At 41.4% G+C, this 1,153,433-nt stretch overlaps 1 protein-coding gene and 1 pseudogene across 5 annotated transcripts; one reads left to right on the forward strand and one right to left on the reverse strand.

Annotated features, from left to right (window-relative positions):
• Positions 1-286,319: 286,319 nt before the first annotated feature.
• LOC119646703 (zwei Ig domain protein zig-8) lies at positions 286,320-917,495 on the forward strand. 5 transcript variants are annotated; one of them, XM_038047280.1, is made up of 16 exons: positions 286,320-287,290; positions 317,860-317,914; positions 399,731-399,766; positions 477,033-477,064; positions 550,095-550,128; positions 608,717-608,748; positions 669,529-669,573; positions 742,247-743,015; positions 743,378-743,446; positions 820,194-820,327; positions 829,922-829,996; positions 843,902-844,069; positions 865,607-865,741; positions 884,720-884,933; positions 908,478-908,589; positions 916,888-917,495. In XM_038047280.1, exons 8-16 carry the CDS (start codon positions 742,940-742,942, stop codon positions 916,904-916,906), a joined length of 1,002 nt encoding a protein of 333 aa, XP_037903208.1. In that variant the 5' UTR covers positions 286,320-287,290; positions 317,860-317,914; positions 399,731-399,766; positions 477,033-477,064; positions 550,095-550,128; positions 608,717-608,748; positions 669,529-669,573; positions 742,247-742,939; the 3' UTR covers positions 916,907-917,495. The 5 variants fall into 5 exon arrangements, with proteins under 5 accessions (XP_037903208.1, XP_037903205.1, XP_037903206.1 ...); XM_038047277.1 differs by having other exon boundaries at positions 286,322-287,290; positions 829,922-830,011; XM_038047278.1 differs by lacking the exon at positions 477,033-477,064 and having other exon boundaries at positions 286,322-287,290; positions 829,922-830,011.
• Positions 917,496-1,030,732: 113,237 nt separating this feature from the next.
• Positions 1,030,733-1,048,000, reverse strand: LOC119653982 (annotated as a pseudogene).
• Between the last annotated feature and the right edge of the window lie 105,433 nt (positions 1,048,001-1,153,433).

Genomic DNA, 1,153,433 nt, shown 5'->3' on the forward strand with positions numbered 1-1,153,433 from the left:
CCCGACCTAATAGATCTGAGCGGAAATGTGAATCGAATCCGAAAAACCCAGAGAGGGGATCTCATGTTCGAGCTGAAAAGATCCAGCGTGGGCAAGGCTGATGACTTTCGCACTCAGGTGAAGGACTTACTTGGGGAGAATGCCGCAGTGCGTGCCCAAAAACATGAGATCTACATACAATGTAAGGATCTCGATGAAATAACATCAAAAGCAGAAATTTGTGCTGCTCTGAAGGAGCAATTCAAGTTGCCAGACCTTGCCGAGGTGTCTGTTGTGAGTTTACGAAAAGCCTATGGCAGTACTCAAACGGCCACAGTACGAGTACCAGCGGAGACAGCGCAGAAGCTGTTGGCAGCCGGAAAAGTTCGGATTGGATGGGTTGTCTGCCGGTTAAGGGAGCAGACTTCACTAAAGAGGTGCTTTAAATGCCTCATGTTTGGGCACTTCGCCAAGGTATGCACCAGCAACATTGATCGGTCCGATCGATGCAGAAGGTGTGGGGAGAAGGACCATATTGCCAGAGAGTGCAATAGGGACCCCAAGTGCCTATTGTGCGAGGTGAAAGAGGGACAGGATACCCGGCATATTGCCGGAAGTAGTAAATGTCCGGAATTTAGGAAGGCGCTCACTGCAATAAGAAAATGAGATTTATTCAAATAAACCTCAATTATTGCAGGGTCGCTCAGGATTTACTTGAGCAGACCACGTTCGAATCTAAGATGGAAGTTGCCATCATAAGTGAGCCGTACAGAAACCGTCACGGTGGTGTATGGGTCACAGATTCGACTGGTGGAGCGGCGATATGGGCTTGTGGCCGACAGGCCATACAATGTACTCCAAGTCAAGCAGCCAGTGGCTTTGTGTGGGCGAAAATAAGTGGTGTATATGTATACAGCTGCTACGCCCCGCCAAGTTTGACACTGCCTGCATTCGAGCAAATGCTTGATAATCTTGTTCTCGACGCAAGGGGACGAAGTCCAAAGGTGATTGCTGGTGATTTCAATGCTTGGGCTCTAGAGTGGGGTAGCAGAGAATCGAATGCTAGGGGGCGCAGTTTAATAGAAGCTTTCGCGCAGATGGATATGGTGTTGGCTAATGTAGGTGCTGTGAACACCTTCCAGAAAGGAGGGTCAGGCTCGGTTGTAGACCTGACCTTTGTCAGCCCTTCGCTGGCGCGTGGTATGTCCTGGTGCGTCAGCGAACGCTACACCCACAGCGGTCACCAGGCAATCTTCTTTGAGACATGTGTCGAGCCACAGGGCAAAGAGCTATCATGGCCGAAGCCGAAAAAGATTTCAGGCTGGTCTGCAAAATTTTTGGATGAGCAGACCTTCATAGAGGTGTGGTTAGATCAACCTGATAAAGCAGGCACCTCGACGGAAAGAGCCGTCCATCTGGCCCAATGCATCGTCAAAGCATGTGACGCGTCCATGCCTAGGAGGTGCGCATTCCCCCGTAGAAGACCAAACTACTGGTGGAACGATGAACTGACCGGTCTTCGATCAGCCTGCCACCGAGCCAGAAGAGCGGCTCAGAGGGTGGTAGGTAGAGTCGAACAAGGGCAGAAAGAGTGCGCCTATAAGGCAGCCCGCAAAACCCTCAAGCTCGCCATCCAGCGAAACAAGAGAAAATGCTTTAAGGAGCTCTGCTCAGAAGCGGACATAAACTCGTGGGGGAGAGCTTATGGAATCGTGATGGGACGCTTCAGAGGCCGCTCCTCTCCGCAGATCACGTGTCCCACCCTCTTGCTGAAAATCATCCAGGGGTTATTCCCCCAGCAAAAGGAGAGCACCGACACATTCCAACCACCTCTGAATGTGACGGCAATTCCGCCAGTCACCAGAGATGAGCTGTTGGATATCTGCGGTAGAATAGGAGACAATAAAGCGCCGGGCCTGGACGGAGTACCGAATAAGGCCCTTAAGCTTGCCGTGAAATCCAGACCGGACATGTTCGCTGAGTTGTTCGATGCGTGCATGTCCGAGGGGATATTTCCAGTGGCATGGAAGCGACAGAAGTTGGTACTTCTGCCTAAACCAGGTAAACCTCCAGGTGAACCATCCTCATATCGACCCATATGTCTCCTGGACACGGTGGGGAAAATGCTAGAGCGGGTAATCTATAATAGATTACTCCCGGTTATTGAGAGCCAAGACGGCCTTTCAGATAGGCAGTGTGGGTTCCGTAAAGCCAGATCAACCATTGATGCCATCAAATTGGTTACTGGCTTGGCCGAACATGCAATTCACGGAAAGAGTAGTAGCAGCGAATATTGCGTGGTAGTAACCCTGGATGTGAAAAATGCATTCCATTCGGCCAACTGGAATCTAATACGGAAATCTTTAGCGAAGGTTGGCATTCCTGCCTATCTCGCTGCTATCGTCGATAGTTATTTAACTGAAAAGAGGCTCTGGTATGACACTGATGACGGACCCCAGGAATATGTTGTTTCCGCGGGTGTTCCACAGGGCTCCGTATTGGGCCCACTACTGTGGAACATCATGTACAACGATGTACTTAATCTTCCCCTTCCGGGGGAAGCCACAGTGGTGGGTTATGCTGACGACATAGCGCTGGTTGTTGTCGCAAAGCATCTTGAAGATGCTGAGTTATACTCAAGCAAGGCAATCGGTGCTGTTAGAAGTTGGCTAAAGAGCTCTGGCCTGACACTTGTGGAGGAAAAAACGGAAGCGGTCCTCATCACTAAGCGCCGGAAGAGAAATTATGCCTGTATTAGAATCGGGAATCATATCATCACTTCCAAGCCGACCATCAAATACTTGGGGGTGGTGATAGGCAGGAAGCTCAGCTATAAGCAACACGTACAGTATGTTTGTGATAAATCATCCACTGCTAGTATGGCCCTGGCGAGGATGATGCCGAACGTAGGAGGGCCACGGCATATCTCTAGGTTGCTTATAGCCAGAGTGGTGACCTCAATCATACTCTATGCGACCCCAGTTTGGAAAGAGGCGTTGCGGATGCCAGTTAACACTAGCAAACTGAATGCAGTCTACAGGAGGACAGCTCTGAGGGTATGCTCTGCCTTCAGGACTGTGTCAGATGACGCAGCATTCGTCATCTCTGGAATGATGCCGATTGACATCTTGGCAGATGAGATGGCGAATATATACAATGCGAAGCCCATTTCTCCCTTATCGCAGACGAAGAACGCCGAGAGGGAGAGATTCATAAATAGATGGCAAGAGCGGTGGAAACGCTCGGGAAAGGGTCGGTGGACTCATAGGCTCATTCCTGCCATCAAGGAGTGGTTGGAGAGACGACACGGTGAGATTAATTATAATCTCACCCAGTTTCTCACGGGACATGGAGGATATCTCTAATACCTTCACAGGTTTAAATTGGAGACCTCACCCGATTGTCCAAATTGCAATGGAGTCCCAGAGTTCAGTAATCCCAAAGTTACGTGAATACTATGGCTAAGTGACGATCTCTTATACGTTCGGCTCTGAATCTGTACCTGAAAGGCGCTCGGTTCCACATCCATAAAATATAAATGCGAATTTTGCTTGGGAAATTTTCCAGAGTATTGGGGGAAAGTTAAGTTAACGATCTACAGAGTGAAAGGAAAAACTTAACTTTTTAAACTTCTTATGTGATTTCCTTCCTTAAGGAACACCCATACTCGGGGCCGTCTGATTCATTAGCCATCATGGTTTCTTTAATAATAATAAACTGTACCAACTGGTCCTCCAGGTTGGGGCTTGGGTAGGGCTGACAACCCTACACGGAAAATCGATGTTACGGAGCCACGAAAGGAGCCTCGGACAGGATGAACTTTGAAACGACGGACCCGGCAACGACAAGGGATTAACGATTTGCGCATTTTCTCATGGAACGTGCACTTCCTCTACAGAGATGAGCAGCTAGCCTATACCTTGTCCCAATATAAGGCTGATATAACAGCGTTATAAGAGATACGCTGGACAGGGACGGGTATCCTGGAGAAGAACCGCTACACCATATATTATAGAGGTCATCCAGTAAACCACGTGCTCGGAGTAGGTTTCTTAGTCAGCCCAAAAATTAAACCTGCTGTTATTGGCTTTGAAAACATAAGCGAACGGCTATGCACTCTGCGCTTGCGAGGCAAGTTTAGAAATATAAGCCCCATTAACGTTCAAGCCCCTACAGAGTCGGAGAAGGATACTTTCTACGAGGCAGCAGAACGAACCCTCGAAGCCTGTCCCAGATATGATACCAAAATAATACTTGGGGATTTTAACAGCCAAGTAGGGAAGGAGCCCGTATTTAGGCGATACGTTGGCTTATATGCTAGCATAGCTTACATGAAAAAACAAATGATAATGGACAGCGGATTATTCAATTAGCAGGGTCACACGAAATGGTTGTTGGAAGTACCTGGTTTGCGCGGAAAGTGGTCCACAAGCATACGTGGGCCTCTCCAGACGGGACCACTTTCAACCAAATTGACCACGTGTTGATCGAACGCCGCCACCTCTCAGCCTTGATGAATGTCAGAACATATAGGGGGGCCAATATAGACTCGGATCACTATCTCGTTGACATGGTGCTCCGAGCTCGAATAACAATACCACCTAGAATCCCCTCTGACAATCAGGTGAGAGTGAACACTGAAGCCATCCACAACACAACCCTCCGCGACACCTATAAGAGGGAAATGGATGCCGCAATAACTGTAGAGGACCTGGAGATGAAGCATCAATAAATGATCTTCACAATGACCTGAAGAACGTTATCATAGATACGGCCACAAACGTATTTGGCCCCAGCCGCAAAAGGAGTCGGAACGGCTGGCTTCACGATGAATGTAAGCTAGCAACGGAACGGAAGAATGCTGCATACCGAGTAATGTTGCATTCTCAAAGAACGCGGGCACTCACAGAGACTTATCACGAACTCCGTCGAGCGGAGAAGCGACTTCACAGACGGAAAAAGAAAGCCTGGGAGAACGAACTTGTCTGTGAACTCGAAAAGCACAGGGAGGAACCGTACCAGGCGCGGAAGTTTTACCAACAAGTCAGCAGGATGAAGCCTTATACACCTCGATGCTCATCCTGCCGAGACAAAGAGGGAAATCTGATTTCCGACAGAATGGGCATATTAGAGCGATGGATTGAGTACTTTGATGAGCTACTTAACAACCAGAACATCGGCGAGTTGGAGGTCCCGCCAACTGAAGACGACGGACAAATACTGCCACCACCAAGTTTAGGAGAAACAGTCCGTGCAATTCATCGGCTAAAAAATCATAAGTCGCTAGGAGCCGATGGAATTACAGCCGAATTGGTTAAATATGGAGGCGACCAGTTACACCAAGTGGTTCATCAACTTGTGCTCAAGGCATGGGACAGCGAATCAATGCCTAACGATTGGCAACGAGGCATTATCTGTTTCATACATAAAAAGGGAGATATCACACAGTGCAGCAATTATAGAGATATCACGTTGCTGAGTACCATCTATAAAATATTCCCCGCTATCTCGCTAGGCCGGATAGCCCCATCCGCCCAGAACATCATTGGCCCATACCAAAGAGGCTTCACGTCAGGCAAATCAGCAACAGATCAGATTTTCTCTCTGGGGCAAGCGATGGAAAAACTGTTGGAATATGGACAACAGTTGCACCATCTGTTCATCGACTTTAAAGCCACCTATGATAGCATAGCCAGGGTAAAACTGTACACGGCCATGAGAGCATTCGGTATCCCGACGAAATTAATTAACTGCCTTCATCAGATCGAGCAGGCTATGATAGGTGCGGGATCTTGTGCTGCACATCAATGAAGGCAAGACAAAATATATGGTGGCAACGTCAGCACCGAGGACGAATCAACCAACAACATCAAACCGCACTGGTCAAACACGAGAAAGAATAAGGGTAGGAGAATACAACTTTGAGACCGTTGACAATTTCTCCTATATAGAGTCGAAAATCACAACCGATAACAACTACGATGATGAAATCCGCGCACGGTTGTTGTCAGCCAACAGAGCCTATTTCAGCTTACAAAGACTGTTCCGCTCGAAACGTCTCACCATAGGGTCAAAGCTCTTACTGTACAAGACTATGATCTTGTATACCTCGGCAACTTGGGTTCTTAGCAAGAAAAATTGCGAATTCTTGGCCGCATTCGAGAGAAGAATCCTCCGAAGAATTTTTGACCCCCTACATGAGGATGGACGATTCCGTAGCATACACAATGACGAAATCTATGAGCTATACCATGACCGTCCGGTTGTGGATAAAATCCGGCTCAATAGGTTACGGTGGGCGGGTCACTTAATCCGTATGGATGAGGATGATCCCACCCGGAAAGTCTATGAGGGCAATATCTATGGTAGAAAAGAAGACGAAGCAGACCCTGCCTAAGATGGAGCGATGGCGTAGGTCAGGACGCCAGATAGCTTTTAGGGATATCGAATTGGTGGACCTCGGCGCAAAACCGGGATGTGTGGAGTTCCTTATTACCGGTTGTTGCGCCGTTGATGATGATGAATAATCGTTGGCGCAACAATCCATATTGGATCAGGGCCTCGAAGTGTGTTAGAGCACTTCATTCAAGACCGTAATGGTACACTACAGGATTACAGTACCCTGTAGGAGGAAATGTGGTCAGCATTGCGCTCGCCAGAGATTAATTACTTTGATTTGACTCAGGTACTCATACACAGCTGAGTCAACTGCTATCCGACGTTAAATCACGATACCCAGTGAGATTTGAACCGCGACCTTCCGTACGGCAGCCTTGTGCTCTAACCACTCAGCTATCCGGACATTGGTTTTCTTGGTGTGAATTAATGAACCAGTTTCTCGTTGTCTTCCTCATTTTATATCATTGTCAATCGTCATCATTTTTAAGGTTTTGTGTGAAACAAAACCTTATTAGAATCGATTCGATGTCTGTCTGTCCGTCTGTCTGTCTGTCTGTCTGTCTGTCTGTCTGTCCGTCTGTCTGTCTGTCTGTCTGTCTGTCTGTCTGTCTGTCACAGCCGATTTATTCGGAAACGGCTGGACCGATTGTCACAAAAATTGGTGGAAGTATGTGATCTGCCGTTCCCTTTACATGCAGCAACTGCCGCCATTTTGTGTTAAGTTTAAGGGGGGCTCTCCATACATGTGAAAGGAGGTTGCAAAATTTTTTTTCATAGAATGTGGCCATGTGGGGTATCAAATGAAAGGTCTCAATTAGTACTTTTCGAAACTGGTTCAATATTTGATATTGGGTGAAACATAGGGGAGTGAGGGCTCAAAATATGACCCACAAAAAGTGTAACAGGTCTCGTTCTCAGAACCTATCCAACCGAAAAATCTGAAAAAAATCTCAATAGTGCATCTCTACGAAATTTAGGCCTCAAAATATATCCGGTTCCGATATCTGCACAAATAAAGTTAATAATAGTATATTTCCACATTTTAGAAATTTACCCGGCACCCCCCTTATGTTCGTTCCAGAAGTATAAAATTTGGCATGGGTATAACGAAGAATATAGTGCACAATTTGGTCAAGTTTGAGGAAAATCCAACTATTATTAACAAAGTTATAGGAGGTAAAACTTTACAATTTTTTGTGAATTTCGTGCACTCTACAACCTGATGGCGTCATCATCACATATCAATTCGTCAATACCACACGAAGTAAGTTCGTATGAATTGGGTGGAAAAGAATTATTTTGTTTTAGTTGTTTCTTTCTTTTGTAGTTTTGTAGCTGTATACGGGTAGAAAAATGTGCGTTGAAATTTCTTAGATAAGATGAACACAAAACCTTTATACCCGAAGCACGAGTTTCCGGTATTCCGACTTGTTTTATCTATCTTTATCGCCGATTTCTCGATCCCAGCAGAAGAGGGTATCCTTCGTCATTACTGAAATTGATTTGGCTTGGAGGTGAAAGTTGGAAGATTTTCATCATCGGTATTAGAATCTAAAAGGCATTTCCCGAATAGCTAAAAAGCTTTAGAAATTCCATCAATCAATGAAACCGTGTTAATATTCAGTACGGAGAGATGGATTATGTACTCTTTGGCCCTTGCCCCATGAGGTGACGGAGTCGGCGCTATAGTTGTTTTGATTGTTTGCTAAAATCATTGAGTAGGGTGCGTAAATCGTTCATTTTTCGAATGATGGCTTTCACTCACAATGATAGTGCCTATTTGATTGAAGTTGGTAACCAGAAACTCTATCTTATTCAATTTCAGTTTTGCACGAGCTTCCCGAAATCGTGTTATTTTAGAAAGGGGCGGTGTGTAGATCGCTAGGCGTTGGATATTTCATGTGGTTGTGTCCGTGACAAGAACGAGAAGTTATAAGAGGGGTTTCCTTAATAAACACTGATAAGGACACGGTATCGCTGCTGGATCGTATGAATACTGTTATAGTAAATGTATGGAACAATCGAGAGGTCCAGATCCAAAAGTCACATGTTCCAAGAACACTAAAATTTGTTTCCCGACACATACGACTAGTCAGTTTGAAGGTCTATTCCACCTTGAAGGCGAAGCGTACTTGACTCATTTTCTATAATTTTGGAACGCATGACATTAGGGGCTAGACATCTCAATGCTTCTGTGTCTGATACATTAGGTACATTAGGACACGCTAGCTGCTAGATCGTATCAACACTCCCGTAGTAAATGTATGAAACAATTCCTTTGTGTCGCATTAGCTGCTGGATCGGATGAATAGAGGTTTATAATTTGAATTTCCAACGCAAAACCCCACTTGTTCGTACTGTTGGAAGGGAATTAGAGGAGATGGTGAGAGGGGCGAGATAAATGTTTTCCAGGAAATTACGTAATTCCTACAGAGCCAAGTGAGATGATTCTATCTCCTTTCTCCAATTCAGTGTCATGTTTCGTTACCGTTCTGACACTTTACGGAGCCTCCAAAAAATGTTAACCTCAGCAAATTGACGCATCCCACCGTTTGCGCTCCCGATAATTCGTAGTCCCAAACCCTTGACCGTGCGAATTATCGATATTTTGCCGTAATCGTATATTATCGTCCGTTTTTAAATTGATCAAGAAACTCTTCTCAAATTCATCCAAAGAGAACCAAATTGCGCAGGAGCCTTAAACAATAAAATAGCACGGAATACTAGGAAGTGTTGTAAAAATCATACTCTATCAAAATTATCAATTTCGTCCGGGTTTCCTATATCCTAAGCCAAAGAAATAACTGATGGCAATAAATGACATATATAGTACTAAAGGCTAGGAAATATTTTCGCCCATTCCATTCCATTTTACAAACAAAACATTATTAAAATCGGTTCAATGTCTATCTGTCCGTCCGTCGGTGAGTAGGTACATGCAGGAAGCTGCTTCTATACGGTGTCCAGACCTCAAAATATCTGCTCAAATTAAGTTAACAGTAGCACATCACCATGTTTTTGAGAAATTGATTGAGTTTATCCTTGAGTTATAAAAATCAGTAATATAGACTATAGTATTAAGCATGTTATCTCCAAGTTTGATCAAAATCATGCTTTTACTGATAAAGTTACAGTAGCTAAATAATGCTCAACTCTGACTGGACTGTTATTGATGTAGTACTTTCCAGACCGAATTAATTATGTGAAGGGGTCTTGAAAAGTAGGGAACAATCCTTTTAGAAAAAGTACGAATACTTTCGACCTCCTCTTCCACTGTCCTATAACTGGACATCAAATTCAAATTCGAGACGTGACCGACCGCCTGGATAGCATCCAAGAAAAGAGCATTTTAATATCAGCTAAAGCCAATCGATATTTGCAGACGGGTTTTCCAGAGTATCTGCGGTCTGATCAGCAAAATAGCACTCCCACTGTCGAGCGATAACTGGATCGTATAAACAGTTGATTTTAAACTTGGAGGGTCATAGCTCTTTAACCCTGCGAGAAGTGTAGCATGCATGCATGGTAAATGATCCGTTTCGAGGTCGATATCAGCGTCTTTCTTATTACGTACATCACGAAGACAACTTTCAAATCTACTGCTAATCACAAAGTGGTCAATCTGATTGCTCGCACGGTTTGAGTCAGTTGAAACCGAGCTGACTTCTGTGCTCGGACAATGAGTTAGCAATAACAAGGCGGTGGAAGCTGCAAAAATCCACAAATCTGACACCATTATTGTTATAGTTGGCAAGTCCATGTTTCCCCATCACATGTCGGAGAAAAGCGTTATCTTTGGAAAACCCCGCCTGAACTGCATGTAATTACTCATGGAAAGCATCCTTCTCCACTATATTGGAAATTTCCATTGGTACATTGCATTGTACGATTCTGATGCTCCTTAACTTAAAGCCTTCACGCCCAGAATGTTTAGGTTATGTCATGGGAGTCCTTGGTCCAGTTGCAGAAAGTGAGTATTCTGGGGACGTTCGATACCATTTTCGAGGAGTGGGCGCACATTCCAAAAACTAACCATAGTCCTTCTTGATATCAATCTCTATCTGAGGCGTTGTTGACGTTTCGATAATAGTAAAATTTTGAAATTTACGGGTTACTTGTTCACAAATTACGACAAGTAGGAAAGACTTTGAATATAGTTTTAAGGTTTTGTGTAAAACCAAGCCTTATTAAAATCAGTTTACTGAAAATTTTTGTTTGGGATGAGTTGTCCTGAGCCCACCATCTACTTGATGGCGGGCTGCACGTATTTGAGAAGTAACTTACTTTTGCTATTCAATGCGCGGACTACCCTGTTCGTGGGCAAGCGCCCAGTACTTTTAAAAATTATAATATTGGCTTTGACGGTTTCGATCGCCGGGCAGAGGTGATCTCATCAGACGCTGCCTCAGCGCCTCTACCCTCTTGGAAACGGTTATAGCGATTGGTTATGAACGCTCTCTTACACAATGAGTGTGAGCGTCATTTTACGTTGGATTTAAGGGGGATACCTTATACATGCAAAAGGCGGGTGTAAATGTTTTCTTCAACAAATATAGCCATGTTGTTAGTACACTCCGAAGCCGATCTAAATTTTGACATTTGTTGTTAAGGTGGGGAGTGAATATCGCTGGTACTAACGTACATATATAACATTCGGACTAAACACCGCCCGTAAACTTTATTAATATATGTCTCGAGTGATTGGTACTGATACATAAATGACAAAAATAAGCCACAAAAAAAATTGAATTTTCCTATGCGCTCTGCCATTCGCATGGGTTTATTTGATCTGATGACGACACATACATGTCGTAGAATGCAATCAATTGACAGATATACATAACTTTGACATCCATAATTTGGTTCATAATGGTTGGATTGACTTCTACTGATTATAAAGTCACTTATGCTGGTGCCACTTTGTACTTCTAGGCTGAACTTAGGGGGGCTTTCGGGTAAATTTCTAAAATATGGTAATATACCATTATTAACCTTGTTTGTGTAGATATTGGAATGGGATATATTTTGAGGCTTAGATTTCTTTCCCAAAAAAGCTCACTCCCGACTGAGTGCCGTGATCGTTATGGAAAATCCCTAACGGACTACATCCTCCATCGATGCTTCGCTTGTCTCAAACATTTATTGTGCGTACATAACGCTGGATTCTCATTTTCAATACCGATTTTAATTTATATATTATTAAAGACATATTTTCAGAGGTATTCACTAGCAAAATCAATCATAAACAAGTCGGGAAATCTGAAGCTTGACGCTCCAGGTATAAAAGGTTTTGTGTTTCTTTATGTGAGGAGCATAACGCACTTCTTCGTTGGCTGGTTTCTCGACTCGAGATATTTAAATCGCTCCGTCCTGTCAATGGCAGTAACCTACCCAGAACTGAGCGATTTAAGTATCCCGGGTTAATGGTATCAGCCAATGGAGAAATGCGTAATGAAATTGCTTCACCCATCAACGCAACCTGGATGAAGTGGTATTTCACAACTGGTGTTCTTTGTGATGCACGTATCAACGAACGTCTGAAATCTAAAATTTACTGCAACGTCGTCCGTCTACCGCTCTCTATGGCTCTGAGTGTTGGCCAACTTGCGGTAGTGGAGACAAACGAAGTTTTCGATGGTATGGTCACAAAATTCGCGCCAACGAGAATTCACTTGCCAATATTAGCAAATGCGAAGAATTTAATCTACAACAGATACAAACAAGTCGTGGAACGGGAAGCTCGGCGCTTCAGGTATGAAAGGCTTTGTGTGCTTCTTCTGTGAGTATGTTTGGGTGCAGAACTATCCCGTTTGTACGTAGCCCGTTATGTATATGCAATTAGCATGTAACACTACTCACTTTAGTGTTATATTGGTTCTATACTACTACAAACTTTCGTAATTCTGGCATAAACTTAAGGGGGTTTTTACTCAATTGCTCCAAGAAGATAATAGTATATATCGACCTAATTTGAGCAGATATCGATATGGGGAGTATTTTCAGGCCTGGATATAGAGGCAGCCTCATAATTTTTTTCCGATTTTTTCGGTTGGGTAGTTTCTGAGAATGGGTCCGTTAAAGAAATCATCACTTTCCACCCCTTCCAAAAGTACTAATCCAGACCTTTCATTCGATACCCAACATGACTATTTTCGGTGAAAAAAATTGTGCACCACCCTTTTGCATGTACGGGGACCCCCCTAAATTTCAACGTGGAAGGATATCACTCACTGCATATCTGGGCCTTCACAGTTCCCATCTCCTCACCAAATTTCGTGTCAAGCGGAATAGCCGTTTCTGAGAAAAGTGCGTGTGACGAACAGACAGACAGACAGAGACAAACAGGCAGACACAGGCAGACATTGAACCGGTTTTAATAAGGTTTTGTTTTGTACGAAATGGATAAGTTTAAACTGCTATAACTTTGACACTAATAGTCGGATTTGTCATATGTATGTACGAGACTGTTCTGTATACCGGTGCAAAATTTAGTACTCCTAGGATGCACTTAAGAAGCAGATTCTTCATAAATGCGACTCTAATATTTCACGCGAATGTCAATTATTGTCGTTAATTATGATGTCAGCATCTTATTTGCATGGCTTTAGAAGCAGCAAATTCGTGCGAAATTGCTAACTTTGAACTGCTATAACTTTAGCGTTAATGGCTAGATTTCCATGAAATTTGGCAAGTGTATACGAAATATTATCCTTTATGCTGGTGCTTGGAAGTGCTAGGATGAATTGAATTGGTTGTTTTAGTCAATTTCTAAAAGTTGGTAATATACTATTAGTTAGTTTCTTTGAGCAGATATAGGAATGGGACATATTTTGAGGCCTAGATGTCATCTAAGCGTACCACCCTGATTTTTTTATGATTTATGGGTTGGGTAGTTTTCGAAAATGAGTCCTGTCTCACTTTAAGTGTGTACATTTAGACTCCTTACTCGCGGACTTTACAATTCACGTCAAAACTAATATCAGATTCGAAAAGTACTAATTGAGACCTATCATTCAATACCCCACATGACTATATTCGATGAAAAAACTGTTTACATCCCCCCTTTAGATATATGAGGAACCACCATTTAAACTCCACTTAAATTTATGTCACTCGCTGTATGCGTGGGATTTCATATTTCCCATCTGTCCACCAAATTTAGTCCGGATCGGTATAGCCGTTTCGGAGAAAAGTGCGTGTGACAGACAGACAGACAAACACACAGTGAATCGATTTTAATATGGTTTTGTTTGATACAAAACCGCTCCTCTTAAGAGTGTTTTGGGAGATATATTGGAATAATATTTATTTAAATATCTATAGTAACAAAGAGTGTAAGAAATAACTGGAACATAATTTTGTCCAACTTATCAAAGTTATACTGATATGTGGTAAAGGGGGTGGACATTTCTGTCATTTCGAATATCACCACTGGTTTACCACCAGGTCTTGATTATTCTTTGCAGATGATGAAAACATGAATGTAATTATTTCGCATACTCCCATTCGCCCACACAGGAAAGTTTGCAACTTTTGTTTGCGGTGTCTGGTTACAGCCCCACAATAGTAATTTACTGTCATATATTAAGAGCCATGCGAATTCACAATATTCTCTGGGAATCGTTAGTTAAGGAATATCATTACATAGCGTATTATATCAATGACTTTCACATTTTCTAGCCAAATATTTACCTTTCTTTTAGCATTATAATGGAATAAATTGAAATTTGGAAAACGGAACCAATCCCTAAATTAATTTCAACTCAGAGATATCATGGCACGAAACCGATTTTCGTCAGCTCGGGGTAGTTTGCCATTTGCTTTACCCATAAAAAGCAATTAACCGCATGAAAGTCCATTAAGTGACTTAACAATACTTATTGCTAATTTCCCAGGGAAACTATAATACGTGTAATAACGATGCCAACAACGTGACCTTTGTGCGTTGTAATTCCATAAAGTTTTGCGAACCTGCCTGGCTACTGGGCTAATTTGCCTGTCATATATTTGGCAGTGATCCCTCAAGTATTTCGGAAAATTAGCATGAGTATGCATACATCATAACCGACAAACCTAAACTATGAAGTTTGAAAAGTTTTTCCGGACCGAGCGATTGTGATTTCTGCTTTGGTTTCTCGAAAATTATAATTGACTATGACTTTGCACTTATTTGACGCTTATTCCGTTTTATTTGGAAGTGATTTTATTTAATGTGCTTAAAATAGTAGAAATACGGAATTTTCAAATGTTAATATAAGTTAAGATAGTGTATATATTAGACGATATAAAGGAAGGCAAAACACAATTTTACAGTGACTCTGAACTGCCAACTCTAAAAATGGGGAAAATATTATTTTAAAATCATGTTTATTATAAGTGACTTAAATATTTAGAAAAAACATGTTACATTCCCTTTCACGTGTGTGCGGAGTCCCTCCTCCTCCAGTTAAGGGTTAATTTGTACTCCCTTTATAATTATTCCAACTTTATACAAGTATATCAGGGGGCTTTTTGCCTTACGAGGTCATTATATTCTCGGCTGACATTCTCGGTTCGCATTATCAATATTTTGTTAAGTTTCCTCAATAACTTGTCTGTCATTTACAGCAAACTATACGTACTTATTCAACCCCTTTAAAATAGTTAAAATAATTATTATTAATTTAATAAATAATACCATTCTTTAGGCAGTTAAAGGGTGATATAGGTCCCAGGCCGAAACATGGATTGGAACCCCCCCCCCTATCTCTACCTCCACGCGATGATCGCAGGGAGTTCTTCCTCCATTAAAAACTGCAGGATAAAGGCGAGTCTGTCGCGTCTAAAAACGGGAAAAAGGTACCAACTGGTCCTCCAGGTTGGGAGTTGGGTAGAGTTGACAACCCTACACGGAAAAACAAAGTTACGAAGCCACGGCAGGAGTTTCGGACAGGATGGATTTCAACGAAGGCGGAATGACGATTTGCACATTTTCACAAGGAACGTGCGCTCCCTGTATAGACCGAATGCTACTGAGCAGTTAGCGGATACCCTGTCTCAATATAAGGCTGATGTAGCAGCGTTGCAAGAGATGCGTTGGGCAGGGACAAGTTATCTGGAGAAGAGCCACTACACCATATATTATACCGGCCATCCAGTAAACCATGCGCACTTCTTCATCATCATCATCAACGGCGCAACAAGCGGTATCCGGTCTAGGCCTGCCTTAATAAAGAACTCCAGACATCTCGGTTTTACGCCGAGGTCCCTAAAAGCTCTCTGGCGTCATGGCTTACGCCATCGCTCCATCTTAGGCAGGGTCTGCTTCGTCTTCTTTTTCTACCATAGATATTGCCCTTGTATACTTTCCGGGTGGGATCATACTCACCCATACGGACTAAGTGACCCGCCCCGAGCCGGATATTATCCACAACCGGACGGTCATGGTATCGCTCACAGATTTCTTTATTGTGTAGGCTACAGAATCGTTCATCTTCATGTAGGGGGCCAAAAATTCTTCGGAGGATTCTTGGTCAGCCAAAAAATGAAACTGTGGCGCGGCAGGATCTGCAGCATTCGAAATTTATTTCGAATGTTGCGGATGCGGACGGGTAGATGGCGCGGAACTCTCCACTCAGTCATTTTAGAACTCGCCACGGGAGTGGAGGATTAGCGGTGAGAAAGTGCCGTTGGTTGGGACAGAAAAGGCCGCATGGAAATAAGCCGGTCTCTTCTGTCTCCAACCGTTGTGGGTAATAGTCTTAAGTCGCAACGAGAATCAATTCGTGTACTTTAAACGCGCAAAATACATTTTCTGTGCCTATTGTAAAACAGACAATAAACAAATTAGAATTAACGTACATATACTTTGTATCGGCTTGTTTATTTGATAAACGCGCACATAATTTCACTTGTTACTGTGGTGTTATAATGAGAATTAAATCGATTCAGACCGAAAGAAAAACAGGAACAAAATTGTAAACTGAGGATTGAAGTGTTAACTAAAAAACTTACTGTTATCCGCTTTGAAAATATAGGTGAAAGCCAATGCACGCTGCACTTGCGGGGCAAATTTAGAAATATAAACCTGATAAACATTCAAACCCTTACAGAGGGAACTGCAGAGTCGGAGAAGGATTTCTACGAGGCAGTTGAGCGCACCCTCGAAGTCTGTCCCAGGTATGACATCAAAACCATACTTGGAGGTTTCAATAATCAGGTACGGACAGAGCTCATATTCAGGCGAATTGTCGGCTCCCATAACTCACATAGGGATACCAATCATAACGGACTGCGGATAATTCAGTTAGCAGTATCGCACGAATTGGTTGTTGGAAGTACCTGGTTTGCACGGAAAGCGGTTCACAAACATGTGTGGGCCTCTCCAGACGGGACCATTGTCAACCAAATTGGCCAAGTGTTGATCGAACGCCGCCACCTCTCAGTCTTGACGAATGTAAGAACATATAGGGGGGAATATAGACTCGGACCACTATCTCGTTCGCATAGTGCTCCGAGCTCGAATTACGACACCATCTACAATCCCCTCTGACAATCAGATGAGGGTGAATATACAACACTGCCCTCCGCAACACATATAAGAGGGAAATGTGTGCCGCAATAACCGCTGCTAACAGATGTCCTGGAGATTAAGCATCAACAAATGATCTTCACAATCACCTGAAGAACGCTATCATTGATACGGCCACAAACAAACTTGGCATCAGCCTTAGGAAAAGTCGGAACGGCTAGTATGAGGATGGATTTAAGCTAGCAACTGAACGGAAGAATGCTGTATACCGAGTAATGTTGCATTCTCAAAGAAAGCGGGCACTCGCAGAGACTTATCACGAACTCCATCGAGAAGAGAAGCGACTTCAGAGACGGAAAAAGGAAGCCTGGGAGAACCAACAAGTCTGTGAACTCGAAAAGTATAGGGAGCAACCGCACTAGGTGCGCAAGTTTTACCAACAAGTCAGCAGGATGAAGGCTTATACACCTCGATGCTCATCCTACCGAGCCAAAGAGGCAAATTGATTTCCAACTGAATGAAGAAATCACAGCAAAGGGTTGAGTATTTTGATGAACTGCTCAACAACCAAAATATCGGCGAGTTGGAGGTCCCGCCAACTAAAGGCGGCGAGACATTATTTCTCCCATATGTAAAAAGATTGATATCATGCAATGCAGCAATTATAGAGGTATCACGTTGCTGAATACCATCTATAAGATATTCTCCACTATCTAGGCTCCTCCGAATTATTGGACTTCGGCGCAAAACCAGGGTGTCTGGAGTTCGCTAATTAGTATTTTATTCTTGATATTTTCAAGATCGTTTATATCACATTACAGATCATTAAGTTTGCCTTGAAAAATCTTGAAATGGTAGTTTCGTTTGCTAAGGATTCAATTTCATTTATTAAATCGCCAATTTTATTTGTCAGAATATTAATTTGATACTCTAAAGGGTTAATTTCATTTGTTAGGACGTCGATTTCACCATACTTTTACATGCACGAAACAGGGAATCATGAATTTTATGAAAAAGCATTAATTCACGTAGAAGTTAGCTTTATTTGGCATAATTAAAAGTTTGTCTATCACGCATAAAATCGAAATCATCTTTCCTTATCAAAGCCAGCCGAGAGAATAGAATCACAACCGATAGTCGGCAGCAGCACCCGATAGTCGCCTCGGTCGCTTGTACTGGGAAATACTATGTACAGTCGATACCAGCCCCAAATCAGCATAAAGATAGTCTAAGGACTAGCCAAAATAATTGGCAATCTTAAAAATAGTAGATAGTCCACTCATTGAAGCTGAAAATCGGGAGCGACCTCCGAATTCTTTCAGTCTAGACCGATTAACATGAAATTTGGTGTGCGAATAGAGGGTGGCATAAGAAACAAGTTTTATATTACAGGTGTGGCGTTGTTTTTATTGATTTTTATAAGAAATTCAGGTAATTACGTCATTTCGATCATAGCTCCATTATTATCTATCCCACTGATTTCTATTATACCCCATTTAAAAGGTCTTCTCAAGTATTTCAAAAAAGCTTTACTCCTATTTTTCGAAAATAAAAGAACACCCGCGTTAAGGCTTTGTAGATGATTTACAAGAACATAGACTCCAGGACCTGATTCAGTTGGAAATTGGAAATGTATCACCGTCAGATTGCTTCAAGTTTTATAAGGATATGATGATGATCATCATCATCATTAACGGCGCAAAAATCGGTATCCGGTCTAGGCCTGCCTTAATAAGGAACTCCAGACATCCCCGTTTTGCGCCGAGGTCCACCAATTCCATATCCCTAAAAGCTGTCTGGCGTCCTAAGTCATCGCTCCATCTTAGGCAGGGTCTGCCTCGTCTTCTTTTTCTACCATAGATATTGCCCTTATAGACTTTTCGGGCGGAATCATCCTCATCCATACGAATTAAGTGACCCGCCCACCGTAACCTATTGAGCCAGATTCTATCCACAGCCTGACGGTCATGGTATCGCTCATAGATTTCGTCGTTATGTAAGCTACATATCGTCCATTCTCATGTAGGGGGCCAACAATTCTTCGGAGGATTCTTCTCTCAAACGCGGCCAAGAGTTCGCAATTTTTCTTGCTAAGGAATACATGGGGACTGGCAAGATCATAGTCTTGTACAGTAAGAGCTTTGACAATATGGTGAGACGTTTCGAGCGGAACAGTCCTTGTAAGCTGAAATAGGCTCTGTTGGTTGACAACAACCGTGCGCGGATTTCATCATCGTAGTTGTTATCGGTTGTGATTTTCGACCCTAGATAGGAGAAATTGTCAACGGTCTCAAAGTTGTATTCTCCTATCCTTATTCTTCCTGTTTGACCAGTGCGGTTTGATGTTGTTGGTTGTTTGGTTTTCGGAGCTGACGTTGCCATCATATATTTTGTCTTGCCTTCATTGATGTGCAGCCCAAGATCTCGCGCTAATCGCTGCCTGCTCGACCTGGATGAAGGCAGTTTGTATGTCTCGGGCGGTTCTCCCCATGATGTCGATATCGTCAACATAGGTCAGTAGTTGGGTGGACTTAAAGAGGATCGTACCTCTTGCATTTACCTCAGTATCACGGATCACTTTCTCGAGGGCCAAGTTAAAGACGATGCATGATAGGGCATCCCCTTGTCGTAGACCGTTGTTGATGTCGATTGGTCTTCAGAGTGATCCTGCTGCTTTTATCTGGCCTCGCACATTGGTCAGGGTCAGCCTAGTCAGTCTTATTAGTTTCGTCGGGATACTGAATTCTCTCATGGCCGTGTACAGTTTCACCCTGGCTATGCATTCATTGCAGCATTGTGTGATACATCCCTTTTTATGTATAAGACAGATAATGCCTCGTTGCTACTCGTCAGGAATTGATTCGCTTTCCCATACCATGAGCGTCAGTTGATGAACCACTTTAATTGGTCGCCTCCATATTTAACCAATTCGGCTGTAATTCCATCGGCTCCTGGCGACTTAAGATTTTTTAGTCGATGTATTGCACGGACTGCTTCCCCTATACTTGGTGGTGGCAGTATTTGTCCGTCGTCTTCAGTTTGTGGGACCTGCAACTCGCCGATGTTCTGGTTGTTCAGTAGCTCATCAAAGTACTCAACCCATCGCTCTTAAATGCCCATTCTGTCGGAAATCAGATTTCCCCCATTGTCTCGGCAGGATGAGCATTGTGGTGTATGTGGCTTCATCCTGCTGACTTGTTGGTAAAACTAATGCGCCTTGTGCGTTTCCTCCCTGTACTTTTCGAGTTCACAGACCTGTTCGTTCTCCCAGGGTTTCTTTTTCCAACTGTGAAGACGCTTCTCCGCTCGACGGAGTCGTGATAAGTCTCTGCGCGTGCCCGCGTTCTTTGAGAATGCAACATTACTCGGTATGCGGCATTCGTCTGTTCCGTTGCTAGTTTATATTCACCATCAAACCAGCCGTTCCGACTCCTTTTGCGGCTGGGGCCACGTTTGTTTGTAGCCAAATCAATAATAACGTTCTTCAGGTGATTGTGAAGATCATTTGTTGATGCTTCACCTCCAGGGCCCCTGTTGACTGCGGTTATTACGGCATCCATTTCCCTCTTATAGGTGCTGCGGAGGGCTGTGTTCTCTATGGCTTCAGTGCTAGCTCTCACCTGATTGTCAGAGGGGATTCTGGGTGGTGTTGTTATTCGAGCTGGAAGCATCATGCCAACGAGATAGTGATCTGAGTCTATATTGGCTTCCCTATATGTTCTGACATTCATCAAGGCTGAGAGGTGGCGGCGTTCAATTAGCACGTGGTCAATTTGGTTGAAAGTGGTCCCGTTTGGAGAGGCGCACGTATGTTTGTGGACCGCTTTCCACGCAAACCGAGTACTTCCAACAACCATTTCGTGTGACACTGCTAATTGGATCATCCGCAGTCCGTTATCATTTGTATTTTGGTGTAAGGTATGGGACCCAGCGCAACGGCTGAATATGGGCTGCTTCCGTATTTGGCTGTTAAAATCCCCAAGTATGATTTTGATATCATATCTGGGACAGGCTTCGAGGGTTTGTTCTACTGCCTCTTAAAAGATATCCTTCTCTGACTCTGCAGTCTCCTCTGTAGGGGCGTGAATGTTAAGGAGGCTTATATTTCTAAGTTTGCCTCGCAAGCGCAGAGTGCATAGCCGTTTGCTTATGTTTTCAAAGCCAATAACAACAGGTTTAATTTTTTGGCTGACTAAGAAATCTAGTCTGAGCACATGGTTTACTGGATGGCCACTATAATAAATGGTGTAGTGGCTCTTCTCCAGGAAACCGGTCCCTGTCCAACGCATCTCTTAATTTATTTTTAAGTGTTTATTTTTCATGTTTTGCTGAAAGTTCCTGGTAATTTTATAAGGAGCAATAAATAAATAATTTTGACCGCCTAAATTAGCCAAATCAATTTATGTGCGATGTACTCTAACTAGAAATAACTTCGAACGATGGGCTACTCAATGTTGAGCAAAGACGATTCAGCAAATGGGTCATCTAGAACTCCAGCAACGATCGCAAAGCCGGAAGCAAAGTAATGCTTTGCTGCCAAGATAGTGAAAGTGAATCATCGATTATTAGTTGTCCCACGCCTACCAAATGAATAATTCTAATCTGGACTGCCAGCAACTAGGAGAGAAACTGTGAGTGAAGCAATTAATAAAGTTGCCTAAAATTTACAAAATTTCGAGATGATACCTCTCAGCAAGTGAATACAAGAGTCTGGGAAGTTTTAATCTATTTACTGTACAGTTTTTGGTAAATCTGAAGTATCTGAGGTGTTAGCAGAGCTGAGCCCAAAAGGCACTTATACTAAATTTAAACGCCCGTAAAAAGGAATTAAATTTATGATATCAAGTTTTTGCCGCGAATATATGAGTATTAGCGTTGCAAATAGCAGCTTCATGATTTTTTCTCCAAGTGTGTTGCCCTGAAGTCTGGAACGTACTTCTATTATGCCTTCAGTATGGCTCGAATTTTTGTAAGGCACTGCCTATTCTTTGCTTTTTATATGTTCTCTGTTTAATGATTCAGTCAAAAGATAAAGATATAAGAAACGCAAAGATACAAAATATTCTCTTCTCTTCCGTAGTAATTTTAAAAATGTCTACAATTGCCTCGTCATCTAAACTTTTTCGCTACAAAATTCCGAATTTTTTTTATTTCACGAAAATACACCTCATCCCACCATTTATCCTTCCTACCACCACATCATGATGCCCATTACTGTGTGCAACAATTTAGCACACAATACTAAATCCACAATTGCTAAAATATTCTTAGGAGCGCAATCTGTGTTAGAATAATACTCTCCAGAAACATGCAGTAAACTACCACAAGTCAGTACTAAACATTTTATGTCTTCATATACAAAATGAAGAGTTCTGCAATAACGTTACTGCCCAACGTGAGAAAGAATGAAAAAAAAACACAAAACTGCCAACCATAACCACCGTAGGACCTAATGGAAACTGACATGGAAGCGGAGGACTCAGGAACGGACCAGGAGAAGGGAAAATTGTCAGTCCTGCCCCTGAACTTAGTGTTGAATTTTATTTTCCTTTTACGATCTTGGTTACAAGGGAGAAATAAAGGAACGTAAAAAAATACCGTGAAGTAAAATAAAAGAGATTTTTAATAAAGCTGGAAAGAAGTCTCATCACAAGCTAGAAAACGCTATTACTAAATTTCCCCGGCGCTTTTTTCCTCCTTTGCATGTATTTGATGGAAACCCAACAGGTAACAAGGAGCGTTCAGAATGCATTACCTCGTTTTTCGTTCGCTCTTCCCAACGTAGGGAATATGGTTTTGACGTTCTATCATATATCCAGTTCATGAGAGATGAAAAGCAATGGGGAAGTTAGTTATATGCAAATACTGATATCCACCTTGTGTTCTACGAAATCTTCACAATTCCTATAGCTATGATTCCAATAATTAATGAGCTTGGGAGTTTTAAGTATTTTGTCTGTTGCTTTCCGAGCATTCGTGGGGTTGTGACAGCATAATTCCACTATGATTTGTCTTGTGCAAGGCGCTTCTTGTAGGTGCGTAGTTTCTGCCTTGTCGTTATCATCCTAAGATGATATTACACATTCCCCTAATGGTAAAATGTGGGTATTCTCTTTCTTACTGGGCCTTATGCAATTACACCGGGGCAGATACAAATCAGAATGAAGATCTGCTTTTGCTCCTCCACTTTTTTCCTACATACAAATCACATACATATTTCAGCGTCAAGCACTAATAACAAGAAACGTAAAGGGAAAAAATTTCTATAAAACGTGAATCCAGCTCCTTCTTAATCGCGCTTAAGGTTTCCCTTTTGTTCATTTCTTCGTCCTTCCCTTATTTTTTTATGTAAGAGATGCGCCATTTTCCCATAATGACTGCACTTTATTCGCGTGAAAGTGCTGCATCTGGATCATATTCTCAATTAGTTCCGGTTGCAGTCGTGAATTCATTTGTAGGTTGTTCCCAGAATATTCATTTGACAATCTGGGCTAGATGAACCATAGATTGTACGCATGTTGAAAGAACTAGCCTCGGACGTTTGTGGATCCTCCGTTAAACAGACGGAAACAAATTGGAATCGAAGCAGCAAACTAGTTTATATATAGTCGCCATAAAAAGTAAGTAAGGCGTAGACCGTCAACAATACTCACACACCATTGCTGTTGGTTTCTGGAAATCTGTTTCAGCTGTTCTACGTCACATTGTTCGCGGGAGATTCACTCGTTGGCCATCCTGGGATAGCGGGTTCAATTGCATAGCATGACCCGTAAAGGAATTATCTCGTTGCTTTCATCCGTGACCTACTACTTCACCTAGAGTTTCTCTAGGTTCCTCGTTTCTTCAACCCAATTCAAACCTGTACAGCTATCCGATATCCTTATGGGCGGTGAGAAACTGGGTGAGATTATAATTGATCTTCCCATACTTTCTCGTCAACGACTGCTGGATGGAAGGGATCAACCTTTAAGTCCAACGACCCTTTTCTGACTGATTCCATCGCTGTTACCATCAGCTTCGCTTTCGTTTTTTTTTCACCTTCCAGTAGAGATGGACCTGATGATATATATGTTCATTATCTCGTCTACCAGGAAGTCAACCGGTATCATTCCTTCTGTAGACCATACTTAGTTTATGTACATGTTTATGTAAAACCTACCACCCTGACTATGAGCAGCCCGCAAGTACACCGCGGCCCCGCTTCGTCGGCATCATCCTTGCTAGAGCCATACTCATGGTGGATGCTTTTCCGCAAGTTAGCTCTATGTGCTGCTTAAAATTCAATTTTCCGTCTATTATCACTCCCAAGTATGGGATCCTTCGGAAACGGAAGGTCAAATACATGATACACGATGTTCCACAGTAGGAAGCCCAATGCAGATACATCCGCGGACACAACGTACTCCTTGGGTCCATCATGGGTATTATGTCAGAGCGTCCGCTCTTGTAAGTAGCTATCGACAATAGCAGCGAGGTAGGTGGGAACACCAATCGTTGTCCCAGACTTTCATATAAGGTTCCATATAGCTGAGTTGAACACGTTCTTAAATTACCCGCTTCAACGTTTTCCCCATAGTGTCGAGAAGACATATGGTCTATAGGACGTTCCCCTGGAGGTTTGCCAGCGTTAGGTAGCTGCACAAGCTTCTGCCTCTTCCAAGGTGCAGGAAAGAGGCCCTCAGCATGCACGCTTCGAGCAGCTCCGTGAACAGATCCGGTCTACATTTAACGACAAGCTTGAGGGCCTAATTCGTTATGCAATCCAGACTCGAGGCTTTGCTTTCGCCTATGCGACTGCAGATCTCCAGTAACTCGTTCCTGTCACATTTAAGACCCGCTGTAAGGTGTCAGTACCCCCCTCTTCCAGGGGAAATAACCTCTGCATTATTCACAAGAAGAGCATAGGGCCGATGATCTGTGGTAATGTCCTGTCACGATTTTATAGGCGCTATCCCATGGATTTATGTGCGCTTCCAAACAGAACTCCTTAAAATATAACCTCCTATTCCGCCAGATAGTGAGCTTGAAGTTCTTCCGGGCTTCTCTATACGCATGCTGCTGTTGCCCTTTGAGCCGTTCGTCTAGTTCGGTGGTAAATCGATCGAAGCTTGCCAAGTTCACTGTTTTACTAATAATGGGGTTTTCTTGTGGTGAATGAGTATCTCCTAGGCATCGATGTATCACGTGCTTTAGGGATGCGCTTTTGGAGACCATCCTGGAGTTGTTTTGGTTTTTGACTTCCGGGGTGCGGTTCACCTGCCCTGCGGCTCTGTAGTTAGTTCAAAGTTGGTTGTCTGGTGATCGATATACGTGAAGTTCTAGTTAACTTGTCATGACACATCACGTGCCAATGCAAGACTAACAAAAGTCAGATCTACAATTGAACCAGATCCCCAATAAGTGTTTACATCACCTCCGTTAGCCAGTTGGGCAAATGTTTTTAATAAACATTGCCCCTTGCATTAGTCTCTTTGCTGCGTCACTCGATGGCCCACGCATTAAAGTCACCGGCTATCACCTAAGGACCTCGTCCCCTTACGTCGCGAACAAAATCGTCTTTAAAGTCAGGCAGTGGTGATTATAAGGGTATAGGAATATACCCCTTATTTTTGTCCACACAAAGCCACTAGCCGCTTGACCTATGCTATAACGTGTGCTTGACAACCACACGCCTATATCAGTGCTTCACCAGTCCAATCCGTGACCCATACACCACCGTCAAGGTTTCTGTACGGTGCACTAATGACAGAAATCTCCTTCGCGGATTCGTCAGTGGTCTGCGCCAGCAAATCGCAGTAATTGCGAGCCAACAGTAATTGACGTTTACTTGGGTTAACCTCATTTTTACACTGCAGTTAACGTCTCCCTAAATACTAGGCATTTACCACTTCCCCACTTGGGGTCCCTATTGCACTTCTCGGCAATATGTCCTTTCTGCCCACATATTCGACATCGATCGTTTGAGAACCACTGTATGCTTTTCTGAGGCTCACAATAGGTTCTTACCTGAATTTCCCCAACTTGGATTGTTGCTTCAAGGCAGTGCAGATCTCTTCTCTAGATGTAATCTGATCGAAATCCTTGCACTGTATATAGACCTCATGTTTCAGGAACGCTCCGCGGTATTCTCTCCAAGTAAATTTATAACTTGGTTATTATGGTTCAGGCGAAACATGAAATCCTTCGGATTTTACTGACATTTCCGCCTAGATTTTTTAGGTCGGGGTCAGATTTCCTTTGCTGGAGATTACAATTGACTCTGGGCGAATTCGCACTTTTAGTTTCTTGTCCTTTTTTTGTTTACGATTCATCTACTGCTTTTATCTTCCTTTGGTTTCGCGTCGGGGGCATGCTTTCTCCTTCTGAAACTTTAGTTCCGTTTTGATTGAAGGTCAGAAGAGATAAGTGTCTCTTTAGGTTTTCTCCCTACGACCTATTACAAAGCATCACATTCTTACTGGCTTGGTGCACATTTTGCTGTCTTTGATGAATTTGAACAGCTCAATAATTTTAGCTCTCAGATTATTCCCTTTAAAGGCTCCTTCATCAGCATCATCACCGGCCTGGCCTATTCCATCGTTCAATCTCAGGCAGGCTCCGCCTCGTCTTCTTTGCCTACCGTAGATATTGCCCTTATAAACTTTCAGGGCTGGATCATCCTCATCCATACGGATTAAGTGACCCACCCACCGCAACTTGTTGACCCGGACGTTGTCCATAACCAGACGGTTGTGATATCGCTCATAAATTTCGTCAATATGTAGTCTACGAAATCATCCATCCTCATGTAGGAGGCCAAAAATTCTTCGGGGGATTCTTCTCTCGAACGCGGCCAAGAGGTCGCAGTTTTTTGCTAAGAACCGAAATCTCCGAGGATTGGATCATAGTCTTGTATAGTAAGAGCTTTGACCCTACGGTGAAAGCAAAACAGTTTTTGTAAACTGAAATAGGCTCTGTTGGCAGCCTAGAACCGTGCGGGGATTTTATCGTCATAGATGCTATCGGTTGTGATTTTCGACCCTAGATAGGAGAGATTTTCAACGGTCTCAAAGTTGTAGTCTCATTATTGTTTTCGTTTGACCAGTCCCATTCGATGTTGTTTGTTTTTTCGTTTTCGGCCCTGACGTTGCCACCATGTATTTCGTCTTGCCTTCATTAATGTGCAGCCTGAGGCCTCGCGCCGCCTGCTCGATCTGGATGAAGGTACATCTTAGGTTGTTCTTTCCATAATGTTAATATTGTCAGCGTAAGCCAATAGTTGAACGGACTTGAGGAGGGCGGTGCCTCTCGCATTTACATCGGCTTCGCGAATCACTTTCTCCAGGGCCAGGTTGAAGAGGACGCATTATAGAACATCCCCTTTCTTTGACCGTTGTTGATGTTGAATGGTCGTGAGAGTGATCCTGCCGCTTTTATCTGGCCTCTCGCATTGGTCAGGGTCACCCTAGTCAGTCTTTTCAATTTCGTCAGGATACCGAATTCCCTCATGACCATGTACAGTTTTACCCTGGCTATGCTGTCATAGGCGGCTTGAAAGACTCCTGCACCTTTTCCAATTGCTAAACTCCCATGAGCTGTCTCTTTGGCTGTCTTTGGTGTTAGAGGAGGTCACAAAATTGATGAGCTTCTCCTGAATGGATCTATACCCTGCTATTGGAGTTCCTCTTGATCAGATGCAACGGGCGCTGAAATCGCCTTTTTCCCAGCTATCTTTTTTCAGCCCATCATTCTCTGCCTTTGCAATTGGTGTTCTTGGTATAGCTGTATTTCGTTTGAACACCTCCTTCTCCAAATCTAAATCATTTGTAGCACTAGGTGCCACCATGGCCAAGTTGTCCACCAATGAGGCATTGCGGTCAAGGGATATTGATGGCCTGAAGCCCAAAAGCCGCCGGTACTGGCGTTCCGGGTCTTTGCACTGTAAGTTTCCTCGTTCTAACGATTTCAATAGTGGCTTTATGTTCTAGGTATTTTTCCTATAGCCATTTTGGTCAAGCACGAGAAACGGGCTAGTGTTTGCTGCCCACACACAGTCAGAAAAGTAAAGTGCGTGAGCACATATTTACACATTAATAGATATGCCCCTATCTTTCGCCTGGGGCCGCGCCTGATGGTAGATCTGGCAACTCCTCACAGGTCCGTCCGTTTGTTTCTCTGTTCGTCTATTCGCCTGTACGTTTGTCCGTCTGTCCGTTTGTTCGTCTGTCCGTGCGTCCATCTGCCCGTCTGTCGTTGTTTTTTTTTCACCGAATATAGCCTTGTGAAATATTAAATCAAATGTATTGATTTGTTTTTCGAAGCAGATATTAGGTTTGAAGTTGCCGGCAAAGGAGAGAAGTGCGGGCCCGAAAGGGGTGAATTATTTGAAGGATGCGTTCTCGGAACAACCAAAATACTCCCCGTCACGATGTCTGCTCAAATAAAGTTAGCGAAGGTACATTATTGTAGTTTGAAAAATCACCGTTAAGTTCATCCTATATCCACAAAATTTTGCAGAAAGATCAACCTGACTGACAATACGAGACATCATACTGGAAAATTCGGTGAAAATCCGAGAATTATTAACAAAACAATAGTAGGTTAAAGTTGCTCTTCACTAGCGAAGTTACTGCTGCTCACGAAATAAGTTGTCAGCATATATTCACTACGAGCTATATAAAAACGGAACTATCGTGTAAACAATTTTTATCGTATCGGCGGTAAGATGGTCTCATCGTGGACTCTGTTTTTGATTTAAAATTTCTCTCAGACTCTTAACAATCAAGCTTACAGCGCCATATGACCAACAATTCGTGCGCATGTTTCCACCTCTCCACAGCCAACTATCGTCCTTTTGGGCGTGCCAACAACTTCACTTGCACCAGAGACTACGGAACTTTTGATGGCGACAAAAAAATTTTCTCATTGCTGAACGTTAGCTGGATCAGGGAGACGGCCCATATTGAATTGGCTGTGTCGACGCTCTGTTCCTCCCGGAGTAGATGTGGAAGCGACACCCGGAGGTAAGTGACCATCAGACAATGGTTCTTTTGGAGGCTTTTATCATAAGCTCATTGATTACTCATAACCAGAAGAACGCTACTCTCCTCGTTGCAATATTTCACGCGATTAGATGTTCGCTGCCTCCTTTTCCACGCCATCATCTTCCTTACTGTTTCGATGATTGCCAGTCCTGTTGCGGTAACGAAGCTCAGTGAGGAATGTCCTTCGGGGAACCAGGGGTGACATCTGAGATCGTAATTAAAACCGCAAACCAATATGTGATTATTGTGATGAATGAACTGAATTGCAAGAGGGTTTATGATGTAGCTGTGAACCGTCAACTCTGAGTACTAGGCGACCCCCGATTTCAAGTAGCCCTGACTTAACAAAAAAGTAATCTACCCATATCGATTTACTTTCCCTGGTTAAGCAAAAACCATGGCAGCTAAGTAAAACAAAAGCAAAAATGGAAAATAAATTTCGATCTTAATAATCCAATCCTGGGCGAGGAGCTAACCTAAGGCCTATCGATGACGAGCCTGAGTCTAGAATATTTGGTACCACCCGCTGAAGATGAATTCTCGCCCACCGGTAGGCATCTGTCTTCGAGCATAAAACGTTATCTTGTTGAACCGCCTGTGGCAATACAATGCCTCCGGGTAAATCGCCTTTTCGCAAACCGCATTCGGGCAAACCGTCCTGAGTCAAACCACAAACCTCGAGTTGTGACGAAAAGAGGGGAAAGTATCGTCTGACGCATCTGTGATAAAGGGCAAACCAAATTGGCAGCGGCCCTTGCCGAGCCCAACCCATCAGCCCAAGGGAAGCTTGGCCTGCAACGGGTAAGATTTCATTTGCAGTCAAAACGGTCGAGACTAAAGAATTCAGTTGCAGAAACAACCAGCTCAAAACCCTTCTATGGTCTCCCAAGAATATACCGCAGGCTAGAGAAAAGTAGTCACCGGACAAACCAAAAGGAACGTGGAACAGAAACGTTTTGAAGAACATCTAAAGGAAGCAGAGTGGAGGAAGAGGGAAAAAAGGAGTGCGGCGGTCTTCTTCTTGGTGAAACACGCAAAAAATACAAGGAAGTTAAACGTGGGCCGTCTGAAAATCGAAGAATGAACTTTTCAACAAGCATCAAGGCAACGGTCACTCCCGTCTCGTCAAATTTATAAAGAGAGGCACGAGTACACAATAATTGTATCCGGTCCATAGTCAAGATAAGTAATCGGGAGGAAGGAACGAATCAGGTTTTAATTACTATTTAGTGAAGGAAACGGTTTGAATTTTTTATTTGTAGCTACAGAGCTTTACTAAAGCGCGCTGTTAGTAAAGGAATATGTTTGGAGCTAGGGAGATCCTTTCTGTTTGTTAGACCCAATCTCATTCAGCGTTGAATTTGAGGTATCTTATTTCTCATTAATTACGCAAGAAGCAAATATAGCCCTTAAAGCGGCCTTCAGCGCAAGCATTTCAGATTACTCCCAGTAGCTTTTTTGCCAGATTTTGTTTTATCTTGCTCTGACTGGACTTGCGTTATTTTCTGGCGTGGTGCATTTTCTTTTACTCTATAGAGATTTGACAGGTGGTTGCCTTGTGTCTTTTGAGAGGCTGGTGCTCATTATATATTACGACAAAAATATTGTACCCCATTGTGCTGGTACTGAGTTTTTTCCTGCGTTTCTGTATTCTACTTCATTCCAAAGAATGATTACTGTGAATATATCGACAGGAAAGATTTAAATATGCATCGACGATCATCGCATTCAAGATCATCCAGTTCTTATAATCACAGTAAGTTTTTTTTGCGACTTTCACCACTTGTATGGATTTAGCATCCATTCTATTGCGAGCCCAACATACTATAGCACTTAAGCATGTGACAATACTATTTTTGGCTCGGTAGATGCTGAAGTGTGCAAAGAGCCCCCTCCCTTCCCGCCTATGATGCGTGCAAGCCCGTGAAAAGGGGGTACTTCAATAAGCTATATTTCTCTATGATGGATCTACTGGTTTTTTTCTTGTTATTTCTCTTCTGCTTTGGAAATAGCTTTGTCTTGTGACTGTTGTTAGTCAGCCCATTTTGACCTCCTCTCATAGGATGTCAATCCGTCACGGTGAAGTGGTTGATCAATATCTTAGCAGCATTAACTAGGCATGCTAACACAAAAATAAGCTCGGTCGAGGAAGATAATGTTATTGAAATCAGTGAAGACGGCGTATATTACATTTGCGAAATTTCGGTTAAAAATCTCTTGGCTTCCACAGTCGCCTGCAACATGCATCTAGACTCATATTGAGCCTAGGATAGGGCGTATAAACTCTTTTGCGATCTTGAAGCTGTGTTCCTTGTGCAGGTTCAAGGTTGGAATTCAAATTTTACACGAAACAGGCGTTGAACTGTCACGTCAGGTCGAAATATTCACATAATAAGTGCGAACGCAGAACGCAAGCTCGTCTCCCTTGTAAATACTCAGTCCCCTCCTTTGCAGTGTTCTGGAGTTATCGGTTTCGAAAATTAATTCATTTCTAGACCTGCGTAAGCATTGAGGATAATTGATAGACTTAATAGCTTACCAACTGGGGCCTTACGCGATTTACACACGGAAGTCGATTTCGTTACTACGAGAACCTATCTTACAGTTAAGATATCATTGTAAATAATTATTATAATCTTTAGCGCAACAATTCAGTTGGATCTGGGCCTCGAAGCGTGTTAGAGCACTTCATTTAAGACCATAATACCGAACAGGACTAATGTACCTTGTATGAGGCAATGTGGTCAGCATTGCACGCCCCGACCTTCCAGTGCGACAGCCTAGTGGTTTAACCGCTAAGTCATCGCGAAGAAAATCATTAAACTGAAGTCCTTCAAAAAACGAATCTTTGAAAATATTCAACTTAAATGGAAATGGGTGTATCCAACCTTTTTTAAGATTTTGAGTAAACACAAAACCTTTTTAAAATCGGTTTACTGTCTGTCTGCACGTCACACGCATTTTTCCCGGAAGCGGTTATAACGATTGACACCAAATTTGGTAGAAAGGTGGGAACTGTGAACGTTCGCACACAGTGAGTTACATCATTTTACGTTGAATTTAAGGGGATTCCCCATACATGCAAAAGGGGGGGTGTACAATTTTTTTTCATCAAATATAGTCATGTGGTGCATCAAATCAAATCAGTTTTGACAGTTGTTGGAAAGGAGGCGAGTGCGGGGGGTTGAAAGTGATCATTTCTTTAAGGGGGTCATTCTCAGAAACTACTAAAACGAAAAATCTGAAAAAAATCAGAAGGCTGCCACTATATGGTGCCTGCGCTCCGAAATACCTTCCATACCGATATCTGTTCAAATGAAGTTAATAGTATATTACTATAAATGTTCAAATGAAGTTAATAGTATATTACTATAATTGTATTTGCTCAAAACTTCAATTTTATCGATTTGTGGATTTCCCGTTGTCCATGTAAAGAACGTACAATATTAGCTATAATAAAACAAGTTATTTTATGAAAGTCCTATGGTCACAGTTACGAATTTATAGCACACCCTTCCAAAATCTTGCGCACACTCAAGGCAAGCACTCGGGTCCGGAATATTACGGCTCAATGTGCACGGTCGAGTTCCAGCCAAACCAGAGGTGGCACCTGAAGCTAAGCGGTAATCAAAACCCCAACCCAAGGAGTGACTACCATGCCAAGGGCTAATGCTCACAGGGGTTAAGATGTGGCATGACTATGGGTACAAGGCGACCCGCAGTTTCAACTAGCTTAATCTCGGGGAAAAGGGGCTCGACTTATTTGCCCCGATAAAGCAAAGGCAATGCCAGCCAACCATAAAAAAATTAAAAACCTGAAATTATAAAGGAAACAACAACCAAAATCTAGACTCAGATTCTTCACTTATTCAGGTGGGAAGCAACCATATTGGAACCCAGTTTTTAACGGACGAGCCGAAGTAATCCCCTTTTGTCACTACTTCTGACCCAGCGCGACCCGCTGACGCTTTTTTTTGAGGAGGTGGAAATCTTCAAAAGACACTGGTCTGGACACACCAGCGTGTGGGACTTTTACCCACTAAAACCACCCCCGACTCCCTCCCTGCCCCGCGGAACTACCATAAGGTATTACACCACGAGGCAGAGTTAGCTCACTCTAGCTTAATTCCATTTCTTCTATACCCGGCGCACGTGACCGCGCTTTTCTCCTTTCCTCTGCCTTTCGCAATTTATCTTGAATAGATTCGATCATAGAGTTGACCTCATTCCAATTCTCTTGATGTGCTAGCATTTTCGGCACCAGATTTTCTGGTATCAGCACCTCTCCTAGAGTCTCCTCCTCCTCTAGATTCCTCCTTTCTTTCACAAATCTCGGACAGTGGAAGAATACATGCTCTGGGTCCTCTGGGACTCCCTCACAATTTGGACAGTCGGATGAGTTCTCCAATTTAAACCTGTAAAGGTATTGAAGATATCCTCCATGTCCCGTGAGAAACTGGGTGAGATTATAATTAATCTCACCGTGTCGTCTCTTCAACCACTCCTTGATGGCAGGAATGAGCCTGTGAGCCCACCGACCCTTTCCCGACCGCTCGCACCGCTCTTGCCATCTATTTATGAATCTCTCCTTCTCAGCGTTCTTCGTCTGCAATAAGGGAGAGATTGGCTTCGCATGGTATATATTCGCCATCTCATCAGCCAAGATGTCAATCCACATCATTCCAGAGATGACGAATGCTGCACCATCTGAGACAGTCCTGAAGGCAGAGCATACCCTCAGAGCTCTCCTCCTCTAGACTGCATTCAGTTTGCTAGTGTTACCTCACATCCGCAACGCCTCGCTCCAAACTGGGGTCGCATAGAGCATGATTGAGGTCACCACCCTGACTATAAGCAACCTAGAGGTACGCCGTGGCACTCCCACGTTCGGAATCATCCTCGCCAGGGCCATACTGGCAGTGAATGATTTATCACAAACATACTGTTATAGCTGAGCTTCCTGTCTATCACCACCCCCGAGTATTTGATGGTCGGCTTGGAAGTGATGATATGATTCCCGATTCTAACACAGGCGTAATTTCTCTATCGGCGCTTCGTGATGAGAACCGCTTCTGTTTTTTCCTCCGCAAGTGTCAGACCAGAGTTCTCTAACCAGTATTTGACAGCACCGATTGCCTCTCTTGAGTATAACTCAGCATCTTCAAGATGCTTTGCGACAACAACCAGCGCTATGTCGTCAGCGTTACCCACCACTGTGGCTTCGTCCGGAAGGGGAAGATTAAGTACATCGTTGTACATGATGTTCCACAGTAGTGGGCCCCATACGGAGCCCTGCGGGACGCCCGCGGAAACAACTTACTCCTGGGGTCCGTCATCGGTCTCATACCAGAGCCTTCTTTCAGTTAAATGACTATCGACGATAGCAGCGAGATAGGCGGGAACACCAACCTTCGCTAGGGATTTGCGTATTAGATTCCAATTGGCCGAATTGAATGCATTTTTCACGTCCAGAGTTACTACCACGCAATATTTGCTGGTACTACTCTTTCCGTGAATTGCATCTTTGGCCAAACCAGTAAGCAATTTGATGGCATCAATGGTTGATCTGGCTTTTCGGAACCCATGCTGCCGATTTGAAAGGCCGCTTTGGCTCTCAAAAACCGGGAGTAATCTATTATAGATTACCCGCTCTAACATTTTCCCCACCGTGTCCAAAAGGCATATTGGTCGGTGTGACGATGGTTTACCTGGAGGTTTACCAGGCTTAAGCAGAAGTACCAACTTCTGTCGCTTCCATGCCACTGGAAATATTCCCTCGGACATGCACGCTTCGAACAACTCAGCGAACATGTCCGGACTGGATTTCACGGCAAGCTTAAGGGCCTTATTCGGTACTCCGTCCAGGCCCGGCGCTTTATTGTCTCCTAATCTACCGCAGATCTCTAGCAGCTCGTCTCTGGTGACTGGCGGGATTGCCATCACATTCAGAGGTGGTTGGAATATGTCGGTGCTCTCCTCTTGCTGGGGAATAACCCCTGGATGATTTTCCAGAAGAGGGTGGGACACGTGATCTGTGGAGATAAACGGCTTCTGAATCGTCCCATAACGATTCCATAAACTCTCCCCGACGGGTTTATGTCCGCTTCTGAGCAGAGCTCCTTAAAGCATTTCCTCTTGCTTCGCTGGATGAAGAGCTTGAGGGTTTTGCGGGATGCCTCGTAGGCGCACCATTTCTGCCCTTGATCGACTCTACCTACCGCCGTCTGAGCAACTCCGACCCGCTGAGGCTAAAGTCTTGCCTAAACATCTGCCTTCGGGCAACAAGCAGCCTGCCGGCAAACCGCCACCGGGCGAAACACAACGTAGGTTGTCCTAATGTTAAAGGGAAAAGATCGTCTGTGGTAACTGCGGCTAAGCGCAAACCAACGCGGCAGCGCGGCAGACCACTCGCCCGTCATTATAACACTTATGAGCGTAACTCCTATAACAAGCGATTCAAATAAGAAACTAACAATCAACGAACTGGTTGAATTTTCGAAAGCTCTAAGCACCCATCTGCAAATCAATCCTCACTTGAAAACAAGAGGTGAAATCGGCAAATACCTGTTGAAATTCAACGAAAAAATAACTATGGCTGCACAGCTACCCCACACCCATGTATCGCCAGTCTCCCAAAAAATAGTAATACAGCATACTACAGCTGGTCCAAGTAAGGCAGAAATTGAGATGACAATGACAGGCTCACAAATCTCCAGACCTAAAAAAACAATTCGCCAGAGCAAGTAGATACGTGAAACCCTTCAGGATCAATGGGAACAGGAGTTGGAAAATTACTTACGCAGTCTATTGCCTACTGCATCAGCTGATTTTTCTCTTTAGAAAGGTTGAAGAAAGTTGAAGAGACCTGTTCAAAGCGATTCGCCACTGAGATCAGTGGACGGCAACTGGGCAAGAAGTGATGCCCGAAAAGGCCGGCATTTGCAAAACATCTGGAAAAGGTCTATCTCATCCTTTTGCCGAGATGGAATGAAGGCTTCCAAAAATCTACAGCTACATCGAAGGGAAGCTTTTCATTTAGAGCCAAACAAGTTGCTAAAGTGGATCCAATGAAAGTTCCCGAACATGACCTAATCATGTCAAAAATGTTGAAGGAAATTCCAGTTATCGCTGTCCCTCACTTGACCCTCATATTCAAGGCAATTCTACGGCTCACCTATTTCCCCAAAGCTGAAAAACTTTCAGAATTTACAATGATTCCTAAATATGGGAATGACCTAACGCAGATTGCATTATACAGGCCTATAAGGCTGCTTCCCATTCTCTCACAGGTGTAGAAAACAAAGCATTTCTTAGCAACAGTGTGACTTTAGAGAGAAGCGTAGTACAATCGACCACGTCCACAGGATCGTCTCTGAGACGAGAAGTGCATTGGAGAATAAAAGGCATTGTGCAGCGGTCTTTTTGGAAGTGGCGCAAGCCTTCGGCAAAGTGGAGCACGAAGGCTTGATTTTCAAAACAAAGAAACTGCCTCTTGGAGCGCGAATTTAAGGTGAAGCTGGAGTCCCTTCCTCCACATCATCTATACCTCGGTTCCATCAACTGCTCATCATCTGATAACTTCAACGTTTGCAGATGATACTGCGATTTGAAGTATTCATACTAATCCTCATGTTGCATCAAAAACTTACAAATTCACCAAAGACGAATTGAAAAGTGGTTTACAAATTAGAAAATTCGCGTAAACGAAACTAAGTGCTGTCATGTCACTTTTATCCTGAACCGGCAAAACTGCGCTAAGGTATCAATCTACAGTGTAATGATCTCTCACCAGAATGATGTAAAGTATCTCGGTTTGCACCTGAACAAAGGACTAACACGGAGGAAACATATTGAGACGAAGGCAATACAAACGAAGCTGAGAACCAAAAACTCTATGCTGGGACTTGACTGCAACCGCCTACAAAGTCGCCTATAAAGTCGTCAAAATGCCAATATGGACTTACGAAATTCAGCTGTGGGGTTCCGGGTACACATCTAACGTCCAGTTCAGGATTAGGCGGATGATAACTGGCCCACCTAATCTGCATAGAAGAGGTTGATCAAGCCCGGAAAGTCTATAAGGGTAATATCTATGGTAGAAAAAGACGAGGCTGGTGCTGCTGAGATGGAGTGATGGCATAGGTCAGGATTCATTCAGCTTTTAGGGATATCGAATTAATGGACCTCCGCGCAAAATCGAAATGTCTGCAGTTCCTTATTAGGGCTTGGAGTGAGTAACATCGTTCTACGTTGAGGGTATTATAAAATTCCTTTTCACTGAATAAAGTCATGTGTATCATTATGACTATCTAAAATTCGTTTTTTGACATTGGATACCTGAACGGGGGAGGTAGAGATTTGAAAATGATAATTTTTTCTACCGACCTGTTCACAGAAACTACTTAAGGGGAAAATATCATTCACGAAATTGCTGCTATGTGGATTAAATAAAGTTAACAATATAAGCTATAATGTAGAGCATGATACTATAAAGTTAGGTGGGAATTGTAATTGTTTTGTTGTGGCTGAACCAACCGGAAGCTGGACGCTTTAAGTATGAAGGGTTTTGTTCATTTCTTTTATAAAACCATTTGAGTGCACATTTGCTAGGACCTAGCACGTAATGCATATGCATATATTATGTGAAAATATCCACTTTTCCTGCGATTGACATTCAAAGTCTTGGAATTTATACAGCGAGAACTTTGACCTATTATAACTTTATTAGTAATGATGCGATTTCCATGAAACTTGGTGAGAACATCCTCTATATTATAGCATATATTGCTGCGTGGGGGTTTGCAGTCAATTACGAAAATTATCGTAATATACTATTATTAACTTTATTTGATCAGACATAGGTATAGGAGGTATTTCGGAGCCTAGAAACCATGTGGCAGCTTTCTGATTTTTTCAGATTTTTGGGTTGGGTACCTTCAGAGAATGGATCCGTGATAGAAATGACCCTTTTTCAACCTCTCCCCACCTTGTGAATTAAATGTCAAAACTGTATAGTTTTGAAAAGTACTAATCGAGACCTTTCATTTGATACCCAGTGGTGCAAAAAATTTGAATTTGAATTTGAATTTGAAAACATACTAGATTACTAGTAGAAATTATCTATGATTGGGTTGAATTCTGAATTAAATAGATAAATAGGTTTTAATTTGAAATTAGATCAAAACTCTGTAGAAATTGAATGCCAGTAGAAACAAATTAAATAATCAATTCTGTTAACACTGCTCATCTGCTAATATAAATCATTTATATTGATGATAATTCCCTGCTCAAAACGATAATATCCAACCATAGAGTTCCTCAGAACTCTAAACTTACAGAAATCGGATAGATACATATCATTGAGAAAATGATAATAGTTCACATGCATCGTATATATTAGATTGATATTAATTAGATACTAGGTAGCACAATTATATAGTGCTAAGTTATGGATGAGCTACAGATATTAGGTATACCAAAACTCGAATTCATTGGAGCTTGATTCTGGTAAAAAATAACGCTTATTGACATTTTATTATGATAATACATTATTAATATACATCTCCACAAAAAAACATTGACTTTATTTGAAGTTGAGACGTGTATATACTTGCGGAGATAAACGTTTAAAGCAACCAAAAGATAATTTTTAAATAATGGTCAGAATTGCCGTAAAATTAGCAGATATCTGATCAATCTAGCTTTCATTCAGAGAAGATGAGTGTAGACGAGTATCGTCTTCACAAATCGGAAGCTGGACGCTTCAGGAATGAAAAGTTTTGTGTTTTTTTGTCTAATTAGAACTCTATTGTGCATTATTTTTAGGCCCATTTATTCAGCTAAAGATAGGAGCCTACAACTTTCAGAGGAGTGGCAGCCATCAGAGCCTATTTCAGCTTACAAAAACTGTTCCACTCGAAACGTCCCACCATAGGGTCAAAGCTCTTACTGGACAAGACTATGATCTTACCAGTCCTTATGTATTTCTCGGAGATCTGGGTTCTTAGCAAGAATAATTACGAACTCTTGGCCGCATTCGAGAGAAGAATCTCCGAAGAATTTTTGAAAAAATGGAATAAACATTATTAAATGAAATATTCTAAACTAATTTTGCACTTTATATCTTAAAAAAATAGTTCTGGAATTTAAATTTATTCTTAAGGCTAATACAAAAAAATATACGATTGATGTATCTTAAAGCTAATAAAATGAATAGTATATGGATTTAAAGATATGATTATTCTTACATTTTACAATATTTTTATTCTTTTTTTGATGAGCGAAATGAACACAATACAGTATAGTAAAATATTTAATTCATAACGACCGGAGATGAAAGCAACACCCGTATAATATTTATACTACTCTCATAGTCCCACCATGAGACAAATGGCAGAATTGAGCACGCTCGCCGCTCGTCGGCATCCCGAGGCCACCAGCAGCAAGATTTATGCAGTCAGATCTTCTTGACCGGGGCTAGCCTATATATATGATACATAACCGGATCACCGACAGAATCAAGAACTAAACCATTCCAACCCAGATACACAAAAGCTTCGGCAGCAATGAAGCCTGTCGTTCGAGTTTTCCCGAAATAACCGTCATATGGGTAGAACAGCTGCAAAACCCAAGGGTTCTCACCGTGCGAAGCGGATCGCACTATATGATTCCGAATCAATCTAAGGATAACTGGGTCGATTTTGGACACCACAGTAGCTGCATACATCACCTCATTAGTTACATAATGTTCATAATTCGAAGAGGCGGTCCTATTAAGCTTCGTTCAAGCGCCCAGACATTTCCTTTCAAAGATTCTTATTTTCTCCATCTGGCTAGCTTTCAAGTTAAACCAAGTAGGACACCCGTAGGTGAGCACTGGTCTAACCAGAATAAGGTAATTTTAACCTTACGGCTAAGATGTGGAGTATAAAAGAGTTTTCGGAAAGACATGAATGCCTTACGAGTGCTTCCTAGCGCAATTCTAACATGCTCATTTAATTGCAGACGTTCGTCAACACGCACACCCAGGTATTTAAGGCACTTCTTATGAGGGATGCGCTCAGAACCATTATTGTTCGTGACGATGTGGAAATTTCTCCCATTCCTTTTCAAATTCCTACCGGCGTACGCGAGGGAATTTCGAAACAGAATCGCTTCACAGTTTTCATCCGCCAGTTATTCGTGCCTGCCTGCTGAATCAACATCAACAGCTCTACTACCAAACCCTATCTCCACCTCTACGTAGTGGCTTTTGTGTGACAGACCGTGACCGATTTTAATAAGGTTTTACACAAAGCCCTAAAAATGCATATACGCGTGAACTTCCATCAAGCTTCCTGAAACATCATTTGCTCACTGATTCTATTAGGATTAATTGCCATTAATTCTAAATGATTTTGTAAGGAAGCTCTGCCTTTGATTCCCGCTAGGTTGCGTCAAGCAGCGAACATGTTGAGTCGGCTCAATGCTAGCCGCATACGGGCAAGCAAGTTGTCAAGCAAGTTGCTGATTGTAAGGAGATTGCACGGTTGTCGGCAAATTGCGGTTGCGGCTGCGGCGAAACTGCTATGTGTCTGTGGACAAGTTGTGGTTGGCCGATCAGGTTGCAGCAACCACAACTTGTCTACCCACGTGCACCTCACGCGAACCAACAACTTGCTTGACAAGTTGGTTGCACGTTTGTTACTAGTGTAACGCACCTGCACTCGATGACGATGTTGATGCACAAAACAAAGGTAAATATTTCTGGAAGGGTTGCACAAAAGTAAGCGTCATCCACGCCCCTGCCTCGGATGCCACGAGGCTGGTTTATCCGCTCCATGGCAGAATTTTGGTGATGCACTCGAAATTTGGACATAGTAGTCCGTTTCCATCGGTGGACATTTCCAGATTTCCAGATTCCAGTGAAGGGATAGTAAATACATTCACTAGGTTTGTTTGATTCTCTCCAGAGAGATTCGATTTCAGTACCAACTTCACACGTCGCCGGAACTCGGCCAGCAGAGCATCCTTCAGATCGAACTCCAAACGTCGCCGGAATTGTGCCAGCAGAGCAGCCTCCAACTCGAGCGTGGGTTGCTTACATTTCTAGGTACGATAGATCGTCTCAGTCATATGCCGCCTTTGTATGGCTGTCGTCAAAAACTTTATTAATTCACGGTTAGTGCGTTTCATCCTTTTAAGGTTGTGTGTAACACAAAACCTTATTAAAATCGGTTTACTGTTTGTCTGTCTGCCAGTCGCACGCATTTTTCTCGGAGACGGTTATAGCAACTGACACCAAATTCGGTGAAAAGGTGGGAAATGCTAAAACCCGCGCATACAATGACATCCTTTTACGCCAAATGTAAGGGGAGTCCCCACACTTCCAAAAGGGGGAGTAAATTTTTTTTTCGCCAAATGCAGTCATGTTGGGTATCAAATAAAAGGTCTCGATTAGTACTTTCCGAAGCCAGTATTAGTTTTGATATTTGTTGGAAAGGTGGGGAGTGCGGGGGGTCGAAAGTGATCATCTCTTTAACGGACCCATTCTCAGAAACTATCAACCCCGAATATCTGAAAAAAAAACCAAGGGCTGCCGCTACGTGGTGACTAGGCTCCGAAATACCCTCCGTATCGATATCTTTTCAAACAGAATTAATAATAGTATATTGCTACAATTTTTAGTAATTGGCTGCCAAACCCCCTTTAAGTTCATTATAACACCAGTACCACGAAAGTTGCAGAAATGTAGGCTATAACATAGAGCATGATCCTACCGAATTTGGTGGAAATCGCACCGTTGAAACGTCCAGCTTCCGGTTTCCCGACTTGCTTTAATCTATTATTTTTCACACATTTGAGTGTGCATTTACCCCATTAGTACGTAGTATGTAATATACGCATTAATTATGCGACAATATCCACATTTATGTGATATTGTCATTCAAAGTCTTAAATTTGTAAAGATGCCACAACTTTGACCGATTATAACTTTGTTAGTAATGGTGCGATTTCCACAAAACTTGATAGGATCGTGCTCTATGTTATCGCCTAGAGACTGGATAGGAACCTCAAAGACCGTGGCTCAATGTACATTTAAGGCAGGGGTGTTTGGTTTTAACTTCTAGGTTTTAGCTCACGTGTTGAACTTTCATTAGGTTGGTGCATTGTCCCAGGTTGGTTGATTTTTTTCAGGTGCAGAACCTATCGGTCAAGAACGCTCGAAGTTTTGTTCAATAATACGTTAGGGACTGAATTGTCCAAAGGAGGCCTGACAAGCATAGAGGCAAGAAAACACATGTCTATGAAGTAATTAAGCGAGGCTTCGTTATTTGCGGGCCGATCTTTACGGTAAATAGAACACCATTCAGTTTCAATGAAGCATACGATTACGAAATGCATCCACATGTGCTCATTGATAATGGCTATTGCCTGCTTAGATTGCCGCAATTTGAATTTTCAGCAAGAAATGCCTAGCATGTGTTGCCACCACTGACTGAACCCCCAGAGCCAGTCCTAACTTATATAACTGGAAACGCTCAGGCTTCTTCCAGTATCTGAAAACAATCCGCAGTTACGAATATACGCAGACAGAATAAGGTCTCCCGGGTCAGCTAGTATAAACTAATTAATGTTCCCTCCAGCACTCGAGACCATAACTCCCTTACTACTCGCTTTGAGAGAAATTGCTAAGAAACTGAATCTCTAAGTGATATATAGAAGCAATCAGTTTTTATGCACCACTTTCAGATAATAACGAAGAAAGAATAGCGACAATTTGATGCTGCACGTAGTAACTCCATGTCTAATTCATGGTCTCTGAAATAAAACTTGAATATGTATACTCACTTATCTTGAGATTTCACTGAGTTTTAATTCGCCTAGAAGCATCATGATTCATCATGATCCATACTTTTGCACGAAGGGAATAGAACTGAAGTTTATTGCACAACTAGTAGCTATCAAACAGACAACCGTCCACAGGCATCAAATCCTACAATTTCCACCCTCACACCCATGACATTGAATTCATATATTAGTATCAAGGTCGGCAAAGAATGTCTTGATAGCGAGTATTAATCGCAAACAGAAAGTCAATGCTATTCCTAACATTTAATGGTGACATTATTGTTGACCGAAGCTCTTCCGTGCGCCTATCTCAGTGGATCCAATCTGTTCGACTCCATGCTATCCGTAGTTCGGCCCAACCCAAAAATAGTCGTGAAATCGTGAGTTTACTTCGGATTTACGGCGTAGTCGCAGCGATAATATTGGGCTATTTTAGCGCATTTTATTATTATACGGTCATTTCACGATGATTTAAGGACATTCCGGTCGTTATTTAATAGCGTCCCTTCCAGAGAGTGCGCAGCCTTGCGTTTGTTCTCACAATGGAATTACAAAATACTTTTGTGACAGCCCTAAAATGATAGTAAAATGTGTGAATAGCATTTCAATGTTAATTTTATGTTCAGTGCGACATTTATTTGATTAAAAATATTTAGGGAGTGAAATCAGATATTTAATTTATATCTGCTACGTAGACGTGGGAGTGGGATTGGACGATGGAAGAATTGATTCTTTTATGTTGCAACAAGTATCAAAGATTCACTCGATTTTAGGGGGTTGTAATTTATTACGTCATTCAGTTGATGGGGTCATCCACTCAGGATCAGGTTACGGAACCTGTTGTATTGAGAGCTACACCATTGTCGGTAATTTCCTTACTTAATGGAGGACGACAGAATATCCATTTATTTTGAGGACTTAATTTTCTTCTCAATCATGTATGTGTATGGTTGCTCAATTAATTTAATAAAATGGAAAGTAATGCTAGTGATAATATTGTTAAGTTGCACTGCGTCGTAGAAGAACTCTTATGTCCATTTACCGGTTATAGTATATTTATTAATTATAATACGCCAAACAAGCCTATAACTTAGAGGAATATTAATATGTTCAATACATCCAGGTACCTCAACTTGGTTTGGACAAGTGCCGGACACTGTCCCAAAACATGTGTGACCCCGGCACATGCTCTCTGCTGCTGTGGGGAGTCCGTCTGTGTAGCAGGTATTCAGTTGCTAGTTCAAGCCGTATGTCATTGTCACAATCTCCCAATTGCCTGCCCTGTTACTACAACATATTTCAAATTCTTTGTTCAATGTTATTCTGTCCTTTCAGTAATTCAAAGAATATTAATATTCCTTTGATCTATGTAGCACGCCTCACTGATACTCCCGGCCATTCTGAAGATCGTCCTCCTTGCTTCCGTATGTGATGATGGAGAGAAGGTAATCCCAGAAAGACCCCAGATATGCTGCTGGTATGTTCCCATTGTCCCATTGATGCACTCCCGGACCAGACTTCAGTTCAGTTCTATCCACCTAGATAACCAACCCATAGGTATTCATTGGCCATACTATTGTTGGGTACTAGAATTTTCAGGGTGCATCGCCAATTTTTTGCTACTATGGGTCGGTAAGTCATCAGAACCATTTTTCGACATATATTTCCAATATGTGTCATCCAAAGTAGTTTGCCGTCTAGCCTAATTCCCAATGAATTCACCTCAGTTTGCTGTTTCACCTCCATGTCATGTAATCTAATGGCTCTCAGGGGATCGAGTCTATGCTTTTTCGTGAATTATACTATATTGGCCTTGGCTGGATTGATACGCAGTCCCGCCTTCCTATACTACTCATTAGTAATTGTTAGTCCAGTCTTGATTCTATTTGGGTATTCTCATATTTGTCCCTACATATAAAAGCAATGTCATCAGCCCTGGATCAGCATTCCAGTATATGTTAGCTCTTATAAAAGTCCATTAACTACATTAACTATACAGGCTTGCGTACCAGGGCTTCCCGTATCTGTGTGTACGATATTTTATCGAACGCTACCTCGAAGTCCAAAAATGCATACAGTGAACTCTCTTTTCTTTCTATGGCATCGCTTAATGCATCTGTCGGCTGATACAGCGCAGTTTCGGTTACTATAGGTGATTACGCATGAGAACGTTAGTTCTAATATAGTTGTCTTTGACCTTTCCCACTGTTTTAAGTACGGACGATGTTAGGCAGATTGATCTAACAGATTTATGGTGAAAAGGATCCTTTTTACCCGATTTCGGAATAAAAATCCCTTCTGCTGCCATCGTGCCCTTGGTATATTTCCTTTAGTTACGGTGTCCTTTACTATCCTTAGAAAAAATCCTTGGAAAATTTATAGGCATCTATAGGGTAGTGGTTTGAAAGTCTCACCTAATCAGTGGTTCAAAAGTTCCACTGCCAATCTTACTCTAACCTGGATCCTTCTGTGGTTTGTCCAATCTCTTCATAATATAGATTTCGTATCTCTGTTTTCATTTTGGCTAGGTTCGCTTTCCCAAGCTTGCATCTCTCGATGACGTGACTGTCTTAGCCGAACAACTGGTCTCATATACGTCAGTGATAATTCTGTTCAGATCTTCAACCACTATTTCGCACTATTTCGCCCTTAGGGTCACCGCCTACCTGCAGATGAGCCATGACACTCAGGAGCCGTATACAGGAATCCTAATTTGTTCTCCTGAGATTCCTTACTATTCTTTCTACCCGAGATGCCCGCAATGTTAGAGTTGATTATCCTGTGATCCAACATGGAAGGCGGCCTCTTCATCTTCCAATTCTTAACCAGCCCGTTCATCAAGGCATTCCCTAGATTTACGTCTAGTACCTCTTGGCTAGTGCTGGTCATGAATTTCGGCATGATCCCTATATTATATATTTCTAGCTTGGTCAATTCACGAACATGTCAACCTCTACAATTGGTTTTATTATTTTCCCTGATTTGGTGATAGGTGTTACTTCGCAACCCAGATAGAATCCAGAAGAATCCAGTTGTCGTCTCCGGAAGAGTAGCCAAACGCCACGACTGCCTCCCGAGTTCTCCAGTCAGCAACTCTTAAAGATGTAAATTTTAAATTTCGTTTAAGAATGATGTGAGCTCTTAGTTTTTCGCAAGAGGAATCTCAAATTACCTGCATGCCTGTTAATTGTGAACCACGAATCTGCTCCTGGTACGCTCAGGCCTCTTGAGCCACCACTATAACAATGTTATTCTTGAAAATCCCTTGTAATCATTGTAAATGCAGCTCTTGCATGGTGGGTGTTTACCTGGACTATATTTATTGCTGACATTTAGATCCAGTGTCTGGATAGCTGAGTGGTTAGAGTACAAAGCTGTCGTACGGAAGGTCGCGGTTCAAATCTCACTGGTGGCAGTAGGATCTTTATCGTGATCTAACGTCAGATACTAGTCAACTCAGCTGTGAATAAGTACCTGAGTGAAATCAGGGTAATAATCTCGGGCGAGCGCAATGCTGGCCACATTGCCACCTACAGTATACTATGGTGTACTGTTTCGGTCTTGCTCTTACACACTTCAAGGCCCTGATCCAATATGAATTGTTGCGCCAACGATTATTATTATTATTTAGATCTATTAATGCTTAGAATTCTTCCCCAACGTTGGACTATCGTCAAGCTTCACCTTCTCGGTGGGCAGCAGGTTCCCTTCCTTCCTCGAACATGCCCTCGCGGTGCCTATAATAATCGCGGTTCTTTCGGGATTTCGACAGACTTTCTACCCGATGTACTCGCAGCAGTAATTTTCCACGGTTTTGCTCTGTGAATATGATAGATATGTTGCCAAATGTACGACATTTGATTGCCTTCAGGGATCGGTCATCTACCCGATAGTGTGGAGTTTCTTCTTGCCTTTCACCTTACTTCTAAAGACTCTCCATTTTCATGTCTTTGGAGCAATCAGGTGGCCGTATTTGCAGCGCTGGAGGCTTTGGGAAGGAAGGACCTTTGTTGCTTTTAGCTTGGCTCTAATGCTTGACTTCTCCATATTGCGGGGATGTATCTCTGCCTGATGGAAGGAAACATTCAGTTTGTGCGTGATTACTCACTTACAAAGTTACCATGTAATATTTATAACAAACCGGATGGATTATACATTTACCCGTAGCACGATCCTCTCCTCATGTATGCAGCTCTGCGTTTACTGAAAGTGAATAAATGTTTATATATAAATAAATCCAGCCGCTTAGCTCCTGATTAAAAAATTTTGAAGCATCCGATACTGAAACACAAGTAATCTTAGTTAATCTTTATTTACAGTCTCTGAAGAAGAAAGAAAGAAAGACTCGCACAGATTTATGTAGTTTTTAGTCGTTCCGTAAACTAAGACTTATCAAGTCCCAAGACCATACTTTAGTAATAAACGGAAAGAGAGTTTAAAACCACTTACCACTCAGTTGTGCTTGCCACCAGGATTTCCTGTCTATTCCAGTCTCTCCTATCACTTCATATATCATTTTGTTACCGATATTCTGAAGTGATTCCGAAAACATTGTTGGTGCTCAAAAGATCACACATGGTAAATGTAGCTCCGCAAATGTTTCAAATTATTGTTGGTGGCCACAACCTCCTCCATAGACATAAAAGAATTAGCGTATTTTCGAGAAAACAAGACATCAGTGATGCTAGGCCCCTATGGGTAAGGAAAAAAGCCAGGGTCCACGTGGAGATTATCACAGAAAGTAGCAGGCTCAAGATGAAAGATGCAGTCAGAGGAAAATAGAGTACGCCAAAGTCAGATGAGGAGGGAGTGAGAATAGGACATACTACCGTACTACTCGGTTGTAGAATACGAAAAAGCGATCACTAATGGAGCGACCCTTGGGAACGTGGGCTTCGAAAGGTTGCCAAGTTTTCAAAGGAGCACAGGAAGGCAGGAAAATTGTGGTTGTGGTTGTGATTATCACCCCCTCGAAGAATCCTCATCATGGAGTAACGAATTTAGGTTTCGCCGCTGCCACTAGCGTCAAATATTCCTACGTTTAGCAGCACCTGCAATTTCGTCTACAATGAGTTCGAAATTAAAAGGGCAGGAAGGCTGCTGATCCTTGAGAGTAATCAAAAGGATGACGGAAAATAAATTTTGGAACTTTGGGGAGTGCACGAGGAAATGGATGAGGAACCCTGGGATATCTTTGATCAGCGCCCAGTACTCTCCCGATAGTATGAAACAATCCCGGCATCTTTAGTAAAGCTCGAGGTTCGAGTTACCATAGTGTCCATGGTAACTCGGACCTGGAACGCTAGATTCAACTTTTATACTTTCCCTCTTAAGCAGGAAATCAAATATCCCAACCCATTCGATACCCGTGAGGTTAGGTTACTTGAGTCGGTTTCAGTAGAACTGTTAGATAATAATATCTCATGTTTGGGTAGGATGAGTCAACTTTTGAAGCTCGCCAATTGGAAAAATTTGGAGTCAAGATAAAGAAAACTTCAGCAAGAAGAAGTTTCATCGGACGGTTACCTTAGTTGCAGAGGCAAGAGTGACACTTGATGAAGCATATTTTGTGCTTATTAACAATGGGGGCCACAGAGCTCTTTGATATGCAAAGCGCTGCTTGAGAGCCGAAATAAGTTCATTTTAAAGCTTCATTATCTCTTATTTCGCTCTCACAAACTTTGGTGAGAAACCCCAGGAGGAAGAATCTGAGACGTAGAATTTGCTTTGGACAACACAAAACGTTATTAGCCTCAAGAACAAGGCTTCTAAGGTGGAAAGCAAATTATTTTACGCCAAAAATTCAGCCGCAAGGGCAAGGGAAAAACGTGTTTACTCGTATTTCGTTCGTTGCTAGGCAGACAAGGGAAGCCAAAGTGATAACGTGTATGGAGACATTATCCAGATATTACGTAGCAACAGGCGAGTATAAATTTAAAGGATTTACGAGTAGGATAAATATCTGCAGGAATAATGTCCTCAACTGTTGGCCTGACCATTCAAGTGGAGGATGGGTCGAAAATTGGGACGTGTTACCAAAGTCGGAACTGTCTCATGTGTCATAACGGATCAGTCAATTATTCTCAGCAAGAAACTCATCACGGAGTATGATTCACGTGTGTCCATGCAATTAGGATAGCTGATACCGTAGCTGTTCTTCGAGATGATGTCAGCGAATGCGGGATTACTCGTTCAAAATACACCTTTGACTCCATAGAAGCATGCGCTTCCAAGGTTGTCGTTACGTGTTCACCTTTGGAAGGGTTCGAACAGAAATTCTGAAACTTCTTAGACATGCATGCAAGAAGTAGACGTCAAAATTGAAGAGAAGAATTGTGAGCATTTGTGTCTGACTAGATATTGCTATTTTGTGCGCACTCTGTGGCTTGCATTTGATGCATACCTTCTGCAAGACCTTACACCATCTCCTCGAGCAAGAGGAACGATGGCTAAGAAACACGGAGCACAAACGAAAATCGAGCATATTTATATCGTAATATGGGGACTAGCGCCACATCGAAGAAATTTCCATCGACTGTTTCCTATTGTAAATTAACGCATCTAGTTAGAAACCTGGCAATGCGTATAGGACCGTACAGGATCAATGAATGCACCGAAAGGAGCTATGTCACATTCTGTCATAGATACGGAAAGGCAGGCACTTCTTTTGCTAGTGCCCAGATTCGCCTACAGTCTTTTAATGGACCTTACGTAAACAGTTCTTTGTCAATCTTAAAGATGGGGAAGTTTACATCATTTGAGAACCCAGTCAACTGGCTATAAGATTCAGGCCGCGACGAAATTCCACTTTTTCCTCTATAATGGACATGGTGTTAAGAATGATGAAGTCGGTATGGCGTACCATAGAATTAATTCTCCTCCCCTTCACTCTCACGAAATCCATTTTGAACGCTCTATATTTTCCTCACCTAACCTCCACCTATTTCGCTAGAAGTTCGAAGTCCCAAATCAATGAACCTCAGAATGGACGCAATCCTATAGACTTTTCCTCCCACGGACGATTATTGTCGTCTTTTATTACATCCGGCGGTAATTCTTATCATTAGCTCTTAATTTGAACGTTGCCTTGAAAAAATTCTACTCGAATTTAATCGTAGCAACAGTAATCGCAGTGGTTACGTAGCTGGTTGTTGTCGCCACAGACGCCGTCACAATTGTCGTTTTCAATTTAGGGCCACACAGTACATATCACCCTCCTTCGTTCCAAAATAACGTGTACACCCCAGCAGTGATTGTGAAAGTTGTTCAACCCCAACGGAGTGGTTAAAAAATTGGGGCAAAGTGACGACAATATTCTTCTTTGAATGGTTTGTGCGTTTCTTCGAAAGAGGGTGTTAATTTATTTCATTTGTTGGTAAAGCGCTGCCAGGGTAGAAGCAATGACGCTTCGTAACAATGGAATTATTTGCTTGAAGAAGGGTGAAAGTTTGCCGGGATATCAAATAACCCTTGGCGGTATTAAATAGGAAGAAATCGTTGTTCAAATTTCTTTTAGGCTGGCTTTCTTTAATTTAATTTTGTTACCTTTATGTGGGGAGAAATATAGTATGTCCTGGAGGAAAAAGTACGGCGTATGCGTTTTCTATGGAGACGCTTGAAAAGTGTTTGTAATTTATATTCATATTCTCGAGATTTTTGGATTGTTGACCTTTGGGAAAGAAAGCAATTTTACTAGATGTTTGCAGACTTGTTTTCTAAGCGACCAAATAAGCCATTATGTACCTTGTTAAGGCTTTCTGGGAAACCAAACCTTATTGAGATAGGTTTACTATTTTTATGTCTATTGCACGCATTTCTCAGTGATACCTGCTGATACGAAATTCGGTGGAAACGATCCCATACGCAGGCAGTGACTGACATCGTTCTTCGTTGTGCTTAAGAGATAAGGGAGTCTGGTAAAACGTTCAATATGAGTCGGTCAAGTTGGGTTCTCTTAGAAAAGTTCAGTCTGTATAGTCTCTCTTGGCAGTAAACCACCCCATAGGTGATCGAAGTAGGAGTGAGAGAATTGGCGGTTTCTACAACCCTTTCAATATAAGGGTGTTGCAAGGAGGATTGGGACACTGCGAAGGTGGTTGTTACCAATGAAGAGACGAAAGCTGCTGTACTATATTTTGAACACTCCGAAGCACTTGGAATGGATGGTACCTATCCAGTGCTGCTAAAAAAGAACAACTTCTAGGAAACATTTTTCGTGGTTTCTTGCACTGAGCTACGTGCCTACCTCTTGGCGGAAGGTTAAGCTACTCTTCATACCTAAGCCTGGGAAAAATTACTATTCAAATCCAAAGAACTTCAGGAAAATCAGCTTAGCATTATTTTCACTGAATTGCCTGGAGAGACTGGTTGAGCATCACATTCGTGAGAGGGCGTTAAGGTCGCACCCACTAAGTGAAAATTAGTGTGCTTACCAGCGTGGAAAGTCCAACTGGGAAAGGCGAGTACGCAATGGGGGTGTTCGTAGATATTGAAGGATCGTTTGATTGTGCGCCCTTCCAAAAGCTCTGTGATGTCGGCAGAGAGCATGGTGTTGATGAACTTTAATTAAGTGTATCTATACTATGCTAACGAAGAGAATGCTGTGTGGTGAAGTGGATGTTGATCGCTACCTGACAACGGAGGCAACGAAGGGCTGCCCTCAAGGAGGTGTGCTGTCGCTACTACTGTGGAATATGTTAATCGATTCACTACTATGTGAACTGCCAAATTTGCAAATATAAATACATATGCTGGTCGAGATCTCGTAACGGTATGTAAAAGTACACAACAAGCCAACACACAAGCCATTGATTTGATTGAAAGTTGGCTTCCAAATAAAACCACAATAATATTATTTACAAATCGGAGGAAACTGAATGGTTTTTACTCCTAGAGATGAGGGGTACAACCCTTCAAGACGGATCTTTGGCTCGAAATAGGAACTTAGGCATATGCGGATAGAAGTCGCTATCATGTTCGCTTAATCAACGACCATCCTGAGTCACTGGAAACCACCAAAAGGCGAGAGTTACCCCAAGGACCTGAATTGATCGTGAAGGTCCGTACTACTATTAACTTTATTTGAACAGATATCGAAATGTAGGTTATTTCGGAGCCTAAGCATGATCACTTTCAACCCCCCGTACTCCCCACCTTTCCAACAAATGTCAAAACTAAGACGGGGTCGGAAAGTACTAACCAAAACATTTAATACCCCACATGGCTACATTTGATGAAAAAAAATGCCCACCCGTCTTTTGCATGTATGAGGATCCCCCTCTTAAATTCGACGTAGAATTGTGTAATTCATTGTATGCGTGAGCGTTCACAGTTCCCACCTTTCCACCAAATTTAGGAAAAAATGGGGTCTTGACCAGTCCAACAAACGGAACTAAAAGTTCAGAAAGGCTCAAAGTGCCCAAAGTAGGAATGTCGACTAGCGAAGTGAAACCGAAGGAAAGTAAAAACGGTGGTTGGACTAAGTTCGTGAGGATCTCATGTTTAAGTTGAAAAAATCCAGCGTGGGAAAACTGACGGCTTTCGTATTGGGAGAACTGTTTCTAGTTTTCGCAATGCCTTCCGATTCTCGTATCATCACAGATCTGTTTGGTAGAATATATGAAATTGTGTTCACTTCTGTGCGGCAGGCGCAGTCCTTCTTTAGCCTTTTTTAGAGACAACCATCCTCCAAAATCATTGCCTGAGAATGTCAAGGCAGGGAGGGAAACTCAGAAGCCGCGCGGCTGAGATCCGTCGTAGATCTTCCTTTGCAACCGCGGTACTCGGGTCCAAAGGTTTCCAGCTCCATGCCCGCGGTCGAGCCATTTTTTTTTATTTTTATTTCCAGTTTTAGCTCGGGTATTGTTTATTTTTATTAGGCAAATCCCCATATTTGAATATTTTCAACATGTGCTGCGGTCGCACGCACCGGCAAGGACACGAGAATATTTTCTGAATTGTCACTTGAGGGATCGAGGTGCTCAAAGGCCATTATGAGCCACATGCACAAGTACCTAGGAATTCTGCAAGCAACCCATGCTCGAGTTGTTAATCTGAAGGATGCTCTGCTGTCCGAATTACTGCGACGTGCAAAGCTGGTACTGAAATCGCATCCATCGGGGAAGAATAAAATAGGCGTACGGAATATATTCACTATCCCTTTACTTGCATATGCATTCGGAATATTGCCGTGAACAAAGACCGATTTGAAAAACGTCCAGCGATGGATACGGACTACTAAGTCCAGATTCGGAATGCATCACCCAAGCTTAGCCATAGAGCGGATGAACCTGCCTCGTGACATCGAAGGTAGGGCATGGTTGATATGACGGCACAACATCATCGCGAAGTCCACCCGCTACGCGCTTATTTTTACAGCAAAGAGCAGGCGAGTCCCTTGCTGCAGCTTTTTGTAAGACTGCGGACTGACTCCATTCAACTAGAAGGATCGATCTCTCAATCCCCTGAGTGGAGTAAAGTAAAAGGCGACTTATGGTAAACATGTAAATTGTCTTTGGCAACCATTTGTCGATTTGTATTTATCGAGTACACGGCTGTGAAGAAGGACGAAGAGATTTGTGTGTGCTATTCGGGGCGGCGTGGTCACCACCCAAACTTATAAAAAGGTAAATATGAAAGAGCGGGTGGAGAACGACAAGTGCAGTGATTCGGCATTGGAGATGTTGGAACATCTCATTTCTGGCTGCACTGTAATGGCACCTGTGCAATACTTAAACAGTCATAATGCTGTATGTAAGGTTATCTATCAAAGCATTGCATACAAGTATGGGCTGATTACGGAAACATGTCCGGTGTACCGATATGAGCCACAAACAGTACTCGATATTTCTGTAAGCAGCATGAATTGGGACCGGCAAGGATCAAATTTATTTCATTTTTCATTGGTCGAGGCAAGTCAATAAATAGGAAGCAACCTGATAATATTAAATATTTTATCTGCTGTTGCTGCAGATCCCCAAACAGTCTACATGTCCTTTTTTCACTGATGCAAGTTTGCCTTTCCAAGTAAATTCCTTGTTCAATCAAAACAAGTAATTCCGGCTCAAACTTTTGTTTCAGGGCTAAATGCCTCCCCTTCGTACTTTTACAAATTCATTATCGGCAAGCATTCATTCATTTTTGCTAGTGTAGGGTTCTCTTAAAAAAATAAGCACTTCAACCAGTAACTTAAAAATCATGTAGGATCCAGAAATTCCAGCAATAAATTTCTCAGAGCAGTGGCATTTTACTGCAATTTTTCCCGTATTCCAGTGGATATCGTAGTCCAACGTTCCCTCAGTAGTGATTAAAATGGCACCCTTCCATATATTTTAATGAATTTCAGGATAATGAACGCATCCTACAACACTATTTAGGGGAGAGCCAAAAGTAAAGAAAGAAGGCTACCCAGCACTTTGTGTGATCGTGCTCGCGAATACATAACGTGTCCTTTGTTGAAAAAGTGGACACTGAATCTGTTATTAGTGTAGCGAAAAAATGACTCGTTCTATAAAATTTGTATTCGTAATCAACCAAGTTAATTGTCCCGCAAGCTTTTGCAATTTTTCACTTCTGTGGTTTATCCTTTTTTAATGACTATACCGCGAGCTCTTACACATGACGCTGGTAGCCTCACTTGGGTCCTCTTCGCCTTTTTCGACGCTCCTCGATGTCCGTTCACAAATTTTCATTAAAAAACATACATGTGTATGTGCCAGTCAATGGCGAGAGGGATTACCAATCCAGTGGTGCTGCATTATGTTGTTCCTGTGGCAATTTCTGAAGTTGTAGCTTCACAGGTTACTGTTTAACAAGGCAAACAGCGACACTGGGCTTGGTGGCTACACACGTGATGAGGTGCACAAGCAAATGTATGGGTAGTTCCAGAATAATTAGAGTAGTGCAGTTAATGAGCGCGAGCAGAGTTATTATTGTGCACTAGATGAAGAGGACACGGTAGAGGAAGTTTGACTGGCATTTAAAGTAATTAATGGTAACGTTCTACTTTAGTGTGCACGTAATATTTTCAACAAAGTTTTATGTGTGATTCCACATAATTTTACTGCATGTTTGCCAATTAAAACTTTGTTTTATTACACAACATCAAAAGTAGTAACTTTTGCTCCCGCTGTGGTTGAAGCTGAGGGCAATTACCACGTATTGCAAGTGGAATTATATTTGAAATTTCCTTTTTTGAAAACAGGATTTTTCAAAATTTCTTGTGTCAACATTTTTCTCAATCACTATCAATCAAATAGAGGTCGATAAGGCCTAAAATTTGGAAACCATCAACGGAGACCATTTCGAGTTGTCTCTTTCCAACCGCTTGGAAATTTATGAATATTGATGATTCACGATCTTCCAGATAGTTGGGGATTATTGGACTAGCACTGGGCTTAGCTTTGAAACCCAAATATCAACCAGTATCGCAATAAATAACATTAATTAATTGAATTGGACTCTTTGGTGATTTGTAGCTGGTTGAAGTATCAATTGCAACAATACGATGTTTCCTACAAACATTTAAGATTATCTGTTTACAGATATTAAAGAACACGCTTTACTTTCGGGGCTACAGGAACTGTAGAAAGCTATGATTGGGTGCAGATAAAGTACATTTTCAAGTAATGCTAGCTCAGTAATATGTTGACGTTTAGACGAATTTCGTTAACTTCTTCCTATGAAACTCAAGGTGCGAATTTTATTGAACTTGTCAAATATAAGGCAGTAATCCTTGGGTGGCAGATACTTTAACAATAATATTTAGGAAAATTTTGCTGCGGCCTAAAGAACTATTGTGCCCCGCCAATAATTATAGTGCATTAGTTAATTATAGTATATTGATCAGTCCTATGAGTCTCCCACTTTAAGGTCTTTTGCCCTTGCGGCTGGTATTATGCATTGCTTTAGGTCTATCTACCAACTTTGTACAAGTTCTGAGTATATAAATAGAGGTCGCATTGCATCCCCCGCAGAGTCTTTACATAACATTCGTTATTCAAACACAAAAGTTCATATTTCCCCATAAATACCTTGGAATCTTCCTTCCTGGTAATTTCGTCCAGTATAAGTCCCTGAACCACTCTTCTTCTTTCCCTAGTGTCATGGCAATAAAGCCCTCTACGATTCCACAGAAGAGTTCCTGTCCATGGAGTAGCATTATGCTTTCTTCGTTGCTGGCCGGTCTGCTGCCCCTAGTTTCCAACCCAACCCCTGGCTTGGAAACCAAACCTTATTGTGAAGGTCCATACATGCAGTGAGTAACATCTATCTGCAGTGAGTTTAAGGGAGGTCTTCATACATGAAAAGAGGGGGGAGGGGAATTTGTTGGGTCTCGATTAGTATTTTCCGGGGAAAGTATTAATGCGGGTGTCGAAAATAATGATCTATTTAACGGACCCATTCTCAGAAACTACCCAACCGTCCAGGCTATACAATACTCTCCGTATCGACATCTACCCAAATTAAGTTAATAATAGTATATTACTATGTTTCTGCAATATTTTAGTCTAGAGTTGTAGAAATATTGACTACAGCATGAAACATAACTCCTCAAGTTTGATCAAAACCGTACTATTACTGATAAAGTTATAATAGCTCAAAATTGGCTTTCCCGTGTAAATTTACTGGAACCCAAATTACTACATATCACTATCACACTAAAGTGAGTAGTCTGACATGCCAAATGCATATGCATTACAGACTATGTATAAATGGGATAGTTCTTCACTCAAATATACTTACATAAGAAAGAAACAAAACCTGTAATACTCGTACCTGAAACGTCCAGCTTCCAGTTTCATGACTTAGAAAAAAACAGCCACTGCGAGTTACAGCAGTGTGTGAGATTTAGGTCCACTAAAACCACCGCCACTTTTCTCTCCTTCTATATCCGCGGAACCGCCGCAAAGCATTACTTCGCAAAAAGGACTGTGCTTTAAACGACTAAGCCCTCCGTTCTTTGCTCCTTCCTTGCGCACTTCGCTTTTCTAAGCTCTGCCTCAACTCTTTTAATTGCGGAATTCATCGTGCCAGTTTGGCTCCAACTTCAGCATTTCCTCGACGATGCTTTGCGATCTTATGGTGATTTTCAGAGAGTTTTCCAGGCACCTCTTCTCTGAGGAAATTTGTGTGCAAGCAATCCATTGTACATCACGATCAATAGTAGAGGACCGAGCACTGAGCCTTGTGGTACTCCTGCTGTGACGATGTACTGTTTATAAGGGCTTTATTGTGAAAAGCACCCAAACCGGGGGCTTATTAATTTCTTAATTACCGCATGTATAGGAAATATTTCCAAAGTTCGTTCATATTTTTTACGCTTCCCATTATGCGCGGGAAGAGCAACAGCACTATATCGAGCAGGGAAAACAAAATACCAGGGGTTCTGATCTTCTCTCCCGCAAAGTTCCTTCAAGCATTGTTGCTTACTGGTCCATATAGCCTATTAAATTTCACCTCGAAGTTTCGCATACACTTCACGTTTTGCGGGGAAATCTAGTCATTGTTTAGATCGTCGGCTGATCCTTCTTACTGGAAAGTATGCAGCTCGCAACTCCACCATTTCTTTGTTCGAACTTGTCTCCTCAATATAACGACATCTCACACTTTCATTATGTATCTCATCATTTGCGTTATCTTTCCTGTAACCGCACCACCGAGATTCTGGACTCCCAAAAGCATCTCTATGAATCATCCTCTTGAAACTTTTCCACCGATTAGCTCTGATTCCCAGCTCTGCGGGAACGCACATCCCACATGACCCGTTGGTCGGTTGGTCGCTTTCGATCTGGAGGACTATCGTTGTGATTATAGTACTCACTGACATATCAGACCATTCTCCTTGTCAATGGAGTACTTAGATATGTCAAATCGGCCGGGGTCTGATACTGACCCCCAACGTGTCCCGTGAAAGTTTTGAGCCTAATTCGGCCCTTGGTGTTAGTAGCTGGACTATGGTTTGAAGAAAACCTGCTCTCTGAGTCGTCAAACGACCCACCTATTTTTATTTTATCACCCGCCAACAATTTGAATGCTGTTTCAGCCGGTAAGCTTATAGTTGCCGTTTGCGTTTATCGATATGCATTCCTGAGTTCTCTGATAGCAAATTCGTGCAAACCGAATGGTTTAAACTTTCTCTAGGGCCTCGCAGATATTCTACTTGGTTGTGACTTCACCAATGTCTTTAAATTGTATGACTATCTCCTGCTTTTTGAATCGTACCTTCGCCTTCCCCTAAGGAGTGCTCTACCTTTTTGTCAGCCTTCTTATCCAGAGACTACTACAGCTCTTGCATTAAATCTATTTTTTGGGAATCTTTCTCCAAGGTTCATCAGTTCCGGATCGGATTTGACCTCAACGTATCTCATATCACTTCATTAGAGATGGTAACCAATTCAAGCAGTAATCTTCTTTTACGTGTCGTGCGTTTCTTTCTGCCAACCTTGGCCCGTGCTTTCTAGGTTTTTTGAAACGTGGTACGAGATACCATGTTTCAAAAGAAATAGGGAACTGGTACTATAATATTACTGGCAAAGTTACAGTAACTCAAAATTCTTTCACCGCATAAATTTACTGCAACCCAAAACACTAAATATCAATGTCACACTAAAGTGAGTAGTCTGATATGTATGATATATACATTGCGGACTACATACAAATGGAACAGTGCTGCCATCAAATATGCTTACACCAGAAATGCACTAAGCCTTTCATGCTCGTAGTGTCCAGCTTCCGGTTTCCGACTTGATTTTACTTTTGCTGGAACAATATCCTGCGCCCGGTTTAGGCAGCTCTACGCCTCACTTATTAAGGGTATTTCCCGGAGGAACTTGAATATTTCTCTTTTCTCTCGAATCTACATGGGAAGAGCAGTTAATTCTAGGAATGCTTTTGTACATGTTCTAATAGCTGCTGTGATGCACGTACAGTTGAGATCAAAATAATTGTAGTAAAGATAGATTACCATGTCTTATTTTGTGCTTAACGAACTGCTATATCAGCAAAAGGCAATAAAAAAGTACCTATTTAATTATATTCTTTGGTATTTTTGTGTCCTAATTTTATTTAATTTTAAAAATCTTCTGTTAAGTTGTCCAAATTATTGTAGTGCCGGTAGTGAGTTATAAAAAAAAATGAAATATGCCTACCAAAATTTACAAAACGGTTAGTCAAAATCTGGTTGAAAAGTGTTCAGCATCAATTATTCAAAACTGGCTTATTTGCGTAGCATTATTAAAATCTTAATTTTGATAGGGAAAACAATGGAATTTAAGATATTCTCAACCTGAAACACGTGGACGGCATCCTGGATTACTAAATTTATTAAGGGTGTGATCAGATACTCGAAGACGAATCCTTTCGTCCTTACAACCTGCAAAAGTGAATTGCCGGAACACAATTTGGCAGTTCATAGTCCATAGAAAGAACCATTACTAACAAACAGGCATTTTCGCGAAGACTAAATTTCGAAAATGGATACCTAGAATAGAACAGATGAATTTAAACTCATGCTGCTTTGTCCAAGAGGGTCTCCGCAATACGTCAGACTACCAACTAACTGATGCAAGATAATGATTTGGAAATGTTTCTCATTTTAGGGAGGGTAGTTGGATTAAAAAATCCAGAGAATGCCCTTAATTTAAGCATCGGCGGTGCACTGCAGCAATAGCGGACAAAAAATATGCTACCGAATATTATTACTGTTGCCAAGATATCGATAACTCGACAGCTGCAGGATTATCCCTAATATTGGCCCGAAGGGCCAAGCATTTAGGTTGCAACGATGGCAGGTTATTGGGAGAATCCATAGAGAACCCCCGCAACATCGAGCACATTTGAAGAATGGTGTATTGCTGTTTGGTTTATAACGGACTGGAAAGCAAAAAGTTCCCTTGCATAATAATATAATAATCGTTAGCTCAACAATCCAATTGGATCAGGGCCTTGAAGTTTGTTAGAGTACTTCATTGAAGACCGTAGCTGTACACTGCAGGATTACAGCACCCTGTAGGAGGCAATATGGACAGCATTGCGCTGGCCGAGATTATTACCCTGATTTGACTGAGGTCACAGCTGAGTTGACTGGTATCCGACGTCAAACGATGATACAAATTCCATTGCCACCAGTGAGATTTGAACCGCGACCTTCCGCATGACAACCCCGTGCTGTAACCACTCAGCTATCCGGACACAGTTCCCTATTATACAGGAATCTATTCGACTAATGATTGCCAGAGGCAACTTGCGTGTTTACTGTGGCATCCACTCACTCTTTTTTTATTTTAGAAAATAAATAATAGTATCATTTTTCAAAAGTCTCCATAAGTTTATACAAAATGTAATTTTAACAACATTAAAATAGAATAATTCACTCCGCAGTTTCTTTTTTTTTAATTTTATTAGTCACACTTTGCTAAAATAAAAAACATAAATCCTAAGCAAGAAAATCATACTTTTTCTTAGTTCCTTCACGACAATATACCCAGTAATATTATTTTGATCGCAACTGCAAAAGAGATTTTGAAGCCTTTGTAATTCATTCTGTCTGCCCAGATTACTGTGCCATAAGTAATCATTGGCGTCACTATTTCAGCGAATATCCAATGTGGTACTTTCAGGGTGTACCCCCATTTTTTGTCCGCTATGTACATGCAAATCGTCAAAGCTCTGGATTTTTTCAACATATATTTTCGATATACGTCTTTCAGAGTATCTCCTGCTGAAGCAAAATTCCCAAATATTGAACCTCAAAATCTGCTAAACTTCTTTGTTGCGTAGTAATTGTTGTTAAGTACTCAAGTTTCCTTCACCTTTTCAAGATTTCGGTTAATTGTCCTATTCAATATGCATGTTGACATGTTTGAAAGGGATTCCATGTTTGGAAGTTAGTTCTAGTCTTGTACTTCAACACTTGTCAACCGCTTTCAGAAGACTGAGGGCTACTTCGGTCGATTAAAACAGAGTGATACCGTCCTTCATCTTAGAATGGATTTCGAGAAATAGGTGTACCTTATCAGTGCCATCAGTGGCCATACCTTGGTCAATTCGAAGCTTGTTTCACCTTACTAGAGTTTTTCTTCTCCAATCCCACCCCTCATCCTGCCTGAGTTATCTTAGTGCGAGCCATTGACTATATTATGAAGTTGAAGTTCTTCTCCCATGTCATCTTCCTCCTCCTATGATATGGCATTTGCCTTAATTCACTATTCGCCTTGGGCCTTAAGAAATCTGATAGTCTCCATCTTTCTTACTGAATAGGTAATGGATACTGCACCTGTTGATATTAATTGATCCGGGGGTCAGTCGTAGATCTCATACGTTGCGTCTACATACGTTGTTTCTTTCCTCAGCCGTACTTTAAGGCAAAAATTCTTTCTCCATGGTTGTGTCTTTCGGGTTCTTGCTCCTCTTCAGCCCGCTAATTTTAACACTATGGTTTTGAGCCATACCACCATGTCCTCCATCGTACAGTCTTTCAGTATCAGACCTGGTCGAAGGCGTTAACCGCCAAAGACACTATATACACTATATACCTTACACACCATACCATACACACTATATACCTTAAACATCTACAAACATCTAGGTTCGCTATGATTTGCTGCTCTTCAGGAGTGAGCAAAAGCTCAGACAATGATCTGAGTAAAAAAGCCGATCGGATGCCCTTCACCACGCTAACGCAATTAACGCTCCAATGACTTACTCAATCTGACAATCAGGTATCAACGAGGCTCCGTTCGAATACTGCCAGTTTCACCCGTCTGTAAACTATCTACTGGGCATGATTCGAAAAATACTCCGGATTGTGAGGCTTAGCATCCGGAGAGCTTAGAGAGCTATATTCCACGTCATCCAATCTGCTGCTAAATAATTTGATTGGCTTCAATAAAATGGTTCGTTTCAGACACGTAAGATGTAGGCGCTACCTATATCAGAGAAAGTATCTGTGATTACATTAGAACCTTTATGTCAAAATCCCTCCGTAAAGCCAAATGAATGTTTTGTATACAAGTAGGGTTGTTCTCGCCTACATACCAGACGAGATTCATTTCGGAACAACATACGTACTACAGACAGGTTGACCCGATGGCGAGAAATATGCTTTTTGGCAACTATTCCACGCAAAGATCTGCAACCTGTCTGGACATGTCGGCAAAAATGTAGACGGCGATAAGCGACAGGGATTAAAAGGGTTTGGAATACGTAATGAAGGTGAATGAAGTATGTTTGATTTCGCCCTGTCCCTGTAAATACTTGGTTTACTAAACGTTTGTTTCATCTCTCTACATTTTTAAGTAAAACTGTGAAACGAAAATCGTCTATATCCTTATAAGACGCCATAAATTTGTCGCCATCAGCCACTACAAAGTCGTTCCCTATGAAACTATCGCACGTCAGCATCGATCGTTGGCTACCTTCCTGCGAATCAAGCCACCGCTGAAATAACCTGAGTAACGCACTGGTTCAATGCAAACTAAACGTTGGTGATCTCGGGAGAAAAGAGACGAAATGATTTCACTCTTCCGACCGTCGGCCGATACGAACATCGAAGAATCGTGTAATTAAGCGGTCTATCCAACCCTGGGTTTGAAGAATCCTGGATAAATTTACAAGAATGCCAACCGCGAAACGGAGAAGCCGATCACTGTTACAAACGCGGCCCATTAAAAAGATCTTTGTGACAAACTGAACTCTTAGGACTCCGAGGAGGCGAGACAGATCTGTACCGTCTAGCCAATAGCCGACACAGATGCACACAAGAAACAAGTCGGAATACCGGAAGCTCGCGTTTCGGGTATAAATGTTTTGTGTTCATCTTATGTAAGATACTTCAACGCACGTTTTTCTATTCGTATATAGCTACAAATCCAACATAATCCTTCATATTTTCCAAACTACAAGATATATATATTACAGCCTAAACAAACAAACTCTCCATTTCCGAATACTGTATATATATATATATGTACGTCTATAAATTGATCGTGCCCACATTTCCGATAATTCGTGTACAAAACATACATATGTACATATTAAGTACCCGTATTAAATACGGCTGGTTTAATGTACAAATATAAATCTGAACTAGACACTACCCACAAACTTCATTACTATATACCTACATACGCATATGTCTGCTTGGAGTAATTGACACTCATATACAAATGACTAAGAAACTAGACCAATATAATTCTTTCTGACCCCATTCATATGAACTCACTTCGTTGTAGCATTGACGAATTGATATGGGATGACGACATCACACACGTAGAACGCGCGACATTCACAAAAATGGCAAAGTTTCACCCCCTATAACTTTGTTAATAATAGTTGCATTTTCTTCAAACTTGACCAAATTGTGCACTCTGCCATCCCTTATATCCACGCCACGGGTTGCTGGTCAAAGTTTCAAAATGTGAAAATATACTATAATTAACTTTATTTGTGCAGATATCGTAAGGGGATGTATTTTGAGGCCTAGATGTCGTAGAGATGCACCACTGTGATTTTTTTCAGAATTTTCGGTTGGGTAGGTTCTGAGAACGAGAGCTGTTACACTTTTTGATGGTCTTTTTGAATCCTCATTCCCTTTCGTTTCACCCAATATCAAAAATGGAACCAATTTTGAAAAGCATTAATTAAGCCCTTTCATTTGATGCCCCACATGACCACATTTTATTTAATTATTTTATTTAATTATGTACCCTCCATTCACATGTATGGGGAGTCCCCGCTTAAACTTAATACAAAATGGCGCCACTTGCTGCATATAAAGGGAACATCAGATTACATACTCTCACCTATTTTCGTGACAATCGGTCTAACTGCTTCCGAATAACTCGGGTGCGACAGACAGACAGATCCAGCGGAGTAAGAGGGAATGTTTTAAGGAGCTCTCTTCGGAAGCGGACATAAATCCGTGGGGTAGCGCCTATAAAATCGTGACAGGAGGATTCAGAGGCCGATCGTCTCCGCAGATCACGTACCCTATACTCTTGTTGAAAATAATCCGGGGGTTATTTCCCCAGCAAGAGGGGGTGCTGACAACTTCCAGTGCCCCCTGAATGTGACGTCGATCCCACCAGTCACCAGGGGCGAGCTGATGGAGATCTGCAGTCGAATAGGTGACAGCAAAGCTCCGAGTCTTGACGGCATATCGAATAAGGGCCTCAAACTTGCCGTCAACTGCAGACCGAATATGTTCGCGGAGCTGTTCGAAACATGCATGTCCGAGGGTATCTTTCATGTACCATGTTAGCGGTAGAAGCTGGTGCTGTTGCCTAAAGCTAGCAAGCCTCCAGGGAAACCGTTCCCATGTAGACTCATATGTCTTCTAGACACTATGCTGAAAATGTTGGAACGAGTTATTTATAACAGATTACTCCCAGTCGGCGAGAGCCAAGGGGGCCTTTCAGTAGCGGTAGCGGTCCTCATCACTAAGCACCGCAAAAGAAATTAAGCCTGCATTAGAATCGGGAATCATATCTTCACTTCCAAGCCGGCCATCAAATACTTGGGGGTGATGATAGACGGAAGACAATTTTAAGCAACACATAGAGCATACTTGTAAAAGCGCATCCACCACGAGATGATACCGAACGTAGAGGACCGCGGCATACTTGCAGGCTGGTTATAGCCAGGGTGGTGAGTTCAATCATGCAGTATACAGTCCTAGTTTGGGGAAAAGCACTGCAGGTTTAAGTTTATACAGATAAACTGAGTATGGTTTACGGAAGAACATCCCTGAGGGTGTTTTTTGCTTCAGGACCGTCTCAGATGATGCAGCGTTCGTCATCTCGGGAATGATGCCGATTGACATCCTTGCAACCGAAATGATGAACATTTATAACATCAGATCGATCTCTCAATTATCGCAGGTGAAAAAAGCCGAAAGGGAGAGATCCATAAGCTGATGGCAACAGCGATGGGACCAGTCAGGAAAGGGTCGTTGGACTTGACAGGTTGATTCCTTCCATCGGGGAGTGGCTGGAGAGAAAGCATGGGGAGATCGATTATAATCTTACCCAGTTCTTCATCGGCCATGGAGGATACCGTCGATACACCTCTACAGGTTTAAATTGGACACCTCACCTAATTGTCCAAACTGCGACGGGGTCCCAGAGGATCCAGCGCATGTATTCTTCCAGTGTCCTAGGTTCCTGGAAGAAACACATTTCTATACTCGCCAAATTTATAACTTTTCGTTTGACAAAAGAAGATAAAACGAAATATTGTTGATAGAATTGCGCGAGTTCAACAATAGCACTTTGTCTTTTTGCGGATTGTTCTAATAAAATATTTATTACCACACTGTAGTTACTATATTATCAAATAATTCGAAAACCGAAAGCCCGGCGCTTCAGGTATGAAGGATTTTGTGAATTTCTTCTGAAAGAACATTTTAATATAGAACTGTTTTGTTTGCAGGTATCAGACTACTCACTTTAATGCGATAAAGACAGTAAAGAGACAACTTGGAACTACAATAACTCAGTAATATTAGGATTTTCACGAGACTTATTATGCTTCATATGACAGCCTATATTAATTTGATTATGATTCTAAATTAAACTTACAGGAGGGGGGGGGGGAATTCACACAGTTTATAAAATATTTAGTAACTTTTTTTTACCAGATATCGCTACGGAGGGTATTTTGAACGTTGGACACCGTATAGTGATTTTTTCAGATTTTTCGATTAGATAGTTTATGACGATGGGTCCGCGAAATAAATTCTCTCTTTCCGCCTCACCCCTACTCTAAAATAGTAGTTGAGGCCTTTCATTTGATATGCCATAATACCATATCTGGTGAAAAAAAAGTACATCCCCTTTATGTATGTATGTAAACTGAATGTAAAACGATGTAATGCATGCATGGACGTTCATAGTTCTCACCTTTTTCCTGAGGAAAGTGTATCTCACAGACAGGCGGACATTGAACCGATTTGGGTAAGATTTTTTTACATACTATGAAAACATAAAAAGTTGTAACTTCTAACTAACCGGCAATAACAAGAATCAAAGTGAATATGTTCGTAAGTGAATATGTACGTCATAGATACAAATAGCCCGCCTGCAGAGAATACCTGAACCACAGAGCAGATTACCCAATCACAAATCGTTTCCAATATTCGTCAAGGCAGTAAGCAGTAACACATTAATCAAAGAATTTATTGAGTTAAAATGGGATAACACAACTACCAGATCGATCAACATCAAGGAAGCAAAAATCCAGCTACTAGAAGAGTCAACTTTTGAACATAGCAGCTGAGAAGAACTAAAGGACTCGTAGTGATAACCACAGGCATAGACGCGAAAGTCAATGTGGAAGAAAATTGAGGAAGAATGGGCAAGAAAAGGCTTTGAAACAAAAGCAGTGTACTCTTTACTAAATAACGCTAAGCTACCTCAAGCAACGTTTAAAATAAAACTCATCTGCATCTATCAGGGTACCAAAATTCAAAATACATCCCATATTATACCCATAGTACCTCCTACACAGAAGAGTCACAGTAGAGGAATCTTATTGGAGATACCCCACTTTACAATGTTGGACCAGCCGGAAGTTTAGACACTCCAAAAATTACTGAAGACTAACAGGTATATTCATAGAATGCAGTGGAAGGCGCCCAACCTCAAACTGTACTAATGATAAAGAAGATAAAACGTCCATAGAATGCGACAGTTATAGTGAGAACCACCTAGCACTCTGCAGAGGTATCCAATATAAAATACGCTATGCAAAAAAGACCATGATTATGAATCCCATATTTTAGATACGTTCAAATTCAAGAAATGGCAGATTTAGGGTAACTTAATAATCATAGAACTTAATTTTAAATTCGTAGGTAAAATCTGGTACCTGAATGTATCGAAATATTAATATTCCTCTCAGTTATAGGTTTGTTTGGCATATTATAATTAATAAATATACTACAGGGTGCGGCAGCATAACTTCCTTTTTTAAAATGCGCGCCACTCAGTTAGTTGATGTCATAGCGGAGCGCTAGTGGTCTCGTTCAAGAGGGGATACTGTAAAGTTTTGTCCCGACATGGTTCAGTCGTCATCATGCGTTGGAATAGTGAGGAGCGTGCCTTTGCCGTTGAGGTTTACTTTTCAAGCGGATGTTCGGTTAGCGTGCATTTCGGAATCGCTTTAATTTAGCCCCGTTGGCTCCCGTCCCAGACCGCAAATCAATTGTTACATAGGTCACTACATTCAGACAAACTGCAAGTGCGACAAAAGGAAGAACTGGAGTCCCTCGGCCCGTTAGATCACCTGAGAACATTGAAGCAGTGAGAGCGTCAATGTTGCGATCGCCACGGCGTTCTGCGCGCAAACACGCATCTGCTCTTGGACTATCCGATCGACTTCATTTTCATCCCTATAAGATGGCGATAGTGCAGGAACTTTCAGAACGTGACTTCAATTCTCGGATGAACGCGTGTGAGCTTCTTCTTGATGTCGTTCCAGAGGGTGCTATTGTTTTTTTTAGCGATGAAGCCCATTTTCATTTGGGTGGGTCGCTTACAAGATTTGAAAACCAACATCCAAGAAGAGATTGCCAACATAACACCTGCTATGCTAACAAGAGTCATGACAAATGCCAGAAATCGGTTTACACAATGTATGGTGAATGGGGGACGTCACCTAACAGATTTGATCTTCAAAACAATGTAAATAAAAACTTTAGACTAATGTCTAAACATTATATACATACATTATAAAAAATAAATAAATATTTTCCGATGCATACAATAGTTCTTATTGAGTTTTGAAAAAAGGAAGTTATGCTGCCGCACCCTGTATAAACAGCAAGAAAAAAAGTTAATGATAATAGTTTTGTAGCGCAAATCGTAAGAAAAAAACTAAAAAATGAATAGCTGTTATTTTTAAATTATAATTTTAAAACAAGTGAAAGTCGGGGTGATAAATAAGGAATTGAGATTAAGGTAATGGAGGTTTTGAAGAGAGTTAAGTAGGAGAAAGGAAAGGAAATAGGCTACATACACGCGCTACGCTTGCCTCAGGACAAAGGGAATAAAATGATGTAGACGCTGAGAAGCAACGGGCACTACAAAATGTAATCTTCAATGAAAATATTTAAGATGATTAAAAACATTCTAGGAATATATAATGCGTGTTACATAACACAGTTTATTCCCGCCATTTTACATTCTATTTTTATGATTGATAATTTTGAAATATTTCTGATATTTTCTATTCCTTTTTTAAACGTACTTATATTTGCTCTAATCGGATTCTTCGTGGGTGCTTCTACCTTGGATTATTTTATTCCTGCATTTGTAAGATTCACCGTGGAATTGCTCAAGTTGAGGAATCCTTCGCGGTGATTGCTCTATTTGATTTATTTGAATGATATACTTGGAATTTCTGCTAAAATGAAATGACATTCGCTTAATGTATTTGCTTTTGATAGAAATGGCTGTGTCTGACGCTGGGAATTGACATCATAGATTTTTTTTGGGGATTTTGCGCTTCGAATGAAATTTATTTGATTTGTTAAATGCTTTGAAATATTTACAACCTCGATAGGCATTTTACTTTGCGAACTTCCCAATATCTATGGTATAATGTCATGTTTGAGTTATTCAGTGATAGCCGAATTTAATAAAATGTTTATGTTTGCTATTCTCGGAACGTTTAAGGCAGTGACAATTTAATTACGTTGTATTTGATATATTTGCATACCCCGCAGATACTGAATGAGACCGGATATTGCGTTCAAATTTATTGCCAAACCACAGTTTAATTGAAATATTTGACATTTTTGGAAATCTAGAATCGATTCATCTCCGCCACTTCGGTTATTTGCTCTATTGACGGACACTAATTCGCCATATTTTGCATTTAGATCTATAAGCTATTTGAAAGTTATTGATTTCGAAAGATTCTATTCTTTTCGAGATATTGGAAACTGGAAGTTGGTAACCTCAGATGTAAGGGATTCTACGTTTCTGTTCTGCATTTGAATTTAAGGGGGTCATCCCGTGTGATGGCCGTTTTTTCCCTTTTGTTAGACATTTTTTGTGAAGAACTGGATAAAGATACGAATTTTTCACCATATATTTACTAATATCTTGAGCATACTTAATAATTTTTCCAGCCCAATAGTAGAGTTCGTTATAGAAATACAGAGCAATTTAAACACCCATCACCAAATAAATTTTGACGTGCAGACTTAACTACAGTCCGCAAACTCCGGATTATTCAAAAATAATGAAAGCTAAATTTTTGGTGCGGTGTTAAACTTTTTCTTTGCGAATTTTTGTATTTTTTTAAGGCTCTAATCAATAAAAAGAACTACCCAATGAATAGCAATTATCCTAGTTTGGGACCGTAGAAATATGTTCTGAGTAAGTCGTGAAAATTTCAAAGAATTTCGTTGGATAGATTTTGGGCTATGGCGGCAGCCATAATCCCGTCCAACAAAGAGGTTTTCATTTGATAATCGCTTACTTCTGCTACCATATCAAGGCTCCATCAGATCGTAGAAGACCAAGGTATTGGGTCCTTAAGTTCAGTAAGGTCAATTCTGCGATCTGGCTATCGTATGGAAAAGGGGAAGGTCTTATAAGAAGGAATGGAGTGTAGATATAAGGATGATTCAAAGATCATTCAGTGGCGGGAGACGACCTAGTGGGAGAGCTCTCCCAGAAACCTAAAAAGTTGGCGAAATTGAACGTGGAGGTTCCCCCGCAAATACAGAAACACCATCCAAGCGTTCGATAGACACATGTTTGAACGCCGCTCAAGGGCGGAGTGTTTTGAATGCTTCGATCCCTCACGTGCACACATATTTGACGTGTCTATACCGATGCATGGGTCCGAATGTTGAAAATATCCACGAGCAAGGGGAATTCGCGCACGTCTAAAGAAACAAAACAATGATCAAGCTAAAACCTGAAAATAAAAGTAAGGAAAAAACGACGGCTTAATGGTGCGCGGGGAGCCGGGAATCTCTAGACCTGAGTGCCGCGATAGAGAGGAAAGATCCACCACGGGTCGCAGCCTCAATCCTTGTTTCTTCTGCCTCAAATGATCGGTGAGGCGCGGCCTCCACCTTAACATCCTGTGGCCATTAACTTGGACGATGTCTCTAATTTTGTTAGTTTTGTGTGGTTAAGAACAAAGGGAATAGAAGAAAGTCCACAAATTGGCTAGAGAGTTAATTCATAATAATAGTTCTCTTCATAAGAAACGAAGAAGAGGTACATTCAAATAGAAATAATGTAAAGAAACAAACGCAAACGAAAGTAGAAAAAATTCGGGAAACCGGAAAGTTTGCGCTTCAGGTATGAAAGGTTTTGTTTGTTTCTTCTGTGAGTATACTTGAGTGCAGAACTATCCCTTTTGTACGTACATAGCTCGTTATGTATATTCATTTAGCATGTCAGACTACTCACTTAATATTGATACTGATATTTAGTTGCAGTAAATTTACACGGGGAAATCAATTTTGAGCTACTATAACTTTGTTAGTAATAGTATGATCTTGATGAAACTTGAGGATAACATGCTTCATATTATATTCTATACTACTACCAACTTAAGGGCGGTTTTTAGTCAATTTCCCTAAAAGTATGGTAATATACTATTATTAAGTTAATTTGAGCAGATATCGATATGGAGAATATTTCGAGGCCTGAACCCCCTAAATCTCAACGCAGAAGGATATCACGCACTGCATGTCTGGGCGTTCACAGTTCCTAACTTCTCACCAAATTTCGTGTCAATCGGTATAGTCGTTTCTGAGGAAAGTGCGTGTGACAGACATTGAATCAATTTTAATAAGGTGTTGTTTTGCAAAAAATAGTTACTTTCTTAAAATAAATAAATAATAAAATAAAATTAAAAACATAAAAGGAACCACTCCAAAGAAAAAGAAAGGAAATAGGAAAGTAGTAAAAAATATAATATATGATATAAAAATAAATTTCTCCCCCAGGAACTCTGGTGATTACATACCCTTTTCCCAATAAATATTCCCAAATATTACTACACCTAATCATTTTGAACCAAAATAGGCTAAAAATCGCCAAAACGCTGCTTATTTTCTTTTTTTGTCAGGCAATAATGTTAATAATAACAAATAAGTATACGATCCTTAGAAAAAAGCTAACATTAATTCACTTTCTTTCTATAATTCTTCACGTTTTATATATTTGTTTGTACACCGATCCGGAAATCTGTCACTTTGCTTCCGCAGCTAAATAATAACTATTCGTTTGATATTTCAATTACCTGTCTTTTCAATTGCTTTTCTCATTTCTACTGAAACTCCTTTAAATGTTAGTCTTGCAGCGATTTGAAGTTTGAGTCACAGGTTCCTCACACGGCGCAAACTTGGCAAATGCCAAAAACTTTTGTTGGCAACTGAGCCCGTATGAAAACCTATTTTTTCCTACAAGGGTGGAAAATCAGTTCACTCCCGCAGTTACGCTTGTGTATATATATTATATTGGTATGCCTTCGCTGAGCCACAATTACTGTCAAACCTGAATTATTGGCAGATGTCACTCGACCATCGCCTTTTTCTCTCGGCTGTAGTTCACATTAACTCCTAGTCTGGGCACACAGAAAGCTATCGGGCTAATTGGACGTTTTAAATTTACACAACCTGAGGTATTTGGCGGTTCAGTTCAATATGTACGTACAGTAGGAAGATGCGACTCAGCAGGAAAACTTGCAAGTGAAAACTGAAAAGGGCACAGATAACTTTTAAGTCTTAAATTCGTACATACTTCGCAAGATTTGAAACTTTTAATTCAAGAGTCTCTATTCTTGCGTTTTCGCCGGACCTCGGAAGATTCTTCTCCACTGGCTCACCTCACGCCGTTGCTTGCGGGCAACTTTCCGCTCGTTTATAACTGAAATTATTGTTCTATATCTTTGTAAAAAATACTTTTGTAATCTCACGACTCTTTGTCTAAAGGAATACGAAACACTCCAGCACCAGCACCATATTGCCTAAACTCCTCTCTGAGAAACGAACAATACATTTAAGGGGGTCATCCCGTGTGTCGGGTTGGAGAAATCGATTTTTTTTTTGCATGAATTGTATCTATATATAGTGGAGAATATGTGGGCAAAGGAATTTTCCGATATTCCGAGTCGTTCAGAAATTACAGGGTTAAACAGGTAAGGAGTTTGCAGCCGCGGCTAGAGTACTCGATGAGAAAGAGCATCGAATCTTTTTTTACCTGTTAGTTTTTTACCTGAGCCTTATAAATTCGAGCACAAGTATAAATATAAAAAGATGGAAAACCAATCAATTGTCTAAACTTATTTCCTGTTTGGAATAAAAAGGATAATCCAGTCTAGAGTGAGCACTGAAAGGCTTTCAAGCTGTACTCAATTATATTGTGTTGTTTGTGTGTTCAGTGATTTTTTTAAATGGATCGTACGAAGGGAGATCGCTTTAACGTTCAACGTCATGCTCGCACTAAAAAAACGAGTATTTCATGGAAATGGATACTTATCAGAGAAGAAAAAGGACTTCGCAACAACATCAGCAAAGAAACTTTTAGCAAGCATGAACATGGATGTTCCAATTGCGACAAGTTTTGTATATTGGATTTTGCTGGAGTTTTCTCCGGTATTTCTGCACATTTCTGCAAATAATCAAATATACATAGAAGTAAAAAAAGAATGCGTAGGACATGTCGAGAAAAGAATGGGAACGCGGCTTAGAAATACAAAGAAGAATCACAAAGGTATTGGTGGAAAGGGGCTGGAAAACTTACGGATAAGGTTATTAACGACTTCACTACATTTTTTGGGCTAGCTATTCGTCGACACGCAAATTCGATAGAAGGAATGAAGCAAAAAATTTGGGCAACTTTCTTCCATAAATGTTCTCCAGACGAAAATCTTCAGCATCAAAATTGTCCAGCAGCCGAGGACAGTTAGTACAAATGGTGCAAAGCGGAAACTAAAGGAGAACTGGATAGTTTCCACCACGAGAAGGCACCTTTGACTGAAGAAGTTCAAACAGTCATCAAACCAATCTACGAAGATTTGTCACGAGATGATCTCTTGAACAGATATTTAGGAGCACAGACCCAGAATAACAATGAGTCGTTAAATGCATTGATCTGGACTTTCGCTCCTGGAGCCAAGATCGTAGAAATAGCCACTTTTCTGGCTGTAATTATTTTCAATGAAGGATTCAATGGCATTGTCAAAATCCTAGTGACAAAGGGATGTCAAGTTGGTCACATATGTGAGGTTTATGCCGACCGCCGTAATGAAGTGCGAATTTGGCGGTCCGAACGACGATCGACTGAGCTCGCTAAAAGAGCCAGAATTGAAACCAGAGGGCAACAATTGGCCTTACAAGACTTTTTTAAAGAAACGGAGGGTGCTCTCTATGGACCAGGTATAGCAGATTAATGGTGAGTTAAAATTTTACTGTTGATAATCACTTTTAAATTTTCAAATGCGTTTTTCTCGAAACTGCATCTTGAAAATCGGCTGCCATCATAGCTCAAAATCTATCCAACCAAATTTTTGAAATTTTCACGACTTCTTTAATACATATTTCTATGGTCCTATGGTAAACTAGGGTAATTGCAATCGGACGGGTAGTTTTTTTTTTATTCATAGAAAATGCCGTAAAAAACACCAAAATCCAAAAAATTAAGTTTAAAAGCCCACCAAAAATTTACCTTTTAATATTTTCTAATTATCGTAGTTTGCGGACCGTGAAATATCGTCCTCATTAAAATGCTGTTTAGTTTTTTTTTCCTCAGATGAACACGGCGCCCTCCAGCGTGGGAGCAGAAGAACACCTTTTTTTGGAGATGGGTGCATAAATTGACACGTATTCCCAAAACTAGTTACGATATCAACCTGAAAAATATCACATATACTAGAGATATCAATATACATATGGTGAAAAAATCACGTTTCTATCTTTATCCAGTCCTTCAAAATAATTTTTCGAAAAACGACAAAAAAAACGGCCTTCACACGGGATGACCCCCTTAACACCAGAATTTAGACGTTTCTCAGCTATTCTAAATCGCCAAACAAGAATTTTTTCGAACTTTTTCGCAAACATCCGAAACTTTGAACGATTACAGTCGTAATGTTACCGCTCCGCTCGTGCCGTCGCTGGTCCGCCGCCCGCTAATCAGCTGTCCATCGGTAAACCGGTCCCTGAACTTCGGAGCACAGTAGATCTACTATAGGCAGTACCCACACTAAAATCACCCGACTTATGAATTTGCTGCAGAAGCTTGTCTGTACACATCAGAAACGCTAAACAAGGAAAAGCCAAGAGAGAGATCGGTAAGCTTTTGCTATTCCGGTGCTACTGCCGTGATCACCCATATAGCAAAAAGTTGTTTCACGTATTCACTTATACTTAAGTAAAAACTTGCCGATCTCACCATTACATTGGCAAGTCCAGGCGGTATGTCAAACACAGCTGATCGGATTTTCGTTACAACTCGCTCATGCTCAAAGGCAAACAAATTTGAAATCGTGCGTACTCGCGCTCATTGCCCCCTTGAGGAGCAAGGGGGAGTGTGGTAGCTGTGTATGTAACGGTACTTCGGAGTTCATGCCGACTCTGGATTGACAATAACGTATACAGTTTCATTGGCGGATGCTGCAGATCGTTCCCCTCCGTCAGGATCAATTCGCCCGAATGTATTCAATAATGTGTAATAAGTTGTGAAATTTAAGGCAATTACATCCGTCAGTGGATTGTTTAAAACAAAATAGGGAAGAAATTTAATTAATCGTGTAATTAAAGTGTATTTAAAAGAAATTGTATAAAAAAAAATAAATAAGGGCAATTAAAAGGGTATAGAAAAACTTCAACACCTTATCGAATGCTTTATCTGGTCAAACCGACCCCGAAAAAGGCGAATGAAATCCCGCTCCCGTCACCGAGCCTCAGCCACAACAAAGCCTTTTCTCCTGCGCGAAGATAAACACTTTAAATAGCTCGCCGGAAAAAATTAATGGCCCCACTCAAACTGCTTTTAACTCCGCGAATAGCACCGCCCTTCCAAAATGAAACTGTCCATGATGATGATGATGATTTGCTGTAAGGCATGATTAAAAAGATTATGAAAATGGACTGCCGTTTCTGGATCCTACTATGCTGCCGATATCAACACAATTTGGATTAGTTAGGTTTTCAACAGTGAGAACAAAGAGTGTAGCTAGAAGTGTAGGCTGTCGGAATTGACATTTTTGAGAAGTTAATAGCGTTTACCCGAGTTAAATCATGGAGTTCCTGGGTTGCAATCTATTATTGACACTTTTTTGCTTGTTTTCGTTAAAGTTGTTCATGCTGTCTCACCTGGAAGTTATCCAGGAGTTCAATGAACGATGCAATATGTCTTGGAACACATAGCCTGGTAAGCTACCGCTAGAAAACGTAGCGATACCGTCACAACTTCTACATTATGAGTGCAACGCCAAATCAATTGTGGAGGGGTTATGCCAACGCCCTAATATCTTTTCTCCATAACTCCAAGATAGATTTCATTGCCCCTGGTGGCACCCTCCCTTCCTTCTCCGCAGTCCTGGCAGAATCATAGAGGGCGAAAATGACAACGATATTGCAGTAAGCATCGATCTGCGGTGTTTGTTGATGTTTTTATCAAGCAAATGGTACACAATATTATTTGCCGTTACTACTATTTTCAAAATAATTTTGGAGCTGCTTAAAAGCAGCATTCCTCCAATGTTTTTCTCCAAATAAACCAACGAACTAAGAATCAGGTATGAAGACAAAAGGTATCTAAATATGAAGATGAAAAGATAACCACCCAAAGACTGAGAATAACGTTCCGAAACAACAAATGTTAACGTTTTGAAAATTTGTTTGATGAAGTGAATGGGGTGGTCGTGTCAAATATAAATAACCGGAGGTGTCTTCACACCGCTGAATCAGAGTGGGCAAAATGAGGAGAGCTGGGATCATTCTTTCTGAATGAACGTGGTATAGTACTGATGTGAATTATCAATAACAGACTTCGGTGGACAAGGTGAAATAACAGGAGGCAAATCTCACCTTCAGGATGGTTTCTGCAAAAAGCGTTCAATATATAGCGTGTCAAATAAGCACCCACAACTGACGAACCTTACAATAGAAACCTCCGCACTCCTCGAAAATATTTTGCTTCCATTCCTAGATCGGAAGTGATCTAAAATCTTCCAGTGGAAACTGGATAACAAATATCCTAGTTAAATTTGGGGTGCCTACAATCCGATGGTTCTAATATCGAACGGAAATTAAAGGGGGTCGCAAGCATTTCAATGATTCTGTGAGGGACGTTAGTGGCCGACTCCGAATCCACTATAGCGACCAGGTTAAATGCTGAAGCCAGGCTTCCATTGCATTGCTGTTTTTAACCGTGTCACACCTGGTCAAGTTTTAACTCTTGCGAATCAAATGGCTAGTCGCGGTAACATGTGGATATGGATTACTTCTGCGAACAAAAGTGAAATAATCTCTGCCATCAACGCACTCATTTGGGGCCAGTCCCGCTGGGCTTGACGATTTTCCAGTGGAACTGTTCTTTGCACATCACACATTCTCTGTAGAAGTACGACTTTGACTCATCCATAATAGAGAAATCTTTCCCGGTGAGTGGAGAAAGGGATGATTGTCAATATTGTAAAAAAGAGTACCCATCTTGAGTGCGAGAATTTTAGGGCTATTGACGTGCTCTCTGCCATGCCGATAAACTAGCCAAAATTATTCGAGGTTGATCATCAGAGAACAGATTCTGCATCCCTTTATATTGACTACACTAACACACTTAACATCATTTTGGGGTAATGTGCAGAGTTAAGATCTCAGCTTCTTCTACTCTTTGCCGATTTCAAGATGACGTAGAAGAGGCACTCCAGAGCAACTAATAGGTGTAATCCGAGGCTGCTATATCGAAACAAAGGTTTGGGGAAATTTAAGCTGAAAGCGGTATCCTCTAGGATTTCATTTCTTCTTGTTATCAATGAGGTTCTTCATGCTACCTCGACTGATAGGATGGAGGGCTTCCACGGGCTATGGATCAATAACTTTGTCTATGCTGACTATGCTTAAAGAGTCACGGAACTTGGCCAAATGGCTCTGAATTTGGAGTAGGAGGCAAGTAGAGCATGACTAAAGATGAACACTAGCAAAATCAAAGTTATCCAACTGACTAGTCATTGCACTCTTCCTGTCCACACTAGCGGGCAGGATATCAACAGCATCGATCATTTCGTCTATCTTGGTAACGTTGTTTCTGCAAACGGAACTTGCTGTTACCCGGCATATAAACAGTGTTAGATGCCCCGTCACCGCTTTTTTTCAAAAATCTGGAAATGTCGATAACATAAAGTCGCTATAGTTCCTTGTCAATTTCGATGTTGTTTTGCTAGATAAATACATGTAAGGTGATCACCACTGTTACTTGAAAGATTCAAGCTTTCGCTAATTCCTGTCTCCACCATCGATGGGCTCTCGTCGTAGAAAATCTCGAACAAAGGACTGATCGGGCATATGGGCCAGGTAAGGGTATATGCGTTAATTAGAGGGCAGAAGTTGCAGTGAATAGGTCGCACTTTAAGAAAATTAACAACTACACTGCTAGCTACGCCATGCAATGGAATCCACTGTCCTTAGGGGGTCAACGATGAGTCCACCTGGAGCATATTTCGGCGAACTGAGAACGATGACGCGTGATGGTTGAAGCGCCTATTTTGTTCTTCACCGAGAGTTGGAATTTAAGCCGCAGCATTACACATCGTTGGAATGTGGATATCAGAACGTCTCAGAAAGAACCAGATCGAGCACAGGCTTCACACTGAATTCCTAGGTCCTTGTGAAAGTTTTTCCCGACCATAGTTTGGCTCTGATGGTCACTAAGGCTATGTTCGCTTACAGCTTTTAATGATCGTTGGGGATGGCTTGGATTTGACACTGGCGTATATCAAATTCTTTCCCAACGCCATCGCTGGTGTAAACTATTCACAACAAATTTTAAGATGTTCATTAGTACCAATGTACAACCAAATAACATCTGGGATCATTGAGTGTGCCAGTTTGCACCTAGAACGTAGGTTGCCATGGTGCTGTCAGTTCTACACAAAACCAAAGGAGACTTAACGAATTCCATTTCCAAATGCCTTCTCGTATGTGAATGGATTTGGAGGTGTTGATGCCCTCATAGTTGCACGCAGAAAAACTGAAATCAAATAATTGACTTTGTTTACGTGGGATCCGGTGAAGTGTCCATTTTAAAGAGAAGGTAGGTGCAAAATTCCTCTGGTGGGCTAATGATTTGATTTACACTATATGCCAACCGGCCGTGTATACTCTCAGGGCACCTTTATGGCTCGTCGAACCTAGTAATTCAGGGTACTTGGCGGGTAAACTACAAATTTTACTGTCTGGATGCTCTGTTAGGATCCGTTGGTGGTCAGGGAAAACGCTGTTGGTTCCTCGAGTATGTTGCATCTGAACATGTGTTGACCTGATTTTCGCATTGTCATCATAGCAGATGCATTAACATATACAACCCAATTTGGTCATTGATTGGAGATGGAATTCTCAATGTTGTTGGAAGTTCTTAGAGCTTGGAAAGAGGGTCTATGGGATAGACCTATTTCCAAAAATGTTATACACGCCCTTTGGAGTGTGTTTTGAACTTCTGGGTGATCATGAAGAAAAGTGCTTTGTGTAGTGAACATGTCGCCGGGAGCGCGATGGGATATTACAGATATTACCGCTTCTGGATCGATGAATCCTTTACCACTGGCTTCCACCGTCATATAAAGTTATACACACAGTTTCCCGCTACGAGTGATTAAGGGATATTGACCTGAAATCCGCTTCACATCCAAGTGCAGATATTGTGGGGAACGAAAGCGAGAAAACTGTCTCGCTGTTTTAAATTTGTAGTAGAACGGATGATAAATAGGTTCACTGTAACTCTTGGTGTTCGTGATGTCCATGTCGTTCAATAAAGCAAGCCCACTCAGACGACTCCCGACCTCATTAGTTGCTGGCACGTTAGCCACCTGAATTCCAGGTGTCGTGATAACTTGCTTACTGAGCAATCTGCAAGAAAACAAAGCTCATGGAATTTTCTTACCTACCCTCTGAGACAGGGGGGATTGGCACTGGCTCTAGCTCTGCTGTTATGATTGACAGCAATCTATTCGGTGGAAAAAAATTCCCCTCCCTTAGATCCATGTGAAACTAATGTTCAATTGACGACGCGATGTTGCCTAGTTGGAGCGCTGGCCTCTCGATCTCGTTTCGACTCCCCTTCGTCGTGGATGTTTGCGTTCGTCTTGTGTTTGTCTTAATGTTGCGAGTTTACCACCATCTAGAAAGTATTTTCCAGCTTGTAAATGCATAAACGTCTACATGCTTAACCTCAGTCAGAAAAGTGCACCATTATCCAAAGCGTCGTTTAAAACTAAATGAGGTGAGCACAGAAATTTAAAAAAATGCCCTTGCTAATAAAGCAATAAATTTATTAGAAATATTACATTAATTGTAAATCACAAATCATAACAAATAACTAATGTAGCGTTCAGATTAAAATATTTCCTCGAAAATCGAAAGTGGCCGAAGTTATAATGGTCCCCAAACCAGGGAATGAGCCAAGTAGAGCTGAATCGTGTCGACTAATATCGCTACTCCCAACTACAGCCAAGCTATTTGAAATGTTTCTCATTAAGAGACTGAAGCAACCGTTATGAATCTAAATTTAATACCTTGTCAACAAACTTGCTTTCCGTGAGAAGCATTCCACACACCAATGGTTGCACAGGATCGCGAATCTGATAGAAAATGCAATGAGAAAAAGCAGGTATGATCAGCCATTTTTTCGATGTCGCCCAGGCATTTCGTAAGGTGTGGCATCAAAGTCTACTGTATAATTTGCATAGGGTCTTCCTAGAAGAATTTTTCGATATTTTAAAATCATAAGTATCAGAGCGAAATACAACTACTCTGAACTGAAAAAATTACAGCTGGTATACCGCAGGGCAGTACCTTGGGCCCAACACGGCTTCTTTGGCATATACACGATATGTGAAGAAACCACAACTGCAACACTTGTGGATGATACTGCTATCCTTAATAATAATAATAATAGTTGGCGCAACAATCCAATTGGATTAGGGCGTTGAAGTGTGTTAGAGTATTTCATTTAAGACCATAACGGTACACTACAGGATTAGAGTACCCTACATGAGTCTTGTTGGCAGTCCGCTCGCCCGAAATGACTACCCTGATTCGAGACAAGTACTCATTCACAGCTGAGACGGCTTGTATCCGACGTCTAATCACTTTACAAATCCGACTGCTACCAGCCAGATTTGAACCACGATCTTCCATACGACAGCCTCGTACTCAAACCACTCAGCTATCCGGACACCCACTTCTATCTTTACCACAGGTAAAACTATGAAAGAAGTAAAAATAGTTACAAACAGTTATTGACAACATTGTAGAATGGACCAATGGAAAATCAAATTAAACGAAAGTCAATCAACGTACACTAAAAAAATCCAGCTAAAGTCATCATAACCTGAGAAGAAGTACCCCAGGTGAGCGAGGTCAAATTTTTAGGTATGACCCTCGATACTAAGCTCAGCTGGAAAAGACACATCCTAAGAAAGAAGGACGAGCTAAATTCCGGATACGGACAGTTGTACTGGCTTGAGGGAGAATTCCCCGCTGACCGTCGACAACAAGTTGTTAATTTATAAGCAGATTCTAAGCTCCATATTGATGTATGACATCTAGCTCTGGTGCTGTATCAAAGAATCAAACCTGAGGGTCACACAAAAGTTCGAGGATGAAGTGCTTAGAAACACAGTAGACGCTCCCTGGCTCATTCGTAATCAAGGTCTCCATAGCGGACTGAAAATACAGTTGGTTACTGATGTCATCAAAGACTGCTACGATCACATTAAAATAACGAAATCCGAAAGTCGACTTATATCTCTGATATAATGAGACGACTGGAAAGAGTAAAGCTAAAGAACTTGCTAAAATAAAGGATGCCTAATGATATAAGCTAATAAGGAATTGTCAGTTCTCCGGCCAAACCAACCAAAGTACTGGGATTGGCCATATGCAAAGAATGCCACTGGAAGAGGAAATCTCAGTCGTAGCTTGGTGACAGCTGGTTTTATTGGGTAAAAGCCCCATACTCTCGGGGATCGTGAACAATGGGGTTAGTCTTTTGAAGATTTCCAAGTCTTTCAAAAGAAAAAAAAATTATAATAGAACAACCACCAAAATCAACTTCAAATTAGCTCATACCAACCCCAACCGGAAATGCTGAAGTTCTGAATATACGTAACTATCCCAGGTCCCCATTAAACTTCGCCTGTTGGTTGGTATCGCTTCAATCAGTTAATTTCTCTCTCCCTTGAAAGCAACTTAAGTATGGAATCCACGTTCATAAATCTTCACTCAACTGAGTATAGAGAAGTTAAACATATGTATGTTGCCATACAAAGAGTAATTTCGCTAACAACACTAGAAATAGCAAGAACTTATATAAGAAGGAAAAAGCGAACTAAAATAAAAGTGTAGTATGTTAATGGAGCGTAAAATTCGGAATGTTAATTCCTATCCACTTTGTTTGTAGTAGGCTGCCTTAACCCTTGGGGATGTCGTGCTTATAAGCCACTACCGCGGGGCATACACCTCAATATCGCGCTTCACATCCGCTATACACATATTCGTAGGGAGGCCTAGTGACAGCTGACTCCACCGCTTTCAATTCTCCAAACATTTCTCCGTAACCTTGCCTCGCCTGTCTACTGCTTAATTGTTCATAATTTGCATTAAACGGAGCTACTTCATGACTAAGCGAAAACGTTATCTGGGAACAAGTGCTGAAGATTATTTCAGATAATAAAGTTCGTTGTCCGTGTGCCTGGTTCCATCAACACAGTGGTTGGAGGTCATTGTGAGCAACTCGTCGAAATAACAATCAACATGCGACGCGATCCCAGGACAATGGCTCGACTAACCCGCCCCGTGTCGGACTGAGTAAACTAAACCCCTTAATTAACAACTAGTTATATTAGCAATTAGGCATTATGGCAGATATCGCTGCACACACCCGTGCGTTCCCACAACCGTAGCCATGGTCGAAAACAGAATTTAACTCGCTTTCATCTTTTTAAGGACCTGTTAATATATTCATGGCCTCAAAGTCGAAGTTTGAATGGAGCCTGTGCCTCTCATTTGGCTGCCGTGGTTATGCTCGAAATATCTTGGGGGAGGAGGTATGGACTCCAGGGAATTTTTGCGTACGCATCGCTCATAACCCTTTTTTGATTAACTAAATTTAAAATGAAACGGAATGCAGAAATCAGTGTGACCATTGACTTTCTAGCATCTGTGTTATTTAGGACTCCACCTGTTTAGAAATATTACCAGCATTAAATGTTCAAAGGTAACAGTTGAAAGAATATCTAATAAGGTTCGCTCCATTTTTTTGAATTTGATGAAATTTGTTGATCCTTTGAAGACAAGCTTTCACAGGATGCTCTCTGGTCCCTTATGATTAATAAAACAAGAAGACTTTACGACGATTGTTCCTAGTGTCCAATTCAAACTCATTTGTTGAAAATGACCACACCGGAGCACATGAGGACCCATATTGGGCGCCATTTGAGTAAAATTTTGTGAGAGCTTGTATAAAGGGTCAAATGTGAGTTGTTGGTGCCGCTCACATTAGATACTTGAATCTGCGGTTTCAGATTCATTACTGTCGTCATTCTCATGAAATACACTGAATTTCTGGCGAAAATTTGTACTTATCAGGTGTTAATTAATTTAATGATGCCACCAGGTGTACATCACGTTCCTCATCACTTTATGCCCAGGACAAGCGAACTTTCTGGCAACATGTATTCGTGGCTGAAGGTAAAATTAGAAAATGGTTTAAACTCCAGCTCACAAATGACAAGGGGTGCGGTCGGGAGGAAAATTCCCTTGAAAATTCTGGAAATCTGATAAATTGAATTTACGAATGAGACGAAGTGCGTGTCACTCGTACCGCGTATGGGACGTGACGTGGCGTGCGTCTGATTACGTAAAAGTGAAACATGTTCATAATTCATTGGAATAATAATCGACTAATTTCTGGTGGTGCGTTGTCAGAGAGGAGAAAGTTCAATTACGTGGAAACTGCTTGGAAATAAATGTGCCAAACATGTGCCTTGAAATATCGACGCAAATTTGTCGCAGTTTTATAAATTATGACTGAGGAGGCAGATCTGAACTCTTCTGGCTACTTAAGGGTGAAACTGCCAAGCCAAAAAATCTAAACAGCATGTATAATAAGGCTGAGGGTAAAACTCCGGCAAATAGGATTTTTCTTTACTGTAATTTCGGCAAATATTGAAAGTAAGATATTAGGGAGATGGGTTTGTGGAGAGTGTTAACGAAAACATACGAAATCTGTACAAATCTACAGCATTGGATTTAAATACTCTTGAAATTAACAGAAGGACATTATGACTTTGCTGTATCATAGAGTTGAACCAATGCAGCCAAGGAAATGACACCTGTCAAAACCTTCTGCTAGAGGGTGCGAACGAGCTGAAATTTAACTCATGTATGTCGATAAGGTTTTAGAAAGGAAATTGGGGTGAAGTTTTCATCTGCCCTACATGTCCCGATATTTTCGAGAAATCACATGTCAAAGCTCGTATGGAAATAACAGTAGGCGTGAGAAACCTGAAAATATCTACACCGTGAATCGCTCATAAATTGTCAACCAATATAAAAACGGCAGAGAAGAAAACATTGTATGTGGTTTCAGTAGCCTATATAGTGTGTAAGACAATTCAGCCGGCAAGTAGAAAGCGACAAAATATGCCCCAGTTATTTCTGCGGCACATGAAATTTTCTATTTCAATAGCAGTATTCGGAGTCTGATGATACGCTTGTCCTTGCATTTTTATCATCCCTACGAATTCAAGGAGGGCGATCACACTCAAGTTTGCGAGAGACTCATCTGAAGTGGCTCTTGTCACGAAGCTTCGTCGGAGATTGTCTGGTACTATAGGAACCGGTATGGCCTTCTGAGAGCATATGTTCGAGAAAAATTTCTTAAGGATGTGTTCTCGTCTGGTTATTTGAGGTTAGCTTCCTTGGTAATTCTGGTTGCACCCATATCGAGGGCAGAGCTCCCTGTGCGCTCACGCTTGGAGTTGCTCTGCGCAATTCCGTACTCCTTAGTTGCGTCGGAGGTGTTCAATAGGTCTCGTTTCCGCTGGTATGGATGCTATGGTCATTAAACCAATCCATGCTTAAAGATGATCATGAGAGCGCCACCTTCATATTGTGGGTGTGGAATTATCATATTTTATAATATTCGTTGTTCCAGACGATACCATTTGAAATCATTCATTATATTTTTATTTAATATTTATTTAATAAACTGTAAAAAGTGATTGCATTCCTGAATAGCTGCAGTAATATGAGCTAGAAGTGGCTCTGGTGGCTTAGTTAGGGGCGGCCAATTGACCTTGTATATATACTTACCAGGCATTTCTTACTGAAAGTTCAAAGTACACCAATATACGCCCAATATAGCCGCGAAATCAATGAGGACGTTTCGATAGATTTGTGGGCGTAATATTTATTGTAATTGGGATCGATTTTCAATCTTTATCGAACCTGTCGTCAGCTTCACCACGTTGAGTTTCTTACTTTTCGGGAATCGCAGCAGCTCTGAAAGTAAACACTTTTGCTCGAAGGTTTGTGATTCGTACACCATATTGTTGAGAGGTTTCGACATTTCTTAAAGCGGAAGCCAAAAACTCGCAGGTTATTAAGTCATTCATCTTGCGTTTCTCAGTCGCGAGTCTTGTTCTTTCGATATTTCAGCAACTCTAATGATTGATAGCCGTGCAGGTCCGGTTCATGTTCCAATCTTCGATTTTTTGGGTGGCATTTTCAATAATTTGTAGGGGTAAAAAGCTTATGGTAGGGAAAAAAGGCTTCAAATTCTATGAAAATTCTTTGCGGTTAAAAAAATGCAGCTACCTTAGAAGGTAAAGGCGCGCATATGGGAAATATTATAATATCATGAACCTCCCTTGCACATCGCGACGATGAATGCCTTACCATCAAATTTACTAATATAACGGAAATAGCCCCTTTCCGGGGCGCCATTATCTTTAAGCGGGGAGAATTTTTCGGTCTGATTGTTTGTCAGGCGCACTTTTCTCCGAAACAGCTAAACCTATCCAATCGAAATTCGGTGGACATATGGGAACTGTGAAATCCTACATATATAGAGTGGAGATGTCAAATTTTTTCCACCTAATGTGTCCGCGTCGAATATCAAATGAAAGGCCTCAATTAGTACTTTCCGAAACTGATAATAGTTTTTACGTGAAATGTAAAGTGCACGGTTAAGGAGTTAAAGTGTGCGCACTTAAAGTGAAACACATCTAGGTGTCAAAATATGTCTCCCCCCTCAAATAAACTTGTACATTTCCCTAGCTTAGAGGACAGTATCATGCATACTCATACCAAGTTTCATGGAAATCTGGCTGTGATTGTCAAAGTTAAAGCAACCTTACAATTTCGCGAGAACTTACTCCATTAATTAAATAAATAATTAACGAGAATAATTGACATTCCAGTGAAATACTTAAATTCCTTCATAAAGAATCCTCTTCTACATAGCCCTTTTCAATGTTTTCTTTTTCCACACAAATCGGGTCATCAGTCTTTTTGTCCGTCTGCTATCATATCCGATTTATTCGGGAACGACTAAAGCTGTTGTCACGAAATTTGTTAAGAATATTATGTGGTCTATGAAACCCTTTACATACGACAAGAGGCGCCATTTTATGTCCGGATAGCTGAGTGGCAAGGCTGTCGTACGGAAGGTCGCGGTTCAAATCTCGTTGGTGGCAGTGGGATTTGCATCGTGATTTGACGTCGGATACCAGTCGACTCAGCTGTTAATGAGTACCTGAGTCAAATCAGGGTAATAATCTCGGTCGAGCACAATGCTGATCACATTGCCTCCTACAGTGTACTGTAGTGTACCGTTACGGTCTTGAATGTAGTGCTCTAACACACTTCAAGGCCCTGATCCAACATGGATTGTTGCGCCAACGATTATTATTATTATTTGTTGTTGTTGAGTTCTTTTTATTTTTTTTTCGTGGGGTGAAACTTAAGGGAGTGAGAGCTCAAAATGTATGCTTCGAAAAATGTAACAGATTCAACGGAAAATTCTGATAAAAATCACAATGGTGCGCTTATATAAAATCTATGCCTCAAAATACATCCCATTCCAATATTTTAGAAATGTACACGAAAATCTCCCATAAATTCATCCTAGTAGTAATGTAGCAAATTGGGACCATCATAAGTAATAACGTATGGTAATGAATGTTCCCATGCATATATGATTGATCCTCCAATGTTTGATTATTCCGGTGACATTTTTAACCATTTTCATACTTTCAGCCCTTTCGCGTAGCCTAGTTATTTTCTCGTTCTCTCGGGGTAGCACTGACAAATCAAACTTTACCATGATGAGATTTTACGAAGAGGTGACTGGTGCAATTTTCCAACGGGCTTTGAGAGAGAAGGTCTTCCGCTCGCCATTCAAACCCTCTTTTCCACCTCTCGGGATGGGGTTCAAAGTTGAACTCCACCATTATGATACGAAGGCAATTCCAATTTGAGATGCCATAACTTAGGAATTAGGAACAGTTTCCTTCCCTTTTCTCTCGCATATATTCTCCATCCGTTTTTCTTAAGGGGGTATGTTTGCAAATCAGAGTATTACTATGGCGACATAACAAAAAGCTACTTTAAATGGCTATAATTTTCTCTAAAGGGCGGCTGACCGTCACAAACTGCCATCAGGACTGAAAGGGGATCATCCCTCGCCCTCTGAATAAACTCGCTACCCCTAGGAGGATGGGGTTGAAAATTCAATCTTTACTCCAATTTTCATGGCGATTGGGTGAATGGTAAAAAAGTTAATCCATTGCAGTGTCATCTTGTGGTGATTTACGGCAACTTGTATCGAACAATTGGATTGAGAATTACATGTGTGCAGGAGGATCGGTCTGCACATCAATCTAGCAAATGCCACCACAATATCATTAGTAGGAAGCTCAAACTTGATAATTGGAGATCTATTTGGCACTATGGGATAAAAGTTAGATTACTTACATGGGGAGGCAATCTTAAAAATGTCCAGGGATATAAACATGGCGAAGACCTGCCTAAATTGAAAGTAGATTGACATTCTTTCTAGCGGATCTCCCCAGTTACTCACACCAAGGTATAGCATAACAATAATGTCCCTTTCTGACAAGAAATTTGAAATACTATCAAATAATAGGACCAACTGAGGGTAACCTGTGGCTTAAACCAGCAACTGAATATCTAGTGCATGGATGCCTTCCTATTTGAAGAAGGAGCGGGCGCCTGAGATATGGGTCCAAATAAAATGTACTTTGAACTAATGGGTAAGCACACTGGTATATTTTAGGGGGAAACAGATGTCCGTGTTTTTACATTAAAATAAACTGTAGGAGGCAAGACATAACTCGGTGGTGTAGTCGTTACCGCTGATAATTAATTCCGAATTCATCGTCTGGATCAAGATTACCAACATATTGAGCAGCTGATGGGGAGTGAACCGGCAAATCAGTTGACTGGGGTGAGAGTTAAATTTTTAAGGTAAACTTGAACAGAAGGAGGAGATGTAGAATGTTATCATTACCTAGATTATTTGTACGTGTTATTAGCAGAGTTTTAGCAAACGTGGTTTCTTGAATAAACTCAACAGTCAATTCAGTCTCAAGAGAAGGCATAAGTGTTTGGAGAATTCCTTATTCTTAAATTGGTGACACTCAAAGTTAGCCGCACTGTAAAGAACTGCTTGTCTGAATATTACCTATTAGCTTTTAATGTATTACTCAATTTACAGCCTTTGGATTCTCGGAGCCCCATACAGTTATTACATATGAAGTTATCCTGAAACGTATGGAAAGCCGGGATGAACCAAAAGAATACGTGGCAGGATTTACACGATATAGCGATGGCTCGAAAACTACCTCTCGAATAGGAAGGAAAAGTATACTTCTCATTTGGGACAATGTGCAACGGCCCACATAAAATAGCTGGACAAAATTAATTATTCAGTTTATATTATTTCTAACAACTTCCTGATTGAGTTCATGTCGATGAATTTTTTTTTCGATGAATAAGGTTAAGGAATTAGGTAGGAAAATGCAATAAAACTACACATTTTTAATCTATGATTTAATATTTATTTACTCTGAAATACAGGTTACGTATTTTTTTACACTACGATGATGATGAATGGTTTTCCATCGCCCTGTGCCTCTTCCAAATCGGAATCTGAAGCATTTTTTTCACCGAATATGGAGATATGGGGTATCAAATACAAGGTCTCAAGTCTTAGTTTTGAAGTGATTGTGGAACGGGAGAGTAAGGGGTTCACAGAGGGTCACTTATGTTAACGGCCAGTCTCAGAAACTACCTACAAGAAAAATCTGAAAAAAAAAACATAGTGATGCGTCTATAAGAATTGTAGGCTCCGAAATACTCTCCATATCGATATCTGTTAAAAAAAGTTAATAAAGTTAATAATAATATTACATATTTTTAGATGATTGCGAAGTTCATCCTAGACTCGTAATATTGCAGCCTACTGGAAAGTTTCATGGAAATCTAACTAATATTAGCAAAGTTACTATAGGTCAAAATTGCCTTTTTTGGGTCAAATTTACACTTCCTAAGAGGCAAAATGTCAGTACCACATCGGACTCAATATCGGGTACGTTTAACGCATGTACATTACGAGCTATGTATTTAATGAAACCATCGTGCCCCGGACTATTATTACATGAAAGATCAACAAAACCTTTCATACCTAAAGCGCCGAGCTTGCGGTTTCCCGACTTATTTGTACCTAATGTTAGTCAAAGTGGTAAAAGCTACTTTGTAAAATATTAGAATTTATTTTACAATTTTTCATCGTTTGCTTAAATTATGGCTGCTGTAATCTGTCACAGCCCACTGAATAAGTAGTAAGTAAATCTCATTCATCTCTTCAATTTCCTTCCTGTCCCTTTCACAAGCGGGGACTGCTCGTCGTGATCGGTTTCGCCATTTCGCTCTATCGAATGTCTGATCCGGGTGCAATCTGGAGGTTTTTAAATCCCCATCTAGCGTATTAAACTACCGTTAATTAGGCCTGCATTTTGATCGTTTAAAATCGACTTCGATGTTCAGACCAATCTTGGCAAGTGAATTCTCGTTAGCACGAATTGCGTGACCATACCATCGAAGACGCCTCTCTCGCAACTTTTCCACGATCGGTGGAACCCCATAGCGATAGCGGATATCCTCATTTCGGATGTGATCAAAACGTGTAACGCCACTAGTCCAACGTAACATCTTCATCTCCATTACCGCAAGACGCCAGCATGGTTGAACAAATTTTGAAGATTACTTCAGTGCATATTTCCGTTACTCCATATGATCCTTTGAGAGGATAACAATCATGTTTGCTCTATGTAGAATGCTGTAGCTAGGATGTAAGCCTTTATTGTCACTTCTGATTATTTTATATTGTTTTCGATAAAGATCAGCTTCCACGAACAGAGAAAGAGCCTATGAAGGTGCCTGGAATTTTACTTTACCAGCTTGTGCAGCTTTGTGGGGTCGTAAAATGCATTTACGCACAAAAGTGCATATTCCTATCTCAGGCAGACTAACGGATAAAACACTCGCTCTCGTCCCCCCAGGGATCCTTTCACACATTATGTTAGCCAGGCCTATTCAGTATATGAGCAAAACCCTATGGATTCGGGGAGCTTCAGCTACCCCGGGATATCTCCAATCCATCTTTCTCTTTTTCGCCTTAAAAATGCCTTCACGCAGCAGCATGGGCTCAATTATGTCGTTTGAAGACCCAAAACGCCCTTCGAGAGATCGAACTTTCGATTCTCTCGCCTCTTTCAGGCGCAGAGGCTAGGGGTACTTCTCTCTTCAGAAACGGCAGCTTCCCTATTTCACTCGCCTTTTCTGAGATATATAAGCCTCCGTTCGATGGCATGGACAGCGATTGGAATAACTTCCGCTATCACCATTACTGCTGACTCCGAGACAGTATGATAGACGGACACAACTCGCAGAGCGTTCATCAGCAAGTGATGCCTGCTGGGTCAGGGACCTCCAACATTGGACATTGGACATCAGCTATCAGATGGCTGCGGTGTTGCGAATCCGCTCGAAGAAACTGATCTTCGTGTCTATCATGAAGCCAAGGTTTCATCAACCTGAATATGGAGGATTGTAGGAACCCTCTCATTGTTCAGCACAACGATTTCGAATTTCTTCAAAGCTATAGAGAAGCCATGTTTAGTAATCCATTTCCTTACTTGCCGCATCATAAATTTGCAGTGTGTGCTGGGCTTGCTCAACCGTGCGTGCGGTAACCAGTGAAGCAACATCATCCGCGTATCCTACTGCGATGCGAGTCTTAGAAGTCTATCATATAAGGCGTTCGAAAGGTCCGGAGCAAGAATAGATTCCTGAGTCGCCCCTAATATTACCTTCATTCTGCGCTGTCGTGGATGATTAGATTCACTAGAGGTGTCATCAATAGAGAATTAGGAAGGTAGATTTGTAATCAAAAATGAAGGTATGAATGAACCAAGAATGGAGCTCTGAGGGACTCCAGATGATAGAAAAGGAGTTGAATCGCAACTGTTGAAGGAAACACTACTTATTCTTCCATATGAACAATGCTTCTTGATGAGCAAAGTATAGTCAGGGCAGTAAAATGCTTTGGAGAAGTCGGTGCAAATTATCAGCTCGTCTTTCCTTTCACTCCGAGATTTAACGACAAAGTTTTCTAAACTCCAATAATTTGGTTACGAACCATTCTATTGCTAATTCGCAATGGGATGTTTGGAAGAAGATAAAAAACAGTTTTTAACGTACTACTCCAATAGACGTTTTACTTAAGTAGAGTAGTAAGATTAAGAGGATAATACTTGCCCTGTCTGCAATTTGTTTTCAGATAAACCTTGAATTGAAATGAACAAAAAGGGAGCAGCAATATGCAATATGCATTTTTTTAAAAAGAAAACCATTAGCACAACACAGACACAACATGGTGCTAGCAGAACCTAAATTCCGGTTGCTCAATATTTGGGATGAACGTTCCTAATTAAGGTTTTTCAATCAACTGCATTTCCTATTTGACGGAACTTTAGCCGAGATCGGCGTTTCGCACATAAAGCATCACGAGTTTCTACTGTGTAATCCGACTATCCCGCGGCTTAAAACACGAGGTAAGAACGAAGTAAAAAAGGGGATTTTGCAGGAACGCATAAAATGACATGGCAGCCTAGCTTCATGATAAATTTTGATATAAGAAAGCGGAGGCGAGTCTATGTTCCCTATACCTCAAAATGACCTTACTTGAAGAACTAATCTTAATAGGAATAGCTTGATACAGTGCTGGCCGGAAAATATAATTTATTGATCGAGCACGGCAGGTTAGGTACAGATCCAATATTACGAACCGCATTTTCTTGAGTATCTGCCTCGCAAAAAAACCTTCTAATCTACAGTTCTGAGAGTTGGCGATTATCTTCGTAATTTTTGGAGGGCAAAGTTCCTACAGTTTCCTCATTTTTGACAAATAATAAAATCATAGTTTTATTTCGATTTACTGAAAACCCCTGACTGACTATGTGATATGTGACTATGATCCTTGGAGCAGACTTTCGTTTCAGTTTAGAGAAGGGGCAGCTAAGTACTTCAACATAAGCAATTTTGGATTATCATAGAATTTATCCACTTTGCTGAAGTATCATCTGCGGAATGATCTTTGACAACATCATGAAGTTTCTGGAAAAACCCTTTAATATTCTGGAATACATCCTTTGTGTACTCGTTTTTCAGAATTGTGTACTCAATCTTGGACCAAATCATGAAAGGGAGCCACGGAAGATTAACCAGCGGATGCATTTCCAAGAAAGTAACGCTTCCTCCAGACATTTCCGAGAAAATGATTTTAAGCTAATTTTTCTGAAGTACTTTGAGTTCGTAAAGTCATCCTTTTCAGGCTCCGGCGTAAAGACTATTTTGATCTTTTGCCAAGAAGTAGGCGCATCTCTAAAAGCACACACGGTGGAAATATATTTCTCAGAATTCGTTCGAGATTGCCTATATCCACCGCGAGGCAGTTTTATCCATGTAGGGTTTATTTGAAATCCAAGGAATGTTCCATCTGCTTTTGCAATACCTTAGTCTCGAAAGGTTCGCACAAACCACCAATTCTTCCGCCCAATTCTATTATCTGTTTTCCAAAATGGTATACTTCCAGGAAAGTTTTCATTGACTCAACTCTGAAGGTCATGAAAGTTCTACCGGACATTATAAGAGCTGCCAGATTGGCCGGTTCATCTCTTTTAAGGGCCTCGAACGACAGTTCCTCATCTCATGAACTAGACTTAACTGCTCACAAGTTGACTGAATTTTGCTCAAATTATGTCTGTCCATAATAGCCATAGTGAATTCCAAGTAATGGTGGGTGGATCGATCTCTAATCAATTATAAAGTCTTTTAAGTACAACCTGTAAACTTAATTGCTTCCCTTCTCCTTGCTACAACAATCAAGGAGCACACTTTACGCTTGTAGTCTTGAAATCATCTAAAGCGATAAAATGAAACAGCTTCACATTGAGGTTTTGGTGAACGAAAGTCCACATGTTTATCGTGCAAGATAGGCAATTGCTTCACCGATAATTAACGCGGACTGTCCGGGGGCAATTAACATCACTGGATATTACGGGGATAAGTTAATTTAAAAAAAAATGAAAGCGGATGGAAAAATAATTGAAGACAGTCCTGGAATTTGTGTGAACAGAAAAGCTCCAAGGCAAAGCAAGGAACAATACCACGACTCGCAATTAGCTGGGCTTTCTTCGCAGGATAAGTGAGAAACAAGAAGGTGGTTTTGTTGAGAAACTGTATAACTTCATGGAAGGGGACCTTTCCACCGTTCAACAAAAAAGAAAAAAAAAAGACAAATAAATAAACAGAAAATAAAGCGTTCCCTTCTTAGAACAGTGAAAATCGTTACGTCAAAATCACAATTTCGAATTTTAATTTGAATAGTAAGTTGTGTCACTTAAGATCTTGAATGCTCTTGAGCCGAATGCCGCAATGAAATTTTGGAAGCTAATATGCTTTCCGATTGTTCAAGATAAAAGGATGAAGTGTAGAGAATTTCAAGGGGTGTAAATTTCGGAAACGCTGACGTCTCTTGGATTGATTGTAGAGGCATTAAATTACAAACACGGTCAAAAAATATGTAGAATTGGAAATATATTCGACTCTGATTTGCGAAATTTACTCGCAATATTTTGCCGTAAGGTAAAAGGCAAATTACTTCAAAATTTGTCTGTTGAGACATGCAGTGAGTGACTTGCAATTGCCTCATTCGAAATGTCTGCCATCTTTTTAAGTTTTTGTGTAAAACAAAACCTTATTAAAATCGATTCAATGTCTGTCTGTCTGTCTGTCACACGCATTTTTCTCCAAAACGGCTAAACCGATCCGAACGAAATTTGGTGGACAGATGGGAACTAGGAAATCCCATGCATACAGCGGCATAAATTTAGGTGGAGTTTAAAGGGGGGCTCCCCATACATGCAAAAGGGGGATTCAAAAATTTTTTCACTGGATATAGTTGTGTGGGGTATCAAATGAAAGGTCTCGATTTTTACTTTCCGAAATTGACATTAGTTTTGGCATAAATTGCAAAGTGCGTGAGTAAGGAGTCATAATGTACGCACTTGAAGTGAGACAGGACTCATTTTCGGAAACTACTCAACCTAAAAATCCGAAAAAAATCAGGGTGGTGCGCCTGGCCTCCAAATATGTCCCATTCCCATATCTGCTCAAATAAACTTACTAATAGTATATTACTACTTTTTGGAAATTTACTGGGAAACCCCCCTTAAATTCATCCTAGGACTTCCGAATTTTGTACCAGCATAGGGGACAATATTTCGTATATATGTACTAAATTTCATGGAAATCAGGCAATTAACGCAAGTTATAGCAGTTCAAATTTAGCAATTTCGCGCGTCATAATTACCCGGAATAATTGACATTCGCGTGGAATATTAAAGTCACATTTATGAAGAATCTATTTATTTGCAGCCCTTTTTAAGGTTTTGTGTAAAACACTTATGTGAAATTTAATCTTCGAGAGATGTCCCATTCCGGTATCTGCTCAAAAAATTTACTAATAGTATATTATCAACTTTTAGAAAGAGACTAAAAAACGCCCCTTAAGTTCATCCTAAGTGTACTAAATTTTGCACCGACATAGAGGACAGCCTTGTACATACACATGCCAGGTAGGGTGATGGTAGGTGAAAATCCAACTATTTGTGGGAAAGTTATATATAGCAGTTCAAACTTATCAATTTCGTGCTAATTAGCAGCATTCTAAGCCATACAAATAAGATGCTGACGTCATAATTAACGAGAATAATTGAAATTCGAGTGAAATATTAAAATTCCATTCAAGAAGAATCTAATTCTCCCTAGCCCTTTTTTATATTTGATGGTGGTTAAATGGTTTTCATTCTCTAATAATATTAAACTGAGAGCGTGAAGCGTATGAGGTTGACCATTATCAACACAGGACTTTCCATCAAATGATTTATTTAAATCGCTTTCTAGAAAATAGAGGGCAATGGAATTTTTAGCTATATTACACGGAGCTGTCGTGCACTCGTCGCTCCTCACATCTTTTTCTTTTTCTTCAGCCTTCAGTTCGTAAGCGGGGTCGGCTCGTGATGATCGGTTTCGTCATTTTATTTTATCAAATGCCTGATCAGGATGTAATCGCGAGACCTTTAAATCCCCATCCAGCGTATCAAGCCACCATTGTTTTTGCCGGCTTTTTATTTGCTTACCATTGCTTTCGATGTTCTGATTGTTTGTTGTTGGTTGTTGAATTCTCGTTAGCATGAATTATAGCATGTCCGGATGGCTCAAGTGGTTAGAGCGCTGGGCTGTCGTAGCGGAAGGTCGCGGTTCAAATCTCGCTGGGGGCAGAGGAATTTGTTATCGTGATTGGATGTCGGACACCAGTCGACTCAGCTGTGAATGAGTACCTGAGTCAAATCAGGGTAATAATCTCGGGCGAGCGCAATGCTGACCACATTGCCTCCCACAGTGTACTGTGGTGTACCGTTACGGTCTTGAATGAAGTGCTCTAACACACTTCAAGGCCCTGATCCAATATGGATTGTTGCGCCAACGATTATTATTATTATGAATTATAGCATGAATTACGTGACCACACCATCGAAAACGCCCCTCTTGCAGTTTTTCCACGATCGATGCAAACCCATATCGATCGTGGATATTCTCATTTCAGACGTAATCAAAACATGTCACGCCATCAGTGCAATGCAACATCTTCGTACCCATTACCGCAAGACGCCGTTCATTGTCCTTTATAGTCGGCCAACACTCAGAACTATAGAGAGTGGCAGACGGACGACATTGCAGTAAATTTCAGATTTGGGACGTGCGCTGATACGTCGATCACAAAGAACACCAGTTGGGGAATGCCACTTCATCCAGGTTGCATTAATGCGTGAAACAATTTCATAACGCAGTTCTCTATTGGCTGATAGCGTTGACTCGAGATTTTTAAATCGCTGAGTTCTGGCAATGGCAGTAACCTGCCCTTCGAGATACTTAAATTGCTCAGTTCTGGCAATGGCAGTAACCTGCCCAGAACTGAACAATTTCAATATCTCGAGTCAATGCTATAAGCCAATGGAGAACTACGTTATGCTCCTCACATAGGGAAACACGAAACCTTTTATACCTGAAGCGTCAAGCTTCCGGTTTTTCGACTTGTTTAAGGTTTGTATGAAACAAAACCTTATTAAAATCGATTCGATGCTTGCCTGTGTCTGTCACGAAATTTGGTGGGAACGAGTGGTCATTTTGTTTTTAGTTTCAGTTTAAACATGCGAAAGAAGAGTACAACATTTTTTTTTTCACAGAATATGGTCATTTGGGGTTATCAAATGAAAGGGCTCAACTAGCGCTTTTCTAAACTGGTCTCATATTTAATATCGGGTGAAATTTAGGGCAGGGAGGGCTCAAAATATGATCCCTAAGAAGTATAAAGTGCAAAATTAATTATAATATATTTGCATATTTTAGAAATTTAACCGTCCCCCTTAAGTTCATGATAGAAGTACAAAATTTGAGCATAGCATAAGGCTTAACTTTAGGAAGTTTGAAGGAAAATTCAACTATTCTTAACAAAGTTATAGACGATAAAACATTTCGTGCATTCGAAAGGGTATATGACTTCATAACATCAATTCGTCAATATCACAACAAAGTTATGAGCTTACTTTGTGAACGGCGGGTCGCAGGGAAATATCTCGTTTTAGTTTTCTCAACCATTTCTATATCAATATCAATTACTCGAGACGGACATATGTATATATTTCTATGTATATACTAATAAAGCTGCGGTGGTGCCTAATTCAGACAGATATATTTGTACATTGAACAACTCTCAACTTACGTACTTTATAACCGTTGCCAGGCAGCTCAGGATCTGCTCTCTCAAAGCGCGCTGGAAAATGAAATCTATGTTGCCATTATATGCGAATATTACAAAGACTTGCACAGTGGCGTCTTTGTATCAGACAGAAGCAGCAAAGCGGCAATCTGGACTTGCGGAAACCGAGCGATCGAAAATACGAGCAATAGGCCAGAAGACGGATTCACAACGAGTTAAGGTAGGCGGCATTCGCATATTCAGCTGCTACGCTGCGCTGAGCCTCGCACTAGATTAATTCGTACTGATGGTGGAAAAATTTACTTTCGAAGCAAGCCGCCACAACCCAATAATAATAGCTGGCGATTTTAACGCTGGCCGAAGATTGGGGTAGTCGCGGACTAAATGCTAGAGGCCACATATTACTCGAAGTATTTTCACGTCTGAATGTCGTTCTGGCAAATACTGGCGGCGTCAATTTTGCTGGAGACCTTCTCGCGCTTGAACGTGGTCCTTGCCAACTCAGGGGAAGCCAATACATTCAGTGGTGAAAATTTCAATCGATGGTAGACCTCAATTTTGTCAGTGATACTTTAATCAGAGACTTGCAGTGGCGTATCAGCGAGAAGTACACACACAGCGATCATCAGGCTATCATCTTCCAAACCTCGTAAAGGAATATTATGAAGTCGTTAAAGAGAATAACGATGAGCTTTAACGCAGAATTGTTCAAGGAGGTACTTCTGGAAGATACATTGCTATCGGCAAGCGCACAAGAAAAAGTTTCAAAGGTCTTAGAAAAATTGCAGCGGACATGCCTCAGTGCCTCAAAGCTAGGAGACGCTCCCAGCGTAGGAGAAACCGGCCGGAGTTCGAGGAGCTACACGTGCAATACAAAAATAGGAGAAAAAAATTGCAAGTAGTTATCACGAAGAGCAAATTCGAATATTTCAAGCGGATGTGAACTGAAGCTGACTCTGGCCAATGAGGTGGCGCATACAGATCGGTGATATCATCACTAAAAGGCGCTCCCACAAATTACTTGTTCAGAGTTGTTGCAGAATATAGTGAACATTCTGTTCGCAACAGATGTGAACTGTACAAGTCTTCCTGCAGTACATTTAAATCCCGACGGAGTTCCGGTAGTGGTAAATGAGAAGGTTCTAGACGCAGCGAAAAGATTGACTGAAAAAAAAACTCCAGGTCCGGATGGAATCCCTAATATTGCCTTGAAAATAGCCGCCAGGACAGCACTAGATATGTTTGCCCAAGTTTTCACGACATGCCTTTGGGAAGGAGAATTCTCCGGGTAAGAAGCTACAAAACTTCATATTCGTTCCGAAGGCAGGTAAGGAATTGGGTGGTCCCTCCTCACATAAACCGATATGTCTGGTTAACACCATTGGCAAAATATTTGAGCGAGGAATATACAAAAGACTGCTAGCTGTTGTAGAAAAGAAAAAGGCCTTTCCGACAAACAATTCGAATTTCGTAAGGCGCAATCAACTATCGACATAATCAGCATGGTGACTGGTTTGGCTCAGGCTGCAATACAAGGAGGAAAATGCTGCGCAGTAATAACCCTCGACAGAAAAATGCGTTAAATACTGCAAAAGGGAAAAAATCATCGAGGCACTAGACAAGCTACAGGCCCCAAAATACAATGTACATATTGTTGTTGAATTTCTCCTTCCGAGAAAACTTTACTGCGACTCGGACGATGGGCTAAAAATATTCCCAACAACTTGGGGGGTTCTGCCCTAGGTCCTTGCTGTGGCTAGTTATGTATGTTAGAGTGGTGACGCTACGCCTTTCGGACAACGAGACAACTATTCGCTTCGCTAGTTGCAAAACATCAAGACGAGATCGAGATCTACGCAAATGAAGCGATATGGGAGATCAATATCTGTTTGAGAAATTTCGGCCCTACACTTAATAATAATAATAATAATCGCTGGCGCAACAATCCATATTGAAGTGTGTCAGAGCCCTTCATTCAAGACCGTAACGGTACACTACAGGATTACGGTACCCTGTAGGAGCCAATGTGTTCGCCCGAGATTATTACCCTGATTTGACTCAGGTACTCATTCACAGCTAAGTCGGCTGTGTGCTCTAACCACTTAGCTATCCGGACACTTGCTGAACATAAAACAGAAATAGTTTTCATTAGTAAGAGAAACAAGTCGGAATACCGGAAGCTCGCGCTTCGGGTATAAAGGTTTTGTGTTCATCTTATGTAAGAAATTTCAACGCACATTTTTCTATCCGTATATAGCTACAAACCCAACATATTGCTTCATATTTTTCCAAACTACGAGACATACGTACATATTACAGCCATAGATATTACGCTCACCCTAAACAAATAAACTGCCTATTTCCGAATACTGTACACACATATGCACGTATATAAATTGATCGTACCCATATTTCCGATTTACTTCTTATATCTATCTGAATAGGCACTACCCACAAAGTTCATTAGCACGCATATACTATATACCTACATACACAGTTGTATTCATATACAAATGACTAAAAAACTAAAACAAAATAATTCTTTGGGACCCCATTCATAAGAACTCATTTGGTTGTGGTTTGACGAATTGGTATGTGATGATGACGTCATGCAGTCATGCATGAAGAGTGCCCGAAATTCACAAAAAATGGTAAAGTTTTACCACCTATAACTTTGTCAATAATAGTTTGATTTTCTTCAAACTTAACTAGCTTGTGCACTATGTTCTTTATTATACGCATGCCAAATTTTGTACTTCTGGGATGAATATAAGGGGGGTTCCCGGGTAAATTTCTAAAATGTGGAAAAAATACTATTATTAACTTTATTTGTGCAGATATCGGAACCGGATATATTTTGAGGCCTAGATTTCGTAGATATGCACTATTGAGATTTTTTTCAGATTTTTCGGTTGGATAGGTTCTGAGAACGAGACCTGTTACACTTTTTGGGGGTCATATTTTGAGCCCTCACTCACCTAGGTTTCACCCAATATCAAATATTGAATCAGTTTCGAAAAGTACTAGTTGATACCCCACATGGCTATATTCTGTGAAAAAAAAATGTCCACCCTCCATTCACATGTATGGGGAACCCCCCTTAAACTTAACATAAAATGGCGCAAAATGCTGCATGTAAAGGGAACGGCAGATCACATACTCCTACCAATTTTCGTGACAACCGGTCCAGCCGTTTCCGAATAAATCGGGTGTGACAGACAGACAGACAGACAGACGGACAGACAGACATCGAATCGATTCTAATAAGGTTTTGTTTCACACAAAACCTTAAACAAGTCGGAATACCGGAAGCTCGCGCTTCGGGTATAAAGGTTTTGTGTTCATCTTATGTAAGAGACGCACATTTCTCTGTCCGTATATAGCTACAAATCCAACATAATCCTTCATATTTTTCCAAACTACGAGACATACGTACATATTAGAGCCATAGATATCACGCTCACTCTAAACAAACAAACTGCCTATTACCTGCTGTACACATACATGCACGTATCTAAATTTATCGTACCCATAATTCCGATTTACGTCTTATATCTATCTGAATTAGGCACTACCCGCAAAGTTCATTAGCACGCATATATTATATACCTACATACACACATGTCTGGTTGACAAATAACTAAAAAACTAAAACAAAATAATTGTCTGGGACCCAATTCATAAGAATTCATTTCGTTGTGGTATTGACGAATTGATATGTGATGATGACGTCATGCGGGTTGTAGAGTCCACGAAATTCACAAAAAATTGTAAAGTTTCACCCCCAATAACTTTGTTAATAATGGTTGGATTTTCTTCAAACTTGACCAAACTGTGCATTATATTCTTCATTACACTCATGCCAAATTTTGTATTTCTGGGATGAACATAAGGGGGGGTGCCGGGTAAATTTCTAAAATGTGGAAATATACTATTATTAACTTTATTTGTGTAGATATCGGAACCGGATATATTTTTAGGCCTAGATTTCGTAGAGATGCACCACTGTGATTTTTTCCAGATTTTTCGGTTGGAGAGGTTCTGAGAACGAGACCTGTTACACTTTTTGGGGGTCATATTTTGAGCGCTCACTCCTCCATGTTTCACCCAATATCAAATATTGCACCAGTTTCAAAAAGTACTAATTGAGACCTTTCATTTGATACCCCACATGGCTACATGCTGTGAAAAAAAAATTTGCACCCTCCATTCACATGTATGGGGAGCCCCCTCTTAAGCTTAACACAAGATGGCGCCACTTACTGCATGTAAAGGGATCACCAGATTACATACTCTCACCAATTTTCGTGACAATCGGTCCAGCCGTTTCCGAATAAATCGGGTGTGACAGACAGACAGACAGACAGACAGACAGACAGACAGACAGACAGACAGACAGACGGACAGACAGACACCGTCACCATTCTAATAAGGTTTTGTTTCACACAAAACCTTAAAAAAAGAACACAACCGCGAAAATCAAATTTGGCGAACAAACAATTTACTCCCAACCATCGCTGAAATACTTGGGAGTAATGATTGACAGAAGGTTCAACTTAAAAAAACATATTAAATGCACCTCAAGTAAAGCGTCTTTACCGTTGCAACGATCTCAAGGGTACCACCGAACATTATTGGGCCAAGAAAAAGTAGACGTCTCCTGCTTTCTACGATAGTCAGCTTCGTGTTGTTCTATGCAGCTTCAGTTTGGGCAGCTGTTTTGGATAGCAAAGTAAACTGCAGAAAATTGGAAATGCCGTATCGGCTAAGTGCACTCCGAGTACACAGTGCGTATCGGACAACATAAGAAGAAGCAACATATGTACTCGCAGGAATAATCCCCGTAGATATCTTGACGAATGAAGGTCGGCGTCTCTACGATAAAATGTATGGAATCGAGGAGTCTATTGTACTTCGACAGCACCTAGTATGGTGGGAATCCATCGCTGAAGAGATGGAATGAGACACAAACGATTTATTGAAGGGAGCCACGGAGAACTAAGCTACAAGCTAACGCACTTCTTAAGTGGACATGGAGGTTATCGGGCTTATCTACATAGATATGGGCACGACGGTTCCCCAAGATGCGGTAACGTTGCTGAGAATGCGGAGCATATTGTATTTTAGTGCCCAAGGTTTACAGCACACTTAACTAGGCCGAAGGCGGTCGCAGACAGGTGCTTAACACTCGAAAACATTGTGGAATTTACACCGGAGTCAACAGATGCTTGGAACCAGGTTGTAAAGGAGTTGGAGCTATTCATCAACAGCTTAGGCAGGCAGAACTACGACGAAAGTCAGAAAGGGATTGAACCATAATGAGCGGCAGTTAAAAACTGATACATCCCCGCGACGCAATACTTTGCAGGAATTCCGTGGAGAGAGTGGAATGAGAAAGAGATTTCAATGAGCAAAAGTCTCACATAACTGCGTGGCCAGAGTCAGCAGTAGGCTTTGAACCTTTCCACCTTCCAACGCCGAAAAAAAGACGGACAAACAGATATCCACTCGATTCTAATAGGGTTTTGTTTCACAAAAAACCTTAAAAAGAAGAATGGCCAACAAATGGTTACAAATTTTTTGGGATTGCAGATCTAATAATCTCTGCCGATGGATCAGTGAAGGGTGTGCTCAGAAAATTCTATGGGGCTGACCCATATTCCAAGTGGAGATATGTGCCGTTTGTTGTTTTGTTTAGAACGAACATTGTCGGATCCAACCTTTCAAATCTGCACTAAAGAGCAACAACATATTAAGCCATTTGGTGAGGGGTTGTTACCGGTTGCTATTCAGTCTTTGTCGACTGAACGAAACATTCCTACTGTGGGTGCCAGAGCACTTGAATATCGCCAGCAATGAGTAAGCCCACAGGCTCTTCATTACCAAGTATTTGGGCCCACAATCGTGGGATACCTCGGAATCTAAAAATCTCCGTGTTCTCAGATTCTAAAAAAACGGCGAACGTTGCAGCCGGGAGTCCATTAAATATTCGATATCATATGGCAGAAAAGGCCTCATTGGTTTGAGGTATGGCTCCCCCACCAATTTAAACTAAACTACTATTAGAACGACATTTGATGGTGCAAAGTGCCCGGTGTGGCACCGAGGTTCATACTGCCTTCTCCAAGTGGCCTCGAGAGGTTCAATGGACCATAATATCTTTCCTGGAATACCTTGACTAGGACGATAACATCTCCTTGCTCTGTCAGCGAGTCAATGACCCTTAGCTTAGTGTCTCTGAATTTGAAGTGAGTCGGACTGATGATAATAATAATAATAATCGTTGGCGCAACAATCCATGTTGGATCAGGGCCTTGAAGTGTGTTAGAGCACTTTATTCAAGACCGTAACGGTACACTAGGAGGCAATGTGGTCAGTATTGCGCTCGCCCGAGATTATTACCCCGATTTGACTCATTTACTCATTCACAGCTGAGTCGACTGGTATCCGACGTCAAATCACGATATAATTTCCACTGCCACCAGTGAGATTTGAACCGCAACTTTCCGTACGACAGCCTTGCGCTCTAACCACTCAGCTATCCGGACACATCATAATGTTAACAGTGCTAAATCCGTAGAAAGCAGTTACCACAACAACAATGTTCTCTTGGTACTGCTATCTGAGAGTAACACATGCACAGTGGCTAACACTATTACTCGAAAGCCCCTAGCCTTCGTCAATACGTGTCATCGAGCTATTCTGACATGATACTATGTATTTCGATCGAAGAACTTCGTCGGCGCACAAGACAGTCACCGTAGACGTATTGATTAGAAAGCAGAAATGGCAGTGGATAGATCGCACATTAAGAAAGGACGATAACTCGCTCAGGAATGCAAACGTCTCGAAGAGTCCTGGGGAAGTTGAAACGCATTTCAATAAAACCGTTAGCGATTGCTTATATATCATAACCATTTAAAAATGTCAGATTCGGAAAGCCTTAACTTTGACCCCTGTTATGAAAGTTCTAAATTTGAAGACAAAATAGTTTGGAATTCACATGAAAGAAAGATGTTCCTGAATGACAATTCCCAGGTTTGTTTTGAAATTGTCAGTACCTTGGGAATCACTAACTAAATTTTCATTAATAGAAGTGTTTCTGCCCCGGAATTGCATTCATTACAAACAACTATTGGAAATATTTTATCGAAAGGCTCCATATATATATAGGTAGTAAAAGAATAAATGGAAGCCACTTTTCATGTTCAAATAAACATACTCGGATAAGGCATTTTATAAAACAAGTTCTAATTTGGTAAGTTCCTCTGGGGGCGGGAACTTTACGAAGAATATATTTGAAATCATTACCAGTCACTTGGATGGCACCTAATTTATTTTAAAGCGACTTTATTCCGATTAAAACTATTGCATTTATTTCTTAACCTTCAAAAGTTTTTCACTGTCAGAAACATAAAATTGAGCTAGAAGCTCCGCGTTCGTTTGGTGTTACGTGAGCTGCATATTATTAAATTTTAAGAAAGAGCAAATGAAAATGTTCCTCTCTAGGAAGCGAAGAAAAATGAGAAAGTTTTCTTCGTTAAGTTCTTGACCTGTACAGGTGAATATGCTGCCTATTCAGAAGGTCATGATTTCCAATTAAAAAGTCATTGCGACAAACATGGTATCCTCGCACCCCTTTTCATCGATTCACTAAATGTATGCAGGGTGTACATCCCAGAGTGCGTAAATCTTAAAGGTAAAGCGAAACCACTGACTGTAGCCGCCACACTTAACCTTCCCGACATTAAATCCTTATAAAGGCAGAGGCCTTCAATTATTCACAGTGGTATGAACTCATTAAAACTTCCATGATACAGTAGACACCTCGTACACTGCACGCTTTTTGTAGCCCTATGTCCTGAACCAACTCTTTTCCATGTTAATTAAACATCGCCCTTACGTACGTTCGTGTTTATTAGCTAGTCTGCTAACACGGCTCATACGTACACATTCCGGGAGGTGTGCGTGTTTTGTATACTTTTCACCTCAATTCTTCCTTTCGTTTCATCCTTTCCTCTTGTCAAGAGCTCCACCACTCCGTTCTTTTTGGGTTTCGCTTTCATTTCGCTTTCAATACAAAGATATGTATGTAATCCACAATTCTGTGGCCAAGGAAAGGGATTTCGACCCGTGTTGCGTTCAGTTTGAATTATGCATTAATAAAACATTGGGCAGTGTGTATGGTAATCCCCGGCTTTTCCGCCGATGAAACTGAACCTTTTCCAAAGTGGGGCGCTAATACTTTGTAGATTTATGAAAACTGACCAAAAATGAACCCAGGCCAAAAATTATAGGCATTCGCGAGGGTAAAAGCCGGTACAAAAAGCACGATTGCAAATTTTTTCTGATGTAATATTTAGTAGCTGATTAAAAAGAACTGCATTCGAAATGAAGGATAATGAGGTTTGTGGTACCACACGCCTAACAGCAACCACCCGAAAGATTTCAATTAATTCCTTACAAAACCTCTCAAAGCTGATGGTCAAAATAATTCGACCACTAACCTGAAAGTATAAAAAGTAGCTTCAACCAGTTAATTTGAATCTAAAATCCACCATTGAGAATTGACCACTCTTTGAGCTTGTCGGAGGGCTTGAAGTAGTAGAAATAATGCAGATGCATGTATGCTCGTATATATCCAATAAGGATAACACAAAATGAAGTCTAAGATGGGATTTAGTAGTCGATATAAAGCTCAGCATATAAATAAATATTTGCCATTCCTTCTCGCTATTACGAGTGTATAACGATATACCAAATGTCATTAATTAAAACCGCTTCGGCAAGGACTCGAGACAAACAACAATAATCCAATTTCAAGTTGGCCTTTAACGAAAGGTACTGACCATTGCTCGTATTCGTACTACTCAGGATCGTAGAAAATGCAGAAGTGATAATACCAACATTGACCCGACTGGCTACCATTTTATAAATGAACGAGCGTACCGAAATGATTATTGTTATTATACATGAGGTTCCAACGAGTGGGTTAGTGTCCGGGAGAGTATCAAATGGAGAACTAGGAGATGCACGGAGTATTTGGCTACTTGCGGAGTTCTAGCATTTACTTAGGAATATTTTTTTCTTTGAAATAGTAAGATACTGTAGAACAAATTTTAATTTATTGATTCTACATATCATGGAATCTCTTCATCAGAGACCACCATTTAGGTATTATATCGCAAGCTGGGTTTGCCGTTAGACAGTCGTGCTTCTGCTCTTTTCTCTTTTCCTTCTTGTTTTTTGCTCCAGCAACTCCTTCTGCATTTTTATGACCGCGGAGCAAACCATAAGCCAGTTCGCTTTCAACCTCAGCATCTCCCCAACTATATTCGCCAGGGTCACACTCATGCCCAGCGCTTGGTTTAGATTACTCCTCTCCATTATGGAATTTGGGCCGTGAAAAATCACATCCTTGGATTCTCCGTACCAGGACAAGTCGGCCACCGCATTCAGGACTAGTCGGTGCATTATAAAACCCAAAATTATGCAGAAAATGCTTGTTGCACCTGTTGTATCTCGTGAGGCGCTGAGTAATGTGGTAAGTGACCTTTCGTACAGTTATCTCATTTGCGTTGCCAGAGGTCATACGACTTTGACCTTACCATATTCCCGCGTTCTGTGTACCCTCCATACGTCTTTCATGGTACAGCACATTCACGTCTTTCATCGAGGAGAGTTATTACGAACTCCGCCGAGCGGAGAAGCGACTTTACAGACCGAAAAAGAAAGCCTGGGAAAACCAACAGGTCTGTGAACTCGAAAAATACAGGAGCAACCACACCAGGTGCGGAAGTGTACCACTAAGTTAGCAGGAAGAAGCCTTATATACCTCGATGCAAATCTTGTGGAGACAAAAAGGAAAATCTTATTTCCGACAGAATGGGCATAATGGAGCGACGGGTTGAGTATTTTGATGAACTTCTCAACAACCAAAATATCGGCGAGTTGGAGGTCTCGCCAACTGAAGACGGCGAACAAATTGAGGTGATCAATTACACCAAGCGATTCGTCAACTGTGATGAACGTGTGAGGCAGCGAATCAACGCCTGACCATTGTCAACAAGGCATTATCTGTCCCATACATAAAAAGGGAGATATTACGCAGTATGTCAGATAGCTCCATACGCGCGGCGAGGGATTTAAAAGCTGTTGGAATATGGTCACCAGTTGCACCACTTCTTTATCGACTTCAAAGCCGCCGATGATAGCATAGCCAACGTAAAACCGTACACGGCGATAAGAGAATTCGGTATTCCGACGAAATTGATAAGGCCGACTAGTCTGACCTTGACCAATGTGGGAGGCCAAATAAAAGCAGCAGGATCGCTGTCGCAAGCATTCAACATCAACAATGTTCTAAGACAAGGGGATGCTGTATCATGGGTCCACTTTAACGTGGGCGTAGAGAAAATGATTAGCGATGCTGATGTCAATGCAAGAAGCACCATCCTCTTCAAATCCGCCTACGTTGACAATATTGATATCATCATGGGAAGATCACCCCAAAGTTTAAAAGCTACCTTCATCCATATGGAGCAGGCGGGGAGAGATCTCGGGCTACACACTAATGAAGGCAAGACGAAGTACATGGTGGCAAAGTCAGCGCCGAAGAACAAAGAACCAACAACATCGAAACGCACTAGTCAAACGAGAATAATAAAAATAGGAGGCTACAACTTTGGGACCGTTGAAAATTTGAGTATTCTAATCAGCTGCTCAACAACCAGAAGATCAGCGATTTCGAGGTCCCACCAATTGAAAAAAATGCTGCCACATTAAACACTCCATGCAATTTATCGGCTTAAAAATCGTAAATAGCCGCTTTTTTTATCGAATTACAGCGAAGCTGATTAAATATCGAGATGATCAATTACACCAAGCAGTTCATATGTTTATGGTCAAGATATGGGACAGAGAATCAATGCCTGATAACTGGCAAAGAGACATTCTCCATCTCATACATAACAACTCGGGAAACCGGAAGCTCGCCGCTTCAGGTATAAAAGGTTTCGCTTGCCTCTTCTGTGAGTATATTTGAGTGCAGAACTATCCCATTTGTACGTAGCCTGCTATGTACAGTCGGCAGCAATCGTATTCGTATGAAATATTTCTTTTGAGACACTATAAAATAAAAATTGTTCTTCGCGACAGTTATAACTGAAAATGCACACCTAAATTCATTTATGTCTTAGTTATATACAGAAGATCACTTATGCTGTGAATTTTTTTTTTCCTAAATTCACCACAAACTGTACTTGACGAAAGAACAGCAATTAACAAAAATCATGATCGATACTCGACGACGCATTCGTATTCGTACGAGCAAAAAATGTCCCGTTATATTTCAGCTGTTGAATTTTTGGGTATATTCTTAGAAATGATTTCTGTTCTAGAATTTTTCTAGCACTCAAAAACGTCATTGTAGTTCGAAACAAGTGTTCGGAGTGATAAAAAGTGCAGGATGGGCAGAAAAGGCAAGGAAACTTCAATAGAGACCCGTGAAATCGTTGTATCCCTACATAATCAGGGAAAATCGTTAAGCGAGATAAGTAATATCGTTGGTCGAGCTAAATCAACGATTCAGTATATAATTCAAAAGTACAAGTCGGAGAATATGCTGGGAAATAAGCCGAGAAATTTAGGACGAAAAAAGTTGACACCGCGAGACGAACGTTTTATTTTAAGGCAAATAAAAAAAATGCTAAGGAATGTGCTACAACGATAACCGCAAGACTCCACCAACATTTTAATAAAATAGTTTCTGTTGATACCGTCCGAAGGACACTTAAAAGGTATGGTCTCTTTAATTCTGTACCAAGAAAGAAACCGTATATCAATAAAGTAAATAGAATTAAAGGGTTAGATTTCGCGAAAAGATATATTCACAAGGATTACGACTTCTGGAAACAGGTAATATTTACAGACGAAAGTAAATTTAATATCATCACCTCGAACGGAATTGGAAAAATTTGGCGAGAGAAGAATTCAAGCTTGCATCCGAAGAACCTAATACCCACCGTAAACCATGGCGGAGGATCTGTTATGGTGTGGGGGTGTTTTTCTGCAGCAGGAACGGGCAATTTGCATTTCATTGATGGAATAATGGATGCTGCCAAATATGTGAATATCTTAAAATGTAATTTAAACCCAAGCGCGGAAAAATTACGAATACAAGATAACTTTATTTTTTATCAAGATAACGATCCGAAACACACGGCTCTCAATTCGCGTGTATGGTTACTTTATAATTGCCCTAAAGTATTACAGACACCCCCCAATCACCGGACATTAATCCGATAGAACATTTGTGGTCGGAAATTAAAAGAGGGTTAAAAAAATATAATATAAAAAACGCGGCAGACTTGAAAGATGCAATCGGAAAAGAATGGAGTGCAATATCCCCTCTATTTACAGAAAAATTGGTGAGGTCGATGCCAAATCGATTAAAACATGTTATTAAAAACAAAGGCTACCCGACTAAATACTAAATGCTTAATTTTCTCGTTGTTTTTTCTCGAAATTCATAACGTACGAATACGAATGCGTCGTTTAGTTATACGACAGTTTAACTGAATACTTAATTTTTGGATTTTATTTTATTGTTGAGTAATTGAATTTGAATATTATTTTGTAAATTTAATTGGATTTAGATATTGTATTTAAATAAAATTTACGCAATGCAAAAATAATGTTTAAAATTCTTTATTTTTTCATGATTACTTAATTTTTTCCCTCAATACTCACGGTGTACGAATACGGATGCTGGCCTCTGTATATGTATTTGACATGTTAGACTAGTCACTTTAGTGTGATATTTAGTTGCAGCAAATTTACACGGTAAAGTCAATTTTGAGCTACTGGAACCTTTTTAGTAATACTATGATCTTGATCAAACTTGGGGATAACATGCTTCATATTATATTCTATACTACTACCAACTTTTATAACTCTGGGATAAACTTAAGGGGGGTTTTTACTCAATTTCCCCAAAAATATAATAATATACTATTCTTAACTTAATTTGAGCAGATATCGATATAGAGAGAATTTTGAGGCCTGGACACTATAGAGAGGCAGCTTCATGATTTTCTTTCAGATTTTTTGGTTTAATAGTTTCTGAGAATGGGCCGTTAAAGAAATCACCACTTTCCACCCCTCCCATTCCCCGCCATTCTGACAAATCTCAAAAGCACTAATCGAGACTTTGCATTTGATACCCAACATGACTATATTCGGTGAAAAAAGGTAGAAAGATATTAATCACTGGATGTTTGGGCGTTCACGGTATCCTACCTACCCACCAGATTTTATATCAATCGGTATAACCGTTTCTGAGAAAAGTTCGTGTGACAGACAGGCAGAAGGACAGACGGACAGACGGACAGACGGACAGACGGACAGACGGACAGACGGACAGACGGACAGACGGACAGACGGACAGACGGACAGACGGACATACGGACAGACGAACAGACGGACAGACGGACAGACGGACAGACCGACAGACCGACAGACAGACAAACGGACAGACAGACAGACGAGACGGACAGATGGACAGCCGGACCTGTGAGGAGTGGCCAGATCTCCCATCAGGCGCGACCCCAGCTGGCGGATTGGGGCATACCTATCGATGTGTAAATATGTGTTCATGCACTTTTCTTTTCTGACTGTGCATGAGCTAGTGTTTGCTCATCTCTGGTGCGCGGATCAAAATGGCTATGGGAAGGATACCCAGAACATAAAACCACCATGGAAGACGAGAGAAGGAGGAAACTTACGGTGCAGGGGCTCGGAACCCCAGTACCGACGCCTTTTGGGAGTGAGCAAGCGGACTCCCGGTCGTCGATATCCCTCGACCGCAGTGCCTCGGTGGTGGACAACTTGGTCACCTTGGCATATAATGCTACAAGTGATTTGGATCTGGAGAAGGAGGTATTCAAGCGAAGTACAACTTTACCGAGAACACCAATAACAAGAGCAAACAAAGATGAACTAAAAGCAGCTTTTTGGACAACAAAAACCGTGACAACACCCACCGCACATGTTCAAGATGCTCGACAGCAGGAGGTGCCCCAGGAACAAGGAAGAGATCCATTCAAAAGAAGCTCATCAACTTTGAGATCTCCACCAATGCCAAACACGATGAAGGATAAAGTACTGGCCAAAAGTGAAGGACCATGTAAAAGTAACCCTGCCGGGACTTATAGGGAGCAGAGTCCCGATCCGGAGGAATTACCCTTCACCTAGCTTGGGGCAAAAATAGTTGAGCTGTCCGAGTTTATCAAGGACAAGCACAACGTGCACCAAGCCATAAAGAATATGGTGAGGGCTATTAGAGTCCTCTATAATAGATCACAGCCGCCGAACCCCGCTGTACCAACAGTATCACAAGCGACCCAAGTGATGCCTAACCGTACTACCATCGAATCCCAGCGAAATAAGCGAGTACGTGGAAAAGAGGGGATCCTTTAAATAATCAGCAGGCGTCCCCCCCCCACCAACACCAACAGCTCAGAAGGAGGAAAGCATACAGCGAATCTAGGAAACTCGACCAGCGTTACGAAACCCAAGACGAACGAAAACGATGGATGGACTAAAGTTACCAACAAAAAAGCGAAACGAAAAGCAAAAGTGCGAACTCGTCCAGATGCGATTGTTATCTCCAGTAAGGGCAATCTGTCTTACGCGGAGATACTCAAAAGGGTCAAAGTTGATCCCGATCTAAAAGATCTGAGCGGAAATGTGAACAGAATCCGAAGAACCCAGAAAGGGGATCTCATGTTCAAGCTGAAAAGATCCAACGGTGGCAAAACTGATGACTTTCGCACTCAAGTGAAAAACTCACTTGGCGAAATGCCGCAGTGCGTGCCCAAAAACATGCGATCTATATACAATGTAAGGATCTCGATGAAGTTACATCGAAAGGAGAAATTTGTACTGCTTTGAAGTAGCAATTCAAGTTGAAAGAACTTACAAAGGAGTCTGTTGTCGGTCTACGGAAAGCCTATGGTGGCACTCAAACGGCCACCATACGAGTGTCAGCGGAGGCAGCGCAGATGCTGTTAGCTGCCGGAAGGGTTCGGATTGGATGGGTTGTCTGCCGTTTAAGTCAGCAAACTTCTCTAAAGAGGTGGTTTAAATGCCTCATGTTTGGGCACTTCGCGAAGGCATGCACCAGCAGCATTGATCGGTCTGATCGATGCAGAAGGTGTGGAGAGAAAGGTCATATTTCCAGACAGTGCAATAGGGACCCCAAATGCCTATTGTCCGAAGCAAAAGAGGGATAGGATAACCGGCACATTGCTGGAAGTGGCAAATGTCCGGAATTTAGGTAGGCGCTCACTACAATGAGAAAATGAGGTTTATTCAAATAAACCTCAATCATTGCAAGTTCGCTCAGGATTTACTTGAGCAGACCACGTTCGAATCTAAGATGGAAGTTGCCATCATAAATGAACCGTATAGAAACCGTCACGGTGGCGTATGGGTCACAGATTCGACTGGTGGAGCGGCGATATGGGCTTGTGGTCGACAGGCCTTACAATGTACTGCAAGTCAGACAGCCAGTGGCTCTGTGTGGGCGAAAATAAGTGGTGTATATGTATACAGCTGCTACGCCCCACTAAGTTTGACACTGTCTGAATTCGAGGAAATGCTTGATAATCTTGTTTTCGACGCAAGGGGACGAAGTGAAGTGGTGATTTCAATGCTTGGGCCCTAGAGTGGGGTGGCAGAGAATCACATGCTAGGGGGCGCAGTCTATTAGAAGCTTTTGCGTAGATGGACATGGTTTTGGCTAACGAAGGTGCTGTAAACACCTTTCAGAAAGGGGGGTCAGGCTCGGTTGTAGACCGAACCTTTATCAGCCCTGCGCTGGCGCGTGGTTTGTCCTGGTGCATCGGCCAACGCTACACCCACAGCGATCACCGGTCAATCTTCTTTGAGACATGTGTCGGGCCACAGGGCAAAGAGCTATCATGCCCGAAACGGAAAAAGGTTTCAGGCTGGTCTACAAAATTTTTGGATGAGCAGAGCTTCTTAGAGGTGTGGTTAGATCAACCTGGTAAAGCAGGCGCCTCTACGGGAAGAGCCGTCCATCTGGCTCAATGCATCGCCAAAGCATGTGATGCGTCCATGCCTAGAAGGTGCTCATTCCCCAGTAGAAGACCAATCTACTGGTGGAATGATGAACTGACCGGCCTTTGATCAGCCTGCCACTGAGTAAGAAGAGCGGCTCAGAGGGCGGTAGGTAGAGTCGATCAAGGGCAGAAAGAGTGCGCCTATAAGGCAGCCCGCAAAACCCTCAAGCTCGCCATCCAGCGAAGCAAGACAAAATGCTTTAAGGAGCTCTGCTCAGAAGCGGACATAAACCCGTGGGGGAGTGCTTATAGAATAGTGATGGGACGATTCAGAGGCCGCTCCTCTCCGCAGATCACGTGTCCCACCCTCTTGCTGAAAATCATCCAGGGGTTATTCCCCAGCAAGAGAAGAGCACCGACATATTCCAACCACCTCTGTATGTGACGGCAATTCCTCCAGTCACCAGAGACGAACTGCTGGAGATCTGCGGCAGAATAGGAGACAATAAAGCACCGGGTCTGGACGGAGTACCGAATGAGGCCCTTAAGCTTGCCGTGATATCCAGGCCGGACATGTTCGCTCAGTTGTTCGAAGCGTGCTTGTCCGAAGGAATATTTCCGGCGGCTTGGAAGCGACAGAAGTTGGTACTTCTGCCTAAGCCTGGTAAACCTCCAGGTGAACCATCCTCATACCGACCCATATGTCTTTTGGACACGGTGGGGAAAATGTTAGAGTGGGTAATCTCTAATAGATTACTCCCGGTTATTGAGAGCCAAGGCGGCCTTTCAAATTGGCAGTGTGGGTTCCGAAAAGCCAGATCAACCATTGATGCCATCAAATTGGTTACTGGCTTGGCCGAAGATGCAATTCACGGAAAGGGTAGTACCAGAAAATATTGCGTGGTAGTAACCCTGGACGTGAAAAATGCATTCAATTCGGCTAATTGGAATCTAATACGGAAATCCCTATCGAAGGTTGGTATTCGATTCGATGGCTGAGTAATGTGGTAAGTGACCTTTCGTACAGTTATCTCATTTGCGTTGCCAGAGGTCATACGACTTTGACCTTACCATATTCCCGCGTTCTGTGTACCCTCCATACGTCTTTCATGGTACAGCACATTCACGTCTTTCATCGAGGAGAGTTATTACGAACTCCGCCGAGCGGAGAAGCGACTTTACAGACCGAAAAAGAAAGCCTGGGAAAACCAACAGGTCTGTGAACTCGAAAAATACAGGAGCAACCACACCAGGTGCGGAAGTGTACCACTAAGTTAGCAGGAAGAAGCCTTATATACCTCGATGCAAATCTTGTGGAGACAAAAAGGAAAATCTTATTTCCGACAGAATGGGCATAATGGAGCGACGGGTTGAGTATTTTGATGAACTTCTCAACAACCAAAATATCGGCGAGTTGGAGGTCTCGCCAACTGAAGACGGCGAACAAATTGAGGTGATCAATTACACCAAGCGATTCGTCAACTGTGATGAACGTGTGAGGCAGCGAATCAACGCCTGACCATTGTCAACAAGGCATTATCTGTCCCATACATAAAAAGGGAGATATTACGCAGTATGTCAGATAGCTCCATACGCGCGGCGAGGGATTTAAAAGCTGTTGGAATATGGTCACCAGTTGCACCACTTCTTTATCGACTTCAAAGCCGCCGATGATAGCATAGCCAACGTAAAACCGTACACGGCGATAAGAGAATTCGGTATTCCGACGAAATTGATAAGGCCGACTAGTCTGACCTTGACCAATGTGGGAGGCCAAATAAAAGCAGCAGGATCGCTGTCGCAAGCATTCAACATCAACAATGTTCTAAGACAAGGGGATGCTGTATCATGGGTCCACTTTAACGTGGGCGTAGAGAAAATGATTAGCGATGCTGATGTCAATGCAAGAAGCACCATCCTCTTCAAATCCGCCTACGTTGACAATATTGATATCATCATGGGAAGATCACCCCAAAGTTTAAAAGCTACCTTCATCCATATGGAGCAGGCGGGGAGAGATCTCGGGCTACACACTAATGAAGGCAAGACGAAGTACATGGTGGCAAAGTCAGCGCCGAAGAACAAAGAACCAACAACATCGAAACGCACTAGTCAAACGAGAATAATAAAAATAGGAGGCTACAACTTTGGGACCGTTGAAAATTTGAGTATTCTAATCAGCTGCTCAACAACCAGAAGATCAGCGATTTCGAGGTCCCACCAATTGAAAAAAATGCTGCCACATTAAACACTCCATGCAATTTATCGGCTTAAAAATCGTAAATAGCCGCTTTTTTTATCGAATTACAGCGAAGCTGATTAAATATCGAGATGATCAATTACACCAAGCAGTTCATATGTTTATGGTCAAGATATGGGACAGAGAATCAATGCCTGATAACTGGCAAAGAGACATTCTCCATCTCATACATAACAACTCGGGAAACCGGAAGCTCGCCGCTTCAGGTATAAAAGGTTTCGCTTGCCTCTTCTGTGAGTATATTTGAGTGCAGAACTATCCCATTTGTACGTAGCCTGCTATGTACAGTCGGCAGCAATCGTATTCGTATGAAATATTTCTTTTGAGACACTATAAAATAAAAATTGTTCTTCGCGACAGTTATAACTGAAAATGCACACCTAAATTCATTTATGTCTTAGTTATATACAGAAGATCACTTATGCTGTGAATTTTTTTTTTCCTAAATTCACCACAAACTGTACTTGACGAAAGAACAGCAATTAACAAAAATCATGATCGATACTCGACGACGCATTCGTATTCGTACGAGCAAAAAATGTCCCGTTATATTTCAGCTGTTGAATTTTTGGGTATATTCTTAGAAATGATTTCTGTTCTAGAATTTTTCTAGCACTCAAAAACGTCATTGTAGTTCGAAACAAGTGTTCGGAGTGATAAAAAGTGCAGGATGGGCAGAAAAGGCAAGGAAACTTCAATAGAGACCCGTGAAATCGTTGTATCCCTACATAATCAGGGAAAATCGTTAAGCGAGATAAGTAATATCGTTGGTCGAGCTAAATCAACGATTCAGTATATAATTCAAAAGTACAAGTCGGAGAATATGCTGGGAAATAAGCCGAGAAATTTAGGACGAAAAAAGTTGACACCGCGAGACGAACGTTTTATTTTAAGGCAAATAAAAAAAATGCTAAGGAATGTGCTACAACGATAACCGCAAGACTCCACCAACATTTTAATAAAATAGTTTCTGTTGATACCGTCCGAAGGACACTTAAAAGGTATGGTCTCTTTAATTCTGTACCAAGAAAGAAACCGTATATCAATAAAGTAAATAGAATTAAAGGGTTAGATTTCGCGAAAAGATATATTCACAAGGATTACGACTTCTGGAAACAGGTAATATTTACAGACGAAAGTAAATTTAATATCATCACCTCGAACGGAATTGGAAAAATTTGGCGAGAGAAGAATTCAAGCTTGCATCCGAAGAACCTAATACCCACCGTAAACCATGGCGGAGGATCTGTTATGGTGTGGGGGTGTTTTTCTGCAGCAGGAACGGGCAATTTGCATTTCATTGATGGAATAATGGATGCTGCCAAATATGTGAATATCTTAAAATGTAATTTAAACCCAAGCGCGGAAAAATTACGAATACAAGATAACTTTATTTTTTATCAAGATAACGATCCGAAACACACGGCTCTCAATTCGCGTGTATGGTTACTTTATAATTGCCCTAAAGTATTACAGACACCCCCCAATCACCGGACATTAATCCGATAGAACATTTGTGGTCGGAAATTAAAAGAGGGTTAAAAAAATATAATATAAAAAACGCGGCAGACTTGAAAGATGCAATCGGAAAAGAATGGAGTGCAATATCCCCTCTATTTACAGAAAAATTGGTGAGGTCGATGCCAAATCGATTAAAACATGTTATTAAAAACAAAGGCTACCCGACTAAATACTAAATGCTTAATTTTCTCGTTGTTTTTTCTCGAAATTCATAACGTACGAATACGAATGCGTCGTTTAGTTATACGACAGTTTAACTGAATACTTAATTTTTGGATTTTATTTTATTGTTGAGTAATTGAATTTGAATATTATTTTGTAAATTTAATTGGATTTAGATATTGTATTTAAATAAAATTTACGCAATGCAAAAATAATGTTTAAAATTCTTTATTTTTTCATGATTACTTAATTTTTTCCCTCAATACTCACGGTGTACGAATACGGATGCTGGCCTCTGTATATGTATTTGACATGTTAGACTAGTCACTTTAGTGTGATATTTAGTTGCAGCAAATTTACACGGTAAAGTCAATTTTGAGCTACTGGAACCTTTTTAGTAATACTATGATCTTGATCAAACTTGGGGATAACATGCTTCATATTATATTCTATACTACTACCAACTTTTATAACTCTGGGATAAACTTAAGGGGGGTTTTTACTCAATTTCCCCAAAAATATAATAATATACTATTCTTAACTTAATTTGAGCAGATATCGATATAGAGAGAATTTTGAGGCCTGGACACTATAGAGAGGCAGCTTCATGATTTTCTTTCAGATTTTTTGGTTTAATAGTTTCTGAGAATGGGCCGTTAAAGAAATCACCACTTTCCACCCCTCCCATTCCCCGCCATTCTGACAAATCTCAAAAGCACTAATCGAGACTTTGCATTTGATACCCAACATGACTATATTCGGTGAAAAAAGGTAGAAAGATATTAATCACTGGATGTTTGGGCGTTCACGGTATCCTACCTACCCACCAGATTTTATATCAATCGGTATAACCGTTTCTGAGAAAAGTTCGTGTGACAGACAGGCAGAAGGACAGACGGACAGACGGACAGACGGACAGACGGACAGACGGACAGACGGACAGACGGACAGACGGACAGACGGACAGACGGACAGACGGACAGACGGACAGACGGACATACGGACAGACGAACAGACGGACAGACGGACAGACGGACAGACCGACAGACCGACAGACAGACAAACGGACAGACAGACAGACGAGACGGACAGATGGACAGCCGGACCTGTGAGGAGTGGCCAGATCTCCCATCAGGCGCGACCCCAGCTGGCGGATTGGGGCATACCTATCGATGTGTAAATATGTGTTCATGCACTTTTCTTTTCTGACTGTGCATGAGCTAGTGTTTGCTCATCTCTGGTGCGCGGATCAAAATGGCTATGGGAAGGATACCCAGAACATAAAACCACCATGGAAGACGAGAGAAGGAGGAAACTTACGGTGCAGGGGCTCGGAACCCCAGTACCGACGCCTTTTGGGAGTGAGCAAGCGGACTCCCGGTCGTCGATATCCCTCGACCGCAGTGCCTCGGTGGTGGACAACTTGGTCACCTTGGCATATAATGCTACAAGTGATTTGGATCTGGAGAAGGAGGTATTCAAGCGAAGTACAACTTTACCGAGAACACCAATAACAAGAGCAAACAAAGATGAACTAAAAGCAGCTTTTTGGACAACAAAAACCGTGACAACACCCACCGCACATGTTCAAGATGCTCGACAGCAGGAGGTGCCCCAGGAACAAGGAAGAGATCCATTCAAAAGAAGCTCATCAACTTTGAGATCTCCACCAATGCCAAACACGATGAAGGATAAAGTACTGGCCAAAAGTGAAGGACCATGTAAAAGTAACCCTGCCGGGACTTATAGGGAGCAGAGTCCCGATCCGGAGGAATTACCCTTCACCTAGCTTGGGGCAAAAATAGTTGAGCTGTCCGAGTTTATCAAGGACAAGCACAACGTGCACCAAGCCATAAAGAATATGGTGAGGGCTATTAGAGTCCTCTATAATAGATCACAGCCGCCGAACCCCGCTGTACCAACAGTATCACAAGCGACCCAAGTGATGCCTAACCGTACTACCATCGAATCCCAGCGAAATAAGCGAGTACGTGGAAAAGAGGGGATCCTTTAAATAATCAGCAGGCGTCCCCCCCCCACCAACACCAACAGCTCAGAAGGAGGAAAGCATACAGCGAATCTAGGAAACTCGACCAGCGTTACGAAACCCAAGACGAACGAAAACGATGGATGGACTAAAGTTACCAACAAAAAAGCGAAACGAAAAGCAAAAGTGCGAACTCGTCCAGATGCGATTGTTATCTCCAGTAAGGGCAATCTGTCTTACGCGGAGATACTCAAAAGGGTCAAAGTTGATCCCGATCTAAAAGATCTGAGCGGAAATGTGAACAGAATCCGAAGAACCCAGAAAGGGGATCTCATGTTCAAGCTGAAAAGATCCAACGGTGGCAAAACTGATGACTTTCGCACTCAAGTGAAAAACTCACTTGGCGAAATGCCGCAGTGCGTGCCCAAAAACATGCGATCTATATACAATGTAAGGATCTCGATGAAGTTACATCGAAAGGAGAAATTTGTACTGCTTTGAAGTAGCAATTCAAGTTGAAAGAACTTACAAAGGAGTCTGTTGTCGGTCTACGGAAAGCCTATGGTGGCACTCAAACGGCCACCATACGAGTGTCAGCGGAGGCAGCGCAGATGCTGTTAGCTGCCGGAAGGGTTCGGATTGGATGGGTTGTCTGCCGTTTAAGTCAGCAAACTTCTCTAAAGAGGTGGTTTAAATGCCTCATGTTTGGGCACTTCGCGAAGGCATGCACCAGCAGCATTGATCGGTCTGATCGATGCAGAAGGTGTGGAGAGAAAGGTCATATTTCCAGACAGTGCAATAGGGACCCCAAATGCCTATTGTCCGAAGCAAAAGAGGGATAGGATAACCGGCACATTGCTGGAAGTGGCAAATGTCCGGAATTTAGGTAGGCGCTCACTACAATGAGAAAATGAGGTTTATTCAAATAAACCTCAATCATTGCAAGTTCGCTCAGGATTTACTTGAGCAGACCACGTTCGAATCTAAGATGGAAGTTGCCATCATAAATGAACCGTATAGAAACCGTCACGGTGGCGTATGGGTCACAGATTCGACTGGTGGAGCGGCGATATGGGCTTGTGGTCGACAGGCCTTACAATGTACTGCAAGTCAGACAGCCAGTGGCTCTGTGTGGGCGAAAATAAGTGGTGTATATGTATACAGCTGCTACGCCCCACTAAGTTTGACACTGTCTGAATTCGAGGAAATGCTTGATAATCTTGTTTTCGACGCAAGGGGACGAAGTGAAGTGGTGATTTCAATGCTTGGGCCCTAGAGTGGGGTGGCAGAGAATCACATGCTAGGGGGCGCAGTCTATTAGAAGCTTTTGCGTAGATGGACATGGTTTTGGCTAACGAAGGTGCTGTAAACACCTTTCAGAAAGGGGGGTCAGGCTCGGTTGTAGACCGAACCTTTATCAGCCCTGCGCTGGCGCGTGGTTTGTCCTGGTGCATCGGCCAACGCTACACCCACAGCGATCACCGGTCAATCTTCTTTGAGACATGTGTCGGGCCACAGGGCAAAGAGCTATCATGCCCGAAACGGAAAAAGGTTTCAGGCTGGTCTACAAAATTTTTGGATGAGCAGAGCTTCTTAGAGGTGTGGTTAGATCAACCTGGTAAAGCAGGCGCCTCTACGGGAAGAGCCGTCCATCTGGCTCAATGCATCGCCAAAGCATGTGATGCGTCCATGCCTAGAAGGTGCTCATTCCCCAGTAGAAGACCAATCTACTGGTGGAATGATGAACTGACCGGCCTTTGATCAGCCTGCCACTGAGTAAGAAGAGCGGCTCAGAGGGCGGTAGGTAGAGTCGATCAAGGGCAGAAAGAGTGCGCCTATAAGGCAGCCCGCAAAACCCTCAAGCTCGCCATCCAGCGAAGCAAGACAAAATGCTTTAAGGAGCTCTGCTCAGAAGCGGACATAAACCCGTGGGGGAGTGCTTATAGAATAGTGATGGGACGATTCAGAGGCCGCTCCTCTCCGCAGATCACGTGTCCCACCCTCTTGCTGAAAATCATCCAGGGGTTATTCCCCAGCAAGAGAAGAGCACCGACATATTCCAACCACCTCTGTATGTGACGGCAATTCCTCCAGTCACCAGAGACGAACTGCTGGAGATCTGCGGCAGAATAGGAGACAATAAAGCACCGGGTCTGGACGGAGTACCGAATGAGGCCCTTAAGCTTGCCGTGATATCCAGGCCGGACATGTTCGCTCAGTTGTTCGAAGCGTGCTTGTCCGAAGGAATATTTCCGGCGGCTTGGAAGCGACAGAAGTTGGTACTTCTGCCTAAGCCTGGTAAACCTCCAGGTGAACCATCCTCATACCGACCCATATGTCTTTTGGACACGGTGGGGAAAATGTTAGAGTGGGTAATCTCTAATAGATTACTCCCGGTTATTGAGAGCCAAGGCGGCCTTTCAAATTGGCAGTGTGGGTTCCGAAAAGCCAGATCAACCATTGATGCCATCAAATTGGTTACTGGCTTGGCCGAAGATGCAATTCACGGAAAGGGTAGTACCAGAAAATATTGCGTGGTAGTAACCCTGGACGTGAAAAATGCATTCAATTCGGCTAATTGGAATCTAATACGGAAATCCCTATCGAAGGTTGGTATTCCTCCCTATCTCGCTGCTACCGTCGATAGTTACTTAACTGAAAGGAGGCTCTGGTATGACACTGATGACGGACCGCAGGAGTACGTTGTTTCCGCGCGTGCCCCACAGGGCTCCGTAGTTTTTTTTTTTTTTTTTTTTTTTTTTTTTTTTTTTTTTTTTTTTTTTTTTTTTTTTTTTTTTTTTTTGGGTAGGGTAGGTGAATGCATTTACGCACACAGTGTTGGACTCCCGATTCGGTACATCGTCGGACTACCAACTAAACACCTCCCCATCGTCAGAGAGCTAGCCTGGAACCGTTTGTCACATTACTTCGGGCCAGCCCCCGATCTCTCCCGCCTTGCGGAGCCTTCAAATCAGGGAATTCCTTTCACCAACGGGAGGGGAGAGGAGGAAGGGAACTGTCAGTTCAAGGAACTCCCTGCCATCCGGCTCCTCCACCGGTCGAGTTCTATCTTCTTAGCAACGAGAAGGGCCCGAACGTAATGGGCAACACGGTTCCAGCTGTCAGCAGTCCTCAGCATCTCTTCCACAATGTTGTCTGGAGAGAGATCCCCTGTGTTTAAATAGAGCTGCTGACGAACCCCATCCCACCTTCCACAAGAAAAAAAAGTGTGGTGGGCATCGTCCACAACTCCATTGCAAAACACACAGTCCGGAGAATGCGCCTTTCCAATCTTGTGCAGGTAAGACTGAAAACTTCCATGCCCACTTAAAAATTGGGTAAGGAAATAGTCAGTCTCACCATGCTTCCGATTCAGCCACGCACCTAGGTTGCCGATGAGCCGCGCAGTCCATCTGCCTCTAGTTTCATTTTGCCAAGAGAGCTGCCACTCGTCTAGAGTGTGTTGCCGTTCTTCGCGAGCAACCACCTCCCTTGGCTCATCTCCCTTGCGCTTGTATATGGCCTGACGCTCCCTAGCAAGAAGGGCAACGGGGATAACTCCCGCGATCACCATCACGGCCGGTTCAGAGACTGTGCGGTACGCAGACGCCACTCGTAAAGCTCCCCGTCTCTGTACTTGCGCGAGGCGTCTACGATATACCTCCTTGTTAAGAGCGCCAGCCCATACCTCTGCGCCGTAGAGCAGGGCAGACTGCGTTGAGCTCATCAGGAGACGTCGCCTACTAGACGTAGGACCCCCAATGTTTGCCATTAGCCTACTTAACGCCGAAACTCCAACCGCAGCCTTGTTCGCTGCTGCTTGGATTTGCTCAGAAAAGCTCATCTTTGAGTCAAGAGTCAACCCGAGGTACTTTACCGCTGATTTTGACTCGATTATCGACTCGCCGAACGATATGGGACACAGGGTCGGAATTCTCTTCTTAGTCAGGATGACTACTTCGGTTTTTTCCAGTGCAAGGTTGAAACCATGAGTAGTCATCCATCCGCTTACCCGTCGCATCAATATGCCGAGTCTGCTTTGCGCCTGTTCGACAGTGCGTCCAGCAACAAGCGCTGCGACATCATCTGCGTAGCCGACCAGGCGCGATTCTTCTGGCATGTCGAGTTTAAGCAGACTGTCATAGGTAGCGTTCCAGAGGTCCGGCCCTAGGATGGATCCCTGTGCTACCCCCGACGTGACCTCCATCCACCTTTGACCCTCTAGTGTTTCATAGAGCAGGGAGCGATTCCTCAGATAGTCCCTCAAAATCCGTAAGAGATAGTTCGGCACGTTGAAGGTATTGTCTAGTGTGCCTAGAATGTCTTTCCATCTTACGGAATTGAAGGCGTTTCTGACGTCAAGCGTTACGAGGAGCACCACCCGTCGAGTTCGGCGGCTATGTGCCTCTGCTCGTTGAACGGCGTCCACGACCTGCATGACAGCATCAATTGTCGATCTCCCTGCCCTAAAACCAAACTGCCGGGGAGATAAATCTCCGGCAGCGCGTATCGCTTCAGCGAGTCTACTTCTGATGAGCTTTTCGAGCACTTTCCCAGCAGTATCAAGCATACATAGCGGGCGGTATGAAGACGGCAGTTCGGGATCGCCTTTCCCTTTAGGGATCAGCGCAAGCCTCGCAACTTTCCAACGAGCAGGGAAAATGCCCTCTTTCAGGCAAGCGTTGAATGCACCGAGCAGTAGGCCTGGCCGGTGTTGGAATACCAGTTTGTACACCTCTGCTGGAATACCATCGGGTCCTGGCGCCTTCTTGTTTTTCATAGAGAGGACTGCCTGTTCCAACTCTTTTACAGAGAAAAGTGGACAGTCCTCTGCGCTCTCCGCGCCGACGTCACCATCCCATACGGGGTGTGCAGGGAAGAGTGCCCTCACAATGCGGCCCATCTGCTCGGCCTTAAGTGAACAGGGTTTCCGCAGAGCCCCGATTTTTCGGGTTACAAGTTTGTAACCGAGTCCCCACGGATCCCCGTTCACCTCGTCGATCAGATCTTGCCAGCAGCGAGCTTTGCTCTTGTTTATTGCGCTGCGGAGTCTCCTTTTGGCTGATTTGTACTCCATCATTATGGTACATGCCTCTTCCCGGTCGCCTAGACGTTGTGTTAAGCGGCGGAGCCTGTGACATTCCTTCCGGAGCTCTGCGATTTCCACTGTCCACCAATACATGGAAGGTTTGCCGCGCCTCGATGTCTTCCTGGGCATGGAGGCTCCGCAGACCGTCGTTATCAGGTTCATAACTGAATTTACGACAGTGTCAGCAGCGGCGCCACCGCCCCCAGGAGTACCCTTCAGCGTGGCCCCACCCGTTCCCAGAGTTTCGACAAACTTCCCGGTGTTCACCTTCGCGACGTTCCATACACAGAAAGATCGCTGGGGTGGCGCACACCGAGAGTTTGTGTCCACCACTTCAAAAGCAATGTATTGGTGGTCACTGGCCGAAAACTCTTCCAGAACTCGCCACCCGTCCACCAGCGACACCAGTGATTCCGATGCGAAGGTTACGTCAGGGCTCCGTATTGGGCCCACTACTGTGGAACATCATGTACAACGATGTACTTAATCTTCCCCTTCCGGATCAAGCCACAGTGGTAGGTTACGCTGACGACATAGCACTGGTTGTTGTCGCAAAGCATCTTGAAGATGCTGAGTTATACGCAAGCGAGGCAATCAGTGCTGTCAACTGCTGGTTGGAGAGCTCTGGTTTAACGCTTCAGGAGGAAAAAACAGAAGCGGTCCTCATCACGAAATGCCGGAAGAGAAATTACGCCTGTGTTAGAATCGGGAATCATATCATCACTTCCAAGCCGACCATCAAATACTTCGGGATGATGATAGACAGGAAGCTCAGCTATAAGCAACACGTACAGTATGTTTGTGATAAATCATCCACTGCCAGTATGGCCCTGGCGAGGATGATGCCGAACGTGGGAGGGCCAAGGCATACCTCTAGGTTGCTTATAGCCAGACTGGTGACCTCAATCATGCTCTATGCGACCCCAGTTTGGAGCGAGGCATTGCGGATGCCAGTTAACACTAGCAAACTGAATGCAGTCTACAGGAGGACAGCTCTGAGGGTATGCTCTGCCTTCAGGACTGTCTCAGATGATGCAGCATTCGTCATCTCTGGAATGATGCCGATTGACATCTTGGTAGATGAAATGGCGAATATATACCATGCGAAGCCAATCTCTCTCTTATTGTAGACGAAGAAAACTGAGAGGGGGAGATCCATAAACAGATGGCAAGAGCAATGGGAACGCTCGGGAAAGGGTCGGTGGACTCACAGGCTCATTCCTGCCATCAAGGAGTGGTTGAAGAGACGACACGGTGAGATTAATTATAATCTCACCCTGTTTCTCACGGGACATGGAGGATATCTCCAATACCTTCACAGGTTCATATTGGAGACCTCACCCGACTGTCCAAATTGTGAGGGAGTCCCAGAGGACCCAGAGCATGTATTCTTCCACTGTCCGAAATTTGTGGAGGAAAGGAGAAATCTAGAGGAGACTCTAGGAGAGGTGCTGGTACCAGAAAATCTGGTGCCGAAAATGCTAGCACATCAAGAGAATTGGGATGCGATCAACTGCATGATCGCATCTATTCAAGATAAATTGCGAAAGGCAGAGGAAAGGAGAAAAGCGCGGTCACGTGCGCCGCGTGTAGAAGAAATGGAATTAAGCTAGAGTGAGCTGACTCCGCGCGTGATGCAATACCTTATGGCGGTTCCGCGGGGCAGGGAGAGAGTCGCGTGTGGTTTTAGTGGGTAAAAATCGGACACGCTGGTGTGTCCAGACCAGTGCCTTTTGAAGATTTCCACCTCCTCCAAAAAAAAAAACGGACAGACGGATGGACGGACAGACGGACAGACGGGCAGACATTGAACCGATGTTAATAAGGTTTTGTTTTGAAAAAGGGGGTTATCACGCAATTATGAGGTTTCACGTTGCTGTGTGCCATTTATAAGATATTCTCCGCTATCTTCCTATAGCATACCTACCTTCCCATACCAAGGAGGCTTCACTCCAGACAAAGCAACAGATCATATTTTGTCTGAGCGGCAAGTGATGGAAAATCTGCTGGAATATGTCCATTAGCTTGATCACCACTTTATACAAACTGCATCAACCCAGAACTAGCAATCGGAGTGAGATTTTGGGTTATAGATTAGCAAAATTAAAACGAAATACCTGGTGGCAACGTCAGCAACAAAAACCCAAGAAGCAAGAACATCAAATCGCAATGATCAAATGAGAACAATGACTATTGGAGACGACAATTTTGAGATCGTTGACAATTTCACCTATCTTAGGTCGAAAGTTACAAATGATAACAGCTACGACGATGATATCGGCTTGCGGGTCTTAACAAGTAGAGTTCACCATAAAGTCAAAGCTCTTACTGTACAAGGGAATGATGTTGCCAGTCCTCATGTATTCCTCGAAGATTAAAGAAGCCGCCTTCGAGAGAAGAATTCCTCTAAGAATTTTTGCCATCCAACAAAAGGATGGACGATATATTGATGAAATCCGTGAGCGGTACCATAACTTTTTCTCCACATCATGGATAAAATCCGGCTCAATAGGTTAGGATGGACGGGTTACTTAATTCGTGTGGCTCAGGATGACCCAACCCGGAAAGTCTATATGTGCAATATCTATCGTCGAGAAAGAGGAAATGGTAAACCCTGCCTCAGATGAAGTGATGACTGATTTTAGAAATATCGAATTGATGGACCTTGCCGCAAAACCGGGATGCCTGGAGTACCTTATTAAGACAAGCCTAGACGGAATACCGCCTTTATTGATTATACATTACTTGGTTAGTAATATTAGGATTTCCACCAAACTTATGTTTCATATTAAAACCTACATTGAAAAATTATACGAATCAAGGATGAAGTTAAAGGGGGTTTGCAGTAAATTCTCAAAATTGAATACTATTATTAACTTTATTTGTGCAGATGTCGAGACGAGGAGTACTTTAAGGCCTAGATACCATATGCATTCATCATTTTTATTTAGATTTTTGGGACCCTGAAGCAGTTGGCTTCTACCGCACCACCGCACTCCCTCTGCGGGGGAAAAGAAGGGGAAGGTGGTATTAATAGGTGTGAATGTCCTTTTACACTTCAATCTTCAACACAACGGATAAAAGAATGAACGGAAGTTCATCTAATCTTTGTAAGGTTTCATTTTGCACAAAACTTTGGAAATGATGCCCTGGGGGTGGTTTAACAAATTGTATGAATGTGGGCTGGAAAAATATGCAACAAATTTCTAGGTCAGGATATGTGACCAGTAGACAGGCATTGAATTTGTGAAGATTATTTCTAAGATATTCATATCTTACCTTATACACTCCGAATAGAACCGAATTCAAAGGCGGAGGGATGATTTTTGTAATGACCAGTGTCACATATCACGTCTAAAAAACTTTGGCAAAGATACACTTTTTGTTCCTCGCATCGAACGAGTAATAACAACTCGGGCACTAGCTGTGACAAGCAACATGAATACGCCCGAAATGAATTCCTTATGTTGATGTATTATCATCAAGTTTCCAGCATCTAAGTCCATCCAAATTAACATCATGCTCTGAAACTGTGACAAATACTTATATTTCTCACTGAGCCATGTGCCAGATTTAGAACTTTTACCATTTTAGCAAAATTATTGAAACCACCTGAAGGAGAAATCTTTTGTAGAACTTCAATCATCTCCACAATCGTCACATTTGCCCCCAGGTCTTCAATTATGCATTTCCAAAATTGTGGGTATATAGCTCGTAAACGTTGTTGATATTGATAAAAGTTTTGATGGTAGGATCTCTCCGGGAAACTCCATGAGCAGTGTTTCTTGTCACCAACATAGATGGATCGTTATGAGTTTCTCCAAAATATCAAATGCAGCTGCCGATGATGATACCAAACGCGATCATCATTAGTTCTAACACCACCTTCAAACGAGCACCTTAGAACTTTTGCAATTTTAGGACATATTTTAAAAATCCTCAATGTCCTGTTCAGTATCTAGATAACCAGATTCGACATCCGTTGCAAATGTCTTCATCTCATCGAGAATAGGTCGGTAGCCTGTACAGCTCTACATGCTCTACATTCCTGGCAGTCATCCTACCGTTAGACAACTCCAAGTTGCTAGACATGTTCATAATGAATCCTGGAGAACAGGAACCGTTCCGTTGCGTTAATCGCTTTGAAACGGATGGTAACTAATGCGCCGATCACCGAGTCCTTTAGTTGTTACTATGTCACACACATTGCAGAGGAACAAGCACTGAAATTCGAGACGAAATAATATTGCAAGTTCATAACCGAAACTGTTTGTGTGAGAAGTACTACTACTTTTGGGGATAAGATTGAATATGAACCAAATTGACGCCACAACTGTAGTAATCGTCTGAAACGGGGTGGTGGCTACGCAGGGTAACTGTACAGCAGCCGCATCCTCCTTCCAGGCAATAGAACATTGTCCCAAAAAGCTTAGCATGGATGCGGATGAAAGTGTTCAAAGTGATATCTGCTGGGTGATCTTCCGGGCGAACTGTCAAATATTTTTGCAATTATGGCTTTATACAGACATAACCTAATGTTTGTAAAAGATGTGATAATCTTTGTATAACTTTCCGTTGAAGGTGAATCCAAGATATATCTCTGGAAGAGTATACGGATATACTTCTTCGAACTAGCTTCTCTAAACGTTACCGAAAAACTGCCACCAAATACTGCATGTAGTATGACTTTTCAGGCTTCATTTATTACAACAAGCATTTGTTACTCGCTTTCCCTGACAATGAATATCTCACATAAGGTCAAGAAATGGCAGATAATTACAGCCAAAATTAATTGTTTGGACAACTAACTGCATGTGCTTCTAAATTCCAAGAAAAGAACTTCATTTGGCGTACGTGATGGAGAAGAATCTTTACAATGCCAGCGTCTATCATATTCAACAGGTGAAGTAAGTTTCACAATTTGTATTGCTTCCCTCAACCATACAAATTACGAGAACCTCGATTTCTAGCGCAACAAAAATGTCCAGTTGATTATAAATAAAATATATTTAAAATTTGAATGCTTTATGTAGACTGACTTGATGTAATTAGATTTTTAACAATGATTTGGAAGAAATTGCGAATATGGATAGTATAGGGACTGAAATTTCCAGCCTTTTTTGACCTTTGCAAGCAAAATTATATCAAATATAAACAATGCGGTACCTTAGTACTGTCAGCAAAGAAAATGTTGTATTACTGGCAACTAAATCATTTCAAATAAATTTCAAATATATGTACTTTCGTATATTCGGATACTTAACATATTACAATGTATCTTTATTCATAAACAGTGGAATTTGATATTCATGTGTGTAGCTTAAGATTATCTTAAATAGTAAATGCATTCAATCAAAGGTTAATTTATGTAGTTGGGGAATTATCCAGAAAGTCTGGAGGGCTAGTGTGGCGCTAATTAAATTGTCCATTGAACCTCCAAATTCCAAATAATTTACCTTAATGCTAGTATAATTTCGACTGATGCCTGATCTCCAATCAGGCGCGATCCTTCGTGCGGATAAAGGAACGCTCATGAAAACACATCCACGCATCCATAGAGGTGCATTAAAAAGAATGCATGTGCGCATCCTAGGTAGGTAGGAACAAAACGCCCACTTGCGGATTAAAGTTGGAAATGAGAAGGAAAATAATAATCATTGGCGCGACAATCGAATTGAATCTAGACATTTAAGCTTGTTAGAGTACTTCCTTTAAGATCATACGGCCTGAGGGGTCGTCTATGACCTTCAACGGGTCGTTCACGATACGTGGAGCGACGTTTGGCGGTCCCGGAATAAGTAACTTTAATCCTGTAGTTGACAGGACACCTACGTCCTAGGTAATAGCCTTGAGAAAGCCTCTCGGTGAAGAATGACCGGTAGACGTTGGGACACACTGGGTGTCCTTGGAGCCGTCGACAACTCTCTGCTAATGTCGATGGGGTGTTGTGAGCCTGACTCTACCAAGGTGGTAGTTGTGACGAGTATCACGAGCTGAGCGAGCGTTGATCCGTCCGTGGGTTTCGAGATCAACTAAGCGCAGGTCAGGCCTTAGGAAACTGAGGTAGAGATTTTGCATTTTCAAATGGAGCGCCCCATTAGACCAAAGCAACGCAGAACTTTACACATAGCATGGGCTTCTAAAAAGCACATTTTCGGAGGAATTCCGGCAAAGTATAAATTTGTCAGCGAACGCAATATGGCTGCACAGATTATGGAACGAATGCAGTTGGCTTGTGACGCTTTCATGTCACGGCGAACAGGACCCTTGAAGCGAAGACCAAATTTATAGTGGAATACTGAAATCAATGAATATCACAAGGTATGCTTCAATGCGAAAAGCCGATGTGAATGCAGCAAAAACAGGCCAGAATATGACGAGCAACAGGTTGCCAAAAAAAACTCCAAACCGCTATCGGAAAGAGTAAAACCATGCATTTCAAACAGCTCTGCAGGGAAGCCGAGCGTTCAAATCAACCCCGATGAAATACCAGAGATTAACGACATAAAGGTATTGGAGGGCAACAAGAATATGAAATTCAACACGGCTCCCAACTTAGATGACATACCGAAAATAGCTAACAAATTGGCAGTAGGGATAGTATCAAAAACTTACGAACAAGTATTTACTGCTTGTTTGAAAGATGCAGAGTATAAGAAAAAAATTGATACTCATCAAGAAGCCAAGCAAGCCACTAGGCGAACCTTTGTCATATAGCCTGATATGCATCTTTAACACTGTCAGTAAAATCGTCGAGCAAGTAATCTATAGTAATTATGATACTTTCAATTTCGAAAAAGGAAGGCGGTCTATCAGGGAGGCAGCTTGGATTCCGGAAAGGGAAATCAACAATCGATGCGGTCAATTTGGTGAGAAATCTGACGAAATCGGCTAGCGAACGAAACAAATGTTTTGCGATGATAACCCTCGACCTTAAAAACACCTTTAACTCGGCGAGGTGGGAACAAATCATTGAGGCACTTACTAGGCTGGGTGCTGAGCTTTTGTTAGAAAGGCGGCTTTGTTGCAATTCTAATGAGGGCCCCAAAAAATACCGAACAGCCTCTGGTGTACCACAAGGATCGCCCCTCGGCCCTTTATTGTTGAATATAATGTATAACGGAGTATTAACGCTGCGTTTCCTTGGTGGTGTCACCTCAATTGGGTTTGGAGATGACACCGGCATTGCAATCGTTGTAAGCCACGTTGACTACATCAAAATATACGCCAACGAATCAATGTGGCAAATAAAGTCATTCTTGGAAAATGCTGGACTATCACACGTAGAGCGCAAAACAGAATTGGTACTGATCACTAAGCGCAGGGAAAATACGCATATAAAGATTAAAGTCGGAGACCAAATTACACATTTCCAGTCTGCTTTCAGATATCTCGGGGTGATTTTCCATCATAAGTTGAACTTCTGGCATCTAACATCAACTCGTTGATTGCCAGAATGCTACTGAATACAGGGGGCTCAAGACAAAGCCGTCGACAACTAATTTTAAGAGTGGTTACTTTGGTGTTATCGTCCGTTGCCCACACGGGATAATCACACTAGGCAATATCAACAATAGAAGCAAAATAGCAGCGGCCTATCAATTTAGTGTACTCTAGTCATGCTGCAATTGAAACCCTACGGATTCACGAAACTGCTGAAGCTCGACAACATTTAGCAGGGGATCTATCACTGGCAGAATGGCAGAAATCTGACTAGAGCAAGAAAGGACCCTGGGCTCATAAATTGATACCGAACACCGGAAACCGGATTAAACGGAGGCTTGGTCATGTAGCCGTTGAGTTGACCGGAGACTCTAGGCAGACATGGTGGCTATCGAGGCCATCCTTACCGATTTGGTCATAATGATTCCCCGAACTGCCCTATTTTCGAGAACGTAACGGAGGATGTGTAGCATGTACTCCACGGGCTAAGGTTTACATCAAACAGAAAACAGAATGGTAGCGGAATGCATCGTGCAGAATATGTCGACTTCGATTGGGGTGTCGAAAATGGTGGAACAAACAATAAAGAATATCCATTGACTTCCCGCCAGGTGGAGTTTACAAAGAAGAAAAGAAGCATCCTACCTACCATTAAAACAAGTCGGAATACCGGAAGCTCGCGCTTCGGGTATAAAGGTTTTGTGTTCATCTTATGTAAGAAATTTCAACGCACATTTTTCTATCCGTATATAGCTACAAACCCAACATATTGCTTCATATTTTTCCAAACTACGAGACATACGTACATATTACAGCCATAGATATTACGCTCACCCTAAACAAACAAACTGCCTATTTCCGAATACTGTACACACATATGCACGTATATAAATTGATCGTACCCATATTTCGGATTTACTTCTTATATCTATTTGAATTAGGCACTACCCGCAAAGTTCATTAGCACGCATATATTATATACCTTCATACACACATGTCTGGTTGACAGATAACTAGAAAACTAAAACAAAATAATTCTCTGCGACCGAATTCATAAGAATTCATTTCGTTGTGGTATTGACTAATTGATATGTGATGATGACGTCATGCAGGTTGTAGAGTGCACGAAATTCACAAAAAATTGTAAAGTTTCACCCCCTATAACTTTGTTAATAATAATTGGATTTTCTTCAAACTTGAGCGAATTATGCACCATGTTCTTCATTACACCTGTGCTAAATTTTGTACTTCTGCAATGAACTTAAGGGGGTGCCGGGCAAATTTCTAAAATGTAGAAATATACTATTATTAACTTGATTTCTGCAGATATCGGAACCGGATATATTTTGAGACTTAGATTTCATGGAGATCCACTACTGTGATTTTTTTCGGATTTTTCGGTTGGATAGGTTCTGAGAACGAGACCTGTTACACTTTTTGGGGGTGATATTTCGAGCCCTCATTCCCCTACGTTTCACCTAACATCAAATATTGAGCCAGTTTCGAAAAGTACTAATTGAGACTTTTCATTTGATACCCCACATGGCTACATTCTGTGAAAAAAAATTTTGCAGCCTCCTTTCAGCTGTATGAGGAGCCCCCCTTAAGCTTAATACAAAATGGCGCCAGTTGCTGCATGTAAAGGGAGATTAGATACTCCTACCTACAGATTACATACTCCTACCAATTTTCGTGACAATCGGTCTAGCCGTTTCCGAATAAATCGGGTGTGACAGACAGACAGACGGACAGACAGACAGACAGACATCGAATCGATTCTAATAAAGTTTCGTTTCACACAAAACCTTACAAATTGAAGCAATTACAAGGAAGGAGGTAAAATTAACTGCGTTTGGGCGTAGCACGAAAATGCGTTGTTCAGCGCGAAAGAGGCAGCGAGGTCCGAAACACCCAATGTAATAGTTGGACGCCCAAATAGAGAGAAAGCATTGCGAAGCGACGAGGCCGCGCCGGTGCGGGAACGGCAACTCCAGTACCTATACTATATAATCCAAAAAAAAACCTGACTGGAAGCGCAGTCGACAAGTGCTAGCCAGAGCTGAATAGGAATGGCTCATCAAGGAATGTGCGACAGGAAGTGTATCCGGTTGGTAAAGTTTCTCACGTCAGCATAGGCGTCAAAAACGGGATGATGGAACTTGGGGTGATACTGGACCGCACTTCTTTTATAACATCGACACGAGCCGAAGACACGCGAGAGGTAGAAATAGCCCCATCTTTCGCTAAGAACACTAAAAGCCCCAAAAACCCCAGGTAGGCAAACTACTACAAAGTAAACTGCGTGAAAAGCGGAAGGAGAAAAACGTGCTTGAAGGAGATTTTATCCAAGTAGTTTCCAACGCAAAAAAAAGGCAAGGAAATACAAAAGAGATAATATGTTGCGTCGTCAGAAACCCGCCTATCTAAAGACATATATGCAACGAATAGAAAACCACTTACAGAAAAGACGACGAAAAGGAGGACTAGACCGTCGGCTGCGTTCACTAAATCAACGGATGGCAAGAGATTTGAGTAAAATCCGCTACAAGATGAGGTCCGAAGACAGTGCGGTAGAATTGTCTTCCATGCGGAAGGCGAAGGGTGGCGAGTCTTCGCTGAATTAGACCTGAAAACAACTAGCAAAGGTTCGTTTGCGACGCAGCTCAGGGGCTACTGGGGAAGAAAAGGTCGAAGTCGAGGAAGCAATGGAGTGTGAATATCCAGAGGTAAATGATATCCGTAGATCTTCTGTGAATGCTCGACGCCAAAAAGTCGCGCAGCAAGTCTTTTGCCGAAAAATCAAAATTGGATGGAAATGTTACAAGTGTCTATACTACGGACGGAGTTTACAACTTGTAGGAATCCGACAGAAAGACGGCATGCTGCAGATATGATCAGGTAGGTCACTAAGTAAATACCTGTAGCAAAAGCGAAAATTACGTTCTCTGCGAGGACGTGATAGGGCTGCATACACTGAGAGTTCGGGCCGTGTCTAGTCTTCAGGGTGGAACTGGAAGGCGCTGGGACGCCACTAATATGATCCGCATCGTACAAATTAACAAGGACCGGAGTGCAACCTCACTGTGGATGTGAAAGCTGATTAGTGCTAATCGGCGAGCAATACTGGAAGAAGGATTCGGCTTCATAGCATCTCTACTTATCGGATACCACTGTTATCTGGGTTCGGGACGGTGTTTGACTTTGTATTCTTACCAAAGGCCATTTCCTTGTCTGGACTCTGTGGCTAGGAATAACGTTTTTCAACGTTTACCTTGGTGGAGAACGGTGGAGAGCACCATTTTCGTCACGGAGACGCGAATCCTGGCATTAGGGAGTTTTAATGCTAAGACTCTTGAATGCAGTACGCCTCGCCCAGACTCCAGAGGAAATGGATCCTGGAAGTACGGGTAAGAACCGTGCTCACAAATTTAAACGCTCGCTTCACGCCAAAGTTCTGGCGCCCAGACTGTAAAGCCCTGATATATGATAACTTTTGTGTCGGGATATCTGACACTATCGGTGGACGGGTGGTGGAGTTTAGAAGACTTCTCGGCAAATAACTACCAGCTACCACCGTAATTCAGTGATGAACCTGATGACGACATGCCCCGGAAGGGCGCCAGCCGTGTCAAACTTTTATGTACTGGTGGACTCCATAAATTTCCGACTTACGGAAGAAGGGTCATAAGTCTCGTTGTTTGATACAATGTCTACACGCCAGCGAGGAGACAGGTGCCGCAAAGGTAGTGTACGGATCCACAAAAAGGAGGCTTTACATCGCGGTAAATAAAAACAAAGCTCGCGGGTCGCAGGGCCTATTCAAAGAAGTAAATAGGGGCCCGCGGAGACTTGGCGATAACTATGTAGCAGAGAAAATTTGAGCTTTGCGGAAAACTTGCAGACTTAGTACCGTCCAAATGGACTAAATTGTGCGGGCAGACTTTCGTAAAGGTTGATTTTACCATGAAAGAGCTCGAAGAGGAAATTCTCACTATGAAAAATAAGAAGACACCAAGTTCTGATGGTATCCCGGCGTGTTTAACGCTGTTGGAAGGCAGCGTAGCAAATCAGCAAAGGGAAAGAAGACCCTGAGCGACCGCTGTATATGCTTGACATGGCCGGGAAAGTGCTTGAAAAGATCATCAGGAGTAGATCCGTCGTGCCAGAACTCATCAAGAAAGTTTGGTTCACAATGAGGAGATTCACGATGGACGTTTTTATGGAGGCCGTGGATGCAGTTCATCGAGCCGAGGCACACAGCCGCCGATCTTGACGGATAGCGCTCATCATAATGGATGATTTCAGAAATGCCTTCAATTCCGTAAGAAGGACTAATATGCTAGACACATATGAAAACTCATTCCACGCTCCGAGCTATCTCTTGAGGATATTAAAGTATTATCTGAGATATCGCTTCCTGCTCTATGAGATGCTAGGGGACCAAAGGAGGATGGAGATAACGTCGGGAGTAGCATAGTGATGCATCCTAGGGACCCCTGGAACGCTTCCTTCGATAGTCTGCTAAAACTCGCAGACGACGTTGCGGCACTTGTTACCAAATGCACTGTTGAGCAGGCGCAAAGCAGATTTGGCATATCGATGCGAAAGGCAAGTGGACGGCTGATGGTTTCAGCTTTGTGCTGGAGAAAAAGTAGTCGTCCTGATCAGAAAGAGAAACCCGACTCTGCACCCCATATTGGTCAGCGAGCTGACTATAGAGATAAAATCAGCGGTTAAATACCCTGATTTAATGCCCGACAAAAATATGAGCTTTTTCCAAGCAGATCAAAGCAACATCAGACAGGACTGCAGTTGGAGACTCGGCTTTAGGTCGACTAATGGCAAATATTCCGGGCCCTATATCTATTAGGAGACGTTCTGTTTTGGAGGCAACGCAGTCCGTTCAGCTCTACGACGCGGGGGTGTGGGTTAACGCCACTGGAAAGGCAATGCATCATGAGCGCCTTGCCGAAGGGCAGAGATGGGGAAGCTACCACCCTGTCTGAAAACCGACCGTGATGGTGATCGCGGGATCGCGGGTCATCCCCGTTGCCCTCCTTGCTAAGGAACGTAAAGTAATCTGCAGCCATAAGAGCGAAAATTTGAGGAAGTCGTTGCCCGTGCAGAATGTCAAAGTAAACTTACCGAGTAGCAACTCTCTTGGCAAAATGAATCAAGAGGCGAATGGACGGATCGGTCGCTGAAACGATAGCATAGTGAGATTGACTATTTTCTTACCCAACTTCTCAGCGGGCGTAGAGGTTTTCAGTCGTACCTGCACAAGATTAGGAAGATACGATCTCTTGATTGTGCGTTCAGCAGTAGAGTTGCGGACGTTGTCTAACACACGGTTTTCTCTTGTGAAAGGTGTGATGAGGTCTCGTTGGCAACTTTATGCAGACACAGGGGAGCTCCCTCCAAACGACGTTGTCAGATAAATTCAGAGGAGTACTAGCAGATGGAGTCATGTTGCGCATTATATTTGGACTCTTTTGTTACGAAGGAGATTCAGCTCGACCAGCGCAGGGACCGAATGGTAAGGGTTCCCTGAATTAACAGCTCCCTTCCTCTTCTCCTTTTACGCTAGTGAGAGGAATTCCTTGACGTGAAGGCTCCATAAACAAGGAGAGCAGAAGGGCTAGCGCAAAAGAAATGTGCGAAACGGTTCCGAGGTAGTGCTGATGACCCGGAGGTGATTCGACCGCGTACGGTATTTAAACACTCTGTGCCTAAACAAATTCATCCACCTTTGCTACAATTCAAAGCTTCGGTCGTCGTCCGGATTCGGGGATGAAATACTTTGCCCTTTGAATTCATCACTTCAAACCTCACTTTATAGTCTGCTTTTCCAGTGCCTCCAGCCACTCTCCATTTTAACGGAACAGAAAAGGTTGGCTGCGCGCCTTGGGTTCCATGTAAGTTTGAGATATTAATGTGCTTTAAGGAATACCAAAAAAGACGAAGGTTTGAGCAGGCAACACTAAATATAGTCCCTTTCGATTTCTTACTGAGAAAGGAGAAGACCGGAATTATGCCTTCTTTCGCTGGGCTAGACTTGTTGTGGCGGTGCAAATTATTTCCAGACGCTTCTTTGGAATTAGAAATTTTAATTATCTTTCTTTTCTAACGAAGTGATCTCCCCAAAACTTAGCCAACTACAAGAGAGTTAAGTAGAGCAGTCACTTGGTTCAAGAGATAGTCTACTCCCAGGCCTCACTTCATGAACACCACAATGAGACGCAGGATTGATATTGAATTGAAATAAACAAATCAAATATATAAATACAGCTTTCACTGAATTTCTGCTGTCAACTATCAACCTCACTTGGCAATTCCCAAATTGTAAACAAAACAAGCGAACTGGGGAAGACTTTGTATGGGGCGGCAACCTTAGTTGGGAAAAAGCTTCCGTGCTGGGAAAGTTGGAATGCGGTTATCCATATCATGGTCGAAGTTTTACAGCCCATTTCCGAAGTTTCCGAAGTTTTACAGTCCATCGCGTCCGCTATTTCGAAATCCTGGCAGTGATATTCTGTCTTCGTCAACCGAATCTGCCCAGAGCTTTCGGGGCTATCTCGCCGGGCTTCGTTCTTCTGTTCCCGATTCGAACACTGTTTAGTTATCTGAGTCCCGTCCATACTTTGAACGTGCCCAGGCAATTGTAACCTGCCGGCTATTATTCCGTCCTTTCTTTGCTTCACACAATAGACATTTGGGGTCCCTGTTACACTCCCTGATAACTTGGTCATTCTACTGCTAGTGCATGTCTTTTCGAAGTGCCCAAACTGGAGGCAGATCCCGCATCCAATCCGAAAGTCAACATCTTATGCACTGTCTCCACTGGTAACTGTATTGTGGCCGTTTTAGTATAACCTAAGGCTTTTTCCAAGCTGACTTACATACACTACGGACACTTCGTCGCAACTTCCTCGAATATGAATTGTTCTTTTGGGGTCTTCTTCTTTCGATGTCGTTTCATCAGACCCTTACACCGTGTGTGTACCTTACGTTTTTGAGCACGCATTGCGGTATTCTCGTTAAGAATGTTTTGAACTTGAGTGCTAAGGCCATCAGTTTTGCCCACGGTAGATTTTTGCGTGTCGAGCAAGAGGTCCCCTTTCTGGGTTCTTTGGATTGACATTTCTGTTCAGATCCTCTAAGCCGGGATTAGTTTTAACCTTTTTGAATATCTCCGCATGCGACAGATTTTCTTTGTTGGAGATAATAACCGTCCCATGGCGAATTCGCACTTTCCCTTTTCTTTTGGCTTTTTTGTTGGTTACCTTGATCCATACATGGTCTTCGTTCCCCTCTCCCACCCTGCAGCCAGAAATTTCTCTGAGATCCCCAAAGAATGGTTTACCCATTGTCCACTTGTGTAACACTACTCTTTGGTTATTACTTTCCCTCTTCCGAACTTCTAATTTCGCTTTTCAGAACTGCTTGTATGCCCTTTCTCCTCTGAGGTGACTGTTGATTCGCAAGATGATCCACCTCTTTCTCCCGTACTCCTTTATTTGATTCGATGGCAAGACGGTTAGGTGTCACTTGGGTGGCCTATGATACTGTAGGGGCAGCAGATTTGGTATCTCTTTGGAATTTCTTTCCTACTCTTCTGATTTATTATAGAGGAATCTAATAGCCCGTGCTATATTCTTTATAGTTTTCCCTTCCTGATTAGGCTTTTTTCTTGGTCCTATTGTACCCCCTGCTCAAATGAGGTGAGCATTGTTACCATTTTTGTTGTCCATCGATCTGCTTTCAGCTCATCTTTCTTCGCTTACTGGTGTTCTAGGTCAGATTGGTCTACTTTTAGACACTTTCTCCAAATCAAAATTACTAATGGTACAACATTAGATGCCGATCTCGACAACAGGGAGCCTGCTTGTCAGTCTTTAAAGAAGCCGAGCCAGCGATTCCGAGCACCCGTTTTCCTTCCGGTTTTATCATTTTGCTTCCGTCTTTATGTTCTGAGTACCCTTCCCATAGCTATTTTTGTCCACGCACTAGAGATGAACTTGCCTTTTCCAGAAACAGTTACTCATATTGGTATGCAATGGGAACTGTGAACCTCTGCGCATTCTATGAGTAACATAATTCTACGTAGCGTTTAAGAGGGTCGCCCTGAATGCAAAAGGGGGCTCTGAACATTTTTTCCATAGAATGTAGTCATAAAAATGTCTCGGTTAGTACTTTCTACAGTTCTGATAATTAATGCAAAAGAGACGGGTGCTGATTTAAAAAAAAATCAAGGCGAAGCTGCTCGAATAAAGTTAATAATTGTTAATAATTGCATACTATCAAAAATTTTAGTAATTGTCGGTGCACCCCTTCAAGTTTATTCTAGAAATATGAAGCTTTGCATTAGTATGAGTTATAACATAGGGAATGATCCTACTAAGTTTGGTGGAAATCGCGCTATCTCTAATAAAGTAATAATACGTCAATATTATCACTTCTGTGCAAATTTGCTGCAAACTCAGATTTTGAATGCATATATCACACTAAAGTGAATTGGTACAAATGAGACAAATGATCACTCAAATATATTTATATAAGAAATACACAAAACCTTCAATACTTGAAGCATTCATTTAAGTTTCAATCGTATTACAGTTAGTACCATGCAAGAGTTAATCCCAGAAGGGTGAGACAAACAGAAAAAGCTCGAACATCACGTCGTACCTCTCCTAAATGTAAATAGATTAGGGAAAGTTCATACTTACTATTCTATCATTCTGTAAGCGAATATTCATTTGGTAAAACTAATATCCAACATTCAAACCTTTCGATTGACTTTGTAATCCCGATCTCTCTTGTTTAAATGCGATTTTACCGTATCCAAAGCAATAGGTCATAAAACCTCCCAAGTGCCAATTTAAAAGGATTTAGAGTATAGAAAACTGCAACCCTAAACGCATTTCATTCCTTCCAAGCTTACATGCATTTGGTATTAGCTCTGGCCAACCTGTGTTGCTTATATTCCATGGTTGCGGGAAGTATCTGCCGCTGCTGAGTTCAATGGGATCAAATAAAATCGTCGATATAATCAGGGTAACCAGAACGGCAAAGCAGGTTTATTGCATAGGAAAATAGTAGTGAATCAGCCAGTGCTGCTTCCTTGCCGCTTCCTCTGCCCCAGTGGGGGATTTGCAGTCAAAGTAATGGAATTTCAACGAGGATACTCCGGGCTCTAAAGCACACTCACACAAGCGCAAACACTCCTACCTACCTAGTAAAAAGAGACTAATTGACGTGAATATCCTGCAAATATGGGTTATAGCTGGCCACAGTTCGCAATAGTGGCCACCGACAGCATAATTATCCAGCCTGGTGTATGTGCATTCCAATTTTGAGGAGGAAAAGTTTATCAGAAATTAATGGCTGTTTTGGCGTAATAAGGGAACGTAATAATGGGAAAAGGATGAATGGCTCGAACTGATGGAAATTCCTCGTTTAAAATGTACCATGGGTAGTTAGAATCTTATCATGTTTATGGTTTTGTCTTAAATTATTTATGGGAACTGGATTAACGGTATAGGCCAATAATAACGTCAGGGTTAATACTTGATTAGTGGAAATGGCAAAGAGAATTTATCTCCTTCGCAGGACCAAATAAAATCTCGAACTAAATATTAAATGACTGCATGAGAGTAGAGGATTTGCGGAACCTTGCGTATTCTTCCTTAATTTATTTATGATTTATTCGATTTAGGTACATGACAGTAGATATTTCTAGCTGACTGCTTGACCAGGGTTGGTCGAAGCTTTTAGGTAAAATGAGGGCCAGGAAGTCCTCATATTAACTCTTCGTGGTGAGATAGTTAAAAATACAAAGACAAGGTTTGAGAGTAGGGTTTTCAGTAACAAGTTTTTCCTCCTTCCTGGACAAGTTTTAAAGGCAACCACATTAGGCCGAATGTTTCGGGCAGATATGGGATTCATTGAGTCTGTTCCCTGAGAAAGTTAATTTTATAAATGAAGAAAGAGCGCGGTGCTTATAACTTGATATATTCCGCTTCTGTTAAAGTAAACTTAAACGTAACTTTGAGTTCAACATGTAAAAAGGGGCTTGAAAATTCTAGTTAGTATTTCATGTGAATTTTCAAATTATTATCGATAAACCAGGGTTGAATTGAAACTTTTATTCCGGACCTCCGGGAAAACATTGGCGAGCGAGGGAGTAGTGAATGTTCCGCTTCACCCATTTTTTCTCGGTAGGCCTCCCTAACGCTTGTGTGTATGGTGGGGAGAAACTACAGCTTCTGAGCACCCAGGCCGTGTTGGCCCATTGTATTCGCCAACCCCGTCTAACGGAATATTCCGTATTCGTTAACGTATCGCAGGATTTCTGTTAGTGGATGTGATATTACCCGTCGCAATTGGAGAACATTGCCACCAAAAATCTGATGCCTCATGCGTCCATAGCCGGGCCATTCACATAGGAAATGCTCCGTAGATTCCGCTTGCTCATTACAGGAAGGACACGTATCTTCTTGAGTAATTCCTATTTTCAAGGTATGCCCTGCTATTGAATTATGCCCACAATACACTTTCAAGTCCTCCTGCTTTTCAACAGGATAAACTTTGCGGTACAAGGTTTGGTGTGCCGAGCAGCATTTAGACTCTGCCACCTGACGCTTAATAAATCATAAAAATTAAGTTTGCGTTGCTGGCTATTATTGGTATTTTTTAGGGATGTATAGAAATACGGCAATCACCTGCCAACGACAGATTTAATGTCATTGTTTAAGGTTTCATTATTCCAAACCTCCAAAATTACTCCATTTTATCCTCCCCTGGAAAATCGCCGCAAAGCTTCAGTTTACAAGGAAGCCTGCACTTTAAGTAATGATACTTCCTGAAGAAATCACTACACTTCTTTAAAATCTTTATTTATATTTGGAATTTGTTTTGAAACATAAACACATGTAAATATTATACAAATTGATCTATATGCTTAATCATTAAAAGAATAAAAGGAATATGTTAATTTTCAGAATAATATGAACATATATTCAGTTCAACTTCCTTTTCTGGACTGACACCAAAAAACAATTTTCGCTGGCACAAGTTGTTCGCTCTGCCACAACACTCCACCTCCAGCTGAAACCAAAGAGGGGTTTTAGCGGGGAACCTGAGGCACGGTACCCTCAACTCGGCTGCTGGAAGTCAAAATCGACGCGTTGAACCCATCCTCCTTGTTTGGCTTTCTTCCTGGAAGAAGGGCTTTACTTGAGCTAAGGAGACACTCTTGACCGTTTCCGTGACGTTGTAGTCCCGCTCGAGGACTATCGTAAGGTGGCTTCCGAGAAGGGTCCTTCCTAATTAGAACATGCATGCAGGATTCGGGATCCCTTAGCACGTCATCCACCGTTTTTGGGTAGTTATTGGGTCATGGCGGCTTTAGCTTTGGCATTGTGTCCTTGAGCAAACACAACAGACTGGTGGCATTGAGTCCCGATGTGATGTCGAATACATGGTCGTTTGGGAATCCCAGGTTCTCCCCGTATAGCAGCTCACAGGACTTGCAGCAAATTCTTTGCGATTGCTGCGACCAAGAAGGATCGTCTTGGGCTATTTTAACGCCTTCAGCGTTCTGTGCCAACTTGGGAGTATCCGATTGGACTGGGGGTTGTATGCGGTTGTTCGATGACGTTTAAAGCCGAGGAGTTTGCCCAAGGAGGAGGGCTCAAATTGCATTCCCTGGTCGGCGATTAGAATCGCCGGCACACCAAAGCGAGGCATCCTTTCTCAACAAGGGGCCTTAGCACAAGATGGTGCAGTAATGTCTTTAAGAGGTAGAAGGTAAATTTATCGATAATTGTCAGGGAATACCTGAAACAAGTCTCGTTGTCGCCGTTCTGCTCCTCGGTGATTGCCAGAAAATCAACGCTGTTGAGGAATTGAGCTTTGAAACACTACATTATCTTTTCCAGGCAGGTGTTGAATGTTGGAAGTGCACTGGCTTATAAAACTCAAATGCCGAAGTTGACTTTGTCCGGTTTTTATTTCAAAGCAAAAATAAGTGGTGCATGGTCCGTGAACACTGTGAATGGCCTGCCTTCAAGGAAATACCGAAAGTATTTAATTACGAGGTATGCGGCTAATAACTCACGATTATATCTGCTGTTCGTTTCAGCTGTTTAGAATAGAAATTCAACGGTTACTAGATTGGATTGGCTTTTTGGTGAAGAGAAAGGCAATGCCTGTGACATCAACGAACAACTAGGATTTCATCTTGCTGAGGGAATGCCAGAAGTGTAGCATCCACCAGCTGCCCCTTGCTGGTCTCTTACCTAGAGAGCCTATGAGAACCACACAACCAGGCACAGTCTTTAGTATTCGGCCCAAAGAAGAAGGCACTAAGGATCGACTGATGGTGGGCGCCCTTGGGCAAGAAAAGACGATAGAAGTTTAACCCAACCCAAGATCCTCCTCAGATTCAGTTTCAGAACATTAAATGCTAGACCGTCATCAAGGAGACGTTGAAAAAGGCACTCTAGGTGCTCTAAATATTTGGACTCAGAGGAGAACGCGGCCAGATCATAATCCAAATAAACGAAACACATGTGGAGGTTTCTCAGCACAGAGTGGATGAATTTCTGAAAGGTTTGAGCCACGCTACACAGTTCAAAAGTTAGTTAGTAGTCCGAAACGTGTGCTTATTGCCATTTTCAGAATATCTTAGGGAGTTACAGTGATTTGGTGGTATGCGTTGACTAAGTCCAAGGTCGAGAAAATACGGCAATTTGCGATGGAGTGCCCAGAATCGTGGAAGAGTGGGATGGGGTGTCGGTCTGGAATCATTTGAGTATTTAGACGTCTGTAGTCGCCACAAGGTCTCCCTTTGCCATTAGCTTTAGGGACCAAGTGTGTGTGTGTTGAACATTATGATTAACGAGCTCAGAGAGATTATGCTCAGTAGTGATGTTGCGGTATTTTTAAAGAAGTGCACGAATACGTGCGTCTTCAACGTCTTAAAAAACGATGGAAAGAGTGCTGGTTGAGCGAGATGAGATTTTTCCTGATAACCTAAGTTGTGTGGTCAATGAATGACATGTTAAATAGGTAGCAATCCATAATGGCACAAGAATTTCGCTTAAGATGGGAATGTTGATGTCCGCTATTATGAAGTGCCAAAAAAACGTTCGTTGAAGTCCTAAACTCAAGTCTGTTGAGGCGACGTGGTGCAAGTCATTTCGGGAAGCGGATCTAGGCCTTGATCTAGCCCTACTTCCCGAACGCAAAGCAACGATGGCCTCTGCCACCATCACCATCTGTTGCAGCTGAGCCACTTGGCTTGAGTTGTCGCGAGACACCTCACCAACCATGGGTTGCACGCGACCTCATGCCCCGTGGACAAGACCTCGAAACTGCACATGTCAGGATGGACTGTATACTTTCCGAGAGCCTCTTCAGCAACAAACACTGTAGCACCTCGGTGCCGATTGTACCACCACCCCCACTACTTCATTTCGCGCACCAGCTTCACTTGCGGTTACCACTGAAAAAATCACTATACTTCTTTAAAGTCTTTATTTATATTAGAAACATAAACACATGTAAATATTATGTAAATTGATCTATATGCTTAATAATTTGAAGAATAGCAGGAATAGATTAATTTTAAAATAATAAGAATAGATATCCTATTCGTTCAACTCCCTTTTGTGCACTGATACTGAAAAACAACACTTTTTCAGTAATGGCTGTCTTTGTGCTCTCTCATAGTCTGTATCCTTTAAAGGAGGCAACCTATTTTACATGCAATATTCTTTTTAAAAGTTATTTAATGCGTTTTCAATATTTGTTAGGTAATTAAATTTTCCTATTAAGAAAAATATTAAATGAACAACATATAAGCGGTGTTATAATTTGTATGTTATCCAAAAAGAATTAAATTATTATCTTGTATTGTAATCGCTGAAATATCTATTTTTCAACCCTCTAAACTAGGTTGCCACCTTAAAATATATTCATTTATCAGTTTCTCGCAGTGCATAAATGGGAGGTTCGATTTTCGCAATGCACACCGCTTGCTCGCCAGCTACATCTTTGGACCAGGTCCGCAGTTATGGTTACGATAAGACTCGTTGATTATGATCACTTTGACTACTTTCTCATAGAGAGTGTGTAATAATAGGTCCTGTACTGCCACGCAAAGCTTGAAGATGGTTTGTATCAATCACAGTTCATGACTGGGCCTAAGGTTCCCAAAATTCTGAGCATCTACTGCTGCTTGCAGCATTCGAACAATCAACACCCTGTTTCCCTTGCTATGCAGACATTCAGCTGAAGCCTTGCACTGCTTGTATATGGGTCCTTTTCCTCCACATTTTCTGACCTATCACAGTCACTAAACCACCATTATATAACCAATTCAATAGGTTGACCATTGCTTTAGCCGGCAAACTAACTATCTCGTTTGTGCATCACCTTACGTTTTCTTGACTCTCTTGATTGCTGGCAAACCGAATTATCCAAGTTGTTTTTCTAAGACGGTGTTAGTCGTCAGTACATTTATAGATCTTGCATGGCATTCTTTCGCTTTTTAGACTTTTCTTGAATCTCTTCCCACCCAGCATAAGAAATTTCCGCCTTTACCCAAAGTTCTGGACCTGATTTCACTTTCCTGAAAATATCGGTGCACGCCATGTCAATTTTCCTTTTTTCTTTTGAGGTAATAATCAATTTAAGTCTATACTTCCACGGTTGCCTTCTTCTCCCATAGATTCATAGAGGCTAAATTGAACCTAATTGTCTGGACCATATTTTTAATCGCCTAATAGACATTGTGTTTGTTCCTTATAAAGCATAAGCATGGCAAAAGATGATGTTTTTTATTCGGACACTGCTCCTGTGCTTCGTTTTATATTTGTGCATTTCCGTATTTCAGAGTTTTTCAGGAGATCTGCCGACTCCTGGCTCTCACCGACCGTGATATCGAGGGAAACTACAGAATTGCCAGTCCAGCACTAGCACGTGGGTTATTTCCCCACTGTGAGCTGGCGAATGTCTAGTTAACCTATCATCCTTTTTCCCGTATCCATTCTATGGCACTACAATCAGATATCTCTCTTTAGTCTCCTACGGTCTTCATCCCGAGTCTCATCTCGCCGAACTCCAGTTTCCAAAAAAACTGAAAACGAGCATCGCTTTTCGAGGTTTTTCTAATGATTGTTTATCGTCTTGCTTCTGACGTCCATAGGCCAAACTTAACCCGCCCACTAGACCTTACGAATCTTAAATGGATAGCTAATTCTGGTTCTTCGTATAATAGGTGCAGCTCACTCTTGCATCTCATTCAAAACAGGACAGAAGTAACAGGAATTTTGACGCAAGAGGTGATTCATAGTTGAGGTATTGATTGTGGGGATTAAGGTTTCACTAGAGACGACCGAGCAGCCATGTTAATCTATGTAACTAGGTCATGATATACCAAAATAATAGCACCTAAGACTAAAGGAGGTAACCACCATAGTACCATTCACTAGGAGGCGTAAGCTGGATCACCTGAGAGCCATAACATAACATGATATGGAGGTGAAGCGAGAAACAGAGGTCTAATTCTTGATTCTGCCGGTGATCCGGTTATGTATCATATACTGGAGATACTCCAGAGCAAGAGCAATTGATATTATGCGGGATGAAAAAAAGAAATCCTGGTACTGGTGGCTGCGGGATGCCGATTAGCGGTGGCCGTGCTCAGTTCTGCCATTTGTTTCTTGGTGGGGCTTTGTAAATATGTACATATTGAACGGGTGCTGATTTTGCCTCCAGTTGTCACTTGTACATACATACGTTATTATTCTTTGTTTCTTTGTAAATGTTACAACTGTTATTATTGCTTTTTCTCCCTATGTATGTTATTGTAAAAAACAAGAAAAAATATATAATATAAAATATATAATTATGATAGTTTTAAGAACAATAATTTAAGTTAAAAGTATCTTTTGAAGGGATCAAACATTTATTATTACTTTTATATTTCTTTATTTGCCACTAAGGCCGCCAAGTGAATTCCGTCGGGTTTTTGACCATTTCCCGACAACTTATTGTAAAATTAGATTTTTATTTCTTACTGTTTCTCTTCTCTGTCTGCAAATCGTGATTCAAAAATTTTGAGAGCCCACAGTGGCCATTAGATTTAAGTTATTTTTGTTATTTTAAAAGATTGTTTTTTATTGTTCATTTTTCCAATCTATATATTATTGTTACCTATTTCTTAAAAAGAAAAATGATTCTAAAAATAAAAACAAAAAGCTAGACCAAAAATTACTCTGGAAGACACATGTCGGAAACACTTGTCGGAAAGCCACGAGGGCTCTGATGACTTCCAGATCCATAGCAGGAAAAAATGGGGTTGCAGCCCGAAGATACTACTTTGGATATATACTGCAATAGTAAGGCCAATGATTACCTATGGAGCGGTAATCTGGGCAGAAAGAACCGAACTCAGCACACAAGCCAGGGAATTACATAAACTCCAAAGGCTGGCTTGCGTGTGTATTAGTGGGGCAATGAGGACATGCCCAACGGCATCCCTGGAGATCCTTCTGGTATAAACTCCTTTCTATCTGCACATACAGATGTAGGCAAGGAGATCAATATTCAGGATGGCCGATAGTATGAGTGAGGCGGGGAGCTGCCTAAATCGAAGGAAGATTGATATTCTTTCTAGGCGGTATCCCGAATTACTGATACCAAGGGATAACATGACAACGAGGTTTCACTTCGATAAGAAGTTTGAAACACCTTGGAGTTACAAGGCAAACTGGGAGAGCGTGGCTGTGACATACGGCTTAAACCAGCAACTGTTTACTTGGCACAATGACAGATCCCTCACAGCAGAGGAAGCGAGTGCCGATGTCATTGGTCCAAGCAAAATGTACTTTGGGCCAATGGGCAGCGTATTCCAGGCGGAAATATACGCCATAGATAAAAGTGCCTCCTTTAACCTGCAAAGGAACTATATGGGGCAGAACATAGCTATTCTCACCCACAGCCAAGCAGCGATCAAGGCGCTTAGGTCCAAACAGGTGAACTCTAAACTGGTATGGGAATGCCTTGAAAGACTGAATACACTCGGCTCGTCCAACAAGGTCTGGATACTTTGGGTTCCAGACCATGCTAGGTTGGAAAACAACGAGGTAGCGGACGAACTAGCCAAGAAGGGAGCAGGGACGCCTTTAAACGGGCTAGAACCCTTCTGTGGAATCGGAAACGGTTCCATGGCTATGAATCTAAGAAATGAAGAGGAACGGTTGAGGGAACGATACTGGGCGGGCCTACCAGGGATGGAGCAGTCCAGGGTGGTTTTTGGGGGATACGAACCCATGCGCACAAAGGATTGCTTAAACCTCACCAAAGAGAACCTCCGAATCATAGTGGGAATTCTCACTGGTCATTGTCGGCTGAACTATCACCTAGGGAAGCTAGGGATATCTACGGACACTGCCCGCAGGTTTTGTGAGGAGGGGGATGAAACGTCCTGGGACAGTGTCCGGCACTTGTGCAAAGTAGATCGAGGCATCTGGGAGAACACTTAATACCAGATGCAAAGCTGAAACATCTGGAAATAGGGAACATACTAAAGTTCCTAACGGTTATAGGCCTGCTTGAGATACTATGATCAATAGGTACACTATAACCAGTAAATGGGGCATAATATAATAGTTCTTCAAGGACGCGATGCGACTTTCCCTTAGTAAAGTGGAGCAAATATTTTCGGGGTGCTCTTCGCAAAGTTAAACCACTGTTGACCCATCTCGACTCTGAGACTACTACGGTGTTACGGCGCACAGCAGCCTTGTTCGTTGAATTTGTTTGCCTACAATATTTTCAAACATAGGTTACGTTTTTGAGTCGGCTTTTAAAATATAATTGGATGAATTCTGCAAATACATGTAAATAAATAAATCAATTAATAAAAACTCACTAAATAGTCCGATTATATCCCACTCGTTTTTGATATGATGAGTTTATATCTCGCCATGACAGATCCTAAAATAAAAAATGTAGAAAGAAAATAACCACACGTGAGGGTCGAGCCAAAACTCAAGGCCTTTATGCAACAGTGGATTTCACCTTCACCTGATATTTTTTTTTACTTCAGACATCAGTGAGGCGTTGCCCGTAAGATTTGCACCATATTCCGGTAGGAGAAGAGATATCTTCAAATTAAAAAGGAAATCTTAGTTATTCATTCGAATCGAATCGCATCAAATCGAATTCGGAGTAAATATTTGAATGTACGGCTTTTATATTTGTTCATAACCCCTTCTTTGGCCTTTTCCCCGTTTACGAGCAGGCTCCCATTTCCCGTTACGCCATTGGTCCCGCACATCAGTTTCTTCCCAATAATTGCGAGGCATCGTACAATGTTTTTAGTGGTCGCTCATCACTTCCAGTCTCACAGGACGGATGATACCGCCATAAATTTTGGATTTGAGATGTTTGTTTATGCATCGATCATGTTGGTTGATAGCATTGATCATCTAATAACCAAGTTCTCGGCAGGGCACTGACACGGGCAGCGATAGTGCTTATTTCATTCAATTTAGTCATTCCACTATTGAACAAGTTCCCCAACATCAGCTTTGTTGTCAGATACTATAATAACATCATCTACATACAACAATGTATATGACGCTCGACTTTGAATGCCTCGAGTAATAGTGTCCGTGAAAACAACAAAGAGGACATCTCCTTGATGAACTCCAAGTGGTTTTGATATACTTCGCATACATCAACCTTCAGTCTTTGCATGGTGGTAAAGCAATCTAACTCACCCTACGAATTTCTCTGCTGTGCACCTAGCAGATGAGTTTTTGGGACACACTTCCAAACACCTTCTCCAGATTCGAACGAAGGAGTTTCCCCAAAACCAATAGGACAAGTTATATTGCGTCAATAATTCAACTGTTCTTGACAAACCCGGCTGGGTTGTATATACCATTTCTAAAGATGCGCTTAAAAACAATGGTAATCGAATCTCTTGATAATTTGAACAATTCGCCACACTCTCTTTCTTCTCTACCCCTTGTGAGGTATAGCACGTCACCACACCTACACGCCATCGTTCGCGGTTTCGTCAAGTGATTTCACCATCCGCCATGACTGTCCGAGACGCCCGCACTCCTTCTTTACCCATCTTAGAAAAGTGGATTTTACCGCGTATTGTAGCGCGCAACTCAATTATTGCCCCTCCTTAACATGTTATCAATCCACTGCCATTTCTGCAGTGCACACGAGTGGCAGTCTTGTGCACCGATCAAGTTCTTCGTTTAACATCGTGCCAAACCGACGTACTCCGATGATATGACGCAGACAGCTGATGACGAAAGCTTGGAGTTCTTGAGTAATAGTGGGATTTACTTTCCATGTGCTATCCTCATATAGTAACACAGAAAAAACACTAGCAGAGAACAGTCTCAACTTGATTTTGGTGTTAAGATAATTACATTTTCAGATTTTAGACAGGGCTGCGAAAGCGGATCTAGCACAGTTAATGTGTCCGATGACATTCAGTTTGATGCCACCGTCGACAGAAAACACGCCTTTAGATAAATAAATTGATCAAGGCCTTTGGTGCTCTGCCTATTAATGCAGATAAAGAGAGTGCGATGGCGCGTCAGACTGGGAAGCTTGAATTTGTTGGTGTTTATTTTCAGACCAACTCTTCTTCCTTCTATTTCCAAATCCAGAGCCATTAGGCCAAGTTCCATGACTTGGTGATAGTGCAGAACAGATATCGTCTGCGTAGTCGAGATGTTTGAGGAAAAATGTCATAGTTCATTAAATTCCTCCGCGTTATCCGGGTAAGATATTATGAACAATAATAAAAAAAAAATATTGCGGAGAAAATGCGGATTCCGCTTTAAAAATTACAATCCTCTAACGTTTTACTTGGCACCAGCACCTGATATTTTGCGCTACCATATGTTGCCCTGATGATAGCTATTATCTTCCTCATCCTCCAGATGGACTCCCTGATCGCGCTATCCAACGCTTTATTGAAGTCGCTGAAGCACTGATGAAGCGAAGATCTAAACCCCGCGCACTGTTCTAAAATGATCCATATGGTGTTAATGTGGCAAATGCAGGAGGATCCAGAGTGGAAACCAACCTCCCCTCTGTCGACCAAGCGGTCGATGTGTACCTCGATGCGTATCGAGATTATTGTAGTTATTGTCTTTGCAACGACAGGGAGCATGTAAATATCCCCTGTCACACTCAAGACGGATGATTTTTTTTAAAAATCTTAATGATCATCCCTTTTTTCCGTTTACGGAAGCGAACAAAAACTGTTAGTTCACAGCGCTGGAAACCAAGACAGCCACATGAGGCACAAAAATTTATGGATTTTCGCCTTTCCGTCATCCATATACAAATAGTCATTCAGGGCTCTGAGCTGTTTCATGTTTCACCTAATTGTACTCTAAAACATAGCTTAGTAATTATCAAAGGACAGGATATCACAACCAGTACCTAGTCGTTCTATTCTAGTTTTGTCTATCTACAATTAATAACCTATCGCGGTTGAAATCGCCACTGAAAGGGGTCGACAGCAGAAGTTGTGCTACTCAATCGAATGGACTAACAGAAGTACAAAAACTTTCAGACTTCAAAATGCTAGCCGACATCCTTTTCTAGTTGGTTATTCTGCATTGGCACTAATCCTATTCAGCATTGGCTACATCATATGTTGATCAGTCCTCAGCCACAGTATAGCTCCTGCAACTGTTTCTGCTTTGCACCCATTATTTTTATTTCAGATTCCGGTCCGGTCCCACACAAAGGGTTAAAGTACACGTAAGATTTTTGACAATGACGTGAGAGTTATAATATCTGGCTTTGCGTGCATAACACAGCCTTAGCTAAAGGAATTTCATGACTGATAAACACCGGCGCTACCGTGAGTTATTTAGGTTTGCGTGAAGAGTAACTAACGACAAATGACAGAGATTGCCCACCGACCTTAGCGCAGCCAACTCGAGTTAATGGTCTCATTGATGGTTTTTCGTTTTTCGAGGTATAGCACTTTGGAAGTACAAGTTTTACAACACGCGTCACCAATGTATAGGGCAAGAAAACAATCAAGCAGGGACACCTTTCATTCTCTCCATACATCGAGAACCTGAAATGCTGAGACCGTTCAGATGTTTGTCTCTGTCAACCAGTACTCGCAAAGTGTGTCTTTATCTAGATTCATCTCCACCTGCAGTTTGTATTCTTCCAAGTTCCACTGAATGATTCGTTCAGAACCCCACTACTGGCTTTTTTGCGAGTAAGAGTACCTCGGCCTTCGATTTGGAGAATGAAGTGTTCAAACAAAACACAACTCTAGCAAGAGCACCAATACCAAAGAGAAAGAACGACGGGTTGAACTCATCTGGTCAAGAGATAGTCTAGGACCAGGGTCAGTTTTAAGATTTCCTCCAACGCAAGACCAAGTCTCAGATCTCGAGAAGATGAAGGGGTGTCGAAAATAAATAAACTAGCCAAGATTTACTGCGAACGAATCCTTAGTCTAGAAGAACTTCCTTTCACGTAGCTTGGAGGTAAAATGGTTGAGCTGTCCAAATTTATCAAAGACAAGCACGACGTGCACCAAGCCATTAAAATAAGGTGTTTCGACCGGTCCAACAAACGGAGTCAAAAGTTCGCAAAAGGAAGTAGATTGAGGTCCCAAGTGAAAGGTTAACGAAGCGAAATCCAAGATGCTAAACGGCGGATGGATCAAGGGAGTGAATAAAACGAGAGGTAAGTGTAATCCGCATCCACCCACGTACTCAGAGGTAATTGTAAATCGAAATGGGCTCTGTTGGCAGCCAACAACCGTACGCAGATGTAATCGTCTTAGCTGTTACCGATTTTCATTTTCAATCCTAGGAAGGAAATTTTCCAACGGTCCAAAAGTTGTGGACTCCTACCTTTATTGTTCTCGTTTGACCAGTACGATTCGATGTTGTTGGTTCTTCGGTTTTTGGTGCTGACGTTGCCACAATATACTTCGTCTTGCCTTTCTTAATGTGCGGCAGAATATCTTGCACCGCCTCGTCGATCTGGATGAAGGTAGACTATACATCTCGGGTTGTTCTTTCCATGATGTTAATATCGTCATCGTAGACAGTAGATCCGTGGACTTGAAGAGGATGGTGCCTCTCGCATTTACATCAGCATGGCGGATTACTTTCTCCACGGCCAGGTTAAAGAGGATGCATGGTAAGGTATCCCACTCTGCGACTGGTGCCAAGTGTCTTTTTGGCTGTATCATACGATATATCGTTCTTCAGACGGGTATGAATATCGTTTGTTGATGTCTCATTCGCAGGACCTCTATTAGCTATGGTTATTAAGGAATCCACTTCTTCCTTATTGATGTTACTGAAGGCTGTATTGAGAATGGTTTCAGTATTCAATCTCACCTGATTGTCAGGAGGGAATTCTAAGGGTGTTGAAAACCGAGCCCGGAAAACTATCCCAACGAAATAGTTACCCAGGTCAATATGCTCTGCCATTCATCGACGCTGAGAGGTGGCGGCGTTAAATTAGCAGTAGTCAATTTGGTTGAAAGAGGTGCGTCATGTATGTTTGTAGACTGCTTTTCGCGCAAACTAGGTACCTGCAACAACCATTTCGTTCGATACTGCTAACTGAATCATTCGCAGTCCGTTAATATTAGTGTTTTTATGTAAACTGTACGGGCCGACGTATCGCCTGCATATGGGATCCACTCCTACTTGACTGTTAAAAGCAACATCTATGATTATGATATCATACTTGGGACAGACTTCGAAGTTTTGTTCTACTACCAAAGAACGGAGGATTGTATTTCGAAATCTGCTTCGCAAGCGCAGAGTGAATAGCTTTTCGCTTACGTTTTCAAAGCCGATAACAGCAGGTTTCATTTTTTGGCTGGCTAGGTTACTGGATGGCCACTATAATATATGGTGCAGTGGCTCTTCTCCAACAAACCGGTCCCTGTCTAATGCACCTCTTCTTACGCTGTTATATCAGCTCTATAGGGGGAACGTGTATCGGTTAGCTGCTTGGCAGCGCAAAATGCGCAAATCGTTTGTCAGTTTTCATTGCCGAGTCGATCGTTGTAAAATCTATCCAGTCCGAGGCTTCTTTCGTGGGCAGAGTAACTTCGGTCTTCTGTATAGAGTTGTCAGCCCTACCCAACACCCGAGCCTGGATGACCAACTGGTAATTTTATACCGTTTTTAGGGGCCGGAGTATCACCTTCATCCTTCTCCAGCAATCACCACGTGGAGATGAAGATAGAGTCTGGTAGTAGAGCTGTTGCTGTCGGTTCAGCAGACGTTTCCCAGGTGTTATGTTCCTTTGTCCTGGAACCAATACTACCATTTGACCGGCAGAAGAAAACAGGTCTAGCTAAACGGAACTAACTCCACCCCATAATGTAATACCTAATGGTAGTTCCACGGGGCAGGGATGGAGTCGAGGCTGGTTGTAATAGGTAAAAATCCCCGACTCGGCCGTATGCAACTCATAGTTTTTTAATGATTTCCACCCGTTTCAAGAAAAACGACAGGTAGACGGTGAAACGATTTTAAAGAGGTTTTGTCTTACATAAAACCTTAAAAGCATATAGAAATGGAAAATGCATTTGTGTTAAGTTCACAACAGGAAAGTTACACGAAGTCCAATATAATTCTAAATTTAGCACGTTGTGTTACTAACGTATTAGATGGGATTACATATATGAAGCGAGCCCGGTATCCTTATCTGTAGGAATTTATGCACAGATCAATTGGCGAGCTTGATGCTGTTGCTGGTGCATATTTTTCGAATCCTCCTTTGGCATCTCTGGGTACGAAAACGTCTAATCACTCGCAACGTTGATTTATACAAATTTGGCTAATAAATAATGCTCTTCTGAAACATGAATGAAAAGTTACCTAATGAAAACCCATTTGAATTGTCGTCGTTTATCGACTCCGCGAATACCCAATTCAGCACAGCACAAAGAAGATACTCAAATTCATTGAAATGATTATCAACAAACCCCCGCGGCTTCCTATCGAATTAATCTCAGGACCATCGTTTGAAAGTAGATATCGCAAACGTAAGCGGCAAGAATCTCAGTTGCATCCGTGTTCGCCGCACAACCGCGGGTTTTCAAATCGGAAAATTGCAGTTGAATAACAATACCCGAACAAGAACCGGCAGAAACTAGATATTGGAATATGGCAATGAGAATTTCCGCAGCCAAGGACGTACGAGCGCAAATGTAAATTGACAACTGGGGCGGGAAGGCGGACCGAGCGAAGGACGTGAGAAGGGATTGGAATTTGAAACGAAACTCCAATCATGCAAATTAGATGCTCGAATCAAAAACCAATTCGAAAAGGACTGAAGCGGAATTCAATTATTCGCAGTGTACCTACTCTCAATCTCATCCCCAGTGACCTCAACCTGTTCAGTAAATGTCGGAAATCTTTTGTTAGGTTTTCAATTGGTCCACTTCGCGGCCATCGGAGCTGACACGGGGTCATGGTGTTGTCGATGTTATATCCGCGTTTTGAAATTTCGAACGCGGACATGGGCTCAAGTGTTACTTGTGAGAGATCGCATGTATGTAGGCAAGGCTCTATAGGAATTGATTTTGGAGATTTTGGGGCATGATAGAATCGGTTGAGTTCCTCAATTACCCGTCGCGGTTGCAAACTTAGGTCACCCTATAACCGGAATTTGAGTACATCTTGAAGTCCTTTTCCATTTATTTCGAAAGTTATACTTCCTAAGTGCTTCAACTCTTCATCTGGCATTAAAAGGACTTTCATGACGATCTTGGTAACACATCGCAGCAATCAAGTTGGGATAGATGCAGCTCAATGAAAGGATGTTGCGGATTCTATCGTGATCCCTTCTTCCGATGCTGGCTTCAGTGAAAATCATCTGAAAGTTCCGAGAGCCTCTCTAAAACTTGTCAATGCATTCTTTTCCATTTTCCATTCATTCAAGAACTTACACAAAGCTCGCGCCAACAATTCGTAACTTTCATTTTTCTCCACGACGTCCGTCCTGATATTTATCGTTCGCATTTCGTTTGTTCCCGTCGAATTGAGAAATTTAATTAAAATCGACTAACGATCCAATTACTGCGACGTCTGTCAACAAAAAGATAAATGCGTTTTCGTCCGCTGGCAGCCATTCACTTGCCTTGAGTTCACGTCGCTTATCTGCAGATTACATCCATTTAAAAACGAGACGAGAAAAAATATCGTTGCCAGTAAATAAGGCGGAAAATGGTTGACTGACTGCGGATGGATAAATGAATAGGAAACTGTTGGGATAGTAGTGGGCGGATAATGTTTATAGTGATTACAGGACTCGGATAATATGGTCTTAAGTGGAGGTTTGAGAAGAAAATTAACACACTTGACAATTTTGTAGAGTGGTTTCGTATGCTGGGGAGACTCCCTGTCATTGTTGAATGGACGGTACACCTCCATGTTTTATAGAACTATAATTATGTACTATGTGTACTGAATCTTTTTCAAACCGGAATTATACGGATGGGAAGTAGCAGTGGAATTAAGCTGCTTATGGAGAACATTTGTGTAGAATAAATTTTGTTGAGAGTAGTTTATACCACTAATTTGTTAGGAGAGATTACGTAGAATGTCATCACCGGCGCTCTGTGTTACCGCTCAAATAGAAAAGCGCAATCCCTAAGTCCAAGTACGAGGGCGGGGCGAAAAGCCTCCGGCCAGATGAGGAAAAACATTGTTTGTGGGATTTATATTTTTCGTATTGTGATACCATTTTTAAAGTGTGATCCATCAAATTCCTGAAAATAAATGTCTACAGCACTGATAACTTCCTCGTTGCCCCAAATTTTTTACCTCCCTGCCATTTCTTGAAATTACGAAGCTAATGATAGTCGCTCGGAACTCCTTATAGTGAATATGCTGGATGGGAGAGGAATTTGAATTTCAACTGATTTTCATTTCCGTCAGAAAACACTCACCATAACTTTAGCCCCAGAAAAAATTGTTTTTTCCTTTTTTGAGTTTGGTTCCCCTGGGATTTGGCTTGCAGGGTGCAAAATTCGTGATTATTATTCAATGCAGTTACCTTCGAGGGGAATACAGTGATTATAGCAGTGGTTCAAACTTTCGATACCGTTTTTATCGTACGATTTTCCTTAAGCCTCAAAAAAACGCCACAGTGTCGGCCATTACCTCTTCACCGACGCTAAATTTCTTTCCAGCCACCATTTTCTTGAGGTCTGTGAACAGGGGAAAAGTCGCTGGTAGCACCTGGAGAATCCAGTGGATGCGGAAGCAATTCGAAGCTCATGCAATTTTGTCATCGTTTTCATTGATCTGTGTGTCCAGATAACCGAGTGGTTCGAGCACAAGGCTGCCATATGGAGGGTTGCGGTTCAAATCTCACTGGTGGCAGTGGAATTTGTATCGTAATTTGACGCCGGATACCAATCGACTCAGCTGTAAATGGGTACTTGAGTCAAATCAAGGTAATAATCTCGGGAGAGCCCAATGCTGACCACATTGCCTCCCACAGTGTACTGTAGTATACTGTTACGGCCTTGAATAAAGTGCTCTAACACACTTCAAGGCCCTGATCTAAGAGGTACGATCCCCTTTAAGTCCACCCAACTACTGGCCTGTGCTAACGATATCGACATCATGGGAAGAACCACCCGAGACGTGCAAACTGCCTTCATCCAGATCGAGTTGGCGGTGATTAGCTGGAGATCTTGGACTGCACAGCAATCAAGCCAAGACAAAATATGTGGATGCAATGTCAGCATCAAAAACCAGCCAACCAACAACAACCAACGGGAAGAATAAAGATAGGAGAATACAACTTTAAGACCGTTGATAATTTCTCCTATCTAGAGTCGAAAATCACAACCGACAACAGCTACGATGATGAAATTTGCGCACGGTTGTTGTCAGCCAACAAAGCCTATTTCAGCCTATAAAAACTGTCCGCTCGAAACGTCTCACCAAGAGTCAAAGCTCTTACTGTACAAGACAAAGATCTTGCCAGTCCTCATGTATTCCTCGGAAACTTGGGTTCTTAGCAAGAAGAATTGCAAACTCTTGACCGCGTTCGAGAGAAGAATCCTCTGAAGAATTTTTGGCCCCCTACATGAGGATGGACGATTCCGTAGCCTACATAACGACGAAATTTATGAGCGATACCATGACCGTCCGGTTGTGGATAAAATCCTGGTCAACAGGTTACGGTGGGCGGGTCACTTAATCCGTATGGATGAAGATGATCCAGCCCGGAAAGTCTATAAGGGCAATATCTATGGTAGAAAAAGAAGACGAGGCAGACCCTGCCTAAGATGAAGCGATGGCGTAGGCCAGGACACCAGACAGCTTTTAGGGATATCGAATTGGTGGACCTCGGTGCAAAACCGGGATGTCTGGAGTTCCTTATTAAGGCGGGCATAGACCGGATACCGGTTGTTGCGCCGTTGATGATGATGATGAATTTAGTCATGTATCAAATAAAATTACTTTCCGAAACGGATATTGGTTTTGAGGCATGCTTCAAATTGCGCTAGTAAAGAACCAAATTGTGAGCATTTGAAGTAAGACAGGATTCATTTTCGGAAACTACTCAATCCAATAAATAATAAATGTAGGCCTCAAAATTTCTCCCATTCCGATATTTGCTCAGATAAGCTTATTAATAGTATATTACCAATTTTTAGAGATTGACTGAAAAAGACGCCTTAAGTTCATCCTAGGAGTACTTAATGCACCAGCCAGAGATAGCATGCCAAGTTTCATGAAAATCCAGCTATTAGTGTTAAAGTTATAACAGTTCAAACTTATCAATTTCTACATTTCTCACAAATGTACTGCATCTTAACCAATTTCAATATTCCGTTCATGGAGAATCTACTTCTCCACTACCCTTTTTAAGGTTTCGTGTGAAACAAAACCTTTTTAGAATTGATCCGATGTCTGCCTGTCCGTCTATCTGTCTGCCTGTCTGTCTGCCACAACCAATATACTGGGAAATGGCGAAATTAATTGTCACGAAAATTGGTGAGAATTTATGGTCTGTGAATACCTTTACATGCAACGGATGTCATCATTTTACACATTGTTTAAGGGGGTTCCCTATACATGTGATAAGGAGTGTATTTTGTTGGACAGACTATGGTCATGTTGGATATCAAATGAAAGAACTCAATTAGCATCCTTCGAAATTAATAACATTTTTTTGATTCCGGGTGAAACATAGGGGAGTGAGCGCTCAAAATTTGTGCCCCAAAAAGTGTCACTGGGTAATCTGTAACCATCTGAGCCTGAAAATACATCTCTTTTCGATATCTGCCTAAATAAAGTTAATAATAGCATACTACCCTATTTTCGAAATTTACCCGAAAACTTTTTTCTTGGAGTAGGGTAGGTAAATGCATTTATGCGCAGAGTGTTAGACTCCCGCAACAGTACGGTGTCGCACAACGAAGTAAATACCTCTCTGTCATCAGAGAACTAGCCTGGAACCGTTTGACACATCACTTGGGGCTAGCCCTCCTGCTCTCCTGGCTTTGGGAGCCTTTAAGTCAGGCAATCCCATTTACCAACGAGAGGGGAGAAATTGTTAGTTCAGGTACCCCTTACCATCTAATTCCTCCGCCGGTTCAGTTCAATCTTCTTCGCAATAAGAAGAACCCACTGGGTCTTTTTAAAATTGCTGACAAAAGGCGTCCCACCTCTTGCAAGCGATAAAGGTATGTTCAGCGTCGTCCGTCATTCCATTGCAGAAGACACAATCAGAAAATCCGCCTTCCCAATCCTGTACAAGTAAGACTGAAAACCTCCATTCTCGCTTAGAAGTTGGGTTAGAAAGTAATCAAGTATAAATTGTCGATGAGCCCCGCAGTCCATCTGCCACTTGGCAGAAGAAAGATGCCATTCGGTAAGGGTGCGTTGACGTTCTTCACGTTCTTAAGTTTTCGCCCTTATGGCGGTAGATAGTTTCTCGTTCCTTTGCAAGGAAGGCGACTGGGATCACTCCCGCGATCACCATCACCGTCGATTCAGACCCGGTGCAATCAGCAGAGGCCACTCGCAAAGCTCCCCGGCTCTGCATTTGAGCAAGGCGCTTACGATGCACCTCCTTGTCAAGGGTATCAGCCCATGCCTCCGCACCATAGAGCAGAACCAACTGCGTTGCTCCCATAAGGAAAGATCTTCTAGTAGATATAGCGCCCCGACATTCGCCATTAGCTGACTCAAGGGCGCGACTCCAGTTCCAGCCATGCCCGCTGCTGCTTTGATTTGCTCGAAGAAGCTCATCTTCGAGTCGAGCATTAAACCAAGTTATTTAACCGCTGGTTTTGACTCTATAGTCCACTCGCAGATTGATATGGGGCGCAAGTTCGGAATTTTCCTTCTGGTTAAGATGAATACTTCGGTTTTTCCAGCGCAAGGCTGAAACCTTGAGTAGCCATCCATCCGCTTACGCATCGCATCAATATGCCAAGCCTGCTTTGCGCCTGTTTAACAGGTCGTCGGGCAACAAGTGCCCGAACGTTGTCTGCGTAATCGACCAGGCGCGACTCCTCGGGCAAATCGAGTCTGAGCAGACTATCGTAGGAAGCGTTCCAGCGGTCCGGCCCCAAGATGGATCCCTGTGCTTCTCCTGACGTAATTTCCATCCTCCTTTGGCCTTCTAGCGTCTCATAGAGCAGGGAGCGGCCTTTCAGATAATCCGTCAATATCTGCAAGAGATAGCTTGGCACGTGAAAACAGTTTCCTAGTGTGCCTAGCATATCTGTCCGTCATACGGAATTAAAGCCGTTTCTGACGTCAAGTGTTACGAGGAGCACTACCCATCGGTCCTGGCGACTTATGATTTTTAAACCGATGTATTCCACGGACTGTTTCTTAGATACTTGATGGTGGCAGTATTTGTCCGTTGTCTTCAGTTGGCAGGTCTTCCAACTCGCCGATATTCTGGCTGTTCAGTAGTTCATCAAAGTACTCAACCCATCGCTACAATATGCCCATTCTGTCGGAAATTATATTTCCCTCTTTGTCTCGGAAGAATGAACATCGAGGTGTGCAAGGCTTCATTCTGTTGACCTCTTGGTAAAATTTGCGCGTCTGGTACGGTTGCTCCCTGTACTTTTCGAGTTCACAGACTTGTTGGTCCTCCTAGGCTTCCTTTTTCCGTCTGTGAAGTCGCTTCTCTGCTCGGCGGAGTTTGTGATAAGTCTCCGCGCGTGCCCGCGTCCTTTGAGACTGGAACATTACTCGGTATGCAGCATTCTTTCGTTCCGTTGCTTGCTTACATTCATCGTCAAGCCAGCTGTTCCGACTCTTTTTGCGGGTGTGGCCAAATATGTTTGTGGCCGTATTTATGAGGTGATTGTGATTGTGAAGATCATTGCTTATCTTCAGGATCTCTGTTGACTGCGGTTATTGCGGCATCCATTTCACTCTTATAGGTGTTGCGGATGGCTGTGTTATGGATGGCTTCAATTTCAACTCTCACTTGATTGTCAGAGATGGTGATCTGGCCCCCTATCTGGCGGTGTTCGATCAACACGTGGTCAATTTGGATGAAAGTGGTCCCATCTGGAGAGACCCACGTATGTTTGTGGACCACTTTCTGCGCAAACCAGGTACTTCCAGACACTTTCGTGTGACACTGCGGATTATTCATGCAGTCCGTTATCGTTTGTATTTTGATGTAAGCTACGGGAGCCAACGTATCGTCTGAATACAGGCTTCTTTCCTTCTTGGCTGTTAAAATCCCCAAGTATGATTTTGATATCATATCTGGGACAGGCTTCGAGGGTTCGTTCTACTGCCTCTTAGAAGGTATCCTTTTCCAACTCTGCAGTTTCCTCTGTAAGGGCGTGAACATTAATGAGGTTTATATTTATAAGTTTGCCTCGCAAACGCACAGTGCACAGCCGTTCGCTTATGTTTTCAAAGCCGATAACAGCAGGTTTCATTTTTTGGCTGACTAAGAAATCTACTCCGAGCACATGGTTTACTGGATGACGGCTATAATATATGGGGTAGCGACTCTTCTCCAGCAAACCGGTTTCTGTCCAACCTGTAGCGCTGTTACATAAGCATTATATTAGAACAGCGTATCGGTTAGCTGCTCAGCAGCTTCATCTCTGTACAGGGAGCGCACGTTCCATGGGAAAATGCGTAAATCGTTATTCCTTTGTCGTTGTTGGGTTCGTCGTTGCGTAATGCGTCCAGTCCGAGACTCCTCTTGTGGCTTCGTAGCTTCGGTTTTCCGTGTAGGATTGTCAGCCCTACCCAACCCCCAACCTGAATCATACAATTTGTCCCGTTTTTAGGTGCGGAAGACTCGCCTTCATCCATCTCCGTCTACAGCTTTTCGTTAAGAAAGAGCTCCCAGCGGTCACCACGTGGAGGTAGGAGATAGGATTTGGTAGTAGAGCTTCCAACTTAAAGATAAAGTTAAATTCTGCTCTGAATGTCACTTAAACGAGATCCTTACACTGCATACAGGATGTTCGAAAACTACCGGAGAAATTATATGCCAAGCGGTTTGTCATGTAATTCTAAGCAAGATGTATTGTTTAGTGTAGTGTTTTTTTTCGATTGGCCGCCACAATCATTTTAATTTCGGAAAAAAGTTTCCACCTTTATACTACTAAAATCATAAACCATGACTCAAAAACTGCAATTACTAAAGCAGTGGAATGACTACCAAATCGTAGCCTCACTTCATTTTAAAATACAAATGCTTGCGAAAATAAAGTGAACCATGTAAAAATAATAGCTCTATAAATTCGGAAATTCTGTTTCTCTCCCCCAAAATTTTGCTGTTTAACCCTATTTTTTATCTATGATATAGTTATATTATTATAAAAAATTCATCTCTGTTCAACCATTATTAAATTTTCTTAGCATCATTTTGTCTGAATTATACAATTAGTCCCTGTTACAGACAATCAAGTTGTCCAGTGGATATTAATCGAATGATCTTGCAGAACGTACCGGTTTATAACAGTCCCTCCACCAGTCACGATGCTTTTGATTCAGAAAGAAAGTGCCCCATCCTAGTGTCTCCAATAATTCCTGCTCAAGTTTTTAAATTGCATCGGTTCTGATATATTATCTTATATCACGATTCAATTCAACGATCGGTGACTATTACGGTAATGAACAGTCCCTTCTTAAGTGATAAGACATTTGTCGGTAAATAAAATAATTTTAATTAAGTTACTATTTTCCCTGATTCGCTCTTGCACCCAATCGCAAAAATTTACCTCACTTTGGTTTGAAATGGTGAGAATAAACTACGATGATTTTAGTAAATAACAGTAACACTTAGAATGGCAGTTGAATTTAATTTAATCACACTGAAGTGTTAATGGTGTCTTCTACTGAATCAAAGTTACAAAAACCAGTCATGTGGGTCATTTAACTGCTTTATGCTTTTGGGTTTAGGTATTGGTGATTCAACGAGTGGGTTTCCGTCTAACCTATTATTACTACCACAAATCCAGTACCTAGGATAAAATTAACTCCAACCACTGCTTGATGGCAGCGTAGAGCCTGTGTGCTCACTAATCCCTTCTCGAGCGTCCTAGTAAGCGAACTATTTACAGATCTTCCAATTTCGACGTTCTCCGTCTGCGATAAAGGAGAGATAGGCTTCACATTGTATATGTTCGTCATTTCGACTGCCCAGGTGTCACTCAGCATCATTCACGAGATGACGAACGCAGCATCATCTGAGAAACTACTAAAGGTGGAGCACACCCTTAAGGCTGTTCTCTTGTAGGCTGTACTCAGTTTATGAGCGTTAGCTGAGATCAACATTGTCTTTTCCTAAACTGGAGCTGCGTAGGGCAAGACGGACCTCCCACGTTCGGCATCAGTCATGCCAAGGCTATATTTGCAGCGCATGCTTTATGAACACGGTTCGAACACGGGCATAAATTACTTTATGGTGCTTGGTAATGAGGACCTCATCCATTTTGTTCTTCCGGAAGTGTTAGACCAGAAGACTCTAACCAACCCTTCACAGCACTGATTGCTTCGCATAAGTATAACTCAGCATCTTCAAGGTGGTTTGCGACGGCAACCAGTGCTATGTTGTCGGCATAGCACACCACCGTGGCTTCCTCTGGAAGGGGATGGTGAAGCACATCATTGTACATGATGCTCCACAGCCAATACGGTGTCCTGAGCCACACGTGAAAACAACGCACTTCTGGGGTCCGTCAGATGTGTCATAACAGAGTCTCCATTCTTATAAATAGCTATCGAAAATTGCTGCGAGATAAGCGGGAATACCAATCTTTGGCAGGTATTTTGTCCGTTCAGGGTCAACACCACGCTGATACCACCCTTTCCATCAGTTGTGCCTTCTGTCAAACCAGTAACCAATTTGATGGCATCAACAGTTGATCTGGCTCTGCGGAGCACATATCATCAACCTGCTTTTCTCTTGATAACGGATAGGAATCTACTGTATATAACTCGCTCTAGCATTTTCCCGAAGATGTATGGGTCTGCAGGAGAATGGCTACGCTGGAGGTTTACCAACCTTGGTGAGTTTCAACAAGAGAGTAGGGCACATGATCTGCGGAAATGAAACACCTCTAAACAGTCCCATCACGATTTTAAAACATAGCCGCTACACCACGGCATCTGAGCAAAGCTCTTTAATACATTCCCTCTTGACCCGCTGGATGATCAGCTTGAGAGTTTTGCAAGCTACTTTATATACGTGCTCTTTTCGCCTATGATCGATCTTCCCTACCGCTCCCTGACCAATTCGTCTGGCTTGGAGCTGATCAAAGGCTGGTAAATTCACCATTCCACCAGTTGTTGGGACTTTTACCGGGGATGGTTCTAGGCATGGAAGACGTTGCATGCTTTGGCGATGCACTCTGCCAGATGGAGAGTTCTTCCTGTAGAGGCGCCTGCTTTATTTGGTTGGTCTAACCACACCTCTATGAAGGTCTGCTTATCCAAAGTTTTTGCAGACCAGCCTAACTTCTTCCTCGGTTTGGGAAATGATGGCTTTCTGCCCTGTGGTTTCCCCAATAGTCAAAAGAGGATTGCCTAGTGATCGTTCTGGTTGCGTTCTTCGCTGACGCGTCAGGGCTAACAAAGATCAGGTGTACGATTGAGGCAGACTCTCCCTTCCGAAATGTGTTTAAAGCATCCTTGTTCAGAAGGGCAATATTCAACTTGGTGCAAATCTCTAGTATACTTTGTTTCCTTGCTACCCTCCTCAAGTAAATGGCAATCACCTCTGGACCTCGTCCTCAAGCATTTCCTCGAATTCAGTCATCGTCAGGCTTGGTGGGGCGTTTGAGCTGTGAATATATGCACCACTTATTTTCACACACACAAAGTCACTAGTTGCTCGATTCATAGTACATTGTACGGCGTGTCGGCCGCATGCCCATATTGCTGTCACCTTCTGCGCTGCCTTCACTGGTAATTGCTGCCATAGGCTCTTCTCAAACAATGCAAATTTCTCATTTTGAAATCACTTCATCAAGCTTGCACTGTATATAGTTCGAATGTTTTTGGGCACGTACTGAGGCATTCTCACCAAGCGAATTTTTAACTTGAGTGCGAAAGTTGTATCTTTTCAGCTCGAATATACGGATTCTGTTAACATTTTCGCTTAGATCTTTTAGGTCAGGATCAGCTTTGACCTTTTCAATTTTTAGTTTCCCTTTTTGGAACTGTCTGTATTCCTTTTTTTCTCTCAACAGTTGATTTCCTAGGAGAACTCTCCTTTTCCGCACTCCCTTATTTGGCCGTAATTCGATGGCAGTACGTTTAGATGTCCCTTGAGTGGTCTGTGACACTGTTAGGGCAGCAGGTTTCGACTTCTCCTTGGAATTTCTTCTGTCCTCCTGCGACTGTCTCTCCGTCTGTCTGGCACACGCATTTTTCTCAGAAACAGTCACACGCATTGACATCAAAAGATGGGAACTATAAACACTCATACAGTGACTTCATCGTTGTGCGTGGAATTTAAGGGCGACTCTTCATATATACAAAAGGGGGTGTAAAATTTTTTCACCGAATATAGTCAGGTGGGGTATCAACTGAAAGGTTTTGATTAGTACTTTTCAAAGCTCTCTGTTCTAATAAAGTTAATAATAGTATATTACTATAATTTTTAGTAAATGACTGCAAAACTCTTTTGTCTTTCATCCTAGAGTCATGCAAAGTAATGTAGGATTTTATGTAAGTCATGGTCCTTCAAGTTTGGTGGAAATCGCACTATTATCAAAGTTATAATAGGTCCAAGTTGTCGCTTCGCAAATTCTGAGTTTAAATGTCAGTAGCACCCGAAAGTGAAATTCTGTCATAATATATGCATATAAATAACGGCCAAATGTGCATTCAATGCCTTTGTATAAGAAATACACAAAACCTTTCATACTTGTACCATCCAGATTCTGTTTATCCGATTTTTTCGCTAATAACCTTTGTTTTTGCTCTCCGATTTTCGCACTTGGCCCACACACTTTTCCTCATCTCAATGCTAGTTCTGTTTTCCGGAACTGTTGGCACATTTTCTTAATGTTTTGTGTGCAACAAAACCTTATTAGAATCGATTCGATGTCTGTCTGCCAGTCTGTTACACTCGGTTTATTCGGAAACGGCTAGACCGATTGTCATAAAAATTGGCAAGAGCATGTAATCCGTTGTTCGCTTTACATACAGTAAGTGACGTCACTTTGTGTTAAGTTTAAGGGGGCTCCCCATACATGAGAATGGAAAGTGTAACATTTTTGTTCACAGAATGTGGGCATTTGGGGTATGAAATGAAAGGAATCCATTAGTACTTTTCGAAACTGGTCCCATATTTGATATCGGGTAAAGCGTAGGAGGGTGATAGCTCAAAATATGACCCCTAAAAAGTGTAATAGGTCTCGTTCGCCTCCAACCGAAAAATCTAAAAAAATTACAGCGGTGCATCTCTACGAAATCTAGGCCTCAAAATACATCTCGTTCCGATATCTGTACAAATAAAGTTAATAATATTATAGGTTCCGCTAGAACTATAAAATTTGGTGCTATGTATAACATAAGGTATAACTTTGGGAAGCTTGAAGCAAATCCAACTATTATTAACTAAGTTATAGAACGTGAAACTGTTACATTTTGTGTAAATTTTCTGCATTCTAAAACGTGCATGACTTCATCATAACATTTCAATTCGTCGAAACCACAACAAAGTGAGTTCACCTGAATGGGAGGTTGCAGGGAAACATTTTGTTTTAACTTTTCACTCATTTAAAAATCAACATGAATTACTCCAGCCATATATATGTATGTGTTTATATGGTGTGTATACGTAAATGAAGGTTTGGGGTAGCGCCTAATTCAGATAGATAGCGGTATTCAATCAATATACGTACCTCATATGTACATATGTATGCTTTTGTCTTTTTCTTTTTCTTCAGCCTTTGTCCCGTTCACAAGCGGGGTCGACTCGTCGTGATCGGCATCGCCATTTGGCTCTATCGAATGCCTGATCTGGGTGCAATCTCGAGGCTTTTAAATCCCTATCCAGCGTATCAAGCCACCGTTGCTTAGGTCTGCCTTTTGGTCGTTTACCATCGACTTCGATGTTCAGGCCAATCTTTGCAAGTGAATTCTCGTTGGAACGAATTGCGTGACCATACCATCGAAGACACCTCTCTCGCAACTTTTCCACGATCGGTGCAACTCCATAACGATCGCGAATATCCTCATTTCGGATGTGATTTAAACGTGTGACGCCACTAGTCCAACGTAACATCTTCGTCTCCATTACCGCAAGACGCCGTTCATTATCTTTTATGGTCGGCCAACACTCAGAACCATAGAGAGCGACTGGACGGATGACATTGCGGTAAATTTTAGATTTGAGACGTTCGTTGATACGTCGATCACAAAGGACACGGTTGTGGAACGCCACTTCATCCAGGTTGCATTAATGCGTGAAGCAATTTCATAACGCAGCTTTCCATTGGCTGATAGCGTTGACCCGAGGTATTTAAATCGCTCAGTTCTGGGCAGATCACTGCCGCTGACAGTGATTGTGCCTGTTTCATGGGGATCGGTAGTCAAAAATTCAGTTTTGTTTAAATTCAATCTGAGACCGTGTTGCATGAGGCGGTCATTCCATTTTTGAACAAGTTGCTCGAGATCATTTTTGCTATCAGAAGCTAGGAAAACATCATCTGCATAAAGCAGTGTGTAGGGCGCTGGACGTTGGATATCCCGTGTGACGGTGTCCATAACAGGGACAAAGAGGAGTGGTGAGAGGGCACTTCCTTCATGAACTCCAACAGAGACACGAAGCGGTTTTGATACACCCGCCATACTTCGAACTTTACTTTTCGGATCGTGGTAGAGCAATTGAACCCAGCGCACGAGTTCTTCTGGCACGAAGTGTTGTCGTAAAGCATACCAGATTAGTTCGTGTGGTACACGGTCAAACGCTTTCTCTAGATCCAGAAAGGCAATGTAAAGAGGGCGATGCTTCTCATGATGTTTCTCCATGAGTAACCGCGCAGCGTGTATTGCGTCAGTAGTTCCGCAGTTCTTGACAAATCCAGCTTGATTCACGGTTATTTCAACGATTTCGCGAATACGGTTGTCAAGAATGCGTTCAAAAATCTTCATGGTATGGGAAAGTAACCGGATCGGACGGTAATTTGAACATTCTGCTGGGCTACCTTTCTTTTTCCACATTGGAACAGTGGTACTTTCTTGCCAGTCAGATGGTGTTCTTCCTTCCTGAATAACCCGGTTAAAGAATTCACTGAGCCACAGTGTTGGGTCCCAGCTCTTCGTTTTCCAGAGCTCAGATGCGATGTCGTCAGGTCCTGTTGCTTTCCCCGATTTCATTTGTTTTATTGCCTCCTCGACTTCAGTTGCGCTGACTGGTGGAACTGCTCCAAATGTCGGCAATGATTGTGGAAGTGGAGGATGAGCAAATTCTTCAGTTGAAATCTGCTCGAAGTAATCTCGCCATCTATCCGTTGCGGCTCGACGGTTGGTAAGCAAAGTACCGTTCTTGTCATTAACACAACAGAAGTGTTCGATATCCTGTGTGCGTTCATCACGGCTTTTAGCAAGTCGATACAGATCTCTCTCGCCATCCCGAGTGTCCAGTTTATCGTAAAGATTTTTGAAATGGTTCGCTCGGGCGACAGCGACCGCTTTCTTTGCTTCCCGGTTGGCATTCTTATAAATCTGCCAGTTAGCAGGCGTTTTATCGTCGAGAAATTTGTGGTAGAGGCGTTTCTTTTCACGGACCTTCATTTCAACATCATCATTCCAAAGCCAAGTATCTCGGTTGATGTACCGCTTACCCGGCTTGGTGACCCCGAGGGTTGCAGAGGCCGCTTTGTGGATCGTGTCTTTCATTTGGTTCCATGATTCTTCCACATTCGTAATGGTTGGCAATCGTATGAGTGAGACCGTTTCTTCATTCTTCTCACCAAATCGCCACCATTTAATGCGCGGCGGGCCAGTGCGTTCCTCACGCCGTTTTATCGGTGGCTTAATTCGCAGGACAGCAATCAACGGCCGATGTTGAGGTGCGATGGTCTCATAGGGAACGACTTTGCAATCAGTGACAGTGGTAAAATTTTGGCGTCTTTTGAGAATATAGTCGATTTGCGTTTGATTGTTCCCACTATAAAATGTGGGAAGATGAGACAATCGTTTGATGGATCATGTATTCATAAGTACAAGGTCATGGGTGTCCGCAAAATCGATTAAACGCTCGCCACCTTCTTTGCGCGCTCCGAACCCCTTTCCCCCATGGCACCTGTTACCGTCTGCCTTTTCACCCACATGACAATTAAGGTCGCCGGCAATGATTTTGTAATCGCCAGCAGGCACGTGACAAGTCTTTTCATCGAGAAGTTGCCAGAAGGCATCTTTCTCGGCATCAGGTCGGCCTGTCTGTGGTGCATACGCGGTGAAGAAGTGAATAGTGCGATCAGCTGATATAATGGTGAACTTCATCAGCGGATCATAAAATCGTTCGACTTCTTTAATGGCATCACGGAAACCCTCTGAGATGGCAATGCCAACACCATATTGAGTGTGTGGGTTACCTAAATAGAGAAGTTTGTAGCCATTTTTACCGCGTTCGCGTTCAATGTCGCAGCTTTTGGAACCAGACCATCGGGTTTCTTGCAGAGCGCAGATGTCAATGCACCTTTTCCGAAGGGCTCCAACATTTAGCGTGCAGACAGGTATTTGTTTTGTTCGTTGTGTGCGGACTAACTTGCTTACGTCCTGACGCCGTCCATGCGTCAAGAACCCTTGCCCATTTCTCGACAGGACCGGGGCCCGTCCTGCCGCGTCGACTGAGGTGGACGCCCTAGCATTTCTCCGAGGCCTGTGACTTAATCCGATCATCATGTTTGTATCGACATTCTATGCATTTTCTTGGTGGACCTGTCGCGGGGCCTGTCACCAAGAGAGATCAGGTAGGATTTAGCATAGTAGAATAACTCCAACTATACTCTATTTATCTCTTTCCCTGATCTCAGCATTTTATTTTTATTTTACTGAGGATAGTACAGAGTACGTTGCCTCAAACCCTCCTCCTTTACCTGGGCTTGGGACCAGCATACTATGTTAATAGCATGGCGGAGTTACATATGTATGCTTTTGTGCACGAAGTAAATCGGAAATATATGTACGATCAATTTATATACCTACATATACATATAAGCATAGCATTCGGTAAAAGGCAATTTTTGTTTAGTTAGGGTGAGCATAATATCTATGTCTGTAATATGTACGCATTTTTCGTACTTTGAAAAAATATGAATTCATATTTTGGGGGGAACACAAAACTTTTATATCTGAAGCGTCAGCTTCCGATATTTCGACTTGTTTTCTCTTAGTCACCTTTTGATTTCGAAGCGGATTTCCCCTTTTTTCCGCACTCTTTTATTTGGCAGTAATCCGGTGACGGTTCGTTGTTACTTGCTCTGTGAGTGTAATTTTTCCTCGAGCCTGTCTCTTGTCTTTCTGTTTTGTTAAACGCACTTTTTCCAGCAATAGACACCCCGCGCTAGAAACGTTTTTTTTACGCCGAAGTATAATAGTAATTTCACCTGCCAAATTACCATACCCGTTAAAAAAAATAATTCGGAACGCTCATTCATTAATTATAATGGTTTAAAAATTGAATTTTTATAAGGCGGAAAAGTAAACACGATGACGTCATCCAGCGATAAATTTGAACCGTATCTACGTGAAGGCATCCGGTTTAGTGTTTGTTACTTTTGAAGTAATCAACCAGTTTTTAACAGGAAATTGGGAAACTGATGCGTGAATGGACAATGCTTCAAGTTATTTTACGTTTCGGCAGTAATGGTAACAAGCTATATAGCAAATTCTGACATTTTCACCTAAACGACGATAAAGTGTACGTTTCTGAAAGATTCACAGGCCGCAAAAAAAGTACTGATTCGGAACTTGGGCACATTGAATATTCTGCGGTATCTTTTCTCTTGTGACTTGATTTGAATTCGAAGAATAGTGGCACAAAATTCTAACGCAATCGTATATTATCAATTAAGATTGAAGTTAACGTTTAAAAATGTCAACTCACAGCGAAATGATCCTCACAATTTAAACCAGACTTCAAAGAAACTGGCTTTCGTCGGACGATGGCGATTCACATCTTCCGAAAATCCTTTTGGAACAGCCAAAAAAGCTTTCTGCGGGATTTTTGTGGAGTTGTTTGTGCAGTAAGACACGAAATAATATCTCGCCTCCTCCTTAACATTTCACGCGGGAAATTAATTTTGACAGTTTTATATTTTGACGAGTAACTGCCAGTTGCCAGGCAACTGGAGTTTCTTGGCTCGAGTTGTGACATGGACCGGCCTTTTGAATCTGTTTGAATTTGGTTGGAATTTGAAAAGCTGAATGCTGAAAAACACGGTTTTTTTCAAAAACGGTTTTTGAGAGATTTGTCAGATTGCATCATAATAGTGATTTCCGTCAGCAGCTAAAATGAGGCGGGGATTTACCCGAGTGTGAGCACTAGGAGCACTTTGAAACGGAAATCCATTTTTGATCTCGTTACAGCAGCATAGTTCTTTAAGCACTGGTTAGTGGTGAAAACGCTATGATCTAAGAAGCTAGTGTTATCTTCTAGTTTGTAATAGATACTTTCTGCTGGAGGTGATTCCATAGAAACAAAATGCTTTCAATTAATGCAGCATTTAATCACAAGAATGCGCCACTCAAGAAAACCTTCAGCCAAAGAAGTTCTGTTAATATTGTCTTGATACTTCCAGAGTGCATCCTTATAATTATCGAAATCATTACTACTATTGCTAGGGAATTTCCTCAAGGCAGGCCCCCACAATTATTATGCTCCATGTGTATGCTTTCCACGAAGCGAATTTTCATCGTCCACATAAATTTCAATAATGCCCTTCTTTAATAAATCAAGTAGCTCCTTTGAAGCGAGATTTACTGAATTTCTCTCGGGCATTTGAGCCTGAAAAATGGACAAGACGTTGGCTTAGTACAAAGGCAAAGAACAAATCTGGTAATAAGTTACAGAATAGTCGGCAAAAATGAGCGTTTGTGCTCAAAGGCAATAAAATTTCGACTTTACGAGTTTCGCTACTTATGTTAAGGACAATTTGTAAATATCCAACTTGGGTAGGAATTAGGCACGGAGGAATGTGTTTTTTTGCTCCTTTCTCTCTAGCCAACGAAATTAAACCATAACGTTGTTCGATAAAAGTTTGGATAATTGGCATTTTATTTGATAGCTATTTATTACGATTTGAGCGTATAATGTATTGTAATTGCCAAGAGCTATTCAGTGCGAATTTCTTAGCCATTAATTGTTGTTCTGGGTCAGACTGTACATACATACATACATATCTATATGTGAATAACTTTTTCGAAGCAAGACCAAGTGCTGGGATATGTCGAATAGTCTGTCTGTATTTTAATTAGTTTGTAATATATACTGGGTTAGAATTGTTCAACCCTCTGCAAGTATAAACTACCCTCCATTGTTCGACATGTGAATCAAACCAAATTAAATAAGAATATAAAAGTGATTGTGTAGATACTTTCATCTAAATATATGTTTACCAGTAATAAAGGTGGTTGCCCATTAGAGTCTTTCACTCATTGTTTAACGGAATTGTTCCATTTCATTGATTTCCCTATTACCATTGTTGGGAATGAATTCATTACAATCATTTGAGGTATCCATAAGCTGTTACGTTAACGAGCCTCCGAGCAGGTCATTATGTCGTCAAATTAGCTTCTAATACTTTCATCAATCAGAACCTGAAGTACTGACCCAATAATTACTTTTTCATGCCATAATTGAACGATAATTAAATTAGCTATGAATAAGAATCATATTTTATGGTAATATTAGCACGTATTACTTTTTGCCTAGAATTGATATTTTGGACTCCTTTTATCTCCATTCCTTTTTCTAATTAACACAAATTTTTACAAAGAACTCTTTGTTTATTGTCGATAAAAAGTGAAATATAATATTTTCCGAGTTTTGTCTGACATAATCTCTATTCAGTTGTACACACTTTATCAAATGTTTCCAACTCCTTTAAGCCGACTAAAAAGTGAAATTTTGGAAGCTTCTCTGTTTTGGTGATAACCGCTCGTTCGTCATGAACCGTTGAGACCATTTTTAAGGTTCTGTTCTAAATGAAACCTTATTATACTCGGTTTATTGTCTTTCTGCCTGTCTGTCTGTCCCCTTGCATGCAGTGAGTAACATCGTTCTAGGTTGAGTTTGAGGGGGATACACATGCATATAAAAGGGTGGTGTAAAATGTTCTTTTTTCAACGAATATATTCACTTTTGGAAGCAGATATTAGTTTTGACAATGATTGCAAAGCGCAGGAGTGCAGAGGACCGAAGGAGGTCAATCATTTCAAGGACCCGTTTTAAGAAACACTCCGACCGAAAAATCAGAAAAAAGTCATGGCGTTCCTAGCGCATAATATTTAGGCCTTAAAATATTCCTCGTTGCGCTATCAGCTCAAATAAAGATAATAAAACTATATTATTATATTTTGAAAATTTACTGCGGACCCCACTTAAGGTCATTTTAGACTCGTAAAAGAAAAATAAACTGGAAGCATCATACTGGAAAGTTTGGTGGAAATCCTACCATTATTAGCAAAGTTATGGTAGGTCAAAGTTGCCCCTTCCGCGTCAAATGACTACTTATTACGAAATAAAATGTCAGTACCAAATTGAGTTGAATACAAAGTATGCTCAACATATATACACTAAGTGGAACTATCATTTAGTTAAATGTTCGTACATAAACAATCAACAAAACTTTTCATACCTGAAGTGTCCAGCTTCCGGTTTTCTGAATTATTTTTATGTCGGCAATGGAAAAAAGTCACTGCGAGCTAAATCTGGCAACACGATGGGTGTAACAATTCCAATTTTAATTCCCTGATTTTATAGATTAAAACTGCACAAATGTCCACATGTGGGTTGTCTTGATGAAATAGGACCTTTTGCTTTTTCAGATGACGACGTTTATTCTCGATTTTTTTATTCAACCAGTGTAACTGGTCCACTTACTGCTTCTCCGTCTTCCAAAGAATCGGTATAGATGATTCTCAGAAAACTGTGGCTTTGGCCGTTCCTTTGTTCTTTGCAGTATAACACTGCACTCGCGCTTTATCCACGGCAATGCCTTCCACAAGATTTCATTGAATCCTGTTGACTGTTTTTTTTAAAGCTTGTTTTGCTTGTAAAGCAATGCATCCAGAGATGCAGTGAGTTACATTCTTCTACCTAGAGATTAAGGGAGGGAGGGGTCCCAAGTAAAGCGGGGGAAGGGGGTGTACATTTTTTTTTAGTTTTGACATTTTTTGGAAACGCGAGGAGTGCGGGGTTGAATGGTTTTTTTAACGGATCCATTCTCGGAAACTACCCAACCGGAAAAATCTGGAAAAAAATCATGAAACTGCCTCTCTACGTTGTCCAGGCCTGAGAATACTCTCCGTATGGATATCTACTCAAGTTAAGTTAATAAAGGAATATTACTTTATATTTGAGGAAATTGCCCGGAAATGTTTCCGGATAGCTCAGTGGTTGGAGCACAAGGCTGTCGTACGGAAGGTCGCGGTTCAAATCTCACCGGTAGCACTGGGATTTGTATCGTGATTTGACGTCAGATACCAGTCGACTCAGCTGTGAATTAGTACCTGATTCAAATCGAGGTAATAATCTCGAGCGAGCGCAATTCTAACCACGTTGCCTCCTAGTGTGCCGTTACGGCCTTGAATGAAGTGCTCTAACACACTTCGAGGCCCTGATCCAATATGGATTGTTGGTCCAGTGATTATTATTTCCGAGTTATCACAATCTCGGCAGATGCCGGATTTTACCTAATACTAGCACTAAGTGCCAAGCATTTAGGCTCGGACGATCCTACCTACTTAAAAACTAAAGGGGCACTGGTGGTGGTGGCCGGTGGTAGGTCAGTGGGAGAATCCGTCGAGTACTCCCCGCAACATCGAGCACGTATGCAGAATGGTGTACTTCTGCATGGTTTGAACCAGACTGTGCGAAAGTCCCAGGACATCAAGGGAAGCCGTCAGGGATTTAGGTACAATACCTGTAGCTGACAATATTATGGGAACTACGACCACCCGCTCGAGACGCCAAATTTCTTTGATTTCACGAGCCAATGGCTCATAGTTCACCTTCTTCTCCACGTATTTCCGTTCAATGTTGCTATTATGGGGGATAGCAACATCAATAATATACGCGGAGCGACCCGTCTTGTCAACTAGCAGTACGTCAGGCTTGTTGTGTGCGGTATGGCGATCAGTCAGAACTTGCCGGTCCCAATACATGCTGTAAGCAGAACTATCAAGTACTGCTTGCGGCTCATATCGGTAAACCGGACATGTTCCCGTGATCAGCCCATGCTTATATGCAAGGTTTTGATGGATAACCTTACATACAGCATTATGCCTGGTGATGTATTGCACCGGTGCCATAACAGTACAGCCAGAAATGAGATGGTCCAACGTCTCTAACGCCGAACCACACATTCTGCACTGGTCGTTCTCCACCCGTTCTTTCATGATGAGCTTTTTATAAGCTCGGGTGGCGACCACGCCATCCTGAATGGCACACATGAACCCCTCCGTCTCAGCAAAGAGCTCCCCAGCACACAGCCACCTGTTCGACAGATGCAAATCGACAAATGGCTGCCAAAGACAATTCACGTGTTTACCGTGCATTGCCTTCGACTTCCATTCCTCGATCCGCTCCTGGTCCGACTTCACCCCACTCAGAGGATTGAAAGATCGATCCTTCAAGTTAAGTGGAGTCAGTCCACAGTCTGCCTTACAGACAGCCGCATGCAAGGGACTCGCTTGCTCTTTACTGTAAAAGTAAGCGCGCAGCGCGACTTGGCGATGATGTTGTGCCGCCACGCCAACCACGCCCCTACCTCCGATGTCACGAGGCAGGTTCATCCGCTCCACGGCAGACTTTGGGTGATGCATTCGGAATTTGGACATAGTTGTCCGTATCCGCCGCTGGACGTTTTCCAGGTCGGTCTTCGTCCACGGCAATAGTGAAGGGATAGCGAATACATTCAACGCGCTTATTTTGTTCTTCTCCGAAGGATGCGATTTCAGTACCAGCTTCACACGTCGCAGGAATTCGGACAGCAGAGCTTCCTTCAGATCACCAACTCGAGCATGGGTTCCTTGCAGAATTCCTAGGTACTTGTAGAAGCCTGTCTCGGTCATAGCTTCGATGTGGAGGTCACCAATGCTATGTCCGGCATGCGGCTCGTGATGACCTTTGCGAATGGCTTGGATTCGACATTTGTCTAATCCAAACTCCATCCGAATATCACGGCTGAACATGTCTATTATTCGCAACAGACTTCTAAGATGGTTGTCAGTACCAGCATACAGCTTGATGTCATCTAGGTACATCAAGTGTGTCAGTTCGCACTTAGCACGTAGGCCATATTTTATTGCAAAACCATGCCCTCTAGCATCATTCAGTAGCCATGAAAAGGGGTTCAGTGCCATACAAAACCAAAGAGGACTCAATGAATCCCCCTGGAAGATGCCCCTCCGAATACGGATGGGCTCTGAGGTATTAGCACCCTCAGATGTACGGACTGATAAGGTGGTATGCCACCCTTCCATGACTGTCGCCAAAAACTTTATTAGTTTCGGATCAATGCGATACAGATGCAGGATGTCGATTAGCCAGGTATGCGGAACGCTATCAAAAGCCTTGGCATAATCGATATAGCAACTGAAGAGGTTTCTTTGGCCTCTAGTTGCTTGTCCTACAACTACCGAGTCGATAATGAGTTGCTCTTTGCAACCCCTTGACCCAACTCGGCAGCCCTTCTGCTCCTCGGACAGAATGTTGTTGGTCTCGAGGTGCGCATTGATCCTTCCACTAATAATGGACGTGATGAATTTGTAGAGGGTTGGTAAGCAAGTGATCGGTCTTGTGTCTGCGGGGTCCTGCACCGTGTCCTTCTTAGGGATAAGGTAGGTAATTCCCGCAGTGAGGAAAGGTGGAAATTCCTCCGGCCGACTCATGACCTCATTTATACTGCGTGCCAACCGACTGTGCACGCTGGTAAATTTCTTATACCAGAAATTCTGCACCCGATCCAGACCTGGGCCCCTCCAGTTCTTCGAGATGTTTATAGCTCGTCGAACTTCCTCTTCGGTAACATCCGCGAAATTCATGCCAGGTGTATTGGCATGGCGGGTGCCTTCGGCGGTGATCCACTCAGCATGCTCAGCATGCTGGGCAGGTAACCCCCAAAGTCCACCCCAATACTCTTTCGCTTCCGTCACCGAGAACTGTATTGTCTGGGCGCTCTGTTGGGATTCGTTGAGAGATCTGAAAAAGCTCCGCTGGTTCCTCGCGTATGTTGCATTCTGGACACGTCTGGAATAACTTTCGGCATACCATCGTAACCGACTGCATATGACAGAAAGTTTCTGTTTTAGTGTGTCCAGAATTTCAACTACGGGTGTCTCACAGGGGATGGCATAGTTCCGGTAAACCCTCTGCACTTTATTTCTCACCCGTCGGCTGGCATTGCCAGTGCTGATCTGAATCAGTCTAGCAATGTCCTGCCTTAGTGTGTCCCGCCGACGTTCCAGACGAATTTTCCATGGTGGATCTCTTTTGTCACTCAAACCAATAACGCGAAAGCGAATCTTCTGACCGTGCAATCTGATAACCGCAACTGCACCACAATACACAAGTGATTGCAGTTGCAGCAGCGACATATCAGCACACAGTCGAGATGCAATCTCATCATTGATTTGAGATAGAATTCCCGGAGTTGCTGGAGATGCATAGAGCCTGGGAATACCTGGTCTATGCAAAGGATCCATATCCGAGAATTCTATACACGCTCTTTGGAATTCGTCCCGAACTTCAGCGGAAACCTCAGCTGGACGGTGGAGAAGAGTGCTTCGGCGAGTACTGAACCTGTTGCCTGCAGTGCGGCGTGGTGTTGTTGATGCCGCCGCCTCTGCCCCCATCGACTCTCGGTCACCAGTTTCCCCGATGACTTCAAGTCGAACACGTTCCCTGATGGTGGCCGGGATTGTGTCACTGCGAGTGATGAAGCGGTACTGGTCTGCGACTCGCTGCACAGTCACGTGCGCAAATTGCGGGAAACTCGACGAATCTCTGGTGCAACAAGGGGCGGTAGGATGTTGTACCCGCCCCCGCCGTTATTTCGTAGTAGGAGCGGATGATGAAGAGGTTCATTTCTTCAGTCCATTTCATCCGCTTCCTACGCGAACCTGCTGAAGTGGTCGCCACAGATTGTGGCGAAACAGCTGCAGCAGGCGGAGCTGTGCTCCTGGTCGTCGTGGCGCCTAGACGTCGAACCGCCCCACGACTAGCGGTTTCGACGCCGTGCTGTCCATTACGAGAGCCCGACCCAGTCACCAAGTCAGACGACTCCCGCCGGTTATCCGTACCGGACCTTAAATTTCTCTTTCTTCTCATTTTTTGGTGGTGCATTTTATCCCTAGCTGCCAGGTGTGTAGATAGCTTCCTTAGTGAGTAATCTGCAAGACTGCAAAGTTCCTGCACTTTCCTCACCTACCCCCTGAGACGCTGCGGTGGCGTACAGCCATTCAGACTGAAGCTATCTATCCCTCCTCCTTTCACAACCGGGCTTGGGACCGGCTTCGGCGGAGTTATTATTATTATTATTATTATTTGAGGAAATTGACTAGAAACCCCACTTAAGTTTATCTTACAGTTATAGTATAAAGCATGTTATCCCAAGTTTCATGATAATCACTGTATTACGGTGCAAATTTACTGTAAACCAAAGCACTAAATATCAACATCACACTAAAGTAAGTAGCCTGACATGTTAAATGCATATACATTATGGGCTACGTGCAATTAGGGTAGTTCTGCAAGCTTTCATACCTAAAGTGCCGAGCTTCCGGTTTCTAGAATTGTTTCTCTACTAATGATCCCCACCTTTTGGCTTTTTACCCTTGCTATGAGCAAGAGATGGATGGATCTGACGTTATATATGTTCATCATCTCGTCTCCCAAGACGTCAGTCAGCATTATCCTCAAGATGGTCTTAAAGGCGGAGCGCACCGTTCTTCATGCTGTTCTTCTGTAGATCGCACTTAGTTTATGTCCGTTACTAAAAACAACTGGAACTACACACAGCAAGGTGGAATGGTGCAACTCACCACACTGGCTATGAGCAACGTGCAAGTATGCCGCGGCCCTCCTACATTCGGTGTCGTCTTTGCTAGAACCATTCTCGCGTTGGATGCTTTTTCGAAAGTATGAAGTACATTTTGATTACATATTGCTTAAAATTGAGTTTTGCAGCTATTATCACTACAAAGTATTTCATGGTTAGTTTGGAAGTGATTATATGACTCCTTATCATAATGCGAGCGAAATTTCTCCTCTTTAACATCTTTAATTGCCTCGCTTGAGTACAATACAACTAATGCAATGCGTAATCTACCACCGAAACCTTCTCCCGAACCGGATGATTAATTTCATCATTGTACATGATGTTCCACAGTAGTAGGCCCACTACGCAGCCCTGCGGGACAGCTACGGAGACAATGTACTCCTGGGCACTAGCATCGGTATCCTACCAAAACATCCATTCTGGCTAATTATTATCCACAATGGCAGCCAGAGTGGTGGGAACACAAATCACCAGGGACTTCTGCATACGGCACAAAATGGCCGAATTGATTGCGTTTCTTACGTCTTAGGCAACAGTATCAACTTCTGTTGCTTTCATGCTGTAGGAACAACTCAACGATCATGTTGGATCTGGATTTGACAAATGAGTGTAAAGGTCAGGGGGGGGTTAGGGGTGTAAAGGTTTTTTTTCACCAAATGTCCTCATCGTCATGTGGGATATCAAATGAGGCACCTCGATTAGTGCTTTTGGTTGCAGCTGAAAAGAGTGCAAGTGCAATTAGTTCAAGGACCGGTTACAGAGACTACCCAACCTCACAGTCTGAACAAAATCATGGTTATCTGCGCGCATGATATATGGGTCCCAAAATACTCCCTCTAAGGGAGTGGCGTTCTGCGAAGTGGTCAAGGGGCCATTGGGTGAGAAGGCTCTTGTTTCCAGCCTAGAGCCCATGCGCTCTCTAGAAATAAGGGATCTTGATTGCCTCACAGGAAAGCTCAAATTAGAGGAGGCGCTAAGACGTGAATGTCCAGAGGTCCAATGCTCGGGTAAGTATCACCTCTGTAAATGCTCGAGGCCAAAAACTCGCCGTGGTGGAAGTCCCCGAGCAATATGCGAGGAAACTCCTTAGCAGCGGGAGAATCAAAATCGGATGGGTAGTATGCAGGGTACGAATGCGAATAGTCCCCACCAAGTGTTATAGGTGTCTGGGCTATGGAAACGGCTATGCGGCTATGCGGGTTTGGGACGGTATCCAATTTTCAGGGCGGAATTGGAAAGGACTAGGGCGTGAATGGTATGATCTGCATTTTAAAAATTAACATGCAGCGGAGTTCAACCGCTCACCAGTTGCTGGTCCAGTTCGCTGCGGAAGTAAATGCTGATCTACTGCTGATTAGTGAGCAATACCGAAACAAGGACCCATCCTCATGGCATCACGATTTATCGGGCACCACTGCCATCTAGTTTCGAGACGACGTTCTATATTGTGTTCTTGCCGAAGGCCGGGAGAACGGGTTTGTCTAGATGCAGTGTTTAGGGATAGAATTTTTTAGCGTTTACCTGACGCCGAATAAGACGATGCCGAATTTTCGGCGCAGGCTTGATGCTCTGGAGGACGCCGTTTCGAGCACGGAAGGACGAATCCTAGTTGGCGGTAATTTTAATGCCAGGGCTCTTGAATGGGGCATGCCTCAGCCAGACAGAAATGGCTAACCTACGGAGGGAGTGTCATAAGCTCCGCCGTTTGGCACAACGTTTGCACGCAAACGAGGAGGCATGCGCCATAATGGCACAGTATAGATAGGCAGAAAGGAGACTCCGCAGCACTATAAATAAAAGCAAAGCTCGCGCCTGTCAGAACCTTGCTAACTAGGTGAATGGGAACATGGCTATAAGCTTGTCACCCGGAAAATCGGGGCTCTGCGAAAGCCCTGCATACTGAGCACCGACCAGATGGAACGCATTGTGCGAGCATTGTTTCCCAGACACCTGTACGGGTTGATGTAAATATCACGAAAAGCGTCGAGAGAGCTCGCAAAAGCGGTTCTCACCTGAAAAAAAAGAAAGCGCCAGGTCCTGATGGCATCCCGGCGGAAGTTTACAAACTGGTGTTACGCCAACGGCCGGAATTGCTGCTTCAAGTGTTCAACGCCTGTTTGAAGGAGGGGCATTTTTCGTTGTCGCTGTCAAGTGGCCAGTCTCGTGTTGATCAATAGGGTAAAGGAGACCCGGAGCTCCCGCCTGCATACCGATCGCTGTGTATATTTGACACGGTCGGAAAAATGCTCGAGAAGCTCATCAGGGGTAGACTCGCTGAAGCGATCCGTGCTGCCGGGGACTTATCCGCAAGGCAGTTCGGGTTCAGAACAGGGAAATCTACAGTGGATGCTGTTATGGAAGTCGTAGAGTCGGTTAATCGAGCCGAGGCACATAGTCGCCGATCTCGACGGATAGTGCTCCTCATAACGCTTAATGTCAGAAATACCTTCAACTCCTTTCACGTGCCAAGCTATCATATCTCTTCCGAATATTGCGGGATTATCTGAAAGACCGTTCCCTGCTCTATGAGACGCTAGAGGGCCAAAGGAGGATGAAAATCACGTCGGGCGTAGCACAGAGATCCATCCTAGGGCCAGACCTCTGGAGCGCTTCCTACGATAGTCTCCTGAGGCTCGATATGCCCGAAGAGGCGCGCCTGGTCGGTTATGTAGACGACGTTGCGGCACCTGTTGCCGGACGCACTGTTGAACAGGCGCAAAGCAGACTTGGCACATTGATGCGACGGGTAAGCGGATGGATGACTGCTCACGGTTTCACGTTTCACGCTGGAAAAAAGTAGTCATCCCGAATAAAAGGAGAATCCCGACCCTGCGTCCCATATCCATCGGTGAGTTGACTACAGAGTCAAAACCAGCGGATTAATACCTTGGTTTAATGCTCCACTCGAAGATGAGCTTCTTCGAGGAAATCAAAGCAGCAGCGAGCAGGGCTGCAACTGGAGTCGCGGCCTTCTTACCTGCACAGGATTGGGAAGGCGCGATCTCCTGATTGTGTCTTCTGCAATGGAGTGGCGGACGATGCTGAACCAGTCACCAGCCTTATGCAGACACAGGGGAGCTCTCTCCAGACAACATTGTCAGAGGGACGCCGAAGAGCGCTAGCAGCTGGAATCGTATCGCGCATTATGTTCGGGCTCTTCTTATTGCGAAGAAGATTGATCTCGACCGGCGGAGGGATCTGACGTTAAGAGGTTCCCTGAACTAACCACAACTCCCTTCCTACCCTCCCCTCCCGTTGGTGAAGGCCTCCAAAGCCGGGAGAACGGGAGGGCTAACCCGAAGTAATGTGTCAAACGGTTTCAGGCTAGTTCTCTGATGACAGGGGGGTGTTTAGTTGGTAGTCCGCCAGCGTGCTGTTGCGGGAGTCCAACACTCTGTGCGTAAACATATTCACCTACCCTACTCCCAAAACAAAAAATATATGTCTACTGTCCGTTGCGATATCAGTCCAAATAAAGTTAATAATATAATAATAAACTATTTTGTTTCGAAAATGTACTCAGAACTTCCTTAAAGTTCATAGTAGATTCGCATCAAATTACGTACTCCTCTTCGGGATATAGAATGTAGGTATCACTTCGAATCGAATATTTGGTGATTCAATCTATATTCACCATGGGCTATGTATACGGGAAAGCATCGTGTAGCCAAATATTTTTGCATATCAAATCAACAAACACTTTCATACCCGAAGCGCCGAGCTTTGCGGTTTCTGACTTATTTAACATGTTAACCGACATTACTGTGCTTGAAGAATTCTCCCTAACATTTCAAAATAAAATTCAAGAAACTGTAAAAGTTACAGTCCTGTGAACACTGCGCTTCAACCATTTGATTAAGCGAGTGACCCATTTCAAACTACCATTACGCCCCACTATCTCAATGGAGAAAGATGCAATAGATTAATCTGAATTCACCTACTGCCTGAGAAGACTAGTTGTTACATGTTCATTGAGACTATAGTGACCCATCCCTTCTTTTCCAAAAGTGCTTGAGATAGTCTTTTTCGTAAACAACGCACTAAAATTAGGCTAAAACATCATATACAGATACGATGGCATCTTTTCTTGTACTAGGTTCCATTTAATCACGCATATGTTTTTATGTAAAATGTACACATGGAACCTTTTCCAAAATCAGTTCTTCCGCAGAAGTTATGTAGAGGAACTCAGCCTTCCTCATAAAGCGGACACTTTCCAATTCAGACGTAAATCATGGACCATTGATCCCATTTCCTATTGTGTGAACGTTACGTTAGAGCAAACTTGAATAATTCACCCTCCGTACGTGGCTACTCTGCCGAGGTGAATTTTAATTGTAATAAATAAGCATTAAAGCGTTATTAATCCTTTTCTCATCCGACCAAGAACGAGATTCCTACCGAGATCAAATTGAAATTCTGTGAACCGCAGATACACTTAATGGATCGACAGCGGGCAGTGGGTCCATGTACAATAGTTAGCCATTAATATTTATATAGGTCATCGGAAAAGGATTTCCTTTCTTGATTCCCCAACAACTTGACGAGTGTAGCAGCGATAGCGGCAACGATAATGCCTTTTCCCCATTTTTTCATACAAAGCACGAACCAATGTCGCCTAGATTTGTAATCGAGGCATTATAGGATACGATGCGACGCGACAGGGTGGAGTAGCAATCAGGCAAAAAAGAAAGTTCCTTTGGAAGCAAAGAAAGAATAGAATAGAAATGCGAAAACTAGAACGTTCCCACCCATACTCGCCTTTCTTGACGAGACGACGACAAACGTCCACGCTAACGACGAGCAACCACGGCCAGGCGATAGAGGAAAGGAAAAAAATTAAGTTGAAATGAAAAACATTGTCCTTGCTCGGAAAAGATAAGACAGGATACAAATCCTCCTTAAGTCAAGTAAAGCCGTACAGAAAAGAAAACTTCCTTCCTTGCTTTGTGCTTTGTGTTTGGTAGTCGATATATTCAGGACGATGAATTTTTCTCTAAGTGGATGTAACGCCCCTTGATGTCAGTTGAATGTTTGCTCGTTTTACTCAATTTTATATCGTATGCTGGATGATGCCTTTACATCCCCCAGCGAGACTAGCATTCCTCCTTCCTGTTTTAGATTCGTACAGTGTCTCCGAGGGTTTGTTGTTCATTTCTTCGATATACTATATATTACGTAATGGACATGAAATATGGAGCATTTGATAAAGGATTGAGGCTGTCGATACATCGCCATATTTGGACAGGTACCCAACCTCCTCCGGGCAGCGGTAACTATCCACACCTTGTTGATTTGAGCTCCAGCCGGTCTCCGAAAGCAAACATCCCATATTTGCATGCATGAACTGTTGGACACGTCCGTCGCCGCTGTTAGAACGCTAGTATTCCGCACTGTATATTCTATCATCCACTATGAATTCACTCATCTGCCTACACATCCGTTTGAAAAGTACAAGTGTCGTTGCTGGTGCTATTTGCCAGGGCTTGAACGCCTATAGATTATCCTATTCTGTTTGCTTTAATGCCAAACTCTTTGGAGAGCTTAACTTTGTTGCTATTCAAGTAGGCACGAATTTAAGGGGATAACTATCGAAAAGCAGAATGAAAGGGACAACTCTGAACATTCGTGTAAATCTAAAAGTGCCATTGCTTTCTCCAGATTCCATTACTGGCGCGAGATAGCACAGTCCTTAAAGTCACTCGGGTCTTTGAGGTATTCGATTGCTCACTTTATATTTGTGATGGCGAGGTGGACGACGAGAGTAGGGTCAACGATCCCTCTAAAAAGATTGTTGTGAGAACAGAGGAAGATGTTCGGATTTCGTCGAGTCGGGATATGATTTGAAAATAAGATTAGCCCATAAATAAGGAATGCCATTTGCACTTTATTTTAGGTAGGCGTCTGTCACGATGAGCCAATTTTTAGCGCAAAAAGTGAAGGGAATGCATAAAGAGGAGCTGACATATTTCAGGATAGAAATTTTGATGCCATTCTCGGTAGGTAATATTCTTCCGCGGGTGCATACATAATGAATGTTATATCGTTATTATTCTGTACATCCATAGATAAGATAGATTTGATGAAGTGAGATTCCAAACTAATAGAAAATTTAAGAATTGTATGTTACAATAGATTCCATAGGGCACAAGATTTCCTGAAGTTGACTCTAGCTAATAACGGAGACAGACCTACATGGCGCATTATGGTTCGCCACAAGTTAGAACTCCACTGAAGTGACAACAACAAAAACAACAAAGCTTACTGTATCAACAAAAATTGCTTCCAAGAAGTGTCTTTTCCACTTACTACACAATAGATGACTGAAATGCTGACCCGAACGGGACTTAGCTGATATCTCACAGGTGATTTGGTCTAGTTCTAGGAATCAGGGTATTCTTCGTAATAAATCAGAAGGGTGGAATCGCTCACAATGACTATTCAAAATGTTGCTAACCAATAAAAGAGAGCGTAACAACGAAACCCAAAAAGTGACCAGTTACGACCATTCACACATGCTTTCTTGCAGGTGGTTTGAATTCTTTGGTGCTTCCAATGCTTCCCGGTTGTCAGCAGCCAATTAGAGTGATGTCTGATGAATTTTGAACTTGCACTAGAATGTGCTCCACACGTTTCTTTCATCATCATCGTGGAGGCTGAAAAATCGTTAAGTGTCACAGAAAAGTTGCCTATTCCGGTTTCATTTTCAGTTTGCCAAAAAGAAGCGGCATCATTTTCTCAACTTTGTTGTTTGCAGGGTTGCTCATATATTCGTTTTTTTTAAAGGTTTTGTGTAAAACAAAATCTTATTAAAATCGGTTTACTGACTGCCTGTCTTTTTTCTTGCGGGAGGAAATCCATTATGGATAAGCATCTAGAATCGAGGACGCGCATGCGTCTTCCGGAAACCAAACTTCCTATCCGCTCGTGAACCTTGCCTATTGTATTCAGAAGACAGATAGGTCTGTAGGAAGTTGGCTCGTTAATCAACCTACCTGGCTTCAGGTTCAGAACAAATTTTTTTGTAATTTCCGTACATTCTTTGTTGTAATTCTCATTACCAGTTTTTCCGCTTTATTGGAAATACGATTAATGCGAGGGGCTGCATTATTCCAGACCCGTTTTACTGCATCCAAAATGTCGCCTGCGTTTACTGGGAGGATATCTTTGGCAGTGAGATCGTGGGAAATGTAATTTCGGATGTTGGGGAAACAGTATCAAAACAATCTCCCTCAACAATCTGGGACACATAATAGAAAGATTTTACCGTTTACTGCCGACATTACCGTCTTGTACGTACCTACCCAAGGGTCAGAATCTGTCTCATTACAGAGTCGTTTGAAACAATCATTCTTACTCTTCGTGATGATCCATTGCAACTTTTTACGCGCGTTTTTATACTGGAGGTACTGTTGTTTATATTCCGGCATCTTTCTACGGCGTTGACTATTTCGCTATTTCAGCGTTCCACCAGTAGTTGAGATTCCGCTTTTGAGTGTGTACATTTCTTGGCATGGAAGCATCTCAGGCCTGATATATCCGTTGGGATAACTGCGGCGCCTTATGTGCAGCCGTTCCTCTTAACTCAGTACGCCACCCCAATATCTCTAAACATGTATCCTCATCAAGTGGTCCTGATGATTAACCTGGTTCTCGTCTTCTCAGGTTAACGTTTATTGTTCTAGGTTGCTTATGAATGGTGATATATATCGCCTGGTGGTCACTATGCGTATACTCCTCGCTAACATACCAGTGTATTTGCTTGACCAGCGAGTCACTTACGAAAGTATTATGAATCCACGATGGATCCTAGTTCTCCGCGCCTAAACGTGGTTCCGTTTCCGACATTATGCGTCGTGATGTTTAGGCAGGTGAACACCTCGAGTAAGATTCTTCCCTTCTCATTTTTTCGCGACTCCTCCTCTGCCCAGTCGTTGAAGTCACGGGCAATAATTTTGTGGTTGTGCTCTTTGGTGTTTCTCACTAGTCTGATGTTGTCACACTTAGTGCGGCATAGCAGCTGTAAAAGTAGAGGTCGTCGATCTTAACCCTCAGAAAGTCTTGTTCGCAGCGCTTCATTCCTCGCTGTAAAGCTGGGTTTACACGCAGACAATGCTTTTGTAGCTGACGCAATAGACATAGTAATAGTCACGGTCTGCATTTCGCGGTATGCTCGCCTTAGGGTCTTCATATCCGTTTCCTGCATGTCTTCCAGTTTCAGTTGATCTCGGAGTACTTCGCAGATTCCCTTCTTAGTGGTAATTTTGCCGACTAACGCAAACGGTGACTTGATCGCCGAGTGAATCCTCGAGGTTTTTTCGTAACTCTTCTTTTCGCTTAATTCGCGTCACATTGTCACTGCTCCTTAAGTGCAAGATCTGCTTTTAATGTATGTGGAATGTTAGCGTAGGAAATACCCTCTTTTGCAGTTATCATCAGAGCTTCTTGGCAGAATTATCCTCTCGCTTCGTCTTTTTTAAGTTTTAACTAGCGTCCTTGGGTTAGCTTGGGCTCGGATTACTTTGCCTGTCGGCTCCTTTTGGCCCAACACTGGCCAGTACTTTCGTGAGAGATCCTTCTTTTTAAAGTCTTGTATGAAACAGAACTTTCTTAAAATCGATTTACCCTCTGTCTGTCTGTCCGTCTGTCTGTCTGTTCATCGAAGATGGTTACAGCGATTGACACCACATTTGATGGAAAGGTAGGAACTGTGAACATTTTTGCATACAGTAAGTTACATCCTTTTAAGTCGAATTGAAGGGAGGGTCTCCAAACATGCAAAAGGGTTCGTAATTTTTTTTCACCAAATATACTCATGTGGGGTATCAAATTAAAGGTCTCGGTTTATACTTTCCGAAACCCGGTCTAAGTTTTGACATTTGTTGGAAAGGTGGAAGTGCGGGATCAAACGTGATCATTTCTTTAACGGGCTCATTCTCAGAAACTACACAACCCAAAAATCTAAAAAAAAATGAAGAGGCTGCCACTATATGGTACCTAGGCTCCGAAACACTTTCCATACGGATATATTTTCAAATAAATTTAATAACATTATACTACTATAATTTTGAGTAATTGACTGCAAAGCCCCCTTAAGTTCATCCTAGCACTAGGACATTGCAGTAATATAGGCTATAATATAGAGCATCATCCTACCAAGTTTTTGGGAAATCGCACTATTATTAACAAAGTTATAATAGGTCAAAGTTGTTGTTTCTTTGCAAATTCGGGACTCTGAATGTCAAGATCATCCGAAAGTGAATACTCTCATATAATACACGCATATATTCCATGCTACGTACTAATGGGGCAAATGTACACTCAACTGTCTTTATATAAGAAATATACAAACCGCCCAGCTTCCGGTTTCCCGACTTGTTTTTCTTTTGAGCCTGTTGATGTAAAATTTTATCGTCAAAGGCTTCTCTCACACGATTTTGTGATTCTTTTATTGGTTACGATGTTTCCTTTTGAAGTCGGGCGTGGACTGTTTATGTTGCTTTTTCCATCGTCGTTTCTTTCTGCAGTGTTGAGCAACCCTTGGCAAGTTCTTCACGAGATTTATTATAGTAAATGACGCGATGCATATTATTTCTTGGACCGACGTTAGCCTGCTGGATAATCAGCGTACCCAGCCTGTTAAATTCCTCTAATTTGGTTGAATTTGCGACGGTCTTCGTTACGTCCGTCGTTGCATATGAATAGGGTTGTTTCGTTTTTTCCCGGTTTGATATATTTTTTCGTTTCGTTGGTCACGTTATCTTTGCTGGGGACCCGATTTTGTGTCTCGATGGCTCATGTGGTCAGAGCCCTTGGTTCTCGTGCGAATCATGGTTCAAATGTCACTAGTGGCATAGGAATTTGTTGTCGTGACGGGATGTTGGATACCGGTCGACTCAGTTGTGAATGAGTACTTGAGTCGAATCAGAGTATAAATCTCAGGCGAGCGCAATGCTGACCACATTGCCTCCTACAGTGCACTGTAGTGTACTGCTATGGCCTTGAACGAAACGCTCTTCAAGCCCTAATTCAATCGGATTGTTGCGCCAACGATTATTATTATTGTAAGAACTGGATTCAGTTCTGCAATAACTCTTGCAATGTTCTGCGCTTCTCACGCTCTTTTCTCCCGATCAATCTAAGTAAATTTTATAATGAGCTGCTCTCACTGCAGTACATTGAATTAAATATCCAAGGGTTGCATGTGCCGGATGTTGTGCTCATGGCACTGGCAAATATCAAACAAGCCGTTCTTTACAATGATGCTAGTTTACAGCGAAGATTTTTTGTTACACTTTAACCCATCACACTATGGATGTACATCGGGTTAACTATAACAACGTATATCTACATTACTACCTAAAGCCTAAGTTCCCATGTCGAGACAAAAATTGCACAGTCCATAATCTGTGAGAGCTCGTTTCATCTTTATCTCTACATGTTTGTTCCAAAAAAATTTCTGGGCTAGAATAACTAGAGTCTCTACACACTCAACTCTGAAGTTCGTGAAAGATCCATCCGGTTTTCTAAGAGAGTCGAACTTTGCCGGCACATCCCTTTTATGGACTCAGTATACTCTAAAGGAGTCTCACTTCGACACTTTACGGCCATCTCTTATTCACCCTGCGAGTTTCGGAAGTTCCGGTTTTCATGTTTCCTTATTGCGGTTTAGAAGTCATCGATTTCCTGTGTTTCTGCTTTACCCTTTTGGCTTTGGGTAATAGGATAAGAAAAAAAGACCCATCATCTCGCAAGTTGCACGTTTTTGCCAAGAATTTCATTAAACTTTGTCCAATCCATTTGCCTAGGATTCCATCTAGGTCTAACCAGACTAAATTCCCAGTAACAGTGATCTGACAGTGGGACTTCGTCTAGCAACCGTAAATCTCTAGCGAATTCTAAATACTTCAAAATATAGACCCTTATGTCAATTGCTTCACTTCTCCTTGGTCCCACGAGGCCCAACTTAACCTTAGTTCGTGGTCAACAGACCAGCTGAAATGATAAAATGAAACAGTTTCTCTCCTCTAGGATTGCATTAGCTTCTGCCCCAACAAATATGACGAGCGCTCGCATCGCAACCTATTAAAATTTCAGTCCGACAATTTATTCTGTATACACTACCAGATTCCTCAGTTCTTGCGTCGGTGGAAGACACAAAGAGTCATATGGAAGGTAAGCGGAGGCAACTATGACGTTTCGCCTCCTGCCATTAACCTGGTATTTTGTATATTGACCGCAACTTGGTTTGGGGCAGAATTGTCTCAGCACAGCTTTTAACAATTTAACAACGGGACGCGGGCTTTCGGTCTAGAAGATCGCTCATCGAAGAAGATCCTAGCCCCCTTTATTGATCCAACACCACAAATTCTGTTAAAACGAACTCATGGCTCTTGTGCGACAAATAAACGCATTCCTGCAACTTTATCAGCCTCGCTGCCAATAGATAGAGAGAGCCTTCAACATGCTGCAGATTAATTTGACCAGGTTTTATGTTTGTAGGCACAAGTGTAGGCTAATATGAAAATCGGCGCTAATTGAAGAATTTACTGTGTTCAGTGTGGATAACACCGGGGCTAACAACTTGTCCTCACCTTCCGCTGAAAGTTTTGCTTTCTTGCGTCCGATTTCTCTGAATACTGTCTGTCATCGGCTGGGAGTCTTACTAAGTTCACAATTTCCGGGCTGCATAAATCTGTTTCAATACACGGATATTAGACCAGTTGCGTCCACATCATCCTTTCTTCCGCTTTTCCTGGTAGATATGGGGGAGAAGGCAATATCTAGCCTGTGGTTTTCTCTGATTTTCGGCCGAAGTTTTCTTCTGCGAGCCCTCCTCTCCTGTTTTTTCGAAAAACTAGTTAACAGTGTCACCGACAAGTTAGTCATAGTCAGGTTTCCAGTTCGGCTCATTAAGGCTATTTCCGCTTAAAGTTGTTGTTCATTCCGCGTTTGAAGCTCTGTGGGCCAGTTTTATTGGCACAACTAATGGAAGCAAATTTAGAAGCACAACGCTAGTTTTAGGCCAAAGAATATTATTGGACAGACAACTGCATTACAGTGGATCCAAAATCAACCTGGTAGATGAAAAACCTATGTTGCCAATCAGACTCCAACCTCAAGGAATGGGAACATGTGCCAACGAGCTCAAACTCAGCAAATCACGAGGAAGCCTACCTTCAAATATGCCGAGAAATAAACTTTAATCCAAAAAAATGTTTTCGAGAAGATTCCTCTGAATAGCCACGAAGAAAACACTACGAAAACAAAAAGGTCCAATTAGCACTGAACTACGCTCCCACTAATTCGCTTGCTTTACGACTCCAAAGGCACACGAGACAAAGAACCTAGTTAAAAGATTTTAAAGGTTACAGGGGTAGAATGATTCAGAATAATTCTAGCGATCTAGTAGCAAACATCATTTAACGTTACACGATGGTGCTCAGTTAGTGCTCGCAAGAATTTGAGGTAAATATTGGGGCATCAGTGGCAGTCAATGCAATGACAATAAAATATGAGAACGCTTCAGGATGACAGCCAAACCTGGGCACAAATAGTGGAGTGCTTTGTGCTTTGCATAAAGTGGCATTGATTATGCAGGTCCTTTAATCATAAAGTGAAGCAATGGAAAAGGCAAAAACTACAAAATATATGTAATCATATTTATTTGCCTACCGGCGAAAGCGGTGCCCTAAAATCAGTTGCCGATCTAACGCAAAAACTTGCTTTGCGACTGTAAGATTGCCAAACGTTTGACAAACAATGGAAAAAAATTTACCAGGGCAGGCAGACTGAGGCAAAGGCTGAAGAAAAACAAGAAGTGCAGATAAAATATTAAGATGCGAAGTAGCAACCATGATCCCAGAAGTAAAGGAAACAGCAGCCTACATTTTAGTGGAACTTCGGTTGCGACCGTCAAATTTATGAAGCGTACCCTATGTGGAAGAAATGTATATCCTTCTTGCACAAATCGAGGCGGTGCTTAATGGTTGACTGGAAATCACCGAGCAAACACAGGTGTTTTAGTGTTAATAAAATACAAGAACCAGTCCACATTCAACTGGGCCATGAACACAATAGTAGCAATCTACCTTGAATAAGACAACCTAGCGTACCTTAAGTAAGAAGCCAGAAATATATAATGAAAGGAACTAACAGCATTCGTTGCCAGCACCAGGCAAAAGGTACTAGACATAACTCTTAGAAATACTGTGATGAGTGGCTTGGTTACGAATTGGAGGCTGTCGGATGAGCCTGGATGCAACATCACAGAATAGTCAAATGCGACATTGAGGACAACTCAGCAGTAGATCGAATAATTAAGAATCCCTGGAGAATAGACTGCGACTTCAGTACAAGACATTTGAGTGACTACATGACCATCTACAGGTGAACGACGCCTTCGAGCAAGGCCTCAACAGAGCCGTCATTAATGTGATTGTGAGGCCAGCTGTCCGGGTGAGACAGTGAAATCATCAAGGGACCCTCATGGTACCCGGGTGGAACAGAAACTCAGCTTTAATGAGAAAATATTTAATCGGGTGAAACAAACCGGGGACTTGCAGAGCTACAAAAGAGCACTGACCAAGTATAGCAACGCGTTCAGGAAGCGAACGTTTCAGATAACTCTATGAAGGGATAGAACAAACCACAGAAACATCCACGCTACACAGTACTGTAGCCAAAGACAAGGCAATTCCAACTCCCCATCTAAAGAAGGAAGAGCGAAAATGAGGACGATAGGGTACATATGTTTCCCAGAACTCATTTTCCGGGTTCCAGCACACCGGAGATGACAATAGCATTCTGACTGACATCCCAACAATGAACAGAAGGGGGAAAAGAAGAATTGGAAACTGATATCAGATGTGCCTCCTGCAACCCTGAAAGGAACTGTAGGTGGCAGAAAATTGCTATTCTAACCAACAGCGAAGCGCCTACTAGCACACTTAGGGTCAACCAGGTGAATTCCAAGCTGCTATGGGAATGCCTTAACAAACTAAACATGCTCGGCTCGTACAATAAGATCGGGATACTCTGGGTTCCAGGCGACATTGACCAGGAAAGGAACAGTGACACCGCTGTACCGGCTAGAACCACTCTGTGGAGTGGGTATACAGCTACGACTCGGAAAATGAAGAGGAACGGCTGAGGAAAGTTTACTGGATGAACTTACCAGGAATGGAACAGTCCAGAGTGCTCGTGAAGCAATACGAATCCAAGTGCTCGAAAGATCATGTAAACCTCACCAAAAAGGGACTCCGGATCATAGTGGGGATACTCACTGCGAGTAGTGTAATGAACTTGTGCAAAGTAATGTTGAGTCACCTGGGAGAATAATAAATATAAGATGTCAGGATAAAACACTTGGAAGTAGGGAACATAATAAAAGTCCTTTTCGGTTATAGGCTTAAACGACATACTACAGATATACGGATATCATAACCAGTGAAGGGACACAGCAGTTTTTTTAGGACACAGTACGACGTTGCTCGACAATATTAGGATTATTATTATCACTAGACCAGTTAACGAGATGTCCAATCGGCTTAAATCATCTCGCTATACAATTTATTCCGTTGGTATGCCTCGACTAAAGGGGATTAAAGTTTCCGGACTATTGTCAATAATATAAAAGAAAATCTTCTAGTTGACTCGAGGATCCAGCAATCCTTACCGCGTTTACCGCTATGCGTATACCATCTATTTAGCTAGGAACAAATTATGATAAACTGAGGTACTTCGAAATAGATTATGAAAAACTCGGAGAATATCAAATTATCTGCCCTTATTTGTAGTATCACTCTGCGAATTTACTATACAATACCAAATCTTTGATCGGACGAACAAAACCAACTGCGCTGAACTAACGTTCACCGTACCAGGCCATGTCATGGTATGTCACAGACACGAAAACTAAGAGCCTTTGAGTTACAGTGCTGGTTACTTTCCATATGCTACTCCCTTATAATGATAATAATCGTTGGCACAACAATCCATATTGGATCAGGGCCTTGAAGTGTGTTAGAGAACTTGATTCAAGACCGTAACGGTACACTACAGAACACTGTAGGAGGCAATGTGATCAGCATTACGCTCGCCCGAGATTACTACCTTGATTTGACTCAGGTACTCATTCACAGCTGAGTCGACTGGTATCCGACGTCAAATTTCGATACAAATCCCACTGTCGCGAGCGAAATTTGAACCGCGACCTTCCGTACGACAGCCTTGTGCTCTAACCACTCAGCTATCCCACCCTTATAGTAACACAAAAAGAACAGTAGCACAGAGGGGTCCAACATGATCTTGGTTTCGAGATGACTGCATCCGTAACATCCAGTCCGGTGCCACTGCCGGCATAAGCTACGTTTCCGAAATATACAGATTGACCAATGCCTTCGATGCTCTGCCCATCAATACAAATAGATAGAGTGCGATGACCCGTCAAACTGAGAATCTTGGTTTTATTGACGTTTATTTTCAGTCCGACTCTACTTGCCGGTTTTTCTAAATCCAGAGCCATTTGGTCAAGGTCCATGACCTGGTGATAGAGCAAACTGATGCCATGAGCGTAGTCGAAGAGGAGGTTTGAGGAAAAAGTCACTTCTCCACTTCCTTTAGACAAGGAGCATAAAGAAGAATGAAAAGATGCAACCCTGGCGGACTCTGCTTCAGTGCAGCACCTGAAATTTTATACCATCGTATGTCGGCCTGGTGATAACTATTAGTTTCTCCAGAATGCCCTCCTGCGTAGAGCATGCCCAATACACTTCCTGACAGTTGTTCTGAAATATATGAAGAAAAGGTGAAGCGAAGATCTAAATTTCGCCCACTACTCCTGATATGGTGTTGTGACCAATTCAGGATGATCCGGAATGGAATCCGCCTGCTCTCTGTAGATCATGCTTTCCAGCTGTTCTTCGATACGCTTTAGCAGTATTTTAGCATTTCTGTTTCCAAGATAAAGATACCTTCTGAATCTTGACGACCATGCCTTTTTTCCACTTTCCGGTCTCACTAAATTTTGTGACAATCGGTCTAGCCGTTTCCGAATAAATCGGGTGTGACGAACAGACAGAAAGGCTAAGGTTTTGATTCACACAAAACCTTGAAAAAATTGGGTGTTGCCACTTGCGAATTTAGTTCGGTGGAATAAAGAAGACAGCAAAAATGAAAAACAATCCGAATCGGCGAACCTGAGTGGGGGCATCCCGACGGAAGGTACCTTCACCGTCGTCACGCGTGAAAAAACGCTGTGAAATCGATCGAAACTGTCCTATCGACTCAGACGGCAATACCACGTTCAGGTCCCACATGTCATCAGAGAATGATTCCGATACCACCTGCGGCTCCAATGAGGCGGTTAAGGGCGCAGCAAAATAAACGCCTAACTGAAAAAGTCGACTTAGCACTCGCGAAAGAAAGTGCTGAAGAGAACCTCATCCTTCAAGCAACCATCAATCGATCGTTCGGCGCAACCCAACAATTGCCAATTGCGGCATCCGAAGTAGCTACTGAGGCTATGGAGCTTTCACAGCAACCACTGCTACCATGCTCGTTTTACCAATTATTTCGGAAGCTACAGCCCAACGCTCGTTTAAACAAATGGCTCCACAGAGAAATGCTTCACCGAAACAAAATCAGTTAAGTTGTAAAATAACTCCACTCGCCGTTGTAGCGAGTAACGAAACTTTCAGAACCGTAAAGTTCAAACAAAAAATCGTGGTGGAGAATTAAAACAAATTCCCTTCCTTTCCAAAAAACAAAAGACTCAATACTCCAAAGTGTCGATACAACCTTTTCCCCCAGGAGATCGTTAATGAGCTGTAAACTCAAGAAGTCGCGACCGCCACAAGTTCAAAATCATTCGTCACAACGTCTGCAAAGACTAACAAGGTAAACCTTGATCTGTGGCTGGTCACATTCAACGCCTCGTTTACTGAGGACCGGATCAGCTCGTTAAAATCGATTCAGCATACTGTGGTTCACTTCGAGCAAATTAAGAATAAACAGGTGCTCCATTGCAGAAAGTACCAGCGAGTGAGCCACGCGGCAGCAAACTGTCACGTAAGCTATCGCCGCGTCAAGTGTGACCAGCGTGAAGCGAATGCCCGAAATCGCCAGAGCAGGCACCTGTTTTTTGGACGAAAATGAACCTAACATAGTTTTCCTGTGTGAAACCAGCATGAGCAGGTGTAGCCCCTGTTTTTCCAATTTCAACCTTTTCCGGACGGACCGACCCCCACTAGCGCTAATATTACTTCCTCTCTAACCCCAACACTTTCCCTTTCCTTGAGACTCCCAGCTTCAGTCCCTGACTTCAAAAAAGCCAACTGGAAACGTATGAAGCCCTAAAATCCGCATTTTAGCCTCTCCTACTCCCCTCCAACAGCCGAGTCTCCAAAGATATCATCGATCTAATAGGTCGTCAATATATTGGAGCAATTCAGCAAGCATGCGACGAACTGATCCCAACCCGCACCCTCAATTTGATTTCCCTTCCCGACGAGATTCTGCAAGATATCAAATATAAGAAAACCCTGCGGCGGATATTATTTAGGAACTGTTACGAAGAGAGTAGGCTGTTGCATTACCTTGACACAAACACGGTCACCAAGGCTGCCAACCAGTCACACTCCCCTGCCAGGTTTGCCAGCCATGAACATCGACTGCGCAAGATAATATGTTGAATCGGACGGCACCCGCTGGAGCTAATCCGAATGCTAGTAGTTCGGCAAAATGAGAGCCGGGGTTCTTGATTCTATGATGTTATCTATCTGTCAGGAGAGTTTTGCTGGTTGACAGCCATGGTGACCGTGTTGGGGCCAAGGCGATGCAATAGCTCTCTAACCCCAACCTACTCATTTAATGCAGATCCAGATCGTTGAAGAAAACCTTGTAGAGACCGCGGCTGCGCGACGGGAGCGGAATTTCATTCGGCTCTTTCTTAATTAATTTGCTTAAACAATTTAATAGTGTGCAATTGCCTTAAAGTTCGCCGCAGATTGCACATTATTCAATGTATTCAAGCGAATTGATCTTGACAGGAGGGGAATGATTTGCCGCATCTGCAGGCGCATGCGCATGTTGCCGCAACATTGCCGAGTGAGAAAGGCTATGTAGCGGGAATAAAAGCGGTGCACGAACAAAGGCAGCGAGAATGTTGCTGGAGAGAAGGTTTTTGGCGGGAAGAAAGAGGAGTTTGGTTTTGGAGCTGGAGGACGGTGGTTGGAGCGTCTTGGCGGAGAATTCGGAGGAAAAAAAAGATATCAAGAGTTTGGTTTTGGAGCTGGAGGACGGTGGTTGGAGCGTCTTGGCGGAGAATTCGGAGGAAAAAAAGATATCAAGAGTTTGGTTTTGGATCTGGAGGACGGTGGTTGGAGCGTCTTGGCGGAGAATTCGGAAAAAAAAAAAAATATCAGGAGTTTGGTTTTGGAGTTGGAGGACGGTGGTTGGAGCGTCTTGGCGGAGAATTCGGGGGAGAAAGATCAAGAGAAGGTGATTCATCGGGCTGTGGCTAGAAGTTTTGGTCTTGGCGGAGAATTCTGAGGAGAAAGATCAAGAGAAGGTGATTCATCGGGCTGTGGCTAGAAGTTTTGGTCTTGGCGGAGAATTCTGAGGAGAATTCTGAGGAGGAATATCAAGAGAAGGTTGCTCATCGGGCTGTGTCAAGAAGTTTTGGTAGTGACGGAGAATTTTTGGATGTTTCGGAGGTGGTTTTTCGGAAAGTGACCAGTTTGTGAGAAGAAAAACAAAAGGAACAATAAGGTTGGGAAACGTGCGAGTTCGAACATGTTATTATTAATGATTAATAGTACTTAATTGTTTTTTTTTTTGATATAAATCTTTTTTTTTAGAACCTGTTACACCAGCCGCCAGCCGAGCTCGGAGGGACGAACTGGGTGAGTCCTGGTTATCATTTTTCTATCATTTATTTTTCTTTTTTTTTTGTTGTTTTTTTTTTATTATTATTAGTTGAATTTTACCATATTTTTTTTTCTTTGAATTGAATTTTGAATTTTTCTTTCTTTAAATTTTACCATAATTTTTTTTTCAATTTATTTTTTTTTTATTGTTATCATCTTGAACTCTTATAAATAATGTGTGAATAATATGAAGTAGTTTGAGGACTTCCTCCCCTTAGTTCCTCCTTACTCCCGCGGAATTCATATGAAAGGGACATCCTCTAAACGAATAACTGGCCGGAGGATGTCGAGGAAGGGTGGGAACCTCACCGGCCGCGCCTCGTACAAGATCTGAGGCGGAAGGGACGGCAATCGGGACGGTGATCCGTCGTGGATCTTCCCCTACTTGATCGCGGCACTCGGGTCCGGAGACAAACGGCTCCACGCGCGCGGTCGAGCCGGTTTTTTTTTATTTTCCAATTTAGCTCGCGTTCTGGTTTTCATTCGATAGGCCGTCGCGAATTCCTACCTAAAATCGATTTTAAAATCCGGTGCGGACCCACGCATCGGAAAAGGCACGTTGTTTTTAGTAATGAAGCGTGAGGGATCAAAGCGCTCAAAGGACCCCCCCACATTCCCGAGCCTGGCTAGCACAGAGGCGTGCAAGAACGTGTCGACCGAGAGCTTTGATAGAGCTGCAATCTTTGTGGGCGGACCTTCACGGTCAAATTTTGCCAATTTGTTTATCTTTTTGGGATAGCTCTGCCCTCTAGGTCGTTATCGGCCACTCAAGGGATCGACTTGATCTCCTATCTCCAAACTTACCATTACAAATGGCGCCCAACGTGGGGCCCAACATATCCTGGATTCAAGCCTATTTAATTATTATTTACAGGTTTCCTGAATCATGTGGAAGATAGCCTATTCCGGCTCACAACTTCGTTTGGTGGTGTCGGATAGAGAATCAATAGATTCTCAATATTGTTCCCGGCTAGGCTCCACGTACACTTGTCTTCAGATTTCTAGTTTTAGGTTTCACGCCTTTTTCCCCGGAAACAAGTGTTCCTAAGCCTCAATTTCCTTTCCCACCTTGTAACGTAGAGTTTCCTGCCCTATCCTTGGTAGAATACCATAAGAGCTAGTCGTTTGTTGTGTTTGTCTTGAGACTTAACGTCTCGTAGGTGATTGCCTCCCAGAAGTCTCTGGATCTACGGGCCTTTGCGGCTATAAGCTGAAAGGTATTGCCGTCCGAGCTTCTGAGGAGTGTCCTTCCCTACCTTTATGTGAAACGACTATCTCTTCGTTTCGGAATTTTAAAGAAAATTAAATATTCTTTCTTCTTCGTAGGGAGGAAGTGACGGGTGAGATGGATCCTTGATGGAATACGGAGGTAGTCGGCTATATGCTGTGCCATTCCGTCCTCAATGATTCATCTTCACTTTGTTCTCTGACTCCAGACGAGGAAGATTGAATTCTCGCGTTCCCTTTTTGCTTGTTCTTTTTATTTAATATTCTGCGACGGGGAGCAACTCGATTGTTGTCTCTTCTTGGAAAACACTGTGTGTGGAAGTTCTGCACACAGATGAGAAAATTAATGAGGTTGGGATGGCATTTTTGGTCATCCGAGAGTTTTGCGGGAGTTGAATATGGAGTTGAAAATTTTAAGAGTGAGGAGTCCTCGTAATTATTATTTTTTTTTTCTTTTCTTATCGTTCGATTGAGATTATTATATTAGTTCATTTTTTTTTTATTTATTTTCCTTTGCCTTATTTTTTTTTTTCCTTCGTTTTTTTTTTTTCTTTTCGCTTGAATTGATCATTTTACTTTTTTTTATATATACTTCGTTTTTCTTCTTTTCGGTTTTGCAACTTATAATTTCGCTTCTTTTGTTTTTCTTTATTTTTTCTCTTGGACTTCCTTTTGGTCGTTTCCAATTTTATTTTATTTTTTTTTAATTTTTTTTTTCTCGATATGTCACATAGACGAGATCACGGGTCTCGCGACCTTTATCGTCTCCCTTCCACGCTACCTCCAGGTCAATGGAGCTCAGCTGAGCTTGACCTGCCAGCACGCCGTGACGACTGACGGTGGCATGAGGCGGCGAGGAGAGATCCTGTGGGTTGGGTTGATCCTTCCACGCGGGATGCTAGGGCGACGGACGCTTCACGAGTTGAGGGATCGGTTCGAGAGCAATTTGCTGCGCTTAGCGACTCGAACCAGAACACGCACTCAGTGCATCAGGCAGCTCAACACCAGCCTGCTCCAACTCGTGCAGTACATTTTGAAGACAGACGTGACAATGGACATAATAAAGACAATTTTTACGGACTTGACGACAGGTCCGGATCCGAGAACTTTCAACGATATGACGACAGATCCGGACTCGACTATATGTACTATCTTACTGACTCTGACGAGGACGATTTGCCGTATGGATGCCAGGCACGACCGCTTAGTACCATGTCAGCGGATCGTGTTTATTCAATTTTGGCATCCTGGGAGTTAGTTTTTGATGGCACATCAAAAACTTTGCCCATCAACCAATTCTTGTTCCGCGTGGAGGCTTTGACCAACACAACCTTACAGGGGGATTTCGGCCTGCTGTGTACTTATGTACACACCCTTCTCAGAGACAGAGCAGCAGATTGGTACTGGGACTATCACCAGTCTGTCGGACGAATCGAGTGGACCTCTTTTCGTGAGGCTCTTCGCCATGAGTTTAAGGATTCTCTAGATGACTGGGATATCCTTGAACTGATGAGGGAGCGCATGCAAGGTCCATCCGAAGATTTCGACAGTTATTATAAAGCTGTGCGTTTGCTAGCCAATAGGCTAGAAAACTCCTTAACGGAAGAGAAATTGGTAGAGTTGCTACGTCGTGGGCTGAGACCTGACGTTCAGAGGCAACTTCTCTATTTTCCGGCTAGTACGGTTCGCGAGCTGCGTAAGTTAGTACAGCAAAGCGAAATTTTAGAGGAGCGTCTCTCAAGCAGGCTCTCTCACCAATTACACAGCCATTCTGCTGAATCTGAAGAGGGTGTTGACATAAAGAACATCTCAGGAAATCCTCAGTCTGAGATTCATGATCGGGATTTGGACTTGGTCTGCTGGAATTGTCGGCAGATTGGACATTTATTTGAAGACTGTTGAGAAGATCCCAAAGTCTTTTGTTTCGGTTGCGGGCGCCCGAACACTCGTAAGCCCGTATGTCCGAACTGTCGAGTTCCAGAGTCCAGCCCCAGTCATCAGGGCGTTCCTGCATTGGACGCACGTGACTGCGCAGGCGTTGCGACAACGTCTTCCACAGTAACTCCGAAAGTTACCGTGTTGAAGCGGTCCGATAATGTTAATATGACCTACCCGGATTTGGCCCCACCACCAATTATTTCAAGGAAACCGATGCTTTCGGTTCTGAGGCCGTTGCACGTAAGACTGCAACAATATCAAGCGGCCAGAGAACGGATCTTTGGAGTAGCAGAGATGACGACGAAAAAACCTAAGCGCTCAACTCTTCGCTTACGGCACTATTGGATGCGAATAATGCGCAATCGTCGTCTTTACTACTCTGCCATTCTCACGAGTCGGCCCAATAATGATATTCGCCCGTATGCGGATGGCACAGTCTTGGGTGAGCGTGTTTCAGGACTGATTGATACCGGAGCCACTGTAAGTTGCTTAGCTTCGGATTTCGCCCGGAAAATTATTAACGACGGTCGGTACAAGTGGGAGAGATTACGCATCGATCTCAGGACGGCTGACGGGACTAGCCACTCGACAGTAGGCAGAGTGTCAGCTGACATCACGTTTCGTGATCGGACGGAATCGATGTCGTTCCTCCTTATCCCGTCGTTAACGCAAAATCTTTACCTTGGAGCTGATTTTGTGCGCAAGTTCGATCTCGCACAGGACTTATTTGTACCTTCCGTTTGTTCTATCGAAAATGTTGAGAACGTCAATAAACACCAGTTGACCACACACCAGCGAGCAAGGCTTGAGGCTGTCATTGGCAGTTTTCCATCTTTCGAGTCGGAGGGCTTAGGACGTACAAGTCTCACGACACACGTCATCGATGTCGGCGGTAACAAACCGATTAAACAGAGACACTTCTCAGCCTCTCCCACCATCGAAAAGCTCCTCTACGAAGAGATTGATAGGATGCTGGCTTTGGGAGTCATCGAAGAATCGCAAAGCGCCTGGTCTTCGCCAGTTACCCTTGTGGTGAAACCTGGTAAAGTGCGACTTTGCCTTGATCCACGTAAAGTGAATAGTGTAACAGTAAAGGACGCTTATCCTTTACCTCTCATCGAGGGGATTTTCAGTCGTCTCCCGAAGGCTAGATTCATTACGAGTCTAGATCTGAAGGATGCGTTCTGGCAAATTCCTCTGGATGAGGCGTCCAAGGATAAGACTGCCTTCACCGTCCCAGGTCGGCCACTCTATCAGTTTGTGACCATGCCGTTTGGGCTCTGCAATGCACCTCAAACCATGCAGCGACTGATGGATAAGGTCATCCCTGCTCACTTACGTCATCAAGTCTTTGTATATTTAGATGACTTGCTGCTTATTACAGAGACCTTCGACCAGCACCTGCTGCTCTTAAGCGAAGTGGCTCTCTGTATGAGACGCGCTGGCTTGACGTTGAACATCCGGAAGAGCAAGTTTGTCATGAAGGAAGTTCGATACTTGGGGCACATCATCGGTAACGGGACGATTTGTACCGATCCCGACAAGGTACACGCCATCAAAGATTTTCCGCGGCCGAAAACCGTCAGGCAACTGCGGCGGTTTCTTGGGATGTGTGGGTGGTATCAGCGATTTGTGCCAAATTACGCTTCGCTGACTGCACCGTTGACAGACATGCTTCAGAAGAAGCGGCAGTTTTGCTGGTCTGAGGAAGCTATCTCGGCCTTCGACGCTCTGAAAACGAGTCTCTCCTCGGCTCCAGTTCTGCACAGCCCCGACTTCTCCAAGCCTTTCGCCATACATTGTGACGCAAGTCAACATGGTATAGGAGCGGTGCTGATGCAGAAGACAGAGGAGGGACATGAAGTTCCTATCGCGTATATGTCGAAGAAGCTTACACAGCCTCAGCGAAACTACACTGTCACTGAGCAGGAATGTCTGGCACCGGTGGAGGCAGTGCGCAAATTCCGAGCGTATGTCGAAGGCACAACATTCGAAGTGGTAACTGACCACGCTTCGCTCAAATGGCTGATGAACCAGTCCGACCTTCACGGCAGACTGGCCAGATGGGCATTGAAGCTTCAAGGATTCTCGTTCATCATTAAACACAGAAAGGGATCACAACATCTGGTCCCGGATTCTCTATCTCGAATGTATTCACCAGCGGAGGTGGATGCTTTGGAGAGAAGTGGGAACAACGCAGACGTGGATTTTAATTCACCACATTTTCGGTCTGCGAACTATTTGCAATTAATAGAGCGTATTAGGGAGAATTCCAACAAACTCCCTGATCTGCAGGTATGCGATGGATTGGTATACAAACGAACCAATCATGCTTCAGGAGATGAGATGCAGGAACAACAGGCTTGGAAGCTTTGGATTCCGGAGGAGCTGACGATGGAGGTGATCACCCGTGCCCATGATCATCCTTTGAGTGCACATGGGGGGGTTGGTAAAACCTTGGGTAGACTGCGGTTGTGGTTTTATTGGCCTAAAATGGTTTCACAGGTCAAGGACTATATCCGCAATTGTGAAACGTGCAAGACGTCAAAAGCGTCAAACGCTCCAACCTCTAATGGGAAAAGCGCTCATCTCCGATCGGGTATTTCAACGTTTGTATATCGATTTGATCGGCCCATACCCCAGATCTCGCGCCGGAAATATCGGAGCAATAGTCGTTCTCGATTCTCTCTCAAAGTTTTCATTTGTGGAGCCGATTAAACGGTTTACCGCAAACGTGCTGACCGAATACTTGGAGAAGAGAATCTTTCATGTGTTTGGAATCCCTGAGTCGATCACATCTGATAATGGGGTACAGTTCAAATCCGTGGCTTTCAACGATCTTCTGAACCAGTATGGCATTCAACACATTTACACCGCTTTATACTCCCCGCAGGCCAACGCCTCGGAGCGAGTAAATCGCTCACTGTTGGCTGCTATACGCGCTTATATCGGTCCTGATCAAAGAGATTGGGATAACAAGTTGTCATCCATCAACTGTGCCTTGCGTTCAGCGAAACACGTCTCGATAGGGACATCACCCTATCACGTCGTTTTTGGGCAAAGCATGGTCACCCATGGGAGTACCTACGCCCTTTTACGACGCCTGAACGCCTTACCTGATGCGACCTTGGAGATCTGTTCTCAGGATAAACTTGCTATTCTGAGAGCAGAGGTTCAAGGGCGAATCCTCCAGGCAAGAGAGGCACAGGAAAGGGGTTACAACTTGCGATCCCGAGCTCGTGAATTTCAGGTCGGAGATATCGTGTATAAACGGCTCTTCAACTTAAGCAGTGCAGCAAAACGATATAATGCCAAATTGGATCAGAAGTTCGTGAAGGCGAAGGTCATCGGTCGAGTCGGAACGGTTCAATACGAGCTGGAGGACATGGAGGGTCGTAACCTGGGCATCGCTCACGCGAAGGACCTCAAGGCCTAATGTGGGTTTGGATCTCGGTCTACCTTTCCCCGTAAGCGCCAACACTCAGCCGCTATCAGCAGTGAGGCCCTCACTGGTCTTCAGCTTTCTTTCCTCGAGCGGGTCTCGAAAACCCAGCTGCCCTGTAGTGACCGCGGCTGCGCGACGGGAGCGGAATTTCATTCGGCTCTTTCTTAATTAATTTGCTTAAACAATTTAATAGTGTGCAATTGCCTTAAAGTTCGCCGCAGATTGCACATTATTCAATGTATTCAAGCGAATTGATCTTGACAGGAGGGGAATGATTTGCCGCATCTGCAGGCGCATGCGCATGTTGCCGCAACATTGCCGAGTGAGAAAGGCTATGTAGCGGGAATAAAAGCGGTGCACGAACAAAGGCAGCGAGAATGTTGCTGGAGAGAAGGTTTTTGGCGGGAAGAAAGAGGAGTTTGGTTTTGGAGCTGGAGGACGGTGGTTGGAGCGTCTTGGCGGAGAATTCGGAGGAAAAAAAAGATATCAAGAGTTTGGTTTTGGAGCTGGAGGACGGTGGTTGGAGCGTCTTGGCGGAGAATTCGGAGGAAAAAAAGATATCAAGAGTTTGGTTTTGGATCTGGAGGACGGTGGTTGGAGCGTCTTGGCGGAGAATTCGGAAAAAAAAAAATATCAGGAGTTTGGTTTTGGAGCTGGAGGACGGTGGTTGGAGCGTCTTGGCGGAGAATTCGGGGGAGAAAGATCAAGAGAAGGTGATTCATCGGGCTGTGGCTAGAAGTTTTGGTCTTGGCGGAGAATTCTGAGGAGAAAGATCAAGAGAAGGTGATTCATCGGGCTGTGGCTAGAAGTTTTGGTCTTGGCGGAGAATTCTGAGGAGAATTCTGAGGAGGAATATCAAGAGAAGGTTGCTCATCGGGCTGTGTCAAGAAGTTTTGGTAGTGACGGAGAATTTTTGGATGTTTCGGAGGTGGTTTTTCGGAAAGTGACCAGTTTGTGAGAAGAAAAACAAAAGGAACAATAAGGCTGGGAAACGTGCCAGTTCGAACATGTTATTATTAATGATTAATAGTACTTAATTGTTTTTTTTTTTGATATAAATCTTTTTTTTAAGAACCTGTTACACCAGCCGCCAGCCGAGCTCGGAGGGACGAACTGGGTGAGTCCTGGTTATCATTTTTCTATCATTTATTTTTCTTTTTTTTTTGTTGTTTTTTTTTATTATTATTAGTTGAATTTTACCATATTTTTTTTTCTTTGAATTGAATTTTGAATTTTTCTTTCTTTAAATTTTACCATAATTTTTTTTTCAATTTATTTTTTTTTTATTGTTATCATCTTGAACTCTTATAAATAATGTGTGAATAATATGAAGTAGTTTGAGGACTTCCTCCCCTTAGTTCCTCCTTACTCCCGCGGAATTCATATGAAAGGGACATCCTCTAAACGAATAACTGGCCGGAGGATGTCGAGGAAGGGTGGGAACCTCACCGGCCGCGCCTCGTACAAGATCTGAGGCGGAAGGGACGGCAATCGGGACGGTGATCCGTCGTGGATCTTCCCCTACTTGATCGCGGCACTCGGGTCCGGAGACAAACGGCTCCACGCGCGCGGTCGAGCCGGTTTTTTTTTATTTTCCAATTTAGCTCGCGTTCTGGTTTTCATTCGATAGGCCGTCGCGAATTCCTACCTAAAATCGATTTTAAAATCCGGTGCGGACCCACGCATCGGAAAAGGCACGTTGTTTTTAGTAATGAAGCGTGAGGGATCAAAGCGCTCAAAGGACCCCCCCCCACATTCCCGAGCCTGGCTAGCACAGAGGCGTGCAAGAACGTGTCGACCGAGAGCTTTGATAGAGCTGCAATCTTTGTGGGCGGACCTTCACGGTCAAATTTTGCCAATTTGTTTATCTTTTTGGGATAGCTCTGCCCTCTAGGTCGTTATCGGCCACTCAAGGGATCGACTTGATCTCCTATCTCCAAACTTACCATTACAACCTCTTGCAAACTCACCTGTTCCCTGCCACCCACCCTGCTTCTAGTCACAAAACACCTCCCGCATACCCGCTCAACCTATCCACATCCTTGAATAACCCCCTACCATCACCCTATCGACCGCCCTGTTCTAGAAAAAGTTCGCCGAGTGGAAGGTTTTTCGACTTTTTTTCCAATGGAACTAATCACAAATACATTAAATGAATTTGTGAGATTTAAGTTGTATTAGACCTTAGTTAGTTAGTTTAGTTTACAGGGGGAACCGCAGTTCCGACCACTCAGGCGATTATTAGGCCCATTGTACTATCCCCGTTAATTGCCTATTCAATGGCTTCTCGCCTACGGTGTTCGCAGGTTTTAGCGAATCTGAGAACATTCTTCAGAAGCGGAGAGTGTGCAGATTCTTCATTGAAGAAAACCTTGCCAAGGTGTCTTCGTCTGAGATCTGAGGATGCCCGGCAGCTGCATAAAAAGTGCAGGGCCGCCTCCTCCTCCTCACATTGGCTTCACATAGCCTTGACCACTACCCAAATATTTTCCATATGGTAGTTTAAGGGGCAGTGTCCCATCAAAAGCCCTACTAGGGTTTTCATGTCCCACTTCTTAAGGGACAACAAAAATGCCACTCTAGTGGCCCTAGGCTCCTTCACAAGGATTTTCGCTTCCCGGCAAGAGTCCAAATTTCTCCAGTCGGTTGCGTGAATCCTTGCAATTTCATCCTTCAGAGTAGACTTGACAGTAGATCGGATTCCAAGAGCTGGTTCTGGCCCCACCATTGTTGATCCAGACCCTCGGCGAGCCAGTCTGTCAGCCTCCTCATAACCGGCAATGTTAAAGTGCCCCGGCACCCATATCCTGAAATGTTTCGTTCAATTGGCCAAGTTTCAGCAGCACCTGATGACAACTCCACACCAACTGGCTTGATATGTCGTTGCCATTTAGTGTTGATAATGCCGCCCGACTGTCGGAACAGATTCGAATGCTGCGACCCCTCCATTTTTGTCGCAGACATTCTTCTGCTGCCAATGAAATGGCATATATCTCCGTCTGGAATATGGTCGTCATTTTTCCGAGGGGTCGGGCCAGTTCTATAATCGGATTCTCCGAGAACACCCCTGCGCCCGATCCATCTCCATGACTAACCCGTCGGTGCAGATTTTTATGTCTGTAATCTAAAAGGACTCATGGCCGCTTGTCGGTCATTCTTCTCTTTCGGTTATTATGACAGTGTATGTCTTTTCAGAGACGAATGTGGAAACCATATGATCGCTCGGCATCAGGGCTACTGGATGTTTTTCACGGAATTTCCAGACAGACGCATGACCGTTTGACGGCCGCCTTTCCACGCACCAATGGCATCGAGCCTATATGCGTCATTGGCTACTTTCTGTTTCACCACCAAGTGAATGGGGGTGAATTTAGGATAGCTCCAAGTGCCGCAGTCGGCGTAGTACTTATTGCTCCAGTAATACTTAGGCAACCAAGTCTCTGAATCTGTGTTAGCAGCTTCCTGCTGTTAGCAAAGTTCAGTCTTGGCCACCAGACGATGCATGCATACATCAAAATGGGTTTTATTATGGATGTATACATCCAGTATATACGTTTGGGTGAACGTCCCCAGGTCTTACCTAGAGCATTCCTACAGCACCAGAGCAATCTGCAGGATTTCTGATATTGTTCCTGGATATGATGCTTCCACGTTAACTTGGAGTCGAAATGTACTCCTAGGTACTTGACTGTTTGCGCCAGCTGGATTTCCGCCCCTGCTAAGGTGGGTAGTGTATAGCTGCCCCACCTGACGTTCCTAGTGAACATAACTAGTCCAGTCTTCCTAGCGTTCACCGTGAGTCCCTTGCGGAGGCACCAGCTGTGGATTTCATGTAGAGTTGCATTCAAGCAGTCACATTCTGTGTCCGCAAACTCGCCGGTAATTTTTACCGCTAGGTCGTCCGCAAATGCTTGCGCGAAGGGTTTTTTGTCCTCCAGGAGCCACAGCAGGGTATCCATTACCAAGAGCCATAACAGTGGAGAAGGAACTCCTCCCTGTGGGCAGCCCCTGAAACATCCTGCTTCAATAGATTTCTGGCCGACCGATATGTGGATTTTTCTCCACTCTAGCATGTGAAGGATTCCACAGATTAGCAGCGGTTCGATTCCATGCTGTCTTACCGCATCACAAATTGCCGCGAATGAGGCATAATTGAAGGTACCTTTGATGTTCATGAATGCGCCTAAGGCGTATTCTTTTTCAGACATCGCCTTTTCAATTTATGCCGAAAGTTCATGGAGTGCTGTCTCCGTGGATTTGCCGTTCTGGTAGGCGTGTTGCCTATAGTGAAGTGGCCACTTAGGAATGTGTGTATCTCTTATGAACCGATCTACTAATCTTTTTAGTCCTTTTAGCAGAAATGACGTTAGGGTGATCGGTCGAGAGCTTTTAGCGTCTGTGTAGGTGGGTTTTCCTGGTTTGGGAATGAATAACACCTTCACATCCCGCCATTTAATTGAAATATAAGCGTGTGCTAGGCATGCACGATATATATTCCGAATGTGTAGACCCAGGGCATCCATTCCCTCTATTACTAGCGCAGGGATGAGGCCATCCGGACCTGCAGACTTGTATCTACGGAACCAGCTAAATGTCCATTTCACTCGCTCCAGGGATACTACTTTGTATGCCAGATTCCAGTCTCTCGGTTGAGGGCTGTATGCACCGGTTGGCCCCGAGATTAGATTTTGGATGCTGGCTGGGAAGTGCACTTGAAGTAAATGGTTTGCCGTTTTTTCATCACTTTCTGTGTACTTCCCATTCTGTAAACGTAAATAACCCAGTTTCTGGCTTCGTTATTTCACCAGAATCCGCTTCAGCTTTGAGGTTGACTCAAGAGAGTTAATCTCTTCGTAAAAGCGTCTCCAAGATGATCATTTAGCCGATCTTATGCACTTCCTTAGAGTCTTCTGTGCCTCTTTATAGCGATTCCAGGTAGTGCTTGATTCACCCTTCAGAGCACGATTGAATAGCATCCTTGTCGTTCTCCTCTGTATTGCCAAATTCGAGTTCCACCACGGTGTTTTACCCTTCTCTGGCATCTTCAGTGGACAGCTTTCTTCGAAAGCTTCTCTCATGCTAGTTGTCATCATCTGGGTTGTCTTCTTAATTCCAGCAATGGATTTGATGTGCTTCCCAGGGATCGTGACTCGGGCGTTCAATTCTGTTTGATACATTACCCAATCTGTCTTCCTCGGATTCCGAAATGGAGTGGGTGGAGGTGAATCCATGCCCATAAAGAAATCAATGCATCTGTGATCCGAGAGTGTGATATCGTTTGATACTCTCCACTCTCCGATCAGAGCCGCGATGTTAGGAGATGCTACCCTGATGTCGATGTCCTCTCGCCTGACCACATTGAAGAAACTGGGTTCATTACCCACATTTAGGATCTGCAAATCGGTTCCTACTAGATACTCCAGTAGTCTCGATCCTCTTGCATTAATGTTCGGACTTCCCCAACATATGTGGTGAGCGTTGATATCACATCCTGCTATTACCCCCATACCTTAGATTAAGATAAACTGTTAGGTAGTTCTTAAGTTAGCATTTCGTTTAACATTGTAAGTTTATAGGAGAATAAAAAGATATAAAAAATATATGTTAATATAGTACGTAAGCTTATTTTAAGTGTAAAGATTATTATAACAAATAATGAAGCCTATTCTGTCTCCAAAACCAAAGTCTCAAGACTTTTTACTACGTTTGCTGAGTCTGCTACAGCCCTTTGGTTCCAGTCCTAAATTGGTACTCTCCTAGAATTACGGCTAAGTTAATATAACCACAATCAGCCAATTCACATGAACAGCAAACAGCATATCAAAAGCACCGTCATACACAGAATCATGTAATATATGAAATATATAAGCTGACACATCCAACACTGAAAATATGGTAAGACCTGATGGATTAAGTATTATGAGCTGTGAGCGGGGCAAACATGCTTTAGTTAGTTTTGAGAAAGGGAATTTTAGTTCAAGCGATTTATCCAGAAGACCCGTACCTCTACAACGATTTATTAAAAAGGGACCCCATTCCCGCTAAAGGGAAGATCCCTTGTAAAATGCGTGTACTACGAAGGAATAAAAAAATTGCTTCCTGATTAACAGCTTCAAATTACTATCAGCCACCTCGACTAGCTTAGGAGCAACTAAACCCATCATTCATATTATCGACACCATACTTTGTCAGGTCTACGAAAATAATATCTATATTTTTCACATGAGCCCGGGTCGGGCAAATAAAACATACACCCTAACGAAGAAAAATCACACCAACTTCAAAATGACATATGTCTACATTGAACAGCTTTTACGAGACAATCCTTCTTCGAAATTTTTATGGATTTCCAGTGAATTTCTCTCCCAACAGGCGAGTGAGGCGATACGGCCAAAAGGGCCCAACAACACGGGAAACGTGCCGAAATTTTTCCTTATTTTCCTTGGTTGGTCGTGTGAAATATAGAGCACTTTCATACATCGATTTTTTTTATCTTTGAGTTTGGTTGTTTGATGCTGGAATAAATTTGCCTCACTAAGCCTACAGTGTTTGACGATTTCAGACTCCCCAGTCAAATGCAGAGCGCTAAATTGGCAATTGGCTCTAATGGCTTTGTTTAAGGCAGAGATTGGAGTGCCTAAATTTGGTGGGAAAATCCGTGAATCTTCAACTTATTTCGTAAAATGAAAGGAAAGTTCAACCTACATAAAATATTAAGTGAAATTTCAAACCAGTTTTCACTTGAAGTAAAAATTTGAATGGAATCGTTCCAGTTTATCCAATGTAGTATAATAGCTCACATTCCAGCACTGTGCAACATAGGATTAACATCTCAATGTGGCTTACTAAGGGTTTCAAGTACCAATTCCGGTTAGGGAACAACAATTTATACAACACATTCAACAGAACAAACACGAGAAGCAGGACATAAAACACTTCTCAAGCCTGATATGTCGTAGTAGAACCCACTATTACGTACAACAGCTATGTTTCAGCCAACTGCCAGGACAATCGATCAACTTAATTCGATATCGATTCGATGCAATCAACTTGTTGAGAGATAAATCATCAAAAATTTACGATTACCGTCCGACCCGAATCGTGCTCCTTGCCGTACATGTTCAGCTGATAAATTAGAGATGGCGAGAGGAGATTGTGTGTCCATTATGCCATACACACATAAATATATTAACATGGGTTTGTACGTACCTTAGTAACAACTATGCTCCTTGTTTCCAAGATCCGGGTTGAGTAAAGCGAGTAAAGCGACAAATGCCAGAGGATGCTCCCCAGTTGATATATGAAGTGACTTAATTTGAATACCTTCCATCAGTAAGATGTAGAATCCCGAAGGATGACATGAACTTAAGGAGGAAAAGGCTTCAGGTTCAGATTTGTGTGGAGTCATTTTCCAAACAATAGAACCTTCCAAGTCATAACACCCTTCTGAATTGTGGGTATGACTACGATTCTGATTCAATTTCAGGGATACCTCTTGAAATCATCGCCGTACCCGAAATATTGTGCTTCGCCAGTTGATGGTATTATTATGCTAAAATATACATTTCGGCTGATGAGGAAGCTCCCATGTAAAGTGGAATAAATTAGAAAGATGAGCGAATAATTCTTCTGGAGGAGATGCTGTCGGTTGGCTGTATTGGTATCCAATTCTAAAAATAGATGGCCTAGGGAACACGTGAATTCTCGAAAATTCGAAACAAGCGGCTAAATCTCATTATTTCTTGAGTATGAGTCCTTTGAACGAACGTGAAATATTGCAGCTAAATATGTCAATTTGAGGTCTTTCACCATTACTTCCTGGGGAAAGTACTTAAGTTTGGAACTACACATATATGTATATATACTTAGACAGGAGATTTTTCAGCAAAAGTGGTGTTTTGACACCATATTTTTCGGGGATGATTTCTTTACGTATACGAGTATATGCAAGTTGTTTGACCAAAAACCGATATCTGTACATCCTGGAAGCACTTTAACGAAAGGGGAAAGTTATATCTAAATGAATATTGGCGGAACAGACCCGAAGAAAAAAGTAAACACCAGTTGAAGTCTTAAATATCTCTTGGTGATAAATCCGATTTGAAATAACGAAGGATGAATCCTACCACCGTGTCTACTAGAAGTGAAAAATGCGGCAGCATATTATATACGGTTACCATGGAGCTCTACTTGGAACATAGCTCGTGAACGCCATTGTTCTTGCCAACGTGTTGTACCTTCCTTCTTTGCAGCATAGGCATAGGCAGACTGTAAACATCAACTGAGTTGATTCGTAACTGGGTTTTCCGGAATATATAAAAAATAAAGTCGGAATATCGGAAGCTCGGTGCTTCAGGTGTAAAGGTTTTGTGTTCATCTTATGTGAGCAACTCTCTATGCCCGTTTTCCCATTCATACGTAGCTAAGAATGCCAAATATTCCGCCACATATTGCCAAACAAAATATGCATATCTGGATACATATTAAAGCATAAATATTGTGCAGAAAATTTATCTTCACGCTTTTCCACTTTACTCTGTGCACGAAAGCAAATGTACCCGCACAAACGTCAATCTTATTGAACACAAGCCGTAAATTTCTTTACCATGCACGTATACACACATGCTTGCCTCCAGTAATTGATACTGATATTCCAATACCAAAAACAAACAAGTCAGGAAACCGGAAGCTGGACGCTTCAGGTATGAAAGGTTTTGTATATTTCTTATATAAAGACATTTGAGTGTACATTTGCCCCATTAGTACGTAGCATGGAATATATGCGTGTATTCTGTGAGAGTATTTACTTTCGGATGATCTTGACATTCAGAGTCCTGAATTTGCAAAGCAACACCAACTTTGACCTATTATAACTTTGTTAGTAATAGTGCGACTTCCCAAAAACTTGGTAGGATCATGCTCTATATTATAGCCTATATTACTGCAATTTCCTTGTGCTAGGATGGACTTAAGGGGGTTTTGCAGTCAATTACTCAAAATTATAGTAGTATAATATTATTAACTTTATTTGAAAAGATATCGGTATGGAAGGTATTTCGGAGCCTCTTGATTTTTTTTAGATTTTTGGGTTGTGTAGTTTCTGAGAATGAGCCCGTTAAAGAAATGATCACGTTTGACCCCGCACTTCCACCTTTCCAACAAATGTCAAAACTAAGACCGGGTTTCGGAAAGTACAAACCGAGACCTTTAATACATGAGTATATTTGGTGAAAAAAAATTACACACCCCTTTTGAAGACCCCCTTCAATTCGACTTAAAAGGATGTAACTTACTGTATGCAAAAATGTTCACAGTTCCTACCTTTCCATCAAATAATCGCTATAACCATCTTCGAGAAAAATAGGTGTGATGGACAGACAGACAGACAAACAGATGGACATACAGACAGACGGTAAATCGATTTTAAGAAGGTTCTGTTTTACACAAGACTTTAAAAAGAAGGATCTCTCACGAAAGTACTGGCCAGTGTTGAGCCAAAAGGAGCCGACAGGCAAAGTAATCCGAGCCCAAGCTAATCCAAGGACGCTAGTTAAATCTAAAACAAGTCGGGAAACCGGAAGCTGGGCGCTTCAGGTATGAAAGGTTTTGTTTGCTTCTTGTGTGAGTATATTTGAGTGTAGAACTATCCCATTTGTACGAAGCCCGTTAAGAATATGCATTTAGCGTATCAGATTTAGTACTTCGGGTAATAAATTTACACGGTAAGGCAACTTTGAGCTATTTGTATTAGATTTTGATCAAACTTGGAAATAATATGCTTCATATTATATTCTATACTACTACCAACTTTTATAACTCTGACATAAACTTAAGGGGGGTTTAACTCAATTTTCCCAAAAATACGGTAATATACTATTATTAACTTAATTTGAACAGATATCGATATGGAGAGTATTTTGAGGCCTGGGTATTGTATAGCGGCAGCTTCAAGACTTTTTTCAGATTTTTCGGTTGGGTAGATTCTGAGAACGGCTCCGTTAAAGAAATCATCACTTTGCATCCCTCCCATTCCCCGGCTTTTTAACAAATCACAAAAACTAAGACCGATTTCAAAAAGTACTATCGAGACCTTTCATTTGATACCCCACGTGACTATATTTGGTGAAAAAAATTGTTACACCCTCCTTTTACATGTATGGGGACACCCCCCCCCCCCTAAATCTCAACGTAGGAGGATATCACTGACTGCATGTCTGGGGGTCCACAGTTCCCACCTTCTCACAAAACCTTAAAAACTGAAAAAGAAAAGCGAAAGTGTTTCCATGGGCCACGCCGTTCATATCAGTTCACTTTATATACACATACACATACATATAAAGATGACGCCATACACGTCTTAGAGTGCAATAAATTTATATGAAATACAAACTTTGACTTCCTATAAATTTGCTAATGATGGTTGGATTGTGTTCAAACTTTTCAGAATTATATCCTATATTATCAGCTCCACTGTTGCCATCTTGCACTTCTAGGCTGAGCATAAGGGGGGTCTTCGGGTAAATTTCTAAGGCATGGTAATTTAATATTATGAACTTTATTTGTGCAGACAACGGAACGGGATGTATTTTCAAGTCCAGATTTTGTATGTATGCTTCACTGTGACTTTTTCAGATTTTTCGGTTTTGAGCCCTCACTCCCCTATGTTTTATATAATATAAGAAATTAGTTTCGGAAAGTACTAATCGACCCCTTTCATTTGATACCCCATATGACCATACTCTGTGAAGAAAAATTTTACATCACTCCTTTCGCATGTATGGGAAGCCCTCTTTCAAAGTCAACACAAAAATACGCCACTCACTGCATCCAAAGGAACACATAGACTACATGTTCTCACCAAATTCCGTATCTACGGGTCCACGGGTCTACGGGTTTTGCACAAAACCTTAAAAAGGCCTGGGGACAAGTGGATTCTTCAGGGATGCAATTTTAATGTCAATTATTTTCGCTAATTGTGACGTCAGCATCTTGTTTCGACCGTGTAAACTGCAGTAAATTTGTGTAAAATTAATTAGTATGAATTTCACTAACTTTGATAGTAATAACCAGATCTCCATGAAGCTTGGCAGCATGATGCGCAATTCTGTCTTCTATGCTGTATACTCTGTATACTCTTGTACTCTTGGGATGAGCTTCAGGGGGTTTTCTAGGCAATTCAACAAGTTGGTATTATACCTGTAATAAGTTTATTTGAATAGATATCGGAATGGAACGTATTTTGAGGTTTATTTTAAGGTCGTGTAAGCACAGCAGCAGTTTCAGATTTTTGTATTGTGTGTTTTCGAAAATGTATCTTGTTTCACTTTAAATGTGCCTATTTTCCCCCTTTTCCCATGCGTTTTGAAACCTGCGTCAAAACAAACATAATTTTTGGAAAGTACTAATCGAGACCTTTCACATGATACGTGGCTACATTGGTTCAAAAAAAATTTACATCCCCTCTTTACATGTATGGGAGCCCCCTTTAAACTCAACTTAAATTTATGTCACTCATTGCATGTTTGGAATTTCATAGTTCCCATCTGTCTACTAAGTTTCTTTGTGATCGGTTTAACCGTTTTGGAGAAAAGTGCTTGTGACAGACAGGCGGGCAGATACAAAACCTTAAAAAACGAGACTATTTTTAAGATTTTGTGCAAAATAAAACCTTATTAGAATCAATTCGAGGTTACCCCGTTTGAGTTTATAGGTAGCAAAAATGATTTCGGTTCTACTTGTAACACTTGCCCATATAAGCACGTTAAAGTGACTTGTTATTTTCTATCCTTCAGGTTGTCGCAGAAAAGTAAAATGTGAGAGAGAGAGAAAGATCTGGCATGATGCTGACCAATCAGCATCAACAGTTCCGTGCCTAATAGACACCTAATACGGCCAACATCTATTATAAGTAGATATCTGGCCCGGTTAATATCAACAAAGGCCATCATCTTGAAGACGAAAATAAAAACTCAGCCCGAATTTATTATTGGAGAAAGGTACCCAGCTATTAACAAGCATAAGAAATAAAACTCCCGATACTGAATACCAAATCAGGTTCTCTACTCACATTCAATGGTCGTAGGTCCTCTTCCCTTGCGGTAACCTCACCTAAAACTCTGGTTCAAAAAGAAACAAGCATCACCAGATTCTTCGGAAAATCTCCCAATTTCCAAACTTATGAGAACTATGGATAGCAAAAATTTATATGGTTATCCGAAGTGAGGGAAGCCAAACGGGACCAATGGAAGAAAACAATATGGGATCTCTACGAATATGAATATGTTAAGAGCCTCATAACACCTGTCGTTCGAAAGTAAATTAAAATTACTCAGTTCATGACACATGCTTCATCTCCCATCATCATCTCGTTTTGTTCAACCCTGAAACTAAATTAAGTCGGCTTAATTTAGCTTGAGGGGGAGAGTATCCCAGCCTATAGACCTGGTCCACGGTACAGATAGTGCGAATACAAAAACCTAACTGAAGTCAAACAGCGTCAATTCGCGCAACAATTTGCCACTCAAAATTTCCTACTTTACTTTAGATGCAGCAGGAACTGCAAAGAAAATTGGTTTGTCAGAATGGGCCACGTTGGAAGCCATTACTGCTTTAGACTCGAACACAAAATAATCCGCAAGGTGTTGATGTGATAAATACAGGAAGAACCTGAGCAGAAACCGACCTGTTATCCGTCGATCAAGCGTTCGAGATATTCCCTAATGCGTACCACGATTATTTTGGCTATTATCTTTGCGACAGCAAGGATCACTAGATCGTCATTCCAACTTTCGCATTCGGGAGGGGTGCCGTCCTTTGTAATCTTAACGATCATTCCCTTCTTCCACTCTCTGAGAAAAGTCTTGGATTCACATGATTTCCGTATAGATGGAAACTGCAGGTGCAGCGATGAATACCTCCACTCGACAGTCATCAAGCCCAACGGCTTTACTTCGATTAAGTAGATTGATAACCTAGATGATTTCTCTTCTGTTTGAAAGTGCTGTAGAGTATTTATCTGCATGTAAGGGTGACTAGATATTTCATCCACAAAATGATGTGATGCGGTTAAGAACCGTGGTGAAGTATTCTTTCCACCTTCTCAGTTCCTCAAAATCGTGGGTGGGGCGTCGGCGTTAATGTCTCCCGCTGGATTATCGAAAGATTTGTGGCACATGTGAGTTCTTTCGTTCGCAGCATCCGCGAAATATCATTTTTGATGGCTGTTTAATACTCGTAATTATTCCGGTCGGATTATTCGGTGTATTTACGTCTGATCAGTAAGGCAGCTTTCCCTCTGTCGAGCGATATTTGGTCATATAAGTGGTCGATATTGAGCTTCCAGCATTGTGAGAAGCGCCGGACACGAAACGCATCAAAGACAAACCACCATTTGGAGGCTGATGTCAACGTCTCTACTGCTGGTCAATCTAATTGTTCGTGCGGTACCGTTCAATTTGGAATCCAACTGATCCAATGACAACCTCTGTGCTCAAACAACGTGCCACCAAGGCAGTGGGAACTATTAAAATCACAATTCTTTATTGATATTTCTCTTACTGCGCATATCTAGAAGTCAAGTTTTAAATCTGCTGTTGATTTCGATGTGGATGATCTGATTAGAAATTACGTTGTTATTCAGTCTAAACCCACTTGACCTTATGGCAGATTCTGTACATCTCTGAGAAGGCGTCATGCATCTGAATCTACCTGGGCATTCAGATCTTGAATCACAATCACAGTGCTACCTGTAGAAAATCTCTCCTGAATCGCCTGTAATTGCTCATAAAAAGAATACTACTCTACTATATCGAAAATCTCCGCTGCCGCATAGCACTGGAAAATGTGATGGTCTTTGACCTAGACCGGAATCTTGTTGTCAAGACCCTGTCAGAAACGGGTTTTTAGGTGAAGAAAGTGCGCCTTGCGGTAGCTGTCAGTAATAATCTAACGACGTCTACTTCGACTTGTCTTACTAGAGTACAAAAGCAGATTACCACAAGAGCAAGAGGAGTACTCTCATAGCCCTACCATCTTACTCTGTTTAGGGCCAGGTTGTCTAGTTTATATCGTTGGAGTTCTCGCTTAAGTTGGAGAAAGCGAACAACTTTGGGGACGCTCAATAACGTTGTCTAGGAGCGTGCGCACATTTTATAGACAAACCTTTGGTCGTCTTCGGCAACCAAAGTTCATCGATGTGAGGTCAATCCCTAACTCAGGTGTTCTTAACGTTTCGGTAGCAGTAAAGTTTAGAAATTTGCAGGTTTGAAGTCCATAGATTTCTACTCCTTTTATTATATGGCCAGCCGAATTCACGCTATAATCTTCAATTCTTCTTAGACTTTTAGACTCTAACTCACTTTGAGAGATCTCTCAATGAACAGGCCAATGTGGTAGTGACCGCTGTGATAAACTTGAACACGGTTAGGAAAATTTTGCAATCGGACGCTGAAGCAGTGAACTTATTTGCGGGGATCAGAAAGAAACAATTGGAAGAATAAAGTCGGCCTTCCTTGGCCTTTATATTTGTTCCCCGTTGCATTTTTTCCCACAAAATTTAAAACTAACATTAAACCATTAAAATAAAGAAGGGACTTTCTAGCAGCAACGCTCTGTACGAACCCTTCCAGAATTGGTGCTACACCCTTAAAGACCTGTACACGAGAATGACTATAAGGTATTTCCTTGCCAAAAATATAACAACATTAGGCCCAGATAGAGTTTTTCCGAGAGTTTGTCAGGCAATTTGCTCGAATCATTAAAGAGTAACTGGAAACCACCTGGACATGATCTCATTATAGGAAAAATGTTGAAGGAACTCCTGGGGATCGCATTCCCCCACGTGACCCACATATTCAACGCAATTCTACATCTTGTCTATTAGGCCAGGGCTTGTTCTTCTTTTCACCTTTGTCCCGTTCAGAATGGGGGTCGACCCTCCTTGATTAGTTGCGCCATTATACTCCGCCAAGGATCTGATTTGGATGCAGTCGTAAGGCCTTCAAATCAGCATCCAGCGTATCAGGCCATTGCTGTTTCGGCCTGCCTTTTGGTCGTTTACCATCGACTTCGATGTTCAGATCAATCTTGGCAGGTTAATTCACTTTAGCTCGAATTAATGTTAATTAATGACCATACCATCCAAGATGCCTCTCTCGTAATTTCTCCATGATTAGTGCAACTCCATATCGATCGTAATATCCTCATTTTGGATGTGATCAAGGCGTGTCACGCCACTAGTCCAACGCAATAGCTTCCAGACCCGTAAAAGGCAACAAGACGGACGACATTGCGGTAAATTTTAGATCTGGGACGTTCGTTGATACGTCGATCACAAAGAACGCCAATTGCGAACGGCCACTTCATCCAGGTTGCGCTAATACGTGAAGCAGCTACAAACTCCATTGGCTGATATCATTTGCCCGTGATATTTAAATCTGTGGGTTCTTGGCAGGTTACTTCCATTGACAGTGATAGTGAATGTTTTATGGGGGATCGGTCGTCAAAATTCTGTTTTATTCATATTCAGTCTGAGACTGTCTTGCATGAGGCGATCATTCCATTTTTAAACAAGTTGGTCCAGATTATCTGCATAAAGCAGTGTATAGGGCACTGGACGCTCCCTTGATGAACACCAACAGAGACACGAAGCAGTTTTGGTACACCCGCCACACTTCGAACTTTACTTTTCGGATCGTGGTAGAGCAATTGAATCCAGCGCACGAGTTCTTCTGGCATTAAGTGTTGTCGTAGAGCATACCATATGAGTTCGTGTGGCACACGGTCAAACGCTTTCTCTAGATCCAGAAGTGCAATGTAAAGAGGGCGATGCTTCTCACCGTGTTTCCCCATAAGTAACCGCGCAGCGTGTATTGCGTCAGTAGTTCCGCAGTTTTTGACAAATCCGGCTTGATTCAAGGTTATTCGAATGATGTCGCAAATACGGTTGTCAAAAATGCGTTTAAAAATCTTCATGGCATGGGCAACAACCGGATCGGATGGTAAATTGAACATTCTGCTTGATTACCTTTCTGGTGGTGCTCTCTTGTCAGTCACCAGATTGAAGAACACACTGAGTTACAATGCTTGGTTCCAGCTCTTCGTTTCCTGAACTCAGAATGCGATGTCGTCAGGTTATGTTGCTTTTCATTCGTTTTTTTACTTGCTCCATTTCAGTGACGCTGACAAGTAGAATTGTTTCAGATATCGGAAATGTTTGCTTAAGTGGAGGGGGAGCAGATTCCTACGTTGAAATCTGCTCGAAATGTTCCTGCATCTATCCGTCACAGCTTGTCAATTGGTCAATGAAAAACCATTTCCGTCATTAACGCAACAGAAGGGTTTGACATCCTGTGTGCGTTAGTGTCGGTTTTTGACAAGTTGATACAGATGTGTCTAGTCATTCCAAGCCTCCAGTTGATCGTAAATATCTTTCTAATGGATGGGCAGTGGACACGCATTTTTTCTCACGAAATCGCCACCATTTAATGCTCGGCGAGCCAGTGGGATTCACACGCTGTTTTGTCGGAAGCTTACTACTAAGCTACGGTAATCAACGGCCCCTGTTGAGGTGCAGCGAACTCTGCACTCAGTGACGGTGATTGGATATTTTCGATTTGCATTTTAAGGGGGGAGGAGAGGGGTTAAGAGCCACTGTAGTCCGAATAGCCATGTAGCATCCAGGCATCTGACTGTGTAGTCACCAATCATGGTACTCCCTACTTGACTGAAGGGAAAAGGGAGAAAAATCTGGGGCTAACAAATTGCTGTGGAAACGTTATTCATGCCTCGGGTAAGAACAGATCTATCGGTAACAACGTTTTCTATTGTATCGGGTCACCATTTTTTTTTTGTTTGTAATATGTGCAGCTCCGCCTTGCCATCGGTATTGAGGCTCTCTAAAATTGTTAATTTCTCCAACTTAAGCGAGAGTTCCAGCGTTACAGGCAGAAGATTATGGAGTTTAGTGAAGTTAGATGTGGCACATGTTCGCACTGTGGCATTTTACTTATGGCAACCGCACGGCACACCGTTATTACATGGGAGTCAGCTTCGGACAAGATCAGAATGGGAACCATTTGAATAGTGTAGTGTTTCGCCCAAAGAAAAAAAATTACTTTGGATCCAAAGCAACTTAACCCAGTCCAGGTTTACTATAGGTCACAATATGATCGTCATAGGTTATCTGAGTGTCAAAGTGACAATAGCACAATGGCAATAGATTACCTGAATATTGTGATGGTGAAACATGACCCAAGAGGTCATCTTTTAATGGTCCCTTGTCCTCGCTTGCGTGTTGTGTCTGCCACTTCTGGGTTAAGGATTGTGATCCCCCCAAGTTTAATATTGACCACTTATATGATCCACATATCACCCGGTAGTGGTGGGTCGCCGAAGCGTGAGCAGTACCGTGAGAATTGATAGGGAGTCCAACGTGGCGTGCGCCTTAGTAAAAGGTAATTTCTTGTCGCATCGAATAAGGAAGCAGAAGCTCGCGCAAATAGCAATCCACCCTGCACTGTATCACGAAAGAATATGCATGCGGTCGGAAAACGGTCGAATGTCCTGTAAGGGATTTAATGTTAAGTAAAGTCGCTTGGCTTGATGACTTGATGTTAAGTAAAGCCACTTGGCCTGACGGTCTCCTCAAAGAGCTATTCATCGATGCTTCCGCAGATATTGTAGATCTGCTACTTCCACTCGTACGCAAATCCTCGAGTCACAGAACTTTCATAACTTTGAAAAAGGGCACCCGTCTTGAGTGTGATAATCGGAGGGGTATTTATATGTTTTCCTCCCATTGCAAAAATAATAGCTAAAACTTGTTCCTAATTGTGTGATAATCATGCGTAAGTAAGTTGTAATAAGTGAAAATTGCTTCGGGAGGAATTGCGCGCCGTTCAGTAAATTTTTGTGTCATGGATGGATATAGTGGCGGAATGTATATCTTCCGTTTTACGGGGTTTGATTTAATGAGTTGAATGCAAAGCTTAAGACCTTACCTACTCTTTGAAATGATGTTTCGGGGTGTTCACAAAAAAAAATTGCCTTTTCAACTCCCCATGCAAGCAAATACACTACGGATGTCTCTTTTGAAGATGAATACATGTTATGAAAAAGAAATTTCTTTCACTCTTTTACACGAATTGCATCCACAAGTTGCCAACCCTATATTACTGGATACGACCACAGAAAACATAGTTCAAAGGGCCTCGGTAAACGTCTTTGCATGTGCTTCTGAGTGATAATCACTTCGTCGCAACCTTCCCTAACCGATTTTTACTGTTCACTTCATGACCCGAAACTTTATTTCCCACCGCTTCGAGAATTCCGAGTGGTTTCAGGCGACACGTGGAAATTAAATCTCATAGGAACTTGTTCCTTGCTAGCATGATCAACCCGGGGTGTAGGGTGTAATTTAGACCACGGAGCCGCGGTTCTTAATTCGTTGGAAAATTATTTTACAACGAAATTATTTATTCTCTCGTTATTATATAGAGGGTAATATGATTTCATGAGGAGGAATCGTTGTAATGGTTGAATGGCTTTAATTCAACTGTTGCCCTTTTGCAATTTCTACTTCCTCATATGAAACTCAAGGGTTTAAAGTTGGCCTTCTGCCTCATGGCTACGCACTATCGACGTTAACATCTTGGAGTCTTGATACCATATTTACTTATGAATTCAATATAACTCGTAGTGTGACCTTTTCACCACCAACATCACGTCACACCGGAACGTTCACCATTCGACACCCGCGAAAGTTAAATTTGCTTCCTGGTATTTACATTCAGTAAACATTTCCCGGATAATCCTGCTGCAGGATGTGTGTGAATTTCGGTAGTCCACGTTGTCGGTGAGCATCGGTGCAGCCAACGACTTAGGGCTGAATTCTGGGTTCATTTTAATAAGTTTCAAGCTAAAAGTTGGCCATGCATAAAGCCTTGCACCCGAACCCAACTCCTAGTCCGTTCCGTCAGCCTTTTGCGCGAGCAACCTTCGAACTTCCGCAGCCATACATATTTCCAGCGTGGTACTAATGCTCCCGTTAACCTCTTCTCTACACAGTGCCACCGGCAAAGTTGCTGGCTTAACCAAATGTTGGTCGAGGGTGTTAATGGACTTTTAGAGTTATGAGCCCGACGATGTAGACAAAGTAGAGATGGAAGAAGACTAACTTGCTGAAAATTTTCCAAATTTGTCTAAGAATTATGAGGAATTGTTAGCGAGTTTTTAAAACGAATATTCCACTTTATCCTTTTAAGTTTGATGCTATGCCTTTGAGAAACATTGCATTAGCCTTATTTGGTTAAAATAAAATGTATACTTTGTGCGGATGATGAATTTTTGCCGTGAGAAAAATTATGAACTTTCAGAATGAAAGAGTAGAAGGCATCCCTTTGGGATGTAAAGAAAGCAGGGAAGTTTTTATATGTGTGAGTAAATGTATGAGAGACTTCCTAGAGCAAGCGAATTTTTTTTAATGAAAATAAAGAGGGAAGACTGAGATTGCTTTTAGACAGAGGATGCAATTAACGTTTTTATATTCAGTGCGAAAAAATTAATTCTGATCTTCCTCAACCAACATGAAGCAACAGAGAAAATTTGCTAAACCGAGGATAAAAGAGTCTTCAGTTCACCTCGAATAGGTAAAGTGTCGTGAGTAATTAGACGTGCACTAGACGCTTGAAGTTTATTTTTTCAGGAGCAGCCAACCAGTTTTAAATAAGGATTTTCTAAGATTTTGCAAATCCCCTTCTATCGCAACATAACCACCAAAAGCAATTTTCTTTCTAAAGTTTAAACCATCGTATCCTTATTTTGGCTTTTTTCAAACCGCGAAACTTTAGAGAGAAGCAAACCTTATCAAGATGGGCTCACTATAAATCAGTATTTTTTCTAGGGATGTGAAAATCTTGCGTATGTCAACTTTGCCAAAAATTTATCGCCAATCCGCCCTTGTCCGTGAAACTACCATCAATTATTTCTGGCGGGATGAAATTTACTCGCCCTAGTTATCCCTACCTTTTCCTATATGCAACGTTTGTAACCGCTTTTTTATGATATCCTCCGGTTTCAGCAGTTTGTGTGTGTGTGTGTGTTCGAGGTGGGGGAAAGGGCAAAGCCACTCAGCACTCAGAAGGAATATTCCCGATTCGTTGAATTGCAGGATTTCGGTTTGTGGATGTGATGCTACCCGTTGTAACTGGAGAACATCGGCACCAAACATTTGATACCTTATGCGTCCATAGGCGGAACTGTCATACAAAAAATGTTCCGTGGAATCCGCTTCCTCATTACAGGATGGACACATATCATCTTGGTGAATTTCTATTTTGAACATATGCCCAGTTAGTGAATTATGGCCTGTCAGAATGCTTACAATACTTCTGTAAGTTTTCCTGCTTCTCGACAGGATAAACTTTGTAGTATGTTTGTTTGGTTCTGACAGGCAAAGTTTGGTGTGCCTAACAACATTAAGGCCACCTGTCATTATGGGAAGCTTGTTCCCAACTTTTGATAGCAACATCAGCCCATGCTACGGACACCCCAGTAACTGGTTCCGGTCCGGCATGGGGAAAGTTGAAGCCTCCTTTGCTAAGGTGTCCGAGATTCCATTTCCCTCTATACCACAATGTCTGGGTCGGCCTAATGATAGCAACATATATCCACATTACTACCAGAAGTCTAAGTCCCCATATCGTGCCAAAGGTCCACTTACACAGCCCATAAGCTGTGAGAAGTCGTTTCATCTTTATCTGTACATGTTTGTTCCAAAGATGCTTCTTGTCTAGAATAACTTCCAGATATTTCAGTTCTTCAGAGCGTTGAAAGATTGGACTCCTCATCTCTGGAAGACCAAGACGATTCAGTTTCCTCCTTTCTGTAAATAATACCATTGTCGTTTTATTTGAATTTATTGAAAGTTCATGCCTGAGACAACAACTGTCAATAAAATCCAGGGCACCTTGCCTATTTCTACACACCATTCCGAGATTTCGACCAACCAGCCAGCACAGCAACGTCATCCACATAAGCTAGAACGTGTATTGGCAGATTTTGCAGTTCGCATAGTAGTGAATTGTTCAGCATATTTCACAGAAGTGCACCTCCTTGAGCCTTTCGTCGCTTCCCTTGTTAGGTAGCGATCAACACCCACTTCACAGAGCTTTTGGATGGGCGCACAGTCAAAGGCCCTGTCAATGTCCATGAACACCCGGATCGCGTACTCACCCTTCAGAGTTGCATCCTCCATCTTTGAAACCAAAGATTGAAGAGCAGACTCATAGGACTTTCCACGGTGGTAAGCATGTTGGTTTTCATATAATGGGTGCGACCTAAGCACCTTCTCGCGAATGTGCAGTCAACTAGTCTTTTCAGACATTTCAGCGAAAATGATGTTAAGCTGATTCGCTAGAAGTTCTTCAGATTTGAATAGTCATCCTTCCCAGGCTTTGGTATGAAGACTACCTGCACCTTCTGCCAAGAGGAAGACATGTAGCCCACAGCAAGACATCTTTGAAAAATATTTCTTAGAAGTTACTCTAAGTGTTCTATACACTCCTTTAGCATCGCTAATGGACTAATTGTATTTTTTCTTCTACAATAATCATATTTCGCGTCTGTCTGTCTGCCAGTCACACCCGATTTACTCGGAAACCGCTGAAGTTACTGTCATGAAATTTGGTGAGAACATGTTGTCTGTGAATCCCTTTGTATCCAATGAGTGGGATTATTTTGCACCGGGTTTGAGGGGTGTGTAAATTTAGTTTTTTGACAGAATATGGTCATGTGAATGTCCAACGGAAGGGCTCGATTAGTATTTTTCGCTGGAGTTTAGAAATACATATATGAAGGAATATTTTGAATTTTTGGTTACGTAAGAATTGGAAAACATGTGTAGGGAATTCGCCACAAAACACAAAATCTTTATATCTGAAGCGTTTGTTCAATTTATTCTCACTTGTTTGTCGTTGTATGGTGAAAACGTTCAACTCATTTCTTGCTAGACGTTCATGTGAGGCTATTAGTCACTAAAATCACCTCCTTCGTTCACCCCGCCGGACTGCCATTTTAGAATTACGTTGCGGGGCAAAATCAGTTACGAATTGGGACTCGTGTTCTTATTTACCACTTCCCTTCGAAGCTCCTTCCTCAGTCTATTTTGGAGGCTAGCATGTGGCTCATCATATTCTCCAATGACAACAACATGCTATTTCGATTTGCGCCTCGTGGGCGGCAAATTTCGATCAGTTACAAACATCATGCTGCACATCTTCCGAAATTATCGCACATGGCGGGCAATATGGGCAATCGCCGCGACCGAAGCAATAAAGGCGTGAACCCTCCATACCCGCCTAAAAATTGGATTAAATTTAAATTGGGTTCTCAATTTTAAGAAATCTGGGATAATATGTGCGCCCAGGGTCCTTTAGGTGAATTGGTCAGTCTAGCCCTGTTGTTCCATATGCCCTGTTTGCATATGTTGGGTTATAGAAGCATTCACCCTTTTCACCAAAATGTTAATGGCAATCATGTCTACTATTACACTTGCAGCTTCGTCTAATATTGTATGGTAGGCGCACGGCAATGACAATGTACTTAATTTGTATGGGACTGCATTTTTTCCCCTATTTTCTTTTTGTTTCAATATCGAGGCCCAGAGGGGCGCTTTATAAAGCACTATGGAGTTGGCAACTCTCCAGATGAAGAGCCGACAGCTTTGCCTTGGCCATCTACTTTCGGCAACACTTTTGCCAACAATGCAGCGACTCCAGAGATCTTTGTTGCTAAAGATGAGGCTTGAAGTTAAGTTTTTCTGCCATTTTCAACCATTACTCCTAGGGATTTGAGCGTTAGCTGCGACTGTACGGTGTATGGCAGACGCGATTCCGGTGTCGGGTTATTTCTGGCGGCTACCGCAAGGCGCACTCTGTCGACTTGGGAGCCGGTGACTGACAGACTACTATCAGCAAGTTTCCGGTCCAAGGTAAGAAACATCATAATTGCACAATGCTACCTGCCTACAGAGACTCTCGATATCATGGAGAAGAATATTTTCTATGCATGCCCTCATGATGCATCCGCTATTTCTTATAAGGTTGGGGAGCTGCAACCCCCAACCCCCTAAGGACAACATCGACCGCTTCTATGACCTAGCTGCCGCCCGACAGTGGAAGAACTATCTTGATGATCGAACGCAAATAGACTTAGTAACTCGTCTGAGAATTTCGATGAGCTTTGAGCCGCCATTAAAAGTGTGCTTTTCTTGGGTGCTACACAGATCGTCGGCGTGCTCTGATGGTAGGCGTGACGCACTTGAACTCTTATACCGAGCGAAATCCCGAGAAGTTCAGGGTAGTATGCACCGTGACCAAAGGGAATTTGCTAGTGAATTTGCTAGTGAATTTGCAGTGAATTCAGAAATGTATATCCCACCATGAAAAAGCTTGCTTGTGGTCGCAAACCTTTCGACGGTCATGTGAAGGACATTAGCGGCCGACTTCTTATCCATGATTACAAACAACTGAAAGACTGGAAAACACACTTCACCATGGTCCTTAACCGTATCACATGCGAAGAGGTTCCTCCTTTTGTGAATTAAATGGCTTGTCACTGTAACATCCGATAGGGGTTGATCTTCCAAGCCGAAGAGAAATTATTCCGGCCAGCAATGTATTAAAAAGGAGTAAAGCCGCACTTGACCGTCTGTCGGCAGAGTTATTTATCGTTGCACCTGGAATCACTGCAGATTTGCTACTTCCACTCGTACAGAAATCTTGAAAATCGGAAACCTTCCCAAAGAGAAGAGACTCCAAAGAAGGGGACCGATTTTGAGGGCATCTGCGTGTTGCTTGCGGTTAGTAAAATAATAGCTAAAATAATGCTAAAACGTATCAAAGAATATCTCGAGAGATTGATCAATAGAGAGCAGACTGATTTCCTTTTGGGATCCTCTTACATTGACCACATCAATGCCTCTTCGCTTCACCTACCCTTCATTGATTTCGAGAAAGCTTTCTGTAGCGTGAACAGGGAGTATCTACAGTGCTCTACACAGGAGGCGTATTCCAGGGAAACTAATAACTATTATCAGAGCGATATTTATGGCGCAAAATGTTACGTGTTAGCGAAGTAAAATTTCGAAGGATTTTGAAGTCGAAAACAGAGTCCACAGGGTTGCATCCTGTCACCGATGTTATTTCTTCCTGTTATCGGTGGCGTTCTTTATCTTGCCTTGTTCAGAGGACCTGGAAGAACTCAACTGACGATGACATCTTTCCTCAAACACCTCGACTATGCTGATGGCATCTGTTTGCTCTCTCACTAAGTCATGGACCTCGACCAAATGGTTCTGGATTTGGAAAGGGCAACGATAACTATTTTTTTGGCAAGTAAGATAAAGATAAACATTAACAAAACCAAGGTTCTCAATGTGATGGGTCAACACACTCTTCCTAACTGCATAATGGGCAGAGCATCGAAGGCTTTGATCAATCTATGAATCTTGGAAGCGTGACTTCTACCGACGGTGTCACCGAATTGTATGTTGCCCGACGCATGTACAGTGCTATATGCCTTCGCTATCTTGCTTAAAATCTGGAAATGCGGCTATCTCAATACCAAGATCACGGTTTGTGATAGGTGGATGACTGAGAGGTGAGAGCTACTACTTCCATTTTCGAGGTTTGGCTAAAACAAAAACTTATTAAAATCAGTTTACAGATAGTCTGCCAGTTTTTTGGCGTTTTAAGGAGTAAAGATTCAAAACCTACCGTCGGTTGTTGCCTTATGATTATGTGAGGCTTTTACTCACAAAAATCGCCTCTTTCTCCTTCTCTTACCTCGCGAGGCTGCCATTCCATCGACTCTTGGTCCTTAAATCAGTGCAAAAGCAATCGAGATTTGCAGGATCGCTATAGAAAGATTTCAGAGGCTGGTAGCATTGCAATCACGCGCAGGTCGGAGGCTGCGATTCTCCACTACATGTCAACGGACGTGCGCTTCTTCAGAATAGCATTTGTCCCCTTTGGCGCTATGACAGATGGAATTAGTTACGAAGAGTTTTTAATGGAAAAGGTAAAAAGAACCTTACTTCAAGCAGATGGATAAGATGCAGCATCTTAAACAGTATTCGTTTAAGATTTATCGCAAGGACATCCAATCCTGAAAGTTTCACGATACGAAAACACAGCGAAGTACCACAGTCTGGTGGGCTTAAGATAATATGTGTTTATTTCCAATTGATATTTATTCTTATAAATTTTTCATCATCATCAACGGCGCCACAACCGGTATCCGGTCTAAGCCCGCCTTAATAAGGAACCCCAAACATTCCGGTTTTGCGCCGAGGTCCACCAATTCGATATCCCTAAAAGCTGTCTGGCGTCCTGACCTACGCCATCGCTCCATCTTAGGCAGGGTCTGCCTCGTCCGCTTTTCCTACCATAGATATTGCCCGTATAGACTTTCTGGGTGGGATCATCCTCATCCATACGGATTAAGTGACCCGCCCATCGTAACCTGTTGAGCCGGATTTTATCCACAAACTGACGGTCATGGTATCGCTCATAGATTTCGTCATTGTGTAGGCTACAGAATCGTCCATCCTCATGTAGGGGGCCAAAAATTCTTCGGAGAATTCTTCTCTCGAACGCGGCCAAGAGTTCGCAATTTTTCTTGCTAACAACCCAAGTTTCCGAGGAATACATGAGGACAGGCAAGATCATAGTCTTGTACAGTAAAAGCTTTGACCCTATGGTGGGACGTTTCGAGCGGAACAGTCTTTGTAAGCTGAAATAGGCTCTGTTGACCAACAACAACCGTGCGCGGATTTCATCATCGTAGTTGTAATCGGTTGTGATTTTCGACCCTAGATAGGAGAAATTGTCAACGGTCTCAAAGTTGTATTCTCCTATCCTTATTCTTCTTCGTGTTTATGTTTGACCAGTGCGGTTTGATGTTGTTGGTTGATTCGTCTTCGGTGCTGACGTTGCCACCATATATTTTGTCTTACCTTCATTGATGTGCAGCCCAAGATTTCGCGCTAATCGCCGCCTGCTCGATCTGGATGAAGGCAGTTTGTACGTCTCAGGTGGTTCTTCCCATGATGTCGATATAGTCAGCATAGGCCAGTAGTTGAGTGGACTTGAAGAGGATCGTACCTCTTGCATTTACCTCCGCATCACGGATCACTTTCTCAAAGGCCAGGTTAAAGAGGACGCATGATAGCGCATCCCCTTGTTGTAGTTTCGGCGGGATACCGAATTCGCTCATGGCCGAATGCAGTTTTACCCTGGCTATGCTATCATAGGCGGCTTTACAGTCGATGAAAAGATAGTGCAACTGATGTCCACATACCAACAGTTTTTCCATCGCTTGCCGCAGAGCGAAAATCTGATCTGTTGCTGATTTGCCTGGAGTGAAGCCTCTTTGGTATGGGCCAATGATGTTCTGGGCGAATGGGGCTATCCGGCCTAGCAAGATAGTGGAGAATATCTTATAGATGGTACTCAACAACGTGATACCTCTATAATTGCTGCACTGTGTGATATCTCCCTTTTATGTATGAGACAGATAATGCTTCCTTGCCAATCGTCAGGCATTGATTCGCTGTCCCATACCTTGAGCACAATTTTTCAGTTAGGATTAAAACAATTAATCATAATTAACCGCGCGGTCATCAACAACTTTATGGAGCATCCATCGATAAGTCATAGGTAACTCAATCTTTAAACTCACTCAGCGATAATATAGTTGTTTCGGTCAAACAAATGGATTCGTGTTTTATACTTAGCTGCCTAAGAAAACGTGATTTAGAGAAATAAAATCAGTAGTAATCACCTAAATTTGGAAGGCTTCCCCTTTTTCTCCCCGTATCTAACCCACGAAACTCGAATAGCATCATCCATTTTCATGGCCTGAGGATGTCAACGCAGCATGGGAACTCGAAAGGCGTCGCCTCTTGAACAGTTGAGGTAGGAGAAGTATCGATTGAAGCTGTGACCCACATATGGTCGCCTCCGAACACACAGAATAGCCTCTAACCATCGCCTAACCCATTAAGGGGGTAAATCACGCTAGAAGACCTATTTTTTAGTATGTTTTTTGAATTTTTTTTTAGTAGGAAAAATTTATTGGAATTCTGTCAAGCTTTGACATTATATTTGCAAGAAAATTTTATGAAAAATTTCAGGCAGGAATAAAAAAGCCGGAAAACTGCAAGCTGGGCGCTTCAAGTGTGAAAGGTTTTGTGTATTTCTCAGTGCCTAGCATGTAATGTATGCATACACTATGTGAGAGTATCCACTTTCGGATGAATTTGACATTCACAGTCTTGAATTTGCAAAGAAGCAAAAACCTCGGAGTATTATAACTTTGTTAGTAATAGTGCAATTTTCGGTTAGGTAATTTCTGAGAATGGCCCCTTAAATAAATGATAACATAAACAACCGCACTCCCCACCTTTCAAATAAATGTCAAAAATAAAACCGGCTTCGAAAAGTACTAACCGAGACCTTTGAGTTGATACCCCACATACTATATTTGATGAAAAAAATGTACACCCCCCTTTTGCATGTATGGGGACTCCCCCTTAAATTCGACGTAAAAGGATGTAACTTACTGCATGGGTGAATGTTCACATTTCCCACCTTTCTACCAATCGGAGTCAATCGCTATAACCGTCTCCGAAAAAAATGCGTGTGGCGGACAAACAGACAGAGAGACGGACAGATAGACAGACATTAAACCGATGCTCTGACTCTAGCTTATGGGCCATGTGCCTACATATGCATCGGTTTGGGCAAGCCAAGCCTTTCCAGCGTATATGTATATGATTGTCTTTCACGGCTTGGTAGGGTATGGCGAGTCAACCACACATACACGCCATTGTTCGCGGTTACTGGAACGCCCTGCAGCTCATCCACGACTTCTCGAAACGCTTGCACTCCTGCTCTAGTGTTCTCTGCCACGTGCCTTTGAAGCGACCCATTCGTCGGCCATCTTGGGAGAATGGATTCCACTGCACGGAGTAGCCCGCAATGCAATTGACGCCCCTCTTCAATGCGTGACCTATCCACTGTCACTTCCGTCTTCCGATCACAGCGCGTATGAGTGCCATGCCTGTGCGCCAGCCAAGTTCTTCGTTTGAGATTGTATCAGACCAGTCTACTCTGATGCTATAACTGAGACAAGTATTGGCGAAAGCTTGGAGCTTCTGAGTAATAGTGGAGTTCACTTTCTATGTGCTTCTCCTATATAGCAAAGCAGAAAAAAGAAAAGTATCATTGATGATTTTGATATTGAGATATCTGCATTTTCAGATTTTAGATAGGGCAGCGAAATGTTAATACGTCGTGGAACATCTAATTTAATGTTACCGTCGGTAGATATTACGCTTCCTAGATACACAAATTAATCAATGCCTTCCGATGTGTCCCCCTCTTTGGTATTTTAACGATTATTCCCTTTCTCCATTCTCTGGAAGTGTCTCGGATTTCACCAGTAGGAGGAGCAAGAGAGACCGTCGAGACCAGCGGTTTTACTTCGTGCGATAGCGGATATGATTTTCTTCTGCTTAGAGGAAAAGTCTATAACCGGATGATGGTAACTATACGGATAAAAACCGTGGTGAAGTATTCTGTTCACCTCTTCAGTTGTTCCTCATCGTGGATAAGACGTCGGCCGTTAACGAAATTATAGTGAACTTCCCGGGATTTCGGTCGGTATCCAACTTCGAGCGTCGTATGCCCGCCATCACCCACATCGGTCAATAGAGTTTTCAACCTGTTACATTCATCAATTCGCTTCCACGATTTCGCAGTCAGCCAAATCTTACGACGCCGTTTCGGCACGTGGCCGGCACCCTGCGTAGTACCCGAGGAAAGAGCATTTTGATTGCAACCCAACGCTCATCAATATTCGTATGCGGGTTTTTCAATGAATCCGTGTCTGATTAGCAAGATAACTCCGCCACTGTCGAGCGTCAGCTGGATTTTACAGGCGATCAATGATAAACTTGGGGGCTCGCAGCTCTCCAGTCCTGCGCGATGTGGCGGACGCAACACCCAAGAGAACGTAAGCGACCACGAGATGGTGATCGCTTTTGAGGTCGATGTGAGCGCATTCAGGACACAATTTATAAATCTACTACTGATCACAAAGTGGTCATAAAACCTGCATTAATCTTCGACCGTTAAAGGACAGCTATCTATTGATCATATCGCGTATTTCACTTGAAGGTTTCGCCCACGGCTACTCAGAAAGTTGATGAACTTAACACCTCCAACTTAGGAATCTTGAAAAACTCACCGCATCATGTTGCTCAGAACCGATTTTTATGAGAAATGAATTATCAAAAGCGTTTTCATCTCCGGGGCAAGTCAGTTTTTTCATGATTGCATTGAATTTGATTCTAGTTGATGCATTTACAGCGCTAAATTTTTCTATGCATTTTGTCTGAAATCTGGTAACGTAGTTTGTCAGTAGGTCCCTGTGTTACTTTATAGGAGCAGCACGTGTAGTGTAGACCACCCGTACTACCACTCAAAAACTCGAACTTTGCATAAACTCGGATCTGCAAAGTGTCTTCGACTTGTTCTGACCCAGAACAATATCGCTCAAAAAGCCATGAGCCAGAAACCCATGGACTAGTTGATTAGACGAAGGAAATGACAATGGATCACCCCACTGGCGACTTTTCTATTCAGTGGGATCTATTATCCTTGATTGGATTGCGTACTCTGCGCCCCCTTTCAGCCTTATTATTTAATGTAAATATTCGGTAGGAACCCTTGAATAATACGCCCACCTGAACAGTAACGCTAACTTGCAACTAGTCCAATCTAAGGTTATCTTGGTTCTATATACGGAAGCAATACTGGGAATTTTTTCAACCCCTGTTCATGGAGAGCAAGTTTTACACTATTCTGATTAAACATTGAATGTAGGATTCGCCGACTTTGGCTTATGGGCGAAAAGTATATCTTAGCAGTGAATAGGTCACCTTACCACAAAATGGGATTAAAATGCTGTCTACGGGGTTTATGACTAGAATCCACTTTTCTTGCGAGTGTAACGAATGAGTCGCTGATGAACTCTCCAGCATCAGTGACTCGTTTTGGATTCAATTATATTTCCAGGAACAACCAGAACAGAAAGACTTCAAAAATCATTAATAGTGTTAGCACAAAAAGCTGTAATTGAAAAATGTTGTTAAGTTTGCTTACGAACATATGTATATGTCTCGTATATATCATATGATAGCGTACTCATCAATTCAATAGAAGAGCATTCCTCATGGAAATCACAGCTTGCTAGTATGCCTGGTTAAACTTTCCCAGCAAGGATTTGCTATGTCATGGGAGCCAGAATCGCTGCACTAGTGCACGCTTCATGACTCCAATATGGCACATAGTACGGGCATATACTGCGCACGTAGGGTGATGCCACTATTCACGTCGTTAACGTAGAGAGGCTACATTCCATTCTTCGACACCAATATGCCGGAGATTAAGTGCGTGACTTCTGAATTTAAACTCCACCAGTATCAAACGTCAACTGTGGAGCTTTTTATGGCCATTAAGGGCGATATTTATTACAATGGGATAACTTGTTTATGGGGCAAAGGTCATGGCACGACGTCAATGATGGCTGTCTTCAGCGGAATTGCTGCTGTTCGCATCCAATGGCACACAATCCTATGAAAAAATGATGACATTGTAAATGTGTTTGTTTTCAAAGGGTTAATGGCACTGCTCCACTCTCCCTAGCTTTGAGTCTGCCATTCATATCTGTGTTTCTCACGAACAAATGGGGCAAATGTGATTAATTGAAGATTTGTGTTGTCGGAAGTTGCGTTGTAGTTATTGTCTTTATGAATTCCAGCGTAGGGTTGAACGAAAGGAAAGCACTTCGAACCGGCGGAGGACATTATGCCTCACAATGGACTTTATTCCGTGACAATTGTGAGTTTCAAATTCACCGGGATTTTTGATGAAGGGAGTTTAGTTTGGTTGCTGGTAACAACCTGTCGTTTGCTTGAAGATATTAGGCGGAAAAAGGGCCTTTGAGCTGCGGTATGCCCGAAGGAGTTCAGCATTTTCTACAGTTGTTGCCTATTAACAAAGTATGCTTTCAGAAGCATAAAAACTAAGTTTATGGAAAACATGAAGTAGCAATTACCACAAGAAAAGCATGAAATGATGAAATCCCCCCGTAAATCCCGTCAATCAAGCCCATACTTCCCGAAACAGATATTTGTTTGTACTAAGAGGTTCGTGTTACTCTAAAGGATATACATTTGTGCGGTAGCAGCATAAATATCAAAACATATATCTTATGCGTTTCTTAAGGGATTAGGATCTGATTGTTGAATGAGAACAAGCTCGTCGATAACGGTATTGAGAACATCTAAAATGCTCGCATTCTCTAATTCCAGTGGTTCAGCCTGGACATTCTGGTTCTGGTTCTGGTCGAAAAAGGCAATATTGTGCGTGAGCAAGGCAATATTTGTGTCCGGATAGCTGAGTGGTCCGGCGCAAAAAAAAACAGGATAAATTCTACCAACTGGTTCTTCAGGTTAGGGGTTGGGTAAGATTGACAACTCTACACGGAAAATCAAACTGACGGAGCCACGAAAGGAACCTTGGGCTGAACTGATAACATAACGTAGAACCCGGCAACGAGTAACGGATGAACGATTTACGCGTTTTCATGGAATGTGCCCTTCCTATTCAAAAAACGAACAGCAGCTAGCCGATACCCTGTCCCAATACTGGACTGATGTTCCAATATAAACCTGGTATTGTAGAGGCTACCCGATAAACCAAGTGTGCGGAGTAAGTTTCCTAGTCAGCCAAAAAATGAAACCTGTTGTTATCGGTTTTGAAAACAATAATGAATGCCTATGCACTCTGCATTTACGAGGCAAATCGAAATATAAGCCTCATTAATGTTCAAGACTGCAGAATTGGAGAAAGACACTTTCTACGAGGCAGTTGAACGAAGTCTACCTCAGGTATGATATCAAAATCATACATTTTAACAGCCAAGTACGGTATTGACTCCCATAGGACTGGAAAGATCATTGTCTTGTACAGTAAGAGCTTTGACCCTATGGTGAGACGTTTGGAGCGAAAAAGTGTTTGTAAGCTGAAATAGGCCCTGTTGGCTGCCAACAACCGTGCGCGGGTTTCATCGTCATAGCTGTCATCGGTTGTGATTTATAGTCTCCTATCTTTATTGTTTTAGTTTCACCAGTGCGATTGTGTTGTGGTTCGTTCTTTGGTTTTTGGTGCTGACGTTGCTATCATGTACTTCGTCTTGCCTTCATTAACGTACAGGTAGATTGTGCATCTCAGGTTGTTCTTCCCATAATGTCAATATCGTCAGCATAGGCCAGTAGTTAAGTGGACTTGATGAGGATGGCGCCTCTCGCATATAATTTATTTTCTATTATTTGAGTCAACTTTTTTCCCCTACTTTCTTCATTTTTGTCCGAGTTGTTATAATATCCATATATGCCGTATTTTACTTAATACGTACTAGGACTATTGCCAAGCATTTGGGTTCGGATGATCCCACGTACTTAGAAATATATAGCGCCTCTGGTGCTAGCAGCCGGTGATGAACACGTTTGCAGAATGATGTACTTCTGACAATGTAGTATAGGAACTACAAGCATTCGCCAATTTTTTTTTATTTCCCGAGCTACTCGCTCATAGTTTGCCTTCTTCTCTATGGGTTGCCTTCCTATGTTACTTTTATAAGGGATAGCAAGATCAATAATATAAACGGAGCGACCCATCTTGTTAACACAGCAAGCCAGTATTGATATGCCATATATGCCAATCATTTAGAACTTATCGATCTCAATACTTGCTATAAGTGGTACTAGTGTTTGCGGCTCATACTGGTAAACCACACGTGTTCCCACGATCAGTCTATATATCCCTGCAAGAAGAAGAAGAAATGAAATAGTTCAACGTCTCGAATATCACACCATCGTACTTGTCGTTCTCCATCCTCTCTCTCTCTGCAAGCACGGGTGGAGAACGCGCCCCGAATACCACGCATAAATCCCTGCAACTCAGCAAAGACCTCCCTAGCACACAGCCATTTGCTCAACGTATGCAAATCTACAAACAACTACCAGGGGCAATTCACTGCCGCCTTTGGCTTCCATTCATTGATCCGCTCTTGGTATGACCTCATCCTACTCAGAGGCAAATGCTCGACAGTATCACATACAGTGTGATTTTATCTACGTACGGCAAGTCTGTCAGTTTGCACTTAGCAGGGAGAACATACTAAATTGCGAAACCATGCCCTTTAGCATCATTCACTAGCCATGAAAGCGGGTTCAGTGTCGATAATGAGTTGTTCTTTCAAACCCCTTAATCTAATTTGGCAGCCGTTGTACTCCTCAGACAGAACTTTCCTTTTCTCGAGATGTACATTGACTCTTCCACTAATAATGGGCGTTATGAACTTATAATGGGTTCATAAGCAAGCAATCGGTGTTGTATTTACGGGATCTTCTGGCGTGCTATTTTGATTTATAATCCATGCAGTGATGGAGGATGGAAATTCCTCAGGCCGATTAATTACTTGATTTATGAAATGTGCCAACCGACCTCGTATTCTGACGAACTTTTTGTACTAGAAATTCTGCACCCGATCCAGCCCAGGGCTCACCGTGTTTTTCGAGCTATTTATGGCCTTCGACAACTTTTGCGAAATTCATACCCGCCAGAATGGCATGGCGGGTGCCTTCGACTGCAGTCTACCCAGCACACTCAGTTTGCTTTACGGATAATCCCCAAAGTCCACCCCAATATTATTTTGCTTCCGTTACCGAAAATTGCATTCATTTGTTAGCTGGTTCCTCGGGTAGCTCGCATTCTGGTCAAATCTGGAGCGATTTCCGCCGTGACTTTGTAACCGACTGTAAACGATAGAAAATTTCTGCTTTAGTCTGTCGAAGATCTCAACTACGGGTGTTGCACTTGAGGGACATAGTTCCGGCAGACCCTCTACACTTTTTGTTTTACTAATCTGTGCTGATTTGAGTCAGCCTAGCAATGTCCTGCCTAATGAGTTGATAGCTGATTTGAGATAGAATTCTTATTGGGGATGCATAAAGCTTGGGAATACCTAATGCTTGCAAAGGATCCATTTCCGAAAATTCTATATACGCTCTTTAGATTTCGTCCCAAACCTTAGGCGAGGTTTCAGTCGGACGGTAAAAAAGAGTGCTTCAGCGAGTACTGAAAATTTTGCTCACAGTACGAGGAGGTGTAGTTGGTGTCGCCGCCTCCACACTGTCGGCTTTCGATCACCGGTTCCTGCGATGAACACGCTCCAATATATTGTACTTTCCTGCGGCATTATTATCTCGTTGAAGTATATAAAGAGATCAATATCGTCGGTTCACTTCATCTGCTGCCTTCACAAACCTGTTGAAAGGGTTGGAAACTAAAGCAGCATGACCTAGAAGCCAAACCGCCCCACGATTAGCGGTTTCGATGCCGTTACCACCCAGTTACCAAGTCGGACGACTCCCGCCGATTATCCGTACCGGATCTCCTTCTCGTGATTGAATGAATTTGCATTTTATACCTAAATGTCAGGTGTGCTGGCTGTTATTATTTGAATTATTACAATGAAGCAGAGTTAAGTTTTCGATTTGAAGATTCTCTCTTCCCGTTTTCCTCCCTAAGTTCGACGAAGCATTTTTATGGCTTGCGGGTGTCGAGGACGGGAGTATCAATGAAGGATAGGAAACGCTAATTTGAGGCACGAGAAACGCCGACTGAGGATGCGATCCGTCGTAGGTCTTCCCCTTCGATTCCAGCACTCGCATCTTAAGTTTTATGCACCCAGTTGAACCGATATTTCATTTTGTTTTCAGTTTAGCTTCGTTTTTGTTTCTCGATAGACAGGTCCGATATTCACCTTCTTTGTATTTCAGATTTGGTGCAATTTTGAATCGATATTTACTCAAATGATGTTAATAATTTTATGTTACAAAGCTGTAGATACAGAGATTGCCATGTGCTGAAGTGGGCGCTGATCGCTACCTAACAGCGGAAGCGACGAAAGGCTGCCCTCAAGGAGTTGTGCTATCGCCACTTCTGTGGAGTATGCTGGTCAACTCACTACTATGTGCGCTGCAAAATTTGCCAATGCACGCTCAAGCTCATGTGGATGACGTGGCGGCGCTGGCTTTTGAACGAGATCCCGGAATGGTGCGCAGAAATTCATATCGTTCATTTGATCGACAATTTATGTCTCAGGCGTTTACTTTCAGTAAATTCAAATAAAACCACAATGGTATTATTTACAAAAAGGACGAAACTGAATCGTCTCTGCCTTCCACAGATAAGGGGTACAATCCTTCAACTCTCCGAAGAACTGAAATACCTGGGAGTTATTCTAGACAAGAAGCTTCTTTGGAACAAACATGTACAGATAAAGATGAAACGGGTTCTTATAGCTTATAGGCTGTATATCTTTGCCTCGATATGGGGGCTTAGGCTTCAAGTAGTAATTTGAGTATATGTTGCTATCATTAGGCTTGTGCATCCGTAATGTGGTGGGTTAAGGTGAAACAAAAGAGTTTTCGTTGTAAACTAGCCACACTGCAAAGAACTGTGTGCCTGGGTATCACTGGTCCCATAAGCATGACATCCGTGCAGCTCTGAATGCATTACTCAGTTTGCAGCCCTTGGATTGGTTTATTCAGAGCATTACAGTGAGAGCACCTCATAGACTGATTCGATTAGATCTATGGGAAAATAATGGACGTGGGGGCACAGAGCATTGGAAGAGTCATTGGGAAAATTGAATCCAGTTTTCGCAATACCTTCTGATTCTCGGAACCCCATAGATCTGTATGATAAAAAATATAATTTTAACTTGAAACGAAGAGACAACTTGGAAGAACTAGAAGAATGCGTAGCAGGATATACTGACGTATTCTACACTGATGGCTCAAAAACAGAGCAGGTTCTGGAATAGCAGTCTGCCTCTCAAATAAAACGAGGAGTGCGCTTTTCCTTTCGGCCAATACACAACAGTCTTTCGCTGAAGCGTATGCGATCCTAAAGGCAGCAGCCTGGATGATTACGAAATTGTCTCTTATGCATGAAATTACACGATAAATCAAACATCATATTGAATACTTCTACATACTCAATGCATATACATGATTGGCTATGCATAAATGTGCACTCAAATATTCTTACACATAAAACCGTAAAAGCTTTCATTTCTGAAGTGGCCAGCTTCCTGTTTTCGACGACTTTTTTAGTCTCTTTACTGGTTTTAGTCTCCACAAAGAAGTATCTTGTCAATATTAGGTCAGACTAGCCAGAAATTTTAATTCAACTTAATTATTTCAATTTACTCTTACTAGGTATTTGGCTCTATCTACTTTTAATTTGATTTTTGTTGAGATATAGGTTTACCCTTTCCAGTGGTGACAGACCTGAATTGTCAACTGACACCAATTTCTCTTTAATTTTTGGGTAGCGCTGCCCTCGTTTTTGACTATGATGAATTATAATGGTCGAGTTTTTCAACCAGTCATTACTTTGCTTTCAGAGTAACCTGCACTTTTGGAGATTATAAATTTACACTAAGTTGAATATTCGTTCTTCAACGTTGGGTCATTATTATGCGAGATATTCCGTAGGAAAGGAAGCATAATAACTGATTAGTTTATTAGTTAAAAGGTATGCCCGCTACACTTTCTAAGAAGGTATGAAATATGTACTCTGGAATTCTATAGAAAACCAAAACCATATTCTACATAATCAGATTCACAACATTAAATAATTTGTAAAAGAGTCCGCGCTTTAGATTTAACTTGATGTAGTTAGTTATTTGCACTTCCAAACAACTATGAATCTTTTGTTTTTATTTGTCAAAACTTTTTGCCTCAATAATTCACTGAAAATTCATCTAAATTTCGGCACTAATTAAATCGTTTTATTCAATTTCTGTGCCCCAGATAAAAGTACCATAAATCAGTAAACTCCATCGAGAAGTTGGTACTTGAATCGCATGGCAAGTTTGGGAATGAAAACTGCAAAATCTACAAAACTTTATTCAACAGGTTCAATTTCATTTATTTGGCCTCGTTGTCGTTGCTCCTATTCAGTCGCCCGCTTCTGTGTGTTCAGATAAACAGCAACAACAAAATCATAGCAGCACTCGTCCTGGTCCAGTTTGGCTGAAATAACATTTATTTCGTATACTAACCACACTATCTAATGCCGTAGAAGGCTCCTAATATTCCTTGAATGTATTTGTTTATTTTTTCCGGTTTTTATCGTATTATTGAAGCAATTGTCGGCCAAAAGATGGGATGGAAAGGAACACGACGCAACTCCTTCCAAGAAAGTTTACAAGATTTAAGTTCAGTTGTACACCAGAACAGTGGAGTGTGCCGTTGCATTATCAAATTGGATACAAAACAACGAAAAGTGAACGGAGCAAATGGCACTTGCTAATAAACGTGATATGCACATCCTTGCCTGCAGCCTGCAACGCATTTGTAATGCAATGCATCGGAGAAAGCTGATTCTGGTAAAATAAAGACATCAGTGAAGCTGCCTGTGTCACTCCGCTGAGTGGATACAGAGGTTCTCAGGCTTATACAATAGTACAACGAGCAAAGTTACTTTATAGGGACTCAAGTACGGTAGATCCTTTTAGCAAAGAAACTTTTCTTTCTGAGAACTTTCAACACTAGTTTTCGCCCAGAATGCTTGCTTGTCCTGTGTACCACTTCAACTTCGTTACTATTGAAAGGAAAACCCTGATTTCATTGGAAATTGAAAAAATAGATCAATATTCAATTGCCATATTCAGCTAGGTGATAACCGTCGATTACTTGTTTTCAATATCTATAATGAGTCTTATGGAAGCCGCATTATCATAATTCCAGGAAATAAAGTAGCTAATCCATTGCTACAACAAAAGCAACAGAAATATCTCTAGCTAAGGACCGCATTCAGATACAGATTTGCTCATTGTGGTTCGCATATTTGCCTTAGGGATAGCCTTCGCGTACAATCGTAGAAACAATTCTCTCCTTCATTTCCTCTCTTTGGCATCCTCACTTCACCCTGTACTCGTCGCATTAAACTTTTATCACGTTTTCCGTTAGACAGCTATAAAATTTTTACGTGATTTTCATCCAATAAAAATACTTGGGCTGAGAAATACGATAAGAAGCAATCGAAGAAGGTATCATTATACCAGGGGATGGGAGCAGATAGTGCAATGGATGCACCCTTGAATATGGGTATCAACGACAAGAAAAGTGGAAAATTAGAGACGGGATAGATGTCGTAAATCTCTTAAAGTAGGAAAGTGGAGCTGTGCTCTTCTCGAGATTTTTTTTACCGAATCGGGTGTAATTTGCAGGGCAGTTGAGAATTCCGTACACTAAACCGAGCACAATTTATTGGTTCAACAAGGCGTCATATACATAGACATTCCCAAGTTTATAGTAGATACAGTAAAAGTAAAATTAGGCGCCACAGTTTGGTTAAAGAAGGCTTTAGTCAAAGGCAGAAAACAATATTTTTTTGCTATCTTTTTCATTGCATGGTTTTACTAATTGTCACGAAAGAGGTATCTCTTTCTCCATCTTGGGCAAGATTTCAGCGGTGTCCGCTAAAAAATCTTGGCACAAGGGAGTATCACTGTCTAAAATCTTGGTAAGCTTTCATCCCCGTAATTTGGTAAATTGGTAACGCTATCGACTATCGCTTTCATAATTTCAGGCCTGATTTCAGAGAGGATACTGAATGAGACTTTCCAATCCTGACTAAGGAGCACTATAACAGTTAATGACATGCACCAAGGAATGCTTCCGCTAGTCACGAGAGGGAGGCTTTCTTAGTACACGAAAATGGTTTGGACCACGCAATAAGTTTGGCGGGCTTATAGTCGGCTTTGCGGATATTCACGACGTTATACTTGTCAAACCATAAACCAATTACCGTATACTGATATATATAGAGGCTGTCTAAAAAGTCAACGACAATACTTAAAGGATTTATAGAGCAACTCACAAGGACCCAGAAAAACAAAATGTTGATGGATTTTGAGATTGGGCAATTCAGTGGAATTCGTTAAAATCGCTCTTTTGGGTCAGATTTTCGAGTGTGACTCCCAAAAAATTCACATTCTTAGTTTCAGATTTTCTGTACTAATTAGTCATTTCATTATTCAACATTTGATACCCGACTCAAAATTTTTAATAACAAATCTGAAATATGGCATTCTCTTATTTTTAAACCCCAAAGTTTGAACGCTCATACTGTAAAAAAACTACCATATTATGTGCAAAGTGCTCAAGACCTTTTTGAACAAGGTAAAATAATAATAATAGAACTCTGCCGTAGCCGGTCCCAAGCCCGGTTGTGAAAGTAGGAGGGATGGATAGCCTCAGTCTAAATGGCTGTACGCCACCGCAGCGTCTCAGGGGGTAGGTGAGGAAAGTGCAGGAACTTTGCAGTCTTACAGATTACTCACTGAGGAAGCTATCCCCACACCTGGCAGTTAGGTATAAAATGCAAATCCATCTAATGAGAAGAAGGAGAAATTTGAGGTCCGATACGGAGAACCGGCGGTAGTCGTCTGACATGGTGACTGGGTCAGGCTCCCGTAATGGACAGGAGGGCGTCGAAACCGCTAGTCGTGGGGCGGTTCATCGTCTAGGCGCCACGACGACCAGGAGCATTGCTCCGCCTGCTTCAGCTGTTTCGCCACAGTATGTGGTGACCACAACGGCAGGTTCGCGTAGGCAGCGGATGAGGTGGACTGAAGAAATAAATCTCTTCATCATCCGCGAGGCGGGTGCAACATCTTATCGCCCCTTGTTGCACCAGAGATTCGTTGAGCGTTTCTCGCAATTCGCGCACGTGACTGTGAAGCGAGCCGCAGACCAGCACCGCTTTATAACTCGAAGGGGCACAATTCCGACCATCATCAGGGAGCGTGTTCGACTTGAGGTCACCACGGAAACTGGTGACCGACAGTCGATGAGGGCAGCGGCGGCGACATCAACAATACTATGCCGCACTGTAGTTTCACTCTTCTCCACCGTCCAGCTGAGGGTTCTGCTGGAGTTCGGGACGAATTCCAAAGAATGTATATAGAATTCTCGGAAATGGATCCTTTGTATAGACCAGGTATTTCCAGGCCCTATGCATCTCTAGCAACTCAGGGAATTCTATCTCAAATCAATGATGAGACTGCATCTTGACTGTGTGGTGATATGTCGCTGCTGCAACTACAACCACTTGTGTATTATGGTGCAGTTACGGCTTTCAGACCGCGCACAGAAAATTCGCTTTCGTGTTATTGGTTTGAGTGACCGAAGAGATCTACCATGGAAAATTCTTCTGGAACGTCGGCGGGACTCAGTAACAGGAAATTGTTAGACTGACTCAGATTAGCACTAGCAATGCCAGCAGACAGGTGAGAAATAAAGTGCAGAGGGCTTACAGAAACTATGCCATCGGTGAGACATCCGTAGTTGATATGCAGAAACTTTCTGTTATATGCAGTCGGTTACGGGGAACCAACTGAGCTTTTTCAGATCTCTGAACGGATCTCAATAGAGCGTCTAGACAGTGCAGTTTTCCACCTTTTCTCACTGCGGGGATTACCTACCTTATCCCTAAGAAGGACACGTTGCGAGACCCCGCAGACACAAGACTGATTACTTGCTTACCAACACTACAAATTCATAACGCCCATTATTAGTGGAATGGTCAATGCGCACCTCGAGACCAATAACATTCTGACCGAGGAGCAGAAGGGCTGCCGAGTTAGGTAAGGGGGCTGCAAAAAGCATCATCATTATCGACTCGGTAGTTGTAGGACAAGCAAGCAGAGGCCAAAGTAACCACCACTCTGATTTTTTCCACATTGTAGTTTAAGGAGTAGTGTCCTCATCAAAGCCCTACTAGGGTTTTCATGTTCAACGTCATGTCTAAAAAGACAAGGAAAATGCCTCTCTATCAGCCCCGGGTTCTTTCACAAGCGAGATAATTGACTTTGGAAATACCATATCCAAAGGAAGGTTTGTCAATAGAGAATTAAACACCGGCTGATTGGCAAATTTGCCAGAATGCCAACTCAGAGATAAAGCGGTCGCCACTCAAAGGAACTGGACATAGGGGGAGTTTGTAACTGTCCTGTATTCATCTGAGTTGGGTCATCAAATGTAATTTGCCCATGACTTTATGCAGGTGTCTTTAAGGTTTCAAGCAGCCATCTCTTTCAGGCAATTTTCCATTTTGAGTACTTTTGTTAGCCTTGTATCAATTCTCTCGTGCATGCACCGCTTCTTTCTTGCCACTATCTATGTCTGGCTGTCCATCCGTCTTCGTGAACCTGGGTGGATAGCGTAGAATTTCACGACTTCGCCAAAAGGAATGCAGGCTCGTTACCATGGTCCAATAATCAAACAGAATGGCATCAATATCCTCTTAGTTGTCAATGTTAATGGTATTTCGTTCCCTTCATCCATTGTTTTGAACGGATATTTTCTACAAATTCAGGCTTATGGATTCCCGCTACCCCTGTGCTCCACAGGACATACTATTCATCCAGCGGCATTTTCTCCAAAAGCTCCGTAAGCTTGCAGCAATAGTTCCCCGCGCAAATCTACTGAGTTGGCTGGACTAACCCAGGTGTTTTCCCTTGCTCTAGGAGCGCTAACTTCATTAAACTGCGGTTCACCCGTCTGGAGATTGCGACAAAGTAGCATGTTGGATTCCGAAACTGCAGGAAACATTCACGTCAACCGACCAGTCACAATTCCACCCAGGTTGTTGTATCACCCATGCGGGGTGGAACATGGACGTCATGCTAACACGTGCGGTGAAAAGTCCGGGTTACAAGAGGATACAGATGGTTGCAGACACCAGATTACAGATGTAAAAGTTTCCTCTTCAACTTTCTGTGTGGGCATGTGCCTTGGATGCAGTTACTGCTAACCAATCCTCACGTACCAAAGAATTTTAGTTTTCTGTTCTGGGTATCCTTCCCACGACCATTATTGTTTACGGGTGGGCGTTTTCCTCTCCCCTCACCTAAAAGATAAAATGTCAGTAACACATTGAGTTGAAGATTGGGTAGGTTGTACGTATATAAACCACGAAAAATGTGTAAATAGAACCATTTGGTACCCAAATATTATTACATTAAATAATCAACCACACCGTTCATACCTGAAGCCCAGCATCCGGTTTCCAGCTTGTTATAAAATTAAAGAAGTTACCTCCGTTTGAGAGAAAATCACTCGGTGCATCTCTTTTCACTTCGATGGCCTGATCTGAATGCAGTCGGGAAGCCTTTATATCGCCATCCATCATATCTAGCCATTTGGCCAGGCGTCTGGTCGCTTACTATCGACTTCGGTGTTCAGACCAATCTTGGCACGTGAATTCTCGCCAGCGCGAATTAGATGACCACACCATCGAAGACGCCTCTCTCGAAATTTCTCTACGAACGGTGCAACCCCACATCGACCACAACGATACATCGATCACAAAGAAGACCAGTTGTGTAACGTGACTTCATCCCGTTTGCGCTATTGCCTGAAGAATTTTACAACGCAGTTTTCCATTGACTGATCGCGTTGAAGCGGGATATTTAAATCGCTCAGTTGTGGGCAGGTCATTGCCAGTGATTGTGTCTGTTTGGGATCATGGAAGAACACCTAAACCCAGAGGACGAGTTCGTCTAGTACTAAGCGTTGCCGTAGAGCATACCAGATGAGTTCGGCTAGCTCACGTTCATATCTTTTTCCACATCCAAAAATGCAGTGTAAAGAGGGCGATGTTTCTCATGGTATTCCTCCATGGGTAACCGCACAGCATGTATTGTGTCAGTGGTTCCACATATTGTTTAACCACCTCATTAATCATGTGTATTTGCAGGTTTCTATGCTGATCCTCATTTCGTATGCATTAAGGTACGTCCGCTATGCCAATTGACACTTCTTGTTGAAAAGCTTCAAAACCTATCAAGTTGCCACAGCTCATGAGCTATATGCTATACTCCGATATAGGTTTAAGTGCCTGTTCATTTGCTTTATTTATTATGACGGAAAAAAATAACGAACTAAGCTGTAAGGCGAATCTGTGAATGAAAACAGAGTCTGAACTTCGTAAAAGGGACTTCGGGATCTACGATGATGCGTGCGCTATGCGAAGCCGGGCGATAAATGGTGTTGGCACTGACGCATTAGTCAAGGAAGGTTCTGCGTAGTTTTAAGTGAGCCAGATAATAGTCGGGGAGGATAGTTTACAGGGAGAGAGTTAATTTTAAAGAGGAGGGATCGGACGAAATATAGTTGAACACTTCAGCTCTTGTCCCAGCTAGAAGTGGGGTTGGTTCGTTATGACCAGCTGTACTATTTTGCTCAGTCATGTGATGAATAGTAGAAATAGTAGTAGATTCTGAATTTGAACGGGGTATGTAATCATCACAAGAAATCCGACACTAACAGTGGAACACTAGTGTGTGTGTGTGTGTGTATGGTGGGGAGAAGCTACAGCTTCTGAGCACTCAGGCCGTGTAGGCCCATTGTACTCGCGTCCCCCGTCTAACGGAATATTCCGGATTCGTTAACGTATCGTAGGATTTCCGTTACTCGTCGTAATTGGAGAACATCGGCACCAAAGATTTGATGCCTGATGCGTCCATAGGTGGGGCATTCACATAGGAAATGCTCCGTGGATTCCGCTTCCTCATTACAGGAGGGACACGTATCATCTTCGGTAATTCCTATTCTGAACATATGCCCAGCTAGTGAATTATGGCCTGTCAGAATGCCCACAATACACCTGCAAGTCCTCCTGCTTTTCGACAGGATAAACTTTGCGGGTACGTATGTTGGGTTCTGGCAGGAAAAGTTTGGTGTGTCGAGCAGCATTTAGGCTCTGTCACCTGTCATTATGGGAAACTTGTTCCCAGTTTTTGAAAACAGATTTAGCCAATGCTACTGATACCCCAATTGCTGGCTCCGGTCCCGGCATAGGGGAGATTGACCCCTCTTTCGCTAAAGCGTCCGAGATTTCATTTCCCTCTATGCCACAGTGACCAGGTACCCAGAGTAGTTCCACCGTATTGAATCTAGACATAGAGTTTAAACGGTTTCTGCATTCCTGAACGATTTTCGAGGTGATCAAAGGACTGCTCAATGCCCTCAGTGCAGCTTGACTGTCACTGCAGATTGCGATGGGCCTGCCCTTCAACCGCTCGTCAATCACCCAGTTTGCCACCCTTAGGATCGCATAAACTTCGGCTTGAAAAACCGTTGCATATTGTCCCAAAGGAAAAGCCCACTTCTCGTTTTTATTCGAGAGGTAGACTCCGGCTCCAGAACCCTCTTCTGTTTTTGAGCCATCGGTGTAGAAGACTTCCGTATATCCCTCCACGCATTCCTCTCGGTCTTCCCAGTCCTCTCTACGCTTCAAGGTAACCACATATCTTCTACCAAACAGATGTATGGGGACACGAGAATCGGAAGGCATTGTAAGAACTGAATTCAGTCCTCCCAGTAACTCTTCCAATGCTCTGTGCCCCCCACATCCGTTGTTTTCCCATAGATCTAATCGAATTAGCCTATGAGCTGCTCTCATTGCAGTGCTTTGAATAAATATATCCAGGGGCTGCAAATTGAGTAGTGCATTCAGAGCTGCGCCGGATTTCGTGCTCATGGCACCAGTGATACCCAGACAAACAGTTCTTTGCAGTGCAGCTAGTTTACGGTGAAAACCTTTTTGTCTCACCTTAACCCACCACACTACGGATGCATATACGAACATCGGCCTAATGATGGCAACGTATATCCCCATTACCACATGAGGCCTGAGTCCCCATGTCGAGGCAAAGGTCCGTCTGCATGCGTATGAGAGCTCGTTTCATCTTTACCTCTACATGTATGTTCCAAAGAAGTTTTTTATCTAGAGTGACTTCTAGATATTTCACTTCTTCGGAGAGTTGGAGGGCAGTACCCCTCATCTCAGGGAGGCAAAGTCCATCCACTTTTCTCCTTTTTGTGAATAAAACCATTGTGGTTTTATTTGGATTAACTGACAAACCATGTCTAAGGCACCAGCTGTCTATCAAATCAACGGCACGCTGTATATTCCTACACACCGTTCCAAGATCCCGATCAACAGCAAGTACAGCCACGTCATCAGCATAAGCTTGAGCGTGTATTGGTAAATTTTGCAGTTCGCATAGTAGTGAATCGATCAGCATACTCCACAGAAGCGGCGAAAGCACACCTCCTTGGGGGCAGCCTTTCGTTGCCTCCGTAGTCAGGTAGCGATCGACCCCTACCTCAGCGCACAGCAATCTTTGCGTTAGCATAGCATGGATCCACTTAATTAAAGCATCATCAACACCATGCGCTTTGGCGGCAGTCAAAAGCCCCTTCAATGTCCACGAACACCCCCATCGCGTACTCACCTTTCAAAGTGGCATCCTCTATCTTTGTGACCAAAGAATGAAGAGCAGACTCACAGGACTTTCCACGTTGGTAAGCATGTTGGTTTTCACTAAGTGGGTGTGACCTAAGTGCCTTTCCACAAATGTGACGCTCCACCAGTCTCTCCAAACCTTTCAGCAAGAATGAAGTCAAGCTGATCTGTCTGAAGTTCTTTGGATTAGAATAGTCATCTTTCCCAGGTTTCGGTATGAAAACTACCTTAACCTGTTGCCAAGAAAAAGGCACGTAGCCCAGAGGAAGACATCCTTGAAAAATATTTCTTAGAGGTCGCTCTAAATGCTTCATACCCTCCTTTAGCATTGCCGGATAGATGCCATCCATGCCAGGTGCTTTGAAATGTTCAAAGGACAGTATCGCAGCTCTCACCTTTTCAAGGGTAACAACCGCTTTCGCAGTGTTCCAGTTCCTCTTGCAACACTTGCGTGTTGAAGGGGCTGCAAGAACCGTCAACTCTCCCCCTACCACTTCTCTCACTCGTTCCCCCGGGTGGTGTACTTAAAGGAGGGTCTGTACTGAGTCCAGTCTGGAGTTCGTGAAAGTGCCGTCGGGTTTTCTAAGAGAATCCAACTTGGCCGACTCATCCCTTTTGAGGACTCTGCACAGCCTTGAAGTCTCCCTTTCGCCTTCTAGTTCCTCACAGTACGCTCTAAACGAGTCTCGTTTCGAGCACCTCACGAGCCTCTTATATTCACGTTGTGAGTTCCTGAAATTTAACCAGCCTTCGTTCTTGTTACTTTTGCAAGCACGATTTAGAAGTCGCCTGGTAGATTTCCTGAGTTTTTGCAGTTCTCGGTTCCACCAAGGAACTGTTTTATCGCTTTGGCCTCGGGAAATAGAACAAGCCTCTTCATAACACTCTAAAAGTGTGTAGTTCAGAGTTTTCAATTCATCTTGAAGCACCAAAGGAGTCCTTAGTCGCCTAGGAGACTGTACTTTATTGCCAAGAAGTTCACTGAACTTTGCCCAATCCGTTTTCCTAGGGTTCCGTCTTTGTATTGCAGACTGTTCGCCCGCAATAGTCAGATTGAATTCTAGATATCGGTGATCTGACAGTGAGACCTCGTCTAGCACTCGCCAGTGTGTAATCAACTCTAACAATTTTGGGGTACAGATTGTTAGGTCAATTACTTCGCTTCTTCTCGGTCCCACGAACGTAGGGGCGCACCCCACGTTTGCAGTCATAAGACCAGCTGAAGTGATGAAATCAAATAGCTTCTCTCCTCTTGGATTGCATTTGCTACTGCCCCAACAAATATGTTGAGCATTCCCTAAGTTCTTGCGTCGGTGGAGGATACAAAGAATCATAGGGTAAATAAGCGGAGGCAACTATGATGTGTTTCCTCTCGCCATTTATCTGGTATTGTATGATGACCGTAGCTAAGTCCTGGGAACAATATTGTCTCAGCATAGTTGCCTTTAACCGTCTTGACATCAGGACGCAAGCTCTCGGTCTTATGGATCTTTCGTCGTAGAAGATCCTAGCCCCCTTTACTGATCCAATGCCACAGATTCTGTTAAATCGAACCCACGGTTCTTGCACCAGAAAGATATAGGGGAAATCCTGCAGCTTTGTCATTCTCGCTGCCAACAGGTAGGTGGGAGCTTTGGCATGCTACATGTTGATTTGACCAATCTTTATGTTTTTCGACATAAACTTAGTCTATTGTCTTATGGAAAACAGTTAGAAGCGTATGCGGCAGTCCGCGTATGACGGGGTTTCCCCCATACCGTACCGCCAGAGACTCGATCCCCTCGTGATTGATTTCTCTGAGAAAAGCCGTACTTGGAATTACCGCAATTCCCATGTTCTCATCCACGAAAGATCTCACCTCATCCCGCAGAGCATTCGTCTGTTTTTTACTTAGCACCTTACTTGGTTTGCGGTGTCCGGGTTGCATAGATTCGATCACTCGAACTTCCCTTCCTTCCGCCTGTTCCTTGCAAGGTGTAGGAGAAGTTACTAGCAGGTAGGATTCACTCTGTAGTCCCTTCCCCAGTGCGAGCCCCCATACGGGGGTTCCGCCCCTGCTGCAATTTGCTCTATGTTGTGTGAGTCCAAGACCACCATTGTTCTTCGCTCTCAAAATGGAGATGATGCCCTACAGTTTCCTGATATGACTGAATTTCAGTCTATATAGGAAAAAGTGGAGCAGCATATGATGACTTCCCCTGAGCACATTCAGACTCTGTTGGTCCAGTTCGAATACCAAGTTGAAGCCCTCCACGTTTGTAGATTGGTCCTTCCTGGCATTCATGAACTTTACCCTCCAGTGCCCAAAGTCCATGCCCGGGTTCTGTTCACCCAGAAAGCGGATGATGTCCTCTGCCTTCCTTCGAGGGCCCGGTAGCCAACATCCGACATGTTCTGTCCTGCGTAGCTCAGTGTTCACAATAGTGAACTTGGGCCGACCGCCGGAACTCAAAGTTGGGATTACCTGCTGGCGCCACTTTAAGGCTGCCTCGTCAGCGCACTCCAAATGTAGAAGCCCATCACGAAAACCTTGATCGTTAAATCGTGGCTTCGTTCCAGGCTCCATCATTTTCTTCCACAGGCATTCCTGGAGGATGGTAAATTGTCCCTCTGACATTTTGCCATCCTTGGAGGAAACTCCCACGGCAGCAGTCAGAACAGAGGCCGCAGCTTGCGCATACGTCCTCTTCCTTCCCGCCTTCGTGTTCGTATTCCTGTGGGAGGGACCAGCTTCATTGAGATCTCTCTCGCTGATTTGATCACCTCCCGGCACACCGGTCCTAATCCGCCCGAGACGCGTGGATGTAAGCCCTGGTGCGGAGCACAATAAAGCGTCGGCCACAGCAGATGTGTTGGTCTTACGCTTCTTGCGCGCATTACCGCTGACTGAAGAGTCTGGTGCGTCCAGTGTGCATCTTACCGGGGTTTCCAGTTTATCCCCACCTTCCGCCGGAGATTCCGCCACCTTGCATCCGATTTCTCTGGGCGTTACCGCGCCTAGTGGTACAGCCACGTCCATGTCCTCATTCCCAAGGTGCTTCATCTTCCTTCGCAGTGTTCTCTTCTGCCGTCGGCTTAGGGCCTTTCCAGGTTCACGGTGTTCGGACCGCTTGGATCCATTTCCACATACTGGCGTTGAACCAGTAGCGTCCACGTCACCAGCTTCCCGTTCTTCCGCTCTTCCCAGTAAGGATGGTGGAGAAGGTTCTGACAGGTAGGATTCAGCCTGTAGTCCCCCCTCCTTAGTGGCCGAAGTTCCCTTCTGCCGGGCCTTTCTCTTCCGCTTGCGGGTAGATTTGGGCTGTAGTACCGCGGACGGGCCGGCCGTAGTCGGATTTCCAGTTTCTCCCAATTTGAGAGTTTCCGTACTTTCCTTTCTGGCTAACTTCGCCGTAGGCACTAAATGCAAACTTTCCACTGAGTCGGAAAGCATGCCTTCTACAGATTGCTCTATAGGCAAATATGAACGTGGTGAGGCCTCCAAAATTCGCGCCTCGGCCGCGACATGATTGCTCATGGTGGCGGGTGGATTCGAAGTCTGTGATTTCTTACCACTTGGAGAGTTTATATCCATCGTTTCCATATTCATATTTTTGGACACCCTTAGTGTAGTAGTAAACTACTACAGGCTCCCCCACCACGACAAGGTGGTGTCCGAGGGAGTGGAACACTAAGAATACCATGTAATTAACAAATTGACAAATGCCTTACCCATGTAAATGAGGTGCAATTCTTTTAGGGAATTTAGACATTTGGTCACGCAGTTAGTGACTTCTACTAGGTAAGCAGCAGTTGCCCAAAGCCGTGTTGCTCATTAGCTATATGGTGACCAAACTGCACAGTCAGCCAGTCGTTGACATATAAGTCAGAAATTTGGTAGTTGGGGTCCAAGAATACTGCAAAGTATTCCCTGCTTGTCGTAAAAGGCGACTAAAAATAATGGATAGAAATTTGTGGGTAAGCAATGTGAAAATTTTGATATTTAATTGTTACCGAAACAACGCCTCAGATAGGGACTGACCCAATGGTTCTGACCGGCCGAGACTTATAATGCCTAATAATTAGATGAAAATTGTGAAATGTGTGCGCCCTACCACAATGGCGGCTAGGGCCCACACGATGCTTGATTTTGCCAACTCCTGCGGGAATTCTAGTGAAATAAGTTGTACATTCTGGGTTTCAGCAAAGTAAGATGGGGGTACTTTGGAAAGTAATCTTTTTCTCCTGCGGGGTTATACTCTTGTACTCTGAAATGCCAAGTGGTAGTAGATATGATTCCGGTGCCAGCCCGTTGCTAGCGGCTATTGCAAGATGTTCTCTTTTGCCTTCACTTCACTCATTCGCAACTGCGGAGAGAAGGAAATATTTTCAACGGGCAGAAGAGAGCAACAAGTGAAATTGTATTCTCTTGCTGTTGCCGACTAGGCATTGACTAAAATCACACTGAAACATATTAAGGAACACCCCTAACGATAAATTGACATAGACCTGTTTGGTTTCTGCTATGTATCCTCCTGTACTGACTGTATTAACAACTTCCGGATCATTGACTTGCAGTGTCTGGAGTTTATGTCATCGTTTCGCCTCCTTTCATGGATTTTGAAAAAGCTTTCCATAGCACGAACAAGGAGTATATCTGCAGTGCTCTACACAGAAGGAGTATTAAAGGCAAACTATTGTCAGAGCGGAATATGATGGCGCAAAATGCCATGTGCTGCATTGAAGTCAAAACTCAGACGACTTTCAGGTTGAAGGCTGACTTGACAGGGGTTGCAACTTGTTGCAGATATTTTTTCTTCTTCGCTGCATAGAAAGTGACTGCTACTGTTATCCAAAAGCTGTAAGTTTTCATCAATTCCTGCCTGCGAGGTAAAAACATTCATTCAACTTCTACGAGGCAATGAAACCAACTCTCGAAGCCCGCCCTAGATATGCAAGTGTTCAAGCGATGTGTCGGAAGTCATATATATAATTTCAGGCCAGCGTACTCTAGGAGATACATCGCAGAGAGATGTTGACGAAGGGCTAGAGCCTTTGAGTAGCAGCGCGGTTCACTTTCCATATGCTGCTCGCACAGAACACACACACACACATTTCCTGGATATACAAATTAATAAACGTTTTCGATGCTCTGCCCATTAATGCAGATAGGGAGGGTTTGAAGACCTGTCAAACTGAGAATCTTGGTTTTCCTGGTGTTTATTTTCAGTCTAAATATACTTGCCTCTCTTTCTATATCCAGAACTATTTGGCAAAGGCCTACGACCCGGTGTGAGAGCAAACCCATGTCATCACGTAGTCGGGGTGCTTGAAGAAAAATGTCATTGTCGAAGAAGAAGATCCTAACTCCGTAAATGATCCATAGGATGTTGATGTGGCCAATGCAGGATGATGAGGAACAACATGTTCTCTGACGGCCAAGCTTTCAAGATGTTTTTTGATGCGTTCCAGAATTATTTTAGCTTTTATCTTTCCGACGGGAGCATGCAGGTACTCCCCCAATTGTCACATTCAAAACAGGTGCCTTTTTTGGAACCTTAACGACCATCATCTTCTTCCACTGTCTGGTAAAAGTCTCGGATTTGCAAGATTTCCATACGAGCGGAAGTAGTAGATCCATAAAGTCTGCATGTTCAGCCTTGAATAACAGTGCCGAAAGGGTGCCTCCCTGCATGTAGTACGATTAAGAGCTGTGGTGAAGTGTTTTTTTCATCTCTTCAGTTGCTCATCATTGCGGATGCTTACTGTTAACGTCTTTGACAGGACGAGCGAAGATTTGCGACTACATCCAAGCTTTTAGGTGATACTACACTTCTCAAATCATTTCGTTCTGTGATCTCTTCCGCACAATAGCAGACTTTCGTTTTCGCAGTGAATACTACGTTGGACTTCTCCAAATTTCGCTTGGTATCGCAATTCGGCCACCACCCGCAGCGGTCAATAAGGCCGCCAATTCTTCCCGTTATCGATTCGGTTCGCCTGTTCCGTAGTCAACCAAATCTTATGACGCCCCTTTGGGAAGCGGCCGATGATCTGAGTTGCACCCGAGAAAGGAGAGTTTTTGATGGCGGCCCAATAATCATTGGGATTTTCTTGTGGGTTACTCAGTGTATCTACATTCCTTCCTCCTTTTCTCCCTCAATCGTGGACAGTAGAAAAGTACGTGTTCTGTCACCGGCTTAAATCTGTGCTGCCGATATCTATTATACTCCGTTAGAAACTGTGTAAGATCAAAATTGATCTCACCGTACCGTTTCTCCAATCACTTCTTGATGGCAGGGGTGAGCCTGTGGGCCCACTGACTTTTTTCTGGGCGCTCCTAAAGCTCTTGTCATTTATTTAGAGGTCGTTCCTATTCGACGTTCTTCGTTTGCGATAAAGGAGAGGTTGACCTTGCATTGTATATATTCTTGTTATCTCATCGGCAAGGATGTCGATTGGCATCGGTCCCGAAATAACGAATGTTTCGTCATCTGAGTAGTCCTAAAGGCAGAGCACACCCTTAGGACTGTTCTTCTGTAGACTGCACTTAGTTTCTTTGCATTGAATAAGATCTGCAATTCCTTTTCCCTAACCGGGACGGCATTGAGCAAGATCGACCTCACCATTATATTCTGTTCTGTTATAACTTTGTTAGTAAAGTTGGCGGTATCATGCTCACCATCAACACCAATATCAGCTTCGTAAAGTACTAATCGAAGCTTTTCATTTGATTGATAACACAACAATACAACAACAAATTTGACATTCATTATTACATGCACTACTATCTATATTACTCTCTGTATGCAACGGGATTCATAGGTCCCACCTTTCTACCAAATTTCGTAATAATAGGAGTAACCATTTCCGAGATATAAAATGTGACAGACACACGGACACACATACAAGGTTTTACACAATACCTTAAAAAAGATTGCCTGGTGATGATGTGAGTGTAGCCCGCGCTGTCGCACCGGGACATACCACACGCCAGAGAAGAGCTGACCAAAGTTAGGTTTACGATTGAGGAGGACCCGGACCGGTTTATTTTTCACTCTGCTACCCCATTCGAGAGTCCAAACGTTGAAGTCACTGGCAGTCACCTCTGTATTACGTCCCCTTGCGTTGACACTAAGATAGTCAAGGATTTTCTTATATTGAAACGTTGTTAGGCTTGCCGGGGAGTAACATCTGGTCACAAATACACCACTTATTTTTGCTTTCACAAAGCCACTGACTGCCTAACTCATAATACATTGAATGACTTGTCAACCGCAAACATATGACGCCACTCCGCCAATCGAATCTACCCCGGCGTGAAAGTTTCTTCATGGCTCACTTATGATGGAAATTTCCGTCACAGATGCGTAAGTGATCTACTCAAGTAAATCCTCAGTAACCCGGCAATGATCGAGGTTTATTTAAATAATCCTCTTTTTCTCATTGCAGTCCGGACCTTCCTGAATTTCGAGCATTTCCCACTTCCGGAAACATGCCGATCATCCCGCCCTCCCTTTTCCTTTCATAATAGAGGTCTCCATTGCACTCCCTGGCAATGGAGGTATCTATTGTGCTCCTTTCGATGTCACTTCATCAAGATCCTTACACTGTATGCAGATTCCATAGTTTTCCATTGCCCACTGGGGCATTCTTCCCAAGCAAGTGAACTTACGTAAGCTGTTAGTTTTGCCCAAGATATATCTTCTTAGCTCGAACATGATATGTATTTTTTGGTTTCCTTGGATTCTATTGATATTCTCGGTTATATCCTTCGGGTTGCGATCAGCTCTTTTTGGGTATCTCCGCGTACGACAGACTCCGCTTGTTAGAAATGACAATCGCTTCCGGGCGGATTCGCACCTTTGCTCCTCTTTTCGCTTTTTTGTTGGTTACCTTTATCCATACATTGGGTTTTCGTTCCCCGTGTCTAATCTAGCCGATGTTCGCACTTTGACCATATGCTTTCCCTTTTTGGAAATTTTAGTTTCGCTTTTCAGAATTGCCTGTACGCCCTTACTCCCCAAGAGCATACCTCTGCTTTTCTAGTACTCTTTTATTCGATCGTAATTCAGTGGCAGTGTCACTTCGGAATAGCAAATTTTGACATCTTCTTGGAATTTCTTTCCTCCTCCTTCGTCCTATTATAAAGGACTCCAATGGCCCTCACCATATTCTTTGTGGCTTCGTGCACGTTGTTACCGTTTTTGTCGTCCAGCGACCTAATTGTAAATGATAGAGTTGTCCACAACAGAGGCATTGCAGTCGAAGAATATCGATGAATGAGGGTCCGCTTCCTCACTCCCATAAGCCAGCGGTACTGCCTAGTATGTTCACTCCGTCTCTCGTCTTCCATGGTGATTTTATGTTTCGGGCATCTTTCCCATAGCCATTTTGGTCTACGAACCAGATGAGCAAGGACGTATTTTCACATTAATAGGTATGCCCCTATCCGCCCCACCTGATGAGAGATTTGGTAACTCTTCACTGGTCAGTCTGTCGGTCACAGACACTTTTCGGCGGTACCGATTACTTTACTTCCCGATGCCGGTATTAGTTTTGATATTAGTTCTAAAGGGGGAAGGAAGAGTGCTAGGGCTGAAAAGTGAGCACTTATTTCACGGCGCCATTCTCAAAATTTAAAAAAAAAAGCATGAAGCTGCCTGAAATCTGTTCAAATAGAGTCAATATAACTAAATTTTTGAAAAATGAAGTTAGAACTCCCTTAATTTCACCTCAGAATCATAAAATTCCGCAGTAATATCAGCTATGATATAGAGCATGGTATTGCCAACGTGGTGCAAATTTACGGTAATATAGGACTTTAAATCATAGTAAATGCATAAATATTGAAAACCAGGGGGGTCCAAATGGGAGGTATGTCCACTCAAATATATGAGAGATATACAAAACTCTTCATACCTGAAGCGTCCAGCTTCCGGTTCCCCGACTTGTTATAGATTCATCATCATCATCAACGGGGCAACAACCGGTATCCCGTCTAGGCCTGCCTTAATAAGGAACTCCAGACATCCCGGTTTTGCGCCGAGGTCCACCAATTCGATATCCCTAAAAGCTGTCTGGCGTCCTGGCCCACGCCATCGCTCCATCTTAGGCAGGGTCTGCCTCGTCTTCTTTTCCTACCATAGATATTGCCCTTATAGACTTTCCGGGTGGGATCATCTTCATCCATACGGATTAAGTGACCCGCCCACCGTAACCTATTGAGCCGGATTTTATCCACAACCGGACGGTCATGGTATCGCTCATAGATTTCGTCATTGTGTAGGCTACGGAATCGTCCATCCTCATGTAGGGGGCCAAAAATTCTTCGGAGGATTCTTCTCTCGAACGCGGCCAAGAGTTCGCAATTTTTCTTGCTAAGAACCCAAGTTTCCGAGGAATACATGAGGACTGGCAAGATCATAGTCTTGTACAGTAAGAGCTTTGACCCTATGGTGAGACGTTTCGAGCGGAACAGTCTTTGTAAGCTGAAATAGGCTCTGTTGGCTGACAACAACCGTGCGCGGATTTCATCATCGTAGTTGTTATCGGTTGTGATTTTCGACCCTAGATAGGAGAAATTGTCAACGGTCTCAAAGTTGTATTCCCCTATCCTTATTCTTGTTCGTGCTTGTGTTTGACCAGTGCGGTTTGATGTTGTTGGTTGATTCGTCTTCGGTGCTGACGTTGCCACCATGTATTTTGTCTTGCCTTCATTGATGTGCAGCCCAAGATCTCGCGCTTATCAACGCCTGCTCGATCTGGATGAAGGCAGTTTGAACGTCTCGGGTGGTTCTTCCCATGATGTCGATATCGTCAGCATAGGCCAGTAGTTGGGTGGACTTGAAGAGGATCGTACCTCTTGCATTCACCTCAGCATCACGGATCACTTTCTCGAGGGCCAGGTTAAAGAGGACGCATGATAGCGCATCCCCTTGTCGTAGACCGTTGTTGATGTCGAATGGTCTTGAGAGTGATCCTGCTGCTTTTATCTGGCCTCGCACATTGGTCAGGGTCAGCCTAGTCAGTCTTATTAATTTCGTCGGGATACCGAATTCTCTCATGGCCGTGTACAGTTTTACCCTGGCTATGCTATCATAGGCGGCTTTAAAGTCGATGAACAGATGGTGCAACTGTTGTCCATATTCCAACAGTTTTTCCATCGCCTGCCGCAGAGAGAAAATCTGATCTGTTGCTGATTTGCCTGGAGTGAAGCCTCTTTGGTATGGGCCAATGATGTTCTGGGCGTATGGGGCTATCCGGCCTAGCAAGATAGTGGAGAATATCTTATAGATGGTACTCAGCAACGTGATACCTCTATAATTGCTGCACTGTGTGATATCTCCCTTTTTATGTATGAGACAGATTATGCCTCTCTGCCAATCGTCAGGCATTGATTCGCTGTCCCATACCTTGAGCACAAGTTGATGAACCACTTGGTGTAACTGGTCGCCTCCATATTTAACCAATTCGGCTGTAATTCCATCGGCTCCTGGCGACTTATGATTTTTTAGCCGATGAATTGCACGGACTGTTTCTCCTAAACTTGGTGGTGGCAGTATTTGTCCGTCGTCTTCAGTTGGCGGGACCTCCAACTCGCCGATGTTCTGGTTGTTCAGTAGCTCATCAAAGTACTCAACCCATCGCTCTAATATGCCCATTCTGTCGAAAATCAGATTTCCCTCTTTGTCTCGGCAGGATGAGCATCGAGGTGTATAAGGCTTCATCCTGCTGACTTGTTGGTAAAACTTCCGCGCCTGGTGCGGTTGCTCCCTGTACTTTTCTAGTTCACAGACTTGTTGGTTCTCCCAGGCTTCCTTTTTCCGTCTGTGAAGTCGCTTCTCCGCTCGACGGAGTTCGTGATAAGTCTCTGCGCGTGCCCGCGTTCTTTGAGAATGCAACATTACTCGGTATGCGGCATTCTTCCGTTCCGTTGCTAGCTTACATTCATCGTCAAACCAGCCGTTCCGACTCCTTTTGCGGCTGGGGCCAAGTATATTTGTGGCCGTATCCATGATAACGTTCTTCAGGTGGTTGTGAAGATCATTAGTTGATGCTTCATCTCCAGGTCCTCTATTGACTGCGGTTATTGCGGCATCCATTTCCCTCTTATAGGTGTCGCGGAGGGTTGTGTTGTGGATGGCTTCAGTGTTCACTCTCACCTGATTGTCAGAGGGGATTCTAGGTGGTATTGTTATTCGAGCTCGGAGCACTATGCCAACGAGATAGTGATCCGAGTCTATATTGCCCCCCCTATATGTTCTGACATTCATCAAGGCTGAGAGGTGGCGGCGTTCGATCAACACGTGGTCAATTTGGTTGAAAGTGGTCCCGTCTGGAGAGGCCCACGTATGTTTGTGGACCGCTTTCCGCGCAAACCAGGTACTTCCAACAACCATTTCGTGTGACCCTGCTAATTGAATAGTCCGCAGTCCGTTATCATTTGTTTTTTCGTGTAAGCTATGGGAGCCAACGTATCGCCTGAATACGGGCTCCTTCCCTACTTGGCTGTTAAAATCCCCAAGTATGATTTTGATATCATATCTGGGACAGGCTTCGAGGGTTCTTTCTACTGCCTCGTAGAAGGTATCCTTCTCCGACTCTGCAGTCTCCTCTGTAGGGGCGTGAACGTTTATGAGGCTTATATTTCTAAACTTGCCTCGCAAGCGCAGAGTGCATAGCCGTTCGCTTATACTTTCAAAGCCGATAACAGCAGGTTTCATTTTTTGGCTGACTAAGAAACCTACTCCGAGCACATGGTTTACTGGATGGCCGCTATAATATATGGTGTAGTGGCTCTTCTCCAGGAAACCGGTCCCTGTCCATCGCATCTCTTGCAACGCTGTTACATCAGCCCTATATTGGGACAGGGTATCGGCTAGCTGCTTATCAGCTTCATCTCTGTACAGGGAGCGCACGTTCCATGAGAAAATGCGCAAATCGTTGTTCCTTTGTCGTTGCCGGGTCCGTCGTTTTAACATCCGTCCTATCCGAGGCTCCTGTTGTGGCTTCGTAACAGGTTGTTTTCCGTGTAGGGTTGTCAGCCCTACCCAACCCCCAACCTGGAGGACCAGTTGGTAGAATTTGTCCCGTTTTTAGGCGCGGGAGACTCGCCTTCATCCTTCTCCGTCTGCAGCTTTTCGTCAAGAAAGAGCTCCCAGCGGTCACCACGTGGAGGTGGAGATAGGGTTTGGTAGTAGAGCTGTTGGTGTTGGTTCAGCAGGCATTTCCCAGGTTTTATGCTCCATCGTGGGTACCAATCCACGTTTCGCCCCGGGACCTATACTACCCTTTGACCACCTGTTATAGATTGGTGAAGCTAATGCAGGGTGGGAACTCCAAAGTATCGGAGGCAGAAGAAGCATCGATTGAGGACGTGATCTGTCGCGAATCTTCCTTCTCGATCGCGGCACTGAAATTTGGAGTTTTATGGCTCCGGTGCAGCGTGCGAACTAACTATAATTTTTGTTTGGTTTTAGTTCGACCTTTAACTCGTGCGTTTACTTTCGATGTCTGATTTTCAGGCTCTTTTGCGGACTGACGCATCGATTTAAGGACATGTGAAGTTTTTATTATGCGTGAGGAACTAAAATTTTCAAAGAACATCCCCACATTTTCAAGATTGGCTGTCGCCGGAACCCTTCATTGGAGCTTCACAGTCAGTTTCATCAGTCGACTTCAGTCTACTAGGCTGGTTGGTGATGACCATCGATCAATCCAATTAAGTCATTACATGCTGATAGGCAATTGTTCATCCAAACTAACATTGAAACAAATCCTCCATCATCTCTACAATAATTATAACTAAATATTAAACGAAAGATGATTAAGTAAATAAATACAAAGATTCACCGAAAATTGGTATACAGGAGCTGCCAGAAAACGAGTTAATATTTAATAATTGCAATCCTTGAATATTTATTTGGTGCCAAAGTACTTTCCGTTACAATCAAGCATTTTTCCGTGAAATTTTTCGGAGGTTTGTGCTCATTACAAATCCTTAGTAAGAAATACCATTCGATTTCTTATATGTTTGCTTAAATTTATTCATCTTGAAATGATTTTGGGTATGTACCCGTACTGGAAAGCATGGCGAGACATGCATATGTACATGGATTATGCAAAATATCATACAAATGTCTAGACGAACGAAAAGCTAATGTACACTTGCAGAAAGGAATATGCGCGTAGATATCCGATCATACTGATCCCAGATATTTTATTGAATCGATTTCGTGATGTGGGCATATCAAAACAGGTCATATTTCAAGTATAATTTTCCTTCAAATGCCTGAATGCGCTTCCAATGCCTGCGACTTTATCCTATCAAAAGTTCTGTTATTAAATTGTCAACAAACAGGATTTTTGTTTTCAGTTCCATTAGAAGGACGTGTTTGGAAGCGAAAATGCCGAGAAAATTTAATAATCCCTGAACTATACAGTACCAAGAATCGTCCATATAACAGCTCTAAGTTGTGCTGTATATGTTACCTTGAAAGGAAAGAGGTTTTGCAGAAAAACGTCAAGCAGTAAAAGATAGTAATACTCATGTGCACATCATGCAGAACTGAACGTTGAAATTATGAACGAATGCCCTTTACCATAATTTTCTTCTGCAAGGGTTGAATGACACCTCTAAGTGTATTCGATGCACTCCGAAGAGGGGTGGAGATAGCAACTGAATATGCAGCTCACATGCACTTTGCGATGACACATCATTAGTTAGGGACTTAAGGTCTTAAGGGATTGGGAAATACAATATAACTGAGCATTAAATGTGGCTGGAGATTGTGCTGAGAGACTTTGAATTTAATAGGTTGTTATTCTCAACCATAGAAAGTTGCTGAAAGCCGTACTTTGCTGCACTTTAAATCTTTTAGAAAATTGAATAAGATTTGAAGATAAATCAAACCGGAATATTTTATCGAAAGCAAGGAGCCGGCTCATGCAAATCAAGCCACGGAAATTATCTTTCCTGGAAAGGAGTCTTGCATTTCAGATTACAGCATTTAACCGTTCATTTTTTGAACATAACGTAAACACTCGCTCCCCCTAACAATCCGAAACTGACACAATCGTATTCAATTATCATAAAACCACTAATGTTTAACTTTTGTATCTGAAACAATAATTTATCCCCATATTGCGCGGTCCTTTTCAAACAAAAATTCTTGGATGCAACTTCCGACCGAGAAGGTTAAGCTAAATCTGTACACTAGGAAATTTTCTTCAAAATTGGTGTCATTACCTCATTGTCTCCCAGACTACTATGATATAAAACTTTTCCATTCGCTGCCATTGTTCAGATCGTCCGCGTTCTCACGTTGTTTTATTGTATCCTGCGTTTCCTTTCCTTCACTTCCTCTTCGCTGGGTTTTTATCCTGGCACTTTTCACTTGCCTTTCCTGAAATGTTTTCTTGCATCGCGAGGAGATGTTAAGCTCATCAAGTGATATCATGGCATCAGAAGTAGCAGGAAAAGCGACAGCACCGAGGCCGGCTCCAGGAGGAGAATATATCAACAGTGCCAGAAGCGGCCGCAGTGGGCAAACAGCAACAAAAACAAAAACAACATTGAGAGAAAGTTCGGCGAAAACAAAATCACCAACTCCGTTCTCCAGTTGTACCTTAAAGCTATTGTTGTAAGTGGGAACGTTTTATATACTTCGCTTCGCTCGTCCTTGCCCACTGTGTGTCCTTGTGACCCCAGCGACAATGTAATGTAGAGAAAAATTAGGCGAAGCTTCAAAGCGCCGAGTGGTTAAAGCTACTATTGAAAGCTCTGTGGGGGTAGCATTCCGGTGGCAGAAATGTTGCCGTAGGTTTTCATGACCCTAGGATATTGAGAATCCTTTTCCGTAGGGAGAGCAAGCTCCAACTCAGTCCAAGAAAGCGATGATGTCTTATAGAACATCAAATTCCGGCAAAAGGATGCTTTCCTGTAGTGAATTTCAATCAGGCAATTTCTTCTAGCCGATTGGCTGTAGACCTAACGCAGGACTCACTGTCTATGCAGGACGTACTCTCTGAAATGTTCCCACTCTAAAGATGTCTTCTGAGGAGTGCAAAGCGGTATCTAGTTCGCATGTTTACAGAGTAGCTAAAATTAATATGCATTGCAGCTCACAGGCAGAGTAAGTGTAAAATGAAGGATAATTAATTAATTTTATTGATTTTCTGGAATTCATTTCGCTCCATGTAATATTGGAAGTGTATCCAGTTTTATTTTTCATTAGCTCAAAGATAGAATGCCCTATAATTTGGATTCTTCGTATTGTTTGGGTCAGTCTCAGATATTAATAATTTTCGAAAACTGCTTCGGGCGAGGAGGATCTTCTTTAATATTTTCTGTTTGTTAGGAGGGTAACTCAAGCTACCTTTTCGTATTCGATAGTCTAAACATTTAATATTAATAATCAATTATTGTTACTCAAGAACAATAGGGTTGATAGAAAATGTCGTGGCTCTATTTATCACGAATCGACTGACGTCTTTTAAAGGGTTTGTTTGTAAAAAAAACAAAATCGGTTTACTGTGTCTGTCCGTCTGTCTGTCTTTTTTTTTAATTGGAGGAAATCCATCATCCGTACCCATTTGGAATCTAGGACACGCAAGGAGGACTCTTACCGACTAAAACCTCCCATATTTCCTCCACACTCTCCCCGCGGGATCACTGCTCTGGTATTGTTCCCCGGGGCTGATCAGTTCTCAGCTGTTCACTCTAAATGCAGAGCGCTAGCGTTAATTACAGTAGCTTCCATTGGCATTTAACTCTGTTGAAGCTTTCTCTTTGAACTGACCTACGCCATTGCTCCATCTTAGGTAGGGTCTGCCTCGTCTTCATTCTTTATGCTGCTTAAATTCCACTCAAGACCTGGGAGTCATTTCGACAATAAGCTCGGCTTTGACACCCATTGCCTCGAAGTTACCAATCGAACAGCAAAATTGTCAGGCTTTATACTTCGCTACTCCTCTGATTTTGACTCTATCCAACCCTCCTTAGCTCTCTTCAACTCTCTCGTGAGGAATACCCTCGAGTACTGCTCGTGATCTGGTCACCCTCCTGTCTTGCCTTTGAAAATGTGCAACGAAAATTCACCCGTTCTCTCTTCTTTAAGAAAAGCTTACCCACGTGGACTACCCCTCCCGCATCCGTTTTCTGAAACTTTCCTTCCTACAACAACGTAGATCCTATCTGGATTTATGCACATTTTTAAAACTTTCCGCAAGTCTGATGGACTGCTCCGCCGCTAAGGACATTACCTGCCGTCCTGCGTCTTATAACACACGTAGAGCAGACATTTTCAACGTGCCCTTCGCAGAGCTCGAAGTTAACTTCCATTCCCCGATTCCTAGGCTTTGCCGACTTTAAATAGTTTTAAGCGTAGGATAAGATTATTGCTTTCTTCTCCTCATGAGGACAGTAAGTAATTGGCGTTTACTCTGTTTTTTGTCCGTCCAATAAATAAATAAGTAAATAAATATTAACTGCAATAATGAGAACAAGTCAATACTACAGTCCTGCACTAGCGAAGATTCCCAATGCGTAGGAGGAAGGACCTTTTATGAAGACATATCATGGGAAATACAGTCTGAGAGTTGTCTTTTGGATAATTGAAAAATAAAAACATCTGACATCGGTCACGGGTAAGGTCAGCACTTCGTCAGAATCGACTCGCCCAAAAAGAAGCAGTTTTATGATCCGGATGTTGTTCAGTAGTGGGAAATGTACGTTGCCTAACGGACTGTAGGCATCTAGAATATCTCTCCGAAGAATAGTATTAGATTGCCATCAAAGGCGCTCTTTTCTCTGATGCAACCCTACGCATCGAAATGGTGCCATCAATGTAACATACTCGAGTAGAGGCGCTGGGTTTGACGGTCTGCCTGTGAAATTCTTTTTTATACGCCCTGCTACTCATTCGTATATTCTGGGCATCGGAAACCTTTCATAATGAGTGGAAGAAGGGGATAAACGTCACGATACCGAGGACGGACGTATTGAGCGTGGTAATTACAGGCGAATTCGTTTGGTTTTTTTCACTTGAAATTTTGCTAATTATGCCACGAACTAGGCAAAGTTTAAATGCGGTATGGTTAGGGATATCGAATTGGTGGACCTCGACGCAAAACCGCGATGTCTGGAGTTCCTTATTAAGACGGGCCTAGAGATATCCTACTTTATAACATCATGAATTGAGAGAATTGATATGTAGTACTATAAAATCTTATGATATATGAACAAACCCGGGATATTGTGTTAGATGGAGGCGTCGAGTGCCAAGGATGTACTGAATAGGTGGTGGGTAAAGTCGATTCGCATAGGGCTCATTTGGTACTTGGTAAAAAGTTTATTTTGGTAACATGAGAGCCGGATATACTTCTAAAAATAGATATCCCATTCCGCCCTGGTTATTTATGATTGGCCACCTTTTAGGAAGGAGTCTGCCTTATTATGCTTGATTTAAATAAATCTCTTTTACCTACATATATGGCAAAGTCGATTTCTATTGACTAGATATTTGCATTACATTCAGTGTTGCCGGAAGCTTGAAAATTTTTGTACTAAAGACGTGACAAAAAGAGACTAAATGGTACCTTTATATGAGCGTACTCAGGCTCATGCAAAAAAAAAGATTTGCACCTCTGTCGTTGTTAGATTTTATGTCGTATAATGTGACTATCTACATTGCTGGTACAATCGTTCTAGGAAAGAATGCGTTAAAGAATGTACATCTAAACATGTATCAGACGATACAATGAAAACACAAAAACATTTATTGCTACGTAATACAGATCATACTAATGTATTCAACTATGGCTGTAAAAAAGAGATTCATCAAATTGAAAAGGTATTGAATCATACCGTCCGGATAGCTGAGCACAAGGCTTTCGTACGGAAGGTCGCGTTTCAAATCTCACTGGTGGCAGTGGAATTTGTATCGTGATTTGACGTCGGATACAAGTCCAACAGTATACTGTAATGTGTGGCCCTGATCCAATATGGATTGTTGCGCCAACGATTATTATTATTATTGAATCACATCGGGGCAAATTTCGTTCCCAACAATGCAACAATGCAACAGTCATATTGTAGCGCATACCAATTACTCATTCTCTCATACTCAAATCTCAAATTGACAGATTCCCCTCACTATGCATGATAGTTTCATGTATCTTGCCAGTTTGAAACTGCGTGTTGGTTTACCTATAGACTTCTTTGTAATAAACCCAAATAGGTTGTGTTTACTTTTTCCAGATCACCCAATTAAATATCAATAGTGTAAGGTTTAGGTCTAGCTTATAGCACGCTCTTTCACAAAGGCAGGCTGTTTTTCGGGTTATTTTCAGATACGAACTGCTCTAAAGTGAATCTCTCCGCCCGTGAATGTCGCGAAATCTGCATCCTCTGTCTAATATTTTCAAAGTAACTTTTCTGTCTATTGCGAATGACGTCGCATCTTTTTAGAATTGCCAGCTTCCGCAGTGGGTCTTTCCAATTTGTGTCCAACTTAGTGGGTTACTTTATACCGTTGATGGCATGATGATCTCCATTCACTGAAACCGATACTCGATACTTTACTGTTGCAATTTCACAGAAATTTTCCCCTATTGCACGAAGTGACGACAGCTAGCGTAACGTTTCTAGTTCAACTTTTCAATCATTTTGTAATTTACAAAATACGTTATTGCCAAATATTAACTTCGTTTCGGTTTCTATTGAAAGGTAGTGAAAATCACCTATTTAACTATAAAAAGGACTGAGATATTGATGAACTTCTGGTACTGAATTTAGTACTTTTGGGACTAAAAAGTTATAGCGATTACATCGTTTTTCGGTGGAATTGATACAAGTATCTAAGTTAAGAACTGCAAATCTCTTTTCTTTTATTATCTAATCTGGAAATAAATGCAGCAATTAGAAGCAATTCCCCAGAAATATTAGAATTAGCACTTAATATCTGCGAGCTGCTTCGGTCACGCTGCTTCCAGGGGAAAGGTGAGGTAACGTCTGACGATTTGCCTCTTTCCTGGTAAGAAACCGTAAAGCCGTCATCGCCTAATATTTTGAAATTTTGCGTGCTAAGCCCTAAACGAGGGGTCCGTGGATCAAAAAAAGAGGGAGTAAGTAGGCATCAAGTTAATGCGGAGTTAGGACCCCGCAATTCTAAAAAAAAATATTTTCAGCTCTGGCCAAGCTCTGGTTAATAGTATGGGCGGATTTGCGCTCGATATAATTCATAGTCATGTTAGCACTTAACATCTGCGAGTCGCTCGGTCACGCTTCGGGGCAGAGGTGAGACAGCGTCTGACGATTTGCCTCTGTCCTGGCAAGAAACCGTAAAGCCGTCATCGCCTAATATTTTAAAAAGTTATTTGTAGCTCATCTAATCATATTTGATTACTTCCTGTTACTTTAAAAGGCAGACAGAATGCAATTTGATGTAGGGAGTAATCCTATGATTGGGTATATGAATATCGAAGGAACTACCATAAATGCTAGCGAAGCCATCCATGTTTGGATTCCACTTCGAGAGTTCATCTATATTTTCCCGAAATATATGAATCGTTGAGAGTGCAAATGTCTTCTCCATAACCGCCTCTTGTGCATTTTCTGAAAGTGATAGAAGTAAATATCTCACATTGGTCTGTTATCTATAAAAACCTTGACCTTATTAACATCGGTTTACTGTATGCTTCTCCGCTTGTCTGTCACACTCGTTTTTTACCGGAAACGGTTTTAACGATTGACACCGATTTGCTGGAAAGGTGGGAATTGGGGACGCTAGCGCATACAGTGAGTTGCATCATTCTAGGTCGAATTTAAGGCGGCTGTAATTTGTCGAGCTCCGAAATACCCTACATTCCGATATCTGTTAAAATAAAGTTAATAATAGTATATTACAGGGGCTGTAAAACCCCCCTTAAGTTTATCCTAGAATAACGGAATACGAAACACTCCCGCACCAGGCTGACATATTACCTGAATTCCTCTCTGAGAACTTAACGCCAAAATGCAGGCGTTTCGGTCAGTTTTCCCACGGACAACAATTTTTCCAGACTTTTTCACAAACATGTGAATATTGGAACGATTACGGTCACAATGCCACTGCTCATACCGTCGTGGGTCCACCGTCCGCTAATCACCTGTCCATCGGTATATCGGTCCCGGCCACGCTAAAATCTGCCTTGAACTTTGGAGTTCATGCCGGCTCTGCGTTGACAACAACATACACGATTGCGTTGACTGATGTAACAGATCATTCCCCTCCGTCCCGATCAATTGGCTCGAATGCATTCAATAATATGCAATACGCTGTGAAATTTAAGGTAATTGCACCAGTGAGTGGGTTGATGAAAACAAAGCAGGTAAGAAATTTAATTAATTAAGATGCATATTCAAAGGAAGGACACGAAGGGGGAGGGGACAACTAAAGGTGTAGAGAAAAACGTCAGGCTAAATGGATTATGGCACTTCATCGAACGCATTATTTGGTCAAGCCGACCCCGAAATGTCGTCACTAAGCCACGGCCACCATAAAACATTCCAGGAATTTTTGCTTTATATATATTTTTAAATCAGAATGTGATAGGAGCGAAGAAATTTTGGATCAAAATCAAAATGTTTACCAAGTTACAGCAAATAGAAAAGTACGCGGCATGCTGACGTGTATAGCAAACGAAAATTTTAGAAGCGTTTTTCTCGAAACCATTTTTCAACTAATGGAAACCCCAACTAAAATTCTGCAGTTCTGGACAGTTTTGGACTTTCGCAACGGATCCTTTGTCAAACTGTTGGAATGAGTTATTAGTTTGTACATGAATTTCCTGGCATGTTTCACAAACACACAGGGCGCCCCTATAATTGTGCTCAGAGTTTTGGATTGGGCGGATTTTGTGGACGAGGTCTACATCCTTAAAAAAAGATTTGCAAAAAGACAGTTGCCATTTACATTCCAGTGAAAGATTTTCAGCTCAATTTGTTAGCGATTGAAATTTGTTACGGCTTGTAAAATTTGTGATTGGCTACGAACCATCAATTGTGTGATAGTTTGCGTCAACGTGACAACAAGTGTCTCTAAACTTTGCGAAGCGGGGTTTACTGGTGGTGCTTGGCCTTTGGAAGTGAATTTAAGAACAGTTTTATGGCTAACGGTGGGCTGATTATTAGGTGTTTTGACTAGCATCTGCACAGCTCTAAAAGTTGATTTGGTTATTTCATGTCCATTAATATGTTGCTGACGTGGCTGAGGTCACTCTTTTGCTTAATATCCGTGTACACTGAACAAGTCCTTTAGTTAACAGTATGTGGTCCCAGGTAGTTACTGCAAAATTGGGCACTTGAGTCCATCTTGCTTTTAGTGCAGGCAGTGGAGGAGATATTTCTAGTTGTAGATTTTATGGGTCCGCCTTTTTTTAGATTTTTCTTATCTGGTTTCAGTACGACACGGTACTTGGGCTTTTATCCCGGTTAATTATATTGTATACTGAATTAGCATTGAATCCCTCAAGTTTCAATGCTTTTTGGATGTCACTCGCTTTTACCCTTGATTCAATGCTTTTCTGTGTAACCATAAGACCCTTAGCACTTTTCAGTTAGTAGGCATAAAATTGTTTTCTTACCTTTTCGAATTCAGACACGACCTGCCTAAAGTTGTTTTCCTCGTAAATTTGAATTTTAGCGCATTTTAGCGCATTTTTATCCGTCTCTTGTCCAACTGGTTCACAAGTTTTTTTGGTTTTCCTTTCTCGAAGATACATATATCGGTGGTGGCGTGTATGGTACTTTGATGAAGTATTACTTTCCTTCCTGATTCCACCATCGTTGCCAAGCAAAGCAAACCTTTTCCCACTATTGGCGCCTTCATTTGGTTTGGCTATTTTGGATTTTTTTGTGATTTACTGATTGGGGACTTCATTTTCTCTTCGACACTAAAATGTACCTATCAATCCCAGTTTACGTGTGCTGATTTACAGGTTATTCCTCATTTTCCTTTCCGGATATTTCATGTGGGCTGGGGAAAGTTGCACTTCTCAAACAAACTCAACGAACTCCTCCTGGATAGTCTGTATGTGAAGTTGTTCAAGGATACTGAATAGCCGCGGTTGAATCGGCTTCAAACGCGAACTCCTATCACCCGTTGTTATGTTGGTTCGCCCAAGAAAAAGAGAAAAACCTTCATCAACTAAACTTGAACTCTACGCACCGTGTATGCTATTTAGTATGCTTGCTATAGCACTACACGCATGTTGACCTATGCTTTTCTTTTTATACACACTAGTTAATCTTAAGTGAGAATGTTGACTTTTGTTTTGAATTTTTTTCGTGAATTGTACGATTACAAACCACAAACCGTACCACAGCACTGCAGGCTATTGTAACCAAGCGGTTCCAACTCATGCACACAAACCGATGGTGCATTAGTGGCCATGAGGTAATTAATTTTGCACTGTTGCTGTTCCTGAATCACTTTCTTGGTTGGTATTGCATTTTTGGACCAGCAAATAACAAATTGTACCTACTTGGGATTTCACTAAAAGAGCGAAATAGCATACAAAAAAGCAACAAACAGAGAAGGACCAAGGAAGGGAGCAACTGGTTCCCGAAATATCGAAATCTGCAAATAAAAGGAATAGGGTTGGCCTAATCAAAAAACAATCTTTTCATTTCATTGAAACGCAGGACAATCAAAATGTGCAACGCTACAAACCGAACATACAAGCAGAAGTTTAGTTTGATTCAAAAGAAATCCTGGCCAAATATTTGGAGTATTCCATTGATTTGAAGCATTTTTCAATTGTTATTGTTGTAAATTAGCACAGTTTATGTATGTAATGTAATGTATGAACAGCAAGCTATAAATGCAAAAATTGGATACGTCTAGCGAGCTAGTCTTTTTAATATCCACTTTGACTGCAAAAAAAAAATACAAGTGTGCTGTATGGAAAGGCTACTCGCTTCAAGATTTGACTATATTTCTAGTGGTCGCCAGTAGTAGTCAACCCAATACAAACCAACCGATTTCGCATATCTGGTGAACTAGTTGTCTTATTATCCGGAAAAGCAATTCAATATTATTTCCAATTAAATTCGTACTCACTGTAAAATAGCAAAAGCATCGTTGTCGACAATCGACCGCTATAAGTATCTCACAGAGCTTTGATACTCGTAAAATGATGCCATTATAATACATTTTCACTATTTCCAGGCTCTGTTTTAAATTAAAAGCATCCTGCTTCCCACAGAGGCCCCTTCTTTGGAATGCATAATTTCGTCAATGTCGATTTGTTCAAAGCTACCATATCGGTTTCAAAAAGTTTTCCCTTCTTTTGAAATTATTGAATCTCTGATTGTCCAATGTATCCCGCGCCCACGGCAAAAAATCTAAATGGTACGCGGCCAACCGACCAACATCCATTTGCCTGATGTCCTTGCCTTGACATATATAATTTCCTGTGGAAAAATCAAGCGTAAAGTTTTGCGTGCACCAACCAACTTGCTACTGTGTACTATCTGTAGGTGACCGACTTCTACTGATTTGAACTGCAGAGCATGCACTCATGCCATTTATTATCCTTGCAGACGTGAAATATGAAAAGGGAAGGACGAAATACGAGGATGAAAGGCAGAGAGGAAAAAATGCGCTGACAAAGTTGATCATAAATCTTGGCAAGTAACTGGTAACTATACGCATTTAAACGAGATACTCTACTGTTGGAAGTAACTCATGCATCTTTGAGGAACCTCTCATGATTCATTCTACACCGAATCAACAATGAACGCAAGAGCTTTTTGTTTTGAAGGGGTAAATGAACGAGGAAGCTTCCGCCAGAACCCGCGCAGAGGCAGGCGTGGGAAAAAAGGATATCGGAGTGGTTTACATTTTGCATTTTTCATGAAGTTGTAATTTATACATGAGGAGCGAAATTTCTAAATTCTCTCGCAGAATTGCGGCAAATGTCGAAAGAACAAAAACAGATTTTACGATTCTCAGTTTTATTGTGGGTAATTTATGAATTGATTATCCCCAACTAATAGCTTGGTGAAACTACTTTCAATTCTGAAACAATTCTGTCACTTCTAAAATTTGAACTTCTAAGTTTAAATTATTCAAGAACATAGAGCACGAATCAGAAGCAGCTGAACATATGGTATATCCTGGAGCTTATTCCTATTTTCAAATAATAATAACGTATTGTTTTGACAAGGACGCACTGGATACACAGTCGAAGCAACAGATACCAGTGTATATGTTTCTGAGCTCCAGTTTATAATTTTAATATCTCCGATTATTAAATTGGAAACAACTACGGTTATGAAGGTTGAAAGGTTGAAAGGTAAACGTATATATATATATATATATATATCCATAGATGCCCTTAGTGATAAAGAAATTTCAAACTATTAAGATCAAAGAGATGAATTAAAATCCACGTTTAAAATGGTATCTCGACACGTTATTATTCCCCTTATTTTTAAATGAGGAATAGCCATGGGGTTCATTTTTAAATCCGAAGTGGTTGAAGAAAGGGAATTGTTAATAATTTGAGCAAAGATTAGTTGGAAAATCATTTACGTTCAACTTTTTATTATAGCATATATTCTTTTGCTATAATAAAAATTTAACTTTCATCATCACTAACAACGCAACAAGTGATAGTCGGTCTAGGCCTGTCTTAGTAAGGAATTCAAGCCATTGCTCCACATAAGGCAAGGTCTACCCATACTGACTTTCTGAACTGAATCACTTTCAGCCACATGCATTGAGTTACTTGGCCATCGTAACCTATTCAGTCGGATTCACTTGGTGGATGGCCGAATTTGGATAGTTTCGTGAAACTTGCTAATAACCATACAACCCATCGAGCCATGGCCGGTCGTTTTGGTCGTTTCCCATCGATTTCGATGTTCAGATAAATCTTACTTTTCCCTGAGTTCTTATCAGCGCGAATTACATGCCGATGCCATCGAAAACCCCTCTCTCTTGTAATCTCGATCCGTGTTACCCCATACCGATCGCCGTTGTACTCATTTGGACTTGGGAAGGGAGGCTATACTACTGATGCAAAGTCTCAACTTCGCCTCCATTACCACAAGGCGACATGTATTTATATTTGAGACGCTCGTTGATCACCCAAGTTGCGCTGATGCATGAAGCAATTTCAAAACGCAGTTCACCTTGACTGACAGCTTTGATCGCAGATACTAAAATCGTTCGGTACTCGACATTACTGTCACGGACAGTCATAGACCATATTATATGAGACGATCACTCTATTTGGAGTAAAAAATTGCTGAACCTTTGCTAGGAAAATGTCATCTGCATAGAGCGGTGTATGTGGCGCTGAATCTGAGAAATGATGAGAGGGCACTTTATTGATGAACACCAATGGAGACACGAAGCGATTTCGATATACTTATCACACGTCAAACTTCATTGTTCGGTCCGTGGTAGAACAACCCAGGGCACGAGTTTCTCACGCATTAGGTGTTGCTGCAAAGCATCCACGCTAGATTAGGTTTTGTGGCATACGGTCAAACACCTTCTCTAAATCCAGAAATGCAATGTAGAGAGGGCACAATGTTTCTCCATGAATAACCTCTCAGTGTCTATTGCGTCAAAAGTTCAGTAGTTCTTGAAAAACTCGGCTTAAATGCGTTGTTAAAAATGAGTTCAATCTTCATTTTATGGGACGGGGATTTCCGGATGGTTCAGCGCTTAGAGCGCTAGGCTGTCGTAGCGGAAGCTAGTCGGTCAAATATAACTGATGGCAGAGAAATTTGTATTGTGACTGGTGTTTGGACGCTAGTCAACTCAACTATGAATGAGCACCTGAGGGCAATTATAACTAGATTGCCTGTTATAGCATGCCAGCAGCTCATGGTACTGCACCATCGAGTGTTTTCAAGAATGCAGATATCACCTTTTCAAAGGGTCCTTGCGAGTTGCTTCATCTTTCCAATGAGTGTATGAATATTTGGCGTGCAGGAATGTATTTTTTTTATCTCGGACTAATTTATTTACGCCTTGATTAGGTTCATAACTTAGGAACCCTTTCTCATTCCTCGACGGGACCGGGGCCCGTCCTGCTACGTCGAATGCCGTAGCCTTTGCAATCAATAACGGGACATTTTTTTTTGTTTTTAACCACATCAACTGCATTTTCCTGGTCCGCCTGTGGGGAAACCTATCATAAAGAGAGATAGGATAGGATTTAGCATAGCGGATAGTATAGTATATAGTATAGTTTTAGATTAGTATAAATACAACTAATAAACCTACTTAGGAGCAGGCTTGTTAGCACTAATGGGGGGGGGGGGGGGGGGGGGCGTCTGCATTTTCTCCATTAGCATCTAGTACATAACGTATATTATGGGAAAATAGAAAATATTCACATTCAAAGTTTTGAATTTGCAAAAAAGCGACAATTTTAACTTATTATAACTTTGTTAAGTGCGATTTCCACCAATTTTGGTAGTATCATGCTCTATATTATAGCCTATATTGCTGCAATTTCGTGATACTAGGATGAACTTAAGGGGGGGGGGGGGTTTCCGGCCAACTACTAAAAATTATAGTAATATACTGTTATTAACTTTATTTGAACAGATACCAGAATGTAGGGTATTTCAGAGCCACCGTATAATGGCAGCACCCTGGTTTTTTCCAGATTTTTCGGTTGGGTAGTTTCTGAGAATGGGTTCGTTAATGAAATTGTCACTTTCAACTCCCCCACTTCCCACTTTTCTAACCAGTGTAAAAACAAACTCCGGCTTCGGGAAGTAATAGGAGACATTTCATTTGATACCCCACATGAATTTGACGAAAAAAAATGCATACCACCCTTTTGCATGTAAGGGGGCTCCTCCCTTAAATTTGACGTAGAATTATGTAACTCACCATATATGTGGGCGTTCACAGTTTCCATCTTTTGATCAAATTTGGTGTCAATAGCTACAACCGTCTTCGAGAAAAATATGTGTTACAAACAGACAGAATGACAGTAAACCGATTTTAAAAAGGTAATATTTTACATATAACCTTAGAAAGGAGAAAATTGGATGAAATTTGCCTCCCAGAGATGAAGAGTACAACCTTGCAACTATCCGAAGAAGTGACCCTAGAAAAGAAGCTCCCTGAAACTTAGATAGAGCTGGGAAGTCTTAGAGGAATGCTTGGAGAGATAAATGGAAGTGTTCTAAACCGAAGACTCAAAACAGAAAAGGGTTTTGAGGCCGGAGTCTACCTATGGAATAGAAGCGAGAGTGAGCTCTTGCTTTGGAACAAAATACAACAGCTTTTCAAATTATTATTATTCTGTGAAGGCAAGTTGCACTGCGTCCTTAAAGAACAATTGTGTACCTTTTACTGGTTATAGTGTACATATTAACCTAAATATGTCAAGCAAGCCTATAACCGTCAGCAATTTCAATATATTCACTATTTCTAAGTATCTCGGCTTAGCATCTGGTATTTAGTACTCTCCCAGGTGCCTCGTCATACTTTGCACAAGTACAGAATTTGTATGGAGCTTTCGTTACCCTACACACAGAACCTGGAACCAGTGTCCGTATATATTCCAAGTTTCTCCAGATGATAGGTTAGTCGGCAGTGACCCACTACAATGCAGATGTTCTTTTTGGCGAGGTTTAAACAGTCCATTGTGCGTTTGGGTTCGTATTCCAAGCACCCTGGACTGCTCGATTTTGGTAAGCTCGCCGAGTATAGTTCCCTCAGCCGGTTCTCCTTACTTTTTAATATCACAACACCCATGAAACCGTTTCCAATTCCACAGAAAGGTTCTGTCTCATGTAGTGGCATCCCTGCTCTTTTCTTGGCCAGTTCGCCCAACTTCGAAACCAACATAGTCTGCAAGCCATAGTATCCAGTCCTTATTGAACGAGCCAAGCGTACTCGGTTTCTCAAGGCATTCATATACCAGTTTACAGTTCACTTGGTTGGACTTAAGTGCTTCGATTGCCGCTTGGTGTTAAAAATAGCAATGTTACGCCCCATGTAGTTCCTTTGGAGGTTAAAGGAGGTGCATCTGTCTATGAAGTATATTACCGTCTGGAATATGCTAGTGTGCTAACCCATTGGTTCCAAATACATTTTCCTTGGACCAATGACCACAGCATCCACTCCATCTACTATGATGGTTCCGTCAGTGCAAAAAGTAGTTAGTTGCTGGTTTAAGCCCTATGTAATTACCACGTTCTTCAGTGTTCCCTGTTACTTTAACGTGTTTCAAACTACTTATCAATAATTTGGGATACCGCCGAGAAAGAATATCGATATCTAAAAACGCACACAGTCCTATTCTAGTTGTTTCTATGGTATTCTGTAATACATCCGTCAGGTGATACTGAGCAGTTTCGGTTAATCGCCCTGCCTGGTGAGCATGCTAACACCGATGCATGGAATTACGCATTAGAAAGCTAGTTCTGTAATAGTCGTCTAGCATTTTCTCCACTCTTATGAGAACGGGCGATGCTAGGCAAATTGGTCTAAAAGATTTGTGATGAAAAAATCCCTTTTATCCTAGGCTGCTCTTGCCCGCTTCTATAATAATAATCGTTGGCGTAACAATCCATATTGGATCTAGGCCTTGAAGTGTGTTAGAGCACTTCATTCAAGACCGTAACGGTACACTACAGTATACTGTAGGAGGCAATGTGGTCAGCATTGCGCTCGCCCGAGATTATTACCCTGATTTGACTCAGGTACTGGTATCCGACGTCAAATCACGATACAAATTCCACTGTCACCAGTGAGATTTGAACCGCGACCTTCCGCACGACAGCCTTGTGCTCTAACCACTCAGCTATTCGGACACGGACGGCCCGCTTCTATACCCTTCGTTTTTGTCTCAGGGCTATGTTGCCCCTTATTACACTTAAAAGAGGCCTTATGACGATTTCTAGACCTCTTTCTAGTGCTGGGAAGATGCCATCTAGTCCCGGTAATTTGACCGATTTAAAGGTTCCCCACCTTACCCTAACTTCCGAGTATATCTCTTTGTCTAGGTTCTAGTTTTCCTTTCTTCCTCTTTTTTCCGTTGTCGGGATGTCAGGATCCCGGAAAATGAGTTCTAGCAAGCAGATGTACTCTGTTTTCCTCATTCTCGGTAAATGTCTACTCTTCCTTCTTCAGACACGCAGAAGATATTGCCCTGGTTACTTCTGTGTGTTGGTCGATCCATTCACAGAATTCGCTGAAGCTGTTCCGATTTGCTTCCCTGATCGCACTGATATATGCAGTCAGTGCATTTTGGTACCGCGGCCAATCTCCGCTTTGTTTTGCACGGTTGCACCCCTGTTCTCATGCTGGCTAGGTTCCTGTTTCACCAGAGTGTGTAGTGAATTATGGCCTGTCAGAATGTCCACCTGCAAGTCCTACTGCTTTTCGACAGGATAAACTTTGCTGTACGCATATTCGGTTCTGGCAGGAAAGGTTTGGTGTATCGAGCAGCATTTAGGCTATGCCACCCGTTATTATGGGAAACTTGTTCCCAGTTTTGAAAACAGACTTAGCCAATGCTACTGATACTCCAATTGCTGGCTCCGGTCCCGGCAGAGGGGAGATTGACACTTCTTTCACTAAAGCATCCTAGATTTCATTTCCCTCTACGTCAGAGTGGCCAGGTACCCAAAGTAGTTCCACCGCATTGAATCTAGAGATAGAGTTCAAACGGTTTCTAAAGTCCTGAACGATTTTCGAGGTGATCAAAGGACTACTCAATGCCCTCAATATAGCTTGGCTGCCACTGCAGATTGCGATGCACCTGCCCTTTAACCGCTCGTCAATTACCCAGTTTGCCACCCTTAGGATCGGTGTAGAAGATTTCCGTATATCTCGCCACGCATTTCTCTCTGTCTTCTCAGTCCACTCTACGCTTCAGGGTAACTTCACATCTTCTACCAAACAGATGTATGGGGACACGAGAATCGGAAGGCATTGTAAGAACTGGATTCAGACCTCCCAGTAGCTCTTCTAATGTTTTGTGCCCCCACATCCGTTGCTTCCCTATAGCTCTAATGGAATTAGTCTATGGGGTGCTCTCATTCCAGTTCTTTTAATAAATATATCCAGGGGTTGCAAATTGAGCAGTGCATTTAGAGCTGCGTCGGATTTCGTGCTCATGGCACCAGTGATACCCGGACACACAGTTCTTTGCAGTACGGCTAGTTTATGGTGAAAACCTTTTTGTCTCACCTTAACCCACCACACTACGGACGCATATACGAACATCGGCCAAATGATGGTAACGTATATCCACATTAGCATGTGAGGCCTGAGTCCCCATGCCGAGGCAAAAGTCCGTCTGCACAACCCATAAGCTATGAGAGCTCGTTTCATCTTTACCTCTACATATCTGTTATCTAAAGTGACTCCCAGATATTTCACTTCTTCGGAGAATTGAAGGGTAGTATCCCTCATTTCCGGGAGACAAAGTCCATCCAGTTTTCTCCTTTCTGTGAATAAAACCATTGTGATTTTATTTGGATTATCTGACAGACCATGTCTGGGCCACCAGCTGTCTATCAAATCAACGGCACTTTGTATATTCCTACACATCGTTTCAAGATCCCGATCAACAGCAAGTACAGCCACGTCATCAGCATAAGCTTGAGCATGTATTGGCAAATTTTGCAGTTCGCATAGTAGCGAATCGATCAGCATACTCCACAGAAGTGGCGAAAGCACACTTCCTTGGGGGTAGCCCGTCGTTGCAGTCAGGTAGCGATCGACACCCACCTCAGCGCATAGCAATCTTTGCGTTAGCATAGCATGGATCCACTTAATTAAAGCATCATCAACACCATGCACTCTGGCGGCATCACAAAGTTTTTGAAAAGGCGCACAGTCAAAAGCCCCTTCAATGTCCACAAACACCCCCATCGCGTACTCACCATTCAAAGTTGCATCCTCTATCTTTGTGACGAAAGAAAGAAGATCAGACTCACTGGACTTTCCACGTTGGTAAGCATGTTGGTTTTCACTAAGTGGGTGTGACTTAAGTGCGTTTCCATGAATGTGACGCTCCACCAGTCTCTCCAAATATTTCAGCAAGAATGAAGTCAAGCTGTCAAAATTTCTTTGGATTATAATAGTCATCTTTCCCAGGTTTCGGTATGAAGAGTATCTTAACCTGTTGTCAGGAGTAAAACAGGTAGCTCAGAGCAAGACATCTTCGAAAAATATTCGTTAGAGTTCGCTCTAAATGCTCCAAAGCTAGATGCCATCCATGCCAGCTGCTTTGAAATGTTCAAAGGACAGTATGTTCCAGTTCCTCTTGGAGCACTTGCGTGTTGAAGGGGTTGCAAGAACCGTCAACACTCTCCCTGCCACTTCTCTGATCGTTCTCCCGGGTGGTGTACTTCCAGGAGGGTCTGTACTGAATTCAGTGTGGAGCTCGTGAAAGTACGGTCGGGTTTTCTAAGAGCATCCAACTTGGCCGACTCATTCATTTGAGGACTTTGCACAGCCTTGAAGTCTCTCTTTCGCCTTTCCTTACAGTACGCTTTAAAGGAGTCCCGTTTCGAACACCTAACGAGCCTCTTATATTCACGCTGTGAGTTCCTGAAATTTAACTAGTTTTCGTTCTTGTTACTTTTGCAAGCACGATTTAGAAGTCGCCTGGTCGATTTCCTGAGTTTTTGCACTTCTCTGTTCCACCAAAGACCCGTTTTACCGCTTTGGCCTCGGGACATAGGACAAGCCTCTTCATAGCACTCTAAAAGTGTACAGTTCAGAGTTTTCAATTCATTTTCCAACGCCAAAGGAGTCCTTAGTCGCCTAAGGAACTGTACTTTATTAAAAAAGTGAAGCGATGGCGGCTTTACGGTTTTTTACCAGGGCAGAGGCAAATCGTCAGACGCTGAATCACCTCTGCTCTGGGAGCAGCGTGACCGCAGCGGTTCGCAGATGTTGAGTGCTCCTTTACATAATTCGTAGAACATGACATGACTACGAATTATATTGAGCGCAAAGCTTGGCCAGAGATGAAATATTAGTTTTGAGAATGATGGGGTCCTACGTCCGCATCAACTTATTATTATTATATATACTTTATTGCCAAGAAGTTTACTGAACTTTGTCCAATCCATTTTCCTAGGGTTCCGTCTTTGTACTGCAGACGCCCGCAATCCCTCGTCTAGCACTCGCCAGTGTGTAATCAACTCTAACAACACCCCCTTTACTGATCCAATGCCATAGATTCTGTTAAATCGAACCCACGGCTCGTGTGTCAGAACGATGTAGGGGAAATCCTGTAGCTCTGTTATTCTCGTTGCCAATAGGTAGGAAGGAGCTTTGGCATGCTGCAGGTTGATTTGACCAATCCTTATGTTTTTCGACATAAACTTAGTCTATTGTCTTATGGAAAACAGTTAGAAGCGTATGCGGCTGTCCGCGTGTGATGAATTTTCCCCCACACCCTACTGCCAGGGACTCGATCCCCTCGTGTTTGATTTCTCTGACAAAAGCCGCACTTGGAAGTACCGCAGTTGCCATGTTCCCATCCATGAAAGATCTCTTCTCATCCTGCAGAGCATTCGTCTGTTTTCCACTTAGCACCTTAGTTGATTTGCGGTGTCCGGGTTGCATAGATTCGATCACTCGAACTGGCATCAAGTCACCTCCGTTCACGTCTCTGCCTTCCCTTCCTTCCGCCTGTTCCTTGGAAGGTGTAGGAGAAGTTACTAGCAGGTAGGATTCACTCTGCAGTCCCTTCACCAGTGCGAGCCCCCATACTGGGATTTTGCCCCTGTATGCACTATCCTCCGCGCACAGCTCCATTGTGGGAGAGCGCACCGAAGATGCTGCAATTGGCTCTGTATTATGTGAGTCGAAGACCATCATTGTTCTTCGTTCTCAAAATGAAGATGATACCCTAAAGTTTCCTGATGTGACTGAATTTCAGTGTATATGTTGGAGGACCATATGGTGACTTGCCCTGAGCACATTCACACTGGTTTGATTCAGTTCGAATACCAAGTTGAACCCTCCACGTTTGTAGATTTGTCCTTCCTGGCATTCATAAACTTTATCTTCTAGTGTCCAAAATCCATACCCGGGTTCTGTTCACCCAGCATGCGGATGATGTCCTCTGCCTTCCTTCGAGGGCCCGGTAACCAACATCCGGCATGTACTGTCCTGCGTAGCTCAACGTTCACAATAGTGAACTTGGGCCGATCGCCGCAACTCAAAGTTGGGATTACCTGCTGGAGTTACTTTAAAGCAAACTGGTCAGTGCACTCCAAACGGAGAAGCCCATCACAAAAACCTTGATTGTTAAATCGTTGCTTCGTTCCAGGCTCCAGTATTTTTTCCACAGGCATTCCCGGAGGATGGTAAATTGTCCCTCTGACATTTTGCCATCCTTGGAGGAAACTCCCACGGAAGCGGTCAGAAGAGAGGCTGCAGCTTGCGCATATGTCCTTTTCCTTCCCGCCTTCGTGTTCGTATTCCTGTGGGAGGGACCAGCTTCATTGAGATCTCTCTAGCTGATTTGATCACCTTGCGGCAGACCGGTCCTAATCCGCGCGAGACGCGTGGATGTAAGCTCTGCTGCGGAGCACAATAAAGCGTTGGCCACAGCAGCCGGGGTTTCCAGTTTATCCCCACCTTCCGCCGGAGATTCCGCTTCCTTGCGTCTGGTTTTCTGGACGTTACCGCGCCTAGTGATGCAGTCGCGCCCATGTCGTCATTCTCAAGGTGCTTCATTCACCTTCGCAGTACTCTCTTCTGCCGCCGGCTTGGGGCATTTCCAGGCTGATGGTGTCCGAGCCGCTTGGATCCATTTCCACATACTGACTTTAAACCAGTAGCGTCTATGTCACCATCTTCCCGTTCTTCCGTTCTTCCCGGTAAGAATTGAGGAGAAGGTTGTGACGGCAGGATTCAGCCTGTAGTCCCTCCTCCTTAGTGGCCGAAGTTCCCTTCTGCCGGACCTTCCTCTTCCGTTTGCGGGTAGATTTTGGCTGTAGTACCGCGGACGGGCCGGCCGTAGTCGGATTTTCAGTTTCTCGCAAGTTGAGAGTTTCCGTACTTTCCTTTCTGGCTAACTTCGCCGTAGGCATTAAATGCAAGCTATCCACTGAGTCGGAAAGCATGCCTTCTGCAGATTTATCTATAGGTGAGTATGAATGTGTTGAGGCCTCCAAAATCCGTGCCTCGGCTGCGACATGATTGCTCATGGTCGCGGGTGGATTCGAAGTCTATGACTTGTTACCACTTGGAGAGAGAGTATTCATATTTTGGACACCCTTAGTGTAGTAGTAAACTACTACAGGCTCCCCCACCACGACAAGGGGCTATCCAAGGGGGAGAGTACATCCCTTGTTAACTTAACTGTGTCAATTTGCCTCATACCCGTCAACCATTGCTTCTGGTTCCAGTTCGCTCCTGATAACACCACTCCTTTGTAAGTGAGCCATTTTGCTCCTCTGGGGGGTTGCATAGAAGACCCAATCCGTTCTCTTAGAATCCCGTTTATTTCGGAGTTGCTCTCAATGTCGAAACTGATGATTCTGTGATCCGACATAGGCGGCTCATCCGATAAATTCTAGATCCCCCCCGGCTTATTCAGTGTGAATTTTTTCCCTCTCTTTTGAAATAACATTCTTTAACCATTGCTTTGACCTACACTTCTCAACATATTTTTCGACTTATGTACATATGTAAATAGCCTGCCTAATTTCAGCGATAAACAGACTTGTGGACTGCTATGTTATCGTTGTCATTGAATAATGAATTTCTACCTTCGATGCGCGCAGCGTGGTTACTTTCTTTATCTAGATCTTACTATTGTATATAATTTTTATCTCTAGTCGTTGACAATTTAATTAATGTATAATTTGTTTGTTGGAGAATGGTATAATACTTATAAGTGTACTTTCGCTCTAAGCCGCGCGAACTGAAGAATTTTAATGAGGAAATTCAAGGAGGCTGTACAATATACCATTATTTTGATACCATCGTGGCATTTAGTATCTTGACATTGAAAATGGCTATTCAAAAAGATTACATCGTGTTCTAAAACATGTTTTAAGTAACTTTCCTGATAGTATCGAATAATCCTCCGATTTCGCACTTCTAAACCCCAAAATTGATCGTCCCATTGTCTTCTGCTTGCCCATTGTTCAGTAACTCTCTCCCACGATCGCATCATACATCATTTCCCTGCCTAATCAAAAGCTGTGTGGAAAGCCATCTTAAAGCACATTCACCTTGACTCGTATTTCCCACTTGTTCATTGCTCCTTGCAAGCTCTGCCGGTGAATCCTTTATTCGCGAAACTCATCGTTCTTTTCAACCCCAACCCATATGATGGGTGATTTTCCCAGTCAAGCACATACAGGATGAAAGCTTCGGTGTAGTAAATGCTTTCACTTAGTAGATGCCATCACATACTGCCAGGACTAAGGCTCAGGACGAAATAAGCTTTTTCGCTTGTCACATGCGCTCGCGTCCGTGTGCCCATGTAAACGCATATAGTCGGGCGTATACCAGTCAACAGCGAATTCTCATCTGGAAAACGACAACCTGACGCGTTCGCGAATTTTATACGGTGCGGCTGGCGCTAAGGGATATTACTGATGTCCTTTTGTGGAAAATTTTCACGTTACGGGAACGGTCTGAAAAACCAATCCAAATTCTAGAGAAACTGCGCGTTTAAAGTGGCTCAACAGAAAATACGTAGGAAGAGCTGACAGTGAAATCGGAGTTAAGACGGTACATGCAGTGTGTATCCCGATTATTTGCTGAGTCCTCTTATTTTTAGTTCTATTTATTTTGACCCGTTTCCTGCATTCAGATCTTGTGATAGTGTAATTGAGAGGCAAATACAGATGAATGTGCTTATCCACCGCCGCTGTGAATGTGATGTCACCCGAATTTAATGACATAAGTTTGTGTCCCGTCGATCGCTAAAATGCTACCCTTAGCAGGACATCCCCCGTCCGCCTCATCGGTCATTTAGTATCAATGTAAAATGCTAGTGGCCACCTAAAGGGCATCAAATAGTCCAAAACTTCGTCCTTTTAATATTATTAGTCACGGAGTTTCTCATTTCACTTGTAGCGAATTTTGTGTGGTGACACATATTTTTGGTGTCCGCGACGGCTTCAGTGGGACCTATGTCACGAAATACGATGACATGGAAGTGAATGTGGTCTAGGTTAATACTACAGTTGAAAGGACAATGTTTTAATTAGTGCGTATTTAGTGAATTCAAAGTTAGCACTTCTGTGCGATAAAGTTCGTTCGTGGCTCAAAGCAAGTGCTGGAAATTCGTCAGGTTCAAATTCAGTGTGGCTTCGCCGGTGACGATAGAATTGTTATTGCATCCAGCATTCTCTGCCTAGTTTTTGTGCTTGTGCAAGATCACGGAATCTCATTCACACGACATAGTTCCAGTGCTGACCTAGCTTTAAGGATTTTCAACGGTGTAAATATTTTACTATCTACCTACACACGCTATCTAGATACGAATGTTTTGCATAGAATATTTAGAGCGAACAGGGATGCTTGAAAGAAGTGAAATATGAAAATAGAATGAGAGTACAAATGGATGCTCGTATGTAGGCTTGTGTGAAATGCTTTTAGATTTGCGAGCGGCACCATACCTCAAATGGAATTTGGAATAGGCTCATATGTAAGGGAAGAGCCAGGTCAAGCTAAATTCGGGAAGACTCGCTGGGAAGAATTTTTTATGAGGCGCATTTACATTCAAGGATTTTAAAAATTGGGTGGTTCTGTAGACTTCAAGCAGCATTTTTGAATCGCTTAAACATGGCGTTTAAATACGCTCCGTTGCCCTTTTCCCTTTGAGTTAATGAAGTTTACTTCTTGATGTTAAAAATGAGGTTCATCTCCTTTATTTGTATTAAGCATGGAGACGAATTTTCAGTATTTAACGTAACGAAAATTGACTGAGTATAAATATATTATGACCCATATCCCCTACTTTTCTGAGGTTTAAGGAAGGGAACGTTAAGACGAGATAGAACTGCGAGAAAAAAATCAAACGATATAGAATGACAACAGTCCCTCAATAATATTAATGCAAATTAGGCCTGTAGTGAAAAATATTTACTCTTCCGTTTCCATTCATGTTTTTCAGATGGGGATTTATATCATTCTTTGCAAGGTAACCTAAAAACCTTCGACTAAAATAAACACCATTTATAGTAACGCTGAAGGCGAAGTACATTTTCCTTTCTAAGGCTGTGCTACAAGTTTCATCCCAGAGGCGCTGAAATGATGCACAGAGCCGAACATATTATAGGCCATGCTGTAAATTGTTCTACATAGACTTCAAAGCAGCACAGTGAAGGATCTAGAGTAGGCAGGCCAGGGAAGGCAATGCTCCAAGTCTGTTAATAAATTATATGGATATCCACATAATGTATTTTCTGCTATTTTGGTTAGAGACCGTCCCACAACGAAAATATTGTGCCAGGCTTGGAAGTATGCAAACGTATTTTGTGATAATAAAGCGCTTGTAAAAGGAACTGTATTATTTGAAGTACACGCTTGAAATGTGAACCATTTTTAAGCCTCGAAGTATTGTTATATTGCAATCGTATTGATCCTTCAATAATTAGGACCTTTTGGGCTTTGTATGTAATAAAGACAATCAAATCAGATACAAAGCAATTATTATTTTTAGGGCTGCAAATTTCATAGGTGACTTATCGCTTCCTATTGTTTTGCTACGAATAACAGCCAACTAATAGTTAGACTTGAGTGATAAATATATACAAAAGAGAGGATTTTCACATAATTTTCGTCACTATAATAAAGAAGCCAACATTCAGACCCTTACATTTCCACAGAGAGAAAATGTTTTACCTTTTCATGGCCTTCGAAGCCTTTTTCTGTCTAACACGGCTGGATTCTATCTTGAAACGAAAGCATGTAATCTAGCGTCTGTTTTCGCGAGAAACCAAAACCCCATTTAAATCAATTCAATGTATACGTATATGCTAACCTGCCAATTACAAGCAAATCACTCTCAAAAGGAAGGGTCTTGTGAGGATACAATAAATAAAAAGAACGAAGTTAGAAGTTTTGTTGCCGCAGTCAGGCTTTACTCTCCTTGTTTTCGTGGACATAATGTAGGGAATAAATATTATTTCGAAATAAATCGTGAATATAATTGTTTCTGTGAATCCAAATAGTTCTAATTGGAGATAAAGAAAAGCAACAAAAGATGCACAAAATTAAAATTATCAGTGCACACTCTATCTTATACTTACATTGGTCTATTCAGCAGGAATTGCAACTTATATACAGATCTTTTCAAAGCATTTGAGAAATTTCTCCATTTTACAATAAAAATCTGAAGCACTTAGTTGAAACCGAACGTACATTTGCTTGAAATAATAACAGGGCCATCTGTTACAAGATACCGGCGAGAGTTTTTTTAGATACCTCCAGGCTTTCAAAATGCTATTTAGATGCCATAAACAGGTGCAGGATAAATTAACACTGAAAGCAATCTACGTAGAAAGATTAAGAACTTATTTTCTAAGCCAAAAAGCCAAAACAGTTTTCTTCTAAGATATTCTGGAATGTGTTCGTTTAGTAGGACTTTCTAAATACTTGACAGGGGCCATCTAGCTTATCCGCTCCTGACGTATTATAAGATCCATCTGTGGTGGAAATTTTGGACTTCTGTTTTTGGTAAAAAAATATGGCCTGGGTTTTCATTTTATTCCTCATTTGTAGATATTTGCCCAATTAGGTGACATAACTTCGCAATTTAACCGTCACGACTTCTGCATATTTTGTAAAAAGTAGAGGAAAAAAATTCGTAAAACCTATATCTTGTTAATAAGTCGCAAGAGGCGAATTGAATTGCAGGCAGACAAGTTAAATAAGAAGGCAACCAACTACACCAAACGGTTCATCAACGTATGCTCAAAGTTTTGGAGCAGCGAATCAACAGCTGATGACTGGCACGATGGAAAAATTATTGGCCATCAGTTGCATTCTGTTCTCACCGACTTTAGAGTCGCCTATGATAGCATAGTCAGGAAAAATCTGTACACGGCCGTGGGAAAGTACGTTATCCCGGCCAAATTGATAACACTGACTAGATTGACCCTCATCAATGTGCAAGGCTTAATAAAAGCAGTAAGACCACTCTCGAGATCATTGACCATCAATAACGATCTAAGACCAATCTGTAAAACTCTTAGGCTCATTTCACACCTGTACGGTTTTGTTCAGTTCAGTTCATTTTAGGTTCAGATTAGGTTACTGCCGACGAGGGTGAAACGATGTTTAGGTTTCCATTCACCGTCTACTGGGCACCTAATTGAAACCGTATTGAACCGAATGCTCCTATGACACGGACAGATTTTATCAGGTTCCAATAGAGTTCTATATCGTGGGGAGGGAACAAACAAAAATCAAGGCTTTCACACAGGTTTTAGGATTCGACCAAAAAAACCGAATGGAGCCATATATGTGTGAAACGTCGCCAATGCCTATAGATTTCACAAATTTTACATACCTTTTCTTCTTTTGCCCAACTTCGCCAGTTCGTTTTTAAGATTTAGTGTAAAACAAAACCTTATTAAAATCGTTTTACTGTCTGTCTGTCACACGCATTTATCTCGGAGACGGTTATAGCAGTTAATACCGAATTTGGTGGAAAGATGGGAACTGTGAGCATTCACTTTTTTATTGCCGAGAACTTTTCCACCAATGTGGAAAACTTGGTTGAATATTTTTTTCAACTCGAAACGTGTATGAAGCAATAACATTGAAGCGAATTACGTACGGTAGTACTTTTATGTAGTATGCATTATCAAAATATTTTTTCATACTAAGTAGTATTTTCTTCAAAACGAATATTTCTTGGACCAGGTTTTTCTAAATGATTTTAACCTCAAATGTCATCCAGAAATCCAGATTTCCTGGCAATTTTGTAATGTCCGTCAGCCATGGAACCTACCTTTTTACCTTTTCCATAGCATATCTGGTCTTGTGTAAGACTCCAATGATCATGTGGAATACATGGTATTGGGTTCGTTATTTCAAAAGTGTTCCGAATTGGGTTCGTTGAAGTCTAACCTTATTTTCGACTTCATGTTTTGTCTTCTGCATGGATTCAGCTGAAAGCAATATTTTACGCTTGGCGGTTAAATAAATATTAACTAGAATGCTAATTTCCCGAGATATCATTGCGTTTCTTGTACAAATAACCACACAATTCTTCTGAATATGGTCAGAAGAAGGATGATGTCATAGTCAATTCTATCAACATAATTGTAGTGGTGACTTGGTGAAATTTCTGTCGTTCTTAAGCACATTTGAAGTAAATGCGCTACCTCTATAGGATCCCCGAACACCTTAGATTGTTTCAATTGCAACAGTTGCACTTATGGGATATAAGCCGAAGCACATAATTATCATTCCTTTAGGCAGTTCCAACTTCAAAATTCCACAGGAGAGGACTAAACTCTGCTGAACCTTCCAGGTTGTTCTATACGTCTTAGGTCCATTCTCTGAATCGTAACACAATAGCCTCTCCCGAACGAATTCTGCGCACCAGGTATTTGGGAGCGCCCAATTTGGCTAAACCCACAAAAATCTAATTGCATTTCACATCGAGAGTAACTCTCTGTCTGTCTGTTACACCCGGTTGATTTGGAAACAGTTGAAACAATTTTCAGAAAATTTTGTGCGAACGTGTGGTCTTTGAATCTCTTTATATATAGCAAACCATGCCATTTTACCTCGTGTTTAAGGTGGGGTTTTCCATATATACGGTGGTGTATTTTTTTTCACAGAATATTTACATACATCAAATGAAAGGTTGATTAGTACTTTTTGAAAGTGGTCTTGTTTCTGATATTTGGTGGAAGATAGGAAAATAAAGGCTCACAGTGTATGCCCTGAAAAGTGTAACATGTTTCGTTCTCATAACTTATCCAACCGAAACGTCTGGACAAATTCACAGTGGTGTCTTTATACAAAATTTAGGCCAACTATGTACAAATGGAAAAACGTGAGTAAGAAATTTCTCACAGGAGATGAACACAAAACGTTTGTACCCGAAGCGTCCAGCTTCTGGTTTTGTATATACAGTGGTGCCGGTCACTGTGTGCTCATTTTTTCACGAACGGTACACTATTTCTGTTTTTCGCCATCAAGCTGAGTGAGAATTGCCTTTAGCTACGTAATTGTCTGTCGATCGTTTTATGTTATACAAGCCAACATTTCTAAATCGGCAATATACATATATAATAGACCAGGTGTATAACTACTAACCAAGTAGATCTTTAGAAGTATTAATACGCATGTACTAAAACATGTCTTCCAGATATCATATTAAGACCACCACGATAAATCACGTGATTATGGGAAAATCCGTTCTTCAAGTCTATAATAAAAAAAATTCAACACCTTTGTAACGCGCTCGGTTTGTGACCGACTCTACGAGTGATAATGAAGAAACGGGGTCTTATCAACTAATTTAATGTTAACTACTGTCTCATCCTTTAATAAGGTTTTCTTTTTTATTCCAGCGTCCATCATAGTTTCCGGGCGATATGCCTCATTCATGTTTAAATCCTCATCCTGACACTTTTGATGGATGTGCAAGAACTTAGTTTTCATATATTATTCTGCCCTGTTTCCGATTAGTTCCTGTTTTATTCAGTTCTTTGAAGAATGCTACAACTTACTGAAGACGAAAAACTCCGTTCGAAGAAATGCTATAGCATTTTTTGACCCTATTTTTACGTATTTACCCGTAAATGTAAATTACCTTTTGATCACCCCTTCGAACTGTCTTTCTTTCAGGAACATTTGACTACGAGTTGTATTATTACATAACGTTAGATGCACTTTATGCACCTTCCAATTTCGGAGTACTCCGCACTAGGTGCATCATGGTGGTACCCTTAACTTGACTATTTTTATAGTTGATTCAGGCTTTTGGACTGACTCTGTGTGTTAAAAATGTCTTGTTCCTTACAAAATTGCCTTGTTTAGTATAATAGATCGTCTAGGATTCACTAAATAATTATGCCATGAGTATCGGGAAAGCTCAAGTCGTTACAGTGCTGGGCTGCCGTAGCCGGAGGTCGCGGTTCAAATCCCACTGATGGCAGAGGGATTTGCTATCGTGATTGAATGTCGGACACCAGTCGACCCAGCTATGAATGGGTACCTTAGTCAAATCAGGGTAATAATCTCGGTTAGCAATTTCCTTGAAATCGTCATTCTATCGTCTCACATTCCTGCATGTGTTAATCCGAATGAAACTCTCGAGAAATTTCCTGACGTCTCTGTATATCAACCGTGCTCTGGCGGGGTTTGTCGTAGACCTCCTCACCATATGATAGGTGAGCCACACACATCACAGTCGCATCGTAGTCACCTATGTCGTTAGTTTGCTTTTGACCTGCAACGTCCTCATCATATCGACCACCAGGAAAATTTTCTTATATTAATTCTAAGTTATCCTAGGTCCACGTGAAGGCAGGCTATATATACATTTAAATATGTCTTAGATATATTACTATATATGATCGTTGCTATATTTACTTACTTTCTTACGAAAACGGTCTTTGTTCAATCTATAATTTGTTTCTTGGAGGACCCAAAATCCAAGTGAAGATTGTCTTCACGAAGATAATCTTTATATTTAGCTTGAAGCTGCTTTTCGGTGAAGTATGTGAATAATGGAAATACATCTCTTAGTGGAAAGAAGAAAAGAAATGAATACATCAGAATCTATTGACAAGAAGACCTATTTTGAGAAGTTGGAAAGCTGGGAATTGGACTCATTTTCAACAGTATTACGGTAATCCGACTCTCCCGGTACAATTTTGGCAATTTCCGAACTCAGCAGCCTGATACTCATTCGAACGAACAAATTATTCGTGGAAAATAGAAGATGAATAATAGAATTAGAATGGTGTAATTGAAATGACAGTGATAACGGATGCTTTGTTCTGTTATAAATTTCGGATAGGAATCAGCATCAGAGTACCGCAAAAATTCATTTTAAAAGAATAAGGTGTCCTTAGCAGCAATCCCAGCTCTGCTCAAAGACCACTAACTTTTTAAGAGCATTTAAATTGAAAGCCTTAATTATACCAGCTTTGATTGGTATATTTTCCCATGTTAGTTCCCGAAATTTATTCAGAAAGTTCTTAAATTAAAGATTTTTCATCAAAATCGATATTATCCTCTTCGGAAGAATCCCCATCGACTGCAACGCACTCACGCTAGCACTTCAACCAGTCCTCGAAATATTTTTTATGCTCTGTCTGGTATGCCTATCGGAGCCACTTTAAAGTATTCGCTTACATATTCTTGGCTGCTGAAATGCGTTCTCTATAATGTTTTTGACCCGTTTGAAAAGAAAGTAACAACGGTGAATGAGATCAGGTGAATTTAGTGGCTGTCGGATTATATTCGTTATAGATTACCAAATCACAGATAATGATGGGTTTCTCTGACGGCCCTTTGCAGTGGTCACTGGAATATTTACTCACAAATCCCTTTGTTTTTGGCGAATCGCTTCGGAAAAAAATATAATGCCAAAAAAGCACTTTCGTTCCCTTTGTTACCTTTTTGACAAAATTCATGATGCATAGCACCTATGTAGTCGATGAAAACCGCGAGAATCGCCTTTTATTTCAATTGAAGAGTACGTGCGTAGGTTTTTCATATTGACTCATTCGTAGCACTCTATTCACACGACTGATGCCCGGATTATATGCCGCACTTATAAACCCACGTCTCATCATGAATGTTGGGACGAATTCAACCATGAAGGCATGATGAAATTTAATACAAACTAAATGCTGCAAATCTGCTTCCACTGTAAAAATTTGAAAACAGAAACATTGATAGCTGTACTCAATATGATGTCATTTTTACAGTTGCTGAGTTGTGATGCTGAACTTTAGAAAATGTCAGTAGCAGTTGCGGCAACATAACAAATCAAACGGAACCTCAATCTGGAACGGCACATGCTGGTAATTCTTACAACTTTTGAATTAACAAACGCATTTGGTCATGTGATTTGGGGCTTAAGAATACACTCAAAGTCTACCCTGCCCTGTCGTAAGAGGCAACTAAAGGTACAACCCCATCTACGCTATGCGACGCGACGCATCCCAAACTGCACTGCCTGTCAAAGTATGTTTTTATGGTTTTGTAGCCAGTAATACACACTTGAGCGAGTTGACTGCTACGATTTTTCAGTTTTGATTTATATCAATCTGTTAAAATGTCAAAACATGCAGTTGTTTACCATTGGTTGCCGCGTTAGTGCAATAAAGACATGGGACGTCGCGGTAGTTGTGCTGAATGTAGTGTCGCGTCGCGTAGCGTAAATAGGGTCGTGCCTTAAAAGATAACGGTAGCGAAGGTCCTCCGAATGCTCACTTTCTACAACTTAGAAGAATTCCTTTCACTTTTTTAGCTACTGAAAAGTGCGCTCTCTTTTTCTGAGAGCCCGTTTCTGACAGACTTCTGACTGCAAGATTCCGACCCATGTAAACAAGCATCGCAATTGCTACGCACCCAGAGAGACTTCCGATATATCGGAGAAGGATGCTTTCTACGAGCAATTAAACTCAGTTTAGGGGAGGCCTCCTAACGGTCACATTGTAGTCGTGATGGTCCAAGGTGGGATCTGACAACACCTTACTCGGACATGTGATGGGGAAGCATGGCCCTGCCGGCCTTAATGGTAATGGTGGCAAGTTTATGCAACTTTCACTGTCTTGTTATTGGTGGCAAATTGTTCAAACACTCTTTTTTCGCGTGCTACACAGGGCACGTCTGGAAGAGACAACCCAAGAACTGACTGACCTCGGACTCGTGGAAGCGGTTTGATGAATGGGAGGGGTGGAAGGCTCTATGAATAGTAGCAAGCGGTGGTATGGCAAATCCCAGGAAGTTCAGCGTAGTGTGCGCCGTGACAAGAAGGGAAATTGCTAAATATGCTACGGAGCACAATGATTTCAGAAGTGTATACCGCATCGCGAAAGAACTATTTCGATAGACCTGTGAAGGGCATTAATGGTCGACTTCTCATTCGAAATGATGAGCAACTGAAAAGGTGGAAAGAACGTTCCTCCTCTTTTCGATAAAATAACTAGTCGCCATAGTTCGCGGATATGGACTGTTCCTCCAACTAGAAGAAAAATCTTTTCGGTCATAAATGCCCTCGAACGGAGATCTTTGCCAGAGTATGGAAAAAAGGGATGATCTTTGAAATTCCAAAGAAGGGCAGCCGTTTTTGGTGTGAAAATTTAAATGATATCTGTGTGCTCCCTGCCATCAAAAAGATAATAGCTAAAATAATCCTAGAAGAGGTCTTTGCTTCACTTGCTTCACTTCTTCATCGATTTAGAGAAAGCTTTCGATTCCGTGAATAGGAAGTGTATCTGACGTGCTCTAGACAGGAGGAGCATTCCGGAGTAGCTAATAGTTGTTATCTGAGCGACGTATAACGTAACACGTGCTATGCCGACGTGAAATCTCGGAAGAATTTGAGGTCCGAAGGGAAGTCCACCAGGTGACTTTCTTCATGCTGCTTTGTCCAGAAGGCATGGAGGACGCCTTGACTACACTGATGTCATTATTTTGCTCTCTCGCCGTTCATGGATTTTGGCCAAAAACTCTGGATTTGGAAAGAGAGGCGAATAAAGCCCCACTGAAGATAAACACCAGGACTCGTTTGACGGGTCGTCGAACTCTTCCTATCTGCATTAATAGGCAGAACACCGAAGGCGTCAATCAATTTGTATATCTATGGAGCGTGGTTTCTGCTGACCGTGGCATCGAACTGGATGTTGTTCGCTTTCACTGCCTGGTCTAAAATCTGAAAGTGCAGTTATCTCAAGACCAAAGTCAAGTTGTTATATGCTAGTGTTCTTTTTGTGTTGCTATATGATACAAAGAAAGTGACCAGCACTCTTACCCTCAAGCTCAAAGCGTTCATTAACACCTGCCCACGCCATACCGATCACAGGTTGTCCACTTGTACGCACTATAATGGAAAGGTGAAAAAGACAGTGGATAGATCACACATTAAGGAGGGGCGCGGGATACGCCATGCGATGGAATCCACTCCCCCTAGGCCGACGCCTATAGGATATTTAGCGCAGAACAATAGTGAAGGAAAGCAGGCGTTTCTAGAAACCATGAGGCAACTGAAGGGCATTTCAGGGAACTGCGAACGATGGCATGTAGGTGCGGTTGAGCCGTTATACCCCACGGAAGAGAAAATGGCAACAATATAATAATAATAATCGTTGGTGCAACAATCCATATTGGATCAGAGCCTTGAAGTGTGTTAGAGCACTTCATTCAAGACCGTAATGGTACACTACAGAACACTGTAGGAGGCAATGTGCTCAGCATTACGCTCGCCCGAGATTATTACCCTAATTTGACTCAGGTACTCATTCACAGTTGAGTCAAATCACGATATAAATCCCACTGCCGCCAGCGAGATTTGAACCGCGACCTTCCGTACGGCAGCCTTGTGCTCTAACCACTCAGCTATCCGGACACGGCAAAAATATATTATTCACAAATTGGAATATCTCTGAAGTTTTGTTGGCGAAACGTTTATGCGAAACTCCAAAACGTGTAATGCTCAAGGCTCGGAGCGTACTAATATGTTAGAAGTCCGATCGATAAATTTTGTACAGCTTTCATAGATGATCAAATATAGTAATTTTATTATGTTTTTAACATGTTGATTCTCAGAGTGGCCCTCATCGCTTTTTATACTTCATTGAATATCCTAGAAACGAATGTTTGGCCATTTTACCACTTTAAGAGTCGGCGCACGCAGAATGAGTTCTTCGTTCTAATTTCTGCTTACAGAGTTCTGTGTTCTTTGTAATCTAGACTTTTGCGGCAGTCTGACGCGGGCAGTGTGCGTTGCTACATAAGAAAGCACAAGGAATGCAGAACTCTGCAGCGCTTCCTGGGTTCCCCTACTTGCCTCCAAGTTCCCGAAAGAGGAACAGAATTCCTAGGTCCAGTCACAATTTGTATATCCGGAGTGCTTGGATTCGGCTCTTCTGCAAACAAAAAGTATTTAATATGTTCTCGAAGTACGCATTGAATAAGCCTAATAATGGATGTTTTAAAGGACTTGGAAACAAGTAATTGGTTTTGAGGTACGCATTGAATAAGGTTAGTAATGGACGTTATAGAGGACTTGCAAACGAGTAATTAGTCTTATGTCTGGGGGGTTCTGTTCCGGTTTTTTTAGAGAGAAAATTGGGAATCCCTAATTTGAGGAATTGTGGAAATTCCTTTGGTCGACTTATGATCTGGTTTACACTATATTCCAAGCAATCTGTAGACTAGTGAACTTTTTGCTCCAGAAATTCTGTACCGACGTCCCTCCAGTTCTTAAAGCTGTTTATAGCTCGTCGAACCTCCTCTTCAGTAACATCTGCAACATTCGTGCCCGATATAGAGGCGTAGGGTACGCCGTAGTAAGTGGTAGACCCCCACAACATATTTTTTACCTGCCTGCTGGTATTGGCTGCGGTGATTGGTATCAGCCTAACATTTTTGTACCTCAAACAGTCGCGCGAATATTCCAAATGGATTTTTCATGATTAAAAGGAAAACATGAAAGCGAATCTTCTGGCCTTACAATCTGAGTCACAATACGCAAGTGGCTTTATTTTCAGTAGCGACATATGAGCTCACAATCAAGACGGAGTTGTTGAAGATTCAAAGGGCTTGGGAGAATTCCACCTAACTATTCGCAGTGCGGGGTGGTGTTGTAGCCCGATCGACTCGGCGATGACCTAAAGTCGAAGACACTCCTTGACGACGCCCAAGACTGAATTGGCGGGAGTGACCAATCGTACTGGTCGGAATACCGCTGCACAGTCACGTGTGCATATTATGCCCAAAGTTCGACAAGTCCTTGAGGCAACAGGGGTTGATATTCCTCTGTTCATTCCAAACATTGCATGGACAGTAAAGTCCTCTCCATAGGTTTTGGCGGAGCAGCTACGCAGCAGGCACTTTCTTGTCGTACCTAGACGTAGTTCCGTTCTAGGACAATGAAGCAGCGAATGAAGTAGCTTAGAAAGAAACAGATACGACACTCCATGGATCAGAACTATACTGAACAATCTGACCAGCAAGGGAAGAGTTAAGAGGCCTTATGGGAACATATAAAAGGACGCATTTGGAGCATTATTTTAACCATACCAGGAAGAGCCTTAAATCAAAGTGGCGATACTAACAGGCCATTACGGTCTAAATAAGCACCTAACAAGGCTGGGGCATCTGAGGAGATGGTCCGGTTATGTGCATAGGAGACTAATATTTGAAAACGTCCATACACGTTCTAAGACAAATTCCGATTTTAGGCAATCAGGAAACCTTAGCTGGAGGAATATGTAAAACCAGGTGTAATGCTCACATGGATCAACGTCTACACTTTTATGTAATAGTGCTGATTTATTAAGAAATAAGTATATACCTGTATTTTGTATATTCGCATACCTTTAAAGATGTACCCCGGCCAAGATGCAAGCGAACATTTTAATCCTTGCCTGCGAATCTAGCTTTGCAATTGATATTATTGAGAAATTTTCAAATATTTCAGCCAATTTGCAAAATAACTTCGGACAAATGCGAAAATATGAAGACCAAACAATGTCTCAACTTCTTGTGCAAATAGCAAAATACACATAAGGATTTATTCCATGCCATTACAAAGGTACTAGATTGTTAAAAAATAGCCAGCAAAACCCATTTTCCAACAATGTAGCAATGGGAACGTTAGCGACCAATTGGTATTTATTTTCCGTTTCAGTTTCGTTTGGTCTAGTTTCCCATGCGGCTGGTTGAAAAAAGGGGGTGGGATTACATTTTATGATGTCTTCCATGTAATTTCGTTCAACATGTAGCCTATATTATGCAGTTAAGGTGGTTTGGATGATGTTTGCAATATATGTATGTATATGATTATATTTATTATTTACTTGTGTATTAGCCATTTAGGCGAATGGGAAGATAACGTTACCTTCAATGGAGTTTCCTTAATGAAAAGGTATAAAAACTTTAAAAAACTAGAAATTGTTATCTTGCTACATTTTTCAAATAGAGATATGGTTTGCTTAATGTATGTATGTAAGACATAGCTCGTCAATCACGCATATCCGTCGCCGTTCGTATTTGCTACCATGTCCCTCAGTTCAACCCAGATTTTTCAAGAAGCTTGCATTCCTCTTCTACTGTTCTACGCCAAGCAGTTCTAGGGCGACCTAGTCGCCGACTATCATGGGGTAGTAGGTTCCATTGCATGGAACAACACAGAATTGGAATTCTCAATATCTCGGCACATCTATGTCCACCTCGTCCGTATTCCATGGAAGCTCTTCACCTTCTGGACTTCTTCCACCTTTTTAATCGCTCATTATCATGAATGGGAAGGCTACTGTTAACATTCTTCACAGGGCCATCGAAAGGCCGACGACCACAGTGAAGCTCTTTCCTGATGCGGTATACGGTGGAGAAATTGTAATTATTTACAGCACCTTTCGCTTGTCTCAACTTCTGGCGGAATTCCATATTACCATGGCATATGATATTTTCCAGTTTTCATACCTTTTTAAGATAACAGAGTTCCAGCGCATCGCACTAATTCCCGCTCGTAGCTTTACCTCTATGTTGCCGCAGTCAGTTCTTGTAACGTCCTTTTGAGCCGTGGCTGATGTCTTCATCCGGAAAGAAGGGTAATTTTGATGACGCCATAGTACAAATTCTCGAGCGCATGTACTTTTAGAGGATTATGCGATGTTCCCCTGTGAGCTAACCCAGTGTCACCACGCAAGGGAATGCATATCGTTGTATATCGTTGATATATAGCACTGCCCAGTTGGGGTTCCCCTAAACTTAAACGGAACATTTCAAGGTCAAAATCCTTTCAGAAACTGCCTAGTCATTAAGCCACGCCTTGTACTAGTCGGCAACAATACCCTAACACTAGATTTGCATCGGCTATCACTTGGCTTTTCAGGGTATAAAAATATAGCTTGACAAAACGAGAGTGGTACTACCATCTCACTTGACTCACTGCTATGATTTTCAACGGTCTCAAATTTGTATTCTTTTATATTCATTGTTTTTGATTGTCCAGTTCAATGGATGTTGTTGTTTTTGTTCTTGTTGGTGACATTGCCACCATGTAATTCGCGTTGCCATCATTAATTTGACGCCCAAAGCAATTTATTCATTCTGGTCTTTCCAATATGTTGACATCGGCATAGGCCAACGGTTGAGTGGATTTGAAAAAGACAGTTCCAGTAGCGTGATGAATCATTTTTTTGCATTATGGAGTCTGCTCTTGTCTCAAGCTTGCCATTCATGACCCAGCAACCTTTCATTCATTCCTGAACAGTCCACAGCCCATCCGGCGACCTGTTGGACTGAAAACCCTATTCATACGATCTAGCAGCTAGCGTATCCATCACGGCGCGTGTCCAGCAGAACACAGACGAAAGTATTCACATCATCCAGCAGCTAACGTGTCATAAAAGAATTGTTCCATACATTTACTAAGTAAGAGTACTCATGCGATAAAACAACAGGCGTTCCATGTCCACACACGGCATCGTAGATACCAGGAAACACTCACCCTGCCTTGAATTTCATGGCGGAAGAAAATTATTGCATATACAGGCCATTCCGCAAACCTCAGTGGACTTTATACAAGTATTTCGTTTTTTAATCTTCTTTCATCAATTCAAACTAATGAAAAATGAATGCATGTAACATTAGTATCGACAAATGCAACTATGTTACCATTCTTTTTGCATTCATTCATTAATCCAAGCGAATGATAAATCCACAGCTGAAAAAGGAACGACTTTGGCGCAACACAACTATCTTCGCGAAATTACAGATCTAATAAAAGTTTGCATTGCACTCTACGCATGTACCACTTTATATTTAAGTGTAATCTCGAGGTGTGCCTTTTCTAAGAGGACTTGTTAGCACTGATGAAATGAACAAGTAGTTCCCGAAACATCGGTACTAGTTTTAATTATTTTTACTTTAAACACACAATTATTTGCGGTAATTATGCTTGAATTCTTGGGAGGTACATTTTGATATAGATTAGCCTCCGACGAAACAATTCTTAAACAAGTCGGGAAACCGGAAGCTGGACGCTTCAGGTATGAAAGATTTTGTGTATTTCTTTTATACAGCCATTTGTGAGTGTGTTTACCGCATTAGTGCCTAGCACGTAATATATACATATATAAATATATATATATGATGAGAAAGTATCCATTGAGTGATATTTGTATCCCTAGTATTAAATTTGCAAAGAAGCGACTATTTTGGCCGATTATAACTTTGTTACAAATAGCGCGATTTCCACCAGGGTCTTGCTTTATGTAATAGTCTACGCTACTTCAATTTCATGGTACTAGGATGAATTTAAGGGGGGTTTTGCAGCTAATTACTAAAAATTATGGTAATATACTCTTATTAACTTTATTTGAATAGATATCGGTATGAAGGGTATTTCGGAGCCTAGGCACTATACAGTGGCAGCCTCTTATTTTTTTGCAGATATTTCGGTGGGCAGTTTCTGAGAATGGGCCCGGTAAAGAAATGACGACTTTGAACCCCCCGCACTCTCCACATTTCCAACAAATGTCAAAACTAAGTCACACCCCCCTTTTGCATGTACAGGGAACAGAGTAAAAGAATGTAACTCACTGTGTGTAAGCGTTCATAGTTCCCACCTTTCCACCAAATTTGGTGTCAGTCGCTATAACCGTCTCCGAGAAAAATGCGTGTGACGGACAGACAGACAGACAGACAATAAACCGATTTTAATAAGGTTTTGTGTTTACGCAAAACCTTAACAAGGAAACTCGTGAACACTTTCGAGCATGAGGAAAAACAGAATTCCGATCTGTGCTGTGCTGCGTCTCAGCGGATTCGGACCTTATGTTGCTGGATCGTATGAATACTTTCATATTAAATATATGGAAGAATTTCTTGTGTCTGACACGTTCAGTGCTGGACTTGTGTATGTGTACTTTCGTCTATGCGCCTGCTGCTGCAAATGCTGTGATTGAATCAATTCTTTCGTTGTATCTGCATGTTCAATCCTGGACGCACTAGCTGCCGAATCGTATGAATGGAGGTATATACCTACTGGCGAGGCAGACGGCACCGTCAGTCCAACTCTGATCATGAAATGCGTTGAGATATAAAGTTGAGAAATGTTTGTGTGTGACAATTTTTAATGAAATGTTCATTGCCCAGATGGCCTGTCCGGAAACCGTCAGCCTGGCACTTTAACCCACATAGGTACCGGCTTGCCGAATTTCCTTCCCAGCCAGCCTGGCTGAATCATTATTCAATCGATTACCTGCCGGCTGTACACTTCGACTTGGCAGACTGGCCGGACCCCACGTCAGTTGCCGGTGAAATACGGATTATTTAGGCGTAACTGACAGGCCACCCGGATCGTGGATGGTAGGCTTTAGACGGTTGTTGATCGGTTGTGATACTATTGCTGTTATTTGACTTTGAACGCTTGTCAGTCTTCAACATTTTTTAAATAACTGCCATAAATTCAATGAAAATAGAGAGTTTTTCCAACGTTTGCGCACAGAGAGAATATCTAATTTGGTGCTAATTTGCTGGAGTAAATCCCCTTCAGTTCTCGTCAGTGATATTCTGGACATGTGGCTTTATCCAACCGAGGAAGATAGAGGAGAATATCCTGTAGACAGTACTTAGGGATGTGACATTTTCTTTATAGTTACGCTTCTTCCTTCATCAGGGATTGATCTACTGCCCTTTATTAATTTTGAAAATCGTTCGAATACATTAATCATCAAACCCAAATAGCATAGTGGTCTACTTCCGCCACCGATATGTATCTTGGGGATGTGTATCTTGGGGTCGGTGACATCTTTCATGCCAGTTTGTTTGAGGCATATAGAGTAATATTATTTCTTAACTTCATACATTAGATAAGGTATTGTAATCAAGTTGCTCTCCCACCGAGTTATGAACCAGTTGCCAATGGCTTTGCATCTTGAAAATGGAGTACACTGAGTAGAAATATAGATTAGAATCGAAAAATTCTAAAACTGATGGGTTATCACATTGGTCTGATCTGCATTGTGGATAGGATCGATGAAAACATCGCGCTCGATAGCACGCGATACATTAGTAAGGTTAAATCAGTCTTCGCTATGTACCCCAAATTCTGATAAGGCTTTTACTGAAGATGTTCATTTTTAGTTCTTATTCGAGAATCAAACGTGGAGAGTAACGGAAACTTGTATTTGAAAGCTCCAAACAATAATCAATCCTTTTCTCCGGTATATCATTGAACTTTATGGACTGATACAATCTCAGATGAAAGACAATGTCACTATGCGAGTCCCATGACGTAGTAGGAAATAGCAGCGGAAGGCTACATCTCATGAGGATGAGCTACGGTAGAAACAGTTCGAACAGAACAGTCAAGGAGAATAGCGTTGTTACACATTGGAAAAACTGGCGATGATTACCCGGGGGCTGGCCGCGCTTTACTTTGAACGAAGCGGTTTATTTCAAACATGTGTACATATTTAAACATATATTTACGATAGCTTCTCTTCCAAATATAGGTTGCCGCCAGCAAAATCTCATATTATTAAATAATTGACTCCTATTTCATAAGCCGTATTCCAGTTAACGGATCACCCCTATTAATAGTTACTAATTAACAAAACAGCCCCTATATAGTTGGAAACTACACACTATATATAAATACTATTCACATATAGAAGTTTGCAGTACTGAATTTTGGGAGCCTAAGCCAGGGTCGAATGTATCGAAAATTACATGTGTAGCATTTTGCCACTTTTCTACCAATCAATGTATATTCAAGCTCGTTTATCGATTCTATCGCAGCCATAAGTATTTACTAAATTTTCTCATTTATTGGAAGTATAAATAACGAAGGACCTCTGCACTATAACGGAGTGCTTATTACGAAAACCAATTAGGGTGTTTTCATTATGAGAGCTAATTTATACTTCATATATTGAAATTCGTGTGGAAATTTCCAAGCACATTTGGGATCAGTTTGTACTAGTATTTAGTGAAGTTAATAGATTTTGTGTAAAGGTCATTCACAAACATAGCAACTAGTTGTAATATCAAAAGAACATACGATAATTATCAGATAGTTATATAAGAGTATAGTGCCAAATATTATATATGATTCAGGAAACAAAAGGATGGAATTCTAAGCAAAGTTAATTTTTCATTTATACTACGGTATACAGGCAGGAGCAATGGGCAGGAGCAATGTGAAAAATTGAAACCACCTTTCCTCAATTGGGGGAAAACCCAGCTGAAATTTGTTGAACCGATCGGGGCGAAATTTTTACACATTAGCAGGGGTTATATATTTTTTCGTCCGCAGCAGATTTCAGTTTTAGCATCAATTACAAAGTGGGGACTTAGAAAAATGTTACCTGAACTAAGGAGGAATTTTGAGTAGCTAGCCATGTTGAAAATCTAAGATTATGATATGTTTAGACCTAAATGTTAAATGTCCTATTTCTATTTTTCAAAATATCCTCCACATCGATGTCTGCTGTTGTCTGTCTGTTATTTACCCTTGTATAGTGCGTAAAACACACCCACGCCACATCGTTCTTTGTTAATTTAAAATGGGCTTCAGCTCTCCGACGATTTCCTAAGATGCCTGCTCTCCTTCTCTACTGTTCGGTGCCAAGTGCCAAGTTAATAATAATATATTAATATATTGTGAAAATTTCCTGTTTTTGCTAACATTTTTTCAAATATTTTCATAATGAGCTTCCTAAGCATTCTATATGTATACGTCCCTTTTTCACTTCTTTGTAGATATCTACGCAGTCTTTTCCTTTCTACGACTGTTTCTAGCTCTATTTCGTTTCGTTCAGCGCTCATTTGTAGATGAGCATGTTGTCTCTCAGGTGTCTTGTGTAGAAGTCCCAGTATGTTCCCCCGGGATTTCTTATTATTCTATTTACGTATGCATTTCCCTCAATGTCGAATCTGATTATTCTGCGATGTGGCATGGAAAGTTCATCTAGCACCCTCCAATTGTTGACTAAGCCGATCATCAGAGTGTTCCCTAGAGTTATGTCTAGTACCTCTTGTCTGGTGCTGGCCACGAAACTTAGTACTGAGGATGAATTCTAGACGGTACTCACCTCTTGGATTAATGTCGCTGCTTCTCCAGACCTCATGGTGCCCGTTGACATCGCAGCCGAGAATAAGTGGTAACGCCTTTCTCTTCTGGAACTTCGCCATTCTAATAACAAATTCCGTAGGGATCAAGGTGTTGCCTTCTGGGAAGTATCCTGGTGCCACGACTGCCTGTCGAGTTTTACTCCCGGCTTCTAATGAGACTGGCACGAGGTCTCCAGTTAGAAACTCGGAAAGACATATGTATCATAAGTTTCTTTTGGGAATGATGCAGGCCCTTGGTTTTCACAAGAGGAATCTCAAATTACCTGCATACTTTCTTAATAATAATAATAATCGTTGGCGCAATAATCCATATTGGATCAGGGTCTTGAAGTGTGTTAGAGCACTTCATTCAAGACCGTAACGGTACACTACAGAACACTGTAGGAGGCAATGTGGTCAGCATTACGCTCGCCCGAGATTATTACCCTGATTTGACTCAGGCACTCATTCACAGCTGAGTCGACTGGTATCCGACGTCAAATCACGATACAAATCCCACTGCCGCCAGCGAGATTTGAACCGCGACCTTCCGTACGACAATTTTGTGCTCTAACCACTCAGCTATCCGGACACTACATACTTTCTTGCGGGCCGAAAATCTACCCCCGGTACACTCAAGATTCTGGAGCCAGCACTATTCCAAACTTATCGTTCGAACTTGTCCTTGCAATTGCGGCAGATGTACGTTTTGCATGGTGGAGACTTTGCTAGGCTATTTTGGTGCTGGCCATCGGCTCCGTTAGTGCTTGGGACTCTCCTCCAATGTTGGTGCATTACTCTCCTCTTCCTAGGTGGCATTTTCTTGTCGTCCAGATTCTCCTCTCTGTGGGTTTAGCTCAACTTCCTCACTTGGATCTGCCCTTTCAGCATCTATGGCTTTCACGATTCCGTTGGTGTCCTCGATAGGCTTACCACCTAAAATGTATCCTTTCTTGCTTTCTCCCTGTGCACGTGCACAGGTATGTAACCAAATCTGTAATTGAGGAAGCAGTTACTACGTTTAATTGCCTCCACGGAACGGTGAGGAGTTAGTTTTTGCCTTCTTCCTTGCTTCTGTAGACGCTCCATAACCGCGTATGGATCTCCAATTTTTTTGGGTGATGGGGAGGCGTAGAAGCTTTCAGGACTCAATCGTTGCGGTTTTGGGAAGGCAGACCGTCGCCATGTGCGCCCTGGTATATATGCCCCTTCTCCGCCGTATTCACCGTCACACAGTCTAGCAGTATAATATATAGTATAAACCTAATCGAAAGCGGGTGAACACGAGCTCCTTGTTCCATCCTTCACACATATTCATGACAATGAGGTTATTTCCTGCTCCTCACGAGTGAGTATTTGCTCCGGAAACACTTTTGGCAGTATGGCTCACCTGCTTGACCTCCCAACTTCTGACTATTTCGGTGTGGTCATCTGGCTCTCACTGTTACGGAGATGTGCCTCCGTCTGGTGGGCCAGTTTATGTGCGGCATTGAGTGCCGGTTGTTTGGTACTCGTTTGTGTGCTTATATGATTATCACGAGTAAGGGGTGGGGAGGTCCGCCATGTCATAGCCCCCCTAGCACGGTAAGGTCACTGAGGCTTCTTTCGAATATAGTCAATTACCCCCGACTGCAAAATAGCCAAGGGGCTCGGTCTACATAAAATCCTAAATTGGTGGAGGCGTTTTTCAACTCCTCGGTCTAGATCCATTGCGTTTTGTAAATAGTAAGGTCACATCGTATAGGGCGGCTTGGCTTCTGGAGATCTACACGTCAACTCTGAAAGGATAAGTTAGCTCCCAGAAAGCTGTATTCCTCATCAGTTTATCCAGCAATCTACTGCTCGACCCGCAACCCGCAACATACAAACTGACTTCATCCAGTTCGATCCAGCGCTACACATTAGTGAAGATAAGATGAAGCGCAGTAGCAATGCCAGTATTGAAACCAGAAGCAACAACAATAACGAAAGCACCATTCAACTCAAAACAATTGTTCAAAATTTTTCCTATCTTGGGTCAAAATCCAAATTTGGTAACAGCTGGTACGATTATTGGCAGCATATTTCTACTTTGGAAGGCGATTTTCTTCGAACCGTGTCATCATAGGGTTAAAGCTCCTTTAATTCGCCAATGATCTTGTAAGTCCATATAAGTCCTTGGCGACGAAATCTCAATCATGCTTAAAAGGAGAATTTTCTGAAGTGTACACCCCTATTCACGGAAGAAGAAGGCTATGGGTATAAGTAACTTTTTTTGTCCTTAGCGTTTCATTTTGAGTCCGACTCTAATTCAAAATGAAAAAGATCGGATCCTCGGGTTCCTTTTAACTGGTATTGGTAGAGCAACTCATTGGATGCTTCATTCATAATGGAACTGTAATCGTACACTTCTTGATTCTCGATTCTTGTTCGATCCGCTTCGCTGTTGTATTATAATCCAACCATAAAATTGCATTTCTTTCGGGTACGTATCATACTCGCGGTGTTTTCATACCAAAAGACAGACGCGGACATGAGCCCGCGATGAACTTTCGATTAATCAACCTCACCACTCGTATTGAAAATACTATAAAGAATCCTGGACATGCACTTAACACCGATTATAGGGAGGACGTGCTTCTGCAAGTATTAACACATCTAGCTTAAAAGCACAAAACACTCTCACAAGGTAATTAGCACGGTTATGTGGTCACTACACTACAAGTAATACTCTGTAGATGCCTTCCTGGATATAAAGGGAGCATTTAGAAACGTTAGCACAACCGCTATCGAGAAAGTATTAACCAGAATAGGATTGGAGGGGTATCTTATGCATTCGATAATGTCCATTGTAAGGACTAGGATAATCCAGTTTAATCTGGGATGTAGCCATTTGACCAAAGCTGTGAGCGGAGGTACAACTCAGACCATCTCTCTGGTGCTCTGGTTGATAATACTGGACGAAATTCTACATATATTGATCAGGAGCGGGGAAAGGTGGTAGTGTATGCCGATGATGTCGGTCTCAGGGATCTTTACCCAGATTGTGAGTGAAATCATTGAAAAGAGCGTTGGGGGCCGCAAGATGCCGACTTGGCATAAAGCTAGCCGAAATGAAGCGAAGCCAAAAGTATCCAAATTCTACCTCCCACGGTTCTTTTTTCCAATGTATCTGGGTTTGATCTTGGATTTCAGGTTAAATTATAGATTAAGCATTGAGAACTCAAGGTTAACAAGGCCTGTATAACCTTATTTGCCTGCAAGAGTACCCTTGTAAAAAAATGGGGTCTCTGACTGGTTGCACATGGCCAAGGTTCGTCCAATCCTTACGTATGGTTGTGTTATGTAGTGGCAGGCGCTTGGCAAAGAGTGTAGTAAAGCGAAGCTTAATAGGTTTTGAAGAGTGCAGTGTGCAGGTGCTGCTGGGACACTGCAGTACTGCCCGGCAGATGCTTTCAATATACTCCTCACCTCTTCCTCAATTACTCGTACATCTCTCCCCGTGCAGTGGCATCACGTTACGTGAGTCTGCATTTTGGATAGCAAAGCACTGCGGCCGTAGTAACTTCCTTGATAACATACCAAAGAAACTGGACGATGCAAGCCGAGATTCACGAGAACTTTTACTTTGGACTTTCTGAGAAAGTATTCTTCATTGACGGATGGAAAATGGTTCGTGAAGTGGGTGTTGAAGTTTTCCCGGCTGTGCATAGTGTAGCCAAGTCGTGCATTCTCGCAGCATTCGCCAGTCTATTCCAAGCGGAAGTATTTACGATGCTGAAACATCTAAGCAGCCATCAAGGCTTTGTACTCAGTGATGACACCCTCCAGGCTGGTGGAATCGAATAGTCTAGGCGGCACATACAAAGTTATCCGCTTATGGATTCCCGTCATTGGAACGTAGAGAGGAATGAGCGAGTTTACGGGCTGGCCAGACGAGACTCCGCTTTTGGCAATCCCTTGGTGGGCCTGGTATACTTTCCGCTGGTGACTAACAGGAGCAAAAGCTACTCGCTCCACGTAACAGCCACCTCCTGCACCAAGGAGGATTTGGCCCACCTATAACAAGACCCAATTGCAAGAACTATTGTCTCAGATTGTATAGGTCTCAATGGCGCACTGGCCAATAGGAGGCTGTGCCCCCTACAATGGATAGAAAGGAAAACCATCAGGCACTTCCTGGTTAACACTAGGTAAACCATTCTTTGAGGATGGCGAAGAGATCTCTAGTTGATCTATAAGAGGTGGGAAACCTGCGGCTGGACAAAACGTGCTAAACACAAATCGTATACCCACATATTATAAAAAAACATATTCAACCCGGTAAGCTTCCTGTGTCCGTTTCATTGAATTTCTGCCTACTTACTTGTTTCCAAAGGATAGAATTCTAGTTTTTGGTGCCGTTCCGTTTTAGTTTCCGGGGAAAAAGCGGTTACTCAATTTGAGAATATTGACAGTACTATATGGTTGCCATAAAATATTCTATATCAGCTATGTTGCATCATTTAAGCCTATGCTTCCTGGCTATGCCTTATAGCTCCCCCGAAAATTCTCAATAACATGCCTGCTGACGGCTACCCTCTGGTCAGGCGTTCCAGATGAATACATTTTACAGGATCACATCGCTAGGAACGGAACTGTGTCACAGTGCTCTTCAAATACCATATGTAGCACATCCCTGTTCCTAAGTTAGATCATCGAAGGCCTTAAATCCACCTGCAAGACCTTCCGTAATGCAGTATACCGAACATATGTATATTGTGAGCCATCAAACATCCACTTTGTCAATAATGTACAAATAAAACACTAAAACGGTTCAAGGTTAAATGCGGTCCGTATCAATATGAGAGCAGATGGAGAGTATTACAAAGCTAGTGCTTTCACAAAATCTTAAAGAAATTAGAAAATTATTTGATCTAAAAAGTGAAACTTTACCACAGTTTGTAAATTCTATATAACAATTAGTGTACGTAGCGGATGCAATAGTTGAAGAAACTGTATTGAAGGAAGGATAGCTCATTCAGTCTCGACCATTATCTACTAACCTGAGCTGATATGAGGTCAACCATTCAAATTTGAACCGAGAATATCGGTACGTTTCCACCTGTGACCGCTAACTATTGAAAAACGCTCCAAATAAAATGTCCTGAACGGATGGACACGAAGAATGATCTGTATTCTTTGACGCTTTAAATTGTTGGATGAAGTTACGCGTGTCTTAGGCAAAACTCTTGAAATGCTAAAACTTCTTCAAAAATACTGGTTGGCAATGACTTGCAGTATTCAAACTATTAAATGGATGTGGCAACCCATTGTTCCCTGAAGAAGTCGCTAACCCATTCATAATTTGAGGCCTATCTCAGCAGAACATCAAGCAAACTTTTGATTCATAAAGAGACTCAAAAGCAAGTCATTCCACCCTTGGGAAAAACATCTGCTGTTGAAGTCGCAGGACGTGCTGCCTGATAATGAGAGAAACTGCACTCAAATATTTTTTTAAATAAATATTTATTTTCACTGCGAAAGACCAAACAAATAATCCCAACATGGTCTTTGTAAATACAAAGTTGGGTAGGAAATTCCTACATTTCACCGTGATTGAAAAAAAAATCGATTGGAATAAAAGTACAAATAATTACTTTTATTCAAGCGGAAATTAATTTTTTGCATTTCCCGGATACTTTAAAAATATAAATGTTGGAAAAACTGGAAATTAATCCGTCAGAAAGAAAAACGGATAAAGTAAATAAATGAATTAATTCGATCCGCCACATTGTGTTTTCATTTTGGATTTTTTATTGAAGCGAAGCTTGTAATTATCCTGAATCCAGAAACAAATGAAAGCCTCCAGTTATGTGATTGTGTATTCACGTATTTTTCTTTGTATTTAAAATATCTGTTACCGAAATCTTTTTGAGAATTAAAATTGAATCACTTATCATGTCCGCTTGTGTTTTGAGAGTACTGTATGCATATTTTACCGAAACAATTTCAGAATTAGCGAAATTTCTCAGTAATAATTTTGTATTTCCATATACCCATCCATGAATATGCCAAAACAAATGCTTTTTATAAATTATTTTCATCAATTACCCAGAAACGATAGGTGTTTTCATCAAGCTTTGAAGGGAAAACTTCGACGAAATGATTACTCAAGCATAAAAAATCAAAACTGACTTTTCCAGGACTTTTTCTGCAATAATCATTTTTCCATCAGGCAACATGTAACCCGCAGTTTATTCCTCGCAGGACTGACACGACATGCACGATCTGTTGACTGCACACTAATTCGGAATCCAAATTAAATATGAGTGCAATCACATATCCCTGAATGTGTCCATTGTTCGCATTGGTGACGACTGTTTGAGTTCGTCCTTATTCTAAGTGAACGGCTAGAGCGTCATTTAGTAGCATAACATTTTCGTGCTATAAAATCTGTATTCCGCTGACTTATAGAAAACTTGATTTTATTGCTGCAGATATATCTATGATGAGTGTATATAGATAGTCACTACCAAAGCCAACGGACGAATGTATCTACTACATTTATATATAGAAATAAAAAAGGAGAATTTTATTCTTTGACTGAATTTATGGATACAGAGGAGCTAGCTAGTAGTTAGAGCTGGCTAAAGAGCCATACAGCATGGACGAGCTCAAGCAGAAACTCGAACGAATTAGATAAGCTTTAATAAATCGACTGAAACGATACTTGCACTACTTGTGCAAGGATAATGTAGGTCGGACATAAAGAGATTTCAATTTAGATTTATGATAGTGGTATTTCCCTCTACCCAGAGTTCTAGTTTTGCTGAATGCTTCACAGAAGGATATATATATGTACATATACACGTAGAATATTTGATATTCGGCAAACTACACACCAACCTCCGTAGAAGTAACCTACGAAGGTTTTTGTGAGTTATCTCACACATTGTGACTTCATCTATTGATTACTTTGCTTTAATAAGGGAGCTGCGACAATAAGCCCTTATTTCCTGGCATTACCCGGATGCAGATCAAAGGAACCGTTCGATTGCGTTGTGCGACATATAGAAGGGAATATGAATGAGTTGAGAAGTGAGATGATGACCAAATCGATTGACGTACACGGCAGGTTGGGTGGGGACATATAAATACAGTTTTCACTTCAACATCAATGGAGAGGTGACACTACAAAAATTCAATGGATGCTGTTGAATTTCTAGCAAGTATGGGGTTGACATGCGAGTGAAGTAACATACTTTTGATGTAGCACTGTTCTAAAGGAAACTTTGCCTAATTGATGCGCAGACAGCAAAAACCTCTCTTAGCGCTACCTATTTGCTAACCAATTTATTTACTTTGTTATACGGAGGTTTGGAAAGATTAGCTTCCGGTCATGTGAAGAAACTTATTCCGATGTAGAGAGAAATCGGTTTTTCGGTAATGACGACTTAAAACCATTGTACCATAACTAGCCAATGCTGAGGTAATTGCTGGGATCCTTTATTTGCCAACGTATACTAGGCATTGGGGAATCGACTTTTTCTTTACAAAAAAAATTATTTTTACATTGGCTACCATAACTGCTCTGTATATGAGCACTTTCAATTCGAAAGACAGCTTGGAAAATTTGTTTAGTAGCCAGTGCAGGTTTTTGAATCTTAGGTTGACCTGACTTTTTTGGCCTTCAATTTATTTTTTTAAGTAAGCCTTCTGTCCAGGTGTATTCTGAGATATCTTACCTCCTTAGACTGGGGAATGGATACGCCGTTAAGCTTAACTGGGGGACACGTTCGTTTTTTCAATGTGAAAGTGACAAGACTACACTTTGTTTCAGTTACCATGATTCTCCAGCGAGCCAACCATTGCTCAACCTCTTTCATATGATGATTCTTGAAGTCTCAACATGCAACACTAGGATCTGAATGTGTGCAGAGTATCGCCGTATCGTCAGCGAAGCAAGAAGTAATTAGGTGCTCGTTTGTGGGCAAATCTGCAGAGAGCCGAGGACGCTACCTAGAGATACTCCAGTTGTTTCATTCTCGTGATATAAAAGTTTTTTTTTAATAACAAATCTCCTACCAGTCCGATACGTATCGAGAATTTAATGGGTATTCGTAGCTAGCTTTTCCTGGATTTTGTAGGTGAAATTTTCATGCCTGACCTTGTCAAATCCTTGTGTCCATCAAGGAATAGGGGCGAGCAGTACTTTCTAGCTTTCAAAGCACAGCTTTTTTGGAGGCTAATCGATGAACTTGTTCAACAGTTCAATGTTTTCTTCCAAATTCGAGCGGGGGAGAAATAGTAACCATTCTTTCGTAAAAGTATTGTTGTAGCTTGGATAGTAGAAGTTTCTCGAATAGCTTCGATAGTGAGGGAAGCAGGCTTATCGGTCTATAGGACGTGACGAGCGTAGGATCTTTACCTTCCTTCGTGATCATCGTTATTTGCGACAATTTTCAGCATTTCGGAAAGTATCCAAGTCGTAAAACACCATTAAATATGTGTGTCAGTTGAGCGTATGCAGATCTCGGCAGTTCTTGGATTATTTTGCCCGTAATACTATTCGCATTCCAGCTGCAGATTGTAGCAGAACTCATTTTTTGCGAGAAGGGTTTGGAGAATCAACGTCTGGTTTTGTATTAGTTCTTGTATCATGATTTGCACTGATGCCATAAGTTGATTCACGTTTTGAATGAGTTATTACAATATAGATTCTAGATTAGTTGCTTATTCGGTTCGTTGTGCTAATTCAGGACGATTGAATTTCACAGTATCAGCATAAGACAAGTTCGACTGCGGTTTAGTAGGTACAATTCTGTTTCGAACGTAGGAAGCAGTGTTTGAATTTGGATCCCCTTTGAATGGTCTTTTGGTTGGTGGTCGGGATCTTTGACTCACTTCAACGTACACTGGACAATCCCTGCAATTCGCAGGTGTGGTTAGTTTACTACTTTTTTTTACTATTTTTTCTGGCAGATCTTCCTTGCCTAATGGACAATCAGTTGTGGTGCCGCATATGACGCATACACTTGGAAGTGCATACGATTTGGTGTGTCCGAACTCTTGACAATTAAAGTATTGTATGCGACGAGGCCAGACCCTATCCAAGATGGAGCGATGGCGTAGGTCAGGACGCCAGACAGCTTTTACGGATATGGAAATGGTGGAGCTCGAAGCAAAACCAGGGTGTCTGGAGTTTCTTACTAAGGCAGGCCTAGACCGAATACCGGTTGTTGTGCTGTTAACGATGATGATGATAGGCCTGTTTCATTTCATCGGTTCCTCAACTGTTATCCGCCTAGTTACGATACTTTACCTGTCAAAGAGCTGTATTATCGCGAGGTTTCTCTCTTCTAGTGAAAACTGAACAAAATTGGCATGAATCGAAGACTGGAATACCCGCTGGTATAAGTGTGTAATATCTGGAGGAAATTACTTTGAGGGGGATCAAATCAGTTTCTTTTTTTGGTCGCAGTATTATTTATAGAATGAATGCATCATAATACGCTTTTATTGAGCAGGCAATTTGATGTTGTTGCTTTATTGTTTTGCGGTATTGACGTTATCACCGTACATGGTGCTTTCATTAACTTTCTTTCGAAAGATTTCGCGCCGTCCGCTCGATGTAAATTGCGTAAGCATAAGCTAGTAGTTTGATGGGTTTGTACAGAATAGTACCTCTCGCATTTAGCTCAGTATCACCGATCAATTTTTCTAGGACCACTATAATATATATCTCCTGATAGTTGAGTGGTTAGAGCACAAGGCTGTCGTACGAAAGGTCGCGGTTCAAATCTCGCTGGCGGCAGTGGGATTTGTATCGTGATTTGACGTCGGATACCAGTCGACTCAGCTGTGAATGAGTGCCTGAGTCAAATCAGGGTAATAATCTCGAGCGAGCGTAATGCTGACCACATTGCCTCCAACAGTGTTCTGTAGCGTACCGTTACGGTCTTGAATGAAGTGCTCTAACACATTTCAAGGCCCTGATCCAATATGGATTGTTGTGCCAACGATTATTATTATTATAATATTATTAATATAAAAAGGATGCATAATAGGGCATCCCCTTGCCTTAGACCATTGTTGATGTCGAATGGTCTATCAATTTTGACAGGATACCGAATTTTCCCTTATAGGTGTTACGAAGGGCGTTGTTTTGGATGCTTCAAGTGTTTCGTTGTCCGGAGCGATCCTAAGCTTTTCCATTTTTTCGAACTGGGAGCACCATGATCCGAGCCTATATTGGTCTGCTTATCTATTTTGACACATGAAGACTGAGAGGTGGCTGCATTCGATTAGCACGTAGAAAATTTGGTTGAAAGTGGACCCATCTGGATTGGTCCACGCTTGTTTGTAGATCGTCTTTAGCAGCAATTAGGTACTTTCAATAACTATTTCGTGGGGCACTGTTAATTCAATAATCCTCAGTCCATTATTATTTGTGCTTTTATGTAATGCTGTCCCTACGTGGCTGTTAAAATCCCTAAGTATGATTTTGATCTCATACCTGGAACAGGCTTCAAGGGTTTGTTCTACTGCCTCGTAGAAGGTATTCTTCTCTGACACTGTGGTCACCTATGTAGAGGCATGAACGTTAATAAGATTTATATTTCGAAATTTGCCTCGCAAACGCAGATTGCATAGCCGTTTGCTTATTTATTCAAAGCCAATAACAGCAGGTTTCATTTTTTGGCTGACGAAACCTACTCCAAACAGATGGTTTAGTGGCCACTATAATTTATACTCAGCTGTGAATGAGTACCTGAGTCAAATCAGGGTAATAATCTCGCGCGAATGCAATGCTGACCATATTGCATCCTACACTGTACTGTCGTGTACCATTACGGTCTTGAATGAAGTGCTCTAACAAACTTCAAGGCCCTGATCTATTAGATTGAGTTGTTGTGCGAACGATTATTATTATGTATATAACAACATGTTGGTTTTTACCTTCGTAATGTGACATGCGCATATGGGAGAACAAATGATCCTGATAATTTATGCTTGAATCTTAAATATTATATTATTGGGTATTGCGTAAAGTTGGTGTCTTTACTTTTACCTGCCTTTACCTGCATGAAGGCATCTACTGAAGTTCCACAGAAGTGTGCCGTCGATACGCGCTCGCACGCCTTTGCGCGAGCTAGGTGCGAGAATGTGGGAAGGTCCTTTTGATCACTTCACTCGAGCTTCAATATTTACGGGCGGTCATTCGCAATCAATTTCGCCGACATTTTAGGTTTTTAGGATTGCTTTCCCTTCTAGGCCTACTCAGGCCGACCATAATGATCTTTCAACCACCGTCAATTCACAAAGTCTTTACAAATGGCGCCCAATGTGGACGTGGACACCGTCGATTGAAGGAAATCTGTTCCATCTAAGTGTTAGGGTAGTCAGATTTCATTGGTAACGAGAAGTGTCCCAGTTTAGATTGGTAGGATCTGGCTCCACTATAGTGGAACTAAAACCATCTTTTGACATTAAATCTGTTTTAAAGGGAAAATTACTATCCGCGTAGACCTTAGAATAACAGGTTTGCCGTCTGTTAAGAAGAAAGGATCGAAAAATAACATTAAATCATTTCAACACCTATAAATAGGTGGTGATCGTGGTGTAAGGAATCTGTAAGATATATGGGTAAAGTAGTTTACGTAAAACTATTTGTGTAATTCCTTACCTCTAGACACCTCCTTATTTCTATTTAGATACGTATTCGTATTGGTTTGTTGACCAAAAATTAAACTAATCATTTTTATTTTTTTATTTCAGAGTACTCTTTTGGAGTTTCCTGCACATGTAAATGCGGCTAGAATGTTACTCATCTGTGAGTTGAATAATTTAATTTTATCAATGTCATACATTTATTTCAGAATAATTACGTCACTAGTCCTACTTCCTCTTCTAACAACTTTTTTAAATACTAAACAAAATGTTGAAAAGTACTTAACCATTCAAACAGTTTAATGACAGACGAATTATTTAGGGAATAAAGTGCTTTTGAATACCTTGAAAGGTCAATGTTTAGATCACCATTTTAGTGAAAAGTTGAGTCCAGGTCCAAATAATGATATACTTATTGAAGACTCCAGAAGTCCACCTTTCTCTGGTCTCCTTAGAAAAACATTTATGCTGTTCAAACACCCCGTGGGGCTCTCGAGAGTCTTATTTTACGCTGTATTTTGAAAATATACAACTTAATCTATTCTGAACTTGATACTAAGGTAGTTTCCATTGGTATGCACCCCTTGAATTTTTAGATCTTCAGCTTACTAACTGTACCCATATCTCCTTGACTGTTTAAATAGGGTGGAAAGCACGAATTTGACCAGAGACGTAATCCATATAGATCATGATTTTCGAACAAATACAGTTAACTAAATTCTCAAAACTAAATACCAATAAGAAGTATTCTCAAACATTCAACTTCTTGTGCCCACTACTGCACTAGGCTAGCCCGGTTCAATGTACTGAACGAACGAATGGATTTTCATTCCCAGGCGAAAATGTTATTTAACTAATCTATGAGTATATTTCAGTCAAGAGCCAGAGTCAAGCCTCCAATTAATAGCGGTTTGAAAAGCGGGCCTAATAATCATCCTGCGAAAATTGGCCACTATGGCCAAGCTATGTGCTTGGAATATCCAGATTTGTACCAGGATGAGTCGTCTGACCAAAAGTGCAATTGAAGCCGAGATAGAAACATTAACTGCTAGATCCTAAAAAGAAAAAGGGAAAAAGGTCGATCGATATGCCCAAGCGGCGTCAGTGCTTTTCATTGGATACTTTTGTTTTTATCTGAAAATGGTCATATAATTGGGCAACATTCACAATGAAGCCTTAGAAATATGATTTGTAGGGTTGGACTTTTTAGTTGTCTTATGTTTCAATGAAATGAAAAAAAATGATTAGGGGCAACCCTATTTTTGTACCTTTGCAGGCATTCTTATCCATTATTCCTAAAGTATCATGCAATAAGGACTTGAAACGGATGACGACAAGCCAGACGACTTTATCTGAAACCTTTCCACTGTTTACGTTTAAGTCTTCTAATATTGAATGGAAAGCCATAATGTATCTAACTTTGGTTTGGTCTATTTGTCTAATGTTTGCAAATCTTCAAAAGACGCTGGCTTGGTTTTCCAATGGGTGAGTTTTTTAATCACTAAAGTTACTAAAGTGTGGATGTAGAACGAGTCGGCCACTTGCCAAAAATGCGATGGAAGTGAAATAACTTCTGGTGAAGAGTTAAGCCTTTCCTAGAGCACTATTCAAATTATCATCGCAGAAAATTTGGCAATGACATTTTGAAATGCATTAGAGGTACCCCCATTTCTCTCTGCCGTGGTTCTCCTCGATATTTGAAAAGGGACAACGATTCGACTGGAAGGCGTCCAAACCACCATAGCCAGGAGTCTCAGCAGGATTCCCACAAATGACTTCCAGAAGGCTGAAGAAAAAGAAGAAGAAGCATGTTACACCTACTATAAACTATAAACGGTTTAAAATGAGAAGTACTTTACTTTTATGCAGTCATTCTTTTATTTATTGATCAAAACAATTTTATTACTCTCCTCCATTTGTTTATTTTTTTGACAACAAATAAGTTACACACTTGAATTGCGGGGAAAACCATTGACATTACATCTGATGGAAACTTTATGTCTCAAATTTGACATCGGTTGCGAATAGGTGAAGTGACGGGGTAAAGGTTGCAAATCTGAGGCGAGGCAAGGTTCTTTCACAGTAACCACTCAACCAAAAATCTGAAAAATATCAAGGTCACGCCCCAATATTTTACAAGGTATGCTACTGAATGATTTCAAGAGAACTGTAACAAAGCTATTGTAAATTAAAATGGTCTATTTCGTGTGAACCGACTTTAACAAAAAGCAGAATTAAGTGCCAGCGGTATTCCGGCCGAATAATGACCTGGTTTACGCTATGTGCGAACAGACCCTGTGTATGAGTGAGCTTCTACAACCGATGCTGACAAGTTCTCCGAGGTTTTTATGTCTGGTCGATTTTTTGCTTTGGTAACATCCGTGAAACGCATGTCCGGAAAAATCGCATTGGAAGTGCGTTGGACTCATCATTACGAATGGGGAATCGCCCGCTAATCTCCTTCACTTCGTGATTAAAAGATTTAACTTCATGTACATACATTATATCATCAGGCTTTCTGAAGTGCAACGCCACAATGTTGCAAGAGGGACAGAGTTTTCACTACCTTCTCCCATAACCTCAGAGTACCCCCTTTGTTACCCTGGAATTCTCAGGAGAAAGCGAGCGTTCTGAGGGAGTTCCATACCGTTATCGAGAAGCGTATGCGTATGCGTATGCTGAAAGAACCAGCTCTTGCCCTAATATGATATTTGCGGTGTAGATTTCCAAATTTGAACGTAGCTATTTCGCAAATTGCTGTCGCTTTCTGGGATAAGCAGGGGGTGCTTCGAACACGACGATCCGTGGTATGGGTCGCACCAGATCCTGAAAAATACAAACGCGGGGATTCGCGTATACCTAACGAACTAAACACAAGAAAATAAGCTAAGAACAAAAATAAAGGAATAAAGAAATACAGAAATAAAGAAAATGTGAATAAGAATAACTTAGACTAATGAAAATAAGAAAAAAATAAAAACAGAATAATAAAAATAAAAATGAAAAAGAATAAAAATTAAAAATAGCACAAGGTAAAAAAACTAATTCGTAACTAAACTTCCTATGGAATCGTCCATCCTCATGTGGGGTGCCAAAAATTTTTCGAAGGTTTCTTCTCTCGAACGGGGCGATAAGTTCGATAAGTTCGCAATTTTTCTTGCTAAGAAACCAAGTCTCCGAGGAACACATGAGTACTGGCAAGATCATAGTCTTGTAGAGTAAGAACTTTGACCCTATGGTGAGACATTTCGAGCGGAACAGTTTTTGTAAGGTGAACAACTTTTCGCGGATTTAATCGTCGTAATCGGTTGTGATAGGAGAAGTTTTCAACGGTCTCAAAGTTGTAGTCTCCTGTCTTTATTGTTTTCGTTTGACCAGTGCGATTCGATGTTGTTCGTTTTGGTTTTGGCGCTGACGTTGCCACCATGTACTGCATCTTGCCTTCATTAATGTGCAGCCCAAGATCTTGCGCCGCCTGCTTGATCTGGATGAAGGCAGTTTGTACGTCTCGGGTCGTTCTACCCATTATGTCGATATCGTCAGCATAGGCCAGTAGTTGGGTGAACTGAAAGAGGATCGTACCCCTCGCATTAATCTCAGCATCACTAATCATTTTCTACAGGTCCAGAGTAAAGACCGTCTAGGATAAGGGGATGCCCTCTCATCCGTCCTCTTTAACCTGGACCTGGAGAAAGAAAGGAATCTGTATATTCTTCCTTCAAAAAATGAACACCTGCATTTATCAACCCTTAACCGTTTCCTTTGTTTTACGCTCCTTTGATTTAACTAACATATTCACATTAAATTAATGAATGATGCTATGCTATGTTTCCTTTAGTAAACAGTTCTTTTGTTATTCAATTTATTCCACATCGGTTGAAATTCTTGTTCAAACTCCGCAACATTTTTCTTCCGAGGAGCGAAAACAATCCCTTCTCTCATCAGTTATCTTCCCCGATTAGCCGGTCTCCGGTCCCATTCATTTTTGACCCCACTTGCGCAGCCCTTGAACTTCGAATTCAAGTCGGCTCAGCAAAAAAAACATCAACTTACATTTTTGCATGGCTAAATGCATGCATATTCGTTCCAACTCAGGTAAATCGATGCGTACTCAACAATACGTAGCCGTGGCTAGCTAGAGTAGAGTAACAAAATGTTAGCAAATACAAATATATATTTAAATATATATTTAAAATTAGGGGAAAGCGATCAGTTGTTAGGTTTTCTTTTTGTTGGATCCACAGGAAAGTCAGGATAAGAATTACATAATTGAGAGGGGTAATTGGGAAAGTTAAGGAGTGTTAGAATGAAAAAACAAAAAACAAAAAAGGAAGTTTACATATTGTATGCACCCGCTCCTATCGAATGGAGGCTAGGAAAGGCAAAGCTGCGGTCACTACAGAGTTCGGATGGGATATTTTCAGTTTAACGGCGTAGAGAGGAAAAGCAACTCAAATTTCGTCCGTCTTCTTGAAATGTCGCAAGCGGTATAAAAGGTCACAGTCACCTTTCTTGATTTTGAAATTTCAGTCGACCCTAACTACCCCAAAGTGAAGAGGTGTAGCTTTGCTTGCGCATTAATAAGTTAACTCCAGAAGGCCATCCGACCCTTTAAAGCACCTATTTTTCCAGAGGAACGTACAGTTATTTGCGATAGAGCGCACTTGATGTGACACTTATGATAACAGCAGTCTGTCTCTTCAACTATAAATGCACTATCCCTTTTGTTGAGTTCTGTCAATTTGCCAATTTAAGGATGCAGCGTACAGACATTTATTCACAGCAGTTATTCCAGCTGAGCTAAATCATTCGGTGTTGCAATAGGGAGTCAAATTCCCCTCCTGAAGTGAACCAGTTCATGCAAGTAAACAAAGAAGTTTCTTCAATCAGAATTTCTCTACAGGTATCATTTTTTTATATCCCTCATCCTGCAATGGAGTAGGTGAAAATGTTAGGATTGTAGGATCACTTTATTCAAAAAGAATCAAAATTTCATGAACCCAGTATTTGAAAGGACGATATTACCCGGAAAATTTATTGTGTTTTCCGAAAAAGTCTCTCAGTTTACTGTTTGCCGCTTACTTACAGCTAACCTAGTAGCTTCTGTCTAAAATTCATACACTGCATGCATACTTACAGCGCTATTGCAGAAGAATGCTTCTGATACTTATGGTATATTCAAAGCCGGTGTCAACAGCATTCTGCATTAAGGGAGCTATCCTTGATCTTTCCCATCATATTGAATAGTAGAAATGCACAAACGAGTGTGTTTGTGAGATGCACGCTTGGAGGACCAGATAGAGGTCGTTAAGTGCAGCGAATTACATGTTATATAGTATAACATAAGACGCTATCTACATGCACAGAAGTACATACAGATGATGCATCCGTGAAGTTTCACGACTCCGTAAAGTTTGAAATTTCGCAACTACTCGGGGACATATTGGAATGATAAGATATGCACTTCGAATGCAATAAGGATGCAGCAGGTTTATGACGTTCTTTTCAATAGGAAATTTATACAAATCCTTTTCATGTTTTCCGCTTTGTATTTGGGTTTTTGAAACATCCTTGATTCGCAGCTGCTTTACAGTTGAGTTGAAATTTTATAGTATTTTTATTCATCCTTTGATTCTTTCTCTCGTCAAGTGCAGGAATGGGGGTTTTAAGAGTTTTAAGGCCATTAAGTGCGGCAAAAGTTTATATTTGCAAAGCGAGTTACAATTCTATTAGGATCTTGCGAAAGCACGTGACCTTAGCAGCGGGTAACTCTTTAAAATGATACGACCCATTCCAAGATTTTACTTCGACAATAGAAAAGTAAAGTAATGGTTTCATTATATACAGCGCCTACTTGAAAAACACTTTCCCTTTCAATGAAAAGTTACCTTCTTCATAGTCACGTGTGTATATCATGCTTTCCCCCAATTAATGGTTTAACAAAAATTTTGTCCGTCATAAGAAGAGGGAATAATATTGGCGGTTCCAAATTTCATGCTTTTGTCGGGATATTCCACAGTAAATACAGATTGTCTCTATGGATATCTGCGGGTTCACTGAATGTGTTGGCGTAATGACAGCTTTAGTAATTTTCCAAATCATTTAATTCTTCGTCGTCTTCGTATTTAGAGTTCACGAGTCCGGAAAATACCTGTCAACGAAATAATTAATATAATCGAAATAATAATGATGCTCACACCTTCCTTATTTTGGCTTAAGAAAATTTGGAATTGTCGGAAAAACACAAAGATTTGTAAATGAGTAAGAACATAAATAACAGTGCCTGCATGAAACTTAACTACCAAAGAAATAGCTATGGTGTTCATCGTTGTTGTAGTTATTGGTATCAAAAATAAACGCTCGAACGCCCTCGCGCTTGGAGTATACATTATGGTTCACACCAGTACGCCTCTCAGCAGAGTAATATGAAGAATGTCAATAAAATTTTACAAGCATCACTGGTTACTTAGAATACGACTAGGTATTCAAATGATTCTCGACTATTACCAATGACTTTTTTCTGGCTGATTATCTGGTAAACTCTTTTAAACGAGGGGGTGGCCCAACTTAGCAACTCAAGACATGAAAGAACCTCTGATAACTTTCCTACATAATTACAATGGAAAACAAAAGCGAAAACATGACGTAGCTATTTCTTAACAAGGTTAATGCAAGTATTTTGGCTTAGGGATAATTTAAATACCAATCTACCTCGATGTACTCATACAAAGTATAGTGTAGATTGCCAAGTGCCTGGCAATTAATAATTAACAATCGGAACTTGTTTCAGACGTCTGAAATCATCATAGCAAACCTAAGATGGAAAAATCACATGGGTCCGGCCATCTGTCGCTTGATCCTGAGAGTTTACTCCAAACAAGTTCTGCCCCTGTACAGGAGTCGTACCTATCCTTGAATACTCGGCTTCTCCTACACTCTATTTTCGCAAACCTTCCTCTTTTTCGACAGGATAATCTTTGTAGTATGATTGTATAGCTCCGACAAGAATCTCTAGCAATATTAAGGTTCTGCAAACTGCCATTATGGGAAACTTGTTCTCAGTTTTCGACAGGAACATTAGTCAATGCTTCCAATACCCTGACTGTAACATATTAGCAAAGCCTATTTCCCTTTTTATTCGAAATGTGGAACCCTACCCTGCTTTCGAGCCATCGGTGTAGAAAACCTCAATATATCCCGGCAGGCATTCTTCTGGTGTTCGTTCCAGTTTTCTCTAAATTTCTGGATAAATTCGTATCTTCTGCCAAACAGGTGCATGGGCAACGAAGAATCAGAAGGCTTCGCAATGATTCTTCGGGATTTAGTTTTCCGAATAATCCTTCTAATGCTCTCGGTCTCTTACATTGTAATGATAATTGTGGAGATAAGAGATCAAGTCGATCCCTTGAGTGGCCGATAACGACCTAGAGGGCAGAGCTATCCCAAAAAAACTAAACAATTTGGCAAAATTTGACCGTGAAGGTCCGCCCACGAAGATTGCAGCTCTATCAAAGCTCTCGGTCGACACGTTCTTGCACGCCTCTGTGCTAGCCAGGCTCGGGAATGTGGGGGGGTCCTTTGAGCGCTTTGATCCCTCACGCTTCATTACTAAAAATAACGTGTCTTTACCGGTGCGTGGGTCCGCACCGGATTTTAAAATCGAATTTCACGTAAGAATTCGCGACGGCCTATCGAATAAAACCAGAACGCGAGCTAAATTGGAAAATAAAAAAAAACGGCTCGACCGCGCGCGTGGAGCCGTTTGTCTCCGGACCCGAGTGCCGCGATCAAGTATTGGAAAATCTACGACGGATCACCTTCCCGATTGCCGTCCCTTCCGCCTCAGATCTTGGACGAGGCGCGGCCGGTGAGGTTCCCACCCTTCCTCGACATCCTCCGGCCAGTTATTCTTTTAGAGGATGTCCCTTATGTAAGAATCCCGCGGGAAAAAAGGAGGAACTAAGGAGAGGGAGTCCTCAAACTACTTCCGATTACGAAAAATTCATTATTTAATATAAAATTCTAAGATATTATCTATTAACACGAAGGTGACAATAAAATAACTAATTATACCAATTCAAAAAAAAAAAAGAAATAATATGGCAAATGAAAAATATTGAACATAAATAAAAAAAAAGAAAATAAAATAAAATAAAAGAGAAAAAAAAAATCCAACCACTTACGTACTCTAGTCGTCACGCCGAGCTCGGTTAACGGCTGGTATACAGGTTCTAAAAGAAAAACAATAAATTATGTCACGTATGCAATGATAATATGATAATTACAGTTTTTCTGTTTCACTATTTTTTTTTTTTTTTTTTTTAGTTCCGACTATAGGTACAACTTTTTCAAAGATTTCTTAAATAAATGTATTTATTTTGCTCGTCTGATCACACCATTAGCGAAACACTTCACTGATTTCTTAAATAGAGGCACTTATATTGCTCGTCTGATCAAATCATTAGCGAATCGCTTCACTGATCTTTTCCTTAAGTCAATTATGTGTTATTACCTTTCCAATTTTTGCTTTAGGGTGAAAATTTATCCAGTGCCTATTGCTTCTTTATGGTGAATCTATAGTCATTACATCACCTTCCTTCGCTAAGTTCTCAAGCTCCAAAAACTTCCTCCTTCACCTCCTAAACTCTTTCGCCCAAGAAAACAACCTCGCTGCTGCCTTTTTCTCCTTCTTCCACTCCAATCTTCAAAATCCAATTCCCGAATCTCATCCAATCACTCGCCTCTAGATTTCACACAAAAACTCCAAATCAATTCCCGAATCACATCCAATCACTCGCCTCTAGATCTAGATCTCTCAACCAAAAAACTCCAAAACCCATCTCGAATCTCCTTCAACCGCTCGCCTCTATATCTCAAATCCAACTCCCCCGTTTTTTCCTTCCCGCCAAAAACCTTCTCCCAGCAACATTCTCGCTGCCTTTGTTCGTGCACCGCTTCTATTCCCGCTACATAGCCTTTCTCACTCGACAATGTTGCGGCAACATGCGCATGCGCCTGCAGATGCGGCAAATCATTCCCCTCCTGTCAAAATCAATTCGCTTCAATACATTGAATAATGTGCAATCTGCGGCGAACTTTAAGACAATTGCACACTATTAAATGCATTGTTTAAGCAGTTTGATTAAGAAAGAGCCGAATGAAATTCCGCTCCCGTCGCGCAGCCGCGGTCACTACAGGGCAGCTGGGTTTTCGAGACCCGGTCGAGGAAAGAAAGCTGAAGACCAGTGAGGGCCTCACTGCTGATAGCGGCTGGGTGTTGGCGGTTATAAGGAAAGGTAGACCGAGATCCAAACCCACATTAGGCCTTGAGGTCCTTCGCGTGAGCGATGCCCAGGTTACGACCCTCCATGTCCTCCAGCTCGTATTGAACCGTTCCGACTCGACCGATGACCTTCGCCTTCACGAACTTCCGATCCAATTTGGCATTATATCGCTTTGCTGCACTGCTTAAGTTGAAGAGCCGCTTATACACGATATCTCCGACCTGAAATTCACGAGCTCGGGATCGTAAGTTGTAACCCCTTTCCTGTGTCTCTCTTGCCCGAAGGATTCGCCCTTGAACCTCTGCTCTCAGAATAGCAAGTTTATCCTGAGAACAGATCTCCAAGGTCGCATCAGGTAAGGCGTTCAGGCGTCGTAAGAGGGCGTAGGTACTCCCATGGGTGACCATGCTTTGCCCAAAAACGACGTGATAGGGTGATGTCCCTATCGAGACGTGTTTCGCTGAACGCAAGGCACAGTTGATGGATGACAACTTGTTATCCCAATCTCTTTGATCAGGACCGATATAAGCGCGTATAGCAGCCAACAGTGAGCGATTTACTCGCTCCGAGGCGTTTGCCTGCGGGGAGTATAAAGCGGTGTAAATGTGTTGAATGCCATACTGGTTCAGAAGATCGTTGAAAGCCACGGATTTGAACTGTACCCCATTATCAGAGGTGATCGACTCAGGGATTCCAAACACATGAAAGATTCTCTTCTCCAAGTATTCTGTCAGCACGTTTGCGGTAAACCGTTTAATCGGCTCCACAAATGAAAACTTTGAGAGAGAATCGAGAACGACTATTGCTCCGATATTTCCGGCGCGAGATCTGGGGTATGGGCCGATCAAATCGATATACAAACGTTGAAATACCCGATCGGAGATGAGCGCTTTTCCCATTAGAGGTTGGAGCGTTTGGTTGGGAGCTTTTGACGTCTTGCACGTTTCACAATTGCGGATATAGTCCTTGACCTGTGAAACCATTTTAGGCCAATAAAACCACAACCGCAGTCTACCCAAGGTTTTACCAACCCCCCCATGTGCACTGAAAGGATGATCATGGGCACGGGTGATCACCTCCATCGTCAGCTCCTCCGGAATCCAAAGCTTCCAAGCCTGTTGTTCTTGCATCTCATCTCCTGAAGCATGATTGGTTCGTTTGTATACCAATCCATCGCACACCTGCAGATCAGGGAGTTTGTTGGAATTCTCCCTAATACGCTCTATTAATTGCAAATAGTTCGCAGACCGAAAATGTGGTGAATTAAAATCCACGTCTGCGTTGTTCCCACTTCTCTCCAAAGCATCCACCTCCGCTGGTGAATACATGCGAGATAGAGAATCCGGGACCAGATGTTGTGATCCCTTTCTGTGTTTAATGATGAACGAGAATCCTTGAAGCTTCAATGCCCATCTGGCCAGTCTGCCGTGAAGGTCGGACTGGTTCATCAGCCATTTGAGCGAAGCGTGGTCAGTTACCACTTCGAATGTTGTGCCTTCAACATACGCTCGGAATTTGCGCACTGCCTCCACCGCTGCCAGACATTCTTGCTCAGTGACAGTGTAGTTTCGCTGAGGTTGTGTAAGCTTCTTCGACATATACGCTATAGGAACTTCATGTCCCTCCTCTGTCTTCTGCATCAGCACCGCTCCTATGCCATGTTGACTTGCGTCACAATGTATGGCGAAAGGCTTGGAGAAGTCGGGACTGTGCAGAACTGGAGCCGAGGAGAGACTCGTTTTCAGAGCGTCGAAAGCCGAGATAGCTTCCTCAGACCAGCAAAACTGACGCTTCTTCTGAAGCATGTCTGTCAACGGTGCAGTCAGCGAAGCGTAATTTGGCACAAATCGCTGATACCACCCACACATCCCAAGAAACCGCCGCAGTTGCCTGACGGTTTTCGGCCGCGGAAAATCTTTGATGGCGTGTACCTTGTCGGGATCGGTACAAATCGTCCCGTTACCGATGATGTGCCCCAAGTATCGAACTTCCTTCATGACAAACTTGCTCTTCCGGATGTTCAACGTCAAGCCAGCGCGTCTCATACAGAGAGCCACTTCGCTTAAGAGCAGCAGGTGCTGGTCGAAGGTCTCTGTAATAAGCAGCAAGTCATCTAAATATACAAAGACCTGATGACGTAAGTGAGCAGGGATGACCTTATCCATCAGTCGCTGCATGGTTTGAGGTGCATTGCAGAGCCCAAACGGCATGGTCACAAACTGATAGAGTGGCCGACCGGGGACGGTGAAGGCAGTCTTATCCTTGGACGCCTCATCCAGAGGAATTTGCCAGAACGCATCCTTCAGATCTAGACTCGTAATGAATCTAGCCTTCGGGAGACGACTGAAAATCCCCTCGATGAGAGGTAAAGGATAAGCGTCCTTCACTGTTACACTATTCACTTTACGTGCATCAAGGCAAAGTCGCACTTTACCAGGTTTCACCACAAGGGTAACTGGCGAAGACCAGGCGCTTTGCGATTCTTCGATGACTCCCAAAGCCAGCATCCTATCAATCTCTTCGTAGAGGAGCTTTTCGATGGCGGGAGAGACTGAGAAGTGTCTCTGTTTAATCGGTTTGTTACCGCCGACATCGATGACGTGTGTCGTGAGACTTGTACGTCCTAAGCCCTCCGACTCGAAAGATGGAAAACTGCCAATGACAGCATCGAGCCTTGCTCGCTGGTGTGTCGTCAACTGGTGTTGATTGACGTTCGCAACATTTTCGATAGAACAAACGGAAGGTACAAATAAGTCCGGTGCGAGATCGAACTTGCGCACAAAATCAGCTCCAAGGTAAAGATTTTGCGTTAACGACGGGATAAGGAGGAACGACATCGATTCCGTCCGATCACGAAACGTGATGTCAGCTGACACTCTGCCTACTGTCGAGTGGCTAGTCCCATCAGCTGTCCTGAGATCGATGCGTAATCTCTCCCACTTGTACCGACCGTCGTTAATAATTTTCCGGGCGAAATCCGAAGCTAAGCAACTTACAGTGGCTCCGGTATCAATCAGTCCTGAAACACGCTCACCCAAGACTGTGACATCCGCATACGGGCGAATATCATTATTGGGCCGACTCGTGAGAATGGCAGAGTAGTAAAGACGACGATTGCGCATTATTCGCATCCAATAGTGCCGTAAGCGAAGAGTAGAGCGCTTCGGTTTTTTCGTCGTCATCTCTGCTACTCCGAAGATCCGTTCTCTGGCCGCTTGATATTGTTGCAGTCTTACGTGCAACGGCCTCAGAACCGAAAGCATCGGTTTCCTTGAAACAATTGGTGGTGGGGTCAAATCCGGGTAGGTCATGTTTAATTTATCGGTACGCTTCAACACGGTAACTTTCGGAGTTACTGTGGAAGACGTTGTCGCAACGCCTGCGCAGTCACGTGCGTCCAATGCAGGAACGCCCTGATGACTGGGGCTGGGCTCTGGAACTCGACAGTTCGGACATACGGGCTTACGAGTGTTCGGGCGCCCGCAACCGAAACAAAAGACTTTGGGATCCTCCCAACAGTCTTCAAACAAATGTCCAATCTGCCGACAATTCCAGCAGACCAAGTCCAAATCACGATCTTGAATCTCAGACTGAGGATTTCCTGAGATGCTCCTTATGTCAACACCCTCTTCAGATTCAGCAGAATAGCTGTGTAATTGGTGTGAGAGCCTGCTTGAGAGACGCTCCTCTAAAATTTCGCTCTGCTGCACTAACTTACGCAGCTCGCGAACCGTACTAGCCGGAAAATAGAGAAGTTGCCTCTGAACGTCAGGTCTCAGCCCACGACGTAGCAACTCTACCAATTTGTTTTCCGTTAGGGAATTTTCTAGCCTATTTGCTAGCGAACGCACAGCTTTATAGTAACTGTCGAAATCTTCGGATGGACCTTGCATGCGGTCTCGCATCAGTTCAAGGATATCCCAGTCATCTAGAGAATCCTTAAACTCATGGCGAAGAGCCTCACGAAAAGAGGTCCACTCGATTCGTCCGACAGACTGGTGGTAGTCCCAGTACCAATCTGCTGCTCTGTCTCTGAAAAGAGTGTGTACATAAGTACACAGCAGGCCAAAATCCCCCTGTAGGGTTGTGTTGGTCAAAGCCTCCACGCGGAACAAGAATTGGTTGATGGGCAAAGTTTTGGATGTGCCATCAAAAACCAAGTCCCAGGATGCCAACATTGAATAAACACGATCCGCTGACATGGTACTAAGCGGTCGTGCCCGACATCCATACGGCGAATCGTCCTCATCAGAGTCAGTAAAATAGTACATATAGTCGAGTCCGGATCTGTCGTCATGTCGTTGAAAGTTCTCGGATCCGGACCTGTCGTCAAGTCCGTAAAAATCAACGTTACGTCTATGGTCAGGTGTGTAAAAATTGTCTTTATTATGTCCTCTGTCATTTCTGTCCTCAAAATGTACTGCACGAGTTGAAGCAGGCTGATGTTGAGCTGCCTGATGCACAGAGTGCGTGTTCCGGTTCGAGTCTCGAAGTGCAACAAATTGCTCTCGAACCAATCCCTCAACTTGTGAAGCGTCCGTCGCCCTAGCATCCCGCGTGGAAGGATCAACCCAACCCACAGGATCTCTCCTCGCCGCCTCATGCCACCGTCAGTCGTCACGGCGTGCTGGCAGGTCAAGCTCAGCTGAGCTCCATTGACCTGGAGGTAGCGTGGAAGGAAGACGATAAAGGTCGCGAGACCGGTGATCTCGTTGATGGGACATATCGTTATTAAAATTTAAAGAAAAATAAAATTGGAAACGACCAAAAGGAAGTCCAAGAGGAAAAAATAAAGAAAAACAAAAGAAGCGAAATTATACGTTGCAAAACCGAAAAGAAGAAAAACGAAGTATATATAAAAAGAGTAAAATGATCAAATCAAGTGAAAAGAAAAAGCGAAGGAAAGAAAAAAAAATTAAGGCAAAGGAAAGGAAATAAAAAAAATTAACTAATATAACAATCTAAATCGAACGATAAGAAAAGAAGAAAAAAAAAAAAAAAAATAATAATTACGAGGACTCCTCTCTCTCTAAATTGTCAACTCCATATATTAACTCCCGCAGAACTCTCGGATGACCAAAATGCCATCCCAACCTCATAAATTTTCTCATCTGTGTGCAGAACTTCCACACACAGTGTTTTCCAAGAAGAGACAACAATCGAGTTGCTCCCCGTCGCAGAATATTAAATAAAAGAACAAGCAAAAAGGGAACGCGAGAATTCAATCTTCCTCGTCTGGAGTCAGAGAACAAAGTGAAGATGAATCATTGAGGACGGAATGGCACAGCATATAGCCGACTACCTCCGTATTCCATCAAGGATCCATCTCACCCGTCACTTCATCCCTACAAAGAAGAAAGAATATTTAATCTTCTTCAAATCTGAATCGAAGAGATAGCCGTTTCACAAGAAGGTAAGGAAGGACACTCCTCAGAAGCTCGGACGGCAATACCTTTCAGCTTATAGCCGCAAAGGCCCGTAGATCCAGAGACTTCTGGGAGGCAATCACCTACGAGACGTTAAGTCTCAAGACAAACACAACAAACGACTAGCTCTTTTGGTATTCTACCAAGGATAGGGCAGGAAACTCTACGTTACAAGGGGGGAAAGGAAATTGAGGCTTAGGAACACTTGCTTCCGGGGAAAAAGGCGTGAAACCTAAAACTAGAAATCTGAAGACAAGTGTACGTGGAGCCTAGCCGGGAACAATATTGAGAATCTATTGATTCTCTATCCGACACCACCAAACGAAGTTGTGAGACGGAATAGGCTATCTTCCACATGATTCAGGAAACCTGTAAATAATAAAATTATGCCTGAACCCAGGAAATGTTGGGCCCCACGTTGGGCGCCATTTTGTAATGATAATTATGGAGATAGGAGATCAAGTCGATCCCTTGAGTGGCCGATAACGACCTAGAGGGCAGAGCTATCCCAAAAAAACTAAACAATTTGGCAAAATTTGACCGTGAAGGTCCGCCCACGAAGATTGCAGCTCTATCAAAGCTCTCGGTCGACACGTTCTTGCACGCCTCTGTGCTAGCCAGGCTCGGGAATGTGGGGGGGTCCTTTGAGCGCTTTGATCCCTCACGCTTCATTACTAAAAATAACGTGTCTTTACCGGTGCGTGGGTCCGCACCGGATTTTAAAATCGAATTTCACGTAAGAATTCGCGACGGCCTATCGAATAAAACCAGAACGCGAGCTAAATTGGAAAATAAAAAAAAACGGCTCGACCGCGCGCGTGGAGCCGTTTGTCTCCGGACCCGAGTGCCGCGATCAAGTATTGGAAAATCTACGACGGATCACCTTCCCGATTGCCGTCCCTTCCGCCTCAGATCTTGGACGAGGCGCGGCCGGTGAGGTTCCCACCCTTCCTCGACATCCTCCGGCCAGTTATTCTTTTAGAGGATGTCCCTTATGTAAGAATCCCGCGGGAAAAAAGGAGGAACTAAGGAGAGGGAGTCCTCAAACTACTTCCGATTACGAAAAATTCATTATTTAATATAAAATTCTAAGATATTATCTATTAACACGAAGGTGACAATAAAATAACTAATTATACCAATTCAAAAAAAAAAAAGAAATAATATGGCAAATGAAAAATATTGAACATAAATAAAAAAAAAGAAAATAAAATAAAATAAAAGAGAAAAAAAAAATCCAACCACTTACGTACTCTAGTCGTCACGCCGAGCTCGGTTAACGGCTGGTATACAGGTTCTAAAAGAAAAACAATAAATTATGTCACGTATGCAATGATAATATGATAATTACAGTTTTTCTGTTTCACTATTTTTTTTTTTTTTTTTTTTTAGTTCCGACTATAGGTACAACTTTTTCAAAGATTTCTTAAATAAATGTATTTATTTTGCTCGTCTGATCACACCATTAGCGAAACACTTCACTGATTTCTTAAATAGAGGCACTTATATTGCTCGTCTGATCAAATCATTAGCGAATTGCTTCACTGATCTTTTCCTTAAGTCAATTATGTGTTATTACCTTTCCAATTTTTGCTTTAGGGTGAAAATTTATCCAGTGCCTATTGCTTCTTTATGGTGAATCTATAGTCATTACATCACCTTCCTTCGCTAAGTTCTCAAGCTCCAAAAACTTCCTCCTTCACCTCCTAAACTCTTTCGCCCAAGAAAACAACCTCGCTGCTGCCTTTTTCTCCTTCTTCCACTCCAATCTTCAAAATCCAATTCCCGAATCTCATCCAATCACTCGCCTCTAGATTTCACACAAAAACTCCAAATCAATTCCCGAATCACATCCAACCACTCGCCTCTAGATCTAGATCTCTCAACCAAAAAACTCCAAAACCCATCTCGAATCTCCTTCAACCGCTCGCCTCTATATCTCAAATCCAACTCCCCCGTTTTTTCCTTCCCGCCAAAAACCTTCTCCCAGCAACATTCTCGCTGCCTTTGTTCGTGCACCGCTTCTATTCCCGCTACATAGCCTTTCTCACTCGCTAGGCAATGTTGCGGCAACATACGCATGCGCCTGCGGATGCGGCAAATCATTCCCCTCCTGTCAAGATCAATTCGCTTGAATACATTGAATAATGTGCAATCTGCGGCGAACTTTAAGGCAATTGCACACTATTAAATGCATTGTTTAAGCAAATTGATTAAGAAAGAGCCGAATGAAATTCCGCTCCCGTCGCGCAGCCGCGGTCACTACAACATATATTGTCTTTCCTCAGATCTAATCAAATTACTCTATGAGCTGTTCTCATTGCAACGCGTTGAATAAACAAATCCAAGTGATGCAAATTGAGGAAAGCATTTAGGACTGCGCCGAATATCGTGCTCATTGCACTGGTTATACCCTGACACAGTTTTTTTCAGTGAAATTAGTTACAATGCAAAGTCATCTGTTTCATATTAACTCACTACACTTCAAATGCATAAGCGAATATTGACCCAATGATAGCATGATATGTCCAATGACAGCAGCATACGTGCACATTAGTACCTGTGGAGTAAGTCCCCATGTTGAAGCAAAGGTCCGCTTGCACAGCCCATAAGCTGTAGGAGTTCTTTTCATTTTTACCTAAAGGAGGCTTTTTGTCTAGAATAACTCCCAGCACAAATAAGAATCAATCAAGCACGAATCAGAAGTCGTCGCTAGTTTTGGCTGATCTCGGTTCCAAATGCGAACAATTTTATTACTTTCGCCTCGGGAAATAGGACACGACTCTTAAAAAGCACTATAAAAGTGTGTGATTTAAAGGAAGGAGTTCTTAGTCGCCTTGGGAACCCAACTTTGTTGACAAGAAGTTCACTGAAATTTGTCCAATCCCTTTTCCTCGGATTCGGCTTTTTATGTTACAGTCTTTTCGCCTCCGTTAGTCAAATTAAATTTCAAGTAATGGTGATCAGAGAGTGAGACTTCGTCTAACACTCTCCAGGAACTGTAACAACTTTGAAGTGCAAATTGTTGGGTCAATTACTTCACTTCTTCTTAGCCCCACAAACGTAGGCGCGCACTCTGCTTTCATTTCTTCAGACCAGCTGAAGTACTAAAATCAAACAGCTTCAACCGACTGAGTTTGGGTTTGTTACTCCCCTAGTAAATATATTGAGCATTCGCATCACAATCGCACAGTTCAGGGCCACTTGATTCTGCATACATTACCAAATATCTTAGTTCTTGCGTCGGTAGAGGACAAAAAGAATCATAGGGGAAGTAAGCAGGGGCAACTATAACGTTTTTCCCTTGCCAACTAGGTCCTAGAAACAGCATTGTCTCAGCATATTTGTATCTAACACTTTTGACATAAATATGCAGATTCTCGCTTAAAAGGACCTCTCATCGAAGAAGATCCACCATCTCAGATTTTATTAAATCGAACTCAACTTTGCCAGCCTTGCTGTCAGCAGATAGGAAGGGACTTTTGCATTCTGCAGATTAATTTAACCCGCCCTTATGTTGGTAGATTCAAGTATACTCTGATGGGAAAACCGCCGCTAACTGAAGAGTCTGCTGTATCCATAGCTTGTCATCGCTCTTCGCCGGAAGTTCTGTTTCCTTTAGTCCGATTTCTCTAGATATTGCCATACTACATCGGATGAACGCTCTTTGTCGGAACGTCAAATAGGAAGAGTAGTAAGGGATCCCAGGAAAACAGATTATATCTTCTATATACGATATCTGAGCTATCATATGGCCCTTTTAAAAATGGGCAGTGACATTGGATGTGAAATAGAATCGTCGTTGAGCGATCAACTGTTCGTTCAAAATAATCACTTCATCAGGGATGTACTCTGGTAGAATCTAGCTAGAATGAGAAAGTTGTCCGAAAACTGAAATCACATGGCGTGAATGGCATTGTTCCAGTATTCTTCATTTCAACTGGTTTTTCAAGATCGTTTCAACTACTTCTATAGCTACAGCTACCATCAAGGAATTAACTAGCTCCATTTAAGAGACAAGGCTTAATATCTAATCTTTATTTAACAGTGTAAAGCTTCAACATGTAGGTGGCATATTAATTATACGATTTCATTTGATCACAATCACTAGTTTACATATCGTTTCTATAATGACTGCTGCAGATATCGCGCGCATCAGTCGATTCTGCGGTGCGCCACATTGGGATTCAACCGTTTAGCTCAATTTCTTGGTTTAGTCATCGTGAGGTGGAATATTCACTGGGCAGTTCAGGGCCAACACAAATGATAAACAAACAAAGTTAATAACTGAATAAATTAAATTGACTGGCTTAAGAAAAAAATCTTTCTAAAATAGGACTAAAACTTCTCCATTATGACATTTGATTTCTTGTGGCTCTTCCAACTGTTTCTAAGAATGGCTTATGGGAAACAAAAAATAGGCTTGTGAGGTCTGCTGTACTTCAAGTTATTTTTTCTAATTCCTGATGATAGTATTCATAAAGGAAAATGAAATAGATATAGAAATTTCAGGGTTATAGGGAGAAAATCTGGGCCCAGTATAAAAACTATGCGAAAATCAGAGCCCGCGGCGAAAATTATACTGCTCTGGAGTGGAAATCATGGGTCTACTATTAACAATTTTTCATTTGGATTTCTATTACGCGCCTCCAGGAAAACTCCGTGCCTGGGAGAAATTTTCCTTTCAACCCCGTGTTTCATAAATTCTGAGCCTTCACAATTGTGCTCTCACTTCGCGTTTCATTCTTGAAGTACAGGCACAAACACTTTTTCATCAACTTGAGCTCTGGTCTAAATTGCATCATTTTGATGGCGAGCAAAACGCCAAATATATATAAACAAAATAAAATAAAATTGTAGTTTGTAGTAAGCTAATGGTCTATCAATTTTAGAAGACAATATCTAACCTCTTCAGATTGTATTGTGTTAAAAAATCTAGTTTCCCTGAGCACGTCTTCTAGCAATGACTTGCTGTAGCCGCATATCGTGTCCTCTCATCTTTTTCGTAGTTTTCCTTGTAACCGTATTTCTTGGGGTTAGCCGACCTACTTAACCTCCCCACTACAGATTGGTTTCCGCTTCCTGCAATGACCCTCCGGATCATTGTGGTTATCACCTAGATTTCGATAGAGCTTTCGACAGCGTAAGTAGGGTTGTATCTGCAATGCTCTACCTAGCAGGGTTGCCACAATAACCATGAAGATGCTATGTATATGCACTATATTCCACAAAGAAATAAACAGCAGATATATATGATAAATACAAGCTTTTTCACTGAGTCATTCACTTTGGCCTAGTTACTACAAAAGAAGGGTTAACAAGAAGGGTAAACAGATCGAACGTTTCTGTTCTGCAAGATATCGTATTCTTCTGTACTTGTGTATTGCATTGTTTTTGTAGTGATATTTTTCACAAAGGATGGTGAACAGACCAATGTCACTCAATATATACCATATAGTATATTATTAATATATTGTATAATCCCAGATACTTTGTACTATCCTCAGTAAAACAAAAATGAAATGCTGCGGGTGGTGAGTGTATAGCCGATTTTTTACCGGCACTCATGCGTTTGTACTTGTGAATACATGGTTCATGAAACGATTGCCTTATTTTCCTATACATATAGTGGGACCAGCAAAATGCAAATCGACTATATTCTTATAACACCCCGACATTTTGCCACGGTCACTGATTGCAAAACCGTTCCTTATAAGACCATCGCATATTAACATCGCCCATTGATTGCTGTCGTTCATGACAAGAACAGAACGTTACTTACAAACGGAGCCAGGATTGATAGATAGAGAGAATACTTCGAACGGATTTTAACAGAAAAATTTGTTCATCCTCCACTTTTACAAGCATTGCCGGTATTTGGGGCAATTTCGCCTGTCAACGCCCCTGAAAATAATGAAATCAAGGAAAGCAACAGGGCCTGACGACACCGTGGGCTCTTGAGAGTGAATCGGGTTTTGAGGCATGAAACCACTGTCCGAGCCGGTTGCTGTCCCATACCATAAAGATTAAGTTTTCATTGCATCGTTGAAATAATCATGAATTAAGCGCGTTTTGTTCAGATCTGTGAAACTTCTCACGCAATACACGCTGCGTGGTCACTAATGGAGAAACACCATGAGAAGCATCGCCCACATTACATTGCATTTTTTGGATCCGAAAAAAGCGTTTGACCGTTTGCCACACGACCTCATCTGGTATGCTTTGCGGCAACAGATAGCACTAGAAGAATTCGTGCGCAATGTTAAATTGCTCTACTACGATCCGGAAAGTAAAGTTCGAAGTGTGGAGTGTGTATCAACACAACCTCGCGCTTTCGTCGGTGTTCATCAAGGAAGCGTCCTGACATCACTCCTCTTTGTTCTTGTTATAGGCACTGTTGCACGGTACATCTAACGTCCAGCGCCCTAGACACCCTTTATGTAGATGATATTTTCCTTGCATCTAATAGCAAGGTTATCTCGAGAAACTTGTCCAATAATAGAGAGCGTCTCATGCAGCACGGTTTCAGATTCAATCGGAATAAAACTGAATTTTCGTCGACCGATTCCCATGAAACAGGCACTATCACTGTGAGTGGCAGTGAGAAGAAAAGCAAGAAGAACGATTTAAATATCACAATATATCTCTCAGAAGTGAGTTACAAAATTACTTCACGCATTAGCATAACCGTTCCGCAGCTGGTGTTGCGTTGGACTAGTGGCATAACACCATTTGATTACAACCGCAATGAGCGCGCATTCGATATGGGGTTGGACCGATCGTGGAAAAATTGAGAGAGAGGCATCTTCGACGGCATGGTCACATAATTCGCGATTATAATTCCCTTGCAAAGATCGGTCGGAATATCGGAGTCGATGGGAAACGACCCACGGGCCGGCCGAAACACCGATAGCTTCATATGCTGAATGATGATTTGAAAGCCTCACGACTGCATCCAGAAAATTTCTGACCTTCTGCCTGGTACTCATTACTCCTCTTTTCTCGATTAGTGTAACCCGATATCAATTAAATATGGCTTAGAGCTGCCTCTTTAACCGAAAAATAGCCGTAAATGTACATAAAATGTGTTCTCCACTGATCTCTTATTATAACGGTAATTTTAAGTTAATTGCTTTCCTTTCGTCTTTTTGTAATACCTAGAGATGAAGCACATTATCCAGTTATTAAATCGGCTATCAGTCAACAATATTGTCTACTGTCCTGGTATATATTGATTATTTTGAGGCTTTCAATGTTTCTATAAAAGCAAAGGCCGAATAACTTTCTTGTATTGCCTTTTTTGTTAAGGAAGGCGGAAATGTCTAAGTTCTACAAAAGTTTTTCTAAGAATTGATTACATGCCTTCCTCTTATCCTATTGTGGTAATTATAACCAACTTCGTCAAAAATTTTTTAACATACGAAGTCTACTCACTCCTCCCATTATCCAAACTGTAATTTTGACGTTCTTTAGCCAAAGTCATTGTACACATTTACACAAAACTACCACCTACAATTTACCATCCAACGATTATTTACATTTAATTGATTTTACACGCCGCTTAACCTAATTTCTTACGAGACAAGAACATCTACCGTAAATTACAAGAATATCCACTCAAGTTGATGAACATTAGTCAACTTAATCAATTATATCCGAGGGAGCGATGCCGGATATCCTTCAGCGTTCACTCCATGTTTTGCCCAAAACCGCGCCAAAATACACCCCAAAGTTCAATTTTCAACATCTTTTTTTATTACGTTATTTTTAAACAATTTCGGAATTGCTCACCCCCAAAATTGGGGACCTTCCACACCCTACCTCGTTGCCGTTCATGCAATTCGCAATTTCCGGCTAGATATGTATGTGTATGAATATATGTACAACACCACCTACTCAAGCATATCCACGAGCTACACTGCTATCAGTATCGCTGGCGTAGTCGCTCTTGTCGCCGTTTTTTCAGTCCCAGCGATAAATCTCAGCACAACGAACAACGGCAGGCAGGCTTCCTTTTTCTACATTAGAATTTCATAAGACCATTAAATTGCTTCATCCCTTTTAGGCGAGTATGTCTAGTGTTCCAGCTGTATTCCTTCTCCACTTATTGCACTACACATGTACCTACTTTATATACCTAGCTACATTATCATGTTCCGTCTTAGCGTGTGTCCTTAAGGATATAAGGAATGAGTAACGACTCCATGAAAAAGACGGCGTCAATAAATAAAACTTCATTTCTAGGGTTGTTCTTGTACGTAGACGAGCTATCATGAGTAGGGGTGAATGTATAATAGAGAGCATTTCCTAGTAAGGGATTTCAAGAAAGTTTAAGGTAGACCATGGGTGAACTGTGCGTGTTATGTCACTAACCATTAGATACTTTCGTTTATAATAATTGGCTTAGGCGCTGTCACTTTTTAGATAGTTTCTTCTTTGTGTGCACCTATCAAGTTCTGGCATGTGAAACCTGTACTCGAGACCTATTAGTTTGTTTACTCATTCACACATACATACCTGTTTTCATCGATTCTGATTTCAGTTCCAAAAAGTTTTAGTCAATGTCTGGCATAAAGAAGTAAATTGCTGTAATAGGCGATTGGCTGAATGGGCGTTAATAGTCTAGTAGAAAGGATATTCAATGACAATATAATTAAATAGCAGATGCTATTGGGAGTACAATAAATCGAGTTTCACTTTTATTTGGGAATTCAACACCGTACACAGAAGGACAACAATTATTGAAACCGTTGATATCGAATTGTCTCGGTGATCTTCTAAAAGTACTCCGCCAAACCTGTAAAATCATCATCATCATCATCAACGGCGCAACAACCGGTATCCGGTCTAGGCCTGAATTAATAAGCAATTCCAGACATCCCGGTTTTGCGCCGAGATCCACAGATTCAATATCCCTAAAAGCTGTCTGGCATCCTGGTCTACGCCATCGCTCCATCTTAGGCAGCGTCTGCCTCGTCTTCTTTTTCTACCATAGTTATTGCCCTTATAGACTTTGCGGGTGGGGTCATTCTCATCCATACGGATTAAGTGATCCGCCCACCGTAACCTATTGAGCCGGATTTTATCCACAACTGGACGGTCATGTTATCGCTCATAAATTTCGTCTCTGTGTAGGCTACGGAATCGTCCATCCTCATGTAGGGGGCCAAAAATTCTTCGGAGGATTCTTCTCTCGCACGCGGCCAAGAGTTCGCAATTCTTCTTACTAAGAACCCAAGTCTCCGAGGAATACATGAGGACTGGCAAGATCATTGTCTTGTACAGTAAGAGCTTTGACCCTATGGTGAGACGTTTCGAGCGGAACAGTGTTTGTAAGTTGAAATAGGCTGTGATTGGTTGTGATTTTCGACCCTAGATAGGAGAAGTTGTTAACGGTCTCAAATTTGTATTTTCCTATCCTTATTCCTCCCGTTTGACCAGTGCGGTTTGATGTTGTTGGTTGATTCGTTTTCGGTGCTGACTCTGTGTAAGATACTCTAGTTTGAGTCAAATATTAAACTGAAGAGTTTGGGTTCTCTTTACTCTACAAAAACTAATGAGCCATTGGCGGGGGGGGGGGGTCTAATGCAAATTCCCTCGATTGTCATACCACCGTAGCAGATTTCATATTGGATTCAAACTTATTATCAGCACTGCTACCGACGAACTGATGAGTTCTTCGTGTTTTTCCTTCAACTCCGCTGCTTTGATTTCTCTCCTCTGATTTCTTTCCTCCCGGATTTATTTCTCTGCTTGATGCATGTGGGGTACAATGGGGCTGTGCGGTACGACAAACTTAAGGGGTAACCCCACTGTAAAGGCCTAAAAATTTTTTTGGAGCAGACGAAAAAGTTGTAGAGGAGCTCCAGTTAGGGCGATTATTTCGCATATATGCAAATATATTGCAGTAAACTTTTGTAAAGATATACATAATAATGGCGCCACTGTACCAATTTCCGTGAAGCCTACTGAGTTCCTGATTCTCCGCGGTGGGCAGTATAACTGGTCCCAATTTAAAACTAGTCAAGCGAAAAATTGGTTTAATCTACATCAATATCGTTAGAAAAGGACATACGAAATTTTCGTGCAATGAACTCATCATCGTCCGCACGCCACTCTCTTCGAAATTTAGTTGCGAAAATATAGTTAAATGTTCAAGTGAAGATATTGAAAATCGTTTCAGTAATGCTACGTGCCATTTGATAAAATCACGTTCGAGAAAAATGCGCTTAAAGATGCTATAATCATGGAAAAACCCCTCGGGGCGTTATGGGAGGAACTCGAAAATCAATCAGTTTTATTTTGTTGGCTCTCTTCCCTTTCCTTTGATTTGGACCAAAAAAACGGCACTCGATCGGATCGGCTGGAAGCCCTAGTAAACCTTCACAAACCAACCCAAGCACAGTATCCACAAGTTTGAATTGTATGGATTCGGCATAATCATTTCTTAAGATATTGGGTTGTTCCACATGAAATGGCCGATTTGGTACTAAAATTTGAAATGACTGTAAAGCTTACAAAATTTTATTTAATCAATAGTCATCAAAATAGGTGCCAGTCGATTCAAAACACTTCTCCCGCGAGATACAAGAGCATGTATGTCAGTTTCGTAGAAGTCAAATTTTCGGGGGTTCATAAACTTGTCGAAGGCAATTCTGATAGCCTCTTCATTCCTAAATTGATCCAAATGATCCAGGTGCTTAAAAAAATGGTAGTCGGTTGGCGAAAGATCCAGTGAATATGGTGGATGAGGCAGAGTCTCATATTGCAATTCGTTCAACTTTTGAACCGTTGTTCTGGATACATAAAATCGTACATAGTCGGAAGAGTATCACACCATCTCTGTTGACTGATCTTTGCCGTTGAATACTCATTTTTTGGTGCAATTTCCTCGAGTTGGGCACAGTATTTCTGTGCATTTATCGTTTCTCAAGATACCAAAAACGAATAGTGGATAACTATAGACCACCAAACAGTCACCATTATCTTCTTCGGATGGAGTCTCCGTTTTCCACTTCATCACATGTCACTATTCTGTGCAAAAAGGGATCGCTTCTGTGGCAGGAGAGTAAAGAACTGCAAATTTCCATTCAGCCATGTTTTGCTCCGTAAGGGCATGCGAAGCCCATTTGTCGAGCTTTTTCACCTTTCCAAGTTGTTGCAAGTGCCGGGAAACTGTCCAATAGTGTATGCCCAGCTCCACAATGTCTCACACGTGTATCGAATCCGACTAGCAAAGGCAGGTCGTCGTTGTCAATCGATGATCCTGGATGTCTACGTGGCTCACTTTGAAGGTTTACCTCGCCTGACCGGAATTTTCGAACCACCGCCGTGTGCTCCGGTCACTTACCGTATCAGCTGCAAATGCGCTGTTAATGTTCCTGGCCACCTCTGCTGCTTTATAACCGAGCTCGTACAGAAAAATATACGTTCTTAGCTCTTTTCCATTCTTTTTTCCCTTTTTATTCACTGTTTTCACAACGATGGTCAAAACTGAAATGACTCCTTGATTAAATGTAAGGAGTATTTATACTTCGTTATCCAGCACCAACTGGTGGTGGTTTGATACAGGAAAATCGCAACTAACTTCACTTGATTGTCAAATCGGCCATTTCATGTGCAATAACCTAATAAAACAAGTCAGCAAACCCGAAGCTAGACGCTGTAGGTATAAAGGGTTTTGTGTTTCCCTATGTGAGGACCGATGAGTGCATGACAGTTACGTGTACACATAGTTAAAAATTCGATTGAATTCAACTTTATAAAAAGCCATTTACCCAAATAACTTGATCTGGAGAGCACTCTAATGATAACTGTCAACCTCACACACTTCACAGTAAGAGTTAAATATTATTAGCAAATGTGAAGAAGTTAACTTACAATGGATTCAAACAAGTTGGGATACCGGTAGCCGGGCGCTTCGTGTGTAATTGTTTACTGTTCATCTTATATGAGAAAATCTCTATGCATGACTTTCCATTCGTACATAGCTAAGGATACAAAGTATTCCGTCATATTTTGCCAAACTCCAAGACACTCATATATATATACACATCAAACACATAAATACAGTGTGCATCCTAAGCAAACAAACATTCTTTATTACCACATGGCGATGCATACATATATATCGAACGCATCTTTAGGCATTTCCACTTTACTCCGTGCACAAAACATAAATTAACATTATGCATGCGAATTGAACTGATAACCAGGTACACCTATGTTTATTATAATATATTGGTTACTACCTAGAAGCTTTATTAGCACATTTCCATACACATGTCTACCTCCAGTAATTCACACTGATATGCAAATGACTAAAAAAGCCAAAAAGGCAAAACTAAAACGTCCTCATGGAATCCACCGTTCATATAAGTTCACTTAATGTGATGACGTCATAGACGTCTTAGGGTGCAACAAATTTACCTGAAATGGGAAATGTTGACCTTGATAACTTTGTTAGTTATAGTCAGATTGCCTTCAAATATGTTCTATATTACCGCCTATGCTGATGCCAAATTTTGTACTCCTGGGATGAACTTAAGGGGGGTTTTTCGGTAAATTTCTAAAATGTAATAATATACCGTTCTTAACTTTATTTGTAGAGATATCGGAATGGAATGTATTTTGAGGTGTAGATTGCATAAATATGCATCACTTAGGTTTTTTTTTTCAGATTTTTCAGTTGGATAGATTCCGAATTTTGGGTTGGCTAGTTTTCGAAAATGAGTCCTGTTGTTAAGTGTGCACATTTTCACTCCTTATTCGTGCTACCTTACAATCTCTGTCAAAACTAATACCCTAATTGGGACCGGCATGACTATATTCGTTGAGAAAATGTTCTTCCCCTTAATCTCTTTAACTTTATGTCACTAACTATATGCTTGGGATTTTATAGTTCCTATATGTCCAATAATCTTCGTTCGGGTCGGTTTAACCATTTTGGCGAAAAGTGACAGAAAGCTAGTGCACCGATTTTAATAACCAGCAGCATTTGCATTTACAACATTTTGCCTTAACCAGAACCTAGTGTTAGTAACGCATTTCGTAGTATGCAATATGTTTAAATCTATGTACAAACAACAACAAAAAAGATAATTATCTTTTTCCAAATGTTATATATTTATATTTATTATTATGTAACCTAGAAAACATTTAAATTTATTTAGGGTTTTGCGGCAGATTAAAATTTTTTAAATGAAAGTAACAACAAAATTAAATTAACTGAAAACAATAAGGAGACTAAACGTGAACAAGAATTATGCTGCATATTAGTAGATGAAATTTCTTGTCCACATGTTACCGAACAAATCGAACGCAATAATGCGGATGCTTCGACGTCGCGGACATTACACCTTCCGCTCCTTCACAGGCGCTTTGTCTTTCGAAACTTCACAAGCGGGGTCGGCTCGTCATCATCGGTTTCGCCATTTGGTTCTATCGAATGCCTGATCTGGGTGCAATCTCGAGGCTTTTGCAAAACTCCGCCTAAACACAGCTTTTTGCGCCACTTGCTGAATTCTATACTTCTTGGGATTCACCATGTCCACAATGGTTGTCACTTTCGTAATGTTTTTCTAGAGACTAGTTCAAGTCGTTTCCCGTTCACTATTCAATCTCACCACATGAAGAGCACCTGCTCCAAGTCTTCACATCATCATATCAAAAACGGTGTAAATAGGGGCAGTATCCACTATTCCCCGTCAGAAATTGCCTCAGATAATAGTAGACAGTCATATGGCCGCGCATGATCTAAATCTGCATATTGGAATAAGCATATATATCTATCTTCCCTTTTGAGCATTACCTTCTATCCACACTCTGATTTTACACGTTCTCTCCTCCTACCATGTCCATGACTGATGTCCCACTCGGCCAAACAACATCAACAAGATGCTCGTCTACTACCGCAATCGTGAATCGCCAGCAAAAAACGGGGTTGTGATTGCTTAATCTGTAGGACATAGTACATACGTCATATTTCATAGAGTAATGGACCCAACAACAATCCTTTAGGCACTACTTTCTTTTATAAATATTCAACTGGGCCTATGTCACTGCCGAACAGGAGCTTCTTATCGGTGAAACGCTTTGCAATGATTTGCTGAAGAAGCAAGAACATATTTCAGAATTCCTTGCTGGGTGCCTTTTTCCCCACACCACCATACTATGGGCATTTAAAAAAGATACAGTTTTCATAAGTTCGTTCTTACGCTAACACTCCCGTCCGGAACTTGAAATCACCTAGTTCCCTTATATACCTTTCTTCATAATTTCGTGGAAGTCCCTATATTGTACAGATTTCTCACGACTCAGTATCTCAGCGTTCTTTCGCCCTAGATCTTCTGAAATTAATCGATTGTAGATTGATTTCCATTTTCGTGACATTAATACTTTGGCTGCTCATGGCCGGTTTTTTTTTATTTTTCACAGAATCTCACCATAGCAGCCCTCAATAGCAATCGCATCCGAATGTAACTTTTTTCATTGACCTGATTCTTCAGTTTCTTAACTGTCCAAGCATTTGCTTATATTTGCTTAATTTTTTTTTTGCGATCTGAATTCCAGACATTACGTTCCTCCCGATGTTACATCTTCAAATAATTGCCCCTTTTCTTGTTTTAAACCTTAGTTCTAGTATCCTTTATCATTGTGGTATTTTTTATGCCTTTTTCCATTTTCCATTTTGTGTTATTTGAATAGCCCTCTCCATATTTTAATAGCATTGCAACTGGGTCACTTTGGTAGTTTGCGTTCGCTATATATGACGGCACAACTCAACATGCCTCATTTCGCAGAAGTCCTTAAGGTTTCAAATTAATTTGTTAATGTGGCAGTGGACGTTATGCTTCAGCCCTGCGTGGTCACGACATTATACACCGCTTTCAGGTAGCTTTCCACCCTACCTACTTACTCCAAAATTACATCAGTCCTCTCATCGTTGATCTGTGCCACTTACTGTATCCAATATATTTCCACTACCAACACAGGGTCTTCTATCCATCTACTTTGACCCATGTGAATAGAAAAGCATGTGTGTGTGTGTGGTGGGGAGAAGCTACAGCTTCTGAGCACTCAGGCCGTGTTGGCCCATTATACTCGCGTCCCCGTCTAACGGAATATTCCGGATTCGTTAACGTATCGTAGGATTTCCGTTAGTGGATGTGATGCTACCCGTCGTAATTGGAGAACATCGGCACCAAAGGTTGATGCCTGATACGTCCATAGGCGGGGCATTCACATAGGAAATGCTCCGTGGATTCCGCTTCCTCATTACAGGAGGGACACGTATCATCTTCGGTAATTCCTATTCTGAACATATGCCCAGCTAGTGAATTATGGCCTGTCAGAATGCCCACAATACACCTGCAAGTCCTCCTGCTTTTCGACAGGATAAACTTTGCGGTACGTATGTTGGGTTCTGGCAGGAAAAAGTTTGGTGTGTCGAGCAGCATTAAGGCTCTGCCACCTGTTATTATGGGAAACTTGTTCCCAGTTTTTGAAAACAGATTTAGCCAATGCTACTGATACCCCAAATTGCTGGCTCCGGTCCCGGTATAGGGAGATTGACCCCTCTTTCGCTAAAGCGTCCGAGATTTCATTTCCTTCTATGCCACAGTGACCAGGTACCAGAGTAGTTCCACCGTATTGAATCTAGACATAGAATTCAAACGGTTTCTGCATTCCTGAACGATTTCGAGGTGATCAAAGGACTGCTCAATGCCCTCAGTGCAGCTTGACTGTCACTGCAGATTGCGATGCGCCTGCCCTTCAACCGCTCGTCAATCACCCAGTTTGCCACCCTTAGGATCGCATAAACTTCGGCTTGAAAAACCGTTGCATATTGTCCCAAAGGAAAAGCCCACTTCTCGTTTTTATTCGAGAGGTAGGACTCCGGCTCCAGAACCCTCTTCTGTTTTTGAGCCATCCGTGTAGAAGACTTCCGTATATCCCTCCACGCATTCCTCTGGGTCTTCCCAGTCCTCTCTACGCTTCAGGGTAACTATATATTTTCTACCAACAGATGTATGGGGACACGAGAATCGGAAGGCATTGTAAGAACTGGATCAGTCCTCCCAGTAACTCTTCCAATGCTCTGTGCCCCCCACATCCGTTGTTTTCCCATAGATCTAATCGAATTAGCCTATGGGCTGCTCTCATTGCAGTGCTTTGAATAAATATATCCAGGGGCTGCAAATTGAGTAGTGCATTCAGAGCTGCGCCGGATGTCGTGCTCATGGCACCAGTGATACCCAGACAAACAGTTCTTTGCAGTGCAGCTAGTTTACGGTGAAAAACCTTTTTGTCTCACTTTAACCCACCACACTACGGATGCATATACGAACATCGGCCTAATGATGGCAACGTATATCCACATTACCACATGAGGTCTGAGTCCCCATGTCGAGGCAAAGGTCCGTCTGCACAGTCCATAAGCTGTGAGAGCTCGTTTCATCTTTACCTCTACATGTTTGTTCCAAAGAAGTTTTTTATCTAGAGTAACCCCCAGGTATTTCACTTCTTCGGAGAGTTGAAGGGTAGTACCCCTCATCTCAGGGAGGCAAAGTCCATCCAGTTTTCTCCTTTTTGTGAATAAAACCATTGTGGTTTTATTTGGATTAACGGACAAACCATGTCTAAGGCACCAGCTGTCTATCAAATCAACGGCACGCTGTATATTCCTACACACCGTTCCAAGATCCCGATCAACAGCAAGTACAGCCACGTCATCAGCATAAGCTTGAGCGTGTATTGGCAAATTTTGCAGTTCGCATAGCAGTGAGTCGATCAGCATACTCCACAGAAGCGGCGAAAGCACACCTCCTTGGGGGCAGCCCTTCGTTGCCTCCGTAGTCAGGTAGCGATCGACCCCTACCTCAGCGCACAGCAATCTTTGCGTTAGCATAGCATGAATCCACTTAATTAAAGCATCATCAACAACATGCGCTCTGGCGGCATCACAAAGTTTTTGAAGAGGCGCCACAGTCAAAGCCCCTTCAATGTCCACAAACACCCCCATCGCGTACTCACCATTCAAAGTTGCATCCTCTATCTTTGTGACCAAAGAATGAAGAGCAGACTCACAGGACTTTCCACGTTGGTAAGCATGTTGGTTTTCACTAAGTGGGTGTGACCTAACTGCCTTTCCACGAATGTGACGCTCCACCAGTCTCTCCAAACCTTTCAGCAAGAATGAACTCAAGCTGATCTGTCTGAAGTTCTTTGGATTAGAATAGTCATCATTCCCAGGTTTCGGTATGAAAACTACTTTAACCTGTTGCCAAGAAGAAGGCACGTAGCCCAGAGCAAGACATCCTCGAAAATATTTCTTAGAGGTCGCTCTAAATGCTCCATACCCTCCTTTAGCATTGCCGGATAGATGCCATCCATGCCAGGTGCTTGAAATGTTCAAAGGACAGTATCGCAGCTCTCACCTTTTCAAGGGTAACAACCGCTTTCGCAGTGTTCCAGTTCCTCTTGCAACACTTGCGTGTTGAAGGGGTTGCAAGAACCGTCAACTCTCCCCCTACCACCTCTCTCACCCGTTCCCCCGGGTGGTGTACTTCCAGGAGGGTCTGTACTGAGTCCAGTCTGGAGTTCGTGAAAGTACCGTCGGGTTTTCTAAGAGAATCCAACTTGGCCGACTCATCCCTTTTGAGGACTCTGCACAGCCTTGAAGTCTCCCTTTCGCTTCCAGTTCCTCACAGTACGCTCTAAAGGAGTCTCGTTTCGGAGCACCTCACGAGCATCTTATATTCACGTTGTGAGTTCCTGAAATTTAACCAGTCTTCGTTCTTGTTACTTTTGCAAGCACGATTTAGAAGTCGCCTGGTTGATTTCCTGAGTTTTTGCAGTTCTCGGTTCCACCAAGGAACTGTTTTACCGCTTTGGCCTCGGAAATAGGACAAGCCTCTTCATAACACTCTAAAGTGTGTAGTTCAGAGTTTTCAATTCATCTTCCAGCACCAAAGGAGTCCTTAGTCGCCTAGGGAACTGTACTTTATTGCCAAGAAGTTCATTGAACTTTGCCCAATCCGTTTTCCTAGGGTTCCGTCTTTGTACTGCAGACTGTTCGCCCGCAATAGTCAGATTGAATTCTAGATATCGGTGATCTGACAGTGAGACCTCGTCTAGCACTCGCCAGTGTGTAATCAACTCTAACAATTTTGGGGTACAGATTGTTAGGTCAATTACTTCGCTTCTTCTCGGTCCCACGAACGTAGGGGCGCACCCCACGTTTGCAGTCATAAGACCAGCTGAAGTGATGAAATCAAATAGCTTCTCTCCTCTTGGATTGCATTTGCTACTGCCCCAACAAATATGTTGAGCATTCGCATCGCAACCTATTAAGAGTTCGAGACCACTTGATTCTGCATACGCCACCAGATCCCTAAGTTCTTGCGTCGGTGGAGGATACAAAGAATCATAGGGTAAATAAGCGGAGGCAACTATGATGTTTTTCCTCTCACCATTTATTTGGTATTGTATGATGACCGTAGCTAAGTCCTGGGAACAATATTGTCTCAGCATAGTTGCCTCTAACCGTCTTGACATCAGGACGCCAAGCTCTCGGTCCTTATGGATCTTTCGTCGTAGAAGATCCTAGCCCCCTTTACTGATCCAATACCACAGATTCTGTTAAATCGAACCCACGGTCTTGCACAGAAAGATATAGGGGAAATCCTGTAGCTTTGTCATTCTCGCTGCCAACACGTAGGAGGGAGCTTTGGCATGCTGCAGGTTGATTTGACCAATCTTTATGTTTTTCGACATAAACTTAGTCTATTGTCTTATAGAAAACAGTTAGAAGCGTATGCGGCAGTCCGCGTATGACGGGGTTCCCCCATACCGTACCGCCAGAGACTCGATCCCCTCGTGATTGATTTCTCTGAGAAAAGCCGTACTTGGGAGTACCGCAATTCCCATGTTCTCATCCACGAAAGATCTCACCCTCATCTCGCAAGAGCATTCGTCTGTTTTCTACTTAGCACCTTACTTGGTTGCGGTGTCCGGGTTGCATAGATTCGATCACTCCAACTGGCATCAAGTCAGTTTCGTTCACGTCTCTGGCTACCCTTCCTTCCGCCTGTTCCTTGGAAGGTGTAGGAGAAGTTACTAGCAGGTAGGATTCACTCTGTAGTCCCTTCCCCAGTGCGAGCCCCATACGGGGGTTCCGCCCCCTGTATGCACTATCCTCCGCGCACGTCTCCATTGTGGGAGAGCGCACCGAAGATGCTGCAATTTGCTCTATGTTGTGTAAGTCGAAGACCATCATTGTTCTTCGCTCTCAAAAATGGAGATGATGCCCTACAGTCTCCTGATATGACTGAATTTCAGTCTATATAGGAAAAAGTGGAGGCACCATATGGTGACCTTCCCCTGAGCACATTTAGACTCTGTTGGTCCAGTTCGAATACCAAGTTGAAGCCCTCCACGTTTGTAGATTGGTCCTTCCTGGCATTCATGAACTTTACCCTCCAGTGTCCAAAGTCCATGCCCGGGTTCTGTTCACCCAGCAAGCGGATGATGTCCTCTGCCTTCCTTCGAGGGCCCGGTAGCCAACATCCGACATGTTCTGTCCTGCGTAGCTCAGTGTTCACAATAGTGAACTTGGGCCGACCGCCGGAACTCAAAGTTGGGATTACCTGCTAGAGCCACTTTAAGGCAGCCTCGTCAGCGCATTCCCAAATGTAGAAGCCCATCACGAAAGCCTTGATCGTTAAATCGTGGCTTCGTTCCAGGCTCCATCATTTTCCTTCCACAGCATTCCTGAGAGATGGTAATGTCCCTCTGACATTTTGCCATCCTTCGAGGAAACTCCCACGGCAGCAGTCAGAACAGAGGCCGCAGCTTGCGCATACGTTCCTCTTCCTTCCCGCCTTCGTGTTCGTATTCCCTGTGGGAGGGACCAGCTTCATTGAGATCTCTCTCGCTGATCTGATCACCTCCCGGCACACCGGTCCTAATCCCCGCGAGAGCGCGTGGATGTAAGCCCTGGTGCGGAGCACAATAAAGCGTCGGCCACAGCAGATGTGTTGGTCTTACGCTTCTTGCGGCTCATTACCGCTGACTGAAGAGTCTGGTGCGTCCAGTGTGCATCTTACCGGGGTTTCCAGTTTATCCCCACCTTCCGCCGGAGATTCCGCTACCTTGCGTCCGATTTCTCTGGGCGTTACCGCGCCTAAGTGGTACAGCCACGTCCATGTCCTCATTCCCAAGGTGCTTCATCTTCCTTCGCAGTGCTCTCTTCTGCCGTCGGCTTAGGGCCTTTCCAGGTTCACGGTGTTCGGACCGCTTGGATCCATTTCCACATACTGGCGTTGAACCAGTAGCGTCCAGCGTCACCAGCTTCTCCGTTCTTCCGCTCTTCCCAGTAAGGATGGCGGAGAAGGTTCTGACAGGCAGGATTCAGCCTGTAGTCCCCCCTCCTTAGTGGCCGAAGTTCCCTTCTGCCAGGCCTTTCTCTTCCGCTTGCGGGTAGATTTGGGCTGTAGTACCGCGGACGGCCGGCCGTAGTCGGATTTCCAGTTTCTCCCAATTTGAGAGTTTCCGTACTTTCCTTTCTGGCTAACTTCGCCGTAGGCACTAAATGCAAACTTTCCACTGAGTCGGAAAGCATGCCTTCTACAGATTGCTCTATAGGCAAATATGAACGTGGTGAGGCCTCCAAAATCCGCGCCTCGGCCGCGACATGATTGCTCATGGTCGCGGGTGGATTCGAAGTCTGTGACTTCTTACCACTTGGATGAGTTTATATCCATTGTTTCCATATTCATATTTTGGACACCCTTAGTGTAGCAGTAAACTACTACAGGCTCTCCCACCACGACAAGGTGGTGTCCGAGGGGGAGAGGAAAGCATTCTATTACTTTTATCTGAACGGATTCAGGTTCATTCTCTCTTCCTTTTCACTTGTAGAATTATTTAGAAGCACCATCTCTAGCTTCCAACGGTAATGATAATTTAATTCTTACATCCATGTTTTTGTCTGGTAAGTGCTTTAACGCTGTACTTTTTACTTTTAGTCGCCCAGCCACTTTTTTCTGCCTTTTTGAGATGCTCATACATCAGAAAGCTGCCGAAAGTTACATGGGCTTTCAAAAACTCTACTAAGCCCCCCAGTGGTGTCAGGTTTACAACAAAATGATATGAGACCCGAAGAGACAGTTCATTTCAATCGGCCAGTCGCAGCTCTACCATCATCATCCATGCGATGGTCTTTGTGGTACTCCCGAAGTGATTGGTAGGAGATCGGAATATTAATCTTTCACCCTTGCAAGTGCCTACCTTAGAAGAAGCTCATTATTATTGTCTGCTCTTCGTATGACCGATTGAACATGATCCATTTTTTGACCTCGCGCTTTTCATCATTAGTTTCGATGACTGTTGCATCTAAAAAAAATGAAGCTACCGACTTGCTCTAAATTATAATCGTTCAATTTTACATGCTGGTCTTAGTTTTTTATCTTTGTCTATTTTTAGTCCAGGCAAGGACAGGGTTTCTTGAAAACATATGTCGGAAAGCAACAACGGCTTCGCTTTCTTGCAAGGCCCGTAACAGGGAAAAATGGGAATGCACTCCGAAAATACTGCGTTGGATTGCCTATGTGGCGGCAGATAAAATTCAATTCAGTGCAAAAGCCTGACAATTACACAAACTTCAAGGACTGGCTTGTCTGTATCACTTGGGCAATGCGGGCATATCCAACGGCATCCCTGGAGGTCCTTCTGGGATTGACTCTTCCTTATCTTTACACATAGATGTAGGCGACGAGAGCAATCCTCGAAATTTCCGAGGGATATCAACGAAGCGGAGGGCTGCCTACATCGGAGGAAGACTGCATTCTTTTCAGACGATATCCCGAATTACCGATACCAAGGGATAGCATCACAATGAGGTTTTACCTCAAAAATAAATTGGAAACACGGAGGAGCAATAGAACAAACCGAAAGAGTGTGCCAGTGACCTACAGCTTAAACCCACAACTGGTTCACTGATGGGTTTGGCCCAAAAAAAGCAAACTTTGAACTAATGGGTAACCACACTAGCATATTTCAGCGGCGATATTCTGGGTTAGAAGCCAATGAGGCAGCAGATGAGCTGGCCAGGAAAGGAACACGAATTTTTGTAGAATCAGAAAGGAGTGAATTGTTACGACGCTAAGAAATGAAGAGGAACAAACGGCTGCGGACACTTTATGATGAGAACTTACCAAGAATAGGACAGTCCAGGATGCTCGTGGGGGAATATAAATCCAACCGATCGTAAGATCGTTTAACTTCTTCAGGAAGAGCTCTGGGATCATAGAAGAAATATCCCGTGTTCATTGGATGATAAATTATTACCTAGGGGTGCTTGGTAGGTTAGGAAGGCGACAAAGCCTCTGTGCATGTTTGGGCCAGTGTTCGGCAAGTTAAGGTAGGTTAAGGCAGCTGAGAGAATACTGAATACTGAGTTTCTGCCAATTATAAGCTTGATTGACATAACTACAATTAATAAGTATACACACAAAGGATCTTCTACAATGCAGTGTAGTTTCACTTAATACTATTATTATTAAAAGGGATTCTTCGTTATTTATTTTCAACATTACCGTGATATAAAACCTGATTTGTGCAGTAAGTTTATAGGCATTTTTCAGATAACGTGTTTCGGAGAGAGATAATACATAATTTTGGGGTCAGCCACGGCCCTTTTTCAGTGTGTTGTAAAATATCTTATGTTCTATGATTCAAGAGGGGTATTCCATCCTAACGAGATGGCTTCTGAATAGCTCTTTAGTACATTCTATTTGATTGATTAGGAGAATTCAAATTACGATTATGAATGTTGCGATGGTAGGGGAGGGTATTGAACTTTATAATATATTTTTGCTACCTGTAGACTCAACTACATTGCTTTAAAGGTGCTCATCCCAGACGGTTTGTGGGAGTGGTTTATGGTGAAAAAATTTGCAGTTTAACTCAAATAGGCTTTGGGAGTTGCATTAAGAGCCGAAGTGGTAACCTAATTATTTAAATGTTCTTCCCAATTTCGGAATGTCAGCTCGTCTTGCTGGATACACTCAGTAATTAACGCAATGAATAGTTCCTCTGCAGTTTCAGTACTGTGGATTTTTAGCAGTAACATTGTACCGTCCACAAGACTACAAGTATGTTGCTCAACTAACCTTGCTATCCATAGACGCTTTAGTGGCATTAGTAAATAAGCGTCAAGTCTTGGGGGCACTGGTGCAGTAGTCGATATAGTTCAGCCCTAGCCTCTCGACCTAAGTAATTTGTTTGTATTCGTGCCACCTCATGTAATCTCTGCAAGATATTTCAGTATTTAAGAACCCGAAAGCCTAAACCGGACATGCCAAATTGATAGTTTACGTCCCAATTTAAGAGAATAGTAAATTAGCCAATATGTGTATGAATAAAGTATATGCCATGGGAAGATTACCTATCAAAGTTAATCGACAATGAAATAAAATCATCCATTAATTCACTAGATTTTTCTGATGTCTCAAATAAATTTCACATTAAAGACACAACCTAGAACCAGACCCATACAGTACAGATATTTGTGAGTCGCCTTGTCAGCCGTATGTCAGTGATTTGTTCTACCATTCATCGACCAGCCAAGGTACATACAAATAGTATTTTCTTGAGTGAAAGTTTATTTAAATATTTATTCTTGCCTTATGATCTACTTAGTGACCACCGGCTTTCATAGGTCGGAAAATGTCTTGAGGGCAAAGGTGAGTGGTAATTACTGACTTTCCATTGAAGGCCGATTGAATATCTTCCGTTTTGAAGAATTAATTACAGGAATTAATATCCGTAATGACTATCGTGTTGTAATTACAGGCGCTTTATTGTGGACTTTGTCTTTAAACCTTCTTTGTTGATTTCACTTTACAGGAGAACCTGCTGTTTATATCCCATCCGATAATAGATGCGTGTATCTATGTACATAGGTGTTTGTGTAATATGTGTTCCGTTCGAGAATATATAATTCATTGTAGCTATAAAGGTATGTTTGTAATCATAAGTGGGTTATTTAAGGATTTGATGGTATTATCAGATAACGGCAGGCACTTGCACAGATTACGCCAATGCATTTAATCCCAAGTAGCCTAGGCAATTTCAAGAGCTTGATTATCGACGTAGTTGCTAATGAATATTAGCTATTATTGGCATTAATTACCCTAGCTCTTAACTGTACTTGAGGTAAATCAAAGTGCTGCAGGCTACAAACGTAGAAACATTTTGGAAATAATTCTTAAGTAATTCCTTTCGCTTTAATCAAGAAATATTGTTCTTGGTATCCACATCCTGGCATAGAGTTCACTTTAAACTCTGAAGCATTTATTGAAAGCAGATTATTGGGAAATGGCAAGTTGTTTATTCTCTCTATGTAACGTGGGCAGATTTTAATAATGGAGCCTCTTGCATAATATCCAAAGCAATCTACTTGTGTGTAGATCTACATATGTTTGTACTACATTTTCATAAATAATTTCGGGGTATGTTTGTGTTTGTTGAGAAGAATTAATCTGATAAAAAACGGAATATGTTGAAATACTCACTTCAAAAGAAAATTAACTCCGCGCCCCAAAATTTAAACGAAACCAATCAGGTTTGGAGAGAGACAATATGTTTATTTTGTATTAGGCTTTTATACAAATTAGTTATACAGGAAAATGTATTTATCTTAATTTTTCTGTTTGAGAATTGACATCCTGAGTTCACTATGCACATGATGGGAAGTAACTTATTCCCACTGTATGTGGTCCACGGATCTCTTTGATTTTTCCTAGTACCCAATTTTTTTCAAAGAAACGACCACCAAATGGTTGGCGGGATCAATACACTCTCAACCCTGAAACAAAGAAAAACAAGGGACATGGTTCTGCTGCGGTCGGCTTAGGCTTGAATTTAGTTTTGTTTCAGGCGTTCAATATAATTCGTACCAACGACATATAAAGGAGCGAATAACACCTAATTATCACTTTCTGATGTTTCTTGTTCACTCTTTGGTGGAATATTGGGCATCCATACAGTCAGATTGCAAGTAATAAGCTGACAGCAGCGAGAAAACACAAGGACGAACACAGACTCCCATAAAGAACACAGAGCAGCCAGATTGGGAGACTCGCGCTCTGTCCCCTCAACCATCGCGCATTCAATTGTAACATTTGGATATCGACAGCTCTTACAAGCGAACAGGTAATTATTCTTGCCATTAACCCGCTGAAGTCGACACGAAATCTGCTCGCGAAGATATTAGTTAAAATTATCCTACATGCGTTGACTAGAGAACTTGAAAGGATTGCATGGACTATGTCATCTTTCCCCAAACAACTCCACGAGTTTTGTAACATTTACTTGCTTACTCAATGAGTCAGGAATCTTACTCATTTTTCTTTTCGAATTTCTAAAAGGGGGCGAGCATAAGGGCCCAACACAACATTGAAGTGATTGGGTGCGTGCGGAGTGAGAGAGCTGTCATATGAAGTTCATTACACGGACTTGCGTGAGGCAATATCCAATAAGTGAGATGTGCATTGCATTGAATTGAATGTAATTAAATTGCATGAATTCGTTTTGAGAACTGCGGAAGGCATTATTTGCGTTGCAAGTGCTAATTATTAATGTCACTTGCATTAGTTCTATAACTTCAATTCATAAAAATAAATTTAAGCCGGAGGTATATGCACTCTTAATGGCATTTAATTGTAATTAATTTTCATAACATAAAATATGAGCGCAAGTCAATTTTCCGCGCATAAAATCATGGCTTTATAGATAATCTTCATCATCATCATCAACGGCGCAACAACCGGTATCCGGTCTAGGCCTGCCTTAATAAGGAACTCCAGACATCCCGGTTTTGCGCCGAGGTCCACCAATTCGATATCCCTAAAAGCTGTCTGGCGTCCTGGCCCACGCCATCGCTCCATCTTAGGCAGGGTCTGCCTCGTCTTCTTTTCCTACCATAGATATTGCCCTTATAGACTTTCCGGGTGGGATCATCTTCATCCATACGGATTAAGTGACCCGCCCACCGTAACCTATTGAGCCGGATTTTATCCACAACCGGACGGTCATGGTATCGCTCATAGATTTCGTCATTGTGTAGGCTACGGAATCGTCCATCCTCATGTAGGGGGCCAAAAATTCTTCGGAGGATTCTTCTCTCGAACGCGGCCAAGAGTTCGCAATTTTTCTTGCTAAGAACCCAAGTTTCCGAGGAATACATGAGGACTGGCAAGATCATAGTCTTGTACAGTAAGAGCTTTGACCCTATGGTGAGACGTTTCGAGCGGAACAGTCTTTGTAAGCTGAAGTAGGCTCTGTTGGCTGACAACAACCGTGCGCGGATTTCATCATCGTAGTTGTTATCGGTTGTGATTTTTGACCCTAGATAGGAGAAATTGTCAACGGTCTCAAAGTTGTATTCCCCTATCCTTATTCTTGTTCGTGCTTGTGTTTGACCAGTGCGGTTTGATGTTGTTGGTTGATTCGTCTTCGGTGCTGACGTTGCCACTATGTATTTTGTCTTGCCTTCATTGATGTGCAGCCCAAGATCTCGCGCCGCCTGCTCGATCTGGATGAAGGCAGTTTGAACGTCTCAGGTGGTTCTTCCCATGATGTCGATATCGTCAGCATAGGCCAGTAGTTAGGTGGACTTGAAGAGGATCGTACCTCTTGCATTCACCTCAGCATCACGGATCACCTTCTCGAGGGCCAGGTTAAAGAGGACGCATGATAGCGCATCCCCTTGTCGTAGACCGGTGTTGATGTCGAATGGTCTTGAGAGTGATCCTGCTGCTTTTATCTGGCCTCGCACATTGGTCAGGGTCAGCCTAGTCAGTCTTATTAATTTCGTCGGGATACCGAAATCTCTCATGGCCGTGTACAGTTTTACCCTGGCTATGCTATCATAGGCGGCTTTAAAGTCGATGAACAGATGGTGCAACTGTTGTCCATATTCCAACAGTTTTTCCATCGCCTGCCGCAGAGAGAAAATCTGATCTGTTGCTGATTTGCCTGGAGTGAAGTGTTTGGTATGGGCCAATGATGTTCTGGGCGTATGGGGCTATCCGGCCTAGCAAGATAGTGGAGAATATCTTATAGATGGTACTCAGCAACGTGATACCTCTATAATTGCTGCACTGTGTGATATCTCCCTTTTTATGTATGAGACAGATTATGCCTCGCTGCCAATCGTCAGGCATTGATTCGCTGTCCCATACCTTGAGCACAAGTTGATGAACCACTTGGTGTAACTGGTCGCCTCCATATTTAACCAATTCAGCTGTAATTCCATCGGCTCCTGGCGACTTATGATTTTTTAGCCGATGAATTGCACGGACTGTTTCTCCTAAACTTGGTCGTGGCAGTATTTGTCCGTCGTCTTCAGTTGGCGGGACCTCCAACTCGCCGATGTTCTGGTTGTTCAGTAGCTCATCAAAGTACCCAACCCATCGCTCTAATATGCCCATTCTGTCGGAAATCAGATTTCCCTCTTTGTCTCGGCAGGATGAGCACCGAGGTGTATAAGGCTTCATCCTGCTGACTTGTTGGTAAAACTTCCGCGCCAGACTTGTTGGTTCTCCCAGGCTTCCTTTTTCCGTCTGTGAAGTCCCTTCTCCGCTCGACGTAGTTCGTGATAAGTCTCTGCGCGTGCCCGCGTTCTTTGAGAATGCAACATTACTCGGTATGCGGCATTCTTCCGTTCCGTTGCTAGCTTACATTCATCGTCAAACCAGCCCTTCCGACTCCTTTTGCGGCTGGGGCCAAGTATATTTGTGGCCGTATCCATGATAACGTTCTTCAGGTGGTTGTGAAGATCATTAGTTGATGTTTCATCTCCAGGTCCTCTGTTGACTGCGGTTATTGCGGCATCCATTTCCCTCTTATAGGTGTCGCGGAGGGTTGTGTTGTGGATGGCTTCAGTGTTCACTCTCACCTGATTGTCTGAGGGGATTCTAGGTGGTATTGTTATTCGAGCTCGGAGCACCACGCCAACGAGATAGTGATCCGAGTCTATATTGGCCCCCCTATATGTTCTGACATTCATCAAGGCTGAGAGGTGGCGGCGTTCGATCAACACGTGGTCAATTTGGTTGAAAGTGGTCCCGTCTGGAGAGGCCCACGTATGTTTGTGGACCGCTTTCCGCGCAAACCAGGTACTTCCAACAACCATTTCGTGTGACCCTGCTAATTGAATAGTCCGCAGTCCGTTATCATTTGTTTTTTCGTGTAAGCTATGGGAGCCAACGTATCGCCTGAATACGGGCTCCTTGCCTACTTGGCTGTTAAAATCCCCAAGTATGATTTTGATATCATATCTGGGACAGGCTTCGAGGGTTCGTTCTACTGCCTCGTAGAAGGTATCCTTCTCCGACTCTGCAGTCTCCTCTGTAGGGGCGTGAACGTTTATGAGGCTTATATTTCTAAACTTGCCTCGCAAGCGCAGAGTGCATAGCCGTTCGCTTATACTTTCAAAGCCGATAACAGCAGGTTTCATTTTTGGCTGACTAAGAAACCTACTCCGAGCACATGGTTTACTGGATGGCCGCTGTAATATATGGTGTAGTGGCTCTTCTCCAGGAAACCGGTCCCTGTCCATCGCATCTCTTGCAACGCTGTTACATCAGCCCTATATTGGGACAGGGTATCGGCTAGCTGCTTATCAGCTTCATCTCTGTACAGGGAGCGCACGTTCCATGAGAAAATGCGCAAATCGTTGTTCCTTTGTCGTTGCCGGGTCCGTCGTTTTAACATCCGTCCTATCCGAGGCTCCTGTTGTGGCTTCGTAACAGGTTGTTTTCCGTGTAGGGTTGTCAGCCCTACCCAACCCCCAACCTGGAGGACCAGTTGGTACAATTTGTCCCGTTTTTAGGCGCGGGAGGCTCGCCTTCATCCTTCTCCGTCTGCAGCTTTTCGTCAAGAAAGAGCTCCCAGCGGTCACCACGTGGAGGTGGAGATAGGGTTTGGTAGTAGAGCTGTTGGTGTTGGTTTAGCAGGCATTTCCCAGGTTTTATGCTCCATCGTGGGTACCAATCCACGTTTCGCCCCGGGACCTATACTACCCTTTGACCACCCAGATAATCTTCATGCTTATGTAAATAGTTTATGCGTCTTCCTATATTTTATATCATGAAATTCATTCAATTAAATGCTACTAAAAGTTCACATACCCTTCGACTTAAATTCAATTTTTGTTAATGGAAGCGGCGGGACTTAATGCAAATGACATTAATAATTAGCGCTTACAACGCAAATAGTGCCTTCCGCGGTTCCCAAAAAGAATTCATTAAAATTAATTACATTCAAAAGTGACAGTCAAAAACGAAAAGCGCAGCCATATTGCAAAGGGCGTAATCCGTCATCAGAACGAACCTTGCCGACGTGGAGCGAACTTTGCCGACCTGAAATCTTAATTATATATTGAAGCTGCGTACAAATCGAAGCTTCTCTGGTGTGCACTCCGCACGCATCTTTATTGTGTTTCCCCCTTAATGAAAGCCTCGAACGATTTGTACAGATGGGAAGTCTTGTTTCTGCAGACGTTGGTAGCTGACTTGAAATTGATCGACTCGACTCATCGTTACAACCGCCATTTGTTTGTCAATGCTTTGGGAAAAACCGAAGCTACTCCGCACCACCGTTTTGACTCTGCTGGTATATAAAAGGCTCCCCTGGGAAAGTGACGACCACTGTTACTCTGAGGCTCCATGATGATATGAACTCATGCCAACGTTGTTTGGTTGAGTTTTTCTGGACTAAGACAATAACAGACGAACAAATTTCGGCAGGACCATGAGCATATGCTTATGAGCTTATGTTTTTAAGACAATTTATTGGCTAATTTCTTTCAGGTTTGGAGGCGGTACCATATGTCACTCGTCTCCAATTGGCGGGACTTCGAACTGGACAATGTTCTGGCTACTTAAAATTTTATCAAAATATTCAAACAGCCCATACGGTCAGAAAGCTGATTTTATTTTTCGCCTTGGCTAGATGGCTGCAAGCTCTGTGTCCTAGTTGGTAAAACTCTTGTACCTCTTGCGGTTTCTCCCTATACTTCTCGATTGAACAAACTTGTCGGTTTTCCGTGGCTTCTTTCCTCGGTCTGCGCAGTCGCTTTTCAATTCGACCGGGTTCACAACATATCTGTCTCTGTACATATCTGCATTATTTGAGTGTTTTCCTTTCTAGCGATCTATTGCTAATCTACAATCATCATCAGGCCAGTCGTTCTGACGTTTCTAGTAATAGGGGCGCTTTAGTTCTTACTTTCATCTGATTTGCAAAAGGGATTCGAACTAGTGCTACTATTCGAACTCGGAACAAAATACCAGCGGCATATTGAGTCGAATCAACGTTGCACCTCCCCCCCCCCCCCCCCCACTTTCACTCGTACAGTGAGTACGCGGTTTTAGAGAATATGATATACTCAGTGTTGACTTTTCGTACTAAAAGTTCAAAATTTTTAGTACCATTTGAAATTCATCAGTACCTCAGTACTTTTTTTTCATTTTTAAGGTTTTGCGTAAAATAAAACCTTATTGAAATCGGTTTACCGTTTGTCTGTCTGTTCGTCACACGCATTTTTCTCGAGGACGGTTATAACCATTGACACCAAATTTGGTAGAAAGGTAGGAACTGCGAACGCTCATGCATTCAAAACTTTGAAGGTCAATATCACTTGAAAGTGGATATTTTCACATAATATATGCATTTATTACCTGCTACGTACTGATTTGGCAAACGCTTTTTCAAATTTTTCCATAAAAGAAATATATAAAACTTTCATACCTGAAGGGTTTAGCTTCCGGTTTTCCGACTTGTTCAGTATTATTTTAGTTAAATAGGTGAGGTGAAACCGGAAGAAAGTTAATTTTATATTTTTTTTTTGTTTTACTGAATTTCAAAATCACTTTCTGAAATAAATCAAAGTTCCCGTATAATCGCAACAACAAAGTAGCGTTTTCGGTAGAAAATAATACCCTAAGTGCGACGAACCAACTGCAGAAGCCGGTAATTTGATGCCATTTTCAATTTACAGGAAAGTCTATCCAAAAGCACCACGATAGTGGAAGATGCTTCTGGGACTTGTGCGGGCGGGCAGGTTCACTTTTTGGGCATATGCAGAATATTGTTGGGTAGCGAAGTTTATAGCCCCCCGGTAGAAAGAAAACTTTCACCTCAGAAAATAACCGAGAAGACAGCCCGCGCCTTAAACTTTTGGTATTCAGTTCTGTAGTCTGGTAAAAAAAAATCGAGTTTTGCCGGTAAGCCAATATGGAGCTTAAATCCCACGACATACAATCGTCAAGCTTTATGGCAGCGATCAGTTGAATTGGGACTTAAAAGTGACTAGAGTGAATAGATTGGTATTTATTGACTAGAACAGGAATCAGAAGCATAGTATAATGTGCTGTTGTTACAAGAGTCCAGGCATAGAACAATCCTTTGCTTTCTAGGACAGCTTCTCGCCAAGACATATGCCCCCTCATTCGGTAAACATTAACCTGGTTGAATATTTATAGCATTTGTTCGATATCCATCTCTTAAAAAAATTATTTGCACAAGACGCTGTGAGAAACTATCGACGAGAAATTTCTCCCAGTGAGATTCAATACCCTTCCAATTCGATGCATTCCTGTGTGGTTAATTTTTCTTGCTGTGACAATAATTTTTTTCCGCTTGGTTAAGTTAATTTTTCCTATCGTCCTTGTGTCATCTGTATTACGTGGGAATAAAGATTTTGTTATTTTCATTGTATCGTCTCCTACGTGTCTAGATGTTCGCTCTTCAATCTTCTCTCTCCTAAAAAAATGCTTTTTGCAGTGTACCAACAATATTGGTGGTCACATTAAATTATGTACTTGCACATAGGCATGACATAAAATACGGAAACAGCAGAGTCGAGAATCTTTTTCTTATGCTTGAATTTAAGTGCGCTCATATAAAAGGATCATAATATCTAATTTTTCCCGCTTTCGACAATGCTGGATATGCCGTTAGTTTTATTCAGTTGTCATTGTGTAATTCTGCAATTTTCCATTAATAAAGCAATCTCAGCTATGACTATGCGGAAGTCTAGACAGGGTTTGGTAACGAACTGTTGGTGTAGATTAACCAAATGTTTCCTAAATTTTAAGCTCCTCTGTGGTGCCAACTCACTTTTTCACACTGAGACTTTATAATGACTTATAATAGTTAGAAAACTTGAAAACTTAGTGAATGGTCAGAAAGCCCTCCCCAATAGAGCCATAGTCGACGCAGAGGGGAGAGCTATCAAGAAAATCTAAAACTTTGGTAGAGGTAACCGTGAAGGTCCACCACACGCGCTTGCTTGTTGCGTTCCCCATCTAGCCTTGGTACCCATAGAATAATACCGATAAAACTATAAATTCTAAAGAGTGAATTTATCTCAGGGTTTCCAGTTCGCACGAAATAATTCAACGGATTTAATAATGAACAGGGATGCTTGAGCTAAAGCTAGCGTTTCATCGGCGTTGCTGTCAGAGAGAGATCTACAACATCATCTGCAACACAATCGTACGCGTGATTTATTTAGTCAGCCTTGTTTACTCGCATCAAATGGGTGAAAAGGCTATCAGTAGAGTATCTTGAATGTCATCGAGTCGCGTAGCTTTGGACTGCATCGGAAGGTCTTGTGTTCTCTACTGAAAAGGTGCCACTTGAACCACCGTCTGAAGTCTCAAGACCATGTTCAATTGTTTCTGGTTGTCGCTGAATACTAATGAAAATTCAGACTATGTTGTTCAAAAATGGTTCCTTTTCGGCATTCCCCGAAATGTAGGAAGAAAACTTAAAATACACCACAAATGATCACTATTTGAGCGGAATGTGCTCTTCCTCTAAGAGCGGGTTTAGTTTATCAGTGCGACGTTTAGGATAAATTTTCCGCAGTTCTATACTTTAGTGTTTTTGGTCTTTGGCCATTTCGAACTAAAAGAAAAACGATGTGACTCCAACAGCAAACTCGTCGAATCAGTTGACTCCAGGTTCACGTTTTTATTTGCTCAATGTCCCACTAGTTTATCAGCGCAGACCTTGGGCCCAAAATTATTTGTTAGTTGGAACAAACGATGTATTTCGTAATATGCAGCATGATCTTTAACCAGCAACGGTAATTTTTAAAATGTTGGAAAATTTTCGTAAATAAAATTGAGAATAAATTCGTGTAGAAGAATTATACTACATATTAGCAAATGAATTTTCTCATCCCCTTGTTACTGGACAAAGTGATCGAAGTGGTTTATATACTCAAAACTATTTGTACCGAGCCTTTATGAAACGCACGAATATCCGAAACATTAGAAAATGTATCAGTTTCTTTTCAACAATCAAAGAAGAGGCTCTATATCCCCCTTTTTCGTCTGTTATTCTAATAATTATTATCTTCCTTCTTTTCCGAATGAGGTAAATTAACTCTTATAAGAGAAATTTAATTCATTGCTGACTCATGCAAGATATGTGTAGTTTACCTCTCATTACATGTCTCTAGCTGTAAATATTGTAAACTGTTTATATACATATTTATCTGCTTCAATTCGTCACTTTAATCCACCTGCAATCCATTATTTACCTTAATTGCTTCAACATTACTTCAAGTTGAAAGTATACTAACAGGTCTCATACCTTATTTCATCAATGATTTATTGACTTTCTGGCCAATGTGATGTCCCACTCAACGGCTTCCAAATAAAGAGGCACCCGAAGGCTTGAACATTGTGCCAAAGAGTCCTCACTTTGAACTTAATTAAGCACATGGAGCAAGCCAACCAGACATGGCTCCCATTATGACTTACTTTTTCTGTTCGTGAACGTTTTTCCCAGGCGCGCTCATTATTTGTCTTCTTCCAGGAGCGAGCTTCTGGTATCATCCGAGGCACAATAATGATGGTCTATGACGCCTACCCATAAAGGCTTCCATCATTTCAGGAATGGTGTTGAATATCAGAAACCAGCATTTCATAGGATCCCATCAATTTTAGTCGACTGTCATGCGATATCAATATTTTAGCGAGTGATTACTAGGAAATTACTAGAAATACATTCGAACAGGACCGAAGAAACGCCAATTAGCTGAAATTTGATGAAGGAAGCACTCCAGTAATTAAAAGGGAAAACGCACGAGCTCTATTCTCTCCCTAGTTTAGATTTGGTAGCAACGTTCAGTAGATTCCATTTTGGATGAATCGATCAGATTGAGCAATACAGCCATGCCGTTTATGAAAGATAGAATGAAGCTGGCGGCGGGAAAATGGAGTTTACCCTTGGATGGAATTGCGTTCTATTGAGAGCATTCCGAGTAGAAAGCAAGGTCATTTATGGCAATTGTGTTTATTAATCATATTTTCTTTCTTGCTTGAGTGATTTTTGCCACTATGAAAAAAGTCTTCAGAATGGGGTGCAGAATATTTAGGGAAGCTCACTTACCTTCCTTCCTCAACACCTATGCACATAATGGGAACGCATTACAAATATGGACTAAAGAATGCATTATATCATGCTTCCATTTCCAAAGTTGATATTAGCAAAGGGTATAATTACTGGAAACGTACAATCGAGAATAAAAAGGCATTGAAAACCAGAGACCCGGAAATAAATTTTTAGCTCTTGGTAGAAGTTCGCAACGAGGCTTTCGTACAAAGCGTTGAAACACGTTTCCTATTACCATTCTCAAGAAACTTTTCTCCTAGGCCCACCGTATCCTTAATCGCTACCCAGCTAATTTCCAGGCCATTCAAGATAAAACGGATCATCTAGGTATTCCACTACACGAGCTAGTAATTAATCAGACATTTTTTGAAAGGCACCGTAACGGCTTCTAATGGCAACCTACCGGGAAAAGAGGCCCACGAGTTTTGTTTCAGTTTCAGCTCGCAACAAGGACGAGACGCATGTACAAATAAGTAAGTAAGAAGATACGACCAAGTATTTTCGTATGGAGCATGTTAATCACGTAACAGTTTGAAATACAACAACAGAAAACTTATTTCCCTTCATCCGACGGAAGCATGCTGATGTGTTACAGGTGACGTGCCTTGGAGGGTGGGTTTCGTGTTCCCCAAAGTTGAATGTCACAGTTAATGTTAAAGCTTTGCATTGAGGTATACTTTCAAGGTTCCGCACACATTTATGCCTTGTAAATATTTTGTGTTGTATTTCTTTTATCTCAGCTCGTAAATTTGCAAGTGGAAATTATTTGGGAAATTTCATTTCTCTCTGTTTCTGTGAAATTTGAGGAATTGTGTTGGATAACAAGCACATTGGGTGGACAAGATTGTTGTGTGAATTGGAAAATAAAAACTATACGTCAGAATTTTCCAACGGAACTTCAGGAACGTGCGAACTATGTCCTAAAGGCTATTTGTTGGTATTAACGTTAAATCAAATCTCCCGTCTTTAAACAACTTAATGTCAACATTTACCTAATACTTCAAAAAAAAACTTGCCAATCAAAATAATGCAAAATGTCGAAATTCACTCTTCGCTAGCTATATCAATTTCGATTTTTTTGCTATAGAAACGTTGTTCATTCAAAGACTACCTGGAATGTCCTTTCGCTATTAGATCAGACCACGACTTTGTTTTGGGAATGTACGCACGTTCTTCGCTAATGGTATGGAAGGTTTCCAACATACTCGCTTACTCCACTTTGAGCATGAGCTTAAGGGGGTCATCCAGTGTGTCGGATCCGCGGAATCGAATTTTTTTGGCATTAATTGTATCTAGATATAGTGTAGATTATATGGGCAAAGTGATTTTTTGACTATTCGAAGTAGTTTGGAAATTATGGTGTTAAACACGTGATAAGTCCACTTGCCAGATTTATGTCGATCGCCGTAATAAAGCTCGTATTTATCGGTCCCGAATGAACGTTAAAAGAACAAAAATTGAAGCCAAGGCTATACAAGTGTTTCTTGAAGAATTCAAGATTTATGAGCTAGGTACTAGCAGATTAATGGTCAGTTAAGGTTTTATGACTAAAAATGTCATTCTATCTTTTAAATGCGTTTTTCTCGAAACTGCATGTTAAAAATCGGCTGCGACCATACCCCAAATCTATCCAACGAAATTCTTTGAAATTTTTGGCGACTTCTTCAGAACATATTTTCTACGGTCCCGCAAACTGGATAATTGCGATCCACTCAGTAGCTATTTTTTTTTATTCATTCAAGAAACCGTGAAAAAACACCCAAAATTCACTCAAAAAAAATTTAACACGGGCACCAACAATTTAGTTTTTAATATTTTTTTAATATATCTAGTTTACAGACAGTAGTTAAGACTGTACGTTAAAACGCCGTTTACTTTTCTTTCTTTAAGATGATCGCAGCGCCCCTCATCGAGGCAGCAGAAAAAAACATCTTTTTGGAGATGAGTGTATAAATGCTCTGTACTTCAATAATGAACTATGCCATCGGGGTGGAAAAAACTACTGCTCAAGATATAAATAAATATATGGTGAAAACTCGTATTTGAATCTTCACCAGTTTTTCAGAAATTTCTAAAAAAGCCAAAAAAGGGCTTTCATACGGGATGACCCCCTTAAGCGTTACACGCTAGACTTTCTGGAGTTAGGCCAGACTAGTGTTTGGAGGTTGGTGGGCTTTTTACAAATGCTAGTTCCTCATAATTTGTAGCACATTGTGCGAGCAAGAGCTTCAACATAAAGTCAATTGGGTTCAACTAACCGGGCAGGGAACGAGAAGGCCGGGTTTGATCACCGCTGTCTATCAGCAGTCGATTTTACATTTTTCTCCTTGATTACGTAACAAGAGAGGCGCTGATATAAGCTTCGAAACTTGGCTTGGCTGTTACGTTTTGGATATTTGCGACTCCCTAACCTCAAAATCCGCTATATGATCAAGCTGTTCGCTCGACAATGGGATTATGTTAGCGGTACAAAAGTGAATTTATTATTGCCAAATTTTGACTTTTTGAAATGGTGACAAAATCTGGACTATGATCGCGAATTACTCGATGGTGCTGTAAGAGATAACCATCCACGATGACGAGCAACTGGAGAGTTATTACTATTATTATTTTGTTAAGGGAAAGTCGCACCGCGTCCTTGAAGAACTATTGTGCCCTTTTACTGGTTATAGTGTACCCGTTGATCATAGTATCTCAAGCAGGCCAGTAACCGTTAGGAACTTTAGTATGTTCCCCACTTCCAGAAGTTTCAGCTTTGCATCTGGTATTAAGTGTTCTCCCAGATGTATCGACCTACTTTGCACAAGTGCTGGACACTGTCCCAGGACGTGCATAGAGGTTTCGTCCTCCTCCTCACAGAACCTGCAGGCAGTGTCCGTAGATATCCCTAGCTTCCCTAGGTGGTAGTTCAGCCGACAATGACCAGTGAGAATTCCCACTATGATTCGGAGGTTCTTTTTGGTGAGGTTTAAGCAATCCTTTGTACGCATGGGTTCGTATCCCCCAATAAGCACCCTGGACTGCTCCATCCCTGGTAGGCCCGCCCAATATAGTTCCCTCAACCGTTTTTCTTCGTTTCTTAGATTCATAGCCATGAAACCGTTTCCGATTCCACAGAAGGGTTCTGGCCCGTATAAAGGCATCCCTGCTCCCTTCTTGGCTAGTTCATCCGCTGCCTCATTGCCTTCCAGCCCAGCATGGCCTGGAACCCAAAGTATCCAGACCTTGTTGGACGAGCCGAGTGTATTCAGTCTCTCAAGGCATTCCCATACCAGTTTAGAGTTCACCTGGTTGGACCTAAGTGCCTTGATCGCTGCTTGGCTATCGGTGAGAATAGCTATGTTCTGCCCCCTGTAGTTCCTTTGCAGATTAAAGGAGGCACATTTGTCTATGGCGTAAATTTCCGCCTGGAATATGCTAGTGTACCTGCCCATTGGCTCAAAGTACATTTTCCTTGGACCAATGACACCGGCACCCGCTCCCTCTGCTGTGAGGGATCCGTCAGTGTACCAAGTAATCAGTTGCTGGTTTAAGCCGTATGTCGCAGCCACGCTTTCCCAGTTTGTCTTGTTACTCCAACGTGTTTCAAACTTCTTATCGAAGTGAAACCTCGTTGTCATGTTGTCCCTCGGTATCAGTAATTCGGGATACCGCCTAGAAAGGATATCAATCTTCCTTCGATTTAGGCAGCTCCCCGCCTCACTCATGCTACCGGCCATCCTGAATATTGATCTCCTTGCCTGCATCTGTATGTGCAGATGGAGAGGGGTTAATCCCAGAAGGACCTCCAGGGATGCCGTTGGGCATGTCCTCATTGCCCCACTGATACACACGCAAGCCAGCCTTTGGAGCTTATGTAATTCCCTGGCTTGTGTGCTGAGCTGGGTTCTTTCTGCCCAGATTACCGCTCCATAGGTAATCATTGGCCTTACTATTGCAGTATATATCCAAAGTAGTATCTTCGGGCTGCAACCCCATTTTTTTCCTGCTATGGATCTGCAAGTCATCAGAGCCCTCGTGGCTTTCCGACAAGTGTTTCCGACATGTGTCCTCCAGAGTAATTTTTGGTCTAGCGTGATTCCCAAGTATTTGACCTCTGTTTCTCGTTTCACCTCCATATCATGTAATGTTATGGCTTTCAGGTGATCCAGCTTACGCCCCCTAGTCAATGGTACTATGGTGGTTTTCGTTGGGTTGATCCGCAGTCCCACCTTCCTGCACCAGGCACTAGTAACCCTTAATCCAGTTTGGATTCTATCACATAGGGTATCTTCATATTTGCCCCTACAGATTAGAACAATGTCGTCCGCGTAGCCCTTGACTTGTATTCCAGTATTAGTTAACACGTCCAGGAGTTCATCCACTACCATACTCCACATCAGCGGCGATAGTACTCCGCCCTGTGGGCAGCCTTGAGTGGTGTTCATGATAATAGAATTTGTACCTGTTTGTACCTCTATTTGTCTGCTTTCTAGCATTTTGCCCATCCAGAGTGCCAGGGTGTTTCCCACTCCTTTGCGGCTCAGGGCATCCTGTATCTCTGTGTGCGATGTGTTGTCGAATGCTCTTTCGATATCCAAAAACGCGCACAGTGCAATTTCTTTCGTTTCAATGGCGTCCCGTAGTACCTCTGTCAGCTGATACAGAGCAGTTTCAGTTGACCTTCCTGCCCGGTAAGCGTGTTGACAGTGATGTAAGGGATTACGCTTTAGAACGTTAGTTCTAATATAGTTGTCTATGACCTTCTCCACCGTTTTGAGTACGAACGATGTTAGGCGGATTGGTCTGAAAGATTTAGGGTGAAAAGGATCCTTTTTACCCGCCTTCGGAATAAAGACCACTTTTGCCCGTCTCCATGCCCTTGGTATGTAACCCAGTGCTATGCTCCCCCTTACCACCCTCAGAAGAGACTCTAGGATAATTCCTAGGCCTCTCTGGATAAGTGCAGGGAAAATGCCATCTGCTCCGGGAGATTTCATTGGTTGAAAGGTTCCCACTGCCCATCTTAGCCTAGCTTCTGAGCATACCTCTTTTGCTAGTTTCCAGCTCTCTTTCCTTCCCCTTTTATTCGTTGTTGGGGTGTCAGGCAGATTATTGTCGCCTGCCGCCGAGGGGTAGGAACCCGGGAAATGAGTTCTGAGAAGCAGGTGTACCCTGTCCTCCTCATTCTCGGTGAATGTCCCATCTTCCTTTTTCAAGCAGACAGAGGATATTCTCCCGTCTTTGGCTACAGCCTTGTACAGCCTAGTTGCTTCTGTGATCTTTTCAATCCCCTCACAGAATTCCCTAAAGCTGTTCCGTTTCGCCTCCCTGATGGCGCTGCTATACGCAGTCAGTGCATTTTTATACCTCCGCCAGTCCCCGGTTCGTTTTGCCCGGTTAAAGAGTTTTCGTACCTCCGTTCTCATTCTGGCTAAGTTTCTGTTCCACCATGGTACATCCCTTGATGACTTGACTGTCTTGGCAGGACAGCTGGCCTCATATGCGTCAATGACGATTGTGTTGAGGTCTTCCACCACCGTTTCTAATTCTAATTCGCTCCTGATGTCACCGCTCCCTTGAAGGTGGGCAATGTTGTTGCTCAGGTGCATTGTGTAGGATTCCCAATCCGTTCTCTTGGGATTCCTTATTATTCTTTTTATTTCGGAGTTACCCTCAATGTCGAATCTGATTATCCTGTGATCAGACATTGAGGGTTCATCCGACACCCTCCAATTCCTGACCATCCCGTTCATTAGGGTATTTCCTAGAGTTATATCTAGTACCTCTTGTCTGGTGCTGGTCACAAATGTTGGAGTGTTCCCTACGTTGTATATTTCTAACTTATTACTAAGAATAAATTCGAGAAGGTACTCACCTCTACGATTAGTGTCACTGCTTCCCCACACTACGTGGTGGGCGTTGGCATCGCAGCCGAGAAGAAGTGGTAACGCCCTCTCCTCGCAATCTCCGTCAGCTTTGCGACTTGTTCCGGTGGAGCCCGGCTCTCGTCTCCTGGGAAGTATCCCGATGCTACCACTACCTTTCGAGTGCTCCTCCCGGCTTCCAATGAGACTTGGATAGCCACAAGGTCCCCGGTTAAGAACTCTGAAAGACATATGTATTTTAGATTACGTTTGAGAATTATGCAAGCTCTTGGTTTTTCACAAGACGAGTCCCAAATTACCTGCATGTCTCCTCCTTGCAGACCGCGAATCTGCCCCCGGTACACCCAGGGCTCCTGAGCCAGCACTATTCCAATGTTCTCCTTGGAATTTGCCCTTGCAATCACTGCAGATGCAGCTCTCGCATGGTGGAGGTTTATCTGGGCTATCCTAGTGCTGGCCATTGGCTCCGTCATTGTTTGGAGCTCTTCTCCACTGTCGGAGTGTCACCCTCCTCCTCCGACATGGCGCTTTCCTGCGCGTCGCTGTCCACCCCGAGCCCTAGCAGTCCTAGGTCTAGGTCGTCCAGCTTCTGCTCTTCACTGGGCAGCAGGTCTATTTCCCTGGTTGATCCCGTTCTTTCCGCCTCTATGGCTTCCGCGACTTCTTCTGGGACCTCGGTAAGTTTTCCACCCGATGCCTCCTCCGAGGTCTCTTTCCTTGGCTTTTCCTTGTGCACATGCACGGGTATGTTGCCAAATCGGTAGTTGATATGACAACTCCGACGTTTAATTGCCTCTAGGGATCGGTCGTCTACCCCGATCGTAAGGAGTTTACCCTTTCCCTCCACCTTGCTTCTGAAGACTCTCCATAGTCGAGTATGGAGATCTTCGTTCTGAGCAATTAGGAGTCTCATGAGGTCTTCTGTTACTATCGCCGCGGCCTTTGGGAGAAAAACTGTCACCATGTGGGCTCCTGGTATATCATCTCCAGCACATGTTGACAGTTCCACCCCTTCCCAGCCTGGCAATCTAGGAATTATGGTTCTGACCCATTCTGCGGTACCTTCCGTCGCGCAGTCCACCAGTATAAGGCCTGGTCGAAAGCGTATCCCGGTGAACACCAGTTTCGACGTCCATCCCTTGATCATCTGCTTGACGACAAGTTCTTCAATGGTTTCCTGTTCCTCCCGAGTGAGTATTTGCTCGGGAAACCTTTTTGGCAGTATGGCCAGTCGAATGCCCTTGACCGCACTAGCATAGCTAATGCCGGGCTTCCTGGGTCCTGCCTTCACTCCTGACCTGCCCGGGTTTTCTCCTCCAGTGGGTTCAGGTCTGGGTTTTTTGGGGGCATTCCCTTCATGCGGGCTGATCTCTGCTGCTCCCCGCTTTCTCGGCTCCGGTAGAGATGGCTTAGGTCTGTCCTGAGCCTTCTTAAGGGCCTCTTCTGGTTTCAGGCCTTCCTTCAGATAGCGCAGGTACCATTTAACCCCGGCGCCACTGAGACCTGTCTCCTTCCTGACGTCTGTTATATTTATCTCAGACGTGCTTTTGCTGGTCCCTGCTCTTTGAGCAGTGGTGTTCGTTGGCTGTAGTCCATGCAGTATACCAATGCTCACCTTGGATCCACTGCTTGACGTCCCAACTTCTCCCTTCTTGGGTGTAGTCACCTGGCTTTCAGTAATTCGGAGACGTGCCTCCACCTGATTAACCAGTTTTGGTGCGGTACGGGGCCCCGCTTTTTTGGTTTTTGTTTTTCTTTCCAATTTAGTACTCATTTGATTCCCACGAGTATGGGGGTTAAGAGGTCCGCCGTGCCATAGCCCCCCGTAGCACGGTAAGATCTAACTTACTCACTGAGGCGACCAGGTATCAGTGAGGCTCCGTTCGAATACAGTCAGTTACCCCCGACTGCAAACTATCCAATGGGCACGGTTCGCATGACACCCTGGATTGGGGGAGGTGTTTTTCGACTCCCCAGTCTAGATCCGTAGCGTTTTGTTAATAGTAGGGTCACCTCGTACAGGGTGTGGCTATCACCACTCACTAACGGTCTTGGTAGACGAGAGGCTTGGCCCCTGAAAAGGACACACCGTCCCAGAGGAGAGACAACTCATCCGTAGACAAAGATAGGTTGGCCTCAGGGAGCTATGTTCCGCATCAGTCTATCCTGCAGTACACTGCTTGACCCCAACTGGAGAGTTAGAACTGTATCATATCCGGTGAAATTCTGACTATTGTGGATGACGTGGTTAATATGCGGACTATTTCTCAAGGAACAAGCCAAATCATCTCGGTCATCAATGCACTCTAATGGAGTATGGCGCTGAACGAAGAATAGATTTGGATCCTTTTGCATTGATCACAACGGCACCCTGCGAATCATTTTGCGGCTACGAGCAGTGTTCAAATCCCTGCTTCATCTACACTTCATCGATTTTGAGAAGGCTTTTATTAGCGCCAGTAAGAAATCTATCTGGAGTGCTCCGCGCAGGAGGGGCATTCTAGAGAAACTAATAGCTATGATGGCACGAAACGTCAGAGGACCTCGAAGGAATTGGAGATCCAACGCGATGTCTGCCAACATTCCATCTTGTTATTGATATTATTTCTTTCTATTACCAGCGACGTTCTTCTTGCTGCCTTGCCCTTAAATGCCTTTACTACGCATTTATTTGCTCTCTCACTGAATGATGAAATTCGTTCAATTGCAGAACGAAGCAAATAGAGTTGGACTGAAAATAAAAACCAACAGCCTCTCAGTCTGAAGGGTCATCTGTCCATCTGTAAAACGTGGTTTCTGTCGATGGTTCATACGTTGCAGCACATCGACGATTAAGGCGTCAGCGCTCTTGGACGAAACAAAATCGTCTGTTCCCGATAACAATACATTGATAATGCATATTACGAAAAGCAGTTTCTTTGGTTTGGTTCGAAACCTGCAAATCGTGAAAAAACCGAGTTTCTCCATGCATCAAAGGAAGGAAAAGGCGCTCTTAAAGTCAATGTGCACACCTTCATAATACCAAGCACCACCAATGTCCGCTGTGCTGCGAAAAATCAAGGCCCAACTATACTAGTAAGTCAGACTTATCTTGCCTACAGTACCCCTGAAAATATCGAGGTATTGCTAGGAACCGATGTTTACGCATCATTACTACTATATGATTTTAAAAAATAATCTCAAATGCACACTTTAACAGGAAGCCATTCAATGTGTAACCTCATCACGCAAATCTGCAAGGCAAAAAACTCAACGACAAGGCTTAAAGTGATGTTCAATGGGTCATATGCGGCACCCTTCGGTAGATCACTCTACGATCATTTGCTGATTAGACCCACATTGCCTCTAAATATTAATACTACGAAAGATACTAAATACTTGGTCAGCGAAGGCGTTGGTTTAGGATGCATTCAAATTCAAAGTGAGCTCAGTGGGTTTCAGCTGGCCTCACGATCAGCAGCAGATTTAGCAGATTGGATGCGTAAAAAGAAAGGCACTGACATTGGCCTCCCAAGGGATCACCATCTGATGTTCGCTAATTTCGCTTACGTGGTGCGGTCCGCAACTTCTCGCAAGGTTTGGAAATTTGTAACCCCCAAGTTGAATATCGGTCGCTTATATAATCTAGCTGCTACTCGATAGTGGGAGAGCTATCTTGCTGTTCGTGTGGCATATACCCTCAGTAACCTCGTTACATTAGTGTTTGTAAAGGCGACTCTCCATTAACCATCCTGCCAGTGGGAAGCGCAATCAAAACTGCGGCTTCTTCCGGCGTCGGAGCGCTAAGTTTAAAATATTCGTTACATTCCATACTGCAACATCATTACACTTCTACAGGTAACCACCTAAAATAAGCCTGTGTTCCGACAAACAGTGAGGTAAATAAACAATCTTTGTTGAAAAAAATCACTCTCCAGAAAAAAACTAAATGAAAAATTTGTTCCGTTCTCGCCAATGCCGAATTCTTGTCCTACAGATCACCAAACCCCGGTTATTAGCCCCGAACACACACTCGCTTTTGCAAATTCTTTTTCTACGTTTACTAATCTGACTTGGAACAGTAGTTATTGTCAATCAACGGCAATTGGAATGTTTCACTTGAGAAGGAAGAGTAAGAGGAATGAGGAAATTACCAAAGTTTATTTATAGAAGATTGTTAGTGATTTCTCAGCAGGGACCGCTTGCCACTCGAACTTTTTCCCTTCTCCCAATAATTACTTTCCTTAATTATTTTCGTTTAAAACGTTCAGATCAAACCAGCGAATGAAATAAAATTGGATAGAGGAATAAGACAATGTTAAAAATTGCTAATTGTGATACTTGAATGTAATGATTCATGATTAATGTCCAATCGATTATAAAAGACTATCACTTCCTCTGTCTCTTCCAACGATTTCCTAAGTTTTGCCTATTATTACGACTTCAAATTAAAAAACTCTAATTAATTCGCGCTGAAATCACTGCATCCACTTAACACAGTTAACGATCATTCAATCCCACGCACTTTTCCTCAGAAACGAGTATATTGACACGAAAGAAAATACATAGATAATTCACAGTTTTCTAGGGGAGTTTACATTTTTTTTAACGAATATAGCCATGTTGTGTGTTAAATGAAAGCTTTTGATTAGTAATTTCCGAAGCCAGCTTTAGTTTTGACATTTGTTGGAAAAGAAAAAATTTCTGGGGGTCGAAAAGGACGATTTTTTTAACGGAAAATTCTCAGAATCTACCCAACTGAAATATCTGAAGAAAATTATAAAACTATATCTATAGAGTCTACACGCCTCAAAATAGGCCCCATATAATATCTGCTCAAATTATGTTGATGATATTATATTACTAAGTTTTGGGGGAATCGATTAGATACCCCTCTTAAGTTTATCCGGTAATAGATGCTATAGTCTGGAGCATGTATCCCCAAACTTGATATAAATCGTACTATTATGGATTAAGTTTCAGTAGCTCACAGGTTGTGAATTGCGCGTAAGATTTATTGCAACTCAAAGTACCTAATACCAATATCACACTAAAGTGAGTAGTTTGACATGCGAAAGAAACATATACATTACGGGTGACGTACAAATGTGAATGATAATTTATTTAACGGGCCCATTCTCAGAAGCTGGATAATTTGGATCGTTCGAGTGGCTAGAGCGCTGGGCTGCTGTAGCGGAAGGTGAAAGCTCAAATCTCACTGGTGGCAGAGGATTTTTTATCGTGGCCGGATGTCGGATACCAGTCGACTCAACTGTGAATGAGTACCTGAGTTAAATTTAGGGTAATAATCTTGGCCGAGCGCAATGCTGGCAAATTGCTTCTTATAGGGTACTGTAATCTTGTAGTGTACCGTTGCGGTCTTGGATGAAGTGCTCTAACACACTTCAAGACCATGATCCAATATGGATTGTTACGCCAACGATTATTATTGTTATTATTATTCTCAGAAACTACCCCATGGAAAAATCTGAAAAAATCAAGAGGGTGCCACGATAGTTAAGTTTATAATAGTATATTACTATAATTTTAGCAATCTGCTGCAAAACCCCGTTAAGTCCATCATAGTGCCACGAAATGCAATAATGTAGACTATAATACAAAGCATTATCGTAAAAACGTTTGGTGGAAATCGCACCATAACTAACAAAGTTATAATAAGTGAAATTGTCCATTTTTTTACAAATTCAAGACTATGTATGAATTTCAATATCACCCGAAAGTGGATAGATACTCTTACATGATAAATGCACACTCAGAATGTCTTCATATACCCAGATCAGGCATTCGATAGAGCCAAATGGCGAAGCCGATCACGACGAGGCCGACCCCGCTTGTGAACGGGACAAAGCTGAAGAAAAAGAAGAAATGTCTTCATATAAGAAATACACAAAACCTTTCATACCTGAAGCTGTCCCAGCTTCCGGTTTCCCGACTTGTTTGTGGATGCCGCGTGACACGTTTACCCAGCGTGTGATTCGCGCGACAGAATGCTTTCTATGTAGATTGTGTTAAGGGGGGTGTAAGGTCAAATCGTACAAAAAAAGCCATGTTTTTGTGATTTTTTTTCTAACGACACAGTTAAAATTTATTTACCTCAACCAATGGTACATTAAAGTATGACATTCGAGAATGTTTCATCAAATTTTTACAAGAAATATTAAAAATACGGCAATGGCAGCAATTGTTCGGACGTGTCTCGAAAAAAAGTTGGATTGCGGTGTCCCTCATAACTTGGTGCTGGATCATTTGAAATCAAAAAATCAAAGTTCATTCGTTAGATAATAGTTTTCCCCAGGTAACGCTGTCGAGTTTTTTTTTTTTCTAAATTTTTTTCATTTTTTCGAACACTTTAAAGTGAAAAACACAATTTTGTGGAAAAAACATCGGTTAATTTGTTATTGCAAAATCAAAATTATGAATAAAAAAAAAAAAAACTCGACAGCGTTACCTCGTAAATGATATACAGAATAGTGTTTAAAAATTTCAAAAGGATCGGTGCAGTAGTTTTGGAGTTATCAGGGGCACCGACTTTGAAAACGTGAGTTGTGGGAAAAACGTTTTAAAGTTTTAATCACAAAAAAATCTAGTTAAAACTGTTTATAAGCGAATTTTATCGACATACCTCACACTGAGGTCATCAATGCCAGGTCCATAGCGGATGTTGCTATCATCGAGGATGTCTAATGCATCTTTTTGCTCCTGCCTACGAAGAATCCTGCCTTTTTTGGTTTGTCGTTCAGCTTCAGCTCGGGGCGTTGGGGTTGGTTCGGGTATAGGTACAAAAATCCGGCAGGTATAAAAATACTCATAACTTCGTCAATTTTGCTCCAATTGACTTGAAAATTTAACACAATATTCTTCAGAGATTACGGATTGAATTTCGAAAATAAAAAAAAAATGAAAAAAAAAAAAATTAAATACCCTACCCCCCCTTAAGGATTCAAACCATAGAAAATAACAACAAATAACAAACTTTCAAAATTCACAGCTTCCTATGGTTATCATTTTATACAATGCTTAGTCATTATTTTGTCCTTGTTATGAATTATTAAACGTTGGGTCACAAATAGAAACGTTAGCTCTGAGAGTAAAACAAGTTGGGTTCTCAGTGCCACCTAATTACTGCTACTAAGTGCAGACTCAAACCATTTCCTCAAACATCTGGAAGTTTTTCACTGAAATTGTTGAGTATTTCAAACCAGGTCTTGTATGATTCACTGAAAATACGACTTCTCAGGAGCGTCATCGAAATATTATACCAAATCAGCATTTAGGTCCGATGTTTTTTATAGCAACATCCATTAAGCATAATATAAATCATTTGGAAGCTCCGCATTCTATATTTCCAGGAATCGCCAATTACTTTGTTAGCCAAAGCAAACAAAGCAGCTTTGTTAGGTTTAGTGCTAGTATAATACGAAAAGTATTTCCAAAAATAAATCGTTCAAATTTTACTTGACGGGATCACAGTGAAAGTATGTTGCTGGCACTTCAAAAGAGAGACTCAAAATTCATGTTGAATGATGTTTTCAATGGAAAATTTATTATGCGATCAAACGCCAGAACGCACACGCTCCTCACATTACAGGGAGCACCAAACATTTTGGCCTTTTCATGGTAATTACTTGGGAAGTTAATGTAACTAATGTTAAGAGCCCCATAAAAGCCTCTCCATCATGCGATGAGTTTTACCCGGTTAAAACCGAAATGGGAGTTGCTCATAGGCACTCTAAAATTCATAAACAATTCAAATATTGCACATATTCTCCCAAGTTACTCCTGAAATATGTAATAAAAGCCTTGGGACACAAAGACATGAAGACATTAGTAATGTATTGCTCCCCTGGAAGTGCCTTACAATCATTATCTTGTAGCCATAAACACATCTTGAAAACTGGTTTAATGGAATTCACATAAATTTCAATTTGTGGTGTGCTGAGCCGGAAAATAAAAAAGAAATTCTTGATCTTTTCCATTTACATAACTCACGTGGAAAGTACGCAAACTTGAAGGCTTGCTAGAAATCAGCACACCCCGTGAAATTTACCACTCCGTTCTTTGTGAGGATCCTTTACACTGGGATGAACGTATATCAGACGTTACGTTATATGTACAGCAATAAATATAATCATTGAATAAATTTAGAGAGTATAATTTTTCAGCTTTTACCGGAATGTAGAAAATTCGAATCAGAAATTGTTCACTTTGTGAATTTTTTCCATATTTCTAGGTTTTTATCTAAAAATGGCTTTGAAATTGAAATATCTTGAACAGTTGGTGTTAGAAGCCGCGATATGCGTGGGTCCATATTTCCACATGTCGGCAGCAATTTATTTTTGAACATTTTTTTTTGTATATCACATGTTCAAGGGTGAAGAGCTCACCTTAGAAGTAATTAAAATTCCCAAATGTGATAAATATCTTTTATGAAGGTTCAAATGTGTCTAGATATTTGTAAATATACAAATGTATATGCGAACGTTAGAATCCAGCTTTTCATCATGAAAGATTTCACAAGAGATAATGATACGGTTCCACCCCCCCAAACTTTTGTATTTCAATTTCAATGCCAAATCTCCCACTTGTTCAAATAATTAAAACTGTCCACTGGCAGATTAAAGTTTAAGGCCACAAAAACAGGACGATGTCATTGAAATAAGTCCTTGGTATAATTTATGAATTTGAAATGGAAAATCTCTGCATTCAACCATGGGGAATTATGTGAACTTTGGTGACAAAACTTGTATACATAAACCAACAACCCCGTTATTTATGAATAGTTTCCTTGTAATTGAACCGCAACCATTAGCTCACACCCTGCTGTCACGGCGAGAACACCAAGGACTCTAGGACCTAATACCATCATGACGGCAAACATAAGCTTATCTAATTTCCATTTCATTCGTCTTATTTGTAAACTCCATATTGTATTGTGTTAGGTATTGTGTTTGCGGCAAAGACCTCCAAATCCAACGTATTTTGGAAGTTCCCTTCGTGGCTAACCGCAATCATCATAAATTTCCATATAGGACTCAGCATAAATTTGTAACTTTCAGTGTTGGCAACTTCCTGCGGGCCTTGCTTATATCTACGCAGTCAAGACCATTAGCAAGAACAACAACAAAGAAACGTTCATTTCTTATAGTGGATTTTTCCAAAAAGAGAGTTTGCCGAAATGGAAGTATCACGCACATACGCACATAACCGAGTTTAGGAATTACATAAAACACGGTATCAAAATAAGCTCTCATAATATAAATGACTTTCTTCCTCCGGAGAATTTTCAAAGTAACCAAGGAACAAATTGTAAATTACCTTCGAGTCAATCGAGTTAAGGCTGGACATTGGCAGATTTTTGTTTGGATGGGGAAAGGTCACCAAATGCTGGCTGGTCATGGAAGAACGATGCTCGGTTTGAGAAAAATTGATTTTAAGTATTTTAATACTATGACACTGACAACAAAGGCAACCTACACGAACTTATAAACGCCCTCTTTTTTCCCTCCTGATAGATTAGGGACTCCAATTTCCACACTTACGTTATGTCAGAGTCAACCCCGTAGTTCTTAGAAAAGCTTGAGAATACAATATTCGCATAGGAATTAAACGAAGCATCCTCAATTTACTCTTTTTGTGCCAAATTTCAAAGAAGTCAGATCCCTTCAGTTCGGCATTTCAAGTAGGGTGTCTTTCCTTTGCTTTACGTAACTCCCTCAATGGTGCACTTATCGTATCGTTATCATAGTAAATGAAATATTCTAACACGCTTTGATTGAATTGTTGCGCAGTTTGATTATTATTACACACAAGTTTATAATTGAAATACTTCCAACAAATACAAGATATGATTGGAAAAAGTATTCTCTTTGTTATTCTAAGGACATATGTGTATGTGCATCTTTACCAATTCCCAATTAATTCACTCTGTTTTAGTTACTTCATCGTCATCATAATCAACGCCGCAACAACCGGTGTCCGGTCTAATCGTGTCTTAGAAAGAAACTGCAGATATCCTGGTTTTTGTCCCGAGGGCCACGAATTCCATATTTCCTGCAGCTGTTTGGCGTCTTGGCCTACGTAAACACTCCATTTAAGGCGGGGTCTGCCAAATTTTCTGTCCTATAGATACCGTCCCTATAAACTTTCCGGTTGTATCGCTCACACACATACGGTATAGGTGGCGAGGCCACCATAGCTTATTTATCATGATTTTATCCCCGACTAAACGGAAGTGGTATCTATAATAAATTTGGATGGAACCATCCATTCTCCTCAAGGGAGCCTAAAGTTCTTCGGATGACTTTCCTATCGAATCGAACTGAAGGTTCGCAGCTTTTCCAGATAAGAACCCATGCCTCCAAGGGAATACATGAGATCTGGCAAGACTATTCTCTTGTACAGTAAGAAGAAGGCCGTTTATTGAGACGTTCCGTTTGTCTTCGTTTGTTGTTGTCTCGTTATCGGGGTCGAATGCCGGCCATCTTGGATGTTTGTATTCGTATTCGGGTTGCCTCCCGCTTGGACAGCATTAAGTGTGATGATAGTGAAATTGAAACAAAGGAGCTAACAGAAGAAATGACATACAAGACCTCGCGCCGCCTATTTGATCCTGATAAAGGTAGTTTTACATTTCGGATTTTTTATCCACTATGCCAGTAGTGCGCATAGGCCAAGCAGTTAGGTTGACTTGAAAAGAGTACTAACTCTCGATATATATCAGCATCACGGACCACTTCTCTCAGAGTCAGGATAAAATGAATGCATGATATCACATCCCTGTCTTAGACTCTTCTTGTTCGTGGGAGGTCTCGGAATAATCCGGCAATTGACCCCGCACATTGGTCATTTGTCGGGGTACCGTCGTCTTTCATTGCCGTGTCCAATTTACCTGGCTATGTTACCATAAGCTTCAAGCTTACGAATTTCCACTTTAGCGAAGGCTTCCTTTAAAATTTGTGTGAAACAAAATTTTATTAAAAGTGATTCCCTGTCTGCTTGGCTAAACCGATTGTCACGAAATTCGGTGAGAAGTTGGGGTCTGTGAATTCCTTTCATACAGTAACCATTTTATGTGGAGTTTAAGGAGCTCCCCATACATGCGAAAAGGGATGAGGGGGCTCAATTAGTGCTTGAAACTGAACTGAAACTGATCCTATTTTTAATATTACATGAAACATAGTTCAAGTGAGAGACCCGAAAATTAAAACGTTCTCTCAACTTACTCAACCGAAAAATCTGAGGAAAATCACAATAGTGCATCTTGATGGAATCTAGATCTTAAAATACATCACGTTTCGATCTTCTTATTTTTTCAGTCTTTGTCCCGTTCACAAGTGGGGTCAGCTCGTTGTGATCGATTTCGCCACTTGGCTCTATCAAATGCCTGATCTGGATGTAATTTCAAGGCTTTTAGTCGCTTATCATCGACTTCGATGTTCAGACCAATCTTGGCAAGTGAATTACGTGACCATATCATCAAAGACGCCTCTCTCGTTGTTTTTCTACGAACGGTGCAACCCTATGTCGATCGCTCATTTCGGATGTGATCAAAACGTGTCACGCCACTACTCCACCGCAACATCTTCGTCCTCATTACCGCAAGACGCCTTTTATAATCGGCCAACACTCAGAACCATAAAGAGCGAAAAGACGGACGACATTGCGGTAATTTTAGATTTGAGACGTTCGTTGATACGTCGATCATAGAGAACATCAGTTGTGGAACGCCATTTCATTCAGGTTGCGTTAATGCGTGAAGCAATTTCATAACACAGTTCTCCATTGGCTGATAGCCTTGACCCGAGGTATTTAAATCGCTCAGTTCTGGGCAGGTTTATTAAGATTCAATCCGAGACTGCATTTTTGGACAAGTTGCTCCAGATCATTTTGCTATTAGACGCTAGAAAAGCATTATCTGCATAAAGCAGTATAAACTTTGGATATCCCGTGTGACGGTGTCCATAACAAGAATAAAGAGGAGAGGTGAGAGGGCGCTTTCTTGATGAACACAAACAGAGACACGAAGCGATTTTGATACGCCACACCTTGACGATTTCTTTTCGGATCGTGGTAGAGAAATTGAACCTAGTGCACGAGTTCTTCTGGCATTCATGTTCACTTGTCGTGGAGCATACAAGATGAATTCGTGTGGCACACGGTCAAATGCTTTCTCCAGATCCAGAAATAAAATGCAAAGAGGACGATGCTTCTCACGGTGTTTTTTCCACGAGAAACCGCGCAGCGTGTATTGCGAATAAGAAAAGTTATAACAATATAATACCATATTTTTGGAAATTTACTTCAGATACTCTTACTCCAGGTTAGGTTCATCGTAGAAGTCAGCTGTAACGGGCAATGTTTGTTTAGGATGAGCATTTAATAATATGTACTATATTTATAAATATATGACGGAATAGTTTGAAGTTTTAGCCATATACGAAAAGGAAACGTGCTTAGAAAGTTTCTCACATAAGATAAACATAAACCCGTCCAGCTTATAGTTTTCTTACTTTTTCTTTTATACGCAGCGGTAGTAATCGCATCTTCCGCTATTTACAGCTTAGGCAAACTCGATGAGATCATCAATCTGATCGCATCTGAATCCTCTTGACATATTATTTTAAATTAATAAATTTTCCGGTTTTGGAATCCTCTACCTCTCCTTTTGAAGAAAACGTGCGTTAGGTTAGGACATGACCCACCGGGTCAGCTACGAATATCGCAAGTTAATCTTGTAAATAAGTAACCGCGAACAAGCAGAACGTTTCCCCCTTTGTGTTCGTCCTCCCTTACCGATTCTTCCCGTTCAGGGGGAGTAAACCTCCTTAACAAATCCATAATCCGGGTGAAGGGATCGACGCGCCTATCGGATGAATTGCAGTGACGTTACACTGTATTTCAGCGGCTCCCCCTCCAAATACCTTCCCTACCTTTGGGGTAACCATGGGGCATTGCAACATTGCGGCTCTGTTGCAGGGTTGACTGCTTCCCCAATACTCGTGGGAATAAAATTGGGGAAAACAATTTAAATTCTCTTAATGGGACCCCAGGGACACGAAGACAGTACCCAACACGGTTAAGGGTCGTTCAACAACATCAGAGCGGCTCTTCGCCCTTGGATGTTTTGGCGGTTATACCGTCAACCACCAGGGACGGGAGACCTAGGCGTCGTATGGTGTGGACGAACCAACTCAACGAATTTATCGTCCGCGCCTATTACCGTGTCACGGATTTGGAACGGAATCCATCAGGGTACAGACATCGACTACATGACGCGTTCATAACCCGATTTCCGGAGCTAAGTCATGTTCCGGAACAGAACGTCGTCAACCAGTACCGGGTGATCGTGAATAACAACCGAGTTGCCTTACCAACTAGGCAACAAATCTTCCAAGAGGTTTCACTTGAGCTCGGGCTGGAGTCATCAAATTACCGGACTAGTCAAAGGAGTAACACAAGTACTCCACCTGTAAGGGTCTCCATGAATCCAGTAGCCAGGAGAAGCTTAGTAACTGGGGATGTCGACCCAATTTATAATGAGGCTTTGACCGCATTCCAGGTCGCATTCACAGAGTATGCTGAGATTCTCTCAGATGTTAGGCCAAAGATCCCAAAACTGAAGTTTACTTCGGCAACTACTAACATCATTGCTGCCGTTGATAGAATTTTGGGCTGATCGTTTGGCTAGCGAGATTACTACTACAGAGGTTCACAGCCTGATCTACATTGCAGCTGCCACGGTTATTCGTCTCCACAATCAACATCTTAGAGCGAATAACAGAGGTATGCGCAGAAGGACTTTACCGTTCTGGGTGTTTCGACTCAACGAAAGAGTGGAAAATTTGAGAAAGGAGATTGGTCGTGTGACGCAAGCACTCCTTGGAAATCTATCACCAAGAGTGCACAGATGCGTTGCGAACATCATTGGAAACTACCATCTGTCCAATAATATGCCAATCGAAGAAATCCCCGAGGTGCTGAAGCAGAAACTTGCGGTATGCTCCAATCGCATCCGTAGGTATCAGAAAAGCTTTCAGCGAAGGACAGACAGCACCATTGTTCTTCCAGAACCAACGGGGATTCCACAAAATTCTCACCAACTCAGATAGGGAAAGTAACCTCGATCTGGATCAGGCAGAAGACTTCTTGAGAAGTGTTTGGAGCGAATACAGCCGTTGCAATTTAGAAGCAGCGTGGCTCCCACACCTTATGCGTTCATGCGAGGCCCTCCCCGAAATGACCATGCCTGACGTAACTGTAGTCGACGTTGAAGCAGATCTTGACAAGGCAGGTAACTGGAAGGTGCCAGGAGTTGACAAGATTCACAACTTCTGGCTGAAGCGGTTCAAGAGCACTCACAGGATATTGGAAAATCAACTTAATCAGATGATTGCCGATCCTGATTTAGTTCCACCATTTTTCACCAAGGGGATAACTTTCCTCATCCCCAAGGAACAGGATGTCTCTTGCCCTTCAAAATGTCGACCAATTACTTGTCTTCCTACCATCTACAAGGTCTTCACTTCAGTTCTGTGCGCGAACATCTCAAAACATCTTGATGTTCATAAATTGATAGCTGAGGAGCAAAAAGGATGCGCAAAAGGCTCCCGAGGCTGCAAAGAACAGCTTATGATCGATACGGTAGCTGTAAAGCAGGCTGTCCACCAAAAACGAAACATCTCGACAGCCTACATCGATTATAATCAGCCTTTGACTCCATATCACATTCGTGGTTACTACAAGTGTTACGCTTGTATAAAATCAACCCGAATGTCGTTCTTCTACTGAGAACAGTAACGAAGAATTGGAGCACGAAGCTATCGGTATCTTCGCAAACATCAGGAGAGATACCAATCAGGCGTGGTATTTTCCAAGGCGACTCTCTAAGCCCACTGTGGTTTTGTTTGGCTTTGAATCCGCTCTCCCATCTTTGCATGAAAGCAAATACGGGTTCCAAGTCAAGCATGGCATATTGTCGAAATGTACAGCCATTTAATGTACATTGACGACGTCAAATTGTATGCCAAAGACGAGAACCAACTTCGCTCCTTGCTGGACATCACCATCCAGTTCAGCAGGGATATCGGCATGCAGTTGGGTTTGGAGAAATGTCGCATAAAAACAATTGTTCGGGGAAAACACACCGACAACGAAGGATACAGCCAAAATAACATCCGACTTGAGGGCATTGATTCGGACGACGTCTACAAATACCTCGGCATATTGCAAGCAACAACACCTGCTGTGGCAATAATCAAATCTAAGTTGCTGGGGGAATTTGAACGGCGTTTGGATCTTGTCCTTAAAACTGAGCTGTACGGGAGAAATTAAATCATGGCAATCAACACCTTCGCCATCCCGTCCTTCTATACACTTTCGGTGTGATACAGTGGAGTAATACTGATTTAGAAGCTGTCAATAGACGGGTAAGGGTAGTTCTTGCAAACAACAACATGCACAATAGAGCTGCCGAAAAATTGAGGATCACTATCCCACGTCATCAGGGAGGAAGGGGAGTACTTGATTTAAAAAACGTTGCACTACAATCAAGTGCATTCTCTTCGTGAGTTTTTCTATGAGAAACAATCCTCTAGCCAAATACATCAGGCTACCGTCATGGCAGATAATAAATTATCTCCTCTGAACTTGAGAAGCAGGGAATGGGATCCCATGTCGAATGTTACTTCAGTCCAACAGAAGATCGACATGTGGAAAGAGAAACCCATTCACGGAGGTCATATAAAAAATTTGTTGTTGTCAGGCATTGACGACATCGAAGCCTCCAACAAATGGTTGACAAATGGTGTACTTTTCTATGAGACCGAAGCATTCCTAACTTCAATTCAGGATGCTTCGCTCCCAACAAAAAATTATAAACGGTACATTCTTCACGACTCCTCAATCACCAACTCCAGTTGTAGGTTATGCAACTGTGAAGAGGAGACCATCCAGGACATAACATCTGCGTGCAGGATGTTGAGCGAGTACACCAATCGTCATAACTCCGTCTACAAGATTCTCAATCAAAACCTTGCGTTGAAGTATAACTTAGTGGCAACCTACCATCCTTACTATAAGTATACTCCGCAGAGACCACAGTGTTAATCATAACAGACCCGATCTAGTTCTGCTTCTGAAGGAAGAGCGAGCGTGCTTCATAATCGATGTAGCCATACCGTTGGACCAGAACACTGTTGAAAAACAGCACGAAAAAATCCGGAACTACGGCCCCTTGGCAGACGATATGAAGCAGACCTGGAGACTACAAAAGATCGAAGTAGTCCCAGTAGTAATTTCAGCGACGGGATTAGTCCCGCAGAACTTACATAAAGCGCTGAAAACGCTCGATCTTAGGGCTGGACTATACATGGAGATGCAGAAAGCCCCTCGGTCCGGTTGGGCGGGAAGAGGGTCCGTGGGCTTTTTTATCTATCTAAAAAAGCCCACGGACCCTCGTCCCGCCCAACCGAACCGAGGGGCGACCAACCTAAGGATGGGGTGAACGCAACATCCAAAGGCCCGCATTACAGCGGTGATGCGTTTTAACGCAAAGTGTGTGCGACCATGCGAAAATGTATTACTACATCCCGATTGTCGCAAACACTTCAGCCAAGGACGCGGAGGTTCTACACTACAGAGACATGGATCTTATATCGAAGACAGTGCGGATCAAGAATGAAACCCATCAGGTCAGATTGTTACCGGACAGGACTCTTCGGACTATAGCACATTGCCTTGCTTGAGATGATAGTTGCCTTTGGACGAATTTGCACTTTTGGTTTCCTCCTCGCCTTTTAGTAGATCCTCCCCTTAGGTTCCGTTATCTGAATTTCGCATTTGAAGGCCATGCCTTGTCCTCTTTGAACTTTTAGTTACGCTTGTTGGAATCGCGCGAATGTCTAGAGGTTCCAGCTTTTCGTCGTCCGCTTTTTTGAGGGAGGGCTTAGACACTGCTGAGGCAGCCGGTTTCGGTTTTTCCCTGGGACCTCTTTTTTAACCTGTTAACCCATTATAGAGGATCCGAATAGCTACAATCTAAGACATTTGTAGCATTAGATGGTGTTCACGTTGTTTACAACCTCTGCGGTCGAGGGACATTAACAAGCAGAAGCCCGCTCACTTCAAAAGCTGCAAATGTAGGAGTTCCAAGTCACTACGTCGCAACTTTTCTTTTTCGCTCACTTCCATTCTGTTTTTTGTTCTGAGTATAATTCCCATAGCCATTTGGTTTCAATGGGACAAATTTTGCTCCTTATGTAGACAGGATACAGGAACTGTATAAAGCTGCATCCTACTGATTTGCTAGTGAAACTTCATAGACCTATTGCTCCACGTTTCGCTCTTCTATTTTTGAAGGCACCTGTTCGCTCGAAAAAGTTTATGATATGACTCCATACGAACCTGTGAGATTACTGCGACACTCCGTATATAGCACTCTTTCATTCCGTTGCTAGCTTCCAATCATTATCAAACCAGTCATTCCGACTGTTTTTGCGATTCGGACCAAATATGTTCTTTTCCGATTGTGAAAATTATCTGTCTATATTTCAGGACCATTGGCATTTGCATTTATTGCATCAAATACTCCCCTCTTATAAGTGTTCGTTGTGGATGGCTTCAGTGTCCACTCTTACCTGATTGTTATTTGAAATTCGAGGTGGAGACTTTATTCCACCGCGGAGATGTACTCTAACGAGATAATCATCGCCCCCTTATATGTTCTGACATTCGTCAAATCTAAGAGGCAACGGAGTCCGATCAGCACGAGGGTAATTTAGTTGAAAGTTTACGCGTGTTTGTCGACCACTTTCCGCGGAAACCAAGTACTTGCAGCAACCGTTTCATGTCCCTCCGTTAAATAATCCGTTTTTGAATGCTTGGCTCTCCGACTACTAGTGACGGTGACTTTCCATGTATCCCCCCATTTGGAAAACCCCTGAAAGAATTTTGACGCGGGGCAGCTTCAACATGATGTTAGTTTCAAATAGCTGCATTTTTACACTTTTGACAAAACTGCGTTCGGCGCAGCCGTTGAGAAATAACGCCATCTAGATGTACACATTCTTTGCACACCCAGCCCTCAATGTTTTGTCTTTTGAAATAAACAGGAACCGTACGTATTCCAGTCAGATAGAGTACCTTAGTTTTGTTGGAGTTTATCTTCAATCGGAGTGTCTTTCTCGCGTCTTTCTCTAACTCCAGAGCCATTTGAAGAAGACCAAAAATTCTTTGGAGGTTCCTATTATCGAAGGGTTCGCAAATTTTCTAGTTAGGAAAACGAGTGTCTGAGGTATACATGTGAACTGGCAAGTTCACTGTCTTGTACAATAAGAATGTTATTATGAGAAATTTCGAGCGAAAAAGTTTTTCTGAGTTAGAGTAGGATCCATTGGTTGTCGTGTGGGGATTTCGTCAGGATATCAAGTTTAACCTTACATGGGAGAAATTTGGAATGTATCACAGTTGATTGTTCATTGATCCCTTTTTCCAGGTAACTACTGCTTTTGGATGCTATTGCACTTTCTGTTTTTTGGTTTTGATGTTCCCGTTACGTATTTTGGCTTGCCTTGATTAGTAATCAGCCCGGAATGTGGACCACCTATTAGATCTGGATGAATACAGCTTGTACTTCCCAAGTAATTCTTCTTATTTTCTCGTAGGCAAAGGTCAGCGGTTGGGTGGACTTCGTTAGTGCTGGTACTGCATAATATCTTAAGGCGCATTGAGTTCGCACCAAACACAAGTTTGACCCAGCACAAATTTTTGAATAATAGTGTGGTTTACACCAAATACCTTATCATCGTCCAAATAGATTCCTTATTTACCATCTCTCGGGGAAGTTCCATTCAGTGCTGTGAACAGTTTTCTCCTTGAAATATTCATCCCTTTTCATTGGGATCATGTAGCTTCCTTAAACTTTCATTTTTGTGGGACCTAAAAGTTAGCAAGAAACTACTTACTTTACTACATTTGTTCTTTGTGAGTAACTGTTCACTTCCGTAAAAAAGAAGAAACTTTTTAAGCCTTATAAGTCATCAAAATGCTGTCATTAAACTCTAGGCTTACTTCGAATGCAATATCCCGGGCAAAACATCAGCAGCATAGTATTTATCTTGTTGTGTATTTTACAATAGCTTTAATATACTTACGTAAATATTGTACTTTTCTCCAGAAGAGATAACATGTTTGATTATCGCAGCTGGTAGCTGTTATTGCCTAGTTTTAGCTCACTACGGCAGTTATTGTAATTTCATGTAACCATATTAATATATTACAAAAGGAGGACACTCTATAGTTAATGGGAAGGCTAAAAGCACGCAGACGTTCTTGGCAACGTTTGAGTGATTTCAGAATGATAGAGAATGGTTTTCAATCAAATGTATTGACTCTTTCAAACAATTGTTCAACTGAATTACAATATATTCTATAGAGTGCCCTAATTGAGATTTTAACCGAATTTCCAAAAAATATCCCCGAATCCAATCCATACTCCATTTCTCCTTTTAAATGTTGTCATTGAATATCGATTCCTAGCTGGCCATGTTCATAAAAAAACATTCACCCATTGCGCCTCTGTTAAAGCCCAAATAAAAACAAACCCGCGAAAATTGGATCAATGTGCGAGAACAAAAAGGCCCAAATAATTGAACCTCCATAAATGGGTCAAATCAATCGTTAATGCCTTTGTCTCGAAAAATAAATGGACCACCCGCTGCTTGGATCATGGTTAATAGAGTCCCCATATCTGTCGTAACAAGACCGAAACAAAATGCTGGCATCCGTCCTGCTGATCCCAGAGAAACCCCGTCCCGGTGCGAAGGGACAAGATAATCCTGAGTTTGTATCATAGGATAAGATAATATTCATGAGTTTTAAAATTTGTTAAAATCTCATCCGGAACACAACCAAGCAAAACGAAAGGAAAAAAATGTTGGTCATCCCACTACTATTTTGGCTCCCTTAGCTGCCTAGTTGAGGGTTCAAGGCTGCTGTGAAGCAGGGATGTCATGTTTCCGTATCGGCTTCTTTCTGCCTGTGCTCCTTCGATAGTGACAAGGAGAGGAAAATGCTGGCTGAAAGTGAATTTATTTCAAGGCTTATGTACGAAAATTATTTTTTGACGTATTTGGAGGATCATTTGTATTGGTTAAGGGGGCTTATCTTGAATTTGCTGAACGAGTTGTTGTCTACATAATTATTTTCATTTAGACAATGAAACAGGTTTCGAAATGAGTAGCATTCTTAAGTAAATATCGCTATCAAAGTTTGCTGCTGATATAAAGCTTAACATATTACAGTTAACTTTAATTTACCAGAAAAAAGTCAGCTGTTGCAGAAAAACTCAATATTGGACCCGTATTGAAAGTATGAAAGAGGAACATTATTAGCAACTTTGTTTGTTTAAAATTGTGTGTAAGGCTCACCTTGCATTGACCAGAATATTTGTGGTAACATCAACAGCATCCTTTGCTCATTTATTTTTCTATGATAGGGCGGCATGCGAATCCGAAAGGTCATGTCATCAGTTACAACTTTATAAATAATAAGGGATCAAGGCAGAATAAAAAGCATCACAGGATAAGAAGAGAGTAAAATGGGATGAACATGATTGAAAGATAATTTGTGTACCCTCATTGGACCCAAGTAAAAACGCCTTTTAAATGCGACCAGAATTGCTTTATTTTATGCTTGCAGGGAAGTGATTTATTCATGTAACCTCCACAAATATTATGGTTGGTGTTGTGGGTTTGTGTACCCCGCTTCAGTGTCCATTATGGCGAACCGGGATGGGTAATTGTTTTCAGATTATTTCGGCCGGTAAATTAATTTCAGGATAACGAAACGAAATCGCAGACATTCCCGCGAAAGATTAGATATTCCGTCATTGTGAAGAATCTCAGGAATACATACAGCTTAGGGACTACTCAAGGATAAAATAAAAGAAACATTTTCATAATGCAGATTTACGATCTCTGGATCTACAGAGTTCATGCCACACCTGTGGCCCAAGTGAAAGTTCTTAGTTTAAGTATGACGTATTCCGAAAGATTCATTTGGAAAACGTTGCTACGCAATGGGGGAATGTTTCACGGAAATTTATTCAAAAACAGCCAAATTACTGTGGAGGAAAGTACTATGATGGACACTCGAAGTCATGAGGTTGAAACTCGTTAAAAGAAAAAGTATTCGGAAGGTGGGGCTACGTATTGTTCGAGCTTATACAAAACGATGATGTGCTATTAGGAAAGTCTTCGCACAGAGGAACTACGTATGGGATTTCCAAGATTTGGTTTAAAGCAAACCGATTTTAAGGTTTACTGTCTGCCTATCTTTCAGTCTATCAAGAGCTTGTGGGGATGTGGCAGAACCTGTAACTGTGAGTTTTGACTCATTGGGTTTGAGGGGTATCTTTATACATGTAAAAGGATGGTGTAAACTTTTTTGTCACTAAATATGTTCATTTGGTGTATCAAATGAAAAGTTTCGACACGCTCCTCTGCTTTTTGGGTTTCCATTTCCAATCACCACCATTCAGTAGTAGCCCTGTGTAATTGACCGAGTGGTAAGCATTGTTCCCGCCAAGGGTTACAATCGGGTAATATTTGCTGGTATTACCCTATCTGTGAATTGCATTTTCGGCTGAGCCAGTAACCAATTTGATGTCATTAGTGGTATATTTTGCTTCACGGAATCCATAGCGTCTATCTGAAAAGTCACGAGCACCCTTTTATATATCACCCACCCCAACATTTCCCCGTTGTGTCTAGAAGACATATCGGCCTATACGAGGATCGCTAACCCGGATGTTTGCCACCCTTAGGCAAAAGCAGCAACTTCTGCTACTTTCAAGCTGCAGGATCCCGCCGGACATGCATGCTTCGAACTAACTCCGAAAATGTCCCAAATGGCTTTTACCACGAGCTTAAGAGCTCTATTTGGTGTTCTGTCCAAGCCTTTGAATTTCCCTAATCTGCTTCAGATCTTCAACAATTTGTCGGTGGTTACTACCGAAAGTGATGTCACATTTAGAGATCTCTGGAAGGAGTTAGCGCTTCTCTCTTGCTGGAGGAATAACCCCTTGATGATTGGCCTCTGAATCGCTTCTCCAGGGGTCTACGAGTCTGAGTTCAGAGCATCAAGTAGATGGCTGACTTAAGAATCCCTACATTCTCGAATTAAAATTTATATAGTTGTGTTGACAAGTATTTTTATGCCCTCATTGACCTATATTTTCGAAGATATCGACCTAAATGGTATTAAATTCTAACAAGATAATGCGCCTTATTACAAATCAGCGCCTTGTGGATTGCCGCTTAAGAATACACTAAAAGTCTTCCCTGCTTGGTGTAAGGCGCGATTAAAAGGGATAGAAATTCGTAGGCTAGTAATCTGCAAGTCTTAACACTTTGCTATTACCGAAGCGCCTTAGAAAGAACTAATCCTATGGCTAAGACTTTAGGATATCGAAAACGGACTATCATTGGTTTCTGCAATGTGTGTGTGTTCTTCAACAACGGCGTTGATAGTCCCCATAATGTTCGCTTTGCCTACTGAGTGAGAGTTTCAACTCACCTTCCCCTCAAGTTATTGGCACCATATCCGGTGTTGGGTTGTTTTTGACGGTTGCCCCAAGGCGCGCTTTCTTGTTTTTCGAGGCTTACATACTTTTGATTGCAAGAGCAGTTAAGGAGCAGCACAATTGTACAGTGCTATGCACCAACCTTCCTAACCGGACGGCAGATATATTGATTAGACCCTTCAGAATAACAATTTCTCGGGTACTACACAGGTCGTCGGCCTGACTGCGGAATAATGGACGTGGACCGATGAACCGAAGGGACTGAAGTCTTTATTAAGCACTGCAAGTAATGGCGAGCATGACGCGCTCAAACTCCAATACCGAGTCAAATTCCGAGAAATTCAGCGTAATGTCAGCCGCGACAAAAGGAAATTTACTATTACGTTTGTCAGGGAAGCGGAAGTTGCCGCACAACGCAGTGAATTCGAAAGTGTATACCGATTCGCGAAAAAGCTTGCATGGTCCCGTCAACCTTTCAAGGACGTCAACGGTTGACCTGTTATGCACGATGATGAACAACTGAAGAGGTGGAAGGAATACTTCACCATGGTTCTTAGCAGTATTACAACCGGTGAAGCCTTACATTTTGTGGCTAGTCACTGTAGTTTAGGAGCTTGTATTTTTTTATAATTCGAAATAGGTTTCTGACATGTTTTTCGTATTTAACAAAGTTCTCGTATTTAACAAAGTTCAATACACAATTTCAAAGAAGTACTCCTATTATAACTCCGAGATATTAGAAATTATACTGATTTCCGTCCGTAACTATTTTCTTTCTGCACAAAACTCGTTCTTCTCATAATGACTGCAAACTGTCTTTTTTCTTATTCTATTATTTTTTTATCTGACGTTTCTGCTCTTCATTCTTGAAGCGAAGTCTGAACTGAGTGGAGAACGCCGGTGACGTCATCTGTCCGCTGGTATTCGCGACATTCGAAATAAATTTCGGATCACCTGACGAACGTTATCATTGATACGGCTACAAACGAACTTTGCCCCAGCCGCAAAAGAAGTCGCAACGGCTGGTTTAACGATGAGTGTAAGCTAGCAACGGAACCGATGAATGCCGCATACCGGCTAATGTTGCATTCTCAAAGGATGCGGGTACCCGTGGAGACTTATCACGAACTCCGGCGAGCAGAGAAGCGACTTCGCAGGAAGGAAAAAAGGAAGCCTGGGAGAACCAATATGTCTGTGAACTCGAAAAGCAAAGGGAGCAACCGCACCAGGCACGGAAGTTTTACCAATAAGCCAGGAGAATGGAGCCCTATAAACTTTGATGCTCATCCTACTGAGACAAACTGGGAAATTTGGCTTCCGGTATTGGAACGATGGGTTGAGTATTTTGATGAACTGCTCAACAACCAAAATATTGGCGAGTTGAAGAAGAGGCTTCACTCCAGTCAAATCAGCAACAGATCAGATTTTCTCTGTGCGACACTTGATGGAAAAGCTGTTGGAATATGGCCATCAGTTGCACTATCTTTTCATCGACTTTAAGGCCGCCTATGATAGCATAGTCTGGGTAAAACTATACGCGGCCATGAATGAATTCGGTATGCCAACGAAGTTGATAAGGCTAACTAGGCTGACCGTGACCAATGTGCGAGGCTAGATAAAAGCAGCAGGATCACTCTCGAGACCATTCAATATCAACAACGGTCTAAGACAAAGGTATGCCCTATCATGCGTCCTCCTTTACCTGCCCTGGAGAAAGTTGTTCGGGATGCCGTTGTAAATGCAAGAGGAACCATCTTCTTCAAGTCCACTCAACTACTGTTCTACGCTGACGATATCGACATCATGGGTAGAACAACCTGAGATATACAGTATATCTTCATCCAGATCGAGCAGGCGGCTCGAGATCTTAGGCTGCACATTAATGAAGGCAAAACGAAGTACATGGTTGCAACGTCAGCGCCAAAACTAAAATCGAAGAAACGAACAACACTGAATCGCTCTGGTTAAACGAAAGCAATGACTATAGGAGACTACAACTTTGAGACCGTTGAAAATTTCTCCCATCTAGGGTGGGAAATCACAACCGATAACAGCTAAGACGATGCAGATTACAAAAACTGTTCCGCTCGAAATGTCTCACCATCGGGTAAAAGCTCTTACTGTACAAGACAATGATCTTGCCAATCCTCATGTATTCTTCGGAGACTTGGGTTGTCAGCAAAAACCGAAGAATTTTTGGCCCACTACATGAGGATGGATTCCGTAGCCTGCATAACGACGAAATTTATGAGCGATACCTTAACCGTCAGGTTATGAATAAAATCTGGCTCTATAAGTTACGGTGGGCGGGCCGCTTAATTCGTATGAATGAAGATGATTCCACCCGAAAAGTCTATAAGGGTAATATCTATGGCAGAAAAAGAGGACGACGCAGAACCTGCCTGAGATGGAGCGATGGCGTAGGTCAGTACGCTAGACAGTCTTTATGCACATCGAATTTGGACCTTGGCACAAAACCGGGTTGTCTGGAGTTCCTTATTTATGCAGGTCTAGACCGGATACCGGTTGTTGCGCCGTTGATGGTGGTGATGATGATGAGAAGTGCATTGCTGGCTAAGACTTGGAATAGAATCCACTCTCGCAAGAGAAGGTCGTCCTAACGGAGCAATAGGGAAAGAATGCGGACATCCCGAAAAAGCGTATAGGGAGCTGAGGGGCATTTCAGGTAACGCTGAGCGGTAGATGGGGTTGGTGTGCTACATCCCATACAGGGATAAATGGGAAGCGTATATTGTTAGACTGGCCGGCCAAATCCGGACTCATTAGAACACTTTTGGAGTACTCTAAAGAACAGAGTAAGCAGGCATAAGATTGCCTTTAAAACAGTGCTTAGAACGTTTTATTCGAAAAATGGAACGCCACACGCGCGGAGTAATGAACGACGCTATTATAGAGTATAGTGCAAATTATAACTGCAGTAATGAAAGCCAGTGATGGGCCGACAGAGTGTCATTATGAATTTTATATTGTTATTCATTTTAAACAAGGAAACAAGGAAAAGGCGTAAAGTTTAGAGCGCCTAATACTTTTGGCCAATGCTGTAGGTAAAACACTTCCGAATTTATTTGTTCCGGTTGGTAAACGTTCCCGCTTAGGCTAGTGTCGCATCGTACATGATAACCTTCGGCTAATAGTATACGACCACATCTTTTCCCGGGGAGTCACATTTTTTTTTTGCTAAAGATTAGAGAGAAATTGTTGCCTTCCTTCGTATATATTACTTGTGATATTTGAAATCCCTGTTAAGATGCTCCTATTGTTTATAAGTGCGATGTTCAGTGTCGCAGAACATGTCAATGGCATGCTAGATGCTAACGTCAATAATTATATTAGGTCTATGGTCTTTATTATTCAAAAGGAAGCTGCTCAAGATTTCCTGGTATTGCGTTATTGAAGCAGAGGGAGCGTTGCCTCATATGATCATTGTTGATTTTTGAGGTTTCTTTGAGAACTTGTCAGCCTGTTCATCCATCAGGTTGTCTGTCGGCCCATCTGTCTGTCTCCCTGTAACATTCATTTCCTCAGAAACGGTTCCTCAAATTGATATGAAATTGTGTGCGAAGGTGGAAAATGGGAATCCCTTACATGCAGGGAGTAACGTCGTTCTACGTTGAGTTTAAGGTGGGGTTCCCATACACCTAAGAGAGGGGTGTAATGAAGATGAAATGAATGATCTCGATTAGTACTTCGAAGCAGATATTTGTGCGAGGCGCCGAAAAGGTTCAATTATTTGAAGGACTCGTTCTCAGAAACTACCCAACCAAATAATGTTACATAAAAAATTAAAAAGATCTTTCATACTTGGTTTTCCTACTTGTTACGCTTGTAAAATAGGGTCTTGACTGCGCATTGGTTTCTACGAAGAGCTGTTTTCCCATATGAACATATTACGAAGTCCTTACGCAGGAACCACTTCCATAATTCCGAAGCAGCTAATAAATTACGGCCACGTCTACTCGACTCTCAGAGTAAGCATTTCCCGGACCGCATCACTTTGGTTTACGTTGTTTTATATCAATCTCATCTTTCGGTAGAGTTTAGCTCCCCTACGGGGCATTTTGATCCACCTGCAGAATTACTTTTCTACCCTTTGCATAATGTAGATACGCCCCGTACTTCATTTAGAAGGTATTGACCATTTAGAGGGTATTGGCCACCATATATATGTATCACTTTGAAATTGTGCAAATAAATATGATGGAAATATTAAATGTATAAAGGAGAAATTATAAATAAATAAGCCTAAATGCAAAGAATTAGACATGCATATGTACATATGTGTATATAGTAAAAGCATCTTTTCATAACTTTTTCTTATTTCAGGATGTGCAGATTTGGAAAATTCAAAAACAGTTGAAGGTAAGAAAATTAATGACAGAAAAATATCTTGAAATACTTAGGGTGGGATATCAGCGCAAAATTTCATTCAGAGCTTATGCGATTGAAGAATGAAGCTGATTACAAGTGCTAAACTCGAGATTCTTTCACCGGAGGAAGATATTAATTATTAATTAAAACTGTTTTCCGGAAGGATAATTACATATAATTTCTTTAAATAGTGTTCCAGGAACTCTACAGTTTTCATCAAAGGAAACAAACAGAAGTTTTAATCGAAAGATGTAAATTATTTGAGAAACTGTCATAACACTAAGCATTTCTCCTCTCACATAACTAACTATATAATTCGTGGAAAATGCCTTAAACAATTTGAGCAAGAACAGAACCTGACTTGGGGGAAATTGTTATTTTAGGCGACTTATCATATCAGGCGCAGTATCATTGATATGTTTTTCTTGTACCTACAAAATACTACCCTCTTTTTCCTAGAAGGAATCGCTGATTGAGAAGGAAGTAATCCACTTGCTTTTTCCCGGAAAATTCATGATAAGGTTGATGCCTTCGTTTTAATCACCGAATGTAAGTCCTTAGGTTCTTAGTTTTCCAGAATTTAATTTTATTTGAATTAGGAGAAAATTGTTAGTGGATTGCTCTTAGTAAAGCATTACCTAAGCACCAAACTTCAGGATGAAAAAAAGCGAGATGAATCATTTTTGGAGCTGAGGCAGAAGCAGAAAGGTTTGGAATATTGATAGATTTCGTCGTAATCTGTGTACATGGTATCTAAATCTGAAAACACTTCCCGTTATAATATCTGTTCAAATAACGTTAATAAAGCATATTATTATATTTTGGAAATTTACTGCGAACCCACCTCAAGTTCCGAGAGATCCGTTTGCAGCAATTTAGACTTGAATAGAATTCATTATACTGGAAAATTTGGTAGAACTACTACTATTATTAACAAAGTTATAGTAGGTCAATGGTACTCCTTTCGCGTGAAATTTCCACTACCCACGTGATAAAATGTCAGTAATGTGTGTGTGTGTATATAGCTAAATATTCTTGACAAAAAATTCAACAAAACCTTTCATACCTGAAGCACCGTAAGTTCGGTTTTCGACTTGATTGTGGATAGGATGAATGATGTTTTTACACTAGTTATCCGATAGCCTCTGTTACTTCCATATTTGTTGGATCAGCATGTGGGCGTTGCTTCCCACAGAGATATCTGCACCCTTTAGGTAGTATGTTGTCAAAGCTTTTTTTGGTACTGACATTACTACAGATTAACTGGGAGGGCTCAGGTGTTCCGCTGATTATGCTTCCGCCTTTGATTTATAATAACATGGACTTGAACCCAATTTCTAAGTGTTCTCAATATTTTAAGTGCGCATCTGTGGTTGTTTTTGAAAAGGTTATTGTCAATGCGGTACAGAGTCTCGTCAGAATTTTTTTTTTCTTATATCTAAACAACCTTTTGGTTTTCCACCATAGATCACGTTACTTGCCTTTTTTCGCTCTGCTTCCGTAATTGTCACTTAGTTTCGCTTTTTTTGAGTGCGTTATTTTGTGATCAAAACTATCGACAACTTTAAAAATATTCAATAATGATGATTCTATACGCAGTGTATTGAAATTCTGAATTAATATCAGGGTTAAGTTTATGCTTTCGATATTTTCGAAAGTTGAGCTTAGCAAATTTAAGCACAGCATGAAGCTTAGACGAGCGATTCGAGTATCGGATTCAAATGCATATAAAATTTTGGAAATGCGACTTACAGGGAGGCTGGAAACGAATAAGATGAAGAGTGAAATTTAGTTAATTAATTTCTCATGATGTTGAACATGAACAGCGACAGTTGAAGTGGCAAGAGAAATTTGTATTGGCTTGTTGAAAGCAAGACCGGTGAACACAACATATCGAGTGCCTCTATTGTGTGAATTATAAGAAGGATACTTTGCTTACCGACCTGTTCGGCGTTCTTCGGTCACTCCGGCGTGGAAAATTTCTAGGATTTACCTTGATGCTACGCCATTTATGCAATGCAGTGCGTTGATGTTTGATAAACACACAAAAGAAAAATATTTAGGTACCATTGACGCACTATACACCAACGCATGAAACACAAGAGCCCGGACTAGTTAGCCACCTCGTACCTACTTCGCGAACAGGCAATGACATTTCGTGCCCCTAGAAAATTGTTTTCCTCCTCCTAACTTCTTGCACTTTACTAACCGTCAATGGGACGTTTACGGTGAAGAACTGGAGAGTACCTGACTAGATCACAGTTAGCCAGTTTTCAGTATAAATCTTCGTATAGTGGTCCTCTAACCTTCCAGAGACAGCAGGAGAATCAACTAGAGGAAGTTTAATCAAGTAATCTGGAACAAACTCAGTGCTGCTTGCAGTAGTAACATTGGAACGATAGACAAACTGTAGTGAAAAGACAGGGTTCTGGCAAATGCATTCAAAACTGCCTTTAAATTCTCGTGTCCTGCCAAACAAAGAAAGAGATATTACGACCTTGGAAGAATGAAAATCTGACCAAATTCAGGCAGTTTACCAAAAAGGTCTTCTAGATTACATATAAGCACAAATACTGGTTGCCGGCTGGATGAGGTGCAAGTCGGTCATCAAAACTGTCAGGAAGCGATCCTGGTTGGGCTATTGGCAGAACATTGAATGCTTCAGACGATCTGCAAAACTCAATTAGATTCTGGTCGAGGGACAGACGAGTCCCCATTTTCATAGGAAACCGGAAAGCCCTTAGAATGAAATCTCTGGCGAGCCTGAAACTTCTAGTCCATTTGCGCTTTTCCACGACTGAAGAGGACTGGGAGTTAGAACATTCAGGTATCATGGAAGGTATGCAGCCCCAATATTATGAGGTTACCAAATCGCACAAAATCACCTAGATTATAAACAGTCATGCCAGTCATTTTTCGGAAACAGCAAGAAGGGGTTGTGGCGCGGTTTTTAGAGATTGCATTTCGCGTGCATATGGGCTGTCTGATGAAGAAGCGAACATGGTTTTCATATCGTAAGAGGGCAGCCCTGAAAATGAAAATAAACTTCTGGTCAATCAGCCTCACTCCTTTCATGTTGAAAACAGCAACTTGCTCTCTTTTTTTCGGCCGACGGACTTCTCGTTTTGAGCATATCACCAAGTATTCAAAAAATAGCAAAAATGGCTAACGGTTCCGTCCAGGGCAGAGACAATTCAACAGACGCTGCCTTACCTCTGCCCTGGGAGGTAAGCATTTGGAGACACCTCTGTAACCAGAGGAGCATCCTAGTGTGGCGCCATTTCCTCAGTGCTCTGGTTGATAGTGATGGTTGAGTTCTATGGATATTAGAAAGGAATTGGCGATGTTGATGTCAGGTATGTTTCCTTCCGTATTGAGTGAAATCGTAGAAGACCCTTGGGAAAGGGGTGCGTGCGACCAGAGTACCCGAATGCGAACTAAATGCATAAAAAATTGACACTTTTCTCCAATGTATGATATTTGGTTGTGTTTCTGAATCCTAAATTAAATTATTGACTGCACATAGAATTGAGGTTTAAGAGGGCCTGGATTTCTTTCTACGTCTGTAAGAGAATCATTTGCAGGCGGAGGAAATGTGATCTTTGGAAATGCTACGAGCTCTCTTATGATCTGAACCTATTGAATTTTGCTCTTTTTGTTTTGGCTGTTAGCGGCATCAAAACGGGGCGACCACTGTTGCTTAGCTTCATTGACATCTGATACCATAAATACAACTACAATGTCTTGGAATTCATTATCAAAATACTTAGAAATTGCTCTTTTCAAATGCGCTTCATCACAACAGCAACTATTCCATCCATCTATGTCGAATTTTCCACTGTTAGAGTACACTCTGTATATGCTTTAGTTATACGTAACCTCAAGCCTCCAGGGAAGATCAAGAAATCGTTTTTAATACTGGCGAGGCTAAGAATAACGTTTCACCTGAGTCCAGTTGATTTCCCAATTCTTTCCCGAAGAACAGCTACCTGAGGCCGAACCAACCGGACCTGAGCTAAGATAAAACTGTGTAATTCACTTATAAACAGAAGAAGGAAGCAATACTACTTTCTTTGCTGGAGACGTTGCTTTTCCCCTCGGGACGATTTATAAATTGTCCTTTTTGTACAACTTGCTTGTCAACTTTTTGCGAACATGGTTGTTATATTTACTAAGAGACAAAATAAAAGAGGAGGAAGATGTCAGTTAATAAAAGGGGTGTGTAACTTTCACAAGAACAGCGAAGAAACTGGCAACAGTAAATTCCACATTATTTGACGATAAATCGACATCGGATGATGTCAGTAAACGTCATAATAGTTCCATAAATAAAGATAAAGGATAAGACAATTTTTATTAGCGTAGTGATTTCTTGATTGCATCTTGTGCTATTCGATTATGCAAGTTTTGAGAAAATTGTTAAAGTAGTGAAACAAATTACCGCAGTATTTTTAGTACATATAAGAAATATGAATTACTTACGATGAAACTGGGAGAGTATGTATGTCAGTTTACTTTACGCTAGTTACTTCATAGAAAGTTGAATTCGAAAGACGTAGCTTTCAACGCTCACTGGTTATGTTACAACAATTTATAATTCAACCATTTTTTGCCATTATTTCTGAAGGACATTTCTAGCATACTCCTATGTAAACCTCATTTGTAACCCATTATTCATATTTCTTTTACTTTACCGTCACCTCTTGTATCTATCATTCTCACTTCTGATATGCTGAAAAATGTGTCAAGATTCTAACATCCATTTGCGTTGAGGGGTCGAGAAAAACATTGAAATCTTTTCAAGAGCCCTTTCCAGTTTTGCTCCCAATTTCTTCCTGACGAGCTGTCACATCTATACAAATCTCAAAGGAAACAAAGTAGAACACCTTCATGTTTTCCTACTACTACGGAGGCGTGACATGATGCGAAATTTAGAGCATCAAATCAATGAAAAATATATTACTTGAATAGAAGCCACAGAACATTGACACCAAGAAAACATGCTTGTAGTTTTGTACCCATAACAGCAGCGTGAGCCCCCTATCTAGAGATATGCTATCTTCAGTCAGATTAAGTACGAATTTCTGGAGCATTAAGCCACAAGTTTAGCATAAGTAATGCCAACCTGTTAAAAGTTTGATTGAGTGCTGTCCTTGTGGATCTGAAATATTGCATGGTTTTTGGATTATAAATAACCGACGTCTTAGAATGTCATCAATATCGGTGTTTCGCTTTGAGTGGGTGAAGTGTCAAATCAAACAACTTGATTGCTCCTTCTAGGGGGATTTATGTATGTGGAGAGGGGAGGGACAGAGAATTCTTTAATCAAATATCAAATGGAAGTTCCTTGGCAACTTTTCTTTAAATTATCTCAGAATTCAGCCAAATGCGATTCTACCACTGTGTGCATATCCGTGGGAAATACTTTATGCCATACTTTGCCAAAGGCCTAAGCTTTTCGTGAAAACCAAACTGATGCTGTCAATGTATTCTTTTATCCGTTAAGGGTTTGTGATATGTTTCGACACCACAGACACGTTTCAGCCCAAAGTTTTGGGTAAGATAGTTTCATCCTTTTTTATGCAGATACTTCCGTAGGAGACAGTGACCAGCTCCTGGACCTATTAATGTCCCCATTTCCCGATTTCGGGTGCTTTACCTTGTCGTTCATTCCAATGATTTCAATGCTCCCTAACTATTATTATCTCGACTTTGGTATTTAATGTAGAATTAGGTAAATCTTAGAAGCGAGGAAAATTTTTTGAAAACCTGCCTCTGTTTCACTTTAGGCCATCATGATAGTGTTCCATAAGCAGGGGCTTCAAGATTTGGTATTGACCAGTAGGCAATATACAGTGTGTACTTTTAACACCACTATCTTACTTACGACAGACGTTGGGAAAAAAACTGGTCGTTTCTCTTTGTTTAGGACATGGTCTACATGTTTGCTTAAATTTAACTTTCCGTTTTTTCTTTATTTGGTAATTAAAGGCGTTCACAAAAAAAGATGTGCTTTCTTTTTTCGATGAACGCCGGAGGACTAGCCTTGTTGATATTTCTGATGGGATTCTCTCATTTACATGACCTACTAGACTCTGGTTTACTAGCTTTCAGATGGTTTCCAAGAACTTTGCGATATCCTTATCAGCGTAGTTTATAGGTCCCAGGGTGAAACGTGGATTGGTACCCACGACAAAGAAAATAGAATAATGATTTGTGCATTTTCTCATGAAACGTGCGCTTCCTGTACAAAGACGGAGTTGCCAAGCAGCAAGCAGATAACCTGTCCCACTATAGAGCTGATGTAACTGTGTTGCCGGAGATGCGTTGAACAAGGACCGGCTTCCTGGAGAAGAGTTACTACACCATATGTTATAGTGGCCATCCAGTAAACCATGTGCTGGGAGTAGGTTAGATAGTTAGGTAGTCAGCCAAAATATGAAACCTGCTGTTATCGGCTTTGAAAACATAAGCCAACGGCTATGAACTATGCACTCGCGAGACAAATTTAGAAATATAAGCCTCTTTAACGTTCACGCCCCTGCAGAGGAAACTGCAGAGTCGGAGGAGGATACCTTCTACGAGGTAGAAGAACGAATCCTCGAAGCCTGTCCCAAATCATACTTGGGGATTTTAACAGCCAAGTAGGAACGGAGCCTCGTATCCAGGCGATACGTTGACTCCGATACAATCATTATCGTTGCCGCAACAATCCATAGTGGATCGGGGCCTTCAAGTGTGTTAGAGCACTTCATTCAAGACCATAACGCTACACTACAGTACACTGTAGGAGGCAATGTGGTCAGCATTGCGCTCGCCCGAGATTATTACCCTGATTTGACTCAGGTACTCATTCACAACTGAATCGACTGGTATCCGACGTCAAATCACGATATAAATCCCACTACCGCCAGTGAGATTTGAATTGCAACCTTTCGTACGACAGCCTTGTGTTCCACTCAGCTATCCGTCGCTTACATAAAATTTCAAACGAAAACGGACGACGAAATATTCAGTTACCAGTGACAAACGAAATGGCTGTTGGCAGTACTTGGTTTGCGCGGAAACCGGTCCACAAAAACACCTGGGTCTCTCCATTTTCAACCAAATTGACTATGTGCTCATTGAATGCCTCCACCTGTCAGCCTTGATGAATGTCAGAGCATATAGAAGAGCCAATATAGACCCGGGTCATTACCTCGTTGGCACCACCCAGAATCCCCTCACCCCCTCATCCTCCCACCACACCTCAGATCCCTCCCCTCCTTGAGAATCAGGTGAGAGTTATCACTGGACCCGTCCACAGCGCAGCCCTCAGTAACTCCTATAAGGGCCGAATGGATGCTGCAATAACCGCAGAGATCCTGGAAATGAAGCGTCAACAAATGGTCTTCACAATCACCTGAAGAACGTTATCATCGACACGGCCACAAACATAATTGGTCCCAGCCGCAAAAGGAGTCGGAACGGCAAGTTCGACGATGGATGTAAGCTAGCAACGGAACGGAAGAATGCCGCATACCAAATAATGTTATATTCTCGAAGGACGCAGGCACGCGCGGAAACTTATCACGAATTCCGTCGAGCGGGGAAGCGACTTCACAGACGGAAAAAGGAAGCCTGGGAGAACCAACAGATCTGTGAATTCAAAAAGTATAGGGAGCAACCGCAAAAGGCGCAGAAGTTTTACCAACAGGTCGGCAGGATGAAGCCTTACATACCTCAATGCTTATCCTGCCGAGACAAAGAGGCAAATCAGATTTCCGACAGAATGGGCATATTGGAGGGAAGAGCTGAATACTGCTGAACAACCAGAATATCGACAAGATGAAGGTCCCGCTAACTGAAGACGACGGATAAATACTGCCCCTACCAAACACGCTTCACTTCAAGTAAATACGCAACAGATCAGATTTTCTCTGTGCCCAATTATGCGTCCCATTTAACCTGGCCCTAGAAAAAGTGATTCGCAATACTGAGGTAAATACGAGGAGTGCAATCCCCTTTAAGTCCACCAATCACTGGCTTATGTTGACGATATCGACATTATGGGAACAACGACCCGAGACGTACAAACTGTCTTCATCTAGATTGAGCAGGCGGCGCGAGATCATGGGCTGAACATCAATGAAGGCAAGACAAAATATACGATGGCAGCCAGCACCAAAAACCTACAACATCAAACCGCACTGGTCGAACGAGAAGAATAAAGATAAGAGACTACAACTTTGAGACCTTTGATAATCTCTTCTATCTAAGGTCGAAAATCACAACCGACAACAGCTATGACGATGAAATCCGCGCACGGTTGTTGGCTGCCAAAAGAGCCTATTTCAGCTTACAAAAATTGTTTCGCTCGAAACGTCCATGCGGTCAAAGTTCTTACTGTGCCAGGCTATGATTCTGGCAGTCGTCATATATTCCTCGGAAACTTGGGTTCTTAGGAAGAAAAATTTAATTGAATTGGCGGCGTTCTAGAGAAGAATTCTCTGAAGAATTTTTGACCCCCTACATAAATCTATGAGCGATACCAGCGCGTCAGGTTGTGGATAAAGTCCGGCTCAATAGGTTACGGTGGATGGGTTACTTAACCCGTATGGATGAGGATGATCCAGCCCGGAAAGTTTATAAGGGTAATATCTATGGTAAAAAAAGAAGACGAGGCAGACCTTGGCTGAGACAGAGCTATGTCGTAGGCCAGGACGCCAGACAGCTTTTAGGGATATCGAATTGGTGGACCTCGGCGCAAAACCGGGATATATGGAGTTCCTCATTAAGGCTGGCCTGGACCCGATACCGATTGTTGCGCGTTGATGATGATGATGATAGTCTTGGTCATGATACTCCTCTTCTTTCAATAAAGGTGATAGGGCTCGATCTGTAAGTATCGTATGATTTCAAAAACCGTGCTTAACGTGAATAAATTGAAGGGGATCGGGGCATCAACATCAACTTTTGTCCATTAAATATTTATGTTACCTTTTTATGAGATAATAAGTTGAAGGGCTACTATCTCTTTAGTAAATGATTAATACAAAATTGTTCGCTGTGGGTGTCCGCTAAAAGAGGGAATAAAAACATGCATACATATACAAGGTATGGATTCGGAGTTGCAAAGCCAATTCATCGAACCCATTGGAATTTAATAAGGTTTTGTTGTACAAATATTTAATGAGCCTGGCAATGTCTGTCACACGTCGCGCTTCGGTAAATACAAATAGAAGATAAATCTGGCACGTTAAACATAAACTTGTTTCCCTGAAGATCTGTAAATGCATTTTGAACCGAGAAGTGAAATTTAACTAATGATTCATCGAGGGATCTAGGTGGTAACAGTCAGGTTTTTTTGTCAAAATGCATAAATGCATAGTAAACTCTCTTAGAAGTCAATAACCGGAACCTGTTTTCACACTTAATCTCTAAATTTATAATAAATTGGTATATATATAGCTCAGAAGTAAACCTACTTTTGCATAAACATATTTGTTTTTAGCCTCGTCTTCTAAAGTAATAACTTTTCGATCAAATATCTACCGACAATAAATCTTCCTCCGCTTCTTTCGACTCTAGGATTAAGTAGAATGGTTTTAAATGTCCTTTCTTGGGTATAGGTTTTCTTAGCAGTTGGATATATATATGTAACCGGGAATGAAAGTCGATTTTCATCCCCTTGTGATCTTCCTTCACCTTTTTCTCTTCATCTTCTCAGGTCATCCATTGTTTTCCTTGTTTGGCATCCAGTATAATTTTGCTCAGGATGCACTTAGGCAACTACAGATGTGTCAACAATACCGGTCCTGACTGAGCTCAACTTAAGTCTAGAATTGCATCAATCCTGGTTCTGATTTCGATTTGTTTTTACGCCAAGTTACTATTCACATGTATTGTACATAGAATACTGGAATCATGATTTATAACAAATGCTATAGAGCTCGCAAGCAATTTAAATTCAAACATGCATTACAAGAGCTTAACCAAAAATCTTCAAAGCTAAATAATGCAATATCACGAGGCAATAATTCATTCATAGCACAAATATTAAATTTAGAAACAACCTTCAACTATATAGGGTCCTTTTTTGAAACTTACGTAATACCAATAACAGAATAAATCTAAACAAGAGTCACCTGGCACAACTCTCACCCCCCACCCACAACAGCCCACACATTGACTAATCAGATTACATTTACCAGAGTACAATCTATAGAATTTGTAATAGTAAGCCTCGATATATGAATACACTATGGGAAGACAATTTATATAGAATTACTTAGAAAAAAAGGGGGAATAAAATTTAGATTAAGTAAGCATAAAAATAGAATAGATCACGGTTCAATAACCGAGCAATTCAGAAACATACGCCAATGTGTTTTTATTTATGTAGGTACAGCTCTTGTGCAGCTGTCCTCCCCGAGTCACTCTGCTGCAATTAGCTACAGCGAAGGTACTCGGATTTCCTGTACTAACAGAGGACAACCACTTTTGAGCTATCTACCTTTACATAATTCAATTTACAATCAAACTAGTTGATTTTTCGATCTACTGTTATTCTCTTAAGGGAAGTTGCACTGAATCCTGGAAGAATTATTGGGCTCATTTTACTAGTTATAGTGTACCTATTAACTATAGCATGCCAAGCAAACCTATAACCGTCAGGAATATTAATATGTTGCCTATTTATTTCAACTTGGCGTCTAGTATTAGGTATTCTCCCAGGTGCCTCGACATACTTCGCACAATTGCCAAACACTGTCCCAGAACCTTCATGGAAGTTTCATCACACTTCGCGCAGAACCCGTAAGCAGTGTCCGTAAATATCCCTACCTTCCCCAACTGCTAGTTTAGTCGACAGTAACCAGTGGGTGTTCCTACTATAATCCGGAGGCTCTTCTTGGTGAAATTTAACCAGTCCATTGAACACTTGGGTCGTATCCCTCGTAACTGGACTTGTACAAGGAACGCCCACTATAGTTTCTTCAACCATTCCTCTTCATTTTTCAATGTTGTAGCCCTAAACCCGTTTCCAGATCCACAGAAGGGTTCAGGTTCATGCAGAAGCATCTGTTCCCTTCCTGCCCAGTTGGAGTTCACTTGGTCGGGTTCCTTGATCACCGCCTGGTTGCTGGCCATAATACCAATGTTCTGCTATAGTTCCTTTGGAGGTTGATGGAAACACGTCTGTCTTTGCGCACATTTCCGCCTGTATTATATTAGCCAAAAAGTACGTTTTCCTTGGATAAAAGTTGTCTGGCGTCCTGACCTGCGCCATCGCTCCATATCGTCTTTTATTTCTACCATATATATTGCCCTTATAGACTTTTCGGTCAGGATCATCCTCATCCATACGGATTTTGTTACCCGCCGACTGCAACCTGTTATGCCGGATTTTATCCACAACAAGTGCCATTTGATGTTGTTCGTTCTTTGATTTTTGGCCTTACTAAAACTCCTTACCAGCATCTGAATGTGAAGGTGGAGAAGAGTTAATGTCAGAAAGACCTCCAGGGATGCAGTTGAGCATGTCCCCCTTGCCTCATTAATACCTACGCAGGCCAGGCTTTTCATAGTTCAATCTGGATTCTGTCACATACGATATCCTCATATTTGCTCCTACAGATTAAAACAATGTCGCCAGCGTAACCCTGGACTTGTATTCTCGTTAATAGCTAGCTAGTCAGTTGATTCACTACCACACTCCACAAAGTACCCCACCCTGTGGACTACCCTGAATAGTGTTTATGACAGTATAATTTGTACTTCTATTTGTTGCTCTCTGAAGTTCCGCCCATCCAGATGGCCAAAGTGTTTCTTACTCCTGTTAGGCAAATTGGTCTAAAAGGAAAAGGATCCTTTTTACTCGCCATCAGAATGCCTGCCTCAGTGACTGATTTAAAAGTTCCCATTGTCCACTTTACCCAAGCTTCCGAACATACCCCTTTTGCTACTTTCAACCTTTTCTTTCCCTTTTGTTCGGTATTGTGATCTCAGGCAGAATGTTGTTGCCTTCCGTCGTGACGTAGGAGCCCGGGAAATGAGAAGATGATGTACTTTGTCCTTCTCATTTTCGGTATCCATCTCCCCTCTTCAGACAAACAGAATATCTTGTCCTGTCTTTGCCTGTAGCTTTGTACAACCTGATTGTTTCCATTGATTGTTCTATCCCTTGGCAGAATTTTCTGAAGCTGTTTCGCTTTACTTCACTGACAATTTTTCTGAAATTTTTCACCATTGTTTCCAATTCCAGCTCGCTTTTGATATAAACGCCCCTTTGTAGATGAGCCATGTTATTGCTTAGGCGCATTCTACAGGAGCGTCAATCCTTTCTCTTGATTATTATGTAATCGGGCATACAGGGCTTATCCAACACCCTTCAATTTTTAACCAGCTCGCTCGTAAGGGTATTCCCTAGAGTTATGTTTGACACCTTTTATCTAATGCTTGTCACGAATATTGAAGGGTTCCCTATGTTGTATATTATTTACTAACTTATTAATAAGAATAAATTCCAAAAGGTACTGACCTCTTCGATTATTGTCGCTGCTTGCCCACAGTTTGTGATGGACGTTGGCATTACAGCGGGGTGGTGCTAGCACCTTCTTCTCACAGAATTTCACAGACCTAGCGACCAGCTCCATGGAGACCCGGATATCGTTTCCAGAGAACCCGATGCCACGATTGCCCCCAAGTTCTCCCCTCTGCTTTCAGTGAAATTTTGGCAGCCGCAAGTTCTCCAGTCAGGAACTCTCGAAGACATATATATTTTTAATTACGTTTAAGAATGACGCAAGTTCTTAGTTTTTAACAAGAGGAGTCGCAAATTAACCGATGATATGCAATGTTGTCGTTTCATTTCCTCGAGAGATTGGTCGTATACCTCTTTCGTGAAAAGTTTTGCTTTTCTATCCGCCTTGCTTCTGGTTTCAGGCCTTTCCTCATATCTCATATGTTGATCCCAAACCTGCTTTTGCTTGTCCCTGCTGTTTGAATAGCAGCCTTTGTTGGTTGCGGTCTTGGCAGTAGCCCAATGTTGACGTAGGGTCCACTGCTAGACTCCCAAACTTCTCCCTTTTTGGCTGTCACTATTGTGGAGATGTGCCTCCGCCTTTTCTTTTTCTTTTCAAATTTCTCGTTCATTTGATTCCCACAAGTATGCCTTTTAGGAGGTCCAGAGTGCGCTATCTCCCGTAGTACGCTACGATCAGGTATCAGTGAGACTCCGTTTAAATATAGCCTGTTATTCCCGACTGGAAACTACAAGAAAAGCACGGTTCACATGACACCCTGTAGTTGGGGAGGTGTTTTTCGCCTCTCCATCGCGTCTTATTAATAGGAGAGTCACCTCGTACAGGGTGTGGCTATCACCAACCGCTAATTGACTTGGTAAACAAGAGGCTTGGCACCTCGAAGAGGTATATATCACCCTCAGAGGGAGAAACGTTGGCCTTCAGAGATCTATATTCTGCGTCAGTCTATCCTGCAGTCCGCTGTTTGACCCATCCTTCGAGCTAGCAAAGTCGGGGAACCGGAAGCTGGGCGCTTCAGGTATGAAAGGTTTTGTTTGCTTCTTGTGTGAGTATATTTGATTGTAGAACTATCCCATGTGTACGTAGCCCGTTAAGAATATGCATTTAGCGTGTCAGATTTAGTACTTCGGGTTGTAAATTTACACGGTAAAGACAACTTTGAGCTACTGTAACTTTGTTGCTAATAGTATCATTTTGATCAAACTTTCATAACTCTGAGATAAACTTAAAGGCGGTTTTACTCAATTTTCCAAAAAATATGGTAGTATATTATTATTAACTTAATTTGAACAGATATCGATATGGACAGTATTTTGAACCCTGGGCAAGTTCATGATTTTTTTCAGATTTTTCGGTTTGGTAATTTCTAAGAATGGGTCCGTTAAAGAAATCATCACTTTGCACCCCTCCCACTCCCCGCCTTTTTAATAAATCTCAAAACTAACAGCGGCTTCAAAAAGTACTACTAGACCCTTCATGACTATATTTGGTGAACAAAATTTGTACACCCCCCTTTTACATGTATGGGGACTCCCCCTTAATTCTCAACGTAGTAGGATATCACTAACTACATGTCTGAGGGTCCACAGGTCCCAACTTCTCACCAAATTTCGTGTCAATCGGCATAGCCGTTTCTGAGAAAAGTGCCCGTGACAGACAGACAGACAGACGGACAGATAGACAGACATTGAACCGATTGTAAAAACTAAACTAAAACAGCAGCTCTTATGCTTGACGCTCCTCTTTTTATGCATTATTAAAATGATAAAAGCCAGTCGAAATGCATGAGGGAGAAAATCATCAAGGAAAGAAAAGACTTAGATGGCCCCCAACCAGTGGGATTATTAGATATAAAGAACTTGAAGATATGGTCAGAATAAGGAGGAGTTTGAGAAGCGGCCAATTCCAAAAAATGATGTGAAAATTTCGCGCTATTTATGATACTACAAAATATAAGTCCTTTTTGTAGAAAACACTTCCTCCACATGCAGTCAAGTTTCCGTTTTCCTCCCAGCTATATTTCTCCACACATACGCCCACGTGCAGTTCCAAAAACATTTCACCAGAATAAATCACCTTCGAATGGCGATGTATCACCATAAATTCTTTCTCTCTTGCACCACAACGCTCACAGATCCATCTACACTTTCTTTTTCTGGGAGATGTTCCTATTTCAATCAATCTTGCTAGTCAGGAATTTCTAATCAATTCCATCTGAGAGGTTTTCTTCAATGTTGAAACATGAATCGCATAAAATTTTCAAAATTACAGCTCTCCTATGTGTGCAAGTGTGTGGCACACTATAAAGCTATTATGAAAGCGGGTCCTAACGAACGTCGCAGCCCTGGAATATTTGAACCGTTTCAAACGTTGGAATCGAGATGTGAATTCATTATCGAAAAATAACAATGGCCACCGTACAATTGCATAAACTTATCTTCATTAGGTATAAAAGGACAGGAGAGAGGAAGATGTTGTGGTGGCAGAATGGAACTACAACGTAAATATTGACCTGATTCTTAAATCCTGACGAAATTATTTTTGAAAATATTCCTTCCTTTCAAGAGGACATTGAATAATATTTGCCTAGTATATGCGTCCTCCCCAAAACTTAATTAATGCGTCCCTTCAAAAGTTTACTCTCCCATTTGTCGAGGTGATTTCCCAGGAGGAGCCCGGGTTGAAACAGTAAAGAAGGAAGAGGAAATACAGGATGACGATGGCATTAAAACATCAGTGCTACCTTTTGTACGTACTTGCGACCCGGAAAAGAAATTAAAAAGGTATCTTCTCAGCAGGGAATGTGCCGTTCCTTCCTTGGAAAATATCTGGAAAAAGTGAAATTCTTCAAGTTGTCTTTCAGTTTTTTCTCCCTTCTGCCTTACACGCAATCCATTCCTAACTACCTTCAACCAATGAAACTTTACGATCGTCAAGAGTTTGTTGAAAGGAAACCACAAAGATTACGACTTCGAATAAAGCGATGAAAACTTTTTCGATTTTCTCAAAAGGACAATAAAAAAATTTCAGCGTATGGAAAGTATTTCACTATTGACGTAACAAATTGAAATTCTTTCAAGGGATGACAAAATAATCCAAATTCGAGCCTCTCTTCGGAGGCCTCGTCCCCCGTATTCCTGGGATTCAATTCGATATATTTAAATTGTCTAGCATTTACACCTTGTTTTGAGCCGATGGCACATATGAATAGGGACCGTTCCCTGCATGTTCCCTAAGGTTTCAGCGCCGTAGGCAATATGCTTCGGAATATTTGAATACTAAGACTTTTGTGATAAGGGTCCAGGATGGATCCGACACATACCAACGAAATAGGACACACAATGTATGTTATGTGTTTATGGGTTTTTGTTCAAGAAGGGAAAATATATTGTTGGTGTAAGAAAAGGAAATAAAATAAAATTCTGTCTCGGTGTCCGATTAATCAATGATCTGACGCTTGGACATAGATAAATTATAGTGAAGTTGTGTGACTAAAAATTCTCATATATTAAAAAGGGGCTGCTTCGTTCAAAGCAGAGGCAAGTCATCAGATGCCGCCTCAACTCTGTCTTTGGAACAGCGCGACTTCCCTGTCAAAAATCTCGCAGCGTCTGATGAGTTGCCCTGAGTGCCCTGAGGGTCTCCGAGGACCAATCCATGGATGTTTCTCCTGTTAGACTAGAATGTCACCAAGTGAATGCAAACTCAGGACTCCCTAAACCATTAGACCAACCGCTCATATCTCATACCTCTCTGTCTTACATCTACTGACCAATTATGTCAACTTTAATCGAACTTTTAAAGGAAGGTTTTATTCTAGAAAGTCGATACCATGAATACAATCCGAAAGAATTAAGCTTATGAATTCATAACTACCAAATTGGTAAAGTCATAGCTATCAGTAGATGAAAATCATATCCTTAGCAAAAACGGTACATTGTCGATTTTAATATAATATTTGATTGAGAATTATTCTATTAAAGTAACACTGCAACGTTTAATGCTGAAAAGTACGTTATACTACTTTCACCAAAACTATTGGTGTTGATTAAACTCCGTGATAGACATGTGAGCTCACAGATGCACCAAATTTAACTTCAACTCATCATTAACTTTGTTGGGTCGGTGATTGAGGGGTTAGAGTGTTTGCATATTGATCTAATTGCCCTGGGTTCGAATCTCAGTGTTATAAATGTTTGTGTTATTCTAGCTGCTGTGAGCTTATTACTTGCACAGCATTTAGAGTGATTATAATGAAGATTTCACTTCCGTCTACACCACAATGACTAGATACCTAAAGTAATTTCACCGTAAACAGAGCTCAAACGGTTACTGCATCCCTAAAAGATTTTTCAAGTGATCAAAGGACCGCTCAACGCCCTCAATGCTGCTTGATTATCGCTACAGATCACAACGCACCTGCCCGTTCCGTTCGTTGATCACCCAGGTTGGTATCCATAGGATCGCAGTCTTAAAGGCCATTGCAAAGGAAAAGCTCACTTCCCGATTTTATTCGAGAGCTAGAGTTTTGCTCCAACGTCCATTATCATTCCATAGATTTAATCGAATTAGTAAATAAGCTGCTTTCAATGCTCTACATAAAGAAATCCAAGGATACAAATTTAGTACTGCATTTAGAGCTACGCCTGATGTCGTGCTCATAGCATCGGTAATACCCAGACACAGTTCTTTGCAATGTGGTTAGTTTTTAGCGAAAACTCTTTTGTTTCACATTAACCCATCATACTGCGAATGCATAGGCCAACATCGACCGAAAGATAGCAACATATATTCACATCAACATTTGAGGCCTCATGTCGGGGCAAACTCTACTTCCGCATTCAGCATTCTCTGCGTTAGCATAGTATATATCCTCTTAAGTAAAATTTCATCGACACCATGCTCCCTGCGGCATCACAGAGCTTTTGGAGGGACGCACAGTCAAACGCCTCTTCAATGTCTACTAACAGCCCCATCGCGTACTCGCCTTTCAGAGTTCCGTCATCTGTCTTTGAAACCAAACAACCCAAAACTTTCCACGCTAGTAGTTGAAGTTGAAGTTGGTTTTTATTTAGTGAGCACGGGGTTTGCATCTTCTCACGAATGTGGCGCTCAACCAGTCTTTTTTGAAATTTTAGCAAAAATAATGTTAAGCTGGTTTCTAAGTTCTGTGGATTTGAATAATCATTTCCACAGGTTAGCTATGAGGACTCGCTTAACCTTTTGCCAAGAGGTAGGTACTTAAGATATTCTCGAAAAATATTTCTTAATAGTTTCTCCAAACATCGCTGGATAGATGCCATCCATGCCAGGTGCTTTGAAGTATACGAAAGACAGCTCTCGCTTTTTCATTCCCATTCGGTAACTTGAGTCTGTATAGACTAAACTATGGAGTTCGGAAAAGTTCCATCCCGTTTTCTAAGAAAATCCAATTTGGCCGACGCATCCTTTTGAAGGGCTTTGCACAGCCTGGAAGTCCTCCGGCTCCAAAGGAGTCCATATTCACTCTGGGACATCCAGAAGCTTAACCAGTCTTAGTTCTTATTGCCTTTGCAAACACGAATCAGAAGTCATCTGGATGATTTCCTGAATCCTTGCAATTCTCGGCTCCACCATGGAATCGTTTTACCGCTTTGGCGCTTTGAACACATTTGGCTTCCAGGTGATGATTCAAAAAGCCAATCCGTGTTTTTTCGGCAGCCGAAGGTAGTAAACTGTTCATCCTTATCTAGGGCATGGCTAAACTGCCGATAGCAAGAACATGAATTGAATTTTGCAAGTTGCTAGCCTACAAATCCCTTTTGGTTGCTTTTCGACACGACTTTTCAACAAGCGCCGTTACATAGCTCAAAGAGGAAGCATAAATTGTTAATGGATCTTGGATGTTGTAAAATGGTAGGCAGAGGAAAACTAGATGGTCAGCATGAACAGTGTAGGTGACTATTTTAATTTCGATAGCAAATGAGCTTCCTTTCAACTATTGGGGAAAGGATGAATTTTCTGATAAAAAATTGTGGTCACTTTCTATATACTACTCCCCCCTCCCCCAAAACACAGAAAAAACATATGACAGAACGGTCTCAACTTGATGTTAGTGTTGCCTTCATTTTAAGATTTCGGACACAAAAGCGATGGAGAATCTAGAACACTAAGAGTATCAAGTAAGGTGCGAGACTTGCGAGATATATAAATTGGTTAACACCTTGGATGTTTTGAAATAAATAAGTTAGAGAGAGTGCGGTAGCCCGTCAAACTGCGAACCTTGGTTTTGTTGGTATTTCCCTTCAGTTCGACTCTATTTGCCTCTCCTTGCTAATCGAGATTCATTTTACTACAGGTGTCAAGGTCGCTTAAAGCCGTCCACGCCTTTAAGCAAATGCAGAACGCATATCGTGATAAGTAATAAGAAGAAATAATATCAGTTATCAGTTTCAACCATAAAGGACTCCTATTTAGACCACAAATTCACCACATTTGTATTATTCACCACATTTTGTATTATTATACTTCACTCTGATGATGGCTGTACGCTTCTTTGGAATGCCCTCGTACGTATAGCACTTCGTATACACTTCCTATCTACGCTGCCAATATCGGAAAAATGCAAAACCTTCTTCTTCACAAAATCGACAAAACGCAGGCGAAGCAGAGATGTGAAGTTCGCACACCAAAATGTTACAGTGCAGCATGGAGAGGGAGAGTCAGTCGGCTTTATATTAATCAAGTTTTCGGGACGGTCCTCAATGCGTTCCAAATAATCCTCCAATTTTGGCTCTCAAAATGAGTGCCTTTTCGGAATCTTCGACAATTTTACATTCTGGAAGCTTGCCCTGACCAGCATTCAGTTTCTCATAAGAAACTCGATTTTCCTCCTTTGATGAGTAACACTGCACTGTTGATATGTCCCTTATTCTGAAATGAAATCCTGCAGTCAATATTTTTTCCAAACTCGGTTAACAAGTTGTGAGGACACGCTTTGCGGCTGCCGTAGGCAATAATCCAACACTGTCTCCAAACTTATTTCCGTCAGGCTTTCTGGAATATAATACAATAGCACATCCCCACCGGAGGGAGAAGGCTACTCCAAATACTAACACTCCACTAGGCTACTGCACATAATAACACAGGGAAAGTGTCAAAATAAAGCTAGCACGATTGGTTAGCATGCCTGAGAGAGGAAAATGATAAAGTAAACGAGACTATTTCAGTATATAGTTATAGCTGAGCAAAATTCCTTTAGAGCCACGAAATCTGCCCGGTAAAAATTGAATTCATACACCTTTTGGTGCGGTTATAGTTTAAAATGGTCTTTCTTAAAACCAGCTTAAGACACGCATGATGCTCATTACAACTGTCTCACTTTCCATGTTGTGCAAGTCTGATAAGTTTTGCATTCAAAAGACCATGGCCGATGGTTTGAGTGCAGCCCTGGCCACTATTAATTCTTCAGTCCTCTGACATGTGACTCTTTTGTCAACACTTTTCCTCCCTCAATTCCTTGTGTCTTACTTATTTTTGTCCTGTTCTGAGTTTCGTAGACACTTCATTTGAAACTCGCAACAAGACGTCTTGTTGTCTTCAGACACCACGCTTTCTTCGCTGACTTTAAAGCTCTACGCACTTCAGTAAACTTACTTATCACGATGTACATCCAAAAAGGAATACCTGGTCGGTGGCAAATAGCATCGGCCTGCGAAAACTTCGAGTAGTTTTGCTTTGACATCCACAATACATGCAACTCCACCCAGTCCTCTCTCAGTTTCAACAACTGAGCGGACTTCCCTGCTGATTCGCTTCAATTGCTGGATGGATTTAACAGACGGCAGATGGTAGAAGCCAGCTTTTATTTTTCCAACTAGTATGGAGAAGATCTTTCTGTCTACATTGAGGAATATTACGACGTCAGTCCGGTCTAAGCAGGTACATTGGATTATTTTCATGAAATTATCTTATATTGGCCAATTATTGACCCAAAGATCTACGATAAATCTAACCAGATAATCACAGTTCAGCTTATGAAAAAGCTCAATTTTGTGTCGCTACTATTTATTGTTTATTTTTTTACTGCGAGAAAAGACTCCATCATTTCCAAAAAAGCCACAAAAAATTTTTTTGGTTGGTTGGTTGGTTGGTGCTGACGTTGCCATCATATACTTTGTCTTGCCTTCATTGATATGCAGCCCGAGATCTCGTGCCGCCTGTTCGATCTGGATGAAAGCAGTTTGTACGTCTCGGGTGGTTCTTCCCATGATGTCGATATCGTCAGCATAGGCCAGTAGTTGGGTAAACTTAAAGAGGATCGTACCTCCTATATTTCCCTCGGTATCATGGATCACTTTCTCGAGAGCCAGGTTAAAGAGAACGCATGATGGGGCATCCCCTTTTCGTAGACCGTTGTTGATGTCGATCGGTCTTGAGAGTGATCTTGCTGCTTTTATCTGGCCTCGCACATTGGTCAGGGTCAGCTTTTTCAGCCTTATCAATTTCGTTGGGATACCGAATTCTCTCGTAGCCGTGTACAGTTTTACCCTGGCTATGCCTATCATAGGCGGCTTTAAAGTCGATGAATAGATGGTGCAACTAGTGGCCATATTCCAACAGTTTTTCCATCGCTTGCCACAGAGAGAAAATCTGATCTGTAGGTGATTTGCCTGGAGTGAAGTGTTTGGTATGGGCCAATGATCTTCTGGGCGTATGGGGCTATCCGGCCTAGCAAGATAGAGGAGAATATCTTATAGATGGTACTCAACAACGTGATACCACTATAGCTGTTGCACCATGTGATATCTCCCTTTTTATGTATGAGGCAGATAATGGCTCGTTGTCAATCGTCAGGCATTGATTCGCTGTCCTACACTCTGAGCACAAGTTGATGAATCACTTTGTGTAATTGGTCGCCTCCATATTTAACCAATTCGGCTGTGACTCCATCGGCTCCTGTCGATTTATGATTTTTGAGCCTATGAATTGCATGGACTGTTTGTCCTAAACTTGATGGTGCCAGTATTTGTCCGTCGTCTTCACTTGGCGTGACCTCCAACTCGCCGATATTCTGGTTGTTCAGTAGTTCGTGAAAGTACTTAACCCATCGCTCCAATATGCCCATTCTGTCGGAAATCAAATTTCCCTCTTTGTCTCGGCAGGATGAACATCGAGGTGTATAAGGCTTCATCCTGCTGACTTGTTGGTAAAACTTGCGCGCCTGGTGCAGTTGCTCCCTGTACTTTTCGAGTTCATAGACTGCTGGTTCTCCCGAGCTTGCTTTTTCCGTATGTGAAGTCTCTGCGCGTGCGCGCGTTCTTTGAGAAACCATCATTACTCGGTATGCGGCATTCTTCCGTTCCGTTGCTAGCTTACATTCATCGTCAAACCAGCCGTTCCGACTCTTTTTACGGCTGGGGCCAAGTATGTTTGTGGCCGTATTTATGATGACGTTCTCCAGGTGATTGTGAAGACCATTTATTGATGCTTCATCTCCAGGATCTCTATTGGCTGTGGTTATTGCGGCATCCAGTTCTCTTTTTAAGGTTTTGTGTGAAACAAAACCTTATTAGAATCGATTCGATGTCTGTCTGTCCGTCTGTCTATCTGTCTGTCTGTCTGTCTGTCCGTCTGTCTGTCTGTCTGTCTGTCTGTCCGTCTGTCTGTCTGTCTGTCTGTCTGTCACACCCGATTTATTCGGAAACGGCTGAGCCAATTCTCACGAGAATTGGTAGGAGTATGTAATCTGCCGTTCCCTTTACATGCAGCAACTGACGCCATTTTGTAGCAAGTTTAAGGGGGGCTCCCCATACATGTGAAAGGAGGGTGCAAAATTTTTTTTCATAAAATGTGGCCATGTGGGGTATCAAATGAAAGGTCTCAATTAGTACTTTTCGAAACTGGTTCAATATTTGATATTGGGTGAAACATAGGGGAGTGAGGGCTCAAAATATGACCCCCAAAAAGTGTAACAGGTCTCGTTCTCAGAACCTATCCAACCGAAAAATCTGAAAAAAATCACAGTAGTGCATCTCTATGAAATCTAGGCCTCAAAATATATCCGGTTCCGATATCTGTACAAATAAAGTTAATAATAGTATATTTCTACATTTTAGAAATTTACCCGGCACCGCCCCTTATGTTCATCCCAGAAGTACAAAATTTGGCATGCATATAGTGAAGAACATACTGCACAGTTTGGTCAAGTTTGAAGAAAGTCCAACTATTATTGACAAAGTTATAGGGGGTAAAACTTTACCATTTTTTGTGAATTTCGCGCACTCTTCATGCGTGATTGCATGACGTCATCATCACATATCAATTCGTCAATACCACAACCAAATGAGTTCTTATGAATGGGGTCCCAAAGAATTATTTTGTTTTAGTTTTTTAGTCATTTGTATATGAATATCAACTGTGTATGTAGGTATATAGTATATGCGTGCTAATGAACTTTGTGGGTAGTGGCTATTCAGATAGATATAAGAAGTGAATCGGAAATATGGGTACGATCAATTTATATACGTGCATATATGTGTACGGTATTCGGAAATAGGCAGTTTGTTTGTTTAGGGTGAGCGTAATATCTATGGCTGTAATATGTACGTATGTCTCGTAGTTTGGAAAAATATGAAGGAATATGTTGGGTTTGTACCTATACGGATAGAAAAATGTGCGTTGAAATTTCTTACATAAGATGAACGCAAAACCTTTATACCCGAAGCGCGAGCTTCCGATATTCCGACTTGTTTAGGTGTTGAGGAGGGCTGTGCTATGGACGAGTTCATTGTTAACTCTCACCTGATTGTCAGAGGGGATTCTAGGTGGTATTGTTATTCAAGTTCGGAGAACAATGCCAGCGAGATAGTGATCCGAGTCTATGTTGCCTCCCCTATATGTTTGGACATTCGTCAAGGCTGAGAGATGGCGGCGTTCGATCAACATGTGGTCAATTTGTTTGAAAGTAGTTCCGTCTGGAGAGGCCCATGTATGTTTCTGGCTACTTGCGACAACCATTTCATGTAATACTGCTAATTGAATGATCCGCAGTCGTTATCATTTGTATTTTGGTGTAAGCTATGGGAGCCAACGTATCACCTGAATACGGGCTCCTTCCTACTTGGCTGTTAAGATCAACAAGTTTGATTTTGATATCATATCTGGGACAGGCTTCGAGGGTTCGTACTGCTGCTTCGTAGAAGGTATCCTTCTCCGACTCTGCAGTCTCGTCTTTAGGGGTGTGAACGTTAATGAGGCTTATATTTCTAAACGTGCCTTGCAAGCGCAGAGTGCATAGCTTTTCGCTTATGTTTTTAAAGCCGATAACAGCAGGTTTCATTTTTTGGCTAACTAAGAAACCTACTCCGGGCACACGGTTTACTGGATGACCACTATAATATATGGTGTAGCGACTCTTCTCCAGGAAACCAGTTTCTGTCCAACGCATCTCCTGCAGCGCTGCAGCCCTAAATTGGGACTGGGTGCGGTTTAACTGCTCAGCAGCTTCATCTCTGTACACGTTCCATGAGAAAATGCGCAAATCGTTATTTCTTTATCGTTGCCGGGTTCGTCGTTGTATAATCCGTACAGTCCGAGGGGAGGAGTCGTGGGTACCAATCCACGTTTCGCCCTGGGACCTATACTACCCCAGCTTCCTCCACAAATTTTGGTAAGTAGAGACCGGCCCCTCAAAGACAAAAAGCATAACATAATTCGACAGCACCTGACAGAGTGGGAATCTATCACATAATGACAAACGAAATTAGACGAGCCGCAAACTAGTCTGGGACGCACCACATAATTTCCAATATTCAAAGATGGACAAGGAGACATAATTCTTGATTCTTGTGTGGACATGGATTTTCTCATGCATACCTTCGTCGATCTGCTCACCTCGGTTCACCATATTGCTGCAGACTGAAGCAGACCGGAAAATATTGTGGAGTTCGTACTAAAGTGAACGATTTGCAACCAGGTGGAAAAAATGTGGCGAACTATTCATGAGCAGCTTAGGTACGAGAAATGTACGTATATTTTGAGTGGACATTTGTGCTACTTGTACCTAGTACGTAATATGTTTACCTATATGCATCTATTATGTTAGACTATTCACTTTAGCGTGACTGACATTCAAAGTCTTAGAATTTGCAGTGAAGAGACAACTTTGACTTATTATATTTTCCACCAACCTTGGTAGGACTAGGTTTTATATTGTAACCTATACCACTGCAAAATTTCATTTTAGGATGAACTTTAGTGGGTTTTGTAGTCGATTCCTGAAAATTAAAGTAGTATACTGTCGTTAACTTTATTTAAACAGATATTGCATGGAAGGTGTTTAGCAATCTAGACACCGTATAATCACACCTTCGTGATTTCTTTCAGTTTTTCCGGTTGGGTAGGTTTGGAGAATGGATTGTGAAAGATGAGATCACTCTCCAGCCCCCGCTCCCCTCTTTTGCAGCAAATGTTCGAAATGAGGTCAGCTTTGGGAAATACTAATCAAGACCATTCATTTGTAACCTACTTGACTATATTCGGTGAAAAAAATGTTTACACCCCCTTTGAATGTATAGAGAATAAACTCAACGCGGAATGATGTTACTGACTGCATACGCGTACCTCCATCCTACCAAATCTGATATCAATAGGAGTAACCGTGGGAAAAGTACGTATCACAGACAGAGAGATAGACAATGAACTGATTTTAATAAGGTTTTGTCTTACACAAAATCTTAACAAGAAAGTAAGAACACCACAGCGACCCATAATTAAGAACTGATCCAGACCCGCTGCGCTATACTTTAGAGTAGGCTCGAGCAGAGTCGAGGGAGAAGGAAGTGCTTCAGATAACTGCATGGTAGGAACCGGCGACATGGTTTAAATCGTTTCACTTTCCAACAATAAAGGGAAAAAGCAGATAGAAAAATTACAGACGCCGCCTGTAAACCGATTTAAATGAGGTTTTATTTTCTTAAATTTGTATTTGATTTCTTCAAGACACAGTGCAAGTGGAGGTCGGTTTTATGTCCTTAAAAAACATTTACAGGTACTGCGAACTGAAAAAAATCGACGCGAGAGTAAATTAGTCACCTCTTGGGACACGTGGAAGAGCCTGTTCAAATTTTTTTCATTTTTAAGGTTTTGTGTAAACACAAAACCTTATTAAAATCGATTTTCTGTCTGTCTGTCTGTCCGTCTGTCCGTCTGTCCGTCTGTCCGTCTGTCCGTCTGTCCGTCTGTCTGTCCGTCTTTTTTTTTTGTTGAGGAGGTGGAAATCATCAAAAGGACACTGGTCTGGACACACCAGCGTGTGGGATTTTTACCCACTAAAACCACCCCCGACTCCCTCCCTGCCCCGCGGAACCACCATAAGGCATTACATCACGGGGCGGAGTCAGCTTACTCTAGCTTTGTCACCTTTCTTCTATACGCGGCGCACGTGACCGCATTTTTCTCCTCTCCTCTGCTTTTCGCAGTTTATTTTGGATAGATGCGATCATGGAGTTTACCGCATCCCAATTCTCATGATGTGGTAGCATTTTCGGCACCAGATTTTCTGGTGCCAGCATCTGCCCTAGAGTCTCCTCTAGATTCCTCCTTTCTTCCACAAATCTCGGACAATGGAAGAATACATGCTCTGGGTCCTCTGGGACTCAATTGCAATTTGGACAATCGGGTGAGGTCTACAATTTAAACCTGTGAAGGTATTGGAGATATCCTCCGTGCCCCGTGAGAAACTGGGTGAGATTATGGAAGTGATGATATGATTCCCGATTCTAATACAGGCGTAATTTCTCTTCCGGCGCTTAGTGATGAGGACCGCTTCCGTTTTTTCCTCCGCAAGTGTCAGACCAGAGCTCTTTAGCCAACTTTTAACAGCACCAATTGCCTCACTTGAGTATAACTCATCATCTTCGAGATGCTTTGCGACAACAACCAGCGCTATGTCGTCAGCATAACCCACCACTTTGGCTTCCCCCGGAAGGGGAAGATTAAATACATCGTTGTACATGATGTTCCACAGTAGTGGGCCCAATACGGAGCCCTGCGGGACACCCGCGGAAACAACGTACTCCTGGGGTCCGTCATCGGTGTCATACCAGAGCCTCCTTTCAGTTAAATAACTATCGACGATAGCAGCGAGATAGGCGGGAATACCAACTTTCGCTAAAGATTTCCGTATTCGATTCCAATTGGCCGAATTGAATGCATTTTTCACATCCAGGGTTACTACCACGCAATATTTGCTGGTACTACCCTTTCCGTGAATTGCATCTTCGGCCAAGCCAGTAACCAATTTGATGGCATCAATGGTTGATCTGGCTTTACGGAACCCATACTGCCGATCCGAAAGGCTGCCTTGGCTCTCTACAACCGGGAGTAATCTATTATAGATTACCCGCTCTAGCATTTTCTCCACCGTGTCCAGGAGACATATGGGTCGATATAAGGATGGTTCACCTGGAGGTTTACCTGGTTTAGGCAGAAGTACCAACTTCTGCCGCTCCCATGCCACTGGAAATATCCCCTCGGACATGCACGCTTCGAACAACTCAGCGAACATGTCCGGTCTGGATTTCACGGCAAGCTTAAGGGCCTTATTCGGTACTCCGTCCAGGCCCGGCGCTTTGTTGTCTCCTATTCTACCGCAGATATACAACAGCTCGTCTCTGGTGACTGGCGGAATTGCCGCCACATTCAGGGGTGGTTGGAATGTGTCGGTGCTCTCCTCTCGCTGGGGGAATAACCCCTGGATGATTTTTAGCAAGAGGGTGGGGCACGTAATCTGCGGAGATGAACGGCCTCTGAATCGTCCCATCACGATTCTGTAGGCATTCCCCCACGGGTTTATGTTCGCTTCTGAGCAGAGCTCCTTAAAGCACTCCCTCTTTGAGGGAGTTTGAGTTTGAGTACCACCATAGACTTTTCGCAAGCCCACAACTGACTCCTCGGTGAGTTCTTTCAACTTGAATTGCCCCTTCAGAGCAGTACAAATTTCTTCTTTCGGTGTTACTTCATCGAGATCCTTACATTGTATATAGATCTCATGTTTTTGGGCACGTACTGCGGCATTCTCCCCAAGTGAGTTTTTCACTTGAGTGCGAAAGTCGTCAGTTTTGCCCACGCTGGATTTTTTAAGCTCGAACATGAGATCCCCTTTCTGGGTTCTTCGGATTCGGTTTACATTCCCGTTCAGATCTTTTAGGTCGGGATTCGCTTTGACCTTTTTGAGTATCTCCGCGTAGGACAGATTGACCTTACTGGAGATAACAATTACATCTGGACGAATTTGCACTTTTGCTTTTCGTTCCGCTTTTTTGTTGGTAACTTTAGTCCATCCATCGTTTCCGCTGGTCTTGGGATTCGCAACGCTGGTCGAGTTTCCTAGATTCGTTGTACGGTTTCCTCCTTCTGACCTGTTGGTGTTGGTTTTCAGGAATTCCTGCCCGCCTTTTTTCTCTTGAGCGCTTGCTGATTATTTAAAGGATCCCCTCTCTTTTTCATGTACTCGCTTATTTCGATGGGATTCGATGATAGTACGGTTAGGCGTCACTTGGGTCGCTTGTGATACTGTTGGCACAGCGGGGTTCCGCGTGTCCTTATTATTCTTTTCCTCCATCTGTGATCTATTGTAGAGCACTCTCATAGCCCTCACCATATTCTTTATGGCTTGGTGCACGTTGTGCTTGTCCTTGGTAAACTCGGAAAGCTCAACTATTTTTGCCCCAAGCTAGGTGAAGGGTAATTCCTCCAGATCGGGACTCTGTTCCCTATAAGTCCCGGCAGGGTTACCCCTTTTACACGGTCCTTCACTTTTGGCGTTTATTGACCTTGCCTGTATTATGTCCTTCATCGTCTTTGGCATTGGTGGAGATCTCAAAGTTGATGAGCTTCTTTTGAATGGGTCTCTTCCTTGTTCCTGGAACACCTCCTGCTGTCGAGCATCTTGAACATATGCGGTGGGTGTTGTCACGGTTTTTATCGTCCAAGAATCTGCCTTCAGTTCATCTTTGGTTGGTCTTGTTATTGGTGTTCTCCAGATCCAAATCACTTGTAACATTATATGCCAAGGTGGCCAAGTTGTCCACCAACGAGGCACTGCGGTCGAGGGATATCGACGACCGGGAGCCCGCTTGCCCACTCCCAAAAGCCGCCGGTACTGGGGTTCCGAGCCCCTGCACCGTAAGTTTCCTCCTTTCCTCGTCTTCCATGGCGGTTTTATGTTCTGGGTATCCTTCCCATAGCCATTTTGGTCCGCGCACCAGAGATGAGCAAACACTAGCCCATGCACAGTCAGAAGAGAAAAGTGCATGAACACATATTTACACATCAATAGGTATGCCCCAATCCGCCAGCTGTGGTCGCGCCTGATGGGAGATCTGGCCACTCCTCACAGGGGTTCGTCTGTCTGTCTGTCTGTCCGTCACACGCATTTTTCTCGGAGACAGTTATAGCGATTGACACCAAATTTGGTAGAAAGGTGGGAACTGTGAACGCTCACGCATACAGTGAATTACATCCTTTTACGTCGAATTTAAGGGGAGGTCTCCATACATGCAAAAGGGGGGTGTAAAATTTTTTTTCATCAAATATAGTCATATGGGGTATCAGATTAAAGGTTTCGATTAGTACTTTTCAAAGCCGATCTTAGTTTTGACATTCGTTGGAAGGGTGGGGAGCGTGGGGGGTTGAAATTGATCACTTCTTTAAGGGGGCCATTCTCAGAAACTGCCAAACCGAAAAATCTGAAAAAAATCAGGAGGCTGCCACTATATGGTGCCTGGGCTCCGAAAAACCTTCCATACCGATATCTGTTTAAATAAAGTTAATAATAGTATATTACTACAATTTTTTGTAATTGGTTAGAAGCCCCCCTTAAGTTCATTCTAATACCATGAAATTTTGCAGTGATATAAGCCGAAAGTGGATACTCTCACATAATATATGGATATATTACGTGGTACGTACTAAGAAATACACAAAACCTTTCGTACCTGAAGCGTCCAGCTTCCGGTTTCCCGACTTGTTTCGAATTAAACAGTGATAAAAATTTTAGAGTCAGAGATTCTCCTTACAACCTGAACGGGAAAGTATTTTTTTGTGGTCCAACTTCACTGCAAAGCTGACATGCGCAGTTTTGGTATAGACAAAAATTCCTTCTGGATTGTAAGGCGCTCTTATAAGTCTCATGCGACAGAAGCGGAAAATTATAACGGTGAAAATTAAGTTCAATGTCACCGTCGCTTACAGTTGTCTATTTAAGCTACCATTTGTTTATGAAGCAATATGTCCTCCTAGTCACTCTGGCAATATTAGCAAACCCTTAATGAAAAATAAAGTAAGCAACATTTTCAACATATTTTGATGAGAGGGAGCAGAAAGAATATATATATGTTGGCTTTTGTTCGTTCTATCATTTATAAACGGTCCGACGAGCAAAAATAAATGCTGCCATTTGGGACATATTTCGCATCTGGCTCTGACAAACTGAATGCACAGAAACGACACCCGGCACAGCTTCAGGATGCCAGCACAACATAGAAGCGAGAACATACCCTTATTGTACATAGTAGCGTTGTCCTCGGAAATGTTCTGCAAAGTTTCGATATATAATAGTTTACTACGCTGTACAGAGGGTGTATCCATATAACAGCGTCAAAAAACACTAACTAAATATGCCGCATGCACGGAATAATATTTCGTATAGATTTGCCCTGAAGTGCTAACGTTCCTGGTGGAGACTAGTTACAAACAGTGCCAAAAGCAATATTGTTGGTGTAGTTGTTTTGAAGGGTAGTCACATTAAAACAAAGCATTATGCAGAAGGGGGGGGGGTGAATACCATGCAATGTTTTCAGATCCAATAATATCGAGAATATGACAGGCGAAAAAGTGAAGTGTTTGTAATATGAAGTGTTTCAATCGCCAGGAAAATCGATTATATTGTTTTCTATCTTCTTCATTCGCTTGAGGTTCACCAAGAACAATAACGGGATATATTGTGGTTTTAGATATTTCACTGCAGGGAGATAATGGCACTTCTCCAAATTAATGGAGTACGCATTAAACTTGTTAAATCGATTGCATTTTAATCTCGTGAATTTAATTCTATATTTTTTGCGGATAGTTTAGTATATCTACATAAATCATCTAAATTACTATACTTTTAAGATGAGTACATACATATACATAAAAGAATGCACTTGCATCCTCGTATGGTATTTTTGAGCAGATATTCAAATCTTGTGAATGAGCACAAAGCAGTAATTACATAGTTAAGCATTGTGGGCATTTCCGCCAAGTTGCAAACTTTGAATACAAATGAGTACCATCCAAAGTGGTTCCAAGAACCTAGATACGTCCAAAGCAACTGTTATTCCCTCTAAGCAAATAAAACTTCATTTCAAAGTAACGTTTCTCCCAAGAGGACAGAGTAAATAGACTAAAAAATATTTGCAGAAATTTATCTGTGTCCTAAATTGTGACATCGCATAGAATGGCCACATTCCCATTGTCAGCTACGAGCACGTTCTTAGAGCTGACTTTAAAGTGGAAACTCAAGAAAAAAGTTAGACGTAACACAATCAATTGCTGCCGGGGACACATGTTACGTAAAACAGGAGTATTGAAATAATGGATTGTACGTGGGAACACTGAGTAGCGCTTTAGGGACTTTGTCACAACTTCGGGAATTTCGCTCAAGACGCAGGATGAGAAGGGTACGGTGAATAACTGGTGTTAATATTGTTTCTCGAAAGTTGATATACTTTTCAATCAATTGAGTTGTTTCCGATATTTGAAGTCATTTAGCGTCAGATGTTGGCGTAATATCAGACATAGCAGATACAAGTTTTCGGATTTATTATGTAAAAGCAGATGCTTCATTTGTATTTCTTTCATTGTATTTCACAGAATCTTATTAACATTGATCTTCCGCCCGTCTGTCTACCTTTTCGTTCATCATACTCAAGTTGCTTAAAAGCGATTGAAAATTTTTGCATCAAGAGTATAAAGACCTTATCCAAATGTTAAATTTTTTTACCAAATATTGACACGTTGGGTATCAAATGTATCGATTAGTACTTTAGGACCGAAACTGATATAAGTTTTGACGTGAATTGTAAAGTGTACGGGTAACGAGTCAAAATATGCACACTTGAAATGAGACAGGACTCATTTTCGGAATCCAAAAATGTAAAAAAATTAGGTAGTGGCCCTTCCGATATCTGCTCAAATAAACTTACTAATAATAAATTACCAACTACTACCTGTCTGTCGTACGCATTTTTCTCGAAGGTGGTTATAGCGATTAACACCAAAATTGGTGGAAAGGTGGGAACTGTGAACGTGAATTATATCCTTTTACTTCGTATTTAAGAGGGGTCTCCACATATGCAAAAGGGGGTGTATCAAGTATCAAATGAAAGGTCTCGATTAGTATTTTCCGAAACCGGATTTTTTTTTACATTTGATGAAAAGGTGGGATGCGGTTTGACCCTCCGCACCTCCCACCTTTTCATCAAATGTCAAAATGAAGACCGAAGCGATCATTTCTTTCACGAACCCATTCTCAGAAACTTCCGAACCGACAATCTGAAAAAAATCAGGAGGCTGGCACTAGATGGTCCCTAGGCTCCGAAATACCTTCTGTACCGATATCTGTTCAAATAAAGTTAATAAGAGTATATTATCAAATTTTGTAGTAATTGGCTGCAAAACCGTCCTTAAGTTCATCCTAGCACTACACTAGCAGTAATATAGGCAATAACATAGAGCATGATCCTACCAAGTTTGGTGAAGATCACGCGATTACTAACAAAATTATAATAGGACAGAGGTCAAAGTTGTCGCTTCTTTGCTAATTCAAGACTTTGAATGCCATTATCACCCGAAAGTGGATATTCTCACATAATTTATGGACAAATGCACACAAGAATGTCTTTATAAAAGAATAACAGAAAAGCTTTCTTACCTGAAGCACCCAGCTTCTGCTTTCCGGGAAGAAGGAAACATTCAAAAACCTGGGCACGCCAGGGTGTGAGATTTTTAGCCACTAAAACCACCCCCGGCTCCCCTTCCTTGCTCCATGAAACCACCATAGGTATTACCTCACTGGGCGGAGTTAGCTAGCTCACTTTACCTATTACTCCTTTTCTTCTATGCACGACGTTCGTAACCCCACCTTCCTCACCTTTTCCGCTTTTCGCAGTATTCCCTGGATTGATGCCATCAGTGAGTTGATCGCTTCCCAATCCTCCTACAATATTAGCATTCTCCTCACCACATTTTCCGGTATTAGTGCTTCACCTAAAGTTTTTTTTAGGTTTCTCCTCTCGTCTCTGAATCTCGGACAGTGGAAGAATATGTGCTCTGACTTCTTGGGGACTCCCTCGCAGTTTGGACAATTAGGTGAATTGTCCAAATTGAACCTGTAGAGGTACTGGCGATATTCCCAATGCCCCATCAGAAACTGGGGGAGTTTATGATTAATCTCCCCATTTTGTCTCCCCAGCCACTCCTTGCTGGTAAGGATCAGCCAGTGTATCCACCGGCCCTTTCCCGAGTGAACCAAACGTTTCTGACATCTTTTTACAGATCTCTCCCTTTTGGCGCTCTTCATCTGTGACAAACAAGAAACTAACTTTGTTGATTATTTATACTCGTCATCTCATCTGCAAGATGTCAATTAGCAAGATTCCAGAAATGACAAATACGTCCTCATCTGAGACGGTTCTGAAGGCAGAACACACCCTTAGGGCTGTCCTGCTGTAGGCTGCACTCAGTTTATGGGCATTACATGATATGCGAAGTGCCTTTCCCTAAATAGGGATGCTACAAAACAAGATCGAACTCACTATCCTAGCAATAAATAGCCTTAAAGTATATCGTCGCCCTCCGACGGTATTATTCTTGCCAGCACCTTACTCGTTGTGGATCGCTTACTATAAGCATATTGTATGTGTTGTTTAAAACTTAACTTCTTATGTATGATCACTCCCAAGTATTTGTGGGTCGGCTTGGAAGTGACGATGCGGTTGCCAATTCCAATTCGGGCATAATTTCGCTTTCGGCGGTTTGTGATGAGAACCGTTTCCGTTTTTTCCTTCGCAAGTGCTACTCCAGCGCTCTCTAACTAGGCCTTACCAGCCGTGAATTCTATTTTCGATCAACCCAGTAATCATTTTGATGACGTCAATGCTTGATCTGGCTTTACTGAATCCATACTGCCGATCTGAAAAGCCTCCCCGGATTTCGCCGGTCGGGAGTAATCTATCGTAAATTACCCGCTCCAACATTTTCCCCGTAGTGTCTACAAGACATATGGATCTATAAGAGCCTTAGGCAGCAGCACCAGCTTCTTCCGCTTCCATGTTGCGGGGAATATCTCCTCGGACATGCGCTCTTCGAACAATTGAGCGTCCGGTCTGGATTTTACGGTGAGCTTAAGAGCTCTGTTCGGTATTCCGTCCAGGCCCGGAGCTTTGTTATCACCTATTCTGCTGTCGATCTCCAATAGCTCATCCGTCCGCATTCAAAGATCTCTGAAATCTGTCAGTGCCTCTCTGATCCTCAGGAAATAGAGGAAATAACCCCAGGATGATTTTCAAAAAGAGAGTGGGGCTCGTGATCTGTAGGGATAACCGTCCTCTCAACTTTCCCATTACAATTTTATAGGCGCTCCTCCACTGATTTAGATCCGCTTCCGAGCAGAGCTCCTTAGAGCATTTTCTCTTGCTTCTCTTGTCCCAGATTACTCCTTCCTACCGCTCTCTGAGCCATTCGACTGGCTTAGTGGCAAACTGAACGAAGGCTGGCCAATTCACTATTTCAGCAGTAGTTGGGTGTTTTACTGTGAAATGAGCTCCGCCTAGACATGGACGCATCACATGCCTTGACGATTCATTATGTGACATGGAAAGCTCTCTCCGTGGGACCGCCTGCCTTAGTAGGTTGGCCTAGCAACACTTCCAAGAAACTGTCCTCGTCAATGCTTTTATAGACTAGCCTGATGCCCTTATCGGCTTTAGGTATCCTATTTCCCAGGTTTGCGGCTCCCTCTTGAGTTAAAAAATGATTGCCTGGTAATCACTGTCCTTGCTAATGTACAGGGCTGACAAAGGTCTGGTCTACGATTGAGGAAGCTCCTCCTTTGCGAAAGGTGGTTGCATCACCGGAGATTGGCCAAAACTAAATACAACAAATAAAGCCTCTAATAGACTTCCGCCCCTTGCGTCACTCTCCTTGCTTCCCCACTCGAGGGCCCAAGCGTTGATGTCACCGGCAATCACCTTTGGACACGGTCCCCCTTTTATCGTGAACAAGGTTGTCTACCATGTCTTCAAATTCCGATAATGTGGGACTAGCTGGGGCGTAGCAGTTGTAAACATACACATGGATTATTTTCTCCCGTCTACTCAAGTAAGTCCTGAGCGATCCTGCAATGATTGAGGCTTATTCGAATAAACCTCATTTTTTCATTGCAGTCAACACCTTCCTGAATTCCAGGCATTTACCGCTTCCAGTAGTATGCCAATTATCCTCTCTTTCCTTTCCTTTGCGCTGTCTGTCACACCAGATTTACTCAGAAATGGCCGATTGTCACGAGATTTGGTGAGAATATGTGGTCTGTGTGTCCCTTTACATGCAATGAGTAGCATCATTTTGCCTTGGGATTAAGGGTTCTTCATGTATGTAAAGGGGGGCGCGGCATATAGTTATGCGAATGGGCTCGTTTTGTTCTTTTTCAAAATGATCTTATTTCTGACATTAAGTGAAATGCGGGGAGTGAGGAATCATTACTATATTTTAGAAATTTATCTGAAAACGCCCCTTAGATTCATTCTGGAAGTATAAGTATCAATATTAGTGATAGCATAGAGTTCTGGAAAATTTAAATGCAATCCAACTATTACTAACAAATTTATATATGGTCCAAGTTGAGTGTTCCACGTGAATTCATTGTATTTCGCGATGAGTGACGTCATCACCATCTAAACGTAATTTCGGAGAGTTTCTAGCGAATAAATTATTTGAAATAATGAAGGCTTGCTTTTTCTGTTCGATAGTGACTAGGGGCTGTAGTCTAATATTGACTTTTTATCGTGCTCTAGGGTACAGTAAATTCACATGAAAACGAAACCTTTAACTCTTTAGTCTTAGACTTTCATTAATTGGGGTAAGACGTTTGTCACCTTTTCCAGTAACGTGCCATATACTCTGGTTTTTAAGTACATTACTCAAGAAATCTTTCCTCCTAGAATGAATTTTTGTGACGATTTCTAATATTTTATTTTATTGCACAATTATCGGAATGGGGTGTATTTTGATATACAGATTTCATACAGGGGCATCTACTGACTCTAGCTCCACTGATGTGTGCCGCGCTTGCCCGCCTCAATGTTAGTCAGGCCCGTGAATGCGAAGGGTCCCTTTGGACCTTTCAGTCCCTTACCTTTAAAATGACACCAGACGGTTATGGAAAACAACCAAATACTCAATGTGATCAATCTTGATGCTAAGAGAAGCTTTTACTAACATTAAACTTGGGGGAACTAAGTAAATTCCTCCCAAAGTCACGCAGTTTGCAGCTGGATCCGCAACATTTAAAGGAATATGAGAGGCTAATCGCTAAATTTCTTCGATAGAACGGACATATGCTTTTCAGCATTCGCTCCTAGCCATTAACATATAATAACTTAGATATGTATCTCGTTACTATGTTTATGAGTTCTTAAGGTAGTGTGCAGGAAACAGATGGAAAAAGAATCCTCCCTATCCCTCCATAATGGCTAATTAGTCATTATCTCGAATACATTGGAAGGGTGAATTCAAATTCTAATAATTTACCAAGTCGGGAAACCTGACGCTTCAGGTATAAAAGGTTTCCTATGTGAGGAGCATAACGCAGTTCTTCATTGGGTGATAGCATTGACTAGAGATATTTAATTCGCTCAGTTCTGTTACCGGAAGTGACTTGCCCAGAACTGAGCGATTTAAATATCTTGGGTCAATGCTATCAGCCGATGCAGAACAGCGGTAAGAAATTGGTTCACGAATTAACGCAGCCTGGATGGAGTGGCGTTCCATAACTGGTGTTCTTGGTGATCTACGCATCAACGAACATCTCAAATATAAAATTTACGACAACTGATTTTTGGCCTACTATAAAAGAGAATGAACGGTGTTTTGAGGTAATGGAAACGAAGATGTTGCGTCACATGATCACATCCAGAAATTCGAGACAGGCGTCTTCAATGGTCACGTAATTCGCGCTAACGAGAATTCACTTGCCAAGATTGGTCTGAACATCGAAGTCGAACACAAAACCTTAAAAGAGCTGGGGAGAACTAGATTCTTCACGAATGAAATATTTAATATTTCATTCGAAAGTCAATTATTCTCGTTAATTATGACGTCAGCATCTTATTTGTATGGCTTAGGATGCGGTAAATTCGCACAAAACAAACAATAAGTTTGAACTGCTATAACTTTGACACTGATGTCAAAGTTGGATTTTCATGAAACTTGGCATGCGTATGCACGATACTGGCCGCTATACCGGTACTCTTAGGATGACGTCAAGGAAAGTTTCTCAAACAATTTCTAAAAGTTGGTAATATACTATTAATAAGTTTATTTAAGCAGATATCGTAATGGGATATCTCTCGGAGCTTAGATTTCACATAAGTGTGTGACACAAAACTTTAAAAAGGGCTCGGGAGAAGTAGATTCTGCATAAATGCGACTTTAATATTTGACGCGAATGTCAATTCTCGTTAATGATGTCCTCAGTATCTTATTTGAATGACTTTGGAAGCTGTAAAGTTTGAACTGCCATAACTTTGGCGTTAACGGCCAGATTTCCATGAAATTCGGAATGTGTATGCGAAATATTGTCTCTATATTGACGCAATTTGGCATTCCTCGGATGAGGAAGGGGGTTTTCTTAGTCAATTTCTTAAAGGTGGTAATATACTATTAGTAAGTTTATTTTAGCGGATTTTTTGGGTGGATAGCTTCCGAAAATAAGTCCTATCTCACTTTAAGTGTGTACATTTGGACTCTTTACGCGCGCACTTTACAATCCACGTTAAAACTAATATCAGATTTGGAAAGTTCTAATTGAGACCTTTCATTCGATATCTTACATGACTATATTCAAAAAAAAAAATTACATCACCCCTTTACATATATGGGGAGCCCCCTTTAAACTGCACATAAATTTATATCACTCATGAGTGGGATTTCATAGTTCCCATATGTCCATCAAATTTCGTTCGGATCGGTTTAGCGGTTTTGGAGAAAAGTGCGTATGACAATCAGACAGACAGTGAGTCCTTGAGGGTTTTATGTGAGTACCTGTCGGGAAGACTTAATCCCACAGTCTTCTTAAGACATGGATTGATTTTGTGACCACAATCAGAGCCCCGCTGTGACAAGCAACAACAGTACCAGTCTATTCCAAGTGCATGGCTTAGCATTCATACTGGTGGATGCAAGACCTACCTAAATTCCTACCGAACTAAGGAGTACGGCATCCGTGTTAAAACGCAACACCACGCCGAGGCCCGAGGGTCTCTTCTCGTTTGAGCATAACCACAACCCCCATGAAATTCCCAATAGGAGGCCTGCCGCAAATAACCGAGCTGGACTCACATACAACGGGAGTTCACCCGAAGTATGAGAGTCCAGGGGCTATCCCGGTTCCCATGGTACCAGTATACCCCTGGTAAGATTCCACTTCAGATGGCTCTCCGTGCATACTCGGGTCTGATCGCCCTGATAAAGCCTTTGGAGCATTCGCCTACTGCATCACGCCCGGCAAGCGAAAGTGAATACAGCGTCTCCCGGTGCCACCACTATGGAGGTTCTCCTCGGCCTCTTGGTTTCGGTTTGGCAGACAGAGCTGCCGCCTCGTCTTCCTTACCGCCACCTCTGAGCACCAGTTAGACAGACAGATAGACAGACAGACAGTGAATTGATTATAACAAGGTTTTGTTTTACAGAAAACCTTAATAAAAAGAAACGGTTGGCTGATTGCAACGCTAAAGAGAAATAGGCGAAGGAAGGAACTATGTTATCACTGGAAGGCCATAAAATAAAAAACTTTATTTCATTGAAAACTTTGCGCGTCCTCTTGAAAATGAGGTAAACCACGAAAGAGAAAGTGTAAACATTTGGAGAATCACATAAATAATTCACTCATATTCTGATTTGTTCAATATTCATGTTAGGTTGCTTTCGCACGATGAAATTGTTTTTTTAATGTAAGTTGAAGAGAGTCCAAATTTACTATTATATTTTTGGCCAAATATAGTATGTACCCGTGTGTTCTTGAAAAATTACTGAGCATCTTTCAAGATGAGCACAATGATCACAGCGTTCATCTAGTTAAGTTAATCATCAGATTGAATAAAAAAAAGTTATCCGAATAGTATGGCCGAACCCAGAAATGCGATTCCCATTGTGAATTTTTGGGAAGTGTTAAATCGAAGTGTTCGTACTCAGGTATCTTCTGAAATGGCGGAATTACCGTGATTTGATTTCATTTTAATAACGTTTTGTTTCACACAAAACCTTGGAAAGTGGTTTTGAGAAAAACGTGTTTAAACTTTTTTGTCTGATAATTTCGTGCCGAAACTTAAAGCGATACTAACGTTCAAAATTATTATTATTAAGGTCATGAGCCCAGCAATCTTGTTTTTACACACTGCAGTAACAATTTAGTTGTTTTTATTTATCATTCAACACCTGCTTGCCTATCTAGATGTAAAGCTTATATTTAGAGCCGCGGAGCCTTATATGTAGAGCAGTGCATGACGTGTACACGGGGTTTGCTCGGAAAACTATAATAATAAAGCGCGAATCTTTCTGAAATTTTAACACGCTGTTCTTAAGAATAATTAGTTTTGAAACAGTGAAATATTACGCAAGTTTTTATTTTCATGAAATACTCAAATGTATCAATACAAAGTGCATTGTAAAGCAAAATGTCTATTACTTTGCTACCTGTAACGCTAGGGGCACTTACTACAGTCGCTGTTGTGTACGTGCCACGTAATATGTACAAAGATCACAGCCTTCCTTCATATCTCCCAAAAAAATTTAATTTTGCTAATTTTTATGAAAAAATAACATAAAATGGCATGAAGTAACTATCAGCATCTCCTTAAATTATAAACTCTCTTGCAAATCGTTTTTCGAAGAAGCTTCGTCATGTCATGTTTCACTGCTTTTTCTTTAAGGCTCTTCATACCGGCTTTCACATTAAAACTTCGTCCCTATCCCATTTCTGAATAATTCACACCATTTCCATTGAATCTGATAGGAATGGCTATCTAAATGTTCGACAGAAGGGAAACTGGTAAAACTTTTACCCAAAGTAAATGAACGACTAACTTCCCGCCTTCCTTACCTTAGTTGAAAGCCATCTTAGTGGGCTTGGTTATCCGCACAGCTATCCTTCACTTTTCACTACCACAAATTCTACTCCTAACAAACATGGACCATAATTACCCATCAGTCGAAGAAAGAATAGGGATCCTCCGTGAGCTGTGAGGCTAGCAAACACTTCACCATATTTTGTGAAAAGAAGTCCTTTCTTAAATGCAACACCGAATCAAATGCCACGTTGCATATAAAGGGTTTCAAAGACAACTCTCATCAAATTTTATAATAGCGGTTCAGCCTAGCGGGAGCGACGCAAGCTTATTTTCCTTCTGCAATCCTCAACGAGCCTTCAACCTCGAAGCAAACAGGATAACCTAGAGCCTAATTAACTTTCATGCAAGAATTTGGTAACTCTATCTGCATCTCAAACATCAGTTCAAAATTCACGTTTTCATGCACACTCCAATGAGCGCATATATACCACAGCTCCAAGAAAGAGGAGAAATGAGAACTATAAAGGCTTGGGAACATTCTAGCCGTATTTTTTATGGGGCTAATTCTATTTCAGTATTCCAAGGCTTTCTCACAAACGCTGGTGTAGGTGAAGACCTACGCACGTCTATCAGTTCCAAGTAAACATTTGGGCATGTACAGCACTATGATCTCATATCCGGACACATGTATCCTCTTTTCAAGGCTGCTATCAATTTTCTACTTTTGCACATAGTTATCTGGTTACAAATCCAGTTTACTTTTGTTGTTTCATTTTCCTAAAAAGCCTTCAATCAAACTAACCAAGAGTGGGAACTCCCTGTTCCGTATTAGTTTTCCTTTTTAAAGCGGTATCTGAAGAAATTGGGAAGTGGAAGACGGTTTGTATTCGTCTTTGCAAGTATCTGAAGTAATTTCAGCTAAATCAGTTATGAAAGGATAAATATTTCTTGAGAAAATTAATTGAATTTAGTTTTCGAGAATTTTTCCTGATAATTTAATAACACACATACAAAATGTATGAATATTGCAAGTAAATATGCACATCGCGTGCATTCACAAAGAAAATTGAGCAGTTCGAAAATGGAAAGGTTTCTGCTCTCTTCTATAGGAAAGACTCCCTTAAGAACTCTTCCATATTTTTGCATTAAAAGCATTTTTAAAGTTTGGTGTAAAAAACTTGGTTTACTCTCAGTCTGCCTGTCTGTCTGTTTGTTTGTCTGCCACACTCATTTTTCTCGGGAACGGTTATAGCAATTGACACCAAATTTGTGAGAAAGGTTTGGAACTGTGAACTCTCATGAATATAGTGAGTTATATCACTCTACTTGGAAATTAACGAGGGAGGGTCCCCATACATGCAACGGGGGTGTGTCAATTTGTTCACCAAACATAGTAATGTGGGGTATCAAACTAAAGGGCTCGGTTAGTACATTTTCGAAGTCGGCCGAAAGTGAACATTTCTTTCACGATCCCATTCTTAGAAACTATCGTCATCATCATCAATGGCGCAACAAGCGGTGTCCGGTCTAGGTCTGCCTTAATATGGAACTCCAGAGATCCTGTTTTTGCGCCGAGGTCCACCAATTCGATGTCTCTAAAAGCTGTCGCCATCACTCCATCTCAGGCAGGGTCTGCCTCGTCTTCTTTTTTTACCATAGATATTGCCCTTATAGACTTTCCGGGCTAGATTATCATCATTCAAACAGAACGTGCTATGGGCGAAGGGATTGAGTGTCAGTTCAGGAACAATTCAAATTGGCAGAGAAAAAATAATGAAAAAGAAGATGCCCTATTAGCTACAAATAAGTGACCAAGAGACATAATTCCACGCCAGTGTTTTTGGTTAGATGCATCGTAAAAGATGGTGAATGAGCGGAAAAGGAGACGATCATTTGACCTGTCATTGTAACAGAAATAATTTTTGTTGTAATATTTTATCTAATTTATTAGATTCTATTTCATCTGATAGATTTTAAATATGTAAAAAAGAATTTATAAATTTTAAATTTATTATAAAAAGTAGCGCATAAATTCTAAAAGATTAGATTTTCACACGGTGCCGAATGGAGTTTCAGGTAGTCTACAATTGCATTCGATGCTCTCAAATACTGTGTACACCATCTCCTCCATTAAACACAAATAAACCTTCTCCTTTCATGTGTCTTTCCGGAGAATTCATGATAGCACCGCGAAACTTTGTTACAACAATGCGGAGGTGATTTAACCAAAAACCATGATTTGTTGCAAGCGTACTTATAAATACCAAATTTGATACTTCTAGATGTCAGGGGCAATATCGATAAGAAAACAAACAAGATTACTGGAAAAAGCGCTACCAACAAGCTTCGTTAGGGTGCAGGTAAACATCTCAGATGCTGCTTCACTCCTGCCCTGCAGTTTGCCGTGAAGTAAATGTCGGCACCACTGCACTCTACAAACAGAAAGTTAAAATGTTGTCCACGCTCAAATCAGCCAGGATTTTCGGTCTATATAATTCACTCCCACATCGGGTTCGGGTTCAGCTGTAGGCGTAGACTCCAAAACAAACAACAGAAAAAGCTAACGCTTGCGAACCTCAAAGGCAACAGAAATACATTAGCCCTATCGGCAGACAAGAGAAGTTCTACAGTAGTACAGAAAACTAAACACGAACTGTCTCATTAAAATCTTGTCAATTGGGCCAGATGTCCAAACCAACTCTGCAAGTCAGAAATACCACTAAACTGACGACACACCCAAAAAAAGCTAAGCAGCTTAAAGTCTATTGCAAGTACTAAAGATTCTACTTCATATAGAGTAGTGAAATATTTCATTACCCCCACGGTGGTGAAAAAAATAGAGTCGGTACATTTCTTATTTCGTTAAAACATTTTCTATATATGTACACGATCCCTCCATTTACAAAACTCGAGAAGTTACCAAGCACGCCTTATTGTAGGCTGACCATAAAATTAACTTTGGGGCACCCAAATTGATATTACTTTGGCCCAAGCATATAAGCGGCAGAATTCAAAAACACGCTATAACATAGGAGAGTTATACGCCAATATCTATATCGCCATTGAAAATATCTTGCGCATTTGCAGACCAAAATACCGTTTAACTACACATTGACGACCGGAAAAGCCTCAACTTCACATGTCAGTCCTTCACTCTTGGTTCATTGCTGAGTAAAAAAAATACAGGAAGAATTCTAGGAGTTAGCTTCACTCAACTAATATTAGGCAGTAGGAACGAACATCCTCCGTATCCGTATCCGCATCCTCAAGATGTCTGCTTAGCTCACAGTTTAAGAAGAATCTAGCTTTCCCAAAAGTTATTCTGGAACCATCGAAACATTTATCGTGCTAAGTATATAGGTGTCCTATTGAAAAAGTACCAGAATGGATTGTCTTCTTTGGATACCAACCACAATTTCAGGAATTAAAACTTAATAACAAGGTATTATCCAAAACAGAAATGTGGCAATGTACTTCAAAGTTTTAACCTATTAGCCCATACCAGCATCTTTTTCAACATTTATACCGTTCGAAAGCGGGGTCGGTTTATCTTGATCAGTTTCGCCATTTTTCTAGGTCAAAGGTGTGTTCTGAATGAAATGGTGAAGCTCTCATATCACCATCCAGCATATCAACTCATCGTTGTTTCAAGCGGTCTTTCGGTCGTTTCACATTGACTTTGATGTTCAGACCAATCTAGCCAAGTAAGTTTACCCTATCGTAAATTACATGTTGATACCATTGAAGGCGCTTCTCTCGCAATTTTTCCACGATCAGCTCCATATCGATCGCTAATGTAATCGCTTCGCATCGGTAAGTAAAGTGCCGTTCTTGCCATAGACCCAACAGAAGTGTTCGAAGCGATACAAACTTTTCGGGCGCTTTTGTGTTCCGATGTTGTAGTCAATAACGGTGATAAAAAGTCGGCATCTTATGAGGATATAGTTAATTTGCGTTTTACTGTTCCCACTATAAAATGTAGGCAGATAAGACGATCCTTTGGTGAACAATGTGTTTATAAGTACAAGGTCATGAGTGTCCGCTAAATCAGCATACGTTTGCCGCCCTAATTGCGCGCTTCAAACCATTCTCCCCCATGGCACATATTGTCTTCTAGTTTTTCGCTCACATCACTGTTAAGGGCGCCCGCAATGACGATATAATCATCAACAGGCACGTTACAAGCCTTGTATCAAGAAGTTGTCAAAAGGCATTGACATGTCTGTGGTGCCTATGCGATGAAGACGTGAATCGTAATATAATATAAGGTTATTAAATCTCTCGACTACTTTAATGGCAACACGGAAATCCTCAGAGAGGGCAATGCATATTGAGTGTATGGGCTGTCGAATTAGAGAAGTTTATCGCTATGTTTAGCGCGTTTACGTTCTATATTGCATCTTGGTACCACACTTCTAATAGAGTGCAGATATCGAACCATCTTTTTCAAAGGTCTCTTGCCAGTTCTTCCGGCGTTCCAGTGAGGGTATTTATTTTCCTGGTACTTGCTCCCTGACGCTGTCCATGCGTAAAAAGTCCGCACCTACTTCTCAGTTGAACGGAGGCCACCCTGCTGCCTCCTCTGAGGTGAACGCCATAGCATTTATCCAAGCCTTGGAATTCGACACGGGATCTAACATAAACAAGTCGGGAAACCGGAAGCTAGACGCTTCAGGTATGAAAGGTTTTGTGTATTTCTTTTATATAGAGATTTGAGTGTGCATTTGTCCTATAAGTAGACGTAATATATGCCTATACCTACTTTCAAGTGATATTGACATTCAAAGTCTTGAATTTGCACTGAAGCGACAAATTTGACCTATTATAACTTTGTTAGTAATAGTTCGATTTTCACAAAATTTGGTAGGATCATGGTCTATGATGTAACCAACATTATCACAAAATTTTGCAATTCTACGGTGAACTTAAGGAGGGTTTTCCTGACAATTACTAAAAATTATAGTAATGTACTATTATTAGCTTTATCTGAACAGGTATCGGTATGGGATATTTCGGGGCCTAGGCACCATACAGTGGCAGCCCCCTGATTTTTTTCAGATTTTTTGGTTGGGTAGTTTCTGAGAATGGGTTCGTTAAAGAAATGGTCACTTTGAACCCCCCGCACTCCCCAGCTTTCCAAAAAATGTCAAAATTAAGACCGGCTTCGAAAAGTACTAACCGAGACCTTTAAATTGATACCCAACATGACTATATTTGATGAAAAAAAAATGTACACCCTCCTTTTGCATGTATGGGGACCCCCCTTAAATTCGACGTAAAAGGATGTAACTCACTATATGCGTGAGCGTTCACAGTTCCCATCTTGCTACCAAATTTGGTGTCAATCGCTATAACTGTCTCCGAGAAAAATGCGTGTGACGGACAGACAGACAGACAGACAGACAGACTGACAAACAGACGGACAGACAGACAGACAGTAAATCAATTTTAATAAGGTTTTGTGTAAACACAAACTTTGTGTTTACACAAAACCTTAAAAAGATCAGGTAACATTTAGCATAGTCGAGTAACTCAAACTACACTTTATTTATCTCGTTCTCTGAAATCAGCAATTTATTTTGTATTACTGACGATAGTACAAAGTACGTTACCTCAAACGCATCTCCTTCATCTGGGCTGAGGTCAGCACTTTATGGTGACACTACAAGCATGTACTCTTTGGTGACTAGGCCTCTGACTTGTTATCATGGGAGCTTCCGAGAGAGGTTTTGTATAGTCGATTGAACGCTTCGCCACTATCCAGCAGTTGACGTTACTTTATTCTGGTTGGTAATTCCTAACGTAACGAATTTCGAAGGCATTTAAAGAATGTTTGTCATTTATTATGAATGCACAATTTAATTTGAGTTATTTTGAATTTCCTGTTTCTAATTCTCTTCGCACTCTCAATTTTCAACTAATGTCAAAACTGAAATCTGTTTCGAAATAAACTAGTCGAGATCTTTATATGATTATATTCGACGAAACATCTACAACTCCTTTTAGCATATCCTTCCGTTAAACTGGACGTAATTTCATTCATTCTGTATATGTAAGTTCACCGCTCCAATCATTCCACTGAATTTCATGTCAGCGATATCACCGTTTCTTATAAAATTGCTTGTGAAAAACGGATAGATAAACAGACAGACAGATCCCCATACAATATGAGTAAGTTGGCTTGCGACTTTGAGTGGGTAACAATAGGCGGTGTATACGTGAACAGCTGTTACGCCTCACCAAGTCTCTCTCGTAATATATCCTGGCAAGCAAGAGAGTAATGTACCAACGGAGACCACTAAGTAATCATTTTTGAACGACTGAGGAAGCCATAGGGCAAACAGCCCCCCGTCCAAAGTCAAAAGCGAAAAGAACGTCAGGTTGGTACGCAAAAGCAACGGATGAACAGACATTTTTGGAGGTGTCGTTAGACCAGTTCACATAGGCAAGCACCTACACGGATAGGGCTCTACATATAACGCAGTGCATTACCAAAACATGTAATGCCCCTAAGCTGGAAAGGAGGAGAGCGCGGTTTAACGTTCGCATATAAAATTATCGGAGCTACTCACTTTCATAGATCATGTCCTCGACTCCCTTGCTGAAAATTATCTAGTGATTATTTCCGCAGCAAGAGAAGGGTATTGATGGCTTATCGCGAACTCTGGCGACGATAGAATAGAGAATGAATCTTCGGAGTCGGAATACTGAGTAAGGGCCTTGAGTTCGGTGTAAAGTCTAGACTGGTGGTAACTCTCTTGGCAAAATGAAACTAGAGGCAAATGGACTGCATGGCTCATCGGCAACTTAGGTGCGTGGCTGAATCGAAACCATGGTGAGACTGACTATTTCGTTACCCAGTTCTTAAGTGAGCACAGAAGTTTTCAGTCTTACCTGCGCAAGATTTGAAAGGCACGATCTGCGGATTGTATGATTTGCAATGGAGTTTTGGACAACGCCCATCACACTTTTGCGTAAATGCGTACCTTACTCCAAAAAAATCCTATGAGTTTAGGATTATGATTTCACTCAAAAATACCTCCTACTTGTTGTAAAAGGACACTGAAAAAGATTTGTAATCCAGCAACATAAAAATTTCAAATTTTGGATAACGAGAATTTAACGATTACGATCATCAGTTTTTTTTTCGATAGCGGTGTGAAGGTTCCCCATAAAGCCCACTTTCAAGTTCCGGAGATATAAGCTGGACATTACGAGATTACGGAAACCTGGGGAAACTCCCCCCCTCCCTCCCCCGCTTGTGGCACTGACTGGCCCAAAATGAGAAACAGTTCAATACTGTGCTGTGCAACAACGAAGACTTCCGATACAGAGGAAAAGGAGATTTTCTGCGAGCAACTGAGAGCAATTCAACAGAGGCATCCTAAAAGTGATATTGTGATCACGATGGGCGATCTAAATGTAAAGGCGAGCTCTGGCAAGACTTTATTCGAACATATGATGAAGGAACATAATCTTGGCGAAAAGTAACGGTAAGAGTTTCGTAAACTTCTGCAACTCAAACTGACTCGCCATTAACGATACAATGTTCGAGTGAAGAGCCTGCCATAAGGTAACCGTGTACCCACAATTAGATTGACCACATTGAGATTAGCAGTGAATTTATGAGTTGTCTCAAAGGCGAACATCTGCAGGTAGTCTTTTGTCCTTCCGTACGTGCTGCGTGCTTCTCCCCAGATATTGACGAACATTTGGCCACTATTCAAAATTATCTTTTCCCGAACGGAAGTGGATCGCTGAATGGAATGGATTGAAAACATTGGTAACTGAAAGTGACAACGAGCGCAGCGCGCATGAACAGGCACTGTAACAAATCTTGGGAGGTACAGCTTAGAATGCGCCGTGACAAAAGAAGGCTTATAATCGCATTGGGTACTGAAGCAGAACCCGCAGCACTCTGCTCCTTCCACAAGCAACGCGGCTGATTTCACTCATAACCGAGGGAAACACAGTCACAACTACAGGCTCAAATTATTGGCAGTTTAAACTTGAATGCAATTCGCACCCTTGTCGTGTTTTTCCTATTATATAAAGGAGCGTTCCATCTGTTGCCACTTTCAGTCACGCTGCTCCCAGGGCAATGGTGAGGCAGCGGCTGATGAATTGCCTCTGCCCTAACCGAAAGCGTTAGTTTTTATTTTTGTATACTTGGGTGATACGCCCCAAATGAGGGGTTCGTGGACCTAAAAACGCTCTCCATTTGCCCCGATCAATATCAAGTGGATGCGGACTGAGGATCAATCGTACCCCAAAGAAAATTCCTAGATGGCGTTGTTGCTAATATTAACGTTCTCTATATGCAGGAAGTCAGCAGATTGTTTTGCTTGGAGTATAGCGAGCGCTGTAAGTTGCTAATTTCTCTGCGAAGGGTGATTTTCGTGGATTTGACTTTGAAGTAGCAATGCTGAGATTTGGATAAGGGTGTTCTTTCCTCAGTTGATGGCAGGCCATTCGTCACGGAGGAATGACGCTGAGTGGACCTTCGCGGAGTTATGGCACGCCTGCCCACTTTCGGATTGAAAATCATGCGCTTTCGTGTCCAAGATTGTCGTACGTAGAAATGTAGCTATGGTAAATCTCGTAAAGTCACGGCACAATCCTTTCCTGATATTTCTGAAGCATGACTGGAATTATTCCATCTGCGCCTGGAGATTTATATGCGGAGAAGCTGTTTATAGCCCAACCGATTTTGTATTTCGGTAATTACCGATTTCATAATCTCAAACGACTGGGGTTGCATACCTGCAACCAAGGCTCTGACTCACAGATCATCTCGCTTGCGAAGAAATAACTCTGAACTAGCATCCCCACGGTGGAATTTGAATTCGTTTTCGAAAGTCCCGACTTTTGACTCCATTTCCTCTGTCATGGCTATGTGACCAATTTGCGCACTGAACATTTGGTTTTTGATAACTTAACTAAATTTTCTTGAGTCGCTCCTCCTCTCTTTCGTTGATCGTCATGCTGCCTCAAAACGCATGCCTTGAATTGGCATCACTGCTTGCCAATCGGTTGGCCTTCGTTGCGATGGTGGGACTCTAAATATTGTATATTGTCAGGTGAAGCTGATCGGTCTTGAGCCATGTTAGCCGAGAAGAGTTACATGTTCTCCGCTCTCACCTGCTCTAGTTTGCTTCCCTTGCTTAGGCATATGAAGCTTTGCTTCGCCTTATGCTGACTTCCCAGGGGTAAGATATTGTATTCTTCGACAATAACCTGGTATTTAGGAAAGGTAATTTCATCCCGTTCGTTGACATCATTGGTATTGGCTCTTAAGCAGGACTTCAACACGCCTCCGCTTCTTTGGTGGCTTCCTTGCTCTTGCTTTACGGGAGCCCCTGTCTTCAAAAATTTCAGATTAGGAGTGCTATCACTAGTACTCGCTACGCCCAGTTAAACAGCAATGGTTTCCAAGCTGTAAGCCGGTAGTCCGTTTGTCGCTTTACGCCCTTCAGAAGGTCCTCGTTGATAGTCTCAGCACAGCGGTGCTATGGCTGGCATTGACTGTACTGCCCTTGACGGCGTGGTTTGGGAATTTCTTGTTTAAAAATTGAGTGATGACTCTCCCATTACGAGCGTCCATTTCCGTTCATTTCCGAACACAGCTTTCCGAGAAATTACCCAATCAGGCAATGTACCGATAAATTAGTGGAAATCTAATCAATGTGAAAAAAACAGGTTCCACATATTTACACACAAATTTAATTAGGGACATTGCAGGAATTGAAAACGCCGTTAGAAGTCAACGCTGCTAATCCGCTCCGTACTTATCCAGAAACCAAGCACAGAAATGAATCGTTTTGTGGTGATCCTGCGTCAACTATCATCGTACCAATCTCTAAATACAGTTTGGGAATAAATGTTCAGCTGATGTGCTGCCCTTCTAAAGTTCAAGTGAAGGTTCTGGAACAGGTCAAGCTTCCGGAAGTGGCTCAAAAACTTGGGTGGAACTTCTGCAGAATTTTAAATTTTACTTCGCTCAATTAATTTCCGATATGATGGATTCAATGGCTGAACAGATTTTGATGGATAGAGAAGTATCCGCTCATGCCAGTAATTAAAATAACTTCCTAGAATATTGAAAGGAATGCTGACATCAGCTCAATGTACTTTTAGTAGCTTGTTTTAAGAGCATTCCGGCGAATTAACCTGATAAGCTCGCTGAGATTCTGAAAAATTTATAGCCGATTTTATTTTTGATGTTATATTGCATAATCAGAAAAATAAATCGATTAATGAAGAATCTAGGAAAAACCGTATCAAAAATAAAGCAAAATACTATGAAAATTCCAGGAAATGTGATTAATTACCCAATGTAGAATGAAATAGACCAAAACATATATGTGGGCGCTTTTATTATAGAATCATTCTATAAAGAAAATAATTTATCTCGTTAAAATGTTCTGAAATTAACTAAAACTTCCTCTGCGGATTTCCTAAAATGTGGTTATAATTTAACTATGCAAGTAAAATTCCTGCGTACCGATTTTAATCCGGTATTCCCTCACATTCATTCAAACGTTACACACGTGTGCATTAGAAGGTTCAACCGAAATTATGTGGGATCAACATCTAGGTTAGACCAAATTCAAAACTCACCTACCCCAAGTTTATAGTCTAAAGTCCATAGTCTGGAAATGTAAATTTTACAGAATTTCTCTTTAAATCTAATGAAAAAAGTTTCCACCCACCTTTCTCTTGCAAACATGTATGCATTGCGGGAAAGGGGTAGCGAGGGGAAGGACAGTTTACAACAGCAACGTCTAATCAAGAATTATTCGCTTTAGTTACTTATTCTGCAATGCGTTCAGCGAAAGTTATGCATTTGATCTGCAAGAGAAAGCCCTAATTGGGGAAAGGATTGCGACTCTCGCATATTATGAATCTGATGTGTTCGAGTTGGGTATGTGTATGGCATCGAGTCCCTAATGTTGCCGTGGTGACAAATGCTTTGCTTTCATTTTTGGGAATTAAAATTTCGCTGGAAATTACCCCCGGAATTCCGCAAATGTCAGTTGCAGGATTTCTCTCTAGAATAAGGAAACAAAGGATTTCCCAAATGAAATGTCGCAAATTTATGCACTATTTCAGGGATTTGGGAAAGGTAGAACTGCGTTAATACCAATCAATTCGTTGCCTCTCTGCCGCCTATTCGCCGGTCTCATGTGTTTAGTTTACTTTGGATCAGTCAAATACGTTTCCACGAAATTTTCTGGTAATATGAAAACAAACTTTATCTAATTATCTGGCCATACATACGAAAGTTTAGACTTTTAATGGGTTTCCTTTGGTTTCAGTCAGATTTATGGTATTGGTTAATATTTGTTGAGGCTTATCTAACTTATAACATTAACGCGTTAATAATAAATAGATCGGTCTTCTTTTTCTTTTTAGAAATTATCCAACTGAAAATCTAAAATGGTTTTTATCTATCCACCTGCCTGTAGGGCAAATATACTGGGTGTGAGTGTTTTACTTTCTAAAACTACCCCCGATTTCCCCTCCCTTCCTCATGGAGCCACCAGTAGGTGTTACATAATGTTAGCTTATTTTAGGTAGGTCTGGTTCCTTCTATCCACCCTTCCCGATCACTTCCGACTTTCACAGTTTAACTTCGATCGATCGCGCACTACTTTCCGGTAATTGCATTTCACCTACAGTTTCCTTTTCTTTTCTTCAACGCATCTCGGACATAGGAACCTATATAGGTGCTAACGGTATCCCCCATACCTCGTGATAAACTGGATAAAATTGTAATTGACCTCCCCCTGCTTTCTAGGCCCCGATGATAGGAATTAACCTGTCCAGAAACTTTTTTTTTGAATTGTCCCATCCTGTTGTTATCTACTCATAGATCCCTCTCTTGCGCTTGCTTCGCTTGCAGTAATCTGTCTAGCGATCTGTCAACAACTATCATTATCAAGATCATCTAAGACTATTCCGAAAACAGAGCACACTATTGGGCTGAGTTTCTATAGAACATACTCAGTTTATGCGCGTTACATGAAACATCTGGCGCAGTTCGCCAACCTAGGCGACATGCAGCAAAGTGGTTCGCACAAGCAACAGCCCCTCGGCATCTGCGGGATGCTTTGCGCCGTCGGTGTAACCCAACGCAGTGGGTTCGTTCGCAAGAAAGAGTACTTGTATCACGTTGCATTACATTTCACAGTGATGGACCCATTACAAAGCCCTGTGGTACACACGCGGGAAGAACGTACTCCTTGGATCCATTATCAGTACCGAAATAGGTGGGGCACCAATCGTAACCAGGGTCTTCTGTATAAAGGTTCAATTGGACGAACGGAATGCATTCACCACATCCAGCATCCCCATCCAACAACATTTGCCGTCTGATGTTGTTAATGGTTGATCAAGATTATCCTGTACAACATTTTTCCTAAAATCTCTAGGAGGCATATAGATCTTTAGGACGATTCGAACGGCTCAGTTAATATGACCAGTCTAGACTGAGCCGTTCGAATCGTCCTAAAGATCTATATGCCTCCTAGAGATTTTAGGAAAAATGTTGTACAGGATAATCTTGATCAACCATTAACAACATCAGACGGCAAATGTTGTTGGATGGGGATGCTGGATGTGGTGAATGCATTCCGTTCGTCCAATTGAACCTTTATACAGAAGACCCTGGTTACGATTGGTGCCCCACCTATTTCGGTACTGATAATGGATCCAAGGAGTACGTTCTTCCCGCGTGTGTACCACAGGGCTTTGTAATGGGTCCATCACTGTGAAATGTAATGCAACGTGATACAAGTACTCTTTCTTGCGAACGAACCCACTGCGTTGGGTTACACCGACGGCGCAAAGCATCCCGCAGATGCCGAGGGGCTGTTGCTTGTGCGAACCACTTTGCTGCATGTCGCCTAGGTTGGCGAACTGCGCCAGATGTTTCATGTAACGCGCATAAACTGAGTATGTTCTATAGAAACTCAGCCCAATAGTGTGCTCTGTTTTCGGAATAGTCTTAGATGATCTTGATAATGATAGTTGTTGACAGATCGCTAGACAGATTACTGCAAGCGAAGCAAGCGCAAGAGAGGGATCTATGAGTAGATAACAACAGGATGGGACAATTCAAAAAAAAAGTTTCTGGACAGGTTAATTCCTATCATCGGGGCCTAGAAAGCAGGGGGAGGTCAATTACAATTTTATCCAGTTTATCACGAGGTATGGGGGATACCGTTAGCACCTATATAGGTTCCTATGTCCGAGATGCGTTGAAGAAAAGAAAAGGAAACTGTAGGTGAAATGCAATTACCGGAAAGTAGTGCGCGATCGATCGAAGTTAAACTGTGAAAGTCGGAAGTGATCGGGAAGGGTGGATAGAAGGAACCAGACCTACCTAAAATAAGCTAACATTATGTAACACCTACTGGTGGCTCCATGAGGAAGGGAGGGGAAATCGGGGGTAGTTTTAGAAAGTAAAACACTCACACCCAGTATATTTGCCCTACAGGCAGGTGGATAGATAAAAACCATTTTAGATTTTCAGTTGGATAATTTCTAAAAAGAAAAAGAAGACCGATCTATTTATTATTAACGCGTTAATGTTATAAGTTAGATAAGCCTCAACAAATATTAACCAATACCATAAATCTGACTGAAACCAAAGGAAACCCATTAAAAGTCTAAACTTTCGTATGTATGGCCAGATAATTAGATAAAGTTTGTTTTCATATTACCAGAAAATTTCGTGGAAACGTATTTGACTGATCCAAAGTAAACTAAACACATGAGACCGGCGAATAGGCGGCAGAGAGGCAACGAATTGATTGGTATTAACGCAGTTCTACCTTTCCCAAATCCCTGAAATAGTGCATAAATTTGCGACATTTCATTTGGGAAATCCTTTGTTTCCTTATTCTAGAGAGAAATCCTGCAACTGACATTTGCGGAATTCCGGGGGTAATTTCCAGCGAAATTTTAATTCCCAAAAATGAAAGCAAAGCATTTGTCACCACGGCAACATTAGGGACTCGATGCCATACACATACCCAACTCGAACACATCAGATTCATAATATGCGAGAGTCGCAATCCTTTCCCCAATTAGGGCTTTCTCTTGCAGATCAAATGCATAACTTTCGCTGAACGCATTGCAGAATAAGTAACTAAAGCGAATAATTCTTGATTAGACGTTGCTGTTGTAAACTGTCCTTCCCCTCGCTACCCCTTTCCCGCAATGCATACATGTTTGCAAGAGAAAGGTGGGTGGAAACTTTTTTCATTAGATTTAAAGAGAAATTCTGTAAAATTTACATTTCCAGACTATGGACTTTAGACTATAAACTTGGGGTAGGTGAGTTTTGAATTTGGTCTAACCTAGATGTTGATCCCACATAATTTCGGTTGAACCTTCTAATGCACACGTGTGTAACGTTTGAATGAATGTGAGGGAATACCGGATTAAAATCGGTACGCAGGAATTTTACTTGCATAGTTAAATTATAACCACATTTTAGGAAATCCGCAGAGGAAGTTTTAGTTAATTTCAGAACATTTTAACGAGATAAATTATTTTCTTTATAGAATGATTCTATAATAAAAGCGCCCACATATATGTTTTGGTCTATTTCATTCTACATTGGGTAATTAATCACATTTCCTGGAATTTTCATAGTATTTTGCTTTATTTTTGATACGGTTTTTCCTAGATTCTTCATTAATCGATTTATTTTTCTGATTATGCAATATAACATCAAAAATAAAATCGGCTATAAATTTTTCAGAATCTCAGCGAGCTTATCAGGTTAATTCGCCGGAATGCTCTTAAAACAAGCTACTAAAAGTACATTGAGCTGATGTCAGCATTCCTTTCAATATTCTAGGAAGTTATTTTAATTACTGGCATGAGCGGATACTTCTCTATCCATCAAAATCTGTTCAGCCATTGAATCCATCATATCGGAAATTAATTGAGCGAAGTAAAATTTAAAATTCTGCAGAAGTTCCACCCAAGTTTTTGAGCCACTTCCGGAAGCTTGACCTGTTCCAGAACCTTCACTTGAACTTTAGAAGGGCAGCACATCAGCTGAACATTTATTCCCAAACTGTATTTAGAGATTGGTACGATGATAGTTGACGCAGGATCACCACAAAACGATTCATTTCTGTGCTTGGTTTCTGGATAAGTACGGAGCGGATTAGCAGCGTTGACTTCTAACGGCGTTTTCAATTCCTGCAATGTCCCTAATTAAATTTGTGTGTAAATATGTGGAACCTGTTTTTTTCACATTGATTAGATTTCCACTAATTTATCGGTACATTGCCTGATTGGGTAATTTCTCGGAAAGCTGTGTTCGGAAATGAACGGAAATGGACGCTCGTAATGGGAGAGTCATCACTCAATTTTTAAACAAGAAATTCCCAAACCACGCCGTCAAGGGCAGTACAGTCAATGCCAGCCATAGCACCGCTGTGCTGAGACTATCAACGAGGACCTTCTGAAGGGCGTAAAGCGACAAACGGACTACCGGCTTACAGCTTGGAAACCATTGCTGTTTAACTGGGCGTAGCGAGTACTAGTGATAGCACTCCTAATCTGAAATTTTTGAAGACAGGGGCTCCCGTAAAGCAAGAGCAAGGAAGCCACCAAAGAAGCGGAGGCGTGTTGAAGTCCTGCTTAAGAGCCAATACCAATGATGTCAACGAACGGGATGAAATTACCTTTCCTAAATACCAGGTTATTGTCGAAGAATACAATATCTTACCCCTGGGAAGTCAGCATAAGGCGAAGCAAAGCTTCATATGCCTAAGCAAGGGAAGCAAACTAGAGCAGGTGAGAGCGGAGAACATGTAACTCTTCTCGGCTAACATGGCTCAAGACCGATCAGCTTCACCTGACAATATACAATATTTAGAGTCCCACCATCGCAACGAAGGCCAACCGATTGGCAAGCAGTGATGCCAATTCAAGGCATGCGTTTTGAGGCAGCATGACGATCAACGAAAGAGAGGAGGAGCGACTCAAGAAAATTTAGTTAAGTTATCAAAAACCAAATGTTCAGTGCGCAAATTGGTCACATAGCCATGACAGAGGAAATGGAGTCAAAAGTCGGGACTTTCGAAAACGAATTCAAATTCCACCGTGGGGATGCTAGTTCAGAGTTATTTCTTCGCAAGCGAGATGATCTGTGAGTCAGAGCCTTGGTTGCAGGTATGCAACCCCAGTCGTTTGAGATTATGAAATCGGTAATTACCGAAATACAAAATCGGTTGGGCTATAAACAGCTTCTCCGCATATAAATCTCCAGGCGCAGATGGAATAATTCCAGTCATGCTTCAGAAATATCAGGAAAGGATTGTGCCGTGACTTTACGAGATTTACCATAGCTACATTTCTACGTACGACAATCTTGGACACGAAAGCGCATGATTTTCAATCCGAAAGTGGGCAGGCGTGCCATAACTCCGCGAAGGTCCACTCAGCGTCATTCCTCCGTGACGAATGGCCTGCCATCAACTGAGGAAAGAACACCCTTATCCAAATCTCAGCATTGCTACTTCAAAGTCAAATCCACGAAAATCACCCTTCGCAGAGAAATTAGCAACTTACAGCGCTCGCTATACTCCAAGCAAAACAATCTGCTGACTTCCTGCATATAGAGAACGTTAATATTAGCAACAACGCCATCTAGGAATTTTCTTTGGGGTACGATTGATCCTCAGTCCGCATCCACTTGATATTGATCGGGGCAAATGGAGAGCGTTTTTAGGTCCACGAACCCCTCATTTGGGGCGTATCACCCAAGTATACAAAAATAAAAACTAACGCTTTCGGTTAGGGCAGAGGCAATTCATCAGCCGCTGCCTCACCATTGCCCTGGGAGCAGCGTGACTGAAAGTGGCAACAGATGGAACGCTCCTTTATATAATAGGAAAAACACGACAAGGGTGCGAATTGCATTCAAGTTTAAACTGCCAATAATTTGAGCCTGTAGTTGTGACTGTGTTTCCCTCGGTTATGAGTGAAATCAGCCGCGTTGCTTGTGGAAGGAGCAGAGTGCTGCGGGTTCTGCTTCAGTACCCAATGCGATTATAAGCCTTCTTTTGTCACGGCGCATTCTAAGCTGTACCTCCCAAGATTTGTTACAGTGCCTGTTCATGCGCGCTGCGCTCGTTGTCACTTTCAGTTACCAATGTTTTCAATCCATTCCATTCAGCGATCCACTTCCGTTCGGGAAAAGATAATTTTGAATAGTGGCCAAATGTTCGTCAATATCTGGGGAGAAGCACGCAGCACGTACGGAAGGACAAAAGACTACCTGCAGATGTTCGCCTTTGAGACAACTCATAAATTCACTGCTAATCTCAATGTGGTCAATCTAATTGTGGGTACACGGTTACCTTATGGCAGGCTCTTCACTCGAACATTGTATCGTTAATGGCGAGTCAGTTTGAGTTGCAGAAGTTTACGAAACTCTTACCGTTACTTTTCGCCAAGATTATGTTCCTTCATCATATGTTCGAATAAAGTCTTGCCAGAGCTCGCCTTTACATTTAGATCGCCCATCGTGATCACAATATCACTTTTAGGATGCCTCTGTTGAATTGCTCTCAGTTGCTCGCAGAAAATCTCCTTTTCCTCTGTATCGGAAGTCTTCGTTGTTGCACAGCACAGTATTGAACTGTTTCTCATTTTGGGCCAGTCAGTGCCACAAGCGGGGGAGGGAGGGGGGGAGTTTCCCCAGGTTTCCGTAATCTCGTAATGTCCAGCTTATATCTCCGGAACTTGAAAGTGGGCTTTATGGGGAACCTTCACACCGCTATCGAAAAAAAAACTGATGATCGTAATCGTTAAATTCTCGTTATCCAAAATTTGAAATTTTTATGTTGCTGGATTACAAATCTTTTTCAGTGTCCTTTTACAACAAGTAGGAGGTATTTTTGAGTGAAATCATAATCCTAAACTCATAGGATTTTTTTGGAGTAAGGTACGCATTTACGCAAAAGTGTGATGGGCGTTGTCCAAAACTCCATTGCAAATCATACAATCCGCAGATCGTGCCTTTCAAATCTTGCGCAGGTAAGACTGAAAACTTCTGTGCTCACTTAAGAACTGGGTAACGAAATAGTCAGTCTCACCATGGTTTCGATTCAGCCACGCACCTAAGTTGCCGATGAGCCATGCAGTCCATTTGCCTCTAGTTTCATTTTGCCAAGAGAGTTACCACTCCTCTGGGGTGCGTTGCCGTTCTTCACGAACAACCACCTTCCTTGGCTGTATTCCCTTGCGCTTGTATCCGGCTTGACGCTGCTCAGCAAGAAAGGCAACGGGAATCGCTCTTGCGATCACCATCACCACCGGTTCAACGAAACTCCAGGTGGAACTTTGCTCGTTGTTGCTTGATCTCCTCAAAAAAGCTCATCCGAAGTATAATACTTTACTACCGGTTTTGACTCGATTATCGACTCGCCGAACGATATGGGATACAGGGTCGGAATTCTCTTTTTTTAGTGAGGATGACTACTTCGGTTTTTTTATCAGTGGAAGGTTGAAACCATGAGTAGTCATCCATTCACATAGCCGTCGTATCAATATGCGATCTGCTTTGCGCCTGTTCGACAGTATGTCCAACAATAAGCGCCGCGACATCATCTGCAAAACCAACCAGGTGCGACTCTTCTGGCATGTCGAGTCTAAGTAAACCATCATTGGTAGTGTTCCATGTTTCTGATGTCAAGCGTTACGAGGAGCACCACCCAGTTCGGCAGTTATGTGCCTCCACTGTATGAACGCCATCCACTACGTGCGTGGCAGCACCAACTGTGGGTCTATCTGCTCTAAAACTGAACTGCCGTGTTGATAAATTTCCGGCAGCGCGTATCGCTACAGCGAGTCTATTTCTGATGAGCATTTGGAGCACTTTTCCACTCCGGTGCATATTGATTTGTAGGATGCGAATCATGTTGACCGCGTCCCAGCTCTTTCCAGCTCTGCTCTAAAGACGACACCGCCCCGATCCCGAAGTATGCGCAACGTTCTCATCAGATACGCCAGGGTCCTTGCATAGGACGCAACTGAGGTGGGGTATGAGGTTCGTTTATATTTGTTTCCTTTATTTCAACACAAGAACGTTGCCTTATATTAAAAGACTGCGGATATTTTCCAATTTAAATTTTCTGTAGCTTCTATTTGGACGTGATGAATCCCAAACTTCAGATCTGCTAACAGCACCCAGCGGAAGCGAAGAAGGCTTTTAAGTTATGGATAATATGTCCCTCATACATATATACTACTTAAAAAATCGCTGGGCTGCATCACATATATAGAAACTCAAAGTTGATTAAATGGGGGTTGGTTCTATTCTACGAAAACTTCAACTTACCAACAAAAGCCGACTCTCCATAGAAAATTCCTAATTTCTCTACCCATCAACCTTTTTCATCCATAAATATTTACGGATTGAGCAGACTATGGAATTACTATTCTGAAATCTCATTTCTACGACTTCAGATTACTACAAAAACCTAAGTATGCTATGCTGCTCACAGCGCCAAAGATGGAAAAGTTGAAAGTGGTGATGTGAATTAGAAACCAGAGTAAACTTTGAACAGAAAGAGTAGACAAGCTGTCTGCAAACTTTCTTCGATTCGGATATAAAACCTATAGTCGTACACATGTTTTAATATCATCATAGCAAAAACTCTCATCTGATATCATCTTTCTGAGTACTCATTGAAAATCCTCCTCCACATATTTCTTCAAAACAAAAACTTTTGCGATAATCTGTGTATTGAAGTTTTAAGGAAGCCAGCGTAGAGTAACGCCCTTATATGGGTACACATGTAAGCACATATACGTGGCTCCGTGGTTTTTGATAACTAGGTATGTATGTACATATGTATATATGTTATTGGTACGAAAGGTTGTGTTTTAAAGAACTTTTGCATTCTGAAGTAGGCGAAGCAATTAGAATATTGAATGCTAAAATCTTTTGAAAAAGGAAAGCTATCATTTTGGGGAAAATCTGAGGAAAAAAACATTTAAAAAAACATCATACAAGGAGCATGCCTTGATTTAATCTGGATTCGAAGAAAACTTTTCTCTATCAACCGGATAGAAACTCTCTCATGATACCTGGGTAAATAACGAAACCGAATAAGTTTCATGTTTTTTTTAACTAATATGGCTTAACTCGCAATTTTGCAAATTAAGTTCCCAGAAGAAGATTCTATTCGACCTTGCTCGATGGGCACTTGATCCAAAATCAAGAGTAGCGTCATCAATTTTCAACTCTTGTTTTATTCGACCAGAAAAAAATGTCCTCTCTTCAATAGGCTCGACAAAACCACTTCTCTTTTCAACAGCGACTCATTGTCAAGGCTTCCTTATGACGAAGTCCTCCCGCCACCTAAAAAGTACATTTTCATCTGATGTCAGTTCGCCTCCGCAAGTGACAATTCCCTATGGAGCGACCACATAACTCCTTTTTTCGCTTGGATGCTGCCATCGATCACAAGGAAATTTCATCGTCGTCTTAAGGGTTTGAATTTGATTGTCATCCTGTGATTTATTGATTTTCAATGCTTGTTGGGAAAGTGTTTGCATGTGTCTATTGACGGAATGTTCCAAGCATCCGTTCCCTTAGGAAAAAAAGGATAAACGAAGACAAAACACAAGCTATTGAAAAGAAGAAAAAGGTTTCAGACTAACGAATGAAAGATGGGGGTGCTGTTCCTTGTGCTTTGATTAGAAGTTTGGGTCATGTTTGCAAAATGGTGATGAAATGTTATCAACATTGATTGTTATCAACATTGATTGGTTTAAATTGTATAATCTAGGACAAAACGAGCGGTGTCAATGGTGGAAAAGTAGTTGTTGAAAACTGGTGGAGTATTAGTCGTATCCTTTGCTGTTGCATAAATTGAACTTACATCGTTGGGGTGATTGAAGATATTGTTGATGAAAAAAATATTTTAGACCACTCTTTGTCTTTTAACATATAAATATTGGTAACGAACAAACGTCAGTCTCCAAAAAAAGGAATGCAGAGTTGATAAAGAAAGACTGATATCATATTGGTAAATAAGGAGATTTGCTAATCAGTAATTTTACATTTTCATTCCTACTGATTTCTTTTTGGCTTTATCAATAAAAACAACCGTTAGCGCTACAATTGAAGTGGATCTGGGCATGAAAGTGTCTTAAAACGCCTCATTCAAGACCGCAACGGTACACTGCAAGGGTGCACTGCAACCGGTACCTGTAGCAAACAATGTAGTTACAATAGTGCAGCTGAATCGACTAGTGTCCAACATCCAGTCACAATACAAATCTCTTTGAACAGCGACCTTCCGGTGAGACAGCCTAGCCTCTAACCGCTCAGCTATCCGGACTAGTCGAAAATCAAAGATTAAATATTATTTATCGCCACCGTTGCACATATAACCATAATGAAACCATTCGCTGTTCTAACTAAATGAGTCCATTTTCAGTTTTATATTACTTCCTTTTCAATTAATCAATAAACGCTAATAACAATGAAGGCAAAGTAAAGGTGTTGGTAAACTCAGAGCCATCATCCAAATTTAATATGGTGATGTTGAAGTTGAAAACTAGACAGAGGACATATGTATGACAAAAAGGGAAGCTGTCAGTAAAGAGAAAGGTTCGCGGATGTATGCAATGTGACCGCTAGTTCAAACTTAATTCTAAGTAACTGTCTCTTCGAAGTGCATATTATTAGGTCAATTACTCACTTCACGCCGTGCTAAGGCCCACCTACGTTCGAGATCATAAGACCAGTTGAAGTGGTAAAATCAAATAGACTCTCTCCTCTAGATGACATTTGTTACTGCCCCAACACTTATGCTGAGGCTTCGTATTACAGTTTATTAAGAATCTAAGGCCACTTGATTCTGCGTATACGGTATAAGGTAAATAAGCAGAGGAAACTTAAATGTTTCCCATCATACCATTAAGATGGTAATGTAAGATGTCCACAACTAGGTCCTGGTATTGCCTCTAATTGATTTAATACTAGGAGACAGGCTCTCATTCTCGAGAGATTCCCCATCGAAGAAGATCCTAACTTCTTTACTGATCCAATACGGACAGTTTTATTAAAGCGATTACATGTATAAGCGCAGTGCTGCAACTTTACCACTCTTGCTGCCAGTAGATAGAATGGGTCTTTTGTATGCTGCAGGTTAATCTGACCAACCTTTATGTTTGCCCACATAAGTGTATAATGTGAAAACTGCCGCTAACTAAAGGGTTTGCTTCGTTTAGTCGGGGTCCTATCGGGGTTACCAGCTTGTCCCGAAAGTTTGTCCTCTTGATAATGCCACATTTGATGGTGCAGGAACCCCCAGGTCCTCATTCCCAAGACGTTTAGTCTTGCTTCCATCTTCATGTGTTTTGGACATACTTAGCGTACTAGTTAACTACTACAGGTAACGCCACTATGACAAGGTGGTGTTATTTCGAGATAAGTTGTGGACCGGGGCTGTTTGCATCCTTCGTAGTTCCTACTAAAAAGTTGACTGACGGTTTCATCCAGGGATGAGGCAACTCATCAGACGCTGCCTTACCACTGCCCTGGGAGCAGCGTGCCCGAGAGGTGGTAATTGTTCTATTTATATATAATCGCAAACATGACATGAATGCGAATTATATTCAAGTGAAATCCGTCGTATGGTCAGATCAGTCCAGATCAGTCAGTATATTTGGTGAAAAAAAATGTTGCACCTCTCTTTTGAGTATATCCCCCCTTAACATCCACCTGCAGCAATATAATTCATCGTATGCAGGGCGCTTCACAGTTCCCACCTTCCCACCGAATTTCGTGTTAATCGGTGCAGTCATTTATGAAATACGTCCGTATGACAGATTGCCAGACAGACAGACAGACAGACAGTGAATCGATTTTAATAAGGTTTTGTTTTTAACAAAACTTTAAAAACGCGGCAGCCAATATTACCAAATATTACTTTGTCACTTCCGAGATATTTCCCCTACACGTATTGCATTCATAGCGTAAAATGTATGACTGCGCCAAGTAGATATGAGTGAATACTGAATCTTTCATGCAAGAGAGGCAAAAAGGCAAAATCCCAGATCAACAGTTTAGGTATGTTTTAGATACCTCAGTTTTGCGCCGGGGTACACCAATACGATATCGCTGAAAGCTGTCTGGCAAAGTGGATAATTTATCCACAATCAGACGGTCACGACATCGCTCATAAATTGCACCGTTATATAGGTTACGAAATTGGCCACCATCCTATGGAGGTTCAAACAATCTTTCGAGGAATGCAATTAAAAGTTTACAATGTTGCTTGCTAAGCTGCTGGCAAATACTTGAGGACCGGAAAGATTACTGTGTTGTGTAGTAGGAGCTTTAAACCAATGGTACGACGTTTCGAGCGAAACAACATTGCGAACAACCGTCCGTAGATTTTGTAATCATAACTGTTATCAGCTGTGATGTGTGTATAGTCTTGTCCTTGCCATCAAGTGATGGTGCAACTGATTACCATATTCCAACAGTTTTTCATAGGTTATTGCAGAGAGAAAATCTACTGTGTTGCTGATTTGCCTGAGATAAAGCTTCTTTGGTATGGGTTTTGATGAACTTTTTTATATGTGGCCTTGTTGCTAATTATCAGGCATTGATTCGTTCGTAATTGGTTGCCTCCATATTTACCAGTTCGGCAGTAATTCCATCGGCGTACGGCATCATATGATTCATGATTCGATGAACTGCACGGACTATTTTTCCCATGCTTTGTGGTCGTGATATTTATTCACCGTTTTCATTTGGCGGGGTCTCCAGCTCCACTCCTCCACTCCTCCTCCTTGCGCTATCCCTCTTTTCGCGGTGGGATGATCATTGAGCTGTACATTGCTTCATTCTGCTGACCTCTTGGTAAAACTTGTGCACCTGATGTCGAGTTCACAGCTCTTTTGGTTCTCCCAGTTCTGTTTTCTAACTTACTTTTTTGCGGCTAAGGCTAAAAATATGTTTGGCGCTGTACCACCGCTAAGGTTTTTAGGCGGGCATGAAGACCTTTGTGCAGTGTCCGGATGGCTCAAGTGGTTAGAGCGCTGGGCTGTCGTAGCGGAAGGTCGCGGTTCAAATCTCGTTGGGGGCAGAGGAATTTGTTATCGTGATTGGATGTCGGACACCAGTCGACTCAGCTGTGAATCTCAGGCGAGCGCAATGCTGACCACATTGCCTCCCACAGTGTACTGTGGTGTACCGTTACGGTCTTGAATGAAGTGCTCTAACACACTTCAAGGCCTTGATCCAATATTGATTGTTGCGCCAACGATTATTATTATTATTATTATGAAGACCTTTTGGCGACGCATCTCTAAGACATTGCGGCACCGATTTCGCCCTTCTAGGTATCACGCTGAACTTTGTTATGGATGGATTCAGTGCTCAATTTCACCTGATTACCAGAGGGGATTCGAGGTGGCGTTTTTACTCAAGCCACATGCTAACGAAGAAGTAATTGAAGTCAATATTCGTTAACCTATAAGTTCAGTTAGTACATGGTCGAGACTAGCCCTTCAGCACCCATTTCTTGAAATGCAGTGGCATCAGCATTACATTTGAATGAGATATCAGCTAGCTAGCGCATAACAATTCCTATTCTATAGAGGGAGCACACATTCCATGAGAAAATTCGCCGGGTCCGTAGTTGTAAAATCAATTCAGTCTGATGTTCTTTCGTAACCCCATATCGTGCAGTTTTCCATGTATGTCTGTCAGCCCTTTTCAACTCCGACCAGCAGAACCAGTTTTTATAATTTGTCCTATATTTAGGAGCGAAAGACTCGCCTTCATAGTCTGCGTTTACACATTTTCATTAAGAAGGAACTCCCACCGATCACAGCGGGAAGTTTGAGATATGATTTGGTAGTGGAGGAACTGGTGCTGGTTGAGAAGTTGTTTACAAGGTTTTATATTCCATCTTAGGTATTGGACCTCTTTCACCCTGAGACCTATACTACCCTTTGGCCGCTTGAATTCAAATAGTCACCACTAAAAGATATCAGCTGTTACCGTTTCATAATCGTCTCCTACACCTTGGACAGGAGGTGATATTCTCAAAATTCATTTCAGTTCTACTAATTGTAGCAGTGAATGCAACAGCAGCTCGATTGTTCAAGTGGGGAAGGTTTTGTGAATTTGCTATGTAAGAATACTGGGTGCCCCATGTTTCCACTCAAGCATAGTTCGTGATGAGTGTACATACATTAAGTATATCAGACTATTCACCTTAACTTCTTTATGGAATGCTCCACTTTTTAGTAGATTTAAGAGTTTAATTTACCAACTATAACTTTGTTAATAATTGTAGGATTTCCACCAAACTTTCCAATATTTTTCCTCATAATATAGTGTATACTACGGTATATATGTTTGTACCTCTAAAATCAACCAACCCAGAAGGTTTGTCAATTAACTTTAGAAAATTAAAACAATATATTATTGTTGATCCTATTTGGAAGAATGGTATATTTTGAGGGTTGTTTGGGGGTAGGGGCACTTTAGTGAATTGTTAAAATTTTTTAGCCAGTCAGTTGAGGAACGGGGTTTTGGCTTAGGTGCGCTTTTCTCAACCCATCATTCCCTCCCTTCAAAACTAAAACGTAATCTGCTCAGAGGATACTGCGAAATACCTTGCGTTGATTAGGGGTGTATTTGAAGAAAAAAATATACGCCTTCCTTTCACATGCATACATATATGATTACTCCACTAAATGCAATTCTCCTAAACTTATCGAAGTAATTCACTACAATCGTGGCGGTTCACAATTTTAACTTCTTCATTTCGTAAATATGAGAAAGAACTTAATTAAAAACAACACCAAAGAAAATTGAATCAAGGGGACTTGTTGGTAAAAATGTCCGAATGTTTAAAATAACAATACTCTAGGGCAATATTCAGATTATAGGCGCGTAACTTAAATATTACAGCACCGCTTATTTAGCTATTTACGGATGTTTCGTGACTTCCCTTTGTCCTATCCACTATTCTACGCATAACATAAAATTTAACTCGCAAGACATTTCATTAGATACATGAACCTTTGGAATATACTTTTCATACAAACAGTAGTTTTTCATAGTTTTATTACCCCATGCTACCCTAGATCCACTAGCTCTCAATGATTGACATTTTAATTCACTTACTGCTACTGGCTATTGCTGCTACTATGGGAAATTGAATAGACATCTTTAACAACAGCCGCTGGCAAGGTAAATGATTAGCTCAACTTCGTTAGATAATTCAAACTACATAACATTTTTTACAAGATAACTAAATCACACACAAATAGCCCCAAAAGCTTTTTACTTGCTGGAGCCCAACTTAAATATTTTCATATCTAAAATAAAAAATATTTCAGTAACGTTGGAAAGAACTTCTTCGCACCAAAAAGCTACATTAAAATCTCATCCAGCATTCACCAGGACAAAGAAGGCGACAGTTGAGCCCCAGCAACCAATATATACATATGCAGAAATCCTGAATCGTATCTGGTGAAAAAAGAAAAACGACTAACCATTCTGTGATTTTTTGATGCCAGCAAGGCGATCAGGCCCGTATAAAAGCCTCTCTGGCCGAAACGATATTGAAACAGGGTGAATTCATATTCGTTTCCATTCAAATCGTTAAAAAACGAAATGAAAGAAAAACCGTATTCAAAGCAAAGCTTTGCGCTTACTGATTTCAATCAAACTCAGTCGCTCGTTTCGGGAGCAAGATACGGGCTGGTGATTTTTCCGTGAATAATGAAAAAGAAAATTCCCGGCCGTTCCTCACCCTCGAGGCAACCGTATATCGTTGGAAATAGTCGGCATAACTGTTGTGGTGAACTAAATCCGATATGGCGAAAATGCTATGAAAAAGGACAGTCAAAGTCCTGTTTAACGTGATTCGTTGGAAAAAAGTCTGAGACTAGCGAGAGCAGTTTGTACGAGTATGCACTTCAGATGAACAGATTCCACTGGACATGCATTTTTGTTTCTATTTCACCCCAGTGAACAATTTGCCATAATCCCTGGTACACAGGACGTGGCATTAGGCCTCTTGCAATGTTAGCATGACACTTTAGTTGAAAGTCACGAAGCGAATCCTGAACGTTCTCAAAATGCCGGGAAGAGATTGATGATTTCATACTCACTGTGTCCGTAAGCAGAAATTAGTAGACCTTAACTGCTGGGATTGCATTCATTCTGTTGAGTTTGCATCCATCCAAGCGATTAATACTTTCCAAAAATACAACCCTATTCTTCGGGGAATCGTTATTAGGCTTATTGATTTGCATTCTGAGTGGGCATCCTCTTGCGATTTACCTTCGAGCGTGTGGAGATTTTATTTGAAACCTGTGTTTTGGGGTGTGTGAGAAAGTTAAATTTAGTAAGCAAATAAAGCTGTCAACGAAGGGTTCGGGATGTGAAGAGAAGTTCTAGAAGCAAAACTAGGAACGATATATATATATGTGAAAGTTTTTGTTGAATCTAAATTCAGAAGACAGAGTCACTCAACAAAGAAATCCTCTTTATAGTTTCTCTTTGCCAGCTTCCGAGGAATGTTCTGATGCAAAAAATATTGCCTTTAACCTTTCTATGTCAGATTTAAAGGATTTGAAAGCTTCCTAATGCATCCTATTTAACAAGTAGAGTTATTGGCAATATATAATGGCAATATTGTGTAGGATGCAAATGATTGATGAAAGAAGTAAAATCCTCGTTTGTTTTCTTTAGAAATTAATTGTTTCCCCTTCTTTTTCTTTTTCAGTCAGATAACTTGGGATGAGTTGTTGAAGCTGAATTAGTTTTACTCCCAAAATTCCAGATGAAATTAAAAAAAAAGTCGTGTTCAACTTCAGCTAACTGGATACCGTTGCCAGGAAAACAGCGGTCTCCGAACAGACACAATTTCATTATGGAATAAAGTTAGAGGGAATTTGATAATGCGTGCTTCAATCAAAACTCATTATTTGGCAAACCAGCATTTGCTAAGAACTTTGATTATGCAGTGCTGTTGCTCATTGAACAAACCTTGACGGGGTCATCCTGTGTGTCGGGTCGAGAAATCGACTTGTACTGCAATCAGTTGTATCCATATATAATATAGAACTTTTGGGTAAAATGGTTTTCGATATTCCGAGCCATTCGCCATTACAGTGTCAATAAGTTAAGGTGTTATATATTAGGGTTATGTCGAATGACAACTCGTTGACGGAGTCTAGGTGAACATAAGAGGGCGAGTTGTTACTTGAATTTGAAGCAGTTAAAAAGCCCGAAGACATACCGAAAAAAATTAAGTCACCACTTGGTGAAACGGCGGAGGTGAAGCTGAGGTCACTATTTTCGGCCTATCAGTTTCGTCTGAACACTTCGCAGTTGACCAGAACATGGGTAAAATGCGGCTGGACTCTCAATTTTTGGCCATTCAGCAGCCGGCGGTCGGATGAAAAACGATTCGGCCAACCGGTCAAACGGAAAGAAGGTCGGGGAACCAGGTACTTGTCTATGTTAATGCGCTTTGTTGAGGGTCATAGCACACAGAGTGTCTACGCAGTGGGCGAGAATGTTTGGGCTGTGAGCAAGAATCTGAACTATTCAGGCATGATTGACAGACCCGTCGGACCAAAGCCCTGGTTGTATGTTCTGTAGGAAAATAAGATACATCCACAATGCCCACATAATAGACAGATATTTAGAAATGTAAACCCATGACAAGCGTTCCAGAACTTGCTTTCTCAGACTTTATTCGAAAACAAAGTCGATGAACAATGTACAATAATAATTTGGTACAGGAAGACAACGTAAGAAGACGCAAAACAGACAACGATCTGGATGCGAGCAGCTACATGTTCAATAGATGGAGGTGTGGGAAAAATTGTAAGTGACTACAATCAAAAGTAAAAGTGAACACTTTAAAGGACTGTGTGTGGAAGCTGATTCGGATCCCTCAGAGGGTGACACATAAAGAACAGTATTGTCAAAAACTAGAAACAAACACTCTCAACCGATTACTTGCCCTAATCTACTACAGGAAATATTAACGAATCTTTTCCCGCAAAATGCAACTGTTCAAGCTCAAATGGTAAGTCAGGAGAAGCTAAAAGAAGCTAGAAGAAAATAGTCGGAAAAAGCACTTGGATAAGGCAGCAGTCAAGATAACGGCGAATATGTTACCATATGTCTTGAAAAGAAGCGGAAGAGCGGAATGGAAGAAAAAGAAGCAAATACTAATTCCCAAATCACACAAACCTATCGCTGAAAGTTTATCCTGCATGCGATATGCCTTTCGAAGAACACTGACAGATTATTCGACCATATAATCTACGACAGATTACTTCGATTGACGGAAAGGATGCCAGAATTTCTGAAAATCAGTTCAGATTCGGATGAGAGACAATGGAAGATAAATTCTTTTCAGCCTCATGACATAATACCAATGATGAGGAAAATAAAAGAAGGAGCAGGGTGTAAAAATTAGCATCTAAGTTGATTATTATCAACTAAAGGGCAGGATCTCCGACTGAAATAGTACCTTATTTTAATAATTAAGTTCCAGCAGCCCATAAGTGCAGCGACACACACTTGTTTGTATCTTTGCTAGGCAGTGGTAGTCTAGAATGCTAGATAAGGGAGAAGTCATCCTTCCAACTAAGTAGAGGCGCGGAATACAGGGTTTTCGCTCTTTTTTCCAATTTTTTGACATAATTACCTGAAGGTGCTACTTACAAGTTCATGCATTATTGTTCTGCTGATAATTAGGAGGTGGAAATAACGGTTAATGTCATTAATATTCCCAAAGCGAAAGTAAGATGTCTTGGAATAAGCTATCATCTTGAGTTTCGCTTATAAGGAACTCTATGATTTATGAGCCCTAAATAGGTAATGAGCAAAAACAGAGGTGCTGGTTACATTGATGGAGTTGATGCTGATTTCATATCGCACATCACTTTCACATAAATAGAGGGTTCTGTTAAACTCTTATTGAAAATTCTGTGTAATGAGCGCATGAATAAAGTTAGAGTACTTACATGTACATCATATTTCATGATAAACCTTTTGGAATAAATTGAAATGTCCATTTCAACAACTTTATTGCTCAAAACTTTTAAAAGCAGAACATATTTTTTGAGGATTTTGGGGTCCTGAGTCCACATCCGCATCCACTTGATGTCGGACTGGACCAAATGGGGAGCAACTTACTCCCTGTTTTTTTGGTCCACGAACACCTCGTTTATGGCTTAGGACTTAAACTTCAAAATATTAGGCAAAGAAGGCTTTATGTTTCTTACCAGGGTAGTGGCAAATCATCATACGATGCTTCACCTTACCCCGCAATCCTAAAAAAAATATGTTCAGCTCTGGCCAAGCTTTGGCCCAAAATATGGACGGATTTACGCTCAATATAATTCCTGTCATGGCGTGTTCTTCGAATTATATAAAGGAGCACTTAACATCTGCGAGCCGTTTCGGTCACGCTGCTCCCAGGGCAAAGGTGAGGCAGTCTCTGACGATTTGCCATGGGACAGCGAGATCAAGGAACTGCTGCTTAATTAACTCGCCCATCGTACTATGATTGGATTCATACTATGTATGTTTCAGAGAAGTACGTCACAGTTGGCTAAATGAGCTCTTTACATTAACTGAAAACATTTAGAGATCAATTTGATGAAATAGATTACCGCTTTCTCAAGAAAATACCTTTCTAAATTCGATTTTGTCATTTGGTATTATCACGTTCAATTCTCAACCATGTGAGAAGAATTAAGGTCGTCATGCGCCCCTGAAGAAAGTGCTCATATACCATTTTCAAATTAAGGAAGGTCAAGTTAATTCAGCTAGAGCAATTTAAATTCAATTACCATCACACATTTCGAGAAAGGTTTAAAGGGATTATTCGTGATATCGCTTTGAAAAGTCAGCATTGAAGCTTACATGTGAATCCGGAGATTGAATGATTTAGAATGTCCTCCCATCAGCTCTTAATAGTGTTCATCGTGACGCAAATAAGATAAAGCTCACATCCCGCAAATTTAAATTACCTGAACAATGACAGCAAAAATTGTGGCCTTGTCAAGTAAATAGTTTTTCTTGTAAATGTTCGATTCTCTTGTATACTTTCCCAATCTCAGAACTATTTGACTCAGAGAAATACCACAGCATCTTGCTCGTACTGGAGATGATTAACAAAAGGTCATTACTAACTAAATCAAGCAAAAAACAAAATTTCTCTCGACGCTCTTAAAAGGTCTTAACCGTAATCGTATAAGTCAGGACAACGAAAAATCTTTATGCTACCATTTGTACAAATAAAATAATTATATAGCTTATATATATATATGTATATATTATACATAGAATTATCATAGAATTACCTTTTATAGCTTCTGTGTTAGAAGATCTTAGCCGAATCGAGATACATATTCTGGTCATCTAGGACTTCCGCGGCAGATGCGGGTTCTCTCGCGATGCAGCTTGCCAGATTTATAAATCAGATTTTAATCAATAACATTTCCTAGATTTTTCCTCTGCTGATTATGCAATAAACCGGATGATAAAGACGCAAACGAGGAGGAAACACATTGAAAACCGCAAGCTGAGTATCGCAAGTACGAAAGAGTTAGTTTGAGTTTTTGTTAGGCGAGGAATTTTGGATGAATGAATGTTTCATTTGGGCTTAGCTAAGAAGGCAATTGTTCACGATTTTCAAAGCCCATTTGCGCGACGTGTTCGTTTTGGAGAATATTATGTCCATTTACGTAAGTACATATTTATCTTCATTGATTATTTGAGAAGCATCTGAAAGTCTGTGCCCGGATGGCTATGTGGTTAGAGCGCTAGGCCTCCGTGTGGAAGGTGGCAGTTCAAATCTCGCTCATGGCAATGGGATTTGTATTGTGACTGGAATATGGATGTGGATGGATGTTGGATACCGGTCGACTCATTCGTGAATGAGCACCTGAGTAAAATCAGGATAATAATCATGGACGAACGCAATACCGATCATATTGCCTCCTACAGGGTAGTGTAGTGTACCGTTACGGTCGTGAATAAAGTGCTCAACACACTTCAAGGTTCAGAATCATTCAGAATCTCGCGCCAGTAATTATTATTATTATATTGAAGTCCATAATGATTTATTTAATTTACAGTTAACTATAAAAGGCTAAAAAAGTTAAAGTTAGATGCTTTCTTTTGGTTCGCGACTCCGTTGCCAACATCACTTAACTTCAATGATCCTTTCCTTTTCCTTTCAGTCAATAACACTCACAGTCTACCCTTCACTTTCTTGATGAGCTGCGGTCTTACACGCATATCAAGTTCCTATTGCTCAGTACAAAATAGGGTTGAATTCTTGGAGTGGGAACTTGAGTGATAGCTATGCTCCTCCATATTCTTTATCTATGTTAACAATTAAATCAGTGTTGTAATTAAATTACTTGGTGAAAAAACAAATTAAAAAACTTTTTTGTATGCTCCATTAATAATTCTAAGATGAAGTTGTAGTTTGCTCAAAAATGTCGTTTTTTCATCGAAAAAAAGCATGTTTTCAACGGTTTTTCTCAAATAACTCGGAAGCCATGCATGGATATTTAATTAGGTAGGCGAAACGTAAATTTGTAAACATTGACTAATATTCTCAAGGCCAAATAAAGCAAAATCAGCAACTTTTGGTGAAAATTTATCTAAAAAGGCCTTTAAAATGAGGATCATACCTCAGGCTTTGAGGTAAATAATAACGGAGCTATGATCAAAATAATGTAATTACCTGAATTTTTGAAAATAAGTCGAATCCTTTGAGAATCTAGCGGTCTTGGTCTTGTGTAAAACAAAAATTGCAAAAGGGGCACATTTTTTTTTTCATCAAATATAGTGATGTGGGGTATCAAATGAAAGGTCTCCGTTAGTACGAAGTCGGTCTTAGTTTTGACATTTGTCGGAAAGGTGGGGTGTGCGGGGGGTTGAAAGTGATGATTTCTTTAACGGACTCATTCTGAGAAACTATACAACCGAAAAATCTGAAAAAATAGGTTGCCACTATATGGTGCCTAAGCTCCGAAATACCTTCCATACCAATATCTGTTGAAATAAAGTTAATAATAGTACATTACTCTATCTTTTAGTAACTGGCATACCCCCTCAAGTTCATCCTAGAATTACGAAATTTTCAAAAACGTAGGCTACAGCATGACGCATAATCTTACCAAATTTGGTGATAATCGCGCTATTACTAGAAAAGTTATAATCGGTCAAAGCTGTCGCTTCCGTGCAAATTCAAGACTTTGAATGTCAGTATCGCTTCAAAGTGGATATTCTCACATAACATGCATGCACATATCCTACGTACTAACGGGACAAATGCACACCCAAAACTCTTTATAAAAGAAATACACAAAACTTTTCATACCTGAAGCGTCTAGCTTCCGGTTTCCCGACTTGTTTTATTTTTCCAACAAAAATAATTTTTTTAAAAATATCTGAAAAAATAAAAAGGACAGTGAAAAACTACTTGCTTAATATTTAAGCGAGATAGAGGACACATTTTTGTACTTTAGTATTTTTGCACTTTTTTATTTTGTGAGGTATTTTTGAAAAAATGATTTTTTTTTAAAACAAAAAAAAGAATCTGGAAAGTCACTTTTTTTCAAAGTGCGCACTCTACATGCACCAAATTTTCAGAATTTATTTTTTTTAAATATTACGAATTTACGTTTGACGAGCTATAACTCTACCCATATTGTACTTACGAAAAAATAAAAAGGTTCATTCATTGTTTTTAGTAAATATGTTTATTTCTGCTTATTATCATTTCTACGTGCAATGCATGGTTTTCAAGTTATTTGCGTGAAACCGTTGAAAAACATGCACTTTTTTGATGAAAAAACGACATGTTTGAACATGAGTAACTCGAAAACTACTCCTTACACGAACAATTTTCACTAACCATTTTTTGCTTAGAATCAAGCATTTGATCGATTTCTGTGATTATTTTGAAAAAAAATCCATCCCGGAGGGTGGTGCCACACCCCTCGCGGAGCAAAAGCACTTTCTTCTGTCTTTCTTGAAAGACGGTACGTACGCCGACATTTTTGACGCGCAATAAAAATTTGCTGGAAGAATTTTTTGGGAAACGTCGACGCAGTTTAGACACTCAACACCAACTAAACAAAATGACAAGTATGTGCGACCAACAGCGACACAAAACATAGAACGCCATCTATCGAGAAAACCGGAAATTAATTAGGAGTACACCTGGTATTCAATCCAGTTAAAAAAATATCAACTCACCCCTTTCATATAATACTGCCCATGATCATATTTCTGAGGAAAAACTTCCACCTCCCTTTCAGATGCATATAGAGTCACAGCTGAGTGGTTAGAGCGCAAGGCTGTCGTACGGAAGGTCGCGGTTCAAATCTCACTGGTGGCAGTGGAATTTGTATCGTGATTTGACGTCGGATACCAGTCGACTCAACTGTGAATGAGTACCTGAGTCAAATCGGGGTAATAATCTCGGGCGAGCGCAATGCTGACCTCATTGCCTCCTAGTGTACCGTTACGGTCTTGAATGAAGTGATCTAACACACTTCAAGGCCCTGATCCAATATAGATTGTTGCGCCAACGATTATTATTATTATTATTATAGAGTCACTTCCTCCCTCCCTTTGAACCTAATACAAAGTCTTACCATTCGCTGTATGCAAAGGGAAAAGAGATTCGTGGACTACATACTCCCACCAATTTTCATTGAAGTCGGTTCATCCGAATTATAGAAAATTATGACAGAGAGACAAACGGACAATAAATCGATTTAAGAGTTTTATTTTACAGGAAAACTCATTCGGGGATACTGCTTTTATATAGGCTTCTTCTAAAACTTGTACGTACGTCTCCTGTTCACTGCCTTAAGGAGTATGGGGCATCTACACACTCTCTTTGTTGTTATTGTTTTTTTTTCCTCCTTAGTGGAGTATAAGGCATCCGCATAATCAGATTATACTTCAGTTCCACTATCATCACGATGTACAAGGGATAAGCTCACAGCAGCGAGACAAACACAAGATGAACACAGACACCCATGACGACTGGTCACACGGATAAAATTCACATATTCTGAATTAGAGTATATTTACATACAGAAATTTTATAAGCTAAATTAGATCTAACTAAACTAATCAATCGTATAGAAGCTTAGTGTCAGCTATCATTCGCAACTCGATATAGATGTTCCCAACTCGTTTGAAAGAGGAGGAGCTAAAAGTTACTATTGTCTGAATGGCTTTGTAACACCTAGTTGGTCTGGTAAATTTCACTCGTAGTTGTTTATTGTTAAGACTGGAATTCGATGCTCTCCCTGTAAGCAAGGATGTTTAGAATTCACTGAATTTACTATCTCCTTGTCGTGAAAGGCGACTCTAAAGTAGTTAGCTACCAACGTGCATATATGTAATCTTATTTTGCAACGAACGGCTATCATGCCTCGCAAATGGATTGCCTTTTCAGCTACCACCTTTTGCTTTCGGCTGTGGCTTATAATCGGATTCTGTAATGAACAAAGGCTCCTCGATGACAATATCGAGCCTTCCCAGAATTCTTATTTGCTTCAGCTTCAGTAGTACAGGTTATATATTCTGTGGTTAAGGTATCTGAATAATACTTATTGCATCAACCAGGGGTCGTCGTATCCTAAGTATCGGTATGGGACAGAATGTTGGTATACTTTGGTTTGGAGTAAGCGTCATTTCAATAGGGCAATGCTACGCATTAACAAGGATGTCCGACGTAAGGGAGGATTATGCTTTCTATTATGAATTAAATGCAGTCCAGGAGAGGCATTCCGGACGTTATAAGTGATATGAATATCAAGATAGGCAATATCCTGCTCGGACATATAATACAGAAGCACGATCTTAGGGTCATTTTCATGGCCTTATACAGCTTCCACTACCTCATCACATCGTCTGAGCACAGAGCCTGCCATAACGTTACTTGATTTTCAATTTACGTACATCTTATCGCATCAACCACACACAACTGTCACAATCAGCAGTAGATTTAAGAGTTGTCTTCCAGTTGGGCGAGATCAGCCTTCTCTTTCATATTGTGTCTGCGTCTATTCGTCCGCTGCGATCTTCAGAAATTATCATGATCTATTTTTGATACCGGGGCTATCTTGCGAAACCAACCGGACGGTTGAACAGTTTGCGGTTCTTTTCTCTGATGCAAGCGAAACTGTCAGTCACTGTCTGATTAACTACTGCACGCACTATACCTCACACCGTGTCAAGTTGGAAATCGTTATTGTGCTGGTCACGGAGACAGAAGCTGCCGCAAATAATTACGATTGCAATACCTTATAACGCAGTACGAAAAAACTTGCAAGTGGTTATAAATCTATCGAGGGTCAAGTCAGGCACATTAAAGGTCATATTCTCAGCTGAAAGGTGGGAAGTGAAATGCACGGTTCTCAACTTTATAATTCCACCTATTGTGGATGAAATAGCTAGTCATCGTAATATGCGGATACGGACCTCTCCTTCAAACAGAAATGAAATCATCTCTGCCATCAATGGACTCTAGCGGTGCAGAATCGTTGGCGGAACTGTACACTTCGGTCCTTACTTTCTCTGCAAAGTAACTATCTTTACTTATCCACAAACGTTGGGGATATTCGATCTTTACAACGGAGTGGAAAATTCCGAAATAGGGCACCCGTGTCAGTGCAAAAGTTTGAGGGCTATTGGCGTGCTTCCTGTCATCGATAAGATAATAGTAGAAGTTACCCTAAAAAGCATCAGAAATTATGTCGAAATGTTGATTGACAAAATGCGGGTTGAATTCTGCTTTGTTTCAGCCATGTCGTTGGGGTACTTTATCCCGACTCAATCTCGAATAGTGAACAACGTCACATTCGAACCAAGTGCCGAGGACAGTGTTGATTTAAAAACAGAAGTGACAGTGGATAGTTCACATTTTAATAAAGAGCAGCAACTCCATTGCGGGTTATACCATGCAGCCAACTATTTTAGAGTCACCGAGTAGGGACACCCTGGAAAGAAGTTGCACATAACAATGAAGGAAAAGTGTTGGCTTCTCGGGAAAGCCTGGGAAGAGCGGAAATACATTTCGGCAAACAAGAAAGGAGGTGTGGTTGATTCCCTATACCGTATTGAGTGGATAAATGTATATTTAATTTGGACAGGAAAATCACTTGCATATTAGCCATTACTCTACTAATGCAAACAATTTTCAGCTTTACAAAATTTCATTGTTTACTATATATCATAAAATGAGCTAGAAGATAACACCCTTGTCTTCCTTTTTTCAGTTATCTATTACTTGGAGAAAAATACTGATATGGTGAGTATAAATTGTTCAAATTCTATAAGCTTTCAATCAAGGAAGCCAAGAAAAAATATTGGATTTCCATTCCCAACTTTTCTATTGTAATAAATTTTAGAAAGTTTTTGAGAGAGAGTTTTTCCCAATTCTTATTTTAGTGGACCGGTAAAAACGATCTCAAGGGCGTTTCAGAAAGTAGGAGAAGGAAACTAAATTTCCAAGGAGGACATATTATCTTGTTTTCTCGGGAAGAAGGATAAAGATCACTGCATCCCTTTAATTTGGAAATTAAGAATCTGTTCAAAGTATTTCTTCCCCCGCTGCGACTAGAATGAATATTAATTGGCGGACTATCAACCTCTGAATTATCGAAATTAAGTAAATGCTCCTCGGACTCTTCTTCACCGGCCTTTATATGCCGAAAGTATGTTATATTATGATTCGCAGAATTTTCGCTTTCTGGCTTATTCAGGGCGATGCCGAGTGACCGTTCTGAATCTTAGTAAACTTACAGGTGTCGGTGTTAATTAAATTTAAGGGGAAGGTTCAACATAAATTCACCACCAGTTCCAATAAGGAGTGAAACTTAAACCATAAGTTGTAAGCTTCAGGTATAAAATGTTTCGTGTTTCTTATGTCGAAATACGTAGTTAGAGCGTTGGGCTGTTGTAACAGCACGCCGCGTTTCAAATCTCACTGGTGGCACAGGGATTTGTTATCATGACTGGATGTCAGATACCAGTTCACTCAGCTGTGAATGAGTACCTGGTTCAAATTAAGGTAATAATCTCGGACGAGCGCAATTCTGATCACATTGCTTCCTACAGTGCAGTACTGTAGTGTACCATTACGGTCTTGAATGAAATGCTCTAACACACTTCACCCAATGTGGATTGTTGTGCCAACGATTATTATTATTATTAAACTATGCCAACAATTTGTTATGAAATAGAAATTCCACCGAAATTCCCAATATTCGATTCCATTTTGTACTTCCAGATTGAATTTAAGGAAGTAGTATATATTTATAAGGCTGCAATTTGCCCTTTGGGCAGCGCATCAACCACACCTACGCGCCATCGTTCTTAGTTCACTGAAATGTTCTCCAACTACTCCACGATTTCCCGAAACGAATGAACTCTTCCTCTACTATTTTGCGCGAGACCCTTTTATCCATCATCGGCCATCTTGCACGAGTGGTTCCACTGCATGGCTAGCAATGTAATTGTACGACCTATCTACTGCTAGTTCCGTCTTTCGATCACATCGTGTACGATTGATAGGGCTGCGCCCGCCAAGTTCCTCGTTTGTAACAGTATTAGGCCAGAATATACCAATGATACGGCGTAGACAGGTGTTAACGAAGCTTCTGAGTCCGCTTTCCAGGTCCTTCTGCCATATAGCAACTCAGAAAGAATACCAGAACAGAAAACTACCAACTTGATGTTATTAAGATAATTGCTTTTCTAGATTTGAGACAAAGTATCTAAAAGCGGATCTAGCGCTGTTAATCCGTTGGGCAACATTTAGTTCGGTGCCATATTAGGTAGAAACCACCTTTTCTAGGTATAAATTGACCAGTTCCTCCGATACTGTAGCGTGTATGTATGTCGCTCTATTAATAGATATTATTTTCGCCGGAATGGTTTCCCCCGTAGAGCACTCCAGATACATTCCCTGTTCACGCTGTGGAAAGTTTTCCCGAAATAGAAGAAGAGCAGGTGAAACGTATGCTACTACCTTCACTATTTCAAAATGATCCGCAGCATGTTGATGTGTCCAGTGCTGGAAAATCAGTCCGGAAGCGGATCTTTTCTCTGACCATCAATATTTCGAGATGCTCTTTTATGAATTTATGAAATTCCCTTTAGTCACGGCGTAAGCTACACTGAATTTTCTGGGATTTCGCACAACGTTGCTGATAGCTGGCCAATACTTATGGATATTCTGGGCCAGACAGGTAACTATCATCCAATTATCAAGATTATACTGTACGACAGCTGGATCATATAAGCGACCAATATTGAACTTAGGAGATCGAAGTTTTCCAACCCTACGGGAATTGGCAACACCCGAGCGAAGGTATGAGACTGGTAGCTGAAAGACCTTTCAGAGGCGTCAACCCAGATCTAGAAAATGACTCCTAAATCTATTGCTGATCGCAAAGTGTCCAATTTGATTCCTCGTATGGATTAGGTCGGTCGAAACGCAACTAACTTTCCGGTAAGCCACTAATGACGAAGCGGCTGAAACTATAGAAATCCACAAAGCTCCCACTATCATCGTTTCGTTCACCAAGATCGCATTTCACCCTCGCAGGTCCAAGGACGATACTGCCAGCGTCCATATACAAGAAAACCACTTGGGCGCCATATGTTTCAAATAATTGCTTTGAATTTTTGAATACGAAAAGTTGTTTGCAGCTTTATATTCGCGCAGACAATCAGAAGGTTGTGTGTTCAGATCACATCGGCGTCACCACTTTGGGGAACCGTTTTCCCCAATGATAATAAAAGATCCATTTTCTTTCACTATTATACATTAATATTTACTACAAACTTTATTTTATAATATTGGCAGAATAAATTGTATCTCTAAAATTTTTCGGTTAGGTATTAGTTTACAATAAAAGTGTCATTGAATCCATTCAACGCAAAGAATAGCTCTTCCCTGGCCGGCGGACAAGATTAGAGTGTCCTAAAATGACAAAATGTCATTCTTGACATTTGTCACCGCAGTCCCCTGTAAGGCCCTTAGCTGTTCTCACAGCCATTCAATGCAGCTACAGAGCCAATGTGCCGCCACAACATGTACTTGCGCTCTTCGCTGCTGGTCTTCCTTGGTTTCACTCGTTTTTAAACTTCTTTCGTATTACTGCAAAGTAATCTAATTTGGGGCAACTTTAGCACATCTTCAGTAACAATTGCTTCTACATTTGACTATAACTCCGGTTCATTATCAGACATTTTTAAATAGTTACTTTCAGAGTAGCAAAAGTCAGATAATTAAACGCTGCTTTTACTACAGTATCTACCTTTAATTCTATCTATTTGTCTTTCACACGCATTTTTTTCAGAAAGCGTTACACTTATTGACGTCGAATTTGGTGGAGAGGTGGCAACTGTGAATGCCCGCGCATGCAGTGTGTCGCATCATTCTAGATTAAATTTAAGGAGGGGGGGCGGTTTGCATACCTGCAAAAGGGCGGTTCAATCAGATCTTGGTTTTGAAGCGGGTTACGAAACGGGGGAGTGAAGAGGTCATTTAAATTAAGGAGCCATTCTCAGAAACTACCCACTATAAAAATCTGAAAAAAATCGTGATGACGCTTCTATATGACATCTGTCCCTCCAAATAACTTTCATACCGACATCTGCTCAAATTGAGTTAAAAGTGAATGGTATATTAATATATTTTTGAAATGTATTGTGAACCCCTTTTAAGTTCATCCTAGGCAGCATACTGGAAAGTGTGTTGGAAATCCAACTATTATTAACAATGTTGCAGTGGGTCTCTGTACCACAGTGAATTGAATATCGAGTATATTGAAAGGATGTGTACTATAAGCTATACGTACATGGAACCAAAATGAATATTCATTCATGAAAATTCAAGAAAAACTTTCATACCTGAAACGCCGAGCTCCCGGTTTTTGACCTGTTTTAATTTATATCTATATTTGAACACTCATCGTAATCACCAATAAAAAGCAATTTGATTTCTCTATAATCGCTGTAAAGGATAGTTCCTATCGTGTTTATGTTACTCATGAGCTACTGACGTCAAAAACTCACGCCGAACAGCCTTGCTTACTCAAAAGACCTTCGGGGACGTAGACGTTTTTAACCGGGAATAAGAATATTACGATTCAAGATTGATCAAACTGAAATAGTCTGAATAGACTTCCTCTAGCCATTCTATACTGTTTAGAAATATCCTCTTTAATGGGACAAAAACCGGTAAAGGAGTAAAGTCTTATAAAAGGCTCTGCCGTGAAGTCAATTTAGTATCTAATAAAAACTTCCTCATACTTTCGGTCAAGTCGCTGAGAGTTCTCATCATACCAGTACACCTCATATAGCAATAACAATTGCAAATACCACAAACCTGTTGTTGATATAATCGGAAAACCAGCATCGCATAGCAGGCTCCATTCATATATCTGTCGAGCCATTCATTTGGCGAAACGTATCGCGACTCCACAATCCGTTACAGTTTTCATAGCAATCTAAATAAAAGCCTAGTCATAAGTCCTAACCAAATCGGATCCCAAGTCGATAAATCTTCGCAAATAGGAAAGACTTTTGTTGACTGCTCCCTTTCCAGGATTTACATTTGTTGTTAGCAAAACATTTTCCCTTTTCTGAAAAACATAGTTTTGGTTTTTTTCTTCCTTAACGCGATGTATCGATACCATTCTTCACTCTTTGCGGATAAAACTGAATCCTGGCAACAAACGGATCGAGGAAGCACGGCCGAAGCGTCACTGGGAAAACAGGGGAAGGGGTGAATGAAATACGACGCAAGTAAAATTATGAAAACCATCTGCGGAGTATGCATTCAATTTGATGGTGTCTGCCAAAAAAGCTAGAAAATATGTGTAGCGTCACTGCCGGAACGGCAGCGGATAAAGGATATATGATGGAAAACACTCATCCCCGCAACTTATAGATATTTATGATAAGGAGTCATGTGATAAACTAGGCGACTAAACTATGTCAAGTTATTATGTTAGAAATGATTATCATAAGTCGAGGCGATATTTTGAGAGGAGACGGGATGCGATAACACACCCCACCATAAACGAAGCACTTGGAACCGGAGGCATTTGCAATTCAAGTTGGCCTGGAGCACACTTTATTAGTTTATTATAAATTTATTATGGAACACATACACATCATTTGAAAAACAAAGCAGTCATGCTTGCATTAAGGCAGGGTCTCAGTGTGAATAAAGTACAAGGAACCCAGTGACCCAAATTCCGAATAGTTTTTGGGATGGAAATGAATCGTTTGCATTTCTAACGCTCAGCGAGGATTCATGATTACGGAAAAAGCAATAATTCTTGTTTCCCCCGCATAGTGGATGCAAACTAGTGTAGATTTGCTGTTCGGGATTTGGTGAAGAAGGTCACAAGTTAAAATGAATTCATCTATACCAGAAGGATAATGTTCGGACTTTTTATTTGCACGGAAAAAGGAAGCATCAAGTTGGAAAGAGGTCATAAATGAACATTGAATTTCCTTCATCACGTTCAATATTTCCGGAAGTGATTGGTTTGCACCATTTTCCACTTTGCGAAGCTGGAAAATACAACTGAGAAATGAGGCTAGAAATATTTATCGGCAATATTTCGACCGTCATGTTACCCAAACTATAGCACGGATAAGTGCGATTATGGATGCAGATGTGCATCTGCAGCATATAATATACAAATATGCAGTATTTGAAGACACATACTAGCATTTTATTTTAATCTTCCGACTATTAATTGATTAATGTTTCATGTAGCGCAGGGCAAGTAATAAGATTCCTTTCTGGAATTGATATCATCTGTACATAAGGACGTCTTCGCCGTTTCATAAAAAATATTTATCGTGGAAAATGGTTGAAGTTTCACAGTAACAGTTTCGATTGTTACTAATAAGCTCCAAGCTTTCATTATCATATCATTGTCCTATTATCAGGATAATCGACCCCAAGAAAATATCAAGCAAACAACTTCAATGCCGTAACCAAATACAAGAGGACGCGGCGTATTTGTATCACAAAATCGGACAAAATTATTTTTTAGTTTATTTTTAATTATATTATATATTAAAGTATTTCATCATCATCAACGGCGCAACAACCGATATCCGGTCTCGACCTGCCTTAATAAGGAACTCCAGGCATCCCGGTTTTGCGGCCAGGTCCACCAATTCGATATCCCTAAAAGCTGTCTGGCGTCCTGGCCTCTGCCATCGCTCAATCTTAGGCAGGGTCTGCGTCGTCTTCTTTTTCTACCATAGATATTGCCCTTATAAACTTTCCGGGTGGGATCATCCTCATCCACACGGATTAAGTGACCCGCCCACCGTAACCTATTGAGCCGGGTTTTATTCTCAACAGGACGGTCATGGTATCGCTCATAGATTTCTTTGTTATGTAGGCTACGGAATCGTCCATCCTCATGTAAGGGGCCAAAAATTCTTCGAAGGATTCTTCTCTCGAACGCGGCCAAGAGTTCGCAATTTTTCTTGCTAAGAACCCAACTCTCCGAGGAATACATGAGGACTGGCAAGATCATAGTCTTGTACAGTAAGAGCTTTGACCCTATGGTGAGACGTTTCGAGCGGAACAGTTTTTGTAAGCTGAAATAGGCTCTGCTGGCTTACAATAACCGCGCGCGGATTTCATCACCGTAGCTGTTATCGGTTGTGATTTTCGACCCTAGATAGGAGAAAGTATCAACGGTCTCAAAGTTGTATTCTCCGATCTTTATTCTTCTTGTTTGACCTGTGCGGTTTGATGTACTTGGTTAGTTGGTTTTTGGTGCTAACGTTGCCATCATATATTTTGTCTTGCCTTCATTGATGTGCAGCCCAAGATCTCGCGCCGTCTGCTCGATCTGGATGAAGGCAGTTTGTATGTCTCGGGTGGTTCTTCGCGTGATATCGATATCGTCAGCATAGGCCAGTAGTTGGGTGGACTTAAAGAGGACGTACCCCTTGCATTTACCTCCGCATTACGGATCTCCAGGGGCAGGTTAAAGAGGACGCATGATTGTGCACCCCCTTGTAGTAGACCGTTGTTAATGTCGAATGGTCTTGAGAGTGATCCTGCTGCTTTTATCTGACCTCGCACATTGGTCAGGGTCACCCTAGTTAGTCGTATTAATTTCGTCGTAATACCGAATTCACTCATGGCCGTGTACAGTTTTACCCTGGCTATGCTATCATAGTCGGCTTTGAAGTTGATGAATAGACGTTGCAACTGTTGTCCATATTCCAACAGTTTTTCCATCGCTTGCCACAGAGAGAAAAAAAATCTGAGCTGATTTACCTGGAGTGAAGCCTCTTTGGTATGGACCAATGATCTTCTGGGCGCATGGGGCTATCTGGCCTAGCAAGATAGTGAAGAACATCTTATAGATGGTACTCAGCATCGCGATACCTCTATAATTGCCCTGTGTGATATCTCCCTTTTTATGTATGAGACAGATAATGCCTCGTTGCCAATCGTCAGGCATTGATTCGCTGTCCCATACCTTGAGTATAAGTTGGTGAACCACTTGGTGTAACTGGTCGCCTCCATATTTAACCAATTCGGCTGTAATTCCATCGGCTCCTGGCGATTAATGATTTTTTAACCGATGAATTGCACTGACTGTTTCTCCTAAACTTGATGGTGGCAGTATTTATCCGTCGTCTACAGTTGGCGGGACCTCCAACTCGCCGATGTTCTGGTTGTTCAGTAGCTCATCAAAGTACTCAACCCATCGCTCCAACATGCCCATTCTGTCGGAAATCAGATTTCCCTCTTTGTCTCTACAGGGTGAACATCGAGGTGTATAAGGCTTCATCCTGCTGACTTGTTGGTAGAACTTGCGCGCCTGATTCGGTTGCTCCCAGATCCGTGATCTGTTAGAAGTATCCACATTGCAATTGGTTCTAGTGATTTTTAAAAAAAATGCAATCGGCATTGCTTCAAGTTTTTATTGAGGACTTCATCTGCTTCTTCTGGTAATTGCCATATCGCTGATACCGCATGTCTTATAACTAGCTGACATAACACGCCATTCACATAATTATATTTTCGCAGGTAAAAACTCGCTATAAACAGCTTCTTTGCATATAAATCCCCGGGTCCAGATAGCATGATGCCAGTCATGCTACAGAAGCAACAGGAAATGGGTGTGCCGGGGCTTCTCGAGATTTACCGGAGCTGCTTCAGTACCTACGCTATCATGCTAAGAATCAGGGTAATCCAATCAAATCTTGGGGTCAACCACTTGACTGCAGCTGTGGACAGAGGCACGCACCAGTTTACTCTGGGTAATAGTAATGTAGAAAATTTTGCGAATATTGGACAGCAGCGCGAGCCAATGACTTGATGATATTATGGGATGAGCGTTGCGAAAGTTATGCCTGTGGGTTGCAAGATGATGACTCGGCATAAATTCAACCAAAACGAAACTGATGCTATTCACCACCCAGACAAGAGTAGCTGAATTCCACCTACCGCGGCTGAATGAACAAAAATTGGTTGTTTCCTCTAATGTAAAGTATCTGGCTGTAATCCTGGATCCAAAGAGGGAGCATGGTTCTCTGGATGTTCACAGATCTGATGCTTTCAATGCTAATGTGTGCTCGATTGTATGGTAGAGCTTTGGGCAAAAAGTACAATAGAATGAGGCTTAATAGAATTCAAAGAACTGGGTGTGCAGGTCCTATCGAAACTTTGCAGTCCTGCCCGGCAGATGCTCTCAATGTACTCCTGCATTTCCTCCCCCTGGACCTCTACGTTCTCTACGACTCTAATACGTTCTAGCATGCGGGCTGTCAGACCACGAATGCTTTAGAGCGAAGCCCTTCGGCCATAGTAACAGCCTAGACAAATTACTTCGGGATATTAGGCATTCCCCAGGGATTACGCAATACGCAAACTGAACTCCACGGGAAACTTTGCTATGGAGTTTCCAGCCAGGGCAGAGTGGAACACCGACGGCGTGTTGCAAGGCAATAACTGAGTATTCTTCACCGACGAATCAAAGGTGGTCTATGAAGTCGGCGCGGAGGTTTGCTTGATACACACAGTGTATCCCAGTCGGTATGGTCTCCCAGGTTTTGCCAATTTATTTCAAGTAGAGGTACTGCAAGTCTGTGGACGGCTGGCGCATGATCCGAGGCCCAAGCGTAACATAGCCATACTAACCGACAGCCAAACATCCACTAAGGCCTTCTACTTAGCGACGCCATCCTTTTAAAATTCATCTTATATATATATCCGTTTAAAATTTGTCTTATATATAGTATATAGCCCTGTTGGATATCAAGCCAAGACGAACATAAACTCCACAATAATTGAGCCAATGAATTTGAGATTCTATTGCCGTCTAACACATTACCTACATTACCGGAGAGCGGCAAATTCATTCTATACCATGCATTAAATTCATATCGTAGACAAATAGATAATAGATTTTAGTACCTAAGATGCCGCCATTTTCTTGGGAATGTGTCTATGCAACCTTCTTTATTACTAAGCCTGTAAATGGTTTATCAACGGAGATAAAAGGCTTTGGAAAGACAATGCCGAAAGGAAGGTTTCCGATTAGAAACCCCCCTATTACAGGTCTCCCGTCGATAAAGTGCTACAAGGAAGATTTATAAGAATGTCATCCACTGCGAAAGTCTTCGTTATAAACTATTTCCACAAGCAATATCCGCATTTAGAGCAATTCCGTTTGTCAGCGCTCTTGAAATCAAGTAAGATAGCAAACGAGTAAAATCGGGGAACGCAGAATGACTTGCCGACATGACTGTGCAGCTTTGGAAAATGAAGAGCTAATATCCAACCCTGACTCAGGCTCAAAATTGTTCAATCCATTGCCATTAAGGAGAATAGATCGTCATTTTATCAGCAAGAAAGCACCACTGTTCCAATACGGGAAAAGGAATTCAGTGCCGCAGAATCTTCAGATTACTTTCCGATGTGGTTGTATACGACATCATGCAGATTTTCAGATTTTTTAAAGCATTCTTAGCAGCCGCATTCACGACATTGTTCAACTACTACTACTAGGGTTTATCAAGAAATTTTGAATCGCTGACGCAATGCAGGCACGTGATTCATCTAATCTGGTATACATTGCAACAAGATCCAGTAGAACTCGCGCTCTGTGTCATACAACTTTACTGGGTTCCGAATAGAAAATTTCGAAATATCAAGGTGGCTTCTTGCCTCCATCAGTGTTCATCGTGGAAGCGCCCTATCTTCACTAATTCCTTACCCAAATTCCAGCACCTTACACACTCTATATAGATGTATCCTCAAAGTGTCTGAGCTGATCTCGAGCAACTTGTCCAAAGTGACATGATGACCTCACGGTCTGATAGCCATCAGGATCACTTGAATGGAATAACGTTCTACAACTTGCGTTCTTTGTAATCCACTCATCAGCAACACCGAAGCATCATTCGTCCTTTTACTCTCCATGGTTCTGATTTCTGACTTCTCCTCTCCCTTTTACGGACTTTGGGAAATTAAATGGTAGCAGATGAGAATCCACTGTCGAATTTTTATTGACGGCTACCATAAGGCATGCTTTCTTGACTAGGAAGCCGTTTTCTGAAGGGTTTCTGACTGGAGAATTTCGGGCCAGGTTAAGGAACATTACAATCCACGTTCTAATGGAGATGGATACTTTCTACGAGCAATTAAATGCAGTTCAGGAGAGGTTTCCCAAAGGTGGTATTGTTTTCGTGATGGGTAATCTAAATTGGCTCTGACAAGTGATGGGAAAACTCGTTCTCGCTCACCGTAACGATAATGGCCGGAGGTTTGTGGATTTCAATAGATTACACTGCCTCGCCATTGGTGACAAATACAGAGCTTGCCACAAACTTCCGATCAGCAGTAGATTTAAGGGTTGTTTCCTTGATGTACTTCGTAAGACTGGCGCTGGCCTGCATTTTGCATCCGGCGCTTCTCGTAGGGGTGGAAATCTGCCCCAAGCCCAAATTGGGGGCTTATATGTCCTGTCGCTCGTCTGTTGGAGAGATCTCTTGATGATTGGAAGGCAGATACCCTGGACAAACCCACCATCAAAAATACTCTTTTCTCGGGCGCTAATCCGGTCGTCAGCTATGTCCCGTAGGAACTTCACTGTACATGATTCTGATGAAGAGCGGATCGGAGCATGGAGGTCATTAAAGGCTGGTAATCGTTGAGAGCGATGGTGATACGCTCGACTTCGCAATGATTTTAGAAGTGTATAACGTCACGAAAAAATTTGTAAGTGGTCGGAATTCTGATATGTTTACAGTATACTCCTCATTTAGGATGTCGATCACCTGCAGTGGTGTAGCTAATATAGTTTTTCACCGTTTGAGTTCGCCCTTTTGTGAATATAACTGCCACAGCATAGAGGTACGGATTGCTCATCCAAATATGTAGAGGGGAAATCATATTAGCCACCAAACGGAGTAAAGTCCGCCAATTCTGCAGTTTATGCGGATCGGCTACTTCCTCTCATAGGAAATACTGGAAATACTGTAAGTTTCCCAGAGAGTGGAAAAAGGGGATGATGGTTAAGATTCCGAAAGAGGCCATCCATGGTGATTGAGGCAGTGACAAAGTCATCTGCATGCTACCCGCCATCACAAAGGTAATCGCTAAAATAATTTTGGAACTTTCCGAGGAGTTCTTCGAGGGCAATATCAACAGAGAGCACATCAACATCTTACGGATCATCATCAATCTCTTCATCAACTTTGAGATACCTCTCAAAGCGTAACTAGGGATTGTATCAAGAGCGTTTTACGCAAGAGTGGCCTTGCGAAAATACTCATAGCTATTATCGACATACGATGTCGCAAAATGTCACATGTTGCGTCGAGGTAAAATCTCAGAGGATTTTGGCCTAAAGCGGAGTCTACCAGTGTTACATCTTGTCACCGATATTATTTCTTCTTGTTGTCGGTGATGCTATTCATACTGCCTTGTCCGGAAAACGTTGAGAAGTTCAATAGCTCTGGATTTCGAAAGAGAGGCAAGTACTGAAGACAAACACCAACAAAACCAAGGTTCTCCGTCTGACGGGTCATCGCACTCTTCCTATCTGCATCAATAGCAAGAGCATCAAAGCGTTGATTGTATATCTAGGAAGCGTAATTTTTGCCAATAGTGGTACTGATCTAAATGTCGCACGGCGCATTACCAGCGCTATAGTGAAGGTGACTTCACTGCCTTGTTTAGAATCTAGAAATGCAGTCATCTCAACACGAAGATTCAGTTGCATCCAGTTCTGTGCTGTGCGTTCTGTGTTGCTGTAACGAAGTAGCTCATGCCAGGTGATCACCATTGGTACTCAAAAGCTCGAAGCCTTTAGCAGTGCTAGATACAGGATATCATGCTGGAAAGTTTGATTCAAACCCTAATTATGTTAAAAGATTATTCGAACATACCCAATATGTATATACTATGTGCCGGGTATTAGTTTTCCCGAATTTTCGTTGACAGCCGAGCTTTTACTAACTCAGATGTATACTCATTCATTCTATTTTTTTTATACGTTTAGCAGCTTGAAAAAGAATGTGACCATTTGCGAGCCTTTTATGGATTATTGTAAAATACAATGAATTAAAACCTTTTCCAGCTACTTGCGAGGCTTTTTTGTTGAGGATGCAAAGAGTGCTGAGTCCGCATCCACTTGATGGGGAACGGGACCACTTGGGGAAGCAACACATATGACGGATTCACTGCAATATAATTCGCACTCATATCGTGTCTGCGATTATATAAAAATGGAGCGATTACCGCCTATCGCCACTTTCGGTCACACTGCTCCCAGGGCAAAGGTGAGGCAACGTCTGATGAGTTGCCTCTGCCCTAGACGAAACCGTCAGTCAACTTTTTTATTTTCAGGACGTTTCTAAAGACAAATCTGGAGTTGCTCTTCTTGTTTCCTTTCAGTTTTCGATTGGTTTCCAAATGCAAAGCTGCGATGGATTTCACAAATCTGCGAATGAAATCTGGATATGTAAAATATTTCACCCACTATGAAAGCGACTTGAGTACATTTATGAGTGTTTCATAATTTGTAGCCAAAAATCCTAGCTCCGCTTACACGTATTAGCATCAGCTTTCGACGCTTAATATTCATCCATTCAACCATCTAAGCAAGATAACGAGCTAAATGCCCAGCATCTGAAACTACTTTGGCCACAGGCGTCAACTCCCTTGTCGCTTTCACAAGGAAAAAGGAATGCAAATAACACCATCGGAGAACACGTCTCGATCTAAATGCACAGACATGTTCTCGGGTACCATATCTATTACAAAGTTCTCTATCGTGTTTATTAGTCCCTGTTCCTATTTTTGTTTGACACGAATTCATATTCTGCACTTCGCCCTACTTCACACTTCGAGCATTGTCGCCCGTTCGACAGGATCCATGTTCTCCCCAACTCCTGTCAACGTGTCACGACTCTCTCGACACGTTGGTGAATCCGGACACGAAGCTATTCGATGCTAATTAAAACTCTGCCACAAACAACTCACTAAACATTAATGACATCAAACAAAAAAAACCCTTATACATCCACATAGTCACCCACTTGCTCGCTTCCTGCGCGATTTGCCCCTGTCTCCCCTGCACTCACGTAGCGACATGGCAGATCGGCCAAAAAGCAGGAAATGTTAATTAAGCTTTTGAGGTATTAGTCCGCGCGAGGAAAACGGAAAGGACAAACAAACTGCGGAACGGGTGAGTGTACACACTCGGAACAAGATGAAAGCGTAAGCTGTTATTAACGTGAAAGCAAGCATCGCCGAAAAAAGCGAAACAGGATGAGTGGCGACGCGGGAGGTAGGATAACAGCTTGTTTATTTACCATTGTCGCCTTTCATAAGGTTGTAAATATAGCGTCTATCGAAATGTTTCGACGGGAAGTATCCTTGCCAAGAGATATTGCTGTTTTTTGTTTTGGGCGCTTTTCAGTCTGCTTTCCATTAGACACTCACGTTAAACCTGAGTTCGTTGTGTAGCAACATCTAATGTCTCCTTAGGCGTAATCTGTTAAGAAAGCGAAAGCTCTGAAAAAAGAATGCAGGAGCTCACCGATATTATACAATAACATTTTTTTCTAGAAAATGTCGGAATTTTTAAATGATAGATAAGGAAATTCTGAGGAAAGACTATTACATTTTGAGGCAGATTGCCATGTTTCTGGGCGGTTGGTGACGCGAAAATGCCATTAGGACAAGAAAATATTATGTCTTCTGTTTACAGCCTAGAGAACTTACTAGATTTCCAACAGACATCAGATAGATATGTTGTAGAGCAAAAAATTAATCAAAACACTCATTCATATGTGCAAGCAAGAATATTCGTTATCACTCAACGTGAGCAATTGATTTAGAATCCTCATCCGACACCAAATTGTGCTTTAATTTATCCATTTCCTCGTTGGCAAGATATCACCCAATGACTTGACCTGACCTAAATACGTTTAAACTCACTCTGTCGTTGCTTTTTCCTTTTCGAATGGTGCCGTGATCGCTACAAATACATGAAATTCAATTCGAAAGTTATAAATCCCATCATCAAGAACTAAACCACGAATCCTATTTTAAAATCGAAAGAGCTATTAGAAAAGGAAAAGGGAGAATCGTAAATCGGTTGCTATATAAAATCCAGATTACTTTTGTGCTCTCGGTAGCAAAGGCTCGAGCCAGCATCAGTGAACGTCGTCAGTGATGATTTTCGATAGCAAATCCAATTTATAATCATGGCTGAATGGTATATCTCTGTTCCATTAGTACATCTGCCTCGCGGCATTAAATCATTGAAAGAGGACCCTCTTTGCCGGTGGTGAGAAGTTCAAGAGGGGGCTGTGAATGCGGTTTCATCAGAAACATTGCATACTTGAGAGTTTTATGCTCTATGGATAATAAGGTAGGATTTTATTGCCTTTGTTGACAATTCTGGGAAGCGATAAGCGAGAGTCAGCCTGATTTGAAGATAGGGAGTTTGATAAGCAGTCTGTGTCAATCGAAGCGAGGGTGAGTGCAACTCGAATTCAAATACCCTCATTAGTAATGGAATTAACAAAAGAAAGCTTCCTGAAATATTTCACTAGATCATATAATGTCGAAGTGAAAGCTAATTGGCAAATCCAGGGCAATATAGCCAAATATAATTGAGTCGTGCACTTTAATTAGTACCAATTAGTAAACTTCCAAAGAAAATCCCTTCATGGAAAGATTCTGTGAGTAACAAAAACTTATCGAAATTCATCCATCATTTCATTGCTGATATATCGACATGCCTTTGATTCCGTCTCGATTATGCAATTTCTGGTTATATGCAGCTTGGATTGAAAGTTCTAAAAAGGACAAAAGAAACAGTTTTTTTAAATTATCGTGGCGAATTCGAATAAAATCGAGTTGGTAAAATATAACCCATTCGGGTGTCTTTCAAAACCAAGTTAAGGGGACATGACAGGTTCAATTTTTTTTACTTTTTCAAACGGTTTATTTTTGGAGAAAAAAAAATGAAATGTTCGAGGCTGTTTTTTTTTACTACAGATTTTTTAATAAAACCTCGGAAATTGATGGCGCGGATGATCGGGTCACTGAAAAGTCTGAAAGAAAACGAAAAACAGGGTTTTAATCAGCATAAAATTCTCTATGGAATGACAAAATGGCGGCGCGCTATATGCACTGACTACTCATTTTTAAAATCGAATATGGTTTTCATATTCTTACTACATATTTTCGGATGGATTTTCAAAGAAAATCAATCATTAGCAAAAAATTACAAAAATTGAACCCGTCACGTCCCCTTAAGTAGTATTTCATATATTCTCCATACACCCTCAAGTTAAACCCACCCCAGAAACTTAACTGGGTCTACTCGAAATGCGTTGTAAAAATGTAGGACTGATATGAGTAACGTCCTTATTATTAGAAGGTTTAAACTAATCCAAACTTAAGGGGATCGAGGGTGAACATAAAATCTTTCATCAATAACACTTCTTAACAGTTTCGAATGACTAATTTGGAAAAGTCATCATCATCAACGGCGCAACAACCGGTATCCGGTCTAGGCCTGCCTTAATAAGGAACTCCAGACATCCCGGTTTTGCGCCGAGGTCCACCAATTCGATATCCCTAAAAGCTGTCTGGCGTCCTGGCCCACGCCATCGCTCCATCTTAGGCAGGGTCTGCCTCGTCTTCTTTTCCTACCATAGATATTGCCCTTATAGACTTTCCGGGTGGGATCATCCTCATCCATACGGATTAAGTGACCCGCCCACCGTAACCTATTGAGCCGGATTTTATCCACAACCGGACGGTCATGGTATCGCTCATAGATTTCGTCATTGTGTAGGCTACGGAATCGTCCATCCTCATGTAGGGGGCCAAAAATTCTTCGGAGGATTCTTCTCTCGAACGCGGCCAAGAGTTCGCAATTTTTCTTGCTAAGAACCCAAGTTTCCGAGGAATACATGAGGACTGGCAAGATCATAGTCTTGTACAGTAAGAGCTTTGACCCTATGGTGAGACGTTTCGAGCAGAACAGTCTTTGTAAGCTGAAGTAGGCTCTGTTGGCTGACAACAACCGTGCGCGGATTTCATCATCGTAGTTGTTATCGGTTGTGATTTTCGACCCTAGATAGGAGAAATTGTCAACGGTCTCAAAGTTGTATTCCCCTATCCTTATTCTTGTTCGTGTTTGTGTTTGACCAGTGCGGTTTGATGTTGTTGGTTGATTGGAAAAGTCAGCAGATCCTTTACCAATCAAAACTGATAAGATAGAGCCAAAGCCAATCGCTTACTCTAAACTATAATTTTATTTTATTATGTATATATATATTTCGGGTGTTTGGAGTAGGCTACTACTATAGTAGCTTTGTACTGATGGAGGGAGTAAGTTGCTCCCGAAATATATATATTCATAATAAAATAAAATTGTAGTTTGGAGTAAGCTACTGGTCTATCAATTTTAGACTTAACTACAAATAGAAGACAATATCTAACGTTTTTCAAAATCAATCGTTAAATACCTTGGTTAAACGCTCAACTCGAAGATCGGCGACTGGCAGGGCTAGCCAGAAGTAAGTAAGTACCAGCTGTTTACTCGGTAGTCCGATGGCGTACTTTTGTAGCAGTTCAACACTCTGTGCGCAAACGCATCCATCTACTCTATCAAAAAAAAACTTCGGGTTTCACTTTGACCTATAATTCAGTCTGTAACGTTTCGTTGGGCACCGCCTGCAATATGTGTGAGTGTGCATAGAGGCTGGGTGAGAAGCTCAGTTCCTCTGCACTGAGAGCATCCCACATTCGTTTATGCATCGTGTTAGTGGATGCGATATCACTGCTCTAAACCCTTGTTCAGATTTTCGGTTATTTAGGTAGAAGGCCATAGAGTACCATGCATTTTTTCGATTAGTCCAAGTGTTCTCTGCTTTTGAGCCAAAATGATGCAGGCAGGTTTAATTCTTCCAAAATCCCTTTAAACGTTTTGTGCTCCTATGTCCGTTGTTTCCGAATAGACCTAAACGAATTAGTCAATGCACTGCCGTCATTGCAAGGGTTCTAAATACGTATGTATATACAGCGCCCACACATTAAGTAGTGCACCTCGCACTGCCCCGGATACCCCGTTTATGATAATCGCAACATCCAGAGATATAGTTATTCGGAGTGAAGTAAACTTATAATAAAGACGCCTTTGTTCCACCTTAACCTCGACATTAGCCTGGTGTCAGGTGGCAATCAACACTTATTATATCAACCAGTGATCCCTGGATTAGCATAGCATAAATCCGCTTAACTAAAGTGTTATCGAACCATGCCCTCTGGTATGGCAGCATGAAGTTTCTGGAGAAACGTAAAGCCAAAAGTTGGTTGCATGTAGGTTTCCACTCAATGAGTGCGACCTTCGCGCTTTCTCCCGAATGTGACAGTCAACTTTTCTCCGAAGGTAATTCAGCGAGAACGATCTCTAGTTAAGTAAAGCAAGTAATTTTTTTTTGGTTTGAATAGGCATCCTTCCAAACGCTTTGATATGAAGACTACCCTAACCTTCTGCGGAGAGGCATTTACTTACAAGGCAGCTATGAATTATACTTGGTGCTCTATACCATCGTTTAACATCGCTTGACAGATGCGACTCAAAGTTACGGATTGAGCACCTATCGCCAGAGAAATCTTCATTTACCTGTAGATTTACTATCAAAAAGTTTTTTGAACTTTGCCCAATCCATTTCTCTGGTTTGCGTCCTTACGTTTCAGTCTTTTTATCCGTAATAGCCAGAATTCTAAGTAATGATGGTCTGACAATGAGATTTCTTCTGACATCCTCCTATCTCTAATATCTTTGCAGTAGAGGTTGTTAAGCCAATTGTTTCAGGGTTTTTAGTAATGAAACCAACTGAAGGAGGAGGAAATCTTATAAATTCACTCTTCCAGGATTGCATTTGCTACTTGCTCAACAAATATGTTGAGTGTTTACATCACAACAACGACATTAAGGGTTGCAGCCTATTCCATTCTGCTACTTTACCAGATGCCCTAGTTCTTGCATCCATTAGTACCTTTCTCTTCTTGCCAATAGAATCAAGCTTAAAGTAAAAAACCGCAGATACTGCTGAGGCTCCGTGGCCCTACTCGGAAGGTACTGTCAGAGAAATCCTGCACTTTCTCTCCTGGACCATGAGTCTGAATACTAGACTATGCACCAATAATAACATCCTAGACGAAGTATCGCGGGTAATTTGGGTGTACCTAAAGGATTCTGTCACATGCAAGTTCAAGAACTTCAAAAGGAATTTTAGTACCGACCTTTCAACCAAGGCAGAGTAGAAGATCAGCATTGGAGACCAAGGTTGTGACACAGTACTGTTACCAGACGTTTCCACAATGCACTATGGAGTTGGTACAAGAGTTCCCGTAAGAGCATTCGAATATTCTCAGCTTAGCCGAGTTGTACAGTCTACCGGAACTCCGCAATGTATTGCAAACGAGGATACTAACAAGACTGGCAACCTGTGGATGGAGGGGATATTATGCCAGCCCGAATCGTAACTTAGTCCGAGGACAGCCAAGCAGCCATTAAAGCTTTGTACTCAGTGGCGATATTCTCCAGGCTTGGGAACTGGGGGGTTGTGCACGTATACGCTGATTAATCGGTGAGGCACTTTCTAAGTCTCCCATTCTTTGCAATTTCCCAGCTTATGCTAGAGCCCGGTAGCGAACACTAGTTAGTTAGTTTAGTTAAATGGGGGCAGCCGCAGCTCCGAGCACTCTGGCCATTATTAGGCCCATTGTACTATCCCCGTAAGTTGCCTATTCAATGGCTTCCCGCCTACGGTGTTCGCAGGCTTTAGCGAATCTGAGAACATTCTCAAGAGGCAGAGAGTGTGCAGATTCTTCATTGAAGAAAACCTTGCCAAGGTGTCTTCGTCTGAGATCTGAGGATGCCCGGCAGCTGCATAAAAAGTGCAGGGCTGTCTCCTCCTCCTCCTCACATTGGCTGCACACAGCCGAAACCACTACCCCAATCTTTTCCATATGGTAATTTATGGGGCAGTGTCCCGTCAAAAGCCCTACTAGGGTTTTCATGTCCCACTTCTTAAGGGACAACAAAAATGCCGCTCTAGTGGCCCTAGACTCCTTCACAAGGATTTTCGCTTGCCGGCAAGAGTCCAAAGTTCTCCACTCGGTTGCGTGAATCCTTGCAATTTCACCCTTCAGAGTAGACTTCACAGTAGATGGTCGGATTCTAAGAGCTGGTTCTGGGCCCACCATTGTGGATCCAGACCCTCGGCGAGCTAGTCTATCAGCCCCCTCATTACCGGCGATGTTAGAGTGCCCCGGCACCCACATCAGGAATGTTTCGGTCAGTCGCCCAAGTTTCAGCAGCACCTGATGACAACTCCACACCAACTGGCTTGATATGTTGTTGCCACTTAGTGCTGATAATGCCGCCCGACTGTCGGAACAGATTCGAATGGTCCGACCCCTCCATTTTTGTCGCAGACATTCTTCTGTTGCCAATGAAATGGCATATATCTCCGCCTGGAATATGGTCGTCATTTTTCCGAGGGGTCGGGCCAGTTCTATAATTGCATTCTCCGAGAACACGCCTGCACCCGATCCATCCTCTGTGACTGACCCGTCGGTGAAGATTATTAGGTCTATAATCTGAAAAGACTCATGGCCACTTGTGGGTTGGGTTGGGTTTTATTATGGATGTATACATCCAATATATCCGTTTAGGTGAAAGTCCCCAGGTCTTACCTAGAGCATTCCTACAGCACCAGAGCAATCTGCAGGATTTCTGGTATTTTTCCTGGATATGATGCTTCCACGTTAACTTGGCGTCGAAATGTACTCCTAAGTACTTGACTGTTTGTGCCAGCTGGATTTCCGCCCCTGCTAAGGTGGGTAGCGTATAGCTGCCCCACCTGACGTTCCTAGTGAACATAACTAGTCCAGTCTTCCTAGCGTTCACCGTGAGTCCGTTGCGGAGGCACCAGCTGTGGATTACATGCAGAGTTGCATTCAAGCGGTCACATACTGTGTCCGCAAACTTGCCGGTAATTATTACGGCTAGGTCGTACGCAAATGCTTGCGCGAGGACTTTTTTGTCCTCCAGGAGCCACAGCAGGGTATCCATCACCAAGAGCCATAACAGTGGAGAGAGAACCCCTCCCTGTGGGCAGCCCCTGAGACATCCTGCTTCAACAGACTTCTGGCCGACGGATATGTGGATTTTTCTCCACTTTAGCATGTGAAGGATCCAACTGATTAGCAGCGGTTCGATTCCATGCTGTCTTGCCGCATCACAAATTGCCGCAAATGAGGCATAATTGAAGGCAGCGCGAAGCGAACACTAAGTGAGAAATTCTTTAGGGATCTCTTGGCTGGGGGAGTTGTTATTAAATGTAAATGCTAAATGCTGGCTCTGAAGAACTAAGCCGACTGAACACTGCTCCTCCTGCTTTTCCAACAGCAGTTACGTTACTATGGCCTTGGTGGCACTGAAACGGTGCACCACAGGGCTAATTGGAGTCCTTGAAACGGCAACTAATACCTACCCACATATATCAACATACCTAGTTCGTTGCCATCATTCTAGCATTATAGATCGACCGTAACTGGGCCTTGGTAACAGAATTGTTTTGGCGTGTTCGTTTCGCAAAATTTTGGCGTTCTCCATCGCTCATCGCTAAATATTCTCGCTTTCTTAAAATATCTGTCAGTATAGATCTCACTAATACCACCCAGTTTCATTCACACTCTGCAGTCGAGGAATTGGTCCCTTTACGGTCGATTTCTTTGGAAATTGCCGTACCTAGTGGTGGGAACGTACAAAAAAGGTCTCACCTTTTCGCGCAAAGTATTCTATTGTTTTCGGTTTAGTGGCCCTTGATATCCAGTCAGCACAAATTTGATTCCCCAAACTGGAATCGAGTCAGTTCAGTTTAGCGATCCCCTTTCTTCTGCTTCTTGCATTGAGTATTGAGGGGAAGGTTCCAAAAGCCAATATTTAAGCTGTAGTCATTTCGATAGTACTAGCTTTCATACAGCGTTCCTGTATGGTCAATCCTTCCAGGAAGAAAAGATGAGGTCAGTGGCGTCCATCATCTCATTGCATGGCACCCAGTTAGAGGATCACTGATCTTCACCTGTTAGGTTTGATCACGTCCATGCCAGCTTACAAGTTGGGTAGGAAAGCAATTAATTTAATAATATTTTCAGTCTAACTACGGACTTAAGTTACCGATGAGCCGCGCAATCCATTTGTCTTTCGACTCGTTTTGTCTAGAGAGTTACCACTGTGTATGCTGTCAATTTTGACGAGCAACCACCTCCTGTGAATCTCCTTGCGCTTATAGAAGATCTTGCGTTCAGTAGCGTAAAATGTGTAAACACAAAACCTTATTAAAATCGGTTTACCGTCTGTCTGTCTGTCTGTCTGTCCGTCTGTCTGTCTGTCTGTCTGTCCGTCACACGCATTTTTCTCGGAGACGGTTATAGCGATTGACACTAAATTTGGTAGAAAGGTGGGAACTGTGAACGCTCGCACATACAGTGAGTTATATCCTCTTACGTTGAATTTAAGGGGGGGTCTCCATACATGCAAAAGGGGGGTGTAAAATTTTTTTTCATCAAATATAGTCATGTGGGGTATCAAATTAAAGGTCCCGATTAGTACTTTTCGAAGCCGGTCTTAGTTTTGACATTTCTTGGAAACGTGGGGAGTGCAGGGGGTTGAAAGTGATCATTTCTTTAAGGGAGCCATTCTCAGAAACTGCCAAACCGAAAAATCTGAAAAAAATCAGGAGGCTGCCACTATATGGTGCCTTGGCTCCGAAATACCTTTCATACCGATATCTGTTCAAAGAAAGTTAATAATAGCATATTACTATATTTTTTTGTAATTGGCTAGAAACCCCCCTTAAATTCATCCTAGCGGCACGAAATTCTGCAGTGATGTAGGCTATAATGTAGAGCATTATCATACCAAGTTTGATGGAAATCGCACTATTACTAACAAATTTATAATACGTCGAAATTGTTGCTTCTTTGAAAATTGAAGACTATCAATGTCAATATCACTCGAAAGTGGACATATGCATATATTACGTGCTACGTACTAAGAAATACACAAAACCTTTCGTACTTGAAGCGTCCAGCTTCCGGTTTCCCGACTTGCTTATCATAATGGCAACTTCGTTTTAGCTCAAGTTTGAATTATCAACAGCTATCCATCCCCTTACCCATCGTTTCAATATGCTTAATCTGCTCTGCGCAGTAAGTTCGGCTTCATTATCTGTGTCTCTATGTCGCAGCTTTTGGCAGGCAACTACAAGGTTTCTTGTAGAGCGCAGATATTAATGCGCCTTTCCTGAGCGGCTCTTCCTAGTTTTTTAGTCTTTTTGATGAGGGTGTTAATATTTAACGTGCAGACTAGTATTTATTTAGCTCAAATTAGCTTACTTACGTCCTTGCCGATTTTTCGACAGAACCGCCTGTCTTGCCACGTCGACTGAGGTAAACAACAGCATTTTTCCGAGGTTTATCACTCAACATGATCACGAGCGACCTGTCACCAAGTGAGATCAGGCAGGATTTAGAAACGCAACGCTAACTGTACTTTATTTATCTTTTTCACTAATCTCAGCAATTTTATTTTTGTTTTACTAAGGATAGTAAAAAGTACGTTACTCAAAGCCTCCTCCTTTTCCTGGGCTTCGAATATATTATATGATCCCATGCATGATATACTCAACACTAATCCCTGAGTCTCCTGATGGAGGTTGCGGCCTCCACATTTTATGAGCCCTACTGCACTACCTGATTTTCTAATTTATGGACTATGTGCAGGACACAGTCGTTTTGGTCGCTAATCCGACTGGTGCCGCAGGTGTTCGTTTGTTTACAACCGTATCCATCCGTTCTGGAGGTAGTTTCAGACAAAGCATCGCCATCGCCCTGAAGGACACATTTTCATATTTACAATTGCATACCAAAGTTTCTTTCTAGCAACAGCATATCAGTAAGTAACACAAAATCTGCCTTGGAAAATTACCATCCGTGGTGGTGGCTAAGCTTTATCCCATTTATCACCTAAAAAGCCCTTAACTAAATAAGAAAGTCTTCTTTCAATTCTTAAATTACTGCTTCCTTCACTACTATGGCCAAAGTTATCTCGTGGTTCAGAAGTCCTGTAGATCGTTCCAGTGCTACATAACTGCAATATACCTCACCGAATTTCGCAACAACGGGTGTAATCGCAGAAAGTGGCATCTGTGGCAACAAGTGGAGTTTAAGGTGATGCTAGGAAACGCCATATCAATCAAGCTGGTATAGAACTATCACTATCTGGGGCTTAAACTTGGTCGACTGAACTAGGTGATCCTGATATGGTTGCCAAGGTACTCAGGCAGCCCAAAAAGGGGGATTTCGGTATAATTGCCTCCATCCCGAAATCTATTCTGAATGGTGAGATTGCAGGGATCCACGCAGCGTTACATAAAATACAAACATTCTTAAAGTGATATCTGTAGCGTTTCCTTACTCCACCAGTTATATTGCTATAACCAAGATATTTTATACCTTCTACTTCTACTGTCATAACAGGGCCGCAAGGCTGTTCCTTATACATGCACTGAAATAATGTCATGGGAGACCTAGAAAAAATCAATCATTTTCAATAAAAGTCCAAATAACTCATTACTACAAGTCGTGGCAGCATTTTTTCATCCTTACGAACTGTAAAATACCCGCCAAGGTGGCATACTACAACCATCTATGAATCGCAACACATTGGCCTTTTCAATATCTGCACGCTTCACGTTATTCTTGGCAAGTCCTGAATGAAACTATTATGAAAGCCACCTCCACCTTTTCTGCTTCCGTATTGTGCCCTGCAGCAACCGAGCGAGTATACAGAAGGATCGCTTCTTTCCGCCAAAGTAAATCAAGCTGTCAAACGAACAGAAACCCATTGCTTACCAAAATCCCACTCCTCAGCGACATGAAACGACAGAAGACAAAAATACACTGTACGGGTAAGAAAGGATAGACTACCCCAAGCTAGCACACCATGTTACCAACTTTTGAAACGATTACAAACTTTTCTGATTTATTCTTTACGAAATTTATCGTTTAGATGACTTTTAGAGTTTTGAAGGATACCGAACGATTAAATTGGGGATTGGCATTTGAATTTGAAGTTTTCATCTGTTTTTTGTTGAACAATTTCATTCTTGGGCTTTTGTCAGTTAGTTTATGACATGGATGGGAACATAAAAATGTTTCTGCAGTTGAACTCCGCTTAGAGCCAATGGCGAATCAATGGGTATTTAGGGAGAGTGAAGCAAGGGACTAAGAGGTCTCCCAACTTAATGAAAAGTGAAATGAAGTAATTTTGAAAAGGTTATTTTCCTTCAGGTAATAGATATTTACGGCAAAAGAATGCAGACTCAGTTTTATACACTTAATTAATTCTACAAAATGGGGCTCCTTTTTAACTAGAAATTATGAAACTTTTGCCGGCAAAAACAGATTAATACCAATAATTTTTAACCATACTATTTTTAGAAGCTGGAGATAATATGGAGTGATTAGCTGGTGGTGTTCGGTATATTTTTTTCTAAAAATGAAAATATCTGGTCAGTGGAATTTTTTTTTTGAAAGCTAGAAGCCGGTAGTAAATGAATGGGGAACCGCAAATTGCATCAAAACTAATCTCATAAGGATTTCAAAGGTGTGAGTTGTGGCCATATTTGGAATGCACCCACATTTAAGTTCGTATATCAGTTGAAAAGTTATTTTTGTTTGAAGATCGTGGGAATTATTCTCCCAAGCTAGAAAAGAAAACGTCCGGTTTCCCGCCTGGACTCTTCAAATATGAAAGGTTTTTTGATTTCTTCTCATGTGCCGCACATTGAGTGCACAACCGACCTGTTTGAACATAGTTAAAAAATCAATTCTGCATTATTATTTGCTCTAGAAAGTACTGTGTCAGTAATAATAAACTTCATGGGTTTTGCACTAACAATTCAATATTATTAGTTTTGGGTACACAGTGGTTCCATTCATACATAGCTCGTAGTGTATATACGTTGAATATCCCCAATATTCAATTGGCTGTGGTACTGACATTTTATCTCTTAGACAGCAGTAATTTAGCGTGAACGAGGTATCTTTGCCCTGTTATAACTTTGTTAATAACTAGCAGTAGTGGCATTTCCACCACACTTTCCATTATGATGCTTCACATTAGAACCTTATTGGCCATATCTACCAGTCCTTTCAAATACCTTTGAAAGGTGCTCCTCTCTTGTTGAGGGAGTTTTCCTTGAATGATTTTCAACAAGGGGGTAAAGCACGTAGTCTGCAAAAATTATCGACCTGTGAGTTGTCCCATCACAATTCTATAGACCCCCTACCATGGGTTTATATCCGCTTCCGCGCAGGGCTTCTTAAAATATTCCCTCTTGTTTCACTCGGTAGCAGGCTGATGAAAGGCTGGGGGGTTTACAATTTCAAAAGTAGTTAGGACTTCTGTAGGAACTGGGCATCTTCTAGGCATGGGTGCGTTACATGCTTTAACAAGTCATCATGTTACATGGAGAGCTCTTTCTGTGGGGCTGTCTGCCCTAGTACATTAGTCCCGGTCCTTCCCCATTCGAGGGCACATGCATTAAAGTCACCGGCAATCAAGGTTGTTTAAAATGCTTCGAAAGTCAGACAATATGAAACTCTGTAGGACGTAGCTTTCATCTTTTGAGTGAAATAAACCTCATGAAAATCGTTTTACGATCTGCCTGTTTATTTGAAATACTCATACTCCTATAGGTATACAATTTGGAGAGTGGAACCTGCAAATCCTCCCATCCAGTGATTGATATTATTGTACGTCGGGCTTAAGAGTCTCCATATATGCAAAAGGCGAGTCTAATTTTTTTTTCATTCGGCACGTTCAGAGGATAGTTGCTCGTGCGATTTTTCGGGCTAACAGTTTGTAATCGAGTCCCTATTCGCAGCATTGACCAGGTTCCGCCAGCAGCAAGCTTCGCTCCTATTGTCAGCATTGTGGGGCCTCCTTCTATCTGATCTGTACTATGCTATTGTAGTGCATATCTCTCCAGATCGTTTGAACCTTGTGTCAAGCGGTTCAGTTTATGACACTCTTTGGGGAGCTCGGCAATTTCCGGCGTCAATCAATAGATAGAGGTTCGCGACGATTCGATACGCTCCTGGACATGGAACCCCATAAGCTGTCGTCATTATGTTCATAACTAAATTGACCGCAGTGCCAGCAGTAATGCTCTCAAAGGCAGTCCAGTAACCTTGGCAACGTTCCATGCGCAGAAAAAAGGCCATAGTAGCGCACATCGAGAGTTAACGTCGCATTGACGGTCGCTTGCTGAGAAGTCTTCCAGAACTCGCCATCTCTTATCAGACGCGCCACGATCCTTGCATAGAACGCAACTCTCGTTTTCTTTGCAGATATATGGCTTATCCTCCCGCATTACTTGCCAGCTTCCACCGAAGTAAATTTTGGGCCTCGAGAGTCCACAGAGATGATACTAATTCGGACGTTTCTTACTTTCGCTTTTTCTGTGAAACTGTTGATGTCGGATTTTTAGGTGGCACGTGGTTTCAAGGCAAGAGGCCAACGTTTTCTTTCCTAGCATCCTTGATCGCTTCAAAGAATGTGCCTTTGTTGTCTTCGCACCTAATTCGACGAGTACTTTACCACCCTTCGTTTTCTGGATGGAAGATTCTACTGCTCCAGTGTCTTCGGGCACGATCCTATAACGGATTTCGCTGAGGACTTACGCAAATATCGACATAAGAAGCAGAGCTGGCGGTGCAGTCCTCCTTCTTTTCCCCACCTTTTCTTTCGCTGCTCCATCGTTCATGTCCGTCTTAATTTAAGACGAAGACTTTTCTGACGACGCGGGGTGTTGTTGTTGACCTTGGCGAAGTTTACGCTTGCGGTGCTTTCAGCAGGGCCGCGCTTGTTTCCGCTTTTTGAGCATCTTTTATTACTCTCCATGTCCATCAGTAGTTTTTCACGCCTTTGCTGATGTTTTTCTGAAGAAGCAGGCCGCATGCGCTTCACAACTGCCACGCATTTTTCGATAAATTTTTCTTCTTTGGCGTTTGCAAGAACACTGGACTGCACTCCCAATCGGTTTACATTTGAAGTCCTCTGTTCATTCTCAGCGGTATCCACTGTGCCTCTTTGCCGAAAACCAGCACTCTGAGGTTCTATCTGGATTTCCCGGGTGCCACATCAATTTGCGAAACTTTTTCTTTATTTAACTGTATGCACCTTGATGTCTCGTCGGGTATTGTAGCCCTTACTGTCTCCTCAGTTACGTAATTTTTGTTTTACCCCGAGGGCAAACCCCCAACCCCAACTTGCGAACGGATCATTGCTCGCTTGAGGCAACGCGGTCTACTAACACCGGTTCAATAAGCACTAACCGGTCAGGGCCCCGAACCAGCTGGCTCCTGATGCACACCACAACTAGCACCTTGCAGAGCTAGGTTCACATCAACCCATAAACGTCGGCAAGGAAGTGTCGGGGACGCTCCGGCGACTCAGGACGCGAGTATAACGCCAGTTAGTCGGCCAACGATATCCTTTCAACTCTTGATTTAGGCTTCGAGGTTGGTGTTCTGTATAATTGTAATGTTATGTAGTTTTGGTTTTTTGTTTTAGGCACCCCATAACTATCTTGGTTCATGCACCAGAGATGAGCAAACACCTACCCCTGCGCAGTCTGATAAGAAAGGGCATGACCACATATTTTTTTATATCCATACATGTAAAAGGGGGAGTGGGATCATCACTAAATATAGGCATGCAGAGTATCAAGTGAAAATCGCAGAAGAGTGAGGACACTGCAAAGCGATCCTTTATTTCACAGGGTCGAACTTAGGAGCGACCCAGCTGAGGAATCTGAAAAAATCGTGAAGCTGCTCTTATATGGTAGCTGGTCCTCAATATATTTTCCATGCCATTATTATTTTGCAGATAACGACGTAGGCGGTTAATAATAGTACAACCTTTTCAAGAAAATGAGTTTGACCTCCCCGAAAATCATACTATTACGTACCAAGTTATGGGAGCTTCAGATTGTCAGTCCTCTCTAAATTTCCTGCAATCGAAAGCACTGAATGTGAATATCACACTAGAGCGAATAATTTTACATTACAATACAGGTTACTTCCAAATGGAACAGTTCTGCACTCAAACATTTTTACAAAAGAAATACACAAAACCTTTCATGCCTGAAGCGCCGAGCTTCCAGCACGGGTAGTAGTTTTCATTCCTGAGAGGTTTCAAGTTCATCTGATTGCAGTTAGCAGTTAATTAATTTACCCCCTGGCAGTTCAACCCCATAGATATTAGTTACAAGGACAGGGATAATAACGCCAGAAGTCCCTCCCAAGCAAATGATTCGGGGACAAATACAGAAACATTTTAAATTAAGTTCTGCTGCTTAAAGAAAGACAAATATTTACTCAGGTAGTTCAGACGATGTAGGTGGTGTCGTCAGGGTTTCTTTAAGTATTTTGATTTTTTAAATGTCAAAATACATATTTCTAACTAAATATCAAGGATGATAATACGCTCTGGGGAATCTAGAAAGATACGTTTACACATTAGCTTTCGACATATGGGGGCTATTTCATCCAATTTTAGCAATTATTTACTGAAGGAAAACTAAAACTGACAATTAAGGGACTAGATCATATTCCCTGCATTCATCTTACATTTGTTTCAAAAGTAAACTGTATAAATAGCGCACATCTCCCATAGTATGTGGATAAACTACGCTATTTTAAATAACATTCTTGGGAAAGAAACGGACATATTTGCTCACTCATCCTCATTCGCCTCCCGTCGGGTATTACTGCTTTTATAATATTCCGTGTAGGTTAAAGACAAATAGACATTTCATCCTTTTTAGAGGGAATACATCATAATAAAAGCACGGGTAAATATTGCCAAGCATACAAACTTCGTATATGGATTACGTGAGGTCGAGCTTAAGAAACTCCATACGTCCGTGCTGAACCTCGATTGCTCCCAGTAAAGTGCTCTGAAATTTCCCAAGAACACCCTGCAGTGAGGAGCGACCATCATGACGATTACATGTATTGTTTCATGCTTGCTAGAGTCTTCCTTTTGAGGTAAAATATGCTTTTAAAACAATATTGTGTAGAACTCCTCGCCTCTCCGCCTGGTTGGTATTCCGCTCAGTTCGTCTCGCACTACAATCTTTTATTATTTAGTGGATAAATAAGAAACGAAGGAACAAGGCACTTTGGAAAAACAGAAATTGCGGGTACTGAATTTAGATTTTTCTCCCACGCGGACGGGAAGATGCATTGGCGTTCAGGTAGTAGATTTCAGGACAATAAATTGTAGAGGGACTTGCCGAAGATACGGTCTCGGTGCTAGATATGCATACTAGATGCACATATCTTTATCCTGAGAAGTTATTTCAAAATATTTGATTCTGTCCCTGTTGCGAAATGAATTCCTTATTGCTTAGAGGAGAATAGGATATCCACCCAGCCTCTTCGTTATTTTTATTAAACCCTTCATTTTAGTTTCTACGACACTGTGCTTCAGTTTTATCATTATAGCACTTAATGCTGTGTCGGTGGTAAACCTACAGCAACAGACAAGCACAAAGGCGAAAACAGATATTCATAATCACTGGGACTTGAACCCCCGGCAACGAAATCAAGAGGCTGATACCGAACCAGTCGAATTCATCGTTGGTGGCCGAAAAAAACTTTTCTAATAATAAATATTAGAAAAATATAGCGTCTTACAAAAAAAAAAAAAATAATAATATAAAATTTTGAAGCATACATTTGAAATTAATTCTGCCCGGTTGGGTAGTCAGACACAAAGTAGCCATTAATTGCAAAATAAATCACCAAAGTCTCCAGGGCCACTTATTAAACCATTTCTCACCATGATTTTGCATCACTATCATCCACCATACAAATCATTTTTTCTATCATGTCCTTTCTAATCCCTTTTCACGTTGCTCTTTAGCGTGGACGAAGGAAATAAATAAGCCAGACTAATTGCAGGTTGATTCTGGCAGGCAGATATTTCATCTGCTTTGTGGCTGCAAAACTTGACCTCATACCTGCCCACCTCTAACTTATACCGGCCGACCGCAAATCATTGCCGCTTCTAGGATTTCGGAAGGTTCTGTGGAAACGAAAGGACGAGCCCGATGATAATCTAATGGCAAAAGTGGAAGCATTAAAAAATGGAAAAATAGAAAACAAAAAGGCCGACGACATTTTTTCACCTTTCCTGGTTATGGCTCCTGAAATCAGATTAATGGTCGAAAAGTTTTCACGAGGGGCAAAAATGAGGAAACATTTCATTAAAGTTGGCCACTAAATCAAGGAGAATTGCTTGAAGAGGGACATATACTTATTTCGTTTTTGTGTCTGAAGTTTGAAATTTTTGTTCGGAGCTTTTTCTGCTCGTCTCGTTCGTTTCAAGTATTTTATGTGGGTATAAATACCGAGACAAAAGGGTTTTCTTGCTGTTTGAATGGAAGTTTTATGTTGTTAATAGTCGATTTGGGAACTGGCATTCGGAAAAATACCCGACGACAAGGTCAGGTCTAAATTATTATTATGATGGCGCATTTGCACTTTCGTATAACCTTGTATGTTGTGCGAAATTTGGCAAAACAAAAACTGTTTCGAGTCTCCTGGATGAACCCTTGTGGAGTATATGGCATTCAATATTCTCTTTGTCATATTGTTATTTTTTTCTTACTTTATTTGCAATCAAACGGTGTTTCCATTTTATTGTCATCACTCTTAGTGCTGTACAAGCCATAGCCTTGCAGCAGTAGAGTTTCCCAAACTCGTGAACGTATAATGTGGGAAAAAATAACAATAGTAACGCTTAGGTTGTGTAAATGTCCTATAATCCACAAAAGAATGAACAGAAATAAAACGCTATTTTCAAATTTAGTCACGTCTGATTTTAGTCTTTAATTTGTGGATACGATGTTTGATTTATTTCCAGGAGAAGAACTACTAGACTATATATTATAGAGACCATCAGGTAAATCACATACTCGAAATAGGTTTCCTAATTAGAGAAAAAATGGAAGCTGTTGTGATCGGCATTGAAAACATAAGTGAATGGCTAGGCACTCTGTGGCTGCGAGGCAAATTTCGAAATATAAGCCTCATTCACGTTTATGTCCCTGCAGAGAAGACTGCAGAGTCGGAGAAGAACGAGGCAGTGGAACGAATCCTCCAAATCCTGGTATGATATCAAAATCAAATTTGAAGATTTTAAAAGCGAAGTAGGGATAGAACCCATATAGAGGCGGTACGTTCGTTTCCTACTAAACTACTAATGACACTACTAATGCGGACTATCCCGCTAGAAGTGTCGCACGAAATAATTGTTGGAGGTGCACAAATATTCGTGGGCCTCTTCAGATGGGAACACTTTCAACCAAATTGGCCACGGGCTAATCGAGCACTGCCACTAAAAGTCGGATCACTATCTCACTGGCATGGCTCCGAAGTCAAATAACAATACTACCTCAAATCCCCTATGGCGATCAGGTGGAAGTGAATACTGAAGCCATCCAACAAAGTCGTCCTTAATTGGAAATTGACAGCGCAATAATCCCAGTTAATAGAGAACCTGGAGATGAAGCATCAACAAATGACCTTCACAACTACCTGAAAAATATTATCATTCATACGGCCACAAACATACTTGTCCCCAGTTTCAAAAAAATCAGAGCGATTGGCGAAGAATGTAAGCTAGCAACGGAACGAAAGAATACTGCATATCGTGTAATGTTGCATTCTCAAAGAACGCAGGCAGAGAATTATCACGAACTTCGTTGAGCGGAGAAACGACTTAACAGGAGGGAAAATCGAGCATGGAAGAACCAACACAGGTCTGTGTACTCGAAAAGTACGGGGAATAAACGCACCAGGCGCGAAAGTTTTACCAATAAGTCAGCAGGATAAAGCCTTATACACCTCGATGCTCATCCCTGCTGAGATAAAGAAGGGAATTTGATTTCCAGCCAAATGGGCATATTGTAGCTATTTTTATGAACTGCTCAACAACCAAAATATCGGCGGCCAACCGGACAAGTGCATCATCAAGCATGGAAGAAACGGTCCGTGCAATTCATCGGCTTAAAAATCATGAGTCACCGGAAGCCGATGGAATAACAGTCGAAATGCTTAAATATGAAAGCGACCAAGAGGTACCTTCCTCTTCAAGTCAACCGAAACACCACTGGGCTATGCTGGCGATATTCACATTATGGGAAGAACAACGCCAGATACACAATCTGCCTTCGTGCAGATCGAGCAGACGTCGCGAGATCTTGGGCTACATATTAATGAAAGCAAGACAAAGCAAATGTTGGCAATGTCAACATCAAAGAACAGAAAAGCGAAAACATCAAATCACAACATACCAAAACTTTTACTGTACAAGACTATGATTATGGCGGTGCTTATGTATTACTCGAAGACCTGGTTTCTTAGTAGGAGAAATTGCGAACTCTTGGCCAATTCAATAGCCTGAGGTGGATGCGGTACGGAATCCGTATGGGTGGGGGTGAATCAGGCCGGAATCTCTATAAAGCAATATCTATAGTAGAAAAAGAAGACGTGGCAGACCCTTCGTCAAATGGAGCCATGGCATAGGCCAGGTCGCTGACAAGCAACGAAACACTTAACGGACTGAAGCCACCTACTTGACAGTCTCCTTGTAGAAATGTTCTGCAGAGTGTCACTTTAACTCATTCGTAGGCATTGACGAATCTGAGATCTTACCCAATAAGATGGGAATGATCGTCAAAGCTTTAAAGGAGGGACCCAGTGCTGTAAACGGAGGAATATTTGCATGCCTCGTGCTATCGTGAAGATAGTAGCTAAAAAAAATAGCGGGGCACATCAAGGAAGACCTTGAGCAGACTGAACCACATTAACCTGACTCGGATGATTGTAGAACATGGGGTTCATGGGTCTGGAAAAGATTTTAAACTGTATGGAACAGGAATTTAAAGTCTGAGCGGCGTGCAGCAGGGTTGTATTTTGTCACCGATTTTTCGTTGTGGTTATTGGTGGTTATTACAAACTTAGTTAAAGGACGTGGTGGATTTCAATGGACCACACCATGCTTTCTTAAACATCTGCTTGACCCACCGCATATTCATGAACGTTGGCCAAATGGCTGCACCTTTGGAAAAGGAGACTCGAACTGAAGATATACACCAACAAGCCCAAGGTTGCCCATCTGACTAGTCACACTGTCCCAATTTTTCTTCAGGGGCCTAGATTAAGCAAATTAATTAGTGCTAGCAATCGCCGTTTTTCTCCATATTTGGTAATACAACACCAACATTAAGATGAGGTTGTTCGTCACTAGTATTCTCTCGATACTACTATAAGAAAGAAGGACAAGCTCGAAGCTTTCATCGGTTCATGTCTGCTTCGTGTAATTGAGATATTCTGGCCTAAACAATTACTACAGTTAACTGGCAACGATAGGCGACCATGGGAATCATACAAACATCCACTTATGATTTGCCGGATGAAGTTTTATAAAAGTAGTTTCTTTGTTTTCTATAGTTCATTTTAAGTAAAACTATTAAAGGACAAGTTTCCGGTTTAACTATAGAAGAAGAATTGCAATTCTTAAAAAAAACACAATAGATTTATACTTAAACCGGAAATTTTTCCTTTGATCATTTTACTTATTTCCAGATTTCTGGAGGCATCATGTCGAGTTAGTTCTAAGTTGTCTCGCTGGTGGCAGTGCTGACCGCATTGCCTCCTACAGTGAACTGTAGTGTACCGTTACGGTCTTGAATGAAGTGCTCTAACACACTTCAAGGCGCTGATCCAATATGGATTGTTGCGCCAACGATTATTATTAAACTACTTCTCAACGGTTGATTTTAATAGTGCAAAGTGCGAATAATGTTTATCAAGCTTTGGCTTCAAAGGGTATTTTTTCCCCAAAAAGCAATGCTTTATTAACACCCGAAATTCCTTTTTATCCCTTTTTTTCAAATTAACAAAAGTTGCTTCACTTAAAATGTTCTATCCCACAAACTAACAGTCCGACAGCTACCAAATTTGTACACGTTTCTTTTGAATGGGTTAACTAAAATGCATACGGATTTATAGAAGCTTCACTGGATCAGGTTAAATAGGAAGACTTAGTTTTGAACTGAAAATAAAAAATGAACACCGTTCAATATTCGAAGCTCCGTTACAATTTCAAATACAATAAAGTAACGAATTTGACTGCTGTGTCGAATAAGCGCCCCTGGTGGTGAGAGTTTTTGGCATCTGAATTGAGGTGCCCTTGGGCGCTACATAACTCCCCCTGATGAAATCACGAGAAATTAGGTACGTCACTTTTCACTGCGCTAACGTTCGGGATTTCGGTTGGATCTTTTTAGGGCATCCACCCTAACGAAAACGTGTGTGCAGGATTTTAATTCCTTGTGCAGAAATGGTGTTCGGTTGTTGCGTTGGGCGAACCTGTATGAGGTGCTGATGGATTTTGCCGAGAAATACACTGGGCTCACTCTCGACTTCCGTAATGGGGTGCCGAATAACAGCTCTGTTGATGGCGCCTTCAGGTCTTGTTTAACACTTGCCCGGAACCCGAGGGGAGCCATAGGCAAGATCTCTTCCAAACCTTGAGAAAACGGTGCTACCGTTCGATCGCGCCGTTTGATGCCGAATGGTATGGGGATGTTCTCATCCGCTTGCATCCCAGTGTATTGGCTAGGGCAGTGAAAAGTGACGATTCTAACTGAGTGCCCCAATCCGTAGTTATAGCCCTAGGTGTCCCATTGCGCGACACCCACGTGGCGATGAATGCTTCAGCAATGGAATCGGCAGACTGGTCTGCCAGTAGTGTAGCTTCCAGCCAACCCACGTGAAGGGGAAAGGGGACCCACAATGTCCAAGTGAACCTGCTGGAATCTTTCGCCGGGCATCTCGAATGGCTGGTACGGGTTTTGTGTGTGCCACCGACTTTGGCGCACTGACAACGTAGGCAGTTACGAGTCCATTGCATTACATCCTCTCGCATGCCTGGCCGTCCGTACTTTCTGTTGATCGCATTGAGCGTGGCACGGCTTCCCGCGTGCGCTGTGCCGAAAATGCGCCTTTGAAGCGTGGCTGGAGCGAACGGTCGGATGTACCCGCGCGAAGTGTCGCAAGACAACATCATCCCTTCACCGACGTCCTGGTTCCACTTTGAGTGATGTTGAATTGTCAGCACATATCTGTTGGAGCCGTGGGTCCTTCTCCTGTTCCGCTATCAGCTCGTCAGTATCAAACGTAGTTGGTAGAGAAACAGCGTTCGCTACTCCCCTGACGTGAACGATGTTGGCTGAAAATTCGGCTATATACGTCAGGTAGCGAGGGGCAACGTGGGCAACAACCAAAAAGCAATCAAGCTTTTATTTTCGCTTTCCTGCAGGTCATTTGGAAAGTTGCGGACATCAACGAACTTCTTCTCCACCATGTTGAATTGTGCGCGGGCATGCAGGGCCTGTAGGGCAGACGCGGAGAATCCATGTCCAATTGCGCATGAACTACGCAGATTATGCGTTTAATTCGCCTTATTTTCTTCATCGGGAGGTCACCAAATGTAGAAGCTTCAATGGATCCAGTTAAATAAAAAGACTTAGTTTTGAAATTGACATAAAAAGGAATACCATTCAATGTTCGCAACTCCGTTACAACTCTGAGTACAATAAAGTATACAATAACGACGCCAGCCGGTTGGTTGCTCCAATTCGTTGTTAGCCGAATAAGCGTCCCTGGCGTTTAGTGCTTTTGGTACCTAATTAAGGTGTGAATTGAGTCTACAGATTTAATACTGGTAGCGCCATCTGTATATTACCCACGAACTTTTCAACCCAACTGGCATATAGAATTTAGAAAGAAATGACTTGATTTTATTATTTTTATTCGTTTATCGAACGCATTTCATTGCTGCGTTTTAGTGTCTCATGTGAAAAAGGGAAACTATTTGGAAAAATGTGATCGCGCAGAGCTCTAGGTGAAGGTATTTAAATGCCTTTTTTATTCTTTTCCGCTTGTATTGCTTGATCTTTAAGGAGGGGAACCACATTAGGAGGTTTTCAGAATAACTTTTTTTATTGCATAGATCGTTAGCTTATGCTATGCTTAAAAAAATTTCAAAGCGAAATTCATTGTTTTGTTTTTTATTGTTTTTAAAATCATTTTTATTTTTAAGAAATAGGTAACAATAGAATATAGATTGGAAAAATGAACAATAAAAAACAATCTTTTAAAATAACAAAAATAACTTAAATCTAATGGCCACTGTGGGCTCTCAAAGTTTTCGAATAACAATTTACAGGCAGAGAAGAGAAACAGTAAGAAATAAAAGTCTAATTTTACAATAAGTTGTCGGGAAATGGTCAAAAACCCGACAGAATTCACTTGGTGCGAAATTCATTGTCCTTTAGGTTTTATAGAGGCAGAAGCGAGCGATTGTCGGGTTCAGACTCAGACTTCACCGGCCAGAAAGTAGTCGCTTTAATTCCTTACGAAATCTGATAGTTTTATCTATACAGTGTATTTATAAATACTTGGCATTCATTCCTTGTTCGATTGCGTTTGTACTTGTTGTAACTGCAATTGGTTCGTAATTAAGATTGATACATATCTTCATATCTGAAAGGGGATTTTTCAAATAATTTTTCATGTATGCTCACATAGCTCAAAAAGTAACGAATCGATTATTATGAAATTTGGAGTTATAATTATTTAAAAAATTTCGAACATTTGGGATGTAATCATATCTGCAAGGTTGCCTTTTTGTGAAAATAATGGTGAAAGCCGAAATATCCCTTTTAGAGCACCTGTGAAATTTTCGATTTTGATTATTTTCAGCTGCATTCAGGTTCATATTTTTAAAAAATAAATGAGTGAAGTACCATGAAAAGCTTTTTGGTTTCGGATAAAAATTGGAGTTACTACAGGCCCCGCAGTTGGAGAACTATAGTTACGACCTTCCACGCAATATTGCCGTGTTACTCTTTTATTTTCAGCCAAAACTTTTCGATAGAATTGTCAAAAGTTGTTCGAAATATGATTAGCAAAATTTAATTGAATTCCCACTGAACAAATCTCAAAAAAGTTCGTGAAAAAAGGCATTCTACTATGGTTTCCTCCCTTCATTTTTGAAGGTTTTGTTTTGCAAACAATTAAAATCGGTTCAATATTCGTCTGTCTGTCTGTCACAGGGACTTTGCTCAGAAACCGCTGTACCAATTGACACGAAATTTGGTGAGAAGATAGAACCTGTGGACCCCCAGACATGCAGTGAGTGATATCCTTCCACGTTGAGATTTAGGGGGGTACATGTAAAAGGGAAAAAAAAATTTTTCACCAAATATAGTCGTGTCGGGTATCAAATGAAAGGTCTTAATTAGTACTTTCAAAGCCGGTCTTAGTTTTGAGATTTGTTTAAAAGCCGGGGAGTGGGAAGGGGGAGAGAGAGTTATAAAAGTTGGTAGTAGAATATGAAGCATATTATCTCCAAGTTCCATCAAAATCGTACTATTAGTAACAAACTTATAGTAGCTCAAATTTTTCTTTACCATGTATATTTACAACCCGAAGTACTAAATCTGACATGCTGAATGCCTATACATAACGGGCTACGTACAAACGGGATAGTTCTGCACTCAAATATACTCACAGAAGAAGCAAACAAAACCTTTCATACCTGAAGCGCCCTGCTTCCGGTTTCCCGACCTGTTTTCTTCTTATATTTGAAATAAATAAATTTTCTTTTGTTGTCATTTTCGAATTTATTTGATTTTTTTTCCTCTTGACATTTTCTCTTTCTCCGCATCCAAACTTTTGAGAAGGAAGGTTTGCACCTTCTCTTCCTTCGGAGTGTAGGCGAAGTGAGGAGCCTTCACTCGCTTGAGGATCTCCCGTGCTTTCTTGTAATCTGCTATTTTGTTACATTTGACTTGAACTCTCTCGGGCCCCGTTTTTTTAATAATAAAATTCGAGAGCCCCGCGCTCCAATTAAGTAGAGTGGCTAAATCTCTACCACCTAATTCATAAACATTAATGGAGGCACCCTTTTCCCTTTTTCTTTATTTCGGGTGCTACTTGTGGTCCCGGTCGGACCATTTTTATTATTTTATGTTATTAAAGTCGGTTTACTGTTTGTCTGCCTGACTGTCTGTCTGTCTGTCACACGCATTTTCCTCGAAGACGGTTAAAGCGATTGACACCGAATTTGGTACAAAGGGGGGAACTGCGGATGCTCACACATACAGTGAGTTACATATTTACCAAACCGAAAAATCTGAAAAAAATCAGGAGGCTGCCACTATATGGTACTTGGGCTCCGAAATACCATCCATACCGATATCTGTTCAATTAAAGTTAATAATAGCATATTACTATATTATAATTTTTTGTAATTGGCTGCAAAAGCCTCTTAACTTCATCCTAGCACCACGCAGTTTTGCAGTAATGTAGGCTATAATGTAGAGCGTGATCGTACCAAGCTTGGTGGAAATCGCACTATTATTAACAAAGTTATAATACGTCAAAGTTGTTGCTTCTTTGAAAATTGAAGACTATGAATGTCAATATCACCCGAAAGTGGATACTCTCACACAATATATGGATATATTACGTGCTACGTACTAAAAAATACACAAAACTTTTCGTACCTGAAGCGTCCAGCTTCCGGTTTTCCGACTTGTTTAAATTTTTCAATCGTGCTTGTATTATTTTTTACATTAGTTAACATTTTTTCTTCAATTTTGTTTTTCTGTTGTTTAAACAGTTTTTAAAATAAATAGAAATAAATAAAATTAATCATTCTAAATAGGATGGGAATATTGGAATATTCAAATTGGGAAAGCGAAAGTGTGTCAAAAGAGCAAATATTACATATTTCTTGTCAAATTGACCTTGGAAAGGCGAATGAAATACCGCCCATGTCGCAAAGACGCTCACGCTACAACCCCTTATGTTATTCCATAGAATTTACCCCTAGAATCGACCCTTGAGTCATATTGTACAAATCGAATTTTATGCCAATATGAACAAATGTTGGTAGTAGGGCTCGGTTATATACTAGCAAGGCGCTTCTTTTTCATGGCATTATTTAGTTGGGGTTTTCTGTAGGCCATTTGGTCTGTAATCGTATTCTTGCTCTAGACCGCATTTGCAATAATGTTTTTAAAACTTGAGTTTGAAACATAACGTATACAACTCCAAGAAAATCACTTTAGGCAAGCTAATAAATTCGACTTATAACCGAAATTAAATATAGATAAATGTTATATATACTTCTGTACTATTTTATTCTGTTCCTTCCTTTCAAGATGATTGATGTTCGCCTGTAGCTGCATTCAAATTTCTTCGCATGCCTTGATTTTTAAATTGACTTACTTCTTAGCTATACAAACAATTCTCGCAGGGAAACCACCATTTAATACCACACATTAAACTTCGTGGCTTCTCTTCCAATTTAATTAACTTTTTCAGCGAGACCGTAGCATTTCATTGAATAATCCTGTATGGACGCCATTGTGTGGCCAACCCTGATATTATGAATTATATACAACCAGATACTACTTTTCCATTAATTGTATAATTTTCTTAAACAGCTAGATTAAAGGAAACACTTATCCCATGTGCACACAAAGTTGCTCATATGTGGGTGTATGGTGTACAAACATCGTTCCATCATATTAAAGTACTTAGCCTCCAATGAAAATTTACGACATAAAATTCTAACATGAACATTTTCACCAAAGTTGGTGAAAGTTTAAAATAATTTGTGTCTTTAAGCTCACGGAAATAAAATGAAAATGAAATTCCCTCAACCAGGACGAATGTTTCCTGCGTTAGGTTAGGAAAACAAAGACGTGTGAGCTTCAAACGGATGAATATTTCATAACTTTTCAAAATTAATGCAAATTTGCAAACATAGTAATCTTTCTGGTTTTCCGTTACTATTTACTGGAGACGGTATAGAGTGGAGCGAAAGGGTATCTGAAGTTTGCATGCATATGAGCTCACGAGAATGGGACAAGGAGTCATTGGCGGTGAAAACTTCCTCCATTATGCATGCAGCGACTGGCTTAGCAGATACATAACATGTTTCTTCGGTTTGTGCGCCGACAAACTTACAACATGCAATTTTGCTAAGTTACGTTCATATACGAAATTCAAAACCGAAACGGAATTCAAATATAGATCTGTATGCTATACACGGACCCGGAGCTTAGTCTATTTGTCTGTCTAGATGTCTTCCTTCCATGACCTAGTCCAAGTTCGAATCGGAAAACTTTCTTCTTGTACATTTTGAAACTTTTCAAAAACAAATTTCTCCCATTTCCCATGGCGACAACACAAAACCAAACGAAACTGGCGATGGGAAGCAATGTTGTACCCCTCACCATAGCGTTAGGAAAAATGTAAATTTTCTGGTTTAAGGCACTTTAACGGAACCGGATCAACATGCAATATTCAAATCGCGTTTGTGTGTGAGCAAGAAATAGACACAAACGAATTGCTCCACCTTTCAATATAGCAGGGTATGGGCTTACAAATGATATTTGAGGAAGGAAAATTGGAACTACTGAGAACAGGAAAAATACTCATAATCAACTATTCCAGCACAGACAAAGCTGAATGACCTCAAGTGTAACCCAATCTATACCTTGTGTATCGAATATGAACAAAAGCTGAGGTTCTATGAAAATGGTTGATTTTTTGAATGAATTTGACTAGTTGTAACCGCTATTTTCATCAACTTCACTGAATTCTTAGCAATGATTCCTGAGTCATTATTTTGTACTGAAAACAAACAAAGCCTTCATTTAATTAACTCAACTTTCTAACCTATATTCTAATCTAACTGATCTTCGACTGTTTTCGAGGGAGCAATATTTATTTGAGGTCTCCGCAAAGTGGAGCTGCGGGACACTCATACCTGGTTTGACTATCGCTTCCTATATTCCTATTAGCTTCCTTTCAACCACCGTTTCGTCACATTGAGTGCCTATCGGGCAGGGCACTGTTACGTCAGCATGGCCTATAGTTTATATAGTCGCAATTCGTAAGAGAATATACACAATTCCAGGAAAGGGTGCAAATTATTATCCGCAAGCTTGCTGCTTGCTGCTTCAGATATTAAAGGCTTTGTAAACTTTTCATGTAAGAATATTTAGATGCTCCATGGGTCCATGTGTGTAAGGCAATGGGTCCTTGTGTGTAAGGCAATAAGGCAGGTCTGATATTTATTTTAAATTGATTCTGACAATCTATATCTTCTGCTCCCTCTTCTGCGAATATAACTGTATAAAACAAAACCTCATGAAAATCGGTTTACTGTCTGTCTGTCCATCTGTCTGTCTGTCTTTTTTTTTTGAGGGAGTGGAAATCTTTAAAAGGCGCTGTCCTAGAGACGCCCGCGTGTGGGATTCTTACTCAATAAAACCAAGTCCAATTCCCCCCAAGCCCTGTGGAACCAACATACGATATTACATAACAGGGCGGACTTAGCTCATTTTAGATGTCTGTCACACGCATTTTTCTTGGAGACGCTTGTTACACCAAATTTGGTGGAACTGTGAACGCTCATGCATACCGTGAGTTACATCATTCCACGTCAAATTTAAAAGAGGGTCCCCATACATACAAAAGCGGAGTGTAAATTTTTTTTCATCAAATGTACTCAAGTTGGCTATCAAATGAAAGGCCGACATCAGCACTTTCCGAAGCCGGTTTTAATTTTGACATTTAATGGAAAGGTGGGTAGTGAGGTGAGTTGAAAGTGATCATTTCTTTAACGGGGCCATTCTCGGAAACTACTTCACTGAAAAATCTGAAAAAAAAAATCAGGAGGCTGCCACTATCTGAAGCCTTCGAAATACCTTCCATACCGATATCTGTACAAATAAAGTTAATAATAGTATATTACTGTAATTTTCAGAAATAGGCCCTTAAGTTCATTCTAGCACCATGAGGTTTTGTAGCAAAATAGGCTATAATATATAGCATGATCCTAACGAGTTTGGTGAAAATTGCCAAATTTTTCACTCATTTGCAAATTCAAGACTTTGAATGTCAGTATCACTTGAAAGTGGATATTCTCACATAATGTATGGAAATATTAGTGCTACCTACTAATGGGATAAATGCACACTCAAATGTCTTTATAAAAGAAATACACAAAACCTTTCATACCTTAACCGTCCAGCTTTCGGTTTCCCGACTTGTTTCCACCATCCTCGACGCCCAGGCGGCATAGCTTGTCCCATCTTTAGGCGAGCGCGGCCTACATTCATCCTTCTACCTCTGCAGTTTAGTGTTTAGAAAGAACTCACGGCGATCACGTGAGCAAAACTGTTAAGGTTGGCTGAGCAGGCTCTTTTCAGGTTTTATACTCCATCATGGGCACCAATTCTCGATTTTTTGGTGGAACCAATATTGTCTTTTGATGGCCAACATTATTGGATTGGCAAGAAGACACGAGTGTTCCAATTTGGAAACAGAGAAAGAGTCCAGCACAATATTAAAATTCAATACGATAATACAAACTCATGCGCGTCATCATTTAAATTATCCTGAACCAAGCCAGGTTTATCACGGGGATTATCGGTTACTAATGAAGAGATACGAGCTACTTTCGTGGATCTGAAATGCCCAATACCCACCGTACTACACACTGCTCTTTATAGAAGATGTTTTTCTAGCATCTGACAGCAAAACTGATCTCAAAAAAGTTATACAAAAGCGCAGTGATCACCCCACGGTGCACGGTCCCAGATGAATATGTATAAAACGTTTTCGATGACCGACCCCCATGAAACAAGGACTATCACTGTAAGTAGCAGCAATCTGTTTATAATTTTGATGAAGTAGTGTTCCATAACTGGCGTCCTTTATGATCGATACATCGACGAACTTGTCAAATCCAAAATCTGGTCCAGGGTCGTTCACCCTGTTATCTTTTATGCTTGTGAGTGCAATGAATGTCCCCTTGTAGTATAAGAGACGGAGCTATTGCGTTTTATCAGAGGCGTAAAATAATTTCATCAGATTCGAAATGAGGACATCCGCGATCTTCTTGGAAAAATGACGAGAGGTCACGTAATTCACGCTGACTAGATAAGATTGTACTGAATATCAAAGTAGCTGGGAAAGGACGAAAAGTCAACTACCAACGATGGCTTGATACGGTAGTTGATAATTTGAGAGCCACTCCACTATATGCTGACCAAGTTTTGGATCAAGAAAAATTGGCAATACATCCAGACCGACGACCCCGCTTCTGTTATAGTTTAATTGATAAGTTCGCTGTGAGAGGAATGCAATTTTTTTCACGAATTATCCTCGTATGTGGTATCAAATGAAAGGTCTTGATTAGTACTTTTCGAGGTAGTAGGTATTGATACTACTTTCAAAATGGTGAGCACGGGGTTGAAGAGTGATCACTTATATTAACGGTCCATCAAAAAATGCCCAACCGAAATATCTGAACAAAATCACGGTAGTCCATATCGATATATAATCAGTTCAGCTCAGTTGGAAATCAGATTTCTCTCTTTGCCACTCCAGGATGAACTTCGAAGTGTATAATGCTTCATTCTTATGACTTGTTGGTAAGATTTCCCCGTTTGGTACGGTTGCCGCGAAGTCAATTCTCTACTCAACGGAGTTCGTGATAGGTGACCGTGCTCTTTGATATCACTGCATTTCCTCATATGCCGTATTATTCATCGTCGAACAAGTTATTCCGACTGACTCTTTTACAACTGGGACCAAAAATGGTTATGACCGTACCAATGGCAATGCTCTTCAAGTGGCTGAGGGTATCATTTGTTGATGCCTCATTTCGGGGATCCCCGGGTATTATGGCATACATTTACCTCCTATCGGCATTACGGAAGCCTTTGTTATGGATGACTTCAGTATTGACTTCCACCTAGAAAATCTAGACCAGACTAAAACTCATTGACCAAGTGAACAACTGGTCTTCAAAATGTTAAAATATGATAAATAAAAAATTTCTCGGAATTTATTTTTATAGTTTTTGTTGAAAACAAAACGTTATTGAAATCGATTCACTGTTTTCTGTCTCCTTCTATCACAAGAACCTTTCTTAGAAACGATTGCACCTATTGTCATGATAAAATCCACTTGATTGACAGAGGGCAGGGTACCAGGCCAACGGGAAAGCGACCATAGTCAATATTGGCCCAGTTATAAGTTTAGTTAATACGTGGTCGATTTAGATGAAATCGGTGCCTTCTAATGGGGTCAAGGTTTCTATGTGGATCGCTTTCCTGTGATACGGGTCGCCTGAATACCGACTCCTCTGCATAAATCTCTCGGATTATCAATTTGATATCATACTTGGAGCAAGCTTCCAAAGTTCGCTTCACTACCTCGTTGAAAGTATCTTTCTTCCGCTCATCTGTTCCTTTATGCTTTCAAAGACGATAACAGCAGGTTTGCCTTTTGGACTAATAAACTCATTCCATCCACGCGTTTTACTGGATAACCGCTATAATATATGATGCAGTGGCTTTTCTCCGGAAAACCGGTCCCTGTCCAGTTCATCTGTTGTCACGTTGTAACATCAGACCTATTAGGAAAGTTTATCAGCTTCTATTCTGTACACAGAACGCACGTTCCATAAGAAAATGTGGGGAATTGTTTGTCCGTTTTCCTTGCGGGTCCGTTGTTGTAAAATCAGTCCGCGGCTGCTTTCGAGGCTCAGTAACATGTAATTTTCTCCATAGGGTTGTCAAGCCTACACAACCCTAACCCTGGCGGATGATTTGTTGTACTTTGTTCTGTTTTATGCGCGGTAAACTCGTCTTCAGCCTTCCAGTAGGCATGCTTTCTCTTTAACATCCATAGTACCCGTTGGGCGTTGTTAAACAATGGTCTACTTGCATGTTAATTTGAAATCAAGTAAAATGCAGACTGACTGGAATATAAGGAAATTCGCCAAGAAGGTTGTGGAATATTGAATCTGCGTAAGTCGGAAAGGGTTTTAAGTGGGTAAGGCAGATTGTTGCAACAGTCGTCTTATTGAATATGTGAGCTTTTGCCGTCAACTGTTTACGATACTTCACCTATGAATGAATCTACTAAACTCGTTTTTATTAAGACGGAAGGTCGGACTCTCCTGTGAGTTGGGGGTTATAGAATTTACTCAAAGTATTCCCTGATTATCGGAAATGCCGACTTAATGTAATATAAATTTGTGGGCTAGCAACTTGCTAATCACGAATTTTGTCATCCTTCTGAAACGGCTGGCACGCCTCGGAATCATCTTGAAGCTTCTGTTTTCGCCGACGGTTTATGATTGGATTTTGGAGTATGCGAACTCATCTCGACGACGGCATTAAGGCTCCTCAGTGATACACGCTTGACATGCGAGGTAAGATGGTGGGACACCGGGGAGCACTTCTTTCTCAAATTCGTTACTATTCTGTTATATTCAGGTAACCCGTATTGAGAGTGAGCACGAATCCGGTTTAGTGTTAATGATTGCTGTATTCGATGGGTGTGCTCTCTTTCCCTGGTAACCGATATCAGAAAGGATAGTAATCGCGATATTGCGGTGCTGGCTGTGGAACATCTCGAAATTTCGATGTTACCCACCAAAGGAGGCTTCCGATGGATGGACAAAGCAGATTTCCCATAAGAAGTTAAGTACAGTTCAAGAGAGGCTTCCTAAAAGGATATTGCCATCATGATTGGCAATCTGAATGTCAAGGTCGACTATGATAACAACTTGTTCGAACATGTGATGGGGAACACAGTCTTGGCGTACGTAACAATAATGGTAAGAGGTTTGTAGCTATCTGTAGCTTCCATCGCCCCATCATTTATAGGGAACGGACCCTGCTAAAAGAAGTATTAAGTGTCAACTGACCGGCAACTTACTTTTAATAAGATCGACCACATCCGGTCAGGATTACACTCAGGAGTTGAATTTTGGTACGAAATAAGAGAAGCGCTGACGTCGTCCTTGAGTGAGATTATTTTGAGCTCACTTGGGGATCGACTGCTTTCCTTTGCGTATCGCATCCGCATCGGAGAACCCAACAAGCTCAACACAGTTATTTTATGGGATCCGGGTGAACGGGTAATGATATCCGATATGATTCAGACCTAGCAACGATTTCCAAATTCTCTGCAAATTGTAGATCTACAATTTCAAAACTCACTTAAGATTATTGTGATCCTAGGATCGGATTTGTTCGAGCATATTGTTAAGCCCAAAATAAAGAAAATAAACCGCTTCTTGCACAGAAAATTACTTAGGTCGGTTGTAATACCGCAATATCAACCTTAGGTGTAATAACGCAATATTAAACGCTAAATATCTTTGCAAACATAGTTACAACATATGATAGTTCCGACATACTCGTACTAAGATTTTTTAACATGAATGAGATATCCAATCGACTATCTCATTGAAGATATTTGTTTCCGCTACCCTTCGAGAAACTGGAAAATATCTGCCTTGATGATTCCTGGGAACAAAGCAATGATGATATTTTTATAAGAAGCTTAACGAACACTAACCTAAGTATCTGAATTCAGCTATGTTTCAAGGGTATCTTTATTTAGAGGATATGCTTCGATAGTAAAGACTGATAGGGAAGAAAATCAAAAACCCAGTGGTTTTTTATGCCCCTGCGAGGGTCTGAAAATTACAAGATACTTTGACTGAAATAGTTTTCGTTAGAGAATTTATAAATATGCTTATATTTCAGACGTATGGGGGACACATCTGAACTACAACGATTTTAATCGGCGCAGGTTGGAATAAGCTAATTCAGTGACCTATTCTTGAAGTAATGTTAGGTTTTTTTTGTAATGTCTTATGATAGTCCTTCACCTCTCTCATGGAATATCTTTTCAACAGAAGTGATTTTTTTCCTTTTCTATGGTATACGACATTGAAAATGTTTGCTCTAATAAATAGTCCTAGAAAACGAAATTATGTATTTTGCACTTTCGATCCAGCAAAGAAATATTCTCTTGGAAACCGAAAGCTGTTCTATTTTCCAAACTATCAATTACTTTTTCAGATAGGGTAACTTCTGAAGTATTCATTTTATACTGAAAGGTGAATTCCGCTTTACACGTACATTTCTTGGGAACATCTATCTATATCAGTTCAAAATTCCCACCAATGCTGACTATATAATTCCGCGAAGTACTGAAATTCACATTTTATTAAGTACATTCGTTAATTTGTACAAATATAGATAAATAAGAACATCTTGGAGTAGATAGCATTCCTGAGCAGCGAACAACGAGGCAGCATGAAACCATACGAAAAGGAGATTGGGAAAATCGTAGCAACGAATTGGGTCAACTTAATTAAAATATTTCTAGTAATTAAGAATTTCCATGGTGAAGCGCTAGCAATACGCGCTTGCAGAAAAAGAGAAGACCCTGACAAGTCCAGGCAGGGTTTTCATGAGAATTATGTGAAGTGGAATTTATATTCAGTCTCTTGCTATCCCGAAAAAAAGTGTAGATTTTTTGTAAGTGAAATGAAAAATTCGTGTCCTTTTCTGTATTGTATCATTACTGATGTTGTTGAATGTCATTATGCTGAATGAATACTGTCAGATGAAAGGAGAAGTTGTACCCAAATTAGTTTGAACAGAATAAGAGCGTAGGACATATGTCATTAATTTAAATAAGAAAAAAATGGGAATTTGAAGGGTTGAAATGTACAGGAAACTTTTGATTAATAGGAATTTCTCCGTAGTATACAGATTTCAAACATGCAATCTATTCAAAGCAAATCGTAAATTAATTTGTTGCTTCTCAATTAACTTTAGATGGGCTTCATTTTTACCACTACGATGATGTCCTATTTCACGTATGTAAAACGTTCCAATAATCGTTAAAATTATATTCGTTAACAAGAAACGTTCTTAGCATTTCAAAATAATCAACTTAATTCCCGCGTATATGTCGCCTTGGTCCGATTCTGAACTAACCAGAAATGATGAGATTTTATGAATTCAAAGCTTTCTACACCCGGAAAAATGTAAATTCAAGGCCTAGAATGCCATCACAGTGTTGCGCGAATCTGCGAGTTTTGAATTATTTAGTTGTGCCTAAAATTTCAACGGTCCAGAAGCTCAAAAAATTTGGTCAAAACTCATATGCGATTAGCGACCAAACTCTCCGCGGCCGTCAGTAATATTTATCTATAGAAATTCGTTGTATAGCAATTGACTACGAGAACAAGCACGCGCATACTCTATTATACCAAATATGCAAATACCACTGATCTATTTTATTTTAAAACGTCGAATATATTCCGCCATAATCAGTACCAAGCTTGGCTGCGCGGTGAAATCGATGAAAAATGCATGATGGACGAAATCTAAAGAGTGTGTTGAGGAGTCTGACAAAACAGAACTATTCAGGCATCGGCCGAGGTAGTTTTTACTTTTACTTTACTGTTTGTCCGGTCATTTTTTTGCTAGGCGGAAAGCTTCAAAAGCTACCTGTCAGATGTTTAGATTGACTTTTAGCAACTAAAATCTCCTTCGCTGATGGAGAACCTTCCACTCTCCCCATGGGAATGCCATGTGGAATCGCATCGTGAAGCTGGGTCAGTTTTTAACTGTTATTTGTGATGTTGAGCCTTCCCTCTCTCTTTTCCTTCTGAACTCCCCTGTCGTTGTATTCCGTCGACACTCTGCATTCTTTCTTCCACTGCTTTCCCCACCTTAATCGGACTCAATATATTCTTCGTCGTACTTTCCGCCGATAAGCGGGTACTGGTGGCTGCTTCCATTTCCATTTTGTATAATGCGAATCTTAATAATAGAATGGCTTCCCGTCCTCCATTACGCACTCGCAACCCCGGCAGTTTAATGAATCATCATAGCCAATTTGGTGGAGGTATCTTTAATAGCTACCATGGCCGCCTAAAAATACAGTCAAGTTATAGCTGATGTTACCATTCCTTCTTTTAATTTAGTTCTCAACCTACATATGTGTCCAGTGACCTTTCTCTTTCTCGTACCATCGTTTCTGCCATTTTAACAGTAGTTGATGTCTTGTCAATTGTCAACGAACGGCGTTAGCTTCACCAGTTTCATAACATGGTTCGTTAATCCATAGGGTTTCAATTGCCAAGACATCGATACGTAGCATTTCGGCTGCAATGTACAGTAACACAGAAGTAACCATTGTTGAAATAAGTTGTCGACGGCTTTGTCTTGGCATCCCTATATTCGGCAGTTTTTTAGCAATCAATGAAGTAGTGTTAGACGACTTTGTAGCCGCATATTGCAGTTGTTGCTTGAAGTTCAACTTCTGGTAAAAATTGATCCCCATATTTTTGAGAACAGGCTGGGAATATATAATTTGCTCTAGGACTTTAATCTTCCTTCGGTTGGTGATCTGCATTAATTCTGATTTATGCTCTGCGAATAATAATCCATCATTTTACAAACAAGACTTTATGTACCAGATTACATCGTTGGCGTATATTTTGACATCATCAACGTGACTTGTTTTGATTGTAATTCGAATGTCATCTTCGAATGTAATGGAGGCAACATTAGACTCAGCAACAATACGTACAAGGTACGTCGCGGTATTCAACCCGATAAGCACTTCAATGGTTTTCTTCTACTTCACGGAGTTAAAGGCGTTTTTATGTCGAGGGTTACCATCACACAACATTTTCTCCCTTCAGAAGCCAATTTAGCCAAATTTCGTTGATTTTGCTTTCCGAAAATACCTCCCTGATAAACCACCTTCCTTTTTCGTGGTTGGCAATAATCTATTATGATTTACTCGCTCTAAAATGTTGCCCAAGAATTCCGTGACAAATTTGTACCATGTAGCAATATTTCCGAAAATGTTTCCCCTTCCAGCTTTTTGAAAGTCACTGCTTTTTTCACCGCTTTCGTCTAATGATGCGCCCCATTTGAAAGATAATAGCTGGTTGGTTACTATACTAACATGCTATTGTAGATCCTTAGCTAGAGCATCACTAACAAATGTTATATTTATTATATACCCTATTTCTCTCTTCTCTATATATATATACCCTCTCCCTCTTCAAAATATGTTTAATTCTACGGTGTTTGATAAAACGGTGTTCAGGTACGAGAAAGCCTTAAGAAGTATACTCTCTCTTGTGCCAGTTTCGCGCCTGCCCAAATCTTCAGCCACGTGTGTGTGTTACTTGGGGCGGCCTAGCAACTACAGATATATGTATATTACCGCTATTTTAGCTTGAGTAAATCCATTTTCCACATTCCCGTTCGTTCCCTCTATAGAATGATTTCCACAAGCCCAAATTGCAGCTTTTCTACTCTTGTCACTTTTCCATATGCCGGAATGCAGGTCTTTATATTCTTCACAAAGAGCAGCAACGTCGATTTCTTGTTCAAATGTGTTCTGGCTAAGCAAATCTTGTACTGCTTGACAAAAATCAAAGCTGAGTACATGAATTTCTTATATGCATTGCATATAGCGGCTCCTTAACCACCAAGCACTTGGCGTTCCCTGTGATATGAACAAAGTCATTGTTATTCGAGCCTCTAAAGAGGAGATTGTTGGACTTGTCTTCGAAATCTTTAGCGAAATGTCCTACCTCTCCGCACTTTCGACATAGGTCAGACCTACCTTGTAGGTTGGGGCAGCTGCAGTCCAGACATTTGAAGCGTTTTCTTAGCGATATTTCCTCGCGAAATTGAGAGACAACCCAACATACTCGTACTTTACCTACCGAGATGCCTTTTCGCTGCTTTGGACGATAATTTCAGTATCCCCAAATGATTTTTTCGTCCTTACTAAATTTAATTCGTTCTCAGATTCTAGAGTCAATTGCAACCGTAGAGCTTCATGCAACTCAATCTCGTTAGTGATCTCTAGGTCTTAGTTTTTCGGGATTAGCTTTGTTATTAGACGTTAGGAAAACATCATTTGCGTCAAGCAGTACCGGGTACCGGATGTTGGATGTCACTTGAGACGAAGTCCATAACAAAACCAAATACGAGTCAATCGCTTTTTTCAGATCCAGCAATGCAATTCCAAGAGTGCGATGCTCTCACCGTGTTTCCTCATAAGTAATCACGGAGCGTGTATTGTGTCAGTAGTTCTGCAATCCTTGAAAAAGCCGGCTTGATTCAGCGTTATCTAAACAATTTGGCGAACAAGGTTGCGAAGAATGCGTTCAAAAATGTTCGTGGTATTGGACAATAGCTGGATTGGTAATTTAAACATTCTGCTGGACTACCTTTCTCTTTCCATATTGGAACTGGAACTTGCCAGTCAGAAGGTGCACCTTCATGAACAATCCGATTAAAGAATCAGTGAATTCACAGTGATGAGACCCAATTCTTCACTTTCCTGAGCTCAGATGCAATGTCGTCAGGTTCTCTTGCTTTTCCCAGTTTTATTGCTTCCTCGGCATTGGTGACATTGTTAGGTGAAATCGCTCCAAATGTCGGTAATGCTTGTTGAAGTGGAGGCTTATCGGTCGATAAGCAGAGCTGCAGTTATTAACGCAACAGAAGTGTTCAATATTCTTCGTGGGTTCGTGTTGGCTTTTGACAAATCGACACAGATTCTCTTTCGCCATCTTGATTGTCCAGTTCATCGAAAGATCTTTGAGTGCACCGGTTACAGTCTTCCTGATTGGAATGCTTGTAAATTTGCCGATTGGTGAGCGTTTTATCATCGAGAGACTTGTGGTAGTGGCGTCTTTTTTTCACGAACCTTGATTTAAACATCGTCATTCCAAAGTTTGATAGATGAACCGCTTGCTTGGCTTGCTGACCTTGCGGATTGCATAGGCCGCTTTGTGGATCGTGTCTTTAATTTGGATCCAGGATTTTTCCATATTCGTAATGGTTATTAATCGCGTAAATGAGATTATTTCTTCTTCCTTCTTACGAAATCGCCACCATTCAATGCACGGTGGGCGGTGGAACAATCGTTTGATTAATCATGTATTCTTAATTGCAAGGCCAAGGGTGTCCGCAGAATTGATTATATGGTCACCAATCTCATTGCGTGCTGAAAACTCTTTCCTCCATAGCACTTGCTTTCCCTTTCATCTGCATGATCATTAACGCCGTCTGAAATGATGTTATATTCCTCAGGGGCATGTTACAGGTTTTTGCATTGAGAAGTTGTTAGACGGCATCTTTCTCAGCATCTTGTCGGCCTGCCTGTGTTGCGTGCGCGGTGAAGAAGTGAATAGTGTGATCGACTGATATAATAGTGGCATCACGGAAACCCTCTGAGATGGCAATGGTAACTAACACTGTGTTGAGTATGTGGCTACGAAATAAAGATACCATATTTATAGCCACTTTTACCGCGCAGCTTTTGATACCAGACAATAAAGTTTCTTATTGACCGCAGATATCAATGCGCCTTTCGGTCTTTCCAGTAGGGGTGCCAATATTTAACGTGGACACTCGTATTTGATTTTCTAAAACTAATTGACTTACGTCCTGACGTCGTCCATGTTCCAAGAACCCTTGCCCATCTCTCAACAGGACTGACGCCCGTCCTGCCGCACCTTCTGAGGTGAACCCTCTTACATTTTCCCGAGACTTATTAGATGGATGCATTTCCTTGGTCGGCCTGTCGCAGAACCTGTTTCCAAGAGAGATCAGGTAGGAGTTAGCACAGTGGAATAACTCCAACTATATTTTGTCCACTGTTTTCCTGACCCCAGCATTTTATTTTTGTTTTACTGAGGATTGTACAAAGTACGATGTCTCAAAACCTTCTCCCTTACCTGGTCTTAGAACCAGCATCCTATATAAATAACACAACGAAGTTTGCAATAGCTTCACTTCTATACCCCAATTCTGCTTCTGCTTTTTTAGTCGCCATATCCAATTTCACCATATAACCAGATATTTCAGCGGGCGGGGATCCTCGCTTTTTTTGGAGCTTCCCCTTATGTTTTCAAATCTTCAACAGGTGAACAAATCGTATTCTACATCTTCACACGTAGGACAACCTGGCGATTCATTCAAAGCAAGCTTATATAGGTACGTTTTGTACCCACACAGTGTTCACTTCAGAATTGACTCAAATCGTAATTTGTATCGTTGATGCCGTGGTCCCGTGGTAGCCTGCACATTTAATTTGGGTGTTAGCCTGCGTATCCACTGACCATTCCTCCGCTGGTTACCACGCAGCCAATAACCTTATTCGCGCAGTTTGCTTGCTAAGATTAGCGCTTCTCTTGCAATCGCTGCCTCATGTGGTGCAACGGTAAGCGGAACATGTTGTCTGTGTATCTGCCTTTCTGCCAATTTTCCTGTCACATGCACTTTTCTCAGAAACAGCTACAGTTATTGTACGCCCTAAAATTACAAAATCGTTGCAGGAATATAGGCTAGAACAAAGAGTAGGATACCACAACATTATAATAGGCAAAATTTTTGCTTCGTGCAAATTTGTTCCAATCTAAACCTATTAATGGCATTTCTTCGATGTTGTGTGTCGTTTTTTAGGTTTATTTTGTAATGAAAAAACAGACAAATTTTTATTTTTTAAATACCAAATAGTGACTTTTTATTCCTCATATACCGGCATTTCAAGGACCAGTTGTCCTCTTCCTCAGTGAGCTTTTGTCTCACAACTGGTCCACGAAATAAGATCTATCGTGTACTATTTTCTTGTTAATAACAAATAAATAAAAATAAAAAAAAAACTAAAAATAATAAAAAATAATCACGAAATAACGTTGAAATTTCGAGTATCACACGTAGTGCCTTAAAACGAAGCTCTCTCACCCATGATTAAAAAATCGTGTACAAACATATTACTCCCATTTTAAATTAAAAGAGTAACCGAAAAATGCTCACATATTTCTTTAATGACTTGAAACTCTGCTTCCAAGCACAAAAAAGCGAAGCAAAATGAACATTCAAACCTACGCAAATCCTGATGGATGGAATCTTCCACCCTTTTCTCTACCTCCCAAATGCAATTTACACCACTGAATTCTCAATCCTTTCAACATGAAAACGACTCTATTTTCTGCCTCGGCCCTCCATAAAACTGAAAAATAATTACCACCTACCAAAATATTCACAAGGTATTTGGGTTAGGCCACCGTTTGAAAGAAATCCTACTTTGCTTTCTTCAACCGCAAAACGAGCAGAAAACATACGTCGGAGAATATTGTGCAAATGGGGACACTGCACTTTATAAACTTTGCACCTTGTCCTCCAGTTCTGCTCCTGCCTTTCAAACAGAAGTATTTCGTACGCGTGCAGTGCAAACCACAATAAAACCACCAACCCACATTGCAAGCAAGCATTTACCAAACTCCTTTCCTTTTGCAAATCACCTCAGCCTGAAATTTGATATAGGGGTTGCGCTGGTGGTGTGACCCCGCAGGATATTCTTTCCATTCTCCTGTTCCGCGCACTTTCCTTCCTTCTCTGCCAATCTTGACTATGATATCTATTATTTGACTACTGCAGGGAAGTTCAGTGGCCTACCATCAGACGGGACTTAACAAATAATTGCTTTTCAGGATAATACTGACCTCAGCAGAATGAGCATTTCATGATACGGCGGGAAAGAGTGTTAGTAATGTTATGGGGAGACTTGCAGACGGATGGATTTCTCCTACGACACAGGATGTGGTTTCTGAAATTTATGGGGCTTTTTTTTATGGAAAATATGTCATTCGAATTTAGCTTAGATTTGCATTCTTCAGAATATTTGAGAAGTTTCCCCCTGGAGGACGTACAAATTGTGGTATATGCTGAAAAAATTTCACCATGTATATTTGTAAAAATAGGTACTGATATTTAAATTCTGTTTGTTTTTCTTCTTTGAATTCGGGAAATCTATATTCGAAATCCAGTCAATTAACAAAGTCTAAACCAACTTTTAGTTCGAATAGTTCGAAACCTGGGTATACTCCCAAAGTACTTTACAACAAGGCAACATGCCATTAGACGCTATCCCTTGTGATTCATGGCATAACTGTGAATGCAAAACGATTTCTCAATTGATATCTACTCGTAGTTCGGAAAATTTGAATTGATGCGAAACTAGAACGTAAGACCTTTTAACTAGGGTAACAACTCCAGCCTGCACAAAGCGAAAATTCCCAAAAGCATATTTTGCTTTCACTTGAATCATTTAAATTGCAAACAGACTAAAATACACTTTCTGCGCCTTCAACATGGCACGTTACGATGCCGTTAGTAATGGTGGCAAAGGTATTGGTGATGGCGAAAGCACGAAGGAAAACCTATTCAAATATTTTGGCAAAATTTCCATTTCGTCACATGTTACCCGAATAAATCGTTCCCGATAAATTATGCACACATTCCCTTACATTTTCGTTTGGCAAATAAACGCTCGTTGTTGCGCCATATCCATATCGTACCCGACATGAGTTTCAAATTGAAAAACTCGGCTCCGCCAACCAACGATAACCGTCAAAATAGAAATTTGTTTGTGCAAGGGAAAATGCTTTCCCTCAAAGCTGGAAATCACAAAAAATTACTTTTACTGTAACTATTGTTCCCCGAGAACGTTTTAGGAATAATTTGGCTGTACGCGATGTGTTGTTAGCAGGTTCCGTCCCTTAATTGGAATATGCAGTCGCAGGGGAGATTCCCTGGCGAAAGTTTTATAATCTACTGGAACGCTGTGGCCTGTTTTAAATTATAATGGAATTGTTTGGTGCACTTTGCAACTTTAACCCAATTTAAATTTTTCGCAAACATTATTGGGGATGTCGAAATTTTGTGAAACGTTGAGATTATTGCTTGGTTAAGCTGCAATTTACTTTCACACATATTCCCGGAACTAGTTGGAATGTGTCCCCTTTCGGTCTTTAAAAGTTGACTTTAATAAGAACATTTACGAATCGATTTTTTTTATTTTAAAGACCCGTAAACTTAGCTATCCCAGAATACATTGCAGAAACTTCAAAGCAAAATTCGTGCTCCTTTAGATTTTATAAGACTAGAACCGTGTGATTATCGGGTTCAGGCTCAAGGTCGAACGCTATCTAGTCTATTTATAATTACTCTTTTTAATACGTCTCTGCCCTTCAACCGTTAATGGAAATGAGTAGTAGATATGAGTTTTATTGTGGTGGTCACTTCATATGTGTAATTGCCATGTAACAATACGGAAAGAACACTGGGCCGGAATAAGCTGAACTTACGTTGGCGTTGAGGTATCTGCAATTCCTAATTTCGGACAAAACAACAAAGGCGAATCTGGCGCAGGTAATACGGCGGGTGACATCATCGACGATGTTTTGCTCATTGATTTTGTTGTTTGGTAGGTTCTAATCTTCAGTACGAATCTTGCTGCCTATTTTTCGAAATCCTGAGCCAATCGGTTGAAGTTCGTAATTCGATGAGAGACCAAGCAGATGTCATTATCTCTGGACAAGACAGCATGGGGGACGTCAAAAAACAATAACAACAAAAAATGCTTAAAAATACAAATACTATCGGCGACGGAATGCAACCATACTTAACTCCCCACCAAATGTAAAATTCTTCATACCGTCTCAGATTCCCAGGATTTACGGATAAGTGGAAGAATTAGCTCTACAGAGACAGCTGAAGCTGCGATGGATAGTTCCACGGGGAAAACGTCAAATTCAGCGAGCTGCTTGAGCACATTACCGAGATGTTAAGAAGAGTAGCAAATATGTTATGCTGACTAGCCATTGCATCCAGAAATGACGGAACTTCACTAGATGTTACATTTTTGAAAAGCATAGTGCAGTGTTCACACCACCGCTTAAGTTGGTTGTTGTCTCGGATAAGCAATCGTCTATTAACGTCTCTCACAGAATGATCAGAAGACTTTCGTATCGTAGTCATTTGCATTTTCTTCAACGACCAACACAATAATTTATTTCCTTTTGTCCCAACTCATGCCATACTTAACTCTCCGGTATTTTACACTTTCATGCCCTTTCGGGATGAGGCCTCATTCGAACCGGAGAGAAGAGAACTTTTGATCAATGCTCAGCGGTCTCCAAATTTCTGCGGGCGGGATGCGTAAGATTTGTAAGGATCCTTCTTTCTCTTTAGTTTTTGCTTCTTTTGAAAACAGGGTCCATCTGAACCGGATTTGTTGTTTAGTTAGCAATTCACTCCAGGTAGAGTCGAAAGGCTTTGAAGTCGTTGCTTAACAAAGCAAATCGAAGGTTCTTCCACTTGACCTTTGGATCTTTTCCATTGATTTGGACCAATTTTAGCTTATCGTCCGAAATTATTTAACGGTATTATTAAGGGGTTATTCTAATGTTAATCAAGGTATCATTTTAAAACTGCCATAAAATAAATACTATATTTATTTTTGCTCATAGTTTTTTGACTATACACAAGAGGTGAAACTTGTCAAAACAGGCAGGACAAAAATTGGATCATCCCGTTTGAGGCCGGCTCCAGATCGCAGGGCATTCTGCGCGTCTATTAATGTATTGAGTGGCGTGTTTCTATAGCACTTCTGTCGTTGCGAATCCGTACAACTAAGCAACCAGCTATAAACAACCAATACATACATAAATACCACAGGAAATTAATTAAGTGCCATGGCAATATTATTCGGATCACCGCCTTCAACGATTGGTTTTGGCGCCAAGCTGTAAAATTTCTATGTCAAACGCAGCCAGATGTACACACAAATGGAAACCAATACCAATGATGATGCACAGAACGTAACTGCGATCCTGACTGAAAAGCCCAGCCTACCGGACGTTATATTTTTTGTCCCGCAAAACTTCAAGGCTTACCTAGGCAGTTTCACCTCCTGTGTATAGTCTTTTTGTATAGAAGCTATTGACTATTCTTAACTTGTTAAGATTAAAATTTAATGATTATAAAAAATTAAGTTACAGAATTGCGGTCGGAATATTTAAATATTATGGCAGTTTTTTCAAGTGATCGGTAACCAATTCAAAAATAATATGTCTTTATTCAGGACTGCACGCATTTTAATTTGCTCCAAAAATTTTGGCAATTTAGCATTCTTTTGAACATAGTATCCTCAATTCTTGTCGTTTTCTTATTAGGAAAAAGTGGTCGAAAATTTAAAATATTTGTCTAATTTTTGGTGTGTACAGCCGTTAATTATGTCATCACTTTGCAAAAAAATGGATTAATTCGGTTCATTAGATCTTATTCTCTTGCTACCCCGCGCACGAAAAATAACGCTTTTTGTGTGAAACAAAACCTTATTAGAATCGAGTCGATGTCTATCTGTCCGTCTATCCGGAAACAGCAACAGCAATTGTCATGAAACTTGGTGAGAGTGTGTGGTCTGTTGTTCCGTTTACATACAATACAATGAGTGACGCTATTTTGTGTTAAGTTTAAGAAAGCTCTCCATGCATGTGAATGGAGGGTGCAAAATTTTTTTTCGCAGAATTTGGTTATGTGTGGTATCAAATGAATGGTACTTTTCGAAACTGGTCCCATATCTGATATCGGGTGAAACGTAGGTGAGTGCTCATAATATGACCCTCAAAAAGTGTAACAGGTCCCCTATCCAACCGAAAAATCTAAAAAAATATCCCACACAAATCTTGGCCTCAAAATACATCTTGTTTTGATATCTGCACAAATAAAGTTAATAATAGTGTATAAGCATATTTTAGAAACTTAACCATCAGAAACCTCCCTTAAGTTCATGCTAGAAGTGGCTCTTACATAAGGGATAATACAAGGTATAACTTTGGGAAGTTTGAAGGAAATCCAACTATTATTAACAAAATTATAGAAGGTGAAGCTTTTATATTTTGTGGGAATTTCATGCATTCTAAAATGTATATGAGGTCATCATAGCATATCAATTCGTCAATACCACAACGAAGTGAGCTCACGTGAATGGGAGTTGCAAGGAAAACATTTCGTTTTAGTTTTTTAATCATTTATGTATCAATATCAATTATTCGAAGCAGACATATGTAAGTATTTATATGTATATGTATATGAAGCTTTGGGGTAGTATGATAGCTAATTCAGATAGATATATTTGTACATTGAACAAGCGGTATTCAATGTAATCACTTTATATGTATATATGTATACTTTTATGCACGAAGTAAATCGAAAATAGGTGGGTAGGGTAAATCGGTAATAAGCAATGTTTTTTTTAAGGGTGAGCATAATATCTACGCCTGTATTTCCTGTAGTTTGGACAAAATGTGAAGGAATATTTAGGGGCTTTAGCCATATACGAATGGAAAAATTTGCGTGGAAAGTTTCTCACATAAGATGAATACAAAGCCTTTATACACGAAGCTTCCAGTATTCCCACTTGTTTTAAAAAGGATTTCTTACTTCTACATTATTTCCACCACGATTCGGCGCGCTTTAAAATATGCTTATTGTATTAAAACGAAAGTAGATATCAGCTTATTATTCTTCTCATTCTTGAACGTATTATCTATGAAAATATATAAAAAGGAAAAAATCGTCAAAAAATGTTTAAGGGGTTATTCTAGCCCCTTAAACAAAATGCCCTCTCGATTAACCAATGATGAATGCGACACCCCCATAAACGTGGCAAACGTATTACACCTGATACCCATTGTCCCCTATTCGCTCCATGGTGGAGTACAGAACATCTAAACGGTTTCTTATTTATATTTTTATTGACTGTGCTTTGGTTTCATTCTCAATATATTTAATACTGTGCAAGTGATAAGCCTGCTGGATCAGGGCAACTAAAGGCGAACACAAACATCAATGATAAGCCATTATTTGCTGATTGGTCATTTATGTTTCCGGCTTCATCGCGACACTCAGGTTACGACCTCTTTTGTGCGTCTCCACAACTTTTCGCCATATTCCACCATTTAGTATCTTTGGTTTTGGTGTCGGGTCTCTAACATATTATTATAATAATATATTGTTATTACCTTTATTTGATCAGATATAGGAATATATTTCAGGTCTTTTATTTCTTTTCTATTGAGATCCTGAGATTGAGCCTTTGAGTGCCCTGGATGCCTCACCCCTTTTAGTTTTTGTCCTTAAAGCTGCCGTCAGAATGGTAATGATAATCTTGGTCTGGGTCTGAATGCGATGATGTGAAATTTACTTAAACAATACATTTAATTTGGAAAATAAATCACTCCCTTATTTTAGAAGACTCTCTGCTTTGAATCTCATTTGAGTTTCAATAATCTGTCGTGCCTGAAACTACCCTTAGATAATTCCCATTACAGCGAATTTTATTTGACATCTCGTACAAAAATCGTTGCTATGTACCTGTAGTTGTTAACGGTGCCCATCTTATCGGATATTCCGGTTTCATTTTCGTTCGGCTTCGTTCAATTTGATGAAGGAAAACATCGAAATTTTCTTATTCCAGAACTTTCCTTGCTTCGGAGATGTTTTCTCGAACCACTTTAGTTCCTCCTCGTTTTATATACGCAATCGCATTTCAACATATTCCTATTTCTCCCAATCCTCTATTCATTTAGCTGATTAAAATTGTTCACATAGTCTTACTTACTCTGTTCGGGACTGTTGGTATCCAACCCAATGGAACTGTCGTTTGTCTCTGTTTTAGTTTTGACAGTAGCAGGAGGCCAGCGATTGCTCATTTATGATGTTTTAAAATGATGAGGTACGTCTTTGCTTGTAACATAACAATCAACATTTGTGTGGCCTTACAATCCTCACTTTTAACAGATACAGTAAAATCCCGATAATCTGTATTTCCGGAAATTAAAACGCAACACCATCTCCGTTGCTAGTAGTCGTTTTGAGTTGCGTTATTAGTCTACTGGTTGATGCGAAACAGTTGGAACTTACATATATGCTATTGGATATTCTGATCAACTGCCTTTATATGTGAAATATCTTATAATAGTCTAAATAAGTTACTTGAATTGTAATTTAATCTAATATTTGCAGGTTGTTTAGACATTCAAAGTGACTGACGGTTTCGTCCTGGGCATCAGAGGCTGCTTCACCTCTGCCCTGGTAGCAACGTGACCAAAAGTGACTACAGGTGCTAATCGCTCCTTTATGTATAATCGCGAACATGGCACAAGTGCAAATTATAACCAAATGAAATCCGCCATATATATCCAGATCCAAACTAGGCCGAAGTGAAATTATTTTTGTTTGAGAACTGAGGGAATCCAAAGTTTGCATCCAGTTGATGTCGCACCTCATCAATTAAGAACACACTTTTTTCCACACTTGTGGTCCACCACCTAAAAATTCACAAAAGTGACTGACGGTTTCATCCAGGCCAGAGGCAGCCGTTTTCTCATATCAATCTCATTCTCAAACAAAATTTCTTCATGTGTTTTCCCAGGTTTCTTTGTTTTCTTTACATTTTCCGTTTCTTTCCTTCTCTTACCGTATCACTATTTCTTCCATTTCCTCTTCATCTAACCATAACCAAATTTTGTCCTATTTTTCAAATTACCGAACAGCTGCATGGTGTCCACTGGAATGGTATCTTCTTGCAAATTTGTCATCTGCGGTTGGCTAGCCACTAGCGCTTTGCGATGTCGGTCTTTCGTGATGAATTATCTCTATGCGCAGCTTTGCATTTTCTTCTTCTGTTGCTCTTTTTCACCTCCTGACTATTGGCTTCTTGGCACCTTTGATTTTATCCTGTCATTTCGAATTTTTTCTGTACATTCTGAGTTTTCGGAAGAATTTCCATCATCTATTTCATCCTTCCTCGGCCTATTCGTCATATTTTCATAAATATATAAGCTCCACAGCAGCTTATCCTTATTATTCAATTCTGTTAACGTTCTATGTATTTTTTATCAATCTTGATAGTGACGCCTTAGCTCCATCGTAGAGAGTTTCAGCGGCACTAACTCCCTTTTGACCTGTTCCACTTCCTCTCGAATTCTCAAACTTTACCATTTCGGTTTACATAATCCCGTATTTTCCGTAGCTATTTCTTCCATCACTTGTAGTTGTTACTTGTTGTGTGTGACTAATGTTGTTTTCTCATATTATAGTTAGATTTTAGAAGGAACGGGTATTACATAGTTCTGTTATAGTGCTCGCTCGCGAAATTTTAAAATCCGATTTACTAAAAAAATATACGACGTTTTTGCAAATTATATTGAAAGGAAACCGTCTAGTAGTTCGAGCCTTATTAGCCGAAGCAAAACTGAACTTGGCTTTTGGAAGAGAGAAGTCCCTATCAATTTGTGAGGAACTTTTTCTACTTTTTTGGCCAAGGGACCCCTCCTTCATGGCTAGAACCAAACTTCTGAAAAACAGATGATTCGTAGCTTCATTCACGACAGAGGCAACTTTTTTGGGTAAACCCCCGTTTTTCTAAAGCATACGATTTGCGGTTTTCTTCAAGGCAGAGGAAACTCCTAGACAAAGTCGCAAGTTGCTTGATTTTTAAAAATTGAGTACTGGCCGAGAAAGGTCATTCAAATGGGAGAAAGGTCTCTCTTCTATACTACTGTATCATCTTGAAGAGTGTCTATAAACGAACCGTTTACTACAATGAATATAGTTATATTTGACAAAGCGATTAGGTCATACCTCATCCGCTGAGTTTATCTTCGCCTGAAAGACACTGGCATAACTCATACGCTGTGTTTATTCATGAAAGATCCCGCTTGAATCCCTCAGCTCACTTTTAATTTGTCAATAAAAAGTATGGAACCATAAACTCATATCGTCAGCCTTCCTGTCAATGTGGCAAGGTCTATCCGGGACACCAGTGTGCAGCTCTAATATTAGTACATAAGAACATGGTTAAAATAGGTGACTCAAGCAGATTAGATAATGGACCAACACGAAAAGAAACAGAAACATTTAATAAGGCGCATATATAAAATCCAGGCCTCAAAATATATTCCAGTCTTAAAACTTATTTATAATTAGATTATGGAAATATACTTCACCTTAGGCCAACATTGATTGTTTGTGTCATATTAAACGCCAAACCGTACTTGAGCCATCGAGTTTCCGGCCCCCAAATAGTTTATATAAGCTGAAAGACACAATATTCGTTTTACGAGATTGTTCCAAAAAGTATTATCAATTCTTATATATCCTAAAATTTGTATGTGATGTGGATTCTTACCAGGGCAGAGGCAAATCGGCAGACACTGCCTTACCTCTGCCCTGGGAGCAGCGTGACTACGAATTATATTGAGCGCAAATCCGCCGTATTGACCATAGCTTGGCCAGAGCTGGTAAAAAACCGTAAAGCCATCATCGCTTGACATTTTTTAAAAGTTTAGGTGTTAAGCCCTAAATGAGGGGTTCGTGGACCAAAAAAATAGGGAGGAAATTGCTCTCCATTTGGTCCGGACCGGCATTAAGTTTATGCGGACTTAGGACCCCACAATTCTGAAATTAAATTTGCACAGAAACGGTAACTTTGACCTATTATAACTTAGTAATTATGTGATTTCCTCCAAACTTGGCAGGATCATGGTCCATACTATAGCCTACATTGCTGCAAAATTGTGTGATTCTACAATGAACTTAAGAGTGTTTCGCAGCCAATTACTAAAAATTATAGTAACATAGTATTATTAACTTTATTTGAACAGGTATCGGTACGGAGGATATTTCGGAGCCTAGGCGCCATATAGTGGCACTGTCTTGTTTTTTTTCAGATTTTTCGATTGAGTAGTTTCTGAGAATGGATTCGTTAAAAAATGGCCACTTTCGACCCTCCGTACTCCCCACCTTTTCAACAAATGTTAAAACTGTCATCGGCTTCGGCAAATACTAGCCGAAACCTTCCATTTGATACCCCACATGACTATATTTGGTGAAAAAAAATGTACAATGTTCAAAAATGTTTACACAAAACCTTAAAAAGAGGCGCTTCAAAACTCACTAACCATCGGTACTTCTCATTCAAGTCATCGAACGCCCATTCGGAACAATTCCAGGATGTATACCAACCTTTCACAATTCCACGACAGAAATCGCTATGCAAAAATGCATTTGTTAGCATGTAGCTTAAGCATATACAATGGACGGGCTATGCGATTTGCACCGATGTGCATGCTTTGAAATCACAGACACAGTCGGATTTCTGACACCTGCTTAAGGAAAAACAGCTGAAGCTATTATTATTATGATTTATTGTTAATATCAGCCAATAGACGTTTTTGAGTTCTGTATCAGAACCTGATTAAATTGTGAAAGTTACGGCTAATAAAAGTTCCACTTTAAATAGAAATTTATTCTACTCCAAAAAACAGAATCTTGTAAGCACGGAATCTAAAATATGTCAAAAAGTGAAGATAAGAATGAAAGAGCTTCTGCAAATCGCTTAGTATTGTATCAAAAGCCCAAATATATTACGAAACTGGAAAAGTCACAAAGCAACGAAATAATGCAGACTCATTAAAAATTTCCGGGAAACGTGGGAATGCTTATTTCGTTTTTCTTTTGTTTTTGTTCTGCACGTTCCGAATAAATTAATTCGCTTAGGGGGTCCCCGCGACCAAAATACACATATACAGTACACGAAACAGCGCATATATAAAAAGTTCTTACCACAAGCTTTCATTCTTTTAAGGCTTGAAAAGGAATATTGCCGAAGCCACTAAGCTTTTTCAAAATTCCAAATAATTTCATTCAGACGCTCCACTTGAGCCTCTTTTCGGGGGTACTTTGCAGGAGGCAACCTAATTCCATAAACTTGGCATGTTCTTGCAATCGAGAACAATACGAAAAGTCATTAGCATATTTTCAAGCCAAAATACTTCCTGACCGAGCATGGCAGGACATCAGAAAATAGCGAACTAAACTTCCAGGCAAAATGAAAAGAGCAGTTCAAAATCGGTGGGCTATTAAATACTTTATTGTTATTAATGTCAGTGGCAGTTATCCTCGCAACAGGACGGCAGATTAAACGCTGCAATCGTTTTTTCTAGGACAGCATAATTTACTAGGATGGCGGAGTTCATTTTTGAGTTGGTTTTGAGGTTGGGCGTTTAAAAATTCTAACAGAAATGTGGGGAATTTCTGCGGTTTTAGCTCTACAAACTTATCAGCTCTCATTTCCCGCTAAATGGAAGGAGTTTTTATCATAAATTAATTAACTTTTCATCAGTGAATCCTGTCAATTTTCCCAAGGAAGCAGCTGATGTTTCACATTAACTAAACAATTTCCTGTTTGAATCGTATCAAAATTTTCGTGCTCAAACAGAAAAAAAAATCGGTTTGCAGTTAAGATAATTTTCAATTAAGAATTTTATGAGCTGCGCTTCAATAAAATATGATAAGCATAGACTTTCTGGAAATTGCCTTCTTTGAAGAAATCCTTCTGGGTTTATGGCGGCATAAAGGCACATTAAATATTAGCTTGAGATGACGAACGACGAGGCGGAACTAATGGACGGAGCCTCTTATCTTTAGAACTCGAGTTCTATTAAATGCCAATAAACTCAACTGGAAATGAACAGTGTTTCTGACACGGCATAAATTTTCTAGTTGAAAATCTATTAAGGGAGAGGAAAATGGTATGATGGACATGAAATTATTGGAGGTAGGAAAAATCCATCGCCTTTGTGAGTTTGTAGTATGAAAATAGGGAAATATCTGTGGAAAGGGTAGCCTCTGTGAGGTAGTCTGTTGCTTGCGATCCGCTGCTTGAAACTACTAGACAGAAAATAACCCACTTCTACCATTTATTCTTGCAGTCGTGAGGTATTTCAAAGTATGTGTGGTTTTTCATCCGTTGCGAAGTAATTTGACAGAAGAATTTTTACATTCGTTACATGCGTCCTTTATAGCTTTCTGTTTTCATCACTTTGTGATCAGGTAATCCAAGAAAATTCCAGTCTATTTAATAGCACTTCAGTTTTGATTTCATATTCCAACTTAAAGTACAGGGAAGGATTTTATTCAACTAAAGTATTCGACATGCGGCGGATTTGCTTAAAAAAAATTATTTTATTTCTCTGCATATTAACATCATCTGACCTTTATTTTAATGTAAAAGGGCAGGATTTTTCTAACTAACAAAGTGAATAACGATAGACCAAAAAGAAAATAAACCATCGCTTTTCATATTTATATACATCATTATCGAATGTCTTTGTGGTGTTTATCTGAAAGGCGCTTCTCGTCAAAAGTTATAATGCGACTTGAGGAGAATAATCCACATGTAGTATTTTTTCCTTCATCATAACAATTAAGTATCCACTTTATATATTTTATATATTTGTTGCTCATCTGACACTTGCAACCAAAAGGAAACTTTACCCCACTATACCTTTCCTCATAACGATAGCATTTCCCCAGTATGCAACATTAAAAATCTATTCTATAACTACCTAAACAAGAAAAAAAGTAAAAGTGAAGTTTTGGTCCGGTACCCCACGGAGATACTACCATAACTAACGTTACTTAACCTCTGTGATAAAAACACTGCTTTACTTTGCATGTCAATACTCGGTAATGTAATGTGACATTGCTTGATGTAATGTTGTGTAACATCGCTTAATACGGGAACATCATTTGCGCACGATTCTAGGGTGAGCGTTTAGTAGTTTGTAAATAGCAAGAACCCTCTCGTTTCTCGTATGCCCTAATATTCTATAATGGTTTGGAATTCACCAAAATCGCGCAAAAAAGACAACTTTGGCTCACTAGCCTTTCGTTAGTAATAGAACGGTTTCAGCAAATTTTGCAGTATCGTGCCTTATGTTATTAATAATCAATGTTTTTGTTTTGGTCGATTTTATCCACGGTTTCTCTAAAATAGGATAGTTAAGTTTTTCCTAAAAGCATCATATTTTTTTAAGAATTTTTGTAAAACGACGCTTTATCAAAATTGGTTCAATATCTGTCTGTCGCACATACTTTTCTCAGGGGCGGCAGACCGATAAATTCGCAGTTTGGTGGGAAAATGGATACTGTGAACCTCAAATATGAAGTCAGTAACATACATATACATTGAGTTTAAGAGGGAGGGGTATAAAATGAAAGTTATCACTTAGTGCCTTCCGAATCCGGTCTTAGTTTTGACTTTTGTTGTAGAGAAGAGGGCTAGAATATGATCACTTCTTTCACGGACCCATTTTCAGAAATTACCCAACCGAAAAATCTGAAATAAATTACGAAGCCGTCTCTCTATGGTGCAGACGTCAAAATACCCTCCATACCAATGTCTATTCAAATGAAGTTAATAATAGTGTACTACTTTTTTTTTCATGAAATTGACTAACTGCAGTAATATAGGCTATATATGTACTATATATCCACAAACGCAAAATCGCGCTGTCATTGCAGTGGTTCAAAGTTGTCTCTTCCATATAAATTTATTGCAACCCAAAACACTAAAATCAATATCACAGTAAAGTGAGTAATCTGATATGCTAAATGCATGTACATTAAAGGGTAAGGGCTGGAATAATTCTGCACTCGAATTTACGTCATAAGAAATACACAAAACATTTCATGCCAAAAAGGTCGAGTTTCCGGTTTTCGGGTTTTTTTATTGGTAAATAGCAGCTGTATCCTTGCTCCGTACATACAACTGATATTATGAATCACTTTTCCGAATAAGTGAAAAAGATAACAAAATTAAAATAAAATTTCCCACTGTCCCCAACCTAACGACTAACGACTCTTTAATACGCTTAACATCGTTGGACACTAATCAAGCTTGAGCAGTTGCAGTGCAGAGTTTCTAACTTCGAAATTCCTTCATTAGTATATCGTGGCTAGTTGCATTCCTTCATTAATTGTTAACGCAATATATTACTATAGGCGTAAGTAACTGATAAACAAGAACCACCGTTAGTGCTATACTTTACGTTACGTTAATATACAATTTTTGTTATGTCTTAAAAATTACAAATTTGAGATGTGATAACATTGTTTGGGATTTTCATAAACCTTTTCAATACAATGTTTTACCATATATCATGATTCGACGGCCAGTGTTTCAAGTCTCCAAATTAACTACACTCCCAACTCATTTCGCCATAATTTAATTTGTTAGAACAAATACTGCGTTTTTGTAAAAAAATTTCGAAAAGTTGTAATATACGGCTACTAACTTTATTAGAGCAGGGACGGAGAGTATATCGAGACGACCCACTCGTTGGCCATTTTGCGGGAGTGGATTCCACTACATAGCTTAGCCGGTAACATAACTGTCGCCCTTTCTTCGGTCAACTAAAAACCTTCCCATCGTCAAAGAGCTAGCGTGGAACCGTTTGTCACATTAGCCCCCAAACTTTCCCCCCTTGAAGAGCCTTTAATTCAAGGAATTCCTTTCACCAGCGGGAGGGAAGAGGAGAAAGGGAACTGTAATTTCAAAGGACCCCCTTCCATCCATTCGAAACTCATCTCACCTTGCACAAGAAAAAAATGTGCTGGGCGTGGTCCACAACACAAATGCATAATATGGAGATCGTGACTGAAAACCTCCGTACCCACTTAAGATCTGGGTAAGGAAAGAGGCCGTGGATCGTCATCCTTTTTTAATAGATGACCAATCCACAGCCTCTTTCGTCTTCCTATCCAAGTTGCCTCTGCGCTAATCAAGTTTTTCGTTGGTGATAGTATCAGACCAGTGTATTTGCATAATATGTCGCAAAAAAGTGTTGACGAAGGGTTGTAGTCTGAGTGACTATGAGTGGTCACTTTCGATGCGCTACCCCCATATAGTAATACAGAAAGAATGCTAGTACAGAAAAGTCTCCATTTGATCCTAGCGTTAAGATAACTGCATTTCCAGATTGTAGACAAGGCATCGAAAACATATCTGGCACTAGCAATACGTAGACGCACATTCAGTGCGGCGCCACTGTCAGTAGAAACCAGGCTCCCTAGATGTATAAGTTGATCGATGCATCTGCCCATTGTTGCAGATAGGAACAGTGCAATGACCCGTCAGACTGAGAAACTTGATTTCGTTGGTGTTTGTATTCAGTCCAACTCTACCTGCTTCTTTTTCCAAATGCATAGTCGTTTGACTAAGGTCCATGACCCGGTGAGAAAGCAAACAGATGTAATTAGCGTAGCCGAGATACTCGAGAAAAGATGTCATCGTCCATTGAATTCCTCCACCTCCTCCGGACAAGACAGTGTTAAGAACGTCAGCGATAACAAAAAGAAATAATATCAGTAACAGGATGCAAACCTGGCGGATTCCGTTTCGGATCTCACCAATCTCTGAGCTTTTACCTCGGTTCACCACGTGACGTTTGGCGCCATCGTCCGTCGCTTTCATAATAGCGAGGTTTGCGAAAAAACTGAAATTGCGTACAACACTCCAGATACACTCCCTAATCACGCTGTTAGAAGCTTTCTCAAATCAGTGAAGAGCAGGTGAAACAAAGATCTAAACTCCGCGCACTGTTCCAAAATGATCCGTAGAGTGATGATGCAGCCGATGCAGGAGAATCCGGAGCAGAAACGAGCCTGATTTCTACCAATGAAACTTTCGAGATGTTGGTTGATGTGTTCCTGAATTATTTTAGTTATTGTTTTGCGACGGCAGGGACCACGCCATACCCCTCCAATCGTCACACTCTAAACGGTTGCCCTTCTTTGGAATCTTAACAATCATCCACTTCTTCCACTTTGTGGTGAATGCTGTGGATTCCCAAGACCTCCAGACAAGTGCAGATCTGCAGAAACTGCAATGAATTTGCGCTGTTTGAGTGCATTGATGGCCGAAATGATTTCTTGGAGGAACAGTTCGTATCCGTATTTTAAGGTGGTTAGCCATTTGATAGAGACTGGGAGAAACCTCATCGGATGTAACACGGTTAAGTACTGTGGTGAAGTGTTCTTTACACCTTTTCAGTTGCTGATCATCGTGGAAAAGATGTCGACCGTAAACATCCTTTACAGGACCAACGAAAGATTTGCGATCACATACAAGTTCTTTCATGATGCGGCATACACTTCTGAAATCATTACCTTCTTACTTGTCATCATTAGCAGCGGTCAGTAGAGGCTTAAACCTCTTCAGCTCATAGATCCGCTGCCATGATTCAGCAGTGAGCCAAATTTCGTGACGCTTCTTGGAAACGGGGCTGACGACCTATGTAGCATCCAAGAAAAAAACATTTTCAATGACTATCCTATGTGCATCGCAGTTCTCTGGCGGCTTACTCAGTCTATGGCTTGATAGGCTAAAATTAATTTGAGAGCCTTCAGCCAGAGAGAACCCACATCCGACATATAACTGAGGAAAATGCCGCAATCGACTGAGACGACCCGGTTCTGCTACGAAAGGTCCGGGGACAAAACGTAATACCCTTGCAGGTTTCCCAAAACCACCCAGTAAAAATCGAGCCTTTAATATTCTGCGAGCAGAGAATTTTGATCATTTACTTCAATTTTCCTCGTTCATCCCTAGTGGCTTAAGGTTGCTTTCAAATACCTTTAAGGCTATCAGCAAACCGGTTCTCACATGAACTTTGCTCGAAAAATATATTCGTACCAAAATATCAATAACACCTTGCAACGGGACTTTCCTTGCGGCTACAAACTTTGAATATCGAAAATGGTCGGTGACTGGTGTCAGGATTGTATGCACGCATCTCGACAACGGTATTCAGGACCCCTCGAATGCTAGCTTTCTTGAACTGCTCTCCCTGCCTTTGTTTCTTGAAAAGCCTAACGGTAATAGGCGTGAAACTACTATGGAGGAGCGATACCAGACCCTGATTCACAACTCTACTAAGACGAAGAATGAGCGCATCCGCCGGACACGCTGGCAGCTAAGACAATATGCGGCGTGCTCGTCGCACGAGTTACGGCATCACCTACACCACACGTGCCCTCAATCGGGTCACCATCATAAATTAGAACATTTCATTGAACTTTGCAATATAATGCTAACAGAATTAAAATCCATCGTATTTGCACCTTGCACATTCCATTGCGCAACATAATACTTGCACACGCTAAAAGTTAATTGAACCAATAAACCTTTGTAAGCAATTTATTAACTTATAAATTGTAGACGCACATTGTAATAGCCGAGTTGTAATTTGGAAGGCAGAAACTCTGCCAGAAGAAAGGTCGAATTTAAAATTTTAAATCCAATCTTTTATGTTTTTTGACATAGATCCCCTAGGATCTATAACTCACACCCCAACAACCGGAAAAGGCCCTCGGCTAACCAAGAGGCCGGTTAAGAAACGGAGCTCGCCCAATCGAGCTTTAGCCAGCAAATCGAAATGTATCCTCACGCAAGAGTTCTGGTGAGTCGGAAAAAAAATATAAATAATATTAGGGGAATAATAGTAAGTAAGTTTGAAAGTGACTGAAACTGGAAAACTTAATAAATTAACAATCTGAACTAGTGTCGTACTACCGCATTACCCAGAAGCCGCTTACTGGCCGGGTCTTGGCTGCACCCGGGGAATCAATGGAGATTTTTGATGTAGTAGAGAACGATGGTTTGCATAAGCAACTACTCATAGTTTCTAAGGATGACATTATGATGGTAATGACCGATCGCGCGTATGATAGAAAAGCATGTTTTGCTTATAGGGAGGGTTTTTGCATCTTGGAGGACTTCCTTCTTTCTATCGCGATGATAACAACTAAGATAGTCCAGGAACATATCGAGGAACAGCTCAAAACCGAGAGAATGATTTGAAGTCGAACGTTCAGAGATGCATTCTTCGAGTTCTTGGCTGGAGGATATGGTATGATTCAATGCACATGCCATCTTTCGTCAAATACGTCACCTGCGCTACATGTTCTGTCATCAGTCATGCACCTTAGCCAAATGGCGGAGTGAAGATTGATCAACAGTTTTAGCTTGACGGATAATTGCAATGTTTCTACTTGCATTAGTGCCTAGAATTTTAAGCGCATTAACCATTATGTATGTCTATGTAGTAGCGTTACGTCTACCAGAACCAACTTTGAGCGCTAAATCTATATTTACTGTTTTATTCAAAATCTGAAAGTGCCTATACCCCAGGACTACAATCACACATTCCTAACATGTCTTTTAAGCCAATTTCTCTCTGTACAACCTTATGAGGGTAGCACACTTAGCCACAGATAATGGGAATTGTTACTCGAAAACTGCAAGCTTTCATCAACTGATATCTGTCACTTCATCGGGGTATTCTGGTCTGAAGCAACTTCAAATGAAGACATCCGCAGAACTAGAATAGGGTCGCTAAAGAATCGGTCGCCCTGAAGCTAAATGGCCGAAAACAGTCAGCAAAATGTACATGTTTCTTAAAAAGTCATAAGAGGAGTCCAAGTACTTTGCCAGGAACCAACACCGATGGCTCGTAAGTGTGGTTGGCGCTTTCTACCTCGGAAAGATATTTTGGCGTACGTGTGTATTGTGGAAGTTCATACTACATTCTATATAGAAAGACACAAATTTGACCATAAGTTATCTGGTGTCCTGATAAGAAATAATTGATGATTACCCGAGCTGTTCAAAACCGTATTGTTTACATACTTACATTACTCTAATGCTAAAATTATACTATTTCTCTCAACTCACTCCGCATGACAATGTTTTGCAGCATTTTGAAATATGCCCAGTAATTTTCAAATACAGTTTTCAAAAGTTCCTAACTATCCGGCAATGAAAATAAAATTCAAATTAGGTTACACCTAAACATGGATATAGTAATAACAAGCTGCACCGAGGATAATTGAAATTATTCTAAAACTTTTTGCTTTCCTTTTTATTTCAGACCGCCAACTCGCTGGGAATCAGGACTGTATAAGGTAAGCCGAGAATTTTCCCAAGTTAAATAAGTATTCAAAGTAATATTAAGGAAATGGAGCTTGGTTACTTTGCAACTTTGTCTTGAGGTTCTCCTGCAGGTACTTGATGGTATTCGTGCTCGGTCGAAACGCTTAAGACAACAGCTCACTCGAGCGCCAGGTCCATATCATCCTTTGTTTTGATTTTCGTTGTGCAATTTTCCTCGGTGAATTAATTTACTTGTTCAAAGTTGCTAAGAAAAGTAAAGATTGTCTGAGGACGGACCGGAGTGAAATTGTTTCCGGAACCGCCTTTTATGAAATCGATGTGAAATAGGCCCTAGGAGAGGACTATTCTTCCAACCTGCGTTTCCTCCGAACTACATCGGAACTTGGGTTTGCATGCGAACGCATCCAGACTGTGTGCTTTATGTATGGTCCTCTTTTCGAATAAGCCATCTTCCGTCTTCCTGCCTTCCTTAGGACATTGTTTAATTGCGAAAGTTTTTAATTTTTCCTTCACAACACTTCCCCATGATATAGTCGAGAATTTCTAATTAAAATAGTTTTTAAGGATCCTTTTGTTGCAGGCGTCATGCAAAATTAAAGTTGAAAGGAAATTACGATGGAAGCAAGGGAATTAAGTACAAAGTGAGCTGGGTGAATGTAATTGCTGGCAGCAACTACAAGACAGCTGAAAGTAAATATGTACAGACCACTTGCGGAAGTAGAATTCTACGGAAATCAGATGACGGCAAATCTCTGAAACTCCATTCTAATTCATTAATCGCGCAATTGGGCATAAAAGACAGATTCAATTTGCACATCCTTATAAGGTTACTCCGAAACAACGCTCAGTTGAGTAAATTAGAGACAAGACTCTAAGGTTATTAACGAATTAGATTCAGAATTTTGATTACATTAATTGATGCTGGATTTTTTGCAGTAAGTACGGAGGAAATCGATCAAAACAGGCGGGTGAAGCTCAGTGGGGAAGGGCCTGGCGACAGCCGGTGTGCTGGATTAACTCTTTGCACTTACCTGTTGTCTGACACAAGAGTGAATCTGGTAAGACACATGACGAACCTCATATATGCACCCTCGTGGGTGTATCCTGGAGTTTTGATTCATGTACCATAATGTTTTTAATATTGCGGTTAATGAGCGTCGCAAAGCAGTGACTCCAAGCTAAGCAGTGCTAGTATGGCCAGAGTAGTATACTCCATACCGCTTTATGCATAGAGAGAAGAAGGGACTAAACAGTGCTCATCAGTAAACGGCACCGTCAGTAAGATAATCAAATGTGTGAATGCACTATATATGCAACCACAATTTACTTTCATATTTAAACCTATGGAAAATGTACATTTAGCCATCCATTCGCTAGTTGGATGCACCGATCAAGTCCGTTTCGGTGGGCATCTTGAATCTCATCAAACCGTCATATAGATCTGAACCAAGAATAGATTCCTAGGCTGCCCATGCTACCTCAGCTCTCCGCTCCTTTCCTACCCGATTCTTGTGGTATAAAGCGCAGTCCTTCCAGTGGTTCCTCAGAATCCATGAGAGGTAGGCAGGAACGTGGAAGACGCTTAAGCAACCTGGTCCATCTCAAATCAATCAAAAATATTCTCTACTTACAAGTTTACTAAGGGCACTTTTAGGCAGTGACGGCTGAATACTTCAACTGGCCTAACGGCTTGAACGATTTCCTCAGTAATGTCGTTCAAAGGCCATACTGTTTTAACTACAGCTGCCCATATAACGGATTGGGTTAAATAGTCTTGGCTTAATGGGTTTCTCGAGTACCTTCTCTGCGGTATCCAATATTCTGAAAGCGCGTTAATGGCAGTTCATTATCTTCTCCGTTTTTGCTTAATAGTGCGAACTTCGTAATTTTTGCGAAATATGTGCTGAACGCTTCGAGTAGGAAATCCATGTATACTCTAAAGCTTCCTTCATTCAGGATGTAATCAGACGCTTATTTGCCCTTTATTGATAAGACTGAGCATGGAGAGTGTCGGCTAGGATAAGGTGGAAAGGAGAAGTCACTGCATGTTTCCCCAGGAATATGGTAATTGATGAATTCTGAATTTTCGAGGAACTCGTGGAACTCTGTTAATGTCAATGACTAGCTCTTGCCATTAGTGTATTTTTTTCTACTAGTTATATAGTCCAGTTTTTAAGTTAGTTAGTTAGTTTTGCATTCAGTGGACTTAATGTTACCCCGTTTTGACGCGCTATGGAATATACCTGAAGTCTGAGGTAATCCCTTCATAAACTGGCAAATTCAGTTTCCTAGCAATACATTGACGACCTACCGTGACATGGTCTCCGTTTCCGATGATAAGATATCTAGACTAATATGATCAAATTCATCACAGATGTTAGGGTTAATTCCTTCCCTGTAAGACAGCTTCACGAAATCTAGCTATGTCAATATCCCTGAAGTCATCACTAGCCCTCATTCCAGTATACTCTGCTGTAGAATTATTGGAACTAAGAGCTTCGTAGCGTGAGGAAGTCGTAGAGCGAAGACGTCGAAATGTCAAGATGCTACCGATATTTTCGCCAATGAAGCCCATCGTGGCGGGCATCTCTATGACTCACATCCCACGAGAACCTGGCTAAAGTCTACTCTACTTAAGAGCGTTGGCCTTAAAGTCGCATCCCCTTCCAGATTCCGGATTTTTCTTCCAAGGCGCCGAATTATTCCATAAAAGAAGTCATTGGCTTATCTCCTGTGCTGTGAAAAGCTGCAAACAAAAATTTTAACGAGCCCAAATGAAGCGACTTGGTTATGATTCCGTATTTATAACTTTACTGTATCTAGTACCAGATATGTCCAGATACCACGATAGTATACCTCTGATTCAGCAATTCGGCTTTTTCTCCCGTAACATCTGCTCCAGTCAGAGGGTAGTATAGCTCCGAACTAGACGTAAGGTGGATTGATATCAAGGATGGAGCAGAAAACCTGGGAAACACCTGCCGAATCAACAACAATAGTTCTACTACCAAATCCTATCTCCACCTTCTCGTGGTGATTGCAAGTTCTTTCTTAATGGAAAACTACAGATGGAGAAACATCGAGGCGAGTCTCCCGCGCTTAAAAAGGGATAAACTGCGCCAACTGGTCATCCAGGCAAGGGGTTGGGTAACGTTCACAACCCTACATGGAAAACAAACCATTGCCAAGCCACAAAAGGAGCCACGGACTTGATTGACTATACAACGACGAACCCGCCAACGACGACGGAATAAAATTTGCGCATTTTCTCATGGAACGTGCGCTCTCTGTGCAGAGATAAAGTTGCCAAGCAGCTGACCAATACCCAATCCCAATATAAGGCTAATGTAATAGCGTTGTAAAAGATGCGTTGGTCAGGAACCGATTTCCTGCAGAAGAGCCTCTACACCATATATTATAGTGGCCATCCAGTAAACTATGTGCTCGGAGTAGGTGTCTTAGTCAGCCAAAAAAAGAAATCTGCTGTTATCGGCTTTGAAAACATAAGGGGAAGGCTATTCACTCCGCGTTTGCGAGGCAAATTTAGAAATATGAGTCTCATAAATGTTCACGCCTCTATAGGGGAGACTGCAGAGTCGGAGAAGGATATTTTCTACGAGACAGTTGAGCGGACCCTCGAAGCCTGTCCCAAGCTTATATAGAGATACCAATGATAACGGACTGCGGATTATTCAGGTAGCAGTATCTCAAGAAATTCTTGTTGAAGGTATCTGGTTTGCGCTGAAAGCGGTCCACAAACATACATGGGCTTCTCCAGACGCAGCAATGGAACGGGAGAATGCTGCATACCGAGTTATTTTGCCTCCTCAAAGAACGCAGGCACGCACAGAGATCTACCAAGAACTCCATCGAACTGAGAAGCGACTTCACAGACGGAAAAAGGAAGCTTAGAAGAACCAATCGGTCTGTGAACTAGAAACTGCCGAGACAAAGAGGGAAATCTGATTTCCGAGAGAATGGGCATATTGGAACGATAGGTTGAGTATTTTGATGAACTGCTGAACAACCGAAATATCCACGAATTGGAGTTCTGCCAACTGAAGACGACGGATAAATACTGCCACCACCAAACATAGAAAGAACAGTCCGTACAATTTGCCGGCTTAAAAACCATAAGTCGCCAGGAACCGATGGAATCACAGCCGAATAGGATAAATATGGAGGCAAACAATTACACCAAGTGGTTCATCAAGTTATGCTCGATGTGTAGGACAGCGAATCAATGCCTGACCACTGTCAACCAGGCATTATCTCTCTCATGCAGCATTTATAAAGTTATCACGTTTCTGAGTACCATCTATAAAATATTCTCCGCTACCTTGCTAGGCTGGATAGCCCCATATGCGCAGAACATCGTTGGCCCATACCAAAGAGGCTGAACTCCAGGCAAATCAGCAATAGATCAAATTTTCTTTCTGCGGCAAGTGGTGGGAAAATTGTTGAAATGTGGACATCATTTGAACCATCCCTTCATCGATTTTAAAGCCGCCTATGACGGCAAAGCTAGGGTAAAATTGTACACGGCCATGATACGGTATACTGACGAAATTAATGAGACTGACTAGGCTGACCCTGATCAATGTGCGAGGCCAGACAAAAGCAGCGGAATCATTTACAAGACCATTCAACATTAACAACGGTCTACGACAAGCGGATGCCCTATCATACGTACTCTTTAACCTGGCCTGGCGAAAGTGATTCGCGATGCAGACGTAAATCCGAGAGTCCACCCAAATACTGGCCTACGTTGACGATATTTACATTATGGGAAGAACAACCCGAGATGTACAGTTTACCTTCATCCAGATAAAGCAGGCGGTGCGACATCTCGGGCTGCAGATCAATGAAGGCACGACAAAGTACATAGTGGCAACGTCAGCGCCGAAAAAACGCAAACCAACAACATCAAACCGCACTGGTCAAACAAGAAAAGATAGGAAACTACAACTTTAATACCGTTGAAAATTTCTCTTACCTAGGGTCGAAAATCACGACCGATAACAGCTATGACGATGAAATCCATGGACGGTTGTTGGCAGCCAACAGAGCCGATTTGAGCTTACAAAGACTGTTCCGCTCGAAACGTCTCACCATAGGGTCAAAGCTCTTACTGTTCAAAACTATGATCTTGTCAGTCCTCATGTCTTCCTCCTGAAACCTGGGTTCTTAGCAAAAAAATTGCGAACTCTTGGCCGCGTTCGAGAGAAGAATCCTTCGAGGAATTTTGGCCCCTACATGAGGATGGACGATTCCATAGCCTACATAACGACGAAATCTATGAGCGATATCACTGCCGTTTAGTTGTGGATAAAATGCGGCTCAGCAGGTTGCGGTGAGCGGGTTACTTAATCCTTATGGATGAGGATCCAGCCTATAAGAGCAATATCTATCGTAGAAAAAGAAGACGAAGCAGACCCTGCCTGAGATGGAGTGATGCGGTAGGTCAGGATGCCACACAGCTTTTAGGGATATCGAATTGGTAGGCCTCGGCGCAAAACCGGGATGTCTGGAGTTTCTTATTAAGGCAGGTCTAGACCGGATACCGGTTGTTGCGATGATGATCATCATCTGCTCCATCACTCCGTGAGCAGTTCATTGTGTATACATATTTACTTGGTGAATATGGGTCATATTGCTTCACTTTTCACTCTGTACAGCTACTCTTTGGAGACCTCGCATCACCCGGACTTTCCAAACAGAATTCTTGCAAGGCACACGTTTTTTTTTGTGGAAGCCCGCCACACTTGTAACAAAATGAGCTGTTCTACCATTTACATATTTCGACAATGCAATCATGGATTTAGCACTCGCAACAACAGGTCGGAAGTGTCCTTGCGCGGGCCTTGTAGATGATCTACTCGATGTTTCCTTTATCTTTAGATTTCGACAATGTGGATAATTCGGTTTGTTCGATTTTTCTGACTTTTCTTTGCGTTCATAATATTATGGGCTGTTTCTCAGAACACGTTCTTCTTTCATTCCTCGGTGCTAGTTCATCAGATATATCAACTGGTTTAAGTTCAGCGAATAGATCTCACATCTTCTGAGGAGTTCGGCTTATTTTTTTTCTTATCTTGGTGCTACTGTTGCTGTCATAGTTGGTTTCAACTTTGCTATGGTAGAGTCACTAAAATAGTTTTCTGAAGCCGCCTAGTATGTTTTATCGTTTAGTTGAAGCTCGCTACTTTGTATTGGGAGATTGTCTATTATGTCATTCGTAGTTATCTAACTAACTCTGTCTTATTACATTTTCGTCGGTCTCGACGGTGCTTGATCCATCTCATCACCACTTCGCGAAACTCCTTTTGCTCAATCATTGGCGATGATCTCTCTACTTCCCTTTTTTCGTTTGCTTATTGCAGGCAGCACCATTTACAAACTCTTGTTAAGTGGTCCTTGTAGACTAGCGAAGTCTAGAGTTTCATCATAACACCTTTAACATGGAGATATTCCACTGATCTCGTCTTCCGCATGACATCCATCCTTTTTGTTGATGTAATTTGCGCTGCCAACGATTTTGTCAATATTTTCCTGGCAAGATTATGTCATGCGGTTGAAATATCATCACCTTCTCTCGAAGCCTTGTTCTCGGCCTCCAGCCAGAGCTAGCACTTTGCGCAGTATTATTCTGTTGGTCTCTGCTAGTTCCCCCCATTGCCTTTTTAGAATAGACCCGTTTAGGAGATCACTGTGACTTCACATTTGCTTCAAACGGATTTATGGTAAAATCCATAATTTCACTTCTGAGTAGGCATGGACGTCTGTATTTGACACTTCTTCTAGAAATATTGCCGGTTCCATTTGTTAACATTGTTGTGAGCATTGTTTTATGGGCCCTAGCCGCAAGCTGCGTCAGCCTAATGGTTACTTATGCTAGGATGGAGATTACACATAGGTTGACGCAAGTCGTTGGGAAAGTTTGTCTCCAGGTAGGGATCCGACTCAACCGAGCTTGCAATACCAAATTATTCGTGGCAAAACTGTGAATGTAATTGCAACCTTATTAAGATGGTTTTCTGGTTTTCACAAGATCAGCCTGCGAACAGTGTAAATACGATCTCACTCTAGTTTACTAAAGTACCGGAGTTGATAACAAATATGCAACCTGTTCCTAATTGTTTACCAAATCTGAAGTCAGTGTCATAGTGGATCGTTGCCGCCGCTGTTAACATCAGTTCACCACAAGGCTGGCTAACGTTGTCGTTTTTTCATCGAAAAAATGCATGTTTTTGAACAGTGTCTAGCAAATAACTCGAAAACCGCACATTTCATGTAGAAATGATGTTAAGCAGAAACAAATCTCATTTAATAACAAAATGAGTGAGTTTTCCATTTTATTATAGACGCAATGTCGACTGAGTTATATCGCGTCAAACGTAAACTCGAAATGTCTAAAAAATTAATACCTTCAGGGTCGAATAACGCAAAATCAGTAACATTTGGTGGAAATTGGCCTGAATCTCTTTCAAAGTGCTTGACAAGGTCTTTAAAATGAGATATGATAAAAGTCCATGGGATAGATAATAACGGAACTATGATCAAAATAATGTAAAAGTCAATAAAAGCAAAACCAGGTTTTCACATATAAGTTGAAAATATCATCATTTCTTCATAGAATGCATGGTTTTCGAGTTATTTGCGACGACATGCTTGAACATGAATAACTCGAAAACTACTACTTGCACTTAAAAGAGGGACGAAGACGATTACACTTTCGTACCAGGGCAGAGACAACTCATCAGACACTGCCTCACCTGTGCCATGGGAGCAGGTGTTATGCGCTCCCTTTTATAATTCGCAAAACACGACAAGGATGCCAATTATATCCGACGTAAATCGTCTCACAGTTCAGACCAAAGCTTGGCCGGATCTAGACAATTTTTGCTTAGGGATTCGGAGTCCTAAGTTCGCATCCACTCGACCCCTAAATAAAAATTTGCTACTCTTACGAAAAATTTTCATAAGATTTTTTGTCTTCAGAATGACCATTTCTGCAGTTATTTCGAAAAAAAGTTTCCATCCCGAAGAGTGGTCACCACAACTTCCGGGCGGGGGGGAGATCGGTACTATATAAATTCTGTTTCTTATACCTAGGAAGTCACACCCGAATTTCAGCTTTAATGACTGGACTATTGAAAAGTCATTATTCACGCGGTATTTCGAGGTTATATTTATCGCCTTCATGAGTTTCGGATATAAGAAGGGTGTCAACTTTTTTTGTTCCAGAAAAAAAAATCGCTTCCAATTTCTGCTGGGTTCTGAGGTAAGTTTTTGGGAGGTGCGGGTGTTGATTTTGCACGATTAGTTGCATTGCATTTTATACAGACACTATAAACTTGTTTGTGATTTAAATAAGCTGCAGCATTAATATATATTCAGAGTTTCTCCTCGGAAGAAGGCTTGCGGAGAGCAACTGATTTTCTTTGTTTTCAGGACCTCTGGCCATGGTGCGGGCTGTTTGATATCGAATGGCGTTCGATTGTGAGAAGTTTCAGGTAAAGGGTTTATAATTGGAGTAGTCCAATATTCTCTTCAATACGCATTTATGATTTGTCCATATACCGGAAACCTCTATCCTCTAACCTCTAATCTCTGTATGGTTACTGCTACAACTGCATTTCTTCGCAGAAGAATTGTTCTTATTCATCTCGTACTTGAATGCAGGGAAGAGATCACGGCATAGAATGGATGCTTAACAGTATGTAGCAGTCCTTTATATGTCCGAACTAGTGCGATTCTCAATAATCATGCTTCTACGGAATAGAAGGTTGTGATATGATGGGTTTTATCTTTCCTCAGTTTTTTTTATTCAGGCTTCAACACCACATTGAAAATGTAACGGGATATCCTAGCTTCTTATCGTATAGGCAGATTTCACTTTGAAATTCTTTTTCATCATTTCTGGTTTTAAGTCGTTTGTTAAATTGAAGAATGTCACCCAGACACGTGCACAGTTATCTATTATGACGAATGCGCTCTAAAGCATCCTCGTTCATGACAATGTAGAAATCCTTTTTATTGCTTCTGGAATTCCTGTTCTTGCCTGCTTATGTGTCGTGGAAGGTTTCGTCGTCGGTTAACCTATGATTTTCTTCTGAGATTTATTAAACTCCAACAAGTTAAGCAAGTAGCAAGCATAGTTGTTGCCACTGTTCTTTATTAAATCCATTTCAAATTCTCCGTTTGTGGGGAGATTTCTATCTGTTAGGCTTCTTCCACTGTTCCGGAAAGGTAAAAATGCCCAATTGCTTACTGAGCAGAGTGCAGCAATGGTGAGTGACAATTTCCTGTAGATGCCTCAGAACCTCGTTTAGAATTCGATATCTGTCAAAAAACTTCTTTTGAACCATTTGTTCAAAATTTAACCTATAGACATCGTACCCTTTGTCCATTAAACGCTAGAATGCTGGTCTTCTCGTCACCTGACCCATACAGTCCGCATTTATATTCTATCTAGCGCTTCACCATCTAGCATTTGAGAAATGCCTCTGTGAGTGTTCAGCTGCGAGGTGCGTCCGGCATTTAAATCTCTAGTTATAACGTCATAATTGCGGGACCCATTCAGTTTCAGCATTGTAAATAAGCAGTGAATATACCGCTTGACCTTTTACCAAAATGTCAACAACGCCTCGGATAGAGACTAACTTCACGGTTACGACCTTTGAAAGCGAATTATGATTGATTTTTGCAAAATGCGCAAGCTCCTTGAGAACCGTATCGAGAGGCACCAGAATGCCGGCTTTTTTCTGACTCGAATAAGTATTTCAGCGATATAAGCTGTACATTCCCACCTTCTTACGGCACTGGAAGGATTCCGGTTCAAATTAAGGAACATCACAATTTTACGGTGCTACGCATCAACAGGAATTTTCGATGTAATTAAAGGTCCAGGGTGTTTAACGTGAATACGTGGCATCTGGGGTAATCCCACAGTCCTCTTTGGAAATGGATCGATTCGGTGCCCAGACCACGCACGCATATCTAGCACAGCAGTACTAGTTTATACTGAGTGCAGGTTGAGCATTCTTACTGCGAGATCCGGTTAATACTTTTGCCGCAACTAAGAGCGTTTGAGATGGAAAGCGCAACTCCACACATTAAGGACACAAGGAGCTTTGTTCGCGATATGGGTGAAATCGCAATGACCATGAAATTCTCATCAAATGGCCAGGCGGAAATAACCGGAACGAGCTCACATCTGGTTCCCAAAGTGCCAAACATCCTTCGCAGCAATAGACACTTCAGATGAGTCGCCCTGTTTAAGTACTTGGGGAGTGAAGAATTACACGTACGGGAAGCTTTTGAAAGTTGAAATTGTGATAGTGATTTATTTGTGAAGGTTGGCTTTCGCAACACCTTGCTCGTCCATAGGAAGGGATGGTCTTGTTCTCATAAGAACAACCTTGAAAGTTTTGTAGACTTCCTCAAACTACAATGCCCTGTCATTGGCGGCACTTTGTTCAAGCGCAGGGTATAGTTGGCTTTCGACTGATCAGCAACGAACATCTAATGGGATCAGCAATACATGGTCAGTTGTAGATTTTGTAGTTCCCCTCTGAGTACAAGGGGTACTGATATACGAGATCATCATCAGATGCCCCCCCCCCCCCCCGAATTTGATGGCGACGGTTTTCGCGATCTGGCTGTTGACCAGCAAAACTTAAACAACCTGACCGAGAATATTGTTGAGCTCGAGACCGGCGTCAACAATGCCTTCGACGTTATAAGATCTAGTTGACTGTGGCTGCTATCTTTGTTGTTGGCTGCGAGCGGAGGTGAACGCGACGTACCGGAGCTCCATTAAACCTTTAACAGTGAGTGAAGGAGCGAATGGTCATTAAGGTCCCGAAAAGAGCAAAAACGGGGTTATTTGTGTGCTTCTTGCTGTGAAGAATATATTAGCTAAAACCATCTTGGAGCGCATTCAGGTCGGTTGAAAGGCGGTTTCTACTCTGGATCCTCCTTTAGAACAATAATAATCGCTGATGCGGTAATCCAACTTCATCTGGACTTTGAGAAGTATAAGAACATTTTATTCAAGACCGTGACGGTACACTGTAAGATTACAGTACCTTATAGGAGACAATGTGGCCACCATTGCTTTTGCCCGTGATTATTACCCTGATTTGTCTCTGGTACTCATTCACAGCTGCGTCTATTGGTATCCAAGATCCAGTCACGATACCAATCGTACCACCAGTGAGACTTAAGTCGCGAATTTCCACACAATAGCTTAGTGTTCTAACCACTAAGCCATTCGGACACCGATCCTCCTTTGCCAACCACATAAATACCCCCTTGATCATTATGGAGGAGTATAGGAAGTTTAAATTCCCACTTCATGCGTTCTTTATTGATTTCAAGTAAGCTTTGGAAAACAACAAGGAGTGTTTCAGCAATGCTCTACGCAGGGGGAGGGGGGCGACAGTTGATGGCGTAAAATGTCATGTATTGCATGGACCTGAAGTCTCTAACGAATTTGAAATCTGAAACAACTGGCATTGATGCATCTTGTCACCAATACAATCAATCCTGTCATTATCGATGACCTTCTGCATTCTACCTTCGCTAGAGAACATGATTCAATGGTCAATGTCGTCTCACACACCTCCGCTACACACATACCATCAGCTAGCTCTACCAAATGGCTCTAGATTTGGAAAATGAGGCAAGTAGAGCCGCATTGAAGCCAAATACCAGCGAAACCAAGGTTCTCATTGTGGCTGGTCATCACACTCTCCCTGCTTGCATTACAGGGAAAACTATAGAAGTCATTGGCAAGTTTGTATATGTAGGAAGCGTTATTTTTGTTAACACCGAACTTGCTGTCACCCGACGCAGTAACAGCGCTAAATGTGCTTTGTTGCTCTGTCAAAAATTTGGAAATGCAACTGCCACTCTTGCTCCTTACTTGAGGGGATAGAGCGTCAGCTTCTCAATCTCGATGCTGTGGGTTTGAAACCCAGTTGTCATGGATATTGTGTTCGTCTTGTGTTTGTCTCGCCATAGTCGAACAACTTCGTTGGCGAATTGGCTATATATCCGTAGACGTGTTGATCAGGAAGCAGAAGCTGTAATGACTGGGTCACTCATTAAGGAGGGTCAAAAACTCTACTGCGGATTATGCCATATGCGGCGGCGCGGGTGGTGGTATTGGGTAAACTGAGTGCCCTTTGGTGTTGAACCTGAATATATCTATTTTTAAGGTTTTGTGTAAACACAAAACCTTATTAAAATCGGTTTACCGTCTGTCTGTCTGTCTGTCTGTCTGTCTGTCTGTCCGTCTGTCTGTCTGTCTGTCTGTCTGTCTGTCTGTCTGTCTGTCTGTCCGTCACACGCAGTTTTCTCGGAAACGGTTATAGCGATTGACACCAAATTTGGTAGAAAGATGGGAACTGTGAACGCTCACGCATACAGTGAGTTACATCCTTTTACGTCGAATTTAAGGGGGGGTCCCCATACATGCAAAAGGGGGGTGTAAATTTTTTTTGCATCAAATATAGTCATGTGGGGTATCAAATTAAAGGTCTCGGTTAGTACTTTTCGAAGCTGGTCTTAGTTTTGACATTTGTTGGAAAGATGGGGAGTGCGGGGGGTTGAAAGTGACCATTCCTTTAAGGGGACCATTCTCAGAAACTACTCAACCGAAAAATCTGAAAAAAATCAGGAGGCTGCCACTATATGGTGCCTGGGCTCCGAAATACCTTCCATACTGATATCTGTACAAATAAAGTTAATAATAGTATATTACCATAATTTTTAGTAATTGGCTGCAAAACCCCCCTTAAGTTCACGTTAGCACCATGAAATTTCGCAATAATATAGGCTATACCATAGAGCATGATCTCACCAAGTTTGGTTGAAATAGCACTATTACTAACAAAGTTATAATACGTCAAAGTTGTCGCTTCCTTGCAAATTCAAGACTATGAATGTCAATATCATCCGAAAGTGAATATTCTCACATAATATATGCATTTATTACGTGCTACGTACTAAGAAATACACAAAACCTTTCGTACCTGAAGCGCCCAGCTTCCGGTTTCCCGACTTGTTTACAATTTTCTTTGGTGTGGCTTCAAAAGCCCCCTTTCTCGGGCTATAAGTAGCTGCCTTGTTGTCTGAGGTAGGAGCATAATTAATACCAGATGTGATGAGCGGCCGTGCGTGACGGTGAGCTCCTATGCCTGCAGCTATAGACAACTTCCGCCCTTTTCATAATCGTTCAATAACTTTAGTTCCTGTATCGTGGTATAAGCTTCTGCTCCTTTAGGAGATTGGAGCAGAATCGGCAAAGATATCTTTCATTGGACAGTGGATCGTCGTTTCGACTGAAAGTTTTACTCATTTCATATCCACATGCACATTCTTAAGGGAAAGTCAAGTTACCTTTAGTCCTGTTATTCGCGACTTTTCAGTTCGTTTTTGGAAACATGCTATCAAGGGTGCTATTTCTTACTTCTACGCTAATATTAACAAATTGGAAATACGTTTCCAAATCGAAACCAAATTAATAGATTCCAGTACAAGATCTTACTTCTTATTATATCTACCTTGTATTTAGTAAACGGGGTTGGATGGTTTCATGTTGGAAGTGAATCCCATAAGTCTGTTAATAAGGAAGACCTCCCTATGCGTTGGAATATATTCATTATTATCCTTTCGTCATCTTCCGTATCAGTTACGTTGTTAATTCGGCATTGAAATGGATAGTTGTCGTGTGGTAGAAAGTACTCATTGAAATTCCTTCCACTCCTCCTCGTAGTCTGAAAGGTGCAATGTCGATTCTCGATTCTGAATTTGCATAGCTTTACCGTATTGCAGTGAAACTGAACCCTTTTGCGCGCAAAGTCTCATTTAAACTTATTCCCCGGCAACTTTGAAGCGAAAATAAATTACAATCAATTACCATTAAACAAAATTAGATTTTCTCTCGACGGTACAGGATTTTGTTTACTTACAAAACTTTCACTGTGCAATACGCTCTGATTTGATGACCTGGATGGCTGGCACTAAATATGATATAAAATTCTAATGAAACGTTATGTTCTAAAGTTCCATAATGAAAACTATATCTCGCACTTACAACATCATATCTAAAGCTTCTAACGTTCACATTGTGCACACATATGTAGATAACGACTAGGGAAATACATTTAACCGCCACATGACTAAAGATGCATAAGCATAAGCAATTTCGATTTGACCTATTTTCCAGAATTGGATGTTCACTTCCGCAAGGGATGACATCCCGAGTAGCGCGCGTTAAGCGACAGCAGCTTTTGCTACAGAATCGATTGAGCAATAAGGGGCGAGTGAACATTTTCTGTAGATAAACATCGTGTGCTGGCGTCGCAGCGAGGCAGAAAGCAGGGATAAGACGTGCAGTGAAAACAACATTGAGAGGATCGGTGAGAAGCGTTGCCGGTGTCACCCTAAAATGGAAGTGAGGAAGGTTTGGGTTAGTAGAAAATAATTCGAGCAAAAGTAATGCATCAAAACTACCCTAATTCGTCCCTTCGGAGTAGATCAGATCTGACATACATTGGCTACACTGGACACATCTATTATCCTTAGTTTCATCATGTAAGATATGTAGGTACGCCGCTCATAGATTTACGGCCATCCGTCGACATTTTTCTTCTGAACTGTATCTAAAAGGATTGAACGACAGAAATGGCATGACGTAATTTCCTTTTTTTACATCATTCGTTCATACGTATTTGTGATAAGAAATTTATTAGCCCAACGAGTTTTAGACGTTACTTTCGGTCAAGCGACTTAGTATCCTACGAGTAATTGGAAACGATCCAAATTGTACTCGCCTTTTTTACTTTTGAACTTTTCGTTTACTGTTTCCAAGGAAACTTGCCATTTTTTGTCTCTTCGGTGCATATGTATTTCAAAAGTAGAAAGGAATACTTTTTTCCTGAAGCATTCTAAAGAATACCCTCTTAGGAATATACACCGCAATTCCCGCATTTTTCACTGAAACCAAAAGTATTTCCTCATAATATTACGATTTCGGGATGGCAACATGAGACAAAATAACCAAAGTCAAAAAGGATTCTCCATGAAAATGAAACCCTGCTAAAACCATTGAACACGACAGGATTAAACAAGGACTATCAGGCAAAAAATTTTGCGATTTCATTTCAAAGGCTCGGGCCATTTATTTCCATCTTCGGACCGTGGCTTTTCTTCTGAACTTCTCAAATGGATGCGAATGGAATCCCTTAACCCAAGGCAAGGTCAAATTGTAAGGTGAAGGCGACGAAAATATAAAATTGCGTAATCGAATAATTAAAAAAAACAGAAGGATCATGAATACCTGCAGGACCTGAAGGAGTCAGCATTACGTTGCTAAATTTCATTGAGCAAGGGATGGAAGGTTACGTGGAATAGACCGTTAAATGAAGACTTTGCTCCCTTCTCGACCAGAAATATAATTTCCTTCTCTTAAAAAAGGGCAAAAAGGATTTATTTTTTGATCTTTTCTTTCGGTGGATGGAGTTATGGTTGAAATTTGTTTGCAGGTATAATTGAAATTATTATGGAACTTCCAGTATTTGTTAACGACCCGAGAACCCTCCACCTCAATTTAAGCTTCCGACGCGCAGTTGGGTGGAAGAGATGGGCCGCATGCTATCGTTTTATTAACGTGCACATTCATCCCCTCGTATATCGTCGATTATTATGCTTGGCTTATTCTCAAAATCAGACAACCATAAACTGTTGTTTATGTGTGGATAGTGTATATCGGGATCAGATTTCCCTGAGTGATGTTAAGTGTAGTGTGAGCTCTACCTGACAACCGCACTCCTGACGTCTTTATTCTTATCCTCTGCATAGTATCTACTACGATGTTTGATTGTAAGACTGGGCTCCTAAGTATTAACAAGAGTTTGCGATATCATACCCTCTAGATATTTACATGCATACAGGAGTAGGGACGATAAACTTTCTTGAAGCCAGAAAGGATATGAAAAAGGTTTCAACGCAAAGCGGCGTAGAAAGCAAATGTTTAATATATTTCAAGGCTAAAACTGTTAATGTTACATTAGCTGCAGTGTTTCTTGGCTCTAATTTCTTCCAGTAAGATTTTCGATTTGCGAGATTTCAATGGGATGAGAAATTTACTTGTGATGTTGTTTTAAATGTTTCGTGATGTTTGCGGATTTGCGAATGAAAACTTTTGATGTACACCAACTTGTGGGATTATGAAAAAGGGAGGTTACGATTTAGTATTATATTATATCGATCAATAGTTTGGCTCAGTCAGGCACAGAGATTATTTGGGATTATAAAATAATAAACTTGAATGAATGGCAGTGTACGTACGTCGCCAAAACTAAAACGCAGAATTATTATCGCTTCAGAACTCTATTACAAAAGCTTGGTTTGAGATTTCCGTAAATCTTTTGGCTTCGTTGTATACATCACCTGTCCCTCGAACAGCCTAGTTCTACGCTTTCAGTTTTTCACTTTGAGAGGCTAATTAACAATAATTTCAATAAACTGGGCGTTATAGTTGTGAACTCCTGGATTTTCGCAGCTTCAGTTTTTTTTGTTGAAATATTGAACAGCCAGAGAATAATTTGCTACCTACGTACTTTATAATAAGTAAGCCCGAATACTAGAGAAATGGCTTCAGATTAGGAACAAGTCAGAAATCGGGAGGTTGTTAGTTTAGGTTTAGTGGTGCGTGTACTTCCTTGATTGTTTTATTTATACACGTTGGTAATCTATTTGAAAGTCAAACTATTCAATTCTATGACTATATGAAGCCTTCTTAACAATGATTGGATTTCCACCAAACTTTTTAGTATGATGCTCTATGCTTTGATGCACATTATCGCGAAAGTTCTTTATCGTGGTTGCCGCTCTGATCTGTCGCGCAACATGGGACAATGCGGGAATTCCATCATCCACGTTTGATGTGCAGTGAAGGGGAGATGATCTGGATTCGACGGCAGGTGTATGCGATGTCGGGAAATGTGGAAATGAAATTCAAATGCAGATAGTGGAAAAGTGATTCATCGTTGCTCGTCATTTTCGATAGATTTGCAGGTTGCAGCCCTGACGAGTGATAAAACTGCATATCTTAGACGAGAAATGAATTTTCCGGGCAGTGGGATGGTTGTGTCGCGCTATAGTTGAAAAAGCTGACGCTTGTAAAATTGTCAACGGTTCGAATGAATTCGATCCAGAGTTCACAGCAATTATCGGTCTGAATAGAACTGGCAATTCAAGTGTATTGAACTGCGCTTGGGATCACAAATTTAGTTCAAGGGAGAGCTGTTTCGAATGGTGTAAGAGCAGGTCGGTTTTGTATAGAGTGTATGAATATTGTGTAATTCAACACTGATTGTGAAATATAAGCAAATAGTGCTAGAGATTGGGACATCAAAACGAGTTGTTGGAAGGATTACAAACCCTATCTTCCATTTTAAGTAATACTTCAAAACCTAAATCTATTCCAAAGAAGCTTTTGCAAAAAGACATTTCAATGGAACCAAATTAATCAAAAACAATATCTAAACTTCTGGTACAGAGTAGAAAGCAATTAATGACAAAAACGTTTCTTCCAAAATTAAATTGTAACCTGAACTAAAATAGAGTAAATTTCAGCTTTAAAATACTTCCATTACTACATGTAATGAACGTGCTACAATATAGTGATCAATTTTCTCGTATACTCCCTGAAATCCTTTGAATATAATGTTCTTGTTAAATAACCTGATTAAATATTTAGAATTCCACCATAATAAATGAAAAAAATGCGAATCAAGCTACCGATAAAATAAATTTATAAGAATGCCAACCGGGAAACAAAGGAAACGATCGCTGTCATGTCCATGGTCCATTACAAAGATCTTTCCGGTAAACTGGACAAAAACGAACACAAACTCACACAGGATATCGACAACTTCTGTTGCGTTAATGACAAGAACGGTACTTTGTTTACCGCTTCGTATCTCTGTTGGTGTTCATCAAGGAAGCGCCCACTCAGCATTCCACTTTGTTCTTGTTATGGACGCACAATCACTACCAATGGCAGTAACCTACCCAGAATTGGGCGATTTAAATATCTTGGGCTAATGCTATTCGCCAATGGAGAACTGCGTTATGAAATTGCTTCACCCACTAACGCAACCTGGATGAAGTGGCATTTCACAACTGGTATTCTTTGTTGATCGACGTATCAACGAACCTCTGAAATCTCAAATTTGCCGCAATGTCGTCCGTTCTGTCACTGTATATTGTTCTGAGTGTTGGCCGACTATAAAGGACAATGAACGAGTCTTGCGGGAATGAAGACGAAGATGTTGCGTTGGACTAGTGGTGTGACACGTTTTGATCACATCCGAAATGAGGATATCCGCGATAGCTATGGGGTTGAACCGATCGTGAAAAAATTGTTAGAGAGGCCATTTCGATGTTGTGATCACGTAATCCGCGCTAACGAGAAATCATCTTGCAAAATTGGTCTGAATATCGGAGTCGATGGTAAGCAAAAACAGCTCGGCACACCGGAAGCTGGCGTTTCGGGTATAAAGGTTTTGTGTTCATCTTATTTAAGAAACTTTCCACGCACATTTTTCCATTCGTATATAGCTAAAAACCCAAAGTTATGCCTTATATTATCCCTTGTGCAAGTGCCAAATTTTGTATTTCGTGACAATCGGTCCAGCCGTTTCCGAATAATTCGCGTGTGACAGACAGATATCGGCTCGATTCTAATAAGGTTTTTTTCCACGCAAAACCTTAAAAGGCCGGCCGATGGTGGCTTGATACGCTGGATGGGGATTTGAAAGCCTCGCGATTGCATCAAGATCAGGCATTTGATAGAATGAAATGGCGAAACCGATCACGATAAGTCGACTCCGCTTGTGAACAGGACAAACGCTGAAGAAAAAGAAGAATGATTATCATTTGAAACATGCGTTTAAATGTGGAAGTTAAATTTGTAAAAAAGAAGATAAATTCAAATATGCGTTATACTTAAATTAAAGAAAATTTTGCATTACTAAAAGTTTTGGTCTACGGGATAAATTAGCTTTCTAAGAGAAAAAGACAGAACAAAACATTTTCTTTGAGAAAAATTCGCATAAAGGTAGAAATTGAATTTGAAACGATATGAAAAATTGCAATATCATCTGCACCTTTACTCTTGTTTCAGAGGAATTAATCGAAAATCTGATTGTTACTTTATTAAGTTTTCGACGTGGATTATTGTTAGGTTAGAAAAGTTTACGAAAGGAATTGGAATAATAAATTTAATCCTGCATTGACATGAGTTGTTTGTGCTCTAGCCTTCTCTAGAAAGGCGTCAGTCCTCCCTGTTATTTAGGGTTTCCCCATTATGTTTAAAGCGGCAGGGGCGAACAATTGGGTTGGGGTGGACCGCCGGAAGGTCACCATGTCATCTTGCCTCCCATGAAGAAGAAAGAAATCAGGGGGCCACTCGTTGCGTAGTTGCCATTTTTGTGATTATATCCCCTCTCTTATTAGGCCGTTTGGCAGTTTAGCTCCTTTGGAATTGAAATTTTCGGTGGTATCAAATTGCCACAAGACATCGTTTCTAGTAGTTTACCCCGGGTGGGTTTAGTTTTGTTGATTATTGAGTCAAGGCACGTGATAAATGCTCTGCGTCCTGACAGCGAGGTAATATCTGGAAACCAAGGACGCCGGCTATCATCACGCGAACTGATAGTATTCGGGTTAGCTCCAGCACGTGCGTCCGGTTTCATATATTGTCTCGCGCAGTCGAAGTTCACCACTGCTAGGAGAATTTGATTGGTTGACAGCCTTAGTGACTGTGTTGGCGCCAAGGTGTTGCAACGCTGGACTCTCATCGTAACAAACTTAAACAAGTACATTTTTAAAATATAACAAAATAAACGATTAACCTTATTTGAACAAATAACAGCGTGGCCGTATTTTCAGCCAAATAATAGCATTGTCATCATTGTGAATGTTTTGTGGGAACCAGAATCACAACGTCAATTTTAAGACTTAACTGCAGATTCTACCATCTCTTCTATACCGAAAGTGTCCGATGATGCATAGCACCTATATATTGAGATGTTCCTTACTTTGAACCTGAATCTTAAGGTCAAATTCTGCTTGAAGTGGCTGCTAAGACCTGGTAATGTGTTTTCCGAATGCACTGAACGTTATTTGCCCCCCCCCCCCCCCCCAATCATACTTTCCTGGTTTACCAGGCTACAATAATTCAGTGGCGCAATAACGAAATGAACGTTCCTCAGAGCCTCACACCTCATCTCACTTAGCCCCATATACCGCATAAACTTCCGCTGCAGTTTATGGAAGTGAATATTCTGGGGACCTCCTGTGCAGTCGTTGAAGAGCTGCATGTAGACGGCTGAAAAAATACTAGTAACTCTAAAAGTTGCTTTTATATTTGACATTGATTTTCATCCAACAGCACTAGGAATTTGGTGTCTTTTTGCTTCTTTTCTGGCTGCAAGCTTTATCTTCGTGGATTGTAAGGAAATCATCTTTTCAAAAAGTTGAAACAAAAAGGTTACCTTCCAATAGATAATATTCTTATATAGCTATATCCATGTAATCATTCGGCACGCGACGAGCAACATTGCAATATTAGTTAAATCGCGGATTCCTGTGTGATTACCAAGCTCGAGTGAATAACACCGTCAAGTCTCCCTGGTTCATAATGTTGCTTCGTATGTTTATATGTATTCGTATGTTATATGAAGAAGAGGACTAAATTTCAAAGTGTGGCCAGTATATCGAAACCGCTTCATGTCTCTATCAGTGTTCATCAAGAAAATGCTTCTCACTACTCATGTTTGTTCAGTACCCTATACACTATTCTATGCAGAAGATGTTTTTTATTACGTGTCCCATAACTAAACTGATCTCGAGCAATTCGTCCAAGAGTAGACTGCCCGACTCCTGTAGCACGATCCGAGGCTAGGTTTGAACAAAACAGAATTTTTGACCCCTGACGCCACTGAAATAGGCACTATTACGTGGGATCAAAGATATTGGCCAACGGTGATCAACTATCAACGAAAATGAATGACGCCTCGCGGTGATGAAGACAAAGATGTTACGTTTGATCGATCATGAAGAAATTATGATAGGCGTCTTTGATAGTAGGGGGGGACATGTAATTCGCACTGTCGAGAACTCACTTGCGAAGGACCAGAAAAGTCGTCAGAAACAATGATGGTTTGATACGCTAGATAGTGACTTGGGGGTGTCGCGGCTCCATCCAATAGTGCAATCGATCGAAACAAGCCAACCCTCCCCTAATCAGATATGGTTATAGAAGGAAAATTCCATCGTTTTAATTATATGGAGGATATAAAAACTGACAAAAACACGTTCCATGTGAGTTTATTTTACTTTATTAGATAAAGAAAATTTGAGAGTAATTAAGTGGTACTGAGCGATGCCCAAATCTTTGAATGAGAGAATGGTGGAACTTTTTAAATACACCGAATTAGCGTTTTCACCCGGTTAGACGGGCTAAATGCTGCATCTTTAATCAAATTCATATTTTCCGTCGGTTATCCCACTTTAAAGTTTTATTCAAAGCCATATTTATTTAACAACAAATATTAGCGACAAAATCATTTTAATAATAATCGTTGGCGCAACAATCCATATTGGATCAGGGCCTTGAAGTGTGTTAGAGCACTTCATTCAAGACCGTAACGGTACACCACAGTACACTGTGGGAGGCAATGTGGTCAGCATTGCGCTCGCCCGAGATTATTACCCTGATTTGACTCAGGTACTCATTCACAGCTGAGTCGACTGGTGTCCGACATCCAATCACGATAACAAATTCCTCTGCCCCCAGCGAGATTTGAACCGCGACCTTCCGCTACGACAGCCCAGCGCTCTAACCACTTGAGCCATCCGGACACACAAAATCATTTTGGAAGGCAAATATTAAAAGTCATTTACAATTAGTGTGGTATTTTCTGGTAATTTTTCAAAGGACTTACCTTGGTGCTATTCACAAAAGGTAAAATTAATTTTGATACTATCCCACATTGATCGACTTTCCGTCATTGCACGGACGCCCTGTTCATCATCTCCACAAACCACACATGGCAGTTTTGGATGTTTTAAATTACCTTCGAGAAGACCGAAAATCCCTTCGGAAATCCTTCCCAGATTAATTTTCCATCCACTACCCATCAGCTCAATCTGATGTGACATTCAGTCACCGAGCTGGAATTAAACTGACCTGTGCCCTGCTTCTCACTAGTAGCTCTCCACGTAATTTTTTGCAGGCATTGCAGGAGCACATGTAACGGGGTGTTTGCCCATTTCTGCCTTTTTATTAAATACCTGCATGTTTCACACGACTAAACGTGTAAAGGACCTAACCAGGACCACTACGTTTCCAGATCAACATGCCTACGTACACGTTCCGTCATCTGTTCCGCTGTATATCTATTTAATTAAAAGTTATTACAAAGCGCAGTGGGATTCAGGGGCAATACGGGTGGACATCATTTAAACCTATAGATTGAATTCAAGCTTTTGTCCTTCGTCATCCTGCAAGCTGTGAGCAGATATAAATATGCAGGCATGTTGCAAGATGGCGAGTTGTCTGTTCACTAGCATGACCTGCAGCATTCTGGCGATTCTGTCAGTACAACCGCTGTTATCGGTATCATGGCGACCATACAATTTATCGAAAGATGTGGAACAATGGTACTTTATGCAAATTGTAAATTGCATTTTATTGTTCTTTTGTTATGGGATCGTGTTGCATTAACACATTTGCTTGATATATAGACGTAGTGCATGCGACGTTAAAGCAAAACTGGAGGACAGGAAAGAGCCCGGGGGAGCAGTTGGAACAGTATTATTGAATTTTTTTCCGGTAATTGTTTGGCTAGCATATCTGTACATGCTTAATACAAAGCTACACTTACATATATAACTACGTGGGGATCCTTATCCACCAAACGCCTAGAATTTCAGCCAAGCTGGGTTTAATTAAAGTTTTATTATCGCCTGGGCAGCGAGATGACTTTTACGTTTGATGGAAAAGATAAATGGTAGGCTTTAAGTCAATAATGGGCTTGAAATTAGATAAATGGACGTAAATGTCATCGGTTGCATTCATTGCACTGACTTGCCATGATTCAGAGTGTCATATCAGGCTGCAGTCAGATTCATATCTTGGTAGCTATTGAATGAAATATTTGACCTCAATTAAATGCATTTCCATTCTGGTGAAGGCTTTTTGAAAGGTACTACGTATTCCATTCAGCCTAATGTTCGAATTCCTAAGCTTGAAGGCACTTAGGGGGGGAAAGGAAAGAAGGCATCTGGCATATGCCAGAATTACAGAATTCAGAATTGAAAGTGTGATCTAATGATAAATCTGACAAGGTACTATTTCGGCCTCTTGTTACTTTTAACTTGAATTCGACCGCAATATTTAACTAAGTGGTTTGAATGTAAGTAGCGAGTTTCCATGTTGAATTGTAATTCATCAATATAATTATGCCTTCCTGTTATCCAAGCTACCATCAAGAATACACAAGGTTCAAATACGATTAAAGAACTATTTTTCATGGGTCATTCATCGAAATGATTATTGTACCTGCCAACAGGAGACGTATCTCAGGAAGTTCCTTGTATTTTTGAATGAGGAAGATGTGTAACCAAAGATTCAAAAGAGCGAGATATTTCGAATAGACAAAAACAAGAATGAATTTCCATCAATACTTTTTGTTTCAACATTTGATTTTCTAAATTTAATACTTTTTGAGGTTCATCAGTAGCGCTGTACTTATTCTTATTTTTTAGTACTTTTTTAGTGTTAGTGTTTAGTGTCCGGATGGCTCAAGTGGTTAGAGCGCTGGGCTGTCGTAGCGGAAGGTCGCGGTTCAAATCTCGCTGGGGGCAGAGGAATTTGTTATCGTGATTGGATGTCGGACACCAGTCGACTCAGCTGTGAATGAGTACCTGAGTCAAATCAGGGTAATAATCTCGGGCGAGCGCAATGCTGACCACATTGCCTCCCACAGTGTATTGTGGTGTACCGTTACGGTCTTGAATGAAGTGCTCTGACACACTTCAAGGCCCTGATCCAATATGGATTGTTGCGCCAACGATTTTTATTATTATTATTTAGTTAAATAAGTACTTTTCAGTACAGAAACTGAAATGAAATTAGTATTTGGCGATATTACGTTTTGTGAATAACAAAATAATCGAAAAGTTGAACTGGTAAGGTTACGCTGCCTGCCTAAAAATGAAATAGGCCAAAAAAGTGGTTTCAATAAATGCAGCCCATAAAAGGTGTAAAATAATCCACTGCGGAAGCTGACGATCCGAAAATAACGCGACTTTCTTTGGCATTTCGCAGTTCAAAAACGGTACGACATCGGCGAAAAATATCACGATATCCACAAGCGGACAGCTTCATTTTAGAGCAGAGTATTGTGGAGAGCAAAGCTTCACTGAAAATAACCAAGAAAACAGTCTGCCTTTGTGAAATAGCGTGCTATAAAAATCTTAGCTTTTGATGGTTTGCCAAAAGTAAATACAACCTGTTTGGCGCAGTATTTCTATAAGTAAGTCAATACGCGATTGCCAAGCGTGGTGATGCCGCTTCAAAGCGATTAGAGCGAGTAAATTGATATTTATGGGCTAAAATATGAAAGGGAATTACACTTGAATGTCTCATACTGCAATTTTTTTCCAGCAGGGCATCCTAATGTCCACGCCAACTCCACATGCCTCCCCAATTGGTAAACCGTACCCTTGTTGAACATCTGTCTCATTTCCCTAAACTGGCCTATAACCAGCACGTGTCCGGATAGCTGAGTGGTTAGAGCGCAAGGCTGTCGTACGGAAGGTCGCGGTTCAAATCCGTTACGGTCTTGAATGAAGTGCTCTAACACACTTCAAGGCCCTGATCCAACATGGATTGTTGCGCCAACGACTATTATTATTATAACCAGCACATCTCCTCACAAAATGATTTCCGTCTGGTATTTTTGGTAGTTGGGAGCGAAATTTGCCTCGGCATGATTCAATATCCTTCCTATTCTATGCATCGTTGTTTTACGGTTCCATTCAGTTCATTTAGTTTCGGTCTCCGCCGACAAATGTAAAACGTTATTTCGGTTTCAATTCGCTGAATATTCGGGACTCAATTGAAACCGTATAACACAGGTTTTACTTTCAATTGAACCGGAAACGAAAACCTATTTATCATATTTTTTGCCACCTTTAATTTTTAAATGATTTAATCCTAGTAGTAATGTCAATACATATAGGTGGGATTGGCAAGAAGTAACCTTGCTTATTGTATGTTAACACTGAGATCGTAGCGGTAATATCGGGTCATATAAGGAAAAGTTTCCTTCATTGAAATTTAATTTTAATCGAGAACAATTTAACCATTATTATCTACCACCTTTTATATTTTTCGGTTAACTTCAAAATTTCATGGGTGTCGAACTTTTGTGGTTTATAAGCAGAAAACTTGTGCATGTGATTTTTATTATTTTTGATTATTAAGAGGGTTTTGCAGAGATCCGGACTATTCGGTACATTAAAACCTAACCAAATGTCGTCAATATGTTCCGAGTTATTAGAAATGTGCGTGACCTGGTATTGTTATCACGGAAGATAGCTCCAATTCAGTTGACCATCTCTAGTCGGTCTTTCTGGATTATTTAAGCGGTCGAGTTGAGCATAATAATAATAATAATCGCTGGCGCAACAATCCATATTGGATCAGGGCCTTCAAGCGTGTTAGAGCACTTCATTCAAGACCGTAACGGTACACAACAGTACACTGTAGGAGGCAATGTGGTCAGCATTGCGCTCGCCCGAGATTATTACCCTGATTTGACTCAGGTACTCATTCACAGCTGAGTCGACTGGTATCCGGTGTCAAATCACGATACAAATCCCACTGCCACCGGTGAGACTCGAACCGCGACCGCCTTGTGCTCTAACCACTCAACTATCCGCTTAATGGACAATTGCCCTCCGAGCCCACCAGAAACTTAACATAATTTTGTTTGCGGTAATTTCAGGCTTGGAAATAGTTTTGGGAGGATAATCGGTCTTTGGCCGTGATCGTTTGCATTCCTTATTCTGGTTTTTATAACACTTTATATTGCTTCAAAAATTGTTCCACTCCGCTTCAGCAGCATGTCACTGGTATATGCTTCAACAAAGTTTGTAAATTCGGAACTGTAATCCTCGAAAAATTTCTGGATGATATAACTAATTTAACACTAACATCTCCACTACCAAATCCTGCTCTCATTTCTACCACTGTAATCCCTGCAGAATGCAGAGCAGCAGGCAAAAGAGAGTAAACTACGAGTTCTCTGCGCCGTAAATCGGAGAACAGTCCTCAGCTGTGGATGATTACCTGTGTCAAATCAGAGTAATAATCACGGGTGAGCGGAAATCTGACCACATTGCCTTCTACAGGTTACTGTAATCCTAAAGGGCACCGTAACGGTCTTGAATGAAGTGCTCTAACATACATCAAGACCCTGATAGATTGGATTGTCGCTCCAACGATTATTATTATTATAAAGAAAGTCTCGAATGCGAGAATTCCGTATAGCTTTTGTAAACTACTCTCTGATGAGACTGTGCTTCAATTTTATTGTAATTACACTTAATGCTATGTGAGGGAACCACAATACAAACACAGACATCCATGATGACCCAAACCAACGAGAATAAGAGGCTGGCGCTCCACCCTCTCAACCATCATAGTCATCATAGTCCTCTTTTATTACTATTTATTTCAGTGCCATCCAACGAAATGGAGGCGAATTTAACGCAAAGATTGGAAAAGAACTGATCCACTATGAAACCAATCAGTGCCATAGTCTCCCCTATATAGCTAACGAGAACTTAAGCAGGCTCATAAAAATTGCTTCAAGCATTCTCATCGTCCTACTTCTCTTATTGTAAACAAGAGAACATTTGCCTCACCTGATGAGATGACGTTTAATCAGATTGATCACCTCGTTATTGAGAAACGATTTTCATCTAGCGTTCTTGACGTTTATAGATTCACACTACGGGGAAAATCCCATCAGCGGTAATTTTCAGCATAACGTTAAACAGTTATCTTTCTGTTTCTTAATGAAATAGTAACTGTGTTGATTAAAAAATCTAGGCGATAAAATTTTTAGATTGCTGTTATCATAAGGAAGTGCCGCTCCTCAAAACTTTCATTAGGTCCATATTACTGTTCCCTAAGATTGTGTATCCAACGACCTCCTGCCTGTTGATTTCGCAATCTTTTCCGAATCTTCTCCAAGAAGCAGAGAGTTAGTATAGTTAGTGTTCGCTGAAGCAAGTTATTCCGAGCTATTTTTGCCTAACCTTTGACCGGGCAGCTACTATGATCAGTTCTATTTCCCAGGACTTCCCGAGATGCACCCACTCCTCTTCTACTATTCCAGCAATGGAATTGTGGTCCCTCTTTAATGTGTGACCTAGCCATTGTCACTTACGAGTTCCAATCATGTTCGAAGTATTATAGTATCAGGCCGAATCCTGACCTAATCAAAACAGTTCGGTACCACCGCCAGCAGAAACCACGCTTCCTAGATATACAAATTGATTGATGCCCATAATGTTCTGCCCGCTAAAGCAGATAAGAAGAATTTCATAACCCGTCAGACTGAAAACCTTGGTTTTGTTGGTATTTAACTTCAGTCCATCTTTACTTCTCTCTCTTTTCAAATCTAAAGCCATCTACCCTATGTTATGAGCGTATTCAAGAGGTTTAAGGCAAAATTTCATCGTCCATTGAACTCTTCGACGTCCTCGGCACAAGGTAACATGAAAAGTGTTAGCGATAACAGGCGGACTTCACTTTGGACCTTAAATTCCTCTGAGATTTTACGTCATTTTGTGCCATCATATGTCGGTCTGGTTTACGCACGTCCTTGTTGGCGCTGTCGCGCACATATTTTAAAATGATCGTAGAGTGTTGATATCAGTACTAGATGATCCAGAGCGGAGACCAGCCTGCTCTCTCCATCACGCTTTCGAAGTGTTCTTAGATGCGTTAGGAACATATCAGTTACCATATCCATTGATTAAGATTGGTATAATATAACTATAAAGAAAATCATTGCAAAGACATGAGCAGTAACAATTGTGTTATAGATTTGGTCGTCTCCAATTAAAGCTCTAGGGTGGCTTACACAGCTGAACCTTCCATATTTTAACCACACTCTCTTCGCGGGACCGTCCTGTTATTGCTTCACGGGGTTGTTTAGTTATTCATTGTTCACCATACATGAGTTACTACCGCTTTGCGTGGTGTTAATTCCAACAACTTCACTTTTATGTCTCCGCTCTGCTTATGTTTCTTTTAGCCGCTGATGCATCTGCTTCACCATTGAAACTACCGCGGCCCATGCTGTATTCGATTGCGCCATACACCTTATCAGATTTTCCACTGCAACATGTGTATAGTTCAGTTTCAAGGTTTCTCCTCGAGCATTTCAATCTTGGATAGGTGAAGAAAACTTGTTCTATTTTTTCGGCTGCACGTGCACACGTAGGACAATCGGACCATTAATAGAAACTTCCTGTACTCACCGTGTTCGGTTAAGAACTGAGTTAAATCACTGCTCTTTATACAAGCTAGTTGCCTCATCGGTAAGCGCAGCATGTTCGGAGAGCACTCAGCCGATATATTTAGATTAAAGCTGTCTGCCATTTTCCATAACTTTTATCACTGATAATAACACAGGTGCCGCATATAAGTAACGAGTCTTGATGAAAATAATCGTCGGATGTGTTTCGGGTCGCAAATCTATCCCCGTTACTTTATAAAAAGTATCCTTCGTCTTGCGTTTGGCAAACTTCAGCCCCAAGTCTTCAAACCAAGAATTGATAGTCCAGAGAGCCACACTCTCATAGATCTCAACTTGATGTTATGACCACCCCAACGTCATCGGCGAATCCCACGACAAAGGTTTCCTTAAGTACTGAAAACCATCAGAACAGGCTTTCACGAAACTCTTAGCGTATGGAACGCCTTCGACCGTTCTTCCTCAACGAAAAGTAACCTCTGCTACCGGAAGAAGTCGAAGATTATATTTGATATATAGTCTGACGTTTGTGATGAGATGGGCGCTTCGATGGTACCATCTCATTTGGCAAAATTAAACGGGTGTGGAGAGTCCTCAGTGCATAGTATTTCCGTTCGTTAAGGATTTCCTGGCTCATTTTGATAGTATCAACAGCTCACCGAAGCTTCCAGGAGCCAAACTGTCTATTGAATAAATAACCGTGACTATCAATTATTTGATATAACCTGTTATAGATTATCTGCTTGAGAACCTTGCTTATTGTATTCAGAAGAGAGATAGGTGGTCCACTTATCGGCCTAGCTGACTTCAAGATCAAAATAAGCTCTAATTTTCTCTCTGTGTGAATACCGTACTTTAGGCGGTCGGTGAATACCTCTTATGTGAACATGTTTGGTATCATTTTAATTGCCAGTTTCAGCGTCTTGCTGGGAGTTCGTTCACTCTCTCTTTTTGCCCAGAACTTTGTCTGCGCGTTGGGGCAACCATGTCGAAATTATGTTCCACATCAATCTAGGGTACATAATAAGAAGGGACCGTTTCCATCTTATTACCATTGTAACCGTCGCTCAGCAGCGGACGCGGGATTCTATTTAACTTTTTCGGGATCACTTTGAGCAATTAATACCTTCTATAATGTACAAGTTCTTTAAAGTTCGCTGGATGTTGCTCATTATCGCATGTGTTCGGGCGAATCGATCGAAACAGAGGGAAATAATCTGCCGCAACCGTCAATGTACTGCATACGTTACTGGTGATATGATTTCTAGAAGTTCAAGGCGATGCTAGCGGGAACAGGAACCGGTTCATGGGGACAGCTAACTAACGATCGGCGAAACGTCAGCTTGATGGGCGATAGAGGAGATGGAGGGATTTGGGAGGAGTCTTGATTGAGGATGTACGGAGGAGTGGTGTTCAATGAAGGGCGTAGCTGAAAACGGCAATACAGTGAACGGTGATTTTAAATTCTTCTATTTCTTTTATTTTCTTATTTATTATACTCATTTATTAATCTCCTTTTCATTTCTAATTTCATTTCTTAATGAATGTGCATGATTGTTCAATTGATTAATTTCTTTATTTGCGTAAATACAAAAGTTGTTATGTGGTAATTCTCTTGCAATTTGAGGACTTCTTTGTTGTCTCCTTCTCCTTAACCCCGCAAAACTTAATTAATGTGGGAAATTCACGAAAAATTGGCGAGGAAGGGAGCGAACCTCAGGGACCGCGCTTCCATGAAAATCTGAAGCCAAAGAATCAATGGTCGAGGATGTGATCCATCGTGGATCCTTCCTTTCGATCGTGGCACTCGGGTCCAGAGTTTTACGGCTCCAAGCGCGCGATCGAGCATTTTTTAGGTTTTAACTCGCGTTTCGGTTTATTTCGGCAGGCGTACGCGAATCCCCTTGTTTGGCTATTTTCTGAACCAGTGCGACCCCACGTATCGGAAGAGGCACGTCGATTTTGTAAAAATGACACGTGAGGGATCGAGGTGCACAAAGAATTCCCACATTCCTGAGTCTGGCTAGCACAAAGTCGTGCAAGCCCGTGTCAATCGAATGTTTTGATGGAGCTCACTACCATAAATTTCGCCAAATTTTGTTTCTTTTTGGGGGTAGCTCCTCCCGCTAGGCCGTCTCCGGCCGGTCAGGATGGTCGTTTGACCACCTGAATCTCTTATGTTTCATTACAACTGACTTATACACAATTCTCCATGGATCAGAAATTGCTTTCTAATAGAGTCATTTATACTCGAGTTATCGGTTTTCATACTCTGTCGTGTTTGTTCGATATTGACTTGGCCTACTCGCTTTCAGGCATTTCGCTTTTCCATCAAAAGTTGGGGTTGGGCTTCTGAGAGTGTACGCATCTTGCCCTGGAAGCATCACATGCTTAATATATAATATCTGTTAGGAGAACTGCCATGCCTTATCGACAGCCGTTCCCGTGAACTCGGTATTCCACCGCAGTACCTTCAGAAATGTGTGTTCGTCTATCGGTACTGTACTTTCCTCAGAAAGGGTTACTCCTGCTCATAGGAAGTGTGGTAGAAAGGTGGGAACTCTTAACCTCCCCCTCCCTGCCCTTCTTTAGAGTAGGCGGAATGAATTCACTCCGTACTATGCATGGTGCTTCATGTTATGCTCTACTGGATTTTATAATAATGAATTGCTTTTAATAGGCAGATAGATTGATAGAAAAGCAGATAAACACGGAAATAGAGAACCGTTGAGTGCGATTCATCAATCAGGTATGTGCGGTGCACTAGTGTTGCTTCCCCTACATACCATGAAAATGACACCATTTGATAAGGAATCGTTAACGAAACACTTTCCTGGTTCCTTTTTAATAAAATTTAACTTACCCTGACAAGTCATAAGAATGATAGATTACCACTTGCAGCACTTGAAATGTCGCTGTTCAACAGCAGCCTCATATGTCCTACATACCATTAACGTCCAATTTCCTAATACTACTTAGCAGTTGCCAGACCTCTTTTTATTAGAGCTCGTATAAAACCATACATGCAATAGCACTTGTACGGTATCTACGAGCCATCGCTAGACACAATGTTTTCATTAATTAAATGGAAAACGACTCCCGCCTCTGACCTTGTTTCAAGTAGTTACAACTATTCCATTTAGGACTAAAAAGTGAAACATGTGTGCATTGGACAAACACGAGTCGTCCACTAAATAAAACTTCGCGTTCCTTGGGCGCCCGGTGCCCACCTCTTGTTAGCAAGGGTCCATAATTATTTACGATGTATTTTGCAGCCTGCACTGGAACCAAGTCTACGTGGATTCTGATTTTATAGTGCCTTGACTACTGCCACATTTTACATATTGGGACTAGGGAATGTAATGCTATTTCCATGTAAGCAAATTTCCGCACGTGTATGTTTAATTAATTCCCGGATTCAGTGTCAGGAGTACTAAATTGTGCCACGTTTTGTTTGTAGATTTTGATGGTAGGTCGTTCCAAATAGTTAGATAAGAACAGGAAAGCTGATTAACCTTGGTGAAATGCACAAAGTTGTTAATTAATTATATTTATATGTAAGTATCGTAAATATTTCCTATTCGGCGCTAACTATTGGGTCCTTGTAAACAAATAAACACATGCATCTATCAAAAGTTAATGCAATTTAAGGAAAACTTGCATTAGGGGCTACATTTCAGACGATGCAAGTATATTTTCAGCTAACACTCTGATTGCAATTTCTGTAAAGGCAGATCATCTTTGGCATTATGCAGATTGCGCTGTGCTAGCGGATACTTAATTATGAACACATCAATACCTATCATTCTCTTCGTTTCCACAATTCCCATCTCGTACGTTCTTATCCTCCTCGAAATCTAATACGTGGTCATCAGGATTCTAGAAAATTGCTATAGTTTGAAGCAAAAATGGTCCTTGACCTTGCGAGATTTTATTGTTATTATAAAAAAAGCAAAGGCGCAATAACCGAGATCCAGTCTAGGCTCGTCTTAGTAAGAAACTCCAGAGACCCCGATTTAGCGCCGAGCGTTACCAGTTCGATATCCCTTAAAAGCTGTCTAGTGTCCTGGCGTACGCCTCAGACATCGTCTGCCACGTCTTCTTTTTCTACCAAAGACATTGAATTTCGTCGCTATGCAGGCTACGGAATCGCTCATCATCATCTAGGGGACCAAAAATTCATTGGAGGATTGTTCTTGCTAATGCGGTCTTAGCAAGTTTTCTTGCTAAGAACCCAAGGCTCCGAGGAATACATGAGGACTGGCATCTGTTGACTGCAAACAGCTGTCTTAAATTCGATGAGAAGATATTATCATACAACTGATTTCCATACTCCAACAGTTTCTCCATCGCTTGCCGCAAAGGGAGTTATTATAAAACGTCTATAAATTTTGTTTCTTCTTTAGTGATACTATAGCTCAAACCGAGCTTTGACCTTCCGGACAGGCCCCCCAGTTAGGGAAGAGTAGAAGGGGAAGAGAAGAGAATTGGTCTGTAACCTCCGTCCGAGCAGTAGTAATCCGCCTTGGATTTCATATTTTCCATTTCCATCCTTCGAGACTAGGGCTCCTAAGTAGACGAATCGGTCCACCTTTTCGAAATTATGCTCTCCCGTTGGCAATGTTCTGCGTTCTAGTAGCCACATTTCGAATTTGGGTCACATATTTCGTTTCATTCATTGCCTCTGAGACCCACTTTACTCGCTGCTGACTGAAACTACCACATCACTTTCGTCGCACGGAGCATCGATCTGGGATCCAGGTAAACTGCATACCCCACCAGTTGCCCGAGTTTTGACAGTAACGTGCCTCCAATAGAAACTGGGGCCACCTTCCTGACGAAGTAATCAAACATCAAGTTAATGAGGGTAGAGGCAAGATCCATCCCCTTGCTCAAGTCTTGACACTACAGGAAAGCTCTTTTGGATTTTTAACTGGCCCTCGCTGTTTGCCACTATGGGTTTCACTAGCCGGACTAGCTTCGGTGGGATTTTTAGCTCGATCATTATTTGTTCGGTTGTCCAGATTCGGCCGATTAGTTTGAAGAATCGACTGGTGAACTCTGCTCCACATTCTTCAAAGAGCTCAGCTAGGATGCCATCGGAAGCTTTGTACAAAGTCGGAGGTATGGACACTTGTTCTCCATTTAGGTGATCCGAAATGACAAAGGGATGGAAATGTATCGTCGTTGCATTCAAGAGGTCATGAAAATATTGAACACATCTTGCTTTTATTTGAGTCGTGTCGCTGATGATATTGCCATCCTGATCTGTGCAGAAGGTTGTTCGCGGTTTAAAATCTATCCTAATTGTCGTCAAGTGTTAAGATTTTGTTGTTAGTGAACTCTCGTTGTTCTCGTCTGCAGATCTTCTTAGCTTATCGCCTTAGTTCGTGATACTTGTCTTCTCTGCCTCGGGTGGGTCTTTCGATTAGTACGCTTTGTTTTTCTTGTTAATCGCTTCCAGGCAGGCATCATTGAACCGTTCGTTACAGTTCTTCTACATGCCCAAGGGTGTTTCAGCTGCACTCTGAATACCTTTCCTATTTTTTCGCCACATTTCGTCACTACTTGCCTCAGGACCAGCATTAAGCAGTGCTTTGAAATGGGTCTTGATTGTGGACGTGAGCCTCATTGACTGTCAAGTTTCTGTGGCTGTGACTGTTTTTGACTATCCGACAACGTATTTCCCTGCAACCAGGAAATGTATCGAGTCACAGTTAGCATTTCGTAGTGTCCTCACGTCTAATATGTTTGAGGCAGCTCTTTTTTCGACGAGGACGTGGTCGACTTGATTGAATATCTGCCCGGCTGGTGATGCCTCTCTGAGCATTTTATGTATGTTCTTATGGGAGAAGTAGGTCGAGCTTACGACTAACTTTTGTTTAAACAATTGTTATCAAGGTTATGTGTAAAACCTTATTAAAATCGATTCAGTGTCTTTTTGAAGGTTGGAGGCAACCATTTTAGAGTTCCGCCTCAATCATTTTGATTACGGGTTTCACCGACTACTTTACCTCCGATTTCATCAGTTCAACAACGATGTGCTTCGATTTTATTTGTTTATTTAATCAATAAATGTTTTCTGTATATTTTGTATAGAAAAAGCACTCCTTGTAGCATATGTCCTCAAAGGGACGAGCAAGTAAATGGCTTACCTTACGCTTAAAGCTAAAGAAGGAGACAGAGTCAAAGGACCCGAGCTATAGGGCATTGTAGGACCGGCACAGCCTCGGGATCGTGAAGTGAAAGTAGATGTCAAACTCCCCGAAGAGTACTTCGAAAATGTCCACACTACGTGTATTATGAATGGCGATACGGAAAATAATATCAGAGTTGCCAAAGCAGTCCATCGGGCAATTACAGAGTTTGAAAAGTGTACACATATCCAGGAAGATGCGTGGATGCTGCAGCGAAGGGAGTCGTGACAGGTAGTCTACCCATAGAAGGTTATTTTTATAAAAGGGAAGGATGACGTCAACGGGTGTGGGAATCGAAACGAAGTTTGTCATCGAATATTACACCCAGGACTTGGACGCAGTTCAATAGTGAAAGGGGTTGTCCACTAAGAGAATAGGTGCAGGATGTTGGGAGGGACACTCAGTGTCAGCTTGTTAACCGAACACCAACGAACCAGAATATTAAGGTTGGACTGCAAGAGAGCCCAGTCCATCCGAGACGAGGCAGAGGCATATATATTTAAGGTCATTTACGTAAAGCAAACACGGGCAGGAGACAGTGGAGGCCAAGCTATTGATAAAAAAACAGGAACAGTAGGGGCCAAGTATAGAACCATGGGAAACACCAGAAGAAGGCGAGAAGGAACGAGATGAGTAACCATGGAAAGAAACTTGGCAGGAACGGTATGAGAAATAGGAAGAAACCCAGGAGACGATTGGAGGATAGAAGTTGAGTATAGAGACTTTGAAGAGGAGAATATTATGGTCTATGGTATCAAGGACATTGAAGAAATGTACCTCCTGCGTAATTGAAGCATTTCACAACAAATTTGGTAAAGACCAGAAGACTTGAATCAGTAGATCTACGTTTCATGAAAACATGCTACTCTTTGACAATGAGGTGACCCAAGTGCGTAGTGCTTAGTGTACCTTTTGGGGATTTTGGAGCAAGAGGAGAGAAGAGAAATGGGGAGGTAGTTCACAGCAGGAGAAGGGACTCCACTGTTAAGGATGGGACTGGTAAAGGCCTCTTTTCAAAGATGGGAAAAGTAGCATTTTTCAAACTTTTGTTGTGGATTATACACAAGGGAAGGGAAATGTGTTTTCCACAGTTAAGCAGGAAGATGTCAGACATTGGTGTCTAGGTTACCAATGAGGAACTTAACGAAGGAAGGCGTAAGGAGAGGAATGGCCAGAGATTCGGAGCAGTCTGCAGCTGGAAGAGACGTGGAGGATGGAGAAAACACTGAAGAGAAGTAGGTTCAAAGAAGGGCGCAGGATTGTTGTGGGGAGTTGGCAGTGGAGTCAGCGAAACTAGTAGAAGAAGGGAGTGATTGACCAGACTAGGATTAAGATAATAGCGAGTGTGGGATCAAAACGGTTTTAAGTTGCTGCGGGCAGGCCGGCTTAGAAGCTCAACAAGTACCTTTTGTGCGCTTTTTAATCATCGACTTCATAGCCCAAAACTTTTTCCGCATTGCATGTTTCAGGCCAATGTTATTAAGAATCTCCGTTATCAACCAAGTTGGGTACGAACGCAGTCAAGCAAGGGAAGAAGGAGCATAACAGGAGAGGAGATCGGACAGGATATTGTGAGAGGCGCTAAGAACTGGATCACACGTTGAATTACTCAAGATGTAAACCCAATTTATAGACGTTGAAGCTGAGTTGAGTCCGGCAAAGTTACGGACATTGAACTTAGATTTAAGCGCAGTTTTCGAGTATGAACGGGTAAGTTGCGCTTCAAATTGAAATGGAGGAGGGAGGTTAGCGTCAATTTTTACATACAGGGATGTGCAAGGAAATAAAGAGAGGCTGTGCTCGGGAAGTTGGAAAGAAAAGAAGGCCCAAGGAATTTTTGGTGTTATTGAAATTCAGGGCAGAAAAAAGGGCAGAAAAGAAAAAAAGAAGAAGAAAAAATGGTAGAGGTTGATGAAAGGAATTGGAACGCTAGGATGGAGCATGTGGATGTCAAAATCATCTCAAAGGAGGAAAAGGTAAGATAATCTGAAAATAAGAAGCTCAGACACACTGTCAAACAATTCTTCGTACAGGTAAGAAGGGCAAGAACCAGGGACGTATGTACAAGATACAATGAAGGGGTGGGAGTTGGGCGGGAAGACACGAAGAGCAACACAGTTATAAGGAGAGCCAGAGGAGGAGAAGACGAGTCCGGCGAGGAGTGTATCTTTTATTGCAAGGACCACAGCGTCGGTACACTTACGAAATGTATCCTGGTCCGTGCCATAGTGGAAAGTGAAGTACCCTTTGGGGTGTTCGGAGTTTAATATGGCATTGTCCAGCCAGCTTTCAGTGATACAGATGGCATAGTGTTGCTAAGCCAGCGCGGGTCAATTGAAGGCCCGCAGCATGGTTCTGAAATCCTTAACTCTTTTATAGAACAGACGGACAGTAAACACGTATTCAGTTTCTTTGCTCATAGAGGCAGGCAGGTTGCCCTGAAATTTACCCGCGAATTGTTGCGATTGTATGGTTTGATGAACTCACCTTCAAGCCCGAAAGAAAGGTTGCCGAGGACGCGTGAGGAAAAGTGACCCTAAAAGAGATTATCACTCGACTTTCAGGCTCCTCCTCTCTGAGCAAATGCGCGAACATTAGAAAATGATGCCCAAGGTTCCCAGATATGTAACCACACGCGGGACAAACATTATCATTACTCTTAGATATTTGATAATCAGCTTTGAAGTATGATGTGGCCATCATGACGAATAATAATTCTGCCCCTTTTCTTACTTTTTATGGCACTGATGATTTCATTAACGTACGCTTCAGCATCTTGAGGGTATTTCGAAACGATAACGATAAATCCATTCTTGTGGGCTCCTTTGGAATGGGGAAGATAAAGACCCCATTGTACACCACGTCTCCCCCTCGGACACCACCTTGTCGTGGTGGGGGAGCCTGTAGTAGTTTACTACTACACTAAGGGTGTCCAAAAATATGAATATGGAAACGATGGATTTAAACTCTCCAAGTGGCAGGAAGTCACAGACTTCGAATCCACCCGCGACCATGAGCAATCATGTCGTAGCCGAGGCGCGGATTTTGGAGGCCTCACCACATTCATACTCGCCTACAGATCAATCTGTAGAAGGCATGCTTTCCGACTCAGTGGATAGTTTGCACTTGGTGCCTACGGAGAAGTTAGCCAGAAAGGAAAGTACGGAAACTCTCAAATTGGGAGAAACTGGAAATCCGACTACGGCCGGCTCGTCCGCGGTACTACAGGCCAAATCTACCCGCAAGCGGAAGAGGAAGGTCCGGTGGAAGGGAACTTCGGCCACTAAGGAGGGGGGACTACAGGCTGAATCCTGCCTGTCAGAACCTTCTCCTTCATCCATACCGGGAAGAGCGGAAGAACGGGAAGCTGGTGACGTGGACGCTACTGGTTTAACGCCGGTGTGTGGAAATGGATCCAAGCGGTCCGGACACCGTGAACCTGGAAAGGCCCTAAGCCGACGGCAGAAGAGAGCACTGCGAAGGAAGATGAAGCACCTTGGGAATGAGAACATGGACGTGGCTGTACCACTAGGCGCGGTAACGCCCAGAGAAATCGAACGCAAGGAAGCGGAATCTCCGGCGGAAGGTGGGGATAAACTGGAAACCCCGGACACTGGACGCACCAGACTCTTCTGTCACCGGCAGTGCGCGCAAGAAGCGTAAAACCAACACATCTGCTGTGGCCAACGCTTTATTGTGCTCCGCACCAGGGCTTATATCCACGCGCCTCGCGGGGATTAGGACCGGTGTGCCCCCCGTATGGGGGCTCGCACTGGGGAAGGGACTACAGAGTGAATCCTTCCTGCTAGTAACTTCTCCTACACCTTCCAAGGAACAGGCGGAAGGGAGGGAAGCCAGAGACGTGAACGGAACTGACTTGATGCCAGTTCGAGTGATCGAATCTATGCAACCCGGACAATGTGGAAAACAGACGAATGCTCTGCTGGATGAGGTGAGATCTTTCGTGGATGAGAACATGGGAATTGCGGTAATTCCAAGTACGGCTTTTCTCAGAGAAATCAATCACGAGGGGATCGAGTTTCTGGCGGTACGGTATGGGGGAAACCCCGTCATACGCGGACTGCCGCATAGGCTTCTAACTGTTTTCCATAACACAATAGACTAAGTTTATGTCGACAAACATAAAGATTGGTCAAATCAACCTGCAGCATGCCAAAGCTCCCTCCTACCTGTTGGCAGCGAGAATGACAAAGCTACAGGATTTCTCCTATATTTTTATGGTGCAAGAACCGTGGGTTCGACTTAACAGAATCTGTGGCATTGGATCAGTAAAGGGGGCTAGGATCTTCTATGACGAAAGATCCATAAGACCGAGAGCTTGCGTCCTGATGTCAAGACAGTTAGAGGCAACTATGCTGAGACAATATTGTTCTCAGGACTTAGCTACGGTCAGCATACAATACCAGATAAATGGCGAGAGGAAAAACACCATAGTTGTCTCCGCTTATTTACCCTATGATTCTTTGTATCCTCCACCGACCCAAGAACCTAGGGATCTGGTGGCGTATGCAGAATCAAGTGGTCTCGAACTCTTAATAGGTTGCGATGCGAACGCTCAACATATCTGTCGGGGCAGTAGCAAATGCAATCCAAGAGGAGAGAAGCTATTTGATTTCATGACTTCAGCTGGTCTTATGACTGCAAACGTAGGGTGCGCCCCTACGTTCGTGGGAGCGAGAAGAAGCGAAGTAATTCACCTAACAATCTGTACCCCAAAATTGCTAGAGCTGATTACACACTGGCAAGTGTTAGACGAGGTCTCTAGAATTCAATCTGACTTTTGCGGGCGAGCAGTCTGCAGTACAAAGACGGAACCCTAGGAAAACGGATTGGGCAAAGTTCAATGAACGTCTTGGCAATAAAGTACAGTTTCCTAGGCGACTAAGGACTCCTTTGGTGCTGGAAGATGAACTGAAAACTCTGAACTGCACACTTTTAGAGTGTTATGAAGAGGCTTGTCCTATTTCCCGAGGCTAAAGCGGTAAAACGGTTCCTTGGTGGAACCGAGAACTGCAAAAACTCAGGAAATCAACCAGGCGACTTCTAAATCGTGCTTGCAAAAGTAATAAGAACGAAGACTGGTTAAATTTCAGGAACTCACAACGTGAATATAAGAGGCTCGTGAGGTGCTCGAAACGAGACTCCTTTAGAGCGTACTGTGAGTAACTGGAAGGCGAAAGGGAGACGTCAAGGCTGTGCAGAGTCCTTAAAAGGGATGAGTCGGCCAAGTTGGATTCTCTTAGAAAACCCGACGGTACTTTCACGAACTCCAGACTGGACTCAGTACAGACCCTCCTGGAAGTACACCACCCGGGAGAACGGGTGAGAGAATTGGTAGGGGGAGAGTTGACGGTTCTTGCGACCCCTTCAACACGCAAATGTTGCAAGGGGAACTGGAACACTGCGATAGCGGTTGTTACCCATGAAAAGGTGAGAGCTGCCATATTGTCCTTTGAACATTTCAAAGCACCTGGCATGGATGGCATCTATCCGGTAATGCTAAAGGAGGGTATGAGGCATTTAGAGCGACCTCTAAGAAATATTTTTCGAGGATGTCTTGCTCTGGGCTACGCGCCTTTTTCTTGGCAACAGGTTTAGGTAGTTTTCATATCGAAACCTGGGAAAGATGACTATTCTAATCCAAAGAACTTCAGACAGATCAGCTTGACTTCATTCTTGCTGAAAGGTTTGAAGAGACTGGTGGAGCGTTACATTCGTGGAAACACACTTAGGTCACACCCACTTAGTGAAAACCAACATGCTTACCAACGTGGAAAGTCCTGTGAGTCTGCTCTTAATTCTTTGGTCAAAAAGATAGAGAATGCAACTTTGAATGGTGAGTACGCGATGGGGGTGTTCGTGGACATTGAAGGGGCTTTTGACTGTATGCCTTTTCAAAAACTTTGTGATGCCGCCAGAGCGCATGGTGTTGATGATGCTTTAATTAAGTGGATCCATGCCATGCTAACGCAAAGATTGTTGTGCGCTGAGGTAGGGGTCGATCGCTACCTGACTACGGAGGCAACGAAGGGCTGCCCCCAAGGAGGTGTGCTTTCGTCGCTTCTGTGGAGTATGCTGATCGACTCACTGCTATGCGAACTGCAAAATTTGCCAATACACGTTCAAGCTTATGCTGATGACGTGGCTGTACTTGCTGTTGATCGGGATCTTGGAACGGTGTGTAGGAATATACAGCGTGCCGTTGGTTTGATAGACAGCTGGTGCCTTAGACATGGTTTGTCAGTTAATCCAAATAAAATCACGATGGTTTTATTCACAAAAAGGAGAAAACTGGATGGACTTTGTCTCCCTGAGATGAGGGGTACTACCATTCAACTCTCCGAAGAAGTGAAATATCTGGGGGTCACTCTAGATAAAAAAACTTCTTTGGAACAAACATGTAGAGGTAAAGTTGAAACGAGCTCTCACAGCTCGTGGGCTGTGCAGACGGACCTTTGCCTCGACATGGGGACTCAGGCCTCATGTGGTAATGTGGATATACGTTGCCATCATTAGGCGGATGTTCGTATATGCATCCGTAGTGTGGTGGGTTAAGGTGAGACAAAAAGGTTTTCACCGTAAACTAGCTGCACTGCAAAGAACTGTTTGTCTGGGTATCACTGGTGCCATGAGCACGACATCCGGCGCAGCTCTGAATGCACTACTTAATTTGCAGCCCCTGGATATATTTATTCAAAGCACTGCAATGAGAGCAGCTCATAGGCTAATTCGATTAGATCTATGGGAAAACAACGGATGTGGGGGGCACAGAGCATTGGAAGAGTTACTGGGAGGACTGAATCCAGTTCTTACAATGCCTTCCGATTCTCGTGTCCCCATACATCTGTTTGGTAGAAGATATGTAGTTACCCTGAAGCATAGAGAAGACTGGGAAGACCCAGAGGAATGCGTGGAGGAATATACGGAAGTCTTCTACACCGATGGCTCAAAAACAGAAGAGGGTTCTGGAGCCGGAGTCTACCTCTCGAATAAAAACGAGAAGTGGGCTTTTCCTTTCGGACAATATGCGACGGTTTTTCAAGCCGAAATTTATGCGATCCTAAGGGTGGCAAACTGGGTGATTGGCGAGCGGTTGAAGGGGAGGCGCATCGCAATCTGCAGTGACAGTCAAGCTGCACTGAGGTGATTGAGCAGTCCTTTGATCACCTCGAAAATCGTTCAGGAATGCAGAAACCGTTTGAACTCTATGTCTACATTCAATACGGTGGAACTACTCTGGGTACCTGATCACTGTGGCATAGAGGGAAATGAAATCTCGGACGCTTTAGCGAAAGAGGGGTCAATCTCCCCTATGCCGGGACCGGAGCCAGCAATTGGGGTATCAGTAGCATTGGCTAAATCTGTTATCAAAAACTGGGAACAAGTTTCCCATAATGACAGGTGGCAGAGCTTAAATGCTGCTTGGCACACCAAACTTTTCCTGCCAGAACCCAACATACGTACCGCAAAGTTTATCCTGTCGAAAAGCAGGAGGACTTGCAGGTGTATTGTGGGCATTCTGACAGGCCATAATTCACTAGCTGGGCATATGTTCAGAATAGGAATTACCGAAGATGATACGTGTCCCTCCTGTAATGAGGAAGCGGAATCCGTGGAGCATTTCCAATGTGAATGCCCCGCCTATGGACGCATCAGGCATCAGATCTTTGGTGCCGATGTTCTCCAATTACGACGGGTAGTATCACATCCACTGACGGAAATCCTGCGATATGTTAACGAATCCGGAATATTCCGTTAGACGGCGGAGGCAAGTACAATGGGCTAACACGGCCTGAGTGCTGTAGCTTCACACCACACACACACCACGTTTCAGGGAAAAGTTTCCAAAATTGAACCTTGCGGTACTCCTGTTGTGACGCTGTAGTGCTTACGTCCCTCATCCCTGTCATAAAAAAGTGCCCTTTTCGAGAGGTAACTGTCGAGAACGATGAGTTTTCGAAACCAAAAGCCTAGCGCTTCACGTATGAGAAACCTTGTAGATTTTTTATGGGAGTAAAGCTCGTAATATATAAATAAATCAGACTATTCACTTTAATGTGATAATGACGTTCTGTGTACATACAATGGTGTAAATTGAAAAAAATATTTGACTCAGTTTTTATATTTTTTATAAAAGTCAATATCATGATTCGTATGGCGTAAAACTTGCACAATTATTTTTTAGAAGTAATACAATACTTTGTAAAACATTGTTTAAGACCTACGAATTTGTTCTTCAATTTTCCTTGTAGAAAAGTCTACATCGTTATATGCGCGAATGGCAACTTTTTCCGAGGTCGACTAGATCTTTTCGGTCGGTATTTTTTCAACATAAAAAAAGTGCTACCGCTAAGTAATTCGTGATAAAAAGTTTCCCGTTTTACCTCGTTTCAAAACTGTAAGCAAAAAGATACTTTTACTGCACAAATATTTGCAAAAAACAACGAACCGGTTTGTATTTTTTGTTTTGTGCAGTACAACGAGTTGGTGTGACTCTACAGGGCCTTGCAATAGACGTGGAAAGATTAACATATCTAACATTCATAACTTTCCCAGTGAATTACTTTCAAATCCAAGCGAAACTTTAGGGGCTAACCGAAAGGAACCATCAGTTCAAGTCGGGTCGTAAAAAGCATTGGGGTTAGCTCACAGTAGCGGTTTAATAAATAAGTGCATTGTAGGGTTTTTACAGAAGTAAGTAAAATTTTGAAAAAACCCCTTAATTGTATATATGATAATCTGTATAAATAGTTTTTTTTTAAAGTAATATAAAAGAAAACGGCGACTATACAGATCCCACGGCCGAACCGCTTTCAACTACAACTTTTAATTTACGGTGAACAAAGAATTTTTTTTCGATTATTACATGCATAGCTAGAGAAGTACATAAAATGTTTGGTGAAAACGGCGCATTTTAAAAAAAAGTTCACATTATCGACAAAAATCGTGTAAAAATTCGATGTATCTCGAAAAGAACATAATTACGAATATACAATTAAAATTTCAAGTTAAGTGGTCAAAATTTGTTCGAGCTATGAGTTGAACGTGAAAATGGAATTTCCAGAAAAATGTATCTGAAGGGGGGTTACGCCAAAATTGAAAATAAAAGTATTTATATATTTCCTACATCTTAATCCTTTTAGTATGTCATTCTTAAGGTGTTAGGGTAATCTTTCACCAAAAAAAAAGAAACAAAAGGTTGATTTATTTCATTTTCTACAGTGCTCTATCCGTCTCAGACGCAAAATTGAAATATTTTTGTGTTTAAGCATTTATAAAAAGTGTTACCCTGCGATAAAGACGCGCATGGAATCTTAACCTAGATCGCCTGCCGCACCGATTTCTCTGATCTCCTTTCACGCTCAGATGACCGAATTGACAGGCCAGTCGGATTTCACACTGATTCCGATCGCCGGTCAACTATACACCTTTTAGCCGTAACTGATCATGTATGCCAAATAGCAGGACAAAAAGAGTCTTCGAAGAAGAATGCGTGCGTACCGAATTAAAAGAGAAGATTCCCCCAATTGGAAAGACAATGAACCAAACATTTGCACGCATTTTTGTGGTTTTGTGGAAAACAAAATCTCATTAAAATCAGTCCACTGCCTCTGTCTATCTGTCACACGCACTTTTCTTAGAAGGGCAACTTAGTAAAAAGTTTGGAACTCAATCAGCTGAGTATCACACCGTTTGAAACGTACGTTTTGGAATTATGCCAACAATGATAAACAATGTTTTTCATATACTTCATGATATTCATAATCAGATGCAAAAGAAATCTTGTTCTTAAATAGGCTTTTCCAAAAAAAACTAGACTGTGTTTTTATCAAATTTTGAAAAAGAAAAGCCTTTTAAAATAAAGCCTTACTAATCTGCTTGCTGTTTGGTAGTTTATCTGACTTTCCATTTGTTTCAGTATATATGCATATATAGTCGAAGGAGCCCACGAATCCTCTTCCCGCCCAACTGAACAATCTAAGCATGGACCGCAGGCAACATCTAAAGGCACGCATCACAGCGATACTACGTTTCAATGCAAAGTATGTGCGACATTGCGAAAATGTATTGCCATATATGATACATCTCCGATTTTCGCAAATATTTCAAGCAGTAACGCGGTGTTTCTAAATTATAGAGACTTATTGACCGTAAATCGAAAAGAAAAGAGCGTTTTAGGCCAAACAGTTATCGTACTGGGCTCTTCGGATATAGCACAGACTGCAATGATCAAAGCTTTTTGCATCTCCAAGTCTTCAGCGCTTTATATACATTTTGCGCGATAGATGCGGTTGTTGAAATTACGAATAGGACTACTACAATCTTTTTGTAGTCCCCATGTCCGCTCAGTCAAGGGGCCGCAATTCCAGACTTTTTCTTGAGTCTTTTCATCAGTGTTCCAGTTAAACGGCACGGCTACATCGACTACGAAGCACCCTCTCTCTTCCTTCAACACTGTGGTCAATGTCAATAGTGTGATCTCATAGAAGCTTGTTTGCAGTTCCGAATTAAAATAACAATCAAATTTCAATTTAGTAAATAATTTAATATACGATTTTCCATTTTGTTGCAAAATTGTTGCATAATTTTCACCTGCTTAAACAAAAAGCGGATATTGAGCACATGTAGCTTTTGAAATGGAGGGAAATACGAATTTAATCCCGAATTGTCACGGTAATTCATGTTGGCCGGAAGATTTCGGAGATCATACCCGATTTTCATCTTCAGTGTCTACAATGCTGTTATATATATATGTATATATCTTAGCAAGGAGCTGTTAAAGCACATCTCAACAATCAGATCACCACCCATATTGAGATATAACTTCTAGAGGGCTCATTTTCAACAACCAGAATAAGGCTTGTATGAATACTTCAGTTTGCTTTCGTATTGAATCATCGTATATATTTGCTTTAGTTCCAGGTTCGCCTTTTCAACTAATATTTGCTTCTCTGCTTTCCATCTAAAATCATGAAGACCTCAACTCTGCTATCCTTAGACATCAGAAATGGAACAAGGCGGTTCAAGGAGGAGTTCAATAAAATCCAGTGTAGTAATTTTATTCATCCGAAAAGAGAATTAAGCAAGCAAAAATTAAATACTTTCAACGAGGATAAAGTGCTATAAATCGAAAGTTCTTAGAAAATATGATGATAACTTTCACTTAGGCGATAGAATAGAATATCTACGCAATTTATTAACATTATTCTGCAAACTTTTACATACCTCTGGCCTTCAATTTTCAAAGTATGCCTTTCAGCTAGAAGATGTAAGGAGCATGAGATGTTTCATTCACAATAGACGCAAATTGGAAATTGATTTCGAGCCAAACCGCATTTTCGGTACTTTTCCAGGAGATAAATTATGTTTACTGCTCGTTTGCCGGTTAAAGAAATAATTCCCTTTCCTTCAGAAACATAGTTGATTTGAAACGGTAGGGATACAAAATCAGAAGCTTCGAATTTTTGACGAATAATCTGAGGTAGTCTGAATCAAATGCGACATCGAAAGAAAAACAATGAAATTACTGAGATATTTGGATGTTGCTTGAAAAAGCGAAGCATTTCGAGGAATGAATAATAATTAGATCTTCCCATATACTTTTTGTCCATACTCCTTTTAAGATTTTGTGTGGAATAAAACCTTGCCCGCCTGTCCGTCTATCTCTCACACGAGATTTACTTGGAAATGGCTGGAGACATCATGCAATTTGATGAGAATATAAAAATCGCTACACGTGCAACAGATTAAATCATTTTGTGTTAGGTTTAAGGAGGATTCACCATATATGCCAAAGGAGAGAGCATCATTTTTCTCAGAATAGGATCATTTGGCATATCAAACGAAAGGGCCCAATGGCTACTTTCCGAAAAGGATCTTATATCTTGTGGTTGAAAAGCAAGAGAGTGAGGACTCAAATGTGAAATGTTAGATATTGCCTTCTGTTTGTAGTTAAGTCTAAAAATTGATAGACCAGTAGCTTACTCCAAACTACAATTTTATTTTATTATGTATATATATATTTCGGGAGCAACTTACTCCCTTCATCAGTACAAAGCTTTGTAGTACAAAGTAGTGCAGAATCTGACTTCGGCATAAATTATAGTATTGAACATCTTTCTGAAAAATTTGAAGGCACTATTATTAACATTGTGAATTTACCACGTGTGCTGAAAAGTTCGTAAGCTATCACACAGATGTCGCTGCCAGTATTAAATCCATATGATTTTTAGTTAACCCTAAACCATTACAAATTTGACATATGTCGGCCTATTAGTTTTTGGAGTAGAGTATTTTGAGGGAAGCTAATTTTTTTAGTTTAAAGAAAATGGATAAAAAGGAATCTCATGTGTTATATAACGCTTTGTATTTTAGCAAAAAAACAATATTGTTTAAGTCACGGCTTGGCTTGATAAAGATTACCCGGACTTTCTACTAGGAAAATCTACCGTTCAGAAGTTGTTTGGTAAGTTTAAACGAGGCAAATTGAGCGCTGAGAACGACGCTTGCAATGGACGCCTCAAATGGGCTGTTACCGATGAAAACATCAAAAAAGTCCACAAAATAATTTTGAATGACCGTCAAATGAAGTTAGAAGATAGCTGAGACGCTAAAAATACCAAAGGAAAGTATTGGACATATTGCGCCAGAGTAGCAATCGGCCAAAAACAAAAATGAGTTGATGATTCTGTGCAGCGTTTGAAGCTCTTCCTCCATAAAAAACCCGAATTTATGCGTCGGTATCTGACAATGGACGAAACATGATTCCACTATTTCACACTAAAATAAAAACAATCGCGAAGTAAGTGGACTGCACATGGTGAAGCGACTTCAAAACAAGCAAAGACACAATAGTCGACTGGCTAAGCTATGGCATCAGTATTTTGAGATATACGCGTGGTACAATATTCTTGGACTATGTTGAGAAGGGGAAAGCTATCAACAACTACTATTCCATAGCTTTAGTGGAGCGTTTGAAGGATGAAATCCCGGAAAGACAGTCCCATTTGATGAAAAAGAAAGCGCTGTTTTATCAAAACAATGGCCCGTGTCTCAAATCAATGAAAACGATGGTAAAATTGCTTGTTGCTTGCTTGCTTCGAATTTCTTCCACATTCACTGTATTCTACAAATATGGCCCTCTCTTTCTATTTTACTGTTCCCAGGCCTAACCAGAATGTCCGAAATGGAAAAAAGTTTGGGACCGATAAAGGGGTTATCATTGAAACTGAGGTCTGTTTTGAAGCTAAAGGCAAATCGTATAAACATGGTATCGAACAATTGTATGACCGTTATAATCGTTGTATCGCCGTGGAGGGAAACTATACTGAATAATAAACTAAACCTTGGGGGTTGGTTTCTGTCTTTGCCCTGATACCCCAAGAACCACGTGAGAATTTTCTTCGCCTCCACCTAAATCTGAATCCAAGGTAAATGAGTCTTAGGTTTTATGCTTAAAATCATTGGTTTATGTTTACAATCATTGCTTCGCCAATTAATTATACCCAAGTGAGATGTTGATTATATATATAGTTTAACCTATGCGCCATACATGCTTCTCACTGTCATCATTGTTTTTTAATTTAATTTAATTTAATTTAAATAAAATGTTGGTGCACAGAATGGAAAGGGGTAAGGTTAGTTTCCCACGTATATTGTTTCATCCGGTTCCGTTTGTTTTCGGCCGCCATCCAAAAGAACCAAACCGAAAGAAACGTTTTGCATCGTTTGGTCGCAAACGAAAATGAAACGGACCGAATGAGGATCGATTTTTGATACGAGACAACCACCTACGGGTCAAATGTAAAGGACGCCATTTATGGATCACCACTTCATCCAGTTTGCGCTGATATGTGAAGCAATTTCATAGCACAGTTTATCATCGGCTGAATTCCAAGGTGTGCAGACGCACAGTTCTCGGCCCATCATTGTTGGCGACACTTACCGTCTCGATCTCATTAGGGTGAGCCCCTAGAAAGTTTGTTTCGGTCAGATAGTTTATTTTTAGAAGTTCTGGAGTAGATATGATATGATAGACATCTTAGAAGCATTAGTGCTGGTTTCTAATGAATTAATTGAGATCTCTCCCGTTGTCACATTTCCAGTTCATTATACACCTGGTTGTGGTTACCTGCTTGAGTAATAGTGGTCGTAGTTTAAGTGAGGAGGTAGTTTGTTAGCCTATGATTAAATTGAATTTATCTCTTGTTGGTTAAAGTTTTATTGCTAAGAAACGCTTAAACAGTATTTCGGAAACCAAATGTCCCCTTCTTCTGAAGTTAAGAATTTTTTTTTCTTTTATCACTTCCGTTGTGAGTTCGATGTTTCTATGCATTCGCTTAAATTTTTCGAGATTTGCTTCTATGTCCCCAACATATATAATACAGAATCTTGGAAGTATGCCAGCCTCGGCGAGTTTATTCTCCAGGTTCTCCATAAATATTTCGCATAACACTGCGAAGGGGACGTGGTCCATTGCTGCCCCGGATATTGTTTTGTAAAATGCATTTCTGAATGTGTCCTCCTTTACATTCAGAAATGCATTTTACAAAACAATATCCAATACTCATATATTGAAAACCAGTTTTCTTCACAGTTTGATCCTTCCTGGAGTGGGTTAAGCTACTTCTCGAGCAACTATATAACTCCCGCTTGGGAACGCCACTTTTACATCAAAAGATACTAGTATTTCGCCATTTTATATACCCGCGACCCCTTTTAATCTGCGGATCCCTGCAGTTTCTCACTGGGCACTTTCTTACTTTTAGGTCTAACCTTTTAGGTTAGTGAATTTATCTCTGGGATTATTTTTCTGAACTCATTGCCGTCTTTAGGAATTTGATTTGGAATGGGGGGAGGCATTTGGTTAAGAGGATTTAGGCAAGGAGGTTTGTAATAATAAGTTTGCGTTCTGCTGGAGCGTCTTCGAATATTTGAAAATATTTGAAGAAATGCAGATAGTATCAACCAAAATGACATTGCCCCCATCCTGAAAAAAATGCAGGAGATACCCTTTCAATATTGTGAACAAGTGACCCGATCTCATTAGCTAAGATTGACCTGAACGTGAAAGTCGATGGCCAACGATGCAAAAGAATACCGAAATTGCGATGTCGTGATATGCTAGTTTCTGATTGCATAGTCTTTCGTTTCTACCTGGACTAAGTCCATGAGCGCGAAAAGTTGCAAAACTGACTTAGACGGGCCAGCCTAACGAATGGATCGAGCTACCTAAGAGGACAAAGACGAAAAAAAGAGAAAAACTTGACATCTTGAATATATATATATGTTTTTGGTTGTATGCTTCATTTTTCAGGTTTTGTGTAAAACAAAACCTGATTAAAATCGGTTTACTGTCACTCTGTCTGTCCGTTACACGCACTTTTCTCTGAGATGGTTATAGCGATTGACACCAAATTTGGTGGAAAGTTGGGAACTGTGAAAATTCACGCATAAATTGGGTTACATTCTTTTGGGTCGAATTTAAGAAGGAGTCCCCATACATACAAAAGGGGGTGTAAAAATTCTTTTCATGCAGAGTATGCGGAGTATCAAGTGAGTCTTGATTAGGACCTTACGAGGCCGGTACTAGTTTTTAAATTTGTTGAAAAGGTGGGAGTGCAGGAAGTCGAAAGTAACCATCTCTTTAACGGACCCATTTTCAGAAACTACCGAACCGAAAAATTTAAAACAAATCAGGAGCCTGCCACTATACGATGCCTATCATTTCAAATAAAATTAATAATAGTATATTACAATAATTTTTAATATTTAGCCGCAAAACCCCCCTTAAGTTCATCCCAACACCACGAAATTGCAGTAATGTGCATAATCCTGCCAAGTTTGGTGGAAATGGCAATATTACTAACAAAGCTATAATAAATCAAAGTTGTGATTTCCTTGCAAATTCAAGACTATGATAGTCAATATCACCCAAAAGTGGATATTCTCACATAATATATCCATATATTGCGTGCTACGTACTAACAGGACAAATGCACACCCAAATGTCTTTATATAAGACATACACAAAACCTTTCATACCCGAAGCGTCCAGTTTCCGGTGTCTCGACTTGTTTGTGTGTTATTATTGAGTAATTGTTTTTTCAAACCCTTCTACAGATATGCCAACTGAATCGGACGGTAATGTTCAGCAAGTGGGCTCTTGTTTCCAGAAGCTATTTTTTATTGTAAATACTGTATCGGTTATTGACCTTTTCTCCAACTTTCAGACCTTCCTGCATATCTTTCTTTTCTCTCAGCTATTAACGTGCAGACATCAAGATATTCGCAAATAGAATGGGCGTAAAATTGTGGGAAGACAAATAATTGCGTAGCATTTGAAAGACCAAGAGTTACTTTCCAACGTGGACTATTGAAATTCCTAGAAAATCCTCTATAAGTTTGGAAGCATGTTTCAACCTTACCAGGCGGTCGACATGTCATTGGAAGGGCAATGTTTTCCAATGATGCCCGTAATATATCTAAATACCCTCTTTGAAGAACTTCCAAATCCTGTTTACATGGCGCCGTCACCACCTTACACAACATCAAAACCTTCCTGCACAACCACCTCTTAGCCGTTTTAAAAAAAAAACACTAGAATGTAAGTCGACCAAAATAATCGCAAAACCACTACGGTCGCACAATATAACAATGGACAAGGACGGCAGTATTTTCGATTCTTAGACTCTTCGATTAGTCAACTTTTCATGCTTTACAGTACTTATTCGTACATGTTCCAATGCAAAACATATTTACCTTAATCCGAGTCATTTTGTCTCCTGTCTCCTGTGAGGGAGCAGGTAGAGGTGTTTCGCAGCTTCTTTGAAGTCCTCCACTTCCTCCGTACAAGACAGCATAGAGAACATCGCCAAAAAGAAAAAAATATTATAGGCGATAGAATACAACGTTTTCGATCTCCGCCTTGAACTTCGTAAATTCTGCTTCATTGTAGTCCATGACATTTTGCATCAGCATATTGTAATGATAAGAGTAGTTATAGGAGATCAGGTCGATCATCCTGAGTGGCCGATAACGACCTAGAGGGCAGAGCTATCCCAAAAATCTAAACAAATTGGCTAAATTGACCGTGAAGGTCCACCCACACAGAGTGAAGCTCCATCAAAGTGCTCGGTCGACACGTTCTTGCACGCCTCTGTGCTAGCCAGGCTCGGGAATGTGGGGGGGTCCTTTGAGCGCTTTGATCCCTCACGCTTCACTAATACAAAACAACGTGTCCATTCCGATGCGTGGGTCCGCACCGGATTCTAAAATCGACATTAGTCAGGATTTCGCGGCGGCCTATCGAATGATAAACAGAACGCGAACTAAATTGGAAAATAGAAAGGAAAAAAAACAGCTCGACCCCGCGCGTGAAGCCGTAAGTCTCCGGACCCGAGTGCCGCGATCAAGGAGGGGAAGATCCACGACGGATCACAGTCTCAATTATTGCCTCTTCCGCCTCAGATCTTGTATGATCCTCGACATCCTCAGGCCAGTCTATCATTTTGAGGATGTCCCTTTTAGAAATTTCGTGGGAGAAAGGAGGATAAGAAAGGGAGGAAGTCCTCAAATTACGATTGGATTATTCAAGAATCATTGTTCATTGTTCAAACAAACTTCAAAAATTAATAAAAAAAAAAAAAAAATAGAAATAAAAATAAACAATATGTAAAATTTAAAGAAATAAAATAATAAAAAGAAAATAGAAAGAAAGAAAAAAAAACAATGATTTACCCAGGTCGTCACTCCGAGCTCGGGATGATGCTGGTTTACAAATTCTAAAAAATTTACCCAAAACAAAGCACTCTACTTTCTTATCTTCCACCGTTTTTCTACCGCACCGCTTCAGCGCACCAAAAGAAAACAACCTCTCCCCTTGTGCATCGCTCCTCCACCTTGTTCTTTTCTTCCGCACCGCTTCAACGCTCCTCCAGCCAACAACTTCTCCGTTATTTTTTCCGCGCACTGCTTCAGTTCCCGCTACATAGCCTTTCTCACTCGCTAGGCAATGTTGCGGCAACATGCGCATGCGCCTGCGGATGCAGCAAATCATTCGCCTCTTGTCAAGATCAATTCGCCCGAATGCATTCAATAATGTGCAACCTGCGGCGAACATTAAGGCAATTACACACTATTAAATGCATTGTTTAAGCAAAGAGATTCCGCTCCCGCCGCGCAGCCGCGGTCACTACAATATGTCGCACTGATAATAATTATTAATTTCTGCCAGAGTATTCCAGATACACTTCCAGTTCACGCTGTTAAAAGACTTTTCGAAATCAATGAGGAGCGGGTGAAGTCGGCATGACAAAAGAGTATTGAAACCAGCTTGCTCTTTGCTTTGAAGGCGTTACTTGATCCGTTGTAGGATAATTTTAGCTGCTTTCTTTAGGGCACCAGAAAGCACGCAAATGCCCCTCCAATTGTCGTGCTCAAATCGGGTTCCCTTCTTCGCAATTATGACGATCACCGCCTTCTTGGGCACTTTGTTAAAAGTCTCGGATTCTCAGGATTTACAGTTGAGTGGAAGAAGCAGTCCTGTAGTCCGATATCATCGTCGAGATCCCACACACATTCCAAAATCCAATCATTAACCGGTGACGAAATCAAAAGTTCACAGTCCGATTATCAGTCGTGTTACGCTTTTCCGAAGCATAATTGATTTTGGGATTTTCAGGTTGGTAGCCCACACGCCCTCGGCGGGGCATTGGTTTCCTGTAGGTGGGGTTGTTGGTCGCCTACTTCCTGGGATACATGGTAGCCCAACACTATAGAGACTCTTTCCTCCTCCTTTTTCAAATGGGCTTGGGACTGTCTATGACTGATTTACGTGGCATAGTTTAAATTATAGTTTAAAACTCCCATGGTATCATGTAACTCTGAAAAAGGCATCGCATCAGCCAATAATAGATACTTACTTTTTGACAGAAATGATACTTGAAGCATCATCATAGTCATATTAACTAGGACATTCCAATTTGATTATGTGACACTCGCTACTCAGTTGACAATAGCAATTGTCATTATCGTTGTAGTCAAACATGTGTTGCCGATGGGGCATGTTGCTGACAATTTAACTAAAGGCAATCGAACATTGAGCACGTTGAGAATTGATCACTTTTATCCAGCCTATTAAAATAATGCTATTCGATGATTCCACCAGTAAAGCTAAATTGCTGGATAGGATAACAAATAAGGCTATCAAAAAACCGTAATTGCTCACAGTCACACGATACTTCTAAAAAGAATTAATTAGTTTCTAGCAAACGATAGACTTGGAAATAAAATAACAAAACACCATAAAGTGGCACGGAATTCATGCCTCCCCTAAAGTGTAATTTACGATGTGAAAGGCTTAGGTGTAGTGTTTTCTCTAGACTTTCATCCTCATAAAAAGTGTCATAAAAACATGAAATTGATGGCACAACAGTTATGGGAACATAAAGGACTGTCTCACCATACATTCAAATTTGAAGGACATTTGTTTTTGAAAAGTGTCGGAGTATTCTTTGTTCCTATTAGGGATGGGATTGCTGAAAGTTTTAAAGGAAGTCTATTGTTGCTAGGAATATCCCACATGAACGTAATTTACTAGTCATTCAAAGTAAGGGATAGTTGGGAAACACGTTGCTTTTTATACTTTTTCACTTGTTGTGATTCATACCTATGCTGTCTTCAAAATTTAGTACTTTTATAGGGTATGCAAAAAACTGTGAACAATGCCACTCTTACATTCCTAGTGAAAGTGGTAGATTTGATAGATCGTCAACTTTTTATAACCACTCGATTCCTTTAATTTCTGGTTGTAATGTCCTTACGGCGTCATTACTCGGGTAGCATACGAAACTCTTCCCTATCAGTTTTTGCTTAGCGACGGTAATTCGAAAACGAATTCAAAGAATGAAATTCTGTTCATGCAACCTTTCCTACTTGCGGAAAGTGTACAACAATAAGGAGGAAAATCAACAGAAATATCTTTTCTGATTTTTTACAGATTCTTTTATTTCAGCATTCCCTATTGCTACCTTTCGTTAGAATTCAACTTTGAAACGGGTAAACACCCGCAAGGTAAATTATGATTTCGTGGGGAAATCATAGCGAAAAATAAAATGAATCCTGGAATTGCGTGCCGTTTTCGCCATGGAAAATATGTATATAACAGAAATTATTATGACTTCAGTCAATTTTTCATACCTTTGAGCGTTTAATTTCGCCCGTGCTCATTTGAACTCGAATCGCTACAAACACACATACAAAGCATGTCTATAAATCTGAGGAATATGGATGAATCAGTCATTCAACCCCATATTTGTTGGAAAAGTCAACTACCGCGAAAAGGCACCAAGTCGCTTCTGTTTCCAACTTTCGAAAAGTAGTTTCCGTCTCGATGGAAAATATCAAAGGAGACGTCAAAGCAACTTTAGCATTTAACGGAAGAAATATTTGAGAATCGACGGAAATTATATCAATAACGTGATATATGTCCTACTCTGGGAAAAAATGCCGTCGTTGTCAACTATTTTAGGAGTGCGTGTTTATTGGCAATATTTATTCCTTATTTATAACCGAATATAATTAGAAGCCATTAATGGCCTCATAACTTTATCAGTTGCTCATAATTTCGTGGTACTATAATAGCCAAGGTTTCAGTTTCCTTCTCTTGTGAAAATGACATGTATAAAAACAGGACTAGACCGCAGAGATATTTGTTGTCATGAAAGCGAACTGAAACTTTCCCCAAGGAATTCTTTTATGATTGACTTGAAAAGCAAAAATATGGAATAGAGTGTGAAAAGGCAATCAGTTTGCTAACTTTTGTGAATGTAATTTCTTCATCTTAAGATGGTGATAAAATAGAAGTTGGTACTTTTACTGACTGGTCCAAGTATCCGTCGAAGGATTTTAAAGAACCTGTCAATAGACTTTCCCATTTGCGCCAAAGGCCACCCGAGGAAGCTTGATCACTTAAGAGGCATTAGAGTCCGCGATATAAAAGCTACACAACAAACAGAAGTCAGATAATTAGGCATAGCACTAGACCAAAGACTGCTCTTTAAAGACAATACGTACATCGGTAACTGACCTATGCGCCGGCTAAGTGCTTCGTTCGAAATGATCTCAAGTCAGCGTACCCTGATGACATATGGCAGAGAAGTGGTGACAATGGTGGTCACTTCCTTGTGCTACTCCCATAAGTGGAAGCGGCAATTCTAAAAACTGCAGGAACATTGATGAAAATCTCTGCGGGGAAGTCGTTAAGCCCACCGTTTTACTCCATTTCAGTGTATTAACGATCGAGATGATTTCTCTTCCATTTGCAAGAACATTCCGTGTCTGCAAATTTCGGTGACTAGTTATTTCGTTCACAAGTGGCGAAATTTTTGTCACCTCTTCAGCTACTCGTCATCGTGCACGAGGAGTCTATCCTCAACATCGCTCGTAGGATTATCAAAAAATTTGCGTCAACATTCAAGTTTGTGGAGCAGCATATGGTTCCGCAATCATTGGTATCTGTGGCTGTCTCTGTAGGTTTTCGCCCGGTAACGGAGTTCGGGCGCATCACTTTCAATATCACTCGCTGCCATCACTACAGCCTCCAATCCCTCCCGTTCATCGATTCGACTTGATGATTCCGCAGTTAACCTGATCCAGTAACGCCCATTTGAGACGCGAAAAACTGCTTGAGCAACACCCGAGAAAAAAATCTGCTGGTGGCTGCCCGATTATTCAATGTATTTGCTGCCTGATCAATTAAATAGTTCTCCCACTGTCGATCAACAGCTGATTCAACAAACGGCCAAAGTTTTGGGGTCACAGGAAGCGGGGGAAACAACACACAAGGAAACGCAATGACCATTACGTGGTGATCATTTTCGAAATGTCAACGTACATCTAAAAGACTCCTACTGTTAATCGCAAAGTAGTCAATCTGATTGCTCGTTCGGGGTCAGTCAGTTGAAACCCAACTGACCATATGACAAGTTTTGTGCTTGGAATGTGCCACCAATGGCGAGGCGTGGAAATTGCTCCATTTATTTATTTCTTTTTTTACCAAGCTAAGTATACAATACACAACATGGTTATTTGTGCAGATACCAGGCTATGAGCAGATAAGCTTTTGTGGAATCCGGAAGATCATCATAGACATAACATTAAGGAAGGAGTGCAAACCAATGAGGCAACTAGTCGAAGCTAATTCTACCAATGATCCTTCCTACTTTTCGGTATTCTCTGAATAGCAAATTTTGTTTGTCGTAATTATTCGCCGCTGAATTTCATTCTTCGCCAGATTTACAGCGCGGTAAACAATTCGTTCCCATATTGTAGATTATAGTTGCCCATTTGTCAAGTTTTCACCTTCTACATTTACTTTGGATTTAACTATTTTTCTAATCAGTTAAGCTAATCGTACCAGTTTTAAATTTTCCAAACCCTTGCATGATATGGTCCCGTCAATAAATTCCCCTACTCTGTAAAAATTTTAATCGAATAAATAATATTTATTATAGTTTGCGGTGCCTCATTTAATTTTTGTTCGCCTAAGCCCATTTTATTTTTTTGAGGGGGTCATCCCATGTGTCGGATTCGTGGAAGCCAATTTTTTTGGCATCAATTGTATCCATATATAGTGTAGAATATATGGGCAAGGCAATTTTTTAATATTCGGAGTTGTTCGGAAATTACAATGTCAAACAGGTAGAATGTCACTTGCCAGGTTTATGTCGATCGCGGTAATAAAGTGCGTATTTATCGGTCCAAATGACGCTTGAATGACTTCGCTCAAATGATAAGAAATGAAGCCAAGGCTTTACACGTGTTTTTTCAAGAAACCTAAGGTTTATGGACTAGCTATAGCAGATTAATTGTCAGTTAAGATTTTGTGGTTGAAAATCCCATTCAACTTTTTAAATGCGTTTTTCTCGAAACTGCATGTTGAAAATCGGCTGCCACCATAGCCCAAAATCTATCCAACCAAATTCTTTGAAACATATTTCTACGGTCCGCAAACTAGGATAATTGTGATTCATTCTGTAGTTTTTTTTTATTTATTGAAGAAGCCTTGCAAAACAACAAATTTAGCTTTTAATATTTTTTAATAATACTAGTTTGCGGACAGTGGTTAAGTCTGGACGCAAAATGCCATTTTCTTTAAGATGATCACAGCGTCGTCTAGCGTGGCAGCAGAGAAACACCTTTTTTTTGAAGATATGTGTACAACGAACGATGTTATTGTACTCGGAAAATTACTAGGCATGCTCGAGATATTAATAAATACATTGTGAAAAAAAGTAGGACTTTTGTCGGGACACTGCTCTTTAAACTACCACAGGGGAAAAATGGAGCGATGGTCTCGAATATTTGCAGCCAATGTGAGGAAGAGGAAGAGATGCACTTCATATGCAGCTGCCCAACCTCGCCAGACCTCAGTCGAAGATACCTTGGTAAGGTTTTCTTGAAAGAAGTCCCTGCGCATTTTTAGTATCTAGAGAATTTTCTCAGATTCGCGAAGGCTTGCGAACCCTGTAGGAAAGTGGATAGTGAGTAGGCGATCTCCGGAGAAAGTGCGCTTTTTTGACTATACAATGTTCAATTGCAACCGATACCAAGCATATTTTAAATCCATTCCAAATTTAGGAAAATTATGTAGAATTAGTTAAAGTAGTTGAATTTAAATATAAACCAAATTAAAAATAAAAATTTATTAATCAAACATTCTTTTTCTTCTCTTTCAGATAACCTATCGGCCACGATTCCTCTTCACTAGGTAAATAAATCGACGATTATTATTATACATTAAATACATTAGGAAGATATTTATTCATCCACTTCTGTTTCAAACAGGGATAGCTACGGTTCGGTTTTAAAATGACACTGCTGTGCTAGGTGGAAGGCATGTGTGGGATTTTTTCACCGTCCCCACTTTTCGGCCCATAACAGCTCAAGGCCACTGTAAAATATTATTTCGCAGAGAGGCCTCAGGCCGACACCGACACGATTAAATGAAGCGTATGTGGCACATTACAAGCTCAACACAGTTGCGTGTATCACAGTTGTTCGCTTCCGATCTCATAATCTCTTTCATCAGATTATTGGGTCCGATAACAACGTTGAGGACATTATTTAATCTCATACTTTCATGAGAAAATCTTGAGCAATGGAACATAATTCGCTTTCTTTGGGTGGAGCGCCACATTCGGGACAGTTGGGGTCCTTCAATTCATTCAGTGTTCCCACCCACACAGGAGCCGGGTATAACAGGATGGAGTTGACCATACCAAAAACATCCTGGCTAGAGATGAAACTTTTCCCGCACATAATTCAAGTGCTCCTTGAAGCTCAACTTGGCATCGATCATTACCCCAGGTATCTATTGATAGGTTATTACACATTCTCGTTTGGTAATAAGGACCGCCTCTGTCTTTTCATCCACCATAGCAGGTTGAACCATTCGTAACCATCCTTTGACGGCATAAGTGGTTTCACTTCAATAAGATCCACGACCTCTGCGTGCTTCACAACTACCACCACCGTAAGGTCGTCTGCAAAACCGTGCGGGAGGAACGGAACCTTTGGAAGCACCTGATGTCAAAACATATTCTTTCGGTTAGTTCTCCGTCTCGTGCCAAAGAAATGGGATACATTTAATCCAACGGCAGTTGGCCGAATTAAAATCTAGCGTTGCCACCGCACAACAACATACAACGCGCCAGATCCACTACCATTGCTATTGCATTGATCGTACAACTCGCTAAACAAAACCCATACTGCCGCTCTGATATACCATCCGCAGGCTTGAAGAACAAAAGCAACCTATTATATATCACTCTCTGCAACATCTCCACCATAGTGTCTTAAAGGCAGGCAGAGCGATATGAAGACGGTGCCCGATTTGGTTTTTGGAGCTTCGGTAGTAGAACCTATCTCTACCTCTTCCACTGGGCGGGAAGCACTCCTTCCACCAATCACGATCCAAAATGTGCTTATGAACCATGCGAGCCTGATTTAAGCGGATGACTTAAAGGTTTTGTTCCCCCAATTCATCAACAGGTCTCTCGCAGTTCCTGCTCGGTCACGTCGGATATATTGTGAGGAAAAATTGTGATTATTTTGGGCAAGAGCCGCGGGCACATCACTTCGGCTGATTTCTTCTTCACTGTTCATTACAACCTAGCAAGCAATGCCCCATGAGTTTGTATTTGTCTCAAGGCGCAAATGCTTGTACCAATTCCGCTTCAGGTTTCCCCTTTGTCCTTTTACTACAAGGGGATTCAGGTGAAGGCGTTCTTTTTTTGCAATCAGATTTTTGCCTAGAAGCAAGTGCTTATATGTGAGTAAGCCCTTGGGCTCAGCAGGTGGCGTCGATTGGAGCCTAAGGTAGGGAAAGCTGACATAAAGAGCCTGGTTCCGTTCTTTTGTTCAAGTCTACGCCTTAATTGGATTGGATCCTAATCTTATAAGTGAAAAAATTGAGTTTACACTCAGTTTCTCCATCGATGAGATCAGTGTTTCCTCGTCATCCGGGTTTGGGTTTTCATTCAGTTTCATCCAATTGGAATTATTGTATTAATTAATTTTTGTTTTATGTTTTTCTTGGACTGAATGGGGTTTCCTTTCCAAGGGGAAAGTAGGCCCATTTCATCGGGGCCTCCTTTTGTTGAGACTTGACTGTTTGAAGCCGGAAATTGCTTTCTATTCCTCGGCAGTCTCATCTTAACCCCTATAAGAACTCAGCACTCGACTTTTTGGTTTGATTTACACTTAACTTCAGGTGTCTCTTTTGGCTCTCCAGAGGATCTTCCTTACTGAGCTCTTCCATCATGCAATAAATGGAATAATACTCATTGGAAAACTTCGTTCATAAAATATACAGGTGTTTGTGAATACGCACTGGTTACATTTTGGAACTATCGGAACTTGGGGAAAAAAACCCCATTTTTCAAGCAAGGTCTTCGAAGATACTTCAAAGATATATTGTAAGGATCTGGTGACGTGTAGTTTCAAATCCGCAGAAATGCTTGAAGAGGGTCGGGCACAGGCATGACGGGAGGGGTACGTATTACCTACGCACCTACATTAACCCCAATATATATAAACGGAAAGTCGGAATTGACGGTTTTTTTGAAACCTTACTTCCTAGAACATTTTTTTTCTTATGATCTATCATTTGCTACTAATAATAGCACAATTATATCAAGCATTTCAACGAGGAAAATGAGTCATAAGCCATTAAATATTTAGGTCGTTTTGTTCTAGAATTACGAGAATTGTGATTCCGTGTCAGGCAATAATGACTCTCGTAACACGCTCAATGTCTAATAATTCAGATTTTAACAATTTAAAAGCATTCAACGCTTACTATTTCCATTTGATGCCCATATCATAAATGTTACGTATATCCGATGATAATCCTTCATTTTATACTTAATCTCATTTTCACCGCCACTAAAATTCAGGAATGCTCCGTTTGTGTACGGATCTCGCCTTGTTACGAGCATCATTTATTGAGAAGGAATCGACAATACGGATTTCATTCGCTTTATACCGGTATATGTCGTTGTAAAAGGGCATTTAACGTTCAAGCAATTATCCTTCCTGTCGCCGTATCATTTCGTTCGTACGCGTCTACGGGCGATTGTATATTGGTGGGTACGTTACGCGAACGGTTGTATAGGTAGCAGCGGATATCTACTTAGCTTACCGTTTCGCTTAAAAGATTACGTCACATATCTACACGTATTATGTACATATTTTCATATAAATGAATAGCTGGCTAAGGTAAATCGAAAGGACGTGCTCGATAACAATGCGATGGGTGGAATGTAAAATGAATGGATAAATCCGAAGCGATTTTGAGTCCGTTTGAAGTAAACGTTCCAAGTGAGTTTTTCATCAATGTCGTTTTACGAGGCTCATTCAAATATAAACGAGAATTTCCTTTTAAAAATTGGCTAGTAGCATTAAGTTATTAGCAGAATTATTTCCTTCGTCACATACCATCTTTCTTTAATCAAAAATGTTTCCTCCTTTTACTTCAACTCGTCATCATATCATAATGTGACATATTACTGGGTAAAATTAGATTTATTCAGGAGTTCAAAACGGGGTCCGTAAGGGTTCCTTGTTGGAAAAAATCTTATTTCATCGACTTATTCGACTTTCTTCTTTCTGTCTTAGTCTGGGGACTTGAAAGAATTCAATGGAACATGGCATCATTCCTCAAGTACCTAATTGTGCTCATGTCAGCTTGTCCAAGATTGTAGTATTCGCCGGTTTCCTATCATGCAAATCATCGTTATTTTTTATTTGCCTGCACCGACCTGGAGGAGATATTAATAAATTGTATGCAGCATTTCAATACACGGCATTATTTTCATGCTCCTCACCCTACTTTCAGATTCCTGCGTTCCATTCCAATCAAACTACATTAAAATGTAACCTCTTAAAGCATGCTAATTTTCACACAAAGTCTCTTACCATTTAAATCTCTCGAAACTTTAACTCAAATATCATATAATTGCATTTAGTTTTAAATCAGAGGACTCCTTTTTCTAATAACACAATACAGATGTCCATAGCAATGTATAATTAAATGCATTTTACCTGACGGATCGATGCAGGTAATGGTGCAACATTTATTTATGTACCAGGGCGACATTACTGAATGTACGCTGCAGTCTAGGATTGTTTTGTTGCGCGCTGAACTCAAAATGAGCGACTATTGTTCGGGCAGAAAAATGTGATCTTTTATGTCAACTGATTGGTCGATCACCGGCTATATACCACAAAAGGATTCGACTCTTCACTTTGGTATGACGAGCATTGGTGATGAGGATCGGTAAGAAGCTGGTGCAAAATTGCATTGTGCAGGTTGATTGTCACTGTCGGGAAGCATTGAGGGGATTTTTTTCTTTTATTGTGCACTCTTTCCATGACTAATTTTCGAAGCGGTTCATAGGAAACTGTTAAAGTTTTCATTTCAGCAAGCAATGTACAAGGTTCCTGCTATTTTCCTGTATAATTAAACCCGCTGCAGCAGCGGAAAGTCGTCTGAACAAAGCCGGGCGCTGGTAGACGAAAAATCCACTAACTATTGTGCATTCTCAAAGAAGGAGAAAGTAGAGGAATTGGGAGCTCACGATGAGATGCGAGGATAATCTGTCAAAATGTTGGCGAATCGAGTGTGAGTGTTGAAATTTGAATCATTATTGTCATTATAACTGCCATTTTTTGTTTTTTTTTTTGCCGAAAATCAGGCTTACAAGGTGGTGCTGCTGTTATAAGGATATCATTGCGGCGTGGACCGTTTTGGTGCACAAGACGATTTCGTAATTTGAATCTGCGGTGTTTTTCGTGGCAAGCGTGTGAGATAATTTGAAATATTTGCTAAGTCAGTGAAGCTTGAAAGCAGTATTTGAATAGGGTTGCTATTCAGCTAGTACGGTCGAATTTGGATCTATTTGTACATTGTCTTTTATACGCACTGTGGCCTAAAGCTTAGATCTGTCCTAGCTGTATTCGTAGTGTCCGAACTAACAGTTTAATATTACTATTCGTGCAGGAATGCTTAGAGAATTTAAACCGAAGTAGATATCAACATCATATTTTACACAGTTATTCGTGAAAGTATTATGTATAAAAATATGTCAGAAATAAAACTGAAAAGAAATTTTTTAACACTAGAACAACCCCTTTAGATCCAGAGGAGAAAAGACTTTGCTGAGGTTGTGATCCGTCGTACATCTTTCTTCTAGATCACGGTACTCAATTGGCTCCATTTCCGGACGAGCTTTTATTTTTGTTATTCCAATTTAAGTGGGTAGGTGACTAACTACCCATTTAGCATCGTTAGTTTGGTAGTTTCTTCTACTGCTTTTTGTTTCAAATTCTCGTTCCGTCTCAACGCATCAAATGCATGACATGGGAGATTTTTTTCAACCCCACTTTCCTCATATTCCTTGACTAGCACAGATGCGCGTAAGTGCGTGACGATAGGTCATTTCAATAGAACGACACTTAAATACTGGTGCTCCTGAATGGTCAATTGCAATCTCTTTTAGTATTTGAGTTAGCCCAGTCTTCGGGATTGACCACGGTTAATCTACACCAACATTCTTTTTTGCAAGCACAATCCTTCAAACCGGCCTAGTTTGTAGGACATTCCGCTATTCTGTGACCGTATAGCCTAGAATAAAGTGTTGAGTCCTCATGTAGATCAAATACACAAGGATGCCTTGATTAGAAGGCGGTAGTTGCAAAGGAGCAACGGCACACTAGAGGATTATATAATAGTATCCTATTGGAGGCAATATGGTCTGCATTTCGGTCTCCCGAGATTATTACCATTCACAGTTGAGTAGACTGGTATCCAACATCAAAGCAGGATGCAAACTCCACTGCCAGTGGGATTTGAACTGCAACCCTCCATACGACAGCCTTGTGCTCTAGCCACTCACCTATCCGGACATAGCAAAGGATAGGTCACACAATAAGCCAAGACGATAGCTTTGTTAATACTCAGGCAAGTCAGTGAAACCTATTATCCTAGAATGGCCGGTTAATGGGTCACCCTAATAAAATGTGGCGAAGTAAGAATTGTTTAGTAAACTTTGAAAAACGGAAAAAGGTAATGCTGAAATATCATATTCTCGTCAATGCTAATTAACCTAAATTTTATTTACATACTCGCATCTGGCATACAACATTCAATACCGGGCGTTCTGCAAGCAATGTTATTTAATCCCAAATTTTCATTTGTATTTGTCCCTTTTTTGCCCTCTACTCTCTGTTCGCTATCCTTCGTCATCCATGCTTTGCCCTCTTTTCCTTTGCCATCTATCCTCTATCAGCAACCCTTTGTTCTCTATTTTCTGTTTTCTGGTAATAGAGGACCTGTCGTAGAAGGAAGCATGTAAAAAATCCATCCAAAATCTCCGCGTCATTTTGAGTACTTTAGCCCCTATTGTGTCAAAATTTCCGAACTATCATTGCTTCGCAAAGGTGGAAATATAGTAGCCAGAGGGTGCTTGTGTGCGGTGTGTCCTTCTGGCACTAGATATTGTCGAGATATTATCGCGGTGTAAATCAGATGAGCTAAGTTATTTGTCCATTATTTGAAAAGCCTGCTAGACTTGTGTCTTCCTTCCGTAATCGTAATGCTCCCCTGTAAATCCATAAGTCTTTTATTCTCAATAATTTGATTGAAGAGTGTTGGCTAGAGTTTTGATTTTTAGGTTTTCGCTTTCCCAAGCCAGCTAGATGATGCTGCGTTTCTCAGTTTCGTTCGCTATATACTTAGTTCACCTTCTATTTTTGTGTTGTTGAAAGGTAGAATTGCTTAGGTGCACTAATCCCGGCTATTGGCAAATTCGTGCTGATCCTTCCCTGCCATCATTAAAGCTCAGTTCATTGAAATGATCTTTATAGATTGCTCCTACAAAAATGGTCGCTTAAATTTTGGACATTCCTGTAAACCAATTGGTAAGCGTTCAATCAAAGAAGATTTTGTGATGAAGGCGTAACCTCTAACAATTCCTATTTGGACATAGTCCTTCCTTCCTTCCTTAGTCCTTCAGTTGATGAATAACAGTAATAATAATCGTCGGCGCGATAATCCATATTAGATCAGGGCCTTGAAGTATACTAAAGCACTTCATTCAAGACCGGTACACTACGCAACAATGTAGGAAGCAATGCGGTCAGTATTACGCTCGCCCAAGACTATTACCCAGATTTAACTGAAGTATTCATTCACAACTGAGTCGACTGGTATCCGAAATCAAGCAAAGATAACAAATCTTTCTGCCACCAGTAAGATTTGAACGGCGACCTTGCGCTACGACAGCTCAGCTCTCTAACCACTTGAGCCATTTGGACACCGACTGATTAACAGCTTACCAAAAATGGTATATAAATTCGAGAAATACGTAGACCATTTATTCTTGAACAGCTATGGTTTCTTACCAGGGCAGAGGAAACTCCACAGATGCTGCCTCACCTCTGCCCTGGGAGCAGCATTACCGAAGCGGCTCGCCCATAGTTCGAAACAAAACTTGGCCGGAGCTAGACAATTTCTTTCTAGGGATTGAGGAGTCCTAAGTCCGCATCCGCCCCAATGTCCTCTCACTGCTGCTGTATTTCAGTAGTACATTTTTTTCCTTCAACATGCCCATGGTAGTTACCAATAGTCGTCCGCAAACACCTCCAGTACTTTTACATTGTGCAATGCCAAGAAAGCCTCAACTTAGCCGTGTGGTGAATGTAGTGACAAAAAGACCCTGCAGTTAGCTGATCGATACTTTCTATATCTCTTTTCCTGATCTTACCCCCCTCCCCCCCTCTCTACTCGCCAATTTACAAGTGATGTCAACATTAAAACGGTTTCGTAGTACTAATCAAGATCTTTTATTTGATACCAAATATGCCTATATTCGGTAAAAGTTTTATACTGCCCGTTTGCTTGTATCCTCCCCCCTCTTAAACTCAGTAAAGAACCATGCGACTTTTGGATGCATGGGGGTTCACAATTGCAATCTTCTCACCAAATTCCGTGCCGATGGGTATAACCTTTGCTGAGAACAGTGGGTGTGACAGACAGACAAACGGACTGATTTTAACAATTCTGTTTTATACGAAACCTTATAAACTGTCCACTCGAAACGTCTCACCCTGGGATCGTAACTCCTTGGTACGAGACAACAAACTTACCAGTCCTACTTGGGTGCTTAGCAAGCAATATTGCACCTCTCAATCGTGTTACAGACGAAAATTTTCTGCTGTAAACGGCTCATCTGGTGGGGGATATGAAATTAGTGGACACCGGATAAAAATTGGGATATTTGGAGCTCCTAGCAAGGAGCCGAAGGAGGCCGACAGCATCATATAATAATCGTTGGCGCAACAATCTATATTGAAGTGTGGCTTTGAAGTGTATTAGAGCACTTTATTCAAGACCGTAACGGTAGACTTCGGCACTACACCATAGTGGAACGGTAAGTAAGACGCCGATTATAGGAGGAAAGGAAGATCAAGCATCCCAGATATTGAACACTTTACTAGTCCCCGCTGGTACCGCGTTACTCGTCGTTCGACTTTGCTTTCAGTCTAGGGCAGCCTGTCAATGAAGATTTGCAATTAGCGATGTCTTTTACGCTTCAATATAGAGTGTGTACTTAAAAAAATTAACACTAGTTAAAGAAAAGCTTGAAATTAGACTTCTTTTAATCACCACTCTCTCCGTACATTACCAATCCACACCAATGACCGACTTAAATCTACTTCCAAAATGTACATTCGAGTGTCACTCAGAATTGTTCTTGGTTGGCATTTTAATTAAGGCTTTTTCCCACTTGGTTCCTAAGAAAAATATGTTAAAAGTTTCCATCCTCCATAAATCCTTGAAAGTTTTTAATCGGACAAGATGTGTTCACCCCAAGCGCTAAGCGTCATTTCTCTCCAAGATGCCTCCCGCTTAAAAATTTTAGTGAAAATTAAATTAATGTCAATTATTCCCTCAACCCATATTTAAAAACTGCTCGTGCACTACCAGTTGAAAAATATAATCTCCGAAATTTACACTTTCCTACTTTCTCTGCTCCAAGTTACACACTGAGGACATTTTCGATGCGGTTCTCTCATGGGGAACAGATGCAAGTTGCATTTCTCTCCGTACACACAAACCACGAAGGCGGACGTGAAAAGCATGAGGTGTATGCACGAAAGGAAAGTAGGATAAAAGTTTTTGCATCTTTATATTAGGCGTGATGCTTATCATAAGCTTCAGTAACCACAATTTTAGTATCTTCTGCAGCTGATGAGGCTCTAGACTGCAAAAATGAATCACAGAAGAGAATTTTCTCTGGGGCTAAAGCGTATACGTATGGAAGGATGTGCATTCTACATGCATTTCTGCATCAGTGCACATCGCTCACACTAGAAAGGATAATTAAATATTACAGACAAACTTCAGCTAGCAAAGCAAAGTGAAAAGAGTTGAAGTGGATAATGTTTGTGGGATTTTAAGAAGCTCTTCATATTGAAGACATCCTCATTTATATTACTGGCATGAATCGTACTTTTTCATATGAATTACATACACAGTTGCACTTGTAATCCAATAAAAACTTTCCTAACGGCGGTGAAAGGATACTTCACGTTTGTATACCTCGGTGGCCATTGCGTATTTGACGAAGTGGGCGAACGCAGAATAGCTACTTCCTTTCTTGTGTGACACTAATGATATAAAGTGAATACCCTTTTCATATTGTGAATATATTCATTCAGGTTACGTAAATCAGCAAAAAAGGAGCAGTTCGTAAGACTAATCTTAACTTTTCCGCTGCTTTGAATACAGCTAACTTTTATGCAGAAAATGTGAGTAGAGGCAATCCTTTTGATATTTCAAAACGAATGAGTTCCTCACAAACTCGAAGACATTGCTTATGAAATACAAACTCATCAAGATAATAATTTCTTCTAAGGTGCCTTGATTTTTTCCCTGATATATCTTTTATCAATGAAAAAAACCACCCTTTGTATTGCTTTGCGGTGGAGGACTACCTTTGGAACTTCATGCTTTTAGAATTTTGAGGTGTCCCTTGAAGCACTACATAACAAACTAAGTAGCCTCCCCTATTTTCGCTCAAGCAGTCCCATAATATTAAGAATAAGCCTATGCCTACGCTTCGAGGAATCGTCCCATCTGCGTTGCCAGAGACCATGCGACTCTGTCACATTCTTGCATTCATTCATACGTTTTGGAGAGTAAAGCACACTCATTTCGAGCTTTATTTCAACTGGTGTAGTTCTAAAAGTACTTGAATCGCCGTACCCTAGCTAGGAGCCATCTACGATATGTTTCAACCTACTATCATTCAGTAGATTCATGAAGATGCGTGGTGACATAAGCTGCTTTTGGAAAACACCTTTTAGGATCTCCTGTTATTAGTTTGGTGTCAGTCATCGTTGGCCGGTATTTGATAGCTGGTTTAGAGACCATCGGGCATTCACCAACTTCCATCTTGAAAGTGCTCCTCTTTCTATAGTTCGTTATATAGTGGACTTCCGTTTTCTCATCAGCTAGCTACTTAGCTCTTTTCGACCAGGGATTGTTCTCACTACATCCATGACGTCGATCTCCAGATCATCTGGGTATTTTTCTGTGACAATCAAACCCAAGCCATCTCCAAAGTCGATAATGATAGTTACCTCTAAGTCGGGAAGTCCGAATATCGCCTAAAAAGGGTGTCAACTTCCTTCCATTTACGTAGCACTTCGTCAAGCTAGTCTTTAAAATTTATAAAACACTCTGGTTGTTATGATGAGTTCGGTTTTATCTGCTTAGTTTGCCGTCTCCTACATTGGAGCGTATGCTCAACGTAGTATTTTCGGATTTCCCGCTTTGGAGCCGCAAATCATCTTGCAAACTTGCGCCATATGTTCAACATGTGTATTTCAGAGCAGTTTCTGATCTAGCGTAATTCCCAAATTTTGATCTCTGTTTCTCGTTTAACTTCCATGCCATATAGTTTCTGGTGACTTCCAGGCGATCAAGCTTGAGATCTTAATAAATGTTGCCGTGGGCCACCTACTAGTAATTCTCAATCTTTATGGATTATTTAACATAAGGTGTCTTCATATTTGTCCCTTCAGAGTAATGCCTTGCGGTTGTGTACTACCAACCTATGGACAACCTTTAAAATTGTTGATAGCAATGAAATTTGCACCTGTCAGCACACCTAATTGCCTATACTTTAACACTTTGCCCACCTAGAAGGCCAGGGTGTTTCCAACTCCCTTTCAGGGAGATTTAGAGTGAAACCGCTTTTTTTTATTTGCCTTCCGGGTAAAGACCAGTTTTGCACGCCCCATCACGTACTTACTATATATCTCAAGGTTATGCTGCTTCTTGCCACCCTTAGGAGAAATCCCCGCTCCTACGAAGTATTGCTGAGGGAACGCCATTCAGCTCGGGTGATTTCAATTATATCAAGATTTCCACGCCCATCTCACTTTAGTGTACGATCATACTCTTTTTCTGGTTTCCAATTTCTCTTCTTCCTCCTTCTGCCTAATATTGTTTTCTTCCACCGTCGGATAAGAACTCGGGAAGTGTATTTTCAAAAGCAGATGTACCTTGTCCTCTTCATTCTCGGTAAATGTGCCATTTTCTGCCTTCAGAGAGGTATAGTATATTGTCATTTCTACTTCAAAGTTCCCGTCAATGTTGAGACTTATTATTCTGTGATCTGACATAGAGGAGTCTTCGAGATAGCCCATTTATAAGAGTATTTCATATAGTCATGTCAAATAACACTTCTCAGGTGATGGTCACGGATGTTGGAGTATTTTTTCTTGTTCGGAATCGAATTTAAATAATCTTAGAAAGACACGTCTGCTCCAGCTTCGCCACGTAAACGTCGAAGCGGGCGCATGTGGGACGCGCACCGACTAAAAACCACCGCCGCCTCTTCATCGTCAGCCCCGCGGGATCAACATTTTGGTATTATTTCAGCCAGTTGGTTTGTCGTTAGGCACTCGTATTTCTTGTCTTTGAGTTTTCTTCTTCCTTACTTCATTCACCAGCGCCTTCTGTATTTTGAAAATTTTAGAAGAAACCGTAAAGGCTTGATTAAAGTTCCTTCCCGCCATCGCAAACATCGGGCGGTGAAACACCATATGCTTTTGATTCTGGGTATGCTACTCCATATAGGACAATTCGGCGAATCATACAGCCCAAAACGGAGCAGATACTGCGTTTAGTGACCACTATGGCCCGTGAGGATCTGAGTAACGTAGTGAACGTAGTAACGTTATAAATGAAGTTGCGCATCCATTGCCCCTGGGTAGAGTCGTCCCATCTGCGTTTGCAGAAATCATGCAACTCTTACCTTACCCAATTCCTCTTTCTGTGTGCCCCTCCATACATCTTGCATGGTATAGTACATTTATTTCATTCGACAGAATTTAGGATCTTGGCCACCATCACCAATACTGCCACATCTGACGCTGCGAACCCTTAAAGCATCAACCAGTAAATCGAGTTTATCTACTTCCATATCTTCGGGTTTACAAGCGCCTCCACTCATTCAGCCAACGCGGAACAGAATGGATCGTACCATATCTTCTACATCTTTTCTACACCAATCTTACAAGTGCCGCGGTGGCACTAGCTACCTTTTGTATACATATTCTAGATGTCCCCTAAAGATCAGTTTGGCGTCAATTATCACCACCCGCTACTTTATAGTCAGGCTAGCGATGACGATATGTGCACCAACTTCTACGTTTCCGGTGTTTTTCTTTTAACGATTCGTCATTAAGATCGCTTCCGCTTTCTCATTCACCAGGGTCAACCTTACTTTTCCCAGCCAAGGGTTTACCGCTCTCACCATCTACGCCGCTTAAACTAGGCACAAGCACTCCTTGTGGCTTTTTGGGTTTTTGAAGTAACGTGGGGGCAGGTAATAGTCCTTCTTTTAGACACGCAACGAAGGTATTAGCGAAGAAGAAGGGTGCCATTGAACCCTGGGGCCTTATTCTCACCGGTACTACCGCTTATTTTCCCCAGCTTCTCCTCGGGAACTGAAGGTATCAGACACTCGTTGACTTCGACCACCGTTTGCCTTCCGTTGTTTGCGTGACCAGAAAACAGAATGGCAACAATTTTTTCCAGGTTTTACGAACAGATCACATGGGGCCACCATTGCAACCCTTTTATTATAACCTACCCCATCCCGAGGGTTTTGTGCCTCCATTAAGTGGCCTACCAGTAGTAGAGTCATCCTGCTGGAGTGCCTTTGCCTTCTGAGCATAGAAAATCATTTGCTCCCATGTTTCCATCTCCCATTAAGTGGTCTGGGTGACTTTTTCAATGGCAGCACCATTCAGGAATATATCAGGCTCAATCGCCGCAGAGAAATTGGCCCCTGGAGAGCCTTCGTCCTCAACCTGGCAACCCAACCGGCTCTCAGAAATTGCTCTTTTTGAAACTCCATTTGCCCTTGATTTCCATGCAGATTGCACTCAAAACATTTGCGAGTACCATGTCAAACTCCGCGAATGCTTTGAACAGAATACGTCCTCTTACATTCGTTGTCCACCAGTTCAACGAAATTTCAAGAAAAACACTTTTACTTTTTTCGTGCATACGTCAACATGGCCGATGCTTTGCTATATGTATGTAGAATTTCGGTCTAAAATTTCTAAAAAGATCTCCTTTTAAATTGTATATAAAACAAAAATCGATTTCTGGAAAAAGTCACATAGGGAAACCTCCTTAAAAGAGCATACTATGATTATCCGTGCTCTTGCATCCAAAACCAGACCGCTCAGCATTTGCTTATACTTGCCAAATATATGTTTCACTAATTATGGTCACACCAATTTCTTTCCTGTGGATGGTTGACGACAGTAGATCCTGCGCCCTTGCCAGTGGTTACGGTTGATTGATTTGAACCAAACTTGGAAAACCACCATCTCGATAAGCTGTCTGCCCAATCCGAGTGTAATTCCGCGGTGTTTCTAGCGATTAATTATTTCAAATAATAAAACTTGTTTTTCCTATTCGTTAGTGTTGATTTTTAATACGGTTTTGTTTGCAAAACAAAACCTTATTAAAATCGGTTCAATGTCTGTCTGCCTGTCCGTCTGTCTGTCTGTCTATCACAGGCACTTTTCTCAGAAACGGCTACACTAATTGACACGAAATTTGGTGAGAAGGTGGGACATGTAGACCACCAGACATGCAGTGAGTGATATTCTCCTAGGTTGAAATTTAGGGAGGGTCCCCATACATGTATTATAAAAGGGGGTGTAAAATGTTTTTGCACCAAATATAATCAAGTGGGGTATTAAATGAAAGGTCTTAATTAGTACTTTTCGAAGCCGATTTTAGTTTTGAGATTTGTTAAAAAGGCGGGGAGTGGGAGATGTGCAAAATGATGTTTTCCTTAACGGACTCATTCTCGGAAACTACCAAACCGAAAAATCTGAAAAAAAACATGAAGCCGCCTCTATATGGTGCCCAGGCCTCAAAATACTCTCCATATCGATATCTGCTCAAATTAAGTTAATAATAGTATATTACCATATTTTTGGGAAAATTGAGTAAAACCCCCCTTAAGTTTATCTCAGAGTTACAAAAGATGATAGTAGTATAGAATATAATATGAAGCATATTATTTCCAAGTTTGATCAAAATCACACTATTAGTAACAAAGTTACGGTAGCTCAAAGTTGTCTTTACCGTTTAAATTTGCAATCCGAAGTGCTAAATCTGACAAGCTAAATGCATATTCATAACGGGCTGCCATACGTACAAATGGTATAGTTCTACACTCAAATATCACGGAAGAAGTAAACAAAACCTTTCATACCTGAAGCGCTCAGCTTCCGGTTTCCCGACTTGTTTTACAAACACCGATATTTCGGGAACCACATGTTCCCTTCAGCAGTGCTAACAAAACTTGTTAGCGCTGATGAAGGGAACAAGTGGTTCCCGAAAAACAAGTTTTGTTATTTCAAATTTCTACGCGATGTTCTCTGAAGCATCTTTGCTCAGTCCCTCGCTGTGCATCTTCCCAAATTTGTAGTTGTTGAGGCAGTTCCAGCATTTAACTGTCTTCTAGGATCGGTCTCTATACTGATCGTAAGGAGTTTACCTTTATCCTCTACCTTGCCTCCAAAAGCCTTTCACAATAACGTGTGAAGATACTTATTTTGCGCAGTTAAAATGCCCTGTTGATCCTCCGTCTCTATCGTTTCAGCTTTAGGAACACTACAACACACTACACCACTATGTGTTCTCCTGGTATATCATTCCCAGCACATATTGACAGTTCTGCTTCCGTCGAGTCTAGAGACCTAGTCGTAGGCTGATGAATACGCCGCACTCCATCCCTCGCTCATCTGCATGACAACAAGGCCATCGATGATATTCTGCTCCGCACGAATGAGGATTTCCTCCGTAAATGACTTCGGCAGTATGATTAATCGGATGTCCTTCACTATACTAGTTAAGCCAACGGCGGACTTCCTGGCTGTCACTATCGCCCCAATTCTACCCGCAATTTAGTCCTTCTTTGGCTGTGGATTTGGGAGCTGATTGTGCGGACTAGCGTTTTATGACCGTGTGTCTCGTAATGCAAAATCCAGGCGTTACTTATTTCAGGTTTATAGAATTGTGTCACGCTTCCTAGTTTACTGTCTGGCTTTGCGGCAAAATTCGTGACACTCAACATGATTGTATCGATGAAAACCTCGAGCATCCCCTGATGTTTTGATTGTTAGTCGATTCTAAAAGATCCTGGGTCATCTCCAGGAAGGAGTCGGTTAGTAAATGTTGTTTCGGGGTCAGTCATCGAAATGACATCTTTTGCGACGTTAGTGTGGTTGTCCTTTTTACATGAAATTTTGGTCTTTTGACACTAATTTTACTACAACACTATGGAAACTTAAAGCATCAATCAGAATACAATGAAACTCTTCGCCATCTCTCTGATGCTTAGTTAATTGACTAGCATTTCCTCCATTTTATGGATATTTTTGCTAATTTTCGACCTCAATAGCTTGCCGATTGATTAACCACCGCTTCTGAACTTTTATTGTCACTGATAACCACTTTCTTTAGAATATCCTTGTTCAAATACATTTTTAAATTTCCAAAGCCCAGTTTCCATTGAATGTGTTAATGCGAAATTTAATACGAACTCGTTGTTGTAAATTCTGTTTTCAAAATTGTAAAAGATGGGAAATTCGCTCACATTCAGATACCTCCGAAACGAAGTCACCATTTTTGTTGGGCTACGGCACTGGAATTCGCAGAGAATGTCCGTAACACATGCGAAGAAAGAAAGAACAAAACCCAAATCGAGTCAGTGGAGATAATTCGGGAACCTTTTGTTTGAGGTGGTATAACCTCTGCCTCGCAGTTTTCAGTAAAAACTTTCAACGGGAGTAAAAGACCAATAGCGATATCTTTAAACGTAACCAAATTATCTTCTCTTTAAAGCAATATTAATGAAAAATGTCCGCATTTAAGCGAATGGGAGTGAAAGAAATACGAAAATCGTCAACGAATCCTAGGAAAACCTTGTTATTTAAAGTTTCCGCTCCAATAATTTTGCTTTTAATAAATGCAAATGTTCAATTTTATAAGCTCTGTCGATTGTGCACAAAGTGCAGTTACTACATCCGTTCAAATGCATTACAAACATGTTTCTGCACATATGAACTTTCCATAAACTCGAAATATAAACAGTGTCATTTCCAATATTCTAACTAATTAATGCCTTGATCAATTATTGAGGTCTATCCAGCGAACCACGTGTATTTGGCTTAGTGGTTCTGTATATTATTTCTGCTAATTAGAGATACAAGTCGTCCAACGTATCCATAATTTATCTAATTATTGATTAATGCAAGCAATCATTTCTGTTCGCAGATTCAATAATTTACGGTTCAATGATGTGTGATAGCGCATCACGAATTATAACAGAATAAATACAGCACAATTTCCCAGTTGCAGCTGAGTCCAAAGCCCTTGATTAATGTACCATAAAATTTGCAGATTATGTTTTCAGGAAATTCGATGAATTTCATGATGAAATGCGCTGATGCATATTTTTTACTGAAAATGCAAGTCGTGTATTATGCAAGGAAGGATGTGATGCACACAAGTGAAATACTGTTACTGAAGTCATTTAAGGTAAACAAATTAACCCTTAATTCTGAAGTGCGTTTCATAAAAGAAAAGTGGAAAAGCGCAAATGAATTGGAAATACCGGTGAAATCAAGAATGAAAGCGAGCCGTAGGCCACCCGCGAGGTACAGTGGGTAACGTGGGGGTTTGGAATGTGTCTTATTTACCCAGTACGCTAGAGTTCGCTCATTTCCAGATAGTCTCTATTCTTGGTATCGATTTTTTTTTGCGGAGGCGCCTCTCCCGCCGACAGGAAATCAATGTCTCAGGGGGCAAAATACGAATACTAATATTTCGACAATGAAATTCCTAAAAAAAAATCAATGAAGCCTATAAATAACTTCACTTCCCCTTCTTCAATATATAAGAAATTGCCCAATTTTCTTGATTGAGTCTTCCTTTCAACTTTTTTTCAAGCGAAAGAAAATAAAAGGTCTGACATTTCAGTCACCGATACAGCTTCCTTCACCTGAAGGGCCAACGTCGCAGCAGCCACGTAGGATCGCCCTGGTCGGGGGAATTTCCGATATATTCATACTATGCTTATGAACATCCCAGATCCCCAGCCGATTTGACAGATTGTGTAAGTTCTGCGATACAATTGAATTCTGAGTTGGCTGAGGAAGTTCGCACAATTAAAGATACTTAAACTTAATGTTGGATTAAATGACGAACGTAAAGTGCGGAGATGGCTACAGGGCCAGGCTGAATGAAGACGAAAAGAGAAAAAAGGTAGAAAATGAAGCCATCAACAGTTTCGATGCGAAACTTTTCCTTTTAATAGAGGCTTTTCTTGATCAGAATTGACTTTAATTGGGCCGAATTCAGGATGTCAAATTCAATTCTTGATGGTAAAGAAATTGTGAAATGTTATGAAATAAAGAAGATGTTTTGAACTCTAATTGAGTTGTGAAAATTTAGGGTGAAAATATTGCAGGCTTTATTCTTTTTGACTGTTCAAGGTTTCAGTCGTACAGACGTTATGTAATTATGGGCAAAATGGAAATTTCGTGATATTTATCACCCAAGTCGAAGGGGAGGCTAATGTTTTTCTTTGATGTCCAGAGCAATGCCTTGACAGTGTACGATATTCTCATATTCACAATAGGAAATTTCACGGATGAAAGAAGAGGGACACAATTAAAGCTCTTTTGTAGCAAAACCTTTTAAATGGAAACCCCGGGATCGAAGTAAACTTTTATCGGAAATTACTGTGATGAGTATACCCCATTAAGTTTTCGTCAATGGTCACTAAAGATAATTGCTAAGTGTCAAATGGGATTGATTCTATGGATCATCAAATTTCAAATCTCCAGTGAGCTTCGTTATTACAGGCTGTTTACCACCGTATTGTGAGACTCTATATTCTGTGTACTCTACTCTACTCTATTCTCTTTTAATTTGTAAAAAATAGAGGTAGGTGATGGGAAATAACTCATAGTATGCTCTGGGTGTAGAACATCTCTGGAAAAATAATCAGCAAAGTCGAGATAATTTTGCTCACAAAAACGTGTATTTGAATTACGTTCTTCAACGCTATATTTTACAAGTTTGCAAGTTACACTGACTTGCCACTGATCTTGGAATAGCAGAGATGGCTGCCTCAAAGTGGTTACAACAAATTCACTAGAACATGTCGGATGTTATACCTGGCCTCGAAGGAAGGCATGGGACATCATCCGCATGATGAGTGAACAGAACCTGGGCATGAACTTCGGCCACTGGAGGGTTAAGTTCACGGGTGTAGATACCTGGCCTCGAAGGAAGGCATGGGACATCATCCGCATGATGAGTGAACAGAACCTGGGCATGAACTTCGGCCACTGGAGGATTAAGTTCACGGGTGTCAGAAAGGACAAAGCTTCAAACGTGGAGGGTTTCAGTTTGGTAATCGAACTGGACCAGAAGAGTCTGAATCATCATTTCCATTTTGAGAACGAAGAACAATGATGGTCTTCGACTCGCACAAGATAAACCAAATTGCAGCATCTTCGGTGCACTTGCACCTACCCTTACTTTTTTTTGGTGCAAAAGCCATTTGTTCGAATTAATAGAATGTGTGGCATTGGATCAGTGAAAAGGGGCTAGGATCTTTTACGATTAAAGAATCATAAGACCAAGAGCTTGTATGCTGATGTAAAAACGGTTAGAGACAGAAATGCTGAGACAGTTATTTTCCCCGGACCTAGTTGCGATAACCTGCCAATACAAAATTAAGGGCGAGAGGAAAAACATCATAGTTTCCTCTGCTTATTTACCCTATGATTCTTTGCGCAGCATCCGGTAACGCATGCAAAATTAAATTGTCTCGAACTCTTAACAGGTTACGATGCAAACGCTCAATATGTTTGTTGGCGCAGTAGCAAATGCAACCCCAGAGTCTGATGATTGCAAACTGCACTTGCATATGGCTTAGATTCATTTACGTGTCACATGATTTCCGTCAACGGGTGTGATGCTACCCTCATTATAGGATCTACACGTCCCATCCTAAAGAATTCCTATCCTGAATATATGCCCACAAAACTTCCGCAAGTCTTTTTGCTGTTGGTCAAGATAAACTTGGAAGTATGTTTATTTGGTTTTGATAGGCCCTGCTAGTCATTATGGATAGCTTGTTTCCAATTTTGGATAGCAGCATTACCTTCTTCTTTCTTCTTTTTTTTTTAGGTTTTCACAAGCGGGGTTTGCTCATCTTGAACGATTGAGTCATTTTATTTTATTAGAGGCCTGATCTGGTCCATTTCGGGTGGATTTCTGGATTCCAGTAATAATTTGAACTCCTCCTGTGGATCAAATACAGCATTGCAGCTTCAGATGCCTTAGTTATACACTTCCACAGATAATGCCATTTCTTTCAGGTGAAGAGCTATTTGTAAGGCCGCCAGGAATTTCCCTTTATTCATTGCCTTAGCAGGTCACCCAATGATCTTAGATTTGACAACTTTTCCGACTGTCATTACTTCTATTAACCATGAAAGATAGATAGCTTCGTGACTACTCATCCCCCACTAACGCCATACCTCTTATTACCGCGGCATTAAAAGACTGGCGTATTTCCGAAGTTCGCTACTACGATGTCCAGTTCAGCAAAGGTTTCAATTAGGAGCTGGGCCCCTGGTGTTTTAATGTGTGGCTACTAGTAAGCATATAAGCGGTAGATATAGACACCGTTGATTTTTGTTTTTGCGAAATTGGCTCTCGGATGCCGTTGTTTCTTGTATGACTTACCTTCCGAATAGCCATGTGGTGATGTTGTCAGCCCTACTATAACTTCAATACGCTCAGCATCATCAGCCACGTTTGCAATCGTCTCTCCAATTATTTCGAGAGCGAAACTTGAATGACTTCGTAGTTGTCGGGATTAGTTTTTATCAGCCTCATTTAACTACGTTCTTCAGCTCGCTCATTTAAGTAGGACGCCTGTCACACTCTCTTCTGATCTGTACTAGGCCATGCAACGTACTTTTTCAGAACGGCCGATAATTGCACAACTTCTCGAAAAATCATGCGGTGACTAGAAGCAGCCTGCTAGGAAACGACGGCGATGTTGCGGCGTTTTTATTACAATCGATATCAATATAAAATATAAATTTCATTAATTTTATTTTACCGTAACTACTTCAAAAACAATTCGCAAACAAATCGTCTATAAAGAGTGTCAACTGATAGTGATTATATCTATCATGAACACGACGTAACTGGCGAAATAAATTAACCTGAATCTTCGAAAGCTATATCGAAAGGTACTCCATTAATTATACCCAATCCCACTGGTTGCTTTCTGCTACGATATATTATGTTGACTTCGTCCCTCGTGGTTGATATTTGTAGTTTTTGATGATTGTAGTTTTAGAACTATTGAAATCCCGATAGACAAATATATTTCGAAGTAAAATATTATGTTCACCCAGAAAATCGTCCATTTGAAAATAGATTGAAAGAGGTCAATTTCATAAAGTGAGCACTTTCATTATGAACCTACAACACTGGGGATATAATTTTTCTTTTTGTTCTCCTTTGTTTAGGGAAGTATTTAATGAAAATGTATTCAAAGAAGCAAATATTTTCGAACGGGAATTTGCTTCCTGGGAATTGTGTGTTTCGATTTGTGGGAATCATCCGAAATCTGACGAGTAGATAATTTTTTACAGAAGCAGAAAAAGGTAGAAAAATTATTTTCCCCCTGAAACCAGAAAAATCTTGAAGATTTCATGGAAAAAATATCAAACTTTTCCAGAAAATATTTACATGATTGTATTATGGCCTTCACCCTGGCAGCTATAAGCGTTTACTTAATTCTGCTTATTTTACTTAATTCGACTTCTTCGTCGCGTAGCAAATACCATCATATTCCATATTCTTCATTAGCACCTTAATCTTCTCACCCAGTCTAAAATATGTTGAGAATTACAGTTTAAAGCTTGAGTAGGCTGTTTATAAAGATGCTATCTTCGCGAAACTTATCGCCCCAGGACTCCACTATCACACAAACTGGAGGTTAGTGTTTTGTAACATCCGAGTTGACTATCGTCACCCACAAAGTCATAACTGCCAAACAAACCAAAAAAGGGGCGAACCTTAAGCTTATAGGTTCACTATCATTTATTTATAGCCCCACTGAAGAGCCTTCAGATACCGTACTGAGTCTCGTGATTGACAGTGGTCACCTTGGATAGACCGGAGAAATAATAATAAGGCACCAGCTACGACAAGGCTAGCAGCAAATTAAGATATTAGGAAGACCAATCCCTGCATAGCATAGCGTAGATAGGTTTGAGTTTATGGCGACCCCAAAATAGATGATCTGATTCATTGTAGGATGGGAGAAGCGTAGGTTTCTGGTGACGGAAAATACTTCAGGTTTTATTTTTATTTTTATATTAAAGACAATGGGTTTCTATTTTAGTAGGCTGAGGGCTAGTGTCCACTCGGCTAATCATAAATGGCAAATATGAGTTCAGACGAGCGCTGACACATCTTATATTCCCTGTGATTGCCTAAACGAAAAGCTCATCCCCATATTGTAGGTTCTGAATATGATTGGCAGTAGCAACCGATTTGGGGATATTTACGTTAAAAAGAAGAAGAACGGGCTTGCAGAAAATGCGGAGCTGGACAAGTATAAGGAGAGGATACCGGCTGCCAAACCTTTATTTAGGATAGCCAGCCAGGGAAGGTAATGATTGGCTTACTAAGGTGTTTGGCGAAGGAAAAATACGTTGTTTAGGTGCTGGATGAATCGTAGTCTTACAGTTCATCCCGTACAAGATGTTTAGCTTTCAGGTTAACAGGTGACAGAAGTAAGAGGGAGAGAATTGGCGGTTTTTGCAAAACTTTCAACAGGAAAGCCTTGCTACAGGAATTGGAACACTACGAGAGCAGTTGGTACCAATAAAAAAGCTAGAGTTAGGTGACACACGTGAGATGAACGGTTTTAAACTGCGTTCTACCGAGAGCATGTTAGTGGGAGATGAGCGTGGTGGGGATATTTCTTCTCCACACAAGACGTGAAAAGGCGTTGCAGTGGAGCAGCAGGACCTGCAACGTCGTTTGTTTGTATATGAAAATTCTATAAAAACTGGGGAGCCTCCTGCTGCTACGCAGCAATTGTTTCATTTACAATTCAATGTCGGTCCGTATGCAGTTGTTCCCGGTTCAATACATTCGTGTAGTTGAAATATTCTTGATCCTAGGAAGACGAAGAATCCGTTTTAAAGATGTTTAGTTCCAGCAAGATGACTCTATATCCTATACCGCTAATGATTCAATGACAGTTCTTCGACGCATGTTTCTTGGGCTGGACTTGAAGATGTTCCTTGATCACCTAGATAACCTGGCTTATTCGATTTCCCTCCAATGCCTGAACCGGAACTAGCAATTAGAATGTCAGTAGCACTGGATAATGGTGGTATCAAAAAATGGGAAGAAGCATGGCAGGTGAAAGAGACTTAATGCTGCTAAACCTAGCAAATTTTTCCTGTCAGAACTAAGCAAATATTTGCAAAAGTTAATCCTGTCAAAAAGTAAGATGATTTGCAGGAGTATTGTGCGCATTTTGACTAGTATATAATTCACTAACTGGACACAAGTTCAGAATTTTCTATTTGAGTGCTCCGCCTATGGACGCATCAGACATGAAATTTTTCGTGCCAATGTGCTCCAAATTCACTAATGGAAATTCGGCGATATATAAATGATTTCTGGGTATTCCGTTAGAGGGGGAAATCGAGTACAATGGACAATTAGGGTCTGAGTTCTCAAAGCCTTTGCCTATCTCCCAGTAGATACCCACAAACACAGCCTAGCAGGATGTGCTCAACCCTAGTGGAATGGGGAACTGAAATAGTATTCGCGCAGTGTTCACCTACCGGGGATGGATCGGTCCGTTCTTACTCTGTTTTGACTATTTTGTTGTTCTGTTTTTTAGGAAGCAATACGTCGGGGAAATTCTATTCCGAAATAGTCTCTGCCGTTAAAAGCAATTGACAGTTTGCATTTGGAGGCTCGGTGTATGATTTAAAGATCGTTTATCACTTTTTCCTTCAATTTATTTTGTTGGCTAACACAAATGTGGGATGTAGCGGACCAACTACATCCACGCGTCATCGTAGACATCTTCTAGCAATGTGCTTCAGCTCCAGCGCCATCCCCCTTGGCGATTTCTCCAAACGTAAAGCCATTTAACTATGCACCATGTTTCAGTGATAGAACAAGCAGATTTCATTAACGTAGTAGGGATATTTGAAGAATGATGCTTTAGTTTATTCCCAGCTCTTATATTATCATTTGATAGATACTCGACTGTGAGGAAATGATATTTAGCCATAGCATCATCAGGAAAGCTGAAAGAAAGAGACGAAGAGGAAAGTATGCAAATCGAAGAAGAGCAGTTCTGTATTTTTATCCATAACTCCCTGCAAAGTGTGAAAACTAAATAAAAGCTTTCAATCTTTTGCGCTAAGAGGTATTCTAGAGGTGCTTCGAAAGAAGCACAAATGAAGACGCCACTCTCTCAATTTTTCCACTGAAGTGATCACGGCGTGTTACGCTGACAAAATTCTTTAAGACCATTATTGCCGGTTCGCTGAAATGTACTTCAGCTCCTTTCAGATCTTTTCCGAGAAGCTTACACTCTTCCTCTACTCTACACATATTACCACATAATTCTAGAAAAGTAAACTGGAATCCAGCGATGTTGGTGCATCAGGCAGTATCGAGATCAATGGACCAATCAGCCGAACATTGCTACCTAGATACGCAAATCGATCGATTCTTTCGATATTCTACCCTTTAGTGCAAATTAGAAAAGTGCGATAAATCGTCAGATTTTCGTTGCTGTTTTTCTCCCGATTCTGCGGGACTGCTTCTCCAAATCCCTTTCCGTTTGATTTTCATCCATAAGAGATGAGACCAGATATTATACGGAAGCAAATCTTATATAAGTAGGTACATAGGAAGGTAGTCCAAGTAACATCGTGGTCCATTATTTTGATGCCACAAACTGTTAAGACTATAACTACAACAGAATCTAGTCGCTCTAGATTTTTAGTGCCAACCCCTAGCAGTTACCAAAGATAGCGGCTCCCCTAAACTGCAACCAGAGAGATCTCCTTGAGGTCCCCAAAAAATTGCTTGCTGACTCCAAGTTTCAGCTTTATCTTATAGACTCCTTTGCGCAGGTGGGCAACGACTTAACTTGTGCCGAAGCATCTTTGATGCGACCCAGTGCCCATCAATATTTCCCGGGAAGCAAGTGAAAGAGATTTTTCCTTTGCTGACCTGGTGGTGGGGTGGTCAGGTGGTCGAGACTCTCCTTTCCCTGTAGTGGATGGGCACAATACGCAAGTGACCATTAAATAACATCCAAGCTCGTGGTCCATGTCAACATCCTAATTTTTTGGCATATCCAGGAAGCAACTCCTCAATATGCTGCTGATTATAATGTGGGTGATCTAACGATCTGACAAAATGTGTGCTGCTGATCAGTTGAAACCCAATTAATTTTCCGGCAGACTCTGTGCTCGAAAAGCCACAAACCATCATTATGATCCTCGAGGCGCATTTTCCATGTCATGTCCGGGTTGAGCTCTCGGAGCACACAATGTTACTTCTAAAAGGTCTCTCTTAAACTGCATTCAATTGCTTGAAAAAAGTCACCTTCTCCTCCGCTTTGTATTCTGTGTTGTATTATTGTCGATCGCCATCTCGTAATTATTATTCTGTTCGATACCGGTTCCATGGGGAAACGCCTAGCAGGCATTCCCAGATTCATGATTGCTTTCGGCAGGCTTCGCAGACGACAATACCTCAAGAGGGATGAATTTTGAAAAGTAGGTCATTGCCTGAAGATAATAAAAGCATGAATTGAGTGTTGTTGTTGTTGGATCTGTCTAAAAACATGCTTGATCATCAATAATATTGTTATCATCATTCATCCGTCATCCAGACGTATGGTCCCTTATTAAAGACATTTTCCAAACCATTTTTACCAAAGCATGGAAACAATCATTTGCAAAGACAGGTGCGTTTTTATGTCATTTTTGCAAAGTTGAAACTTTCATCCCTGCAAACAGAGTACGTGGGAAGGACGGAGAAGATCCTCGTCTCTAATATCACTAATAAAATGCGATGACCTTTTCCATCAAGAAGATATGGCGCCTCAAAATTTGACTTTCATATCATAATGGTAGACTATAATTTTGAACATAATCCTTGTGTTGTGTCATTTGACCTCCCCACTATCTGCGCAGTGCCGATACTTATAAACGATATGTAAGTTAGCTCCTTTTCGGGATGCCGTACCCTTTTAAAGGGTAGTGGCCGCTGCGGGGTTTTAACCGAGGTAAAAAGGAGGGACGTTCTACTTTCTACTTCATATCTTCAATCTTTCTTTGGCAGGTGGGGCTTGCAGATTAAACATACCATGGTGATATCAAAGTACCCCCCGTTTAAAGTGCCATACCTTTTCGAGGGTAGTGACCACTGTAATTTTTCAAAGGGATTTTAGAGAGAGGACCCCCCGCTACTCCTCCATACACTTCCTTTCCCCTACGGAATAATTTTAAAATGAAGCTCTTCACTCCCTCCAGGGACTGGGTTAAAAATTCAACCTTTACCGAATCATGTTAGGAATGGGTGAATGAAATGGCCCTTTATACTGCTCAGGAGCAGATAACAAGGGTATTCCACAGTCCCAGTAAGATGATGACCGACTGAAGGCTCCCCATCCTGCATATCCAGTTGATTACATCTGTCTGCAATCTCGATTCGTATTTCGAATTTATTACGCTTCTTTTTCAAGAATAAAGGTATGCTTCGACTTAGAACACTGCAGTATCGACATAGAGAGGATTTGGAGGTCTAGACACCCCGTGCATGGACCACTATATTTCTTTTCAGACATTTGAGTTAAGTAATTTCTGAGATCGGGTCCTTGAAACGACTGAACATTTTTGGACTCCCGCACTCCCGCACTCCCCCCTTTGAAGCAGATGTCAAAACTAAGATCGGCTTCGGAAAGTACTAATCATTTCATGCCCACGTGTCTATACTGGTTGTACATCCCCCTTTTGCATGTATGGAGGGCACCCTGTAAACTCAAGATGGAACTATGTTACTCACTCCACATCTATCTTTTCTACCAAATTTCGTATCAATAGGAGTAACCGTTTCTAAGATATAAGGTGTGATACACAGACGGACGGACAGGCAGAGAGACAGTCAACCGATTTTAATAAGGTTTTATTTTACACAGAACCTTAAAAACTTACATTAAAGCTTCGACTTCAATTTTCAAAAAAAAAAATGATATGAACTCTTCCTGAGATTTTTATTACATCCTTTTGACGCATTTCCTCGGCACTGGCATATGACATTTTTACGCCCACTGCTGGATTCCATTAGAGGATTTGTCATTAGAATTTTCCTCCATGCTTCTAACAAATTAGAAAAAAAAATACAAACAGATTTTTGTAATAAAAAGATGTTTGCTCCTTCCGACGCTGTTGTTATGGAACATGGCCGTGCAATACATTTGGGTGTCAAATCAACAGAATGTCCTTACAAAAATGAAACGAAGGTCAAATTAGAGCGTATTAATTGTCTACGGAATAATCTGTCGCAAATGGACTTTCCTTAAGAGATGTCTTGTTCAGAGGAAATAATCCCACAAATCCTCAGAATTTTCATCACCAGAAATTGTTCACTTCGTTGAACAAAATAAATAACGATAAAATTCTCAACTTAGCTACCGATGGCAACAAATGGTTGTTCTTCTAGTTATTCTCGACTAGAGGCTAGAAATAGCACACGCCTTTGTTCGATAGTACTTGTGGCGTAAATATAATATTATAATACATCCTTCTTGGAAACACGTACAGATATTCAGGAAGTAACAAATATTAATGATCCTCTTTTTACTATGCAAATTTATTTAATGATTCCGGGCGTAATATTCGTGGGCAACTTAATCTCCTCTAGTTATCTTTGCTTGTCAGCTGGCAGAATATAAAGCGAATTGAAAACTTAACATGTAAACCTTAGAAATCAAAACGACCTTTTTAAGGTTTTGTGTGAAACAAAACCTTATTAGAATCGAGACGGTGTCTGTCTGGCCGTCTGTCCGTCTGTCTGTCTGTCTGTCTGTCTGTCTGTCTGTCTGTCACACCCGATTTATTCGGAAACGGCTAGACCGATTGTCACGAAAATTGGTGAGAGTATGTAATCTGGTGATCCCTTTACATGCAGTAAGTGGCGCCATCTTGTGTTAAGTTTAAGGGGGGGCTCCCCATACATGAGAATGGAGGGTGCAAATTTTTTTTTCACAGAATGTAGCCATGTAGGCTATCAAATGAAAGGTCTCGATTAGTACTTTTCGAATCTGGTTCAATATTTGATATTAGATGAAACATAGGGGAGTGAGGGTTCAAAATATGGCCCCCAAAAAGTGTAACAGGTCTCGTTCTCAGAACCTATCCAACCGAAAAATTTGAAAAAAATCACACCGATGCATCTCTACGAAATCTAGGCCTCAAAATATATCCGGTTCCGATGTCTGCACAAATAAAGTTAATAATAGTATATTTCCACATTTTAGAAATTTACCCGGCACCCCCCCTTATGTTCATCCCAGAAGTACAAAATTTGGCATGCGTGTAATGAAGGACATAATGCACAGTTTGATCAAGTTTGAAGAAAATCCAACAATTATTAACAAAGTTATAGGGGGTGAAACTTTACAATTTTTTGTGAATTTCGTGCACTCTACAACCTGCATGACGTCATCATCACATATCAATTCGTCAATACCACAACGAAATGAGTTCTTATGAATTGGGTCGCAGAGAATTATTTTGTTTTAGTTTTTTAGTTATTTGTCAGCCAGACATGTGTGTATGTAGGTATATAATAGATGCGTGCTAATGAACTTTGCGGGTAGTGCCTAATTCAAATAGATATAAGAAGTAAATCGGAAATATGGGTAGGATCAATTAATATACGTGCATATATGTATACAGTATTCGGTAATAGGCAGTTTGTTTGTTTAGGGTGTGCGTGATATCTATGGCTGTAATATGTACGTATGTCTCGTAGTTTGGAAAAATATGAAGGATTATGTTGGATTTGTAGCTATATACGGACAGAAAAATGTGCTTTGAAGTTTCTCACATAAGATGAACACAAAACCTTTATACCCGAAGCACGAGCTTCCGGTATTCCGACTTGTTTCAAATAGTTGAGAAATATTTTCAGGTAAAATTTGCACCTCCAAAGTAGCACCAGTAGTGAGACATGACTGGAAACTTCGATCCAATTCAAGGGAAATTTGGATTGCACACTTAGCACTTTGAGCGATTTGATTTAGATTGCGTAGGAAACAAAAAAAAAGATGTCGATTTTTGATAGAAAGCAGCCAACTTGACCTTTTCCCTGGTCTTGAATAAAATAGGTTACCCCTGTACAACGATTCTTGGATACCACAAAGAATTATTTTTGTAATCGAATCCTTGAAAGAATATTAATAATTGCATGATGAATCTCATCAACATTTTATGTATCAGTTGCCTCTTGTATCTTCTCAACTTGATTTATTTGCGGAACATAATTTGTGACGTAGGTAGTTGAAAAGTTGATGGGCTTTGATCTTAAGTTTAATCAACAACCTTAACCACAAACGAAGCGTTTGAATTGTAAAACGAAAGCGAGCGGAAAAGCTTACTTTTTCTGATAAGTAAAATCTTCTGGAAAATCATAAAAGTTTTCTCATTGTAGTTAGGGTCAATAAAGAACGCCTACTAGGAAAGCAAGGAACTCGGCGGGTATCCACGTTCTCTTACATACTAATTATATCCCAAAAATAGAACTTCCTTGAAGATATTAATAATTATGATATATTTCCCGACTAAAACTATACGGAGTATAACGTTTGTCAAGAAGCAAATAGATCACAAGCGCAATGACATATTAGTTAGTTTCTCTACCCACCTAAGTTATTTCAACAACTCTTTGTTTAGGACGAGTATCAAATTCCCTTTTGTTCATCGCATTTATTAACTTTATTTCTGAAAACATTTGTCAAGGCCATATTTAACTAAATATTTTGTGGTAGATATGTTAAAGGCGCTGAAATAAGATCACTTTCATATTTTTGTTTGCGATATGCGGGATGCTAGCTCCAAATCTACTTGATGTTGGATCGGACCAAATAGAGAGCAACTACCTCAGAACTTTTATGGTCTACGAACAACTCGTCTGAGGCTTATCATTAATTGTTTTTCTTTGGTATTTGATGAGGAATTTTTGTTCAAAATTAAGGGGTTCTTTGGTGCTAATGGGTATTCTTTTATGAGGTTCGTAATTAAGATCGCTTTTATTTTCTCGTGGCCATGAATGCGTAGATATTTAGCCCTGTTTTTGGTAGTTGTTCCAGAACAGGTAGACTTAAAATATTGCAAGGAAATAATTTTGACGTTTTATGTCTGCAAAGTAAATGGAACCCGCTTTTTAAGGTTTTGTTTGTTTGTTTGGGTCCCAATACATGTAAAAGGGAAGTGTAAAAATTTTGTTCACCAAATATAGTCATATGGGGTATCAAATGAAAGGTCTCGATTAGTAATTTTCGAAGCCGGTCTTAGTTTTAAGATTTGTTAAAAAGGCGAGGAGTGGGAGGGGTGGAGAGTGATGATTTCTTTAATGGACCCATTCTCAGAAACTACTCAACCGAAAAATCTGAAAAAAATCATGAAGCTGCCTCTATATGGTGCCCAGGCCTCAAAATACTCCCTATATCGATATCTGTTCAAATTAAGTTAATAATAGTATATTACCATATTTTTGGGAAAATTGAGTAAAACCCCCCTTAAGTTTATCCAAGAGTTATTAAAGTTGCATGTAGTATATAAATAAATATAAATAATCATACTATTAGTAACAAAGTTGCAGTAGCTTGGGTGAAAGAAAACAATTTTAGAATGCTGGGACCAAATCGTAGAAAACACCTTAAAAATTTAATAGCCTCAACGCCAAATCGAATTTACGAGGTCATAAGCCCCAATGGGGGCAGAACAAAATATTAGTAACCAGTCAGTATGCGTTTATTTATTACAATAGGCTTAAAACTGCATGTGCGTATATAGAAATTGCGCAATAAAAATGTAATTTCTGTTAATTTAAAAAAAAATGAAGATGTATTTTGTTAATTTTTTTGTTATTCCAAACTATATATATGTATATACCTACTACATACACATATATATCTGCCTGGGGTAATTTATATTGATATACGAATGACTAAAAAACTGAAAAAGATAATTCTTCGCCAACCCCCATTCATATAAGTTCACTTTGTTGTGGTATTGACGAATTGATATATGATGATGACATCGTACATTTATTTGTAGAATGCACGAAATTCACAAAAAATGGCAAAGTTTCACCGTCTCTAACTTTTACTATTTAACTATTATTAACTTTATTTGTGCGGATATCGGAGCTGGATGTATTTTGAGGCCTAGATTTCGTGGAGATGCTCACTGTGATTTTTTTCAAATTTTTTGTTTGGATAAGTTCTGAGAACGAAACCTGCTCCTTTTTTAGGGGTACACATTTTGAGCCTTCACTCGTCTATGTTTCATCCAATATCAGAACCATGATCTTTTCAGAAAGTACTTATCGTACTTAGGATACAGTTTTGAATTTAAGGGGGTTTTTCAGTGAATTTCTTCAGAAGTTTGTAACATACTATTAGTAGTAGTAGTATTTGAGCAAATATTGGAATGGGACATATTTTAAGGCCTGGATTTCATACAAGAACACCACCCTGATTTTTTTCTGATTTTTGGGTTGGGCAGTTTCAGAAAATAGAACGCTTTCTCCCTTTTTGACTCCTTACCCACGCACTTAAAAATCCACGTCAAAACTAATATCAGATTCGGAAAGAACTAATCGATGCCTTTCATTTGATATCCACGTGATTATATTCGGTAAAAGAAGTTTTTCATCCCCCTTTGCATGTATGGGGAGTTCTTCTTTAAGCTCCATGTGAATTTATGTCACTCACTGAATGCGTGCGAGACACTGTTCATTATCTGTTTCATTGCGATCGGTCGTCATACTTTCTGTTTGGTTCAGCTTAAGCCTTGTTTGTCTCGTATAATAGTGTTCATAATAAGAACAATGAGGAGTGGCGAAGTGTTGTTTTCTTGAGGAAAGACACGAAACGTTTCTAATGTACTTGCTACAGTTTAAACTTTACTCTGGGGATCGCGGTTGAGCAATTTAGCCCACCAGTAGTGCGTACCAGTTCTTCACGCATTTGGTACTACCGAAGAACATATCAGATCAGTTTGTGTGATGAAAAGCCTTCGTTAGATCCAGAAATATGTATAATATGAAGAGGTGTTTCTCCATGAGTAACCACATAGCATGTATTGAGTTAGTATATCCGCAGTTCTTGGCAAACCTGATTTAGTTCACAGTTATTTGAACGTTCTCACGAATATGACTATCAAGGACGCATTCAAAACTCCTCATAGTATGGGAGAGCAACCATCCGGACACAAATTTGACCATTTTGTTGGACGGCCTTTTTTCCCGTTGCAGTGGTGGTATTTCTTGCCAGGCAGACAGTGTTCTACCCTCCTCAATAACACGATTGAAGATCTTACTGAGCCACAATGTTGGGATCGAGCCTTTCGCTTTCCAGGGCTTATATACGAGTCGTAGGGATTTGTTGTTTTCCCGATTTAATTCCTTACTTTCTGGACTTCAGCGGCACTGATAGCTGGAATTATTGTAAACGTGGTTAGCGCTTGCGAAAGCGGATGATAGCAGATCTTTCCGTTGAAATCTACAGGAAATATTAGCGCTACCTATCCGTCGTGATTCGTCGGCAAGTGCCGTTCTTGTCCTTAACGTAACAGAAGTGTTTAATATCCTGTGTGTATTAGTATCGGTTAGAGAGAACGAAGGATCCTTCATTAGTGCTCTAATATCCACATGGAGAATGTCCATTTCAAATACATTTCCAACCAAATACTGTAGGACTCCTACAAAACTTTCTACATCGACGCTATATTTTTTCTCCACGCTTGTAACTTGCCCTAGCTACCCCATCGAAGAGAAGTTTTTTCGTACAAATTTGTTTCCACTACTCTTTTTACCCGTCCAATCCCAAATCCGCCTTTTGAGCCGCAAAGTAGTCATCCACACAAATAATTACTCTAAGTTTACAGAAGTAACTCATGCTTAGTATCACAAGCTTTATTCCCCAATCCTGTCCTACGCCCTGCCCCGAATCCTGTTCCTGGTCCCATCTAAGATTTTCTTTAAAATATCAACAAGCTGAGGTTTTTTGACGTGTAATCACTTCTCTCTTTTTATATCTCTGGTAAGAAGGTAGTTTGGTCTGAAGACTATACCATAGATTTAGAATAACTTAAGGCAGGCGCTATGTTAGTTATTTTTCCAATGTTAGTTATAACGAGTAAATAAAAAGCGTTCTTTTTTAACCTTCCAGACCTGACTTGGGCACAAAGGTGGCATTCCAGTGCCATCGACTTATCAAATGCTAAAGTTTAATCTTTCAAAAACAATGAAAGAATGACGTCATTAGTCTGCAATTGAAATAAAATGGCAAAAGAAAAACAAACCATAAAAGAAGGTTGCATTCATTAACAAATTGCCAACATCTACAATTTCTAACGGATGAATGGATGGGAATGCGGTGTAGAGATGTATGGTATGTTTTCACCTCAAGAGCGCTGCCCAATACAATAATTATAAGAGGCTGTTTCGCTGTCTTTTTAACATGCATATTATATCTGGTTGATCTTGATATCCATCGCGTATGGATGCTCTTTTAGATGACAGCAAGCGATTATTAGATTTATCAACGTCCTCATTATCAGCTTACTTAACGGCTTCGAATATTTTAATTCTGTGGTATTAGTTTGCCAACACCGATACCTCCCATCAATTGGCTAATTGCTTGAGGTACCAATCTCGCATGGTTGTCACTTCAGCCAGTTTGCTGATTCCAAGCTTCAAAAATAATGCTTGAAGGCCGTGTTCAAATTTCATTCGCCCTCTCATTGTCATCAATAGCTTTTTGCACCACTGTCCATTTAAAGCTTAATTTTAGTTTAGTAGCCAGATTTTTGAGGTTTTGCTGGCGTTACCTGGATTTAAGTAGTTTATCGCATATACTTCTACATGAAAATCAGTGGTTGTGATATGACGTGCCTCCGTCTTACTCCATGCATCCCACCATCAGTTCCGTCTTCTGTCTTAGATCTACTATGAACCGCAATATGTATATTTTGAGATGGATGTGATTCCAATGGTGACAGTCTTTCCTTACCGTTGCTGCTTCAACTTTGGGATTGAGGCAATATTTCAGTGATGTAAAACACCTGACCATCTCTACAGGTGGGTTCGTAGTTACATTAGTGATTCTTTTATGGCCAAATGCTACAAGCATCTGAAAGCAAATTAGACGAGGACTTAAACGCGAGTCTCGCTTCCACCTTTGCTACACAGTCCAAGAATGGTAACTGCCTATAGTGTCTCCAGAGCAGAGATTGGTCACTTAGAGCAGGGACAGACGAGTCTTTGAAATACAGACAATTTCTTGGCAGCATTATACTAGTGCTCTATAAGCAAGCCCCGGTTTCACCAGGGGTTGTTACATATACAAATCTATATGTGGATTCAATCCCCATGTCTTACCTACATCCTATATTGATATTGATAGTTGAACCCATTCACCTAAAAAAATGCGAGTTTGAGTTCATCTAGAGATTCACATTTTGGTGACTGCTTAGAGACTGGTCTGTTTACACTACCCGTCCACCATATTGCGAACTTCATGTATAAGTTCTGAAATCGTTTGCAGAAATGCTATATATGTTGATATCAATAGCATACCCTTAGGTATTATATTCGTCTCGGATCATGGAGCCTAGGAATTCATCTACTACTAGCTCCCTCAAAAGTGGTTTATCTGTACTGCCTTTTGTACTTCCACTTCACATGACGTCGTAAAGGAGCCTACATAGACTTACTTGAGCTCTCTTGCTTTGCCATAACATCTGTCTCCGTTTTCGATACCAGCAGATGGAACGGTTGTAGTGCATTAAGAAGGACATAAGCCTAATCCTTATTTATCTTCCAATTAGTGTCTATTCTTCTACTTTGAAAAGGAGGCATATTAGATTTGATGGCTACTGTGGACCCCGACTTTCCTCAAAAGCCATCCTAATCCGTGAGTGGGAAGAAATCTATCTAGAACAGGCGGTTTATATGGATCAAATCAACTTTGATTGCCCACTCCACTTTATTCAATATCATGATCAAGTTCGCGACTTTTGTGTCATAAAAACTACATAAACTATGCCAGATAATTATTTAACCTTGATGACTTATGCGGTTTTTCTAACTTTATGTAGAAATCTAGCCACTAGATTTATTATCAGGGCTGTTTTATTTTCATTACAATGAGCTTTCGTCTGTGTAATGGGTGAGAAGGTTAGGAACCATTTTTTTCAACCTTATTTCCTGAGTTTGATTTCTGGTTTTGACCATGGACCTGGGTTTAACTTTTTACCTTTTCTCTAGAGTATTTATTTATTATCAACACTGCTTTTTAGGAGCCATTTTTAAGAGACATTATTGCTACTCATCCAACGATAAGTTGAGGTGTCTGTCCTTTTGCTAGACATACAATTCCAAAGAGGACCTATCAACTAAAATACTTAATAGCGTTATTATCACCGTCATGCCTGCCGTCTCCCCTGGGTTGTACCAAACCAACTAAATATCCGGATCGTGTTATTGTGTAATTAAAAATAGAACAACACCCACACAACCTTGAAGGGTTCTGGCGGCTAGGGCATTCGGCAGAATTATCCCAAAAATTTTGAAAGAGACTGCCGTCCTCGGCGGCGCACTTAACTCTGTTCATATTATACTATCAAAATGTGAGAGGGCCTAGAACTAGGCTGCTAGATCTGCGAGTATCGGTCGCGTCCTTATTTCACGATATCATTTGTCTGATTGAGACGTGGCTTGATGGTAGTATTTTTAATTCTGGAGTTCTTGATAGGTACTCAATTATTCGTTGCGATCGCGATGTGCAGTGTTCGGGTAAACTCAAAGGTGGAAGTCTTCTAGTTGCTGTGAAACAGTATGTCCCTCTTATCCCTATCACCTTGTAAGTACCCCCCCCCCCTTATGAGGCAATGACCGCTTGCATTTTACCTTTAAATCGTGCTCCGTTTATTATTTCCTGTGTTTATTTTCCGTGTTCTTGTCCAGCTTCGCTAGTTCAAGAATTGGTTGATACTGTGGCGAATGTTCTATGAAGTAAATTGAATTGAATGGGCAACCTCCGCCCGACCGCCCGTTCTTCACAAACATCTCACTCCATTTATTTTCATTTTTTCATTTTTAAAATCGTTTTTATTTAAACTAAATGTTGAACATTAATAATATAGATCGAGAAAAATGAATGAAAAAACAATCTTATACTTATACACTCAAAGTTCTGTTTTTTAATAAATAGCAGACTATAATTAATATAACAAAATTCATTACATTGAAAAATAATATGTAACTTATCGGGAAGTGGTCAAAAACCCGACAAGGTTAGCTTTGTCTTATTGACGAACAAAAAAATTAAAAGAAATTCCCTAACCTAATTCTGTACTTTACATCTTAAAAAACTACTTCTGAAATTTAAATTTATTCTTAAGGCTAGTACGAAAATATATACAATTTATTTATCTTAAAGCTAATAAAACGAATGATATATAGGTATTTCAAGATATTTTTATGTTTCACAATTTTTTTTTCTTTTTTGATGAACGAAATGAACACAATACAATATAATAAAATATATCATTCATAACGACTGGAGCTAAAAGTAACACCCGTGTAATATTTATATTATTTACATAGTTCAAACAAGAAACAAATGGCAGAACTGAGCACGGCCACCGCTAACCGGCATCCTACAGCCACCAGGATTTCTCTTTTTCATCCCGCATAATTTCAATTGCTCTGGAGTATCTCCAGTCGAATCCCGGAGCCCCCACTATCAAGTATCGGGGGGTATTCTATCCTTTTGTCCGTGGCCCGTCTATGTATATGATACATAACTGGATCCAGGTAGAATCAAGAATTGGACCATTCCTGTCAAGAACGCTTCGGGAGGAATGAAGCCTGTCGTGAGAGTTTTCTCAAAATACCCATCATTTGGGTAGAACGGCTGCGAAACCCAAGGGTTCTCACCATGCGAAGCAGATCGCACTATATGATTTCGAATCAATCTGACGATAACTGTGTCGATTCTTGGCACAGCAGCAGCTGCATACATCACTTCATTAGTTACATAGTGCTCATAGTTTGGCGAAGCAGTCCTATTAAGCCCCGTGCATGCACGCAGGCATTTCCTTTCAAAGATCCTTAGTTTCTCCATTTGACTAGCACTCAAATTAAAGCAGATAGCACACCCGTAGGTGAGCACTGGACTAACCGAAGTAAGATAGCAAATAATCTTAACCTTCGGGCTAAGATGTGGAGCATAAAAGAGTCTTCGAAGAGACATGAATGCCCTGCGAGCGCTTTCTAGTGCGACTTTAACGTGCTCGTTAAAGTGGAGACGCTTGTCAAGACGCACACCGAGGTATCTAACCCTCTTCTTATGAGGAATGCGCTAAGAACTATCCTTGTTCGCGATAATGTGGAAGTTCCTACTGGCATACGCCAGGGAATTTCCAAACAGAATCGTTTCACACTTTTGCGCATTTATTTTCATCCGCCAATTGTTCGTGAAGAACTTAATATCATTGAACATCTTCTGAAGTTCAGCTTGCACCTCAGTTACCTTCTTGTGTGCCGTGTAAGCTATCAGATCGTCAGCAAAAGCAACCAACGACCTTTTAGGAGATTTACTAAAATCGAAAGAGTTTAGTAATTCGCCGGCAAATACCACAAAAAGTATAGGCGCAGGCACTGTCCCTTGCTGTAATCCATTCAAAACATGAAATTCTCTGCTAGTAGTGAGATTTCCGTCCGTAATGACAAAGCACTTGCCATACAACATACTATACATCATCGCTACGAGGTGGCTGGGAAACTCATTCTTCAAAGGCTTTCCCCATGTCTATAAGGCAAGCGCCTACGCACTCACCATTGTTAATCCGCCAGCAAATATCAGACGTTACCTTCGTTATTGCATGTATTGTCGAATGTCCAGATCGAAATCCGAATTGCGCGTTCGACAATAATTCTTTCGTTTGGATATGCCCATTCAAGGGTTTCAATACCAACACATCAAACACCTTGCTGATGTTAGGTAGCAAACTGATTGGGCGGTAGCTCTTAGGGCTGGATGAATCCTTCACTCTCTTTAAAATAGGGAATACTCGGGCTTTCTTCCATTGTCCTGGAAAGAAGGAATTGATTATGATGAAATGAAATTACCGTTTGAGATAGCGTGATGTCACTCTATTGGGTCTGGCTTTTTTGGCATTCGTGAATTCCTGCTCAGAGGTTAGAGGAGAGAGAAGTTTCGCAACTCTGCTCCGTCTTACAATTTAATGTCCATCCCAATCGTAATAACCGCCTCCTTGATTTAATTTTTTTCTAACTGCCTCAGGCTCATTTCTTAGCCAACTTCGCGGCCTTAAATTCTCTTCTCTTCTTCCCATAATTTCGATATTCTTTCCCGCCTTTCTGTGGCGCTTCCATTCCTTTTCTCTCTCCATTGTCTGCATTGTCGAATTTTTCATCGGCAATTTAGATATTAATGGGGGGTTGTGATCCTGACAGGTCTTCGTAATATTTAAAAAAAAAAAATTTAAGCACAATACCTCGCTTCCTTTTCCTTAAATTTTAACAAATTTTTATCCGCAGGTGTCTTTCCAGGCAATTGGAAAGAGGCAAATATCATCCTCCTGCACAAAAAACGCAATGCGACTTTAGCTGAAAATTATCGACCCATATCACTTGTTTGCTCTGTATCTAAAATTCTAGAAAAATATAACAAAGACTGCCTTATGTCTTGCTTTGGATACCTAATTGCAAAGGAGCAGCATGGGCATCTAATTGATTGGAGTTTACCAACTTTGTTGCTAATACCCTCAATGAAAGGAAAGACGTGCTTTCAATTTATACCGATTTCTCTAAAGCGTTCGATTCCGTTGATCATATCTTGTTACTTAAGAAGCTGGGTTCGTATGGCTTCCCGCCGTCTGTACTCTCCTGGTTAAGGTCCTACTTATGTGGTGGTAGAGGGAGTAGGGTCTCCTTCAACATTGCATTTCAACTCCTTTTTTCCCCGCATCTAGAGTCCCGGAGGGTTCCATCTTTGGGCCATTTCTTTCCTCTTTGTTCATTGATGATCTTCCTTCTTTATTTACTTGTCTTTCTCTGTGTACAGACGATTCGATACTATGATATTTTCTATTGTTGACTTGCCTGCAGAAAGCAATCACTTGCAATCAAATCTCGACACTCTGTCCTGTTGGTGCATGCAAAATAAGCTGGAACTAATGTTAGCAAATGTTTCACGTAATTTTTTTCCTTGAAATTTCCAGCCCCTATACCTATTTATTACTTGGATATCCAACCACTTTCAGTTATTTCCCTTTATAAGGATCTAAGCGTAACATTCGATACCAAACTTTGATTTAATTGTCATTATGTTGACAGTCTCAGCCGAGCTTTCTTTCTTACATTACAAACAATTTCCTGGCTGGCTTCCTATGTCACCACCTGATCTATTTTGAAGTTAGTTATCAACTATTGTGCCTAAATGTTCGAGTTTCGCGTTGAGGCACCAAGTAATCTCTTTACGACTTTCTGTTTTTGTTGCTATGCATGTATGTATATATTCACATATAACAAGAGTTCGTCGAATTGCACAAAATGCAAACTGAAATTTACTCCGAACCGCCCTTATTCAAACTAGACCTACCTTTCTTGAGAAAAGATTTCTCTCTCCCGTTTAAGTTGTTTGCTACCTGTTCGTGACATTCCATGATACAAGATAATTTCATACAAATGTGTACCTCAGAAAATTTCATAGTAATTTGGTAATTTGTCTTAAAATATTGGGCAGGAATTCAACTTTGATCAAAAATGTGTCCCCGTTTCTCTTTAACCGTTATAAATTTCCCATTTACCTTACCAGTGCTCTTTGTAGTCTTAACAGCACTCTTCGTTCCTCCAGTAATGTCGGTCACATCCATATCCGCGATACATTATACTACTTAAATCATAACGTTATGCGATTCCCATCGAAGCGTAGCCAATGTATATTTTTCTTTTTCCCATTAAATTCCCACCACAGTCTACATCATCCTTGATTTTGCACAAAGTTTTCCGGAAGAGTTATCGAGCTATTATTAATTCCACCATCGTATACGTCATCATCCGTTCGGAAAGCTTTACAGAAATATCGATATCTCGCCACTCTTTGGTGAAATCATGGCGAAGTCCTTTCCTGTGGTGCCTTTATTCCACTTAGTATTCACGATACCGTCTATAAACGATATATTCATTCTTATTCGTTTTGGCATCGTTGCTTTTGAGGATATGGAGAAGTATGTATGAGGAGAGTTTCTGAGGAGTGGCGAAATCTTCTCACGAACGATATATGTCGTATTTCGACAAAGCGATTTTCATTCAATTCAGTTTCATCCTGTTTGACTGGTTGCATGCTGTTGGAAGCTATCAGGATGTAATGGGCACCAAGTGTTCCCCTTTTCACGTTATGCATATAATCTTATCCATTCTAGCTCTGAAACAGGGGATGCTTGAAAAATAGAATTGAAGACAAGAAAATATTTTTAGGAGATATTTCAAATGGAGGTCCCGATATGAAAACCAGAACGTTCAATGCGAATCTGCAATGCATATGGCAATACGGAGGAGATTTCTGATTAATAAAGAAATTTTGTTATGACAAGCTCCATCTGCCGTTCCGTTAGGAGATAATGGTGTGAAGTGATGCAAAAGTAAACAACACCAATATAATATTTTTGTACAAGTGCGTATCTCGCTATTGCAGCATACCGAATTTAAAATTTAGAACTCTGTGTAATATGTAGACTATCTTTAGCATTGATTGCCAATCAACACACAATCAACACATAATCAACACAGTATTGCAGACGGGATATTCTGGACAAACTATACTCCAATAACGGCAGTTGGATGTGAATTATATGGGAAGTTTGGAGTCGCATTTACAGTTGGAGAAGAGCTGATGTCTCAAGCTGTAACCCTCAAAACCATCAATGGAGATTGTACACAAAGTCTGCCTCACCAATGCTTCTGCTCTACCGGAAGATATGGACGAAGCAGTGAAAGATATATGACTTGCGGTCTCATCAAAGGTAGAGGCAACTCATCAGACGCTGCCTCACCTCTGCACTGGGAGCAGCGTGACAGAAGTGGTTACAAGGTGATATTTGCTTCCTTATAATAATTCAAAAATACGTCATGTGTATGAATAATAACGAACACAAAGCCGCCTTGTAAAATTTTGGGCTTAAGCCGACTGAGGCTAAACTAAAATTTCGTTTAAAAATCGAATCGCGGTTGTGGTCCACAGAACCCTGAATGCATGTTCATTTCCCACTGGCGGATGAGGAATTTAGGAATCCCTCGATTCTTTAACAAAAGATTTCAATGAAAGATAGATAGTTTTTGTAGCAATCTAGAGTGACTTTACTATTCCGTGCCCCAGCATAATGTTAAAATATTGCTTGGAGGCTTAACCATCAGAGTCAGACATGAGCTAATACTACCGGGAACAACGGATGGTTTTGCCGCCATGGGGAAAGTAATAACAATCGATAATATATACGTTGATATTGTATTCGGCAGAAGTATGGTTAGCTCGATATGGTTTTCAGATCTCTACATTTATAAACCGAGCCAGCGCTTCAACCAAATCGAGAACGTAGTTATCCAAAATGAGAAGCAACCTGTATTCTTGGCGGCAGCATATTTCGAGCAATTCGAACTCAGATCATTACCTAGTGAAAACTATCTATCGACAGCGTATATCTACAACTCATTCAAAACAGGCTAGGTCTCTTAAAAATTGTAGACTTCAAAATGAAGCCATTGCGTAGCTATACATATGGTTCCAGGAAAATAAAATAAATCACAGCTACATGAGTTCCCAGCTGAATTTATCAAGTACAAGGTTTGACTGCGAGGGCAGATGAAAGTGTTGATTCGAAAAGGAAAAACGAAGCTACAACGAGCTATCAGAGCAAAGTAAGGAAAATACAAAGGCGTAAGAAAGAAAGTGGGGCGTTCTTATTTTCGGGACTCCTAAACTCTTGACTTACGTTACTGGAATTGATCTCCATTCATAGATGAGATGGATTTGCCATCGAACACCTGAAATCAAACAAAAAACCCGGATTGACCACTGGAACTTCTGAAACATGATGGTAACTGTGGAAATTCTACCCACGAATGAAAAACATCACAATATGACTGGTGTAAAACATCATTCATCTAATCCACAAAAGAGGCCAAAACTCGACTTCTTTTATGACGGCACAAGCAATGCCGTTAACAGGCCCGCCGAAATCTTCATCTCCAATCATCTTTGTTGCTTAATCAAGTCCTCAAACTTCGTCCTCCCATTTATCAGGGTTTTCTCAGAAGCGGTTATACCGATTGACATAAAATTTGATGAGAAAGCTGGAACTGTGAATGCCCACGCATTCAGTGAGTATCATTTGTCTACACTGGAGAGGCTTAAACACAAACATATGGGACTTAAAAATCAAATCAAATCACTTTCTAAAGGTTGATAATCGTACAGTCAACAGAAATTGCATTGTCTCTTAGAAGAACTATTATTTCCCTTTTAATGATTATAGAAATTTTAATATGTATTAGTATGGCATTAAGTATTCCTAGTACCCGTTATATGGTGTTAAATATTATCCCAAGTAGCCATCTCGTCACGGTATCTTCAAACAGGGTCTGCAGCTTCCACAGGTAATAATACAACCTGAATATCCAGTGAGTATTAGTGCTATGATCCTAAGGCTCCTCTTGGTAAGGCTTAAACAATCTTTTCAGTGTTTGCGTTCATATCCTCTATAAGCAAGCTTCCGGGTGGATTAGCCCAAGATAGTACTCTTAGGGATTCTTCTTCATTTTTCAGCATCGCAGCTATGAATTCATTTCCTAATTCTCAAAAAGATCTGGTCCATATAGCGGTGCCCTTGTTCCTTTTTTACTCATCTGTTGCTTCAATACTTGTTATCCACACGTTATTGAGCAAGCCGAGCATATTCAGTGTATTAAAGCATTCCCATAACCGTTAAGCGGAATTTTTAGGCTACTTTTAGGAACCAACTACAAAACAACCATAATCTAACGATTTTTTTCTATTTAATTTGTACATGCTTTGATTTCTCAAAAATATTTTTGTCTGGCCATCAATGAAGTTGAACTCAAAATTTAAGAATTTCGGTTTCTTCACGTTCTGATTCTCATACCATTATAAATGATACATCCACGCGCGGACTTCGGTCATGTGGAGGCAATGACCTTCATTTTTTAGGTTGGAAGAGATCTCTAATTTTCAAAAAAGTAGCAGTAGAAAGTAGAAAATAAGTTAGGTTTTAGAAGCTGATTTTCATAACACCACACAGAGCTCTGGTTGAGGAGTTGTGAGTTTTGTTTCTCTCTTTTGTTTTTGTTATAAATTATTTTCTTAATTTTTCGGCAGATCCCGGCCAGATACCTAATAAAGCACCAATTGTCAAGCATTTAGGCTCGGACGGTCCTACCTACTTAAAAACTAAAGGCGCGATAGTAGTGATGGCCGGTGCTAGGTCAATGTAAGAATTCGTCGAGAACTCCCCGCAACATCGAGCATGTATGCAGAACGGTATATTTCTGCATAGTTTGAACCAGACTGTCCGAGAGTCCCAGGATATCAAGGGAAGGTTAGGGGATTTAGGTACAATACCTGTGGCAGACAATATTATGGGAACTACAACCACCCACTCGAGACGCCATATTTCTTTGATTTCCAGCCAGTGGCTCATAGTTTTTCTTCTGCACGTATTTTTATTTTTTATAAGCTCGGATGGCGACCATGCCGTCCTGATTGCCACACATGAATCCTTCCGTCTCAACAAAAGCTCCCCAGCACACAGCCATCTGTTCGACAAATGCAAAAGAATTGAAAGATCGATCCTGCAAATTAAGTGGAGTCAGCCTACAATCTGCCTTACTGACAGCCGCATGCAAGGGACTCGCCTGCTCTTTGCTGTAAAAATAACCGCGCAGCGAGTCGACTGGGGAATGATGTTGTGTCGCCACGGCACCCATGCCCCTATCTCCGATGTCACGAGGCAGGTTCATCGGCTCCACAGTAGACTTTGGATGATGCATTCGGAATTTAGACATAGTTGTCCGTATCCGTTGGACGTTTTCCAGGCCGGTCTTCGTTCATGGCAATATTCCAAATGCATAGGCCAGTGAAGGGATAGCGAATACGTTCAACGCGCTTATTTTATTCTTACCTGCGATTTCAGCACCCGCTCTACACGTCGCAGGAATTTGGGCAGCAGAGCATCCCTTAGATCACCAACTTGAGCATGGGTTCCTTACAGAATTCCTAGGTACTAGAAGTCTGTCTCGGTCATAGTTTCAATGTGGAGGTCACCAATACTATATCCGGCATCCGGCTCGTGACCTTTGTGGATAGCTTGGATCCGACACTTGTCTAAACCAAACTCCATCCGAATATCACAGCTAAACATATGTACTATTCGCAACAGACTTCTAAGGTGACAACATACAGCTTGATGTCATCTAAGCACATCACGTGTGTCAGTTCGCACTTAGCACGTACTTAATTGCAAAAACCATACTCTCTAGCATCATTCAGTGGCCATGAAGGGGGTTCAGTGCTATGCAAAACCGAAGGGGACTCAACAAATCCCCCTAGAAAATGCCCCTCCGTATACGGATGGGCTCTGAGGTATTATCACTCTCAGATGTACGGACTGATAAGGTGGTATGTGCCTTTATTTTTATCTATTATTCTTACTTATTTATTTTTATTATGTATTATTTTTTCTTGCTTTTTTTACATAATTTATTTTCATTATTATTTGTTGATTTATTTTTATTTTATTATTTGAATTATAGTATGGAATTTTTCCGAATCCGAATATATTGTAACATGAACTCTAATTAGATCCCTTTGATTTGAGGACTACTATCTTCTCTTCTTCACCTTAGCCCCGCAAAACTCTTACAAAATAGGTTTAGGTTTTAGCTCGCGTGTTGTTTATTCGCTAGGCTCGCGCGAATCCCCATGTTTGGTTCAATGTCTGTCTGTCTGTCTGTCTTTTTTTTGCCCCGATGGAACGTGGAAAGCTTCAAAAGCTACCGCAGGCTCTTGCCACACGGTTATGTGGGACTCTTACCCACTAAAAAAACCTCCTTCTCCTTCCGCTCTCCCCGCGGGACTCCCATTTGGTATTACGTCGCGGGGCTGGGTCAGAATTTATTCTGCGCTCATGTCAACATTCGTGTTCCTCTCGCGTTCATTCTTTCGGATATCTTCCTCCTGCCTAAGCTTCTTTCCGATGACTGTAATCTCTTTTTCAATTTCGGTCCATATCCCCTTGGCTTTCACCATAAGCTCCATGATATTTTCGGATGTAAAGTGCTCCCCGGTTGTAGCTTCTAATGTAGCCCTTTGGGTTTTGAATCCGGCGCAGTGAAAAAATACGTGTTCTGCGTCCTCTGGAATGTTTGCACACTGTGGGCAATATGGCGAATCATCACGCCCAAATCGATACAGTTAAGCTCGATAGCCTCCGTGTCCGCTCAAGAATTGAGTTAGGTCGAAACCTACTTCGCCGTGAGGTCGCTCGATCCATTTCCGGATATCTCATATGATTTTGTGAGTCCAACGGCCTTTTTCTGACTCGTCCCACTTCTCTTGCCATTCCGCGACAGTTTCAGCTCGTCCGAACTGTCCTTTTGGCCGCTTCAAGTGTTAGGTTTGTGGACGCAGTTTGTGTGCCGTCATATGACTTCTTCAGCCGTAGAATATCTCGCTCCTGGATCGGCTGTATTCCCAACTGGGATCGTAGCGCTTGACAAATTTCTTCCTTCGTTGTGATCTCGTCCAAGTCTTTACACTCAATAACCACACGATTTTGACTGAGCTTCACTTCTGCTGCCTCACTCCTGTCTGTCTGTCTGTCTATCTGTCACAGGCACTTTTCTCCGAAACGGCTATACCGATTGACACAAAATTTGGTGAGAAGGTGGGACCTGTGTACCCCTAGACATGCAGTGAGTTATATCCTCCTAAGTTGAGATTTAGGGCGGTCCCCATACATGTAAAAAGGAGGTGTAAAATATGATCATGTGGGATATCAAATTAAAGGTCTCGATTAGTACTTTTCGGAGCCGGTTTTAGTTTTGAGATTGATTAAAAAGGCGGGGAGCGGGAGGGGTGCAAAGTGATGATTTCTTTAATGGACCCATTCTCAGAAACTACCAAACCGAAAAATCTGAAAAAAAATCAGGAGGCTGCCTCTGGATGGTGCCCCGACCTCAAAATACTCTCCATATCGATATCTGTTCAAATTAAGTTAATAATAGTATATTACCATATTTTTGGGAAAATTGAGTAAAACCCCCCTTAAGTTTATCTCAGAGTTATAAAAGTTGGTAGTAGTATAAAATATAACATGAATCATATTATCTACAAGTTTGATCAAAATCATACTATTAGTAACAAAGTTACAGTAGCTCAAAGTTGTCTTTACCATGTAAATTTACAACCCGAAGTACTAAATCTGACATGCTAAATGCATATTCTTAACGGGCTACGTACAAATGGGATAGTTCTACACTCAAATAAACTCACAAAAGAAGCAAAGGAAACCTTTCATACCTGAAGCGCCCAGCTTCCGGTTTCCCGGCTTGTTTAGGATCTGGTGCGGACCCACGTATTGTTTATTACGGAATTTACAGGCACAACACTTTTACTAGCTACAGGTAAATATATAAATGGAACAGATTCACATGCGGGAAATGTTTACTTATTGGATTGATAAACTTCCAATTTTTATGTGTTTTTAGGCATTAGTGCTTATTATTATTATAATTCTGGTAATTCTGCTTCTATAGCCTATATAACGAAAAAAGTATGAACGATACCATGACCGTCTGATTGTTGATAAAATCCTTTTCACTAGATTGCGGCGAGTGGGTCACTTAATCCGTATGGGTAAAAATGATTCATCTCCGAAAGTCAATAAGGGCAGTATTAGTGGCAGAAAAGGAAGACGTGACAACACCTGCCTCAGACGAAGCGATAGTGTAGACTAGGATGACAGACAGCTTTGAGGGATATCAAATTCGTGGACCTCAACACAACACGGGGAGGCTTCTTACTAAAGACAGACTAGACCGGATACCGGCTGTCGCGCCGCTAGCTAGCTTCATGAGCTAAAAGAAACAGGACTGCCGGTCGTGCCCAGTGCATTTTTTCTGCTGAAATGATGAGTTCCAGCGCATCATAAAAGCTCCCACTCGTGATAATCATTACAGCCCTCAGTTGCTTCCCTTCTACAATCATTCTCCATAGTTATCCAAGTCTAATAACAAATTTTTTAGTCTTAATAAAAATAGAAAATAAAAGCCCAAAATATGGTCATACTTTGTGGAATTGACACAATTTTAAATATTTAGTGTATGCTTATTAATAAAATCTAGGCTTCAAAATATATCCTGTTAATTTACTGGAAAGCTCCTTTAAGTTCATAATTGTAGTGTAAAATAGGTTATTACCACAGGACACAATGTAACAAAGATATGTGGAAATCGCACTATTATTAGCAAAATAATTACGTGTTAAGCATCAGTATATCGTTTTCACATAAAGTGGAACTAAAGGCTCATGTCTAAGAAGGGAAAACCCTTGGTAGATATAAACTACTGGAAAATCCCTTTAACGCCGCTAAAACGGAGTTCATTTATTAAGCAATGTCGATATTTGCAATGACATATGTACATGCCTTACGTAATGTCATATCGAATGACGCTAACGCTAGCTGAAGAGAAATAACCCAATTAGCTGAAGATAAATAAATGAACGAGGCAGCGCTGGTTCGACCATCAACACTATGCCTTGTTCGGAATAGTAAGGTTTCAGACGGGAAAGCAGATAAGAATGTAAATTTCACGATTTTAGCATTTCGGGGATTTAGGGGATTAAAATGCGACACTCTAAAGTTTAGAAAAAATACTACTAATAGAGATGAGGATATAATAAGCAAAAAGTTTCGCATAAATTTACTGCATCCCAATCAATTATAGAATGCCGATAGCGAAAATACACTGTACTAAATCTCCATGTACATATATGACCAGAGTATTCTGGAACAAATAGAAGAATGGTGCAGCTGAAGTTCTTCACATACGAAGAACATGAAATCCGAAGCGTCCAATTTCCGGTTTCTCGACTTGATTAAATTTGGGGCCGTAGTAGGCGGAGTTTGCCTGACGGAACATTTACCGAGTTTTCCGTAAAATCTCCAGATTTCAAGGAAAGAATGTCATAGCATTTAGGGGTCTTTTGCCTTTTCTACAATCTCAATGAGATATTTTAAACAAAAATCGTTTTTGAATATTTTACAATCTGATTTAGCTATCATCGTACATCTACATACACACTGCACGTATGAAAAAAAATATCCCTCCAAAGTAATACCGTGCTTGCAAGCTGAAAGCAATGTCGTTGCCCCACAACGGATGAATGATTGGAATTTTGATTGCAATTTGTGGCGCAAAACTCTGGATTTCCACTTAAAGAATATACTCGTAACGAAAAGTGGAGGATATGAGAGGATACGGATCAGGATGCATATATAATTGAGTGGCTTTCGAGTCATGTACATGTCGGTAATGTATACATGGATATCGCTCTATATCCGAAATGGAATATTGATTTTTTGGGGATTTTATGAAAGACAATACCCTATTAAAATCGACTTCCTGTCACATAATTTCCTTAGGAAAAATTTTGTATTTCATGAGGAAAATTTCTCGGTCCAGGGGTATGTGTGTAATAAAGCGAAAAGAATTGAGATATAAAAAGCAAAAGCTCGATTAGAACTCACAATTTTCCGAAATTCGTGAGGGAGGGACTTGTATAGTTTTTCTTTGTTGTGTTTCTACTTGAGGCCTTAAAGACGTTTTCTGAAAATGTTTTTCAGCTCCTGTTTGACTCGTTTCTGCGGGCCTGACAGTTGCCAAGCCATAGTTAATGCCGGTAATTTCTTTTTTTTTGTTTTCAACTCAGCGCAGTCAAATGGTGAATGCTGTTCATTTACATCAAGGACCGTCAGGATGCCACAATGTTTCCACTAAAAATGCTTAACACCAAAAAGTGAAATCGGAAGTGCCTTTGCCTGCGGTGCAGATGAAGTTGTCGACCACACCACAAAAGGACATTACAAGAAATCAGCATGGAGGCGGATCGATGAGTAAGGGTGTAAGAACTCAATTGAAGGCTCGGGGGAAAGCAAGACTCGGTTGTAAGTGAAGCAGAGGGGAAATGTCACAAATTTCGCCACGTTATACTATATAACGAAAGAATTTGCAGGTTGTCGTAAACTCGTGGTCCCGTGAGACGCGTCAGTAATAGGTTTCTCATCCACGACCTTGGGCAATTGAAGAGGTGGAAAGAGAGGCAAAGGTTTGATTGCAACAACTGGACGTGTGCTTCCTACTATCGCAGAAATATTAGCTAAAATCATGCTCAAACACATCAATGCCAAACATTCGTAGTTTAATCGGCATTGACAGGCTGGTTTCCCCTCGTGGTTTTCCTATAACGACCACATCCATTCCCTGGAGATCATTCTTGGGCAGGGTATAGAGTTGTTGTCAATGCTATTATAATATTTCGTGCCATAGCTGTTAACATCCGGGTAGAATCTTAGAGGCATTTGAATTTTAAGGCCATCATTTTTCATCACATTCTCGTTGATAGTCTTCATGTTGCCTGACGTGTTGCTGGACGGCGTGAAGGGTTTCAATGGATTAAATTATCTCTTCTGAAACACCTTAATTACGCTCGCGACAACGGCATTAGCCGACGATTGCGTTTCCCTAAAAGCTTATCGACAAAGTCGTAAGCTGAAGCATATTGCGGGAACCGATAAAAATGTTAATGCGATGACGATTTCTGGACATATTGCCTGAATGTAGAAAGTGCAAAGATTCGAAGCTTGGGCCTGACGATACCTGCCGTTCATGTTCAATACCGAGGATAACGCAGCTATAAGCAACGACTTTTTCATAAAATCGTCGGCGAAGATGAGAAGTGATGCCTTTTTGTGAATCTAGGCAACAGGTGGAAAAAATGAGTGAGCCCTGGCTGAAAATAAAATCAACGATTGCCAATATCTATGGCTGCCAGGGGTTCGTTGGAAGATGTCTTCGTAAAGCAAATACATGGAATATGGACTCTAAAAGTTTCAGCTGCAGCGACTAAATAAATGAGACCTAGGAAGAAAAGTAATTGGATTCCACATAATAGGCGAACCTGTTCCACTATCAAAGAAACTCAATTGTGAATTATTCCATTTTGTTCCACAGCCTCTTTTTTGGGCTAAAGTACCCAAGCTTTTCTTAGAAAAAGGAAAGAAGATTTTTAGTTCGCCCAGGGCGGAGGATTGCCTCCAATTGATCCAGACCGACATTAAGTAGATGCGGACTCAGAACGTCTCATCTCTTTAATACACTTACACTTCAGAGTTATATTGATATTTAGTATTTTTGGTTGGAGTAAATTTACACGGTAAAGACAATTTTGAGGTATTGTAACTTTATCGGCAATAGGACGATTTTGATCATACTTGGCGGTATCATGGTTTATACGATAGTCTGTATTACTGCAGGGGAGTTTCTAATCAATTTCTCAAAAGTATAGTAATATATTATTATTAAGTTAATTAGAGTAGATGCCGATATGGAGAGAATTTTGAGGCCTGAACACCATATAGAGGTAGCTTCATGATTTTTTTGTCAGATTTTTCTTTTAGGTGGTTTCGACCCCCCGGACTCTCTGTCTTTACAATCATTCTTAAAACGAGGACTCGCTTCGAAAAGTACTAATCGAGACCTTTCATTTTATTCCCAACATGACCAGATTCTAAGAAAAAAAATTACTCCCCCTTAAACTCCACCTAGGTATAAAGAAGCAACTAAATACATGTATGGCCTGCCTCAGATGATGCAGCGTTCATTATCTCGGGAATGATGCATACATATACAATGTGAAGCCAATCTCTCCCTTATCGCAGACAAAGAACGCCCAGGGGGAGAGATCTGTAAATAAATGGCAACAACGTTGGGGAAAGGGTCAGTGGACTCACAAACTTATCCTTACTACCAAGGAATGGTTGAAGAGAAGACATGGTGAGATTAATTATTATCTTATCCAGTTTCTTACGGGGCACGCAGGGTACCGCCAGTACCTGCACAGCTTTAACTGGATGAGTTACCCGATGGTCCAAATTGCGATGGGGTCACCGAAGATCCAGAACATGAACTCTAGGAATCTGAAGGAGACTCTAGGAGAGGAGCTGGTACCAGAAAATCTGGTGCCGAGAATGGTAGCACGTTTAGAAAATTGCGATGCGATCATAGAATGAGCTGACTGCGCCTCGTGATGTAATTTTGTGGTTCCACAGGGCAGGTTTTTTTAGTGGAGAAAAATCCTACACACTGTCCAGGCCAGTGTCTCTGGAAAATTGTTAACTCCCCACAAAAAAAAGACAGACAGACAAAGAGACCTTTTAGTAAGGTTTTGCTTCACAAAGGAAATTTGCTCACCACCTAATAAATCATGACATGAATCTAAGTTGTCCCACTTCTCGGTATTTGATTGAAAAGGCTATGCATGTAGTATCTAAAATTTCGATTTCTGATGAGTGCATCTTTTTCCCGCCATGCCCTTTTAATCTACGTATCTATTCGTTTTTTAGCTAATTTTTTACGAATGAAAGGGACTTCGCATTGACTATGCAAACATTATCAACAACCCTTAACTTCAAACACACAACCTTTTTCTTTTCTAAACCTTTTCTAACTAGACAAGTACGACGGATTTGCGAACTGAATAAAATATATTCAAGTATCAGTTCGTTGTTGTGCACAATTACTAACTGTCACTCAATAAGAAATTACCCAATTTGCCCACAACTAAGCATAAATAATGGAACAGTGTGTACTCTAAAACGTTCCAACTTGGTATCCTTCGCATGCTAGATGGCATAGCCGGTGCTTCGTTGCTTCCACCTTTCAATAGCGGTGGAGGTGTTACTGAATTATTTCTACGCGCCATTATAAATGTATTAGATAATTCAACAAACTCCTCAGCCCGTATTCAGGAGTTTCCGTTTATATTTTATGACTAGTTGGTAGTAAGTTCTATGAATCGATGGGAAACGTCAAATTTAATACTCATTCTAGTCGGGGGTGGGTTATCCAGATTTCTGAAATTTTCATGCAATGACTTTTGCGGTAAAAGTCAATACATCGCAGCCCAAAGTCCCATTTAGGATTCTTATTTATCTCGTCTTTCGACTAATTAAAGCCAACTAATGAACACAAAATCGACATTACTCCTGTCGAAGTTGTGGCCACTGTGCACTTTGCTGGAAGGCATATCATAACAGTTGCTTGATAAATGGCCATTCCCATTCCAGAGACAAATTGCTCGTGAATTATCTTTAATGTAATCCATTAATAAAGATTACAGCATTACATTTAGATTCACGGAACTGAACACGGTTTTTCGCCAACCACTGACTGCTGGGGCTTAGTGGTACCGCAGTGCTTATTCTCAAGCGTGCTGTACATCTCATCTATCAACTCCCGGGCGAATTCGCCCACACTCCCCGATTCTCATTTTCTATTTGGTTCGTAATGAAAGTCTCGGCTGCTGGTAATAACTTCATTCTATTGTATTTAGATATTGTCATCTCATCATGAAGTTTTTCCCTAGACTTTTCCCGTTTGCCTCATTCATGCATTAATTTTTGCGTTGAGGAAACTAAGACGACTCCTTTCGTCAGGTCCTTCACCACGTGCAGATGGCAAAGTCTTATTATTGTGGTGCTTCTTTTACACCAATCTCAGGGGGGTGCTAATGCTTTTGCATACGGTTCGTCCATAGAGTGCTAGATGAAGCGATAGACATTATGCCCACATTGCTCAGACCTGATGTTTTGTTTACTCAACAGCTGTGTCCTAATATGTAACTGTCGGGAATAGTTAGGCGAATGATAAAAAGGCATCACAAGCTGGAATAATGACAGGATGGTAGCATAGTGAACGGGCGTGTATGTGAAAAGGAAATTGTGTGGATTAATTAATCTGCGTGCATTCCATCCGGGTTTCTGTAAATAAAAGATCAGTCCTTTCATGCAAACATACAGGAGAAGGCACAAGCACACATCATCTTAATTCTGGTAATGAGAAAGTAGCTAGAGTTGCTGAGACGTATTTTTCTTAGAAAAAAAGCTGCGAAGCGAAGTTGAATATGTATCAACATACAACCTACCAACAGCCTGATTAATAAATAATAAACAGGCTAAAAAACCCGCATTTACTATTTATCTGCGAAACTCCAGATAAAATCTACCAGGCTCAAATAATAAGCTCATTGTACTTTATGTATGTGTTTTTCTCTGGAACTGAACGTGACTATTCAAATATTGAAGTCATCAACAAGGTCCAACAAACAAAGGGGAAAGGCGAAAGGACATTCCTTTACCGCAAAATCGGATCATTGATTGAAAGCTATCCCTGAAATTAGGCTATTTTTCAAATCCTTCGCATCTTTTGTTTGAATATACCCAACAGGATATTGTATGTCTCCACTGTCAATGATAGCGACCTGGTTTTGGGTTACTGCTCTTAGTCGAGGTGAACCGTGCTATGAAGTTACTTGACGCCTCCGCGCATCCTAGATGAACTGGCGTCTTTTGCAGTCGACATATCAACGAAGGCCTCAAATCCAGGTATCGAGATGTTTATGACTTCATCCTGTTTATTTGTTGGCAAACTCGCTTGTTCTATATACTTCCTGAATTCCTGTTACTTCGCCATTTTAAAAATTTGCTAGAAACAAAAACCTGATAAAAATTTACTTGCCAATGCTGCATTTCTAGGACATCTGATAACTGCGGTTGTTCTGTTAAAGGCCCGATCTGGATGCAGTTGCGAGGCGCTCAAATTCAGCGTATGAAGCTTCCGTTGCTTCGGCCGGCCTTTTGGTTTACCATCAACTTCGATGTTCAGACCAATCTTGGCAAGTGAACTCTCATTAGCGCGAATTACGTGACTATACTATAGAAGATGCCTCGCCACCAATTTTTCAACGATCGGTGCAATCCCATACCGATCGTGGATATCGTCATTTCGGATGTGATCAACCAAATCAACATATCCATAGAGAACAACTGAGCGGACGACATTGCAGCAAATTGTAGATTTGAGACGTTCTTTAATAATATGTTGATCACAAAAACGTCAGCTGTGGAACGCCTCTTTATCCCGGCTGCGCTAATGCGTAAAACAGTTTCATAAGAGAGAGTAGAACTGAGCGGGTCAATGCTATAAACCAATAGTGAATGCATTATGAAACTGCTTTACCCATTAGCACAACCTGGATGAAGTGGCGTTCCGCAACTGGTGTTCTTTGTGATCAACGTAACAACGAAAGTCTCAAATCTAAAATTTGCCGCAATATCGTCCGTCCTATCACTTTCTATGGTTCTGAGTGTGGCGACAATAAAAGACAATAAACAGCGTCTTGCGGTAATGGAGACGAATATGTTACGTTGGCCTAGTGGCGTGACGCATTTTAATCGCATCCGAAATATGGATATCCGCGATTGTTATGGAGTTGCACCGATCGTGGAAAAACTGCGAGAGAGGCGTTTTCAATGGTATGGTCACCTAATTAAAGGATTATTCACTTGCCAAGATTAATCTGAACATCGAAGTCGATGGTAAACGACCAAAAGACCGGTCGAAATAACACTGGCTTGATACGATACGTTGGATGGGGATTTAAAAGAGATTGAGATCGAGATTGCATCCGTATCAGGCATTTGACAAAATAAAATGACGAAACCGATCACGACGAGTCGATCCCTCTTGCGAACGGAACAAATAAACAATCCATATTGGATCAGGACCTTGAAGTGTGTTAGAATACTTCATTCAAGACCATAACGGTACACTACAGTAACACTGTAGGAGGCAATGTGGTCAGCATTGCGCTCGCCCGAGATAATTACCCCGATTTGACTGAGGTACCCATTCACAGCTGAGTCGACTGGCATCCGACATCAAATTACGATACAAATCCCACTACCACCAGTGAGAATTGAACCGCGACCTTCCGTCTGACAGCCTTGTGCTCTAACCGCTCAGCTATCCGGACACAAAGACTAAACAAAAAGAAGAAGCAAATTTTGCTGCACGTCAAAGCTTTGTGGTACATTCTGGGCTTGGCAGTGAAACAAGTACTTGCTGTAGCATGCACTACAATTAGCGCCGGCCTCAGTATCCTCCAGGTGATGTTACTATACATTACAAATATTTTATGTATTCAATTCGGCTCGCTTCGTGGTTTTTGTGAATTATAACTAAATTATGTAAGCGATTTGGCTGACTGCCTTGTGTTAGAACATTCATTCACGCCTATAATGGTACACTACAGTATACTGTAGCATGCAATGTAGTCAGCATTGCGCCCACCCAAGATTATTATCGTGAGTTGACTCAGTGACAGACTGGTATACGATATCCAGTCACAATACAGGTCTCTCTGCTGCCAGAATATTTGGGTATACTATCATTCCGTTTATGTATAGCTCGTAGTGTATAAACTGAAAATTTGACCTACCATAACTTTGTTAATAATAGTAGGATTTCATCCAAACTCTCCAGTATGCTGCTTCACATTAAAACCTACATTGCGTCGTCGGACTAGGAATGAACCACTAGTAAATTTTCAAAATACACTATCTGAGGACGGGTCCTTGAAGTACTACAATTGACTCTTTTTGGTCTTCTGCACTCCTCCTCTTTGCAGCCAATGTCGAAACTAATGCTTCGATAAATGCTAATCAAGACCTTTCATTTGGTACCCCACATGGGCATATTAAAGTATTTGAAGAAGAAATACTGGGCAGAGTGGATCAATATCTTCGCCGCATGCCAACATAACTCATAAACTCATTGCAGGTAGATCAATTGACTGTTCCAAAACATTTCAAGAGAATAGCTCAGTAAGCAGGTTCTTAGACTCATATCCTTATTTTTCTACTGCTTTGACGATCTTGTTGGGGCGGAGGTTCGACGCGAAGATAAGGTTGTCATCGGGATATGGGCTGATGCCAGTCGCAGGAATGGGAGTCAGCCGTAAGAACGTCATACAAGGTAGGCCCTGAAATATATCCTTGCTGTACTCCTGATGTTACTGGCAAGAGATCGGTAAATTCGTTTCCCACGTTGACATAGAATAGCCTATCTTCGAAAAAGCTAGTGGTAATGCTGATAATCGGAAATGTGAAGTTGTTGTGTTAATTTGTATATGAGTCCGTTTGCCTATATCGAATCAAAGGCCTTTTCTAGATCCAGTGCACAGGTTACGGTTGGTTTATTGTTGACATTAAGTCTAGAAATGACAGTGTCGTGAAGGTAGATCAATGCATGTTGCGTTCCGTGTTTATGACGGAACACGACCTGGTGATTGGGAATGATTTTGAGATTACAGTGATGGACAAGTCCAGTTGTCCAGGCTAAGGTTGGAAAGCAGGAAATGGGTCTGATATTGTTTGGCACGAAGGAGGTTCCCATCTTTCGGATCGCAACAATTTTTACTATTTTACAAGTAAATGGAAAATAACCGTTGTTAATTCAGTTATTGAAAACTACTAAAAGAAATTTTACGGACATGGTGGGTAAATTTTTATGACGAATTTGGTAATCTCGTTAGGTCCGGCTCACTTTTTACCATTGTGGAAGACTCAAAAGATGTAGCGAATCCACTAGTTTGACTTCGGTGTTCGTAGCCGAAAAAGTCACTAACTTATTGAAATGTTTGAAAGAATTGTCGCTTCAACAGTCGCAGTTGAGGCCGGATCACGTCGTGGCGGACATGCCCGGTGATGTTTACACGATTTCACTTGAAAACGTTGTTTAGTTTCCTCAGACAACAGGAAGTACTCGAAAATTGACTGACTATTCGGTCTTGTCGGTGTATCTGGCAAAACCATCTCAATATTGGTGAGCGAATACATAACGACGAAATCTATGAGGGATACCATGAGCGTCAGGTTGTGAATAAAATCCCCCTCAATAGGTTGGCGAAAAACTGGGCTGTCTTGAGTTTCTTATTAAGGCAGGCATAGACGAGACACCGGTTGTTGCGCCATTGATGATGATGAAAAAGTGTCGTGAATCCATTTTAGAAAGGTTTCCCCATTTACATTGGCCGCTTTGTCGCCCCAAGAAGTGTGCCTCGAGTTGAAATCGACCCCGAGGAGAAGGTATCTTAATTTTTACTGAAGATTGCCCAAAACTTGCAAGTCATGGCCCAGCTGTTCAATTTTAGAATTACATTCGATGTAAACGGATCTGTCTACCATCGGTAGTTTAAACTATTGCCGCCGCGGCGGAAGAAGTTTACAAGTTCTCGATGGCACCCTCCTCAAAAATATTATCTTTCGGACTAGAAAGACAGTGCTTGAATTGCTATCGTTCCGAATAATGTCATATCCTGTGAAGTTTACGTTACGTTTGCTTTTAAGGTGAGTTTCCGAAATGCAGTAGAAGTCTGCTTTCAGAGTGTCGATTAACAACAATTGGGCGGAAGCACGTTGGGCGTGTGAGATCAGGAACGAGGAGTTCAATGTGATAATACCTAATTCGATAACTTAAGGATGAGTTTAATCGCAGGCAGCGAATTGACGCTGCTCGTTGCTGGGCGCAAAAGTGGGAACTTCAACCAATTCTCAGAAACCGCTGTTTCGTTGTTTGAAGTTTGCTTGATTCGCTACTTTGGGAAGAGATTTCTTACCAGCTTGTTCGTATGATACGGCTGGACTGGCTAAACTCTTTGAAAGTTGAGTAACTGTTTGCTTGACTGAAGATTTCTCAGTTGCTCAGCTGCTGCTCCATAAGTTGGACACTCTTGATAGCTCACAGGGTTCCCAGTTTGACCGCAGTTGGAAAAGTGCGGGACTTCCATCATGAGTCTTAAGCATTCGCCACGCGGATGGCGCTTTGCGCATTTAACGCATCTGTGCAGCAACGGTGAGCTATACGCCCGAAATTTTGGCAGTTGTAACACTGCATTTCTTCCACACTCTTTTCGAAGGCAATCTATTGATGAAGGATGTACTTCAACCTGAAAACTTCACTTAGCTCTTGAGAGGGTCCAATATTGGCCATACAAAGACCAGATGGTGATTTGATGGGGAGCAGAGGATTCTCCCTGTGGAGGGCCTTATCTTGTTTGGTCACAAGCGAACTTTCAGAAGTACTTTTAAGTGGGTACTTTTACGGTAGCCTTTAGGCCTTCGCCCTTTAGTGATTTGCGTAACTTCGGGAAATTAATATTATATGCCGAAATTGGAGGATTTTTTTTTCTTTTTGGGCTTTGAGAAACTAACACAGGAGGTACTGGCACTTGGCGCTTTGGGGAGCACTTACACTTTTAGCACTCACATGTTGCTTTTCGGGGATTTTCCACCGACAGGCGACGTTAAAAGGGCCTTCTTGTTGCTCCTCGTCGACAACCTCAAGGTATCTTTTCTGTTTCGGTATCCTGCTCTCGCTTACTCGGGCTCCTCCCGCGTTGGACGGGCTGTCGAAGTCGCTGCTTGGAGGATAGTCAGCTGGTATTTCTGCTGGCTGAATCAAGGCAGCAGCATGCTGTGCGAAACTCATAACGGGAAAACTGCCGTTAGCATAGATTGCAGGGATTTTAAGTTCGCCCATCGTTTTCGTCAACAGCTTGACTTGAGTACGCTGACTCTTATTTTTCTGCAGGACATCATCATAGTTAGCTTATATTTCGTCGAGCTCAGTGGCCTCGGTGGGTATTTGTTGTTGTTTTTCAAAGTCATTATGATCGGATAGCATGGATAACTCCGGCCCCATCTCATCCTCGGAAACGTCGTTAATACGCTGGGCATTGTTGATGGTTTTGCGGTGGTTTGGATTGCATTTCTCCCTACTCATTACGTGGAAATAAAAAGCGTTTTCTTAGTTTATGGAAGAAAAGGAAACTTAATTTTGAAAGTTGGTTGGCACAGAGTGCCTAAAACTTTGTCCGTAAGTCACAACGTACGGCGACAGTCTGGCAATACAAATCTCCGCTCCCAAAACTGGCTGTTGAAAGCGGCAGTGAAAATTTTTCCTAGGTAGGCAGTCCACTTTCTTTGAGCCTGGAAAAAAGCATCTGCTGTCGATGGCAGTCAGATCCTGAGTGGCGCGAACTAAGTTGTTACCCTGGTTTCGAATCCCGGTCGTCTTAGATGTTTGTTTTGAATTTAAACTGTCCCGCTGCTGTAGGCTTACCACTTGGTCAGTATTAAGTGCGATGGTAATTCAACTGAAGCATAGTCTCATTGAAAACTGAGACTATGTGGATGCCCTATTCTCCACAAAAGAGTAAACAGGAGATATATTAAAAGCAGCCAGTTGTTGAACTCGGTTGGCCGTTTTGACCTGAACCACTTGAAAAGAAAAGTGAAGGTCGGTGTTCCATGTCATTGCTTGGTATGTCCGGATGTCTCAAGTGGTCAGAGCCCTGGGCCGCCGTAGCCGAAGGTCGCGGTTTAAATCTCACTGGTGGCAGAGAGATTCGTTATTGTAACTGGATGTTGGATGCCAGTCGACTCAACTGCGAATGAGTATCTAAGACAAATCGGGCAATAATCTGGGGCGAGCGCAACGTTGACCATATTGCTTCCTAAAGAGTACTATAACCCTTTAAGGTACCGTTACGGTCTAGAATCAGATGCTCGAATACATTTCAAAGCCCTGATGGATTGTTGCGCCAACGATTATTAAAAATAAGTAAGTAAGAATTTTCGCAAATTTCTTATACTGTATAATTTTATCAGAATAAAACTTCAGAATAATTTTTTTTTTAAATTATTTCGGATAATTGGAAAAGGCCGTAGCCTCTTAAAATTGCAATTCCATCTATTATAAAGTGTATCCCTTGTAAATAGGTCGACGATGCTCCAGTAATTTCATATATTACTAATCTTTGAGCTATCTTGTTGCTATGCTGCAAGCACACATTACCAATATCATATTGGAATTGGGACACTCCTAGATAAATTTACCACTTACGTTGCCTGTTATTTTTCTGGAGGGATGTAGTCGTCAATGATAACGAAAGTGAGGAATCTTGTTAATGGCAACACAGAACGGCACAAACAATACCGTCTAACGAAAAAAGTTAGGGACAGTATCCTTTTCATTTCATTCTTTCGTTCATTTTGTATTCTTTTCGGGGAAATTATGTAACCCAATGGATCCATTGCCACTAATTGCGGGTTATTTCACTTTATGTCGAGGTTTCCATTCTTTGCGGGTTACTTCACAGGGACATTGTTCACCTACTTCTACATACACATGCAAATATATATATGAAGATTGGTATATAATCCTACAGTATATTGTCTCTGATAATATCTTTGCACATATTCGTAAATGTAAATGAGATTCAAGAGCAGCCATGATGTTGAAGACGATGGGGATGGTTTTCCAAAGAATATATGTCCAAGAAAGCTACCGTCGAAAAGATATAAGCACACATCCGCTTTGCTTTGTTCAGGGAATATTCCCGTGAACAAATATGAAAGTAATTTCAGGATTTTCATATCCTTTGAGATCGATTTCAGAAAATTGGTATTTGTTAATAATCTCGTTGCGATTACAAATTCAAATAAGAATGAGACACCATCGGGGTGGGAATGGAATAAATTGAAAGGAAAAGATGGGAGTGTGCCATAGGAGCGTGTCATGAAAATAGTGCGAAAATAAGGTGGGAATAGGAGGAAATAGATGAAGAAGGCCCATTTTTTTTGGAAATTTGGACGATATTTGTAGCATATTTTCACTTGCAGGTGGTTGGAAGTCGAGTAACACTCCCAAACATATAGCGTACTTAGAATTAATAATTTATGTTTAGCTAACCATTCTTCTTTTCTTTTTCAGGTGATTATCAACCAATTTTATACTACATACGTCGTTGCTGTAAATGTAAGTGAAAATGTTATATCGGCATGGGAGAATATTTCATCTTTAACTTAATTAAATTAACTCTTTAAGCTAATTTCAATTTCCAAATAATGAATTATTTCCAATATTCATCATCATCAACGGCGTATCAACCGGTATCCGGTCTAGGCCTGCCTTAATAAGGAACTCCAGACGGCCGGTTTTGCGCCGAGATACACCAATTGGATATCCCTAAAAGCTGTCTGGCGTCCTGACCTACGCCATCGCTCCACTTAAGCACGGTCTGCGTCGTCTTTTTTTTTCTACCATAGATATTGCCCTTATAAACTTTCCGGGTGGGATCATCCTCATTCATGTGGATTAAGTGACCCGCCCACCGTAACCTATTGAGCCGGATTTTATCCACAACCGGACAGTCATGGTATTGCTCATAGATTTCGTCATTATGTAGGCTACGAAATCGTCCATCCTCATGTAGGGGGCCAAAAATTCTTCGGAGGATTCTTCTCTCGAACGCGACCAAGAGTTCGCAATTCTTCTTGCTAAGAACAAAAGTCTCCGAGGAATACATGAGGATTGGCAAGATCATGGTGTTGTACAGTACGAGCTTTGACCCTATGGTGAGACGTTTCGAGCAGAACAGTTTTTGTAAGCTGAAATAGGCTCTGTTGGCTGACAACAACCGTGTGCGGATTGCATCATCGTAGCTGTTATCGGTTGTGATTTTCGACCCTAGATAGGAGAAATTATCAATGGTCTCAAAGTTGTATTCTCCTATCCTTATTTTTCCTATTTGGCCAGACCGGTTTGATGTTGTTGGTTGGTTGGTTTTCGATGCTGACGTTGCCACCATATGCTTTGTCTTGCCTTCATTGATGTGCAGCCCAAGATCTCGCGCCAACTGCCGCCTGCTCGATCTGGATGAAGGCAGTTTGTACGTCTCAACATTAATTAATCTGAAATCACACAAAAGGCTGTACAAAACACACTTTTATCTCACACCAAATTCTATTAATAATCGGCAATTTATTGGACCAGCAACTCTTGAATCTGCCTCCTTTGGGAAAAGAACAAGTCAGACTTTCTGAACCTACATATTTCCATATTTTTTATTGGTATAGGGGGTTTTGCTCTTAATCATGATTCGTCGGTTAATAATCTAATAACGTCGATTGATAAAATATCGGATTTGTCTATCTGATTCTTTAAAGAAATGTAGGCAGGTTATGTTAACGTTATATTTTACTCCCTCCTAAGTAATTTTGACAATTTGATAAATGCATCCCCTTCAGCTTAAATGCATTCGGGAGGATCTCGTAATGGATGCTTCTAACTTGACCATACGATCATTACTAGTACCTTATTCAGTCTTAAATTTGAGACAACGCAACAGCACTTGTGCTGGATTTACCAGCAAGCTACAACTTTTTGAACAACCCCAAAAACAGTCCAATTAAGCTATTATCTATGCCAACTGCCATGGTTCATGAGAAAATATATATGGTGGAGTTTACTCTCCGTCTCCCTGTTCGCTCCCACTCCTCATTACCCTTTGAGAATTTTTTAATCCAACGGCACGGCTACATCGATTTTGAAGTACGCTCTTTCTCCCTTGAAAAGCAGAACTTAGTCACCACTGTGGTAGGTCGCAATAGTGTGGTAGTTTGGCGCGATGATTTTCCAAGATTCTTTTTACTTATAAAAAGAATGATAGTTGGTAATTAAGTCATATTTCAATGGAAAATTTTGATGTTGCACCCGGCGTATCGGCATTGATCCTGCACACATACGGTTTGTGCTGTGTTTGATTGTCCTATGACCTACATGATCGAGGAGTCACCAAGAATGTGCCATTTATATTTTTTTGTCGTGAGCGAAAAATCTGAAGTAGCTGCATTTCAGTGAGAAATTCATCAGTCTCGTCAAACCGATATAGGTTGACCATTTGAAAGAGACTTCGATGCCAATACCTCGTAACAATAAATTCTTTCTGAGTTCTCCGTGAATGGATTTTGCTTTCCACATATCGACCGTCTGTTGGACTGAAGTTACATTCAACATAGGATCCCATTCTCTGCTTTTCAAGTTCAAAGGAGATAATATATTATCTGCCGTGATGATAACCTGATGTGGTTGGGTAGAGCATTGTTTCTCAAAGAAAAATTCACGAAGAGAATCCACTTGATTGTAGTGCAATGTATTTAAATCAAGTACCCCTTTCTTCCCTGATGGCGTGGAGTTGTGATCCTCAATTTTTCGGTAGCAGGGCAATAGCATGTTATTCTTCACAAAAAACTGCCCTTAGGGGTCCAGGGGGAGGGATGCCGTGGGTATTGGATGCCATGATTTTATTTTTCCCGAATAGCTCCGTTTCCAAAATAAGATCCAGATGCGGTTCAAATTGGACCGGCAGCTTAAATTTCATAACTACTATAGTAAAGCTTGAATGAAAATGACCTTCATTACCGATGTATTTACCCCGAATAATTGCTGTTCTGCAACATTTCTCTAGCTGCATGCCGATCTATCTACTGAACTAGATGGTAATGGCAAGCAAAGAGCAAAGTCATGTCTTTGGCATACAACTTGACAGTCGTCAATGTACATTTCGACAATATGTCATGTTCGACTTGAAACTTTCTTTCGAGCAAAAGATAGGACAATATACTCAAAATTTAACGAAACGACAACGGGCTGAGAAAGCCGGTTTCCATGCCTGCTTGGTATCTCTTCTCATGTTTGTGAGTGATACCGATAGCCTCTTGCTCCAATTCATCATCACTGTTCTCAGAAGAAGTATAACATTCGGTTTGACTTTGTACCAATATAACGCCGCAAAAGTGATATGAAGTGAAAGACATATTTTTAATCGATATAGGCTGACAATATAGTTCGTTTGGTTGACAGCCTGCCTTAGTCAGGTCTTGCAGGTCATCATCATCATCATGCACCCCCATCCCTTTGGATCTCATCTGTATGTGGTTGGTGAACAACGAAGGAACTAAATTTGGGTCAGCAATTTGCTCTTGAACCACGTTATCATCTTCTGGCGCATTCCAATTACCTACACTTGGAAGGCAATTCTAATGTCAGCTTTAGTGATATTAGGCATGGTCATTTCGGAATTGGCCTCTCATGAATGCGCAAGGTGTGTTAGCCATGCTCCTTCTAAAGTAAAACCATTGGGTTGATTTCAAACACTTTCCCAGAAGTTTACTGCCTGATCCAGAGTGAGGTTGCTTTACCTGAGTTGGTGAGGTTTTCATAAATTCGCTTTTGATTTTGGAAGGACAAGGTATTATCTGTTCTTTGCTAGAAGCTGTTAGCTAGCATTCATAAATTTGCAGTTCAAATAGATACAAGAAATGAATTGGAAAAAGTAGTCGCGTTGTTTATTTATCGAATCTGGGCACTTTTATTTGTTCTGGAGTGTGAATCTGGAATGATCGTCAAGACTTTATATAGATTTATTATCGTGGTTTTTAAAGCTCACTGTATGAGATGTATATTTTGAGTTCTTAGTCCTCTATTCTGAAACTGAAATTAATATTTGCACCAGTTCTGGAGGATGCTAATTCAGCCCTTTAATTTGATACCCTACACGACTACACATATCTTCAGCGAATCACCACATTCCATTTCTCAGGCTTGAAGGGAGTGGAAACTTTTATACCTTATGGTGCGGGGCCAGTTTTGATAAATACAGATTGGGCCCTTCCATTTGATGTAAGTGAGGTATATTTCGAAAAAAAAATATCCAGGCGGTAATGATTTATTGAAGTAGAGAATGGCCACATAACCAAATAAACACGATAGCAGTGACATGCCAAAATCTTAAGAAGATGGCCACCCACCGTGAAGGTTCTTCCAACCTGAGTGCAGCTTTACCGAAAATTTTCATTTGTACGCATTTGCACACCTTTATGGTAGAGAATGTAGCGGTCCGTTTTCACACTTCTGTTTCTCTCTCCTGCGTTAACCCTGAATGGAACACGGCTTTCGGAGTCCCCACCTTGCCTTTACATCCAACCGTTATAATTCAGAATGCCTCTATAATTGTTCAACAAGTTTCACGGAGATCAAGGGAAAAGGTATCCTCAAATTAAAGATTTAGTGAGGTGACTTCATCGAATGTTTTTCTATTCATTCAAAAAGAACATGATAATATTTGAAACTCTTTGCAATTCGCATGAATTAATCTATGCCACCCGTTCCAGTAAAGACCACAAAAAAAAAAAAATCACCGCCAATAGGAGCGCTACAACAAAGTAAGTATTTTCACGTTCGACTCGTACAAAAACGCCCCTGAAATTCTTGTTCTAACCCCTGATGTACTGAATCTTTGTCAACTAGGATGGCCATTTGTATATCCCGCAACTCAATAACTCATTGCAACCTCCCTCTGTACGCATCAGAAGTGTCTCTTTAACCTCAATAGAAAATTGAGAGTTTAAATGGTATCATTATCAACAAATTCAGTAACAATAGATTATGTTAATAATTTGTTATTTTTATTCTGGATTTTCAACAAAAAGTAGATGCCAGTTTTGATGATTTTTTTTTACAACGCCACCACTTTAATATTTAGTATGATAATATTATGATCGTGGTTTAGGCGACAAAAGCAGGTATACAGAATAAGCACACGTTTAACTTTTTGGTTCCAGATTACCTCAAACAGAGATGTGCTTCTCAGCAACCAAGATGGACTGGGGGTGTTTTAGAGAACTTTTACCACAAAAAACAAACACAAACAATTAAAAGAATTGCTAATTAAAAATGTTGTATAATAATCCAAGACCCCAACAATGACATATAACAGACCGAAAATATTACATTTATTTTTATTGGCAAAAAAAATATTGAAATATCCAGTGTGTCATAAGAAAACCTCCTTAACCACAATCTGATATACGGAGGGAAGGACCGTATATCCACTTCGACGGCACCAATGGTAAGTTATTAGTGGTTGGCATAAAGTCACCACCAAATAAGCCATTTTCAAAGTTATCAGGTGATTACCTCACCTGATTGAATGTAAAATATAAAGTAGTACCCTTTGAGTCGATAGCGGTTTAGTCTAAAATGCTACAGATAAAATTTGCTTACGAAAGCAAGTACGAGTAGCTTGGACAGTACTGCTCCTCCTTCAACGATGTGTGGCATGGTACGAAATTGACCCTGAAGAGGGTTTCCGAGCTACCACCGTTTAAAAAGTGATTTTTCTGGCTTCCTGTTGCGGAAGTCCTAGAACAACTCGGTGTCCAGAATAACCTCAACACCTCCACCTGAATGCTGAGGCAGTTAACCAGCAGGAAGAGCCGATTTTCTCACTATGGTCGTTCCTGAACTGGATATCGAGAAAGTTTGGAAACAAATGAGCTGGCGGCTCTAATACTGGCTTGAAACTGTCACACTACAAGTATCGGCTCCTAAAACTATCGAAAAGGACGTGCAGCCCACGGCATCTTTAAATGAATCTTAGATGTGTCCGGATAGCTGAGTGGTTAGAGCTCAAGGCTGTCGTACGGAAGGTCGCGGTTCAAATCTCACTGGTGGCAGTGGAATTTGTATCGTGATTTGACGTCGGATACCAGTCGACTCAGCTGTGAATGAGTACCTGAATCAAATCAGGGTAATAATCTCGGGCGAGCGCAATGCTGACCACATTGCCTCCTAGTGTGCCGTTACTGTCTTGAGTGAAGTGCTCTAACACACTTCAAGGCCCTGATCCAACATGGATTGTTGCGCCAACGATTATTATTATTTTTGGATGAAGTGCCATACCTCTCAAATAAATTTGCGGCAACTGTACCTATCAGGTAATAGCTGCTGGGCATGCGTATATCTCATACAAAACCGTGGGTTGTTGTTGGGGAAATTAGGAGCTTAAACTTCAGACATTCCAAATAGTTGTATGCTAATGGAAAAGATAGAGCCCAATCCTGCATGGTGGTTTTGTGGCGACACCGCAACAGTCAAATTGATCATAACGAGACAACAGGGAGATAAGGAGATCTGCGGTGTTCTGCTTATTTCTCTTATGACGTAGACGAAGTTCCCATGGGAACATCCGTGAGACCTAACCAATACGCCAAAAGTAAAGGCATGGGAATAATAGCAGGATGTGACATTAATGTCCACCATATAAGAAGTTACAACAATTAATGTCCACCATATAAGAAGTTACAACATCAACGCAGGAGGACCGAGACTACTGGAGTATTTAAGAGATGAACCCACTTTCTTCAATTTAGTCAGGCAAGAGGTAATCGACATCATGGTGGCATCCCGTGATATTGACGCTCTTGTAAGAGAGGGGAGAGTATAAAACAATATCACTCTTTTGGATTATAGGCGCATTGATTTCGTAATGGGTATATATCCAACTCCACCCACTCCATTTCGGAATCCACGTAAGAAAGATTGGGAGATGTATAAAATAGAACTGAACATTTAACGCGTTCCATAGATAGAAGTATGCAGGTCCGGATGGCATTATTTCTGGTCTAGTAATAGAGGGAATGGATGCCCTAGGTCAACATGTTCGGAATATATACCGTGCTTACCTAGCATATGCCTATATTCCTGCAAACTATGGTGATGTGACGGTAATATTTAGTCGCAAACCACGAAAGCAATCAACATAGACGCAGAAAATTTCCGACCGACCAGTCTTACTTCTTTCCTGTTAAAGGGACAGGAAAGACTCACAGATCGGTTCGTAAGGGATACACATATCCCTAGGTGGCCACTTCACTGTAGGCAACATGCCTACCAGAAAGTCAAATCCACGGAGACATGACTCCACAGGGTCATGGCAAAAATCTACTTTTCTTAGCAGGGCAAAAATCCAACCGGTACAAATAGTCAAATATTTAGGAGTACATTTCGACTCAAAGTTGACATGGAGGCACCATCTCCTGCTGCAGAGCCGCGATAGACGCGACGGACATTCACCAAAACAGATTCATCATCATCCATAATAAAACCCATTTTGAAAGGGAAAACAGCTAACGACGCGTATAGGCTTGATAATACTGGTGCGTGGAAAGGTGGCCAATCATAAGGTCATGTGCCCATTTAGAAATTCCTTGGAAAACATGAGGAGGCTCTGATGCCCCTGATTATGTGGCTTCCAGATTCGCCTTTGAAAAGACATGTTCCGTCGTAATTACCAAAAGAGAAGAATGATCGATAAGTGGCCACGAGCCTTTTGGGATTATATACTTAATTATCTTCACTGATGGGTCAGTCATGGAAAACGGATCGGGTGCAGGGTTGTTCTTGGGAAATCCGACTACGGAACTGGGTCGACCTCTCGAAAAAAGACGACCGTATTCCAGGTGGAGATATGCTATTTCATTGGCAGAAGAAAAATGTATGCGACAAAATTGGAGGGGCACATTTTTCGAGTCTGTAGCGACAGTTGGGCAACATTATCTGCACTGAAAAGCAACGATATATCAAGCCAGGTAATGTAGATTTATCATGAGGTGCTGCCAGAACACTCAAATATCACTGGTAATGGGGAAGCTGACAGACTGGCACGCAAAGTTTCTGCATTCATAATCGTGGATCTGCCAATATCTGTTTTTGTCATTCCGAAGGGGAAAATTGCAAGGATTCATTCAACCAAATGGAGAAGCTTCAACTTCTGCCGGTAGGCGGAAATCTTTGTGAAAGAACCCGGGGCTGCTAAAGCCGAATTTTTATTGTCCCTTAAGAAGTGGGATATGAAAACCCCAGTAGGGTTTTAACAGGACACTGCTCCTTAAACTAGCACATGGAAAAAATCGAGTGGTGGTCTCGGCTATATGCAGCAAATGTGAGGAGAAGGAAGAGACGGCAATTCACTCCGTTTGCAGTTACCCGGCTTCTTCAGACCTCAGAGAAAGGTACCATGGTAAGGTTTTCTTTCTGGAGAATGTTGTCAGGTTTGTGAAAACCTGCGACCATGGTAGACGAGCGACCGTTGAATAGGCGATTTCGGGGGATAGTACAATGGGCCAAAGAAAGGTGTGAATGCTTGGACCTGCGTCTCCTCCCACTAAACTAAACTAACTAACTAAGGTATAAAGTGGATTGACATCAATTTGGATTTGCTGAATTACATGGAAAAACGTAACTCGGAGTAAATATTTCATTATAAAGGAAGATTAACGGGATTAAAATGAAATAAGTATATTATTTTTATGACACGCGAAATTATAATTGAGGGACAAATTGTATGTTAAATGGCAATGACGAATAAATTGGCAGTGCAAAATGCGTAGAAAATTGGAAAGCGGCATGGACGTTGTGGGGAGGAATTTATTAGATTCATAATACGCAGTTTCCATAACTTTGCTCTGCCGGAAAGTTGACTTTAATTGTAGAAATCAAACGAAGGAAGGACTGAAATATTGGAGACCCATTTATTGGCAAATTTTCGCCAGTTTTCCAATATTTGGAGAGAGTCCTGCCTTTGAATTTGAAAGTACTCAACTTGAAAATGTCTTTAGAGGACTTTTGCCTAATTAAAATTGAAGCACACTCGAACTTTTGTAAACTTGTTGTGCCGGAAGGTATTTCATTTGAAAACATTTTAATGCTTAGTTTACGAACCCCGTTCAACATCATCAGGCAATATGTGTAACATCAGTTTCAATTGGTGGTCAAGGCGTTTCCTCATAAGTCCGAATGAAAACCATTTTGACCAATACTCTCTCGGCCTCGTTTGTTAGTCATTCGATAGTTTCGACCTAACTTTCATGAGATGTGACGTTGCACTATTGCTTACATTCAGTAGCTTCGTTACAAGAAATGCGAGTTGATACCAAGGAGTGTATAATATTTCTCAGCTGATTTTCACTACTAAGAGTTTTCGATTCTTCTCCTTACAATTAGGAAGAATGGCCTCTGGTTGTTCCCAAATTTTTGGTTTGTTTGGAGCATTCGTTTACATTCGTTATTTGATTATTTGCAATTAAACCCAACATCTTTCAGTAAATTATTCTCCTAACATGCTGTACCATGTTCTTTGGAAGTAGTTTTCAAACTTTTCTAAATAAGACTCTTTTACTTGTACAATTGTTTTCTTCTTTTTCTAGAAGGGATTTTCTTTAGTGGTGGAACGAAATATGTATGCCGCCATAACACCATTATGACCCGAAATTATTTTTAAATATAAACTGACATAATAATTTAACAAGTCGGGAAACCGGAAGCTTGACGCTTCAGGTATAAAAGGTTTTGTGTTTCCCTATGTGAGGAGCATAACGTAATTCTCCATTGGCTTATAGCATTGACCCGAGATATTGAAATCGTTCAGTTCTGGGCAGATTACTGCCATTGCCAGAACTGAGCGATTTAAGTATCTCGAAGGGCAGGTTACTTCCATTGCCAGAACTCAGTGATTTAAATATCTCGAGTCAATGCGATCAACCAATGGAGAACTGCGTAATGAAATTGTTTCACGCATTAATGCAACCTGGATGAAGTGGCATTCCCCAACTGGTGTTCTTTGCGATCGACGTATCAGCGCACGTCCCAAATCTAAAATTTACTGCAATGTCGTCCGTCTGCCACTCACTATAGTTCTGAGTGTTGCGGTAATGGGGACGAAGATGTTGCATTGCACTGGTGGTGTGACACGTTTTGATTACGTCTGAAATGAGAATATCCGCGATCGATATGGGTTTGCATCGATCGTGGGAAAACTGCAAGAGAGGCGTTTTCGATGGTGTGGTCACGTAATTCACGGTAACGAGAATTCAACAACCAGCATTGATCAGAACATCGAAAGCAATGGTAAGCAACCAAAAAACCGGCTAAAACAACGGTGACTTGATACGCTGGATGGGAATTTAGAGATCTCGCGATTACATCCTGATGAGGCATTTGATAAAATAAAATGACGAAACCGATCATCACGAGCCGACCCCGCTTGTGAACTGAAGGCTGAAGAAAAAGAAGAATATGTGAGGAGCGACGAGTGCAAAACAGCTCCGTGTAATATAGCTAAAAATTCCATTGCCCTCTATTTTCTAGAAAGCGATTTAAATAAATCATTTGATGGAAAGCCCTGTGTTGATAATGGTCAACCTCATACGCTTCACGCTCTGAGTTTAATATTATTAGCGAATGAAAACAATTAGATTCTTCTTGAATGGAATTTTAATATTTCACTGAAATTTCAATTATTCTCGTTAATTATAACGTCAGCATCTTATTTGTATGGCTTAGGATGCTATTAATTAGCACGAAATTGATAAGTTTGAACTGCTATAACTTTCTCACTAATAGTTGGATTTTCATGAAACCTGGCATGTGTATGCACGAGGCTGTCCTCTATGTCGGTGCAAAATTTAGTACACTTAGGATGAACTTAAGGGGAGTTGTTTAGTCTATTTCTAAAAGTTGATAATATACTATTAGTAAATTTTTTGTGCAGATACCGGAATGGGAGAAGAAGATTAGATTTCACATAAGTGTTTTACACAAAGCCTTAAAAAGGGCTGCAGATAAATAGATTCTTCCTAAATGTGACTTTAATATTCCACGCGAAAGTCAATTATTCCGGGTAATTATGACGTCTGCATCTGATTTGCATGGCTTTGGAAGCAGTAAACTCGCGCGAAATTGCTAAGTTTGAACTGCTATAACTTTGGCGTTAGTTGCCTGATTTCCATGAAATTTAGCACATATATACGAAATATTGTCTCTTATGATGGTACAAAATTCGGAAGTCCTAGGATGAATTTAAGGGGGGTTTTTCAGTAAATTTCTAAAAAGTAGTAATATACTATTAGTAAGTTTATTTGAGCAGATATCGGAATGGGACATATTTTGAGGCCTAGATTTCATCTAGGCGCATCACCCTGATTTTTTTCGGATTTTTAGGTTGGGTAGTTTTCGAAAATGAGTCCTGCCTCACTTCAAATGCGTACATTTTGACTCCTTACTCACGCACTTTGCAATTTATGCCAAAACTAATGTCAGTTTCGGAAAGTACAAATCAATTCAATTCATTTGATACCCTACAGAACTATATCCGGTGAAAAGATTGTTTGAATCCCCGTTTTGCATGTATGGGGAGCCCCCCTTTAAACTCCACCTAAATTTATGCCACTCGCTGTATGCGTGGGATTTCATAGTTCCCATCTGTCCACCAAATTTCGTTTGGATCGGTTTAGCCGTTTTGGAGAAAAATGCGTGTGACAGACAGACAGACAGACATTGAATCGATTTTAATAAGGTTTTGTTTTACACAAAACCTTAAAAATGCACAGCACATTAGAAATCTTATCAGCTATGCATATTAATGGATACATATAGTTCTTTCCTCTAGTAACTCCAGATCTCATGATTTTCTTTGGGCCATTTGGAAGGAAGGCAGGAAACCCTTCATTAGTAATTGTACGTCAAAAAAGAACAAACAAGTCAGAAACCGGAAACGCGGCTTTTCAGGTAGGAACGAGTTTTGTGGGTTTTTTATGTAAGAATATTTGTGTAGACAATGGTTTAATTTATGTGCACATACCTCGAATTGTATATGCCTATTATCCGGCAAAATCGTACGGACCTGGGATAAACTTGAGGTCATTAACAATAAATTTACAAATTATAAAAATATACTATTATTAACCGTAGTTGAGCCGATATCGTGGCGGACAACATTTTCAGGCCAAGCTGCTACGCGCATGGATGACCGTTACTTTTTTCAAATTTTTGGTTAGGTAGTTTCTGGGAATGGGTCCCTAAAATAATTATCCCTTTTCTAGCCTCCGCAGACCGGCTTCGTACTCATCAAAACTTTTCATTTGAAACACTAGGTGGCTATATTCCGTGGAAAAATATATTGCACCCCTCTTTTGCAGATGTGGGGAACCCCTAAGTTCAACTTAAAACAATTCACTGTATACGTAGGGTGCACAGCTTCACAGTTTCAAGCTTTCCATGAAATTTAGTTTCGATAGAGGTAACCATTTATGATAAAATTGCGTGTGCGTTATTGAATCGCAATTAATAGGGTTTTGTTTTACAGAAAAATTGGAGGAGGGAGGCGAAGGGCGTGTTGTGTTTATGCGTTGTAAAGAATGCGAACAATACTATAGGCAAACCGGAGCCTCGGACGGTTCCATATGGGTTGACAGGTAGAGCTTGCAGGGGTACTGGGACCCCTGCAAGTACTGGGAATATTTGTTAGTTTGCTTCGTGTTGAAAGCTTCCGTTTTAAGTCAGGAAGGCTGAAAATTCTCGATCATCTACATACCGGCACGTATCTCGATGCTGTTATAAGATAGATATATAAGATAAGATATATATATATATATATCTATTATAATTATAAGATAGTTTATTTTTATTTTTTCATTTTATTTTATTTTATTTAATGAAAATGAAAACAAGGTGTATTTCTAGGTACATATTGTCCTCAGAGGGAGGAGCAAGTAAGTGGCCTATCTAGCACTTAAATCGAAGGAAAGGGCCAAAGGAGCGGAAGGGCATTGTGGGACCGGCGTAGTGTCGCGATCGGAGAGTGAAAGTTGATCTCGAGCTTCACGAATGAACTTCAAAAATATCAATATCAAAATATCAAAAATAATATGTGGAAAATTATATCCGAGTTGGAGAAGCAATCCATCAGGCAATTACAGAGTTTGAAAAAATGCACATACCCAGAAAGATGCGGCGTTGTTGTAAGGAAAGGAGATTCGAAGTGCGGAGCCGTGATGGATAAGAGAAGGTTATTTTAAAAATAGAGGATATTTTGAAAATAGAGATGAATTTATAGGTACAACTTCAATATTTGAGAATGTTACCAACAAGGGAGTTGGAGTTGGTTTTATAAGGGCTGGATAGAGGTAAAGTCGGAGTAGGAATGTAGGATAAAACTGCACATTTTGGAATCTTCTTTAATGATGTTAACAAAGGAAGCATTGATACAAAATTTTTAGTCAAATATTACAAAGGGTTTATCCATCAAAAGGATGTTGGGGAGGGTTTAAGCAAAAAGCACATTTAGAGGCATTTGTTAATAGCGTCACCTTGTTACCCGAGCACCAACGGACAAAAGTATCAAAGTTCGATCGTAAGAGAGCACAGTCCAGGGGAGACGAAACAGAGGTAAATAATTTAAGATCGTCTGCGTTAAGCAAACGGGGGAAGGTGAAGAGGACACCAAGTATAGAACCTTGGGGAACACCAAAGGAAGGAGAAGAAAAATGGGGCTAATAAGCATGTATCTAGAAACGGCATGAGAGGTAGAAGGAAAGCCAAGAGTTGATTGAGGCGAAAGTTGAGTAGAGAGAGTTTAGAGAGAGGAATATTGTGGACAACAGTATCAAAGGTTTATTTTCAAGGAGCTATTTTTGAAATGTGGTAGCTTCTTAACGCGTCTGCGTCCTTGTGACGCAAGGCTTTTGCCCACTTATATTCATATGGTTTCTATTATTCTTAATGTATTCTGTTTTTCTCTCGTATATGAGGCATTGTACACTGTCATTTAACCATTTTCTGGTTGTGATCGTCGTTTGAGTTAAAAGGATTTGTCGTTTCCGTATGTATTGATTTTCAAAAGATGCCGTAATCGAATTTTACCGGCTTCCTGTGTGATCTCCGTGGTGAATATTATTGCTCTCAGGTCTCCCTTTACTAACGCAAAAACATTGTCCCCACACCTCACCCAAAATTTACATATCGTCGCCTCCTCATCAAGTTTTTCTTCCCCTTTCTTCACGAACACTTCGCATAGTAGGAGTAGGAAGGGGTTCCGTATTGGTGCTCCCGAAGTCGATTTATAAAATTTCTCCCTTAACTATAATATGACTTTTTCATACTTGCTGTGATTAGTTTCTCAAACAGTTCTACCTTTTCCCTCTGTTCGGCAGTGTCCTCTTGTAAGTGTTAGGCTATTCATATTAGTGCTTCTCTTGCTGATATGATCGGGAACAGGACTTTTACGTCAATGGGGACAATTTTTCCATCGTCACGTATTCCTTTTACTTTATGTCTGTTTACGATCTGTTGGCTGTTCTTGACAGGTCTCATTCCTACTAATAGTTCAAACCTTTTGCTTTTCAATATTTTACATGAGCGACCTCGTCGCTCCTACAATTTTCCGAAATTTGTCGCCTTCCGTGGGAGAGGGAGGATTAGATCCGAGATTTTTCTAATAGTCGTTTGGATTCCTGATGAGAATCTCTGCTTATTTGAATGAACTTGCCTTCTTTCAGATTCTCCGTGATTTGATCATCGCATCCCTACTTGGTTATGATCAGTCTTTCCTTTATCGGCTTGTAAATAGTAAATTGATTTTTGTTTGCCAATTCTTTTCCTATGGTTATTTAGAATATTAGGGTGGGCTTTCCCTTAGTGTGATTTTGTGAGGTGTAGTGTGTCCTACTGGCTGCATTTTCTTTCTTCTTACTATACATGTTTGTTCCCCGCTTCCGTATCTACTATAATTTGTTGCTCGGAGATATTTTCTTCTCTGATGGCATAGTTGAGTCCGTCGTTGAATAGTGTCAACGATGGTGAACTCCTGTTGAAATTTTGGTGATGACATATTATTTGCTAATTCTAGCTTAAAGGTTTCATTGTACTCTAGTTTTTTTTTAATTAAGGGCCTCAAGTTTTTGCTTCCTTTCTCACAGGTACATGCTTTACTGATTTTCTTCCATATTTTATCCATAGTTTCTTTGCTCCAGATAATTGTTTTGGTTAGTTTCAAGTGCTCAAAATTGATATTGAGTGTTGCTAGGTTTGCATATAGAGACGTGATGCTTTGTGACATGCCGAACCTTTTCATTTTCTTCCTTTTTAAGGCTTTGTGAGGTATCAAATGAAAGGTCTCAGTTAGGACTTTTCAAATCAGGTTTTAATTTTGAAACAGTTTTAGGGCAAGGGAGCAAGGGAAGCTAGGTCAGAAGGATGTCATTTGTTTTAAGGAAACTACCCAACCGAAGCATCGTAAAAAAATAGTTGTGGTGTCCTTTTAGTATTGGATACTTACATAAGATGTTAGTATCCAATAGAATGAATATTGTAGCACACTTGGTACATATGCACTACCACTTTTTACAAATGCAACCACTAGGTACAAAAATAATCCACAAAACTCTTCATACCTGAAGCGTTATCATCCGACTTCCGTTCCGCATTGCAGTGACATTTTTATAATGTGGCTCATTCGTGTTAGGTCCCGCGAACGAACAAGGGGATCATCAGTGATTTAAAAGGCAGATACTGAATCTGCTGTCAAATGCAAAATGGATGATCTTATTAGGTGCGTGCAATTGAAACTCAATTGACATTATGACTAGTCCCCCGGACAGTGCGCCATCGATGATGAGGCGATGAAACTTGCAGAAATCTACGAACTTTTTGCGTGTTATTATAGTCACTAAAATTGTGCCCCCATCATATGTTACATTCAGAAACTTAACCTGAACTAATTGTTCATACAGGAAAGGATGCTTTCCTTTTTCTCTCCTTTATTGTAATGGTCATTACTCTGGACCAGTACTTAGCAGTCAAAATCTTGTCAGAATCCGACATCGATTCGCATTTCAGGCTTCGGCTTTTCAGAGTCCAAAAGCACGGTGAAACAAGGGCAAAGGAGGTATTCTCCAGAATACCATCATCTCACTTATTCACTCACTGTCCAACTTACATCGCCGGAATTCTCGTTCAAGTTAAAAATAGTGAGTATTGTGCATATTTTAGCAACCAATCATTAACCGTCTTCAAAAAGGTTAGTTTCTATCCGAAGGGCTTTTAGTCGCCTTTTACTGAAATTTTTAAGCCGCAGCTTAAAGGTTTTTTCTCTATGTGAATTTTGTTCATATAAAGAAGCACAGGTAGGACTATTCGCTTAGATAAAAACTCAACTATTTTGGAACTTTTACCCCTTACAGCGGTCGTGTGATAAGTTTCAATATTTCTTCATTTCATTTCTTTTTGGAAACGCTACTTTTGGTATATTTTCAACTTCAAGGGATATTATTGTATATCGATTAGTAAGCTAACAAGCAAATTGTTGATATAATCTAAAGATGACTCTTTACTGTCATTGCATCATAAACTAATTTCAAAAATCAAAAAAACGGCAGCTCTCTAAGAAACCCTGGTGGCTGACTGGTTCTTTTAGTTCCTTGCTTCTTGTTTGGAGTGTAGAGAGCCCTGAATCCGCCATCCGCTTGATGGTGGACCGGACCAATTAGAGAAAAACTGCATCTCACTTGTCTGATCCATGGGCTCCTCGTTTCGGGCTTGCACCCAAAGTTAAAGAACATTTTTACAACAACGATTACGGTTTCGTCCAGGGCAGAGGCAATTTCAGGGTTTCCTTTTTGCCAGTCGCCTCTACCCCAGACGAAACCGTAGTCGTCTTTTTAAAGTTAATGACTGTTACTTTAGAGCTCGTGGAACGACCGCTTCTAGCTCACTCCGCGGAACACTTTCAGTCAAAGAAAGTTTATTAACTAAACACACTTTTAAGTGAAGCTCATATCTGAAAGTAATTTCAAAATATTCATTCAGATACAAACTTGAGTTCGCACTTGAACCTGCAATTATTCCTAAACGAATAAATGCCGGCAGCGATGAGTATGTTTTGGAAAATCCGGCATAGTTCCTGGCGTTCAATGAAACTCTACCAAAGCATGTTCCAATTAAAGCCTGTTGAAAAATATATCTTCAGTAATTCATTGACTGGAAAATGCTCGCAAGCATTACATTTCACTTCACGAATTCCATTATACAATATTTTCCCCATACTAATCACTCCAAAACGTTTGCACATCCTTAGCATGTTCTGCACTCAACTTCTAATCGATTTTCCTTCCGGGAAAATGTTTTCAGTTCAATAAAAGACTAGTCCAGGGATTGGAAGCTTCCTTTCCTCATTGCAGGAAAATAGCAGGTCATAGTTTCCTAAGCTTTTGAATTAATTGAAGTGTTTGCCTGATGTCTTCTAACTGGCACAATAATCACAATTCGTTCTAATTGGGCTGACATCCGATTCCCAATTAAGGATTCAAGCAAATTCAATTATTCCTCGCAACATCGAATCGACGAGTTGAGATGATTCTGAAGCCGAAAATGGCGCATCACGAAAGTAACAATGTCGAACGAACATTTTATAAAGTTTCACCAGCTATACTACTGTCTATGGTTGAGAGTAGCGAGAAATAGGGGTTCGGTAAGTTCTTTCGAGCGGAAATGAGGAGGAAATCATTTAACCCTTAGAAGGCATTCAAGAAAAACTATACAAAAATAATGAAGTTCAATTTGCTGAATGCCTGGAATATTGGTAGCTCACATGAGGGAAGGAAACGGTACAACGAATTTTGATAATACTAAAGTACTGGAAGATTCACAATTCTTTTGAAGAGCATCTTCAGGGGTATAGGAAATGCTATCCCTTTCCCGGTAGAGCGCCAAAGTCTTCCCACAATGGGTTAAAGGAAATCGGTATTTTCAACGCGAATTTGAGAACAATCCTAGTTCCAGCACCCTACTTCGATCCTCACCGAGTGAGCTGTTAAAAGATGTAACTTCGGGGTGGTAGGTGACCGCCTGCCTGCACTATTTTATGTGACCAGATTTCAGGATTGGAGGAATCTGCTCCTTGCTGGGGACACCTGTAATGAAAAGTGCTTCACTAATTGTTGCGAGGTTGCCCGAAGCCACGATAAGATATATGCGACACATATATGAAACAGGTACTATCTCTGCGGTTTGAAGCAACTGCGAACATCTATGAGCATTACTTATACTCAGCGACGGAAATATACCTTCCCCATCTTCGAAGGCGCTACTGCAAGAATGAGCCGACATAGTAAATGAGTTAACGAATGATTTTAATTGGAATCTTGACTCCCACTTTCATCGCCTTTGAAGTTTCCACTTCTTTCGCGAAACCAACAAACCCAAATTCGAGTACCTCGTTACGAATTTGATGGGAAAATCTGTTGGAAAATGGTTTGTGGTTTTTGAGGATTTTTCAAGTGGGAAAAAGTTTAGAGTGAAAGTTTCGAAAACGTGAGATGGAGGCAAATGATGTAAGGGCGTCAGAAGTTTAATAGATCGATCGATTCTATACTTTGAGTTTTCTTGCGTTACCATCGTCGTTTGGCACTGGAGGTACACGAAAATTATTAATTACTTTCGGGGGTGTCTTTTAGTGATGAAACATACGAATCGGTTAGCATACTTCGCTCTTCCAGTCGAGAGGAAGCAAGTTGATTTCTCGTCAAATAGCTTTACACTTGACTAGATAAAGAGTTTATGGGCTAAAATGTTCAAAATTTAGCTTTTGGTCGCACATGCTGATTAGATACCATTAACGTGTGTTTAGCAGCAGCATGTGTTGAGAAGAAATTATGATGTTACTAAAAGGCAAACAGACGCAACATACTGTTGACCGCGGTTTGTTGTCAGATCTCTACATGTGCAAAAAAGATACGGAAATAGTCGTTCAGAAAATTAGCATCAACCATAAAACTAGGTATCACTTTTATAGTCACGCATTCTCTTATGTAAGCAAGATGATCTTTCTGCAAGACTGTCGAAAAATCTATGTAGGATGTAGTAACGGAAGTTATTTAGCTACGGTGATGTGATATATGGCAGTCCTTTGGAAAATGCTAATGCGTGTATATGTTCACTCTGAAAACAACGGTAGTTTTTAACAATGTGCAAGGTACGTATTTTGGCTGGAAGCCTTAAATCCAAATCCTGCTATTAAATACTACCCTAAATAACAATAATAATATCTCGATAATTAAATTGAGCCTTAAAGAGCTATTGTGCTCCTCATCGCTCTCCCCATAGATTCGCACGCGATCACCACCAAGTTCCTCCTATATACTCTTGATTGAAGAGTTCACCGTAAAACAGTTTCCTCCCGACTTCAACATTTCCTGACGATGTTCTGCAGGCTTTTGTTGATTTTCAGAGAGTTTACCAGATTCCTCCTCTCTGAGTAAAGTAGTGGACAGTGGAACATTGCATGCTCCAAATCCTCCGGTGTGCGACCACATTCAGGACAAACAAGAGATTTATCTTCCTGCAACCACCATGTCCTGACAGGAATTGCGCCAGATGGTAATTAACTTCGCCGTGCCGTCGCTGGATCCACTCCTCAATACATGGAATCAAAGTTTGGGCTCAGCGGCCCCCCTTTCGGATCATCCAGATCCACATTTCCAGCGACTCTCGCCGTGCCACCTTACGGTATTCTGTATCCTTTTCAGGTGGATTCGTTCTCCTTATCTCGTTCAGACCGCGTACCAGAATATCCATCGGGATCACTCCGATGGAAACATACGCTGCCTCGCCTGATATTGTTCGGCGCTGCACACCCTTAGCGCCACTAAGAGAAAAATCATGTTTATCCTCCCCCGATTATTTTCACACGCTAGTGCTTAGTGTGGAGCGAACGACTTCGGCCACAAGTAATCTGCGACGCTATCTTGGGACTCCAATGTTAGGCATCATCTGCGCTAGTGATACGCGAAATTGATCTGGGCGTCAATCATCGCGCCCAGATATTTGAGAACCGGCTTCGAAGTGATGATCTGCACACCAATGCGAATATTTACCGTATTTCTCTTCCTACGGTTGGTACTCAAGTTCGCCTACGTCTTTTGTTCCGCGAGGTCAAGCTGAACCATCTCTGTCTGTTTGTCTGTTACACGCACTCCGGTGACGGTTATAGCGATTGACACCAAATTCGGTGGAAAGGTTGAACTTTTAACGCTCTCACCAAGAGTGAGTTACATCATTCTACCTCGAATTTAAGACGGGGTCCCCATGCATGTAGAGGAGAGTGTAATTTTTTTTCACCAAATGTCAAAGTCAAATGAAAGTCCTCAGTTAGTATTTCCCTTGCCGTGTCTTAGTTTTCACATTTGATGGAAAGGTGGGAAGTGCAGGGGTCGATCACTTCTTTCACTGACCCATTCTCAGAAACTGCACAACCGAAAAATCTAAAAAAATCAAGAGGCTGCCACAATATGTGCCTAGGCTCCGAAATACCCTCCATAAAGATATCTGTTCAAATAAAGTTAATAATAGTATATTACTATAATTTTTAGTAATTTACTGCAAATAATAATAATAATCGTTGGCGCAACAATCCAATTGGATCCGGGCCTTCAAGTCTGTTAGAGCCCTTCATCAATTGATTGTAAAATCCCCCTTAAGTTCATCCTTGTACCATGAAATATAGGCTATAATATAGGGCATGATCTTGCCAAGTTTGGTGGAAATCATATTTTTGTTAATAAAATTATAGTAGGTTAAAGGCACATTCACGGTTTTGAATGTCAGTATCACGCAAAAGTGGATATTCTCACATAATATGTGCATATATTCCGTGCTAGGTACTAGTGGGACAAATGCCCTCTCAAATGTTTTGTATAAAAGAAATACGCAAGACCTTTCATATCTGAAGAGTCCAGCTTACGGTTTCCCGACTTCTTATTTTTTGCTAATATCTATTATATTTTGGTACGCATGAACTGATATTTCGGGAATAACTTGCTCCCTTTTACACTGTTATACGACTGATAGCACGGCAGAATTTTTTTCCGAAATATCGGTTTATGAGTACCAAACTAAATGGTAGCGACAAAGAAAACTCGTCTTGACTATGAACCTATTTGCAATTCCACACAATAGTTCTGGCCTGTTCAGTGTTGTTTCTGATCCTTTCCTAGCCAGCTCAGTCTCTAGCTCATGGCTCTCTAATCCTCTAATTCCAAGTCCTTACTGCATTAGTCAAGCGCAATTTATCAAAATATTCCTATACTAGTTCAAGGTGTCCCTATACCAGTTTAGAGTTCACCTTTTGGCTCTTAGTGTATTGATACCACCTGGCTGTCAGCTAAGATCAAAATGTTCTGCCTCCTCCTCTAGTTGGTTTTTGTCTTTGTGAAATGGACTGTATGCTAACCGTAGTGCTGAAAGACTGTCAGGAAAACCACAACGGATTCTTTGGATGTACATGCATAATTAATACTATTTTGATGTACGTATCATTTGGTGGCCCAGATTGCTAACAGAAGAAGGCCTTACCGCAGATTCTAAGGCTTGATTGCCTAAGTATGATTGGAACAATGAGCATTAGCCCCACTGCGGCTCTAGAAGCTTTTCTAAATCTACTCGTCATTATTCGGAGGTGAAACCAAAAGCAGCTAATGAACCATATCGGTTCGTTGAAAGGCGATATGTCATATGGTCATGCGCTCATCGGAAAATCCCTTGACAAACATCAGGTGAGAAGAACTGCTCCGTCGCAATTGCAAGGAGTAAGAAATGGTCGACAAATCGCTACGAGGCCCTTGGGATTATAGACTTTTTGTTCCGGCAAGCGAGTAGGATATTAGCAGTAGATGGCAACAACTTATTAAGCTAGTTAGTATGGAGTTGTCACCAGTTGCTGCTGAAACTTGGCCGGTTCAGAAAATATATCTGACGTGGGTGCTAGGGTACTCGAACAATGCTGGTAATGGGGAAGCTGACGGCCTGGCTTACTGAGGACTGAATCCACAACCGTAGCCCAAACCATTTGGCATCCGACCATCCATTGTCAAGTTAGCCCTGATTGGTGGAATTGCAAGAATCCATGCAGACGAATGGAAAATTTGAATTCATGCCGGCAGGCAATAATTTTTTTGAAATAACCCGGAGCCTTTAGAGAGGAATTTTTATGTCCCTTAAGAGCTAGGACTTCTAACAAGGCACTCCTCCTTAGACTGCAAGATGGAACAAATATCGGCGGTGATCTCTGGTATATGTAGTCAACATGTGGATACGTAGATAGTCGGCCTCCTTAGGCCTCCCATGAAGAAACCTTGGCAATGCTTTCTTCATTGAAGGATCTGTGCACCCTCTGTTTTTGGAGAATGTCTTCAGACTCGCAAAAGCTTCCGATCACCACACGAGGGAGGTTATTAAATAGGCGGCGATTTTGGTTGGTGGTTGAAGCTGCAACTTTCCCTAAAAACGAAATCATTCTATTACATTTACAATATTCGCTGGAACGATATTACAAAAATTGGTTGCCGTCCAAATTATTGACTAAAAAAAATTGCTACGGTTTTTTAAAAGGGAGGGATCGTTAGGTGTTCGAGTGAAAATTTCAAAATGATCCTAAACACACTGTGTAAGGAATCGGATGGTCGTAGGACGTAGCTCCCAATAGATACGAAATTCTGCAAATGCAGCTTTTACATGGTATAGCATCCAAAGTCTTGATAAGCTCCGCTTAAAAATCGACAATTTGTAGCAACTAATTCTCCCGGTTGGAGGTTAGTTAGAGCTAACAGCTCTACACGTAAAACAGTTATTATTTATTATAAAGCCACAAAGGGAAGTTTGGACGCAATCATGCACTTGGCAGTGAAAGCATACAAACGATTTACGCATTTTCTTATGGAACCTACGCTTCCTGTTAAAATCGGAAATTGCTAAGCTACGTTTGCTGCTGATGTCACAGGGTTACAAGAGATATGCAAGATTAGGAATCCGTTTCTTGGAGAAGAGCTGTTATACTATATAACATACATATTACGATCTTGAATGAAATGCTCTAACACATTTCAAGGTCCTGATTCAATATGAATTGTTGCGCCAACGATTATTATCATATAAGAATATAAGAAGACTGAGTCGAAGATTCTTTCAGAGGTGAATCTTGTGAAGAATTTATTTAGTCCACTACTGGCGAATAGACGCCTATATAACGGTGAAATTTATAAGCGATACCTCCACCGATTGAATAGGCTCCGGTGGTTGTGTGGTCTAACCCGTATGGATGAGGATGACACAGTCCGGGATGCTAACAATGGTAGAAAACGGAGATGAAGCAGACTCTTCCTGAGATCAAGTAATTGCCTAGGCTAGGACGCTGGGCAACTATTTCTGATATCGAATCAGTGGATGTCGACGCAAAAGTGGAATATCTGGGGTTCGATGTGCCGCTTGAAGGATCCTTCTTCCATTTCTCCTTGTGTACGCACACTAGGATACTATTAAATCAGTCGGCCACCCCGATCGTTCACGGTTGCCTTCCGTTTTGCTTTCGTTTCGGCGTTTTGCCCAGTGTCCAAATTCCGGAATTCCGCCCTTTCGTTGGTTCCTTTGTATTTCATCTAAACATTCCATATCTGCATCCTTTCTTATTTTATCGTGGCATTTCTAAATTTCCGTGCCCTCGTGTCCTATTTGCCATATTCAAACTATTAAAATTCAAATCTTTCTTTTTCTAAAATTAGGTGGAGCAAGTCGGGAAACAACAGGCATGAAAGGTTTTGTGTATTTCTTATATAAAATTATTTGAGTGGCTATTTGTTCCATTTGTACCTAGCACGTAATGTATGTGCATGTATTATGTCAGAATATTCACTTTATCGTGATGCTGGCATTCATAGTCTTAGAACGTGCACTTCAGCCACAATTTTCGCCTTCTATAATTTTGTTAGTAATAGTGCGATTTTCATCAAACTTGGGAGGGTCTTGCCCTCCATTATAATCTACATTAATACAAAATTTTGTGATTCTAGAATCAAGTAAAGAGAGGGGGAGGATTTAAAGTAAGTTAATAAAAAATATATTGACATACTATTATTAACTTTGGTTGAATAGATATCGTTATGGAGGGTATTTGGGAGCTTAGGCACCGTATAGTGGCAACTTTATGATTTTTTTTCAAATTTTTTGGGGAAAATGGGCTCATGAAAAAAATGACGACTCTCGAGCTTCTGCCCTCCCTCGTTTGCATTAAATGCGTTTACACACCTTCCCATCAAATTCAGGTCAGTCGACACAACCGTTTCTGAGAAAACCGGGTGTTACAAACAGATAGACAGATGGAACAACTTGAATAAATTTTACGCAAAACCTTAAAGATTATAAAATTATCATCAAGGTAGATCGGGTTTTAGAATATTGCAGGACTTAAGTGATATGTATCAAATTCATGCCTCTTGGAACTTGTTGCATTGGGGACTTGCATAAGGATAGATCTTAGGATCCATCCCTATCGGTGCAACTGTGAAAGTTCTGTGCTCTGTGAAAGATCAAATGCACGAAATATAAAATTGGAAAGAAGACGCAGTAATATTTTTAATTGCTTATGATGTTGTCAATGATTAGCCTTATAATGAATTGTAGCTAAACTTCTCCTTAATTTGAGCACACCCAAACTTCTAATTCCCAGTGGAACTTTTTAGGATTGGGCACCATCACCTTACATTATCAAATAATAATAATCGTTGGCGTAACAATCCATTGAATGAAATAATAAAAACTTGTTGCTTCTTTTTCGTTGGTGTGGGTATTTATTCTTGCAAATATCGATATTTCGGGAACCACTTGTTCCACTGCACTGATGAAGGGAACAAGTGGTTCCCGAAATATCGGTATTTGCAAGAATAAATACCCACACCAACGAAAAAGAAACAACAAGTTTTTATTATTTCAATTAATTAATCGTTCGAAACACCGCATAATTTCACTCTGAGTAACAATCCATATTAGATCAGGGCCTTGACGTGTGTTAGAGCGCTTCATTTAAGACCGTAACGGTAGACTACAGTATATTGTAGGAGACAATGTGGTCAGCATTGCGCATTATCAAAAGTTTTAGTAATATGCGAATAGGTTGACATCTATAATACTTCATCAGCGGTTTCCTAAAATAGTGAGAAGCTTCAATTAATCCCCTTTCCTTAACTAAAATTCATCCCCTCTGAAGTATATAGCAAAAATAAAATTAATGTATACATTCCCGGTAACAACGCAGCTTTTATCTACATATTCTACCTAATTCGTCTTTAGCGAACTGCCTCTAGGCTTTGTTCATTTCTTCAAGAAAGAAGAGTGGAATGAATCAGACTTGGTTTGCTCCATGTTCTCTATAATTTAATAACAACAATTTTCTTCTAGGAACATTACAATTTGCATGGGATCCAAGTGGCAATTAAGACCATTTCAATTGAAATATCCGCCCTGAGCGCATCCTCCACTTTAAGGAGCTATTTTAAGAGGAGTGTTTACATAAATTTTCCTGTAACTAAATTTTAAATGAGGAATGTGCATGAAACTTTATGGGGTAGATTGCTTTCTCAAATTCAGAGTCGATGAAAGTCGAACAGGTTCGATAGCAATTTTATAATAGCAGTAAAGGTTGTCGAAATGTTCATTGAATTGTAATATAATAAGGTAGAAATAAAAAAGACTGCAATCTGCTTGCTTCGTACTCCACAACCATAAAGAGATGTAAGTTACGAGCTTCGAAACACCTAAACATAAAGAAACTGTTACAAAGGGATTGTACGGTCCAATTCTGCGCCCTTTATGTCCCAACTTGTCCTAGCTCTATACATTATTATATAATGTCTATATATAAAACTTAATATTCAGAGTTGCACTAAACGGGCAACTTATGTCTGTAGATTCCGTGGGTTCAAATGATCTAGCATTTATTAAAAGATGAATGTCCACCTTCAGAGCAATAAAAGCCAATTAATGTAACTGGTCGAAAGATTGTCTCGACTTCAAATGAAGGCAGTAAAAGCTTAATATCCAGGAAATAGATCTTGTTCGACATAAAACTGAAACTAATGTAGGTTGTGAACGAAGCAAGGTGACAATATTAGAAATTTACCACCATTAAAGCCAGTCACGTCGCACTTTATATGCACAGATGACTTTTATTGAGAAAAAGTTGGGCACGTGCTATTTATAAAGGCTCTTTTACGAGGAAATTGTGCAGTATGAGATCCAGCTACTACTTTCAGACTTCTATCAAATTACTTTTTCCAAAAGAGTAGAGCATTGAAAAGGTCCTACTATCATACATCTCAAGTTCTGATCTAAGCACAGTATTAGCTATGCAATAGCAATAGATGTTCCCCATTAGAGTTAGTTCATAGGGTCAGTAAAAGGCTGAAATAACAAAACTCGCAGAGCTCGTGCTGAACCAAACTAGTTAACAAACCGTAACAATGCCACAGATACGAGTGAAACAGTAGCACCAATATCTTAAAACTGTCCACATCCTGTTTTTGTGAACAGGGAAGGAAGGTCACTATAGTCTGAATGCAAAACCTAGCGTCCCATAGTGAAGGTGGAGTAAACCTCCCCTAGTGCAAGCTGGGATTTGAGAATTCGTTCAAAATATTTTCTGCTTGACTGTTTCCTGAAATTCTCAAACATTCTTTAGGCTTCGGAAAGGATTACCATTCTTCGGAGAGATTCTTCAATTTGCAAACGCTCCCCGGCGACCATCCGGAGGTTGCTCAGAATTCTTGCTTGCTCCAATTTTAACAGGAATTCCAATGCTTCCGTTTCTACTGGCATGAATTCGTGTCGGATTAATGATTCACTCAGACCGCAGAGGTCCATTGGACTCAATTCATTCGTCTAACAGAATATCCCAATTACGCTTTTGTATCGCAGGATTTCCGTTATGCATATGCTGCAACCCGCTGCGGTTGGAGCACAACAGCACCAAAAATCCAATGCGTGATGCGTCTATAGGCGGGGCACTAACATAAAAAATGTTCTGCGGATCATCTTGAAAAATTTATATTTTGATCATTAGCCCAGCTAGTGAATAGAGTCAGGATGCCTAAAATACTCCTGCATGTCTTCCTGCTTTTCGACGGGATAGACTTTGCAGTACGGTATGTTTGCTTTTTTCTGACAGGATACGTCTGGCGTGTCTAGCAGCATTAAGACTCCGCCACCTGTCATTAAGGGAAGTTTATTTCCAGTTTTGGATAGCAGCATTAGCCAATGCTACTGATACACCAATTGCTGGGTCCGGTCCAGGCATGGGGAAAATTGAACCCTCTTTTGCTAAGGCATCGGCGATTTTTTTTCCCTCTGCACCATAATGTGTGGGTGCCCACAGTAGTTCTACCGTATTGAATCTAGAAACAGAGTTCAAAGTTCAATTAGTTTCTACATTCCTGCACGATTTTTTAGGTGGTCAGACTACTTAACGCCCCAATGCAGCTATCGCTACAGATTGCAATGCACCTGCCTTCAACCGCTCGTCAATCTCTCAGGCTGCCGCTCTTAGGATCGCATGCACTTAGACCTGAAAGACCATCGCATATTGTCGCAACGGAAACCCACTCCTTGTTTTTATTCGAGACGTAGACTCCTGCTCTAGAATCGTGTTCTGCTTTTGAGACATCGGTGTAGAAGAGGTCAGTATATGTCGATACGCATTCTCCTGCTTCGTTCCAGCTTTCTATACGTTTAAAGATAACTTCATATCTCCTACCAAACAGATGTATAATATGAGGATCCGAGAATCAGACGTCTAGATGTCTTGCCTAGAATAACTCCTAGATATTTCATTTCTTCGGAGAGTTGAAGGGTTGTACCCTCACACCACTCGCTTTCCTTCTTTTTGTAAATAATACGATTCCGGTTTTATTTGAATTTACTAAAAATCCATGCCTGAGGCACCAACCGTTAATCAAATCAACGATATATTGTGTATTTCTTCACTCCGTTCTGAGATTTCGACCAACAACTGGCACAGCCACGTCATCCGCATAAACTTGGGCATGTGTTGGAAGATTTTGCTGTTTGCATAGTAGTGAGTGGATCTACACAATCCACACAAGCGGCGCTAGTACATTACCTTGGACGATCAACACCCACTTAAGGGGGTCATCCCGTGTGTCGGATTCGCCGAATCGATTTTTTTTTTGTTGGTATCAATTGTATCTAGATATAGCGTAGAATATATGGGAAAAGTGATTTTTTTATATTCGTAGTCGTTCGGATATCATAGTGTTGAACACGCTATAAGTTACATCCCAGATTTATGCCGATCGCTGCAATGAAGCTCGTAATTATCGATCCGAATGACATAAAAATGACTTAGCTAAAAGGACAAAAATTGAAGCCAAGGCTGTACATGTGTTTCTTCAAGAAAGCTAAGGTTTATGGATTATGCATAGTAGATTAATAGTCAGTTAAGGTTTTATGGCTAAAAATCGCATTCTACTTTTTAAATGCGTTTTTCTCGAAACTGCATGTTGAAAATCGGCTGCCACCATAGCCCAAAATCTATCCAACGAAATTCTTTGAAATATCATCAAATGATGATCTTCATCAAATGATGATATTCAGACCATATTTCTACAGTCCGCAAACTAGGATAATTGCGATTCGTTCTGTAGTTTTTTTATTCATTGAAGAAGCCGTGAAAAAACACCAAAATTGGCAAAAAAAAAGTTTAACAAGGCACCAAAAATTTAGTTTTTAATATTTTTTAATAATCCTAGTTTGCGGACTGGAGTTAAGTCTGTACGTTAAAATGCCGTTTACTTTTTTTCTTTGCACGACCGGGGTGGAATTATTAAATGACTGTGCACGCTCAAGATATTAATAAACCTATGGTGAAAAAATCGTGTTTGTATCTTTATCCAGTTCTTCACAAAAAAAAAATCTAAAAAAAGCCAAAAAAACGGGATCCACACGGGATGACCCCCTTAAGTTAGCGTAGTATAATTCCACTTAATTAAAGTATCACCAATAGCATACGGTTTGGCGGCATCACAAAGTTTTTGGAAGGACACAAAGTCAATGTTCACGAACACCCCACCGCATACTCACCTTTCAGAGTTACGTTCTTTATCTTTGAAACCAAAGAGAGAAGAGCAGACTCATCTGTTGACGTTCGTTTAGTTGATGCGACTTTGGCGCCTTCTCACGAATGTGACGCTCAACCAGTTTCTCGAAATATTTCAGCGAAAATTATGTTAAGCTGATTTGTATCTTTGTTTGGATTTGAGTAGCCCTCTTTCCCAGGGTTAGGAAAAAATATTTCTTAGAAGCTGCTCAACACCCTCCATTAGCATCGCTGGATAGATGCCATCCATGCCAGCTGCTTTGAAGTGTTCAAATGATTGTATAGTAGCTGTCCCCTTTTCATTGGTAACAACAGCTTCCGCAATGTTCCAAATCCCCTTGTAACAATTTCGTGTTGAAGCGTTTGGAGGTTAATTTGACTAACTTTTATGTTTGTAGAGTGTGGAATCTAATATGTGAATGCTAACTGAAGAGTCTGCTGCATTCAGTGTGGATATGACCGGGGTTTCCAGCTTGTCCTTACTTTCGGCTAAAAAATCCACTTGCCTTCGATTTATCTAGATATCGTCACGTTTGGTGGTGTGACAACGCCCATATTCTCATCCCCAAGAGACTTCGCCTTCTTTCGGAGTGGCTTCCGTTGTCATCGGATGGGAGCCTTCCCAGGTTCGAATGTCCGGCTGAATGGATCAGGTTCCACATGCCGGGGTTAGACCAGTGGCATCCACATTACTAGGTTTCCTTTCTTCTGCTTTTCCAGAGGCGGAAGGCCTTTTGGCAGGCAATCCTCTAGTCGCCTCTACAATGCGATTGCAGTTTCCTTCAGCGGGCCCTCATCTCCAACTTTCTGAAAAAATTAGGCAGCAGTTCCTCCCATTAATGGAGTTGTTGTACCATCATTTCTGGTTGACCGTATCCAAGTGAAGAACTTTTTATGAGCAACTAGATGCCGTCCAAGAGAGGATATAAATCACAAAGAGGGTTCTAATGACACCTTGCTAGGACATATGATGCAGAAACTCGGTGAGTGTTTTTTAACTGTCCCCACCGTTTTATCCTCTGGCATGAAGTCAGTTGGGTTTCAATTGTCTGGCAGTATAGGAGGAATCAGAACTACGGTATTGCGATCAGTCATAAATTATGAACTGTCTTCTGAATACGCCAAACAACAGCTACTGACATCAGCGTCAAGCGAGATCATCATTTGATGATAGCATACCTCCGCTTGCATATTGGGCCCCAAGCTCAATATGGTCTAAGTTCGTGATCTCGCTATCGTTTGACGGCGGACATCTTGAATAGTTCGACAGAAAATACGAGTGTACATTCGATCCCCTCAAAAGTTATTTTTTTCCTTAGTGTACATAAAGTGCTGGACAGCAGCGGAAACATAGAATCATATTGGCGGCTCTTATTGCCGCTGCGACTGGAAGCGAACGTGCAGCGTTTAAACTCAAGTTTTGTTGAAAATTTCAGCAAATCCAAAAACGGTTTTGTTATTGCTCTGGTCAGTCAAGTAAATGCTACCGCAAGTAATTTTAATTTCGTTACAATATACCGCCTCACGAAAGAACTTACAAGTAGTCGCAGCCTTTCGATGGTCCTATGTATTGGAGGCGTTAAGGGCAGATATCCCCATAATAATGAGTAACTAAAGAAACCGTAAGAGTACTTTAGCCCGACCCTCAACTACATAACATTCGTTGAAGTTCCGTTCTTACGAAAGAAATAGAAAACTACATGCGGGTATGAAGCGCCTCTATAACTAAAAACGAAATGGCCTTGCTCATCAATTCACTCAAGTGAGCAAAACTGGGCTTGCCGAACTGTTACCCCTACCCTCCATTTCCCACTTATCCTGAGAAGCTCTTTCCCGGTACATACACGAAAGAGATAATCGTCAAGATTTCCAAACAATCGTAAGTTCAATAGCTAAAATTAATCCGATAGTTCGAAGCCTTAGTGGACAGAGAATAAGTTAGTGTAAACGCAGTAATTTCATCTGGACTAACCAAACCAACACCCTCCGGATCATTTTAGAATAGCGTTCGGAAGTCAAAATCCGACTTTTTCCGCAGGGCAGATACCATTTGCCAATAATTCTTTTTCTATTATTCCGATATTTACGTTTTGACTACTTTGTTTAAAATCTGGAAATGCAGATACCTCAATACTGACATTAAGTTTAGAATGTTCTAAACATCTGTCCAGATGCCTCAAGTGGCTAGAGCGCTATGGTAGCTGAAAGTCAGGGTTTAAATCTTTCTGGTGGCAGAGAGATTTCTTATCGTGAATGGATATCAGATACCAGTCGTCGTAGATACCTCGTAGACATGTAGACTACAGTGAAGTGACCACCTAGGGATGTAAGTATTTCTTATGAACCATGTATTAGTCTTCTCAGTCCTTTTAGCAGAGAAGAAGTTAGACTGATCGGTCGGAAGCTTTTTGTCCTTTTCCCTGGTTTGGGAATAAATATTGCCTTCGGATCACCACAGTTACTTGGAATATAATATAAGCGTGTGCTAGCTAATATATTCCGGAAATGTGCGCCCAGGCTATCCATACTCTCTATGACTAGAGCAGGAATAATTCCATCCGTACCCGCCGACTTGCATCTATGGGTCGAGTTAAATGCCTATTTCACTCGTTCCGGTGATACTACTTTACATGCCAGAGTCCAATCTTCCGGTTGAGGACTGTATGCAACTGTCGCCTCCAAGATGAGATTTTTTATGTTGCCTGAAAAGTTCATTTTAAGCAGAGGTTTGCCGTTCCTTCATCGCTTTTTGTGCATCTACCGCTCTGTAAACGTAGATAACCCAACTGCTGGCAACACCACTCGATAAGAATCCACTTCAGCTTTGAGCTTGCCTCAAAAGAGTTGATCCCTTCGCAAAAGGGTTTCCATGATGATCGTTTAGCCGACCGTATACTCTTCTTTAGAGCTTCTTGAGCGTCTTTGCACCGATTCCAGTCAATGGCTGAATAAGACCTTAGAGCTCGGTTAAGGAGCACCGTTGTCGTTCTCTTCTGTTTCGCCAAATCTGACATCTACCGCGTTGTATTACTCTCCTTTCACTTTTTGAATAGACAGCTCTCTTCGAAAGCTTCTCCCATGCTAGTTGTGATCATCTGGGTTATTTTCTCATTCCCAGCAATGGATTTGATGTGTCTCCGTCTCGGTCGACTCGGGCGCTCAGTTCTGTTTCATACATCGCCAAATCTGTCTTACGTGGATTTCGAAATGGTTTGGGTGGATGTGGATCCATGTCCATTACGAAATCAATGCGCCTGTGATCCGAAAGTGTGATATATATCTGTGATACTGTCCATTCTCCGACAAGAACCGCAATGTCAGGAGATGCCATCGTCATGTCGATTGAAGAAAGTGGGTTCATTAGCCAAATTGCTCATCTGCAATTCGGTTTTTACCAGACACGCCAGCAGACTCGATCCACTCGCGCTGTTGGTAGAAGTATATATGGTGGGCGTTCACATCACATCCTACTATTACTCATATGCCTTTACTTTTGGCATATTGGTTAGTTCTGATGAAGGTTCCACTGGAAACTTCGTCTACATCATAAGGGAGATATGCAGAGCATCATAGAATTTGCTTATCTCCCTATTGACTTTTTATGGTAAATTTGATCGTTATGCTGCCGCCATTATATGAGTCATAGGCTTGGAGGTCTTTTGAAACCATCATGGAGGAGCGGAGTCTATCACTTCCATTGGCATACAACAGGTCATTATATTGAAAGTTTAAGCCCCTAATTTCCTCACCAGCAAACCATAGTTCTTATATGAGGTATATGTATGTCTCGCAGCTATTAATCCGACGATTAATAAGTGCAGTTGATGCTGCGCAATGCTGCAAATTTATTTGAGACGATCCCAAACCCGTAGTAGAGCCGGCAGTCCATTTGTTCTCGAACCTTCCGGTTCAAGTGCGCCGATATTTAGGAAAGTTCGTGGCCTATCGACTCTTTCTCCTGCTTTGCTACCTAATAGCATCCAGGGAGAAGTGTTGGGGTTATTGTATACGTATGTTATTCCAGGACCTCAACATTACGCTCCTTTTCTGGAAGCCAGCGAAAGCACTTTTTAAATGGTGGGAGCTCGTAAACCCTCTGCAGGGTCAGTCGCGCCCCACATGTCCTTGAAGGAGCAACAGCACTGCTCGAGCCACTTATTCACGCTTTCGTCGGCAAAGTTTATCAGTAACGTTTCACTGTATACAAGGGTAGTACAACCCCTTGGTAGGATGCAGTCATTACAGTTATGAGGAGTTTCCTTTTAAGCTGCTCTCACTGCTCGATATCATCGTCATTCAAGATCCATCCATCGGCTTCGATAGCCTTATCTACAAATAAAGATTTGGACGTTGCTAGCCGATCCCTCTTTGCAGTCATTTGAGCCGAAGATTTGGGATAATCAGAACACCGCTGCTGCTTTGTTTTCCCCTTAGCCGCAGACGCCCGGACAATTGCCCGAAGGCGGTTTGCCGGATGCGGTTCGTCGGAGGCGGTTTGCGCGAAGGCATGCGCTGTCTTTGCCCTAGATGAAATCATTAGCCGTCTTCGTATTTTTCGAGTAGTTAGTTGCAAAACCCAAAAGAGGCGTCCATGAGCCACAAAAGAAATGAGAGTAAGTTGCTGTCCGTTTAGTACAATCTAACATCAAGCGGATGCGGACTTAGGATCCTTGAATTTCTCAAGCGAGAAAGATGTATTGCTTCTAGTCACTCTTTAATCTTTACAAGGTAATGAGGGAACTACGAAGAATGGTAATGAATCTGTGAATACTTTCTCAATAATACTTTTCCCTAATAAATTGGAATAGTCACTTTTCCGTAACTCTTTTATGGGAGGCTTCCCTCAATTTGTAGATAGCTTATATCATAATTATATTATCTACGATAACAGCTCCATAATAAACAACTCTACGGCGTCAATTTGCTGTAGGATTCTCAGCCGCCCAACAATAACTTCCCACATATACACCTACAACTACAATAAACTAACCGAGAAAAAGAATGTCCCTATACTTTTCAATTAATTGTGAAGTGAATTTCCTGCATTTTCACATTTCAGCAATTCTATCTCATTAAAACTGTATTCACTGAAACTTTCTTCTTTTCTCATACACGTTTGGAAATATATCTAAAGACGCTTGAGGAGCGCATTCTCCCAGAACTGACGCACTCTGGCGAGCATGGCTCAGTTTTTAAAGGAGCAGCTTAAGAAACATTTTAACCATAAATAAAACTTGCAATGGAGAACTGCAGTTCAGTCTCACCAGAGGGGATTCGTTTACAGGGGGAGGAAGTATGAAAGCACAGAAAGTCCTAGTGAACTTAAAAGAAAGCAAGACCGAAATAAATGCAAGAAAACTCTTATGCCAGGGACGTTCTTTATATTTCTTAAGAGTACTCTTGTGTGTTTCCGCAATCAAATAAGGGTTTCTACACTTTTCTCGTCGCTTCCTTGTATTTCAAGTGTCTTTCAATGTGATTCAGACGAAGGTATTGCTAACATTTCCCTAACAAAACGCTTTTCAAGAAACCACATGAACGCAAGTAATGTTTAAGGGAAAGCACTCCCACAATATTTCGTTCGCCCTGCAAATAACGGTTCAGATGACAGACGAGACAGGATTATGTGCACATTAAGGCTCAATTACATTGAATGTAGACTAGGAGGGATTTCCGAACGAAGGTGCTGCCTAAGGAATCGTTCGTGTGAGCTACCACTGTGCATTCAGACGCCTTCTAAAGTACAAACAGAATAAAATTGAGAAAAACCACCCTGAAAATTACACTACGCAGTATGTTGAATGATTTATGAAGATATTGATGAGTCATTCTGATCCTTTCGTCAGAATTATTTATCGTAGAGAGATTTGCCACAAAATGGTGTTGTTAGAAAACATATTTATTCCCTTACACAACGTCATATCTACCCGCAGAGTACTCCTTTCAAATCATTTCAAGTATTCGACGAGTCACCCAATTCGTGGTGCTCAACAAATAGCGGGTTAATTGGTCATTTTGACTCCCAGCCTTCGCTTTATAGAACGCCTGTACCTTCAGTAAACACTTGGGAATTCTTTTTTAGCGGTTACCCAACGAAGTAACGAATAGCAACTCCGAAAATAAGGACATTTACGATTGATATGGGATCGCACCGTTCGCGGAGAAATTATTAGAGGGGCGTCTTTGATGGTATGGTCATGTAATCCGCGCTGATAAGAAGCTACTAGCTGAGAAGGGCCTAAATATTTAAGTTCATCGGGAACGTGCCAAAGACCGATCGAAAGAGCGATGGCCTAATACTGTGGATAGTGATTTGAGAGCCTCTACAGTCTCCACACGAACCAGATTTATGACTGGGAAAAAATGGCAACTCGATCTAGACGAGCTGACCTAGGAACTGAACGGAATAAAAGCTAGTGGGAAAAAGAAAAGTATTAAGAGAGATTACCGGTGCGCTGTCAGGGCAAATCTGGATTCGTGGCTACCAAAAGTACTATACAATTCCGGGATCCTTACAAATCACTAGTTTGGATACATCTGTTGCTGGTGCCTATTCTAATACTTTTACTGTTCTTGTTTAAAAGCATCCTAAATGTTACGCTTCAAGTTGCTTATGAGAAACTTCTTGATGATTATTAGCGATTTTATATCCTTAAATCGCCACAGGGTCTACAGGAATATGAACCGTAAGCTTTCAACGTACTTAGTATGCCAAACTTACTTTGATCCTGTAAAACGCCTCTGCTCAGATATAAGATGCATATGGAATAGATCGTGCCTCTCTACTCATGAATCTTGGTATCAGAAGTTCTGCCTCATTCTTACTAAATATGACCCAGCCTATCTCGTTTCGTTTTCAATAGATACAACAGCTTCCTCGATACTTATGTCACCGTTTTAATAAAACACCGGCTTTCTCGACGATCAAGATATGCCCATTCGATAACACCCTATCTAACATCTTTCCAATAGTATCTAGAAAGCAGACAGGCACATATAAAAGAAGTCGATTGTATTTTGTTGATCCGGAGGAAAATCAATTTGTGTCTTTTCCATTCGATTGGAAAAAAACTTTACATCATACACTAAGACGTATGCTAAGGTGCCAATTTTAGTACTGTGTTGGGAATTCCGGGCTATCTCGATCTAACAAACTGAATAAATAAATATTACGAGCTAAGTATAAATGCAGCAAATATATATGATTGCCATTTTCCTCCTTCATCTTCATCGATGCGCCATCATTCGAGGTTACCTGAAATGCACTGCAGCTACATCCAAGACTTTGGGTTTTGCTCTACTGTTCCGCGTGAAGTGCCCTTGAGGCGACCCACTCGTCTTCTTCTTGAGTGAGTGGATTCTCCTGGATAGCATAGTCTGTAATTCAACTGTCACCCCTTCCTAATGTGTGACTTATCGTCTGTAACTTCCGTCTGCCAATCACAGTACGTACGAGTTAGCAAGGGTTTTCAAAATGGTCACTTTCTTCAACTCCAATGCTATAAACTGAACATTCTGCGCCTAAGCGAAAAAAGATGATGGGACTCTGGGGAGTGCTCCTCTTTCTCTTGCAACAATGTGCTTTTGTACTCTGGTGGTAGCAGACGCGAATCCAGTGTCGGGTTGCTTTTGACCACTGCCGCAAGATGCGCTCTCTTAACCTGAAAGTGGGTTTCTGGGAGACTTCTAACTGCGGGATTTCGGTTCATATTAAGGAGCATTACAAATGTGCAATATCATGCACCAACGGAGACTTTCGATGTTGTGGAAAAGGATGCTTTCTGCGAGTAATTAAAGGCCGTTCAGGGGAAACTTCCTAAAGATAACTTTGTGATCGTGTTCGTGATCTAACAACACCTTGCTTAGGCAAGTGGTGGCAAAACACTGTCTTGGCGACCTCAACGGTAATTTTGGGAGGTTCGTGATTTTTCTGCAACTCCCACCGCCTTGTCATTAGTAGCACACTACTGAGTAACGCGCCTAAGAATATCGCTGGGCATTAAGCCGCCATCAAAAATACTCTTTTCTGGGGTGTATCACAGATCGCCGGCTACGTCCCGAAGGGGCGTCATAAGGTCTAAACGAACAGTTTTTCGAACAGCACGTCTGGATAGCTCAGTAGTTAGAGCACTAAGCTGTGGTAAGAGAGGCCGCGGTTCAAATCTCACTGGAGGCAGTGGGATTAGTATCGTGACTTGACGTCCGATACCAGTCGACTCAGCTCTGAATCATGGCCGAGCGCAATACTAACCACATTCCCTCCTGCAGTGTACGGCAATCTGTAAAGCATTACTACGATATTGAAAGAACTGTTCTAACACACTCCGAGGCCCTGATCCAACTGGACTGTGGCGCCAACGATTATTATTATTATTACGTAAATCTGTAGGCTTTGTAGGATGCAACCAGCGTTTGGTATTTCTCATATTTAGGAATCATTGTAATTTATGAATTGGATAACTACGTTGAATATGTGGTTAAAGCATCACTTGCTCTTTAAGGACTTTTTTTGGTTAAAAACGAGAAGTTTCTCTTCGGAGTAACCTTAAATATTTTTAAAAACATTCGCATCTCCAGTAAATGGGGCAAAAATGCCTTGCCATGTGTTTTACAAATGCCTACCGTATTTCGGCTTCGTTTCATGTCCAGGTGTCATCTGCTGATCTCAGTAGCGAATCGAAATGAGCAAGTGTCTTCATTCTTCTTGTCCACAAAGGAAAATCGGTTAATGTAGTAGGTGATAAACCTTGTAAATAGCTTTGTAACTTCTATTCTCGTTGATCCTTGAGGGCTTCATGAAGCGATCGACTTGCTTTGCCTAATTGTCTACCTAGGTCTGGAAAGCTGCTCGCCTGCCATCGTTTCCTCAACTCGCGCTTTACTTTCACCAGCTGTATCGAGGTTTCGAGGTTTATGCTCATCAGATGCTTAGAGCTCATTCCAATGATACCAAGTTCTCAACTTACCAACTTTGTCCTGCCAATAATTTTTTTCTTTTGGCTAACTCGTCAGGGTAATAATCTCGGGCGAGCGCAATGCTGACCACATTGCCTCCTAGTGTACCGTTACGGTCTTGAAGGAAGTACTCTAACACACTTCAAGGCCCTGATCCAACATGGATTGCTGCGCCAACGATTATTATTATTATTATTATACTAGGACTTGAAGGCGGTCCGACAAGTATGCTCTTGATTGAGCTGCAGTATCACAGCAAATCTTAGAAGGTGCTGGTTAAGGAAGCAGAAGCTGCCAATTAATGCGAGAACTTGAAGGTGATGGTGAGTCTTTCGATGGTCCTATGAGGGACGTTGACTGTCAACCCCTCATTCAATCTGATGAGTAGCTTACGGGATGGAGGAAACATTTCATTTAGTTTCCCAACCGTATAACATCTGATGATGTTCTACTTCCTGCGGATGAAAACACTATTCACTATTCTTTTTTCAGTGCACTCAAGAGCAACTGTTCCTTGCAGCTCTTGTAGTCTCTGTAGAGCCGCCACTTCGACTCACATGAAAATCCTGGGAATCTGGGTGAGTTTCTGAAGAATGGAAAGAAGGGAAGAACATAGAAGGTAACACCTAAACATATATCACGGAACTCAATGATAATGTGTCCTATGAAGAAATGCAATTCAGTTTGAGAGTAGAAAAGGCAGGAAGAGTTGACATTGATAATGCATTTTGCCTTGAAAATATTAAATGCTGGCTTAATAAGGTACAAGCGGCAATAGAATCCTTAAGGCTATGATCGAGCCCCTGTCATTGTCCCACCATTCTGCTTGCTTCTGAATGAGACACATCTCGAAAGAAATAGCCCAATAAAACGTGAGAAGTATAATGTTCATTATATTTTACTGCATGATCTTCTCAGAAATACTCTGATGGAATGTAACGAACATTGACAGCGCACAAAGTCAAAATCTGCTAGCTGCCCTCAAAAAATATTCTCATTTACTACTACAGGGCACGTTGAAGTTCAAGAGCAAATTCATTATAAGTGTTCTGTGCTTTGCTTTGGAATAACATGGACAAAATAAAAATTAAATTAAAGTTTTTAGCCATCTAAAGAAACCTTTAATATTTCAAAATGTAAATAAAATGCTTTGAACATCCTTGAAAACCTTGGGACTGATGCGGCGTTTGCAAAGAAAAGTCCTTCTGAATCTTGTATATTTATTACTAGATATTTCGCAAACATACTTGATCTAGCGTAAAGATATCAATATTTTTCCATCTTTTCAGAAATAGACAAATTAAAATATAATGAGAGCACGTTCTCCGAACTACATTTCAAAAATAAGGTGCTATCTCAAACCATCCAGAAATGGAAAAGATTGCAGAAATAATATGCATCATCATTTTATTCCGCATCTTCTGCATAGAAGATCCTCATTGAATTTTCCGGAAATTTATATCTTAAAATGTTCATATTTAATGCCTGCCGTAAGAGCTGTTTCCTGCAGTTTTTTTCTATCCACTTGCCGCACCAAGTGCGCGTGTAGGAGATACTTTATTAAATAAAAGAGTGAGTTTATCTCAGCTTCCGAGAAGCTTTTCGCCCAAATTATTCAATATTGAGTATAAAAAATTTGCATAATGAAAACTTCACTCGACATGAGCAGCATCTATTCCGCCTCAGTCCTTCATCTAGATTTTGAATTTTAAAATATGGAAGGAATACGTACCCAACGAAGGATATTATCATACTCACATTTGTGTGTGTTGTATTCGTGTGCGAGATTCAATTTGCGTTTGATGAATATGAAGAGCGTACGATCCTGTCTTTTTCCTGATGCGATTTCTGATTGACATAATCTCAAACATGTTATGTAATATGTTTTCATTTTCTTCCTGTCATGCTCACATATGTTTGAATTTTAAGATACAGTCTCTCAAGTATTCAAAGCTTCCCCTGCATTTTCTTTTCGATATGTTTCAAGAGATTTTGAAGATTTTTCCGTCATTGGCAGAAGTTCAAGGAAGACTTAGTGGCTGTATTAATGAAATGAAGTGAAAGTGAAGTGTGAAAGGCATATGGGAGGTTGTCACAGAAAGCGAAATTTTCGGCATTTCATGATGATTCCATTTAAATTGTTGACGTAATATAATGGTCTCGGCGATTTTCAAATTTAAGATTTGCACTTTAGGTTATATTTCCCATAGATTCAAATTAAAGCAAGTTTCGCAAGGAACTTAGAAGGCTTTTGTACACATTTTGCCGAAAAGCCGGTGATATAATCCGTGGTAGTAATAATATGAGAATTGGTTTCAGATATTGTTTTCTTGACCATGTAAAAGGGACATATGAATCGGTAGCCAAAATTGCGAAAGTGTAATGCTTTGAAATTTGTGTCACTTTTTAGAGGTAATATGTTGTCCTGAGCTGCAAATTTGATAATATAATAAACACGTAGCAACTGACAATAGTTTATCTTAGCTAACGATTGGGAGCCAAAAGAAATACCAGTCGAAACTCTAACGCACAATGACTTCTCACAACATAAATTTTTCGCAAATTACTAGTTTCTCCATATCAAGCCTAAATCTAAATAAAACCAACATTTAGAACAATTCCTACTTTGAATTAAGATTGGATTGGAGAAGACGAGAACATACAGAATGCAGTCACTTGTTTTAGTAGGAAGGCTGGACAAAGTAACCATTCAGGATGGCCATGGCTGATCTTGAGTGCTGAGCTATCTCAGAAACATAAGAAAAAGAGGTGAAGTTGACCATTCAGGTCGGTCATCATCTCAGTGCAGTTCCATTCAAGTGTTCTGCCGGTACGAGCTTGCATACTGAGTGAAACGCACCCAAAGGTAACTTGGAATACACGACCAGTGGACGAGTAAGAAGGAGGGGAGAAGGGGTCTTCAAATTAAAGCAAGTTTAATTATGGGACCCAAAACCTCTAACAAAATAATATGGAGAAAATAATGTAGTTCGTAAAGAAAGAAAAACAAGTCGAGAAACCGGAAGCAGGGCGCTTTAGGTATGGAAGGTTTTGTGTTTTTTTTTATAAAGACATTTAAGTGTGCATTTGTCCCATTAGTACGTAGCACATAATATAAGCGCAGACTATGTGAGAGTACCCACATTCAGGTGATATTGACATTCAAAGTCTTGAATTTGTAAGGAAACGGCGACTTAAACCTATTGTCGCTTTCTTAGTAACAGTGGGATTTCCATCAAACTTGGAAGGATTATGCTCTATGTCGTAGTGCCAGAATGAACTTAAGTGGCGTTTTGCAGCCAATTACTAAAAATTATAGTAATTAATAGTAATATTATGATTATATTATTAACTTGACTTGCACAGATATCGGTATGGAGGGTATTTCGGAGCCTAAGTACTATATAGTGACAACTTCTTGAGTTTTTTCAGATATTTCGGTTGGGTAGTTTATGAGAATGGGTCCGTTACAGAAATGATCACTTTCGACCTCCAGCACTCCCCTTTCCAACAAATATCAAAACTAAGACCGACTTCGAAAAATACTAACCGAGACCTTTTATTTGATAAATGACTATATTTGATGAAGAATAAATTTTCACCCCCCTTTTGCATGTAGGGGGACTCCCCTTAAATTTGATGTAGAATTATATAACTCACTGTATGCGTGAGCATTCATAGTACCACCAAACTGGTGTGAATCGCTAAGACCGCCTCTAAGAAAAATGCGGGTGACGGACAGACAGACAGATGGACAACAAACCGATTTGAATAAGGTTTTATTTTACACAAAATCTTAAGAAGTTGAAAACCATCAGCTGGAATCGTGGAGGAATGAATAAATGAATGATCAGGATGATCAGGAATGAAGGGTTTTTGTATTTCTTATGTAAGAATATTTCAGTATTTATTTAACTCGTTTATAAATATCAGCATTCATTATTAGAATGTAATAAATTTACACAAAAGATACGACTTTGACTTATTATAACTTTGTTGCGAATAGTACGATTCCCACCAAACTTGGTGATATTATACTCTATATTATAGTCTATTTTTGCCATTTTATTATTCTAGAATGGATTATTAATTTTATTTAAAAAGATACCTTGTGAGGGGTATTTTGAGACCTAGACACTATATAGTGGCAGTGCCGTAATTTCTTTTTTTCACTTGTCAACCACCTGATATTTTTCAGCCCTGGTGCATCACTGGCTACACCCATACCGGTCACCAAGCAATTTTCTTTCGACTATGGATGGAGCCTCGAAGCAGAGCACCAACATGCTCCCAGTCGGGGAAGATTTCAGGCTGCTTTTCAAAAACTTTGGGTGAGCAGGCCAACCAATTGAATAAAGCAGACTGAAGAACGACTCAGAGGGCACTTGGTAGAATCGATCAAGCGCGAAAACAGCGTTCCTATAAGAAAACCATTAAATTCCTCAAGCTAACCATCCAACAAAGCAAGAGGGAACGCTTTAAGGAACGGGGACGCGGAAACAAAACCTGGGGATCGTGAATAGAATGGTGATAAGACAATTGGGAGGCCGTTTATCTCTGCAGATAACGTGTCCTTCCCTCTTATTAGAAATCATGCAGAGGTTTTCCCCAACACGAGGAGTATACTCACAGTTTCTAGCGACCTCTGAATGTGACGGTAACTCTACCAATTACCATGTTCGAGCTGCTGATAGGCTTGAAGCCAAGTTATAAGCCACACGTGCAGTCTGTATGCCACAAAATATCCACTGCAAGTATGGCTCTGGCAAGAATGATGCCGAACGTAGGAGAGCCATAATATACTTCCCCAGGGTAGTGAGCTCACTGTATTCGACCCCAGTTTGGGGAAAGATATTGCTGACCTCATTTAATGCTCATAAACAGAATGCGGTGTACAGAAAGGTCGCCTTAAGGGTATGCTTTATCTTCAGGACTGCCTTATATCCCGGAAATGATGTCGATCGACATCTTGGCAGGTGAGATAACGAACATATATTATGCGAAGTCAACCTCTCCTTTATCGTAGATCCTCAATTTCAGGCAGAAATATGTAAAAAGATGATAAGAGTTTTAAGAATGGTCAGGAAAGGGTCGGTGAATACACTGGCTCTTCGGAGTGGTTGGAGCGAACATAGTGAAATTAATTATAATCTTGCCCAGTTTGATGATTATCATTATTATTCTGTTAAGGGAAAGTCGCACCGCGTCTTTGAAGAACTATTGTGCCCCTTTTACTGGCCTATAATCGTTAGGAACTTTAGTATGTTCCCCACTTCCAGATCTTTCAGCTTTGCATCTGGTATTAAATGTTCTCCCAGATATATCGACCTACTTTACACAAGTGCCGGACACTGTCCCAGGACGTGTATAGAGGTTTCGTCCTCCTCCTCACAAAATCTGCAGGCAGTGTTCGTAGATATCCCTAGCTTCCCTAGGTGATAGTTCAGTTCAGTTTGTGCGCATGGGTTCGTATCCCCCAATAAGCACCCTGGGCTACTCCATCCCGGGCAGGCCCGCCCAGTATAGTTCCCTCAACCGTTCATCTCCATTTCTTAGATTCATAGCCATGAAACCGTTTCCGATTTCACAGAAGGGTTCTGGTCCGTGTAAAGGCGTCCCTGCTCCCTTCTTGGCTAGTTCGTCCGCTGCCTCGTTGCCTTCCAACCCAGCATGGCCTGGAACCCAAAGTATCCAGACCTTGTTGGACGAGCCGAGTGTATTCAGTCTCTCAAGGCATTCCCATACCAGTTTAGAGTTCACCTGGTTGGACCTAAGTGCCTTAATCGCTGCTTGGCTATCGGTGAGAATAGCTATGTTTTGCCTTCTGTAGTTCCTTTGCGGATTAAAGGAGGCACATTTGTCTATGGCATATATTTCCGCCTGGAATATGCTAGTGTATCTGCCCACTGGCTCAAAGTACATTTTCCTTGGACCAATGGCACCGGCACCCGCTCCCTCTGCTGTGAAGGATCCGTCAGTGTACCAAGTAATCAGTTGCTGGTTTAAGCTGTATGTAACAGCCACGCTCCCCCCTAAGACTCTGCAGTGGCCTACAGCTCATACAGAAGCTATCCACGCCTTCTGCTTTCACAACCGGGCTTGGAACCAGCTGTGATGGAGTTAATTGATACTTTCTGTATATTTTATGTTAGCCTTCTCTTTTTATATGTTTGATTGTGTAGATTTATAGTTTTAGTTTACATAGTTTTATACAAGATTGAAACAAGATTATGCAGGGATAAGCCTTTGATTTAAGGACGCCCTCTTCGTCTTGTCTTCACTAACAGGTACATTGAAGGTTCTTTTGTGAAAAGAAACCCTATGTTATTAAAATCGATTCAATGTCTATCTGCTCGTCTGTCTCACGAGGTTTGCTCCGACACAGCTGGAGCTATCGTCACGAAGTTTGATGAGAATATAGTGTATCTGGGCCGCTACATATGTAATGAGTTACAGCATTTTTTGTTGGGTTTAAGGGGGGCTTTCCTTATATGCGAAAGAAAGGAGCAGAAAAGGACTCAATTAACATCTCGAAAATGATCTTGCTTCTGCTACTGGGTGTAACGAAGGAGTCTTGAGTTATTTCTAGAAGTATAGGCGATAATATTAGACATGATTTTGAAAAGTTTGAAGGAAATCTAACCAGTATTAATAAAATTTTAAAAGGTAAAAATTTTGCACTTTACGTGCATTTATTGCACTCTAAGGAGATGTGTCATCATCATCTAAAGTGAATCCATATGAAGGACGAAGTTAGAGTTTGGAGATATATTAAGGAATATTGGGAATTTTCAGTAGTGTACGAGTGGAAAAACGTGCATATGAAGTTTCTCTCACAAGACAAACACGAGACCTTCATACCCGAAGTGTCCTGTTTCCGGTATTTCGACTTGTTTCTGAATTATGTTGTTTCGCAATAGCTTCGCCCTATATTCCATGTTTATTATTTCATCTACCGGTACCGGTTAAATGAGATGTGAAATCTTATAAAGTGGCATGTGAGGGATTGAAGTGCCCAAAACGACCCCCACATGATCCTGACTGGCTTAGAGTTGGACTTCGATCAACAAAGATAGTATCTTGGACATCAAATAATCCTTCAAAGGGGGCATCTCACGTGAAGGCGATATTTTTTTCACTTTATTCAGGAATTTTAGTGAAAAACTGGATAAAGATGCAATGCCAGTTTTTCACCATATATTTATAAATATCTTGAGCATGCGTAACAGCTGGATTTCATAGTTCATTATAAAAATACATAGAAACTTATAAACCTTTCTCTAAAAATGGTATTTTCCAGCTGCATGCTAGAGGACGCTGTGTTCATCTCAGAGAAAACGGCATTTTAACGTGCAGACTTAATCACTTAAATTTTGGTGTTTTTCAAGGCTTCCTTAATGCATAAAAAAACAGCACAATCAATTGCAATTTTCCTAGTTGTGAATAAGTCGTAAACATTCCAAACAATTTAGTTGGATAGAGTTTGGGCTATGGTGGCACCCGAATTTTAATTTGAGTTTCGAGAAAAACGTATTTAAAAATTAGAATGTGACTACTAACCATAAAATCTTAACTGACCACTAATCTGCTATATCTGGTCTATGAACCTTCGGTTTCTTCAAAAAACACATGTAAAGTCTTCACGCTCTTGTAGCGAAGTCATTCAAACGTTGTTCGGACCCGTAAATTCGATCAATATAAACCTGCCATTCAACAGTTTATTTGTCAGAATACCGAAATTATTTATTCAATTTAATTTAATTATTTTACTTTATATTTGGAGACAATTGACGCCAGAGAAAATCGATTCTTCGGATCCGACACCTGGGATGATCCCCTTAAATCATTGTGTATGTAAGATAACCATGTGGTGCCTTATAGGAGACATTCATATTTGAACGCCCTGGTAATAGGTAACATTTTGCTGCATTCCACCAAACTACCGTGATTTTCCAAATCTCAAGTTTGAATTATTGTTAGAGATATATAATGACCAAGGCAAGAAAGAATTGTCTTAATACATATGTCAGGAGAATTGATAAGTGCTGGTCCTGGTTCAAGCTTAAAAGCAAATTAAAGTAGAATATCGATGTGAATCTGCAAGCGATCGAATCCAGATTCACTTTCAAATCAGTTCTGCCTCTTTCATTTCATTATTTCTTCATTCTTTTTTAGTCCATGTGCATTCAATGATTAGCTAGTGAGTACTGAAAATCCATCGTTACCATTTCATTTGAACAATGTCTCCCCGATTAAAGCTGTCATGAAAAACTTTCGTTTTGTATTATTTCAAAATTTGCTTCGTCGCATAATTCTACTTCAACTTTTGTATGTATAATAAGACTCCTTAACCTGAATAGGGATGCTGCAGAGAGAGTCGCATTTAAAATTAGCGTTTAAGGCAGAAGCTTGGCAAGTCTTTTTATAAAAAAAAGAACATCCAGACAGAATGTCTTATCTTAATTTAATACTGAAAGCTTACATTCGTTTCGAGAGGTCCTAATGGACTGCAACATAAAGGAAGGTGCTTATTTTTCATAAGCCAATTTTTTTAAACTTCATCGGATATGGGCACGAGGAAGCTTAGAGTAAATATAGTCATTTTCACTGAGGATGATCAACACAGTCTAAATTGAAGCAAACAAACAATTTGGCAGTCTTTTCCTTGCATCAAGGCTATTGGGATAACCTTCGAAACAGATTCAAATAATCCACTTGGCAGAGCTTTCATGTAGACAGCACAAAGCTTTATTTAAACTACAAAACCCTCACGTATCATGAAATCAATATTTGTCTGTTCTGAACAAAATGTGGGGAAAATATCCTTTTCAAGTCATTTCAGTGACAAATTCAAAGATCCTCTTAATCAATTAATCCTTGGATTAGGTCAATATTATGGTGAATGCAAAGATGCAGGGTCTTCGGTCTCAAGTGTTTGTATGTTTCATTAATAATAATAATAATGGCTAATCGATGTCCTACATCTGTATCGCATTGATCCGAAACTAATAAAGTTTTTGGCGGCGGCCATGGAAGGGTGGCATACCACCTTATCACCACCTTACATCTGAGGGCGATAACACTTCAGAGCTGATCCATATACGGAGGGACATCTTCCAAGGGGATTGGTTTAGCCCCCTTTGGGTTTGCATGACTGCAGACTGCGTGAATAGCAGACATGTTCAGCCTTGATATTCGGACGGAGTTTGGATTAGACAGGTGTCAAATCTCGAGTTGGTGATCTGAAGGATACTCTGCTGTCTGAATTCCTGCGACGTGTAAAGCTGGTACTAAAATCGCATCTCTCGAGGAAGAATAAAATAAGCGCACTGAATATATTTGTTATCCCTTCACTGGCTTATACATATGGAATATTTCCGTGGCCGATCACCGTCCAGCTGCGAATACGGACAACTATTTCGAAATTCTGAATGCAACATCCAAACTCAACCGTGAAGTGGATGAACCTGCCTCGTGACATTAGAGGTAGGGGCGTCGTTGACGTTTCGGCACAACATCATCGCCAAGTCGACTCCCTCCGCGCTTATTTTTACAGCAAAGAGCAGACGAGCTGCTTGCATGCAACTGTCTGTAAGGCAGATTATGGGCTGACTCCACTTAACTTGAAGGATCGATCTTTCAATCCTCTGAGTGGGGTTAGTCGGACCAAGAGCGGATCGATGAATGGAAGTCGAAGGCAATGCACGGTAAACACGTAAGTTGTCTTTGGCAACCATTTGTCGATTTACAGTTGTTGAACAGATGGCTGTGTGCTTGGGAGCTCTTTCCTGAGACGGAGAGATTCATGTGTGCCATTCAGGATGGCGTGGTCGCCACCTGAGCTTATAAAAAGCTCATCATGAAAGAACGGGTGGAGAACGACCAGTGCAGAATGTGTGGTTCGGCGTTAGAGACGTCGGATCATCTCATTTATGGATGCACTGTTATGGCACCGGTGCAATACATCACCTGGCATAATGCTGTATGCAAGGTGGTCCATCAAAACCGTTTACATATGCATGGGCTGATGACGGGAACATATCCGGTTTACCAATATGAGCGCAAGCAGTACTTGATAGTTTTTCATTCGATATGTATTGGGATCGGCAAGTTCCGACTGACGGCCATATTCTACACAATAAACCTAACGTACTGTTAGCTGACAAGACGGGTCGCTAGGTGTATATTATTAATGCTGCTAACACCCATAATAGCAACATACGAAAATACGTGGAGAAGAGGATGAGCCACTGGCGTTTCGAGCGGGTGGTTGTAGTTCCAATAATATTTTTAGCTAAAGGTATTGTACCTAAATCCCTCACCGCTTTCCTTGATGTCCTGGAACTTCAAACTATGCAGAAATATACCAGTCTACATACTTGCTCGATGTTGCGTGGAATTCCCGATGGGTTCTCCCATTGACCTACCACCGGCCACTACCACCTGGGCCTCTTTATAATTTAAGCAGGTAGGATCGGCCGAACCTAAATGCTTGGCACTTAGTGCTCCTATTAGGTAAAATTTGGCATCTGTTGAGATTGGGACAACTCGGATATAATAATAATCGTTGGCGCAACAATCCAAGTAGATCAGGGCCTTGAGGTATGTTAGAGTACTTCATTCAAGGCCGTAATGGTACACTTCAGTACACTGTAGTAGGTAATGTGGTCAGCATTCCGCTCGTTCGAAATTATTACCTTGATTTGACTTAGGCACTCATTTACAGCTGAGCCGACTGGTATCCGATATCCGGTCACGATTACAAACCCCTCAGCCACCAGTGAGAATTGAAGCGCTACCTTCGCTATGACAGCCTAGCGCCCGATTTCATGAATGTAATCTTAAAAGGAGTTTTGTTTGAAATTTTCTAGCCTGTTGTGTTCTCATCATCAAACAGTGTTGATACTGTGTGTTGGAGAATGGGGCCAGGAAAGTCATAGACTGGGGGGAACTGACCTGACAGGAACGACCTTTAGCTGTCAAAAACCGACTCTAATTAGTTTCTACAATGTGCGCACACTCCTCAACAGCAACGAGGGTCCTCGGAATGCTCTCTTTCTCCAACTTGAGCGGGAAATCCAGCTATATTAACTGGGCATTCTGAGCCTAAGCCAAGTAAAATGGTAGGACTCTGGAAAGTACTCCTCTTACTCTTGCGGCAATATACTTTTGTACTCTACAAAGCCAAATGATAGTAGACGCAAATTCGGTGTCAGCTTGCTTCTGACGCAAGACGCACTCTCTTGACCTGGGAGCCAGTTTCTGACAGACTTCTAACTAGACGATTCCAATCCAGGCTAGAAATCATAATTTTACATTGCTACTCCACCAACGGAGACTTGCGATGTAGTGGAGAAGCATGCTTTCTCTGGGCAATTAACCGCAGTGCAAGGCAGGCTTCAACTCAACAGCAAATGGCGTCACGTAAGTCTAGCCGTTTCTAGGTAAATCAAATGTGACAGACAGACATTAAATCGATTTCAATAAATCGTTTTCTTCGCACAAAACCTTAAAACAGGTTCTAAAAGATCAGCATTGCTGACTGAAAACAACAACTTCGGCAGGGCATGAGCAAACTACAGAGCGGCGCCAAATGAATTCTTTATAACTTTTTAAATTAAGCACCAAATCAAATGCAACAATCTTTAAAGATGTTGTACTGGTGGATAATATTTATGTCTTAGGTACAAGAAAATGATATCCCGCAAGAGGCAGCATTTTCCATAACCTTTTGCAAAATTTTGGTGGTCACGGCTTGGGTTCTATTAGAAACAGTATAGTGTGAAATGATTGTTGATTTATTCACATAAACATGTCCTTCCAAATATCGTGAAAAGTAGTCAGTAGTGGTTAAATCCGGTGTCCGGTATGCGAAAAAATAGTTTTCAAAAGTGTCCTCCAGCAGAATCATCAACTCCCTTCAACTGTGCTCCACACAACTTATTACAACCACAGATGATTTCAGACGATAAAATACTTTTAGCCGAAAAGGACACAACTTCTATTTTTCAAATAACATTTAAAAACCATGTCTACCAGAAATTGCAAAAATTTTTAATATGTCCTCGTACATATAAAATGCTCCATTAGTTAAAAATGGTCTGAATTCATTTTCACCAAATCTCTACTTACTTAGTCTCATTCTACATCTGATGAAATCCTTATCTAAAAGTTTACCTTATTTCCAACGACTTACTCAGCTCAGGTTTAATGACGGGATGCTTTAGTTGCTGAGGCGTGCATTTTCCTTCTATGGACAATCCTCAGTGCTAAAATTTGATGAAGAGATATTTACACATCACTCGACTAGGGTGCGAGCTGGTCCACTACTCCCTTTCCACTCGCATTTTACTTACTTAGGTTGTGTACTTCATCTTATCCCTTAGTCATTCCACATAGCAATTAGAGCATGAATATTGAAGTTGATGATATTTGCGACCAGAGCTTAACCATGTTAAGGTGAAGAATTACCCTCCCGAAAGGATCTAATTAAATTTCTGCAACGTATCCATGTAGATGTCAATATCCTTTACATCCGTCTAATGACGATATTGACAAGGACGTATAGTGAAAGGTAGATGAATGATGTAGTACGTGTCTACATCATTGTGGTGAATATATCGACGCAGACCCATATTACAGTTTTATTTCGCAAAGCGAAATTTTAACCCTGTATGGCAAGATTTTGAATAATTTCCTTAATACAGTCGAACCTGGATATAAGGAATTGCAAGGGAAACTCACTTAAATTCCTTATAAACAAGTTTTCCATTTATCCAGTTTTCCTTATACAGAGGCTTTCAGCAAAAAATTCCTTTTATCCAGGTTTTTAAAATCACCTGGTGTATTTAGTATTACAGCAACTTTGAGTTTTCATTTAAATACAAATAAATAATCCGCATGATAAATAAAATTAAAAAGAGTATATCAATATCAAAGATTCTTTATTTCATAAGTCGTCACTGTAATCAGTCGAATACATAAATGGAATGAGTGTCTATCTCATAGATATTAAGTTTTGAAAAAATCAAATATTTTTGTTTGTTTATCAGTGACCACATTTTCAACGTTTCTTTCAAGAGCGATAATATTTTCGAATATCTTTGGTTCGGTTTCACGCTGTTCAAAAAATTTTGTTAAAGTATGCAGTGCCTCTAACGCTTCCCTCTTCTTTACAAGTTTTATTTCAAGAGTATCGCCGTGATCTTCATCACTATCGTTTTCATTGGTGTCACACATTTGGAGGGTGCTCACAATGTCGTCGACTGTTTGCTCTCCTGTAACCTCGATATTTTCATCGACGTTTACATAATCTTCGAAGCTAGGTACCCTCTCACCGGCATTGGAAGTTAATTCAGACCACTCTTGGAATGAAGGCCGTAACTCCTCATGTGAAGAGTCCCATTCGGAATATTGGGGCTCTTGTAAACCATTTATCCTGAACCCTGCTTTCCTAAAACAGTTAGCTATAGTGGTCTGGGTTACAGATAACCATGCTTTTTTCACAAATCTCATTGCGATGAGAACGTTTATTTCCAAGCTACCGTTGCTTTCGAGATTTGTTAAAATATGGCGAACAACCTCCCGACGATAATTAATTTTAAAATTTTGAATCACTCCCTGATCTAGGGGCTGCAGCTTGCTGGTGGAGTTTGGAGGTAGGTAGACAACTTTTATGTGTTGTAGTTCATCTGAGCTGTAATGGGCAGTACAATTATCGATAAAAAGTAAAATTTTCCTATTTTCGAGGCGCATCTGAATATCGATTTTCTTAAGCCATTCCGAAAAAAGTGCTGCAGTCATCCATGCTTTGCTATTGTTTTTGTATTCAACAGGAAGAGTTATCACGCCTAAAACAGAAAAAAATCTATAGTATTTTAACTATCGACTCATAACCTTTATTCTGTTAATGTCATTTATACAGTAACAGCGAACGAAGAATCTTTTACTCACCTGCAAAACATCTGGGTTTCCTTGACTTGCCGATAAGAAAAACGGGTAATTTCTCAGTGCCAGTCATGTTCGCACATAAAAGAATAGTGACACGTTCCTTGCTGTACTTCCCACCATGACACGAAATTCCCTTAAAGGTAAAGGTCTTATCTGGCAAGCATTTAAAAAAGAGCCCTGTTTCGTCTGCATTGAAAATGTCGTTAGGAGAATAATCTCCCAGCAAAGCGGGAAGATCGTTTATCCACTGGCTACATGCGTTGATGTCTACAGCACCACTTTCACCAGAAATTTTTTTAAAAATAAGATCATTTCTTTTTTTAAAGCCATCCAACCAACCGTTGCTGGCGCAAAAACCTCCAATCGTCAACTTCCTAGCAAATTCTTCAGCTTTTTCTTTCAAAATCGGTCCATTTACAGGTACATTCTTGCTTTGGCACTGTTTCAACCACTCCACTAAACACTGTTCCAGATTCGGATATTCCGAATTACGATTTCTTTTTATTTTGCCATGTCCTTCAGAACACTCTTGTTTGATTTTGTCGCTTTCTTTTAAAATACGACACAATGTCGACAGCGGCACGAAATATTCCGCGGATATTGCATTCCGAGTTTTTCCGTTTTCAAACTCCTTTATCAATTTCAATTTCTCACTTAAACTTAAATTTTTTCTCTTGTTTTCGGACATGACAGCCTTTTATTATTAAAAGAAACAAAAGTTATAGCGGCAAAGGAACAGTAAAAGGTTTAATTTGCAAGTGAAAGAATCGTCACCACTATCACCGAGTTTCAAATTAAACTTTGAATAAACAAAAAATTTCAAAACGTGTCACAATAGAAAATTGCACGATTCTAAGAAAAAAAAAAGACCTTCCCTTTTTGTCGTTCAGGGGAAAATTCCATATATAGAGGTCATGACAACTGAATAACATAAAAATTTCCATTTATAGAGGCTCCGGAAAAAAAATGAATTCCTTATAAAGAGGTTTTCTATTCCATATATAGAAGTTCGAAAAATTGAAAAATGTTATTTTTTCTTTGAAAATTGAAGGTGCACGAAAAAATGTTCCATTTAAAGAAGTTTTCCTTATATCCAAGTTCCTTATATCCAGGTTCGACTGTACATGTTTTCATAGTTGCTTTATTCTTACAAAATTGATAGCTTAATATGTCATCAGGTGGGCTTTTTGCTTGTAAGATAAGGAATTACTAATTATTGTATTGTATTTGCTCATTATTACTGCGATTGATTATCGTATTGTACATACTGTTGCGACTACCTTATCTAGGCAAGTCATCTTTAATCTAGACAGGCAAGCTTGACCACATTAACATGAAACCTGCTCTGACAATTCTCCCTAACTATTTTTAGTTCGTTTACTCGCATGTGTAGTGTGTGATAATGACATGGAATCATCATCCTGATTCCTGATGGTAACCGAAGTTCTCAATTCAATACCTAATTGCATTTAGATCATCTGCATCTATCTTACACTATTACTACTTTTTGTGCAACTATATTATCTAGGATTTGGACGTATTTGACACTTTTCCAGGTGAGCTCAAAGCCAAGCTATTTTAGTTGACAAGGGTTTACTGTTAAACCGAGTTCAGACAGAGATTATACATACATTCTCATATATGGTTGCTATCACCCTTTGGTGGAGCATATTTTGTGAACCATACTTACGTACCATCGTACGCGGTCTGCCGAAATGCACTTCAACTCTTTCTAGGACTTTCTCTACTGTTCTGCGTCAAGTGCTCTTGGGACTACCGACTCTTTGGGCATCTTAGGAGAGTAGGTTCCACTACATGTCGTAGCTCCTTCTCCTTAATGTGTGACATATGCATTCCAACTTCCGCCTTCTGATTGACTTGTACGCTGGCTTTGGAATCGTGGAATTCCTTTATTCGAAATAGTATTGTGATGATGAAATAGTGGAGTTCTTGAGTAACGTGGGGGGAGCGTGACTTTCCAGAAGATGCTCACCATAGCACTACAGAAAAAAAACGTTAAGACAGAATAATCTCCACTTGATCTTGGTCTTGAGATAACTGCATTCCCAGATTTTAGATAAGGCAGCGAACGCGGGTTTAGCGCTACTAATACATCAAACGACATCCAGTTCGGCACCACCGTCGATGCTCTATCTCTTTATACAGATATGGATAGTATGCCGATCTCCCAGACTGCGAACTTTGGTTTTGTTCAACTCTACTTGCTTCTCTTTCTAAATCCATACCTATTTGGCCAAGATCCATGACTCGGTGAAAGGGCAAACAGATTTCATCAGAGTTGGTGAGGTATTTGACTAATGATATCATACACCATTGAACTTGTCTACTTCCTCTGGACAAGGCAGAATGAAAATTGTCACCCATAACAAAAAGAAATAATATGAGTGGGAAGGTGCAATTGTGACGGATCCCAGATCCCTCTGGGATTTTACATCGATGTACGACGTGATATTTTGCGCTATTATATGTTAAGCTGATAATAGCTATTATTCTGAAATGCACTTGCTGCGCAGAGCACTCCAGATACACTCCCAGTTCATGCTGTCGAAAGCTTTCTAGAAGTCGATGAAAAGCATATGAAGTGAACTTCATGGACTGTTCCAAAATACATAGTGTTGTTGTTATGTGGTTAATGTAAGAGCTTCCGGAGCGGTAACCAGCTTACTACTTTAGATAACGCTCCAATTGTCCAACTCATAATGGAAACCTACCTTTGAAATCTCAACAACCACCGCCTGCTTCCATTCTTTGGGAAAGATATTGGATTCCCAGTATTTTCGTATGAGTGGAAATACCAGATCAGCAATAACTGTAGGTGCAACGATGAATTATTCTGCGAAAAATACGTTGTCGATCCCGAAAAAAAACTGCATTTTTGATGGCGACGATGCAACGACAAGTGGATCAAATAAGCGGTCGATCTTGATCTTGGAACTCTCCAACCTTACGAGAAGTTCCGGAGGTATCACTTTCAAGACTGATGTACAGAAGACAACTCCTAAATATACTGCTGATTGTAGCCTATCTGATTGTTTTTACGTTATCCGTTAGTCGAAACACAACTGACCTGATGCAAGCCCTGACCGCGGAAGTTACGTTTACACGTTTAAAACAAAAAAGCTACTCCTTGTTTATTAATTTTAGGCTGGACTACAAGCAGCAGACGAAAATCTAATCTCTGAGGATCCAATATTTAGACTGCTTTGAGTTACCTTAGTTTGAGCTTTCACAAGTACATATTTGTATTGCGGGGGTTCAAGCTATTTGCAAGCTTCAAACCGAATTAATTCTGTGGAGATAGATAGAATTTTTATAGCACCACTTTCTGATGGCGCCTATAATTTCCGAGCTAATTAATCAGACACGATAAATAAAGGAGGTACAACCAAACTTACACGGTAGTTAGTAGTTGTTTTCCAAGCACAATGAATAATTCCCATTGTCAATACCGGAACAAGACTTTGAACTTTGCTTCGTGCTCGAAAAAACTGGGACAGAAACTGGGGAAAGAAAGAGTTCCAGAACGATATAAACTTTTTTCCCAAATTGCAGGTGTCAACCGATGGTGCTGCAATTATTACCCTAAAACAGCCAGCCAGTGGACCACCTATATTCAATTTTCAATCCCTTGCCACAAAAAGGCGCGCTAAGTAGAATCGAACAAGAAAAGAAGGTTCATGTGCCAAATCCGTGTGGGAGGACATCCATTCACTTGTTCCGAAAATCGTTAACCAAACTTTCAATCTATAACATTTGAAAAGATAGCATATTAGCTTGCGGGAAAGATGTATGATTTGTGGGCATTTACAATTTCCGCCACTGCGACACCTTTGCTCACAAAACACAAATGCATTTTTGATAAAATTCCTACATACAAAGTCATACATTTTTCCTCTAAAAAATTGAGTTCGATTCCTTGTGGTAGCCGTCATTGGCCTTTGTAGTCATAAGCAACTATCATCTGCTGTCCGTTTGCGGTTGTCATTAAGCCATTTGGAAGTTAACCATAAATTGATTAAAAGTTCTTACCGCCCCCGAACTAAACACCATCTTCATCGGTGCATTACATCCTCGGTTCTCCCAATGAAGAGAGGATGGTTAGTTCCCGGAATACAGTTCCTGCTTTTATGTTAAGCCCGGTCTTGTGAAGAAATGCCCATGGATGAATTCAAGGGGTAAATAAATTAGCCAAAGTTTCATAAACTCGTGTCTTTAATAACCTTACTGGTATGAGGAACAAACTTGCATGAACCCTTGATTATGTTATATCGTCGTTGCGGGTGATCCTATTGGTCATGTCAGTGAAAAGGCAAACGGTAACAGATATCACAGTGGTGAAGGCTTCTGAACACGCAGCAAGGGTATTTTCGCTTTCGTCGATACTCGCCATCTTATCAATTCATTATTAATTAAACAACTGTCACATTTTCCTATATTTCATATGGGAAATATAAAGATGAGTAGCCGCAAAGTCGTTCCCAATAATGATGATGATCCTTATGCAAATTGCAACATCGTTGAAGCAACACGAACGAAGAGTACACGAATTATGTGGTGATGATTTTATGAGATAGAAAAAGAAATGTTCTCGATCAATCGTGGAGTCAATGGGGAATATGATCCACAAAGCCGTTTATGCAGCCACTAGCATTGCCAAAGCCGGTAAAGGATCCATCAACCGAGAAACTTGGCTTTGAAATAACGACATCCAAATAAAGGTTCATGAAAAAAACGCTAACGCGAAGCACAGAAAGGAATCGCTGCTGCTTAAGTAGTCCACTACAAAAATTATGATGTAAATTTGATATTCTGGCAGCGAAAAAAATCTGTATTGACTTGTGAAGAACCTACGCCAACGCACACAGGATGTTGTGCGAAAACAGATTTCAACGGAAGAGTTGTTAACGCACCACTTCCGAAAGCACTGTCGTTATTTCGAATAACACCTGTTGGCAGCACAGAAGTCGAGGAAACAATCAAACGGGGTAAGTAACAGAACCTGACCACATAGCCGCTGAACCTCGGAAAATGAAGAGCTCGTATAAAAGTCAAGAAAGCAAACAATTGTTCGAATATGGAAAAAGAGGAGCCGTTTGGCAGCATATTCAAATTTGGTTGTCATCCCGTGCCAACTTCAGAACTGGGAACTGAAGAGGTTCTGGCGGAACACATACTCCGCGGTTATCTAAGCAGAAACACCGTGAGAATCATTGCCAGGAAAGGTGTTTGGCCGCATGCCGCACAAAATCATCTGCTATGCCCTGCGTTAATACCTAGCATCAGTGCGATCCATGTGTTGGGTTATATTGCTTTAATGCGATCGAAAGAGCGAAGTTCGCAGTGGGTCAGCTATACGAAAGCAGCCTGGAACCTTTATCGATATTTATCAAGGAAATGCCCCCCCCCCTCTTCTCGTCTGCCCTCCTTGTACTTGCCATTTCAACATTTCGACTGAACCTTTCTTCTTTTTTGGCTAATGAGCTCCGACCTCGTAGCATGTAAACATTCTGCCAATTCTGCTTTGGTTTAATCAATATATTGACGGCTGATTGGTTTTCGAGGATCTATTAAGGACATCAGCCGATCTTGCCACAAATAATGATCATTTAAGTAAGATACACCTCATCATAGAAGAACTTGCAGGTGGTCTTCAGTCTTTCAATCTAGCAGACAAAGACTTTAACAATAAGCTCCTCATCTGTGAAGAACGGTTTATCAACTTTATTGCATCCGTTGAAGTTTCACCTTTTGTGATTGAAATGGCACTGTAAGATGCGGAACCTACAAACAAAAATGAAATCATCTCGGTCCTCAGAGCAGGCTGGTTTCCATGCTCAATCCCTCTGTCACATGCTGCTCGTCCAGAGAATGGGGGGCTCAATAGATGATGACATCTTTCTTCAATCACCTCAACCGCAATTATCGTATCTGCTTTTTTTATACTGAACCATGGGCTGCAATCAAATGGTCCTAAATTAGGAAATCCGAAAGGAATCGATGAATTTCGCTCCTCTTATTTGCATTAATTGCAGATTTCGATCAATTTGCCTATTCTGGTAACGTTGTTTCTGATGATAATGGGAGTGAACCCGATGTTACCCAACGTGTGAATGGTGCTTCGCTATTTTATCTAAAATTTGGAATGATAGACACCCCAACACCAACATTAAGCGAAAACTGCTCCGTTTCAATGTCCTTTCTGCATCACCATTCGGGCGCATGACCGTCACTATATCATAAAAGCTTCAAATCTCCGCTAAAATCTGTCTCCCACATGTTATAAGGGTACTTTGGTTCGACATAATTTAAAACGTGAATGTTTGCATACAATCCAAGAACTGGTAGACGCGACTATAAGAAGGCCGATATAGTAATGGTTACAGTCACCTTAAATTTCCATCGATTATACATAAGTACTGTATGCATTTTAAACTGTAAGTATGTAGAATTCTGGAAAAGGCAGTGAACTTCATGATCAGCAGTTTCGCAGTCAAGGGACGGAGTTTTCTTATTTTATCTTTATTAAGGTTTTGTATAAAGCAAAACCCTATTGAAATGGGCTTATAGTCTACCTGCCTGTCTGTTACACGCATTTTTCTCAGAAACGGTTGTACCTATTGACATCAAATTTTATGAAAAAATGGGATCTGTGAAGGCCTAATTTAAAAGGAGGCCCCCATACAAGCAAAAGAGGTGTGTATATTTTTTTCACTAAATATGGTCATGTAGGGTATCAAATGAAAAGCCTCGATTACCATCGGTAGGACCGCAGTTACCTTTTGGACGACTTTCATTCAACGAATATAATTTATAGAATATGACAGGCTAACGGATTATAAACGTGAGAAAAAATCGATCCCACGTATGATGATTTAAATTGGATTAAAAACATATCAGTGCTCCAGGAAAGAAGTATGTCGACTTATCCTTAGATTGAGAATAGTTGATTGATGATTAGCGCTTTTATAATCCGTGGTTATTCCTCAAATTGTATTAAATCATAGAATATTCCAACCATAAATAAACTTAACTTAATTTTAGTGAAAGTCGACCTTCTATTATGGTTATTTACTTTGATTACCAATTTGTTCGCAGGTTTAGTCAGGATCCCAAGTTCACTGGTTGGTTCTGCAGGCCACGTCGAGAAGAACACAATTTCGCAGTACTCTGATGTGCGATTCCAATAAAAAATTCTATTCTTTAATTAGGAAAAAACTTTTTTTATATACATTCTGCGTAGCTATTTAATATGCTAGTGAGTCTACAGGAAGGTAGAATGTGTATAAAAAATGCTACGAGCGGAATCAATCGTTAGCAATTGGGATGGAAAGGATGGTGAAAATTCGGTAATATCATGTATGTGCGAGAGTTTTTAATCACGTACTAGCATTATGGAGATGTTAAGGGTCAGCTTATGCTGGCATAACCGAGAAGTACCGATAATACAAACATAGATGCCTGCATCTCAACATTCACAGCAAGATAGTGGGTTTAATGGAAAAGCTAACTGGATGCCAATGGCGAATTTTCACGGATTATCTATCGTTCTGTGTCGGCAATGGTTACAACGGATACATACTAAATTGTCTTCCTGTACATACGTTTATCTACGGTGTATACTTCTCAACTGGAGATGAATTTATGCACAAAAATGAATTATTTCATAGTAACATTCAGTAACGTTGTGCAGGAGGTAAGTTGAAGGAGCGTAGCCTATAACAAAGAATGGTTGAGGGTAAATCCAAATGAAAATTGAATAAGAAATAAACATGAAGACCAACTAGAATTATATCACTGGCTCACACTGGCTTTGGCAATCCCCACTTAAACCTAGTGCGCAACATAATTAGAGTCATAGTTTGCCGAACTAGATTAAAATTTCAGTTTTTTGTGCTTTCATCTAATTTGGGATCCTATTTACAAAAGCTAGCCTGTGTCCGAATCCACATACATATGTGCCTAGTTGTCAAGAATGAAATAAAATAGTCAAGTGAGGGCTGCCTTTAGGGTGTATTAAGTAAGACTAGCTTAATCGGTGTATTTATCAGGTTCACCGCATTTATATCGACTGTCATATTGCTGCCAAAGTTTAATTTCCATCTGAGAATAAGGTGCTTCTGAAAGGATTTTAACCAACATTAAATATCGGAAACCATTTGTCGATGAATCAGAGAAAGGTTCGTCTCTGCTTAAAGAATCTGTCTTCCAAAGTGCTTGGGAGTAGGAAATATTCAGTTTCCGAAATTGTGATATTTGTGTGATTATCTGCTCAACTGGTGACGCTTCCCTTTCTTTGTTGAATTCGACCAGTCTTCTTATGATTATCATAAGAAGCTAATTCAAGGGATACAAATCTGAAAATATCGATAGTATCTACACTCTGATTAAGGGGGTCATACCGTGTGAAGGCCTTTTATTTGCCTTTTTTTGAAAAATTATTTTGAAGGACTGAATAAAGACAGAAACGTGATTTGTTCACCATATGTTTATTGATATCACCACTATATATGATGATATGATTCTTTAGCTTGATACCGTAACTGGTTTTCGGAATACGTGTCAATTTATGCACCCATCTCCAAAAAAAGGTGTTTTTCTGCTGCCACGCTGGAGGGCGCTGTGTTGATCTGAGGAAAAAAATTAAACAGCATTTTAATGTGAACAATATTCCAAGGTCCGCAAAATAGGATAATTAGAAAATATTAAAAGGTAAATTTTTGGTGGACTTTTAGACTTAATTTTTCGGATTTTGGTGTTTTTTTTAGGGCTTTTTTATGAATAAAAAAACGACCCGTCTAATTCCAATTATCCTAGTTTGCGGACCGTAGAAATATGTATTAAAGAAGGCGTGAAAATTTCAAAGAATTTGGGTGGATAGATTTTGAGCTATGGTGGTAGCCGATTTTCAAGATGCAGTCTCGAGAAAAACACATTTGAAAATTTAAATGTGATTATCATCAGTAAAATTTTAACTCACCATTAATCTGCTATACCTGGTCCATAGAGAGCACCCTCCGTTTCTTCAAAAAAGTCTTGTAAGGCCGATTGTTGCTCTATGGTTTCAATTCTGGCTCTTTTAGCGAAGTCAGTCAATCGACATAAACCTGACATATGTGACCAACTTGACATCCCATTGTCACTAGGATTTTGAGAATGCCATTGAATCCTTCATTGAAAATAATTTCACCCAGAAAAGTGGCTATTTCTACGACCTTTCCCCAGAATGAAGGTATTTAGGAGCGAAAGTCCAGATCAATGCATTTAACGATTCATTGTTACTCCGGGTCTCTGCTCCTAAACATCTGTTCAAGAGATCATCTCGTGACAAATCTTCGTAGATTGGTTTGATGACTGTTTGAACTTCTTCAGTCAAAGGTGCCTTCTCGTGGTGGAGACTATCCAATTCTCCTTTAGCTTCCGCTTTGTGCCATTTGCACCAACTGTCCTCGCCTGCTGAGTAATTTTGATGCTGAGGATTTTCGTCTGTAGAACATTTATGGAGGAAAGTTGCCTAAATTTCTTGCTTCATTCCTTCTATCGAATTTGCGTGTCGACGAATAGCTAGCCCAAAAAATGTAGTGAGGCAGTTAATAAAGAAATCCCCCTTCGTACGATCCATTTAAAAGAATCACACGATTTCTCCAACCCGACACACGGGATGACTCCCTTAAGAAACTGGGCTATCGTAGAATGTAGATTTGGAGCTAACTTTCTACAAAAAATAAAATCTTGCTAGTCATAAATGGCTGCACCAGAATCGGAAATTACCGGCCCGACACATACCCTGCAAAAGAATTCCTTATAGCCCTACAATTTCTTCAGATCTTGCTGGTATTGCAATCGCGATCGGTGCCATCTATGAATGGTTTGATTTTCCTCCACATTCAAGGGGGTAGAATCATATTGTGCTCCTCAATCTATGGTGTTTATGACAGGGACTCTATTCTGTGTAAAATGTGTTGAAACTATTCTGCGTAAAATGTGTTGGACCATGTTGAAATTCGACACCCAGTGTTAGAATAACTTTCAGCCAACTCTGGTATCGATTGTCAGGATATATCGATACTCTATGAACGTCTGAAGCGGTCCAATGATGTTCAGGTGATCTGAAACCACGACGTGCTATTACGCAGGGTAGGTCCGCTTTCAGTTCTTGATATGCCTCGCTATTTCTGGTCAGACTAGTATAGTGCAAATCATATTCCTCGTGGCTTCTCCACTTGGATATGAAGATGTCTTTGCAGTATATATTGCTGTTCGTGTTTTCAGATTGACGAAACTGTAAATTTCTTATCGTATTCTACGACTAGCGAATAATTTCTAGCTAACCGTTGTCTGTAACTGAGTATCCAATGCAAAAAGCATTGAAGACTTGCGCCCTACTGAGGAATAATTAAAACATCGGCTCTTGACTCAACCAGGGATTTTAGTTTTACCTTGTCTGATATAGTGAGAATGCTGTTGCCGCGCATGTACTTTGTCATTAAATTGAAAAAATTAATCTAGTTACCCGCATTTGAGCACTGCTTCTAGCTGCAGGGTCAAACGGAATCTGAAGCTTGCTGTCCCAACCTCGAGATCTACCGGACTGCCTTGTATCCCTCGAAACTCGGCTTCTACCGCTGATTGCCGCTGGGTGACATGTGTTCACATTGGTTTTGTCGCGACATTGTATTTACATGGTCTTGAGTGGACCTATTGGAGTGTGTCTATTTTCCGTGCATGGAATGATGCGGAAAGACTCACGCTTTCAAGTCGGTTGTTCACATCGAGGTTAACAAAAAAGTGGATACACTTCAAATTATCTAAGGGGTTAATATCTGTCTGGATTTTTTTTTACTTTTTTTATTGCCATAAAATAAGCCAAAGCATTCCTAGATTCACAATCAATAACGATCTTGTATAAAAACAACTTAGAAATATTTTTAAAATTGGTTTCTCTGGAACAACTCCCAAGAGGACAACTGCGGTTAAACCACAAAATACTCCCTTTTCAATATGGCCGACAGTCTGGGCGCAACATTGTGACACCCAGAAAGAAATTACTAGAGCAAAATATGGTTGTGAAGGGCAATTACATGATGCTGGGATAGCAGAGTAAGGTTAAAAAATTGAAACCATGTTATTATGATATGGAAACTCGAAGAGTTTTTATCCGATCGACGTGAAAATTCACTTGTAACTTTTTTATTTAATTATCTAGTGAGGAGTTGAGAAGTCGATGAAAAGATTTTTTTTAAATACTTTTTTTTAGCATTTTTTTGCCGAAAAAACGAACTTTTTTCTGAGCACTGCTATTTTTTAAAAAAAAATCTAACATTATAACCTTTTGTACTTCACTAGCTACACTTATGTAGATCCAAAGATGTTGATCCAAAGGAGTACTACTGTTCGCCGTAGGGGACTCACTAAAAAACTTGTTTTGCTGTAAGGTCCTACAGCCGCCATTCTACAGAAAGTTGCCAATAATAAATTTTTTTCTTGCTATTGAAATGTTGCTTAATACATTGTGCACTCGAAGCAAAATTTTGAAAAAAAATTTTTTGGACGCTCCAAGGAGATCTAACTCTTTAATACCAAAAATACATTAATTGCATATCTGTGAACAACATTAATCATTGGCGTGACATCAGTGTCCTCCCAACTAAAGCTCTGGACTTATTTATTCGCTGGACCTACCAGACTAATTTATGCTCATCTAGGTTTCTACACTCCTATTCGTCTTCTTTAGTCTTCGCTTCGTTCGGTAGCGGGACCGGCCTGTCTAGATCGGCTTCGCCAGTTTCCTCGGTCATTGGCCCTCAGCTCCCAGTGAAGTCGAGAGGTTTTTAAATCTCCATTTGATCTAGAGAATGATGTAATCTATGAATTCCCTTACATATAGCAAGTGACGTCATTTTATGTTGAATTTTAGGAGGCTTCCCATTTTCGAAAGTGACAATATTTTTAATACTGAGTGAAACATAGGGGAGTTAGGGCTCCAAATATGTGCCCTAAAAAGTGTAACAGGTTTCGTTCTCAGAACCTACCCAACCGAAAATCTGAAAAAATCACATATTTATACCGTATCGTTGTAGGCAATAATACACAATTTTGGAAAGTTTGAAAGAAATACAGTTATTATTAACAAATTTATAGAAGGTTAAAATTTAGCATTGCACGTGAATTTATCGCACTCTAACACGAGTATGGTGTCACCGTCATATAAAGTGACTAATAAGAACCGCGGTGTTGAAATTTGGAGACATATCAAGTAATATTTAGAACTTTTAAGTAAATACGAATGGGAAAACGGGCATAGGAAATTTCGACCACAAGATAAACACGAAACCTGTATACCCGGTATCACAACTTATTTCATTGCATTCTTATACCCTTACAAACTGACGAAAAACTTATACTTCGCTTGGAAAACAATCAAGAATACCCGGAATCACGATATAGTCATCAGCAGGCATGGTAACAGTTTTTGTGCCAGAAGGCGTCTTCATCGTCATCGGGTCGCCTACCTGGCTCGTAGACAGTAAAGACATGAATGGTGTGGGTTAGGTGAGATAATAGTGAATTTCATCATAAAGTCGGCAATTTTCTCGACTTCTTTAATGGTAATTTTCGTGATGGTTCGTGAAAATTCGTCGCTCCTGCCAGTAAGAGCATCAATATATCAATATCAGCCTTCATATGGGCTTTCAATTGTGGCAGACTTCACTAGATTTCCAAATTCGACTGCATAAAAAGACATTTGAAAAACTTTATCGAATAGGCAAGGTATCCCCAATTGTTTCAAAAAAAAAATCTACACTTTGAAATTATATCGATAATAGTATGTTTCTTCATTTTTGGGGTCTATCCAGACCTCCATGTCAATCTACCAATTATTACAAAAGTTAAAAATGTGTTGTAACCATTGAAAGTAGAAAGTTTCTTCCAGATTATATTATTAATAACAAAGTTGCATTCAAAGTTGGAATAGAAATGGGCTTTCCTGAAAGTTGTCACAGCAGATGCTCATAGCATGTACAAATTTCTTGGAAACGAAGGAGATATTGAGCAGAGAATTGTATGGATCTGGGTATCTCATTATCACATATCTCAAAATTTTATATTTAAAATGAGCAGTAAAATGTTTTTACTCGTCGGTGCGACCTATTTTTTATTTTTCTTGAACGAAGTGACTTTAACTTTATTTTTAGCGTTGAGTCCTGGAGTTTATGGTTAAACTCCCAATAACATAGGCCCTGTGTCTTTTTAAAGATACAGTCGAAAATAAGATACTTATCTGTGAATACTTCCAAACTTCTGCAGGAAAAAGTCTAGCAAAATTTATAGTTTTCCCCACAAATTTCCGGTATTTTCCGAAGAATAAAAGAATATTTATTTTCTTGGAAAATGTTCTTGCCTTGCCAGCCTTGAACAACTTTATCCTAACCTGATGCTAGGCCATAAATTTAATCTGAACCATTTATATCTAATTGACAACTCTTCCTTTTACCGCTATCGTACTGCAATTATATTATTCATTATATCGACAGTCATTCTAGAGTTCATCTTCCTCAATCACTTTCAAATATCCGCACGATGAAACTTTTATCTAAAATATAGAGATCATGCGAGAGATATTGTCAACCTAGGGTTAAACTAGTTCAAGAAGCCGAACAAGCGCGTGAAAGATATTTTATGAAGGTAGAAGACGGTGTGATGGAACACAACCTTTTGGATAACGAAGTTATCATTTCTGCTACTTCTGTGCAAGAAGTTCTCAGATTTCCAAAGGCACATGGCCCAGCCCATATCATACAAACTGCACGTCGGTTTTTGTGTACGCACTGTAAACATCTCCGCTGAAAGCATTGATTTCCTTGTGTGAACAACTAAACCAAATTGATGTGGAAGAGTTGCTAGGGAAAGTGAATACACACTTAAAAGCGAAGTATTCTATTAATGTTGATGGTACTGGCGATGTCCGTTGATTCTTACGGACAGAAGGAGGAGAATAAGATAGCGAATTCTAGGAAATAAAGCTTCCTTTGAATTGGTAAGGAGCTCCCTGATCTAGTTTGAAGTTTTCCAATTAGACTATGGACTCGAGATATCTCCCAGGATATTAAGGACGAAACCGTACAGCACGTTGCTTCAAGTTTTTACTGTTATTGATAAGGGAATAATCTAGAAGACAGGGCTCTTAGATCAATTGGGTTCAGGAAAGTTTCAAAAGTTAACAAGGACACGTATCTGCACACAACACAAAGGTCACTGACATTGGGTGGCCTGTCACAAAAGGGACTGCACAAAACTGGCTTACTTACTCTAGCAAATTTGATGAACTAGTGAATTATTTACATCTTCATGAATGCAGCATTTCAAGAACACTCAATTATCTTGATAACTTCTTCGATGACCGTAATACAGATTTACAGGCTTTGAGTCCCCATTATATCATTATGAATTATGTAAACTGTAGCCTGTGTCCTGCATAGTTAAGTTCATGACTTAGTCTGATTGAAATCAGAATAACTTTGTCGGCTCAATTTGGACGTTGCACTTCATCACTATATCATCGGAATAATTGATTGAAGCTCAGAATTAAATTAGATGTTCAGTGACCCGATTTAGGTCAATACAGAAGGACTACGAGAGAATCTACATACGCTACAGCGTATAGGCGTGGTGATTTAGCAATATGTATGTATGAACTTGAAACGTGGACCGCATATACGTGTATGCATCCATATGTTTCCACGTGCGGTTGAATTGTGGAGTATATAATATGAGATTTCGAAGCTTCTGGCATGTGGGCAGAACTAAGCGGTTTAGTGGGCCTTACTTAGATAAGCAAATTTGCAAATTATTTTGTTCTATATTTAGCGGTAAAGAAATAGAAATAGAAGAGATTGTTATTTTGAGGACAAGGCAGCGAATATGTCTTCAGGTTCAGTAATAATTAATTATGAAACTATTGCACAATACGAAAATGACGACATTTAGAACTTATTTCGGAAAGCAATTCAGTGGTGTCATAGCACACATTTCAGTAATATGATTGAAATAGATAAAAGAGGAAATGACAGTGACAAATTTCTTGCAAAGATTGTCTTAAGTAGTAATTAAGCGGGACGTTTCGGATATAAAGGTTTTGTGTTCATCTTGTGGGCGAAATTTCCTGTGCCCGTTTTGCCATTCGTACATACACCTAAAGTTATAAATATTGCTCGATATGTCCTCAAATTCCAACCCCGCGGTTCATATGAATCAGTTTATATGATGATGACGTCATACTCGTCTTAGAGTCTGATAAATTCATGTTCAATGCGCAACTTTGACCTTCTATAACTTTGTCAATAATATTTGAATTTCTTTCAGGCTTTGCAAAGTTGTGTACTAAATTATTGCCTATAATGGTATCAAAGTTCTAGGATGAACTTAAGGCGTTTTCACAGTGAACTGTTAAAAAATGGTCATATGTTATTATTATAATAACTTTCTTTGGGCAGTTATAGGAATGACATGTATTTTGCAGTCTAGATTTTGTATGGATGCACCATTGTGATTTTTTTCAGATTTTCCGGTTGGGTAGGTTCTGAAAAACCTGTTACACTTTTTAGGGCATACATTGGGAGCCGTCACTACCCTCACTACCGAAATCACTTTCGAAAAGTACTAATCAAGCTCTTTCATTTGATATCCCATTCGACTATATTCCGTAAAAAAGGAAAGTACATCCCCCTTTCACATATATGGGGAACCTTTTCAAATGCAACATAAAGTCGCGCCATATGTAAATTCACAGATTACATCTTCTCACCAAATTTCGTGACAATCTGTTCAGCCGTTTCGGGTAGATTGGATGTCACAGACAGGCAGACAGATATACGTCATACATATACTCGATTTAATAAGGCTTTGTTTCACCCAAAACCTTAAAACAAGTCGGGAAACCGGAAGCTAGACGCTTCAGGTATGAAAGGTATTGTGTATTTCTTTTATAAAGAAATTTGAGTGTGCATTTGCCCCATTAGCATATAGCACGTAAAATATGAATATATTATGTGAAAGTGATCTTGATATTCATAGTCTTGGATTTGCAGAGGAGCGACAGTTTTGACCTAGTATAACTTTGTTAGTAATAGTGCGATTTTCACTAAATTTGGTAGAATAACGCTCTATCCTGTAGCCTACATTACTGCAACATTTTGTGATTCTAGAGTAAACTTAAGCGGGGTTTTCCTGTCAATTACTGAAAATTATAGTAATGTATTATTATTAACTTTATTTGAACAGCTATCGGTATGAAGGCTATTTCGGAGCCTAGGGACCATATAGTGGCAGCCCCCTGATTTTTTTCAGATTTTTCAGTTGGGTAGTTTCTGAGAATGGGTTCGTTAAAGAAATGACCACTTTCAACCCCCCGCACTCCCCACCTTTTCAACAAATGTCAAAACTAAGACCGGCTTCAAAAAGTACTAACCGAGACCTTTAATTTGATACCCCACATGACTACATTTGATGAAAAAAAAATGTACACCCTCCCTTTGCATGTATGGGGACCCCCCCTTAAATTCGTCGTAAAAGGATGTAACTCACTATATGCGTGAGCGTTCGCAGTTCCCACCTTTCTACCAAATTTGGTGCAAATCGCTACAATCGTCTCCGAGAAAAATGCGTGTGACGGACAGACAGACAGACAGACAGACAGACAGACGGACAGACAGACAGACAGTAAACCGATTTTAATAAGGTTTTGTTTGTAAAACTGATTATGTTAGGGTTGCTATTGCCTAATCAAACAAAGGACATATTACTTAGACAGATTCAGATTCGCCACCTTTCTCGATTCTGGGCTTGATGATACACGCATCAAGCCCAGAATCAAAAGGCTCTCAAATCACACTGCAGCGAAACAAGCTGCCGTTTGGTTTTTTTCCCATCGATCAGCTCAATCTTTGCTCTCGTTATGATGACCATTCCGCAATTTTTCCAAGATTAGTGCAGCTTCACATCGATTGCCAATATCCTCATTTTGGACGTGATGATGTGTATTCTATCACTGATCGGATGCAATAACTTCGCCAACATTTCTGACAGTCGATGGTATTAGTTGACCAACATTTGACACCGTAGAGAATTTTTTATTTGAGGCGTTCTTTGATGGGTAGACCAAAAAGGACCTCAACTGTGAACAATACTTTATCTGGTATGCTTTACGACAACACTTAGTGCCAGAAGAACTCGTGCAATGGGTTCACTTGCTCTACCATGATTCGAAAAGTAAAGTTCAAAATATGGCGGATATATCAAAACCGCTTCGTCCCTCTGTTGGTGTTCGCCAAGGAAACGCCCTCCCACCATTCCTCTTTGCTCTTGTTATGGACACTGTCACACGGGATATCCAACGTCCAGCGCCCTACACACTGCTTTACGCAGATGATGTTTTCCTAGCATCTGATAGCAACCTGTCCAAAATGGAATGATCGCCTCATGCAACACGATCTCAGATTAAACCTAAACAAAACTGCAATTTCGACGACCGATCCCCATGAAAAAGGCGCAATCAGGGGCAGTGATCCGCCCAAAACTGAGCGGTTTAAATACCTCGGATCAACGCAGCCAATGGAGAACTGCATTATGAAATTGCTTCACGCATTAACGCAACCTGGATCGGCAACTGGCGTTCTTTGTGACCGCCGTATCAAAGAATGTCTCAAATCTAAAATTTACTGCAATGTCGTCCGTCCAGTCGCTCTCGATGGTTCTGAGTGTTGGTCGACTATAAAAGACAATGAACGGCGTCTTGCACTAATGGAGACGAAGATGTTGCGTTGGACTAATGGCGTGACATGTTTTGATCACATCCGAAATGAGGATATCCGCAATTGTTATGGGGTTGCATCGATCGTGGGAAAATTGCGGGAGAGGCGTTTTCGATGCTATGGTCACGCAATTCGTGCTAACGATAATTCACTTGCCAAGGTTGGTCTGAACATCGAAGTCGATGGTAAACGACCAAAAGGCAGGCCAAAACAACGGTGGCTTGATATGCTAAAATAGAATACTCGATAGAGCCAAATGACGAAACCGATCACGACGAGTCGACCCCGCTTGTGAACGGGACAAACGCTAAAGAAAAAGAAAAGGAAGACTTTATCTAAGAGCTATTTCATAATGCAGTTCATTGTTGGCTGAGGGTATTGATCCGAGATACTTAAATCGTCAAGTTCTTGGCACATCACTGTCACTGACAGCGATAGTGTCTGTTTTATTGGGATCGGTGGTCAAAATCTTTGCTTTTCTGGATCAGCATAGTGTTGGGCAAGTCGCTTCTTCTTCGAATTCTGAAAGAAGCGCCAGATCAAAAGTATTCCTAAAGGCAGATTCAAAACAGCCGATTATCTCCATAAGCTTTTCTCATCCTTATAATATTTGTTTCGCTGACAGATTGTGAACCCAGCTGCGACCGATCGTAGCAAAGTCTCTACTTACTTTTACTTCGATTTTTTTGAAGACCATCGGTCTTATTTTTATTGCTTTTCAGTACCAGCTATAATTCGCCTTTCTGCGTTCGCCGGATACACCTTCTCTCCTAGATTTTTCAGAGAAGAATCCGCTTTTACTGTATGTAAAATCTCCACGTCTGTCTGTCACAGGTACTTTTCTTTGAAACAGTTATAGCGATTGACACCAAATTTAGTGGAAAAGTGGAGCTATGAACGCCCCCACATACAGTGAGTTACATCATTCTTCCCATACATGCAACAGGGGGGGGCATACATTTTCTTTTTTCACCAAATGTAGTCGTGATTCGTGTATCAAATTAAAAATCTTAGTTAGTTCTTTATGAAACCGGTTTACGTTATCACATTTGTTGGAAAAGTTGGGAGTGTGGGGGGATTAATGTGATCATTTCTTTCACGGATCCCCTCTCAGAAACTTCTCAACCGAAAAGTATGGCAAAAAATCAACACTGTTGATGTGGTGCTTAGGCTTCGAAATACCCTCCACACCGATATCTGTTCAAATAATGACCGCATAACGCTCCTTCAGTTCACTCTAGAATCATGAAGTGCTGCAGCTAGGCTATAACTTACAAGATGACTCTACCAAGTTTGGTGGAAATCGCGCTATTACTAACAAAGTTATAATAGTCCAAAGTTGCTGTTTTGGTTCAAATTCAAGACTGTGAATGTCAGTATCACGCGAAAGTGAATATTCCCACATAACTATATGCATATATTTCATTTTACAAATGTTCAACCAAATATTTTTACAAAAGAAATACACAAAACCGTTTATATCTGAAGCGTCCAGCTTCCGTTTTCCCGACTTGTTTTTTTGTAACTTGAGGACAAGATTCGATTAAGGAATTTGAAAAGAGGTTAATGGAGGTACTAAACGATGGTAGATAGGAGGGAAAATGCTGCATATAAGGATCTTCTCGTCGTGCAGAGAAACCACGGATACTGCACGTAATCAGGCAGATTCCGATTGACAACGAAAGGGAAAGAAAAATATATATAGGCGCAAATTAAATCGAACAGAACAATGTTAAAGCTAAAAATGTAGTTCCATTTGCATTTATACAACTAAATATAGTTATATAGATGCATAATTAATTTATTGCGTGTGTAGTAGCTGGAAACTCCAACTGAAGTATGTGTAACATAGATCCCGATAGAGAACCTTTGTGGGAACTTACATTTCGTTTAGTAGGAAAATATTATAGGAAAAGAAGTGATCTCCGTGTTGAGAAAAGATGGACATTTTTGCGGCCAGCCAGATATACTCTACGTCAACGTGAACGGAACTATTTATGACCCATCAAAACTCCTTCCCAAAATATTCCGAAAAACGTACGCTCCAAAATAAGATAACTACGGCAATTCTTTCACCATGTCTTCCAAAATCCTTCCCCCCCCCTAAGCGTGCAGCTTGACAATTACGACCCTAATGTATAAGTAACTGTAGGTGTAATAGCGGTATATGAATATGCACTCGAGACACAATTTCGTGATTGCTTTGGGTTAGAATTTTAGAAGTTGCTGAAGATACATATATTCGGAAGATTGAAGCTTCTGTTTTCACAATTGGTCTGCGGACTGGCTAGAAGTTTTCATTACGCTTCTCCACACACATAGTATCTATTAATGCTGCGAAATATTATCTTTTAGCTATTGGCACCAAATTTGACGGAAAGGTGAGAACTGTGAACACTCATACATACTCATACATGAGTTACATCATTCTACGTCGAATTTAGGGGGGGGGGTCCATGCAAGAGGGAGGTGTATTTTTTCTTCTCACCAAATATAGCCATGTGGGGTATCAAATGAAAGGTCTCGATTAGTATTTTCCGGAGCCGGTTTTATCTTTGAAATTTGTTGGAAAGGCGGGGAGTGAGAAAATGGTTATTTCTTTTATGGAGATATTCTCAGAAACTACCCAACCGAAAGATCTGAAAAAAAAATCAGCAAGGTGCAACTGTATGATACCTAGACTCCGAAATACCCTTCATATCGATATCTGTTCAAATAAAGTTAATAACAATCTATTACTATAATTTTGAGTAATTAACTGCACAACCCCCCTTCATCCTAGAATGCAGCAATGTAGGCTATAATGATGAGCATGATCCTATCAAGCTTGGAGGAAATTGCACTATTATTAACAAATATATATATAATATATATATGCGAGGTTCTAATTGGAAAAATATCCACCCAAACGTTTTCATAAAGGAAATACACAAAACCTTTCATACCTGAGCGTCCCATTTCCGGTTTCCCGCCTTGTTCACCCTTATTGTCATGTTCTAAAAATCCACACAGTAGGACAATGTTATTAAAGTCTTCTACAATCGATCGTAGGATAGCTTTCCAGTCTTTATTGCTTTTCCATGTAATATCCCTCAAATTGGTATGTAATCCTTACTATACTATCAAAAAGCAAATCGATCTCCTACAGAGTCATCGTCACAATTGGGTTGATTTTAGAAAGCATTGCGATATTGTTACTCTGAAACCGATCTTGGAAGATACATCTAAAATAATATTCTCCCAACTAATTTTAAGATCACCAAATTTGATTATATTGGAACTTATTTCATCTTTTTAAATTTTGCAGGCAATGCTACGAGATTAGTTCTTCTAACCCCATCAAATGCTAATTGGTGAAGATGTCTAATGTGAAAATAATGATTAATATACATAAAAGTGATATGTGACATGACTGCATATGAAGAAGTCGACGCTGCTACGAATGTCCAAAACTAAATTAATACTGAATATCCAGAAAATAGTAGAATAAATCTATAAACGGCGCTTCAATGAAATCGAGAAATTCTGCAAGAACTCCATTTCATCATAATATCATGTCTGGGTCCATGTCACAATCATTCACGTCTTCTGCAAAAAGCTAATAACGTGTTTACTGCTGTTAAGCAGACAAAACGTAGAACAAGCCAGAAAGCAGAAAAAAGCTGTTTGTGCAGTGAACCACAAAAAACCTCATTCCCAGTTTACGTTGCTGCACAAGGAGCTGGATCTTGGCCTGAAACTAGGACAAACATGTAACATACACACAGTTTGCAAAAAATCATCATCTAGAGGAAGTGCTGTAACATTAATCATTACACAAGACCGGAGCGTAAAGTGGACGCGGAAAAAATCAACAGAGCGTGTGAGACGTGCATGAATGTGGTGTCGTGGTTGTCGTCCTTGTGCTCCTCCATTTCAAGTGCAGTAGTTCGGTGTGAGTGCAGTGTATATACATCTGTAGTAAGATAGTTGCAGCAAGGATCCTCTTCATTGTGTTATAATGCTGAACATGTTGGAAATTCGCGTTATCCTCTTATGCCTTCCATCCATTCTGCTAGCGACAACACTAGAGTCAGGTGAGTCTTAAAATGGTATTAGTTTTTATTTTTACTGCCTGCGAAGCTAGCTGTGAGCAAGATGTGTGGAGTCGTCCTTACTTGTTTCGCGAAATAACCAGCAGACATAAAATTGTGCAAATGAGGTGACCATGCCTGAAAAATGGGCAATTTATTTCGAAATGAGAATCTGAACTTGTTCTGTGTTAAAATTGTAGTAAAAGGGATTTTCAGCCGTTTCTCCCTTTTGTGCTCATAAAAGTAATTAAAAGAATATAACTGCAAAGATGTTGAATAATTATGGGAAATTTATGAAGTAGACACATGACAAATGGCAATCATTGTTCAAGCAAATCTCCAAATTAGTATATTTTTCTTTTCAGCCAAAAGTCTAATCAGTACACAAAGTCCATCAACCGCGGAGATGCCAAGACAAATAATAAAACCTCCAAGTTAGTCTCTCTCTTTGCATGCAATATTTTTTGTGTAGTCAATTACTTACTTTCACTGCGTGATACCTCCGTTAGTAGCAACTTCTCTGTTTTAGAGGGTGATATCTGGAAAGAACTTGTTTGGTAGCTTCATGGAGATGACACAGTTCTTGCTGATAACTCACGTAGTATATGTATAACTTTGAGCCAAAGTGGAATTCAATAGGACATAAGCTTTTATATAAAACAGAAACATATTTTTTTCTTCTTGAATATATCGTGAGTTACACACTAGGAGGCCAATAAGACTATGACAAAATGAGTCCCTACTTCTCGCCTAGACCTGTGAAGGTCTCGCTGACATTCGTAAATGAATTTTTCCATTTTGCAACCTATGCATTGAATTCTATGTCTAACATGCCTAATTACAGGACAGCCATTGGGAAGCTAGCAGGGACATAGCAACTACATGCATACATTTGTATCGTGATTTGATGTCGGCCACCATTCGACTCAGCTGTGAATGAGTACCTGAGTCAAATCAGGATAATAATCTCGGGCGAGCGTAATGCTGACCATATTGCCTCCTACAGTGTCCTGTCGTGTACCGATACGGTCTTGAATGAAGTGCTTTAACACACTTCAAGGCCCTGATCCAATATGGATTGTTGTGCCAACGATTATTATTATTATTATGAAACTACTGACGCAATACACGCTGCGTGGCTACTCATGGAGAAACACCATGAGAAGTATCGCTTTACATTGCATTTCTGAATCTAGATAAAGCGTTTGACCATGTGCCACGCGAACTCATCTGGTATGCTCTACGACAACATTTAGCGCCAGGGGGATGCAATGGGTTCAATTGCTCTACCACAATTCGAAAAGTAAAGTTCGAAGTGTGGCGGGTATATCAAAATCGCTTCCTTTCTCTATTGGTGTTTATAATCAAAACCCCAAGCCAAGGGGTGACTACCGTGCCGAGGGCTGAATGATCACAAGGGTTAAGATGTGGCCGTAAACGGTGAACTCTGGGTACCAGGTGACCGCCAGTTTAAACTAGCCTTGTCTCGGCAAAAAGGGGCTCTGCCGAGATCGACTTACTTTCCCCGGAAAAATTGAGGCCATGGCAGCCAATTATAAAAAAACAAAAAAACAAAAACATAAACCTATAAAGCAACCCAACCCCGAGTGAAGGGGCAACCCTGAGCTCATCGATGGAGAACCTGAGTCTACACTCAGATACGACCTAGCTGTAATAATTTGTGGACACAGTATGTGACCGCTTGAATGCAACTCTGCATGTAATCCACACCTGGTGCCTCCGCAATGGACTCACGGTGAACGCTAGGAAGACTGGACTAGTTATGTTCACTAGGAACGTCAGGTGGGGTAACTATACGCTACCCACATTAGCAGGGGAGGAAATCCAGCTGGCACAAACATTCAAGTACTTAGGAGTACATTTCGACTCCAAGTTAACGTGGAACCATCATACCCAGGAACAATATCAGAAATCCTGCAGATTGCTCTGGTGCTGTAGGAATGCGATAGGTAAGACCTGCGGACTTTCACCTAAACGGATACACTGGATATATACATCCATAATGAAACCCATTTTGATGTATGCATGCATCGTCTGGTGGCCAAGAATGAACTTTGATAACAGCAGGAAGCTGCTAACGATTCAGAGACTTGGTTGCCTAAATATTACTGGAGCAATGAGTACTACGCCGACTGCGGCACTTGGAGCTATCCTAAATTTACCCCCAATTCACTTGGAGGTAAAACGGAAAGCGGCCAACGACGCATATAGGTTCGATACCATTGGGGCTTGGAAAGGCGGCCAATCTAACGGGCATGCGTCTATCTGGAAATTCCTTGAAAAACATCCAGTAGCCCTGATGCCGACCGATCATATGGTTTCCAGATTCGTCTTTGAAAAGACATATACTGTCGTAATCGCCGAAAGAGAAGAATGGTCGACAAGTGGCCATGACTCTTTTCAGATTACAGACCTAATAATCTTCACCGACGGGTCAGTCATGGAGGATGGAGCAGGCGCAGGGGTGTTCTCGGAGAATCCGATTATAGAACTGGCCCGACCTGTCGGAAAAATGACGACCATATTCCAGGCGGAGATATACGCCATTTCATTGGCAGCAGAAGAATGTCTGCGACAGAAATGGAGGGGTCGCACCATTCGAATCAGTTCCGACAGTCGGGCGGCATTATCAGCGCTAAATAGCAACAACATATCAAGCAAGTTGGTGTGGAGTTGTCATCAGGTGCTGCTGAAACTTGGCCGACTGAACGAAACATCCCTGATGTGGGTGCCGGGGCACTCTAACATCGCCGGTAATGAGGAGGCTGACAGACTAGCTCGCCGAGAGACTGGATCCACAATGGTGGGGCCAGAACCAGCTCTTGGAATCCGACCATCTACTATCAAGTATATTCTGAAGAGTGAAATTGCAAGGATTCACGCAACCGAGTGGAAAAATTTGGACTCTTGCCGGCAAGCGAAAATCCTTGTGAAGGAGCCTAAGGCCACTAGAGCGGCATTTTTGTTGTCTTTTAAGAAGTCGGACATGAAAACCCTAGTATGGCTTTTGACGGGACACTGCCCCTTAAACTACCATATGGAAAAAATTGGGGTAGTGGTTTCGGCTGTGTGCAGCCAATGTGAGGAGGAGGAGGAGACAGCCCTGCACTTTTTATGCAGCTGCCCGGCACAGTACAATGGGCCTAATAATGGCCTGAGTGCTCAGGGCTGCGGCTCCCCCCAGTTAACTAAACTAACTAACTAATTTGGTGTTTATAGGGGAAGCGCACTCTCACCACTCCTCTTTGTTCTTGTTTTGGACACCGTCACACGGGACATTCAACGTCCAGACCCTATACACTGCTTTATGTAGATGATGTTTTCTTAGCGTCTAATAGCAAAAATGATCTGGAGCAACTTGTCCAAAAATGGAATGATCGCCTCGTACAACAAGGTATCAGATTCAATTTGAATAACACTGAATGTTTGACGACCGATGCCCATGAAACATGCGCAATCGCAGTCAGCGGCAGTGACCTGCCCAGAACTGAGCGCTTTAAATATCTTTGGTCACGGCTATCAGCCAACGGGGAACTGCCTTATGAAATTGCTTCCCGCATTAACGCAACCCGGATGAAATGGCGTTCCGCAGCTGGTGTTCTTTGTAGTCGACGTATCAACGAACGTCTCCAATCTAGAATTTACCGCAATGCCATTCGTCCTGTCGTCCTCTATGGTTCTGAGCCCGACTACAGAAGACAATGAACGACGTCTTTCAGTAACGCAGACAAAGATGTTGCGTTGGACTAGTGGCGCGACACGTTTTGATCACATCTGAAATGACGGGGTTGCATCGATTGTGGAAAAATTGCGAGGCGTCTTCGATAATATGGTCTCGTAATTCGCGCCAACGAAAATTCACTTGCGAAGATTAGTCTAAACATCAACGTCGATGGTAAGCGTGAATGGGGATTTGAAAGCCTCGCTATTGCATCCAGATGAGGCTTTTGATAAAATAAAATGGGGAAACCAATCACGACGAGCTGACCCCGCTTGTGAACGGGACAAATGCTGAAAAAAATGGTCTCTAAAGGGTCTGATTATTATAGTAATTTGTGACCTGGACTTATAGGTGACGTAAGTGGCTGATGATGATTTAAATTAACCCCATTTTTTCACTGCAGTTAATTTCTCTATAAATTCAGGTTGTTTGTTGTTTCCAATCGTATATGTCTTAACCGTACCAAAGCATGCAATTGGAGTCTCTGTCACACTCTCTGGCAAATGCAATCCATTCTCCACCCGGTTTGCATCGATCATGCACTTGTTCATTGCTTCAGAAGTGGCCTCTGATGCCGTATGTTTTTGTGTGACAAAATTCGTGACAATTTTGGCACTGTAGCGGGTCAAGTCTACTCCGCGGTTCTTCTACGACGATTCTTCGATAAAGCCTTTCTTAAATTTCGTTCCATTAGGTTCGAATTCCACAAGGTAGAGTGGATGGAGAATCCTATCACGATTTATATACCGACCTCACCTGAAATTTTTCATCCGGCAGAGCTTCTTTAATCTTTGACAAATCCATTCTTTTTTCTATCCATTTTAGCACTACTATAATACCCTTGGAGTTTTTCAATTCGTATGTGTAGCACTTTTTACCTTCTTTGTCAAAGGTGGATATTGTTTTTCTGTAGTTGTCTTCGTCATATATTTGGAAATATCTTTCATGGATCGCACCTTTGATAAGTTGGACTACGTGGTAGGTGCTTTTGTCAAATAATCTTGCGAGATTCACGACAAGTTCACTGACATTTATTTGGCTCAGGTATATTGGCGGCAGCTTCAATTTTGTAGTGCTCTCACCCACTTTTTTTCTTGATTTGCATTAAGCAGTGAACACTTATTCAAATTCTTTCCGTAGTTTTTGTCATGTTTCGCTAGCTTGGGTGCACTTTTCCCAGCGGATGATTGCGGGCTTCTTTTACGTCTGCGTTTTCATGGTCGAGGCTTCTTTCACATTACCAATTGATTTCGAGGTCGTGCTCTGAAAAATTTTGTTCCCCATGTTTACATGATGGATCTTTGTTGTTTTCTCCGTTTTTGTTGTTTTCAAAAACTCGTCTTGCACATTTTGAATCTTCAATTGTTCCAGACTACTAAGAAAAACGCTCCCTTGGCGCTGGCGGTGAATATCCGAGACTAGACTTTTTAATGAAATCATAATGCAAGGCAAAGAGGCAAATAAAACTTATTAACAAAATTTTACGAAAGACTGAAGTCGGTGCCAGCCGAGTATCCAGCCCACACTTTCGCACTAAGCTACACCGGACTATTTGTGTCGCTTAGACTTCGTTTAGAGCCGCCCGACTCTGCTTGCCTATTTTTCCAAATCCAAAGTGATTTGGCTGAAATCCATTACTCGATGAAAGAGTCTACGAATACATTCAACGTATGTATTTCATACTAATCACAAAAGCTGGCTAAAAGGGATAGAAATTTGTAGACTAGAAACCTGCTAATTTCAACACTCTTTCCACCAAAATGTTAACAACGACTCAGACTGACCTATCGTTATGACCTTTCGCAAAATGTATGAATCTCACTTCTATTATTGCGTTAACTGATGAAATATCAAAGTAGTTACACAATTTATTTGCCAAGTTTCGCTCCATACTTTATCTCTGGTATGTACATCTGCATGCGAATCCGACACTAAATAATCCATACTTCAGTTGTTCAGCAGGAACACGTTTAGAAACTGGATCATCCCTGACTTTCAAGCCATCTCGATATTCAGATCCAACACAACTTAATTTATTTATTTTAATTCTACGATTAGTATAAACAGGGGTAGATGGTAACAAATACGTAAATGGGAAAATACCCATTTCATATTTGTTTTATTTTTTAATTTGAGTCAAGGGATAAATACAGCCAGCCTACAGTAGCTAAGGAGCATTTTGTGGAAGGGTGACAGGTTAAATGCGGTGTTGAGGATTGATAATGTGGCATAATAAAAGTATCTAGTAGAACATACGTATTTTTTGAGCTAACACGGATAAACAGAGAATTCACAAAATTACAAGGCCCATGATACAAATGCATGTCGTGATTGCTAGTTTCACTTCGTTTGGGAAGAAGGATGGCCAACATGGTTTTCTATCCTACGCTGTTGGAATTCAAATGGATAGATGTAATCCGATTTAGAATTTTAATCCTGATATTGCTAGTTTCACGTTTGAGTCTACTCTTAATGACTTTCCTCTGTCGGTTTGCGAAAATGATTCCACATTCAACCAAACTCAATGATGACTTGTCATTGAAGACTTATATACTTCTAGTGAAGGTAAAATGTTCACCAGTATTGTTTGATGGGTCAATAATGTTTGTGTGTTACGGCCGTCTGGCAGTTTTTATACTGTTTATATCACCGAAATATCTTGGTTTAATTTTGGGGGCAAAATATTATTTTTTTATATATTAGCTATATAGAATCTCTAGAGTAGATGGTGAAAATATCCAACCATCATTAAAGGAAAATGTTATTTTTTCCTTGATTACGTACATAAGTACTTATAAAGTTTTCAGGAATAGAACTTACTATTGTGTGATATCGTGTCGGGCAAATGAATGTTATCTTACCTTAAAGTAAATTCTATCTTTTATTATTTGTTATTCAGTTGGGTCCTTTTAAATGGATACCTTTCCCCGTATTCTTTTATCTGTTGTCTCCTTAAAATTGGAACACTTTCATCAATACATGTATCGGCTTCAAAGTTTGGAGCTAGTATAATGGGCAGTTCTATATTTACTGAGGGGATAGTTCACTCCTTTACGAGTATAGGGCATGTAAACAGTTTCAGCTTCCAACCAAACTGTGCTTCAGTCGACATTATCATAATAATTAATGATGTCCAAGTGATAACCCTACAGCAGAGGGACAACACAGAATAACACAGACATCAGTGACGACCGGGATTCGAGCCCGAGGTAAAAAGATAGAGGGTCTCACGCTCATCCGCCTCAACTACCGAACCGCTCATAATACAATTACTGTTTTTGAAATGACATTTATGGAATTCATGTTACACTGTTACTTCTACCTAAAATGTTACGTGCGTAAAATCGACTGTTGTGCGGAGATCTCGTTTCATTCTTCACTCCTTCAAAAAATGCAAAATTGCGTTATGCATTATGTTGTAAATATATATGTATAATACGCTTACAAATTAATTGGAGTACTTTGCCTTTTGTTAATTAGTAAGGATATGAATAAATCATATGATCCTCCTTCCAAAAGCATGTAACGCTTCAGTAACAGCTCAACAGAATTTCTAGAAAAATTTCTAGTTAAATCCAGAATAGATGCATAGTAAGGAAGAAGTATATGGGAAGTAAGGAAAACATCCTTTGCTTTGGCCGTGTAAAGTATTTTCTAATCTAAATTGTAGTCTACATTACAGTAGATATACTCATCCTATCAAGTCCTGTGCGCCCTCATGCTCCAGTAAATAAATCATTTTCGAAATGCAGTTGAGACTTAGCTTCATTTAGTTCAACTACAACTATCACCGGTTTTAAACCGAGGACCCATGAAGAAATGTCTTCTTCTTAAATTTAATAATTCACACAACTTTTGTTTCCTCGATTCCATATCTAAAATAATGATCATAACAAAGGTCGAACTCCAGCGACGTCAATGAGATAACTCGTTATATTATTTGAAGTAAAGACGAAGCTAACTAACTACCAGCAAGTTTTTTCTTTTTGAAGAATCCATTTCATAGTAAAACCAGGACTCTGAAGAGGTAAGTGTCGAACCAACTTATCATTGGTGTAAATAACTTTTAGGAATTAAACGCGCTGCTATACATTCTCATGGGTACCTCTTTATGTAGAAAGAAGTAAGTTTCTATATTTAACACCCCAAACCTACGACAATTCAGTAAAGTATAGGAAGAAGGTATTTAGTCTAGAAATACAATGACAAAACTTCGTAATTATAATTAAATTCATGTTCCCGAAATGAAATTTATTTAAAATCAGGTTACCATCGATTCTTCGAACTCTCTCAATAGTTGTCATGCAAAGCTCTATATTTTTTTAGCATTGCCTGTGATATGCAGTGCAGCTCCTCAGACCAATTCTGCATAGTTCACCACTAGTGCTATAAGCGGCTCCCAAATCTCTCGTGGATCTCCGATGTTTGGCATCATCATCATTAGACGCCTTAAGTTTAACCAAGTTTTTACCATCATTCTAAGGAGCTTGCATAAGCGCTCCATATTTATACATCAATAAGTGTGCACCTATTGACCACCTATTGTCGTCCCTGATTCAAAACATGGGATTCTTTCACAGGTTTCTCTGACTACGCATCCATTTTTCTCTTTCAAAATTTACTACGCGGTTGAACATGAACATGAACATGAAAACTGAAAAATAAAAAGCAGATCGTTTTTAAATTAGGGACAAACCCGGTATATTTATTGAAGATATCGATATTTCGAAAGCCATATGGCCCCTTCCTCAGTATTGGTTATCTTCTTCTTTTCCTTCATCTTTTTTCCCGTTCACAAGCGGAGTCAGCTAGGCATGATCGGTTTCACCATTTTATTTTGTCAAAAGCCTCATCTGGATGCCATCGTGAGGCTTTTAAATCCCCATCCAGCGTATAAAGCCACCCTTGTTTCGTTCGGCCTTTTGGTCGTTTACTATCGACTTCGATGTTCAGACCAATCTTCGCAAGTGAATTCTCGTTAGCGCGTATTACGTGACCATCCCATCGTAGATGCCCTTCTCGCAGTTTTTGCACGGTCGGTGAAACCCCATATCGATCGTCTTCATTTCGGACGTAATCCAAACGTTTCACGTCATTAGTCCAACGCAACAGCTTCATCTACATTATTGCAAGATGCCGTTCATTGTCTTCTATAGTCGGCCAACACTCAGAACCATAGAGACATCTGCATCGGCTGCTTGAAATGGTATGCCGGTATAGGGAAATAGAGTCAACAAACTGGCTTACTGAAGCCCTCCAATATGTAATTTTCTTGGCCAGGGGTTCAAACTTCAACCAAGCTAGTGTAGTTTACAAAATACCGGGCGGAGGAAAAACAGCCAAAGAATGTGAGGCTAAAAATATAGGAACAACTATCATCAAATCAGATTTGAAGAACCAAAATAAATAAAGGTGGACGACTGTTGATCAATTGCCTACACTGAATGATTGTGAAGACATCAAACAAAGAAAATTTACGCAACAATTAGCAGAAATATATGTGTACTATTACTTTGTCGGGACAACGAAAAAGGCATCTGTCTGATGCGTTCATGTTACAAGCCATTGGTGAAAATTGTTTAGATCCGAAGTAACATATTTAGTGACATAAGAATCGTAGTAGAATACTCGCATAACATAGGTGAATATAATCGGACGATTTAAAATAGGGCAAAAATTCTCAGCTAAACAGGCGTTAGATAAAAGCATAGATTTCCAATAGACTTACGATAGTACTGGTTAGAGTACATTTTATAAAATAACGTATGAAGTCGAATACCATCCTAAAGCAGCTCATCAGGAGAACACTCACCGGCACCATAAGAATGTTATTGCTTAAGTCTATCCGTAGCGTAGTTTGCTGACGTTAACATTATACAAGCTTTCATATCTGATGGAAAAGAACTGTTTTTGAGATTGTAGACACCAGTAACAAAGTTAAAGAAGGGTAAAAAAAGAAAACATGAAAATGGGAGAGAACTATTAAGCATACACTCATATGAGAATTGAGTTTAAGGGGATGTGGCAAGCTCAAATTTTGATTTTTTCACTTGTTCAAGGTTTATTTTTTGAAAAAAAAGCAGATATTTTGATGAAATTTTGTAGATATATTATCATGATGTTTAGTTAAAAGTTTAGAAAAATAGATTTATGAAATTTTCTAGGCTGCTTTTTATTTGGCACAGATTTTTTAATAAAACGTCAAAAATTGACGGCGTGGATGATTCCGAGTCAGTGAAACGTTTAAAAAGAAAACGAAAAACGGGCTTTTAACCAGCATAAAATGGCGGCAATTTTTTCAATTGTTCGGATTTTGGCGCCAGAAATGTAAATCAAGGTATTTAGCACTTATATCCACCTCTGAAGTTCATTCTATTGCTTTGAATATGTTATTATTATTATTCTGTTAAGGGAAAGTCGCACCGCGTCCTTGTATCATAGAACTATTGTGCCCCTTTTACTGGTTATAGTGTACCTGTTGATCATAGTATCTCAAGCAGGCCTGTAACCGTTAGGAACTTTAGTATGTTCCCCACTTTCAGAAGTTTCAGCTTTGCATCTGCTATTAAGTGTTCTCCCAGATGTATCGACCTACTTTGCACAAGTGCCGGACACTGTCCCAGGACGTGCATAGAGGTTTCGTTCTCCTCCTCACAGAACCTGCAGGCAGTGTCCGTAGATATCCCTAGCTTCTCTAGGTGATAGTTCAGCCGACAATGATCAGTGAGAATTCCCACTATGATTCGGAGGTTCTTTTTGGTGAGGTTTAAGCAATCTTTTGTACGCATGGGTTCGTATCCTCCAATAAACACCCTGGACTGCTCCATCCCTGGTAGGCCCGCCCAATATAGTTCCCTCAACCGTTTCTCTTCGTTTCTTAGATTCATAGCCAAGAAACCGTTTCCGATTCCACAGAAGGGTTCTGGCTCGTGTAAAGGCATCCCTGCTCCCTTCTTGGCTAGTTCATCCGCTGCCTCGTTGCCTTCCAACCCAGCATGGCCTGGAACCCAAAGTATCCAGACCTTGTTGGACGAGCCGAGTGTATTCAGTCTCTCAAGGCATTCCCATACCAGTTTAGAGTTCACCTGGTTGGACCTAAGTGCCTTGATCGCTGTTTCGCTATCGGTGAGAATAGCTATGTTCTGCCCCTTGTAGTTCCTTTGCAGATTAAAGGAGGCACATTTGTGTATGACGTAAATTTCCGCCTGGAATATGCTAGTGTACCTGCCCATTGGCTCAAAGTACATTTTCCTTGGACCAATGACACCGGCACCCGCTCCCTCTGCTGTGAGGGATCCGTCAGTGTACCAAGTAATCAATTGCTGGTTTAAGCCGTATGTGGCAGCCACGCTCTCCCAGTTTGCCTTGTTACTCCAACGTGTTTCAAACTTCTTATCATAGTGAAACCTCGTTGTCATGTTGCCCCTCGGTATCAGTAATTCGGGATACCGCCTAGAAAGGATATCAATCTTCCTTCGATTTAGGCAGCTCCCCGCCTTACTCATTGGCCTTACTATTGCAGTATATATCCAAAGTAGTATCTTCGGGCTGCAACCCCATTTTTTTTCCTGCTATGGATCTGCAAGTCATCAGAGCCCTCGTGGCTTTTCGACAAGTGTTTCCGACATGTGTCTTCCAGAGTAATTTTTGGTCTAGCGTGATTCCCAAATATTTGACCTCTGTTTCTCGTCTCACCTCGATATCATGTAATGTTATGGCTTTCAGGTGATCCAGCTTACGCCTCCTTGTGAATGGTACTATGGTGGTTTTGGTTGGGTTGATCCGCAGTCCCACCTTCCTGCACCAGGCACTAGTAACCCTTAATCCAGTTTGGATTCTATCACATAGGGTATCTTCATATTTGCCCCTACAGATTAGAACAATGTCGTCCGCGTAGCCCTGGACTTATATTCCAGTATTAGTTAACATGTCCAGGAGTTCATCCACTACCATACTCCACATCAGCGGCGATAGTACTCCACCCTGTGGACAGCCTTGAGTGGTGTTCATGATAATAGAATTGGTACCTGTTTGTACCTCTATTTGTCTGCTTTCTAGCATTTTGCCCATCCAGAGTGCCAGAGTGTTTCCCACTCCTTTGCGGCTCAGGGCATCCTGTATCTCTGTGTGCGATGTGTTGTCGAATGCTCCTTCAATATCCAAAAATGCGCACAGTGCAATTTCTTTTGTTTCTATGGCGTCCTGTAGCACCTTTGTCACCTGATACAGAGATTTTCAGTTGACCGTCCTGCCCGGTAAGCGTGTTGACAGTGATTTAGGGGATTAGGGTGAAAAGGATCCTTTTTACCCGCTTTCGGAATAAAGACCACTTTTGCCCGTCTCCATGCTCTTGGTATGTAACCCAGTGCTATGCTCCCCCTTGCCACCCTCAGAAGAGACTCTAAGATAATTCCTAGGCCTCTCTGGAGAAGTGCTGGGAAAATGCCGTCTACTCCGGGAGATTTCATTGGTTTAAAAGTTCCCACTGCCCATCTTAGCCTAGCTTCTGAGCATACATCTTTTGCTAGTTTCCAGCTCTCTTTCCTTCCCCTTTTCGTTGTTGGGGTGTCAGGCAGATTGTTGTCGCCTGCCGCCGAGGGGTAGGACCCCGGGAGATGAGTTCTGAGAAGCAGGTGTACCCTGTCCTCCTCATTCTCGGTGAATGTCCTATCTTCCTTTTTCAAGCAGACAGAGGATATTCCCCCGTCTTTGGCTACAGCCTTGTACAGCCTGGTTGCTTCTGTGATCTGTTCAATCCCTTCACAGAATTCCCTAAAGCTGTTCCGTTTCGCTTCCCTGATCGCGTTGCTATACGCAGTCAGTGCATTTTTATACCTCCGCCAGCCCCCGGTTTGTTTTGCCCGGTTAAAGAGTTTTCGTATCTCCGTTCTCATTCTGACTAGGTTCCTGTTCCACCATGGTACATCCCTTGATGACTTGACTGTCTTGGCCGGACAGTTGGCCTCATATGCGTCAATGACGATTGTGTTGAGGTCTTCCACCACCGTTTCTAATTCCAATTCGCTCCTGATGTCACCGCCCCCTTGAAGGTGGGCAATGTTGTTGCTCAGGTGCGTTGTGTAGGATTCCCAATCCGTTCTCTTGGGATTCCTTATTATTCTTTTTATTTCGGAGTTACCCTCAATGTCATATCTGATTATCCTGTGATCAGACATTGAGGGTTCATCCGACACCCTCCAATTCCTAACCATCCCGTTCATTAGGGTATTTTCTACAGTTATATCTAGTACCTCTTGTCTGGTGCTGGTCACAAATGTTAGAGTGTTCCCTACGTTGTATATTTCTAACTTATTATTAAGAATAAATTCGAGAAGGTACTCACCTCTACGATTAGTGTCGCTGCTTCCCTACACTTCGTGGTGGGCGTTGGCATCGCAGCCGAGAAGAAGTGGTAACGCCCTCTCCTCGCAATACTCCGTCAGCTTTGCGACTTGTTCCGGTGGAGCCCGGCTGTCGTCTCCTGGGAAGTATCCCGATGCTACAACTGCCTCTCGAGTGCTACTCCCGGCTTCCAATGAGACTTGGATAGCCACAAGGTCCCCGGTTAAGAACTCTGAAAGACATATGTATTTTAAATTACGTTTGAGAATTATGCAAGCTCTTGGTTTTTCACAAGAGGAGTCCCAAATTACCTGCGTGTCTGCTTCTTGCAGACCGCGAATCTGCCCCCGGTACACCCAGGGCTCCTGAGCCAGCACTATTCCAATGTTCTCCTTGGAATTTGCCCTTGCAATCACTGCAGATGCAGCTCTCGCATAGTGGAGGTTTATCTGGGCTATCCTAGTGCTGGCCATTGGCTCCGTTATTGTTTGGAGCTCTTCTCCACTGTCGGAGTGTCACCCTCCTCCTCCGACATGGCGCTTTCCTGCGCGTCGCTGTCCACCCTGAGCCCTAGGAGTCCTAGGTCTAGGTCGTCCAGCTTCTGCTCTTCACTGGGCAGCGGGTCTATTTCCCTGGTTGATCCAGTTCTTTCCGCCTCTATGGCTTCCGCGACTTCTTCAGGGACCTCGGTAAGTTTTCCACCCGATGCCTCCTCCGAGGTCTCTTTCCTTGGCTTTTCCTTGTGCACATGCACGGGTATGTTGCCAAATCGGTAGTAGATATGACAACTCCGACGTTTAATTGCCTCCAGAGATCGGACCCGCCTAAATCTCAACCTAGAAGGATATTACTCGCTGTATGTTTGGACGTTCACCGTTCCCACCTTCTCACCAAATTTCGTGTCAATTGGTATAGCCGTTTCTGAGAAAAGTGCGTGTGGCAGACTGACAGACAGACATTGAACCGATTTCAATAAGGTTTTGTTTGCAAACAAAACATTAAAAAAATGAGTCAATGGAAAATTAGCAGGGTTTTTACCAATAAATGTGACTACCATATTTTTTGCTTGACATTGTAATTATTCGCTTATTCATCTAAGCTGATGATAAATTCACAATTGAAAAAGGAACGAACTTGTCACACTACTTTTTTCGCGAAATTACAAATCAAATGAAAGCAGCACTCGTAACCACTTTATGGTATTGTCAAAATTATATTCGAATTCTTGGGAGGTACATTTTGTTATATCATATAATAGACTGGCGCCTCCATCGGAACAATTTCTAAAAAGGCTCATGCACATGTCTACCCATCTCTGCTTCCAATGGAATCGATGCTGGTAAGCCTGAATACTCGCATAGTGCTTATATACAAGAACAATTCTGTGTCTTACACGTTCTGTGCTGAAGACGCCACCGCCTGGTAAGTATAAATAGAGCTTAATCGGTATTTTTACAGGAGATACCATTGCACTGAGTTGCTTCCGGTGAAGTTTGCTTTATCCAAATTATTAATTACAAGGAAATAATGAAGAAATAGAAAACTGTGATAATGAAAAGAGGAAAATCGGAAGTGGGTGAACATTTGATTTAACTCAGAAATGATGTGCCAGAAGAACGTGGAGCGCTAATTATTTACTATACAAGCTATACCTATGCCGCAACTATGTGGTTTTGTTCATTTCGTTGTCAAAGTTTTCTTGAGGATTTCCCATTGGATTCTTCATCATATATTCTCTGTGATTCAACTCCCAGGCTTCCTTCTTCTTCTTATTTGTTCATTAACGTGTATTATTCACTCGCCCACACGCATTCTTTTGTGTTCTTATTTTGTCTTCGTAAATTCCAGTAAATATTATTTGACGAGATACTCGTTCAAAAGATTCACTAATGCTTGGTGCAATGCCCTTTTGGTCTAAACCCTTTCAGATTTCTCACACCCAAACAAATTGCTATGTTTATTTTTGTTATGAATGGAGAGTATCTGGTTTGAATTTTTTCGACAGCTTTCTTTTTTGAGGTTTTGTTCAAAACAACGGAACCGTGAACGCCCATGCATGCACATAGTTACATCTTTCGATGTGGAACTTAAGGGAAGGAGGGGGTATATACCTGTATAAATGCAGGGGTGTAAATTTTTGTTCACCGAATGTAGTCATGCGGGATATCAAATGGAAGGTCTCGGTTAGTACTTTCCAAATCAGGGCTTTGGAACTGATTGCGAAACGGGGGAGTAAAGGATTATAAAGGGGCCACTTAAATTGAGGATTCTCAGAAACTACTACTATTAAGTACTACACCAATAAATCTGAAAAAAAATCTCAATGATGACCCTATATGACATCTAGGCCATGAAATACCTTTCACTACGATATCTACTCAAATAAAGTTAAAAATAGTATGTTAACATATTTTTAAGATGTACTGTGAAGCCCCCTTAAGTTCATCACAGTCTCGCAAAATGCATTATTATAGGCTTTAGTATAGAGCAGCCTACTGGTGGAAATCCTACTAATATTAACAAAGTTACACGAGGTCATAATTTCCCTAAGAGGTAAAGTGGTAGTAACAGATCGAATTGAATATTGGATACGTTCAACAAATATGCACTACAAGCTATGTATAAATGAATGATCGTGGACATGAATATTATTATATGAAAGATCAACAAAACCGAGCTGTGTGTTTCCCGACTTATCTTCACCTTCTTTGCCAAAAAGAAAACACACATCACGTGGTATTTATTTCTAATTACTATCGTGTTACAGTCCCTCCTTCGTTACCGAACCGGCTGCTCGCTATTCGCGTAAACTGTAGCCTTCTAAACAGTTTCTACAAATCTGATATTTCCATCTCTTCAAAACGAATTTCCTCGAGAGGTACTGGTTGGAATTTTCAGAATTTGCTTGTTCTTTATAGAATTGCAATTTGATCATCCTGAATTTGAAGAATTTATTAAGGAATTTTTGAATTTATTGATAAATTAAACCCTAATGAATGCGGTAATTGTGGAACTAACAATCAGTTTAATCAGCGAAGTTTAGCACCCAAAGATATCATCAGTAAATGACTTTTAGGGTTATCCAACTATCTAATCTACTGAATTAAACGTAACACAATGTACTTGTGCGTAACGGGTTCATATTCATACTACACGAATAGAATACTATGTATATCCTATGTATCCTTATTACTAAGTTAGCACTAGAATGACAGGTCAAAGTACGATGCTCATATGATTAGAAGCTTGCTACTCTTCTCATTGATAGTCACGGAAGCATTACGATCGCGTTTTGTTGTCCATTTTCCCAAAGACACCGTACGGAAAGCCTTTATATTAATTATGTCTTTGAATCCTTTTGAATGTGACTCTGCTATTGGAAATATATTTGTCGATTGCCGAAACCGACGACTTAGACTGTTTTACTATTTTTGAAAAGTTCCATTTTGCCTTAGGGGTTTCCAGGTTTTTAGAAGGGATTTCCAAGTTTCTTTCTTTCGACACGCTTATTGCTAAATCTGGAGTTTCAATCGGGTCAGGACAAGAGATATCACTGTGGAAAACTAAAATCACTGTCTCGTCACAAGAGAAATAATCTAACAGCATTTCTAAGCCAATACCATTCAATGTGGTAACATGAAAGCATTCCCAACACGTACACCGAATAAAAGCTATTTTTGGCCTATTCGTGTTTCCAAAAAAATAGCATTTGGTAAATCTTTGTTTGCGCTTACTACAGATGAAACGAAGACTATCAGATAGTCCTTAGCGAAAGACAATTTTCTTCCGAACATTACCAGGAAAAAAGAAGTGCTCACTACATGGCACAAAGGACTAAACGAAATGGCGATTGCTTTCTCGTGAATGGTGGAGTAAAGTCAATATTTAAAACAGAATGAAGTTCATGCAACGGAAAAATGAACGTGTCTACGGGAAACGAATGCTTTCTCGAATTGCTCTCCGACTTGCTTGGAACGAAGAAGGTCTTAAGTGTGTTATTTGTATGCACGCGGCATAATGCCGTTTTGCATATATGACTAAGCTAGCCGAGAAAATGTGCAAAAAAACAGTTTTCAATATTTAGAGTTTCCTCACTCGTAGCGATAACGACAATGGCAGCAACAATCCAGCTGCCAGATTTGAACTAGTAAAGTTCCCAAGATGCCTCACACCCAGGCTCGCAGCTTGCTGCAAGTAATGGAAGATATGCGAATAGAAAAGCTGGAAACGAAAGCACATTTTCAATCTTGCCTCATTCGTAAATATTAGATGAACGTCTCCCCTTTATGTTTGCGTGACAACCTGACACAGTTTCCACCTTTACTTGGCACCTATACGTTTATGCTTTTCCTTTTATTTATACATTTTTTTCTGAGTCAATTTCAACGATTCTGGTACCACCTTCACAGATATGTAACATGTATGGTATACAAATGTAGATATGTTTTCACGGAAGCCGTAGAGTATATTCAGAAACATTCTTATTCGAGAACAAGAACCCAGCATTGGTTTTTCATATCACAACACCCACCTTATCAGGTCCCTAGAGGGTTGCAACCCCCGGAGATACAAATATACGTATCTTTATCTGCTTGTGGCATGAAAGCAGGAATGAAATTATAAAAGACATGACTAAGCGAAATGGACTGACGATGATCATGAATGTTACGGTGTAGTGGCGATGTTACTTTGCATACGAACAGAAAAAGGTATGGATGGAGGAAAATGTATGAATAAATATCAAGTATGTGCGCCTAAATGTGAAATAAGCAGAAAACTCTCACAAGATGATAATTTTGAAAAGTTCCTGCATTCAGGCAGAAGTTTTTTAGAAAAGACCAATCATTTTCATCCATTTAGAAATCTTATTAAGGACGAAAGTATCTCATTCTAATAATAGGCGCTATGTAAATTACGCTCTGATATTGCTTAGTCTTGCTAATTTAAAGTTACGGACTAGCTTAGTAGAAATTTGTGGTATTAGGTTTCCTGCGAACTAGAAACCTTAGCTAACTAACTAGGAATGAAATGCAGTTTGTCGCACGGGCCCAAGTAGGAGAACTAGAGAGGAATTAACTGTGCTTTTATATTCTGAAAAGAGTTAATAAAAGTAGAACTAATGCCCTTCGTCGACTGAACTAAATTTCGATAGTTGGGTATGGATGTATGGCCTTCGGATTGAGTAACTGAGCTTGCCTCTAATTTAGCAAACTTTTTAGGTCGACAAGGGTTCCATTTATAAATAAGTAAGCAGACGTAAAGACGATGGAAATCCACCTGCAGGTACTGGAGAAGTTCAGTGGAATTGCTCTAATCCGTTGTTTAAAGCTGTCATTTTGAATTGCCAATCTGAAATGCTTTACACAGTTTTTGATTACTTTCTATATGTATCGATACGAAACTAGCGTTATTCAGGAAAGTGCGAAGTAGGATCGGGTACCTTAATTCAGTCCAACTTCATAATTGCGTTTTCCTTGATTCCTTCAGACAATGCAGTCGTTTCAGTGGAAACATCTACTTTCCCCAATCAAATTACTTTCCATAATTTTCGTCCGTTTTGTGGTTTGGTGTAAACCAGAAACTCTTTAAAATCGACTGTCTGGCGCCCTGGGGTATGCCATCGCTCCATCTTAGGAATGATCTGTCTCGGCTTCTTTTTCTACCATAGATATTGTCCTTATAGACTCTCCGGGATGGATTATCCTAATCCACACGGATTTTGCCCATAGTAAAACGGTTATAGTATCACTCATAGATTTCATCGTTATGTTGGGTACGGAATGGTCCATACTCTTGTAGGGGGCCAACAATTCTTCGAAAGATTCGCCTCTCGTACGCGGCTAAGAGATCATAATCCAAGTCTACGAGGAATACATGAGAACTGACAAGATCGTTGTTTCGTACAGTTTGCGCTTTGACCCTATGGTGAGACGGTTCGAGCTGAAATAAGCTTTGTTGGCTGCCGATTTCATCGTCGTATCCGTTATCAGTTGTGATTTTCTAGATAAGAGGAATTATCAACGTTCTCAAAGTTATAGTCTCCTATCCTTATTGTTCTCATTTAGCCAGTGCTATTTGATGTTGTTGCATCTTTGATTTTTGGTGTTGATGTTGCCACCATAGATTTCAGCTTACCTTCATTAATGCCCAGCCCAAAATCTCGCGCCCCCCGCTCAACCTGGATGAAGATAGATTATACATCTCGGATTGTTCTTCCCATGATGTCATTATCGTCAGCATATGCCAGGAGTTGAGTGGACTTAAATAGGATTGCGCCTCGCGCATTTTCCTCAGCATCACGGATCACTTTTTCCAGGGCCAGATTCAAAAGGGTGCACTATAGGACATCTCCTTATCTTAGACAGTTATTTATGTTGTATGCTCCCGAGGGAGATCCTGCTGCTTTTATCTGGGCTCACACATTGATATTGGTCGTCCTAGTCAGTCTTATCAATTTTTTCAGTATGCCGAATTCTCTCATGGTCGCGTACAGTTTTACCCTGGCTGCCTTGTCGTAGGCGGCTTTGAAGTCGATCAAAATATGGTGCAACCTGTTGCTGATTTACCTGGAGTCCTATAATATTCTGGCCGTATGGAGCTATTCGAGTCAGAAAGATAACGGAGAATATCTTATAGACGGTACTCAGCAACATAATACTACATTTTGTAATATCTCCCTTTTGATATATGGGGCAGATAGTGCCTCTTTGCCAGTCATTAGGCATCGTTTTGCTGTTTAGCAACTTGAGCGAAAGTTGATGAACTGCTGGGTGTAATTGGTTACGTCCATGTTCAATTAGTTTGGTTGTAATTCCATCTGCTCCTGGTCACTTACGGTTAAGCCGATGAATTGCACCAACTGACTCTTTCATGCTTGGTAGTGGCAACATTTGTGCGTTGTCTACAGCTGACGGGACCTTCCATTCGCCAATATTTTAGTTCTTGAGCGGTGCGGTAATTGCACCATAGGTGCCTTATAGGTGTTACGAAGGGCTGTGTTGTGGATGGCTTGAGTATTCACTCTCACCTGATTGTCAAAGTGGATTCTGAGCTGTGTTGTTATTCGAGACCGAAGCACCATGCCAACGAGGTAGTGACCTGAGTCTATATTGCCCCCTATATTTTGTGACATACATTATGGCTGAAAAGTGGCGGCGTTCAATCAAAACATTGTCAATTTGGTTGAAAGTGGTCCCATCTGGAGGGACTCCAGTATGTTTGTGGACTATTTTCCGCGCAAACCAAGTACTTCCAAACACCATTTCGTGCGATACTGCTAACTGGATAATACGCAGTCTTTTATCATTGGCATCCTTATGTAAGCTATGGGAGCCAACGTATCGCGTGAATATGGACTCCGTCTCTACTCAAGTACGATGTGAAATACTTTGACTAAATCCTCTGTTTCGCCGCACATGATAGATAGATATTTAGCGTATTTGCCAACGTCCGAACAGTTGCGGGTCGAACTACGATCTATGGTTGGTTGTTATTATACTATTGTTGGTATGCCAAACCTTGCACCTGCGTTTATGACGTTACTCGCAGAAGTGTCCTTGATTAGAACCAGCGTGTGAAACGATTAAATATTACGAAGCAATATTTGTGCTGTCTTTCATAGGCCCAACAATATAAATGTGAACGTGACCGTTCATCCAATGTGGGAATATGTGGGATTTATTTTTTTGAAGTTTCCAATTTTCGAGTGCTTACCAGACATAAAGGTTTATCTAGTGCCGGCATGTGCAGTTCCATGTACCAAATTGAACGCTTTGATTGTAAACACTACCGTAATATATGGTCGAATTTTTGTTGTTATGAGAGAACTATTATATTTCATAACGAGAGAACCAGGATTTTATAATTCCTATAGTCGCCGGCTTAACCTATTGCTATTTCTTTTACATATACACTGAATATACTCACATCTATGGTTGCTATAATCGAATATGTGGGACATCGTTGTCGGTTCCCAGCAATGCACTTCAACTTCCTCATCAACTTTCCGAGAAACATGTCCTCCTCCTCCACTGTTCAACGCCACGTTGTTCTAGGGCGTCCTACTCCTTGACCATCCTGGATTAGTTGGATGATATAATCCGCAATGGAGTTGTCGCCACTGCTGCTTCCTGATCAGTACTCAAATGGGTATCTGACCCGCAGTCCGGTCAATGTCTCCGATGTTCTGTCTATTAATGCAAATAGGAGGAGTCCGGTGAGCAAGTAGACTGAGAACTTTGGTTTTGTTTCATTTTCAATCCAACTTTACTTGCCTCTGTTCTCAAATCCAGAGCCAGTTATTTAAAATCCGTAACGCGGCGAGAGAGCAGCTGGAAATCATCAGCGTACTGGAGGTGTTTGGAGAAAGATAACATAGTTCGCTCAAACTTCACGCCCCTCAGCCACGGCAGCATGAAGAACATCAGCGATAACGAGAAGAGGTCATATCGATGACAAGATGCAACCCTGCCGAAACCCGGTGGGAATTTCAGGTTCCTCTGAGGCTTTACGTCAATGCAGCACGTGACTTTTTTCGCCATTATATGTCGCTCTGATAATAGCTATTAGCTTCGCCGAAATGTTCCTCCCTCTTCACGAAGAATTTCAAGACACTGTCAATTTCCAACAGCTCAAATAATACTCGGGTTCTTCTGGGATGTTTCTGGGCACACTCCATGTCCAACATAGAGAATATATGCATCCATTAAGTGGCTGTGAAAAGTTTAAGGCGCATTAAAATTGGTTTAAATGCTACAATCTTTTAGATGATAAACGACGAATTCGGTAATAGTACGGTGGGCCTTTTATCAAGATGTGGTGGCGTACTATACCTTACGCTGCAGTTCAAGGCGTTGCACCGATTTGGTTGCCTTGGTGAATTCGTGGAAATTGTTACTGGATTTGGCGCTATTGTTCCACGTTTTCATGTTTTAAGCGCCCCTTGAGACTAACACTCGAGTTGTTGGTCATTTCTGCCGAAAGTTTTTAACTTGGTTCACTGTCTGTTGGTCTGTCCATCTGTCTGTCTGTCTCCTGCACTGCACTCATGCACTCACGCACTTGCACCGTACCAATTGACATGAAATTTGGTAGGAAAGTGGAAACTATGAACCCCCACTCACGCGGTAAATTACATTGTCGCACGTTGAACTGAAGGTGGGATCTATACATGTAAAGGTACTCAAAGCAAATATTACTTTTGACAGTGCTTCTAAAAGGGGAGACTGCCGGTGTCCCAAAGGGGACAGTTACTTCAGAGACCCGTTCTCAGAAAATCTGAAAATTATGTTGGTTCGTTCATACAATATCTAGGTGCCTATATAGTCTCCACTACGATATCTGATCAAATAAATTTAATAATAATATATTATTATATTTTGAAAAATTTTCTACGAACCCCCCTGAAATTCATTCCAGTTCGTAGCATTTGTTGATAAAATATAAAAATATGGATCATCTAATCACAGTTTAACAGTTAAAGATTTTCAGTAAATAGTTGAAATAAGAGGCCGAAATAAAGTCTATAAAACGAAGAACAGGTTGATATTAACTATCTGGTCTTGGGGTACCAGCCAATTTTGTCCACTTTTACTCGAATCTCAGTCATCATGGCACTTTGCTCGCTAATGTGAGCATATTACTTACTAATAAACAGGATGACAACTGAAGGTAAAACAAAGCTCCATTGGAAATAAAGAAAAAGAAAAAATACAAGAACAACAAAGGGAGGGAAGTCCATCCACTATACAGACGAGTAAACAGGAAAATATATAAATTATTAATCTAAAAGGAGTCAGGAAACTGTACGCTTCAGGTATGAAAGGTATATGGTCATGGGTTTTTATGAAAACATTTGAAACATTTGGCCCATTTTTACCTAGCACTTAATATCTTCTTCTTTTTCTTCAGTATTTGTCCCGTTCACAAGCGGGGCCGGCTCGTCATGATCGGTTTCACCACTTGGTACTGTTAAATGCTTGATCTGGATGCAATCGCGAGACCTTCAAATCCTCATCCAGCGTATCAAACGAACGTTGTTTCAACCGGCCTTTTGTTCGCTTTCCATTGACTTCGATGTTCAGACCAATTTTGGCAAGTGAAGTTCTACTTCTACAAAGTATCCTACAGTATTGCACAAGACCATACCATCGAAGACGCCTCTCTCGCAATTTTTCCAAAACCGCAGGATCCTCATTTCTGATTTGATCAAAATGTGTCACGCCGCTAGTCCAATACAACCTCTTTGTCTCCATTACCACAAGACACTGTTCATTGTCTTTTATAGTCGGACGCAGCAGGGCGGGATACATTGCAGTAAACTTTAGATTTGAAACATTCGTTGATAAGGCTTTCACAAAGAAAACCCGTTGTGGCACGCCACTTCAACCAGGTTGCGATAATGCGTGAAGCTGATAGCATTGACCCGAGATATTTAAATCACTCCGTTCAGGGCAAGTCACTACCGCTGACAGTGATTGCACCTGTTTCATGGGGGATCGATCTTCAAAAATTCAGTTTTATTCGGATTCAATCTGAGAGAGACTCAATGAGATGTGGTCATTCCATTTTTGGACAAGTTGCTTGAGATCATTTCATCATTAATTTCATTCAACAATTTCGCGAAATGGTTGTGAAGAATTCGTTCAATAATGATAATTATTTTCATGGTATGGGGAAGTAACCGGATCAGGCGGTAATTTGAACATTCTGCAGGATGTTCTAAATTCCTCAATTCACTGAGCCGCAGTGTTGGGTCCCAACTATTCGCTTTCCAGAACTCAGATGCAATGATGCCAGGTCCTGTTGCTTCCCCTATTTTATTCGTTTTACTGCTTCCTCCGCTTCAGTTACGCTGACAAGTGGAACTGCTCGAAATGTTGATTATGAAAGTGAAAGGTGAACAAATTTTGTTGAAATCTGCTCCAAATATTTTCGCCATCTATCCGTCGCGGCTCAACGGTTGGTAAGTGTTTGATATCTTATGTGCCTTCGTGTCGGCTTTTGAAAAGTCGATACAGACCTCTCTCGCCATTTCGAGGGTCCAGTTTATTGTTGAGATGTTTGCAATGGACTGCTTGGGTGATGGCGATCGCTTTCCTTGCTACCTGGTTGCCATTCTTATAAATTTGCCAATTGGCAATTACCTTAATTTCAACATCGTCATTCCAAAATCAAGTATCTCAGTCGATGATTGTATTACTCGACTTGGTGACCCGAGGGTTGCAGAGGCCCGTTTGTGGATCTTGTCTTTAATTTTGTTCCACGATTGTTCCACAATCGTAATGGTTGGTAATCCCGTAAGTGAGATCATTTCTTCTTGCTTCTCACGAAATCCATCATTTAATGCGCGGTGGCTTGATCCGCAGGACGACAATCATTGGCCAATGTTGAGGTGGGAACGGTGTCTTATGAGAATATAGTCTACTTGAGTTTTACTATAAAATTCCTACAATCGTGAATTATATGTTCATAGGTACAAGGTCATGGGTGTCCCCAAAGTCGACTATAAGCTCGCCACCCTCATTGCGTGCTCAAAACATAGCACGTGATATATGCATATATTATGTGAGAATATCTACTTTTGCGTGACACTGACATTCAAAGTTTTCAATTTGCACAGAAGCGACAATTTTGACCTAACTCTTTTCGTGATATTGCGATTTCCATCAAACTTGGTATGATCATGCTCTATGTTATAGCCTTGCACGTAGCTTCCCGATTTTTTCAGATTTTTCAGTTGTGTAGTTTCCATGAAATGTCAAAACTAAACCTTACTTTGGAAAGTAATAACCGAGTCCTTTCATTTGACACCCCACATGACTATTTTCGATGAAGAAAAAATGTACACCCCACTTTTGCGTGTATGGCGACCCTCCTCCCTTAAATTTGACGTTGGATGACATAACTCACTGCATGCATGAGCGATCTCTGTTCCTACCATTCCACGCTATAATCGTTTTTATTCGTTTGAATTCAAATGTTAACATTATTTTTCAATTTACCAGAAAAGCAGAAAAGTACGTCCGGAATTTTCCATCATTTAAACAAGTCGGAATACCGGAAACTCGCGCTTCGAATACAAAGGTTTTGTGTTCATCTTATGTAAGAAACTTCAACACAAATTTTTCTAACCGTATATAGCTACAAATCCAACATACTCCTTCATATTTTTGCAAACAACAAGACATACGTACATATTACAGCTATAGATATTATCCTCACCCTAAACAAATAAACTGCCAATTTCCAAATACTGTACATATACAATATATGCACGTATATAAATTGATCGTAACTATATTTCCGATTTACTTCGTGCGTAAAAGCATATACATATATACATACGTACATATATAGTACGTATATTAAATACGACTGGTTTAACGTACAAATATATCTAATGAATTAGACAATTACCGCAAACTTCATTAGCATGCATATACTATACACCTGTTTGGAGTAATTAATTTGTAAATTACTAAAAAACTGAAATTAAATAATTCTTTGTGACCCCATTCATATGAACTCACTTCGTTATGGTATTGATTAATTGATATGTGAAGATGACGTCATACACGTTGTAAAATACACGAAATTCACAAAAAAATGGCAAAGTTTCACTCCCTACAAATTTGTTAATAATAGTTGGATTTTCTTCAAACTTAACGAAATTGTGCATTATGTTATCCCTTACACCCATTCCAAACTTTGTATTTCTGGGATGGATATAAGCGGGCTTGCCGGGTAAATTTCTAAAATGTGATTTCGTAGAGATGCACCACTGTGATTTTCTTCAGACTTTTGGGTTGGATAGGTTCTGAGAATGAGACCTGTTACACTTTCTGGGTGTCATATTTTGAGCCCTCACCCCCGTATGTTTCACCCGATATCAAATATGGGATCAGTTTCGAAAAGTACTAATTCAGTCTTTTCATTTGATATTCCACATGGTCACATTTTATAAGAAAAAGAAATTGCCCCCTTCATTCACATGTAATATATGAGGAGGCGCTTTAAACTTAACACAAAATTGCGCCACTTGCTGCATGTAAATGGAACAACAGATCACACGCTCTCACCAATTTCCGTGACAATCGGGTCAGCCGTTTCGGAATAAATCAGGTGCGGCAGACAGACAGACAGATAGAGAGACACCGACTCGATGCTAATAATAGCATTCAAAATTCGTTTTTTCGATACCCACCACTATGACCAATGATAACAATGAAAATCGAAAATAAGGCCTAATTTAGCTTAATTTGCTTCAGCGCTAATAAATCATTCGTAAATTCGTCTATATTTTGTTGAAATATCCTCAATAACTAAGACCCTTCCCCTAAGTCGAAAAACAATAAATTCAGTCTCCAATTGTATCACGTACATTCTACGCGTAGTCGACCACATTGTCAATAAAATTCTACTTATAAAGGCAATGAATTGTGAGAACAATACCCGCAATTGTTATCCTCGTTGTTTCCTAGACACCTTTCTTAGACAAACAACATGATATCAGCAGCTGATAATAATGTCAAACATGATTTTCAGACTGCACGTAATGCTGTACGTACGTACCTTATAAATTGGAACTGACTTCGATTCAATTTATTTTCGAAATTAATCCGCCCACGTAAAGAGAAATGAAAATCCAGAGAGGAGCTGATTCTGCTCTTGGAATTTTCATCTCTAACCGTGTCATGTATGCTTTTCTGCTGTAGAGCTAACACTATCTTCAGCTTTTTGTTAATGATGGGAACTTGGAGACACAAAAGAGTAACTCGTATTAATGCTGAGAAAAATAATATGGTTATGTAAGAAAAGTGTTAATCTGACTAACAAGATCCCCGTCTATTCATTACCGAAGTGGTCACGCATTAAACTTAAATCAACTAGTATGGATCGTCTCCAAATGCTTTCTAAATATACCGCAAGGTGAAAATCTTCCCCTGAAGCATTTCCATGTGACATAGAGAGGTGTCAGTCCAAAAGATAAAGTCGGAAATTATCAAAGTTCTAATTAACTGCTTATAGCTGACCATTTTTACCTTTTCTGTTAAACCGTGGAACAAAGTACAAAAATTTGAACGTGCTGTCAACACGGCTTAACACCTTGTTGAGAAGGGTTGAGTTGTAGAGGTTGTAGGCAATGGTGACACCTAAGAATAAAAACAGTTTACTGTGGGGATGGGAGTTATTCTCCTTTTTTCAAGGAAAAGGTTTTTGATGCTGTGATGGTCATCTAACAAATTATTAATAATTTTCAAAATATGCTCATAGGTGTAATCTAACAAAGGTATAAAAGCTTAGCAGTTAAGAGACAAGTCGGGAAACCGGAAGCTGTGCTTGTTTGCTTCTTGTGTGAGTATAATTGAGTATAAAACTATCCCATTTGTACGTAGCCCGTTAAGAATATACAATTAGCATGGTAGATTTAGTACTTCGGGTTGTAAATTTACACGGTAAAGACAACTGAGCTACTGTAACTTTGTTACTAATAGTATGATTTTGATCAATCTTTGAGATAATATGCTTCATATTATATTTTATGCTACCACCAACTTTCATAACTCTGAGATAAACTTAAAGGCAGTTTTACTAAATTTTCCAAAAAATGTGGTAACATACTATTATTAACCTAATTTGAACAGATATCGATATGGAGAGTATTTTAAGGCCTGGGTACCATATAGAGGCAGCTTCATAATTGTTTTCAGATTTTTCGCTTGGGTAGTTTCTGAGAATGGGTCCGTGAAAGAAATCAACACTTTCCACCCCTCCCACTCCCCGCGTTTTTAACAAATCTCAAAACTAAGAGCGGCCTCAAAAAGTACTAATTGAGACCTTTTATTTGATACCACACATGACTATATTTGGTGAAAAAAAATGGTACACCCCCCTTTTACATGTATGGGAACCCCCCTTAAATCTCAATGTAGACGGATATGTCCATAGGGGTCCATAGGTCCCACCTTCTCCCCAAATTTCGTGTCAATCGGTATAGCCGTTTCTGAAAAAAGTGCCTGTGACAGACAGACAGCATTTGAGGAGTGGCCAGATCTCCCATCAGGCGCGACCCCAGCTGGCGGATTGGGGCAACCTATTGATGTGTAAATATGTGTTCATGCACTTCTCTTTTCTGACTGTGCATGGACTAGTGTTTGCTCATCTCTGGTGCGCGGACCAAAATGGCTATGGAAAAGATACACACAACTTGGCCACCTTGGCATATAATGTTACAAGTGATTTGGATCTGGAGAAGGAAGTGTTCAAGCGAAGACGACCTTACCGATAACACTAATAACAAGACCAAACAAAGATGAACTGAAGGCAGATTCTTGGACGATAAAAACTGTGACAACACCCACCGCATATGTTCAAGATGCTCGACAGCAGGAGGTGCTCCAGGACCCATTCAAAAGAAGTTCATCAACTTTGAGATTTCCACCAATGCCAAAGACGATGAAGGGCAAAGTACAGACAAGGTCAATAAATGCCAAAAGTGAAGGACCGTGTAAAAGGGATAACCCTGCCGGGACTCATAGGGAAAAAAGTCCCGATCTGGAGGAATTACCCTTCACCCAGCTTGGGGCAAAAATAGTTGAGCTTTCCGAGTTTACCAAGGACAAGCACAACGTGCACCAAGCCATAAAGAATATGGTGAGGGTTATTAGAGTCCTCTATCGCAGATAGAGGAAAGGAATAATAAGGATACGCCGAACCCCGCTGTGCCAACAGTGTCACAAGCAACCCAAGTGACGCGCAACCCTACCATCATCAAATTACGGCGAACTAAACGAGTATGTGAAAAAGAGGGGGATCCTTTAAATAATCAGCAAGCGCCTAAGAGAAAAAAAAACGGACAGGACATTCTGAAAACCAACAGCAACAGCTCAGTAGGAGGAAAACGTACAACGAATCTAGGAAACTCGACCAGCGTTGCGAAGCCCAAGACGAACAAAAACGATGGATGGACTAAAGTTACCAACAAAAAAGCGGAACGAAAAGCAAAAGTGCAAACTCGTCCAGATGTAATTGTTATCTCCAGTTAGGGCAATCTGTCCTATGCAGAGATACTCAAAAAGGTCAAAGCGGATCCCGACCTAAAAGATCTGAGCGGAAATGTAAACAGAATCCGAAGAACCCAGAAAGGGGATCTCATGTTCGAGCTGAAAAGATCCAGCGTGGGCAAAACTGATGACTTTCGCACTCAAGTGAAAAACTTACTTGGGGAGAATGCCGCAGTGCATGCCCAAAAACATGAGATCTATATACAATGTAAGGATCTCGATGAAGTAACATCGAAAGAAAAAATTTTGTACTGCTCTGAAGGAGCAAGTCAAGTTGAAAGAACTCACCGAGGAGTCTGTAGTGGGTTTACGAAAAGCCTATGGTGGTACTCAAACGGCCACAATACGAGCACCAGTGGAGGCAGCACAGATGTTGGTGGCTGCCGGAAGGGTTCGGATTGGATGGGTTGTCTCCCGTTTAAGGGAACAAATTTCACTGTGCTTTAAATGCCTCATGTTTGGGCACTTCGCGATGGCATGCACCAGCAGCATTGATCGAACCGATCGATGCAGAAGGTTTGGGGAGAATGGCCATATTGCCAGAGAGTGCAATAGGGACCCCAAATGCCTATTGTGCGAAGTAAAAGAGGGACAGGATAACCGGCATATTGCCGGAAGTGGTAAATGTCGGCGCTCACTGCAATGAGAAAATGAGGTTTACTCAAATAATCCTGAATCATTGCAGGGTCGCTCAGGATTTGTTTGAGCAGACCACGTTCGAATCTGAGATGGAAATCGCCATCATAACCGTATAGACACCGTCACGGTGGTATATGGTGGAGCGGCGATATGGGCTTCCGGTCGACAGGCCATACAATGTACTGCAAGTCAGGCAGCCAATGGCTTTGTGTGGGCGAGAATAGGTGGTGTATATGTATACAGCTGCTACGCCCCACCAAGTTTGACACTGTCTGAATTCGAGCAAATGCGTAGAAGACCAAACTGCTGGTGGAATAATGAACTGACTGGCCTTCGATCAGCCTGCCACCGAGCCAGAAGAGCGGCTCAGAGGGCGGTATGTAGAGTCGAACAGGGGCAAAAAGAGCGCGCCTATAAGGTAGCCCGCAAAAACCTCAAGCTCGCCATTCAGCGAAGCAAAAGGGAGTGCTTTAAGGAGCTCTGCTCAGAAGCGGACATAAACTCGTGGGGGGATGCCTACAGAATCGTGATGGGACGATTCAGAGGCCGTTCATCTCCGCAGATCACGTGTCCCACCCTCTTGCTAAAAATCATCCAGGGGTTATTTCCCCGGCAAGAGGAGAGCACTGACGCATTCCAACCGCCAGTCCGCCAGTCATTAGAGACGAGCTGTTGGATATCTGCGGTAGAATAGGAGATAATAAAGGGGCCGGGCCTGGACGGAGTACCGAATAAGGCCCTTAAACTTGCCGTGAAATCCAGGCCGGACATTTTCGCTGAGTTGTTCGAAGCGTGCGTGTCCGAAAGGATATTTCCAGCGGCATGGAACCGGCAGAAGTTGGTACTGTTGCCTAAGCCAGGTGAACCAAGGCGGCCTTTCAGATCGGCAGTATGGATTCCGTAAAGCCAGATCAACCATTGATGCCATCAAATTGGTTACTGGCTTGGCGGAAAATGCAATTCACGGAAAGGGTAGTACCAGCAAATATTGCGTGGTAGTAACCCTGGATGTGAAAAATGCATTCAATTCGGCCAATTGGAAACTAATACAGAAATCTTTAGCGAAGGTTAGTATTTAACTGAAAATAGGCTCTGGTATGACACCGATGACGGACCCCAGGAATACGTTGTTTCCGCGGGTGTCCCGCAGGGCTCCGTATTGGGCCCACTACTGTGGAACATCATATACAACGATGTATTTAATCTTCCCCTTCCGGGGGAAGCCACAGTGGTGGGTTACGCTGACGACAGCGCTGGTTGTTGTCGCAAAGCATCTCGAAGATGCTGAGTTGTATTCAAGCGAGGCAATCAGTGCTATTAAAAGTTGGCTAAAGAGCTCTGGTCTGACACTTGCGGAGGTAAAAACGAAAGCGGTCCTCATCACGAAGCGCCGGAAGAGAAATTACGCCTGTATTAGAATCGGGAATCATATCATCACTTCCAAGCCGACCATCAAATACTTGGGGGTGGTGATAGACAGGAAGCTCAGCTATAAGCAACACGTACAGTATGTTTGTGATAAATCATCCACTGCTAGTATGGCCCTGGCCAGGATGATGCCGAACGTGGAAGGGCCACGGCATACCTCTAGGTTGCTTATAGCCAGGGTGGTAACCTCAATCATGCTCTATGCGACCCCAGTTTGGAGCGAGGCGTTGTAGATGTCAGTTAATACCAGCAAACTGAATGCAGTCTACAGGGGGACAGCTCTGAGGGTATGCTCTGCCTTCAGGACTGTCTCAGATGATGCAGCATTTGTCATCTCTGGAATGATGCCGATTGACATCTTAGCAGATGAGATGGCGAATATATACCATGCGAAGGCAATCTCTTCCTCATCGCGGACGAAGAAAACTGAAAGGGAGAGATCTATAAATAGATGGCAAGAGCGGTGGGAACGCTCGGGAAAGGGTCGATGGACGCACAGCCTCATTCCTGCCATCAAGGAATGGTTGGAGAGACGACACGGTGAGATTAATTATAATCTCACCCAGTTTCTCTCCCAATACCTTTACAGATTTAAATTAGAGACCTCACCCGATTGTCCAAATTGCGATGGAGTCCCAGAGGACCCGGAGCATGTATTCTTCCACTGTCCGAGATTTGTGGAAGAAAGGAGGAATCTAGAGGAGACTCTAGGAGAGGTGCTGTTACCAGAAAATCTGGTACCAAAAATGCTAGCACATCAAGAGAATTGGGATGCGGTCAACTCCATGATCGCATCAATTCAAGATAAATTGGGAAAGGCAGAGGAGAGGAGAAAAACGAGGTCACGTGCGCCGCGTATAGAAGAAAGGTGGCAAAGCTAGAGTGAGCTGACTCCGCCCCGTGATGTAATACCTTATGGTGGTCTCCGGGGCAGGACAGAAGGACCTGGGGGAGGTTTTGCAGCCAACTACTAAAAATTACTGTAATATACTATTATTAACTTTATTTAAACAGATATCGGTATAGAGGGTATTTTAGAGCCTAGGTACCATACAGTGGCAACCTTCTGATTTTTTTCAGAATTTTCGGTATCGTTTCTTTTGAGAATGAGTCCTTGAAAGAAATGACCATCTTTCCGCCGGGGTCCACCAATTCGATATCCCTAAAAGCTGTCTGGCGTCCTGACCTACGCCATTGTTCCGTCTCAGGCAGGGTCTGCCTCGTCTTCTTTTTCTACCATGGGTATTGACCTTATAGACTTTCTGGGCAGAATCATTCTCATCCATACGGATTAAGTGACCCGCCCACCGTAATCTATTGGGCAGGATTTTATCCACAACCGGACGGTCATGGTATCGCTTATAAATTTCGTCGATATAGTAGGCTACGGAATCGTCCATCCTCATGTAGGCGACCAAAAATTTTTCGAAGGATTCTTCTCTCGAACGCGGCCAAGAGTTCACAATTCTTCTTACTAACAACCCAAGTTTCCGAGGAATACATGAGGACTTGCAAGATCATTGTCTTGTACAGTAAGAGCTTTGACCCTATGGTGAGACGTTTCGAGCGGAACAGTTTTTGTAAACTGAAATAGGCTCTGTTGGCTGACAATAACCGTGCGCGGATTTCATCATCGTAGCTGTTATCGGTTGTGATTTTCGACCCTAGATAGGAGAAATGATCAATGGTCTCAAAGTTGAATTATCCTATCTTTATTCTTCCTGTTTGACCAGTGCGGTTTGATGTTGTTGGTTGGTTCGTCTTTGATGCTGAAGTTGCCACCATATATTTTGTCTTGCCATCATTGATGTGCAGCCCCAGATCTCGCGTCAATTGCCGCCTGCTCGATCTGGATGAAGGCAGTTTTTACGTCTCGGGTGGTTCTTTCCATGATGTCGATATCGTCAGCATAGGCCAGTAGTTGGATAGACATAAAGAGGATCGTACCTCTTGCTTTTACATCAGCATAACGGATCACTTTCTCAAGGGCCAGGTTAAAGAGCACGCATGATAGGGCATCCCTTGTCGTAGATCGTTGTTGATGTTGGATGGTCTTGAGACTAATGCTGCTGCCTTTATCTGGCCTCACACATTGGTCAGGGTCAGCCTAGTCAGTCTTATCAATTTCGATGGGATACCGAATTCTCTCATGGCCGTGTATAGTTTTACCTTGGCTATGCTATCATAGGTGGCTTTAAAGTATATTGTAAAAACTGTTTTCCATCGCTTGTCGCAGAGAGAAAATCTGATCTGTTGCTGATTTGCCTGGAGTGAAGTCTCTTTGGTATGGTCCAATGATGTTCTGGGCATATGGGGCTATCCGGCCTGGCAAGATAACGGAGAAAGTTCTTATAGATGATACTTAGCAACGTTATACCTCTAAAACTGCTGCACTATGTGATATCTCCCTTTTTATGTATGAGACAGATAATGCCTCTTTGCCAATCGTCAGTCCTTGATTCGTTGTTCCACACTTGAGCACAGGTTGATGAACCAGTTGGTGTAATTGGTTACCTCCATATTTAACCAATTCGGCTGTAATTCCATCGGCTCCTGGCGATTTATGATTTTTAAGCCGATGAATTACACTGGCTGTTTCTCCTATACTTGGTGCCCTGCTTTTTCGATGGTCGCATTTCTACAGTTTTCTCAAAAAAACATGTGCTACTTGCGTTCATTCAGCGGCGGCTTCATCCGCAGGACAATCAACGGCCGATGTTAAGGTGCGATGATCTAATGAGGAACGGCTTCGCTTTCGGTAACGATGAGAAAATGCAGTGTCTTATCAGGACATATATACATAGTCGACTTACATTCCAATATTCCGACTATGAAATGTGGTAAAATGGGACCAATAAACCGACTAATCGGTGCAAGTACAATAAACCGTGTATTGATAAGTGCAAGTTCGTGAACAAAATGTACGATATACTCGCCACCCTCATTGTGTGACATGACCATTAAGATCGCTTTTAATGACAATAAAGTCATCAACAAGCACTTTACAGGCTATTGGGTCGGCTAACAGCTGTTTTACTCGGTACTTAGCTTTAATTGAGTGGACTACCAAAGTAGAGGAGTTTATAGCCATTTTTACCACGTCCGAGTTCTAAGTCGCCACTTTTGGCACTACACCCTCTAGTTTCTTATAGAACGTAGATATCGATGCCCCTCCTCCGAGGACTCTTGCGAGTTTCTTCGTTTAGCCAGCGGATGTAACAATATTTAGTGTGCAGGTACGGATTTGTTTAGCTAGGAATAATTTGCGTACGTTGTAGTATCACCAATACACCTAGAATGCTTCCTCATTTCTCAGGAGGCTTAGAATCAATGCCGTGATCATTTTTGTAACGTGATTGAATGCTTTTTTTGTTTAGCCTATTCGAAAGAGATGCGGTCATTCTGCATAGAAGATTAACTCCAAATACATTACTTTTCGGAGCCAAGCATTTTGACTTTATTTTACTGAGGATAGGGCATAGTACGTTGCCTTAAACCTCCCTGTTTTAAATTCATGCAGATAAGATAGCGGGGATAGGATACTAGGACTAATGGGACTAATATCTTAAGAGAAAATGAATATCCGACATTTGATAACTAAAATGAAGATAACACTAACTAAATAAATAAATAAATAAAAAAAACTAAACAAATTCTTATATTAAGAACCATCCATTGCATTCGCGAGAGCATAACAACAATAACAGGAAAAATAAAGAAATGTTTCCTATTCACTCCATCGTGGAGAATAGGAATATGCACAATCAGACTGTACTTCAGTTTTACTATCATCGCACTTAACGCTATGCAAGTGATAAGCTCAGAGAGACAAACACAAACGCCCATGATGGTTGGGATTCCGACCCAGTGCAGTTAGATTGAGAGGCTGCCGCTTTATCCCTTCAACCATCACGCCGACATATAGAAAAATAAAAAGTATGAATATTTTTTTAACTTGTTAGCAAAGAGCCAAAGTAAGTATACGTAACGCGTCAAAGTCAGGAATACTTATTGCTGCCAGATATGAATATACAAAGTCTGTCATTTTTTCGTTGGTTTGGTAGCTCAAACTTTTGTTCTGGGAATAATCAAGTCAGATTCTAATTTCAGTCACTCCCAATTATTAAGTCATTATAAAAGTCAGCAGTCGACGATATGCTCGCCGAATTCATTGTATACCCACCTTCGCTACTCGTTGCTTTCTCGTTAATACAGGGTGCGGCAGCATAACTTCCTTTTTTAAAATGCGCGCCACTCAGTTAGTTGATGTCATAGCGGAGCGCTAGTGGTCTCGTTCAAGAGGGGATACTGTAAAGTTTTGTCCCGACATGATTCAGTCGCCATCATGCGTTGAAATAGTGAGGAGCGTGCCTTTGCCGTTGAGGTTTACTTTTCAAGCGGATGTTCGGTTATTGCAACACAGCGTGCATTTCGGAATCGCTTTAATTTAGCCCCGTTGGCTCCCGTCCCAGACCGCAAATTAATTGTTACATGGGTCACTACATTCAGACAAACTGCAAGTGCGACAAAAGGAAGAACTGGAGTTCCTCGGCCCGTTAGATCACCTGAGAACATTTAAGCAGTGAGGGCGTCAATGTTGCGATCGCCACGGTGTTTTGCGCGCAAACACGCATCTGCCCTTGGACTATCCGATCGTTCTGTGAGAATAATTTTTCGTGATGATCTTCATTTCATCCCTATAAGATGGCGATAGTGCCGGAACTTTCGGATGAACGCGTGTGAGCTTCTTCTTGATGTCGTTTCCGAGGGTGCTATTGTTTTTTTAGCGATGAAGCCCGTTTTCATTTGTGTGGGTCGGTTGCATGCGCTACTGGGCTGACACCAACCCTCGAAAATTGCATCAAAAGCCTTTGCATTCACCCAAAGTCACAGTGTGGTGTGCAATTTCCTCAGCTGGAATTATTGGTTTTATTATAGAGGCGATTGGAATGGCCGGCACGCTCTCCCGATCTGTCCCCCTTGTGATTTTTTTCTATGGGGTTTTTTGAAATCCCGTGTTTATGTAAACCGTCCAAGAACCATACAAGATTTGAAGACCAACATCCGAGAAGAAATTGCCAACATAACACCTGCTATGCTAATAAGAGTCATGACAAACGCCAGAAATCGGTTTACGCAATGTATGGAGAATGGGGGACGTCACCTGACAGATTTGATATTCAAAACAATGTAAATAAAAACTTTAGACATGTACCTACATTATAAAAATTAAATAAATATTTTCCGATGCATACAATAGTTTTTATTGAGTTTTGAAAAAAGGAAGTTATGCTGCCGCACCCTGTATGACCATTAATGGGATATGTAAAAGACACCAATGGAGATTTTATATATATAATAGTACAACCAAGCCACTAAATGCAACAACATGCCCGTGGATTTCTTCCACTGCTTTGTTATTGGTGACACATTTACTGAAGAACGACGAACTGAAAGAAGACTCTAATGATCGCCGCAGATATGGGTAAATGTGACGCGTGGAATGTAGCTAATGTGCGCGTTGCAAGAAAAAAATTGTCATTACGCTGTTCATGCAAGCAGAAACTGCTGCAAATAACATTGATTTCAGTACTGTATACGCACGACGAAAAAACTTGCATGCGGTCACAAGGTTTTCGGTGGCTCAATCACACTCGTTGCTGTCGTAAATATCCAGTGATGTATAGGACAATTCGTGACAATTTCAGTGTTCCATATTTCTCCGAATTTAGGAATTCACCTAGGATGTTTATTTCAAACGTTATCATGTTTTCGGACACTATTGGCTCCGAAAAAAACAACCCTGCTTCGCCTTAAATCGTCGATATTTCGTCTTCACTTTCTCATTACCTTCCAGACAAAAGTATGACAAATTTTGAAATTAACAAATTGAAACTTTTTATTCAATATCCTGTTTTGATTATGCAGGACTAAAATAAATTTTCTAAATGATAAGTTCTTCTTCGAGAAGTCATAAACGAGAAGCCATGCAAATATAAATTGAATCTGCTTTGATGAATTTTTGAACAAAGGAAAATAAAAGGGAGACATTTGCAAGTTCCGTTTTCCAGTAAATTACAGTTTTCTTCTGTTCACCCTCTCGAGTTGATGGGCATATCATTTCATTTCAAAGTCAACGTGAATAGTTAATGAGTCAATGTATAAGATTCAGGCTCCATTAAAATTCACCCCTCTTTCTTGTCAGGGTAAGCCGCACCATCACCATTCTCAATTATGCACACCACAACCCCAACTTTTACCTCTTCGCAGGAAGCCTAATCTACATTACATCTAGGACATGAGGAAACAAAATTTATAAAATATGATTCCGTGTAACATAAAACTTCATCTAAAAGGTCACCTCCCCTCTGGTCCATCAAAGACCAAAAAAATCCGAACCAGAAGAAGAAAGTAACGAAGTCGGAACGTGGCATTTCGTCCGCTGCTTAATTCCAAACAAATTATGACAGATGACCAGATGGTAATTTTCAGTGATGTTGTTCCGCCATGAGGGGGTGTGAAGTGGGAGTCTTCGCAGCGTTCGATGTTATTCTACAAGTTCACTCCCATGATATACACGGAATTCTTATGGGAGGCGACCAACATTTTCATCATAATGTAGATTTTTCATTTCAAATAATAAATTGTGATCTCATAAATTCAAATAAAGTTTAACGTTCTTTTTCTGAAAACTTTTCGCATACCAAATGTCCTTGATGAGTAGGCGAGCGTCGGGAATTCGATGAAAATATGGGCCTGGCTAATATGAAATGCGTTATGGACGACGAACTGGCCTTCCTCTTGTACATCCTTATATTAAATTATAAAACAAAAATACGGAAAATACTTGGCTGCTTTTGTTTTTTTTTTCTTTGAGAATCGATTAGTTTACAAGGCAGGACACGTGGAAGTAATTATGAAAAATTTTGTAGGTTTTAAAAGTTGAATCAATTTGCATCCATTTGGGAATTAAAATACCAAGTGGAATGAAAGTTATTTCCAAGTCCAAAATAATCTGCGAAATGAATGCTTTGTGACAAAGGAGTATGTGCAATTTTCGGGTGGGCCATTTGTACGCTTCCGTTCCCCCGAAAATCTTCAAAATATATGCCAATTTTCGATAAATTGTAAAAGCTTGATTTCTGATAAGTTATATTTAGACACGTCTTTTCTAACGCAATGGATTTTACTTTTAAAAAGTGCTTATAAATAAATCACTCAAAATACTGTCCATCATTAGCTACTACCTATCTTACGTTTCTACGAGCATGTGGATCACACGTTGGAAGAGGCTTCGTTTTTTGACGTTATCTTTGAATCGACCTAATTTTTCGATTATTCGTACGAATAAAAATGCTATCCAGATAGGTACGTCATCGATCAAAGCAGGAGCAGGAGCGCTGTCTGCTGAATATAACGGTGTGTTGTTTTGACTGGTCTGGAACATACGGTCGAGTGCTATCATATTGAAGGATAACTTTCCTAGATCTTTGCTACCGTTGCGGCCGTTTTTTAATCAAGGCTTACTTTAATCTTATCAATTGCAGTCGTACTTATGCCTATACAACGCTATTTTCGCAGCAGAAGGAGGCAACCACCAGACGAATAAGTATCCCATACTCCTACCTATTCAACAACATCAAGAATTGGGCAAAAAAGTACCAACTGGAAATCGTAGGTTCGAATCGATCATCCACCTTGCGGAGTTTACTGGGCAATTAATTTTGCAATTATAATCTCAATCGTAATTAAATGCTGCTCTAAGGAGATTGATTCTTAATACTGATCTACCCTGGCGTCAGCGTTCAGCTTCACCACGTTGTGTATCTTGCTGTTCGGGAATTGCAGCAGCTCTGAAAGTAGACGCTTTTGTTCGTAGATTTGTAATTCATATACCATGTTTTTGTGATGTTTCAACCCCTCATATGTTCACAGCACTTGAAATATATGCTTTGATTTGTTCTGTTTCCAATTACGAGTCCTGTTCCTCAGATATTTCAGCACCCTTTTCTAGCCTCCCTGGCACATGGCGATGATTTTTGTTCTACGAATATACTCATTAGTTTTATGCATTATGTTACGAAAGTAGCCCCTTTTCGGGGCGGGGGACGACAATTCGTCGATAATGTTAGAAATGTGGAACCCGCTTCTTCCTTTCGCGTACCCTCCTTATCTTGTCTTTCTCCGGGGGTGACGCTGACAAACCAAATTTTACCATGATGATGTCAAAATGCCCCGCCGCCCCCTTTGATGCGCCACTACTTTTCAAGTGGAAGTGACCGCTACCACTTTTCAACGGGCTTTGAGACGAGATTTCCGCTCGTCCTTTCGAACTTTCCTTTCCACCTGACGGGATGGGGGTTCAAAGTTAAATCGAACTGTTTTGACATGAAAATGGCCCCAATTTGTGATGCCATGACTTTTCAAGCGGAGATGGCCGTCCCAATTTTTGAGTGGGATTAAAGAGTGTCCTTCTTCTTTATCCCGCGTTCCCTCCATCCTTTTTCAGCAGGCGGATTGAAAATTAAAATATTACCATGACGACATAACAGAAACCTATTTTGAAGGTCCTTAGCTCTTTATGGGGTGACCGCCACGAATTTTTATCAGGATTGAAGGAGTACCGCCCCTCTCTTCCTATATACACTTCTGTGAGGATGGGGTTGAAAATTAAACTCTTACTCAAATTTGCTGGCGATCAGCTGAATGGTATAGAAGCTGATCTGTGCATTGGCGTAGCTCGTGAACGGTGTAGAAATTCATTCTTCCTAGCGCCATCTAGTGGCAAGTTACATCAACATATATAGCGTATAAGCTTTCTCCGTGAGAAAATGCATATGTATACCAATTTCCATTTCACTTGGTTGAATAGTTTCGGAGTTCATCAATCACAAGCGGATGTATCTCAACCACTTCCATTTTTAAGGTTTTGTGGGAAACAAAATTTTACTGGAATCAAATCGATGTCTGTCTGTCTGTATATCTGTCTGCCTGTCTTTTTTTTCATCGTTGGAAAGTGGAAAGGTTCAAAACCTACTGCTGGCTCCTGCATGCAGTTATCTGAGTTTCCTACTGACTAAAACCACCTCCTCCTTCTTTCACTCTCCCCACTCGACTACTATAAGCATTGCATCGCGGTGCTGGATCAGTTCTTAACTGTGGCTCATTATTGCTCTCTCCCTTTCTTGTTTTCTTCGTAGTTTTTCATGTGTTAGCTGTTAATGAATCATTTTCAGCATTCCAAGCATTCGTTGACTCCAACGTAAACTCTACTATAAATTTCTGGTGTTAGGCGCCTGTCTGCAATCGCCAGACTTGTTCGGTGCGCTTAAACTTAGGGCACTCAAATACAACATACTCCGCTTTCTCAGCCACGTTACCACGCCCTGGACAGAATGGTGGCTCAACGTGTCTAAACTGATGTAAATAAGCCCGATAACCTCCATGTCCATTTAAAAACTGCGTTAGCTTGTAGCTTAGTTCTCCGTGGCTCCTTTCAGTCCATCTTGAAATGTGTGGAATAATACGATAGATCTAGCAACCAGCTGATGTTGTTCGATAAGCCCTGCATACCCGGAGTGCACTGAGTCGATACGCCATTCCTGGTTTTCCTCAGTTTGATTTGCTTTCCAGAACAGTTCCCCAAACTGGAACTACGTAGAATAGCACGGAACTAACTACCCTTGAAATAAGATGACGTTGACTTTGTCTTGGTCCACTAATATTCGGTAGTATCCTCAAGATCGTTACAGCTATGGAAGACGTTTTGGCTGCTATTATTATTCTGTTAAGGGAAAGTCGCACCGCGTCCTTGAAGAACTATTGTGCCCCTTTTACTGGTTATAGTGTACCTGTTGATCATAGTATCTCAAGCAGGCCTATAACCGTTAGGAACTTTAGTATGTTCCCAACTTCCAGAAGTTTCAGCTTTGCATCTGGTATTAAGTGTTCTCCCAGATGTATCGACCTACTTTGCACAAGTGCCGGACACTGTCCCAGGACGTGCATAGAAGTTTCGTTCTCCTCCTCACAGAACCTGCAGGCAGTGTCCGTAGATATCCCTAGCTTCCCTAGGTGATAGTTCAGCCGACAATGACCGGTGAGAATTCCCACTATGATTCGGAGGTTGTTTTTGGTGAGGTTTAAGCAATCCTTTGTACGCATGGGTTCGTATCCCCCAATAAGCACCCTGGACCGCTCCATCCCTGGTAGGCCCGCCCAATATAGTTCCCTCAACCGTTTCTCTTCGTTTCTTAGATTCATAGCCATGAAACCGTTTCTGATTCCACAGAAGGGTTCTGGCCCGTGTAAAGGCATCCCTGCTCCCTTCTTGGCTAGTTCATCCGCTGCCTCATTACCTTCCAACCCAGCATGGCCTGGAACCCAAAGTATCCAGACCTTGTGGGACGAGCCAAGTGTATTCAGTCTCTGAAGGCATTCCCATATCAGTTTAGAGTTCACCTGGTTGGACCTAAGTACCTTGATCGCTGTTTGGCTATCGGTGAGAATAGCTATGTTCTGCCCCCTGTAGTTCCTTAGATTAAAGGAGGCACATTTGTCTATGACGTAAATTTCCGCCTGGAATATGCTAGTGTACCTGCCCATTGGCTCAAAGTACATTTTCCTTGGACCAATGACACCGGCACCCACTCCCTCTGCTGTGAGGGATCCGTCAGTAATCAATTGCTGGTTTAAGCCGTATGTGGCAGCCACGCTCTCCCAGTTTGCCTTGTTACTCCAACGTGTTTCAAACTTCTTATCGAAGTGAAACCTCGTTTTGGTTGCTACGCAGTCAATGTGTTTTTTAAAGTTGAAACTCTTGTCAATCATTATTCCCTAGCCTTTAAGTGACTCTTGGGAGCAATTCAATGTGCACGGTTGTGTCCTTCTTTTGCTAATTATCATTAGTTCCGTTTTACGTTCAGCAAGACCGAATTTTTGCTACCCGGAATTGATCTCCCTTATCGCTTCGTTTGTGAAGATTTCGATCTCGTCTAAACGTTTTGCAACTACTGTTACCCCGATATCGTCCGCAAAGCCAATGGTTATCACGCCATTAGAAATGCGCAGCGACAACATTCCATCGTACTTAATTAATTAATTAAATTAAGTAAGTTAGCTAAGACATATCCCTGTGGTGCACCGCAATTTCAGTCCATCATCCGAATGGCAGTATAATCTTCTTTCGAGAAGAAATGCAACAACGATGCATAGAATCCACTTCGGAGACTGTAGTTTGGTTAGAGCTTTTACGTTTTTTCGCCTACTTGGTAGTATTAAATGCATTTTTTACATCGAGCGTCACCACTGCGCAGCATTTGTCATCTTGTATTGCAGGCAAGGCCCAATGTTGATTGCATCGACGGATGATCGCCCCTAACGAAACCTGAATTGCTTGTCGGATAGACCTCCTTCTTTTTCGCAACAGCTAGCGACCTGTTGCATAATACTTGCTCAAATAGTTAACCTATGGTGTAGACCAAAAATATCGGTCGATATGAGAAGGGTCGCCCATGGTTTAACTGGCTTTGAAATAAGCATCAGCTTTTACAGCTTTCATTGCTCGGGGAATCCTCCTTCTCTAAGGCATGCCGTAAAAGCTTGCTGTCCTAGCTGCTTCCATTCCGCCACTTTCAGAGCGATATTCGGGACTCCATCTGGGCCTGGGGTCTTATTTTCAGCAAACTTGCTTCCTGCATCTAGAATTTCTACCACTACAGGAATTTCCTCGCAGTTTACATGAACTTTAGGCAGATTTATGTAGTTTACGTCCTCTGGGAAGAGAGTGTCCATTATATTTTGTAGTAATTTAGGACAGGTAAACGGTGGCGTTAGCCTTTCAGTGATGGCATTACCGACTTGTAGGCGCCACCCCATGGATCAGAGTCAGCTTTAGTACAGATCTGCTTGAAGTGTTCGGATTTGCTCTTCGTGATAGCTACTTGCAATATTTTCGTCGCGTTTTTTTATTGCATGTGTAACTCAACGAATTCAGATTGATTTCTTCTGCGCTGGGAGCATCTCCTAGCTATGTGGCAGCTTTCCAACATCCCTAAATTTCTAAATTTCACCAGAAATTGAGATTTCGTCTTCGCAAAGCACTATGCCGAGGCGCATGCCCGCTGTAATTTTTCCGTGACCTGTAAAACTTTTTCTTGTGCGCCTCCCGATAATAATGTGTCATGAAAAAATACCTCCTTGAATATTTCTGCATCCAATTTATTAGTTACCCAGCTCTTCGTTATTGTTTTTGGTGGCTTCATATAATTCCTATGCAAGGTTTTGAAAATGATTGCCTGATCGTTGCTGTGTGCGTACTCTTCGCGGACATGTCACAGCACGCCTTTGATAAGGGTATCAGTGACGAAAGTGAGGTCTACTACCAGTTGCAATTCTCCCGTCCGGTATGTGTTGGTTCCCCCAGATTTCGCAAGTACGACATTTAAGCGCGAAAATGTCTCTAGCAACATTAGTCCCCTTGAAATTGTTTTTCTGCTTCCCCATTTTTCTGCCCATGAGTTGAAATCGCCGGCAATTTGGGACTGCAGCGTCTGTTTGTCGGTATGTCACACTCGATTTATTCGGAAACGGCTAAACCGATTGCCACGACAGTCAGGGAGAGCGTGTGTTGTTTCCTTTACGTACAGCAAGTGGCGCCATTTTGTGTTAAGTTTAAAGGGGGCTCCTCATACATATGAATATAGCGTGCAAATTTTTTTTTCAGTGAATGTGACCATGAGTATGAACATCAAATGGAAGGGCTCAATTAGTACTTTTCAAAACTGGTTCCATATTTCACATCGGGTGAAACTTTGGGGAGTAGGGGCCAAAAATATGACCCACAAAAATTGTAACAGGTCTCGTACTCAGAAGCCAACCAACCGAAAAATCGGGAAAAAATCACATTGGTGTATCTAAACAAAATCGAGGCTGCAAAATATTTCCCATTCAAATATCTGTACAAATAAAGTTAATAATAATATTTTAGAAATTTAGGCCAAATGCAAATATATTTTAGGATTTGTGGGGAAGCGAATAATTGTTAGGTTTTTTTTTTTGAAAAAATAACTAAATTTAAGGTTTTGTTTTACACAAAACCTATATAATAATGGCGTACCAGGTTTATCCTCACCTGAGTTGCAAACGCAGAGCTGCATGCGACCAGGCGCGTGTCATGGGTTGCGGATAATGACATGACCCACCGGGTCAGCTACGAATATCGCAAGTTAATCTTGTAAATAAGTAGCCGCGGACAAGCAGAACGTTTCCCTTTATGTTCGTCCTCCCTTACCGATTCTTCCCGTTCAGGGGGAGTAAACCTCCTTAACAAATCCGTAATCCGGGGTGAAGGGATCAACGCGTTTATCGGATGAATTGCAGTGACGTTACACTGTATTTCAGCGGCTCCCCTCCAAATACCTTCCCTACCTTTGGAGGTAACCATGGGGCATTGCAACATTGGGGCTCTGTTGCAGGGTTGACTGCTTCCCCAATACTCGTGGGAATAAAATTGGGGAAAACAATTTAAATTTTTTTAATGAGACCCCAGGGACACGAAGACAGTACCCAACACGGTTAAGGGTCGTTCAACAACATCAGAGCGGCTCTTCGCCCTTGGATGTTTTGGCGGTTATGCCGTCAACCACCAGGGACGGGAGACCTAGGCGTCGTATGGTTTGGACGAACCAACTCAACTAATTTATCGTCCGCGCATAGTACCGGTTATAGTACCGTGTCACGGATTTGGAACGGAATCCATCAGGATCGACTACATGACGCGTTCATAACCCGATTTCCGGAGCTAAGTCATGTTCCGGAACAGAACGTCGTCAACCAGTACCGGGTGATCGTGAATAACAACCGAGTTGCCTTACCAACTAGGCAACAAATCTTGCAAGGGGTTTCACTTGAGCTCGGGCTGGAGTCATCAAATTACCGGACTAGTCAAAGGAGTAACACAAGTACTCCACCTCTACGGCACTCCATGAATCCAGTAGTCAGGAGAAGCTTAGTAACTGGGGATGTCGACCCAATTTATAATGAGGCTTTGACCGCATTCCAGGTCGCATTCACAGAGTATGCTGAGATTCTCCCAGACGCTAGGCCAAAGATCCCAAAACTGAAGTTTACTTCGGCAACTACTAACATCATTGCTGCCGTTGACAGAATTTTGACTGATCGTTTGGCTAGCGAGATTACTGCTACAGAGGTTCACAGCCTGATCTACGTTGCAGCTGCCACGGTTATTCGTCTCCATAACCAACATCTTAGACCGAATAACAGAGGTATGCGCAGAAGGACTTTACCGTTCTAGGTGTTTCGACTCAACAAAAGAGTCGAAAAGTTGAGAAAGGAGATTGGTCGTGTGACGCAAGCACTCCTTAGAAATCCATCACCAAGAGTGCACAGATGCGTTGCGAACATCATTGGAAACTACCATCTGTCCAATGATATGCCAATCGAAGAAATCCTCGAGGTGCTGAAGCAGAAACTTGCGGTATGCTCCAATCGCATCCGTAGGTATCAGAAAAGCTTTCAGCGAAGGACAGACAAAACCTTGTTCTTCCAGAACCAACGGGGATTCTACAAAAATCTCACCAGCTCAGATAGGGAAAGTAACCTCGATCTGGATCAGGCAGAAGACTTCTAGAGAAGTGTTTGGAGCTAATCCAGCCGTTGCAATTTAGAAGCAGCGTGGCTCCCACACCTTATGCGTTCATGCGAGGCCCTCCTTAAAATGACCATGCCTGACATAACTGAAGTCGACGTTGAAGCAGCCCTTGACAAGGCAGGTAACTGGAAGGCGCCAGGAGTTGACAAGATTCACAACTTCTGGCTGAAGCGGTTCAAGAGCACTCACATTATATTGGCAAATCAATTTAATCAGATGATTGCCGATCCTGATTTAGTTCCACCATTTTTCACCAAGGGGATGACTTTCCTCATCCCCAAGGAACAGGGTGTCTCTTGCCCTTCAAAATGTCGACCAATTACTGGTCTTCTTACCATCTACAAGGTCTTCACTTCAGTTCTGTGCGCGAACATCTCAAAACATCTTGATGTTCATAAATTGTAGCTGTAAAGCAGGCTGTTCACCAAAAACGAAACATCTCGACAGCCTACATCGATTATAAATCAACCTTTGACTCCATATCACATTCGTGGTTACTACAAGTTTTACGCTTGTATAAAATCAACCCGAATGTCGTTCTTCTACTGAGAACAGTAATGAAGAATTGGAGCACGAAGCTATCGGTATCTTCGCAAACATCAGGAGAGATACCAATCAGGCGTGGCATTTTCCAAGGCGACTCTCTAAGCCCACTGTGGTTTTCTTTGGCTTCGAATCCGCTATATCATCTTTTGCATGAAAACAAATACGGGTTCCAAGTCAAGCATGGCATATTGTCGAAATGTACATTAAGTCATTTAATGTACATTGACGACATCAAATTGTATGCCAAAGACGAGAACCAACTTCGCTCCTTGCTGGACATCACCATCTAGTTCAGCAGGGATATCGGCATGCAGTTGGGTTTGGAGAAATGTCGCATAAAAACAATTGTTCGGGGAAAACACACCGACAACGAAGGATACAGCCAAAATAACATCCGAATTGAGGGCATGGATTCGGACGACGTCTACAAATACCTCGGCATATTGCAAGCAACAACACCTGCTGTGGCAATAATCAAATCTAAGTTGCTGGGGGAATTTGAACGGCGTCTGGATCTTGTCCTTAAAACTGAGCTGTACGGGAAAAATAAAATCATGGCAATCAATACCTTCGCCATTCCCGTCCTTCTATACACTTTCGGTGTGATACAGTGGAGTAATACTGATTTAGAATCTGTCAATAGACGGGTAAGGGTAGTTCTTGCAAACAACAACATGCACAATAGAGCTGCCGAAAAATTGAGGATCACTATCCCACGTCATCAGGGAGGAAGGGGGGTACTTGATTTAAAAACGTTGCACTACAATCAAGTGCATTCTCTTCGTGAGTTTTTCTATGAGAAACAATCCTCTACCCAAATACATCAGGCTACCGTCATGGCAGATAATAGATTATCTCCTTTGAACTTGAGAAGCAGAGAATGGGATCCCATGTCGAATGTTACTTCAGTCCAACAGAAGATCGACATGTGGAAAGAGAAACCCATTCACGGAGGTCATATAAAAAATTTGTTGTTGTCAGGCATTGACATCGAAGCCTCCAACAAATGGTTGACAAATGGTGTACTTTTCTATGAGACCGAAGCATTCCTAACTTCAATTCAGGATGCTTCGCTCCCAACAAAAAATTATAAATGGTACATTCTTCACGACTCCTCAATCACCAACTCCAGTTGTAGGTTATGCAACTGTGAAGAGGAGACCATCCAGCACATAAGATCTGCGTGCATGATGTTGAGCGGTACCGAGTACACCAATCGTCATAACTCCGTCTACAAGATTCTCCATCAAAACCTTGCGTTGAAGTATAACTTAGTGCCACCTACCATCCTTACTATAAGTATACTCCGCAGAGAATCTTGGAAAATGATCGGGTCAAACTATTGTGGGATCACACTATTGCCACCGACCACAGTGTTAATCATAACAGACCCGATCTAGTTCTGCTTCTGAAGGAAGAACGAGCGTGCTTTATAATCGATGTAGCCGTACCGTTGGACCGGTACACTGTTGAAAAACAGCACGAAAAAATCCGGAACTACGGCCCCTTGGCAGACGATATGAAGCAGACTTGGAGACTACAAAAGATCGAAGTAGTCCCAGTAGTAATTTCAGCGACAGGATTAGTCCCGCAGAACTTACATAAAGCGCTGAAAACGCTCGATCTTAGGGCTGGACTATACATGGAGATGCAAAAAGCGGTTATCCTTGCAACCTGTGCTATAGTCCGAAGAGTCCTGTCCGGTAACAATCTGACCTAATGGGTTTCAGTCTTGATCCGCACTGTCTTCAATATAAGATCCATGTCTCTGTAGTGTAGAACCTCCGCGTCATTGGCTGAAGTGTTTGCGACAATCGGGATGTAGTAATACATTTTCGCATGGTCGCACACACCTTGCGTTAAAACGCATCATCGCTGTGATGCGGGCCTGTGGATGTTCCCTTCAGCCCATGCTTAGGTTGGACGCCCCTCGATCCGGTTGGGCGGGAAGAGGGTCCGTGGGCTTTTTGAACTATATAATAATATTGAATATTAAATGTTGAATGTAAATTAATGTTGGGATGGGAATTATGAAATTGAGAGGAGTATATTGGGAAAGTTAAGAGGTGTTAAGACTGGAGAAAAAGAGGAGATATCACATATTATTAAATGCATTCCCTTCTAAGATTGTTCCAGGAAAAAGCAAATGAAATACTGCATATGCCGCAAAGCCACGGCCACTACAAAAAGAAAACACAAATGAAAGTAGTTAGCACCGCAACAATTATAATGTGGCAAGATTTTTTGTTTCCAGGTAATTGGGCTCAAAATTGGCTTGAGTATTACATCTCAGTTGTTTTGGGGAGAAAATATGAAAACATGTTATAATATTTCTCAGCATCTTAGGTTCTTGATCTCTGAAAAAATCAAAATTAAAAATTGGAAGCATTTTAATGGTATCTCACGTTTGTGTTTGCTTTCCACAAAACAATTACAATGCGAAGAAAGGCGAGACCCAGATTGCTATTGACTCAATTCCAATTTAATAAATCGGTGCCCTCATTCTGAATGGCTGATTTAACTATGTATTTTATCGTGAGATGAAATTCATAATGCTGCTTCCTGCAAACGCCTCAAGTATTTCCCTGGCAAATTTCGAAAGTACTCTGAAGTCCAACAAAAACTGTTTCGCAAATTGTTCAGAGAATACACAAATTTATGTTCTCTCACGGAAAAGTTACCAACTAAACAACTAAAGTACAAACAACAAATCACGCCCTGAATGAATACCAAATAGAACAACATCCTTCCTTTTTAGTGCAGAATATCTTATCTATAAATAGTCTTTAGTACGTTGTGCAGTTGTAAGTATTCGTCCTACAATTGAGATTCATGACGATACCCTCTCCAGCTCTGCCAGTATCGTTGCATCCTTTCAATGCTTCTGCTTATAAAATATCCCGTAGCTGGCACAATAAATACGGACATGGAAAGATTTCCTCATTTCCACGGGGCAAGCACACAATTGGTTACGCTTCCGTTGACGCTGTTCCCTGCAACCAGAAATTGCTGGAACAAAACTGAAATCAGCGGCTTTTTATGTTCTGTCGGTTTTTTAGCACTGCCAATGATCTGCAGATTCTCCCGAATACGGCGGCTGGGCTCGCTTTTTTCCTGCCACGCTGTTTCCTCCTGTAAATTGTTCGTTGTATCCTGCTAACCTTCCGCTATTGAATTTCCATTTAACAGAATCGATTGGAAGGAAAGTGTGTGGGACAGGGCGAGAGCTGACGGTCGAGTACAAGAACAGAGCAAAGAATGCGAGCTGCGACCGGCAAACATCAACAATTCACATGAACCAATTTTATTCTGTGCATATTGTGCTATACTGTGCACATATACATAGATTAAATGAGGATGCTTGGGTATACTCAGCCAATAGTCCTTGCCTCCTGCGATTCGATAAACAGTAGATACTTGCAAAAAGAAAACACTTACAGGCATTCGGCACTTAGATTGAATCGCATCGCTTATTTTCATTCTGGAGATGAAAATCTCATCGATCGATTCTGAAGAGCTCATCGCATCCTCCAGCATCCGCACTTCAATTTTGTGTAAACAGTAATTTAAGAAATTCAGTGTAATCATAAAATGTTATTGTCAAATCAATTATTAAGATGCTCGCCTTGGAGAAGGTCTAAAAAATTAAGGGAAATATGGCTATGGATTTGACGAATCATTGGGTCTGAGACATGCTCCTGCCGGGACATTTCCTGACTTCTTATGGAACTTGAATATTAAGTATTAGGCGCAAGGATATTCGAATATTATTCACGAAAAGATTAAATTCGATTTATTTTAGGAAAAATTCGCTAAAAATTTAAGTTACTATGTACAAGTATCTTCTGGTGGCAGGTGTTAAGACGCCACCATCGCAACTGGGAAGAATCTGAGAATCCAATGTAAATTCTCTGAGCGATATATCAAGAGAATTTCGCGAATGTAAAAGGTCACTATGAAGTCACGGCTTATACGTTTATTCGCAAGCGATTGTTAGATGACTCAGATTAGATGACAGTCATGGGTTCTCATATAATCTTATGAATTATCTTGGTTAATTGTGAGGTCCACTTTTCAGCTATGAATCTTTTCCCCTTTTCCTGTGATATTTTCAAAAGTAAAAGTCGAAACCAAACTCGGCTTTAAATATTTTTACGAAGCAAAAACAAGATATCACCCGACAGATACTGCTCCATAACTTTCATTGAAATTGTGTCCTTGTCGTTTTTCACGTATAACGTAAATTGCCAAGAGTCGAAGTGTAGCAGAGGGTCCATTATTATGTAATTCCCTTTGGAAAATTTCCGTTTTTATTTCCGTTATTGCTTCGCTTTATGATTGTTCAAGGACGCTATAACCGTTCAAATTATGTGATGTACCTCCTTTATAACTGCCTGATTTCGGTGCCTTTTGATTCACGTTCCTTGTAGGCATATGCGTGCGTTATAGCTGTTTCGAGGTCATTATCGATATAGAAAACAATATTCGAGAGAAGAAAATTGGAATCAGGAAACAGGCTCCAAGAATACGATTCGTTGGTTGGTTGAACCATGAAATTCAATATTTTTCTGATAATGTCCTATCTGGCGAAATAATCGGATCGCAAGAGTGTTGAATAAATGATTGAAGTGGTAATAAATCGGAAGGAGGGATTTCAGAAATGCCATTGGTAGGTATTATGAGGTTGTCGTACGGGATTTCCGTTGGAAATTTTGTTTGTATTGCCATTTGGGAATGAATAAATTCTACGGAAATAACGATTGAAATATGGTTTGAACTTATAAAATGAGGCATCCCATTTTTTACGTTCTGGTTCCATTTTAGGTTGAGCCTCTAGTATTCGTTATTGGTTGGGGTTGTACTCCAATCACATCAAATTTGATAGGATGTCGCCAGTCATTAAAAACACCCGTATAAATAATGCTTGAACATGAATTTTATAGAAGGAAGGAAAAATTCGCTCCATGAGAATTTTCACACATTCACAACATTGGAGGGCGAAGATGGTATTCAAAAGCAAGGAAGCAAAGTTGTAAATTACTAACGACCAACAACTTTACTCTCACTAAAAGTAGTTATTTCTCAAATCAAATCACATGCTGGGGATGTATTTTTCATAGTCCGCTGAAAAGTGAAGAGACAGCTATTTATCACAACATGAATTTCAAAGTCAGTGACTCCAATTATTTGCAAAGTGAGTACTTAGGGGAGTTTGTTTTTCTTTTGTATAGTGGCCTTTGCTCTTTGTAATAGTGAGGTCAAAGTTTTATATTTCGGCCCATATTTACTTCGATTACTGACAACACCCATACTGAAAACAACCGAATTTAAAGTATCCATCAAGCCATCTGAGCCATTTATTGGCCCCTCATGGAATTGCCCTATTTGGAAATTGCTTTCTAAATGAGAGATATATCAATAACTGAAATGATCAAAGATACATATGTGAGTAAATATCTTACAGTAGACTGTAATATGATCTACATGCGTTGAAGGAATTTAGCGTTAATAGCGTTCTTCAAAAATGACCTGCTAAACTCTTGGAGCAGTGTTACTTAAAGCCAGCCTATTCGGAATAATTTAGCACCAGTATCGGTTGTTCATCTTATGAAAAATGAAAACGTCTGTCATGGAGAAAAGTGATTGATAGACATATCTACGTTTTATAAGGTTGTCTATCGGGTGGGAAATTTTCCGTCGAACATGGATTGTCTAGACGTCATATGATGTTATTCTTGAAATTAAGTAAGCATAAGTTTACTATAAATGGAGTAATACCATTTTCCGTTTAACGATATCGAAATAGCCTTCTTTCAGATTGAGCAGGAGGCGTGGGATATTGGGCTGCTCATTAAAGTGTACATTGGAGCACTGAAAATACATAGCAATAATAGCCAATGGAGCCAATGAAGAAGTGGACTGGAATTCTTTTCTTACCTGACAGATAAAACGAATTCCGCACACTATTGTTAACAACCAATATTTTAGAAAACCTAACATGTTTCGCTAGAAGTGTCTCACATAAGGTCTTATTTTATAAGACAATGATCAATGATGTTTTCTCGCAAACACGCTCGGTTCTTTACAATTAGAGTTATGAGCTCTGCGCCACCTGAAGGCTGAGGTGGATAACAGAAAAATTGTTAATTGATATGGCTTCTGGGGAAAAGTTAAATGTTAGCCAATATCCTGATCCGATACATTGAAAACACAACGCCAAAACGAAACTACCACTGACAGTTCCCCATCTTGGAAAAAAAATCTTGGAAAGGTATGTGCGCGATTGTTTCTCTGCCCACTTCCGCCACCTCATAGTGAGAGAACAGCATGGCATTGTTAAGCGTACCACTACCTCCTATTTGCTGTTTGCCGGCTACCTTAAACAATTTTTAGCTATATCGCCGCCTATGCACCCCATCTACCTTCGTCTGCGCTGGTGCACTACCAATGGTTTAGCGCTAAATGTCAGAAAATGTAGCATTCGTCCCTTAACGGACATTGCTTTTCATTACAGAATGCCACTCAAGACCTCGAAGTCACTTTCGACAATAAGCTCCCCTTCGACATTCACTGTTTCGAAGTCACCAATCGTACATCAAAATTGTTTGGATTTATACTTTGCTCCGCCTTTGGTTTTGAATCCATCCAGCCCCCCTTAACTATCTTCAACTCCCTCGCGAGAAGTACCCTCGAGTACTGACTGCTCCGTCGTCTGGTCACTCCCTCGTAACAGCGATTGTCTCGTGCTTGAAAAGGTGCAACTTAAATTCCCCGGCTCCCTCTTCTTTAAGGAAGACTTTCCTCGTGTGGACTATCCCTCCTGACACAACTTTCTGCATCGCCTACAGCAGCGTAAAATCTGTCTGGATTTATTGCATTTTGAAAACTTTCCTTAGGCCCGACAGAATGATCAGCCTCTAACAGCATCGCCATCCTGCGTTTTATAATACCCAACGCAGACATTTACAACGTGCCTTTCGCGGAGCTCGAAATCAATTTCCATTCCACGATTCCTAGACTAATCTAAAAAGGCTTGAACCCTTAAACTTCTCATCTTTCAATAATTTTAAACATAGGTTAAGGTTCTGCTTATTGTCCACAAGAGGAGGAGGATCTTGTGGACAATAAACAATTGGAGTTTACCCCGTTTATTATAATAAAAATAATCGTTGGCGCAATAATCCATATTGGGTCAGGGCCTGGAAGTGTGTGAGAGCCCTTCATTCAAGACCCTCAACGGTACACCACAGGATTGCAGAATCCTATAGGAGACAATATGGTCAGCATTGCGCTCGACGGAAATTATTATTTTGCTTTGACCCAGATACTCATCCCCAGCTGAGTGGGCTGGTATTCGATATCCAGTCACGATAACAAATCCCCCTGGCATCAGTGAGATTGGAACCACAACCTTGCGCTACGATAGCCCAGCGCTCTAACCACTTGAGCCATCCGGATACTTACTCTGTTTATTGCCGGCTAATGATAAATGAACGAATAAGTGAATCACAACGAAAAGGGCAGAGGCAGGTGCTCAAGTGGGCCTTTCATTCAACGGTTGCAATAAAGCCAGATAAACCATCCTTTTTCTACGATTCTATAGTGCTGATGCAGTGTCGGTCCTTTGCCTTTCGAATTATTTGTCTTCATTCTTCTCGCTCCGAGTGTCGCGTTTTCCAATTTCGGAGACTGAGCAGAGTATTACTTACGTTGTTCATCGAGTCCTCTGATTTGTGGCGCCAAAGATTCCACACTTCTCTCGCGATCATAACACAGGACAGGTGAAATTAAAGTTTTATATATTGTAAACTATGTTTCCTATGAACATTTTTATTTTTCACTGTAATTTTGTTGTTTCCTTCGCTTTTTTAGACTGTCAAGTTTCTTTGGAGTCCCTCGTGCTCTGTTCTGCATAGGCCACTATCTATCACTGTCATCTATACAGTACCACAAAATCTAGATTCACTGACGCCTTTCTCTCCGCGATTGCCTGCTAACCCTCTTCGTTGAACCGTTCGTTTTGCGCCGTGGTTCGTGCCCGATACTCTTAGCACCAATCAATATTGTTTTTTTATAGCTGACTCCACTTTTTATCAACGCTATCGGCATACTGGTGTCGATTTCAATATCGTTCCATCTGGAGAGATCCAAGTTTTTTGCAGATCTTGCGGTGAATGAAATAAATAGGTGAGATCAACCATCGATACCATCGAATTGGTTACTAGCTTGCGTGAAAATGCAATTTGCAAAATGTGTATTACTAGTAAATATTGCTTGGTGGTTATTTGCTTTAGAATTGGAAGCTAAGAGTGACGATAGTTGCAACGCTCAATTTTAAACAGCACGTGCAGTATATTTGCCACCACGAATATAACAGTGGTAACGGTTATACCAAATGTAGGAGAACCGCGATATAGCAACGCTTCAATCCCTACCTTGCTATATTCATGAAGCGGCACCCTTTGTTTTATATAACGCAAATGAATTGAATGTGGTCTACAGAAGGTAAAGCCTAAGGATGTGATCTGCTTCTAGGATAATTTCAGATGATGCAGCATCCATCATCTTCCTGGCGAAATGAAGCACATGTACAACGTGAAGTTGTGAAGTTTATTTCTCCTTCCTCATGTGAAGAACGGCAAAAAGAGGGAGTAGACATAGGAAGATCAACAATAATCTCACCTATAAGGCATGGAAGGTAACGCCAGTATCTCGACATGTTCAAAATGTACATTTCAACTGATTTTGTACGCAGCAGTGGAGTCACAGAGTAACCAGGGAACGTATTTCGGTTATCTGAGACTCAAGAGACCAGTGAAGAAACCTTAGAGACACTCTAACTGAAGTCCTGATACTGGAGGGTTTGCCGGTATGCGAAAAAGATTAGGATAGGATAGGTCAACTCCATGACTAAATCCATCCAATGTACATAGATTGGATCGTATGAAAGGAGTCCTAGCTAGAGTGGACTAACTGATGTAATACCTTATGGTAATTCTACGTAACGACAGAGTATCGAGTTGACGTTAATGGGAAAAAAATCACACATATTGGTGAAACCTTCACAAAAATGAAACGGGTTTTCTATATATAAAACCGAGACATAATGCAAATGATGGTAATGCATATACTGATCAGCTAATGAAAAACTCCCCCCCCCCCACATTCTATATTTTGAATAAATTAGTGCCCTTTTCCACTTTTTTTGCTTTACTTGCTTTGATTCTTTTATTCCATTGTTTTTCTGTTAACTTTTTTCTCTTAATAGACCTGTTAAAATTTGATGATTTCCCTACTTCCATCATTGTCATTATTTTGGAAATCTTCTCCTTTGATTTCTTTCATCGTTTCTTAGAATAATTTTTCGGAACAAAAAAACAAAAACAGGTTTGACCTAAATAAAATATTCGTGTATCGTACGTATAACCAAGAAGCCAAGGCTTTCAGTTATTGTTTTGAAATCTTACTATTTCGAACTGGCTTAGTGGATTCTAAGCGACATCCAGGTTTTCCTAAAATTGCTGATATCTCAAAGCAATAGTTTCTGTTTATTGCCATCCTCAGCGTATAATTTCAAAATTGTCATTAGCTTAATAGAATCCCCTCTTATATGAGTTTCCTCGCACCGATGCATAAGCACTCTTCACCTATTGAGTTCCCACTTTGAAAGCATAAAATCTTATGGCCCACTTTAGAAATGGGCTTCCTGAATATTAACACCCCAACAAATTTATTCTATTGCTCTGTAGCCAATGCTTCTTTTGAAATTCCAATCCAACCTCAAGTCGTCATACATAGCCTCTGGTCATCACCGAACAAGTTCCAAGATGTACATAACTGTGGTCGTACAGAAACGTTGAAGAACCCAGAACAGCTATCCAATAGCCTGCATAAAAGGTTTTTTTTTCTAAAACGCCCAGCAAAAAATGGATGGACTACTTTCTAGACGAGCTCTTCCAGCGTCGTCCGAATGGTCACGGGCAGAGTGGCCAGAATGCGAAACGAAGAAAGTTCAAAATGAATTTCCTGCACCCGGACCCTGTTTCTCGAATGGAAAGTTTAAAATGTATTTTTCCCTATCCTTTCCTTTTATCTTAGGCTCTCGGAAACTATGTCAAGAGTTCTTGTCGACACTTTCATTCAATTTCCGTTTTTGTCAACGTACTGGCAAAAAAATGAGAGGAAAGCAGAATATTCTGCGAGTGGGCGATTATTTCTATTCATTTATTTCGGGATTGCAAGTGAATCTTTTAAGTGGAGTCTTTTGAGCAATTATGCTGGGAAAAGTACGGTGGTACAACCCTTCAGTACATATTCAAGTGGTTGTGCCTTTGGTAGAAAATTTTTCGAGCTTGGCAGTCTTGTACTGAATTCCGGGCCTTAATCACGAGGACTGGGGACGCTTTGAAGTTGTTTTAATAACAATATTTGATTTACGCTTGCATTAAGGGTCAGCGGAGACTTTTATAGTAGAAACTTAATAAACCGTGGACATCTTTCAAAAGATAACTTTCTCCTATTAAAGAGACTCCGGAATAAAAAATTCATTAAAGACGTCGTGTACGTATGTATATTGTGATATTAGCTGTTTGTAACCAGTTGGAAAATTTCAAAATGCAAGTAATAACAAAGTAAGTTACTCTTCACCGAATCTAATAATCCACGCCAAATTGATGGGTAAAGAAGGTCACAAAAGCAGCAAGTGAAAACTGATAAAAAAGGAATCTCTCCAAAGGAATTTTTAATCAAACTCATTATAAGATGCGAATTTGATTACGCAAAATACTCTGCAGGAAATTACGCCAATCGCTATCGCAAACATCCCATAGAACGTCAGGTTCAAAGTAGGCTCAAGGCAACGAAACTTAATCCTTTTTCCAACAATCTGTACATTCACAGCAAAGGTAGTTGGGTATTTTTGATTCGCTATTTATTGATTAAAGTCTCCGAAAACAGCAATTAGCAAATTTATTTCGTAGGATTATTTGATACTCAAGTAGAAGCATGAGATTGATTGGCAAGGCTTGGAGAAGGCGAAAGGGAAGACTTCAGTATATTTTCCGTTAAACATTAGAAAATAGGTCAAGGAATTTCAAGACGCAGTACTGTTTTGATAAATTAACAAAAGCTATTCATTGCCGGATGCGTGTTTGTTGTTTTGAAAAATCTGGGTGGCGCTACAAAAGGCAATCAAAATTCCTTTACTTTTCTTGCTAAATGTTTTAAATTATAAACGAAATAAACACTTAAACTATGGAGAAGAAGCTGTTCCTTGAATTTACTGAATTGAACAAAGCTTTCGTTCATATTTGTAAATGGCAGCGTAGATGAAAACTACCAAAGTAGAATTTAACTCAACAGAAAAGTTTCCGTTTGGACTGGTCCAAGTTTACGATTGTAAAAGTGGCGAACTCGATTTAAACGAGCCAACTTCACCACCGAAAGTGACAGAAGCTATGAAAAAAGAATTATTATTGAAGTCCCACCCCACCTATCAACACTACTAATAAACGACGGTAATAAAATTGGTAAACCTTTAACGCACTTTACCTCAGCAGCTTATCGGTTTAAGAAAAACAAGTTTTCAGAGACCTATATAAGAAATATCTTGCTTTTGACAGAATTCGGGGAAAAGTACACGTACACGGCATACCGAAACTTGATTTCCAGTTTAAAGTCTCCCTGGTTCCCTTGATATACCAAGGGCCTTGATTATTCCATCACCTTTTCCAGTTATATTTCTCCTTCCATCCTTTTCACTAAGCAAGACCCCAATGAGTTTGCATCACAACTCGCTTCGTCTAAATTCTCCGTTCGCACTGGTTTTGACGTTTTTTGAAATTCGAACTTCGGATTTATGTTCCAGTGCTTCATAGGAGTTATCTTTTTCCCTTTATATTGAGACAGGATATCAGCTAGGTGCTGAGCAGGTCCTGGTGTATAGGAAACGCACGCTGCAGGAGAAAACTTCAAAAGGTTTGCCTTTTTTCTTTGCCGAGTCTGACGCTTTATATCCAACCAGTCGGGGGATCTTTTCATAGTTTTGTTACAGTTAGTTGTCTCTGGGAACAGTGAAACTAAAAATAGCTGTCCAACGTTGCTCGTTAATGGGCACAAATAAAAAGCGCGCAGCAGCTACTCTCGAATTGATTGTCTTCGTCACCAGGTTCATGCTAACTTAGGGTTTCTTCAATCCTTAAAAATCAAAATACCTGCTTAATATATTTATACACTACCAAACAATTTATGAATGGAACGGCCACATTATAAACTCCTGCAACCCTTCAGCCCTCGGCACGATAGTCGCACCTTTTCTTGGATTTTTCATCACCGCCTAGCTTCAAGTTTCATCTCTAGCTTGTCAGACCCGGTCTACTCGGAAAAAGCCATCAACTTCAGATGTCACATCTCAACCCTTGGATCATTGCTGGATTTCTCCTGGAAGTCAAGCTGTAGTAAAATTTTTATTGGCTTTCGAAGGTTTTATTATCGTTTTATAAACCAATTAATAATTACAATCGATGGTTCAACAATCTAATTTTGATTTAAACCTTAAAAGGTGCCAAAGGACGTTATTCAACATTGCAACGTATACGAGAAGGCAATATGGTCAGCATTACGCTCGCTCGTGACTATTCCTCTGATTTAATTGAATGAACTGGTATCTGACATAGTGGTATTTGACGTTGGTGAGATTTGAACCAGAATCTTCTGTTGCAACCTTCATAATCCCAAAACGAATAATCGCTATGTACAACATAGAGAGGCTGTGTATTCAACCACTAACCATTTTGGCCATATCATATGGAAAAAACGTTTTATGGTTACATTTTGAGGATGTACTATTTAGTTACTACTTTGACGTGAAATATTCAGTGATCTTTTGCCAACTGAAACTGTTTAAAAAGAAATTTTCTAGTTTATGTAGTTGATTGCGAGGATACGTCCGAGCGTTTGGAATGTAATGTACCCGAGGAACCAGTGAATTTTTTTTGATCATTTAACGAATCCCTACAGAGAAGCAAAAAAAAATCGCTTCAATTTTGGAAGCTATCTGCAAAAAATTCAGAATTGCCAGCTCGAAGAAATGGAGTTGGTTGGCACATAGTGTAAATAAGGCCATTAGTCGGCCATTAGAGTCCCACGTACTTGGCTATTCGGCTACCTTTTAGCGACAGTCATGGAAGGATGGGATACCATCTCGTCTGTGTATTCGTATGAGGGTGCCTACACAAAGGGATTCGTTGAGTTTTCTTTGGTTTTGTATGGTACTATACCTCCTTTCATGGCTGTTTGATTCAAGAAAGAATGTTTTCGCAATCTAATATGGCCTGCGTTCTAAGTGCGAATTGACACACTTGATAAATTTGGATGAAATCAAGTTGTATGCTGCTATGTCTACTATGATATTGCCTTGATGTATTTAGTCGTGATATTTGGAAGGAATTCGGTTTAAACAAGGGACGAAACCAAGCCATCTGCAAAGGTTATCATGAGCTGCTTGCCGAACATACCATTGGCGATCTTCACATCCAAGTTATGACCATGACAGACTGCTACAAATACCATGCAAGGAACTCATGTTCGGGTTGGTGATTTGAAGGCTGTTCTATTGTCGAAAGTGCTTCGGCGGATGAAGCTTTTGCTAAGACCGGTCTTTCTACTGCATCTCTCGAAGGAGGAGAAGAATGCGACAAAAATTAAAGTAGAAGGATAAACTGGAACCCTAAGTGACTGATTTACCAAAGAAACCGTATTTTCATTGGCAAAATTGAAATCCGGTGAGAGTGACAAAATCGCAATAATAATACCAAAAACTCGAAAAAAATACTGGAGAATACTTCTGATTGCAATTGTTTAGCTTCTTATATAGCCATTATTCGTCATGGCATGGATTCGACCAAATGTGGGAGATATTCAGTTGGAGTTTTCAATTCTACGACGTTTTGCCCAGTGTTTTTAGCTTGAAATGGAACATTCGTGAAATCGTGAACGTAATTCTTTAGGTTCTCAATAGTACTGTAATTCGAGCAATGTGTAGGGATTTGGACTACCTCCGGATAATTGAACAATAACCAAATGCGTGTTCTCCGCACTTTTATTTCGAGTCATTGGCTTGGTACATTTTCAATGCTTGGCGAATACTCAATTTCTGTACCGGCTGCCTATTGCGCCCTTGCAAATTCGTTCGTTGCGTTTAAAGCCAAATTCATACAAATCCTTTTCTTTAATGTTGCTCACTGTATATTAGTGTGGACGAAAATCTAGAAAACATCTTATAGTGGATATTGTCCACATTCGAAATGTATTAACCTATTTCTGCGTGAAACGGAGGAGCCATAGTCTACTTGCCACGCGCTTATTTGCAATATAAAGAGAAAGCGAGTCCCTTGCATTTAGCTCTTTGTAAGGCAGATTGTCAACTAACTGAAGGAGTGAAGTCAGAACAAGAGAGGAGCAACGAAAAGGAGGAAGGAAATGAACGATATTTGGTACCCGTTTGTCAACCTCCACTTGTCGAAGAGATAGCTGTATCTGGGAAGCTCTCAGCTGAAATAGGAGGATTTATGTGCATTATTTAGGATAGCAAGGTCGCCACCTGAGTTTATAAAAAGTTAATAATGAAAGAAAGAGACGTTGGACCACGCATGTGTTCGAACCGGGAAGTTTTAACTGACTTCATACATAGAGCTTGTCACTTCGTTAGTTGACAAGATGCATTAGATATATTGCTATCTCCTATAATAGCAACATTGAGCGAAAGAACGCTGAGTATAAAGTGAGCTATGAACCACTCGCTCCGAATATCAAAGGAACATAACGCCCACAACGGAACCACTACAAACAAAGCCCCTCAACTTTATTTAAGTAGGTAGGATCGTCCGAAGCCTAAGAAATTGGCACTTAGTGCTAGTGTGAGGTCAATATAGATATATAAAATAACCTTATCTGGATTTATAACTAGCTGAGGGCATCCGATGCTGCACTAATCTGTATTTCCGTGAAATCTTCGTCTACAGAACTTTGATTACAAATTCCTTCTAACCTCAAAAATTATATTCTAATTAGCGAAGTTAAGAAGATGGCCTCACACATGATTACAATCGTGTAATCACAAAATCACGCTCATGTCTGATTATAACCGCAATCATAATCGTAATCATAATCATTTTGCCCAACTCTGAACATGAGTGCATGATTTGCCATACTGAAAAACGAATTAAGGCGCGTTACCATCCATGTCTGTGACTTCATCAATGGACTGCCCCCTCCCTTTCCAAACGGTAGCAAGGTCATGTCGTGCATTTGATCACGGATTTTTTTATATGCAGGATCGATAACCAATCAATACTTTGAAAGCAGGGCACATATAAAATGACCCAATAATGCTTACATCAGACGTCTGCAACCTTGCCTTGTGGAGACGATACACACATGTAAACTCCAGCAAAGCCAAAGGATAGAAGTGCATCCAGTCATCCAAACACGTAATATCCTCGTCATTGTTATGAATAGTAATAAAGTGACAATAAATGAAAAATGTTCCTTTTAGTGTCCTGTATGAAACGCAATCCATTGTTTATTGTGTTCTAGATATGACTGGAATCTTTTTGGTGTAAAATGATTGACTTATTGTATGATAATTTGCTATGCGCGACTTTTAATGGTTGACTTTTTGTTAAATGGGGATAAGTGAAGCATATTTGAATGAATTGTCTATCTTTTTGTATGTGTTTATTAAAGAGATTTGGAAAGGACTCGCTGTCCTGATTATGATAAAAGAGGAAATTACTCAATGGTAAATTAGATTGAATTTTAGTAACAACAATTATAGGAGATAACATTCTTAAGGCACAGCAAATGAATAAGATGTTGATGAAAACTATGATATTTACCATATAATAATGATACGAAGTTCAATTCTTCGAGTATAATCAAGACTACTACTGAACTTATCACCTATTTTAACTATTTTAGCTATTAATTGATAGACAAATAGTTTCTACAACAACTACAATTTTTAGTTTTCAATATAGATATATATTTCGGGTACAATTTACCCTTTGCATCAGTACAAAGCTACTAGCGAGTAGTAAGTAAGTTGCTCCCAAAATATACATATACTCCCTACTCGCTGGTAGCTTTGTACTGATGAAGGCGGTAATTTGCTCCCGAAATCTATATTTGCATTGAAAACTAAAAATTGTAGTTTGGAGGAAGCTACTTGTCTATCAATTATAGGCTAGACCACAAATAGTAGACAATATCTCTCTCTTTAACTGTTAGTTTAATTAATTATGAAGAATTACCTTGAGTTTATATTGTATAACTTTAATCTAAAACGTTTTGGTATCTATCAGATAATTGTAACTTGGCGGAAGTCCACAAAGCCCCACAGAAATCGATTCCAATTTCACGCTTGCTAGCCGTTCAGAATATTTGGTATATTGTAGATCTGAAATAGTTTTGTCAAGGAGGCTTATCAATTGTGCTTCTGGGCAAGGTATATATGGGCAAAAATACATAGCAGAGAACAGAAGTAGAAATTGATTAGCAATTATTATAAATATGGTCTTATTTCATCGTACAGAGGAGATACTATCAAAACAAATTGATCAATTTTACGAGTAACCCCTGTTCTCACAAAATAAGGAACGACGGAAAATTAAATAAATTCTTCACAAATTTTATTTAAACTATTTCAAGTTTACCTCTCATTTACGGGGGTCATATTACATAGAAATGTGCTCCTTGATATACATATTTACCACGACACTAATTTTAATATTTTTTGTAAAGTCATGTGGCATGACATTCCCAGAGTTTATTTGACATTCATAAAACATAATTCAACGTTCAAGTAAATACAGAAAAAAACTTGAGCAAGTTTGCTCTGATACCACAAATCAATAAGAAGGTGAAGTTGGTGCGAATATTTTAGAAAGTTCATTTTAAAACTGAATTTTCAAGTCAATTTGATAGGTCTTTTCAGGGCGATATGGCTGCACGAAGTTAGATTGAATATTTTCTTGTTACCGACAGTCAAGTTAGGGATTTTTCAATATCTACATATGTATGTATGCCCGAGGTAATTCTCTATAAAAAACTGGGAGTATTGAATATTTATAGTTAATTCAGTGCGAATGGCTTGATATGTAAAATTAGTCGAGCAGTTTTCTACGTAAGCTTGACCAGTTCTTAAAAATGAAAAGTTGACTTCCTTACGTTGTAAGATCTTTCACAGATGTTTTTCCTAAGCCGCAGATTTCCTAGGAATATTTTTGGTGATAATTTATTGCTTCTTCCATTGCCAATTCATTCGGGCTTAAATTATTTAATTCCTATATGATTTGGCTCCTCCGGAATTTTTGTAGTATTTATGTAGAACGCCACGATTTCTATACAAACATTGATTGCCTTTTTCCCTAATTATAATGTCGGTCAAATTCTGCAAGCTCTTCAGTATAAATTCTTACAAATAAGTACGCCCGTTCGCTAATCTATGTATGCTAAAATCAGTTCATACCATTTCTTCGGAGGAACCAATAATAATGATGATCTTGAACTAATAATAACAATCAAACAAGTCAGGAAACCGGAAGCTGTATATTTTGTGTATTTGCTTTATAAAGACATTTGAGTGCCCATTTGTTCCATTAATGCGTAGCGCGTAATATATGCATATATTATGTGAGAACATCCACATTTAGGTGACATTGCCATTGAAAGTCTTGAATTTGCAAAGAAGCGACAACTTTGAAGTATTATAACTTTGTTAGTAATAGTGCGATTTTCACCAAACTAGGTAGATCATGTTCTATGTTATACCGTACATTGTTGCGTGATCTCGTGATGCTAGATTGAATTTAAGTGGATTTTTGCAGCCAACTACTAAAAATTATAATAATATACTACTGATACTATTATTAACTTTATTTAAAGAGATATCGGTATGGAGGGTGTTTCGGAGCCTAGGCACCATATATTGGTAGCCAGATTTTTCGATTTGGCGGTTTCTAAGAATGGGTCGGTTAAAGAAATGAGCACTTTCTACCCCCTCCCTCCTTACTTTCCCCAACAAATGACAAAACTAAGATCGGAAGTACTAATTGGAACCTTTCATTTGATACCCCACATGACCATATTTGATGAAACAAAATTTACACCCCCCTTTCAATTTTTCTGACAATTAGACAGTCGTTTCCTAGAATATGACTAGCAAACAAAGTGTTCACTACCCGTCAAAGATGTATTCTCATGCCCTTGCTGATTTATCTTGGGCTCTTCTTTATGAAAACTCTGTTCGCCATTACGAGGATGGCACTTCGGGACGAATGTTGAATTAATCCGTCATTAGTATCTGCTTATTTGCTCTTCCCCTGATTGGTGTCATATGACTTATTTTCCATTGGGCGGCTTAGAAGATAATCTCCTATTTTTCATACTTCTCGAACATTATGAAAGTTCTAATTTCAAAGTTTTGTTCACTGAAACCATAAATAATTTTCGGAGTAGAAAATGAGAATACTACACAAAATAGCATAGCATGACATAAACTTGAAAATATACTTCTGTTAATTTCTGAAACGAAGTTAAAATGTAGATTACAAACTCTGCAACCAGCTATCAGGGAATGGTATCAAGCCCCGTCTTCTCATTTGAAGGATAATTTGCCGGAGTGAAACTCATCAATCATTTTTCGACTTGAGAATTTCGGAAAATGGAAGGAAGACACTGCGTAGTTCAGCGCGAAAGTAACAACAACGAAACCAAGTGTAGCGAAGCAAACTTTTCATTAAAATACATGAAAAACTTTTAAATTACAATACGAATCGAAACGTTGAAACCAAAACCAAAACAACAATGAAACTCCAACAGATGCTTAGAAATTTCACGAAAATCATCAACTTTTCCATTTAAAAACCACCCGAAGAAACACCTTCTACCCAACCTCTCTGCCCCGTCCGCGGTATCCACTTGAGCAATACCGCGGGGAATTCGTGCTATCCCAACGCTCCTGTTAATTAAACTTACCGTAGTTGTAATCAATCCTTAAACATCTCTAGCCGCAGGTTTATTTATATTTTTGCATTGAGAGTGCTGATGTTCGCCCTGGACCAAGAAGGGAGCATCTGGTGGGATGGGCGAGATAATAAGCATTTGGGTATTTCATTTGGGTCCGTGGGAATATTCATGGAGCAAAATTAGTTAAATGTAACAAAGAGAGAGAGCAGGACGAAGGCGGAATCCGCGAAGGTGATGAAATTATTTATTATAAGGCAGAATTCATCAGTAATGGTGTTTATTTTAGTTACTCAGCGAGAGTGGTGAAAAGTAGTCGAAAGGATATTTTGATATAATTTGCATAGAAAAATTGAATTCAGGGCTTTTATTTATGAGGAACCAGTGACGTTGACTTTGCGTAATTTGCATTTTGTCTACGAACTTGAAAGATAAAATCCACAAGATTTACATAAGAAAACTAAATAATTGCAAACAGCGAGATAAGAACAGAACAAAATGGTACGCATCATTACGACATCAACGCAATGGATTAAATCATGAAAATATAGATATACCGATGAGGAAGTTTTCTCTGGGAATTACGGTTTTTGCAAAGAATTTTTCTTTCCAAATTCCCGGAAAGGATTATATCTACATAGGTACACGTCGTATTTTCCTTTGGGGTAAACATTTTAACTGTGTTACCTTTACTTGGGCCTCTTGTCTCTGCTGAGCAGCAGCGGTGACAAGGTGGTGTCACTTTTACCTTTTACTATATAAAGGATGTCTTATTATTCCATTTGCGAAGCCTGCTCTTATTTCTTATAGCTAGTTGAGACAACATAGTACATGGCTTCATATTTGCAATCCACTGTAGATATTATATCGGGTTGCGATAGATCATAAAGCGCCGATCATAAAAAGTAATTATACTCGTAGCAATACAAACTCATGGGGATACAGCTTATTTATTTGAATTTCAAACCTTTTTGAAATATTGAAAACTTGTAATTTTTACAACAAATGGCATGCCGTGAGAAGCGGCGCTCTTCTTACATAGTATTTCTAGATTTAGAGATGCGATTTCACCCTGTGCCACACAAAGTCATTTGGGTATACTTTAGGAAAACACTTAGGGATTCATGCGCTGGCTGAAATTGCTCTATTGCAACCTGCAAAGTTCGAAATATAAGAGGAACATTAAAACTGTTCTCTGTCCGTGCTCTTCAAAGAAGCACCCTTTTGCATTTGTTTGTTCTTCTCAAAGATACTGTCACACAGGCCATTTAACCTGCAGCGGTCTACGCATGTAGATAGTGTTTTCCTAGCGTCTCATAGCGAGCAATTTATCAGAAAGTAGAATAATCGCTTTATGCGACACGGTCTGAGTCTGAATCCGAATAAATCAAGTTTTTAATGGCCGATCTCACTCACTGTGCTCGTTCACTGACAGTGATGGTAGTATGCCAAAAATTGAGCTATTTAAGCATCACTGATGCCGATAGAAATCTATCGGCCCAAAGTGAATGTCGCTATGAAAGTGCTCACACATCAGCATACCTTGGATTAAATGAAGTTCGAAAAGTGCTGTTTTTTGTGATTTTTTGGAGTGTCATCTCCCTTATCATCTATCATCATCAGGCTTCTCTATGGTTCTAAGTGGTGGTAGACTATCAAAGACATTGAATTGCGCCTCGCGATAATGGTGACCAAAATGTCGCATTAGGCCAGTGACATAACATGCTATGATTACGTCTGAAATGAGGGCATTCGCAATCGATGTGGCAGCCTCATATAATTCGAGGCGAATATAAAATGACGTAATGATACGGTAGGTGGTGGGAAGATGATAGCGGCCCAGATCAGGCCTAGAAGAGGCAGATCGGAATCCTGTTAGAAAGTCTACCCACAATGCGAGTAGTAAAATCTTTTTTTCTCCCCATGATTTGAGTGGAATATCAATTAAAACGTATCGATCAATACAACGGCCCATTCTCAAGAACTATCGAACCGAAATATTAGTCACGATGGACCTTCTATTCTTCAGAATAAATTTCATTCTGTCTCATAAAATGAAGTTAACAGTGGTATATACATTTTCCCCGTTATTCTAAAAATCTGCAGGATTTTACACTTTGATACCCGACAACATAACAAAGTTGTAATAGGTCAATAATATACACCACTAATTATTCGGTTATCAGTAACAGTAAGCTCATTTATTAAGGAATGTGAAAATTACCAATCACATGCACTCGTGAGAAAACACTATTTTATATTAACAACCAGTGAGAAGATTATAATTAGTCCATAGTTCGAATGATATTCAAATTAGATAATTTTTGAAAAAGAAAACTAAATCTAATTTGGTAATCTCGACTGGTCATCATTAAGGTTAGGCATTTTAGAGACGCTGGTGAAAATGTGTTTTGTGTGAATCCTTTTGTGCACTATGCATGACTTTTCTTCGGTGAATGAATGTAAAATATTTTTCACAAAATATGGTCATCATCATATCAATTAATACTTTTCAAAACTGGCCCAACTTCCACTATCGGCTGGAGGAGAAAATAGATAGAACTCAAAATTTACGCATCATAAAGTATAACAGGCCTCGGTCTAACTATTTAGCGAGAAAACTTGAAAACGATTATGCACCTGGAGTCTAGGCATTATCGTTCGTTCAGATCTGATTCAAATATCTGTTCAAACAAAATTTTTCTTCGAAAACTTCATCTTCTTTTCTCTCGGTTGAGCGACCGCGTGCTTAACTTTCGAAAGTCGAGCATCGTGTATCTTGGCATTGTCCACTAAGGTCGCTCGTCTGTTTCGATGTTTCTTTGCCTTTGAGTAGGTGCCTGGAAATTCTTCCCGTCCTGTAAATATTTTGAATCTTAATATTGACAGCAGCTTCTAGTTCGTTGTGTTCGAAGTACAACCCACATTTGTGGATTCGACCTAAGATTCTATCGAGAACTCGATGTTTAGAAACGTTGATTTTTCGGTTCATCGTCTACGTCTCGTTGTCGAAACACAGGACAGGCTGTATTACAGCTTCATATATTGTCAATTTTGTTTCCCTTTGCATATTCTTATTTTTCAGAATTAGCAGTATCAGGTAAAATGTTTTGTTGACAAACCTGACCCAGCTATTGATTTCATCTGTTTCGTTGTTGTCCTTTGTGGGAGTTGAGTTATACATACATATAGTGATTGTCATCTTTTTTCTTGTTTCTGTTATGATTTCGGACTTCTGTTGGTTTATTTTAAGCCTGCTTCCTTCGGTACTTCGTCAAACTTCACAATTCACAGGTTAAATGTGGGCCTTGATTTCATCATTAATTCGTCTACCTCATTGCCATTCTGATGAGTTTAATCAGTTTTTTTTTAAATTTAAATGTTGTCGAATATGATTTTTTGGCTAATCAATTTCGGTCGCAAGGAAGAGGCGATCTAATCACATCCTGTTTGCTCCATCCAGATTAAATTCAAATTTACAATTCATGGATCAAAGAAAATTTGATGGACTCTTCGTCATAGTATTCACTCCTTTTGCGCTGACGTTCATGTCCGCTGATTTTCTCTATAGCTGTTTTGACTGATCCATGATTAATCTCATCTGATGAGCCCTATACCCTCTGGGGCGAGGTAAACAAGTCTGACTCAGAGCAAATGTAAAATTAGCCTTACTGAGTCGTCCTTGTCTTCCGTTGCAGGGTCTACATTGATTATCCAAGTGTTGGACATTTTAGTGCACGCTCGAGGCACACCAATTGTTTCGTTGATTGGTCTAAAGCCTGTAATGTTGCCGGTGAAATTCTTCCAGAATACTTTCTCTACATGGGACAGCTTCCCCGACAAAACTTGTAACTATACTCAAAGCGCCACTAGCCATCGCTGAGTATTAAGTCTTGTAGTTCTGAATGTTAAAAATTTAGAGGAGACTAACATTGAAAGCTAACTTGATTGAAATTAAGCTAACTCGACGGATTACCGAACATGTTCTGTTCGTATTAAAAGGGGAAACCAGGTTAAAGGTTTTCGGATTTTTTTTTAACTGCATAAATGGTTAATTTAGCTATCCCAGAATACGCTGCCAAAATTGTCTTGTCGTACTCTTAATAGTGAATTTAGAATTACTTGGTGTCGATACCGTCAATGAGTGCATTTGTATTTGTTGTACCTGCATTTTGTTTGTAACTAAAAACTTGCTTTTAAAACGAATTTTTCTCAAAATGTTTTTTTTTTTAAATTTTGGGAGATTTCGAACCCTAGAATTAATAAACCGATCATTATACAATTTATATTATGATTCTTTACAAAATTACCAAGATTCATCATCATCAACGGCGCAACAACCGGTATCCGGTCTAGGCCTGCCTTAATAAGGAACTCCAGACATCCCGGTTTTGCGCCGAGGTCCACCAATTCGATATCCCTAAAAGCTGTCTGGCGTCCTGGCCCACGCCATCGCTCCATCTTAGGCAGGGTCTGCCTCGTCTTCTTTTCCTACCATAGATATTGCCCTTATAGACTCTCCGGGTGGGATCATCTTCATCCATACGGATTAAGTGACCCACCCACAGTAACCTATTGAGCCGGATTTTATCCACAACCGGACGGTCATGGCTCATAGATTTCGTCATTGTGTATGCTACGGAATCGTCCATCCTCATGTAGGGGGTCAAAAATTCTTCGGAGGATTCTTCTCTCGAACGCGGCCAAGAGTTCGCAATTTTTCTTGCTAAGAACCCAAGTTTCCGAGGAATACATGAGGACTGGCAAGATCATTGTCTTGTACAGTAAGAGAGTTGACCCTATGGTGAGACGTTTCGAGCGGAACAGTCTTTGTAAGCTGAAATAGGCTCTGTTGGCTGACAACAACCGTGCGCGGATTTCATCATCGTAGTTGTTATCGGTTGTGATTTTCGACCCTAGGTAGGAGAAATTCTCAACGATCTCAAAGTTGTATTCTCCTATCCTTATTCTTGTTCGTGTTTGTGTTTGACCAGTGCGGTTTGATGTTGTTGGTTGATTCGTCTTCGGTGCTGACGTTGCCCCCATATATTTTGTCTTGCCTTCATTGATGTGTAGCCCAAGATCTCGCGCCGCCTGCTCGATCTGGATGAAGGCAGTTTGTACGTCTCGGGTGGTTCTTCCCATGATGTCGATATCGTCAGCATAGGCCAGTAGTTGGGTGGACTTGAAGAGGATCGTACCTTTTGCATTCACCTCAGCATCACGGATCACTTTCTCGAGGGCCAGGTTAAAGAGGACGCATGATAGCGCATCCCCTTGTCGTAGACCGTTGTTGATGTCGAATGGTCTTGAGAGTGATCCTGCTGCTTTTATCTGGCCTCGCACATTGGTCAGGGTCAGCCTAGTCAGTCTTATTAATTTCGTCGGGATACCGAATTCTCCCATGGCCGTGTACAGTTTTACCCTGGCTATGCTATCATAGGCGGCTTTAAAGTCGATGAACAGATGGTGCAACTGTTGTCCATATTCCAACAATTTTTCCATCGCCTGCCGCAGAGAAAAAATCTGATCTGTTGCTGATTTGCCTGGAGTGAAGCCTCGTTGGTATGGGCCACTGATGTTCTGGGCGTATGGGGCTATCCGGCCTAGCAAGATAGTGGAGAATATCTTATAGATGGTACTCAGCAACGTGATACCTCTGTAATTGCTGCACTGTGTGATATCTCCCTTTTTATGTATGAGACAGACAATGTCTCGTTGCCAATCGTCAGGCATCGATTCGCTGTCCCATACCTTGAGCACAGTGGATGAACCACTCGGTGTAACTGGTCGCCTCCATATTTAACCAATTCGGCTGTAATTCCATCGGCTCTTGGCGACTTATGACTTTTTAGCCGATGAATTGCACGGACTGTTTCTCTTAAACTTGGTGGTGGCAGTATTTGTCCGTCGTCTTCAGTTGGCGGGACCTCCAACTCGCCGATGTTCTGGTTGTTCAGTAGCTCATCAAAGTACTCAACCCATCGCTCTAATATGCCCATTCTGTCGGAAATCAGATTTTCCTCTTTGTCTCGGCAGGATGAGCATCGAGGTGTATAAGGTTTCATCCTGCTGACTTGTTGGTAAAACTTCCGCGCCTGGTGCGGTTGCTCCCTGTACTTTTCTAGTTCACAGACTTGTTGGTTCTCCCAGGCTTCCTTTTTCCGTCTGTGAAGTCGCTTCTCCGCTCGACGGAGTTCGTGATAAGTCTCTGTGCGTGCCCGCGTTCTTTGAGAATGCAACATTACTCGGTATGCGGCATTCTTCCGTTCCGTTGCTAGCTTACATTCATCGTCAAACCAGCCGTTCCGACTCCTTTTGCGGCTGGGGCCAAGTATGTTTGTGGCTGTATCCATGATAACGTTCTTCAGGAGATTCTGAAGATCATTTGTTGATGCTTCATCTCCAGGTCTTCTGTTGACTGTGTTATTGCGGCATCCATTTCCCTCTTATAGGTGTCGCGGAGGGTTGTATTGTGGATGGCTTCAGTGTTCACTCTCACCTGATTGTCAAAGGGGATTCTAGGTGGTATTGTTATTCGAGCTCCGAGCACCATGCCAATGAGATAGTGATCCGAGTCTATATTGGCCCCCCTATATGTTCTGACATTCATCAAGGCTGAGAGATGGCGGCGTTCGATCAACACGTGGTCAATTTGGTTGAAAGTGGTCCCGTCTGGAGAGGCCCACGTATGTTTGTGGACCGCTTTCCGCTCAAACCAGGTACTTCCAACAACCATTTCGTGTCACCCTGCTAATTGAATAGTCCGCAGTCCGTTATCATTTGTTTTTTCGTGTAAGCTATGGGAGCCAAAGTATCGCCTGAATACGGGCTCCTTCCCTACTTGGCTGTTAAAATCCCCAAGTATGATTATGATATCATATCTGGGACAGACTTCGAGGGTTCGTTCTACTGTCTCGTAGAAGGTATCCTTCTCCGACTCTTCAGGGGCGTGAACGTTTATGAGGCTTATATTTCTAAACTTGTCTCGCAAGCGCAGAAGAGTGCATAGCCGTTCGCTTATGTTTTCAAAGCCGATAACAGCAGGTTTCATTTTTTGGCTGACTAAGAAACCTACTCCGAGCACATGGTTTACTGGATGACCGCTATAATATATGGTGTAGTGGCTCTTCTCCAGGAAACCGGTCCCTGTCCATCGCATCTCTTGCAACACTGTTATATCAGCCCTATATTGGGACAGGGTGTCGGCTAGTTGCTTATCAGCTTCATCTCTGTACAGGGAGCGCACGTTACATGAGAAAATGCGCAAATCGTTGCTCCTTTGTCGTTGCCGGGTCCGTCGTTTTAAAATCCGTCCTGTCCGAGGCTCCTGTTGTGGCTTCGTAACAAGTTGTTTTCCGTGTAGAGTTGTCAGCCCTACCCAACTCCCAACCTGGAGGACCAGTTGGTACAATTTGTCCCGTTTTTAGGCGCGGGAGACTCGCCTGCATCCTTCTCCGTCTGCAGCTTTTCGTCAAGAAAGAGCGGTCACCACGTGGAGGTGGAGATAGGGTTTGGTAGTAGAGCTGTTGGTGTTGGTTCAGCAGGCATTTCCCAGGTTTTATGCTCCATCGTGGGTACCAATACACGTTTCGCCCCGGGACCTATACTACCCTTTGACCACCAAATTACCAAGATTATGAACCAATATTGGGAAGGGGTTTTTTTTGCATAATTAGTGAAAACAACTTGCTTTTAGTTTGGCATACCATTCACTTTAGTCTGTAACTGACATTCAAAGTCCTAGAATGTAATCAATTTGCACAAAAGCGACAACTTTCACCTATGACTCTGTTAATAATTATGCGATTTCAACCAATCTTGATAGTATTATGGTCTATAATATAGCTTTTATTACTGCAAAACTTGATTCTAGGATAAAGTTATTGTGTTATTGTGTTATTGTCAGTGGAATCCGATTATGGATGAAGTATCTAATAATCACCACACTTCCATTTGCATTTTTATGCAGGTATTAAATATTTCTCCTAAATCTAAGATTGATTCGAATAGCTTAAAATAAAACGCACATCAGTAACTTAGAGCCCCTAGCAGATATTATTACTCCTACTAACACTCTGAAAAGGGAAATTGCTGATGCAACCAGACCTTACATTAATCACATGGGCCATCCAAAGGTGGTCGGCCATACTCAAATTGTACTTTAAAAGGAAACAAATCGCGTATAGGCAATTCAGAGCTCTCTCCTGTTTGAGGATGTCAAACGTCTGTGGAAAATGGTTGTTGGTGATGCGAAGCGAAAGCGTAGGCGCGAAATTTGGTCTGACTCATGTTAAGTCCTTCTGAAATTCCATAAAGGTTTTTTGTGGTTACCTAACCGCTAAATCCCCATGTTGGGATCCTAAAGAAACCTTGAATATCTTGCTTTTTGGCTGGGCAGTATAGCCTCCTTCCCCCTCTCTTCGGGATACGCTTAGATATCACACTGTTTCTCAGCCTTTCTCTCTAGAAGAGCTGAATGTTGCATTGCTAAAACAAAAGCGTGCCTCCGCCTTTGGTGCGGATAATATCACTTACCAACATGTGCCGGAAACATTCTCTGGACTGCTACAGGGGCTTAACCTCATCTGGTGCAGGTTGACTCTTCCAGAGGACTGGTCTATTATTCGGGTGGTACCCATCTCAAAAACTTTTGGCCAGCTATCGCCATATTGCTCTCATTAATGTGTCTTCCAAACTACTTACCTCCATGATCAAGGTTCGGGTTAATAATTGCATTGATGAATACAAAGTCCTGCCTGCTAACTGTTATGCCTATTCGGCGGGCAAATCTACGTCTGCTTGCATTAATGATGTCCTTTTACATATTTCAATAGCAAAAGGTAAAGGTGAAGGTCGATCTGGCTTCCCTCGACGACATAATGTCACATTTCCGAATGCTGCTGAGATTGTTTTATGGGTGCCAATGATACGTTTAAGTCCAATGTTGTTTAATATCTATATAACACCCCTGCATAGTTGAAGCATTGGAATCTACCAATATGTGGACGATTTTTCCAGTTTGGTTACCGGAGACGATTGATTTCCGACTTTCAAATGTTTGCAAAGGCAGGTAAATGCGTTTGTTGATGAATCCAGAAGATTGGGTATACCAATCAACATAACCAAATTCCAATCTATATCCTTCAAGAGAAGCAGAGTAGCAGCTCTGCTCTTTAAAATTAATGATCTTACCCTTGCCCATGTCAAATCCATCACCTTTTTAGGCAGGGAGATAACGAGGACGAGCTGACCACTTGACCTCCATCATTCTTAAAACTGTAAAAGCAGGCAGGTTGATTAATTTTTCAACTGGTTTTTCACACCTCGTAAGGCCAGCAATCTCTATAGATTGTGGTAAGGCCCATTACAGAGTGTACCGCTACGTCTATACGTCTACATAATGAGTCCGTCTAACTACTAAAGCAAGCTGAACTCTATATCTGCTTGTATCCTGAAAAGATGCTTGGGGCAGGACCACACTGCTACACCAGACTTTTGCTTTGGCCAACGAGGAAAAGCCCACTTCTCGATTTTATTCAAGAGGTAAACTCCGGCTCCAGAAACCTATCTTGTTTTTGAGCCATTTCCGTATACCCGGCCATGCATTCCACTGGGACTTCCCAGTTCTCTCCACGTTTCAGGGTAGCTTCATATATTCTACCAAGCAGATATATGGGGACCCGAAAATAGTAACATATTGTAGGGACAGGATTCAGTTCTGCCAGTAACTCTTCCAATGTTCTGTGGCTCCCATGTCCATTGTTCCCCCATAACTCTAATCAAATTAGTCTAGGAGCCGCTCTTATTACAGTGTTGCAGTCCCGGGGCTGCAAATTGAGTAATGTATTTTTTATTGCCTTTTTACCATATTCAAGTGAAGCAATCGAGGATTCCCTCTTTTCCGTATTCTACTACTGTAGCCTGGCAACATATGAGTGTGTTATTACTAAACTAAGTACACCGGTCTCCTTTTAACACTCAACCGCAGTTGTAGGCTTTATTTACATGCATGAGCACAACCCCTAAAGCGCTTTAACAACCCTTAAATAAGAGAATTATTATTGTGATGTAAATACTACAATGGCACATTTTTATGAAATGTTAACATTATCCGCAGATGCTGCCTGGCAGAAAATTAGCGGAACGCACTTGAAATAAATAAATTTAATAGATCCCATAATTGTTTCTGTATTCTATATTCAGGACTTCCATTCAACCATTTTGAAAGACTGTGCGCTTACAACAAGGCCTATTTGGAAATAAACTAGCCAGTCGTGGCCTCTTTTTCTAGGAGTTCTGCTTTCATTCAAACGTGGGCTATAAACAGAAGGCATGAAATTAAAAGAAAAATAATGGCGGAAAGCCATTCAACAAATTTATCCTCATAAGAATTCCTCCGCAATCATTGAATTGTAGCACAATCATTATAGCCGTCAAAGGCGCCTGCGACATAAAACTCATTAGGGAAATCTACAATGGCGCGGCTCATCCGTAACCTTACTAAAGTATTGTCCGTAAACAATATTCGCCCTGCCCAAGAAAAAAGGTTTTTATATTACTCACATAAATACTTTGGTTTCGTGACAGTTTAGACGATTACAATGACAACTTTTATGATAAATTTTATGACCGAAAGTAATTTCTTAAACAATTTATATAATAATTTGTCTGAAAGTCGAATAATTAAAGCAAATTATTGCTACAGCTTATCATTGCAAGAACTTTTTGTGGAATGGGGCAGGATGTAAACTGGATGACTTCTAGTAAGATTAACGCAAAGGATATCAGCCGGATTGGGGAGCGGGGAACCACAAAGTAATTTCCAGAATTTTATCTGGAACAAGACAAAGAGGGTAAATTATAGGTAGCGAATAGCAATCGCTGTTGGACCGCAAGAGGACAACGTACATTTCTGCAAAATTAATGTCCTACAATATTCATTTACGCTGGTAAAGGGTAGAATTAGATGTAATTTTTCTTCACGGATGGCTGGAAATTGAAGAAGTTTGGTCATGAGATCTTTTTGTTATGATAGTAGGCTGTAGGCTCCATAGATAGCAGATGAAATGGTGGGCGGCTGGCATATCCTGGTCAATGGATGTAGCAATTACTGGCGATGAAGGCTGGCAAATTTAATGATTTAATATCGAGTTACCATTGCCCTTTGGAATCAGTTATAACAGTTTTGATCAGCAGGCTATATGCAAAACACACTTTTTGAGGAATGCGGAGGTGTTCTGCTTTGAACAGTTGGGGTAAAGTTTGGATTGAGAATCCCACGCAAAACCCAAGATAACCGTAGGGACCTGTCCAATTTCATCAGAGAAATGATTAGTTTCGCTTACATCTCATTTGAAATATTTTGGAAGCTCCTCAATTTATTGAAGGGGTATCGAAGCAATGAACCCAAAAGTCATACACATCTCTCACAATCGCACTTAGACTGGCAGTCTCAGCATTGCCCATTCCCTGTCATAAAAATACCTAACCCTAATAAATTCCAACACTTTATCCGGCAAATATCCAGTACCTTTCATATTAAATCCTAAAGCGAAATTGACGTGTATATTTTCTGTCTGTTCAAACAATTTTGACTCCACACATTTCGGGAAAGCCAATCTGTTGTGTATATAAGTTTTGACATCTTTTCAACACGTTGCTGCTTGCGCTCGGCTAAAGGACGTTTAATTTCTAACAAAAAAATCTTTTTGTGTATTTCGCAGGACAAAAATCAATACTGACAGACAATGACTGGAAGAAGTTGTGGGTAGAAGCTGGCGCAATCAATTCGAATTCGAAGGGTGGCGATAGCAATAATTTGGACACCAGCGATAGTCCTATGTTTGAGGACAGTGAGGTAAGTAATATGGGTTAAATGGATATAAAATGTGGTAATGGGGGTCGATGCATTAAGGAAATGAGATCTGAATGAGGGTAGACGATCTTTGGCGTGGGAGAAATGGTTATTTGAGCAGGAGTCTTATGTACATTGAAAGAGCGGAAATTAACTAAAGAAATGTAATACAAGTAGGGCGTGTAGCTTTCTCTCATTGCAACAGAAACTTCTTTTTAATTAGATTCTTTGTGTAAAAAAATGCAAATTTAAGAGGTCATAAAATTTGGTCAGGTTTTCATGGCCGATCTTTAATTTAATTTGTCACAGATTGTCCTCATGATAATATTATTGTATTTGGGACGGTTACTTAATTATGCTGCATACATCGTTTGAAAATGATTTAAATTTAATATCTTATTCCGTGCAATAAAGTATCTAATATTCTACTTACGATGTTGTCCCAAGCAAGAGAGTTTTATCGTGTCGAAGCTGTATACGCTTCCATTACGCTGCCTTCATTTATTTATCTATATCCCAATTTATTTTAAAAGGGCAATATAATAATAATAATAATAATAATCGTTGGCGCAACAATCCATGTTGGATCAGGGCCTTGAAGTGTGAAAAGGGAAATATACAGATTAAAACATTATGTTACTCCCTCAGAACGAGGAGATAGCAGTAAACTCAGCCTTCATTTCAGAAGATTAGTATAACGGACCAAGCTAAACTATGTACTCCGAAAATTTTATGCGTGTTATATGAATCGATGTAGTAGATGATGTTAGCGGAGGTGGATCAGTCCACTAGGCCGGTAAATAATTTAAACACATATCGCGGAAAGTTGGAACGGAAATGGGTAGGATAAGGGGTGAATTTGAGTCGAACGTTGTCAACGGTAAGATAATTACAGTCGCGGGAAGGGGATCCTGATCCGATCCCCTTCCCGCGACTGGAGGATGTTTTAACGGAGTCAAAATCAGAGCGGGAGCGTAAAATGAAAAGGAAATGGATATTGTGAAAGATGATACCAGAGTCATGCCTATCCAAGCAGTTACGTGAAGTTCAGATATGAGAAAAGGCATCCACCAAGAGAGCAAGAAAAGACAATAGGAGAGGATTTGAACGGGTAGCACATCAAGTGGCATTTGCTGACATGCTGAGCACCCGTGAAGCAGAGTGTCAAGTTCGACTGTAAAGGCTTACAGTCTAAGGGGATACACAGCAAAAAAGCTTAAGGTTACTGGCGGACAGGTAAAGAACGAGAGGTGGCCATTTATGAAAAGTTCAATAATAGCGAATCTAGAATGCACCCTTGTAATACACTAAAGGAAGAGAGAGAATAAAGGGAAGTAGGTGGTGAGCGATGTAATGAGAAAACATTGACTATTAAATGGGACGAGTTTTGGCAATAGTTTCGTGTGATTAACAGATTTCAAGTCTTAGACAAATCCATAAAAATAAAGTGCACATCCTGCCGAAAATTTATACTTTCCGCCATGAAGCTGACGAAGTCTTTAGGCTTACAACAGCGGATTGATGTTTAACGCTGCCGTATTACTTTTCAGCCAGAAGGTGGCCAAAGTCAGCGGTCAACCAATCGTTAACATATGTCTGAAGGATTTCTTTCTAGGAAGAGAGAAGGGTAATAGGATGGTCATTCTCAGCGGGACGTTCTTTCCACAAAGGATATGCAGATGGGAAATGCTTTGATCGATTTTTTGCCAAGAGAGGTTAGAACCGTCAAAGCCGGGTATAATACTAAGGTTGACGTTAGCAATGAGGCAAGAATAAACTTGGAGGAGGATAGGAGCTATAGACTCAGACAAACCGCAACAATCCAATTGGATCAGAGCCTTGAAGCGCACTCGCCGGAGATTATTACCCTGATTTGACTCAGGCACTCAATGATAGCTGAGTCGGCTGGTACCCGACGTCAAATCACGATACAGATATCACTTTCACAAGTGAGATTTGAGCAGCGATCTTTCGCACGACAGTCTACTACTACAACCACAAAGCTATACGAACACAAGACATACAATTGCGGAGTATGTGGCACGACAGTTGAAGTAACTGGACAGACGAACCTGAGAATTGGTTGAAAGTGGGAGAGGTTGGTTGAGGTTGCGGGAATTGCGGGTTCTAGGTTACAAATTAAAATTGAGGCTGGTAGCACTGATGAAAGGAGCAACTGCTTCCCGAACTATCGGCATTTGCAAGGTTAATAAATAGCGAAGGAAAAGGCAAGTCTTAATTATTGTAAACATTAAGTTTATCATAAAGGTTTGCATTCAATTGCTGCTACCTCACTTGGCAATTTCCAAAGTGGTGACTTCGAGCTCAAAAGAGGAATTGTTGGCTTCAAGTAAGCAGTGAAGAAAAGAATATCGATAGCATGGAATATGCCTGTAGATGCGAGGATGAATCCAACCGGGGTGAACTGTGCACAAAATTTTTTGAGATTTAAAACTTACCTACCAAGGAGAGATGGTAGAATGTACAATTCAATGAAGGCACTTACTAAAAACCCCTTATCATGAGGAGGAGTTGCCGAAAATGACTCGCCTGGACGAAACTGAAAGTATAAGCATCATATAGTCGCAAAACCAGGGCTGAACATGGAGGAGCTGAACATCGCAAAAAAGAATTGGCGTATCCATCAAATAATGCGTGGAGAGCGTGCGGAACCAGATCCCAGTAGGTGAAGAAATAATAATAATCGTTTGCGCAACAATCCATATTGGATCAGGGCCTCGAAGTGTGTTAGAGCACTTTAGTCAAGACCGTAATGGCACATTACAGTAAACTGTAGCAGACAATGCGGTAAGCATTGCACTCGCCCGAGATTATTATCCTGATTTGACTCAGGTACTCATTCACAGTTGAGTCGACTAGTATCCGACATCCAGTCACGATACAAATGCCAGTTGAAGAAAACTTACCAAAAATTGCCATCACGACACCATTCCGCTTTTACCAATTTCCATTTATGACATTCCGTCTACGGACTGCAGCGCAGAGAAATTTGGAATTCTGCTAAGCCTACATCGAAGATATATTAGTCGCTCTACCTTCACGAGAAGAGCATGCCGTTCACTTAAGAATTCTGCTCTAAAGGTTGAACCACAGTTAGATAGTAGTCAACTACCGCACTCTCCCTTGGCCCTCAAGGGGGAAAATCAGTGCGAGTACGCACGATTTCAAATTGTTTTGCCCTTGAGCATGAGCGAGTAGTAACGAAATTCGATCAGCTGTGTTTGACATACCGCCCGGACTTGCCAATGTATTGGTGAGATCGGCAAGTTTTTGCTTATGGATAAGTGAATACGTGAAACAACTTTTTGCTATATGGGTCAGCACGGCAGTAGTACCAGAATAGCTCACCGACTTCTTTCTTACCAATACGATTCGACGAAGATTATGCCTTTTCCTAGTTTAGCGTCTCTGATGTGTACAGATAAGCTTCTGCAGCACATTCGCAAGTCGGGTCATTTTAGTGTGGGTACTGCCTATAGTAAATCTACTGTGGGTTGAACTAACAGTGCTAGAGGTGAATCTAGGCACTTATGCTCAGCGCAAGATCAGTTTCCTCGGATACCTGGTTCCAATGGAGCGGACACGTTCCTTGCCAATCAAAGTCCAAGCGATCCTGTCATACCCGCGAAAAACTAACGTGTTGCAGCTTAGAGCATTCTTGGGCAGATTAAATTTTTACATACCCAGACACCACTCAATGAGATTTTTCTGGGCAAAGTTATTGGAAATTCCCCAGTCAAACGCATTGGATAGCTCGTTCAGAGGAACGGAAACACGGGGCATACTATCAGGAACTACTAGTTACCTACGTAGCGAAGAAACACTTTCGTCATATAATTGACGCAAGGGAGTTCACCATCTTCACGGAACACAGGCCGCTAACTTTTGCCTTACATAAAAAAATGAGTATGTGTATGTGTCAAGGTGGAAGAGAGGCAAAGTAACTGAGCATTGAGACCCCAGTGGTCCATCATAGTACTCGGTTCCCCGTGTAACGGAATATCTCAGATTCGTTTATGTATCGCAAGATTTCCGTTAGTGGATGTCTGATGTGTCCATAAACGATCTACTCACATAAAGAATGTTCCGTGGATTCCACTTCTTCATTAAAGGATGGACACGCATCATCTTGCAAAATTTCTATTCTGAACATATGCCCAGCTAGTTAATTATAATAATAATAATCGTTGACGCAACAATCCATATTAGATCAGGACCTTTAAGTGTTTTAGAGCACTTCATTCAAGATCGTAACGGTACACTACAGAACACTGTAGGAGGCAATGCGGTCAGCATTGCACTCGCCCGAGATTATTACCCTAATTTGACTCAGGTACTCATTCACAGCTGAGTCGACTGGTATCCGACGTCAAATTACGATACAAATTCCACTGCCGCCAGCAAGATTTGACCCGCGACCTTCCGTACGACAGCCTCCGGACACAGTTAATTATGGCCACAATTGCCGCATGTTTGTTCCGTTCTGACGCGAATAATTTGGTGTGGTTAGCTGCCATTATGGGAAGTTTGTTCCCAGGTTTTAATAGCAGCATTAGTCAATGCTTCTGACATCCCAATTGCCAGGTAGACTCTTGCTTTAGAACCCCGTTCTATTTTTAAATCAATTCTTCTGGTTCGTCCCAATAACTCTTCCGATGCTCTGTGCCCCCTCCCCCTACGTCATTCGTTTCCCTATAGTTCTACTCGAATCAATCTATGAGCTGCTCTCATTGTAGTGCTCTGACACCGACGGTATCCAGATACACAGTTATTTACACCGAAAACGTTTTTGTTCCACCTTAACCCACCACACGATGGATGCATAGCAACGTACATCTACATTACTACCTTAGGAGAAAGTCCCCGTGTTGAGAAACACATCCGTCTACACAGCGCATAAGCTGTGACCACTGGTTTGATCTTCGCCTCTACATGCTTGTTCCAAAGAAACTTTTTGTTTAGAATAACTCCAAGATATTTCACTTTTTCGGGGAGTTTAAGAGTTGTACGCCTCATCTCTGGAAGGCAAAGACCATTCAGTTTCCCTCTTTTTGTAGATAATACTATTGTGGTTTTATTTGGATTTATTGACAGTCCATGCCTAAGGCACCAACTTTCACTCAAATCTATGGCACGTTGTATGTTTCTACACACCGTTCCGAGATCTCGACTAACAACTAGCGCAGCCACGTCATCCGCACAAGTTTAAGTGTGTACTGGCAGACTTTTGAAGTTTGCATAGTAGTGAGTCGATCAGCATAATCCACAGAAGTGGTGATAGCACACCTCCTTAAGGGCGAGCAATACCCACTTCAGCACACAACAATCTCTGTGTTGTCATAATATAGATCCATTTAATTAAAGTTTCATCAACACCATGCTCTCTGGGGGCATTATAGAGCTTTTGGAAGGGCGCAGAATCAAACGCTTCTTCAATGTCTGCAAACACCCCCATCGCGTACTCGCCTTATAGAGTTGCGTTCCCTTTCTTTGAAAGCAAAGAGTTAAGTGCAGACTCGCAGGACTTTCCATGTTGGTAAGAATATTACTTTACATTTAGTGGGAGCAACCTTAGCCTCTTATCGCGAATGAGACGCTCACCCAATCTCTCCAGATATTTCAGCGAAAATGATGTTAAGCTGATTTGTTTGAAGTTTTCTGGATTTGAATAGTTATCTTCCCAGGTTTAGGTATGAAGACGACCTTAACCTTCTGCCAAGAGGAAGCCATGTATCCCAGAGCGAGTTATCCTCAAAAAATATTTCTTTCAAATTTCACTAAGTGCTCTTACCCCCTTTTAGTGTCGCTGGATATATGCCATCTACATCAGTTGCTTTGTAGTATTCTGAAGATAGGATAGCAGCTTTCGCAGTGTCCCATATCTCTTTGCAACATATTCGTGTTGAAGGGTTTGCAGAAAGCACCAATTCTCTACCTCCCATCTCTGAGACCTGTCCGCTCGGGTGGTGTATTTCCAAGAAAGACCGTATAGACTCAACTTTGGAATTCGTAATGGTACCATCCGGTTTTCTAAGAGAGTCCAACTTGGCCGACTAATCCTTATTGCACAGCCTGAAAGTCTCCCTTTCACCTTATAATTCCTCACAGTATACTCTTAAAGTGCTTCGCTTCGAACGTTTTACGAGCCTCAAGCTCTGAGCTCCAGAAGTTTACCCAGTATTCATTCTTATTGCTTCTGCAAGCATGGTTTGGAAGTCGTCTGGTTGCTTTTCTTATTTTTTGTGATTATCGGGTCCACCATGGAACCATTTTACCGCGTTAATCCCGGGAAATAGGACAAGCCTCCTCAAAGCACTCTAAAAATGTAAGATTAAGAGTCTCTAATTGATATTTGATCGCCAAAGGAGTCTTTAGTCGCTTAAGGAGTTAAACTTTACTGCCAAGAAGTTTATTGTTCAATTCGGTTCCCTAGGATTCCGTTTTCTTATTACAGACTGTTCAGCTGAGATAGTCAGTCTCTAATGAATTCAGACAACTTTGAAGTGTAGATTGTTAGGTCAATTTCCTCATTTTTTCTTGACCCCACGAACGTAGAGGCGCACCCTACGTTCACGGTCATCAGACGAGGTGTGATAAAATCAAGCACCTTTTCTCCTCTAGGATTGCATATGTTACTTACCCACCAAATATGCTGAGCGTTCGCATCACAACCTATTAAGAGTTCAAGTTCACTTATTTCTGCATAGACTCATTTCTTCTTTGCGGTTGAAGTTTCCTTCTGCCCAGCCTTCCTTTGCCATTTATTGGTAGAGTTAGGCAACATTGTCACCGATAGGCCAGCAGCAGTCAGGTTTCTAGCTAGTCGCATTGAGGAAGTTCCTGCACTATACTTTCTGGCTGAAGCGTCGTAGACTTCGTGTGCAGGTTTTCTACTGTAGTAAAGAGCCTGTCTTCCACAGATTTCTCCGTGAGGGAATATGAATCTGGTGAAACCTCCAAAAGCCATGCTTCCACCGCGACATTATTTCTCAAAGTCACGGGTGAATTTGAAGTCTGTGAGTTCTTACCACTAGGATAGATTCCATCTTTAAGTGTTTTGAATACTCTTAGTGTAGTAGCAAATTACCACAGACTCCCTCACCATGACAGATTTCGCCATCCAGTTTATATCGTGCAGTTTACCACCTGCATCCAGCACGTATCCGGTTACCGCCGACGAATTACCGCGCGTTGAATATTTGCAATAAATTATCGTTTACGCTAAGCATGAAGTCTCTCAATCCGCGGACAACGAGCTCAATCTGATGTAACACCTGGCCACCTGGAAACTATGGTGTGATGAATTTACTGGTACCATGCGACCTTGCATCACTCAGCCATTCCGGAAATTGTTTTCAACAGCTTACACTATCTATCCCACCCAGAAGGAAAAGCCTACCCTCCCAACTGGTAATATGGAGGTATGTTTAGCTATCAGTCTAAACGGATTGCAAGAATTGAATAGTTCACATGATGAGGCACTTCTCCTGATATGACTGCACCAGTCGCGACTTTTGTATTACCATCTTCTGGATCTTGTTGCTACGCCTTATTAGGAGGAGCAACGCTACTGCCAGACAGCTTTTAGGGATATCGAATTGGTGGACCTCGGCGCAAAACGGGGATGTCTGGAGTTCCTTATTAAGGCAGGCCTTGACCGGATACCGGTTGTTGCGCCGTTGAAGCTACCGCTGCTACCAATTCCCAATCAAAAAGCAATTACAGATTCGAAAGCGTTCCTTGACAAATGGGCTTCGAGATTCGGCATATCATTTCACATCAGGTTAAGGACGGCTCTTTGAATTAAGGTTGTTTCAAGAACTTAGCAACTGGCCCGGCGAAACATCCAGCAGTTAATGCTATCGTCGAGCAATTTCACTATCGGCTCAAAACCTGTTACCTGTCGTGTTGCTAGGAATTCGCACAGCTTGAAAGAAAGACCTCGGTGGAAATGGTGTATAGTCATCCATTATGTCTCTCAGGCGAATTTTTTTACTCACACTCCAACAACGAGAAGGTATACACGTATAGCTTTGCCAACGAGTTAAGACAGTTTTTCCAGATGGTCTGTGCAACCAGTTGCTAAAACATGGCGAAGAGGAATGATCCACATTCTACGAAACTACGGGCCGTCATCTAGGTGATTTATTCTACAATTTTCTACTAACATGGCCGTTTCCCCTTGATTTTCTTCATGTCTGTCACTTACGTCACCAGAAATAATATGAGCCCTTCGTTCGCATATCAAGCGCCAGTATACGTTATTTTTCAAATAAATTAGTTATTTTTACTAATTTTAAAAGTAAAAGTATGAAGTAGAATTGCAAATCCAAATCTGCCCAACGTTCCCATTTCATCTTTTCACTATTTATGAATTAAGAATTTGGGAACATAATTTTCCAAAATTTAATATTACAGCATCCTAATCCAACCCACATAAACCCCACCATTCACAAGTCCCACGATTCACTTGATCCTATCGCGTCATTCTATAAACGGCACAACACTACCACGCTGTAAAGAGACGTTTCCCTTTCACGCTATCGTCAAGCGAAAATTCCCACTTTTATTACGTGAATTCTACCATGCAGTATCCAGAAAGTACACGAAAATCATGTTTTCCGCTTGTCTGTATTTCGACAGAAATACTTTCAGGAAATGAATGAAATTGCTTATATCCTGGAGTATAGTATTATAGAATGAGCAAAACTCCATCATTACTCCCGGATACTTTAAAAAGTCCACTAAAAACGCCAGAGCCATTCTGGATTCATGGAAGGAGTTCAGCCAACTCTCATGGCTGCAAGGACGACCTTCACACAGATATTGTTGGGTGTATAGCGAGTAGTAAAGAGCAACAGTTTAAAATCGCGCTCCAACGATTTTCTGCTGAACAGACCTGACAGAAAATCTAGATTTCACTTGGAAGGGAGCACATTTGGCCGGAAGCGAAAGCGCTCGGTACATAGAATTTCAATTTTCCTCGCCGTGTGCGGATGGATATTAAATGAACATTTTTGTTTCGCACAGGATATTATTTGTAATTCAACAACAATTAGTGGAAGTATGGAGAGACGCTTTCCTTTCGTTGTGCAGAGGACAAGAGAATTGCTCCTTTTCGAATTCCGCGAAAATGTAGCTTTCTGCTGGTAGTTTCAACAACTTTCATTGCAATTAGTTATTCAACTTTTTCCAACTTTGGAGCAGACTGAGAGGAAACTAAATTTTCGTAAAATGCAACATTTCAGTGGTCCCCCATGCATAACAACAAATACCGGAAAAGAACAGTCCTTAGTCCTTCTTGCTGGAAAGAAAATATGTTACCTACCAAATCGAAGCACTTTTATGTCGAAACAAAAATTTAAAAAGATAACGACCAGCATATGAAGTAGAACATTACCCCAAATAATTCAATGCCCTAATTTCAGGGATTGATAGAGTAATGAAAATTTGGTGTCAGCAACCCAATTTTCCGAGAAATTAATTAGAATATAGGGATCATGGCTAGAGTTTAATCATAAGATGAAATCTTTCCAGTGCTGAATTCAAACGTTTCGTTTCATTTATCTTTTTCAGATGATGGCACATAATACCACCGTCCAATTAGGAGGAACAGCATTTCTTGTTTGTAAAGTCGCCGGAGTGGACAGAGTGGGTGTAAATTGGGTTTGTTTATTTCTTGGTGTTTATTAAATTATATAGTAACAATATCACATACAGATTTGGACTGTAGATAAAAGGAATTTACAATTTGATTCCGTTAAAACTTCCATTTTAGTAATACAGAAAATAATGCATGCTTTTTCCTATAACTTTGTTGTACTTGAAAAAATTGTTTATTGTTGTTATCTAAAGATGTTTCTTGCGAACTCAGGACTATCCTTCAAAGTATTGTTTCTCTGTTAGTAAACTGATAATACAATAGTGAATGTTAACATAGTGAATAGTCTTATCTATAGTCTCGAATTAATTTTAACTGTCATGATGAAGACCTCCAGAAAATTTTATCTTTTTTTGAGGAACCCCCACTCATTCCAGTTTAATCCACACCGACATTCCAAAAAGGCCAAGTTATTTGAATGTTTTAAAGTTAAATCGCTTCTTAATTATTTTCCCCCGCACATCGTCGTCAGCGGTTCTCGTTCTATTTTAGCCGAGATTGTGTTTCCTAGAAAAACACTGGGACGCGTCCCCGCCCCTTGTCGGAAACTGTGATGAATGTAACTAAATACCGAAATGATAGGGCATTGTCACTTCCCATTCCACAATCGCTAGCTAAACGCAGATAATTCTGAACGTCTAACCCCGGAATGGTATGATGAACTATGCCTCCATAGAGGGTGATTTCAAAAGTACTACGTCAGGCACTAGTTAACTCGGCTGCTACACCACCCACTAATAATTAATATTGATGTCACTTAATCAGTTCTCATCGTGCATCTTGATATGACCTAGTTCGGATAATTGCTTCAGGAAAGTGAGGATATTGTTCAATGGTGGCTGGTGGCGGTTGACGCCTTAAGTTTGGAAATAAGATCAAGGATGGTCATTATAATTCCATGGAGCTATGATTTAAGAATTTGATTAAATAAAAGTTACAAACTGACGAAGCGAACAACAGCAAATGATTTACCAATCTCAATTAAAATTGAATCAAAATTATCTCACTTAAAAGGATATGATACACCTTATACGTTTGACGTAATAAACGCTATCACTTAACGTTAAAATCGTGGATCACCAGTACATGATATCATTACTTTCAAAGTAGCGGAATCATTAATTAAAGTAAATAGGTGAGGTTAGATTATGAGGCTGGTTTTCTCTTTGATTTCATTGATATCGAGAATTTTTTAAGTTGCTGTAATGTTATATAACGCAATACAATGTTATGTCCTGTGTGTACAATTAGTAATATTTGCAACTGGACTTTTCTTGACAAAGGTTTCACACGGAAAAAGAAACCTTGATCTATGAGCTTTGGCGCGAAGTATAAATGAGGCCCAGATAAAGCCTTAACTTCTTCTGGCCCTAAAAGTGAAAGCGAGCAGATAGGACCGTGAGGAGTACTCTTTTCTATCTTGGGGGGCAGTGCTCTTGTATTCTGGAAACCTTTTTGGTAGCAAACGCAAGTCGAATGCCACGTTATTGCTGACGACTACCGCGGAGAGTACTCTTAGCACCTGTGAGCCCGTTCTCTCACTGTCACTCACTGTTTTGTTACTGGTGGCACATTTTTCGAACACAGGCCCTGGTATAATGTGAGTTGGGTTCTGACTGACCAACAACGGAAATCTAATCAGATCGATCATATCACGATTAGTAGTAAATTCGGGAGTTGGTATAACAATCGTAACGTTGATCGATCGCCTAAATTCAGAGATGGAGCTGCACAAAGGACACGAATTTTATACACGCCTGGGAATTTTGATAAGCTGTCTTTACCTTTGGCATGAATGAAATCATCGACCACGGTTAAAAGAATGTCGCCAGACCGAATCAGACAGAATCTTGGAAATCTGGGTATTGTTCCAATGACCGGCAAAGGGAATGATCATTAAGAATCCGAAGACGGGGCCTCGTCCACAAATCATCACATACTTCGCGTCTTTCTATCTCGGTGTTTCTACTGTCGTCGGCAACGGACTTAATTTTTCTCGATGTATTAGCGTCGCTAGATTGACGTTAACTATTTCGCCCAAAATCTAGAAGGGCGCAGCACCATCAGCTCAGGGTAATGGTAACCTTCTGCCTGTGTTTTTACGGTAATTGCATGTGGGAAGCGGTCATATCTGTTATTCACAAGCCGTTGGGCGAAAGTATTTGAGCAAGACTGCAAGGTTATGGGAAAGTGATAGGAAAGCTGAATAACGTCGCGAGGAACTAATAGCGATGACGCTTAAGTGTGTTTTTTTTTAAATTTCATCGTCGAATGGATGCCCGTGGACGTGTTGATTAGCAGTTAGCTGTGGTTGTGAATGAGCCACACATTGAGACGGCGCGAGAATTATATTTCCGGATATGCCATTCAGTGTGACGCACTACCGCCGGGAAGTGAGTTGGCTAAAAACTAAGTAGAACAACAGAAAAAGGCTATAAACTCCTCGAAAAATCGTAGACTGAGTTGCTAGAAACCGATTGCAATATCACGGAGGTATGTTTGACGAGCTTCTTGTATTGCGCTGAACATACACGCTCTGGAATGTAATAAATTCACGTGAAATTGTAATTTTGACAATATATTACTTTATTAATAATAGTTGAATTTACTTCAAACTTTTCAGAATGATGTCCTTTCTTATCAGTTATACTGACCCTAAATTTTGCACCTCTAGGATGAACTTAACAGAGGCTTCCAGGTGAATTTCTAAATTGTAGTAATGCGCCATTATTAACTTTATTTGATGCAGATATCGCAATCTGATGTGTTTTAAGGCTTAGATTTCATTATTTCATTATTGTGATTTTTGCAAACGTTTCGGCTGGATAGGTTCTGAGAACGAGACCCGTTACACCTTCGGGGCTCACACTTTGAGCGCAATCACCCCCCTATGTTCCATCCAATATCAAAAACAGAACCAGTCTGGAAAAGTACTAATTGAGCCTTTCTATTTGATACCTCACACGACCATATTTGGTAAACAAAATTGTTCTTTAGACCCTTAAACTCAACAGAAAATGGGGCCACTAAGGGGATTCACAAACCACAAATGCTTACCAAATTTCGTGGCAATAGGTTCAGCTGTTTCTTGGGGTAACCCATTCGTAGGCCATTTTAGGTGAGTGGGTTCCATTGCATGCATCCAGTAATGCGGTTGTTGCCCTTCTTTAGTATATGACCTATCCACTGCCACTTCCGTCTTCCGATTAAATCGTGGGTGACAGACCTGTGCGACGTCCAAGCTCATCATTTGTCGCTCTGGTAATAGCTGGAGGTTTTTCCGGGATGCCCCTTCTACGTAGAGCATGCCAGATGCACATCATGTTCATGGTACCGGAAGCTCTCTTGAAGTCGACGAAGCGAAGTTGAAGCGAAGATCTAATCTCCGTGGAGTAGGGTGTTAATGTAGTCAATGCAAGGGGACTTGGAGCAGAAAAAAACTTGCCTTCTGTCAATCAAGCTTTGGAAATGTTCTTTACCACTCAATAATGGTGCTCTTTTGGAGTCTTTTTTTTAAAATATTTTAGCTCTTCAAACTTATAATTAACAACATTTTCACGTTTTATTATAATGTAATAATACTTAAAGAGTTTAGGGGTTTACAGGTCTTTTTAGTTTGTGCAATTCAAAGTAATACTTAAAACCAAAATCTTATTTGAAAAAGATAACAAAGCGATCGTAACCAAAATGAACACAACTTTGCATTTTATATGATTGAACCCGCTCCTTTTTTTCCTCCGGTCGGCGGACGTGAACTGACTTCTTTTGACGAATGTCATAATTCATATTTATTCCAGCCGCTACCAGGCTACCTATCGATTTTGGTGCGGCCATTAATACAGCGGCGGAGGCGAATTCGCAATAGCGCTCCAGCTTCGTGCCTCCGCTGCACCGCAACATCTTTTTTGGAATCCTAACGATCATCCTTTTCCTTTGGGAAACGTAGCGGACTCCAAAGACCAATTTGCAGTAACTGCAGGTGCAACGATAAATAATTATGCATGGAAACCGTCGAACCGAGCGGCTTCGCTCTGTTTGTATACAATAATGAGCGAGATGATTTCTACTCTGTTTTGAAGACAAGTCTGTATCCGCATGTTACGGTGACTAGCCATTTTATGCGCAAAAAGTGTAACTTCAGCTATTGTAATACGGTCAGAAACTGTGGTGAAGTGTTCCTTGCAGCTTATCAGTAAGCTGGGAATCCATCCTTAAATTTCTTATTGCAAAAGTGTAATAATATTGGAAAAGTTTGAAAGTGTGAAGAATAATATAGTGTGGTATAAAATTTGTCGCCGCCTCATTTGCAATAATAAGATATTCATTTTAATTGACTAGATTGGTTTTGATCTTAATGGAATATGCAAGTCATCACTGATGAAAGGAACAAGTGGTTCCCGAAATATCGGTATTTGCGAAATATAAACCACCACTGGTGAATAGAAAAAACAAGTTTTATTATTTCAAATAGATTGTGAGGTTTGAAGATTGTTTGCAGCCAAAGACAGTAAACGATGGTAAATGAATTATAATATATGTGACCTATTTTTAATATTACTGCTTGCTTTAAACCTTCTCAAAACGGTTATCCTTGAAGTTTTCTGAGGAGTTTAATTACCGCAAAACGATGCCCAATAGATTGACTTTCGAATAGATTATTGTTCTTATTCAGTAATGACATTTAGCGCTAAGCTGGGCGTGCTTTTTTTTTAAAAAATGGCATGTTACTTGTTCACCTGATTTAAATTATGTATTCCTCTGCTCTGCTCCCCTTTCTGTCTGTTGGTATCCTCTGCGTTTCGAAGTTAGCTCTGGATAGATGCGATTATGGAGTTGATCACACCCTAATCTTCCTCACATGCTACCATTCTCGGCATCAGATTTTCTGGTACTCTCCTCTAGGTTCCAGTTTACCGAATCTAATGCATTCCCCTTTCCGGGAATTGCATCTTCAGTCAAGCCAATCACTAATTTGATGACATAAGTAATTTATCTGTTTCATGGGACCCATCTGATCTGAAAAGCCTCCTCCTCTCTCAACAACTGGGAGTAGTCAGAAGGCTTAGTTAGTAGTGCCAACTGCTGCCATGCGCATCCACATCTTTAGTGAGATCTCCCCAACCTAATCTGAACATTTCGAGCCACCAAAAAGATCAGAAGGAAATTAAAACTAGCATTATCGCTGAAAACTCCTTGCATTCAACTAATCAATCAACCAACTTCTGAGACAAGCTATAGTGAAACTAGTGTTATTAAGCATCGTTTCGAAGCAGATTTCAGCCATAATAGGTGAGTGAAATAATCATAATACCGAAAAAAAAACAATTAAGGAAAGGTTAGATCATCTACTTTGAATATTGTCGACTTTATCTGAATAGAACGTGGTTATGAAGACTGAAGGCTATGTCTAAAAGAAAGAGCATCAGTACGAATTTTATTTTACAAGGTTAAGACTAAGATGTAAGATTGGTCGATATCACCTTTCAAAATTGAGCCGGAACTATATATGCCAAGAAATCAATGTCGAAGTACCCTCCCTTCAACAACGGAAACTTGCTAAAGTCATAGCTCGATTTCAAATGATGAACCATGTATTCATGAGAACAAGGCCATGGGTATCCCCGAATTCAGCTATATGCTCGCCACCCTCATTGCGCGCTCCAAACTCCTTTTCCGCATGGCACCTGTTACCGTCTGCCTTTTCACCCACAAGGCAATTAAGGCCTCCTGCAATGATGATATAATCATCAGCGGGCATATTACAGGTATTTGCATCGAAAAGTTGCCAGAAGGCATCTTTCTCAGTATCAGATCAACTTGACTGTGGTGCATACACTGTGAAGAAGTGAATAGTGCGATCAATTGATGTAATGGTGAGCTTCATTAGCTGGTCATCTAATCGTTCGACTTCTTTAATTGTGTCAAAGAAACTCTCTGAGATGATAATGCCAACACCATTGAGTGTTTGCGCTACCAAAATAGAGAAGTTTATAGCCATTTTTACCGCGTTCGCGTTATATGTCGCAGCCTTTGGCACCAGACTATCGGGTTTCTTGTAGAGCGCAGATATCATTGTGCTTTGTCCGAGGGGCTCTTGAGAAGGTGTCAATATTTAGCATGCAGACATGTATTTGTTTGCTTCGGACAAACTTACTTACGTATGCGTATTTACCGTGCACGGTATGCGTCAAGAACCCTTGCCCATTTCTCGATAGGAATAGACACGAATGGAATACAAAACACCGTTTCACACTTGTCGGTAGCGACCGAAACTGAACCTAAAATGAACTGAACCGAATGGAACTGTATACGTGTGAAACGAGCCTTATAAATTTAATCGGCCAATCATTTCATGTTCAACTTATGACGTGTAGGTAGTTACGTCTAGCTCCTTCCAGTATAGCATAAACGTTTGGAAACGTTTTTTTTTTCGATACCTGGGTCCCAAAAGCCTTATTGCTCCTTTTTGTGGAATTTCGTTCACTTGGAAGATTTCAGTATACCTCAAATTGAACATCATGGTGAGGGCCACCATTTTCGTACAGAACGTTCTGCATAATGAAACAGTTTCACCCCAAACGGCATACATTTCTCCAAAAACCTGTGTGGCTTTTATCCTTTGCCATAGCAATATTGCGAAATGCTCTCTATTTCTTTCCATTTTCAAACGCAGCGACTTTTCAACCATTGCATCAATTTCAACATATACACATCCAGAAGTAGCTATGAAGAGTAAAGCGAGAACTGTCATCTTTCCAGAATGGTCGTCCTTGCGATATATCGTTCGTGAGCTGTTATACTCGTATTTTCAATTGACTGCATCAATTGAGAAAACGGACACTAACGTTTCTCAAACCCAATATTATATTCTACGTTAAATGAAAACATTCTCCAACTTATATATGATATATATAATTGTTCAATCTTCTTCCCTACATGGAATCTTCTGTACCATTTCATTCAAATCATATAAATATGATGTTCCGCCGCCCCATACTTAGTTATCTCTGTTTTCTTTTGACTCGTGGTTTGGATGCGAGATAATTCCTTCCGAGCCATTAGTGGAAACAGAAAAAATTATGTCCCTTCCCAGAATGTGGGAGGATAAACCAGGATGTTTGCCAGAATTTCTCACTCGCATGTGGGGCGACATCATCAGGAGCAGTTAGAAAATCCTTATGAAAGGAAGTTATGAAATTGAGAGGATCTTTTGCTATGAGTTACTGCTCCGGCTGAGCTCATGGATTATTTCAAGCTTCCGCTTCAGTTAGTTTAATTGTAGAAAGGGGAGGTGCAAAGATCGTCCCATATCGACCAAATAGAACCATTGGGTCTTACGAATAGAATTTGTGTATGAAGGGATGGGCTCCGGCTTTGGTCAGAAAAGGGTTGTTAGTTATGGTGGAACAGTCTCGGAGTATCCTAAATTTTCGTATTATAAAGGGGGTAAAGTTCTTTTGCCATATTCTAAATCCGTTATATGAGACCTTGATGTATAGAATTTGATTAAATTTGTATCGGAATTAATGCTATCAAATTGAAGAGATAAAAGGTGATAAATTTTGGTTTATTTCGTTAAAGGAATCAGCTTCTGTGTTTCTGCACTGAAATAAACGCTTCGAATCTGCTTTCTAATAAAACTAAAATGTTCTTACTAAACTATTAGCGTGTAAATAAAGTACTTGAAAGCCCTTGTGTGTGTTCGACATGTATGCTGGGTGGGAATAAATTCGGCCTCTGAGCTCTTAAACCTTAGTGGAGCCCTCGGCTAACGGATAACTCAGATTCGTTTATGTATCGCAGGATTTCCGTTAGTAGATATGATGCTATCCACTGCAAATGGAGTACATCAACATCAAAAATCTGGTGTTTGATGCGCTCGTAGGCGGGGCATTCAAATAAGAAGTCGTGGATTCCGCTTCCTCATTCCAGGATCTTGCAATATTCCTATTTTGAACATTTGTCCAATTAGTCCGCCAAAATGCCAACAATTCCTCTGCATATCGGTTCCTACAGGGGAAGTTTATCGTCTTTAGCATCATTTAGGTTCTGCGACTTTTCCTTATGGGAAAACTGTTCCCAGTGGGTGACAGCAGCATTCACTAATGTTATTGACACTCTAATTAGTGGTGCTGATCTTGGAAAGGGAGAAACTGAACCCTCCTCTACTAAGGCATCCGAAATGTTATTTCACTCCACACGGAAGGCCAGAGTATTTCCACCATGAGTTCTATATTCCTGAACAATTTTTGAGGTGATCAACAGACTGCACAACGCCCTTGATGGAGCTCGACTATCAATACAGATTACGACTTTTTGGATCGTATACATACGAGTACAGTCTAAACGATCGTTGTATATTTCTCAAGGAAAAAGTCGATCTTTCATTTTTATTTAAGAGATAGAATTTACACCCATATCTTCTTTTTTTTTTTGAGCTATCGGTATAGGGTTAAGTATATTCTGCCACGCATTTTTCCTAATATCTCCTGTAGGACAGATGAATTGATCATCAATGCCGAGAATAGTACCCAGCATGAGAATCTCGTCCGGCTACTGCTAGAATGAAAAAATTAAGAAACTCGGATCAAAATGCCTGCATGCCAGAAGAATCATTCAACGACCGAGAGGAAAACGACTTCCAAAAACGGCTCTCAATTGAGACAGGACCCGTAGAAAGTGTTAAAAAAAAATAAAAGCAGAAGTTTTAAAAACCTATGTAAGGGAGTTGACGGAAAATCCTGGCGGACATCTTACAGAATGGTGATATGTGGTATCGTCTAAAATAAAGAATAGGAAAACACTCTAGAAAACCTTTCCGGTAGTGCTGAAGTCAGTAGTGCAGGTATTATTCCTGCAAAGGTTGAACACCGTCATTAAAGCACTGAAGAACTGGAGCAGATCATTCCTCATATCACCAAAAAAATTGACTAGAAAGCGCCAGGACCTGCAATTCCCTTTCCATTAATAATTTCAGTTGGTTTTCTTTCAATTGTGATGCGTACTTGTACTGATTATCGACCGTAGAGTCCAGTATCCATCGTGTAATCAACAGGAGGTGCCTTTTGATTGAAAATCCCTTCCTAGGCCCTGCTATATATTCATCCTTTCGCAAATGCATGGTAGCATTCGGAACAATGCAATGCACGAGACTATACATGCTTACACAAATCATGCAAAAATTCCCAGACTAAGAGATGTTCCCTAAAAAATGGAAACAGCGACGTTTTGTTGCTGAAAGGAAATAAACGACCCGGGGATCCCTCCTAATATCGTCCAATACACCACCAGTAGACGATTGGAAACATTCTAAAAGTGGATAGATGATTGTAGGCTTTTAAAAACGAGAAATCTGTATCTGATATGCGGTTTGAATTAAGGAAACTCCACTCCGCCGTTGATGCAATGGAAGTGGTGGTGGACATAGCAGCTGTTCTCAAGAAGGCGAAACAAAAGTGTACCATGCTTACTGCATTACAGGATTTACAGGATTGTAGACAGACAATCCGAGCTGGGGGAAATAAGGAATACGAATTGGAAACCAGATCATAAAAAGCAAGGAGACACCTGGGAGTAATGCTCGACACTGTACTATTGGAATATGGAGAGAAAAAAGCATCGCTGTTGCAGGCAGCACTCACGCGAATGCTCCTAAATATCGGTGAAACTAGATACGGCAGTAGACTATTGCTCTCTCGAATTGTTAGCTCGGTCTTGCTTTATACCACTTATGTATCATCATCATCAACGGCGCAACAACCGGTATCCGGTCTACGCCTGCCTTAATAAGAAACTCCAGACATCCCGGTTTTGCGCCGAGGTCCACCAATTCGATATCCCTAAAAGCTGTCTGGTGTCCTGGCCTACGCCATCGCTCCATCTTAGGCAGGGTTTGCCTCGTCTTCTTTTTCTACCATAGATATTGCCCTTATAGACTTCCCGGGCTGGATCATCCTCATCCATACGGATTAAGTGACCCGCCCACCGTAACCTATTGAGCCGGATTTTATCCCCAACCGGATGGTCATGGTATCGCTCATAGATTTCGTCATTGTGTATGCTACGGAATCGTCCATCCTCATGTAGGAGGCACAATATACTCTAGGAGAATAACAATTGAAAACGACAAATGAAAGAACAATATCAATGATCAGATAGGAAACCCGATAGAATAATTCAACAAAAACCGATGGACTCATAAGCTAATTCAAAAGTAGGTGAGTTAATCTTTGCCGTGGAGACTGAAGCTACCAGTTAAAGCAGTTACAATGAGGCTACCGTATGTACTAATACAGGTTTTTCCGCAAGTCCGCGCAAGTCCCCAGTATGTCCAGCTTGTCCAAAAAAAAACGCAGAGGATACAATATTTTTTTATAGACGCTTCGTGACGTGAAGGACTAACGTCCAGAGTGGACGCTACAGTCGAACGGCGGATGGCGAAATGTAATGACAATTCTAACAAACGTCCGAAAAGAGCTCTGTATCGAAAAGGCGTGCAATAGCCATATACGGGTAATTACTAACCGGTTCTGCATAAAGAGTTAGTACATAGGCGCCAACCTCCGAAAATTGTACACGTTAGCAGTTTTCGTTGATGTTTTGTTTTGCTGAGAAAAAAGACGGAACTGAGTCGACTAGTGGGAAAGAGGCAGTTGTACACCTCGAATCGCCTTACATACAGCATTATACCTTCCCATGTATTGCATCGACCCCATAGCAGTGGAATGAGATGGTCCAACGTCTCTAACGTCGAACCATACATTCTGCACTGGTGTTTCTCCATCGGCTGTTTCATTATAAACTTTTTATAAGAGCGCGTGGCAACCACCAACCCTCGCACACAGCCGATTGTAGACCGATAAATAATTCGCTTGTTTACCTTTCACTGCCATCTATTTCCATTCGTCGATCAGCTCTTGGTCTGAATTCATCCCGCTTAGAAGATTAAAAGATCGATCCATCAAGGTAAGCTGTCTTGCAAATACCCACATGCCTGCTCTTTGTTATATAGCTAAGCCCGTAGCGAGTCCTTATGCTCCTGCCACCGATGTCACGATACAGACTCGTCCGCTCCACGGAAGAATTTGGGAGATGCGTTTAGAAATCGGAAATAGTAACACGTACCTGCCACTGGATGGTTTCTAAATCAAATATCTTGCACGATAATATTTCGAATGTATAAGCCAGTGGAAGGATAGCGAATACATTCAGGACGTTTATTTTATTCTTCCCCCATAAATGTGATTTTAGCACCAGCACCTTTACGGATGGCTAGACTAAATTCCATTCGAATATCATGGCTGAACATGTCAACTATTTGCAACAAACTCCAAAGGTCATCGACAGTATCAGCAACCTGAACATACACTTCACAAGTGGGCGTAGTATTATTTAGCAACAGTGCCATACAGAACCAAAGAGAACTCAATGAATCTACCTGGAAGACGCCTCTCCACATACCGATGGGCTCTGAGGTGTTAACATCCTCAGATGAGCGCACTGAGAAGGTATGCCATTCTTTCATGACTGTTGCAAGCCGGTTATTAATTTCGGATCATGCGATGCGGATGTAGCCAACTGTACGCAACGCTATCAAAAGAATAATCGCAATCGATATAGCAGCTAAAAATATTTCTTTAACCTCTAGCTACATGTTCTATAAATGCCCGGTGGATGACGAGTTATTTCCTGCAATCTCTTGGTCCAACTCGGCAGACCTTCTTGCACCGCCTTTAGGGATAAGGTAAGTATCGCAGCAATGAGCAAAGGGGGAGATTCCTCAGGCCACTAATAACTTGATTTGTGTCATGTGCCAACCGGCCGTGTATATTTGTGAACTTTTTGTCCCAGAAATTCTTCACGCGATTCAGACCAGGACCTCTCTAATTCTCCGAATTGTTTAAGACTCGTCCAAACTCTTCTATTGTATTATACACAAAATTAATAGCTGGGATACTGACATAGTGGATGCGTTTAACGATAACACCCTCAGTATGATGGGCCATAAAGTCTCTCCAATGTCTGCAAATTGCATTCTCTGCAGAATATGTTCGAATTCGTCGAGTGCCCTGAAAAACCCTAGTGGACTTCAAGAGCATGTTGTATTCGGGAAACGTCTAAGGTGACTTTCGTCATACCGTCGCAACTGATTAGGTACGACAGAAAGTTTCTGCTTTAGTGCACTAAACTTAATTCTTCAACTGTCCGCCGGCATTTTCAGTTCTGATTTGAGTTAGTCTAGTAATGTCCTGCCTTATTGAATCGAATTGATGTTCCATATTTTTTGAAATTCGCCTTGAACCTCTGCGGAGCCTTCAGTCAAACTGTGAACAAGAATACTTCGGTGAGGAGGTACTAAAACTCTAGTCCGCAGTGCGAATACGGACGCTGATGATAGCCGTGGTTGTGTCGTTGCGTGTAATATAGCGGTACTGGCCTGCAACCCGCTACACAGTGACGTGTACGTATTGTAGGAAACGTTCGTTGCATCTTTAGGACAACAAGGTTCGATAAGATGTTGTAGCTGCCCCCACCGTTACTGGTAGTAGCAACGAATAACGAAGAATTTCATTTACTTAGTCCACTTAATCGACTATTTACGCGAACTTGCCATGGTTCTTGTCATTGTGACGCTTAAATTTCGAACCGCCCCACAATTGGCGATTTCAGTGCCATACTGCCCATTATGGAAGCCCGACTTAAACCCACCATCCACGTTCAGTTCGGTCTGGCAGTTATACCGGAAGAGCCCGAAATGCACCAGTCCGCCGGTTGAACTAAAAGCATCATCCACGTATCGGCAAGCCGCAACATAATTAGTTCAACTCTGGACGTGGAAGGCCTTGAAACGAAAACTGGAGATATTTTTGTGCGTAAAATTTATCAAAACCGTTCATCAGCGATAATGCTGCCGATAAAATTTTCTCTCACGGCCTAAGCAAACAAGAAATGCTCGCCCGGCTTGCCGAATTATTCATCCGATTATCGACCGCCCGAACAGCCAAAACTGACGGATCAGCAATATCTCATTCACATTACCTCCCCCGGCCAAATGGTGACTCTTCAGGCGTAACTGACAGGCTGAACTGAACGTGGTAAGTGGGCTTTAGCCTGTAAGTCAGATGACTTCTGCCGGTCGCACTTACCGGACCTTAGGTTTTTTCTTCTCCTCATTTAATGGATTTGCATATTAGATGTAACTACGAGGTGTGGTGATAGCTTCCTTAGTGAGACCTCTGTATAGCTCAAAAGCTCCTGCAGTTTCTTCATCCACACTAGGAGAAGCCGCGGTGGCTATCCATCGCTCTTTCTTTCACAACCGGGCTGGGAGTCGACTATGACGGTATTATTAACGTTATCAACAAATGAGTCGTATACCTAAAGTTTACCATATGGAAAAAATCCGCAAAATCTTTAGTATCTGAAGCGCTCAGGAAAGCATTGTCATTCAAGTGGGGTGGACGCTATTTACTTTAGATTCCCTTTTCTTCAAATTTCCATGAGGATAAAAAAATAAATAACTGATAATAAATTCAAACAGGACTTGGAGGATTTTCTTAGGATCTACTTAAGCCCATCAAATCATTCTTAAATCAAAGTCATAGAATTTGCTTTTAAAGATTTTGTTGATTGAAGTATTATTGTATTAAATCTGTCTAGACGGACATTTTCCTTGTCTTGAAGAACAGAGCCTACCTACTGTAGATAGTCTTAATAATTGATGTGATAAAATGTATGTACATAGCCGTCTATTTTCCTCAATTTAATCGCAGCTAATAAACCGTAAACTCAATGTTTTGTTTCATGTGCTTATCCAGTAAGCATGATACATCGCGTGCAATTTATATATAAACATGTAACATACTTATGAAAATTTTCCTTTGCTTTCTTTATAGAATCAAATATCCTGGATAAGACGACGAGATTGGCACATATTATCGTCTGGCGCTCAAATGTATACGAACGACGAACGATTCGCCATTTTGCACACGCCTGGTTCAAATACGTGGACGCTCCAAATAAAGTTTGTACAAAGAAGGGATCATGGAATGTATGAATGTCAGGTAAGCTCCCCAATAAAGTTGGTTCGTTTCACCTGTACGTATCTTTCCGTAGAAATTCCTACTAGCCTACCACGACAGACGAAATTTTAAAAGCCGCTTCCAAACGCTCAGTGCTTTTACTTTTCAAGTAATTCCAAGCTAATTGGTTGCTTTATCATATCGAAATCTTTCTGTAGTATGTATTACCACGAAAAGGCTCATCAAGGATACCTTTTTTGAAGTAAAATCCAGATTTATAGGAAAAGTATTATAAAGAATAAAAACTCGTAAAAGATACAGACATTTTTAAAGTTTCCCTGGAGATAGTACAAAACTGACCAGAATACTCTTAAAATCCACTAGGAATATCAAAAACACAGGTGGCATCAACTGCGGCTACATACACTACATATAGAAACTCCTGAGCAAAAGGTGGTTGCTATACATGCACGCCCTGGCATCCCTACATCCTCTCCGTAATGGCATATTTAAGTTGTTGACACAAGTACTTTTGAGTTCCCTAAGCTCACATTTTCACTTTGATAGAAGTTTACTCTTGCGGACTTGATTTTCTCTGCTCCTTGCCATGTACTTTTTCATGCTCCTTTGTCATATAAAAAAGAGGATTGTTTTCTTTTGCGATATTTTGACATGAAATGCTTTATACACACTTTTATGGGTAATGGACGTATTATTAAGATATGAGAAAACAACAAAAATGAATGAAAAATTAGATCGTAAAAAAGATTATCAAAGTAAAAGTAAATTTGTAAAGAAAACAGAGCAAAAAGAAAGGGAATTTTTGGATAATTGGAGGCAACATAATACTGTATCTTGTTGCCACTCCTGAAGGAAAAAAAAACAATGGATACCGCATATTAATACGCTTATTCAGTGATGTTTCAACTTATCCTGTGTATTTTTGGAACATCCAACTCATACCCTGGAATCATTATTATTCTTCAGAATCATTGCTTCAAGGTTAGATCTCCGAATTGATATTTGCCGGAAAATTATTGTTGCTGTCTCATTGCATTCATAACAATTCATGGCTATATTGGAACTCTTGATAATCATGGTCAAATACACATTCCTCCCATGTTCGTGCTGAGCAGTGCACGTGGGTTTCAGTCCAAGGTTGTTAGTATGGAGTGGGAGTTATTCGCCTCTGCACCAAGGTGAAGTAGATTTGGGGACCAGTGGCCCAGGATAACTTGAAGCTAATCTAATCTAGTAATAAACGAATATAAATATCAATGAAGATGACAAGTAGAAATTAACAATTTCCTGGACCAATAGTTCAGAAACAGTTGAAATGCCTCCTAGTAATAATTTAACAGGGTGGGCAGTCTTGTCTATGTGGCAAAACGGAAACGGCTGCCTGTAACAGGCATCTGGGAAGGGAAAAAAAGATCGCTCTTGATATTTGCAGAACTTTTTCGGAATTCGAAAGAAGCTTGAAATTGCAACAATTATCGCAATTATCGCCAGCGTGTGGAGATTTTATCTTTTAAAACCACACCCGGCACCCTCCATGTCCCGTTGAACGACCATAAGGAATAACATCACGGGGCAAAGTCAGCTTATTTTACCTTTGTCACTTTTCTTCTCTATACGGCGTGCATAACCGCGTTTTCTTCATCTCTCCTGCCCTTCGCAGTTTGTTGTGGATAGATCAGATCATGGAGTTGGGCGCATCCACCCAGCAGCGATTATGTGTTACCATTCTCCGCCTCAGATTTTCTGCTAGTAGCACCTCCAAAATATTGCATAGAGGAAGAATTCGTGCTCTGGGTCCTCTAAAACTCCATGTCAGTTTGGACAACCGGGTGAAATATCCAGTTTTAACCTGCACAGAAACTTTCAATGGGTACCCACACCTTGATGGTAGGGATGAGTCCCAACCCTCTTGCCGTCTATTTACAGATCTCGCCTCGCATTGTATATGTTCGTCATCTCATCTTCCAAGATATCAATCAGTATCATTTCCGAGATGACAAACGCTACATCATCTGAGACGGAGTTGAAGGCAGACCACATCTTTAGGGCTGTACCTTGATGGACTGTCCTCAGTTTATAATCATTAGCTGAGATCTTCTATGCCATCCCTAAACTGGGACTGCATGGGGCATGCGCGAGCTCGCCACCCTGATTATAAGCGACCTAGAAATATTCTGTGGCCCTTCCATGTTCGACATCATCCTTGCCAGGACAATATTTGAAGTGGTGCTTTATCGCAAACCTACGGGGCGTGTTGCTTATAACTGAGCTTCTATCACCACTCCCAAGTATTTGATGGCCAACCTGGAAGTGATGCTATAATTCCCAACTTGAATGTGGACATAATATCTTTTAACGCGCTTGGGAATGGGGACAGCTTTCGCATTTTTCCTCCAGAAGTGTCAGACCATAGCTCTCCATCAAAACTCTTATCAGCACTGATTGCTTCGACTAAGTCTAATTCAGTATCTTCCAGAGGCTTTGCGACCATCGCCAGTGTTATGTCGTCGGCCTGGAAGGAGGCCTGGGAGAAAGATGAAGAACATCGTTGTATACGATGCTACACAGCGGTGGGCCAAGGGCGGAGCCTTATGGAACACTTGTGGAGTCGATCATATGCGTCTCACTAGACCCCCAGTTCTTATAAATATTGTTGTCAATAACTGCGAGATATGCGGCAATAGGAATATTTGCCAAGAATTTGAGTACTCGATTACAATCGGCCAAATTGAATGCATTTTTTCACGTCCAGGGTCATTGCCACGCACCGCTCTTCCATGAGTTGCATCTTTGGACAAGTCGGTAACCAATTTGATGGCATCAACGGTTTTACGAAATCCATGTTATCGATTTGAAATGCTTCTTTCACTATCGATAACCGGCAGCAATATATTCTATATAACCAACGCTAACAGTGTCCAGAAATCAGATGGTCTATAGGAGAATGGTTCACCTGAGAGTATATCAGCTTTAGGCAGCAAAAGGAATTTCTGCCACTTTCATTCTGCAGAAAATATTCCTGCAGACAAGCACGAATCGAATAATTCAGCGGACATGTCCGGTCTGGATTTCACGGGAAGTTTAAGGGGTTTATTCAGTACTCCGTCCAGGCCCGGGGTTTTACTGTCGCCTAACCTACCGTCAGTAGTTTCTCTCTGGTGGAATCACCGCTACATTCAGACATTTCTGCAAGGTGACGCCGCCTCTCTTGCTGGGAGAATTACCCCTGCATGATTTTCATTAAAAGGATTGGGCACGTGATCTGAAGGGATGAATGATTCCTGAACCGTCCCAGCCTATAGGCGCTACCCCAAGGATTTATGTCCTGCTCGGAGCAGATCTCTTTAAAATATTCTCTCTTTCTCCGGTGGATGGCGAGCTTGGCGGCTTCTGCGACGTTAGTCTTTAGTCGGCACGAGTTGTTTGAAGGCGGGTCAGTTCACTAGTTCAGCGGTTGAATTTTCTACCGGGGAATGTTCATCAGCTAGACATGGACGCGTCACAAGCTATAGTGATGCATTGTGTCAGATTAGAGGTTTTTCTGGCACCTACTTTATTAGGTTGCTCTAACGACACCTCAATAGAGGTTTGCTCATCCAAAACTTTTGCATATCTACCTGAGATCTTTCTCGGTTTTGGCCGTAATGACTTTCTGCACTGTGCCCCCCCAATGTGGGTGTAGCTCTTGCTGACGCACATGCAAAAGAGGGGTGTACAACTTTTTTCACCAAATATAGTTACGCGGGGTATCAAATGAAGCATAACTAGGTACTTCCTGAAGCCGGTATTAGTTTTGACATTTGTTAGAAAGGGGGTCGAAATTGATCATTTCTTTCAAAGACCCATTTTCAAAAAATATCTAACCGACAAATCTGAAAAAATCATCAAGTTGCCCCTGAACTGTGTCCAGGCCTCAAAATATGCTCCATAGCGATGTGCATCCAAATTAAGTTAATAATTGTATATTACTATGTTTTAGAGAAATTGACTAGGAACCTCTTATCCCGTGTGTCGAATTTGAGAAACCAATTGTATCCAGATATAGTGCAGAATATTTGGGCAAAGTGATTTTTCGATATTCGGAGTCGTTCAGAAAATATAGTGTTAAACAGGTAAAATGCCATATGTAGATTCCCGTAATGAAATGCAATTTTACCGGATCGAAAGACATTTGAATTGCTTCACTAGAAGAGCTTCAAAGTTTTACATGTGTTTTTTGAAGAAACCGAAATTGTATGGATTAGGTATACCAAATTAATGGTGAGTTAAATTTTAATGGTTAATATTCACATTTTAAATGCGTTTTTACCTAAACTGAATGTTGAAAACCGGGTGCCACCATAAACCAAAATCTATCCAATTAAATTCTATGAAATTTTTCCCACTTAGCCAGAACATATTTCTAAAGTTTGCAAACTAGGATAACTGTGATTCATCGGGTCATTTTTTTATACATGACAGAATCCTGAAAAAAAAAACACCGATAAAAAAAAATTTAACAAGATACCAAAAATTTCGATATTTTTTAATAATCCTAGTTTTGCGAAACGTGGTGTAGTTCACACGTCTGACATGCTAAATGGATACACATTACGGACTACGTACAAATGGAATCGTTCTGCACTCTTACACAAAAAACATCCGAAACCTTTCATACCTGAAGCGTCAAGATTTCCTTTTCTGACTTGTCTATAATAGCCTTCGGGAATCTTTCAAATCACCATAAATCAAGTCGGTAAGGAGCATTACTCTCTGTACATTGCGTTGTTAAACTGCTCGTCATGCATCAACGCAGTACAGATGAAGTAGCATTCTTTGTTTTTTATGCATCACCGAATGTTTCAAATCCAAAATGTACCCTAGTCTCGCTCGCCCTGTCCCCTCGATAGTTCCGAATGCTGTGAGACTTTGGAATTCGGCAAGAAAGACAATGAGTCACATTCAAAATGAGCACATCTGAAATTGATATAAGGTTGCATTCATGGTGGGGTCATGTAATTCGCCCTGAGGAAAACTCATTAGTTAAAACAAACGTCACTTTCGAAGTCGATGGTAAATAACCAAAAGGCCGACCGACACAGCGATGTCTTCGTACGGCGAACTAAGTCTATAACCGAAAAAAAAAAAACAAATCCGATCTAGGTGAGCGTATCCTGCTCCAGGATATAGAAGAAGCATAGTGTTTATCTTCAGAATAAGTGTTCAGGATTATTCAACAAAAATAAGGAAGCTTGCAATGGACCAGTTCAGCGCTGTCAGGGATTAAGTCATCATTTCGAAATTTTTCAGAAGATGAACAAACTTACTTTACTGAATCCTGAAATTAGCTTCACGCGATACTTAAGAAGAAGAAAAAATACGCATGTCAACCTGGGTGCGGCTGAATTTCATAGAAAAGCGTTTGTTAAAATAGAACTATTTTGCTCACGTATTGGAGTATTTCTATCATGAAAACCGATGATGCAGCTGGGAATCGTGTATTTCGAGAAGGTACTCAATTCCACAGCCCAGTCTCCGTAAATTGAAGGGGCAGAGGCCACATAAGTAGCTGTCCCCTCATCTACATACGCCGAGAAATAGCAAAACGCCGGGTGAGGATGGAATACCTGCGGAGCTACTGGCAACCAAACTTCGTGAGGTCATAAACACTTTTGGTCTAACGAAACTATGTCAGAAGATTGTGAAAGTGTGAATTTGAAGTCCCGGTTTTGCTTCGATTAGATTCATCAGAATGAAAATGACTCAGTCTAGCACTCAAGTAAAGATACAAAATTAACGAACAATATGTTTTACCATCGAGTCCGAATTAAAGTAAGGCATGGACTGGACCCAACCTTATTTTCCATCGCTCTGAAGTGCATAATCAAAAGATAACAGTATATCTAAATAGTACACTACTCTATAAACTATTCCAGGTCGTGCCTTACGCAGATGGGATAAATACCCTGAATGATTGAAAGAGAGGGGCTAGTCTCTGTTCGAATCATAAGCCGAAATTGAACAAGACAGTACAACTATATTTAATTGCATGGCCATTAAACTACTCGCCTTCTCCCCACCAAATTAGCTATATGAATTTTGGAGCCCATATCAAATAAAATCAAAAATTCTTTTCCAACGAAATAGATGTCTACACAGTCCTAGAGGAGTCTTGCTTAAAAACGACGGGCGAGCGACCAACGTGGGGACCACAACAATTTTGGCGAGTCCAGATTCATTTAAAGATACTCCATGCCCCCTCTCCCCAATCGAAATAATCAGTTTTTCACTGTTTACAAAAATTTCGCATCAATGCACTCGAACATTTTCAAACCTGTTACTGCCAGCGTCCTTCACAATGGAATCGCAGGATTAGGCCGCATCTTAGAATCCCTTTGAGGCAAAAAATTTGAAGTTATTTTCACGGACAAAAAATGGCCGCTCTACTGCATGAAGATCATTTCCTCCTGTTTCCTTTCTTACATCACTCTAATATCGAAGTTCCAGAAATGGAGTGTTACTGCGGTAACAGCCCCGAACAAAATTTTTTAGGCAGCTGACTAGCTGGTTCACTTTCCTCCGCTGCCCAATGTCCCATTAATTTGTCGGTCCAGATTTTGAACCAGGATATATACCCAAAAAATTAAAAAGAAAATTTTATTCACCACTCTATTCATTATTTTTTAAAAGCGGTCGAAAAATCGATCATTTCTTTAGGTGAATTACCCCTGTTAAAAGAGTGGGTTTCCATGTATTTAAGTTTTCAGAGGTATATCCTTATATTTTACAAAAGAAACGGAACACTTTTGGTGTTTTCTAAGTTGGATGATTAGAGCCTGAGAAATGTGTCTTACGAGTCCAGAAAATGTTGTTTCGAGAAAAAGGCGTTTAAATTTCTTTTTCGATAATTTATACATACAAATATATTGTTTCCACATATTACATTATTCTGTCATTCCTCGTAAATACTGCAGATCTTCAATTTCTGCCATGTTTAAAATCCTTTTCCCCAAAGCCTTTTTTCCATATGAGAGTTTCTTTTGAACTTATGGTGCTTCTTCAATCAGTTTGCAATATACAGCATTCATCTATATTTTAAGCGGCAGTCATAGCAGATTAGCCAACTTTGATGTCTGTGACATCCATAATGACAAGGTAAGTCCTTGCCCCTTCATTAAAGGCAATGGCACACTTGGCTGGCTACAAACAAGTTCTTTGAAGCAAGGATTTCCTCGAAAGCACTTTTTTGTCTCCACCCACCATTTTCACATCCTTAATTTTTATTTAAATAATTCTCGACGAATGATGCAAACTGCATACATAAAGACAATATTTGGAATGAACATAAAAAAGCTGCATATACACGAGATTTTTTCATATATGGAATTTCTCAAAACGGCTTTGGGAGTATATTTCTGTGATGTTTAAGAACACATTTATGAAATAAAAAAAAAAATTCTTTTGGATTTAGAAAATAAATGTCCCCTTAAAATAGCAAAGTCCGATGACTTCGCGTGGCCAAGCACCGACATCGGAAGAAGAAGATGGAAACCGCAATGATCCTCCGAGAGCATATGCTACAGAAAAATTCCTGTATGATGTGCTCGATAATTTATTTTCCGGTTGGCTCCCTTGGGTGAATTTTATGGTTGCGTTTACGCCTTAATCGCGATCAGAGCTTCTTGCCGGATCAATACGTGAAGTTGCACTTTATAAATCGGAGATTGCAATTCTTAATTTTGACAAGGGCCTGTCTAATCCCGCCTCGACTAAGTGAATGTTTAGCCTGCACACAGTATAAAGCAATACCGTTGTGCTACTCGCGCGAGACTCCGAATAATTCCAATCATTCCTCCAAAATAGCTTGGATTACGCCTCCATTATATGCTAAGGAACTTACGTTAGCAATGGATCGTTCCACAAATTGCAAATTATCGTATTTTGCGTCGATTAATGATTGTAAAAATGTTGGCAGCCTCCACATTCACCTCTATATTCCTATCACCGGGAATCCAGAAGTGGGCGGCTTTGGAGGTGCCGCTCAGACTGTTCAGCGCGTCATTACACTAATCCCTGCTGACCGCTCTGCCTATGCGCTAGCCATCCACAGGCCTCCAGTATGGTCAGTATCTCCACTTGGAATACACTGAATTATCTTGGAAGACCATATGACTAGACTACACGAGAGAATACTCTCTCTCTGTGCCCGCTAAACATTTTTCGCTATTTAGGTAAAGGATCCCTTTTCGTAACCCTGCAACACAGCGCCGGTCTTCCAAGCCGCTTTGATCTGAAGTCCCATACCAAAATTTTCCTTCAAACTTAGCTTGCATATTGGATAGATATTGGATTGGATATTACTATGGTCGTAGACCTTCGCTGTTTGCCATCCTGATTCCTGGAGTCTAACATTTCTTTGTATGAACGCCCAGAGGGAGAAGGTATAAGAGAACAGACAGGGAATCTATCGGGAAGGACTCCATTGCTCCAGTAACACCCGCGGTCGTTTGGGTCCTAGTAAGTATAGGTCAGTCATCATGCAATAAGATGGAGCGAACCACGACTGTGTACATTCAAAGAACCATCTTCGGTCCGAGATATAATTTTCATACTAGGGTCATTTTTAGGCTATACGGGCTTTCTTTAACCCCAGTTCTTTATTTATTTCAGATTTAATTTAGGGTTCAGGATCCTATTCAGATACTTTACATGGAGGAATGTGCTAATCTTTACTGTGTAGCTGCAGGAGGTGGCACTCGGGGCGGCAAATCCCAATTTACGCCTTTTGCGACGGAATCTCTGGCATCATCGGTGGACGGGTGGTGAGTCCTAGAAGACTTCTCGGCAAGTGACCATCAGTAAATTGCGTTCGAATTGTTTGGCGCTACTTGCGGTGAGCACCAACACGACGTTCCCCCTGCGTGTGGAATGTCGCGGCGGTGAACATCGGAAGGTTCGTCGAAGCTCTTGGAGCAGGTAGAGCCGCGCGGGGGGGCACTCCGGGGGGGGGGGGGCGGTAGTGTCGCAGCTGACACCGTCGTAAATTCAGTGATGAATCTGATAACGACGTAAGCTCCGCCGTTTGGCACAACGTTTGCACGCTGACGAGGAGGCATGTGCCATAAAGGCGCAATATAGATCAGCAAAAAGGATACTCCGCAGCGCTATAAATAAAAGCAAAGCTCGCGGCTGACAGAATGAGGTGAATGAGGACCCGTGGGGACTTCGGAATAAGCTTGTCACTCAGAAAATCCGTACTTTGCGGAAGCCCTGTGAGCACCGACCAGATGGACCGCATTGTGCGGGTATTGTTCCCCAGACACAATGAGAGAGCTCGAAGAAGCGGTTCTCACTATGAAAAACAGGAAGGCGCCGGGTCCTGATGGCATCCCAGCGGAAGTTCACAAACTGGTGTTCCGTCAACGGCCAGAATTCCTGCTTGAAGTGTTGAACGCGTGCTTGAAGGAGGGCATTTTTCCTTGTCGTTGATCAGTAAGGGTAAAGGAGACCCGGAATTCCCGTCTGCATACCGACCACTGTGTATGCTTGACTCGGCCGGTGCTCCTCATAACGCTTGATGTCAGAAATGCCTTCAATTCCGTAAGATGGACAGATATGCTAGGAGCACTAGAGAACTCCTTTCACGTGCCAAGCTATCTCTTGCGGATATTGAGCGATTATCTGAAAGACCGCTCCCTGCTCTATGAGACGCTAGAGGGCCAAAGGAGGATGGAAATCACGTCGGGAGTAGCACAAGGATCCATCCTAGGGCCGGACCTCTGGAACGCTTCCTACGATAGTCTGCTGAGACTCGATATGTCCGAAGAGTCGCGCCTGGTCGGTTATGCAGACGACATTGCAGCACTTGTTGCCGGATGTACTATTGAACAGGCGCAAAGCAGACTTGGCATAAAGATGCGACGGGTAAGCGGATGGATGACTGCTCACGGTTTGAACCTTGCGCTAGAGAATACCGAAGTAGTCATCCTGACCAGAAGGAGAATCCCGACCTTGCGTGCCATATCGATCGGCGAGTTGACTATAGAGTCAAAACCAGCGATTAAATACCTTGGTTTAATGCTCGACTCGAAGATGAGCTTCTTCGAGCAAACCAAAGCAGCAGTGGAGGGTTCTCGGAACTAATAACAACTCCCTTGCTCCCCTCCCCTCCCGTTGGTGAAAGGAATTCCCTGACGTGAAGGCTCCCAAAGCGGGAGGGCTAGACCGAAGTAATGTGTCAAAGGGTTCCAGGCTAGTTCTCTGATGACAGGGAGGTGTTTAGTTGGTAGTCCGCAAGTGTGCTGTTGCAGAAGTCCAACACTCTGCGCGTAAACGCATTCACCTACCCTACTCCCAAAAAAAAAAAATCCCAATTTACGCCAAGTCCATCTCTAACATGCCACAGGTACGCCTTACCGATGCACCCTTCATAATTTCGTTAATAACGGAGGAAAATATCGCTGATACTGATAACACATAGTCGTCGGCATACATAACTAACTCTTCCTTACACATGATCAGTACCAGTCGAATTTCAGCCACCACTATCAATCACTGGAGAAAACAATTTAAGGGCGTCCCTTTCAGTTCTGGCTAAGTTATTACCTCCTAGGTAGATTGTACTATATATCTTCTTTGCATAAACACTATCCATTGGAAATTGTTGCCATTTAGCCGCACCACATCTACACGCCATCTCTCGTGGTTTACTGAAAAGCGTTTCAGCTCATTCCAAGCCTTCCCTAGGCGCCCTTACTCTTCCTTTACTGTTCTGAGCAAAATGATCTTGGCGGTCTTACTTAGCCATCGAGGGAGAGACGTAGGCAGCGATGTGTTACCTATCCACTACTACTTGCGCTCTCCAATTACCGGTCAAGCTCTTCATTTTAAATAGTATCAGTCTAGCGTACTCCGATGATACATCCCAACAAATCAGTGGCAAAATGGAACCTTGGCGGAATTTACTTTCCACCTCAAATCCCCTTAGATTTTACCTTAGTACAGCACGTGAAATTTGGCGCCATCATATGTCGCTCTGATAATAGCTATTGAAAAAAGTTCACTGACGGTTTCGTGCAGGGCAGTGGCAACTCATCAAACGCTGCCTCACCTCTACGACAGGTGGTAATCGCTCCATTTTATATATATATATATATCGCAAACACGACATGAGTGCGAATTATATTGAAATGAAATCCGTCGTAAGTTTAGACTTAAATCACACCGAAGTGCATTTTTTTGTTGAGGCTGCTGCAAGTCCTGAGTCTACAGAAACCGTCAGTCATTTTTTTTTGATAAATTTCGGAGTTTAACCTAAAAAGAGGAGTCCGTGGACTACAAGAGAGCGAGTCAGGTTGCTTCACAAGTGATCCGGTCCGTCATCAAGTGGATGCGGACTAAAGACTTCCGCATCCTCAGCAAAAACAGCTATTAATTGGTCCGGAATGCGTCTTCTGCGTAGAGAATGCTAGATAAACTCCCTGTTCCCACTGTCGAAAGTTTTCTCGCAATTGATGAAGATCAGGTGAAGCGAAGATCTATGTTAATCTTTGTGGGGTAGGGTGTTGATGTGGGCAATGCAGAGGGATACAGAGCAGAACCCAAGCTTTCTAGATGTTCCTTGATGCGTTCCAGTATTACTCTAACGATTTTATTTGGAGCGATAGGAAGCACGCTGATAGTTCTCCAATTTTCACACTCAAAACGATCATCCCCTTCTTCCACTCTCTGGGAAAAATTTAGGATTCCCAAGATTTCCGCACTAGAAACTGCAGGAAGAGCGGCTTTAGCCCGTTTGAGTGCATTTATGACCGAAATAATGTCTCTTCTCCTTGAGGGATTGAGGGAACAGTTCGCATTCGTACGTTACATTGACGGTTAAGGAGGCCTGGTGAAGTGTTCCTTTCATCTTGCAATGCATCTATTGCGTATGACAAACCTTCAAACCTATTCTGGTTAGAACCCTTTTGATGGTTTTCATATTCCAAGACAGTACGTGAGGTATGCTGCTTCCCCGTGCCAATAACTTGCGAGGAATCTCTGTGAATTTGGTTTTTAGGTAGTTTGGTGGAGGTTTATTGAAAAGGAACCTAAATGACCGTTGTTAAGTAATTGTCTAGGACCCGATCTAGGGTCTTTGACACGAAAGAGGAAAGACTGGTTTGCGGAAAGTCTTTTGCGAACTCATGGCTGCACCTACTCACTTTGTGTATTATCTTAGCGCAATACAATCACCATAATTCCAGCTAGGAAAATGGACTTTAAGTATGTGTTAATAATATAGTTGGCGTAATTTCGTTGATTTTGGAAATGCTCTAGGGTTAAATAAAAATTTTGTATTGGAATGAGTTGTCATGAGCCCGCCATTCACTTAATGGCGGGCCGCACTTGCTCCAGAAGCAAATTACTTCTTCTGTTAAGTGGTTAAGTGGTTTCGATCGCAAGGCAGAGGTGTGAGAGTGAGTGTTTACCTTTTATTGCCGACACAGTCTGTCAAAAGATTAACTTTTTACCCGTTTTACCCTTTTTAAGGTTTTGTGTGAAACAAAACCTTATTAGAATCGAGACGGTGTCTGTCTGTCCGTCTGTCCGTCTGTCTGTCTGTCTGTCTGTCTGTCACACCCGATTTATTCGGAAACGACTAGACCACGAAAATTGGTGAGAGTATGTAATCTGGTGATCCCTTTACATGCAATAAGTGGCGCCATCTTGTGTTAAGTTTAAGGGGGGGCTCCCCATATATGTGAATGGAGGGTGCAAATTTTTTTTTTTCACAGAATGTAGCCATGTAGGGTATCAAATGAAAGGTCTTAATTAGTACTTTTCGAATCTGGTTCAATATTTGATATTAGATGAAACATAGGGGAGTGAGGGTTCAAAATATAACCCACAAAAAGTGTAACAGGTCTCGTTCTCCGAACCTATCCAACCGAAAAATCTGAAAAAATGACAGTGGTGCATCTCTACGAAATCTAGGCCTCAAAATATATCCGGTTCCGATATCTGCACAAATAAAGTTAATAATAGTATATTTCCACATTTTAGAAATTTACCCGGCACTCCCCCTTATGTTCATCCCGGAAGTACAAAATTTGGCATGCGTGTAATGAAGAACATAGTGCACAGTTTGGTCAAGTTTAAATAAAATCCAACTATTACTAACAAAGTTATAGGGGTGAAAACTTTACAATTTTTGTGAATTTCATGGACTCTACGACCTGCATGACCGTCATCATCACATATCAATTCGTCAATACCACAACGAAATGAGTTCTTATGAATTGGTCGCAGAGAATTATTTTGTTTTAGTTTTTTAGTTATTTGTCAGCCAGACATGTTTGTATGTAGGTATATAATATATGCGTGCTAATGAACTTTGCGGGTAGTGCCTAATTCAAATAGATTAAGAAGTAAATCGGAAATATGGGTAACAATCAATTTAATACGTGCATATAAATGTACAATATTCGGAAATAGGCAGTTGTTTGTTTAGGGTGAATGTGATATCTATGCTGTAATATGTACGTATGTCTCGTAGTTTGGAAAATATGAAGGATTATGTTGAATTTGTAGCTATATACGGACAGAAAAATGTGCGTTGAAGTTTCTCACATAAGATGAACACAAAAACCTTTATACCCGAAGCGCGAGCTTCCGGTATTCCGACTTGTTTTTTTCTGTAACGCTGATCGTTCGTGAGTGATGTAAGCTTAAGAAATGTAAAACTTTCTACTCCAGCGTGTTTCAATTTAACCACAGTTAGGTGGCTGAAACTCAAAAAGGCGTGCAGGCCTTTGTTAATAAATATTCTATCCTTTCGATAATCCGGCCTGCTGCGATCGAGGTCTCCACAGTTAATGGCATGTTGATATCTTTCTCCCAGGGGGAAAACCTTGCAGGTTGGCCGAAGCGTGTTTCCGATGGGGCAGACTTATTTGCACACGCTCGGCTTTCGCCAGACCATTGATCTTCATTCGCTTCAACAGCTCGTTGGTGGCTTCAACTGAGTTATCGTCCGGTTTCGAGGAGAGGAACACTTTTGCCTGTACATTCCTGACTCCGAACTTACATTATGAGTCGAATTTTACCAATACCTCCTAGCATTCCCCATTTATGCGGAGTTAGATAAGCTAGTTGAACATCTGTGGGTCTTTTAGCGAATTTATACCTGACAGACTAGATAGCTTACGCTCATTCATATGAATGTTCGGCAACCTAGTGCATGCAGCAGGTCTCCTGGGAATCTGGTCGCACTGGATAACCTTCAGCTCTGCGCCCTCCTTCCTTAAAACAGCTAGGAGAACTTGAAGCAGGAGGTACATCCCCGTTACAGCTTGTTATCTAGAAGATGCTCCTTCTGGCGCCATTTTGCTGTTAGCGGAATTACAATCCATCGGTGCCACCCAGTAAGTGACTCCTGACCACATCATTGAAAAATCTCACAGCGCATGCCGCGACAACGCCCTTTGCTGCAAAAGTAACTTCGTCTACGCGAGCACTGTCAAACTCTCGTGAGATCGCATGCGTTTTAAAGCGGTAAGCTTCTCCCTTTCCTGGTTTTCTAAACGTTTTTTATTCTACTAATTTTATTAACAATGTTTGGTATTTATCGAGGTCTTCATTTTAGAAGTCTAGTCAATAGGGCAACTTCGGAAAATGAAAAGTATTCTAGTAGGACACTTACTTAAGTTTAAGAAAACTCCAAAAATAATCGATGACATCACATACCGGAGATATAATTATCGAGTACTACCTGCCGTTCGTGTCGGTGCGTGTCCAGATCATGCTTGTGTGGAGGATTCTTATGGGTCATTTTACATACAACATGAGGATTGTCCATATATTGTAATTACATCATAGTACAACCAGGAATCAGATGATCCAAAGTTTCACATTTTGTACTAGTCAATCGCCATATGCTCCTTTAGTATAAGCTTTCTATAAGTACGTACGGCGACCACGCCAGCTATCTGCGCGGACAAATGCGGATGGATGCATGACTGCCAGAAATAATCCATATGCGTACTGTGCATTGTCTTCAGTGACCCCTCATGGATTCGCTCCTGGTACTTAGGGGTGGTGTTGCTGTCAACAGCGCTCCTGTCTCCCATCCCAATTCGTTACTGGTTGTTTCTTCTTTTTCAAAACGATTTCTTTTAAGTACCTCAAATGTATTAGCTCGTACCAAGCACCTAGGCTATATTATTACTATTGTTATTACGTTTAATCCCATAGCTCTTCCATTAACACTTTTTGGTATGATATAAAGCATGCCATTTCAATGGCAATTACTTTGAACTTCCTTAGCTTTCCTTATAAATTTCCAAAATTAAATAAAATATCCAAATCTCCTCGATTAAATCTTTACCTCCAGATCAGATAAGCACTTAATAGCTCATTCGATATTCAATGGTAATCTGTCAAATTTCGAATCTATTCGGCAAGTACTGCAATTTTTAAGAAGATCAACTTAAATGAAGTTCAAATGTCAACACGACAAGAACCGAATTCCTATTACTGCTGCTGACACGAAAACCACTTGTGAAATTCCTGCCAGTTTGAATTTCATGAAAGTTGAAGGTAACGCTTCTCTTCAGATTCTATTTTATATTTCACATTGGAAAATAATGAAAGGAAGGAGATTACGACCTACTCATTTTCGCATAGAAGTATCTTAGAGATAGCAAGGCATGCAAGGGCACGTTGAGTACGCTTTCAAATCGTGTTCTTCTGTAACAGAAGGTGACCTCAATTTCTCACCAATATACATAAAAAGCTCCTGCCTACGGAAGGCATTGCGTTGCAGAGAAATCCTAATGAACTGTGTACGTACGCAGGTGTGATTACTTTACGGTTTCAGAATATCGTCGCTCTACGCAACTTCCAAGGAGCCCCACAAATTGGAATAAAATATGCACGATCTGCTAACAAAAAGTAATCTCACACTGTGATGGATGAATGATAAAATTGTGTAAATCTGATTTTATGAAAAAAACACACTATAGTGCAATGTAAAAAATACGGCGTTGGTTAAAATAATTATAAAACGAAATATTCTTGAAACATTTCCATGAAAGTATGTAAATTTCAAGGGATAACTTTCCCTGCCTCAGTGTCATGCAGAGTTTGCACACATACTATTGACGCCGGTAATTCAGGTCGTTTGCTTTTCAAGATAAATTCACATCCGTTTCTGACGTTCAACGAGCTTCCATGTACTAACATCCATAGATTAGGCTATGCATGATATAATAATGTTCGTTATTGTGATGATGGCACAATCAAAGGATGGTTTGAGCATCATCCTTTCCATTCTCGTCCTCGGGTTCGAATCCTGGTTTCGTCATACTTGTCCGTTTTCGTTCATTATTCGTTCTATGTTCCGAAAAAGATTGAACTATCGATCCCTACTTCCTCATTTGAATATTATCCACAATTCCGTTAAAGTCGGAACAGTAGTACTAAATCCGAAATGCATTACAATTCAAACAGAAAGTGGCTGATTGGGAAATAAAAGCAAGTCATCAGTGATCATGGAATTTAAACGTATTTAAATCTTCCAATCCCAGTAATTCTCTTTTAGTTTGGAATATGCTCCTCCTTTCTTACACGAATCTCGGACAGCTCTTCATTCTCCAGGACTCCATTGCAGTTTCGACAATCAGGTGAAGTGCACAGTTCAAAGCGAAATAAAGCTTTGCGTCGATTATCACTTTCAATTATTTCCGGACTGGCTTGGAAATAATGGTCTGATTCCCAATTTTAATGCAAGCACCAATTTCTCTTATGGTGCTTGATAATGAGGGCCGCTTCAATTTTTTTCTCCGCAAGATTCAATCCAGAGTTTTATAACCAAGCCTAACCAAGTCACTATCATGTAACCTGATCAAACGATCTGTTTCTTCACCGCATACGCCATGATTACGGCGAGCCGACCTAGCTTGTGAACGGGGCAAAGACTCTAAAGAAAAGAATAAAATATGGTCCACAACATAAGTCAACCCAATGTCGCAAAAGCTGCTTTCTGGCAACTGCTCGACATAAAGGACGCGAACATTTTAGCTTATTAGCGTCACTGAGTGCCAAAGCCCTACAACCATTGATTTCTTTGTTGCAAGTTAAGCTACCGATAAAACAACAGGAAGAACCCACTGGCCCACCGCGATTCGAATGGTGGCATTTTCGTGAGAAGAGATAAGAACTCTACTTATTTGCGCGACTACCGACCACCAAGAATTTCGAAAAATCGTTGAATCAAGCTAAAGGCACGACCACAAAGCGGCCCCTTGGGATCTTCAAGCCTGGTAAGTGGTCATTGACGGAGATAGGCTTTCCAGCGTGGATCTTCAAATGAAAGTCGGTGAAAAAAAATGTTTCAATCGTAAGCTTCACATCGATGTGATGTGTGTGTTTGGCAGATTTATATGAATGCGAACATGAAAGCAAAGAAAGCGATTGATGTTACCGAGAGGATATGGAACATCTTTGTTTCGTTAATCACAAAGACGGTATATTACTTAACGATCGTCAAGTTGCGAAGGACAGATAGTGCGACTATTTCAAGTAGATTATAACAGAAGAATTTTCTCATCCTCACTTCTACAAGTATTGCCGAAATTTGAAGCAATTCCACCTATTAACGGCACAAGAGTCGAGAACCAAACGAACGAATTAAAACGGGGGAAAGCAACATGATTAAGTGTCATCGCAGCTGAACTCTTGAAAGCAAATAGTTGAGAGTAAGCACTGTGGTTATGTAAGTTCTTTAATCAGGTTATTGAAGAGGGTAAAATATTGACTAGCAATAAAGTATGATCATTCCACGTAACAAGTGGGGATACCGAAAACCGGTTGTTTGGGTAAAAGGTTTTTATGTTCATCTTGTGTGAGGAACTCCCCGTGCTCATCCATGTACACATCCAATTGATATAAAGCATCTTCACGCATTTCCACTTTACTCCGTGCCCAGAGGTATGCATTATGTGCTTAAAGTAAATACCACTGGCAAACTTAATTACCACATCCATACACATACACATGTTTGCCTCCAGTAATTCATACTCACCATATTATGCCTCATATTACCCCTTATACCGATGCCAAATCTTGTACTTCTAGGCTGAAATTAAGAAGGTTTTTTTCAGATAAATTTCTAAAAATATAGTATAGGAATGAGATGTATTTTGGGGCCTAGATTTCGTATAGATGCACCATTGTGAATTTTTTCAGAGTTCTCCGTTGGATAGGTTCTGAGAACGAATGAATTTTGAACCTCACCCCTCTATGTTTCACCCAATATCAGAAATGAAAACAATGATCGGGCCCTTTTGTGTCATATCCCACATGACAATATTCGGTGAAAAATAATTTTACATTTACCTTTCACATCTTCTCACCAAATTTCGTGGCAATTGGTTCAGCAGTTTCCGAGTAAAATGGGTGTGGCAGACAGACAGACACTCTACCGATTTTAATAAGATTTCGTTTTAACACCAAACCAATAAGGGTTCGTTTCACACCAAACCTTTAAAAGAAAGCAAGTCCAGAAGAACACCCAAAGTGTCCTCCGATCCGGATATCATTCCATACTATGAAGGCACTACTGGCAGTCAAATGATCTTGAACTATAAAAAGTAATGAATGACGTATTGCAGCAATGGAGACGAAGATGTTGCGTTGGCAAAGTGGTATGCCACGTCATGATCACATCCGAAATGAGAACATCTGCAATCGATATGGGGTTGCCAAGATTGGTTTTGAACATTGGGATTTGATGGGAAACGACCAAAAGACCTTCCGAAATAACGATGGCTTGACACCCTAGATGGTAAACGGGACAAAGGCCGAAGAAGAAAATGAAATTATGTAGTCGGCGTAACCACAACATAGCCTCCCCTGACATCGGAAGATTAAGTACATCGTTGCTCACGTTGCTTCATAGCAGTGAGTTCATAAAGGAACTCACATCCGAGGAGACAACGTACTCGTGGGGTCGGTCATGGGCTGGCTCCGGCCATGCAAGATTTATTTATTTATTATTAGCGAGCACTAAACAGAGTAAACTCCAGTACTTATTGTCCTCAGGGTGAGGAGAAACAAGAAGAAGAAGAACACCAGTAAAATACGTGGGAAAAATAATCGCCAACAGGGATTTCCTTATTAGAATTGAACGCATTTCCCACTTCCAGGGTCGCCACCCTGCAATATTTTGACTTTTACCTACCTTTCCATAAATTGCAACTTCAGCCAAGCCAATTAGATGTCTTCAATCCGCTCTAACGTTTCTCTATCGTGTCTAGAATATATGTGGGATTTTTGCCAGTTTGGGCAGTAGTACCAGCTTCTCCCATTTCAATAGTGCATCGACGAATCCCTCGGAGATGCTCACTTTAAACAGCTCGGCGAAAAAGTTCATTCTGAACTTAACTAATGCAGTGTTGCACCAGTACTTGATTCCCAGATAAAGTGCATCTCCGAACCATGCACACATTACATGCTTTGAACATGCATCCACGGCGGCGCTTGTGTTCCTACGTTGATCTACCCACGCCTCCATAACGTTTTTCTGGGTTTCCATCTCCGTCCTGGCGCTCTCCGTATAGTCCAATAAAATTTGCTCAATGGCGCCCCAAAACATACAACACACCAGTGTAGGGTTGACAAAGGTCAGGTCTACAACCAAGCAAGACGCCTCCGTTCGAAAGGTTTTAACATCATTTTTTTTAGCTAGAACTGAATCTACCCTCGCAAAATTTTTAATACACTGCGCCACTTTTTGTTTGTTTCTCAGCACTCAAAAACCCGAGTGTTGAAGTCGACCGCAATCAAGATTATTAAGCATTTTTTTCAGATTTAGACTGCTGGGGTGCAGTTGCATACCCATATCGCCACTCCGCCGTTAAAATATATGATACCATACTCAACCATGGTGATTTCAATCAGGTACACTTAATGGCAATTCCCATTTTGATTGCTCAAGTAAATCCTGAGCGACCTGCAGTGATATTATTTATTGAAAGTTCATCTAGATTCTTACATTATATTAGGCCTCATAAAATTCTCTTTCTCTTCTCTGCCTATTTCTCCCCTTGGAATTTCTTTCTTCCTCCTATCTATTACAGAGGACAGTAGTAACTGTAATAAACTCTGGGAGCTCAATTTTCCTATTACTGCTTTTATACAGACCCCTTGGGCGTTTGTTCGCCCTCCTTTTGCTTTTCATTTTACAATCTTTGGCATTGACAGAGGTCTGAAAGTTTGCGAGGTTCACCTGAATAGGACTTTATTTTGATGACGGAGTCCCTCGTGCTGTCGCCTCTCTTGAACAAACGGAGCGAGCATAATTACCGTTTTTGTCGTCTAATGATCTGCTTTCAGCTCATTTTTCTTCGGATTTGTCACTGGTGTTCTCGGTAAGGTTGTGCTTTGTTTGAACACTTCTTTCTTCAAATCTAGAGGAAATAGAGGTCAAGAGATATGGACGACCGTGAGCCGCTTATTCATTCCCAAACCCGTCGGTACTGCACTGTGAGTTTATTTTTCTTTTGTCTTCCATAGTCGTGTTGTGTCTGGCTATTCTTTCCATAGTCGTTTTGGTCTACACACCAGAGATAAGTAAACACTGGCTTATGCACAGTCCCAAAAGAAGGAGCGTGAACACATATTTACACCTCAACAGGCACGCCCCTATCTGGCAACTGGGGTTGCGTCCAATAGGTGATCTGGTAACTCCTCACAAGCTGCCTGTATGTCGTACTTCTCAGGAACGGTTGTATCTATTGATAACAAATTTAATGAAAAGCTGGTAACTGTGAACCGCTACGCATGCAGTGAATAACACCGTCCTGCATGGAGTTCCTATACATGTAAAAGGAGGGTGAAAACTGTTTTTCGTTAAATATTAGCATGTGGGGTATCAAATGAGAGGTCTCCATTAGCACTTTTCGAAGACTTAGCGTTGTTTGTCAAAAATGTACTGCCTAAATGAAACAATGTTATGACTATCCCCATGGTGTGACTGAATTGTATGTATGTATGTATATAACTAAATAGAAAATCAACTTCTTGAGGTTGTAGTCCAAAGTGAGTCAAATTCACCTTCTTTTCATTACACAAAGAAAATCAAAGTGTATCCTTACTTCCTTCTACTTCAAATCATAGTGCATGTAATAGCCACACTGCTGATAAAAATAAACGATATGTAGTGCATACGTTCGCAGCCCGCAATTTCTTGTCAACATTAAATATCAATGAAGCCCCTATCCTGGTTTTCCTCCAAGCACGTGTAACCCTCGTCAGCTGCACCCACGAAGAAGATAAAGTTCCCTAAGCATCCCGAAGTATAATATCACTTACAAGTCTTCATTGAATACAATCTGCTTTTATGGGAGCACGGATATGTACGAGTGGTGGTAGCTCCAGTGCATAGCCCTTGCTACTGACTTGCTGCGCTGAATCTTGGGAGATATACAGCTTGCAGATACCATAAATTATACAAAATACTTTATGTTTGCCCAGATTCTGAAGCTGTGTAGTGTTCTAAGCTCACTAAGTGAATATCTTTCTTTTCCTTCCTTACAGGTATCCACAGCAACGGGCGTTATCTCACACTTTGTGAATCTTCAAGTTGTCGTCCCAGAAGCTTTCATCCTCGGATCTGGTGAACTACACGTTGATATGGGATCAACTATCAATTTGGTTTGCATTATTGAGAAGGTAAGCATAAGCTACAATAGCGTATACTTAATTTTGTTAAATTTATTTATGGATTTCCTTCTGAGAGTTACGTTTGTGGAGTGAATTCAAGTCTTTATTAAGTAAGAATACTTATGGAAACACGTGTAGTTAATAAAGTGGGAAATTTCGATAGTTACTGACTGATACCACGGGTTGTTATAAATATGGTTATTTTGAGCTCCTGTGCGGGACATGAATGTGATTTAAGATTTCTGGAGAAGCTTGTATGTATTCGTTTTCAGGGTAATTTACTCATCAACCATTCTGGAATAATTATCAACAATTGAATTATGGTCCCTTCATAGCAGTACTGGAAAGACATTGCCGTAAAACATCCTTAATTTGATGACGATGTTCCAGTTATATGGGAAGTATAGAGCGTGTGACGAATGGTACTTCTTTGGGTAACATTTTGGTCACTACCAGCCTCGGCAAAAACATCGCCTACATAACAAGGAAGTGTCTGGATAGCTTACTGGTACGCGCGACAGACCACCACATATAGTTTGGCGTCTTTCAAGTAGGTCATCTGGTATTTTTTCAAAATATTCGATTAAGAAAAAAAATAAGCGTTGGCGCCGGCAATCCAATTAGATTCGGACCTTGAAATGGGTTGGAGCACTCATTCAATACCATAACGTTACACTGTAGAGTTAGAGTACCTTGAACGAGACACTGTGACCAGCATTACGCTGACCATGATTATTACCATGATTTGACTCAGGTACTCATTCACAGCTAAGTCGATCGGTATCCGAGGTCAAATCACAATATAAATTCACTTCCACTAGTGAGATTTGAACCACGCTCTTCTGTACAGCAACCTGATGCTCTAACCAATTGAACTTTACGCGCACTTAAAATGTGGAACGCTTCGCGATTTTGCGTGCCCTCCTTACCCAGGGGCTGAAAATAATTTTTCCTTATATTGTGTGGGAACTATAAACAAAAGTATCAACATATGACATACGGACGACCCCCCAAAACCTCACATATCATACTGCACATAATGACCCACTGAGATAAAGATATAAAGAACTGTCCGAATGGTTCAGTGATTACAACGCTAGTCTGTCGCTGTTTTACCTGTGTTAGGACGCTATGCCGATAATTCGCGAGATTTTCAAAGGATGAGAAGTGACCCTACCTGTAACACAACGTACGTGTGAGTGAAATAATCGTTGTAGTTTGGGTGAAATTATTACCCAAGTGGCGACGTGATATAACGAACAATGAAAGATTTAGCGTAAATTCCGTGACACTTCATTTGAGAAACAGCAGTTGGTGATTTTCATTCTAAGAAAAGTTATTAGGTTAAAAAATTGCGAGAACTATTGCATGTGAAACACGTGTACACACAGATACTCTAGGTTTACAAGAGTGCGAATAGGATTAATAGAAATTGCGCTCTGGTCCACCTGAGAAACTATCGCTGAAGCGAGTCCTCCTCCAAGAAATGAGTGTTATCCCCGAAGTATGTTGTGTATTGAATTAATTGTTAAGTATACAACTTTACAAGAACGTATCGTAACAAAATTTCAGGTCAAACAATTATTAATGTTGAAAAGGATCGGTTTTTATTGCTGAACCACTCTCAATAACCATACAATACAATATCAATGAGTAAGAGAAAGTACCTCGAGTTTGCAAAACATTCATGATCAAAAACGAAACCCTTCAAAGAACGGCTACCTTCTATGATGAGTCCAAAATCAATTTATTCCGAAGCGACGGAAAGATAAGATTTTGGCAAAAAACGAAAACTAAAAGTGAAGAAAAAAATATAAATGGAAATATCAAACATGGTCATCCTTCGCGGCTTCGGGGTTAGGCGCATTATAGTTTACAGAAAGAACGATGACTGCCAATGACTACGTCAATATTTTTGAAGAAAATCTGCGCTGAGTGCTGAAAGACTAAGCAGCTTAGATTTACACCAATTTTTCCAGGGTAACGATCCAAAATGAAAGCATATGTAGCCCGGACCCTCACTCCCTTATAACTGCCCTAAAGACACGCCTCCCCAATTACCGGATCTCACTCCTATTCAAATCTATAGGACCAGTATCGGAATATTTGTCAGCACCACCTGTCTCTAATAAAGTAGAAATGTAAACGCGATTCTTCGAAAAATGCTATAGTCCTTACAAGTAGTAAATATAAAAGGGGGGTGTAAACATTTTTTTCACCGAATGTGGATATGAAATAAAAGGTCTCGATTAGTACTTTTCGAAGCCGGTCTTAGTTTGAGATTTATAAGAAAAGTGGGGAGTGGGAGGGGTGCAAAGTTATGATTTCTTTAACGGACCCATTCTCAGAAACTACCAAACCGAAAAATCTGAAAAAATTTACGAAGCTGCCCCTATATGGTGCCCAGGGCTCTGAACTACTCTCCATATCGATACTGTTCAAATTAGTTAATAATAGTATATTACAATATTTTGGGAAAATGAGTAAAAACCCCCCTTAGGTTTATCCCAGAGTTTATAGAACTTGGTAGTAGTATAAATATCATACGAAGCATATTATCCCCAAGTTTGATCAAAATTATGCTATTAGCAACCAAAGTTACAGTAGCTCAAAGTTGTGTTTACAGTGTAAATTTACAACCCGAAGTACTAATTCTGACATGCTAACTGCATATACATAACGGGATAATGTATATACATAATGGGATAATTCTACACTCAAATATACTTACAGAAGAAGGAAACAAAACCATTTCATACCTGAAGCGCCCAGCTTCCGATTTTCCGACTTGTTCAGCGTTGTTGGCAAACTTTTTTTTGACCACCTATGTATGTGTGACGTTGTGATGCGCGATGCTGGTCGGAAAGAGAGCGACCGGCCACGAGACCGACGGAAATGGTTCAGTAGCTGGCCATGGAATAAACGATAGAATAATTTTACTAATTTCTCACAATCACCAGAGTGTTGACATATATTTGAATTAATTTTAATTTTCTCCCCCTCACGTAATAGCAAAGTGTTCCAATTTTTAACAAATTGTAAGATTCGTAAAGCCGTAAAACTCGGGATACCAGTGGATTGATGGATGGCTGCTTCTTCTGCCTCAGATATATGTGATGCCACGGCCTTTGAGTTGAAAACAAGCGTAAAGAATAATATGCATGACCCTCCCCCTCCAGAGCTTCAAAGGTTAAATTAACAGGGACAAATTCTGGAAAATGCCAATTATGGCAGCTTTGACGCAGCACCTAAGGTGGGGTTATTCAATAATCAAATAAATGGTGACGAATGGACAAGGCTGTCGTACGGGAGTGTGAAATTTGTATCGTGATTTGACGTCGGATAGTAGTCCACTCAACTGTGAATGAGTATCTGAGTTAATCAGGGTAATAATCTCGTGCGAGCGCAATGCTGACCACGTTGCCTCCATACAGGTTGCTGTAATCCTGTAGTGTACCGTCTTGAATGAAGTGCTCTAACACACTTCAAGGCCCTGATCCAATATGGATTGTTGCGCCAACGATTATTATTATTATAATGAAAGTGAGGCTCAATGTCACAGGCTTATGTGCTTGGTAGCCACTTTCGGAGGTGTGCCCTTCCTCAAGGACAATTTTCTCCCTTTAAGTAAATAATACCATTGTGGTTCTATTGGATTTACTGAAACCCATGTCTGAAGCACCAACTGTCAATCAAATTAACGACGCGATATCGTTCCGAGATTTCAACAGTTAGCATAGCCATATTATCCGAATAAACTTGGATGTGTATTGGGAAATTCTGCAGTTCGCATAGAAATGAGTCAATCAACATACTCGACAGAAGTGGCAATAGCACAGAGCCCTTTGTTACTTTTCCTGTAGGTTGCAGTAAACACCCACCTCCGAATCCATCAGACTCTGCATTCGCTTAGCGTAGATCTCCTTAATTAAGTATCATCGACATCATGCTCTCGGGGGGCATCGTAAAGTCTTTGGTAAGGCTAACAGTCAAAGGCCCCTTCAGTGTCTGTGGACACTCCCAACGCGCACTCGCCTTTCAAAATTACGTCCACTGTCTTTGAAACCAAAGAAGAAGAAGAATAAGGATGGTATGTATGTTGGTTTCCATTTAGTGAGTGCGACCTTAGCGCATTTTCGGAAATGTGACGCTCGATCAGTCTCTCCAAACATTTTCAAGAAAATGATATTAACTTGACTATCTGATGTCCTTTGAATCGAATGGTTATTTTTTTGAGCTTTGGTATGGAAACTACCTTCTGCTAAGAAAAATACCTAGAGGTCTCTCTAACTGCTCTACACCCTCCTTTCGTTACCAATCCCATGTGTTTGAAGTGCCGCTTTAGTATGGTAGCTCTCACTTTTCCAGTGGTGACCAGCGTTCTTGCAGTGTTTTAATTCCTGTTGTAAGGATTGTAGGAACAGCCAACTTATCCTCTCACTTTTGCCATTTGTACGCCCCGGATGCTATACTTCTAAGAGGGTCTGTACCGACTCAACTCTGGAATTCATAAATACTCCATCGCGGCTTTCAAAGGAAATTCAAATTACCCGAGTCACCCCTTTTAAGGACTTTGCACAGCTTTGAAGTTTCCCTTTCGCCTTGCAGTTTCTAACAGTATATTCTAAGGCTGGCTCTTATATTGACGCTGTGCGTTCGGGAAGTGTAATCAGTCTCATTCTTATTGCTTTTACAAACACGTTCCTGAAGTTGCCTGACTGACGTCTTTATAATTCAGTTTGTAAGGCTGCATTAGTTAGACTGAATTTGAAATAATGGCGGTCTGACCGTGCGACTTCGTCTAGCACTCGGCAGTCTGTAACCAACTCTAACAATTTTGAATTGTAGACTGTTCGGTTAATTACTTTCACTTCTTCTTACCACCACGATCGATCGGGCGCATCCTATGTTTGCAGTCACGAGACCGACTGAAGTGAAGAAATTAAATAGCCGCTCTCCACTGAGTTACATTTGCTACTCCCCTTACAAATATCTTGAGCGTTGCAACGTGTTAAGAGTTCAAGATTATTTAGGCTCTTCGCATGCCATGTTTAAAGACAATAGGTGCAGTTTTGTATGTCCTGAAAACGGTCGATAATCTGAAGAGTCCATTGTGTTCAGTGTGAGCCACAGCAAGGAGTACTTACTGAAGTATGCACCACCCTTCCCTAAAAAATAATCCCAAAGATGGACTTAGATTGCTTATTTGAAAGTGGGCTGGTGCACTAGCTTTTCCAAGTGGCAATCAATGTTTTCTTATTGTCAGTGTTTTTTCCCTTTTCTTTTCTCTCTCGTTTAGGGCCATTTTTTCTATCGAATGACAATTTATAAGGACATCGCCATTTACACTCTTTAATGCGCGGTATCTATTTATCATATTTTTAGCCTCTTCTGAGTGCGTGGAATGAAACACCTCACGTAGATAGATCGTTTTGTCGATATTCATCCCTTAACAGGAAAAGTGTTTCCCCTATGAGTGTCGGGTACCGGAAATATAAAATAATTTAATATAAAATATTTCCGGTGGCCCGACACTCATAGGGGAAACATTTTTCTGTCAAGGGATGAATATCGGCAAAACCGGTCTATCTATCAAACAAAAAAGGTTAATATTTGCCCCGTTACTGACTACAGGATTTACCGTCCTTTAGCTTTCCTGTCCCCCGTAAGAAAAGTCTAGTACTGATCTCACTTATAAAAATTAAGGTTTTTTGAATTTTGGTGAATGTAATGGCCAACTGCAACATTTACTACTATGGGGGAAAGTTTCATTTCCGCATAATACCGAATTAAAGAAATGTGCAGGTAACCCCAGCGAATCTCGGAAGCAATCATCATCATCAACAGCCCAACAACTGGTATCCGGTCTAGGCCTGCCTTCATAAGGAACTCCAGGTACCCTGGTTTTGCGCCGAGAACAACTAATTCAATATCCCTAAAAGCTATCTGGCGTCCTGACTTACTCCATCATTCCATCTCAGCCAGAGTCTGCCTCGTCTTCTTTTTCTACCATAGATTATACCTTATACCTTATAAACTTTCCGGGCTGCTTCATCTTGTACAGTAAGAGCTTTGATCCTATGGTGAAACGTTTCGAACGAAGCAGTTTCTATAAGCTGAAATAGGGTCTGTTGGCAGTCAACAACCGTGCGCGGATTTTATCATCATAGCTGTTATCCGTTATGATTGAAGCAATCAGTAAATATTAGTGTGGAATGGTTGGTCGCGTTCTTCGTTTGAAATATGTTCAATCAGTGTCTTTCTTCAAAACAAAACAGTAAGTTGAGGTTTGCATCGTAATATTGCTCAACACATTGCACATTGCAAGGACATAAACTTCTAAGACGATGCACGTAACTGAAGTGGACCAGGTAGGGTGGGGTAAATTATTATTTAAACGGAGTTTTGGGCGGCTGTGTCCGGATGGCTCAAGTGGTTAGAGCGCTAGGCTGTCGTAGGAGGAAGGTCGCGGTTCAAAGCTCGTTGGTGGCAGTGGGATTTGTTATCCAGACTGGATGTCGGATACCAGTTGACTCAGCTGTGAATGAGTAGATGAGGGTAATAGGATAATAATCTCGGGCGAGTGAAATGCTGACCACATTGCCTGCTACGGTGTACTGTAGTGTACCGTTACGGTCTTGAATAAAGTACTCTAACATAATTTAAGGCCCTGATCCAATAGGGATTGTTGCGCCAACGATTATTATTATTATTATTTGGGCGACTGCGCAACTTTTGACTCCTTTCCTTCCTTTCAGCGAACCTTGAAGGTTTTGTTGCGAGACTAAATGTTATTATAAACCCATTGAATCTCTGTCTTGTTTAAAGTTATTTTGAAAACACAACTTGTTAAAATCTGTCTGTCATACGAATTTTTCTCAAAAATAATTTCACCTATTGTCATGAAACTTGGTAAAATTGTGGCAAGTTATATTGTTCTACTTGGACTTTAAAATGAATGGTCTCAATTAGTACTTTTCGAGGCGAATATCGACGTTGGTTGCAAAGTGAGGGGGCAGGGTGAGGGTTCTTACCTTAAGAAGGTTCAAAAAGGGTCATTTACTTTAAGGGCCCGTTCTTAGAAATCACCTCAACCGAAAAATTCGAAACAAATGATACCATTCACATGGTATCTAGTGTATTCGGAGAGCACTTGGTCGATAAGCAGCTTGAAGTTGTCTGCAATTTTCTATAATTTTTATTGCTGGAGCTAGAATTGAACGTGTTCTTGACGTCAAGAGGTAGCTCAATAACCACATTGGTAACATCAACCGCTCACTGAGCCTTCTGGAAGTTCAACTATATATTTGATAAATAACTGCCACTATCAATTATAAGATATAGAGTATTCCCTCGGGAATCTTGTCTGCTGTATACAGATATTGTTTTCCGCCTTCAAGCGTTCCGTAAGTTATTTCGCTATTTCAGCGTTCTACCAATATTAGTAGTACCATTATACTTCTGAGAAAGTGCGCGCCTTAGCGTAAAAGGATCACTTGCTCCGTATATTTGTTGGGACAACTGCGACGTATTATCTACAGTCGTTCCAGTAATCTCAGTATTCCACAGCAATGAAGAAATGTATTCTAACCAAGCAGTCTTTATTACCAACCTGTTTCTGGTGAGGATTAAGTATCCTGGGCCTCGCATCAATGGCAATATACTACAAATTGTCTGGTGGTTGCTATTCGTATATTCTTCGCTAACATGCAAGTGTATTTGCTTGACCAGTGAGTCACTTACGAGTCCACGACAGACCCTATTTCTCCACGCCTAAACATGTTTGCGTTTCCGATATTGGCCAGGATGATGTTTAGGTAGGAGAATACAGTAGAATTTTTCCTTTTTTTAAGGTTAGTGTAAATACAAAACCTTATTAAAATCGGTTTACTGTCTGACGGTCTGTCTGTCTGTCGCACGCATTTTTCTCGGAGACGGTTGCAGCGATTGACCAACAAATTTGCTAAAAAGGTGTGAACTTTTACGTTGGATTTAAGAGGGGGTCCCCATACATGCAAAAGTGGGGCGTAAATTTCTTTTCCATCAAATATATTCATGTGTATCAAATTAAAGGTATCGGTTAGTACTTTTAGAAGCCGGTCTTAGTTTTGACTTTTGTTGGAAAGGTGGGGAGTGCGGAGGTTGAAAGTGATCATTTCTTTAACGGACCCATTTTCAGAAACTACCCAACCGAAAAATTTGAAAAAAGTCAAGAGGCTGCCACTGTATGGTGCCTAGTCCCCAAAATACCCTCCATACCGATATCTGTTCAAATAAAGTTAATATGATAATAGTACATTACTGTAATTTTTAGTAATTAGTAATCCTACCAAATTTGGTGAAAACTGCATTATTAGTGACAAATTTATAATAGGGCAAAGCTGCCACTTCTGTGCAAAGTCAAGACTTTGCATGTCAATATCACCTGAAAGTGGATATTTTCACATAATATATGCATATATTACGTGCTACATACTAATGGGACAAATGCATACTAAAATCTCTTTATAAAAGAAATACACAAAACCTTTCATACCTGAAGCGTCTAGCTCCCGGTTTCCCGACTTGTTTATTTTCCAGCTTCCCCACCCCGCTGTCAAGGCGTTGAAGCCACCAGCAATAATTTTTGGGATTGGGCTCTTTGGCGAAACGGTCTGTCTAGTATATGCAATACTCTGGTATTTTCATACTTGGAGCGACATAACATCCAATATAGAAACCAAAGATCTTAACCTCCAAAGGCTAAAGAAGTTTTCTGCTTGTATCGGTTGTGAAAACGCCTGGATGGAGTAACTTGCACTATTCACAGACAATAGCAACCTCCATTTCTATTTCATACACTTTAAATTAATTCTAGAAGTATAAAGATTGCCACCGGTATAAATGGGGGCATAATTCTGGAGATCAAAGACGATCCATCTATCAGTTATAAAATGTGAAAGTCTTCCATTTCTTGTGAATCTATTGTACTCTAAGACGTATATGGCATCATCATCCTATATCAATTCATAAATACCACAATAAATTAAGCTCATTGGAAGGGGGGTCGCGAATGCAAAGATCTTATTTTTCATTTTTCAGCTTCTAAAGATTTTGTTGAAAACAAAATCGTATTAAAACCTGTCTTTCTGCCTATGTGTCTGTCATATGCACTTTTCCCAGAAAAGGTTATATCCATTGAGACGAAGTCACTAGAAAGCTTGGAGCTGTTGACCTCCATGCATAGAGATAATTACATTAGTGCATGTTAAATTTACCGGGCATTCCTCATACACCTAGAAAAGGGGTGCCAATTTTTTTTTCACCACATATGGATACATGAGCTGTCAAATGAAAAGTTTCCGAAGTAGGTATTAATTTTGGCATTGGTTGCAAATGGGAGGAGTGTGGAGCTCCAAAAGAGATCAATTACTTAAAGGAACCATTCTTAGAAATTAACCATCCGAAAAAATCTGAAAAAAGTTATGTTGGTTGGTGTACACAGTATCTAAGCATCGAAATAATCTTTGTTACAATATCAGCCACCATTTAATGCGCAGCGGGCCAGTGCGTTCCTCACGCTGTTTTATCGATGGCTTGATCCGCAAAACGATAATCCGCGGCCAATGTTAAGGTGGGATGGTCTCATTCGGAACGGCTTTGCAATCAGTGACGGTGATAAAATGTCGGTGTCTTATGAGAATTTAGTCGATTTGCGTTTGACTGTTCCCACTATAAAATGTAGGAAGATGAGACAATCGTTTGATGAACCATGTATTTATAAGTATAAGGCCATGGGTGCCCGGAAAATCAATTATACGCTCGCCACCCTCACTGTGTGCTCCAAACCCTTTTCCCCCATAGCACCTGGTCGCTGACAAAGATGATATAGTCATTAGCAGACACGTTACAAGTCTTTCCATCGAGAAGTTGCCAAAAGGCATCTTTCTTGGCATCAGGTCGACCTATTTTTAATAGCGTCGCAGAAGCCCCTCTGAGATGGCAATACCAACATCCTATTGAGTGTGTGGGCTACCAAAGTAGCGAGAGCGCAGATATCAATGGGCTTCTTCCGAAGGGTTCTTGCGAGTTCCTTGCTCTTTCCAGTATTTGTTTTGCTCGGACTAATTTACTTACGCCCTTCCCCCTCCCCATTTCTCGACAGGACCGGGGCCCGCCGATCCTAATATTTACATACATATGTCTTTAATTTGTACATATATCTTTTAGTGTTGCAGTATATGAAGCAATATTTTGAATATTTTGCTATACGCGAATGGAAAAACCTTCACAGAAACTTTCTAACATAAGCTGACCACAATATACCTCAAGCGTCGAGCTTTTCATATTCCGACTTTTCGTTACCTGTTTTGAGAAATTGTGAAGTTTGATAGGGGAATTGGATTGCAGTTGGTTAAACATACCAAGCATCAACGAGGGAGAAATACTTCAGCACACATAAGGCTTCAAGCAGCCCGAAAATTTAGTAGCGATGAATTTTTGGTAGTCAGGCTATTGTTAGCTAGACAATTTTGTCCGACAGTCTCTGTTAAAAATCGTCATATAATAGCAGTTGATCAAACAAAGTGTGTCGCTAATTTCTTGCCAAAATGAAGAACCCTAATGGAGATCCTCTGCAAGCCCGAATGCCACATTCGCCTACTGTAGTTTGGCTGCTGATTTAAGTCAAATTATAGTGCAAATTTTATGTCAGTACTGAATGTTTCTGGTATTGGTTGTGCTACCTTAAAGGCAACTGACCTTTTCAAGCAAATGATTGAATGCATTATTAAAGGCAGATAATTTCGTTATTGTTATTAATATAAATTACACCAAGCGTTCGGGTGATCTCCCCTGTTTTCCTATACGTTTTCCATTTTACTGAATTTATAGCAAAACTAATCAAACACAAATCCTTACTTTCAACACTTTTTCAATTTTATGGTAAGATAGAAATCGAGATCGAAAATCAACTTTTTGGAAAACTTTACGTCGCCCGTACAAAATTCACGTCACTGAATATGGGTACCCATATCAATCTCTGTCAAAACTTCCCTTGCCCGAGCCGTGCGTTCAGTACCTTTTGATATCCCCATCCATAGCTGGCCTTGAATATAATATTTGTCTATACTCTACGTAGGTCACGCTTTCAGAATTTTAATGTATGCTCATATTTTGCCGCTTCCACTCTCTATCTTTTTCTGGAAAAACATTATTCCAGTAAGGATACTTCTAAGAACTAACCATCAAAGAAAAGAAACATAGAATGTAAACTCCTGGGCTGAAAATCACGTTACTTCTACATGGAAAATACCTGAAATTAAAATGTAAGAATGCATAGTCATTTGGCTCTTTGAGGATGAGGGTGTCTTTCGAATTCAAAAATGTCTTTATGAAAATGTATGTAGAAATATCTTTATTTGTCTTCTCTCAAAAATAGTGATTTCTTTATCCCCAAATTTGGCATAGTATTGAAAATACAGTTAATATGGAAAGTTCCTGCAATTTTCAGAATTTTTTTTTCTGCTTTCTTTCAGTCAGTAGATATGTGCTGCTGTGCCCTAAGTCAGTGTTTAACATTTTGAAGAGCTCTTTAAGAGTACCACTTGAAAAGTGGACTAAATCTTGCAGATAATCCCCGCAAGTAACTCAACACGTTCACCTTTCATTTTCAAACAAATTCTCAATTGTCTTCATGTACACATCCAACCACTAATTAAGGGTGAATCCTTCTTGACAATTAATGATGCTACCAAACCACTCAGACGGTTGTTGTTCAGTGTTAAGGCCACTTGATGTGTTCTGGCCGTCAGCCCTCTTAAGGTTTTATACCATGAAATGAAACAACTTTTGATACTTCACACCTGCAGTTTAAAATTGAAGGTCTCAGGTGATCTACTTATCAAGTGAAGTACCCTGGGGAGATTTTAATTTCTTAGTAATAAATTCCGGGCTTATCGGGTGCAACCATGTGAGCATCGTATGTGGCCCTCGAAATGGGGAAAGTGAGGAGGTTGACGGAAAATCGCTGAGTTCCTTATTCTAACAGATGAGCACCATTGAAGCAATAAAAACCAGAAGGGTGCTTTACTTGAGTGCACGTTGCCTGAATGTTTTCAGTGAAAGTGAAGCCTCAAAAGGACGTACAGCGCTTTATGGTTAGCGAATTTGAACACTTGTGTAGTCAACTTTAAACAGGCTTGAAAGACATCAGGAGTGGTTCATGTAATTTTTATAAGTTCACCTTAGTTTGAGTTAGAAAATGGTTGTTCATTCGATGTAGAATGATTCAAAAATTTTGAAATCTGTCGTTTAGGTATATAAATAATTTCGTATGGTAGCTTCAACTTCCACCTTTCTGGAGGTGCTCTTCAAGCATGAGTATGCAATTCTGTGTTATTTTCAACTTGGTGTGCCTCCATTATTTCCCGGCACTGTATAAATATGAGCAGTATCAACATCGCAAGAGCAGGGAATAAATAGGACTCGTTATTGTTAGGGAAACACTCAAGGACTTTATGTGCAATTTCGCAGGACCGAAAGTAAATATTGAGAATGTGAAGCAATAAAATCATGTCTAGGTTCAGAAATTCAGGGCAAAACTTGGTACATGGGGCAATCACTATCTCAATGCCCAGGCACTTGCTCACGCACGAATACGTAGTTCAAGAACACATCGTGATGGAGTGGAGCTCAAGTGCCTTCCATTATGGAACAGGTTAGACCACCACCATGCATGATATTGTGTGAATGCGAAGAAGCACACCATCATTACTCCTCGTTACAGCCCCATTCTCTTCCAGGAGTCACTTCATCTGCACATTATACATTGATATACTATGCGAAAATTATTATTCTTGGGAGGCAATATACATGTGTCACATGTGATGATAATGCACCGCGACAGTATTCAAGGTTGATGTTAACCCTGGAGAAGTACTCTTGTTCGCGGTGGCTCCGTTCAGATATATTGTAAGTTTGGCGAAGTCTGCGTAGAGGCAATAGACTAACACAGAGCACGATATCGTCCTTCTATGAAACTAAAGTACTGACTAAGTAACAAACGCTGCAAGCTCTTCGTTGTTGCAGATAGGATTCATGCGGTTAAATTGGAGTTTGGACTGAGTATTTTGATATGCTGACACTAGAATACGAAAAGCCTCTTTTCCAACAATAAATGTATAGGTAGGACTTTCATTCGTTAAGACTATTCGATTAAGGTCAACTGCAGAACACCCTTCTAGATTTTACTACATTATTGCAGTGAAAAAATCCGTTAGATACCATAAATGCGAATATTTCTGGGAACCCTGCTAAAACCTACATATTCTGGCGGTTTCAAGGACACATGGTACATGAATGAATGCATGCTAGCCACATACATGATCACATTATCTCTTCTATGAATTATCATATAACAGGATACTTCCATTCAAAACTTAAATTTAGGGTTAAGTCATCCTGCAGAGAAAGTCATTCAACCCCCGGCGCGTGGGGGTGTGTTACATACGAAAAACATTTGTATCTCATTAAGGTGAGGTCATGTCGAGCACAAGTAGGTAGGGCGCCAGTAAAGTCGGTTGGGTGTTTAGTTCAATGGCGAAGACACATTGACGGCATAATGTCGCGCACATTATCGTCGCTGCTGTTGTGATACGTTGCCTCCCCTGTCGTCATATTTTATATTTTATTTCCTATTTTTTTCCATCCACTGCAAGATATATATGAGCACAAACTTGAAATTCTGTCGTTGATGTCTAATGAGAAAAGTTTCAACGACGATAACGGATAATGTTTATTCTAAAGTCGACTGTGCTTAGCTTTACTCTGGTTGATTCGATCGATGTGGATGGAAGTTATATTGTGAGCTCTGACATGACTTTAATTGGAAAATGAAATGTTTTAATCTTCGCTGAGAACTAGGGCAAGCAACTTGTAAACGTCTGAAAAAGTTTCAGTGGAAAGTATACAAGTCAAGGCAAGTTAATTTGCTCCTTTACTTAGCAAGAAAGGATTTTCCATGAATTTCACGAGAAGGATTTAGAAGTCGACTTTGAAGACATTATACTGCTCAAGAAGTCCACCCAGGAAGTTTTAAGTGGAGGTAAAGCAAAAGTATAATTGAATTGATTTATTAGTTCCTTGGAACCATTACTAGATTATTGGTACTGCAGTTGACAAACTTTCTAATGCTCTTCACTTAACCCAACCTTAGATTAGAAGAGCACGAACTCAATATAAAATGTGTATTAATGCAATAAAACAAGTAGAAATAGCGCAAGCTGGACGCTTCAGCTTGAAAGGTTTTGGGTTTATCTCATGTAAAGAAATATTAAAATATTCCTATGTTCTTGTGGTACTGATACATCTGGCTAAATTTATATATATATATATATAAACTTTCACCTTCAATGAAAGTTAGTAATAGTTGAATTTTCTTCAAACTTTCCAAAATTATGCCTTATATTTTTATACTGACGCCAATTTTTTGAGAACGACATCTGTTTCACATTTTGGGGCCACATATTTTGAGTCCGCAGTGCCGCTATCAGAAATAAAATTATCACCAACCACCATCATCGATGTCGCAATAATCGCAATCGGGTTTAGGTTTGTCTTAATAAGGAGCTCCCGGTTTTGGGCTGAGGTCCTCAAATTCGATCCCCAATAGCTGCCTGGAGCCTACGCCATTGCCTCATCTGAGGAATGGTCTACCATGTCCTCTTTCTCTAGCATAGGTACTGCTCTTATAGACTTTTCGGGCTGGAAATCCATCTATACAGATTAAGTGAACGTCCCACCCCAATCTATTGAGCCGGATTTTATCCACAACAGACGGCCATGGTATCACTGATAGATTTCGTCGTTGTGTAGGTTAGTGATTCGTCCATTCCCTTGTGAGGGCAAAATTATTCGGAGGATTTTTATCTCGTCTCCGAGGAATACATAATGACTGGCAAGATCATTGTCTAGGGCAGTACCTAGACCCTATCGTCAGACGTTTAGAGCGGAATAGTTTTTGCGAGCTGAAATAGGCTGCTTTGGCTCACCAACAAACGTGTGTGGATTTTGTCACCCGAGCTGTTATCGGTTGTGATTTTCGACCCCAGACATGAGAAATTGTAAACTGCCTCAAAGTTGTAGTCTCCTATTTATGCTGTCTTTATTTGACGTGCTGCTTCTTGTTTTCTTGGTGCTGACTTTGCCATCATATATTTCGTTTTTCTTGATTAATGTACAGCCCAAGATCTCGTGCCACCTACTCAATCAGGATGAGACAATTTTACGTCTGCGCTTGTTCTTCCCGTAATGTCAATATCATCAACATAGGCCAGTAGTTAGGTGCACTTACAGAAGATGATGCCTCTCGCATTTACCTCTGCATCGCGGATCACTTTTCCAGGGCAGGTTAAAAAGGATGCATGATAGGGCATCCCATAGGCAGTTTTCGAGAGTGGTCTTGCTGGTTTTATCTGGCCTCGCACATCAGTCAGGTTCATCCTAGTCAACCTTATCAACTTAATAAGAATATCGAATCCTCTCTTGGTATTGTACAGTTTTACCCTGACTATGCTATATAGGATGCCTTGAAGCTGATGGTGCAACCAATAGTAATATTCCAACACCGATTGCCGCACAGATTTGTGGCAGATTTACCTAGAGTGAAACGTCTTTGGTATGGGCTGATGAGAATATGTGTCCCTGCAGGATAGTGGAGAATATCTTATAGAAGGGACTTAGGGACTTTATACCTCCATAATTGCTACACTACGTGATATCCCCCTTTTCATGTAGGGAACAAATAATGCCTCTTCCATTCACTGCCGGACACTTTGAGCGTAAGTCGATGAACACTTGGTGCAATTGGTCGCTTCCATATTTAACCAATTCGGCTGCAATTCCACCCGCGCTTGGTGGCTTATGACTAGGGTAACTTTTCCATTCATGATTGATGTTGGCAGTATGTGTTCGTCGTTTTTAGTACGCGGGATTTCCAACGGGCCAACATTTTGATTGTTGAGCAGTTTATCAAATTACCATACGCTCGGAAATCAGATTTCCCTTGTTGTCTTGACAGGCTAAGAATCGAGGTGGTTATGGCTCCATTCCGCTGACTTGTTGGTAAAACTTGCGCATCTGGTGCGGTTGCTCCCTGTACTTTTTTTTCTTACTTTTGTTGGTTCTCCCAGGTTTCCCTTTTCTGGTGTGAAGTAAGTCCTTTACTTGACGAAGTTCGTGATAGCATTTTTCCGTTCCGTTGCTACATTACATTCATCGTAGAACCAGTCTTTCTGAACTTTTGTGACTGGGGCTGTATCAGGTATTTCAGGCAGTTATGAAAACCATTTGTCGATGCTTCGTCTTTTTCTTTCTCTTCACGAACTTTTGGTGTCCATCGCATTCTGATAAAATATACCAATATGCTGATGATAGTAAATTACTGTAGTGAACGAGGTTGCAGCAGTCGACCATATCTGCGAAGCACATTACTGGAGGACGATAACGATGACGTGAAGGTATGGTTGATGCGCTATGCGAGTGGCAGACAGAAAAGAAAATTTTAAAATAGCGGCATATATTTGCAATAATCTATCCAATTAAGAACGGCGGAATATAAGAGGGACACACACATTTTAGTTGCGACATCATAAAATGGTATAAAAAGAAGGATATCCATAATATTGTTAATGTCTGCCGGCCTGAAACTGAAGGAAGTAAAGGGCGGTAAATATAAAATTAGTTGCCCTGATTGCAACAAATGTTATGAAGCCCATCCGAAACGATTAGTAACCGTCCTCATGCAGTATCTTCACGAGGCTGAGAGTAGTCAAGCAGCTGAACAGGATAAATAAATTAGATATGGTCGACAGTGTAAAAATAGGGAAATGTGAAATTGACCCCCTAGAGTATATAATTTAACTAAAAACGTCAAGATGTAGTTGAGGGCACCAATTATCCTTGGCAATTTTGAGATGTAATCTTTTAAAGCAATATTGTAGATTTAAAAACTGGTAGACTAAGATACCTATGAGGTCTGATCAAAAGGTTCCAGGACTTTTCAAATTTCGCTTCTTCACGTTAATGTTGATAGCTGGTTCGTGTTTTTTTTCGTGGTCGTCAGGGAGAAGTGGCGCAATTTTGTGTTAAGTTTAAGGGGGGGGGGGAATGAATACATGTGAATGCAGGGTACAATTTTTTTTCATAAAATGTGGTCATGCGGGGTATTAAATGAAAGGGTTCAATTAGTACTTTTCGAAAATGGCTCTATATTTGATATCGGGTAAAACAAAGGGGAAAGAGGGTTCAAAATATGACCATCAAAAAGTTAACAGGTCTCGTTCTCAGAACCTATTCAACCGAAAAATCTGAAAAAAAACACAGTGATGCATCCTTATGAAATCAAGGGCCTCAAAATACATCCGGTTCCGATATATGTAAAAATAAAGTTAATAATAGTATATTTCCACATTTACCCGCAAACCCCCCCTATATCCATCCCAGAAGTACAAAATTCATATACGTGCCTATATATGTACAGTATTCGGCAATTGGGGATGTGCGTTGAAGTTTCTTATATCACCTTATATGAACACAAAATATTTGTACCCAAAGCGCGAGCTTTCGGTATTCCTACTTGTTTTTCTACTCGCTGGTGTTATTTATTGATCTTTTAAATACCGATATTTCGGGAACCATTGTACTCTTCGTCAGTGCTAACAACACTAGGCTTTTTAGTGGTTCCCGAAATATCGGTATTTGCAAGACCAATAAATAACACCAACGAATAGAAAAAGGGCGAGTTTAATTATTTCAAACAATGGGGACTTCTTGAAAACCATCATTACATATCACGAGTCTTAAATTTATGGCTACGACGTGGAAACCAAGATACAGTCTTCCCAGTGAAAGTCAAAAAGGCTCAGCAGTTGAGATCAACCGTTAAAGTGACGCTCACTATCTTCTTCGATTCGAAGTTGAGAAGTTGAAGAAATGTGGGCAATAGGCGAGCCGTTTTCCTTGTCATGCCGCGCTCATCATTCGTGAGTTTTTTGCCAAAAACTCGATGACAATCCTTACCCATTCCCCTATTCTCCTAACCTGGCTCTGTGTGACTTCTGGCTGTTCCCAAAACTCAATTACCCAATGAAAGGAAAGCGGTTTCAGCCAATAGAGGAGATCAAGGAAAAATGCTGGAACAACAACAAGCTGAGTTTTCAAGATGCACGCACAACTGGAAGCACCGGTGGGAGTCTATTTGCTTCCTAGGGGAGTATCTTGAAGGGAATAAATTAGAACAATTGTAAATATTTGTAAGAAAGAGTTATTAGGAAAGTCCTGGAACTTTTGATGAGACCTCGTATGTTTCGAAAGGTCAATGTTTTTATCTAAAATAAATACCTTCTGGGAAAGCAAACAAAAGTTAGTTTCTCACAATTTTTGAGAAATTTCTAATAATCAGCAGCCTGGTACATATACATATACTAAACGTTACAGTAAAGTGATTTTTTTTTGTTATACATCTTGCGTTAGCCTTTGCTACGGATAGCTGTTTAATCTTTGGTTTCTGGTGCATGGAATCTAAATATTTCTCCGTTACTAATTTCCAAAAAGTCCACGTGTTATTTTTTCATTAATTTTAAACTGGAAAGATAAATAGTAGTCCTTTTGCCCTTTGCTAGGGACTTGTAAGATCCAGAAGCAAGTCCGTGAAAAGAAGACAAAAGGACCTTATTGTAATAAATATACCTAGGAATTACGTAAAAAAAATGCGTGAATGCGGATGTCTTCCAGTAATAATATACACTCCAGTAACAACTATATGAGAATACTTCACTAATAAACAAACTTCTGCAGAATATTATCCTACTAATTACGATTTCCTATCAGGTTTAACAGATATTGTCATATATCTTCCCCTAGTGGCCCTACATCTTCTGTTGTTTCTCCTTAATTTCACTAATTGAATATCGTTGACTTTATATGTTACCATGTTGTTATTAATTTCAGAGTCCGACACCGCCACAGTACGTGTATTGGCAGAAAAATGATCATCTAATTAATTATTACGATTCCCGACGAGATATTACAATCGAAACAACACCTGGAACACGTACGCAGAGTCGTCTGATAATTAGGGAGCCCCAAATAGCTGACTCGGGCAATTATACGTGTTCGGCTAGCAACACCGAACCAGCTAGCATATATGTTTTTGTCTCAAAAGGTAAGTGGAGTATTTTTAGGGAACATGTAGAAGTTTGTTATGTGAGAATGAAATGTAATGACAATAATGGCTTACAAATTTCGAACAGCAAACATCGACGAGTTAATATTTTAGGGCAAATAGTCATTGTCGATTTAAAGTATAATGAAGTGCAGTTGCTGCAGTTTTTTAATACCAACTCTTCGGAATGCGTTGGTGGATTTAATGACAGTATCATTGTTCCCAGGCCCAAAAAGTCATTATTTCCGACTTCCTTCTACGTTGTTTGCAACAATCCCATCGAGATCAGAGCATAAATAGGTCAATGTTTTCAAGTTTCCTCAATCGTTGTTTCTGAAAACTTGACTGTAAATACCCAAAATGGAGAAATCTATATAAGTACATAGAATGTTAAAATTTTAGAGAATCTTTCAAAAAAGTAGAGTCTAGAGTGTGTAATAATAATAGTAATCGTTGGTGTAACAATCCATATTGGATCAGGGCCTCGTAGTGTGTTAGAGCACTTCATTCACGACACAACACAGTATGCACAGTACGCTTATATGAAATTCGGTCCTCAAAATATGTCCTATTCCAATATGTGCTCAAATAAACTTACTAATAGTATATTATCAACCTTTAGAAATTGACTGTGAAAACCTCCATAAGTTCGGCCTAGGAGTACTAAAGTAAAGTACGCCAGCATAGAGGAGAGTATCGCGCATACGGATGCCAAGCTTCATACAAATCCGGTTCCAGTGCCCCGACTTGTTTATCCATTTAGCATCGCAATGTTATGCTATGTACATGCATCTTTGTGTTAGCGTACAATTGAATGCATTTGCTCCGAGCAGATAATAGAGAAATTTGTCCATTACACTTATGTCCAAACAGTATCGACAAAATATATTTTATTCATTTAAATTTATTACACTGGCTAGTAAGCTCTTCTCTGAAATAAGACATATACATATGTTGGCGATTAACCCAATTATCGAAATATTTGACGAAATCCACTTCAGTCCTCCTCGCGTATCTTCTATTATTCTGTTTTGATTCACTTGGAAGGCGCCATTCTGAAATTTGTTGACTGGTGCGCATTTCAAACTCGTAAATCGCTAGTCATAATGCAATTTAAAATGTGAAGTCAGAATTCAGTCACCTTTACAGTGCTAAGTTTTTGTCGGCATTAGTTAAGCAGAATGGGTCTCATGCGCAAACAATTACGTAAATGTGCGAATTAATTCTTCAACGGCGTTTTCTCTCAGTCACCATTTTTCGATTTTATAGATGCTAACTTCAATTAAAGATATTGGGAGGTAAATTTTTCATCGTATTTGGACCAATTTTGAGCGTAGTGTACCAACATTTAAATGAGCGTATTCTTGATAAAGTTATATTCAGATTGCAAAATTTGAAGCAAATTATTATATTTGTTCGATATTTTTGTCCATTATGAAAATCATAGAATACGCTGTAAACAAATTAAATGACAATTTACGCTCAAATTCCGTGTATAAAGGCCAGTTTCGCCAACTTGGTCAGCCCGCAAAGGGTAGCGTTATTTTGGCTTTGTTTTACTAAACGCCTCAATAATCGTGAGGGGCCAACGCTTTTCTCAACGATGAGATGAAATAGAAGAACGGGAAATTTCAGAAGTTCAAACCAAAGCCTTATTAAAATCGGTTTACTGCCTGTCTCCGTGTCCGTCTGTCTGTCTGTTTGTCACTCGCACTTTTTTCAAAAACGATTACACCGATTGATACGGTAGAAAGCGTGGAACTGTAAACACCGACGCATACAGTAAATTACATTGGAGTACGTTGAACTTAAGGATGTCCTCATATCATAAAGGAGAGACGCGAATCCTTTTTTCACCAAATATAGCCATGTGACAGACCAAATGAAAGGTTTTTAGGATTACTAAGCAGATATTAGTTTTGACCGTGGTTGTAAAGCCGAGGAGTGCGGGGCTCCGAAAAGGGCCGACTACTTCAAAGAACCATTAGGATGGTCCATGCGTACGGTATCTAGGCTCCGAAATATTCCATTATGATATCTACTTAAATAAAATTAATAATAATGAGTATATATTTGTGTGCGGATGGCTCAAGTAGTTAGATTATTGGGCTGTCATAGCGGAAGGTTATGGTTCAAATCTCACTGGTGGCAGAGGGATTTTTTATCGTGGCAGGATGTCGGATGCCAGTCAACTCAGCTGTAAATGAGTTCCTGCATCAAATCAGGGTAATAATCTCGGGCGAACGCAATGCTAACCACATTGCCTCCTACTGTCTGCCGTAGTGTACCATTAGGGTTTGGAATGAAGTGTTTCCCACTTCAAGACCCTTATTCTATATATTATTATATTTTGGAAATTCCAACTCTTTATCAATTTCGCAGTTATCATTAATATTTTGTTGGTATCAGGTAACAAAGTAACAGGAATTTAGTGATACGATTTGGCCAGATCCAAGGTCGCGAAAACACTGCAGTTTATCGATGAATGCGGAAAGTCATGAAATCATCGCAGTCTTTCTTTGCAACATCTAGCTTCTGGGGTGATAGGTGACGCACATTATTTTTAACCAACTGGAAGAAAGTACTTTCAGCAGTGATGTTGCGATATTTTCTCAGGAATGCGCGAATGCGATGGTGGCCAATATTCTTGAAAACAAATCCTGACGACTTTAAAAAAGGTTGTGGGGTCTATCAAGGCGTTACTCTGCAGGCCCACCAACAGCCCACAGTGACAGGAAGTCTGTACCTAAAATGGGGGTGCTAATGTCAGCGAAAACGAATCGCCACGAATATATTCGGCGCAGTGCGAGACTCATGTCCACCTCCTTGTAGTGCGGATGGGAGAGGCAGTCAGTTGCAAGTTTTGCGGTATTAACGTGTTTGGACAGGGTACGGGGAGAACCGACACCTTCGATCTCGTGATAACCAGAAAGCAACGCCTGCTCAGAAGGTCGCAAATTGTCAGGACGTGGTACTGCACTTCGGGTAGCCGCTGCCTAGTTTTTTGTTGTACTGACATAAGCTCCGAATTTACGGTAGTACCAGCAAATTGTCGAGGCTGATGAAGGTCGGGGCGTGCCACTACCCGAACGCCCTTTTCGGGAAGCAGACCTCAACCATGACCGCGATCGAGATCTAATTCCTGAACGCAAAGTACCTACAGTCGCCGTTAGCTTAGAGACCGCATCGCGAGTGGCGTCACTATCGACTTGGGATCTTCGACCTCGCCGTGCACCCTGTTCTGGATACCTGAGCTGAGTTAAGCGACTCCAGCATACTGCATCTGCCCTGGGGCGCAATTTCCCTCACTAAATTATTTATAGCATTAGATGTTATTCACCACGAAGGACACCATGCTGGAGGCATATCGAGAACCGAGAGTCCATTCGCTCACTGCTAACAGATTGGTGGTTGGGCGGTTCCAAAAAAAGTGTAGGTATATATATTTTGAACTCATACTCACACCTTGAGTATTTTTTTTTTCATTCAACGACGTATTCTCTTCAGTTTAGTCACACAAATATAGGAGCAGAACCGGGAGCGTATAGGATTCCGTTTCACTAAAAATAGGTCTGTTTAGTCTCAACCCAGCGGCACCACCCTTTAGGTATTATTTTGTGGAGTGGGTTTGCCTTTGGGCACTCGTGCATCTCCTGTTCTCTGCTTTTCTTCTCCTCATCAACCGTTCTGTATTTTTACGAAGCAACCCAATATCCAGGAACATATATGTCAGTAATTTCTGTTGGCAGAGTTAAATTAATTTTTGGCATCCAATGCCAATACGTCAAAACAGCCGCGATAGTTATTGTATTCACCATAGCATGGGTGCTTCAATCCACACCGCGCTTCAACGAGCCATTAATACTTGCAACGGTGAGTAGCAGTCTGTTGTAGAAGAATCTCCCCATCATCTTCTGCACTGCGTTCAACAGACAGACAGGATGATATAATGCTAGATCTCCTGGTGGCTTATTGAATTTGAGAAGCAACATCATTTTTGGCTTTTTTCACTGAGCGGAACATTCCTTTTTTTTAGGCACAGGTCGAAGGTGTTCACGAAGGGTTCGGACTCAGTGCCAACTTAAACACTCGTTTAAGGATGTCGTACAAACCTGGGGCTCACTTTCCGCAAATCTTACCATATATTTTCTGCAGTTCCTCCTGTTCCTTCCCTCCAGTTACTGAAGGTGTTATGCACTCGCTGAACTGAACCGCTGTTTGCTTTCGTTGATGGTTAGGAAACCAAGTGGCAACCGCTTCTTTCAGAAGGTGCGGACAAGTTACATGAGTTCAATGCGCCCATGCAAATTGCTTGGTGATCACTGGGGATATATTCTTCCTTGATTAGCCGCAAAATTTTTCTAGCTAAAACGGTGCCCCCGTATGTTGGGTCCACTGTAGACCCCAGGCCCCTCCATTAACGAGTATCACCCCCAGCTCCGCAAACACTTCGATCAGAACAAGTTATATTTCATATTCGTTGTCCGGCTGTCCGATTCAAGAGTCAACGCGTTAATTTCCTACTATAATTTTCAGCCCACGACGGGGCGCACCATAGCAGCTAAATGTGTGGCTTTCCTCCCAGTTTGTCCTGATCAATGCTTCCTCCGGATGTTCCATTATTTCCTGGAGGGCTTGTTCGCCACAAGCCAATAATACTGCTTTCCTCGCATGGTTTTTGACCAAAATTCCACAACCGTGGTTTCTATTTGGCTTATTAATTTTTCGCACATTGACATCTTTCTCGCGGATGGTTTATGAGAGTAAATCCTGCACCGCCTTATTTTTATCAACCTCACTTACTATTTTCGTTAAGGACTCTTCTGTATTCCGGACACTACTGCTGCCTATAATGTATCAATGGCCATACCCTCCTTCTTTTTGCACAGTAGGCAGTAGGCTCCGCTTTTTACTCTTTGCTAATATGATCCTCTACTTCCTATCTCCAGCATTTCTATGACCTGTCATTCATACAAACCTATGCATGCCTTCATAATATGACCGAAGCCAAGGCGCCTAAAGCGCCGCCTGAGACCAGCTGCTCCCTAAGTTTGCACATAACCTGGCCTCTTGTTACTCCTCCTGCTCCCAACACTTAGGCTGATTATGGTGGTTAGTGCTCCACCATAAAGTTACCTTAATGTTTTACCACTGATTTTTGTAATCCGATAAAGTCGAACTGCTTTTGCAAGGCTTCGCCTCTCGTGGATATATAGTGATCTCCGGCCTAACAGTCGTTATGTCCATTTCCTGTCCTAAAGATTTTCCAATTTGGCTCCGCGGTTGTGCGTAAGGTCTTTTTTATGGGACCGTCTAATGCCGCTTACATTATGCCCCATATCGGTGACCCTATAACCCTTCATCTTGTATGAAGATGATAAACTGCCGTCTTGTCTTCCGCCGACCTCTACTTTTCCTAGTTACCACCGTACCCAAGTCTTCATATCCTCGCTGTGAGATTCACTCCAGATTGGTGCCTCTTACATCGCTCGGGTGGTTAAAAGTCGGGTGGTCCCCTATTCATAGTGCGGGGTGTCATATATGTGCGAAAATGAACAATAACACCGTCCTAATTCATTTGACCTACAAACTCGAAGTTCAGATCCATGCCCAACGTCTTTCTTTAAGTTTCACCTGAAATGACACGTTTTTTACAACAGTACACCGTTCTTCTACTAGCCAGCATGACATTTCAGTATTTTAAAAATTCCAGGGCATAGAAAAATGTGAAAGAAGAAAATATTTTCGCCTCACGCTGATCATACATTCACACATCTGATTGATGTCTGCACACCTATAATGGTGTCATTCTCACATCCGCTAGCTTACGATGGCGACGACTACTTGACCCAGTTTCTTACCCTATTTTTCAACCGGAATATATTGCTTTCTTTACATCCTCCGAAATTAACAGTTATTTCCGTTCACGACATACCTTTTCGGTATCCTATCTATATAAAATACTTTTGCACCTATGTGTTTAGCCCCATTTGCCAAGGCTTCGGATTACTACACTCTTAAAAAGTTTCCAACACTAAAAGCTGTTTCGTCTGAGCTACAGACTACTCCCTTTTTAATATCCTCAGTCGGGACATGCTCCATTTGAAAACATTAATGACTAACGCCTTCCAGTACTCATCCATTTCCGTGTATATTATTGCTCTCTTTTATCTACTTTTAGTTCCACTTTTACGGTTTCCTGATGACCTCATGACGATGCTGATGGTCCGGCTTAAGTGGAATGGAAAGTATTTCCACAAGAAAAACTTTCGGAAAACCACTCACTCTCGAACTTGAGTAGGATGATGTGAGTGCGAAAGTTTTTCCTGTCCTAGAATGTTTGAAGGAGGGCTCCTTTCCGCTGTTATTACGGTATTAAGAAGAAATATGATTGTATGATCACAACTGATTGCCTCGGGGCTATACGAAGGTCATTCTAGCAAATATTTTGGATGAAATGGAATTTCAGTAATTCTGGAAACTGCTTTAAAGAAGCACTGAAACAAAGAATACAGAGTATTGCAGGAGGGGTAGATTAGGGTAGTGGCTTTGTTTTCTACGAAACTGAGAAACTGAAAGAGGAGGCCAAAAATTTAGTTGAACCACATTCACATTACGTGCTCAATATTGTCAGCATGACTGGCAAATATATGAATTTGGACAATTTCATTCATTAGGATAAAAATCTGTTTGATTCAATTGCCTGCAGAATTCATACGAAACTCAAACGTCTTTTCCACTTTTTGCGAGGAGCATGACTTTGCCAAATAATTTATTGTGATTCTTACCCTAGACGTCTATTTCACTTTGTATTCAGTTCTGGAAAATTTAAAATTCTGAAACTGGAAAAAAGTAAACCGAAAATATGGCACAAGTTTTCCCGTCTATCGATACCCGATGCAACCAAGCGAAGAAAAATCATAAAATAAGTATTCATCGAGAAACCTACAAGGACGGCAGAGCAGAAAGAAAATCATCCAGACGCAAAGGAAAAGTAGCAAGGGGCGTTTCACCATCATGAATTTTCTTTGACTTTGCCCGGGGATTTTCTGGCCAGTTTCCAGTGAGCGAATATGAAATGCAGACAGATGATATCATAACCTAGAACCTTCCACTGCTCATTATTTACTCGAGTAGCCTTTATGCTGCTCACCATCCGGTATCAACCCGCGGCCCAGCTATGGATCTCCGCTATTGCCATTGACTGTATCTTTCTAGATGACTTCCTCACGATATGAACAGTCCCGGACCATGTGGGTAGCACAAGATAAAGTAGATGCGCTAGAAGAATGATTTCGGTTTGGAGAGAGGCGGCAAGGTCGAACAGAGTGGGTACTAAAGGAGATATTCATCTGCATCACTTTGCTACTTTTTGATGAATCTTTGTTGATTGTACCGTTATATACATACTTTGGAGGGTACAGTTGAAAGTAAAATGTTTCCGAAATTTGAAGGGATGGTTAAAGCTGGTTATATGGGTGATTAATTTTTAGTCTCCGGAGATATTTGCATGGAAAATTGTTTACTGAAAAACCATAAAGGTTAATAGCGGTTAAAGCTGGTTTTGGTCACTTTAGAGGTAGTCTTGTCCAAAGCAGTTGGATTATTTTTCTAACTTGAATATTTTGGATTCGACAGTGTTAAGGGTGAGAACCACATTAGAAAGTTTCCAGAATCAATTTTTTCATTGGATAGATCATTACCTTAGTTTTTATGAGTGTAGAACCGAGCGATTATTCGTACAGGCTCAGGCTCGAGAACCCAGAAGGTTGTTGCTTTATGTCCTTACGTTAACTTGCAGTGCTGTGTAAATGGTATATTTGTAAAAACTTGTCGTCATTTACTTCCACGCGTTTTCTACATTTGAGGGTATTCTAACTCAAAAAGTAACAAACCGATAATTATGAAATTTGAAGGTATGAGGTGTGAAATTTCCAAGAATACGAACTAACATTCGGGACAATTTCATATTTTTAATAATAATAGTATCTTTATCTTTATCTGATATAATCTAGATATACAATCGTAGGTAATAATTTCGAAGATCAGGATTTTTAGCTCATGCAATTTTGGTCTACATATACCTACAGCTTATTGCTAACTAAAATATTTAATATACATTGTAAACAAGGCGGGAAACCGGAACCTTGGCACGTCAGGTATAAAAGGTTTTGTGTTTCTTTATGTGAGGAGCATAACGTAGTTCTCCATTAGCTGATAGCATTGACCCCAGATATTTAAATCGCTCAGTTCTGGGCAGGTTACTGTCATTGCCAGAACTGAACGATTTAAACATCTCGAGGGGCAGGTTACTGCCATTGCTAGAACTCACCGATTTAAATATCTCGAGTTAATGCTATCAGCCAATGGAGAACTGCGTAATGAAATTGCTTCACGCATAAACACAAACTAGATGAGGTGGCATTCCACAACTGCTGTTCTTTGTGATCGATGTATCAGCGCACGTCCCAAATCTAAAATTTACTGCAATGTCGCCCGTCTGAGGCTCTCTATAGTTCTGAGTGTTGGCCGATTATAAAAGACAATGCGCGACGTCTTGCGCTAATGGGGACGAAGATGTTGCATTGCACTGGCGGCGTGACACGTTTTGATAACGTCTGAAATGAGAATATCCCCCATCGATATGGGAAAACTGCGGGGGAGGCGTTTTCGATGGGGTGGTCACGTAATTCACACTGACGAGAATTCACTTATCTATATTGTTCTGAACATCGAAGTCTATGGTAAGCAACCAAAAAGCCGACCGAAACAACGATGGCTTGATACGCTGGAGCGCCTTGCGATTACATCCTGATCAGGCATTTAATAAACTAAAATGACGAAACCGATCACGACAAGCCGACCCCGCTTCTGAACGGAATAAAGGCTAAAGAAAAAGAAAAAGGTGTGAGGAGCGGCGAGTGCACGACAGCTCCGTCTCACATCACTAAAAAATTCAATGCCCTCTATTTTTTAAAAAGCGATTTAAATAAATCATTTGATGGAAACCCCTGTTTTGATAATAGGCAACCTCATACGCTTCACACTCTGAGTTTAATATTAATATATTAGCAAATGCCAAGAATGTAACCTATATCAAATATAAAAAAAAGGGCGGGGGAAAATTAAATTTTTCTTGAATGGAATTTTAATATTCCACTCGAATGTCAATTTTTGTCGTTAATTATGACGTCAGCATCTTATTAGTACGGCTTAGGATGCTGTTAATTCGTAACGAAATTGATAAGTTTGAACTGCTATAACTTTGATACTAATAGTTGGATTTTCATGAAACTTGACACGCGTATGCTGTCCTCTATGTCGGCGCAAAATTTAGTACACCTATGATGGACCTAAAGGGAGTTTTTTAGTCAATTCCTAAAAGTTGATAATATACTAGTAGTAAATTTATTTGAGCAGAAACCGGAATGGGACATCTCTCGAAGATTAGATTTCACATACACGAAACCTTAAAAAGGGCTGCAGATAAGTAGATTCTTCATAAATGCGATTTTAATATTTCACGCGAATGTCAATGACATCAGCAACTTATTTGCATGGCTTTGGAAGCAGTCAATTCGCGCGAAAGTGCTAATTTTGAATTGCTATAACTTTGGCGTTAATGGCCAAATATTATCCTGGTGCAAAATTCGGAAGTCCTAGGATGAATTTAAGGGGGGTTTTCCAGTAAATTTTTAAGAGTTAGTAATATACTATTGGTAAGTTTATTTGGGCAGATATCGGAATGGGACATATTTTGAGGCCTAGATTTCATCTAAGCGCACCACCCTGATTTTTTTCGGATTTTTAGGTTGAGTAGTTTCCGAAAATGAGTCCTGTCTCACTTTAAGTGCGTACATTTTGACTCCTTACTCACGCACTTTGCAATTTATGCCAAAACTAATGTGAGTTTCGGAAAGTACAAATCGAGACCTTTCATTTGATACCGTACATGACTAAATCCGGTGGAAAAATTGTTTGAATCCCCCCTTTGGGTGTATGGGGAGCCCCCCTTTAATCTCCACCTAAATTTATGCACTCGCTGTATGCGTGGGATTTCATAGTTCCCATCTGTCCATCAAATTTCATTCGAATCGGTTTAGCCGTTCTCGAGAAAAGTGGATGTGACAGACAGACAGACAGACAAACAGACAGACATTGAATCGATTTTAATAAGGTTTTGTTTTACACAAAACCTTAAAAGGCTGGGGAGAATTAGATTCTTCTTGAATGTAATTTTAATATTTCACTCGAATGTCAATTATTCTCGTTAATTATGACGTCAGCATCTTATTTGTATGGCTTAGGATGCTGTTAATTCGGACGAAATTGGTAAGTTTGAACTGCTATAACTTTCCCATTAATAGTTGGATTTTAATGAAGCTTGGCATATGTATGCACGAGGCTGTCACCTAGTACACCTAGGATGAACCTGAGCGGAGTGTTCTAGTCAATTTCTAAAAGCTGATAATATACTATTAGTAAGTTTATTTGAGCAGATATTGGAATGGGACATTTCTCGAAGATTAGATTTCACATAAGTGTTTTACATAAAACCTTAAAAACTCTAAACAAAAGAAAAATCTTGTTTATAAACCTTATCACTAACTCAGATCTAAACACTAAAATTATCTTATCCTAAAGGGGTACGTAGGATGGTGTTATGAGAGTGTTGAGTAGATAAAAGCTGATGTTAATTTCGTTAAAGTATCTGCACGCTGTGACTTTTTGCGCATTGATGCCATACTGGGCAACATAGGTAACAATTGGTAGGATAGTAGTTTTATATAATAACAATTTGTTCGATTGCGAAAGAAGACATTTCTTGCAGATAAGTGGATATAATGAATGTAGGCACTTTGAGGTTTTCAATAATATATTTTCTACTTGATTTTTGTATGTAAGTTTCTTGTCAAGGGTTAAGCCTAAATAGTCGCTGGAGGATCTGCAAGGAATCCTAGTACCAATGAAATTCATACTCTTTCCTGGCATATTTATTTTTTGATTTTGCTAACGAAAAAAATTATCTGGTTTTAGAAGCATTGATCCTAATGCGCCATACAAAGAAAGTTTATCCAAAAATTGTTTTTAAATTTTCTAATGGCGATTGCGTATCTGAGCCGATAGAATAAATACAGGTATCGTTAGCGAAAACTGCTAGCTTCTAGGATGTCTGCTGTCAATATGTTGAAAAGAATTGGACTTAAGTAAGAGCCTTGTGGCACACCTACTTGAATTTCTCTTTGACGGAAAATATTACCATTTATCTTGATCTTGAATGTAACCATCTTGTATATGAACCCGTTGTGCCACACTGAATGGGATGCTTTTTCAATATTGAGAGGGACCATTCCTACTGGAAATTTGGGATAATTTTGTTAATTTTTGAGTGCTGTTGTAGTTTCGCGATGAGAATTTTTTCGAATAATTTACTCATTATCGGAAGCTAACTTTGTGGACGATAATTTTTCGGATCAGTTTTGGTCTTCGCCCCTTTGATTGGCGGGAAGTATGAAAGCTTGAGACAGGAGTTAAAAATGAAGGCCAAAAAGACAATTGCTTTTCTTGGCAAGTTTTTAAAACAAAAACTGGAATTTTGTCATATCCGAGCGCTATCCTATTATTCAAGTTTTTTAGTATTCCGTATAGATCCCACAGTTTGTATAGTGAATCAGATGGTGAAAGTGCACTCTTGATATTTGGCTAGTATCTTCGACTGACTGATCGTTACCTAGGTGTGTGGCAGTCCACTGGGCTGCAGCAACATTTTCAGCAAGAAGTTCTCCTTTCTCCAAATAACCGATTATTAGTTTTCCTTCAACTCTTATTGATGTTTTGATTTGTTTCTGGTTTTTCAATAGTCTTGTAAATTTTAAAAAACTTTTTCGATCCTTTCTTCAAATTAGATAACAAAGCGATCCATCTGGGTGAATGCACTGAGATGGTTCAGTTTCAGACAAGAACAGCGGCAGCGTTGCCATTTTCATCTTATGGAATTTTTTCTTGCATTTCATTATCCAGGATTAGGAATGATGTTTTTAGTAATTAGTGGAGTACTGCATTTTATTTCAATCCAAATGTTACCAGTGTTGATTACGTGACGCTTTCCAAATTTAAGCAATTGGGTTCAGTTATTTCGTTTAGGTATTTCCTGAATGTACACCAGCTTGTATTTTTGAAGCAAAAAGGAAGTAATGGGATTGGTTGCACTTGCTCCTATTGATGTGAGAACAGCGCACATAAGACTGAAATATCTTCTATATTGGTTTTGCCATCGTTGACTAAGAGGTCAAACGTGGAACAATAGCCATTACCTGAGCCTGTGTAGGTTAAGGATTTGTATGTATCAATACGCTGCATTACGAGACTGCGCCGTAGATAATTTTGCGAGTCTTATTTGCCCTTGCGTTGTTCCATAACCTAGGCCTGTCATCTAAGTCTCCATAGAGTAAGATCCATTTAAATAAGTCAGCTGCTCTATTCCCGTTTGAAAGCATTCACTCCATCACACGGTAGTTTCGTTCTCGGGAAATAAACAGTGAAAATTGGAGTATGTAAACCATCGAATTTGATTCCAACAGCTTGCATAATTTCAGTCTTTGGAATCAGTAAGACTGAGTACCGGATGTTCTTTCCCACGTATATTGCAATACCTCTTCCACGAATGCCTTCTCTGTCATTCCTAAAAATTTTATAATTATAATAGCAATAATTGTTGGAGCAACAGTCCATATTAGATCAGGACCTTGAAGCGTGTTAGAGCACTTCATTCAATACCGTAACGGTATACTACAGTACACTGTAGGTGGCAATGTGGTGAGCATTGCGTTCGGCTGAGATTATTACCCTGATTTCTCTCGGGTACTAAATCACAGCTAGGTCGACTGGTATCCGACATCCAGTCACAATAACAAATCCCTCTGTCACCAGTGAGATTTCTCTTTTCCGTGTAGAAACAACTGACTCGAACTCCAAACATAAAATTTTAATTGGATCTAATGAGAGAAAATATGGCTAAAAGTTTCGTTTTTACTTTCTTGTACAAAGTCCTTTGAAGACCCCCTTGAAATCGCACCACTTGATTCATCAGCATTTCCTAAGTTCCGAAGGAAACTAATTACACAATTCAGCAATTCTTTGTTACGACCCTTATAATTACGCAAAATCATTTTATTTTTAATGCTTTGTATATTCCATAACAACAAACTTATCTTATTAGACATATATATAGTTTTTAATTAATTCCACTGCAATTTTGAGCTCGAAGAAACAGATCTTAATTTCCAGCTTATTCACTATACCTAGGATTATTTATTATGCCAGAACTGGGAACGTCACAGGATCTTCAATTTTGGATCGTTCTTCAAGGCAGGCGATACTAAAAAAGCTATTAGATAAAGTAACAGGTGGTCGGTTTTTTGGAATCGATGTTATTAGCCCAGTTTTGGCATCATTGAACTTCTTCGTTTATACTTTTAACATATATCACTAGAAAGCTGAATCAATCTCACAGTCCACCTTTCTGCTTTGTTGGGATATCTCGCTTAATTTGAAGAATACGTCTGAAATGAGTGAGTATCGTGGACTGTATATGAGAGAAACTTCACTTTTGAGTGTGTCCGAAACAAGATGCGGTAAGATGCTGTGCCTCCCTCTCCCGTTATTTCGTAGCAGAAGCGGAAAATATAGGATTTAATTGTCTTAATCTACTTCATCCGCTGCCTATGTGAATCGGCTGAAATGATCGTGCGACAAAACATCTACATCAGACTAGGTCATCTTAGCTCATAGACGTCGAACCACGCTACAATTAGCGGTTTCACCGCCATGCTATCTGTTATGAGAGGCCGACCCAGTTACCAAATCAGATGGCTCCCGCTGGTTATCCATACCAAACCTCAACACAGACCTTAGATTTTTCGATCATACACTTTATACCTAACTGCCAGGTGTGGTGATAGCTTCCTCAGTGAGTAGTAATCTTTAAGCCTGCAAAGTTCCCGCATTTTCCTTACCAACTTCATAAAACGGTATGGTGGCCACAGCCATTCTAACTGAAGCTATTTATCCCTTCTTCTCTCCTAGCTGGGCTTGGCACCGGGTACGGCGAAGTTATTTATGCATTCATCGATATTATTTGTGACCAATTATGAAAAACTTTCTTCCACTTATGTGGTACGCGGACGAGGACTAAGCAAGCAAGTTTTCATGATGGCTTTGCTCTGAACGAAACCGCCAGTTGTCCTTTTTGAGCGACTCAGGTGTAAGCTTTCTTCCCCAATTGGTCTGATCCATAATCCCCCCCCCCCTCGAATTCTGTAACAGAAAAAGGAGTGCTGTCTGTTAGGCTCTTTGTAAAATGAACGGGAAGGAGGCAGACAAATGGGCACTATGAAATGTATTCGCGTGAGGTATCAAATGAAATGATTCTGGTGTGAAATAGTGGAACCATGTTCTGTGTATTATTAAATATCGACGGTTTTTTGGTTGTCGAGAAAGATTTTCAAACACTGCTCAGAACCGTCAGCTCGTTGTTGTTTCTGATCGAGTGTGAACTCGCGTAGCACTCACTTTGAACAAAACTTTCGCATATCCAACCATTGATGGACGATATTTCCAGCACGTGTCTGTGATATTTCTAGAGCCTCAGCTATCTATCTGAAGTCGATGGAACTTCAATTTACAGTTACCTAGAATTAATTTGAAGTTTTTTTTGATATTTTCGTCGGGAACAGCCTCTTTGGGGCGTCCACTGTCTCCGTCGTCATCGGTGCTCATTTGGCCTGGTTTGAACTGAGCAAATCATTTCTCAACGGTTGAGTTTCCTGATGCAAAGTCCGAATAATGTTTATCAAGTCAAGTCCTGGCTTCAACGATATTTTTTTTTCCGCCGAAATTCATTTTGATCCATTTTTAAGGTTTTATGTAAACACAAAACCTTATTAAAATCGGTTTACTGTCTGTCTTTTTTTTTTTCATCGTTGGAAGGTGGAAAGGTTCAAAACCTACTGCTGGCTCCTGCCAAACAGTTATGTGAGACTTCTACTCACTAAAACCACCTCCTTCCTCTTCCACTCTCCCCACGGAACTGCTATAAGCATTGCATCGTGGGGCTGGATCAGTTCTTAACTGCGGCGCATTATTGTTCGTTCCCTTTCTTGCTTTCTTCGCAGTTCTTCATGCCTTAGCTGTTCATGAATCATTTTCAGCTCAATTACCACTTGATTCCAAGCCTCCGTTGATTCCAACATAAACTCCACTATATTTCCAGGTGTTAAGCGCCTGCCTGCGATCGCCTCCAGCCTAGTTCGGTGTGCTGTGAACCTTGGGCACTCAAACACAACATGCTCCGCATTCTCAGCGACGTTACCACATCTTGGGCACCATGGTGACTCGTCGTGTCCAAATCGATAAAGATAAGCCCGATAACCTCCATGTCCACTTAAAAACTGTGTTAGCTCGTAGCTTAGTTCCCCGTGATTCCTTTCCATCCATATTCGAATGTGTGGAATGATACGGTAGGTCCAACGGCCAGTTTGTGCCTCGTTCCACCTCTTTTGCCATTTTGCGATGGATTCTCGCCGTGCTAGTTGCCGTCGAAGTACAATAGACTCACCGATTGCATACATATTGTCGTAGAGACGCCGACCTTCATCCGCCAAGAAGTCTATGGGGATTGTCCCTGCCAGTACATATGCTGCTTCTCCTGATGTCGTTCGATAAGCACTGCATACCCGGAGTGCACTTAGTCGATACGCCATTCCTAGTTTTCCGCAGTTTGATTTGTTTTCCAGAATGGTTGCCCAAACTGGAGCTGCGTAGAGTAGCACGGAACTAACTACCCTTGAAATAAGACGACGTCGACTTTGTCTTGGTCCACCAATGTTCGGTAGTATCTTCGAGATCGTTACAGCGATGGAAGATGCTTTAGTTGCAGCGCACTCAATGTGTTTTTTAAAGTTGAGTCTTTTGTCAATCATTACTCCCAAATATTTAAGCGACTCTTGGGAGTAAATTGTTTTTCCACCAACTTTAATTTGTACGGTCGTGTCTTTCCTCCTTTTGCTGATTAGCACTAGTTCCGTTTTATGTTCAGCAAGTGATAGACCGGACTTTTTCAACCAGGAATTGATCTCCCATATCGCTTCATTTGCATAGATTTCGATCTCGTCTAAGCGTTTTGCCACTATTGTTACCCCGATATCGTCCGCAAAACCAATAGTTGTCACGCCGTTAGGAAGGCGTAGCGTCAGCACTCCGTTGTACATAATTAACCACAGTAAGGGACCTAAGACAGACCCCTGTGGTACGCCGCACGTCATTGGGAATAATTTCTCTCCATCGTCCGAGTCGCAATATAATCTTCTTCCAAGAAGAAATGCAACAACGATGCGTACAATGTACTTTGGAACCTTTAGTTTGGTTAAAGCCTCTACGATTTTCGTCCACTTTGCAGTGTTGAAAGCATTTTTTACATCGAGGGTCACCACTGCGCAGCATAACAGTACATAAGACATAGCTACCTTTTCTAATTTTGTGCCAAAGCAAAATTTTATGAAGAGCGTTTTGCTATCTATCTTTCTATCTCCCGGTTTATCGGTCTGCCATGCGCACTTTTCTCGGAGGCTGTTGCACCTATTGATACCAAATTTTGTAGATATGTGCTTTAACTGCGGAATCCCTCTCGTCCATGCAAGCAAAAAGAGGGGATGCGTATATTTGAATCTTTGAATCTAGCCGCGTGGTTATTCAGGTGAAATCATTAGTACCTTATGAAACAAATGTTAAATTTCACGGCTATACAGTAGAATAGTGAGGGCTTGAATAGTACAAATTTCAAACATAGGCCTCAAAATACATATCTTCCGTTAACTGAAAGCTTCCTTTAGGGTGTTATAGCGGATGGCTTAGTGGTTGAACTGTAAGCTGTCGAAATAGGCCGCCTGTCACTAATGGCGGAGGCGTTTGTTTCGTGACTGCATTTTGGATATTAGTCGACCCTGCTGTGAATGAGTACCTGAGTCAAATCAAATCACACGTCACGGTCTTGAATGAAGTGCCCCAATATGCTTCGAGACCTATAACCAATTAAATTGTTGCGCCAACAAGTATTATTATTATGGAAGTCTTCCAGAAAAGTGATCATGAAATTGTTCAGTATGGAATAAAATATACAATTAACCAATTATGTTTTGATAAATATGAAACAAAATGTATAATGAATAGCAGAACATCCCACACCCAACTGCACGCGGGGCAACCAACCTAAGGCAAGGTCAAACGGGAAGAATAAAGATAGAAGAATACAACTTTGAGACAGTTGATAATTTCTCCTATCAAGGGTGGAAAATCAAAACAGATAACAGCTACGATTATGAAATCCGCGCATGGTTGTTGTCAGCCAGCAGTCTGTTTCAGCTTAGAAAAACTGTTCCGCTCGAATCGTCTCACCATAGGGTCAGAGCTCTTACTGTACAAGACTATGATCTTGCCAGTCCTCATGTATTCCTCGGAGACTTGGGTTCTTAGCAAGAAGAATTGCGAACTCTTGGCCGCGTTCGAGAGAAGAATCCTCTGAAGAATTTTTGGCCCCCTACATGAGGATGGACGATTCCGTACCCTACATAACGACGAAATTTATAAGCGATACCATGATCGTCCGGTTGTGGATAAAATCCGGCTCAATAGGTTATGGTGGGCGGGTCACTTAATCCGTATGGATGAGGATGATCCCACCCCGAAAGTCTATAAGGGCAATATCTATGGTAGAAAAGAAGACGAGGCAGACCCTGCCTGAGATGGAATGATGGCGTAGGTCAGGATGCCAGACATCTTTTAGGGATATCGAATTGGTGGATCTCAGCGCAAAACCGGGATGTCTAGAGTTGCTTATTAATTCAGGCCTAGACCGGATACCGGTTGTTGCGCCGTTGATGATGATGAAGGCAATATCCAAAGGCTCGAATTCTAGGAAAAACGCTTTTCAACGCTGTATGCGTCCATAAGTGGTTTTCCGCGAGTTTGCGTTTAAATTTTATATACGGTTTTGATGGAATCATGATTGCTGGTGCACTAGGTACTGCTCAACATCCTGCACACAGATATGATGTTCTAGATTGTCCCCTCTGCATAATTGCATAACTTGTAACTAGTAGTTGGTAGTCGAATTTGAAATGAATTTGAATTCAAAGCCAAACAAAACCACAGTGGGCTGATAGAATCTCCTTGGAAGATTCTAGGCTTGATTTGTCTCCTTCTCTGATCTTTGTGAGAATACTGATAGCTTTGTCGTTTGATTCTTCATGCCTGTTCTCAGGAGAAGAACCATATTCAGGTTAATTTTGTACACTCATAACATTCGTACTAACCATCAATACGATATGGAGTCAAAAGCTGATATATAGTCGATGTGGGCTATCAAGATGGTTCGCTTTTGGTGAACATCCTGCCTTACAGCTGCTGTATCAATTATAACCGTTCCTTACAGCATCTGGTGTTTTTTGTGTAAACTTTTTGCCCCTCAGCTATCAATTTACGACAGTAAGATATTTTGTAAGAACTGAAAGTCGAAACCTTGTGACTGGTGGAAAGAGAAGTAATTGATCGGCATTTGAACCGTTTTAGCCAGAAGTTGTGAATCCGGTCGCCCTCCAATTATCTCCTTTTTCAAAAGTTATACCAATATTAGCTTCAGTTATATCAGGCGTGGTTATTTCGGGGAAGGCTTGGTTTTAGAAGAACAAGTTATTCTCTCTTTTGATACTCGCGAATGTGATTAAAGTATACCCTAGCTCCCCGAGGCCTTCTGCAATTGGCGTATAATTGGAGAGATGATAGTTGGATGGATTTCTGCGAGCAATCTCGTTTCTCAAATTATCGACTTCAAACAAGACTGAAATGCTCAGAAAGGTAAAGTGCTTCTGCGCATACCTCGGTCATTCGCGCGACTGTAGCAGCCACAACATAGATCAAACTATGAATTCTGCCATAATAATCTCGCTAGTCAAATGATTATCCAATATTTTGTCAACGCTCACAATAATGTTGTTTGTTGCCGATGTAAACTTTAATTTTGGGATCTTTGGTCTAGTGTCTGGGAGAATCTCTGCATATTCTGCGAATGTGATTAATGAATTGAATTGATATCCCAAAGTTATTAAGATTCTCCTGAATACTTGGTTCCGGTAAGATATTATCCGGGGAGTTGCTCCTTTCTTTAGTGGGGTTTGTCGAAGAATCGATGTCGAACTCAAGGGTCACTTTATAGAAAATGTATACCCTTGTCGGAAGGGAAACTTGGTCATTTTTTACTACCACCTTGTATTGATTGACGTTGTTCTGTTCCGGTATATGACATAGTTCCGGCAAAACGGATTATGAACACCTCATGGATTCGATGTCTGTACACTGCTGGATTCCATTCAAAACGCGTGGCTCGGTAATAGGCGCGATAAATTCATTTAGTTGATTGAACCAGTGGATCTTGCGTTCCCGGTGATTAAAGACATAACCGCAACACGTTCAAGGGCGAAGTGGCACTCTGATAAGGCAAATATGTTAGCTTTTCCTTTTTTACAAATAATTTTTATTTTGTATGTATGTAGTTACTTCGGGAGCTATTTACTCCTTTTACCAGTGAAATAGCTAAACACTAATAAGTAGCTCACGAAATAAGTACTTATAGGCAAAATAATAAATTATTTCTAAAGAAGTCGACGCTACGTATTTAACGTTTACTAGAATCCTACAAACATTAGGAATGATAACGAATCTAAGCTTGTCAGATATTGTTGAGAGACTCTCAACCGTGATGGCTACTGTTTTCGCGTCCATGAGGTCCGATTAAAAAATATTTGTACAATATCTCCGATTTTAATGAAACGAGTAACCGGGAACCAGTCAGTCTGGCAACGGAAGCCCAATGTTACAATGCCCCATGGTTATCTCTAAACGCTACCCTCCTTGCTTGGAGAAACGACGCTGAAATACAATGTAACGTTACTTCAATGTATCCGATTGGCGTGTCGATTGGTTCACCCCTAATTACGGATTTCTAAAGAGGTTTACTTCACCAAAAAGGAAAAATGGGAAAGGAAAACACAGAAAGGGAAAACTTCTCCTTATTACTAACTACAAGCATCAATAAATAACTATTCTCCTTATTTATAAAATTAAGTTGCAATGTTCGTAGTTGTCCCGGTAAGATATTATCCGGGACAATCACAGCTTTTGCCACTCAGGTCGAGATTAACTTGGCAACCCGTCTAGTGGGAAACTGTCGGTCTTAAATTCATCATAGTATTACAGAAGTTACACGATAATATAGGGCACGATTTTGGGAAGTTTGAAAGAAGTCGTACTATTACTAAAAAATTTATATACGCCAAGATTAGCTATTTGTGTGTGCAACCAGACAATATTGAATTTCAATACCACAATAAAGTCAATATAATAATAATAATAATAATAGGTTCGCCTAGGAAGCGAAAAAAATGGACTGAAGAAATGAACCTCTTCATCATCCGCTCCTACTACGAAATAACGGCGGGGGTGGGTACAACATTTTACAGCCCCTTCTTGCACCAGAGGTTCGTCAAGCGGCCACCATCAGGGAGCGTGTTCGACTTCAAGTCATCGGGGAAACTGGTGACCGAGAGTCGATGGGGGCAGAGGCGGCGGCATCAACAGCACCACGCCGCACTGCAGGTAACAGTTTCAGTACTCGCCGAAGCACTCTTCTCCACCGTCCAGCTGAGGTTTCCGCTGAGGTTTGGGACGAATTCCAAAGAGCGTGTATAAAATTCTCGGATATGGATCCTTTGCATAGACCAGGTATTCCCAGGCTCTATGCATCTCCAGCAACTCCGGGAATTCTATCTCAAATCAATAATGATATTGCATCTCGACTGTGTGCTGATATGTCGCTGCTGCGACTACAATCACTTGTGTATTGTGGTGCAGTTGCGGCTATCAGATTGCACGGTCAGAAGATTCGCTTTCGTGTTATTGGTTTGAGTGACAAAAGGGATCCACTATGGAAAATTCGTCTGGAACGTCGGCGGGACTCACTAGGGCAGGACATTGCTAGACTGATTCAGATCAGCACTGGCAATGCCAGCCGACGGGTGAGAAATAAAGTGCAGAGGGTTTACCGGAACTATGCCATCCCCTGTGAGACACCCGTTGTTGAAATTCTGGACACACTAAAACAGAAACTTTCTGTCATATGCAGTCGGTTACGACGGTATGGCGAAAGTTATTCCTATTATCCCTAAGAAGGACACGGTTCAGGACACCGCAGACACAAGACCGATCACTTGCTTACCAACTCTCTAAAAATTCGTCACGTCCATTATTAGTGGAAGAATCAATGCGCACCTCGAGACCAACAACATTCTGTCCGAGGAGCCGAAGGGCTGCCGAGTTGGGTCAAAGGGTTGCAAAGAGCAACTCATTATCGACTCGGTAGTTGTAGGACAAGCAACTAGAGGCCAAAGAAACCTCTTCAGTTGCTATATCAATTATGCCAAGGCTTTTGATAGCGTTCCGCATACCTGGCTAATCGATATCCTACATCTGTATCGTATTGATCCGAAACTAATAAAGTTTTTGGCGACAGTCATGGAAGGGTGGGATACCACCTTATCGGTGCGTACATTTGAGGGTGCTAATACCTCAGAGCCCATCCGCATACATCCTCGGGGAAGAATAAAATGTGCGCGTTGAATGTATTCGCTATCCCTTCACTGGCTTATGCATTCGGAATATTGCCGTGGACGAAGATCGATCTGGAAAACGTCCAGCGGCGGATACGGATAACTATGTCCAAATTCCGAATGCATCATCCAAAGTCTGCCGTGGAGCGGATGAACCTGCCTCGTGACATCGGAGGTAGGGGCGTGGTTAACGTGGCCGTACAACATCATCACCAAGTCGACTCGCTGCGCGCTTATTTTTACAGCAAAGAACAGGCGAGTCCCTTTCATGCGGCTGTCTGTAAGGCAGACTGTGGACTGACTCCACTTAACTTGAAGGAACGATCTTTCAATCCTCTGAGTGGGGTGAAGTCGGACCAAGAGCGGATCGATGAATGGAAATCGAAGGCAATGCACGGTAAACACGTGAATTGTCTTTGGCAGCCATTTGTCGATTTGCATCTGTCGAACAGGTGGCTGTGTGCTGGGGAGCTCTTTGCTGAGACGGAGGGGTTCATGTGTGCCATTCTGGATGGCGTGGTCGCCACCCGAGCTTATAAAAAGCTCATCATGAAAGAACGGGTGGAGAACGACCAGTGCAGAATGTGTGGTTCGGCGTTAGAGACGTTGCACCATCTCATTTCTGGCTGTACTGTTATGGCACCGGTGCAATACATCACCAGGCATAATGCTGTATGTAAGGTTATCCATCAAAACCTTGCATATAAGCATGGGCTCATCACGGGAACATATCCGGTTTACCGATATGAGCCGCAAGCACTACTTGATAGTTCTGCTTACAGCATATATTGGGACGGGCAAGTTCTGACTGATCGCCATACCGCACACAATAAGCCTGACATACTGTTAGTTGACAAGACGGGTCGCTCCGTGTATATTATTGATGTTGCTATCCCCCATAATAGCAACATTGAACGGAAATACGTGGAGAGGTGAACTATGAGCCATTGGCTCGGGAAATCAAAGAAATTTGGCGTATCGAGCGGGTGGTTGTAGTTCCCATAATATTGTCAGCTACAGGTGTTGTACCTAAATCTCAGACGGCTTCGCTTGATGTCCTGGGACTTTCGCACAGCCTGGTTCAAACCATGCAGAAGTACACCATTCTGCATACGTGCTCGATGCTGCGGGGGGTACTCGACGGATTCTCCCACTGACCTACCACCGGCCACCACCACCAGTGCCCCTTTAGTTTAGGCATTCATGACGCAATCGGGAATCGAATAGGAAACGGAATCGTTCGGCTTATGCTGAACCACATCAGCCAGCGAATTGTTGATGAAGTCAGCTTCTATGAATAACAAGAGAGTCCAACAACTCCTGTAAAGAAAGATCTTTTGTAAAATATAGAATGTATCTCTCGTCATAGGAATTTTAAAACAAGTTCGAAGCCGGAGTTCGTCGCTTCAAGTATGGGGAGTTCTGTTGACAATTATGTAATGGTTTGTTGGGGTGCACTTTGTGTCCTTGACGTAATTGACCCCTTTTAGACCCCTGTATTCCTTCGCTTTGCAGCATCTTTCCGGTTATCAGACCCCCCCACAAGTTCAAAATGGAAAAATGTAATTTACCGCATTCCTGTGGGCTTACAGCTCCAACCGGTCTACCAAATTTCTTGTCAATATGTATAACTGTTTCTGAAAAAATTATGTTACGTATGAAAAACCAACAGGCAAAGCATTGAAAGAGGTCTCCACAGAAGGGGATCAAAATATTTAAATAAAATGGTGCATTTGTGGAAGGATACATCGAGAATAAGATAGCTTAATCTAAGTCAGTTCTTTTTTACTTTAATCTGAAATCATTTTATTTTCCTTATTTTTTTCAGGAGACAATATGGCAGCAATTTCTAGGCGTAACACATCATCAGCTGATCGACTTGCAACGATATTAAGGAGCTTATTAGTTCCCTGCGTTCTAGTTAATATTTTAGCATTTCGGTAAGTTTTCAGTTGAATTCCTTTAAATTCTTTCATTTCTTCGAAAATATTTTCTCGTAGAAAAATAATAAATTTTTGTTGTAATTCACATCTAAAAACCTATCAAGATTATTCAAAATTTTCACGGAAAACTTCCGTTAAGTTTCTCCACCGAACATTTAAACATTACACAACATAAAGAACTTTAAAATAGGGGATTCTTCCCTCGGGAGAACATTTGTGGAAAGTGAAACTTCTGAAATTTTGGACAATTCATTGAGCACCTAAGGATTTCTAGGATTCAATTTTATATAATTGACCGGAGAATGCTTGAGATGCCAAGCACAAAGTTGATAAAGTAATCCTATTTGGAGCACTTCATTTATTGATTAGGGTCACACATGCCAGGGTGGCATTTAAAGCAAGTGGGACTGCCTCTGCGGGCACAGATATGATAAATTCTTGGAAGGATCTGGGAATCTTAGATCCCAAACACTCATCAATATTTCACAGCTTAATTAACACTCAATCTCATCAGACACTTTGGCAGAATTTTCGAAATTCAATATTGATCCATGGGGGGATTGGACCAACGTATTCTGTAGGGTAGATGCGGGCTATTCTCGAGTATAAGCGCATATTCCTAGAGGAGATGCTTTGTTTTCTGGTCGAGGTTTATACAATATATAAAGCGAAACATATTTCCCAATAAAGTGGATCTTTTGGCATTTCATTCCGTAAGCCACCCAAACGAGAGAGTCATTATATTAAAACGCACCAGTTCACAAGCTCGGTGGAGTTTTCTTCCCAAACTACTATTTGGTGGTGGAGGAGAATTTTCTGGAACAATAAGGTATTGTTTCTTAAGAAGCTCAAGCAACAGGGACATTTCTTTGCAGAAGGATTTCCTTCACTGTTGTTCAAATTTCAATGGGACTGTTTCCTGGCTTGCCATGCGTTACCCCGAAATGTCTGCGACCAGAGGCAGTGAACATTGAGACGCAGATGTACGTGTGTATTGCAACAATTTTCATAAAAGTATGTACGCACGTACCCACAAGGAGGTAAGCACCTGAGTCCCCGTATCTGATGAGCCTTAGCTCGAAGGCTTTGAAACTTCCTAAATGGAACTTCAAAGTTGCGCCTCACCTTTCCGTTTGACTTTTGAATAAATTGGGTCAGTTAATAATGAACCTGAGTACAGAGTGCTGGAGAGCCAACATTTATATGTATTGCGCCTCAATGGGATAGTTTGCGCCTGCAGGATATTCAATCTCACAGTATTTGTGCATTTATTTAGCTCTGGCCTCTTCGTAGGGTATGTATATGACGAGCAATCAGCAATTATATGTACGTGTGCATGTGTCCTTGTGATATGTCTGTGGTTTATTTGCGCTGGCCTAGTGTGATATATTTGTTTGCGTAGCTCTAATGTACAGTTGGTACGTGATGTGAAGGACTGTATTGAGAAAGCTCGAACAATGGGTCTACCCTAGTCCCTGCATTATGGTTTCGAGCCAACAGCATATTGTTTACTGGCCCTGGGTATGACATCAATTGTGAACTGTGTTTTTCTTACTATACTATGCCGTATTGTGTACCGTGTGGTGAATTCTCTATTTATCCTGTGACAGAAATATGGTATGGGATGGTTTTGTTCTGCTACATACTTGAAAACTAGTAAGAGGCTTATGCATTGTTCTTCGACTTTCTGGCATAGTAAGGCATGTTAAAGCAATTGCTACCAAAATGGGATTTTGTAGTAACTTTTATCCTATGAGATTTTAAATGTGCGCACTAATAATGCTCTTTGCTAATTAGTTCAAATACGTGGCTACGTGCGCCCTTTATTTCCATTTGGTGTGGAAACCTTAAGATGTAATATTCGTGAGTACAGGTAGGTGTTTATTACTTTATAGGTACAAATGTTTCCTATACTCTTTAACAATTTTGTGGAAATGAGTTGAACTGCGGACCAAGCCTTAAATATTAGAGTCATGTTACCGTATCCTGTAAATGTTGCATATTCGAGGGTCTCCTGTGAATAGACGAATCTGAGAACCTATTCCAGAGGCAGGAAGTGAGCAATTAAGGGATACCGAATCTTTCGGTCTCAGGAGACCGGCAGCTGCATATGAGATGTAAGGCCGCCTCCTCCTCTTGCTTACAGTGCCTACTTAGAATTGATATCGCCACTCCGTTTTCCCAAGGTGGTTTGCTAAACCTTTGAAACCGTTGATTATTTCTCCTCTCTAGGTTCGAAAATCACAACCGGTAATAGGAAAGTCTACAAGGGCAATATCTATAATACAAGTAGAAAAAGAAGACGTGGCAGGCTGTGCCTGAGATGTAACGATGACAGCTTTCAGAGATATCTTTTGGTGGACGACGCAAAAAAGGATATCTCGAGTTCCTCACTTAAAGAAATTATGTCATCTGTGTCTGCACATTTGAATTAATGGAATGCGTTAAATGCTCATTTAACTTGCTCGAGTAAGACGTTTCTGCAATCCAAAGTCCAGTTTTTGAATTGACGGCTGAATAGTGCTGTTGGCCATAAACTGTAATTTTCTATGTTGCCTAGGAAGTATATTTCAAGCAGATAGTTTGCCGTTCCCTCACCCTTTTTTGTGTAGCTCACACTCTGCAAATTTAAGTTACTCAGGTGATGGCTACGTCCTTTGATAAGGATCTGCTTCGACTTCAATCTGGAACTGAGCGGGCTAGTCTCCGTGATGGCCATCTAGTCGATCTTGTGCCTTTCTTTAGAACTTTGTAATCTTCCCTGCATCGGTTTCAGTCCACAGATGAATCAGATTTTAGAGTTTGCTTGAGGAATTCCTCTGTTTTTTCAAATCGGAGTTCCACCATGATGTTTTACCTTCCTTTGAGTTCTGATCATCTGATGTGGTTTCCCAACGATAGTGGGGATTTCAAATACAAGCTAAATGTAACTATAGTTTGATAGCCCGATATCGTTCGATACTGGAAACTTTCCAGAAAGGGTCGCCCCCATCATTGCAATAATTTCTCGCCTGATTCTAGAGGAGAAAGTGGGGTCATTACACAATATGAGATCGTCAGATCAGTGTCTGCTACATATTTTACGAGCCATTGATCACAATTTCCCAAAATGCGTTTCAGCTCTCTCCAGAACTTCCCGATGAGTTTGAACTCCACCCCCACTGTGCTGCATCATGTCCTCTTTGAGTGACCGACTCGTCAGCCTCCTTGGGATAGTGGGTTCCACTGCATTGCATGGCCAGGAATGGAATTGTCTCGCTTGCATAATGTGTGCTTTTTTATCAATACGAACAACAGGTTACTGGCTTGATGCTGAAGTAAACGATATTTTCAGATTTTTGACAAGGAGAATCGTCGGTAAAATTGAGCCTTTCTTGATATACAAATTGATCGACCATTAATGCAGATAAGAGCCAAATCCAGAGCCATTTGACCGAGGTACGTGACCCGGCGAGAGAGCATCGCCTATCGTCTATTGAACTCCTTCATTATCCGGACAAGGCAGCATAAAGAGCATCGCTGATAGCAAGGAGAACTTCGGACCTCAAATTTTCCGAAGATTTCACCTCCATGCAGCACAGTCTATTTTGCGGCATCATATGTTACTCAAAAGATATCCATTAGTTTCTCCAAAATGACCCTAATGCATAGAGCACGCCAGATACGCTCCCCTGTTCCTGCAGCCGAAAACCTTCCTGAAATCTATGAAGAACAGTACAAGTGGAAACCTGAACCCCGCACACTGTTCCAAAATGACCAGTGGGGTCTTTATATGGAAGATACAGAAGGAGCCCGGTCAAGGGAGCACGTCTTGTGGAAGTGTTTAATAACAATCCAACATGGGATTCGCACTTGCTACCAGAGAACAAAAGTACCACAAGATGGGGAGGAGTAATCTCTTTATACATTTCCACCATATCAGTTCGCTTAAGCCCAGAATGTCTACCTTATATCGCTGGAATTCTCGCTCGATTTGTAAAAAGTGGGCATTCTGGGGACACTCAATACCGTTGTCGAGGGGCGCACATTGTAGAAACCACTCATTAACCGTTTTCAATAACCAAAGGGCGTGAGGTCAGTCCCTTTTAGTGGCGTTATAAACGTTTAAGTTTCTACTCCTTTCAGTCCCCCATTACGAGTAGCAGGGAATACTTTAAGTGTATTATTAAATCCTATTTCACAAGGGTAACAAATATGGTGAGAGAGAAATGGAAAGAGTGCCAATGAATTTCCTTATCTCCCTGATAACTCTCTTTCTTTCTGAATGTGAGCGTTGCGATGCCACTGTCGCATGGGTTGCTAAGCGAGATACTCCCAAGCTTCCAACGCTTCCGATGACAAGTAGTATATCACCATGTCGTGGGTATACTCTGTAATCTGCGACACTGAGGATATTTAATTCAACGATTCCAATATCCATAAATGGTTGCTAGTCGTTTGTGATAAGCAACTTAAGCAGTAGTTTATTTCAAGCTGCCGCTACGCAGAGAATAAAATCTTTTAATTATGTAAGACAAAATTCCTGTGATGAAATTGGGTTGGAATCATAAGCTTCAAAATCATAAGCAGCCAGGAGCCGATGGAATTACAGACGAATTTGTTAAATATGGAGGCGAGTAATTACACCAAGTGATTCACCAACTGATGCTCAAGGTGTGGGGCAGCGAATCAATGCCTGACGACTGGCAACGAGGCATTATCTTTCCCACACATGAAAACGGGGATATCATGCACAGCAGCAATTATAGAGGTATCACGTTGAAGAGTACCATCTATAAGATATTTTCAGCTATCTTGCTAGTTTGGATAGCCCCATACGCTCAGAACACCATTGGCCCATACAAAAGAGGCTTTCCTCTCCGCAACAAGCGATGGAAAACTGTTGGAATATGGACGTCAGTTCTACTATCTTTTCATCGACCTTAAAGCCGCCTATGATAGTATAACCAGGGTAAAGCTATACACGGCCATAAGAGAATTCGGTATCACAACAAAATTGATAAGACTGACTAGGCTGACCAATATAGGAATTCAGATAAAAGCAGCAGGATCACTCTCGAGACTATTCAAGATCAACAACGATCTAAGATACGGGGATGATGCTGAGGTAAATGTGAGGGGTACAATCCTCTTTAAGTCTACCCAACTACTGGCCTACGCTGACGATGTAAATCATCATGGGAAGAATGATCCGAGACGTACAAACTGCCTTCATCCAGATCCAGCAAGCGGGGTGAGATGTTGGGCTGCATATCAATGAAGGCAAGATAAAATATATGGTGGCAGCACCGAAAACCAACCAACCAACAACATCAAAGGGCACTGGTCAAATGAGAAGAATAAAGATGGGAGACTACAACTTTGAGATCCGTTGATAATTTCTCCTATCTAGGATCGAAAATCACAACCGATAACAGCTATCACGATGGAATCCGTATAATGTTTTTGGCTGCCTACAGAGCCTATTTCAGTTTACAAAAACTGTTCCGTTCGAAACGTCTCACCAAAAGGTCAAAGCTCTTATTGTACAAGACAATGATTTTGCCAGTCCTCATGTATTTCTCGAAGACCTGCTTTCTTAGCAAGAAAAATTGTTAACTTTTGGCCGCGTTTGAGAGAAGAATCCTCCAAAGAATTTTTGGCCCCCTACATGAGGATGAACGATTCCGTAGCCTACGTGACGGCGAAATCTATGAGCGATACCACAACCGGCTGAATAGGTTGCGGTGGGGGGTCACTTAATTCGTATTGATGGGGATGATCCAACCCGGAAAGTCTATAAGGGCAATATGGTAGAAAAAAAAGACGAGACAGATCCTGCCTGAGATGGAACGAGGGCCTAGGCCAGAACGCTAAGCAGCTTTTAGGGATATCAAATTGGTGAACTTCGGCGCAAAACGGGGATGTCTGGAGTTCCTTATCAAGGCATGCCTAGACCGGATACCGGTTGTTGCGCCGTCGATGATGATGATGTTAGAAGGTCGACTTTCATATATACTTTCACCTCGTGGTTGTACCGAACATTTTCTGGAACTTGTCCGGTGGTGGCTATTCCTGAACTAAACGCATCTCGAATCTATGTCGACGATCTCTCGAGCTAATATTTATGCATGCTATAAATTTTTAACAGTATTGAAGGTTGCTTTTCAGTATTTCCTTAGTATTTTTCAGGAGCTTGTCCAATTCATTAAAGGTTCCTTCCAACATGGGCTCAATCCAGACTGCACATATTAGACTATCGAACTCTTCTTACAGGTTTGACTCTACGAACATTTTTGTTCATGTTTACCACTAGCCCAAAAGCTATAGCAATAAACAGATTATTTGTTCAGCCTGCAATCTCTTACCCAAAATTCATATTGTGCCTTGAGCTTCCAGCAATAAGACAATTCGTACTAAAAAAGACAAAGTGTTTGCATAACACGTTTTACTTTGCTTTGTCTTATCCTTAAATGAATCTGAAATTAAATTCTATTCATAAACATGAATTTTGGGATATTACCTACGATACTATTTAGTTTATACCTAGGGTATTAGAATCAATACAAAGCAATGATGACTTGACATGCTAGATTGTGACTTGAGCGCCTCGCGACTCCATTCAGATCAGGCCTTTGACCGAGCAAAATGCGCAACCAGTCAAGACGAGTCGAGCTCGCTACTCAAGAAACCAAGCCTGTAATTGTGTATTAGTTTCCCGATATTAGGTGCCATCCTCCCCAAACAAAAGTCAGCTATTACTGCCTTCCATGAAACTTTACCCCCAATGATCGACTTTGAGGTGAGCTCGTTAACGTCAACATAGATTTGATGGTAACAGTTTTCTTGCGATTAGTGATAAGAACCAATTCCGTTTTTCTTTCCGCCTGGTTCATTTTCACTTTTGATTGAAAATGTCTTGCTTTTTCTTTGTTTTGTAAGTCAAACGCAATTATCGTACATCTTCTAGTTTTTATATCTATTGTAAAACTGGCTCATTTTAATTTACACTATCGTTCTAAAAACTTTCTCAAGAAATGCGAACATGCAATCTCTCCAATATTTTTCCCATAGTGTAATATAAAGAGAGTACCCCAACTTTGCCACTTGCCCGCATATTTTCTGCCATTCACGATTTGCTATAAAAGTATGACTTTGGCAGTCAATTCGAGAGCTCTCTAATGTTGAACTCCTTCCAATCTTGAATTCGTGCTGTCTCAATATGTCCGCAAATTTTCGACAAGAAATATCGCAAGTGTCAAGAGAACATCGCGTTGGACACATAATCAGAGAGCTGAGTATTCTTCGGATTGCATGGGAACCTGTTCATTTTCCCTTTCATCTACGAATTCAGGGGAAGTATTTTTATTGGAGCTCTTTTTTAGATGTTTCATTAGCATGTGGTTTACTTTTCCACTTTTCAGTGACTTTGGCAATTTCCATGAATGAACTCTCCATCGCGGATAGTTTGCGAAGCGTTGAGCCAAGATCTGATAATGTAGTGTCTTTACTGTAAATGACGTAAAACGCTGAAGGTCTTTATTACTGATAAAGTAATGGAGACCATCATTTAATATAGCAGCAGAAATGAGCACACCATAGACATCCTCCGTTACTTATCGCTCGATTTGTGCCCTAGTTTAAGGAGAGGCTCGGACTCGAGTTAGAACTGCCATTTCAAATCGTTTGTAGAGAGAGTTGAGCAGTTGAAGTTTTCTGAAAACCAGGCTCCTTAAACCAGCGAAATTACTCCACTTTATCTTCTGATCAAAAACAAATAACGAATATCCTAAAAAATAAGATAGTTGCTTGTTTCTGCTCTCTGGACTTACCACGAACTATGTTCCAGTTTTGACGAACTGATTGCATTTTTCATCTTGACTTTACACCAAACTATCGATGAATGTTCAATATAATATGCAAACCAAAAAACACAAATATATGTTAAGGGTTTCTTTTTGTAAAACCAAATATAGCCACTTTGGATGTCAAAGCATAAGCTATAATAAGGAATAATTTTGGAAAGTTTGGAAGGACAAGAAACAAAGCAACAGAATTATAGCTGCTGAAAATTTTTCCTTTAGGATAAATTTACAACATAAGCATACATAATAAAACATGTGCATGTAGAACATAGTATCACTTTACCTAAAGTGAATAGTTCGACAGACTTAATTGATATATGAGTACACTAAGACCTATGTACAAATGTAACTGTCGTGCAACCGGGAACGGTTTCCAATTTCTTTGTATTTGTCGAAACAATCCTTTTTCTCCAATAATCACCACTAATCATTAAATTTTCTTTAATTTCAGATACTTATTCTTAACTTAGGGCTAAAGTCGTAAATCTAGTAGCGAGTGGACCCAAATGTCCGTGCTGTATGTAAAAACGTATTCGAATTTTTGTAAATAATTTATTAAGTAACACAAAGACCTATAAATAAATTAATGTTAAAAATATTTTAATTGAAATACATAAATTTAATAAATGAAAAGAATCTACCTAGAAATCATTAGTTAAAAATCCACAATTTGAAAGAAATAATAATGAATGTATAATTCTTTGTTCAAAACAAAGTTTTCTAATACAAACATATATTTGTTACATATACGAATACATATATATAAATTACTGCATCTGTACAGTTTTTGTATTGACCCTGTTTCTGTTTCTTTTTTCCAATGATAATCGTCTTGCCTTTTGTTTCAAAAACATAGTAAATTCAATGATAAAGAAAACAGAAAGAAGTAAATGAAAAATACAAATTATAAGTAATATAAATCGAAGAATAGAATAATATTGAAATGAAACCATTAAGAATAAACCGAAACAAAACAATTCATTTTAAGAATTCATGTATATACAAATTGGAATTATCTGGAAGAAATGAAGTGAAATAAAGTCTCTAAATTAAAATGAAGAGCCGATTTTCACTATTGTTTCCTGCTTGTAGGAAATTCATTTGAATACAGGTAAGGTCAGAAAATAGCAGGGCCATCCTGCGGAAAATGGAAGTGTTAATAGATAATACCTAGAGTGTATATTTTACCCATTTGCAAATTAGGCTGTCAAGGTTCTGTGTGTATAAACAGTGTTTATCCTCAATTCCTGCTTTATGAGGATAAAAATGAAAGGTAGGACCGATGTTACATAATCATACTAAACAGATTAAAACAGCTCAAAAAGGCTGTTATTAAATTCACCTTACTTGGTAACGGCCAAATCCCATTTTCACCTTCACGTGGTCTGTATCAAAACGTTTTACTGTGAGCGGGATCTTCCACTTGCTCGATGCGGTTTCCGTAGCAACTCGCCATCTTCCAAAACTGGTATAACCTAGCGGCCAACACATTGAACTTCTTAGAAACTTTTTCCGCTGAAATGAGTTTTTAAAAGATAGGACATGTTTATCAAAATGCCTTCAGGTACTGAATATTTTCTGTAAGGGATGTGGAAATCTAACTTATTCAACTTAGAAAACTGACAATGGTTCCATTAGAAAAACTGCCTACCTCAGAAATCCCTGAGTGGTAGAAGATATTCGCCGTACCCTCCATCCTGCTAAGACAGAGCCTCAGCGCTCCCCCTTTCGCTTGCGTAAATATTGATGATGTATTCTCGGCATTCAAAGTTTTTACTACTCTACAATAGAAAGAGGTGACTTATATTCATCACCATCATCAACAGCGCAAGAACTGGTATCCAGTCTAGGCCTGCCGTAGTAAAGAACTCTCTCTCTAGATCCAGTTTTACATCGAGACCCATCAATCCGCTATCCCTAAAAGCTGCCTGGATTACGCCCTGGTCCCATTTCTACCATCATTATTGCCCTTTCAGAATTTCTGCGCTAGATCATGCCCTCCCATACAGATCAAGTGACTCGTCCACCATAACCTATTCAGCCGGATTTCATCCACAGCTAGACGGTCATGGTATTGTTCATAAATTTAATAGCTAAATAGGCTACGGAATCGTCTTATAGGAAGCCAAAAATTCTGCGGCTTATTCTTCTCTCGAATGCGGAAAAAAGGTTCGCAATTTTCTTGCTAAAAACTCATGTCTCCAAGAATTATATGAGGACTGGCAAAATCATTGTCTGGTACAATAAGAGCGTTGATCCTATGGTGAGACATTTGAAGCCGAACTGTATTTGTAAGCTGGAATAGGCTCTGTTGACTGTTGACAACTGTGCGCGGATTTCATCATCAGAGCTGTTATCGGTTGTCATTTTCGACCCTAGATATTAGAAATGATCAGACCGTAGATCATTTCTAATACCTAGGGTCGAAAGCCGTAGTCTCCTATCTTTATTATTCCCATTTGATCAGTGCCATTTATTGGTTCTTTACTTTTGGTGCTGTCGTTGCCACCATGTATTTGGTCTTACCTTCATAAATGTAGACTATATATCTTAGGTTGTCTTTTCCATAATCTCCAAATTATCAGCATAGCCCAGTAGTTAGGTGCACGGTGCTTCTCGTGTTTACCTCTGCATCACGGATAAGAGGATCACTTTTATAACTATTCAACTATCAACGACGATCTACGATAAGGGGATCATGCATTATTTTTAACCTGACCCTAGAAAAAGTGATCCGCGATACTGATGTAAATGCGTCCACGGAATTTGTGGCCTATGCTGACGATACTGACATTCTAGGAAGAACAACAGAAGATATAAAATTTATCTTCATTCAGGCAATTGGCTCGAGACCATGGGCTGCACATAAAAGACGGCAAGAGGAGTTACATAGTGGCGAAGTCAATACCAAAAATAAAAGAAACAAAAGCATCAAATAATACTACTCACATGAGGACAATAGAGATAATGGACTACAACTTAGAGGCCGTGGATTATTTTTTCAACCTAGGGTCGGAAATCGCAGCCGATAACAGCTACGACGAGAAATCCACGCGCTGTTGGGGCCTAATAGAATCTACTTCAGCTTACAAGAACATAGGGTCAAAGCTTTTACTGTACAAGCCAATCATGCTGCCAATCCCCATGTATCCCTCGAAAATTTGGGTTCTTCGGAAGAAAAATCGGTATTGGGCCAGACAACTTCCAGCAATATAGGTTCACTAAACTTCGGTTCAAAACCAGGATGTCTACCCACATTTGAAATGGATGAAGAAAATTAATGCTAATAATGGGGACGCAGTTATTGTAAAGTTACCTGTGCTACACAACTGGAAATTTGAAAAGTGAAAGCAAACAAAAATTTGAATCAATACTGTCACCAGGGCGACCTTCCTTCTATAGCGATATAATCCGATGTCGGTATTAGTCTCCCGATTCTTCTGTCATCGTTACGCTCTCCTTGACCTGCTTATTAGAACTTTTTAATGTTAATAGCATACACAAGGCCGCCAGAATCAATGTTTTATATATTTTGAATATTTTTTCTGTGTATTGTTTTTCAGATTTTTTACTACCAGGTAAAATACTTCATAGGCAAACATGATATGCTTTTTAATGTCGTCTATTTCGTTGGTGACATACATATGTGGGGATTATGTCTAAATACACAAAACTATCAACTTGCTCCAAGTTATAGTCATTTATTGTCGGGTTTTGTCTGATTGCGGTCTTTCTGCCGAATTGTGCGTAATTATGACAATACCTGTTTCATGCAAAATCAATTAAATTCAAAATTAATTAAAGTAGAAAGCAATTGGTTCACCTCTTGGTGGGACATTGCACGTCAAGGAAGAATGAGGAGCGCCATCGATAACAAGAAATCCTCTGAGATTTCACCTCGATGGAACATGTGCCATTTGGCTATAAGATGTCTCCGATAACAGCCATTAGTTTCGCCGAAATGTCTCTTCTGCGTAGAACATGCCAGATATACTCTCTACCAGAAGCCTTTTCAATGAAAAGCAGGCGAAGTAAAAATCTAAACTCGGCGCACTGGCGCGAAGGGTGTTGATGTGATCAACTCAGAAGCATCAAGAACTCAAACCAGGCTGCTCTCTTTCGATCAGGCTTTTGGGATGTACCATGATGCTCTCTAGGATTATTTGTGTTATTATTTTCTCTACGGTGCTCTCTGGGTGAAGCTTGAATTTACAGAAAATTGTAGACTGCAGAAACTGCAAGAGCAGTGATAAATGACTCTGCGGGGAGGCCGTCAACACCAACGGCTTTGCTTCTTTTTAGTGCATTTATGACTGAGATGATTGGTCTTCTGCTTGGAGGAACGGTCCATATGCGCAAGTTACGATGACTAGCCATTTTATCAACAAGAAGCCGAACTTCATCGAATTTTATACGGTTAAGAACCGTAGTGAACAGTTCCTTTCAACAGAGTTGACCGTTAAGGTGGTTTGCAGCGCATGTAATTTTTTTCGTGATGCGGTATACACTTCTGAAATCATTGAGTTTGATTTTCATCGTATCATACCTCGCACGTGTTGCCCATGTGTAGCACTGGAGAAAAGAGTTTTCCGGGCCTGCGAGGAATAGTGAATGCAAGCCCCAAGCAAAGAAAATTGATGATCAAATGGTATTCGCTTTCAAGGCCAATGCCAGCACCTCTTTTGTTACGGATACCCAGTCAAATCCTTAATCTACTATTGAACACAAATTGTTCAAATTGATTAGCTACACGATGTCAGAGAGTTGAAACCGAAATGCCCATGTTGTGAGCTCTGTGCTGGCGCCAACGACGAGGCAGTGGAAGCTACAGAGATCCATAAATCTCCCATCATTATCATTACGGTCGCCAAAACCCTACCCGCCAACCCCATTATGTGTGTAAGCAAGGTGTTGTCAGAGCCCCGCAACTCTCTCTGAGTGTATTGTTAATCCCCAACTCACAGGGCATACAGAAACATATTCATTTGAATATTTTTGTTTCTTATCGTACATTCAAATGTATATGTACATTTATATAAATCGATTATATATATTCACTGGGCACCACTCAGGTGGGCACTTAATTAGAAATAAATAAAACTAAATTTTGTAAATAATGCTGTCAGTTTCTTTGTTGCAATGAGCCAACAGTTAACACTAATATGATCCATCTTTTAAGGAGAAAAATAATAATAACTTTAATTACTGGCCCGTCTTTCTTTGCACAACCGCGAATTGAATTATGGTCACGTAATTAGGGACAAATAAAGTTTTTACTCAATTCATTTGAGTGGACGGAATATTATGGGTTCGATGGCTTTTTAAGGTTTTGTGTGAAACAAAACCTTGTCAGAATCGATTCGATGTCTGTTTGTCACACCCGATTTATTCGGCTATACGGATTGTCACGGAAATTGGTGAGAGCGTGTGGTCTGTTGTTCCTTATAACAAGTGGCGCCATTTTGTGTTAAGTTTAAGGGAGGCTCCCCATATATGTGAATGGAATTATCAAATGAAAGGTCTCAATTAGTACTTTTCGAAACTGGTCCCATATTTGATATCGGGTGAAACGTAGGCCAGTGAGGACTCAAAATATGACCCTCAAAAACAGGTCTCGTTTTCAGAACCTATCCAACCGAAAAATCTGAAAAAAATCACAGTAATGTATCTAAAAGAAATCTAGGCCTCAAAATACATCCCGTTTCTATATCTGAACAAATAAAGGTAAAAATGGTATATTAACATATTTTTTAAATTAAGCCGGAAACCTCCCTTAAGTGCATGCTGAAAGTATAAAGTAGCAGAAGCCTAAGGGATAACAAAGGCATAAGAAGAGGTTTGAAGGAAATCCAACTGTTGTTAGCAAAGTTATAGAAGGTGAAATTTTTACATTTTGTGCTAATTTCGTGCATTCTAAAACGTGTATGAAGTCATCATAAAATATCAATTCGTCAATACCAAAACAAAGTGAGCTCACGTGGTTTGGAAGATCCCAGGGAAACACGTAATTCAGATAGGTATATTTATACATTGAACAAGCGGTATTCACTATAAGTACTTTATATGTTCATATGTATCCTTTTATATATAAAAACTCGAAGACATATACATGTTATATAATATGTTGTGAGAGAAAATTGATGAACACTTTTAAAATTATCTGCACAAATAGTATGCGTCGTGCTTATATTAAATCTAGGCCCCAAAATATGTTAATTTCCGATATCTGCTCAAATAAACTTAATAATAGTGTATTATAAGTTTCTTGAAGCTAACGGGGAAAGCCCTAAGTTCATCCTAGGTGTGCCAAATTTTGTAGCATCATAACAAACACGCACAATACTGCAATGTTTCGGCTATCAGTTTCAAAGTTATAGCAGTTCAAACTTATCAATTTTGCACGAATTTACTGCATCTTAAGGCATGCAAATAAGATGCTGATGTCATAATTAACGAGAATAGTTGACATCCGAGTGAAATATTTAAGTCTCATATATGAAGAAGCTGCTTCTTCCTAGCCCTTTTGCTCTTTGCAACTATTAGGTGAGCTCTTTTTAAAGTTTCCTTTGTGAAACAAAAACTTATTAAAATCGGCCCAATGCCTGCCTGTCTATTTGTTACACGCACTTTATGCAGAAACGGCGGTACCGATTGACATGAAATATACAATAAGATGGGAACTGTAAACGTCCACACACGCAGTAAGTTACTTCTTTCTTCATTGACCTTAAGGGAGGGTGTTCATTTTCGCTTCACCGAATATTGTCATCATCTTTCCGAAGCCACTCCTAGTTTTGATATTTGTTGGAAAGACAGGGAATGTACGGGGCCCAAAATGATGATTTTTTTAACAGACCAATTCTCAGAAACTACCCAACTGAAAAATCTGGAAAAAGATCATGAAGCCGCCTTTATCAAGCTCTGAAAATACTCTCCATATGTATATCTGCTAAAGTTAGGTTATTAATAGTATATTGTAATGTTTTGGGCGAAACTGACTAGAAACCCTCTTAAGTTTACTCTAGAATTTATTTCCAGTAATATAGACTATGATATGAAGCATGATATCCCGAATTTCGACAAATATTGTACTATTACTAATCATGTTACAGTCGTTCAAAGTTGTCTTCTCCATGCAAATTTATGGTTCGGCAACCCGAAACACTAAATAATTAATCATCATCATCAACGACGCAATAAACGGTATCTGGTCTAAGCTTGTCTTAATAAGGAACTCCAAACATCCCAGTTTTGCGCTTGGGTCTACAAATTTGATATCCTTAAAAGCTGCCTAGCATTCTGACCTACGCCATCGTTCCATCTTAGGCAGGGTCTGCCTCGTCTTCTTTTTCTACCATAGATATTGCCCTTATCGACTTTCCGGGCTAGACCATTTTCATCCATATGGATTGAATGACCTGCCCACCGCAACCTGTTGAGCCGGATTTTATCCACAATCTGACGGTCATGGTATCGCTCACAGATTTTGTCGTTATGTAGGCTACGGAATCATCTATCCTCATGTAGGGGGCCAAAAATTCTTCGAAGGATTCTTCTCTCGAATGTGGCCTAGAGTTCGCAATTTTTCTTGCTAAAAACTTCGGAGGAATGCATGAGAACTGGCGAGATTACAGTCTTCTACAGTAAAAGCTTTGACCCTATTGTAAAACGTGTCAAGCGGAAATGCCTTTGTAAGCTGAAATAGGCTTTGTTGGTTGGCAACAACCGTGTGTGAATTTGATCATCATAGCTGTTATCGGTTTTGATTTTCGACCCTATATAGGAGAAATTTTCAACGTTCTATAAGTTGTAGTCTCCTATCTTTATTGTTTTCGTGTGACCAATCCGATTCGATGTGGTTGGTTCTTTGGTTGTTGGTGCTGACGTTACCACCATGTATTTCAACTTGCCATCATTAATGTGAAGCCCGAGGTTTTGCACCACCTTCTGGATGAAGGAAGACTGTATCTCCCGGTTTGTTCTTCCCATGATTTCGATATCGTCAGGATAGGCCAGTAGTCGGGTGGACTTAAAGAGGAGTGTACCCCTCGCATTGACCTCAGCATCACGGATCACTTTCTCGAGGGCCAGGTTAAAGAGGGCATATGATAGGGCATCCCCTTGTCGTAGACCGTTGTTGATGTCGAATGGTTTTGAAAGTAATCCTGCTGCTTTTATTTGTCCTTGAAGATTGGTCAAGGTCAGCCTAGCCAGTCTTATCAATTTCGTCGGGACACCGAATTCTCGCATAGCCGTGTACACTTTTACCCGGGCAATGCTGTCAGAGTGGCTTTAAGGTCGATGAAAATATGGTGCAACTAATGTCCATATTCCAACAGATTTCCATCGCTTGGCGCAGAGCGAAAATCTGATTTGTTGCTAATTTTGCTGGAGTAAAGTCTCTTTGGTAGAGCCAATGATATTTCGGACGTATGACACATATCTTGTAGATGGTATTCAGCAACGTGATATCTCTATAATTGCTACACGGCGTGATATCCTCCTTTTTATGTATGGGACAAATAATGCCTCGTTACCACTCGTCAGGCATTGATTTGCTGTCCCACACTTTGAGTATCAATTGATGAACCACTTGGTATAGTGGGTCCTCTCCATATTTAATCAATTCGGCTGTAATTCCATCAGTTCTTGGTCATTTCTGATTTTTAAGCTGGTGGATTGCACGGACTGTGTCTTCTATACTTGATGGTGGCAGCATTTGTCCATGGCGTTCAGTTGGCATCACCTCCAACTCGCCGATGTTCTGGTTGTTCGGTAGCTCATCAAAGTACTCAACCCATCACTCCAATATACCCATTCTGTCCGAAATCAGATTTCCATCTTTGTCTCGGCGGGATGAGCATCGAGCTGTATAGGGCTTCAACGTGGTGACTTGGTAAAACTTCCGCGCCTGGTGCGGCTGCTCCTGTATTTTTCTAGTTCATATACCTGTTGATTCTCCCAGACTTCGTTTTTCCGTCTGCGAAGTCGCTTTTCCGCTCGCCGGGGATCATGGTAAGTCTCCGCGCGTGCCCGCGTTTTTTGAGAATCGAACATTGCCCGGTATGTAGCATTCTTCCATTCCATTGCTAGCTTACATTCACCGCTCCGACTTTTCTTGCGACTGGGGCCAAGTATATTTGTGGTCGTATTTATGATAGCGATCTTCAGGTGATTATGAAGATCTTTTGTTGATTCTTTATCTCCAGGACATCTGTTAGCTGCGGGTATTGCGGCAACCATTTGCCCTTATAGGTGATACAAAGGTCTTTGCTGTGTGTTACTTTATTTTTTAGAAATAGACTACAAACCTCCGGATAAGAAGATGACTCTAGTAAGTTTGGTGGGAATTCCCCAATTACTAACAAATTTATAGTTGGTTTTTAGGGGAAATTTACGAGAATCCAAAATATTGAATAACATGTCTACCCGTTCGTGTGGCACACATCTGTTTGGGAATCTCTAGACGTGCGAAGTATATCGAGCTTACAGCCGATTTTTTGCTGAAAGTAGCAGTTGCGACTAACCGTTGACTATTATTATTTAGTTCGTGGAGACTGTGCTCCGCTGTCGTGCCATGAGTAGATGCATCATTTTCAAGTTTTGCGTTAAAATCCCCTAGTATCGATATTATGTTGTTCTATCTGTTCTACCTATATAATATATCTTATTTCGTCCTGGGATAGAAAATAAATGTGAATTATTACATTGAAAAAAAATATGCAAAGTCATCAATATATCTGGTACAACCATCTAAACAACTACTATGCAATACGTTGAACCCCATGAAGTCACTGTAAGATCAACTGCCCCTAGTCGTTTGTCGGTATATAGCTTTCTTCGTCAAATAATTCCAAGTGACACTACTTAAATAAGATAAAATTAGGTAAACACAAAAAGGAAGTAGAACAATTTTCTTAATTTTAGTGAGTTATAAAACACAATAAGAAAAAACATATTGGCATGATAGCCAAAAGCCGGAAGCTCGACCTTCGATATGAAAGTATGAGTGCGGAACTATTCTATCTGCAAATAGCTCGCAATTTGTTTCCATTTAGCATATCAGACTAGTCACATTAGTGCGAAATTGATATTTAGTGTTTTGGGTTGCAGTAAATTTACATGGAAGGAACAAATTTGAGCTACTGCAACTTTGCCAGTAATAGTACGATTTTGACCAAACTTGGGAATGTTACGCTTCATACTATAGCCTATATTACTGCAATGACCTTGGAGTAAACTTAAGAGGGATTCCTAGTTTATTTCGCAAAAACATAGTAATGTACTATTATTAACTTAATTTGGCTACATATCGGTATGGATGGTATAGGGCAGTTTCATCAAATTTTTCGGTTGGGTAGTTTCCACGCCCTCCCCACCTTTCCAATCAATGTTGAAACTAAGAATAGTTTCGGAAGTATTATACTAATCAAAACCTTTCCTTTGATACCCCACATGGCTATATTTGACGAAAAAATGTTACACCCTCCTTTCCTATATACCATATAGGTGACACCCGAAACTCAACGCAAAAAATGATGTGACTCACTGCATATGTGATAATTGACAGTTCTCACCTTTCCACCAAATTTCGTGCCAATCGTGTGACATATAGGCATACAGACACTGAAACTTTACTAAAATATCTATCTAGCCTCCATCCAATGATCCTGTAGTTTTCGTATAGTCAAGAAGCGTGCGGCAATTAAAGAAATAATGTTTTCCTTAAGATATTTCTTTTATAGAATCAACATTATAGTGCAAAATTGGAAGTTTCCCCGGAATTATTCTACCATACACTGGAAGAATTTTATGCACGCATACAAAGGATTACCATTAAAAAATTATTTTGAAATTGCTCTGGGCATATTTTATATTTATTAAAATAAGAGGATTTCCTATCTTAAATCATTAATCTCCATTGCAATTGCATTTTTGAATGCTTCATCGCATTCATTCATTAATTCATGTAATTATTATTTACTCAGCACATTATAACATGTTGAAAATCATGAGAGTTGAAGAGGCGGGTTCGGATGCAAATTCAATGAAACAGAACTGTTGACTATTGATTTTGTACTTATGTATGTATGTGAATAAAATAATTCTTGGCTTAACTATTTTAAACTCGGATTTGTGAAAGGATATTTTACCAGCGTGATTTCCTGCTGGTTTGTATTGAATAGAATACCGAATTCGTGTTTTATTTAAAAATGAAATTACTCATTCACTATTCGGTGAATTTGGACGAAAACCAACTGAATTTTTGCTTTCATATTGAAGCAAGGGCCCGTGGACACAGAACGGGGTTTACCGTTCAGAGTTCTACAGGCAGCGGTGGTAGTGAATTACTAGCGTTCCTCGTCGTCTAGTTCATCTTCGTCGAGGAAAAAGGTGGAGCCTAGAGGCTTCGAAAAGAAAGCATTGGGTGCACCCAATTTACAGAAATGAGAATTTAATACTTATTTTGCTGAATTAGCTGAAAATGAACGATGATTCTTTATCTCATATTCACTTTCAAATGTCAATAAATATCATCATCATCAACGGCGCAACAACCGATATCTGGTCTACGTTTGCCTCAATAAGGAGCCCCAGAGATCTTGGTTTTGCGCCGAGGTCCACTAATTCGATATCCCTAAAAGCTGTCTGTCGTCCTGGCCTACTCTATCGCTTCATCTCAGGTAGGGTCTGCCTCGTCCTCGTTTTCTACCATAGATGTTATCCTTATAGACTTTCGGGGCTGGATCACCCTCATCCATATCAATCATCCCGCCAACCGCAACCGAGCCGGATTCTATCCAAAACCAGACCATCACGATATCGCTCATAGTTTTCGTCGTTATATAGGCTACGGAATCGTCCATCCACATGTAGAGGGCCAAAAATTCTTCGGAGGATTCTCCTCTCGAACGCGGCCAAGAGTTAGAAATTTTTCTTGCTAAGAACCCAAGTCGCCGAGGAATACACGAGGACTGGCAAGATCACAGTTGTCTACAGTAAGAGCTTTGATCCTATGGTGAGCCGTTTCGAGTGGAATAGCCTGTGTAAGCTGAAATAGGTTCTGTTGGCTGCCAACAACCGTGCGCGGATTTCATCGTCACAGCTGTTATCGGTTGTGTCTCAAAGTTGTAGTCTACTATCTTTATTATTCTCATTTGACCATTGCGATTTGATGTTGTTGGTTGGTTGGTTTTTGGCGCTGGCATTGTCGACAAATATTTTGTCTTGCCTTCATTGACGTGCAGCCCAAGATCTCGCGCCGCCCGCTTAATCTGCATGTAAACAGTTTGTACGTCTCGGGTCATCCCATGGTTTCTATATCGGCAGCATTGGGTGTTGCGTGGACTTAAAGAGGATGATGCCTCTCGCATTTACTTCAGCATCTTGAATCACTTGGATCTTGGCTAGATCAATAAATAGCTCCAATGAATTGTATAGTGTGATAGAACATAATATGCGAAGCATGATAGGGTGGCAAGGGACTAGGGGGAATTCTTGTGTAGCCCATGAGCCGTGATTGCAGGTATTGCTTAGCTCTGTTATTTCTGTCTCGAGGAAATTCCTGCGTAATCCATATGACGTAATTCACGTCTTCGAAGAACCTTTTATTTAGTGTCTGGTTATAGCAGGAATTTCAGTGTAATCCATGTAACTCCACGAAGGACGTACGTTCTGTGTCTTTCTGTATATTGAACGTCAGAACGCAGGAGTTGACATTGACCGCGCTTTCTTTTCCCCGGCGGTGTATACTACTACAAAAGGAAGCACATATTGCAAAAAGTGCTGAACACTTTCAGTGTAGGCCATCCCTAAAGTGTACCCGCCATCATTAGAGCTGCTTATAATATCCTTTCAGAGAAGAATGCACCACTCTTCTACCGTTTTCCGTCACGTATTTCTAGGACTCGCCCAACAGAATTAAAACGCTTTGATTAAATTTTAAGCTGTTAGTTGGCAGCTGTATTTAATGTATAATTATTCTAACCGACGTGATCCTGCTGAAATATATGTAACTCCCCCCAGAGCAGCGAAAAATGAGAGGCTGATGTTCTACCCCCTCAACTACCGCGCTTCCAAAAGGACGTTGCCAGCTTGATATTTAAATGATATAAGGTACGTTGCTTGCTCTGAATTACCAAAAGAAGTTAATATGTTTACAAAAGAAATGGCAGTGTTGCTATCGTCGGCCACATTACAGTATAAGTACTTCGTTTTACAATAAGTTATATCATCGACTATATCAGGTCCCTTATTTCCAACAAAAGCTAGGGGAGGAATGTTTTGAGCGACCCAAAATACTACGATTTTATTTCATTCAGGCACCAAACTTAATAGCTGACCGACCGTGATAAAACGCCCGATTTCATTGAATTCGAATTTACAGAAAATATCTATCGGGAAACAATTTCTGCTGAATCATGTTTCCAACTCTCATCCAGTCGCTTTCCTGTCATCATACACATGTTCGGACAGTGCTCCAGAAGAAGTGAACCGGATGATCTAACAAACAACTCTACAAACCGGTTGAAATATCGAAATAAATTCTCACTTAGCCAATCGAATACCTCTGAATACGAAACGTGATATTGACCTAGTCATTGAATGTTTTACCAATACCTTGTACCTGGCTGCATGACTATCCACAAAATCAAACCAAAAGGTGACCAATGTATAGAAGCCCTTAGCGCGTATCTTAGAGATGATCCATAAAAACCGAAATTTGAGACGTGCATGATAAACACATGGTTTTCCAAGACTAAAAGCTGAACTGGCAGAGACCGACGAAAAGCTCCGCACGATAAAAACCAGCAGAGTATGTAGAATGAAGTTAAAAAATCTAGTAGAAGTCTGGAAATACCGAAACCAGCCTTGTGACTAAGAAATCGTGAGTCGGCCAGAAGTGATGTTGAAGAAGGTGCTGCATTGGCAACTCATTTAGAAAAACTTTTTACACCCAGCCCAGTGAAAAACAAAATTTAACTTCCGCGATGCTCACGAAACGAACCTTAGCTTCACAATTAGAAGTGCAGTTCGCATTATCAGAGAACTCAGCCCTAAAAAAGCATGTGCCCACAACAAAATTACTGGCAAAATGATCACAGAACTCACTCTCCATGTTATCAAGCATCTGATTGAAATCTTCAACGTAATTGACACGTATTGGTCACTTTCCAAACATATGGAGAACTTCTGTTATAATTACAATCGTGAAACTGGGGAAAGATCCAACGCATGGCAGAATAGGTTTACCGTATCGTTTTGGCAATAAGACTTCAATGAAAAGAAAATATTGGCCCACCAACTTCACGATATTGCCCAGGCTTTCGAAAGTGTGTGGCACAAAAATCTAACGTACAAGGTAGTTTTGCTGACCCTTGACCTGTCTACGGGCAAATATATATGTGATATCGTGAAGGTCGGTCAACTCAATTAAGATAAAAAAGTTTCACATACAATGACTATCCTATCAAAGGAGGTTTCCCCCAGGTAAGCGTATAAGGGCTATTATTTTATCTGATATGTTTCCGATCTGTCAGTTGACGATAATCTATCTACGTTTGCGGTCAACACGGCGATCCTTAGCTTTCATGAAAACCCTGGGGATATATCCGAATTCCTGGATTTTTTTTAAAAAAAATTAGAATATTGGCTAATGACATGATGAATTCGTGCGAACGAAAGCAAAACCTGTTATGTTACGTTTACTCTGAATTGAAAGTCAGGCCCGCCTATTTCGATCAGATATTTTGGCAGAGGACACATCAAAGTTAAACGAACACAAATGCGACTAAAAGTAACAAATATCTACTAGTTAATCAACCGAAATTCTAGTTTATCACTAGATAACAACTCATTAATTAAACGTACATATCTGGACCTATGTGGAGTGAACAAAAATTTCGAACATCAAACTGCTCCAACGAACTCGAAGATCTCTCGAATAATAGCAAATGCACCTGGGTTCATCAAGAATAGGTTTCGAGTATATTTTTAAAATATGGTAATATTCTATTATCAACTCCATTGAAGCAGATATCGGAATAGGATAGCCACAGATTTCGTATCCGAACACCATTGTGCATTTTTTTTTTTAAATTTCCGGTTGTATAAGTGTAACGGTCTTACGTTACACTTTTGGGGCATATATTTTGAGCCCTCACTTCAAAGGCGGAAATATGCACTGCCTTGGTGGAACAGTTCAAGTTGAACGGCTTGCAGGAGGCATCCATTGTAGGATCCTCAAAGGCGTATGGAGGCACACAAACGGCGACCATCCCGCTACCAGCAGAAGATACGTGTTAGCTGCTAGATGTGTGCCCCTTCAGAAAGCAAATCTCTTGAAGAGATGCTTCAGCGTTTCTTGTACGGGCATCTGGAGAGAGCATGCACAAGTGCGGTTGATCGATCTGACCAATGCTGACGTCGTGGGGAAACTGGTCACATTGCTCGGGAACGTAATAAGGACTCTAAATGTTGTGCGATGAAAGGGAGGCCTTGGATAGTGGACATATTACTGGAAGCGACAAGTATCCTGAGTTATCCAGCATCCAATCTACCTCAATCATTAATCTAAATCTACGTCAATCACTGGAGGGTCGGTCAAGACCTGCTTTCGCAGACCACGCACGAATCAAAGATAAAAGTGACTATAATAAGTGAACTCTATTGAAACCCCAACAATAACGTATGAGTAGACAATGCTACAAGTAGGAGAGCTATGCGGACATGCGGGGATCCAGGCAAAAAGTGTGGGCAAAAACAGATGGCATATACGTCATGTTGGACAGATTGGTTCTGGACGGCAAAGGTCGGAGAGCAAAAGCCATCGCCTGGGACTTCAATGCATGAGCCACAGAATGGGGAAGCTCATTGACAAATGTAAGAGGGCGTTGTCTCTTGGAGACTTTCGTGCAGTTAAATATCATATTGGCTAACGATGGTCAGGTTAATACTTACCGAAAAGGGGGTCAGGTTCGGTTGTGGATCTGACCCTTATTGAACACCTACTCGTCCAAGAATGAGGAGAAGGTCAGGTTGGCCAACAAGAGCAATTGACGAGAAACGTTCTTAGATTGATGGTTAGGTCAGGATAATATACCAGGCATACACACGTAAAGGGCTCTCATATCACGATGTGTATTGCGGCGGCTTGTGACTCATCGACGCCGCGACGTTATAATTTCCCCAATAGAATGTTCAACTACTGGTGCGATAGTAAATTGACCAGGCGAGCGGCTCAGAGAGCAATGGGTAGGATTGAGCGAAAAAACCTGAAGTTTGCTATGAAGCGAAGCAAGAAGAGCTCCTTCAAATAAATTTGGCGGAGGTGGATATAGAACCATGGGGAAGCGCCAGGATTGTAATGGGGAGATCCAAAGGTCAGGCAGCTCCGCAAATTACATGTCGCATCTCCAACTAACAATTTTTCAGGGATTGATTTCTCAAAAGAGCTCGAGTGGTTACAGTCTGCAGACACCTTTAGATATCATTGAGTACATTTGTAGAGTTGTTTGAAGCATGCTTGTTGGATGGAATTGTTCCCGAGACAACGAAAAGACAAAGGCTGGTATTGCTTTCTAAGCTTGGTAAGCCTCTTGGTGAACCATCTTCTTATAACGCCTTCAACGCCTTCACACTGGTCACAGGCTTAGCTGAAAATGCAATGCAGGGATGGCATTTGACTAGCAAGTATTGTGCTGTAATTATTCTTACAGTTTAAAATTAGTTCAACTCGACCAGTTGGATCATTATAAGGAAGTCTTTGGCAGCGATTGGTGTACCCAGTTACTTAACTGCACTTGTCAACAACTACTTAACAGGTAGAAAGCTTCGGTATGACACAGACAATGGAACTTAAGAATACATTGTCTCCGCGGGTGTTCCACAGTGCTCCGTTCTAGGACTGTTATTGTGTAATACTATGTATAATGATGTCCTCAACATCCCACAATAGTGGGATGCGTCGATGACATAGCGGTGACTGTTAGAGCAAAACATCTCGCGAATGTAAAATTCTATTTATCCGTAGTAATCACAGCTATAAACAAGTCGGAATACCGGAAGCTCGCGCTTCGGGTATAAAGGTTTTGTGTTCATCTTATATGAAAAACTTCAACGCACATTCCGTCCGTATATAGCTACAAATCCAACATAATCCTTCATATTTTTCCAAACTACGAGACATACGTACATATTACAGCCATAGATATCACGCTCACCCTAAACAAACAAACTGCCTATTTCCGAATATTGTACATTTATATGCACGTATATAAATTGATCGAACCCATATTTCCGATTTATTTCTTATATCTATCTGAATTAGGCACTACCCGCAAAGTTCATTAGCACGCATATATTATATACCTACATACACACATGTGTGGTTGACAAATATCTAAAAAACTAAAACAAAATAATTCTCTGCGACCCAATTTATGAGAACTCATGTCGTTGTGGTATTGACGAATTGATATGTGATGATGACGTCATGCAGGTTATAGAGTGCACGAAATTCACAAAAAATTGTAAAGTTTCACCCCCTATAACTTTGTTAATGATAGTTGGATTTCCCTCAAGCTTGACCAAACTGTGCATTATGTTCTTCATTACACGCATGATAAATTTGGTACTTCTGGGATAAGGGGAGTGCCGGGTAGATTTCTAAAATATGGAAATATGCTATTATTAACTTTATTTATGCAGATATCGGAACCGGATATATTTTGGGGCCTAGATTTCGTAGGGACGCACCACTGTGATTTTTTTCAGATTTTTCGGTTGGATAAGTTCTGAGAACGGGACTTTTTGGGGGTCATATTTGGAGCCCTCACTCCCCTATGTTTCACCCAACATCAAATATTGAACCAGTTTCGAAAAGTACTAATTGAGACCGTTTATTTGATACAGCATATGGCAACATTCTGCGAAAAAAAAATTTCCACCCTTCATTCACATGTATGGGGAGCCCCCCCTTAAACTTAACACAAGATGGCGCCACTTACTGCATGTAAAGGGATTACATACTCTCACAAATTTTCGTGACAATCGGTCTAGCCGTTCCCGAATAAATCGGGTGTGACAGACAGACAGACAGACAGACGGACAGACGGACAAACAGACACCGCCTCGATTCTAATAAGGTTTTGTTTCACACAAAACCTTGAAAATGGATGGTCTTGCACTCGCGGAGGATAAAACAGAAGAGGTGCTTATCATCAAGCTGCGTAAGGAAACCACTGCTCGTATCAGAATAGCTTATTATCACTTCAAAATCAGCAATTAAACATCTTGGAGTGATGATAGACTTAATTTCAAACAGCAGTTACAGCATTTTTGCACCAAGACGTCAAATGTTAGTGTGGTCATGACAAGGATGCTGCCAAAAGTTGGAGGCTCGCGATGCACTCGTAGGCTGCTAAAAGTTAGAATGGTGAGTTCTATACTGCTCTACGCAGCGTCAATTTGGGCGCCTGCATAGTGTATCACATGCAATGCTCAATACATGAGAGTGCTTTATAGAGAGAACGCCTTAAGAGTGTGCTTTGTTTTTAGAAGCATCTCAGACGAAGCGGCCTACGCGGTAGCCGGAATCATGCAATCAAAATTTTGGCGGCTAAGATGACACACATCTACGATGGACCCTATCCTTCCTCTAATCGACATGTGAAAAACGGTGAAAACGGGCGGAAAAAGGTCAATGGACTTATGGATTGATTTCCAGTATGAAGGTGTGGCCGCTGAGGACGCATGTTGAGATGAAATATGATCTCACGTAGTTTCTCACGGGACATGGCGAAACCGTATTACCTCTTTAGGCTTAAACTGGACAACAAACCCGGAAGAAAGTGAGCTCCATAGGCAATTCTTCCATTGTTGTAGATTTGCAAAGAGAAGGAAGAGTATAGAGGAGACATTGGGTGTGAACAGTAGCACCGGAAAGTATAATTGGGAAGATAATTGCGTGCAGGAGAACTAGTTAACGACAAGATAGGGGGGGGTGCAAATTGAGATAGGCAGGGCAGGCGAAAAATGCGCGGTCGCGAATGCAATCGATGGACGAAAGGAGAGAATAGCGCCATGCCCAACCCGCTACGAAATACTTTATGATGGTTCCGCGGAGAAGTGTGGTTTTATTGTATGAAAAAACCCAGAATCTGGCATATGTGCACCAGTGTCTTTTGAAGATTTTCAGCTGCGGAAAAAAAAGGATAGATAGACGGACAGTCAGACAGAATAGTAATTGCGGCGGCCTGGTCTGATTATGCTTCAGGTTAAAGTTGCATAATTCGGCAAGCCCTCACACGACTTCGTCGTGGTGGCCGCTGAAACCCGCCTTCGGGCGGGCCAAGAGTGTGTTGGGCCGTGCAGGGAGTAAGCTCATCCAACTGACAAGGATCTGCTTGTCTGCTGGTCATGTGTTAGGGGCAAGTAGAACTGGCGGGGGATGGACCAAAGCAACAGTCCGGGGATCTTCTTCCCTGCACCGGAGAAGGTGCTAATAGGACCCCAAGCCAAGGTGGAACAGCATACGCCGAGGGCTGCGTGGCCAATGGGGAGCTTGGTCTTTAGTATGCGAACTCTCAACCTTCAGTTTCAAGTTCCCTTGCTCTGGTGGCCGGGCCAACTAGGATGCAGATTCTTCTCGGATTACTCATGGGACCAAGACATGGACTCAATTCTTAAAAACCAAAAACAAAAAACGACGATAGAAGATGAGGAGGTGATGCCAGGCGCATTATCGGAGGACGAGCTGCTGGCCTCCAGCCAGGAGACAGTAGCCGTCGAGAGCAGTACACTTGGTGCCAATCGTAGCACCGTTGTGCTGAAACCAACCGCAGGGACCTCCCGGAGCAAGACGGACTAGTGACATCCAACCTGGAATCCACTGCGGTCAAGCTTGGTGTAGCGTAGACCAAACATAGTATTTCCAACCCGAAACCCACATCGTCGGGGGATCCCTCGAAAGCGAAAACCGACAAGAATGTCCGTCATCAAATTTACTTTATTGGTAATTTGGTGAAAAGAACAAAGATGGAACAACTCTAAACATCATCACAACGAATTGGTTACATTATGTAAGACCGCATCAGACCGCATGCCACTTCATGACGACATAATTGTCACCAAAGCAATGTTGTGTATCAAAAAGCAATACAATAAACTCTATGTTTTTGAAATAACTTCTTTTTAAGGTTTTGTGTAAAACAAAACCTTACTAAAATTGGTTCAAAGTCTGCATGTTTGCCAGTCCGTCTATGACACGAAATTTACTCCGAAATGGCTGGAGCTATCGTCACGAAATTTGGTGAGAAAATGTGGCCTGCGTACCGCTACACGTGCAAGGAGTTGCATCATTTTTGCTGGCTTTAAACGCCCCTATTTATGCCTAAGGAGGATTTTTTTACAGAATGTGGTTATGTATCAAATGAACGGGCTCAATTAATACGTTTCGAAGATGATCTTATTTCTGATATTGGGTGAAATGCAAGAGAGTGAAGACTGAAAATGTGTATGTGTCAGAACTTATCCAACCGGAAAATCTGAAAAAATCTCAGTGATGCTTGTGATCAATGCAAAATCTGGTCCTCGAAATAAATTCCATCCCGATATCTGGTCAAATAAAGTTAATACTAGCATATTTGAGAAATTTACTTGAAAACGTTCTTTTAGTTTATTGTAGATACATACAATGGGGTAATGCAGCAATATAGCTGATTATATACCGCATGATGCTACTAGGTTTCACGGTAATCGTATTGAAATCAATAAAATTGTAGTACATAAAATTAGTACTTTTCATGAAAGAATTACCAATTACTATACACTCATTCCCCATTACAGCCACACATACTAGAACCCTCCACCACAAATCATTCCACCATATGGAATTCTGATGGGCGCATTTTTATTTGCATTTTACTCAATTGTGAAATAAATTCATAGGAAAACATATATTATCATCAAGCTGAATATGAATTCTACTACTATTAGTAAAGTTATAGCGTCAAATTTTTCAGCTTCGTTTGAATTTACTCCATTCTAAAATATCTGAAAATATAAGCACCGCTTAGCCAATACGCTCTACCAGAATCATATATGTATATAAGACGAACCAGAATCATATATGTATATAAGACGAACGCGTTCTTGTTTCCTGTAAACTATTGGAAAATTTCTTTCAAACTATTAATTACCAATTACGATCTAATTCTATTTAGTTTAGTTATAGAGGGTGAACGTTTTCCATTTCACTTGAATTTATTGTACTCTAAGACGTGTATGACATCGTCTTCATATAAAGTGGGCTCACTTGAACAGCAGGAAGGATATGAATATATTATTTTTCCCTTTTTAAGCTTGTTTTATTTATTTGTATTTATTATTTTTATGTTTCTCACATGAGATGAACACAAAACCTCTATACACGAAGCGATGAGCTATCGGTATTCCGGCCTGTTTATTATTTATCCCAGTTCGAATCGAATATCATATCTAAAACAGGATAACGTCTGTCGAGCCAGTTAGCACTTATAGTACATAAAAAGATCCATAAAACATATATGCAAAGTGTTTCGGCAGGAAAACAGTTACGTAAATGATCACAAAATCCTGGAATATTTCATATTATTGCAATTTACTAAGTGAATGGAATTTACTTTTAAGTTCAGATGAATTGAGCTCATAGCAAATCTTCTTGAAATCAGTGTACATACGTATCAGCCGTACCGACCCTTTCTTTTGAACGACACAGGATGTGGATACCCCATCTGAGGCCCATTCATGCTTTCCAATAATTGCAATTTCAGCCATTCCATCTAGGAAGCTGGCTATTGAAACGACTTGATGGAGTTTCTTTCTTGCTCGGCAGTTCTTAGAAAGCAGAACCTTCTCCACATTTTCCTTTGCAGAGCACCATGCTGAGACATCAAACAGCTTTCAAATTCTAGCTAGGGATAACATTCTAAGCAGCTACCTTATAAATCGATACATGACGTCCATCCTTAATCGCCTCACACTTTCTTTTACCTTGTCCCATAGTCTACAGCTGCCGGAATCTTATGAAAGGGAAACAATCAATAGCTTCACACATCTGTACATACAGAGCGAATAGTCGATTTTGAAAAGGGTATAGACGAATATTATTCAGTTGGCCGATCATAGGGTCTGCAGAATTACTTCCGTATCATTGAGCGCCCCTCCCTCACCCTCGACAAATTGCAAACATATGCCAGGGAAATTGAACACACATCCCATTGATTATATACTTGTGCATGTACAGGTCCATATATACATATGCCAAGCTTTGTATCTTGCCTGGGAGAAAACTCACCCACAAGTGTGCTCCTGATCTAAGTACAACCCCGTGTACGATACTTTCCAGCTTGCCTTGATAGTTCGGTTTCACACTTTACCTTTTTTATAGAAAGTACCATCTTGCCGCTAGGAAGATTTTCTGGTGTGAATTTGCCACAATCAGTGCAGAACTTGGACATCTATAATACATATGTGTTGGTGAGCGTATAGTAGGCAATTTAGCTTTTTCTGAACGGAAACTAATCTATAAATAGGTTGGGGATGACAATGACGAGACACTTGTTTGGGTATAGTTGTGAGATTGACGCAGTCCCAGTGGGACCTATTTGTAACCTTTATGAAAACAACATTGACCAGTGAAGCGTTCACAGGTCAGAATAGAACTTTGGAAAATTTACGTCTATTTTGTCCAGCACGTCAGAATGATTGACCTTGGGAGGAACAGCCTATTTGCAAATATCTGGCTTTCGAGTTGATTTAGTTTAATTGTTATTTGGGGTTTCTGTGGATTTGCTCGGAAATTTCAGTGTAATTGATTTGGTTGGCCTCTGTATGCTTTTCGTTATATGTGACACTTATTTTTTTAGTTTGTCAGAATGCAATGGGTTTATGAACTTCCCTGAAGCTAAAAGGTATACCTACCATCTATAATAGCACAATCTCCACTCAGTTTAATTCAATAATACAAGGTTCAGATTTCATTTAAATGATCAGGCACCACGTCTGTTATGTCTCTCAGATGGCGACTGCTGTACTATACAATTTTCAATTAAAACTAAAATCTACCTTATTGTAGTAATTAGATAGGAACTACAGACGAGGGGCTAGAGGGCATTATTTAGATGAATTTTAGCAATTATATGCAGGTGACTACTAGGACAGTGCTAAGGTTTATTTGATTGTAGTTAGAGGAGTAGAGTAGCATAAGTGAATGTTGGTGCGACTTCTTTGGATATCGAAGTTAGGAAAGTTCCTGAGAATAGGACTCTAGTAACCAGAATTCTCACAAATAGTTTCCTAATTTTCGGCAGTAAGCTTATTTACGGTTTTTAGGTTTAGATTGTCTTTTTGCAGCAACAATTTCTTTAAAATTTTGTTATATTCAAGTAATTTATACAAGCTGTTTATATTTGCAAAGTGTTAGAATTTTCGCTGAAGCGACTACTGCAATCTACGGTAACTTTGTTAGTAATAGTGGGATTTCCACCAAAATTCGCAGGACCATGCTTTATATTATATATAGCTACGCAATTTTATGATTCTAGGATGAACTTAACCGATGATTACAGCCAATTACTAAAAATTATAGCAAGAAACTATTATTTCAGAGCCTGAGCACCATATGGTGGCAGTCTCATGATTTTTGTCAGATTTTTCAGTTGGCTAGGTTCTGAGAATGGGTTCGCGAAAGAAATGACTTTCCAGCCCTCATCCTCCCCTTATTGCACTAGATGTCAGAACTTAGGTCACCATTGAAAAGTACTAATCGAGACATTTTATATGATATTTTATGAAACAAAAATGTTGCATCCCCTTTTAACATATATGATGGCCACCCTTAAGTTCCACATAGAACGATGTAATTCACTGCATGCATGAGCGTTCCCAGCTCCTACTTTTCTACCAAATTTGGTGTCAATCGGTGTAGCCGTTTCAGGGAAAAGTACGTGTGACAGACAGGCAGACCTGCGGCTATGGAAAAGTCAGTCAGGGATAACAAACTAATATGGACGAAGACAATATCTACAAACTTGAGATACCGTGGTTTACAACCCCAGTACCGGTGACGGCAGGCTGCTGATCTTCGATATTCCTCAGCTGCTAAAAGCAGCTTAGACAAGGAGGTGTTTAAATAAATCATATCGCTCCCCAGAACACCTATAACAATAGCGGAGGAGGATGTGCCCAAGGGAGAACGGTGGGCCTCGTCGGCGAACGTTCCTCCGAATAAAGAGCCGGATCCGTTTAGGAGAAGCTCTCTTCCAACATGTAAGGGTAAAAAAGAACTGGGCCAAGGGAACTCTGCGGAAAGAAGAATGGAGACTGAGGAACATAAGTCCGACCTGGAAGAGTCATCCTTCATGTTGCTTGAAGAGAAAATTGTTGGGTTGTTGCAATTTATCAAAGATAAAAACAAAGTGTACCAAACAATCGAGCATGTGGTGTGAGCAATCAGGGTTCTATATAACAAACTGCGGGAAAATGCGGAGGAATAAGAGGAAAGCCTTAAAATTATTCACTGGACGTAACGTAGCCAACGCAGGTGAGACCAAACCGTATACTCGTGTATGACCAGAGAAAAAAGAGGGTTCCAGAAAAGGAAGATGAACATCCGAAAAACAAAAAAAGCGTATCACCCAGTTTGAGGATGGGGTTTAAAACCTCGGTAGGTGGGAAAATAATGCCTAAAACACTAGCGCCGCCGATTGATCCAAATCAACTTCATTCACTGTAGGGTCGCGCAACGATCAGTTCTCAGAGGCCACTCACGAATCAGAAGTGCGGGTAGCTATAATATGCGGAGAATGTAGAAACAATGACAATATAATCTGGGTAGCTTATTCTACATGGGCGGGGGGGGGGGGGTTTGTAGGCATGCAGGACCAGGTAGCCTACAAGTGGATTCATATGGGCAAAAATATAATGTACATACGTCTATCATTGCTATCTCTTGCTTCTCCAAGCCTGACGTTTGGCTGAATTCGACAGATTGGTCGTGAACGAAAACGGAGACCAAATCATCGTTGGTGTCTTCAATTTCACAGAACGCGCAGTTAGACATCATATTGACCAACGACGGTCAGGTTAGTACTTACCTGAAAGGGGGGTCTGGTTTGGTTGTGTATCTGACTTCTGTTAGTCCTTCACTAGCTCGCGATATGTCCTGGAGCGTCAGCGAACACTACATCGACAATAAAGGAACCTGCAGCTATTCAACCAGCGAAGCTAGAAAAATTATTTGAAACAACTCCGCGCAGAGGCCATGGGGAAGCGCCTACAGGGTTGAAAGGGGGAATTTTAGCAAGAAGTAAATTACGCGTCCCGATCTCCTACTGAAAATTGTTCAGGGTTTGTTTCGTCAGGAGATCACAAGCGGTTACAGTCTGCAGACACCTTTAGATGTGGCTTTATTACCCCCAGTAACGACGAAAGAAGTACTGGATGTTTGCAGTAGGTTGAGAAACGTGGGCCCCGACGGCATACGAAACAAAGCCCTTAAATTGGCTGTTAAGTCGAGACTAGACATATTTGTTGTTTGAAGCATGCTTGGCTGATGGAGTCTTTCCCGGAGCACGGAAAATAGAAAGGTCAGCGGTTTTGCCTAAACCTGGTAAGTCTCCTGGTGAACAATCTTTCTACAGACCTGCATGGCTAAAGGATACTATGGGTAAAATCCTGGAACCAATAATCTAAAAAAATGTTACTCCCAGCTGCAGAGAGTCTGGGAGACTTATCAGGCCGACAGTTCAGCGCCCGTACTGCCAGATCAACCGTCGACGTGGTCACTGGTTTAGCTGCGATGCACACGACCTGCAAATTGCGTTCATCTTGGCCAGTTTGAACCTTATAAGGAAGTCTTTCCTGGCGATTAGTGTACCTAATTACTTGACTGCGCTTGTCAGCAGCTATTTAACAGCAGCATTACTAAACCACTGCTGATATCAGAATGGTGAAACATAAAACCAGCAATCAAATATATTGGAGAGATGTTAGTTACAGGGCTGAATTTCAAGCACGATACATTCATAGGCTGCTTACAGCTATAACGGTGAGCTCTATACTGCTCTACGTAGCGCCAGTTTGGGCAGCTGTATTACATGCCACAGGCAATGCTCCAAATATGACCACGCTTTATAGAAAAACCGCACTCTTAAGGCAGTTGGTGGTCTTAGAATCATTTGAGACGAAGCGGCCAACATGGTAGCCGGAACGTTGTCGATCGACATTTTGGTCAACAAGATGATGCGTATCTATGATGGACCTGATTGCTCCTCTGATTGATACGTTGAAAACGCTGAAGGACAGCAATCGCCAAGCTGGCAGCAACGGTAGGAACTGGTGGAAGAGGATCGGGAACCCACAGACTGATTCCCTAAATCAAGGTGTGGACGCAGAGAACACATAGTGAGATAAACTATGATTTAACGCAGCTTCTGACGGGGCATAGGGGATACCGTAAATAACTCTATGGGTTTTAACTGGATAGTTCGCTGAACTGTCCCATCGGCGTCGGTATTCAGGAGGACCCAGGGCACGTTTTCGTCCATTGTCCTAGATTCGCAGAAGGAAGAAAAAATCTAGAAGGAACATTGAGAGGAACAATAGCACCGAAACGCTTGCGTGCCTGAAGAACTAGGGTGCACAGAAGGACAGGCAGACAGACAGATAGACCTTCAAAAAATGACGATCCTAAAGGAAAATACAACAAAAAAGTATCAAAAACTACTGATTATCGCATTACTTCACTCCTTAATAACTACTCTTCTATGTCTTCAAAGATTATTGCTACCGAAGTAAATAGTGATATCTTCAAGAACGGTCCGGATCCGAACACAGGTAGAAATCTAGTCGGAAAAATAATTATGAGAGCTCTTTTGCTACATCCACATCATTTAAGGAGTAGGTGAAAGTTAGCCACAAGTCATCTGGTGTGGGAAGGATTTGACGGAGAGGAGAAATCGCGAAACATTTCAGGAATTAACACCATGTGAACAAACTTAAAGGCAAAAAATTTCACGCTGTCATCACAAAAAAAGACAGCGAAACACAGCGACAAGGACATTATTGCCCATGGTGTTTTTTTTCGGTATGACGCCAAAAAGGCCGCTATAACAAGATAACAACCCAAAACACACTTCCAAGTTACTGCGAAATTGGCTTAAATTTTAAAAGATTTGGTTAAATATTACAGGAAATAAGTAACTGCGTGACCTGGTCAATCACTGGCCCTAAATTCAATTGAAATCTTACTGAGTTTTTATGTCAAACTTTTAGGAATAAGGACGATATTTGGAACTTCGTCCAGGAAGAATGGAAAAAATCGAATCGAAACATGCAGGAAGTTAATTTCTATTATACTCAACAGCTCTCTGTCGGATCGCAGAATAATCAGTCTCGATATTGAGGACAAATTGGAAGTGAAAAAAATTGTAAAGAATTCCAGGAGAATAAATTGGGTCTCCTATAAAAGGCAAGGCAGCAAGTTGGCTCATTTACAAAGGAACGATGATATCAGGAGCGAAATAGAACTGGAAACAGCGGTGGAAGATTCTATAGAGTCGTCATTGACTTCCATGAGCTAGGATAAGAGAGCGTGTCAAGGGATGCACCCTAATGCAACAAGAACCTAGCTAGAATGGGGATAGAGGTGCGGAAACGGAAAATCCTATAAACCATTTTACGATTTGTTTTAAGGTTGGGATGTGGGGGTATATACCAAGGGCATGCGGGCAGGCTTTTATTCCGAAACAGGGAGAAGGGATCCTTTGCTGACCAATTTTCTGACATTAATTGTACTAAAAACCGTGGAGAAGGCCACATACAACTATACTAGAACTATCATCCTAATGCAAACCGAGCGGGACAGTCAGCCGAAATTGCAGTAAACCAGCTTGCGGATGTACTATGGGATAGTTTTCGGGCAACGAAGGATCGTTCGACAACACAACGCATGAAAGTTGCGCTGATTCTGGAGAGAACACCTGGGTCTGCTGGATGCGCAGGATATAACAGAGTAGAAGTACTGTCAGGTGCAAACTCTATTGCCATTAACACTATCCAGGGTTACCCATAGAGTGGAGTCCTGCCTCGGCTAATGTGTTCATCTTACGTGTGAAACTTTGCACGCTTCTCAATTCCTATATAACCAGCAGTATAGAATTTTCTTTCATATAATTTCAACCTCCAAGATATATATACATACATATGTAAATATTGTTCCCAGGGATGTGGCACAAAGGATTGCTTAAACCTCACCAAAAAGAACCTCCGAATCATAATGGGAATTCTCACTGGTCATTGTCGACTGAACTACCACCTAGGGAAGCTAGGGATATCTACGGACACTGCCTGCAGGTTCTCTGAGGAGGAGGACGAAACCTCTATGCACGTCCTGGTACAGTGTCCGGCACTTGTGCAAAGTAGGTCGATACATCTGGGAGAACATTTAATACCAGATGCAAAGCTGAAAGATCTGGAAGTGGGGAACATACTAAAGTTCCTAACGGTTACAGGCCTGCTTGAGATACTATGATCAACAGGTACACTATAACCAGTAAAAGGGGCACAATAGTTCTTCAAGGACGCGGTGCCACTTTCCCTTAACAGAATAATAATAATAAATATTGTTCCAATTCTAAATAAACATTACTTAATATGGCATACCTACTTATCAAAATTGATCGAAAGAATCTATTTCAGCTTTACTCCATGTACAAAAGCATACATACGTAAATATGTATGGGAGGCTGGGGCACAATGAAACGCAAAACTTGGTTTTACCCATAGAATCCCACCTGAGACTTTTTTTACCTCTTCATTTTTTTCCTGTTACCTTAAGATCTACGTCAACTATTTTGAAAGAAATGCGCCAACTATTATTTTTTGCATCATAAATCACTGTGAGTGGCCATTTGCCAAAAAATAATGTTGTTTCATTCGGCCCCATGTCCGGGATACAATGGCAGAGCGCAGGAGGTACCTTGAAATAATCAGAAAACGATAATTAATGAAGACAATTTATTTCTTCATTTAATTAACTATCCTGAAAGTCCCAATAAAATGTATCTGGAGTAAAAAAAATATTCAACTGGTTTCTTCTTCTATCTACAAAGTGATCAGACTCAACAGCAAACAAATCCTCATCAATTCCCATATCGTCGCTCATGTCTACTTATTCAAAGTTTTCGTCGTTATCCCCTGATGAATAAGCATCCCTTGTATGAGGAGATTTTTTGTTCTTTGGTGTAAACAATTCCCATTTGGCTGCCTTCTTCTTAGGAATTGGAACCAGCTTCTTCTTACTGCAATGGCTTTCATTTCTGGAGTGCTCATAGCTATCATACTCTCACCTTTCTTGCTTGATTTTCGATCAGTTTTCGTTCTCTTGCTTTTCTATAACCACGAGAATAGAGGAAACCTTGACTTGGAGCAGCTCTTGAATCAAGGGCATGATTTCAGGCTGCTCCTTAGGTGGATGATCATCCGGCCGTCGTTCAGTCACATAATTGCATAGCAGGTCTGCTAAGGTAAACATAAATATGTTTTCCACTTTTTTTGAAAGGTGAAATTATATTGGATGGGGTCTGATGGGCAATGTTCACGAACGATGCTGTATTATAAATTAATGCTGTTTTCCAAGAGTTCTGCATCATCCAAGAGTCAAGGTGATAAAATAGAAACATCCATTGGTTGTGTTGTATTGGATGATTTGGGAGGTAAAGTCAAAACTGAAACGCGTATTTTATTCATCACTGCCATTTCATATGTAACTCGTCGGCAATCTTCTACTGGTAGGCCCTAGGACTGTACATCTTAGAGCACATAATTTGGAAGTTTTTCAGTGTCTCCTGCCTGAGTAATTAGGCGCACCTCTCACATTCTTCGCACTAGCTTCTTATGTTCTTCGCATATCTTGATAACTTCACGTGATTCACATTCTTTAGAACAGTAGCACAACTCACACTGCAACCGCCCAAGACCAATCCCACTGCCACCATATCATCTTCAACAAACAGTCCCTTGATTGTTTTTCCACTGTGGATTCCGTACCATTCTGAAATAAAACAAAAAAAATGCTTACTGCACACTCGTGGAGCCCCGTGAAATGCCTCCTTTTGCTCCGAACGCTTCTGTTTAGAGGAACCCGACACGAACCATCTTGATTTCTTTCATTCTTTACAATGAACTTGAACAGGTAGAATAGCCAAAAGCGGGCAAAATCTTAACAGCAGTTTCAATAAAATTACTCGCCTTCAGAGCCCTCTGTCAGGATTCCGTTACACTAGACCTTTCGGTTCGCTCGGTGCACCGACTGTTTCATTTTGGTCCACCCTCCTCTACGTATATTGAATATTGCTGGTACTAATGTACATACGTATCCATCTTAATTATTTGCACAACCCGCAAATTTCGTAACCAAATATTTACACATACGTATTTTTGTCTTGAGTAATTGATGCTGATATATGTACATATAACGAAAACCAGCCTAAGAAGAGAAACTAAAATATATTCAAACGTCCCGCCATTCACATGAGGTCCCTTTAGATGATTATGACTGAAAAAATGACGATTTCGACTAGGGCAGAGGCAAGTCATCAGACACTGCCTCACCTCTGCCCTGGCAGCAATGTAACCGAAAGTGGCCACTGGTGGTAACCACTCCATTAAATATCCAAATTTTCAAAAAAAATACTGAAGGTTTCGTCTCAAAACGGATGGTCCGCGGACCACAAATGTGGGAGAAAGTGTGTTTCCAATTGGTCCGGTCTAACAGCAACTGGATGCGGACTTATGACTTCCTCAATCCTCAAACAAGTCGGAAACCGGAAGCTTGGCGCTTCAGGTAAAAAAGGTTTTGTGTTTCCCTTTGTGAGGAACATACCGCAGTTCTCCATTGGCTGATAGCATTGACTCGAGATATTTAAATTGCTCAGTGTTATCAGCTGGAGCAACCTGCCCAGAACTGAGTGCATTAAATATCTCTGGTCAATGTTATGAATCAATGGAGAACTGCGTAATGAAATTGCTTCACGCATTAATGCGACCTGGAGAGAAGTGGCATTCCAAAACTGGTGTTCTTTGTGATCGACGTATCAGCGAACGTCTCGAATCTAAAATTTACAGCAATGTCGTCCATCCTGCCGCCCTCTATGGTTCTGAGTGTAGGTCGGTAATGGAGACGAAGATGTTTTGACTATCTCCGAAATGAGGATATCCGCGATCGATATGGGTTGCACCGATCGTAGAGAAACTCGGAGGAAGGCGTCTTCGATGGTATGGTCACGTAACTCGCGTTAACGAGAATTCACTTACCAAGATTGCTCTGACATCGAAGTCAACGGTAAGTGACCAAAATACCGGCAGAAACATCGGTGGCTTGATACGCTGGATGGGTATTTAAAAGCCTGGAAATTGCATCCAGATCAGGCATTTGATAAAATAAAATGGCGAAACCGATCACAACGAGCCCACCCCGCATGTGGACGGGACAAAGGCTGAAGAAAAAAAAAGAAGATGTGACAAGCGCCGAGTGCATGACAACTCCGTGTCACATAGTTAAAAATTCCATTGCCTTCTAGTTTTTAGACAGCGATTTAAATAAATCATTCGATGGAAAGTCCTGTATTGATAATAGTCAATCTCATATGCTTCAGACTGAGTTTAATATTATTAGCGAAGTAGTAGATTCTTCAATTATTGTCGTTAATTATGACGTCAGCATCTAATTTGTATGACTTAGGATGCTGTTAATTCGCACGAAATTGATAAGTTTGTGTTGCAATAACTTTGACACTAATTATCGGATTTTGAACTGCTATAATCTTGGCGTTAATGGCCAAATTATCATGAAATTTTGTTTTGTTTTACACAAAACCTTAATAAAAAATTATGGTGTTGGCGTCACACACGTCCTAGAGTGCAATGAACCCACAATTTTGGCATTCAATAACATTATTAATGACAGTTAGATTTCCTCCAAGCTTCCCAGAAGGGAGCCCTATTTGCCAAATTGTGTACATCTAGGATGAATTTAAGTAGGCTTTTTGGGTAAGTTTGTAAATATAATACTACATATATTATTAAAAACTTTATTTGTGCAGATAATAGAGCGGGATGCATTTTGAGGCCTTAATTTCGGGCAGATACACCATTTTAATTTTCCAGATTTTTCGGATGGATAGTTTTTGTGAGTATCCATTTGGGTTCTAGTGGTTAGAGTACTGGGCTGTCGTAGCGGAAGGTCGCGGTTCAAATCTCACCGGTGACGGCGGGGTTTGGTTATCGTCACTCAATGTTGGATAACAATCGACTCAAATGCTCATTGTCTCCTACAGAGTACTGTAATCCTATAGTGTACTGTTATGATCTTGAAGTGTGAAGTATGAAGTGCTCTAATACACTTCAAGGCCCTGATCCAATTGGATTGTTGCGCTAACAATGTTATTATTATTATAAATAAGTAAACTTTTTTTGATATTAATCCAGTTTGGACCATCTTAATTGCATCAAATTCACTATAGCTACCATGTGAAGCATAGTGCATCAACTATCCCTATGCGCAATAGTTGCTGGTGGGAAATGTCATTCAACCACTCCCTCCGCCCTGCCTTTCTGAGAAGTTCACACTCTTTCTCCACTCTTCTATGCTATGTGATACTATGGTAACCTACATATCGCCCTTTTTATGATAATGGGATTCATGGTATAGCAAAAGGACTAGCCTGTGATGGGACTCTCGCCTTTTATCAATGCCATTATGACAGGCAATGGAACCTACTATCACAGGACTGACTTCCGAGTCGTTTATTAGTTTGGGATTAGCGAAGCGGCGTACATGTGCAATAATTTCCTTCCACCATACAAATTCAACCCGGGAGGCGAGTCTTCTTGGCTTCTACTGATGCCGTAGCTGCTGGCAAGTAAAAATATTCACACAATAAACATAAGAAAGAATATTTTTATGTCTGATACTTCCTGTGGTACACATGCTAGCTATGTATGAATGCTGTACTAGGCACACTAGGTGCTATTACGTATGAATAGAGCTATATCCTGTGTTACAGCAGCGTGACGTAAACCAAGCAGGGAGTGAGAAATCAACTTTTTGGAACTCAAGCCGTCACGTGGGTGGACCAACAGTGAATTATACCTATTATATGATCAATCAAAGCTACCATCCATATAAACATTGAGAAACTTTAGTGGAAATGTAGGCCGTATGGACATCAGAAGAATACCGTGGCCTCTACTCAAAGACAAGGTGGAAGGTAAAAGAATACCTCAAAACCACTAAAACAGATGGCAGGACTTGGACAGCGAAAGTTTTTGGTGATCGGTGTCCAAAATTGGCGAACGCAGTCGCTGAGAAAAATGGAGGTGAAAACTTCCGCAGACCATGGACCGACAGCGAAATATAGCACAATCAAAGAACAAAAAGAAATGAAACAATCTAACTTTCGAACCTCTCGCTATTTATTCAGTCTATCCAAGGTTTTATGCAAAACAAAACCTTATTAATATCGGTTTACTGTTTTGTTACTGTTACTGCTTTCTGTCTGCCTCTATGTCTGTCACACCTTATATCTCAGAAACAGTTACTCCTATTGATACGAAATTTTGTTTAAAGGTGGGAATCTCGCTGCATGCAGTTAGTAACATGGTTGCACGTTGGGTTTAAGGGAGGGAGGGATCTCTGTAGATGCAAAAAAGCAAAAGAAGGATCTAATTTGTGTGTGTGTGGTGTTAAATACAAGGTATCGATTAGTACTTTCCAAACCCGATATTAGTTTTGACATTGCTTGCAAAGGAGAGAATTTCGAAAATGTCAGTTACTTCGAGGCCCGGTCTTAAACGAAATATAGTTGTCGTTGCGCATTGTATCTAAGCCTCAAAATACTCTCCATACTGATACCTGTTTAAATAATAGTATATTACCATATTTATTGTAATTATATTTTCTAGACATTGCCAGGGATCCCTTTCCAACTTTATCCTGGAATCATCATTAGCAGTAACATAAGGTATACTATTGAACATAATACTACCAAGTTTGCTTGAAATCGCACTATTACTAACAGAGTTATAATAAGTCAAACTTGTCACTTTTGTGCAAATTTCTTGAATTCACGGAATGCCACTATCTTATAAAAGTGAATGGTTCAACAAACTAAACATTACGAGGTAGGAACTAATGGGACAAATTCCCACTTAAATGCGCTTAAATAAGAAATACACAAAAGCTTTCATACCTGAAGGGCTTAGCTTCCGGTTCCCTTACTTGTTTTGCTTTTTTAAGGTTTTGTGTCAACACAAAACCTTATTAAAATCGGTTTACCGTCTGTCTGTCTGTCCGTCTGTCTGTCTGTCTGTCTGTCTGTCCGTCACACGCATTTTTCTCGGAAACGGTTATAGCGATTGACACCAAATTTGGTAGAAAGGTGGGAACTGTGAACGCTCACGCATACAGTGAGTTACATCCTCTTACATTGAATTTAAGGGGGGGTCCCCATACATGCAAAAGGGGGATGTAAAATTTTTTTTCATCAAATATAGTCATGTGGGGTATCAAATTAAAGGTCTCGATTAGTACTTTTCAAAGCCGATCTTAGGTTTGACATTCTTTGGAAAGGTGGGGAGCGCGGGGGGTTGAAAGTGATCACTTCTTTAAAGGGGCCATTCTCAGAAACTACCAAACCGAAAAATCTGAAAAAAATCAGGAGGCTGCCACTATATGGTGCCTGGGCTCCGAAATACCTTCCATGTCGATATCTGTTTAAATAAAGTTAATAATAGTATATTACTGTAAGTTTTTGTAATTGGTTAGAAACCCCCCTTAAGTTCATCCTAGTACCATGAAATTTTGCAGTGATATAGGCTATAATATGGAGCATAATCTTTGCAAGTTTGGTGGAAATCGCACTATTACTAACAAAGTTATAATACCTCAAATTTGTTGCTTCTTTGAAAATTGAAGATTATGAATGTCAATATCACCCGAAAGTGGATACTCTCACATAATATGTGAATATATTACGTGCTACGGACTAAGAAATACACAAAACCTTTCGTACCTGAAGCGTCCAGCTTCCGGTTTCCCGACTTGTTATTCTTTTCTTCGCTCGGCTTTTATAGTAATTTGCATTGATTTTTACTTTTATCTTTTCATTGGTGGAATTTCTCTGTAAATGTCTAAGTTTCATTTTGGTTTGTCTTTTTAGATTAAATGTAATGAATTATATATGAGGGATGGATGCGGAGTTGGTAACTCAACGCGAGACCGAAATATTCCTTGTATGAGTAGGGGCAAACATCTATGCTTTCGTCCGCGAATTTTTTCTATGCAATCAAAAATTTCAAGAGCATTTGCCTATTGGTGTTTTGTGGCTTCCAATAGTTGACCTCGTTTCCGCTTTAAGATTTCCTCTAGTCTTTGATGGACACAGTGTAACTTTATTCATATTTTTCAGCGAATTTCTTCTACAGATCTCCGTTCAATAAAACCACCTCTGGGTTCCGTAGATATACCTACATAGAAAACCCTTCAGCAAATATTCCTTTTCAAGTTCAAATTTCAATTTACAAAATTTGGTTTAATAGTCGGTTACCATAACCATTCTCTCTAGTCGCCAATAGAGGGTCAAATCCCATATATGCCTCTAAAATTGCAAATGTTTTGCGAAGAGACGCGCGAGGCAATTTTCCAAAAACAAAAATTAGAAATCCAGGAACTAGATGATTTGATTTCATTCAAATTAACATTAATCAAAGGACTAACCATAGAAAGTGGGTTAATGAGTAGAAGGAACTACTTGTCAATATAATATAACATTAATTAAAACCATAAGAATGCAAAATAATATCTCCGAATATAAAATGGGCCTGGTTGGTTTTGAATCTGCCCACGAAATATTCCACCTAAATAAATTGAAAGATGCGTTTGTTCCTCACTTGACAAAATTTCCAGGAATGGAAATGGATCTATTCAATCAAACTACTTTATTGCAAGGACCTAAAAGTGCTAGGACATTGAGGAAACATCAATCAGTGTTTTTCAATTAAAAAGTAAAGCTTTTGAATGTGGGAAGTTATTGTGAGTTGGTTGGTTGGTTGGAATTCAAAGAGACGATTTATTCTTTGTAGATGGGTAGGTAGACTCATGCTACTCTTTACGAATCTTGAATGAATTGAAATTTTTAATTTCCCTAATTGTTCTCCTCATTAAGTCAATCTCTTTTTTTTCAGAAATTGACTAACAAAAAACGCTTCCTTTGAAGACAGTTATATTAAAGGTCCAAATAATTATGGAAGAAATCAGACCCTATTCTATCTTTCGTGTCCCTTCCTGCCTTGCCTTTTCTGTCCTTATTATTCTTCTATCTGTAGTTTCAAAATTTTTCAGAAGGATGTTTCTCCAAGCCAATTTTTCCTGAATCATTAATATTTGGTTAAATATCCAGATGTAATTATTATTTTGCTGCCTCATTGTTTACCCTTATATTTCCAAGGCCTAGGCTCCATCTTGGCAATGTTGAAGGATCAGATATGGATGTCAATCAATAAATTCAAATCAATTAAGGACGCGCCTCTAAGGTTTCTCCGTAGAGATGGCTACAAGGAAATAACATGGCTTATCCATAGCAACCGTGAACTAAAATATATATAGGCATTTTCCGCAATACCCAGTGCAATACTTCAGCTATAAGATAAATGGTTAATGACACACACAAATTGATGCAAATTGTTCAATTTTATTTTTTCTTAATTTTGGTGATTGGTAGCTGAAGTCGGCGCATCAAACAAGTCTTTTAATCGTCTTTTATCAATTTTCACCACATTTGCTGGTAATTCCCATTCAATGATTCAAAGTAATTGAATATTTATTTTCTTTTCTAGCCTTAGTTGTTTAAGGATAAAACCTGCTGGGCGTTTTATGTACCACGTTTATCTTGGCCATGATGTGTTATGGTTTGCAATTGTGATTAGCTGTCTAGGCTGCTTTCCTTACTTCTCTAAAGTGAACCAATATATGTTTGGTTTTATTAAGAGAGGATATTCACGTAGCCGAGATTCGTAATTTATTCTTCTTAGAGTGAGATGGAACTTGTTCAACGATATCGATATCCGGTCTAGGTCTGCCTTAATAAGGAACTCCAGACATTTCGGTTTTGCGCCGAGGTTCACTAATTCGATATCCCTAAAAGCTGTCTGGCGCCCTGGCCTACGCCATCGCTCCATCTTAGGCAGGGTCTGCCTCGTCTTATTTTTCTACCATAGATGTTACCCTTACAGACTTTCCGGGCTGGATCAACCTCATCCATACGGATCAAGTGACCCGCCCACCGCTGATCTCACTTACAACCATTACGAATGTGGGAGAATCGTGGAACCAAATTAAAGACACAATCTACAAAAGGGCCTCCCAAACCCTCGGGGTCATTAAAGCCGTAAGCTGTACATCAACCGAAATAATTGGCATTGGAATGACAATTTTGAAATGAAGGTCCGTGAAAAGAAACTCCTTTACCACAAGTTTCTCGACGATAAAACGCTCGTAAATTTTGAAATTTATCTGAAAACCAGACAACAAAAAAACGATCGGCGTCACTCGAGCGGTGCATTAGAAAGATCTCTACGATAAATTGGACACATTGGATGGCGAGAGAGATCTGTATCGACTTGCTAAAAGCCGACACAAACGCACACAGGATATCGAACACTTCACTTCTTCCTTTTGCTTACCCACCATCGAGCCGTGACGAATAGATGGCGAGAATATTTCGAGCAGATTTCAACTGAAGAAATTGTTCGTCCTCTTACCGACATTTGGGACAGTTCCACTTGTCTGAGCAACTGAAGTCGAGGAGGCAATAAAGCGTCCTGTATAGGGACAAGGTATAGGTAACTCCGGCAGAGAGAATTAGTAACTTGATTTATGCTGTGTGCCGGTCAACATGTATACTGTTGAACTTTTTATACCAGAAATGTTACAGTAACATCCGCAAAAGTCATACCTGGCATGACACCGGGTACTGCACTGTCTGGACGCTCTGTTGGAATTCGATGATCGAATTGAAAAAGTTCCGCTGGTTCCTCGCGAACGTTGCATTCTGAAAACGTCTGGGGGACTTTCACCATAGTATCGCACCTGACTGCATACGACAAAAAGTTTCGGCTTTGGTGTGACCAGGACTTCAATTATGGGTGTCTAAACGGGAATGGCAAAGTCCCTGTAAATTCCCTCCACCTTATTTTTCATCCATTTGCGGGTATTGTCACTGATGTTTTGAGTCTGCCTAGCAGTGAATTTTCCATGGTGGATCTATGGTAAACTTCCCTTGGTATTCGCCGATCATTTTGCCGCTAATACTAGAGGACCATCCTTTTGATGATTGTGTATAATACTATCTAGGAATGCGCAGTTCCTTTAATGGTTTCCATCGTGTGGAAACTATGTCAACTTTATAATTAAATTTCTCCTACATGCAAAACCAGTAAGCCATTGGCCGGTATCATTCGATGCATCATAGAGGGTCCCGATTATTTTTCTGTGCGTTTCCTCATTCCCAAATTATACATGAAAGCTGCCCATGTTAGTGAATCGAAAAGTTAGAGTTTAGTAAAAATTGTCTTTAATTTCTTTCTGTTGAGTCATGACCATTAGTCTGGCGAGGTTATTTGGTTTGAATTTATTCTCAACTATGAATGCGACTCCAAACTCCCGCTTTCCTGACTGCTCCCAGCTTTTGAAGGTTGTGTATTACTAACAATTAGGTATCTCGCTGCCAATTTATTTGCTTTCGTTCTGAAGAAGACTTTTTGCACCCCAGTTGCAGAATCCGAAATCATGGTAAGCTGGCCGGTTCGTCGGTCATTTCCGTAATATCAATCCAGCCCAAGGTACTTTCATTTGTTGCAGTACATTGAGTGAGTGAGTGTTGAGTTTTTAAAGATATCGAGTCATAAACCCAGGAGCCCGCAACTTGGAGGACCAGTCCGTTGCATATCGCGTTTGGTAACAACAAAGCTGTAGGTATTTATTTTCAGATGTCCTTTCTCGCCTCCTATATTGCTCCACTGATTTCATGCTGAGACCTGCACTATAGTTGACTGCATTAAACATCATAGTTGAATAGTTTCAACTACTGATGTACAAATTACTTTTATCCAGACCGACCATGCCACCCGAAATGTCCGTTCGTGCGTAGCACTATACAATGATGATGGTTCTCAATCAGAAGTCTGTCAGAAACCGGCTGCCTGGTCTAGAAAGAGTGCCTTGAGGTGGCCATCAAAAATAATCCGACTACGGACTCGTACCTGGTACCGTTGCCATGCTGTGTGGCAGGAGGGAAAGGAGTACTCTCTAGACTCCCACCATGTTATTTCGTTTAGGCCCAGAATGTTTAGCTTATATTGCTGGAATTCCCGATCGAGTTGGAGAAAGCGAGCATTCGTTGTGGGGGAACACATTCGAGAAACCGATCGTGAGATTAACCTCCAGCCGAAGCGTTGTTGACGTTTCGGTGGCAATAAACTTTCAGCTTAAAAAATTCTATCCCTTTTAGGTGCTACTTACGACAAGCAGACTTCGAGTCTATTATTAAGCTCCAAAACCGCTCATACCTAAAACGTTCAGCTTCTGGTTTCCCGATTAGTTTATAGCATAACTATTTCAAGTAATTTGCATGCATAGTTGTTGATCAAAGAAGTTTTTGGTCCGACTGGAGCGTCGTATATACAGTCGGCAGCAATCGTATTCGTATGAAATATTTCTTTTGAGACACTATAAAATAAAAATTGTTCTTCGCGACAGTTATAACTGAAAATGCACACCTAAATTCATTTATGTCTTAGTTATATACAGAAGATCACTTATGCTGTGAATTTTTTTTTTCCTAAATTCACCACAAACTGTACTTGACGAAAGAGCAGCAATTAACAAAAATCATGAGCGATACTCGACGACGCATTCGTATTCGTACGAGCAAAAAATGTCCCGTTATATTTCAGCTGTTGAATTTTTGGGTATATTCTTAGAAATGATTTCTGTTCTAGAATTTTTCTAGCACTCAAAAACGTCATTGTAGTTCGAAACAAGTGTTCGAAGTGATAAAAAGTGCAGGATGGGCAGAAAAGGCAAGGAAACTTCAATAGAGACCCGTGAAATCGTTGTATCCCTACATAATCAGGGAAAATCGTTAAGCGAGATAAGTAATATCGTTGGTCGAGCTAAATCAACGATTCAGTATATAATTCAAAAGTACAAGTCGGAGAATATGCTGGGAAATAAGCCGAGAAATTTAGGACGAAAAAAGTTGACACCGCGAGACGAACGTTTTATTTTAAGGCAAATAAAAAAAAAATCCTAAGGAATGTGCTACAACGATAACCGCAAGACTCCACCAACATTTTAATAAAATAGTTTCTGTTGATACCGTCCGAAGGACACTTAAAAGGTATGGTCTCTTTAACTCTGTACCAAGAAAGAAACCGTATATCAATAAAGTAAATAGAATTAAACGGTTAGATTTCGCGAAAAGATATATTCACAAGGATTACGACTTCTGGAAACAGGTAATATTTACAGACGAAAGTAAATTTAATATCATTACATCGAACGGAATTGGAAAAATTTGGCGAGAGAAGAATTCAAGCTTGCATCCGAAGAACCTAGTACCCACCGTAAAGCATGGCGGAGGATCTGTTATGGTGTGGGGGTGTTTTTCTGCAGCAGGAACGGGCAATTTGCATTTCATTGATGGAATAATGGATGCTGCCAAATATGTGAATATCTTAAAATGTAATTTAAACCCAAGCGCGGAAAAATTACGAATACAAGATAACTTTATTTTTTATCAAGATAACGATCCGAAACACACGGCTCTCAATTCGCGTTTATGGTTACTTTATAATTGCCCTAAAGTATTACAGACACCCCCCCAATCACCGGACATTAATCCGATAGAACATTTGTGGTCGGAAATTAAAAGAGGGTTAAAAAAATATAATATAAAAAACGCGGCAGACTTGAAAGATGCAATCGGAAAAGAATGGAGTGCAATATCCCCTCTATTTACAGAAAAATTGGTGAGGTCGATGCCAAATCGATTAAAACATGTTATTAAAAACAAAGGCTACCCGACTAAATACTAAATGCTTAATTTTCTCGTTGCTTTTTCTCGAAATTCATAACGTACGAATACGAATGCGTCGTTTAGTTATACGACAGTTTAACTGAATACTTAATTTTTGGATTTTATTTTATTGTTGAGTAATTGAATTTGAATATTATTTTGTAAATTTAATTGGATTTAGATATTGTATTTAAATAAAATTTACGCAATGTAAAAATAATGTTTAAAATTCTTTATTTTTTCATGATTACTTAATTTTTTCCCTCAATACTCACGGTGTACGAATACGGATGCTGGCCTCTGTATATATAAATCAATTTTTCCATACCTGTGTGGAGGCACAGGCTAATTAACACTGATTCGTCTGAGTTGCGCACGGAAAGAATGCAAGTCACCACGAAGTGAAACTCACCCGCCTGAGTTGCTCGCCCACCTGTGGGTAGCGAGGTGAGAGTCATGAGACTGGTGCAGCAATCGGGAAGTGAAAAGTCAGTGAGAAATGATGTAGAAAATAAAGTAAAGCCAAGTCAAGTTTTTTTCTTTGGTACTTACTAACTCATCCCTAGTTTATATATTAATTAGATGTTTAATTGTTTTATAATTATGTTTTCTGAATAATAAATGATTTTAATTACTGGACAAACATTATTTGGAAATTCCACAATTGGTCACCCCAAGTGTCTTGTCTGACCTCAGCTAATGAAAGCATCACGAGTGCATCGTCAGCAACAAACACAACATCAGCGGCAAGCAAGAAACATAAATTCACGGCGACAATCTCGGTCACCCGCTCGGTCTCTCGTCACCCGCTGGAGTTTGGCACAGCCAGAATAGAAGCTGAAACAACAGCATCCATAAGTTAGGCCATTCAAGGCACTTATAGATTTCCATTTAGTGCATGCTAATAAGGGTTTCGAGGCACTCGGAGTGCCCCTACAATATTCGTATGTGGTCTACGTTATCACAACGACAAGAACCGCAACAACAGCAGCTCCAGGAGCAGCAAGCATTGGCGTCGTCGACATTGGGCAAGTTCCAATATGTACATCTGGCCGCACATGCTATGTGAAGTGACATTCCATGCTGGCAGCGTTTTGTCGCCGGCAACAGTGACAGACTCCCGTAGGTTATTTTAGTTCAGAAAAGATTAAAATATTTCACTATTTTAAATATTTGTTTATTTTAAAGATTTGATTATTTAAATTTGACCGACTGCACCTCTGTTGCCCAGTTAGTTCTCCTGGTTTTCATTCCACTATTGGCTATGGGTGTAAGTTTCGCTTTAGTGATTGTGTTTTTCGATGGTAGTGGAGTCCAGACGATTCTTCATTTGTTTTTTCTAGGTGATTCGTGTTTTTTTTACGATTGGCAATTAGTAACAGCGCGGTAAACGTCTCCGGCGCCTCAGCACTTCCCGTGGCCGCAGTGGCGGTACGAGTGCCACCCTTTTCGCGACGTAGCCTGGACGCCTGGTTCCATGCGCCCAATTTTTTTTTTTTTGGGGTAGGGTAGATGAATGCATTTACACACACAGTGTTAGACTCCCGATTCGGTACGTCGTCGGACTACCAACTAAACACCTCCCCATCGTCAGAGAGCTAGCCTGGAACCGTTTGTCACATTACTTCGGGCTAGTTCCTGAACTCTCCCGCTTTGCGGAGCCTTCAAATTAGGCAATTCCTTTCACCAACGGGAGGGGAGAGGAGGAAGGGAACTGTCAGTTCAAGGAACCCCCTGCAATCCGGCTCCTCCACCGGTCGAGTTCTATCTTCTTAGCAACGAGAAGGGCCCGAACGTAATGGGCAACACGGTTCCACCTGTCAGCAGTCCTCAGCATCTCTTCGACAATGTTGTCTGGAGAGAGATCCCCTGTGTTTAAATAGAGCTGCTGACGAACCCTATTCCACCTTCCACAAGAAAAAAAGTGTGGTGGGCGTCGTCCACAACTCCATTGCAAAACACACAATCCGGAGAACGCGCTTTTCCAATCTTGTGCAGGTAAGACTGAAAACTTCCATGCCCACTTAAAAATTGGGAAAGGAAATAGTCAGTCTCACCATGCTTCCGATTCAGCCACGCACCTAAGTTCAGTCCATCTGCCTCTAGTTTCATTTTGCCAAGAGAGCTGCCACTCGTCTAGAGTGTGTTGCCGTTCTTCGCAAGCAACCACCTCCCTTGGCTCATCTCCCTTGCGCTTGTATATGGCCTGACGCTCCCTAGCAAGAAGGGCAACGGGGATAACTCCCGCGATCACCATCACGGCCGGTTCAGAGACTGTGCGGTACGCAGACGCCACCCATAAAGCTCCCCGTCTCTGTACTTGCGCGAGGCGTTTACGACATACCTCCTTTTTAAGAGCGCCAGCCCATACCTCTGCGCCGTAGAGCAGGGCAGACTGCGTTGAGCTCATCAGGAGACGTCGCCTACTAGACGTAGGACCCCCAATGTTTGCCATTAGCCTACTTAATGCCGGAACTCCAGCCGCAGCCTTGTTCGCTCCTGCTTGGATTTGCTCAGAAAAGCTCATCTTTGAGTCAAGAGTCAACCCGAGGTACTTTGCCGCTGATTTTGCCTCGATTATCGACTCGCCGAACGATATGGGACGCAGGGTCGGAATTCTCTTCTTAGTCAGGATGACTACTTCGGTTTTTTCCAGTGCAAGGTTGAAACCATGAGTAGTCATCCATCCGCTTACCCGTCGCATCAATATGCCGAGTCTGCTTTGCGCCTGTTCGACAGTGCGTCCAACAACAAGCGCTGCGACATCGTCTGCGTAGCCGACCAGGCGCGACTCCTCCGGCATGTGGAGTTTAAGCAGACTGTCATAGGTAGCGTTCCAGAGGTCCGGCCCTAGGATCAATCCCTGTGCTACCCCCGGCGTGACCTCCATCCACCTTTGACCCTCTAGTGTTTCATAGAGCAGGGAGCGGTTCCTCAGATAGTCCCTCAAAATCCGTAAGAGATAGTTCGGCACGTTGAAGGTACTGTCTAGGGTGCCTAGAATGTCTTTCCATCTTACGGAATTAAAGGCGTTTCTGACGTCAAGCGTTACAAGGAGCACCACCCGTCGAGTTTGGCGGCTATGTCCCTCTGCCCGTCGAACGGCGTCCACGACCTGCATGACAGCATCAATTGTCGATCTCCCTGCCGTAAAACCAAACTGTTGGGGAGATAAATCTCCGGCAGCGCGTATCGCTTCAGCGAGTCTACTTCTGATGAGCTTTTCGAGCAATTTCCCAGCAGTATTAAGCATACATAGTGGGCGGTATGAAGACGGTAGTTCGGGATCGCCTTTCCTTTAAGGGATCAGCGCAAGCCTCGCAACTTTCCAACGAGCAGGGAAAATGCTCTTTTTCAGGCAAGCGTTGAATGCGCCGAGCAGTAGGTCTGGGCGGTGTTGGAATACCAGTTTGTACACCTCTGCTGGAATACCATCGGGTCCTGGCGCCTTCTTGTTTTTCATAGAGAGGACTGCCTGTTCCAACTCTTTTACAGAGAAAAGTGGACAGTCCTCTGCGCTCTCCGCGCCGCCGTCCCCATCCCATACGGGATGGGCGGGGAAGAGTGCCCTCACAATGCGGTCCATCTGCTCGGCCTTAAGTGAACAGGGTTTCCGCAGTGCCTCGATTTTTCGGGTTACCAGTTTGTAACCGAGTCCCCACGGATCCCCATTCACCTCGTCGACCAGATCTTGCCAGCGGTGAGCTTTGCTCTTGTTTATTGCGTTGCGGAGTCTCCTTTTGGCTGATTTGTACTCCATCATTATGGTACATGCCTCCTCCCGGTCGCCAAGACGTTGTGTTAAGCGGCGGAGCCTGTGACACTCCTTCCGGAGCTCTGCGATTTCCACTGTCCACCAATACATGGAAGGTTTGCCGCGCCTCGATGTCTTCCTGGGCATGGAGGCTCCGCAGATCGTCGTTATCAGGTTCATAACTGAATTTACGACAGTGTCAGCAGCGGCGCCACCGCCCCCAGGAGTATCCTCCAGCGTGGTCCCACCCGTTCCCAGAGTTTCGACAAACTTCCCAGTGTTCACCTTCGCGACGTTCCATGTACATATAGATCGCTGGGGTGGCGCACAGAGAGTGTTTGTGTCCACTACTTCGAAAGCAATGTATTGGTGGTCATTTGCGGAGAAGTCTTCCAGAACTCGCCACCCGTCCACCAGCGACAACAGCGATTCCGACGCGAAAGTTACTTTTGGAATGCTTTCGACGCCCGGGGAATGTTGGGGTAGATCCGGTTTTAGAACTACCAGTCCTGTTCTCGCCACCATTTCCAGAATTCGTTTCCCTCTCTTGTGAGGCATGCCCCATTCAAGTAGCATTGAAGTCACCCCCGACCAGGATCCGCCCATCCGTGCTTAAGATAGCGTCCTCCAAAGCATCAAGCCTCCGACGAAAGTCCGGCATCGTCTCATTCGGCGTAAGATAGACACTAAAAAACGTTATCCCTGAACACCGAATCCAGACAAAGCCGTCTCCTCGGCCTTGGGCAAGAACCCTCAGAAGGGTGCCGTCCCGAACCCAGATAGCAGCGGCACCTGACATGTCTGGGTGCCATGCGCCCAATGTGGTCAATGAAGTGTCACGGGAAGCCATGGGCCAAATTGTTGAGCAGCAGCAGACGGTGGCAAACCTCGCGGCTATCGTCTCCAAACTAGCGAAAATAGTTGAAGCTTTGCGTTCGAGTGGTAAGTCCTGAACTCGTTCGCCGTCGGCCAACCAAAATGGGCGACCGGGTAGTCGGGGTCTTCAACGAGTCCTGCAATCTGCTGGTACCACCGTATCTTTGCCGACAAAGCAAAGAGATGTATCAGCTCGTTCACGACTTCAAAAAGCTCCGGCGGCGGGTACCCACAACGTAGCTCCACGTCGCTCCACAAACTGATTCCGCATCAACTCAAACTAACAACGGCAAATTCAGTCATATATACTTACGGCTACAGGCAAGTCGACGTAAGTCTGAGGCTTCGACGAACGTTTTCATGGCGTTTCGTAGTACCGGACATCAGTAGTCCCATATTAAGCGCAGACTTTCTAAGCCACTATGAGTTGCTAGTGGATTTGCAGAATAGGTCTCTTATAGATCCCGTAACTTCGCTGAGGTCTTTAGAAAAACGCCTGCTCAACTGTCAGTCTTTCGATCATTTTTGAAGAGGTAGCCGACCCTCGCATTCGTGCGCTTCTTTAAAAATACAGCACCATAACTACCGAAAATAGTCTCTCGCAGCCAGCTAAGCATGATGTGAAGCACCACATCCGCACTATTGGCTCTCATATTTTCTCAAAGGTGCGTCCATTACCACCCTAGAAACTCGCTGTTGCTAAGAAAGAATTTGACACACTATTAAAGCAGGGTATTTGCAGACTACCGAATAGCTGCTGGTCTTCTTCACTACACATGGTTCCAAAGTTCAACGGCGATTGGAAGTCATGTGGCGATTACAGACGTCTGAATACTCAGACCATATCCTATACCACTTATCCACGACTTTACGCATAACGTCGCTAACTGCCGACTTTGGACTTAGCCAAGGCGTACCATAAAATTCCTGTAGCTTAAAAAGATATTTCGAAAACGGCAATATGCACACGTTTGGGACTCTACGAGTTCACACAGATGCCTTTTGGTCTGTGCAATGCGGCGCAAACTTTTCAGAGGTTCCACTCTGTCCTGAGAAACCTAAGATTTTGTTTCGTGTACTTGGATGATGCCGCCTCCTCTTCAAAGTCTAAGCATTTGGAATATCTCTCCTAAAGGCCGGTCTTATATTTATCGTTGAAAAGTGCAAATTCCTTCAAGAGCAGGTGGAGTTTTTAAGTGACATGATTTGCCTTGACGATAGAAGTTTAATATCCCCAAAAGCCTTCGAAAATCCTTAACCGCCTTAGGTTGTCAGAAGCATTTGGAGCCTATGACAAAGGTCATAGGCTTCTGACAACCTAAGGCGGTTAAGGATTTTCGCAGGCTTTTGCGGATGTTAAACTTCTATCGGCGTTTCTTGCCCAAATCCGCACAACATCAAGCGATCCTCAATGCCTACTTGTCTAGACCCAAGACTAAAAACTCCCGCGTGATTACGTGGTCTCCTGTCATTTCCCCAAACAAATGCAGGTAGGTGCTGGCCTTCACTGAAAGGTGAACCAAATCTGGTGGCCGTTGAGCTTCTTTTCCAAGAAATTGAATACAGCTCAACAGAACTATAGCAGCTATGACCGTGAGCTATTAACCATACATGGCAATAAAGTACTTCCGATACTCCCTAGAAGGCAGGCCATTCACAGTGTTCACGGATCACAAGCCTCTTACCTCCTCGTTTAAGCAGAAGCCCGACAAAGCGTCCCTTGCCAACTCCGGCATCTGAGTTTCATAAGCCAGTTTAGTTCGGATATCCAACATATCTCCGACGAGGATAATGTAGTTGCAGATGCTTTGTCACGAGGTTAAAACCCCTGCCACGGTCGATTTTGCGGCAATCGTTCAGGCACAGAAGGATGATGCAATATTTCAGAGCCTCAGGGACAACTCCAAATACAAATTTCGAAAGTTTCTTTTTTCTGCTGAACCTCCGAAATAGCCTGCAGACCTCTGAAAAGGGCCCTAGGCCATATATTCCGGCCGCTTTTGCAAAGAAAGTATTCCATGCAATACACGAACTTGCGCATCGAGACATTCGGACAACGAATCGGCTTTTCATTAGTAAATATTTCTGGCCATCAGTGAATAAGGATGTAAACTCCTGGGTCAGACAGTGCCTCGCGTGCCAGAAGTATTTACTCCCTTCCCTTCCTGCGTTGGAGGTGTTAACGGCTTACCTTACATCTGGGATCACCATCGCTCAGCAATTATGAACAGCCACCGCCTTCGAAACCATTATTGTCACACCATTCGCGAAACTGGCTCAGCGAAATTCATAATATCAATAAACCGAAGCAATAGGGAATAATTTGAATGAAGTCCCCCCACATTACGGAGGAGTCACTGTCTCAGTAGGGTAAAGGCGCAATACATTAATACTAACTACTGTTGAGGGCCCCACCTACTGCCTGGCACGCCTGGGTGTTACATGGCTATTCGGACTATAGTGACTCGCTCCTGTTCCGGGCTTAGGACGCAAGGTAGCGAAACTTCAAACAATTGAATTACATTCTATGCAGATGTAAAGTATTCACTTTACAGTAAAAAAGTACAATCACGCCAACTTCCTTCTCATATTCTGAAATTATAAACACCCTTGGCGCGGGCCATAAATATTCTTATTAGATTTCCCCGCAAGATTGGCTCAAATCTCAGCTGCTTTCATGATTTCTTGATTTTTTGCATTCATTTCCATTCTGGGAGCGATTTATTCAGGTCTAGATAACCTTTTATTATTGTTCGCGTTATTTCACCACACAATTTTTCATTGCCGTTTTCTCACTTGTGTTAGTTTCTGCTGCCTCGAAGGGTAGATATTTTATACTGTACTGGGACGATGTGCCTTTTTTGCGGCTGGTGCCTAAGCCTGTAGTCCACGCTGGAGACCAAATAGAGATAATCTTCACTAAGAGGCTCCCAAAGTCTTCCCAACTAGCCTACCATCATGAGAAAGATTTAAATCGGTCCGCACTAGTAAAAGAAATTTCCAGAGTGGATTTTTCTCTGGAGACACGAACAGTGATTTTTTTAAAGTTAAATATTTTGGCTGAATGTACGCTTACAGTCCAGTATCTTATTTAAGCACACACGAATATTAGTATAATATATTCGCAATTCAAATGAAACTTTGCGTATATTTAGCATTATTTATGAATAATAAACACCTTCGGCTAAATTTATTGGCAGCAGAGGCTTTCATAAGTGCATATCTAATACTGACTGACTTAGTAAAAATGATAGCCATCACGCTGAGTTACAGTAATTTCTACTTCAATGAAAAGATCTTTTAAGTTTGTCTTTAGTGTTGTTTGCTGTTCGTTAACGCTGTCCTTAGTTCCTGCCACAATTTGCACTCGCCTTCTCCATTGTGGTGATCATTGGATTTATTAGATTTTTCAGCGTTCTTTTTAATCGCATTATCTTAGTAAGGTGCTTACAGAAAATGGGGAAAATCTTTGATGCGATGTAAAGTCTAGATTATAATCCGTCACTGAGGGGGATTAGATATAAAACGTGGAAGCTCATGCTCACTTTTGTATAATATATTGGAAGGAAACGTGAAATGGGGCTTACAAAACCAAAGAAAACATTATTATATTTTCTGAAGGAGCTTCGCACTCGGGAGCTAATTTCCTCTTTCATATATGCAATCAACGGCGCGTTCATTCTATCAGATTCTAAACAGAATAAAGACCAACTATGTGAAATTTCTTTACGGGCACAACAGCCATTAACATCATTAAGGTCTTAACAAATAATCAAGCAAATACATACTTCCATCTGTATTATGCTTGAAGCTTTGTGACCTATAAAAAGAGCCTCTCCAATTTCATTATATTCACATTCAGTATCCTTCCTCCGGTTCAAGTTTTCCTCACTCAAAGTTGTATACTGATTCCACTTAAATGCATTAATTAAATGCCTCATAAATAATTTAATAGGAATATAGTGGAAGTACGTACTCTTCAGTGAAGTTATTTGCCATGAAACGCCAAAGCAAAAGCGAAAAGCGGAGGACTTTTAACCGCTGCCGTGTATATAGTGTAGTAAGGAAATGCCCCTTATGTTTAGAACCTCCTCTCCTGGCATAACACACAAGTGTTCCTTACGAATGCCCGTGCAGGAACGAGCTAAATCGTCAAGAGGAGGACATACCTCCCCAGCAGGGAAATAATAATTTGTAAGCCTAGTAGCCGGCATTCAACTATGAAAACTTATTTATGATGTCCTTAATGGCTCCAGCTAATTATTCCGTGGTAGTTTCTGACCTTTGTTTGTTTCATTGACTTGACTTTGTGCACATTATGCATTAAAGGAAGAACAGAAGAAGAAAAGTTGATAGTAATTCACGGGTGTATGTTTATAAAGAAGGTCGAAAGGTTGACAGACTGTTTTTGAGAAAGGTACAGCTCAGAAAGTTTAAGGAAGGCTCGGCATATACTTTCAAGTTAGGATTAAACCGCTTCTCAGGTATTATTTAAGAGGTGTGGTAATCTGACTAATTCTAAGCTTTTAGAAAATTTTCTCCTAAAGTATTCGAGAGAGACGCGTGGGAAAAGAACTGATAATAGAAATTCCGGATAAGTTGAAGTTCTTATGTTTATGTTTTCTATTTAATGTATATCAATGTCCGTCTGTCTGTCTGCTTATCGGTCAGATCCGGTGAATCCCTATTATGATGTTGTGTTTGAAGGAGCTCTCCATGCATACGAAAGGAGAGTGTATATTTTGTTTCCACCAAATATGGTCATGTAGGATATCAAATAAAAGGGCTCGATAAGCACTTTTTGAAGCTTATCTCATTTCTGCTATTAGGTGAAACACAGTGGAGTGAGGGCTCAAAATGTGTGCCCCAAAAAGTGAAACAGGTCCCGTTCTCAGAACCCGTTCAAAAGACAAATCGGAAAAAGAATCGCTATGACGCATCTATGCGAAATCTAGGCCTCAAAATCCATTCTATGCCGTCATCCGGAAAAATAATAGCATATTACCATAAATTGAAAATTTACATGAAAATCCCCTTTAAATTTGTAATAATATAAAACACAATCATGTTTTGTATTTCACGTAAATTGTTTATACTCTATGGCGTATGTGGCGTCATCATTGTATAAACTGAACTCACAGGAACGAGGGAAGGATTTTAGTTTTCTTTTCTTGGTTAGTTTTCCTTATTTGTATCAATTTCTCGAGACGGAGACATATCTACTCTTTTGATGATTCGGTGAGTAATGATTGATAATTGAACGGAGGCGTGATTCTATTCATCCGGAAGGTCAAGCGCGGATCCAACCACAAATTCCGCTGGGAAGTACCAATATCTTCCTAAAAGCTATTGCGCAACCCAAACAATACCGTGGGAAGCAGGTGGCCCCAGTTGGTTCTGCCTGCATGACACATTAACATCGATTTTTTTTAGTATCAATTGTACCTAGATAATGTGTAGAATATATGGGCAAAGTGATTTTTGATATTTCTAGTCGTTGGGAAGTTACAGTGTTTAACACTGCCAAGTTTATGGCGATCGCCGTAATAAATCGTATTTACTTTTATTGATAGGTCCGAATGACGTTCGAATGACTTCACTATAATCATATGAATTGAAGCCAAGGCTTTATCTATGTTTCTTCAAGAAACCTAAGGTTTATGGACTAAGTATAGTATATTAATGGTCAGTTAAGATTTTATGGTTTAAAATCGCATTCTACTTTTTAAATGGGTTTTTCTCGAAACTGCATGTTGAAAATCTGCTGCCAATATACTCCAAAATCTATCCAACGGAACTCTTTCAAATTTTTACGACTTACTCAGAACTTATTTCTACGGTCCGCAAACTAGGATAATTGCCATTAATTCACTAGTTTTTTTTTTATTTATTAAGGAAGCCTTGAAAAAACACCAAAATTTACAAAAAAAAGATCAACAAGGAACCAAGTGTCCAGATAGCTGAGTGGTTAGAGCACAAGGCGGTCGTACGGAAGATCGCGGTTCAAATTTCACTGGTGGCAGTGGGATGTGTATCGTGATTTGACGTCGGGTACCAGTCGACTCAGCTGTGAATGACTACTTGAGTCAAATCAGAGTAATAATCTCAGACCCGCCCAATGCTGGCCACATTGCCTCCTAAAGTGTAACTGTAGTGTAAGGCAATAGTTTTGAATAAAATGCTCTAACACAGTTCAAGGCCTGATACAATATGGGCTGTTGCGCCAATGGTTATTATTATTATTAAGGAACCAAAAATTTAGCCTTCAATATTTTGTAATAATCCTAGTTTGCGGATTGTGGTTAAGTCCGCACTTTAAAATTCCGGGACACATATTTTCTTTAAGATGATCACAGCGCCCTTCCAGTTCTTCACAAAAAAAATCGAACGGAAACGAAAAAACGGCCTTTATACGGGATGCCCCCTTAAGGTACGATGTATTAAACCAAATTTGAATTTCGTCATAGTGTCTCTAACTATGCTACTTATGAGACGGTTTCTTTCGAAACTTATTGCCAACCATACAATAAACAGTCGGGAAAGCTGGAAGCTGAACGCTTCAGGTATCGAACGTTTTATGTCTCCTTATGTGAGGAACTTTGAGGGCACGGCAGTTCCAGTTGCATATACAGGGTGCGGCAGCATTAACTTCCTTTTTTAAAATGCGCGCCACTCAGTTAGTTGATGTCATAGCGGAGCGCTAGCGGTCTCGTTCAAGAGGGGACACTGTAAAGTTTTGTCCCGACACGGTTCAGTCGCCATCATGCGTTGGAGTTTACTTTTCAAGCGGATGTTCGGTTATTGCAACACAGCGTGCATTTCAATGTAGCCCCGTTGGCTCCCGTCCCAGACCGCAAATCAATTGTCACATGGGTCACTATATTCAGACAAACTGCAAGTGCGACAAAAGGAAGAACTGGAGTCCGTCGGCCCGTTAGATCACCTGAGAACATTGAAGCAGTGAGAGCGTGAATGTTGCGATCGCCACGGCGTTCTGCGCGCAAACACGCATCTGCCCTTGGACTATCCGATCGTTCTGTGAGAAGAATTCTTCCGATGATCTTCATTTTCATCCCTATAAGATGGCGATAGTGCAGGAACTTTCAGAACGTGACTTCATGTCTTGACTGTGACTTGATGTCGTTACCGAGGGTGCTATTGTTTTTTTTAGCGATGAAACCCATTTTCATTTGTGGGTCGCTATTGGGCTGGGCTGGGCTTTTGATGCAATTCTCGAGGGTTGGTGTCACCGTCGAGAATTGCATCAAAAGCCTTTGCATTCACCCAAAGTCACAGTGTGGTGTGCAATTTCCTCAGCTGGAATTATTGGTCCCTGATTTTTTGAGGAAAATGAGGTTACAGTGACAGTGAATTCGGACCGGTATGTAAACATGCTATAGAATTTTTTTTTTCCCACGGCTAGAAAATTTGGATTTGGGGGACACTTGGTTCCAACAAGACGGTGCAACAGCACACACTTCAAGAGCATCGATGGCTGTTTTGAGGGAACACTTTCCAGAGCGCCTTATCTCAATTACAGGCGATTTGGAATGGCCGGCACGGTTTCCCGATCTGTCCCCTTGTGATTTTTTTCTATGGGGTTTTTTGAAATCCCGTGTTTATGTCCAAGAACCCTACAAGATTTGAAGACCAATATCCAAGAAGAAATTGCCAACATAACACCTGCCATGCTAACAAGAGTCATGACAAACGCCTGAAATCGGTTTACGCAATGTATGGAAAATGGGGGACGTCACCTAACAGATTTGATCTTCAAAATAATGTAAATAAAAACTTTAGATACGCACCTACATTATAAAAAATAAATAAATATTTCCGATGCATACAAAGTTTTTATTGAGTTTTGAAAAAAGGAAGTTCTCCTGGTGCACCCTGTAGTTAAACATTCAATTGCGCACTATTTTCTAAAGAGGTATTGACGCGAAACCAATCAATAAAACTTGCCAGTATGGTGTTTCGTATTAAAACCTTTATTACTATTTTATGGATCGAAGAGAAATTTAGGGGGCTTTCCCTGCAAATTTTCAAAGTATAATAATGTAGGTGGTCAAAGGGTAGTATAGGTTCCAGGGCGAAACGTGGATTGGTACCCACGATGGAGCATAAAACCTGGGAAATGCCTATTGAACCAACACCAACAGCTCTACTACAAAACCCTATCTCCACCTCCACGTGGTGACCGCTGGGAGCTCTTTTTTAACGAAAAGCTGCAGACGGAGAAGGATGAAGGCGAGTCTCCCGCCCCTAAAAACGGGACAAATTGTACCAACTGGTCCTCCAGGTTGGGGGTTGGGTAGGGCTGACAACCCTACACGGAAAACAACTTGTAACGAAGCCACAACAGGAGCCTCGGACAGGACGGATTTTAAAACGACGGACCCGGCAACGAACACGGAATAACGATTTGCGCATTTTCTCATGGAACGTGCGCTCCCTGTACAGAGATGAAGCTGATGAGCAGCTAGCCGATACCCTGTCCCAATATAGGGCTGATATAACAGCGTTGCAAGAGATGCGATGGACAGGGACCGGTTTTCTGGAGAAGAGCCACTACACCATATATTATAGCGGTCATCCAGTAAACCATGTCCTCGGAGTAGGTTTCTTAGTCAGCCGAAAAATGAAACCTGCTGTTATCGGCTTTGAAAACATAAGCGAACGGCTATGCATTCTGCGCTTGCGAGGCAAGTTTAGATATATAAGCCTCATAAACGTTCACGCCCTTACAGAGGAGACTACAGAGTCGGAGAAGGATACCTTCTACGAGGCAGTAGAACGAACCCTCGAAGCCTGTCCCAGATATGATATCAAAGTCATACTTGGGGATTTTAACAGCCAAGTAGGGAAGGAGCCCGTATTCAGGCGATATGTTGGCTCCCATAGCTTACACGAAAATGCAAATGATAACGGACTGCGGACTATTCAATTAGCAGGGTCACACGAAATGGTTGTTGGAAGTACCTGGTTTGAGCGGAAAGCGGTCCACAAACATACGTGGTCCTCTCCAGACGGGACCACTTTCAACCAAATTGACCACGTGTTGATCGAACGCCGCCACCTCTGAGCGTTGATGAATGTCAGAACATATAGGGGGGCCAATATAGACTCGGATCACTATCTCGTTGGCATGGTGCTCCGAGCTCGAATAACAATACCACCTAGAATCCCCTCTGACAATCAGGTGAGAGTGAACACTGAAGCCATCCACAACACAACCCTCCGCGGCACCCATAAGAGGGAAATGGATGCCGCAATAACCGCAGTCAACAGAGGACCTGGAGATGAAGCATCAACAAATGATCTTCACAATCACCTAAAGAACGTTATCATGGATACGGCCACAAACATATTTCGCCCCAGCCGCAAAAGGAGTCGGAACGGCTGGTTTGACGACGAATGTAAGCTAGCAACGGAACGGAAGAATGCTGCATACCGAGTAATGTTGCATTCTCAAAGAACGCGGGCACGCGCAGAGACTTATCACGAACTCCGTCGAGCGGAGAAGCGACTTCACAGACGGAAAAAGGAAGCCTGGGAGAACCAACAAGTCTGTGAACTAGAAAAGTACAGGGAGCAAGCGCACCAGGCGCAGAAGTTTTACCAACAAGTCAGCAGGATGAAGCCTTATACACCTCGATGCTCATCCTGCCGAGACAAAGAGGGAAATCTGATTTCCGACAGAATGGGCATATTAGAGCGATGGGTTGAGTACTTTGATGAGCTACTGAACAACCAGAACATCGGCGAGTTGGAGGTCCCGCCAACTGAAGACGACGGACAAATACTGCCACCACCAAGTTTAGGAGAAACAGTCCGTGCAATTCATCGGCTAAAAAATCATAAGTCGCCAGGAGCCGATGGAATTACAGCCGAATTGGTTAAATATGGAGGCGACCAGTTACACCAAGTGGTTCATCAACTTGTGCTCAAGGTATGGGACAGCGAATCAATGCCTGACGATTGGCAACGAGGCATTATCTGTCTCATACATAAAAAGGGAGATATCACACAGTGCTGCAATTATAGAGGTATCACGTTTTTGAGTACCATCTATAAGATATTCTCCACTATCTTGCTAGGCCGGATAGCCCCATACGCCCAGAACATCATTGGCTACCAAAGAGGCTTCACTCCAGGCAAATCAGCAACAGATCAGATTTTCTCTCTGCGGCAAGCGATGGAAATACTGTTGGAATATGGACAACAGTTGCACCATCTGTTCATCGACTTTAAAGCCGCCTATGATAGCATAGCCACGGTAAAACTGTACACAGCCATGAGAGAATTCGGTATCCCGGAGAAATAAATAAGACTGACTAGGCTGACCCTGACCAATGTGCGAGGCCAGATAAAAGCAGCAGGATCACTCTCAAGACCATTCGACATCAACAACGGTTTACGACAAGGGGATGCGCTATCATGTGTCCTCTTTAACCTGGCCCTCGAGAAAGTGATCCGTGATGCCGAGGTAAATGCAAGAGGCATGAACCTCTTCAAGTCCACCCAACTACTGGCCTATGCTGACGACATCGACATCATGGGAAGAACCACCCGAGACGTACAAACTGCCTTCATCCAGATCGAGCAGGCGGCGCGAGATCTTGGGCTGCACATCAATGAAGGCAAGACAAAATATATGGTGGCAACGTCAGCACCGAAGACGAATCAACCAACAACATCAAACCGCACTGGTCAAACACAAACACGAAAAAGAATAAGGATAGGAGAATACAACTTTGAGACCGTTAACAATTTCTTCTATCTAGGGTCGAAAATCATAACCGATAACAACTACGATGATGAAATCCGCGCACGGTTGTTGTCAGCCAACAGAACCTATTTCAGCTTACAAAGACTGTTCCGCTCGAAACGTCTCACCATAGGGTCAAAGCTCTTACTGTACAAGAATATGATCTTGCCAGTCCTCATGTATTCCTCGGAAACTTGGGTTCTTAGCAAGAAAAATTGCGAACTCATGGCCGCGTTCGAGAGAAGAATCCTCCGAAGAATTTTTGGCCCCCTACATGAGGATGGACGATTTCGCAACCTACCCAACGACGAAATCCATGAGCGATACCATGACCGTCCGGTTGTGGATAAAATCCGGCTCAAGTTACAGTGGGCGGGTCACTTAATCTGTATGGATGAGGATGATCTCACCCTGAAAGTCTATAAGGGCAATATCTATGGTAGAAAAAGATGACGAGGCAGACCCTGCCTAAGATGGGACGATGCCGTAGGTCAGGACGCTAGACAGTTTTTAGGGATATCGAATTGGTGGACCTCGGCGTAAAACCGGGATGTCCGGAGTTCCTTATTAAGGCAGGCCTAGACCGGATACCGGTTGTTGCGCCGTTGATGATGATGATGTACTCAATGCATACAAAGAAAAAATATGTTATGTCCATATCGACGATATAATCATATTTGGTAGACCGGAAGCCGGATATCTAAATTACATCGAAAAGTTATTAGAAAAACTAGAAAAGGCTAACCTGCGGGTAAATCTTGATAAAACAGAATTCCGAACCCGAACAGTTAGCAAAAAAGGGAATCATAAACACAAATCTTATGGATCGGAATGAAATGATAGTTTCATCAACCAAATTGAAACACTTCCCTATGGCAATGAAATAGAAGCCATCGAATATGCCGAGCCTACAATTGTGTCCAAAGGATCTACCCCCTTGTACAGGATCCTCCTGCCAAAAACAAGTAAAAACAATTGCAACCATATTAATATCAGATCAGCCACCCAAAATGAAAAGAGGGGTTTACCCCGACTTCGAAGAATTACTAGTCAGCCAAACAGAACGCTTTGGAATAAAGCAAGAATGCAGTAATATTAAAAATGACACGATCTGCAAAAAATCCCAACTCAAAAGATTATCGAAGGATCACTACATCCGTCAGCTAATACGAGCTAATACTATATCGTATTAAGAGTTGAACAAAGATGAGAAAATTGAAATGATCAATCGCAGTATCATATTTCTGGACAGTTTTCACGGAACGAAGCCATTGACTGAAAAAAACCTGAAACTCGATGTGGGATATCTACACAGTTTGCACATGAACAACCGGAACCAACTGCAAACCATACTTACCAATCAAGGATATTCTGCCTTAACAGATATCAGTCTTGCTACTGTGCTAATCACTCTATCTCTTGTATTTATAGTCCTAAGATTTAAACGAAGATGAGCAACATTGGGGGTCATTCAGCCAACAACAACATTAGCATGTATGGAGAGCCCACCCTTAAACTCCACTCGTTCGTAGTTCTCACATGTGCACAAAATTTCGTTTGAATCATTATAGCCGTTCTGGGCAATTGTGGCTGCGACAGACAAACAGACAGTAAACCAATTTTAATAAGGATAAAACCTTGAAAGGTGGTATACTACTTGCTTATGAAAGAATACTCTGTTTGGGTTTGGATCTTCAAAAGATTATCTCGTTTGCTATATTCTCAATTCCTGAGGAATCACTAACATTCTAATTCAAACAAAGGAATAACATTTTTTTAAATCCTTGTCAAGTCTCTGCTGCTTAAAGTTATTAACCTACCTAAGCTACCCATTTCCGGAAATTCGAATGTTTCATAGTAACTGCTCTGTGGTTTTTTAATACAGAACTAGCAAATGATTTTCGGATTTACGGCATATTAAAATCATACGTATTGCATCTAGAATCTGTGCTCAGATTACTTCAATCTCTATGATATCTCCCTCACGTTTATTAACCAATTCAGTTTAAGTTTCCCTAGTTTATGCCAGTTACTCATTCTCAAAATTTATCCACACATTCTCATAGTATTCTGTCTAAAGGTGTCTTCAGTTTTGATTCAAGCTATCTATGCCTAAATCTATCTCTACCAAATCTATTATCCCGTGTTTATACCAATGTCGCATATTCTACTCTTGCCTTTAAACTTCGGGCCGTCATCAGGGAACATACGCATTAAAACCATTTATAATTCGCAGCAACTTCAGGTGTGCTGTCAGTTCCGGAAATAGAAAGAGAATAATAGAGTGAATGTCTCGCCACGTTCCTAGTAATAATAAAGCCTGTACCAAACGCCTTTAATCTCCTTTCATCTTAGCGCTTAGGTTTTCCCAAGAAAGCAACTATATCCTGTTTCCCGGCGGATTTGAAGGTTTAGCATCGTCTTTTATGGCACAACACCTTGTGCCGTTTTTGCCTTGTTTCCATGTGTTGTACAGGATTCCGGTTTCTCACCGTATAAGTACTTCGCTCAGATTAAACCCCTTTTAAAACGATAACGTCTCCGAAGAATAGTTAAACGTACAAGCACTTTCTTTATCCTTCCTTTATCCCGACATAAAACTTGCGTGATTTTGCATACGTAAACGCCCTTAGGACTACATGGCCATTTTCCTATTTCCGAGTTGCAGTCGGATAATAGCCTGAAAAGGTGTAAAACGAGATTAGGTTGAAGACTTCGTCTCGCCAAAGATTAGGAGGGGTGGAATTGTTTCAATCACTTTTGACGGTTTGACAATTGGCCTGGATTATAAATTAGGCCTTGGAGTCGGAAATAATGTGAACTGAAGGACAAAAATCGGTAATGATCGAGTTTTTTGGGATAGTATCAAGATAGAGATATGTGTAGAAAACGGAGAACGAGCTCCCGGTAGCCAAAGCCGTTTTTGCCCCACACACTTTCGATTGGGGCTAAGATACTGAACTTATCCACTTTTCACTTTATTATCTAAATGCATTCGTATATGCTGTACTTCTCCAGCGTCCCATTTTCATCTAGACTACACATCCCCACAGCGATATCAACTGTAGAACTTTGGAAAATTATTTTATGAAGTCAGCTCGTTTACCCCATAGAAATAACTGAGGCATTCAAGGTTAAAATAGAGAAGGAAAGGATCTATAAAGACCCATGTCACCTGCTCATAGAATCGCTTCAGCATGTTTCCCTCCGGAGAACCACACACCATTCGCCAGCGGCGGTACGAGTCGGACGAAGAACGCTTTATTGCCTTTGGGGCTTGTAATCCCATATCAGTGGAGATTTTCAGCACGCGGTCATGCATACTTAATTTTTCGACCACTTTCTATCGCTGTGTTTGAAGACCCTTTGTTATAGCTTTGAGACATGACATGGTTGTTAAAGCATAATCATATTCGACTCTCACGGCAACCTCGTATACAAGAACTTATCGGGTCGCAAACGAAATGTAGCGCCTCGACGTCATTCCGACATTTCGATTTTTCAGGATTCGATTTCAGGATTTTAGTTTTGACATTTATTTGGCAGGAGAAAGCCAGTCTTCTGAATATTTTTGGTCTACTGGCTATGCAAGCCAAATGAGAGGGCCGGCCAGGCGTTGTGTAATGTTTGTGAGGTGGGTCGGAATACATGTTTGCCCGAGTAGATTATGTTTTTCCAACGAACAATGTGGTTGTGGTGCAGCGAATGCGTTTGAAAGTTTGCTTTGCAAAAATAAAATCAACTTTTTCAGTTTTCAAACCACTGAACCGGTTCACTTGCACTTGGAATATTCATTTATTTGAAATCGGACTCAGAAACGGCTTTGAGTATATGCTTGAAAATAAATAGGAAACAATGAGTTTCTAACTTTATTCGGAAGGCCTCGCAATATGTAGCTGGAAATGAAACTAGCTAGAAACGTGTTTGAAATTTGAGGCACAATTGAGCAGTTAAACAACAAGGAGCATTAGGACCGGTACAAGAGCCCCATATTGGACAGTAGTTTTTTAGTTGCTCTAGTGTGGGAGTGGAAAAAGTCCTAATGCTTTTGGAATGTTTTAAAAGTTTCGTGGGTAGTGAAAGAGAAAATATGAATTAAAAGGTTCAAGTCCTATTCTAATTAATCGAAGGAATACGGAAGGCCTCTACCTACCAACCTACCTACCTTTGTGTAAAACAAAACCTTATGAAGGTCGATTCACTGTCTGTTTGTCTGTCACACGCATCTTTCCCCAAAACCGATCCGAGCAAAATTCGGTGGACAGATGGAAACTGTGAAATCCCACACATGTTCTAAGTGACATAAATTTAGGTGGAGTTTACACAGGCTATGTAAAATTTTTGTTTCACCTGATATAGTGATGTGGGGGGTATCAACTCAAAGACCTCGATTAGGACTTTACGAAACTGATTTTAGTTTTAACCGAAATTGTAAAGTGGGCGAGTAAGGAGTCAAAACATGCACACTTAGAGTGAGGCAGGTCTCATTTTCCGAAACTACCCAACTCAAGAATCAGAAAAAAATCAAGTTGGTGCGCTTATATGATATTTAGGTCTCAAAATATGTTCTATTCCGATACCTGCTCAAATAAACTTGTTAATAGTATATTAACAACTTTTAAAAATTGACTGTAAAATGCCCCTTAAATTGATCCTAGGAGTATTAAATATTGAGGAGGAAAGCATACGCATGCCAAGCTTCATTGAAATTCGGCTATTATTGTCAAAGTTACAGCTTTTCAAAGGGGTCAAGGGGCTGCAAATAGCAACTCATTATCGACTCGGTAGTTGTAGGACTTGCAACCGAGGCCAAAGACACTTCTTTAGTTACTACATCGATTATATCAATGCTTTCGACAGCGTATCGCATACCTGGCTAATGGATTTCCTACATCTGTATCGCATTGACCCGAAACTAATAAAGTTTTTCACGACACGATTCCACGTTATCAGTGCGTTCATTTGGGTGCCAGTACTTTAGAGCCCATCCGTATATGGAGAGGCATTTTTCAGAGGGATTCGTTGAGTGCCCTTTGGTTTAGAATGACACTGAAACCCCTTTCATGGCTACTGAATGATGCCAGAGGAGGCATCAAGTTGTATGCTGGTTCTGACGACCATATTAGAAGTCTGTCGCGAATAGTAAACATGTTGCGAAATGTAAACATTCGGATGGAGTTTGGATTAGACAAGTGTTGAATCCATCCGCAAAGGTCATCACGAGCCGCATGCCGGACATAGCATTGATGACCCCCACATCCAAGCTATGACCGAGACAAACTTCTACAAATACCTAGGAATTCTGCAAGAAACGCATGCTCGAGTCGTAATATGAAGAATGCTCTCCGGACCGAAATTCTGTGGCGTCTAAAGCTGGTCTGAAATCGCATCTCTCGCCAAGAATAAAATAAGCGCACTAAATGCATTTGCTATTCCTTCCCTGTAATATGTATTTGGAATATTGCCGTGGACGAAAACCGATCTAGAAAACGTCCAGTGGCGGATGCAGACTACTATGTCCAAATTCGATTGCATCATCCAAACTCTGTCGTGGAGTGGATGAACCTGCTTCGTGACACCGGAGGTAGGGACATGGTTGACGTGGCGGTATACCGTCATTGTCAAGTCGACTTATTTTTACAGCAAAGAGCAGCCGAGTCCCTTGCATGCGGCTGTCTGTATTCCAGATTGTGGACTAACTCCGCTTAACTTGAAGGATCGAGCTGTTAATCCTCTGAGTGGAGTAAAATCGGACCAAGAGCGGATCGATTAATGGAAGTTAATGGATGAATGGGAGGTAATGCACGGTAAACACGTGAATTATCAGATGGCTGTGTGCTGAGGAGCTCTTTGCTGCGATGGAGGGATTCATATGTGCATTCAGGACGGCGTGGTCGCCACCCAAAGTTATAAAAAGTTCAGAATGTTTAGTTCGGCGTTAGAGACGTTGGACCATCTCATTTCTCGCTCCACTATGTTGGCACCGGTGCAATACATCACCAGGTATAATACTGTACGTAAGGTGATCAATCAAAACTTTGCATACAAACATAGGCTGATCAGGGGAACATGTCCGTACCGATACGAGCCGTAGCCAATACTTGATACTTCTGTTAACAGCATGTCTTGGGACCGGCAAGTTCTAACTGATCGCCACATTCCACACAATAAGCCTAACGTGCTGTTAGTTGACAAGACGGGTCGATCCGCGTGTATTATTGATGTTGCTATCCGCCATAATAACAGCATTGAACGGAAATGCGTAGAGAAGAAGATGAACTATAAGCCACTGGCTCGGGAAATCAAGAAATTTGGCGTCTCCAGCGGGTGGTTGTAGTTCCCACAATGTTGTCAGCTCCAGATATTGTAACTAAATCCCTCACGGCTTCCTTTGATGTCCCGGGACTCTCACACAGTCTGGTTCAAACCATGCAGAAATACTCCATTCTGCATACGTGCTCGATATTGCGGGGAGTTCTCAACGGGTTGTCCCACTAACTTACCACCGGCCGCCTCCAACAGTGCCCCTTCCGTTTTTAAGTAGGTAGGATCGTCCGAGCCTAAATGCTTGGCACTTAGTGCTAGTATTAGGTAAAATCCAGCATCTGCCGAGATTGTGACAACTCGCAAAAATAAAATGAAACTAAACAAAATAATCTTACCTTAGGTAATCCCACTAGAGCTCTTTTGGATCAATCTTCCAATGCTGTCAGTTTTACAGATTTGCCGCTTTATCCTATAAATAAACCCGAAGTTGATTCTTCTCTCTGGTCAGAAAGTTCAAATAAAAGTTAAGAAACAAAATAAAACGTGTGTTAGCGTTTTTTCGTTATTTTTCTTTAGCCTTTGTTCCGTTTAAAAGCCCAGTCGGTTCGTCGTGATCGGTTGTGCTATTTTATTTATCAAAGGCTTGATTTGGGTGTAGCTGCCAGGCCTTCAAATCAGCATTGAGCGTATTGAGTTACCAATCATACCAAGTGAATTGCCTTTAGCGTGAATTACTTGACCATACCATCGAAAACGCCTCCCTCGCAATTTTTCCACGATCAGTGCACCCCATATCGATCATGAATATCCTCATTTTGGATGTGCTCGAAGAGTGTCACGCTACTAGTCTAATGCAACATCTTCGTCTCCATCACCGTAAGACGCTGTTCATTGACTTTGCTAGTCGGCCAAGACTCAAAACCATTGACGGGGGCGCCGGGGCGGACGATATTGTGGTAAATTTTAGATTTGGAACGTGGACCACCACTTCATGCAGGTTTTGCTTATGTGTGAAGCAATTAAAATGTGTGTTAGTGCCTCAGTTCTCCTTTTACCCCTACTGCCAATGTTTCCTTGGTTGGATTGAATATTTTCATTCAGATTTCTCCGCAATCCACTGGCTTCTTTGACTTGGAACGGGAATACACGATTCCCGAAATGTTCTACCTGTGCCAGCACATGGGACACTCCGGGCTTGTTTGAAAATTTCAAATTTGTTCCCGTTTACTTGAGTTGTCTTTTGGAACACAATAATAGCTCACCCTGTTGTAAGCCTCAAAATTGTCACTTTCAAACAGTTGTCTTAGTTGGGTTCTTTGATATTTTTATTAAAATATTGTTGGCAAATCGTTTTGGAAAATGAAAGCTACTAAACACTCTACTATTTCTGTATTAACATTAAGAAGAGATTAACTGCTTTTATTTACAAGCCGATTCCACCAAAGATTAACATTTTTTTCGCACGAATCGCTGACAATTAGGTATTAAATTCAAGTCTTTTCATTGAAGTCTACCTTTAAAAAAACCCGAACTTTACACATTGATATATGTAGCACAATTGGAAAAGTTCCATCATAAGATGAAGCGCAATGCCAACGCGATCCTCTTTCTACAGAGCCTGAAACCGGTCTACCACGAGGTTATTCTTAATGCCGGCAAGAGGAGTGGACCTAAGTACAAGTCCGCTTTAGTCCTTAGAAAATTGGGATTCAAAACATATGCACAGGCCACCGGTAAAAAATAGACGCACCAACTGGAAAACGACGCGACCTGGAAAAACTCCAATTGACTCCAACCGCACCAGCCGTTTTTCTTGTCTCTTACGACTCGAAGAACCAAAACGTTCTCGTTCCTCCGAGTGAAAAAAACGATCTTGTCATATCCAGCAGTTCAACTGTCCATCCAATAAGCCGCTTCCGGTCCCACTAATCCTGATTTTGTTGAACCCGGCGTTGAACTCGAAAATCCACGCCGGCTCAGCGACAACCGCATCTATTACACTGTATTATGCCGCATGCAAAATCCTCCCAACAACGATCAATCACATCCAACAATCGTAATATACCAGGTTCGTTCGATACCTAAAAGGGTATTCGAAGGGAAAACAGAAGGGCGAAGGTTAGTGAGAAAACCTGTTGATGAGGAGAGCACAGGGGGGGCGAAGGGCGAAGGGCGAAGGTCAGTGAGAAAACCTGTTGATGAGGAGAGCACATCACTGCTTAGATTTCGAAAGTGGAGGACGCGATTGACATGGTCGAAGGAAGGATATCTTGAAGGGCAAGACCCAAAATGGGCTGTACGGCCTCGACAACCGCACCAAAGATAAAATTCGAATTCGTTACATTTTACGTTTACCGATCTAAATACATCTTCAGAGCGATAAGATGTATGCTACGGATGGCATTTGGAAATCTCTTGCGACCCAAGCTGTATCTTTTAAAGAATAGTAAACTTTCGAACACCCAATTGTGGGTGGGTCTTGTTATAGTTATGAATTCTTTACGAATGAGTGTATTTTGACTTTTCAATCGGTTTTCTAGTCGCACATACATCCGTCTGCATTTAAACCTATCTTCTTTTGCCGTATTTACGACATTTTATTTTTTCGTAACTAGGCGGATTTTAGATGCTTACCAGAGTCTATACCATTTTCATTGCAGCCCTGCGTTTTTCGCTTTCGAGATACAGCCTGTCAGCCCGATCAGCTTAACGTTAGTCAACCAAGTTTGCAAATACCTTGAAATCGTGGAATTCTTGAATTAATTCCAGTGTACTAAATTATATAAATTACCAAAAAATTAAAGGGTTTCCTGCGAAATGTGTGCAATACTAAATCTAACAATTATTCAAAAATTCTTTGCGCAAATACATTGAATACACAAACTCTGTTATTTAATGTAGCATTCTGATATCATCATAATCATTTGGAGAATTACACAAGTGGAAAAATCAAGACTTATTCCGCAATTTGTACAGTTTCCCATGTCGCACATGAGCATAGAAGCCAATTTGCTTGGTCTTCCGTTCCATAGCAGCACGTTCCCTTCCTATCTAATTCGCTTTCTGTAACAAATCTTTGAGATAACCTAAATGATTGCCATCAATTTCATCCCTTGTCCCATCCTCATAGACAACAGCAAATCCAAAATACTTGCAAATTAAAAACTTTCGGTCCGAGCTATCCGAACATAAAACTTTCCTGATAAAGCGTCCATTAATCGAAGCTTTAGCCTAACCCCTAATATGCGAGGCCCTCGTATTCACTATTTATGGCTTCAGAACGGTTGATTAATTAATCGAACACTTAAGGGATCTCTCTGTGAGCATATTTGCCGGACTCATTGACTTTTGGAATTCCGTTTCCATCCAAGATCGAATGACAACATTGAGGGAGCGAAGTACCGAGAGAAAGAGACTTGAATAAAACGCCCCTTTCCAGGATATGAATAATGGCCAGAGAACGTGATGCGAATTAAAAATGTGTAGAACGCGGGATTTCATAAAATGCCCGTCGAATAATTTAATTAAAATTATTTACTGGAGGGCATGCGAGAGGTTGGAGCACTCACAGTCTCTAAATTTAGGACCAGCTTAAGTCTCTGGAAGGAGAATGTTCAGGGCCTAATTTATTAGGATACAAGAAAACAAGTGACTACTTTGGCTTATAGAAATTCGTTTCTTTGCTTTTGAAGGAGGTTGGAATATCATGGAAACCGATTACTTCATAGGGAATTAAATAGCATCTTATTTTAGAACATTCAACGCGAATGATGTCAATGACCATTAAAGAATACTTTTGCTATATACTTGCGACGCTAGTAACCGTAATTCTTTCCCATCCTTTTTTATGAATTCGTGCTTAGCAGAGGATAAAGTTCGGAAGCAGGGTGGGAACTGATTTCCCTTCAGTAGCTTATTCTGACTTTATCGCGGGGATGATTAAAAATTTCACCTTTGTACTTTTGTAGGTGGTACTTGTAGAAAGTGAAAGTAAGTCAGAGTTTTTTATAAATGCGATTTTAATTAGTGAACATTTTGATCCTTTATCTGCATTTAATACATTAATAATAAATTTAAAACGAGTTTACTTCGGCGCTTTGGTAATTGATTGATGGCCGGAAGTTAATTATGTTGGTGAACTTTTCGGTACTTTTAGTTGGAACCCTTTAATTGTAGGTTTTGCTAAGAAATAAATTCCGTGATTTTAGTTGAATAAGAAGGATAGAAGAGTCACAATATTTTGAGTATGTTATGTCATCTAATGTGGTTAGTGGGCTAATTAAACGCAAATTCAAGCATTAAGACATTCAGGCATTGGCCCAGGGAACTAGAGGTGGGTACATTTCAATAATGAGACCTAATGATCCGATGCAAACATGAGTTGATGGAAGCTTGGAGCTTACGGGTAACCATGGTCCACATTTTCATGTGCTATACCGATAAAGTGGCGGTAGAGGGAGAAAGGAAAGCTAGGGACATGAACGGAACCGAATCGAATCCGCCTGCTTGGAACGGATACCGCAAATCTGCGAAGAAAAACAGAAGAATGCTTTCCGTGAAGAGAGAGCTAAAGCCGTTTGCTTTCTGCTAGCATCAAGGCTGACAAAGTTGCGGGAAGGCCTTTGTATGTTTCTGGTACATGCCATGGGTACGGTTTAACAAAATCTGTAATATTGATCAGTAAAGGGTTCTAGCATCTTCTTTGATAAGAGATCCTTAAAGCGGAGAGCCAGCGCCCTGATGTAGAAATTGTCAGCGACTAAAATGCTAAGACAATTCTATTCCCAGGAGTCGGGTGCAGTGATTTTATAAGACCAGAATAATGGTATGAAAAGCAATGTCATAGTTATTTCTGCAAGGACGAAGGGATTTGGTAACGGGTGCAGAATCAAGTGGTATTGAATTCTTAATGGTTTTGATGCGAACGCTCAACATATTTATTGGGGATGTAGCAAATGCAATTCAAGGAGGGAGCAAATAATGTTTATTACTTCAGCTGGTTTGATAACTCCAAACGTGGGGTGCGCTACAAATTTTGTCGAACCAAAAAGAAAACAAGTCGGGAAACCGGAAGCTTGACGCTTCAGGTATAAAAGGTTTTGTGTTTCCCTATGTGAGGAGCATAGCGTTCTCCATTGGCTTATAGCACCGACCCGAGATATTGAAATCGCTCAGTTCTGGGCAGGTTACTGCCATTGCGAGAACTGAGCGATTTAAATATCTCGAAGGGCAGGTTACTGTCATTGCCAGAACTCAGCGATTTAAATACCTCGAGCCAGAGGAGAACTGCGTAATGAAATTGTTTCACGCATTTATGCAACCTGGATGAAGTGGCATTTTCCAACTGGTGTTCTTTGTGATCGACGTATCAGCGCAGGTCCCACATCTAAAATTTACTGCAATGTCGTCCGTCTGCCGCTCTCTATAGTTCTGAGTGTTGACCGACTATACAGGACAATGAACGGCGTCTTGCGGTAATGGGGACGAAGATGTTGCATTACACTAGTGGCGTGACACGTTTTGCTTACGTCTGAAATGAGAATATCCGCGATCGATATGGGTTTGCACCGATCACGTCGATCACTTAGTTCACGCTAACGAGAATTCAACAACCAGTATTGGTCAGAACATCGAAAGTAATGGTAAGCAACCAAACAGCCGGCCGAAACAATGAAGACTTGATACGCTGGATAGGGATTTAAACGTCTCGCGATTACATCCTGATTGATAAAATAAAATGACAAAACCGATCACGACGAGCCGACCCCGCTTGTGAATGGGACAAAGGCTGACGAAAAAGAAAAAGATGTGAGGAGCGACAAGTGCACGACAGCTCCGTGTAATATAGCGAAAAATTCCATTGCCCTCTATTTTCTTGAAAGCGATTTAAATAAATCACTTGATGGAAAGCCCTGTGTTGATAATGGTCAACCTCATACGCTTCACACTCTGAGTCCAAGATTATTAGAAAATGCCAACAATTTAACCAACATCAAATATAAACAAGTCGGAATACCGGAAGCTCGCGCTTCGGATATAAAGGTTTTGTGTTCATCTTATGTAAGAAATTTCAACGCACATTTTTCTATCCGTATATAGCTACAAACCCAACATATTCCTTCATGTTTTTCCAAACTACGAGACATACGTACATATTACAGCCATAGATATTACGCTCAACCTAAACAAACAAACTGCCTATTTCCGAATACTGTACACATATATGCACGTATATAAATTGATAATACCCATATTTCCGATTTACTTCTTATATCTATTTGAATTAGGCACTACCCGCAAAGTTCATTAGCACGCATATATTATATACCTACATGCACACATGTCTGGCTGGCAAATAACTAAAAAAACTAAAACAAAATAATTCTCTGCGACCCAATTCATAAGAACTTATTTCGTTGTGGTATTGACGAATCGATGTGATGATGACGTCATGCAGGTTGTAGAGTGCACGAAATTCACAAAAAATTGTAAAGTTTCACCTCCTATAACTTTGTTAATAATAATTGGATTTTCTTCAAACTTGACCAAATTGTGCATTATATTCTTCATTACACGCATGCCGAATTTTGTACTTCTAGGATGAACATAAGGGGGTGCCGGGTAAATTTCTAAAATGTGGAAATATACTATTATTAACTTTATTTGTGCATATGTCGGAACCGGATATATTTTGAGGCCTAGATTTCGTAGAGATGCGCCACTGTGATTTTTTTCAGATTTCTCGGTTGAATAGGTTCTGAGAACGAGACCTGTTACACTTTTTGTGGGTCATATTTTGAGCCCTCACTCCTCCATGTTTCGCCCAATATCAAATATTGCACCAGTTTCGAAAAGTGCTAATTGAGACTTTTCATTTGATACCCCACATGGCTACATTCTGTGAAAAAAAAATTTGCACCCTCCATTCACATGTATGGGGAGCCCCCCCCCCTTAAACTTAACACAAGATGGCGCCACTTACTGCATGTAAAGGGATCACCAGATTACATACTCTCACCAATTTTCGTGACAATCGGTCCAGCCGTTTCCGAATAAATCGAGTGTGACAGACAGACAGACAGACAGACAGACAGACGGACAGACGGACGGACAGACACCGTCTCGATTCTAATAAGGTTTTGTTTCAGACAAAACCTTAAAAAGGGCTAGGGAGAATTAAATTCTTCTTGAATGGAATTTTACTATTTCACTCGAATTTCAATTATTCTCGTTAATTATGACGTCAGCATCTTATTTGTGTGGCTTGGGATGCTGTTAATTAGCACGAAAGTTTGAACTTCTATAACTTTGACACTAATAGTTGGATTTTCATGGAACTTGGCATGTGTATGCACGAGACTGTCTCCTATGCCGGTGCATTTAGTAAACCTAGTAAACCTAGAATTAACTTAAGGGGAGTTTTTTAGTCAATTTCTAAAAGCTGATATTATATCATACTATTAGTAAATTTATTTGAGCAGATACCGGAATGGGACATCTCTCGAAGATTAGATTTCACATAAGTGTTTTACACAAAACCTTAAAAAGGGCTGCAGATAAATAGATTCTTCATAAATGCGATTTTAATATTTCAGGCGAATGTCAATTATTCCGGGTAATTATGACGTCAGCATCTGATTTGGATGGCTTTGGAAGCAGTAAATTTCGGCGAAAGTGCTAAGTTTGAACTGCCATAACTTTGGCGTTAATTACCAGATTTCCATGAAATTTAGCACTTGGATACGAAATATTGTCCCCTATGCTGGTACAAAATTCGCAAGTCCTAGGACGAATTTAAGGGGGGTTTTTCAGTGAATTTCTAAAAAGTAGTAATATACTATTAGTAAGTTAGGGCGCACCAACCTGATTTTTTTCGGATTTGTAGGTTTGGTAGTTTCCGAAAATGAGTCCTATCTCACTTTAAGTGCGTGCATTTTAACTCCTTACTCATGCACTTTGCAATTTATGTCAAAACTAATGTCTGTTTCGGAAAGTACAAATTGAGACCTTTCATTTCATACCCTACACAACCATATCCGGTGAAAACATTTTTTGAATCCCCCCTTTGCATGTATTGGGAGCCCCCCTTTAAACTCCACCTAAATTTATGCCACTCGCTGTATGCGTGGGATTTCATAGTTCCCATCTGTCCACCAAATTTCCTTTGGATCGGTTTAGCCGTTTTGGAGAAAAATGCGTGTGACAGACAGACAGACAGACGGACAGACAGACATTGAATCGATTTTAATAAGGTTTTGTTTTACACAAAACCTTAAAAAGGTGTTTGAATTAATAGCAATCTGCACTCGTAGATGATAGAGTTTAATAGAAATGATAGAGTGTAATAGAGACTGACGGGTGTTACACAAATTTTCAATGTCAAACTACCATTACTTAGAATTTAGATACGGTCAAAGCCGGGGTTTTAAAAAATCGAATTAGTTAAATTTCAAGACATTTTTGAAAATATAGGCCAGCTCCTCTCGGCAAGACAACATCAATTAGGAACTACGAATAACACACTTTGCTTTGAAGAGGTGTATACTTTTTTCCGAAACAGACGCGGTGAAGGAACTCAGGAAATCAACCAGATCGAGCTTGTAAAAGCAATAGGAATGAAGTTAATAGACCATTAGCTTAATCCCAACTACAATTTTATTTTATTATGTATATATATATTTCGGGAGCAACTTACTCCCTTCATCAGTACAAAGCTAAAGCTTTTATAAAATAAAATTGTAGTTGGGATTAAGCTAATGGTCTATTAATTTTAGCCTTAACTACAAACAGAAGGCGATATCTAACAATAGGAATGAAGACTCATAGATGAATATATGTAAAAGGGGCTCATTAAGTGTATGAAGCGAAACTTCGTTAGAATATACCGTGAGGAACTGGAAAGCGAAGGAGAGACTTGGCGACTGTGCAGAGAAGGGATGGAGTGGCAAACGTGGATTCTCTTAGAAAGCTCATAAGACTGTCACGAATTGCAGAGTTGAGTCTATATGGAGTCTTCCGAAAGTAAGTTATCTGGAAGAACAGGTCACAGGAGTGACAGTATTGGCGGTTTCTGAAAACTTTTCAGCACGAAATTGTTGGAAGGGAAATTTGAACACTGAAAGAGCGGTAGTTACCAATGGAAAAGTGAGTGCTGCTATATTGGCTTTTGAGCATTTCACAGTACCTGATATATATTGTTAATATTTTACCAGTTGGTGAGGTATAGTGCATCAACCTATAATATGACGAACACAGGTGTTGACGAAGGCTTGGAGGTTTTGAATGGTGTGGAGGCTACTTTTCATGTGATACTTCTATATAGCAACATAGAAGGAACACTTGCACAGAACAGTTTCAACTTGACTTTGTTGTTGAGGTGATTGCATTCCCAGATTTCCGACAAAATAGCGAAAGCGGATCTAACGCTGTTAACGCGTCGGGCAAAATCCAGTTTGGTGCTACCGTCAGCAGAAAACATACTTTCTAGATATATAGATAAAACTTACAGATTGTTCGACCCTCTTAATATTCAGTCCATTATTGCAAACAGGGAGAGTGGTATGGTCAATCACGCTGATAACCTTCGTTTTGCTCCGACTTTCTTGCCTCCTTCTCCAAATTGAGCGATCTTCTGCCGACGATCATGTGTCAGTGAAAAAGCAACCAGATGTGATTGGCATTCGGGATATATGAAGAGAGCTAACATAGTCCACTGAATCCCTCTATGCCCTCCTAACAAGGGTAACGTTAAGAATGACAATAATAACAAGGACAGATAATATTGGTGAAAAAATGCAATCCCAGTCAGCTAGGTATGACGTCCTTTTGGGATTTGACCGTACCAGAGGTAAAGACACTTTTGATGCCACCCAATGCCCATTAATATTCGCGGGTGGTTGTTTACAGTTTTCGTCGTTTCCGCTAGAGAAAATTTCTCAAATTTCTGGACGATAGCCACATAACGGAAACAGAATTTGAATTCGGACGCTATGTTCCATGCCGAGAACACTAGAGATATTTCCATGGTTCCTATCTTCCCCATCTTCTTTCGCTTAGGCCCCGAATATCCAGCCTACATTAGAAGATTTCTCGCTAAACTTGGAGAAAGGGAGCATTTTGTAAACCCTCAACGCTATTTACGAGGAGCTTTTATGCCCTTTAACAGGCAACCATAGACCCTCCATAGCTAAATTATTTTATTAACGCTCCCTTGTTACTTATCGTACGATGAACTTCATTGATCAGAATCTTTTAGTAGTCATTTGCCAATTATGGTTTCTAGTGCCTGTTAATCACTGTTCGTGAATTCTTCGCTAACATGTTAATAGCTAATTTAGAACCTTTTTCTCCGTCAAATTTGGAGATATTTTAAGGAAAGGAGCTAAACTGGGTTGGCGAACAAATCCAAAAACTGATGATCATGCAAAAAGGAAATTGACAACAGTATTTCGCTGAACATTCGATTCAAGAGCTTAAGAGCTTCAACCAAATGATATTGAAAGTCGCCTCTACAGTAACACGGAATTTTTCGAATAGAGCCTATTCTATTCGTCCACAAATTTAATGCTTTTTTGGAATAAAAGACAAGCAGGATCAGAATGGCAACTATAAAGTGAAAAGTAGAATTAATGGATCTAAAAAAGGTACTTTAATCGGCGCTTATGGAGGATTAGAAGTCGGATGTTCCTGAGGGGGCTGCTTCTGAGTACAGAAGCTTTCGTTGTGGTAGCAGTCGAAATGGTTAGTAGGTGAACGTTCGTGGGCTGAAAGTACTACGTTGTTCAATAAGTTTTGCGGTTCGATAAGAGAGGGCGTTGCTATTGTTATGTTGGTACACTCTTTATGTGAACGTATACGCAGTTTCATTTCAATCTATCAATTCATTTTTTGTTTACAAGCCATTTAGTATCGACTGGTCGCAGTATTTTTTTACAATGGAAAAAATCAAGTATGGTGGAGTGATTGAAATCTAATAATAAGGTCCTACCATCAGTTTTTTTTGGGATGCGAAGGGAATTTTGTCAGCAGATTACTTGAAAACTGGTAAAACAATAAATTTTGAATATTATTGTAACCTTTTAGACCAACTGAAGGAAAAAATTCGTGAAAAAAGACTAGGTTTGCAGAAGAAAAACATGCCTTTTCATTAGGACAATGCACCGTGACACAAGAGCATTTTGACAATGGCAAAAATCCATGAATTCACATTCGAATTGTTAGAGCGTCCAGCGAATTCACCAGATTTGGTCCCTAGCGACATCCATCTCTTTCCAGATCTAAAAAATCATGCGTAAAAAGCGTTTTTCATCAAATGATGAGGTCATAACAGCTGTGGAAGCGTATTTCAGCCCTTCTAGATTTTCACTTCAGGGATGGAATTCATAAATTGGAACCTCGTTGGAACAAGGGTATTGATGTTCGCAGAGACTATTTCAAACCATAAAATTGTGCTTGTCTTATCGAACCGCAAAACTTATTGAACAACCTGGTAATGATAATAAAGCGAAAGCATTCGTAGTTCACCTGGAAGAAATATTTGTACCAATCGATCGTCAAACGGCTACTTCCAAACTTCCTTGAAAGTATTAGTAATATCATTTAAGCAAGGAAAACCCCAGAAAGGATTTAGTCACTTGTTTCTTATTGATATAGCTGCCAGTAAAAGTCCTCGAACTGCAATGCAATCGGATATTTCTGTAATTTTTAGAAGACTAGACTTATAATAATGATCCAAAAATCTGAAAACGATACCACCCAAATCAAATGATACAGTCCAACAATACCAGAAGTATTCAGAAAACGTTTACTCCAGAAACTGCCGCCACCACGGTTACTGTTGCTGATGATACGGCAACCTTAAGTTCATATGTAGAGAGAAAAAATCATCATATTCATATGTAGAGAGGAAAAATCATCAAACTCAAACTTAACTTCGACGCTACCCAAAAAATCGCCACTCTCTCTCCACTCTAAGTTTTTGATCTACAAAGGCTTAAACTTATATGGACACATATTGAATTCAACTATGGAGATCATCCAACATTAATCGGTTGCAGTAGTCTCAGTTCAAAATTTTCAGATACAGAACTGGTACTCGGTGGTATTTCCGTAATGTTGATTTCTATAAGGCCTCCCCAATACAATGGGTAGGGAATGTTCTCTCATCCAAAGTTTAAGAGACTGAAAACAGTTAACCCCCTGGACTTCAGAAAGCATTTGCGACAATTCGATGATTTTATTGTTTATATAATTAAAATAAAGCTGTGATCAATAGCTTAAACTGGTTTGCTAAAACGTTTGCCCTCTAATCAAATTACATTACCCCTTGCATAATGCTACTGGTTTTAAGAACTGAAATATATAACTTTCAATGAATGTTTGGAATCAGCTAAAAAATATTTATCCAAAAAAAAAGATTTTGTGAATGCGAGATCTTTCTCAGTGAGTAGAAGAATGGGAAGATCGCTTTCTCGCAGGTTTTCGAAGAAGAACATCCGTTTGAGTGCGTGAACAAGAAAAATTTTTGCCTGGCTCCTGCCGTCGTAAAGATAATTGCTAGAGTTCTCCTCGAGCATATCAAAGAACACATGGAAGACTTCATCGACACGGAGGAGACTGTTTTCCGTTAAGGATCCTTCTGTGGACCAGTAGAGTTCAAATCTTCGCCTGAATACATACATACAATAATGCAAAAGAGGCACCCTTCAAAATACGATATTGTCCTAAATGTTGGTTAAAATTCTTGGTAAATTCATAAAGAATCATATCACCAGATTTCATAATGATCAGCTTCTTACGACATTTTGAAAAAACGTGTTTAAAAAAAATGTTTGAAAAGTCCCCTTTCGTATATAAAGACATTTCCTACTCTTAACTACAAACAAGATTCAGTTACCACAAACGCACTGGTAGGCGGAACTGATGCCAAGTAATTATATGTACACTACTTACATGGCACTGCAAGATTAGATAAGGATATGAAGTGACTACCTCCTGGGCGCCTGAACCTGTCCCCGATAATCACTCGATTCTAGGCTCATAAAATCTACAGGAAAACGAATCCTCTGAAAATTTTGTAGCGTATTCGATTCTGAAAAACTTCTAATCTGGTTTCCCTTTTAAGAGACAATAACAATACCGCTCTAGAAGGCTTGGGTTGTTTCACAAAGATTTTCGTATGCCAACAAAAATTCAAGTTTTTCCATTCCTTTCCTTGAAATCTTGGAACTTCACAATTTACAGTAGCAACGAATGACCTAGCATTAACAGTCTAAGAGCTGGCTCATGAAAATCAACGTGACTCGTTCCACGAAAATTTTTACCTGGAAATGATAGGATTGTTGTCGGTTGAGCAATATCTGGACAGTCAGAAGGCCTACAGGAAGACAGGATGCCAAATCTATCAAATTTTACTGAAAAGCTGACTTTTTGAACGGCTGAATAGATGTCCAGTTAAAACCCAGAGATAAAGGAGACAGATTGCCAGGCTAGATGGAAGATAAATGGCCATTAGAAGGCTTTAGGGGTTAAGTGCGCAGTGCGTACACGGGAGCTTTCAAACGCGTTTTTCAGAAAACTGAATTTTTTTAATTGGTGCCCATTCTTTTTCGGGAACTCGTCAATGGATTTACATGAAATTTTAGCGGAAGATTCTGCAAATGTGAGGCTATCGTGGAAACTGAAATTTTAAGAATTTTAAGCATTATTCGATTTGAGATATTCTTTGGTCCACTTGTGCAGCATACTCTAAATAATTTTGGTCTATAGCCATGTGGGGTATCAAGGGTCTGTCCTAATCCTAGGTGATATATGCATACATGCATACCTAATCCTAGGTACTAGCACTGAAGAAGGAGGCACCTGGTTTCCGTGCGGGGATGCGGGGAAAAAATAAAAATATTTACAGGATAAGGAAAAAAACCGAGTTCTCATTTTTCAACTTATATACCAATTGTAAAAAAAAACATGGACACTAATTTCAACTTTCATTATTATTTGTTGATTTATTTTTATTATTTCTTATCTATGATATGGAAATTTTCTTTCTGTTACTTTGATTTTAAAAGCGAATATATCATATTATACCATGACTTCTACTTAGATTTCTTTTATTTGAGAACTCCTTTCTTCTCTCCTCCTCCCGCAAATCTCTTCCAAAATAGGGACATCCTCCAAAATAATGGCCTGAGGATATCAAGGTTAGAGACGAACCTCAGAAGGCGCGTCTCACTGCACACCTGAGGCAGCGGAAATAAAGATAGAGACTGTGATCCATCGTGGATCTTCTCTCTCAATTGCGGCACTCAAGTCGGAGATTTGCGCCGCCACGCGTGCGATCGAGCCGCCGTTTTTCACACAAAACCTTATTAAAATCAGTTTACTGTCTCTCTCACACACGCATTTTTCTCGGAGACGGTTATAGCGATTACCACCAAATTTGATGAACAGGTGGGAACTATGAACGCTCACACATACAGCAAGTTACATCATTCTACGTCGAATTTAAATTTATGTAAATTTTTCTTTCACTGAATATAGTCATGTGGACTATCAAATGAAAAGTCTCGATTAGTACTTTCCGAAGCCGGTCTTAGTTTTGACATTTGTTGTGAAGTTGGGGAGTGCAGGGGTTCGAAAGTGATAATCTCTTTAACGGACCCATTGTCAGACGCCACTCAACCGAAAAAATCTGAAAAAAATCAAGGGGATGCTACTATATGGTCCCTAGCCTCCGATATCCTTTCCAATAAAGTTAATAATTTTCAGTAATTGGCTGTAAACCCTCCCCCCTTCCCAAGGTCATCCTGGCACCACGAAATGCAGTAATGTAGGATGGACCATAGAGCATGATTCCACCAAGTTTCGTGGAAATCCCGCCGTCTTACTAACAAAGTTATAACATGTCAAATTTGTCACATCTTTGCAAATTCGAGACAACGAATGTCAATATCACCCATTAGTGGATATTATCACAAAATATATGCATACATTACGTCCTTGTGGGACAAACGAACACTCAAATGTCTTTATATAAGAAATACACAGAACCTTTCATACCTGATGCGTCCAGCTTCCGGTTTTCCGACTTGTTATATTTTTAGTTTTTGGTTTTAGCTCGGGTTTTAGTTTATCTCGATAGGCTTACGCGAATCCCCATGCTTGTGTGTTTATTTTTTAGGATCAAGGTGTGGACGCACGCATCGGTATAGACACGTGAACTTTGTGAAATGACACTTGAGGGATCGAAGCGCCGAGCCTGGGTAGCACAGAGGCTTGTGAGCACTTGGCGACGGTGCGCTTCGATGGAGCTTCAGTATTTGCGGACAGACCTTCACAGTCAACTTCAGGATGGTCGTCTGACCATCGACAAAGGGATAGTTCAGTACATCTTTCTCCCTTCTTCCATTCTTTAGCTTAAAAACTGTATTCGTTCATGCTGCCTATTCCCGAATGTACGGCACCTTTCAAAAAAGCTCACCTTAGTATGTATAGAATTGAGTACTTCCCACATTCGAAAAATCCTAGAAGCAATAGGTAAATGAATCGATTTAATTTAGTTTGAAACCTTACTATCTCGTACTTCGTCAGATCGTGTGAACAAGAGACTTTTTCTTTCATCCATATCACTTATGATTGATTAAAATGGTATATCGAGAGAAAAAGGTCCAAAGAAAGATACATACTTGTGTACATACGAATTTCGAGAAGTTGCAAGGATTGCATTTCTCATTACAAACAACATGCATGTATGTAACTTTGTCTTAACTCTGATCTTTGCCAAACATATACACAGTAATTCGTTGGCAACTATGATACAATGCAAGGCATTAATTCCGTAGAGCGTGCAAACTGGGAAACTTTATCGTTTCAAATTGCTTCAGGGATTCTGCTGCGCTTATTTGTCTTATCTTGGCGATGCAAGATAATAGTGAGCAAGGATATATTGCATGTCGGTTCCGAATGGGAAAAACCTAAACGCTAAGAAAAAAGTTATAAGACGTGTAGTAACAGTTAACACTGGCAAAAACACTAACTTGTAAGGGTCTCTTCAACTCGTAACCCATACAGATAAAGTGCTATTCAATGCCCGAAGAAGGGGATATGGTATCAAATCTAAACCCTTTCCATAGAGTAAATGATGTAAAAAGAGCTTTTCATGGTGATATTTCAAATTACATCTTCATATTAGATCAGTGTTTTTACATGCTCAAATGATAGTCTGCATAATCCATTTTCGTGGAGTTCTAAAATATAGTCAGTTATCTAATCTTTTTATATGATCCCATATCAAAGTGGTGTGGTGAATATTTACATTGAGTCTGGTAAATTAGCAGAATGAATCCACCCCAGAAATTACGAATTATTCTGACGTAATATTTTCATTTAAGGACGATGCTGTGCACCTAACGCAAAGTGCTTATTAGCGAATATGTGGGGCATACTAACTTACTTTTCCCTTACATAAATTATTTCGAAAAGGCTTCGGTGGCCAAACTTCTCGCGAGAGTGGCATAGCATTAAATTTTAGAATTTTAATTAGATTTAATTAAACAAGACCCGTCAACAGTGAATTTAATTTGATATTACATCCTGTGTGGCATTTCCGCTGGCGTGCTATTTGGCAGTGCCAACTTCATTCCCACTGCCTCCTAAAGATACTCTTCATCCCCAGTTTAAACGTCAGAGGAACATTCCATATGTAATTACAATCTGATGATTTCTGTCGGTAATTTTATTACTAATTATTCTTTGAATGAATCACAAACTCGGCTGGTTCGCACCGTAATTCAAATATGATTGGAGCCAAAGATCTATCACTGCAAGTTTGGCGAAATTTATGAGAACATGGAAACTCTTGGGAAGCCCAAAGCTATTCGGAACCCACAGAATTGGGTTTTCCAGTCTTTGGCTTCGTCCTTGCGACCGCTTCATGCGCTCTGAGCAGGGTTTGCTGATTGCGTAATTTACGAGAAGTTTGCTTACAACTGGAGTTTAATTGGAATGCATTATTGTCTAAGGTTGCACTACAATTGTCACTGGTATTTGGCATTCATAATAATCTAAGCCAATTAATTTAACTTGCATGATTCAAGTTTCTGTTTGCGGCTGGGAAACACACCACAGACATGGATGGTATCTACACGCAATTTGTAATTTAGCTCCAACCAATGATATATGGCAACAAATTATTTGTGTATGTTCTAGCTCATAACATTTGAAATGAAGACACACATTCGCCAAACCTCAGACATTACCATTTGCTCAGGAAACGGCTTAGCAGTGAAAGTGAATTTGTCATTTTTCTAAAAAATTATGTTTTATATTACAGAACTTTTTTCCTCAATTATCTTATACTTTATCGCACATACAAGTCATTCATAATAAGCCATAATTAGACCTAAACATCTGAAACTTTGACAAGCTAGCTTCAGTTTTTCTGCTTTAGAGCCACCGGTGTAGGTACACATACTCATGAAAAGAAGACGGTCAACATAATTCGCTTACATACGTCCAGAATTATTCTTAATATCACTTCTCATTTAATTCAACATTTAAATGCAGTGTCCCTTTAGTGGTCGAAATGGATTCAATTTTGACAATACCTTTCCTTTTTTCGGTTAACGGGTAAATTTGTGGGCCCAAATTTTGTCGGAAACTCTTAGATTATTGAAACGGGAGGCAGAACTCAGTCCGATTAAGTTTCTAGTATTGCAAACTAATTAACGTTCAAAAGCAAGCACATTTCGTGTGCCCAACTGTTTCTCAGCAGAGAACTCACTTGCGCCCCCAACGATGAAATGGTATTTTTTCCAGAAATTTGCAACAGGAAGATGAGATTTTGAGATGCGTATAAGGGAAGAGGACAGCTTCCTAAAAGACCGAAAATGAAAATGGATGGCGCTGCTTGAGTGATATACGGTTGCCATTCACCCCTTAATAATAATAATAATATTGTCAAGGAATGTCGCACTGCACCCTAAAAGAACTATTGTGGCTCTTTACAGGTTATAGTATACCTATGACGTTGTATTTCTACCTTAGTAGGTAAAGCCACACATCACTTTGAGCGTCTTTATTCGGAATGTCGGACAGAACTAGATATTGTGCTTCAGCGAGTGATGATGGTTAAATACCAGAAAATTTCTCGTCTAGTGAAAATTCTTCCGTTTCACTAAGTTCAGACATGTTAGCCACTACGTGACACTTTGGAGAACTTAATTAAATTGCAAATTACTTTACAGCCACTGAAGACAAAAATACACTCATTACATGAAAACGGAACATAAATTCTTCTTATTTTCTTAAAGTGACATTTTCCAACTTATCAATATTCTTATATTTACAATTCAAAAATTAATTAATCATGGCCTGCTCCGCCACGGAGAATACCGATGGTGGCCACTGTCAATCGAATTAACAACATTGGAAATGAATTTCGAATCTTGTTAACCCCGCTGCGCCACAACGTATAGGGTTTAAACCTATAACCGACAGGAACTTTATTATGTGCCCTACTTCCTAGTGTTACAACCTGGCATCTGGTATTAAGTATTCCCCCAGGTACCTGAACCTACTTTGCACAAATGCCGGACACTGTCCCATAACATATATGGGGACTTCACCACACTTTTCACAGAAAGTACAGGTAGTGTCCGTAGATATCCCTCGTTTTCCTGTGATAGTTTAAGCGTGCAGTGACCAGTGACTATTTCCACTATGATCCGAAGGGTCTTCTTGGTGAGGATTCACAGCGTCTGATGAATTGCCTTTGCCCTGGTACGAAGCCGTAGCCGTCTTCGTCCCTCTTTTCATTTTTGAACTTTGGGTGTTAACCCAAAAAGAGAAGTCCGTGGACCATAAAGAGTGGAAGCAAATTGCTCTCCATTTAGTCCGGTCCGACATTAAATGGATGCAGGCTCCTCAATCCTTAGAAAGAAATTAACGCTAGAGTTCAGAAGTTCCTCAGCTACTCCTAATCGTCAGCTTTCTCACGGACAACAATTTTCATGACTCTTTTCATGAAACTGCAACACTCCGATAGATTACTGTCACTTGTCATTCCTCTCTCGCCAAGTTGACAGTTCAACAGCCATTAATCGGTTGTCCACCATGAACATGTCGTGACGCCGTTACGATCGGCCTTGAAATTCTAGAGTTCATGTTGCCAGTAACATAAGCAGTAGCATTCACGGATGCGGCAGATCATTCCCCTCTGTCAATAATGCGTAATACGCGGCGAAATTTTTACACATTATAGAATACATTATTTGATCAAATTAATCCCCAAAAGGGCGAAGGAAATCCTGCTCCCGTCCCGCTACAGTCTTGCAAAATAAATGTTGGCCTTGTGTAACTCCCAAACATTTGACTTCTGCTTCCTGTTTCACCTCTATCCCTTGCAATCAAATCGCTCTAAGATGATCAAGAATGTACTTCCTAGTGAATGGTGGTATATCGAGGTATTGGCTTGATTTATGCTCAGCCCCGCACCGTCATTATCATCAATGGCGAAACGACCGATATCCGGTCTAGGCCTGCCTTAATAAGGAACTCCAGACATCCCGATTTTGCGCCCACGTTCACATATACGATATCGCTAAAAACTGTCTGGCGTCCTGGTGTACGCCAGTGTTCCATCTCAGGTAAGGTCTGCCTCATCTCCTTTTCTTACTATAGATATTGCCATTATAAACTTTCCGGGAAGGATTCTCCTCATCCATCCGGATTAAGTGACCTGCCCACCGAAGCCTATTGAGCCGGATTTTATCCACAACCTGGTGGTCATAGATTTGGTCGTTATGTGGGCTACGGAATTGTCCTTCCTCATGTAGGGGGCCAACATTTTACGGAAGATTCTTCTTTGAACGCGACTAATAGTTCGCAATTAATCTTCCTAACAACCCAAGTCTTCGAGGTATACATGACGCCTGGCAAAATCATTTTCCTGTACAGTAAGACCTTGGACCCAATGGTGAGACGTTTCGACCGGAACAGTTTTTAGAAGGTGAAATAGGCTCTGTTGGCAGCCAACAACCGTGCGGGGATTTGATCGTCGTAGCTATATCTGTTGTGATTTTCAACCCTAGATAGAAGAAATTTTCAACGATCTCAAAGTTGTAGTCTTCTATATTTCTTTTTCTCGTTCGATCAGTGCGATTTGATGTTGCTGGTTGGCCGGTTTTTGGTGTTGACCTTGCCACCATATATTTCGTATTGCCTCCGTAGATGTGCAGCAGAAGATCTCGCGCTACCTGCTCAATCTGGATGAAGGCAGTTTGTACGTTAGAATGAGCCAAAGAGGATCATCCCTTTCACATTTACCTCAGCATCATGGATCACTTTTCCAGGGCCAGGTTAGCGAGGACGGATGATAGAGCCTCCCAATCTCTTAGACCGTTGTAGATGTTGAATGGTCTCGAGGATGATCCTGCTGCATTTATCTGGCCTCGAACATTGGTCAGGGTCATCCTAGTTAGTCTTATGAATTTCGTCGGTTTACAAAATTCTCTCGTGATCGGGTAGAGTTTTACCCTGGCTACGCTATCGGGGTCACCAACCCAGGTAAGCGGTACATCAACCGAGATACTTGACTTTGGAATGGCGATGATGAAATGAAGGTGCGTGAGAAGAAATGCCTCTACCATAAATTTCTTGAAGATGAAACGCTCGTTAATTGGCAAATTTATTAGAATGCCAACCGGGAAGAGCAGAAAGGGATCGTTGTCAAACGAGCAGACCATTACAAAATACGATACGATACGATAAACTGGACACTCGGGATGGCGAGACCAATCTGTATCGACTTGTCGAAAGCCGAAATGAACGCACTGAGGAGATCGAACAGTTCTGACAAAAGCAGTACTTTGCTTACCAACGGGCGGGCCGCGACGGATAGATGGCTAGAAAATTTCAAGCAGGTTTCATTTCATTTCAGATTTATTCACCCTCCACTTCTACAACTAATGCCGACATTCCGAACAGTTCCACCTGACAGCACAAGGAGGCAATAAAACGAATGACTTCGCATCTGAGCTCTGGAAAGAGAAAAGCTGGGACCCAACACTGTGGCTCAATGAATTCTTCAATCGGATTATTGAGGCAGGTAGAACACCATATGACTGGCAAGATCCAATATGGAAAAAGAAAAAGAGTCCAGCAGAATGTTTAAATTATCGCCCGATCCGATTACTTTTCCATACCATGAAGATTTTTGACTGCATTCTTGTCAACCGTATTCGCGAAATGGTTCAAATAACCGCGAATCAAGCCGGATTTATCAAGAACTGTGGAACTACTGACGCAATGCACGCTGCGCGGTTACTCATGGAGAAACGGAATGAGAAGTATCCTCCTCCTTACATTGCATTTCTGGATCTAGAGAAAGCGTTTGACCGTGTGCCACATAAACTGATCTTGTATGCTGTACGACAACACTTAGTGCCAGAAGAACTCGTGCGCTGAGTTCAATAGCTCTACCACGATTCGAAAAGTAAAATTCGAAGTATGGCGAGTGTATCAAAACCGCTTCGTGTCTCTGTTGGAGTCCATCAAGGAAGTGTTCTCTCACCACTCCTCTTTGTTCTTGTTATGGACACCGTCACACGGGATATCCAACGTTCAACGCCCTACACACTGCCTGTATGCAGATGATGTTTTCATAGTATCGATTAGCAAAAATGATCTCGAGCAATTTGTCCAAAAATGGAATGATCGCCTCATGCAACACGGTCTCTGATTGAATCTAAACAAAACTGAATTTTTGACAACCGACCCTTGAAACAGGCACAATCCCTGAAAACAGCAGTGAGCTGCAATAAACTGAGGGTCGGGTCAATGCTATCAGCCAATGGAGAACTGCATTATGAAATTACTTCCCGCATCAACACAACCTGGATGAAGTGGTGTTCCATAACTGGTGTTCTTTGTGATCGACGTATCAACAAATGTCTCGAATCAAAAATTTTCCGGAATGTGGTCTGTCCTGTCGCTTTCTATGGTTCTGGGTGCCGGCCGACAATAAGAGACAATGAATGGCGTCTTGCGTTAATGGAGACGAAGATGTTGCATTGGACTGGTGGCGTGACACGTTTTGTTCACATCCGAAATGAGGATATTTCTGCGATCGATATCGAGTTGCACCGATCGATGAAGTTAGCAGCGACCATACTCCACATTAACGGCGATAATACCCTGCCCTGTGGACAACCTTGAGCAGTGTTGGTAATAGGATTTGTACCTGCCGACACGTCTGTTTGCCTCATTTTAATATCCTCCGCGTCTAGAAAGGGTGTTTCCCACTCCTTTGCGTATTAGGGCATCTTTTATCTCTCGCTCTGTTGCTAAAAGATCCTTCACTGTTCAAAAACGCACGCGGTGCTACTCCTTTAGTTTGCACGGTATCCCGCGCTACATCGGTAAGCCAGTTTATGCAGCTTCACTTGGCCGTCATTCCCGGTTAGTGCGTTGGCAAGATTCGTCGAAATTTCACAAATTTTTTCTGGCACCCGGACCCCGCAACTTATATACCATTTTGAAGTTCAGAACCTCCTTTTTGCCAAATTCTCAATATTAACGGAGGCATAAGCGTTTAAAGTTTTTCTGCGCATTAAATGCTAAGTGTTTAAAAAGGTGATCAAGTCAGGACTCATAGAAAACTACGCATGCAGCTTCAAGCAATAATAGTAGAGCAGTCTGAGTTCATCAAGGACAAGCATAACCATTCTATTAAAAACATGGTGACAGCTAATAGGGTCCTCTATAATAGGTCGCAAGGATAGGACAACTCACCCAAGCAAAAGCTGGAATTGGCCGCCTAAACAGTATTACAACCGATCCAAATGATACCTAACCGTAGTGCTATTGATCTACCATCAATCATCGTCGCAGGAGAAAGATCGTGATCGTTTAAGAAATCAGCAGGCGCTTTAGACGAAGGAAGGCGCACTAACAGTTTCAAAGAAGGAAACTATTATAAAAGTACGGAAAGAAAAAAGCATGAGCCCTAGTGTGATCGTCGGCAACCAAAATGAAACCTAAGGGAGCCGAACATGGTGGGGGGATGGAGCGAGCTCACTCACAAAAAGGGGAAGAAGAAATCGAAGGTGCGAATTTGTCAACAGGCAATTGTTATCTCCAACTAAGGCAGCCTGTTGTACGCGAATATACAAAAGAAGATCAAAGCTGACGCCGGCTTATAAGATCTAGGCGGAATAACATTTTCGCAAAATCCGAAGGACCCAGATGACGGTTGTAACCAAGTTAAAAACTCACTTGGGGATAATGTTATGCTACGTGCCCAAAAGCATGATATAACATCCAGAGGAGAAATTTAGACTGCGTTGAAAGAGCAATTTAAGTTCAAGGAACTGGGGGAAGAATCCATTGTAAGTTTAAGGAAAGCCTATGATAGTAGTCAAGCGGCAACAATGTAACTACCAGTGGATGCAGCGAAGAAGCTATTAGTGACAGGAAAAGTTGATCGAGTGATTTGTCTGCCATCTGAGAGCGCAAACTTCATTGAAAAGGCGCTTCAAGTGCCTCATATTTGGGCACTTCGCGAAGTCATGCGCCAACAGCATTGATCGGTCCAACCGATGCAGGAGGTGTGGAGAGAAAGGCCATATTGCCAAAGAATGCAACAGGAATCCCTAATCTCTGGTTGGAAATTATCCAGAGGTTATTTCCCCAGCGGGAAAGGGACGCTGGCACTATTCAGAGATCGCTGAATGTGAGGACAATTTCGGCAGTAACCACAGATGAGCTGTTAAAAATATGCAAAAGAATAGGTGACAAGAAAGCTCCGGGCCTGATCGGAGTAGCGAATAGCGCCTTGAAGCTCGGCGCAAAAACAAAACCGGACATATTCGCCGAGTTTTTCGAAGCGTGCATGCCCGAAGAGATATTCTCTGCAGCATGGATGCGGCACAAGTTTGTACTATTGCCTATGGAAAAATACTGGAGCGGGTAATCTATAATAGATGGCTCTCGGTCGTTGAGGTGAATTCGTAGATGAACAATATGGTATCCGCTAAAGTTAGATCAACCATTGATACCATCAAATTGGTTGCTAGCTTGGCCAAAAATGCAATTCATCGAAAGGGTACTATCAGCAAATATTCCGTGGTAGTAACCCTGGACGTAAACATTGCATTCAATTCGGCCAATTGCAGCCGTATACAGAAGTGCCTGGCAACGATTGGTAGTCCAACCTATCTGGCTGCCATTATGGATATCTACTTTCAAGAACAAACGCTCTGGCATAACAGTGATGATGGACCTCAGGAGTACGCGGGTTGCCCCGGGGGACCCCGTACTGGGCCTACTACTGTACAACGATGTTCTTAACCTTCCGGGTCTGGAGGAGGCCAGGGTGATGGGCTTCGCCGACGATATTGCACTGGTTGTCGTGGTAAAGCATTTGAAATATGCTAATTTGTATTCATGCGAAACAATCAGTGCCATTAAAGTGTGGTTGGCTAGCGCTGGGCTGGCGCTTGCGGAGGAAAAGACATAAACGACCCACATCATCAAGTACGGAAAGAAAAATTTCGCTGGCATTAGAATTGGGATTCGTATCATCACTTCCAATCCAGCTATCACATTCTTGGGAATGATGACAGCTGCAAAGCTTACTTTAAAGCAGTATGTGGAGTATATAGTAGTGTAGTAGAGTATATATAAGGCAGTCACCATCAGTATAGCTCTGGTAAGAATAGTGTCGAATGTAGGAGGTCCGTTGCATTCTTGCCGGGCTGCTTGTAGAGAAGGTTGCGAACCGCACTGCATATCTTATCTAGTGCACATAAACTGAGTGCGGACTACCGAAGAACAGCCCTAGAGGTGTGGAGTCTGTCTAGGTGAAATACTACCACCGGAAAATTAGACCTTGCCAGAAGGATTGGGATACGGTTAACTCTATAATCACAGCAATTCTGAACAAACTGCGAAGAATGGAGGAGCTCAGGAAAGGGTGATTACGAACCCTGCGGATTGAAGAAGTGACCTAGCTAGTGAGGTAACTCCACCAAGTCGGGGGTGCTTTTATTTGGTAAAAATCCCACACCCTGATATGTCCAGGCAAGGGTCTTTTGAAATTTTATAACTCCTTAAATAAAAAAACAGACATGTGTGGAGTTGCCAAGTCTTCCAACAGGCGCAATCTCAGATGGCAAATAGGGGCACACTTGTTGATTTGAGAATATGTACTCATGCATTATATTTTTAGACTGTGCATGGACAAGTCCTTGCTCATATCTGGTGCGTGGACCAAAGTGGTTATGAGAAGGATACCCAGAACACAAAACCACCATGAAAGACGAGTGGAAGAGTAAGCTTGCTGTTCAAAGGCTGGAAACTCCAGTACTGACAAGGGAGAGGGAGTTGGCAAGCCGGCTCTCGGCCGTTGGTTGTATGCCATTGTGCAAGTAATTTAGATTTAGAGAAAGAAGTGTTCAAAGGTAGTACCACCTTATCAGTAATCAAACCGAAAACACGTGAGCTGAAAACAGATCGGTGAGCAACAAAATCGGTAACAGCACTCACCGGGTTTGATCATGAGGGGCGACAGCAGGAGGTACTCCAGGACAGGAAAGGGACCCATTCAAGAGAAACAAACAGAAGAGAGAGCATAATAAAAAGGTAACTCCGTCATTACTAATAGAGAACAGAGCCCTGATTCATAGGAATTACCCTTTACCCAGCTTGGGCAAAAGTAGCTGGTCTGCCCGAGTTCATCAAGGACAAACGCAATGTGCACCAAGCCACAAAGAATATGGTAATGGTCATTATCCTTGATCATTGGTCACAGAAGGAGAAAAGGAATTCCAAGAAGACACCGGAACTTGATATCCCAACTAGTCACCGGTCATCCAAGTGACACAAGGGAAGATCCTCTGGGACAGCCCCCTAAGAGGAAAAATGGCATACCGGGAGTTCGAAAAAGCATATAACCACAGTACGAACTTTGGCTTGTGTAGCAGAACCCAAAGAGAATGAAAACAATATATGGATAAACGTAACCAACAAAGAAGTGAAGTGCGAATTTTCCCTGCTTGCTTTCTATAGAAAGGACCATCTGTTCTACACGAAGATACTCAAAAAGTTCAATACCGATCCCGATCTAATCTATCTCAGCGCAAATGTGAACGGAATCTGAGAAACCCAAATGGCACTAGCAGCCAAGTCAAAAATTAGCTAGAAGGAATTCCACAGTGCGTGCCCAATGTATGTAAGTATCGTGATGAAGTAACATCGAAAGGAGAAATCTGCACTGCTTTGAAGAAAACAAAAAAAAATTAGAGAAACCTGGGTCTATTAAGAGTTTGCGAAAAGCCTGACTAGCATGCTAAAGTCATGCTTATTCCTTAGTAAAAGGTCCAACTACTGGTGCAACAGTAAACTGACCGCCCTGCGACCAGGCTATCATCTAACCAAACGAATGACTCTGAAGACGTAGGTAGGATAGATTAGGCCAATCTAGCACTCCTCCTCCTCCTGCAAACCTCTCAAGCTCGCCATCCAGCGAAAAGGGAGGAATGCTTTAAGAAGCCCTGCTCGAAAGCGGACGTATACCATGTGGGAAGCACCTATAGAATCGTAAGGGGACAATTCAAAGCTCATTCATCACCGCAGATCACGTGCCCTATCTTTTTGTTAAAAATCACCCAGGGATTATTCTTCCAGCAGGGGGAGCACTGACACTTAACCAGTGACTCCACAATGTTTAATTCTGCGAATCACCAGAGATTATCTGAAAATTTGCTGCAGAGAATAGTACTACGTCAGGAAGATTGACGGTACACTTATGAATGTATTTTTCTTACAAACAAATAAACATTATAATTTGTTCTACATGGAAAATGCTTAGATTAATGATTGGTACTATTTATGACCCAAGGGGTAGTAGTTAAGGGTTGAAAAGTTGTAATAAATTAGCAGAATTAAACACTAACTAAAGTGAGTAATGAATTCTGAATTAATTTTTTCTTTCATATAAATAAATTATTAAGACGTTTTTATCTGTAAATTCAGTCTACGATTTTATATTGTGCATATATAACTCTTGGAAATAGAGGATGCCAAGTATTCAATTCCAAATTTTCACGTAGATCCATGTTAGCCGGAAGATTTGGGAGAGCATACCTCAGTTCCACCATGTGGAGTACAGATGTCTTCTAGAATTGTAGGAGAGTTTGACGGGGTCCATCATCATAGCTTTTCGACCAGAGACATTTGTAGGCCCTCCTGTTGAAATGGATGCAAATATCGTGTATGGCCTCATCCAGTAGACAGAATTATTAACGTTATCTTTATAATAACGCAGAAATATTTACGAGTGCATCCTTCATAGGAAAAGTATTTCATTACTCTCCTTTGTCCTGCCTTCGTAGCCGTTTTTTTCATCTTCCTAATATAAAATCTCCTGTCTGTCAGCTAATTGCACATTTTTCAGCAAATCTATTTTTAATATCTTTTTCATCTAAGCAAAGTGGTCCCTCTATGAATTCAAGCAAGAGCTGCATGCTCACAAAACTAAATTGCTTTTCTAAAGAAATCTTTCCCTTATTCACAGCGAGTTTACCTTTGCCATATTTCCCTCTTTAAACAACTTGGAAAGCGGCTACCTTCCCTCTTCAGCGCCTGGCCTTGTGAATAAATTTTCATTTTGTTCATTTTGATTGATAAGAGAAGAAACCCATGATTACCAAGGAAATAGCGTACAAACAGATTATTCTACCGATAATTTTTCCCACACAGTATTCTCGTTGAGGTTTTGTTTAACCTCTTTGGACCCTGTGGATGCTATTAGCTGGTCAGAATCAACCACCTACTGCAGAGCTAGGCAATATAAATTTTCAACGCACTTAAGAAATTGAACCGCAATATCAAAGAGTTGCATGAATGTATGCATACGGATATGAGCACATGGAGCACATAAACGAACTCACGACACAGAAATAGACGAATAAAGTTCGTTTCTCCGAAATTTCAGGATCATTTATCCAGTGCAATAGCTTTTCAGAGTATTTCCCAGAAACATGAAGCTACTAGGCACCACAGACCTTTGTCCAGTGTAGCGCAAAGAGATTGCTGGGAGCGCAGAGAGATATCTTTCAAATGGAGCTGGACGAGTGCAAATACAAAATTTGCTGGTACATTCCCAGGGAATGAAATTTGTTTGAAAAAGTTCCCGCTTAGAGGCGTTTCCTTGACGATATAGTGATAGAAAAACTTTCAAACTCGCAGCGCATCAGTCTGTTTCAAGAGCCCGTGGAACTACTCGGAAAATATGTATTGGAAACGTGCATATGTGGAAAGAATTTTCAGCGGGATATGTACTCAAGCATATCCTTTTTCAAAATATCATGTTTGAATAGACAAATCTAACATGAATTTTGACTTTGGCCATCAGTCCGGAAATAATGAATACTATCTGCCTTTATGGATCATCGTATGCAAGGATTGCAAGAAGATACCAAAGGGACTTCGGTGGGACGCAGTTTAGCTAGTTTCTATAAACTAGAAGATACATAGTACACATAATACATAATCTATCGTATCGTATATCTAGTACATCGTATCTTGAAATTTATAATTTTAAATTTTTCTTATCTCTCTACGATTCTGTTTTTTAACAATGTCTGTCTGTCCGTCTGTCTGTCGATCAATATAACAAATTATAGCAAAGGCTGAAATTAATATAAATAATAACAAAAGAAGAAGAAAAAGCAAAAATAATAAAAAATAAAAGGAATACCAGATAATAATATAATAGACAAAATGAATAATAAAAATAGAATCCAAACGAAAATAAGAAACATGCACGAATTCAGGCCCTCTTCTTTTAGAACTCCAAAGGTGAAGTTCACTTTAGAAAATCCGAAGCCTCCCTTCCTTCGCAAAGTTGCACATTGATAGGCAAGAAAGAGCAAAATTATTGCAACTGTAACTTTTTGCCAATGATCGCAGTTGAATAATTAGCAGAATCTAGCAGCGGAATCTGGTGCTGACCTCAGCAATAGAATACAAATACTATTATACTCACGCAGATTCCAATCACTTTAGGAGCCTTTTCTACGATGATTGGCACCCTAAAAAGGGTGGAATTTCACCTTTCCTCGCTTCCTTTGCCTACGAAGGTAAAACCGAATTATATGTTTGATTTCGTAGCGTTATAACACAAGCGTCGCGGAAACACTCGCCACTAATCTCCTCGTCCAAACTGAAAATCAAAATGAAGCGATAAAGGCAAAATTAACAACGATAAATCGGCAAGAATAAAGGAAAATAGCAAAAGTGAAAAAAAACATCAGTACTGGACTCCCTTAATTAACTCCCGCAAAACCCATGCATTGCTAAAATGCCACGGCAACCTCAAAAACTCGTTGGCAACAGGTGTGCAGAAAAACTTGCGCCACAGTATTTATCAACGGAGAAACACCAATCGAGTTGACCCCGTCGCAAATTATTAGATAAACAATACAAACAAAAAGGATCGCGAGAATTCAATCTTATTCGTTTGAAATCAGAGAAGAAAGTGAAGATCAATCATTGAGCACGGAACCGTGCAAAATTGGGTCAACTGCCTCCGTATTCCAACAAAGATCCATCTCACCCGTCACTTTCTCCCTACGAAGAAGAAAGGATAACAAATTTCCCAATTACTGAAACAAAGATAGATAGAGGTAGGGAAAGACACTCTTTAGAAGTTCGGACAACAAAGCCCTTTAGCATAGAGACACAAAGGCCCGTAGATCCAGAGACTTCGCTACGTCTTAAAGACAAACTCAACAAACAATCAACTCTTGAGACATACTACCGATGATAAGGCAGGAAACTCCACGCTAGGTGGTATGGGAAATTGAAGCTAAGGAACACTTACTTTTAGGGAAAAAGGCGTGAAACTCAAAACTTGAAAGATGAAGTCAAATGCACTTATCGCCTAGTCGAGAACAATATTGAGAAACTTTTGTTTCTCTATCCGACACAACAAACGACACTGATTCAGGTAAAAAGAACCTGCCTAGCCTGGACCTAGGAAATGTCAGTTATGTACCACTTTGGGCGGGATTTGTAATGACTAAGGTGGGATTGTGGTGACACGTAAGGGATCGAAGGGCTCAAAGGAGCTACGATGATGAAATCCGCGCACGTTTGTTGTCAGCCAACAGAGCCTATTTAAGCTGATAAAAACTGTTCCGCTCGAAACGTCTCACCATAGGGTCAAAGCTCTTACTGTACAAGAAATCATCTTGCCAGTCCTCACGTATTCCTACTTGGGTTCATAGCAAGAAAAATTACGAACTCTTCACCGCGTTCGAGAGGAGAATCCTCTGAAGAATTTTGGCCCCTACATGAAGATGGACGATTCCGTAGCCTACGTAACGACGAAATCTATAAGCGATACCATGACCGTCAAGTTGTGGATAAAATCCTGCTCAATAGGCTGCGGTGGACGGGTCACTTAATCCGTATGTATGAGGATGATCCAACCCGGAAAGTCTACAAGGGCAATATCTATCGTAGAAAAAAACGAGGCAGACCCTGCTTGAGATGGAACGATGGCGTAAGTCAGGATGCCAGACAGAATTTAGGGATATGGAATTGGTAAACGTGAGCGCAAAATTAGGATAGCTGGAGTTACTTATTAAGGCAGGCCTAGATCGGATACCGGTTGATGAGCCATTGATGATGATTAATTTTGGTTTTTATTTCAGAAATCTCAGGAGGTGTTCTTTTCTTCAAAATCTGTTTTCTGTTAATAGGTTAGGAAATGTATAAAAGTGATTTTCCTATGCTTTGTAGCTAGCCAGAATCGTCACCCGTCTATTCATAATTTCCCAGAATACAGCACACTCCACTGTTCGAATTCTATGAGGCCGAACTAGGGGCGTTCTGACAAAATTTATTTATTAATTTCAGTCGAATATACATATGTAGGCGAGGTGTATTTCATAAAATTTTTTAATTCGTTAGTTACCACTTCAAATTTGTACTTACCTTTTACTTCCTTATCTTTTGTAATCGATTATTTAGGGGCAGACCTAATACATATTGCAGATATCGATATTTCGGGAGTAAGTTGTTCCCTTCCACAGTGCTTACAATCTAAATTAAATAAGTCTTAGCCCCTGCCTTTATTTAACAATTGTCCGGATGAATTGCCGAGTAATTAGGTGACCATTGAAATATCCGGCAATAAGATTTGATTGATGCTTCATTATTATTTTTTGAGCTGTCACAATCTTGACAAATGCCGGATTTTACTTAATACTTGCACTAAGTGCCGCTAAGTACCAAGTATTTAAACTCGGACGATCTTACCTATTTAAAAGATAAAGGAGCACTAGTAGTACTGGCCGGTGGTAGGTTAATGGGAGAATCCGTCAAAAACTCCCCGACACATTGAGCACGTTTGCATAATAGTATATTTCTGCATGGTTTGAACCAGACTGTATGAAAGTCTCAGGACATCAAGGAAGCTGTGACAAATTTAGGTGAAATACATACAGCTGATAACATTATTGGAACCACCCATAACCACCCTCTCGAGACGCCAAATTTCTTTGATTTCCCAGTCAGTGGCTCATAGTTTACATTCTTCTCCACATATTTCTGTTAAATATTGCTACTATGGAGATAGTAATATCAATAATACATGCGGAGCGATCCGTCTTGTAAACTAACAATACATCAGGCTTGTTGTATCGTATATGGCCATCAGTTAGAACTGAAATTGGGCTTCTGACAGAGTTATTTATGAGTTATCGCAATCTCGGCAGATGCCGAATTTCACTTATGTAATACTAGCATTAAGTGCCAACCATTTAGGTTCTGACGATGGTACCTATTAAAAACCAAAGGGCGCTGGTGGTGGTGGCCGGTGGTAGGTTAATGGGAGAATCTGTCGAGAACTCACTGCAACATCGAGCATGTTTTGAAGCAGACTGTGCGGAAGTCCCAGGACATCAAGGGAAGCCGTGAGTGATTTAGGTGCAATACCTGTAACTGACAATATTATGGGAACTACAACCATTCGCTCGAGACGCCAAATTTCTTTGATTTCCCGAGCCAATGGCCATAGTTCACATTCTTCTCCACGTATTTCCGTTCAATGTGCCACAACAGTACAGCTAGGAATGAGATGGTCCAACGTCTCTATCGCCGAACCACACATTTTGGACTGGTCGTTCTCCACCCGTTCTTTTATGATGAGCTTTTTATAAGCTCGGGTGGCGACCACGCAGTCCTTAATGGCACACATGAACCCATCCGTCTCAGCAAAGAGCTCCCCAGCACACAGCCATCTGTTCGACAAATGCAAATCAACAAATGGCTGCCAAAGACAATTCACGTGTTTACCGTGCATTGCCTTCGATTTCCATTCATCGATCCGCTCTTGGTCCGACTTCACCCCACTCAGAGGATTGAAAGATCGTTCCTTCAAGTTAAGTGGAGTCAGTCCACAGTCTGCCTTACAGACAGCCGGATGAAAGGGACTCGCCTGCTCTTTACTGTAAAAATAAGCGCGCAGCGAGTCGACTTGGTGATGATGTTGTACGGCCACGTTAACCACGCCCCTGCCTCCGATGTCACGAGGCAAGTTCATCCGCTCCACGGCAAACTTTGGATGATGCAGTCGGAATTTGGACATAGTTCTCCGTATCCGTCGCTAGACGTTTTCCAGATCGGTCTTCGTCCACGGCAATATTCCGAATGCATAAGCCAGTGAAGGGATAGCGAATACATTCAACGCGCTTATTTTATTCTTCCCCGAGAGATGCAATTTCAGCACCAACTTTACACGTCGCAGGAATTCGGACAGCAGAGCCTTCTTCAGATCATCAACTCGAGCATGGGTTCCCTGCAGAATTCCTAGGTATTTGTGGAAGTCTGTCTCGGTCATAGCTTCGATGTGGAGGTCACCAATGCTATGTCCGGCATGCGGCTCGTGATGACCTTTGTGGATGGCTTGGACTCGGAACTTGTGTAATCGAAACTCCATCCGAATATCACGGCTGAACATGTCTATTATTCACAACAGACTTCTAAGATGGTCGTCAGTCCCAGCATACAGTTTGATACCATTTAAGTATATCAAATGTGTCAGTTCGCACTTAGCACTTAGGCCATACTTTATTGCAAAACCATGGCGTCTAGCATCATTCAGTAACCATGAAAGGGGGTTTAGTGCCATACAAAACCAAAGGGGACTCAATGAATCCGCCTGGAAGATGCCTCTCCGTATACGGCGCAGAATATGGTGGTCATGTCACCGGTTGATACCCAGACAAACAGTTCTTTGCAGTGTGGCTAGTTTACAGCAAAAATTCATTTGTTTCACCTTAACCCACCACACTACGGATGCATAAGCGAATATTGGTCTAATGATAGCAACATATATCCACATTACTACGTGAGGCATAAATCCCCATGTCGTGGCAAAGATCCGCCTACACAGCTCATAAGCTGTGAGAATACGTTTCATCTTTATCTCTACATGTTTGTTCCAAAGAAGCTTCTTGTCTAGAATAACTCCTATATATTCCACTTCTTCGGAGAGTTGAAGGGCTGTATTCCCCATCTCTGGAAGACAAGGACCATACAGTTTCCTCGTTTTTATAGATAATACCATTGCCGTTTTGTTTGGGTTTACTGAAAGTTCATGCCTAAGACACCAACTGTCAATGAAATCAATGGCAGGTTGTGTATTTCTACACACCATTCCGTGATCTCGGCCAACAGCCAGCGCAGCGACGTTGTCCGCATAAGCTTGAACGTGTATTGGCAAATTTAGCAGTTCGCATAGTAGTGAGCTGATCAGCATACTCCACAGAAGTGGTGATGGCTTGAGGGCAGCCTTTCGTTGTTTCCTTTGATAGGTAGCGATCAACACCCACTTCAGCACAAAACAATCTCCGCGTTAGCAGAGCATAGATCCACTTTATTAGAGTTTCGTCAATACCATGCTCTCTGGCGGCATCACAGAGCTTTTGGAAGGATGCACAGTCAAAAACCCGTTGAATGCAGCTCTTGCCTTTTCATTGGTAACAACCGCTCTCGCAGTGTCTCGATTCCCCTTCCAACATCTTCGTGTTGAAGGATTTGCATAAACCGCCAATTGACTTCTTCCCACTTCTGAGACCTATTCTCCCGGCTGATATACTTCGAAGAGAGTCTTTATAGACTCAACTCTGGAGTTCGTGAAAGTATCGTCCGGTTTTCTAAGGGAGTCCAACTTGGCCGACACATCCTTACTAAGGACTCAATCTGGGAGTCTCGATTTAACCTTTCAGTTCCTCAGAGTCTCGTTTCGAATATTTTACGAGGCTTTTATATTCACGCTGTGAGTTCCGTCTTCATCTTTATTGCTTTTGCAAGCACGATTTAGAAGTCACGTTGTTGATTCCCTGAGTCCTCTGCAGTTCCCGGTTCCACCATGGAACCATTTAACGACGTTGGCCTCGGGAAATTGGACAATCCTCTTCAAAGCACTCTAAAAGGGTGCGATTCAGAGTTTTCAGTTGATCTTCTGCTGCCAAAGGAATCCTTAGTCGCCTAGGGAGCTCAACTTAGTCGCCATTCATTGAACATCATCCAATTCGTTTTCCTATGATTCCATCTTTGTATTGCAATAGTTAAACTAAATTTTAAGCAACGGTGATCTGAGAGTGAGACTTCATTTAGCACTCGGCAGTTTCTAATCAACTCTAACAACTATAAAGTGCAGATTGTTAGGTCAATTACTTCACTTCTACTTGGCCCCACGAATTTAGGGTGCGCCCCTACATCAGACCAGCTGAAGTGATAAAATCAAACAGCTTCTCTTCCCTAGGATTGCATTTGCTACTGCCCCAACAAATATACTGAGTCTTCACATCATAACCTATTAAAAGTTCAAGGCCACTTGATTCTGCATGCACTATCAGATCCCTTAGTTCTTGCCTCGGCGGAGGGCAAAATGAATGATAGGGTAAGTAAGCAGAGGAACAGAATTGTCTCAGCATGGTTGCCGCTAACAATTTCAACATCAAAACGCGGGCTCTCGGTCTCGAGGATCTTTCATCGAAGAAGATCCTAGCCCCCTTGACTGATCCAATATCACAGATTCTGTTAAGGCGAGCCCATGACTCTTGGAACATTGCTAGCTTTGCCGCCATTGCTAGCTTTGCCGGCAGTAGATAGGAGGGAGCTTTGTCATGCTGCAGGTTGATTTGACTAACTCTTATGTTTATCGCCATAAGTGCAGTCCAATATGAAACCGAAGCTAACTGAAAAGTCTGTTGCGTTCAGTGTGGATCTCACCGGGGTTACCAACTTGTCCTCACCTTCTGCCGAATGATCCGCTTTCTTTCGTCCGATTTCTTTGGATATCGCCACACTTGGTGGTGTCCTCATTTCCAAGAAACTTTGCCTTCTTTTGCAGTGCCTTCCGTTATCGTCGACTAGAAGCCCTCCCAGGTTCACGGAGTCCGGACTGCATGGATCTGTTTTCACATACCGGCATTAGACCAGTTGCGTCCACATTACATCGTCCCTTTCTTCTGTTTTTCCGGGTACAGGCGGAGGACAAGGGTCTGACAGGCAAGCCAGTAGTCCTTTGTTCTTTATGGCTGAAACTTCCTTTTGCGGAACGTTCCTCCCCCGTAGTTTAGAAGAGTTAGGTAACAATTTCACCGGCAAGCCGGCCATAGCCAGATTCCCAATTCCTCTCATTAAGAGAATTGCTGTATTATCCTTTCTGGCTGGCCGCGCCGTAGACACCGGATGTAAGTTTTCCACTGAAGTGGAGACCTGTCCTCAACAGATTTCTTCGTAGGGGAACCTGAACTAGGTAAGACCTCCAAAATCCGTGCCTCGGCCACAATCTGATTGCTCAGAGTCGCGTGTTTTTTTGTAACACCTTCCTACCTCATATCACCAAGTACTTCTTATGCTTGATGAACCACACCTTCGACGTCATCTGTTGACCGAGGAACACCTAGGTCCTGCTTGCTCTATAATCGGAAACAACCTGTTGAATATAATACGTTCCAGTTTCACTTCAAACCTCCAAAGAATGGGAGAGTAATATGTAATCTTCAAATTTTCAACTTTACTTACCCATCGTTTCTGATCATTCGGATGTGCTAGAAAGAGATTAATCGTTCATAAATTGGTATGAATTCTAGATACATAATGCTTTTATTATGAAAAACAAAAGCTTCTAAAGTCAGTCCAGTATAGTGGCATTCACCCGTATAAATAAGGAACCTGTTCATATTCATATACATATTTGTCTATATACTCTTTTGGACAATGTACAAAACTGCGATATTAGCATTGCTTGTACATACCTTGTTGCCTCCAGCACAATTTACGGCAACTATGTATGTCATCTGACGAACCGAATATCCTCTTTTATCCTCGGGAATTCGAATGGACAACTTTCCCGGAGAAACGAATGTACTATTCAACATTGTATTCAAGCGACGCTGTGTGTTGCGAGGTAGGAAAAAACAACCAAATTAACCGGGTAGTACACTACACACCTTTTCGGTATCATCAATTATGCTTATCAATATCCTGAATGCTTCCGAGAGATTTATATGCAGAGGACAGGCAATAAATTTTCGTTTCTCGACTCGATTCTGGGCACCACTCACTTGGTCGATGCGAACTTTCATAGATATAGGGATCCTTGTTGTTCAGTACGTATATTCCGGTCAACACTAGTACACAAACATGTGACTATGTATGTAGAAAATCTTGTTGACGATAATCGGTGTTGTCGAGGTGATACGAAGTCATGCACAAAGGGAAATCATTCCTTGAAGACGAAACATGTCCTTTATACACGATATAAACCAGGCCAAGCGGTAGTTTCGGAGAAAGTTTGAAATAACAATTTGTATCTTTCTTCAGCTGCGGTACCTAATTGGGTGATTTCAATGATATATTACGCTATTTTCATGGGTTGTTTAACATTATATTTCTCGTTTTCATTTGTTTAACGTTTAGACGCAATTCATTGAACACACCCAATTCTCGAGATTGTCAAATCTTCGTTCACCTAAAAACGCCAAATATGCACTCCCGGGACTTCCCTTCGCCTTGAACACTGTTCCGTCTTGTAGCCAAATGGTATTCATTTTGCTCGGTATTTATTCAGGATATTACCAGTGAAAATTTGGTAAAAGATAATAATATGATATTCCATTTTGATGTAGTTCGAAATCCGATTGGGAAGTAACTTTTAAGATCCATTTAAAATTTCTTTGTTTAGCTCATATTTACTCCTTGGTGGAGTATAGGGCATTCAGCCAGAGACACTATCTTCAGTTTCGTTATCGTCACACGTAATGCTATGCAAGTGATAAGCTCATAATAGGAAGACAAGCACAAGATGAACAGAAAGGTGCACTACAATTTGAATTCTAAACCAGGGCAACTCGATCGAGAGGCTAGCGCTCTAACCTCCCAACCGTCATGCTGTCGATTTAAAGTTTGTTTGTTATACAGAACATTTCTCATGCAATTAGGAAAAGTCAGAATCCCGGAAAGGGCAAGGGAAGGAATTTTTATAGTAAAATCCAAAAGAAAGGAACAATAAAACGTTGGGGGAACAACAAGAAAAACTATAAAAAAGATGTTCAGAAAGTACAATAAGCGGCTCATTCCGGAGAACCTTTTGAACGCATTGAAGGCTAGACCAAAATAGAAAATATATAGTTGCAAAAGATATGTCGGGAAAATGGGCTGATTATTACAGCAAAAAAGAAGTCATATATGCAGAAAACCTTGGGAAAGTTACGGTAGTTGAATGCACGAATGGAGATCTCTTCTTCTTCTTGTTTAACCCGTGTTTTACTCAACGGGGTAGACTTGGTTCGGGCGGAATCGAAAAGTGCTCAAATTACCACCTAATCAGGCCATCGTTGTTTCCCCGGCCTTTTGGTTGTTTCACGTTGACTTCGATATTCATTATAATCTCAGCTGGCGAATTCTATCAGAGCGAATTATATGACTACAACAGCTAAGACATCTCTCTCGTGAATTCCCCGTGTTGGGTGCAACTCCATATCAATCGCGGATATCCCCATTTTGAGTATGAGGGTATGCGCATGTTAGCCAACAGTGCAATCGTCAGTCCTCTTTAATGACTCCACTTCCATTTTCTGGTTACGTAGTCCACGGATAATTATTTCGATGATACGTCGTGTGCAAGTATTCTTGAAGACTTCCATGTGTGACTCCATAAAGCAACACAGCAAGAACATTAGCACAGAACGATTTCTACTCCACATTGTTGTTGAGGCAGTTGCTTTTCGAGATTTATACAAGCCTGCGAAGCAGATCTAATACTCTTAATATGTCGTGCGACATTCAGATCAGTACCGCCGCCAGCAGAAACTACGCTGCCTAGATATACAAATTGATCGACGCCTCCGATCCTCTGCCCATTAATGCAGAAAAGGGGATTGACGTGTTGGTGTTTATCTTCGGTGCAAGTTTACTTGCTCTATTCTTTCCAAATCTAGAGCCAGTTGGATAAGGTCCGTAACCGGGTGGGAAAGTAAACAGAGGTCATCAATCTAATCGAGGGTGTTTGAGGAAAAATGCGGATTCCGCCGTGGAACTCAGATTCCACTGAGATATGCTCCTCTGATAACAGCTATTAGTTTCCTCCAGATGCAGCCCCTCGTAGAGGACGTCAGATGCACCCCCTGTTTAAGCTGTTCGGTGCCTTCTTGAAATCGATCGGCAATAGGTGAAGCAAAGATCCAAACTCCAATGCACTGTTCGAAAATGATCCGTAGGGTGCTGATGTGGTCAATTCAGGAATGTCCGGAGCGGAAACCAGCCTGCTCTCTGTCAATCAAGCTCTCCAGATGTTCTTTAATGAGCTCCAGGATTACTTAAGCGACGGCAGGCGGCAAGCAGATGCGCTTCCAATTGCCACACTCAAATCGGGTGCCCTTCTTTGGCATACGTTTCTTCCACTCTCTGAGAAATGTGACAGGTTCCCAAGATTCCCGTATGAGTGGAAGTAGAAGATCTGCAAAAACTGCAGCGGCGAATAACTCTGCAGAGAGGATGCCATCCCTACTGGCTTTACTCTGTTTGAATGCGTGATGGTCAAGATGATTTCCCTTCTGTTTGGAGGAACAGGTCCATATCTGCATGCATACGGTGACTAATTATTTTATCCGGAAGAGGCGAAAATTTACTGCAGGTCTTACGTAGTTTTTAACCGTGTCGATATATTAGTTGCACCTCTCCAACTACTCGCCATCGTGGATCCTTCACAGTATTATCGAAAGATTTGCGACCACATTCCAGTTCTTTCGTGATGCGGTATGCACTTATGACATCATTGCGAGCATATTCCTCTTCTTTGACCTTATAACGGCGCAAATTAAGCTGAGTTTCCCGGGGTTTCAGTGTTTCAGTTCCAGCGCGTCACGCAGCGCACTCGCAGCGGTCAATAGAACCTTCAATCCGTTCCCTTCCTATATTGACTTCCGTTGTTCTAATGTCAACCAGATCTTGTTATGCCCTTTCATGACGTGGCCGTTGACCTGCATAACACCCCGATCTCATCGATAGTCTCAGATCTGCCGTCTAACCACTAATATAGCTCTTAGACTTCTCGGCGACAGCTGGACCATACTAGCGACACAGGAGACACTGCTCTTAAAGCTTGCGAGAAGTGGCGGACGCAACACGCAAACGAACGTACGCGATTATCGAATGGTGATCTCTTTGGGGTCGATGTCAGTGCCTCTCTTATTACGCACCTCCAGAATGTAACTCCTAGTAAATCTACTGCTTGATTGCAAAGTGGTTAATTTGATTTGTCGTACCGTGTCGGTGAGTTGAAAACCCAAAATCTACAAATGTCAGCAACATTATTTTGTGGTTATCAAGCTTATGCATCCCCATCACATATCTGAGCACGGTGTTGCCAAGAGCCCACCTTATCATTCAGATCAGTTATAACGATTACAATGTCAGCTTTAAGAATACTGTCCTGAACTGCATGTAATTGTTCGTGGAAAGCTTTCTTCTCCGCTATATCGGAACTGTTCGTTGATGCATAGCAATGCATATAATTGTGATGCCGCATCCGAACCATGCAGTCGAAATCCTGTCAGTAACCGGATCCCACTCCCCCTTGGGGCACCACCTTGTCGTGGTAGGGGAGCCTGTAGTAGTTTACTACTACACTAAGGGTGTCCGAAATATGAATATGGAAACGAAGGATATAAACTCTCCAAGTGGTAAGAAGTCACAGACTTCGAATCCAACCCGCGACCATGAGCAATCATGTCGCGGGCCGAGGCACGGATTTTGGAGGCCTCACCACATTCATACTCGCCTATAGATCAATCTGTAGAAGACATGCTTTCCGACTCAGTGGAAAGCTTGCATTTAGTGCGTACGGCAAAAGTTAGGCCAGAAAGGAAAGTACGGAAACTCTCAAATTGGGAGAAACTGGAAATCCGACTACGGCCGGCCCGTGCTACAGAGCCCAAAATCTACCCGCAAACGGAAGAGGAAGGCCCCGCAGGAAGGGAACTTCGGCCACTAAGGAGGGGGGGGACTACAAGCTGAATCCTGCTGTCAGAACCTTCTCCTTCATCCTTACCGGGAAGAGCGGAAGAACGGGAAGCTGATGACGTGGACGCTACTGGTTTAAACGCCGGTATGTGGAAATGGATCCAAGCGGGTCCGGACACGTGAACCTGGAAAAGCCCTAAGCCGCCGGCTAGAAGAGAGCACTGCGAAGAAAGATGAAGCACCTTGGGAATGAGGACATGGACGTGGCTGTACCACTAAGCGCGGTAACGCCCAGGAGAAATCAGACGCCAAGGAAGCGGAATCTCCGGGGAGGGATAAATTGGATAAATTGGAAAACCCCGGTAAGATCCACACTCTTCTGTCAGCGGTAATGCGCGCAACAAGCGTACGACCAACACATCTGCTGTGGGCAACGCTTTATTGTGCTCCGCACCAGAGCTTATATCCACGCGTCTCGCGGGAGATTAGGACCGGTGTGCCGGGAGTTGATCAAAATCAACGAGAGAGATCTCAATAAAGCTGCTTCCAACCCACAGGAATACGAACACGAAGGCGGGAAGGAAGAGGACGTATACGCAAGCTGCAGCCTCTGTTTTGACTGCTGCCGTGGGAGTTTCCTCCAAGGATGGCAAAATGTCAGAGGGACAATTTACCATCCTCCGGGAATGCCTGTGGAAAAAAAATGCTGGAGTCCGGAACGAAGCTACGATTTAACAATCAAGGTTTTCGTGATGGCTTCTCCATTTGGAGTGCACTGACGAGGCTGCCTTAAAGTGGCTCCAGCAGGTAATCCCAAATTTGAGTTCCGGCGGTCAGCCCAAGTTCACTATTGTGAACACTGAGCTACGCAGGACAGAACATGTTAGATGTTGGCTACCGGGCCCTCGAAGGAAGGCAGAGGAGATCATCCGCATGTTGGGTGAACACAAAACGCGGGGATGGACTTTGGACACTGGAGGGTAAAGTTCATGAATGCCAGGAAGGACAAATCTAGAAAACGTGGACAATTTCAACTGTGTATTCGAACTGGACAAAGAGTCTGAAAGTGCTCAGGGGAAGTCACCATATGGTTCTCCACTTTTTCCTATGTAGACTGAAATTTCAGTCATATCAGGAAACTGTAGGGCATCATCTCCATTTTAAGAGCAAAGAACATGTATATTGGTCTTCGACTCACACAACATAGAATAAATTGCAGCATCTTCGGTGCGCTCTCCCATAATGGAGCTGCGCTGACTGGAAACGTAGGGTGCGCCCTACGTTCGTTGGACCGAGAAGAAGCGAAGTAATTGACCTAACCAGTCTGTACTTCAAGATTGTTAGAGTTGACTACACACTGGCGAGTGCTAAAAACGAGAATCTCACTGTCAGATCATCGATATCTAGAATTCAATGTGACTATTGCGGGCGCAATGCTGACCATATTACTCCTACAGTGTACTGTAGTGGTACCGTTACGATCTAACACACTTCAAGGCCCTGATCCAATATGGATTGTTGCCACCAACGATTATTATTATTATATTGCGGGCGAACAGTCTGTAGTACAAAGACGGAACCCTAGGAAAACGGATTGGGCAAAGTTCAATGAACTTCTCAATAAAGTACAGTTCCCTAGGCGACTAAGGACTCCTTGGCGCTGGAAGATGAACTGAAAACTCTGAACTGCACACTCTTAGAGTGCTATGAAGAGGCTTGTCCTATTCCCGAGGCCAAAGCGGTAAAAACGGTTCCTTGGGTGGAACCGAGAACTATAAAAACTCAGGAAATCAACCAGGCGACTTTTAAACCATGCTTGCAAAAGTAACAAGAACGAAGACTGGTTAAATTTCAGGAACTCACAGCGTGAATATAAGAAGCTTGTTAGGTGTTCGAAACGAGACTCGTTTAGAGCGTACTGTGAGGAACTGGAAGGCGAAAGAGAGACTTCAAGGCTGTGCAGAGTCCTCAAAAGGAATGAGTCGGCCAAGTTGGATGCTCTTAAAGAACCCGACGGTTCTTTGACGAGGTCCAAACAGGATTCAATACAGACCTTTCTGAAAGTACACCACCCGGGAGAATGGGTGAGAGAAGTGGTAGGTGGAGAGTTGACGGTTGACCCTTTCAACACTTACGTGTTTCAACACGTAAGTGTTGAAAGGGGAACTGGAACACTGCAAAAGCAGTTGTTACCCATGAAAAGGTGAGAGCTGCCATACTGTCCCTTGAACATTTCAAAACACCTGGCATGGATGGCATCTATCCGTCAATGCTGAAGGAGGGTTTGGAGCATTTAGAGCGACCTCTAAGAAATATTTGTCGAAGATGTCTTGCTCTGGGCTACGTACCTTCTTCTCGCAACAGGTTAAGGTAGTCTTCATACCGAAACCTGGGAAAGATGACTATTCTAATCGAAAGAGCTTCAGATAGATCAGCTGGATTTCATTCTCGCTGAAAGGTTCGGAGAGACTTGTGGAGCGTCACATCCGTGGAAACGCACTTAGGACACACTCAGTTAGTGAAAATCAACATGCTTACCAACGTGGAAAGTCCTGTGAGTCCTGCTCTTCATTCTTTGGTCACAAAGATAGAGAATGCAACTTTGAATGGTGAGTACGCGATAGGGGTATTCGTGGACATTGGAAGGGGCTTTGACTGTGCGCCTTTTCAAAAACTTTGTGATGCCGCCAGAGCGCATGGTGGTTGATGACGCTTTACTTAAGTGGATTCCAATTGCAGCCCCTGGATATATTTATTCAAAGCACTGCATGAGGAGCACCTCATAGACTAATTCGATTAGATCTATGGGGAAACAACGGATGTGGGGGGCACAGAGCATTGGAAGTGTTACTGGGAGGACTGAATCTAGTTCTTACAATGCCTTCCGATTCTCGTGTCCCCATACATCTGTTTGGCAGAAGATATGAAGTTACCCTGGAGCTTAGGGAGGTATGGGAAGACCCAGAGGAATGCGTGGCGGGATATACGGAAGTTTTCTACACCGATGGTTCAAAAACAGAAGAGGGTTCTGGGGCCGGAGATCTACCTCTCGAATAAAAACGAGAAGTGAATTTTTCCTTTTTCCAATATACAACGGTTTTTCAAGCCGAAGTTTATGCGATCCTAAGGGCGGCAACCTGCGTGATTGACGAGCGGTTGAAGGGCAGGCGCATCGCAATCTGCAGTGACAGCCAAGCTGCATTGAGGGCATTGAGCAGTCTTTTGATCACCTCAAAAATCGTTCAGGAATCCAGAAACCGTTTGAACTCTATGTCTACCTTCAATACGGTGGAACTACTCTGGGTACACTGGCCACTGTGGCTTAGAGAAAATGAAATCTCGGACGCTTTAGCGAAAGAGGGTCGATCTTCCCCGTATGCCGGGACCGGAGCGCAGCACAATTGGATATCAAGTAAGCTTATGGCTAAGTCTTTTTTGTTCAAAAACTGGGAAGAAGCTTCCCATAATGCACAGGTGGCAGAGCCTAAATGCTGCTCGACCACACCAAACAGTTTTCGCTGCCATAACCCCCGAACATATGCACCGCAAAGTTTATCCTTCGAAAGAGCAGGAGGACTTGCAGGTGTATTGTGGGCATTCTGACAGCGATAATTCCCTAGCTGGGCATAGGTGTTCAGAATAGGATTGCCCCTCCTGTAACGAGGAAGCGGAATCCACGGATCATTTCCTATGTGAAATGCCCGCCTATGGACGCTATCAGGGATCAGATCGTTTGGTGGCTGATGTTCTCCAATTGCGACGGGTAGCATTACGTCGACTAACGAAAATCCTAACGATACGTTAACGAATCCGGAATATTCCGTTAGACGAAGGTGGCGAGTACAATGGGCCAACACGGCCTGAATGCTCAGAAGCTGTAGTTTCTCCCCCACCATACATACACACACACACAACCGGATCCCAGATGAGGAAATCGCGTCTGGTTGTATCTGTTAGTGACAATCCAATGGCGGATTAGCATCTAACATACTACCACTTGGTTTCCCAGAGTACGACAGCACATTGCAATTAATGTGACAAGAGGGAGAGTAGTACTCTGCAGAGTCCCACCATCTTACTTACTTACAGAATGTCCAGCTTATATCTTTGGAATTCTCGATAGAGTTGGAGAAAGTGAGCATTCTCAGAACCCTGGGTGCCGTTGTGAAGAAATACGCACATTCCAGAAACCGATCATAGTCAATTTTCGGTTGCCAAACATTTTCGGTACCCATCCGAGGGGCGAGGACGTTTTGGTAACAATAAAGTTTCGAAATTTGCTAGCCAGCAGATATCTTCCTCTTTCAGATGCCTTTTACGACAACCAAAGAAAATTAAAACTATTGACTATTTTGATCTGATTCTTTTAAAATAGAGTAACTGTGGTCCTCTAACGTAGTTTCGTCCTAAAACCCGGCTTGTCGGACTACTCACTTTAGTGTAATATTGGTAGTCAGTCCTTTGGGTTCCAGTAAATTTACACGGAAGGGACGATTTTGAGCTACTGTGACTCTATGAATACGATTTTCACTAAGCATATTAGTATTAAATCGCATACCATAACCTGTATTAACACAAAGTAATTTGATTCTAGGATGAATTTTAAGGGGCTGAGATTTCAATCAATTTCCCAAAATAGAACAATATACTTTGTATAGGATGATCAGATATCGTTATAGAAGGTATTGTGAACTCTAGACATGGTATACTGGAAGCTTTGTGATTTTCTCGGAGTGGAGCGGAACTTGGCTAACTTTCGTCCAGACAATCATTCGCTTAGGTCACTCAATTATAACTAACGAAGAAGTTCAACAATTAAGATCTCAAAACAGATCAATCAATCAGTTTGAATAGGCATCATTTCAGGCTTCGGTATATTATCAATTTAACCTACTGTCAAGAGGTATGGAGGTAGCGGTCTCTAAAGGCGAGCCAGATAGATACCAAGTGCTTTGAAATGCTCGATAGACAGTATAGCAGCTTTCCACTACTAAATACAGCTCTCGCAGTGTTTCCCATTGCCATTCCAAAACCTTCGTTTTGAAAGGTTTGTATAAACCGCAAATTCTCTCGCTCTCAGTTCTAGTACTATTTCTCTCAGATGCTGTACTTCTAAAACAGTCTGGGCTGACCCAACTCGCCTGGAAGTTCCATTGGTTTCTTACTAGAATTTAACTCATCTCGTCTTTCTATGGACTACTGCGCAGCCTTAAAGTGTTTCTTTTGCTATCCAGTTCTTTAGCGTATTGTATTCACGCTGGGAGTTCCGGAAATTTACCCAGCCTTAACTTTTATTCCTTGTACATCATCTGGTTGAGTACATCCTTATTTGCAGCTTTCGGTTTCACTAAAGAACCACTTCATTTTGTTTGACTCCAGTAATAGAAGTTCTTCTCCGAAACACACTAAAATGGTCGATTCAAAATTTCCAATTGGGTTTCTATCATTTATTGTCAATAATTTCATTGACCTTTGGACAATCCGGTTTCCAAGAATTCTGCTCATGTATTATAGTCAGTCTGCCGTCAATAGTTAGATTAAATTTAAAGCAACGAAAGTCTAATAGTAACACTTTGTTTATCATGCGCCAGTTTTTAATCAGTGTTCAATTTGAAATGTACAAATTGCTAGGTCAATTACTTCACTTCCTCTTGAGCCTGGGACGTTGGAGCACACCCCACGTTCGCAGTCAGGGTAAGTGATGAAATCAAATAGCCCTTCTTCTCTAGGAATACAACAAATACGTTAAACGTTCATATCCTATTCAGAGTTCAAGACCATTTGACTTCGCATATGTTGTCGACCCCTTAGTTCTTGTGTCGGTAGAGGACCCAGCGAATCATAGGGTAAGTATACAGAGACAACTATCACACTTTTTCTCGTATATTGATATATTAATTTCAGTGAGTATTTGCAGCTCTCGCCTCCATCATCATCATCATCATCAGCGGCGCAACAACCGGTATCCGGTCTAGGCCAGCCTTAATAAGGAACTCCAGACATCCCGGTTTTACGCCGAGGTCCACCAATTCGATATCCCTAAAAGCTGTCTGGCGTCCTGACCTACGCCATAGCTCCATCTTAGGCAGGGTCTGCCTCGTCTTCTTTTTCTACCATAGATATTGCCCTTATAGACTTTCCGGGTGGGATCATCCTCATCCATACGGATTAAGTGACCCGCCCACTGTAACCTATTGAGCCGGATTTTATCCACAACCGGACGGTCATGGTATCGCTTATAGATTTCGTCATTGTGTAGGCTACGGAATCGTCCATCCTCATGTAGGGGGCCAAAAATTCTTCAGAGGATTCTTCTCTCGAACGCGGCCAAGGGTTCGCAATTTATCTTGCTAAGAACCCAAGTTTCCGAGGAATACATGAGGACTGGCAAGATCATAGTCTTGTACAGTAAGAGCTTTGACCCTATGGTGAGGCGTTTCGATCCATCATGGAACCGTTTTACCACTTTTACTTCGAGAAATAGGACAGTCCTCTTCAAAGCAATCTAAAAGTGTGCATTTAAATTGATTTTCTATCGCCAAAGTAGTCCTTAGTCCGCTACGTCCAATACCTTTTCTTAGGATTCTGTCTTTGTTTTACAGACTGTTCATCCACAAAAGTCAAATTGAATTCTAGGTATCGGCGATCTGACAGTGAAACTCCGTCTAGCACCCGCCAGCCTGTATTCAACTCTAACACCTTTGAAGGACAGATTGTTACGTCAATTATTTCACTTCTTCTGGATCTCACGAATGTAGTGGCATATCCTATCAACTTCCGCCTATTTGATAAATGGTATAGGAGAGTTACTAACAGGTAGGATTCACTCTGTAGTCCCTTCCGCCCATTACGAGCCCCCCGTCGCAGCTCATTTGTGGAAAGGACGCGGAAGATGCTACACTTTGCTCTATCCCTGTGTGTTCGTAGACCGTCATTGTTCTTCGCTCTCAAATGGCGATCATTCGCTTCAGTGGGGACGTTTCAGTTTTCCTTTTCTCTGGCTTTTTTTAGCTATTTGCTAATAAATCTTCCGAGGGAATAGTCATATAGGTATCATATGTATGTGTCCTGATTACCAGCGGTTTTAATTGACTACATAACATATATAGTGTATGCTTATGTGCGCAGAGTAAAGTGAGATGGCGTTAACATCAATTTTGATGCACTACCGTCTGCTCGATCTGGATAAACAGTAGACTGAATATCTCGGGTTGTTCTTCCCATATCCCAATATCGTCAGCGTATAGGGCCAATAATTGAATTGGCTTGAGAGAGGATGGATTGGTATCTGCATAGGCGAATCATTTTTCCAAGACCAGGTTAAAGACGACGCATGCTAGTACATCCCCTCATCTTAGACCGTTGTTGATGTCGAATGGTCGCGAGAGTGATTCCGCTGCTTTATCTGGCCTCGCATATTGGTCAGGGTCAGCCTAGTCAGTAGTATCAATTTCGTTGGGATACCGAATTCTGTCATGAGGAATTACAATTTTACCCTGGCTATGCTGTCAGAGGCGACCTTAAAGTCGCTGAATAGATAGCCATATTCCAACAGTTTTTCTATCGCTTGCCGCTGAGAGAAAATCTCATCTGTTGCTCATTTGCTGGCATGAAGCCTCTTTGGTGGGGGCTGGTGATGTTTTAGGCGTACGGGGCCTAGCAAGATAGCGGAGAATATCTTATTGATGGCACTCAGCAACGTGATACCTCGATAATTGCTGCTGAAACAGATATTACCTGGTTGCCAATTGCCAGGAATTGATTCACTGTCCCGCACCTTGAGCATTAGTTTATGAACCGCCGTCGACTCTTGGCGACTTATGATTTTTAAGTCGATTAATTACGCGGACTGTTTCTTCCATGCTCGGTGATGGCAGTATCTGTCCGTCGTCTTCAGTTGGCCGGACCTCCAACTCGCCGATGTTCTGGTTGTTCATCTAGTTCGTGAAAATACTCAACCCATCGCCTCTTATATGTCCATTCTGCAAGAAATCAAATTTTCATCTTTGTTTCGGCAGGTGAGTATCGAGGTGCATAAAGCATCCTGCTGACTTGTTGGTAGAACTTACTAGCTTGGTGCAGTTGCATCCTGCACTTTTCGAATTTGCAGACCTCCTGTTTCTCCCAGGGTTCTTTTTTCCATCTGTGAAACCGCTTTTCCGCTTGACGGGCTTCGTGATAAGTCTCTGCGCGTGCCCGCGTTCTTTGAGAATGCAACATTACTCGGTATGCGGCATTCTTCCGTTCCGTTGCTAGCTTACATTCATCGTCAAACCAGCCGTTCCGACTCCTTTTGCGGCTGGGGCCAAGTATGTTTGTGGCCGTACCCATAATAACGCTCTTCAGGTGATCGTGAAGATCATTTCTTGATGCTTCATATCCAGGACATCTGTTGACTGCGGTTATTGCGGCATCCATTTCCCCCTTACAGGTGTTGCGGAGATGGCTTCAGTGTTAACTCTCACGTGATTGGGGAATTCTGGGTGGTGTTGTTATCCGAGTCCGGAGCACCATGCCAACGGCATAGTGATCCGGGATGTACAAGATGAATTAGTGTTGTAAAATGTAATATGCGAGCGAACTTTCCCGACTTGGAGCGAACTTCACCGGCGTCAAATATTCATTGATTTACAGCGCGCATTGCACTTTTTTGAAAATTTCGAGCTTCCCAGCCGGAAAAAATATTTTTGCTTCGAGGGGTTAATAAACAATACCTTCCTTACTTTCAAAATGAAACTTAGGCTTTTTCTATAATATGCTTGTAAAATATAATATTTCCACTTACCCAATGAAGTTTATATTTATAACATTGCACTATTATTCTTAAAATTTTTATTCGTTTCACTGCCCTTGAATAAGTGGCTTAGACCAATCAAACATTTTCCACAACCAAGTTGGGAAATCGGAAGCTGAGCGCTTCAGGTATGAAATGTGTATTTTTTTATATAGACATTTGAATGTGCATTTGTCCCATTAAATCGTAGCACATAATATATGAATAGATATGTGATCTACATTCAGGTGACACTCACAATCAAAGTCTCGGATTTGCAAAAAAGCGACAACTTTGACCTTTTGTAATGAACTTATGGGAAATAGGAGGATCAAACGCGTATACTAAATGGCTGAGAACGACCTAGAGGGAAGAGCTATCCCAGAAAGCTAAGAAGCTGGCGAGATTGACGTGAAGTTTCGCCCACAAAGACTGAAGCTCCATCAAATTGCTCGGGAATGTGGTGGGTCCTTTGAGCGCTTTGATCCCTTACGTGTCATTAATACAAAATTAACGTGTCTATGCCGATGCGTGGGTCCGTACCGGATTTCAAAACAAACTATAAACAAAGAAACTCGCGACGGGCTAACGATGAAAACTAGAACGCGAGCTAACACTGGAAAATAGAAACAAGTCGGAATACCGGAAGCTCGTGCTTCGGGTATAAAGATTTTGTGTTCATCTTATGTAGGAAATTTCAACGCACATTTTTCTATCCGTATATTCAACATAATCTTTCATATTTTTCCAAACTACGAGACATACGTACATATTACAGCCATAGATATTCCGCTCACCTTAAACAAACAAACTGTCTATTTCCGAATACTGTACACATACATGCACGTATATAAATGAATCGTACCCATATTTCCGATTTACTTCTTATATCTATTTGAATTAGGCACTACCCGCAAAGTTCATTATACCTACATACACACGTGTCTGGTTGACAAATAACAAAAAACTAAAACAAAATAATTCTCCGCGACCCAATTCATAAGAACTCATTTCGTTGTGGTATTGACGAATTGATATGTGATGATGACGTCATGCAGGTTGTAGAGTGCACGAAATTCACAAAAAAATGTAAAGTTTCATCCCCTATAACTTTGCTAATAGTAGTAGGATTTTCTTCAAACTTGACCAAACTGTGCATTATGTTCTTCATTACACGCATGCCGAATTTTGTACTTCTAGGATGAACACAAGGGGGGTGCCGGGTAAATTTCTAAAATGTGGAAATATACTATTATTAACTTTATTTGTGCAGATATCGGAACCAGATATATTTTGAGGCCTAGATTTACTAGAGATACACCACTGTGATTTTTTTCAGATTTTTCGGTTGTATAAGTTCTGAGAAGGAGACCTGTTACACTTTTTGTGGGTCATATTTTGAGCCCTCACTCCCCTATGTTTCACCCAAAATCAAATATTGAACCAGTTTTGAAAAGTACTAATTGAGACCGTTTATTTGATACCCCACATGGCTACATTCTGTGAAAAAAATATTTGCACCCTCCATTCACATGTATGGGGAGCCCCCCCTTAAATTTAACACAAAATGGCGTCACTTACTGCATGTAAAGGGAACAGATTACATACTCTCATCAATTTTCGTGACAATCGGTCCAGCTGTTTCCGAATAAATCGGGTGTGACAGACAGACAGACAGACAGACAGACAGACAGACACCGTCTCGATTCTAATAAGGTTTTGTTTCATACAAAACCTTAAAAAAACGGCTCGACCGCGCGTGTGGTGTTGTAAATCTGCGGACCCGAGTGCGCTGATCATAGTTTCTTCTTCCTGAGATATTTATTGACGCGCGGCGAGCAAAAAAAAAATAATACTTACACGTTGATTCACTCCGAGCTCGGCGTGGTGTGTATTTATTAAAAATATTTAGACCATTAAAATACGATTATGTAATCTACTACTTCATTTTCTTCGAGATACCAAAACTCGACCGAATTTTCCTTTCAAAAGCACTTTGGGAGTTCGTGGTTGCTTCGCACTTCGCGTTGCGTTAGCAATGAAACAATGAACTCTTAACCAAAACCTCTTAAATCACTCGCTGTCCACGGAACGGGTACAAATCAAAATCGTTTCAGTCCTTTTCTCACTCCAGCCTTAACCTTCACACCTTCTTGGATGCGCACTGTGATCGGGCTGCGAAAATGACACTTTTGGTTTGCATTGTGATATCACCGGAATGATTGTAACACCAGAATGTCCACCGATCACCGGAATATCAACGGTATTCACATCAACTTTACATGAATCAGAAATGAATTTACGAGAACGGACAATATCCAAAGTTGAAACACCGAGGAGACGTAGGGGATAGTACTTTCCTTTGAATTTTAAAAGTTCTGCGGCAAGTGGTACACACGAGTTCTCAGGATTTGTAATAATCACAATTAAAGCCTTTGAACAATGGCCGAAGTCAAATCGCGAACGACACCAGCATTAGTGTTGAACAAATCATCTCGAGTCCTTCCAGGTTTACGTGGCACGCCCTCTGAGATAAAAACTTTATCGGCACCTTTAAAACAATCAGCAACTTGGTCTGCTCCAACGTACCCCTTTACACCCCTGGCTGTGTCGATGTTGGAAAGATCGGCTTCAAAAGTCAGAACAGGGGCTGTTCGATACCACCAGATGCTCTAGCGAAAAATCCCCGATGGTTACCTCCCGTCTTCATGGCTGTCTCCGGTGTCAATCCAAACCTTTCTTCTATCTCACCGGCAAGCCCAGTTTTTCCAACAAGAACCGGTTCATGGGGACCGCTACGCTCGCCTTGAACTTTGTTGAACTCCGAGAGGTTAATTCGCTCAAATGCATTCAATAATGCGCAATCTACGGCCAATATTAGGGTAATTGTACATTATGGAAAGCATTTGAGCAAATTGATACAGAATGAGGCGGCTGAGATTCCACCCCCGTCGCGAAACCCCGATCATTACACTTTGTCAGTAATAGTGCGATTTCCACCAAACATGCTTTATGATATAGCTTACATTATTGAAAATTTGGTGGTGCTAGGATGAACTTAAGGACGATTTTGCAGCCAATTACTAAAAATTATACTAATACACTATTATTAACTTTATTTGAACAGATACACTATTATTAACTTTATTTGAACAGATATCGGTATGACGGGTACTTCGGAGCCTAGGCACCATATAGTCGCAGCTTCTTGATTTTTTTTTAGATACTTCGGTGGAGTATGTGAGAATGGGTCCGTTAAAGAAATGATCACTTTCGACCCTCGCGCTCCGCACCTTTCCAACAAATGTCAACACTAAGATGGGCTTTGGAAAGTACTAACTGAGACGTTTCATTTGATACCCCAGATGAAGAAAAAAATGTACACCTTCTTAAATTCGATGTAAAATTATGTAACCCACTGTATGCGTGAGCGTTCACAGTTGCCATCTTTTTTTCGGGCTGTTTTTGTGTTCGTCTGGTTGTTTTTTATGAAAGTAAATAACGTATATACACTAAAAACATTGTACAAATGGAGCCAGTTCACTTAAATATATTGCATTACAAATGCATAGACATTCCTACACATGAAACGCTGAGCTTCGCCATTTTCGATTTGTTTGTTGTTGCCTAATTGTGAGGCGAGCCTATTGAGTGATTTCGTTCTAACTTCAAGCCATGGAATAATCCTAGATTTACCGAGTTAGATAGTCTCACCTAATGGGTTTTGTTCGGGAGGAGGTATGAACTGATAATGAGTACCGACGAACTCGAGACATGCAATTTGAGAGGTCTTGGTACTCTCATTATAACGATCGAGCTGATGAAGGAAATTTCATACTCGGTTTTCCCTGAAATAAAATGTAGAACCACATAGGTATTAGAAGGCGTTTTTAATGTCAAATGCAAAATTTGAACAAAAGTAAAACTGTGAAAGCGTTTTGAAAAAAAATACTGGGTGAGTGGCATGAAAGGAATTTCACGGGATCTGAGAAATCAGAAATGGCCACTACTTTTCAATTACAGAGGCTTCAATGTACTAGTCACCTAAAATAAAGGGGGAGATGCAGTGAAGGCAGTAATACTAGGATTCAAAATTATTAATACGAATTAGTCCAACTTTGTTGATCCTTTCAAATCAAGGCGTGTTTTCATTTAAAATGTTTAGTTGCGGAAGAACTCTGGACTTTTCAAACAATTTTGCAATATTTGTATCCTAAAATTTATGCCTGATTATAACATAACGTAATTCCTTGAGAAATATTTAACCAACTTCATCTGAGCTAAAACGGGAAGCTCATATATGTATCTAAATAATTATGACAATAATCATACTCACAATTAACAGAAATTAATGCAACTAAATAATTCCAAGTAATCACCTCAAATGCCAACACCACTCACCAAATCCATAATCTTCGGTCCGATAACTCTCGTGTACCCTCTCTTCTCGACAAAAACCTGGGAAAGTTATTTTCAGGACAACTTAGCTAGCCATTACTTGCATAATTTTGTTGACAGCGGGTTAGCAATTTACTTGATGGTAAATATTTAAGAAGAGCTCTAAACTTAAACGGGTGCCGGAGCAAGTTTGAGTAGAAGGGAAAAAATAGTTAAGAAAGATGGAAGGGGCGAAAGGAAAAATACAGCATCGGCTTACATTTCACACAGGACTCAGCCCAGACGATTGTAATAATATGGGTCACGATAGGATCTGAGGCGTATATCCAGTTTAATGGATAATTTCCGCAATGATAGAGTACATTGGAGCAAAGTCAGATGGGAGAAATGAGAATGTACGTGGGGCGTTGGGGTGCAAATGCGGATTTTGATGGGAATTTTATAACAAAGTTCATGCCGGCAATAAATTGAGGTTGTCCTCAGGGCCGCGACAAGGTGTTCTAAAATTCAGGTTTATTATGCTCTTGAAAGCAAATAGCTGAACTAAGCAGTTCGAGGTAGGTTTCAGCGAAAAAGGATCGAGGTTAAGTATCCTGGATATGCTTTATTGTATACTGCTTGTAATATTCATTTGTGACATCTGACAATTCGAGCCATCAAATATATCTCTGTATAGCAACATATGTATTTATTGTAATAACTTAACTCAATATGGCGGTTATCAATTTCCCGGTCGAGCGGGGACTATGTTGTTATCAGCGACCGCCGTACTTGGCGTCACACGATCCATTAGCAAGGCTGGATTCTCTCCTAGTTTTCTACGTTAAATTTGGAAATGTGGTCGAAGCTGAAGTTAAATTGATATTACACATAAATATTGACTCAGTTATAATCTGCCGGAATAGTTATAAATACAGAGCGTCTATTTCGAAATACTATACCTTAGGGTAACGGTCGGAAAATTTAGGAAAACAAACAAGTCGGGGAAACCGGAAGCTAAACGTTTCAGGTACGAAAGGTTTTGTGTATTCCTTTGTACGTAGCACGTAATATATCCATATATTATGTGAGAGTATCCACTTTCGGGTGATATTGACATTCATAGTCTTCAATTTTCAAAGAAGCAACAAATTTGAGGTATTATAACTTTGTTAGTAATAGTGCGATTTCTACCAAACATGGTAAGATCATGCTCTATATTATAGCCTATATCACTGCAAAATTTCATGGTACTAGGATGAACTTACGGGGGGTTTCTAGCCAATTACAAAAAATTATAGTAATATACTATTATTAACTTTATTTAAACAGATATCGGCATGGAAGGTATTTCGGAGCCCAGGCACTATATAGTGGCAGCCTCTTGATTTTTTTCATATTTTTCGGTTTGGTAGTTCTGAGAATGGCCCCCTTAAAGAAGTGATCACTTTCAACCCCCCGCGCTCCCCACCCTTCCAACGAATGTCAAAACTGAAAACGGCTTTGAAAAGTACTAATCGAGACCTTTCATTTGATACCCCACATGACTATATTTGATGAAAAAAAATTTTACACCCCCCTTTTGCATGTATGGGGACCCCCCTTAAATTCGACGTAAAAGGATGTAATTCACTGCATGCGTGAGCGTTCACAGTTCCCACCTTTCTACCAAATTTGGTGTCAATCGCTATAACCGTCTCCGAGAAAAATGCGTGTGACGGACAGACAGACAGACAGACAGACAGACAGTAAACCGATTTTAATAAGGTTTTGTGTTTGCACAAAACCTTAAAAAGGAGGAAGGAAAAGAAGGAAGGACGCCTTTATCATTAATTGTGCTATGCAAAAAAAAACTTATAATAGCTCCGCGGAAAAACCGATGAGTTGAAAACATAGAAACACTGGAATATTATAGTTCTGAGCTATTACTACAGAGGATGTTTGGTCTATTAATTATTTGCAAGTATTCATACAGTGTCCGGATAGCTCAGTGGTTAGAGTACTAGGTTGTCGTACGGAAGGTCGCAGCTCAAATCTCACTGACATTGGATACCAAACGGCTTAGCTGTATATGAATACCTGAGTCAAATCAGGGTAATAATCTCAATGTTGACCCCGTTGCCTCCTACAGGGTACTGAAATCCTGTAGTGTACCGCCATGGTCTTGAAGGATGTGCTCTAACATATTTCAAGGCCCTGATTCAATATGATGCGCCAACGATTATTATATTCCGAGTTGTCACAATTTCGGCAGGTGCCGGATTTTACCTAATACTAGCACAAATTGCCAAACATTTAGGCTCGGACGATCTTACCAACTTAACTTATAAATTATAAAGTGACGCTGGTGGTGGTGGCCGGTGGTAGGTCAATTGGAGGATCCGTCGAGAACTCCCCGCAGCATCGAGGACGTACGGAAGTTGCATGGTTTGAACCAAACAGTGTAAGAGTCCCAGGACATCAAGGGAAGCCGTAAGGGATTTAGGTACAATATAGCCGACAATATTATGGGAACTATAACCACCCGCTCCAGATACCAAATTTTTTTGATTTTCCGAGCCTTCTTCTCCATGTATTTCCGTTCAATGTTGCTATTATGGGGATAGCAACATCAATAATACACACGGAGCGACCCGTCTTGTCAACTAGCAGTACGTCAGGCTTGTTGTGTGGAGTATGGCGACCAGTCAGAACTTGCCGGTCCCAACGCATGCGGCAAGCAGAACTATCAAGTACTACCTGCAGCTCATATCGGTAAACCGGACATGTTTCCATGATCAGCCCACGCTTATATGTAAGGTTTTGATGAATAACCATAAACAGCGTTATGCCTGGTGATGTATTGCACCGGTGCAATAATAGTGCAGCCAAGAATGAGATGGTACAACGTCTCTAACGCACTGGTTGTTCTCTACCCGCTATTTCATGATGTGCTTTTATAAGCTCGAATGGCGACCACGCTGTCCTGAATGAAGTTGTGTCGCCATGTGAACCACGCCCCCACCTCCTATGTCACGAGGTAGATTCATCGGCTCCATGGCAGAGTTTGGATTCATTCGGAATTTGGACATAGTAGTCCATATCCGTCGCTGGACGTTTTCCAGATTGGTCCCCCTCCACGCAATATTCCGAGTGCATAAGCAAGTGAAAGGATAGCAAATACATTCAATGCGCTTATTTTATTCTTCCCCGAGAGATGCGATTTCAGTATCACCTTTATACGTCGCAGGATTTCGGACAGCAGAGCATCCTTCAGATCACCAACTCGAGCATAGATTCCCTACAGTTCTTAGATATTTGTAGAAGTCTGTCTTGGTCATAACTTCGAATTTGAGGTTATCAATGCTATGTCTGGCATGCATCTCGTGATCACCTTCACGGATGGCTTGGATTAGATACTTGTTTAATTCAAATTCCGTCCAAATATCACGGCTGAGCATGTCTATTATTCGCAAAAGAATTCTAAGGTGCGGTTTGATGTCATCTAGGCACATAAAGTGTGTCAGTTCGCACGTAGCCCATATTTGATTGCAAAACCATGGCCTCTAGCATCATTCAGTAGCCATGAAATGGGTTAAGTGTCATTCAAAACCAAAGGGGACTCAAAGAACTCCTCTGAAAGATGCCTTTCCGTATGCAGATAAGCTTTGAGGTGTTGGAATACTCAAATGTATGCACTGATTAGGTGGTATGCTACCCTTCCATGACTGTCGCCAAAAAACCTTGTCATAATCGATGTAGCAACTAAAGAAGTTTTTGGTCTCTAGTTGCTTGTGCTACAACTACCAAGTCGATAATAAGTTGTTTTTGGGAACCCCTTGATCCGACTCGGCAGCCCTTCTGCTCCTCGTATAGAATATTGTTGGTCTCGAGGTCCACATTGACTCTTGCCCTAATAAAGGACGTTATGAATTTATAGAAGTTTGGTAAGCAAGTAATTGGTCTTGTCTTCACGGGGGCCTGCACCGCATCCTTTTTTTGAGACAAGGTAGGTAATTCCCGCAGCGAAGAAAGGTGGAAATTCCTCTAGCCGACTCATGACCTGATTTATGCTATGTGCCAACCGACTGTGTACGCTGGCAAATTTCTTATACCAGAAATTCTGCACCCGATCCAGAACAGGGCCCCTCCAGTTTAACTTCCTCTTCGATAACATCCATTCAGAACACTCAGCATGCTGGGCGGATAACCCCAAAAGTCCACCCCAATAATCTTTCGCTTCAGTTACCGGAAACTGTACGATCTGGACGCTGTTGGGATTCGGTGAGGGATCTGAAAAAAACTGCGCTGTCAGTCCTGACCTGAATCAGCCTAGCAATGACCTGCCTAAGTGAATCCCGCCGACTTTCTAGATGAATTTTCCACGGTGGATTTATTCGGTCACTCAAACCAATAACGCAAAAGCGAATCTTCTGACCGTGCAATCTGACATCCGTAACTGCACCACAATACACAAGTGATGGTAGTTACAGCAGCGTTATATCAACACACAGCCGGGATTCAATCTCATCATTGATTTGAGATAAAATTCTCAGATTTGCTGGAGACGCAAAGAGCCTGTCGCTTGCAGTGCGCCCCCATCGACTCTCGGTTACCAGTTTCCGCGATAACCTCAAGTCAAACACACTTCCTGATGATGGCCGGGATTGTGTCGCTGCGAGTTATTTAGCGGCACTGGTCTGCGACTCGTTGCACAGTTACATGCGCGAATTGCGGGAAACGCTCGATGAATCCCTGGTGCAAAAAGAGCGGTAAGATTTTGTATCCGCCATTGCCGTTATTGAATAGTAGGAGCGGATGATGAAGAGATTCATTTCCTCAGTCCACTTTATCCACTGCCTACGCAAACCTGCTGAAGTGGTCGCCACAGATTGTGGCAAAACAGCTGCAGCAAGCGGAGCAATGCTCCATTACTGGAGCCCAACCCAGTTACCAAGTCAGTGTGCGGAATTAATTTGCATTCATACCCGCAGCCGGAGAACAGAAACCGCATCTTTATCAAACAGAATATAAAGTGAAATACATGTATTCGATGAGTGGATATCTAACTGTTTACGCTGACTAACCAAGTAACTTATATATCCAGTTAAAGAAACTTCGCCTTTCTAAATGTGCCATGAAACTGCTGTCATTAAAGTGTGATTTAGTTTTACAATTGGTATATGACATCTAATACATACATCTAATATATATACATATATCTAATACATCTAATAACCTGGTCTTGCGCTAAATGAAATTAATAAGCTGGGACAGAAAACAATTGTCTTAAAAGATTTGGGGCAGTATACCAGAAGCGGATAAGACGATCCCACTACCGAAAGGGATTAAGACTGAATGAAATGAAGATATCAGAAGTCGATGAAGTATCATTTAGGCATTGAATGAAATAATTTGAAATAAGAGCGTTAAAGCTGCACATCATCTACCGAAATGTTCTATATATTCCAGACAAAATAGAGAATGAACTCACTTTGTCAGTGATTTTTACCAGACTTGGTGGTATGCTTTATATCTATATTACTGCAGCCTTATCATTCTAGGATTAACTTAAGCTGAATTTCCACTCAATTTATCTTTTAACTTTAATAGAACGGATATCAATATGAAAGGTATTTTGAGACCTAGATACCCTTAAAAACCATAAGTCGACAGGAGTCGATTGAATTACAACTAAACTCATGAAATATGGAGGCAACCAACTACATCAAGTGGTTCGTCAACTGATGCTCAAGTTGTGGTGCAGCAAATTAATGCCTAATGACTGGCAAGGAGGTATTATTTGTTCCACACATGAAAAGGGAAATAACACGCAGTGCATAATTATAGAGGTATTACGTTGCTGAGCAGATATTCTCGGGTATCTTACTAAGCCGGGTAGCCCCATACGCCCAGTACATCATCGACCCATACTAAAGAGGCAAGCAAATCAACAATAGCGCAGATTTTCTCCGAGTAGGAAGCGATGGATAAAAGTTTGGAACATGGCCATCATCTTTTCATTGACCTCAAGGCTGCATATCGTAGCATAGCCTGGTAAAACTGCCCTCAGGATAAGATCATTCAGTATCAGACCGATCAGGCTAACCCTGACCAGTGTGCGAGGCCAGATAAAATCAGCAGAGGAGGTTGCCCTATGATAAATTGTATTTAACCTGGCCCCGGAAAAAGCGATTTGCGATACAGATGTAAATGAAAAAGGCAACATGTTTCTAAAGTCCACCTAACTACTGCCCTATGCTGACGATAATGGGAAGAAAAACCCGAGATGTACAACCTACCTTATTACTATTATTCTGTTAAGGGGGAATTGCATTGCGTCCTTAAAGGACCATTGGGCCGCTTTTACTGTTTATAGTGTATTTATTAATTGTAGTATGTCAAGTAAGCCTATAGGTATTTTAATATATTCCCTACCTCCAAGTATTTCATCTTGGCATTTAGTATTAAGTACTCTTCCAGGTGCCACGATCTACTTTGCACAAGTGCCAGACGCTGTTCCAGAACTTGTATAGACTTTTCAACCCACTCCGCACAGAACCTGCAGGCAGTGTAGATATCCCCAGCTGCCCCAGGTGATAGTTTAGTCAGCAGTAACTAGTGAGTATTCTCATTACAATATAGAAGTTATTCTTAGTGAGGCTTAAACAGTCCTGTATTCACATCGGTTCGCATCCCCTAATAAACACCCACGACTTTTCCATTCCTGGTAGGATCGCCAAGTATAGTTCTCTCAGCCGTTCTTCTTAATTTTTCAATGTCATAGTCATAAACCTGTTTTCGATTCCACAGAAGGATTGCGGGTAGATTCGTTCCTGCTCCCTTCTTGGCCAGTTCGTCTGCTGCCTCATTGCCTTCCAACCCAACATGGCCTGGAACATACAGTATCCAGACTTTATTGTTCGAATTGAGAGTATTGAGTGTCTTAAGGCATTCCCATATCAGTTTAGAGTTTACCTGGTTGGACCTTAGTGTTTTGATCGCCACTTGGCTGTCAGTCAAAATAGCAATATTCTGTCCCTGTAGTTCCTTTAGAGATTAAAGGGGGCACATCTGTCGACGGCGTATATTTCCGGCTGTAATATACCAGAGTGCTTACCCATTGGTTCCATGCACATTTTCGTTGGACCAATAACCCTGGCGTCCGCTCCCGCTGCTATGAGGGATCCGCAATGTACCAAGCAATCAGCTACAAAGTTGGTTTAGTTTAAGCCGCATGTCACAGACACGCTCTATTTTTTGTCGCCTTATTACTCCAACATAAATTCTTATCGAAGTAAAATTTCGTGGTCATGTTGTCCCTTGGTATCAGTAATTCGGCGTACCGCCTGGAAAGGTACCTTCGGGTATCCTGAAGATTACCTTTCTCGCATGCATCTGTATGTACAGATGAAAGAAGTTAATCCCAGAAGACAGTGTGTACATGGGAGACTACAACTTTGAGGCCGTTGATAATTTCTCCTACCTAGCTTCGGAAATTCCAACCGAGAATAACTATGATGATGAAATTCGCGCACGGTTGTTGGCAGCCAACATAGTCTGCTTTAGCTTACAAAATTCGGTAAGACTCGAAACGTTTCACCATATCGAAATTCTTACTGTGTCAGTCCTCATGTATTCTTTGGAGAGTTCTTAGTAAGGAAAATTACCGCATCCGAGAGAAGTATCCTCCGAAGAATTTTAGGCCCTCTACCGGAAGATGGACGACTCCTAAGTCGAAATTTATAAGCGATATTACATCGATCCGCTTGTGCACAAAATCTGGCCAATAGAGTCACTTAATCCGTAAGTGTAACAATGACACAACATAAACCGTCTGGGAAATATCCATGATAGAAAACAAAAGCATGGCAGACACAGCCTCAGAGGGAGCGATGGCGTAGGACGGAACACTAGACAATTTTCAGGAATATCGGAATGGTGGACTTCCTCGCGAAGCCAAGATATCTGCAGTTACTGCGGCAGGCCTAGAGGAGATAGTGTTTGTTGGGCCGTTAATTATGATGATATGAAAGAAAACCCGAGCAAAAGCCGAAATCTGCCATTCTTACAGTGTCACAAGCGACTCAAGTGACACTATTCTGCCATCAAACAAAAAAGTGCTGATGATCGTCTTGGGACTGACCAGGCCTACATTAGCCACTAGAAAAACGCGATGGATGGAGGGAGGAAGCTTCTGCACCCACGGCAGTCGTCAGCAAATAAATAGAAACCCAAAGGAATGAAAATGGAGAATGAACCTTGGTTCTCACACTCACAAAGAGGTGAAAAAATAACAATGGTACGAATTCACCCGGAGGGAATTGTCATCTCCAGCCCACGCAATCTTATTTAAGCAAAGATACTAAAAAAGGTCAAAGCTGACCTCAACTTAAACGATCGAGGTGGAAATGTCGGCAACGGTCCCAGAAAAGCGATCTCATGTTTGAGCTGAAAAAAATCCAGCTTGGGTAAAATCTAACCTCTCAGCGATCTCTGAATGTAGCGGCAATTCCTTCAGTAACAGATGAGCTGTTAGAGATCTTCAGCAGAATAGGTAACAACGAAGATCCCCGCCTGGGCGGTTCTTAAGCTCGGCATGAAGTCCAGACAGGACGTGTTCATTGGGTTGTCCCTAGTAACCTAGACGTGAGAAATGCATTCAGTTCGTCCAATTATAGCCATCTATGGTTCCTGAGGGCAATTGGTGCCTATCCAGCTACTATTGCGATGGCTGCTTGCAAAAACGAAGGGTCTGATATGACACCAATGACGGACCTCAGGAATATGTTGTCTTCGTGAGTGTCCGACACGGCTTTTAATTGGACACACTGCTATGGAACATCATTCACAAAGGTGTATTTTATCTTCCAGTTCCGGAGAAAGCAACGGTGGTGATTTACGATTGTTGTCGCAAAGAATCTCAAAGATATTGATGTGTACTCATGCAAGTCAATTAGGTCTGTCATGGTTTGTTTCGATAGCAGGTTTCTGGTACTTGCTGCGAAAAGCGCGGGACCGACCGTCATCGCTAGGTACTGTACACTCGCATTAAAATTGGCGATGAAAAACTCAATTTTAAGCAGCACGTAGGGGATCCTATTGAAAAAGCATCCAACACCAGTATGGTTTTAGCAAGAATGATTCCGAATGTTAGAGGGTCGGACCACATTTACAGGCTGCATATAAGCACAGCGGTAAGTTTTGCTTTACTATTGGCAGTCCCAGTTTGGGGAACAGCGCTGCATGTTTTATGTTATGCATATAAACTGAAGAGGGTATTTCTCCAGACCTGCTCAGATGATGCGGATTTCATCATCTCGGGAATGTCGCCGATCGATATCTTGGGAGACAAGATGGCGAACATATTATATGTAACATCAATTTAATCTCTCCTCTCTCAAGTAAGACCCAAAGTCTGCTGATTTTCGGTTTGTAGATCAATAACAAGTCGAAAACTGAAAGTTCGGCTTGTTGTTTAAGCTTGCACTAAATTTATGCCGTCTCAATGGCAGTTTTAGTTATTATAACTTTCTATCCTACTATGTATATTAAGTAGGATTTCCACCAAACTTTCCAGTATCATTTTCCATATTGACATTGGTTACTAAAGGTTACGACAAATGCAAATTGGTCCCAGCTATAATGCATTAATCCTTGTCTGTGAGCTAAATGTGGGTTTCTTAACTAGGTAAGATGGAGAAACTTGGCACATGAGTATTTACGTCTTGTAAAAAACTCCTTAGTGTGGCGTCAAAAGCACGACATACGACTAGAACGTTAATTTGAAATGACTAAAAACCTTCCGAGCTTTGGTAGCTGACGTATTGAATACAGTGCTGCCAATGCCTTAGCGACTACTTGAAACAAAGCCCTGTAACGTGCCTACCGTTGACTATATCGTTATTGCGAGCACTTTTATTGGCCATAGCCAGCAATTTCTAATATCAGTGTCACAAGCGTTGATGAAACAATGAAATAAATGAAATCGAGCAGAGCAACAGGACATGACAACATCGTAGCTGAGTTCAGGGGAGTCAACATCCAGGATCTAGTACTCTGGCTTGATGAGTTCTTCAATCGCGCTATTGGGAAGGACACAATGCCATCTGGCTAGTAAGAAAACATGAAAGGTCTATTTAATATGAAAAATAAGGCAGTCCACTAGAATGTTAAAACTTCCGCCCGATACGGTTGCTGTTCCACATCCTGAAGATTTCTATAGGCATTCTTGACAACAGTATTCACGGAATCGTTGGAATAACCATGAACCAAACTGGGGATGACAAGAACTACAGGACTATTGACGAAATGCACGCAGTGCGGTTGGCCACTGTCACATGGAACATCCAAAGTCCAACACAATAAAAAATACTCTATGCAGGGGATGTTTTTCTGACGTTTCATAACATGGTCTCAGATTGAATCTAAATAAAACAGAGTTCACGATTGATTCCAATGAAACAGGCACTATCACTGTCCGTGGTAGTGACAATGGCGAACCGCGCTATGAAACTGCTACTTCTCAAAACCACTTTCAGATAAGTATTATAATAGAATCACTGTACAATGGCGGTGACAGCATCTCGGTAAGGGCAAACTGTGAAAACAAGTCCTTTAATTCAGCTTTGACAGTGATTTGACTCAGAAGTACAGAAATTGGAATGCCAATTTATGTTGAAGAGCGTCAGCGCATCTGTGCTGGCTCTAGAAACAAATTGCGTATCTCCATTTTGTAGCTTCAGCAAAACACAAATAATAGCGGTGGATGGAATTAAAAGAAAACAGAGGCATTTAATAAATAAGCATCACATTTTGGACTGAAAATAAACACCAACAAATCCAAGGGTCTCAGTCGGACAGATCATCACCCTCTCCCAATCTCCATTAATAAGTAGACAGCGTTGATCAATTTTTATATCAAGGAAGCGTGGTTCCGGCGATAAAATGCCACCGTCGTGGTTTCAGCAAATCGTTTTTTTTCCCATATTTTGAAAGTGGGAGACGAGAAATGCATTGACCGTTCCCAGCGTAAGGTTGCTGAAGCCGCAAAAAGGGCCAGGATTCAACACAGGAAGGAAAATGCGGTCAACCGAGAACATTTTTTAATGAACTCTACTGCCCTCACTTTGCAGACTGAATAGTAAGTTTCAGCAATCATGTTTCATGCCATAGTTTATCTCTAAACGCGTTTTCCCGTATGCAAACTTTTTTTAAATATTGGGGCATCATTTTTACCAGAAATGTTTATCGAATTCTGCAGTGAACATCTCGCTATGATTTCCTGAGACAGTTTTTGAAAATTTTAGTTTGTTCCATTTTTGCAGCCATTGAAAGCTGAAAAACAGGGTAAAATACAGTGATATATATTTTTGCTAAAATTCAAAATAATAAATAGATTTCGGATAGATAAAATGATGCCACAAAGTCGCCCATGACGTTTGAAGGACACAAGAAAAACGAAAGGTATTTTCCAAAATTATCTTTAAAAAGTCAAAACATGTACAAATTAAATTAAAAAAAATCATTAGATTATCTTCAGTGATTGCTTTGCAACTAATTCCCAAAATAGGCTTAAATTTGCGCTTGTCTGTAGAAGACAGTCACCTCAACCCCAAGACCAAGTTCAGACCGTTCTGTGCTGGTGATCTTTCTGTGTTTCTATATGGGAGTTGCACATGGACAGCGACCCGCACTGCCATTCCAGAGCTCAAAGCCTTTCAGAACACTTCTCTGCGATATATCATCGGAGTACGTTGGCCTGATAATATTGCAACCGATTTGGTCAACGAACATACCTACCCGTACGCAATGTAATCGAAAGACAGAAGTGGCAATGAATAGGTCACGTATTAAGCATGGGTGACATTGACATTGTTGGCTACGCATCCACCCTACCAAGATCGCCCCAAGCGCACTTGGCGTAGAATAATGGAGAAGGAATGTGGGCGCCTTGGGAAGCCGTGCGGGGAGCTGAAGGAACTGCGGTTAGAATCCGATAATTATGTGCTCATTAAGTTCATCTGATTGAATTCATTTTATATCATTTTGCATCTGGTGCTATTCATTATCGATGCATTTTTTGTCAAATATGAGCCACATAGGGTGCTGTTAACTGGAATTGGCCCGAGTAATTTCGTTTTGAAATTCCTTTTAACACTGGTACATTCGATAATTTAGTTGTTGAATTTCCATAGAACTATAGGCTCCAGCGCGGTTTGCGATTGATTCGAGTTCCTGTAATCGCTGCGTTGGATTTCGATTAAAATTTTAATTGCCCTAAAATTAGGGCTTTGGCTAGGGCGACGGGCTAGACTCTGTGACAAGCACAGATTTTATGTTTTATTTACTACAAACAAAAAAGACAGACTAATTTGAAGAACGATAATAAACAATATCGCAACACGTAAACATAATTTGTGAAAAAAGTGTGCATGTCATAAATATGTTTAAAGTGTACCCCTTTATTCCCTGTTTTCGGAATTCGACCTCAAAAGACTGTATGGAAGAGGGAATCAAAGGGTCGAAAAGCAGGCATCCTGCAAAATTCGCGATTTTGTGACAGCATAGGTTGAAAAGTTCTTCTCTTGAAGGTGGAATGTATTTATCCTCATAATGAAAAACGAAACAGAAAGTGGAGAGAAGTAAATTAGTCCCCAACTATCATCATCAACAGCGCAACAACTAGTATCCTCTCTAGACCGGCCTTAATAAGGAACTGCAAGATTATTGTTTTGGAACGATCTTTGCCTTGTACAGTAAGATGCTTTGACCCTATGGTGAGACGTTTCGAGCGGAACAGTTTTTGTTAGCGGAAATAGGCTCTGTTGGCAGACAACAATCGTGCGCGGATTTCATCGTCGTACAATTTTAATCTGGCTATGCTATCATAGGCGGTTTTAAAGTCGATAAAGAGATGGTGCAACTGATGTCCATATTCTAACAGTTTTTCCATCGCTTGCCGCACAGAGAAAATCTGATCCTGTTGCTGATTTGCCTGGAGTGAAACCTCTTTGGTATGGGCCAATGATGTTCTGGACGTATGGGTCTATCCGGCCTAGCAAGATAGCGAAGAATATCTTATAGATGGTATTCAGCAACGTGATACCCCTATAATTGCTGCACTATGTGATATCTCCCTCGTCGTCAGGCATTGATTCGCTGTCCCATACCTTGAGCACAAGTTGATGAACCCCTTGCTGTAATTGGTCGCTTCCATATTTAATCAATTCGGCTGTAATTCCATCGGCTTCTGGCGACTTATGATTTTTAAGCCGATGAATTGCACGAACTGTTTCTTCTATGCTTGGTGCTGGCAGTATTAGTCCGTCGTCTTCAGTTGGCGGGACCTCCAATTCGCCTATGTTCAGGTTGTTCAGTAGTTCATTAAAGTACTCAACCCATCGCTCAAATATGCCCATTCTGTCGAAAATCAGATTTCCCTCTTTGTTTCGGTAGGATTAGTATCGAGGTGTATAAGGCTTCATCCTGCTGACTTGTTGGTAAAACTTGCGCGCCTGGTGCGTTGCTCCCTCTACTTTGCTAGTTCACAGACTTGTTGGTTCTCCTTTTCCTTTTCCGTTTGTGAAGTCGCTTCTCCCCCCAACGGAGTTCGTGATAAGTCTCCCTGCGTGCCCACGTTCTTTAAGAATGCAACATTACTCGGTATGCAGCTTTCTTCCGTTCCGTTGCTAGCTGACATTTATCGTCAAACTAGCCATTCCGACTCTTTTTGCGGCTGGGGCCAAGTATGCTTGTGGCCGTATTTATGACAACGTTCTTCAGGTGATTGCGAAGATCATTTATTGATGCTTCTTGCCCAGGATCTCTGTTGACTGCGGTTATTGCGGTATCCATTTCCCGCTGTTTTGTGGATGGCTTCAGTGCTAACTCCCACCTGATTGTCAGAGGGGATTCTGGGTGGTGCTGTTATTCGAGCTCGGAGCACCATGCCAACGAGATAGTGATCCGAATCTATATTGCACCACCACCCCCCCCCCCCCACCTCCAAAATATTTTGACATTCATCAAGGCTGAGAGGTGGCGGCGTTCGATCAACACGTAGTCAATTTGGTTGAAAATGTGCTGTCTGGGGAGGATGAAAATTCGTTTGTAGACCATTTTCCGCGCAAACCAGGAACTTCGAGGAACCATTTCGTGCGATACTGCTAACTGAATAATCGACAGTCCATTATGGTATCCCTATGTAAGCTATGGGAGCCGACCTATTGCCAGAAAACGGGCTCCATCTCTACTTGACTGTTGAAATCTCGAAGTATCCGGGACAGACTGCGAGGGTTCGTTCTACCGCTTCGTGGAATCTACTCCGAGCGCATGGTTTACTGCATAACTGCTATAATATATGATGTAGTGGCTCTTCTCCACAAACCGGTCCCTGTCCAACGCATCTCCTGCAACACTGTTACATCACCCCTATATATTGCCGGGTTCGTCGTTGTGTAGTCAATCCAGTCTGAGGTTCGTTTTGTGGCTTCGCAACATGTTGTTTTCCATGTAGAGTTGTTAGCCCTACCCAGCCCCCAACCTGGAGGACCAGTTGGTACAATTTGCCCCGTTTTAGGCACGGGAAACTCGCCTTCATCCTTCTCCGTCTGCAGCTTTTCGTTAAGAAAGAGCTCCCATCGGTCACCATGTGGGGGTGGAGACAGGGTTTGGTAGTATATATTAATTTTGGTGCACTATTTCTATTGGTATATACTATAAGAAAAACATGATTTTGAAAAACAGTTTTTTGAAAATAAGATACAAGACTGCCCCTTTAAATGCCAGCATCACGATGATAAGCCACTAAGGCTGAATCTGCGGTTCACGCTCACTGCCCATCGCGTTTATACTCCCGACGCGGCTTACGTCTAAAATGAACTTAAGGAGAGTTATTAGGTAAACTTCAAAATATAGAAAAACACCATTAATAATTTTAGCAGGTATCAGTAGAAGATATATTTTGAAGCCTAACTTTCATATACCTATTTGCTGTTGCGATTTGTTTTGCTTTTCAAGATCTTTTTCAGTTTTATGGACACACATTTTGAACCCTCACTCCCGTACATTTTGTCGGATTTCAAAGGCAAGTTTAGTTTCCAAAAGTTCTAATTCAAAGTCCACACCCTTTTCAGATGTATGTGTTCGGGGCCCCTTAAACTCAATACAAAATATGGATTGCATAGATCACTCATTTTCATCGAATTTCGTGACAGACGGACATCGAATTGACTTAGGCTTTGTTTTTCACGATACGTTAAAAACCAGAGTAGGAACTTCATTGCCCGGGGTTTACTATTTGGATTCGAACGTTTGGGACGACATTACCAGTGTGAAATGCGCATACATAAAGTTTGATATTCTCACCCTGAAATATTTTTTCGCGTTCGACAGCATCCTCCCTATGTATATATGTATGTAGGTACATACATAAATACGATTGTCATGATATTATGCAAGGAGCATAAGTGTCAACAACCCGTGCTCTAGTTCAAATGCTAGTTAGTCAAGCGGCAAACTTGAACACATCGACGTGAGTGATAACAGAAAGCACCTCGGGACCACTTAAGGCCATCCCTTAAGAGCATCTGCCACTCCCATGTATGCTTCAATGTTCATTACACTTGATTCGCAATGGATTTTTCTGGGACAATACATTATGCAGCATAGCACTGTTTTCGCACAGCAGAAATCGAAATATCGTTGGATCTTCCTCATTAAAATCAAGTTATGCGCCTTCAGACAAATTGCTGACTTTAGTAGAATTTGCCAGATTCTCACACTTGCTCCCCACTAGCGGGGTTGAACTACTTGCAGCGGAATGCTGATAACCATAATTCTCAGGCAAAATCAGCCATACCATCCATCTGTATCTCGTATTGGGAGATTAATTACAATCCTTCGGAACGTATTCGCAGATAACAAGCATTCATGATACCGCAATTGAAGTCGCTCTAGGCAGGAAGATGGAAACGAAAGCAGAACACATAGAGCAGGAGGCAATGGCAAACATTATGGAGCATTTCGTGATAAATCGCTGCAAGCTTGGCGAATTGATTAATTTTCTTTGTCAAACAAAAGACCTCGTGTGGAAAGACGGCAAGTTTTGTTTGATGAAATATTTCGACGATTACAATTCCAATGATTTATGCAGTCTTCAGTTGGCTCCTATGAAATATCGTCACGCCATCTCAAGCTGCTCGTCTACCGACTGGTTCACGGTGTCCTTGAATGGGGCAGAACTACCCGTTTCGTAAACGCTACCATTATACACACAATTATTCATGTTTTAATGCAAACGGGAGCTATAATGGAATCAGTTGTAATTTTTCAACTACTGTGTGACTCCTGCGGTCGATGTCGTGCAACAAAGAAAATTGATTACTCCGGGGACGAATACGAAGAAGAAATTGCAGCGACAGTAGAACATGCAATTGTCAGCGGTTTAATAAATGGATATGAACATCTATTGGGGATTGTTGCGACACTAATCATTCGAATATATGGTGATTAAGTGGGGTAGCTTTGCACTTTAATAAGGAATGAATGGAAAGACGGAAATGTCTTATATCTAAAGGTTGTATAGTCGCATGACTGAATATATTGAATTTGTTTGAAATAATCTGAAGTATGAGAGGAAACTAAGGCATCTTCCAACAATATCCTTGAGAAATTTACTTTGGCTGATGTGGGAGCTCTCTTATATATACATAGATAATTGATTGAAAATGTTAAAATTAACGATTCGGAAACCAGGCATGTTTTTCAATGTGAGAAACTTGCATTTGAAAAAATCAGTTCTGCGCCATTTTGCAGTATTCATCAATCACGAGGTTATTCCCAAAAGCATAGTACCGAAGGTAGTCCATAGCGATAGTTGAACATTATTTAACAATTATACAGAAATTCATAGTTGAAATAAGCCTGACAAAACGGGGGCAAGCTACATTATATTTGAACCTTTAGTATGCCATTCGAGCGGGATAGTCCACATGGGGGAAGTTCTTCTTAAAGGATAGAAATTAAGTGTAATTTCGTAGAATTTTTCGAGGACCAGACCTTCCCGGCCGTGGGAAAAGAATTAGATCATAGAGCAATACCGAAGGATGAAGGGTGTTACGGAGTGTTGGCCCCAGTCAAGGTCAGAAAAGGTAGACTATATGAAGTCAGAGATTATGGAACACGTATTTGCCGAAACACGACGTATCAGTGAAAGTTATAACAAGGTCTTGAAGAAACTACATAAAAAGAATAGCCGCGAAGACAGTACCAAAAAGAGAGGGAGTGGATTTAAGAGATTAGCACACTGACGTTTAGTGTCAACTCAGCAGTGAACCGAGTGACTAAGCTCGATTATAGGAATACACAGCCTATTTGCGAATCAATGGGCGGGGGTTTAGACCTAGTACACCTAATACAAGCGGGGGACAGTGCAGGGAGAAAAGGGTACAATTGTGGCAAGAAACGTGATAAGAGCGACTAGAAAACTAGAAGTCGAGCCATATAATAAGTCAGGCGGGATGTTGAATGAAATTGAAAGTGTTCAAAAAAGGGATAAAAGAAATGTACGGATTTTCTTTTTAGAAGAACGTAGCATACAGCTTTCTTCGTAATTTCCAATCGAGCAGACACTGGAGGCGAAATGGAAGGTTTGCGAAGTCAGTGGTCGAGTTCTCAATAATATTGCAATCCGGGGATTGTGGAAGCATTTCGTCTACCATCAAGCAATACTCGTGTTATGTTTCGGATCATTGGCTTGGTATGTTATATCTCGAATGTTTGGCGAATACTTAATGTATTCGCGATGGCATTAAAATTTGTTTTAAAGTATCGGTGAACATAGTCATACCAGCGTTGATGAAACCGGCAATTATGGTACTAAACAATCTGTTTTACAAGAAGGTACCTAAATTCAGGCAAAAAGGAGGGAGGGACTTTCAATTGTCTTGTTATTGTATTTTGTGTCATACGCACGTATACCATTTAATGTGAGTACCAAAATATTCTTGGAGCATTGTTTTAGGTTAGAGGAGGTTAACGAGCGCACATTTAAAAATGAGACGATACATTGGAAGTTAGAAGCCAACCAAATTCGAACTTCAATTTTTAAAGTTATGTGTGCAATTAAAATTGTAAAACAATGTACCGAATTGGAAAGGTATTGAATCACATCGGGGGAAATTTTCTTCTTGGCTTTCTATATCACCTTCGTGAAATCATTTTTGAAGGAGATGTCTCGTGTATGAACCTGTATTTCTAGCAAATACTACAGATGTTCAACCAGGTTAAGGTTTTCCGATCGGGGAAGCATACAGACCCGGAGTGAGACATTAAACAGTAACCATTCTTGAGCCGAAAAGGAAGTGTACTTGGGCTTCTTGTCCTACTGAAGGACAAACGGTTGTTTTATGCCTAAGGCCCCGTTTTGTTACGAATTAAAATACAGTACATAAGAGTATACTTCTTTTTCATGTTCTAATCAATAAATACCTATGCATTCACTCCGGTCGCTGCGAAACCTTAACTAATACCCGCAGCATGTAGGTTTTAAGCTCTGTACTGGCTTACCTACAAAATCCTGACTTTACTTTTGGCCAACCACCGAACTAAATACTTAAAGCTCAAAGATTTTGACAATTCGCTCCTTCGCAGGGAGATTTGCCTTCTCCATCGGTGAAAGTTGTGACATCTTGTAATATTGTGGGGACCGAATTTTATGTGAATTACGAATGATGCCGCGTTCTTTTCGAACTGCTAGCGCGCGCAATCGATCGTTCTACTTTATGTCCAACTTACTGGGTTATTTTATAGCTTTTATAATATAATGTGATCGACCGCATTCGCCGATATCTGCCACTTTTTTTGCGATTTTACGGACATTTGGTCCTATTTCATGCAAAGCACCGAAATATTACTAGTTCAACTTTACAGTCATTTTATCATTCAGCAAAACATAATATTGCCAAATATAGATTTCGTCTTGGTTCCCGTTGAAAAGTATTGAAAAATACCTATTTAATTAAAAATGTACTGAAAAACGGGAAGAAGTACTGAGGTATTACTGAACCTTAAAAGGTTTAGCACATGTACTTTTGTTACTAAAAAGTCAACACTGATTCGCACTCATATTCCCTTTTACAAAAACCACTGCTTTTTAGATCTTTCGATTCAAGTTGTTCCATAGATAGAGAAAACACAAAATTCAGACGAGAAAAGCACATCTCCCTAAAAAACGCTTGATCTTCAAAATGACAGTTTTGCGCAAATTCGAATTGTTTTACTTGACTGACTTTATTTGAAATTTTATTCCATTCGATATGTAAATTACACGGAGAGGGAAGCGTTATTGTGTGGGGATAAAAACATTGCCGCTTTTGGCAGGTAAAGGACACGCATTGCGTCATACATTATGTTCCCTCATCGTTCCCCTACCAAAGAAATCTCTTTACGAAGTAACTCTCAATTATCCAAACTATGTAACCAAGGACACCCAGTTTAGCCAGGGTACCTTGAATCTAACCCTAGTTGGTCGAGTTACAAGCACTCTTGACATTTAGCGTCACCACCGCACAGCACTAACCAGCGGCTGATGTCTCCCGGGTCGAATCCACGACCGTTGTGATTTTATCGGTGATGTGGGGAGGGTGCGTCATATGGACAATTCTATTGCGCTTATGAATCAGGCAGTCACCTTCAGGGCTTTGTTCAAAATCTCATTCAATCCCGGAACCTAGTAGTCCACAATTCCTACATAGATCTTTTGTAGCTCATCCTCGGTCACCCCGGGGATTGAGAAGATGGCCAGAAGGCCACTGAGGTTAACTTACTTCCTATTGTGGGAAAAGAACTGCGGTTATTTTGAACAAACGCCGCGAACACGCGGTGGTTTTTGCGGACAAATCTTGTTTATTACAAACTTGTAGGCGGCCCCCCCATAGATTTGTATTTACCTCCAGGTGCGAGTGTTTGTTGCAATTCCACTTACTTCTCCGAATAGCCTTCTTAAGGCAACTTCGAAGATCGCAGTATTTTTTATCCAGATGCCGCTTTTCTGGTTTCCCCCCTCCTCTGACAAAATATCCTCACTCGCATACATGAAGATCTCAACAGCGAGATTTCATGGTTCCATGAATAGTTTAGTTTCCTATTGTGGTGAAATCGCTGTCACGGTATTCAAGAGTCGCATTCCGTTCCCTTCGGGTCATGACACCCTTCTAAATACGCCAAGAATATTCCCTCCTGGAAAGCTCCAGTGAACCAGCCAGCAATCTGGTTTTTCTACTTCTATTTTAATGTCGAGGAGTATGGAGACCATTCCTCTCGCCTACGAAGTACTTGGAAGGTGGGCCACATATGCCGGATACCTAAACCTACCAGTAATGTGCAGATCATTCACTCCCTCTTTCGCTTTGCACACCAAGCATCGTGGCAGTGCAATCTTTGATAAAATTGGAATCTTCTCCACACTTTCCTCAACTTTTTGACTTATCATGCAGATTACTACACAATTAAGAGGTACTTTTTCCCTAAGTTGGCAGACGGCACAACCCATTCTTCCTTTGCCCGGGGTTATAATTTCCCTGATATCACCGGTAAGTTAGTAATAGCCGTTTATTCTATATTAGTCTAATTCTGTTGGCGTAACGCAGATATTTTCCCGTGACGTGACCTCATCTAGGTCATTGCAGGCGGTTACTGTCTCTTGCTTTTGAGCTTTAACTTCTGGCCACGAAAACGATCCAGTGTCTTCTCGCTGATTTCATTTAACTCTAGCGTGAAATCCCCTATCTACGTACTCCTAACACAACCCGCAAAACTTTCCGAAGGATATCGGCATAAGACATGTCTCTTTCGATTCTGACTATTTCCCGACGAATCTTCTTGTTGTGCTTTTGCCGCTTGTTGCTGCCCACCTCTGTCGTTTGTCAGAGTTTAAGAACTACTGCTGCAATGTGAGCTATAGTATAAAGCACGATCGTACTAAATATGATAAAAATGGCGCTATTACTAGCAAAGTTACAAGAGGCCAAAATGGTTGCTTGTTTGCGAATTCAAGACTTTGAATGCTAGGTACTAATGCGACAAATGCACACTCAAATGTCCTTACAAAAGAAATACACAAACCCTTTCATACCTGAGGCAACCAACTTCCCGACTTGTTTGTATCCGTTGTAGGTTAAGTTCTTCACATTTGCGAATAATATTAAACTCCGAGTGTGAAGTGTATGAAGTTGACTATTATTAATCCAGTGCTTTCCATCAAATGATTTACTTAAAGCGTTTTCTAAAAAATTGAAGGCAATGGAATTTTTGACTATGTACACACGGAACTGTCACGCCCTCATCGCTCCCCACATATGGAAACACAAAACCTTTTATACGCCAAACTTCCGGTTCCTCGACTTTTTAGCTGTTTGTGGAAGACAGTGCCTTTCCAATTAGACCGGTCGGATATCAAGTGGATGCAAACTTAGGACTCCATCAATGCTCAAACAAAAATAATTTCGTTTCAGCCTAGTTTCGGTATGAACATATATATACATATATATACAATTATATACAATTCGACTTTGATATAATTCGCACACATGTTGTGTTTGGGATTATACATAAGGAGCTATTGCCATCTGTAGTCACTTTCGTTCACGCTGCTCCCAGGGCAGAGGTGAACCAGCGTCTAATGAGTTGCCTCTGCCCTAGACGAAACCATCAGTCACTTTTTCGAGGTTTTGTCTGCAACTTTTTTTTCACAGAATGTGGGGTATCAAATGAAAGGGCTCAGTTACTACTTTTCGAAACTGGTCCCATGTTTGATATCAGGTGAAAGGTAGGGGGCAAAATATGACCCCCAAAATGTAACAGGTCCCGTTCTCAGAACCTATCTAATCGAAAAATCTGAAAAAAATACAAGCGAAATCGAGGCCTCAAAATACATCCCGTTCCGGTATCTGCATTTTCGAAAATTTGGCTGGAAACCCCCCTAAGTTAATGCTATAATTGCACAATTTGGCACTTGCATATGGGATAACATAAGACATACCTCTGAGAAGTTTGAATGAAATCCAACTATTATGCATCATCATCAACAACCGTTATCCGGTCTAGGCCTGCCTTAATAAGGAACTCCAGACATCCCGGTTTTACGTCGAGGTCCACCAATCCGATATCCCTAAAAGTTGTCTGGCGTCCTGACCTACCATAGATATTGCCCTTATAGACTTTCCGGGTGGCATCATCCTCATCCATACGGATTAAGTGACCCGCCCACCGTAACCTATTGAGCCGGATTTTATGAAGAGGATCGTACCTCTTGCATTTACCTCAGCATCACGGATCACTTTCTCCAGGGCCAGGTTAAAGAGGACGCATGATAGCGCATCCCCTTGTGGTAGATCGTTGTTGATGTCGAATGGTCTTGAGAGTGATCCTGCTGCTTTTATCTGGCCTCGCACATTGGTCAGGGTCACCCTAGTCAGTCTTATCAATTTCATTAGGATATCGAATTCTCTCATGGCCGTGTACAGTTTTACCATGGCTATGCTATCATAGGTGGCTTTAAAGTTGATGAACAGATGGTGCAACTGATGTCCATATTCCAACAGTTTTTCCATCGCGTGCCACAGAGAGAAAATCTGATCTGTTGCTGATTTGCCTGGAGTGAAGCCTCTTTGGTATGGGCCAATGATGTTCTGGGCGTATGGGACTATCCGGCCTAGCAAGATAGCGGAGAATATCTTATAGATTGTGCTCAGCAACGTTATACCTCTATAATTGCTGCACCGTGTGATATCTCCGTTTTTATGTATGAAACAGATAATGCCTCGTTGCCAATCGTCAGGCATTGATTCACTGTCCCATACCTTGAGCACAAGTTGATGAACCAGTTGATGTAACTGGTAGCCTCCATATTTAACTAATTCGGCTGTAATTCCAGCGGCTCCTGGCGACTTATAATTTTTTAACCGATGAATTACGCGGACTGTTTTTCCTATACTTTGTGGTGGCAGTATTTGTCCGTCGTCTTCAGTTGGCGGGACCTCACCCTTGTCCTCATTCTCAAGAAACTTCGCCTTCTTTCGCAGTACCTTTTTTTGTTGTCGGCTGGAAAGCTTCCAAGGTTTACGATGTCCGGGCTTCATGGATCGGTTTCCACATACCGGAATTATACCAGCTGTGTCCACATAAGCTTCCCTTTCTTCCGTTTTTCCCGATAGAAAAGATTCTTACAGGCAAGCCTGAAGTCCCTTCTCCTTTGCGGCTGAAGTTTCCTTCTGCCGAGCCTTAGTCAGGTTTGCAGTTCCTCTTATTAAGGGAGTTCTTCTGTCGTACTTTCTGGCTGACCGCATCGTAGACACGGGGCGTAGGTTTCCACTATTGGAAAGTCTGTCTTCCGCAGATTTCTCTGGTGAGTCTCCAAACTCCGTGCCTCAGCCACGATCTGATTTCTCAAAGTCGCAGGTGGATTTGAAGTCTGTGACTCTTTACCACTAGGTGAGTTAAAATCCATTGCTTCATGTCTTTTTGGACACCCTGTCATGTTTAGAATTACTTGTCGTAAACGACATCGGAAAGCAATCGAGATTGTGAAGGAGCTACCTGTAAATAAAGTTACTTTGTTTTAGAAGCGGGAATCATGCCTTAGAGGTGGATTGGAATCTGGAATATTCAAACGCTATCCGGTGAAATTTTTAGGGTTACACAGAATGCTCACGTCCCAAACGTTTAATAATAATTTCAGCAGTGTAGACGGAGAATTCTGGGGTTAGTTGAGGCAAGATGGTGCGACTCTGAGGAGCACTCGCCACCTTCTTGTTGCACCGTTTTATTGTCCTCAAGAAATCTTACCGAATTAATATTTCCTCCATCACCAGAGTGCGCTTTTATACTGTGAAAGTTGGTACAAAATACTCGGAGATCAAAGTCCAGATTTAGGAACGCCTCAGCAGTAGATTTGCTCCGAACTCCTTTCAGTCGAAAATTATCTTGGACCTCATCAAAAATTACTTTGAAAACTTGATCGACAGAGGGCAGGCTGATTTCCGCTCTGGATTTTCTGACAACTAAGAGCGGCTTCACTGCGGCTTTTTATGGCGCAGGATGTCATGTAGTGCATCGAAGTAAAATTTCTGATGAATTTCAAATCCAAAGCGGTCCCCGTAGGATGGACCTTGACACAAACAATATTTTTTTCCAATTGCCAGTGACGTTCCACATGCTGCTTTGGCTAGAGCGAGTCACGAACCTCGGCCAAATGACTCTGATTTGAAGGAGGAGGCCAACAGGGTCGGACGAAAGATAAAAACCAACATTCGATAGGATAGACTGGATAACTGACAACGCAGAGTTTCTTTTGATTATGGAGTTGATTAAACTCATAATGTTGCCTTAACGTCCTGGTATAACAAAACTGCACGACCTAATTCTAGCTTTGTGTAGATAGGTAATATTAAAATGCAGGCGCTAGTGTCCACACCATGGAGATAAGGGAGAAAATACCATAACTGTGGAAAGGCCCTAGACTCTGCATTTCTATATTTAGAGTGAACAGGAATTATGCACGGGAAACTTCTACCAGATTATTAAACAACTCTCTAGAGTTGGTATGTCGCAAAGCTACTAACTGAAGAAAAAGCTGCATTCTAGATCAAATGGGACTAATTCAAAATTTACTCCAAGGAGCTGAAATGAATCGTCAATGCCAAACAAGGAAATGTATTATGCTCCCTACCAAATAACATTTATAATTTAATGTTATCACACGATGTGATATTATAGTACGTCAAGTAGTTCCCGTAACAGATTTGTTTTACGATACTATACTAAAGAAGGATGTGAAAACGACTAGTGGATCTTCAGCATCACGAACGAAGAGTCGACATATTCAACCTTTAAATATGCACATACGGAGGAAGCGATTGTTATGATATGGTACTGACAACTCAGTTACGGGGTAAACCAATCGACGCATGGTATTTTATCTTCACATACTACTTTACGTTCCACCCTTTCATTATGGAAACAACCTAATAGAATTATGACATCAACCGTCTGAATATGCAAGTAATGATTCGATAAAAAAAGTATAAAATGGGGCCTAAGTGGGCTCGTGCATGTATAATATTTATGATGAACTCGAGTGCACCAGTCCCGGCAAAACAAGGAATTGCCGCTGACTACGTTACAATTCTCTTACTTCGTGGGGTGGATGTTTACAAATACATAAATTTCTGACTTCTTATGAAAATGTGAGTTACTTGACTGGACCGTTGCTAATTATGAAATTTCGTTAATTGCGTAGATCTAATGAAGCGAAAATCCGATCAAAGAACATTTTCGTATTTCACAAGGAAAGTTCCATTAAACTCTAGCGATGTTGATTTTCCCTTTTGTAACAAACGTCAGCCTTAAAATTAAGAAGAGAACGAGGAGTTGAAAAACGCTAAATTAAAACCTGACAGGCTCCTTTCTAGAAAGTTAGCTAAACGAAAGTTCTCAAAAGTTTTGCTGATGCTTTCATAATAAATTAAGGCCTTAAAACACGTCCCCATAACTTTATTTCACGGAACCCAATTATCTAAAGTTTTGTGTAAAACAAAACCTTACTCAAATCAGTTTACTGTCTGTTTTTTTTATGGATGGAGGAGGAAATCTTTATAAGACGCTGCCGCGCCAGGTTGCAGCAGCGTGTGGGATTCTCACCCACTAAAACCACCCCCACTTTCTCCTTCTTCCTTCCCTGCGGAACCGCAGTAAAGCATTACTTCGCGGGGTGGACTGCGCTTTTAGAGACCACACATTCCATTCTTCGCGTCCTCCTTGCGCGCTCCGCTTTTCCAAGTTCCTCCTGTATACATTTTTTATTACAGAGTTCACCGCACACTAGTTTCTCTTCAACTTCAGCATTTCCCCAACAATGTTGTGAGGGCTTAGGTTGATTTTCAGGGAGTCTTCCAGGCTGCTCCTCTCTGAGTAAAATCATGGACAGTGGAACATAACATGCTCCCGATCCCCAGGTATGCAACCACATTCAGGACCAAAGTGAGAATTATCCAGCCTGAATTGGTGCAGATACTTCCTGTAACTACCATGACCTGACAGGAATAACACACGCTACGCCGCCTAATATTATTCTGAAGGCGCCGCACACGACTAGCTCCACCAAGCGGTAAGGCATATTTACCCTCCTCCGATTACACGCTAGTGCTTCCTTCTAAACTGGTGCCGCGTATAATAGTGTGGAGCGAACCACTCCGGCCACAAATAATCTGCGACTGTATCTTGGGCCTCCAATGTTAGGGGGTATCATCCGTGCTAATGATACTTTGGTATTTGCCGCTTTCTCGCACCTGGACTATGCAGGTGTCCCTTGAATTTGATTTTAGCGTCAGTCATCACCGCCAGGTATTTGATAACAGGTTTCGAAGTGATGACCACCAACACGAATATTAACCGTATTCTTCTTCCTACGGTTGGTAATCAAGACCGCCTCCGTCTTTTGTTCCGTAAAGTCGAGCTGAACCATCTCCAGCCACGCTTTTATGGCGCTAATGGTTTCGTTAATGTACACTTCAACATCGTCAGGTTGTTTCGCGACGACGACCATAGCTAGATCATCTGCATCGTGGCGTCCTTTGGCACGGGAAGGAAAAGGACCCCGTTGTACATGACATTTCACAGGAGGGCACCCAACACTGAGCCTTTGGTGATGGTTTACTGCTTAGATCATTCATTCGTATTGTACCAAAGTGTCCTCTCCGAGAGGTAACTTTCGAGGAGCTTAGTCAAATAACCAGGGACACCCGTTTTAGACAGTGAGCTTTTGATCGACTCTCAGCTAGCGGAATTGAACGCATTTTTGTCACCACGGCACAGCATTTTTTAGACAACATCGCGTCTCGAGCCAGCTTCAAAACAACGTCTACGGCGTCGATCGTTGAGTGGGCTTGTGGAAATCCAAATTGTCGCTCCATCTTTATATTTAATGATAGGAAGCAGTCTATTGTAGATAGCCCTTTTGAGCATCTTTCTTACCGTGTCGATGAGGCAAATCGGTCGGTATGACGATGGGTGCCCAGGATGCTTATTCGGCTTCGGGAGCAAAACTAGTTTCTACCTCTTCCACTGGTGGGGGAAAGCTTCTTCTACCATGCATGTTTCAAATACGCTAATAAACTAGTCGGGTCAGTTCTAAACAGCGAGTTTAAGAGACCAGGTGCTTTGTTATCACCAATTCTCCGGCAAATTTACGCAAGTTTCTCCTCAGTTACCGCAGATATAGTGTAGACGTCCAATGGTTGGTTGGGTTGTTCATGCTACCCGGGGAAAGAGCGCCATAACTGTAGCAAGTAGAAGATGCGGGCTGATCAGTTGTAGTGTTTAGCCTCTCATCATCTTGATAACCACCCTGTAAACTGCTCCCCAGGTACTTTGGTCTGCCTCTGCGCAAAGTTCCTTGAAGCATTCTCGCTTGATTGTCCATATAGTCTGCTTCCGCCAACCTTGAAGGTTCACATATACTTGCCGTTTCTTGTCGAAGTTCGGTCTTTCTCTAGATCGTTGGCAGATCCTTCTAGTTTGAAAATATGCATCCCACAACTCTGCCAACCCTTCATTCCACCAATAGTTTGAGCGCTTTTTTGGGACGATCCGCCGCCTCAGCATAGCAGCGTCGTATGCTCTCGCTATGCGCGCCATCATTTGCTCAACCTTCTCTGTAGCGGCACCACTGGGATTGTGGCCAGCCAATAGCAGCTCCATAAATGTATCCTCTTCAAACTTTTTCACTGAACAACCCTGGTTTTCAGCTCCGCAGCGACGTATATCGCGCCGGGCCTATATTCGATCTGGAAGAAAATTGTCTGGTGGTCGCTATGGGTATAATGCTCACTGACAAACCATGCCCTTCTATTCGCCAATGTGTTACTTACATATGTTAGATCGACTATTGAGCTCGACCCTGTCCCACGAAAAATGGAAACAATTCCAATATTTGGAAACACCAAGTCTAGCTCCGTGAAAGCCTCGAGCAAGATACGGCCCCTGATGTTCGTAATGCGACTGCCCCAATCCACGGCCCACGCGTTGAAATCACCCGGTATGATCTTGGGGTTTCGAGTTCTTGCATCCGAGACTTACATATATAACCATATATAACATTCCTTCAAATTCTACCATCATCGAACGTACCAACTATATATGTATATATCAGCTACCTTTTCCTTGACGGATCGAACTTCTGGAAAGTCAATCACTTTTTGAATGGCTTGATTTTGACACGCCCATATTGTCACCTTTCCAATTCTGCAGTCCAGGCACCGCTCTTATTATTGCGATAAGGCTGGCTAATTATGGAAGCTTCGATTTCCTTCTCACCGATGGTCTGCGAGAGAAGGTCTTTTGTAGTGGTTGAGTGATTTGTACCAACCTCATTTCTTCGCTGGATTCAAGGCTGTCCTAAACTCTGGGTATCCGCTGCTGCCTGCAACGTGCAGACAGTCGACGCCATTTTTCAGGATTCACAAGCTATTTACATAGATTTTTGTAAAGCCTTTAATACCGTCAACCGCAATAAGCACCCTTCCAAACTCTCTCCGCTAAACCTTCCCAATAATTTCACGGCTTTCCTTCCACCTACCAAACCGTTCCGGCAGAGTTTCTTTTCTTAATTACTCATCATGTTCCTTCTTTCCTTTTTCTAGTGTTGCCCTAGGCTCTGTACTTGGGCCCCAAGATTTCTATGTTTGATTAATGACCTCCTCCATTCTCACCTGCCCGTATTTGCTTTACGATTGCGGACTTAAATGATTGCCTCTGCTTCGTATCCGCTGGACTATACTCTCTTGCAGTCCAACCTAGATACTCTGGTTTGTTTGTACTCGGTTAACAATCTGCTACTAAATGTCAGCAAATGAACCTGGAGGCGCCACCCGCGTAAATCCTCCCCATGTTGTTGATGGACAACCATTATCATTACTGACCCCTTTTCAAAATCTGAGTGTAATCTTCGATGACAACCTTCGTTTGAGTTCCCACTTCATTGACATCATCAACCTTGCTTCCAAAATGTCTGGTTTTAAACTTCGTTCCTCCTCCCACTTTACTTCAATACAGCTCTCCTCAATAATCTTCAACTTCCTTATTGAAAACATTTTAAAATATCACCGCGTAATCTCCCTGCCGAAAATATGGTCGCCACGCGCGAAGTTGTACAACGCAATATCACTCGATCACTCCTTTCCAAGAGAACTTTCTCCATATGGACTTCCGGCTTTGTATTCTCAACCTCCTTTCCTTAATATTTTCAAATTCTTTAAGTATCTGATGGGCTGCTCTGCCGCCCTGGTTGTTTTATTAAATATTACCCTTCGTGGAGTTCGACAGCAGTTCTCACTTTCCGATCTGGAAATTACGTCGGTCCTTAAACGCACTATAGCTTGGTTCGTTTAACTCTGTCTTCTTCTGAAATTTAGATAAAATGTGAAAGTTTCATCTTCTATCACTTTGTTACTAATAGTTGGAATTCTTTCAAACTTCCTGAAGTTATGCCTTATGTTATCCCCTATACCACTGCCACTTTACTTGTAGCATGACCTTAAAGGGGGTTTCCGGCTAGGTTTCTAAAATATGGGAATGTACTTTTATTTAGTTTATTTGTGCAGATTTTGGAACGGGGTGTATTTTGATTCCTAAATTTCGTAGATGGATCCCCGACCCCACATTATCACCAAATTTCGGGACAATCGGTTTAACCGTTTGCGAATAAATGTGTGAGTGTGACAGAGAAACAAACGTCGAATCGATCCTAATAAAGTTTTGTTTCACAGAAAACCTCAAAAAGTGACAAGTAGATTCTTCACAAATTGAAATTTAGTATTTCAAATCTCGATCATTCTCGTTAAATTGATAAGTTTGAGCTTCTATAATTTTGATACTAATAGATGGATTTGGAGCCCCCTTTGAAATTCACCTAATTTTATGCCAGTCACTTTATGCGCGGGGTTTAGTAGTTCCCTTCATTACCATCATGAACGGCGCAACAACCGGTATCCGGTCTAGGTCTGCCTTAATAAGGAACTCCAGACATCCCGGTTTTGCGCCGAGGTCCACCAATTCGATATCCCCCTGTCTGGCGTCCTGGCCCACGCCATCAGTCCATCTTAGACAAGGTCTGCCTCGTCTTCTTTTTCTACCATAGATATTGCCCATATAGACTTTCCGGGTGGGATCATCCTCATCCATACGGATTAAGTGACCCACCTACCGCAACCTATTGAGCCGGATTTTATCCACAACCGGACGGTCATGATATCGCTCATAGATATCGTCATTGTGTAGGCTACGGAATAGTCCATCCTCATGTAGGGGGCCAAAAATTCTTCGGAGGATTCTTCTCTCGAACGCGGCCAAGAGTTCAAAATTTTTCTTGCTAAGAACCCAAGTCTCCGAGGAATACATGAGGACTGGCTGGATCATAGTCTTGTATAGTAAGAGCTTTGACCCTATGGTGAGACGTTTCGAGCGGAACAGTTTTCGTAAGCTGAGATAGGCTCTGTTGGCTGCCAACAACCGTGCGCGGATTTCATCATCGTAGCTTTTATCGGTTGTGATTTTCTACCCTAGATAGGAGAAATTGTCAACGGTCTCAAAGTTGTATTCTCCTATCCTTATTCTTTCTGTTTGACCAGTGCGGTTTGATGTTGTTGGTTGATTCGTCTTCGTTGCTGATGTTGCCAGCATATATTTTGCTTTGCCTTCATTGATGTGCAGCCCAAAATCTCGCCAAAATGGCCGCCTGCTCGATCTGGTTGAAGGCAGTTTGTACGTCTCGGGTGGTTCTTCCCGCAGATGTCGATATCGTCAGCATAGGCCAGTAGTCGGGTAGACTTAAAGAGGATCGTACCTCTTGCATTTACCTCAGCATCACGGATCACTTTCTCCAGGGCCTGGTTAAAGAGGACGCATGATAGCGCATCCCCTTGTCGTAGACCGTTGTAGATGTCGAATGGTCTTGAGAGTGATCCTGCTGCTTTTATCTGGCCTCGCACATTGGTCAAAGTCAGGCTAGTCAGTCTTATTAATTTCGTCGGGATATCGAATTCTCTCATGGCCGTGTACAGTTTTACCCTGGCTATGCTATCATAGGTGACTTTAAAGTCGATGAATAGATGGTGCAACTAATGTCCATATTCCAACAGTTTTTCCATCGCTTGCCGCACAAGGAAAATCTGATATGTTGCTGATTTGCCTGTAGTGAAGCCTCTTTTGTTTGGGGCAATGATGTTCTGGGCGTATGGGTCTATCCGGCCTAGCAAGGTAGTGGAGAATATCTTATAGATGGTACTCAGCAACGTGATACCTCTATAATTGCTGCATTGTGTGATAGCTCCCGTTTTTATGTATGAGACAGATAATGTGTAGTGACCGCCGCTGCGCAACGGGAGCGGAATCTCATTCGGCTCTTTCTTAATTAATTTGCTTAAATAATGCATTTAATTATATGCAATTACCATAATGTTCGCCGCAGATTGCTCATTATTGAATGCATTCGGGCGAATTATTCTTGACAGAGGCGAATGAGTTGCCGCATCCGCAGGCGCATGCGCATGTTGCGCAACATTGATTAGACAGAGTTGAAGGCAACGTAGCGGCAAGTGAAGCGGTGCTGGGCGGAAAAAAGACGAGGGGCTGAAGGCCGGGGAGTCTGGTTTGAACTGTTGGCGGGTGAATTGGGATGACCTTTTTCTTTTGCGGTAGATTCTGGTGAAAGTTAGAACAGTGAAATAAACAGTTGTGAGTGACTTTTCTTTTCCCTAAGAGAGATATCTTGTAAGATTTTGATTGAGGAATTGTTGAAGAAAAAAAAGAATCGAATTCGTGACGAAGAAGTCTTTTAGTGAGGGAATAAAAAGGAGATTTTGAAGGGACGTGAAAGGGCACGAACCCTTTGTCGTCTCTGTTCCAGACAAAGGAAACCTCCGGGACTGCTTCGAAAACTAACCGTGACGCGGTTTAAATTAATATTAGCAGTAGAAAATTATAACATTCGTGGAAATAAATTGTTACATCAGAAAACAGCGGAAGAACGGCGAAGAGGCGGTTCCAGTGGATGTGAAATTTTCGGGGAGGTTTGCCCGCAACAACACATTCACCTAGTGGATTCGGTAGAGTTGTTTTCGCAGCATCCAACGAACACGAGAAGGTTTTCTATTTTAGTTGAAAACAAAACAAAAGTAAAAACAAAAAAAAAAACAAATGAACTAATCAATTATAAATTATGTTTTAGAATTTACATATTGTAATGTTATGAACTTGATTTGTACCACAGAATCATTCTATGAGCTCGGAGTGGCGGCCTGTGTGAGTTTTTTTTTAAATTTCCTTTTGGTTTGCAGTTAATTTTTTTCTTTTAGTTTTTTTCTTTTTCCTTTCTTTACTTTAATTTAATTTTTTTATCATATATTTATATATATATATTTTTTTAATATGTAATACAATATGAATTGTGAGTAATTCTTACGTAATCTCACGACTTCCTATCTCTCTTTTCCTGCTTGCTCCCGCAGAACCTGTACAAAGGGATATCCTCAAAAAAGACAAATTGGCCTGATGTCAAGGAAGAGTGGGAGCCTCAGGGGCCGCGCCTCCTTCAAGATCTGAGGCAGAAGAGGCAATAATCCGGGCCGTGATCCGTCGTGGATCTTCCTCTCCGTGATCGCGGCACTCGGGTCCGGAGACTTAAAGCTCCACGCGCGCGGTCGAGCCTTCTTTTTTATTTTTCAATTTTAGTTCGCGTTTTGGTTGCTATTCGATTGGCAGTCGCGAATTCCCTAGTATTGTCAATTTAGGAATCTGGTGCGGACCCACGCATCGGAATAGACACGTTGATTTTGTAGTAACGAAGCGTGAGGGATCAAAGCGCTCAAAGGACCCCCCACATTCTCGAGCCTGGCTAACCCAGAGGCCGTGCAAGAACGTGTCGAGCGAGCACTTTGATGGAGCTTCAATCTTTGCGGGCGGACCTTCACGGTCAACTTAGCCAATTTTTTTTAGGTTTGTGGGATAGCTCTGCCCTTTTAGGTCGTTGTCGGCCACTTAGGATGATCGCTCTGATCATTTTACCCTCTTAATTTCATTACAAATGCCTCGTTGCCAATCGTTAGGCATTGATTCACTGTCCCATACCAAGTTGCACAAGTTGATGAACCACTTGGTGTAACTGGTCGCCTCCATATATGACTAATTCGGATGTAATTCCATGGGCTCCTGGCGACTTATGATTTTTTAGCCGATGAATTGCACGAACTGTTTCTCCTAAACTTGGTGGTGGCAGTATTTGTCCGTCGTTTTCAGTTGGCGGGACCTCCAACTCGCCGATCTTCTGATTGTAGTAGTAGTTCCCTTATGAGCATGAAATTTCGTTTGAATGGGTGTAACCGTTTTGGAGAAAAGTGCGTGTGATTGGCACCAAGACAGAGCGTTCCTGACTCCAAACCGTACTTTATAGTTGGCGTTTCCCAGTGCCTCCAGGCACTCTCCGTTTATATGAAGGCACTCTCCATTTATACGATTGGTCGTTCGCCTGGGATTCCTCACCCTTGATAACAACCCTGTCGTCCATGCGAATCCTGGGGTTTTAAAGATGCAGGGAGTGGACGAGCTTGTCCTTATTCATACGTTACTGCGGCAACCTGGAGAATTGGTCCTCCCAAGCTGTAACGTGGAACCCACAGATCACCTGAGAGGAATCAAAGCAGGGGGAGGATCTCGTGTGTTCGCCTTTGGCGTCCAGGAAATTCTCAATGACCACCTTCGACAGGCTGACTCAACACTGGTCCACATATCCGGAGTTAGTTTGCCATTGCGGAATTTCCGCCCCCAGCGCCACCCGTAAGTGGCTTCTAGCCACGTCGCTGAAGGGTTTTGCAGTTCCTGATTTGTCGGCTGGCTATTACTGGGTACGGCTCTTACTCACTCTGCTCCGTTTGTGATTTTATTCGACCTCGTCTTGAGATCAATTGCGTTTGGGAACGGTGAGCTTTGCCTTCTGTTCGTCTGCCAGGCGTTTGTTGTTATATTCCTCAACAATTGCCTGGTATTTAGCGAGGTGTTTTTCATCCCACTCGTTGACAGTGCTGGTTTCCTTCTTCTTAGCGATCTTGCTGAGAATATGGATGGCCTTGTGATGCTGTCTCTTAATCAGGACACCAGGAAACCTTTCCTACTTAGCCGCTTTCCGGTGATTGATATTCTATTGTCTCCTGACTGATTGCCTGCAGTTCGTCCTCCAAGATCCTGGCATCACCATCTCGTCGTCGGTTATTTTTTTTTTAAATTGAGTGCATGTCTTGGCCCACGAGTATTCCGGGAAGAATGTTCACCGGCCACCAGGTTAAGGGTCTTATTTGAGACTGAAGGTGCCTAAGATATCCAGAGTTCACATACTAAAGACCAAGCTGTTCCACCTTGGCTTGGGTTCCTATTAGCACGTTCTCCAGTGCAGGGACGACGATCCAGAGACTGTTGCTTCGGCTCATCTCTCGCTAGATCCACTTGCTCCTAACACATGACCAGCAGACAAGCAGATTCTCGTCGGTTGAATGAGCCTACTCCCAGCCCAGCCCTACTCACTCTTGTCCGGTCCGAATACGGCTTCCAGCCGCCATGGCGAGGAGATCATGTGAGGATTTGCCGAATTATGTAACTTTAACAACCCTGATACAAATTCTGGATAATTTGAAATGCCCACTTCCCATTTTCATACAACAGAAGTCTTACCGGAATAACTTAAATTATCACAAATGATTTAATTTTTTTCATAAGTAGGTTGAATTTGAATCATTATTGCCAGTGCTTAGTAATTAATAGTGATGATTACTATAAATATTTTGTGCTATGCAAACTTTTCTTATAAAATTTCGACTCCTTTGTTACCCAGTGGTAAGATAGTTAGTACAAACTTTACCACTTCCATATAGAATGGACATTTTGTAAAATTCAATGAATATGATCACAAGTTTGAGGGTTTTATTCGCCATACCTTACAAGTCTGGAGGATTGTTTTACCTTCGTTAGTCACCGTCCCAGTTGTTATCACATCGTGGGGTTTCTAGAATCAATCAGGAATACTGCCTTAGGTAATTTTCAGCAGAAGATTAAGACAAATTTTCTTCAATTCACTTTCCTTCTGGGGAGTATGCACGTTTACAGCATTGATGCTGTTCTTGTCGCGCCTCCTTGAATGTGTGCTCATTCATTGCTTCTGCAGACCCTTCTACCCTGTATCAGGCCGACAACAGGACCAGACCACTTTCAGATAGATCTACGAGTATTACTTAAAGTTACAAGCAACAACATTTAAAATGCATCCTTTTGTGTTGAAGATAAAGTTATCATCTACAAGTGCCTTCAAATTCTTATAATGTGAGCTGAGCACATATACTTACTTACTTATTTTCGCTGTGACAAAGTCAGTAGCGAACTCACTCAGACAGCTTGTATTGCTCGTTGCCCGCATCAAGGTATACTATCATAAGGTTCAGGTATAATTCCACCTCAGATGGCAAAGAAGTTTATATTCTGTGGAATTTTAGTGTTTTAAATGTCCTTCACGAAACTTCATTTTAATTTTGATCCTTTGCTTCCGCAAAGTAACGCAACCACACGCTGTCCTAGCATGATTCTCGGACCTTGCTTTCAGGAAGAAAATATTTTCGTTTCTTGAATAACTATTTACACTCACCCTTGTATAATTCTAAATTCTAAGTTTTCTTACTTGTGTAAAATTTATCCCAACCCATAAGGGTTGAATTTATGCACTGAAAAGTTTCCACGAAATATGATGCTTCCGAGTTTCTAGGTCAGCGAAGAAGGCATTCTTCTGGTTCTGAAAATTACAATATGCAACAATAGGCAAGAAAAGTTAGAGCCAAATGATTTCTAACATAAATCTCCTGGATTTCCTGGATAATGCAAAAAAATGCAGACATGATTGAACCCCTATTTCCCTGGATTGCTTGTTAATCTCGTTTTATGCGAAAGTAATTAGCGGAAATATTTCAAACTCGGCAAGTTCCGCTAAGCTATTATCAATTATTAAAATCTTTCATAGTTACGAAACTTGGGAATGGAAGTTAATGCCGGACAAAAGTTCAAAAGTTCGAACGTGTACAGAGAACTTTTTCGAGACAAAGTTTACTATTCCTTCGATAAAAATTTTGCAGGATATTTTCGTAGTTGTGAAGTAGTTGAAACCTCTTTATACGCTTTGAATCTTTGCGTCAGAAGCAAGTTTGCTATAGTTTTTACTTGGCGGAAGGTATGAACGTTGGTGGAGTAATACTATGGTGTGCCATTAGCTGCCAGCTTATAAAAACATTGTCGAGCAGAAAAAGTGTATACAGGGAGCAATGGGAAGCGGAAGTGTGTAGGATGATTAATTTCAGGAAAAGTTTCTCCTATAGTGGCGTTTATAAGATTTATAAAGTATACAATAATCTGGTGATGGAATTTGCGTTAAACTTCGTGCTTTTAGGGGAGTTTTTAAATAGCGGTACCACAGTTCAAAATTAAATAAAATTTGCAATTTCTGGGGAAAATCAGCAAATTCTAGCTAGAGCTGAGCAATTGTAAAGAAATAAGAAGTATTTAATATGAATGTCCAAAGCTAGAAGGTGGAGGAGTACATTGAGGACATCTGCCAAGAAAAACTTTAGAGCCCCAGGCGTACCTGCACACTCATTAGTTAAATCTTTTTAAACTTGGTTATGTTGCACTTCTTGCTCTGTGCCTACCAGCACACAATAAGGCCGTACATTAGGATGGGATCAACCACGGCATGGATATGTACATCCAGAGAACCATCATCGGGCGAAGACCCCATTTCCTTGCAAAAGTGTTCTCGCAGGTAATCCAGGCCTTCCAAACACTCAGTTCTATATTCAGCTCCTATTGTTATTTGGAGAGGATCACACCGAGGTCCCTTTCATTGAAGCAAAGAACCAATCCTTGTTCATTCAGCCGCTGAAGTAGAAATAATCTCTTCCCTTGGTCCCTTCGGCCGAGTTCACCAAGCCGTCGGAATAAGGCAACACCTTCACACCGCTCTTGTACAATATGCGTAGAAGTTCACCCACCGCTAACAACCGGAGCACTGAACACATGACACCACACTGGGGGTGTCCCCACTCTAGCTCCTAGATCAGATTGAATTATCTTGGTTTTTAACATGGATATTATGGGTAAGACCCCCTTTAATCCGATTTTCGTTTATGCTCCTCTAGGAGAGCGGTAAAAACATGAAAACAAAACCTTATTAAAATCGGTTTAATATCTGTCCCTCTGATACAATCACTTTTCTCAAAAACGGTTACTCCTATTGATTTTGAAATTTGGTGGAAAGCTGGGTACTGTGATTCATTCTTCGAAGCTGGCACTAGTTTCCAGATTGGTTGCAAAATGGGGGAATGCGAAGGTTCAAAAGGTTCAATTACTTCAAGGATGCGTTTTCAGGAACTGCTCAACCTAAAAATCTGAACAAATTCATGGTGATCCGTGCACATGGCATTTAGGCCTCAAAATACTCTTCGCTACAATATCTACTCAAATAAAGTTAATAGTAGTACATTATTATATTTTCATTCAATTTCAAAAACCCCTTTAATTTCGTTCTAGATCCGTACGATTTCCAGCTAGGTAGACTTTGATAGGAGGCATGACATTGGAAAGTTTGGTGAAAATTCTATTGTTAGTAGCAAAGTTCTAGTAGGTCAAAGTTGCCCCTTTCCCCTCAAATGACTATTCCCCGTGGGATAAAATGTCAATGCCACATTAAATTAGGCGATAACGGCTTTACGGTTTCTTATCAGCGCAGAGGCAAATCGTCAGACGCTGCCTCACCTCTGCCCTGGGAGCAGCGTGACCGAAGCGGTTCGCAGATGTTGAATGGTCCTTATTGGCCAGAGCTTGGCCAGAGCTGAAAATATTTTGTTTTGAGAATTGTGGGGCCATAAGTCCGCATCAACTTAATGTTGGACCGGACCAAATGAGGGTAGGAAACCGTAAAGCCATCATCGCCTATTTTTTAGAAAGTTTGAATGCTAAGCCCTAAACGAAGGGTCCGTGGACCAAAAAAGAGGGAGTAAGTTGCTCTCCATTTGGTCCGGTCCAGCATTAAGTTGATGCGGGCCCCACAATTCTAAAAAAAACACATTAAATTGAATATCGGATATATTCAATGTCTATACACTACTAGCTTTATATAAGTGGAACCTTTGAGTAGCCAAAGATTCTGGCATATAAAACCAACAAAATCTTTTGCATCATTCAACAAGAGTTTCCCGCTTCCCGACTTGTCTACTTTTCCTGGGCCCGGAGATTTGTGTGACCACAAGCTGATTATCCTCTGGTTTTATCTATATCTATAACCGATTTGAAGCAAGGCTTTGACTCCAGTCCTCTTCGCTGGCGGGAAAGTACGTTTAAACTAGCAGCTCCAGGATCTCGGATTCTGTCCAACAGTGCTCTCACTTTTTTGAGAAAGGATGGGCTCTAAAATTTCGCCGCCAGAATCTTACTGAGATTTGCAGATTCGCTGGTGTTTTCACAATAGTCTAGCGAGAACCGCTTCCGGAGTCTTAATGGACAACTTATACCCTTTCCGTTTACCCTTATGTAGCTGCTAGCATTAATGCTTGTAACAGATGTTGAAAGTCTTCGTGATCAACTTCCTAAGGTTGGAGACATCCTCATTCCATCAAAGTAGGAATGTCGTCCTGCAAGGCATAAGACATTGAAGGTGGCTTCGAATATATTTTCCAGAGCCCCGACCTTTCACTCCAGTTTGCTAAACGTATGAACGCTACCGCTTCACGCACCGGGGAGTTTATTCTTGATATGTAACTTCACCAAAATTCCTCCAGTCAGTCTTCCTGACGTCTTTAAAGGAGTTGGTGACTTCTACAACAAGATTTGCACTGAAAAGTATCCAACTGTGGTCCGAAAAGAATCCCTGGTCAAGCACTCTGCAGTTTTCCACCCGCTGTCGCTTAGTAGTAGTAGTAGTATGGTTCCTGTGATTCAAGCGATGCTAACCGGTCGTATATCATATATTCCGAGAAGATACACTTTGTCCTTCCGCGTCTGTTTCAGTTTGACTCCGATTAAGCCGCTTTTACTGTTAGTGCTCTTATTGTTAGAGTAAATGCTTAGTTAAAGCCTCTTGTGCTGTAGAATAAATTACAATATTTACTTTGGAGCCCTTCTCCGATCCTAGGCTCTTGCATTAATGCGACGTAAATGTCGTACTCTGAGAGAAGCGCCAGCAGATTAGAAAAGACGGGCTTCCAGTTCTGTAGATTTATCTGTGATACGCTTAGCGTAATCTGATTGCATAAGGGGATCATCAGTCGCCGTCGGAACGTAGTTTTTTTCAACAGCTCATTGGCGAAGTCAGGGATCCAGGTTAGTTAAAATTATATAAAAGGAGTTGAGAGTTGGATCGAAAAGAAAAAGCCCGAACTGTGTAAAGAATTAGGTCCGACATTTCAAGATGAACGATGCCACGGTTAAATAGGTTACGAAAGGAGTAGCTGAAAGAGATGATTTCATTGTGTAAGCCTCAAAAGAAAAGCGGACCTGCCTTGTGAGGACCAATCCTGTTTTTAGATAAGATACTGAATTTGAAACTCCAGTCCAAAGGCACTATAGTGCTATAATTTAACTTTCTATAGAAAACTGAGCAATACGAAACCTTGAGAATCGGAACGATAAAGTCTTATTTCTGTTTGAGCACAGATTTTAGCTGATGGGCAGTGAAAATCAGATCGACCATATTACCGTCAGCAGTAAACCAACCGCCACTTTCTGCCATGTCACTGATCTTGTGAGAGAGGGGTATTTTGCAAGGATATTAGTCAGAAACATTCTGAAGCCCATCGAAAGATACCTAGGAAACTTGATCAGCAGCTAACAGGCTGGTATCTGGCTAATATTCTCCTGTACTAACCACATTAACACCATTCCGGCCATTGAGGACCAGTGCTTTTTATAGATTTAGAGAAAGCTCTCGATAGTGCGAACAAGGGGAGCATCAAGAATGCTTTACGTAGGATGGGCTATTACCAAGGCAACATATGGTGACGCAAAATGTTTCGTTAACAGTGACGTTTCCTATGCTGGGTTGATTGGAGGACATAGAGGGTTTCAAAGGACGACGTCATCTTTCCCCAAACATCCTACTTACGCTGATGATATGTTTGTTCTGTCACCTCTGACGTGGACCTTGACCAAATGGCTGTGGAGCTTGTAAAGGAGGTAACAGAATTAGACTGGAAATGAACACCAACAAATCTAAAGTTCTCAGTATGACTAGTCGTCGCATTCTTCCAATTTGCATTAATAGGCAGAACGTCGAAGGCTTCAATGAGTTTACATATCTAGCAAGCATTGTTTCTTCAGGGATCGGACCAAACTTGACAGCAGCCAACGCATTAGCAGCGATAAATCCGCCTACGCTGTTTTGTTCCAAATTTGGAAATGGGATAATCTCAAAACTAACGCCAAATTGAGGTTGTTCCGGAGCTGTGTCCCCTCAGAAGTGCTATATGGAAGCAGTGCACGCAAAGTAACCACCACTTTTATTCAAAAGCTTTCATAAACTGATGCATGCTTAGTGCAACAGGTTTATTCTGATCTGCAACATTAACGAATGAAGAACTTCGTCCACGTCCCTGCCAAATACCAGCTTACGCGTATATCTGAACAGCGAAATGGGAGCGGACAAATCATACATAAATGGAGGGCGACTAGTCAATTTTTGTTATCTGGTGCAACGGAATCTAGTAGCCCAGGATGGCTGTAAGGTGGGATTCCTGACTCATTGTTGAGAAGAGTAGAACATCATTTGATTACCAAAAAAAGCAAAACCGCTTTAATATGGAAAAATGAAGGCAGTTTTCAAATTACTGTCCAATCCGATAGTTATACAATATCAGAACAGTGTTTGAATGTATTGATAACTGCAGTCGCAGCATCGTTCAGATAGCTGTAAACTAGACCGGGCTTTTTGAGAACTGCAAAAATAGAAGAAATAGACGAAATAGAAGCACCGCCTTACTTACGTTGCATTTCAGGATCTGGGGAAAGCATTTGACTGTGAGCTGCAGGAACTCTGGTTTGCTTTGTGGGAACACCTAATATCAGAGAAAACCATGCACGGGTTAATTGCCCTACCGCCATCCCAAGAGTAAAATGTAAAGGGTAGGTAGGGTAGGTATATCCTTGGTGCCTCTGTAGATGGCTATCAAGGAAGCGGCTTTCCCCTCTTTGTCCTTGTCATGAACACTGTCACACGTGGTATCCATCGCTCAGCGTTCTATGCATTCCTCTACGCGGATAGTGTTTTCTTAGCATCTCACAACCAAATTGAGTTACTTGTCCAAATAAAAATGTTTGACAACCGATCCCAATAAAACAGGCATTATCATTGTCAGTGGCAGTGACTTGCCGAAAATTGAATGATTTAAATATCTCAGACCAATGCCATTAGCCAACATTGAATTGAGTTATCGAATTTGTTCACGTGTCAGTGCAACTGGAAAGAAAAGATATTCATTACATCACACATTAGCCAACGACACAATTCCAAAATTTACCGCAATGTCATCCATCCTGTCAGTCTGATAACTTACTAAGATCGGTCTAAGTACCAAAGTAGATCGGAAATGACCACAAACCGACCTAAACACCGTTGCCTATATATGCTAGGTGGTGATTTGGCAGTCTCTCGGTTCCACCCAATGTCGAAGAAAAATCGTGCAATCAATCAAAATGAGACGACGCCACTACTGAATGCGGTCAAAGGTTAAAGAAGAAGATGTTGGTCAAATTTTAATTTTATACATTTTTATATTTCATATCATATTAAGTTTATGTATATGGTTATCATTCACCTCTTGGTGGAGTCGCCATCGTTCTCGGTTACAGGAAATGCCCTTCAACTCCCCCCACGACACCCCATTCCTCCTCTGCTGTTCTGCCCCAAGTACCTTTGGGGCGACCCACCCGTCGGTCATCTTGGAAAAGTGTATTCTACTGCATGGCGAAGAAACCATATTTTCTAAATCTACAAATTGATCGACGCCTTCGATGCTCTGCCCATTAATATAGATAGGGAGAGTGCGATGACCCGTCAGACTGAGAACCTAGGTTTTGTTGGTCTCTTCAGTCCAACTTTACTTGGCTCTCTGTCTTACACGTAGGGTGTTGATGTAGTCAATGCAGCAGGATCGGCAGCGGAAATCTTTCTGGATGTTCTCTGATGCATTCCAGCACTATTTTAGCTATTATCGTTGCGATGGAAGGGAGCACACAGAGACCCCTCCCATTGCCAAACTCAAAACGGGTCCCCATCTTTGGAATCTGACGAACATCCCATTATTCCACTATCTGAAAAGTCTCGGAAGCAGCAGATTCGCAATAGCTGCAGATGTAGCGATAAATAGCTCTTTGGGAAGACCATCAAGCCCAGTGGTTTTACTCCGTTTGAGTGCGTTGATGACTGAAATGATTTCTGTTCTGTTTGAAGGAACAGTCCTTGTCTGCATGTTACAGTGACTGACTGTACCTATTCTACCTATTCAGCTGTTCAACATCGTGAATGATTAGTCGACCGTTGACCCCCGTCACAGGACCATCAAAAAATTTGCGATCATATGCAAGCTCTTTCGTGATGCGGTATACATTTCTGAAATCATTCCGATCTGTAGCATCTTCTGCGTCTTGATCATTGCAATAGCAAATTCTCTTTCGTCATAGCACACACCACGTTGAACTCCTCAGGATGTTGCTCGGTATCGGAGCTCGAGCGCGTCATTTCCACCATCACTTGCAGCAGTTAGTAAAGCCTTCAACCCCTTCCATTTATCGCTCCGCTTCGATGAATCTTATCCATATGTATCTATGATCCGGCAATCTGCCAGACCTTATGACTGAGTATCGGAACGTGACCTACAGCCTGTGTAGCACCCGAAAAAAGAGCATTTTTGAAGGCAACCCAATGTTCATCGATATTCTCCGACACCGGATTTGCATCTGCAACCACTTTCCAGATCACATATTCCAGGTTAAATGAAAATTTGCAGGTTGCTAGCCCACAAATTTTTATCAATTCTAGTCGCCTCTTACGATAAGCAGGGAATGCTTTAAGTGAACTAAAGAAATACATGTTTATTAGTAAGAAACGCACGGTTCTGAGTTGAATTTGCTGTCGGTCTATATTGTAGACGTTCAATAATACTGCCTGCAAATTTTGAGAAGCAACCTTCAAATTGTTCAAGACTGTTTGTGTTGGAAGGTTGATGATTGGCGCGAATTATAATTTTATCTCCTTAATCTCTTAATTTGAAGTCGATTTAATTTGGATCTAAAATCAGAAATTTCCAATCGTTGTCTGCCTTTATATTTTAATCCGGAAGTTTGTCGCAAGAATTACCAAAAATAAATAAAATAATGAAAGATTTAAACCTAAAGCTAATTCATCCATATATATAATAGTAGCAAAACGCAGAAGGTCACATTTTCGGTGCCATTAACGTTGCATAAGGTGGCGCAAGCAGAACGGAGAGCTTTTCCACAACAAACTGGATTAATTTTCGGAAGATAAATTAGCTTTCATCAGCATCACCCATAATTGTCTTTATGGCAAGGTTCAAACCCAAAGCTACATCACGAACAGAATACCAAAACTACAGAACTCACGGAGCAAAAGGACAATCCCAAACATGCATATGTTAATGCTATGATCAATCTGCAAACATACATCATGCATATACGGTTCGCATTCAGGAAGGATATCAAAGTGGGCAAACATTATTAGAAATAATATTTTCAATAAAATTCCATTCAATCTCTGATGGACTCCGGAAACTTATGGAGCAATTCATGCATCCTCAAATGTGCATGGTATGCATTCTACAGAATCCCCATTGAGCACCCGAAACGGATATTACCGGATTGATATGAAATGTGCTTTACATAGTCCGAAGCTAAAACCTGCCTGCACTGGAACGATTTAAATAAATAAGTTACATTTCAATTCAATTATTCAGTCAAGTCAAGTATATTCGGTCGGACACCCAAGGGAAAGGAATGAATTGTGAAGTTTCCAAATATTGTTGAGCTGTGCACATATCGGATTAAATAATTGCTGGATGGTCTTGAAAATTGCATGGATTACCTCTTCGGTGAATCTTACCCATATGTAGGGAAGATATCAAACTCCCAACGAGAAGACGTTACAAGTATCTATTCGTACTTCGGCAAATTGAATTCTATTGACTATTGAATAAGATATGGATTGCGTCAGCATTTCATGTGGATTGCATCAACATTTCAGATAAAACACTCTTTCACTCAGGCTTTGATGGATTGTAGCATAAGTTGAGTGTTTAATATCTGATTGATTAGCACCGTCATTTGCACTATTCCATTAGTGAATGACTTGCCAGCCACAAAAACGCTCAAAACCTTCGAGTCATTTGCATAACATGCATTTTTCTCTTTCGAAACGTATGCAATTAGAGAAAAAGCCTTTTCACTCCCAATATCACGGCATTTCAACAACTCCCCCAAATAGTTCAGTTCAGAATGCACCGGCCAGGCCATGGTGCCTGCTCCTTCACCAGGCGTTAGAAATCCTAGTTGCAATGGGACGAGCGCGATTTGTAAAGTGCCTTTCATTCCCAACCAGCTAACGCGCCACTACTTCGAGTGAAAACCAATTTTTCATAGTACACGTCATTCGCAATTCTTGACACAGCCTCACTTAGCAAACAAGGTCCTTTCCCATCGCTCTTTCCATATCCTCTATTTCCCATGTCTTTCCTATTTTCCATGCTGGTTCAACATGCAGAGGAGTGCCGTTAAGTTGCAGTCAGACGAGAAGAATGCATTCCGCCATTCAATGAGCTGTTTAAAATTCCGGCAGCATAAGGACATTTTGCTGCGGTCAAGATGATGATATGCCATCTTGGAGATCCTTTGCAATTAATTTTTCGATGTCTCGTTGAGGGAGAGTAGTCATGCAATGTCCTCGGTTTCCGGCGAATGTGCTGAAAATAATATCAGGAATGACTGCCATGTAAGAAAGTATCGGTTAATGGGTGGAGAATGGATACACAAAAATCTGTAGACAAATAGAGATTAAGTATTCATATCAGAACGACCCCGGAGTTGTGACATACAAATTAATGCCAATGAAAAGAAAATCCTTTGCTACAAGCTCCCCGTCGATGAAACTGGAGCCAAATATGAAGCAAAGATTGCGGCCGCTGATATCTAAGCATTCGACTGCAAAGAGCTTCAACTTTGTAATTTAATTGAATCGATGCCAGTGTACTCTGGATATAGAAATTCTGTTCTATCAAGAGCAGCAATAGTACTTTGTTTACCGGCGAGCCAAAATTTTGAAATTTAGCAATCTAATTAACGAAAAATGAAGAATTAGATTCTAACTTTGTAGTTCATGGAGTTCATCAATCGTTGTCAAGGGGAACACCTCCCGTTCTAAAGAAGGTGTGCCACGCGTCTCATAATTTCGTCTGGTATACACTATGACAACATCTTAGGCTAAAAGAAGGTGTGCGCTGGGTTTACCTGCTCAACCGCGGGCAAAGACAAAAAATTTGAAATGTGGTGGTGCATTAAAACCGCAGTTCAATACAACAACTCCTTGTCGACGTTGATGGGGTGATATGAGCCTAGCTTTGCCAAGGTGGTAGCCCCTTTGGGACCCTGGTTGGGTAGTGTGCATTGCCCCGAGCGAGCGCTAATCCCGCCGTGAGTTCCGGGATCAGCCAATCTTAGGTCAGGCCTCAGGGAACTGGGGTAGGCGTTTCCTTCCCGAGGGTATACCAGTTCCTGACTATTGCGGCCCGCTCCCTTGCACACGATGAACTGGTGAAAAACTTAAGTGGCGGGCAAAAACAAAACAAACGAGGAGATAGTGGAAATGGGGAGTGAGCTGGCTGCGTTTATACGCATCACGAAAGTGCGCCGCTCGCCCCAGCGCCCAGCGAAGGCCGCAACAAGCGCTGGAATAACCGACGAGACATCAGGATGCGCAAAAGGAAAGGGGAACTCCGAAGGTAACGCGCACCTGCAACGGAGACGGGAACCCAGACAATACCACGCAGTGCTATAATTGCGGAAAGAGGCACAGTGGAAACTGTGTGTCTTCCATTCGTAAAACAAAGGGCAGTGGAGTCGTAGTCCAACTAGACCCGAGGACAACAAATATAGTTACTTTCTGTGAAACAGTGAAGGGGCTTCTGGAAGAGAATGCTTCTGTTTCTAGCCGATGTGTTCTCTGGAAACCCGAGACCTTGACTGCCTCACCTCTGCAAACTCCCGAAGCCAAAAACTCGCTGTGGTGGAAGTTGCGAGCAATACGCAAGGAAACTTCTAAACAGTGGGAAAATCAGAATTGGTTGGGTAGTGTGTAGGATACGAATCCGGACCGCCCCGGCCAAATGCAACAGATGTTTGGATTATGGGCAGACATCTGCAACCTGTCGGGGACCTGACAGAACAGCAACATGCCGTAAATGCGATCAGTCCGCCCATAAAGCGAACACCTGCAATGAAAAGGAAAGCTGCGTCCTATATAGGGACCGATATCCGGTGTTCAGAGCAGAATTGGGAAGAGCTAGGACGCGGTCAACATAATTTGCATCTTACAAATTAATATGCACCGGACTGCAACCGCTCACGAGTTGCGAGACCAAAGCCTATTTAGTGCTCATCAGTGAGCAGTATCGAAACAACGACCCAGTTTCATGGCAGCCTGACATATCAGGTACCGATGCCGTATGCGTTCGGGACGACACCCTCCTTAGGGCTCTATCCAAGGCCGAAGGGACGGCTTTGTCTGGATTTAGTGTTGAGGGATAACGTTTTTCGGTGTCTATCTTACGCCGAATGAAATGATGCCGAACTTTCGATGCAGGCTTGATTTTCTGGATAGGCGGATCCTGGTCGGGGGTAACTTCAACGCTAGGACACTTGAATGGGACATACTTTACCCAGACTCCAGAGGGAAACAAATTCTGGAAATGGCCGTGAGAACAGGACTGGTAGTTCTAAACACCGAATCCACCCGAACGTTTCGACGCCAAGGCTGCGGGGGAAGCATTAAAGACATAACCTTCACGTCGGAATCACTGGTGTCGCTGGTGGACGGTTTCTGGAGTTCTGGAAGATTTCTCGGCAAGCCACCACCAATGCATTACCTTCGAACTGGTGGACACAAACTCTCGGTGTGCATCACCGCGACGCTCTTTCTGTGCATGGAACGTCGCGAAAGTGAGAACACCGTGAAGTTTGTCGAAACTCTTGGTGGTGTGGCGGCGTTGGAGCGGGTAGCGGGTAAAGGGGGGCGGTAGCGCTAAAGCCGACACTGTCGTAAATTCAGTTATGAACCTGATAACGACGCCTTGGGGAGCCTCCATGCTCGGGAGGGAATCGAGACGTGGCAAACCTTCTATGTATTGGTGGACGGTGGAAATTACAGAGCTCCGGAACGAGCGTTACAGGTTCCGCCGCTTAACACAACGTCTAAACGGCCGGGCGGAGACATGTATCATAATGATGGAGTACAAATCATCCAGCGCAATCCGCAGCGCAATGAACAGGAGCAAAGCTCGTTGTTGGCAGGATCTAGTCGACAAAGTGAATGGGGTCTCGGTTACAAACTGGTTATCAGAAAAATTGTTCACTTAAGGCCGAGCAGATGGGCTGCATTGTACGGTCACTATTCCTTGTACACCCCGTATGGGATGATGACGTCGGCGAGAGCGAGAGCGCAGAGAACAATCCACTTTTATCAGGAAAAGACCTGGAACAGTCAGTCCTCCCTATGAAAGGCCAGATGGCACCAAGACCCGATGGTATTTCAGCAGAGGTGTACAAATTGTTATTCCAACACAGACCAAAGCTACCGCTCGGCGCATTCAACGCGCGCCCGAAAGAGGGCATTTCCCTTCCCGTTGGAAGGTGGCGAGGCTTGTGCTGATTAGCAAAGGGAAAAGCGAGCCCGAGTTGCCGTCTTCATACCGTCCAATATGTATGCTTCACACTGCAGGAAAAGTGCTCCAGAAGCTCATCAGAAGTAGACTCGCTGAAGCGGTACGCGTTGCCTGAGATTTATCTCTACAGCAGTTTGGTTTTAGAGCAGGGAGATCCACAATTAATGCTATCATGTAAGTCGTCGATGCCATTCGACGAGGGGAGGTACATAACCGCCGTAACGTTTGACGTTAGAAGCGCCTTTAATTCCGTAAGATGGAAAGACATTCTAGGCACACTACACAATACTTTCCACGTGTCGAACTATCTCTCACGAATATTGAGGGACTATCTGATGAAACGTTCCCTGCTCTAGAGGGTCAGAGGAGGATGGAGGTCATGTCGGGGTAGCATCCTAGGGCCGGACCTCTGAAACGCTATCTATAATAGTCTACTTAAAATGGACATGTCAGAAGAGCCGCGCCTGGTCGATTATGAAGATGATGTCGCGGCGTTTGTTGCTGGACGCACTGTCGAACAGGCGCAAAAACATATTGATGCAACGGGTAAACGGATGGATGACTACTCATGGTTCCAAACTTGCACAGGAAAAAACCAAGTAATCATCCTGACTAAAAAGAGAATTCCGACCCTGCGTCCCATGTTGTTCGGTGAGCCAAAACCAAAGGTAAAGTACCTCGGACTGACTCTTGACTCAAAGATAAACTTTTTTGAGCAAATCAAAGCAGCAGCTAGACTTTCGGCATTAAGTAGGTTAATGGCAAATATTGGGGGTCCTACGTCTAGTAGGCGACGTCTCCTGATGTGTTCAACGCAAGCTGTCCTGCTCTACGCCGCAGAGGTATGGGCTGACGTTCTTGGCAAGGAGGTAAAGCGTAAGCTTTGCGGGTCGCGCCTGCGTACCACACTGTCTCTGAACCGACCGTGATGGAGTGCGCGTATCCCCCCCCCCCCCCTTGGAGGGTATCTCTTTATACTTGTCTATCTTCTACTGAGCTGAAGTTATGTTCAAAAACATATTACCTATCGTGATAGTTATATGATGCAATTGACTAGGGGGTTGTTTTTCAGAGAAAATCTGACAAAGGGAATGCACTCAATTATAGTAGAAATGTTACTCATTAAGCACATCCTTTCGTTCCAGGTGACTTGAGATAGCGATCCTCAACTAATTCGCATATTGTACATGTCGTTTACAAGAACTACCCTCACCATCCGTTGACACACCCTAGCTCCACGAATGGTGAAGATGTCGATTCCAGGGTTTTTTTCTCATATGGATCTCGCTCTTCTTTCTTCGTATAGTGTTAGATTCTCTCCGCTATCTAGGTTTCATAACCATTGTAGCAGGTGTTGGTTACAATACGCCGAGGAATTTGTTTACTTTGTCCGGATACCATACTTTCAATATAAAAGTCATTTCGCTGGTTAATTAGTGGGGTCTTCCGCTGACACAAAATTGTGAAAGAGAACGCAAGCTTCTCAAAAAGAGGCGAGTCCGTTGTCGAGTAGATGTGCTGAAAGCCTGATATGTTACTTGGGTTTCAATTGCTAACATTATACTTCCACCAGTTTTCACTAACGAGGTAAATTATTTGATCCCCTGTCAAACCAAACCCTTGAAAATATCCACCAATTACAATACTTTCGTACTACTGTCCTCACAGTGCTTAGTTAGTTCATCCCGTGAACTCCTCATAAATTGATAGTTAAGGAGCAGCTGTAAAAGCCGCAAAGGAAAAATAATGATCAATACTGTGCCTCAAAGGTAGGCTCACAAATATCAGGAGAAGTATCAATCCGATATATAATCCACCATGGTTACTCACAAGTCCTATTGTAGTCATTGTAAATTCATTGAACTCGTTGTCACATATTTTGAACAAAAGCAAATACAGATTCCAAACCAAACGTGGCATATTATCAAAATTCATTTTAAGCCTTTTGGTGTACATTATTAAAAAGAAAACGAACATTAAATTGTATGCAAGGTTTTGTGTGTTTTTGTAAATCTGAGAATATCTTCCAGAGCCAGAGAGTGCTTAGATTCAACGTTGAAGAAAACTTGACCGCGGTTTCTTCATGTGATATTTAAGTAGGCGGAGTCGCCTTGTCCTCTTCGCCATATTAGTTATATAAAGCCGAGGGTACTACTCCAATTTTTTCCATGTGTGTTTTGCAAGCCCCACTGGAGTTTTCCTGTCTAGCGCCTTAAGGGGCATTAGAAATGTTGCTCCAGAGTTCCTGGTTTTTGTCCGCAAAAGTTGTCAGTTGCCGGCTGGAATTCAAATTTCTTAATTTAGCTGCGCGAATCCTTGCAATTTCAACCTTCAGGACAAACTTGACAGTGCATGGCAGATGTTGACTCTGGTCTCACCATTGGGGATTCAGATCTTCCAATCTGTCAGTTTCCTGGTTACCAACGATGTTCCAGTTATTCTGGCACCCAAAGGTAATCATTTTAGTTTGGTGGGGGGAGGTGCAGCTCCAAGCACCCGGACCTTTGTTAGGACCATTGTACTCACTCCTATTCAATGACCTCTCGCCTACGGCATTCTCAAGCAGCGAATCTGAGAACAACCTCCAGAGACAGAGAATGCGCAGACTCTTCGTCGAAGGAAACCTTACCAAAGTATCTTCGTCTGAAATCTGAGGAGGCCGGGCAGCTGCATACGAAGCCATATTGGCTGCATATGCCAGACCGCCACTAAAATTTTTAATTAATTAAGGAAGAGTGTACCGTTAAAAGCCATACTATTTTTTTCCATGTCCCACTTCCACTCCTTCACAAAGATTTTCATCTACCGGCAGAAGTTAAAATTTCTCCATTCGGCTGCGTGAATCCTTTCAATTTCCTCCTTCATCCTAGACTCGACAGTAGATGGCCGAATACCAAAAGCTGGTTCTGGCCCCACCATTGTGGATACAGAACCTTGGCGATCCAGCGTGCTGCAGCTTTCTCATTACCAGCAATGTTTGAGTGTCCTGGCACCTACATCATGTTCCGTTCAGTCAGTCAAGTTTGAAAAGCACCTGATGACAACTTGATATGCTGTTTAGTGCTGCTTCTCCACTATCGGAACGAATTCGGCCCCTACATTTTTGTCGCAAACATTCTACTGATTCCAATAAAATGGCATATATATGCGCCTGGAATATGGTCCTTATTTTTTGGCGACGTAAAGCCAATTTTACAATCGGCTTTCCCGAAAACACCCCTGCACCTGATACGACTTCCAGAGATAACCTGTCAGTGAAGAGTATTAAGTTTCCAATCCCAAAAGACTGAAAGCCATTTGTTGACAATTCTTCTCTTTTGATGATTACGACGGAGTATATGTTTTCAAAGACGAATCTGGAAACTATATGATCGGCTGCATCAGAGTCACCTAATGTTTACCAAGGAATTTTCTGATGGACGTATAAGCATATGATTGACTGCTCTTCCACGTGCCAATAGTATCAAGCTAATATGCGGATTTGACTTTGATGGCCGTGGTTGCTCTCGTTCCGGGATGCCGCAACTTAGCTGCGGAACGATAGGGTATTCGAACTTCTGAAAAGGAAAAGCTAAAGATTTATTACTATTACTTACGTCGTTGCACAACTCTTATTAAATTATGAACACTCGCGTTTCCACTTTAAAAAAACTTACTTTATTTCCAAAAAACAATATTCTACTTTTGACTGTTCTATTTCTAAATTTCTTATACAATACTAGCTGACCCGGCAGACTTCGTACTGCCTTCTGTAATTTTTAAAAATTTGTCGATTAATTATTTCCGATACATACATTTTAGAACATATTGAATATTATAAAAAAATATTCTGCTATATAATACCTTGAAAGTGGGCATGAAATTGTCTTGTATAATATGTGTAGTGCCAAATGATGTCATCTGGAAACAGCTGTTATATTTCTGAATGTTGGCCAAGAAGTGCTTAGAATCATTTCCAATCCCAGAAATTAAAGATCGTAAAGGATCTGGTGGTATTTTAACGCCTTACAATATTTACAAATTATTTTCGTTTCCCCAATTGTTACCGATTTGTCGGCATTATAATCAATTGCCGGATCATAGTGGAATGCAGCTCGTTCAAGAATCACAGGAGCATTCCGTCTGTGGATTCGATCAATTGCATTATGTCGTGATTGTTGGTGTTGTGTTTGATGTGCACGAACTCGTTGTATTCTAGGCCTATCTACTTCATTATCACTCACTAAATAACGCAATTCTGGCATAGCAATACGAGTATTTTCTTGATCTGTCTCTCTCTGGTCATCAGTGCAGTTAGCACGTGAGGTAGCTCTTCCCACATTTGATTGACTGCGACGACCTAAGTCAGGTCGTCTGCTCCTCGGCATCGTAAATTGTAAATAATCAAAGTGAGAAAATTTTTCGCTCAGTTAGCAGTAAAATGTCACAATCGCAAAATATAAACAAGTCGGGAAACGGAAGCTAGACGCTTCAGGTATGAAAGGTTTTGTGTATTTCTTTTATAAAGAGATTTGAGTGTGCATTTGCCCCATTAGCATGTAGCACGTAAAATATGCATATATTATGTGAAAATTTACACTTTTAAGTGATATTGACATTCATAGTCTTGAATTTGCAGAGAAGCGACAGTTTTGACCTAGTATAACTTTGTTAGTTATACCGTGATTTTCACAAAATTTGGCAGAGTCATGCTCTATGCTGTAGCCTACATTGCTGCAAAATTTTGTGATTCTAAGATGAACTTAAGGGGGGTTTTCCTGTCAATTACTAAAAATTATAGTAATGTATTATTATTAACTTTATTTAAACAGGTATCGGTATGAAGAGTATTTCGGAGCCTAGGCACCATATAGTGGCAGCTCCCTGATTTTTTTCAGATTTTTCGGTTGGGTAGTTTCTGGGAATGGGTTCTTTGAAGAAATGATCACTTTCATCCCCCCGCACTCCCCACCTTTTCAACAAATGCCAAAGCTAAGACCGGCTTCGAAAGGTACTAATCGAGACCTTTGATATCCCGCATGACTATATTTGATGAAAAAAAAATTGACACCCCCCTTTTGCATGTATGGGGACCCTCCCTTAAATTGGACGTAAAAGGATGTAACTCACTATATGCGTGAGCGTTCACAGTTCTCACCTTCTACCAAATTTGGTGCCAATCGCTACAATCGTCTCCGAGAAAAATGCGTGTGACGGACAGACAGACAGACGGACCGCCAGACAGATAGTAAACCGATTTTAATAAGGTTTTGTGTTTACACAAACCCTTACAAAAAGAGCACATTCCCTGGAATGTCACTATCACAAAGGATTGCCAAAGTAAAGAAAATTCTCGCGCACTCATAAATATCGTAACACAATATCGTAATACTTCTTTCTGTGTTCTAAAATGCAACAGGATGGATTGACATATTAGTTGGTTGTAAAATCTAATGTCAAATATTATCGTTGCGTTTAGAAATTTAATTTGCAACAAAACTTAATATCTAGTCTAGGTGTAGGTAGTCTAGTTTGGTCTTATTTATGGAAATTCAGAGAAGGTTTAAACGGTGAGAAACAAAGATACTAAAAACAGAAATTCTATTTTCCAATACAACATGTTCTGAGCGATGAAACATTTGATGTCTTTTGTCTTTTTAGAAATAAAAGATTGTCACTTGGTTGTAATATGATGTCCGATGAGCACAGTGAGTGATTGAACTTAACAACAAACAACAATAAAGTTCAAATTGACTCTAAATTTTACTTAGAAAAAAACGTTTATATGGGAAGAAGAAAAGTGCTGTTTTTAGCGTGTTACCGGCAATTATTCGAATTTTTCTCACCTTTTAAACCTTCCCTAGACCTCCACGGACATCTCAAAACCAAGATAAGATAAATCCGTTCAGCCGTTCTCGAGTTTTAGCGAGACTAACGAACAGATTTTTATATATAAGAAGATAATCTAAAGGCGAATTAAAGAACAACCACGCGTGTAAAGTGTTTTCGATTAGAACATTTTAGCTCTTTCCGGAGACTTCTCGAATACTAAAAATCAAAAGTAATGTCATTCTTTAATTCACCTATTTTTGACCCTTCCGTGTTTATACATTAGTTCGAAAGTGTTCTTGTACGCAACACAAGAACACTTGTTTATTATTATTTGTTTTGTTGTTTGTGGCAAATCGACACCTGTTGCTGTGTACACAAATCGAATTCGAGATCGTCTATGACAGCATAGCCAAGGTAAAACTGTACATGGCCACGAAAGAATTCGGTATCCCGGCGAAATTAATAAGAGTGACTAAGCTGCCCCATTACTAATGTGCGAGACCTGATAAAAGCAGCAGGATCACTCTCGAGACCATTTAACATCTACAACGGTCTAAGAAAAAGCGGTGCCTTATCATGCGTTCTCTTTAACCTGGCCCTGGAGAAAGGGATTCGCGATGCAGATGCCAATGAAAGAGGCACCATCCTCTTCAAGTCAACCCAACTATTGGCCTATGTTGACGATATCGACATCATGGGAAGAACGATCCGAGACGTATAAACTGCCTTCATCCAGATCGAGCAGGTGGCGCGAGATATCGGGCTGCACATTAATGAAGGCGAGACGAAGCACATTGGGGCAACGTCAGCGCCAAAGAAGAAAGAATCAATAACACCGAATCCCACTGGTCAAACGAAAACAATAAAGATAGGTGACTACAACTTTAAGACCGTTGATAATTTCTCCTATCGAGATAGGGTCGAAAATTACATCTGATAACAGCTGTGATGAAAGCCTATTTCAGCTTTCAAAAACTGTTTTGCTCGAAACGTCTCACCATAGGGTCAAAGCTATTTCTGTACAAGACTATAATCTTGCCAGTCCTTATATATTGGTCGGAGGCCTGGGTTCTTAGTAAGAAAAATTGCTCTCTTGATTGCGTTGGATAAAATGTTTGGCCCCCTACATGAGGATGGACGATTCCGTAGCGTACATAATGACGAAATCTATGAGCGATACCTTGCACGTTAGGCTCAACGGGTTCAAGTGGGCAGGGCACCTGATTGGCATGGATGAGGTTGATCCAGCCCGGAATGTCTATAAAGACAATATCTATTGTAGAAAAATAAGACGGGGCAGATTCTGCCTGAGATGGAGCGATGGCATAGGTGAAGACGCCAGACAGCTTTTAGAGATATCGATTTCCGCAACGGGAGTGGTTTCGGTGGATTTATATAAATCACTGAAAACACTGGCTTAGCTAAATCTACTTCTAGGTTTATGTCATTGTAATAATAATAAGCGTCCAGACAGCGCAGTTTTCGGTAACGGAAGCGAAAGAATACTGGGTGGATTTTGGGGTTTACCCGCCCAGCATGCTGAGCATGGTAAGTGGATCACCGCCGAATTTGCAGAATTTCTGGTATAAGAAATTTACCAGTATACACAGTCGGATAGCACACAGCATAAATCAGGTCATGACTCGGCCGCAGGAATTTCCACCCTTCCTCACTGCGGGGATTACCTACCTTATCCCCAAGAAGCAGCGAACCAGCAAAGCACAACTCATAATCCACTCGGTAGTTGTAGTACAAGCAACTAGAGGCCAAAGAAACCTATATAGTTGCTATATCGATTATCGTTGAGTCCCCTTTGTTTTTCCATGCCACTGAACCCACTTTCATGACTACTTTATACTTTTATACTTATACTTTTGCAATAAAGTATGGCCTACCTAATTGAGAACTGACACACTTGATGTACTTAGATGACATCAAGCTGTACTGACGACCATCTTAGAAGTGTGCTGTGAATAGTAGACATATTCAGCCGTGATATTCGGGTGGAGTTTGGATTAGACAAGTGTCGAATCCAAGCCATCCGCAAAGGTCATCACGAGACGCATGCCGGACATAGCATTGGTGACCTCCACATGGAATCTATGACCGAGACAGACTTCCACAAATATCTACAAATTCTACAAGGAACATATGCTCGAGTTAGTGATCTGACGGATACTCTGCATTCCGAATTCCTGCGACCTGTAAAGCTGGTGCTTAAATCGCATCTCTCGGGGAAGAATGAGATAAGCGCATTGAATGTATTCGCTATCCATTCACTGGCTTATGCATTCGGAATATTGCCGTGGACGAAGACCGACCTGGAAAACGTCCAGCGGCGGATACGGACAACTATGTCCAAATTCCGAATGCAACATCCAAACTCTCTCGTGGAACGGATGAACTTGCCTTTGTACCATCTGAGGTAGAGGCGTGGTTGACGTGGCAGCACAACATGATCGCCCAGTCGACTCATTGTACGCTTATTTTTACAGCAAGGGACAGACGAGCCTCTTGCATGCGGCTGTCTTTAAGGCAGACTGTGGATTGACTTCACTTAACTTGAAGGATTGATCTTTTATTTCTCTGATTTGTGTGAAGTCGGACCAGGAGCGGATCGATGAATGGAAGTCGAAGGCAATGAATTATCTTTGGCAGCCATTTGTCAATTGTCCGGTTGAACCGATATGAGACGTAATCAGTACTTAATAGTTTCACTTACAGCATGTATTGAGACCGGCAAGTTCTGACTGATCGCCATATTCCACACAACAAGCCTGACGTACTGTTAGTTGACAAGACAAGTTGCTCAGCCTATATTTTTTATGTTGCTATCTCCCATAATAGCAACATCGAACGGAAATACCTGGAGAAGAAGGAGAACTATGGAAATCAAAGACATTTGGCGTCTCGAGCAGGTGGTTGTAGTTCTATAATATTGTCAGCTATAGGTATTGCATCTAAATCTCTCACGGCTTCCCTTCATGTCCTGGGACTTTCACACAGTCTGGTTCAAACCATGCATGCAAATGTCAAAGTACACCGTTCTGCCTACGTGCTCGATGTTGCGGGGAGGACGGATTCTTCCATTGACCTACCACCGGCCACTACCACTAGCGCAACCTATATTATTTAGTAGGTAGGATGGTCCGAGGTTAAATGCTTGGCACCTAATGCTAGTATTAGGTAATATCCGGCATCTGCCAAGATTCTAACAACTCGGAAATAATAATAATCGTTGGTGCGACAATCCAATTGGATCAATACTTTGAAGCGTCTTAGAGTCTTAGAGCAACCGTAATGGTACACTACAGGACTACGGTACCCTGCGGGAGGCAACATGATCAACATTATGTTTTTATAGGGATCTGTTTCTGCAACTTGGGACCATAGCGTCCATCAGTTTGCTACTGTTAGTCGTCTATAGAACTCAATAGTAACTAGTACGGAACAAATTATTGTGATGACGATTTACGTCTTTACTTCCCGGAAAACTCATATTGTACTCGTATCCCCACGAAGTCGGGTGGTTGGGGAATGCAGTCACCAAATAAGCATCAAGCACCGAATAATTATCTGGTTTCGATGAGCAGTTAATCTGACGAAACAAAGTATCTCACACCGAACAGAATATTGCAAGGCACATCACGAATTATATGATTGCCACCTTCAACCCTGCTGAGGGAGGTAGGGTATTGGAAAATCCCAAAGGACACTATTACGGACAGCAATGTTGAAAAAATTAATCAGAGTAATCGCTTTGGAAGGTGCTACAAAAACTGTTGAAAGGAAGAATATGTCGAATGAAGAACTGGGTAGGAAGGGCAAATCTGGAAAATAGATGCAAAAAAAGGAAGACTACGTTATTATACAGATATAGACTTTTAACTGGGATAGTTATGACCAGCAGCTAACCGGCGCAAGTTTGCAAAAAGAACTGACGCTAGAGTTTTCAATATGAACTCATATCCGGAAATTGGAAATATAGTAAAAGTATTTTGAATTTCTGCAATGCTAAAGTGGAGAATCATGTATCAATTCCTAAAATATGAAACACACAAAAATTTCATACCCACGGCGTCTATCATCGGCTTGCTTCTATTTTGCGTGTCTCCCTCTGATTAATAATAGTCAGCTCGAAGGTACATTTCCAGCATCAGCCATCATTGTGCTCATTACAAACGCCTAAATATTCACACTCCCGTTTGGAATATGGGTAAAATATTATCATTATCAATGGCGCAACAACCGGATACCGGTTTTAGGGACCTCTGTTAGCTGCAGTTATCGCGGCATCCATTTCCATTATAGGTTTTATAAAGAACTCTGTTGTCAGTGTTCACTCTCCTTATTATAAGAGGGAACTGGAGGTGGTATTGTTATTGGTACAAGGTATAGTGATTTGTATAGAAGGCTACTCTGCCTTGGGGATCAAAAAAGTGGTTTTGAGATGGGGGTATTAGAAGCAATTGAGGGAACAGATGAATTCGCAGGAGATCCTCTTCAACGAATTCGATCTGCATGGCCTGAGTAATTAGTGGGTTTTGATGGGATTGGCGGTTGCGGAAGAAATTGAAATTGAGTTTGACAGGAGTCGTGTAGGATCTGGGATATATTTGATTTGGATCATTATTCGATTCTGAAGGTGCAGGAACAGTGGCGAAGAGTTTTGCGCTCTTGGCACCGGAGTCATTTCACTTGGGATGGGAAATGTCGAACCAGAAAATAAATCCAAAATTCAGGATGGGTCGAATAAGCTCTTTGTTGCAAAACATTTCAACCGTCTGGTGCGTTGGAATGTTGTATTTGATAATAGGCATATGAATCTGAAGCACCGGTTGCACACACTAGTGCTTTGGTGAGATGGGCTACGAAGATAGGTGACTTCTTTAGGGTGTTCCTCTACATTTTTAGCGTCAAGTGAGTGTTTCGCATTTCTGGGGATTGAAGGATAGTTTCCATTTGTGGAAGTAGTTACAAACCCCGCCTTAATAAGAATTTAATCGAGCTTCGCCTACCTGGATGCTCTTGGTGGAGATATAATGGATCAAGTTGTCCCCATATTGAATTACTCGGATAGGGTTTGGGTATGATAGTGGTTTGGAAAATTCTGCGGTCCTTGTGGGATGCCAGCAGGGCATGAATAAAGTACTGAGGGATGTTCCCATCGAGAAAGCCAGGGGTTAGCTTGCAAAGAATGATGATAGGTTAGGATCCCGAAATGATGAAAGGTTAGGATCCCGAAATTTGCGATGCAGAGTCGAAAACCTTTCTCAAAACGAGGAGAGCGTATTCAACTGAGTGAGTATGTAGGTAGTATCACAGTGCCCGTTTATGTGGAATGTTTGATTGATGATTTTGTGAGAGCAAAATAGGATCGAGATAGGCCTATAGCTATCGGGATTGAGAGAATTTTAGTTTTTCTTGGGAATAGGGGCAATAAGAGCGCTCTTCCAATCGTTGGGAAAGTGGCCGTTGTGCAGAAAGTGATTGATGATCGATGATAGGATGATGGGGAGGAAAATAAAAAGCATTTTTTCGAGTCCTACTGTTTTTTTTTTACTGATGCAGTTATTGAAACTGCTACGGTATTCGGACTTGCGACATGGATGGGTGACGGATAAATTTGGCAAAGATTAGCAGGCAAAGTGGCTTTCTTTCTATTCGTAGATAACAAATTGAAGAATCGTTCGTGATTCATTGGTATATATATAAATTAATTATAATTCTACGTATCTTTTTCTTTTGCTTCAGCCTTTGTCCCGTTCACAAACGGGGTCAGTTCGTCGTGATCGGCTTCGTCATTTGGCTCTATCGAATGCCTGATCTGGGTGCAATCTCGAGGCTTTCAAATCCCCATTCAGCGTATCAAGCCACCGTTGTTTAGGTCTGCCTTTTGGTCGTTTACCATCGACTTCGATGTTCAGACCAATCTTGGCAAGTGAATTCTCGTTGGAACGAATTTCGTGACCATACCATCGAAGACGCCTCTCTCGTAACTTTTCCACGATCGGTGCAACCCCATAACGATCGCAGATATCCTCATTTCAGATGTGATTTAAACGTGTGACGCCACTAGTCCAACGTAGCATCTTCGTCTCCATTACCGCAAGACGCCGTTCATGGCCAACACTCAGAACCATAGAGAGCGACTGGACGGATGACATTGCGGTAAATTTTAGATTTGATACGTTCGTTGATACATCGATCACAAAGAACACCAGTTGAACGCCACTTCATTCAGGTTGCGTTAATGCGTGAAGCAATTTCATAATGCAGTTCTCCATTGGCTGATAGCGTTAACCCGAGGTATTTAAATCGCTCATTTCTGGGCAGATCACTGCCACTGACAGTGATTGTGCCTGTTTCATGGGGATCGGTCGTCAAAAATTCAGTTTTGTTTAAATTCAATATGAGACCGTGTTGCATGAGGTGATCATTCCATTTTTGAACAAGTTGCTCGAGATCATTTTTGCTATCAAATGCATAAAGCAGTGTGTAGGGCGTTGGACGTTGGATATCCCGTGTGACGGTGTCCATAACAAGAACAAAGAGAAGTGGTGAGAGGGCGCTTCCTTGATGAACAGCAACAGAGACACGAAGCGGTTTTGATACACCCGCCATACTTCGAACTTTACTTTTTGGATCGTGGTAGAGCAATTGAACCCAGCGCACAAGTTCTTCTGGCACGAAGTGTTGTCATAAAGCATACCAGATGAGTTCGTGTGGTACACGGTCAAATGCTTTCTTAAGATCCAGAAAGGCAATGTAAAGAGGGCGATGCTTCTCACGGTGTTTCTCCATGAGTAACCGCGCAGTATGTATTGTGTCAGTAGTTCCGCAGTTCTTGACAAATCCGGCTTGATTCACTGTTATTTCAACGATTTCGCGAATACGGTTTTCAAGAATGCGTTAAAAAATCTTCATGGTATGGGAAAGTAACCGGATCGGACGGTAATTTGAACATTCTGCTGGACTACCTTTCTTTTTCCATATTGGAACAGTGGTACTTTCTTGCCAATCAGATGGTGTTCTTCCTTCCTGATTAACCCGGTTAAAGAATTTACTGAGCCACAGTGTTGGGTCCTAACTCTTCGCTTTCCAGAGCTCAGATGCGATGTCGTCAGGTCCTGTTGCTTTCCCGAATTCACTTGTTTTATTGCCTCCTGGTCAATGGTCCAAATGTCGGGAATGATTGTGGAAGTGGAGGATGAGCAAATTCTTCAGTTGAAATCTGCTGGAAATATTCTCGCCATCTATTCGTTCCGGCTCGACGGTTGGTAAGCAAAGTACCGTTCTTGTCATTAACGCAACAAATGTGGTAGAGGCGTTTCTTTTCACGGACCTTCATTTCAACTTCATCATTCCAAAGCCAAGTATCTCGGTTGATGTACCGCTTACCCGGCTTGGTGACCTCGAGGGTTGCAGAAGCCGCTTTGTGGATCGTGTCTTTCATTTGGTTCCATGATTCTTCCACATTCATAATGGTCGGCAATCGTTTCTCCTTTCTTCTCACCAAATCGCCACCATTTAATGCATCGCGGGCCAGTGCGTTCCTCACGCTGTTTTATCGGTGGCTTAATTCGCAAGACGGCAATCAACGGCCAATGTTGAGGTGCGATGGTCTCATAGGGAACGACTTTGCAATCAGTGACAGTGGTAAAATGTTGGCGTCTTATGAGAATATAGTCGATTTGCGTTTTACTGTTCCCACTATAAAATGTAGGAAGACGAGACAATCGTTTGATGAACCATGTATTCATAAGTACACGTCATGGGTGTCCGCAAAATCGATTATACGCTCGCCACCCTCATTGCGCGCTCCGAACCCCTTTCCCCCATGGCACCTGTTACCGTCTGCCTTTTCACCCACGTGACCATTAAGGTCGCCGGCAATGATTATATAATCGTCAGCAGGCACGTGATAAGTCTTTTCATCGAGAAGTTGCCAGAAGGCATTTTTCTCGGCATCAGGTCGACTTGTCTGTGGTGCGTACGCGGTGAAGAAGTGAATAGTGCGATCAGCTGATATAATGGTGAGCTTCATCAGCCGATCATCAAATCGTTCGACTTCTTTAATAGCATCACGGAAACCCTCTGAGATGACAATGCGAACACCATATTGAGTGTGTGCGTTACCGAGAGAGAGATAGAGAATTTTGTAGCCATTTTTACCGCGTTCGCGTTCAATGTCGCAGCTTTTGGCACCAGACCATCGGGTTTCTTGCAGAGTGCAGATATCAATGCGCCTTTTCCGAAGGGCTCTTGCGAGTTCCTCGGTCTTTGTTTTGTTCGTTGTGTTCGGACTAACTTGCTTACGTCCTGACGCCGTCCATGCGTCAAGAACCCTTGCCGATTTCTCGACAGGACCGGGGCCCGTCCTGCCGCGTCGACTGGGGTGGACGCCCTAGCATTTCTCCGAGGGTTGTGACTCAATCCGATCATCATGTTTGTAACGACATTGTATGCATTTTCTTAGTCGACCTGTCACCAAGAGAGATCAGGTAGGATTTAGCATAGTAGAATAACTCCAACTATACTCTATTTATCTCTTTCTCTGATCTTACAGAGTACGTTGCATCAAACCCTCCTCCATTACCTGGGCTTGGGACCAGCATACTATGTTAATAGCATGGCGGAGTTAATTATAATTCTACGTATGCTCATTAAATACTATCCGACACTCGTCGAAAAGACAGAAACTTATGGAAGTGTACCAGTGGACTATTGGCAATGAAGTGCTTTTTAGAATGAGCTAGCTGAATGCCTCTTCAAAAGTACCCGATAGAACCCATACCAATAGTACGCACATAAGGGACAACATAAATGTTCATATCATTCATATGCTCACCCAGCTTTCAATATATTTTTACTTGAATTTAGTTAAAAAAAAAATATTTATATAATAAGAAAAACCAGTAACAGAAATACCCGGAATGAAGTGGAATACCTGCAGCTATAGACATTCAAGACTTCCAAACTTTTGCAGAATGTTAACTTCAAAGTATCGATTCCACACAAAACTTGCACTCACTTTATCCTTTTGCATTTTTGCGACGGGCGCTGCTTCAATCCGCACTATATGTCGCTATCGGTATATCTACCCTCATCCTAAAATTGTCGATTGCCATATTAAACTTCATAAATTTCACCTTATCAGTGCTTAACATGCTACCTCAACCCTCGTATAGGACACTGTCTAGTCGATGCACTTCTCGTCGACCGCCGACATTCTGGAATCATTCCGGGGCTGGAGTCCCCTTCGCAAAAGTCCTTGGTTGCATTTTATACCTTGCAAACAAAGACTGTATAGTTGTCGTTCGCTTTCTTCATGTTTTATACATACATACGGGTATATGTAAGTACTACACACTCCAGAAGTTAATTCAGAAGGCAAATATTACATGCTGGCACGTCATTTTCAAACCTGAAAAAATTGATAAGGAGGTGGTTTATTGGAGGTATTTAGTCTCAAATGGCGTGGTACGTTTAAACACTCAGTCAGGGAGAAAGTCGGCTTTTTATCGGCCTACTTAATTCTTTGATTATTTATACCTACCCACTTGTCAGTTGATTGATGACTTTACTGATAAAGGCTTTGATTGGGGTGGCAACGGAAAGAACGGTAGTTTTCAAGAAATAAGCATGAATTGGGGACTTTCATTACACTGGAAAGAAGAGTTTACCGGGAAACTATATAAGTTAAACCTATCCAATAGGATGCAGAAATTGTTTTGACATTTGGTCAGGGTGAATATCGTTGAGTTGGGGCAATATGAATCTCAATACATTTCACTACTGCTTTCGAAATAAATAGGAAATAATAAGATTCTTTTACACATGATTAAAAAGTTTTTAGCCGATGACTGGCCAATCTTAGAAATGAATCTCTTCGTTCATTATTGAACTACATTTTATTGAGTCCTGTTGAAAAATTAACTTGTAGAAAGAATTTTTTTAGCTTCCGATTTTAAGTCCTAATGGAATCCTTTTGGCTGCATTGCTTTTAAACATATAATGATTGTATTTTATGGAAACATAACATATAAACATTTGCTTGTATCGTCATTTTTCTTAGATGAATTCCCATTTCACTAAATGGCATCGTAGTCATTGTTTTGAAATATTAATTGCAAATATATTTTTGAAAACTCCCTGGATGATGATTAACTACCTTATGTTGGTGAGAGGGTCTAGTAAAGAATAGGATCATGGATGAAAGCCTAAAGTCAAGCGCTGATCAAATCTAGTGACTGTAGTGAAATCTGCTTGATTGCAGGAATAATGAAGTGATTCACTCTTGGTAGTATTCGTCAACTTCACCACAAACTAATCATCGTTATTTTTTTTAAAGATTTAGTTGAAAACAAAACCTAATAAAAATTGGTTTAATGTCTGTCAGCCTGTCTGTCATACGGACTTTCATCAGAAACGACTAACTACCACGAAATTTGGTGTGAAGACTGGAACTCTAAATGGCCACGCATGCAGTGAGTAACATTGTTCTACATTTAGTTCAAGGGGGTCCATATATCCAAAGGGGTATATATTTTTTTCGTTGAATATAGTCACGTGGGGTATCAAATGAAAGGTCTCGATAAGTGCTTCTCGAAGTCGGTGTTAGCGTTAATGTTAGTTCTAAACAAGAGGATTGGAAGGTTAGCAAAGTGAGTATTTATTTAACAGCGCCATTTTCAGAAAATACACAGCCGGAAAATCTGAGAATAATCAAGAAGCATCTCATGTGCAGTATCTAGGACTCAAAATATTCTTCGTGCTGATACCTACTCGAATAAACTTAATAATAGCATATTACTATATTTTTGGAAAATTGAATTGGAATTTTTTCCGGAAACCAAATTTTTAAGGTTTTGTGTAAAACAAAACATTATTAAAATCAGTTTACTGTCTGTCTGCCTGTCTATCCGTCTGTCTATGTTTGTCTGTCAATCACACAATTGCGCAATCATACATGCTACATAAATGAGTAAATTGAGAATGGATCTTCACGAAAATCTTCCAAAATACGTGTGAGGTGAATTTGAGTGTGTGAAAACAGGTTTGGTTTCAAACTTAAAGTTTCATGCTTTATAGTAAATGAGATAAGAAAGGATCTGATTTAGAAATACGCCGAGAAATGGTTATTATAAGACGTTATAACAGAAAAGATGGCCGTCGAATAGATATGACGTGAGACAAGTGCATTTAGGTACCTTACAAGACGGCTACAAATTGAGTTATGGTTCCTAACCCTTTTTTAGAGAGACGTTCTTTGACCGCAAATACAAATCATCATTCATCATTAGCGGCGCAATAACCGATATTCGGTGTAGGCCTCTCTTAATAAGGAACTCCAAATATCCCGGTTTTGCACCGAGGTCCACCAATTCGATATCCATAAGAGCTATCTGGCGTCCTCGCCTACGCCATCCTTTCATCTCTGGCATAGATATACCATATACATTGCTCTTATAAATTTTTCGGGCTGCATCATCCTCACCCATACGCATTAAGTGACCCACCCACCCCAACCTATTGAGAAGGATTTTATTCACAACTTGACGGTCATGATATCGCTCATAGATTTCATCGTTTTATATAGGCTACAGAATCGTCCATCCTCATGTAGTGGCCAAAAATTCTTCGAAGGATTCTCCTCTCGAAGGCGGCCAAGAGTCTGCAATTTTTCAACTCTCCGAGGATTACATGAGGACTGGCAAGATCATTACCTTGTACAGTAAGAGCTTTCACCCTATGGTGAGACGTTTCGCGCGGAACAGTTTCTGTAAGCTGAAATAGGCTCTGTTGGCAGCCAACAACCGTGCGACAGATAGGAGAAATTTTCAACGGTCTCAAAGGTATAGTCTCTTACTTTTATTGCTTCCGTTTGACCAGTGCGGTTTGATGTTGTTGGCTGGTTGGTTTTTAGTCCTGGCGTTACCGTCATATATTTTGTCTTGCCTTCATTGAAGTGCAGCCCAAGATCTCGCGCAGCCTGCTCGATCTGGATGAAGGCGGTTTGTACGTCTCGGGTCGTTGTTCCCATGATGTCGACATAGTCAGCAGTAGTTGGGTGTACTTAAAGAGGATCGTACCCATCGCATTTACCTCAGCATCACGGATCACATTTTCTACGGCCAGGTTAAAAGTAACGCATGATAGGGCATCCCCTTGGTTTTAGACGATTGTTGATGTCGAATGGTCCCGAGAGTGATGCTGATACTTTTATTTGGCCTCGCACATTGGCCGGGGTTAGCCTAGTAGGTCTTATTAATTTGGTCGACATACCGAATTCTCTCATGGCCGTGTACAGTTTTATCCTCGCTGTGCTATTATAGGCGGCTTTAAAGTCGATGAAGAGATGGTATAACTGAACAGCTTTTCCCTCGTTTGCCGCAGAGGGAAAACCTGATCTGTTGCTGATGTGCCCGAAGTGAAGCCTCTTTGGTATGGGCAGGTGATGTTCTGGGCGTATAGAGCTATCCGACCTAGCAAGATAACGGAGAATATCTTATAGATGGTATTCAGCAACGTGATACCTCCATAATTGCTGCACTGCATGATATCTCCCTTTTTCTATATGTGACAGTCGTCAGGGGTTGATTCGCTGTCCCACCCCTTCAACATAAGTTGGTAAATCGCTTGGTGTAATTGGTCGCTCCGGATTTAACCAATTTGGCTGTAATCCCATCGGCTCCTGGCGACTTGGTGGTGGCAGTATCTATCCGTCGTCTTCAGTTGACGGAACCTTCAACTCGCCGATGTTCTGGTTGTTCAACAGTTCATGAAAATACTCAACCCATCGCTTTAATATGTCCATTCTGTCAGAAACAGATTTCCCTCTTTGTTTCGGCAGGATGAGCATCGAGGTGTGTAAAGCTTCATCCTGCTGACTTGTTGGTAAAATTTCCATGCCTGGTGCGATCGCTCCCTGTACTTTCCGAGTTTGCAAACATATTGGTTCTCCAAACCTTCCTCCTTCATTGCTAGCTTACATTCATCGCCGAACCAGCCATTCGCACCCATCTTGAGGCTGGGGCCAATTATGTTTGTGGCCCTAACGTTCCTAACGTTATAACGTTCCTCAGGTGATTGTGAAGATAATTTGTTGATGCTTCATCTCCAGGATCTTTGTTGATTGCGGTTATTGCGGCATCCATTCCTCCCTTATGGGTGTTGCGGAGGGCTCTGCTGTGTATGGCTTCAGTTTTAACTCTCACTTGATTGTCAGAGGGGATCGTGGGTGGTGTTAGTATTCGAGCACGGAGCATTATACCAACGAGATAGTGATCCGTGTCTATATTGGCCTCCCATATGTCAGAAAAATTGATCAAAGCTGAGAGGTGCGGGGTTCAATTAACACGTGATCAATTTGGTTAAAAGTGGCTCCATTTGGAGAGGTCCAAATTTGTTTGTGGGCCGCCGTTTGTTAGCTCTGCCCAACCCCCGACCTGGAGGACCAGTTGGTGCAATTTGGCCAGATTTAGGCGCGGGAGACTCACCTTCATCCTTCCTCGTCTGCAGCTTTTCGTTAAGGAAGAGCTCCCGGCGGTCAGCACGTGGAGGTGGAGATAACGTTTGGTAGTAGAGCTGTTGGTGTTGGTTCAGCAGGCGTTTCCAAGATTTTATGCTCCATCATGGGACTATACTACCCTTTCACCACGAAATACAAATACAAATAATTATTAAATTCATTAACTGAATATGTTCTGTAATTATTTAGACCCTAGAAATAATATAGAAAAAGATTTAAAAGATTACGTTTACTTTTGTTTGTCAAATAAAACGTTATGAAATAAAAGTTAAAATATCAAAAGGGAAAGCCCCCAAAGTTCATCGTAGAATTGTAAAATTCAGCGGTGTTTTAAGCTATAGAAGGAATAATATTGCCAAGTTTCGTCGCTTTTGTGCTTTTTTACTGCAAACTGACTTTCATTATGAGAAATAATCCTCTAGCCAATTACATCCGGCTACCGTCATGTTATCTGCCATGCCTCTTTTGGACTTGGAAAGCAGAGAATGGGATCCCATGCCGAACGTTACTTCAGTCCACTTGTCAGCTGGATCTAGCACCAATCCCCGTTAAAAAGCATGCAATTTCGGATCATTTCAGATTAAAGAAGACAGATTGAATCGAAATTCTTTCAAGAACTATGCAGCAGCTAATAGTATGGTCGCGCGTTTCCATCGTCAGCTCAGCCAAGCTGTCACAACAGTCGCTGGATAGCATTAGCTGTCATGGGCATTCGTACAGCTTGGGAGAAAGACTTCATCTGAACCGCTGCGGAGAGAGTAAACTCGTCTAGCTACGCGAGTAAATTAAGACAGAGTCTGAGGCGCAGTCAATGGAAGTTGACGGGACAACAAAAGAGTCTTCATATTCAGGGACCTGGCGACAACAAGCCCAGACTTCATCCGTAACAACGATCTCAAGAAAATAGTCTATGATGATGCTAATTACTTCAAACACATACCTGTAACAAGATGCCAGGAACTACCTCAACTAGATTAATTAGATTTCTTTTCTACTGAAGTGATCTTCTACCTTAAAGTTACTTAATTGCTAGAGAGTTAACTAGAGCAGTCTACACATAACTATCACATTATGAGCCACCACAATCAAAAGTAGGTCTGATATTACAGATACATGCAATTAAATATAATATATTATGTTTATCAAAAAGGATCTTCACTGAATTTCTGCTGATGCCATTCATTTAATCTAGTAAGCTAAGAATGACATAAAACAATGCTGCATATAGTTATATCGAACGGAGAAGCGACCTCACAGGGTTGTTTCTGGCTCACTGCGAAAGAACAGATGCTTTTGAGATTTAAGAACAACTTGGTATCGATAGCTATATCAAAAGCACTGCCTACACACTGCTGGACAACATACCAAGATAGAGAGTTGATAAAATAGGAATTTTCCTGACTAACGACCTTGTCGAAACGGATGTCAAAAAGGTAACCTATTTTCCCTTTTTGTTACTTTTCATCTTTTTAAGGTTTTATGTAAAACAAAATCTTATTAAAATCGACTCAATGTCTGTCTTTTGAGGAGGTGGAAATCTTCAAAAGACACTGGTCTGGACACACCAGCGTGTGAGATTTTTACCCACTAAAACCACCCCCGACTTCCTCCCTGCCCCGCGGAACCACCATAAGGTATTACATCACGGGGCGGAGTCAGCTCACTCTAGCTTTGTCACCTTTCTTCCACACGCGGGGCACGTGACCGCGCTTTTCTCTTTTCCTCTGCCTTTCGCGATCATGGAGTTGACCGCATCCCAATTCTCTTGATGTGCTAGCATTTTCGGCACCAGATTTTCTGGTACCAACACCTCTCCTAGAGTCTCCTCTAGATTCCTCCTTTCTTGCACAAATCTCAGACAGTGGAAGAATACATGACTCCATTACAATTTGGACAGTCGGGTGAGGTCTCCAATTTAAACCTGTGAAGGTATTGGAGATATCCTCCATGCCCCGTGAGAAACTGGGTGAGATTATAATTAATCTCACCGTGTTGTCTCTCCAACCACTCCTTGATGGCAGGAATGAGCCTGTGAGTCCACCGACACTTTCAAGAGCGTTCCCACCGCTTTTGCCATCTATTTATGGATCTCTCCCTCTCAGTGTTCTTTGTCTGCAATAAGGGAAAGGTTGGCTTCGCATTGTATATATTCGCCATCTCATCTACCAAGATGTCAATCGGCATCATTCCAGAGATGACGAATGCTGCATCATCTGAGACAGTCCTGAAAGTAGAGCATACCCTCAAGGCTCTCCTCCTGTATACTGCAGTCAGTTTGTTAGTGTTAACTGACATCTGCAGTGCCTCCCTCCAAACTGGGGTCGCATAGAGCATGATTGAGGTGACCACCCTGGCTATAAGCAACCTAGAGATATGCCGTGGCCCTTCCACATTCGGCATCATCCTCGCCAGGGCCATACTAGCAGTGGACGATTCATCGCAAACATACTGCACGTGTTGCTTATAACTGAGCTTCCTGTCTATCACCACCCAGTATTTGATGGTCGGCTTGGAAGTGATAATATGATTCCCGATTCTTATACAGGCATTGTTTCTCTTCCGGCGCTTCGTGATGAGGACCACTTCTGTTTTTTCCTCCGTCAGTGTCAGACCTGAGCTCTTTAGCCAACTTTTAACAGCACTGATTGCTTCGCTTGAGTATAACTCAGCATCTTCGAGATGCTTTGCGACAACAACCAGTGCAATGTCCTCAGCGTAACCCACCACTGTGGCTTCCTCCGGAAGGGGATGGTGAAGTACATCGTTGTACATGATGTTCCACAGTAGTGGGCCCAATGCGGAGCCCTACTCCTGCGGTCCGTCATCAGTGTCGTACCAGAGCCTCCTTTCAGTTAAATAACTATCGACAATTGCGGCGAGATAGGCGGGAATACCAACCTTCGCTAGGGATTTCCGGATTAGATTCCAATTGGCCGAATTGAATGCATTTTTCACGTCCAGGGTTACTACCACGCAATATTTGCTGGTAATACCCTTTCCGTGAATTGCATCTTCGGCCAAGCCAGTAACCAATTTGATGGCATCAATCTGGCTTTACGGAACCCATGCTGCCAATCTGAAAGGCCGCCTTGGCTCTCAACTACCGGGAGTAATCTATTATAGATTACCCGCTCTAACATTTTCCCCACTTTCCAAAAGACATATGGGTCGGTATGAGGATGGTCCACCTGGAGGTTTACCAGGCTTAGGCAGAAGCACCAACTTCTGCCGGTTCCATACCGCTGGAAGTATTCCCTCGGACATGCACGCTTCGAACAACTCAGCGAACATATCCGGCCTGGATTTCACGTCAAGCTTAAGGGCCTTATTCGGTACTCCGTCCAGACCCAGTGCTTTATTGTCTCCTATTCTGCCGCAGATCTCAAGCAGTTCGTCTCTGGTGACTGCAGGAATTGCTGTCACATTCAGAGGTGGTTGGAATATGTCGGTGCTCTCCTCTTGCTGGGGGAATAACCCCTGGATGATTTTCAGCAAGAGGGTGGGGCACGTGCTCTGCGGAGAGGAACGGCCTCTGAATCGTCCCATCACGATTCTATAAGCACTCCCCTACGGGTTTATGTCCGCTCCTGAGCAGAGCTCCTTAAAGCATTTCGACTTGCTTCGCTGGATGGCGAGCTTGAGGGTTTTGCGGGCTACTTTATAGGCGCACTCTTTTTGCCCCTGATCGCTCTCTGAGCCGCTCTTCTGGCTCGGTGGCAGGCTGATCGAAGGCCGGTCAGTTCATCATTCCACCAGTAGTTTGATCTTCTACTGGCGAATGAACACCTCTTGAGCATAGACGCGTCACATGCTTTGGCGATGCATTGAGCTAGATGGACGGCTCTTTCCGTAGAGGCGCCTGCCTTATCAGGTTGATCTAACCACACCTCTATGAAGGTCTCCTCATCCAAAGATTTTGCAGACTAGCCTGAAATCTTTTTCGGTTTCGGGCATGGTAGCTCTTTGCCCTGTAGCTCGACACGTGTCTCAAAGAAGATTGCCTGGTGATCGCTGTGGGTGTAGCGTTCGCTGACGCACCAGGACATACCACGTGTCAGCGCAGAGCTGACAAAGGTCAGGTCTACAACCGAGCCTGACCCTCCTTTCTGAAAGGTATTTACAGAACCTTCGTTAGCCAAGATCATGTCCATCTGCGCAAAAGCTTCTAATAAACTGCGGCCCTAGCATTTGATTGATCTGCTACCCCACTCACGGGCCCAAGCATTGAAATCACCAGCAATCAACTTTGAACTTCGTCCCCTTGCGTCGAGAATAATTATCAAGCATTTGCTCGAATTCAGACAGTGTCAAACTTGGTGGGGCGTAGCAGCTGTATACATATACACCACTTATTTTCGCCCACACAAAGCCACTGCCTGCCTGACTTGCAGTACATTGTATGGCCTGTCGACCGCAAGCCCATATCGCCGCTCCACCAGTTAAATCTGTGACCCATATGCCACCGTGACGGTTTCTATACGGTTCACTTATGATGGCAACTTCCATCTCAGATTCGAACGTGGTCTGATCAAGTAAATCCTGAGCGACCCTGCAATGATTGAGCTTTATTTGAATAAACCTCATTTTGTCATTGCAGTGAGCGCCTTCCTAAGGCGTCTGTCTGCCTGTCTGTCACACGCATTTTTCTCTAAAACGGCTAAACCGATCCGAACGAAATTCGGTGGACAGATGGGAACTGTGAAATCCCACGCATACAGCGAGTGGCATAAATTTAGGTGGAGTTTAAAGGGGGGCTCCTCAAACATGCAAAGGGGGGATTCAAAAATTTTTTTTACCGGATATAGTTGTGTAGGATATCAAATGAAAGGTCTTGATTTATACTTTTCGAAACTCACATTAGTTTTGGCACAAATTGCAAAAAGCGTGAGTAAGGAGTCAAAATGTACGCACTTGAAGTGAGACAGGACTCATTTTCGGAAACTACCCAACCTAAAAATCCGAAAAAACATCAGGGTGGTGCGCCTAGATAAAATCTAGGCCTGAAAATATCTCCCATTCCGATATCAAATAAACTTACTAATAGTATATTACTACTTTTTTGAAATTTACTGAAAAACCCCCCTTAAATTCACCTTAGGACTTCCGAATTTTGTACCAGCATAGAGGACAATATTTCGTATGTGCGTGCTAAATTTCGTGGAAATCTGGCAATTAACGCCAAAGTTATAGCAGTTCAAACTTAGCAATTTCGCGCGAATTTACTGCTTCCAAAGTCATGCAAATCAGATGCTGACGTCATAATTACCCGGAATAATTGACATTCGCGTGAAATATTAAAGTCGTATTTATGAAGAATCTACTTATCTGCAGCCCTTTTTAAGATTTTGTGTAAAACACTTATGCGAAATCTAATCTTCGAGAGATGTCCCATTCCGGTATCTGATCAAAAAATTTACTAATAGTATATTATCAACCTTTGGAAATTGACTAAAAAACTCCCCTTAAGGTCATCCTAAGTGTACTAAATTTTGAACCGACATAGAGGACAGCCTCGTGCATACACATGCCAAGTTTCATGAAAATCCAACTATTAGCGGAAACTTATAGCAGTTCAAACTTATCAATTTCATGCTAATTAACAGCATTCTAAGCCATACAAATAAGATGCTGACGTCATAATTAACGAGAATAATTGACATTCGAGTGAGATATTAAAATTCCATTCAAGAATAATCTAATTCTCCCTTTTTTAAAGTTTTGTGTAAAACAAAACCTTATTAGAATCGATTCGATATCTGTCTGCCTGTCTGTCTGGAGAACTACGTTATGCTTCTCACATAGGGAAACACAAAACCTTTTATACCTGAAACGTCAAGCTTCCGGTTTCCCAAATTGTTTTATTTTATTTTCAATGTGCTGGCGATAAACCTACAGTGGTGGGACACCGAGAAGATGAACAAAAACATGCATGACGAACCGGGGTTCGAGTTCCTTATAGCGAGGCAGAAAGGCTGATGATCAATCAAACATTACAGTTTTCTGTGACGGAAGTGAAAGAATATTGGGGTAGAAGGCACCCACCACGACACTTTTCCGGCCATGAATTTTGCAAATGTTGCCGAAGAGAGGGGTTCGACGAGCCATAAATAGCTTGAAGAACTTGAGGGCTCCGGTCTGGATCGGGTGTGGAACTTTTGGTACAAAAAGTTCACCAGAGTACATAGTCGGTCGGCACGCAGCATAAATCAGGTCATTAGTCAGCCGGAGGAATTTCAACCTTTCCTCACTGAGGGGATTACCTACCTTATCCCCAAAAAGAACATTGAACAGAACCTCACAGACAAAAGACCGATTACTTGCTTTACCAACTCTCTACAAATTCATAGGTTGGAATTTGAGGGCGCTCCTTGGTATCGAAGACCCTCAAAATCCTCTTTTTTTCCAAGTTGAGTCAGAATTCCAGATATTGTGGGCATAAACGAAATGAGATTGTGGAAGTCCGGTAAGTACTTATTTACTTTTTGGGGTACTGTATTTCCTTACTTTGGTAGGGCTGGCGGTAACAGACGAGAATTCAGTATCAGACTGTTGCTGATGCTTGCTATGGGCAACTAGTTGTAACTACGGTGTAAGTGATATTGCGATCGTGATGGGTGATTTGAATGCCAAGGTGGACTTTGACAACACCTTGCTGGGACTTGTGATAAAGAGGTATGACTTCAATGATTGAAGTGAAAACTAATCAAAAGTGTATCTGCAATGCACTATGCAGAAAGGCACTCTGGAGCGACTAATAACTATGATTAAATGGCAACATGGATGGAAATGGAAAATATACGAGAAATTTGAAGTTCGAAACGGTGTCCATTAGGATTGCATTTTGTCAGGGATAATTGTTTTCTCGTTGTAAAGGGCTTCTTTTATGCTGCTTTGGGAGGATGTGGGGGGTTTCATATCTCCATAGATCTCTTGACTACGCCGATTGGATCCGCTTGTTCTCTTATCAAGCTATGGAGCCTGACCAACAGCTCTAGGAAGGAAAATTCTGCTAATTCTGCTTCTGTACATGACGTCCGGTTTTCTTATGGATAACGGGTTGCAGTCCCATCGCATTGAACCTTTCTCTTCTTCTCGCTCTCTTCAATCACTGGTTCATTTAACCAGAATTGTACTAAATATGTTGCCTCAAATCCTCCTCTTTTACCTGGATTTGAGATCAGCTTAGTATTTATATAACATGACGGAGTTAATGCCAAATGTTAAATCAGTTTTCTTTATTCCTCATCAGAAACCAGAACTGGCAGTAGATAGGTCATATAGTGCGGAAGAACAACAATTCCAGTCGGGTTATGCCACGGAGACCCCTATCACAGGAAGACGGCGCGTGGCGTAGGATAGTAGAGGACGAATGCAAACTTCACGGATTTAAAGTACAGTGCTAGATATCGATAACGATGGTCTCTAGATGTGGTGGACAAGCTAGGACTTGCATAGTATCTTTATGGAAACTATTAATGGGGCACACTTTGATTAAATATTTTTGCAAAAAAAATCCATAGCTCATACTTGCATACATGATATAATCACAAAGGACATACAATAGTTCCCCGCCCCCCACTTTGAAGTTATCATAAATTCGACTCTCCCCGGGAATATTCTCTGAAACTTTATATTTAAAGCATCTCATCCTTTCTAGTCAACTCTAATCACAAATCCTCTTCCGCGATTTACCAAACCCAAAGCTGCTTTATGTACCGCCCAATATAAATTTGCTGAAGCTTTTCCAAATAAAACTTTTCTCTATTAGAAGGTAGTGCACCTACGAGGTCCTTCCAATTACTGCGAGTTTTAGAAACATAAAAGTTTCTTGGCTGAAATCATTTGAATCTCTTAACCTTCAAACAACACTTGCAGTTTTAGTAGACACGTTAGCCAGGACTTCAGCACATATAAATACATATCCCTGAACGAGCGGCCACTTTATGTTTAACAAGTTCAGATACTAAGTTGTTTCTTCGGAGTTGGTTAACGATTACCATATGGTTGAGTCATGCAAGTAGATGGATTCATTTCGCTAATTAATTCCCAAAGTAGTTAGTTGTCTACGGTGACATGACTTAGCATACAGTTCGGGACGAATGTGTTTAACTTGTAATTAGCCTTAATTGAAACTAATTGGAATTGGCGACTGAATTTAGGTCGCCATGTAATCTCTCCATGTTCGTTCGGCTTCGAAATTGTTTTTAGAATGAATGAGTTGTAATTAACCTGTTTTTGTTTCCTTTTATATAGGACTGAAATTTCTGCAATAGATTTTGACATATTTCATTATCGAGTAACCTGAATCTAGTAGCGTAAAAATTTGTTATTGCTCTTGATCCAAAATACACCATCTTGAAATTTGTACATGTTATTTTGTGGTAGGATACATTTAAATGGCCATATTTTACCGAAGTTTATAAGTTACTGAAAAAAGTAATTCAAAAATTCTTTCCTTGTTCTTTAAGGTTTTCGCACTTTGCTCTGGATAGATACGGTCATTCAGTTGATCGCATTCCGATACTTCTGACATGCTAGCATTCTTCGCGCCTGATTTTCTGGTGTCAGCACCTCTCCTAGAGTCTCCTCTAGGTTGCTCTTTTAGATCCACAATTGGGCAGTGACAGGCTCTGGGTCCTCTGAGACTCCATCTCAGTTTGGACAATCCGGTGAGGTATCCAATTTAAACCTGTACATGTACTGGCGATATCCTCTATGCCGTCTTCCCAACCACTCTTTGGTGGCAGGGATGAGCCTGTGAGTCCACCGACACTTTCTTGAGTATTCCCAATGCTCTTGTTATATATTTGCAAATCACTCACTTTCGGCGTTCTTCGTCCACGATAAAGGAGGTATGAATCTGATGTTGTATATGTTTATCATCTCATTTGCCAAGATATCAAGACATCACTATCTAGATGACAAACGCTGCATTATCAGATACAGCTTTGGGGAAAAACTCCTCCCTGGGGCTGCAGCGGCTTCCGGACAGCATCCGTCCTGACCAGGATGTGTATGTCAGCTCCCTGGGCGTACAGGCAGGTGCGGACGAGTGTCGTGTGGGAGGTGTGGCTTTCATGTGGCGAAGGTTGGCGCAGCAATCCCAAATTTGTGAGACCCGATCTCTTGTCAAAGACCGGATAACTTGGGAGCCTTGGGTTCTCCCCGTATACCAGCTCTGCGGGACTGGCAGCAAATTCCTCTCGGCGGGTCGTTCGTAGGCCGAGTACGACGAGAGGCAAGACTTGAGTCCAGGACGGTGTCAAGGTTCTAGCATCCCATTGCATTGTGGGTGGTATGCCGTAGTCCGCTGGCGTTTGAAACCCAGGAGAAAAGGGTGGACTCAAATTGCATTCCCTGGTCAGTGATGGACACTGCAGGGACGCCAAAGCGAGGTATCCCCTCTCGACAGAGGGCTTCCGCACAAGATTGCGCCGTAAAGTCTTTCAGAGGTAATGCCTCAGGCCACCGCGTAAACCTGTCGATGATTGTCAGGCAATACTTGTAACCGTGCGAGTGTCGCAAAGGTCCTACTATGTCGAGGTATATCTTGTGGAACCGCTTGGTAGTGCGGGGGAATGAGCCCATCTCTTTCCTTACATTCCTGGTGACTTTACACTTCTGGCATGCGAAGCACTCCCTGGCCCAAGAGTTGACATCCTTGTTCATGGAGGGCCGGAAGAAATTCTCAATGACTAGCCGACTTGTTGTCCTGATGCCTGAATGTGCTAAATCAGAAGTATTTGATGCTCAAGTACGCGGCGAGCAATTCTCCATCGTAAGTGCTGTAGGTCCGTTGAGCAGGGTTTAATTGTCTGGAGAAGAAGCGGTTGTCAGACTTAGTTCACCTTTTCTTTTGGTGAAGAGCAGAACCTACTGCGATGTCAGAGGCATCAACAAAAATGGCTAGGGGTGCATCGTGTCGAGGAAATGCCAAGAGTATAGCATCGGCCAGTTGCTATCGGGATTTATCGAACCCACGGACAGCCTCTTCAGACCACACAATCTCTCATGTGTCCTTAGTTTTGGGGCCAGACAAGTACGCATTCAAAACGGACTGGTCTTTGGCGGCGATAGAAGTTTAGCATGCCCAAGAACCTCCGCAAATCCTTCATTCCTTTTCGGAAGCAAGAAGCTTGAGATCCTTGCACCTTATCTGGGTCGGGCTGTATTCCATCAGGGTAAATGGAGTGGCCGAGGAATCTCACTTGTGTCTGGAGGAACTTGCATTTCTCAACGTTTAGGACTAACCCGGCCTCAAGGAGACGTTGAAAAATGCACTCGGCGAAGTGCTCAGGCTCTGTGGAACAAGCGACCAAAACATCATCCAAATGTACGAAACAGAAGTCCAGGTTTGGCAGGACTGGTTAGATGAACCTTTGGAAGGTTTGCGCCGCATTGCACAATCCGAAAGTCATCCGTGTGAACTCGAAGAGTCCAAAGGGTGTGCATATTGTCGTCTTTGGAATGCTACAAGAATTTGGTGATATTCATTGATTAAATCCAAGGTCGAAAAAAATGCGGCACCTCATTTCTAAGCTTATCAACATTAATATTTTTTAATTTAAAAATTAATTAATCGTCATTCTACTTTTTTCTTCTTGACACCGCAGGCTGACATTCAAACAAGTCGGGAAACCGGAAGCTGGACGCTTCAGGTACGAAAGGTTTTGTGTATTTCTTAGTACGTAGCACGTAATATATCCATATATTATGTGAGAGTATCCACTTTCGGGTGACATTGACATTCATAGTCTTCAATTTTCAAAGAAGCAACAAATTTGAGGTATTATAACTTTGTTAGTAATAGTGGGATTTCCACCAAACTTGGTAAGATCATGCTCTATATTCTAGCCTATATTACTGCATTTCATGGTGCTAGGATGAACTTAAGGGGGGTTTCTAACCAATTACAAAAAAATGTAGTAATATACTATTATTAACTTTATTTAAACAGATATCGGCATGGAAGGTATTTCGGAGTCCAGGCACCATATAGTGGCAGCCTCCTGAGTTTTTTCAGATTTTTTGGTTAGGTAGCTTCTGAGAATGGCCCCCTTAAAGAAGTGATCACTTTCAACCCCCGCGCTCCCCACCCTTCCAACGAATATCAAAATTAAGATCGATTTTGGAAAGTACTAATCGAGACCTTTAATTTGATACCCCACATGACTATATTTGATGAAAAAAAATTGTACACCCCCCTTTTGCATGTATGGGGCCCTCCCTTAAATTCGACCTAAAAGGATGTAATTCACTGTATGCGTGAGCGTTCCCAACTTTCTACCAAATTTGGTGTCAATCGCTATAACCGTCTCCGAGAAAAATGCGTGTGACGGACAGACAGACAGACAGACAGACGGTGTTTACACAAAACCTTAAAAACAATTCATTTTTTTGAAATTTATCATTTAAATCATGGCCTGCTCCGGAGAAAATAAATTTCGAATGTTGTTAACCCCGCTGCGCCACATGTCTATCTATCTGTCTGACACACACACTTTTCCTAGAAACAGTTATACGAATTGACACGAAATTTGATATCATAGAACGGTTAGAAATGTGAAGTCCCACACATGCGGTGACTTATATTGCTGCACTGGGGTACTTAAGGATAGGTACCCATACAACTAAAAGGGAGGTCCAAAATTCTATTTCACCGGATATAATATAGCCATGGGGGATGTCAAATGAAAGGTCTCGGTTAGTACTTAATGGTGCAGGTATTAGTTTTGACATTTTGACAATTTTGACAGGGGAGGAATGCGGGTGTCCGAAAAAGGGGCAGTTATTTAGAGCACCCATTGCAGAAAATGTACCTTGTGGAGGTCCAAATGCATGGCGTCTAGGCACCGAAATATTCCCCGTTACGGTATATGCTCAAATATATTATATAATACATATAATAATATTAGGATCGTCCTTAGGTTAATCCTAGATACGGAAAGTTTTGTACTAGCAAAAGTTTTAATATTGAGCAACATACTGAGTGGTTTGGTAGAAATCCTACTATTATTAACAGAGGTATAGTAGGTTGAAATTCCCTCTTTCTCGTCACATTACTACTCCTTAGGAGATAAAATGCCAGTACCGTGTCGAATTCAGTATATATACACAACATGCTTCGAGTTTATGTAAATGCAACCAATAAACAAAACCTTTCATACCTGAAGCGCCGAGCTTCCGGTTTCCACATTTTGGGCTTCCTTCTGATGGCTTAATTACTAAGCAGCCAGCATCTCTCTCAAACTAACTGAAAGTTCCAATTTCTTAATTTAATAAGTAATTTACACCTAAATGATTTCATTTTCATTCAAAATGACAAAGCAAATCCCCGAAAAAGTTAGGAAAGCAGCAGAAAAATATTAATTGCTTGCAGAAAACTTGTCGTGTCCGGAAATCACACTTTCTATTGTCGCTCACCCATTTTCCGAAACTTGAAACAAGGATTTAATTCAATTTAGCCACTCATCAAAACTTCTACCCCGAGTTTTTTCTCGCCGCCTTTGTAAAATTAGTGCTGAAAAACCCAGGACCCTAGACAGATATCATTTAATTTAACTTTGCCGGGAAAGGAAAAAATAAATGTCAACCTACGTTTGTCTCTGTTGTTGCTTTCCATACCAGTCGGGGCATACTTCCGGCCAAAACGTGAAAATTGAAATGATTTTATTTCTTATGGCCTTTGCTATTTTGCTTTCAGTTGTTTTCTTTCTTTACTTCAACTGATGTTTGTTTAGCTACAAAACTAAGTGAAAATGTTCACTGCCATAAAAAGAAAATACAAAAGTCATTTAATTTTTTATTTCACTTTGCGAAAGTTTTCATCTTTTCTTTTGTTTCTTTTGACTCTCGGAATTTACTCACCTTTTTTATGTTGGCATTTCATCAACATGGATGCCCACCGAATAACTTTACTTTTTGTGGCTTCACCAATCCCGTGATTGAGTGAAATCATTGCACCGTTTGTAACAAAATAGTTTTTGATTCCAATTTCGTCAAACCGAGGAGACATTTTTCATCTAATTTCTTTATCCTTTATGATAGAAGTCGAAACAAAAACAGCCCCTAGCAGAGTCATCGCACGTAACTAAAAGACACGACGGTATCCATCTTTTTAATGCTAAAAACTGGTAAAAAAATGTTTCTCAGTTGCCAGAAAATTCGGGAAAAGCTTGAACGCAGCAGATATTTGCCATGCAAAGGAATATTTACAGCGAAAAATCCTTGAAGAGATAAAAAAATAAACCCTGATCAACCTGCCACGTACAAATTGCCTGCATGCCAACAAACAGGGTTGAAGATAACATTCTAAGACTAAAGAATGAAAAAAATAAATAATCTCCTATCCCAAAAAGGGAGTAAGCATCCCTTTCCCTGCAACGTTCTTCCGTCTTTTGTGATGCTTCTGAAATAAAACTTTTCCACTTTCACAGAATACGAAGAAAAAATTTCGCTAGCTATAAAACTTTTAAATAGAATTTTCCCTAACTTGGTGCTCTGCTCGCGTCCTTGCGGACGATTCCTTCTGCGCTCACACTTTTCAATATCTTTTTGCCAGAGAGAGGCCAGCAAGAACTCTGACGAAAATATTCCTTTCGCTTCTTATTTCTAGTGGCGAGGTCAGAGAGGTTTCACGAGGATTCTTTCATTTCACGCAAAGCGCCTGCATATATCAAACCGTTGATGCCCTCGAGTCAATAAAAAGGAAGCGCTAAGTCCTAATTGATGTGGCTCGCCTTATTACGTTGTGAGGACGACGGTAATTACTAAAGTTGTTCATCCGTGGGATTCTATCTCGAAACTACCCATGTGATTACTCCTCTTAATAAATTGTATTTCTAATAATTCAGATGGAATTATCATTTCTGTCTGAGAACCAAGGATATGCCGAGGATAGCCCTAGTAACTAAAACCCAAATGTTTAATGAACTGACGTAACTGTTTGGACAGAGTATGGTGGAGGAAAAGGTTTCTCTACAGTTTAAACTATGTGAATTTACTGTGCCCCAGCAAAATTCCACTGGCTTTATATATTAATTCATGAGATGAAATTATCATTTTTTCATTGGTAGGCCTTTTTATAGTATTTCTTCATACCTAACAAATAAGAACATTTTAATAACTAAACATTTTTATAAAACCTTAGCACAAAAAAACGTGTGCTTAGGAAGATTTTTATTCATAATTAAAGGTCATTGTTGGGCGCTCTGAGTAAGGGTTTAAGAATAACATAGGTACATAAGTAATCCCTGGTTATTGTAAAACTCGAATAAAGGAGATACAAATGTGTGGGTGGGAAACCTGCAAATTTGGAAACTAGTGCTGCCAGTACATCAACAACGTCTCGAATAGGAATTGCCCTGACGAGTACAACCCGTGGCTAACGAAAACAGGGTGTGATCAGTTTCTGGAAAACACCCCTTGATAAGGGCATAAGAGGGCTCCACGAGGTGATACTGCCTCCAGTAATTGCGGAAGGGTTACGGGAAATATGTGGTAGAATCAACCACAACAAGGCCCCAGGTTTGGATGGCATCCCCAATAAAGCTTTGAGTTTTGAATCGGCCTCCTAATTCTTCGCAATCTAGCTCAAAACATGAATGGCTTTCCGTTTCCTCGCTGCAAGCCGACAGGATCCGACCAAAATATCCTGGATGTTGACTGTTTCGGAGTAGGAGCACTGTGGTTGTTACATGCAGTCCAATGACAGGTTTCCAGACTGGAAATCGGTGGTAAATCTGCTACCTCTTTCATTGAGGCTCCTGCTTTTAGTTCCAGCAGGAAAGGTGGCAATTGCGGACGCTGACTCATGTAATAAGTAACATTGTGCGACGTTGAATTTAAGGGCGGTTTCGTGTGGGGTATCAAATGAAAGCTCTTAGTAAGTACTTTCCAAAACTAGTCTCAATTTCGATATTTAATACTGAAGGAAGAAGGGCGGGGGGTTGAGAATTGGTTATTGCCTCCACGGACCCATTTCCAGAACCTACCCAACAGAAAAATATGAAAAAGGAGATAAAGCTGACACTATATGGTGCCTAGGCTCTAAAATACCCATATCTGTTCAAATGAAGTTAATAATGGTATATTACTATAATTTTCAATAATTAAAAAAAACAAAAAAAGACTGACGATTTCGTCCAGTGTAGAGGCAACTCATCAGATGCTGCTTCACCTCTGCCCTGGGAGCAGCGTGACCAGCCAACAGGTGGAAAAACGCTCCCCTTTATCATCGCAAAAACACGACAAGGTTGCGAATTATATTGGACTAAAACGTCAGTTGTTTTAGTCTAAGCGAGACTAAAGCTGGGTAGTTGTTTAGGATATGCGGGATCCTAAGTCCATATCTATACGATGGTGAACCGGATCAAATGAGGAGCAACTTACTTCCACGTTTTATAGTCCATGGATCCCTAGTTTGGAGCATAGCACCCCAAGCATTAAATAATAAAAATAATTTTAAGTAATTGACTGCAAGTTCATTCTAGAATCATGAAATTTTGCAGTGGTATATGCTATGATATGGAGCATATTCCTAGCAAGTCTAGTGGAAATTGCATTATTACTAACAAATTTCTCATTCCAGTCTCAAAATGTCAGTATCACGTGAAAGTGGATATTTGGACAAAATACTTACATTACGTGCTAAGTACTAATGGGAAAAATGTCCAATCCAATGTTTTTATATAAGAAATACACAAAACCTTTCATACCTGAAGCGTCCAGCTTCAGGTTTCCCGACTTGTTTACCTTTAGTATGTTCCACCCTGGCTGGAAGATTCTGGTCCTATTAGTGCCTATCTCAGTACAGGGAATACGATTCTTGGGTAGTTGCCGCATTTCTTTCCCGGCTATATTCGCTCGCCTTAAAACATGCAAGCAGATCACCATCGGTGACCCGCTCAGCACGGTCATACCCACTCTTGACCCCTGCTAAGATGGTTTCCAGTAGCCATCGTAGAAATTCCGTGTGAAGACTTGTCGAAGTATGCAACTTTAAATTGAAGCATAATCAATCCAAGCAGCCTTTCATGACTTAACTACGTCTGCTCACGGGGAATAAAACACCGGCTCGCCAGAAATTTCAAACAACCCAGCTGAATATAATACTATGGTCGTCAAAACGGTTCTTACTTTCGGAATGCGTGAAGGTTTGGTTTCATCCCAAAAGGACGTTACAAGATTTGGTTATTGCAAAAATATGACGCTGGACCGCAAAAGGTAAGAGGTTAGAATCTTGTTAATGGTTGTGAACGGGGATAGTGTGCCGCGCTGGAGCTTCGTTGCCACAGTAAGGTGCGAGAAGTGCGGGGAAACGAAAAAAACGGGAAACTATCTTTGCCACCGATACCCTCAATCGAAGTGGAACCGCAAATTGTGAATCACAACCATTGCGGTTTCTGCAGATTCACTATATCCACGCTTTCGTCTGAGATCTTCCCCCATGAGTGAAAGAAAGGGCTGATCGTTAATATTCCTACGATAACTGGAGGCGATTTTGCGTGGCATTAGCTAAAAATCATTTATTCATCAAGTAACACCTGGAAGACTTGATCTCGAGGGGGCAGGTTGGTATAGAGCAGCGGTGGAAAGGGGAGCTTCGTTGACAGAGGGAACTGCGTCAGAAAGTGGAGCGGCTATGTTCCGATTCGTGACCTGCTGAGGAGGCTGCGGATATTGTCCTGTTAAAGGCGCGATCGAACGAGACAGGCTTGGACGCTCGGTGGACCTTAACTGGTTGCATAGGGGTCGCCGAATTAGAAATTGAGAGCCGGTTGAAGTAACGCTGATGTAGAAAGGCATTGCAGATGAAAATCAACTCTGATTAATAGGCCTCTTGCACAGACTCCTGAGAAGATACTGAGGCGACTACACAGTTAGGCACAGTAGGAAGCGCATTTTTAGGTGCCAAAGTCTCGTCGAACGAATTCTTAAGCCGCCGGGAACACGTAGATAGCGAGGACTAGATTGTGGCATTTTTGGCACTGCACCAGTGCTGTGATTCAGATTTCCAGCTGAAGAAATAGTTGTTGCCGCGGGTAGAATGATGCCATGCGGCTGCGGTACCAAAGTAGAAGTCTCAACAGCACGCTGAATGGCTGGCAAGGTCGTAGACTATTTATTAAGCATCTATATCGCATCCGACAAGGTGGACCCATGGCAGGTGTTGTAGCGATAGGATATGTTATTGGCAAATTTTGTTTGAATCTTCGAAAATACTGCAGGAATACCTAGGCATTTGATGTGGTAAGATTCCTCCCCAACCAAAACCACCATAGTACCATTCATTAGGAGGCGTAAGCTGGATCACCTGAAAGCCATAACATTACATGATATGGAGGTGAAACGAAAAACAGAGGTCAAATATTTGGGAATCACGCTAGACCAAAAATTACTCTGGAAGACACATGTTGGAAACACTTGTCGAAACGCCACGAGGGCTCTGATGACTTGCATATCCATAGCAGGAAAAAAATGGGGTTGTAGCCCGAAGATACTACACTGGATATATACTGCAATAGTAAGACAAATGATTACCTATGGAGAGGTAATCTGGGCACAAAGAACCCAACTCAGCACACAAGCCAGGGAATTACATAAGCTCCAAAGGCTGGCTTGCGTGTGTATCAGTGGAGCAATGAGGACATGCTCAACGGCATCCCTGGCGGTCCTTCTGGGATTAACCCCTCTCCATCTGCACATACAGATCAATATTCAGGATGGCCAGTAGTATGAGTGAGGCGGGAGCTGCCTAAATCGAAGGAAGATTGATATCCTTTCTAGGCGGTATCCCGAATTACTGATACCGAGGGGCAACATGACAACGAGGTTTCACTTCGATATGAAGTTTGGAACACGTTGGAGTAACAAGGCAAACTGGGAGAGCGTGACTGCCACATACGGCTTAAACCAGCAATTGATTACTTGGTACACTGACGCATCCCTCACAGCAGAGGGAGCGGGTGCCGGTGTCATTGGTCCAAGGAAAATGTACTTTGAGCCAATGGGCAGGTACACTAGCATATTCCAGGCGGAAATTTACGCCATAGACAAATGTGCCTCCTTTAATCTGCAAAGGAACTACAGGGGGCAGAACATAGCTATTCTCACCGATAGCCGAGCAGCAATCAAGGCACTTAGGTTCAACCAGGTGAACTCTAAACTAGTATGGGAATGCCTTGAGAGACTGAATACACTCGGCTCGTCCAACAAGGTCTGGATACTTTGGGTGCCAGACCATGCTGGGTTGGAAGGCAATGAGGCAGCGGATGAACTAGCCAAGAAGGGAGCAGGGATGCCTTTACACGGGCCAGAACCCTTCTGTGGAATCGGGCCTACCAGGAATGGAGCAGTCCAGGGTGCTTATTGGGGGATACGAACCCATGCGCACAAAGGATTGCTTAAACCTCACCAAAAAGAACCTCCGAGTCATAGTGGGAATTCTCACTGATCATTGTCGGCTGAACTATCACCTAGGGAAGCTAGGGATATCTACGGACACTGCCTGCAGGTTCTGTGAGGAGGAGGACGAAACCTCTATGCACGTCCTGGGACAGTGTCCGGCACTTGTGCAAAGTAGGTCGATACATCTGGGAGAACACTTAATACCAGATGCAATGCTGAAACTTCTGGAAGTTGGGAACATACTAAAGTTCCTAACGGTTACAGGCCTGCTTGAGATACTATGATCAATAGGTACACTATAACCAGTAAAAGTGGCACAATAGTTCTTCAAGGACGCGGTGCGATTTTCCCTTAACAGAATAATAAGATTCCTCTCAGTAACCGTCGCAATTGAGAAACTTCGAGCGCCGCGATTCAGGTTCGTTATACTACGCATTGGATATCATAAATTGAAGATGACGCCATATTCAAAAAATAAAATCCAACTGCTAATCAACGAAGTATTTGCTTACAAATATGCAAATCGCAGATGAACGATTATGAACTCACCGAGATGTTCCCACCTCTCGCCAAAACTTTTACTTACTCGGGTGATGGCGCAACCATGCCCGTGTCCTCATGCCAAGAAGCTCTATCCTCTTTCGTAGTATTTTCTGCTACGATCGGCTAGTAGCCTTCACAAGTTCACGTAGCGTTGTCTGCACGGATCCTTTACTATATACCGGTATAAGATCGATGGCATTCGTGTCACTACCTTCTCTTTCTTATATTTTTTCTGATAGAGACGGAAGTGAGGGTTTTGGCAGGTAAAATTTAGCCGGTAGTCCTTTTTCCTTCCTCGCTGGAGTCTCCTGCGGAGTCTTCTTCACCCATTGTCTGGAAAGATCAGGCAATAGTACCACCGACAGACAGGTTGTAGGCAGGCTTCTAATTTCTCTCATTATGAGAGTTGCTGTATTCTCCTATTTGTCTGAAAGCGACGTAGACACTGAGTTCAGACTTTCCACCGAAATGGAAAGCATGTCCACACATTTCTCTATGGGTGACCATTAATCTGGTCATGCCGCCTCTGAAATCAGTGTTTCGGCCCCAACTTAATTCCAATGATTAATTCGATTGTGTACCTCCTTGCCACTTCAACGGAAGCTCTTAGTATAGTAGTCTACTACCATAAAAAGGAGTTGTTCGAAAGGAGGCAGTTTCGCTTACTTTATATCAAGCAGGCAGTATCCGACAGGAAGGAATGTGAGTGCCACATGAACTGACAAAACAACGAAAAAGCATGCGCCATTTCGACAGGAAGGCAGAAAAGGAGATTTTTGCACTGCATTATGTCGACTTAATTTTATTATCTGAAGTTCAAGCAATTATGGCCTAACCCATTTTATGAGTCGTCCTAGGAAAACCTCAATGGAAGTGTTACCCCAACCGCATTTCTGACTATTATGATGTCAAAAAATCATTTAGTCAATGCATCACTTCAAAAGATCAATATTTTTTCTTCGATGCTATCCATAAACTATATTAAAACTGAGCAAAAAGATTAATAGTAATGGAAATGTTAGTGAATTTATCTAAAACAATTTCGATTAAATTCTTAAGCCACAAAATTGACAGACTTTCGTAGTATATTAATGTGAGTGGTACCAAAGCAACCATTGCAAATATAACTTAAAATTTTATAAACAAATTAATTAGGGAAACTTTTGACGGATTTAAGCAAATATGTTGCCGTTGTATGTGTCCCTATCACCCTTTTGAGAAATGTGCGAAAATTTCTTAAGCGCGCAGAAATAGCAATAATGCCACCGATATTTATGGACTTAACTCGTCCACTCATGCAAACTCTAACGTCTGCAACATGTTCATGTTGTTCACAGACATTAAACTTCAAAGTATATTCAGTGGAAACTCCCAAATGGAAATTTTCAGAGAAAATGCTCCCACCTTTGAAAAAATTCTTTACCTGTCAATTAAGTTTCATATTAGCAGGGTCTCATTTGCAAAACGTATTTGAAGGTTATAAACTTTCCCGTCTATTAAGCAGCAAATTTATCTACATATTATGGTAAAGTTACAGTATGCCGTGCAGCATTCGTAACACAACCTTCCTATCCAGACTTGTATAGCAATCTAGCAATTTCCTAAAGCTCCTGAGACATTTGCCCAAGCCAACTCCCAAAGCCTATCTTGATCTCCGCCAAATTGCACGATTGTATTGTATTATTGCCTGCTGTCATCCCCTTCGAAGCAAACAAACGCCTAGCTCCCTGAGAAGAGTAAATTTTTTGTAAAGCATGCCCTCACCTTGTTGAATTGGAGCGAAATCCACCCCCACTCGCCTCTACGCATCTACAATATAGACAACAGTGCCTGCAAGTTACTGATGCCATCTCCCTAAATTTACTGGCACGCAAAAACGCCATTACGCAGCTAGGAAGGCGACAGAATATTTTCTGTGACTTTAAGCGAATTGCCGCTGTTGCCTGTATTTTACTGGTTTATTGTTTGATATATTTTGTTTCGCTTTCCTCGAGGTGGCTTATGCAACAAAGCTCGTCATCTTTCTTGACGTTGACATCAAAGTCAAGTACGTTACGGCAATATACAGCCAACGGAAGCGGGAATCAGCCGTATATAGTGGAATTTCAGGAATTTGCTGGTAAAGAAGATGTAGAAGGCTGTTGTTTCCCGCCCCATTTGAAACTTATCTACCTAAAACGTTTGACTAGTGTTGTTCGAGTAATTGAAAATGTCAGATATGCCCCCACTGCCAAGGCTACGCGTGAGGGCAACAAATTCTAGCAGTTTGGATAAAGTTGATAGGATATATGAATTTTTGGGCTATACTTTATCAACATTGCTCTTTTCCGTGAGATGCATTTCATTGACCGTATGATTTGAATGATTGTTCAAGAAAAAATAATGGTAGAGCTCTCTTTCTTTGCCTTAACACTTATAAGAATCTTTTTCGTAGACAATTTATGACTATCTCAATACATTTGGCTATCAAAAATGGTTAGTAATTGGTTTCTGGAATTTGAGAACGCTCCTCCACAACGGTATTGCTTTGGGCGTTAATTGCAGCAACTCTAGGCTCTGGGAATACTTAACAATAAAATGGCTGTGCTCTGGAGAATAGGCCTCTCCTTATTACGACATTGTGTTGTTGTACTCTGGAAAGTCTCCCGGTAAAAAACACGATTCCGACGTTGGACTGTTGCTAGGGTAAGGAGCGCTTTTATGAACTGAAAGCCGGTCCCTCATAGAATTTGTCTAGTACGCAGTTGAGGAGAAGCCTCCTAAAGGTGACGTTCTGATCCTATTCTTTTTTTGGGTAGGGAAGATGAATGCATTTACACATAGAGTGTTGGCTCCCGCACGTTTGCCATCAGACTACCAACTAAACCCCTTCAGCAGGGAGCTAGAATAGCGGTAAGCAGGCCCCACTCGCAAAGCTCCATGTCTTGGTTATCGATATCAGATGCAGGACCAGAATTCTCTTTTTCATCAGGATGATTACCAGTGCAAGGCTGAAACGCCTAGTAGTCATTCATCCGCTTTTAGCAAATCTACTTTGCGCCTGTTAGACAGTGCGACCGACAGTAAGCGTTGTCGTGCTTCGCGTTCTTCAGTGCTTAGGTTTGGATAGTTGCGGCCCCTTCATCCTCCTCTGACCATTTATCGGTTTGTAGAGCAGGAGCTCTTTCACAGATAATCCCTCAATATCTGCGTAGGAGATAGCTTGGCATGTGGAAACTATTGTTAAGTGTGCATAGAAGGATCCACCGTGGATCTTTCTGCTCTAAAACCGAACTACCATGGGGATAGGTCCCCGACAGGAGCAGTCAGGATAAGTCCCCGGCAGCACGAGTTTACTTCTGATGAACTTTTCGAATACCTCCCCAGCCGTGTTAAGCATACAGAATGGCCTATATGTAAACGACAGCTAAGTGTCGGCTTTCGTTTATTGATCAGTTCAAGCCTCGCCACCTTCTATCGGAAAGGAAAGATGCCTTCTTTCGGGAAAGCATTGAATGCGCCGAGCAGTACCAATGAATATACCTCTACTGGGATACCGTCGAGGTGAAGTGCTTTGTTATTTTCCAACTCCTTTATTGAGAAAAGTCAGTCCTCGGCGCCTTTCACGCTGCTGCCACCAACCCGTGTAGAAAACACAGAAAATAGTAGCCGGATAATTGGGTCCACCCGTTAGACTTTTAATGAACAGGGTTTCCGCAGAGCACCGACTTTTCGAGTTACCCGTTTAAAATCGAGTCCAAACGAGTACCCATTCACTTTGTCGACAAGGTCCCGCCAGAGGCAAGCTTTGGTTCTTTTTATTGTGCCGCAGGATCTCTTTTAGGCTGATCTCTGCCATTGCGGTACAAGCCTCCTCCCGGTCGATTAAACATTGTGTCAAGCAGCGCAGTTTGTGAAACTCCGTCAGGAGTTCTGCAATTTTCGACGGCCACTAATAGGCACACAGTTTGCCACGCCTCAATGCCCTCGTAGACATGGAAGCTCCGCAGGCTGTCGTTATCAGGTCCATAACTGAATTTACGCCAGTGGCAGGCAAAGTGCCACCACCCTCAGGAGTGCCTTATCGCGCGGCCTGCTCCAAAAGCTTCGACGTATATTGATGGTCGCTGGCCGATAAGTCCCGTCCATTAGCGATAACAGTGATTCCGACGAAAAGATTACATCTGGAATGCTGTCTTATCAGATGCGATATTTAAAACTACGAAGCTTGCTCTCGCCATCATTGCAAGAATTAGGGGGATTTGGGGGTGATGCATGCCTCATTCAGGGGCCAGGACATTGAAGTCACCCCCACCCAGGATCCAATTCGCTGTGCACAAAATAGTGTCCTTCCAGAGCATGAAGACTGCGTCGAAAGTCCATAATAGTCTCATTTGGTGTTAGACAGACACTGAAAAACGTTACCTCTAAACTCCGAATCCAGACAAAGCCATCCCCTCGGTCTTGGATAAAAACCCTAAGGTGGGTGCCGACCGGAACCTAGATAGCAGCGGTATCTCCGAGGTTTTTGTGTTCAAGAGTTCCTAGAGGTGATATCTACCCGAGCATTAGTTACCTCCGGGCCTCCTCGGCTGCATTCCTTCCTGTGAGGCAGTTAAGGTCTAGGATTTCAAGAGATTATGTGGATTATAGGCTTTCTGTCCCAGTAGTCCCTTGGCCGCCTCACATGTTCATCGTCTTTAGGCCTAATCTGACGAGAACTACAGCACTCTTCCTTTTTCCAATGGAAGATCCTTATACTCCGCAATTTTCGGACTTGATTCAATAACGGATTTTGGTGAGCATTTCCGCAAGCATCTTCCCTTTTCTCAGCTTTATAAGTAGAGCTAGCAGGCTAGTTCTCCTTCGTGTCACCATCGTTTTTTTTTATGCTCCACCATTCGTACCGACTTTAACTTTAGGCAGAGGTGCCTCAGCGGGGGCACGGTTGCTTCTGCTTTTTACGCATCTTCCGTTGCTCTCAATGTCGACTTGTAGTTTGAAATATGAACCGGAAATTCTTCCAGCTCCATCAGTCTGAATTTCATGTCTTTGCTGATGTATGTCTGCAGGAACGTTGCTTTCGCAAGAAAAGTGTACTGCACTTAAACTCTGCATATATCTGCTCAATTCAACGGTTTCTACTGTGCCACTTTCCCGAAGAACAATACTGCGTGGTACCGTCTGGATTGCGGTCTCCGTCCCGAGTGAGTCTTTTTCTTTATTTGGCTATCAATGTCTCATCGGGTATTTCAACCCTTGCTACCTCCTTCCCTAGGCGCTGCAGTGAATGACGCATTTTTATGCTGCACCAACTCTTCCTTCATCCCTATTTTCACTTCAATTATTCATCTCCGCAATAGTCAGAAAGCTCCTACCTCAGTTCCCTTAGGCGGAACTTACGGGCTGATCAGCCCTCGCTCAGATCAATGCGGTCTACTAATACCGACTCAGTGCAAACTACCCGACCAGTTTCCACAAGGGGAGTTACAATTTCCATCTTGCCATAACTAAGCTAACATCACCCCATCACGGTTCCGAGAACTAAAGTGGCTTTTCCCATACCGTCACAACAAGTCTAAGCTTTAGTGTGACGAGAGTTTCTGCTATGGGTGCCGTACTAGGGATTGCATAGTTCCGGTATATACTTTATAGTTCAGTGGTCGGCTGGCAATAGCACTGCTGATTGCAAACCAGTAACATGAAAGTAAATTTTTGACTGTTGCAATTGCACCACAATATGCAAGCTCACTGTAGTTGGAGGCGTGACATATCAGCGCACAGTGAAGGCGCAACCTCATCATTGATTTAAAATTTAATTCGCATAGTTGCTGAAATTGCATTCAGCCTGGGTACACCTGGTCTTTCCAAAGGACCTATTTCCAATGGTTTTTGACAGGCATTAACAGCATTAACCAATGCTATTGACACCTCAATTGTTGGTTCTAGGCCAGCTATCGAGGAAATTTTACCCCAGAAAGCACCCCAGATTTATTATTACATTATCTTTTGTTTAAAGTAAAATTTTTCCTTCGAATCAGTTAGTTATTCATTATTCCATATGGGCATTTCAGTAGAAACTAGCTACATTCATCAGTGGGTTATGAAGCTAAAGATCAATCGGTTCTTACATTTGTACCTATACCTAATCCTAAAGGTTGTGGAATTACACTATCCTAATAAGTTAACCATGGAATTAATATGAAGAACGGGGGACGCGCATTTCCTAGATCAGTGTTTAGCCGGGTTTCCTGCGTTTCTCTATCTATGAAGAAAGTTTCGTAAGGGTCAACCTTTGGCTGCTGACTATTTTCACCTCATCCATTACATGCCCTTCTTTTATTATGTATTCGTCCTTGGAGTAGGTGACACCTATTCTATATTCTTCAGTTTTATTTTTCTTGTTCGTACAGTATTGTGTAGTTGTTTCTCAATAATTTGGTTTGGTTTTAAGGTTTTGGGTGAAAAAACTTCATTAGCATCGATTCGATGTCTGTCTGTCACACCCGATTTACTTGGAAACGGCTGAATCGATTGTCACGAAATTTGGTGAGAACGTGTTTTATGAATTCCTTTGTATGGGTGGCATCATTGGGTTTAAGGGGAGCTCCCCATGTCTGTGAAAGGGAGGTGTAAACTTTCTTTTCACTAAATATGGTCGTGTGGGGTAGCAAATGAAAGGGATCGATTAATAATTGATAAAATGATAGAATTGATATTTTTGATACCGAAACATAGGGCAGCGAGGGTTCAAAATGTATGCCCCAAGAAGTGTAACAGGTCTCGTTTTCAGAACCTACCCAACCAAAAAATCTGAAAAAAAAATCACAAGTGTGCATCTATACGAAATCTAGGCCTCAAAATACATCCCATTCCGACATCCGCTTAAGTAAAGTTGATAATAATTTATTACGATATTGAAAAAAATTTTCCGGACCCCCCTCCCCCCCACAAGTTCATCTTAGAAGTACAAAATTTGGTAGGGTTATAGATATTAATAGAATGCATAGTTTTGGTTTCATTAAAATCAAATTATTATTAACAAAGTTATAGAAGGACCAAATTGCGTATTTCATGTGAATTTATCGCACTCTAAGACGTGTATGACGTCATCATAATATAAAGTGAACTCATATTAACGGCGGAGTTGAAGTTTGGACGTACATATGGCATTGTCAAATTGTTGGAGTTTGAAAATGCGATATATCAAGGAATATTTTGAATTGGAGGTATATGTGAATGGAAAAATCTGAAAAGGCAATTTTTCACACATGAAGAAGACAAATGCTTTATACCTGAAGCATCCAGCTTCCGGTATTCCGACTTCTTTTATCATTTGATGTATCATCCAGGGGTTAAATCCATTTTTTGTTGCGGTATCTCTGATGAACATTCTTTCTATGTTGAATCTTTCATCGGGTCGTGGTACTGTTAGGAGACGGTGTATCCTTGAATGATATACTGCTGCCTTGTGTCGAGAAATCTTTCCTAAAAATATCAAATTCTATTTTGTTGTTATAGATTACCTGAGGTGTGGAAATCGGATTTCTCTTCCTTTGCCTACCGTAATTTTGAATTTGATGTTGGAGTGTAGCTAGTGGCACAAATCTGTAATGAGCGTTGAAGTTAGCTTGAATTGGTTGCCCCAGTCTTTTTTCGGATGGTCACTTTTGACCCCAATTTATTATTTATTGGTTACCGTCCAAACTCAATCAAACTATCACGTTCAGATTCATTTGACTTCTTCATCTAAGTTTTTGCTTCATTTCGATCCTATCTAGTATGTAGAATCCAGTTCTACTTCTTTTTCCTTATGATATCATAGAAACTTACCATTTTTGTGCTGTTTTCTCTTAGTCTCGTGGGTTCCTTTTTCTACCTTCTAAACGGATTTGCAGCTATATTCCGAGAGGTACGAGTTCTTGGGAATTGTTTTTCCATACCTGTGTAAAATAACTGACAATCTTTCAGTGAAAAAATTGAAAAAGAGTTAACTTCTTCATCAGAAAGAGGAGAAAATTTCTTAAAATATCGAAGCCATCAGCTTATGCTGCCGCTACTCTGTCCTTAATGGTTTTTCCCGTTCTGCTTCGTAATTCAAAGCAAAAATAACTGAATTGTCGAGTTTCTCTTCCTGCTTGAGTTTGATGATATCATCATCATCATCAACGGCGCAACAATCGGTATCCGGTCAAGGCTAATAAGGAACTCCACACATCCCGGTCTTGCGACGAGGTCCACCAATTCGATATCCCTAAAAGCTGTCCAGCGTGCTGATCTACCCCATCGCTCCATCTTAGGCAGAGTCTGCCTCGTCTTCTTTTTCTACCATAGATATTGCCCTTATAGACTTTCCAGGCTGGATCATCCTCATCGATACGGATTAAGTGACCCGCCCACCGTGACCTACTGAGCCGGATTTTATCCATAACCGGACGGTCATGGTATCGCTCATAGATTTCGTCGTTATGCACACTACGTCCATCCTCATGCAGGGGGCCAAAAATTCTTGCTAAGAACCAAAGTCTCCGAGGAATACATGAGGACTGGCAGGACCAATGTCTTGTACAGTAAGAGCTTTGACCCTATGGTGAGACGTTTCAAGCAGAACAGTTTTTGTAAGCTAAAATAGACTCTGTTGGCTGCCAACAACTGTGCGCGGATTTCATCATCGTAGCGGTTGTCGGTTGTGATTTTCGACCCGAGATAGGAGAAATGATCAACGGTCTCAAAGTTGTATTCTCCTATCCTTATTCTTCCCGTTTCACCAGTGGGGTTCGATATTGTTGATTGGTTGGTTTTCGGTGCTGACGTTGCCACTATATATTTTGTCTCATTGATTGATTGATGCGCAGCCCAAAATCTCTCGCCGCCTGCTCGATCTTGATAAAGGCAGTTTTTACCCTCGGGTGGTTCTTCCCATGATGTCGATATCGTCAGCATAGGCCAGTAATTGTGTGGACTTAGAGAGGATCGTACCTCCTGCATTTACCTCAGCATCACGGATCACTTTCTCGAGGCCAGGTTAAAGAGGACGCATTATAGCGCATCCCCTTGTCGTAGACCGTTGTTGATGTCGAATGGTCTTGAGAGTGATCCTGCTGCTTTTATCTGGCCTCGCACATTGGCCAGGGTCAGCCTAGCCAGTCTTATTAATTTTGACGGGATACCGAATTCCCTCATGGCCGTGTACAGTTTTACCCTGGCTATGCTATCTTAGGCGGCTTTAAAGTCGATGAACAGATGGTGCAACTATTGTCCAGATTCCAACAGTTTTTCCATCGCTTCCCGCAGAGAGAAAATCTGATCTGTTGCTGATTTGCCTGGAGTGAAACCTCCTTGGTATGGGCCAATGATGTTCTGGGCGTATAGGGCTATCCGGCCTAACAAAATAGCGGAGAATATCTTGTAGATGATACTCAGCAACGTGATACCTCTATAATTGCTGCACTGTGTGATATCCCCCTTTTTAGGTATGGGACAGATAATGTTGCCAATCGTCAGGCATTGATTCGCTGTCCCATACCTTGAGCACAAGTTGATGAACCACTTGGTGTAACTGGTCGCCTCCATATTTAACCAATCCGGCTGTAATTCCATCGGCTCCTGGCGACTTATGATTTTTTAGCCAATGAATTGCACGGACTGTTTCTTCCGTGCTTGGTGATGGCAGTATCTGTCCGTCGTTTGCAGTTGGTGGGACCTCCAACTAGCCGATGTCCTGGTTGTTCAGTAGCTCATCAAAGTACTCAACCCATCGCTCCAATATGCCCATTCTGTCGGAAATCAGATTTCCCTCTTTGTCCCGGCAGGATGGGGATCGAGGTGTGAAAGGCTTCATCCTGCTGACTTGTTGGTGCAACTTCCACAACTGGTGCGGTTGATCCCTGTACTTTTCGAGTTCACGAACCTTTTGGTTCTGCCAGGCTTCCTTTTCCGTCTGTGAAGTCGCTTCTTCGCCCGCCGGAGTTCGTGATAAGCATCCCCGCGTGCCCGCGTTTTTTGAGAATGTGACATTACTCGGTATGCGGCATTCTTCCATTCCGTTGCTAGTTTACATTCATCGTCAAACCAGCCGTTCCGATTCCTTTTGCGGCTGGCCGTATCAATGATAACGTGCTTCAGGTGGTTGTGAAGATCATTTCTTGATGCTTCATCTCCAGGTCCTCTGTTGACTGCGGTTATTGCGGCATCCATTTCCCTCTTATAGATTTTACGGACGGCTGTGTTGTGGATGGCTTCAGTGTTAACTATCACCTGATTGTCGGGGGTGGTATTGCTATTCGAGCGCGGAGCACCATGCCAACGAGGTAGTGGTCCGAGTCTATATTGGCCCCCTTGTTTGTTCTGATATTCGTCAAGGCTGAGAGGTGGCGGTGTTCAATCAACACGTGGCCAATTTGGTTGAAAGTGGTCCCATCTGGAAAAGCCCATGTACGTTTGTGGACCGCTTTCCGTGCAAATTAGGTACTTCCAACAACCATTTCGTGTGACACTGCTAATTGAATGATTATCCGCAGTTCGTTATCATTTGTATTTTGGAGCCAACGTATCGGCTGAATACGGGCTCCTTCCCTACTTGGCTATTAAAATCTCCAAGTATGATTTTGATATCATATCTGGGACAGGCTTCGAGGGTTCGTTTTCTACTGCCTCGTAGAGGGTATCCTTCTCCGACTCTGCAGTTTCCTCTGTAGGGGCGTGAGCGTTAAAGAGGCTTATATTTCTACTACCTACCTACTCCGAGCACATGGTTTACTGGATGGCCACTATAAAATATGGTGTAGCGGCTCTTTTCCAGGAAACCGTTCCCTGTCCAACGCATCTCCTGTAAGGCTGTTGTATCAGCCAGCCCTATATATCGGCTACCTGCTCAGCAACTTCATATCTGTACAGGGAGCGCACGTTCCATGAGAAATGTGCAAATTGTTATTCCTTTGTCGTTGCCGGGTTCGTGGTTGTGTAATCCGTCCAGTGCAAGGCTCCTATTGTGGTTTCGTAACAAGTTGTTGTGTTTTAGGCGCGAGAAACTTGCCTTCATCCTTCTCCGTCTGCAGCTTTTCGTTAAGAAAGAGCTCCAAGCGGTCACCACGTGGAGGTGGAGATATGGTTTGGTAGTAGAGCCGATGTTGGTTCAGCAGGCGTTTCCTAGTTTGATGACATACGGTCCACAATTAAGTTGCGATCAATTTTGGTTCTCCGTCCTTCCTCTGCGACATGCATTTCAGGAATTTTTCGGCACAATGGTGGTCGTCACTTTGATTTTAGTTTTGTTTGGTTACATTCCGATGGTCCCTCAAACTGTTAGGAACTCCATTTTCAGGTAGGATCTCAAGGCACCATCCATATGATTCAATTCTATTATACTTTGAATATAATGATGGTAAAATGGCCAAAATTGTAAACTCTGTATCTAAAATGTTTGTGTTTTTGAAATATTCTATTCTAATCTAAAGCAAATCGTGCGCAAATTTTCTCCGGATATTGAGCGTCCATGAAAATCGACACTGAATCTTCCTAACTTCGCTTCCCAAAGGAAGCCAATTCTCTCTATATACACATAAGCAAATTAAAAATATGTCTACTTGAAAGTATTCCATTTATATGCAGCAGCTAATAAGCATGAATTTTAACAGTAACGACGGTGCTTGCGCTTTATCCATTTTCTCCTTTGCAGCTTGTTACTTGAAGTGTGTAAGTTCACACGCTGTTTTATTTGGAGCGAAGATTTTCGGATACTTTTTCACTTTATTCTGCGTTCTTTTCGAAGTCAAAGTCATGCTGTTAGCAAAGTTCATCCCTTTATAATCTGCAGAAATTTAAAAAGAGGCCACGGTCCCAGGGTTTCATGACGAGCCCCTGCAATTTGCATACAAATTACTTGGGCTGGAAAATTTCACATTCGCGGATATTGTTTTTTTCACTCACTTCACATTTTATTTTACCCTGGAAACTTCCCGTCGAAAATATTCATTAAAATGATAAAAATAGTTGGTAATGTGATGAGTTTGAAAGTCATCTGGGAGAAAGTGATAAAGGCTCCTGTTATGGTTACATGAAGTTTACAGGGGTAAGCACCTCCTACTGAAAGTAGCAAAAGTTTCGATTGGGGTTAACATGGTATAATGCACATACAATGTATGGAGTTGCTGACCTGAGAATGAATTATAAAAGTTTGCCACAGTGGGAAATATTTCCTCGGTATCTCCAGCTATATCATCATTTTGTAAGTAATCGTGGGTGTTTCAAGCTTTTGTCTTTCAATTGTCAGCTAATATTGTACATCTGCATACTCCAAATTTAAATAAAATATAATCTTAATTTTGAAGCTGACTACACCAATTATGCAAACCAAATCTCAGCATAGTATTATTTCAAGAGTCTTATTTTTAGAAAAGGAAACATACTACAGACATTGGTGCTGATACAGTGAGCGAAAATTACTTAGCCACACTCAGTTTTTTATCGATATGAAATAAAACAGAAATGCATTGATAAAGCAAATATACGTTAATAAAAAAAATACTAACACTTAAACAAATCGTGCTTCAATATAAAGCAAAACAGAAATATTAACAATTTTCGAAAATATGAAGCGAAATTTGCTTAGCCGGACTACAATTAATTGTCAAAATATCGAAATATAATCGACAGTTTTGAGAATTTCAAGTTTCTAGTGAGTCAAATGTTGTTTAATATCTATATATCATCCCTGCATAATAAATGCTCCGATACCATTGACATCTTCCAATATGCGGACGATTTCCTCCTTTTGGCCACTGGAGACGATTGGTTGTCGTCTTCCAAAATTTTGCAAAGGGAGGTAGATGCGTTTGTTGATGAATCCCGAAGATTGGGCCTAACAATCAACATAACCAAATTCCAATCTATATCTTTCAAGAGAAGCAGGATAGCAATCCACCTTACTAAAATTAATAATCTTACTCTTGCCTGTATCATATCCATCACCTTTAGGAGATAATGTAGTCAGAGACCCCTTGACCTCTATTATCCCTAAACCCGTAAAGGCAGGCAGGTTTTAGAGATGGTTTCTCTTGGGGTCTCATACCCCGTAAGGCCATCAATCTCTAGAGATTTGTACTGACCCACTATAGAGTATGCCGCTACGCCTCTCCGTTTCAGAAGGCCCCCCTTGCAGCTAAAGAACTTCTCAAATTAAAGGAAACAAATCTCAACACTTATCATTTGGTGGGTCAGAACCCGGATGCTGAAAATGGCCTCTCCTCGATCTATAAGTTCCACAGCTTATTTAATACTGTAATTCCCGTAATGTCCGGATGGCTCAAGTGGTTAGAGCGCTGGGCTGTCGTAGCGGAAGGTCGCGGTTCAAATCTCGCTGGGGGCAGAGGAATTTGTTATCGTGATTGGATGTCGGACACCAGTCGACTCAGCTGTGAATGAGTACCTGCGTCAAATCAGGGTAATAATCTCGGGCGAGCGCAATGCTGACCACATTGCCTCCCACAGTGTACTGTGGTGTACCGTTACGGTCTTGAATGAAGTGCTCTAACACACTTCAAGGCCCTGATCCAATATGGATTGTTGCGCCAACGATTATTATTATTATTAATTCCCATTGCTTCTGACCACGCCCATGTAGAGGCCCGTAAAGCTTTGGGCTCAAGTCCCACAAGTTTTGCCGAACGCTCTCCTGTTGGTGTACTGAAGACAATTCAGGAACACTCCTTTTTGGCGGTATCATGTGTCAAACGACCACTTCCTGTAACATTCCCGCTGGTTTACCCATAATTTAACCGGAGTTAACGTGTACACGTGCAGCTTCTGAAGAAAAAATACCTAATCGCCTTCAGACTAATCACACATATAACAAAGTTTTTCTCAAAAGTAAAAAGGGTTGGAAACATAGATTCGGTTTCGGGTTAAGTGCAGATGCTATAATAAGTTTTTTAATCTTCAACAAATGATTTTGAGTAGAGGCATGATTGATGACCTTTTATATTTCTTTAAGGTGTCTAGAGTCAAATTATAGCACATACAGTTTTAGTTTCTTCCCAGTACGGCATTTCCTGCCATCCCCGTTCTTTTTTCTTGCATTGATCGATAATTACCCTATGGTGCTCCAATTGTTCGCAATGGTTAGTAGAGTTGCGGAGAAGTACCTGATCCACACGGTGTCAGATACCTTTAAAATACCGAGCAGCCTCTGTGTATTCGTGCGTCCAGTTGCTACCGACTTTCTGGTCTGGGTTGCGGGCCTTTCAGATGGAGAATGCAGACAGCCTTTTATTTCACCCGATTTTCCGGACCTCAACCACCCTCGATTTTCATTCTAAATTTTGAAGTTTTGTGTAAAAAACCTTTCTAAAATCGGTTTACTGTCTGACTGTCTGTCCGTCACACGCTTTTTTCTCATATATGGTTCTAGCGATTGACATCAAATTTGGTGGAATCCTGGGAACTGTGAACACTCACGCATACAGTGAGTTACATCCTTTTACGTCGAATTTAATTGGGGTCCCTCTACATACAAAAGGAGAGTGTAAATATCTTTTCATCAAATATAGTCAGGTGGGGTATCAAATAAAAGGTGACGGTTAGTACTTTCCCAAACCGGTCTTAGTTTTGACATTTATTGGAAAGGCAGAGAGTCGAAAGTAGTAATTTCTTTAAGGGGCCATTCTCCGAAGCTAAAGAACCGCAAAATCTGAAAAAAAATCAAGAGTCTGCCACTATAAGGTGCCTAGGCTAGTTAATAATAGTAAATTATTATAATTTTAGTAATTGGCCACAAAGCCCCTTAAGTTCATCCTAGCATCCGCAGTAATATAGTCTATAATATAGGGCATGATCCTACCAAGTTTGGTGGAAATCGCGCGATCACTAACAAAGTTATAGTAGGTCAAAGTTGTCGCTCCTTTGCAAATTCAACACTATGAACGTCAATATCACCCGAAAATGGATATTCACACATAATGTATTCATATATTATGTGCTGGGTACTAATGGGACAAATACACACTCAAATGCCTTTATAAAAGAAATACACCAAACCTTTCATACCTGAAGCGCCCAGCTTCCGCTTTCCCTACTTATTGTGAATACTAAAACTTATAATGCTTCCTCGTAATCATTAACTACGGTAACGCCCAAAACACACACTAACCATCATCATCGCGTGAATTAATATTTTCAACTTAAATATTGTCAACTTAATAACGACTAAACATCCATAACCCTAAAATATTAATAATTAATACGTGGTGGTCAAAGGGTAGTATAGGTCCCAGAGCGAAACGTGGATTGGTACCCCCGATGGAGCATAAAACCTGGGAAATGCCTGCTGAACCAACACCAATAGCTCTACTACCAAACCATATCTCCACCTCCACGAGGTGACCGCTGGAAGCCCTTTCGTAACGAAAAGCTGCAGACGGAAAAGATGAAGGCGAGTCTCCCGCACCTAAAAACGGGACAAACTGTACCAACGGATCCTTCAGGTTCGGGGTTGAGTAGGGCTGACAACCCTACACGGAAAACAACTTGTTACGAAGCCACAATAGAAGCCTCGGACTGGGCGGATTATACAACGACGAACCCGGCAACGACAACGGAATAACGATTTGCTCATTTTCTCATGGAACGTGTGCTCCCTGTACAGAGATGAAGCTGATTAGCATCTAGCCGATGGCCTGTCCCAATATAGGGCTAATATAACAAGAGATGCGATGGACAGGGACTATTTTCCTGGAGAAGAGTCACTACACCATATATTATAGCGGTCATCCAGTAAACCATGTGCTCGGGGTAGGTTTCTTAGTCAGCCAAAAAATGAAACCTGCTCTTATCGGCTTTGGAAACATAAGCGAACGGCTATGCATTCTGCGTTTCCGAGGCAAATTTGGAAATATAAGCCTCATTAACGTTCACGCCCCTACAGGGGAAACTGCAGAGTCGATACCTTCTACGAGGCAGTAGAACGAACCCTCGAAGCCCGTCCCAGATATGATATCAAAATCATACTTGGGGATTGTAACAGACAAGTAGGGAAGGAGCGCGTATTCAGGCGATACGATGACTCCCATAGCTGACACGAAAAAACAAATGAAAACGGACTGCGGATTATTGAATTAGCAGGGTCACACAAAATGGTTATTGGAAGTACCTGGTTTGTGCGGAAAGCGGTCCACAAACATACATGAGCCTCTCCAAACGGACCACTTTCAACCAAATTGATCACGCGTTGATCGAACCACCTCTCAGCGTTGATGAACGTCAGAATATATAGGGGGCCAATATAGACTCGGATGGCATGGTGGTCCGAGCTCGAATAACAATACCACCTAGAATCCCCTCTAACAATCAGGTGAGAGTGAACACTGAAGCCATCCATAATGCAGCCGTCCGTTAAATCTATAAGAGGGAAATGGATGCCGCAATAACCGCAGTCAACAGAGGACCTGGAGATGAAGCATCAACAAATGATCTCCATAACCACCTGAAGAACGTTATCATGGATACGGCCACAAACATACTTGGTCCTATCCGCAAAAACAGTCGACACGGCTGGTTTGACGATGAATGTAAGCTAGCAACGGAACGGAAGAATGCTGCATACCGAGTAATGTTGCATTCTCAAAGCACGCGGGCACGGCAGAGACTTAACACGAACTCTGGCAAGCGGAGAAGCGGCTTCACAGACGGAAAAAGAAAGCCTGGGAGAACTGACAAATTTGTGAACTAGAAAAGTACAGGAGGAACTGCACCAGGCGCAGAAGTTTTACCAACAAGTCAGCAGGATGAAGCCTTATACACCTCGATGCTCATCCTGCCGAGACAAAAAGGGAAATCTGATTTCCGACAGAATGGGCATATTGAAGCGATGGGTTGAGTACTTTGATGAACTACTGAACAACCAGAACATCAGCGAGTTGGAAGTCCTACCAACTCAAGACGACGGACAAATACTGCTGGACAAGTTTAGGGCTAAAAAATCATAAGTCGCCAAGAGTCGATGGAATTACAGCCGAATTGGTTAAATATAGAGGCGACCAGATACACCAAGTCGTTCATCAACTTGTGCTCAAGGTGTGGACAGCGAATCAATGCCTGACGATTGGCAACGAGGCATTATCTGTCTAATACATAAAAAGGGAGATATCACACAGTGCAGCAATTATAGAGGTATCACGTTGCTGAATACCATCTATAAGATATTCTCCGTTATCTCGCTAGGCCGGATAGCCCCATACGCTCAGAACATCATTGGCCCATATCAAAGAGCCTTCATTCCAGGCAAATCAGCAACAGATCAGATTTTCTCTCTGCGGCAAGCGATGGAAAAACTGTTGGAATATGGACAACAGTTGCACCATCTGTTCATCGACTTTAAAGCGGCCAATGATAGCATAGCCAGGGTAAAACTGTACACGGCCATGAGAGAATTCAGTATCCCGATGAAAGTAATAAGACTGACTAGGCCAACCCTGACCAATGCGCGAGGCCAAATAAAAGCAGCAGGATCACTCTCAAGACCATTCGACATCAACAACGGTCTACGACAAGGGGATGCCCTATCATTCGCCGTCTTTAACCTGGCCGTAGAAAATGTGATCCGTGATGCTGATATAAATGCAAGAGGTACGATCCTCTTTAAGTCCACTCAACTACTGGCCTATGCTGACGATATCGTCATCATGGGAAGAACCACCCGAGACATACAAACTGTCTTCATCCGAACGAGCAGGCGGCGATTGGTGCGAGATCTTGGGCTACACATCAATGAAGGCAAGATAAAATATATGGTGGTAACGTCAGCACGGAAGACGAACCAACCAACAACATTAAACCGCACTGGTCAAACAGGAAAAATAAGGATAGGAGAATACAACTTTGAGACCGTTGACAATTTCTCCTATCTAGGGTCGAAAATCACAACCGATAAAAGCTACGATGATGAAATCCGCGCACGGTTATTGTCAGCCAACAGAGCTTATTTCAGCTTACAAAGGGTCAAAGCTCTTAATGTACAAGCCTATGATCTTGCAAGTCCTCATGTATTCTTCGGAAATTTGGGTTTTTAGCAAGAACAATTGCGATCTTGACCGCGTTCGAGAGAAGAATCCTCCGAGGAATTTTTAGCCCCCTACATGAGGATGAACGATTCCATAGCCTGCACAATGACGAAATCTATGAGCGATACCATGACCGTCCGGTTGTGGATAAAATTCGGCTCAATAGGTTACGGTGGGCGGATCACTTAATCCGTATGGATGAGTATGATCCAGCCCAAAAAGTTTATAAGGGCAATATCTATGGTAGAAAAAAAAGACGAGGCAGACTCAGCCTAAGATGGAGCGATGGCGTAGGTCAGGACGCCCGACAGCTTTTAGGGATATCGAATTGGTGGATCTTAGCGCAAAACCGGGATGTCTGGAGTTCCTTATTAAGGCAGGCCTAGACGTGTTAACCTTCCAACACGTGTGCATCCTGTTGAGGCAGGATTTGGCACTTATGTGTTTGCAAATGTGTCGGCTAATTAAGAAAAAATCAAACTTAATCAATTTGTGTTTAGCTGTTTTTGGCCATAATCGTTAGTGCATTTCTGGCAACATTGGCTAAATGCCCGCCATCAGTCCTGTCGGTGTACTTCGTTGGTGGTATCAGGTCGTTTTTGGACTGTTAGCCTGCCGGGTCCCAGGGAATAAACAAAACAAAACAACAACAACAACGAGTTTCTAGTAATTAGTTGGGCCACTCCTTTTGTTGATTTTTTTGAAAAATTCTGTCTGTCAGTAAATCAATTAACTTTCGAAGTATCTTTATCCCCAAAATCCGTTGTTGCTAAATACTGCCCACCATTTGCGTAAACTGCTCTTGCTAAAATTCCTCAAACATTTTCGATTGGATTAAGACCTGGACTTCTGGCTTCCCAGTCCAAAAATAGTATTTAATGAAGGGGAAATTCTTTGGCTGTTTTTTGCTGCATGAATCCATGCTCTTATATTTATATATTTTGAATAGCTATTATAATTAGAACATCGTTCAAGATGGCAACAAATCTTTCTGGCTTCATTTTGTTTGTTGTAAAACACAATTAGAGTTTTCCGCATTAAGAATTTACCTCCCATATCATGATCTACACACGGTCCAGTCTTGAGGGGTCATTTGCACTAAGATCCTGCCAATAGCAACTACGTCCGTCAGGGCCGTCTAGAATAACCCTTTCCTCATCTAAAATAATAACATGATACCACTTTTCCTTCCAAACCATATGGTGTTTAGATAATCCAATCTGACAGCTTTGTTATAAGATGTAGGCTGGTGATTCTGCTGTTTTTAAGGGGGTCATCCCATGTGTCATCAATTGTATCTAGATACAATATAATGTAGAATATATGGGCGAAGTTTTTTTAAGGTTTTGTGTGAAACAAAACCTTATTAGAATCGATTCGATGTCTGTCTGTCCGTCTGTCTGTCTGTCTGTCTGTCTGTCTGTCTTTTTTTTTTTTTTTTTTTGTTGAGGAGGTGGAAATCTTCAAAAAGACACTGGTCTGGACACACCAGCGTGTGGGATTTTTACCCACTAAAACCACCCCCGACTCCCTCCCTGCCCCGCGGAACCACCATAAGGTATTACATCACGGGGCGGAGTCAGCTCACTCTAGCTTTGTCACCTTTCTTCTATACGCGGCGCACGTGACCGCGTTTTTCTCCTCTCCTCTGCTTTTCGCAGTTTATTTTGGATAGATGCGATCATGGAGTTTACCGCATCCCAATTCTCTTGATGTGCTAGCATTTTCGGCACCAGATTTTCTGGTACCAGCACCTCCCCTAGAGTCTCCTCTAGATTCCTCCTTTCTTCCACAAATCTCGGACAGTGGAAGAATACATGCTCTGGGTCCTCTGGGACTCCATTGCAATTTGGACAATCGGGTGAGGTCTCCAATTTAAACCTGTGAAGGTATTGGAGATATCCTCCGTGCCCCGTGAGAAACTGGGTGAGATTATAATTAATCTCACCGTGTCGTCTCTCCAACCACTCCTTGATGGCAGGAATGAGCCTGTGCGTCCACCGGCCCTTTCCCGAGCGTTCCCACCGCTCTTGCCATCTATTTATGGATCTCTCCCTTTCAGTCTTCCTCGTCCCCGATGAGGAAGAGGTTGGCTTTGCATTGTATATGTTCGCCATCTCATCTGCCAAGATGTCAATCGGCATCATTCCAGAGATGACGAATGCTGCATCATCTGAGACAGTCCTGAAGGCAGAGCATACCCTCAGGGCTGTCCTCCTGTAGACTGAACTCAGTTTGGTAGCGTTCCCTGACATCCACAACGCCTCCCTCCAAACTGGGGTCGCATAGAGCATGATCGAGGTCACCACCCTGGCAATAAGCAACCTAGAGGTATGCCGTGGCCCTCCAATGTTCGGCATCATCCTTGCCAGGGCCATACTTGCAGTGGATGATTTGTCGCAAACATACCGCACATGTTGCTTATAGCTAAGCTTCCTGTCTATCACCACTCCCAAGTATTTGATGGTCGGCTTGGCAGTGACGATATGATTCCCGATTCTAATACAGGCGTAATCTCTCTTCCGGCGCTTAGTGATGAGGACCGCTTCCGTTTTTTCCTCCGCAAGTGTCAGACCAGAGCTCTTTAGCCAACTTTTAACAGCACCGATTGCCTCACTTGAGTATAACTCAGCATCTTCAAGATGCTTTGCGACAACAACCAGCGCTATGTCGTCAGCGTAACCCACCACTGTGGCTTCCCCCGGAAGGGGAAGATTAAATACATCGTTGTACATGATGTTCCACAGTAGTGGGCCCAATACGTCTGTCTGTCTGTCTGTCTGTCCGTCTGTCTGTCTGTCTGTCTGTCTGTCTGTCACAGCCGATTTATTCGAAAACGGCTGAACCGATTGTTATGAAAATTGGTAGGAGTATGTAATCTGCCGTTCCCTTTAGATGCAGCGACTGACGCCATTTGTGTTAAGTTTAAGGGGGGCTCCCCATACATGTGAAAGGAGGGTGCAAAATTTTTTTTCATGAAATGTGGCCATGTGGGGTATCAAATAAAAGGTCTCAATTAGTACAAACTGAAACTGGTTCAATATTTGATATTGGGTGAAACATAGGGGAGTGAGGGCTCAAAATATGACCCCCAAAAAGTGTAACAGGTCTCGCTCTCAGAACCTATAATAATAATAATAACCTATCCAACCTATCCAACCGAAAAATCTGAAAAAAATATCAATAATGCATCTCTACGAAATCTAGGCCTCAAAATATATCCGGTTCCGATATCTCCACAAATAAAGTTAATAATAGTATATTTCCACATTTTAGAAATTTACCTGGCACCCCCCTTATTTTCATCCCAGAAGTACAAAATTCGGCATGCGTGTAACGAAGAACATAATGCACAGTTTGGTCAAGTTTGAAGAAAATCCAACTATTATTAACAAAGTTATATGGGGTAAAACTTTACAATTTTTTGTGAATTTCGTGCACTCTGCAACCTGCATGACGTCATCATCACATATCAATTCGTCAATACCACAACGAAGTAGGTTCGTATGAATTGGGTGGAAAAGAATTATTTTGCTTTAGTTCTTTAATCATTTGTATATGAATATCAATTATTCCAACGAGACATGTGTGTAGGTAGGTATATAGTATATGCGTGCTAATGGACTTTGCGGGTAGAGCCTAATTCAGATAGATATAAGAAGTAAATCGGAAATATGGGTACGATCAATTTATACATGTGCCTATATGTGTACAGTATTCGAAAATAGGCAGTTTGTTTGTTTAGGGTGAGCGTAACATCTACGGCTGTAATATGTACATATGTCTCGTAGTTTTGTAGCTGTATACGGGTAGAAAAATGTGCGTTGAAATTTCTTAGATAAGATGAACACAAAACCTTTATACCCGAAGCACGAGCTTCCGGTATTCCGACTTGTTTATATCTGGAGTAATTCAGAAGTTATAGTGTTAAGCACCTAATAAGTCACATGCCAGGTTTATGTCGATTTCCGTAATAAACCGCGTATTTATCGGCCCGAATGACGTTCGAATGACTTCGCTAAAAGGACAAGAATTGAAGCCAAGGCCGTACATGCGGTTCTTCAAGAAATCTAAAGTTTATGGACTAGGTATAGCAGATTAATGATCAGCTAAGATTTTATGGCTAAAAATCACATTCTACCTTTTAAATGCGTTTTACTCATTAAAGAAGCCTTAAAAAACACCAAAATTCACAAAATTTTTTTTCACCGAATATAGTCATGTGGGGTATAAAATGAAAGGCCGCGATTAAATACTTTTTAGTTTTGCGATTTGTTGGAAAGGCGGGGAGTGGAAGAGGTGGAAACCGAAAAATTTCATAAAAATCATGAAGCTGCCTCTATATGGTGCCCAGGCCTCAAAATACTCTCCATATCGATATCTGTTAAAATTAAGTCAATAATAGTATATTACCATATTTTTGGGAAAATTGAGTAAAACCCCCCTTAAGTTTATCCCGAAGTTATAAAAGTTTGTGGTAGTATAAAATATAATATGAAGCATATTATCCCCAAGGTTGATCAAAATCATGCTATTAGTAACAAAGTTACAGTAGCTCAAAGTTGTTTTTACCCTGTAAATTTACAACCCGAAGTACTAAATCTGACATGCTAAATGCATATACCTAACGAGCTACGTACAAATTGGATAGTTCTACACTCAAATATACTCACAGAAGAAGCAAACAAAACCTTTCATACCTGAAGCGCTCAGCTTCTGGTTACCCGACTTGTTTGACATTTGATTTCTGACTATATTTCTTCCAGTGCTAACGGTTTAATGTTCTCATTATGCTCATCCATAATTCTTGTAAGTTCTGGTGATTGAGTCGTGTATGAGGAATTGAGGAGTCAATTTCTCACGTGATTCACTTTCGTCCCTGATGATTACTTGAGTTTGTTCCACGACTTAGACACGTCACCATTTTTGGCTTATCTTGTGTTGTTGCTCGCGATGTTGTCGTCAATTTTCTTCAATTCGTCGTCGAAGTATTTTCGTTTCTTTAGCCTTAATATGTTATTAGCTGCTCATCGAAGATTTTCGTATTTTTTTTTTCGTCCTCGAGTTGCGTTCCATATGTCGTCTACATATCTGTTTTTCTTCCAGTTTTTCCTTCCGTCCTTTTCTCCCGCTATTAAATCATTTTCTAGCTTTCCCACCTCAAATTTGCGGAATGGGTTGATTTCTATTCCGCGGATCTTTGAAATTCGGCAGCCTTAGTCGCTTTTTAGCGGACAGACTCTCAATTTTTTCCTCGTTATGATGTCACGTTGATGATGTTCGATGATCATCTTTTGGTAATGAGAACGTAGCCTATCTGATTGAAAGTAGTGCCATCTAGGGACGCCCATTACTTTTGAAAATCCGCTTGTTTAGTGATCTAGCATTCCAGGATCCAGGAGTCAAGAGTCGGAAGTAATTCATCCCGCTTTTGAATATGATGGTCGGTTTTTTTATGAATGACGGGCTTTAAGCCCATCGTTATGGACCCCAAAGTGGAAGACCACATCAATTGCCTTAGACCCCTTTAAGGAAGGGGTGCGATACAGTATGGCGAAGTTATCCCAATTAATTAAACTGGGTATCTACCCCTACTTTTTTCTCACTTTCCCCGATCACTGGTTATTCTACCAAAGGTATAAAAAGAAACAAAAGTTTACAAGATATTTGCTCAAAAAAAACACCTTCCTACGTTTATCATTATCATGAATGAGGTTCGCCAAGAAGATATGCTTACAAGCTGTGTAGCCATCGCTCCATCTTAGACAGGGTCTGCCACGTCTTGTTTTTCTACCACCAATATTACCTTTATGAACTCTCCTGGCTGGATTATCCTCGCCCATAAGGGGTAAGTGGCCTGCCCACAGTGACCTATGAGGTTGATTTTAGCAACAACGGGACGATGTTGGTATCGCTCATAATTTTGATCATTATATAGACTACGGGATCATCCATCATCATATAGGGTACCGAAAATTATTGTACAGTGGGAGCTTTGACCACATGGTAAAACGTTGTGTGCTGATGTCACCGTCGTATTTATTATTAGCTGTAAATTCTGGCATTAGATAGGAGAAATTACCTTCGGTCTGAAAGTTATTCACTTCCATCTTTATTGTTCTCATGTGACCAGTGCATTCTCTGCTGTTGTTTTTCTTGTTTTTGGTGCTAACATCGCAGTGACTGTCGGTGTTGAGCACTTTCCCACTTTGTAAGTCGAAGAGGCCGTTTTGGGTTTATTGAGATGAGAGGAATGAGGAGAACAGAATTATACCTTCGATGTTCTCAGTCTGCATGAACAGGCTGATATGGAGGTTAGGTTGTCTCCGGCTGGCGGATCAACGTCATGGCGAACGAAGACAACGTCAATGCGGGGAGTTTCGCGTCCTTGATATTAGAACACTGGCGAAGGATCTTCCGTCCTTACAGATGTAGGCTATCTTATTTGAACTCTCGAACCAAAAGGTGAAGCCGAAAGTGAGTAGAGGTCCAATAAGCTGTTTGTCATAAAAATCTAATTTTCGAGGAAGTTGGGTCGCTGTATTTCAGGGCCTAATTTGCAAGCAACGTTCATTGCCTTTAAAACATGAGATATGTGGGAAGTACGGGGTTCATTGTCACCCTTATTTTATTATTATTCTGTTAAGGGAAAGTCGCACCGCGTCCTTGAAGAACTATTGTGCCCCCTTTAACTGGTTATAGTGTACCTATTGACCATAGTATCTCAAGCAGGCCTGTAACCGTTAAGAACTTTAGTGTGTTCCCCACTTCCAGATGTTTCAGCATTGCATCTGGTATTAAGTGTTCTCCCAGATGTATCGACCTACTTTGCACAAGTGCCGGACACTGTCCCAGGACGTGCATAGAGGTTTCGTCCTCCTCCTCACAAAACCTGCGGGCAGCGTCCGTAGATATCCCTAGCTTCCCTAGGTGATAGTTCAGCCGACAATGACTAGTGAGAATTCCCATTATGATTCGGAGGTTCTTTTTGGTGAGGTTTAAGCAATCCTTTGTACGCATGGGTTCGTATCCCACAATAAGCACCCTGGACTGCTCCATCCCTGGTAGGCCCGCCCAATATAGTTCCCTCAACCGTTTCTCTTCGTTTCTTAGATTCATAGCCATGAAACCGTTTCCGATTCCACAGAAGGGTTCTGGCCCGTGTAAAGGCGTCCCTGCTCCCTTTTTGGCTAGTTCATCCCTTGCCTCGTTGCCTTCCAACCCAGCATGGCCTGGCACCCAAAGTATCCAGACCTTGTTGGACGAGCCGAGTGTATTCAGTCTCTCAAGGCATTCCCATACCAGTTTAAAGTTCACCTGGTTGGACCTAAGTGCCTTGATCGCTGCTTGGCTATCGGTGAGAATAGCTATGTTCTGCCCCCTGTAGTTCCTTTGCAGATTAAAGGAGGCACATTTGTCTATGACGTAAATTTCCGCCTGGAATATGCTAGTGTACCTGCCCATTGGCTCAAAGTACATTTTCCTTTTACCAATGACACCGGCACCTGCTCCCTCTGCTGTGAGGGATCCGTCAGTGTACCAAGTAATCAGTTGCTGGTTTAAGCCGTATGTCGCAGCCACGCTCTCTCAGTTTGCCTTGTTACTCTAACGTGTTTGAAACTTTTTATCGAAGTGAAACCTCGTTGTCGTGTTGTCCCTCGGTATTAGTAATTCGGGATACCGCCTAGAAAGGATATCAATCTTCCTTCGATTTAGGCAGCTCCCCGCCTCACTCATACTACCGGACGTCCTGAACATTGATCTCCTTGCCTGCATCTGTATGTGCAGATGGAGAGGGGTTAATCCCAGAAGGACTTCCAGGATGCCGTTGGGCATGTCCTCATTGCCCCACTGATACACACACAAGCCAGTCTTTGGAGCTTATGTAATTCCCTGGCTTGTGTGCTGAGTTGGGTTCTTTGTGCCCAGATTACCGCTTCCTAGGTAATCATTGGCCTTACTATTGCAGTATATATCCAAAGTAGTATCTTCGGGCTGCAACCCCATTTTTTTCCTGCTATGGATCTGCAAGTCATCAGAGTCTTCGTGGCTTTCCGACAAGTGTTTCCGACATGTGTCTTCCAGAGTAATTTTTGGTCTAGCGTGATTTCCAAATATTTGACCTGTATTTCTCGTTTCACCTCCATATCATGTAATGTTATGGCTTTCAGGTGATCCAGCTTACGCCTCCTAGTGAATGGTACTATGGTGGTTTTGGTTGGGTTGATCCGCAGTCCCACCTTCCTGCACCAGGCACTAGTAACCCTTAATCCAGTTTGGATTCTATCCCATAGGGTATCCTCATATTTGCCCCTACAGATTAAAACAATGTCGTCCGCGTAGCCCTGGACTTGTATTCCAGTATTAGTTAACACGTCCAGGAGTTCATCCACTACCATACTCCACATCAGCGGCGATAGTACCCCACCCTGTGGACAGCCTTGAGTGGTGTTCATGATAATAGAATTTGTACCTGTTTGTACCTCTATTTGTCTGCTTTCTAGCATTCTGCCCATCCAGAGTGCCAGGGTGTTTCCCACTCCTTTGCGGCTCAGGGCATCCTGTATCTCTGTGTGGGATGTGTTGTCGAATGCTCCTTCAATATCCAAAAATGCGCACAGTGCAATTTCTTTTGTTTCTATGGCGTCTTGTAGCACCTTTGTCAGCTGATACAGAGCATTTTCAGTTGACCGTCCTGCCCGGTAAGTGTGTTGACAGTGATGTAGGGGATTACGCTTTAAAACGTTAGTTCTAATATAGTTGTCTATGACCTTCTCAACCGTTTTGAGTATGAACGATGTTAGGCAGATTGGTCTGAAAGATTTAGGGTGAAAAGGATCCTTTTTACCCGCTTTCGGAATAAAGACCACTTTTGCCCGTCTCCATGCCCGTGGTATGTAACCCAGTGCTATGCTCCCCCTTACCACCCTCAGAAGAGACTCTAAGATAATTCCTAGGCCTCTCTGGATAAGTGCTGGGAAAATGCCATCTACTCCGGGAGATTTCATTGGTTTAAAAGTTCCCACTGCCCATCTTAGCCTAGCTTCTGAGCATACCTCTTTTGCCAGTTTTCAGCTCTCTTTCCTTCCCCTTTTATTCGTTGTTGGGGTGTCAGGCAGATTGTTGTCGCCTGCCACCGAGGGGTAGGACCCCGGGAAATGAGTTCTGAGAAGCAGGTGTACCCTGTCCTCCTCATTCTCGGTGAATGTCCCATCTTCCTCTTTCAAGCAGACAGAGGATATTCCCCCGTCTTTGGCTACAGCCTTGTACAGCCTGCTTGCTTCTGCGATCTGTTCAATTCCTTGACGGAATTCCCTAAAGCTGTTCCGTTTCGCTTCCCTGATTGCGTTGCTATACGCAGTCAGTGCATTTTTATACCTCCGCCAGTCCCCGGTTTGTTTTGCCCGGTTAAAGAGTTTTCGTACCTCTGTTCTCATTCTGGCTAAGTTCTTGTTCCACCATGGTACATCCCTTGATGACTTGACTGATGTGGCCGGACCGCCGGCCTCATATGCGTCAATCACGATTGTGTTGAGGTTTTCCACCACCGTTTCTAATTCCAGTTCGCTCCTGATGTCACCGCCCCCTTGAAGGTGGGCAATGTTGTTGCTCAGGTGCATTGTGTAGGATTCCCAATCCGTTCTCTTAGGATTCCTTATTACATCCAATTCCTGACCATCCCGTTCATTAGGGTATTTCTTAGAGTTATATTTAGTACCTCTTGTCTGGTGCTGGTCGCAAATGTTGGAGTGTTCCCTACGTTGTATATTCCTAACTTATTGCTAAGAATAAATTCGAGAAGGTAGTGAGTACCTTCTACGATTAGTGTCGCTGCCTCCGCACACTTTGTGGTGGGCGTTGGCATCGCAGCCGAGAAGAAGTGGTAACGCCCTCACCTCGCAATTCTTCGTCAGCCTTGCGACTTGTTCCGGTGGAGCCCGGCTCTCGTCTCCTGGGAAGTATCCCGATGATATAACTGCCTCTGGAGTGCTCCACCCGGCTTCCAATGAGACCTGGATAGCCACAAGGTCCCCGGTTAAGAACTCTGAAAGACATATGTATTTTAAATTACGTTTGAGAGTTATGCAAGCTCTTGGTTTTTCACAAGAGGAGTCCCAAATTACCTGCATGTCTCCTCCTTGCATATCGCGAATCTGGCCCCGGTACACCCAGGGCTCCTGAGCCAGCACTATTCCAATGTTCTCCTTGGAATTTACCGTTGCAATAACTGTAGATGCAGCTCTCGCATGGTGGAGGTTTATCTGGGCTATCTTAGTGCTGGCTATTGGCTCCGTTATTGTTTGGAGCTCTTCGCCACTATCGGAGTATCACCCTCCTCCTCCGACATCTCGCTTTCCTGCGCGTCGCTGTCCACCCCAAGCCCTAGGAGTCCTAGATCTAGGTCGTCCAGCTTCTGCTCTTCACTGGGCAGCAGGTCTATTTCCCTGGTTGATCCCGTTCTTTCCGCCTCTATGGCTTCCGCGACTTCTTCAAGGACCTCCGTAAGTTTTTCACCCGATGCCTCCTCCGAGGTCTCTTTCCTTGGCTTTTCCTTGTGCACATGCACGGGTATGTTGCCAAATCGGTAGTAGATAAGACAACTCCGACGTTTAATTGCCTCCAGGGTTCGGTCATCTACCCCGATCGTGATTAGTTTACCCTTGCCCTCCACCTTGCTTCTGAAGACTCTTCATAGTCGAGTATGGAGATCTTCATTCTGAGCAATTAAGAGTCTTTGGCAGAAAAACTGTCACCATGTGGGCTCCTGGTATATCATCCCCAGCACATGTTGAGAGTTCCACCCCTCCCCAGCCTGGCAATATAGGAACTATGGTTCTAACCCATTCTGCGGTGCCTTCCGTAGCGCAGTCCATCAGTATAAGGCCTGGTCGAAAGCGTATCCCGGTGAACACTAGTTTTGACGTCCAACCCTTGATCATCTGCTTGACGACAAGTTCTTCAATGATTTCCTGTTCCTCCCGAGTGAGTATTTGCTCGGGAAACCTTTTTGGCAGTATGGCCAGTCGAACGCCCTTGACCGCACTAGCATAGCTAATGGCGGGCTTCCTGGGTCCTGCCTTCACTCCTGACCTGCCCGGGATTTCTCCTCCCTTGGGTTCAGGTCTGGATTTTTTGGGAGCTTTCCCTTCATGCGGACTGATCTCTGCTGCTCCCCGCTTTCTTGGGTCCGGTAGAGATGGCTTAGGTATGTCTTGAGCCTTCTTAAGGGCCTCTTCTGGTTTCAGGCATTCCTTCAGATAGCGCAGGTACCATTTAACCCCGGCGCCACTGAGACCTGTCGCCTTCCTGACGTTTTTTATATTTATCTCAGACGTGCTTTTGCTGGTCCCTGCTCTTTGAGCAGTGGTGTTCGTTGGCTGTAGTCCACGCAGTATACCAATGCTCACCTTGGATCCACTGCTTGACGTCCCAACTTCTCCCTTCTTGGGTGTAGTCACCTGGCTCTCAGTAATTCGGAAACGTGCCTCCGCCTGATTAACCAGTTTTGGTGCGGTACGCTTTTTTCGTTTTCGTTTTTTTTTCTTGTTTTGTACTCATTTGATTCCCACGAGTATGGGGGTTAAGAGGTCCGCCGAGCCATAGCCCCCGTAGCACGCTAAGGCCTAACTTACTCACTGAGGCAACCAGGTATCAGTGAGGCTCCGTTCGAATACAGTCAGTTACCCCCGACTGCAAACTATCCAATGGGCACGGTTCGCATGACACCCTGGATTGGGGGAAGGGTCACCTCGTACAGGGTGTGGCTATCACCACTCATTAACGGTCTTGGTAGACGAGAGGCTTGGCCCCTGAAAGAGATAGGTTGGCCTCAGGGAGCTATGTTCCGCATCAGTCTATCCTGCAGTGCACTGCTTGACCCCTATTGTCACCCTTAGGTAGGTGACTTCATCCACAATCGGAATGGACAAAAAATGGATTTTAAGACTAATTGATAATTGAGGGAAGCAAGTTGGAGGCTATTCAAGCACATTCTTTCAGGGTTTTGAAAAGGATATTCCGAATTTCTGTTTTTAGACGAGGTTCGAATCGATAAAATGGAGGATCAGGGATTGGGTTAAAAAGATTGGAATTCACAAATTGACCCGCTGACTTCAGCTTCGAAAACTTAGTTTCGGATGTGTAGGGTGTAATGGTAAGCTAAGAGAGAGTGGGGGGCAGAGGTTTGTTGGGTTGCTTTGCCTAGGTATCTGCAAGTTTCCCTGATCTTCTTGCAAGTGCCGGGAGTGTGTGGAGGGAGTCGCTTTTGGGGTTACGATTTTTTAGTCAATTTGTCATGGTTTTTGTTTTATCATGAAGACCATGCTCTCCAAATGTTTATCAGGAGATTTTCACTTTAAAGCCGCTCAAAGAGGATGAATTCTACTTTGTTCTCGGACTGTCGTGAAAATGATTCACTGGATTTCTTGTCTTTTTCCTTAGGTGGGATATGCGTCACTCATACGTCGATTACAAAGAAAGCCGCCAGTGGCCCGCTACTTTTTGAAGTGTGAATTAATTTCATGAAGCACTTCACCATTGTGAATGAGTACCTGAGTCAAATCAGGGAATAATCTCGGGCGAGCGCAATGCTGACCACATTGCCTCCTAGTGTACCATTACGGTCTTGAATGAAGTGCTCTAACACACCTCAAGGCCCTGATCCAACATGGATTGTTGCGTTAACGATTATTATTATTATGTCAATATTGTCAGAATAAGTCAGCAGTTGCGATGGATTTGAATAGCATGGTGCCCCTTATATTTACGGCATCATTGCAGTTCACTTTTTTTAAAGCAAGTCAAAACTCCATCTATTGGTGGGGAAAGGTGATCCTGTTGGTTTCATCTGATCTCGAATTTTGGTAAGGATCAGCCTTAAGACGGACCAGTCCTAAATATTCTGTTAGAACACCAAATTATCTCATAGCAGTATATAGTTTTACCCTGGCTTGAAGTCGGGGAAAGGCGCACCTGGCGGCAACATTCCAACGGCTTTTCTGTCGAGAAAATCTGATCTGCTGCTGATTTACTTGGAATGAAGTCTCTTTGGTATGAGCTAATCATATCCTGACCATCATTTCTTCACTAGCTTGTAATCATCATCGAATCAGTCCTTCTGACCTTTCTACGACTGAAGCCAAATATGTTTGGTTGCGGAATCCTTTTCCCGTTAAGGGCTTTATGGACGACTTTGTTTTGGGCGGCTTCAGTGTCCATTCTCATCTGATTCTCAGATGAGATTGGAAGTGGTGTTGTTATTTAAGCCCGAGTTATATGCCAACGAAATAGTAATCATCATCATCATCAAGGGCGCAACAACCGGTATCCGATCTAGGCCTGCCTTAATAAGGAACTCCATACATTCCGATTTTGCCCGCACGTACATCAATTCGACATCCCTAAAAGCTATATGGTGTCCTATCCAACATCATCGGTCCATTTCAGGCAAGGTCTGCCTCTTTTTTTTTCTATCATAGATTTGGTCTTTATAGATTTTTCGGGCTGGATCCTCCTCATCCATACGGATTAAGTGACTCGCCCACCGCAAACTGTTAAGTCGGATTTTATGTACAACAGACGGTCGTGGTATCGCTCGTAAATTCAGTCGTTATGTAGGCTACAGAATCGTCCATCCTCATGTAAGGGGCCAAACATTCTTGGGAGGATTCTTGAACGCAGCTAACAGTTCGCAGTTTTTTTGTTAAGAAACCAGGTCTCAGAGGAATACATAATGACTGACAAGATCATAATCTTGTATAGTAAGAGCTTTGACCCTATGGTCAGATCTTTCGAATGAAACACTTTTTGTAAGGTATATGGGGCTATCCGGCCTAGCAAGAAGCGAAATAGTAATCCCAGCGTATATTGACCAATCTATATGTTTAAACATTCATCACGACTCAGAGATGGTGACGTTAAAGTAAGAATTGGTCAATTTGGTTGGGAGTGGTCCCGCCTGGGGGGAGCTTGTTTGGGGATCTTATTCCACCCACAAGGACCATTCCGTCTGATAACGCTGGTTGAATAATCCATGGCAACCGGCGTATTACGGGCTCGGTCGCTACTTTCTTATTGAAATTTCCTAGTAAGATTTCGATATTATTGCTGGGGTAGACTTTAAAAGTTCGTTTCACTACCTTAAAGAAGGTATTCTCTTCCGACTTTGCAGTGTCCTCTTTTCAGGCTCTACGATAATGTGACTTGCGTTTCGAAATTTGTAGGCCAATTTGAAAGGCAGCTGCAGCTCCTTTTATTTTTCAACTGATTTGGGAATCCGCTTCAAGGACATGATTTACTAGATGGCCACTATAATATACGGTATGTATAAATATGGTTCGTTTCCGTTATCCCTTTTGACTGTCGTGTTTGTCGTTATCTATTTGACCCAGCCCGAAACTCCGTATGTGGCGTAGGGTTGTCAGTCCTGCCCTACTCCCAACCTGGAGGACTCCTTGGTACGATTTGTTCCGTTTCGCCTTCATCCTTCTTCGTCTGAAAGTTTTCTCCACGCTCATCACGTGGAGGTGAAGACATATTTTAGTAGCAGAGTCATTTGTGTTGGTTCATTAGGCATTTCCGTTTGTGGATAAATATGAATATTGTCTACCAGAGAAATAACATGAAAGAAGGTTGCAAATAAATGGCCGACACTAAAGTGCTCTCAAGGAAAAGTCGGACTCCCGTGAGGTATTCATTTCATTCCCGTTGTTATGATTTCTTTTACTTATAACTAAAGGTTTTATGAAAAACAAAATGTTATTTAAATCCTACACCTATTGAAATGAAATTTAATAGGAAGTTTGGAAATGTTAGCCGCTTGCTATTAGTGACAGGCGGACATGGCGATGGACAAAGTACAACTAAATTTTGCAAATATGACGATGAACGAAACGAACTCTTTATAGATCTGACGACAGGTCCGGATTCCAGAAATATCACGGACACGACGACACGTCCATATTCGACTATATGTTTGAATATTACTCTTACGATGACGACTCGCCTATTGGATGCTAGGCACGACCGTTTAATACGTTCTCAGGGGATCATGTTTACACTATCATGGCATCTTAGAATTTGGTGTTTAATGGCACGCCAACATCTATACCGATTAACCAGTTAATTTTCCGCGTGGAGGCGCTAACTCACTGAACCCAACAGCGAATTTTGGCCTGCTGTGTATTTATGTACATACCCTTTTCAAAGCCGCATATTGATACTGGAACTACTACCAGTCTGTCTGACGAATCGATCTCTTTTTGTGAGGTTCTCTAGACGATCCTTGAACTGATGCGAGACTGAACGCAAGCTCCATCTGAAAACTTCGACAGTTACTATGAAGCTGAACGTTTGTTAGCCAATAGGCTAGAAAATTCCTTTACGGAAGACAAATTGGTAGAGTTGCTACGTCCTGGGCTGAGACCGGATGTTCAAAGGCAACTTTTCTATTTTCCAGCTGGTATGGTTCGCCAGCCGCGTAAGTTGGTGCAACAAAGCGAAATTTTAGAAGAGCGTCCCTCAAGCAGGCTTTCTCCCAATGTCACAGCAATTCTGCTGATTCTGAAGAGGGTGTTGACATAATGAACACCTCAGGAAATCAAGATCGGGATGCAGACCTGGTCTGTTGGAATTGTCGGCAGGTTGGACATTTGTTTGAAGACTGTTGGGAGGATTCCAGTCTTTTGTTTCGATTGCATGCGCCAAGTTTGTAGGTTTTTGGGATATTTCACCCCTCTAGGTCGTCTTCGGCCACTCAAGATGGTCGTTTGATCTCGCTATTTTTACTTAGTTTCATTACAGTGCTTCAGACCCTTTTACCCATGGTAACTGTAGCCGCTTGCTTTTTCACCAAGATGACCATTAAAATTGGCCGCAATGACGATACAGTCATGCAGACACATTTCAACTCCTTTTGCTTGTAGTGCGTATTCAGTGAAGAAGTGAATCGTGTTATCAGCTGGAATAATTTTGAACTTCATTAGCCTTTCATCAAATTGCTAATTATTTCAAAATAATCAAATCCTTTCGGATTTTGCATATATAACAATATTTTCATTTTATGAAGAAAGGTT

The sequence above is a fragment of the Hermetia illucens genome, chromosome 1 (genome assembly GCF_905115235.1).
Source record: "Hermetia illucens chromosome 1, iHerIll2.2.curated.20191125, whole genome shotgun sequence".
Lineage (NCBI taxonomy): Eukaryota > Metazoa > Arthropoda > Insecta > Diptera > Stratiomyidae > Hermetia > Hermetia illucens.

Coding starts and splice junctions, on each gene's coding strand:
- LOC119646703 (XM_038047277.1), top strand. CDS start 742,940: ATGCTGAACATGTTGGAAATTCGCGTTATCCTCTTATGCCTTCCATCC. Junction 743,016..743,377: donor AGCGACAACACTAGAGTCAG/GTGAGTCTTAAA, acceptor TTTTCTTTTCAG/CCAAAAGTCTAATCAGTACA. Junction 820,328..829,921: donor CTATGTTTGAGGACAGTGAG/GTAAGTAATATG, acceptor TATCTTTTTCAG/ATGATGGCACATAATACCAC.